The sequence below is a fragment of the Euwallacea fornicatus genome, chromosome 3 (assembly GCF_040115645.1).
Source record: "Euwallacea fornicatus isolate EFF26 chromosome 3, ASM4011564v1, whole genome shotgun sequence".
Classification (NCBI taxonomy): domain Eukaryota; kingdom Metazoa; phylum Arthropoda; class Insecta; order Coleoptera; family Curculionidae; genus Euwallacea; species Euwallacea fornicatus.
The window spans coordinates 4776661-5860211 of record NC_089543.1 but is presented as its reverse complement, the minus strand read 5'-3'; the positions used below and the strand labels follow the sequence as shown (position 1 = coordinate 5860211).

Below are 1083551 nucleotides of genomic sequence, written 5' to 3'. Positions count from 1 at the left end.
TCAATTTGCCAGGGTCAAATTATTCTAAAACTGACTTTGAGTATAAGCTGAAAGCCCTTTTGACCGCCTAATAGCTATTGGAAAAGTGGCAGTTTGGAAGCCTTATTAAGGATGAGCTAGTCTTGTGCGCCACGGGCACATCATCGAATTTACCACTAATATCAATTTACAACTTCGGTAAAAGAAAAACTATAGTTTTGAATTGCTCAATAATGGATGGTATATATCCTCCATTGGCATTTAAACGAATTACCTGGTATTGATCGTCAATCCCTCTACCTCTGGTTACTAATACATGTTTAAGTAAACCTACCAATTTGCGTATCTTAGCCTTTCTGTATGTTCCATGAATGTTTTACTTCCATATTAAATATGAGTGAATTGAAATAGCCTGATAATGCCAATACTGAAGTTTATGTTCACTAGAAATATAATGAGTTGCCAAGCAATATTTGTTGTTTTTCTATGGTTTTTCCCTTTTTCAACGATGCCTTGGAAGTATCGAGCTGGACACTAAAGTTAAACTATGAACCTGTGAGAGGTAACTGGTGCAAAGATAATTTTCGCAGTAACCAGTTATCTTATGGTACTTCGTGGACACTATGGCGAAGGGAATTTTTAGGGCGTTAAAGGGGAGAATAACATCTCAAAAAGTAAACTGGATAATGATGCTGTTTTCGACCTCTATTGATATAAACTTTCGGGGGGTACCTTCCAATCTAAACTTAGGTTAGTTACCTTGGAAAGATAATATACAAACAGTTTTCACAATGACCAGTTTTTTCATCATACTTTATGGACACTATGGTGAAGGAAGATCTTAGGATGGTATGGGGGAATAATATCTCAAAAAATGAACTGGGTAATGAGGAATTTGTGGACTTATATTCATATAAAATTGGGGGGAGGGAGAACGCTCGACTCCAAACTTGGAAGGTATCTTTGACACTATCTATACGCAGAGTTTGAGCCATTACCTGTTTTTTTATGGTACTTTATGAACATTATGGCGAAGGACATCTTTGGGCATCTTGTAAGTATTAGAAGATGATGTCTTGGCATCTATTAAAAAAGCATTTAACTATTAACACATAAACCGAGTTCACTGGTGCCCCAGACATGTTTTCAAAAATGTCTACAAAAACACATTTCTTTCTATTTGCTATAATTCATCAATGTACAACCCTGTATACGCAGGTACGTAATCAATTTTTGCAAATTGAATATGGAAATAAAGTGATCTATTACATAACACACATAAAGTGGTCTCTAAGCAACAATCCCTGTTTAGCCAATATCGCCGTATTTCTTTAGTGACTATCAGCAGGAACACCGGCAGTGACAATTTAATAAGGTAAACAACTAGAACATAAGCTATTTTCTATAAAATGAAACTAAAAATCTTTTAATCTGCCCGTCATGATGTTGCAAAAGGGTTACGACAGTATTGCGTGACTAGCAATAAATTGGAAAAGGAGGGTGGATATCCAAATTTTCCATCTCGTCGAGGTTACACTATTATTCATGGCAATACTGTATTTGCACTGATTTATAAACAATAGTTCCCTGCTTTATCTTGAAACGCTCCTGTTGAAGCAAATGCTTTCATGGGGTGGGAATATGCGATGTATGTAGGAGCGTAAGTTTTATTCAATGATCGCTTCGTGATATTGATCAAACCTAATTTTATGTAATTTATTGCGTGTCCTCCTTTAAATAGAGGTGAAACATGCGAGAGTGCAGTGTCAATAGTACCTATCCTATCAACTAATCTGAACTAACCTGACCTATCCATAAATGGTGCTTCCAAGCATAAGCAAAAGTAAAAATAAAAAGATAAAAATAAATTATTACCGGGAAGGAAAATTTATAATTTAAATAACATTTCCCATATGATTGTTTCACGTTATGTTATTTTTTATTTCTAAATTTCTTTTGGCATCTTCGTTACGAGATATATTCCCGATTGGACTCCTCCTCTCCACATGCACGTCAATGTAATTGAAACTGGTTAAGAGTAAATTTATACTTTTAAAAACTTGTTGCATTTCTTATCAGAATATTCAGATTAAATAATCTGCAAGATAATTGTATATGACGAATCAACAGGTCCTACCCTGTTTAATTTTACACTTGTGAGGCATAAAGAATTCTATTAACCTGACCTTCTGAGGTCGAATCTACCCCAATATATGAATAAATAAGAAATCGAAAACCGCATAATACGTGTTTGCACCAGTTACTCTATTATGGTCTGAATAGACATACGAATCTCCTTTTAGGTGTGAATGGGTGTAGGGTGCTCCGTTGGTCACCTGCCTCAGGGTGCGGCAGAAAACTGTTAAATAAGATGGTTTTGTAAATAATTCTTTTTTTTGGAAAACGCATGCAAAGAAATATACAGGACGTGAAAGCGTCAAATTTGTCTTCTTTCTTCCTTGTAGCCTTCCCAATTCTTGAGACGTTTAATTAAAAATTGGACAGTTCATTTCCCATAAGAGACCACATCAACTGGCTCGCGGGGCAACTTAGAAAATATACAGGGTGGCACTTTTTGATGACCTAGGCCCATTTTGTCGTCCCAAATGTGCGCTACTGAGATTTCCGCACAAAAAATTTCAATTCCCCGTTCACTTTATAAGTTTTTTTTGCTCGTGTATTTTTGTAAAACTATACGGAAAATAGTCCCATTTTTATCATGATTTATGGGACTTGTTTTTCCAACTAACATCCGGACATTCTGCCTCCAGTGGCACGAAAAACTTCATAATTTAATATTTAGTGGAAACCTAGCGAGCAAATTCCAATGTTTTTGGAATTACTTGTACGGAAGTGTTGCAATTACTGAACTTCCGTGATGGGTACTGGAGAATTGCAACTGAACAGACATCTATCTCCAGTTTTGTAAATATTTTTATCCAGGATTTGGCTGCGAAGAGACCCTAAGCGGCAATAGCTATCAGCATCTTCTCCGGTGCTTACTGAGTTTAGAATTCAATTTCTAATACATACAGTTATTATTGGAATATCTGTATGAGGATTTGTATAGTCGAATCGGAGCAGTTGGGTCAGATTTTTTATCATCTAATCTATATTCCCTCCCGCTTTACGGTCTTGGCTTTGGAAAGAGATTCATGATCCATTCGACTAAAATCATTCGCTGGTTGCAGCATCTCTGGATCATAAAATACAACTTTCCTTTCTGATAAAATCTCTCCTCCGCTCAATAAAATTACATTAATCTGCATTCACATAATCTTTTCTTATCTAGAGTATCTACAACCATGATGCCCCAAAAGCCCTCTCCTCGCCTAAGCATGCGCCAAGGGGCAATAGTATTGAGGGGCATAGCTCGTCTTCTAAATCGTGTTCGAGTTCAACGACGTAGTGGGGTTCCCAGTCAGTCGTCGAAATTGAAATTCATAAAAAATAGGGAAAGACGTATGGGGGAGAAAGACATTTACAAGTGCTCGCCTAAACTAATCGAAAGAATGAAGCGGGAAACTCAATTTAACAGGTGAGAAGTTATATATATAGCTATATTTAAAATTATAAATAGCTATATTTATCTCTGAGGTATTGAGGCTCTCTAGTTTATTATTTTGGATTATAGAGGGATATGGAAGCTATTAGAGTATTAAATAGTTGCAGAGGTTTACTAGATACGTATATGGCGTATGATAGGAAATGAGGTTTATTTGAGCGCTATATCTCGCTGCGTAAATTTATGTTCTTATTTCGGAGACATTGAGATTGCATAGAACTTTATGAGTTTTATTACAACTGTGACGTGCAGGGCGACTTTATTTCCTGAATATTTACCTTTAAAAATATTATGAAATTTGGCTCCTACAAGCAAAACGTTTAAGTTCAATAAATGCGTATAAAAGTCCACGAATGGGTAACAATGCTCAAAAAACATGTAATAAATACCTATAATAAATTACTACCGCACGCTATAAATTACTCAGGGGTCCGTATTCCCTGTGGACTAACACTCCCCCTGCTTTAAAATAAAATAAAATCGTATAACACGTTTCTCAGGCCGTAAAGTAATTTAGATCTACTTTTGATGGGTGGCATGAAAGGCACTGCCATAATGGAATGGAAAACACTAATTTACTATCGATTACTGCTGACTGGTTTAGTTTCCAGATTTTCCCATATACAATTGAACCCAACGTTAGAACTGCACAAACCGTCCTTTTAATCAGGTATTTCACCCCGCAGAAGCTTTGCAGAAGTCATACAAACCATCACAGAGAGTTTCAGATGGTTTGTTCAGGTTTGTTCTCCATCCTCCTTGCCGCCGTGCGAAGAATTCTCCTGAAAAATTAATTTCACCATAGGAAGCCTTCTCGTAGGCATTATATTGGGCGATTTCACAAAGCTTGAAATGGGCATTATTCTATTATAAGAAGGCAATTGCCTCATTCTGCACCTCCTTCTAGTATATCAACGATAAAAGATTTAACAAGAGCTGGAAAATGATATTTCCGAATAGTACCAGGTACTACAAAAAGTACTTTAATGTTTTTAATCCCAGGTTCACACACCTCCAATTTCTATACCATTGTGATAACGATAAACAAATTGGGTTTATTTAGGATTAATAGATGTTCGTTTTGCTGGTAAGCAAGGCCCTTCGCGTTTAAATCAGTTGTTTCTCTAAGTCTCAGGGAAAACTATTATGATGACCGTCCTAAAGATGCAAATGCGTTCAGTTTTGCTTTACAATTATAAGCTATAGCTCGTCTAATGAGTATAAAATCCGTGTAAACAAACCAAGCGCGTGATAGCTAGGTTGGTCGGCGCTGATTGGTTGGTGGTGCGGTCCACACGGGCGATATCCAACAAGTGCAACGGCGTCTCATAGGTTTGAACTTGTTTTATTTTTCACAGAGAATTTTTATTACAAAGTGGATACTAATTTAGCTGACAATGTCCATTTGATGCAAAAGGCGTTAGTTTTAGTAGTTCTTTGAGAAATAAAATTCATTACAAGAACTTGTTTAAGACACTTTTTCAGTGTAATAGTGGCGGGTTTCGGCAGATCACATGAATGTAGCAGGCATTTTTTAACATGGCTATTTTATCTTCGTAAGACAGGGTGTACGCCTAAAAGCAAGTCAGCAGAATTTCATGAAGAAGGAATTCGGGGCGTTGAGTCACGTTGGGAAAAGGTTTTGGAAAGGGAAGATAATGATTTTGATTCGTAAATAACATTTAAAATATTCGCTTTCTTTCTTCTTTTCTCATAACAAAAAACGACAGGATTTTTTGCAGTATCTTGTACATGTAGCGCAAAACGCGTGGGTAATGAGTGCCGATTAAAACTGCCTTGCGTGTGTATGTATGTGTGTTTTTTTTAATTCGCTAGCTGTTTATCAACAATTGATAATCCTACTTATTTTCAGAACAGAAATTGAAGCTTTGTATAAAATATACAAGAAACTTGTAACATTCAATAAGGCATCAGGTAAACTGAACACTGCCTCTTCCACAACAGGAATGACAAATCCTGTCCCGGTCTCTGAGGTAAATGATCATAATAAAAGGTATAAAATGATAAATTAATATTGCGGTTCATTATCATTGACAAATTTCTCAATTTTTGCTCTTTAAGTTTACTGAACACTTTAATTATGAAAATAAATAGATTATAATAATTTGAAAACTCGCTCCTTTCGTCGGTCTAAATCAGAACGTGATATTTCGTACTCGCATTTCTTTCAGGGGATCGACAGGAGTGTTTTCCGAGAAATTTTACACAACACCTTTGATATTGTAACAGAAAATATGTTAATGGACCGGATATTTTGCGTCTGGGATAAGCTGAATTGCGGCTTGATAACTCTGGAAAGTTGGTTCCAAGGAATGTCCATTTTCTTGAAAAGTGAGATGTCCAAGCAATGCGAATACTGCTTCGCTGTTTATGACCTAAATGGAGACGGATTTGTCACCAAAGACGAAATGTTCCAACTCCTAAAGTAAGTACAATTTTTTATTTCCATTTAAGGCTGGCCGCAGCGCAATTCTGAAATTAATTCTCAGGATTATTTACTCCTCCTTTTAGAAATTGCTTGATTAAGTTTCCTCAAGAAGAAGATCCAGATGAAAGCGTCAAGGATTTGGTCGATATAGTTATAAGGAAAATGGATAAAGATAAGGACGGTAAAGTGTCCTTGCACGACTACCAGACCACAGTGCTTTCTGAGCCGCTATTGCTAGAGGCTTTTGGGAGATGTCTTCCATCTGATATGTCCAAGAATACGTTCCTAACAACATTAAAGTTCTAGTAAAGGTTTTCATGTTATGTATATCTTTTATAATAAATGATGTCCATGCGTTTTCGCTTATTGACTACGTTGAGCAATTAATTCGAGATATTATAAACCGTCAACGGTCTGAATGCGCCCAATGTTAACATTGACATTGACTTTGACGGAGTACGTGATGGTAAATTAAATGATAAGAAGTACAGTAAATACGTTTTTTAAAAAGTTTATTATCGCTTGGAAGCAATTTTGGACTTGTTAAATAGTAAATTCGTGATATTCTGTATCGTGACAACAACATAAAACTAAAAGAGCCAATTGCCCAAAAAGCTTCAGCGTAAGCTGCTTATATTTAAGGTTTTTTTGTCTCTGTATATCCACCAAAACCAGAGCTTTTTAGCAATGTCATTGAATACAATTGTAAATGTAGTGATATTACTGCAAATTGTGATAAACGAAGGTTATGGAGCTGCATCAGATATCCAGCTGGATGCTAAAGCCCAATCTACTCATAGAATAGATAGCTTAAATCTGTTGTCATATACCCTTTTATTAATTTTAACAGTTCTTACAATATGGTTGTTTAAACATCGCAGATTTAGCTTCATTCATGAGACTGGCTTAGCTGTTATATATGGTAAGTTAGGATTTAAATTGTTCATAACAATTAAATACAATTTCACTATGAAAAAAGCCATAAATATACAAAGAAAGCTACCAATTTTTGATTAGTATCATGTCATCGAGTTATGATCTTTATCTAAACTTTCTTAACCCTAACAACTTATACCATTGAAAACCTTGTTCAATTTTCGCATTTAATCTTTATATTTTTCAATGCTTTCTTACTTTATGAGGCTTTTTTCATATTAAAATGATAATTTAAGCAACTGTGAAATAATTTGCATACAAAAAACTGGAGTCCAGAAAGAAACTTAAAGCTTAAAGTTAGTAGAGTTTATATTAACAAATTTCAGTACCATTTTATAATACCACATAACGTCTTATTTTAAGGCCTTATAGTTGGAGCTATAATTAGGTACTCTGGAGCAACTTCCCAAGTAGTCAACATGCAAGTTTTTGTGGACGAAACAAGATATAACTCAAGCCTTCCACCTGATACTTTATCACTCTACATGCCAAGACCAGGTGGTAGCAAAAACCTCACTTTTCAGTATGTTTTCCGAAATGAAATTGATGATGTTAAAGAAAATGAGATCGATCTGAAAGCTACCTTTGATCCAGAAATATTTTTCAACATAATTTTACCTCCTATTATTTTCCATGCAGGCTATTCCTTGAAACGGGTAAGTAATGTTATTTGTTATCAATGGTTTATTGACAACCACATGATATACATATCTAACAAGTAGCTATAAAGTATATTTAGAATTTCGGTGCAGGATATATGTTGATTTTTGCAGAAAAAACCTTGACTGGTATAAAAAAACAATTTGTTGATATGAGTAAATAAGTATAATATAGCAGGTGCAATAGAAATATGAATTTTTGGCTATTCTATAAATAAACCATGAAAGTATATTGATTTATTAAGTTCTGTTTGAGGATTATCTGAAAATTAATTCAATATCTATATCTAATTGTGATTCTACTTCAACTATTTTCACTAGATTCTTGCAAGGAGATATTACATTCGTCCTCCTTATTCATTAGAAATGGTGTTTTATAAATTTTTTGTTAGAAAGTTTTTGACTGATTGACAAATTAACTGTTATTTTAGTAAGTATAAGGGACATTTAATGTTCCCATTGTATATATATATAGTTGGTGATGGCCTTACATTTTAAACCAAACTCCCAATTTTACTTAAAATATTCTCTCCCGATTTCAGAAATACTTTTTCCGTAACCTGGGTGCGATACTAACTTTTGCGATAATCGGTACAACTGTTTCCTCCTTTATTGTGGGAGCACTGATGTACGGGTGCGTCCAGCTTATGCCCGCCCATCTGGCGAATAGCTTCACATTCCTGGATACACTTTATTTCGGAGCACTAATTTCTTCTACTGACCCTCTGACAATCCTCGCTATTTTTCATGATCTTAACGTAGACGTTAACTTATATGCCTTAATATTCGGTGAAAGTGTTCTTAATGATGCCGTCGCCATCGTGCTTAGTGGGTAAGTTTTACAGTGTTGGTAGAATAGATTGTTTCAGTTTAGTAATAGATTAATTGGCGATTCAAGTTAAGCGATGTGCTTTGTGGGGAAAAAATCTAAAGCTAGCACAGCAGTTAAAAAAATAACATGAATTTTTGTCATTTGAAGGGCTAAAGTATTTCCCCACAATGTGCCTGCATAAAAAGGGCAAGAAATCGTTTATTTGAATCACTACATATCACTAATAGTAATTATTGGCAATGCTAACATTTATTCATTTTTTGTTTTGTTGGGTAATTTCAGGTCGATTCAACATTATGGAAAGAGGTATCAGTTGGGAACTGGCGGTTTTGAAATAAAAGCATTTTTCCAAGCAGTAGGCGACTTTTTTGGAATTTTTATGCTCTCTTTGTTAATTGGTGCTGTGATGGGATGCATTACTGCATTGATATCCTTTTCAAATGTTGAATTTTATAGTCTTAATTCTAACTGCCGTATTTAGTAATTTTTCCTTAATTAAGATTACATGACCAAATTTACCAGGGTTCGAGACTTTCCACTTCTAGAATCCGCATTGTTTGTTCTTATGTCATACAGTACATTTTTAATCGCCGAAGCTTCCGACCTCACAGGTAAGAATTACACTTTTTGCTTCTACTGGTACTTTCATTCGTTATTTTTATTTTGCAGGGGTAGTCTCAGTTTTATTTTGCGGAATCTGTCAAGCTCATTACACATACAACAATTTGTCCCAGGATTCCAGAATACGAACCAAGCAAATTTTCGAGTTGCTCAATTTTTTAGCTGAAAATTTTATATTTTCTTATATCGGGGTTTCCATGTTCACGTTTCCGAAGCATCATTTTGCTCCTTGGTTTATTTTTGCCGGATTCGTATCCTTTCTAGCGCAAACAAATTTAAATCAATGCTTTAACTATTAGTTTCCTTAATTTTAGTTAGATGTGTGCGGCAATAGGCAGAGCCGCGAATGTATATCCTTTGTCATTCCTTTTGAACTTGGGAAGACAACCCAAGATTCCTACAAATTTCCAGCACATGCTGTTCTTCGCAGGTAAATGCAGTCGGTTTTAGAAAAATTTTGCACTGATCTTTGTTGTGATCTTAGTAGGAGATTTTCCGACATACAAAGTTTGTTATAGGTTTACGTGGAGCTATGTCTTTCGCCTTGGCAATTAGAAATACGCGTTCAGAGGCCAGGCAAGCCATGCTAACTACAACCTCTCTTATAGTTATTATTACAGTAATAATACAAGGGGGGGCAACAATGAATTTATTGAAATGGCTGAAGATTCCGTAAGAGTGTTCATCTTATGAAAATTATCACATTAGTAAATCTTTGTTTTAGCATTGGAAACGATGATGAAACTGAGGCGCTTTCCCAAAACGGAACACCTAGTGTAAGTTATTAAATCGCCTGATAAATGTAAGAAATTTGCCCTCATAGATTACCCAACATTCGTCTCGATACTTCACATGCGAAATTTTCACCCAAAATTGTTCTCATTTACGATGTGATTGTATTCTATACGGGCAGTTTAGTAGAGAATAGTGGTATTAGATTCAAATTCAATTATTGGCAGGTATACAATTCGATGGAAAGGGATTCAGGGGTAGGTAGAAAATTTATTTTCTTTAATCGCATGTAGGAGGGTTGTGTAGTATTGCTAAATCAAAGTGATGTATGACCGTAACTTCTATTCAAGGTCTGTCTTAGGTCTTGATGCATGTTAGGAGGGAGAACTTAAGCCATAGATCTTCGAAGAAAAGTCAGATTCCCTTTTTTTTGGATAAGTTTATTATTAGGACCTTCTAACGCAATTAAATTATATATTTCAGCATGTTCGTAAGATCTTTTACTGTATGTATCTATTATTGTATCTAATATTGTTGCATGTTATCTCCGTGATTATTTGTTTTTTTTTTTTAATTATATTTTGTTAATGATATCATAAGGTTTGGGTTCGCAATTATTCAACTCTTCTCATTGGGCATTCAGTTATCATCTCTCAGGACACGGATCGCGAGTAGTATTAAGGAAGTTTGATTAGCTTCATTCATGTAATTGGTGTGTTATTTTCATAGAATCCCCTTAGCGAGAAAAATAAGCTCTCACGTATCAGGTGTTTTACTAGTCCCCGTCGTTGCATCATAAACGGAGAGGTTTAGCTAGAGCTCGTGTTATCTAGTTTTGGGTACCCACACCCTTAATTAAAAATATTATACATATACATTTTTCTTATATTTCTGTACATATTAATATAGATGTAAAATTTACCTTACTTCTTATGCTCAATTTTAATTTTTTTCTACTCACATATTTACAGACAATTTCTACTCCGAGAAGTGACGCTAATGACCCTTTCGGTCCTCCTGAACGTCCCAAACCTAACGACAAGGCCTTTTTGGCTCGAATTTGGGGATCTTTCGATACCAAATACATGAAACCTTTGCTGACTCAGTCCCGACCTACTTTACTGGATACTATGCCAGTATGTTGCAGTCCGGTAGCACGATTTTTGACCACCACAGAACAAATGACCCAGGTTTGTATACCGTATAGATCCCAACTTTAACTAATTTGACACCCGCGAAGACGCTTTTAAGAAAATAATTCAGTTTATGTGTAGTGCAACGAATAAGTGTCTCAATCCAATTCCTCCCTGCTATTTTAGGAAGGTGGAAATTTGGTAAAAACTAGAGACTCTGATTCGGATCTCTGTATCGAAGAGAGCGATCTAGCAACTAATTCGAGACTTAATACAAGAGTAAGTCTAGCTGTTATTAGAACGGTTGCAATAGACATAACTTTATGTTGCTCTTTGATTCACTTAATTAATTCTTGCATGGCATTTGTAGACTTAATATTCTCCATGATTCGAGGAATGACTTCCGTTTTATTCATAGTATTATATAGTGATCTATGATTTATTTTTAAGTTATTTATTGGAGCTACTGCAAGTAAAGATAATTTTGGAGAGATTTTGGAGGTGGGAGCTACAACTGTGACAGGGATGTATTAGGACTGGATATTGAACAAAGAGATCAGACCATTGACTAATGTTTCGGGAAACACCAGAGATTATCCACGAAAAATTAAGTAATATACTGGGTGTCCCTGAAATGACTGCAACGCAACAAATATTCGAAATGTTAGTTGTTTTTCTGAATATGCAATTAAATTCGTTTCAAAAAGTTCCTCTCCACATAGGGCATCGTGTCGGGCTCATTTTTATGATGATTTGCAGCGTTGGAAATTCTTTGCTTAGCGACGGAGGAAGCATACACTTTTGGTTTAAGAGCTCCTCACGGCAAAAAGTCTAGAGGCGTTAAGTCAGGTGATTTGCGGATCAATTTACGGGTGCAAGGTTGTCTCTTCTAATTCATCCGTTAAAATATGTAAAAATTTGCGAATGTTTATACCAAATTTCGCTACGAAGTAGTGATCGAAGATTGTCCAAGAAATCGGGTAAAGTAGAGTAAATATTTGTCCCCATTTGACCGATTTGGCATTATAATTGCAATACCTTCACAACATAAGATAACACTTGAATGCCGCCCATTTTTCATTCACTGGGTAAGTCACTCACTAAGTCAGTTAAATGGCGCATCTCACGACGGTTTAAAATACAAGAAAACCCGATTATCCAGATTATTAATGCAACGGCATTACGAATAACTTGTTCATCGGCGCACTCACATTCGATTGAATTATTTACGAAGTGATATGTGTACGAAAACATACAAAAAATTTACTACCTGCCTTTTGTAAATGGACAGCTGATCGGCCTTGGAAACGATACACGATGTTTTCAGATTTAGTAAAATGGGAGAAAATTTGCGAAATCAAGACAACAGTTTCTTAATGGAAAATTACCCCGATGGAATAAAAAAGATATTTCCCATTGCACAGAGAATTTGATTGAGAAAGATTTTTTCAATTAACATTGTTTAGTCTAAAACTACCAGTTTCCGTCAGTTGCCTTTCAATACTCGCTCAATTTTGATGGTTTGGAGTTCTGCGATTTTGATATATGTTACGATAGACTCTGATGCTCATCCGTCTATTTCCCTCACAGAGTCCATATACTAGAAGCATGTGAACCTTCTCAGCTACAGAACGCAAAGCGACATTGGGTATAGGTAAGTTTGCCTTCAACGCCCTATTTTTGATCAAACGTAGTCATTTGACGGACGCCCTGTTTAACGTCTAATGTCGCACGACCTGCCGTCGACCGTAGATCGCCCTGTATATGTGCACAGGTATTATTGACCGAATTACTTTGTCATAAAATCGTTCCTTTGTATTTGACTTTGGATCATCCACTGGGGTTTTTCCTAGACTTTCCCAAAATCTCTCTTCTGTTGCCACATTGACACATCCTAACACAAGCGTATTTCGAGCCACTTTCTGATATTTATCTCTTCTTTTAGTACAGGGTGGTTAACTACGATGCGAATGGAGATATAAATATAGCATTCAGACTAGAGGATCTTAGAAACTCGTAAAAACTGGACACTAATTTTAAGTTTTGTTTACAGCCAATCAACTCTATCAGCGGACATCAAGTGTAAAATGATATAGACTTCTACTTACTTCGTTACTTAAGCGTTTTCTAGTCATGATATAACGTATCTTCTAAAGTAGCTGTTGTTAACGAAGTGATATTTACACACCACGATTTTATGTTTGGAGAGCTGTATTTACGAGTTATCTTTGATAATAAGTGATAGAGGTATTATTAATTTTAAATTTTTGTTATACGGATACAATGATTTTGATTGTAGGTGCATAGAGGGTATTGACTGGAAGTTCCTTTTCTCGTTGTTATTAAGAAGGTTAAGTTTAATGTTCTGTTTTCCTTATTTATTTTAGTTTATACTATGTTGAGTATTTCTTATGTATTAGCAAGCCTCGAAGTTATTATACTTATTAGCTATTAGTAGCACATTCATTAGTCTCGCGAGAGCTAAAATTACTGAATTAGATTATAGAAATATGCATTATTCGCTAGAACACAAGATTTGTTTCTTTCATCACCAATTTTAAGCAACTCGTTTCAATAACGTTTCAGTTGTTTTCATTTTAGGCTTAGTTTTCGAACGCAAGTAAATGCGGTGGGGTTCTGCAAAGAATAGGTTAGAAACCCTAAAAAAATGGCTTAAATGCCATATTGTAAACTTGTTTAATAAAACACACATTGACTCCTTAAAATTCTGCAAAACAAAGTTGTTTCCGTGCCGCAATTAGCGTATTATTTGCTTTAAATCAGGGGGACATTGCTTATGACTGGATTAAAAAGGCAGTTAGCTGATGCGCAGTAGTATTAACCAAAACCAGTGATTTTATATGATTAAGATTTTCGATTAAAATTTCAGCAAAGTAAAAACATTGGTATATTTTGAAATGTTGTGCTACCGGTAGATTCCAAGTAATTGTTCTCATTAAAAATCTATTCTGTGATAACTTACCAGTGCTAAGTAGATCATAGGTATTTAGTTCAAATAAGGCATGTTCCTAAGTCTGAAAAATTTTGGGCTGTTATCTAAACTTCACCGATAGCCAAGCAAACTTTGATTGCTTGAAAAAATACATTTGATACTATCTTTGTAAATTAGTTGAATTCAATTTCAAGTACGCTTGTTTAACGGGCAATTTCCAGTAGCAGAGTATATTGCAAGAAATGAATACAAATTCAGTTTTCCTAAAATATTAGGAGAAGATTTTTGATTAGCTGTAGGAATGAAGGTATGTACCTACCATTTGACATACAGACTTAAATAAATTTTGGGATGTTTTTGAACCATGTATTATATAAATATTTGTTTGTTTATTTGTTATTTACGTTGAATGTTAATAAAGTTAATTTTCAAGTATATTTTGTTGCTGTTATGAGTGAGTTGAACTTTAGTCTACTGCCTTGTATTGTACTTAACCACATACCTCAATTCGAAACACCCAAACACCATAAAGTAGAATGCGATTTAACGTATTGGGAAGGTAGCGTTGGTTAATAGTACAGTATGCGATCGTTCCAATATACTATTAGCTAGTATAATTTCATATATTTTTAATTATGGAATGTAAAGTCAATAGTTATTACCTCGCTCTTCTTGACTTCTTGGTGAATAATATGTATCTCACAAATCTAGCAGCTACTAGTATGTACTGATAGCGTATATATTTTTAAAAGCCAAAGACTGATCTATGAGTAAAATTCGATACTATGAAGAATGCATATGCTGTGTAATACACAAAAAATGTAAATTGGAAAAATCTGGAAATTTATCACAATATGAGAGTCAATGATGGTGACATTCCGACTAAAAGTGTCTGAAACTGGATGCACTTCGGGTTAGAATCGCCAGACGAAGTTTCAGAATGAGTCAACGTTTTCCCATAAAAAAGCTTATGGAGGTGAGTACCTATGCTGACGCTGTAAAACTATGTACTCTACATAGCTTTACAGCGTCAACCCTACTCCGTCAGCACTTGTCTATGCGTCGAGGACTGCTGTTGTTCTAAAGGGCGCTAAAATTAAATCGTCAACAGTACTCAGTACATTATCAAAATGAATCCTCCCACCCTGGTAAAAACCGACTACGATATGCACGATACACGATTACGCAATACAGTTACGTTATGAGTAGGTCTGTCTACTTTCATTTCAACAGCTTATCATTCAATACTACTCCGTGGAGTGATACGTGCGCGCCACCGGTTTGCCCAGACCGCGCATCGTGTGACTTGCCGTTTTCCATCTAAGGAGCAAGAACAATTTGCAATTTCTTTTTCTGAATATTTTCCCTCAGTTTTAATCATAGTTTGCAGCAATTTTTGGAGCATTTATGCAGCACGAACATGCTTTTTTTTTGAAGATAGAGTGAGAGAAGGAGATCATTTCTTTAAATTTGTGCGTTTTTGAAGATCCAGTTTATCGAGTAAGTATACTGAGGTCTCTCAGTGTTTTTTAAATTTATTAATGTTGGTTTTTATTAATTAGTTTTGTAACCCATAATATTACATCAGTTTATGTCATAGTGCGTAGTATATTACGGTCCAAACAGCTATTTTCGCCAGAAGAATAATTGATTTTCTTTGGACCACTAAATTCCTAATTTTTTAAATTTCTGTATGTTTTTATAAGTTTTTTGCTATAAGTCTTGGGTATCAAAAGAATATCAAAAGACCAGAGGTATGTTAGTTTTTTGCACAAATCAAAAAACAAAAATTCCAATGCAAACTTATCAGCGCATAGTAAGTTCCTTGTTCTGAATTTTAATTTGGAACCGATATACTGATATGAAACAAACGTTGAACATTTTCATCCTTGAAGCGATACCATTGAGTAGTTTATCTATATATTTGAAGATCATATTTGGTGGAATAAGATTATTAAATAATCTCATTGCTTCTGTCCGTATTAACTTTCCCCCTATCGGGACTCAGTTCCGCCTTTTCTCGAAATTCCCTTTATTGGGATTTAGCTTTGCCAATAAAGGATGGAACGATTAGTAAATATCCATATGTCCGTTGAATTTAAACTTAATGAGAAATTACATTTACTTAGCCCAGCCCTTAAATTTGCAATACTCACTAGGAATGCATTAGCATTAGTGTTCGTAGCACATTAGCATGAAATAGCCATAAGCAAACAGCCAAAGTTTATTGCTCGTATCTATCAGTAATGGCTCATTAGGCAGTAATCGGCAAGGGCTTGACATAAAAAATGTACGTACCCATGAGCTTTTGAAGTTTATGCTCCCGATTGTGATGTTTCGAATGGTTTAAGAATTAGAGGCATTCATCAAGTTCAAGTTTTCCAAAGATAAATTGCATTCATATATATCCTTGTTCTGTCTTTCCCTTCAGAGTTATTTGTAGAATCTTCGGTTGCTTTATCTTCCATAGAACGTATTATCTGCTTCCTTATCTTCTCCTCATCTTCAGCGTAATCAAGGCCGAACGCGGACATTGATGGATTAGGTATTACTTAACTATCATGTGTTTCATTTTCGAAATTCGCTTTAGTTCCTAAAACAGCGTGCAAACTCGAGTCATATGGAAAATTGAGAGCAATAAATCAGTCACATTTCGGTTATTCGACAACAGGTCGGACAAGATGATTAGAGATCAATAAATTAGGTCAGTTCCAGATTACTGGGGAAGATTCGCTCTATCCGAAAACGTCGTAACTTTCTTGGAAGTCGGGCTCGAGAAGATCGGGTTAGGTGAGGCAAAATGGAGGAAAATCAGGTTGGTTTAGGTCATTTGAAGATATTGTTCAGATATTTGAGGGGGCAGCGCTAGAAGATCGGGCCCACTCAGGTCGCAAATTGCCATAATTTGCTTCGGTCGCCACTAACTCTCCCAGCTGGTCCTTCGTTTCAGCTTTCCCTGTTTGAAGTTTCTACCCTTCTTGCCTTTAGTTCAATTAATAAAATTTTCTATTTGCTAATGGCAAACTTTATCATCATTGTGTGTTACAAATGAGAAATGCGGCATGAGTTTAATAGCGGAAACTCCAAGCGCATGTAGGCAATAAATGCCCATTGTTAGTATTTTGATAATGAGTGCTCTAAGGAAGATGGAAATACATCAAAGAAAGGCGGCAAATGGAAGAATATTGGTTATTTTACGACTTCCTTTGTATTTCATCATTTATGAGGATCCCAATGATAAATCCATTTCTTCTATACAAGTGATCGTTTCAATTTGTTCGGCACTTGCACGAGAGACCGACAGAATCTACAGGATTCTTTAAAAAAGTAAACGAACGAGCAGAAGATGGTAGGTTCTGTGAGATTTATAATTCGGCTAATTTTCTCTGAAAATGACTAAAAATAATTATTTTTTACCTGGCAATTAAGCAGTAACCTTGCTAGAGCCAAGATTAGACGGTTTTAATTTTGGCCGACTTATTGCAAAGGTAATCAGGTTATTAGGAACCCTTAGGGGAATTTCCATATTTTCTAACATTCTCCCTTAGAAGGTAACTCGCTAATTATGGTAGAAAAGGAAGAACTACCTCGGTAATTGTTTTCAACTTACCAGGCCCAATAAAGGTACTTAGGTACCTAACCAAATTCAAGTATGAAGACCGAGTCGTTTGTAATTTAAGAGACACCTTGGGTTGACATTCTGTTAACGTTTTACGTATTAAAAACAGCCTAAAGTCATGCCTTAGTCTTAGAATTAAATGAGTATTTGAAATAACTGTGTTATGCTGGAAGAAAGTTATTTACAAATTTTAACGTTGCTTAATTGTATTTGTAAAATTTTAGTCTTGGCTCGCGTAGTTCTGGTTATCTACAGAAATCTTATTCTATATTTGTTTCGATAGATTGACACTGTCGATCTACCTGAGGTTGAAATACTGAAATAACCGTGGCCGCTCTTTTTGGAATGAAATAAATAGAGGCAGGGCCGGCCTCAGCGCGTCCGCCGCCCTCTCTGGTCTCTCGCCAGAGCCGGCACCCAACCTCGCTCCCCCATAAGGCCGGTGCCGTCGGCAATTATTATGCGTTATGAATAATGATCCAAGGAAGAAAAATTTGCGTATCAGTGCCCAATCCTACTACAGCGAGTTCTACACGTGTGTATCTGATTTCATCGTCTTCGTATCATTTCCTTGGTTATTCTAGAATTAATAGAATATTGGGATTTTTGAAAAATTCTTAAAATACATGACTGCTCCCATGTCTCAAAGATTGGAAAAAAAAATCTTATGCTGCTTTACATCAATTAGTTAACATTTCACTGAGCTTGAAAGGCGCAGTGATTATAACGCGTTCTTGGTACTCCTCATCGTTAAAGCAAACTATGCATTTTAAATATTTAATTCCGTGTTAACATGATTCTACATCAGGCTTATACAGCATGAGAGCAAGAAAATCTGGTTCTCTGAGTGTCGTAAAATTTTTTTTAAAGCGAAATGGACGTCAAAAGAAATTAGCAGTGTTTCGTACTTCGGCACTAAACTTGAATTAACGCTATACGCACACGAATTCAAACCATTAAAAACACTTGCTAAAATTTTAAGCACATGGGCCCTTTAAAACGCAATAAACCATCATGGAATTCCTTATCATTGCTGTACCATGTCAATTTATCGGAACGATGACGGGCCGAATTGGAGCCTCCAAAATGGAATTTTATGGGCACGGAAGACTCCAAATTGAGGCATCTCTTACATGCCGCACAATCCTGCAGAGATTGCTAAATTCGACGTCCGATTTCCGAAATTCGGCTTCCAATTGACTTGCGTGGCATTTTATTAAGTTCCATCAAATTTCCATTAAACGTTTCCTACCATCGTAAATTGCGCCGAGGCTCATTCCGGGACGCTCTAAGCGGCCTAGGGCGGTGCAGCCACTGTCACTCTCCCTCTTGACGGCTCAAATATAGGGAGGGTCAGTCTCCGCTCAGCCAGCTCCATTCTGTCTTACCATAAAGGAGATTGAATGGAAACAAAAAGACGGTTGTTAATATGAAGTGAACAATGAGTTTTAAATTAATTTTTTTTATTTACGACAAGATCAAGGGGCAAAGGTCTCGGCGTAGCAAGGCCAGTCATTATGTTTTCGTCCAAAAATATCGTCAGCCATTTATACCAATTATTGATTAAGCATTCACCAAGGGAAATTTATTTTTGAAATTAAGGCTAATAATAGATAAATAATTTATCCTTAGGATAGACGTGCGTAAGTTGGGTGCTACCGGACGTCTTTGGAGAGGGCAAATTAAACTATTATAACGCCTCGAGGCATAAGCGATCCTCTTTTCTTTAAATATTTAAAATTATTCCGTAATATAATCAGTTTTTAAGAGTATTTTTTGCCTCCATCGGGAGCTGATGAAAGTCAGTTTTTAAAGCCTCATTAATGGCAAATCTGTTTGCGAGTCATAATTTGATACGGCAATTTCTTTTCAAGCTTGCGGTACTAAGAACCAGGTCTTATTTTAGAAATGGGAGTGAAAGCTTTAGGCCGTAATCAATATGATCCCAGATCGTATTCGTTTTGGACTAGGTACGGGCAATCCGTAGGCCCGAAGCTCGAACTGCGCACGTGTGGCTTTTTCCTTCAATTACCGTGATATTGACCCAATTCTGCGACCTCCGAATTGGCTCCCTTGGCTTTCTAAGATGCAAGATTGAGTAATTGAATTATTGTGGCCTGACCTAGCATAACATTAAGTCTAAAGACCCGTCAACGATCTATTACAACAATTAAGGTGTTATGGAGGTAGGCGACTTCATAAATATAGTTCAGCTCTCTTAGATTGTAGAAAGTAGAACAATGCCATATATGATTGCGAATATGCCTCGGACAATAAAGAATGAAAGTAACTTTAGGACCAATCGGTTTTATTGCGTTTTGAAAAGCGCTAAGTGATTTTGTTTTCACTGGTACTTAGGTGAAATTGCTGGGTGGACGAATCTTTCACTTTTCTGTAAGTAATTTGGCGTCAATCCTGAATAACGAAGCGGAATTTTATCGATGGAGTGCGATCGAAACTGTAGAAGACACGGGTAGGACCACTACTCTCCTCATCTTCCTATGATGCACTGCAGCGCTATTTCTTCCCTCCGCCCATCTTGGTTAGCTCCACTTCCTTTTTTCAGATCTATGAAGTCTCTCCTGTCCTTTGCTCACTTTCAACAGAAACTCCTTCGCTTGCGTGAACGATTTAGGGTGATGGTAATCGCAAACTAGTCTAGTACTGCCCATCCGTGTAGCTGTCCCACCTGTCGCAATCCTATGGGATGTGACCCTATTCGATGAGAGAATTCCTAACTGCTCCAAGGAAATGTCGGAAAACTCGCAAGTTCCGAATGCGTCTTCGTATGCTTCTCAGTACAAGATTTTCTCGATGTTCGAGCCCCTCCCCTTCTATTTTTTCAATTTTCCTTAATGTCTATTTCCTCCAAACCGCCATTACTTTGGTTGGAACTGGGAATGTGCGCAATAATATGTTACCCGCTACGGCTACGTTACGTTATTCTTTACGCATATTTTTATGCAATATTTCGTGGTACCTTAAAGACATACAGTATCGCTCATACGTACAGCAATTAATTAAAAAAAAAAAACATGTTTCCAAAAAAAAATTTTGGAATTAGTGAGATATATTTCTTGTTTGTCCGAAGACAAGAAAGATTGTAAAGATACAAATATATTTTCAATATATCTTGTTTACGTCATTTTTTTAACCCATTTTGGTTTTCGTCGGGTTCACATTAGGTAGGGTAGAGCAACCAATTTATTTATTAATTGATTAACTTTTCCACTCACAGTATTGACCGAAAACATTTGAAAATGCCAAGAGGTGTTCATTTATGACGTCAGTTAAACAGAAAAATCTTAGAAAAACTCGAAAAGTAGTGAAAAGCAGTGCAAAATTGCAAAATATTGAAATTGAAATAAATCAATAATATCAAGGCTAATTTCTAATTTAAAAATTAGAGGAACCTTAGACGACTTCCGAAGTGTGGTCGAAAACGCAAAAACCGATAAAGTGATGGACAGAACAATTAAAATGGTATCTATCCGGCATCGGCGCAAGAGCGCAATTAGCATACGAGAGCTATGTGTCCCGGTATCAATGAGTACCATAAAACGAAGATCAAGAAGTGCTGATTTATATGGGAGAAGATCAGCGAAGAAGCCTTTTATTTCAAAGAAAAAGCAAAGGTTAGATTACATTTGAGAAAGAACATACACACTGGTCATATGGAAAACGGAAAACTGTCCTTTTCTCAGATGAAAGTCGATTTAAACTGTTCAAAACAGACGGAGTTTGTTGGGTCAGGAGACCAACTAACTGACGGTGCAACCCGAAATGCACCATATCGATGGTCAAACAACAGGGGTATTGTAGTTTTGGGGACGCTTCGGAGAGTTTGGCGTGGGCCCATTAGTGAAAATTAATGGTATTATGGATCGATATGTTCATAAAAATGCTCCACAAAATCGGATGCTGCCCTGACCAGAAGAAAACATGAGTCTTCTGTGGACGTGCCAACACGACAACGACCCGAAGCACACTTCCAAATGAATTAAAGAGCGGTTAACCGTACGTAACGTCGATGTGACAATCCGGCCGGCTCGAAGCCCCGATCTGAACCCCATAGGGAACCTTTCGGATGGTATTGACAGGGGAATTCATGAGAAAATAATGACAAATATAGCGGATTTGTTCAAAATATTTAAAACAAAATATCTGAAGATGGTATTGGGAAATTGTGAAGGTGTGCGAACAGCCGATACTGGGAGGTAATTGAAAATAAGGCCTGAGGAACAGAGACTAAAAAAGAACTTAATTATAAAGGAAAATGTAAGAAGTGTTCTAGTTCTTCTACTTGTGGCCCATATGTTTTAGAATGTTTTTTGTTTTATTTACAGTTTAAAAACGTTTAAAGCATAAACTTTAACATGAATATATTTATTTTACATTTTAATTAAGAGTTAATGTAATAGATCATATCAAATTCATGTTGTCATAGGAAAAAATCGAATTTGAAAAGTTGCTCTACGTATGTGAGATAGTGCGTATTTTTTGAGAAACTTGAACATTTTTCCGCAACGTGTCACCTTTGGAAAGCTTTTGGAAAGCACCAACCCTCAGGTCCCAGAGACCTTCAGGCGGACGAGAAGAGGGTCTGGGCGATATCAGGTGCATTTCTCATTCATTTTGACAGAGCCGCCCTGTATTCTTATAGATTTTACGTTGGAAATTGATAGTTTCCGCAGAAAAGTATCTCAAAAATGCGAGATATCATCTGAGTCACTCCCTGTAAAAACTTTACAGGGCCAACGTATTGTAGTCCGCAACAATCGATTACGTCCTAACTGTAAAGGAAGCGTCAACACCCAAACCAATAATGGTATTTATTTAACATATCAAGAGTATACCGGACGCGTCCTGACATCTATAATATAGATAGTATTTAACCGTCCATTACCGAATTGAATACAATAAACTCACGCACAATATAGATATGCATATGCAATAATAGCTGCCGGGTCATGCAAGATCGCTCATAGAACCGAAAGCTCATGACTAGAATGTTTTTCAACTTTTAATAACACGATTTAATAACGAAACATTCCTCACGATAAAGCTATTTCGGGCTTTATTGTGAAAAATGATAAAATGTGATAGGTACCTATAATCATCATATGCTGACATGCAAACAAACGTGAACTTGATCCGTCCAAAGACCGATGTGATAAATCAATTAAATTCCCATGAAGTCACGTTGTGGGTATTCTAATTGTAAGCAAATAGGTTTGTAGAAATTCCCGAAAATTCAATTATTCATACGTAAAGAAATATATCTGCGACGTGCACATATCCACCAAACGACAATGGAAATATCGCGAAATCCTCATAAGAGCACTATGAGTTACGACTTTTACTCGTGGTACGACCTTAAGTGCTTCACAGAAATTTCTTTCATCGTCGATTAAACGCCTTTTCTCCAGCTACGATCCTTCCAGTTTTTTGCTTATTTGCTTGATATGGCTGAGATCTGAATTGCTCAGCAATTATTTCGAAAGCTGCACTACACGTGCCTAATCAAAATTGAATATAACAAGAGTAACGCCTGCAGATCTCTTGCTTCTTAAGTCCGTTAAATGTTGAGCTGATCTGTGGGCTCGGGGGCCCTTCTCCGGAAAAGTTCGCTCAACTTGAAGAGGAAATAGAGCTCCTGGTTACGCGTGCTCGCGCACATGGATAGAGCTCAAATTGAGCTGCACAATTTTTTAAGCTCGCCGAAAAACGAGGTCTTACATAAAAGCCACCGACTGAAATGCCAATTCGGTGCATCTGCATGCTTCAGGCGTGACAAAAATGACGATCCATTCGATGGATTATTAACACAGCCATGATAAATCAGGGAATTTCGAGTACCTAAACCGGAGAAGTACCCACGATTTAAAAGCAGACAGGTACCTTTTTAGATCTCCCAAGCCTGGTGGAATTGGAACTCTAATTTTGTACAGATAAATTTGAATCAGCGAATTAACGATCGTCTGATAAAAGGTTAATGAAATGACTAATTTCGACTTTTCAATCGTATTTTTAGTTGGATGATTCGCATTGTCGTGCATGCGTTTGTGGATTTGCGTAGATTGAGGATGGCCCAACAAGTTTATTTGTTTAAATTTACGTTTTGGTCATGCTTTGAAACACCGTAAAAATTCTGAATGTCCCCGCAGGTTAATCCAGGTTAGCAGGACACTAATTAATAAATTGTGATGGAATTGTATTTTTTCGATTTAGTGGGAAGTTTTGGCATTCATACGCTACGAAGGGAGATTCAAAAATCGAGGCCGAAAATTAAGGAACGTGTACAGTCCTGCCTTTGATTCCGAGTTATTACGCTTCAAGGCTTCTGCACGTTACCATTTTCTACTGTTAAATATTTAAGCAATAAGAATTACAAAATAATTATAACAACTGCTCAAGAGTACCACCATCAGCGCGAATACGAACTCAGCAGCGCGAAATAAGCGAATCGTATGCCGATTGCGTATTTTATCTATTTTGAAAGTATTCGACTGCATTGATTATTCTTTCCATTAATTGCTCATGACTATCAATTTCTACTGCAAAAACACATTATTTTAAATGCTCCTATACAAAAAAAAAATCCGAAGGATTCAAGTCAGGTGATCTGACAGGCCATAGTGCTTGATCACGCTGAGTAATCCATCACTTGTTAAAAAAAATCATTTTACATTTTCCGACCACAAATCAAACTGAACACGTTCCTTGATTTTTCGCCTCGAGTCTTGGATCGCCCCGTGTTTACGGCGTTTCTCACATCGAAACTCGTTGGCGCAGAACGTGTATTTCAGTTAAAATTTTCAAAATTCCGTCTTATGAACCTTTCTTTAGGTTTCCGCTGCAAAGCATGACTGTTTTACTCATCTGTTTCGTAAATTTTGAGTATTCTTCGAAATTCTTCGATGTGAGAGGTCTATCTGAGTTGGAGTAATTTTTCAAAATTTTCGACTAATGCGCCTTTCGATCACAGGGTTGGCCGCTTGAGAAAGCGCATTCGCTTGTATCGGATCACATATTCGCACTAGTAAAAAACAAACTCAGGGTCGAGTTCTTGAGGTCGAATCCTTTGAGGTTAACTCAGGTTAACAAGACGCTAATAATTAATAAATTCTAAGACAAACAAAAATATTTTTCGTTCTCTAATATATAATCATCCAGTGCATATTCATTATACGTTCTATAAATAGGCTCCTTTGCCTCACTATCATCACGAACAATTAACTTTGAGCTCAGGTGCTGGGTAATTGTGACCGTACCGTGATTTTCGCTGTGGTGATATGTGGCAATTTTAATATTTAAATGTCGTTATCCATGTATAAAATTAATTTGAACTTCTGAACTTTGAGCGCTGTAAAAGAACCGTTATGGCAATTCGAAAGACGGATTTATGGAGTACTCACTATTCCGATCAAATGCTCCCATATTCTAGTCAGATATTTAACGATTAACAGCACCGTTTACAGGGCAGTGCCACTGTGTACTTGCAGAACAATAGGCCTAATAAATAAAGTTGCTCGAAGGCATCAAATAAATCTCACCCAATGGAACCGCTCCCACCCATTGCGAAATCTCCACGAGAAATCCTTCCCTCAGCTTAAGACCATTGAGATTGGACAGCATCTCACTGGACAAGTTCGCAGTGATACCCGGTAGGAGTCTGCAGTTTCATCTCCAGGCAAATGATGCCGAATTGTTACGCCACCCAGGTAGCACCTGGGCGCTATTTTGCACTGCGACATCGGAGGAAATAGAGTGGTACCAGCACCCAATCGTATGATTTATTAGGTTTTGCGCCTTTTCAATTATCGCTCGGGTAAATGAACTGCTCCGTAAAAGTTCCTTATTACCTCACGTGTTTCCTCTAATTAAAACATTGACATCGGATGCCATACCATTTGGGTGGTTTACGTCGACGTACAAAAGTGTTTGGACATTCTCGTAATGGTTCGGGGAAAGTTAAGTTAGGGCGAACAAAACAGGGCCATAAGTGTGTCGCAGGCCGGATCGGAAGAGCAGGATGTTACCCGATTGTTCCACAAAGTTTGACATCCACACTGTTGACGAGGTGTCAATAAACTGGAAATGTCGCAGAAGGACGGCGCATACGACGACCGAAGAAAACCTCGGCTGCGCAAGTCCGACAGCTTCTGCGCGAGGAGACTGCGCCCGGTCGCCATATAGGCGTTTGGCGGGTAGTTCGAGTTTCCATTGGAAAAATTAGTAGGATACTTGAAACGGTGGACATAGTCTCGAGACGTCTTCTGTGAAGAGTTTCCTTTATCCGACGAACTCAAATTGCGAGGCTCGAGCGGGCAAGCGAGCACATCAATCGGGATGAAGAGTGGCATTCCGTATTTTTCACTGACGAGTCCAAATTTGGCCGTAACTCTGATAGTCGGAGTCTTGGTGTCTGGACCAACTCTGGAGTGCGCAGAAACTTAAGAACTGTACAAGAAGGGCATCCTCTTAAGAGGGAACGGTGGGAAAAGCACGTATGCGAAATAAACACGAACAAACTTATGAAGAGGAAATCTGTCCATCTCCAGCCGAATTTTCAAGCGGCTGCAGGAGCCCCTTTTCGATTTTTGGACGATAATGTCCGACCGCATCTTGCGGCAATTGTCACAGATGCGACTGAAAACGTAGATATTGAGCATTTACCGCTTCCGGCAGGATCGCCAGATTTTAACCCCATTGAACATGTGTGGTACGTGTTGCAAAGAAGTGTTGAAAAACATCGACCACGCCCCCAAACAATGCCACAGCTTCGAGAGGTTCCTCGACAGTTATGGGAAAATTTACGAGAAGACGAGATAAACCATCTCATTGAAAGTATGCCAAGACGATGTGAAGCAGTTACAGACGTCAGGGAAGGACGTACGACATGCAGGATTTTCGAGATGTAGTTTTCGTGTTATTTTCGATTTTGCAAAAATTCTTTGTGGTTTTTTTTGCAGGGAGGTTTTTTAAACAAATGAACGAGCGTCATGGAGGATCATTTTTCACTTATTTTTTTTCATAAGAATTAGAGAAAAAAAATTCCGTTATTCGCTCCAGGCAATGACCAGATCGCCGCTAACTTTTTTGGAGCAGTATATTCCTCCTTTGATTACATTGCCGGCCCTCCCGTGCGTCCGATACGCACAGAGTGTCCGCACCGAGCTGTTTTTATGTTGCTTTGCAATCAAGATAACTCTATTATTAATTCTTTTGCAAGCAAAATAATTCTGCTAATAATTCCTTAGGGGGAATTGGCCATTTAACGGTCTAATCCGCATTAAAGCAGTCACATCCAGGTCATGCAGACATTTATTTCACTCATAACCAATCTTTCACAATCTTCACCCGAAGAACAATAATGATTTTTTACGTACGTTACCTAACGCATTTCAGGTCATGTTAGTAATTTTGAGCATAATCGCTCCTAAAGGTCTAAAGGTACCGCGCTGTTACGTCTCCTCAATGAAATCCACAGAAGCATATTTGTTCCATCGGCTTTTTCTATTGCATAACGAATTTGGTATCGGTGTGACTGACTTGGTAACGCCGTGGTACCACTGACCTTAGAATGATCTAGAAGTGGCAAGGTCTCGGACTGTGGTTGAGTAAAAGTTGGTAAAAGTGAAGGTGCGTACTATACGTCTGGGTCCGGCCTTTACGCTATTGATCAAATTTCCCCAAGCGTATTTCGGGTCACAGAGCGGGTACCGTTACATCAAGATACCAAAACTAAACCTCCATTGTCGTTTTTTTTATTTCCTTATTGGGACCTCACTTTGGCAATTCGGGGTATGCATAATCTCCTCCGACACCGACCGACCAGAACCGTACTGGAACTGTTAGGGTACGGATTAACGAGGTACTCAAGACTTTGGTAATCTTAGCAGCAAGTAGTGATTATTTCACAAAGGAAGTTACTACTTTTTTTCGCAACATATCAAAGAGAGATGTGCAATTATTAAGGATGACTCGGTTACTATAGATTATGCTGGTACTGATTAGTGCTAACTCAAAAGTATCGTCCATTATAGGCAGCCGTTGCTTTTAGGGAATTAACTACTTGCTGGGCGTTTATTCATGAATTTTAATGAAATATGTTTTTGTAATGATGAGATAATAGCTCAATGATGGCGATCTCTGACGGGAAAATGAATAGGGACGCTAATATCCATTCCTGGACTTTTAACCTTTTACTGGACTTCGAACGGTCACTTATAGATAAAATTGGTATGGCGGGTACGGGGGGAGATGGGTGGATTCATCAACTTTCAAGCCTGCTTCTGTGGACTGGTCCACAAACCAACCCGTTACTGTCATATTTCTGGCGAGGCGAGCACGGGTGGGTTGGCCTAGTTCGGATAATTTCCTTGGACAGTCGGGTGGGATGACACATGGAGAAGCCGGTCGGTTCGTTAAGTGGGTTGGGGGCTTTAAGGAGTCTTTTTCTTGACGGGTATGTTTCGAGAACTGCAAATGCTTCAGATCAACAACAAATATCCATGGGCAATTTCGATCCTCTATTGCCGCGTCCCTCCCGATTTCCGGGAGATCAAGAATCTCGTATTTGCTCGAAGCTGTTCTTGAAACGGAACGTTTCGGCCCTTGGACTTTTGAAATACACGTATTTGGTGACGTCGAAACACCAATTTTTTTATACCATTTTACCTGCAAATAACTTGACGAGTTCGCTTTATGCTAATGGGCAATTGCTGTTAGCACGCATTGTCTCGAGCGACAATATGATTTGCATATTGATTTTTATGATTTCAAATCGACAGGAAGTCATATGATGCAAGCAAATGACTTTTACTCAAAATTTTGTTCAGAGTGCGTCAAATATACATATTAATAAGTGATTCATGTGTAAAGAAACTACGCGTAGGAGGTCTTAAGCACTAATGACGTATAGGGTGTCTCGAAAAAGTTTCGCATATCGAAAGTGCAGCTTCATTTATCAGAATTGGGAAAAGGGCGTTGTGAATAATATCGGAGTTGAACCTGGATTATTTTTTCATTTTTAATCGCAACATCAATTTCTTTATTTTCCTTTTATTCTCGTTCTTCTTCTATATCTTCCTTTCCCGTTCCGTTCGTTCGGAAACTTAAACAGATTTTGAAAATGTAAAATTTTCAGCAACATTTTCTCTGACCTAATTCGACCGGAACTGACTTTCATGTCTCTGATTTATTTTACATTCATGATCTCTTGTCCATAAAGCGTTCGTTAACAATAGGCCTGCGATCACAAACCTGTTTAGCTAGACTAATCTTGCAAATTACGCTAATGCCACAGTCAACACATTTACTGATTTTTAGCTTAATTTTAGCTACATTGGGAAATTCTCGGATTGCTCAGCAAGTGAACGAACTCCTCATGATGGGCTTCGAAATGCAAATGTAGTTATTTTCCAAGTTTGAATTGGAAGATATCAATCAATCCCTATATTATAATATGCGATGCACTGTCCCTGAATTTCCTCATTTTGATGATGTATGTGGTCTGCATAATTAATTTACTTGGTTAAAATGCAGTGGTGACTCGCCATAAGCGAACGAGCCGACATAAATCAAAGTAGCTCCACACCCAATGGGTTTATCTGGTTCTTGAACCTATAAACACATTGAATCCGTTTTTTGTTTAGTTCAGGTTAGTTCAGGTTAGTTCAGGTTCTCAAGTTGAGCTGCGCTCTTGGTAAATTTCGTAGATTTTGCAGCTGTGAGGGTGGAGAAGTAGGAAAGTAAGTAATGAAGAAATCATTAAATCAGAGTGCAAGCCGAAATGGCAATCATGGTGCGTAAAGTCGTGGACAAAAGCATGGAATAATTTTAATAAAAATACTTTTTCGTTGATCGTAGATGTTTTCGTCTTCAAACTTTATGGATAAAGTAAGGTAAATATTGTTGAATTTATCATGCGATATTTGCCTCAAGAATGTTGTTGTTAAAAACAATTTATTCGCTGGATAAAAGCGTGGACTACTATGAAGTTCTGTTATCAACGGAAGCATTATCGGTTATTTTGAGACACATGTCACCATTTACCGACGAGAAGCTGCCTTTCATATGGCTTTTTCAGCACGATAAGGACCCAAAACCTTCGTCCCTTCTGGTTAAAAAGTGGCCGTCAGAACATCGAGCTGCTGCCTTAGAGTGGCCGGCTCGACTATCAGATTTGAGTCCAATTGAGCGTCTCTGGGAACACCTAAAAGGGAAAATTGAAGCCGAGATTGTGTCCAATTAAGGCGAATTGCGGAAAGTTTTGCACAAAGAATGGTTGAAAATTCCCATTTTCATATGCAAGTCCAGATGACTCAATGCAAGGTCGATATCAGGTCGTTGCAAATTCACAAGGATCAGCTTCTAAATATTCATTCACTTAATGTTCTGATTTGTTTTTGGTAGAATCCGCAAGATATTCCATTTTTTTGTCAAGATTGGTTCATTATTTTTTATTTTTTCGATATGATTGGAAATAAATTCAACGTTTCCATACGAAACGTTGTTGATAATACGGTCGGATTTTTCTTATCGAATGTTTATTTTTTATTAATCAGCATTTCGACGTGAAATTATGATAGGTTTGGAACGTTCCATATTTTCAGCCGGCACCGAGGTGCGATGTTACACGAAACAAGTTTGGTCAAGCCGTACTAGTCGGTCCTTGGCGAAACTCTGCCATTTGCGAAATTAAAGAAATCCAAGTTTCGCTAATAACGGATACCTGTCAGTTTAAAATAGATTATATCAATCATATTCAGTTGAGACTAAAAATAGTGACCCCTAAATAAAAACAAGCTCTATCGTCGGGAACAACAAATTACTAGTTATTTAAAATTATTACGGTAGTTATTTAATTGTGCATAAAAAGAACCAATCCAGTCGTTGCTAATAATAGGTGGTCGACGTCTGATAGCCTAAAGCAAGGCCATTTAAAATAGATATTATGCAAAATAAGTAATAAGGTCGGCAATTTGTAGGCAGTGAAAGCTGTAAAAGGTTGCATCGTCAAGCGCAATACCTACTCCTTAATCAGCGTGACGCATCGTATCCCACGACAAGTGGAAAGACCTGGATTTCCCTGAAATACCAGGAAAAATCGCCCGAGTTCACAAAGAATACGTTAAAGCAACGTGCCGAGTTCCCATTCGTAACCGCAGATGCGGCCCCTTTTACGGAGACGGCGGCCCCCCAGGAGCGCAGCTCCAAATCCGATTTCCTTGAAAAAACTTTCAAAGCGCTGCGCGTGGAGCATTCCTCAAAACGGGGCACTTCAAGTAAATTTGTTTTAGTTGAGTTTGCCAGGGGTGGACTTGTGTTAGTACATTTTTTTCGCCCTGCGTAATCGAGATGCAGCGATTTTTTGTGACGCGCTGAAAAACCTACGCTCCGCGTTAAAAACGCTCTGTATGGGTGTATGGTTTTTTCAGCTTGAGAGGGTATACACAGGGACCTCAAGTTGGCGGATCAAACAGAGGAGGAAAGGAGACTCTTTTGCGATATGTAACGAAAAAAAACTAAACTGCTCGAAAAACGGGACGATCTGCCCTTGGCGACATGACCTCTGCCTCCTAGAAGACCTTAGAATTCGATCTTGCCCTGGACATTTTCGAGTCGGAGGAGTTCTCGCTCATCTCCTTGACTCATGCTCCAGAAATTTTGAAAATTTTCTAGAGCTCTCGTCATTTTCCGCCGACCCAGGAGAAGTTCAACCGGCTAAAAACTCCTGTTAAGTATTTTTTGAATGATAATTAACCAGTCAGGTTCATTTATTTCTACATTCTTTCACATTTAACTAATACAAATAGGCGATAATTTTTATCACCGTTGAGGTAAATATATTAATCAAACACTGGACAATTTCTCTGTGGTTGCCGTCAGATATAAAGCTAACTACCTATGCTATATCTATCCCTTATCACATCTAGACGCGTCAAGGTACATCTGCATAGTTTACCATACGTGTTTTATGGATTTCGAAGAAGATACGTAGCTATTTGCGGTGACGCGACACTTCTCCTTGGAAAACCCCAACGACATTAAACACTTCCCGGAAAGGATCGTTGGTGCTTTTTGATGTCTACATTAAGTTTTAATTTCCCGTGGCATTTTGAAATTATGTTGTTAAAAGCTCGCAAAAGTAAATTCCGAGTCATCGGTTCAACGTAGTAATCATTACCATGTTGAATGTTTCCGAAAGCTCTACAAAGATTAATAATTTGCTCAAAAAATTAGGGGGTGGGGGGGTGGGGGGGAGGGGGGGATCTACAATACAGAGCCTCGCGGCATGTCCCCATGACATTGAATCGGACCAGGTCCTGAATTAGTGAACAACGGCCACGTTACTAAGACTTATTCTTCTTTTCACTGTAGTGAAATATGGATTGCACCTGACCGGTGCGTCGGCGCTAGCGCCAGATCCAGAAGAGTGCAGAGCAATTCAAAATTAGACGAGACAGAGATACTGCATATCTTAATATCTCTGAGGTGTAATCAGAAATTGCGTTTATTTAAGCAGTAACCGAGATGGCGAATAATAAAAATCCTGACTTAGGCCTGATGGAAACGCTCCTATATGTTATAGAGGGAATTTCGCAAGCAGAATCACTTGCGGACACTCTGTCCAGTTCGTTCAATGCATCGCAGTTAGGGGCATTATTTTTTCCATACAAGATATCGTTTTGTAGAATATTTAGCATGAACATTAGCAATGCGGTGGGTTCATTACCCCACGATCTGTCGCATTTTCACTAATATGCACAATTTTTAAATTCCGTTCAGCGAGCATTTCCGGATATTGATTCGAGAGTCCGACATTTCAGCCGCCCTGTATATTTGATGAATTCGCGCGGTAATTATTTGCGCTAGTCGAGTGAGTCTTGCTCGCTATCTGATAACAAGTTATTCGTCCAAATAGGTGAGCGTTATCAGCCTGTGGAGGTTGTTATGTGGTTTCAAGGTTCAATTCCGGTTCGACTGAAATTTTAACATGTATGATGAACATACGTTTTCTTTATTTTCAAACAAGCGACGTGAATAATTGCGAGATGTTGCGAAGTGGTAAAACAACGTTCACAGTTTCTTATCAGGCATCTCGTAGGCTCCGCATTTTTATGACTTTTGTCAAAAGATACAGTTATGAGGGTCGGAAGATATGTAGTTAATGGTTTCTTTATTAAAGATATTACATTTCGTTTCATATGAAGTGCAATAGAGACTGCTCCACTATGATCAGTTACGCGACGACCTCGTGTAGGCGACCTCCCAAATTCACCTCGAATTCAAAATTTTTTGAACATCTTGTAATTCCGTGCACACTTCCTATGCACAAAACACCATTAAGTCAATAGATAAACACAATTACAATCGCTTATTAATGATCCACTTCTATACCTAGCAATTAGCATTTAACGGTCTACAACTTTTTACATCTACTACGTATAGCTTCTCTCTTACCATGAATATTTATTAATGTTCTTGGCCAACCATCGCTTCTGTTACGTAACCAAAAATTCTCGAATAATCCCTAAAACTCTCGAACGTTTTGTCGACTCATTGTGGCGCGCGGCAGATAAGGGCGCAGCACTCGTCGTAACAATATGGCGGGGGATTATTAAAAATACTTAGGCGCGGAGGCGTGTGACGAGAGGACGGAAATCAATTTTCTAGTAGGTAGACATGCGCGCGTCTGTCCGTCACTAACGAGTGGCCCGTTAGGACAGGACGCATCCACGTTTTCCAGATATTTCTTTTTTCTTTTTTAATTATGACGGGTTAAGCAGGATATGAAAATAATATGTGACAGTTTTCTGAAAGTCGAATTGTCATAACTCCGAAATACCCGGCTAAGGAATGATCTTAATGGCTTTATGGTTATTCAGATTCAACAACTGGAAATAACCTCCGAGAAACTATCGCAATTTATCAAGAATGTTAAGAGTCCCCTCCAAACTGAATAATTGCATTTTTAGTTTGTGTATGGGGGACAGAGGTGTGCGTATCACAATTGTATTTCGACCAGCTGCTTGGAAATCAATTAATATCAACATTTTACAGAGATTTTCAGTTTTACTAAGCGAACGAAGCTTTGAACATGATCTATTACGTTACACATACTTTTTTTAAATATTTCGCATTTGCACTAAAATATAAATCAGTAAGACACCGAGAGATAATGGGCCAAACAATGGATGAGTTGTATTAATCTGCGTTCGCGACTTGAGACGCATGCGCTAAGTCGACGCGTACCACAGGTTAGTCGCAACTACGTTGCGCAGTTGAACTTGTCCCTACCTTCCCCACAGTATTTGTATTGTTAAGTATTCTCAAACAAGTTAATTGCCCTTTTAAGATAGTTTATGTTTTTTCTTCAGCTAATTATTCAAATTTTAATTGGCCATAATTTAAATCAGTTTGGATCTGGATGGCTTTCTCGGAAAGCTCGTAAAGACGCGATCTCATGTTTAATAACGGATGTAATAACTAATAATTATGATAGCGCGTAGATACATTCGCATTTGATATGCCTGTTTAATCAAATATGTTGCTCGAATGGAGTTCCTGAGTGCCACTTTTGGACATCCTGTGCTTTCGAAGAGTGATAATGGTTTTCTTACATTTTTCCTCCGAGTCCAACTCTGACAAAGACCCGATAAATTGATAAAAACAGAATGCGTGCCATCAACAAAATTGGACAATTAATTTTTTTTAACACTTAAAACTAACGTAGTGATAGTCGGTAAGTGGCAGTTATTCGAGAATGTTAAAAAAAAGCAATTTGTTTTTTTGACGAGTCGATGTAGAAAGAAAAAAAAAACAAAGTAATTATTACTGTGTACGTAATGGTGATAAAGGCTGAATATTTCGCGTCAGTACAGTAACCATCGGTCATCAATGTCCAGTCGCACTTACTGCGTTCCATAACATTATGGCGCTCTTCCACCTCGTGTTCGTTGCTTCGAATTCTTGTTCTGGAAACGATGGCCTCACTTCCATTTCCATCTTTGTGAGACAAGGGCTGAAATTCGTCGTTACTGACCTAACTTGTACGCGTTCAGCGCGTTACTGCATGATGAAAGTTAAGCAAGGACTTCCACAAATTCTACCGTCATGTAGGTGGTTGTTGTGTTTTGGTCAGCGTCCTCTACTCTTAGTCTCGACAGGTTTTACGAAACGTAAAATATCATTATGTTACGTTGTCCACGCCTCTGCAAAATTTAAAGCGACATCCGTTGAAGTGCCCGTACACTAACGGCTATATATGCGGATATTAAAGATTAGAATATAACAATTACGAAAACTGTTCCCTATTAGAAACGACAATTTTTGCTAATAGAAATCATCGTTCTCCCGTGCGAATCTAATGCCACAACCAAATTGTCATTCTATTGTTAGTGACTCTTGACTATTATGCAATAAGTTTAAATGAAGACCGTTTAGTAACTTATGGAACCAATTTCAATAAACAAGCTTAGAATACCGGGTAGTGGCAAGTAATTGTCGTTTAATGACGCGTTCTAGCAATTATTTCGCAAAATATGCGGAAGCTGCCGAGGCGCATTTTGAATGCCTAAATTTAAAAAAAAAAGCTTTGAGCACTGTCGATGGACGACAAATCAAATTCCATTTAGTTTTTTTACACGCTCGATGGTCTAAATTTGTTTAGCTCGAGCCACCCTGTAAACTGAGGAGGGCGCAGCCGGCAGCATTTCACCCGCGCTGCAGAACTTCGAACCGATCAAATTTCTACTGCGCAAGTTTAGATGAAGCCAGAAACCTCCACAGGCCTCGGTTTTTGAGGAATTTCAGGACAACACATTTTTCCACTAAAAAATAAACCTTTTATTTCAACTCGCAATACATCAACCCAGCAAGGCCCATGGAGACTTCGGTGCTTTTTTACGTGAGACATGCTGGGGAATACAAATATCATCAGCAGTAAATTTCGCACCGCGCGACAAGAAAGTTACGCTTCTTCAAGTAGAGCCGACAGAGTAATGAATGAATAAATTAAACGTTTATTATCCCAAATGAGATAATCATGTATGGAATTCATCAGTCTGACAATGTAAGCCCGAACTTGCGAACGAGGCCCGAACAAAGCGATACTAAACGAGAAATCATTAACATTTGATCAACCCATCAACCACTTCAATGCTCATTTTGTTCCTAAGAATGTCAAAATTCGATGAAATTGGTCACTGCAGGTGGAAGTCTATTAAATAGTTTAGGATTGCGCACTGCAATGGAACTCCTGGCCGTAGAGGCAGGTGTGAGCCTCAGCAAAAAATCCCCAACAGCACGTGCATTGTTGTTATTGAAAAATAGATTTCTTATTGCATTCTTTCGGTTTTTTTTTCGGACAATTAAACAGATTTTGAGCGTGAGGACACGAGGGAAAGTTCAAAATTTTAAAGTTGTTTACATTGGGGCCCATGCCCGCATTGGGAAGCGGGAACGTCACGAGCATGTCCCGCTGTGGCGGCTTGTTGAAGAAAAATGTCACGATGTTTTCATGAAACGAGAAAATAGCCATGAAAATACGGAAAAGTATTTAATGTAAAATTCACGACACGCGACCGTCATTAACGACATTCACTACCTGCATCATTAACTTGTTAATATTATTTTTTTCCTGGGTCTATCATCAGCAAATCAGTGATTCGGCAAAAAATACTAGTTTTGCCAGAAAGCAAACTAACGGTAGTTTTGAATGCGTCCTCCACTGAGCAACCAACTCATGGGTTCCTACACATAAAAGATCATGGTCTATTTCATCGTTAAAAGGCCGATGCATAGCTAATTGGGTAAACCATATGTGCATTAAATTTACGAGAGTAATTTATGAGCACTTTCTTATAGCCAAGGAGACCTTCTTTACGCTGTAATAACGCGAAATTCGAATTAGATCGTTGTGAACACTAAACCCTAAAGACGATTTTCGGACGGACACTACTCAGGCTTTACCAGACGAAATGTCCCTTCAAAATTTCGAACCGCTCATGAGCTTCTGAACCAGCGACGGGGATAATCCCAGACGTACCCGACCAAAGGACTTTTTGTTAAAATTTTGCTTATATTACAAAGACATGACCTGAAGAAGCTCATGCCTAAAGTTTCAGGGTGCTACGTTGTTTTGTATATGTTTTGACATCGTTTTTGAGCGAACACTTTCAGAGATTTTATGAACATGGCAAAAATTTACCATCAACACGTGATTCAATGCTTTCATTTGAAAGCTCTTGGTCCATCCAAAATCGAAGCGAAGTGAGATTCTACCCGTGGGGAATCTGGTCTTCCGTTATCAACTGTAAAATATTGGGGGGCAGAGATTAAACGCGGTCGTACCGGCTGCCAAGACGAAGTCCGCAGTGGTCGGCCCGATGACGCACCAGATTTGACCACTCCAGATATTTGCGGTGACAATCCACAAAGCTGTACTGGAAGACCGTCGGCTCGAATTGCGCGAGCCAGCAGGCATCATAAGAATTTCAAAAAGTACTGTACATCGTATTTTGTCCCAACGATTGTATATGAGAAACCTGCGGGCAAGATGGACAAATATAGCGTCATGAGGATGTTTCAAGAGAGTGTTTGGCAAAGTTTCGTAGTAGTAAAGCCGATTCTTTGCGTCGATTCGTGGATGAAACACGGGTCCGTCGTTTCGCACCTGAGACCAAAGATCAGTCAAAACAAGGGACTCAAAGGGAAGAATCGACTCTAAAGAAAATAGGAAAAAGCGATCGCATCAGGCGGGAGAGAAAGTTTTGTTTCATCGAGAAAAAACGCACTAGTCCCCACGTCCGTCATCAATCAACATGGTTTCGAACTTTGTCCACGGCCACCCTATTCGCCAGATTTAGCCTCGTTAGATTATGTTCCGTTTCCAAATTTGAAAAAATGGCTTGGTGGAAAGAGATTGACTATTTTGAAACGTTCGAAGCTTCTCACTACAAACAGAATGTAGAATCCATAAAACATCGCTTTGAAGTTGTGTTAATCTCAAAGAAGACTATGCGAAGAGATAATGTAATATTTTCCAATTTTTTTTTCCTTCAAGTACTAGGTCGAATACTTCTGAAGCTAACCTCGTACCTATACAGATCGAATGGAATATTCACATGTTTGGTCATCAGTTTATTTTGCATGCAAACAGTAATATGACTTCAAATTCAGGGTATGAAGAATTTTGTTAATTGGCCAATATGGTAATTTTTATTTGCGAAGCCGCGTCAGGTTTGGTTTGCAACGTAGGTAAGTATTTACACGTTTGCTGTATGGATTAAGTAAACTGAAGAAATTGTATGTCATAACAATTTGCGATTTGAACAACTTGCATTTTTATGTTACATCAATCATGTTCCTATTCTGGCTTTAATGCCCTCAATACTCCCAATTGTTGTACTTTCAATCAGTCGAAAAATCAGTTTGGATTTAGACATTTTTGGTTTTCCACAAACCGTTCGTTACACCGCAAAACAATTTTCTCAATAAATTCATTCAGATCTTTTCCATTTAAATTTTTAATTATATTTTTCCTTGTTTCAGGTATCAAAATGTGGTTCACAGCACTCGCCCTCGTATCACTCTCCGGCTCGATACTCGGAGCAGCGATCTTCCATTGTCCCGAAGGGACCTCTTGCTCAGAGCCAGGATCAGTGTCGTCTACGTCCTTTCGTTTCCTCGACGAGTTGAAGCCAAAGCAATTCTTGACCATCAAAAAGCTGTCAGTGGTCAATGCGTCCCTCGATAAACTTCCAGCGGCGCTAAAGTATATGAAAGGATTGCAGTATTTGGATTTATCTGATAATAACATTGAATTGCACCATATTCCCCCACTGACGTTTCTGCGGACCCTTAAACTGGCTAGGAACAAAATAGCCGATGTGAGCTGTTCCTTATTACCCAAGCATCTTGAGGAACTTGATTTGTCCGCTAATTCAATTAACCACCTACCACAGGACTGGAGTGCCCTGCCTAACTTGAAAACTGTACATTTGCAGCAAAATCCTATTGACTGTGATTGCTATAATGACAACGTGGCCACTTACCGTCAGTTAGTCAAGCGAAGAATACACATCCCAGAACCCATTACTTGTGAGCTACCTGGATATGTAAGAGGGAACAATATCAGTGATATAAGTTGCACGCCCGAAGACGAAATGATTAATGACATGCCTGATGAAGGTTCAGGTGAAGGTGCTGAAGATATTTTCAACGATCCTCCGAAATCTGGAAAACTAATTGCTAACGAAGTCAAAGCATCAGAGGAAAATGAAGTAATTGATGATAAAGTAGAAGTTCCATCTGAGGAATCATTCTTACTAGCAAACAACACGTCTGACTCAATACAGCCCGATGAAGGTAGCGGTGATGAAGGTAGTGGATTTGGTCCTCTTGGGCTGGACCATGTAGCAGCTTGCGTGTTCGACTGTGCCACCCCTAAACCTGTAGGTTTACGGGATGATAGAAATGATACTGAGACAGATCCAGGAGCTACCGCCAAACTGAAGATACTTACCGAAGATATTTTTGGACCGATCTTGCAGGAAGTTACTCCGTCAACTTCTACCACCACCACTACCACCACCACCACCACTGAAGTCCCAGCTACTTCGATTTCGAGCACTTCCTCAGGTGGTGATGTAAGCGAGGAGACGGTGAGCAAAGATGCGAAACAAACTCTCATAAAAGAGTATAAGCCAAGCGTCGATGAAACCCGATTGTTGTCAGAACCAACTCGAACCGGGGAAATGGAAAAAGCTACGGCGTTAAATCAGAACAATTATGCCGTATATTTGGTGGTTGTGTGCGGACTCATAATAGCTGTACTTTTCTTGGTGTGTTTCATTAAAAAGCGCAAGTCTAACCGATTGGAGAAAAACCGACATTCTGCCTTGGAGGAGGAGATGAAACCGCTGGAGAAGGCTCCAATCCAAGCTGTAAATGAGCAAAATGGAAAGTCGAAGACTCACATTCCCGAACACGTTCCCCTAATTAACGGCCAGAACGGGCAATCGAAGGGAGAACCTATTCTGAAATCATACGTGCCGTTGGAGCACCCGGAGTCACACTCGCTGAGCAACGTAGATGACGAAGAAGAACCAACAATCCGCGAGAAATCCTTTCCGGAACTGCTAACTCCTCACACAGAAAGAGTCACTATACGGGCTTCGGAAATCCCCGAATCCATTCCCAAGACTCCAGTACTAGTCCATCGCTTAAGAAACAGTGATGGTGAAATTATCACCACGGTGGTACCACCATGAGGTTCAAACATGGGTGTCCTTGTTCGTGCAGTATTGACAATTTAAAATGTAAATGTGATAAAGTTGCGACTAACTTAATGTGGTTCCTATGAGTGGCATGGAAAATCGAATCTGTAAATGGAGCCGGACGTAGTTCCAACGACTATCTAAACTGGAAAGTGGCTCAGACTGACTTATGTACATTTCTGCAGTATATCTTTGTAAAGTTCGATTGTATAATACGTTATTTCACTATCTTTACGGTGTAAGATTAAGCGCATTCGAGGGCAGTTATGTAGTTTGTAAGATTTATGTAGGTAATTTATGTTATGTTAAGAGCGCCTAGGATATCTCATATTTATGTTCAATGCGTATCAACAGGCTAACACAAAGATAACCCAAATCTTGTAAAATAAGCGTTACATTGTTCTTGGCGGTTGATGAAAAATCTATTTCTTACGAGTGTTGGTAAGAAGATGAAATGGTAGTTTGGAAAAGAATAATAAAGTTGTGACAAAGGATAATGTGTGTAATTGATATTTTCTGGCTCATAGTTCATTTACCGAACGCCTTTGAGGAACTGGGCCACTTCCAGTTTGATCGCCAACGACAGGAATTTCATGGTTACACTGAAACTGTTCGGAGTAACCATTCTATGGTAGGCATGCAACAGCCGCCTATCTAAAATCAGGAGCTGCAGAAAGCTATATCCACGAATATCGCTTTTTTTGGATAAAAACCTGTTCGAAGTAAATTTGACAATTTCTTTAGAGTCATTTTCAAGTCCCGGAGAGTCCCTGAGACTCTCAAGAGTCTCAGGGACAGGTGCGGGAGGGACGTAGCGGTCGAAAAGGGTATCAGAAAAAAATTGTTTCTGACTAATTTTTGCTTGGTACGAAAATTTGTTATTTTTGTATTTTTCTTCTACGTTGCCCAGCTCTGTTTGATATCTAGAATCAGCAGGAAGTTCAGTATTTTCCTGCTCAAGATGTCGATCGGCAAGAGGAATTCAGTTTGCTGATAATTTGTTTTCACTAAATTTGGCCATAGAAAAAAATTTTCTTCACTGTGATCTTCGACTTTGCTCTATTTGATCATTTCCATTGCATGTTTTGTGTTAAAATGTTGGGTTTGATTCGTCATCGTTTACCGGATCTGGCGTACTTATATCCTCCATTCCAATGTCCCCAAGATTTCTTATTTGCTAACATTTATTCGAGTATTTTCTCTTGATAATTAGCTAGTAATGGTTCAGTAGATGAGCATCCTTCTTCGACGCTATTTTAGAGGCAACTCGTGCATTTAGTGGTAATAAACTTTAACAAATCACGTACCTCCATTGATAAATGCACCAACTGAATGGAACGGCCAACTTTCTAAAGATTCTTATTGTACTACGCAAAACATGTTGTTTACCATGGTAAATTCGCAAAAAGTAATGACCTGTTTTATTGATCTTTTGTAAACATTGCTGGACTTAATTCTTCACAGTAAACGATTAGTACGTCAGCGCATGTTACTTTATCCCCTTACAGTTCCCATATAAGTCTTGTTGTACTACATGACTTTGCAATAATTTTGGTTAAGCAGAACTTGTAATTTTTCAGAAATTCTATGTAATAACTTACATTAAGACGTAAAAAGAAAATAAAACAATTGAGAATTTACGCAGTTATTAACATAGTGAATTCACTATTTTCACTATACTATTTTATTACGAAAACCATTATAGAGAATTATTGTTCGGACTTTACGCAAATAACATCAGGTCAAGGATTTTCATGCAAAGTTCATTCGAGGGTTGACATGTTATTTATGATCAAATATCCATTTTTCCTATCCGTAAATTTAATGCACTTTGTCGAGTTTTATAGTGATAGTGTTTATGATTGTTTAACAAAATGTGCAAATAAAGAAAGATCAGTAAACAAACTGTAATCACTAGTATATTTGACCCCTAACATCCTTCTTTTAAAATGTACTCAAATTGTTGAATTATGTTAATAATTGAATGAGTATATGGAGAAATTACATCGGAATGATATAATTTCCTGCTCTTCTTCTGGTCCCAGAATCATCTCAATATTCCTTTAACGTCTATTAATCAGATAATGTGGGTATTTTTGCAAGGTTATCTAGTTTTAATACGACCTTAAGAGTGTTCGATCAAAATCAATTTTTATAAGTTCATGTCATGATAAATATCTATTTGTAACACAACACTTCATAGAGACACTGAAGGTGCAACGCATAATTTCCTATATAGTTTTAATTTTCCATATTACTCATTCCTGCGAATTCTTCATCATAATATTCTTGACAATGGAGTGAATATGAATCGTATGGGTTGATCTTTACATTGTCACCTTTTTTCTAGTGACGCAAAGTTGTCTGCAAAGAACTAGATAGAACACCTTGACTCCACGCCTAACTGCAGTTTTCAATTATATCTTCGATTACTTTTTGTTGGAATGTTTGAAAACATGTAAGTCTGGTATGGCACAGCTTGGGGCAATTAGGCTGAAAATCATTTCAAAGATAAAAATGTTTTTGCTGGTTTTCCTCTTTTGAATTATATCAACTATTAATTACGCCCCTTCATCTCTCAAAATGCTTTTATGTATTACATAGAATTTCTAACAAATTTATGTATTACATAAAAATTTCTAATATATGTTCAATATACTATTACATCAAGCCACAAATATCTTGATATATTGGTGACCTGCCAAGTTTCTAGCCGTAGCACTATAGGTATTTGATAATGCAACTGTGTTCTAATATCCAATTAGTACCTGACGGTTTTCGGGGTATTTTTCGTAAAATTGTTGTAATTATATTGTTGTTATGTCAGAACTTCTCGGATTATTAAGAGTTTACCTAAATTTCACGAGGGTTGAGAACTTCCATGTCCCGCGGCCTCTTCCAAACAAATGTCTCCTTTTTTCTGCGATTTAGGAAAAAATGTGCCACGCCCAACTGGAGAAAGCGACTTTTGAGGGTTTTTAGCGTGAGAGTTTTCCAGAAATTGGAATTTAATTTAAAAAATTCTCAACGGAAACGTGAAATCTAAGTACCTACATATATAATATATTGAGACAATCGATATGATAAAGATTTATGGATTATAGCTTTATTTGTTACTGGACAATAGTATCATGTCTAGTATACGCTAGTAATGCTTTCTACAAATATCGGCAAGATAAGAGTAGTTTAGAATGCTTTGTCCTTAAAGGATTTATATTTATTGCCTTATTTCCTCGTATTTAATCCGTTATTATACTGAGAAAAATGTTTACACAAAATCATCGCGGCAGAAGTAAATGAAATAAAATTTAAAGAAAGCACAAAATAATAAAACAAACGAGGAGTCGAAATTTTACATAATAACGAGCGGACACAAGTTGGAATTCGAAAAGTTTTCGCCCGAAATGAAATCAACATTTTCATGCTTTTTTTATTTCGCTTTTTGTTCATAGGTATTATTGGGCACGGGGGAACCACAATTTTCCTACCTACGACATGTGAAAATTTAAAACAATACGTGCTTTAAAGGTATCTTTATATCCCATAAATTATACATAAGCATATTCAGCATGCAACACACGAATTCTGGTGCATGCATTGAGGAGGTTGTCCCAGTGGGTTTTATGTTTGACTGTACAAGGTGACGAATTCTATGAATCCTGGCATTTGGTACTTCCCAGTGCAATTATGAGTAAACTCAAATTAAAAAAAGAAGAAAAGTTTAAGATTAATTACCGGCTCGGAAGTCTTAATCAGTATTTACGGCGGAAAATTTCTTGGGAATAGCTTGAGCACGTAAGAGTTGGATGAGAACGCGACACGAATAAAGTTCCTCATCCAAAGCTGGCAAAGTTACGCAATGGATTTTTGATGTTTATGTGGAACAAATGTACGAGGATTGCAACATTGTTTTATTATTCGTTTTGCAAGCACCTACCTATCAAACCTATTATGTAGGAAATCTCAGTAATGATAAATGTCGTTACCTAAAAAATCAGGCCAGACCGCTTCTTGTTCTCCATTTTTGTCACGTTCCTTCCTCCTCAAGTTTTGTTTTGTTTAGCTCACTTCGTTATCGTTTCCTTGTCAACGCGTGTTAGGCGATTTTGCTTCCATGTAGTTCAAATTTTTAATAAATATTTATTTGGTTTATTTTGCTGGTTCACTTTTCAAGGAAATTATTAATGGAATTTTTTCTTCACTATCGAACCGTTAGAACTGTTTCGGTTTTTTCAGTTCTCGTGGCATTTTCGCGCTTCCTATCGCATTCCCGTCTCCTTTCGGTCCCTTTCCCATTATACTCTTCATTTCGGAATTTCCTCGCGCTCATCTCTAGTTTTGCCTCTTTCAATTATAATTATAACAATATTAATAAAACGTAAATAATTAACAGTTATCTACTGGGACGTGGCGCGAACCTTAATCGAAATCGACTTCTTTAAAGTCGCATCCCCAATAATTGGTGTTTTGATGTTAAGGTGAAACTATAAATGTATATCGAAGCACAAACATTAAATACGTCACAATTTGAAGTGTCTCCTTGAAATAGGCTCACTTCAGGTGCGGTCTTTACGGTAATCAACATATCGACGTAACGGTTATCAGACGAAAGGCGATTCGAAATTTCAGTGAGCCAATCCGGCTCTGAACAGTAATCAGCCATTATAATACACCTTGACGAGATAGGTTTAAATCGGATAGATATCTGATGTATTTAAGAGTGGTTTACTCCAGTTGAACCAGAGTGGGGTGGTGGGAGCAAATTACTGACACCTGTTAGTTAGTTTGACGTAGGTTTCGCGCATTGATAAACGTCGGCTGTTTGGATCTGTATTCACCGCCGTAAAGTAAGTCCTTTTTTTTTAAATAATTTTTTCACTCCCTTTAAAATTTTTTTCGTAGCTCACTTTTTTGTGGTTGATAATTTTTTTTCCGAAAATGGAATTTCATTCAAATGTTTTTGCTTTCGTGCCGTTTTTAATTGCGATTTTAATCGACGAATTCTCTCCGCTTTGTTACTCTTTTACCTTTTCGACGCTTCGACTTTTTTTCGGTCGATTAAGTGTTTTTTTCCGCACTGTTTCGGTAAAATTTCTTCACAAAGCGGTTTTACTTAAACTTTCTTCCAATTTGCGCATACTAATAGTGCGGTCTTCGAACTACTTAATTGACTTCGTTTTTCCGACGCACTTCCCTTAAGGTAATTGTAAATATTTTACGTCTCCCTTAATATTCCCGTTACGGACCTCAGTAAAATTTAAAATTACGAGATTTTATCGCCACCTTGGTTTTCCGATTTAACCAGAAATAGCTTCCTATCTCGATTTGAAATATAACCCGTAAAATTTTAATAAAATCCCTATTTACATTCGCTTTCCGTGACGTTTTTGTAATATATCTATTTCACAATAACAGCAGCCGATAATGGCATTTTTCTGCTGATCATCCATCAAGGCAAATGGCTCAATTGTCCTACTGATTACATTCTCAAATTTGTTAATATGCGCTTTTAGAGTGTGACAGTTTTAGCTTTGCATTTTACAATAATTCTCGAAGCTCTCGTGCTTTTTGCGGGCTCTCTGATTTCGCGCGCACCGTAGGAGCCTCCGAAATTAAGGATCGGAATAATTTGTTGCGATCAAACCTAACGTGTTAAAAACGATTAAATTCACAAATTCAATAATTAATATTTCATAAAGTTAGATAAAAAAAAAATGCCTCGTTTTATCGAGGTGTTTCGACGCACCGTATGCAGTTCCGGTATAACTGGAAGGACACCTGCAAAAACCTGCGTGAAGTGCGTTCGATCCAATAGGCCACCTTGTATATTAGCAAATGCGCTCAGAGACAATTTGATTTCCTCCAAATCGATGTACCACGTTCCTATGACTAAACCGCCATATTTCGCGTCTCGCCTCTAGCCATGGGATTATTTCGGCCTTTTTTGGCCGGAGGTACCAGGGGACAACCACGATGAATATAAACAAACCATTGTGAATCATTTGTGTGACGTATCGAAGGTCCCTGGGCCAAGCCAAAAATGATGCTCCAGCTGAAATTTCCGAATTGGGCCTGAGAAATATAGTGACTCGAATCCAGGGCAGTGGCGTAGGAAAGGATTTTGGGTTATACGTACACAGTTACGATCAAATTGCATTCGAAAATGCTCCCGGAGAGCGGTTGAAAGGCAAAGGGAGCTGGATTGTCTTGGCCGGTCCGAAGGGAATTCAGTCTAGAAGCAATTATGATGTTTATGAAGTGAAACCTGTTTTTTTGATATTTTGTGAAGTATCGAACAACCACAAGGATAAAGTGAAATTTTAAATTGCGCAGAACAAATTTTCTAAAAAATAATGGCACCGTTGGTTTAGCGCGCCCCAACTCGGGTGTCTTGGTTAAAACGCCCCATTTGATCCATTTGATTTAAGTTTGGTCATTGAGGTCATGGGCCTCTTTCAGCTCCATAAAATTACTAAAGAACTTCTGGTTGATAGTTTGTTTGTCCACTTAGATCACGAAACGGCTTTATTGTAAGTGGACCTTAAAAAACTATTAACCAACTTTCCTATATTTACTTTTACCAACTTTGTATAGAGTGGCACAAAAAACCTACACTCTGTAAATAATTTAATATTATAATTGCGACATTATCGTTTTTTCTGTCGCATTGGTTAATGTTTATGAGTGTTTATAGGGTACACGCTTGGCTAGATATTTAAAAATACGCCTAGGATGGTATAAAAAAAATTCAAGTTTGATGTTACGAAAGCTTTTTGATTCGGTAATGTGACAAATTATTAGGCAAATTACTGGCGTGAGGTTTCTTAAGCATGTGGGGCCTAAGTGCGATAATGAACGTTTTACGATTGCCTCAGTATTCCTGAGATCGGACTGCCTGAAGCGTTAACCAAGTCGGCATCTCGCGTTTGAGAAGAGTCACTTTATTCCGGCGTGGACTCCGCTGAAAATACTTTGGATGCGGACATAAAAATGGCAATTATGCAATTGGGGCAGACCAGGAAAAATTTTTTAATTAATGGTCAATTTTCTGGTCACAAAATTGTCGATCGTTGCACATTTTGTTAGCGCACAGCCATCAATCCCCAAATCGAAGAGAGTTTTTCGTCGGCGCCTGATCAGCGGTCAGCTCTCATCAGAAGCTTAGAAAGTCACGAATGCGATTTACGCGCGTATTTTTCAGTCGAAATTTACTAATTTAAAGAATAATACTCACTTAAGCAAAGTTCATTTTTTGGCTTCCGTGCTGTGAATGCACGTCAAATTAAAAACACTGAAGTTTGGCGGAGTAATGAATGAATTGTACTGAGATGCGCTAACTACCGGTAACAACAAAAAAAAAAAAGAAAAAATTGTTAATAACTTTCTGCTATCATGAATTTCTCGTTGTTTCGCGTCTGCCCTGTATGTGAGGCAAAACACCAAATTAGCCCCTCATGACCTACATGTTTAATAAAAATAATATTAAATGGATTCCAGTCAATAAATGCGGTTTACCACAAATACCCATTAGTTTTAAATTACAGTTATATCTTCATTTTTATTACTAGTGTTTTCCCAATATATATTTGAATTATTATTTCGTCCATTTCTAAGAGTCAAACAACATTGTTTTTATTTTTTTTACTGGTAGAACCTTTGCAATATAATTTATCGGGTTGTATCGATGCTGAATGGTACTTTTATATCGCGTTATTGATAAATATGCATGTAATGTAAAAAAAAAATTCAATTCACGTACATATATACGTACATATTTTAGGAGACAATATATAAGGAAATTTTAAGACGACCGCTGCATTTGAACTAACCAGAACGAATTTAACCGAGCGCGAATTCTAACGTTGAAGGGCGAGTAGTCTGGACAACACTTCGCGACCCGGTACCGTTCAGCCTACACAAAGGTGTTTGTTCGATTGTTTTCACCTGAAAACGATAACCGAGATAGAAACGGGTATAGAAAAAAATAACAGCTACGTCATACGAGCTGCTGAATTTTTCAAAGCTGAAACATTAGGGGTATAATAGGCCATTTAATACCTCTTCTGCTCTCAGAAACAACATAGAAGCACACTTTTTCGAAGAACGATAAATGAGGTGAGCTTATCGGGACCACTGCACCCACGTAGGTATATATTGTTCGAGATGCTTGCGGGATTTTTTTATAATCCGTCCCATCCACTTAATCATTATTTACCTATAAAGGAGATTTCGGGTCGATGCGGTCACATTCAAGTTCGAATCGTTTATTAAAAGTAACCACATTAAAATAGTCCTAAGTAGTAATGTGCATCCTGAACGGATTCAATAATAATTAAAGCCACCGAGTTAAACGCATCCATGGTAAAAGTAGCATTTAGACTATCACTCTGGACATGTGGCGAAACCTGTATTGCGGATTTAATTATCTATTTGGTGACATGTTAAGCATGGAAAAGTTATCTCAAGCCATGTGACTTCCCTCGAGTAACACTTGCATATGAACACCTTTTCAACGAGGACCTCTGATAGGTCTTTATAGCGTTGCGTGGTTAGTCAAATAGCTAATGCAATGTTTCCATAGGTAATGAAATGTTGCCATAGGCAATAAAATGTTGTCATAGGCAATAACATGTCGTCACAGACAATGAAGTGTTGTCATAGAAAATGAAATGTTGTCACAGACAATGAAGTGTTGTCATAGGCAATAAAATGTTGTCACAGGTAATGAAGTGTTGTCATAGGCAATAACATGTCGTCACAGGTAATGAAGTGTTGTCATAGGTAATGAAGTGTTTCCATAGGCAATAACATGTCGTCACAGATAATGAAGTGTTATCATAGGTAATGAAATGTTTCCATAGGCAATAAAATGTTGTCACAGGTAATGAAGTGTTGTCATAGGTAATGAAGTGTTTCCATAGGCAATAACATGTCGCCACAGATAATGAATTGTTGTCATAGGTAATGAAGTGTTTCCATGGGCAATGAAATGTTGTCACAGGTAATGAAGTGTTTCCATAGGTAATAAAGTATTGTCATAGGTAATGAAATGTCGCCATAGGTAATGAAGTGTTGCCATAGGTAATGAAATATTAACGTCTCTTTCGTTGTTCAATTTACCTTTTCACGTCAAAAGGGTAAATCTTCGCTGCTCCCCAAACTGCAAATGTTCAAATAGGGAAATACGAAGGGGCTGAAAGTCATTGGCGCTGCGTAGGGATCATGGCGGCGATTCCTCGTGGACTTTGTGAATGTTCAAATAGCGAAATACGAAGGGGCTAAAAGTCATTGGCGCTGCGTGAGAATTGTGATGACGATTCCTCGTGGGTTCTGTGAATATTCAAATAGCGAAATACGAAGGGGCTGAAGTCATTGGCGCTGCGTAGGGATCGTGGCGACGGTTCCTCGTGGGTTCCGCGAATGCATCCAGGATAATTGAAATTAACTGTGATGCACGAAAGAAAGAAAAATTGTCGTTTTAACCGGAGACCTCGCGGGTACCAAATCGATTTTGTCAATCAGCGTTGCGTGGACATACTTCACGTGCGTAGATTTGAATTATCCGCTGATATTAAACTTAAATTATTCAAATTAAACACTGGCTTCTGATAGAGTATCACTTAGATAATCGCCAAATTAACTCCTTATCTGCGAAATAAACATTGAAATTTTGATGGATTTATTACTTTAATTCATATTTATTATTGCCAGAATCTCTAAAGTACACCTTCTACGCAACCTAATCCGTGCGATAAGTCGACTCTTTAGACACACTTGAAAAGTCAACGCAATTTGAGTGTAATTACAAAAAGAAAAATTAATTGGTTTTTTTGCCTCGAGAATTGGGAAATTATGTGCGGTGCAGGTAATTTAAATTAACAATAAAACTCGTTTGGAAAATGTAGATAATTCATATATATTTTCAAGAAAAGACCGATAAGACAGTCAAGGCTCGTGTTTGTCGCATTTAACAGTATATCGTATAGTAGCTATTTGAGTCGTAAGTGTTTTGCATTGTGCTTCTGACTGTCCAGAACGCATAGGTATTTATAACAATTCGTTAAGATAGATGAAAGGGAATTCATAACACTTAAATACTGAACAAAGAAACCGTATTTTAGCCTTCGCTCAGATCATCTCCTCACCACCAAAAAATCTAACTAAAATCTTGGTCTATTTCCGGGGTCATTTTCTAATGTGGAGCACGATTATTATTCAAGCAGAAAATTCTAATCATTCGCGGTACAGAGAGAAAGTCAAAATAAGCCGCAATTATATCAGCACTTGATCAGTTCCTACGTAGTATATCTTAATTTGAGTAAGTGCAATACTTGAAATGTGCACGAATTTGTAGCTGATTTAAACTGGAAGGAAATGAGGATTTTATTATAGAAGTCACAAGTACCATAGGGAATTGGTCGACACCAAAAAGCAGCACAATCTTCGAACCAACCACATGGCTTTCGTCAGTTTTGATCAGCTAATGGCACCTTGAACAACAAATTTTCTGTTGTTGCTATTCGTTTGGACGGATGCTCATCTTGTACAACTACAAGAATCACATTCCCTATTCAATATAAATCAATTATTTACTTGATAGATTAGCATGACATCTTGAGTGATTAAACACACTTGACACGTATTCTTTGGAAAAAAACAGGGACTTTTAATCGCTGTTTTTTCACCTACGTGTATCAGAAAGCCACGAGTAACGTAATGAAATGTTATGAAAATGATGCACATATATGTATATTTATATATATGTATTTTCCTTTATTATTAAATTTTAACTTTCATTATCTACGTCGTTTTTGCCTTAAGAGGTTTTGCGACGAATTTTTTTGGTTTTTTTACTATGCAAAAAGTCAAAATTGCTGGTAGCTTCTGCTGCCTAGTTACCGCTATAGCTTCATTACTGAGCAGAAGGAGAGGAAATAGATTAATTAATTTTTCGACAGGAAGCTGGTATGTTACCTCATTATTTTATAGTAAAAACTGTGATTGTTATAAAGCGATTATATACCTGTTGAAAATTAATGATATAAAATGGTTGTAATATTTTACATAATGAAGTCACGGTAGATATTGGCATTATAAAATTATATTTAAATATTAACTAGAAAGGCGACGTAGTAATGTTTCTAATTACAGTAAGATTAAATAGATTTAGATTTAAGTTCGTTTACTTAACCGCACCTACAGGGTGTAACAGACCATCACGCAGATACTTCAGGGGGTAGTAGTTTGAGGTAAAATAAGAAGAAAATATTAATATACCCATAGTCAAAAACGCACCATCTTTGGTATACAGGGTGACAAAGTTCAAGTTATTTTTTCAGGTTTTGTTTTATTCTTCATTTTTTATCAGCAGTTCCTACAATTCCGCTTTTATTTAGATTCACCTACTTTCACTGTTAATTCACTAATTTAAGACATATGATTCATTATTAAGAAATGCTTCAGAATTTCTCTTTCTTCCATTACTCCTTCCTTAATGTGTATCGGTAGCCATTTACGCAATTTTTTTCGAAAAGGGTGGAAAATACGAGAGTAACGCAAAAGATCAAAAAGTTTGGGGCGTTTCAAAAAAAGCTAAGGAGGAAAAAATAACGCGTGACCGAGGAAAACATAAGACCCTGTATATGGAGACCAACGATTTTAACATTTTCTTACAGAGACTCTTGAAAAACACAGGGACTCAAATTTCGTTGAGTTATCTTTGGGCATACGAAAAAAAATAGCAAAAAATAAAAGAAAGTCAAACTTTGACACCCTGTACATCAAAAATGGTGATTTCTTGACCGTGGGTATATTAGCGGCCTCTTCTTATTTTTTCGAGTACTATCACCCCCTGAATTATCTGCGTGATGTTCTGTTACATCCTGTATACTTATTGCTATGCAAGAGTGCAAACACACAAAAACATCAACCTGCTAGGCCCCCTTCCGCATGGATGAAATCCATAGGAGCCTTTAAGGGAACTAAAATCCAACAAATTAAGATGTTAGTTGACACGAAAATCTATCTAAACTCTCCAGAATAAATTAGCCCACCTTGAAACCCGAAAAACAATCTAAAAAGGCTCCATATCGGCCCATGGAGAAATCAGAGCGGAAAAGGCGAGACGCTTTGCACTCACGTCCAAATGAGAGCAGTAATTGGTATTTGGAAACCTGGATAGATCCAGCATCTCGAAATTTCGGAAAAACTTCAAGTTTACTGACCGTATTCTCATTTTTTAGGTTTTATTTTATTCTTGTTTTCGTTTTCTTGCGAAATTGATTTTTATTTGAAATAAGCACATGCCAACTTCCCATTTCTTAAGATATTCTTTTATCTCACCGCTGCTGAGTTTTCTCCATTTCACCGATAGTAGTTGAGCGATGTAGCTGTTTTTGAAACGCACAATAGAAACAGATATTCTTTTATATGAACACATTTTTTCTTAGAAAAACAGATGTTATCAGTTTATTGTATCATTAACCAGTTTATCGTTCAAATTAAGTAAAAACAGCAGAGTTACTTGTTATCTTTATTATCTGGTGAAATGGTCTACATTGGTGTTTACTAAGAAAACTACTGTTTCTAGAACGGTTGCCTTCAGATGTTTATTACCCAACACCTTTTTGATGAATTTCGACTCTGTGGAATTGAATAGATCATATAGACGCAGAAGCACTCATCGTTAATTGCGTGTGTTACAGTGCAGTAAAGAAAGCGAGCAAAAGTCAGTAAGCACTGATTATAGATAATTTTCGAAATTGATGTGATAAGACGAAATTAAAAAATAAAGAGATAAAAAGAGAAATTATTATATAAGGGAGCCATTTAATATATTTTTTTTGAGTCCCAAGAAGAGAAAATTTACGAAAACCTGACTCGCTCTATTCCAATTTTTCATATACCTTTTCACGCTACTCATCAACGTCCCCTTTGAAGCCTTTCAGCAAGACGTTGGAAAATCCCTAATTGAAAAATTTCCTCTAAACGTTCATACATTAATGCAAAATTCTGCGCAATTCATTGTTCGAACAGCCCATAAATCACAATTAGGTATCTGAAGTGTAACAAAAGTTCCCAACCGAACAATTTTAAATAAAATAATAGAGATAGATGGACATGGACAACGTTTCAATGCATATTTTAAGTAAGAGAACAATAGTCGATATTTGCGGTTTGGTGTCAAGAATTGATCAATTGACCGAGACAATTCCCAAAGCGATTCGTAGTCATACATGCTCCCCCCTCCCCCCCTCACCTTTGACGTCACGTATAGAGACATAACTTTTTCCCATAAAAATGAGTGAAGATGTGTGAACGAAAATGTATTGAATGTCACACAATGGACAAAATTACAATTAACGAACATGACTAGTGAGTGTTTATTTTCTGGTCAGATGGAACAATGGGTGACCCCGGTAGCAGTCTTTTCGAACCCTAAACCCAGAATGAGGTTTCGTTTAGACCATTGAGTCCAAACGATTCCTCGGATTTTCGAATGGCAAGGGAGCTTATGGGCGGCTCGCAGAGATTTTTTAAATTCCTTTTTAATAAAAATCAATAATTTTTCATTATGTACACCAAGAGCGCATGCAAAAACTCCTCTGGCCTGAATTCTCACTTAGATGATCGTAACGGCTCGGAACAATATGGACTCTACCTCACATAGATATTGATGCAACTTGCACTAAACTTAGTCATGGGAGAACAATACGTCCCATATTCCATTTCCTAGTTATTAAGTTACATTTTTTAAACACTTTATTACTCATTGCATTTTTATGTAAATCAGTTATATTTATGTATTTACGTACGTTGGTAAAATGGTGAATTAGTGGGGGCGTATAGTAGTAATTGCGTGTCCTGAGTGTTCGCAAAGGGAAAACTCTCTCCTGAAGTGGTATTTCCTGATCTCCTTAAGACATTCGACCCGGTGGGCCACTGCAGGTAGAGCCAATAAGCGTGGAAAATCGTGGACTTTTGGCAAATTTGGAGTGGTTAAAATCCCAGGATAGTATACCATATGGTCGTCAAGAACATCTGGACTATCAAGAATGGCCGCAACGTGTCGGCAGAAGTGAAAATGTTGGTAAGGCCGCTGATATTGGACATACATTTCTTGTAGTCAATGTGTAGTCACAGAGCCCGGTGTTTGCAGTTTGACAAGTGAGTTTTCCATTAGAGCTGGAAATGTTCAAACCAGATGGTTTCTAGTGCAAAATTTAAAACGCAATTTATGAAAACTGCTGCTAACGTACTGTGGCAAGATACTTTTTAGTGTTAAGTTCAAGTTCAAGTTTTATAACAAAAACGACAAATTATCAAACAAATTAGTCTCAGTTCACAATTAGCTAATACCTGTCGAAACGGAAATAATCGCAATCACACCGGGTCAATCGTATCTTTGAAATTAGATTTGCGTAATACTCATAACACTATTGTTGAAACTTGGAAAGTGGGTGACCGGTTTCTCTCGGTTTTTGGTTTGAGTTTTTGTTTGGTCTTTTCACGTTTACACTCAATATTATGATCAATCAAGCGAGGCTCAAGCACTTAAATAATGTTTTGTTGAATTTTCAACGGAACTGATACTTAGGGTCACTTTTTCCAATTCGGAGGTTATTAGGTTTTCCCATGAGCTGTATTCCGAGATAAATTACCGTGATGTTCAAATTGAAAATAATGTGTCTGCGGTAGTTCGGAGTTTCGAGTTTCATCAGAAATACCTCAGAAACTGAACCTGTGAGTGGAAAAAAATATGTCATTTTAAATTTTCCATTAAGACTGAGCACGAATCGCTGTGATGACAAAGAAATTAATATTGTTCCTCCAATCTCCATTGCTCACGTCCTGCTCACATGCGAGGCCCTTTAAACGGGAAGTGGCGCATACATTCTTGCCCGTGAAAAAACCAGAAAATATCGGCGCAATGGTACTTTTTACGGTCGCATTTAATTTGGGAAAATGATACCTGAGCGTAAGCCCCCAATAAGGGATCCCAAAAAGATTCGGGAAAATTCCGGCCTTCCGAGGCTACAAGAAAGGCCTTCTGGAGGGCTGATGTTACCGCACCGACTGGAAGATATCTGTGCTGAAGTTGAACGCAAGGAACGGTGGGCTGCAGCCCTCCCAAGATAGATGAAAGGTGTTTCGGAAGATCCACGCGAAACAAGCTTACTGTTGTCGTAATTATCACTTAATAATGAATTACCTGATTTTCCCGTAGAACATGTAGCACATTAAAATCCCATTAATTAAGCTATAAAAACTAGAGATATATTGATGTGCCAGTATTTGACATAGTACTTGAAACAGTACTCGAAACCACATGATCTAGCTTCTATAAAGAGAGAATATGGCAGATGTTTTAGCAATAAACGATAATCCCTTTAACACCACGGCAGAGATATGTTAATCCTCGCAGCTGCTGTAAATTTCATGCTATGTTGAATTTGATAAAACGCCTGATGATAGATTGTCCGGTGCTTCTATTGCGCTTACAGAATGATTAAAAAGTTGTAGAGTTGTAAACGATTCTGCCCCCACACTAATCAAAAGTTCTTTTATCTGTCCCGGTATTCGAATAATTAGAAAATCAAATGGACTCCATCGCTTTACTCCCCGGGCAGTGAAGTGCCGTTTTACTGCCTCGGGTGGAAAAAAATTTTACCTTGCACACTCATTTACTCAAGAACGAAAGCGGGAACTCGTGTGCTTGGTTATGTAACTTTATCCTTACTTTTACACACGATCGACACCATCTAAAATCTAGAGGATAAATATAACGTAGACATCAATGACAATTGTGTTTCGCAGTTATTTTTGAATTGGCCATTCTAAGTTCAATCAATGTAATACGAATATCAATCCTACGTAATAATTTATTTTTGTGCAATGAACCTCTCCACATAAGTCCTCTAGGAGGAAATTATAATCTTCATTTCAAGCACCCTCAAGAATTACATTTAGTACTCATCTACGTCATGCGTCGTCTCTACAATGGTTAATTATTTGAGGAGAATTTTCAAGCATCGCTCGTATTATCGATAACGAAAAGAGCTTGAAGGCCATCCAAAAATAAACAACAAGAGCGTAAAACCGTTTTTATTCTAGGATGTCAGTGGCCATATAAGATATATTAGACGTCCTGAGTATAGAAGACATCGCAAATAAATTAAAAAGGCAATAAAAACAAATTAAGAAACGTTAGAAAATGGAAACTACAAGCGAGTCTGCCACACGCTGCTCGTGACCATGCAGGAGAAATACCTATTTCGGGCTACAACAGGAAAAATATCAAACAAAAATCAAGTCAAGATGACCTGAACATCACTCGATCTCACTTGAAACACGAGATCTGATGTAACCATTCATTGACGTAGCACTGATAAAATCATCTTACAGGGTGATGAAGACCAGGAGTTGGAAAATACAAGGACTGTCACCATACAGGTGGATGATTTCAAACAGAAACTTTTGCAAATTGCAAGTAAACTTAACGCTGCTGTGACCATGGACCTAATGGCCCCTAGATTCACTACCAACTATGAGATCCCTCGGTAATTCGAAACATCTGCACTTCAAACCAGTAAAAACCGGTTAAATGCAACGAGGAAAACAATACAAAGGTCGCGATGAGATTCCGTGTACAGAAGACTGGTCTCGGTCCAGACTTCTACAGTTATCAATGCAAAATCCTGTCAGAAGGCTGCACCATTTTCATTTGATTGTAGTTAAGATAGCAGAAGTCCGCCAGTCTTTACAGATTTGCATACATGTGAATTTATCTCATTTAAATGAACGTGACTAAATATATATTTACCCATTTCGATTTTTGGCAGACTCTCATCGTTTTGATAAGCTCATATCATTTTAGAAATTTCTCCAACTACGTTCATGTAGGTCAGTTCAATTTCAGATAACTAACTTAGCTTTTGATTTTATTCATTTTCAGACGAATGCGGGAATTGGCACTTTCCACGTTCCTTGTTTCTCCCACGACGGCTCTCCAAGCCCTGCAACTTTCTAGCATATTTGCGGGTATTCAACCAACACAGGTAAGCGGTAATAATCCGGTAAAACAATAAATAAGCGGTAAATGGTAATAACAGCGTATAATATTTCGTTCAAACTAATAATTAAACGAGGTGGAAAGATCTGCACTCACTTTTAAGGGACAAAGCTCTTTGCATGGATGAAAGTGGTCAGGTAGTATGACCACTTCATTAAAACTGAATAATCAATAACAGGTATATGAGCTATTTGATAAAAATTCTATTGTTATCAGCGTTATATCAAGTATTATGCGAATAAAGAACTTAATATCTCTTCCAATAGCTTTAGCAAATTTTTTCCCCCAGGCTCATTATGATATTCGGCCATTTAATTGAAATATCGAGCACTAGCAAATTCGACTCCATTTTGGTAAATGCTAAATCATCGTTTTCTGAACATTTAATTTGGTTCTGTGACTCGTCTGAGCTCTTTCTAATCTTTTGAAGCAGATAGTCAACACAGACGAGACAATGGGAACATGTTTAGCACCTTTTCCGCTCTGCTTTAAAGCTGAGCAAATTTAACTAACGAATAGATGAGTAATTTGAACATGATGGTTCGTGGAGAAAACAGCGGATGAATTTAGGAAAAGTTCACGAACCGCGATCGACATGAAGAACTAAAGAAGTTTAATTTATCTTATTCCTCATATTGGCATGATTTTTTGAGAATGTAGGCCGAATTTTACGTCATGTTATGTGCGTTCCGGTGAAAGGGCCTTAGAGATCAGCCCTCATTTTGCCTTGACCGCCACGGACCAAATTACCAGCTTTAACACGCCGTGTCCAAGTCACTAAGGGGCCTCTAATCATCCCAGTATTTCTTACGATTTTTTTATTAAACTCGTAAGCAACCTGGAACGCACTGTATACTAAATCAATTTGAACATGTATATAATTGTATAATTTTCCTAATAGCAGTAAAGTAATAGGTGGCATACACAATTCTAATTCTAATTCCCTGTAAATTAATACCTAAAGCCTCATATTAAGCTATGACAAAGGTAGCAATAGATATGATGTGAGCGTAATGTAAATAATTAACAGGAAATAATTTATTTAATGAAATGGTACTGTTTGAAACCAAATGTGTATAGAATTTCTCCAGACAAAAGGATTTTTATAGAACAGTTCTTTTCCCGCTATAAATTCTTTTTTGTATTATCAGAGATCATAAAATGTTGCTAAACTATCTTCATAACCACAATGGTCACCAATGTCCGTGGTTATAGTCCAAATATGTACGTTTGGTAAACATTTTTGTAAAAAAGAATGAAGAAGCATATTTGTGCTGAGGACGCCGAAGAAAGAAGAAAATGTAATGAAAACTAGAAAGAACTAAGGAAAATGCACAAAAATGTCAAACGACATTAAACAGCCATCTTCAGTTGCGGGGAAAAAAGACGAGATGTAGACAACGATAGGATTTATAGGACATGACACGCGGTAGGCAGGGAGTGAAGTTCTGTTACATCACGACCCAACTCAAAATTCGATAAAGGCAATCCAGTTGACCTTTTTCAGGTTAATCAAGTTTTGCACCCACTTGAATTTCGGACATAGCATTTCCAATTACTCTGAATGGGCAGACCGTTCCATTAGCTTCCAATTACTTTGAATGGGCGGACTGTCCCATTAACACGTGAACCATTCTAAAGTGGGATGAGATGCGAATTTTCGTTTCGTGGCGAAGGAAGATTGTCTAAGTTGGAAGTCCAGTTTTTCCATCTGGAATAGCGAAAATTGTGTGCGTTAAACTTCAATGGTGCTTAGGGTACCTCGTAAAGACAACGAATTTGAAACGATCGGCGCTATATAGGGTGCTCTTTAATGGTGTGCGGTTATTTTAAGGTGGAGTTCTACATGGAAAAATAGTGATAGTTCGTTTTATAAACTACGTTCCAAAATGCTTCGAACTTAATAAATATTTCCGAAACCGTTTGTGATATTTCAACGAAATTGGGCGTGTAAAGATAGTTTATAAAGGGGCATTAATTGCAATAAAGACAATATGACAAATAAAACAATAGAGAATTTAGCACATTGTGGGTTGACATCATAATGTAATATGGGCAGGTAACGAGAACAAAAAAAAACGTTTGCAAAAAGTGTTGAAGATGGAAAAAGGAACAGATTGCAATGACAATAACAAATTTTCTTTTTTAACTATTTTCATTTTTACAAAAATCAGTGGCGGATCTTCTTTTTCTTCCCAAATATTGAAATAAGTTGTAATTCATGTTTCGTTATGACGTCAACCCGTAACGTATTCAATTTTCTATTGTTTTATTTCTCGTATTAAAATAGTTTTGAATAAGTTTACGTTGAACTGCGTATTTTTGTTGCAATTAACGTCCCTTTATAATCTTTCTTTACATGCGAAATTTCATTGAAATATCTCGAGCGATTTCGGAGATATTCACCAAGTTCCATTTTGCATCCTAAAACTTCGAGGCCCTGCATTTTCGCAACGGAGTAATTTGGAACATAGTTTAAACGATGAGCTATCCTTATTTTTCCATGTAGAATACCACCTTGAAACGTCCGTACATTGTTAAAGAACACCCTGTACTTAGATTGCAAGTTTTCAAGTTTTTCGTCGTATTTCGTTCGATTAGAAAAAGTTGATTAAATTTGAAAAACACGATCGCACTAATTGCGAGGCGACGCCATTTTTAAAAATAATAATTTTCCGTAAGTATTGTTTGCCCTTACAATGTTATCTATGTTATTACTTGCTTTTAACAGTTCCTCTTTGGAAGGAACATACTTTTTATCAAGTATTGGAACTTCTGAAACAGTAACGTAAAATTGGTGTCATTAAAGTCACGATAATACCTATAAACGCTAAGCGAATATAAAACTTCATATTATAACCATCTTTCAATAGCAAATTATCGGTAGCCGTCGCAGTCGATTCTTAGTACCATATTCATTAACCTGCCTCTCATGATGAACGTAAACGTAGATATTCATATGTCATAGATCAGATTATACTAATTAAGTGATCATGTTGACAGATGCGAGATAAGCAAGTAGGTAAGCAACTTCTTCGCTTTTCTAATATGTAGTATCTTCCCGCAGTTGTGAAGTGGTACTTGCAGGAGTATTTTTAGTCGGATGCTCGCGCCAGATGATTAGAGTTTAATAATTAGGAGTTACAGTCCCGGGATCCTAATCCCGGTGGGATTAGCAGTCTCGAAAATCCCGGGATGCGGAAATAAGTCCTGAAAACTCCCGAGGTTGTTCTATCGATCCATGTAATTCACAGGTTTCACGGGTTTCACAGGTGAGGCGACTTGGGGGTTTCGAACACTATGCAGCAACGCAGGGAAGCACTCATTTACCCTCCGTTTGCCCTTGTTAACAATTACCTGGACACCTTACTATTATAAGGTGCGATAGCTTTTCGATAATGTTTGTTATTTACGATGCCCTTGGAGTACTGACAATGATGTAGTAAGTTATTTTAGTGCATTTATTTTCAATTATCTCGCATACTTCTACACGGTATTTCTCACGCCAAAAATCTATGGAATATCAATAATTTCATCGTTGGTACCTTGGTATGACCATATTTCGACGAGACAGTGAGCTAATCTATCAAATATCTCCTAAACTCATTTTATCGCAACCAAATTTTGGATAAATAACGTTCTTCTCCTCTATCTCCTGGGTATGCGCTGAAGGGCCTCTCTGTATCGTACCTGTTCCTCTTCTGCGCTTTCATAGGAGCATCTTGCCATAATTCGTGCAAAAAAAAGGGAAATTCGATAATTTCGGTTTTTTTCGAACGAACTAAAAAACCGAAAGTATCTTTGCGGATCTGGTCGCACCATGAAACTACTTATTTTAACGCGCGACTTTTCCTCAATTTAAGTAAGTCTGCATCGACTACCGTTTTCGAGATTCCGAAGTGAGACGTCTTAATTTTGGAAATACTGCATTGCCATACCCCCGAGTAGTAACTCCCGCAGGCAGTAAAACCCTCCGCAGTGAAACAGTAAAAGTTTATACCTAAGTGATTATAATTACCATGTGTGCAATTACCCTTGTCTGCAGTGAATCCCCGAGTATCACTATTCCTAGAACTATGATGGCGCTATCCCTCAGGATTGAGCGGCGATTGTGCCCATCGCCTTTTAGCGGACAAGGCAGAAGTCAGTGAATTAGGCAACTCCTCTCATATCTACTAACAAGGGCGAATTGCTGTCTGTGCGTGTGTGTGTTTTTAATGATAATTATACCAAAATTATAGAACTTTCGTTATCTTCAGTGTCCCATGAGCGTTCTTTTGAGTTCGAACTATTCAGTTTCATCAATCTCTGCCCGATGACTTCCCATCTGAATGGACCGGAGCAGCCCTTCGGCCCCTATTAATGAATATAATATGAGAGAATATGTTCGGTTTCATTTCGTTCAATTCCATGGCGGCTAAGTGCAGAGACGAGGAGTACTTTTGATAAAACAGCAATCGACTAATTTCCGTTAAAAGTTTTTTTTTTAAACGCATTAGCTCAATAATCGGGCATCTGCAAATTGCGATAGTCTGCATAAACAGTGGAAATATCTTACACACAGCATTACTCAACTTTTATTTACATGGGAACCATAAACACGGATTAAAATTAATTAGGGTGTGAGAAATTTTCGTAGAATGCGAAGGTGAGTAAATCACACACTATTGTGTGTGTGTGTCTGGAAGCGTGAGAGGTCTCACAGGATTCAGGACTTCTGACCCATGCCCGAGCATTTAAAAAATTCGTTCCCATGAGGACCGTTATAAATGCTGTAATTAAAAAAAAAATGGTATTCAGTTATTTGATGGTAGATAATAGCAGATACGATTTATGAACGTGTTTATCTGGCATAATACTTCAATAACTAGAAGTATTGATTTTGAAATGATGATTCTTAATTTTCATTATTGTCCCACCGTTTCAGCCATGAATGTAAAGAACCCAGAAATGTTTAATTCTACGAACGATACGAGTGCGGGGTACTACTCCGAGAAAGCAAACGAAGATTCCAACCAATATACCGTGCCGACAATTTTCAGCCTCTCACCAGACTTCAATTTTAAGAACGAGCAAAATCCCGATGGAAAGAAAGGTAGGAGAAAAATGTATATTAAAAATAACAGGTACAGCGACAGAAGACACAAAGACTTAGGCGAAGAGAGAATAAACACTGTCAGTAATTCAGAGCATTTTCGAATACTTACGGTTTTGCAAATTGAACGCGAACTAACCTGAATTAACCCGATGTGCCCACGAGTAAAGGTTATTCGTACCATTCTTCTGCACTCGTTATTTTCTTCCAGGTTTTGACAAACAGAAGTCCATAGAATCTGTACTATCTACAGACACAGTAATAGAAACGTCACCAAAAAAAGAAAAATGGTATTCGGTCTCTATACAGATCTTCATCCCATTCATGATAGCTGGGATCGGGACCATCGGAGCGGGAATAGTTCTAGGAAAAGTAGAGGTAAGAACGCCGTTTTCTATAGCTGATTAAGGTCGAAACGGTTTCGATTCGGTTTTGCAATAAAACTGAACATTTTTCATTCTTCTAGCAACCTGATAAATTTGTTCTCACTTTCTTCATGTCTTTTCTTAAAGGAATATGAAGTTTTCAACCAAGTAGGGGCACTATACATCCTAGTTCCTTCCTTACTAGGTCTGAAAGGCAACTTAGACATGTGTCTAGCATCTAGGCTCTCCACGCAAGCCAACTTAGGCAATATGAAAAAGAAGAAAGAAGTGCTCAAGATGATCATTGGAAATATAGGTCTGGTTCAGGTAAATCGTAATCAGGATTCCTGCGAGGGCCATCAAATAGAAGTTAATGCTCTTTTAGGTTCAGGCAATTGTGGCTTCGTGCATCGTTTCACTATTTGCTATCAGCGCATCTGCCATTATCAATGGCAATTTTGAATGGAGCCATGTGTATCTCTTGGTGGCCTGCTCTATTTTGACGGCCACGTTGTCCTGTTTCACCTTAGGTGCGTACTGGTTTAATCTACCGATAATATTCATCACTCTTAGGAGACTTAGGATGTTCTCGTGATATCTTTTGTCTGATAATAATCTATACAATTTCAACTTTGTATCGTCGACTGTAGATATTTCTCTATTGGTAGTCGGCATCAAACAAATATCAAATGATATTGTATGCGACATGTAGATTACTATCTACTAGTTATCACAATAACAATAATCAGTAGGTATTTAACTAGCTTGCAATTCCTTGTTCAAGAGCTGATTGAATTGTTGAAATGATTGAAAAAGCCATTCACTTGAACTCGATGATAATGTTACTTTTTTTCAGATTTCCTGTTAATTAGCGTTATTTTTCTCTCCCATCGCATTAAGCTGAATCCAGATAATTTGGCCACTCCATTTGCTGCAAGTATTGGAGATGTGGTTTCACTTTTGGTGCTCTCTAGCTGGGCCAGGCTCCTTTACAACATTCATGGTAAACATACTGGAAATTTACGCCAATCAAAATGAATTTGATTCACTCTAATGGGTATTGATTTTTTTCCTTAATTAATATTAAAAAAAAATGTTTTAACTCAAAAAGCGAAATGTGTATAGATTTGCTAAATCTGTGCAAAAGAGAGACAACAGAGAAATTATGAATCAATTTATGCAAAAAAACGACTTAATTTGGGTGTATGTTATATCTCCAAGCGAACATATGGACTTAACTGCAACAACCCATTTCGGAAATATTATCGAAAATTGCATGACCGTGATGTACTTTTCCAGATAGTCATCAATGGGTAATGTTCACGATAGTTGGGGTATACATCATGGTGATCTTGCCTGCCTGGGTGTTGATAGTGAGAAAAAATGAATACACGAAAGCTGTGTTATATCAGGGATGGACACCAGTGCTCTGTGCATTATTCATCAGCGGGTAAGTGTTAAGTAAGGCTATTTAGGAAAAGCTATTGTAGATAGGGTATCTAGATGAAAAGTAACAGTTCATGTAAAAAGTTAAGGCGAAAAAGTACCTGCGTATTGTACCGGGAGGGCAGTTAAAAAAGCTAGAAAAAAGTTCAAAGAAGGAAAGGTCTAGATAGTTCCAATAAGCATACATCTAAGGAAAAGCTAGTGGCAACTACGTTTCTACTCACTGGTTTCACCAGGCATATGTGCGTAATACACAGTGTAGTTACATGCGCCTCCAGACCGTGTAAATTGCAACCGAAATCACTGGCAAAGCTACTACGGATAATCTAAATTAGCCTAAATCGCTTCAATTAAAAAGACGAATTGTTTTCAGAGGTGGAGGATTAGTCCTGGACCTTGCAGTAGATCGATTCCCTGGCTATGTAACATTCCAGCCAATCATAAATGGCATTGGAGGAAATCTAGTATCAGTGCATGCGAGCAGGACATCCACTATGCTTCATAAAACATCAATAAAAGGTGTTATTCCTCCCCATACTAAGCAGTGGGTGGCACCATGGACTGCTCTTTTAAAAGGAGGTAAGTTTACAAAATAATATGTATCTACGAGCAAATTACACTCAATATTTTCCAAATTTGTGGCATGAAATTTTCTGGTTAAGTCGGAATTATTGGAATTTATACACTTTTGCAGTTTCACTATAATTTCTGGGCTTTCTCAGATTTGACAATAATAAATTAATATCAGTATTACTATAACAAATTTTAAATTTGAACTGCGCAACTCAAAAACCGGAAGAAATGCAAGGAAAACACCTAAAACTTTAGCATTCGGTATATTTATTAAAATTCGTTCTTTAAATAATACTTGCTTACAAAATGGTCTTATCTCCGAGTTTTCTACATTACCCGAAAGGACGCAGACTATATCTCTTATACAGGGTATAACATATTATCGTGGCGACGTTTCAGGGAGCGACAGTGCTTCGCAAAATAATTTTTAAAAATGCTAATAGACGCGTGGTCAAAAGTGCGCCATTTTCGATACACAGGGTGGCCAAGTTTCACTTTTTTTCACGTCACGGCAGGCCATTTTCAGTTTTTATGATTTTCTTTTCGTTTAGATTTATTTTTATTTTAAGAAATTAATTGATAACTAAGCCGCATGATTTTTTCGTTACTTCCTTTACATTCCAAATTTGTATCGAGAGGTATTTTTACAAATTCAACAAATATACTGCAAAATACCAAAAAGCTAAATAATCAAAGAAGATATTTAAATTAAGTATCAGTATTCATCCAGGGTGTTCAAAAAAAAAACATACAAAGCATGAAATAGTACACGAGCCAAAAAAACCTAATACCCTGCATATGGCTACCACCGATTTCGACGTTTTGTTGTAGAGATATTATATAAACACTACTTACAGTTTTCCCGGCCAAAACCGCAAGGCTCCTTCTGGCGATGTCAATACCAGGGCAGATAGTTTTCGTATTGACTGCTGATGTAATATCAAACGATGGGGCCCTCATGGCGCGCCTTCCTTTCATTGCGTCGTACCTCACAGTGAGCACCGTGCAGCTTCTAATCCTCCTCTACAGTGCCCATCTGATGGTTCACACCTTGTGGAAATTCAAAATCGATCCTGACAACTTCGCAATACCATATTTAACGGCAATGGGCGATTTATTGGGGTCTACACTTTTATTACTCGCATTCATATTTTTGGAAAGCATCAACCAGGAATACAGACCAACAGCGTAAGATATTTGAAATTTTAGACTCTGATCACACCAGTTGTGAAAGATAATGGTGAGTGAATGCATTAAGTGATAGTCAAAGCTTATTTTTTGGAGATTACCTACATTTACTATGTATATGTTATTTATTATTTATATAAGTTTTATGGCTGTGTAAGAATATAAAACAATCAGAAAACATTAAAGGTGCGTGTTGCATTTTATTCCTTTTCACCTCGAGTTCTTTCAATAATTAAGGTGTGACAAACGCGGTGTTAATTAACAAATAAAAGTGGTTTCAAGGCGTATTTAAAAAACAGCATTTATTAAAAAGTTTTGTGATTACAAAATTAGTTGTTAGGTACAAATTTCTTCCACAAGGGGAAATAAAACTCGTTAAATAGAAAATCATAACATTTGAACTTCAATCACAATTTAATAATGGCAGCGGTATTCATAAATGCGTAATACCAGATTATTCTACTTCATATAGGCTTACAGTAGGTGTTAAATACGAAAATACTGTGCTTGGTAAAGTATACAAAAAGTGCGTTTCATATCTACGGCAGCGTTAAAACACTCAGTAACAGTCAGCAATTTAACTTTGGTTTGCAAAATTCAATTGCTGATAAATTCACCGATTGTCTAAACCGGTCTGAAAATATTAGCATCGTAGGACATATATTCATAGAAGAATGGTACGTTACAAAAATTCATAAAAATCGTCAATAAATAAAAATAGTAAGTACTCATCGATAATTGCACAGAAATAATAAAAAAATACATATGGTGTATCTATTAAACACCCGACTAAATGCATAATAAATTCAAGATGGGGGCTAAAAGTACAATTTTACACCCGTAACTTGAGGCGAACCAACAAATAGCACAAAAATATTATAAATTTATTGAGGATTGGCACGGAACCTCACTGTTTTGGTCAATACACAGGCAAACAAAACTCACCCAGATTTGCTAAAAGTCAGAATATTCAAACTCCTTTTGTTCACCTGTGGTTGAACTGCTCGGAACTTGTGCCCAACGCTGTATGAGCTGCTTCTAAGGTTATTTAATAATAGTCAAACATGGGTAGAATTTTAACGATGAAAAGTTATAATTTGCCTTATTTATAATGATATTACTGATTGAATAGATATCATCGTCTGAAAGATTTAAAACACAATTCGTTTGTAGGTGATGATGCACACTACTAAATTATAACCAATACAGGTTACAAAAAATATATAATTAAACTAAAGACAGGAAAACAATTACAAAATAGTAAAATGCGTATTTTAGTTCTAGTTTTTTGTTAAAGAACTAAGTACATACATAACTCCAAGAGATTTTTTCTACGTATTTTCATGAGCCACCACAAGGAACCAGAAACTCGAATGTCTTAGAGAGTTCGATAGAAATTTGGGATGCATGCATAAGGCACTAGACTACTTCGTATTTAATATTTGGCAGAGAGAATAAATTGCAGTAAATCATCCGGTTTATGGAGTCCGTCACAGTTCGGTCGATATGATTCACCCACCCGCACTTCGAAATTTTGATAATTCAGATTGAACAGCACAATTCTCACTGCTATTAAATTATACGGTTCTTCCAGGTGTTGAAAAATTCCCCCGAACTGTTTACTAACCAGAGTTGTTCCGGTTCGTACCGCAAAAAGCGATTTACCTTTTTTTGCCGAAACGAGACCGTTTTTGTTAACAAAAAAATCCGTACATACTAATGCCGGCATTTTTACATCCTAAAATTCACGATGGCAAGTGGCCTGAAGTAGCTTTAAAATATATTTATTGTGACATACTCTACTAAACGCTTGAATAAGCTAACTTGTATCCAAAATAACATAGATGTTTTAAACCCGTAGGGATAAATAACAGTGAACAGAAAAATAGGTAACTAGATAATTATAGACCCCTGGTCCTTCTAGGTGGCTTCCATATTTCTATGAACCGTAACCGGGACCACAACACAGTTCCTTTGGGGAATTTTAGTAAATATAGGAGAAACAACATGGGACGGGTTGTTTTTCGTTGAAACACTCGTATTAACTGAAGTGCTATCGGACATAAGATCGTCCTCTAAAGAATCAGCTTCCATGGGAGCTAAAGAAAGGTGTTCCGACTCTTCATGGGGGGTCATCGTTGAATACCCATGATCCGATTCAGCCGCTGCATTGTTCCTCCTATAGTTACTCGGAACGCAATAAGGCGAAGGCGCGGGTAGATCTTCTTTTAATAATTTATCCCTATGATTCCCCGAATCATGAAAAGTTTCATTAACATTTAAATCGCTCATTCTCAATTGATCTTGAGTTGAAGACAGGTATAACCTGTCTACTGAGGGATTGGTGTACGAGCGGTAACAAATATACAATAAAATAAAAAGCATAAACATTGCTATTATTAGCCCCAAGATGGGGCCTAAAGGGGAATATTCGGATTCACTAACGGGAGGCACTCCCGGCGCGTCATTTCTATAAGGAGTGTTCAAGCCGTAAACACCGTTAAAGCAAGTGGCGATAGCAGAGCAAAAAGGTTTTTTTAAATTCTCGCCGTTAATGTCGTACCTGCACCACTCACAACCAAGAACTCCCATGCACTCCGAGAGAGACCTCTCGTTCTGACAATTAATGGGAAAACAAGGTTCCAAACTATTATCTATGTCAATAGTAAAACTGGCTTCAACAGATGAAGTTTCCTCGGCGATCCACTTACATGGCAAATTATCAGTCAAGTTTTGATTGATACCTTGGCAAGAACTGGTTTCCGACACTAGCGGACATTCACACGGACATTCACACTCTTTTTGTTCCATACGATTGCAGTTCAAACACAAACGATCAACTATACTACAAGGACAGAAGGCGGGAAGAACATCACAGGAAGCGTTTACAACACCTACGAATATATTCGTCCCTTGCACTGAGGTGATGTGATAAGTAACACAATGCTCCCCGGGAACGTGATTGGCCAAATCGCCGGTAAAGCTCGTGTTCAGTCTATAAAATCGTTGTATCGTATTGTCGGCATAGTCATTGCACAAAAGTTTTTTAATGAATAGTTTGTGATTCAAAATATCGTTGGCTACTAACGATTCTCTGTGCACAATATGTTGTTGTTCCACCGGTCGGGCTCCATTGAGGTCCGTTAAATTTCTATGATAAATTATATAGCCCTGATCGTCGATGAGAAAACAAGTTACTTTCTCATTCATGCAATAAGGCATGTATTTTAAGAGCATCTTCAGCATATAGCCATAAGTGAGATCCACAGCCACCACAAGTTGCGAGGTAGCGTAAGCTACAGTCACTATATAACCCGCCCCTCCTTTATCCAAATACGGGGGAATAAAAATTGTCTTATCGGGATGCTGCAACGCTCGTATGAACCACAACCTTTTGGTGGTTTCCAACCCGTTTGTCAAGACACTTCCAGGGAACATCTGAAGCACCCCACTAAATGACGATACATATCGCCTCACAATGTACTTGGACATTTCTGATGACAAATGTTTTTTACGCAAAAAGTCGGAAATGTGGCCCAAGGCAATAACTTCATCTTTAACTTCTTTCTTTAATCCTGGATTTATTAACATCCCAGTCTCATCCTTTAAGTAAGCCAAGTAACCTTGGTCTACTAAACCACCTTGGGACGTTCTAGACGCCAAAAATGGCGATTGGAAGCACGAGCGGCTGAGATATAAAGAAGCTACGTCTGCAACAAAAAACATTGTTTGTCTCCATCGTACATTTCATTCTTGAAGTTCAAAAAACGACCCAGTTTCTCTATTTCTGATTATTACGACTTAAAAACACTGATATTATACACACTTATATGAGTTGCATGTCGAAGAATTTCCGTTCTGAAATCGTATATTTCATTGATTCATCTATAGCAGTTTGGTGCGTATATTATTTTTTTAACTGCAATTTCTACTTACCTAATGTAGCAATTTGAGAGAGATGCCTGCAGAATTTGTGATTTTCTGATCCATCCAAATTTTGATACAGTAGTTTTCTCACAGATGTGCTAGGAGGTGCTTTGAATGGGTTATTAAACATACCAAAATTCCGGTTTAGAACAATGCAGACAACGTATTCTTGTCCGACTCTCATCCATGTATATTCCATCTAATTTATAACATTTATTGCACATTTTTAATTGTAAAGCTAAAAAACCTATTCTTACCGTTTCACTGGCATTATTTTTTGTAATAAAGTTTCCACTAACTTCGGACAGCATTCTTGTGCGTAGTAGCTCAATATCAGGTACAACTTCGATTAGCTTAATATCGACAAAGAATAATTGGTGGTTAACGACCGATGGACGTAAAATGGACGGGTGAACTAACACTCGGCCATGCATGTCAGTCAAAAATGCATAAGAATACTGTTGATTGCTGCTGTAATAAGTTATATCTTCCACAAGATTTGAAAAATAAACATCGGTACCAAGCATGTTAAAATTTCCACCGTTCTCTAACTGAGAGCCACTTGTAAATGATACGGTGAAATCTAGAAATGCAATGAGCTAATTTAAGAAAATATTGTCCAATTTAAAGAGAGGAGCTTACCTCCCGTCTGAGGATCCCAATAAGGCAAAGAAATTTTCTTATCAGTACTAAATAGATTGTCCGTATTAAAAACGCTATAAAATCTATTTACAACAAAGCCTATATCATCAGTCTTATTAACAGTTAACATGTAACCAGGATGTCTAAAATCGTGTGCCACATAGGAAATATTGTGCTTGGTAAAGTTTTGATCTGCTATGTCACGCAAAAAATGCGTTTCATACATTATAGGCTTTAATTCTAAAATGAAAATTGAATTTTAATGTTAGGTTATTAAGAAATATTGCCACTCATAATCATAAAAAGTTTTGTGTAGTGGAATTATTCATAATCACGTTCAGAATGAAAGAAATCATACCAATATAGTGTTTTATAGGGTGATATAGATACTTGAAGACATCATGGCGTAGGTCACTTTCTTTTCTTTACTAAGAACTCAAAAAATTTATTTAATTAGTAATAGGAATAATTCAACAGCCAAAGCTTTTTTACTCTCAATAGACCATCGCAACTCATTTATCGCTACTAGAAACCCTTACCGTCAATTACTGCACATGTGTGAATATAAATTGGCCAATGAATGAAATCAGTCTGCTGAGCAATAACTTTTAAAACGCTCCGAGCTTCAGTAAGGGAAGACAGTAAGCCTCGACTAATGTACGTAATAACAGTGACATCATTTTTTGATAAATTAGGAGTTTTTAAAAGAACATCAATGGCTTTTTGCATTCCAATAACATGATTGGTTGCACCTAAAAGTATCATTTGGAGCTTGAAATACGCACGCCTGAAAACGTTGGAAATATATTTTACAATAAAAGCTAACCTAAAAGGACACAAATCTGAGGAAAAATTTCTAATATTTATATGGCACTCAGAAGATACAAATGTTTTAAAACAAAATTACAACTAGTCTTTTCATAACTAGTTTAATTAGTGTTTACAGAAAACTGGCGTTTTCACTAATTAACTGGTTTTTAATTTTAAACCAAAACATCTGCTTACCACTGCCCTTAACAAGAGAATCGATGAAACTATTCAAATGTGATAAATATGATGATTTTGCATCTTGTAATGATGCATTTTGAACAAAATTCTTTCCATTTGGACATTCTCTTTCAGGATAACTCCAGTCTGAAGCAACAGCTATCAAAGTAACTCTGTCAGTTTCCTGGAGTGATGCCAGCATTTCCTTAGCTAAAATTTGCAGCATGATCTAGGAATTTTCTTACAAATCATTAATATGAGAATGCACTTGATTGAATATATTACAATGTGTAACCACTACGCTATAAAAGTAAATTAGGTTATATATAAAAACTTCTAAACAAAAAAAAAACAAACAAGACCACTTTTACAAATACTGATGTTTTTGCTCATATATCAATAACTTACCTATCAATTTTGCAATTTGCAGTTGCCTCTTACTCAAAGATCCTCCATGGTCAAGAACCAAAACAACATTTTTTCTCACATACTTTTGATGAACCATATAATTTTTCCATATCAATGATTCATCATGACCAGTACACTCTGACAACTGGGAGTACTGTCTGTGCTTTATGTCTTGTTCTGATATGAAATATTGTTGTTTCAGAGCAAACGAAAGTGGTTTGTGTTGAGAGATATTTCTTTTCATTTGATGTAAAACTGCAAAAATAGAACAATAAGAAAATTTTTGATATATTATATTACAAGAACTCTAATTTCTCAACTTACTGTATTTTGTTCCCAAAAAGTCATTAATATTGCTTTTATTAATAAAGCTACTTCCAATCAATATATCTAATGCATCTTTTTTCTCACTAAGGCAAGGTAACAATGTCGACAAAGCTTGTATGTTGTTTACCCTTAAATCTTCCAAAAGCTGGCTGGCATTCTCCATGCCCAAAAATATGTGGTTAATTTTATCTTCCAGCTTTTGAACGATGGTTTTAACATGGGAAGACACTGGATTTGTTGAATTAGGTGCATTTTTAAAGTTGCGAAACAATTTCTGGAACAAATTAAAGCATTTATCCACACTTTCATACTTGCCCAACAATCTCGGTATACTGATAGGATTTTAGCATTAACATGCAAAATTTGTAACATAAGATATCTTAGAATATAAGTACATGAATAGATGAAATATTTGTCTTACCTCAATGAATGGGACGCCTAATTCCTCATTTTTCAATAAATTTACGTCCAACCTTATTTTATTAGACACATCTCTAATATCTACACTACCTGGACAAAAATAACACAAATAGGATAACAATAACATCAAAATAGTAACTTTTGGTATTGGATCCATTCTTCCTCAATTTCATGGTATATCGTAAAGTTACATTTAAACGAAAATGTTTGACATTGTGGCTGGAATAATAAATAAAGACATTTTTCTATGCACTACGTCTAGAACATCTAACGAAGACATAATTTTTAAGTTTATAATAACAACATTTTTATAAACAAAAAATTGCCTAATGACTTTTAACATGGCGGTCGTCAGGACACGAGACAATCATTTCATTTATTTGAGTTATGTCGGAAATTAAAAATTCTCTTGTTATCCTTGTTTATTGTATTAAGATAACGAGAGATAAAACATAACCTTAATTAGCTATTTAATGGCAACGGCATTTGATTACTCACCGTCACATTTCCTTTGAGACATCGACAGCTGACCAATGACGTGGCTTAAGGATTCCAACTAATTAAGTTGAATGATGAGGTCATGTGAGGATGTCGAGGCCAATTAGCGAGTTTCACCCTCAGAGCGGTTTCAAACTGTTACACAGAAAATTCACTTTTATAGCGTTTTTTACTGCCACTGGTTTGTTCATAAAATGGTTCGTTGGTTTGATGGTTGAGACCAACACCGACTGTATATAAAACAAATAATTAGTTTATACTTTAATTATTACGGTCACCCTCGCATCGGGTATTTAAAAAAACTGTAGTTTCCATTTAAAATAAACAAATGTTGACTAAAAAAGACACGCTACAGAAAGAAGCAATAAAGAAAAAACAAAAAATTTTACTCCAGGAAAGAGCGAACATGAATGGAGGTCGTCCATAGTGTCATACATTCCAACTACGTCCACAGATGTGCCCTCATCCGGTATGCCTTTATACATTTCAATGTTAGATAGTAACAAAAAGGGATTGATTGAAAAGAAGTGAATAGAGGAGGAAAGTTCAAAAAGCACTGCACTAATAGCAAGGGACTCTGCCCATGTATGTTCGCCCCATTGGGTGGATTTACAGTAATTTAGTTATTAAAAGACAAATTGGCGGTCAAATCCTCATTTTTTCAGTTTAAAATTGCACATACACATTTAGGTGTGAATCATGTTATAAGATCCCTACTTTTTTAACTTATTAACATTGCAGTGGTTTAGATTCATTCATAAATTTTTTTGATATTAACGGCAAATTTGAATTTTTTCGACCATGTAACTTTTGACTAGTGATAAAGAAAATATTCAGAACCATTTGCAAACTCCTACACGCTCGTTCCCAAATCGAAAAATTTGCAGATCCTTTATGCTCAAACCTACCTGTGGTATCATCTCTAAAAATTTCAAACACTCAAACCATTATCTCTGCGTTCTCATGTTTCCTTCGCCGTGAAATCACCCAATGATCATTTTATTCAACTGTAATATAGAAAACTCTGAAATGAAATGAAGCATAAAGTCCATCAATCATCAACAAAGTTTTTGTTGGAAAGGTTGCCAAGATTGTTTAGGAAGTCCAATTTTACTCCCACACCACGCCATGGGACTATAGAGTTATTGATTCCACAGAATTGTTTCAATTACTTGTGGTGTCAGGAGGTTTAAGAAATATCGTGTAAGTTCTCCAAGGAAGTGTGTTTTTCGTTGAAGGCACAGATTCCTGAAGGCATCGACCTGTTTTAAGTACATTTTATTATGTGCGAAGTTCAAAGTGGAGTAAAAGCCATCTTAACGCTTATATTAACAAAAGCGGGCTGTCTCGAAGCTATTCCGAAGTAACCTTAAGGCGCACAAAATTATTTAAAATTCGACCAACATCGATTGTTAAGCAAAAACCTAAAACAACCATTACATCCTTAGCAAGTTCTTTCTCCATTAAAAATCCTCTAATCGGATTTAGAGGTAATGATCCTTTTCACGAGGACACAAAAGAGCATTATAGGAGGGCTGAAAAGGGTTTGTTTTAATTTTGGAATTAAGTTTCCCATTTTCTCATTCTTGATGGTGAGATTAAGCGTTTTGCGTTTTCATTATGAAAAGAAATGTTTATTCGCCGTTTCAACAAATCCCCACTGAGCATTTTTAAGGGACTTTTACGTGTCATTTAAAAGTACTAAAACTTTATTCTTGGACATGGAATCTTTTAATCCGTCGCTTATAGATAAGCAAAGTAGTTTCTGCTTTCGGTGTTTGCAGTGGGACGAAAAGTAGGTACTGGTGGATACTAAGGGACGACCTAACCAACATTCCTGCAAATTTAATACGGATCTTTATTAAGGCACGAAACAATGTTCAAAACAATGCCACTCCCGTTATCCAATACACAAAGGTTAAAACGTCTACCTGTGATAACAAAGATTCTTTTGTTCCCCCAACTTGCAATGCTGATACCTATTAAAGTGGTTAATTTAGGCCTTTCTGTAACCTACATTGTTTTGGGTTAGAAACGTAGCTGGACTGTTGATGTGATAGGGCGAAGAGCTTACTTAATGTCTCGTCATATGTAAGCAATTAGAGCGCAAAATTAATTTATATACAATACTTAGTGATAAATTAATTTCGTATTCTGTTTAGCTGTCGCAGCTTTAAGAGGAGACTTTAAACGATGGTAATTAAACGAACGGGTCTGACGTTAATGTAGGAGTCTTGCATTTCTGATGTAACCGTACTACCACTAATTACAAGCTCTAATTGTAACAAGAACAACATAAAACATATCCATCTCTGAAAACCGATAAACACGATGGGGCGGGTGGGGAGTTGACAAGTGTCGCTGAATACGGCAGATAATTAGAATACCAAAGTAAATTCCGAATCGAGCAAAATGAATGAGAGAGTTAACGTTAAAACATGTGTAAAATTGCTGTAATCCATTATTGGACGAGAGCACAGGAAAAAAACGGAAAAGGGACTATGACTAATTACGGCAACAAGTGTTTCATGTTTTGTTCCAATTACTTGGTTTTGCGTCCACCATCCGCTTTGAAACAATGAACTTTTTACGGTGTTTAGAGTGCACAGCAATATCACTCCTAAAAAAGAGCACGTTTTTCAATTGAACTAATCCCCATAGAGAGGGATAGGAACGTGAGAGTAAATACTATTAATTCAGCTACCCAAAATGGATTTCACCAATTCGAGAATTATTAGAGGTCTCCTCGCTTCGACTTCAGCTACTCGAGACTTGGTACAGAGCTACCATGACTTGAACATCGAACGAAAAGCGATTGCATTCTTGAACAACCACTTGTCCAAGCCATTGGAAAAATATTCCCTGGTCAGGAGGTAACTACCACCTCTGGTGAAAGCACCACAGACTAACTCTTTTTTGAAGACGTCGACGGTGGAGTGATGGGGAGGTTAGCTTTAGAGAGTGACAGTGTGTTGGCTCAAGATAATCGAAGAGCCTATTAAAAACGGCTTTCAAAAGGTATCTGAAACATAAAGATGGGTGTTTCGTAAGGGTAAGCCGACGATCTATTTTGAAATTTCGGCCTGCGGATTTTTTTAGCCTCAGCTAAAAGCGACTTTTTCTGAAGGATTGGGGGATATCTATGGATAATTCGGGATTAAATTTAAAATTTGCGCACCCGGCATAATGCATTTCTGGACGAAACTGTGGCACTAACCTTGTGAAAAGTGCTCCAATAATTTTCGGCACTAAGCTTTAATTTAAATTTCACTGACAACTTTGAAAGTGCTTCTAAAATACAAACCATTATTCATCATATTTTATTGAAGTTTGAGTAGGTTTACGAAGCAGTTAGAACTAATTATATCTGCTGCATTTATACAGGGTGAGTCGGGAGGATCGTGCCAAACTTCAGGAGCGTGTTGTACATGAAAAATAAATGTAAAAAAACTCAAATGTTGTTATCCGATTTTTGTTTGTTTACGAGTTATAGCGTAAATAAAATTAAAACATAAAATTTAAATTTCTTAAGAAATTCCATAAATTAATACGTTGGAATGGTCGTGGTGGCCCTATTAGTTGGCCTCCAAGTTCTCCAGACCTCACACCACTAGACTATTGTTTGTGGGGTTGGTTTAAAACTGAAGTGTACAGAGTAAAAGTGGACACTCAAGATGCACTAATTCAACGCATTAGAAATGCTGCAGCTGCTATTAAAATAAGACATAAAACAATCAGGAGCGCATCGAATGCTCTTCATAGACGAAGCCGAAAATGTTTAGAAGTTAATGGCAATATTTTTGAACATTTACTATGATATCCAAACGTTAATTTATGGAATTTCTTATGAAATTTATAAATTTTTAAAATTTTATGTTTTAATTTTATTTAGACTATAACTTGTAAACAAATGAAAATCGGAAAACAACATTTGAGTTTTTTTACATTTATTTTTCATGTACAGCACGCTCCTGAAGTTTGGCACGGTCCCCCCGACTCACCCTGTATACTTCGAAAAAATTCTTCGATTAATTTAAACGAGTTTCGGTTAGTTAAGAACAGACCCGATAGTGAACCCATAGACTTCGCGGACACTTCTAATTTTACGGACGAATTTATCTATTTGTTGAATGCCACATCATATCCGCCATTATATTTTCAAGCCTTATTTATATGCGGTACCAATTCGCGGTAAAATAAATATTCCAACATTTTATTTGGAAGCAATTAGATGGCCCCAATCCAAAATCGATTGGAAAGTTCAGTCACGTTGATCTTAACCGCTGCTTTATTGCTGTCGGTTTAGATAGATATTGGTTTTAATTCGGTTATTGATGAAATAATTTAATTTTTGTTTCCCCATATTGAGTTGGAATAACAGATATCTGAACTGTGTCAGCATTGCCTGTTTTCATTGCGAAAACCGGCCTCACAGCTTATTTTAACATTATTCATCCGAACTAACCATGATGGGTTTTCAATCGAGACCTGCGAGTTTTGCCGAGCGTCGGGGGCCATCCTCGATTAGACCCGTTAGGTAGGTAGAGGTCTGGGAAAAAAAGGAGCAATTTGGACTAAACTTTCTGGAAATCCTACTCGAAGGACTGAAGCTCACTTTTTGCCAAATCGACGAAGTGCACAAAGTGCAAGAATTGAGATGAAAGAAGCTGCTGAATGCATTTAATACGAACGATTATGACAAAGCGACACATTGGGAACTACTTAGGAAAAGGCTAATATTGTCTATCAAACTTCCTGGCGAAGATAATTACATTTTATCTAAACAAGGTAAATTTAGAGCTACAGTGCTCTAACTTTGACGCAAATTGCAAAGATCTTGAAAACTTTATTGGAAATTTAGCAACAACTTCGTCAGTGCCCTTTGCGTAGGACGCTAAGTATTAAACTTTATTAACAAAGGGTCTTAACGTGTTTGTAATGAAAATTGATTGTGAAAATTTAGTACATATTTAAAAATAATATCACTTTCTATGTTTTTTTTTTATTTTGTTATATATTTAGCTTTAACTTTAATTAAATCGCTCAATTGGGTTGGGCGTTTGAAGAGTTCGCAGCATATTTGCCGGTTGCTGCTGAAAATCGGCTTCAACCACTGGCGCTTGAAGACTGCGGTGCAGGAAGAGGGTAAGGGAGATTCAATATGAAATCAAGATTTGTTTTCTGCAAGAGGTAGTTTCAATTGCATTTTTTTTTGTATTTACACAAAACTAAAACGTTAGAAATACCTTTCATTTATTTTATTTTCTTATGTATTATCCACTTCTCGGTATTCGCCATGAATCGTTTCTATTTGCCGTAAGTTTCACCACCAACTCACCCTTTTTCGATCACCATGACAATAATGACGTGTGAATCATACCGCGTTAAGTGTAAGAAACTTTGTAAGAATTACCTTGGAACATTCCAATAAAGAAAATTCCTGCAGTAGACCCATCAAAGGAAACTAAACCCGGAGACGAGGCAAAAATATTTGAGTATCGCCACCGGTGAAATGTTCAAAAACCGCTGAGAATGTGGAGTAACTCAACGAACACCTGCATAACGACAGGGTGAAGTGCGGGGGCGCAGAGGCAGGATTGCATAACATGAATGAGACACATCTATAGATAAATTTTGAAAAAAGCTCCGTTGGAGAATTATAGCAATTACCGAGTGATTTCCCCATCAGAAAGAAGTACTCGGTAATTGCACGAGCTGGCAAACTAACCCGCGGTGAACTGAGAAATCTTAAATGAGGTTAGTTTGCTACATTAGAATAATAGTATCAGATAAGGGTTCAATTGAATCGCTGCTTTCATTTCAGATACCAGCAAGTGAATCAATTCGGGTTATACGCAGAGGAGACGGGGTTCTGCCTCCACCTTTAGTCGAGCACAGGGCCTTATTACTCTTAGTTTCACTTCTGCATTACGGTAATTGTCTGAGTTTGCTGGAAAGAGGATCAATCTTGTCCTGGGAGACGCAGTTTGTATGGAGATTATTTCAAATTAATATAATCTACGCGTCAAGGAAGTGCTGCCATAACTCACGTATTACTGTAGGCGCAGCACAGTTAAGCCAGACTCAGTTAGACCTGCAGAGGAGCGAACTGAATTGAAATTCTCGACTTTCGAAGTTACTGGATAATTCTGGACCTTTCGGAAGCGTGCTTGGGCCTAGGCCAAAAGGAAGGAATTACGTCCAGGTTAGTTCAGCTTATTTCTGGTTAGTTAGTAGGATTTTTGATAATTAGCGCATTTACGCAGTGAGGTCGTGAATTGTGGGCGATTTTGGTTGTTTGAGGTTTTTTTTAAATTATTATTATAAGCAGCGGAATATTCCACACTCAATGCATTTTCGGGTCCTGTTCCGGCCCTGTCCAGCTCCCAACTCCAACCGTAATCGACCAAAGTTTGTGAATGGAAATGCAACAGCTAGTCGCTCAATACTAGCGGGCACAATGTTCCCATTCGGTCTTTCCGCCCTCTCAATTTTGGTTATTCCCGACCCAAGCGCAGAAATTTTGTTGTCATATTACAGTTTATAGGGCGAGTTTAGAACAAAATTTAAATTCATATTTTTAAGCCGATTATTTCAGATTAGAGCTGGCGACCAATGAATGAATCAATGCAAACTCCTCTATTGCTTTGCATTGATTCATTTATCACGGGCGCTATTAGGGAATTATTATTCTTCGGTCCAGTTGACATAAACGTTCGACAGAGAATAATCATTTATGTCATTCGCTACGCGAACCAGATAAATAGTTTTAATAAGTTTAGATTTACTGAGATTAAAACCGATCCTCAGAGACCCGAACGACAATTAAGGGCGATAAGAAAGGGCCTTTTTGGGGGTTTATTATTATATCGATCAAACGGCAATTTTTCGAAACGAACCTTTCGGTGTTAGAAAGATTGATTACACTAGCGCAGCAGTACCACGCAGTAATTAATTTAATAAGCCAAAAAAAAGACAATTTGCTACTAAAAAGTTTAATGTGCTGCCCTCAGTGTTGCTAAACTATGTAATTTGCCATGGTGTTGTGAAATTAATTACCGAAGACGGGATTTGATTAGATTATCTATGCGGCAGAGCTTCAGGTCCCGTCTGAGGAAGCTTTTATTTGCATGTGGGAACGCACGGAAGGACCCGAAATAAGGACTGCAATTCTGCCCTATGTGTGGCAACACAAATGTGAAAATAAGTGAAAAAGCCTTAAAAATTGATAAACGTTTTCAGGGATCGGGTGGATTTAGTTATACGTACAAAATTGGCTACAATTTACGATATTTTCAAAACTTTAAAAAACACCGAACATTTGTTGAAAAACCGAAGTAGCCTGGACATGTTCCATGGTGCGTCGCCGGGTTGTCCAACGTCCTGTCCCCTCTCTTCTCGAGCACGCATGATTTTTTGCGGAAATGCCGTCAACATATGTCCACTCATCGGCATTGACACTTTCTGGTTCTGCTCTTATTTAATTGTTCAGTGTACTGTTTGTGGAAGTACTAACTTAAAGCCGGAGAAAGATTTTTCTTAGTCAGTTCTAGAGTTGTTACGAACCCCCTTTTGGAAAAGAGGCATTTTTCCATCTCTGAACCCAAGGAGAGCTCTATCCCCAATTGTCTTTTTCTGTATTTTCCATCGAAGGTTAATAAATATACCTTCGATAAAAAAAATCTTTTAACTCTGCTTCGCACACTTGGCCTTAACTCACAGAAATTTATTTTAAACCGGTGAATTATAATAAAGAAAATTGCCCTGCCTACATTTTCTTTTCTTTCTTTAAAGAAGTGACTTTTCTTCTGTTCAAGAAAAACATTGACCCAATTGAAAAAGATGGCTTCAGGGCATATTAAGTATCTAAGGGTTTCCGAACTTAATTTAGTCTCTTGTAAATCGAAACCTTTTCGTTATTAGGTCTCATGATTGTTTAATTTTTTTGCAGTTAGTTCCTTTTAATCAACACTTACTGGTTCATATTTAAAATAATTTTCTTTATCAAATTTATGAAATGTTTGCCTTCCAAAATACGTTTGAGAGATTAATATTAAAGAAGTTCTTAACGCTGGAAGCGAGCAAAGCGGTTGATGCATTCCTGGCAAACAGCAAGCTTATTTACTAAAGACTCTAAACAGCTTACTGGCTAAAGTCAATCTGCTGTAGCTTACGGTTCATTTATGCTTCAAAGTAAAACAAAAATGCTGATCATGCCAAGCTTTAACGTACAGTGCGGGCAGGGCAAAAGTTATAGGAATTAACGTTAATCACCTAGTGTTTTCAACTAAGGAGTGTACGCAGTCTGTCAGGTAAAAACAGATTTAAAAACCCCACGTGAATTTTCGAAACAAAAATTACATCAAAGTACCGATATTGACATTTTTCTAAGTGATAAGTACCGCATGATTCCATGTGGAGACGAAAGTGAGATTACCCATGTAGAAGAGACGCATAGTTGCATGGTGGTATTGATTGTGCATGTGCATTATGATTCTTGATTTGAGAGTTATTCATTTTTACCCTTAGTAACGTGACCCTTAAGGTATTTGTCCCTGGCGAACGCTAATGGATTTATGTCTTAAAACACGCTAAATACCTGGATCGGGCGAATACGCGTTTAATTAATTGTCTGATGACTGATCAAGATACTAAGGGTTAGTTGAGAATCAGGCAAGGGGTCCGAGGGCGCCCCGGCGAGCAATTATAAATAATTGTTGCTATTCAGAACAGAAATCTTATTTATTCTTTTGTGGCCGCGTCCCTTGGTTTACCGAACGATGTATTTACAATGGACACCCCATTTATACGTCAAGTTCAAATGGCAATTATACACATATGTACGAAACGGCATTTTTACAATCAGAATCTGAGACCGGGTCCGAAACGACGTTGGCGGTCGTTAGAGTCCGAGAGGAGGACCCCCGGCTGTCCAGGAACAAGAGGGGGACCTCGACGTGCCGGGAGCTCTTCGGCCGGCCCTCGACTCTTGGGGTCGGGGGCCGGGAGATAATGTAGCTTAATTTAAATACCATTTTATTCCATCCCCGATTCGAGATTTTGCTGTAATTAAAATTGTGCAATAAACCCTCTCATTGGCCTGTACTCTCCACACAATCATAGAACGTTTTCCAGAGCTTTCTAGTAACGAGCGTTTTCCAGCAGAGATAGAATAATTAAGCCCATTTAAAAGTTTAAATAACCGCAAGTGGGCGCTCTGTGGGCGTAATATAATGAATGCATTGAGGATTATATTGGAAATAGCGTAATTTCTCTTGGTTGCGTAGTTTATAAATGGAAGTAGTTACGAATGAAAGACACCATTAAGCTTTTTAATAGCTTACGAGCATAAGAAAATTGGCTAATAAATTGGAATATTTTTACCACATTTTAGCAAAACAAATTTATTAATACGTAGATTCGCGGATGCTGCGAGGGTTTTAATGGTTGTCATCAGTAGGATCCAGATAGTTCTAATAATTTATTAAATGAAAATCAATCATCCTAAAACGCCTTAGCAGGAGAGACTTCTGAGCTTATCTTTAACCGAATTCAGGTCAAGCCAGAAACAAATGGGAAGATTCTGTTGATTACATACATCACACCCTTTTCAGTTGTTATGGAAATAACGTTTGGGTTTAACGTATTTTAAATTATTAAAATGTAATTTACTTTAAACTGTTAAAATTCAACTGTAAACTTTAAAGCACTGACAGCATTACTACACCTCCAATTCGAATTTAAACAGGTTAAAACTGTTCCTAAAAGTTGCACGTAGTTCCACGAGCCATAATATAATCAACACTATGAGCGCATTTAAACAAACCAAACAGGGTGTCGCAAACTAACTTTGTTGCAAAGTAAATCATATTAAGAGCAATTATTCCCGTAATTACCAGTTTCAAATGTCTGCAAATTAACGTTAACCGGAATTGTATTCAATGACTAACAAAATGGATAATATATAAAATGCAATTGTCATTAAAGCTTGATTTACAATAACGTGTTCCACAATAACAGGTAATTGGGTCAGGAATTATATGAAATTCGTGTTATTAATTTATCATTTATTCGATGATCATCATCAAGAAAAAATTAAGCGACTTAAAGACGGTAGTGAATGCGAACAATGGTTCATGTCAGTTCGAGTCGGTTCAGGTTAGCTCGGGTTAGCACAATCTTTTTTGCGGTAGAGCACGTACGAGCTTTACGTGTCTGTTCGCTTTGGTCCGATTCTGACTAATACCTGGATACGGAGAATAGTCGGTTTAAACATGAATAAAATACGATAAACTAACAACATGTCCTGGAAATCTCAAAATTAAGTCCGTAGAACTGCTCCTCGAAGTGCCTGGAAGAGTTTCTCGAACAGCTTCCATCGGGCTTTGATGCCGCACAACATCAAAGTGCAGTTTAAAACTCGTGTCGCAAAACGAGGATTCCTGAGTTATTTTATAAAATATTTATCGCATGAGCACCATTAATAAACTTTCAGCCACAGGTTTAAACGCAGATTACACAATACAAACTACAACTTTAGTCCGTGCTTTAACTTGTATCTCACAATGTTCTACACGTTTCATTGAATTTTCCTCAAGGGACGAAATGGCTTTGATCGTTGACCAGTTAAATGTCGTTTCGTTGGGGCTGCCCCGGCGATGGGGCGCATATTGATAGTATCAATGCGATCGTTCGTGGGGTTCCCAAAATATCGAAGTTGGTCGATCGGTCGCTGATCAGAGTCCCACGTTTTTTCATCGTGAAAACTGAGAGCGGACTCTTCGATTGAGCACAACTGGAATCACTCTTAAGTTCCTCTCCCACGGTTTTCTTCACTTCCTGCGGAGCAGGAAATCGCAAGAGCGCCGAGAAAAAACTTCTCGGCAACAAATACGACCGGACGAAACTCGTTATTTTCGCTTCGCTAAAACAATAAATGCAAATACATAAATTTGGCACATTCATGGAATGAAATATTCGGAAAAATCCCAAATTCAATATATGTTATATTCAAGAGGGTATGCCGCAAAATGTGAATGCGAGTTTAAAACTTTGCCCGGTAAAGTTCGGAATTGAAAATAGTTCCGAGTAAAAGCAGAGAAGAGAGCTTTGCTGAATAACTGGAAGTCCGGGTAGGATTGAAAGGAGTTTTCGTGGGCAATACGCCCAGCAATTTTTGGAGGTTGTATTTTTAAGAGAAGCACGTCTTAGAGGGAAAAAGGCGCGGATCTCCAGAGCAGACTCGGCAGCGCAAAACCGGGGGCATGGCTCTGCCCCATTCAGTCTTGCGCCAAACACAGTCAGAGCAGCCTCTCAAAACATATTCCAGTGTGCTTACTTATCAGAGTTTATACGCTACCTGACTCTTCCAGAGAATGACACAACTTTTTCCGATCAGCACTTTTTGACGTTTTACCGCAATTCAGAAACAGACGCTTAACAGTCATTTTCCGTAAGTTTGACGAACTTTTCCAGAAGTTTTAAAAGCGCTCTAACTATCCATCAGACGATCATTGTTTTCTTGATATTATGAAATTTTGACTTTTTGAAATTTTCGAATTTCCGCAACTTGTAAATCGACCGCGAATTGAAATTTTCTGGTGCAGAGACGTTCGAACATGGTAAGTCACTAAAGCATTTCTCATTAGTCAGCAACAACAGGTGTCTCGAAAACCAAATCCGACCCCCATGAAATAGAATATTTCTGATAAATAAAATTTTTTAGTTTCGTCGCTAAAGCGCGTTTCCATCAACCATAAAACATATTCGAGACGCTTTTAAAGTGCTTTTAATGCCCGCAAACGTGCTAAAAACTATTAGTTATGGTTTGATATGATGTACACATAGCAAGAACACCATATATCGCTCTGAACATAATCCACGTAAGGGTTGAGGGGCACTCGTGCATAATCACATTCCAGGCAAAGTTCGTGCGTTCACTGCGAACATTCGAATTCCAGAAAAGCTTCTCGAAATCCGGTTCATTCATGTTATCCGTATGAATGAGAGGTTTATTTATTGAAACTTCTTGTAGTATTTTTACCGTATTGGCCACGGTGGAAAGAGGCTCGTCGGAGTTGGGAAAAAATATTTATTTCTTGTTGAAAAGGTTTTTTTTATGTAAAAAGGGAGAAAAAGACAGTGTTTCCCACAACCGGGCATGAAATATATTTGCGGGGGGCGACCAGTATTTATGTTGAAACTTTTCTTGATAGTTTTCTTCTCTAATCCGGATAAATTTCATCATGTTTCGGCTTTTAGCGGTTGAGTATTATATGCTACATAGTCGATAAATTGAGGACGCGTTGAAACCTATGAAGGCGTTTATTTATGCAGGTACTGGTTATTGATTGAAATTTCTCAATTCGTTTAACTTACGTTTTTTCCCATTTAAAGGTGGATGAACAATACGTTCCAAAACCCTTTCTTGTTTCATCAGCTTTTTCATGTTTCTATCGTCGGGTAGGACACCAGTTTTGAGATGATGGTCATTTTTTTAAACTGTAAAATACCGCACGTTCACTAATTTCTCTTTATATGAACGTTAATTGCGTTTGTTAAATCGTTTACGTGTTTGAAATTAATCAGCTTTCTAGACTCCAATTAATAATGCTTTAAGGTAAGTGTCTTAGCGTTTGAGGGGTTCGAAAGATCTTACTGCCCGTCCTTCCTCGTTGAACCGGCCTTGTTGAGAGCACAGCAATAATTATACTAATTAATTATGTAATAGGAAATTTGCGAAACCGGCATAAATAGGTTGAGGTTAAATAAAATATTTTCAAAACATTAATTTCTGTGCCGTAAAGATCGTTTCTCTTCTTCACTTCTTCATGCGGATTTTGATTCGTGCGCTTATACGTAAACTCATTCAGTTGCTCATACACATTCCTCACGTCTTCACAGCACATAATTCCATATTATCAAAACCAACGAAGATGCCTTGAACGTGTATTTAGCATCAGCTCCCCCTACGCCACAATCATTTCATCCCCTTCGCCTGTATATTAAGTTTCGGGGATATCCCAAGAAACAATTAATATCCCTAAGATGTTTTTGGTGGAGGATAATGTTTGTTGGGGCGTACTATATATTGTATATTGCTATTCCGGTTGTACTACCACGAAACTAGAGCCAGCAATGAGATTATTCCCAAAACAATAAAGACCTTATTACTACGCGAATCATTGAGATAGAATATCCAAAAGCAGTAAATTGAAACCCGATCTCTCCATTAGGAAAAATAAACGTTGAAAACTATATTGGCAAACAGAAATGGAAGAAACCTTAAGAAAAATGGGTCAGGCTTGGATAATGTGTCGTACACATTAATAATGAATTATTCAAAATTATGTCGATATGAACATGACTGGGCGTTAGCTGAAATCCCACCCATGGATTTCGTTAAAGCCGCCCTGAGTGGAAATTTCATTATTAGACGATTGAACGATCGTTCATTTCACCCGATGGACACCTGGGGAGTGGAAATACAAAAGGCAGCGTAAGTAGGTATTTTTTCCTAAAAAACGTAATTCAAAAATCGTATAGATGAACGATCAGTGAGTAATATTTGGTGATAAAAGGTACCCGATTCAAGAATCTGAAGATAACTTGAACTAACCTGAATTTAAAATCGTTTTCACCAGCATATAAATGAAATACGTCTCAGTTCAATTTCACAGCAATTTCGCGTTGTGATGTGAGTTTTACCAGATCCCTTTGATCACAATTTGCCTCGCACGTCAGGATTCCCAGTTCTTGTTATGTTGGATATTTGCCTGCAAATTTAACCATCATTGAACGTTATCGATACTGTAATAATTTTATTTAAGGTGGCAAATATTTGTTTTCAACGTTAAGTTTTTCTTTAATTGCAATCTTCACGGGCAGTACGAAATTCCAGCAGGGTTCATTCACTTACTAATTTATTTTACGTGTTTTTCCAAGAACCCTCTTCTCTTAGATAAATTTATACGATACGTTTTCATCCGAGTTTAAAGGGGTAAGAACTCGTTTCAAAGATTATTTATTTCTGGAATTGGATTAAAGGCTTTACCTCCCGCCAACCTCTTCTATTTCTGAACCCAATCCGATCAATATGCTTGTATTTTAACTATGTAAAATAATAGTAATATCGACTGCCATTAGAAGCGAATTGGAATTTCCTGGGAATTGCTCCTTATTGACCATTAAATCCTATTTAGAAACTTGAGCTTGCTAACTCTACTTTAAATGGAATTACTCTAGCCTACACTACCACATTCATAGTTTCCATTAGCTCACATAAACTGCAGTTAATTAAATACTTTCGCATTTCTCTCACTGGAATAATTTATTTTATGATCTATCACCTAACTCATTACTGCCATTATTAGTTGAAACTAAAGATGCTGCTAAATTCATTAGCCCTAATTTCCTCACATAAACTTCCTGCGTGATTAATCGCTGTATTTTAATCCAACTTTCTTTGGGAATTAGTTCCTCCCTTTCTGGCGAAATCTACGAGAACAAAGTCCTCAATTCGCCATTAACCCTTTATCTGGTGACGGTACCACTCAACTCTCAACATTGCCGTGATGGTGACCCAAACAAATCGTTGTTGCGATCGATGTATTATTTTAAACGGAGCGTAAAATCGTAGTTAAAGGGCATTTTTTACGCGATCTCGTGAGGTTCACCAAAATTTCATCACGTTGGAATATGAATTAATTAAATCTATTATAATATTGCTGTCAAAGTAAGGGTGCTTTAACTGGGGGCTTAAATTTTCAAAGGCTCAAAAAAGCGGAGCAGGTCGGCCTTGCCCAACTGATTGCTCTCTATTTAGCTCAACATCGCAATCACTGAAACGCTTCTAGTGACGCACATATAGTGCCTTTTTATGCCGCAAAACGTCCCTCGAGTGACAGTTCGACTTTTAATTAAATCTCACCAACGCAATTTATTAAAAGTCGAAAATCAACAAACACTTTAATGAATAATTGAAATCGGATAAAGGGATTTTAATTGAACTACTGGAGGTTTTTTAGGTGCAAATAAAAAATCGATTCAAATTTAGAAGCAGATTTAATTGAACGGAAGCCAACTTTTTCCCGCAAAAGTTCTTTTCTATCGTTATAAATCAGACCTTGAGATTAATGGTTTGTTCTTTTAGACAGACCGAGCGAATATCATAATTTGCGTTTATTGACTCGGATTATTCTCAAATCAGACGCATCTTTATTTGTAGCGAAAAACACGTAAATTTTCTCCTGATGATGACTATCAAAATCAACTGATTTTCATTTGATTTTTGTTGATTGAAAAATCATTATCACTTTTGTCTAGGCCGTAAACACTTTTGCTACCGCTATTTATGAAATTTCATTCAAAATGACACTTCGCCGCCTGTGCCGCACCAAGAAAAGCCCACTTTTTCGTCGCTCGAAATTTTTTTTTTCGCTGCTTCTGCTGTTCTTTCTAACCTAATGAACAATGAGTTAGATATGAAACAAATCAAATAAAATCCAAAAATAGAAACACAAATTTGTAGCGGTATTCAATTACGCCAACACAGATTCCTTTAGAAAGCAACTTGGCTACAAAGTAGAAAATGAAATTATTTCGCTTGGGAGAATCTGTGCGACTTTCCAACCATTTGATTCGCGTATTTATATTTCATGTATAGCGGTTTGGATCGCTCAGGCAAAATCCATATTTATTGCAGACATGCGGCCCTAAGGTCAATTATATGAAATTAAATTTGTAAAAAATCAAGTAAATGACAACAGCGCCTCCTACTGTGAATATTTAAAGTGTTTTTACTTGCTTTGGCGAATGCTAAAATAAGTTCATTTCGCCCGGATAAATTCGGGTTTGATGCAATGTTCAAATTTCAACCTCAGGCAAACTTCGTGTTTTTAGTGGGCCTCTTCTAATGGTCAAGATAACGAGTAAAATGATAGAACGAATATTGATATCTACACGAATGCAGGATCCCGTAAGTAATAGCCATTTGAAATGTACGTATGTAGTAGCAAGTGTTTATTTTATGGAGCAGATTTAATTTAATACAACAATTAAATGAAAATTATGGCCACTTGTTTTATATTAGCTTAATTGCATACATGCGACGTTTCATGCACGAGTGCCCAATGAAATTATTTTGAAGTCGAAATCCATTTAAGTGTGAAATACAAATTTATCCTAAAAATACTTTTGTGGTATTGATATTCATATAAATAGAGCCTCTAAAATCATTAACATTTTTCACTGTTCTCTCGCTAGCACCAGTTAAAGACCACATACGTTTCCGATGTACATAAAGTCTCTGCCCCCTAAATACCAAAATTTACTCAGACATCCCGACTACATAGTATGCAATTCGTAGGTCGTCCACAGGCCATTGGAAATGTGTCACCACGCGGAGCCAATAAGAGAAAATCCTTCTATATTGAAGAAAAATCCTTTTCGATTTCCGCAATGAAAGACATACACTAACTACCCCTGTCGGCTTCTTTGGGCTGGTCAATGTAAAATATCGAAAAACTCAGCATCTAAAACATCAATAAATCCGAAAATCCCTTCAAACTATACGTGAACGCGGAAGCATGTGGTATTACGGAGTTTCCCGTAGGTATTTTGTATACATGCTTTTGACAGGCCGAAAAGGTCGGGAGATAAAAGTTTCAACACCTTTTACTTCGCTGAAGACGTTAACCCAAGATATATTATTGCCCCCGTTATGAGTGGCTTGATAAAATCACGCAGAAAGCTGAACAGGGTTGAAACATCGTGAATTTTACAAGGTGCAAAACCTCCAAAAACCAATTTCACGTTTGGACAGGACGACAACGTGAACGATATTGTCCCTTTGTTGGTAAAAGACAAATTTCTTCCGTAATCTCCAATTTATTGCATGTCGCGCTGCCTGGTTAAAATCGAGCACGCCGCTTTGTGACGTCACTCCGCTGCCAGAGCGTTTAAGACGTTCAAAAAATTAGAATGACCATGAGGGTTTTGGATTTCTCCCATAAAAGAATTTACTTAATTTCTGCGAAACTTCCTCTTTCTTGTGAACTCTTTATCTAATGATAAAAAAGCAACCGAAAAACAAACCGTCGTTCCTGACGAAACTCACGGGTTTAGGTGTACGACATGAAAGAGGGAGCAAGCTGAAACATTTGATTTTTCATTGCTGTAAAAAAATATGATGGGTGGTCGAGGGGTTTCTGAACATAGTGCCAGTGTGCGGATTTGCATTCCGTCTTGGAGAGGAAATTCCTTAGGTGATTTAGCGTTAAGATATTCTGCTGTATCCGTTGCTCAGCAAGAACTTGCCTTGTTTAAAAACCACAAGAACGGTCTCCCAATGTTCTCGCTTTGTTGCCCGAACAATTAATTATGATGTGGGACAGATTCCATCCCTTACCTAAAGACCATTCAAGCTTCTTGGTGGAATTAATAGCACGGTCTAGTGTTATTAAATGGCGGGTTAAGGAAAACCTCAAAAGCGATGGCAAACAATCTGCTGCTAGCACACATCGTCTTCCACGTCATGGAAGTTTTGTAGAATTTTATCTTCGTCGTGGTCAACGTAAGAGCTTGAATAACGGTTCAATGTAATTCGGGAAATTACAGTACTCTTTGGAGAACGCAGGATCAGGTTTTTTAAAAATTCACTCAAAATCGAAAAAAATCGCTTCCAAAGCGGCATCCACCTGATAAATAACTTTTCATGTTAAATCATTTCCCTATCTCTTGTATTTCTCAAAAAATTCGTACATGTAAATCCAATTTAGGCCACACTGTGAACACAGCCCATTAGCAACAAAAAATACAACATTAATGGATCTCCTACATAGCTTACAGCGAGTTTATTTACATAGAAAATGAAATAACGTGGTAAGGAGAAGCTTGTGCGTTAATATTTATATATACAGGGCGTCTCTAAATCATCTGTACAAAACTTTACCAGTAATTTGCTGGATCGATTTTCGATTATGTTATCCGACTTAGTCCAAAAATTGACTAATTTGGAAATGCGGTGCTTTGTAGCAATGGTAGTTGAGCAAATGTCGTAATTCAGAGTTTTTTGGACCAATTATTTGGATTCCGTTTAGATTTTTGTTATGTAGAGCAAAGAGCATCTTTGACGCTATGTCGGGCCTCTTAAAAATTGCGTAACTTTGCTGTACCAATCTTTGTTTTAAGAAAGTTTATATTCCACGGCATGTTCATGCAGGCCGGATTACACCGCCCTATATGGACCCAGGAATCTGTGGGAGTCTTTTTCGGAGACCGTTTGGAGACACCCTGTATATAATTTTTTTCGTCTAATTTCTTTTTTATCTTTTCCCACGTATGCCTTTAAATGAATATTAATTTTAACGTGCGGCTAAATCAATAACCAGAATTTATTCTTGTCATTGGGGTGTATGAAGGCGGGCAAATTGTCTGTAACAGCTATTTATAGGGTACAAACCTTTTAATGTCTATTTATAGTGATCTTTATATGTATTATATCAAGTTTCCATGGGTTTTCCGAGGGATGCATTTCCTTCGTTGCGTACGATCAAAAATATTTGGTCGCTATTTTAAGGTAATCGATTGAGGACGCGAGTTCGTTACTTTCAACACGTGGAGCGTTAATAACTCATGGGTTTCCAATGCTTTTATGGGAAGCTTTTTATTTAGTGAATTATGGGGGGGAAAAGTTCTGCAATAAGCACTTTTCTTTTCACTCAGACACTTAGAACTGAAAAGTTTCCTTTCGTGTGGATTTGGGGTTGATGTTCATGCTGAAAATTCTCAGAATCGCGTTGGAGATAATCGAAAGAGTTCCTCTTCAAATATTTTTAATATCGCCCCGATTCTGTTTGTTCGATTATTGGAACGTTCCCTTTATAACTTTGACTAACTAATTTAAAGCAATTACAGTCCGTTTTACAGTGGTTTTAGCAGCTACTTGACTTGAGGGCTCTCGCTTATTCCCTCCCATCCACCTCTTAAAACTTTCTCCTTTAAACATTTGGTTGTTCCGTGTTAAGTAATCGTCGAAGTACGGAGTTTTCTTACATTTTTCAAAAAAAATTTCAAAGGGAAATAACGCAGCAATCGGAGACGGGCGAAAAAATGCAATATGAAAAATCGAGTCTTTTCGAGGTCTTCTGTCCGCACTCCTTCAGCGGCCCTTGCGTTGCGAATCATCCCGTATGAAAACCTTAGGACCGGTAACCTTCTGGATACGGAAAAATGAATTTCCGCAGATTATATACTAAAAAGGAAAAAACAGTTTGACGCTAAGGTTTTTGCTCGGCGATTAACAGACAAAATCAGAAAAAGTCGTCTGCTCTGATTGAAATATTGTATGAATAAGCTCTTCAATCTTTCAAGAGATTTGAGGACACGCCGAGTTCTGAATGGCAATTATATGACGTTATTTATATAAGAAAATCGAATTCATACTGACAGCTCTAAGATTGACGATGTTTGCATTAATTTCAAATATAATATCCGCCCCAGTTATTCAAGTGTGGTAAACCCTCACTTATACATCTCGCAATTTAAACCGTTTTAGTTTCGTTTTTTCCTTAAACTAAACTTATTTTCAGTGTGAAGGACCGTTAAAAGTGGTGTCTATTGAATGTAATTAATGAACGGGACCGTGACATAAAAGAGACTGGTAATAACGTAAAACGTTACGTGTTGAGCTGAGCATTGGATTCATTAAAGAGACTTCAACCCTGAAACAACTCTTAAGAAGTCATTTGATGTCAAATGCCAGGGCATTAATTTAGTTCGTTTCCCCCGGAAACATCAATATTTCTAGTTTATTGCCTTAAGACAACATTTTAATTCCTCAATTAGTAGTTTTTATAGTTGGGTGGCCGATTCTGAAGCTTAACTGTGAGGAGCTCGATGGCCGTGAAAGACACGAGGCCGGGTCAATTGGGGCAAAGTTACGGAATCCGAAGTTCAAGAATATGCCCTTTTTGGAATTTGAAAAATTTAGATCAGTTGCGAAAGTATTCTAAAAGAATTTAAATTTTCGAGTTTTTCCTTCGGCTAATTTGGGAAAACAATTCAAAGCAGTGAATGACTGCCACTTTTCCCCTTCTGCCATGCGGCGACGTCATACTTCAAATGTGACGTCCCGGTTTTCGGCAACCGTCATGACGTCTTCTTATGGGCGCCATCTTGAATTTTCAATATTATTTAATTCAGTTTCCTATTAGAATTTTCATTAGATTTTTCGATTCGGACTTTTCCGAATTTTGAAACTGCCCATTCTCGAACGCCAGATCTAACCGCCCTCGTATTTGTCATGGTTACCGAAACGCTCTGTGTGTGCCCATTCCAATCCATTGACACCTCAGTGTAATATATGAAAGCGATCCCTTTGTTTCAGATGCTCGTTAGTTTACTAATGTACTGGGGAATGATTTCGCTGGTTCATGGTTTACCGGGGGCTAAAGGATATAGGAACTCTGGCGAAGTCACGAAGAGCGGAATCCAGTCAGAACCGACGTGTGACGAGCTGAAAGCAATGTGGAGGTAAGTCTCCTCGTTCGTCTAAATAATCACGCTTGTTAAACATGAGTAAAAACCAATATGGGCTGATACAGCGTAGCACAATGACACCTCAAATATCATGAAAAAAACAATCTCTGACATTGTTTGCGTCATCTCCTAACAGGGCACACATCTTCGGATCTGGGCAGTTTCCCTGTAAGAATTCACCCGAAGGCTACTTGTTGCTTTGTATTTGTATACACAACGCAAAGTCTTAATGTGTCAAAATTTATTAAGGCGATAGGGTCGCACTTCGCCTGTAATCCGGCACTTTTCCGAGAAAAAAGATATTTCAAGCCTACTTTATCATGTTGCGAACAAAAAGAAAAAGATATTAAAGGGTGTCAAGTAAGCTTTAACGATACCATTTATTTTCGTGGTTGCACCCGACGCCATTTACCGGAAGGCATTTATATTGTCATCCTTAAAAAATAATTAATTCTTCGGATTAATCGTGAATTATGTCCAGATTTAAAGGTGAGATTGAATAATTTTGTATTAGTCAGCTCGTCTCAGAAAGCTGAGAAAGTACGTCGGGGAGGTTCGACGAAAAATACAGCAACTGCCGACAATTGTTCTGACGAAGTTCCTGTAGCATTAAGACGATGTTGTTGTTTTATGCAACATGGCTCTCCTACTCATTATCTTACACGCGGTAGGGAGTTCTTGCAGAAGGACGTTCAACGTCCCAGGATTGACGGGAGTGGCGAACGTCCGTGGCCACCACGAAGTCACGACTTGACCCGCTTTGATTCACTTTTATTTCTCTGAAAATATTCAAATAAGCCGTCTCAGCATTTTATTCGGTGAGTTATCGCGGTAGATGCGCTAAATAACGTTAAGGGACCAAGATGAAATCAAAAAAAGAATGACTCATATTTGTAGATATTTCACATGAGAGAATCCTGTTGATATAACCATTCCAACGTTGCTCAAACCTTGAACCTGGAGCCATTTGTTTTCCCTGCTAAACTCAGCCCTGATAGAAATTTCTGCTCTCCACTCCATTTTCTCGTACTGCAGCAATTGAGGGAAAAATCTGAAAAATTCAATATTGTTTCCGTATACCGCAAGTAAGTAGTGATGAAGCGATGAAGGATTATACAATTACTATTATATGGAAGCAGTAATGAAACTTATGTTAAAAAGTTTGTTAAAACGGATCTTTTCCGAGCATTAATATGATGATAAAAATTGAGCTCGCCAGAGTTTTAATAAAATGATATTTGCTCTGACGAGTATTTCTGGAAAAGCGGAATCCGAATATATTTCGCCTGCAAAATGCGGCAAAAAACGTAACAAAAATTGCGACAAATTTTTCCGCCCACCTCGTTTAGGTTCGATGAAGTTGGGACGAGCCATTTTCTGGCCTACACACATATTTCATAAAAATTCTCCCTCCATCCAAAACGGGGTTGCGAGTTTAAAAGTCATTTAGCGTTTCCGCTTAAGGAGCTAAAAATCTCGATATTTCACCCATCAACATACAAGCAGGAAATTCGGCAGGGTTTAAATTAAAAAGCCATTTTGTAGCTTTAATAAACATGACACCCTCAGCTGTGCTTTCGCTTACTAACACGGTTAACGTCAGATGCGCTCATCAAAACGCCATTTAATTTTCTATTTCCCGAAAAGATGACCTAATGTGTTTTAAATAGGTGTTCAGTCTATTGATGTCACAGTGAGTGTCCATAAATTTCTTTGCGATGAGATGTGGTGACATACGCTCCCGATGAGCAGACAAGCTAGTAGACGACTGGTGTCGATACGGCATCTTCACAAATATCGTATAATTACGTCGGTTAAATTTGCTGAGAAATAGGCGGTGAAACAGAAAAATTTGAAATCGTCAGCCGTATTTAGTAAAAATTTCACCATTTCACTTTTTGCTTGAGTCGAATCCGATGCAACATCCAGAACATTTCAAGTGTTCCACAGAAAAAAAAATAGTGCAGCTCAACGTCCGTGGGGACCTTCGCCCACGGAATATATATTTCTGTTTTTCTCGTCCTTGATTTCGGAATTACTTTCGAAATTGTAATTTTAGATTAAAAAAATTATTTCCGGAACTGTCTAAAGCTTTCACTTTTCAAAGGCTCATTGGGGAATTCGTAAAATTTCCAGTGCAACTTCCCAATTTGACGAAACGCCCTGGAATTTATTACTTTCGGAGGGATTTTCGGATGCAAATTTGACGAATGAAGTGGCGATGACCGTCTTGAAAAAAATGCAAATTTCCAAAGGAGAACGACCATCCGACAGTCCTCCAAAAAACTCTAATCTCGTTTTTTTTTATATTTTTTTAACAGAAGTGGTTCGCATCTCCCTAAGCTCTAGAATGGAGACCAATTGATTGTTCTTCTGATATTGAGATCGGGAAAATTTACGACCTCAGAGTAGGTAACGTAATCAAAACGACCATAAACCATGAGGGGCGTGCAAACTGTAGTCATTTCACCGAAAAAAAAAATAAATGGAAATGCGAATTCCGTGCAATGGTGCCAGGAATGTTTAATTAAAATTACTAAACGGATAATTCCTTTTATAACAAAATGTTTCGACTGCCTTCGAGATTACTCACGGCACACAAAATATGTAATTATGGAGCCTAGATATGGCTAATAATTCACCTACAAAAATATCTTAGGAAAAATAAAAAACATAATCCATCTTCTGTTATCTGAGGCCTACGCGCTGCAGCCGCATCTTATTGATTGTCCTTATTTGCAGCTGACTTAAAGGAATTACCTTGCTCGGAAGCTTTTCTTTGAACATTGTTGATAGCAAAATATATCAAGTAAAGTTATAAATGTTTCAGTAGTTCTCTTGGGCCCTAAAGCATTAGGAGACATTCATTTTCGCGGGGTAGTCCGATTTCTTAAAAAGAACAGCGCTGCGGCTTAAAATATAAGAAAGGTAAATTCGCCCTGAAAATAAGAAGTAATTGCAAAAGTCGAGAAACCGCTTTTACGCCGCTGTTCCTCTAGTGCCAAAGCAATCAGTTTTCCCTAAGCCGCCGGGACCACTGCCAAATTGACTTAAAAAAATATTAGGATTTTATTTACAGTCGTTCTGCGCATGGCTGACCACCAGTCGTGGCACTACGGAAACGACAATGATATATATATTTTTTATTTTGTGAAATGGTGTATTTCTTAGAATTTCCATGGACGCCTTAATACCGTGCCCAACTTTAACATTCACTAATTATATTTCGTTCATCTTTAGAATTTTTAATTACGTCTCACAATTCGTTCTCCCTCTTGTCCCCATTTCTGACACCATTTTGCTGCTTTTTTGTTGCTCCTAAACGTACATTTGCCTTCAAAATTATTCACGTAACTTTTACCTCGAGAGGGCCGCATAATGGCTCTAAACTGTGTATTGAAGGCACATAAATTTGAGCTGATATATCTCATGTGCTGTTGAGAGGTATGGATTTTACCACAAGTAGTTTCCTTGCATTTCAATTTGTCTTACGCATTTAAATATTTGTACCCTCCTCTTTTCCTAATTAATTAAAAGCTTTTTTCTTCGCAGGTTTTCAAAGAGACAATCACGAGCTGCGGAGTTAACTAACGAACTACCCATGTATCCCGACCCATTTGCAGACAATGTCTGGCAACCTTTCTATGCCACATCAAGGAGTATTGTGGGGTTAGTAAATAGGTGTTTATTCCACAGAGAAAATGCTAATAAAATTTAGATTTTCCCTAATAACCCTGGGACTTGACTACATCTTGGGGCTATTTTCATCTCGTGTCCCCATCATATTCACAACGCTTTAATAACAGTCATCCATTCGCTGTCAGAACGGTATTATATTTCTAATTTAGAAGCACTCTTAACAAATAAATCCTGAGGGTTTTCAGCTCCATTACTTATTTAATTTGAACGCGGTTCCAAGTTTTAACCCTCCCTAATTTTGTAAATGATCTTTTGCATAGTGATGCCACAACACGTTCTTTACGTCGAAACTAAGTATGAGGAGAGAATATTTTAATTAAAAAAGCGAAAACGCTCTAGTGACGTGGAAGTGACTGTAGTGACGTTAGAGGTTTTAAAAGCTCCTGCCGGCCTCCACGACTTGGCATACAATCGTAGTAGTGGCGTAGCAGAAATATGCACTGAATCCGGTACTGTCCGAGTCGATTTTTGATCGATCCCCGTCGGTTCAGCATGTGAGTCCTGTAAGTGAGCACATCAAAACCACCTGCATCAGTTGATTAAAGGCCGCGGGTGCAGATTCAAAGCTTAGGTGTCCTAAAACAGTAAATTGTGGAATTTATGAAAAATACTGACGTGAACATTGCAAGACCCTCTAATGCTCCAGTCAAATGCAAATGAGTGAATAAAATTTATGAATGCTCCAAATCAACAAGTTTTCTCTAAATGGGTCAATGATTAATTGCCATCGGCCAAAGCTCCATTTTCCAACTTTAACGGTCCAGTCCTATGTTCCAGATGAATTTTCCTCTCTTCATCTGCTCTCTCTCTCTCTCGTTTGCCCATTCCATTCAATATTAATTTGGCGTAATTCCATTGTAAATGAAAATTCCATTATCGAGATGCCAGTGGAGCCCATAAACCAAATGAATGAAAATATTTCGTAAACTGGTTCAGTCTATTCGAATGACGTTCGAGCAGGAGGGCCTATTTTCAACCGTAGGAAAAGAAAGCATTGAATCGGCAACTTGGGCAATCCTCAAGAGGGCTCATTGTAAATGCTACATTTTCCTCCAGAAGCTACACCACGTTAGTCAGTTTCTTTTGCCGTTTTTACAGCCCACGTTAACTGCTACGCCCGTTTTATTTTGCTCTTAGGAAATAAAAATCCCTCTTTACGGTTTTTGCCATGAAACGGTGGAAAACCTACACAGCGCAACACCTTAAGGCTTTCAGGAATGAATCCTGTGACCTTGGTCGGAAATAAATTGATGTTGAAAATTGTTTCTGAAGGTTTCGTTTTGATAACAAGTTCATTAAACATGTTTAAATCAATGTGTGCCCGTGGAAGGGATCATTAGGAACTGACAGTATTGGCAAGTAGAATTGAGTCGTTTCGGGTCTAGGAAGGAATGCACTATTTTGCGTGTTAAAAATTGTGCCGTCAGGAGGAACTAGTCAACGTTAGTTGCAGATGAATCGAACTGGATTCTGAATGTCACACATTACTTCGAAATATACGAAAATACTTGGGAGCAATACCTTGATTATCTACATCATTGACGCCTCGCATCTATTGTGACATATTGCGAAATTCCCAACCTTCGTCGCTCTGAAAATCAATGCAATTTTATTCCTGGAATCGTTGCAGATTTTAGAACGAGACGAGATTCACGTGAGAATACTTCACGCATGGATCGGAACATAATTCCTTTAGAACGAGTTTTTCAACTGTCGATAAAACCTTTACACTAATGGAAACTGCACGTAGGTCTTAATCCCGCATTATTATCAAAACGCGAGTTTAGAGCTCTGAAACTAAGTTTCAATAAAGTAGATTATGAAATTTAAATATAAGTCTTTGTTTGAATTTATGAAAGGAAGGAGATACTGCAGGCAATACAGCGAATAGAAGTTATACCATGGCAAAGGGCCAACTATCCACGAAATTTCCTGTTGCTCCGATTTTATCACGATGATGCAATTTGTGAAATAGACAAATTTGCTCTGCCTGCATAAGTTTATTTCGCACTTACGTAACTGAATAACGACGAAGAATATGTCGGCTCTGCACAGGTTTCCGCCAGCTAAAACATCATGTCCATAAAACAGCGCTTATTTACCCGTAACGTGTTGCATTGTTGTGTCTCTCTCAAATTACTTTTACCCTCCATGTTTGCGGATTTTCCAATTCCACTGCCATTAAGCTTTCTACACTTCAAAGCTCCAATCGTACGGAAATTTCGTCTCCATGCGGATTTCTAATTCATCTTTTGTCCTTTCCGGCTTTTACTGTTCGTTTCACTTGTTTGATTTATATACGGCATTGTAGCTACATGAATGGAGCCGTTCTTTCATGAAACCCGGCGGGGTCGAAATGCATATTTCCGACTTGAAGTATTTAGTTTTACCTCATTCGTTTTTGAAAAAATTCTCGACTTGGAATAATGGATATTCCCATGAAAAAATTCGGTCTAAACCAAGGCTTCGTGAGCTTTGAAGAATGGTTCTTTAATGACCTTGCAGGGTAACTTTATAATAGCCATTTTGTTAGGTGCGGTTTAAAAACCTCTAAGTATTTCCTATCAAGAAACTGAAAGCTTCCTAGGAGCAGTTGCACAATGTTCTGAAGAACTTTGTGTCTAAGTTTTAGACAAATTCCTCAAATTGTAGCTTAAGAATTTCCTTTGAACTCCTAAGCTTTGGTTTCCCAGAAACAATATTTTTGATAAAGTTCTGGTTGCTAATGCAATAATCAAAAGCTTCGGTTGGGTAATTCTCTATGCGAATATAACCAGTTTCGATTTCAGGGATCAAGAGACCTCACCCGGGTACCCTCAATCCCCTCCTACTCATTCAAGTCTGCTGGTTGCTAACAGTAATTCGCAATTTTATGCTCATAATCGCCGGATATAATGTAAATTTCGTATTTTCGAAGTTTCCTCCTTGATCTGGGTTAAAAGCGGAATATCTAGAAAAGTTGCCTGAAAGTCCCAGTAACACTTGAACATTTGTTAGGTATTGTTATGGTAAACATAAACCTCCCATCTCTATATTATTATTCTTCCCATAATATACCGGAATGCGTCCCTATTGAATCTTATATAGCCCAAAAGCTCTCGTGAGTGAAAATTGATTTCGAAGTTTTAGACATTTTTTCCATGGAGGAAACAATCTCCGGGAAAGTTTGTAATGGGTTTAAAGTGTAGTTTGCATTTGGGTTTTTGGAATCAATAATGTGGCCGACGGACCGAGGGATCTTTAAAAACACGCATCCAATTTATTCTTTAAGTTATCGGATAAAGCCCTTCACGATTTCGTAAAAAATGCTAAGTGAAAATTCATATGATGTTCTCGGTACCATCAGCAGTACTTTTCAATTAGTACAAATCAGAAACTAGCATTCCACGCGCTTGATGGAACTGGAAAATACTAAAATCCGTTTGTAAAAGCACCAAACAACTCTTCACATATTTTTTATTGTTGGAATTTAAAATGAAAATATTTTCGTATAATAAAAATTGCAATGGAAAAATTTTAAACGCGGTTTAAATTCCAAAAATTACGTGTTCATTTCCATTACGTGGGAGGAACATTTGAAGGTGGAAATCTGAATATCCTAATAAGTTCGGGTGAGATGTTGGTATAATTTTCCAACGTGAAACTTGGGGAGATTTCTTACGGTGTTTCGAGATAAATTTTAGTGATTTAATTCACGTTTTTACAAGCTCTTAAAAAGATTCATCAGAACTGCTTAAAATTCCTTAAAGTGATACAGCTATTTTAGAACTCCAAATATCTGAAATACTCGCGATGAATTTTTCCAACAATTCCCGTATTCAATTCTTTTGGTAAAGCCCCTAAGTATAGACTTTTCCTGACCCCGGTCTCTACCCAGAATTCTAATGCATTTGTAGAAATTGATATTTTAGTATGCAAAACTAGACTGCTTCTGGAGCCCTGCGATTTATCAAGACGCACACGACTCCGGAAAAATTGATAGGGGGCTCTTACTGGGCCTAGGGTTCCTTGAAGTGGTGATAATTTATTACTGCAGATAGTTATTTGTTGTATATGTATTTTATTCCATATGTAGACGCGAATCGGCGGCACATAAAGGTACAATTTTATCCCTAAAGGAAACCTGAAACAGCAGGCAGCTTTGCTTAGGCAATATTCACCTGCAAGATATTAAAGGACTTATGCATTTCTAACATCCTCTAACTGTAGCGACAAACACACAATTGCGTTCTATTTTCGTAGCGTTAAATATGTCTTTAAGACAAATGGCTGCAGCAAAGGTTGTAATGCAGAAGCGAGAGAGGCACTGCATCATCAAAGAACAATGATATTATGTAATTTTGTACCCCATTCGGAAATATACAGGGCGATATTTTAAGGTGGGATACTACGTGAAAAAACAGTGATAGTTTGTCATATGGCCTATGTTTCAAAAATGCTCCGTTACAGCCATACAGGGCTGCGAAGTTTTCGAAAAAAAAATAGAACTTGATGAATATTTTCGAAACCGCTTGAGACGTTTCAATGAAATTTGGTGTGTAAAGACAGTCTATAAAGGGGCGTTAATTTCAATCTCAAGCGGTTTCGAAAATGTTCGTTAAGTTTTATTTTTTTTTCTAAAACTTTGAAGCATTTTCGCAACGTAGCATTTTGGAACATAGTTTCTAGAACAAACCATCACTGATTTTTCGTGTAGAATCCCACCTTAAAATATCCGCACAACGTTGAGCAACACCCTGTATACCTTTCCATGGGAGGAGATTCTACGCATAAAAGTGTCGATCATTTCTCGATTCAGCGTCAGATTGCTGAGCTATTGAGTATCCCCTATGAGTGTCAAGTTTTCAAGAAACTCCCGTGAGGAGAAAATTGAAAACGGTAGTGGAATGGGGTTTGCACTAATCACTGTTTCCTTTAATATCGAGCCCATACATTTTTTTTATTCGTATTTCCCAGGGTCTGGAAAAATCGGAATCGTATCGAGTTAGGACCACCCCGCACATATAACAATGCGAATGGTCAAATTTCATTTCCTATGGTCCAACATTCTATAAACTTCTCGACTATAAATCGCCTCCAGCATCCAGGAAAATTTAACCAACATCACTAATAGGGAAGAGACGAGGTTCAGTTGAACCAATATGCAATACTAAGTGTTTAATACAATAAATTGTTAACGCAGCATGGGAAATATCGCACTTTCGTAAGCTTCGACGTTTCGCCATTTGCAGCTGATGCTCACAACTGTTGGTGTTACCCCAACACATCCAACGCAGTTCATTTTCTCGAAACAAGCTGTTCACATTTTTGCCTCTAAATAATCAATACGGATGTTTGCTGACACTAAATGGATATTTTAGGACACCCGTTTACGGAAGAATGAACTGGGCACCGCCCATAGGGACAAAAATTGTATCGAAAGATCTTCTACCATATTTGGAACATGTGCAGTCGAGTCAACCCAGAAGGAGGCCGACTACCTCCTTTAGGCTCTCAGGAGGTAGACATCTATTTAGTTACCCTCCGCAAACCGGATCGTTCAATCATCTGAAGGTAATGAAATTTCGATTAAGCATGAGCACAATTTTTGGTTAAAATGAGGTTCGACGTTTTCAGGAGCTAATTAAAACCGAAAGAGCTAGAGAACTGCAACAACAAAGAATTGCTGAGGAATCAACTGCCAGAGCTGCCGCCTTAAAAGAAATGGGGAGAAATCAGCCTGGGTGAGTTCGATGTTACCACACATTTTCAGTTTCGTTTATGAGTTGATGATGGAGACCCTTCCACAAAAAACCTTTTAAATCTACGATCATTGACATGCAGAAATAAATCACCAAATCCTATTAGCTGTCATGGTCTACGTAAATGAACGAGAATATTAAGTGTGCTTTATGTGACTCCATTAACCGCAATGTGGAAACGTTTGCGTTTTCGCTAGATTATGGTATTTAGTTTGAGTTTGTTCTCCGCCTAATTAATTTAATCGATTTTCTTCTCAGATTTCCTTCACATAAGAACTCAATTTTTGCGCTTCAAAACGCGGAGAAATGTCTTATCTTACGCTCGAGAGAGGCACGAAAGGAAAGGACCGAGTAATGCTGTACTGTCCAGAAAAATAGTCGAAAGGGCACATTTTTCAGTCATTTTTAAGAACTCGTGCTTGGAAAACTCTTTCAAAGATTTCCACGAGAGAAAAACGCGAATTTCGATATCGATTCGTACGAAAATTCTGGTATCTATTAGCATTCGTCGTCGTATCAAAATGATCCAGTCGGTCCTTCAGTTTCTCATCACTCGAACCCAGACGCTAACCCTTCCGCATGACGTATCAAGTTCGAAGAACCAAAAACAGATTCGAAACAATGCTAACTCCGTTCCAGGTTTGATAATGGTCATTGAAACATCGAAAAAGCAATTTTCGACATGATTGGGAGACACTTTAGGGGAATAACCGTAAAAACCGAATATTAGCAATTTCGGTTTTTCCAGGTCCCAGGCTTTGTTTCGCAAATACAATTCCCTATTATAAAGGACATTTTCCCGCTTTATGCTGGGGGGAAAGAAAAGTAGAAATTCCAAATCCGGGGTTTCCTTTGTGACGTGTGATCAAATAACGTTTTATTAGAAACCTGGATTTTGTTTAAATTGCATGATATGAGAAATGGTCGAAGGAACAATAGAATTTTCTAACGATGGACGAATTCTTACCTGATTCATTGGCCGTATCTGAGTTTTGCATCCAAAGAGAGGAAATGAAAATTGCGTAAAGGGGGTTTCGGGGCGAGGAACATAATGCAAAAACAAATGCTGCTAATTCGTCGTCGTCAGGGGGGGGGGAGGGATCCGCGAATGCGACAAAAGAGGCGTTTTGCGGAAACAGGCAATATTGCCCCATTTTATGTGACTTACTATTACCAATAACAAAACGGGGCTAAGGGCCGCGGGTAAGGGCTCGTTGAAATATGTGTTATTGACCTTTGTCAAATCCGATCACTGAACTCAAATCAATCACCGAACTAATAGCTAAACTTGGAATGAAAAACCGATTCGGCCCATTTGGACGGGTCACTTCGCCCTCATTTGACTTCAGGGATGTTACTCAGATCGCAAATCGATTAGGTAATTTCTGACACAGAAAGCCACCTAGAAAACAAACTTTCAGGGAAATTTTGATAAAAGTCGTACAGCTGCTCTCAAGTAAATAATTGCTTTAGTTGTTTGAATCTGGCTAAAGCAGTTTGCCAGTTCCTCCCCCGCAAATCTACAAGTGGAAGTTTTATCGACAAAAACTTACACAATCTAGGAACGGTTATAAGAACGTCTATGAGATGGCATTGGCATGCTTAAGCACCTAAACGGCATTAAATAAAAGCTGATTAAATTCTTAGTCAAATGCGAAATCTGTGTGGGTGGTGTCGTTGTATTTCCATGCTGCTTCTTGAAAGTGATGCCAGCATATATAGATTTGAGCTAAATATAGCAGACCTAATCAGCCAACTGGCAGAACTCTTGAATTCCCATCTAAGAGATCAGCAACGCTCCTTAATGGAGACCAACGAAATTGCCCGAAGTCATTGAAAATTTAAGGTTCGCGTCCTTTTTCTAATCAATTGAACATCGCGCATTAAGCGATTTTTGATAATTAAGTGAAAAAAAAAGGATTTTGGTTCGAAATGCTGCAGCTAGTCAGTATACTGTTTTTACCTAGTCAAAAGGAAAAAAGCTCCATCGTGTCAAATGGGGACATTGTGCCGGCCATTCAATCTTCCATTCTCCGAATCAATTTTCTTGAACACAGCACACAGAATTGAGAGGTGGATCGATATGGCAAAAAGAGTTTTTGAAAGATCCATCAACTTTCTGTGGGCGACACATTAGTTCACTGATATGAAGACGCTGATACCGAATTCCTTGTTGAGATAAACCGGCAATAGCACCATTAAATGACGTGTCAACCGAAGCATGTTGAGCTAAAAGCCTAATTTCCGCGAAGACTTCTTTGGAGAGTGGTCACCCTCACACTTTAACTCCGGATTCCACTTACCAGGGACGAATGCAATTATTTGCCGAGGCCCACCTCCTAATTTGAAAGGCGATTAAGAAAAAGAGGCTAAAAGGAAATTTAAATCAAATATCTATTAACTGGAATTATGTAAAGGCTTCGCTCAAATATTCCTGGATTAGCTCTCTCCTGAGATGAAATTAAAGAAGTTATAGGCGTCTGTGAAAGGTCGAATTAAATGGAACCTCCATAAAAGACTCGTGTTTTCATTTTAATTAAAAGTTGAAAATTGCGTTAAACTTTCTAGCTTATAAACATCTGTTTGCCCAGGCTTAGTAATAGGGCACAAGTACTCGCTTAATTATTTCAACTCAAACTACTTTGATTCAAACTCACTACATGCCACTGGCCCCACTCATTAGGGATCCTAGTAATAATACCGTTAGGAGTCCAGATTTATGGATTCACTAACTGCACTTCCGCCCAATGCCGGAGACCTAGTTAAAAAGCAATGACCACTTTTCAGATCTAATACGAACTGCTTCCTCGACTAAGGAATAATGATATTTGGTTTTCCCATCGAATTCTCTAGAACCGGGAACCATGCTGTTATAGGATGGATCTGTACACTTCGGCAGCACCGTTAGAATTCTATATTTCGTGAATATACTAATTCGCAATTCTGCCCGGTATCCAGGATTGTGCGATAACCGAGCCCTGCGGCATGTAAAGCAGCCCGTTGGCTTCCTGGACGGGAGGCTGCCCTCCAAGGAGGACCTCAACCGTGATGTTTAAGGGATAATTCGCTTCCTTAACGATTCACTTTCAGAACTTGTGTTCGAAAACCGCATATTTTCGAACCGAGTTGCGCATCTTTGTCCCAAATTAACCGACCTCGCACCTTTTGCGGTTACCGAGATCCGCGTGGTTCGGCTCCAGAACGACTGCATAGTACCTCGAAAGAGTTGCACGCATTCCAGGAAAATCCCCTTCCAAACGAATTGTTCATGATGTTGAAAGATTTTCTAGATCAAATCAGATCGCTCATCTTTATTGCTGGCTCCGCGTGTGTGCAACATCGGATCTAAATTCTATTTGATTTTGTGACACTTCTCCTAACGTATCGCATTCTAAGAAGGGATATATCTTGGCAACCTTAAATTAACTTCAAGATTCATAAAATTAATGGTCTCCTCTTGGAAGCTGCTTCGTTAATGGCGATCACAGCCAAATAATCAATTAAATCCCAACACTCTTGTTGCTTTTGAGGGTACGTTTTGAACAGCTATTAAATTTACAAACCAAAGAAGTCTAATTAAATTACTTTAAGCGGGGAAAAAACGTAACCAAGGTTTTGTCACTTTTAAGCGTTTAATGAAAAATTGTTCTCGAAAAAGGTTTGGAAAGTAATTACTGCCACTCAAGCACCAGTTCTTTGGATATTTACTGTGCATAACTCAGCTACAGACGTTTAATCTCAGGTTTTTCAAATTAAAACATTTAGGGCGGATCCGGCGGAAAATCTGAATGAGCGCTTTCACCGTTAAAATTTGCAAATACCTTCCCTACAAACTTATGATCTTCCAGGGGCGGAGATGCCCCCGCTTCGTTCTCTGGCGCTCCGGATCCAAGTGTCCATCCTGCCAATTTTTGACAAGTCCTCATATTGCAAAGAAACCAACGACCGTTTTTAATTTCCACATCCACAATTTTCGGAAAAAAGTTGCCCGGCACGCATTCCACCCCCGAAATACCCTTTTATCCAGCAATAAGGAACTACACAATGCACGGCATTGCTTAATCCTTTTATATCGCTGTTAATCTGTTTAGGCAAAGCCGTTGTTAGGTTTAGAGCAATCCAGCAACAGATAGCTGACAAACTGATTCCATAAATCCACTTGATGTTTCACATGCCTCAAGGACTTTAATTTCGAACCGTTAGACCAATTTTAACTGGCAGCGACAGTGAAGTTTATCCAGGGAAATCCACTTGGTTGGTCCTATGGATTAATCGATGGGTAGATTTGCTTATGAAAGGTTTTTATGTCACGGCAGTATGGGCATTTTGTGAGGGACTGAGGATTTGACCGTGTTGTCACGATAGTCCCGTAGAGCGGTTTCTTTCTATCGAACAGTGCATTCTGTTGACATAAAACCTCTTTGGTAGGCGCCATTGACAACTTTGCCAAACTGTTCATGTGAAATGTGTCGCTGAAAATCCGAAGTGAGCTTTCAGTTTACAACGCTATTACCAGCAAATGAAACTCCCGAATGTAAATTTGCAAAGGAAGTTACGTTCGAGAAAATTGGAAACTTTACTTGTCCATTATGGGAGTTTGCCTTTCTTTAAGTTTTGTCCCTGAACAAGAATTTCAGACCCTCAAACATTCAAGCTTTTAGTTGTCTTAGGCCGGCTTAAGATATTCACAGGTACCTTCCAAGACTGTGAGAGGGAAACTTAATTATGCAAATATTTCCGGGAGAATTTGCAAACCCTAAAGACCCCTCTTGAGTAAAAATAACCCTGGAAGCTATTCAGTTTTGATCAGGGTATTCGTCACAATTTTACTTCGAGAGCCTCAAAGGCCCCTTTTGCCGCCGGCTGTGGGAAAAATCCTTCGAACACGTACAGGGTGTAACATATCGTCATGGAGCGATTTCAGGGAGCCGTAGCACCCTGGAAAATAATAAAGAAATGATAATAGGTCCAGAGTCAAAAACGCGCCATTTTCGATACGTTGTGTAGGAGAGTTCCGCATTTTTTTCTCATATTTTGCATTTTTTTCGCGTGTGCTCCGAGTTAAAATTTTCAAATTGGATTTTTATTTTTTTATTTTAAGAAATTAGAATAAACGTTAGAAATCGCTTTAGACAGTTGATGACTGAGCCGAACGTCTATTTCCTCATTTTCTCCTTACCTCCTTTACGTTTTTGATTTGCACCGATGGGTATTTTTGCAAGTTCTACGAAAACACTGTCAGAGTCCAAAAAGCTAAAGGACTAAAGGTGAAATTTAAATTTAGTACACATATCGCAATTAACGCGAAAGCAGTTAGTACGGTTTAGACACCCTGTATCCCTAATTCCGCTCGCGTTCGTGCCAGAATATTTAGAGAGTAATTCCAAAAACAATTACGGATTATTTATTCTGCAGATCTCGCAGTCATTTTACATAATAGCTCTAAAAGCGGTAAGGAAACCCACATATTCATCCGTTCCGCCGGGGATAATAAGCGGCCGCAGTGAATAACGGCTTTAGATTATGAAAATTTCGCCCAGATAATTTAAATGCCTTATTTAAATTCAATTTTCATCTCTGTGTACCTAAACCACAAGAGATAACCGTGACGCCAAAAACGGCATTACAAATTTGACAATTTCGCGAGACAAATATTCATTAAGGAACGTTTAACGCTTCATTTCCTTTCAGAAGATACACCACAGATCATTTTTCGTACGACATGGGGGAACCACAAGAAACCATGTTCGCCGCAGATATGCCCGACGAAGATGAGGGCCCACTACCGGGTGAAGAAAGAACTATTTCGAGAGGAGGTATTATCACATTTCCCGACTTATTAGCCCCCGGGGCTAAACTTGGACATGAGGGACAAATGGCAAGATTTGTCTCGGATTATTCACCCTATACGAGACATGGGGCAATCCGCGTACGATCCCATTCGCCTAGTCTTTTCGACCCGAACTTGTTCCGAGTAAGTAGAAAGGTATCTATCCTCTTAGATTCAATTTCGTTACGTAGCTTGCATGCACTATAGGTATTTGCCAGTTCCCCCAGTCGTCATATTGCAATCAGCAACTTGTCCGGTGATACACACCGGGAAGTTGTGGAGGTTTCGTAACTTGGGTCCCTTTTCAAGCTTTCCATAACCATAGAAACCCCAATCCCGTTCCAAGTTGATATTCATTTCCTTTGCTTTTTTTCCGAAAATCTTGCTTCCTTACATCCCACTCCCTTGTTGGCCCTTTGACTCTTTTTGACTGTCCATCCACTCGACATTTGACCCAGAAATGTACCGCTTTCTCCTCCATTCTCGTCAGCTAATTCCCACCCAGCAGGTATAATAATGAGGCAAAAATCCCGGGAAGGGTAGAAACAAGAGGGAACCGAAGACGGACAATATTATAGAGGGTCGTTTTGTACCTTTAAGCTCGGCATAAATTTGGCAGACGACCGGACATAAAATAGAATCGCAAATTTCCTGGGCGGTTATTTGATGTCGTTTATCTATTTTGTGGGCACCTACAATTCACTTTTAATTAATTTTAATAATCTCCAGTCCGAGGGGGACCGAGTGCGAGAGACCTTTAAAATTGCGAATAGCTGAAGTAATGAGTAGAATTGGTGCGGAAAATGGAATGGACTTTTTTTTCAATTCGAGTGGTTACGCTGTGGACAATTAGAGTGAAAACAGATAGAGCTGCGAAAAGCGGCCGCATTTGCACTAGAGCAGCTTCCAAACGAAGAATCTGTTCGATTGGCCGGCGCGCTCGCCGGATCTGTCCCCCATTAAATTTTCCGAACGAATTCTTTCGGGATATTTTAAATGTATACTTTTTCCTGGGCACTCCTCACGCACCTCCACCCGAATCCTACCCACCATTCAGGCTGGCCTTTCCAACCCTACGCAAGCTCCCTGGTTTTCTCCCAAAATCTAATTTGTTTTTCCTGTCGTTGAGACTCAGTCCGCATGTCACCCGTTCAAATTTCGAGCTGTTCACCCAATAGTTTAGAACATTTTCTCCTTTGCTTCAGGGGGGCTACACTGGATATATCCTGTAAGAGTGTAAGTAAAGCTGCATCATCAGTATTATGCGTTAAATGGACTAAATGGTCAGCCATTAAAAATTTCTAAATAAGAAATAATTTGAAGAGATCATCTACTAGATTAGCGTCAGTCAACAAGCATTTTACAAATTAAAATATGGGATTTCACGTTTGTCGTTTGGTGTTACATTACTTATAGATAATAGTTAAGTGCTAAAGTCAATCAGAGGTACTACAGACCGTTCTGGATATCTGATAAAAACAATTGTTTTACAAGGCTGGACATTGCGTTTATCAATGAATCCCTTGTTATTACATACTTCCCCGCCGCTTTCAGAAGTCTCCTTGGTTGGGCCTATAGTGAAGTTGCCGTTGATTAACCGTTTGTTGAATTCGGGCGTGCAAACCCTTTATTTTTTTATAGTAAGACGGGGAACTATGTATTAGAAACTGACAATGCACTAATTCAGCCTAGCATACATTTTACTTGCAAGTACAAAATATCATTAAGATTCGTTTTAGCTGATATCGGGTGCGGAACCCTGCAGAGAGGAGGTAGAGGCACATAGTTGTTCGTATGACCCCCAGGGCCATACAAGATATAGGCTTCGCCACAGAATATATTTTTAATGGTTGGTAACCTGCTGTACAGAGAACTCAAGAAAAATGTACGAAAAGGCTAACTAACTTAGGTACTTTTTAATGCTTCGATGCATTGTATTATACTCTAAATATTTCTACAGAGAAACTATTATTACAGTAAGTTTCACTCTGAGTTTGAGGCTGATGAACATTAATTATAGGTATATAGGTAACATATCTAACCCAGTCTTTAACTGACACGGCCCTTGCATATCTCTAAATATCAACACCCGCAACTACCTACCACCAATCCAAACGACCGAATTTATCGATAGATATAGATGTTATGTCTGACAATAGAAGAGCAGCTTTTCGATCTAGTTATACCCTCAGTGTCTCACGTGTAGGCGACTGTCTTCCTTCGAAAAAAACAACCACTCGCGCAGGTAACGTTCAGATAATGATTGACGGATATTAAATGTGTATCAATATAAAACGTTCATCTTGTGAATATTGCGAGGTAGGTGGTTACTCACTAAGACTTCCCAGAGAAATTTTAGTTTTCAATGTGATAGATATTGCGATTTTGTGCTTGAAGTGTGAGATTTTCGAATCGACAAATTCTAAACTCGTTGAAACGTTTGAAGTCTGAAGTAAAATGCTTGTATAAGACATTTTCGTTGTTACGTATAAGTAGTGCGCTTTCATGCCTCTTGACTGATGAACGTTTAATAGAAATTCCAAGTTAAGATTCAAATTAATTATTATCTAAGAAAATTGTTGTCTAATCGGGTTTAGATAGGTGTTATCCAGGCGACTGCTATAGTTCTTCATGAGGAAAAAAATTTTATATTATATACATACATTTTTCGGTCGCTCATTGCATATCGATGTTAATTGTAAGAATGTAAAAAAAAAACATAAAAACACACACACACACACACCGTTCAAAATGTCAAATTTTAACTCAGTTTACGGACGCAGGGCAGTTCCGATGTGATTTCGATTAACTTACGTTTTAGCCATGTCTGATAAAAGCAAAATTGTTGCCGACGATCGGATAGGTCAGTCCTGGCTTGCTTTGGGGAGAGATTGAGATGGCTCACGCGGTCAGAACCTCAAATGAGAAGAGGTCAGTTCGAGCTGCTATTGCCTTCGCGTTCTAGAAGAACGCGCGTTAAGGCGGGTAATTTCATTCCTAAATCAACAAATCAGCAATGGGAACTTCACGTCTTGCATGGCTTACGCGGCTCTCCTTCCGCTGGCACGAATCTAGACCGGAGTTAAGTATCTTCCTGATACGCCTTAAGTTTAGACAAACTCCAATAAGATTAAATTTCCCAGAGATTAAAAAATAGTAAAACTTTCTACGTTACTGCTCAGTGCGGCAAACTTTTAATAAAAGATAAAGTTGATAAATAAACTTCAAAAAGTGTCCGAAAAGAAGGAGAGTTTGCATGGAAAATTGCTGCGGCATTACCGTTTAGTTTTAAATCATTATTTGAAAAGCGTCAAGGAACATTTCTGGCATTGAAACTGGAATTTTCGTTTCTCCCACGTGAAACATCTACCCGGCATTTGTTTTTTTTTTTTTTTCGTTTTTTGGCCTCTTTGGGGCATTTAATGGAAATCTTCAGCATCAGCTTAGGGCAAAAAAAGGGAGTGAGCATAATCGTACATCACTTGAAAATCTTCGATAGATGCAGACAGGAAACGCTTTCAGCAACTCAGACACATCTCGGAGATGTGGACAATTTTTACAAGTTTTAAAAGCTTCCCGGGCGGCATACTCTCCCGGAGCTTATGTTCCTCCGCAAAACTTTAATAATGAAAATTAAATTCTCTGAACGATTTAGTACTCGCAATAAAAACGTGCTAGAATAGGGCTCTTAAAATTTTATTGCAAAAAGAACGCATTCTAGCCAGATCTGGAGGTCCCGATAGAATCTACACGAGGAAAAAAAATTATTTCTAGTTTTCTTTATAGCTCGAGTATCGATCCCCGGCGAGAGCTGCCAAACAAGTGGCCCCTTTTTAACGCGCTCACAGATTTACGAAATAAATTAACACTTTCCAGAAAGTGCAAAAACTCTATTAGCAGCTTGCGCGACTTCCATCCGATTCTTCTGAATCTCTGAGTATGGAAATCTGGTGTTTTGCATTTGTCCACGTCAAAGTCCATATCACGCGCGACATTAAAGTATTTCTCAATTTCCACCGCTCTGACGAAAATTGAAAAAATAGGAAATTCGTCGCTCAGGCCGTCACTTGATTACAAAGTTCTCTTGACGGAGTTGAAATGGAATTTTAAAAAAATTTATGGAAATTTTTGATCTTCGCGTTGCTGCTGAAATATTTTTTCCTTGTAATTTGGGAACGAGCAGGTACGCAAAAAAAAAAACAATTTTCCTCTAACAATCCAAGATAATTGGACACTGGCACTTTCTGGACACCCTGTATGTCAATCGACTCATCCAGTTGCTGTTTGTTCCTTCGCCTTTTAGCGGTTTCAAAGCGGAAAATCGTCCACTTTTTCCGCAATTAGAGCACCAAACATTTGGTCTTGTGTTAACTTTTTCCATGTAGACTCTCCGATACTACTCAGGCATTACGTGGCGTTACAATGCGTTGAAACTCGGAAACGTGTCGTCGAGGTACATTTACGAACAATTTCATCGACGATGGAATATCTCAAGAACCAGATAATTCATTATTGTTAAGATCAGCTGTTGAGACTAGATGTTTGTCGGGCCGAACGTACCAACAATGATTACGCAAAGATCGCAGAAGTACGCACGATCCTTCTCATAGGGCCAAAGCGAGGGGACAAAATGGACGTTAAGATATTATGGAATGGATGTTCGCACTATTCTGAGTTTGCAGTCTCAGAGGCGCAGTTTCGTGCAAAAATGACCTGCCTAACTGTAGCTAAGGTACAACGGTAAAAACGAATAATTTACGAGCATGAATGAAAACGAGCGAGGTTGTGCCCAAGCCGGCAATGAAGTATTACTCGACCCAAGTGGTGCCAGCTAAGGCCCTAAAAACGGTGTCTGAGGTCGTACATAAACAAAAATGTAATATAAATAACACTCTACAGCGGATAGTGCAGTGGTCACGTTCGCTTGCAAGTAACAAGGCAGAGATCTTAACACCAGCATTATGTGTTACAAGGAAAATGTCCACATGGCGAAGAAGCGAATTTCCCCCAACTTTGTAAGTACATAGTTTATCGTATAAATAAGCAATAAGTTTTGAGAAAAAAAAAACAATAAATTCCGAAAAGAGTTCCAATGGAAGTTTCAAGTTTTCTCTCTTATGAAGCTATATAAATTTCAGTCGGGTTTGGGTCTATCGCAAATGACTCAGATCAATGCAATTACCCATTCACGTCCAAGTCCAATAAAACTTTCGCAGGGTTTTTTTTTTTATTTATTCTTTCCACAAGCCGATCAAAATTAACAAATAGGAGGTGAAAATTAAACGACCCTCGAATGGCACATGTGTAGGTTCCTGCTAGGAGAACAGAATTAATCAACATAAAGTGGGTTAAGCCCTGTATGGAACCACGGAAAATCGGCTTAATCTCTCGATACCTTGCGCATTATGGAAAATTGGTCGCCGGCCGTTAAAACGGTCTTGAGATATAACATTGCGGATGATGATTCCTGAATGGAGTGTTTGTGCTCACACAACACGTGAATTCAGAGGAAAATTTTTAATCCAGCTTCTGGGAGAAATGGAGGGAATTTTCAGAAAATGTTGATGCGATTCACGCCAAATACTAAATGATTTTTTTCTGGGTGTCCCTCTGAGAAGAATCTCTAATCAGTGCCGTTTTCTGCATGATGTCGAAGGTACAAAATTGTGAAAATGAAATTCTCACCACGTCACGTATGCGTAGGTACGTAAGTAATATTGCGATGAAGGCGTGAAGGAAAATGAAGCATCAAAATAATGATTTGTTAACGTAGCGTAATAGAGAAACAGGCTTCCTACAAAGAACTACTAGCATCCACTACAATGACAATAATATCCGTAAATATTTTGATATGAAGGAAAATTTGGCAAAATATATATATACATATATATATATATTTATTGAATATTGAAGTAAAATAATGATACTTGTAAGACGCTTAAATGATAATATTAATTAAGAAAGCTTATATTTTTATTGTAATTTACATATTTGATTATTTATATGAACATATTCCTTAAACTTTTTAAAAAATCACTGAAATAATTGTTATATACATGAAAGTAAAAATAAAGTACAATTTTTACATTCCAAATAGTTGTGATTCGAAGACAATAATAGTTGTGTGGAAGTATGTTCATACAAATAAGTAAATTTTGCGGAATAATGCAAATTGGCATTGTTTCTTTTTGTCTACATAAACTAACTGTATGTAAACACTTATCACTGTCCTTAGAAGCCACGCGTGGATAAAACGTTTAAACGTGGAATCATACTAAACTTGCAAGAAGTATTTGGAGAAATTTGGGAGATCGTGTAGACGAATCCGTTTGCATTCTTTACGGAAAACCGAGAAAACCTCGTTCGCGAGGTGGAAACCGACATTATTCTGTCTAGTTAGGTGTGGTTCCGCTTTACCGGAACAGACTACTCCTGTTATGTTAAGCAAATGCGAGTATAGTGCCCCACATAGCCAGCAGTTCAGGTACTTATTTCAGTGCACCCATATCAGAGTACCTATCAACGTTTCAATCCGTGAGGAACTCATTTCGCACTTCTTCTGTCTGTCAAGACTGATTATCTGAAGACTGATTGTGAACGTAATTACTGATTTTTCTAAAGCATATCTATTTGGTATATACATATCCAAAGAATCATAAAAAAAGGCAAAATTCTCTCCTCTGACGCAGTTCTGTGGACTATTGAAAATTCTGACGTTTAGAAGATTTTTTTCAGGTTCATTTTATTTTTATTTATTTATTTATTTTTTTTTATAAATGCGAACAGAGCTTTGAGCTCTGGTCAAAGCTCACGAGAGGCCAACCAAAACATCGGAGAAGAGCGTTTTCTTTCGAATTAACTGATATGCTCGATTGTGCAGATTTACAGATTTGGATTTTTCGCGGGATCAGCTAAAACGAACACGAAGTGTGCGAGTGTAATTTAATTACTTCGTGTTTGTTGCATCTCTGTACAAACGTTAAAAATTCCAAAACTGATTTACGTCTCGCGGAAAATGAATTTTCCGTTCAATTGAACACGTTTTATTATTGAAATAACAGCGGTGGTCTGTTCCATTAATATATTTAATTATTTCGCAATCTACTTATAATCGTGAATTTAAATTTTTTGTGTGGCTGTCACTGTTCTTTTCGACGACTCACCACTGGGCATTTTAAACAACATTACAACAGCAGCGCTCTTATACGTTATAGGGATGGATTTTTACAGCACGAAAATGTGATACACAAACCATAAGCACTATATTTTAAAATTCTAAAACGCCAAAACTCGTTTGCAAAGTTTTCAAAAGCGATTAAGAAACCTCTAGATTTAAACCTTGAATGTAAATAGCTTGGAAGATAATGACAATAAATTTACAAGTCAATTTTAGATTATTGTTTTTGAGCTGAACAAACTACTAGGCCCTAGTTTGTCGGCTTGCAAAAACACTAGAATTTGATAGCCTATATCGCATTATATGGCAATTTCCCACGTTCCCTCAGCACAAACCGTTGTATTGGAGCTAGGTTGCTGCAGGACAAGTAACTGTAATATAGATAAGTTTATTTTTTAGCACGCTAAATGTGTTTTTTTCTTACTTAAAAAAACTGTATATATGTTTGATAAACCATTCGAGACGGCGCTTGCAATTTATAGGGTGCAGAGTATAAGCCAGGCCTTTGAGACGTTAATTTTACAGTGTAAAATATCGTACATTGACCTAACTCCAATATGCAATAAAATTGTCCCTTCTTATGTTCTTACCCAATTAAAAGCTCCAATACACATTGCGCCTCCACCCTAATCTTTTGGTCTGCATTTTTTCTGTGATGCCGAAATTTCTGACAATACATTATATGAATATGAGCAAAAATAAAAGACATGAAGAATATAGATACTAATGCTTCATATTCACTGACTAGAATTACTCAATAGGTATTTTATATGTCAAAATGTTTATATATGTATACCTTCCCCTTAAAAATAAATTAGTTAGTAAAGCAAGCAATGATGTGTTATTTATTTCATTTGAGTTTCTTCGATAAACCAGCCGTAAATGTGGCAAGTCGTGGCTCCTGCGGGAGACCCCGCACGTAGATTTTACCATTTTTCCCCTGGACTACAACGCATTAAAATTTTTCACGTCGTCAATATAAATGTAATCAGAGCCCTGCACACGCGGCAGAAATCAATTTTATCTACATTTCTAACGGGCGGGTGCCGTCAGTAGTATAAAAAGTATTGATTTGGTTCAGTAGATAAGGGATATGTGGCCTAATGGACCTAAATACATCGAATACGGACAATTCGCAAATCGTTTAAAAACCCTCTATGGTGCGTTGTGTCGAGGTGGACAATGGAAATTTTTTTCGACCTACCCAATGCACCTTAATTATAATTTTATATTTTACAGGCCCTTAAATATCTGCGTCCATGGTTTAAGGCAAAAAGCGATTTTGATCTATTTATCTCCTCCGAATTCCAATCTCTCCAACTTCGCGTTTTTATTCAATTTTTTTACGTCCAACTGCATTCCTATGCGTATGTGAACATTAAAATGCTTTAAGAACTTTTTCAAATAATAACAAACGTATTTCCATGTGCTTCGTTGATTTATTTCACAAACGTGGTTTTATCAAATGCAAAGGGAAAATTTACTTTTCTCATTTCCACAAGCTGATTACATGAACGTAACATTTTCCTGTTTTCCTTTGATGAACTTGATACATAATTTTTAACGAAAATGTCTGTTCAGGATAATGATATGTTTAGTTCCCTGTTTAACAGATTCATACATACATAGCTCGTAGTGTGTCCCTACATACACACTTCAGTGTTCTTGGTGAACGGGTTTGTATTCGTATACAAAAACCTACAGCCATGCACCTGGCCGCTGGTGACTGATAGAAAAACTGACGTAAAATAACATTTTATTCTTACTTACCATACCAATGCTCATATTCCTGATTTTAAAATAAAGAGCATTTAACATGGGGTAAAAAATTCAATTTCAACAAATGATCCACCCAGTCATTTCTTCCTTCGTGATGTTTCTTTCATAAGTCGCGTCTCTTCTTAGAATTGACGAGCTATATGTATTACATACGTATATAATGCGATACGTTTAACGATCAAATGAATAAATAAAACAAAGCATTGTATTCAAAGCAATTTTATTGCTTCAAGAGATCTAATCTATACAAAAATTATTACATCATTCTTGAAATGTCACAAAATATTAATCTAAATTTATAAGTAGTTTATGGAAATCCTTCAATGACGAAAAAGTGTTCATTACAAGACGTCTTTGGTTTGTTTTACTTGCAAACATTGCATCATGGTACTACCTAGCCTCAAAACCGGCAACATTTAGGTCACACAATAGGGGAATTTAAAGAAATCTTTATGAGAAACTTTCAAATATCGAACATATACATGTGTATATCAAATCTCGGCTAATATGTAATTACCTAAACAAGCTAATACTGGAAAACTATTATTATTTACAAATCACAGTCCATAAAATTTGGAGCAAGTTTAAGAAAAACAAACAAAAACTCAAAACTCAACGGATCGAAAAAACCAACACTAATACAGAGTAACTAAAAGTTAAACCCTAATTAAGAGGAAATGATTAATAAATTGTAATGTTATGACTTTAAATTTCACCGCTTTCAACAGAAAAAATTTCCAAAGCTAAAACCAAATGGCAAATATTTACATACTGTAAAACAGCACCGGTTTAATCTTCACTCTTCGATTAACGATATGACTATCTAAATTGCACTGGGACCACGTTCTCTTAAATAAAAATAAATACTAATATAAATTCTTATGACATTCATGGCAAATCTTCAAATATATAGACTCAGATCACTCGAAACATAAGTACACAAGGAAATCAATTATTAACTAACGATCTAAAGTAAAGTATCAATTTCGCATTTACATCCGTACTTTTTGTTCAATACCTATTATTAGTATGAAATAGTGTGGGACTAGAAGTTCCCAACTTTCGTAGTGTTCTTTCTAAAAGACGCGAGACCGGGAAAACTTTTCAAAAACACTAAATGGGAAAGGTTACTGGTAAGACACAATGGAATTTTATAACATGACTTTGGTATATCTAGCAAAAGCAAGAGTAAAAACTTTTACCCAATGGTTAAATGAGAACGAAAGAAAAAATATACCAAGGTTACACTACATTCCACCGACAATGTCAGCTTCATACTTACTATTGGTTTCATTGAGGAAATAATGAAGAACGCTAAAATTTATGAAGACGGACAATTAAAATTCATTATGTCTTCTATTTGACCTTATATACTACCTTAAACGCGTGGTAAAGATAATTGTCAATGAATGTTTTGATCAAACATGAAATATTAAAACTGCCTCAGCTCATATCTCGTCAAAAAATAAAATCCCTTAACACTTTTAAAACACATTAAAAAAAAAAACATAAATCAAGCTTCCCGGTAAAGCTGTGCAGTCTAAGAGCTGATGAATCTGATAAAGTCAAACTACAATATCTTCATCCATTTAATCATTTTTGTACTAATCTGGAAAATATTTTTCCAGTTTCACTGGTCGGTAAAAACATAACTAACTAAAATAAACTCTGTCAAAATAAACGAAAACTTAATCATGGTCATCATCCACGGGAAAAATCTGGCTTATTTCTCCAATACCCCTGCCAGATCCATCACGGAAAAAAATACGCTGCCCAACCGATAAATATTCCGGATGGCTTTTAAAGCGGAATAGAACCGAATCGCGTTCGTTCGTTTGAATGCTTTTAGACATGAAAATGGCTACAACTACCGCAGTCTGTCTGATATTTCCAATGTGCATCGTGATTTGATACCCGGGAAAAATTGCTGTGGCATGGTAAAGAACGGAAACAGTGGCTTGAAAGAATATGCAACCTCGGGGATTCTCCTCCCTCCCCACTAAAACCATCCCATTGCGCAAATTAGGCATGTAGGTATTTAAGCAAATAGCTGCACTTTGGCCCGCGCGAACTACTCTGCACGGAACTCTATTTCTATGAATTGATTTCACACTGACGTCCTGAAAAGAACCATCCTTCATTGGCCCTATGCGCATCAAAGTTCCTTCGGTGACCACTCCTCTGATTAACAAACCGCCTAATACTTGGCCTACCTCACCTGCTCGGAAATTTTCGTCGATATGGAATTCTGGAGTCTCCTGCAAAATGAAAAGAACAATTATGAAGAGGATAAAATTTCGAATATCGTCTTATGTCAATTTTACCTGCTCAAGTCTTTCTTTTTCCTTAGAACTGCTACCAGGCGGCAAAACATATAGAAATTTGGTGAGTAACTCCAACCCACTACCAGACACACTTGAGACGCAAAAGATGGGAACCACATTTTCTTTCAGCTGATTAGCACCAGCAGTAATAACGTCATCTATCGTATTTACAACTAAAGGCACTCGCCTGCTCCCAACTTGTTTTAGAAAAGATTCCAAATTCTGTAATGTGTGCGTTGGATCAACTAGATCAATTTTTGTAATAACAATGAAAAACGGCACATTCAGCGCCACCGCTATCGACAGGTGTTCATGTGCCATTCCTACTGCACCAGATGCACTAGAAATCTTTAAAACATTGTGTAACTATTCAAATATTTGCACCAATTATTTCTCGACTCACAACAAGCATCGCGTGATGAGGGGAATACCCGGACAATCCCTGAATTGTTGTTCTAAGATACTTTTTATGCCCAGCCAAATCGAGAAACGTCACCAGTTTTGTGGAACTATCACAAATTTCCTCTGCAGTTATAAGTTCACTAGAACTATAGTTAATGGGTTGACCCTGAGAGTCAAAGCCCAATATTTCATGGGAAATCGACGAAGTTCGACCACTCTGAATCTCATGCAAATGGCGGAACATATTGAGCCTTGCACGTCCACGACCGTTGTCCAAGTTACCTTGGGTAAGCACTCCTAATAAAGTACTTTTACCCGCATCTGAAGAAAATATAAGATTGTCAGATTTTTTTTAATTCAACTTAAAGAACTGACCGGCATTGCCAAGTACAGCAACACGAATTTCAATGCAATTTTGATCGTCGGGAACTTTCCGAACAAGTACCTCAGCAACGCTTCTCTTACTATCTAGTATCCTTTCTCTCAAAAGTGTTGTAGTTGCTCCTAATTTAAGAGCCATTTGTTTAAGAGTTTGCAAGCTAGCAGCCATATCCCTTTTGGAAAGCCCTGTTAAAATACCACTGTCCTCAACGCCAATCTCATAAATGGCTTCACCATTTCCTTCTCGAAGCCTCCATTTCAACTGTAAAATTTAGGAAGATAAATAAGAAGCAATAAAAATTTGTAAATGTAATGCAAAGCCTTCTTACCTGTGTTACTAGATGCTCAAATCTCTGCTTTGTTGGATTCACAATTTTTAACTTATATTCCACATTACCATGTTGAGGCTCTGGAGGCAAAGCATTTTGGTTGTTATCCAGAATGATATCTTCATTGACATGGGTGTCATTCCCATTGCTGGGATCGAACAGGCTAAAGAATGAATCCATATTGTGAATTTGCCTGAAATTAATTTAAAGGGAATACTCAATCATTATGTCATGAACATACTGCAATTCTAAATTAGTATTATGAAATTCAGTGAAAGTAAATTACCTTGTTTACAATCACATATTGTTTTGAAGATTATTTTTTGAGTGGGCTTTTTTAAGCGTATTGGCGGAAAGCCAAAGGCACGAATAAATGGTTATTTTTGAATAATTGGCTGAAATTTTGGACTGCAATATTTCGTCACTAAAGGACTTAGGTATAGAGGGCAAATTGAATAAGAAGTTACCTGGCTAAGTAGAACTGACTTAAAAAAGGGGAGAAATAAGTTTAAACCTTTGACATCGCTTCACGAGTACTGACATGATCAATTATCGCTACATTTTACTGAAATAAACAGAGTTTCCCTTATAAACTGTAAATATTTTGATGTCTTCATACACCTACTTTTTGTTTTGTTGGAGCTTTAATTTTTAAAACAATTGACAAGAGAACTTGGCCTTTTGCGCAGCTTTCATCGAATTTTTTTGTATTCCAATTGAAAAAGTATTGCTATCCCTATATTGTATGAAAAAATCGTGCAATGTTAACTGAGATAGAAGATAGCGAACCTGATCGGAGTATAAAGAAACTGGAAATTGTGCTTTCAGAGTATGTGGCAAAGCTCGGAAAATCAGATGATATTATTTGGCAGCAATTGTCATTGAGAGAGTTTAAATTAAAAATGAAATAAATAAATTACTATACGACTAGAGGAAACAATTAATTTAAAATATAATTTAAATTATTGGTACATAAATCTCACACATGAAATGTATGCAAAAATCGTCATTATCATTGTTGCCTAATATAAGAATGACAACAACGAACAGTGGCGAATAAAAATGCCAAAATGTGGGAAGCAACAAATTTAGCTGAAAAGAAACTAAATGCTGAAACTCACAGTAAGTCTTATCGATATTAAATAAAAACTTATTAACTTAATAAAATGCAGAATACATCGCTGAAGAAAAGCTACACCAATTTGGAGAGTTTATTGAGGAATATACGTCAACAACTAGCCTTAACCGAATACAAACTATTGCTAGAAATGATTTTGTTTCCAATCCAATATTCACTGATGTAAGTTATATTGCCATTGATGAAGATTGGTTTTCTGAGAAAATTAGACCTTGTTAGGAAAAGGCTACAGAAGGTGTATCCATATTACACCTCACCCATTCCGACAATGGTACACTGTCTCGAATTTTGTCCACTTTAGGTGGAATGTGCCAAGAAATAGAGTATCTAAAACAAGAAGCTGAAGAATTGTACCCATCCTTGTTGTATTATGAAGAAGGTTTGTAAAGATTTCAGAGTGTTGTATATTGTATCACAATTTGTGCCATATAATAGCAAAACTTATGATTAAAAATATAATATAAGTAAAGTTTTAATGATTTGCCCAAGTAGACACTAGATATGGAGTTGGAACCATTTTGGTTTTTATGCTTTAACCTGTTTAGAAATCAGAGACTTTAATATGCTTTAACTGTTTCAGAAGTTGGAGGTGTCAGAGACTCTCTTGAATCATTAAGCAAAATCATTGAACCACTACAAAGAACACTGACTCTGGTTAAAAGAATTAGAGATGTAATAGTCTTAACATTGAAACAACTTAGTGCAATTTTACAAAAAGGATATTATGTTTCAAACAGCTCATCTAGTTTTCCTGTATGTAGGAATTCTTTTTACTATGTCCCTTATATTTTACTTTCCACTTTGCTTTAGGAAATCTTATACCTATTTGCAGATATGCTAATTTGCCTATTGAAATTTGATGCCTTGCTTGAAGACCAAGTTTTAAGGAGCCATTGGATGGCATACAGAAGGACTGTAAGGAATATTTTGCATAAAAAGTCAGGATCAGAGTTTGACACAAACAAATTAAGGTCTTTTAATGACATTCTAATTGTTTTGGAAAACTCCCTAATTTCAGGGACTGTTTTAAAGGTGTAAAAGATTGAAGTGTAATTGTAATTGATAAACACTGCGGTTTTTGCAGGGCTCTATAGATGGTTGCTTAGAAAGCAAGTTAATTATTGATATTAAAAAAAGTACCTTAAATGTTGAAGTTTACAGTTTTTTAAATAGTTTACTATGTGCTATAGAAAAAGATGAACATAGAATTTTATACAAAGACGGAATATTACAGTTAAATGTATTAGTTGCCTTTTACATAAATATTTTTGGAAATGCAGATAGAAAATTTACCAATCGACTATTGGATTTAAACAAAAAGGTAAAATAAAATTTATCCCGTAAAACATTGACGTGCGTAACGAGTTACATACATATATCTTTCTAGATACCCGCTCAAATACTGATCGGGAAAATTGTATGGTACCCCGAACAATTTCTATTGAAACATGCACAATCATTCTCTAAATGTATAGATGAGAAAAGTATCGAGAATCATAGACTTAGTTATATTACTACTAGAGTTCAAAATTTGCCGAAAGATACAACCGTTCTTTGCGCTCAGGTAATTTCTGTTAGAACCTTGGTCAAAATCTTTTAAAATATCAATGCTTTCAGGCGTGCCTTTTTCTTGTAGACCTAGAAAACATCACCAGAATAAATGTAAAAGCTTTGAAAGTCAGGCAGCTTAAAGAAATCGGTATCCTACTAACTGACGGTTTGAAGCTCTTAACCAAAATAAATTGGATGGTAAATTTCATCATGGGAGTACATTTGGACAAAAATTTACCTATTACTAAAACGGTCCTGAATTGTATATCTCGATTAATAGAAGTTTTAAAATGCGTCCATATGTCTTTTCAAAGGCATATGCTGTTTTTGAAGTATGTGTTTCTCCTCATGTCACAGCATCTTCAACACGTAGCTTTATCACTTCTAGATATTTTGAAGGTAAGCTACTTTCTTATGAAACCAAAACTATTAATTTCTTAATTTTTTTAGTTTAATTGCGTACTTTTTAAAGGAGTTTTTCCTTTAAATATTATTATGGTGTACAAAGGGTGTTTATTTAATATCAAACTATTGACTTACTCTATTTTGACATTATGGTGGAACAAGTTTATCTCTATTTTAAATGTCTCATTATTTCATTCAATATTGTCTTCAAAACTTTAAATCTATGAATTAATTTTTACATTTCAATAAGCTATTTCCTTTCAAATGAATTATATACTTCTATCTATTCAGATACGTGTTTCAGAAAAACCAAACACAGGCCAAGTCGTACAAAGATCTACAACTTGATATATTGTCTTCTCTAAAAGTATGCGAACAAGTGTTAAAAGGTAAGGAACGAAGAAATGCTGCACGATTGGCCGGTTATTTGCGTGGATCTTGTAGTCGTTTCTTACTTTATCGAATCAAACAATCATTTTAACAATGTGATTTATTTTAGGTCCTAATACTAAATGGCGTCTCGTAGTAGCCAATTTGGCGATTTCAGCAAGTGGTTTGAATGCAATCTCTGAAATTAGATCCGTTTTACAACAATTAGAAATATTTTCGAAATTTACACACTTTGTGAACACATTCTGTGATTGCTCAGTGCTTTATTGGCATTTTAGTTACGTAATGCCAGTGTATTTTAGCAAACTCGTTGCGTCTAAATCAAATCTCTCTAAATGTTATGTAAGTTCAAAGTTGATAATTCTCCGAAGCAAATATCGGAAGTAATGCTTTTAGCCCCTGTTGAGCACTGTAACGGACTGTGCGACAATGAATGGAAAGGACATTTTAGGAGAAGCAAGCACGATTCTTCGGGAGAAGTTATGTGGCCCGTTAAATCAAATTATAGAAACAAATTTAAGACTGCAAACTCATTTGCACTTAGACCTGCCTCCTTCTGAACCATTCCAAAATTATTTTTCCGTGAATTTTAACAAGTTGCTGCCAATTCCACTGGACAATGTTTATAAGAGTATTAAAAACGATACGGAACATTATATGAGCACAACGTTTTATAACCTCACGACGGTGGTGCTGCATGACTGGAGAACCTATGGAGAAATGCGACGGTAATTTTCCTTTAAAAAATGGTGATGTTTTTATAACTGAGATTTGTTGTTTCAGATTAGCGCTGTTGCAATACAACCTCGAAACTGTAGACGATGATTTGCCAATGCAAACTTTAGACCAAGGGTTAGATGTCCTTGAAATTATGAGGAACATAAACGTTTTCGTGCAAAAATATCTATACAATTTAAACACCCAAATTTTCATTGAAGAAACTAGCAATAACAAACATTTAAATTCAATTAACATATCCCATGTTGCAAATTCTATAAGATCGCACGGTATAGGGATTATGAATACGACAGTTAACTATACATATCAATTTCTCAAAATTAAATTCCGAATATTTTCCCAATTTCTCTTTGATGAACAAATCAAGTCCCGCCTATTGAAAGATTTGCGGCACTTCATTGATCATAAGAATGAGTGTCACCAAATGTATCCCTATGAAAGAGCTGACAAGTTTAACAAAGGGATTCGCAAGTTGGGGCTTTCAAATGAAGGCGACAGTTATTTGGATCTATTCAGGAAAGTTATCACGCAAATAGGTAAGATACACCTTAACCGTAATAATATCTTGAGTCAATGTTGATTAGAGACCTTGAAAAGATCTGACCTCAAAACGCTTCTATTAGTAACTTTAAAGGGGGTGATGTTCAAAGTTTTTTCACGCATCTTTTTCTTAGGAAACGCAATGGGTTATGTAAGACTAATTAGATCAGGCGGAAACCGATGCTTAGCACAAGGAACTTGCTTCATACCTGACTTAACCAAGACTGAGTCTCTAGTAAGTGATAGTGACAGTAAATCTATGTCGGAGATGACGAGCAATTCTGCCCAACTCCTCCTGAAAGACTTAAAAAGTTTCACAGAAAATTTCGAAAATACAACGGAGTATTTTAAGCTGCTGGTGCAGGCATTTATACCTCATTTTAGAAATCCAAATAATATGCATTTAAAAAATTTCTTCATAATCGTACCTCCGCTAACAGTAAATTTCATTGAACATTCCTTGACATGCAAAGAACGACTTTTTAAGAAAGACAAAGCCGATAGTGCCTTTACTGACGACGGATTTGCACTTGGTGAGTTTTGTTGAAAAAAAGCTCATTAAAATCCGTAACATTTTGGGCTTTTTAAGGTTTGGCATACATAATCCAACTCTTAGATCAAGAAAGTCAATTAAACTCCTTACATTGGTTTGACTCTGTTCAACGCAAGTTTAATCTGGATAAGCAAAAGGTTCGGGAGCAGACAGTGGTGTCAAATTCCGAAGACACAAAGTTGAAACAGACGTTAACCTTGACGGAAAGAAGAATCAACACCTTCCAAAGAGTAAGGATTTATTTTCAATTTTAAAAAGAGCGAAGTGACAATTTTGTTTGCAGGAATTCAAACTCTTGGAGTACAGCTATAGTAGCGCAAGACTGTTTTTTCAGTCCTAAGATCGAATTTATCTACTTGGAATAATACTATTTTTATATATTATAAAATACCTAATTTCTACTAAATTTTTTTAAATCTACTTTATGTAGTATAACTGAAGTTTTGTTAAGATAAAATAAGAAAATATGCACTCAACTGCATTAGATAATAATAAACTTTACTTTATGTTGTATACAACACAAATGTTTTGTTATGGAATCGTATAGCTCTATCTACAGGTTTAATTAAATTATTTTTACTTAAAGTTAGTTACTTTATACTTCAACCCATAAATCATGCATTATTTGTATTTATAACTATTCATCATCAATCTAAATTTATTGAAATGGGAGTTTGAAAATAAGGAACTTCAAAATGGTTTTGTTTTTCTTAAAAATGTCTAAAATCTGCAAATTTGCATATCTTGACACAAAAAGCATTAAGGATATGAACGTACACAACTGAAAAACATATATCGGTGAAAATACACAACGCAGAAGTCATTTGTTCTTGGAAAATGGATTTTATGTAATAAAAAAAACAATGATTTAAAATGCAGCATATATTACATACATCTCTTTATATTCACAATTCTCGTTTTAATACAGTTGGACTTACACTATACAGCAATTACAAGCAGAAATCAGTACTTATCAGTAACACCAATATATTGATTTACGTGTAATTTATAAAAAATTTAGATAGAATTCATCTTTCTACGCTTTACCATAGTTTCCTCTTAATTCTAAATAATTTTTAGTGAAAAAAGGAAATAAAAACAATATGTTTCAATCTACTGGAAATTGATTCGAAAAACAAGTCGCTAGTGACTGAACTGGAATGAAAAACAACGAAATGAAGACAAAAGAGGAATTGGAAAATATAAAGTAAAATGCGCAATTTTGATATGTTCCTTTTATAAATATGTAACATATATTTTTATTTTCTTTTATAGCTTTGTCGTTGTCACCTTTTAAACGATTCTTCCACCTGAAGACCATATAAATAATACACAAACGTATTATTGCAAAAAACTTATGACTTTCAAATCTCTCGTGACTTTGCTTTGCCATTCATTTCTCTTTTTCAACAACGAAAACTAGTATAAAGTACATCTCACAATTTCATTTTTAAACCTTTCAAACTACTTTCATGAACTATGCTCAACGCCAGCCTTGTTAGATACTGTCTACAGATCAAGTTATTGCACACAATAAAATCATAACAAACTAATATAAATAATATAGTAAGAATCACACTAATAATTTTAAAGCAAGTTTTAGTATATTTAGTGGCACTAATAAATTATGCATATATTGCAAATCAGGGTATAGAATTAATATTTATTTGGGGGTGTCTCAAATTCGTTGGTTTTACGGGGTGTCTGAGTTATGTTTAATGTTAGACCATACGCTTTTCGCCATCATGTTCTCGATTGTTATGCAAAGAAAGTCGATAGTCATAGAAAACTCGTCGGTATCTTGGTTTCGTAGATAAAGGGCGTTATTCGTAGAATTTACTCCAATAATAAAAATTCAAATATAACGAATTTGTAGATTTTAAATCCGTATTTTAAAGGCCAACAATTTAATTTTCCCATACTACTAATTCATAAGAGAGGCCAGTTGAGCAATGGTATGTTCTTGTGCTAATGCCGCTAATTCTTTGACCCATTCGTCTAGCAGAACTGCGCATAACGCCACATGTTGCGCCTCGTTAAACTTAGGATAAATTGAATTAATTTGAACTTCTTCTGATGAAGTTACCATGGGTAAACAGGTTTCTAGTTGGCTAGGCCGTCTACCAAAAATATTGGTTATAGAAGGTATGGTTAAACTCTTTCGTTTGGGGCCATTTCGTTGGAATGATTCGTTGGACTCCTGTGGCTGAAGTCTTGGGAACGAAGTTTTCTCCATATGGTACCTAAGATGGTTTATTGCTTACGAGATTGTAATCTATTGCGAGTTTTCAAGCAGATTTAGTAAGAAATAAAACAAGTACATTTATTGTAAAAAACTGCTATTATGGTGCAATAACTGTAAAAAGATCAAAACACCTTAAATTTTATCAAAATAATGGAAATTTTGCTTAAAAATTGTTTTAAGAGTTCTGAGCTTCTGAATTATATGAGTATCGTAGGTAAATGAACCCCATAAAATTCAAATTACTTACCTTCTAATATTTACCAACATGATTTCTCTATTTACCAAGACCTCCTGTGCGTATTTTATGAGACCTACTCTATCATTCTGTCGACTCATATAATCATCAATTTGTCGCTTTATTACACCAATTATCTGAAGAATCAAACAAGATTGGATTTAAGTATCTTTTCATAATTGTCAAGCGAAAGAAAAATTCACTATCGGCCCAAAATACGATTTACCTCAAATATAGATGGTATATTCGGCTGCAGAACTAGATTATGGTCCAGAAGATAAGCTCTCAGTAACGTCTGAGGATACACGGCTAATCTAGAGATCAATCCTGTCAGGTGCAAATTAACATATATCGAGTTCGACATAAAAACTCGCAATTTGTCTAATAATATTGTGAGAAATGGGCCAGCACTAGGCGGCTCATCTAGACCAGGAGTTTCTTCAAAGCTATGATTAATATTCACTCGTCTGGGTTTATTTGATGAAATTTGCCAAAACTCATGGTCTTCTTTGATATCATCAGAATTTATCATACTAAAACTTTCATAGCCGCTACTTCTTTCCAGCGATATGAGACTGTCGGATTTCTCTTCTAAACAACCTGAAGTTAATAAAGCTACCAACAGGAACGAGTTCCGTTGCTTACCGTTATTAAGCAGAATGTCGTCATCGCCATTGTAGCCGTTGCTCCAATTTAAGCAAGCTTTCTGACAGTGTCCGATTTTATTTCTGGCATCGCAAAGATATGCATAGTATTTCCCATAAAGACTTTGTTTATGTTTTAAATGGTTCCACTGACCGGAGTCGCCGTCAAAATCGAGATCTGATTCTAGCAATTGAGAACAGTTTGGGGCAAGTGATAAAAGTTTCTCGAAACTTGGACATAAAGGATCTATTGGCAGCAGCATTTTTCTTTGGGACATAATGAGATGAAAACATGGCTAAAATTATATGACGGAATTTTTAAACTGAAATTTAAGAATTGGTAAGAAATTATATTTTCCGGACTTGAGTGGATTTGCTAACAATATTTTTCACTCAAATATTTATCTGATAATTCAATACAGAAATTAATTATCAGCAAATAAAATAAAATCCTTGGAATACCATCCTCATAACTTTTAATAAAACAATAAATTTAAATGGATATTGTATCTGACGATAAGGATTAACGTGTAGGTTTTCACTTTATGCTGTAAAGAGAGTTACTAAAAGTTGTAGATAATGAAATTTTAGCCTTTTTCTACAATAAATAAAACAGGGTTTCAGGCCCCACTGAATAAACCTCTACATATGTCCGAAAAATAGAACTACAACGTTTATTTCTATAAATAAAACCAAATTACCTGCAAATACTTAAAAACCAATTCTAGAAGTAGATCCTCACAATTCAAATCGATCATACTTTCAAAAAGTGCTAATGATACCAAACATAGCTGCATGTCGTTTGATTGTATGCGTTGTATTAAAATGTTTAGAAGTCTTTGCCCATCATACTCGACTTTAATTAAAAATTGTAGGACGGCATGTAATAATCCAGGTTCAGCCACAGTACGAATAATCAATTCAAGGTATGCAGTAGCAGCAACCTGCTCTTGAATGTTGGTTTGCAAAAGGGCTTCTCCCAGAACGGGGATTAAAAAGCCTCTGTATAAAAATTCCTGTAATTGTTTTCTTATTGACGGATGGGCTACTTGAGCTATTGCGTTACTAAATTCTAATGAAGTTACAAAATATAAAAGTCCATTGATTTCATTTACATCGTCTGGGGTAAAACGATGCCAATCAGGTACACCTAAAATTTTCAAGCTATTCATCACTTCACCTCTAGTGAAACAAATATACCTATATCATCTATTGTATTTGGTAAAACTGAATATAATCCACTAAGGCCAGATGCGAGCAAAACAGCGAAATTTGATATTTCTGATATGTACAAAGCAACGTCTTTATTTTTCTTTGATAGAGACATACATAGCAGCAACGCATCTCTTGCTCTCATTCCAGTAGCATCTTCTTTATGTACAAAGGGAATAAGTAGAGAAAATATTGTAAACCTTAAAAAAGTAATCTGAATTGGCAAATAAACTAATGCAAATTAAGGACTGACTATAATTAAACGCTTTTGCACTTGACCGGCATTGATTACATGTAACCTTGTAACACTTATTTTAAAAACTTACTTACCTATTGCCTTTTTTTTCATTTACAAAAAATAATTTAACATACTCGGGGTGTTGTACCAAGAGAGTACTTAATTGGTTAAGAAGATCAATAAGCAACTTATTGACTTCTTCCCAAAACACTTCTTGATGGCAAGAGTTCAGCATTTTCAATAAAGGCTTTAAAAAAGAATTGTGCTCCAGTAACAAATGTCTAGTGTGTCTTATGAGAGTGTCATAAAATTTAATTTGCTCAGATCTTACAGCATTGGTATATCTGAAATATTGGTATATGTCATCAGTTTCTGAATTTAAAATACCTATGAGGTGAATAATCATACCTGCCCGATTTCATGCTCCATTCAAACAGTCTATCAAGAACATTTTCATGTAAGAGGTATTCCAGACACTTTGATGAGTTAACTGTCATACAATGACGGTCAGTTTTTTTCAAATCATAAAGAAGTAAGGTAATCATTTGCTCTAAGTGATTGACGACTCCCAGTACATCATCATGTGATGGTAATTGCTTAAATCAATGATGATTGTTTGGAAGGATCTAAGTAATATTGAATACTATACTATTATTTCGTGCTAGGTCAGAGTTTTTTTTCACTTGGCTTTTAGGTTCGCCTTATAATCATTTGTTAAATCTTTCCAATATATCATAAATCGCAATACACACATAAATCCAATAGAGAAGGATTAGTTAATTTGATTTATTTATTATATTTTTATGATGTTCAAAAAAGACAGGACTTGGTGAGCTGATCTAAGGAATGTGGTCAAGTAATTAATGGTAATTTTGAATAATTCATTATGGAATGTAAGGATAAATTTTAAAATTTTATCACAAAATGTGTTTGATACAAAATGCACTAAAAAAACCCTACCAATAGAATTTAAATCTAATTTAGCAATTTGTATGACATTCAAAATTCATTGGCTGACGTGGAAGTAATATGTTTGTCATTTTAACCATTCACACAACTACAACATAAAACAATTTCAACAACATCAGCATGTAAATTTGCTATCATGTTGAAAAAAGTCACAGTTAAGACACATTTGTCTCTGCTTATTGCAGAGCTAATTTAAAAACCATTCAGTCATTCATACAGTTGATTTTGAAGTTGAGGGTTTCCTTCTACCATCAAATAAAGCTAAATAAGATGCATTTTTTCTTTTGGTACTTTTCTGAAATATAAAAAAATATCCTCTTTGTTTTGACAGACAATGCAAATTTCACTCAGGTTCTGAGTTATCAACTTATCATAGGCAGATTCAATTAATTAAAAAATGCAAAGACAAATATTAAAGGGATTTAACCAAAACTAATTAGGAACAAGTTAAGTAATAATTATAAAATGCTTTCCTAGAAAGTGACCGAGACCACTTACTCAAGTAAACTTTTAGTTACATCAGGTTACTCAGCTGCACATATTGGAGGAAACAAACTGCCTAGAGTTCGTAAATATGTCCCAAGTTTATAGTAGATTTATGTAATGTAGTGTTTTCATAATGTAAAAAAGTTAAACTAATGTTAACATACTGAGCAATTTATACGTCTACAAAAGTAAGTAAATGGCCCCAAAAATGTTGCACGGCAAGCAACTTCTGTTGTATTGTCTTGGCTTTAGTTTATACTACTTACTTGAATAAATGAAGCTTTAAGGAAAGTAACTTATAAAAATATTTAATATTTACCTGCACCCTTTGTAAGACTTTAAGGGCTTGGTGCCAGTGCCCTTTAAAACTATCATAACAAGCCTGTGGGTCGCATTCTTCACTGTTCAAAATACTTCTATTGGTTCGCTGGAAAAATGTATTGTTTCTTATCCATTCCATAATATTCAGCACTTTACATTTAAGCCATTTTAGGGAACCGCGTTATTTCGTTCGTTAAATATCTCTTATCAAACAATGCAAATGCAATCTCATTTTCCTTGATTTTAATTAACTTATAATCATAACCCACTTTCGTTGATAAAAATTAACTAAAACAATAGAAAAAGTGTCACTGATGACACCTGTCGCAACTAGCAATAGTGACAATTCGCTATTTAGCAGGATAGGGGTCTTGTATATTGCACTTGGTGTAGGGATCGCATAACAGCAAAAGGTTGACGAGACGCATATCTAAGATGCGTGTCATTTCCGCGATTAATTTTAACGCTTATTAGGTTCGACGTGGTTCTCTCAATAAATGTACCCCTTTCGGGATACCGAATACTTAAAATTTAAAACCCTGACACGGTACTAAGTATTAATATTGATGACGTTCTTTTAAATTCAATTGTCACATTAAGATTCGACGTTTTATTGTTTTGTTATGTTCGCTTTAAGCTTTGTTCAACTGATCAGGACACCACATCAGAACGATTTTAGAATCTCTTTAACTAACTCGCATTGCAGATTTGAACTTGCAGTGAGCAATGCGCTTGCCTAGAAGGCGTTCTTGAACCGTTCCGATATGTGAGTTGGAACAATCCCGATGACAGCTGTTTTGAATTGAGAACCAAGGAAGGTTACTTTTTTACTTTCTGGAGGAAGTTGACATAATAGTTCGGGTATTTAGAAATATTTTACGGAAAATTGGATATTCAGAAGCAGAAATAATCCACAAAATCATATAGAATAATGACTATTCTACCCACTATCCGAAAAACAGCCAACAGTGGTGAAGAAAACAATGAACCCAATCAACAAAACGTAAGTATTACTGCCTGAGGTTGCACCTTCCATCAATTTAAGTATATTATATGTACATTTTCTTTATCATTGAACAATTTAAGAAATATGATAACATTTATCATATAATTTCTAATTCAGGATATGTTGGTTTTTGTCTTTTGTAGGGAACAGTGGAGAGGAATAATAGGAGAAATGAGATTGCTTCTATGCAAATCTCCTCTCTGTCAGAAAATAATGCCAGCGCCAGGAGGTCCCCATTTCCATTGTAAGTGGACGTTACGTTCCCTTTTATATAGTACATTTGTTTGTCACACAAAACACTTTTATAATTCTCATAAATATGTATAAACTCATCAATTACTACTAGATAAGAAGAATCTGCACCTCATATAAGTAGTGTTAAAGCAGAATTCAGAATGTCCCCTACAATAGATTCCCCTATCCAAAATTTTCCATACATATTCCCAAAACAGATAAAAAAGTAAGGTAAAGGTACACTGCCAGATCTTTTTGGCAGGACTAGCCAAAATTAGCCTGCATGTATTAAATATTTAAATAAATAAGTGTAAGTCAGGAGTTATGTAGTAGTAGCAGCTTGTTCTTTCTTAAAGTTGTTTTGCTGTATTAGAAAATTTACTCTGCTCAAAACTATAAACAAATCAGTTTATTATTCTAGCAAAGTAAAATCAGCTGGATTACTAGAAGTTCACAATTAGTTCACTATAGTTTTGCAATTGTATAGATGCATGTGTGTTGTGGTAGACTAGCAGTCCAGTACTAACACACAAAAGTTTTGGTAATCTGTTGTATTACTTTCATTAATTCATTTTAGCACATTCCAAAAATATAAACTATTATTTAGGGGTGGGGTTTAGAATAAATAAACATGTCTTTCAAATTTTGTTTCCAAATCTCCACTAAAAAAAACTTAAACTAGTTCTTACTACTTTTGCATTAATAAGCCCTGTTTCTTTAGTAAACCAGACAGGAAAGAGCGGCTAAGAAAGAGATTTAAAGAACCTGACAGAACGCGTGATAGGGAAAGAGAGAGAGAGCAAAAGCGCGAAATACGTCGGGAGCAAAAGAGAGATAGAATTGCAGTGGCTAAAAGAGATATTGGAAATGAAGCTCTTCTTGATGATAATGCCGACGATGTCGAGCAGGCTGTAGAACCTACGTGCAATAACAATAAGAATATTAATGTTGAAGTCAAAGAGGATGCCACAGGCTTTAATAGTGAAGATGAGTATGACGATAATAGCTTTAAGAATAGGCTTCTCACCAATGAAGAATGGCAGAAGGTATGTTTAATATTTGGTGCAGCAATATGATTCAAATAGGATGTTTAGTTTTAAAGTTAATATAAATAATAAATTAAATATTACAGAGAGATGAATTTTTTTCGCGAGGCATGTCAAGTTTGGGATGGGAAATTAAACAGATGAATGAAGATGGAGCTTGTCTCTTTCGTTCCATTGCAGACCAAGTTTATGGAGACCAGGAATTTCACAATCAAGTTAGGCAGGACTGCATGAACTATATCGTTAGTAACTATGCTGCAATTAATATATTTTTAAGTAAATCAAACATTTATCAATTATATTGAAAATTAAAAATTTTATTGGTTAATGCTTATGCAAAAAGTTAATTTTATAGACATAATTCATGGTTAGATAGATTTATGTGGCCTTTTGTTTATTTAATTACAAGCTGAAAAAAAAATTAAGAGGAATATTAAGGGTGTTTCAGAAAAACATGACAAAAATTTATGGTGGAATTTTCTGTGGAAATCAAAGAAGACAAATTGTACCCCTTGGCAGGATGCTAAGAGATATTTCCTTAGCCACCTTACTATATTAAAAGTACCAACTAATTTTCCTCCCTATTCAGGTCCAAAACCGCGATTATTTCGAGCCTTACGTAACTGAAGATTTTGATAAGTATGTGGCAAGGAAGCGCACTTGGCACGTTCATGGCAATCATTTAGAAATCCAAGCAATGAGCGAGCTTTACAATCGTACGATTGAAGTGTATTGTTATCAAGTCGGTTAGTATCCTTCTAAAGTCATTTAAGTAAAACAATTTACCAACTTTTGTTTTAGAACCAATTAATATATTCAATGGCTCTTCGAGATTTGTTAATAGCTACGAACCGATCAGACTTTCTTATCACCGAATGTGTCATTATAATTCGATTAGTAATCCAAATAAACCATCTGTTGGAGTGGGATTAGGTTTACCAAACTATCACCCTGTTGACATCGATAGAAGAAGACTTCATGATGGTGTTAGAGCCAGTGAGCAGCTTTTGATTGAGCAGGTACGAAAGAAAGAACCGGATTGTAAAGTTAGGTGGTAAAAATTGCCCTGTAACTTTAGACAATGTTGGAAGACAAGCTGAAAGCTACCGACTGGGAAGCTACCAACGAAGCAATTGAAGAACAAGTAGCCCGGGAGTCATATATTCAGTATTTTAGAGATACTGAGAAACGTCTTAAAGATCAGGGTCATCCTTTAGCGAGTGGGAGTAGTTCAACCGTCACATCGTCAATGGTTTCAAGTCCGAGGAGTTCTCGTCGAGGATCAATGTCCCCTAAAGGATGCTCATCTCCCAAGGGAGGTACTTCCCCTAAGAATTTGTCTCCGTTAGGTAAATTTAATATTATTCGTAACTGATTTTATTGTACGTTTTTATCTGCAAATCGTTGTTTCAAATTATTACTTGGGACTAGATATAATATTTTATTTCCCGAAACCTTTAGCGAGTCCCAGAACAACTTTTGGATCAAATAATTCTGAAGCTGAAAACCTACTTTCCACTTTCGTCCCGACAAAAGAAGAAGAAGCATTTGCTAAAAGAGTGTATAATTCTCCTCGAAGAATTTCTGAACAAAATGATGCCAGTTTTCCTGTCGAGTCCTTCCAAAAAGAAGAAGCAGGTCCTTCGTCGTTAATAGATAATAATATTGGTAAGTAATAGCTTTAGGTATACTTAAAGACACTTAAGAATTTTCCAAATTTGTGCATTTTGCTTTCCGTTTGAACAAAGTTAAAAATGATATCTATATAGTATGTGTCTAAATTTTCTAGGCAGCTTCGAAGATTTCGATCAGGAAATAATGGCTCAAGTACTGGCCGAATCGCAACAGACTTATTTAGACGACTTAAAGAAAAGTAAATCCAGAAAGAGAAACGGGTCCCCAGAACCCTCAACTTCAACATAGCTCGTTAATTTATTTCAACGTATTTACATAGTTTTAAATATAATATAATCAGAAGGATAGTTTTCCTAATTATCAAATGCATAATCGTCTTGGAAATGTACTTTTTAAAATGTTTATACAGTTTTTCATGATTAAAAGTCTAAGCTGCCTTTGCATTCCTGTTGAGCGGATTTGCGCAACACGTTATTATATATAAAATTAAGAAAACTGTCCTTCTGTGTCGTGTGTTTTCTTAAAATTGGGATAAAGGTAATTCTTTATTTTTAATTGAATCCACGTTTAAGTTACGAATATTTTTAGATTTAGTTTCAATCTATTAGATCTTATAATGCGATAAGGGACAGTGCTAGACATTTGAAGCGCGGAATGCTAATCAATTAGCAGACGTTTTGAAATTATCGTGAATCATCCGTCGGTTCTAATTTCGATTAGGTAAATCCGAAAAAGGTTGTCACGTATCTCCAGATCTGCGATGGTACTATTCTTTGTGTATATCCTTTGTAAGATTAATTTATTAAATATTTATTGAAAAAATACGTCATAGGAAAAACTCGATTATTTTGATCATGTACCCTGTATATATCACAATGTTCTTAGTAATACACCGATGTGTTTTGCTCGGATATGCATGTTTCGTTATTTTTCATGCGAGTCGAATGTCTAGCAGTAGAGACAATACATAAACCTTCGTTGTCTTCGCTAGCAAATTTAGTTCTTGTTCTTTTATTATTTTAAAAGAACTTAATGCCAAACCGCTAAGAATGATTAATGAATTAGGGATACAATTATCTCTCACTTATGTGCAACCTAAGAAGCCATCATAGATTTATGAATATGTTGTGATATATACCTTAATATCATTATGTTTAGTTACAAAGTTAGTTTGTATTAGTTTTGAATATCAATTTTAGTTCTTTGTTATTTGAATGTAGTTACAATCATATCGCTCCCCGGCGATAATAGGGGCACAACCGAAAAACACTAGTACTAAAGAAAATTCAGTTTTAAGTTTTAAGATTTTTTTTTGTATTGAAATTCAAAAATCATAAACAGGAATTTTAAGTTTGTTAACGACGACTGCTTAATTGTTGTAGTATAAGGACATACAGAAATCTTTTTCTTAAAAAAAAATCCAACTGGATCTTTCTAAGATGTGCCACTGTTGACCCGACCATTTATTGCATTTTTAACTTAATTAAGTGCATTTAGTAACTTATAGATCATGCATGATTAGCAAATTTGTTAACACACGTTCGTTAATATAAATTACTATAATCCCAAGAAAGTAAGAAACAAGTTTTTATATATAAAAACTTACAAACATAAACACTTTTTCTTGGACACAACGTTGTTAGGTATTTTATTTAGTAACTAAGTTTCGAAAATGTGATCATGATTATTTGAGTAACATAGTTAGTGACGTTTTATTCAAACATCAAATTTGCATAGAAGTGACTGTGACTCTTGATAATGGAACTTGTTCTTAATAAAAAAAAAATGAGGTCGTCATTTTTTTTTCTTTTATTAGAAGTGCTATTGTGTAAGCGTTTTTTTTTTAATTTAGTCCCTGAGAATGATTTTGAAGGGGTTCCAACCCACCTTTAATTCATCAACAATCCAACCTTCAATATTTAAACTTCTGAAAACTCGAGATTTTCTTTCAATTTTCGAGAAATTAATTAAAGTCTTGCTCTCTTTAGGAATAAAGCCAACATAAAATATTGTTCTTCATAGAACTTTGGCGATTAAATTTAACCCAAAGCTGGGATATTAATTTTCTAGGGTCAGACTGCCGTGATGTGAATATTGGGACAAGTTCTACAGGGCAGCTACATAGAAGTACTGTCTGGACGAACAATGTAAGTCATGTGGAAAACTAGATATAGTAATTCCAATTACACCAGTTTATCTTGAAAACACCCAAATAGAGCACAAACGATGCTTTCTATTTTTCGTGTGTAGGTTTGAATATTCACAGGAAGATTTAGGAAAAAACAGTGTTTTCTTCGTATTTATATATAACTATGTTTCCTTTATAAGTTTATGCTTTATACAGAGTTGGACAATGTACAAGAGGCGCTTAATGCATAATACTGACCTCTATACTAGTCACCATCATTATGGTAAATCATTGACCGCAACTAAACAATAAACGGTAAATTTGTTCCAATAATTATCGGAATAATTTTTTAAGATTTTCTTTTTTCCATAATTGTATCAAATCTAAATAAAATAAAACAGCCTTGATACTACAGCTTCTCTTCTACTACTCTGTACATATAAAGAAGTCTATAAAAAGTGAAAATATTGAAACATGTATAAAGTAAAACAGTATAAAAAATAAACGGAAGCGGTTTCGCAATCAATAAGCACGAATATCATTATTAAATCACAAATCTATACTTTACAGGCTATATAATAATACTCTGCTTTTGTTAGATACAAAAGTTACCAGAAACGGAAAATAAGTAAGTATAATTTAAAATACACAACACGCATGATTGTTAAAATGTTCTCAGATAAACAAATATATTTACGTTTAGTTATATGATATATTAAGATTCACTTTACTAAATTCCAGTCAATTTTTTTTTACTTAGAAAAATTAATTCGTCGATCTCATTGGACAAAAATTATATCTTACTCTCACATGTTCGTATAAAATCAGGCCTCAGAATATTCAAATTGTGAGGCTAATTTGACATTTTATATTACTAAAATTAAGAGTCCAACAAAACAAGTGGTAGCGTTCGCATTGGATTAAGCGGGACGATGGCAAAGTTTAATTGGCTTAGGGTTAAGAGATCCGCTTGGCAAACGATGTAAAAACCGTAAAGCGACTTTTGGACATGATATTCTTAGAACGTATTTTCGTTGATTCCCGACTAGAATTTGTTTCTAACCAAATTTTTCGATATAAGACTGGTTTGATGGCTATTTTCTGGAATCCATAAAAATCTTTAATCTCCTGCTAAATTCAACGGCGCATCGTTTTCAACAGTATCACAAGGAACGTTTTCCGGCATGCTCAAATCTGTAGGCGCTTCGCTGCCTGTATCCGAAGCAGCACTAGTGCTAGCAGTACTTAGACTAGTTTTAGGATAACTTAGATCTAATGTACTGCTTGTGAAATCTACCCTAGCAATTTTTGAAGGCTTCTCATCGTCTGTATTTGGTGATGGTTTGCCTAGATTCAGGGAATAATCGCCCGAGCTGGACGCTACGGTCGCACTTGGGTTTCCTTTCGTGACACTTAAATTAGGCATATAAAAGTCAGTCTTGCTCGACTTGGCAATATTAGCCAAATATTCCGCTGAAAAGTCCTTCCCTGATATTTTCGAGCTCAAATCCGGCGTCAAGAAGTTCATTTTGTCTTTGAAGTGCATTAAATCCATGGAAAAGTCGTATTGTTTGGAGACGGGTGATTCTTTAGAAGCCTTAAGCGGAGTAGAGGTATGAGCTTTAGATTCTGACTTGGAAGATTTGCTGGTGGATGTTGAGGGACTGCTTGGCGAAAATGGTTTCAACAGCTCTTGCATTTTAAATAAATTTGTTTGAAGGAACATATTATTTGCCGCTAAAGTGCTGTGAGCCATAGGGTCTGGCAAACCCAGGATACTGCCGGCTGAAGAGTATTTCCCAGCGTTGAACAGTAAGCTAGATATATCTGAAGATAACATACCCAAACCGGAATTCATGCTTACGGGCACGTTTAATGTCGGGAGTAAATGCGTCGACTTTGCGGCAGAGGACGCCGACATTAGTGATTCTCTTTCTTCGACCATGCACTCCAGATTTTCCCTGACAAACTTCCAAATATCTGCTTCACTTTCATCTCTAGGAAACTTAGATGCTAAACTGCCCTTGAGCTTTTCAATGTAAAATGTATTAGAGCCCATGAACTTTTCATTAAAATTAATAAAGTCTTGTTCTTTTTTGTAATATTCCACACATTTTGTCATTTCAGTTTTTACTGGAAGATATAATGCTGAATCTTGAATTACGTTATATGACATGAGCATTGGTCGTCCGTATTCGTTGGGCTTGTTCTCTGGAGGTGGAATCACCCAGTAGGCCATAATTGATGATTCCAAACCAACGTTTTCGTAATTGTATGGGGCTAGAAAAGGATATTTTACTTTCGACAAGTTATTATGAAGCATAAATTAATTTACAAATGATAATTCCAATGCAAGGGGTGTAGCTATTATCGTGTGTGCCCCTCATTTTAATCTGATATTCCAACTGCGCATCTACGTCCCGGAGCGTTGGAGCTGCTGCGGCAAAGGGGTGTGAGTGGTACCAACCAACCAACGTTAATTTTTCTTTTTCTATTATTCTAGCTATTTCTGCCTCTACTTGTGGTGCATTAGCTCTATCTGCTTTAGTATTTCGGCAAGGAAACGCATGAGTAATTTGTAAGTCTGTAACAAAATGGTAATTCTTCCTAATAAATTTTTTTATCTTAAAAACTGACTAAAAGGGAAAATTATGAAATAATAGTTTTTATATGTCACCCCTTCACGCACAATAATTTATGTGACAATAACCATATTCAAGTCATGAATAGGGATATACTTTTTAAAAGAAAACCATCACCTGGAAACTTACTGTGGGAATTAACTTCCCAGTGTCCCGCCAAATATCCTGACACTTCTGATTTTGTCAAATGGCAATGAAAATCCATGAGCAATGCTGCATTAGTATATAATGACACAAGGAAAGGTTGAATTTTGCCCAGATTTGAGAATGGTACACATTCAATCATAGTGTTTGCATCACTGAAAGTGATGATAAAATTAAATCACATTTACAAAAAATAAATTGGATGCTTAAACTTACTGGGTGAGGGTACGATTTGCTATTGTGTTATGTTTTACCACAAATCTTTGAAACATGGCTTGGCTTGTAGAAGTTACAGGAATTGATGTGGATGTTTTGAGCAGCTGCTCTAGATTAAGACTATTTGCTGCCACAACTATATAATGAATGTGAATAACTGTGTGTAAACTAAAACATTAGAAACACACCTTCTTTCTCTAACTGCTTCTCTAATTCCTTTTCTTCTTCTTTTTTTTTCTTGTACCAAACGTTTTTATATGCATCCAGCTTTTTGCCCTTATATTTAACAGAAGCCCATCCACAACCAGACTTTTTATCTGGATTAATAAACCTCTTGCAGGCAATAGCCCAAGCACTAGGAGAAGCAAATATTATGTCTGTTTCTTGGCTGCGTATTTTTCCATCTTCCAGTAAATCTCCAACAAATTTTTGGCCCTAAAGCTTAATTTTGAAAACTGGATACTAAATATGGGCAGAACATACTAAATACTCTATTGTCATAGCCCCTGCTCCTGGCTTTAAAATGCCTGCAGATAAAAGCATTTGCAAAGTCACTGTCCGGTTACTTGGGTCTTTCCCCACTACCTGGCGCACTTCTGCAGGCTTTTCACTGCCATTTTCTGTGGGATGTTCAGAATGAGTTTCACTCTCAGTTTCCTGAAATTGTGTTTAAGTAGATATATAGGAAAATTGAATGAATTTGAAATTCAATATTACTTTTATTCGCTTAAATCATGCAATATTTCTAAGTTTTGCAGAACAGTTAAATATAACAAACTTGCTGATACATAGTATGTAAAACAATAGGGATATGTGCTATTACTAACATTATGCATGCAGTGAGTGGAAATTCAAGTTATCAATATTTAAGAGATAAATTTATATTTTGTTGCCTGGACTGCAGAACCTCACATATGCAATTGACTCAATTTTACTGGAGGTATCTGTATGCAGTGCCTAAGAATAAGATCAAGGGATATGAGAAACAATTTGTATTTACTATTAACACTAAGGGAAGAACTTTCTATCACGCTACAGTACCCACTACATACTGACTACTAATATTAGTAAATGGTGTAGCATATTGAATAAACCATGAAAAATAGAAAACCTCATCAAATTCTTCCTGTTCCACCTCTGTGTCTTCTTCTCGAAAACTATTATTTTCATCATCATCTAAATGAGTAGAAGTAGGGGTGGCATTATGCCCTAATAATGCGGCGGCGAGCTGAGACTGCATCTTAAGAAAAAAAGATCAATGTGAGGATTGAGTTTTCTTTAACAGAATTGATTTAGTACAATAACAATGGTAATAGTGGCAATAGGGCATTAATGACAAAAAGAAAACACAATGCTAACATAATCTGGACCAGAAATATGTTAATAAAAGCCGGAAAATGAGACTTGAACCAGAACCTTCCCAAAGCTGAAAGCCTTTAAAACAACAGTCTAATACAAATTCATTATGGTGATAAAGCCTCTTCAATGTATTTAAAATATTATCAACACATACCTTATATTTATTTAACAATTAATTTTCCACTTTTCATTCATATTTCATTAATTTTCAGTAATATTATAATTACACAAAATCCTTTTTTGTTTAGGTTTTCACATGCCAACTACATTAGCGCGATTTGTTGTACTGACACCCCCAAAGTTTTTTCTATTTTTATGACAGTTCGTCGTTCGAAAAGTTGGAATCTACTCAGAACCGCACACTCTTATCGTTCGCGAAAGTCACGTGTTGGGCTTTCCAATGCACCCTCTAGCACCCCCTTATGTGAGTTGAGCGATTAGCAGGTTGATTGACATATTTGGCAACTCAATAGAATCAAAAGAACACCTCAATCTCATAATTTTAATACAGTCAAACGCATCCTCCCCAATTCAGAGCGAGATTTATATTATTTCATTATTTTACGTATTCGTCACATTTCTCTTTCTTCTGGAGTACAGATGGTCACCCTTCTTAAAAGCAATCAGGATCCAGATACGTAACATACGTTTACCGTGTTCACTCTGGCCAATCTGTAGATGACGTGGAAAGTGAAAACACCACCAATTCAGTTGTTTTCAAGTTGTTGTTTTCCATGCAGTTTGTTTTGTACATGTGGGTCAGGGTGCAAAGTCTATAAATTAGTTCAAAGTATACACTATTTTTAATTTCGAACCATTCGACTGGGTTTCGTACAGATTTTAGTCAAATTCGGGAAGACATCAAGGGTAAAAAGTATTCCAATAATACGGAAAAATGTTCCGTGTAGCAAGAAATTTGGTACAGCAACAAGTTGTAGCTGAAGGCATCGCTGTAAGGTAAGTTTTACTTTAATTAGTATCTACCCAAGGTAGACACGCCTAGTATTTTTCTATTAATTTTCTGAATTATGTCCTTAATAATAGATGTTTGAAAACATCTTCCTCATCCACTGCCCAAGCTGCAGTCGCTGAAAAGCCCAGAGCAAAGCCTAAGCAAGAAGAAAATTACTCTTTTGTTATGAATTTATTCAAAGGACAGATAGAATCCCGACAAGTTTTCCCTTATCCTAGCGTCCTGAATGAAGAACAAAGAGAAACTTTGCAAATGATTGTAGACCCAACGGAAAAGTTTTTCACTGAAATTAACAACCCTGCCAAAAATGAAGAATTAGAGAAAGTAGAAGAAAATACTTTGGCAGGGCTTTGGGACTTGGGAGCTTTTGGTTTGCAAGTGCCCCAAGAGCTAGGAGGCTTAGGCTTAACAAACACCCAATATGCTAGGCTTGTTGAGATTGTGGGGGCTAATGATTTAGGAGTGGGCATTACTCTTGGTGCACATCAATCAATTGGGTTCAAAGGTATTCTTTTGTATGGTACTCCAGAACAGAAGCAAAAGTATCTGCCTAAAGTTACCAGTGGGACTTGGGCAGCTTTTTGCTTGACTGAGCCCTCTTCAGGATCAGATGCAGGCTCTATTAAGTAAGTTCAATTATTGTGTTCAGAACATGTTATAGTACTTAGGTAATTACTTAAATTACCATCATGGGATTGTATTTATCTCAGTACCTATTTAGTTATATTCAATGTTGGTAGTAGTATTGCATGAAATGTTACTGCAAAGTTTTATTCAGAAAAATGATAAATATGAAATATCAGAGGAATGTGATGGATAAAATTGTTTATTTTCTATTGTGGTTATCAGATATATGTTCTATTTACTATTTTTTAAATAATTATCAGTCCTTATTAATTTTTCTTTCATTATCTAGAACTAGAGCTGTGCTATCACCTGATGGCAAACATTATATCTTAAATGGAGCAAAAATTTGGATTAGTAATGGAGGATTAGCTGAAATAATGACAGTGTTTGCTCAAACTCCAGTGAAAGACCCCAAAACTGGAAACACGGTGGATAAGGTGACTGCTTTTATTGTTGAAAGGTCATTTGGGGGCGTCACTAATGGACCCCCAGAGAAAAAAATGGGAATTAAATGTTCTAATACTGCCGAGGTGAATATTCAAGACGCAGCATGATTTAACTTTTTTTTGTCGACCTATCTTTCTATTTCTTAGGTATATTACGATAACGTAAAAATTCCGATTGAAAACGTTCTTGGTGGAGAGGGCAATGGCTTCAAAGTAGCCATGAATATTCTTAATAATGGTCGTTTTGGTATGGCTGCTGCGCTCGCGGGTACGATGAAGGCTTGCATTAAAAAATCGATTGAATTTGCCAATCAAAGAAAACAGTTCGGCCAACTTATCACCAATTTTGGAAGCATACAAGAGAAGATTGCCAGGATGGCAATGCTTCATTACGTTACAGAATCGATGGCTTACATGATTTCAGCGAATATGGATTCCGGATCCGAGCATTACCATTTAGAAGCTGCAATTTCTAAGGTAAATAAAACCTTTTTCAGGTGGACATTCTTCAATATTTTTTTTGCTAAAATATGAACTACCAAGTAATCTAATTCGTTTACAGTGTTTTGCATCTGAAGCTGCTTGGTTTGTTTGTGATGAAGCAATTCAAATAATGGGAGGCATGGGTTTCATGAAAGAGACTGGTTTAGAAAAAATTATGAGAGACTTGAGGATATTTAGAATATTTGAGGGAACCAACGATATTTTGAGATTATTTGTTGCCTTGACAGGTAAGGATGAGAAGATATGTTATGTTTTGAAGGAAACTTCAGTTACTCACCAACGAGTAATTTCAGGTATACAATACGCAGGAGCTCACCTGAAAGAGCTTCAAAACGCGTTCAAAAACCCCACAGCTAACTTAGGTCTAATCTTTGAGGAAGCTTCAAAAAGGGTGGTTAGGAAAGTGGGTTTAGGTTCCCCTCCTTCAATGGAACCCTTTGTGCATAAAGACCTGACACAGGCAGCATCACAAGTGGCCGTAAGCATAGACTCTTTTGGTCAGGCCATAGAATTGGTGCTTATTAAATATGGCAAAAGTATAGTAAACGAACAGTTTATTTTAAACAGAATTGCCAATTCTGTATTTGATATCTATGGAAGTATGGTTTCACTTAGTAGAGCTTCCCGAGCGCTTAAGGAAGGAAGTGAAAGTGCTGCGCATGAGAAACTTATGGCCGAGACTTGGACACTTGAGGTGAGTTATATTTGAGGCATATTTTTTTTCTCACTGTAGTCTCATACACAAAAGTTATAACTCACACTTCTTCGTGATCCAAATCGCGTATTAATGAAATATTTTCAGGGCAATCAACTCTTAAAATTGAAACTTAAAATATTAATATTAGAATCTATTGTTGAGTAATTAATTCTATTTATTTATAGGCCAGCCAAAGAGTTTCCATTAATTTGAAGGCCATTGCTAACGGAAAGAACTTGGACAGTTTCACGAAAATGAGTTCAATTGCCAAGAATATTTGCAGGTCCGAGGGTGTCGTTCATTCGAATCCATTGAAAATATAAGGTGTTCTACCGAAATGTTTGTTGTTTATTTGTAAGACTTTTGTTTTATTATTGTATATATAATTGATATATCGTATTCGCCGTCAATACTGCTATTTTTCTTATAGCATTAATTAAGAATGTTAGATATATTTTATTAGTAAATTATACAAGTAATATTAAGACAAAAAAATTGAGCTAGCGTGTGTATTCAAAATGAATATCATTGTGTTTTATGGAAAGAAAGAAAAATATACGTATTTTTTTTAGAATTTTTAATAGTTGCTGTTTTTTTGTTTCTATAATGTGGTGGAACCAAGGCAACTACTGAAATTGTGTATTTTCAAGGGCTGATTGTTTTTTTTTCGTCAGTTAAGCGGTAACGATTTTGCAAGGGGTGTGGTTAATAGTTACAATGACGCCAAATCTATTTATTAAAGTCAAATAATTAAAATTCACTACATTTTTTGAATATTTCATCTCTCAAATTTTTGTTTTTTAAAGACTGGTGGCAATCTTGCTATTTGGGTGAATGAAAGCTAATAGGATTTAAATTTCAACTAATTTCCTTTGGTATCAATATAGCGATTATTATCCGTTTGAAATTGTAAGGTTTTATCTATTATTTTAAACTGACCTAAATTACTCAATTTTCCCCGTTTGTCATGGATATATCATAACTTTCGAGAATAAATGACATACGAATTTTAGCCACGATGGATAAAACTTGTTTACAACGAAAATTTAAATCATAATAGTTTAATCAGGAAAAAAATTGAGACTTGCAGGACAAGGAATGCCATCAGGAGTAACAACTACCAAAAACCATAAAAAAATTCCAATCTGGATCTGGACGAAGGAGGACATTTGGAGCATTATGGCTCAAGTTTTCGCGCTGTTGAAATGTTTTTATAAATCATAATAAAACCGTAACACGCTTCTCACAGAATTAATTTACGGCAAAATCGTTAACACGAGCTTTTATCCGAGTCTTAAGAAAACAGTATATGTTATTCTTAATTCAGGTTAGTTCAAGTTGAAAAATACTTAATTTTTAAGGTCGATTATGAAGATCAAAACCAACGATTAGAAAAAAGTCTATACAGACGTGCAATAACTATAAATATTAACGATGTGATCATATTCGAGATATGAGGGTGGCGTGTTTAAATATCTACTCCGGTTAAACCTACCCTTCGAACGATGAAACGCCTGTCGTACAGAAGCGCAATTAGGGCAACGAGGGGCGTGTAATGTTAATGTATGTATTAAAAACGAAAGATGGTGTGCTGCTTAAAGAACAATACAGAAACATTAATTTGTTGTAATTTGCAAGACGTGTTAGTGGAATGCGCCATTTTGGAAGTACCGTGCGTTAACAAAAAATTTCCAGTTACGTCGGCTTTAGAATTATTTTTTACCGAACTCGTATGTCTTTGATATTTTCTATGCAATCAAACGAAAAAAAAACAATAAACCTAAGTTCACTTAAATACGACTCCGTTTATCTTTATTATTTATTGGATTTTATTAAAATTAGTCTTTTTCAAAGTTCCGTGGACTTACATGTTGTTTTGTTAGAATGTTCTATGTGCTAAAAATTATTATATTTAGACAAAAGCCATTATGGTTGAGTCTCATTTTCGGAATGGATAGTTCATAAACGGAGGATGAATTCTCTCCCTTTCTCTTTATTACTACTACTACTGCCACTACTATTACTACTACTATTAATAATTTTAGACGTGATAAAATAGGAGGTCAAAAAGGCACGCATCATTATTTTTTGGAAGCCGTTAGAATCTACACGATGACACAATATTTGGCTGCAGGCCCCATTTTAGCCCCTCAAACTTTTTTATGGTGCGATACTGGCAACTACGTTCTCGAATTTGGAGTTCGAATATTAACAAAAATTTGGGAATGAAGGAATGGGGACCTCCGAGGACGTTGTGTAGAAAATTTCATCCGGTATTCGGAAGGTTAAACTTTGAAGTCTGGTATTTCTGTAAACCGTCGATCTTCGGAATGAGGCGAGTTGGGTGAAATCTATCTCAGGCATCTGCAGTTTAGTTTTTTACTAACCGTTTAGAGGCAGTCTGCGTGCTTGATGAAATTTTGGTTGAAACTCTCGGATATCGGTGTACCGAGATAACTTTAATCCGTCCATCATAACTTTAAGCTTCCTGGCATATTAAATAAATCTATATTTAACCGCAAACCTAATTCAAAATCATCTAAACTTTCTCTTTTTGTGACGTTGTCTGTAAAGTTGGAAGTTGGAAGGTTCGAACTTTAAAACAAATTTCCAACTTTCAAAAGTAACGTTAGAGGATGCTAACCTGTTGCATGTAAAGGAATTACACGGAGAATGATATTGATCATGCTTAATATACAGCTAGAAGGAGCAACAAGTACGACTGCGCATTGAAAATATCTCCTTACTGGTTGATTCTGCCATATAGGATCTGTTTTTTAGTCTACAGCATGTTTTCTGACTGTGAGAAACACTGGAACTGGTTTCGTGGTGTATCATCGTCATTACCAGAAGACTTGCCATCGGAGAACTAACTTGAAAAGTGTTTTTAAAGTAAGTTTGAATTTTTTATGCCACTTTTCCAAGTTTCAAGTAAAGCTCGTTCGGTTTTAAATTTAGCGCCAATTTTGCGCCAAACCTTCGCCGGGGGAAGAACATAAACGCGGAGTTTAAACTTAATTTTAACTTTTCTTTTCTAACATAAATGTTGCAAAAACGCACAAAATTACCATTTGAAGCATTTCCCTTTAGTGAGGGAAACAATTATTTTTCACGCAATTACCTAATAAAGGTGCGTCACTTGCTTAACCGTGCGGCTTACCTCGACAATTAGTGAGTTTAAAGCACCACTTTTCCATCTTTGCACTGACGTCATCCTGTCCTGCATAATAAGTTTTCTATTAAATTTGTAAGGAGTAAATTGTGCTTAATAAAGCATTTTTACGCTTATAGTTAATCCAGAAATAACCCATGTAAACGTAATAGCGTAAACAAGGCAAATTTGTATGGCGATTAATCCCGAGGTGTTCCTGCCGTGAACATAATACATTCATTGCATATTATGCATTATGCATACTTGGATTCGGCAGGACATGCGAGTCTTCCAAAACTGGACAAATATGAATCCTTAGATGGATGATGACGGATGAAGACAGATATTGTGAGGCATATTTATCGGTCTTTAGGGAAATTGGACCTGCTGGGTTCGTTCGTTAGATTTAAACGAAAAAAATTGAAAAATAAATTAATGGACCTGAATAGCATGAGGTTATAAAAACATTAATTAAATCCCCCTAATTAAACCGAGGATTAGGCAATGATTCAGAATTATTTGGAGTGCTCATCCTCCTTCAAGTATTCCTCCCTCGGTGGCACACTGATGAACGTCAGGTCATTTACATCATTAATTACGGCTTCTGGAATTTGTCCAAAGTTAAGGTAGCGGTAAATTAGACGGAAAACCGAAATTTAGTTATCTCTTTTTTGCTCAAAAACTTAATGCTTAAAGTAAACTTTCAATTTTAACTTGAAACCTTCAAAAACTTCACCCGAGTTCGGTAAAGCTGGGAGTAACCCTTCTTGCTTCGTTAAGAGGGTATTGCTTAATGAATGTATGGAAACACGGTATAAAATTAATCAGGAAGCTTAGGGCTTAAGCCTTGTAGCTTTTAAAAGTTCAGAGCCAGTTTTAACGGGAATTGGTCTATAAAAGTAAGATTTATGTCCAAATTCGCTGTGGAGGCTCGATGCACTGCATGATTTCTGGCGCGGCTTGATATGGGACATATACAAATGAGCGCATGCTTGAACTAAGCGGATACCAATAAGAAGAGAGAGATTTATGGTCAGTGATGAGTTTGTTTAGATGCAAATGAGGTATGCAGGATAGTTGATTGGTGATTGATTTTGTAACATCTAATTCGGGAGCTCGGAAGGCTGGTCCTTAGGGAACTTTTTCGCTCCCAGATCGAAAAGTAATAGATTCGAGGGAGACCTTGGGTATGAAACGAAATTTAAACGACATCTAATTTTGTTTTATTCAATTTTTTATCATGACAACTCTCACCACAGTATTTGATGCGAAAAACTGGAAAATGAATATTTGATGAGACACTGGTTGAAATGTATCGCTCTTTTGTCGTCTATTTGAACGATCCAAATTAATATCCATCCTGTGGCTCCAGAGGGTGTTTTTATGCGTAGGTACACTCGAATTTAATGGATTTTCTCGGCATTTTCAAATACAAATAAGCGTTTTTTTTCTGCTTTCTGTGAAAAAACCCACAGTTTTTTAAGTGTAGCCATCATCATGTTTACCATATATCGTTTGAATAATGTCGTCAAACGAACATTTTCATACGGAAACTGGTTTTAACTGACACCTGTTAGAATGGAAAAAAGTGAAGTTCTGAAGATTGGTTCCTGGGGCGTGGTCTCTTAGGTAATGAAAAATAAAGTTCCTCAAAATGTTAAGGATACATTTAAAGACTTTAACGCTGAATGGCGTCTTCATCGGGACGTTTGACATCAGAAGCATGAATCGGGAATAATAGACACAGAGAAGTAAAAATAAAACGACGAAAGTAAAACTATCTAAAAACGAATTATGCAGATTGTAGATCAGCAAAATGAATTAAAACCAAGAGAAAACTTTCATAATATTGGACTACCGAGAATAAATTTTATTTTTTGCATATTTTAAACAAGTTCAATTTTTTTTTCCTGTTTTTTGTCCGGTTTTTGTACGAAACCGGTTGGGAATCGAAAAAAATGTTTTTTCCACATTAAATAGGGTTCCCTAAGGTAAAACAAATGTCGCTCTGTACAATTAAATTTAGAAAGCGAGGACCGGCGTCGTGACGCTGACGGAATATTTTTCCAGAAATATACCTTTTTTTTCCCAGATTTAAATAAATTCCGAACAATTTCTGTAGGAAAAAACCCCGTGGATGAGCACAGTCGTTTAAAAATATTTTGTTCGCTATAACTGAGTTTTATTCCCATTCGCACGATTTTGAGCAAAAAAGTTCGTATAAACAAAAGTCCGCAAATGCTCCGCTCCCTAGCTACAAGGAAGTTTAAGTTCAAAGAATTTTCCTATTTTTTTCTTTATTTATTTCTACAATTAACTGCGGGCACATCTTAACGTTCAGCTAACAAACAGTGACAACAACATGTCCTACACTTTCCCGTTTCGAGGGAGGAAAGTCAATAGGAACAGGACACGCGAAAGAAATTTTTCGGTTGGATATATATAATGGACGGTTTGATCGCGGAAATTTCGGCTACAGGAACGTACTTGGGTTAAGTCATAAAGGTGAAGCTCGTAGGACCTCGATGATGCAGTAAAAAATCAAAGAGAGAGAGAGAGAGAAACAGTCTTTAAGTACAATATTAATTATATTGGTTTTTGTAACAGAACGTGGCTTGCTCCAATTTCTCTGGAATAATTCCATATAAAATATAGAGTACTTTTAAACGCAAGGAGATAGCAGTTTTTAAAATAATAAGCCTTCAAAGCTCAAGATTTCATTTTATAACGGAGGTTACTAACAAAAAATAAAAGTGCATTTTAGTTTAACCTTTCGGAAAAAATGAGACTCTAAGAAAGTTAATCCATTTCATTTTGAAGATATTTAGAGCGAAAAGGAAAATTCTTTGCATTGCTTACGTAGGACTAAAGAAACAGCTTTATTGTAAATACACATAGAAGTTTCAATTCTCCTAAAAGCAAAGTAAATGTTGGTTTTATCTGATGCCGCTTTAATGTCTTTTATCTGTAGGAGAACGTAAATTTAATGTTATGGTTCACTGAGTGCTTCACTTTGTCACAATGGCAAGAAAAGGTACTTAACAGCGTTCTTGAAAGGTCAATTAAAATAAATCAAAAACAGACGAGGCAGAAGAAACACTGAAGGGATGCAATTTAGCCTAAATACCGACGTTCCAAAAATTACTTTGAAATATGATGAAATCACTGATAGCTTGAAAATCGCAAAAAAAAAGAACTAAATGGCCTTTTTCTACGAATAAAAGGGCGTATATCGTGGTATTGCAGCGTACAATCATTCCGAAAGCTTAGATGGACGGTCGGTGCTGAATCTGGCTTTTAAACTTTCTGGAAAGTCTCCGTTTTACAAGGGGCGAAGCATTTACAACAAAGTGGAAGAGGAGTATGAATCGGATCCTTTTCTGTGAAAAACTGACTTTCTTTGTTTCATGAAAGAACATTTCATATACCTGCCAGGCCGAAACGCTACCGCGTTCTTGAACCTTTATGATATTGGGTTGTGTCCTTTGTGTAATAATAAGAAAGAAAAATGCTATAAACTTTCGAAATATGTTTAGGCGTTGCGACGTTGATTGGCGCCTCAATCAAAATGTTGCATCATTAGCGGTGCAAATCGGCAATAAGGTACGCGGAAACTTAAAGCAATCGACCTGTTTTGAGGTTTTCTACACGCACGATCTGAGTCCATTCAGTTGCCATTCACGCATCAAAAACCATGGAATAATGACTAATAATTAAACAAAATATTTATATTATACGGAAACGATGTTTTTATACGAAATAAACGAACCAGTGCATTACGTCTGTTAGGAGGCAGGAGAAATATCTGATTTTGATAGTTTTTGTTTCGGTCAATAATTTCCATTGAATCGAAAAAAAAGCGGTGAAAAGGTTTAGAGTAATTATATTAAAATTATTTAAATTTTATACAAACTTATTTATTAATATATAATTCCCTTAAAACGGAACCAATGAGTGTAAAAATATTCATCCACTTAAGAACAACTGACCTTCACTTTGAAATTAAAATCTACACTATCCAGGATACTTATGCTCCTTTGACCTTTTGTGGCTCAAATTCCGGCTTATTGCGATTGGACATCTAAAATGATCTTCTCCAGATAAGCCATGACTTAGGCTCATCCTGTTAGCGCTTCAAAAGAGCTTCTTAGGCTTGCATCTAAGCCTTATTGCCAGGAAAATAATTTTTAATCGCCAGGTCTTTTGGAACAAAGGAAATTATTGAAAAACTCGCTTTATACGGAAACGGGTTGATCAATAAAATTTTAAAGATTCAGTATGTCGACTCCATATTAGAGAGGAAATAAAATTAGTGTTTATATTACGCTCCCTTGAGCTTTAGGCTTTTTGCTTATGTATTTTACATATGTTCCATTTTGATCTTGCTTTTAAGGTAATTGCTTATTTTTAGGGCCAAGGATAACCCCCGAGGGGCAAATAATTCTAGAAAACATGTCTTTAAGTGGAGCCTCCACCGCCCCCTCAACAAGTATATCTACGTCTGGTAAGCAACTTTCTAGAATGTAATGAGCACATTGTTAAAATCAGGATTCAAAGCTCGAAGTTTTCCCAAATTTCTTGTTCTGCTTAATTGAATCCCGGGAGTAGGCCGGGAATATTCGAATCACGTTAATCTTGATGCTTAATCCGGAATTTCATTCGGCTTCCTGAAGGCCTCGTTTGGGATGTCTTAACCATGTGCCAATAAGCCTTTGACCGGGATCTTATAAATCCTCGCCTCAAAGGAATTTATTGTGAATATCTGGATCCATTAATTTCAGCCAAAGCATGGAGAGCTCCTGTAGCAATCAGTATTGTATTTAAGCCCACTTAGGCACTTCAGAAACTCCAATTTGACCTTAGGTGGTCCTAAAGTAACTTATGGTCAATGGTTTAAACAAAATTATTTTTTGGACTAAGAAATTCGTACTACCCACCAGCGTGTCTACATCAGTCTTCTTGAACCTTCGAGACCTAACTCAGTACGAAACACTACTTGATTAGAAAATTACGCGACTTTATTTAATAACTCGTTCGATCTCTTTGGGACAGAAAAGGAATACTTAATTACTTTTAACAGGAATACAAGCTTTCGACCCTAAAGGAATATTGAAAAAGATCATTTCTTCCATCCCTCTTGTTCCGCATTAAAAACGTGAAAAAAAAGTTGCTGTTCGAAGAATTAAAACATGTTTAATTTCGTAATTAAGCTCTTGCAGACCGAAAGCCGTGGCAAGGTCGGTTTAAAAGTCAAACGAGGCCTTACTAGAATAATTAATCACAAATTCGAAACAATAGATCTCATTGATCATATAAATGGGTTTGGTAATCAAATCCAAGAGTAATATTGCCGAATTTTTCTATTAATAGACACGTGTAAATCATACCGCGATCTGTTATGATAACTAACACACGGCAATTAGGCTACTAAATTACGCAAGCATTATGAGCTTTTTTACTAAACTTAATCGTATTAGCTTCCCAGACCTGAAATTCTTGAAAAGGATCGTAATTTTAAAGTCTTGTGACACAAGAATTAGGTAAGAGATAACAAAGGAATTTAATCCAACTCAGTTCTCCTGTGTTTTCGTATCTAAGGAGCTTTATCAACTCATAATGGTATTTTTTGAATCGGGATATCTCAAGGAGCACTGGGCCACAAACCTGAGGCCGATTCTATTTTTGATTTAAAAAGGAAAGTTCCCATCTTAGTAAAGCTGCTCTAACTCTATAATCGTATCCATTTAGGTAGAGAAAATGCGATAGCCTCGAATGAGAAGGGCAATCATGCTGTCGTAGGTAAACGTTGAAGAAAAAGAATCAGCAAGGTAATAAAGGATCTTCGACAAGGAAAACCCGACATTCAAGAGATGCGGATACAAATCACAACAGATTTCTAAGAATTCAGCAACATTATCTGGAGTTGTTTCTCTGAAGTACTACCACGTCTCCCCGTTTTTAAATTAGGACACTGAATGGCCTCATCAGGGAAAATGATATGGAAAGACGGTGGATTTGAATAATCTAAGGGATGTTTGCTGCATGCGTGGCTTACATAAAGAAAAAAGCTTCGAAATAAAAGTAAGCTTATGATTTATGTGGGATATGCTGAGAAAAGTTTTATGGGGTGCTGGATTCATGCATCAAATAAATTGTCATTTGGGATCTAGAGACTAGAGCACGATACTGCAGCTCAAAAGATATCCAGTTTCACGTGATAAGAGTTTTATGTTGATATCCATAGCAACAGGGAGTGATCAGTTACCTTTTTTCGGGTTTTTTTGCCTCCTGGTTTACTTCCACAGCTTCAAATTACTGAATAATTAATAACAAAATCTTTAATATTTCGCTTCCGCGTTTTCGAGTCACCATGTCGGAGCTTTTATTTCAAGACTTACTGTAAATTTAAGGCCTACTAGGTACTACGGCGACCGTTATGCCTATGGACATTTCATTACGCGTCTTTCTCCGGTGAAACGTTTAAAATAATTTATAAATTTTATGTTGTGTGCGCGTAAAGAGATTTAAAATTTCTGTATTTTTGTAAGCCGCGATCAAAGGAAATCTTGGGAGGTTCACCGAGAGAAACGACCATTTTGCAATAGTTTCCTTATTTAGGTAATATTTTTCTTACTATGTAAATTCTATTATTGCGATTTAGGTCTTTTGAGGTGCCTGAGCACCTCTTAGGGATAAAACCTCTCACCTCCCTGTGAGGGGTGCAGGCCGAACTTTTGAAAAATTTTCGAAATACTCAATTAACACTTAAGTGTGTCGCAATCGCACGTGTTACGATTGCTACGCGCGTCCGGGAATCAGTTTCTCCCACTACGCGCGATTGTCTCAATGACTTGGACTGATTTTCAATATTTTAGTCGTCGTTGTCCCAGTGATTCGACCTGACCCAAATTCTTATTGAATGATTTTTCCATTAACCTGACCCGGCTCGACTTTTAATTAAAACTTTTTTGTAAATTACCTGAATTATATTATTATTATATGTAATTTTTGAAGCTTTAATTTGGTCATCAACCAGATCCGATTTCGACTAACTTAACTTAACTTACCGTGACAAGATGATTTTTGTTATTGTTTTCTGTTTAATAGGTCAATTCAGGTCGAATAATGGAATGCAGAAATTAGTCAGACAATTTGAAGTTCAAATAATACTCATTCACGTGCATCCAAAAAGTTCAAGGTAGAAACGCTCTAAAGTTTAAATTTCAGTTAAACTTTGTGTAAAGTTTAAAATTGTCAGCTTAACGTTTATTATACTACTCCCACTAAAAACAACAGGGGACCTAAAGCATAATCTTACCAAACACGAAGTTTTAATATACTTTTGGAAAGAAACTGCTTATTTAATATTTAAGACCAAATCAAAAAAGTTTACTTTATAAAATTCGTTGGAGCGGGTTTGTATCTGGCTCCTCTATTCAAGGAGGCCAGACAGGGGGTATTGATTACGAATATAATTCTGGTTAAGGCTCAATGTGCCCTTCTCCGTTTTATGGCATGTCCCGTGGCCGGTTGGAGTGGCCTTTATCCGTATTTAGTCCTTGTTGCAATTCCAAAGCCATTTTCTTCCAAGTTTATTATTTGCCGTACTCGGCACTGCTTCTCTCCTTTCTTCCTCGCTACCAATTTTCTCTCTAATTTTTTTATTCCATTTTACTCCTCCGAATTGTAAAGCAATTTGAAATAAGAAGTCTTCAAATGTATTTTACCGTGTCGCATCTCTCGTTCTAATAACGATCTCGTATGCCACATGCACAATGAGGCTTATAAGGAAACAGTCGCTTTCCTGAACTGCGTTTTCAGCTTCACTTTTTCAGGTCTAAAATATGTTTTGACGGTTTTTTGGTAATAAAAATCATGAACGAAATTTTCCCCGGAGTTTTTTTTTTAATTTAAGGCGAGTTATTTGAAATTTAACGTAATGAATGGCAATTTTCCCGAAGGGAAATTCGGTCTCAAATATAGGACAAATCGAAGGCGCCTCGAAAGTTTTGACTCCCAATTTAAACGTAGTGAGTTGAAAAAGTTTATTGAATTTCATATAGCCGACAGTTTTCCGAGGGTTGATGCGATGTGCGACAAAAGACCTAAGTTTAATCCGGTCCAGGATAATTAGCGTTAGGTCAACTAGTTAACTGAGAATCGGTAAATGAAAGTTAAGTTTTTGCATTATTTTCCATGTCTGTAGGCTCCAATATTGTACTTGGAAAAGGTAAATACTGCTCGGCAGGATAAATACAGCTAAAACAAACATTTGCTAAATGGTCAGCAAACATGCATTTTAATTCTTTTCATACAAATCTCAGTATTTGTTTAAAATTTTCATATTGTAACAGATACTCATTTTTCTATCTTTACTCGTAGATATGACTAAAACCCGAGAGAAATACCCGCATAGATCTTTGTTTCACAACTTTAGTCAATCCCGGAAGTTGGAATTAGAGATTTGTCAGGTTTGCACAGATATCGTGAACAATGGCTACCTATGGGTCGGGGAAGTCCATTCAGATGTTGTGTACCATGCATTGTGATTTTACTCGAGTTTCAAAGGCCTCTTGGAGTGGACTTAAGCGCGAATCTGCATTAACACCTAGTATATTATGCTGTTATGATTAAACATCCAGTTTCGTGTGTTTTATGTCGTGAGCTATTGTCCATCTGAAGAGCGCCCTTCGGCGCGATCGAAACGCTGATAAAGTACTGATTTGTTTCAATTAAAAGGTTCGACAAAACGGTCCAGTGATCTTATCTGTCCGCGATTACCGAAATAAACGCGAAAAATTACATATTCGCTTCCTAAATCGAAGTTTTGTTTTTTATTACGGAAAATATTTTCAGTATTTGATTGAGTTTTTGTTATGGAATCGGTTGAATTATGAAAACGAACAACACGGTATGGAGCTCGTTAGATCGGGCATTTTCCAAATAACACGCAGAGAACAAAGACCGTTTTAAATGTGCTAATTAAATCGAAACTTTCTTTGTCGAAAGTCATGCATTGGAAAGGAAAGTGAGAGAAAGAGAGAGAAAAATAGAGAGAAAAAGAGAGAAAAATAGAGAGAAAGAGAGAGAGAGAGAGAAAGAGAGAGAAGTTGCAAAACTCCTCGATTTTTTCAGACATGAGGTTATAAGGGAACTGTACCTCTACTCTCACAAAGCCCGTTAAAATAGAAAAAGTGATCGTTTGTGTGATTGATTTAGCAAAAGGGTATATTCAAGGTTCGCCCCGTGTCGCGTGGCCACTGCGATATTTCGGAAAACATTTAACGAAATCGATTTTCCAAATATCTCCGAAACCACGCGGCACGTGGCAACGCCGCACAACGACGTTAGTGGCTGTAACTGCCACGGTAACAGTGATAGTCAAAGCACCTACAAAGGACACCCGGTACATAGCAAATTGAACCTGTGAAACATAAACAGGCAGGCGTATTTAATTAGCGACCCATTCAATGTCTCTCCCCCAATATATTTAAATGATAACATACTAAATGATCAGTTAAGTACTTCGATGTACAAACAAATCGAAATTACTAAATTAGGAATTGTCGAGTAATTCCATCGCTGTTAATTCAGTTTAGTTGGCAAATGACTTTGGTCGATAATAGAGCTACTAACTCGGGGAGATGTATACAAGCCCAAAATACGTCTAATCTGGACTGTAAACCGGGCATTAACAATTCGGTTTGATATTTCGTCAATCGGGAGTCTTTCTTTAAAATATTCCTGTGATTAATTTAAAATGTACATCAATTTTCGTTAATAAAAGCGTTAATGAGTTTATGAATTCCATCGCAATTCCTAATTGCCGGGCCCCTCGAGGGGTCGGTGGGGGCAATTTTCCAAACTTAAATCAACACCCATTCCTGTGCTTAAAATTCGAACACATGAGAGGACGCTTAATTTCTTTTTTAGAATCCAAGGATTCCAAAGAGCCAAAAAAGTCTTCCACCTCCGGGTCCCTGCTGAGCCCTAAAATGCAAAAGTCCATTAAAGTTAATGAAACCCAGCTGCTTTTCTTGTCAGATCGGGCGAATGGCGATGCGAAAATGCAGGGTTCATTGTGGAAAAAGTCAACAACATCGGAAAAATGGCAACTTCGTTATTTCGTCCTTTATCAGGTAAGTTCTTTCAGTTTATTTAACGAATTTCTGTGGAGGTTAAAGGAGTCCTCGAAGCACCTTCGCCTCGAAAGTGCCCTAAGGGTGTAGGCATATTAAATTAATGGAATAAACATTTTTATCTTCACTCGAATCTGAACATACAAAAGATGATACCTGAAATGGTACATAGGTAGCGGGTCGTGCCAAAGGATGGAAAACGGTTTTAAGCTTTGATAAAACGTCACTAGCTGCTCTGAGCCGAAACATCTCTTCCTCCTATTCTGTTTTCTGCTCTGTCTTCACTTATTATAAACGCAAACGCTTGAATAACATAGTCTCGACAAATTGAAAATATCGAAATACTAAGAAAAACAACGCAGAAAAATATTTTGAGCTTTTTGTCTGAAATTGCTCATTGCGGCAAATAATGAGATGCGCCGTGTGACGTCAGAACGTGGCAGGGCGTCAGTTGCCAGCTCCGTTACTTTTGCGATTTTTTTTTTTTTTGGACCAACCAAATCTGTTTTCAACGTTTTAACTTTTAGTACATGATTGGGTGACTTCTGAGGTGCCGTTTCGTGGAATGGTTAAAAACGTTCTTCACAGAGGAATATTGTCGGTCGGAGGAACGCCTTCTGGCTGAATTTCTTTTTGATCTAGCTGCGTAGCAGCAGAATCTAGTGCTGGCAACAATCTAATCTAGCATATCTCAAAAATTCAGAATCTCTCGCACCTCCTACTGTACGATTTTCGAATTTCCTGACACTCAGGACGAAGTTTTTTACGAGGATAATGTGCTTCTTGACAATTTCATACCCTTCTAACTCTAAAATCTTCTTTAAACTTTTCAAAAATGTCTCTTTTCATTTTTTCTTGTTGAAAACTATCCCGATATTACTATATTAAAAACCTTTTTGAGGTCATCATCCCCTTTATTAAAAATGTTTCGTTTTCGATGTTCCGATATGAATTTTCTGTCGAACTCATCGAGGGGACGTTTGTTCTAAAATTAATTTTTTTTTTATAAAGCCCCCCAAGTATGCCCTGTGAAAAGGACCCCTAAGGGGTTTTGTCATTTTGCTAGATGCAAGACGCGAGAAACCGGTTGGCAGTTATGCGTTCGACATGGTGTGATGTTGTGAATGGAATCTTAAATAGATCTTCCCCTTGAATGTTAATTGTCTTTCCAAGATCATTTTCCAATTTGCCATAAGTTCTCTCCATTTATGTTTAATACCTGCATTTAACGTTCTCGTTTACCGATTTTTTAAATGTTTTTAATCCCATGCCACCGGACAGTGTTTCATATCTAGTTCAATTATTGGATTTTTTCGTTTTTTCTCCATGGATACGGATCACTCAAGTTCACAAGCGCCTGCAGTGGTCTGTCAATCTTCTTTCCAATTTAGTCGAGCCAAAAGCACATAAATTGCAGCGTTTCAAATTCATATTTTAGTAAATGCAAAATGGCCGTGTTTTTCACCTTAGTCTACCTTTAGCTCAGGTTAACGCTGCATTTTAGTCCTTTTAACTCCACGAAGTTTTCCTTTATCAAAAAGCTTCTTTCAAGACTTCTGATTTATAGTAGGAATATCATTTATATTCTGGGAATGGACAGGGGTGCCAGGCTCGCATTACAATACGTACCAAAGAATTCTATATGTGACCTTCCTCCAGGCACGCATGCAAGAAAATTCCTTTTAACATGCAAAATGTAGAAATTAGGAAGTATTAATTAATGCTAATTGCTATCAACAAAATTGAAGATAGTTTCTCCTAGACACACTGTAATTATACCGACATGCAACGTATCATATTAGGCTCTCATGGGTTAAATGTTAGTTGAAAGTTAGGAGTTGCATACTGATCTGTAAAGTTAGTAATTGGAGATTTTGTTAAATGCGGAATTAACGTAGTTGCCTATCTCATTAAATATTGACGGATCCAACGCTAAGTTAACATTTTTGTCAGTTTCTATATTGGTTAATGGTGCTATTTGAGGTATATTTAGCGGTCCTTCAGAGACCCGAGACCCCAGAACCTCAACGGAGGTTGCCGGGGTCAACATTCGATTCACATGTGAGATTTAAAACACCGTAAAAGTTTCGAATTTTCTCGAATCAATCGGTATCGGGAGTAGGGGGCGGGGGAGGGCGTAACTCCGTCTGTTTTAGTTCCCGAGATATGGAATACCATAGATAATGATTGAATCTCTCATAAATTATTTATTACTCGATAGAATGTACAGATCATCAGGAAGCAGTTTGCGTTTTCAATCCTCAAGTTTGCAAATAAGGGGTCAACTTATTAATTCATGTACAGGGCACTCCCACGTGAAGTACGTGACAATGAAAATTCACAAAATTAGGGCGGTAAATCCAGTAATTAATAATCGGACCAAAAACTATTCCAAACGAAATCCTTTGACTATCAGACATCAGTGAAACGAGAATAAAAAGTAGGTTCAGAAGTGGATTAAAAAATTCAAGACCGTATTAAAAATTAAGCTAATTGTGAGTGCCGAGACCTGATAACCTTCTTATAGAGGAAAAAATACTTCTCGTGAAATAAATTCTAGGAAAAATAAAAACTTTTTCGGATCTTTTTGGCATCAGCTGAAATTTTTCAAAGTTGAAAACAGCGTTTTATGAGCTATAAATCTCACACCTTCGACGAAGTTAAGCCGAATTTCCCATGTTTAAAGTTACAGGGAGTGGTTTGTTTTTAGGCCATTAAATTTGAACCCTTCGTATGCGTCTATTTATAGACGACCAATATAATATAGTTTGCTGTAAAAAGGAATTCTGGCACAATTGTAACGTATAAGTAAAGTTCGCTCAAGGCATTACATTAACCCGATTGCGTCATGAAAAGCTCTCAGTTTTACAATCACAGTTGTTCATGGCTTCATAACTGCCAGCAATCGCGAATTCCGAGTAGAGAAAATTATTTTCCGGTTGATTCCTTTTTGATTACTAAACTCAACATACTTACAGCTGGTAGGCGTTTTACTCTCCAGAAACACTTGACTTTGAGTGGGAGTCTCGTATTTTTCGCTATGGGGAATGCATCTCAAAAGCAAACTGTTGAACGATAATAAGGGCACTAAAAGCCATACTAAGTTTCACGGGCTTCCGATACCTACTTACACAGTAAGCCGAGAAGCTTACCTTCGCCTCGTTTAGAAAGAAGCTTTGACCGGTGATTATGCTCAGAACTAATGGAGCTCAAGTGCAATTTAGTCAGGCGCGGGTCGGGGAAATTTGATATTAATAATTTGTAATTATCAGGCATGAACGTGATTACTTAAATTATCGAAGGGGGCCACTGAGTTGCTGGGGTTTGCGCTATTTCTTTTTACGATTTTTAAATTCGAAATAAAAATGAACTGATGATGAGGGCCCCGTTGCGGCACGATACTACTCCACTCAGTCCGTTCCTTAGGGTCATGACATATTATCGGAAACTTAAAAAAAAAAAATGTATGTACAGGGTGTCCGATTTAAATCTGCGATTTAATCGGATTTTTGGATCGAAAGCCGGGTCAATATTTGTAACTGGGCAAAGCAGCGATTAAATCGAAATCGAAATTGTAACGATCCGTTTCAATTATTTAATATTGAAATGAAAAGAATAATTTGTTGAATAATTTTACGCAAAATAACTCGATTGAGTGTCGAAAAAAAACTATTGATTTCCTGTGGACCTTGTTACGAGGTAGAGTCCAACAAGAGGAAATTTAAGGAAATTTGTTTTTGTTATAAAAATATATTTTTTCACTAGATGGAAGCCAGATGGATTGTTGTGAGTTTTAAGCAGAATATGCAAAACTTTTTTAGAAAAAACTTGCAACAATTTCGACTATCTCAAAAATTTGACGTAAATCGAGGGTAACTTTGCAGCAAAGCGTCTAATTAAAAAAATTGTTCGGATAGAAAGATATTCGGTGCGTGAAGGTCTACAACGATCTGAAAAAAAATGCGGGGTTGCCATTTGGGGAAAAAAGTTGCCCTTGACATGACCTTAAAATGACGTTTTGGCTGAAAGTCGCTATTTTCACGACATGTCTCCCTCTTTACTGGAAAACTTTTATTAAATTTTTTTTCATACAACGTGTTGTTTTTGAGTAATATTCATTCACAGCTTTTAATGGGGCACCTCGTATATATATATATATATATAGGTTACCTTTCTCCGGATGAATCGTGTTCCCACGTACCTCCCGTTTTCTGCTCGGAGACCTTGTCATGTGTCATTCTAATTTACATCCTGACGTAGCCACAGCGCAGGATAACAAATTTTCAGTTCGGGAATAATAGCTGTAGGTGCTGTTTTGATGCTGTATGCAAGCATATCATATACATACGTCTAATGTTCATCCAGAACTGTTATTGCAGCAAACATTTTGTTGCGCAATTAATAAAAATGATACACTCTACTGCCTTCACATCCAGGCTTTAATGTGAACACGAAAATTTAATTAACGCTCGAAACTTTTGCACTCACACCTTTTGTTTCCATACAATCCACGTTGATGAATTCTTAGATGGATGATCGATTGCCCGCTCGCGATATGTTTTGAAGTTTGACAAAAAAAAAAAAAAAACTCGATTTCAAGCTTAAATAACAATTGCCTTTAATGGTACTTTTCCAAAAAAAAATCGAAAACAAAAATGAAGCGGTTGTTTATTTTTCAAAAGTAAATTTTACGGAAAGAAGCTCCAGGCATCGAGCAAAACGTCTTCGATAATGTTTTTTTTTTTTTTTTGTTTAAATACGGAGCAACATTAATTAAATCGAAAAAACATTTCATCCGCATCGAAACGACGCATGTCACTGGTATTTTGCCACATTCGTGAGTTGGAAGGCGATGGACATTTCACAATATAATTTTATTGCGATGCTGCCTCCTACTAATCGTATCTCGTAATTCGTAGATACAGCAACGATATTGGATATAGGTAGCTAAAGCAATGAGTAAACATAATTATGCCGGAAAATCCCTTTTAGATTTGTTTACAATTTTGCGAATAAATCATTTAAACGCATTACAATTTTCATTAATTTTCCTTTGCTCAATAGTCGCTAAAAGTGGAAAATGCCATTTGTTGCGAGTTTCAGGCGGGATTTAGATTTGAAAATTAAAAAATTGATAGGACATTTTCCGCAAGTTAAAATGTGGGTATAAATGTACTTGGAATCGCAATCCCTCGAAGTAATGCAATAAATAACGTGAACGAAGGGGATACAAGCACGTACAAAGGAACTACTTACTTTAACAAAAGGGTTTCAGGTCCTTTTTTCAGGTCTTTACGAGATTTAACAAATAACTGCTTCAATTGAAAATTGAATTCAGATTCGTATTAAATTTTGTGAATAAATCATGTCATTTTCATTCACTTTGCATCTATCGATCGCTTCTAAAAATTCTCTTGTTAGTTTAAAATTCGCGAAAGTAAATTGAAAATACCTACAGGGATCTAAAATTTGTTATTTGTTGTTTTTGTGTATTAAAATTATTGTTTTTTTTTTTAATTTCTTTTTTTTTTGTTTTTAACTTATTTTTACGCAATTACGTAGTTCTCCCATTATCTGTGAAGCTTCCGGTAGGTCTATCCAAACGCCGACAATTGCGTTTGAGGAGTTTTGGTTCAAAGGGTTTTTAACCCTCAATTAAGAATGCACCGCAAACCATGGGAGTATGACAGTAACTGACACAGGACAAGTAGATGCCATCCTTAATTAACGTCTTGTAGTTTATTTGTTGCTAGATATTCGAGTCATTTTGAGCAAAAATACTTTTACCGTAATTAACCCTGATTTCTCTAGGGAATCATCTATAATTTACTAAAGCAACCGAACTGTAAGAGACCGCTCATTTCTATCATTAACAGGATTTCATTTATTTTTTTATTTTCAAGCGGAATAAGACTTCCAGGCTGCTTCTCAAAGAATTTTCTTATTAGTCGATTTGAAGCAATCTTTAGAAGCCTTCGCGGTCCGTTTCGATGCCTTCGATGGGTAGTTAAATTATCTCAGGAAGAGCTCGAGGAAAGGTTGGTCAAGGTGTAAAATGTCACCGAATCTTGTTCGGATGCTCAAAAGGTTATTTTATTGAGTCACGTATCTTCTAGAACTTCAAGCATCTGGAAAAGAACATTTACGGAGTTCAGTCTTCCTTCGCTTCGAAGTTTAAGAAAGAAGTGTTATTTCCCGTGACTTTTAATGAAAACTTAACTAAGCTGAGCTCTTAAACGTCGTTTCGGTTAGAAAATGGGAGGTTGTAATGGAAAGAATTATTTGATGAGCAGTGGGAAAAGGATTACCACGATACATGCTTGAAACACAGAAAATAGATACCAATTGCATTTTACGCCTGCACCGCATTAACTAAACATGTAGAATGTCGCCATTAAATTACTCTTAGCTTACTCGAAGGCGAAACGGTGGTAGCAACGCTGCTCCCTAAAACAACAGTTTTTGGTGGGAAGAGAGGGTATGACCTCAGAAAACATATCGTCCCATAGATTCCTATAACCATTTGGCGTGCCTAACTCTGTAGGCTCAAATAAGTGTGTTCCAAGACGGAATTAAATATCTCAAAAACTGAGGGAGCCATCGAAACAACACGTAAATATTTTCGAAGTTTTACGCCCGATATCTCGGTAACGATGCGTTTGCCTCGATGACCCGAATACACGTTCAGTATCAAGATGCGTAGCATCCAAGTTGCTTCGCAAGAAGCAACACCGGGTGACCACCAAAAGTAATAAAATCCTTTGCCGTCTGCAATGTTAACAATTAAATGACAAGAGAGATGCAGAAGTTTGCGACATACAAATTAAAATTTGGAAACTTGGAAAGGGGCTTAAACGGAAGCACAAAGCAGTAAGGAGATTGAAGTCAGGGACTCAGGGCTTCGAAACAAATATTTTCGAGGCGGATGCAGAAAATCTGGAAGTTATTTTCGAATAGGGAGCGACTACTGATAATCCAGGCAAGGGATGTGCGAAGAAGATGGCCAAATTGGTGTCGAACAGAGGAAACTGGGGAAAAGCTTAAAAAAAAGTTGCAAATTCAATGAAAAGAGTAACTGAAACAATTAAAGTTGACCAACAGCTGGAACGCAAAATAAGCAGTCTAGAAAGTAAGAAACTTATGTCCTCTCTGTATTGATTTAACAATTGACGATGGGGAAATAACTAAATAGGAGTGGACTGAGAGCAAATATTTAATTTCGAAGGTTAGTTTAACGTGGATAGTTTTGATTGCAGAATAGGTAGCTTTCAATACGTCAATTTTAATTTGTTACAGACACACCGTATGTCGACTGATTTTCGTATACATTTCTTCAGTGTGTGCGAAATTAAAATTCGTATTTTATTTAAGTAAGATTTTAAGTATTAATTTGTATGTGTGTAACATTAAACACGTTATTATGCCCCCAAGAATAATTTGTCTATTAAATGATACACCCACGAATTTTACTTTATACAATTTTGATTGGTTCTGTTGCACTGACCCGGATTCCCTTTATCCACTCTCAAACTGATATTTGTTGTTATTTAAAATGTTTTATTTATCGAGCGAACATTTTTATTTATTTAATGTTCGGCTGTCTTGAAATAATTCATTAAATTACATAACGGATTTATGCACTTTTCCCTGCCGGAATGACGCAGTAAGCAACGACTCGCTCCACAATTATGTATTTGAAAATGATAAATTCTCCAGTCGAATACCTACGAATTCCATCCATTTTTCCCTACATGTGGGAACGTCGCATCAAATCGAAGTTTCTAATTAATTGATATTGGAGTAGATTTAGACCGCGTTAAACAAATCATAATTAGCAATGGTAAGTTGTTTACCAATCCGAACCATATTCATATGCAACAAGTGCCCTATTTAAATCACGGGAATATATTGAAAGAATGAAATTAATCAATCTATCTGTGGGATCGCTCTCACCGTTTAATTTGTAATCGAGTATCAACATTAAATCTCAATTATCCTGCCTGTTACTGATCTCAATGGGATCCGCACCATTTTATTACAGGCGTAAATTTACTTCGATCATTTAAATGCTACACTCCGTGCCTATGAAATAACGCATTCGTAATTTAATATTATTTCAGTAGATCTCTTTTTAATAAAGGTTTTGAATTTCTCATTCTAATTAAAAACTTTCAGCCCGATTAGGGACAGGAATTCTAAAAATGTTTTTATGGGTTCTCATCATGCCTTAACCAACTTTTAATTTAAATTTAATATTCTTGACGAACAGCAGTTCCTCAGTCAAAGTGTACTTTGAACGTATAAATTAATTTTAATGCAAGTTGCACGTATACGGGGTGGCCCGTTTGAAATCGTCCACCCGAAGTATCTTGATAGACTTGTTTTTCGGAAAATCCCGGGAGACGTCAATTTTACTTTCAAAGGGGACATTTTTAGATCCGTAAATTCGTAGGTGTACAGTCGTCCTCCTAAACGGGGTGGGAACTCCTTCAATAATCTTAAATGGCACGGGGGGGTCCGGTGGCACATCAAATCAAGGGTGTTTCAATTCTCTTTACAAGTATTCTGACATTTTTTGCTCCGTCTCTAAATATTGTAAAAAACCGTTTGAAGACCTCGGTGAAATATATTGAAAAAAATAAATGCTTAAATAATGCTTCATTTAATTAAGTGTTTAAGTTGCGCCCCGTTTACTTCCATCCAAAATAAAGTCTTTGTTCAGCCTCTTCTCGAACGTTTCGTAGCATTTCGGGAGTTGTTTCACCACATGCCATCATTATTCCGTGGCAAAGATCTTTTAAAGAGGTAAATTTCGTTTTATAAACAACAGTTTTTAAATGATCCCACGAGAAAAAGTCTAATGGTGCTACATCAGGCGATCTTAGGGGCCATTCGATTCCTCGTTTTCTACCTAATAATCTGGCTGCTGAATGTTACCTTAATCTGCTTCAAGACTTCATCCATCCTCACATTGTGAACATCCTTGAAAAGGACCGTCAGATCCCAGAGAATGATACATTTTTTTCAAGAGGACGACGCTTCGTCACACTATAGAGTTCCTGCACGTAACTTTTTGAATCAACATTTTCCCGATCGCTGGATAGATAAAAAAGGTTTCATTGATTGGCCCCCAAGATCGCCAGATTTAGCACCACTAGACTTTTTCTTATGGTGTTATTTAGAAACCGTTGTTTATAAAACTAAATCTACCTCTCTCTTCGCCCCCGAAGAATAATAGCATGTGGTGGAATGACTCCCGAAATGCTCCAAAACGTTACCAAAACCAGACCTACGAATTTCTAATCTGAAAATGTCCTCCTTAAAAGTAAAATTGACGCGTCTCGGGGTTTTCCGAAGAAAAAAATACATTCGAGATACTTCAGGCGGACTGTTTTAAATGGGCCACCTTGTATCTTCGTATAATAATAATATGCTCAACTAACATGAAAGGTAAATTAGTGAAACTAGGCATATCTGCCTCTGTACTCTATGAACTATTCTGCGAATAAAATTAATAGCCGTTAGCACTCAAATTCCCCTTTAGTTTGCACTGACGTCACAGTCAAATAATACGATACTTTGGGTTAAATAATGATAATATACATTTATTTTGATGTTCTTAGTGGACTGTATATCGCAGGTATATTGGACTCTGAAGTCTATTTGACGAGTATTCTTAGGTTAATCGGGGTTAGTATCTCCCTCGAAGTGATGCTAATCTAGCAGTTCCAGGAGGGAGAGGGGGGAAAGGTGATACCGAATGAAGAGAGGAAAGGGGTTTCAGCGAGTAGTAATTGGTAATGATTATCTGTTTGTGAGTCCCACACTTTCAGCCCGTCTCAGATCTCACCATCAATGGCGTTTCCATCGTATCTTTAGATATTATCATGTTTTCTCTTTCATTCAGTTTTCTCGGTTTTGGAAAAGTATATAGCTAAGCACGTGCGGAAATCACAAAGTGCACGACACGGGGAAGTTCTATTATTGGTAGGCGTTTCACAATACGCTCTTTTATACGAATTCTAGAAGAATCTCGTATATTTGCAATTTACTTTCGAGGGCCCTCCCCACTAGGTGGATCGTTCGATTATACCTTGGACCGATATTTTCTATTTCGAATAAGGATTCGATTCCAGCGAAGATTTAAATTATGCGGTCTTGTGGAATAGAATCTCGTTATGAAATGACCTTCCCAGAGAAATTTTATATGGGGATATTTTATTATCCGCTAAAATTATTATTTCCCTTGGTTTCAGCCCAATAGAGCTTTCAAAGGTGGCTTTACGAACAATTAGTTGTTTTACTCCTCATCTAACTAGATCTAAAAAGTTTTCACAGGTTGGGAATTTAGGGCCGGGTGTATTTACAAACTTTCCTTAGATTGAGCTGATGACAACTACTTCATAATTTCATTCGATCTATGAATATGTAAATTTGTTTCAGAACTTGTTATTTTATTACGAAAATAAAGACAAAAAGGACAGACCCTTGGGCATTATCTTCCTGGAAGGCTCCTATGCAGAGAGGGTGATTTATGGCGATAACAGCCTACTACCTCCCACTCCAGAGAGGCTAAAAGAGAAAGACAAAGAGAAGGAGAAGTCGGATAAGCCAGAAAAGGAGAAGGAAAACGTTGATCGAAATGTAAGTGTTTGCTTATCATAATTGTAGCTGTTTTTTGACTAAGTGCGCTGTTGTTATTAAATTCATTGGGGGAGAAATAGAGTCAAATTGAGTGAAATTAGAGCCTTTTAACACATAGCCCAGTTCATTCAGTTGCAATTTTTACTTTCGGAATGAAATTACGAGATTTACACGAGTGTAAATTCAGTATGAAGTGAAATATTTTTATAGGAAAGACGGAGGAACTTAACTCCCCACAGAATATCGTTTGGAGGTTTTTCGGTTAGCATTCATAACAAAAAGTTATCAATCGAAACTTTCCGGCGTAAAACCATATTAATTTAGGAAAATAAAATATTATAATTCTGTGAAATGTTTGTATTTTATAATTTCAGTACCGGCTTTGAAGCGTGGTTTCCTATCCAGAACATTGCACAGAATATTCGTTTTTGTCATTAAATCACATTAAATTACACTCCGGGCGAGAAAAGAACGCCAGTACTAAAGTTTATATGGTTTAATCAAACGGGTATAAACCGTTGAAAGCAAGATGGCACGTTAGTTTTGGAATCGTAGTTACATATTTTTTTAAATATCGTAATCCGAACTCAACCGGACCATAAAGAAATTTTTTTTTGGTTGACCTCCCATTTTTCCCGATCTGCCCCCAACGGATTTTCTACTTGGAAAACGAAGAGTCACGAGCTGGATAAAAACGCCAATTGCACATTGGTCGTTCGACAGTTCACAGTTTTCAGCAAAAGAATCTAAGAGAATATAAAACAGAATAGTCAGGACCGTATTAAAAAATAATTCATTTGCATGGATATTTTAAACGCAAATTGTGACCATTCAAACTGATTATTTGACTGGAATATTTGTTAATTGGTATATTCATGTGGTATACTCTCACGGTGTGCAGGGAAAATAGTTATTATACCCCATGTTTGAAGCCTCTATTCGTTCAAAAACATCAACATTGCCTTTTGTTTAATGGAAAAGTAATGTATCGATGGATTTGGTTTGGATGAAATCGATTTCCGCAGAAATTCCAATATAAGTTTTCCTTGCATCCATTACAGCTACGCCAATGTAATAAATCAAATTCAATTTTAAAGCAAATATGGTGCATTACTTGCATCCCTTATAAACTAGAATCTCGAACCGAATCTTTAATAATATGTATTGGTGTCGTCTTTGTCTGCACCAACACATCTTAAATGTAATACCCTTCAAAGCCCTTTCGAGGCCTATTAGTTGACGAAATTAATTGCCGACGTTGAGTTTAGAGTTTCAGACGAATTTGCTTCAAAGGCTATTTGTGTTAACGCAAAATTTTGAGAGAATTTGGTTTCAAACATTAGCAATATCTTGCAATTGTATTATATTTATGAGGACAATAAGAAGATTCACACCTTCCGAGAATGTCATGATTCAGTGCATCGAGGACGTGCAGTAATACATCAGCCGATTGCAGGATGGAGATCAGCTGTAAGATTCCAAAGATAAAACGAAAAAGTCGAAAAATGCAAACTTCGCTGAAGCAGAAATTTATTTCTATATTACTTCGAATTTATTTCCGTATTGTTTGGGAGCTGGGAATAGTTCAGCCAAGTTTCGTGATAAACATTCTTATTTACACACCGAAAATGCTCCACAAATTAACGTTCATTTGCACAAAGTTTACTAATTATACGTAACTTGAAATTAGGTTGCTTGCTAAAACCTGTTTTTGAATAGAAAAATTAGCTTTTAATTAAAAGTTCTTTAGTTTTCACATACAGGATTTATGGTCTGATTTTGAGTAATATTGACGTCCCCTTGTGATTTTTTTGCTCTGATTAAACCTGACGAGCCACTGAGCTCCGAAATATACGGCGCAAATTTTCGGAGCAGTTCGGTGGTCCCTTAGAGGAACATTGGGTCAATAAATCCTAGCTGGTGATAGTAATTTTAAATTAGTTTGATCGACACTAAAGGGTTAATTGTATTTGTTATATTTAAAAAAATTTTTTTAGTTCAGGTTAGTTCAGAAACCGTACACCCACGGGTAAATTGCAACGTATTACAAAAAAGGGGGTGTGGTTTCGGACAGAATGTTGGAGGTGTGGCTTAAGATGCGCGGGATCGATGCACTTTCGAAGTGTATCAGTCATTTCAGCGAGTGGGGGTTGCATTTTAGCCGGTGTTAGGTTAAGTTTTCCACTAGTGGTAAAGACGATTTGCAAAATCTCTTCAACGCAAATTCTCTCGTCGGTTGCCCGAATGCGAGACCGATAATCGTTATGACGAAATTATCTTCTATCTTTGTGTCTGCTTAATTGAAAATCCCAAGGTCAATATTGCAGGAGTAACGAAATTTAAGTTAAGCAACCGCACTGGCCGGCATCAGCACGAAGTATTAATGGCGTGCCATCTTCGCCTACATAAATGGGGATTTCGGCACTAGTTAAAATTCAAACTATGAACGGGCGCAGTGTCGGAAATATATTTATGTGTAGAAATATTTAATTGATTTTCGTTTAATCCCTTGAGCGCAAATTCCGAAATCCTTGCGATTAAAGATTAAATTACATAATAGCAGGAAAGTGGATTACAGGAGAAGCACGTCATGTCATATTCAAGAAATCTGTGTGTGGAATTAAATTGATGCTTCTATGAAGCCTGAATTGAAATTCTTGCATTACTTGCAAGACAAATTAATCTTCATTGCGTAATAACGTTCCTGTAATTGCTGTGGGTCTCGGGATAAGGGAAAACTTATTGTTATTGACCCTTTGAAGCTCACGTGTCCTTACTGTCGACTGGAATTTATCTCAGATAAACAGATACTCCTGTATTTACTATACAAATATATTACTGTTTGTGAGCTCGTATTCCTCTCACTAAATGCTTGCAAATTTATAAGCCCACCCACTCCCCGGATTCCATGACAATTTAGTGGTATTGTAGTTCTCTGATGTAACAGGCTTACGTGTTGTTGAGATGAATTGCGTCTGAACGTGACTGTCTTTTCCAGCATTACAGCAAACATGAGTACTTCGTGATATATTTTCTCAATAAAAGCACCTCTACGTATAAAATTATTTAACAATCCAGCAAGATCAAGTTAAACTTGCGCGGGCTGCCTTCTGGCGGTTCGTAGAATGCCGAAGATACCTTTTCATGCTTTCAGTATCTTGTATGGTTATAAAGTAAAATAAATTTTAATCATTTTCACACTACCCACCGCGTCGTGTTATAATTTGTTCCTCGGGAAACTTCGAGATAATGACAAAAGTCACACGCGGGGGGGTAGTCATGCTGTTAAAGCAGGCTTAAAGCGCAAGCGTTGGAATTCTCAATGCTTCCTAAAGCGTTTTTAGAAGATGGGACATATATAATAAAACGAAATCTTGTGACGCAAATATTCCTCTGTAATTCTCGATGCTAATACCTCAGATCAGCAATAAATTGAGCCGTAAAATGAGAAAATGCCTGATCAGTTATCCGCTGCATTCGAATGCAATAACATCAACAATTCATACCCGAGTTCGGAGCACAAACGCTCCTGTATAATTCTTGATTCTGATGCGAAGGGGAGCATACAGAGGAGGAAAAATCGGAAGAAACTAAAATAAACAAAATAGCAAGAGCTCGAAAACTTATTAGTTGCACTTGAATGTAACAATAGCAAAGAATTGTGGCATGGAAAAATATGGCTCAAATATCCCTCGGCAGTTGTTGATTTAAAAGGTTTTAACAACATACGCATTGCGATGCTTGTTGTCACTGGGCGAAGCCCTAGGCGCGCGCAGGCGTTCCGCAATTTCCAAACCCTCTCAGGTCTGGTTTCGATCGGCAATATGTTTGAGTACCATAGTATTTTACATGCCTGGTGGTAACACATACGGCTCGCAATTAGACTCAATGAATGCTTCACCTTATAGTACCTTCGATCCGTAACTTGATTACCCGTTCACTTTAACTATGCTTTTGTTTCAGTTTTGCTTTCAAATCAGCTTTGGAAAAGAGTACGTAAGAAAATTCGAGCTTTGCGGTATAGGTGAAACTGAGACCCTGGTGTGGGTACATGAGATAGAAAAAGCGAGGTAAGTAAATATGCCCATTGAGAACTGGAAGCAAATTGCCGAAGTCCCAGGTGGATATTATTGCTTGGAAAAGAGTAAATACGGATGCTGTTTTCCAAACACGCGCATGTAAACTCATAAAACTCCGTTCAAAAACAGTCGAAGAATGGTAGTCTTGGAATGGAGTGTTATTGAAAATTCTTTAATTCCGATTCTGGTTTATATACCTTCGATTAACCCGATAAAATAAAGCGTTGCCCTTATTCGCGGCGCAGCCTAAGAGGGACTTCGAGCTTGGTCTGAAAATTTATGTAATTAATTTTGTATTAGTAATGTGGCCTCTGAACCATTCAGGTTTAGTAAGTTTGAAAAGCAGCACCCTGAGGGACTACTATTCGGAAAGAACGTCTAAATTTCCCTGCTTTATAAACCCATACCCGAGATAAACTACCATAGATTTGAATTTAACTTAGAAATAACTTTTTCCTGGCTTTCCCGATTTGTTGAATATTTAATAACGGTTTTGATAAAATCCTTGAGGTAATTTTTATGTGGCTACCTCGGAAGTTTAAACATATTAATGGAAAGGTAAAAATTTTCGTGGGAGTATTCCCAGCATGGCGAATAAATATTTCTTACACATGGTGATATCGCATTGTTCGGTTTTCTTAATCAAACTAATTTTTTAGGACGTACATGCACTAATAACTGCAGCAGTGCAATTAATATGCTCTCGTTAGCTCACGTTTTTGAATGTAAGTTCGTAAAGTCCATAGATCGGGTGCTTTTTTAGAGCTATTTTGTAGCAAACCTAACGATTCAAAAGTGTTTGCTTAGAATGTTACGGGACATTCATTTTTGATCATTTAAGTTTGCAGTTATTACTCATTTGATGGGCCATAAAATCAGTCGACGTAGCTTTAAATAAAAAAGCTCTTGGAGCGGGATTTTATGGATCTTATGGAGCGGGAAGTCGCTCTTAATTAAAATACTTTAATCAAATGTAGTCATTCTGTTGTCTATATATATATACACGTGCGTCCATACGTTTTGTTTTATACAGCGTGTCGACGCTAAAGACGTCCAGCATGGGGATCTCGTAAACGGTAATACATGCAGACTTGGTTAAATTGGGGAAAAGTTGCGCATTCAAAGGAACAGTTTCACTGTGTGCATGTATTGCTCCTCTATTGTAGTAGGGACAAAACTCTCATTGTACACAGAGAAGAACTCCATTACAAAACAGTGCAATAAAGCAAAACCCCGGGGACACCTGAGTAATGTGTGCGAACTATTAATCCCATAATCTGCAAGATAACTGGGGATCCTTTGTTGGACAGCATTATGTACATTGCAAATATAAAGGGAAATCAATACTAAACCCCTTAGTTGGAAAACAAATGCTTCTTTAAGCCAACCCGAAACAAAGTATTAAACTATAAACGCGACATATTGTCAATAAGGGCCAGAGTACGCTCGATTGGGGCAAGTAATCTCCCCATTTTGAATTACCATTTAAATCTGTTCGGTTAGAATGAAAGCTAATCGGTTTCCAATACGTTTCGCATTTTGAAGCAGTATTTTTCATGCAGTTTTGCTCTGAATGGAGAAGAAAATTTGATTTATTTAAAATCCGATGTATACTTTGATCCCTTTGATGTTGAACACATCCATATAATCAAATATAATAAGGACCTTGAGCGATGTTACATTCTCTGTAATTCGTTCACCCTTTGCCTCATCTCAAATTCCCCTATTTCCGTTGAGGGAAAAGTTTTGCACTTCAAAGTAGAAGATTGGTGAGTTTTCCACAGGTTAGACCGGCTCACGCGATGGGCTATTTTGCCCAAAACCTCCGAGTGTTTGTCATTTTCCCCTAAATATATTGATATATTATATATTGATCCCAATGCAGGTGAGTTGCCATTGGCACAGAAACCTCGATTTCACCACATCGTCGTCTGTGGTATCATCTGAAAATAAAATCGAAGTAGTTCTTTCGGAGCATTAATTTCCTTGAAGTGACCATCGGACAGCTCAATTAGAACTGTGCGAGAGTTCAATTATTTGCGGTTTATTAGGTGGCGCGTTATATCCTCGCTTAATATTGGGATTAAAGGAGGAAACAGTCGGAAACAGCCATAGAAACGACACACTAGTACTTTGAGGCCGTCCCTTTGCGGTTCTTGTCTGGGTAAATCTGACCCACGTAACCAAAGAATTTCGGAAATTGTAATGGGACTATTAAGTTTGACTTCAAAGAGTCAATTGACCGTCTTGAGAAGCCCGGGTTAAACGCGCAGCGCGCGCATGTTTTGCTAAGAGAAACGGCGCCTCAGTCCGGGCGCAGAACTGCACTTCGCTGCAACCTCTAACGCTCAATTCCGGTTCGCTCCCTTAAAAATAGTATTTAACATGTTCCAGTAGGTTAGTAAAAACACATTTCTTTCGATTTTTAACGAATTCATGCGGAACTCAATATAACATAGATATAGTGGTCAGCAGGTACAAAATAAAATCGTGAAAACTAACTCCTGGGGCGAGAATTGCAGGTAAAATGGGAATTGAGGGCACGTAAAATCGAAACTACGGACACGTAATGAAAAAAGTACAGGAATGCGGAATATAAACTACGGGCACGAGTTGAGTTAACAAGATTGATTTACAGAAAGGAAGCCTGGAGGGTGCAAAGCACTGTGACGGACTTAGAAAAGGAGGGAGTCGATGGATGCAGACGAAAATCGGGATAAGTGAAAATTGCGAGCACGTGGGGCTTCTAGTCAGCTTTTTAGTCTTCGGGGATTCAAGGAACACTTATCACTGGCATCCTTTACTAGGGCCACGCAAACACTGTCGTCAGAGAGTTAAGAGGCCTCTTCAGTGTAAATCAAGGGCACGATTTTTATATGAGCATCTGAACTCGATTTTAGCCTCCGAATCGATAAGCTTCGGACAATAATTAAAAAGGGAAAAATTCAGTTAAAACTACACCAAGATCCCAACCTGTGATGGTATTCGGCATTCTTGGGTTTTGGTCTTCCATTGTCCGGTTTTAATTGAAATGGACCAGTCTCACCCAGTTTGTGGTAAAGTCGATGTATAGCTGCGTTCATGCCCCAGCAATATATGACAAACCATTACTATGTGTGGACTTTGGACGAACCTGTCACAGGATATCCACGTGCCCTTTCGTCATTCCCTTCTATTCCGCCCCATTTACATCGATAGAAAATCTGTCTTGATGGTGCATTGCGTTGTTAAACATGATTTTTATTGGACTAAAATTGCCGAGTAAGTTTGTTTCAATGTCTTGCTCTAAGAGTTTCGCCTCTATTGTATGATCTTGTACATAAAATAATATACAAAACTAATATAATTAGAGTTTTAATAGTTATAAATATGTAGGTATAGGTTCAATATGTGGCCAGTGTATGCCCGAATACTTCTACAAAAAAATGACAATTTTTTTGTGGAATTTTATTTTTTTTCCATCAAATATTAACAATATTTTTTGATGGAAAAAAGTAGAGCAACTTATCAAATTGTAGCAAATATTTACCTTCAAATTTATTTAATTCGTGATATGTCGTTGGTCAAAATGCTTCGAGGCAAACATTTATCAGTGGAAATGAAAGAACGTGTTGTTAATATAGATAGAAGTGGCTAAAAACAAGCAAATATTGTTAAAACATTTAATTTAAACATATCCATCGTTTGTCGAATTATCCGACAATATCGATTGTCCAGGAATACTGATGCAAAAAGGACGTTTGGCTGACCCGGGAAAACCAATCGTTACCAAGATGAACAAATTTTAAAAATTACGAAGAATGAACCATTTCTAGGATCAAACAAAATTAAGGGCCGTATTTCTGATGAGCTCAGTGTTGAAGTAACATCTAGAGCAGCAAGAAACAGGTCACTTGAAGGCAAGTCATATGGAAGAAGACCAGCCAAAAAACCTTTTTTATCTAAAAGAAATTTTTGCGTGACAACATTTTAATTGGACAGAGCAGGACTGGGAAAAAGTGATCTGGAGCGGCGAATACAAGTTTTGGTAATTTAACAGTGACGGTAACACCTACGTGAGGCGTCCTAAAAATGGGACTCCATTCACAATACACCTGTCTTACAGCGAACCACGGAGATGGGTCGGTAATGGTATAGGGTTGTTTTTCCGGCTGTGGTGTTGGCCCATGCAATTAAACAGACGGCCATATGAATAGATTTCAATATAAGAAAATCTTAGAGAATCAAATGATGCCATATGCGGACGATCTTATGCTCTTAAAACGCGTTTTTCAACAGGAGAACGATACAAAACAGACGTTAAAATATACGAAAGGATGATTCAGGAGAGGGGGAATACACATTTTGGAATGGCCTTCGCATTTCCCCGATCTAAATGCCATTGAGAACCTCTGGGAAATCTTAGATCGGAAGATCAGATATAGGACCTATAGGAGTCAAGACGAACAGTTCACTGATTTAAAAAAACACATGAATAAGCATGAAACTAGTCATCCTGACAAAATTGACAATGACAAAAGGATGCGATGCTGCAATTAACAACAATGGATGTTGTCTAAAATATGAAATTTGTTTAATGTAAATTGTCGTTTTGATGAATCTTACGGTAAATATTTGCTATAATTTGATAAGCTTTTCTCCACCAAAAAATATTATTGTTAATACAAAATTCCACAAAAAGATAAAAATTTATGACTTTTTTTTGTAGAAGTATTCGGGCATACATTGGCTTCATATTGACCCCATACCTACATATTTATAATTATTAAAGCTCCAATTACATTAATTTTTCAAAAGTTGCTCTGCAGTTTTCCACGACTGCATGTGGCAAATCTGAATACACGAGAAATGCAACAATTTCAAGCATTAAATTACACGCAGGTGGCACCAAGGCATGTGTGCCCGCCGCCGTATGAGGGTAATTATAATGCTTGAAAAAACTTACGAGATGGGTAAGCACGCCATTATCAAACGCTCAGTTGCCCAGCCTTAGGCTTGGGGGAAAAAGTCCTGGAAAACACTATAAAGGGCAAAGAACTTGTACTCATATAACCGAACTCGTTTAGTAGGGAAATAACAGAAAGCTCGTTCTAGCTGTACGTACAAAAATCGTATTACGTGAGCTTATGTAGTGACCTTTGGGTAATTCAAATTGAAAACAGGAGATAAACCGTAAGACTGAAATATTTCTTTGTAGCGACCTGAAAAGTAGTATGAACGCAATTTACGAAAAACATTTGTTGAATTCTTTTACGTACACGTGTGCTTGATTTCTGTGCGCGATATTATTAGGAGCGGAAACTCGATAGAAATGGAGCTAAAAGCTCAAGAATAAACGACGAGATTTCCGTTCTACTTTGTCTCGCTAGCGAAACATTTCGTGGTGTTGAACCTCTTTTTAGCCTTTACAGATCCAATAACTTATGCTACTGATGTTCCCTTTACTGCCTAGCTCAACGCTCTAAACTTGTTTAACGAACGGAATTGCGAATACGCTGAAAATGCCTTGAATATTTTGCACCGTTTTGTTCTAGTCGTATTGAGTTAACTTTTAATCCGGGGGGTTTAGATTTGATTAAATATGCCCCCGAAGAATTCTAATTTATGGACTATAAAGACACCAAAATGAAAACCAAAGATTTAACGTAGTGTTGACGTCAAATTATGGCTACATCTTGTGCGGCATTCCAAGCGACTTCAGAATTTCATTGAACTTTTGCTTCGAATGGCTTTCAGGTTCGGAATAAGATAGAGGAGATCGTTACGTGTATTCCTCATATTTTTCTCTTAAATAGGGAGAACGTTCAGATTTTCAGCCGTGACACAACTCCCTCCCCAACAACCAGCCACGCAATCCATTCAGCCATTTCTCTGGAAATAAAGATAAGAAATCCCATAGTTACATCGTCATTTAAATCGGATATTTGCGAATTCCCACAGATCCATTACGTGAATCAATTGCAACTCACAATGGAATTCAGAGCGGAAACCGATGGGAAAAAATCGTATTGGACACCTGATTGGAAAGAGTGGACAACTAATTAGCACATATGCGCACACGTGTCAGCCCGTATTACCATAAGAGTGAGTCCAGAATTCTCCTAAATACTTCCCAAGTCCAAGTCTGAATCGAGCGGGTCTAGGAGGGTCGAGGAGGTTGACAACTTGGCTTGTGTAGTCAGCAATTACTTCCTCAGTCCTGTCTTTGGGGTCGGTTCAAGTGAGATAGAGAAAATAGAATTCGGACAACGCAAGCGTGATACAAAAGTTATTAACGATGCCCCTTTAGCTTCTTTTCCCCTATATCATTGACACTCTCTTCCTTCACACATGACCCCTTCGGGGCGGTAAAATCGCCACCTTTTCGTTTAGAGCGGCAGATAAAACTCCTTTTGTCTTACCAAATTTTCATAATTTTCTAGTCTACTGCGGATCATAATAAAAAATGATGGTTATGACAATATTATCCGAAATATGTTCGGTTGTGGGTATGGCGGGCTTTGCCTGTGGCGCAAAATGCGCGGGCTGTATTTTAGACGGGACTATATTACCGAGTAAATGATGTTAGTCCGGGAGTTTAAGAGCAAAATGTTGTTTCGACGCACATGTTTGGCTACTAACAGCCGGTCCACCTGTATAGCTTGATGGTGGATAGATCCACCGTCACAGGGGACATAACTTTAAAAGCAGCGCAGTGAAAATACTGTTATGTGCCGGTTTGAAACAATTTTGCATCGTAGGGAAAGAAAAAAAAAGAACAAAAACAAGTAATGGAAAAAAGTATTTATCACAGTTGGGGTATGCGATGTGTAATTTCTGCACTACTGTTAAAGTGTCGCTTTGATTCCCAAAGGTCTAAAGCTTCCTTCTTGCTTCATGCGAGATTAGTAGGATTAATAATAATCCCTTATTCAGACCAAGCTGAGGATGAACGTTAACGAATCTGCTTCACCTCCGTAGTAGCGGTACTCTGTATGCATCCGATGCAATTTATTAGCCCCATTGCGATACACGTTTACACCCACTTGTATCCAGCGATATTAATTTTTAAAATAATAAGAAGTTCGTTATATTCGAAGCTGAAATAATCACAAAAAAACTCTTATCCAGCTTCCTTCTCGAAATCCGGAAACTACATAGATAACAAGAATTTCCCATTATCGGTTCACACTTTTGATTCTTTTCCGTTCGCATGCTCTTGTCCAGGGACTAAAAACATTTTCGGATTATCATGGTAACCTGTAATTTCGATCCTGCCGGGATTAAATGCCAAACAACAAGGCCTTGTATTTCGACTGCTATTTTCCGGGCCATGTGGTTTGGTTATGAAACACATAATCATTTAATTAACCGTGAACCGCATGCCTTTTAACCATTTTGATGGACCAATTTTACACTATATTTCATTTACAGCTTTAGTAAACAACATTTGGAAATGCAGAAAGTCACTGCGAAACATTTGCACATTATCCAGGTTGTTGAAGCCGAGCAAACAGCTAAATGGCAGTTTTCGTTGCATTGTGAAGATTTGTATGCCGAGATGAGGTTCCTGAGGGAGGAGGTATACACTGGTCTATTAATTAAAACGAGATGTGCCTGGTTCGGTGAGGTTGATTGGTATTAGCAGTTACTATCGATATTTTAGTTGGCTTCGCTAAAAAGACAACGAAATGTCGAACGGTTCCCCAACAACATGATTCACACGTGCATGAACGTCGAAGATAGTTCTTGCTTGTGCTGTATCTACGAGGATCTACAGGGAGACGAGGAGAAACTGGCCAAGCTGAGAAAAGTGCAAAGTTTCTTCCGAGGTTGGTTGTGTCGCCGAAAATGGAAGCAAATCGTGGAACAATACATCAAAAGCCCCCATGCTGAACGATTAAGAAAACGAAACAACGTGGTCTTCCAACTTGTGGAGGCGGAGGAAGAGTACATTCAGCAAATGGAAGTATTGATAACTTGTTTTCTGAGGCCTTTCAAAATGGCTGCTTCGTCGAAGAAACCGCCGTGCACCCACGACGATGTTAATTCCATCTTTTTGAACAGCGAAACGGTTTTTTTCCTTCATCAAATTTTCTTGAAAGGACTTACTGCCAGACTGGAAAGCTGGCCGACGCTGGTATTAGGTAAATATAACTGCATAATTCACGAAGCACATAAATAGAGAATGTAGCCAAATAGAATTAATAGAATCTATCAGAGTCTTGAAAAAAAAAGAAAAATGTAATTACGTCGTGAATTTAAATTTCGAATTAAATTTAACACGGCCTGTTAATGCAGGAAATTGGACTCTCGACTATTTCGAATGCTGCCAATGATAACAAAACAGGAGTAGATTGAAAATGAATAACAAATTACTTGCAAATTAGGTTTAAATTACCACCAGAATTGCACAGCTGTGAAATAATTGACATTTCCAGGGGATTTATTCTCGATGCTGCTGCCGATGTTGAATATTTATCAAGAGTACGTAAGAAATCACCATTATTCATTACAAGTCTTGACTGAGTGCAAACAACACCAGCCGTTTGCTGCTACTTTGAAACGGCTGGAGTCTAAGCCGATGTGTAACGGAAGATCTCTGGAAACTTTCCTGACATATCCCATGCATCAGGTAAGATTTTCCGATCGTTTCTGGAATAAGTACTTCTCCATCTGGAAATGTTTTCCGGGCATCCGAGGGACGAATTCACTCGTTTTCGGCGATGTGATCGAGACAATCTTCGATGCCGCTCGACGCTGACTGAAGCGGAAACTGGAGAGTTTCGTGTATTTATCCGAACGTCTCCTGATGGTGGGGGGCGCGGCACTGGCGCATGTGGAATGTAAAGGGGGCACGCACTTCCGATTTTGTCCTCATGCAGCCCAAAATCATCTCTTCATCAATTGTTCGCGAATGAAATGTTGTTTTAACGGAGCATGCTGTAGCTTCTCGTTATTCTCAAAGCTCTTAATTAACTCAACACGTCTTTGATTGTCCTCAAAACCTTTAATTAATTTATATTCATTTCCATACCGTGCAATAACTCTTTTTACAAAAAAACATTCCGTCTGACGGCCGCACAAAGGGCTATTAGTTCCGCTTCCGAACTAGAAAGTGCATTGCAATTTTGTTTCCTAAACAATTTAATTACAAATTCTGTAACCGATTTTTTGTCGAGCCTATACGCACCCCAATCAGGATCCACAAAACAAGTAAATTTCGATACGTTCGAATTTCCGTTATACACAGGGTGTTTCAGAACACGTGCCGGAAAATGAGGGGCACGTGGGAAAATGAGAGGCGGAGATTTTAAGGATGCGTGAAATTTTTCCGGGGCGTCGCGGAGCGTATTGCGGGATACGTAAAATTTAGGGGCAAAAAAAATCTCACGCAACCCAAAAATTTCCGCCTCTGGCGTGTGGAAAAAATCGAAGTAGCGCTTAAAACGTAATTAGTGTTAATGATATTGGGTGTACAAAGTCGGAACTCTCTGTTTCAAACGATTAGGAGATATCGTAAAAAAATGAAAAAAAAAACTGTTTTTTACACCCCCTACCTTGAAAACCGTGCCTTTTCAGGCATACATTGATAGGAACTTTTTTTCTTATAATGAGCCGAAGAATCACACTCTTCATTTTCCCACGCACGTTTCGAAACGGCCTGTATAAACTCTAAGGTTAGTCGTAATTATTATAATATAATTTTTCCCGTACCTTCTCCCCCGTGCCAAATTTAGTAACTACGGCACACCTTTATTATTTTATTCATAAAATGCGGCTGCTGAGCCAAAACCACAATCGCAACATACAGGGCGGTCGAGCCAATTAGCCGCCAAGAATCGTGGGCGAAAACTATTCGATATTTTGAATTTCGCCTTGAGGAGATCGCGGCTGGTTTCGGTCAGCGTCGAGACGCACGGAACTGTCGCTCCGACCACTACGTCATCGCCTCGGACAATGTCCACCGCAGCTGCGGCCGAAATATCAGAAAGCAATTCCATGAGGTTTTGTTCCCCGAGAAATATTTTTAGTGTTGTTGCGATTGGCCGAAGTCACTTTCTCGGTTTGGCAAAATTCCGATTCTCCTTACAACAGGCAAATTGAATTTTTCCGAACCCCGAAACCGTCCGTAACAATTGATGGGGTCTACTCACAATAACAGACTCAAACTTGGGGACATGCGTCTATTCCAATTTCAAATCGAAAAGATATGTCGCCCTTCGGGAATGTTTTTGATCTGAATATAAAGAAACACAGTGTTATTGCCGCCAGGATATTGTTGGCATTCCTGCGTGAATTAATCAAAAATTCCCGTTACTGCAGGAGAAATTATAGAATTGTTCTTCGGCAGTGAATTCCGTCAATATCGCGAAAACGATCGTATTGTTAAGAATAACTGTCGATGATGTTCGCACTTTAAACGAATGAGCGTTGGACTGCAGCGTATTTTCTGCTTTCGTCGCTTCTTTCAGCTTCACCAGTTATTGTTCTAATCTTTCATTACGTGAAGTGAAAAACGTCGATAAATTTATACCCTAAATATTTTTTTATTCATCATTCCGCTGTGGCTTGACAACTGTGAAGGGGATTCAGTAAAAAGTGTCCTGCCTCTGTATCACTTCGTTCCAATCAATCAACATGACACAATATCAATATTTGATACATTATGAGGACGTTCTCGTGTTTTCCGTTCGTATAGAGCAGTATGGGGATTTTAACGCTTGATTTACCCAGTTTTCCTCGCTAAGCTTTCGCAAATCGGCTTAATGCCTTTAACAGGACAGTGAAAGGTTTACATTCATTTTATTCACAACGTAATTAGTGCGAATGCGTTACAATGTGCGAGGGAAATTTCACCGAAGATCGCATACTGTTATTGGGCCAGTAACATAAACAGTTATAGCCGCCGATAACGCCTAATTGGCTATAAATACTAATTAGTATTTGGTCGTAATTCGACCATTTGCAGAAATTATGCACGCGGTGCGTTCGAAATTGGTTTTAAATATATGGCGATCTTGATGAAATGACGAAACTTTTATGGAAAACGTTCAATTTTTAAATTTGCTCTGTAGTCTCTAAACCGGGCCCGAAATGATGTTTGAGCTAAAGCCCTATTCGGGCGTTTTCAAATAGAGCGCGATGAAATGCCAAAAATAACTTCATTGCCATTTATCCGGCGTCAATATGTGGTAATTTTGTCGATCCACATAGACGCCATTGTACGTAAAATGTGCCCTCTAACAACGAGACTTCAGCATGAAAATTACTTTCGGCTTAATCACACTGTACTCTCGTAGATACCGAGATACATAATCACGCTTCACGAATTACTGGCCCACACCCCATTTGAGCATGTGGAACGAAAAAGCTTGGAAGCGGCTCAAGTGCAGCTCGAAAATTTATCTAAACAAATGCACGATGAGGTACGTTACATTGAATTTCATGTATTTGTATCTCCATTTTTCCAATTTAATCAAATTTAAGGTATCAGAAACCGAGAATCTCCGCAAGAATTTAGCCGTTGAAAGGATGATCGTCGAGGGGTGCGATATATTGCTGGATGTGAAGCAAGTTTTTGTTAGACAAGGAACTCTGATACAAATCCCCACCGAGAAGCAAAAAGAAAGGGTCACGTTTAAGGGCTTTAAGACTTCCAGTCGCGCTGACAAAGAAGTCGTGCGACAGTGTTTCCTTTTCAGTTACCATTTAATCATTACCACGAGGTATGTTCGGGCTGCTCGGATTTTTACAAACATTTTTCCGAACTTGCTTTTTTTTCCATCAGAGGTAGTGACGGTAACTTACACTTGGTTCCGATTATCGGGAAAATACCAATGAGTGACGCCATATTGATCGAGGAGCCAAATGAGGAGACTACAATAGGTTCGATGATTTCAGGCCGCGATAGACACATATTTCAAGATATCCATACGTTTCAGAAAGGCCCTTCGGGTCCACCTCTTCGGTCACTACGGAACAAAACACTTCCTACCAAGGACGGGATTTTAAAATCGTAGTAGACAACAAAGCTTTGGAGACCCCGGTAAGCTTTTGACTTTTCTATCAGACATTATTACACGACTAAATTCATTCCACTTTTCCAATAATGTCCCTGAAATTATCTCAATAATAATCTCAAAAATTTCCATTTCCCGGAGTGCGAGAATAGGCGAACGATATCAGAGAGCAGACAAGACTTGTAAAAACCTTTTATGGGGGTCCTTTATCGAGTTTCTAATGTAAAAGGATGAACTAAAACATCTTTAAATGGGTACTAGAGGGAAATAGGAAACGTCAGCCCAGGATTTGCGGTCGTATTGTCTTGTCTTTGCTAGCAATAAAATGAAACTTTTCGAGAGATTTGGTTAAATAACGAAATAGAGAGGACTTTTATTTGAATGAGGTCACACATCACTTTTGAATTTCATTTCTGTACTTTCGTAACGGTTATTCTATTTCTAAGTACTTGACGAGAGTGGGATTTTCGAGGACTAGATTTTCTGACGAACTGATAAAATATGTATAAACCATTTGCAGATATGTGAATATTTTATTACATAATTACGTAGAGTAGCGAAGCAGTCCGTAATGGCAAAATAGGCCATCATGGTAGACGTATGAGGTGAGCTCGGGTTGTTTAAGTTAATAAACTAAACCTTACGGTTGCCATAATGCTGTTTTGGCTTCGGTGGTGCCAAATTAAATTTAATCAGCTCCAGTATAAAATAACTAAAAATGCTACCGTAGCATTGGAATTCTGTCACCTAGTCGATCCGGCTGTAAATAGCCCAAAAAATGAGGGAGGTGCGTTATTCCCTAGGTAAATGAAAATGGTCATAAACCCATTATTTCCATCAAAAAAAAAAACAAAAAAAAAAAACGGAGCGTATCCGCTAATTACTTTTATCTGTTGTGTGTCAATATATTATACAAAGCAGTGCCAGGAGACCGGGTTAAAATGAAATATTTTTTTTTGTCTAAAATTAAGCCAATGAAAGGTGGTGCAGACCATCCCATCGCAATACACCACTGAACGATCAGAGGATGAGGGTAAAAAATCACATTGACTAATCATAAGCTACATGCCCATTAGGTAGCTCTTCAAGCGCACGACGCTGGCAAAACTATGAAAAAGTTATTGGCAGTGAAAAGAGTTAAAAAAAACATTAATAGTACACTTTTATGCATAATTCATGATAGCCGTAACATCGTTATGGATGAAATAGAACCTAAATTAAATCATCTCAAAAATTTGAAATATAATCTTAGCCGAAAGATATTGAACGATGACTGGATACACCACCCGGATGGCTGCGCCATCTGGAAATTTCCTTAGACAGTTGCTACGAAAACTTTTGAGTTTGCTTTTAAACATAGCTACGTGGAATCCAGATCAATACAGCAATGCTAGCGCTATCTGTGCGACCAGTGTGCATTCAAGTAACTGTTGTAAGACCCGCGTATGCGAGTAGATAGATCGATAAGTTAAGGCAACTTTTATAAATCTCTACAACAGTCTACATGACTAACCCAGAGGCGAACAGCAATTCTGGATTGGGTCGATTTTGATATGTCATTCTTCGAATTATTGATGCGTTAGGAAACTTACTGCTGTTCAACCAATGGAGACACGTTCAAACATAAAAAATACGATACAAATCTGGCCGAACTCCTGGAAACACAATTACAGCAAATACTTATTATAAGAAGTAAACATTTCTATCTGGTTCCAGGTTATAATATATTTCGTGGCACTTACAGTGAATGAGAAAGCAGCCTGGATATCAGACATAGCTGGATGTATTGACAACGCCCAATTTAGTGAAATCTGTAAGCCAATAATGGCCGAAACCAGCTCGATAAATCTTCCCCAGTATATAAGAAATGATCCAAAACTCTTCCATGATGAACCAGACATAAAGTTCTCTCAAACGTTAAATTCATGCAAAATACCGCAAATTCGGTATGCTACTCCAGACAGGCTATTGGAAAGACTGACCGGTAAATTTCTTCATGTATTTGCCTGACAGTTGAGAATATAAATTTACTTAATTAATTTGTGTTATAACCGGTAGTTGAATTCGCAGCATGATAGTCCCTATAGGTAGCTTAGACCTGTGCGTCGGTAGTTGCCCTGATTTCAGAGTAGTAATATTCACTCATCCAGTTTCACGTCAAATTTATACTAATGGTTTGAAATACAAATGTTAAGAAAGAACAAAATTTAATATTTCTGCGATGGCTGAGTGCCGTGGATGGGCGCATCTCCCGCGCCGGCGCTCAAAGCCCAACGCGCGCAACCAGGTGCGAGTATCACTAGCAATTAAGCAGACTATGGTATTACATAAACTAATATTGTAATATGTTGTTTTGAACGTGAAGGGGTTCTGACCAAGGCGGAGAACACAAACTGACATTGATCCTTCCTCACAGCCTTTAGAGCTGCTGGCCTCCATGCACAGCCTCATGAGCCCTCACCAAGTGGGAGTTGCCCCCTCGGGTCTTTACTCCTGGGAAAAATTTGATTTTCCGCTACTTCTCTTTCTTTGTCCTCAATGGATGTCATTTTCCATTGATCATTTCAAAACTTAAAAATATATTAGAACTGGGCACATTCGCATGAGAATGCGCAAGTCTGGTGTATGTGCCAACGTTAGTTAGTAGTTGCCGAATTCCACGAATAATTTCGAGTTTCTTAATTGTACTGAGATTCTAAAAGCTTCTGAGTCACGATTCGAATCAAAATCTTTGATCATCAATGAACACTACTGCTATAGAGGTAAGTGCACACTTGCATGTACTATGAAATGTAACCTAATGCACTGAGTGATTTAAGTTGTAAATAACATTTTTAAGTGCCTCGAGTGACGCGCAGGTCTACCAGACACTAAGCCGTGATTCCCTCTCACTCAATTTTCATCTTTTGCAGTCGATCATACCAAGACATTTTTGTGTTTCGTCCATGTCTTGCATGCTCATCACCTTCCTTTCTTGTTATATCACAGGTAATATTTGAAAATATTTTCGAAAAATTATCACCAAATGTCACGTTTTGATTGTTTTAGATCTCCGGTTTCTTTCTATCGATTTTTTAAATACGTTTTTGCTCACGTACAAAGTATACACCGATGGGTTAAAAGTGTTGACTGCCCTGAAGCGGGTTTACTATGCCAGTGTTGAGAAGGAGAAAGAACGAACGGCGCTAGACGAGTATTTGCAGAACAAGGAAGAGAACACTCTGCAAATATACGAGGATTATAGGAGGAGGAGTAGTTTGTTGCAGTTCCCACTCAGGAGAACCAGCGGCGCAAGCTCGGTTTCGGGGTACTGCTCAGAGGCGAGTGATAGAGACCGGTCTTGTAGTTACGATTCGCAAGGGCAAAGAATATTTAGAAATTTTTTAACGTCGAAATGTAAGTATTGTCTGTGGACCAAAATGTCACGTAACAATGAAAAAAAAAAAAAAACTTTTACATTCGTTTTTTTTATAGTCAGTGAAATCTGACAAAAATTGGGTAAAGACAATGCAATTTAGAAGTTGACTGATTTGATAGCACGTGTAACTCATGCAGAAATATGGTGGAAGTTGTTTGGAATAATATCTATATGTTAAAATTGTATTTTGTGCCTGAATTGACAACAATTTTGCTCTGTATGGGAATAGGCACCCCTGCTTGTGTACTTTCATACCCACCTTTTTGTCAGTGGCAGAAATTTTGTTTATTTATTTTTTGGAGTAACATCCATATGATTGTTTCCTTTAGATGTGGCCACTTTCAATTGTAGAATTAACATTTTTTTATGATAAAAACTATATAATTTTTTTAAATTTATTTTGCATTGTACAGGGTGTTCCATGAACATAGGTCGCCGGCCATGCTCTAAAATTGCAGGAGAAAGTAGTAATAAGTGGCCAAGGGAAGTTTAGTTAGTTTTCTATTGAGTTTCAGCAAGTTGCGTCACATTTTTATTATTTTTCCAAAAATCGCTTATTGTTTTAGAGATGTGGTGGAGTTATGGACTTGCGGTAATGGAACACACTGCGCATCATAATTTCGGTAAATTCTTGGACTCGTTTTGTATAAAAGCTAAATTAAGTATACTGATCTGACGTTTCAAAGCAAACACTTGAACGTTGATAAAGCAGATCGTTACGTTACGATCTCAAAGTGATGATTACAAGTTGTTTTAACAGTCCGGAAATTTCGTCTTAATAATCATTTTGATATTTTTATAAACCTCGTGGAATTAATTTAATTGTATGTTTTTCTTTTAGTCCAACAGTTTACTGACGTGGCCACCTGTTACAATAGTAGAGCCTAGATGCCTGTGGCTCTGTCATATCATTCTAAAACCATAGAACATGAATACGTGACTGTTTCTATAAATTGTGGCCGATTGACTCTTTGAAGGCAACTTTCTGGGCACCGAAAATTTATTAATTGTGCCAGCAATTTTCTGTTTTAAAAAGCATAAAATTGCATCCGACAACAACAACAACGTTCTGGCCCCGAATTTATAGAAACCTTGTTTTTCTAATTTTAAATCTGGACAAATTTAGCTTTACCAGTCAGATGCGAATCATCAAGAAAGAAAACGAAATTCAAAGCGAAATGCGATTGGCCACTTAAACAGAATGTGTATTTCCGCTACGACTTTATATCAACCAAACATCTGACCATCACCAACAAAGCTAAATTTGCCAGATTCTACAATTCTTTCGCTGTAGATGAAGATGAATCAAGTAGACGACCTTCGAGTGCACAAGCTACTCCCGAGAGAAAGAGAAGTGCTCCGAGAACTATTTTTATTAAAGTAAATTCATATGATGAAACTTATGAGGAGGAAGAAGAAAGGGGCTCTAATCTTCTGGCAATTCCGAAGATTCAGGCTTCATGCAGCTCGGATACACTGACAGGTGAAATTTACTGGATTAAAATCTTACTTAGCTTAATTCGGTTTTCATTTCTGCAAGACCTTGGCCCGGATCCTTGCGGCAGCTGCGGTCAGGAACTGCCAGTGGACAAGCTAACTGTAGAACAAAGAAGACGACGGGACTTGTTAGAAGAGAAAAAAGTGGCAAGGAGGAAATCTGATGATAGAAGAAAATCTGACAGCCAGCCATCCTCAGACACAGCTAAAGAAATCAGGAGGAAGTCGGATGTTACTTCCGAAAGAAAGAAGTCTGTCTTAACTGAGGAGGCTCGAAGGACTTTAGTTGAACGTCGCAGGTCGGAAACTCCGGAGCGAATTCGCCTAGAAGATCGGCGCCGGGCCGAATTTGCTGAACGAAGATCAAGCAGATCCATAGAAGAGCGCAAGAAGCCTTCATTAACAGTAGAAGAGCGGAAAAGGCCTTCATTACCAATGGATGAACGAAAAAGAACTTCCAGTTCTGTCGAAGAGCGGAGTCGGTCCTCTATTGACGCGGGATCTGTGGCAAAGATATGTGAGGAACGAAGGAAATCTGGAGAAGATGAGAAGAAGAAGAACATATATAGGCACATTTCATCTCCGAGATTGGAAAGAAGGGCCGATAGAGAAAAAAGTCTTTCATTTGAGAGTGACACTCATCCCGAAGATAAACCAATCGATGAGTCTTTGGATTTGGATGAAAGATTGGAGGGAAAAACTGATGACGTTGCCAGGACTTCTATTGCTTCCGTTCATGCTTCAACACAATTTTTTTTAGGGGTAAGAAATACTTGACCAAATGAGGTAACAAATTTGAACAAACATTGGGGTACTGAAGAAAAAGATGAGGGGGAGAAATGGGGGCTTGTTCTGGAAGATAAATTTTACCCTGGGAGTCTCGAATTTTGTAAGAACATTTGCAAATTTTCAGTTCTTCCAAACCTTCTATCAACGATCTCAAAAAGAAGGGGAAAGACGAGAGCCACAATTATCAAGCCGGTCCACCACTGCCAGATCGAGTTTCCAACACGAATCCGTCAGTAAATCGCCCAGTAAAGCGGGGGTTGTTGTGGGTGGCATTAAGCAAGCAAAAAGACGCAGCAGCTCCTCTTATGCCAGTACAGCTTTCGCCATAGCTACTTGTGCTGCTGATAACCCAGTAGCAGTTCAGTACCACCAAAAACAAGGCATATATGAAGATAAAACCAAGTGCTTGGAACACATTATTTCTACGGCCGCCACCATGAGAGTGTTGAATGTTTTAAGGTTTTCAATCAGTATAAATGTCTTACGAAGCGCTCAATGTTTTCATTTGCAGGCACTGGATTTCGAAACAAGGAAAGGATTTTGAAGCCGACAGGGAGTTGAAGCACCAAACCAGAGAGTTTCTGGATGAAATTCGTTGCAATCCAAACTTAACTTCGTCTGAACGCAAATCAGCTGCTCAGCTGTTGCTTCTGCTGGAAAAGCAGGACGAGGAAGATAAACCTGTAGTGGACTTGATCAAACTTCTCAGCCCTCCACCGGTAATTGTTCATGTTGTAAGAATTTCTCCCAAAATTTTTATGATGTAAATTTCAGGAACCCAGTAAGGAGCGAATTGAAAGCCTGTCTGCCTTGGAAATTGCTGAGCAGCTCACTTATATCGATCATCAGATTTTCATGCAGATCGCCCCAGAGTAGGTTATTGGAATGCACAGGGTGTCCAAAAATACTTTTTTTTTAAATTTCGATTATAATTTAACAAATGTGGAGAGATATGAAAATCTGGCCAAATGAAGTTTGCAACCACAATAAATGGCACTCCAGTAAATTTTCATGCGTTTAATGAGCTTGGTTGAGAACTACCTAACTCAACCAATTTGGGACATCTTGCATGCAGTGTTTTGGCTAAAAATGTTATTTTTTTTTTATAGAGAACTAATGGGACACGCCTGGATGAAATCTGACAAAGACATCAGGGCCCCTCATGTCGTCATGATGACTAAGCGATTTAATGACGTCTCTCGGCTGATAGCGTCAGAAATTCTCAAGAAAACGGATATAGCTTCCAGGGCCGAGACTATCGAAAAATGGGCAGCTGTAGCCGATATAGTCAGATGTCTTCACAATTTTAATGGAGTTCTTCAAATTTGCTCTGCGTTCACTAATGCGGCCATTTTTCGCTTGAAAAATACGTGGGAGAAAGTGTCTAAAACGGTATGGAAATTATCTACTACTTAGGAAAAATGACGTTCGAAGGGAAATTATTACGTTTAGGCCAAGCAATCCATCGAAAAACATCAAAAAATAGTTTCTTCAGATGGGAGATTTAGGGCTCTGAGAGACGCTGTCCACAAATGCGATCCACCTTGTATACCTTACCTCGGGGTCTACCTCACAGATCTCTCTTTTATTGAGGAGAGCACGCCCAATTACGAGGACGAGCATTTATTGAATTTTTCGAAAATGAGAATGGTAAGTTACCTCTTTTAGGCGTTATTTATTGCAACAAAAAAGTTCAATTATGACCAATTAGTGACAGCAGGAATTTGTTACAATAAAATTGGATGCAGCGAGGGTCATCCTGTTGTTATCTAGTTTGAAGTTCAAGAAGTTAATGAAATATGGAATTCTAGCGTTTCTTGTGCTTTTCCTAACGTATCACACGTGGACGTAATTCCGCGCTAGCAGTTGATGACGCAAAAAGCTCTCGGTCCAAGTGTTATTTCTGTAACTCGTACAATTGTTAGAGCAAGTGGTTTTAAGAAATTTGTACATGCAAAATCAAATTGAGCCAGAGTTAAGGCTCCTTACATACTTGAAGAGGCAGGAGCGGCTTAAGCTTATTATACCCAATAAAATACTTTTTGGCGCGAAATTAGTGGGTCTGTTCAGCGGCGCAACATTTTAATTTCAGATTGCCCATATAATACGTGAAATTCGCCAGTACCAACAAACGTCATACAAAATTGATTTGGTCACTCGTGTCTCGAATTATCTACTGGACACGTCTCTGATGATGGACGACGATGAACTCTATGCAGCTTCATTGAAAATCGAGCCCCGCCAGCCACGGCTCACATCACAATCAAGCATTGGTAAAAGTTAAGAACTATTTGCTTTCTTTCTACGTCACTTAATGATTCCTACACTGACTATTACTTTTCGTTATAAAGTTGACGATCTATGTGATGATATGTGTTCTTTTTTACATTTTAGGAGGTCCAACTCCCTGGTAAAGAAGTGGTTTTAAGCATTGGAAAATATCTGAAATGTCCATTATTGACAATATTTAGAAAATTTCAGTATTATACATTTATCATAAATTGTAAGGCAATTCCAAATTAGCTGTTGCCAATCATGTCTTTATATCTTTTTGGAATTCTTTAATGTAGATATAGATACTCGTATGTCTGTGATGCATCAGTAGTATACCAATGGCACTAAACATTCGACTACTATAATTCTCTTTATGTGCACGTTTCTTAGTGTCCTTTCCTGTAAGATTTCGGATTTAAAATTTAAGATGTTCACGTTCTATTAGATCCAAATTGACTGGCAAAGCGTCGTCGTAGCTACTATCCGTAAATAAATTAATCTTTACAAGTAACATTGGCTGTGGCAATAAGGCCAAATTTGTACCATTGAAATGAATTGCAGGCAGAAAAATGAAAATTTATATATTTTTGCAGTGTGGGTAGTTTTGTTCCATGCAGATATTGAATATTTTATGATGAATATAAAAGGATCGCCGAGATTAATGTGGCACCTATGCCTTTTTTGTAATGAAAAACCCCAGAGCAGGAAGAGAACTGCTTTGTCACGTTACCCTCTGGGCCGTCCCACTATGATTCTTATGTATCATTACTGAAGCAGTCTTATTCGTTACTTCTAAAGCAGGACAATCAACTGAAATAGTACAAATTGACATATTTTTTAATACAACTTTACACAGGGAAATATCAAAATGACAATTTTCTGATTCGCTGATTAAGTTGTAAGAAATAACTCAAGTCAAAATGCTGAGAGTGTTATAAACTTAATTACTATATTGCCATTATTTGTTTATAGTCGTAAGTGTATAAGATACGTATAGTTGCTTAATGTCAATTAACTGTGATTAAATATATTATTACTTCACTTGAGAATTTCCCGCATGGAAAAACATTTTTTGACCCTGAAATTTTCGATAAATTACGGTGTCAAGAGGCAGAAGTATTGTAGAAATGTTGCTTCACATGGTAGGTTGAAGGGCTAATAGAATTGTATACAGATGTTACGATATAATACATCGCATAAATACGCTGTATGTACTGTGGAAACGCTTAAAATCATACCAAGATTATGGGTTTATTGCTAAATGTTTAAATCCGTTTTAATTAACTTGAAAATGTGCGTAATTCGTAAATTATTATTAAAAGCAATTTATTGCTCTCAGTAATAAATTCGTACCGAAGGTCAATTTTAATTTGATAGTTAATTAAAAACATATTGTTATTGTGAAATTATTTCGTGAAATTTGTACTTTTTTCTAGGCAGTAATAGATTAAAGATATATTACATGTAACAATTTTCAATTTAAAACTTCGTACTTTGTAAATTTGCATGAAAACGGATAATGCCCTCGATATTGTAGTTTCACATTCACACACTCTTTCAGAAACTGCTTGTTAAAATTCAATCGCGATGAAAAAACTTCATGTGTACCATACATTCTTGTGGTCGACAAGTTTTTTAAACCCTTTGTGCCTATTTCTCATGGGTATGATTTTCATGCTAAGCGTACACGCAGGTGGGTAAATCAAAATGATTAAATATTTTTTAAACAAAAACGCAAAGACGATTTATTATTTACTTACAAAATAGCGCCATAAAAATCTAAGAGCCGAAGCGAATTGCGCACTCGCCAGACTGCAAAAAATACCAAAATTAAGCGCGTTATCGTATTTATTCTAAATAGGAATTAAGTGCAAAGGAATAGAGCAAATCAGAACACAAAGGGCTGAACACATGAAAAATTCGTATCTAAATTTATTGTTATAAAATTTTTTCCATTTTAAATATTGTTCTTTTAATAATTCTCCTAAAAATCCCAAAATCAAAGGTAAAGCCAACATTTTAGCAAATCCTCACCAATATCATGTAACAATATCATGTAACAATATACGTTATCAAAAACACATGTGTAAACATAAATGTAACTCTTCTGTGTTTAACAATTATCTCAATGTTATCAAAGCTATTGAAAATTACGTAACTGTAACATAGGTGTAATGTTTATTGTTAAAAACGTAGTTTTAAAAAAATCTAAAAAGGTTTTCCAAATATGTCTTAAGTCAGACTTACCTAATCCTCGTTGTATAAATGAAGAGTTTATTAATCCTTAAGGTATACATAGTTTGGAAATACTCAATTTATTCTATCATATCGGGTGACGCAGGGATTAGTAGTCAAACGATTACCGACATACAAAAAGGCAGAATTTTGAAATATTAGGAAAGGACATAGCACCAATAAATGGGAGATATATGAATGCCCAATTTCCTATCTGACGATGTTTTTATCTCGAAAATTTCAAAATCATGACTTTTCCTCAAGCGGAACTAATCACTTGGCGAAATTTCTGTGCCGCCCGGTATAGGTGCTCTTTAACCATGAGTGATAGGTTGTTGTGAAAAGCTCAATGTTCGGAACGTTGCATAACGACATATTGTGAATTGTTTGTTGAAATGGGGTAGATGAAATCTTTTTTATGGTGTAAACACTTCAGTTGCGGTTCCCGTACCAAATTTCATGCGCGTCTACGAAAACGGCCGTTCTCTGTCGAACTTTAGTGAAAATTTGATCCGCATTGGATTAAAAGCCTGACGTAGACGTGCGTATGTATGTCAAATTTGGTCGTCACTGAGTGTGATCATTGGCCCAAACTGGCCCATGCGGTGTAAACGTAGCAAATATTAACCCTATACAGTCGTCAAATATATTTGACGCTTTTGGTATATGTCAAATTAGAACCCATATCAATGTTTATTGGCCTAAAATGCAACGTTCTTCATCAAATACCTTAAATCTTTTTAATAATATTAAATGTTAAAAATCGTGTTGCTTTTTCCTCAAATCTAGTTGCTAAGCTTTGAGATATCGTTGTTGATAAAAATAAAACTTTATTGTTCTATAACACACGTGACATTGATTTAAAAATGACTGAATCAATCTTTAGGTCTAAAACGACGTATAAGACAATACGCATGCATATCTTTTTATAGCGCGGCAAAATTTTAAATAAACTCCCTTTATCAAGTCGAATTTGTGTGTTTTAATGTTTTGTTAAAAAGAATACTGAACAAATACATTTAAAATTCGTAGAAAATGATAAAATATCGTATTAATAGGAAGGGCGATAAGTCTTGCCGGACGACGCTGCGTCGACACGATAAACAGGCCCAGATCAGGGTCATAATGCTTTATACCTAACAAGTAAGCCGCTCGAGAAATTGCGAAATTACTCGATAATCGGAGTTTTTGTGTATACAAGGGATCCCAAAATTAGGTGACCAAAATTAAACGGCAAAAAGGCCTGATCGCAGGACCTGAGCATCCCCGCTTTGCTCCTACTGCTGCGAGAACTATGAAATAGGACCTGCAGTAGGGCTAAAGGCTCGTAAATGATTTAAAGCGTTTATATTGGAGTATAATTTAGCAAATTATTAGACGATTGCGCTTATTTTATTATATTTTTCTATAGGGAAAGGGCAGCAATGTGACAAACTCCACGAATTCTTTTTGCTCATTAATAGCCATGATATTCTGCATTTAATTTAAGATTACGCAAAGCGTTAGCATCGATTCGTCTTACCTCATTTATTCTCTATAATAATCCAGATGTTTTCGAACCAGATTGTGTAAGTCCCCAAGGGAAATCAAGCTATTCTCGATTATTATACAAGACTAAGGGAGAAGGGACAACCATTATTTCAGATATTGTCTGAGTACTTATTAATTTTCTCATCAAATTTTAATACTTTTGACAATCTTTTGTGATTTATCCTGTCGTATTAAATTAGAGAGCAATGTGCCTATTAAATCAAAAGAAGAAATTAAAAGTTTTTTTTGTTAATTAGACGAAATATATCGCTTGTTACATTAAGCAGGTCAGTCGTTTTATTTTCAATTTTAGTTAGTTCAATCTTAAGGGCACAAATATTAGCCAGCTATACCACGCTTTCGTAATGAGATCTATGTATATAGTTAAGCCCAAAATATTCTTGCTAACAATCAGGTAAACCATCACCAATCCATTCGCATTACCCGAAGGAACCGAAAGAGGCTCTGGAATATTTTCCTCACTGATAATGGCCTCGATGTAGATACCAGAATCCTAAACTATTAGCAGCAGTACCTATTCAATTTACTTTAAAAGCCTTTTAGGTATTTATCACGAGCTCATAGACGTTCTAGAAGCATGGGATGCACTTTGCCTTAATTCGATAGCAATCTTAATTAGTACTTGCCAGGAAAATGTCTTTTAGTATATGCATCTCCGTATAGTTTTCGAGAAATTGTGTTTACGGCATATCATAAAATGTTAGTTTTGAGAGGAAGTAGGCCAAAGAAATGGGACTTTTAATACATATTTAGTGCAATGGGTTATGAACTGGGCCAAAGCAAGCGGGAACCGATCAAGCGGAGTCGGTTTGAAATAGGTTTTGAAAGGTACGTGGGTCGCGTACTCCCTGTGGCGTAACGTGCATTTCTCCATCATATGTGACGGACGTCTCCACCGAATCCATTAAAATGGGGAATGTCAGTTCCGATTTTCGAAACGTTTTTATAAATAACAGACTCGTCAGCGAGACAAGTACCGTCGGAGACTTCGCTACTTGAATGTAACAATCAAATTATTGAAATATTCGCTCCACTGAGAATTTTCATACAACCTGCATAAAACACCGAACAATTTAACTTAAATCAAGGAAAAATCGTGTGGAAAAAGAAAATTTCAAAACGATGGTTAATAAAACTGAAACTCACGCTGGTTCAAGTTACATCATTAGTTCACGCAGATTCGCTCTAAACAAAATGCAATAAAGAAAGCCAGTGCCGTAGAGGCAAGAATTCGAAAGTGAATGCCTGCTTTGAATAATAAAGCGGGCTTATAATCAATAATCCTGGATCAATCTAACCACGGGATAGCAGCTTGTCTGACTAAGCAACGCAACTAGTAAATAAAGCCAATAGGTCGTATTTAGTCGATTTATATGCACGTTCAGTTGCACTTTCTATGTAATCCCTATCCCCGCTGACGTCAATCGACCTAGTTGTACCTATAACTTGATCTAAATCCCTAGATTTGCCTTGTTGAGAAAACACCCGAGAAACTTCAATGTTTACTCTCCATGTTTCATTGTGCAGACAGGTGCCGGAGAAATTTGATAAATCGATGATAGTTTACAAGATCCATGTTGTCAGCATAATTGATAGATTCGTAATTTTGGAGCAGGTTAGATATTGCCTCTCCTATAGTTCAACGTTACACCCATAAGCCAAAAACTAAAAATTTTATTGATTTATGCGTAAAAATGTATATTTCAATCTGAGTTTTCATTGAACTAAATCCAAATGAAACAATATTATTTCCAATAAAATGAATTAATTTACAATAAACACTGGAATGTCCCTTCCCACAGTGCTTCTGGTTTTAATTTTTATATTAATTGGATTGAAAGCAAAATCCTTTTAAAATGCCGGACAGAACAAACCCGAAGCTTGTTAAATTTTAAATTGTTTTCACAACCTCAATTATTTCTGAATCCTATTATTTAAAGTGCGATAAATAGGATTTTTCACTGCTCTATCGACATACGTATGGTGTATGGCTGTAGATTTTTATGTGCCTTACGTGAAAATGAAAACTGAAAATTGTTTGTGCACATTTCCAGATAAAGACCGCTATATCTCATTCACCACGTTGTGCAATGGGAAAAATTTATTAACAGATGTGAGTTTTAAACAATAATTCTATCAGGTAGCGGAAGATAAAGGTTCGTTGGTATAGTTATATGACTGTTTACCCTTATAGCGCATTAGAAGATCAACTGAGTATGTTATCATATGCGACAAAAACAAATATCAGGCCAGACGCCGAATCAGCATATTATTATAAAAATCAGGAATCTCCAATACGCAGTGCAGTTAACGAGTTGACTTAGGTGTTAGTTCACGAACCTAAAAGAATTTTGTAATCGTTTAAAATAAATAAAGTTCTTTTTAAAAAATAAAAGTTCTTGAGAACTCAACAAAGTGGTATCCAATCGAGTGACGAGGTTTAAAAAATGTGAGTCATAATCTCAAAGGTTCTGACTCACACGGCTCCATTGATTCCGATGAGACGTAAAGGAAAGGGGACATTTCTTTTTTTTTTAAGGGAAACCTACTGAAATATTTTTGTGATTTTACTAAGTTTATGAAAATTTTGTTTCAGAAATACGTAAATTGTGCTCCAGATTCAAGCCACTCTTATTCAATTCAACAAAGTTTAAGCTTCAGTTGTTCTAACAACACCCAACTCGAAGAATCAGGCATCACTATTCAGAAACATTCATCTTGGACGTAAATTATTTAACGATGAGGTAAAACTTATGAAACATCTATCTTTATTTAGACTCGGGGCACGAATGTGATTAATAACGTTAAGGCAACATGTAACACGATTATTTCGTTTTGAATATTAAGTGAAATAATTAAGGTTGAGCTGATTATTTATTCACTGTCCCGGATAATTCAATTTATTCTAGAACATAAAGTTAAGTGATAATCTTTCTGGTTGGTCACAGAACCCGTTACATCTACAAAAACATCTCCGGTCATAAATCATCTTTTAAAGCCACAAAGAGAGTAATTCGGGAATCTTTCTCGGAACCTTGTCTCTCGACATTGTTTAACAACAACACTACAATTGTACTTAATTTATAAACTTTCAACGTGTATAGCGCAAAGTATCTTTAGCGTGTGAATATCTTATGGCAAACACGTATTAGTAGCTTGAAGGGTTTCTAATGAATGCTGATCAGATATCCTGGTTTCAATATAATAATTTCGTCTATACATTAGTGAAATTCGAGAAGTTTCTGTTTGAGGATCCACACAAACATAATTAGTTAGTCAGGCTACTCACGCTACAAACGAGGATGCAAACATCGGAGTTAGGATCGGGATTTCACTCTACATGTACCTACACAACGGAGTGTTGCGGGGCAAAGGGCACCTTATTTGGGCCCAGTATATTTTGCATTTCATCCTTCAGCAAAACGTTGAACGATGTTAATTTTAATGATGAAGGGGACACCACCGGGGGGGTATCGCGGCTACATTCACTTCAAGACCTTTGTTCCGGCGTTTAGTGCCTGCGGTCGATATATCTAAGGTTTTTTGCCCTATCGAAAAAAAACTTGATAAACATCGAAATGCAACGCAAAACAAAGGTACGATCCGCATTCTTCCCACATACCATCGTGCCGATGAGGATTTAATGAAGATTTGTTTTTTGAGGAGTGCCATTAGTAAAGTCCTATTTTGTAACACGATCCAGAATGTGCCAGTTATGGCTCCATCAAAAATAAATATATCAACAGGGTCTCTTCGTCGTACCCAATTCTGAACATAATGAAATTAAGGTGAATTTGAACTATTCAAAATTAAATCCGGCCCAGTTTACATATTGTTCTCGAAATTACCCCTGAACTCGGAAGGGTTTGCCACGAGGGCACTGTAGTGTTGTTTCTTTAAAACATAATTAGGGATTGAAATGAAGTTGAAGCAAATATAATTGTTGAACTAGCAAATCAATTAGGACCTCTGGGAGTGTTTCTAAGGGAGAAGAGTACTAATTGATCAAATCAGTTAAATTAGATCGTTAAAGTTGCGTCAATTGGAGCTCAAGAATATGCAGTTTTGAATTTTGGTCGTTCGCTCGAAAAATATCAGCGCAAAATCGACAAAATTGACCAAATATTTTTTCTAATTTTACCGACATAACAACTTTTCAAATAACCAATGCTCAAACTCGAAAAGCCATGACCTAAAACGCAATCGTGATAAAATAATCATGGAATGTTACGGGCGGAAAAGCGTATTATCTTATATCGGTATACAACGCCAAATTGCAATTTGCTAAAATAGTAGCAGATTATCGAAAATCGCATGAACTTGTAACAGGATCGGTGGAAGGCGGATAAGGTTTGAACATGATTTTTTTAAAATATAATAATCCCCAAAAGAGCAAAAGAAAAAGTTTCAAAAAATTCGAACTTACCGCCATTGCTTAAGTCGGTGCGTACCGGAGCAGCTCTCGCGCGCCGCTGGGCAGTGTAGTTCATTACGTCGAATGCGTCATCTCGGCGTCGATTCCTGCCAAATCGTTTGACATTTAAAACAAATTGGTGACAAAGACAGAGCAAGTGGGACAAATGCATCTCTACTGTCAGTTGTCAGTTTTCAACAGCGTGTTAACAGTTTAATATCAGTTTTTACGAAGCGGTATTTGGGCGGTTATGGCGCCTACCAGGGGTATTGGAAAATTACTCGGGTTCAGGCAAGTTTATTAAAATGTTGAACTATTTAATTTTGCGTGGAACAAAATAGCAAACGCCTATGCAAGCCAATATCTGACGGCATTGCAGTTCAAACATTCCAGTGCTGAAGTAGAGTGGCACATGAAGTAATTCCAGGAATTTCCTTGCTATCGGAATTATTATTAGGCTAGATTTAAAAGGTCTCATTTTCCTCGTTTCTTTAAAAGTGGTTGACAATCATGTGATTATCTTGAGGCCTTCAATTAATTGGTATAGAAATTGTAGTGAATGGCTGAGCCTTACATAGCTAGAATAACTTGTGCGCAAATGGACAATAGAAGGTTTGTAATTGCGGCTGCCCCTTTCTCTGAATGTTGCCATGTAATTCTTGCCTTATGTTGTTCTTAACTCTGGATATAAATCAAAGCCTAAATTGCTACTCTTTGAATACTGTGCCCTTTAAGGCATGCCTTGTGGTGCTGGGATTGTCATTACGCATAGTGGGTACTAAAGACCTTTACTTTAAGGAAATTAAGTTTCGTAGAGTAGGTTAAAGCGTCTTTGAATGGAATGGAATAGAATAAGTTGGATGAAATACGTGAATATAGGTACGTGGAGATTTAAGAATTTACTGAACGTTTCACATTCGATGGCGATTATACAATTTGCGGCATGTAAAGTGAATAACGTATTGATTGGAACGTTATGAACGCCTCAGAGAAGAGCCCAGGAATGTGTTCAAATTAAGAATCGATGGCGCAAATGATGGGGATTGTCACCAAAAAATCTGTAGGTCTCTCAGGGCTCTGAAAACAGGTACGTCGTACGATACTGCGTGTGAGCTGCACGACGGTGCAGTATTTTCCGTTGAGGTCCTGAGGAGATTTCGATGACGGTGGTGAATGAAAAAAAGAGAATGAAGAAATGAAAAAGGAAAAGAGGATAATGCCCTATAATATTTTGGCAAATGATTGACAATGAACAAAATCCCTCAGTCCTTTCATATATAACGCGCGGTTCTTTGTAAGGAAATTTAAAAACATGAAAATAAATTTCTATTTTTTCGCTTGAAATCCACCCCACAAGAAATGAACGAGATTAAAACGTAAGTCGTTCTAAATCAGAGCGACAGTGGAGCTTTAAGAGGGATTTTAGCCTGGGAACAAGGTTATCTTTATAATTTTTTACGAGTCCCGGAAAGATTAAAACCAAATAAAGATTCGACCAAAAATGCGAATGGGAAGAGAGGAAGAGGAGGTAACTCTCCGAAAGGGAAGGTATTATAAAATTATTTAGGTCCCGATTGCATACTAAAATGATCGTCAGTTTATGTTGATGGATTTACTATTAGGGATCGTAGATAAAGGGAACGAAACTCATTTGTATTATGTCTTTTAATTTACTCCATTATCTGTTTATTATCGATAGATAGGAGAAATAATCCACCAAAAATTGCGCTATTGCATAATTTAATCTTTAATCAAAAATTGACTTCGTTATCGGGGTACAGCCTAAAAGCTTCCTTTATGTTATGCGTGTCTTTCAGCGGCAACTTCAGCTACCGAACATAAACGTGTAATAAATCTCGATATTTACAGCTTCGACGCATTGAATTGCGATAGGAGATAAAGCTTGATTTATTACGATAACATAGAGCTCTCTGTGAAAATACCGAAATATACCACTACAAATAGTTTCAGATTACATGACACTTAAGAGAATAGCGAAGTTCGTCAATAAATTGTTCGCGTTAATTTGGATCTCGTCTATTTCATTATTTATGCAACGTGCCAAAATAAACATGGAGAAAGATATGATAATACCTGAAAGAGAAATTCCTATATATTCTGATATTACATTGTATTCTAAAAATTCATAGTAATCGGCGTAAATTGTACAGAACAATGCTACGCCGAAGCGGGCTACGAGCCAGCCATTGCGCCAACGCACGGAACTCAGTCCTACGACGGGCAGTGAGACAAATTTAATGTGATTTCAAGTTTAACTTGTTGTCGTGCTCACGAACCTAAAAACTGTTATTAAAGTGCAAAACTATGTGAAACTCTCACAAGAACAACGTACACAAATTTTTGTCTGACGCAAGAAGTACAAACAGTATAGCTGGCGTATATTCATATTTTTGTGTTTCATGTTTTATCAAAGGACACAAGTTTACGTCTGTCGTCGCTTCGTTATCTGGACATAATGTTCGTGTATGCTAAAGCCTAATTTTGTCCAACCATGAAGCTCTGAGCCAGTTTGTCTCTAAAAATAAAATTTATATTGTCTAGAAATTTCATCGGTGCATTTGACACATTAAAAGTTCTCTAAAGAGCCAGTTCCGTTTTCTGTTTCGATGTGAAAAAGGACGTGAACGAAATGGTTCCGTTCTAATACATCTTGAGTAGAAATTTCAATCGCAAAACTTGCCATAAGAGATACCGATATCGCGAAAACGTCCTTTGATTCGCTTGATTTCGAAGATTCTATTGGAAACTAGGATTCCTCCTTAATTCATACATGCGCAGTTTCAAATTTTCTCCTATAAAATGGTCATAATATCGCCCATGGTTTTTAAGTATTTATTAAACATTAAAAATAGATGAATTTGGTATGAAGAGCATCATGTTTTAATGTATGACCCTGAGGAATGCTAGAGGTCTGAAATGAACTAGCGAAATCCGCAATATTCATGTAGTCTCGGTTGGAAACATAATTAAGAGTTGTTTTTCGTCTACTTAAAAATCTCAATAAATTCTTGAAAGTCTCGTATTTTTAAAACTAACAACACAACAATAACAAATTACTGCGGATTCCGGGAGGTTTTCAAATATTAAGAGAAATTTATAGGAAAAAGTTTGTGTGTTTAAACCCAAGAAGGTTCGCACGTTTTCAAAAGATTCGATGAAACTGTATGTGAGAAACTGCCTGATGAATGCGACCTAAATCAGCATTTTACATGGTGGACCCTAAATTGGTTCTACACGTGTGGGGATCATCGTAACCGTAAGAGATAGAGTATCGGTTAAATGGGAAATATTTTTGGAAAATTGTATAAGAAAACTCACGATTGCTGTAAAATTCACTTTAGGTTTTACCTTTTTCCACAGTAATGTAAATTGGAGACTTTTAAATATTTATTCTATTAGGTTCTTAATGGCTTCGCCTGCCATGATGCAAAACCAAAGATAATTACTTCTGTAGGTATCAAAGTTGATTTGCAAGTGAAATGCAAAACCCTGGACATGATACAACACTATTTCAAATTAAATAGAAACGCAACTGCAGCAGCTGCTGCATTTTGCATTTACGCTATATAGAAAATTGCAGGGTACATTAAGTAATTAGTTAATTGTTGTAAATTGTAAATACTTAACTATGTACAAAAAATCCACAATTCTTGTAATCTCCCTTGCGGAATCAATCATCATGTACATATGTGGTTTCACGAACATGCATCTAAAGTGTCTTTCATGTGGTTCATTCCACTAGGGAGGCTGTTGGCCATATGACGTAACTGCTGCCGTTGCATTTATGTTTAATTTGAAATTGAATGTGACGATGTAGGCTTTGTTTAGGGCGCTGGTGAATCAAAAAGATCTGACGGAATGTAAAAAATTAATTAATTTTCAACATTGTAAATATAATCCATTCGGACGTCGGGTTAGTCCGGGTTAGCATGGGCAGCTTTAGGATTGCAATTCTGGTAAAGCTCGTGTTATGGGATTCAACGTCCAGTGGCAAATTAGCATCTTAACATCGACTTCACCAAAGGGCAAGGATCGATAATAACAAGTCATAGGAGGGACAAGCGTTAGATGGAGCGACTCGACGCCTGGATGTGGAAAAAGAGACGGTTTTCCAGCCGTCCGATATCCCATTGCCGACGCCTCAGTTCCACGAGGAATCTCGCAGAGTGAGCTATTTCCCGTATTCACCTGCTCCAGAAACACGGAACACGCGATATCTCACGTAACCTAAAATCTGGAAAGGGTTCGCCGATATCCGAAATTTTATGCAAAAACTTCCTGGCAAAATGAAAAAGTTTTTTAGTGACGGTTTGAGTTGTTTGAAGGTTGTCGTTGTCATTGTTGAAAAGTAACTGAAGAAAAATTGCTTGTGCGAAATATTATCTTGAGTGATATAGTGATACTTTAGTGATTTAAGTGGATTATTTTAACTGCTTGGGGTTTCCAGAAAAATTTGAGAGATGTGGCGGCGACAGCAGATTCCTTTGCCTGTGGTGTATCTCCTGATCTTCTCACCAGGTAGGCATCATATGTTTTTCTCATTGGGAAAAACTTCCGTAAGTAAAAGGTCTTGACGCATGGAACACTTTTTCCCGATAACAAAGAGTGGTAACCGAAATTCGGTTTGTTTCAATGCGTGCCGGAAAAATTGAAAGAATCTCAGTTTCCTTAGGGCTGCCTTTGGTGATACCGAACGAAATCGTTGTTCAACAATGAGCATCCTAAACAACCTATTTGTCTATCCATTGCGCCATCCTCGAAACTCTCCTTTGGTCTAAACAATTAAAAATGTATGAATTTTTAGCGTTTAGCATTGCGGTTATAAGGGGACGTAACCAGGATCCTATAAAGAAAATTTCCATTCAGTGATGGACGATGAATTTCAGATTACTTGAAGCTTAGTTACGTCTGATCAGATCAACTTCAACATTTCAGTTCGCAAGGTTTAAGGGCAACAGTGCAAATTGGGTCAGAATCTGAAGGTTTCTTGAAATTAATCGGATTCGGCGAAAACGCAATTTTTATCATCGCTCAACTTTACCCGTTCTGGTTTTGATTGCCATTCCGTCCAAAACGTTGTGCGTTAAGTTGCAAAAATGCCAAATTGATTGGAACACGGTTTCCGATATTTTTGATCAAAAAAATTCTATAAACATTTTTAAAAATGATATTGTAGGATCTGTTGAAATTATTCATAAAATTTGTTAACCGCATTGATTTTGCTCTATTTCAAACATATAAATTGTAACAAGGGACGCACAATATTAATTTCGGTAAAAATTTTCTGGGTGCCATTCTATATCCCAGAGATTCAACGGAATGAAATAGTCGATGTGGAACTAGATAAATAACAAATTACTTCATGTTTGTTTTAACGAGTTCGAGTTTTAATAAGAAAATGCGACATAATAGTGCTGTGCCAAAGATAAAAATGATTGAATCCCCCAATAACGGAAACTATATAGAGGAATATTCGTCCAAACTTTTGCTGAAATACGACGAACTCTCCCTTGCAAGAACCCTTAAATCGTTTATTGATTTGGCATTTGTCTAAACTAATTCTTTTCTTCCTCTCCTTCCACTCGCCCAGTTTAATGGCCATGTGTGTTACGTTACATGTGAAATGCCTACATATTTTCCAATCAATGCGCTATCTCCGTAGCTGCGAAGAAAATCTTAATAGTCTGTGTGAAGCATTACATAGATTCGATGAAAAATCAATAGTTTATGTTGTGTCATTTTCAACAAGATCGTAGAGTGGCTCCCTGGATCGCCGGACCTTAGGTCAGCGGACTAATAAAGAATACCGATCTGCTGACCGAGATCAATGGACGGATGTTTCAAAATGTCTCTATTGACTTTCGAGATCGTTCAAAAAGTTGGCAGTCTGTGGATGGGCAGGGAGCACCAAACATGTGGAAAGTTTGCTTGTGAAGGATCAACGCCAATCATAAGTTGACGCCATTTAGGTGTTGCTAAAACGTTTTTAATCAGTACGTTTTAATCAGTATTTAAACCAATTTACCGAGTTTCACGTCGAATATTCTAGTCTTAACGAGTTCATTACTTTGCCAAATCTATTCTACCTCCAATTTTCGATAATTGAGTTTAGGAATCTCTCACTTTCGCATGCAAATCGAGAAGTCTCGATTTATATTTTTGACCTGAGTGTTATTTTATAGGACGCACTTCATAATCCGGAAGTTTCTGTTCGTAAATTGAGGTGCACGGAAGTAACGGCACGGAAAATTGACTGTTTCAAACCCTTGAACGGTTCCAGAATGAAAACGAGCTAACTTAGTACAGATTCTTCCACTCTACGTCTGTTTTTGGTAATTTAAACTACTATTGTCCATTGGCAGCGCCTTGAAGCAATTTAAACTATTGATTTTATAGAAAGAATTTCACGGGGCGAGAACCCTGAGTCAGCTTGATTTTTTAAAACCTAATTTTATCGCCGCCTCAAATAAAAAGATCCTTTATAATACAATTCACTCGAGGCTAACCGTTCTCGATGCCTAATTGGAAATTTGGAGAAAGTCACACGTTTGTTCTGGACAGGCCACTAAAACCTCGCATATTTTTAAATGATTTTCTTTCATGATTTCGGGGAGGATGAACGCCAATTTTCCCTTACCGACGATTTTCTCTTAGTTCTCGTAATGACTATGTTCCAGATGAAAATTGACTCGAAACTTTGGAAGTTATATATCGAGAATTTAATTTAAAGTAAAGCTTGTTACTTTGACTGCAAGGGAAGTCGATAACACCTGCTCTTCCAAATTAAAAACTCATTTTCCTCCATTCTTTTACTCATTTGTTTGCCGATTCCTTGAAAGTGGAATTTCGTAAATATTTCCTTGTTCTGGAAGCAGGGAAAATTAAAATCCCGAATTGATATTTCTCAGAGGTGTAATGTGTAAAATAAATGGCCTGGCGAGCGTACCGCTCGGTTGGGCAAATGTAAAGCATTCTCACACGCAGATCAATGCTATTCGGATAAAAAACGTTGCGTTACTTGCAAAACTACCTATTAAGTATAAAATTTTACTACGTTAATCCTGGCATTTTGCCGACTTTACTAAACATCAATTCGGAGATCTTACGAACATATATTTTCCTTGGACTTGATTGAGGCAATTAGGTTACCACGAGGTTGTACTTTTCTTCCTAGTTTCTCCTTTCTTGTCATCGTTTACCTTTACCGAAGATGTTTTGCGATTTCCGTTATGAAATTGGTTCTCCCGAGGGGCGAATGCCGGACACGAAGAAGTACATTTACCATGATCAGAAGTCGTAGGTGTTTTTTCCACTTTGTTGGCTGTTCAGACTTCAACAAATTTAGTTTGTCGATTGACAACAGAGTTCAGTTCAAAACAAAGTCGATTTAACACGTTTTAGACGGTTTGATTAATTTCTCGCGTTTCGCTTTCCTCCTTATGTTCTGCTCCCCTTCTGTGACCCTTTGAGGTACGTTCTCGAAGCGTTCTCACTCGGAATGCACACCAGGCCGAAACCTTGAAAAACGTCGATGTTAATTTTGCAATCGCATGGTGTACGAATTTCATTCGGAAAGCTGTGCATCGATAAATATCGTCAAAAAAAAAAAAGCGTTTTCCTTGCCGCACCTTTAGCGATTTTCTCACGCAACATATGGAACTTCAAATACTAAATCTCTGATAATAACGTATCTGAATGTGTTTCCCGCATTCAAATTACTTTTTTCTTTTCTGAGGTATTGCAAATGTGAGCTACAAATTTTCATTATGCGTTTCAAAGTTCCAACGGTTTATTTTTGCAGGAAAAAAAAACTCCAACTGAACGAATCTCCGGAAGAAAGAAATGGGAAACTTGATTTATATCGCTAAAGCGCGCCAAGCAATATCTTAAAATATGAATTAGTTATAACTTTTTACTTCGAAGCGAAACTTTCAGCCAGAAGCAAATGCCTATTTTATGTCTCATAAGCATTTAAAGCTGTTTCACACAACGCTCTAATGTATCAGTTTTGACACTCCCTGTCGGTATCGATCCATTTGATTTTCTATGTAGTTCAAAAATTATTGACATACTTAAGTTTCCAAAGTGACAATGAAACAAAAACCTTTTGTATTTTCTCCATTAAGTATTTTTCAATAATAGTATCCGGTGTGTCATCTTCAAATTCCCTTTGCAAATGTTCGGTTCGTTAGTTTACGCCATTGGAATGACGCGGAAAGTAGGTAATTGGAAATGAAAATAATAGAAAACACAGAGAATGCTGCCACTATAGATAGACACGTTAATAAAAGAGAGCTTCAATGCTTTGTGCGAAATTGTAATCTGTAAGAAGTACGGAAAATAAATGGATTATCAACATTACGTCCTGCTGGTCCTTCAGAAGGTAATATATGAAGATAACCATCCAGCCGAACCAACCTAATATGTGATAACAACCAACCCTGTTCATAATGGTCGCATTCGGAAACGGTAGTGAGTAGCCCTGCAATTAAAGAGCAGAAGCATCGGAATGGCTGAAACGAGACGGAGAGCAAAGTAATTTAACTGCAAGACCATAGCAAGACAAAAAATCATCCACGTGCCCTGATACTGGCTCTAATCATCATTAGGACGTCAGAACGGTCAAATTTCGAGTGAGGCCTCGGCGTCAGGCAATGGGGCTAGAGTAGATCGGCGCAGGTGGTGCTGCGCAGTACCGTTGAGTTACGGATTGGCTGCACCTCGGTGGGCGTTACAGGTGCCTCCGCCAGGTGACGAACATGGCCATTACAACTATGTACGGTACATTGAAATAACAAAGTAAATCTGGTACCACTGGAAAGACGACGTTAGGCATCTCGGCTACATGTGTTTCGGCTTCATCGGGCACGTGTGCGTTGTAAAGAAGCTACATATGCTCAATACTAAGCATGTTACAAGATATTCGCACAGGCAGGTGGTGTCTAAGAAGGATGGTAGGAAAAAAGAGGGGATCATAGATATCTTAAATTGTTCTCCTCGAACTGCATACATTCCGCGTTTAAATAACTTCGAAACTCCAATAATTCGCGAGACTCCGCCAACCTCGACTGACCGGAACTATTTATTGCATTAAGTTTTCTGGATTCGTTAACATCGTGGACAGGGCACGGACCACCGAAAGCTCCGTCGTAAGTAGCGATCTCCGGTCGTCTCAAAAATACAAACTGATTTCCAAAGCGTAATTTATAAACCAGATCTATCATTTAAAATGAACAAAACTACTTTTTTTTTTGGAAAATATTTGAATTCTTTTAAACTCAATTTATCATTCGAGTTTTATTTTATAATTTCGCCTCTGAGCATAGGCAGAGAGAACGTCATTTTAAAGCACAATATCAATCACTCCGCTGCGAATGTCAGCATTCATTATAACCGAAAGAAAATGTATATTTCTTAAAATCTCGTGGGCTATAGATGAAGCTGCTTTGTTAAGGTGCTGCTTTTTTTCCTGCTCCTTGTATTGGATTTTAGTGTAAAAAGAATCCCGGAGTGTGTGAGGTAACAATAAAGCCTCAAGCCCACGAAGTGCAGAAAACGAATTGAGCTCTAAAGTGACAAGCCAATGGGGCTTAATATGGCCACCTCAGGGCTTTAGGTGATTTATTTTTTTAAAAGTTTTTCGAAATTAAACGGGAGTGTTTTTTACGTCAGGAACAGTGTTGGAGTTTGTGTGTATTTTTACCGCGAATGGCTATTTCAGTCCAGGTCATTGGAACGAGTAATCCATCATCTATGTCTAATGAACTTGTACAAGTTAAAAATCACAGAAAGCTGCCGAACGTAGTTTGTAGCGGGCTTTTATGCGTTTCGCACGGAGCGTTGATCAAGAGGAGCAAATTTTGAAAATAAACCAAAACGAAATATGACAATTCCTAATTAAAAACGTTCGTATACTTGACGAAACACGAACGAGAGGTGCTTTTCGTGCTCTTTTAGGAGGGGCACGACCTTCCTGCTTTAGCGTTACCTAAGTAAACCCATAAAAATTGTGATATCAAAATATATCCGATCGAAACCTGAGAAGCTTTTTAAGGTTTAAAAGGTTGCCAAAATGGCAAACGTGGGATATTTACTGCAAGAGTACATTTCAGGGCGACAGGAAATCGGGTGGGTATAATTCGTGTGATGCCTGGTATGCGTTTGAGTAAGCTCAGGTATAAATATTTTGAAAGCATTGAAATGTCTTTTAGAATGCAGAACTAGAATTGAAACGTTTAAAAACGAACTTGGCAATAAACGGGAAACGTACGTTTTTATTTTTACGTTGTGTACCATACACCGAATTGGGATCAAATTGATTGTTATAATTGCCCTCCGCATTCGGCTTGTAATCGCGATTTTCGGTAATCAACAAACACATTTTTTCAACAAATTAACGGCTACCATGGTACATAGTTTGTCCGTTGACCTCTTCACACTGAAGGTCACGCTGAGGATGACGACTCTTTCCGACATATGAGAGATTCTAGAAAGTCCATCGATCTTCGCTGCATTTTGACTGTTGCTTAACGCGAGGCCGTACATCAGCCCTTAGACACACTCTTTTTTAAAGCGGGGAATTGAATAATTTTTTTTTGTTTGATTTAAATGAATTAATTGAACCGTTAACCAAGGCTTATTGAAAAGCTCAAAACCAATTTAACTCTTTAAATACAAGGCTATGCGCGGTGCTAAATATTGTAATGGATAGAACGCTAAACCATGGTAGGTATTGTTGAACCGAAAAATATTATTAACAAAGCTTGGGCTAAACAGTAATGAAATTTTAATGAAAAAGTATGAAACATCATTATGAGAATTCTAACAGAGCTTGAAACATAATTTCCAAATTAAATGGACTGGAATAAACGTAATGCAATTTAATATTATTGAAAAGTAGGACAAAAGATAATCGTATCGATAGCATAATTCTTTATATAAATTCACCGCGATCTAATTTTTCTGCAATTCACTTTAGACCTGCAGAGCTTGGAATGATCGTCATAAAGTTAAAATGACAGACGAAAATTAAATAAAGAAAACGAGAAATAATTAATAAATTTCTTCAAAAAAACGTGGTTCGTGCCATCCAGCGTTTTTCTTTCCTATTTAACATTGTGGAGATGCCGCGCTCCTCAGCTTTTATTGATCCGTATATTTTCAAGAAAACAAAAGTAATTTAATTAATTAAGCCTTAAATACAACTGAAACGGGAACGACGAAATTTTAAGTGAAATTCTAAACCAAATACCTCGTAAACCCCCGATTTGATTTCCGTGCCCTTTAAAAACTTGGAGTGGGTAGGGATTTCATCTCATGGTGGGCTACGGATCGCTGCTATTGAAAATTTACCCTTAATACGGGGTATCAAGGAAGACCTTTAAAATTTTAAAAAGCTAGAGAAATTGTTTTCTTTATATTTGATCGGTGGATGCGATGAGTGGCACAAATATCTTTAGGGTTGTTTCAGTTCCTTTCGAAATCTAAAATAGCGACGCAGCCGCTTCTGCGCAAAAGATAACAATTCCAAATTTAAAATTCCGGCTGAAGTTAGGAGAATGAAATGCCGGACATGACTCCCTTTGAAATGCCCATGTCTCTACATCTATCCACTCTTTTTAAGCAAATCTCGAAGTTGAAATTTAATAAACAGGTACTGTAATAGTGACTCTCCTTTGACTTCTTTTCATTCCCATCCTTTGCTCCTGCCAGAGCGTGTACTATTTTCTTTATAGATCTCATTAAACCGTACCTTTCAGCTTGTGTCAAGCGGAAATTATCATTTCCATGTTCTTGTTAACGAGCATTATTAGGGTCATTTATTAAAATTAATTTTATTATTTGTCAATTACCTTCCGCCGAATTACATAATTATAGTAGCATAAATATCAGCACAATGTAATGATAATTCGTTTTACGTAGCATACGAGCAGATTTATTGGTAAATCCTGCGTTTGATGTAAATTTCAGATATGCTTGAATCGTTATCACCGTTAATTGAAGATCTCCGCTCATTAGCAATAATCCCTGCTGATTTGAATTTTCTGAACGTAAAAAAGGTCGAATAGACACGGGAAGAAAGAATCTGAGACTGACCGATTTTTTACCGGTGTAACCTGAAGTTGTCCCTTTCGTAATTCATTAGCAGGAAGGGTAATTCCAGATTCGCAGGCGAAAAAACTTGAACAAAAGGTAAATAATCCAAAGAGGGCTCCCTAGTCAGTGATAAGCAAGCTTTTAATAGGAGCAGAGCAAGTGAACCTGAGTTCTTTCAGAAGGATTAATATGATATAATAAGGCTTCATTTGCTATTCTAAAGGTGCAATAAATCATGTGCGGGCGAAACTTCTTTATGGGGAACGCTTTCAATATATTTTCGGACATCGTCTATAGGCGGATGTTGATGGTATTATAACATTCTTCAACATACTTCTTTAGCGAATCGCTGTGAGTTCCCTTAACGCCCGTGGCAAATCATTAAATTAGTTTCGTTTACAATCTACTTAGGAAGAGTTAGAACGCGATCCTTTCAGTTTTAGCATCAAAACGCAAGAAGGAAGCAATAACAAATCAAGGTGTAAATATTTACGCTCAGAAGGTCATTATAATGCAGACGATGAAATGGCTGTCAATGAGTAAGTGAAGAACGGTACTGGAGAGATTTTTTGGGAGATTTATACCGAATTTATGGGGTACTTAGAGGAAGGTAAAGCTAAGTATAATTTAAGTCGCCATTAAATCGGTGTTCCCTTCTCAGTCGTTTATTTTGACGATCACTTTTCGTTTTATTGAGATGATGTTTAAGCCGAAATCTTTTCTTAAAAGGTTTATTTTAGATCCCATTTTTTTGCTATATAAAAGCCAGACCTGATAACTAATTTTAGGGGGGCCAACGCCTAAAAGATAAAGCTGATTCGATAATGATCGATGTTATTTCGGCAGTTTTTAAAAGAGTTTTTTATCACCTACTTGAGCTAACGCGAGATTTGTGCGAAGCCTACGAGAAAGTCATGATATTTTAAGGGCAGATTCCAATCGTGCCTTCTGCAAAACTGCAAACTAAATGATTCACCCTCGCCTCTCGACACCTTTCTACTGAAAATTGTTATCTTCGGAATACATATAATCTGGAGATGCTAAAAACAATATGCCTGGTGGTTTGAGGCGCTCCTTTCATGCATTGGGAAAAATTTGAGTTAAAACGAGCAACAAAATGTACCATTATAACTCGGTGGAGAACCAGGGCAATTCGAGTGGTTTAATTAGGGATTTTCACTGCACAAAATTTAACCACCAAGCATGCTGTTACCATATTTCCTCATGGGAGGTTCGAGCATGAATGTAAAAAAATCCTGTTTTCCTGTTGCGAAACACTTTTAGTGCGCCCAGCATGCACGTTTAAGGAGTGTGTGAATAAATCTTCCGTTTCACCCTTGTAACGTTAGCTACGCATAGATAAATTAAACAGGCACGTAAAGTAAAGTAAAACGGGAAATGTTGGCAACGTGTAATTTTCCAGTCTTTTACATGTAAATCGAAGATAAATAAAGGTAGCTCAAGGTATAGAAAATACCGGAAAAAGAAATTAACTGCACTCGCAGCGTTTTAAAATAACTAGCGGTAACATATTTACGGAAACTAAACCCTACAGTTGATGGTTCTTGACCCTTTTTTAAAGTCCTTACTTAATTAACGGCACAGCGCGGCGTAAGCGTAAAACGAGGAGGTTCCCACCCCTTTTATAACCCGGACTGAAGCTTATTCAGTGTTATATTGTGCACTTACATTTAGAAACGCTTAAAACGAAATTAATTTGAATTTTATTGCGCAAAAGTGTTATTTTCGGTATGGACGGTGGAGCGTTACCCCCCCCTCCCCTCCCCCTCCCCCTCCCCCCTCACCAACGTGATGGTGCCATCCACCAAACATCGTTTCAGCAAAATTTTGACCGTTGCGTTTTGGGGTGTCGGCCATTATCACGTTTTCTGATCGAAATGCTCAATAATGTCGCTGAATTTTAATTACACATGTGGATTACCTAGTCTTGGAAGCTCAACCGCAATTATGTGATTATTTCGGTCAGTAAACTTGGATCGTTTATCATCAGACCATAATAAACACGCTTTACTAGAGCTCTGTAATAACGATAACTAATTTAACATAATTGATATCGAAATTGATATTCCTCTACAAACTACTGTATTTCGTGAGCTTGTTATCCAGCCTATTTCAACATCATTGTGTGTGTAATATTTTCTGCTTCCTAGTCCAAACCTTTTTTTAAGGGAGAAAGGAAAATGACAAATGAACTCAATAGCCAACACACATTCCCCTCTATCTCCATTTTTCATTTTTCTATGAAGACAGGCATCTAATGTTAACTTGAAAATACCTGCTTTATTTCTTATTCACCATGAGAATGTGCGGGTAAGACGGGATAATGGAGGTTGGTCACAAGGGGGATTATTGAAAGAATTGTTGAGGGCTACCGATTAAAATTCGCTTTGAAGACTCGAAGGCTGTTTGCCGGCAAACTTAGGAATACGGCCAGGTCCCGGTTTGCAAGACATCATAAAGACAAGATGTTTTGGGCGAATTAAAAAATATTCCCTTTTTATGGTCTAGAAGAAACAGTATAAACACAAATAAAGTGGCCTCTCTCGCCTCGACTCAAGCAGAAGAATTTTACTTCCCTATTTTGTCACATTTACATTTTATTTCTCATAAATTCAAATTGAAAACAATCTCCCAACGAATTTTGTCACCCGTTATTAGCTCTGATTTATTATACTTTTCGCTTAATTGGAAGATTTATTTCAAATTGCACAAAAACCTGCAGAGGGGCAATTTTAATCTCCATTGTAATAAAAATAATATATTTCGAAAAGTGTCCCATTAACCTGATTGCATGGAGAGCGTTTTGCATTGTGGGAGCCAACAGCTGATAAAAAACCGAAAAGTTCAAATTACTCACTTATTTACAGTTCGGTTACGCTGGCAGGAAAAATGCTAAAAGCGATCATCCACATTGGCATCAGACTGGCGTCAGAAATCTGCATCGAACCAGGACTTATATCTAGCAAACGCCATAAATCGACCGCTTGATTAATAAGAATAAATTATTTTGGTTATTTATCGGGTTACAAAGTAATGATTAATCATCTCGCTGAAAAGCAGAAGCTCTATTGCTCGGAAAACACTTATTAATTATTTTCCTAATGGAAAGTCTGATTGAATCAAAGGGCTCAGGGTTTCATACTTAGCCTTAATTAGCAAACCGGAATATCTTCACACTTTTACCCTATCGTGTGGCAACCTTGTGAACTTCAAATTTCCTCTTTAAAACGTACTTTAAAGGGATAATAAATTAGATAGGTATGTTCCGGGCAAACAACCCTATTAAATTTGCCTCACAATTTTAAAGGGTACAGTATTGATATTACGCTAACAAAAGATAGTGCCTCTACATGAGAATACTATACGCTATACAAAGAACTAGGAAATTCATAGCTTCTTGCTCCGAAGAAAGGCCAAACGTTTAGACGACAAAGAAATTGGACATAATACTCTATGAGAATTCCAGGATAAATAGTTTCGTACTTAGCAGAATACCCGAAAAAACTTAATACTTGGGTAGTTTTGGGGTTAAAATTTACATGATGGCCCCGAATGTGGTTGTCCCGAAGGAGAGCCCGCGTCAGGCTGCCAGGGGCATGGCATGCACCTATGACGATGTAAATGCGAGAATTGCCGTGAAAAAACATGCCGAAATGCTTCGAGGCTTGAACTGAATAGAAAAGACAGAAAAACCACGGAAATGACACGGTCACGTAGTGCCACATGGACGTCAACTTCCTCCACCTGCCAGAGATATCTGGAGAGGCAGAAGTTAATTGTACACGAGGTTTTGGAGTGTTTGAGAATGAAAAATATAGATCATCAGATGAGCAAAACCTCGGAGGACCTTGACGGAATCTCTTTTGATTTTATTTCGATAGAGGGTCATGAAAATAAACTGCTGGGTTGGGGTAGCCATTAGTGAGGAGGCAATTTGCTGTGGAATAGAATTCAGAGGCCCAGAGTAGATTATTTTGCGTTTTAAGATAGAAACACTGCTTGGAATGTCAATTGGCTTTGGCCGCGAATTGAGCCGCGTTCAGAAGGAACAGAAACTTGTTGGAAATATTTGGAGTGGGTTCGTGAGAACAAGCAAAATATTTCAGTGGGGAAAAAGGGGGTCGTTAGGAACATCATGTAGTTGTAGCTATCTCGCATGCTAGTAAATGACCTGGGTAGCTAGCAACTTCGCGTACAACTAATTCGACCTGGGATTTGCCGTATATTTCCTGGTTAACTTGTCAAAATCTCCATTTTCGTCCTTCGGGTGGAGTTTAAAGTACAGGAGTTTTAACAACTGTTTGGTCCCTGACTACGGTGTTTGATCAGGGATTTCCGTTTGGAAGCTTAGAAGGTACTTTACGAATTTTTAAGGGAATTTGAAGAAACGGGTTGTTTTTAAAGAGGGGAGACAGGGCAGAGGTATAGATTCCTATATTGTGTTCGGATATTTAAAATTTAAAACGTCCATTGTTACTTTAAACACTTCCACAACCCAAACATTTCTATACGGCAGCGGCGAGAGGTGTGGAGTTCGAGAGGACCGACTGGTCGAATACGCCCGGTCTAAGAGGGATCCTCATCAAACCATCATCTGTCTACGTAATGGTTTGATACGGCTTCCCATTGCAGTTTTGAATTAAATGGTTCAAACGGTTTCGAACACGAACATAGCAAGTTCTTCACCAAACCTTCGGGGGATTCTCTCAATATTAAGCACGTGCAGCATGTTACAATTTTGTTTAACAATTTCCATAAACTTCTACCCGTCGTTCGCTCAATCAGGTCTCACCATTATTTTGTTAAAAACGTAGCGTTACGGTAAAAGACCCTAAATTGCTTCTCGGGTCCTCTCGTCTCTTTTTCGCACATTTAGCAGTAACTCGCAGCGTTTAGTAATACAATTCAATTAACTATTTCAAGCTATACTTAAAATTTCCACAGTCCTTCCTATCGTATATTATCATGTTTTCCAACATTCCCACTTTTAAATTATGTTACCATCAAGCTCCATATATCTTGAGCTGAGCTTAAAAGCGCAGAGCTTTAACTTTTCATGCCCGTGACACTTTTGATTTTGAATTTGGATGAGACGAAATTCCCCGGTGTGTAGTTCTTGTAATTCACAGATGCTGGTTTATCAAATATAAAGAGAAATTTGTTTTTGTCCTTTAAAATGTATCTACACGACGCTTACATGTCCGCAATACTTAGTGCTTCCCTTTCATCACTTGAATGCGTAATTTTTAGCGTCCGTTCTGAATAAGGTTACGCGTTATATTTATCGCCCTGTTTACCACGGGTAAATACCCCTTGAAATTGTAATTCGAGATGTGCAACCCGTTCATATTATCACTATAATTAGTTCTTTGCTACTCCGCACGTGATGAATTTAAATGTCACTTAAAAGCGACGTATTTTTTAACGAATGAAAAGGCGAAGTTAGACTTGGGCACCTGTTTCGACTTTTCACATCGCCAGATCCTTATTGGTAAATACCTCTGCAAGTGGATTAATGAACGAACATATTTTCATCCTCCTGGATATTTGCACAACATTTACAATACATTAATTGCTAAAGTTTGAGCCTGGCAGGTATATCCAGTTGCAATAACTAATTTGCCAGACATCTGCCTGGGTGGTCACAGCGTTAGCTTAGCAATATACGTGTGCGGTTACGTTTGTTGAACCCATCGCCATCATGACGGAGTTCTTCCAGATATTAGGTCCGGTGAAGAGCGCCCTCCGAGGTGGTTCGGCTGGATTAAACGACGCGGGGTCCGGATAAGCCGAGCGAAAGGTAGAAAAGTTTTTCCAGAAAATTTCAGGTTTTTCGAACGATTCGGAAAGTCGTCGGAATTTTTCGAATTTTCGAATCCCAGGGATCGTCGCGGTTGGGGTCCGCGAACGTTCGCGTACGTACATAAATCATTCTAAATATATATTCGGCACTGCTGTAATAATATAAGCTGCACCTATATATTTACTCACTTAGAGCGGAGCTGAATGAAGTTTCGTATTTAGGCTGCAAAAATATCCTCTGGGGGGAAAATCAAACAGAAAAAAGCGCAATAAAACTTAATTTGACACCATTTAAGATACCGAGGGGAAAACCCCTATAACATTTTTATTGCGTTATGCCCAAAACATTGGTCAAAATTTAAATAAAATGTCTCCCAAGGCTGCCTTGTATTTACCTTTGTCAATACGAACTTAGAACTGGGGCGAGTTTGAGATCGCGATTTAAAAATGGAAATCGACTCGACATTCTTTATTAAGTTTAACAGGTCTAGTTGCTCGTTTTATTTCTGCTGTTTTAATAAAATAACAATTCTGCGAGGGTTTAACAGGAAAACAATGCTTTATTCTGAACCGAGCACTTTTCGCTCCGTAACAACAAATCATTTTTCAAACGAAAATCAGTCCATGACATGTTCAACCCGTAGCTACCTGCATGAACTTTTATTCTGATATTTTCGACTTGCATTAAAATAATGTACAGGCATATCACGAAAAGTAGCAATTTCATTTTATGGCTCAGTGAGGTGCTTTTCAGGCGCATTTAATTTCTCTATAGCTGGCTTGCGATAAACGCTTGTGAGTGATTTTAAAAGTTTCGCCTGAGTGTTGCCTCTTAAGTGAATTTTTACGGAAATCGATAGCTGTGCATGCTAAACTAACACTTCTAATATATTTAGTATTTCATTAATCTTTCCCGATAAATTTCTCCATGCAAAACTCAACATTATACTCACTTGAGGTCACTAATTATATGTCTGCACTGCGGTTTTAGTTCGCTGTCTCAGTTAACGAATGAAGACCATAGTCCGGTGTAGCTTTTAAACTTAGAGAGAGAGAGAGAGAGACAGTTTGAAAGCTTGAAATTAATACATCTGAGGAACTAAACTGACACTTGTCACATGTTTTTAATATTTAATTAGTTCGTAAGCCGCAAACTTCGCCGTAAACTACTGAAAGTATCTTCACTTAAGTCCGCCAATAGCACTTCCAAACTTTTGTGAACCCACATATTTGACTCCCATCGTTTAACTAGCCAATAAAGGCCATAACATTCTCCAACGGGAACATAGCTGCCATCATGTTCATGCATAATATACCTGGTGTTGTTGGAATTATTGCCCGAGCGATTAGGGCGACATGAAAATGATTTTTATCTCTTGCACATTTTGGGACGAAAATAGTTCCTTTATAGAAAACAGTTGTCATTTTCGAGAAAAGGACCTCTGAGTTTGCCATGCCATCAATAATACGTGGGAATTTTCCAACACAAAAGAGCAGCGATCGACTCGGATATCATAGATTACTATTATTTTAGGTTTTCTAACAACTGACATTAAAATAAAGTCCAAGCCGTCATGGAAAAATGAAAAGTTGTTTTCCACAGACATTTATCTCCATAACTTCTAATGGAAACCTTTATTTTATTGCTAACAGTTGGGATCCTTACTAACTTTCAAACATGTTACAAATTTCAAATTTATTTTGCTGCCATAAAACTGCACATAAAAGTAAGAACTTACGCCTTATTCAATAAACTGTCTCTGCGATATAGTTAACAATACATACATCACGCCATCTATTAAAACCATCGAGTCGAACTTTATTCACGGCGAAGGCGTAAGAAATGCAATGCACTTTTAAATGTTGGTTTCTTGTTCTTGATTAATGGAAAAACGATTTATTACGTCATCCGTGGGTACGAAGAAATTCCCGAGTCCCGGTGTCATCGGGCGCATCGAGAACGTACCAGCACCGGCTCATTTGTGATGGTGCAGGACGCTCCTTATGGAAACACTCCCGCATTAACCGCGACCTCTCGTATGCTCAATTGATTTTTATTTTGCCCGATATTTCCATTTATATTTTTCCCCATTATTTTTCGCTTTCGAGTTAAGAGCGACGAAAAAATAACAGAGCGAGTAGCCCGGCCGGTACCAGAACACCTGGTGCCGTCCAGGCCATCCCCACCTTAACGCAGGGAATCAAATCCTACTTGGGCTTAATTTGATAGATCAATAGTACTCCAAAAATAATATGACAATGTAACGTGCTCATCGCCAATTAATTTCCTTCAATAATGCGATTTGTACATTGTCGTTGTCTATTCCGATCTCGTTAACTTTAGGGCTATATGTGCTCGATTTCTGATATTATTACGAATTATAGAGAGGAAATGTCAATGGATTCGTTTCAGAAATCTATATTTTTATCATTGCACAGAATAAACTCCTATCACGTTATACAAGTGAAAATTTAACGGGGCCTGTCATTAAAAGATGTATCAGTTTTCCTGACGTCCCACTTTTACTGCGACGGATATTTAAAAGGTTTTTCTGATTTGTCACACGTGATGAGGTTAAGTAAACGCATGATATCCGTTTCAAAAGTAAGCAGAAAATGGAATCCTTTTCTGAAACTCTAATGTCTACATCAAATATTTGAAACTGACCATACGGTTTTAACTGATTTTTGCAGCATCCAATTGAAGTAGGATTGGAGAGGAAGCGCTTATGTTTATGTTGTAAGAGGAAACTTGTTAGATGGTTAATTTTAATGTAAAGACGGTGTGACACACAGAGTTAGCAATAATGTAAACTCTGCGTTTTCGAATTCCACATCCTTCGCCTGACTATTACTGCCTGGGACCAAACAAGCACGAACTTTCTGGAGTTTATCATCGAGGAGTTCCTTATTAGTGCCTCTTTATGCGGTGCCATCCAAGGTTCTGCGGAGCAATGGTGGCCACATTCCGAAAGAAAACACGCTGGCTGATTTCCACGCAGCAGCATTCTGTTGAATCACCTTTGAAGTGCTGCGTCCTCCGAATCGTTACAATTCAATCGTCCACTGTCCTTCCAGCACCCTCCCCATCGATATTTCCTAAGCCGGACCTGATCTCTCGACTTGTTCGCCTTCGACGCAAAAATTTAAGTTAAGATATTTTTCGATTCATATACTGAAATAGAAATACTGAAATTGCGCCGAAAAGCCATCAAAATCCTGCACTTAGCCCGCAAGATCTCATTAATTCTGATCTAATTCCTGCTGGAACTGGAGCAAAGGTACTTCGTTTATTTTAAATATTTTCACCTGCCTAGCGATCTGCGTAATACTTCTCGCAACAAAATTTACTAATGAACCTAAAGGAACTTTCCCCTCTCATTATTCAATGTTATCGTGTCCCCTGGGTTCGTACCTCAATTTTATGTCTGCTGAGCTTAAGTAGAGGACTTTCGTCCGTGATCACAGAGCACAGATTATAATTTTAAGATCAATAAGAGAAGTTGGCCTAGTTGGCATAAACTCTTTAAAACGTTAGAGCTTGAAGTTCGGAATATTAAGCCAAATTGCAGATAATGTTTATATAGTGCTTTGTCCGAAGACGAACTTCATTCGCGGCAATCTAGGCTTTCGTGCAACACTAATTGAGCCGCAAACCATCCTGGATGTCGAAAATATTATTGGCATATCATTATAATTACTTGTAGCAAACATGGATGTCACATAAATAGACGACGACCGTTTGCTAATGGCTGAAAGTTTAATTGCGTATTTACCTCTTAAATTGCAAAAATAAATTTAAACAAACTTGTGAATATCCGCGAATTGCCGGCGCCAAATGATACGGCTTGAACATATGGAGGAGCACAACGGATTCAGGGATATGAAAACGAAAATAAATTACTTAGCGCACAATGTTATTCAAGTATCTGGATGACAGCCATAAGGCATGCCTAAAGGGGTGCCTAAGACCCTCGAAAAAATCCAATAAAGTAGACGCCTATCTCGTTCAATGGCAACACAAGAAATAACGTCAAGCTTTGTCAGATTTATTTTAATAGGATTTTAATTGAAAAATTTCCGCGGGGCCTTTTAATATCTGTGAATACTTCATGAAATTACTTTTAAGTGCCACTGTGCCATTATCTTTATATAAACGTCAGGCTCCAGCCTCAACTATCCTCTTAAAATGAGATCTCAAGGTATCCATTGGGATGCTTTGAGCTATCAAAATGACTCTATTATTAGATTTAGACGACGGCAATAATTGAGAAATTGTAATCGCTTATTGATTGGGACCTATTAAAAATTGTACCGTTTGGGATGGCATCAAGGAAACGGCAAAGATCAGCTGTGCCATACCCATGTCTTCTATAGATAAAACGATGATGGATTGCAATCAAGGCAATTTATCAGATTTGATAAATATACTTTTACACGCAACTTCGAGCCTTATCCAGAAAATTTACGAATGCCCGCAAATTTTCTGGAACTGTGCCGAATCTTCTAGACGCGTCATTGCCGCGAGCTCTTCGCTCTATCGTCAGTTTTAATTCGTCGTCACCTTTTTTCCTGGTTAAACATTAATTAAATACATTTGAAATACAATTATATGGTACCAACAAACATGCACATTGTAATCTAAACGAAGGTAATTATGCAAATATTATTTCATATCTGATTACTTTGTAATAAGCATAAATGCTCAATTAATTGGAAATATTATGCAATGAAATTTAACGCAAACGTTATTAAGGGTTTTGTTGCTCACCTGTTCGTATACGATATCTACCATTTACTTGTACCGGGTTTATATTAATCATTGTCTCAAAAGAGAAACTGTAATAAAACTTCTGTTAGGTAACTTCTCAGGAGACAATTCGGCTTTGCGACTGCAAATGGAAATGCATTTATTTGGGTCAGACAAGGGAAATAGCTTTAGTATGAGTGGTATAACTGGTAAATGAAAAATTACACTAAATTATTCAGAGTGTTTCACAACTTATCTGACAAGCTTCAACACCGTGTGCATTGTTACATAAGAAGTCCATTTGTGAAAGAAAAATCCAATTTAAGTCTTATAGTTAACGAGATAAGCAATAATAATAAAAGTTTATTTATTTCATTAGGGTCATTCCCTACATTTGACAGTATTAAAGTTACCACTTTACATAAAAAATTTGAAAAAAGTGGAGAAATTGTTTCCTTCTCCCTCCTTATCCTTCTTGAAAATATGCCCTTGGCGATCCGAGCACGTATGTAATTTATACACGATGGGCCACCTCCACATTTTCGTTAGTATTCCTGGAATGCTTTAACTCAGTACACGGGATACGTCGAATCGACGGGGACGGATCAGTAACTTGGCCTCCGCGGTCTCCAGATTTAAATTCCTCAGATTTCTTTTTATTGGGATGTTTAAAAAACGAGGTCCACCGCTCTAAACTTCAGAATATTCAAGAATTGCGAGATCGGATTATAACGGCGGGCGCTAATTTGCATTTTCGGGAGCAGCAGGCAGGAGGAACATTCGAACTAGTCTGCCACAGTTGGATTCGACGGGCTCAAGCTTGCGTTCAAGCCAATGGAAACAATTTTGAACAATTTTTGTAATATAGAATAAATGAACTTTGATTATTGTTTACCTGGTTACCTGCGGGACTTCCATTAGAATTTCTTTTGACAAATAAATTTCTTATGCAATAGTGCATATGCGGTTCAAGTTCGTCCGACAAGCTGTGAAACACCCCATATATTTTGCGGAAGTTGACTGCAGTGGACATGCAGGACAATTTTTGAAATATTAGTGAAATTTTGTATTTTGGTTTATTTTGAATTTTAGGTAGTCTTGAGCGACCAATTAAACGACGGGGGACAAAATCTCGGGTCTCGGGGGTGCGAAAAATATTCTCAAAATTTGCCATGTTTTGGAAAATGCTTCATTCATTTGAATTTAAGCTGCAACTGAGCTTCTACAAGAGACAGCCCGCAGTTGGTACGATAAAAAGACATATTTTAGAGTCCAGTTCGGCTGGCGAATCTAAGTTCCATTGTTTCCCTCCATATTTCAAGTTCTAATAATTGTAATTTCGTAGCCTTCATTCAATTACACACAGGTGTAATCGAAAGTTCGGCCCAGGGCCGAAAACCTAAAATTTCCTAGTCTACGATTATTTAAAACGTTCAAAGTTGCGCTTAGAAAATTGTCTTGGAAATTTACTGAGGTTTGACCTCCTTTCCGAACTCCAATCTCCGATTTCCGCCTATCTGGCGAGAATACTGAAGAGAAATATCAGAGCACCTAGGCGAGATCACATTAGCCCAGGTGGTTCTGCGAATTAACAGAAACTACCTCAGCAACTGAACATTTCTGGAAAAGAAACATAGGAAATTTCCTGTTTCAATTCGCCAGAGATATCTCCTCCTGAAATATGTATTTGGTCCTGAAACACTTCGTACGAGGTATAAAAATATCTGTACAGAACTTCGTGAATAAATAAAGCGGGAAAAAATCAAACCATGAATCGTATTTCTTTTAGTGGAGTGTGACAAACGGAAACTTCTGCAAGGGTCGAACATTTCGTGTGGAAAAGCCTGCCCGATTAGTTCTGAGCGAAAAAGCACTTTCAAAAACTCACGCAAGATAACAATCTACGTCAGCACTCAACATATAAACGAAATTATCCCAGTGCAGGGGAAAGGGGGCCTTTGGCTGTCGTAAACTGCACAAGTTTTATGATCCGGGAATAAACACGCACAAGACGGAATGTACAAGTGTGGAGGAACGTGATTAATTAGCAGGGGGACGATTTTTTCCCAAAAATAACAATGCAGAAATATTTCCTCAATATATTTTCCATCGCAGTCCACAGGCGGCAAATTCTCTTACAAGCTCTAATTGGTCTCCGTGTAAAATCGTTACAAAAAAAAAAGGAGAAAACCGCCATTTCCGCCTAAGGAAAAAAATCTTTAAAGCAGTTTCTTTGTAGAAAACGTATTATTTTCCACATTTAAGTGACTTCCCGAGAACTGACAAGTCTATTCGGTATTAATTAGATGGACGAGCACGGGAGTACAAAATTGAAGAATTGCACCACGAAAACTTTAGGATAAGTTTGCTTGTTAAATGAAAATTGCTCCCGTTAACAAATTTGCACGAAGTCTTTCAAAGTAATATCAAGTTAAAGACGCAAGTAGGCATGCGAATAACAAACAGAGAGGTTTCATTTTAAACTAAAGCTCTATCCAACAACTCCAGGCGTCGTGAAAATGGTAATCAGCGATTATGGGCTAAGATCGGGACACTGGAAACAACTCAATAAACCCATTTCGACAAAAATAAGATTAAATCAATATGTTGGATGCGAAAGTCACGGATTCACGAGGGCTATTTTTATTTAATTGGTTCTGAGCAATTTATATCAATTTTCCACAGCTGATAACTGCCATGGCACTTAATTTAAATGTTCCAGCCCGCCAGAGCTAATTTCAAGTACTGCATGTAGGTATTTTAAAATATATTGCCTAATAATAGACTGGTAACTCGTCTCGTCAAAACCCATATTTCTCTGAAGATATGACAGATGACTGGGATATATATTTTCAGTTCGAATAACATTGTTGATGGGTTTGGCTTAATAATGTATACATTGCATGATTTCGTGCACATGAGAAAACACTCAACGAGCGAAGTGTTTACTTGGAGGAGGAGCTGTCGATAAGTTATTGTAGAATTTATTTTAGTTTGCTGAAATGCACTTTCGTTGTTGAAGTGAACTTATTTTAAACGAAACTCGTTTTTACGAGCCGTGGAAGCCGCCTTAATGCTTTTTACCTCACTGCCATTGCTTCTTCTAATCGTATTGAAATCGCATTGAAAGTTGTATTGACGTTTATTTTCGAATTATTTATACTTGATAGAGTATAGTGGATTTCCTTGCCTTTCCAGCCCTCGTAATAATCTGTATTCAATTTTCTGAAGATATATATTAGTCCATTCAAACCGAGCCAAGCGGTTATTTTCTACTGCAACAGGTACACAGCAGGCAGTTTGACGTGGGAGCCCTATATTATCAATGCATCTGTTTAATACCGAAATTAGACGGTCAGCAGTGACACTCCTGCCGGAAACGCACGGTGTCAAAGTCTCCTGTAAACGCTGCGCCGACCCGCGCGCTACGCAGTCTGTGGATCGGTGAAGCTGCGCAGCTGACGCTTCATTGCTTGCTTTTGATTTAAGGTTAATTTGGAGTGTCATTGCTCACTGGTGTCATGGACTTAATGGAGATACTAAATCTGCACTAAACTTACTGGTCGTTGTCTGCAGATAAAGAGTCACAGCGATTGCTCAAATTTCGGTTAGTGTCAACTACAAATGTTAAAGAGCTTCAGATATGGTGCAGAAAAACATGAATGGGACAGAAAGACATGAAAGGGGCAGAAAGACTTGAAGCTGAAAGGTTGGAGATAATATAGCAAACGCTACCCATTTTCCGCAAATATGACGCTTGCGCACGGGCCGCATACGAGCGTAGTAGGTCATATGAGAAGCAAATTGTTAGTTTGGGTTGGATACGATACTTTCTCTAAGGCCATAACATTTCGTGAAAAATAAAAGCGATTTCCCGCTTTACTGTTTAAAATTCGATGCACTTGCCACTAAAATGGCCTCCGGGCAATTGATTTGTTTGTTTTATCCCCTCTGTGTAGATATGGGCACGAAGTCGTGGGAAATAACTTTATTTCTTTACATTTGCGCGCGCACCCCGTAAGAAATAAATATATATATAGAAATCGACGATCTTTCGATATGATTTTGAGTGGATAAAAGCGCACATCCCGACCTATCGCTGAGCTCCATTCTCAACAAGGAATACGTTAAATCCAAAATTTACAAGGAAACGTGTATGTATTTGTTTCGATGAATTCGAATAAATGGATATTCAAATTTTACAAAACATCAATTTATGAATATTTCATATTTGTGCGGAATACCGTGAGAACTTTAAGAGATTCGGTTTGAAAACATGCATTTTGAACGAACAATAGGGGCGTCTCTCATCGTTTACTACTTTCGGAGTAGTGATGTCCTAATTTAAAAACAAACTATTAATGGAGCATCTGTAAATGATTGATTGTGTTATTGGGTTTAATGGAAACAAAGCTGTTTGTATACGTTCCGCTATTCTAGAATGGGGGACGTAATTTGGAAGTCAGCATTGTTTTACTGTCTTCACTTGATGGCTTGCGGGGAATTTATTGAGAGTTAAATGGAAGGGTTACGTTTATGGTTGTTTGGCTTATGCAGAGCGGTTTCTCCAACCCCATTTTATTGAGTGAGACATTTATTCAGAATGTACCTTCAGAGTTTCACATTTTACTCAGTTCCTTAATTGCGCTAAATGAGTTTTTAACTAAAACAAAACCTTTAACCCTCGGTAAAATACGATATTCACTTGGGCTTGCATAAGAAACTTTGACTTCCAGTAGTCTTAAAATTTCCACTTCGGAATGTTATCTAACCAATGTTAGCAGACCCTACCTTCCTTACATTATTCGATGAAAGATAATAGCTCTTAATAGGGATAATTATCTTGAAATTTCCTATCCTAAAATAACACCCTTTCTTCCCCGTGGACTCCCTTTAGTCATATAAAATAATAAGCCTGACACTTCGACTTTGCAACTTCGCAATTAAATTAATTGAAGGGCTATTTTATTTGTCTGTTTACACCAATATGTTCCACTCAGGCAACGGCAAGAATACGTTATCATATTGACATCTTACTGTTTATGAATAGGGCTCATGACAGCATGCATTTGTTATCCGAGGATCCATTAATAAATATTTGGCTAAAAGGGTCATTTAACTGACCCTCCTGAGATATACTGCTTTACAATGCATGGGGAAACTGGCGCCAAGATTGAAAGTGCCGGATTCAGCATTTGCAAGTTAACAGCTTGTTAAAGTGAAACTAACAAATTAGGAATTCTTATATCTTGAAAATAGATTTCTTCCGCAAATTGTGGTAGGAGAACAAGCGTTAAATAAAAATCTAAATAAGTTTTTGTCGATTCGTGGAACTTTTTTAATTCAAACTTTGAAATGAATCCAATTAATAGACAATGTAGTGAATGACGATAGTTTAGAATAATGCGATAGAAAAAAAGTTGATGTTAAAACTGTTACCTGATATTGGGAGATATCAATGTCAGGGCAAAAATGAAGTTGTTCATTTTAATTAAAATTAATCTCCCTCGATACATTTTTTCTTCGTTCTTTCACGACTATACGGAATGAGCACACTAACAATATCCCCTCATGTTTTGAAGATGAAATCTCTAAATAAATACTCTTTTATCTGAACGTAATTATTTACTTTATCGGAAACCACGAAAGATATCTCACTCTTATTGTGTTTGTAAATTAGCTTTATCTGACTCGATGAAAAGGCATTTCAGCCTGCTTTATTCGAGACATTAACCTGACTTGAATATTTTTATTTTGCATTCCACAGCCACCGTTCGTTCCATTCATTTAAATTTGTAAAAAAAAAACATTAGAAAGCTCTGGGATGTGTTACTAACTAATCTTTCAACAATGGACTCATTAACACCTTTTCATATTTGCAACAATACGCAATTTAACATGTTGGGCCTGAACACGTTTAATATCTATCAGGACACACTATTTGGAAAAAAAAACGATTGTGTACTTAAACTGCAAACAGGAAAAATGGTATAAAAGGAAGTAAAATATACAAGAAACTTACTTTTGGAACGCCCTGTACTTTCCGATCTTTCCATTAGATCGTACCGGTCTTGTCCATCTTCGTGTGGACAGTCCGTAGTGTAAGTACACTGAAATTAAAACAAAATCAAGTTATCTACTATTGTTATACCTATTTAATGACTATCTTAAATATAGATTTAAATATACACATTCTACCAAACGACATCGATGCTCAATTCCATCACTAAAAGACCTAAGGTCGTTGACCAATAGGCGCAATTTAGCAATAAATTGATCTGCGAATATGTATTTATTATTAATTCGTTGATTTAATATATCAAAAATGAAATTCAGCAATTTAATGCAAAGTATAAACGTACATTTTCAATATTATGCCATTTGGTTCAATGGCTGTTCAATTTGAAACTTTTTTACCTCTTGCGTTTTTTCTGTACCTCTCATCGTTTTCCAATTATATATTTGCCAAAGTTTCTAAAAATACACATTATTCCCCTAGAAATGGCGTTTCAGTTGTTACTATTTGGAATTCCCAATTAGTAAATTATGGTAAAAGTAAAGTGGTTTGTCTAATACCATGAAGTGATTTATGCGAGTTTTACCATAATTTTTCATAATCATGTACATTTCTGGACACTTTCTTATAACTAAAAAACGGTGAGAGTTGACAAACCTATCTCAAAAAGTTTGGTGTGGAAAAATGGGACTTAATTTCAAAAACATACCACGCTGTGGATTTAGGCCAAAAACTCAGTAGAAACCACAATCATGTCCGAAAAAATCAATATAAACAATTATAAAATAATTGCGAAATTCATCGCGAAACGGCTCTAAATCTTTTTTACAATCAGCATTTTATAAGTGATTTCTGGACGAAAGTTGAATTGAAATTCCGGCTTAACCTTCGGGATTTACAATTAGCACTTTGCTTAAACAGCGAAACAATAAATAATTTGTTGTGAAAATATGCACAGTGAAGAGTGCAAATATCTCATTTCCTTTGGAAGGAGTTTTAATCAACTATTATGGAATTTCTAGAACGCGAGGTAGGTGCTTCGACTGGAAAGCTTATAGAGAATAATTAATTGTAAACAGCTTTATTTTCACCCATTTTCTTCACTCTAGGGCAGCTTGAGGAGCTTTCTGCAGTCTTAAAATTAAGTGCAGTTAGAAATTTGTAGACAAATGAATTTACAGGTAATTTAAGGATATTTTTTAAACCGTTTTCATACTTTCAAACTAAATTACTGAAAGTAGGTCAACATAATCTCTGCAAATGGAAGTATTTCCGAGTGAACGAGGTTTGTTTTACGGTGTAATTTTTAGAGCTTTTGCGATAACTCAATTAATAACAAATAAGGTTTCTCTTAAATACAGTCGAACTCAATTATATCGAATATGCGGAGACCGGAGATTTGGTGCGCTCTAGCCGATCGTTCGATATATCCAATTCTAGTCAATACGTCCATAAATATATACTATATTCACCTTGACCAAGGGTAACTGCGTCCACTTGAACAGTGGTTAATTAAGGGTTTGAATTAAACCTAGGCATGTGCACATTAATTTTATACAAGGCCAAGTGGGTATCGACGGTTTGTATATTACTCAAGTCTTAACATCTAATAATAATAATTGCAGCCGACGCAGTCCGAAATCGCATAATACATGGGGATTCCCCGGTTTTAAAATCATCTCTACAAAAAAATACCCTAAAAATAGCCTAAAAAAATCAATATAATACTTTTTAATAGACATTAGTTCGTTATAACCTATTGGCCGCGCAAATTCTTTCGAGAAAAGCGTTCGCTAAAATCGATGGTGCGTTATAACGGAGTGTGAGCTGAATCTGAGCATAAACTTATTGCATAAGCGGAAAGCATTGTCTTAAGGCCAGAAGACGATCTTCCAAAACTGGAGGTATCTCATTTTGTAAAAGGCTTCTTACCAGTTCATTTACGGTTCCCCAAAGAGTTTTGCTGGAAGTACAACTTGTACCAGACGTTTGATTGACACGATTTATGTTTAAGGCACTGTTCTCTCATTAAATAAAAATTTTTCGTACTTTCAGAATGGCATTTTCACATCTCGCTCACAACACTAGTCGAAACTGGAACAACAAGCCCAGTTGTCACCATTTCTTGGGTTTTGTAGTCTCTTCCACAGCATACAATGGGGCGATCATGCACATTCTTAAAGTAATTTAGTTTGTTTCTCAAAGTTCACCTGCATTGTTTATTATATTAGGGAATATCGATTCCATTATAGCACATAGTAAAAAGTAACTACCTGAGTTAGACTTCATTCATTTAAGTTGTAAATAAAACAATATTAACGATTTTGTAACTAGATTCGTATTTACATAAATATTTTGAGGTTATGATGGGGCGAACGAAAGTGACATCTGGGAGAAGGACCGCACTATCGACATCTTGTCTCTCTCTATATGTTCCATGTAGTCCATCTTTATCTGACATTCGCCATGGGCGTTTTGCATTTCTGTCTTATTTAGTGACACATTGACCCATTTTCTTCAGAGCTATCGCTGTATTAAAGAGGTCATCCCCTTTAGCGCGCGCTAAACAGTTCGCTGTGGAATGTCTGGAATGTTGAAATGACATAATATTTGGAGGCGCCACATGTGTTTCCGTTTATCTGTATTCACCTTGAACTGGTCTTCACGGTAGATTGTGGAAGGAGGGCGGGTATTTTAATATTAAGAAACCCTTTCAGCCCAATATGGCTTTTAGACGAATTTTGTTTAACAGTTTATCATAAAATAATAATAAATTATAAGATATCTAAATTTTAAAAAATTATAAAAACTGCTGAAAATGTCCCCCCTAAATTCAGGACTCTGCTCTTTGCCTCATCAACCAACAAACTTTCGACTGTTCTAGGAGAATTGTGAATGATGATTTTTTAGAAGAAATTTTATTAAACGCTACGAATGCCGCAGATAGTTCATAAGTGCGCCGGATAATTACTTTTTTCTCACTTTCTTTAAATTCTTAATTTGCATCGATAGATATTTTTGTGGATTCTATAAAAAGAGTGAAAAATGCGAAAATATCTACGTCCGATCAGGCCGATTCTGTTTAGCATTTTTTGCATAAGTTTTAGTGTCATTAGGAGTTTAAAAATTTGTTGTTAACACGATCGATCCGTATACGGAGAACATAATTTGACCATCAAAATAATTGAGATTGAATGTATTAACCCGGGTTTGGCTTCTTCATTAACATGCAGCGCTGTCTAGTTATGAGTGCCACCATAACCATTACGGGTGAGACAAACTAAGGCTTAATTGGAAAGTCCTGAAGCCACCAATGTTCTGAATTACCTCCGTCAAGAAATATGCCTATAAAAATGAAATTTTACTCTTAGTTTTTAATAGTGTTTCTCTGCAAAAAAAACGACTCCAAAGAGCCGTAAAGGAAATTTAGCGAACAAAATAGTTTGTAGTTAGTTATGTAAACTTTGGCAAAATTATCAACGTAGTGCAGTAAAAAATCCATTCGGAAAACCCTTGTAATTCGTGACACGTAAAGTTTTCAAGTACCTTCTTTACATGCCAGTGTAGTGGAAGCCTGCCTGTAAAATAAACAAGCTCATCCTGTCATCAGTTGAAATTCACTAGAAAGTTGCTGTAAAACAGGATATAAAAAGCAGCATATCCTCGCCGTTAAACTCGTAAAGTTAAGAAATTAAAATGCTACTACTCTTTAACTAATAAATGAACTTAGAAGTTACTATCTTTTTGTCAGCCGCATTTAAATATTCAACGAGAAGGAAAATTCGTACTTTTGCAACCAGTTAAGGCGACATTTTATACGTCCCCGATGACTGCTATTTCCTATTTGAAATGGTAATTTCGGGATAAATTTCGGTTATTAAGTATATGACAGGAGTCATTCTGTAAGAATCGAGATAATAGAGGAACCGGCTAGAATCTATTTCGACACTTTGGTCGGATACGATGGGAACTGATGAAGTACCCAGTCAATCCCCCTATGAATCAATACCCACCTGAATTGCTCAACTCGCAAAGTTATTTCAAAGTACGCCTAGAAAATTCCAAAATCGTATTTTCGATATAGCGTTGTATAATAGTCACTCCGCTACCTGCCTAGACCAGCCACCTCTCAAATGCCCGTTTACTGCGAATATTCCAGAGCCTCGCGAAAGTTCTAGAACTTCGTAAGAAATCCAAAACTTCGCGAAAGTTGCAGTAAGTCGCGAAAGCTTTACTTTTGACAGTTTTGCAGGAACTCCTCTGCTATGAACATTCGCGTCCCGTGGTTTATCAGTAGAGTTTCGCGAGACCGAGTTGGAATGCAGGAATACAGACCTGTAATAGCAATTAGTCTTCCGGTGTTGTCTTGTTTGGTTTCGATAGTGAACTTAAAACTGAGATTAGTCTCGTAGTCTTGCGAAGCTCTAGTGCAAACCATAAACCATACTTGGCGCAAACAATATGCCTTTTCCTTTTTGTTACTTTTGTAACAGGAACTGTCATATGATTTATAGGTAGGATGGTCAGAATTGCACACAATTTATTTAATATAGTAATTTTCCTGACGTGTGAGCAAAGCGAGCAGATGTACTACCCAAATACATCCAATCAAACTAGGGCGTCAAATTAATTATACTTTACCGCACTTGAGTAGAAGAAAATACGTGTGACTGCTGTGGCCATTTGGATCAGTGTTATTTTTTACTTTCAATTTCACCATCTACTAAACTGCACCTAGACTAAGTATCAAATCGCATGATTTATGGACAAACGAAATGTAATATTTCTATATGAGGATATGAGGAACACGAACGTTTTGGCTTACATTGTAAGGCTGCAATGAAAATTACGATTTAATTGTGACAAAATGAGCCTGCACCAGGCAGAACGTTTACAGCAGGAAACGTAGCAGACATCGACATGCATTGGTGTACTGTAATTGTCGTGGATTTGAGAATCTGTGCGGCGCGCGAGGGGAGGTTGTCGTAAGGTCTCACTGGCGACCTTATGCCCATCTCATTAACGCCCGAACTCTTGTTGGTTTGATTTTCCTGGAAAGTCTAAGCAAATATTCATAATGGGAGCCAATGCCCTGCATGTCACGTTGGTAATTAATGGTGTTGTTCCGTTTAATGTGGATCATCTCAGTGACATTTCGCTTCCAGAGATTTTCTTCCCTGTCTACCATGGTGCTTGTGCAAATTTGGAATAATGACCCGTGAATCACTGGTGGCTGGTTATACCGGTTTCATCAATTTTTTCTCTATTGTTTGTTGAAGAGGGGGGTACGTCACTGGTATTTTCCAAATTAGAAATATATTTTTTTTAATAACCGCTTTAAAATACACCAAAAATGTCTTATATTTTTTAATACGATAAGTCGTTTATAGAAAAAAAATATGTCTCGGTGTAAATCTATGCTGAAAGTAATAGCCAATTTGTTAGAGATAAAGTTGGTCATGCAAGCCGTGTTCGAGAGTCCATGAGAAAAAGAATGGACACATGGATTATCGGACATGCTGGCCATTTTCAATAACCGTTATAATGTATCCAATTTGGAAAAAAAACAGTGACGTACCCCCCGCGTTTCTGCCATAAAAATTAACACGGTAACCCCCACAGTCTTCAATGGTTACAGCAGTTTTTTTTTTGATAGAAGGGAAATGTACTGGTTGGACTACCGTGTAGGTATATCGAGTTTCAATAAAATGTCTAACGCTATTTTTAAAATACGAAGAAAAATATTTAATTTTCTTCTAGGTTTCAGAACCAGTATCCCGGAAACGACTCATTGTAGGACATACGTTAATGTAACATTTTCGTCTTGGAACGATCCAGAGAGTCAGCTCCTTAAATACCGTAACACTCTTAAGGACCACCTTGTATAGGGGAAGGTGTTATAAATGCCTCACTTCCACCGAGTCTTTGTATATATTCTATATGCGGTCAGCACTTCGCCAAACATAAGAGGACCTTGAGTTCTCATAACGTGGCTCAGCAGTCAACTCTATGCCACTCAACATTGTTTCCTAATAAAAACCTGTTTACGAAAGACGGCCGGTAATTCTTGTTGCTAAGAATTCGTTTGAGGACCCCTTTATTCTTCGATCCTAATTGAGGCCTTCAAATAACTTACCCCAGACTTTAATGTGACTAAATGTATCTACATAAAAGTTTGCGAGATCAGGACAGGACCGCAATATCAGCGATTACGTGCGTGTCAACTTTAATTTGCTCCTTTTTGTCGGTGTGCGCCAATGCATGCGAGGATTGTCCACATCCTAAGCCGGGATAATTCACTATCGGTGATAACTTATTTTCGATTATTCGAACCAATTTTCATTGGTTTCAACATGTTATTTTTAAAGCAAAATCCCTTCTTTTAGGTAAGCGATATTCCATTTACATTCATTCTCAAGTGACGTTCGAGGTAAGTAGTGCTTGCATATTTAAATATCCTATTCAATTTTAATGTAAGTGATCTAGGTATGAGAGATAATAAATCCTCCTCTGATATTCTTAGATGCCTTATAATTTAGGGAATCACGCTGGAAACGAAGATTTACCGCTCGTTCTTTTCTTCGCTCGCTGATACTTAATTTTTAAGTAATCGTTGAATAATTTATAGAAATAGCAGTCCAGAGCTTGTATGCCAACCCTCACTTTGTTAAAATTTTAGTACGGAATAATTAGGTTATTCATCTTCCTTCTGCTCTGCTTCTGCCCAAACCGCAAGAGGGATTACAATTACTGCACAAAAAATGCCCTTGATAGTAATGAACATATCGCTTCTCCTTTTCGTTTTTGAAGGCGTTCGACTGACGAAACAATCATCGAATGATGGTGATTCATCACGGCTAGTTTCCTTCGAAATGTCCCTCATTAAAGCATCGAATCAACACGAGGAATTACCATAAATATCGGAAACATATTTTCAGCGCAATCATTTCCCCTTCCTCATATTATACTTTTCTTTGTTGAATGTGACTAGGCAGGTATATATTTGGATAATAACCGTTGTGACGGCAAAAAAAAAGAAATCGTTTAGAGTTAAACACCACATTTTGTCATAGTCAGCAGGATAAAAGGACGTCTTCGAACACATTAACTGTTTGTCTGATCCGCAGAAACTGAACTTTCCACTTTCCGTCATCTGGAAAGTGCTATAACTCTGAGATTAATTGTTTGCATACAAATGAAACAGTTCACGCCTAAGCTTTGTTTGTCTTTTGAGAATACTACCGAGTGTATGTGCACATCTGAGACCCCCATTTCCTGCTGTTAATTAAGGTAATGATATTCACAACTTCACCTCAAATGTATAGGACGTTTTATCTAGGAGTACTAAAAACATGCTGACGCTGCCTGATGGGCGGCTCTTCGGGGAAAAAAATTATTTTGCGCACCTGCCCGATAAATATTTATAATTGAGTGTAGGATTTAAACACCGCTATATTTCCCATTTGAGCCACGTTGGTGTGGCTCAATGTCAGAGTAAACATAGCAACGTTTGAAAACTCGCTGTATAGCTACTGAATGAATTTGCCTGAAAAAATTCGATGGCCCTGCACTTTCGCCAAAAGTCGGCCGTAATCAATCCCCACGTCCAAACTCAAAATTTGCCAAATTGCAAAATATGACGGGAACGAGATGAAATTAGTTGTTGACGTCATAAATCGGGCTCGATTAAGAAAGAAGCAGTAAGTAAAATCTGGGTTTTGGGGATATTGAGAATAGGATGAAGATCTGATGGTCGGGAATGACCGTTGAAATATATTGAATCAGTTGAGTTCTGCCGAGCGAAGCAAAAACTACGGATCCGTCGTGCCAATTTGAATTATGTGTGCTAATAGCATTTTCGTACGTTTTTGGTTAGAATTGTTCACGGTCCTTTCCTTGCTTCGTATTTGATCTTAGGAGTAATCTTAGGAGCAATAGAGTTAATCAAAAATTATTTCGCTTATATATCTTCGTTCTGCGTGTCATGTCATCAACCTCTGCGCCTCTGCGTTCTTCGCTCTGACAAGAATTGACTATTTCTCGTCCTTTATGTCTGCCCTCGAAGCCGCCTCGTCCGAATTTGCTTTCACCTCGATACCTCCCTCAGCTTCTTTACTTTCTTACGTCGTTTCTTTAATTTTCTTTGTTCGGAAAAAAAATGCAATTTTCAAAGAAACATGGTCTTTTTTAGCTATCCCATCCAAAAGAATAACATCGGCTCCACAATGCGAAGCTCGGTTCCCATTCTATTACTTTTCTAGTCCCATTTCAACACTTTTGCCTCATGACGTGGCTTGTATGTCCATAGTTCGTCCCTGGTGAGTAAACAAAAACTGAGCTGCACCGAGCTTTTATGTATTTCAATGGAGCATTATTTCTGTCAGAAATACTTTAATGCCGTGCGCAAATTTTTCAGAAACGTGATAAGGAATAAATTTAAAAAGTGTTTGAAGGGCGCTACGCGGTTTAAGCAGGAAAATACACAGCGGGGGAAATTTTACAGGGCCTAAAAATATGGAGATGGTAGAAAAGTGTTAAAGAGCGCCAGTTAGTTAAACACCTGAAATTGATATGCGGTGAGCTGCAGCCTTTGATGTAAAAACTGATTATCTTGAATAGAGAAAATAGGTTAATAAAACGGCAAAGTATAGTTTTATCGATCAAAGCAACAAGTTTATGGTAGTGCGTGCAGAGGTTAAAAAATCGTTTACATCCACAACCTTTAATCTTACCTTTTGAATAACAACGAGCAATATAAGTCAATTCAATAAATTCACTCACCCGCAGCTATTTTCGCTTTGGCGATAAACTTTTCTTTTTCTTATATAAATTTATCTTGACAAGCATTTCCATTTTTAGCTTCGATTTAGATAGTTTTTTTACCCCTTTAGAAAATTCTAAAAAGAATAATTAAGGGCGGTAGGGAATATACCATTTCTTGGCGAGCTGCCAGAGATGGCTGCTAAGTGGGTGGCAGAGCTTGCTCTCGGTGCGAAGCACTACGAGAAACTACTGGAAAATTCTGGAACATTCGATTTGCCAATCTTTGGTTTTGCCTTTGTTTTTATTTTTGTCTTTTTAAAAGAAAACAATAAAGTGTATAGGAGTCGCATTAGACAAAAAATTTACTTTCAGTAAGCATCTCGAATAAATGCAAGAAAAGGCGAGAAAAGCAACACGAATTCTAAACCTTTTTTCAATATTCCTACCATAAAGGCTGAATAAGAGCTGGGTTGTACACAACGCGTATATGGCCTACAGAGCACCTTTTTCGCTCTTTTGTACATGGGACATTTGTGAGTGCAAACAAAAAACAATTAGGCGATTGATGAGTACGAGAGAGATAGACTACCGTCGCTGACCCGCGGACAGGACGCCTTAATCCAAGGAGTAACCACGTCACAAAAAGGGCTTGTTTTTCAATTGATGCGTTCTAAAAATACCATTTCTACCATAGTATTTGTAGAGGTAAGGCTACATTAAAATTTGTCATGGAATTCGTTCTCGCGAAATTTAAATTTGCACGCGTATACGTAAATTGCGTGCTCCAAAATCACGTAGAACCACACCCATTATCGGATTTAGGCTACTGCTTGGGAATCAACGACGGTACTCTGTCTCCCTCGCCCTTATCACTCGCCTAATTGCCTTTCGCTTGCACTTGTTGTTGGATATCCACCCAATTCGTCATGTTTTACTCATATTTGGGTCTGCAACATATTAGAGAACTAAAAGATTAGAATTCATAAATCACTCAACTTAAGGGTTGTTCCTGTTTGACCTTGAGAACCTATGAGAAGGAATACAGAAGTTGCTGATAAATGTTGATACTGTCCGTGCCCTTCATAGAATCAATCTGCTAAAATGTTAATTGCAAAAACCTTTTAAGGTTTACACTTAAATCATTTAGACTAAAACCCCAAATTCTTGAGAACCACCTAATCAGTGTTCTGATTGATCAATCAGAACGAAGGAGGCAGAAGCCAAACCCTGCTCATTTTTCTCTCCAGAGTCTTCCCAAGGCAGAAATAGTTTGAGACTTCAGCCGAATGGTAGCTATCCGCGTTTTCCTTCTAATTCAGCCTTAAACTTGTTTCGTGCTTAAGTTACACATAAGAAATAATCACTTTGATCTTAATGCAGACAATTGTTGAAGTTAACGGTAATTTTTTTCCTCGGCTATCATAACGATTTCACTGGCGGTATCCACGTACAAAATGATATCTGGTGTCAGAACGTCTTTCCTGAAGACCGCAACACCCTCACTAAACCCCATGTGCGCAGCGGCGAAAAAGCTCGCCTTCAGTTCGGCAGCAATTTCGGAAATAATTTTGAAAAAACGAAAAAAAGAAATACGAAAACAAAGCGAACGCAAAACTAAAACAGAAAAAATGAAAAAGACGAAAACTGGAAAGAGCCATAGTAAGAACGATCTCGAACATTAGATGGGAGGATTTCGGTACAAATCCTCAGATGGGGCGAGGATTTTATTTTTCTTTTCCAAAATTTCCAGCAGCGATTTGGATAGTCTCGAGCTGTACGATCCTCGGCCTATGACCACGTTACATTGTTTTATGTCAAAAGCGGATAAAAGCTGAATGTAACGCTAAAAAGGTCTGGAAACACCAAGAACAACACCAATTCCTAACAATTAGTTAAATTGATTCCAGTTCGAGTTTCCCGGAAAGGAAAATGTGACAGTTTGTTTTACGTGCTAATGCTAACACGACTTACTCATATGGACAAGTCCCAAATCTAACTAATAATTACATTGTGCACGGAACTTGTCTTTGTTAATAAGGATAAATTAATGCCATTGTGAATCAATATCCTGGCTCAAGGTTTGTCCCCGTACCTATGTCACCATATTTCTGGATTATCATCAACATTCTAACTAGGAGGGAGGGTTCGTCGAACCTTGGTGTTTATATTTAACCCTTGCTACCTGCTCGCTAGCGGAAACTTATTATTGAAGTAATATACCAAGGCAGTCCCACAAGTAGTTAATATTTATTGAAATATTCATTAATCCTTAATGGTAATTAAGTTTACGTGGGAGAGGTGCTTTAGTTCGCAAGAGATTTTCATTCCGGCACAGGGCAAGGCTTATGTCATAGTTTAGGCGAGGGAAGTTGATGTAAATACTTGATTACCGTGCAAGGGAGTGACAAAAATATCTTGGAGAGACATGTAAATCTGTTAGTTAGCTGACCGGAAAAAAAAATGCGGAGGAAAGAAGACCTTCGTCATTTAATTACTCGATGCGGTAATACCTCTAAGTAATTTAATGGTAAAATTATGTCCGATGCCACTCAATGTATACATTTTAATTATGGAAATCCGCGAAATAACTTGATTAAAAAAACAAATTGGATACCCCAGGGTGTTCGCACCGAAATTTGCTTTTTATATTCCGCTCTTCTCGAAAGCAGGGCACATTAATATGCCAAATATTATTACTCACAGGGTATCCTAAAAATGGAAAACACGCAGAGGTGGTGGCGGAGAGGGGGGGTGGGGATATCCTTGCTTTGTGATTTCCCAACTTTTCGATTTAATTTTATTTAAATTAAAAAAAAAAAATGCTGGGAAAATTGCAAACCAAAGTGTCTCTGTAATTATATTGCGAAGCAAACGCGATTCAGTTTTCTACTGTAGAATCCAACCTTCCAAAAAAATACTTTAAGACAATGGAACTAGGATGCTATTTTTTAGATGAAAAAAGCCACATTGGCAGGGCTTATGGGTTATGGGACTGTTTCCTTCTCAATTTCAAGAATAATGTTCGGCAAATTGACTTTTCTTTCCAGTTATTTTACCTTTAAAAATATGCTTGGAAGTCTGGGACCCGTCTTCTCTGTTTCTTCCAGCGTGAATTTTAGGGGCCAGCGGACAGACCTGGAAAATATTTTTCCGAGCGGAATTAACGTATATTTATTAAGACAAGGTCAGCATAAGTTACTTTGTTGCCAAGCATGCAACAACTTGATATTCGTATTGCTATGATGGCGGTCTGCGAGTGTAAAAAGGGCAGTTAAATCTCTTTCGCATCTCAGCTAACCCTTATTTCTTTTTTGTGTTATGCAAAAAGCCTCTTTGGAGATGTATGGATTTCTTTTCACTTCTCCAATACCATTAATCTTGTATCGTCTGTTTTTCTTTTATCCTGACAGTAACAAGTTATTTTCACCCAAAAAATTGTCAGTACATCAAAGAAATTTCTTTTTCTTGCCTCGGCATATACTCGAGGACCATCTTTACCAGATTTTTCAGACGAGACAATATTTACACATTTAAGGGGACTAACAGAGTGAGCGGCCTCTATTGAAAGCGTTTTATTCGAGAAGGGCCTATCTTGATTCGTACATACTATAATCTTAGTAATCCATACTAAATTCAAGATAAGTGGGAATCTCAAGCAGTCAGGAAAATTGAATAAAGACCTGTTTTATGAGTTGGTATTAACATAAAACTTTGATTGTTATAGAGGTTTGGAAACTATGGAATTAGTCTCGGAAATCGGAACATACACTAAATATTCATGAACGTCATAGAAGCTTTCGAGTGTCCTGTTGATTTAACAGTTCCATTAATCCAAGAAATGACGACACACATAGCCATACCGGCCATTTTAAGTTCAATAATTGCGTTTAATTGCGAAACTAGAAATGTTGAACTTGGAATCGAACAGGTCTAATAGCATGAAGAACATAGTAGATTCTGCTCTGATACCCTGCGTTTTTTAGCTTTGCGGCGAGCTTTCACAACTTAAAACGGTAGTTGCCAGTTCCAGAGGCTCAAAAACTATAACGTTTCATTTGAAACGCCTTTCAATGATATAATTTTGAAAGCTGCGGTTTAGCGAGCTGAGGAAAAATCTACCTATCCCGTCCTTTCTTCCTTCTTGTTTCACGTGATGAGCCATTAAACGCTTAAAGGCTTTTATATCATTCTCTATCTAATATGGACTTAAAAGATAAGCTTCTTGCCTGGTTTCCTCTAGAGGAGATTGGGGATTATTGTATCCAAATTTCCTGGTTGGATGAAAAAAATTTCAAGACTCCGTCGCTTCTGGGCAAAATTTAACTTCCAAAAATCCCAAATACTCTATTAAGTAAGAACTGACTGACTTCAGTATTCAATGCACTCAAAGTGCAGCCGGAGGCAGAGCGTCTCGGAGCCAATAGTTGTTTATTTCAATTAGTACTGGAAATATAAGGAAAATTACTTGAACGTTTTATACGAAATGTAATATATTTGTCTCCTATCGTCACTCGAATATATTTCCAAAGATATTACATTTCATGCCCAGAGCGACGACTGGTATTAAATAACTTCACCCAGGCATGTCTAAGGGGAATGATTACAGTTGAGTGTTTATAGATGAAGTTGTTCGAGCACTAACAAAGAAATTTACTGTCATTTTCGTACAGAATGCTCAGGATTTTTCTTATAATGCGAAGAACGCAACCCCAAATAACAACTCCTTGGCCCGGCAAGAAATGAATTTATCCTTAAATTAAAAGAGGTGACTTGGCAAAATCTTTCCTTGAAGTCCTTGGAATTATGCCAAGGCAAATTCATTTCTATGTGAAAAACTCTAAAGTGGAATTTCCTCATATAATTTACACTTGGTTCTAGTTCCCAGACTTCGCCGCTTTAACCTTAACAACTTCTCTAAAATCGTGACTAGTACGAAGTAATTATTAAAAATTTCCACCCGATAAGGACGGACGATGGATTAAAATACCAAAGAGTCTGTTGAGTTAGATGGTAACCTGAGCAGCTATAAGAGATATTCCATATAGATAAATATGAATTTTTAAAGAAACTATATGTGGATGGCTTGGGCAGATTCGCGGATCTTTAAATTGACTCGAAGGAGTCCATGCAGTCCCATGCGAAGAGACGCGCCCTCAAAACGGTTGAAATTGATTCGAATTTAAAAAAGATGCGAACACGTCCTTTGCGCAACTCCTAATGGACCCACTCAAGCGTTCGTATCTGCGCCATCGGCCTAGGATGTAAGAAGGAAAAGGAAATGTAAGATATTAATAACTTCGTACTTATATTTGCCAATTATCATGAGAAACGACGCTTAGAAAATCGAATTAGGCAGTTAAGTAGGTCAAATTAAAATAAACGATGACATTCCCTCACAGTAATATATTTCATCCCTTCGAGGCCCGCGTTAAAAAATTATCTGAATTTTGGCTAAAGGACCCAGTTTATTTATAAATTCAAATACCTTTTAAGTACTCCGTTTTTAAATAACCGTTCATAATTTAATGTAATTTCACCGTTCCAGATTTTAGTGGGAGAGCCGAACTCGAATGCAAATCGAGAATTTCGTTATATAAATATGTTTTGCACGCCCACCTTTTCGAAACCGCCCTTCAACTTCTGAAAAGTTGAGTTTGTAAACAACAGGGACTTGAATTATTAATTCTGAATACATGGGATTATTTAAGGCCACTTTAGTCATCATAAATTCCGGTACGGAAACGTATTTACTTACTAGAAAATACCAGCCTCTTTGGAAACAGGTGACGGTTTTGCTCCCCCTTAGCCCTCCAAATTAAAAACCCAACAGTTTTCGAGATTCTAGACGAAGCTTAAATGGTGTGATGTTGAAGAGTGGAAGCAATAACGCACTCTCTGCTGAAATCAATTATTTAGAGAGACAGCTAACGGGGCTTTGATCTCCCTAGAATTATTTATCATTTGGTGCTGATTCGTCGGCGATTAAATAAGGGTGGGATCCTTAGCATTAATCACTTTGTCAAATACTAAATTGCGAGTTTTGTAGCAGTTAGGGATGGTCTTAACGAATGATTTCCTTCAACACCAAAAATACCCCTCGTGGGATTTTAATTGAATTCCCTTTACTGAGCTTCAAAAATGCCGAATATACCAGAAACCAAAAGAGTTTTTATTTTCAAGCAAAACAAGGACGTTGTTTTGTGAATAAAGTCTGCATTAGCGGTTATTTAAGCATGTTGACTTACAAAGCTGGATAAATCAGCACTAAATCAAACATTCTCAGAAGGTGTAAAACACATTCTTCGATGTTTACAGCCGAACTAACCATAAGTGTTTGAATTATAAATCAAAACATTCGCTTTTGAGTATAATTCATTTTCTGGATCGCCCAAAGAGTCAAAGGCTTGGGAAATAAACACCAAACGAAAATCTTGGTTTTCCAGATGGGGGCTGGGCCGTCAGGTTGAATTTCTATAACTCACATAATCCACATAAATTGCATTTGATGATAACGGAAATGTATTGTGGAAAAATTGACATCTGGTAACTGGCTGGATCCAAGTTAATTCAATCGCTAGTTTTAATGGAGAAACATAAGCAAACGCTCGAATAATGAAGACGAAGGAAGAGTCCGGATTAACACACACCAGGCCTAGGCAGTTCTGATTCCTTTTGCGCATGCCGTTTTATTTAGAGATGAATTATAGTCCGGGCGATATCAAGTCAAATGAGAGGGTGGCAAGTTGGCCAGTTTGCAATGTTATCTTAGCACCTTTCCGTCGTATTAATTGGCTGTGCATATTAAGGCATATGGAGATACTTCTGCCCTCATTGGTTCGGTCGTTACAATGACGAAAAGATTTCTCCCCTACGCCTGGTTTTTATATCGTCTCACGAGCTTAGTTACTGTCCAAGCCTGATTTTGGGGCGTTTCTATAGCTTTGTCTCCTAATCGTCCTAAGAATCGTCATCTACTGTTTTGCATTCGTTTACTCTGTAATCTCAGAAAAAATTATCGCCGTTTTTTGTATTTCCAGTTATGCGTTTTTACAGTTCAAAGTTACCTAACACGAATCCTTGATCAGAATTAAAACTGTCACGACATGTGTATTTAAGCTTAATCTGACATATCTTGTCTCTTGGAAAGCCTTGTGGCATGCTAGTAGACAATTAAGAAAGTTTTCCCAGAACATATATGAGTTATATCAGAAAGGCTTCTAAATAATCCTTTAACTTGCCTTACTAGACCAATTTAATGAAAGGGACTCATGGACTTCCATTTTCACTGACATTAATAGAGCATCCACCGTGAAATCGTGGTGGTAATTTAATTTCACTCAATGCGAGGGATTAGGGGCGTTTAAAAGTTGCCAGTTTAATATTTAATTGATCCAAATGTATGTGCACAAAGTAAATTTTTAAATTTTAAAAATGCACTTAGTAGCCCTTTCGGTGCGCTTAGTAACCTGCATTAATCCGAGATTCTGACTCTTAGCTTTTTGACTTTTTTGCAGTTTAATTTATTAAAAAGTGAATAAAGTGATACAATAGTATGTTACGGAACTTTAGTTACATTATAGACAATAAGGAAAAGTAATAAACCCACCTACTCGGAACTCAATTGATATTAAGCTTTTTGTGTCACCTGAAATTCGTACTCGTGTTACATCCTTTGCTACAAACTTTTGCAATTTATCCGATGTTTCCCGGTAAGATGTGTTTTTCTCAACATGACTAGTAGTTTTGAATTATCTCTTTTATTGTTCGGAGTCATCAAACTCCTTTAGAGCTTCGCTTTTCTCATAACGTAATTAGAAGTTTCGATCTTATAGAACTTCTCACAGAGCGGTTCTGAATTTTAAAGATTTACCCGTATGATTCGAAATTCCATTTCAGAAAGTTCCTCTTCGGAGGTAATCAGGTGACTACTTGAAATGCGCGCGCATCATTACAGACCGATCCGCGTCTAAATACCTGCGCAGGCAGATCGTGCGACGAAGGCATGGCAAATCTCAAGTAAATGCTCGTTTAAATTCGAAGTTGTGTCCCGATTCGGTGAAAAATGGCCAAACCTTCAGTATTTGTTTGTCCCCAATTGGCTCTCAGAGAAAAACATTTAAATCCATTGTAACAGGATTTCCCACAAAATAGTATTTTGTGGCACCAATCCTGCCGTATTTTCTTGTCCTGCGGCTTTCCTATCACATCCTTTCAATAACAGTTTACAGTGTATTTAGGATACTCCTTCGGAATCCATACGGTATATTAAGGTTTATACAAGTACCTAGATCAATTTGGACTCGGATTTATTCAAACAAAGTCATTTCATAAGGACTTGAACAAAAAGTAATCAACAAAGAATTCCGTGAAATTAAATAGGATCTTTATGTGGATGAAGCGTCAATAAAAACCTTTAATGTTGCCTCGTCGCTTTAAAATAAAATAAAAGCCAAAGAAGACATTTATTGTCGGTGTAAGTATACTTATTAAAAGTACAAGAACAGTTAAAGATTTGAACAAATGTACTTAATTAGATGGGGAAAACATCTTCCTAGGGACTATAAATTAAAGAGAGAAATTGCACCTTACAAAACATTAGTTCGCTTTTAAGTGGGGCTCCTGAATGGTTTGGAATTTTCTCACTTTTGAACACCAGATAGCTTTGGAAATTTATACAAACAAACCGACATATATTTTCGATTACGTCAACACTGTACAGTCAATATTAATACAACAGAGCTTTCATGATTATTAATTAAAATTGTATAATGCCGTTTCAGAGCGTCGCGGCGCGGACTACGAGATGCTTAATAAAGCTCAAAAAAATTTCCGTAAATAATTTCCCAATTAAAGTGCGGTTTCTTGTTAGTGCGAACTCATAAGTTCCAGTTCCTATTTAACCGGGTGATACAAATATATTTTGTCCCCTTAACAGAATTTGTCTCGAAATCCCAAAAGTAACACATGTATAGAATATATATAGATATAAAACTCTTGAGTTTCCGTTACCTGTCCCTTCAATACTTTTACATATTGGCTTTGCAAGAGCTTTGTTTCTAGTCACCGGAAGAGAGAAGATATTTCGATTTTGCATGATATTTGATTTTCTTTCGAGTGTCGTGAACATATCAACTTTAACTCCACCCAAAGGGAACCGATTAATAGCGTATAGGAAATTCTTTGAATTTTACATCTGCACGTTTCAGACAATTTTCAGGAAACTTCATACGAATTTAGTTCGCATTTATCAGACAGAAAAATGTTGAAAAATTACAGAACGTAGCCGGGATGTACCGGGTTACGTAGAGCCATCCAGCCTACCCGGTTCTGCCGATGCGGGCATCTTGGAATTGAAGCGTTTGCGAAGACGTGCCCATAAGAACTTTCGTCGGCATTCCCTATATTACAGGTATCTATGGCTTTGCCAGGACTGCCAAAGCTAGAATTATGAAGCTCTCCTGCGACGAATTCGGCATATTTACCAGTAAATCGCAATTGAAAAAGGTAAAGTCTCCGTAAGCGTATTATCAAACGAAAAATTGGGAAGTATCCAAATTTAGTCGCATGACCGGCACAATTGTGTATACATACATGCATGCTCAATGCAAATTCACTTTAAAACTGAAGTTAAAAATCTCGACTTTGGCGTAGCCAAGGCCAAAACTTTAAAGATTTTATATCACTTAGATTTACTGTACAAAACTTTGTGAGTGTATGAACTTGGTAAACATTTTTCTGCATAAAATATAGCTTGACTAGTCCAATGAATTTCAAGAAAGTTGTAGAGAATCTGTGCAGCCGGAAATAAGTCTAAGGAGTCTAAATCTGCTGATTTATCGGGTTTCTAACGGGATCATGGTGATTACGCGAGTGACGAAGGCGAGGCAGTGAGGCCCAAAGATAATTTTCTGAAATAAATAAACCGATATTTCTGGTATTCGCCAGCAAGCACTCGATATTCTGAAGTGATAAATCAAGAACGTTCTGATTTAAATAAAGTCTAGTTACGCTATATACATAAATGCAAAGAGAATTCTATAAGGCGAGATAGATTTCTAGTAGCTGCGCTATCGTCAATTTCATCTGAAAAATTGAAATGTGGCATATTAAGACAGCAGCATTTTCTTGTTAAAGATAAGAGTAAAATTTCCATTCATGTCCAAGTAGGATTACCAACGCCCTAAGGCGTGAAAACGAAATTTCAATGCCAGCTACTTCTGGGAAAACCCATTTTGTGCGGATGGACTGAAGGACATGTTTACCAGAAAAGCATAGTTACTGCATGAAGTGCATTGAAGCATGAAGCAGTAAAGGTGCATTAAGGACTAAATTAATGGCATGCTTTCATGCGGATGCCGGCCAGCATTGGATGCTGAGTAATCGAAATAAAGGAGATTTAAGAACTTTTATTGTTATTATTGTAGTAACTATTGCTGCTTCTATTATTTAATAAATGTTCAAATATTCAAACTGTTATTTAGCTCCATATGCTACCAATTACGAATCGAGGCTTTTTTAAGCGCCGATAGGTCTTTAGCGGGATATTCATTTTTGATAAGCGCAATTACCGGCTCATAAATGCTTCAGCATTTCCTCTAACATACGGTTTCTACTTAATAGCAAAAACGGAAATTTTCTACACGATTTTCTTCGTGTTAACACACTAAAATTTTGGTATTGTTTACTTCCGAAAAGCATTTTACTTTAATTTGTCTAAAATAATAAATTTGTTAATAAAGCCGCCGCTCGTATAAGCCACGAAACACCATTGAAAATGAAAGTCAGAAATTATGTTTTATGTAGGAGTTTTTTCCCAAGGAAAGTTTCACATATCTCAACGGAATTTTGACCTTAGAGGGATGGATGGGTCAGAGGTTCGATGATTATAGGGAAGGCTCTCTTTCATGATTGTTAAGCATAAAAGCTTCTTCGCAAGGAAAAATAAGGGGAGACGAAGCATTTTAGACCTGCTAAAAAAATATCGTCACGTAATGAATTGCAGGCCGTTATAAATTACAACGGACGGAAACGATAAAAAGAGGAGCATTCGCTTCCATTGCCTTCGTCGGCCCTTGAAATATAAGGGCCGGTACCTGCCACTGGCGCTCGTACCACCTCCGGCGTGTGGCGGGCCGGTCTGCGAGAGAATGGAAGCCGTCCGATGTGTGGGACACAAGAAATAGACGGACAGATGGGGTAACTATTTGCTATTCTATGGGAATGACCAACGTTAATTCGTTTGGACTAATGTCGCAAAGGTCTGCGGAAGGTAAACCTGGCTTAAGTTACACTTAGACCCGCATCAAGGACTGAGGACTAAGACGTGTGCCTCCAGAGCATCCGTTTTTCGACCTAACGCTCGATCCAAATCAGATCCAAAATTCGACTCATTTTGTCGGAATGACTCTGAATCGACTTTTGTCCGTGCGGGAAAGACCGCATTCCCACTCCCGTTCGTTCATTTTCCGATTCATTTTAGATTTTTTACATTGCGTCTTCTTTTCCAATTGCAACCTACTTTCATTGAGCAATTGTCCAGTTGCTGATAAAGCTCATAGAAATTCCCCTACTTTATGTCAGTGGATTATGTTGCCTAACGACTGGATTTTGCACGATTGGTTTCTAGCTCGGTGGCAATTCAGAAAATTGCTGCTGATGTGATAATATTGGTCAGCGACGTTCTGAAAAATCACGGTGACGGGGGAAGTTGTGAGGTACCGATGGATGCTCGTGGTGGTTGGCGGTACTGATGTTGGTCTACTGTGGAGTGGCGCTTGTCAGCGATTTGTGTATATACGCAAAATTCTGCTTCGGGGTAGTAACACTTGCACATGTCGAGAAATCTTCCTTATGTTCTAAAGGGTCAGAAGTCCTAATTAACAGGTAACAATAACACCGAGAGAACGAGCTCGAATGTCTAATTTCGTTTTTTCCACTTGTCTCATTGAGTTTCTAGCTGGCAACCACTCGAGTATTTCTTCAACTAGTTAAATAAACAATCGTCAGAAAGAAACCGCGGCAAACAAGTTTCCGGTGCGGAGGGCAAAAACTAAATACACCCATTGAATTTGCGATAAACCACCAATTTGGCCGGGAGGAAGTCATTTAAACGAAACAATAAAGTTAATTTTGCAAAAGCATGGCCATCCGAAATTCAAAATAGAAAATATGTAACATTTGCTTGTTAATATTTTGTCCCGAAATAATTTTGTGGGGCAATGAGGTTTAACCCAATTAGCCCATTTAACAGTACCGCATAGTTTCGAGTAGACTTGAAATATTAAATTTATTTCGGTATGAAAGAGCGGTAAACAGGGGATGAATTCAATGCCGAACGGTACCTGCTGTGGGGGTGCGAATTGAAAATTATTATGGATTTATACGAATTAAGTGGTTATAATAATTGTAATGAATTGCTCTTGCCGAACAATCGAGCACCGGAGAAGAAATCAAATTTGCATTTGCATTGCTGCATTTCATTAAACCCACTGAATAATCGTTAACATTTTTATTTAAATTTAAGCGTTTTCCAATGGTAATTAAGTAACGATTAAGATTTTTTTCAATCATTCCGATAGTCACTTGAGCTGTCTTTAAAATACATCTAGGGAAGGAAAATCGCCCTTCTGTCGGAGGAAATGAACTTTTTCAGGGAGCCTTGACCTTCGGGAAAAAAAAATTATTTCGATTCTCCGCCAATTCCCATTTTAAAACTGCACTTGCACGACACTAATGTTCTATCTTGATAAGTAGTTATTTTTTGGAAATAAACGAGCCAAACTTTCCCCAACTAACTCTTGAAACACATGACTGGCAAATTCGAGTTTTGCCCCACTAAACTTTAAATAAACGGACTCCACTGCCTCAAAACTTTAAAATTTATTAAACGACAAAACCCTACCCAAGAATCTCCTAGATAAATTTAGGGTATTTTAATAACGGGGCCTTATTTCAGACCGCTGCTGTACCGCTCTAGGGCCCGTAAGCTTTTCTCATGTAGATTTCAAATGTCGACGATGTAAATACCTATCTTACAATTTACTAAGTTGTCTCGTAAATGTAGAATGGAATGAATTGTTCCTGTGAGGGTATGACTGGAGATTTTTCAAGGGATTATTTCACACTGGTTTGGTTTGGAAGTGCCTCAATAAACACATCTAAAGTTAATCTGACTAATATGTTTGCTTGCTTTATATGGCAGGAAGTCTGCTGGGTATTAGTTCAATTTTATTATATTCCCCAACAATTCTCTCTCAGTCCAAGTCCAGAAGGAACAAAATAACAGAAAAGAGGAAACAGACTTAAAAACATAATCCAAAAAATATCCTTCGGGGTATTGGTTTGTTTGTTCAAGAAACATCCCTAAAATTTTTAGATGATATTATGGAGGGCGCATTTTTCCTATGTGCCTCGTAAGAGTATTTTAGTAAACACTGATGTTTACAAGCAATTTGCAACGTAATTAGTACAATGCGTTCTTTTCGAAATTCTATGCAAACTATACTACCCAACCTAAGCACGAATTGAACGCGAGGCGGGTACTGCCGTGCCCCAATTAGGGTAATTACCGCACATACATCCAAAAACTCCCAAAGTCAATTACGACCGCTTTCTTGACATTTTCACTGCATCTCGTTATATGGAAAACGATTTTTTTACAAAACTTTAAGAACACAACTTAGGGACATGTTCCAATATCTTCAAACGTTCAAAAGAAGCAGGGCATTTGCTGTACGGACCAGCAATGCTGAAGACCTTCCTGCGAAGCAAACTTGAAGCTTCTGAACTGAAGGGTTAGGCGGATTTACCATGGAAATTATGACCTAACCTAAGCTAATATTACAGGAATTATTTTCAAGGAGCAATGGGCATTTTTATTGTACAATAATTATATATGAACGACGGTGAAGTCAAAAACTTTAGAAGTTTTCCCATTTTTGGTGTGTTTCCACTGATTCAAAGAGAACACCATCAATTTTAATGCTCAAAAGCTTCAACTTTTGAAAGCATTGTAATAAACCAGAGTGATGTTCATTGTTGGGATATATTTGTCTTTAGCATTCCAATTACTGTTACGTTTTTGGACGAAATTGAACGAAAAAGTTCTTCAGAATTTCAATCTTACTAAAAGGAACCAATTTCAGTGGTACGAAGTGAAATGTTTATTCGTTGCGCTTGAAATAGACATTTTTAACGTTGTTGCAACTATGGAGATCGTTTTAAAATTCTAAGGGCTTCTCGTGTAGCACTGATTGTCAATCGTTAGAATGACAATAAAACTTGAAATATGGCAGTTTTTGAACTCGGACATGTCCAGACCAGTTGAGTTATGTCACATCGAAGAACCCAATTTAGTATACCATGGAGTTTTTCGACGTTTACGTTCGAATCGCATGAACGTACCATTTCGATCGTTGCGTGATTCGTTCGTTAAAAAAATGCAAAATTTTGAAAAATTGGGGAAATGTTTTCCGCTATCTCGAAAGTCCCTCGAGTGCGAACGACTATGCAAAACGGAAACTTTATGATATCGCAAAAGTTTAGTTACCTAACTAGAGCTCCACGAATAGTTCTAGTTCGGTTTAAATATACTGATGATCAAATAATATCTTTGCGTTTTATGTAGGTTTTATGCACCTTTTATAGTCACGATACCGCAATGTTTTCCACACCAGGGCACACGACCCTTAAATTCAGTTTACGAATTTCTGGCTCAAGAACTATTGGTTTCATAAAACCGTGTAATATACATAATATGATAAACGAAAAAAGGGTGGTATCAAATTCATGTCGAAGTTATAAGGAAAAGTTTTATTCGGCATCGAGAACAAAAGTCTATAATTTTGGTTTTGTTTATTTTTCATGCAGTTTCCGCAAATCAATAGACTACCTCTGAAAACCCTATCAGCACTTTTCTCACGTACAAACATCGTTATATTATTCCTATATGCCATCATAATATTTTATTATTTTCGGATTTTCTTGGCTTCCTTTCTTTGTTCTAACATTGACTTCACTTGGTTTTATACATTCAAATATTTATGAGGTTGTTTGTTCTCTTGAAATCTTATTGAGCCCTAATGCCGAAACTCTTGTTTTGTTAGCTTACATGTCGTAAGAATAAGTAATCGCGCCTGAGTGCAGTGCTTCAAATTAACCGAGAAGATTCATAAGTTTTAATTTGAAAAAGAGTCTTTGCTGATAACGCCTTGTCCCAAGAACAAAATCCATTTTAAAACTCATTAACTTGTAAAGGTTTTCTGGCCTATTGTCTGCCCTTTTTAAATCGCAGGATAATAAATCTTGATTTATACGAACACTCGATTTCGAGGAATGATTTCTCCAGTGAAATGTTAAATTATTAGCGAAGCCTAGAATTCCATTAATTAATAACATGTTTGAGAATCAAAGACAATACTTGGAACGAAAATCTATTCCTCAGCTCCTTTTGATAAATTCGTCAGGATTCATTTGGGGTACCCTAATGAAACGAAATGATCAATTAATTTTGCACTCACTAAATACAATCTAAAAGTATAATTATCTGAATAATAAATCAATCCTGACGAATAATCATGCCCGCTAAAATTTAATTCATCAAGAACAATCGTTATCTGAAATACTAATAACGACTTCATAAAGGAACGAATATGATTCAGTCTTTGCTTTTAGTTATCACAGACAGGCAGATCCGAGTTGGAGGAATAAACTCTAGTGCATTTCGCTTATAATGGCTGTAATATTATGTTCCGTAAATGGAGATTTTCCATTAGTGGAAGTCGGAAAACCATATTGATTCTCCCAGACACATATTAAAATTTTTTAAAACTTAACCGGCAATGAAAATGTGCTAATTAAAATAGTAATTATGCAATGTATTTGTTTACGAAAAGCCTCGAAGAATTAAAAGTGCTGATTAATTATCCATTTTCATTAGCACAAACACGATAAAACTGACGTGTGGCACACAGTATCTACAACAGGCGTTCCGTCGCGTATGAATTGCGCTGCGTTGTGCTCCATTTGGAGGCATGCGCAAATAGCCGGCTGCTAATATTCCTTTTCACACAAACTGCCTATGTTTAGCTTAAATGCGATGTATTATTCAATGGGGAGATTTAAATGTTAACAGTTGCTTCACTATTATTTACTCCGTGGCATGTTTTCATTTGCTAAAACTCCTTGAAACCCCGAAAATAAAGGATTTTAGCCAGCAAATCCGCTGCTTCTAATCTCTATCGCACGCACGTATTTATGGTAACTTAGTAATTTACATATGAATAGCTAAAATAGGATCGACACAAAAGGCTGTATAAACTAGAACTCTCTAGTTTCTAGGATTGGCCCTTCGCCATGGATTGGACAATGCTTTAGCTAGCAAAACATGAATACAATTTATTCAATTGGGGGACCTTGAGTGATATCCGTAAATCAACTAAATTGGGATGAAGGTAATGTTAAGCCGGAAATTTTGTATGATTGCCTAAACTGAGATTTGATCACCTTCAGACTTAAATTGACCTCCGAAAGTGGTCTGTTTGAGTTATCCCTTTTCAAACTCATCGCAAAAATTTTGGAATCGTTTCGGCAAGCGTGCGCTATAACACTTTATTACGTAATTAATTAATCAGGAAGTGACTTTGAAGGCCTTCGAAACTCTTTATTAAACCGTTCAATTTAGGATGTCACTTGATAATTTCATTGCTATATCCCAGGGAAGTTAGAATCAGCAAACAGTATCAATTTACCACATTTCATCTTACCGGACGATGGACGGAAGAGACTGTAGCAATCGGAAGCAACGGCCAATCATTGGCGGGATGGAAACTGCGATAACGTAGAGCTAGAATCGAGGCATTCTAAGAAAATCATGTCGTCAAAGGTAAAAAAAAATGATCATAAGGGCGGAGGTGAAATTACGGTAACGGTAGGGCTTGAGCGCAGTAACAACCAAATATCCAGCAGAAGAGTGCCAAAGTTCGGCCGGGGATGCTCAGCACAATGGGCCCAAAGGCAGTGTGCAAAAGAAGACTAAATTCGTACAGCTTTTAAATAAAAAACAATGAACTTTTTTCGTAAAACCACCACCCGAGGACGTCGATATGAGTGTGGTGAAATCAGTATTATTCATCAAAATGTGTAGTCAGTTGGAAATTCTGTAAATTTTCCAGAAGAAACGGCTGCAGGGACAATTCAAATTGTGTGTCGCTATCTGTAACTAAACATTGGAAAAGTTCGCAACGACTTGAACATTGCAGAATTTCTGGTTTTACGTTGGCGGTTAGCTTTTGCCAGGGGGAAAGTACATGGCAAGAGTGAAATTTATTTGCAAGGAGATCTGAAGTGCAACAAAGATTCTTTAAGTCCGGAAGGGCATTCTCGACGCTGTCACTGTGATGTAGGTATTGCAAATCACGTGTGTACTAGGACAGCATTATCGACCATCGGCTTGAGAAAGAACTCGAAGAGCTTTCATCGACGTGTCTGATGATAATCAATCTACATATGGCTCAAGTGACGTAACTTTTCAGACACGTCATGGGTTTAATATCAGCAGTGATGCAACATCTTTTTAAAATTAATAGGGAGCAGGGACGCTATAAGCTCTTTACGCCGACTGTTGAAGACCTTGGGCGTTGCACAGGAAATAGTAACAACACCGATCATAAATAACCAGAAACACTCATTTAGCTCTTGAATGAACAAATTTTTACCCAGAAAGCCGAAGACCACAGCATGAAATTGAACCAAAACATCAACAAATTAAACGACAATCGTGCAAACAAATTGAGCTATGTTTAGACATTCGAATATATCTTTATCTTTTTTTAGCATATTAGATTTACATGAGTTGTCGTGGCACGTAAGACGGCTCTCAATCGTTACGTTTTGTGACGTGAACAAAGTTAGGTGATTTGAACCATAGGAGGAACCATGTAGGACGGCGTATCAGAACCGTACGAAATTCTAAAAGGTGTATAGATAATATTTTAACCACCTAAGAAGGGATAAGTGTGATATATCGCAATGTCGTATTGGGGATCAAACGGTTCCAAAAATCTCTTTATCACCATTAAGTTGGTGGCCACAAGTTCCCTAACGGTACCGAGGGATTTTGACAAAACGCGACACGCATGTAAAGCAATTGATTCGGAAGAACGAGATCGCAAATCCCAGCTGAATACTCTGTATGGCCTTAAAAGCAAAAATGTCCATTCTGCATAATAATAAGAAAAATCAACGCAAAAAACAGTCCAAACGTGATATTTACAATAAGAAAGTTAGTTAATTTGCTAATAAAACAAAAACTGCCTGTATTACTGGGAGTGCCACAGTGGGACACAATAGAAAGAAAGAAGTGAAAACAAAGAGACAGTCAATAAAAATTGCAAATTACGTTAATGATTTTGCTACAAATGAAGCCTAACTGCTACTGAATAAACAATTCTCTATGCTATTCAATACAAACCTGAGAGAATGGGGAAGTATATCTGTGACCATCAACTTGTTTGACGTCACGTTTTTTGCTTGTCGAGTAACTCTTTCACGCCCATTATCTTTGATCATTTTAATGATCAGCTCATTCAGTTCCCAAAGAGAAGCTAAGAATCGATCTGCAGAACCCCGCCCGTAAAGCAGAAACAGACGCAGATGTGCAATAGGCACTAACTTTACTGCTTAATGCTAAATAATCGTCTTTTTGTAACAGGATACCTCGCGAAATAACATTGTATTGGCAAGTTCGAAGGAACGTCGATATGACATAATATGGATCAATGCCACCTTTCTTGGGAATAATAATGAACGAATTATCGCGCTCCGAGACTTAGATTTTAGTAGGAACTGAATTTCAATTAGGATAATTTGTGAGGTAACATTTTCGAAAGCTTTCAAACATATAAAACAAAACTCTTCTCTCGCCATTTCCAGGATGATTTTATTGTTTCCCAGCTATAACTGCATATTTGCGAAGTTCAAATTTAAATGCTGTGGAGCAAAAATCCATATATAGCATCCAGTATCTCTGCAGATAGTCAAGATATTCAGATAATAATGAAAACCTTTATATTGGGAAAATACGAAAAGGGATTTTCTGGAAAATCCCCTTTTTTAATTAAAAGGTATTCTGCAATTGTGCGAAAATGTGACCCAAAGAAAGAAATTTTAAATTGCGATTCTGTGATAAATTAGACCTTTTTGGATTCTGTTTTTCGTATAGCCCTCTAGGTAACGTACGATCACGAATTCTTGTTTGTTTTTCGGCCGATTTATTGCTGAAACAAGCTTTCATAATACCAGGGGTCGCGTATTTCAGTTAATGTCCGAGTGTCATTAAGAACACTTACAGTTTCGCATAGAGGAATATTGAATTTGCCCACGAGGTATGGATTTTCATGATTTAAATGCTGAATATCTGAAATCTTTATGTGCATTGAAATATCGGAGGCAGATTAAGAGAGGAAGGACTATTTGCTGCTTCCTGGAAAGCATAGATAATTTCCGATATTATTAACTCACTGATTTATACTGCTCGCCCTCATAAAGTTCATTTAGTTCTCGAGTCCTTAATAATATGTTGATGTGCAACTCGTTCAGGAAATTGCCCTCTGACACAAACTCTCACGAGTGTCTTTCACGCTTAGTTGTCTTTCGACAGTAAAGAATCAAATTTTCTTTTATATCAAAAATATGAAAATGTGGCCCTAATAGCGTGGGAAAAGTCCACTTAGCACCCTTACCGGAGCGGGCGATAACTGTTCGGATTTACACACGTTCTGCTGTTTGTTAGTGGAGTGTTTCTGTTTATTTTAAAAGGGTTTCAAGAAAAGCAATTTGTCCGCATTGGTTCGAACAAATATTTGCTCGTTTGGGTATCTGTTTTTCTTTCGAAGTGAAACGCGCAAGTAACCAGGATAAATTTTGGGCATTAGTGACGTGCTCAAAAGGATGTCGCCTCAAACACTAAAAAAATTGACTTTTTTCTTTATTATTTAACATTGACAAATTCGCGTTACTTCCTAGGCCGCTACTGGCGAGATCCTTTTAGAATTCATTTTATAGTGGAGGACAATTCATGGTTTCGTTATAATGTTCCATATTTAGATGGAGCCCTAATCGCCGGACTCCGCTATGCTGAATCACGCCTTGTTTTAGCCATTGTCCCATATGGCCTATATAGCAGCCCTGACATTCCCAAGCATGACATTTCATATATCACATTATTATACTGCAAAGGGGTTTACGCCCGACTTTCTGGAAAACTTGGGGCATTTTTAAATTTCATCGTTTATCGTTTTATTCCCAAATTTCCCGTAGGTATGGAGATTGAAGTGCAACACAATTTATCCTTTCAGACAAATGTGTGTTTGATCTACATATGGAAATCTGATGGACAAAATTGATACGTTCTATTTGCTTAACCAACCAGCTTTATTTGGGCATTGTTCAGGAATTTGAATTAACGCAATGGCGGTTGATAAAACCCCGTTAACTGCCATGTTTCACTTATAAACCAATAAACGTCCACACGACCAATCAAAACAACAGAAGTCCTATTATTTGCTTGTTTCCCATTTAATTCAGATAATATCTATGCTATATCTGCCCAAGTTACCGTTAATTGCTATCCTCGTAAATTACTCTGATTGGCATTACAGGATTTGTAAATAGTGTTAGTTTATCAGTGCAAATGTACAAAACAGAGCCGGTTGGCGAATTCTATTTGGTCAACTGATCAATTTCTGGGCCCCACACCTGGAGAAATACTCCATCGGGTCGTTGATGGTTAGGAAAACAGGGAATAGCTGATGTTTGAATGATTAGAGCCGTCATGATTAATTCCATTAAATACCTCCATTAATTGAATTAATTCAATGGCGATACTCCTGCAAACAAAGGCAGTTATGTTTATGAGGGTTGCCGCAGCGACTTCTAATGAGCCGGAGGCTTATTAACGGTATACGCACTTCGAAAGTGAAGCTGAAACACTTTTATCTCTAACATGGTCTGGACGAAGCCTGACCTCTATTAAGGAACGGCTTTCCGAAACTTCTCATACTATTTAAAAGTTATGACTTGAGGTCCGGAGATTGGAAAGAGAAAAGGTTGAAAGTCCGACTTTTGGCGAACAGAATGATCTGGAAAGCTCTGATCTGGCTAGAACGGGAGGGATATTCTGAACCTTCTACATTGTTTACAAGTAGTGAGACCGATCCAGGATGAATAGAGAGATAACGGCAGCTCTGGCATGATTCGCGATGGCGTCAGCTAGGCAAATAATTAGTTCATTGCAGAATTGGTTTTAATAGATTTGACGTCAGAGAGGAAATTTGCCTTCGAAACAGGCAACTGCGTTATAGTTGTATCTACTTGTGAGTTTCTTAATATTTAAGAGAAGAGGATGAAACCTGAAGTTTACTCAGCTTTTAAAAATATTTCGAACTGCAGTTTGAAAGCTCTCTCAGGTGGCGCTAATGGTGAAACCGGGTAAACCCTAATTTCCCTTATGCATAAAAAGAGCACAGTGGCATTCCACATCAGAAATAGCCGAAAATTTATTCCACCATTTGAATTTAAATCTTGTGTACCTACTGAACTTTTTCACTTCCCCGCTCCAGGAAATTCTTATACAACAAAACTAAGTTAAACTCGGATGCTTAAAAATATTTCGTTTGCGAAAGTTCCTAAGCTACTAAATTAAATTTATTACATGGGTTAAATTGGAAAACCGACAAGCGGGGGTAGGTACATTTTTTTGTTTGTTTATTTATTTGCCTGAAGCGCGCTTCCCCTTGGATTAAAATTATATTTCGTATTAGTATTCAGTAGTCTTAAGCTTCGCGAGCTTCCTTGATTGCTTTTGTATTTACTACTTCTAATTGAATACAAATTAAAGGAAGAGTTGCAAGAAGAGCTATAACGACACGCTGCTCTGCCCTAAAGGTGTGGAGAAAATTCTTAGCCATTCCAGAATTTCCGCGAAACTTCCCGAGGCCAAAATCTTGCTTCGTGTCAAAGTTGCATTAAGGCAATTGTGCCAGTTTTCGGATGAAGAATAGATGCTTTGACAGTGTACCCCGAGTGGACGTGACTTGAGAAGAATATGAATTATCTACACCCATTTGCACCTATAGCAGCAATGGCGAATTTCGCATGTTTCGATCTTAAAAAAATTTAAATAAAGGTGTTTCTCAGGTTTTTATCAGGTCAATTTTTAATTTTTTTTATCAAGTTTCGTGCATTTACGTTACGTTTGCTCACATAAATTACTTCATACATGCATCACTGCATTAAGCACTTTAGCACTCTCGCGGCTTTGAAACGATCTATTAAACATCATGCCTAGAAATAAGTTCTATTGTTGGGCCGCCTGTTTGCCCACTACAACAAAGTCCTTTTCAGGACAACTTCGCCATATTAGCTTCCAAATTATAATGCCGTTAGGAATGATTTCGTCCTTGCTTGAGGGTCCTGAAATGACGATCTAATGATCGAGTGCTAATTGAAAATGCAAATGTTCGGCATTTCCAGTGATTGACTAACAACGTTTAATTTGCCGCAAAATACTCGAATGCAATACAGACACATCTCTCCATTAGGTAGGCATTTAGGAGTTTCCAGTTCGGCAAATGTTGTTTAAATAACGAATTGTCAGACTTAACTTAATCAGGCAAGTAGACGTATTTGGTAGACGTATTTGGTTGTTTGGTTGCCGACTTTCAACACCCCCTCTCTCTTACAGGGGACACGTGAAGCACGGGGTTTACTACCATTTCTTACCAGGTTACTCGATTTGTAATCCAATTTAAAGATAATCAATAACATGTTAATCTTTGGTCATCAACATAACTTATACTTCCCGTCACAGTAAACCCTCGCAGTAAGTATTAAATGTCGTGTACTAGTGGATGTAAAAAGTCGATAGCGGTTTCCTTCCTAATGGGGATTTAATCTTTTAAATTTCCGCAAATATCTTCAAGGAAATGGCTACTCAAATTAGTTTGATGCACGCGAAGTATTGCAGGTAACATTTTGAAAAAGAGAAAGTGGCAAGAGTAATCCAATGTAGTCACTTCTCACATGGGATTTAATACATTAAGGTCAGATAAAAGGTTTTAGATTGGATGAAAATCGGGGAATGAGATATTGCTCACACCTCATTCTGAAAGATCAGAGTAGACGTAAAGTTATACGTGAAACAGTAAATAGAAATGATTTGATCTGGTGCTGTTGCACATTTCATGTAAACACACTATTACTCACTCGACCTGTTTGAGAAGTCAAAGAATGGTCCACACGGGCGGAAATGGTGTCTGGAAGGCTGCGATAGAGTAGACAAGGTGGAATGATGTTTGAGTTGGCAGCTAGAGCTCTTCTGAGAACCCAGGTCACATCCACTTCATTCTTAGTATCAAAATAGTTAAAACCAAGAAATTGAGCACAAATAGTGCGTTAAACTTGAGTGAAAATGCGAGGCGAACAACCAGCGATGCCACTGAATTTTTTCAAATCCGAAGTTCGAAAAAAGACCGGAAATCGAGGTTCTCTTGGTTGCGGTAAAGTACGTATTGTATAGACTCATGAGCTCCGCCTGGACAAAATCCTCGAACAATTTAACGCGAATACTACGGGCATCTCGGGCCAGCAAAATGTGCAGGTACACTTAGAACAGAAAAATTGCAGGAAGGGGTGCACCTAGAACAGGAAAATGTACGGGCACCTGGAGCATGATCTACTGACACGTAAATTCAAGATGACAGAAAACAAATGGAACATTGAATTGATAAGCCTGAACGGACCGAAGCGTGAAAAAAATAGTTCTGACAGACGTAAAGAGGAGAGTGGATGGATGATGTTGAAAATAGAGACTTACAAGTTAGAGTTTAGAAAAAGACAGCACCGTGCTGGACAAGTTTAATTTTACTTTACTCCTAGGGATTCGCTGAACACTAAACCACCACCAGTACACTTGACATGGCTCACATTAATATCAGGTCGTAACAAAGACTAATGAGTTGAAATAACTTTTCATCCCCGTGTGGTTTGTTGAGGTTAGATGCCTGAATTTGGAAAATAGAACATTCCCGAAGAGTAACGTCAAAATTATACAATAGCTGTTTACGCATATGGAATTTTAGTAAGTGTGAGCAAAAGGCAATTAGGCGATTGATGAGTGCGAGGGAGACATACTACTTTTTCCCCTTCCATCGTCAACGATCGGCTAGCATCGTTGATTCGTAAGCAGTACGGTTTGATCTGAGGGTAGGTGCAGTGTTGTACGATATTGGAGGGCTCAAACTGTGCGCAAACGTACGAATTTGAATGGGGTCTTTGAGAGCAAATTTCATGATAAATTTTAATGTAGCCTTAACTCTACAAACACCACGGTAGAAATGGTATTTTTATAACGCATTAATTGAAAAACAAGCCCATTTTGTGACGTAACCCGTCCCCGGGCTAAGGCGTACTGCTTGTGCGGCAACGATAGTGGTCTGTCTCTCTCACCCTTATCAATCGCCTAATTGCCTTTTGCTTGCACTTATTAAACCTGCATGCGCATAGCAACAAAAAAGGTACTATAAATGTTTTTCGTATTGTTCATGGGTTAGTATGATTTCATTGAACGATTTCGCCCCGAAACATGGAAAAATAAGAAATCCAGTTCGGAAATTGCCGCGATATTGCGAACCAGCCAGATCCAAGGTAGACCTTTTAAAGGGGGACTCTGTAGTATATCTCAGAATTCGTTGCGTCGGATTGCAGGGTGATGCACAAAAAGTCTCCTTCGGAGAATATTGTCTTAACACCCACAAGCAAATAAATACAATAATTAGTATAGCAGTAAGTGATTTCAGGTGGAAATAGCCGTACAAAGAGCGGGATTAATCCATGCCCCATCATTAAGTTTGTCTTAATATTAATTGATCATCTCGTGAAATGTTAGTGATCTACGCTCGAGTGGTTTGCTGGAGTAATTACCAATAGACTTTGCAATATTCTGGAGATGGTTAAATGTTTATTTCACAAATACATATTTGCAGCCACAGTTTAACTCATTTCGCTAATGAAACGTTTATCATGCCAACAGCGACACTGGTAATTATTAATCCTAATGTAAGCAGGGAATAAAATAAACAAATGCAAATAAATGAATGGACAAAAGAAAATCTATACTTACTGAATGTTTTATTGTTTCAGGTTTGCTATGGGAGAAATATACAGGAAAATGATAACGGAAGGCGTCCCCTTTTTTGTGATTATTACGTATACATGTACATAAATCCATAATGCTCTTATTTGTAGGCATAAAGGTCTGTCCATTTAGAATCAATACCATTTGTCATAGAACAAATTATATAGAACCCTTAGTGTTTGGATGAATGATTTATTGATCTACCGTATGAAAAATGGTTTTGATGTTAATCTACCAGGTAACAATAGGCCATCTCTGCAAGAAAATAACTAGCTACTCGAAAAATTACCTCTTTAACATTTCATATGCAAGGTAATGAAATAAATGCCAAAATTTCCAACATCAGCCTCAATAACTCGATACGTATTAACCTACTGAAAAGGTACGAGTATGATAAGTGTTATGGCACTGATGGTACAATAGAAATTCGCCTGAAATCTAGAATCATAAAGAGCATTTTCTTACCAGAAAGGGCAAGAGATTATTCCCCTCTCGGATCTGCTCCCAGATGGAACAGCAATTCAAGGCCTAATAAAACTTTATGTATTATTCAATATGAACAGGCAGATTGCAGTGGGAGCTAATATTTGAATTAAGATATTTTCATTCCAGAAAACACAAAACAGTAACTCAACATTGAAATGGTCAGAACTTTAAAAATTCAATACAAACGTTTCCTTATTCACTCCGGCTATTTATTCGGTGCACGCTCATTGCATCTATTATTGCGAGTTTAAAGCGTTCTGTATACACAGAATTCAAATTGAAAAGCCAGTAACTAGTCTTTATCTCGGAATTGTATGGCGAACCTTCAAAAAATTTACTTTGTATTTTTACAGTTGGTGTTTACTCTGAGAATGGAATATTAGAGGGCTATTTGGCAAAATTAAGTTCGGCATAGAAATGAAAAAAAAAACATGAATTTGGAAAAAGAAAATAAATATTGATGATCATGACGCGTGCCTCGATGCTTGAGCGCAGACGCTAGGCCGGTGCCTAATTGCAATGACCGCAGTCGCGGAGCGTATTTAAGAAAAATACGCAATTGTAGAACACTCACTTGAAGAGATGAGAGTTAGGGGATAATAGAGAGGTGGCAGTAGAGAAAGATGACTAAAATTAACATTGCCTGAGCTATTCACAATAGGAATGACCATGCATTCTATTGCGGGTTGCGCTTAAAGAACATTTTCAGCATTTTCAAACTACAAAGCATCCTTTTAACAGCGCCAATTATTATTCTGATAGGCTTGCACGTTGGCAGTGATTTGCGAATTTGCTAACAATAAGACTTATTTTGACCCTCAGGATTTTCACTTTCCTTCAAACATGTTTTATGGAAAGAGAAAAATGAGCAAACTTTTTTTGCCTAATCATCTTTCCTCTTTAGTTACAAGAAAATATTGTGCCTCAATTTTTGACGTTGATAACATTATCGTTCAGTGGACGAGAAACGAATATCAAATTTTATTGACTTTTTATTTGCATGTGGAAATATTCATCACGGAAGTTCTCCAGAGATTAACTTCGCTATGAAAAGAAAGGGCCCGTCGAGGTAGCTGAAAATGTATCAGTATTTTGATCGAGAAGCCAATACGGCAATGTATGTGCAGTCACTTTTTGGATTATAAACACAATGGAACTCTTTAGAAGAATTTGGAGGGAGCCAGAGCCGTAACTGTAATTTAATTTGAACCATTAGGAAATGAAAATAAACCCGCGGCTAAATATTTTATGAACACTTTTGGAGGGAAGTTACTTCAGAAATTGCCAATATAAACCCAGGAATGCTCATGACGAGGAGACGTAAAGTTAACATCGAGAAACGAAAATTTTTATTGCGATGAAAATGGCAAGGCCATTCTGCCTTAAGTGTTGCGAAGTTTGAACAATTTGCGTAGTACTCCAAGTTAGTTCAGAGTTAATTGTGAATGGTCGAACGCTTATTGCAGTGGGCTTGATAGATTGCGTGAGTAATGTCAAGCAAATAACTTTGGTAGTAAAAGTTGGGAAAAAAGCAATGAGATTTGCAACTTCCAGGAGTGAATTTTTAGTAACAATTTTTCACGTATTTTTGCTAGATTGTATTAGTGATTGGACGAGTAATTGAATTTGCCCGAGGCAATATCACTAAAAGCCGCCTTCAAGGAAATTATTCAGTTAAAATATTCCTTTTGGATTTAAGTTTCCAAGTGCAAACTTTCTTGAAGCATTAAAATTATATCCCTTGGATAAGTTGGGATGAATAAAAATAGGAAAATCCTATATCCAAATTATCATTACTTCGACAGTCTTCCTCTGTTTTCAATAAGTTATCGAAGAGAGATTTCCGTAAGATTTCTGATAAATGTATCTCAGAAAGAAAGTTTAAAAGCTGTTTTAACCCCAGGTTAATCGGCTTGCAGTTTTATAACGACACGGAACTTACCGGAGAAATTCAACTGAGTGCTCCAATTTAAAATTGAGAAAGTTTTCTAACATGCAATTTAAATTATTGTTAATTAGGAAAATTACTTTATAACAAGTTTAAAAATTCACGCGGGGATTTCTTGAAACAGCCCAAAAAATGGGGATTTTACGGTGCTTTTAGCATTATTTGCTAGACTCCTATTATTCGACCCAGACTAGAGCAATTTGGTTAAGAATGGAACGTTGTTATACATACATTACCTAAGGACCTTCTAATAAATTAATCACGACTCTAGATATAAATAGAACCTAATAACCCCCTATTTGAATTATTTCATAGTTTAGTCATCCTCCAAATTATACCTTTAGGCACTCGTCTTAATTATTTAGAAACAAGTCAACATGTTAGCCTGTTAATTGAGGTTGCAAATAAATTACCTCTTTTTCGTAGGGAATAGTTTAGCCACCTTCACATAAACACGTATCACCGAACATATATAATCATAGAAAGTTCACTCAGCGGCGGCTTTGATCTACTCAGATCAAAGTGCAGCGCCGATTGAACTCGAAGAGGCCAGCTATATGTTTCTATCGGCATTCACTTTTATTATCGGTTAGGACACCGGAATGAAGCTAGTTGCTACTTTGGCTGCTTTGAGCGGGTGCGCGAAGCAAGAAGGAACTGTCAAGTTATCAAGAACTAAGTGACTCGTCTGAGATAAGGGTTTGTTCGGTGGTCTCGTGCGGCTGTTGTAGGTAGTTCGTTTAAAGCATTAGGATTATGTTAAAAAAAAAAAAGTTTAAGGGATTAAAATTGCATAAGCTAATACAAAAAAATTAACTTAGTTAATGTAGGCTTGCGTGCGAAGTCTTGTATAAAATGACGAGCTGCACGGTGAACCGATACAGTTATCTAAATAGTCTGTTGAATTTTTTTCACATTAACATTTTGTCTACGCGAATGGCGGCAGCTTCTCTCGATGCGGCATGAACAATCCTCAATATCAAAGGAAATGTCAAGTACTTACTTGCTTTGTACATTAGCCCTAAGGTAGTCGGTGAAGCTTCTAGTATCATAATGTAATATCTCCTTTAACTCCCCTTGATCCACTAAATTGATTACCCATTTTTTATGCAACTTCTATAAATGGAATGCTAACATGCCTTAAAACTTGAAAGCTCATGAACTTCTCTCAGCCCATAGTGGGAATACATATTGCTGGAGATTTGCCAATTCAACTCGAAAGTATTTATTTGCGAATTGAAAATGCCACATTTTGCAGATTTTTATAGCTCCATGTTATACATTTTTTTCCCATAATGATGCTTTGATAGGGGAAAGTATTCATACCTCAATGATGTTTAAAGTGGGCAAAAAATAGGTCTGTGAGGCTAACATTTTTACCTCAAGCTTAATTGGCGAAATTACGTATAGGTATGTAGAGCGTATGGCCCCATCGTCAAAAGTATCATCCTGTAGATTTTAATTGCTTCGACAAAATTCGAGACACCTGAGTGAAATTTTGACCACGTATCTCGAAAACTAAACTACAGGGAAAAACGTTTATAATCGTATTTTGCTTTAAAATGTCTTCTTGCACCGTCCGGACAACGAAAAACTGGACATCCAGTGTATACAGCGAGACCTAAAATATTTCTCAATCCCAGCACTAAGAAAACTTGACCGTGGTTTCCTCAGGATTCTGAATTTTTTCCAAATCATCTCCCTTACTCACTATTCAAGCGATTTGGAAAGTCTGCACTTTCATTCATCCTTCGTCTTTCAATCCTGGATTCAGACCGCCAACTGACCGCAGTTCCCACTGATCCACGTTGCTTATCATCATTTCCATTATTACAGAATTGTCAGAAAAATAAGTGAATGTGCTTAGACGTTCGCAGAATTTGCAGAACTGCCCTCGATTAAAATTTAATTAAAAAGTTGATTTTAGCAGATGATGTAGAATTTTGCGAAATTTACCCTCCACAACCGGCCTTTGGAGGGCTTCGAGACGAGTAGGAATCATTCTAGTGCGTCTAACGGCATCTTGGATTATATTTTTATCGTGATGAAAGTTCTGGGGCGCTAGAGAGGCCCTAATTGCTTTATCTCTATGTTAATAATGTGAACTTTTTCAGTTAAACCCGTTGTATAATACTCCAAAGCCTTGCAAATTTGAAATGGTATTTTGACTTTAGCGTTTAGCTGGATCTCCGGAAACTGCTCTAGCTTTTTGCTATTGAAAACTGGGAAAATTAACAACCAAGCACGAAAACTTTTCATTTGAAGGAGATTATGCAAAGCAATCCTAAAAAAGTTTCTCTGTTTTAAACTGCTATGTGGAAGTTCTATTAACTTCCAAAAGTTTTAGATTAGAATCTAAATACCTTGTAAACTTACTTTGAAAACTATTAACACGAAAATTTAATTTATGCAAGGAAAAACTAGCCCACAACTCGAAGGTCTGCTAAAACAATTTAATATTCTAATTCAGTATTATTGAATTTACTTAATTTGAATATATCACATCGTCTCTCGGCAAAAAGGCATCATTAAGGATTTAAATCGTGCTACCGTGTCACACGACTGCTGATGTCGAAGAGTGAACTGATGAATATAAGAAACCTGATTGATGTTAAAATTATATTGTTTGTCAAAGGACAAGGTTGAAAGCGCTTTTTGCGGCCCCTGGAATTTCCCGGATGAATTTAATAAATGATCTATATATACCCGCCTTTTTTTAGGTTCAATAAATGCTTTTGTATTTATAAACAATTTCGGTTTAGATATGCGATCTGTTTATGGCAGCATTCGGTAAAACATCAATTTTTGAAAGTGGCTTTCCAAAACGGTTATAAAACACGGACGATATAAAGGCGAAAATATGCGAATTTTTTTTTGACAACCTCGGACATCCACGCATGCGCGAATTCGGGACAATTTCGATGGCTGCATTCACTAAAAATAGACTAGAAATGTATTTACCTTTATGCATTACGACGACTCTCTTTTTGGACAAATTCTAAGCAGGAAAAATTTAAGTTAAAAGTTATCCACTGCAGAGTCTAGACTAAATAGCATGCGCAGACTCTGAGCCACCTACTAGAAGAGAACTCGTTGCAAGTGCAACGTTCATTTCCCATAAGTTCTTGTATCTGAATAGCCACTAAACGATGACGTATATCCTCGTGACAAATGGCACCCTTTTCCAAAGGAACGGATGTCGTGGAGATAAATAAATAAATAAAAGTTAAATAAAAAATAGATTAATATTTCATGACATCAAGATCATGTTGCAGTGAGGAAGAGCGTAATTTAATGTACAGTAACTTAAAATCTCGTGAACACAGCTACTAATTGGATATTCGTTAGCCTTAAGACGTGTTATTATACCTGCAGAAATAGGTTTTCTCCAGAAATGTTTGATTTAATCCAATACTCCAAAGCGTTAAAAATAGATTTTGCTTTTATTAGAAAAGGCTAGTATAGATAATTAATTTTCGTTTTGTTTCTTGTTTCATGAATTATAGATTTTTGATAAAATCATGAACTGTGCGACACTTCTATCCTTTCGCTCCTCGACATCATAATTTAAAGCATAATTATGTTTTTTCTTTACCAACATTAAAGAGTTAATACTAAAAGCATTAAAATTTTAGAGTCGTGTTTTACAGTAGGTCATTTATTAAACAGTCTTTTAGGTTGTATTCTAATATTCAAGATATTAATGGCATTATGGCTGGAAGCCCTGTTTCTTGTGCAGCTGCCTAAAGCCGGATTATAGTCTAAGTTTTTTTTTCTTGAAAATTAATTTCCACTAAGTCAGCTTCTGAGATTTAACTAGGGATTATCTTCTCTTATTCTTGAAAGGTCTGCGGTTCACTAATCATAATTTGGTACATAACTGTGTTGCTTTAAAGCCTTAATGAAAACTTTTGAGATTTCATTCCCGCGCATTAACATATCAGGTACGGTGCTAACGCAATAGCATCTTTTAGGACTTAATTGCGACGCGTTAACAAGACTTATGTTAACAACAGTTTGAAACAAATTATTTTTTCTGAAATGCGACACGAATTCTTGGCAATCGATATGCACAGTCCATTCGAATCCCCTTTTAAAATGCGCCCAAAGTTTTACCCTCAAGAACCTCATGGATGATTAATTGCGTGCTCGATGAATGCAACTTTTCGAGATACACGGCGTTCAAATTAAAATTTTAATTTCGTTTTTTTGTGCATTTTGGGACAATAACCCGGCGTTCTGACGATATTTTGCATTGAAGGAAAGTTGATGATGGGAAACTCAAATATTTACTTAGTCCTGGGGGCATGGGAAGCTTAAATAGTTAATTAGTTTTTTGTTTGTCGATACTGCTACACGTTCTTTTTGAATAAAAAAACTTATAAACTATTATTATACACCTTCTTTGGCTGTATAAGCCTCGAAAGTTCCAAGGGAAGTTGGCAAAGAGTGCAATGTGCGGTCCTTTAATTGCGTTCTTTCTTGGATTCTTAGGTCATTTTATTAGAGCTCGCCACAGAAATGAAATAACAATTGAATTACAACAAAGTTATAATCTGGAATCCAGTCCGGGTTAATCGTTACATTTTTTCGCTTTAAAAAATTTAATTATCGAGGTACCTAGTCCATTTTGATCTTCGGCCAGTCAAGTGTAGCACAATAGGTTCGGTCACTCGTTAAAAATTAATTGAAATTTCTACCTCTTAACATTTACAAGAGAAATTTCTCACTTGGTTAAGTATCGCTTACACATTCCACGCTCCACCGATTTTGTTCCATGGCAGATAATATGAATGAGGAAAAAATACTTTTATTTTCTCAGTAAACAGGTACGTCCGAAATTAATTTCCTTGGCACGTAAACCGTCCCGTTTCCTGATTGTTTTTTTCATCGTTTTTTCAATGAAATATTCGAGCTCAAAAATGAAAGAAATCCCGATTGCAACAGAGTCAGTTAAATTTGGCAACGATGGCAACGTGGAGTGCACAGACAAACAAAAATCATATATTACACTGAGATCGCTGGTAAATAGCAAAGAAAGTAATTTTGTCGTGATTAATATTTCAGTCAAGAAGTGTCGAGTCAAGTCTATAAACACCGCACATACCAGGAAGTTTCCTGGAACTCTGGAAGTTAAAATAAATTAAATGGTTCCATTGAAGGAGTGGGAAAATCGTTTTTTTATCGCGAAATTATTCTCTCTCGCGGAAAAAAATGAGGAACCTTTTAATTAAAGATTAGTTTCTAAGTCACGCCAGCATAAAAGTTCGTTATAAAAGACCTAAAATTCTTGTGTAATCTGCACTATTACAGTCGTCATACATATTTAATTTTATTCCATAAGTTCGCTCGCTTCTGCACTGTTTAATTTTCTTTCGCGGAGTTGATAGAGGCGATAGTCTAGTTTACCCAGGGTACAAAAGTAGGCACTGTTTTTTTTTTTTTTTTTTAATTATTATTAAAGCCTAATAAAGGACTAGTGTCGGAAAAATTTACATTTTACCAGCCTGCTGATATGCCTAAGGTCAAATTAGTTAGCATAATAGTCGTCAACTTAACAAAGCCCTATTAAACACAAACTACCGCTTTCGTTAGCAGTCCACTGATGTTTCTCATTGTGAATGGATTCTTCCCTTTCGCACTCGGATTGCAGATTTCCGATTCATTGAGTTTACAGGACGCTTTACAAGACAGGATTGATTTATTTAAGGGTAGTGCGCCAAATATACAATATAAATCCCGTTATCTGAACACAATAGGGCATGGAATATTTAGACTAACTACTGAAGGCTCTTTAGCTCCACGTAATGTTTCATTAATGCACATGTGCGAGTCACCGTTTCACACGTCGTTAATGGAACAAAAAAAACTAAGTCGACTTTAAAAATCGCCAAGATTAACACGAACCGGAATTGAAGCTCACTCCGGCCGTGGTGATCAACTCTAAAGGATGGTCATACCGGACGAAGGGAGCTTCTGCAATTATGAACGTGAAAATCTCGGCGCCATTATTTCAAAAATTATCCGATGAGATCAGGCATCAAGCATGCCTCACGGAAAATACTTCGCACCGAATGCTTCGTATTATCCAGAAAAGTAAGTGGTAGCGCCCTGAGCAGCACGTTTTAAATAAGACCCTTACCGCGAACGAGTTGTCTCCCCAGCTACCTTTAGAAAGCTCCCCATAATGTTTTGAAGCTTTCTACTTCGACGAAAACTAAGAGTAGTCAATTGTGTCTTCATCGAGTCGACGCCGTGCGTCGAGGCACTCACTCGACCAACCCTCATGGCAATAAGTCAAAGGGCTCAAGGACTGAGCTTAGGTACCGACCATACGTTATACCACGGGGGTTAAAAACAGGTGGAATATTCTATCAGAAATTAAAATACAGTAGCGGAAATAAGAAGAACTGCAACTGTGTAGAGGTGCAAAGGCGCCATTATGTGAGTCACAACTGTGAGTCATCTACTCGGCAATGGAACAGGTTAAAAACATCCATCTTCTCAAGGCAATAGGCTGACTGTTAAATAAATATCTTTCCAGAACGACAGAAGATAAAATTTCACCTAAGGGCACTCCTCGTAAAGGCAAACTCGACCGTTTCTAAATGTTCACAGAAAAAAATTGAATACTTGATTTGAATACCTAAGCTCCCAAATACCTTCCTCAGATAACATCAAGTAAATCCATTTCAATTGAGAATACACGACTAATCGAAATCAATGCGACGTTTACTGGAAATAAAAGTTCCATGGAGTATTCTCTTACCTTGGAAATAGTCTAGGGGTAATTCTCACTCGATAAGAAGATTTGGCACTCGCGAATCACCAAAAGAATCACTTAATTCAAGTTGCGACTTTGTTTTAACACAACTCCGTTGCAAACGATAAGTTTTTGGAAGTGTAATGTCCGCGAATCCGATTTCACGAGCCTCCATGGCAGAACCGAAATTGTGATTCAGCCAGTGAACAAGTTGTGACGTTGAGGCATCAAGACGATCGCGAACGGGTCGAACTGAATAAAATCTGAAGAAACCTTGGAATATAAACCTCTACCATGATTGCCGGATTTCAGCATTCGATCAAACTCGAATCCTAAATATGTGGCATGCATTTTTAATGTTTATGTTTCCAACGTCCTTCAAAAGCCAATGGACGTAGGACAGGATAACTAACCACTGTCTGAGTCCTCGATTCGACCTTGTGTTTTGTTTGTGACAACGGCTGACTGCTTGAAAAGTTAACATAAAAAATTCATGCGAAGAAAGAGTAAATAAACAACACTTAAGTGTCAGAAAGGTTTTTTAGTTACCCCTTGCCCCTCTCGAACGGTGACGGTTCCAAGTATCGAATCGTATTTACTCTCATGCCCTCTCGCAAACCAAACTTTATTCCCCAAAGGTTACCATGTTTATCTAAATAACAAGTATTTCCCCTTTAAACAGATTTTCCTATAATCTTGCTCAGTGTTGGTTAATATAGGCCGATAATTACATTCGGAATCTCTTTTGCCCCTCTTAAGTAAATAGGCGTCGTCAGGAAATTAAGAGTCTTACCTTGAACAGCAACAGGGTTCGCTGCATTTGTAGGTCACCGAGCAGTCATCTGGAAAATGGTCAAAATTCCTGATAGATATCTTCCCCCAGCCCGCGCTCCACTTACTAGTCAAACCTCGAAACGTCTTGTTGGAGTGGGTTTAGCCAGACTGAGAGGTGGTAATGAAACCCCCGTAAACCATGATTCTCTACGCGTTAAGCGACCGTGTCTGGGTAGAAATAAGGTTCTAAAAGAGTCAAAAATGGTCACGTCCGCCCGCTTGGACGCTATAACGGCATTTTAATAAGAAACATTTTTCGCCTTGTCCTTTTTTCAAGGAAAATTTAAGACTCTCCAACACTGCCTCATGGAGCATGATGTTGCCGCATAAATTAGAACCAAGAGGTCAGCACGGGCTGCACCCTGCCTAAGCATTCTCACGTGATTTTTTTTTTTTTTTTAATTTTTTTTTTAAGGAAAAATTGATTCACCGGAACAAACTCAAGTTGAGATAAAATGCACCTTTTAATTATCATTATGGTGCCACCGCAGGAGTGGAAGCAACTACGGAGAAACCCTCAACATGGCCGGGCCCATCGGGCGAAAGTCAATATTCGCGCTAATCGCGATCGCGATATCGGTTCTTATATTCCAATTTAATGCTTATTAATGCAAAAAACCTGTTTCCAATCCAATAACAAATTTACCGGTTTTACGGAACCTGGAAGGTTTTGAGGTTTTCGCAAATGAGGCGTGGTCCCACGTACCCCCGCGAATAACCTCCCGACCTTAAAGGCGGCGATTCAGGTAAGTCTAAAGATAACAGTCCTCAAATGTCAGGTTGTTTTTGCTGATCCACCTATTTCTTTGGATAATCGATGGAGGCATTTGAGAGCACCGCTTCACTAATGAGCTCTTATGTATATCACGCGCTGCAATACTTAATTACAGCCTGTTTCTCACCGATCGTTGAATGCTTATTTCCATCTGCTGGATTAATGAGCGAAGCAGGTATTGGAATTGAGTATATTCTTTACTCACGTTGCGAGCTCCAACGATGTAGAACATGTGCATTGGCGCATCCCTCTTGGTTTTCGCTGATATTCACGTGTTACTCTATTTTCTTAGTTTTCCGTAGCACAGTCATGCTAATGACTGAGGTGTTATATAATTCATTATTGTCGTTGTTCCATTTTAAAAAATCGAGCCGAATAATAGATGATGTTGAAACGCCGAATAATTAATTACCTAAATATTTTACGCCTGCCTTATTTTTAACTGCGCCATAACGTAATATATAATTGCACCATGTTCGGTAAGCATCAAATAAAATACTTTTTTGAATTTAGACAAAATAAATAGAAATTGTGACAAAACAAAGGCGCCTGGAATGATTGCAACAATTGATTCAAATTAAACATTAAACTGTATGTAAACTGTAATTATTCATTAATATTAAATTCTGATATTTACCGCGGGTATTTAGTTTCCGCATCAAAAACAAACTTCCTACTAAAATAATTATGAAACTTTTAATGGGTAATCCAATACAATTCCGTTCAGGACGATACTAAAATATCTTTTAAGCAGTCAATGTAGAATAATAATTGGGCCCCTCTATTCTGGTGAAATAGGTTTTTTAATTGATGCTTCACCTACATAAAGCAGTGGTTTGCATCAAGTTTATTTAGTTGACAGGTAATTTACGCTTTCGAGATAGGCTTTATAATATTATTAACAGGTGCAAAGGGTAATTACCTGGTTCGTTAATGCATCCATTTTCCAATTATATTACGATAGGGATGTTCATAAAACTCCCATACCTTTGGCCATTATTAAATGATCTGGGTCAAGAGATACTTTCTGAGGATAGCGGTGAATATTTTCCGGCTGAGTTTTCAGTCCTCCGCCGACATGATTTGACATATTTTTCTACACGTAGAGCCGTGTAACCGTCTTTTGCCGGACAGTTTCAACGGGTCTGCGCCAGTTCGACGAGCTCTAAGTTTGACGAACACAACTGAAATTTATCAATTTAACTTTAAAATTCATGAGGCATTTCCGAACATCCGACACAGTACAAATTTTATAAGCTTCAAACGCCAAAATGCCTACTTTATATCATTAAAAACCTATGGGAAAACAGACAACTAGAAATACGAATTGATGTCACTTTTTCTCTCCCTCTTTCTCCTGAACAAGGGCTCCTTCGGGGATTGTCGCTTTCACTTTTCCTTTATATGCCATGATATATACAACCCCAGTTTAAAGGACAAAAACCGTATAGACAAAACAGCATGCACCTTGCAATACGCTGATGATACTGCATTTTTTCCTATATGGTAAAGCGACTGAGAAAGCGACACTAAGACCAAGGCTGATTACCAATATGAGGCACAACAACTTGACGCCGGCAACAAATTGAGGGAAGATGGAAAGACAATCGTCATAACTGGACCATTCTGAGAAATTAATATTTTGAGGATTCGTTGTGGTCCGCACCTGCTTTTATTATATCTGGCAACGTTGCTTGCCTTTGACTCATTACACATGCCTGCTTATTTCTGCTCAATTCTGACGTTCTTCATGAACAAACGCCAAGCGCTACGTTGCCACTCCGTTGCCTTGTGCAGATGTTCCTGATTTTCTCAACGATTTAGGTAGGGGTGGGTTGGAGGGATAGAGTTGGTAGAAGAGTCAAGTTCGAGACAGTTTAGATTTTCGCAAAAAAACTTTTTTAATACATATTTTAGCTTCTCATATTCCAAAAACAAAACCGACTAATAATTATTAATATTAATTATTATTGGGGGAGCTGACATGAAAGTGATTGAATTTCACTACGTAAATTTACAACTGCCCGTATGATGGCTATTTACATACTCACGTGAATATTTACCTATCTAATGATTCATTTTTGGAAACTACCTATCTACTGAGTAAATGGAGCTCAACTTCAATACACATGACTGCGTTAGGACTGCTTAAAAATGTGATTGTTTCTTTACAGAAACGATGAATCACTATTTGATGATTATTTACGTATAAATGGGTGTGGTTTTGTCACACGACGAAAAGGCGAACGCATTTTTAACATAAGTATTTACTTGTTTTTCAGGTGAGGTTCAAATACTCCACTCCAAAATCGGTTAAAGCACATATTTAAGAGAAAGGACACATCTGTAAGTAAACACTGAATATATCTAGAATCTACACAGTTACGAGATTAAGCCATTATCGAAATAATATTAGTTGTATCGAATTTCAGGGTGCATAAGCCGAGTTCCTGTTGTGGTTTTGCCCAAAAATTCATTACAGCAGGAACCAGAGTTCGCAGCATTGCGCCTGGCAAACTCATTTAGCGGACGGGATATCTAGAACGTGCTATTTCTGACCGCCGTTTTGGTAATTAGCCAAGTTGATTTGGTTTAAACCCTAGTGTTATTGAATCGTATCCGGATTATTTCATGTTGTTACGCTTAAAATCCTATTTGGTATTTTGAAATCCAATAATTATTATTACTAATTAAGGTAGAAGTTTAACTAATTTTAAACCACTCACTCCAATAATTAAAACTTTTCGAGATATTTAATTAATACTTTTCCATGAGGACGATCATTTGCGGCCACATCACTAGATCGATCAATTGATAGCTAAAATATCCAGGATGATACTTTTTTAGTAGGACGCCACTGACAATTACTTTCTGCGACATAGAATTCTCTTTTCAATTTAGAAACATTGTCATTTTTTCCATTTTGCTGTATAACAGACAGCGTTTTAGAGTTATGTGCCAGAATATCAGGCAACACCATTTTCTGCTGATATATTGTTTTATTCCTACAAGCTGTGTCCCGGTACCGATTCCATAAAATTAAGCATGAGATTTTCGTAAATTGAACAGTGAATTGAATTTTCCTGACAGAAACGGTCAGTGACGCCCTATGAAAGAGTCTGGGGGGAAGAAGGTGTCTGGGAAAACGCACCTACAGGAGAACCGCAACCTCTTTAAACTGGCAAGGTTTCTAATGCTTATTGTGAGCATGTAAATCATTGTGAATCGTTTGGACCCCTGGCATCATCAAAAGGCTACGTTGACGGTCAGGCCATGTGCACACTTCCAGATTCGGACAAATAAGGCGCTTCCAATCGTCTTGGAGTAAACAGTATTTATGAGAATATTTAGAAAGTTCTTTGTCATCTTTAATCCATTATTCCAGTTCCTAGGTATTTTTAGAGAGGAGGTAGAAAATAAATTGCGGTATACCGAAATTGAGTTATTTTCACACAATGACCGATCTTATTTTGAAGGAGGCGTATAAGGTTTTAACCAAGGGGTCAACGTAATTCCCTGTCGACACAACGAAAAAACGCTTTTGCAATAAATATTATTATCAGACTTAGATTGAAAAAGGACACGAATTTCCCTAATATCTCCGTAATTTTTGTTTGTCAGTAAATTATCAAACATGCACACAAAATTCCATCCACACTTAGTAATTGCTTTAATTCAATTTCCAGCAGTTCCAGCATTTCCAGTTCGCTTTGTGTAAGTTCAAGTTAGCCAAAGAGAAAACGAGAATTGCTGTTCCGTCTTAATTATGGAAATATGTTTCTTAACGTTTAATTTATGACTGCAAACGGCAAGTAAATAACCATTCCCTGTTATTGGTTGTGACATATATTACCCTAAATAATACCAAATTGCCCAGAATTCGGAAGTGATGGCCTCGGCGTTTCTCAGCATCTCAAGGTATTTTTTTTGGGCATGACATCGATGTTTTTATCCGACCTTTCGTTAATGAAAACTGGAAAAGGCGGGACTAACAGAAATTCAATTAATCTGGCATGATTTGACATCATCAATGACATGGTGTGCAGCCATCATACTCGACTAGAGAAATACATTTATAGATCTCAATGCGGTATCGACCCAGCTGAATTCACCAGACGTCCACGATGAAAATGTGCAGATTTTTATGTTTAGGTTACCAAATCTGTACTAACTCGATCTAACCATTTTTCTTGCAGAGGGGGAAAACCTACATGGGTACCTGGCCTGTTGTTCTGGCAGCCGTGTCATGTAGGTTTCATTCCTGAGGGGACGCCTATCCATTAAAAACCTCCCCTCTTGTTTCCCTGGAACTACCGCTAGGCATTGCTTTGAGGAACCCGCATTAACATGATCTAACTTGAAATCATCACGCGTGGATAATCACTTTCCTTGAACGACTTGTGTGTATGTATTTTCACAGTTTTATGTCTTTAATACCATCATAAGTTAGAGGCGTTCAAAGATCTATTCTTGTCAATTTTCAAATATTTCCCCAGTCAAATATGAAAGCCTTGAGACCACTGACACTTTCGCGAGCATGAAATGTTAAGGATTTGCAGGAAGATTTCATCGATGTTCGCACTGTTATTTGATCTACGGTTTTTCAGCACGGCGATCAATCTGCGCTAGTACCAGTTGAAGCGATATTAATCATTTTATTCCCTTATCTCTCCTTCTAAATCCCTAATCTTGCTTTGGCACGCATTCAGGTTGCTTTAAACCCGATAAAAACCGGGGAAGCAAAGCAGTGTTGTTAAAAATAACTGTAGGACCCTGAAGGATGTTTTTGCATAATTTTGTTTATCGCGAGGGAATTTCGTTAAGATTATTATTTAAGAATGCAGGTGGAACCCTAGTGATTTATGTTGCTCAGTCTGGCGGTTGAGTGCCATGAAATTCCCCTTCCAGGGGGATCTTAAGGGATAAATTTATGTCAGTGATAAAGAAGTTTCATCTTGAGGTAATATTCAATAATTAAGAGGATCACAGTATGCATCTATAACGAGCCGTCACTGGACAATAGTCCTCTTGTCGTCTCTAGTACGTGCTAGAATGATCAAGAATGTTCTGCCTTGGGTGAGATTATTTAGAAAATTAGTATTTATTAACTAGTTCTGTAGCCGAGTTTTTATTTAAATTTTGAAGGTAAATCGTTTGCTTCATAGTTGCTAATTCTTTGTGGCTAACGGTAGTTACAACAGAGTAAAGCTGTTGGTAAAAATTCCGGATATTTCTAGAGTTTTTGGGTTATCCCCTAGAATTTCGTCTGCATTTTATCGAATGTTTATAAAAGATAATAGAGAAAGCTAAAAGTAGGTTTGAACTAATATCGCTCAGAAACAGCTGCTAGAGCGTTATTACTGTTAGACTTGTAGCAGTATATTATATGCTGTAAACTGCAGCGGCATTATATTATCGTTAACGTTTTGCCTAATACTAGTTATATGGACTTTTACTTCATGGAAGTCATTTTCTACGGTTGAGTAGAAACTTCGATTCATACTATAAAATGTAAATCATGTATCGCAGTCCCAAACCAAACGAGAAGAAGCGATTTGGCCAAACAACGCGACATTTAGCAATAATGGCAGTAGTATTAAAGAATTGCCCTGAGGTTGACCCGGGCTAAATCCATAAATCCCGATTTCTTATGTTGTCAAGAAAGCAGTTTAATAAAACAAAGTCCAAAATTTATTTTCTCCGAAGTAAAGCTATAGAAATGGCGGCGTAATACAGTTTGTCCGTGGAAATGTACAATTTTATAACCTGGTTATTTTTATTATGATGACCGAAGTATACCAAAAGAACAACAGCAGAGTCCGCATTGACTTTTATGGGCAATCGTACGAAAATATTATTTCAATAAAAACTTGCTTGAGATTTCGCGTTTCGTTAGAGCTTTGTTGAAAGGATAGACGTCAAGTATATTAGTTCCCTTATCTCGAAAGCTTGTTTTGTTGTTCCAAGGATAAACGAGAATTATTTTATGCAAAGAATAGAAACTACCGTTGGCTTGGTCTTTATAATCTGCGTAATAGTCCAGACACTTCATTTCTGAGCATCTCCTTTCGCCGTTAAACTGTGCCAGTAAATCAAGATTGAGGAGTAAACCCTCGGCATGAAAAAAAAACCCATTTTTTTTTAACCAAAACCGTATTTTATTTCCATAAACTCGAAGTATATTCCCATAGATTAAAGGTGCAAAATTAGATGCTACTTATCGCGTTCTGCATTGAAAATGATTAAAGTTTGAAACTAATAAGAGCATATGACTCCCCGGGGCCTGAATTTGAATGATAACTATGAACTTAGATGCGTTTAAGAACTTCAGCCCGCAAAGTGTGCTACTTGAAAGTCAGGTCGGGATTATCCTAAAATATTCCAGTATTCAGAATCGGCAGAATAATTTTGAGTGCTTACTATTGAGCCTCAATATCTAGGTTTGAACTCTAAAGGATGCCTAGCAGATACGACAAATTTTACATAGTAATTTGATATGAAAATTGTATTAAAATCTCAGCAGATCGTATCTAAATCAGGAGTATTTTTTGGTGAAATTGCTTTGATTTAATATTCAGTCTGCTACACATCACTAAGATTGTTCCATGTCACTTCCAGGATTCCTTTTTTTAGCATAGACGAAGAGTTAACGTGTCTGATATTATCATAAATAAATACACACCTCATATGTATAACATAACCGAGGACATGAAATTCAAGGATCGACGTAAGGACGTTGTTGTCCTACACAGTACCTTTTTCGCTACCATACATATGGAGTTTTCGCGAGTGTAAGCAAAATGCAATTAGGCAATTCAAAAGTGCGAGAGAGACAGATCGCTGTTTCTCCTTCCGTTGTCAACGATCGGCTAATCTCGTTGATTCGCAAGCAGTACGCCTCAATACAAGGAGGGATGTAGTTCTATGTGATTTTGGAGGTCGCAAATCACGCTCGTACATGCAAATTTGAATGCTTTCTTCGAGAGAAAATTCTATAATAAATTTTAATGTAGCGTTATCTCTACAAACGTCACGATAAAAACGTATTTTTAGAACGCACAATTGTAAAACCGACCCCTTTTGTGATATGGTCGGTGATCGGATTGAGACGTACTGCGTGCAAGTAGACGACGACAGTGCGTCTCCGTCACACTCGTCAATCGCCTAATTGCCTTTCGCTTGCACTCACTAAAACTCCGTATGCATAGCAGCGAAAAGGATACTCTACACCTCAGCTGTTTTGGGCAATTACCGGCATTGATCCACAACCCTCGTTAGGAAGGGCAACTTAAATGGTTGCGATTTGTTGCTATTCCTATAGAAGTTTAAAAAAATATATATTGATATAAGGAAAAGAAAACGGCGAAATCACAGAGAGAAAGGAAATGGAACGAACGGAGGCAAGCTGAGGAAAAACCAATTCTTGTGAGGAATGATCTGTCCCTAGAAGCAGACAAATAAACAAATACGAAATGAAATTTTTAATGAAAAAAGTTCAACTTATTTTCCCTGCTAAAAACTACGTTATTCTTAATAACGATCTTTGCTTTCCATGTACACATAACTTTGCTGCTAGACACTGTGGAATAAAATGCCCGAAATTTTAGACGTTTTTATGGATATTGGCTTTTTAGGGGTCTTTATAAACGGTTTTAGTTTGCAGATTTGTGCTAAATAATAATACACTCCCAATTAGCATTTATTCAGTGCTTCTCTTGTAAAGTCAACGTATGGCACTGAGCTAGGCAGATAGATAAGTTAAACAGTGAATCAACGCATCAATGACTGAATCACACTACATTTCCAGCGCTTGCAGCTGGATTTCAGCGTCAATTGTCAGATACAGCAAATTTCGGTTAAAGGAATATAATTTCGAGATCAAATTCGTGAGGAAGCCAAACCTGAAAACGCATCCAGGAATTTTAGAACTGCTAAAGCAGGGAAGAATGCTCCAGGAATAATATCTTCGCCCTACTGCATTTACAGTGCACTCAGCAATGCCTAAATTCCTTTGCTATTACTTTTCCTCGGGGTTATTTGCATAAACGTATCAAGTGTTCTCACTTACAGAAAACTAGCATTCACGGTATATTCCCCGAGAACAATCCAGGAAATTAATTGCACTTGAAAATGATATTCGAAGTGGGTGGCAGTTAACATGGCTTCAAATAATCCCAGTAGACTGAAGCACGTAGGGCTAAATTTGACGTTAAACTGAAAATGCTAAACACGTCAATAGTGGGATGGAACTTAAGATTGCTTAAATGAATCTCTATTCCAGCCTGTGGGAGGAATGCTGGCGAAGTTACGATAAATGCAATGCAAGGGATTACTAATTCAGCTCTAACTTGGGATGCGAATCCATTAAAATTCCATTAACACCTTGCTCATAAGAGAATTCCACAGTTGTTTAATTTTGTTAGTCTGATACCGTTTGCGAGAGTTGCAATAATTCCATTTGTTAAAGTTGTTCCTTTAAGTATGTATGAAGCCGAAGTTAGGCTTGAGACCTAAGAGTAAACCTATAATTTCGTTATTGACCCAAAGTAAACCATTTAAGGGCGAAGCCGCAAATTACACACTGCCTGGAAAAAAATCAGGCTTCATTAAAAATATAGCAAGTTCCATGCTTTTGTCTTGAAGTTCTTAATGAAAGCATCTAAGGAGATTAAATTATTTATTCTGAAAGGTTCAGTTTTATTCAAGAAAGTCATTAGCTGCTTAGCTTGAGAATATAGTTTTCTCTAAATTATCCCTTAGTAAAACACTTTGCAGGAGGAGCTGTAATAAAGGACTTTAGACCAAGCTCATTGCATGGACACAATCTAAGCTCTGTGTACGTCCTCTGGGCCATTTCTCGTGCTGCGATTTTTAACTTTGATTAAATTTTCATTTCAGTCCAAGCAAACGTTGTTTCCTTTTTGCGAGCGAAACCAAACATTTGCTCGTTAGTTACACCAGAATTGACAATATTTTCGTGTAAACCATAAACGAATAATCGCATACACGCTTTTTGCGCCCAAAAATTATTATTTTCCAACATCGCACCTGTCTATTCGGATTTACACATCCATAAATGAATTATTTTAATCTATATAGTGAGAACGTTACTCGATTCGGAAACAGGTCAGTTTTGAATTAGTCAATTTCATGTAGCTTTTGGTAATTCGACAATGTTGAAATACGCATTGACGTGATTAATAGTGTTTTCGGCCATGCCATTTTCTTGTATTTTTAAGTGTTAAGCCACCAACGCTCAAACCGAAAAACCAACGCTTCACGCCACGATTCGTCATAGTACGGTTACGTCATGTAGTGTTTCGCCCGTTGCGTTTACCATGATTCTCAATTTAGTAATTTTCGATGAGCAATTACTTTCGGTATTTCAATTTTTCCATTCATGCCCTTCGGCCGTAATTTTAGATCTTACTTCTGACCTAAATGTACGTCGAATCTTCGACGTTTTCCCAACTCTGAAGATGGCTGTACTGACGAGAACCAATTACCTCGTTAATAATGAAAATGGGGACGCCACCGTAATTCCTGGGTATTCCTGCGGATAAGTAAAATACAGTAACATTTAGAGTAAAAATTAAATTCACATCTATAAATGGCGATTTATATTCACAGCCCATAAACTGCATCACGCTATAATTTCGGGTGCTGGAAAAATTAATTATGTTATTCGCAGGATCGCAGGATGTTGGAAGTTTAATTTATTTTATTCTGTGTAAATTCAATAGTTTAGTTTTTCGCAGTTTATCGGGGTTTAATTTTAGTATTAATTTTGCTTTCGTATTATTAATTTAACCGTGAAATAAATTAAATTTATTACTGTTCGGTTAGGGAATTATTTCGTCAAATTTTAAAAATGTCCCATACTTGGAACGTGACCTTTGCGAACGTTAAATTTCCTCAACAGGTTTAAATTACCTTTCCTACTGCGCATGCCTATATGTTTGAATAACATATATGCCCACAGTAATGCCAATTCAACCAATGGGCCCTGTAGGCATATGGTTTGGTAAGTTGTAGCCGTATTGATTTGCGTTCACACAGGATGGTGAAACAAGAGCTTGAATTTAATCGAATTGGGGTATTTAGTAGGTTCTCCTATGCCTTTGACATTTCTCTGTCCTAATTGTATTGAATAAATAATTTTGAATACACTGCAGTGAATTGTCCTAAACTAACCTAATCTCTTTCGGGAGTCTGAAATTCCTGGTGTCGTTATGGCGGACCCAACGTTACATGTGGATGTCTAGGGTCAATCTAACATCGTTATCTAGGGACGTACAACCTATCTACAATCAAATCGATCCGCACAAAAATCCAAAATGAATTTTTAAGTTAAACGCTGCTTTGGAATTCATAATTTAGGGGGCTCATCTCCCTGGCAGAGAACTTTCCAAAAAATTTGCAATAAGGTGGGTAGTGGGTTAATTTTGATTTTTTTTCGTAGTTGATTTATCCTGCTTTGTAATTTCTTTTTTTAGAGTTCTTATTTTAACGTTTCAACTAATTCCTTTTCCCGAAGATGGGCCCACCAGTGTTTGAATTAAAGGACGCGCGATGATCCGATAATTGTTCCACCTAATGAAATGACAATTTATTGAAACAACAATCGCGCAACTTCGAAGCTCCTAATGTTCCTTTTTATATTAAATTGCACATTGCACTTTTATTTTGTCCTTACAAGACCCTACATAAATGAAACTTTCGAACAATATAGCCGCCAAAGCTCTCATAAATTTTCAGAGATGCATTGTCCGTGTTGACTCCCCTTTGATAGAAAACGTGTATTTTATTTTGTTGAGCTTAGAAAATATGTGGGTAATCTATTTGCTTAAATGACCCAAAACCAACGCGGAAAGCTCCCTGCCTCAACCTTTGTCTAAAAGCTTTAATTAGAGTTGACGAACTTTTCCCCCCCAAACAGATACATCAATATGGAGATGAGGAGAATATTAATTTCCGTTGTTTTCTTTCAAGGAAACTGATGGGATTTGAGGGGATAAAGACTTTGGAAAATTTCTAATTCAACTTTCCGACGTAAAATGGCTTATTTCCTTGAAATGGCGAAATAATATCCTAGATGAGTGTATAGACCTAGGCTTAAAACTTACGTTATTTTGTAATATCTTTGCGGCCAGGAGTGGGCTGAACTTTCCAGAAACGCCTTAAATCGCCCAAAGCCATATTGACTGTTTCGTCATTTCTCACAATGCAACCCTTTTTTGTTGAATTGTATCAATCCCCTTTTTGATGATTAAAACGATGTATCAAACAGCCCCAAAGTCATCTAACTACAATATAACTTCCATTTGCGTTTTGTCGCACAGGATCAGTAGAGAAGAACGTTACAACATCGCTTTATACAAATATATAATTCCACTCTCGCAAAAAAATTACGAGGATATGGGTCACATTTCATTTTCAGACCATTTATTTTTGATTGTTTTCTACGTCTCTGTGATAAATTAACTTTTCGTAAAAAGTTGATGTTTTAAGACACTGTTTTAGATCTGGAGTAGCCGTAGAGAAGGGAAATGTCTCCTTTTTTCACGGTGTATTATTGTCCGAAATTATCCGGCGCAATTTATCGACTTTTAATAAAATATTCAGATCCGCGCTTCTCGTAATTTAGCCGAAATGTAAGTATCTAAACCCTTAAGTGTTGAAAACGAACTTACATTCTTGTGTGTACATAAGATATTTACCCCACTCCTTGCTGAGCAATCAAGTTAAAATATTCAAGACCATACACCCGCATACATTTCGTGATTTGCATTTGGGTTCTTTTTCGCTTGGGTAGGTTGAGGCATCTCTATAACTAAAATATGCACGTACGGATTCCAAACATAGTTCTGCTACGAACACGAAAGGGCAAATTTAATACTAAGAGAGAAGAGAACCTAATTCAGGACGAATGTGGTACTCTGATTGATGATCCTATTCAAATGAATATGCCACTACCTCAATTTTAATCCAAAACTGTTCGTGTAACCATCAGTCAACGTAGATATCGAGAACATTGAACTATCGAATCTTCCCGATTTGAATCGTGGTTATGTAATAATTTACCACTGGAAATTGAATGTTTGGTTTTCTAATAGTCAGGGTTTAACTCATCGGAAATACTGAATTACTTTCAATGGTGTATAATATAAAGTTCACATAGGTTGAGCACATTGCGATTATGGAGCATTCGAAAATTGAATTTGAAGTTGTTGGGTGTGCATTTACCGTTTATATTTGGCTAGGTGGTTCGATAGCTATTGCCCTAATGGTATCACGTGAAGCTGCATGGTGCGGTCGAATTGCTGATAAAGCCCGGTAAAATTCCGCTAATTTACTACGCTTAGCTGAACTAACCACGACGGGATGGGTGACGATTTGCCGCTAGGTTCTTTGCAGTTTTCTGAAAATTCCTATTTACGCGACACTGCAGCGAAAGGGGAACATCGTGCATGTCTAAGTGCGCGCGTGTGCGTGGGCGCCGGCGCGCCGTTCGCGCTCTAATCTAACGCCAATCAGCCGCGCTAAAACGACATACATAATTGGCACGGCAACCTTATTTTTTTAACCAGGACCGTATTCCTCGCGTTCTTGGTATTTCCCACACCGCCCCTTTAACGTGTGTCCCAGTAGCACGTTAATCTTACCGCCCTACTTTACATCTACTACTATGTAAAATCGCTGTTGATATCAGCGTCCCGGCAAGTTATGTCAGATTATTAAAATTCAAATTCAAAACCGGGCCTTGTCTAATAAACACCATTCGAATACTTGATCCCGCTTTAGCCCAAAATAAGGGAATTTAATCAGAATTAAGCTGGATTGAATTCAAGTAGACAGGAATATAATTTAATTACAATTGCAAATGTATATTTGAAAACGCAAATTATTCACATTGGACATCAGTAGGAAATCGTCGGATATTAGGGTCCATGTTTGCTCGACGGATTTGTTTACCTAAAATTCCATAATTTTTCGGGAGATTCGGCGCGTTGCTTTATTGTTGCTTAAAAGTGGGGAGGCAATTAAGGAAATGAGAGTCATATTATATGCAGTTATGAAAGTCTATTCGGAGACATATCTATTCTTACAAATAAGAAAGTAGCAAAACCTCTTATATATTCTAATCAGGAAGCAAAACTTCCCTCTCAAAGTTTAAGAAACAGAAACAAAAGCAAAGGAGTTCGGTGCAAACAAGCCATCGGGAACTTTAAAAATGTTCCTGGAAATTAGTTCCAGTTTACGGAAGAGTAAATCAAATTATGAGGATTATGTGTTTTTAAATTTCTGACGACAAACTTTTCCCCGATGTTGGTTTTAGAAAAATGTGCCTCATTAAAGATTCTCCTCTTCAAGAGTTTTGTTTTGGTTATATCAACTCTTAAGTAATTACTAAAATGCGTTGGCAAGTTACTTTCTCCAGGGCGGATGATCTACGTTGAGGGACGCCTTCATAATAAAATGTTTTCCAGGAATTTCATTGCGCCTTAATCTTGAATCTTCGTTTTAAGCTTCCCTAAATGCTTGTTCTATTTAGGTACTCTAACAAGTTAGAACAAAATGAAAAAGGAGAATGAGAGGAGAATTATTCTCGTGGTAAGGACGTTTGTGATGTCTGCAAAACCGGTTAGACTAGCTTTCACATTTTTGTCATCACTTTTGGGTCGACAATTAAAATTCATATCTCTCCATTAGAAAACAGACATACGTATGCAAAAAGTTTTGAAATTGGACCGGAGAAAATGGAGTTGTAAAAAGGTCTCTAATTCCAGAAATATGACACACCGTCACTATTATTTAGCGAGTCTCAGCTTGTAATTGTTGCCACTTTTGCGTGTATATCATTTCAAAGGTGAACTAATTGCTCAGATTAAAACGTTTCAAAAACGTTTGGTTTTAGCCTCTCTCATTCCATTTCTCTATATCTTTTCCTCTATTTATTCCTCGATGTAAGGAAATTGCAATTATTCGAAGTTTGCTCAATAAATACGCAAACTGAGCTGCCAGGGTAGGCATAAGGTCATGTTTGGCCACGTGCACAAACTTGCCCGTCGGCAAGGGTTTGGATAGTCTAGAACCGTCATCAGCCCCTCAATACTTCTTCTTCTGGGGCTTGTGGAAAACGGAGGCAAAAATTTTAATTAAATTCATAAAATGAAGGCGTTTGCTAAGATGAAAATGAATTCACTCATGCATCGCGGAACGCTTATCAAGAAGGATAACATCCCGTGCTAATCATTGGGGTTGCTGGAATTCCTCTCGGGGGGACTTTAACGCAAGGGAAACCATCGTTTTCTGAACCACCTTGTATGTTTTTATGAAATTTAATGATCACAAGCTTTATTCACGGTTCGTTTTGGCTGCTCGACTTTGAACTGGGTTTGTTATCATTGGCATTTCGGTGGATAAGGATATGGCAATTTAATAATTTCTAGAACTGAGGCAGAGGAACCGGCCATTAATCACTGAGTTGCGGAGAAAGGAGCGAATTTTGAACGCACGGCATTTGCGCAAGAAATTTCATGTTACGTAAAAATCGGAGATTTGTTGTATAGCACCGAGAGACATCAAGAGTGATAAATCTCTATATGATAAAACTCTGGGATAGTTCACTAACCGAGTTATCCGAAGAAATACGTTTTGCTTGACAAACCGTTTGTTTCTTCCTTCATTTCAAAGTTCAAACAATAACAGATTTTTCAATGCCGTTTCGGTTATTCCGCGAAGTTTACGGTAATAAAATTTGCTTACGTTTTTACCTAAAATCGATAAATTTTCTGAGTTACAAAGGCAACTCGTTAAAGCCTTAAATCTTCTTCCCCGATTAATAAACGTAAATTGGTAGTGCTTAATAGAGAAATCTCAAAAAGGCATTCAGAATTGAAACTTTCGGTAATTACCTCTAGTGTAATTTAGGTGCCAGCTCAGTAATCTAATTTAACTTACCCTGCCCCAGCTATATCTCTAATTGACCAAAGCCGTGAAGAATTCCATTGCGTACAGCCGCTAGTATTTTAAAATGTAAAGTAACGAACTGAGTAATTTTATTACAAATTCAACCGGCAAAAAGCAGATGTCGAATGAAACGCCCTTTGCTGATGTCCAACTTTCGTAATTAAATTCAAATTATTTCCGGCCTAAAATAGTGATTTGTAATTATAATTAAATTGTATAAACGAGGACGTAACTTACCGAAAGTGGTCTGTTATTGATTATGTTCTGACAAGCTCACATTCGTTGCTGAAATCACTGCAACACTTCCGAAATCAAAATTCACATTTGTTCAGTTTAATAAATACATTCGCTTTATCTGAGCCACAATTTAGCTCTTTTGTTTATGGACCGATAGGCGCTCTAAAACTTGAGTGCCTGGCTTTTGGAATAAATGGATAATTTAATTGTGGAAATTAGAGATCTTTGCGGGTCAAATTAGTCGACTATTACAAAAACTATTCTACGTAGTTCTGCGTCCACGTCCGTAACAATTAGAACTTTCCACGAAAGTCAAATAAGCCATACATAATTTAAATTATTAAAACTGTTGTGTCTCTGTATAATTTAGTCATGACCTCGATGTGTGGTTTGCTGTTTTTTAAACCCGAACATGTATTAGGGTTTAGAACTCTAACTAAATTTAACATGGGGAAAAGTTGGGAAAGTTGCCGTGTTGATCTTGATGGTTTGACTTTAAATTGAAACTCCCGCTCGATTTATATTCTCTTCGTAAAGCAATAGATTGCATTACAGCAACACCTATGTGCGGTTACAATTACCCTTCACAAATCCCGATTTTCAGTCTTTGATGTTCCCTAATCGAAATGTGCCCTCACTATCTGGAAACTACCCGAACTAGTCTGAACAGAAACTGCATCGCAACTAACGCAAATTGGGTTATAAGATTGTTTTATGCAATTGGGACGCCAAATAGAGCGATTCCGCAATTTTCTAGATGAGTTAAGCTTAACAAACTAAATAATAAAATAAACAATAAGTGAATATTTAAACATGCATTCGTTCGCCGGTTCGTCCCGGGACGTAGGCTGCATGTGCTGCAGGGAGTCCAATTATTCTCATCTAACCCAGTAGTTCCTGCACAGATGCCGATTTTAGGCGATTAAAGCACTCAGCAGTCTCTGCACGTAATAAACGAACTAAAAAAAAAATCCCCGGCCATAAGTGTGTTTCCAAGTGTTTTCGAGCTTCAAGGAGAATATATGGGACTATGCGAGGACCGCTCAATATATTTGCGTAACCTCCACTGCACTACAAAATCTCAAGAGGAAACCTGAGCATACACCTTTTCCTTTGTTAGCTGCTATTACAATCAATAAATTACAAATAAATCTTCACTAACTCGCACCCTATTACTCTGATACCTAAGTAAATACCCGGCCTTATCCTGTCCTTTTTAACGCAATAGCCTTCGACTTCCAACTTCTCCTACTATATTTCCGCATTAGAAATGATGAGGAAATATTCTGGTAATTTGGCCTGATCTCGAGCTGAAAGAGGATACGCCATTTACATCATGGCAAGTTTGAACGAACCGAATTTAAGGTATAAGAAACGCTGGAGTATTTTACGTGACGGAACGTCTTATGAGTCCCTACAAGAAGTAGAAAAAAGTTGACGTTTGAACAATAAAACACTTTTTGGGCAGCTAGAGCGAATTGTGGTCTTAAACCTAAACCATCGGCCGTTGAGAAAGTCACATTTCTTTGTTGACCCTTAATTTCGCAGGCAATATACGAGAGGTCTATCCTGCAAAACCGCACGAGCAGGAACATGTCAGCAAAAACGTGGTGCTGTGAGCCTAATTTGCTATTAAGCCACCACCCTTATATAACCGCTGAGCAATTTTTCTTCTGGACAGTTAGTGTTGTTTAACCTAACTTGATGGCAGGTAATTTACTGGCCTAAATCCAGCAAAATATGCATTATTGTGTTTCTAAAGCTCGTTCTTTTCGTGTTAAACTTGTGAGAAACGTTTACAGTTTTAGGAAACTTTTTTGCGCATCGCTAGGATGACAAGTAGCAACTTGTTAGGAGTTTAATCGGGACTGGGGTCGTTGCTCTCGAAGCAATATCTGCTGACGTATTGAGATTATTAATTGCTCCAAATTTTTAGAAATTACGGCGAAAAATCACTCATTGTTCTTATGCTTCGGGGGTTTCAAGCCTTAACAGTTGAATCGCATTAGGCGAAATGAGCGTCAGCCAGCTAAGACAATTTTTCACGAAATCACAAAAGAGCGACTAATGTGTCCCTCTCGCCGCGGCAGAAGCATCTTCTGGACCGACGTTTTCTCTGGATCTAGATTTTCTTCAAAATAATCTACGATGTGGTAAGATCCGATAGCGAAACAACGTCTTTTTACGTATTTCAACGCTTCGGAGTGACAAAGTTTCTCGAGCCCCGTTAGCTGCAAATGACCTGTTTGTACTAGCACATTAAATCGTATTACAAGAAAATGGACCGAGTAAGTGGGGGTATAAACCTCAATAAAAGCTTTGGTTGGAATTGGATTAGCTTCTTCAATTCCAAAGGCTCGATCGTTTTACAGAATTTTTATTCGCCTTATTGCTTTCAGTCGGCTTCAAATTGTGATTTTAAAGAGTTCGCAGTCAAGGCTAGTATTACCAGTCGTTAGTGTTCCTCGTAATGCGCCTGACGAAGTCCGATATCGCACATGCAGAGCGTAGACTTGGAACACGTGCAAAAATCCCTAGGGGCCCCATTAGATTGGTAGAAAAACAATTTCGTTTTTGAACCCTTGACATACCACTCAACTTCTAATACACTTTACTAATCAAAATAAAAACCATTCGAATCAATAAACTTTCGCAAACGCGAAACAAGTTCATTCATACTGGAAGCATAGAATTCCGAAGACCGAGAGACGATTGAGTCGTCGAAGGCGTTTTTGTCATCCTCTTGGTTTTTAAAGCATTTGTCGCGTAGGAAGTGGTCGAGGTGCTTGAAAAAATGATAATCGGTAGGTGAAAAGTCTGGAAAGTATGGCGGACGAGGCACAGTCTCATAGCCAAGGTCATTCAATTTCTGTAGCGTCGATTGCGCGACATGTGGCCGAGCGTTGTCGTGAAGAAGAACTGGGCCTTTTCTGTTGACCAACGCCCGAGAGATACTCCGTAGCTTTTGATGCATGTCATCAATTTCCTAACAATATCTCCCTGCTGTGATGGTTTCGCCTTGATTTAGGAAGCTGTTAAGGATCAGACCGGCAGCTGACCTCCACACACTTACCATGACCTTCCTTTGGTGCAAATGTGGTTTCGGGAAGTGCCGTGGAGCTCGATCGTGGTCCAATCATTGACTCGAACGTCGACGGTTGTCGTAGAGGATCCATTTCTCGTCACACGTCAAAATACGATCAAGAAACGGTTCGTTTTTGTTGCTGAAAATGAGTGCTGACGACACTTCTAGACGACGATTTCTTTGCTTTTCGTTCAGTTCGTGCAGGACCCGTTTCTCGAGCTTTTTTTGTTTTTCCAAGCTGTTGCAGAGGGTCCAGAACTGTTGGAGGAGTTATGCCCAATTCTTCCACAAACTCTCTAATAGTTGTACCGGGGTTTGTTTCGACTAGGGCCTTCAACTGGTCATTGTCAATTACCGATGGACGTCCACGACCATTTTGATGTTCGAAGTTTTCATTTCCACTGTGAAATTTCTTAAATCAAAGCTGTACCACCCGTTCATGACCAGTATCAAGACCAAAAGCATTATTAATTTTTCGGGCCGTTTCCGTAGCTTTAGAACCCAGTTTAAGGTCGTATAAAAAAAAGGTCCGAATTTGCTTCTTTTCCACGTTGACTAAAGTTCTTTAACTAAACTGTAAATGGGCACCACATACGCACTGTTTATTATTAAAATATAGAAAAAAGTCAACGTTTTTAAATGATATACAGCACAGCCGCATTTATCGAAGAATTTATTCCAATATCACGCTGTAAAAATCGAAAATACAAAAACGAAATTATTTTTCTACCAACCTAATAGTTCTTGCCGAGAATGCCGATTGTGAAATAATTCACTTTGTTGATGGGGCACTGCTTCTCGGCATAATACCACATCCCAAACTTGGACCATTCCACCGTACAATCTGGTAGTTTTGGGGCCAAACGAGTCGCAGCCAAGTGCGAATCCGGACGGTTTGGCGTGGAACTAACCAAGAACTTGTGATTTAAGCAAATTAATTAGTTGTTAAAGAGTAATTTTAATTAAAAAAAAATCAAAATCCAAACCTTCCTTTCACATCGTCTTATCAATCAAATTCCATTCCAGGTTATGCCGCGTTCATGACGACGGGAAAAATTCTAATTCTTGCCTATCTTATCTTGAGCTGATGAAACACATAACGTGAAGAAGCGATGGCAATTTAGCACGGAAACGCAAAATTAAATTTAAAATGCAAAGCACATGAGTCTATCCATCCTACAAAGTTTGTTATTCCTTAAGCCAAATGAACTTTATGAAATATTTATCTTTTTGAACAGGACTAATATAACAGAAAATACGAGAGCTTTTCCTATTTTTTATTCCCACAGAGGGAAGCTCAGTTAAGGCAAAATAGAAACTCTAATAGTCAGGTCAGTATATGTATTAAATATATATGCTTCCGGTGCCCCTTTCGACATTAGACATTTATCATTTCTAAACATGTTCAACGTCGCGCTCAACTGTACAACGCAATTAGAAAACTTTCCCAATAAGCTAGTTCTGGCACAAAGTTCGACCCAAATATTCTCAAAATTTGAGTACCTGGCCAATTATCTAATACGTTTCCCGTTAATGCTAAAATGATTTATAGTCCCTGGAAAACTTATTATCAAAACCATTTTTCCTGACAAATGAATAGACAACAGAACCATTGCCCGTCGACACGCAAGGCAACGGCAAGATGTTATCTCATCGAATTCGTTAAAATTGCCGGTGGGGCCCCGTAAGATTAGGAACAAGTGCCGTTAATGAAATTGTGATTTGAAGATTTTGTGGGCTCGACTGGTCATTTACCGGTAGCCATGTCGATGAAGAAGAGAAACGAACGCTAATTACGAAATTAGGACGCTTACATAGTCCATAGGGGCGAGGCCGGGCGATCTAGCAGCGTACTCTATTTGGTATACTGCGCAACTGCTTCGGTAACTGTCCAATTCAAACATGGGGATGTTGCACAAAGTACATCTGGAATATTTCTCAAAGACGACATAGTACACATGGGGTTCTATAGGGCAAAATGGAGGAAGTATATTTATCTGCTGCGATGGTAACCCTGTACACATGCCTTTCACGTCAGAAAATGCATATATGAAAACAAAACGTGAAAAATATTCCCTTCAATTTTTAACGACCTTTTTTATCCTCTCTGTATATGCCATAACCTCTTCATATCTCACTCCTCAGGCTACTCACGCTTTTCGAGAACCCGCGCGAGCATTTCCGATCCTCTTCGGAACATTCCCTGTTCCAGGAAAATTAAAAAATATCCCATTGAATCCAATTAAAGTGTTTAACAAAGGAATAATACTGACAACCGACAAATCAAACAATCTCTATATACATATGAATGTTTTGGTGAAGAACAAATAGGTGCCAATCAATCGGTTGATTATCGAGCTCTATATAACTATATGCCAAAACCCCGACGAGCAATAAATATGTTAACCAATCAAATTCCATTCCAGAGGATATTCAGCTGGACGTTCCAATTGATAATTCTCTTTGCTTCATATTGAATTATTTTGGTTTAACTCGTATTTTATGGTAAATTTTAATTGAATATTTATTTGCAGAACTGCTCATGTTTTATTATTTTCTGCTATTTAATGATTCGTTGCAGTACATCCCTGTTTTAAGCCGTGTCGAGCTGGACAGAGGTGGGCCCAAATTGACGTTGGTGATGATCGGGTAGTAATGGAAAATTGTGATGTTGAATATATGTTCACTTTAAGAATGTTGTTTTTTCGCTCCTATTAGTAGGGAGCCTCCAAATGTTCACTGCTGGACAATTTCATCGATGGTAATGCTTTCGTTTAACTGGCCCCAATTGAACAGTTTTATGAATGTCCCATTTAGTATTCAAAAAATACAGCTAAAATTTATTCATTCTCGCCTGTGAGCAGGAATCGCCAGGTTTTTAATTTTTGCTTGTCAATACGTTATTCCTTTATGTACAAATACACCAGTCCAATTTTTCAAATTTCAAAGCTGGTTATTCGAACAAATGTGCAGGACGCATTTTTCAGCATAAACAGTCCGCTGGAATTGCTGCTATGATTAATATCCCATTTACCTAAAATGTATGATATAACCCTCTCATCAAAATCCTATTTTGGTTGTCAAAATGAGTGTAAACTCAGTTTGGAGAATTGATTTCATAAGGGCCACGTCCTAGAAAAATTGTCAACTGCAGCTTAAAATTAGTGCAATTAAATTCAAATTCTTACTAATGTCTAGAACAATAAATTCACAATTTCTCCCCACACAAAGATAAATCAAAGCCGAAAATGTTGCCCTTTGATAATATCCAGAGATACAAATCCTTTTATGGTTATGAAATATTTATTTTTAAGGTAATTTCCCAGATGTTGCGAGTGAGTTATTTTCTCGTATCCGTTGTCAAATAATGGATTCGAATAAAGATCAAAAAGCCATTAAGGGATTGTTGATGAACACACACGGGCGTGGAACATCTGGGAAATAAAATAAAAGATACACGAATTTACTTTTTAATGTAGAGATGATGAAATGCTCGCTTCGTGCAATCTAGAATTAGATTCTCTTTCGCTCTTGATGGATAAAAAATGTATCAACTTTAACGGTTTTATTGCAGTTTAAATAGTCATTACCCATCTTCTGCCCGCTTGTTTTGTGGGTGATAAAGCGAGATGGAGGAAGAGAGCGTGGAAATAGCAGGCATGTGTGCGTCGACCAGCGCGCGCACACGTTAGATCATTGCGCATGGGTGGCATGAGGTTTATACCAATTTTTTTTAAGTTGCAACAGCACTGTTCGTACTCGGATAGTTCTTTTTCACCATGTTAGTCATTTCTCCTGAACTTAACCCTGATAAAAATGTTACCTTTTAATGTAAATTTGATGGCCTTAGCTGTAAGGATGGCGACTGGACGCCGTTCTGAAAGAGGAACTTAAATAGAAGGGGAGGTCCCGTTGTGCATCACTCTAAAAATCTTCATGTGTGGATTTTATTGAGTAGTGGAAACTTCAGCTCAGTATCTGAAAATCTAGGGAAACTGTAAAACTGCAGTGCTTGGGCAACTGTGGCAAGTTTAACGCCTTGTAAAACTCATTGGTATTTACATGGGAGATGTGTGCGTCCAGAAGCATCCGAATAAAGATTTTTCTTTTAATCTCCTGATGCCATCTCTAAATTAAACTGAACGTTTCGTTAAAGTGATGAACTTTTCTTATTCCATTGAGGTTGTTGGCCAGGCCCATAAAGGTGTGAACATTATCTTCATAGAATCCTTCGGAAATGGTCTATCATTTATTTACGCCTCAATTGAAACTGAGCTTTAAAACGGCAGTATTCGATGGTCATTCATCGATCCATTACTATGAAGTATGTCGCCCCCTGATGGATTATTATATGGGGTGTTGAGGAAATAACTTTCGTAAATTTGACTCATGATTAAGAATATTATTTCGAACGAAAAAATTCCTTACAATAGGGGTCGAAAACCTGATAATTTGGTTTTTTTTTAATGATAAAGGTGGTAGCCGAAACGCTATGAAAAGCATGAAATTTTAATAAAATGATGAAAAATGTACTTGACAGATGTCGATTGTTTGACGTGTAACAAAAAAAGGTTTAAATTGTTCAACAATAACATTGCTACAAACAATTTAAAACTTAATAACCAATATTACAACTTATGTAGTAAAAGCGGCAACGCCGCACTGCTCTTGACCGAGGAAACTGAACTTTTTTTCGTTATCACTATTGTTTTTTTGATACGCTCTGTAGCTGATAAAACCCGACCTTTCATTAGTACGCAAATTTATTCCGACCTATTAACGGTACCTATGTGAAAATGTATTCTTTACACGAGTATCATGACATGCTTTTGATATATGGAGAGGCTTTAGAAAATTCCAAAGAAGCTGGGCGCATTGAAACTAATCGTTATCCAGAAAGAAAATTTCCAGCTCGACAAATGGAATTTTTCATCATGTGCGGGAAAATTGGTTAAAACGCTATCGTGCATGAACTCAAATGGTGAACATTTCGAATGTTTAATATAGTAAAAACAATAACAAATTTGTACGTTTGATGGTGATGTGAGTGGTGTAAAACGGGAAACGTAACAGGTTATTTTGAGTAGAGATGACAATAATAATTTAAAGGGGATCGGCTTTTGAAAATAATAAAATAAATATCGGATAATATTGAAATTTTTACTGAAAAACCTATCGGATCCAAAAAACCCTTCTAAGAATTCGTACCTAGTTGATGCGGTTGTTTAAAGAAGTACCGACATGAAATGAAAACGAGGCGACGTTGCCAATTGTTGGAAGGAACTTTTTTTGTTCAAAATCATGATTTTCATCATTGTTTTAATATGCGAAAGTTATTTTCTTAACACCCAGTATATCGCTCTGGCTTAAATAGTACATTTTACAATAAACCAATTTGGTGGGGCAACCTTGATTCCGTATAACCACACTTAATCTTGATGGCAGAAATTCTACTAAGCGTCCACAAAAACTATCTGGAATGTTAATCCAGACCTCTTGTATGTTACTCCACAATTCGGCTAAATTTGTAGGATTTTTATTTCGAAGATCTTGTTTTAAGGTTTTTATTGGGTCGCGGTCTGGACTCTCTGATGGCCAATTTAAAACATTTACCATATTATCCTTAATCCAGCTTTTGCCACGTTTTGACGAATGTTTCGGGTCATTGTCATGAATAAATTTGTAAGTTATAGGCACAGATTCATTTGCATAAGGCTCCATGATAGTGGAAAAGATGTCTTTGTATACAAATCGGTTCATTATACCTCCGATTTTATATATTGGACCAACATCATACCATGAAATGCTCTCCGGATCATGACATTTCCTCTACCGTATTTGACCGTTATAATAATGTATCGAGGATTTAGGCTTTGACCTGGAGAGCTTCGTACGAAGCGTTTTCCGTCATTACCAAACAGGTTAAACTTTGATTGGTCACTCTACAGAATGTTTTTCCCAAAATTTAATACACATAATCGCGTGTAAATTCTAATCTATTCTTTTGATTTCGTTTGGATACAAATGGTTTTTACTCTGGCTATGCATTCTCTTAGATTAACTTCGTTCAGTCTCCTTTCTGATAGTTTTAATAGGTAAATTTACACAGTGTTCACTCAAAATGTCTTGTTTAATTTGCCTAGCTGTTTTAAAAGGATCAAATTTGCTTTTTCCGGTAACCAATCCTCCGTTGCTACTGAGGTTTTGCGATTTCAATGTGCTCCAATTTTGTTTTCAGCACTTTTGATACATTCGTACAGCTTTCGGGCATTGTATACAAGTTTTCGATAACATCTTAAGTTATCAGCAATTTTTGAATTGCCGAAAGCTTCGTTCACCAAGCAAATGCTGAGATGTCTCCTTTGCACACCACAACGCTTATTCCTATCGCTAAAAAATTCATAATAAGTAACCGATATGAAAAAATACTTAAAAATCATACTTTCGGAAAAAATTGTTAATTTGTATGCTATTTTTCGCAGATTATAGAAAATTTAGTATTAATTTGACCGCAATAAACAACTCCAGTGAAAGATAATCGAATGTGTATGGGGAAAAGTTGAGATCTTTTTAACAAATTTCATGTTTTGGTCGCAAAAAACCAAAATTTTATCAACAACTGCAAATAAGAAGTGTTTATTTCTCAGTTGAACTTAAAATTGAAACTGTGTCATTTATATGACCGCGACCGTATTTTATCCCGGGAAGTATATCAATTCATCATTATTGAAGTTTATGATGGGGATATGAAAGTGTAATCAAATTTTAGAATTAATTTTTGCGCTGCTTTAAAAAATTGATATTTTTGGGGACAGAAATCACATAAATCGTAAAAACCAGCGGCGCACCCATGACGACTTCGAAGCAGCCGCTGGTTGGGATTGGTAAAATTATTTGGTTAAACCCGGATTAGAACTTGTTAAATAAAACAACTGCCATGTCCCAGCGTGGTATATAATCCGGTGACTGTTGTAAATTAGTTTTCAATTTTGAAATCGCAGTCTTCTAGGTTTTGGCCCTTCGCCAAGCTGCGAGTGCCCATTTTCGAAACTAAAATGTATGTGAGGGGTTTATGCGACATTTTCAATAATGACTCGCCCTGCACATTTGGGATACGCCTCTTTACGAAACTATTTGTTTTGACACTAACTTTTTTGATTTATACCTATTGTTAGGGCAGAACTTTTGGGAATTGATTAAGCCCGTTCTAGTCAAGGATACATTTCGAGAGCTTCCGCCGATATTGACGTTAAACGAAACCGTGTCCCTGTGAACTTTGTTTGCAATTTCGAAAGTGGAAGTTAGTGGACAGTTGGAGAGTTATGCATATTTAATATATGTAAAAAAAAACAGAGGGGTTGAAAAATTAGACCTTTTGTACCACATTCGTTGTTTTTATCTGAATGTGCTCTTCGCAAAAGTAGATCCAAATCGGCCTCCAACAACGAACACCCAGTATGTTCATGGACTCTGAAATTGTCTTAAAAGTCATACAATAGAGGAGTCCTATTGTGGGCCTCTACGAATTATTGCCAAATATCGTTATTGATTTAAGCGACGTATCCACTGTGTGTGGTGTGCTGGCACGAAAGTGCTAATGCAACAATTTCAACTCCTTGATACATGCTAATTGGACAGTCGGGGAATATCAGGTAAATCCCGTCAAAATAAAAATTAGCTCCTAATTAGGGGAACGCTACATATCCAGGGTAGGAATGTACGCGTTTATTGAAATCGATATTTGTCCTTTAGGACAGGACAGTTCAACACTCCCCACTATAGTCTATGTTCGGCAGGGACACCGATGCGAGTTTTTGACCCGCCGTTACTGACCGACTATTCGAAGGACGCTGTTCATCTTTACCTCACCTTCCTCCAAAGCTTTTGTTCCCCCTTATCCAGGTTTCAAGTGCCAGTGAACCACTTAAAACCACCCACGCTACATAAAAAGGACCTAATACCACCATAACCTGGTACTTAAACTGGAAACCAGACAATATCGCTAGTCATGAATTTTATAGCTATAGCATTAAAATTTAGTCACTAAATTTATCAAACTCGGATATATCGTAGAGTTAACCACATTTTCTCCTGAAACATGACTTAGACATCTGTCGACTTAACTTCTAGAGTTAAGCACCAAACTTTTGATATATAGCTAATTTTGTTCAAAGGAAAATTTTGCAGAACTTGACGCACTTTATCTTTGTTGGAAATTGGGTTTTACTTACGCAAGTTTTATAGAAGTCGGAAAGTTCATTTCTAGCATAAATTGCCCGATTTTTTGATTTAGGAGCCCTGCAGATTTTATTGGAAGGGCCACAGGTTCTATTATACAGCAGCGTTTAACGCACTTCACCGGGCCCACGCTCATTGCATTTAGAACATGAAAAATATTCCTGTATTGAAATTCAAAGACCTGTGTTTACATACGGCGCTGAAGTCACTTGACATATATCAAAAACAACGACCCTGTTCCCGCAAGCACCTTTTAGCCCGAAAGGTTTTAACCCGAAGTGTGTTTTCTTTGACCTCAAAGCGTTTTCAAGTCCTTGAAATCACATAATTTACTCTAACTATGAAACCGGGATCATTTATGTTAATGCTCACCCTCGAAGAGATGAACAAAAAAAAAAAAAAGAAAAAAAAGTGAATTTTGGCAATCTCTTGCCATTCCTGTTTATCAAAGAAAACAAGGGGATGGTGCGTCTAAAAACTAAAGATCAATCGCAAACAAAACCATCTTTTAAAGAAAAGTGCCAATCAAAAGTGGCACCAATCCTTCAGCGTTTCATTATGGAACAGATGGAATAAAACGAATTGTGGAGTTTTCCATTTTAACAAATAGGATCTTAGAGACAGTCGTCTGTCTGGCATTGTATTGATTATGAGATTTAATAGCATTTAGTTTGCTTTTAGGGCAGTCCTTCGTTGTTTGTTTTGCTCCATCTTTGGAGGACTAAAACTCAGACATGGACTTTTTTTGCTCTACAACTGCGACGATTTTCGAACTGCACCTGACGTGTTTTTGATTTCCACTTCAACATTTCCTCAACAACACCCTGATTTCGCAGCTGGCTGATATATTTTCTCGGAAAAAAACTATGAATTTATCCTTGTTCAACTTTTCAACCCAGAGGCTTGCAGCATAAAGGGTCGAATTCTTAAAAAGTCAAATTTATTTCTTCCGGGAACTAAAGCAAAACAACTGGCTTTTGAAAAAGGAGCTGGGTCAGCTGTTTACTGCCTTCTCGGACTCAGGATTAGGTTTAAATATGGACGATGCTGTTATTTATTTGCTCTAGTATGCAAAATGGTATGTAATATTTTACTTTATTTGCAAGAAATGCATGCTATGTAATCGATCATCAATTATTAATATAGAGTGTGTTTTGACATTTGGAACCGTATTAGATATATTATCATGTAGCTCGACCCAGTTCATTCCAAACCTTATAAAGCGGGAATAAATAACGAATTCTAGCAAATGCAGGATTTAAAGCTCGGTTCGCGGTGTTCAAAGAAACAAGCCATCAAGTCAAAAACCACTTAAAGGTTACTTTTTATACGACTCTTGGAGATCTTACTAGCTGCAACATGACTCTTGATACGACGTAATCATTCCTCAGCAAGAATGTTGTAACGGTTTTAATCTAAGCAACTGACCCGATTTGTTCTGTTTTGAATTAGTGGCTTGCAGCTTGAAGGCCCTAATATCTTAGATACTGAAACAGCTCGAGATAGGATATTGTGTATTGTACATGGAACGCGTCCCTAACTTTCCAGAGATCCAACGTACCATTTACGTAAACAGCCTCTTCATTGCGACTGTTTGCCGTCGCCGCACATGCAGTTTGGAGTTCAAATTTACACACATCGGAAAAGGCCAACGACATTTTTATAAACAGATCGAAGTCCCTCTGATTATAATAATTTATTCATAAGTTGTAAATACAACTAAAAACGTCCTTCTTTTAACTTAACGAAACATCCTCAGCGACCTAAAAAGATGAAATCTAGTGCGAAGTGTGGCCCCCACGGTTATTAATCACAGCCCTAATTCTGTAGTCCACACTCAAAATGATATTTTTGATTTCCGTTTGTGGTATTCTTCCCCATTCTTCTGAAAGTAGCTCCCGGAGTGTTGACCATATGTAGCGGAACTCCTCTCTGCAGCATGTCCCGGACATGCTTAATTGGATTCAGATCTGGCTATGGTGCTGGCCATGCCAATGCGACGATTCCTTCGTTGGCCAACCGGTCTGCCACGACCACGGCGACGTGTGGACCAGCATTGTGATGCGTACGAAAGAAAATTTCACCAGCAGCGCCAGCAAATAGTCGACCTGTAGGGTTAAGAATGGTATCGATCTACTGTCGAGCTGGTAGGAATCGATTTGGAAAAACGAGGCCGTCAATCATCATTCCTCTCCATGCCACCATTTTGCCACCTTCATAATGTGTAGACTTCCTGAACATGTCGTAAACGTTCAACATTTCCAGTTCGTCTTCACGCTCTTGCTCGATGAAAATCTGGATTCGCCAGTTATTAAATCTGTAGCCCTATCCACTCCATTTCAATGGCGACATTCTTGACTCCGCTCTACCCTTACAGAGCGATTGTGTCTGGAAGAGGTGGACGTCTCAGTGGTCTTCGACTATGAAAATTGACTTCATTTAAACGATTTTTAACAGCACCCCGGCCTGTAGTCATGCGATGTGCTCATTGTAAATATACAACTTAACCCGGTGCCTTAATTGCAAAGTATCTTTTAGCAGTTAAAACTAAAAATTGATCTTGAACTGGTTTTGCGTCCGTGTCCTGAGTGTTGTTCGGCTGAAATTCCAGTTTTCATAAAACGTCGGGAAAATCGACTGATTTGACACTTCGGGAAACACCCACGTGCTCAACCACTTTAGTTTGTCTTAAACCAGCTCGAAGGAGGCCTGCGGCTCGATGCATCTCATCCACAGTTAAGTCTGGCCGTTCCGCGGCAAAACACAGTTTTTCAAAGCACCTACTAGTAGCCCGAACTAACCTGCTAAGCACCAGCTAGTATCGAACGTATGATATTGAATCAACCTGATAGTTTAACAGAGTGCAAAATACTAACTTCTTCATATTCGCGCGAAAATTGTTTATTTACTTTTAAATTTTTCCAATGAATGGAAATATCCGTACTGAGTGAGGACTTGTACAAATGTAGCACGGTATAAAGTATAATTGAAATTACGAGGGTGTATCACATATAAACGGGATTCGTTTTACAACAAATTCCGACTTTATTTAATTAAACCGAGAAACATATGTTACTTTTCTACATAGTTCCCCGCCCTAGAAATGCAATTTTCCCATCGGACTGGGAGCTTCTCTATTCCGTTATCATAGAAACTCTCCAGACGTTCCCTTAGCTGTTGGGGCACAAATGTTTGCACCACGTTGTTGTCGTGGAAACTTTGGCCCCCAAGCGCCTCTTTAAGAGGTCCAAAAACATTGAAGTCATAAGAGGACAAGTCGCGACTGTATGGCGGATGTTCCGGCGTTTCCCAGCCTAATTCATCCGATTTACCAATAACAGGCGTGGAATTCATCTAGCGGGCACTTTATGCATTTTCAAGTCGACTGTCACGGTTCGGTGGATACTTCCATAACTGATGTTCAGCTTCTCAGCGATTTCCCTCCATAAGATTTCTGATCACCTCGATGTTGGCTTCGGTGACACTCGTGCTTGGGCGGCGAAGGTGGCTCTCGATCTGGACCTTTTGAGGCCCTCCGGAAAATTCTTTGAGCCATGCAAACACACGGGTTCTAGACGGGGTGTTATCCCCGCACTCTACCGATAATCGTTCTCAAAATTTCGGTTGAATTCACCCCCTCCTTGGCCAAACATTCAATTATACTCGGTTGCTCCACGGACACTTACTAAGGGCAAACGAGCGAATTGCGGTTGGTTATCCTTTCTCCCTGACAGTACTGGCCATCTGCGCATGAACTTCTTTAAGATCACCAACCACTCCGTAATTAAAGAAGAAATCGGTCTTGTTTATATTTGATACACTCTCGTGCTCATTGTCGATTTAATGATTTTTGAAAAACATCATGAGATTTTTATGATTTGTGTATTTACGAAGTTACGATCAAAGGTTTAGATCGCAATCAGTCTAAGGGGTGCAAAATCACACATAGGTGCTGCGTAGTCGGGAAGATGATAGTTTAATCAATGTTGAGAACATTTCATCTTGCGTAAATCTCCCCATGAAAATTTCAAGACATCATCTTCTCGCTTAGATCAGCCATCTCAGGACACGTCATGATGTTCTAGAAGAAAGAAATAAGAATAAAGTATGCACATGAAAGGGGTTGGATAATAGGGTTCGACTTATTCAGCTCATTGGTTTCGCGTTCACGTCCTATAAAAGACCCGACGTAACATGGCAAATACAAATATGTTCCGGACTACCCCAAGCTTTTTCTTTGAAGTCACTAAGGAAAACAAATCATGTTACTTTAATTTTAGGGAGTTTTTTTTATCAATAAAAACATGGCACAACTTGCTCCAGGCCAAGTGGGCGTGTTTGGACACTTGCGGTAATTCCACAGCTTCCATTAGGATGGAAATTTTAAAGTCGCATTACCAAAGCTTATAAATTGAGGCCAAATTGTGATCAGAAATGACTGGTTTGAGGTTTTTAACACTCGAATCTAATACGATTTCTTTGCTCTGCATCTGACGATTATCACAAACTTCCCCACTCCAAGCAAAATCTTTCAGTAATAGAATTTTCCGCAGATACGAATGTCTAGTTAGAAAAGTGTGTTTTTCCAATTTTCTTTTTAACCAAAACTCCAGATATATTTACTTCAAAGCTTTACTTTGATTAGTTATAAAATGACCCAGTTACAAAACGAGCCGAAAGTTCTAAAATCAATTTCATATGTCTCAGTCAAACGTCTCGTCCGAAGTTTATTCTGTTATGTTGTGTTAGTGAAAAACGCCCTCAATTCAAAGTAACGTGACTTGTTCGTTTTTGAGACTTCAAAGGAAATCTTGGTGTAGTCCGAGACGTATTCGTTTTCGACTACCCGTGTACGTTTCGGTATGTTTCATGGGACGCTCATAGACAACCATTGAATCGAGAAATATGGCGCTTATTTTCAAACCTTCTTATGGCTCTTAACGAGCTTTTCCATCGCTCCTTCAATATGAGAATATTGCCATTACATTCATTTAAACGGTGATCCGACGTCGTTTTGCCATATATATTGAAAGAGGGAATTCGTGGTAACATTTGTCCTCTGAGGCAAAAGTAAGACTAACAATAAAAGAGTTTTTTACGCTTTGGCCATCAAACGCGAATTCGACGTGTAGATTTATTAAGCCCCCAGGCCATTAAGCTGTGAAATTTAAAAAAGGTTTAATGTTACATTTATGCTACTAATACTGCATATATCAACTGACTGTATCAGTAGCAAAACATTAATTTTTAAATTTAATATGAGAACATGAAGCTCATTGATTGCTCTAAAAATTGAGCGCTTGCGTTACTCGGTCGAAAACTCCTGGTTTAACTAAATATTTACCAAAATGTTGTTTAGTTCGACGTATTAATATTACATACATTTCATTTTTAGCTATTGTATGTGGAAAGTTATGCGATGTTTATCCAATTTTAGTTTTGATATATTTTTCCCCAATGGGCCCGGGGGTTCCTGCCTTCAATTGGGCTAGTGCAACTGCAATGGTGCAAGTCTTCGTGAGTCGTCACACGAGCACAATATGTTCTGTTGATATAATTTTTTGTAGATGCGAAGGGAAGTAACCGAAAATGAGAACTTCTAGCGAAAACAAAGAATATTTTTGTTCTCGGTGGAGGACGGTTCACGGCCATCATCCATTTCTTTCCAGGTCATCTGTATTTTGATCCGTCTTTTGTCAATAGATAATAAGCACAGAAACTTTACTTTACGATATTTAGTTTTGCAAAGTTAACGAAGTTTCCCTGGCAATATAATCCGAAGCATGTAGCTGAAGAACTCCTAAATGACTTATAGTGGAATAAAATTTTCCATTGCAAGTTCAGATTCGGATGCCGAAATTTCCGCGTCTAGTTGACACGCCAACAGATACATAAATTTCATCTACCCCATCGCAGATCTGATGACCTAGATCTTTTGCCTTTATTTTTCTATTATTCTCCCCCTTTTTCGGGTTGGGCAGAAGTTTACTTCTGTATAAAAGATTTCGAATTAAAGAGGAGTATTCATTTATTACATTAAGAAGAAGGGGTTTCCGCAAGGCCCTAAAAAGTCTGCAAGTCACAATTAATTTAACCTCCAGTTTTCATTTTTATTTCAACGTCAAAAGCGCATCAGTTTAATTAGAGGCAATACAGAAGTTTTGAATTAGCTTGATGGGATCTTTAATTATCCTCTGGCTTTATACCTAGGAACAGCAGCATTATTAAGTTACCTAAACGGGTTGCAAGCTGCTAATGTGGCGAACTGACCCGGAAACCTCCTAACACAAATCGGAGTAATGAAAATGAATCCTATTTCACTCCGCACTAATATTATTACACTCAAGGCGCCTCTCACTTTCATATAAAAAAAAAGAAATAAAAAAGAAGTGTAATTGTTGCCATAGGACTCAAGTTTCGCGTTGACAGGTAAGCCAAAGGGAATGAATCAAACAATGAACAAAGCGAACTGTTTTCTGCTGAGGTTTTATCTTTTAAAAGGCCAACAAGAAATCGATATCATTCAAAAATCCACCAATTGTCTGGCCATTCTTTTGCAAATCCAAAGGCTTGTTGGTGACACAATATATATTATACGTCAGTGTACGGGACTAAAAAAACATTTATTTTTTGCAAAATAACGTTATTTTACTCACGAACGCAAAAAAGATCTGAGCCACGATTTTTGGTATTAATTGGTTGTTATCATGGATCCGTTATTATTGCTTCGTTTTTGCCAATATCCGATTTAAAATTGTACTATGGAAGGTTTACATTTACAATTTAATCGAGGTGAAATTTTTATATGAAAATTGTCTCATCGAAGAACGATACAGCTCGGCTCCTAAAGAGCTAAACGAAAACTTATTTGATTTAACGGAGAAACATTGAGTGCGTTACTGCTACGACCTGTGCGCCTGGCAGCCCACGCAGGTCGCTTTAGTCCGAGCGATTATAGGCAGAAAATCCTCGAGTTCGCCTGACCCACTCGAAGATAAATTTTTACTATTTGCAGATAGAATTTGTACAACAAACAATCATACAAGTATTCAAGGCGACGCCTGCAGTGCTTAGTTTCTTCGACAAAGGGAGTTTTTTTCTTCTAAAAATTTCCGGAGGTCAATAAAACTAATTTTCTTAGTCTGCGAACAGTTTCGCTAATTAAGAGAATCTTGCCAGAGTAAAGGTGAAATTATTGGAAATTTAATCCAGGTAAATGGTTCCTTGAACAATGGCGTCGTGCCATCAATATCAGGGTTGAGACTTGTTTACAACTGTGCTAGTGCCGCATGTAGTGGCAACCCTGTGTGTTAAATCAGCATACGAATACTATTAGTCTCCATTAGTGTCTTCAGCCGTTGATTTGTAACTAACGTTCACATAGCTGCAAAAACAACATTATACTTTAGTGAAATGTGAGATTGACGAATCAGCTTTGTATGCATTCGGAGGCAAGGCAATTTGGTTTAGCATTTATTTCAACGCAGAGATTGTTTCTTCGCTTAAGTGTACAGCTTTATGGGTATTTGTGAGGCGCAAAGATGGGGCCTTTTAGAAGAAAGTGAATAATTCTCGTCGGTACTTTTGCTCAATGTAAATTTCAGCGACTTTACGCCCGATTGGCGCGATCACTGCGCTAAGCATTTTTAAATCTATTTGCTAAAACGATTCCAGACTAAAAAACAGCTTCGTTCGATACTAAATAGTGAATGGAATAATATAATACACGCGCTTTTGTGGGGAAATTCCCGAAAGCTCAAAAGGAGCTATAACTATACATACCGCAAGCATTCGAGAAAATCTTTGCCCTTTGACAGGTCTCATTTGTCTCATTTAACTCACTTGATTGAGTTAATCAGAAGCAGACTCTCAAGTACATGAAAAATGCTTTTCAATATCAGCATGCGATTTCTCTTTTGCAACTTCGCATTGAGATATTTGCAGGGAATAAAAATTTCCTCAATCGTTCCAAATGGGAGAAATATGTTTTGTTACAAATGTTGTCTGTTCTATATCCTACGTGGGTGCAATACCGCAAAAGGGCGATTTTTGGCCCCGAACTTTCTTCGCCAAATTAGCGAATCCTTGATAATGGATTTGAATCAATTTTTAAGTGAATATTGCTCACATCTGCTGGTGTTGATCGACTTTTCTGCCGCGGGGAGAAAATTGTGCAATTTCAATTTGTGTTACTGTTCCCGCTGCGAAGGAAGGAAATGGCTTTTCCCAATAGTTTTTATATGTATTGATCTAGCTGGAAGAGCTGTAAAGCGGTATTAAATACACAACTCCAGGGAGCCTTTATTAGCGACCAAATAAATACCAAATTGAATTCTATTCCAGCAAGCAATGTCCCAAATCCCGAAATGCTGAAATTTGTAGGAATTCATATATAGTCACAAAGCTATCTATTTCAAGCAGACAATTGCACTTTTCGGACGTCTAAAATTCCTCATTCTGTATGTCGGGGCAAGGACGGGAATCAAAGAAGCAATATTCTTTGGTATCGAGTTTAAGGCAGCTTTGGCTTTTCAAATGTCAGATCTGAACCTGAATTTATAATTGAAGCTCCTATCGTCATTTCGTGTGGCCCGATTCTCACTGGTGAAAATGGTCCAAGGAAATATTGAGATAGAATATATTGCTGGAAGTTTAAGAAGTGCGTAATCCACTCAACTTAAACCATTAAACCTTTCAAAGTACCTGGCATGAAAGGCGTGATACCTGCTGAAAAGCCGCACGTTTATTGAATTAAACAGGAAGACAGACACCGATGAATATCGGGAGAAATACCTTAATGATACTAGAAGAAACAACAAATATAGACTGGTGAATGATGGTAGGTGGTAAAATTGTTGCGTTAGGAGACAACCATGGGTTTGCATGAAGTTTCAGGTGAAGTCCTGCAATTAGGCCGTCAGGGCACCCATCAGCTGGGGAGGCATGCGCCGCGCGTTCGCGAATGTGGTTTATCTTTGCGTTCTCAGAGAAGAATTCTACCACCACCTCTCTGTACGAATAAGCCAAGAGAAAAATGCAGGCAGGGTGTAAACAAATTCCGAAGGAGATACCTCTAAAGATAGTAAATAATGACGCTACGGAAACACCCAATGGGCAAGAAATACTATTTCCTTTCTGTTTGTAAAAACACTCGAGTGACTCCACACCGAGTTCACTCGAGCACTAATACCGTTTAGTTTTAAGAAGAGCGAAAATTTAGTAAAATCTCTGAAAAAAGGATCGGAAGTAAACTGTGTTTCAGTCACATTACCTTGTTAAAAGTAACATGTTTTGCCGTACAAAACTAGATTGGTTGAACCATTCATCGCGAATCTACAAATAATAGACAAGTCGGACATGAGAAAAGTATGAGCGGACACATGAATAATCAAATATAGCCACAGAAAGGGGCAAAGGGGAAGACGAGATCAAATTGCAGCAGAGGTCACGTGAAAAATTTGAACGAAAGTAAAAAGAGATTGAAAAAAGCACGTAATATAATCGTTCTACTTCAGTGAAATTGAGCTCACCTAGGATCACACAATGGCTCAAATTCCATTAACCTGAACTGAGCTGCACACACACGCTACCAGGTACAATTAATATTAAAATGATTGAAAGCCGACTTAAAACTGAAAATACCATAATGCAACCGGCGTTATCCGACCCCAATCTTAATATGAACGTTCGTAACAGTATTTTGCTTTTTAGTAGCTTTACAAAAAATCATTTTCAAACCGTTCAAACGAGGCAGTGCAGGTTTACAGATCTACCGTTCAAAATTGCCTACTTTCACAGATTAAAGTGATATTTGAACGATGCGTTAACTGTTAAAGGATCCTCCTGGGATAAAACGGTCGATTTATCTTCATTTCAGTTCAAGTCGACCAAAAGTAACGTCGTGTGTGGTGAAAGAAATCGCCTGACATAAATCAAAATGTTGCTGTTGTTTCCTAAGCAACTCTACGATGCCGCAAATCGCACGTCAGACACAACGCTCGAGTGTGCGCAGAGGCAACTTCAGAGCTAACTGCATTACAACTTATCGTATCGTCTTGACATTTTGACGCATAATTTCCATGTCAAAAAGAGGCGAATGCATTTCCAGTCCTTGAATTCTATAGTGTTTAGAGAGCCTTTCAGAATAATAATTCTGTTTTAACCTAATAGAACAATGGGTGCAAGAAAAGCAGGATAAATGCGATAACGTTGTATATGCATTGCACTTAGCCTCGCATTGGTTTCGGAGCATTTGGAGCATTGTGCACAGTTTTCTAGTAAATTTCAAAAAAGTGGGAAGGAAAATAGGCGTAAGTACTTAACCATGGAAGTTTTATGCAATGCAATCTGAATTATCCCTTGTTGGGCTGTTTATGTGAAACAATACGATTTTCATGTCCCCATATTGGACTTTCATTGCAAGCAAAGTATTAAAGCAAAAAGACCAATTTGCCAGTTAACTGATTTATTCGGTTTTCATTCACCGGTTTTTGAAAAGAATGAACCATTTGCTCCCCAGTTACATCCAAAGTTAAATCCGAATCGTAGATTATTGGTTCGAAAATTAATTTGATAATGGGGGTCAAATTGAGTAGAGTGAAAGGCCGAAATTAATTTCGGAGTTAGACGGGCAAATGGAACCTCGTGCAATAAAATGTTTTCGTCCACTAAAAAAAAAAACATCGGTATCAATACACTGGACGTCTCATTTTGTCCTTAAACAGCTTAAACCTATTAAGCCACACAGAAACAAAGAAGTATTCTGGTTCTGTCGATAAGCGATCCGCCTCAGGAGAATCCCTAGATTGATTCTAATCCCATGTAACATGTTTAAAAGGATGCTGACTGTCTTTAAGGAACAAGGAACGATAAATTGACTATTTCGAGGTATTTGCTGAGAGCCAGAAATATTTCATTGCAATAAAATAAGAAATACCGACCGTTTTTTTTGTTGGCAATTTTACGCTATTGAATCGAACAAAATGTAAGAGAAGAACTCATAGGAATACTTTCAGAAACCCTCAATTTCGTTCAAGGCGCGCCCTACGGTTCCTTCCTCCTCATTGGGGCGCGCTCCTTGTAACCGCAGATCTCATGTAATTGCTCTACCGCTAGCTCTTCTGAGTAATATATTAAAATCATAGCCTGCCGAGCTTTGAAGTCTTCAAAAAATACACACCATATTAATTTCCATTCATAACGAAATGTACAAGAGCCTATTAACATAGTAGCAAACGTTGAAGCCGGGTATCATAATATAACTTTAGAACGGTAAAAAAAAATATTATGGCTCATAATTTAGATAATTTTAGAGTTAGAGCTAATTTAGGGTTAAAATTATTCCAGCTCCGGCGGAAATATTATTTTGTCACGGAAACAAGTATTTCCGTGAAAGTCGAGGGTTAGAGTTTCAAAAGTGTCTTATAGTTCTGCCGATTTCGAGCTGAGATTTGGATCATGATGGTGAGGAAACGGGATTTTCGAAGCTCGGCATTTGACATTTCCCTTAAATTGTTAATAACGAAATTGTCATTTTAATGTAAAAACCGAAGGTAAATAGTACGTCACAAAGGAGGCACTTCAAATGCAGGCGTGACGCCCGAGACAGGCGTTGTTTGTTTAAATTTTCCGCTCAATTTTATTTTATCCATATAGCTTTATTCAAAACACATTTCAATGAAATCTTGCGATCCTGACGGTGACATTTCCAATATGTCTGATAACCGGAATGTGTTCGCACTCTAGCGTTAATAGGAACATTCTCTCTTCGAATTTTTCTTCGGAGAATAATTGTCTCAAATTCTATCTAGTTTAAAACCGTTGTCTATTTGTCCCAGCGGTGTTCATGTCGAACGCTTGTCTTCCGTGAAACAAATAGGAAACCATTCCATTCTATTCTCACTATAGCATCTAATTTTATTTGGAAAAAGTCCATGTATATGTAGGGCTCAATCTGAAATTAAAAAGAACATTACGGCTGTTGCTACAAATGGGACTTTCAAAGCCTTTGTTGGCACGTTAATGAGTGCCGCTGGTCGGGTGTCAGTTGAGGTGCTCTGCGCGTGCAAGGTATCTTAAAAAATAAAGGTGTACACCAGGTATACCGGCATGAAGTGAGCGTCACGATATAAATGTCTCGATACAGGACATTTGTTGCAAAAAAACACTTTTTTTGGTTTGCTTGGTTGGTACGCAAACTGACAACCATATTTAGTACAAATCAAGTCCTTGAACAAACAACAATATATTATTTCGTTGTGCCAAAAATGTCGAATTTTCTACCACAAAATGACGATATGCGGAAAGCACTAATTTTTTGCTTTCATCTGAAGAAAAGTACTGCAGAGTCTCATCGAATGCTTGTCGGAGCATATGGTGATTGTGCTTTATCAGAAGCAACATGCAAAAGATGGTTTCAACGATTCAGAAATAACAATTTTGATGTGCAAAATGAAGAACGTGGCAGACCACCAAGAAACTTCTAAGACGCCGAACTGCAATCAATACTGGACGAAGATGACACTTTAAGTCAAAAGCAAATGGTAGAAATGTTAAATGTTGCACAACGAACAATTTCTGATCGTTTGAAAGCTACTGGAAATATCCAAAAGTGTGGAAAATGTGTGCCGCATGAATCGAATGAAAGACAGATGGAGAACCGAAAAAACACCTGTGAAATTTTGCTTCAAAGGCACGAAAGAAAATCAGTTTTGCATCGAATTGTTACTGGAGTTGAAAAATGGATTTATTTTCAAAATCCTTAACGTAAAAAATCATGGGTTGATTCGGGACAACCATCAACATCGACTGCAACACCTGATCGATTCGGCAAGAAGGCAATGCTTTGTGTTTGGTGGGATCAGAAAGGTGTGGTGCACCACGAGCTTTTAAAACCTGGTGAAACCGTTAATACCGTTCGCTATCGACAACAATTGATTAATTTAAACGATGCATTGAACGAAAAACGATCAGAATGGGCCAGAAGACACGGGAAGGTAATTTTGCTCCATGACAACGCACCTGCACACAAAACAACACCGGTTGTCATCAAAACACTTGGCTGGGAGTTGCTACCCCATCCGCCGTATTCACCAGACTTGGCTCCTTCGGACTGTCATTTGTTTTCATCGATGGGACACGCATTGGTTGAGCAGCACTTCGATTCCTACGAAGAAGTAGAAAATTGGGTGTCTATTTGGTTTGATGCCAAAGAGGCACATTTTTATTGGCATGGTATCCATAAGTTGCCAGAAAGGTGGTCAAAATGTGTAGAAAGCATTGGTCAACATTTTGAATAATTTTTTTTTCTTTCCTTGATAAAATTGGTGTTTATTTTCACGAAATAGCGCTCATTTCATACCGGTAGACCTGGTATGTAGATCGTATAATATTCCTACAAAAAATGCGTTTCCATCTTTGCGACGAAAAATTACACAGACACAGGAATATACGTTTCGAAACAAGAACCTCGTAGAGAGGTTTCGGACTGAAAAGAAATAAACGAGTTTTCGCCATTGTCATGCGCCATATTAATGTCGGGCACGGTGTTCGCGTTCGTTCCTACTGTTAGGCCACGCGGGGGGCCCGCCGAGTACCTCGATGCGCGCTTACAATTTGTGATACAATAAAAAAACCACAGTCATCAAGCACTATTCGACGTCCCACTCAATGGTCCCCTCCGTAACTTGACTTCGCTGACGAAATAAATGGCAAAAATAACTGAAAACAGCGTTTAAACCATTTCCTCGTCATTAAAATATGGGGGGAATTAAGAGAAAAACGTGACGGTTTTTATCTGTGCCTATTTTAGAAAAAAAGTATATTACGACCAAAAATGGAAGCAAATTTAGTTTCGCTTTAATGCATGTATTTCGCCATAACGTTGGCTGAGGCTACTAATTCCCTGAAATGTGAATTTTTAAACCCGCATGTGCTGGCCCGCGTAAAATTTGTTCTACTTAGGTAACAAACACAATTAAAAGAGTACAGTAATGAAATAAAGGTGGAAAAGGTAATTTTGGGTTGAATGAAGATATCTGAAATAGGAACGTGTTGCTCTGCGAGGCATTTTTGGCGCAGCGTTCGAGGAGTACTTACCATTTGTCCTTGATCTACCAGTTCCAACGTCCTCTGAGGGATATAAAAAATCACCTACAAAATTATCAAGTTCGTGGGCCATCGACTAACATTAACTCGGTTGGCACTGGTATTAATTGGTAATAGTAAAATCGGTGTTTAGTGTGTTTGCCCGAAGTAATTTACAAAGATGAAAGTAAAACGCTTAAAATTCAAGTACACAATATATTTCAAAGTTAGGGAAAGGGCTTCCAATCCAAACGAAAATTCTCTAAATATTTTCTAATTTAACGGTTTGACTGGGTTTTTATACGCCCCTTGGAACCAATACGACCCAAGTGCTGAACATCGAATGTGGAGTGTAATGTATATCAGGATTACGAAGGGTCAAGATTCGTATATCAATACACACAGAACGACCTAAAAAAGGTCTTCACGAAACTCTTGTGATTTGAACCACAATATAAATGGGATTATCCCGACTCTTATAACTTCATTTACATACTATGTGACCGCAGCTCTGCATCAATTGTTTCTCGCAAGAAGTTCTAAAAAAAAATTCACTCATTAAAGTGGAAAGTTATCTCAAAAGCAAAAATGATCCATTGAATTTCTGACGTGTGCTGCTAAGTAGTTGCATGAACACAGGGTGTCAACGAAGTAAGTTGCGTAAATTTAACCGATGGTTAAGAACTTCATTTTAGACAAAAAGGTCCTATATAATAGGGGCATAAATACAACCATTTCCCTGGAAAATCAAAAAAAATTCTTATGGGAATTGGCAACGCCGCATCGTGTTTATTTCATTTTGATTCATCCCTAAGTAGCCGCATAAACTAGATATGGTGCATTCACGCGGATTTTATGGGTCCGATAGGTTTTATGGTTAAAATGTGAACATTATGTGATTCTTATTTTATTATTTTAAAATGCCGCTTCCCTTTAAATTATTGTCCTCATCTCTAATTAGCATAATATATTGCGTTACACATATTACACCACTCCATTCGCAATTAAAAACGCAAACTCGTTATTGTTTTTACTACATTAAATGTCCGAAATGTCCACCATTTGAGTTCATCCGTGTACGACAGCGTTTTAACCAATTTTCCCGTCCACGATAAAAAATTCCTGGCACATTCCTAATATGATCAGCAGCAGCGAAAATACGTTGTCGTAACTGATTTTCGTCCCTTATTTCAGCAGGGTAGACCAAATTTTTCATGAAACCCCAAAAGAAAAAAATCCAACGGATCGAGATCCGGAGATCTGGCAGGCCAACGATTGGGACCATTTCTTCTGATCCATCTTTCTTCAAAATTATCATTTTAGTGTTCGACAACTGGACGTAAAGATAGGTTTTTACGTAGGTACTGTTAATAACTCGGAATAAATTCACGTACGGCACACCCAAACTCACTGCGACAGTGAGGGGTTGCGCGTAATGACAGACGAAAGATTCGAACGTAGAACGGGTCATACTGAAATATTAAAAGTGGGGGAACAACATATAGTCCATGACAAATGTGAACACTAAGGGCGGTTTTACCTTTTCCCTTCTCACTGGGCCCTAATGGGCACCACTTGTCCATGGTGCCAGCCGTCTCTGTACAGGATAATATGTCAGATAAGATGGGCTAAAATGCAAATTATCATATAGTAACGCAGAGCAGATGACTGCATAACTCAGATATTGGCACGGTAAAAACCTGAATTAACCAGTTTCCAGCGCATCCAATGCTTTATCGCTTCACCCGCAAAGTTAACTTGGGCGAGCATTTAAAGAGTTAGATTTCCAGGGTTCAGTACGGCGTTACCGCTTAACGTTACTTTTATCGTTTGAGTCGTATTATTAGTTTTAATTAAGTTTAAAATTGCTTTCAGCAATGTTAATGCTGAATAATTTTAACTTTTTTTGTTACACGGCGAACAATCAACAATATGTCAAGTAGGTTTTTAAACATTTTGTTCAAATATTTGCTTACCAATTTTAACATTTTTTTTTCAAACCATTAGGTCGTCGACCACTGTTCTAAGGAACTTTTTTGTTTAAAATTATGTTCCTAATCGATGGTTAAATTTACGAAACTTCTTCCCCTAACACCCTATATAGAACTTCGTCTGAAATAACCGATGAGCAAACGGAAAGATACATACATATTTATCTACTATTTATTTTTTTATTTGAACAGAAAAGACTTTAACTGGCTTTATCCCCGGATCATCACGTCCTTCTTTTTTGCAAATCAAAAATTTCTATTATAATTCTTGAAAACGGCCAAGAAATGGTTAGTATTAGCCGGTACATAAAAACTGAGCTAGAAAAGAGACATAAACACACCCTCTATTTTCGTTTGCCCGAGAAAACAATTTCTAGGATTCAGCTGAATGGATGATGAAACCTCATGAAAAACATTCCATTTAAAATCAGTCTTAGCGTTCCTTTTTGCGCCTCTTCGCCGAACCTTCTTGCTTGTCGACTACGACCGATTTAAGTACTTCTCCGATATCAGGGGTGCGTGTGTGTACCCTTTAATACCAATTATGGACGAGCTCCTTTATTAAAGTGATTTTCTCTCTTATATAAAGGTATATACGTAAGAGAGCTATAGAGAGATGTCCTCTAACGTCGAACTGGGAATAAGTGGAATTAAGAGTGTTTAGCAACTTTTGAAGATTCATGGAATCGATTTCTTAAAAATCGCAAGGCAAAACTTTGACGATCATCGATTTATATCCGATTTTACCGTACCTCCTTAAGTGTTAATTTTGAAAACGTGTACCCTACGTTGTTTTCCAAGTTTGGGAAAAATTTAAAACGTACGAAAAAGCGCCCAAATTTATTCGACCAATTTCCCCTCTAAAATTTGAAAGATGTTAAATCAGTGGGCCTCTGCATCTGAGTACTCTTTAGAGGATTTAAATTAAAATGCAAAATGCACAAGTCCCGGTCGACCTTGCAAAGAATTAGCTGTAATTAAAAGGTGGCTTGAACAGGCACCTGTAATTAAAAGCGTTGCTATTTTCAAAGAAAAAATTGCTTTCTCTAGTATATTGTGCTCTCTATGAAATTATGGTTTCATACTCTACATTAAAACGCAAATTAGAAATGTAGAACTTTCAGAAAATCGGCAAAATCGCATATAATGAAATTACTTGCCATGAATTTCATTACAAACCGGGCGGAAAGGACATTTCGCGATTTAACAGGCAGCTATTATAATAATCATGCGGTATATATATATATACAGAGTGTTTCGTTTTAGATGGTATGTTAGGCGTTTCCGAAAAACGGCTGATTTCCCTGAAAACTTAGAAATACGGGTCCTTGATCTATCAACCTAAAACGTTTGCAGCGCTTCGATACGGCTTGGTACAACAAATAGTACTGCCGACGCTTTAGCGCTACACCCTGTGTACTATTTTACTTTTCCTCCAGATATTTGCGAAATATTAATTAACGTTCGTATTTTTTTGCTCAAAATTAAACCCCGTTAAAGCATGCTCATGCCGAAAAAAGCGGTTCTACCTTGTACAGGGAGGCTCGAAATGAACACTTGTACGATTGCATGCTAAACCTACCCAAAAGTACTTTTTTTCGAGAAACTCAATCTACTGGTAAATATGTTTAAAAACGGTTGGATTCTATTTAAAATTATGTATCATGTTCCTGCATCTAAACCATGATATTTCACTAATAAATGTTGTTTTGTGTATTGTCTCTGAACTTTGGATTATTTGGCATATTTACCGGAGGTATCTCTGGAATGCCATGATGGTTGAAAACTATGCGATTGTTCAAACGATTTGACAGGTAGTGGGGTTATCAATATTCATTTGCGCGTTTATACGAATACAAAATAATACTATTCAACGTGGAACAAGTTCACAGTGCCGTAAATAACTTGAATTCTAAATAAAACGCACATAAACAATGAAATAATACAATTATTTGATATTTACATTAGATGGTCAAAATGGCTACCATTGAATTCCAAATACTTTAAAAACCGCACATTCGCAGGCCGAACTGCGGTCCCCTAAACCCCATTAAGGTTTTTTCCATTACGGTTTAGTAGGGTGATGTAAAGTAATTCTTTTATTTTACTCCATAAGTAAAAAAATCCAGAAGGGAAGACCGGGGATTTTGACAGGCCAATCTCACAGCCCTATACTCTTCTAGAGTTAAGTTTTCTGAAAAATCGTTCACGTTCGATCTTTGGATTTCGAAACATTTGGTGGAATTTTACGGTAAAAGTGAATTTTTCTTCAAACCCAATATTTTTCATCTTCTATTGAAAACGCCTTCCCTAGATAGCTTCACTTCATCTGACCAAATAAAATTAAAAAAAAAAAAAAAAACAAAAATTTAGAGCTTGTTTGCGTACCAAAATTGCTCCACAAAAGTGGATTCTAAGTTGGTAAACGTCTTTACAGTTGGACTTGAATGAACTTGGGAACTTGAATGCATGCATGTTATGCATGGCTTAAATTCTCTGAATCAAAGCATAAGCTAACTTCAAATTATCTGCAGCACTACGAATACGGGCTGAGGATAAGCGCAGAACTGAGCTTTCGTAATATTTTATCTTATTTATTTTTAGAAAATATACCTTATAAATGTCGCTAGGACACACTGTGCCATATTTCCATTTAAACGGTTTACTGCGCAGCATAGTAAAATGAAAATGTTGATTTAAATTTATTCCAACAGTCTACACTGGTAAAAAATTATGTTTAATCTTAATGTATTCATCATAAATATACAAAGAGTATAAATAAACATTTAATTTCTCAACAATAGCCGTTTTATTAATTTAATGAATAGTAGAAAAATACCCACATCATTCAACAATTATTATCACTTATCAATCTAATAAAACATGCCTTTTTTGCTAGTAAATGTTAAAAATGACTAATATTTGTTTGAATACATTTGGTTACACGTTTGCTTAACGATCAATTTTAAATAGTAAATTTTCATTTCGAGCTCTTTCTGCTTCGTTTTCAATTCGTTGTAGTAATTACTGTCGACTATTTATGGACTTTTCACAAACGGTCGACCTCATATACATATTTTCATACGCACAAAACCATAGGATTGAAGTCGGGCCGGCGTGCAGGCCAAGGTATCTGAGCCACACAAGCTGTTCCACGATTGGGAATATTTTGTCTTAAAATTAGAGGTCAGTCATCCGGAAATTCAGGCAGTTAGATGCCGTCTTTCGATATAAGTTTTACGAGACCACTCAGATTGTCTTGTTCTTAAAATGGGTGCCTTTATTGTATTTCTGCACTTTGCACGACGACTCAGACATATCTCATATGTTGGCCAAAGATGAAGTGTCCGATCCTTCCGTCTCCAGTTTAACGCGCCTTCGGGAAATAATGCGATAAACACAAAAATGCCATAAAACACGAGGACACTGGCTGGTCCAGAAAGCGAATTTTCCACCTAATGGGAATTTCATTAGCATGTCGAGAGAGAAGCAGCTCTGGAGAAACCTCTCTAAGTCATAAATAAATATAAGGTTTGGCAACTTTTCGAAAGCTCGTTCACAACGTTTTCAACGTAGGAAATTTTTCCAGAACCGAATATATTCGGAAATGGTTATGGACTTCAATAGTTCTGGTGTGTCGTAGGAGTTGGGAAAATGCTGGACAGTATATACAGTCATTTTTGCCAAGCAACGCACTTTGTAGTATATCAGCCATGCCTCCCCTCTGTTCTGCCCCTCTTTGTTCCATGCAGTAAATTAGGCAAGTCGAGGGGTTTGACATCAATAAATTTTACCATCCCTTTCATCAGAGATTTTGATTTAATCAAACGCCGATTTGTTCAGCATTATTTCCACTCCATAATAAGTTCTCAACACAAGACAATATATCCGCACTATTCTAGGGCATCACTGCGCTCGACCCTTTATACCGTGCTCAAAACTAATAGTTACCTGCTTTTGATAAATATATGAAACGTGCGGGATAAAAATGCGTTCATTTATCTAAAACACCATTTATATCTGTCATATCTTACGTAAGCCCCGACCATTGCACCATATGTCTCCTATCAGTTCTGCGTGTTTCGAAATATAGATTTTATGCCAAACTACGAAAATTCGGCCCTTCGCTCATATCACAGGGTATCGAGATCCCCGTGATAAAGTGCGGACACGATCATGCAAAATAGGCTATAAGTCTAAAACCCTTGAAAAATATTTTTTATATTGCTCGCCATACGTTATTTTGGATCATATATGAAAAATTGAAAAATTATTGCTTACGCATTGAATGCATAACTACCATTTCCCATCCTGCCGATCAAGGGTCAAGATTTACTATCATCCATTATCATGAGAATCGGAGGTCCAGATGTAGGAATAATAATGACGGCGAGGATTAGAATACTTTCATGGATGTAGGAGGACACAAATGGGCACCTCTCAACAGTAAAACAATTCATTTTTACCGTGTTATTAACAACCGCTATAATAGCATCCCTTCAGTACCCGTTTTTCCAAACTCGCTCGCTACAGGATGGCCCAAAATTAATGCTTTACAGACTGAACCTGCCGAGAGTTCATTTTTTAGGGGGACATCCTATAGATCAACAAATGCACTAAAAAACAATTACCTTTCGTTTCAAGGGATATATCATATTGTTATACCTGCACCGGCAGATGTACAGTCACTCAAAAAAGTATTCATACAGCCGGAAAAAAATTCTGTAAACCGTAACTTTTGACTGATTTTGTTCAAATTTAGTATAATGAAAATTCAAATCGAAACTCAATTTGCGTAATTGAACAACTTTTGAAAATTTAACTTTTAGAGTGCTTTTCAGCGTTTAAAAAAAACTCCGTTTTGAAAACTTCTTGTGCGGTCGAAATTTTTCGATGTGGTTTTAACATTCTTGTAAAGGGGATTTTTCTTCATATATCCTGAAAATTTGATCAAAATCGAACAACAAATAAGGGAGTTGCAGCTTTTTAAAGTCGTCAAAAATGTCAAAGTTTCGTCATTTTGCGCGAAAATCGTCACTCTTTGGCGTTTTAGAAAGACTGAAACTCCCTTATTTGTTGTTCGATTTTGATCAAATTTTCAGGATATATGAAGAAAAATCCCCTTTACAAGAATGTTAAAACCACATTGAAAAATTTCCACCGCACAAGAAGTTTTCAAAACGGATTTTTTTTTAAACGCTGGAAAGCACTCTAAAAGATAAATTTTCAAAAGTTGCTCAATTACGCAAATTGAGCTTCGGTTTGAATTTTCATTATACAAAATTAGAACAAAATCAGTCAAAAGTTACGGTTTACAGAATTTTCTTCCGGCTGTATGAATACTTTTTTGAGTGACTGTATGTAATACGTCTATAAATGCAGTGTCGTGCATCGTCGCTGGGCATGGGATTAGTTTGGTATTTTTGAGGAATGTGCCCATAAAAAACTTTAATAAATGTAAACAAATAATTGTGAATCATTTACGCGTCGTACCGAAGGTCGTTCGGTCAACCTAAAAATGTTGACCGAGCGGAGATTTCCGAAAAGTACCGCGGTTCGATCCAGGGCAGCGGCGTAGATAGCGAGTTAAGTGAGTATTTATGAATAAGGCTTCCCATACAAGAAAGGGCGGAATTGCACACTATTCTCAATCAAAATTAACTAAGAATGACGTTAATCCCTTACTGAGGCTTTGTATAAGCATTACATGATAATGATATTAATGTATGTAGCTGCAAAGACAGTAATAAATCTACCTAACAAAAACCTCTCTGGAACCGAAACTTTTGTTCTCTCTAAAAGCTTTTTTCTTAAAATCGTTATTCTAAAAATCGTATTTTTAATAGCGAGTCTATTCATTTTAGTTTTCTTACATTTCAGTACTTATTTTTGACTTCAAATATTTTTTTCACGATCATTCTCCATTTCTTGGTCAATTTCAATGCTTCCGTCCAACTTCATATTCACTGGGAGCTTTTGCAAGTGCATTTTTGTTCCCAGTGATAGGTGTTTTACTGCTCTTAAAATTCGCTTTACGTTTGGTTGCTTTTTCAGTTCCAATCTCAGTTTTAACTGTCTCAGCTGAAGGGAGCAAAAGCTTTTTTTCATGGATGTAAAGTTCCGGTTGATCGTTCTCTGGTACTAACAAATTTCTCTGCAGATTGTTTTCCTAGAGTTTATGTTTTCGCCGCCTTATCATCAGTTTTCGTTCGTTTCTTTATAGAATCTTCTTTGAAACTTTCTTCACTGATTCGGTTTCTCTTACATAACGGACTGAAGACTTCAAAATGGCCCACCGGTAATCGGATTGGATTAAATTCTCCCTGATTCCCTGGAAGGACCCACAGTAGGAGCGTCCCCAGGAAATTTATTGCCCACTTGTGATGTTCCATGAATTCCGGTGGCCGGTAACGATATGTAATGAATGAATTTTTGATCGTCCAATTAAACGAACTGTAATGTAATGTACTATTGTTTTAAATCGATGGCATTGGACATGAATTCAATCCCCTAGAAACGCAAATCTAGACAAATTCCTTTCCGAAACATATCCTGGACTCAGTCAACCAATATGATTAATTAACAAAATTCATAAAAAGAGGAATGACGGAGACAGAAGACCGGCACAAACACAGTTTTTGAGAGCTACTTTCCTGGCCACCGCGGAATGGCCACGTTTTAATGCACGGAATGCAATTAAGGAAATCACCATGTCCAAACCATAACGGTGAAATATTGGAACGAAACAAGTCCCTAAGCACTTGGACTACACGACGGCATCGCGACGCGACCCGACGGCTCCATATTTTTTAATATATATGTTTATATATTTCAAACAATTCCCCCAGATCTACTGAAACGGACTTTCAAAATTATAAAAATTCTATTTTGCTTTCTCCAAAATCGTATTTTCAGGAATAGTTCAGAAATAAAGGCCGAGAAAACCAAACTGGTAAGTCTTCATTTTAATATTGAATTGATAGGGTTTCCGCAAGCTGTCGAAATAGGAAACAAGGTGAAATGGCAAAGATACATATGTATATGTGTAGGATGCCAAGATATTGAAGAATGCATCGAGCATAATAACAGATTCTCTGAAGGTTTTCGTTGATTCACAAGAATGCTATCGCAGGGATGAAATGTCTAATTTTAAATTTTTTTCCGAGAAAGGGCATTGAGAGCGGTGGAAAATTTAGAAATGAAAAATCATAAAAAGAATATTTCAATTAAAAGGAAAGCATGTATACAGGGTAGGGAATATGTAGGTTAGTTATTATGAAAACGTAAACATTTTTAAACAATGGCCAAAGTTTTTTAATGATAGGGTGTCCCCACCCGAAAACCGTGGACCGCCTAGTCAGCCATTGTGAAAGTGATAATGCGCAGATCTGCCAAGACGATGTGGGGTCGCGTCCCTACTGTGATATTTCTAAACTGACCCGAGTTCGATTCCGGGTCGGGTAACTTTTTTTTTCATTTTTTTCTTTTTGTTTTAGACCGTGGTATACGTTCGCGTGACTTTCCCTATTGCTCGAAATTACTTTCTCCACTTGTTACGTAAATAACTATAAAATTTGTCAAATTAATCAGATCTAACGTGGTCAGGATTTCGTGCTTCAGGTAGTACTGGTATTGTTTGATTTCTGGATGATTGGACAACGCAGTTCAGCTCTGTCGAAAATTTTGACCGAACCTGATCAGAAATAAATCCTCGAGTTGGGTTAGCTCAAAATAACTGTGCTAAATAAATCAGATTGTAATTTTAAGCGGCTTTCATGATATAAAAATTAGCATTAGAATATTAAACCTGTATAGACCCTAGACGAGTTTTTATTGCAAACCGGCATGCAAACTACTGGATTTGCAGTGGGTACATTTTATTTTTAAACGCACGCCTATTTTTGTTGTGCATAATAAAGAAAACGTCACAGTTAAATATGGATTTGGTCTGCAGCAAAATAGGCTATTTATAAAGTCGCGAACTTATGGTCAATACTGTAGAACTGGAAATTAGCTTTATGCAATTATTAGAAACTCGGTTTCAGGGAGCCTCAAACATTAATCAAAAGTTTTCTCTGTTTCAGGTAAGTTAAGAAGTAATCTCAGGCGAGGATCTCTTTATGTAAGTATAAACCAAATTTCATAAAAGAGAGATCCAGGAACGTTTGAATAAGTTTAGTTGTATGGAAATAAAATATCCCCACGAGTCCGAGAAGCTCGGAGTGCGAAGGCCTTCTCCTTAAAGTTTTCAGGTGGAGTTTCTAAATAAATTGTTGTAATATATCTCAGATACTCCGATAATAGAAATATCAAGATAATTATTCTAAATGGGTCTCTTTGCATACGGAGTTTCTCGGTAGCTTTTAGTGAGACAGAATTTAACTTATTTCGGTACTTTTAATGGAGATAAACTGCTAAACCTTTTAAAGTAACTTAGTTTTCAGCTATTGCGAACTCTGATACACAGAGAAGTTTATGCAGGTATTTATGAAAGATAATTTTAGACACGCTCGTGGAGGTAAAGCACTATTTTTAGCGTCGAAGATCTATTTCGGAAAACATGAGAAAATTCCAGGTATAGAAGGTAGTTTGGTGGGTTGAACGGTACGCTCGGTAGCAATTTGTTTTTTTTTTTCAAATTTTTTACATTTTAAAATAATCACGTGCTTATCCTTGGTTGCTACCATTATCACAAACATGAGTTATGAGGCTACCCATTCCAGGAAGATTGCACCATTTCCCCTGGCGCTGCCCGAGAACTCGTGACATTTTTGAGTTTGTTGTTCCCCGATATTTCTCAAAATCCGTTTTTTTGCACAACAATAATCAAAATTTGACGCTGGAAATAATAACACGTATTGTACACTTAATTTTCCAGTATTAAAGTTTTAGTTTTTAAAAAGGCATTTTCCTGCTCGTTGTTCTTAAGTGGCGCTCGTTCCACTTGAAAAGTGGATAGTCCGTGTGCAGATGTTCCCGCGGTTATGCGGAACGGTTTTCATAAATTGACGATAAACCGTAATGGAAATGAATGCGCCATGTAGTGACTTGTCGATCCTACCGACTGCGCCACTTGAGAACAACGATGACGAAAACGCCCGTTCACGAACCAAAATTTTAACACTGGAAAAGTAAATGCTTCAAGCATCCACTTCTGACTATTTCATAAAGAAAAAAGGATTTCAAACATATCGCGGAATAACGAATTTCATGAGTTCTCAATCAGCGGAAAAAGTGGCTCGCGCTTGCACGTTTCCACTGTATCTAGTACTGCTTCCGTACCTAACATATACGACTCTTTGAGAGGATGATCGCGTTATATGGCAAACACATTAAGTAAATAAATAATGCAAGTGTGCCGTATTGTGCACAAGAGCGTATACTAAGCCAATTTACTATATCAATGCAGAAATCCGGCCTGAACGTTGAAAGGCTTTTTGAACGTTCATCGGGACATAATTAAAATTTGTTACTGGAAAGAAATTTTCAAATATGAAGTTTCCAGTCTGACCTTCGAGTTATTTTAACTTTGGAGCGAGGAAACTCATAAATTTCTCGCAAACTGCCAAACTTTAAGCATTTGCTAAGAGCTGTCACAAAATAAATATTGTTCAAGTTACAGTCACGGCCAATAATTTGTTGGGTACTCTTTGTATTGGTAGTAGTTAGATTCCTTAATAGAACGACTTTCGCGAAAGTTTCCTCTTGTCACCCATGAAAGATAATCGCTCGGAAGTTTCCCAGTTTTCTGGCATAGCTGTGGAGTGGAAACAAAAATATTCAATAGCACAGAAAGACAATAATAATTGCTTAGTTAGGTAGAAGACTTTTGCTGAATTCAAGAGATATTTTAATATGTTCCTCATGGAGTTGGTTTGCATAATGCCGTTGGAACGAAAAGGGGTTCAAAATAAAGTGTAATGCAAATGGCATTTTAAATTAAAGCGAACGTTTAGTTAACCCAAACAGAGCCGTTTGGCAACGTCGTTTAAAGCAAGCGTTGCCGATTCTATTATGCACTTTGTGTGCACTCTCCCGTAGTGGTTAATGTAGTGTTAAACCACATATACATAATCCCACAGAAATGCTTCAGATAAGAGCTGAGATTTTTATTTTATTTTAGGAATTTCTCCCCTAGTGGATAACAAATCAGCTCTCAAGCTATAACTTCCAGAACGATTTATATAGTGACGTGGAATTGGGATTCTTTGTACGACAGAATTCTAAACGCAATTGTTATAAACAAGATAATGAATGACGAGCGTTAAAGAAGTTCACCAGAAATTTCTAAGTTCATATTTTACCTAGAGATGGGACAAACAGATAGAGCAAAAGATCGTTTGGTTCGGTCGAATGCTCTGTTATATTTTCCCATATAATCTTCATTCCTATCTTAGCAGCGTTTGAGCACCCAAAACTTAGCTCTATTCCAGCTTCAACCACTGCATAAATGTGGAGCTTTTAGAATATTCCCGAAGGCCAGACGCAAATTTTTCCGCTATATATTAGTAGTACCGCAAGACTTTACAGCTGGGGGTTTCCGTGGGTACCTACATATGTTATCTCCCCGTTATCTATTGTACTGGCGGTCGCCTCGGTGGAGATCAATTTTCACTATTTCTCACCAGTAAACAGTCATATCACATGTGTGCAATTGATTAAAAATTGGGACACGGTTCACAGGTCAGGTCCACGAGTAAAAAACCACAAATATGTCATTAAAAAATCATAATATGAAGCGCGTAGATTGTACGGGGCATTTCAAATTCGAGCTTCAGCATTGGAATCTCGGAAACTAGAGAAGATACGAGGAAGTTTAGATGAGGGCAAAATTGCGCAATCCAGCGCTTGACCAAATGCCATTTTCAAATTTTAAAACTTCCGGGTACTTCCGAAGATATCCGAAAGAAAAAACTAAAAATTGGAGATGCAGTTTCACTTTTTACCTTTATTTGACAAGGAAGCACAAAACCGCAACCACATTTCCATTGCCAGTTTCTCTCAGCTACATGATGGCGTTTTCAGATTCGCCATGCGACTATGTTTCTGTAGGAAAGTCCAATGTGGCGCCCATAAGAAAAAATAAAGTTGGTGGTGGCTGAGAAACGAAACGTCGGGTGACAAATGTGAAAACGTCACCGTGTACCTGAGAAAAAGCGACAATGAAAACATGTGCTGCCGGTTTTGAGCTTATATGCTAAATAGCGCTTTAAAAATGAAAACAAAATCCTCAATTTCTAGTGCTTTTCCGGATGTTTTCGGTAGAACTCGGAAAATTCAAATTTTTTTAAAACGGCATTTGGTCAACACCAAATGACGCCATTTTGCCCTCATTTAAACTTCTTCGTGCCTCCTCCGGTCTCCGAAATCCCGACGTCGAGGGAGCTCGAAATGCCCTGTATGTTTCACTGACAAATGATTCTTGTTCAGCAAATGTCATCATTTGTATTTTAGCTATTTACGCGAAAAATACAATTTGATTCTCTGTAATCGAACCAAAACCCTCATGGACGATTTTATATGGAAATGGAAAAATACTTCTACATGAAATGGAAAATAACCGCAGTACATACACCAATAGAGAACCACGTCCCAATGGGACTAACTAGATTGGAAGAGACTGAAAATGTATACAACATAAACCGGAAAAATCATTCCATTCTAGTAAAATATTGCATTATATTTAACATAAAACCGTGGCACGTTTTTAGAATTAGTGCAGCAGACATTTAATCCATCCCACATGGTCTTAAATAAAATTCTCCGACGTTCCAGGCAGCAAAACTTGATACAATTAGGGTCAAAATGAGAGGACAATATGGTAATTTTGCCACTAAAGGGCAAAATTAATAGTTAAACACTCGAGCTAGCAACCCAGGCTCCTGAAAATACTTGAAAGTACTTCAAGAATGTTAAACTGGCTAATACCTTAATGGAAGCAAAATATAGAGCGCTCGCAATTTAAAACTAGCTGCCTCCATTATTTCGTTTCGCAAAGAAAATTAAGTTTAGACCCAAAATACTCGATTGGGATACATATGGAGAAGGACAGTTAAAAATTGGTGTCCCTTTTAACGCCCCGTTCCACCCCGCCGCCCACAGTTAACGCAATTTAAAAATCCTTCAAGGTATATTGAACAAATCACGCTTGATAAAACTGGAAAGAAATTCCAACAATCTCCATTCGAATATATATTGCATAAGTCAATTTGCTAATTTTTTTGCCAGAAATGGGTGAAATTAATTTTCGACCAGCGTCACTTGCTTCTACCAGGAGGTATCGGAGGAGCGTTCTAGAATATTCTCGAATAATCCAGAGGCCACCGATGCCATCGTTTCGAAAGCTTTCCTGCGAGATAATCGACGATAATTTAACACAGCCATGGGAATCCATTTGAATAATACGTTATTTAAATAAACCTAAAAATGTTTCAACGGGCTTACAAACGCACATTCATAATCTCTTTTAACATTTCAACTAAAATTTAGTCATCGCTGAAAAGCACCTCTTTTTCACATTAATTTACGTCATTCAGAGAGAATGGATGAATATTTCATGGATTAATTAACACTAATTTTCAGGTGAACTAATGCTCCTTACAATTCGGCTTACCGAAATTGCATTTTCCTTAAGTGGTGTTTAATCCCACGAAACAGTTTTTCATCAAAATTATTAGTTTTTACATTTTAATTAAGGTGTTTCACGACCTATGCAAACATGTTCTGCTAATTAATAAATTCTTGTTTCGCGTACAATGCGTTAGTTAAAAGCGGAAGGTTGGAAGAATTTAAATGACGCAGAATGGCAATATTCAGAATGAAAAAGGGCGAAGACAAAATGCAAAGTCATCAAATCTATCAAATGAAAATGTGTTAATCAAACTGTCGTCGTCGTTATATTCGAATGCAGTTAATCAGTTAATAACCGATTCTGGTATAGAATCGGCTATTGGGGTAGTAGCTGAAAATCTATTGAAGAATTGAAGGGCGGTTTTGGCTTTTTAGTCTCGAAACGGATTTTTGCAGATGCCACTTGTTTATCGTTTTCCCACTATGAGATGTGTTTTATGCATGAAAATATTGATTTTCTGTTTAAAATTCCGTACTATTTTTATTGGGTGTAGAGCGACTTTTTCAGTAAATGGAAAGCGAAATCTAAAAGGTTTAGCGTAGATAATCAAATAGCGCTTGGATATTCTGTTGATTGGCTGATCATCGAGGGGTCGAGATCGATCAAGATCATCCGGGGGGCCGATAACTGCTGCCAGCTACGTCGAACGATTACCTCAAAATTTCTCGAGCGGTTTGTTTGCACGGCAGGACACGCATCGCACGCACGCGTAGCTCATTTGCCGTCGTAACGACAAAAATCACAATGCACAAAGCTGATAATTGACGATTAGTTGCAATTCCTGCGAATTTTTCAAGGCGGCCCTAGACACTTATTCAAAATGAGCTCTTAGCGGGTCGCTAAGGTTTAATGCGATTGTTTAATGCGAAGGGCGCTCCTCTTGATTAATGATTTTTTCATCGAGACTACCTTATCCCCTCGGAGGTTCGATAACTCTTAAGATGTGTGAGATATTGGATCGTTGCCAGACTTATCTTCGATTCTGCGGGTGTAAACAGAGTGACCCAACCATTTGTAGTCGGTCGATACCTTTTTCAACTTTAGAGTTAGCACAAAAGGTTCGATGAGCGAGACAGATCTGTAGGTTACTAAGGAGATATACGCGATGTTTGAAGAAAAAAAAACCGGGCGATGTGGAACATTGATCGATGATGACATCCAAAGTTTCGGACTCAAATTCTGATGGTGGCGATCGACAAGTCTGTGACGCTCAGTCTTTTAGAGAGCGGAGAAATAATGCGCATTCCGCTCTCGAGTGACGTGCGTCCCCGGAAGAGGAGGGTCGACGTCTGGATATCTGGTTAGTCCAGGTTAACTTAGTTAAAAGGCTCCCGCAAGGTAGTGCACATTGCCGTTTTAGTCGGTGTTACTCTAATGTCCAATCTAAAAAACGATTCGAATGAAATAACGAAAAAAAGTGCTGAATCGACGCACAGGTGCAGATTCCGTTGAAAACATGTGAGGTTATATTGATAGGTGTTTGATGAATGTGTCTACTGCTTGCGTGTTGAATATCGATCGTCAAGTTGTTTACCTGCGTTAATTATTAATAACCGCCGCGGTTTTGTAATGGAGTTTTTACCATTCTAACGGTGATTGCTCTTAATAAGAACGACGAAAACAATTTCGATATAATGTGTCGGAATAAACAGGGAGAGCGGCGGTACTGAAATGGAAAGCCCATTCACCCGTAGCTAAAACCCTTGAGCACATTAGCATATTTTGTCCCACAATTCATCTGACAAAAGAGATAAGTAAGCATGAACGAGTTGTTCAATGGGTTAATTTGGGTGTGTAATTTTAATATAATACTTATAAATAAATGATAATGTTAAATGCACATTTTCATATTAATAATTGCCTTATCTACCTTCCCTGCATTTCAAGCTTTCACGGAGGAGCGGACAAAAATTCCGCTACTTCCATTCAAGTCAACTGCAATTAATTTCCAACCAGAAATTACAGACCAAACCCTCATATGTTTTCGCTGGAAGGGTGTATTACATAGGAGGTCAGCTCGTTTCTACGGCTACACTAAAATTAAGTTATAATTCAATTCCGAATCGTTTTCGGATGATTTAGATCGCGATATTCCCCCTTGTAGTGTTGAAACGCTAGGAAAACGCTTTTGCGTGCGAAATAGAGGTTCAACATGAAATGTTTCAGCGATAACCACTTGCGCTTCCTTATTGCAAACCAGCGCAAATCCGAATGAAAAATATATCCTTCAAAAACTCTAAGATTTGCTTAACATGCAGCAGTGGCCGAAGTTATAGAAACAATTTACGTAGTAAAGACCTTCTGTTACAACTCCCACGTAATTCGAATTGATCCATTTATACAGGGCGTCCCAGTCGTAAAGGTAGTAAATTCAACCACGTATCCTACATTGAAAAATAGGTGTAGTTTGTTATATAAATTATATACGAAAAATGCGAAAGTACAGGGTGTTAAAGTTTTATTTAAAAAAATCGCAAATCCTTGAACACGTGCGAAACCGCTTGAGATATTTTAATGACATTTTGTGGAGTTTGACAGTTAATATGACACCTCTAGATTTCCTCGTTTGGGGTTAAGTGAAAGCCGCAGCTTGCGAAGCTTCCGTAAATTCTCGAGAAGGATTAATTCAGCGAATTAAAAATGCTGCCGGGACCATTACAGCGGTTCATCTCGCGGGTGTAAAGCAGACGATTATTCAAAGAACCCAATTGTGCTTTGAACAGAATGGTGACCATTTCGACCAACTTTTGCGAGAACGTCCCTCGTTGTTCTCTAGTTAAAACGTTGAAATTGTAAAAACATAGGCGGAAGTAAAATAAAAAACATTGGAATGGCCTTCGTTTTCTTGTTTTGAAAACGTCGTGCAAAGAAAGGTCGAGAGACCTTTTCCCTTTATCATTGGACGAGAAATTCGAAAATAATTTACACCTTAAGAAAAACCAGTGGCGTGCCATTTTTTTCTTTAAAAATATCAAGCGGCTTGCCCGCACGCGCGTCACTGGTAGAACTAAAATCAATGTTTTTATCGTAAAATACGCGTTCCTATTAATTGTCAAACTCCACAAAATTTCATAAAAACATCTCAAGCGGTGTCGGACATATTCAAGAATTTCTGATTTTTTAATAAAAGCTTTACGTCCTGTGCCTACGTCAAAAAGCAGTTTTTGTGTATAATTTATATGACAACCTACACTTACTTTTCAATGTAGAATACGTGGTTGAATTTACTACCTTTACAACTGGCACACTCTGTATAACTTACTAGCCGTGCTAAGTGACTTTCCAAATAGAATTTGAAAGTTTATTTGTAACACATATTATTCATTAAAAAAAATCCTGGCCCTAATTAAACAGAAATTTCAATCAATCGGTTATGATGCAAAAAAAACTTACAAAAACTTCTATTAAAATTTTGTATAATAGCTCTTTGCTCGAATTACTGCAGCGCATCTTTGGGGCATGGAGTCAATTAAATTGTCAATAATAGATTTCCCAACTGAAGACCGAACATTAAACATGTGTCCTAAGAGTTCCTCCAGATTTTTACATTTCCGTTAGCGACATTTACGTTTTACAATCACCGATAGATTTTCGATCGGATTTAGATCGGGAGATCGCGATGGCCATTGAAATGCTCGCATTTCTTCCTTCAAACGAAACGCTTTTACTAATTTGGATGCGTGTCTGGGGTCGTTATCATGGCGAAATCGGTGCTTTAATGGCATTACTTCTTCAGAATACGGCACGATTTTAGTTCAAAGAATGTCACAACACGTGAAACGGTCCATTTTTCCTTGAATTCCATGTAACGGCCTCATTCCGAAACTGGAGAAACACCCCCGCACTGGCACCGATTCACCGCCGTGTTTCACTGTTGGTAAAGTGTATTTTTTTTAATTAAATTTTTCGTTAACAGGTCTTCTTACGTCCGTTGTTCCGTCAACGCCAAATTAGTTAATTTCGGTTTCATCATTGAAAATCGCCCATTTCAATTGGTCAGCGGGCCGGCCCTAGTGGATACCAGCAAATTTTAGACGCGTTTCGAGAATGTTCTTTTACAAAAGGGGTTTACGCGTCGGACAACGACTGAAAATATCATGTTCAACTAATCTTCCAACTGTTTTGGCACCGACTTCTAAATCATTGTTAAACATCATTGCTCCCTTAATTCGAAGAGAGGATAAAAATGGGCTTTGTTTAGAGGTGTTGATAATGTGTCTGTCAGTCCTTCGTTGTGGTTGTTTACCTTTGTTAATCTTGGTTTTTCTGAATTTTTTAATGGATATTACGGCCCAGAGACTATACACAATTTGTTTGGTGCCACTAGCACAAAGGTTTCTAATTTTATTTTTAAGATCTTTGGAATAGGTTTTTCCACGCACCATTTTTCCAACTAATGAATACTCAGATGTTGATTCAAAACTGAAGTGAAAGATTCACATTTAGAGGCGGAATGAGGTTTTGTTTATAAGGTTCCCATGTTTGGATCTAATCGACCTTCTTTCTTCGTACTGCTTAAATTTTTGAGGGTCCAAAATGTTTGTACGTATAAACAAATACGTTGTTAGCTTCGAGAGTACCATCATACTTTGGCGCCATTCCGGGTTCCTACAAAGTGGAGAGAGTTTTCGCCATGTTTCTTTCGTTTCTATAATTTTGGCCAATACCGTATGTATTTATATACCTGAAAATGTAAGTGACAAACGCCGTGTTAAGACTTAACCCCTCAACGAGTCAACTGCATGTAAATTTATGAGATACATTTTACTAGATGGGAAATTCCGCTTGAGAAAGAAAGATATAAATGAAAAATATTGCGGCCAATTTCACCTACAATATTCCAAAGGCGAGCAACTTCCCCGTGGGATTGAGGGAATTTTTAGATTGTTTGCACTGAGTTTATAATTTTAAGTTTTTGTGTCAACACGGGACAGGCATTTAATCATCACGCAAGGAATATTAATAAAAGGAATTCTGAGCACGAAGTAAGAATAATTGACCAATTAAAATACGTGACATGGAGGACTACTACTAATAATAAATATGAGACTGTTTATGCCTTATCAGTATAAGCAAAATTGTATTTTTTTCTGTCGATCTCACTGGACATGCAAACCTGAGCCGAAGCAAATGAGAGCAACGTAGGATTTGCCGATTTATTGCTCTTCCCTACGTCCGTTTCAATTGCTCTTTCGGTATTAATAGATTGCACACAAAGCAAAAATGTTGTACTGTGTGTATGCACCTACTAAATTATCAATTTCTTTATTTCTTCTAAACTCAAGAACAGTAAATCTTGAGCCGAAACAACAGATAGTGCCATTTCCGGTTATATGTGAACATCTTTTCGTTCTATTGACTTAAACTCTACCTCCAGTATCCTTCTCGATGTTTTATGTGTGCTCTCGTACAAATTTATTAAATGAAATTCTGAGATTTACTTTTCTAATTTATTGGGATCCTTCATATGTGTATCCCCGTATTAACTCCAATATTGTTTTATTTTGACTTGGATTTATTGTGTCAATATTTATTTAGGACTCTTTTTTGGAAGAGTGCGGAGGTTGAGGCTTAACATTAATGAATAATGTGTTGATTTTTACGACAACACGCATTAAAGAACCCAATTACCGTCGACTTTCCAACTTTAAATCTGCGAGCGAATAGACAGTGCGAACAGAGCATCGCCGATGGTAATAACCTGATTACTTACATAACTTCGGTTACCTTAACAATTTAGTTTAAACTCAAGCAAGACGGGAGCGACCAGAGAAGACTGCAAACTCTGTATAAACTTCGAACTATAATTCAATAATTACAGGCCAAACAAAGCGGCTTTGATCAATATCTTCAAATATTAATTTGCAGTAAATACCTCTTCGTTACATTTTTTAACAGTTTGTGGATGAATTGGTTGGAGTTGGGGACGTATATTCTCTATATTTAACGTGTTTGAATTGTGATAGGTTCGATCGTGACGGCCTTCGAAAAAATTTACACCGTATATGTAGAGTCGATTTCCATCAATTTTCTGTAATAGCGATTTTTATCTCCACCGTACTTTCCCCGATCGTGGATTACTGATACAGGGTTCAGCCATATTTTAATAGTACAGTTAACTTTAGTCGTTTTGTAGGAAATTGTTTTCCCGATTTCAGACCATGTATGAAAAATAAATTTTAGTTATGTCTCTGGATAAGATTTTATTGCGCTTTGAACAAATTTCAACTGATTCCTCTGTTTTGGTATTCTCTTCAGGAAGAAACACAGTTCGGATGGATAGAGCGGATTTAAAAATCCTAACAAATTGCGAAAACTTATAAATTTTTGTATCTGGCAACTCTGTAGTCGTTAACCACTGAGAGATGCTAGAGTAGGTCATTATCGACTTGATTTTGTATGTTGAATAATGCTTGATAGTTGTCGGATTTTTTACATTCTGTTCACACATTTTTCAGGCAGTCCAGCAACGGTCATTTTCCGGCAAACGACAAACCGAAGAAATATCCCACCCGTTTGTTATCGGGTGTTACTGACACCGATTGACTTTTTAAGTGTTTCGCTGTTTTCGTCGAAGATGAAAAATGTGAAATTCACGCTGCTGGCAGCTAAAAAATGACTAAAAAAATGACTAAATTCCAAAAACGAGCGAACGAAAAATAATGAAATTTGGAACAAAACTACCATATATTCAAATTCACAGCCCAGGTCCAATAAAACGCTTCATACCTCGCCCCATACATATGAATATGCGATTACATGGGTTCATGTAGAAAAACGAGCAAAATGCACGACACTAGTAATATAGCGTACGTCGATTTTGACAGCGGTGAAGCACGCACCTCGCACGCGTGGGGCCGTCCTGGGGCCTCAACCAGGCGCGGCTCACAACGTCATTTGGACGCACCTCTCGTGGTGTCCGAGGGCCAAGACACCAGGCTCACAAGTCGCCCTTTGCCAACGTCTACTCTACGAGTTCGGTTTGTGAGGGTCGCGGTAAAAGCACCCGGACTCTTTCCACCCAACCGGGAGGACGAGACACGTTTGTGGACCTAATGGGACGTTCACCTGACCCGTCCGAACTCGAAGAATTTCACGGTTTTCGTCACCTCCAGCACATTTCTCGCATTTTCCGACGTGAGGGACGGGGCGGGAGGCATAAAAGCGATGTAGCTTCAGGGCTTTGTTCAATACTCACTTGAAACCAAACACATAGAGAGATTCTCAACTTTATCAGTCACTCTCATTAATAAAGTTTCGAGCTTCAAACACAAGCATGATCACACGATACTCTCAGGCATGAGAGTAATATTAATAATTGATTTTCTCTAATAATTCGGATGGTTAAATTATGCCGTTAAATATGAATATCTGAAACACAAAGGAGAATGAAAGTTAAAATCAAATTTAGTTGAATGGTTCTAATTGTCAGCAGTTTAATAGAGATGGAATTTACAATTGGATGCTATTAAAACTCTTGTAATGATATAACAATAAATTCGCCAAAGGTGCAGTTTCTCTATAGTTCTACAAAAGCAGTTAAGACATTAAAATTCAGTTCCATACAGTTGCAAACAATTCATATTATTTGAAAATGTGGTACGATTTGTGGAGATGGCAATAACGGATTGATAAATGAAAACACTGTTCCGCAGAGCAGGTGCTCCGCTTGATTACCTGATGTGTTCTAACTTTTAAGGGGGAAATTTAAACTTCAACAACGTAGGTTTGGTTAGCACTAGCCAATATTATTGAAACGGAATTAATGGTGTGTGGTCGTCCATTCGTCCTAAAAACAAGCAGGAAGCTTAACTAAACCATTATAAAGTGTCTGGTCTGTCTATCGAATAACACTACATCCAAGGGTAAATGCTGGAGTTGGCAAGATGTCTATTGACGGCAATGCGTCATATTCCACGTTCGAGTTATAACGTCAGTCTCGTATGCTACTGCAGAGGAAAGACGTCAAGTGAAACTAAGCGAGAGAACCAACTGAAATTTCCTACTTCACTTCTATGCGCTTTTCACGCGAGCGAGACGTGCAAGTGACACGACTTAGGAGCAAGCGCCGTGACAGCCTCGATGACGATATGGTTATATCGTTCGTCCGTGTGCGCGTGAAGCGTGCAAGCTGAAAAACGAAAGCGATAGGTGGAGTTTGAGAGCAACTTCCACCGATGGTTTTTTCATTTCTCACCGAACCTCCCGCAATTGACATTTCCGCATAAAAACAATATTTTCCTCGAGCGGAAAACCTCCCCAAGACGATAATGGCGACATTTGGCCTCTTCCAAAACTTCCCCGGAAGGGCCTAATTCCAGTGTTTAAAATCTGATTAAATTCTCGACAAAAACTGACCCTTAGGGTTTCATTAGTCATGAAAGCCACCTTGCTAAACTTTTACACCTCAAATTTGGGATAATACGAATTTTCTTTAAGGGTCTCAAGATTAATCTAATTTCGTTTTTAGCGACCTAAACTTAAGTTATAATTGGTTTTATGTAAATAGTATTGTCTAACAAGTTGCTTTATAATTAAGACAAAGCATAAGTGCTGCTTGAATACGGATAATGTATTTAAAGCGCCTTAATATATTCAAATGGGAAGTCTCTAATTGGGCGAAAATATATTTTAGAGAGTTAACAACAGAATGTATTTTTAGTCCGCTATGTATGATAAAGTTGTTTGTCGCTTTAGAAATGTGCGACATAAATAACTTACATAAGGAAACTTGATACAAAGCTATTGTGACTTTTTGAAGCAGAAGTGCTTTATCAAGACATAACAGTATGTTATTGAAATATGAAGTTGCAGTTCAAACTCGCTTTCGTAAGGAAGATATAATTATTTATAAAGTTATAATTGCGTGCCACTACGTATACGCCTAAAAATAATTAAATAGAGTTAATCTTGATAACAATAAATATTTCGTAAGCGAATGTTATTTCAAATAGCATTTCAAGTTGCTGCGTATTCTACATGGTTATTTATAGGGGCAGTTATTGCTAGTAAATCGTGATATATTATCCTGTTTATGGCTTTACATCACCAACCGGGAAACTTACTTTAATCTTTCTCTCCTATAGTTGTGTTTGTCATTACTGCTGTGTAAACCTAGCTCGTCATCCACTGTCACACACTCCTACGGCCACGCACAGCAAAATTCTATGTCACGAACGTGCCGGTAAGCGGCAATGATTTTTACGCCACAGAAAAAAAAATCATTCCGCAGAAGAGCCCCGTCGGCTGCGGACCTTTAATTTTAAATTGATACGCCGTAGTTCCTATTAATTTCATGGGATATTACATTACTGCATATGAGGAAATTGCATTATTCGCCACCGTCGATGAAGTGCCTCCAGTTTAAAACAAATTCCATTATCTAGTGCACAATTTTATCACGTGAATTGGAGCAATACATTTTTTTTCCCCATCGTCATCTTGATGCGCGGGTAATATATGCAGCAATTACTTTACATTTGGAGATCCATTAGTGGAATTATAGCAAAAGCGAGAACATATATTTGCAAAAGAGTTTCGCAAGTAACATCTGCGAGGAAAACTTTTATATCCTGAAGTGTAGAATTGCAGGGAATTCATACCTAGTAAATACCGCGTAAAATTATACATCATTGTATGTAAAGTTCGGGGCGCAGCAGCGAAGAATTCCTATCGACTTTTAAAGGAACAAATGACTATGTGAAGGTATGAAGTCTGTTTAATCTATCCACCGTGAAAATCTCTGAATCTACCTAACATTCTCTGGAGTCCCTTTATCTACCCTTCGTCTGTTACAAAGCCTTTACATTTGATATGTTTAATGACTTATCCTCGGCTTAGTTCAATCGGAATCCGAAATTCAATCGCTATGCGTATTATGTTCATGCGAATCTAAATTTCCCGCACAGATTGGTGAGGCCCAACCGTTTTAATAGAGCTTCGAATATGTAAATATAAAGCTTGTTATAGATTCCTTTAGGTTGAGCTACACCAGTGGGTAAACGGCTTATTTGCTCGATTGGAGTCGTTTGTTCGGAAGCCTAGATGTGGGGAGAATTTAACTTTGCAGAGGTATAAAGGGAAACTATTAAAATTTCCTGGTAGCATTTGCCGTACACCGAAAAATAAAACGAAAGTGAACGTATTAATGGGAAATTTTGTAGTTAGAGTAGCCAACAACGCCAGAACCTCTGTTTGTGCTCGGCCATTTACCAGCCAATTTTAAGGGAAATCCCAAAGGCAATATTCGGAATTATGCACTTGCAGCATGATTATAAATTGTTTATATACCAGCAATCAAAAGTGTCGACGTATAAAGTTTACTTATTGCCGGCATGAACCGTAGTATGTAACAAAATAGCTTAGATACGAACTCATAAGCTCCGATTTATATGGGTTGAGGGCTAACTTTACAACCCAACTTGTAATCTTCATAAAGTCCGTGAAAAGTGCATATTGAATCGATTGGACCTAAATGCCCGCCGTTTTTTTTTTTATACTTTTTGCGATCCTGGAACGAAATTCGATAAAGCGTTGTCAGACTTAGCGTTATCTAAATATTATGATCAGCTTTCTTTTACCCTAAAAACCAGAAGCAATAGGATGGTTAGGAAGATAAAACTGCCAATAATTGTTGGATTAGGACGCTGAAATCTCGTACTTTGACTTACCTGTGCTTACTTACCTATGGGACAATCTAAACTAACAACAAGGGTAGTTTCGATACGGATTCGGGCGAGCGGGGTGGCTCGGGCAACACTCCCTTCATCCCACTGAGACCTGAAAAAAATTGAAAGGTGAGCGGTGAGTCACACTCGTAGATCTTTACCTTAGCGGAAGAAGTTTGCCCTTTTGACTTCAGGAAGTGTGTGGGACTTGATTACACCGGGTTAAGTTCGATTAGAGTAAATAAATGGGCCTGGCACTGTGCATGTGAAGTAATCGAGAACCAGAGGCCAGTAATCGAGGTGTATGGTTTTGGGGTGCAACAAACCAATAGGGAATTATTAAGATTACTAACTAGCTCTATATGTGACGTACCCATGTTGAAATATTAATGGTGCCATCCTATACTGAAATCCAGTCAATTTTACATGGATTTTCAGCTCTGATCCGGCCATAATACTAAAGGGTGGACGGCCGGATGGATGGATCCAATTCTATTTACATATAAAACCGATTTTGCTACATTTCTTTTTGGTACTCAGTTAATCGTCTAACTGCCCTATTAAGCCTGCGAATTTCAATTAGTTCCATCGCATTTTGAGGTTTTCAGTAGAGCGATTTTCATGCCTATAAAACATTTTATTAAAATAAAAAGTTAATTTTATGATAATTAAAGTACAGCAGAAACTAGAAAATCGATCAATATACATTTTATGAGAACATACCATATATATGTAGAAATTAAGCACACATGGAGCACAAATCTTTTACTCTCCTTTGCGGAGTTAAAACTGTATTTAGGTCCAGGAGTGCATATGGAGATAGACTTTGAGGGGCAGCCCCTGTCCAGAATCCGAGATTACGGGCGCGCGCAGGTGTCGCGCAGCCAAAACAAGCTCTCAACGGTGCGCGAGGTCACATCGCAGATGTCCATAGGCGTGTTACGCTATACAGTTCAACCGCGGTGACCTGTGCACACGGATATTTATTGAATTCTACTCCAAAATTGCTAAACAGAGCGATTTAAAATACTCATAAAATGTAAATTGGGGAGTAATAAAGAGGAGAATTTCTCAGACGAAAGTTCTATTGTTGCGTTCCGAAGTATTTAATTTCAGCCCTGTTTTGACCGTGAGGAAATATATGAGCGGTTGCAAAGTTAAAGGGTAAAAGTGAGGAAGAGACATTATGCTCACAGTGCACACCTCTCATAAAACAAGCATAGTTCCTCTTTGTAATCCAAAACTTCGCCACACTTTGGAATTTTAACCCACTTTGACGAAATTTGGTCTTGTTTACCTTCATTGTTCCCGTCAAGTTTTAACGAGGGGTCTTTTTTATTTTTCACCACAGATATTTTAACTTATGCGGTCGATTTACATTGGAAATTGCTTAATTCGTTTCCCCATTAAATATATTATGTTCATGCTGTTTTAATTAATATCAGCTTGGGTTGAACACGTGCTATAATTGAAGGAGGGGTTACCTGGGAGGTCAGAAGGGAAATATTAAAAGGAGAGACCATCCTCATTGCGAATTCAGGGCGCGGCTGATTCAAAAAGAGAACTGATAAGATATTGACGGAGTCTCTCAGTAAGAGAACGTCCCAGCAGCAATTGCAGAGAATGCACTAATGAAAACTGAATGGGAATGGAAACAAGCATGTTCTGCCAAGGGCTTTCTCGCAAAAAAACATATATCAAAATTAAAATTTCTACATTTGACTAAATACCTTTCCTGCTCGCTAAATGAGACAAACACCATTAGCGAATTCATGCCGAAGATAATGGGAATTTAAGGTGCAGCGTTTAATGTCTGGCGAAAAAAAAACGTTAATTTGTCTTAATTAATATTTAAGACTTGCCCAGATGGAGTAACACGCAAAGAAAATGTTATTGAGACACATTTGTACGCAAGAGCAGTGTTGACTAAGGATCTTAACAAAACTACGGTCGCCACTACATTACTTCGAAAACATATTTTTGGGGACATAATTCTGGACTTTAAAAGGCAGCAGGAGTTGACGGGATTGATTCTGATCTCCACCTTCTCAGTTTTAGGGACTGAACCGCAAGGAAGGGTATATTGGAAGAAGAGTATATGTAGTAAAGGGCAATAACAGACACGAGGGAAGTACGTGCAAAAGCCAAAGGCCCACGTGCATTGAATCTACCCAGAGCGGTTAACTTGACCCCACACGATCGACATGTTTTGTTAGGCATGAAATCACTAAGCACTGAATCAGCAAACACTCAGTCATCGGCAATAATTCCGTGCGTGCCGACGTATTCAATTTGATATATAGGAAAACAGTCAGGGAATGTGTTTCTTGAGGCTAGGTCCCTAGAGTTTCTCCGTTTTTTTTTCTTTGGTATTAGGGGTCAAATATTGCATAAAGTGCCGTCAAAGCTGCCCTGAGGGTGGCCAGAAGGTTGACCAGTCGTCCTCGGGCATCTCATTGGCCAACAGAAAGCGTAATATTTTTCGTTTTAATATGACCCAAGGATGCAATTAACAGCAGTACCACCCAGGGAAACTCAGTCCACGTCTTAGAGGCAACGATTTGTTTCTTAGTCGATTCGAATAGAGTACCAGTAATGACCCTTAAGATGTGTTCGTGATAATCAGTCTATTCAGTAATAAAGCGTCTGATAAATTCTGTTTTACCCTCGATGATATTTTAGTGTCCCTTTAAATGGACTCCGACTTGTTTTTGTATGATATGCAGTCAGTCAAAGTGAAAATTATACATTCGGCACAAATAACAAAGTAAGCAGAAAGTGACAACGAACTTATGATCGAAATGAAATTGAATATTGAATTCAATGAAAAATTGAAAAATTATTCAAAAGTTCCATGTACGCAGCCAATAGAAAATGGAAATCAATTTTCCACCTCAAAATTAAACTCGTATACAATTTAAATTGTTACTCTAAACCATATTTAATTTTAATTTAGTACTAAGTTGAAACTCTTTTGTTTTTAATTATGTCTTTTTGACGCTTGTATATAGATTTCACCAATTTTTCACAATATTCTGTTGGTTTCCTTTGCCCATCCTTTTCTTAAACCAGTTTTTAGTTGTTCTCCATCGGAAATTTCATGTTTTCGTGTTTCAATCTTTAACTGTAGGAGCAGAAATTTTTGAATTTTCTGCAGACCTTCTTAAAATCCACCTTCCACCATAATCATTAAGAATTTTTCTAGGGCTATTTCGCACCTTGTTTTTAATAATTTTTTCATTAGTATGACGATCTACAATACTGTGTACGGTTGTATGACTCCTGTTGACCATTTCACCTATTTGCCAGTAGGTTTTTCCGCTTTCATAATGGTGGATGATGAGTTTTGTGACGGTGGTTTGGCCCCTTTGTGGACCCATTGTAAACAACAATTAAATTTAGATGAACGAGGATAATAGTATATAGAAAACGCAAAAATTTAGCACCAAGCTCTTTTCAATATACATTTACTACTACATATTTGAAATGTACGGGTTTAGTGTTTATATAAAGAATTGATTTTTTCAAAATATTTAACGAAAAACGCAACATTTTTGAAATTCTTGTTTATCCGCCAGGTCCGTTCAATACGAAGATTAAACAGCCAATTATTTCGTTTTAATTTTTTAACATAAAAAAAAATTAATGAAAATAATTCGTACGCACGAGTTTCACTTTGACTAACTGTATGTACACATAAGGTATATGCCATGTCAAAACAGTCGACATTATCCAGGATTTTTCCTATTGTATCTGCACACAATGCCAAACCACATATACATCTATAAAAGCAAATTAAAGCTTCAAATCTAATTTCAATTTGGTTTCAACATGAAATACATTTAAGGTGTTTTTATATCGTGGGGAATTTTTATGGCTCCCCGTATTCCCTTTGGCTGACGAAGTTTCAAAGTTCTCCTTACTGAGCCTTTATTTAGTTCTAACTCCAAGCGAAATCAAAGGCTGTAACTTGCGTTCCGAAACAATGTGCAAGAGAAGAAAACACGTTTAATCTTGAGAATAATTGTTGAAGGTGGCTCTTCGGCCACTTTGCATAAAAGTTACCCCCTGGTTTGAACTTTTTGACGCCGTCGAACAAACAACCGTCAGTGCCTGGATATTGATAAATTGCCCTCTTCATGGATGGCACTTAATATAATGACACTTTTGTTTTTCTGTTGGGACACAAATTGCTGAGCACGTCTTTGTTTGAGTTTTTTGGCCGAACTCCTCAAACTTCCACCATTTGGTCGTCAAATCAGAGTTATGAATTAAAAGAAAATTACTATTTAAATTTGATTTATTTACCGTTTTACATTAATATCATTTTTTTGTCAAGGAACAAAATAGATAAACATATTTGTGGGACTTGTAAAAAATTGAAGTAAAATTAAAAAAAAAAAAATCCTCAAAATTATTCAATTTGTGTCATCGTAAAATGGCAAATCCTGGAGTAATTTATGGCATAGATCCGAACAATTGAATTATGATTTTTTTGGGGTGGAGGATATGGTTTATGTCGTTTAAACGATATTGAAAAACGCAGTAAATTTTTTGATTGATATTGAAAAATTTTCGCGATTCCATAATCAAAGAAGTCGTGTGCCTGAGTAGTTCTCCGAATGGATAGCATTTGATACAAAACTCCGAAAGGACATTTTATTGAAGCCTTTCTCGAATTTTTAAGGCAATTTCAGCAATTTTCAGGTAGTTCGGGGGATCGCGGTAAATTTAGCGCTTGAAAGTGCTGAGTTTGACATGTGGAATTCCCCAGATAAACACTTCATTTACTCCCAAACAAGTGTTGACAGTTTTAAAATTCGCAACTCCACGACTCTTAAAGAAAATTTAACGAACCACCACATCTAAGTTGGACAGTTATAGGAGATCCCCCAGTTTTAATTCTCCCAAGGCACTTAATTTACCGACAATCGAAGCTAATTCTCTATGACTTCACAACACCCGCTGGCAAAAACAAACAGGCAAAGTGCTTTAAGTTCAATACCTGAGTAAACGAATATAGAACTCCGGCTCCGGAATGAAATATGATACTGTGAAATCGCTGAGCTTAATATTGGACCCTAGAGAAACCCTGCGCTAACAGGGATTGCTAGCTCGCCCATTCAATGTTACCCACAGGTACGTAACAGCAACTCGCACTCCTTGTCACTGACCTACCTAGCCCTTAATTAATGTGATTAAAGCTTGTAAATTAAAATAGGGCAATATGAAATTTACAGTATAACTAAGTAGTGAAATTTGCAACCCGGCCCTAAATAGCAACATGGTTCTGCAATTTCATAACGAAACGATTTTATTTTATGGACTGTGGGTTATTGATTTAGACACGCAGTTCTGTTTTACGGAGGTTATTGATGGAGGGGTAGGGGACAGAGGGTAGTGAAAGTTTCTAAATTAAGCAGGAAATTCGGCTGCAACGAAGCTAATTGGTCAATTTCCCTATCGGTGGTCTTTTTGACGCCTGGGAAGAACTGGAAACTGTCGAGAATATTCCAGAAAATTCTGTCTGCGTGCTCCGCGACAAACGTCCAGTGCTGCTGTTGCCTACTCGCGGCAGGACTCCTTCCGTGTCATCAAATCCCTATTTTGTCTATACATTAAACTAAAGCTTTATGACGGCAACAACTTTTGCACATAAATAATTTAATAAAGAACCTAATGCGGAATTAAGTGTGGTAATAAAACGAAATGAAACACGAAAATGCTGTGTAGCATAAGCTAATGGAACCGTTATTCACAAATGAATTATCTGTAAAGCAAACAAAAATAAAAATTACTCTTTTTAATGCTAGAAAGCTGTTTAGCCCGTTTGGGCCGAAATTCGAGACTGAAAAAATAATTGACTTAAATTTAAAGTTCCGAAAGCATTTTCACGGGATAGCTTTATAACAAGCGAGTTTAAGACAATAAATTGAGTGGATTAGTTCGGGTTTTAGGCCCAAAATCCCCCTGCATAAAGGAAAAATTCCAACGGTCCCAATGTTAACTTAGTATTTAATTGGGAGATTATTAAACGAAACAGTCTACTAATTAAACAAAAATAACTGAAAGGTTCTTCTATAGAGGAGGGTCCCTTTAGTACAAGCGACTGAACTCAATTTCTTTTTACGCGGAATAAAACGAGTTTCTCTAATGAAGGCCGGTAAATATAAATGTTTAAATAAAGGTTTGCACAGAAATACTCTGGTAACTCTTTCTTACCCTCAATTCCACCCTTGAATTGAAAACATGTTTGATGACCTGCTATCCCCAAAGGCCTGCAGCTACCCATCCAATTAATTAAATTTATTTGAGGCACGGTTGCGCTCTTATAAACAATAATGTTTTTGCAAAAATCTATTACGGAATGCGAAAGTTTTAAAATAAAATACCTTCCAATTTGTGTGGCTCGGTTAGGAACACTTTCAGTGGACTCTTCTTGAAAACCTATGTGATTTAGTTGGCTCTAATGGAATTGATTTTAATCCATTCAACTTGCTCTTAGGGAGTTTTAGTCGATTTCTATTAAATTAAGTGGTACTTTGTAAGATTGTGTTTTGAGGTTGCAAGTTTAAGTTGAATATACCGGGGAAATCATAAAAATCAAGGGGACGTAGGATGCATTCTCGATAACAACTATGATCGGCAATCCTTGGATAGTCAAGTGGGAGTCTTGGCGACTTGGTTGTCTCCCGCGAAACGATTTAAAAAAAAAAAACATTTTTAAGCCGTTTTTGTAATTTTTTTTAATAGTCATCTTTCCCCCTTCTCCTCCTCCTCCTTTTTTTTACGGGCAATGAGGAACACCCCCTGGTGCCCCTGCAAAACCTAAAATGACGGTTCTTTGAATCATATGATTAGTATTTTTCTCATGAATACATTTTTTTTTCCATTTGTGCAGCGGAAATTAGCAAAGTGCGTATCGAGTGCAGCGATTTAAAATGTACTAATGCGAACTATTTTTCTCTCATAATTATCAAATAATGTAATTTGGTGAAAATATTTAACCACTTGATGAAGCTTTTGTTTGAAACGCATTATGTAGAGCACTGCAATATATGGCACAAAATAAATCAGAAAATATTAGCTATAACCGACAGAAAGCACGTTTACCTGGACATATCTAATAGAAAATTTTATTGGGTTGTTATCAATGACTAGAAATAAATTTCGACCGGATTTGATTTGCGTTGCCGTGATATCAATACTGGAATTTTGCATGTTGAATGCCGTAAGTATTAATAAAAATTGATGGATTTATTATTATCTGGCGAAAGAGTTCTATCCTCGTGACTTCACCAGATCTGGCTTTTGGCGGTGTATTAATATGATTAATCCGCCCAGGCTTGTTGGTTTCGTCATAAACCTCTGGTAATCGACTTTTATATTACAGGGTTGGGAATAACGTTCTCCGTTGAAAATTTCATTAGAAATGTAATCAGATTTTAAATATTTAAGATCTACCTTCCTGTTGACAATCCCGGGGGTGAAAATGTCGCCATTATCTCTATCGCTACGAAGTTTACCCAAACTTCTTTAGTGTAAGTTCAAGCTTTGATAACACAAAATGCCCAGCCCTGTCCGTAACTGAAGTTTATTTTATACACTAAGTTTACTTTTGTATTTAGACAACTAGTGGGGTCTCGATTGGGAATCCCCAAACGCCTCTTAGGTATTTCAGTCACGATTTACCTTAAAACACTATTTACTATTTAATAACCTTTCATGGTGCTCTGGCAATTCCTTGTTTACTGGTAACAAACTTAACTGGGATTACTGAAAATCCAAGAATCTGTCCCAGAATGGTATCGCTTTGCGCAATTTGTTTTTAACAAACTTTAAAATCGCCGATCACAGTAACGTATCATTCTCGAGTTTCTTCGTCTAATCGCGTGTTTCCTACCCTCCGTTCCCCTTCATTAGCTCGATTTTTTTTCAAGAACGTACGTCGCTGGTGCTAGCTATCCCTAAGAAGACAAGGGGGACGTTATGTGAAAGAAACGTGTCAAATTTACATACATCTCGGCCAGATAGCTAAAGACAATTCGACATTCGAAGGTACCTTGAACAGGTAAACGACCGAAAGTTGACCTTGTGAGCTTCCAAAGCTCATTTGGGTCTTTGGGTGGCGTACAACGTTTTTATTTATATTTTTTCTGTTATTTACAAGTAAAGAGGAATAGAGTGTCAATATAAAAACCATAAGTGTAGGCTCCCATACGACCCACACATTTTTATGCTTGCTATAGCTTATGCTATATTTACGTGAAAAAGTTAGGCAAAAATCAGCAAAAAACCTTTAACAAAATTAGTCGAGCTTCGAGATCTTTTCACGTATTCTGTGGACAAAAACGTATTGTCTTTAACCAGTACAATTTAGGCGATCGAAACCCTACCAAAAACCCCAGGTCTCTCAGCTTAAAGGAACTGACACCGACTTAACCTCGATATATTCTCCAGACTTTCAAACCTTCAATCAGTCGACAATTCTCATGTCCTGGAACCTCTGGGGAAAGTAACGAATTTGCTATTACAGATTCCATTAAATAAATGTCCTAATTCTCTTATTTTCTGCTATCGGTATCCATGACGCACTTTCACGTACATATATCGGCAAAAATAGGTCAAATCTCTAAATTCGATATCTCGCACCCGACTCAACAGTGCAATTTAGTTCGGGTACTAATCTAAAGTTTTTAGGTTCGTCGCTGGACACTAGTGAGATGGAAATAACCATTCTCCGAATGCCTAAAAACTAAATTATTATCATTACGCTGTACATACATATATATTTCTGCAAACAACACCAGTAAATCATAGAACTTTGAATAGGCTGCTTCAAATAAAGCTAATTAATGTATTCTCCTCATTAACTTGCAGCTGCTTTGAGACAGACACAATAAAATCGAGGTTTATTTGGCAGGCATGCAAAAATATGCGGATAATGGCCTCCAAATACCTAATGTTTTCTTTGGGACTGGCAAGACAGCTTTTTGCTGGAAGGTCTCATTTTATGTTTACATTTCCAAAGAATGGAAGTTATTACTTTAGGAATTCGTTTTATCGCAATCCAAATTCTAATTTTATTGCTTGTGACGCGACACGAAACTTTGCAATTTGTCACGTTTGTGAATCGGTTCAGATGTGCAAATGAGAACTGCAATAATTAAGCCCTGATGTATATATTTGGGGTAAATTAACAGGTGACATGTATCTACTACCTACAGTGGAATACAGTTGTGCACGAAAACATACATTTATGCTTTAAAAAAAATCCTCAAAGAACCTTCGAAAGCAGGTAATCAGCGAGCGCTATTGTGCCAAATTGATACTGATTTTGAATTCTAAATCTGACGGTGCCTAATGAATGTCTTTCTGCCCAAAAAATTAAATATTGACTTTTCGTTCTTATGGAAATTGTAAATTAGAATTTGATTTGAAACTAATGGAAAATGCACTATTCATCAATTGTTAAACATTAAGCTTTCCAACCACAGAAACCCAGTTTCAGTATAAGTTATTAATGTATTTTTACATAAAGCAATTTGATAATTAATTAACAGCCACATTTTGGTTGGATTTGTTTAATCTAAAATTTACTACGTACCCAAATAAATCATATAGGTATTATCAAAAATATTTCGTTTATCTGCATGTACAAAGTCAATGCCCAAAACGAATTAAATCAATTATGAATTTCATAACATGGACGATTTACATTTCCATTTATTTTACTAAACACTTAGTAGTCACATTTATATGTCATTATTGAATTAGTGCAAAAAACGCAGCGGCAGCTATTAATTATGGAACCTCTTTATGGCACACTAAAAACTTCGAACTTGGAATCCCTTGTTAGCGGCTGATTTATTTATTGAAGGATTTCCTTCTGCCCAATTACCTGTAGCAATGTCGTAATACCCGTTTTAAATAATTTCCTAACCATGTTATACTGTCACTTATCTTCTTAATTAATTACCCTTAAGAAGGGGAATTTCTTGGCAAACTCAGGACATCATTCTTCCTCCGCCATTCCAAAGACTTCGAGGGAAAACTCAAGTATACCGAAGCCCATTTGAAGCATTATCATTGATTTTTTATTCGGTTTTTTGCACAGGGCGTATCGATTTTGTGCATTTATTTTTAGATCAGCTCTACCATGTATTATTCGTCGTCATGTTCGAAATTTTAGCCTTCTCAAGTCATGTTCCTGCTCTATTGAATCAGCCTCGAAAATTTGACAACCAGGTGCGCAACCTGGAATTTACCATTGTCTCTCAGATAAAATTTCTCGATTTAACTATGCAATATTGCACAAATAGCACCCTGCCAATAACATCTATTATGACCGTCTATTCGGGGATATGCTGGCCAAGTGCTCACCTTAGGAATAAGCAAACGGCATCTGCGATCTGGGCCCAGATCCGTGAAATTGCAGCACGTAATCTTCTATGTGCAGTAGATGTAAATAACTATTACAATGCGTTTCTCGGCATTAGACAGCTTTTGCCGAAAACGGGATGCAGGTTGGGCGAGAATAACGTTCGGTGCGTTTATAAGAGGCGGAGTGGCGACGAATTTTATTGAGGATCGAAGCGAACGGCCGCCGCATCGGTGCGCGTCTTGAGTGCTCACGAAGGGCACAGACAGGCGCAGTAGTTTCGCGTTCGTCATCTCGAGTTCACACACACTCAACGAATTGGCAACGCGTTTGAGGGCGCGTGACGAACTCTTTTGAAGGGGATTGGCGTTCCTTCCTTTTTTCTGCCGCCAAGGGTGCCAAGAAGCTCTTTTAGGTTAGTTCAGGTTAGTCCCCAGGTATGTGCGGAGCCGTTTCTCCGGTCCCTCATCATTTCCGGCTGCAGCCCGCCGGCAAAGGTTTTATTGTCCGCAGTAAAGTTCGCATACAAACCGGTACCACGTTCCATAGATCGTAAATGTCATAGAGCAGGAGTAGCCATCGGAGCAGCCCGATCGCGCCTAATTTGCAACACAACCAAAAAACAACTTTACGTTCCTGAATCATTTATTTATGGAACAGCGGGAGGTAATTGTAAATTTGAAAAAAAATTAGACGATATCCCAGATGCGAAAAGTGTTTAATTAAAATTGGGCCCATTTAGCGGCCTTGATTGCAAAATGGCGATAATTCCCATATACTGAAGACATTTATCATGTCGTCGACAATACAACCAGCGTACTATACCTAGAGCAGCTAAATAAATGAGCTAGGATTATAGGCTCTTCTAATTAAGAGACAACAAATATTCCTCTCATTGTTGCATTTTAGAACCGTAGCTAGTTCGTTTCCACGACAACTAATCTGAATAGCTATAATTTCCACAACGAGAAATTATAATGTTGCAGATATTTAATTACCCGTATCGAAGTTCGATTACTTTTCCTATTGAAATATTACCCATGGGCGATACATGGTTGCGTGATACATAAGGCATGCGAATAGCTGGTAACGCATGGAATTATTCCATTCCGCACTTCAGATTGAATTCGAATTTGAACTGCATGCCTCTAATAATAATAAAGCTAATTTAGGAGCAATAGCCAATAAAATTCCGAATAGGAGCTATTTTACAACTGAGTAATTTGCGAATTTGTAATTGTACAGACTGAATTGCGGTTTATATTATTAACAGTTTAGGATTCCACAAATTACGGCTGTTACGATTTGTCTTTGTCAAGTTTCCGGCAGTGAATTAGCTGACGAATACTTAAGTCTTGAGTAACGAGGCATATAGAAGTTCGTACAAATTTTTCTTGTCCAACATTAATCGCCGGGGACCTCTGATTATCCGATTTAATGCTCCTGCTAATGTCCATCGAGGTTTTATTTTATTTATCGTGCCTGTGGCCCACAGCATCAGGTTTTTCGATTCCATTTCAGCCTTTAATTTTGAACTAGTTGTTGCCTTAATTGATTTCGCAATAGGTTCACGTGAATTTGTGTCAATCCACATACTGCAGAAATGTATTGGATTTACAAATGAGAAATGTCCCCGGCAGTATTTCGGGACCCAAGTCCCGCCACATTCAGAAGAGAATTCTAAGTGAAAAGCGGTCAAGAGAAATCGCTGGAAATATGAAAAATTTTAGCCCCATTCGAATTAATTCGTGTCTGCCAGAAGTCTGTTCAAAAATCAGGGAGTCGTGGTCAACTTGATGGTAATCGGTTCGTGTACCGGGGACAGACAAAAAGTGCATATGACATATACTGTGTACTTAACTGCCTTAGGAAAAAGGGTAAGTGCAAAAACCTGGAATGTCCTATGCAACCGGTCGTTCGAGAACAAGACCCGACCTACTAACCTTTTAACTCTCACAAAAATACCTGATTCAACTAATTTTAATTCTTGCACGTATCAATCTTATTGGAAGTACGCACTTACCTGCATCACATCGAAGTTGAAGTAATGCAGGCCCAGTGCTCTGAAAATGTAATTCGAGAAGACCTCTCGATACTCCTAAGTGAGATAAGGAGTCTGAGACCTTCAGCCCGTCATCATCTGGGCGCAACGTTCATTTACCGACCTCTCTTCCTAAGAATATCCAATTCAAACTTATTGAGAGCGTCTGTTAATGGAATATTGAGACAGGGCCAATACTGAAGCTATAATTAAGACCCTGTTGCCTACTGTTGAGTAAGTTAATGTTTCAACAGTAAGTAATTGGTGATTAATACCTTTCTAAGCAATGAATAAGCGGAAACCGCCAGTTGTTAACCGATTCGCCAAGAAATCTGGAACGTTCCAATTATCGAATCTTCGCGATATGAGCATGAACGATGCCGTTCGTTAAACGTTCAACCTCGCCTCTTCGTTACGTTCCAATGCAAACGTGGCGATATCGGAAAAGGTTATTACTTGTTTAAGGTTATGAGTAATGTCTCTATGGACAAACCAGCATCTGAAAATAACCAGACTCACGAAACTGATTACGTTAGAAATCTATAATATTCCGATCATCAAATATTCACGATCAGATATTAAGCGCTGCACTTCGTTCCATTATTAACCTCGCCCCGTAAATATATCCAATTCAAACTTATTGAAAACGCTGTCTGTGCTTACGTGATATCGAAATAGAGGTAATAATCCAGGTCCATGAGTAAGTTATTACCGCAGTGGGTAAAACTGGAGTGGTAAATATCTAACTTTCTTCTGCGGGTAATTAAATTAATTATGGAAGTTTCGACCACGTTAACGTAGCACGTATGGGCCAGCATTCCACGTGAACTGCAATATTTGTTTGTTGCTTTTTTATTTAATCGTTCAGTGGATTTCATATACGGGACGTTTCCCACTTAGGGTGTTTTAAAACGTCATAGAAAAGCTGTGATGTAAAATATTGAGAGCGACCGCGGAAACAGTAACGCCCTCTAGAATGTTCGAAATAGTTGTTATTTCCGTTTGTTCGTAATGCTGCAAAGATGGTTACTACCAATCGTGAGTCCATCATCTCTACAAATAAAACAGAAATTGACGATATCGAGAAAAAACGAAACTTCAACGCCCTGTAAATCAATATGAAACCACTATGGGACATGCCTTTATGTGTACAAAGTTCTCATCTTAAAATGAGCGCATGATTCACCCACTCCGTATTCACCTTCCATCGGGAAACACCCGGTATCGAGGCAAATTAGATTATGTGTATTGTGTCTAAGGTGATCACAACAAGATTTCTCCCGAATTCAGAACATAGTTCTCAAACATTGTATTGATTGCTTTCATGGAAGGAATGTTATTTTCCATTACTGCTTGGAATTGCATGTTTTGGTGCGTAATAGATTTCTCGATTAGTAGACGTTGCATTAGCCATTGGCAATGGAAAATGAATAATAATGTGTCCCATGTAGCGATAACAGTAACAGTGTTACAATGTGTATTTCCTAACGCCCTAATAATTATTACGACGATACATCTAGTTCTGGTTTCTAGTGCGTATATCATGTGTGGTGCTTTATTAGCTTTCAAATGCCACACACGCAAACAATGTTAAGTTGACTAAAGGTTTGTAAAATTATTATCCTTGTACAGTAACTGAAGCTGCGAAAACACAAATGCCAAATGTTTAATTCACTTCATGCCCCACAGCTTGATACCATGAAATTTCTGCGAAGTCAAAGCCTTCGAGTGTGTAATCTACAAATGATCAGAGAGTGGTACTTTAATTCATTAATTATTGCCGGAGCATTTAATGAAAAAGACATACACATGTAACGGACAGGCATTATGTCCCATATTATTTGAGTCTGAAAGAGACATTCAAGCAAATGAAAAATAACTGAGAGCGCAAATTGAAAAGAAACCCTCGTGGATATAAACACACGAATTAATTAAATCGAAAAGGAGCAAATTTATGTTGGCGAATCTTGCTCCTTTTTTGCTGCATCTGCTCAAATAAGAAACTCATTAAATGATTTATGCCTCGTCCTACAAAGGGAAAAGAATCCACAACAGTTGCCCTATTCGTTAGGGCATTTTTAGATCACTAATTATTATTCATTTGCCGTTTTACGTAGGTATTGTTTGTTCTCCAAACAAGATTTAATTTAAACGCTTAAAAATTACGATGCTGATTTAATTCCTCACTTTTGCTTTTACATCGAAATTTCTCTTTATCAAATTCACGCCCTTAAGTGAATAACGTTTATTACTTTCTGAGCTGCAGCAAGACCTGGAGAAATTTCATTTGGACACTTAGGTGTTTATCCAAACCAAATTTTTTGCTTAAAATGGATAATGGCTTCTACAAGATTGTTTACGCATCACCGAGGCTGCAGTAATTGGATTAGATCGATCACATTCTTGTTCAAAGATCAATAAAGCTAATAAGCATCTACAATACATCCCAAAGGTTCTCTCATTTCACGCTTTATTGCTACTCTCAAGTATCCTTGAGCATTAAATAATTGACGTCAGGACCACCCTCTTCAGCTGCTGACTTAGTACAGGGTAACCTATCATAAAACTGGAATTTTTCTGCGAAAATTCGCTTAAACTGGCAGTTCATCGGCGAGAACTGTGCGCAAGTCGCTTGAGCGAGCCACGTAAGTAAGAATAAATCGAGCAAGGACGCCCTTGCTAGCAGGGCGATCTGCAGCAATCGGTGGTGAGCAATTGAGAAGGTGTCGATTAATAGATTTCTTTTTGGGTCGATTAAGTTTCTTATTCACCTTATTGGGACTATAATGATTTCTAAACGCCAGAATTTTTTTTATTAACAACTTCTTAATGTCGCCCAGGCTTAAACTCAATTAGCATTTTAATGCATTTCCCTCTAGATGTATGATGTATAGCTACCTTCCTATCTTTTATCTTTCCAGCGTAATTAGAAAGCGATAGAAATGCAACATTAGAAAAAAAAGTACTTTCCTGAATCATCTATCACAGTTTCAAGGCGATTAGTGCATTAAGATAAAATCAGTATGGATGATGTAAAATACTGAGCAAATATGTAAATGTGTGGATGTAATTATTCAAACCATCTATAATGCATGTGCCAGATGACCATTAATCTTTAAACAAGGCTTTCAGTTTGAGAATTATTATTAATGAAAGAACTAAATGCTTTAAGGTGCGAGGAAACTCGTAATTGCAGTCTATAAATGGAACGCTGAAAGCGCCAGTTCTAGTTAGTCACATATAAGTCCGTCACTGAAGAAAAGCTTGAGAAGGTCAGTTTGGACCAGAAAGAATAGCATACTAGAATCCGTCCCTCCCCACCCTGGAGGACAGATTCTCAGCCTCCTCACTCCTGTATGTAGGCACTAACAAGGGTGATTCTTGTAAAATACTGGATAAATCAATCTCATGGTTTGTAAAAAAGGACCCGAACGGTCTATTATCTCACAAAACCACTTAAAGTGAATCGATGAAAGTTGGTGTTGGGAAGTCCTGAAAGATGATGAGTTTAAAAACAATGTCGGCAGCATTGTTAGATTTCTCGTTGTGAGTTACACGTAGTTACTTTAGTATTTTAAACGGTATGCCCCATTTATTTTCATTACGATGAATTGAATGTACGTGTTCAATATTTCTGCTGAGACTGACACTTTCAGCAAAAAGAACCAGGACGGTTCAATTATGTCAGAAATCGCTAAAGGAAAAATGATGAAAATTGATGTGTGAAAGTCATGAACTATGACGAGTTTCGAAGTAGTATCGACTACGTTACAAGACGTATCAGTTAGGGGCTACGTTAAATGCTCATTTCTGAATTGCACGTTATGGAGTTAGTTAAAGGAGCCTAATCGCGCTATTTCGACGCGGGACATCTGCCCGTGCCGCGCGTTCCATTTTTTTCTCTTGCTAATCCCGTGTGACAGACACGGACGATCTTCAGCTGAGAAACGGATCCTGGTACGCCTCTAAAGATCCCACCTGCCGCAGTTACTTAACGGGGAGAGGTCCAGCGAACGAGGCGCTGAATCGAAGATTGGGGCTACTAGTTAAACTTCCATTTAATGGATCAGCTGAGAAATTATTCCCATACCGAGCCGGTGGAAGAGGCGTGGCGATGGAAGAAACCAGATCAAGCGCAATAACGACATCGAGGCAAATGAAATACTTAATCGTGGATTTCTTACCCGCAAATGGGAGTTGCTAGAAAAATCTTCTACTTTTATTTCCCTAAACCATTAGTCAGTAAGGCTAAAATAAGTGTTCGTATGAGGTAGTTTTAGTTCTACGACATTAAAGTTTTTATCATCTGGGCAATCAGTTCGCTCTCATGAGAATGAAGATGGTGTCTGAGGGAATGGATGTGTTAAGTTCAACAGCAAGTCATTATTTTCTAGGAAAAACTGATGCAACGCTTCCTTCTGCACAGATATCAGTTGATCTTACACCGTTCTATATAATGAAAGGTTTCCGAGTTGAGTGAAAGACCGTTTTTTACTTCCTTTCGGGAATAGGAGAGCTATTTACCTAATTTAGCTCTATTTCCTTACATTGTCGGCGGACACTAAAATGCGTCTTCCGGGTCGTAAGTATTGGATTTTTATCTAACTCGTTTTGTTTGCAATCTATATTCCTGTCATGCATTTACCTGAAGATTCACGTCGCTAAATTGATTGTTGCCCTGCAACTGTCGCCTTTATAGCACTATCTATTAAGTCAATGTTCTCCGCATGAAATATTACCTTTGGACAATCTATTGTTTCTCTTCGAAAGTGGCCATGCTTCAATTTTTCAAGTTAGACACAAAAAAAAAGAGCATTTGACCTGAAATAATAAATTTAAAAGCGTTTATGTGTAGACTGCTTATGACTTCGCCTTTTAACGGAGTGTATTTATGTATGTAAATTCATAATCCAATTCACATCTGGAGAATGTTTCAGGACCTCATTTGGAAATTAATTAGGCAGGGAACGCGACATTTATTTTTTTCCGACTTTAATAGATGTTTGGACTATTCTGGCAATTCATTTATTATTCTGCAAGCCGAGGTCTTGTGCTTCAATAAACTTTTACAACGATACAATGGCACTTTTCTTCTCCGGGTTTAAAGTTCTTCTTTCGGTAGGCTTTACTGGCCGATTTTGTTTTTGTTCCGAGCCCATTATCGATTCCACCATCCCAACCTTCCACACGCACCGGATAAGCCTCAAACATGCTAATTAAACCCTCAGAACTATCCAGAAACGAACTTCTTTTACGCCTCAAAATATCGTTTTCCACCCTAAAATGTATGTTTTGTAACACTTAATGTTGCATCGTAAAGCTGTATTAGCAGACAAAGAAGCTTTTTCCCCTGTATCGATTTAAGTGAAATTTGCATAATTTTTTAGCAGCTCTGGCTGGATGGAAGCAGTTTTTTTATTCTTAATTTTACATTCTGTTTGAAGAAATAAACCTGGACAACTCTTCAAAATGAATGTTTATGGACCACTGCCGCTGGATTTTTATGTTGCTGCAAGCTTGGAAATTCGGACTTGGAAAATGTACGAAATAATCTCAGATTTACTAGAATAATTCATTACTCGCCGTGGTACTTACAATGTGAACGAGACAGACTTTTTGTTTCGCTGCTCGTGCGTTCAAAAACTCCTGCCCCTCATCGCTTTAAAATTATTTGTAGCTGATTACGTCCGAACAGTTCTTACCAACATTTTTTCCTTCGTCCAATTTTGCCCTAGCAAAATTGAAACTGAAGGAAATCAGTAAAGAGCAAAAACGTAATTCGAATAATGGTCTCTTACCGAACTATTTGACTCCGATTAAGAATCAGTTCGTAAATTCTGAAATGAATTTACGTGACAAAAAAAAAATCTTACGTTACCGAACAAAAGTAACTTGCGAACGATGGAAGGAATCAAATGTGGTGAATGTTATACGTATAACCGTTATGTGTACAAAGCGACCTTAAATGGAATCACATTGATATTGGACATCTTGATTTTAATTTGGACTTGTACCTAAATCGATGAAAAAAAGGGAATGCGATCCGGGAACAAACGTCGTTTTACTGAAATTTTATTGCCTCTGGCTCGCTCAAGTTCAATTTGGAATGACCGTGAAATGTTTAAGTGGATAGTAGGTTATTATGGTATAAAGGGGAGTCTATGAGGAATGGAGAAAAATATTTTCCATGGAGAAACGCCAGGGAAGTAACTAAAAATGGACTAAAAACGGGAAGTAATATTTGAAATTTAACGCTAACGCACATTCACGCATCATTTATACACACAAAAGACAAAATTGAAGTATGTAAAACATGCAGAAATTTCGTGACAGCAATGTGAGCAAAAAGATGTGAACATAGGTCCGCAACTGGTTAACTATGCAAACGCTTTATCATTGAAACTACCACATTCTTTTAAGTTGTAGAGTAAACGCCACGCTCTGTCGAAGCCAAAATATATGTAATATGCAGTAGTCGAATCAACCACCCTCTAAATAGTTTTTAATTGTATTGCATTGTGTATTCTGATCAAGTCGAGACTCTATCGGAAGGGTTGTAGATTAAGAATACTATTAGGGTTAATTTATTATTAAGGATATGATGTACCCCTTTGGCACGCCCATGGTAAACTTTGGTTGGTGCATGAAAATTTCCACCGAGTTACGTTCTCAGCTTCGGTATTGCTTACGATAAGCTTTGTCTGCCCTAATATTGCTGACGCAATTACTTCTGACAAAGGACCTCTTATCAACTTCCGCACCACGATTCAATGCGGTGGGTAGTGCACCTGGTGTCGATGGCATCCGAACTAGGGCATGCCCGTGGTGCGCCGCCTGAGGGTCGAGTATTTAAGATTTTCTCGAAGACGGGGAATTCCTATTCCAACTCCGATTCCTATTGATATTCGACTCGAGTCTATTCTATTTATGAAGCATCTTCAAGAGTTACATTCCAAAGTGAAGACCAAAGCCGCATCCACCCTTATAAACCCATTTTTTAATTATACCCTTGACTAACGAAAAAAAAACTACATATATACTGAGTGTTCCAAATCCGATGTGCGATCGTTGCTATTTCTTAAACGGTAAGAGCTACAGGGTCGGTTAAATTAGAAAAAATGTACCAAATTTTTTTGCCATCGAGTAATTTATAAACCTATAGATTGATCGATAATTTATCTGTCTGCATAACATTTTCTAGACATAATAATTGCATTTTTTACTTAAAACTCCAGGACCGGCCTAGTCTAGAGATAAAAATACAATTTTTTTTTTAACTAAAACATCAAAAAATTTTATCTTGTGATACATCATTGTAAAACGGTTACTAAGAACTTTTAAAAATGGCCAAAAAATGTACAGGCCCGTATTTAAAAAACTCAAGTTGTTGTCGTCATCTCAAAAACTAAGAGACATTTAAAATTTTGAAAATTGCTGGCTTGTAGACGTGAGAAAACTATCAAGTTTTTGTATCAAACGTTTTGACGGAAAACCTTTAGTTTCCGATTTATTTAGAAAATGAAAATTGAGCGAATTTTAGTTTTTCCACACAAACCAAAAATCATTTGGCAACATTGTTTACAGTTTTGAAAAGAGCGGGAAACTTGGCACATTTTTTCTAATTTACCGACTCTCTAACTCTTAACGTTTAAGAAATAGCAATGACAGCACGTCGGATTTGGAACACCCTGTATAGTGTTTCGCTGAAAGTAAGTTATGTATATTGTGAAATAATTATTGTTCCATTAAAAAAGTTTATATTACCACCCTGTATCGAGTTAGAAATTGCGGCTCACTTAAACATTAATTTAACCACCATTGAATATTTGGGACCGACTCATCTTCCTGTCTAACTTTTGAGATTGGCTATCAACGAAGACTGGCCTTCTTTATATATATTTTAATAAGACTGACAGGGATTTAATTAACTCTATACCTAATTATTTATTTGATCTTCGCTTGAAAAAGCACGCGGAATTTAGAAGCGTTTAGAAGGAGGGTAGGGTACACCGAAATTGCTTTGGCAATTATAATGAAAAAGAAATTTACCCCTTTTCAGAGCAAATTCCCAAAGAGCACGCATATTTTTTTTTTGAACGTCCGGAATGCCTGTGAAAGTTTTTGCGAAAACCATCGAAAACAATTATTTCAAAAATCCGTTCGCCGATACGTAAGATAAGCGTTATCGTGCTAAATATATCCATCAATCCCGTAAACGACATTCAGTTGCAAAATAATGTAATAATTGAACTATTAATTCAGCAAACAATTAATTCAACAGTGACATATTTCGGTATTCGCTGTTGAGATAGAATCTCAGTTTGAGGTATAGTTTATGATGCAACCACAATTTCCGTCGTTAAGATTTATCATCGGATTATGAAATTGTTATTGTGCGATGATGTAATGCCTTGCGCCTTTAACGTAGCGCGCACCTTAAAACTATGCCTCACCTAGACATCAGGCCCGAGAAAAAAATGTTTCGGGTTTGCGCCACATTCCCGGCCGCAGCGTTCTTAATTAACTCCGTTTTAATTCGAACGCGTTTCGTCGAAGAACTGACGTGTCCGAGGATCCGGGGTGGTACCGGACCGCGCAAAAATAAAACTTCCACCGGAGCTAATGGAAAAATTCACTTCTTTTACTTCAAAAAACAATTATTATTGTTTTATGAGAGACACTTTAATTTGCCATACGCCAAGAGCTAAATTAAAACAAATTAGTGTTTAGGTCGTTTTATGGAAAGAAGGACACGGGAGCAATATCGTTGGTATGCTCAATTCAAGAGAATCGAGATTACTTTTTCCAAGAAGTTCGTGCTGCGCATCAATGATGAGCCACGACAAAAATTGTATCTGGAACAATTCGCGCGGTGCCAACCTTGCCCTAGATTGGTTATGCCTCTAAGCTTTGGATTTAAATACCTGAATATGGGGTGATATGTAATCCGCAAATCTGAGGAAATTGGAAATTCGACTTTTTATCCAACGGAGTTAGAACTATCCATAACTCAAACGTACCAGCAAAGATACCAAAATTAATATCACTTAGTGCAATATTATTAGACATAAGTGGGCAAACAATTTGATGTTATCACAGCAGCAAAATGGCAATTTAATGATAAAGCCGTGACCAGAATTAAACCGCTTTCCAGTTCTAGCATCCTGCTTTGTACATCTTGATCCGGAAACAGGGGCATGTTCCTCTTGCAAGTCCCTTTAGTACTTCCTTCATATTTCCTTAATAAACTACGAGTAAGTAGATACATCGGAAGATTTAAGCCCCCTCACAATATGGATTTACACATAAATCTTTTTTCCAGAGTACGGACCAGTCGGTCTCTCTGCCCTTGCGACAAAAACACTTAGTATATACATAAGTAATCGTTCATAAAATGTAAAGAAAAGAAGAGAAAAAACTTCATTTGAAAACGCTCCAATAGAGTGGTTAAAAGGGGAAGAAAGCGGGATTGTTTTGTTTGTCTTGTAAGGCAAAGGGGGTTCAGAATAATCCAGTTGTGACGATTGTTTTTCCATCTTGCCTGAATCTGTTGCAGTACTTCAGTTATTCCTGTAATATGTGTTTTTTTCGTAGAGTAATTCGTCGAATCAGTTGTGTAGCGCGTTATGGCGCCTTTGTAATGAGCCTTATTGTTTTCTGCAAGTATTGTATTGTTTCTAATTATTTTTCCTTTCTCCCATGTCTTTGGAATTCTCCTTCTAACAATACGTTTGTTCAGGCGGTTTAGTATGTCCTCGTGGATATTTTCCCTTTGCTCTATCGCGTCTTAGCTGGTTATGTTTCTCAAATTTATGGTCTCGCAACGCGACAAAGGCACTCTGAAAGTGTTTTAAAACTTAATTTCCTCATCGCTCTGTTAAATGTTAATTACGCTTTTAACGTCGATTACTCATGTTCAAAATTAAACGTTTCCAAATTCAATTAGCAATTAACACTAACGCGGAATAATCACCATTGAAAAAATGAAACCTTTCCCCATGGCAAGAGATCAAAGATAACATTCAGCGTTTGGATATATCCTTCTGATAATTGCCGCTTTCACGCAAGCCAGCGGAAGATTTTTTGATAAATGATGCTTCCTTTCATTACGTTTAACTACATGATTTCTGTTTTACGGTTATTTCTCCAGACTTGCTACTTAGACCCGAACATTACTAAAATGCCTCTATACATATGTTCATTTTCCGCAACTAAAGCCTGTTAGATTTTCGTGTATAAGTTTGTCCATTTAGAAGGCAGTAATTTGTGATTAAAGTTCCAATCTGGCTAAATTATTTATGCGGAAACGCTCCACCACACACGACATCAATTACGTTAATGTATAATGCAAGTACGCTTACAAGTACAGTCTCGGTTCAGTCAGCTGTTTGTTTTAGTTCAATGCAAGAAGTCTCATGTTTCAAGTACTTGAGTTCTGTGTTAAGTGTCTTAAAAGTCGTCACTTTCGAGCGTTGGAAAAGCAATATTTTTCTGATGTCACTTTCTACATTTTAAACAGAGCGGAAATGGAAAGAAAGCTCCCGCCAAGAGGATCGGTTCTAACACTCAAAAAACGGCCGAAATTAGAGAAAAAGTTTGGAATAACGCAAAAAGTGGTCGCAATGGCACTATAGTTGAGGTGCTTTTATGTAGCTAAAGGACGACGTAATCTACGGCTGCTAACGGCTGCCGAGAACCGAATGCCACTGCTATCACCAAAGTAGGCCTATATATAGCTGCCGCACGGTAGGCGGAGCTACAAATTCCAACCGGGGCCAATCAGATTCGCGTTTTGTTCCCCTAGGGGGCCTGCGCTGCACGTTTTTGAATCTTTCCCAATGGCATGCTTCCAAGATTTTTTTACTTGAAGCTTTGTTCATGATCACTATATGTTTCACATCCGCACATCGCTTTATTAACCAAATCGGCGAACTCATGACTCACTAAAGAACTTGCCACACATTTTCAATGACGCTAAATACGAGTACATGTCAATATTATTACTCGAATTGAAACTTAGTCGTATAAACACATTAATCCTTTATGTACATAATTGCTCGTGGAACGTAACACACAAATTGTTCAAACAATAAACCCTATATTTAATTCAGATTTGGATTGATAAAACTGGATGTCAATATAAAATTGCTGACTAAGTTGAAGCTTAGATAAATATTAAATTGCCTGCTAAGTAACTGTTTAACTTTTTTCTTGAGGTTTTTGAATTTAACACAATTACGAAGCTGCCAATGAAAAAAGTTAAATTTTAAACTAAATCTGATGCATTTCAACTAAAGGGCGGTGTTAAAATGAATTTTAGGCGAAATAGAATGATTCATTAGTTTTCCTCTATAGTTCTATATATCCCAGGTGATTGCTTATGCATCAGACATCCGCTCTAGCTAGAGCCTTTATCTAATAAAGCCGCTCTCTGATTTAGCGCTTGCAATTTGCTAGCTCAAAAAGATTATTACTTATTAGGTTTACTTACTCACATAGCTATAGATACACAGAGCGCATAGCCATGCGGATACACTTCTGATTAATTGACTAATCCGATTACCCTGCTTTAAGACATGAGGACACAACCTGTCATCTTGGTATTAGATCGTAGACCACTGATTGTCGAGGCCCAAAAACTTGGATTTTTATGGCAGTATAGGCAGTTTATTTGGCTTTGATAGTTCGAAGAATGTCTTCGACAGCCCTTGCTCACGGATTAGGAGACGTAGTATTGTTGCGACAGGTGTAAGAAATGGAAGCGTTACGATTGATGCGACGTACGGGGGATTTATAACGAAATATACGGACTCTCTTCGAGCACTAAATTATTCCACCGAAGGTGGTCTTGAAATACTTTACTAACCACAGGAACGTTACAGAGAACCACAGAACGGAATTTTCCCTGCTAATTGAGGTTATTACAACAAACGATCGTTTGCCATCCAATAGTTTCGCAAATGTTCTAGTTTCTAAAACGTTTCTTTGCACTAATTGGAGGCGAAGAGCCTAAAAGTTGCCACCGAGGAAAATTGACTGGATAGCAACAGCAATGGAGTACGAAAACGTTGACCTATCGATTGGCAATCTGAGTTGGGGCCTAGATTGCGACAATCGTCGGGGAGTAAATAGCGACGATTGAGGAACGTGGGAACACAGCCAATCTCGAGAAACAGGGGCGTCGACCGGGCTGTTTAATCTCAACCGAAGGCGAATTCTCCAAGGTGAGAGCGACGAGAGTCAGGTTCCGAATTTGAAAAACTAAATCGAGAGAAATATGCCCTTCGCGATAGCTGATTTTCCGATTACCGAATTCCACCCCAGTAAAACTATGTTTTATTCATCGTGCTCAATGCAGATAAAATTTTTCTTTTTTGCAGCTTTTGGGTTCGTCGCTTCTGTGCCTCCCATATTTTCGAAGAAACCGGCGCCCAAACCGAACTCCATCACGTCGAGTGTCCTCGGTGCGGTTTCACTCGTACGCAATCTTCTCGTAAAATTCAAAGCTTCCACGGGGAAAATTAAAAGATTCGCTGTTGCCATCGGGTCAACTTGCCTTAGTTGCAACTTTCAGGTTCCCCGCATTCGGAGTGCATATGAGGTTTCCAGAAACTAGAGCTTTTGCGAAACTGCGGGTTGGCCAACGATCGGTTACTGTAACAACCTCAAATTGTCAAAGTTGCAGTAAGGAAAATTTCGCTTTTCCTAGGTTCTTTCGGACGATAATTAATTCCCACCGTCCAATTGCAACACTTATTAAGGTTCATCTGATTTCACGTCATCTGTCTGGATTACACCTCCGTTAATAACTGCGCAAAGGCGGATTGGACTATAAAATTCCCAATATTCTCGTAATCAATGTTGTTAACGCGGGAAATAGTCTGGAAATCGCTGAACGGTCTTTGGCCAATTAGTCACTCAGTCGGAAAGAGGACAAATTGTACTTTTCAACGCCAGCGGGCTTAGATAACATCGTAAAACATATTAATTTTCACACTTTATTAGCTATCAAAAATTAGTGCAATCCACTCAAATGTAAAGCCATTACGTCTGGCCTTCAGCAGTGTTCAATCTCCGTTAAAACCATCTGAATGTTTGTTTGTTTAACTCGTGGATTTTCTTTTTGTTAAACACTGCCGAGACATTCCAATAAAAACGATAAATATAAACATCTAGAATATGTTGTAGAGGCAAAACAAAATTCCATATTGTGCACTACTGGATATTATACAACTCATTTTAATGTGAAACTGAGTTGATTTTACGTGGCTATTTCGCTGATTAAATTTGCTATCAATATTCCTCACAACTCGTTTCATGGAAAAAGCACGCAATACGAACACGATATTTTCACAAATTGCATCTCAAAAACTGGGTTTTTAATTGTGATTCAAATATTAACAGACGAACGATTTACTGTAATTACATAATTGTTATTGCAACAGGAAGTTTCAAATGCCAATACTATGTTTAAAATACATATTTAATTCAAATAATTTATTCCAGAATTTGTTTCAAGCAAATTTGTACGTTCGGCTTACAATTTCACAGCTATGTAATTTCAGAAGTGTTTTCTCACATACTATTTTTCCGACCTACGGAGCAGTTACAGAACTCAATTTATCGAACATAAAATTCTCTTCAGTGGCACAGCTTGAAATTCAATATGATCTTTATAGCTATTAATGTTTTGTGTATGGATTGCTTTCCGCGTTTTGTCTGGATCATTTGTATACACTCGTAGAGTTTCAAATTTCAAGCTTTGCTTTATGCTGTTAGGCCCGTTTTTAAGCCTGTCTTGGGTGAAATATCTTGCAGAGTCGTGAAAAGTGGAAGGAAGCCGGGACGACGCATTCACATCTCAGAAATGTAAATGTATCTTTGTATAAGTAGTTCCAGGAGAGCTCATTAGATTCTTGCACGGAATATGCTGATTTACAAGCGTTAGCTGCAAGTTGACCATGCAGCGTAAACTTTACTCCCTCTCCAATGGCTCACTTTTATTACATACGCATTTCCACTGGAGGATATTCGTCGTGATCCCCGCTTTAGCCTTGAAAGTTCAAATCAATAGGGAAGTTTCTGACCTCCATGACGGATAACATTTTGGGGTTGCCATAACACCCATGCTCTTTTATTCCACTCTCGCTGGTACTCTCGAAGTATTGTTTTAAGGCTTACAAGAGAGATGTTAATGTGTCAATAATGGCACGTAAAAACACAAAAGATCGGACGGAGGCCGAATTCGTCGCAGGCAAAGTGATAGATTATTTCTTTATTCTCTATTAAACCCACGAACAAAAAGCGGCATTTATGAGGTCTCGACCTTACCTCAATCCTAGCGTGCCTCTTCTACGTGCACTTGCTTCCGATGACCTTGATTTATGTGATTCATGCATCGTTTGCAAAAAGCAAAAAGGTGAACAGAACCGATTCGAGTTGCACTAAAAAAATTTAAAAAAAAATGAACCATAAATTCCTTTAAAATATTTAAGGAGTAAAGGGACCCATTCCACACCGAACAATTCAAAACAAAGCATCAATCAATGTTTTTTTATAGCTACCGCACTTCGGCATTAAGCTATCGTATATTCCTTTCTCCTCACAATGTGCATTTACTTCACGAGATGATGGTTTTGCAATTTTTTCCAAACTAACCGTAGGCGAATGATTTGCCATAGATAAATGACTTCCTTGAACCCATTCTTACGTTCGGCTAGAGGCAATTTTCTTGGAAATTCCAACGAGATATATTTCCTTGTGAGTAGAAAAAGCTGTTATAAGAAAGAAATTCATAAATATTTCTTATTGGGTATATATTTTCAATTTTTTTCGGCCATTTCGCTAGCACCAATCGGTCCTTGTAATAATTATTGCGCGTCACTAGTAACAACAATAATGCGAAAGTTTTGGCAATCCATCAAAGTATGCCCGGAAGGGTAATCAACGTGTTTGCCTATAAAATACTGCAATAGTTTATAGGGTTTCGGACCCCTATCGGTTTACTTTGTATAGGTTCAAGGTAGTTGCGGTTATGTATTTATAGCTAGAAGCTCGAACTTCTACCCTCGACAATATTTAACTTTCAAATTTAGAGTTCGCCCGTTGTAAATTTACCCAATAAATCCACATATATGAATTCTAGACCCCAAATATGTTTTTTGAACATATTGGTACTAATGATAATTAACTTGGTAGCTGCGCCAGAGGTAGTTTGCTCCAGCGGTAACCGTGATATGCGTAAAATATTAATTTCTGACACATTATTATTAATTATACAGTTTGGTTTGATAAAACCGATTTTAGTTAGTGAACTGCTTTTTCGCCTCGAGCCACATACCTCCATTAATTTTTACGACCAGGGATAGATGATGGCCGTATAATACGCCTCAGGCAGCCATAAACTACGTAATTTGCTATTCAAGAATCTCATTATTTATGCTCTTTTTCTGACCCAAATATTTGCAGCAACTCAATGGCTGCTTATTACTAGGGGCGAGAGAATCTTTTCCACTATACTCGTTCCTGACTAAACATAATACGTTAATTCAACAAATAACCGCAGTTAAAATATCCCGCTAACGACCGACTAACACTTGATTAATATGCTATAAAGAGTTTAAATCTCGATCTTATCGCCCGACGAAAAAACTAAATTAACTGAAAACACCGAGCTAACCCGCATAACTGTACACTTCTGGAATAATCTAAAAACTTCTCGAGTGGTTTGTTTACCCCGATGTAAATGCTGCTCTAAATCCGCTCAGCGGCGTCCCGGTGGCTCCCTGAGAGACGACGCTGCGCAGCGAAAAAATACACTCCTGGAAGGTGTTGTACCTTTACATTTCGTCTTAAGTTAACGATATAACTTAATAGTTTCTGCAGCTAGAAATTTGCAATTTCCTCTCGAATAGAATGCCAGCCAATCATTCCCATCAATTGGCTTTCGCGAATGCAATGGGATTGCGTCTGGCTAACTAGCTAGATACCTCACATAACTATAAAATGAATGGTAGTAATACATAAACGGATTTGGTCAGGTATGCGAACGGTTCAGGTATGCCAGGTCGGTAAGGCGGTTGTTGTAGAGCTAAAACTGGTAAAGATAAGTGAAATTGGCTAAGAGTTTCTTAGTTCACGCCCCTTCGGTCCAGGTTCGTCTGTTCTAAAGTTGAGCAGATTTTTATAGTCACGAAATCTACTTTACAGACGTGGATTGTGAGAAATACGTAGAGAATGAAATTGAGAATAAAGCATTAGCGTTCTTTCTCTAAATACATTTCGATGACAAAATTTTAAATTACGTTTGAGCCTGATTGCTCTTTTGGAATGATCAGCGTTCTCATACGGAAATGGTCAGAAACAAGGGGACATGAACGTGAAGGAAGCAAAAATCACAAACTTTTGTCCATTCGTTCCATGTGTTGATTCATACGCCCAAACCAAATTTTTGCTTAATTTCCCCAATTATCTCTCTATTTTGCGACTATTTGCGCTCAATTTCACCCTCTATCTGTCTGTAATAATCAAACTCAACTGCCGGCATGCTCATTGTGTCGACTTCGGCATAAACGCTAAAATTCCCAAATTTGTCGCAGAAAATAAATCTTTTATTCAATGCAAAAATGTTTACTGCATCTATTTGTTATTTCGCAAAGTTGAATGCGTTGGGTTTCTGCTAAGGTGTGTTTACTCAATCGAAATGCTTAGCTTTAAATAGATTTTCTTCGTGAATATTCTATCAGCTAGCATAGAATTACCCTGTAAAATTTCCAATTCTAAGTTCGGTCGATTTTAGTGCGCTATTGTGAATTTCTAATTAGGATTTCTTTACCGAGGAGAAACAACAAAGAAACATGAAGCCGCATCCACAACCGGGATCATTATTAGAGAAGTTCCAGGGTTAGTTTTAATTTTCTGCGCAAATAGAACCGTCTTATTAAGAAATTACATTTTTTTTTCACAGTTACGCCCTTTTAATTGCTACGGCTGAATTAACGTGGTCAAAAATAGCACGAAATAGTCATCAGTATTCTTAATTCGTTTAGAGCTTCGCTCCGCAATTACATAATTCCCCTGTAATTTATACAAATTGCCTAACCACACTGCCCGGATAAAATACACAACGAATATACATTATACTGTGTGGAGCAAATAGTTGGATGCAATAAAGTATCAAAGGCGTAGTTGGTTTCCTCATTTGGTAAGATTTTCTGCCCAAGCAATGGTTAATAAATGAAAATTCCGGAACGCAGCACCATTTTTTGTTTGGTGCCGGGGATGCACACGCAGATTTTTGTGTTAGACCGAGTGATTACGGTGAAAAATTTAATATTTTCGTTACGCGCTGAAGTAGCATCTGGGCCTCAGAAAATTTTAATCGGAGCACCAATGCCGTGCGGCGTATGAATGGCTTTTTTACGACCCCACTAACAAAATGCTCATTACAAGTAGCAATGAAATTATCATGTCGGAAATTGTGGCTTGCAGATCGTTTTCCGGGTAATAAGAATGGAATAGTGTGGGTCGAACACTTCAGCTACGATGTCAAACGTGGGATAAATCGTGAACAAAGACCTGCAATGGTTATTCCGGCATTATGAAGTTCAATGCCTGGAGATTTAGTTTGTTATCGGGGATAAAAGGCTTTTTTATGCGACGCCCTAAATTTTTTATGAAAGGAATCCGATGGCAAAAATTGATGACTTTGGAGATTTCGGGCTGAATTTATAAATAAAATTTATCACCCAGGGTGTTTTGGTTTCTTGCTAAATGTGACTGTCTTGCATTTATATGTATGAGTTGATTGCATCCTCAGATAAAAGGTATTGTCATAAATTTCACCCCGAGGGTGTATTAAGGGTTCCCAATTAATCTCTGTTAGTAACACGTAGATACTGAAACCTACCCAGAAACTAATTACAAATAGATTAGCGAAAGAAAACAATAAAACTTCTGTTTTCGTCATGAGAGGAAAATAAAAGTCAGTTTGGTAGATTGATAGGGATGCCGGTTTAGCTTCATTATTTTCACACTGGAATTGCGCCTAGTATTAAACGTTCCTATTAGACTCGCATATGGGGTGCGCCCAGATACAAATGATAGTCTTTGAAAAAAATGGGAAGCTTTCACTTTGATATATTTTTAAACAGATCAACAACATAATGAATTGTAACTGCCAATCTGGTTTCTATCGAGATAGAGAGATTAGGAGCCCCGGGAAACCTTGATTGCATCACAGTTTTCAGTTTTTTACTTCAAGCGAGAGACCATGTAAGGGAGTTCGACTCGAACGCTTTTATTGAGGTTGACAAAAGTTGAAACTATCGATGTCTGGAACGTAGCTTATTTGTTACCTTCGTATCTTCTAAGAAATATCAATCAGACAAGGTGACGAACCATCGTGGATTGCCCAATTTATGCATTTACTTCGAAACATAATTGGAAATATACGTCCCCTCCGAAACCAACGCCGTTCGTTTCATCGGTTCACAACTCGCGTTAATATGACTTACATTTCATTGTCTCGATCCGTCAAGTTCTAAAAAGTCGCAAAAACGTTTTGTTAAAGGTCGTTAACCCACTTTCATCAGTTCGAAAAACAACTCAAAACTATCACGAATTTTTTAACTGACGCTACGTCGAATAGCTTTAGTCAAAATCACAAAACGCATGCAAGAAAATCGTGACTCAAGCAATTGCGCTTTGGCAGGGAGAAACCGTCTTGATTTCTTTATCCCGACTTATCCAAAGTGGTCTGAGCCTCCTCCTCCACTAATACTAATCGCTCCTGGATTTAGGCCATTGAATGGACTTGAGGCGTGTTCCCACGTGGTCCCTGGACGTAAATGTAACCTCTAAGGTCACTTAGGTGTAGGCTCAAGAAAGTAACATTTAACAGGTTATTTTTTTTGTTGCCCTCATTGGCTTTACTCATTTGGTTGTGATCGCGGATGAAAATTTGTGTCGCTCATAATTTTTGATACAATGACGCACGTTTTGTTGCCTGAGGCGCTTAGGTAAGAAAATTTAGTAGTACCGTATTAAATTGACAATTTCCGAAGGAAAATAAGCGAGTCGTTTGATTCGGCCTCAGGTAACGGCCTGAACTTATTTAAATTTTCTCCACTCTCGAACTGAAATGAACGGGAGCCGAGAGTGTAACTGCTGTCCATCTTGACGTTATGTGTGAAGGTTTACAGAAGTAATGGGACAATTAAGAATAAAAATAAAGTAAGTCATTCTGAAGTGAGGCTTAGAGACGTTCTTGGACCTTCTAAGCTTTTCTAAAGATGTTATTGTTTAGCGTACAAAATCGCTCCACATTTCTTGGCCTGATACACAGCTATCCCAATTTATCTTCATTCTTATGGGGAATAGGGCGACAAAACTCCATTGATGCCGCAAATAATATATAACAGGCTTAAACAACCTCCTTCGGATACGTTGCTTTTATATCGCCTAATTTATGTTTGTTTATCTACTTATGGATCTCATAATGCGGGTCTGTGATTGCGGATATGTTATTGTTTAGCATTTCTTTCAAATATATATGAAAATTCTTCTGAACGGACGGCGAAAGCGGCTTATGGCAGACGTAATCGTGGCACTTAGAATTACGCTTACTTTTGCATGGGAAAAAGAGAAACGTATGGTGCCGGGATATCGAACGGCCTTAGTTTATATATCAGAGGTAGCGGTTATTTCATTATTCCCCAGTGAATTTAGTCCATTATGTTTGTCTGAATATTACGTGGGCTTTTACCTACAACATCGATGGGTGTTTGGGACGTCGAATTGCTCCAGAGGATAAATTTACTGATCTGATAAAATTGTTGGCTCTCTGTCTTCAAAATGTAGACACCACTCGTAACTGGGTAATTCCGGAAACGTCTAGAACCTTCTTGTTTTCAAACGCATTCGGCCAAAAAACGTTCCTCCACCGGTATCGGCTCAGCGGAGATTTGCGCTCGCCAGAACAAACATCCAAAGAGTTAAATGGGCATTCCTGCGTAATCATTTTAGGAGCCATGTTTTTAATACATTATTTTCTGTACCAGTTCATTCGCCCGATTCATCAGTTATTCCACTCATACAAAATCAACCTTTTATGTCCGAAATTATTTATTTCCGGCCATAAATCATTCATTAGGTGGAGCAATTTGACTAAACTCGTGGCAGTTTGAATGTATTTATATAAATTTGTCGTCAAACAACACGAACCAATATCAACAATAAACACTAGAAAAAAAATGCCCGTTGACTTTGCCATTAATCGTTTGCTCTGTTTTTACATATGTTTCACGTGTGTTCCTGTGGACGTTTCGTACATAACCAAGACAAATAAATGTTAGGAGATGTTTCGTGTGAGTTCATTAAAACTCCTCATATCCAAATGTGTTTGCCAAATATAACCCGCCGCTATTATTACATTAGCTTGCCAGCTTAACAGTTTTCATGCGGATTCTGCATTTTTTTGCATATTTCGTATTCTATTTTCTTTATCGCTAGAACTGGTGTTGGTCAGATGATTATTAAAGTCCCTGAAATTTTATTGCTAGAACGTCCCTGACATTTTCTTCTAGAAATATTGATACGCTCGAAACTCGCCATAAACTAGGGGCTGCCGCAAGATGAAAAAGATGAGAATTTTCGATCAGAAACTTGATTTTGCTTGACGACAATGCCCGTCCTCACGCAACTGACCCGGCTGGGGAAAAGTGGAAAAAAATCCACTCGCCAACATTGGAACTCCCTCCCTACAGTCCGGACTTATCCCCATGTGACTATCACACGTTTGGCCCGTTGAAAGAGGCACCGGGAGGAGAAGGATTCGACGACGATGCATCTATTCGGGGCTTCGTGCGCAATCGGCGTTAAGACGCTTCTAATGCGATGAGAAAAATCTACTCTTAAATCCGAGGATTGTGAAGAAAAATAACATGTACCTATCACTTTTGGACCTTGTTCCAATATACTTTTAACCAACAATTCCGGTCCATATTTGACTCACCCTCGTAACAAATCGGCAACACTAAATAATCCCAAGGTGGATTTTTGCCCCATAAAGTAAAGTGGTGTTTCTCCAGATGTCCGGTTATCGAGATTAATGATTTGAACTATCCAAGGGCAACACTTGACCAATCCCTCGCATATTTAGTGAGGTATGTTGCCAAAGTGCTCATTTCTGAGGCTCCGTTCAGCTCCATTAATTTGCGTCAATGGCCTGAGTCGATTAGGGATAGATCACGGCACCATCTCATTCTAGTTCTGCTGCAATTCGTAAATCTCTTATTTATGTGACGATATGGTTAATGCAGGTAGACAAATGCCCTTTACCTTCTTACTCTGGCGATCTTCACCCGCGAAAGGTTTAAGCTACATGTAATCCACAGAAATATATGTAAGCAAACCTACTGAACCTCTTGACTAAGCTTAGAGCATACATCATCCAAAAGAGAACTGACAGGGGTTTAAAATGCTGTAGTGTTTGATCCTTTTGCCACTTCATATTTTGAGAGGTGGAGTTAGAGAAACTCTTCCGTGGATATAATCTGGTTCTTATACTTGAGGAGCGTGGGCTCATTTGATAATCTATTCCTTTTTTCCTCCTGGTTGTGGAATGTAGGAGCGCAACTCTTGAAACGTGCTGTTTACAAGCTATCGATTCTCAGCAGGCCGAAATGCTGGGGTGCAAAGGAACAATTTTCATGTAAATGCATTGCCTGACCACAACGGGCATTTTTATGGCCGTATGAAACCATAAAGTTAGCGTAATTGTAAACGTTCGAGTGGCATTTAATGGGCAGTTACGCTCAATCCGTCGTTCGTGCAGGGCCGGATTTAGATATTTTTCTAACTCGAAGGGCCTCGCTTCTAATTTAAGAATCAATAAACAGCAAATTGCGTGCTTTTCGGTAAATAATTTAAAGGTGCCGTTGCGAATTTACTGGTTTGGGGGGATGGAAAAGAAAAAGTAGAGGCGAAATTTGGCGGAATACCCGCAGGTACCGGCGGCGCCCACTTTTAAAGAAACTTTGAAATATATTCAAGTTAAATGACATATGGCGTGCTATTTTACCGTTTGCGCTAACAACCAGCTGAGAATAAAGCGAGCCTCGCTCCAACTTTAATCAAGTTATTGAAATAAAACGAATACGTCTTTCATGGCCGTTTTGCCAGGAAAATTGATAATATTTTATCACTCAACACACAACTATTATGAAACTTAAAGGGGATAAGTGCGAGAATTTTTCTTCCATAAAAGTATGGTACGGCGCACACCTGCTCGCTTTCCATTTTGCCTAAACATAACTGGGGTGTATCCACATCAGTTCGTGGTTTGTCGGCCTATTTATTTTAAGCATTTTATCACCTCATATTTGCTCCACCCGTATTTCCTCAGCGAGAAAACTTAGAATTCTCAGATCAATACAAAAATTACTTTTAATTACAACTGAGAAATTATTTTCTTAATTCAAAAGGATGCGGGATCTCGATACGATGCGTTCGCGTTTAACTCAAGCTTTTTGCTGTGAAGGCCGTCCGAACACCTGAATTCGTTATTAATTTACTCCCAACTTATCCAGACCTCGGACAGGCAAGGAGAACTCCCATTCCTGCTCCGGATAATTCCGTATTTGTCCAGAAACATCTAGCAAGAAGCGTTAATTTCCCAGCGTCGTAATTACTGAATATTTCCCTTTGAGATTATACACTACATGCATACAGGGTGTTTAAGTCACGATGCGCCCACACAGAACGAGGGGATGTCATATCTACCAATTTGAGGTTCCAGACGCCTACACCTCTTTTAACTTGACGACGGGGGACTTGGGCATTTTTCATCACGTAGTTAGAACCTTTCTTCGTCCGACGCTTAATTTTATAATGAAAATAATTTAGTAACCCCGAAATCCATTCAATTACCCAAAGTTTTTGGCTGAACCCCAAACGCATTAAGTCTTTACTTCAGCATTTACGCATTACATGAGTAAACCGAAAATGACATAGGCCTCCCCTGTTTCCATTAACTCATAAAAAGGGCGACTGTCCTTTATATTAACAGTAATTCTGCTTTGCGCCAGTATTCCGCATTGTTGTTCTTTTAATTCTGGTTGAAAATAGGTTTTTCCCACGAACCCAATAAGTTTCTCCCTTAAGGCAACAGATTGGCCGTTTGGACAACATGTGACCCGTTAAGCCCTTCCTGCACCCGGCGGACGCTTACAGCCAGAAATAGTCTGGAAATATGTTGTAACATAATTTGCGGTAAATAGAAAACTGACTATCAAAATGTGGTATAACAAATCCGCCCCCCGCCCTTCGGACTTTCCCATGAAAATGCGCCTGGAACAGTCTGAATAAATACAACCAAAGTTTTTTGACGTATAGAGCACATTCGTTTGAGGATAATCTGAAAGAAAACAATATTTATTTTATTCGAGTTGGTGTAACTAGGGAAATTGGCATATTACTATGTATTCACATTTAGATGGAAAATTCCAGAGTAAACCCCTTAGAGGTTTTTCATCGGCTTTGCAGGATTTTTTCGGCATCAATTTTATACTGTTAAAGCCGGGATTTTATCCAGTTCCCAGCATGATCGGTGTATAAATGGTTGAAACATGGCCGTTGAGTCCAAACTAAGGCGAAATTACTGCGGACACAAAAATATTAGTTAAGTCACTGTTAATTTGAAAACTGATGTGACCGCGTAAGCCGTACTTGGCTGTTTAAGGAAAATACGGCATCCAGGCATCCCAAAATATAAATAATATTATAACAACCTGGAATAACGACAATAGATGCCTGCACTTTTGATGTCTCTCTGGCTTAGATTCGAAACGAGTCTGGAAGGATAAGCAGGTTTTTCTCACAAGAGCGGAACCTCAATATCAACCCATCCGTGTATGAAAATTAAAACGAAGTATTACTTTGTTCCAGCAAAGTTTCTGGAAGCACGTATAATACGTATTGTTAAGTTAGAAATTCAGCTGCATTCCCATACAAATGCAGTAAAAATAAGGCCTTGAATTCCACTTTCAAATTCTTAATTCGCCACGTCTCTTATCCTCCTTTCTGGAAAATAAGCGAACATTCAGGTAGCACCCAACTCGTTCCATTCACGATATTCGAGCTTATTCGCCTTCATAACCAGGTTTATGTATCTTTGCAGGTTGCTTTGTATTTGGAGAGATGTCGAGTTCGTCCAACAACATGAACACGCTGGAGCAAGAGTCGGAGACCCAACAATCGCCTCCAGTACAACTAGGACCAAGTCATTTACCCCAAAATCGATTTGAGCCCTACTTTGACGCGATGACGCCTCGTAATGTTACAGCTCTTGTGGGGAAATCCGCATACCTGAGCTGCAGAGTGAGGAATTTGGGGAATAAAACGGTAAGTGACTTTATCCCACGAAGTTGGGTACTATGTGAAGTAGTTCCGGGAAAAGATGTCCCGGGCAGATTCAAATCAGGTCATTTCAACCACAAGTTCTCCTGCATCACGAATCACTCTTCTTCCAGTGATACATCCAATAATTGTGATTAATATCTTTTGGCGTAAAATACGCGCAGTTCAACACGCTTGCTATAATCTTGTTAATGTCGTTTTTAAAACACTGTTGCCTGAAAATGGATTGATGGATTTTAATGAGCTTTCCAGTTTCGAAAGCTCATTTCGTGTGGATTTGTCACGATTTAATTGCCTTTCTGGAATACTACCAGTTTTTTCGCTATTCAACACTCGGAATAAAAACTGCGTTAGGTTTCAGAAAGTGGCATAAATTTGGAATCGTAAATGGCATTTCTAAATGGTGAAATGAATCAATAATCTTTGTTCCTCGACGGTGACTGTGGAGGTCAAACTCGGGACTCCGAGATGGAAACTGTGGGACATTTTAATCGCACTCAAAATTCACGGGATACCACCAGAATAGAGTCGGTCTCGAGAGTCCAATAAACGAGCGAGTGAGTCGATCTTTATTCCTTCGTTGGTGGCCAAACAGCCGACTTCGTCCTGTCCCCATCAGTGACGAAACGAACTTCGGGCAGCTAAACCTTATTGGATGTTCACCTGATAATATTACAGGGGAGCTGTGTCCTGCCAATAAATACGAAGGATGACGAAAGCTTCAGCTTGACGAAATTTTTCAACATAATTCTCGTGCTTTGATACCATAACGGACTGTTTTTCGCGCAGGACAGAAAAAACAATGACGTAAAGAGAACTATTACTGCCTCTGCTCACAATTGGAAATAATGTTCATGACATTCCAAAGGATAACTTGACTCGTCCATTTTCGTCCCCTTAAGGCAAATATCCAAGATAAGAAGCTTACGTGGAGAAAAATATTAAGCCCGGAGATTTCAAAGGGAAGCGGACACTAGTGTCCATAAATATCGTTCAGTTTTTTGCGAATTTCTTCTTCAATTTGCTATAATCAGTCTAATACAATTTAGATTTAGGAATTCTTTTTGGGATTCATTATTTGCCGTCTGTTACGTGTTCGCGAAATGTTGCTAGCTCCAAGCATGTGAAATGAAGTATGGTTTGCAGTTTGGATCTTTGCGTGTGTATCCAACGAGATGGCACGTATGTGTCTAGGGTGCGCGGGGGGAACGGAATATTCATATAACAAAGACAGAGATAAAGGGTGCGGCGCAGGAACCAAGTGTTTTTGGAACGAGCGGTACTCGACAGTTTACAAACGAAATGGTTGTGCTTCAACGAGAATTTCATTCTTTGGCTCATAGCATTTTATTACTATCTTTCAGTTGCCACCTTGGAGCCGTCGCGGCTGTTAGAACGTGGAATGTTCGTTTATGATCGTTTCGTTGGGAGTGGTGAGCCTGTCACTGCAGTTGGTGACACTTTATGGCCTCCTCGGTCGCCTGACTTCTCCTTACGTGCCTTCATTTTATGAGATTAACTAACGTTACGTGTCTATGAGGTTAGGCCTCGCACATTGGGAGGATTGACAGAAGCAATTCAACATCAAATCGCAGAAAATCAACGGAGACCTGTCGAAAAGGGTGGAAGCCGATTGTCTGCGAACATCTTCAACATTGCGTCATAGAGAACGGACGCCACATGCCAGACGAAATTTTCTCTTCGAGATTATAAAATTCTGTTTCCGATCATGCCGTTGTAAGAAAAAAATAATTTATGTAGCAGAAACTAATGATTCTGTGATTGTTTCGAAAACACTCGAACGCCGTGCCGTACCCTGTGTAACACGCATGGCTAGAGGCACAGGTCAAAACTGATAATGGATGGTGATGGTATGAACGCGGGTTTTTGAGTTGGTTTTGTGTCACAATTCCAACACAATCAAAGACGTGACAAGGTACGTTAGTGACTTCACTCCGTTCCGTATATAAATATACACAGTTTTCGTGATTTTAATCCTATTTTTCTGGCGTTCGGTTCATAAATTAACAGTTCTTCATCCGCTCATCCTTTACCGGTGTCTGTCACACCGGCCTTTTCTTATTTCAAGCCAGAAACATAAAATTTTTGAGACGCCCCTGGTCACATTTCGCGCTGACTTTCAATATGACGCGCATGCAAAAATCCAAACTGCAAACTATACACTTTCCTGCTACGTGATTTTTCAAATGTGTTTTATTGATAAACGAAAAGTAGCACAATTTGTTCACCTCCAAAAATTTTGAGTCAATCGAAACAATTTGCCCCGCAATTCCGGACGATCAACGTGGGCACGTGATTAACCGATTACCGGTAATCCGTTCCCCATGGGAGGGAGAAGGGTGTTTTTACTGAACCAAGTAGGATAAAACAGGAGACAAGTGCGAATTATTCCAGTCAGTTGTTTGCCTAGCCTAAGTGACGCTGCAGGTGAGAAATTCCGACCCGGGGGATTCCTCCATAAATCACTCCCAGTGGCGTACCGAGTATTAATTATTTAAGTAAAACCTAATATTCCGCAAGAAATAGTATAATTTATATCCCCAGGTACGCAATTAGTTTGCAACTTTTGCAATACTTACTGGCTTATGCAGAAGTGCCCTGTTTGCGGTAATGGGTTTTTGCGTATAAAACGAGTCGATAATTTATTCATTTCAAGTGCTCTATTATTTCTATTTGCGACCCACTGCGCTGCCAGAAACCCATTTTTTCAGTGACAACGTGGAAGTTCAGATGTATGGAATTCCGCTAAAGGAAGTGTCTTTATCTTTCCACACAGTTTGATGTAAAAATTAATCCTATGTGAATATAAGAATGCGCAATTTGCAATTTTTATTCGGCGTCTGTTGTGGCTCCCTAGGGGATTTTATTCAAGTTAAAATATGGTGCCGAGAATCTAGCGCTGCGAGGCTTATCTGGGGTTAACTCCAATGAGATAAATTCACCTATGTGCTAAAGCAATGATTTTGTTACTCTAATAACACCTTTATCTTAGAGTGGTGGCTTTCGTGGTTTAGTTGCTCCTCTAGGATAAACTACAGTTATTATAAGCAAATTAAGATCGTTAAATACTTCACCGACCACGATAACGGGACTCGCGTTAGAAAGTTTTCTTTTCGGAATGGTTTTCACTCCCTCAGCTTACAGATTGTCAAATAAAAGAGGATAAAATGTCTGAGACAGCAAAGAGCACTCCCTGTTTGTAAATTTATGCGGCGCCTTGCAATCCACCAACGTCGACTGCGCCAAGTGTTTTAGCCTCGTGCAATTAAATACAATATTATTTAATGCTTCCTTTACGTTTTATCATCACTGTGTCATTTCCTGTGCCCTTCCCCACCGTCCCAGCTCGTCCCTGGGACCATCTTCGGTGTCCGTAATACAAATTGAAAATGAAACCTAAAGCAGATTTGGGAAATTATTTGAATTGGAGGCTTGGGTGTATCAGCGGGCGACGAATTTAAAGGAAACAGTTAGTCTACTTTAGAAACTTCGATGGTGATTTAAACTAAGTTGAACTCGTTTCACAATTGCAACCTCAAATTAATTCCCCAGTTTAAATGTTACGTCTAAGTCGAATTTATACACTCGAAACATAATCCTTTTACCATGGCATTTAATGATTTATACGCGGGGTTCGACTTAAGGAGGAAACCGGAGCTTTGTTTCATTTTACGAAAATTTAATAAATTTACCGTATGAATTTGCGATTTGCCTTTCCCGCGAAAATGTCGAATCCCATGTTACTTCCTGTATATTAAAGTTTTCGGTTAAAACTTTATTTATCGCCATTACGCTTGCTAATCTCAAACTTCTACGGACGCGCGGGGCGTCCCAGAAGCGATGGTGCAAGTAAATATTCGGCGCCGGAGGGCGTGAGTGTGGAGCGATCCGGCTGTCCTGCAAAAATCGCTTGATTATGTCCCGCAGGGTGTCAAATTTTTGTCTGTAGATCGAAAGTACATTTCACGGTTTCCGAGTTGGAGCGACACGGACCCAAGTCAGGACACTGCGCTCTGACGCGGCGTCGTCCCGTAGCTCTCTTCCTACGATTATACACTGAATAAAAACCCTCATGCGTCGTCTGGATCTTTCGAGTTCGCTTGTCTATTCAATGTCTGAGCTTAGAAAAAGCATCGTTTTAAATTGTATTAAATCAGCGAAACGGGCTTAAGATATATTTTCCGGTCAATAAATTTTGTGGGCTTTGTTAGGAAAATATAAATATCCCTCCACTTTCGCGGCAGAGAATTCAATTATTCAAATTCTCTGCTCACTCTTGACATCAATAGAAACAGAAAAATGAGCGTCCATAAAAATATTAATATTTAATGGCTATAAAATACTTCTGCGTAGGAAATCCAAGTAGCACACCCATTCTCTGGTTAAGACTGATGGGGTTCGGGGAACGCAGTTATTTTACTTTATTTTAACCGAAAATCATTACCGAAGGGAAATATCATGTTTTGAGTGTACGAAAAATAAAACGTTACTCGAAAAATAATTTGTCAGAGAGAAATGTAAATTCCATTTTGTTGAGAATTTGGAGTAATTGCTTATAATGGAACGAAAATAATTACAATTCCGTACAACTTTCGCAAGTTAAAAAAAACTTCAATGTTTGCCTTTCCGACTTGCTGAAATTGAAATTTCCCCGTTGTCAAGAGGATTGTATCGAACGGGTCCGAGGGGAGTTATTTGTTGAAAGGAAAATAATTTAACGCATAATTATGATAATTTTTCGGCACGACATTATTTTCGGGAATAAGTAAACTCGGAGAAAGTTATCTTAACGCAAACATTCAAAAGTCATGCCATTATTACTGAACCAGTGAAACTTCAATTGTGTTTACTCTGTTGAAAGTTTTCTGGATATTTTTATTTGTCCCTACTGGGCAAAGCCAGCCCGGTTTAACACGAGGAAAATTTGTAAGGCTTCAAGGCAAATAAATATGACAGAGGAATAATGAAGAGAACTCTAGTTAGGTTTCGAATTCACGCAAAGAAAAACCACATCAGTCTCGAAGCAACGTCCAAATCTTACTAAAAAAGCCCATTGGGATGCGCAGGCGCGACAACTTTACCGGAAACGCGGAATTAATTAGTCTTCATTCGGCCTGGAATTAGGACCCTCAGTGCTCCCACCGGCAGAGGGTAAGATAGCCCTGGATAAGATAACCCTGGTAGGAGCCTAACGTAGGGGCCCACCAGGAAAGGATAAACTTCCCGGACTCTGGACTGGACAGAGCGCTTCGCCTGTAACCTGTTAATGCTTGTACTGCAGCTCCTGAAAACGGGCGAGTTTTGGCTACTTAGAGTGTTTAAAGGGAAATCACTGCAGGTTCGTAATTTATAGAAGATTCTGGTCGATGTTAATTCCAGTTACCTTAACTGAGATAAGTGATAAATCGGTTCGGATTTGCAATTTTGATACTGTACACCGAATTTTTTAACCACGGTAAATTGGTAGTGCAGTCGGGGGCGCAATGCCGCATTTTACGTCTCAGTTTGTGCATGCTAAATTCAGTTCATTAAAAAAATAATAAGGTACTTGATTTTTTTGCGGTGACAGAGATTCGCTGCATTCGTGCCAGAGAGACTAAAAAGTTACAGCTTTTTAAACATTCCTCTATATTGCCAAACCAGAGTTCCAATCGAATGTCGTAAAACTGCTACTTAAAATTGACAAGTTCGGAATGAACCAGGAGAAGTTAAATTGCATTCTTTCCAGACTTAAATGTTTTACTATTTGCAATTCTTACCACGGCGCCCTAATAAAACGTCCAGATTACAAAACAGTCCAATTTGATTTCTATATGTCGCATCATGTCGCGTATTACCTGTCTTTTTTGTCTTATCCGAAGCAATACATCTCCGGTTTATTTAATTTCGTTTTGGAGGTCGAGAATAAAATGGCAATTTGTACAATTAATTCGAATTCGAATTCAGAAATAACGATAAAATTTACTACCCCGAAGCAATAAAAGGTCCTTTAGGAAGCTGAAGGCATTGAGGAGTTGCGTGGTGATCTCAACCACGACGTTCTTTAAATTAAATGACTGCCGGACACTTACTATATATTGCATAACGAAGTCTGTTGTCCTTCAGCTGAGTTACCCCGATCAGGACCGAGCCTACAGTCTTTTGCGTCCTACTGGACGAAAACAAGGGTCGCCCCCTATCCCTGCCTAAAGACAATGCGTTCCAGCCAAGGTAGGCCCGAACGCTGCTGAGTTGCTGCAGTAGTATTTTGTGATCTGTCGGAGACATTTGACTGCCTTGACCAAGGAGTTCTGTTCACTCCAGCTGGAGGTAGGTCACGGGGCAAGGCGCGTGACCAGATTGGCATCGTATCTGACCAGCCGAACTCGGAGCGTGAGCTCCTTTGAGGAGGTCTCCTGCGAAGGAAAGCTGTTCACCTCAGGAATTTACCTTATTGCCACCGAACACGAATGTTTTTCTACTTTGAGTTTTAGCGGTTCTGCCACCCCATCCCTTGATTACGCCACAACACTGCTGTTGGGTTCGGGCGAAAACCATGCACATCGCAGCCCATCCAAGTTTTTTTCTCTACTTTATAAAGCGCATGCGTGCAACGCAAGGCATAAATTTGTGAATCAGCAAAGCTCTCCGAATGGTATTCTCACTAAACATTGAATTTTTTTAAAGCAAATTCGTACCAGCAGATCGTTTAAAGAAAAATTTAATGGTGATTTTATCGGAGCCATCAAGTTCGATGGGGGTTTCCGAAAACAAAAATTTTAAACCCATATTTCTTTACGTTTATGCGATAAAATGGGGAGATGTTTATCAAAGTGCAGGAAGCAAATCCACAAGGTTATAAGTCAAGATCATCTAAAAATATGAAGTCTTTATTTTTGCCGACTTTATAAACCGTATTATTATGTAAAGCGCGTCTCTTGTATCTAAAAATCTGTAACCCTGTTGAGGCTGCAAGAAGAGGACGGCAACAGAATTTCTAATAAGATATCGAACAGTGCGGCTTATCTTATTTAGCATTAACATCATTTCGTGTCATAATAACAAAAAAAAAAAATAAATAAATAAGTGCCTCGCCGTACACGGCATTTCGGCACCCAAAATTATGTCAAGGTTCCTCACGAATTCCGATATCGAGGTCTGGATACAAGCGAAACGTTCTTTTGAACGAGCTTAATCCAGACTATTACCTCCGCGCTTACGCAATTTGTAATTTACGGAAAGGTGTCCCGTGTTCTACTAAATTTGTTTAGATCCTCACCCTAAAGATTAGATTTTCAGAAGTTATGTGTACGTTTAGTGCTAATAGCTCCTCTAATGCGAAGGCCCCTGTACATATATATCCGGTTTCGTGGCGATTAAGACGCATTTTTAATTTAATCGTGGGAGTCACCGCAAGAATCACGCAATGAAATATTCATTAGGACAAAGCTTTTTGATTTATTGAATGTTTATGCCGAGATGCTGCTCTCAGATGAGCCTGGAAGTGTTGCCGTTGCTTTTTCAGGTGCAATCTGCGGACGCGATTGTGGTCACAACTTGCCTTGTTTGAAGCAATTATTCATGAAAATGCGCTATTTTTAACCATTTCCGGTTATAATATATTGCATCTTTCAGCCAAAAATTGCCTTGTCACTTATGGTTTTCAGGCTAGGCTCCCTTGGCAATTTCTCGCTACAACATACAAAATTATGTGTTGCTGTAGCGTATAAATATATGAGATCAGAGCGGGTTCACATATATAGTGTTTCATAATGAGAAAATAGTCAGGCTAAATTGTGCCTCTATTTTACTCATTTATTCACCTGCTCACTCACGTACCCGAATATTAACGGTGGTAAATCATCTTAACCAAACAGTAATTCCTGTTTTCACAATAGTTCTCCAGCAACTTTGCAAGCGATATTCGATTTGCCGGTTATTTATCTAAGGGATTACCTAATGGTGAAACGGAGACATTAACAGTGGTTTCGAGATTAATAGTCTGAAATAGGTATCCGCTAAATTTGGACAAACAGAAATACTCCAAATTCAATAGCAGATGATCCGAAACTTGATACAAATTATCCAGCTTGAGAAGGAGCATTGGTTGTTTATTGGCACCTACTTGAGCTTGAACAGATGGCCGGTGTCGGTACATTTTGGATTTGGTACTAATCCAAATAATTTCAAATTACTTATTATGAGACAACCGATCGATTAACCCGAACTGAATCGAGGTAGAGTACAGAACAGGAGAAAATGAAATAGACGTTCATCACGGCTTGCCGCAATTTTAATGGTCTCGCCATTTGTCAGTTCCCAATAAAATTTAAGAGGCATTTTCAATATCTAGCCCATGTGCTGTTTGATTGGTAAAATTAGTGTATATGGCGTACGATATTGCAGCTGAAACCCATTAAAGATCCTTTATGAATTGAACTGCAAAAACACATGCCGCGGATTTATCGATTCAGTGTTCACTTCATTTAAGTTTTTTTCTTTTTTTTTTTTTCTTCACCTTTGAAATGTGCGCTGGTACGAGGTACTTTCGACCCAGGCGTTCGATGACGTAACGAATCAATTTCACTTTGATCATTTTTAGTTCAGTTAGTCTCCACCTCCATCTACAGAGCTTGGTCCTACTCCTATGCCACGAAGTTCCAAAAATCTTCGGCAATCCACGTAGATCCCAGTCGGTTCGAGCTCTGCCTCATCTGCTCAGAGAACTGTGCGTTCTTTCCTATCAAAACTCAAAGGTACATGACCGCCCTTTTTATGCACCTCATTATTTCGGGCAGAAATCCGCCTCTCCGCGATCTCTCCTCCCTTATGGTACAGCAGTCTCTAATTTGTCTGCTGCTAATCCGGATTTCCAGCTGCATGTGAGACCGAATGTAATGGGGAGGTTTCTGTGGCAGTGTTTTGTGATCTATTGAAGGCATTTGACTGCGTTAATCACTAAATTCTGTTGCTTAAGGTCGTTAGTATTTAGTAATAGCAGCATTAAATTATCTCCGGTGCAATCGTCGCGGGTGTGTCCATTAAGTATTCAAGCATCCCATCAGAGATCCGTTCCATCCTATCCTGGAGGTATGCATCTTGTCATTCCCGTTCTCGTCCTGTCGTTTTGAGGCAGTTGCTCAGAATGCTGCCTAGCTATGGTAATCGTGGGTGTTGGGTGTGATTACTATTAGATCTCCACATTATCTTATCATCGCTTATATTGAACGTCCCTCCCCGCTTCCGGTGATTGCAATTTCAGTTTCAATTGCCTCTCTTATTACCTCTTTGTCCTCAATAGTGTCCATGTCTCTAATCTGTATTACTACTTTGCTATTCTCGTCTCCTCTCCTCTTAATAGCAGTGCCCTTTAGAGTTCGTTTAATTTCCGTCTGTAATTGTAAGGACACATTTCGTCCTTGGTCCGTGGTGATCAGAACATATCCGTCCGTTATGGATCTAATTGTTCTTATAACTTTCCTTAACCATCGCTCTTGCCGGCTATAACGATTCCTTTTATGAATTTCCTTTCCTTTATAATTTCTGCTTTGTTGTGTTTAAGTGGACCGACGTGCATCCGTCAAGAAATCCAGCTTCCGCCTATATCCGCAGCTTTTCCAGTTTAGTATGTTGAGGGTGGTGTAACGTGACCAACTCGTCTATTACCGACTTGCCTCCGAACTTCTTCAACTTTTCCCATATACTGAAATAGCACCTTTCATTCCTCCAATCTGAGGTTTGACGAACTTTTCGCTTTTCGTGCTGCATTCCTTTGGTTTGAATTTCGTTTGTTGCTCGGCATCCTCAAACTCTTCACCAACCTCAATAATTTATACAAAATTTGTTTGTATACAGATTGAATACTACTTTTCATCTCGTTATCCTCCGGTTAAATAAAGACGGCCTTAACTGTACCTTGCTTTGAATCGGGTGGATTTCCATCCGTGATTTCTGTATTTTGTGTCCGGCATTTGCTCCTACACTATTCGCTTCCATTTTCTGAAAGTCATCAAATTGTGGTCGTTTGTACTCTACTTTCTGGTCGGCATTCGCCTCGGACGGATGTCGCATCGATAGAATTTTGCCCTTTATTCCACCTCCATTTCACGCTATAACTATTCTCCATTCGAACTATGTATATTCTGTCACTACAACTTTGCAGCGCAATAACATAATTTAAATTTTGCATGAGAATTGAACGCTCACACTTTATTATGCAAACGTGAACCATACGAAAAATCACCTTTGATAATTCCATTCACATGATTCATTCCCGAAACTAATGGAATTGTAAATATCCTGGTTTGCCTAGCAGTAAGGGAAAGCCAAACAACATAAAACATCTGCAAACAAACCTTTATCTACAACTGGCCCTAACAGTAATAATTAAAGAAAAAATTAGTTATTTAAGACCCCTCGTAATTTAATGGTAATTACCGGGGTCTCTTTAGGTATTTATTTAGGTCTCTTTAAATTATGTAGGTTTATACCCATTTGGTTGAGTTTGAACAGTCATTTGGATTGATACATTAAAATCCTTACGTTATTTCGTTTAATGCTTGATTTCCATGCCATTGTTACTTTCAGCTCTGCAGTAGTTTGAAAACAATGTTGTAGCTGAAACATGATTAACTGCGCTTCCCTTCATATAATATGCAACACCTGTGCATCTACATGAAGGAAATATATGCGATCGCTCAGTCCAAACTTAGTTAATTACGGCGAAATATCCACTTTGCAAGTTCGCAGAAGATTAAACCTCCTTTTTCCTTGATTATGTCGCAAAAGTTAAAAGTCCAAGTTAGATAAATCTTTGGACTTTTCTTTCAGTAGTTGCGCCTACTGAATTGCTGATTCTCGGTGTGGATCTTAGAGATTGAAAATTTTTAGTGTAAAATTCGGTGTCGTAAAAAACAACAGTAAATTTCCTCAAGAGAATTATCTCTCTTTGCCAGTCCAATTACCAAAAAAAAATACCACGGTAATAAAGGCTCGAGTGTAATAAACCAAATTCCTTCTAGGCTAATAAAGCAAAAAGCAAATCAGGAAAATGCATCTGTAATATTCAATGAGTAATATTTTTCTTTGTTATATGTAGTAATTGGCGTAATCATTCAGTGTTTAAGCCTTGGGCATTTGTATGAAATGTGGAGCACGATAAAACACTTTGAGTGATTTAAGTGTTCTACGCGGTATTTATTATTGTGTGAAATAAAGGATATTTAATCGAAACGACCTACCTCTGTTCGGCTAAAAGTCTTTAAGGAAATTTAATTTTTCATTGAATCGCACTAGTCCCTCAGTGGTTCAGATTCTTTGTTTTCTTTCAGGTCTCCTGGATTCGTCACAGAGATATTCACATCCTGACAGTTGGTAGCTACACGTACACCAGTGACCAAAGGTTTCAAGCCAACCATCACGCTGAAACTGATGAATGGACCCTGCAAATAAAATGGGCTCAAAAGAGAGACGCCGGAATTTACGAGTGCCAGATCAGTACTCAACCCGTGAGAAGCTATTTCGTCAACCTTAATGTTGTCGGTGAGTAAAAGTGTTGCTATACGAGATAAATTGTTAAAAAGTTAAGTTAATCTTGGGAATTCAAAGCGTTCCCTGCTTGAACGCAAACAGCAACTTTGAAAACTTCGTCTTTTCTCTCTCTCTCTCTCTCTCTCTCTCTCTTTCTATCTCTCTGTTTTTTACAAATCTCGCATTGTCGCACTCTGGTCTTTCTGTGATTTCACCTGAAACCAAGGGACTTATTAAGTTATAATGCATAGCTTTAATAAGTATTTCGCTTCATCATGCCCAAATCTCTTTACGAAACAGCCCGTTCAATTCGGTCATACATGACATAGAACCGAATATAGCTGTTTATGTCCAGTCTAAGACAATCCGGAATCGTCACAGCACACAATCAGGTGTCCACGTGGGCGCAACCACGGCAGGGGCGAGGCAGGACTAAGGTGAAAAAGGGGCGGGGCTTTATTCTGTTGGTCACGATTCATTGCATGGGTGCGAGTTGTGCTTCTACATCATCCGGATGTCAACCAACTAGAGACTGGGAATGGCGGGGTTTTAACTGGAAAGGGGCGGTGCTTCGTTTAACGGCTCAGAGTGTACACCGGAATGGTCTCTCCAATTAATGCTACGGTGACGTGTTGGTTGAATCGAAGTATTAGAAACTTTTAAGTTCGTTGATTGCACCGCCAGTAAATTCACTATTAATTCCTCCTCTTCAAATGAAGTTTTTGTATTTAGCGTAATTTTGCTCTTTCGGCCGCTAAATTATGAAAAACTCGATCTGTAACATTCAGTTACTTTCGTGTTTAGACAATAACTGTTTTAGACTGTTAGCGCCTACATTAGCTAAACATTGAAACTTCAGTGCAAGTTTATAATTTTGAAGCGAAGTAAATTGCGGTGAAAGTTTCGAAACAACTACAACTTTATTTGAGGAATAAGTTGAGAATAAATTTCGAAAAGTCGAAGTTTCATCCTCTACGGATTGAATCTGCAAAAACACATAATGGGCAAATGCAGGTATTAATTGAATAGAAGATTTATTTTCTGTAAGAAATAGTTTAGAAGTTATAGCGTTTACACAGGCGTAGGTAGAAGGAAAGCGAAGTAATTTAAGCGTATAAGTGTGGCATTGAAATTGCGGCAGCAAAAATAGGATTTCGAGGGGCAGCGGAAAAGGAAATGTTTCTGGTCTTGTTTAATTTGAATGATAATAAGTCAAAATCATATCACCGATCGTTTACCAGATAGCAGTTGGAGGATAACAAAAAGCTCGAATATCTGACAACAGGTCAGCAAACAAAGTTCCGAACAGACGATAAATCAAAATTTAATGCAACAATCAGAGAGAAGGAAAGTATGACGTAAATTCAACTCCGCACAGATAATTGGTTAAATTCGTTAATCGTTACGGCATATCTATTATGACGCATTACAATTTTCTAGGGATTCTATATTATACATGGAGAATTGGCCCAAAATAATTTTCATTTACCTTCATTTGCATTTCTGAATATCCTTGCGCGTTTCGCCATTATATATTTCACCCCAGAAAACCAAGGGCTGCAATTATCAACTTAATAGATGCTCAATGGAATCTACCATTTAGCGTTCACAGAGTTGTTGCAGTCACCCATAAACAGATTTTATGTAGCAGAAAACACCCTCTGGAATGAGCGCTTCCAATTCCGTATCGCAGGAATGATTAAGTCAATTCCAGGTGGATATCAGTATATTACACAAAGTTTGTTGGTTTATGTTTTAATTCTCAGATTCAAAGCAATAATTTCGTATTTTTCTTTATTTTACACATTTAGACACCCTTGAAGACGAACCGGCGCAGGATGAGAGTTACAAATGCGACTGCTCTTGCCCTCTTGAAACCCCCAGCATCTATCTTGATTCTGGTCAACCAGGTTAAAGGTTACTCATGTATTCTTATATTAATACACTAACCCTAGTGTGCCCTTTGCATGTTACTAATGGAAATTTAACTCCTCTTTTGCAACTATTTATTACAACTGAATTTTTGCAGCTGGGTGTAAACCCAGAGGCAAAGCATAAATACATGTTTCTTTAATAAGAGCACCTGAGAAACGCGACTTTTGTTAGCATTTCATACAAGCACTGGTGTTATATATTACATCAACTTGAGCTGACAGCCTCAAATTCAAAATATAACTCAGTTTATACCTGGATAATGCCATTGAGTTGTGAAAAGGGAGTGCAAATATATGTATAATATTTTTTCATATCTCCTGGATGAAATTGGGTCCCTACAGGTGAACAGGGGCCGCCGCGCTTTTCCAGGCCGAACTAAGAACGGTGACTTCTCCCTTTCTCAAAGTTGTTTTCCTGCTTGAGTACGTCAATGGCCTCTCTAGTCAGACTTGGTAGGTCTCAATGGGATACATCAATTTGTCCCCTTTAGGAGAGTGCGGTTGATCTAAGAAGCCCTAGAGATTTTGCTAAAATGTGCAACCCTTCCGACGTTGCCAATCAAGGTTTACCAGAAAGTCCATTGATATGTTCAAGGACGACAGCGACGTTACGTATAGCTGCAATTAATATTCGACCTACGCGATAGGTCATGCGCGTTGTGCGCCGATGCTCCAGCTCCCACCACAAGCGAGGATCCAATAAATACAACGTACTCTAGAATTTCCGCTTCAGTCAGTGTCGAGAGATGTGGACGGTCGCTTCGTCCGATAAAATCCTGTGTTATTCGAGACGGCTACATCCACCTATGGAGGAGTCTCTTGATAACTACTTAGACAGATCCATGGAGAAATTTTTATTTGTTCACAATCGACAAGGTTTCATTTAACACCCTGTAGTATCACGCCTATTTGTCACAAAAATGCCATTCACTATCTTAAAGAAGTTCCAGACCGTTTGACTGCACTCAATCAAGGCCTTCCAAGAGCAAATCAGTGATTTGCGAGAACGTCGATTTGGAGTTTCATTTAAAATTTAATAAATGTCGGGACATTAAATTTTGTTGTGTTTGAACTAACAGCAAGACACAATAATGGCATATTTTCACTGATAACGCTTTTTTCTATTCCAGTTCCAACTGCAGAAATTTTAGGAGGACCCGACTTACACGTCGACAAAGGCAGCACGATAAATCTTACATGCTCGATCAAATTTAGCCCGGAACCACCGGCATACATTTTCTGGTATCATGAAGAAGAAGTAAGTGATTTTCATGATGCACATGTATCTGTTAGAACTAGAGTTTCTAAATGTTGGTTGTGTGGAGAAAATTAAACGTACGTGCTGCACACGGGCATATGGAAAATAGGAGTTAGTTATCAGGAACACTTGGGGTGGTTTAGGTTCTAACAATGCCGTCCTATTATCCATGAATTTATTGAGGGTCCGTTTTCCTTATTCGACGGAGAAAATAAAGTGCAAAAGGTCTTCTTTTTTTATTAATATTTACGATGAAGGGAAAAACCTGAAAGGAATAAATGATTAAGGGACAATACAAGGAAGTCAAGCCAATCTTTCTTAACGAGTAACCGAGTTTTCTTGAGAGTTTAAGCTAATGACACCATAAACATGAAAATGAATAGTAAGGCACTAACTAATTAATGGTCTTCATCACTCCTTTGACGATGAATAAAGATAGTTACTTAACGAGAAAAAGCTACTTCTTTACTTAAAGGAGCTATAAGAAAAAGAGGCACAATTTAATGTAATGACTGGATTATAAAAATGAATCACTGGAGTAATCCTTGTTTCCGTTTTAGTGATTTATTTTGCGCTTACTTGAATGCAAAAGTGTTCGTGCTCACCAAGAATGCGAATTTACGGAGAAATTGAAAATATTTCTTAAAAACTCTCCTGCTACATCTACACAGAAACTGGATATAAAGCACTTCAAATGTGTTACAAGGGAAATATTCTTCATATAAATCACAAACTATAATTGCAAAGTTGCATATCGTAAAAAAACCGATAATAATTAATTATTAACTGAGAATAAAAAATAATTAACTAAACCGGCAGGAAACCCCTCGTTTTTCTTTGCAAAAACTGAAGCGCTGAATTTAAATTCTCTAAAAAGAATCAAACAAAATTCTTCGGTTCAATCCTAATTTGGGGTTTCTGGGGGTAACATAAACAGTTTTCGAATGGATGGATGGGGAGTTTCATGGGACACTGGGCACCGCGATCACCAGATTGACCACCGCAATCCCCCAACACCTACCATCAATTTTGTGTCCAGTGGCGTTGCAGCATAATTTGGCGTTGTTCCTTATGGTCGTTACAGCCTTAAGTGCAATTCATTTAATTCTAGAGTACTACAATGGCTTCAGATGTGAAGTCATATATTACAGAAGGCATAGCATCGTCTTGTACCTACAGCGGCCATTTTTTAATATGAGGGGACAAGCAATATAGGAATAATTGAGTAGTACAATTTGATGCGGCTTTGTAAACAGTTACAGCTATAAAAAGTATTCTTTGCACAAGAGCAGTAAATTTGGGGATAAAAGTTGGTGGTTCTTAAAAAAACATAAAGCGGTTAATTTATTTAAAGTACTTACCCCCGACTGTTTTACGTTTACGGAACAAATAAATATAAAAATCCCGCACTTTTATTTATCTTCAGACCTGCTTTTATGGCAATTTCCGGCATAATCAAAATATGCAATTTTTCTTTTTAGCTCTAGGGAGGGCATCTAAATTTTCCTACCGAGTTATTTCTGACAAATTAGTGGTATCTACGAGCCCATTGTTCTTCCTTTATATTTATAGGATTTTCATTTTTCTGCAGTCGGGAATACATGCTGGCACAGCAACAAAATTGTAAAATCAATATGCTCACTCTAAAGGGTTAATGAGGGAATAAAAACCGTAGGGGCGGTCTCGGGTCTGAAGAATGAAATTGCGAAAGCACAATGGTTATCTGATAATTGCTAATATCAACAAACTCACTAAGTTGTTGTCACTCCTCAGGAGTGACAACAACTGATTCGGGAATCTGGGCTGGAATGTCCTATAACCCAAGCGTTTCGCTCCCGCATATCGAGTAATGTAAAATGCTTAACAGTCTCGTGAGCGAATATCTATTTTAGAAAATCAACTGACCGAGGAAGTTTTCTTAAGGCCCCAATTTCATGATTCGACATCGTGAATAATTAAAACTCTTCTCCTTGGTTAAGAGGCCGCCAACAAATAAAAACAAGCAGGTACGTAGGCTTAAAACCCGAACAAGTTGCTTCGAATCACGCACTTTTGTGGGATGTTGTTTTATCAAACTTCCTTCTGGTAACAGGACCTGAAAGGTACAACTTATCAAATGTCAAGTGAACATTCTCTGTAGGGCAATTTTGTAAATGTGTACGTCAGCGTCACAAATTCTAACAGAATTTACAAGTTACATTGGGAAAACTGGCAACTGGATCTTTCTTTTTACCCGGTGAGCCGTATTGTTTCGTTTTTTCAAGTTACCTTATTCGTCACGTTGTGAATTTTCCTCAGACTCGACTGTATTTAATTTAATCAAAACACCCGCCCCATTTTTCGCGGCTCATTCCGCGAGGCCATTTCGGAAGTGAAAAAGTAATTTTATTGAAACTTTCAGCAGGTAAGCGGGGGCAAACGCAATAACGGGAAAAACAAAAAAAAAACACCTTTAAGATATTAATTTGAACGCCTTCGTGCATTCTACAATGCGTGAACTTTAACACTGTGGCCAGAACCAGGCAAGACGTCGAAAGAAACTCGAATAGGTCTTCAAATACGATGTACATAGACAACAATTGGTCTGGGATTTTTCTCAATAAAATTACACACACTGAAAATGTGACCTTGCACCTGACCTCGCAAGGAAGCTCATGGACGTGCCAGTCCAACGTGGCACCGATTTTGAAAAGTCGGCCAGATGACGAATCGAACCGTTCTAGAGGCGAAAATCGCACAAGTACCATCTCAACTGATATCGAGTTTCTACTAAGATTCAAGTAAATTAAAGTAATTTTTCATGCGGAGCCCTCCCCTTTCCTTAATCCTACCCCAATAATTACCACTTAACTGAAGAGTAATATAAAAAGTAAGGATGGGCCGCAACCATTAAATTTTGAAGGAGTAGGCGACTTCATTATCCTTAATTTTTCCGAAGACTGTAATTTATAGGCATTAGAGAAGATTCTCGGTCGACTTTTTGCTTCCATTGAAACTAATTAAGGGAAAAAGTTCCTTGATTCGCATTTATAGACAGGCGAATCGATGTACGACAGAATATAAAATTCGATTCGGGGACCGAAGTTGCGCAACAAAAATCAAGGAAAACAGAATAATGAGGTAATTATTCTCCGCAAAAAGTTTTAGGGCTTAAAAAAGGATGAAAACCCTTAGTCGCATTTTCCTTTCGGTGCCATTAATTTAGTTGGTGTTCTGTATCAAACCTTTTAACAGAAAACTTTTAAATCTCTGTAGCTGTTAAAAAGATAACGTTTTTATCGTATCAATCTTTCCTCATAACCCGAAACGATCTTCTAACGTCCATTTAACACAATTCAAACAACTACCTTACTCGTCGCTAAAGTAACTCTATAATTTAATTGTTAACCCACATACCGTTAACTTAAATATTCCTAACATGTTAATCAAAACTTAAGACAAATATTATGTTATATTTGACGAACTATCTTGTATTAGTGCCAAACGCATGTGTTCAGGTCTCTAATTAAGGCCTTATGCTGCTCCGATACACGTTTCACCACACAAGTACCTGCTGCAAAACAAGGCACACTTCACAAGGACGTAATCAGAACAAAACTTTCATTTAACTTTTGGCTAAAAGTTTCCTTCTAAAACTTTCTTGAACGATACCCACAGGATGTTTAGCGTATGTCAATAAAAATATAACTATAGTGCATTTGTAGTTTACAGGAGTTTAGAAGTACTGCATCTTACTTTAGAACTCTCCTTGAATTTAACAGCAGAATCGACACTATGGATAGGTATAAATAGGGCGATCATTAAAGAAAAAACCCCGAGTGGGAGCTCGAAGGTAGAGGCACGTCTGGGATTAATTCATTTGATAGTCAGATGTTTAATAGTATATGTATTGCTTAATCAAGCTGCTTCCTTTGCGGTGCACCGCCTACTGGGAGACTTGCAACGATCGCCCGTTGTTTTCCTTATACATACAGGGTCAGATGGTTGAACAGATGGTCGAACCAGAAAAACTGCGCTTTTTAACATTATACAGAACGCTGTCTTATTCAGTTGTTCGGGAAAAACCAATATTATTATTTGTCAAAATATGACACAATAACTCCGCTCACGCATCTCAATTTTTATCTAAGCAATAGAACTCGGACAGTAAAGATATTAATTTCGAGTTTTGCTGGCAGCTACGTGAGGAAAGCTAGGTTTTTAACAAAAACGACGTATATATCTGATATTGCGCCAACACTGCCAATGACCATAGAAAATAATTTAGACGGTACCTTTTCCGCTGCTATGCACATGGGGTTTTAGTGAATGCAAGCGAAAGGGAATTAGACGATTGATAAGTGCGAGGGAGACAGACTACCGTCGTCGCCTCGCAAGAAGTACGCCTTAATCCGAGTACGGATCGTGTCACAAAAAGGGCTTGTTTTTCAATTGATGCGTTATATAAAGTACCATTTCCACCGTGGTGTTTGTAGAGTTAAGACTACATTCAAATTTATCATGGAATTTTCTGTCAAAGGACCCACTCAAATTTGTTTGTTGGCGTGTAATCTGAGTCCTCCAATTTCATGCAAGACTACACCAACCCTCAGATCAATGCGCACTGCTTACGAGTCAACGATATTTGCCGATCGTTTACGATGGAAGGGGAAACGGCAGTCTGTCTCTCTCGCACTCATCAATCGCGTAATTGCCCTTTGCATGCGCTCACTACAACTCCGTGTGCATAGCAACGAAACCCCTGTCCGCCTATATGAGTTTTGCGACCCAGATATGCCAAATGATCTCTGTTAATGAAACACCCTATATACACACTTCAGGAAAAACTTACATATAAAAAGAATTGCTGGTTAATTATTTTTCTAAAATTTGTAAACTGGTGTAAACCCGTTACTATTTAATTTAGCATATCATGTTATAAGTTTTACGAAATAATAATCTAAATTTGTTGTTCCAGGTAATAAGCTACGACTCCAACAGAGGTGGGGTTAGTGTTATCACAGAAAAGGGTGACATAACAACAAGTTTCCTATTAATCCAGCACGCGGATATATCCGATTCTGGAAAATATTCTTGCAGCCCGTCCAACGCAGATGTCGCTAGTGTCAGGGTGCACGTCCTGAATGGTAAGTTTGATATATGGGCGGTAATTAGGCGGTTAACTATTGGTCATATCTAATTTCCAGACATTTCGTAATCGCATTTTAGATGATCCATCCCCATTTAATATTTTTAAATGGGTTCCATTTACAGTGGCCCGAAAAGCCTAGGAGCCGACGTTGCAGCGTATTGTGGCATCAATTAATAGAGCCCAATTAGTATTGGCCACATACCGTGACCGTGCTCAATAAAAGCTCAAAAGTTTGGGCCAGTTTTTTGCAAAAACCTTCTGCGAAAGCCGATTCTGAGTTGTAAGGGAACAAAAAACTGTTATTGCCGACAGTAGGATCGAGCAAAAACTTAAATGGGAAACTTATTTGATATCCGTTCTTTCTATAGAGCGCACATCGGTGACAGACACTAGGTGGCTTTAAATCTTTTGCAAGAGGGATCACATTTTAAGGGTTTTTGCCTTAAAATTTCAATTCGGGCAGATATATTTGACCGAGTTGGGGCGACTTTCGAGAACCCGAGGAAATCGAGGGGTAATCTTTTGGCAAGTTCACATATTGAAAGTATAAATTTAAGGTAATACTGTGGCAGTTACGTACAAATGTGTTTAATAAAGATCCGAATGTCTACGAAGCTTAATACGGAAATTCTTCAGAATAATACTGTCAAAGGGAGTAAATTCATGTAAAGTCAATATCCTCAGAATAAAAGCCCATTTTACCTAAAAAAAGAGGCGAAATATCTTCCGAAAGGTTACAAATAAGAGTGATGGTTAAAAAAGGCTCGAGTAAGTTGTTGAGTTGAAATATCAGGGCGTGTCTAGGATCAATTCGTCCGTTAGTCAGATGCCTATTGGCAATTAGTAAATGGCTTAATCGACGCTTTACGTTTACTGTTCCCACCTACTGTGAGTCTTGTTTTATGATCACCTGTTATTTTTTTTGGTAAATATGAAAAACCGGATCTAGGTAGGTTTAACGAAATGAACAAACGCAGGGCGATTAAGCTGCGGTTCCCGGAAAACCGATAGGCCTCTGTATACAACAAATCCCTTTCTTGTAGTCAATGAAGCCAATTATATGAAGCAGAAATCCTAATACCCGATGATTACTAAGGAAACCCCGAAAAGAGAGTCGAAGGGAAAGTCGAAATGACGACGTATGTTAGGTCACGGCTATCACCGAATTATACGGGAAAAGGGAACGTATCGGCTTAGAAGACAAATTGAACAAATGGATGTACAGACTTTTCTTCTTTTTTTCAATAAGGGGGGATAAGTCGAATTTGGATTATTGACCGTTGACGTTGACTTCATTTTGCATTTAGACAACGGGTGACGTCCAGTTCTCCCACTGGACTTTAAAACCCCATTCCTGTTCTTCAACCTAAAATTGAATACCTAGAACTACGAAAAACTTGGTTTGGAGTAGGCGACATATTGAGACATATTCTTGAATAGCGGTTGGGAAGGCAAATCACCCTTGGTCATGGAGATCCGTTTGAGAACGGTACCCCGCAATTTGTTTGAGTTGTGTCCTTCCCAACCTAAATGGGGAAACCCTCGCAAAAAATCCAACATATTAACAATTAAATTCACCGTCGTTCTGGAGCTCCCCCTGTCTGGCGAAGAATTTCATCCAATAATGCGAACTTCTGAAGCAATTTACAGTTTCTGCACCTCAAACTCTAAAAAACATATTCAAAGCTGCTCAATAAGAGTATTCCACACCAAGTGGATAATAGTAGGCGTCCCACAGGAATGTCCAATTTCTCTAATGCTGCGAAACAGAATTAAACATAATTTCTCTATAGTATCCAAATTATTTCTGGATGGGGTTGGTAAATAATGGAGAAGGATTTACGCATTTCCAAAAGTTTGCTGCAGATTGTTGACATAGGATAAAATCTTAAACGAAACGTAGCAACTAAGTGCTATATTTTCCACTGAGACAGGATAGGGATGGAAATTTCCCCCAAAGAAAACTTTTAAATATTCTCGAGATGAAAAATTTACGACCTCTCGATATGCTGTTCTTTCCGCCCGGGTTCGCGTCCCCTCTATGTCGAGGCCGTGGACAACTTTCCCAAGCTTCCTAGTCTCCGCGTTAACAAAGTTAATCTCCTGCAGGACTCTATTCAGTAATAAAATGAAAAATATGCATTTAAAAGCAACAATCTGTCGAATTGAGAAACGTACTAACTACATATAATACAAACAAACTAGTTTGGGCTTGTCTGAACTTACGTACAGGATTCAGCACAAGCTTCATTATTTGAAATGAAAACTAGTATTATTAAGCCAATTAACTGAAACCTACATACGTACATGCAGAAGTTGTATCGCAAGCTGCTATCCATAAATTAATAGGCTCAATTTGGAAATGAACTACGTAACTTCACTATGGCATAATAAATGTGTTGTCGACTACGTTGTTTCATTAAACATCTAGTATATATATAAATTTGTTGATACAATTGAACATTATGATTTTGTGCGTCGATCTCGAACAATAGAGAATGGTCCTTATTGAAGCAAATGTGAAGGCCAATTCGGCCATTGGAGGAAACCCCGTGTTTCATTGTAAAGTTATCAGTCGGTTGGTGAAATCTTGGTTTGTCCTTTTACCGTTGTTCCGCTTTAAATTACGTAAACTCTGCATTAACCTAAATGGTCTATTAACAATGCCTTGATAGATACTATGTTCCAATCTGTAGGGAATGTCAAGATCCCCAATTACCGTCGTAACACTAACAGATTTAAAAGTAGTCCGCGGCTCTAATCGATGAAATCTTGTTTAAAAGAAATGAGGTTTTAATTCTTTCTCGTTACAGTCATCCGCAAAGAGAATGAATTTAAGTTAATCGGAAAAAGACAAAAAGATGACGCAGTAGGGGAGAACCAAAGATAAATGTGCTCGCTTTTCAAATATTAAAAAAAGCAATGCAGCAGTCTCGTTAAAATAAAGAGATGTAATCGGGCATTAGAGGAGCCTAAACTGTCAGGCAATGCAGTAGATAACTCATATTAGCCGCTGTCGTCAGATTTATTACTTAACCTAAATTAACCTGTCTTGCTTAAAATTAAAATTACTACTGCTCTAACAAGGGAAACAAGTCTTGCCTTAATGCTTTTTCGGCCAAGTACGGAGCGAAAATGGTAGTCCCAAAGGCGCGGTGGAACGCCACTGCTTTTAATAAATTTGATATATTTCTATTCTCTCTCGTCCCTCCAGTTTTTCCTCGAAAACCAAGAGAGATACAAATAGAATTCAAGAAGCGACAAACAGTATTCCATACTGTTGAAATTGACAAAAACATTAAGCCAAAAAGGGCAAATGTCGAACAATCATTTCAGCGAGAAATATATCAATCAATCTTGTGTGGCGCCGCTGGAAATATTACATTAAATCGAGTTACACCAAAAGACGCTTCTTGTTACTCCTGAAAAAACATCAAGTAAGAAATTAAATTACAAAATGGGAATTTGCAAGCAAAGCTGCTTTAGAGCTATTCCATTGGTCGCAATTGATTATTACAGATGAATAGAGAGTGGTTGAACTTACAATCAGAAAATTAAGCAGGTAATTGAAGAAATTAAGGGCAAAATGCGATTTGGTTGTGAAAGGTGAGTCGAAATCAATTTATGGAATAAATTGATGGAAAATTTACCCACTTTTTGGATAGAGCGACTTTAAAATCCTTGTCTCCAGGCGTGTAACTGCACCAGCTTCATCAGTGAGCTTTTCTAGCTAAATTTGAATAATAAAATTTTCAATTGTGTTTCACTTTGACTCGTCTTAGCCAGAGTTATTACTCCCGACTTTATACGGAAGGTTATAACTAGAATTAATGAACTTTGAAACTAATATACATGACAGCTTTAACATTGAAAGATATACTTCCCATATTAAATATTTAAGATAAAGCAGTACGTTACGAGATACAGATTCGCACTTTAATGTGAGTTAATTAATAAAGTTTTAAGAAATAATTAGTAGACACAAAAAGTTTCCCTAGAACAGGTATTCTAAGTGCCGAACTTATTCAAAACAGAGTAAAATATTAGTGGGAGTTTTCTGTCTTCAGTTGAGCGCATTCCAACTTCATAAACTTGCGTTAATGCAACTTTCAAACTTTTTAATTGTATAAACTAGCCGCAACGTGAAATTCTGTACGGTTAACAGTACATTTTCTGTCCAACAGTCCTTTAAAGAAGAGTCAACACGTCCTAATTTTATCTGCTTGTTAGGGTGTGATTTAGTTTTACTCTGGCTACGTGTGAGGAAGTCTTCTGAAGAGTGGAGATAGAAAAGGCACTTCTTTTTATCTTTGTCTCAAAGATTCCGTTTTCTCAAAGGTAAAGGAAAGGGCAAGCTTAATGGGGATTTTATGAGATAATCGATTTTATGTTTAAAATCTCGTATGTGAGCACTTGCCACACTGATATGGTTCGTTTCCTGTAAAAGAGAATTAAATTACAGATTAGGGGTTTACGTCCATTTTCACGTGACAATGGCGGCTATCTATACAGGTTAGATATTGCCATTAATTGTTTATTGTTCATTGGTGATATAGACCGTCCTGGTTCAGAAATGGTAAAATAAATTATCGACGTAATCCAATTAACAATAAATATCGATAATAGATCGCAAAAGAAAAATATTTTATTGCTGCAGCTGGAAATAATTTCGACCTCAAAAGGATCTATTACTGATTTTTTAAATTCGTTTAATGCCCTGGAGGCAATAACAACTGAGGAAAAGGCTGGAATAAGTATAAAAATACGAAATAGGGATACTAATAGCTACTCTAAGCCCTTTTCATTTCCTCTCAACCACGTATTGATAAAGATGGCTACTGCTTCTGCGGAGCCTATTTGCGACAAAATACCGAGGGGAAGGGAAATTGACGAAAACTCCATTATTCAAACATGTTACGCAGTAAAACAGAAAATTCCGTATGGAATAGCATTAATGTATGCTGCGAATATACAATTACGTTGCATTCAATTGTTTAATACACATCTACGTACTACAGGACGATTCAGAATTCTGTGCACAGAATTTGGGGGCGTATTTTTGAGGTCAAAGTAAAACTTTTTTCCATTAACGTGGGTCCGCAAATGCTTAGTTTTCGATATACAGGGTGTAAAAGTGTTATCGTTATCAAAATTCATCGTAGGATATGACTGCGTAATTTGAAAATTCTACGCGTTTTCCGTCAAATTCGTAGACAATTTGGTTTGGCCGAAAGTCAGTACGTTTCAACGAAATTCCAAGAACTTTGAGAGAAAACGCGTTGCTGTCAAACTACGCAGTCATAGCCCAAAATGAATTTTGTTTGAGGCAATACCTTAACCCCTCGTATATCGAAAACTAACCATTTGCTGAGCCACGTTTAGAGGAAAGGGAGTCTTATTTTGACCCCAAAAATGCGGTCTTAAATTCTTTGCACTGGATTTTGAATCACCCCGCATATTTGCCAATCACGAACGTTACTATTAACGCTCATTGAACTCACACAATTAAAAAAAAAATTGCTTTCGCATTCAAGTCGCGCAATTTGCAGACTCTGTAAATTAATAGAAACAATTCACAGCCAAAATGCTCTCAGTACGTCGAGTCCCTCCCTTTCAGTGACCTCATAAGCGTTTGAGAGAAAACGTTACTCGTACCACTTATTGATGCTGAAGATTATTTTGAAGAAAGATGTTTCGAAGAAGAGGGGGGGGGGGACCAAATAGCTTATGCTGGCGCTTTTAAAGATCTGAGAAAACTATTGCAGCTTGCGCTAATAAAAAGTTTAACCTCTTAGGTTACTTGGACATTCTCCTTATCTTGACTACTGCAGTCTTCCTTTAGCGATGTGTATCTCCGAATTGTTCCCCATTTGCTAAACTAATACCCCATGCTGTTTATCTATCCTTTATATTAAATTGTATCTCCCGTCACGAGGTTGTTTTTAATGGAAACGTCAATTACTACCCTAAATCATATCACTCTACGTTAATAAATATGACACTGAAATTTTAGCATAAAATCAGAATTGAACAGCATTGTCTCCTCACACATAGGTGTAGTGTTATGTACAGATATTACAATTTGTAGAAATTGCTTCCAGCGTTTTTTGTCCACGACCCTTTCTGATGCTGGGAGATGGTGAAACGCTCCTAAAAGTTATGAAAAAAAGGGCGAAAGCCGCGATCTTCAATTTTCAATGAGAGAAACGTGATCATGAGAGGATTCTGTTGCTCATGGTGGCCAACTTTTGACTTTCCCGTCCGACATAGTCGTTGCGTCATGATCTTATATAAGGACGTTCTGTCGTATCCCAAGTAGATCACTCGAAGTTTGCTAGTTTGCAAACAAACCTGTCCTGTAGCTCGTCCTGTTCAAAAAGTGATGCTGATAACAGTGACCCGCAAACGATCATTGAATTTTACGAGCTCTCGAAAATGATGATCGACATTTTTCAGCTCATTCCTATTATTTTTATATTTTTCAAAGGGTGTCGACTAGCCATTCTCCTTAGAGTAAACTCGAAAAAGATCTAGTGCAAGCAAACATGATACATAAAAATTGTATTACCGCAATAAGAGGGATTGTGCCATGCGTGCAAGTCACTTCAGACAGCATGTTCCGTGTGGAAAAGAATCCATTATTTCACTTAGGCTTGATATAAAAAAGAGAACGGTAAAATTCACCATTCTGTCCATCACATCTTAAAAGGGAATCTGTGTGCTGTTGGCAAATATTTCATTTTCTCAGCCTTTCCTATGTAAAAAGTTAAATCTTGATTGATTTCCCTCTCTAGGTTCATCGGAAGGTTTTTCTCCCCTGGCTTTCGTAGATTTGTGCCGCATAAGCTCCTAGTTTAATTGGTTCCCCTGTAACTAAGCTAATTCTTAAAACGATTTACACATATACCCTTTGCATTGACGTGTTACAGCTGTTACGAGACTATTTGCATTTGAGACCAACCCCCCACCATCACCCATATCCCCATGAAGGTATCAAATCAATACTACGACTCAATTAAATATTGAAACATTCTTATTTCGATAAATATACGTACCATGTGCTAGTAGATTTGCACAGGGTGTTAAAACGTCTCGGTCAGCTCTTTCTCTTCAAAAGAGGACTGTTGATAGGGCAATGCGATGATCAGGTTTACTCAGTGGCGAAAACTCATCTCTCTCTCTCTCTCTCTCTCTCTCAATTAGAAGAAAAAAAATTTGACTTTCCCGCTCTCTTGAGCTTCACCCGTACTGTGGCAAGAAACAATCATCACAGTAACTTCACAACACGCTTCGGGCACTGCGAGTATACTGGATGAATTTGGAATTTGTAGCTTTTATGGCGAATTTTTTCGAAAATTCCAAACCTGAAACATTTCTCCCAGAACAAAAATCGGTTGCAATTAAGTGTATTGGGTGTTTCAGAAAGTCGCTACAAGAGCAACAATTTTTTTTTTAAGTTAAGATTAACCTGACAACTTTTTCACGTTATTCGAATGATATTGTGGCTTCAATACGATCACATCTCTGATCAGTAGTCTAAATCTTTCTTTCAGTTCCAAAACGGGCTTAAACGCCTACTTAGTATTAAAAAGATATCAGCCTGGGGAGCTAATCTTAGGACTAAACGGGACTTTAATAGATCTCATTTCTGATTTGCTCACTTTACAATACGTATAATGCCCCTTTGTTTCCTACAGAGCGCAGATTAAGTAAACAATGCGGTGAGGATAACAAAAAGTTGAGAAACAAAACGGCCAAGAAAACAGTAACAACAACAAAAAGTCATATTTTTAGCAAGGCACTTCTAGCGGAAAGTGCAATTAATCAGCTAAAGGTTCACCACTATAAAAGGGAGCATAAGAAAATTAAAATAATCGATTATCGATTAGTATCCATCAGGTTTTGACCCAGGATAAATCATGACGAGGAAATTAAAGGCAGTTAAAATAGTAGAAATAGGAAATTTACAAATCAATCAAAAAGGTAATTATGTTCTTCAATTGACGGGTGCCGGAAGCTGGCTATCTATCTATTGATATTGACAGAGACAAAGATTAAGTACTTCGAAATATAAAATGAATGTGCTTATTGGTAAATAATCCTCACTGAATAGAATTGTTTGATTAATTACAACAATTTAAATCAGGTGAGTGCACAGGCCAAACTCGTCAGTGACCGATGGCACAAATTGCTTTTTAAGACCACTCAGACGTGGACCGTTCCCCGTGATAATTTCCTCCTTCAAATATGGTACATTTCTTAATGTAAGAAGCAAACTATGCTGAGGCTCCTGGAACTCCCCGAATGTTCCAGACTTAGCACGGCCTTGATTGTTCTCCACCGTCGTTTTTCCTTTGAGGTTTGTTTTACTGCGAAGTTTTACCAATTTATAGTCAACTAAGAAGGACTCTGGACCGTTTATCGAGTACGTGCATAAAGTATCAAACAGCAAAAATTGCTGGAATCATTCGGATATCTGGAAACGCAACTTTGTAGCCTCAACTACTATTTAAAGCCTGACTATGCTCACAACATTAAATTATTTTGCTATTTAACGATTAAACTTGAATGCATCCTACATCCCGAGGTTGTTATATCGGGATAAGCTATCAGTCGAATGGAAGCCACATTATATCCAAGTATGGCAATTTCTGAATTATCCTTCATAGCAGCAGGGGAACTTTGTACATTAATCATATTAATCCGGCGCCATGCTTGAACTTCATCGAAATCTAAAAATGTCCAATCTAAACTGATCGATTTAGTTCCAGATCCTGCGTTTAAACCGGGTTCATTTTTAATGCACATGTGTACAAATGCAGAATGATAAAATCTAAGCTTAAACGGTGTCTTAAATCAATACTAGAATGTTTTCAGTTTCGGCTCTGATCTATTTTAGGAAAAGCTCTAGGTACAATGAATGTGGTAATTTCAAATGTCAGTTTACCCAGGTTTAATGGCCTAGATTTATTTCTAAACATATTTCAGGTTTAGAAATGTAGATTCTCTGGCCCTTTTAACTCCGAGGAATATTATTTAAAGCCTTCAAGTTATCAGTCGGGAGGAGCATTTAATGATGAAAGACATTTCCCGAGGAATTAGAACAACCATGTAAGGGGCCACTAACGGTTATTTAATACATGAGGTTATGCAAGGAGTGATGAAGGGGCTCGAACTCCAAATCTTTCCGGCGGAATCAATTCCCCAAGGAAAATTCTGCTCTTGGGGAAAACCAATAAGGGCAAAGAATTAACTAATAAATTCACACGTTCCAAAACAAATCATTTTGGTGAAATTTGCATTCCGTTGAATGGAAAACGAAAACTCGCAATTCTGTGCATATTTCCTAAAAATTTCATTATCGAATCGCCAAATTGCAGCCAACATTTCCGTCATTCAAGTTACCTCCGTAATTACTTTGAGATTGATTTGCACATTTCCGATTTGCTGTGCATTCCAGGACTCCAAAATGCTATTAGCATACACATCAGTATTTAGCAAATCTCAATTTAGATTTACGATAATAACTGGGATAATTTATTATATCGTTCTTGGGCATTGGCATTTCGTCAAATTGGGTGAAGAAGGATCACGGAGGGACGAAATAATTTGTTGCGATTATCGAGATGGGCGTTTGTGCATACGCCTTAGGGCGCATAAAACATATTTCGCGAGCATCTTTAGCCTTTAAAGAGCAAAGCAGAATCCATAATTCAAAAGTTAACAATGCTAAAGATCTCGAAGTTCTATCACACATACTAGCGACGTGAAAAGCGAGAAGTTGCATACTGTAAGTTCAGAGTATGAAAAGTCCATTCTAATAAATTGTGAATTCCAACTCCTAAAATATGTGCAATATATTTCGAAACCGTAAGTTTGGATGGGGAATGAGAGCACTAATATGCTTTTATACGAGAGGTTTAAAACGTTTTAAATAAATTTTCCGCATTTTGGTGTTTTCCCTATTTTAGCTGATAAATAATAAAATTCCTCGCACAGAGCCTGAATGGGATGCAAATTTTGCCCGTATTTCGAGTATTTTCTGACTACAAATTCGAACTGAGGCCGTTGTTAATGCAAAGATAGCTGGGATAGAGGCCTTAAACTGATAAGAGAGAGCAATTCTTGTCTCGAGCTTCAGTTGATCGAAGTTGCTAATAAGCAAAGTTGCGATATACACCGCCTGCAGGCTGGAGTGTTTAGAAGAACCGTTTGGCTCATGTTCGGCTAAAAGAAGGATACAGCTAAATGGACCGGAACAATAATATTTAAATGGACATAAAACATTTTACATGCCGTCTCGCACGCCTTAAGGGCCCCTTTAGTACCTAAATTTAGTCTCGTGTACTTGAAATAAAGGCGTTATGCGAGACTTGTAGGCATTACAAGGCGTTTTAATCCGTCTCCTTGGAATAGCGCCGTAACCGCAACGCTGTCACTTACGTTTACGTGATCCGAGCATGCCAGTAAGTGGGTACCCCACAGAATATCCAACGTACCGAAATTATGGAAAGCAAATTAAAATTAATTAAAAAAAAAAAAGAAAACAGGTCGGGAACAAAATCTCAGAAGGAAACTGCGCTGGACGTGCGCGGTCGTACCAGCCGTCAAGACAATCTCCAGAGTTGTCGACTTAATAACACTCCAGATCTGGCCACTCCGGAAATTGTAGTGAAAATCCACGAAGGCGCTCTGGATTCACTTTCAATTGCTCGATCGAGCAATTGAAAGTGAAAAAACTGGGTGCAAGATAGGTGCCGAGATTACTCACAATTGAACAAAAACTGCGCCGTGAGCATGTTTCAAGTGAGTGCTTGGGAAGTTTTCGTAGCAATGCAGCCGAGTTTTTGTGTCGATCGGCAACCATGAATGAAACGTGAGTCCATCATTTAGTGCTTTAGACGGAAAAGCAGTCAAAACAACGGACTCAGAGAGAAGAATTGACATTCCAAAGAGGACGAAAACCGTTCCATCTACAGGAAAGGTAATGACGTCAGATTTTTGGGATATATGAGGGACGATTTTCATTGGCTATCTCTCTAAATAAAAAACAATAAACGGAGAATATTATACAAATTTATTGCAGCGTTTGAGCTACGAAATCCGGAAAAAGCGACCGCATTTGACCGAAAAAAAGTCTTGTTTCATCAAGATAATGCACCAGCCCACACTTCCATCATCGCGGTGACCACGATAAATCAACCCGGTTTCGAACTTTTCCTCCGTCCTGTCTATTCACCAGATTTAACCTCCCCAGATAATTTTTTATTTCAAAATTTGAAAAAATGGCTCGGTGGAAAGAGATTTGCCAATAATGAAAAGGTGGAGTCCGAGGTCGATGCCAGTTTTGAAATAGTCCAGGCTTCTTACTACAAACAAAGTATAGAACATCGTTGGAAAAAGTGTGTGGATCTCAAATAAGACCGTGTTGGGAAATATTGCAATATTTTCCTTTTTTTAGGTGTTAGGCCAGGTACTTCTCAGACTCTCGTAGATTCACTTTCAAGCTTTCAATATCCAAATCATCGATTAGACCAGATGTAGGGAAAAAATTTTAGTTAGTGTTCGATTCAGGCCAAATTAGAAACTCTTGCTGGAAACGAGATATAGTGTCATACACCGAGTAAACCTATCAGCACCACCACAAATTTCTAAAAACTGCCCGTTCGGCGTTTTTTTTCCAGACACGCACTGGCCGATGCCATAGCAAGTAAAACGCTGCTGAAGGTAATGACCCTGAGGACGAAATTTACATTTCATGAGCTGTCCACATTGATGCATCATAGAGTTCCCCAAAAAACGTGTAATGAGTCGTTTTTCTTCTAAGTAAAGTCGATCGGTCTACTGAGACTACGGCGATCGTACAATAACACAAAAAAAAATCATCCCAACGAGGGAGACTATATACAGGGTGGTCCATTTAAGGTGGTCCACTACCTCATCTTAAACACCGTAAAGATTAGGAAAAAATGTAATATAAAAGTTACTCAGTTTTTCATGACCTGTCATTTTTTAATATTTCTGAATTAGCACAGTGGTCTAGAAAACCGTGGCGTGACAAACATGCATTTATTTAAATGGAACACCCTATACTTTGTTATGAGTACTAATTCTCTTTGTAACTATAAGTATTTTTTTTATAACGAAATATGAACATTTTTTAGCAATGATCAAGGCAATGTTACGTGTGATAATATGTTAGCTGTTAAAGAACGTCCTGGCCGGTCGACCACGAGTGGAAAAATGAGATAATATGGAAGAAAAGCTTTTGACTCTCTGGGTCTAGATAATTTTTTAATGTCGCTTTTCACTAGACACTTATGTTCCATTTCGTTAAGTTTTGATAAAATAGTATCATTTTTGTGAACTTGCCGTATTTTTCGCCTTGAATTCACTCTGCATCCATAGCTGCTCACATTCACTACAGTAGCCTAAGGGGTGATCTAACGAGTGACGTTTTCTTTTCCTGGCTGCGTCCAAATTTGCCCCAAATTACCCTCGATTGCACATCTGCAATGGTTTACATTTTAAAGGTGACGAAAATCACATGATCCTCAAAGTAAATAAATATTTATTAAACCAATGTCATTTATATCCCTTTTATGTCAACCCATAACGTCCATTGCGAGGTCATTTGCATAGAGGACGACGGTTAGTACCGTACCATTCAATTCGACATTAACATGGTTCTGATGTTGGCGGCCCTTCCGGTTGTACCGGAAATGTATACAAACTGAGCTTACTTTAGCGTACTGTCACATGATACAGGTGACGCAAATTTGCGATGGAATTGTGAGTACAGCAGATCTTTTCGGGTCCTGTCGGTAGTGATCTGACTAGATCACGGTGCCGCGGCTAAGTGAACTTTCTATGATTTCGTACGTTCGGTGGTAAGGACGATTTCAAGTTAAGTTTCAGGTAACTTCCAAGTTCCAGGTGAATTTTTGGCATTGCCGTGTTCTGCGAACTGAAGCTTCGTTTCACTAAGGACTGTTAAAAATAGTATTTTTAACAAATATTTCGACCGCAAAACGATGCTTGTTAAAGAGATATGCTCGAGATAAAAATATCGAAGGTTCATATTTGGTATATGAATAAAGTGTATGGAGGATTACCTATACAATGGCAGCAATAAACTGATATCGGTTTTGCAAGCTACAAATCATTGTTTTGGTATTCTAACACGAATTCATATTGACGTATATAAAACGGGTCAGGAAACCTATTTCGCCCTAGAGTATTGCTTACCATCAAGCAATTTACATTAATGGGGCTCACATGCAGAAAATTTCTAACGGCTTTTTACCATCAAATCGGGAAATCCCGAATAAGACATATTTTATTTTTTATTGGAATTTTTATAGCGTTCCACATTTCAAATTCGTACAAACAACGGGCGAGTAAGCAATAAACGTCGAGCTTTTTACCTTGATAATCTTCAGTAAATTATTGGAACTTTGATGGGGTGCTCAAACTAGAAAATTCCATATTGTCGGAGTTTTCGAGAAAATAACTTGTGGTTGCTGATGTGAAGGGGTTAACATACGCCTGATGTATGTTAACTGCGTTAAAACTGTTAAAACTGATGAATTTGAATACTGCCTGTCGCCGGGTTAATATGTCTTGAACCCTCGCTGCTTCTAACTTTAATCAAAAGTGTCTAGAACAGAACTAATTTTGCCTCGTAAAAAATAAGAATGCTTTTATTACTTTTAATAATACTAAAATTTTCTTTTTCAGGAGAAATGCCAGCTGCAATGCAGACCGGCTCAGCAAGGCTTTCAAAAAGCTCCCTGAATATTGTTGCTCTCTTAATTATATCTTACGTTTACCAGTTCTGTACTTATAACCAGTACCCCAGTGCGGGTGCTGGGAGATAGCTACTCAGCCTTTTATGTAATTTAAATTTGTAAATATGGTTTTTATTCCTTTTAAGACAGGACTTGCTAAGTAAGGATGTAATAATGAATGGCCCAATTTGAAAACTATTTAACTTTAGCTTCGATTATTATTGCCACGCACACATCACGTTAGAGTCAAGGCAACTACATGAGGAAAATCAAAAGCTCACTGCAGCGCGATGACTTAATTCGAAATATTTTTTATTTAACTTCTCCCAGCCAAAAATCAACGAAGACGTCCTCTAATGCCAGCGCAAAACAGATTCCCTTAATTAAAACGAAGGAAACAATACGAGGATTAAATGAAACGACAAAAATTATCCCTTCTACAGTTCGATGCAGGGACTAGTCGCTACTGTAACGTCGAACTATAATCCCCACCTTAGTGATACAGAAAAATTCCAGAAGCCCAGTTATTTCCTCGAGGAAAATATTTCCTTCAGGAGGATTTTAGCAATTTCTGAGAATGAGCATGTCACAGGCACATTGCGAAAGCAGCAATTGATTACTACTAAGTACGTCCAGATGTACGCTCAATCCATTCCAAATAAAACCAATCTTGTTCAAATTTACCACAGATAATAATCTCACTTAACACTCCCATCGGTAGGTTTATGATTTAGCTTTAGCATCACTAATGTACTTTCGTAGCGTATACAAACTAGAGGTTGATATTCTATATTTTGGAGAAGATCACAGCCATGGGCCCGAGGAATGTGATTAGGGAGAGGTCGGCTCTTTCTTAAATTAGGAACTAAGTAGATGTTTATAATTGTTACAAAAATAGTGAAAAATTAACTTTAGTTAATTTGTAATGTGTAAATAGGTATATAAATATAAGCTTGAATGAATCTTGAAGTTCAAACAGATTAAACATTATTAAACTGAGAACAGTGTGGCGTTTTATGTGTAATCATAAAGAACCAGTAATCATAGAGCTTAGTACTTCTTGTGACATTAGAAGAAACTGAAGAAATGCAACAAGAGTCAACGAATCGTAGGTGTTAACCTTTAAAAAGGGCATTGCAGGTAAAACAATGTTAATCAATTAAGGATAACACTTTTGTACAGTTGATTGTACAGTTATTTGTTCAGTGTACGTATAATTATTAAGCGGCCAAGAACTGTAAATATCAACATAAAATACGTTTCATTGTTTATTTGCATTATGCAGGCAAAAAATGCATTTAAGAACACAAATCGATTTTGGGAAAATTATTAATTAGAAAATAAAATAAAATTCGCCTATCAATGATCACTGCAGAGTCATTACTCACCACACTTTGTACATATTTTTATATCTAATATTTTATCGCAAAATGTTATTGTTTATTATCGAATAATATAAAAAGTCTAGAAATTTTAATATCACGATACTGAACCGATTGCGCATAATGTACATACGCATTTATCCAGGCCTATATTCACTTTAAATCTTATTCACGTTGTACATAAAGATCCATGTTAAATCATTTATATGTCAGGTTCGGTTATGTTTCCTTTGCTTAAAACAAACTTGTTACCGATAATTCTAATAAATGTGTTTAAAATGTAATTATATATCAACAGTTTGAACATCTCAGAAAATGTGTAGTTCTTATGTAATTCAATAATAAAATGTGAAAGTTTATTCCTAAATACACATACCTATAAAGTACTATCGATTTTTGATTACTTGCTTGAAACTGAACTTTATTAATTAAATTGCGCATTGGTATGGGTTTAAACAGGATTATCGCACAGTAATCTCTGTTGAATCCACAGATCCTAGGAATTTAAACAAAGCAGCAGTGGGTGACGTCCCTAAAACTTCACTAATATTTAATCGCAAATAGAGTATTATAATAAGGTATCAATGGTCTCCTTTCTCCAGTTGTCCTCTAATTACCATTCTGACGGCCACGGTTTCGCAGCAAAAAGCCCAACTTCTCCCTTTTCTCTATTTGTGGAACCAACTGGACTGGACTAAGACGGAGTTTGGTGAGAGCTGCGGGGTGCCAGATTACTAGTCGGCAAGAGAGACTTGAAATCGCAAATAAAAATCACTCTATGAACCAGGTTCAAAGTTCGACGACAATAAATTGAGCTATAACTGAATCCATAAATATTTTAGGTCGTTCATCACCGTGTTGACCTCTGGTATCAGTGAAATTTTTTTCAACGAAAACAGCTAACCCCTTTGCGCTTACACCCACGATATTTGAACATAAATTAAACGATGATAAACGATTTCCAGAAGACGCCGCACCGGGCACAAGGTATCCTCCGTGTATATGGGGCTTTACATCCTTTTATACCAGAAAGTGGATATTGCAATGTAAATTCCCTGGGCTCAGTATTTATAGCTTCCGATAAAACCGGTATAAGCAATTGGGCTCTACTTCATAATGTCCGACATATTTAACAGGCGAGCGTTCATCTGATCGGCTTAAGGTGCCCATAATTAAGTGGATAAATTTTAAGCTCTTGATTATGTCGTGGTTGCGTAAGCGTCGAATTCTTTTTATTATTAGCTGCAAGAGGAGCGAAATTATTAATTCTATGACCTAAATCAACAATAATTGATTGCTTTATGTACGAACGGAGAACTGCAAAACGGAATTTGTTTTGCGGCTCGAGAGGACTTCCTTCAGTGTCTCCGCCATAAACGACTCTCCAAGTACTTTGGACATGATAAGTGGGTTGTAAGTCCAGAAATTCGTAGGGAAGTCAAGGGTTGCACTAATTAAGAATGGGGGGAAAATGGAAGGATTAAGAAACGTGGTAAAATTCCGAGGATGGCAATGCCAACGGCACGTGTATTATCTCGGCAAAAACGTGTAAATTTGCGATGCATAACAAGTAAAAACTGTAAGCTTTAGAAGTCGAAAAGACAAAACCCGGATCAAATAAATAAAACGGCGTTAAAAGTTGAAAAATGGCCGGAGGACTCCCGCGCCCTCAAAAGGGTTAGATTACTTCGAAATCGTATTTATACGGAATTTTAACGAAGACCGGCGCACACCGGCCAATCGCCTCTAACGAAAAAAACTACTGGGCCCCAAATGTACTGAGTGCATTTCCTTTGCGTCTACCTTCGCAACACCCAAAAAAAAAAACCATTGTGAAAGAGTCCACAAAAGTTATTCGGCTTGTTGCTGGAGAGAAGGAGCTCTATCAGAGTCTTGGTAATTATGGTTTGGTAGGGATGTCGAAGCAATCCCCTCATACATAGACGATGTAGACGCAGGTGTCCACGGAAGCAACAAAGGAGTTGCACTGTAGAAAATTTTAAAATTATATTTGATTTTCTACGTGAGAAAGGATTCTAATGGCGCATTTTAGTCACCTCGTCTGAATACCCCAACAATTCGAACGAGTGTTATAAAATAAAAAGCTATGACCTGCTTAAAATGTAAACGCGGTAAATAGGTATATGCCGATTTTTGCGAAACACCTACCTACCTACCCAACTGAACCTACCTATCCTACATCGCAATCCAGACAATGTACAGTGGAAGACGGATAGGAAAGCTAGAATATTGCACAGTTACGTATGCCCAAGAAATCAAGAACAATAGCACCTTGTCCTTGACATAGAAGGTCGTTGTTCTCATTTGTTGGCGAGTACCCACTCCACTCCCACGCCATAGACAATGCAGTTGGTAGTACGTAGCCGGTACTTTCTGCTTCTGTTTTGGGCAATTGGGCCTTCTTTCGTTTACCAACAACGCGCCGGTACCTTATTGTTATTATGATTTAAGACTGACCTAGATTAATACTAAGGTCAATGCACTAGTTGATGGTCAGTATTAATTTCATTTTATTCGAAGGATTATGGGAGGAGAATAAGGTCTGATAAATTTAGCTCTTTTAATTTTTGACTCATCGCTTCACTACTCCTCTCGTCAATTTTTTCCTTTTTGGCTAGGTTACTCCCAGACAACCCCTTCCCTTTCCCTGATAAATAATTCAGGTTGTCTATTTGTCCGTTCTCAAGTGTTATAACTAATCTCCCGGTCTCGTTCGCAGGTCAAGTCGAAAACTAAACCTGACTGGAGAATTCGGCTTTTTTCAGAAATTTAATTTTCCGTCCGCCTCTAATAATGAAAAATTAAAATGATGCCAGAACACAGAAATAAAACATCTTTAAATAAAAAAAGTTTAATTTGACTGAGAATCCGACGAAACGGAGACAATAATAATTCTTTGCTGCCAAGGGTTTTGAGCTGAAATGAAGTATTTTTTTAATAGTGCAATTTTTACCGAAGCGGAAAACTATGGCAAATTATTAATCTAAAATGAATTATATAACTTGGAATTGGAGTTTCAGTGGTCGCAAATACATTTTGAATTCGTTATTGATTACTTCCCACTGTCTCTACAAATTCGCTGGAAGCATTCGTTAGGTAACCTAAATAAACCACTACGGCCCAACAATCCTCGTGTGATTCGCCGATAAACAACAGACGTAAACTGAGACAAAAGATACCCTTTATTAATCGAAGCCAAATATTATTGTCCAAATTCATGGTGTCCATATTCAAAGATTATTTATTAACAGCAGTTCTATAAATCATAGGAATATATTATCTCTCCGAAATCTTTCGCTTGCGAAACCAATAAATTTTGGTATTATTTAGAGAAGTATTCACATGGTAACAATGGCACTAAATATATTATGTTGCGAGCGGTATAACTTGAGATTCAAGAGTGGTCAACAAAAATTTTATGTCAATGGTATTCGCATGCAGATACCTTCACAAAACTGTACGTAAAATGCCTATTTTTCATAATGTCCCTAACGTATTTTCTCTTTCCACATTTAAGCCCGACGACGACTTAATTGTCATGACTAAATATTTGGCCGACATTAACCCTAGAGTCTGGAATGTCCATCCATACAATCCGGTTTTTCCTGAAACATCGTTTCAGATTCTGATGCCAGCAAGCGTGTAATATGAAATTGTGCTGGCAAAAATCTGGCTCCAACGAAGATTAATCCAAATCCATTTATCGAGTAAAACTTTAAAAATAAGTCTAAAACTAGGAGTAAAATCCGTAAAATCTGAGCCCTGTATAATCCGGTTTCCTAGAGGTACAGGCAAACAGAAAGTTTGAAGAGCTTAAAAGAAGAAAATTTGTAACTCACACACCAGTAATCCTTCAATTTAATGCGAAAACAATGTGCTATAAACAAAATAATAACAATACGCTGTAGCAAGGCAGTTCTGAACGTAGAACATTACTACAATCGAAAACTTAGAAGGAGAAAAAAATAAAGGGACGAAAACGTCCATAGCGGAAAACGGTCGGAAACTTCAAAAAAACTATTGACGAATGCATTTTTGGTCACGTAGTTATACGTTTATTAAATCCCCTTTTGCTAAACTCCCTGGAACATACGGAACCGGCTCATACCCTCCAATCCGACCCTTTCCAGGTTTACCACACCGAAAACTTGTCGCAAAACATGCGAGTAGGACTAGATGTTTTTTATTAAGTTCGCTTACCTCGGCGTCCGTCGTGGTTTGATCTAACTGGAACAAAGTGCCGCAGCCGAATGAACTTTCTGCGAGTGTATGTGTTCGGTGATATGACATCCTTTCATTTCGTCGTTCGTCTTCTCCTTTCTTGCCCTCCGCCAAAACTTTGTTGATCGATTTTCATATCTATACAGGTTTGGTTAGTCCAGGAGAATGACTTCAGAAACCTCGATTGTTCTTATATGTTGGCATTACCCTAGTTTTCGAGGAGGAGTGAGCCAGCAGGAATTTCTCCACAGCCCGAAGCAACGAAGGTGCCAGAAGTAGAAAGTCTTCATTTTCGGGTACGGAAGAAAAATACTTGGAACCCTGCTGCATAATTGTTAGAAAAAAAAGCGTTAATTTGGAATTGAAAAGTGATATTGATTGCGTAAACGTTCTGCTAAATTTTTTTATGTAAAATAATTTTTATATGGTCAAATTTGTTTTGGTCGTTTCGTACATTTCCCGACGAACTCGTCAAAAAAAAAATTCAAACTTTAATAAATAATCGACGTAAAATTGCAATATACCCGGTAATAATAAGCGCAACAACAGACAATTACCAGGACACCAATGAAAATCTTCAAAACCGTTATGTTTGTCTTCTCTGCCTAAATTACATGGTGAGTAACCGCAGGAAATCTGCTATGTTCAACAAACTACTTCACAAAATTTTTGAATGAACCTCAAGAAAATGAATGAACTCTCAGTAATAAAAATATCGAAAGGCCCCGGTATAACAATTGGCATACTCCTGTGAGCGCAAGTGCCCTAAATAATAATTGGGTGCGAAATTTAAGACTGGTTTCTCAGATGGTACCGTTTAAGCAAAACCGATATATTGAGATCGCATACCCATAGTGGCCTAAGAGCTTTGAACTAACGCGGTCATACCAGAAGACGTACTACCATCGGTATGGTGGGTACCAAACCACACCGTCCGCACCAGAAGAACCCAGCAGCAATTAGCAACGGTAAATTTGTGTTAAAGTGATTCTTCGCGCATATACATTAATGAACTGAAATGCCTGAGGCCTAGTTACTGTAGCAATGCATAGTTAATATTTCGTGTGTATTTGACAGTGACTGTGTATGACAGAGGTGTCTAGCTACAAACTAGTACTATCATGACTAGGACGAGGACCTGTAGCTTCCTACTTTTGTTTCTACTTTTCCTTGTACGTGATAGCACCGGTCAGGATGACTCTCTAGCTGTCAGCTTCATATCAAGTAAGTCTAATCCAAGTTTTCCCATCTTGCGCAAAGAAAGTCTATACCGAAGACATTTTTCTTTTTTAGGGAAAAACGGTACTCTAGGGTACTGTTATAAAATAAATGTTGACTAATCAAGTTCATATGCGATGAATTTAAATTCAAACCGTCTTCTTTCCGCTTACGCGATTGAATTACTTTCAGATTATGGCTTGCCAATATTATTATTGCTGAAGTTAGAGATATTTAACTGTGTGTGCGTATAATAGTTAAAATAATAGAAAAACCGTAATTTTGTATAGGAATTTTCAATAGGCGATCGGATTACGATTTAATTGGATTAGCGAATACGCCTCTAAATAATAAAGACTTACCATGAGTAAAGGTGCTTATGGTAAAATATATCTCATTTTCCGTTTTCTATTCCGGAGGTTTCATGACGGTTCTTCCCCATCTCCAGTTATGATATTTTGCATTATATTAAAATTAGTCATACTAAACCTGCGAAAATTCCGAGCAGAGGCGCGCTGTTTAGTAACGAAAGCTTAAGGAAATTTGGAAAAGTGCGTGGGAGAACATTTAATCAATTATACTCAAATGAAGCAATTTAGTTAATGCGATTTTAAAAATATCGGAGACTTTTTGCATTTTACAGTCCGAACCGCCATTGGACGTGAAATTCCCTCTTGCATGTAGGGAAGCATATAATCCATTTGGCAAAGAAAACCAATAAAAAAAAAGTCGTATTTCCTCGTGAGCGTTCTAGAAAAAGTTCTTCTCCCTACAAGTTATATATGGTCGAAATAAAAAGATTAAAATTCCTAGGTGATGATAGCAAAACTTCCTGTTTTAGTACTCGTGAAAAGAATAAGTAGATGTTTCGGAACTTTCTATAGAACATGGAGATTTTACGACAATACAAGTTTGGCGGGAAACCATTTTGTCCCGAACATTTCGTTTGTCATAAAAAGGTCCAATTAAGCGAAATTACTTTCTGCATTAAGTAATATGAGGAACCGAATAAACGAAACTTGAGGAAATTGATTTTCAATATCGAGACCTCCGATGAAATGTTACATTTTCAGCTACTTAATTTAAATTTTAATTTAAACTAAACACATCACATATTATTCCTCATACATTATTAATACTGTTTCTGTTAATTTTAAAGAATAACTGTAAACCCGAAGTTGAACAAACCTTTAATGTTGATTTTTTCACATACACCTGCACACAATCTGTATATTATGTTGATATCAACAACGCTGAGGTCGGACCAATCGTGATTTAAAGTCGATTTAGCTGACTCAGGACCGGTACTTAAACCGCCTCATAAAAAATAAAATTCATTTGACAGCGACGACGTTCTTGTGGGAGAAATGCAAGTATGAGTTCTGGTGCAGCCAAACCGATTTTGAACCATGGTTGTGCCACTCGGATTGCGAACGAGTAAGAGGATGGTTTAGACGAATCTCATTCGGGTATGAGTAATGATTGGGTGTATATTATTAAGTACGGCAAGAGCGACCAGAACACAGAGCAGCAAAACTAACAACAGTAAAATTAACCAAAATGGAATTATTAATTCGCCATAATTCACACGTAACATCGCCACTCTGAATATCCTTTAGTTGGTTCGCCAATTGTTTATAGATTTCATCTATCCCATACAGGCTGATAGATATCGATGTTAAATACTTCTGTACCAGCGCCCCCATGAGGCAGTCTGTGTAATGAGATCGCGACTATGCTGATAGAGATAGCCAAGTCGTTTAACGATAAGCTCCCTGTGACAGAGAACGGCCTTCAGGAGGGGTCATCATCCAACCACTATCACCAATCGTGGCCAGCAGTTATAAGGAATGGTTAAACCCAAAGTTCGATGGCACTTTTATCGAGTAGGAACCCTCCAAACGCGAAATCAAACATTTAAAACACTTAAAAAGTTATTCAATGAGCACTAAATGTGGAATTTAATAGCGTCAAAATTGGCCCATTACAGAAGAGTTACACAAAAACTCAAACAAAACCGTGAGAATGATCCGTTACGCGCTTTCACGGCACTTCATGTAAAATTATATCAGAGATTATTACGAAACAATACAATATCGGAAATAGAAATGTGAATTCACAGAACATGCTTTTTTTTTAAATCATCTAAACCCATGGAACCCACCGAACGAAAATTAAGGCCGCCATTTTTGCTGGCTGCAGTCCAGGTCCAGTGTCTGCCAATCAGGGTCATGCTTGATCAAATACAGTGTAATATGCAGGTATCTGATATTACGAGGGGCATTGTTCAATTCGGCTTAACAGATTCTAAATACTGCGATTTCTTTTAGATTTTCGTTCCGCAATGTTGACTCACCTCGTTTCGCAAAAATGCCTTTATTTCCCTCCTTTATATATCGCATATTACTACATGAACTTAATGAATGAACTCGCGGATATACTTTAAAGAATGACTTGGCACTTCTCATTGAAGAGTTTAACAGCGATTCGGTTTTAATAATGCCGACAAAAAAGCATGTAAGTAATGCATTTAAGCTTAACCCAAAATAAAAGCTTTCAAACGTGGATCGTAAAAGTATAATAAGGAATTAATTTGAATATTAATAAAATGGGCGAAAGTTATGAAATATGGCGATCGAAACGATGAACAGGGAGGTTTAGAAACACTTTGAGCTGTGAGAATTAATTAAAATATAAAAACCTGTCAAATACTCGTTTGGTTATGCATGCGATAGACGACATCCCATGAAATAAACACTTTTTTTTCTTTTTCGTTTATCCTTAAAACAACACATTAGTGTGGTTTCTCTAATTCTATACCGATAAATTTAGTCAATCGACTGAGATCGATAAATAACGATAAACACACTCCTAAAAGCGTCACTTAATTAAACGGGGGAGCTAACTAAAATGATGAATATTCAAAAAGAAATAAATATTCGTATAAAAATGAGTTCGAAACTAAATTCTCTTGGTACAATGCGTAGCGTTCCGCATCTATAGGTGTGTTTGATAATTTCAAAAATGATAAAACAATAAAAGCTTCCATGAAAATTTCACGATGCGATGGGTGGTCAGTAGCTCCGCTGTACAACATTGACGAAAATATCTAAAATCATGAATCGGAATATTGTATGAAACCAGAAAACCTGTAATTATTTAGAGATAAACATTATACAATATGCTGGCTGTACAGAAGCTTGGCTGCGGTGAGGAAGTTAATTGGTTAATTAAACTAGTTAGGATGGGAAATTCGAACTAACTATTAATTGGAAAAATAAAATGAAAAAGTAATGATTCAACGAAAAATCTGCCACAGCTTTTAACGACAAATATGGTGTGAAATATGTGGCAAAATCGGATAGTTATTTGCTTTTTAAATCCCCGACCCTCACTAGTATTTATCATTTCTGAGCTTCCCGCAGAACCCTTCAAAAACGTCTGATCTTTTCAAAACGCAACCCGCTGAAAACTACGGAATTTCTCTCCTCCTCGCCCCCCGTCCTCCTCCCTTTCACTCCTCTCTACAGATTAGAATTTTGGCCGCGATGACAAATAGAAACAATCAAATATCTTTGCAGAGTAAACAAAAACACTTTTTTTCATTTCATTCATTCATTCAATTTCATTTTTTAATTACTTTTCTGTTATTCCTTCGTTCATTAATAACGCAAACACCGCATTTTAATTCGCTACATTGAAACAGTATATTCGCTATCAAGGTCTTCTGGATACGATAACCGCCACAGCCGACTCCAAAGACTGTCCCGGTGTCTGCGTCCACGCTCTGACAACCATCATCTGCAAAGACGTTCTGGAGGACGTGGCCTGCCCCTCGTCCTCCATGAAGTGCTGCGTGGAACCGCCAGGCCCCAATGAGACCGTGTCCACCGGAAACAGCAGCGCCAACAATGAAGTCACAACGTTATCCAGCACCACCACTACCAAACTTAGCACAACCACCAGCACCACAACAAGAGCAACGACTACTGTGAGCACGACTACCACAGTTCATGTAAGTAATTAAACTACAATTTTGGTTTAATGTCCAATTTTCGTCCCTTTCAGACGACATCGGAGAAACATGCAAATTTGACGGAAAAAGATGATGGTTAGTTGCAATCATGAATGATTAAAGATGATTTAGACGTATTTTTTGATTTAGGTGCCAAGGGTTGTGCTGAAAAGCGGGGGATCTGTGTTGCAGAACGTGTTGCCGATTACTGTGAGGCTATTCTGAACTCGTCTAGTTTGTGTAAACCGGGTTTGAAGTGTTGTGTTTCTAGCGACGCGTACGGTGAAAAACTTCCTCCAGATTTGATTTTTCCGAATAAAACCGAAACAAACATTACCAAAGTAGAGACTAGAACTACACCAAAGAATACCACAAGTACACTAGAAGCTACTACTCAACATATGGTTAAAGTGAATGTGCCCACAAGTAGTAGACCTCAACTTCTGAAACAGTGTAGCGGCGAATGTCTTACGGGGCTTATTGCTCTCTTTTGCGACGATTTCGATACTAACGCTACGTGTCCCAATGACGAAAAGTGCTGCATTATATATCCTGTAAGTACACAAAGATTATTAGAGGAAAATAAATATCTGGATAGTTCGTATGATCCATGTAATAAGCTGATTATCGTTTATTATTTTTAGTTTTATTGCAACTTTTAGCATTTATAATTCGTTTAGGGAAAGCGAACCTAAAAGAGATAATCGGATACAATTAAAGCAGGAACTTCTAATGCAAAGTTTAATATTCATTTAACAAAACAGTGCTAAAAAGTTTTTTAAAAGATAAGATAGGTATAACACGGAAAGTTGGAAAAGTTTTCACCGACAATACGGGTTATATCTAGAGATATGCTAGTTCGAAAACTAGGTTTGTTTGTGTTGCCAATTGATGTAATTTTATAATAGAAAGCTCGGATTGCTATAATTATGGTAAAATTTCAGGTACCAAGGGCCATAGCGAAAAATTTTAAAAACTGTACCAATGAGCTTTTGGCAAACGTGTCTTGGGAAAAATATGGTTCCGTGAAAAACTATTTGATTTGTCACGTAATATGAAAGCGAAGACCACAATGTAACTGGAGTCTTCAAATTACATACCAATTGAACCCGTTTCTAGTTCGTAATTGTGCAGGGAGGGCGTTTTTCAAGCTTAATAATGGGGTTTAATCTCGGCTATTTGGATCGCCTAAATTAGGGAAATATTACGTGATTTAAAGCTTAATGTAGTGCTTTTTTGAATTTTGGAAAATTTGGTCGAGGTACGAAAATATTCGAAAAATATAGGATTTTCCTCAAAATGTTTATATTTTTCCGGAACGTGTGGAAAAATAAAACTTCTTTACGCTTAGCAAGACCAAATATTTCGAAATTTCATTCGTATGGTTACCGGGGGTGAAAAAAATAATAAATGCCGCAGCCGGTAGATTTATGGTTAATTGACTGATCACCAGAATATATGTCGTTGGAAAAGGTAATTTTGGCCAGATTTCGATTTCGAAATTTAAAAAACGTGTCTTACTACTTAAAAAATAAAAGTTGTTAAAACACGGAAATTAATCATATTGATGTTCCAAATCATAAAGCTCTCTCTGCAATAATAATTAAGGTCGGACCATGTACAGGGTGGCGCCTCTCTAGTGGATTTATGGGGTACGGACAAACGATGATACATACGAGTAGTTAATATCTGACTGCTCATTCTCGGATCTCATTTTGAAGAGAAATTTTACGGCTCGATTGTTCCATGACGAATTTGATTCGTTTTCGACTTTATATCAGAATTGAAAAACGACTCTTAATGGAAAAATTTGAAGCGCATTACTGAATTGTAAACGATCAAATGCTGTTTGAATTTTTGCTCCAACTTCTATGATATCCGAGGTACGGCGCCATGTCCAAAAGGAGGTTTTATGAAAAACCCAAATGATAAAAACATCACAAGAGAGGTAATAAGATTTAACTCTCTTTTCTTAAAAGAAACTTTAATCGAGGCATTGCCTCTTTTCTCAGAAATATTAAATTTGTGTGTATATATCTGAATATATATATGTTTATATATATGTACGTTGCAACAAATTATATTTATGTCTGAAAAACCATTTTGCATGTCAACGGTGTTTTGTATTTTAAATTACGTGCGTATTGTTTTTGCGAAACGACAAATTGAGTTCTATAAAAACGTAAATGTCCTGAATGGCCCAAACCATTAGTAGAGTAATTTAATATATTACTCGCCCTTATAAGTGGGATAATTCAGGATGGCAATCCAGAATGGTCCCGGACTCCAGTAGTAAAAAATAAGCGAACACGCCTAATGCTGGTATAATCCAAGAGGAATAGCAAAGAAGTAATGAGCGAAGCTACAAGTTGCTTGCAATTCTTGTAAAAATTGTAAGTTGGAAATATTCGTCAATTTCCTCGTCGAGCGTTAATTAACCAAATAAATACATGCAATTACCACCGCTGAACATTCTAACACAATTCCACGTTATCGTCAAAGGAATCATTCGGGTAACGGAGCATTATAAACAGCTTTACGTGTTATACTAATATTCACTAACATAAATTACACCAATATATATTCGTATTCCAGCTCAGCTACGACATCACAACCAAACCCCAACCAGTCCGAACCACTACAACGCCACGCCCCACCACCAGAGATCCAGGCCCAATATGTCCAGGCTTCTGCCTTCTGAACATCATGGCGGCATTCTGTGAAAGGCCTTCTGTATTGATACCCCATACGTCGAACTGCAAACGAGGATCTGTGTGCTGCGACAACACTAGAAGCAGCAGCACTTACACACCAAAACCAAAACCACAGAAACCTCACTATCCTCCACCAAGTACTACAACTGTAGATCCCAGGCCTGATTGTCCTGGATCTTGCATCGTCTCATACTTGAGTTTTACGTGCTTCAGTATGTACTTTTCGTAATTTGGTTTTAGATGTGTCGATTTTTTTTTTCAGGGAACGCTGAAATGACTGAAATTTTCAAATGCAAGAAAGCAGGAACTAAGTGCTGTGCTCCGAAATCGTTAATAAAAGAAACAGCTCTTGGACAAATTGACGATATGCATGTTAAATATACTACTACACCTAGTCCTGGATCAGTTTCTTTTACGCTTCAGCCCATAACAATGCAGACCAGTAAGTTTTCTTATATCAAATCTTTTCCAAAGAAAATAACCACTCTAAGTTCGCTATTAGGGACAGTATTATTTAAATGTAAATTTTATCTACTAGTTCCACATTTCAACAAATGACGTTTTGTCTCGGGACAAAGTTGTTCAGCTTTTGTGCATCGTTCTCTTATACCCACATAGGTATAATGTACGTGCACGTGATGGAGAAATTCACATAAATCAAAAACTGCACTTAATATCACTTAAATCATTTCTTTAGCAACCGAGGTGGCTAAACCAATCGTAACAACCCCAAGAAACCAAGTCTACAGCAAGTACGTGTGTGGCGTTAAAGGAACATCAAGAATGGGGAGAGTCGTAGGAGGAGAAGACGGTGATCAAGGCGAGTGGTGCTGGCAAGTCGCGCTCATTAACAGCCTCAACCAGTATTTGTGTGGGGCTGCTCTCATTGGAACCCAGTGGGTGCTCACAGCCGCACATTGCGTAACCAAGTAGGTCATCTTCTAACATCTACTGAAACTTAACTCAAGTTCCGCATTTCAGCATTGTGCGTTCGGGAGATGCCATCTACGTCAGGGTGGGTGACCACGATCTCACCAAAAAATATGGCAGTTCGGGTGCTCAGACTTTGCGAGTGGCAACCACCTACATTCACCACAATCACAATAGCCAGACATTAGACAACGATATAGCTTTACTGAAGCTCCACGGACAGGCCGAACTTAAAGAGGGAGTTTGCCTTGTTTGTCTCCCAGCGAGAGGAGTTAATCATGCGGCTGGAAAGAGGTGCACAGTTACAGGATATGGATATATGGGTGAAGGTAACCTGGGATGAAAGATACAAAAGTAGATGGCTTAAAAAATTATTATTTCAGCCGGTCCTATTCCGCTCAGAGTACGAGAGGCAGAACTGCCCATCGTGAGTGATGCTGAGTGCATTAGAAAAGTGAATGCAGTTACTGAGAAAATATTCATCTTGCCCGCAAGCAGCTTTTGTGCTGGAGGCGAAGAAGGCAACGATGCTTGTCAGGTAAATACAACTTTGACTCCTCCAATTTATCTAGCTCGAAAACTCTTCCTGATCCCAAGATAGTAGCAACAGTATTTTATTAGCAGCTGGCGAAGTCACAACTGAATTTTTTTTAATGTTTTGCGTCGGTGCAGGCACAGTGTTGGGCAATCCGGTGAATCCTGCGCACTTTTAAATAGACGCAATCTTTTTAGGGCGACGGAGGAGGGCCCCTGGTGTGCCAAGACGACGGATTTTACGAACTGGCAGGTTTGGTTTCTTGGGGTTTCGGCTGTGGCAGAGTGGACGTCCCAGGGGTTTACGTCAAGGTTTCCTCCTTTATCGGTTGGATCAACCAAATCATCAGTGTCAACAATTTATAGTTGGTATAACTCTAGCGGTACTTGTAGCAAGTAAAAGTGAACATGAACACATGTGTGCATGAAGTTCAAAAGCGGAACAATGGAAGTGGATTGCGCAACGATTAGCCTTGCACGGCCTCAGTTAATCGACCAGAGTACTACTCTGACCCACCGCCAATTAATTTTTTAACGTTTAGAAAAGAAGTATACTTAGTTTTATCTATTATTATGGTTATTACTGTTATTGTTTAAATAAAATCAAAGAGGGTACAAAGATTTTCAACGTGTAAAACTTTTTAATACTTAGATGACTTAATGTGTAACTGTTTTAAAGGTTTTATTATACAATGTTCACCAATTTTCAATGACGAATTTGCTTCAGATATATCAAGGTATCATTTCCCATGAGAGGACCATTTTTTTTCTTAGATCTTAAAACGTAATATTCCGTATTTTTTTAAATTGCATTCCATACCCAAAGAAACATCTGAGGTGGAATAAACCAACTACGAAAGAAATATTTACCGCATTACTCATTCCATTATACATTCTTACAGGTAAATATTTCAAACTTTAAATGCACAACGGCGATGCTCATTTACTGAAAAGTACTATTAGGAATCCTCAGCCACAATTTGTTTAATATATTTTATGTTCTTAAGAAGTTTTGTTACAGAAGATTCGCAACTCCTAAGTATGTGTATAAAAATGTTACAAAATAAAATGCGTAACAATTAAACATTATTTCTTAGTTTGAGGTAGGCACCAATCTTATGCGGTTCCTAAATTGTTCCTGTGGAAGTTTAATAATCGTCGAGGAAATTTATGCCTCTTATTAAAATCAAAAAAGTTTTTAAAGGACCATGTAATTAGCGAACAATACCTCACTTTGATCGAATCTCAATTTTATCGCAGAAAGCCAAAATGACTCACGAACTTTCCATTACGATAACCAACATTCGGCTTCGTAAAACGTCGTTTCCAAATGTTTTGGATCGTACCGGGACAATCTTCAATTAGACGCGGAACGTAGATGAAAAGGAAAAGCACGATTTTTGGCTGACAAATTTAAGTAATAAATAATGTTCATACACATGAGGACTGTTAGTGAAAGCTTGATACGTGGCATTGTTTATAATTACAAGAAAAAATAGGGGGGAATGAGGGTTTGAGCGTTGCAAACAGTTTCACGAGTTTGGTTACCTAAATTTAAATTGGGTATCATTTAAGTGATTTACATGTCAACCGAGCAATGACTATTGCGCGTCTGTTTCTGAAGTACATTCAGAATAAAATATCAAATTTTGTCACCGAATAGAGGGTATATATAAACTGGTGGTGTAATTACAATAGGTTTATTTTATTATAAACAATATTAAAATTGACTACGGTAATGTTGGATAGATCAACTATATAAAGATATTTTGTTTGTATGCTTGTAATAAAAAATCGTCCAATAGGAATAATATATAATTTAAAGAAAAAACAATGTCTCCATTACACCTATGTGTTTATATGATTATTTATAATTTAAGTATATAATTAATTTATTCTCGGTCTAAAGTAATACAATAAAAATAAAACTTGCCATAAAAATTAAAATTTTACGCGTAGCTAATATTATGTACAGGCAATCGTTTTTTACTTGAAGCTTAATCACAGTAAACCATAAACTTATCAGTACATGTTTAATATGAATCAGTGCATTACATACTTCGTCATATAGATATATGGAGTCTGATCTAAACAAATCATTGGAGATTTAACGTTTCGTAAAATCAGTATTAAGGGCGAATAAAAAAATAAAGAATTTGCTCCACTAACCTAGAATTGCACCGCATCAATAAAACTCGGTTTAAAAAGGAATGAAATAAAAAATATCAGCTGCCCTATGCATTAAAAAAACACTTACACAACTCTTAGATCAGACTTTACATTAACAATAAGCTGGAATAATATCTTAGACCCAAGAGTCTTTCCCAGGTGGCACGCTTAGTCCGGTGGTGGGCCCCTGCCTTGACTGGGCGTCGCCCAACTGGTTCAAACTTGCATTGCCCAGACTTGGCTGCCTGTTGCGTTTTTTCTCCATGTTCACTTGAGCATAGAGGGGTTCCGGCTAGAAATATGAACATGACAAGTTTATGTTGGAAATTGCGTTTGCCATCAAGTTGGAGTTGCCGTGAAACCCTATGCGATGTTATAGAAATTGAGACTGTTAGTAGTTTAGTGACGGATATGTGAACTATTTACTCAAATCTCAGCTGAAACTTTTCCAAATCTTGACACATATATTGAGAGATCTTTGTGTAAAGCCACATTCTTGTCATCGGCTACTTTAAAACCCATAGGGTTCCAAACAACTCTATAAATCTATAAATATTTACATCAGCGACACATTTTCACACAGCACAAGATAATTTATACAACACAAGGAAGGCAGGATAGGAAGAGAAAATTTGTCAGGAATAAACTGCGCGACGAATGTGTTATCACGCAAAGGACCAGAAACGGACAAATTGGAGGATCGGTCTATAATGAACGCACAACATACAGCCCATAATACATATAATTCGCTTTAATGGATTTTGTCTTCCTACCCTGACCTAAGCTATGTCAGAAGCTGGCCAGGGCCTTAAAGTTTTAGGGCTCCGCAAACCAAAGGCGCTGGGCAGCTCCCGGAGCCTAAGGGCCCATTTACAGTGAACACTTCAAACAGACTACAGTGCCAGCACGAACAAAAACGCATGCAAAATATTTTTCAAACATGACAAAAATAATTACAGCACGAGTGCGTACCCTGGTTCATTAAACGATAAAAACTGCTACGAGGTCACTAAAGAAAATGATCTAAAGTCCCGAATATATTACCTACGCAGCTCTAGGCTTCCAGTATCTACAGGTCGTGCCGGCACGCTAGTCGGCTCAAAAGTGCAATGTAAATGCAGCCTTACCTGATGAGCCGCCCTGAGCCTTGGCTATTCTTTGTCCGTGTGGATCTGGCTGCTCGGAGTGAAGATCCAACCTACGTTTCATGCTCCTTTTTCCGATTATTTAGGAAACGTGGATTCGTTGGAATGGATGGAAAAGTAAGTCTTTAAACTGATTCAACACGGGAGGCGCGTAGTTCTTTATTTACATACATTTTTCAGCTAAATAACACCGAACGAAAGAGGCGAAAAATTGAAGTTTTCAACTGAAATTACCCAATAACCAATCTTCAAAGTTATTGCCAAGTAACCCTGTATAATTCCCCATTCTTGTGAACTAGCTAAATTTGTTCAATACCTACCGAGAATAACTTCACAAAACATGGATAATCCGGGCCTCTTTTCGGAGAAGAATTTATAACAAAGGTATATTATTCAGCATTCAGTATGATAGCAAATTCAGCAATAACACAAGAGGCACTTTCAGTTAATAACTTAATCACCAGTACTCAAATAATACAAATATGAGACGTAACATGTTAATGCACTATCAAAATTTTTTTTCTGGTTTACGGTGGTTTAAATTTCATAACTAAGCCTGCAATATTTAATATGTACAAAACTTATAATTTACTTTATAATTACCATAAAATAGTACGACCGTTTCCGGACTTGCCAAACGTAAATAATTATATATCCGTTAATAACAATCACTAAAGAATGTGGAATATAGGAAAATCTTACTTGTGGCAAATACAGGGCCAATTTGGAATGAACACAAAGTTAGAAAAAGAAATCTGATAGGACAACAAACAAATCACCCCATATCGAGAATCAACGGAGTCTATAAGATATCAAAATCATCAAACGCTTTTTCAATTACAGACTTCAAAGAAGCTGTAGTTTTAGTAGCAGTGTGAAAAATAAAGTATCTTCAATATTTTTTCGAAAGCTAAAACAAGTGATAAAAGAGCACGTCTTTGTGGATTTTCCAGTGGCCTCAACCATTATATATATTTGGAATTATGGAATGATTCAAATGAGCTTCTTATATTAATATTATCAATTGAACAAGCACAAGGACGATCCATGCCAACGTCAAGTGCCAAGCAAAAAATCTTTTACGTACCCCTATATTAAACCCAAGAAGCGTGGTTGAGTTGAAAAACATAAATGAATTGAAGTTTAGTGTTTTATTAGGGGTGATCGCCTTGAAACTTATATTACGTAAAAGAAATGGTGAAAGTGGCAATTGCACCTTTCAACAAATATAAAATATGTATATACTCAGGTATAATTTGTTCTGGCATAAACGTATTTAAACAATATACTAGGTTATAATATGTTCTATAAAAACAGCTAAACATCAACGTGTCTTCAGCTTTGGTTAGTGATCTATTAGCACCCTAACTTTATAATATGGAATAAGTCACGTTTAACTTGGTATGAAAACTACAACATCATTGCACTGTCCCATCCATTCTGGTTACAGTGTAAGTGACTAACGTATATAGTAAATATAAGTAATATAAGTGACGTTACAAATCTACACTTACAAATGAGGCAGTTACTTTTTACTTATATAGGCCAAGTATAAAATTTATTCAAAGGTCAAACAAAAAGGTGTTACGCAATTGGTTATGTCTCTGTATTCCACCGATCTAAGTTTTCTTAGTGAAACAAATACTTTGGTTTTGCATGCGATGTTGAAATTATTCTCACATTTTCTGAACTAATGAATAATTTTTCGAACTGAAATTTAGATTGCAGACCATTCGAATTGCAAACCATTCAAACTACTCCGAGGGTGACCTTTAATTCAATGAAAATAACTGTATCACAAGCCACTTTACCAGTGTAATTATATTATTTTCAAAGAAACTCATTTCATGGCAAATGAAAACTAATCCTCATTCCCCCAACGGCTCAAAATGTTCTTTGAAGTATTTGTCCGATTACCTCGAAAACGAATTATATCTTTATTAATTCCCAACCCAAAGTTTGGTTTGCTTTCAATGCGCGTCTCCTTTATAAATTCATATTTCCTGTAAGTTAAAAACTTAGTGGAATGCAGGGAAATGATAAAAAATAACTCAACCAAGTCAAGAAATCCTATGTTAACTGTAACAAATAAAAATGGAATGAATGTCCATATTATGATACACTCTTAATAAGGAAATGTACCTTCTATAAATCCTTCAGGAATCCTAAACATATATGTTATTGTTGCTACATACGGTAAGTCGTAGATTTAATAATACTAGGCATTGAGCAAGTCTATGCTTTAAAGTCCAATTCACTTATTAAGCAGTCTCTGGAGAGAAATTGACAAAGACGTTCGAATTATCAAGTAGAGGAGAGGAAAGAAGGTTATGCATGAATAAGACAGATAAAAAGGATTTCTTCTTAATGACTTACTGGGGGTGGGTTTGAACCGGAGGGGTACGGGCGGCCCATCATCGGTGCGTTTTCTGGGTATGCCATGTCGGCCATGGGTATGTCGTCCTAAAAGAGATTAAATTTATAAAAATATTTTTGCCACAGTTATCTCGCATATGAAAGACCTTACCCTAAAAGCGGGACCTCTTGGACCTGGTGCAGACCGCTTCATCGTACGATCTTCATATCGAGTTCCGCTCTGCGATGCCATCGGCCTATTAAGAGTACTATTTGCGTTGTTGGGAGAGTTTGGACCTGCGTTCCTGGCTGCTACAGTTTTAGTGACGAAGTCCTGACATAATAAGATTTTTGTAAACGTTACATAATATTTCCCGGCTATCATTTTAAAACTGAAACATTGAGTAGTAAATATTTACACACCTGCTCCTTCCACCCGTGTTTCTTGTACACATCCCTCAAATCTTGATGCTGCCACATTGTGAACAGCACCTGACCCGCAAACTTGAGTACTCTGGGGGTATACTTTTGTCGTTGCCTCGTAATGGTCATCAGTCTTTCTACTCCACCGGCCTCTAGAAGCGACCGTGAAAATTCGGCATTTTTCTTTATCACCTAAAATATTATATGATTATTTTAAAATGCAGATTTCGATAACAAAAACAAAATCTTACTTCATTTAACGTGGCTAGAACGGCAGCGATAGTATCATCAGAAGTACCCTGATCGTGTTGCGGATTCCCCGACGGTAACTTCTGCACAAGATCCCGCATGGCATATTTTCCTATGAGTTCCTTATTTCTTTGATCTATAGCTAAATTCCTCAAAGCAGTGGCGACAGCGCACACTACCCTATCTACTTCCATTCTGAGGAGTTCGACTAAAATCGGTAGGCCTTTTTCTTTGCGGACGGCAGCTCGGATTTCTATACTCGGCTGCCAGTAGCACGCAGCGAGATTTTGAAGAGCCCCAGCAGCAGCTTCCAGAGTTTCTGGATTGGAACAGCTTTGAAGAAGTGCTAAATACGACTGGACTACATCAGGCTGCCAAAGGAGCTCCATACCCCTCACTGGCTCGCCCCGAGCTGAGGCTGTAGATGCGCCAGCGGAATTTGAGGACGAAAAATGACTATCTTTACTTTCAGATGACGCTGCTTCCTTTTTCTTTTTACTTCCCCCAAAACAACCTAAATTTTCACCTAAAAATAAATATTTCATCGTTAAACACATCGGTAAATTTGTGATGCTAAATATTGAAAAGCTTAAATGGCACAGTTTTGACCACAGTTATAAAAATTATTTTCGATACTTTTGTTAGCATTTTCCTACCTTTAGAGTCGCTGGCAGCTACCCTGCTTTGAGTCGGTAATGGATTCTTATCGTAATTAGGGTCCTCAACTTCCTGACACCTGTATGACAAGTTCCTCAATATACAAACACAGTTCTCCACTATCTTATTGCCTATATTGGATTTCTCTATGGCACAACGAACTACGAAGAGTAGAGAGTCCACCAACCCCTCACATTCCCGCAATTTTTTCCTGGCATATTCTCCAGCTGAGCTAACGTTTCTAAGAACACCAGAGGCGTTTCTAAATACTGTAGACCAACAAGTCTCTCCATGGTTGCCTTGAGGATCCCAACCCGAATGTGGAATTATTATGTACGTGACTATGGTGGCCACCCCATCATCAATAATGTTCTTTTTCAAATCCTCACAAGAGGATAAATTCCATATGACTCCAGTAACCAACTCTTTGATCTCAGCTTCACTAGACTTTCGAAGGAGGTTGATGAGAGCAGGAATTCCTCCAGCGTTTTTAATCGCCCGTTTATTTTCATCATTTTGACGACCAAAGGACAAATTTCTTAGCGCTCCGCAAGCATTTCTGTACACTTCTATACTCTCGTGACTCAATAATTTTACTAGTGGAGGAATGCCGCCTGAAATCGCCATTAAATTTAATATAATGAATGCGCATTTATTTTTTAGTGTAATTACCTAAAGCTCTGGTTTTTTGTTTATTAGGGTCATGCATGTAGCATAAATGCTGTAAATAAGCTGCCGCATTGGCTTTAATCACATTATTAGGGTTGTTCAGGAACCCTATAACCTCCGGTAAATTGGGGTCCCGCCAACGCATGCCTCGTGCGTCTTCATCTCCTACTACACTACCGGGTGACGAAATATGTACCCTAAAAAAACAAAATTTTTAACCCCCATGATAATACAAAAGATATTTATACATGTTTGTTTCCAATCCAAGAAAACAATTGCTTGTAATGAATTTCGTAACATTCCAAATTCAATTTTACAACTTTTGTGCACACTCACCTATCATGAGGTAACCCAACATTATGGCCATGAAGAGACATTTTACTAATATGTTTTTGCAGGTCCTCTTCTTCAAACATTCTCATACTAGGAGCTACTACTGGAACCGGACCATTTAAACTATCTACATAAGGTCGGGACAAGGGGGCTGTGCCATAAGGGGAAGGCGAGACATAACCGTAAACAACCGCAGGATCGTCCTGGTACGGATCTATACCAATAGGACCACCGGGTGACGGTGTTACTCTATAGAAATAAATTTATGAAAAACAATCTCCACGGAATAGTGAAGATTTATGTAACCTATAATGTTCAGGAAGCTCATCGTAGCCAGACCCCAGATAAGCGGCATTTGGTGGCGCAGATATGGGTAAAGGTGAGGGTTCCGCGCTATGGGGACTAGGAGGTGTTGGGGGTCTTTCGGTTCCCTCTGAGTATCCCATATATGCTCCATATGAACCAGTATAAGGTTCAAAATCCTAAAATAAAATACTGTAAAATACCAAAACATGTTACAGAAGTAAATCTGATCAGCTCTTACCTGGTAGTGAGGATGTTGGTGATATTGTGAATACATATGGTGGGATGGTTGTTCAGAATAATCCGCGTAGTGTGAACTATGGGGATAAGACCCTAGAGGAACAGGTATGTAATCTCCAGTCTGCTGATCCCCAATTTGTTGGACTTCCCGCACCACTTTCGTAACCGTTGTCACCTGCTGGGTGGTCTGCTGCTTCTGACTCCGAACTAAAGGCTCGTCACTGTGCACAGACATGTGACTTGAGTTTGGAGAATGTTCCGAATGTCCATTACTATGCGAATGGTAAGTCGCGTCGTTTAAAGTTGATACGTCGGGTCCCCTAAGATAGAGGCTTTACTCGAATGATGAGGACTACTACACTTATTGCTCTATTAATATAGCCTTATTACATTAGTGTTCTAACTTATAACTGGAACCAGCTGATGTATTTAAGCACATATTACTTTGATTTATGTCTCATACTGGAATCTCATATTTTCTCTCAAAGAAAAAAAAAGATCGGACGATACGTTTGCTTGGTTCCAAGATTAATTCTTAAAAATTGAATAACCTCACAATACAATTTAACAGGAATCAAAAATAGAAACTGATGACAACAAATTACAGCATGCAAAAACACACAGACTTACTTGTAGTGCTGCATGTCCGGACCCTGTTCTTGGAAGACCCTCCTAAAAAAGAGAAAAACAAAGACATCTAAAATATGTACTTACATATATTCTGCAATAGCTAACATAGCTAATTATTTCACTTGACGTGTTTGAAGCAAATATTTTAGGATGTAAGGTAACAGTCATTAAGTCTTGAGTGTACACTAACCATAACAGAGTGGCATTTTTGGTGGCCCAAAAAGAGCTTAATTGCAATTTTATTATACGTTTAAATCTGAATATATATACTAGTAAATAATTTTAGAATTACAATATAACACTGCAATTATTTCACCAAAAATATATACACATTCGAATTCTATTAATTTCACCTTGGTGGGTATTTCAATTTTGAACAAAATGTTACGAGGCACATAAACAAACACAACAGAATTTTTTAAAAGTGCTGTTCTAAATACTACCTTATATTTTCTTAAGCAATTAATAAAAATTTTATAATAAGACGAACCTCACAATAATTTAAAATATGAACACATATTCAATACACACATGTCATGCAGATTACACATATTAATACAGAATGGGTTAGAAGAAACAAGGTAACATCAATGAGCTACTATGACAACACAAACAAAAATTATTATTTGATTCTTAACTAATTAAAACAGATAATAAAACCTCTACCTTTGGGTTATTTCTGTATGGGTAATGCTTCTTTCTTGCCTCTGCTCCACTCTCCTGTTAACCAAGCTGCCATAATGCGCAAAGCACAAAAAATATTTAGCCAAGCATCCGTCAATTAATAATTTAATATAATCTTAAAACTAGAGCGAAAATTTTATAAATGTGTGGCAAAATGTAAGAAAACAAAAGCTGCAATTGCGACAATCTGACTGTAACTCAATAATTGATGTAACAGAATATTCCTGACCAAGAGATGCATTGTATAATGAAATTAATATTATTGCAGGCTTGTAAATCTTTAATCTATGCATAGAAGTGTTCATTACTTATTCTGCTGAGGCTTTATACTTCATGAGTGTAAGCTTGCTGAGGCCCCTTCTTCCATATTCCAGTGTTAGACAGTAAGTTTATGTGTAACAATTTTTAATTTCAAGTTTGAATTAATAGTAACTATATTTATTTCACTTGCGAACTTTCCAGTAGCGATAAATTCAATCGAATAATGCATTTAGACACTTCTTAATTAGGAACAACATTGACGTCTTCGTACCAAAATTTTACACATTTACATCATACTAAAAGGGGCATCATTATTTCATAACTCGTATTAAGATATTACCAAAATTATAAACGCTATAATGGGCGAAGATATGCTTGTGTATAATTTATGGCTTTCAAAACTATAACTACTAATTATTTAATCACAATGACTTATAACACAAAACTCGAATATTACTTACATACAAGAATCCAAAAGTTGACTAGCAGACATTTTGTAGCTTTTTGTATGTGTTTAATGTTATGTTATCCTGTGGCAACATGCAAAAATGATTAATGAATTTCAAAGTCTGCATGTAATAAAACCTTAACAAAGTTATGCCTAAATAGTAAAAATTACAAAAGAAATGAAATGGAAGTGGCATAGGCATAACTTTATTGCAAAAACATTTAACCATAACATATGAGAAAAAAACTAATGATGAAAGTTAAGGTAAATTTGTTGACATAGTTACTTACGAATGATAGTAGGTCAGTCTATGGACACTGCTGTAAACGTCAGCTCTTTGTGGATGGTTTGTTGCATTTGGTGCATATTTTCTGGAAGAAAAAAGTAAAGGATAATATCTATTAAGTAGTTACAATTTCATTTAAGTCACATAATACTGTAAATCAAGCAACAGGTTTCAAACTCTTAATAGTTCTTTAGATATGTTCGATATCAATGTTACCCGATTACGGTGCTCTTCATCAAGAGTAAATAATATATTGCCCATAATAGAACTCAAACCTGGAGTTTACCTAACATAAGCCATACTATAGGAACAATTGGATAAAAATAACTCACTGAATACTACTAACTACAATTTATCTCTTATAACGCAAAAATTTTCAGTTTGTGCACACAAACAGGTAAACAACTCACCGCGGCAGCAATAATTGAACTCAATCTATTACACGTACGGTCCGTTCCCTTTCCGTCTATGGTCCTAAATGCGTATAATTGACTTTAATGGAGAATACACTTTTTTATAATGAACAAAGCAAACTTTTGCTAGATATGTGGTACGTATGGTGTGTGACAATGTTAACTAAGTTATTGCAAACCTGATGTCGCAGTTTTTTTTTCGCCTGTATAACACTATTAGTCATTGTTTGTCTATTATCGTTGAGACACATGAAGAATGTGATTCAAATATCCGTTCTGTTAAATTACAAATATAAATTTGAAAAAACATGAATTTATGAATTATTAAGAATTATTTAAGTGAAAAGAAGAAACATCAAATACATTTCATTTATTGTTCACACTGAACATACAGTTGTAACTATGAGAAACTTTCAAATGCAATCAAAAAAAGGAAGAAAGTAAAGCATAAAAAATTACGCATCTTGAAATTCATATTACCCACTAGTTGCATCTATTATAACCAATGAAAACTAATATAAAGTGCCACTATTTAATTATCTACATTACCTACTTCCCACAATTTTCAATTTACATTACTTCCAGACATTAATGGACTTTCTTCGATATAATATTTCATTACCTACCTACTAAGTAATTAGTAATTATCTGTTTAAGGCCATTGAACTTCATTTAGGTAAGGACTTTAAATCGCAGCATGATTTAGTAGGAAACATGATCTGCCAAGGTTTAATTTATAAGATTAGTATATTAGGACGAGCCAGTGTAACTAGACTAGTTATATTTTTAATTATTATGACTAATTATTTCTTGAAAATGAAAACGGCTCATTGCGCTCACTGGTTCAAAGATATCATGTATTGTTTATCAAAAACACGTATAAAAGGGCAAACAGTGACGGTCAAGATATTACTGAAATCATCACTATCAATACTGATCTTCGCTTTTTTCGCAAAAAAACATCACAATTACCTTGCATAGATAAGATACTTAGGTATTATTGTAGATTATAGAAAATGAGACATTATATGCAGCTTCACATACTCTAATACTTACAATTATATTCTCTTATCTAGGGAAAAAGTTCCTCGAGGCACTGAAATTTATACATCTTAAGGTTCAACCCTGCTTGGATAAGGATTAATAATATTTAGGCTCTTTCACCAAACTTCAATTTGGTGATAGGGATTTTGCCTGGACTTTTTCAAATACATTTAATCAATGGAGCTAATTGAAAGCCATAATTATGTGATAACAGTAGGATTCAAAACCAATTGAAATTGAAATGACATAATAAGTGAGTCAAGCTGTATCCTACCTGAAACGACTTCAGTCAATTTTTGAAAAAGAATTGACGTAATATGTAAAGAAAGAAATAAAGGAAGTGTTTCAGATTCCGGCATGTATAGCATTTTCTGTGTTTTAACATATTTTACTTGGTAATTTTTTATAGTTGATCTATTCATTAAATCAGAGAGAAAGGGGTTCTCTCCTTATTTTGTATAATCATATGTGATCTACATATATAAAATATACTCCAATTATGAAATCAGATTGAATTTTATACTATGTATTGATATTAACTAAATATCCTCTAAACATAAAAAATTAGTTCACTACTTCTTAAGTCTGAGTACTTGGGTCATTGTATAATGATAATTACAACAATCTTATTCAAAAGAGAAAGTAATCCTCATATGAAAAATTTTGTACCTTCTTTATTTCTATCACTAAATTTTACACATCAATCAATTAAAGGGCACAATTCAGGACCCCTCAAGTCAAACAAAAATCTTTCTGAAGTAGCTGCAAATTGCATTAGCTACTACTGACAAACTTATATGAGGTTGCGAATTACAGATTTTCCATAATATTCAAGATTGATCAGTAACTTCAAGAAAATATTTTTAAGTTCAGTGGAGATTTAAAGAGCCCGAACCTCGGGGCGGGGCTAAATCTGTTTACATACCAAAGATATACAAGTGGGCTTTTAAATCTCAAAGATAGCCTCCTATGTACAAATAAATCTGAGTCTTGGAGGCTTAGGAGACTGAAAGCACACCGAGCGCAAAAAATATAAGGTTTTATGGATTAAATTTAGGATAAGCATAAATACGAACCTTTCATGTTTTTAATTGGGGCCTTGGAAGGTCAGGCAAAACTTCATACAGGTATAATGGAGACTACGTCACCAACCTAAACCGTCGCCAAATATCTCGCCACTTTCCACCGAAAACCGCATTTTCTCAAAATGAAAATTTTCTAGGAAGAGCACCAAATGAACGGTGGAGTCTGGATTTTTGTATATTCACTTGAATTTCAAAATGTTATTATTTCTAGCCAATACACAAATGCAGTCGGTAGACATTCGCTTTTGCTCCCACTCCCTTCACGAAATGCATGCTGGGTAATGGTCTAAATTTGAAGCGAGCAAGGCCTTTTTTTCTTTCATATTAATTAAAAAGCTGTTGGCAGTGGCAAAATGAGACAGAAAGAATAACTTTGTTTACTCTGAGGTACAATATAAGATATACTTATAACTCATAATACATAATTTATATTGAAATTAAATTAGAACCAAGTCGGGTTTAAAAATCCCGCGGCATTTTGACAAATGACACATAGTGCTTACGAATCCAAAACCACAAAAAACAAAATGAACATAGCATGCTGAATTACTACTTACAGGAAATAATAAATACATAGAGTCCTATTTTCGTATATAAAGACATTAATTAACACCAATTCAGATTTATCAAAGGGAAATTGGCGAATTTCATCTTCTTTCAAACTGCATCGGAACAGCTATCTGCAAGCATTAAAATAATCATTAACGGTTTTATGGTCATACCGCTGATAAATCTTCAGCGCCACTAGTATCTCCTCATACGTTCAAACTATAACCGGCAGATGATGCTGTAGGTACACTAAGAATATTGTAATATCTCCTATCTGAAATCATTCGCAGAGACCAATAGGCTTATGTAAGTCATCGTTATCAATAAAAAAAACACACTAAAAATTACTCCAAGCTGTTACTCATCATAATAAGGAAATAAAAACTTATATATCGGCAAAACATCAGAAGTTAATATAAAATTAGGTTTGCTTAAATTTTTATCTACAGTTTCCTTCAGATAAATCAGTCTAAAAATCAGTTTAGTCGAGATTTCACAACTATTCAAGAAAATAACTGTTACATATGTTTAGTTTTAATATTTATCTCTATTAAATACAAACACAAAGTTCAAACAAATTTTTTTTGCAGCGCTATTAATATAAAGCAACAATTTTAATAATTTGAGCTTCATTATTTGTAACAATTTTTAAATTAATATAAATGTAATGAATTATTTTATGTCATACTATTACTAAATTTGTAAATAATTTATGTTGTAGGCCTTAGCAAACAATGCATCTTGAAAATATGGCGAATATAAAATTTTTTCTCTTTATTTGCCGTTGCAATGTGGTTGATCGCAATTAGGCATTTATCGTAACCTGACAGAGTAAACTGATACACACATTCCAGCTTTTAACGTGTTGCATTGCATTTTTAATGCCATGTCCGAAAATTGTTGAATATATATGGAACTGCATCTGGTTTTAATCGTTTCTTGATTGCAGCTAGGACACGGAGTATCCACTTTTGTTCCTTCTCATTTCGATAATTTCACGAAACGGCTAATTTTTCAACTAAATTTGAATAAAAGAACCAAAATTTTGGCACAGCCGTTTAAAGAATTTGAAGAGCTTTGAAATGATGTGTCTCTCCACCCATATTCCCCATTTAAAACAACGAAGGGGTTGCCACTCCTGCGATGTGGTCGACAAGGGGTGAGAGCTTTATTCATTTTTCATTTTCCCCCTCCGTTCTAAAGTTGACTTCTTTTAGTATTTTTATCTTTATTTTGGCCTTCTAGAATGTGAGAGGTGGTAGCTTTTTGAAAATTCATCCGGTATAGGTAAGATTTGGGTTCTCTCGCATCCAAAATAGTGGCAATATTGAAAGTTAAATTATTTTTATAAATAATGATAAATCAAAGCTGTCAGGCGGTCATTTCATGCTGTACGAACGAAAATACGAATACGACTAGAAGCGCAAAAAAAGTTTACTTCCTCTAAAAAATGTGTGTTTTTTTTCACATTTTATTTCATATTTTGTTCCAAGACCATTTAAAATTTTTTCTACAACAAAAATATATGAGATGTTTCACGTTGAAATAATTGACGAATTTTACTTTTTGCCGTATACTCCACTAACCTTAACACTTTAAATCACTCTGGCCATTTAACCCAACTTGTGTCTTTATTAATAAAAAGAGCTCCCGTACAACGAAATAGATAATGGCCACCCTATATATAGACATAAAAGCTGTTGTGTAAGTATAATGATGCTTTTATGTTGGGATTTTATTAACTATCTATTTAGTGGTACAAAAATCGCGGTCATTACTGTACCCCAAACTTTAAATTGGATGTATAATAATAATCGGATACATCCGCCACTGTATGATATTAATTCACCAACAACTTGTATTTGTAGTGACACGTAGTTTAGTGAAAGATAATAAAGTTTTCTATCGAGAAGTAATAGTGATATCGGCATATTGTTGCTGCCAAGGACAATCGCTACTACAATCTGGTAGGATCTTATTTACATTTTGCATAAAATTTGTCCATCCCTAAAATCAGTTATATATGACTCAACAGATCAATTCATGATTAAACTAATTTGGAATAACCGGTTCAATTGCTATTTTGAAAATAGATCAATTTACTTCTTTAAAACGACACACAATGAAGCGGCAACCAAATTTATATCATCATACGTATGATGTTATTTTTAGAAGCAAAGACGATCTAGAAGATTGATAATGACCCGAGGAGCTAAAGACGGTGTAGTGCTAAATATAAATTGCTCTCATTGTGAGGCAACAATAAACAATAATAAATGTCATCTTTGACCCTTTTCTGGATGATAGGCATAGTTTAAAGTGGTTAAATACGCTAATAGTTTCATGATCAATTCGTAGGGGATTCCCATGCGCATTTACATTTCATCACTAAACTTCTTTACATTATCAATTGCTCTGTGTATGATCATTTCTTTCTTGTTTGGAATTGAGATGAAAATAAAGGGAATTAATCTCTCCGAGATACCCACAGTAGCTACGTTATTAATGTGTAGTAAAAATAACAATAACACCCGAACCCGGCGACACCCCATGGCAGATCTTTCGTTGAGTGGAGAAATGATTAGCCATGGACACTTTCTGTCCCGCTTCTACCAAATACCACTGATACCAACGCAATTCACAGTTCATCAGTCATGTTTAACACAGTCCAATGCCTTGTAGAAATCTCAAAATGCAGTCGAAACATAGTCACCAGCGTCCTCCCTCAAATATAAAATTTTCCGAAACGCAAACATTGCCTCATTGTTGCTTTGAGATGCTTAAAACATAAAAACTCCAAAAACCTGATTCATGCTGTTTGTACAGTCAGCAATACTTGTTGTTGTTGTTGTTGTTATTGATTATGATATAATCTTATTTACAACAAATAAGGCCATATTTCGTCATAACTGCGTTGAATAATCGAAAATAAAACTTAATGGGTTGGTGAAATGATGCATTGAATTGAAATAAATATTCCTGCGGCTTAGATTTCCAACGCAAATTGCAGATAATCAATGACAAATATATCGGCACAATAATTTATATTTACGTCATAAATATTTTAAATGAAAAATCCAATAACGAATGTTAAAAACTGCCCGTGTAAAAAGCAATAATAAATGTGTCAGTTTAACTTTTCCCATGAAATGTTTTTCTTGAGACGACGATCCCCGCAAATCCGCTTGTGACATCATATTCACCCCAAAAGGTCTGAATAACGTGTGATAAAACAAATATAGAACAAAACCCAAGAATCTTGACACGTTTTATTTGAACAAAAAAACGTAATCGGATTAAACATAATCTTTCGCGTTTATTTCATGTGGAAAATCGACAGTCCATGAAATAAGATATATCAACTGAAAGTGTGCAAGTTTCAGATTGGGACGTTTGCCAGAGTGTAAATGCCGCTTTTAAACCTTTCACTGTTTTCAGAAAACGACTTTGGTTTGATCACGAAAGTTTAGTAGCAAATTTTGTGTTTTTAGTGATCAGCCACAAGCACTGGATTAAAAACTTTCTATATTCAAAACACATCCACACAAGATTCAAATCACGTCTATTTGCATATAAATCGTGGAAACAAAGTTTTTAGAACCCCAGCGCGACTCCCTTAGCAGCGTTGTATGTATTAAAATTTCCCACATCTAAATACCTGTTGGTCTCCAAGTGATTGAATAATTTGGATAGATTTTACTGTAATGAATTTTATTTGAAAATTTCGAAAGTTGAGCAAGTACGTACCTGGTTTTTATGAGTGGTTTTCAGTGGTGTGAACCTGGTGGTTATAAACCTGCATAATCGGTGTTGTCATCTTTTACAGTTTCTGATATAGGGAGTTAATTTGATACTTCGCAAACCTCTAAAATAAACGTGCCGCGAACGATATTTCCTGAGGCCGCAGTTAAATATTACAGGATTAATCACATCATTCCTTCAAAGAGGGATTTTAAGAAACATTAAAGTTGAATTTATTCCCAGTTCGTGAACAAGCTCATCTGATTGTCAGGAACTGAAAAGTTCATTTTCCACCAGCACAATATTTCTTCTCCACATCCGAGCCGTTCCGCTCCGTTCGGGGGATCCCCGGCGGCTGCCCCGACCGGAGCACCCCTTGCAGCTACCCAGGTCTATCCGGGAGACTCGTGCCGTTCACATTCGCTCATATTACTTTTTAGCCATGAACATTTATTTGAAGAACATTCCCAGGGATCAGCTTTTACAATAAAGACTGGCTTTCTTCGAAATTCGTATCAAGGAGATTGCTGATTGCCGGTAAGGAGAATGATGACGTCATTATAGGCTAAGTGATTTTGGGCGGGTTCAATATTTCGAAGTAATTCCTCACCAACATTATGCCTCGTCGGGTGTCAGTTTGCCATTCATTAGTTGTTTTCAGAATATGTGTAATAAACTCTTTTTAAATGAGATATAGATTAAACACGTCGCAAATAACACCTTCAAACCTGTTACAAGTAGTAGAAATTTTTGACCCTGTTCTAAAGTTGCAAAATCAGTTGTTTAAATCTTTATAACCCCAGCAATTTTACAATGATCACTAAATAAGGATATGACGTACATTTTTTATCCGTTATTTTTACGTCGCTCTTTATATGTTAGTGAACTGCAGTATAATTAAGCTGCTTACTGAGTTTATCGTTTAATTGAGTGTGATAACTTGTGATTAGTGATTTAGGCTTTATAATATGTCACCGTAATTTTATCAATTATCTGTTAATGCTTCTGTCATTAAAGCTTTGGGAATAGCAGATTATCGACGTTTTTATAGGCAAGCCAAGGTCTCTTTTTTTTTCTTTTTTTTTTTAATGGAATGTCGTAATCCATCGAGCATATATAACACAAAGGAAAAAGCACGTGAGGAGGAAATTGTATTTTAGAATATAGAAGAAGCATAGAAAAATTGAAACGCTTTGAAAGTATTTCACCCTTCAGCGCAAATTTGGATTATAACGAGACGTAAAGTTGACTTTACGTAACAGACACGAGTTCGTTTCGTACCAAATCCTACGAACATGCACAAATTAGGGAAGAATGTTGGGAGAAAACTACTAAAACGTTATCTTTATACGGACACAACTCAAGCACGCAGCAGCACGAGATGCGTCTGCTTTTGCTCGTATCAATAGGCGAAGCACACCGCAACAGTTTTTTCCAAAAAAAAAAACCTCAAAGGTGCCTTCCCGTGATTGGCAATAGCCCAAGATTTCTCACGTGACGATAACATTTTCTTCGAAAATACATGGCGGCTGACGTAATAGAAATTTGAGTAAATATTGGGCCTCATTTTCATGCTTTTTTTTCAAAATATGTTTACCAATGTAATAAAATTTTCCAGCCCGCACCTCAAACCGCGCCGTGGGTGTGTGTGCAACGCGTCACCTGATTGGCTGCCGAAAATGTACTTCAATTACGCATTTTAAGCTCACCTGAGTTAGCATTACGTAGTTAACATGCTTGGTCAGCACAATTTCAGAAAATTTCAATGCTATGCGATGTTTTGTAAATTTTAGGGTTCGAGCGACCATGAACTGAAGATATATATTATTGCAAACTTAATTCGTGCGAAGATTACCATCATTTGAAAACATGCAAAAAATATTTAATCAATTGTACAAATTTGTTCTAAAACCTACTGGGAAATAACCATATACATATTCCGCATAACTGACTTGAAAAATTTCGTTCAAACAAAGCTTCACACTTGGCTGTGAACGAGTGTCCGGTACTCTTCCCAAGAATTCCATCATCGTCCTAGAACCTCTTGCACACAAAATTTTGATAGTCTCTACTCTTCCATTTGACACAAAATTGTAACAGCAACTTGCATAAAAGGACCGAAGGAAAAGGAAGTAGAGATTGCCCTCATTGTCGCTCCCATCTGGCACTCCTTTAAGGCCGAGCTAACTGCGGTAGAAAATAGGGATCGATCCGGTTTGGGAATAATTACCAGTTTTCAAACAAAAGAAAATTAGATTTTCATTCTCAAATTTATCGAAAACAGCTGCCCTAACTCTATCCACATCGATCGAATGCAGAAATTAAGGCACGGAATTGACGCATTCACCGTTTAACACATGCTTGTTTCATTAATTTTTTTAGTCTATTTTCTGCTCAATTTAAGCTTTCAGTAATTAGTTTTTAGGTTTTAATTCTGTTCCCTTAACAAAGGACGGTTCTGAAGATCGCTATGAACTCAATCTAAGAAATTTTAAAAACAATATGCTGACCGCTGTGGTAAAAAATGTTAATTAACTCTGCAAAATATAGAGAATATCTGCAGCGGTTTAAGGCGAAGTCCCGTACGTACCATTCTGGAATACCCGGTAGTTTTCGAGAACTTTCTCGAAAAATGAACGTTGGGAAATGCCCGGCCCACCAGTTTAGAGAGCAGGAAATGTAGGAAAAACTACAAAATTTTCTTGGCTTTGACACAACTATTAATGCTATTAATTACTTGCCGTCCCTCGCCCGCTTATATCTCCGTTTCTCTGGAAACTTATATTATTTCAAAGAACAATGAAGATTTCCAAATCCCCATACATAGAGAAAAATCTAGATTCGTAATATTATTACCTTTTTTGAATAGCCAACGTCGCACATACAAATCCTGCATTAAATTATGGCAAATTTTAAAAGATTGTGTCAGTGATAGTGCCCTATAAACACTAAGCATAGTGTCCTAATTTCATCATTCCAGCACTTATTGTTACGTATTAACCCTGAATTAGTTTACGTTTGACTGGTATGGATGTGGACGATCACTCACTTTAAAAATAGAGCGAGTCTGGTTATTTCTGACTGTCTAGAGACTTCGCTTTTGTACACTTTAATGTAGATCTTGTGGATGGGAACCCCTCGTATTATTCAGTATTTAAGGATTTTGATTGCTCAATTTCGAACGTGCAAACTGCGGTTCGCTGTTGATTGATTGAGCGGAATACTGATAAAATAAAATTCGTTATTAACGAGGGCATTAATAATTTATTGCACAGGCGGTAACGCATAATCGTGGAGATATTGCAGGGGGCGATGGTACTATTTTTTTAAGACCCTCTACAATGAAATGTCAAATTCATCGGTGGCCGTGTACAGGGTTTCACGTTTTGTATTATTTTATGGTTAGTATTTTTTGGAACCAGGCGTATGAATTCTGAGACCAAATTCAAATTCCTTCCCGACTTCTTCAGCTTTTTGGCTTCATGCGGTATTTTTGTATTTTTCACTGTTTTCGTAGAATTTGCAAAAATATATTTCCTCGAATTTGCATAAGCTGGAAAGGCAAAGAATTGACGAAATAATTTAAATTTGGTCTCCGAATTTATACAGCGTGTTCCAAAAAAAACATACACTGCATAAAATAGTACATGACCCAAAAAAACGTAATACTCTGTGGATGGCTATCGGCGACTTTGACATTTTGTTGTAGAGAGTCTTAAAAAAAATAGTACTATCGCCCCCTGAAATATCTCCGTGATATGTTACATCCTACACGTTGAGGAAGAGAATGTCTCGAAATGTGGACTTTTCCAACGCACCCCGTGTGTACGAAATTTATTATCACTATCAATGTTCATTTCACAATATTCCAGGGCAGTTTTGGGAAAACTGTTTCTGTAACTCCTTAACTTGTCTCAAGGTTACTGAGAGACATCACATGGAAACACATGGACATACGTTTTACATGAACCTTTTCGCTGGGTCTATAAAGGAGGTCTTCTAAACTACCAATTCGTTCTAACAAAAAGATCGCGAAAAATGAACAAAACACACAATCGTCGTTCGTTTCCAATTTAACAACAGATCTGAATCGCAAGCAATTTATCCACTGTATTAAACAATAAAAATGTCCCTAATATCCTCTTCAATATTGAATATTAGGTTCGAACAAAAGATGAGTTCTACAATGCTGTATCTAATATGGGGTACAAAAAAATAACTGAAAAATTGCTATTTATTACATGAGTGAGCCTAAAAGAAACTGTACACCGACTGGAATATTAAAACTTATTAAAGTCGGAACCGAAAGGAAACATCAAAGGACAATTTTATAAAGGAAAAAGAGGGTCTTGTGTAATTTAAAAAAATATGATTTTTTAAGCAAAATTCTTTCATCAAACAATCTTTTAGATATCTCCACATTTTACTTATTGCGGTTCCCATGGAAACGCAATATGCCGAATTGCCGTTAAAGAAAAAACAAAACCATTCCGTAAACTAAATGTATCAACGCCAGTGCAGCACAAATCAAAAAGTCCCCCATGTCCAAGGAGGTCAAAAAAGGTTTACATCAACACTTCTCATATCTCGTAAATGAGGTGTGAGCATTGAAAGGCCATGGAATATGAAACGTGGGTGTTCGTGTCCGGTTTAAAATAGGTAGAAACTCGCCTGATTGTTGAGGCAGAAAGAAGCAAGAGCAAGAAAAATAAGAATTTCACTAAGACTAAAGCTACTTGTACAGGTGCCCATCAGTAAAAATTATTATCACAGAATCTCTATATTGTTCATCGGTTAGGAAATAATCGTGGACAGCTACGTGGTGTCGTGTGCAAATATGTGGAAGTTTTGTTTCGCAGCTGACTTTTCTCACTTGTTTATTAATCTTTACAGAAAGTAATAATTTCGCATTCCCAACGACGATGCCCGCTTGCCCAATATATGCGTGTGTATGGGACGGAAATCCGATTTTTCATTCTGCATTTTAAATGGTCATTAGAATTAATTTGACATATGATGAAAGTATATGAAAATTTCTTTTATTTTACAGGTCGTGTGGAAATTAATATTCCTTATTTAATTTAGGAACTATTTTTCTCCGCTCTACGCACGTAATGCTACACGCATTGAACCGTGTACGCCTGCAGCGACTAGCCTGTATAGCACCCGGCCCCAATCTAGCGACCAGGCTACTTTACTAACAGATTTTTCATTTTAAATCACTTTCCCAGGCTGTGCCTCATGAACGATCATTTGAAGCATTAATTATAGTTCACTTCCACATGACGACATACACATAACAACGGAGTTTTTTTGCGATGGTCATCAGTTGTCCGATTACATAAATACCAATTCGACTTTTGCCACCTCAGACAAATGGCAGACAATGATTCATTTCTTCATAGTATCACAAGTCTCGGTTAACAATAAACGAAACTAATTCCGATGATTGTTCAGAAATGAAGGTGTGTCGGGCGCACCGACCACCCATTTACGTAAGTGATAAGGAATGAACTTTAGATGTTGCAAATTAAATTATGTGTGGTTGTTATTGTTGGGCAATACAACGTCCCGGAATTCGTGATTGAGTATTTCTACAGAACGTGGCTCCAAAAAGTAGTGCTTTTGAATATGGATAGACTTAAATTCATCAAAACAACCAGTAAGTGCTTTAAAACACGACGACGGTTTACAACAGATTATTCCGATAGATTTGAATTTTCGATGCAGGCTAGTGGACACTGAATTGTTTTCGTAAGGGATTTCGTCTTTGCCTGCCCTACGTTTTAGGTCACCCCGGAATTGAAACAAGCCCTGATTGACTTTTATTCTGCCCATCACCGTTTTGGAAAGTTTTTCCTGCTTCGTCTTTAATTTTGTTATGTGACCCTCGTGATGGGACACAAAAGGTTCCAAGGAATTCTATTTTTTGTCAGGTTTTCCTTCACACACAGTTTTTCAATGTACATTCAGTTGGTCGAATTACAGATGAACTGAGAATTGCAATTTATCCAGGCTGTATGTGGAAACACTGAGAAAATTGTTGAAACGTTCCTTCGTGCGACCCCGGCTTAGCAGCTTTAGATATATATTTTTTTGAAGTGTTAGAATCCTTGGCACACTCCAGGAGAGCTGTGCCATTCCCTACAGATCAAATCAATCAGTTTCAATAAATGAGAATTTAATTAATGTTGTACATTTCGTTCGCAAACCCTTTTCGGTGATATAAGTTATAAGGAGAGCGACGAGACCAACTCGTAAGTTGGATCACGCATTATAAACTACCCCAATCAGAAAATCTATTTAAACAGGTTTGTTTTAGGTAAACTGCTATCCGTTTTTGTTGTCAGTAATTAATGTATTGTTGGTTGAACTTAATCTGTAAATCCTCCCCCACTAATAAGATTTGGGACCGTCAGGTGTGATTTCAATTGAGACAAGGCGGTGAATATTCTCCCTTATATGTACACAGTGTTGTGTTAACCATTTAAATTTGGCAGTGTTATTTATGATTATTATTGTTATTTATTCACCGCTGACTTCTTAAAAACTTCTACATTTTCTTTCGCATTGAATCCAGTTACGGCCGCCTAGGTCACCAGATTTAAATCCGTGAGATTTTTTCCTCTGGGGGCATGTAAAGTTCTTTGTTTATAGAATTGCGGTTAACACTGAAGAAGAAATAATCCAACTGATACGAGATTCATGTGATCACGTAAAATATACGCCGGACATATTGCAACATGTTAAACAATCGATGTTAAGACGAGTTAATGCTTACGTTGAAGTTGAAGGAGGACGCTCGCAGCAACCATTGTAAGCTTCATGTTACTTATTGGTGAATGCTTTTTTATTTTAAAAAATTGCGTGCCGTTTGTTTAAGCACAGTTTTAATAAAGCATTTTTCTTGTTTAATTTTTCCTAAATTTCCGCCGTTACCTCTGTGAACGCCACTAACAAGAGGAGACAAAGCATTTCTCGCTTAAAATATTCCTTTGTACTGTATTAAAAACTGTCACTAAGCTTCTACGTCATATTAGTTTGCGTCTTTTTGTTATTTAGATTTTTTTAATAAATAACAATTAAAGGAAAAAAGTTTGACATCCCGTATTTTGAAAACATTACCGGACCTATTTTGTATAACTGTTCGTTTCCGAATCACGCAAAGAATCACCCCTTGAAGTGTGGCTACGCACTTAAACAGCACCTTGTATATTTGTTCACAAACCTAGGAAATTACCCCGTCAGAAATTTTTATTCTACAATGCGGCTCTCTTGACTATTATCAGTGTAATACGACATATTAGATTTATTCCCTCCCAACAATTACAGCTACAAGAAAAGTTTGGTCTCAGGGGGCGAGGGCCGAAAGCATTTACCCCACATGAATAGTGCTTCACTGAGTCACACTGCAGTAGGTAATGTCACCATAGAAACCGCAGGGATATACGTTTCCCGACCAAATAACTTTTATTTCACTGGAATATTCTTTCGTTTCAATTTATAATAACTGAGATTGGAAAGAAATGCGGGACCCTTTTTAGAGGGTGGACTAAACAAAAGTCTCGCCCTATTGTTCAACAAATTACATTGCTAAATTGCACCGGAAAAAGGTACGTTTTGCTGCCAAAATTGCCATCAAAAGCTAAACACCTTCCGACTAAAGCTTAAAATCTTATTAACTGCACCTGGGATACATAAAGGGCGGTCGAGAACGGGAGCTGTTTAGGGGTTGAAAACTATATATTTTTTTGCGTTCGGATGCGCTAAACGAAAACAAGACAGATACCGTTAATAACAACGAATATCAAAATAAAATTAACTGCTTAATTAATTATTTAAGAATTGGAGCCTCAGTAGGTAGCAGTCGATACGAAACAGATTTGGGCAGGTAAGTGATGACGTGATCAAAGGCATGGAGGCATCGCACGTAAGTTCTCTCTCCCGTTTAACGACCTTCGCGACCCAACGCTTACACTGAATAAAAAAAATGTTTATTTATTGAAGTTTAGTTAAGACGGAAGATGAAGAAAGAGTTAGAAAATATCTGAATGAGTAATCTGGTTGGCAGCGTGGTATGCAGTTCCGTCCAGATTACTTTCGTTTTAGAGATTTTTGGAACTTTGTGTGTGACGTAAAATCGTATGATACGAACTAGGATTTCACGCTTCGGTAGCGCCTCCCAGTACCACTGAATTTGGAATACTGTCTAATAAGACACGGTTCGACTTAGAGTACAAACTAGAGAGATTTGAAAAAAGTTTGGATCGGTTAGTTTAGAGGTGAACCAGATAATTAAGGATTAGAAAATTTTAACATAAATAAAGAAAAAGGAGAAGAAGGTGCGAACCCCGGAAGATCCAAACACTAATGCTCGAGTGAGCAATCTCTCTACCTAAAATATTTCCCGAGATCTTTGAATGATTAAATACCTACATCTGGAGATATTACTTCAGGTATTGTAGTGACAGTTCCCGTGCATTTCACAAATATCTCTTGTTCCGGGATTCATTGAATTGCAGAGAAATATGCTAAATAAAAGATAAATAATCACAAGGAAGACGAAAGCAATAACCAACACAAAGTTACAAGTTCAATTAGTCCTCATCAGTCTTAACGTCGGCATCGTTTGTGTTAACTGTTAAAGTTTCAATGCCACTTTGCTGTTGCTGTGCCATTATATTAAATTTTCAGTTTTAATTGGAACCCACCATTAATCATCATGATTTGGTATGAACAGAAATTCTAAACTTCGAAAAATGTCTTTAATTGATACTTAACAATTAAAAAAACTTGTAATTACTATATTGACGATTTTGTACAATTGCAGGCAATTCCCCGAACAAAAATAAAACAAGTCTGATGACGTGTGAAACCACATGTATGTCGAGCCCCCAACGATGTTGACGAACGTAACCGAAAATAACTGTACGTTTATCGCGAATTACAGTGAATTGTGCAACAAGCATTCAAATTAATCCCAGTAGATTTAGATAACATGGGATAACATCATACCATCATCGGACTTTCCTCATCCGCACCTATAAGTAATGACCAAGATGCTAAAGGTAGGAGGCGATAATGATCTTTTATAAGCTTTCCTTCCATTGATTGATTAGGTTTTGTGGAAGTTTCACACTCATTTGGGATCTTTATTTTCTCTTATGATGAATCATTATTTGCTTATTTTATCACACCTCAACTCTAATACTCCATTAAAACTTAATTTAAAAAATTTGAACTTCCTTGCCTCGATTTGCATTTACCGGCTATTTAACACGTAACAGTGGGATATATGTTGCAATATTCTTACTAAAACCCATCATAAGCTTTACATTTTTTGAAGGCAAAACACGAGTTGCCCAGAAATACGCCAAAGCAACGTTTTATTGCTAAAGTGATTAACACATAAAGTAAACATGAAACAATAAGCAATGGAAAATTGCCGTGTATTCTGATTCATGTTATCAGCGATGAAATGGTAAATGTTTAAATTGGTTTCATGGGAATAACCATGGAAGAAGAGAATAAAAGAACAAACCAAGAATTTTTCTAATGAGGTTAAAGATATAGAGGGAAATTGCCTTAGTATCAATATTATTTAACGTTTTGCAGCACTATGGTCCTCTGATCTATTCCTTGCAAGCGTAGCAATCGTGAGTCGATCCAATCGCCATACAATAATGACAGTAATAACGTCATCAACTTCAAGAATAATTTTGATAAAAATTCGAACGATGCTAGATCCGGCGGTCGTGGAGGCCACTTAATCCGCTAGAAATCTGTCACGCACATTTTCGGTGAAAAAAATTTCTGTCGAAGGTGTTACTACATATCTTTAAAAAATATTGGGGAATTAAAAAAAAACTTTATCTCACCGTACTACGAAAGGGCTAAAGGAGAATTAGCAGCAATTAAACTACTAAATAGCTATAGGGAACAAGGAGAAAACCTAATGTTGGTCTTCTGGCAACCGATAGATTTAAAGGGAGAGTGATATGATCCCCCGTCACTAATGCAAAACGTGAACTTTGGGCATGCACATTTATTACCGTAATGTAACTTGTAAACGGTTCTGTAGAAGGGCAAATTGGTCATTTATTTCCCTTCCAAATTTGTTCCTTAAAATGTCCTTCGTGCTAATTTTATAAATATATCAGGATTTAGTGGTAGGGTTCAAATGGATGACACTGGACGCTTTTCAAAACGCCATTTCAGTGACGCTCCTCTATTATCGACCAGGGAGTAGATAGTGCATGTATGGTTTACAGTAACATTATTTTTAATTGTAAATGAAAGTCATAATGTAAGTTCGTATATGTTGCATAAATTAAATGCGACTAGACTTTAATTAATGCTATGCAGCTGAGTGCTGAATGTCATGATTAAATTGGTAAAATATGCTTTGAGTTATTGGAAACGTTCATTTTGCCATCACTGATTCAGACAGATTCGGGATGATGAGTCGAGAAACTAAACATTATACACTATTGATCCGATAGATTTATTTTTTATATTAATAATTTGCGGTGTTTCAGATGTGGCCAAAATTGTATTTACAAATTTTATTCAGATTTAAGCTGAAATCGTAGAAAAGACCGCATCAACAAGATGGGTTCATTAAGAGCATCCTGAGAAAAGCCAGAAACGAAGCTTTGTCCTCAACTAAGAATTCTAAGCTTCGCGCGCTGTGATTGCGCTAACTTGTGCTGAGGCTCCGAGTTGGGATGTGCGTTTCTCGTCTCGAGAGAGCCTCACCATTAGAGCGGGAAGAGTCCGGGACTTTGGGTATACCCAGACGGGGGATAAAATCGAGGTTCTATTTTGATGCAGCAGAACAATTTGGTAGCACGAGTGCTAATAGTTGTTGCAACTTACAATACAAATTATTGCAAATCATCATGATTTAGAACTTTTCGATAAATGTACAAGTTTCGTCTTTGAACCAAATTAAAATGTGTTTTAACACGTCTTCAAAAGGAAAAATTAAATAGGTTTCTCCTAAGCTTTATGTTTTTTTTTTATGACGGGTAAAAAACAGCTACAAAAGTTATCCCACACGTAAGGTTTTTTTGTTCTTATATAGTTAGTTTACCACTATATAACACTAGTTGTTTGGTGAGACTCGCGTTTAATTATTAGTAGATCGGTGAATAGTAATTCCCAAAGGTGATTTTCCGAATCATCACAAGTGGATTTGGATATCTCTACAGTGAATCAATCAATAGTTGGTGGATGGGTATGGCGTTGCAATTTCGTTATTAAGGTAAACAACATCTCAAGAGCACGTCGTTATTACCCGTAGGCATGACCAGGTAAAAAATAAAACTGCACTTAAAGCAAAATTCTCTTGAAAGGTGTGTCGGCCGTTGACCAATAGCATTGCGACGATGAGGGGCTTGTCTCAACGTCACAAGGTAGTCTACGTCAGCGCTTGCACAACCACACTATATCACCTGCTTTAGTTGAGTTATTCAGTCGCGAGTTTGCTATAGTCAGTCAACCAGTCGAATCGTACTGAGCCAGTCGTACCACTATTTTCGCGCGATAATTTGAACTGCCTTACACTTGGCACTGATTACTAGTGCGATTTCTGTATTTTAACTTCGAAGGCATTGTGGATTAATGTGCTGTTTCTTTGCAGGAATGATTACCTGGATGGGTTCTTCTGTCACGTAAATTATTACAAAAAAAAAAAAAACACAAAATTGTAAATCCAGTCAAACGACTTTCACTGCATTTTCAAAATTTGCCAGTGTTTTCCCCCTAGTTTACTTAAAAGACTGCAAACCATGGTTCAGAGATATTGTTGCGTAACAAGTGTCACTTTGTGTGCGATGATCCTAGTCAACTTTAGTCAAATCGTCAGATGCGGTGGTGATCACGAAAACCTCCCTCCCCCCTGCTTCAGGTAAGAACTGGACATCCTTTCTAATTCAAAGCTAGAATGTTTCATTGGGAAAAATGTCGTGCCACCTATCAGACGCCGCATGACATAAAACTGAAAATTTCATCACGCTTTTTCCTTGAAAAATTCTCTGTGGCCATTTTCTCTTGACCGACAAGAAGGCATTTTTCTATAAATACAAAAAACAGGATTAATGTCACAAAAATAAGTTCCCTGCCTGTAGGCTCGGGCAGCGACCGTTATGCTTGCTTCCACACAGCAGACTGAGTGTTCTCAAGTTAGATGTAAATGACCCCCTTTCAAAAAATTACCAATGCTTTCTTACTTCGTTTTCGTGTAACATTTTTTACCTAAGCTGACGCCCATTCTACTTGGCCAAAAGCCAATTTAATTGAAGCTGGTTAATTATTTCAGTGACATTTATTGTCATGGCCGGTTACTCGACACCATTCAAATGGCAAAAATTTATGAGGATTCAAAGACTTTTGTGGATATGAAAATGAAGTATTCACCCAACGAGACGATGGCGAAATTCGATTTGTTCATGCTAGACTATAAGGAAAAAAAACCTACGAGGGAGGAAGTGAAGAAGTTTGTGGAGGTAACTTTCGAGCCTGTAGGACAAGAGTTCGAAGATTGGGACCCGGAAGATTGGAAAGCCCATCCGGCCTTTTTGAACAAAATCGGGGATGAAGAGTTTCGGAGCTGGGCCAAGAAACTGAACGACATATGGAAAATTTTGGGCCGAAAAATGAAGGATGAAGTGAAAGTCCACAAAGACCGCTACAGTATTATTTGGGTTCCTAATCCCGTCATTGTCCCGGGGGGGAGGTTTCGGGAGTTTTACTATTGGGATACGTATTGGATTGTGCAAGGGCTTCTACTCTCCGAGATGCACAACACTGTGAGAGGAATTTTAGAAAATTTTTTGTACATAGTAGATCATTACGGACATATTCCCAACGGTGGCAGAGTGTACTATCTAGCCCGCTCTCATCCACCACTCATGGTTCCTATGATAAAGTCGTATTACGAATACAGCGGCGACAAAGATTTCATCAAAAAACACTTGCCAATTATGGAAAAAGAGTTCGACTTCTGGATGACTTACCATACGAAAGTGGTGAACATGGACGGGAAAAACTACACCCTGGCGTATTACGGGGACAGATCTCAGGGGCCTAGGCCGGAATCTTACTCTGAAGATGTGGAGAGCGCCACAATTTTCAAGGAGCAGAGCAAGAAGGAAAGTTTCTACTCCGAACTCAAAGCAGCTGCAGAGTCTGGATGGGACTTCTCCAGTAGGTGGTTCGTTACTAACTCAACGAATAAAGGTAAGATCGTGCCTGACCGCAAACATCCCTCTAAGGGGATTTTCTTATTGTTGCAGGAAACTTGACAAACATCAAAGCAAGATCGATAGTTCCCGTGGATTTAAACGCCATGATCTACTGGAACGCAGTTCTCTTGGCCGAATTCAACGCCATATCCGGCTATGACGATAAGATGAGGTATTACAGCCAGATTGCCCAAGACTGGATAGTGGCCACCACTGCGGTGCTGTGGCACGAGGAAATTGGAACGTGGTTAGATTACGACATTCAAAACCAAGTTAAAAGGGACTACTTCTACCCCACGAACATTGCTCCTCTTTGGACCGGCTGCTACAACAAGACGGAGAAAGAGAAAATAGTGCGGAGTGTGCTCAAGTACCTGCAGAACAAAAATATAAAGTACCCTGGAGGTGTGCCTAGTTCGGTAGAGCATACCGGTGAGCAGTGGGACTACCCCAACGCATGGCCTCCGCTTCAGCACATTATGATAGTTGGACTCAACAACACAGGTGATGAGTCCGCTGTTAGATTGGCCTTTGAATTAGCGGAGTCATGGGTACGATCTAATTACAAGGCTTTTAAGGAGACAGACGCTATGTATGAAAAGGTAAGAAAATTCTTGTTATTAAAGTTCGTGTTGGATCACTTTGTAATTGTTTCCTAGGAAGTGTCTTTATCCTCCACACGGAAATGATAAAGGTGCTCAAATCAAATCTATAGTTTTATCAATATTCGCTTTGGATTTCCTTATTTAGGTTTGCAATACTTCATGCTGCCGAACGCATATATGATTTGTTTTAATAACACACTGTAGAGGAAAAAACGCGTATCGTTATGTGGGTTTATTCGGGTAAAAAATTTGAATTTTTGCCGAACCTCCATTTGTAAAATGAACCTTTCGGTGTGACGAATTTCAGGTTATTACTATTTGACCAACTTTACCGTTCCGATTTCCCTGCAGGAAGGTTTTAGAGTATTCCACCACTTGGTAAAATAATTATCGTGCACGCGATAATGGCCCCTGGGTTGAAGTATTGCGACCTTGGCAGTAAAAGTTTGCTGGTCTCAATCTAAATTTATTATCGACAATACATAACGCAGCAACAGCGATTTCATCGCAAATATGTAGATGTAGTGTTAGGACATGCAGCTGCTGTAGTCGTTACATGAAATGACTGAAAGTTTTTCATGGTGAAGTCCAATACTGATAAACACACGGTAGCTTCCCGTCCTTGCCGTAATCAGTGCGACGTAAAGGATAAGGTTCAAATCCAGCATAGAAAAATATGTTGATATATACCTGTGTAAGTGGTTATCATAAGTGGTCTTCGGGGTTTAATCAGAAGCATTAAGAGTGACTTATTCACATTTTTAGTTCAGTTTTTGGAGCATTCATGGTCGGTATGCGATTAAGGCCGCAATGGAAAATGTTCATGGCGAGAGGTCGGACATTGCTTTCTGCCACGAACAACATGGGCCTCGAACAAAACAGTTTACGAGACAATTGCTATGCTTAAATCGAGCGAAAACCTTAGTGCTATAATGCTATGCTAAATTTTCCACCACGTCTGGCGTATCATCAGCAGATATTCCTGGGGAACTATTCTCCTCACCAACTGACCCACAATCTCGTCTCCTCGATCCGCTTGTCCCGTCCTGGTTTTTCACATTCCGAAATTTGTATTTCTCGTCCGAGTTCGAAGCTTTTTTCTCAGTTTCCTCGTGTTCCTTGGGAGTGCGAGGGGATTTCAGCTATACGTTCCGAAAACTACTTACCTCACTTAAATCCGCCGACTTACCCGTGCAAAAATCAGCACTTTCGCCTTCTTGAATATCATTGCTAAAACTTGTGACAAAAACTGTTAATTTTCATTTAAATTGGCTTTGCAGAATGTGTGTCACACAACGTTAGTTGTATTAAGCGATTTTTTCTCCATTGTCCGTAATGTTGTTTGGAAAGATCTCATTAATATTGCTGCAGCCTAATACACATAAATAGGTTCTGCTACTTTATCACTCTATTAACTCTATTAAATGCACTTTAAATCTAACGATTTTCCATTCATGGCAGGTGACTTCTTTTCCTAATTATCATCATGTGACCGATTTTTTCCATCGGCTTTGTATAGTAAGTATTTCGTCGCGCTTCCTCTTCATTATTTTGACTATCACGCTCGGACTCCTCATATGGACATCCTTTACAATCCTCCAAACATCTAATTTAAATCATAAGATTTCTTTCCTGTTTCAGTATGACTCGACCGTGTTCGGTGGAGGTGGAGGCGGGGGTGAGTACGAAGTGCAACTTGGGTTTGGCTGGAGTAATGGTGTCATCATGGACCTTCTCTACCGGTACTCGGACGTACTAACCGTGGACGACCCTCCTTTGCCCGACGCAAGTTCGAGCATTCAAGAAGCCAGAGGTTCCAGTTCTGGCATTAGTTCCATTACCACAGCTCTGATAGCCTTGTTGGTGTCTTTATCGGCGGGATTTATAGGGTGAGGTATGTACCGCCAATTCGTTTTCTGCTTATTTATGAGGAAAGCTTCGGGAATTAGCCGATATGTTACATATAAATTAAAAAAAAAAACTTATTATCTTTATGGTGTGTTAGTGAATTATCCGTGTTATTTATTCGCCTAATCGCCTTACGATTGTAATATTCTCCCAAACTGATAATTAAAACCGCAAATGAAATTAATTTATTATTAATATTGGCTTCTTCAATGGTAAAGCGTTACTTACGTTTGTATTGTTTACTGACCTCCACTTTCAATTTCAATGATCTTGCAGACTTCTAGAGAATTAAATGAGAATTGCGGCTAAGGTATTTAATTGACTTTATAATGATTTATTCAGACTATGTTTAGTAAAATACTGTATGTGCCAACTTTTATTTAAGTTGCAATTGAGTATATTTCAGTATAATTCAGTAAGTAGTGAATACTATTTCATGCTTATGTAAGAATTTGCAGTTCGCTGAGAGCGTTCTAAAACGACTTAATTTCAACAATTAAATGCAAGTTTTCATTGATATGTGAGGTAGATAGATAAGCTTACCTAGAAGTATCTTTTATGGGAAATATTGATTTTTCACTAGCGTGACCGTTTGTTCGGATACGGGGTGCGGCAAAAAAGTATTCGGAATTTTTTATTTATCTCTGAATAATTTCAGATTAAAATTTCAGTGTCAACTTTCCAATTTAATTTCGTTCATTAAAGAAACGTTTTACGTACCTGCCTATTATTATTATCATTTTTGCATATTTTTAATTAAACATAATTACCGGAAATTTCCTTATTTAGAAGGTTTTCCATTAGGCTGTCGTGAATTGCTCCTTGCAACTGAACCGAAATTTTCAATTTACAACCCTAATGCAATTTCTTATTAGTCCGCTAATCTACGGCTTGTAGGAGACCTTTTACGGTCTAACGTGATATTCAAGGTAGTCGCGTAAGAAAAATGATATTTTATAGACTTCTCTGCTACTGGTATAGTTTAATGAGTAATTTGGATTTTGTACCGTACTTAGATACACACTTACGTTACTAGATTTACTACCTTCATGATGTACCGTGTGATAAAATAAACTTTGCTACATGCACAATTCCTCGACGTCAAATTTTAATTATCAATAGCTCGATTGAAATTATGTTCAATATCAAAATACCTGAAGCTTTCTTTAAATTATGCTGTTACGGTAGTTTGTTGCCACATATGCACAAGATCACCGAAGTAGTTCTGGAGGTTGTTGGGTTTCTTGGGTTCTTCTACGAGTGTTTTTAATTCGCAGAGAAAAAATAGTACAATTGAAAGGGTATTATCGTGATATAGGTATTACTCTCTGTGCATACGATGACCTAGTGAGTCCTGGTATAGTATACAGAGAGTGTAAATATTTGTCTCACACTTCTGAAACGTGTATAGGAAAGCATGATGTTCTCAAGTATTTATTTTGGTTTATACCATTCGGTATTGGTTATGCCGTTCAATACCTAGCATTTACAATCGATATGTAGGTACCTAAACGTCTGGTGAATGCGCGTTCCCAAACGCGTCGTTGCAGAAATAGAACGAGTAGGCTGGACGGCACAGCGCTTTTCTTCAGTACTTTACACCTAACTGAAAAACTACAGTTCACGGAAAAACTTCACTTTCCATCTGTCTCTTAGCATATGTGATAGATTTTTATGTACTTTAATTCGTTGAGAACTGAAAGGGACGAAAAACATAATTCTTCGAATTTTATATGAACCAAATGTTCTTCCCAGAAGGTAATCAGTACCCTAATATGGGAATTAGGCAAAACTTTGGTTGATTGAATCACAAGAGAACGAATCAAACGATAAATGCGGCTTCGATGAATTGCGCGGTCTGATACCATCCAGGCTGCAAACTTCCTCTTCTTCATTTCCATTGGCAATAATTCAAAAGCGACGGCAAATCCGACCAAAACTCTGAAGAGTGAAAAGCCCCAGAATGGAATTTCTATGGTTAGATTTCCACGTTTCAGTCAAGAAACTTTTTTGAGTTTCATTCTTGGAACGGAATCGATTGCTCAGTTATGTGTCGCATTCGTTGGTTTGTAGACGTCGAGACGATAAAAATATACCCAATTTGCAATTATATTCAACTTAGTGCGATATAAAGTTAAATTAAACTACACAAGTCTGAAGACAGAATGAAACTGTATAGGGTGCTTTGATTGCATTTTATACTCGCGATTTTTCAAGTCTGATTACGTACTGTTCGGGTTTTTTGTAGCAGGATGTTAACCACGTGTTCTCTGCCTAAAATTAAGATTAGTTTGCTATATAAGCTATATTCTAGAAAAGCTTTGTTAAGGCAACACACGGTGTTGAAGTTTTATATATTTTTTTAGTTTATCTTTTATCGTTCCCCAAGTTTTCGAGATATTTAGTTTGAATTTTGACTATGAGCTAATAGCATAATTAGACCGATGCTCTTCACATTATTCGGTGGTGGTCAAGAAATGGCTAAACGCAAACTGTCCACAGAGATGAGTGGGCCGTGGAGGCCCGACCGTTTGACCTGCTCGATCGCCCGATCTGCCACCTCTAGATTTTGATCTCTGGAGTTTCATTAAGGAATATGTTTACTCTACTTCCGTAAACTTTCAAGGAGGACTTGTAAGGCCCATAAGAAACTCTGTCCTTAGAATAACTGCTCAGAATTTGAGAGATGTAGCTCGTGTCTAGAACGTAACGGCGATCATTTCGAACAATTTCTGTAGTAATAATTGTTTGATATTAATTCGTCATCGTAGTGTGTCAGAAATTTTAATGTCAGTAGAACGTGAGAAATGTCAGGATCAGACCAAACCTTCCCCATGGACAAAGTACCATGCATTACTTCATCATTTTGCAAATAACCGAAAACGGTGACAGATACTAAAACAGTCCAAGAACGTAAAAGTTTCAAAATTGAACAGGCAATTTCCATTTCTAAAATTAAATTCTTTGCAGTGCGCCACAAACAGTTTTGGACAAGAAGGTGGACCGTAATCCCAAAAAACATCACCCTGTACATTTCAATGAAGAGTAACTTATGCTTGAGGTTTGAGCCTCAAAAAGTTTAGGAGGTTCAAAAATAAATTTAAAAAAATATGAAACTTCATCACCCTGTATTTGCTCAAAAAATCATCTCCGGTTATAGCTTATGGAGCTACTGATTATAGTTTTATGCATAGAATACGTGGTTAAAGTGATGCTACAATAAACCTGCACACCTTTTTTATTTATGTATAATCATCTCGAATCAGCCGTAACTTAACGAATTCATTGTACAGGTTGATAACTTATTATTTGTGCAGAATCATCTAACTTGTTAAGTATAAAGTAGAATTTGCAAGTATAAATTTGAAATGATCAAAGCAACAATGACAAAATGCTGAATTTAAATTACTTTTAATTGTTCACGAGAAGCCTAATATCCCGAACTACACAGAATTTGTAAATGTCTAATAAGAATTTTCTTTGTTTCAGGATACGTTCCATGGACAATTATGTTCAGGAAAACCAATAACATGTGTGATGTGAGATTAGAGATACGATACGGATATAAATTTGTTTTTAAATGCATATTCGTGGCTCAGGGTGTACAGAATTGAGTATTTTTTGAGTTCCTTTAAAAAGAGAAATTACTCTCAAACGTGATGGTGAGACGTTTTAAGTTCGCTTTAAACTTGACTCGCAAGTAACTCTCTCCACGTGTCTCTCAGCTCAGTTTTTTAAATTTAACTCAGTTTATGGCCAACTTAAAACGTGATATTCATGGTACTATAGTATTATTTGCAAATGTGATGTAATTTTTAGGTGTTTTTGTTTGTTTTTTGTAAAGTAATATTTTGGCGTACCTGCTAGAATGTGGCACGTTTGTTATTAGCATGTTTTTGTCTATATAACAGTATCGTTAGTTAATGTTTGTAGTAGTGCCGTAGATCTATATTAAATATCTAATAATTTAATAAAATAAACGAGACCATTACACTAAATCTAATATTTTTGCCTTGCGTTTTGCGTGGTAGTTTGTGTGCGAACTAACTAAAAATCTTCGCTAGAGCAAAACCTAACAGATAATGCATTTTTCTGTGGTTTTAGAATAACTCATGTTTGCTGAAATCATATTACTGTGAAATAAACAATGGGTAAAGTACGAACCATTAAAAAATGCTGTCCTTGAGTACCGCGGCACTTAATTATAACCTGGTGCTTGTTGCTTTTATTATAAAATTGTCTGCTATTGAAATCTAGACGTCTAACGGGTAATGTTAGCTAAATTCTAAAGCTAAATAACTTAAGGAAATCACGAATTTAGCTTAAGTGGCAGTCTGCTTTTCTTCTAAATTACGGCCACCTCCTCGAGGCATGATCTTCTATCTTTAAACCCCGCCACGATCTCATTAGTGTTTGCCTGTGGGTGTTTGCGAGATGTAAAAAAATTCCCACCTCATTTATTTTTTATTACATGTCATCGACTTAATGGAACACGAATTACCATTAATTGACAAAATTGTGCAAATTTTTTACACGTATCACAAATTTCGGTCCAGTGCTGACCCGCAACGTTTGCCTATTTAATTCGTAGGTGGGCTCTAAATTGCCCCACCGACGCAACTTTTATTGTTAATTTTTTGCCACATTCCATGGTTTGTCCGCTGAATGAACTGACCTAACGTTAACCAAGGAGTTGATTAAAAAATTTGTTTGGTGGGAGTTTTTTTAATGCTTGATTCGGAAAACTTAGTTAGAACTCAAAAAAATATATTTAAAAAAAAAAACTTTGGATCTAGCACTGAACTCATTTCTCGTTTGCAGAATAATCATATACAAACGAAGGACACAACACATTCCGCTATTGGACAGGGGCAGGACCTCGGGAGCTAGATATACAGAACTCAAAAACATACGGCCGAAGTCGACTGCGAGGTAAGTTGTTGCGTTAGTACCGCAGTATAAACTGTGAATGAGAATTGACTTTTATGTGCCATACTATAAAGTGCAATCTGGTCAAGTGCTGTTATTCGCTTCGAATCAGTACGAGTACTTGTTCGTTAAAGCTCGTATTATTATATGTTTGCCATTGCGCGCTATAGGTATGTACCGTGACTGAGACTTTTTTCATATTATTATCTAATGCCTTTTTCATCCGATTCTATAACGTTCTGCCAGTCTATTATGTTATTAAATGTTGACAGTATTAATTATATTTTTTTGCTAAATAGTACCACGCAATACACGTTTCAGTTTTTCTCCTCTACATATTATGTATTTAGCGCGTTGCATACTTCGCAAGATTTGTCGAGTTATTAAATTCCGCTACTTTAATTTACTGTTAGTCGATTTTAATTTTCACTTGTGGCCAATTTTAATTGTTTGGGTCAGCGAAATTTCGATTTTATGGGGGCGTTAAAATACGATGAAATATCTTCGTTAGCCCTTCGAGCGCTTTGCCAGTGAAATCGTTTTAATGTTGCTCTTTTCTAATTGATAACCCTTCCTGAACTTTTTATTTATTTGGAACGCATTATCATCAGCGTAGTCACGCAATGGTTCCGCGACTGTTACATTCTTCATTATGTGTTATCCTGATGTTAAAGTGCCCATCCGAATTTGGCGATTGCAGGGAACACGCTATTCTTTACGGCCAATTATCGCTGAGTAAATAAATTTTCGGCGAAAATTCGAATACCAAAAAAAAAAATAAAATTTTTTAACTGGCTGTAAAGTTACGGAGAAAAAAATTAATTGCGAAAGTTTATATCTCAAAAACCGATTTTCGGCATTCGAAAGTCAAAAAAAAAAAAGAACTGAAAATGTGTCTAAATTTCCAATTTTGCACGATCTGCTACATTTTTAACTTTTTTATAAAAGACGAAAGTAATTTTCTAGAAAAAATATTGTCCAACGTAACTAAAGAACAAAACTTCGCCGGTCAAACTTATTTTGCTTGAAAGCTAAATTTACTTTGTGGCTGCTCTCGTGGTACTCGCGAAGTCTCAGTTGCATAGAAAGCGATTAAACAATGCTAAAACTCTAAAATAACTTTCCCATGATTTCCCAATATAACAATACTTATGTAAACATTTAAATGACATTGATACCGAATTGTACGACACATTATTGCGTTCTTTATTATATTTAACCAATCAGTGAGCACACTTGCTTAATCTTAGTTAGTTGCCCTTTGAACTATATCGAGAAGTTAATATAAATTTTTTAAACCCCTTTGTGTACAAGGTGTCCCGCACGGCGACCCAATTAGAGAGTGGTCTCAAAAATTGGTAGGAGAGTAAACGTCCCAAACCACCCAAAAATGCGGTAATATAGGTGGAGTTGATGTGGTATATGGATTGTGCCCCAGGATGGACGTAACAAGAGGTCAAATGGACCAAACGATTTTGGGGGTTGAGTCTTGCTTGTTGTAAAACTATGGCGTACGAAAAATAAGTTGATTTCGCGTTGTAGAAGATGTTTTATAAATAAATTTGTAAAAATCATCACCAATAAAATGTCTTTATTTTTCAATATACAAAAAATCCGACTAAAAAAATTGCTTAGAGCGTAATCGTATATCTCCGCGCCAAATTTCAAGTATATAAAAGGATTTTTCCAAAAAATAATTTTTATTTTGAATCACACAACAAAAACTGCTTAAACATCGCTACAAATAATAAATTTCGAGTTTATAAACAATCTAATTAGCAATAGGTTTGCCGTTTTGTAATAATTGTTGAGTCGATGTAACCACCACCCGCGTCTTTAGACCCTTCGTCTGAATTCTTTAAGACTGCTTTGAACATGTTCCAACGTGAGAGTTCACGGCATTCGTAACACTTTGCTACAATATCGCCGCATCGTTAAGTCATGGCTCAGCATAAACTGAGTCGACCCCATAAAAAAAAAGTCTAGTATTAATAGGTCTGGGGATTTCGGCGGCCAATTGATTGGTCCATTTCGAACAATCCAATTTTCTCCAAAGTATTTTTTTTTTCGAAAAATATCTCTATGTTCTTGAAATTTGGTACGGAGATATAAGATTGCATTCTAAATCATTTTTTTCAGTCGAATTTTTTCGTACCTTGAAAAATAAAGACAATTCACTGGTAATGATTTCTACAAATTTGTTTATAAAACACCCTGCGTAACATGGAATCAGCTCAGTTTTCGACGCCATAGTTTTACAACAAACAGGACTCAACTCCCAAAAAGGTTTGGTCCATTTTTCCCCTTGTTACATTCGTCTTGGGAGAAACTGTATGTTCAATCACTGTTCAACAGTTCTCCGAAAACATTTAACATTCTATTGAGTGTGGGACACCTTATACAGTGGCTTACTGGCAATTTCTATTAAGTAGTTCCATAGTTAAGCAAGACTGTAATATTAGTTAAGTAGCAATTATTTATTGGTATTCAAATGAATTTACTAGCGGTTTGTCGCTTTTGAAATTGACCGCCGGAACAATAAGCTAAAATTGTTAAAGGCGTTGAAATTGAAAGACGAACAAATGGATATAGAAATTAAACATGTCTTCGATGTTCTTATCTCCTGTTTACGGGAATCTGAATCTCAAATTTAGATGAATTTTCTAAATGATAAAGGATTAAACTGTCAAAGTTGTGATATTTAATAAAAATATTAAAATTATTATTATTATTATGCGTACTACTAAATGCTGTATCCGCGTTTATTCAAGATGATATGATATTGTATTTTTTACATGTCATAACCGAATACATTGCGATATTCATTGCAGAAGTGTTTTTTAATTCCATTGTCCCTTGCCCAGTGCATGTGTTTAATTTTATTTGAAAATGTGCATGGAACTTGTAAATTTGGTTGCTTTTTTGGAATTTGAAAATATGTGTAAAATGCGCGATGTGGTGGATAAAATATATTTGGCCCATTGTACGTCTACCTGTACCACTGCTCCCTGCAAAGTGTGCTTATTGATTGTTATTAGTAATGTATTGTAAAACTAACCCCGTTTTGTTTTGAAGAAAATTAACGTTAACATCTAGCATGTTTTAAAGGTATTACTGTTAATAACGCAAGGTCGCTTTTAAATATGTAGGCAGTGGATAAAGGAGGAAAAACGATAAAAAATCAGAAAATGCGAGAACAATAAAAAATTATTAACACGAAGCTGTTGAGGTTCGTTAAAAATATTTTCCTAAAAAATGTTTGCACACCGCATCGGTCCATCGTGCCAAATCAAAGTTAATAATTTTCTATCGGAACATCTTCTATTTTATTCAATAATTGAACTCTGCTCGAAATTTTAAACGAAAATCGTATTTATACTACATGCTTAGACCGTTTTCGATATATAGAGTTGTAAAAATTATTTTTGTATGTATACACGTATGTAATGTAATGTAATTACATACGTAGCATGATGGCCCACGTATAGGGTGGTCCATATCTAGGAATTTGGCAAACCTAAAATGCAGAGCCGGTCAAACTGGGAAAAGTTGCACTTTCGAGTATCCGAAAGATTAAAAAATTTCGCTTTTACTAAATGATTGTTCTCGGACTTCTATTGTGAGATGCGATGGTTTCACATCGAAAAATATCATATTCACATCTAAAATTAGCGTATTCGAGATCTTATTTAAATTAATATCCACATCAATTGAAATACCGATTCAACAAATTCCACGCGGCTGAACAGCATTGTGTATTGTAAGCTCAATAATTAGATGGTGCCTGCTAATATTTCACATTATCCACATCGCCTATATTGACTTATTACGAATTGTTCAAATCGACCTATTTATCTTCTTTATCAACACACAAAAAATGTGGAATGTTTATGAGGACAGATCGGCACGAAAATTTCCATTTCAAATAGACGTATTGTTGAAGTATCCTTTAGTATGAAGAATGGCTTAAGAACCTTGATAACCATTCTTTACGTTCGTTAATAATTTTTTTGTTTCCCTAACAGACGATGGAGTCGGAACATGGAAATGTGCGTCCAGGATAAGGGACGAAGGTAATCAGCTTGGAATTCCCTGGAATTTGAGTCTCCACTAAATTAAGTAGGCAATTTTTTTATTTTTAATACACTTATATATTATGTATTACTGTTAAAGCAACGTCACTGCATCTATTACAATAATAATAAGTCATAAAATTAGCATTTGTGTAAAATTCGTTATAATTGCTTGGAAACACGTGCAGTCTGCAATTTGCTCAGTTAATCGTGCATGATGAGTGTTTGATTCCTTCATCAGGTACTGATATCCGTAACTTATTAAACCGACTAGACCAATTCCTCTAACTCAATTTACTACTAAGGCATTTCTTCGGCAACTTCAAAGTTTGTGTATTACACAAAATGTCATGTTTCAAGGCAGCGTTTTAAGAACATGAATTCTGCAGGAATTTAACTATTACCTAGATGACTGATTTGTATTGTTATACCCACGTAACAATGTTCAAAAAACGTTTTGGAGTTGTATTCAGTATTTTATATTAAATATCTAACAGTTACCTGCCACCCAGTGGTTAAGATATTGTGATAAATCTAAGAAAGCACGTAGGCACATCTTACATGGGGTCCTGCTCTAGTTATGCAAGAAGTTATGTAACATTGATAATAATCAGTGTGGCAATTACAACTTTTTTCTGCTATGTAGGTGCTTTAAATGATATGTGGATTATGGTATAATTCCCAAAATTCTCGAGCTGTTTGTTTGCTCACCTTCTTTCTGGTCGACAGTGGTGTCGAATCCAAAGTGTTCGCAAAGCGTTATGACATCGAGCCGTTCGTAATAATTCATTTTAAATATTAACTGGACAATAAAATTACATTAGATTGGAGGAAAATCTTTATTACTAAATAATTCCCCGCTCCAACAAATAGCTAATAAATTCCCAGAATATTTAAAAAATAAATTTCGATTTTTTTTTTGCTTTTATAGGTACCATAACAACAAAGGTTATAAGCGACAAAACATACATACATCTACAACCTCTTAATAAATTTGTTTTTGAATAGAGACCCGTGATTTTATTGTGTGTAAGCACTGGACCATAATATACTACATGTGAGGGCAGTATAATGTGACCTCTACTGCTAAGGTGACTCAAACTACTTTTGACTGCTTAGTTATTATCAGTTCAATTAATTTATTTATTTATTACAATATGAATATTCAGCATAGTGTGTTAGAATAAATCCGTTCCTTACCTACGGCACAGCATTCTATGCACGGTATTTAGCAAAAATTGTATCCTTTATTTTTTAAACATTATATAATGTTACATTTAAGCTATTGTTATAGATGATTTCAATGCTTGTAAGTTCCCTGTGATCAGAATATTTTTATTTATTCAAAATAAATATTTTCAATGTAATGAAAAATTTCTTCTTTTACGTGCAAATCATTGAACACCTCTTTCAATAAAAATATGAAAGCAAAGGACAGATTAAGGGGAAAATCCGAGTCTAGTTTTTTTCCCTGAAAAATTCCAGATAAACAATTCAATTTACCCCTTAAAAAATTGCCGATTAACTTATTTGCAAGTCATGCCATCATATCTTTGGACGAAACGTATTTCACAATTTAAGACGGTCATCAGTACAATCTCTGCTAACCTGCATGTTTTACAAGGTTTTACTGTAGACATCATCAAAATTCCTGGTACCGAGTTTCTCGATTCAGCTGATAGAAATTTCATGAACCCTAATAAATACATCCGTTTATGGCACCTCATTCACAATTCGACATTTTTAAACCTTATTACTTCATTGGGGTATTACTGAATGCCCCGGGAATACCCATGCATCACTGGCAATGGTCCACTTTTGCAAATAAGCGCATGCTCTAGAAAAAAGTAGAACATGCGTATAACCAAATGAATCTAAACCCACATAATACGTATGTATTTTATTGCATATATATATAATAAAATATATATATTTATTACCTTAGAAAAATATATTTTTTTCAGTTTATTAATTGCAGATGACTCTTACATACACGTAAGAATGGAAAATTTACAGGATTAATAGAAGTAATATTTTCTGTGTTAATTGGTTTTGGTATATCTATTTATCGGTTTTAAAATGAAAGTAAACAGCGATACCTACGCCATAGACACTTAGAGGGCAAGCTAACTGAATTTTGAACTAATAACTTTTACAAAAATCGAAAATGAAGTGAAACAAATAATTGATCAATTTCAAACGAATTATGCGGCATGTTACGAGGTTAATTTGAAATTTATATCACATTTTTATTATAAGAGTTTATCAAGTAGGAACGCGTGCTTTGCTCATTTGTGAGAAAAATTAAATCCGTTGTAGATTATAGCTACATGAAGTCGTAACGACCATTCATATTGCTTATATCAAAATGACGAAAACTGACAAAAAACGATAAAAAAAAATATGGTAAAACCACTCACATTAGTTCCCTCTTTTTATGTATCAGCATGCCTGTTGATGCATAGCGTAGTGAGGACCGTTTGTGGGTAAATTTCCAAACATTTCTTGTTAGACAATAAAACACACTTTGATTTACATGAGACATAAGATTTATTAATGCATGTTTCATAAGACAACACATCTATACGCAAATCCAAATTTACAAAACAGGACCGTAACGACCAGTTGGCTTTATGAAACATCAATGGTACGATGCTTTTTCTACAGAGGTTGCACAATAATAATAAATACTCAAAAATAATCACAAATTTGGAATATTTATTATTTATTTTTAAGATTATCAAAATTTAAGTTGATGAGCAAAAAATTGTTAAGGTTTCTGAACGCCATTTTCTCAAATTTGCAAATGAAATTTTATACGTTGTATACAAACGCAGCCAAGATAACACAGAAAAATAACCAGAGCAGTGCGATAATACAGTTCATAATCAAACTGCCAGTAGTGCGGTTATGTGGTTATAATATTTCCGAATTATAAAAAATAATAAACAAAAGAAGTAGTGTGAAAAATACGGAATGATGTGGATAAATTTAAAAATAACATTCATTATATCAGTAAAAAGAACCTATAAAAGGGGTGCAATGACTTTAAAGTTTCAATATCTCCTCGGCAGCCAATACAATATGTTTGGCTGAAATTCCATAGTGATCAAGGAGCACGTTTGGCTGACCCGATCGTGGCAGTTCTCCTATAGCCAAATGTTTGACAATAATGTTTCTTTCTAAAGCTGTAGCAGCAAAAACGGCATCACCCAGACCACCCTCGTAGTAATGATCTTCTGTAACAATTGCCCTTCCTCCTACTTCCTTAATGTTGTTGATGATTGTTTCTTTATCCAGGGGTTTCACCGTAAACGGATCAATCACTCTAGCGTGAATGCCAGCTTTTTCGAGCTGTTTAGCAGCTGCAATGGACTCCTGAAGGGTGATCCCACCTCCGATTAAAACAACTTGATCCTTCGGGGATGAGAGGATTACATTGGCTTTGCCGACCTATGAGATATTGATTGAGCATAGCTACGATTTATAGGTCAACATATGACTTACAGCAAAAACAAAGTCGTTAGCATAGATGACAGATGTTGTGGGTCTGTTAACTCTAGTAAATGTTATGCCCTTAGTGTTGGCAGCAAGTTCGATAGCTCTTTCGGTAGCAACCGCGTCTGCAGGATAGAAGATGGTACTTCCGTTAACAGCACGGAACATCGCTAAATCTTCCAGAGCCATTTGACTAGGCCCATCCTCGCCAATACTTACACCGCAATGAGAACCAACAAAGTTTACATTCGTTTGAGAAATAGCTCCCATCCTTATCTGCAAATTATGTGGGCTCATGTCAAACTTAAAACTCCAAACGCCTGCAGGATGTTAATGTCACCTGATCAAAAGCTCTTGTTAAGAAGCAAGCAAAAGTTGAAACAAACGGAACAGTTCGATCTCTGCAGGCTGCGCCTATGGCAGTACCAACCAAGCTTTGCTCAGCGATGAAGCATTCGACATACCTGGCCGCATCGAATTTCAACAGACTTTCAGAAAATGTAGAGTTTTTCATATCACCGTCTAGAGCAATTACTCTTGGGTTGTTTTGGGCTATCTTCACCAGTGCAGTACCTGAATTGGACAAAATTAAGTTTGAGAAGGTATTACGGTCTTTCTTTACCATATGCAACTCTTGTAGCAACGTTATCTCCAATTTTATAGTCGGGAGGAGAGGTGAGTTTTATATTGGTGATATCAACGGGAACAACATCGTCTTTGAGTGGTTTTTGAGGGTGGACTTGCAGTGGCCCGGAATTTTTTATTAAAGTGTTTAAATGCTCTATAACTCGGTCTGATTCCGCTCCCAAAGGTTTTCCGTGCCAGTTGTCCAAGTTCTCGATCTGGAATTGGAGTGAATATAGCTAGATTTAGAATTAGCGCTAAACAGAGTTATTTCAAACTAATTTACATAACGGTTGGGAACAACCGAATGGTTGCTGATGCGTGAGCCCATTGACTGTTTTTAGATAATAAAAAAAATGTGCATATTCAGCATTTGCATGGAATACTTGAAAATCAAAAAACAGAAATACATTTTCCATTTGTTGGATAAAGAATAAAGAACTACATTTGCTAAGGCATTATGAGGGTTTGGTTTTCAAACACTTCACACGAACAGGGTGCTGAAAAATTAATAAAGGTAATAATAAAATGAAAAACTGTTAACTGTTCAAAAATTCATATCTAAAATTATTCATACATTTACTCTATACCTAATGGATTTTCCTAATGGACTTCATGACCACCTAACCGATGCCTACAGGTGAGAAGTGTAAACCTCACAATGGACTCACCTTAGGGAAGTTTTTCCCTTTGAGTGTTTTAGCAACAATGGCTGTAGGTTTGCCTTTGGTATTTGCGGCAGTATGGAAAGCTTTAACCAACTCCTCAACGTCATGCCCATCGACGATAATGGCATGCACCCCAAAAGCCTCAAGTTTTCTCCTATAATTTTCAACATCATGCCCCATAGAAGTCTCCTGTGACTGCCCCAAACGATTTACATCAAAAATGATGCAAATATTGTCAAGTTTGTAAATGCTGGCAAAGTGGATTGATTCCCAAATGGAGCCTTCTGCGCTCTCCCCATCGCCAATTAAGCAATAGACCCTAAATAAATCATTTTTCTTTTAATTGCAAATAGCATGTCCAGTAATTTAAAAAAATCACCTGTAATTTGCCTTGTCATAATTTTTACCCACAAAGGCCATGCCTCCGGCAATAGCAAGCCCTTGGCCTAGAGATCCAGTTCCAACATCAACAAAACTTAACCTGGGGGTCGGATGGCCTTCAAGGTCAGAATTAAATTTCCTCAAATTCTGTAGATCTGCTACTGGGAAGAGACCTGCCTCGGCCCATGCTGCATATAGAGCTGGGGCTGCGTGGCCCTTAGAGAGAACGAATCGGTCGCTTGAGGGATCTCGTGGAACAGAGACTTTATAACGCATGGTGTGGAAAAATAATACTGAGAGAATTTCGGCAATTGATGAACATGACGTCGGGTGTCTGGAAAAATATATCACTATTAGTACAGTCCGTGACAGTGCTGGACGTGTTACTTGAGCTATTAAATGATTTAGTAGGAGTGAGAAGAACTTTCACACCGACATGCCTTCGAAGGCAAAAATGCTCTAGAATTATGTTTTTAATGTAGTTTGAAAATACATAAGGTTTTGTTCTGCCATTTATTGACGAAATTCAATTCCTTCCACATGATCTTAATGAAAATTTACGATACGTGATACACTGGACACTCCCTATCACTTTGCGAAATCCTCTTGTCGCTTGCTAATTGTCATATTTCCACGGTCTTTCTAGATTTTCCTCGAATCGTCCCGATTCCCTCGGATATTTTCAATTTCCTTAATGTTTATCTGTATACTTACTAATTAATACCCTGTATAAAAATTTAGTTCCAAATTTCATCTTCTATCTCAGACGGTCTTCGTCGCTCCTTCATCGTCCTAGACCAGGTGATACCCAGCAATGTATAATATAAATACGTATATACTCTCATATGAGGGGCGTTGTTAATTTTACCTACCCCCTAGTTACAATAGCGTAACGATTTTATTATTCTGGGTATTGTATAGGAATATTTGAACGATTTCGGTTGTGGGGTTTCATTCTGTTGCTTTATAGAGGGGTACGAAATTGAACGAAACGACTGATGCCATGATGATAAGCAAAACTGGCAAAGTACCGTATACTTACCTTTCTGAATCAAAGAGGGTCTATAAATAAATCACATGAATAATATTTTGTAAATTCACTTTATTAAAAACTCAACGTCTGAGTAAATATCTATATTCTCACATATAATATAATTTTAAAATTTGATGTAAAAACAACATATCACCCTGTATATTTGAAGCGTTCATTATTTCAAATTTGAGCTAAACATCTCAAAAACTGAAAGAACCAAAAAGAACACTCCCCCAAAACTGTACACATTGCAGCGCAGATGGACTGAATCGGTACAATTCGCATGTCCGGAAGGTTCTCGACACTTCTGGAATAATCAACATTGGACATTTGGAACATTCGGTTACGACGCTGACTGGACTTCTGGCTATCTCCGCATAAGGCTGTGCAATTCATTAAGTCTATATAAGTTCTGTGTAGGGAATGTACACCTCACAAAGACCTTCCCTAAGATACGCGCCATAGATCATGTCGGATAGATGGAAGGAAGGGGCAGAATCCGAAACCGAACATTAATGTACAGCGAAATTAAATCGGTATTTCACCGACTATGCGAGGGATTTCCCGAAATCGTTGCAGGTGCCCAGGGGTTAGTTTGGCTTGAGAGTTTGACCTACGTAGGCATCGAATAGGTACGTGAATATATGGATGATGGCGAACCAAAGAAAATGCGTAGTAAATGTGATGTTGAGTTGAGCCGTAAGAAGGAAAAAATCACATTGTTAGTGAAGAACTGCCTACGTCACCCAGTTGGATTTGACAAGGTGACAATCCTAGCAATAATATGTAGGTACATTTATTTCAAAATTAAATTTTCCACAATTTATTATTAATTTATTTTATTTATAATGTATTTTAAATTATAGCTTCAATGGTTATTTAAGTAAATTAGTCAAAATTAATGACACACGGAAAACTCTCTAGGGGAGACTTGTCCGTGACGCACCTCTGTCTATAATGGACCATTGTTTAAATTTTGTAAATTATTGCACTTTACACAATCTTATTCTCTGAATATTACCTAAAATAGATGTAGATTTCACACCAGGCAGGAGAAATATTAACGTCTTCTCACTTTTCAGCAAGAAAAAGTGAGTGGGGAGTTTTGAGTAATTTATAAGTATGAAGTTTAAATTTATTTTTTGAAATTTTTTCAAATAACTCTATGATAGGCCTCAACTATTTGTCTCGCTGAAAGATGAACGACTCGTTCACCTTCATGAACTAGAAGCGAAAAAGTTCTAAAAAAGCTACTAAGAGAGCGAGCCAAAGAAGTCGGATGACAAAGAAAGCTACAAAACAAATAGAAATTAATTAGTATTTGACCGTATTTCTGATGAAAAGTCATAAATAAACAAGTTTTTATTAACATTTTCTTTCACGTGTTCTCATGGTGGACTCCTGACAATTTTTGAACAAATTTAAACGTCACCTGCTTACAAAATTTTTCTGGTTTTTTGGACTATTTCGAATATTATTTATTAAGACATAGATGCCTAGTTCCGTATTAACGACGAAAGAGCATTATTTCGAATTACCATCGTAATTCTTGTACGTACTAATCATTGCAACCAATAGACTAAATTGATGCGAGAGAAACTACTTTTCAATGTCATAGGTCATCATTGTCAACAGTATGGCAGTTCATAACCTCAAACACCGCAATTATGCTTAAATAGTAAGTAAATATGCAATTAAGCCGAATCTACATAACGCTCACTAAAAATAAATATGTATAAGAGTGGACAACTATTAATTTTACCAAACCATCATCTACATCTATTTCTTTAGCAAAATACTATGTACCTTTCATATAAATACCTAATTTTACAACCCGATAAAACCGCTAATAAGTAAAAAAGTGCCTAGTCACTCGTTAGGAATTGAGTATGCTGTAACAAATTAGCCGAAACAATAGCAACCTTTCTCATTCTAGATACCCTACTAGAAGTCTCTAATGAAACCCTATAGTAGAGTCAAAAATTTAGTAACAATTTTCACATTTATGCGATGGCCTCCAGGATCACCCGATTTAACACCGGTTAAGCGACCACGTGCGGCTCCCTATCCACCACTATACAGCAATACTCACCCGGACTTAGCGGCTTGTGTTGATGTGATAGAATGGATCCTTATTTTGTTGGCAATATCCTTAAGTTCTTGGATTACTTTAGCCTCCAGTTTGTGGTAGTTCGGCATTTTGATAGGTGCTACAATGCAAAACTACTTTCAAAATGTCAGAGTAGTTATTATATGACGCTCGGTAGTAAACTAAAGCAGGTGAGAGGTAGGTACTAGCAAAGAGTAAAGAGCACGATCAACAAGTAGTTTCAGGTTTTCGATGACGCACGAAGCAACGCACGACTAGAGACTTTTACTTTAATTGTTAATTCCACAGATCCAGTAGTTGGCTCGACTGATTGGTTAAAAATTGGTTACTGATGGTTGATAAGTTCAATCTCAGTAGCGTATCCAAGGTATTTTGCCTCTACCTGCTTAAGCAGTTCAATGAAATAGTTATTAGGCTTGAGTTTTTTTATGGTCACGTGGACGAATTTTTGAAGATTTTTTTTTAAATAAAAAAACTGCAACTGGTGAAAGGCTGAATACGTGACTAACCTAAATTGTGCTTAAAAAAATTTTAAGTTAGGAAAAAATTTTCTGACCTGCCATCCTAAAAATTCAAGAAAAATTGGCTGTAGCAAATTCAACCTTAAGGTGGATTGTTGATGAATTACATCCAGAATGCTGTATCATTTTTTAACGCCAGTAATTATTTCTGCAAATGTCTGATGTTGCCAGCATTGCCTTGAGAAATTGAAATTCACAAACATAACTAACATGTGATATAACATCGCGTTTTAGTACCGTGTCACATGCTCAAAAGCAAAAACATACGCAATATGCAGAAAATCTATCATAAGCCGAGGACGTGAATTCATTGATTTCATACTTACCAGCAAATCTACAGTTCACGAGTATTCTCAACTCGTTCAAAGATGGCGCTTCGTACACGTTTGTGATAATGAATGGCTACCCCTTCTTACTCTTGCTAAAAGTCTGTATGCAGTGTTGCCAGATCGCCGAATTAGGATGCTGGACGAATTAAGTTTTATTAAAAATTTCATTTAAAATTATTTCATATCAAAGTTGCATTACATTCTATTTGAGTCGGTCTTGTCCATATGAGATGTGTTATCTTTGATAGAATTGGTCTTATAATCAATTCTTAACGTAACGCCTACGCATCAATTAGATTCAATCAATTTTCCCTTCAGAGATTGAGCATTTAACTAAATCGTCCGAATAGTTTGATTAGAGCAGAAACTTTATACTGCTAATTATTTAAATTGTGAACCAACAGGAAATTTTCAGTAGTTCATCAGCTCAACATGTTTATTCTTTCATTTATTATTTTATTTTTTCTTGTTTTACAAGAAAGGTATAATGATTATCGATAGATTCAAAAATTTATGCCCTAAATTCGCAATAAATCGAAAGATAATCCAGTTTTTTTTACTGTAAAAGTGACAATTTTCCTGAGCCCCGATGAGCTCCAATAAGCAGGAAACCGGTAGTGCCCTTGTCTGGAACGTTCATTTGATATCAATATGTATACCTCTGTTTTCATTGAATTTTGAATAAAGCTTTTATACCTGCTCTACGTCGATTTTTCTTGTAATCCAGTCGATCCCATAAGATCCCTAATTATGTACCAACGTCAATAAGGAAAATTCACTGACGATGTTTTAAATGTGTTAATTAAAGAGTAATACTGTTTACTGCTTTTAACTCAAAGAAATTCAAGTGTCGAAAGAGCCCTCAGGTACATCCGGTTAATGGCAAATTGCTAATATCGAAGCAAACTGTTCTGAGCAAAAGTGAAAAACAAGACAACAAGGCCCTTAGGATTTGTTTCTGCTTGGCGAATAGTATTTTTGTTAATTAGCTTTATGGAATTCCAAAAGAGAGAAGAGGGTGAATTCCAATTAGGAATATACCTAAGTGGAAGGGAAGAAATAGAGCTTCACCTGACAAGAGATTTAATTATTGTTATGTTTTCTACCTCTACATTTAAACGGCTGAGGAAAAAATTAATTGGAAAGCGGTTAGATAAATTTGCCGCCCAAGACGATTAAAACAATGGAAAAGGAAATAGCTTTTCGCACTTTAAACCCGAAACGATGCAGATGTTTAAATATAAAGGGTGATCATTAAAAACAACCGCAAGTGGGCGTTGAAATAACAGGGGCATGTCTTAGATTAATTCATCTGCTCCCAGTTTGTCAGTAAGAAGTTTGATAGCTAACAGCAAATGGCTTAATCAACGTCCTACGTTCACGGTCCACCGCCTACAGCGAGGTTTTTTTAATGATCACCCGTTATACATATACGTAGCGATCGATTTATCATTCATTTATCACGGGAAGGGAGGGTATAGTGTAAACACAGCTATCTTCCTGAATTAAAGAAAAAAACCCATATCTTCCATTAATTTTTCCTTCATTTTCCAGCCCTTTAAAGTAAACACTATTATGAAATTATATTATCATTTTAACGATTTCGTAACAGAATTTTATTAAGTTGCACTGCCTTTGTCAGCACGGCATAGCCTGCATGACAAACTAAATAAAATGTATCATAAGATTGCCATGACTAATACCATTAATTCTAAATGAAGTGTCCAAAATAGCCGGATTAAAGAGTAACGTGTATGCTTGGTACTGCGATGCGTGCAATATTATTCCATATTCCGTATCCATTACCATGTCTTGCATGACCCTTATGTAAATAGACGGGCTGATTATGTGGGTGGAGATAGGCTTCATTCAGGACCTGTTGTGCAGCAGTGAATTAAGCGACATTTTTGGTACAATCAGGAAAATGCTGCTGGTCTTAGGGCTTCTGGAACAACAACAATTTCTACAACCGCCATAACGGGCACCGTCGACCTACAGAAGTGAGAACCAGGCTGAGTCCTTGGTGCATCCATGAGGATTTGCTACTTAAAACTCGCATCCGTCTAGTGGTAAGGGTCACTTAGCGTGTTGTCAGGCGACTTGGTAGAGTTCATCCGAGAAAAGATACAGAAGGTCAGTTTTCGCTTGCGTTTAAACATTTCTCAGACCAGATCGGACACGACATCATGTTGCTAGTAACATTAGCTCCACTTCATAGTTTACTAATTACTATTAATTACTCATTAATGTCCGATTATCACTCAGCTTCCCTTTTACCTCTCTCAGCTGCACGTGTTTCGAAGCTGTGGAATGGAGGACATTCAATTTTCCATCCGTCGTCATCAATCACGGTGATTGCGATATCATCTTTCGGTTTAGAAGATGAATAAGTGACAATATCACTAAATGTGGCCAGTTTGTAGTCTAAAATCCCCATATTTGCTTTTGGAAAGGTTGATATTTTCCATAACACATTGTTAAAACAGGATCGCTTGGAGCCGGTATGGAAATGGAAAGAATGAATGGAACTGGAAATCACGAATGAACTTAAAAGTAATTATCCAAATATTCGGTAGACGCTTGCTGCCCTGGAAGTGGTTAAAAAATAATTACTAATGATGTGGGAAGCTATTTGCCGGGATTTTCGGATTGACATAAAAGCAGCAAATAATACTGCAAAGAGGTTGGCCGGAGATAATGCCCCAACGAGTAAGACGAAGAGGGTCTTCCAATTAGTCAATTCTAGCTGGAAAAGATCTTCAATGAATTTTACTGAAAATCTAAACGGTTTATGCGTTCAAATGCTGACGTGCCTCATTGCTACATTTTCACCGAGAATCTGATGCTCCAGCAATAAAATTATCAGGGTGTGCGAAATTCGAAATACGGACAGCAAGTAATTTAATTTTTTCTTTCCTTCACCTTTAAAAAAAAAAAAAAAAAAACACCTCATACACAACTAGGGACAATTGGAGCAGTGAAATTGCACACTATTCTCAGTTAAAATTAACTGAGAATGATAGTTGAACCTTCGCTAAGTCCTAGGACGAAAAGCCATTTTCGATTGTCCAATCAATATTCGGCCATTATCTAAACATGACATTGGACGCAATCTGAAAAACGCACATAATCTAAATTGGACGCAACCCGAAATATGCACATAATCCGAATTGGACGAAATCTGAAATTCGCACATAATCCGAATCGGACGCAATCCGAAATACGGAACAAATTAAGAATTTTCGCAGCTCGTTGAGAACTTATAAATATTTAATGATTTTCAACGAGGAGCTAAAGCGTTGAAGTGTTGTCAAACCACGAAATTTAGACGCAAACTGAAACACGCTAAACTAAACCGTTTCGCACTTTTAAAGCCGAATAAACGATTTTCAGTTTCGAACCATCTGTTGCCGCATTTATATATTTTAATAAAGTTTTAGTGAGAATCTGAACGCATTGTGTTTTCCAACGTAGACAGAATTAAACTTTTAACAGTTCGATACCGCATTTGTACGTGTTCACACACGTATCCCAAAAATCTGATAGCAGTAAAGTACCAGATTAGGACGCAACCCGAAACGCGGCCGCGGAATGACTTTACTTAAAAACAACGAGCTCATCTAACTTTTCTCTAACTCAATGAGGAGTTCATAAAGATTCATAAATTTTGAATACGACCATACTGCCCAACCACCTGGTTTGGATGCCGACGCAAAATACCGTCAGCTAAACCGTTTTACACCTTTAGATGACGAAGAATTTTCAGTTTTGAACAGTTCGCTGCCGCATTTGTACGTTTTCACGAAGTTTTGCCGATAATCTGGACAACAACTCCTTCAATGCCGCAAGAATGCAATTATTTGTTGTCGCACATTTTGTTCACTAACTTGGCATTTTACTAACTTTTCAGAGAAGTAGTAGGTAATTTCAGATGAACGCCACCGGGTCTATGATTAATTCTTCCACAAGTTCCGGACAACTCTCTACTAATACACTTAAGTCACTGTGGGGCTGAGTGATTTTCTGCAGTTGCCTTAATCAATACTTCACAACGTAATGGCGCCGATTCTCAGTTAAAATTGTCGAGAATGGCGGATCCTCAGTTGAAATTGTCATGATTGGCGGATTCTCAGTTGAAATTGTCATGATTGGCGGATTCTCAGTTGAAATTGTCATGATTGGCGGATTCTCAGTTGAAATTGTCATGATTGGCGGATTCTCAGATGAAATTATCAAAAATGTACGCACCGAGCTGCTAAGACATATTAAAGCGATTCAGAATCTGAAGACGTAAAACAACGGCAATAGCGGCACGGCTTAAGTTTGTCCAGCCATTTGCGTCCAGGCTTCATGCATGGTCCACACATAATGTGTTTTCTGGCACTGGATTACGTCAACTGGGATCAGACGCTTAAATCTAGAAAGTTAATTTTCCCCGGGCAGGGTGTAAAAACGGAGTATTATCGTTCACACAATAAAAAGCTTTGGATGCGGGAAGACACAGGTCGCAGGTACATACCGGTCAAATTCTGCTTCCGTGATTTTGGACTCTTCGAAACTACCGACAAAATGATTTTTTTTACGTTTTTTCTCTAAGATGTACTAATTCGACAATAATTCTAATGCTGGAAAGTTACGTGTCTCCAATGTTTGAAAGACCAAACGAATTTTGCCTTCCATATTTCGGATTTCGTGTTTTGCTTTGGCAGCGATTAAACCGTTCAGATTCTCGGTAAAAATGTGTGAAACTGTACTCACAAATGCCGCCACAAACTGCGAAAAAGCGAAATGTGTTCGACATTTGAAGGTGTAAAGCGATATTGCTGAACGTGTTTTTTGTTTTTACTAGATTCTCGGATTTTTTTTAACTTGATGCCGCAATAAACGGAAAAAGTTCAATTCGTTAGAAATCGACGGAGAAACTGTATTGAGGATTGCTAGCCGTATTTTGATACCAATACGAATGTATCCTTAAAGGGTCTTGCATACACCGTGCATCCCAGGATCGGTGAACTTCCTCTTGTAAAAGGTAAAAAACGTTCGATTTAAACTTTGATTTTTTTGGTATTCAACCTGCTCGGTTAGACACAAATTTCTAACATAATTTCACTTTTACAAAATCAAATATGTCTTGGAAATTTTCAAAAAACCTTTTGTCCCGTAGAGTAAAGTGTCTTTTCTGTCCCAAATTCGACATAATGTTATTAAGAAAAGTTGTTTAGAATCGTGACCTAAGCCCGTACTCCAAATTTGAAAGTCCTCGGTCAACTTTGATTTGTCACATTGCATTGTATTTTCTAAATAAAAAAATTTTGGTCTAACCAATTTTTGTTATATTAAAATGGTAAACTATCATCGTTAAATCAATTAAAAAATATTGAATCTCATATTAAGCTTTTTCGGCTGAATGATCGATTTGGTGAAAAATGGTTCGGGAGAATGAACCGGACATCTTGGCCGCTTAGATTCCCAGACCTTACGATAATGGATTTTTTGTTTGGGCAAGAATGAAACGAAGAGTTTATGAAGAAAACATTCCAAATGATATAGAAATATTATAAAACAGGATGACGCAGGCAGTTTAATTAGTTCCTAGAGAACACGTACAGGCAGCTTTTAAAGAATTCCGACACCTTATTGAAAAATGTGCAAATTAAGGAGGTTTAATGGAGCTTTAAATTTAATATGAGATTATACTTTTTTTGATTTATTCAAAAATAACAGTTTGCCATTTTAATAAAACAAAAATTGGCAAAAATGAAATTTCACTTGAGAAATTCGACAAAATGTAAGCAATCAGTTACAAAATTACAAGACTCAAATTACATATCCGGGAACACACGATACGTAATTTTGTTCCATGATCCAAAAAATGAAATGTGACCAATCATATTCAGTTCTCAAGTAACTGAAACTTACACAAAATTTACAACTTTGCAAGGTATTTTTCGTTGCCCTTCATGGCATTAAAAAACATTTCAATATCAATACACGTTACTGATTTCAAAAGAGATTTTCAAAATGTTTTTTTGATCATATGGGTGGTAAATTTGCCGGTGCGACAATATTGACGGACAGTTCGTGATGGAACAACGCCTAGACACTGGAGCACAGACTGCAAGAACGAACAGAATGAAATAATATTATAATATCTTTATTAGGGTGTGAAAAGTGAAGTTTACACACTCATGCGAGTATCGAAATCTCGCGCAAGCGTACATGATTTGTTTTTGCTGGCAGTACAATCTGCGCTTTTCAGGTTATGCCATTAATTTTTTGGCTTTTTTGACCACAAAAACCGATTTGCAGATATAAAAATAAAATAGCTGAACCGTTCGATTTTTTCGCCCTCCGGCTCCCACATTGTTTCTGGTGCGCCTTGTCTAACTACTACAACCTCTATCTCCTTACACAACGAGCCCAAATATCTGGCAGCGTCGGTGGAAGTGTAAATACATCTGTTCGTCAGAACTAGATTCATAAACGTAAACATCCGATTTACTGCCGGCTGAAAAGTGAGGATTGCTGATTAATGGCGAATTCCAACAAGGAAATTAAATATTTACATAAACATTATCGGGTAAATATATGTCAATAAAGCGGACTAGCACTGACTAAAACCAATCCCAAAAGGTTTTGTTACGATATTCTCATTCAGTAAACGAATTGTATGAAAACATTGCAACACGGTATAAGACATATTCTAAAGCCGGGCTTGGAAGAGCATGACAGGTAGGCGCTTGCGTCATGTAGGGTGGGGTGTAGCAAGTCTGGTTGGTTCCGAGGCGAGACGGTATTCAGCCGAATCCGACACGAATCAGTTTCGCGTTTGCTGTCTGTTTGAGGACTTGTTATCTCAAATCGTCACGTCGATCTAGTCATTAGACAGTTCTTGGTACTAACCTCAAGTCGTGATATGAATATAAACATTGTCACCGTTCAGTTAAAGTGAGATTAAACAAAAAGTCCCAGTTCTCGTATTGGCCGCAGACTGTCAACAAAAACTCTTTTAGTGGACAAAACCATTTCTAACCTCAACTCGTTGGACTTTGGTGATTTTTAAATAAGTTTTTAGTGGTATGTTGGTTTTTCTTTAAGTGTGTGTTAATGTTTATCGATGTGCTAGGCTAACAACGTAAAAAACTGACGGCGAATGTGTTTCTGTTTGCATTTTTCAAGCGAGAACCAGTGTCGAAAAATTGTCGTTTAGGCGCATGCCATGTGCTTTAACGTCCAAACCCAGCGATAAACCAAAAGAAGTCTCCTCACTAGGTAAAAATACAGTTTTCTCAGCTTTAGGTAGTTACACACGTACAGCACATAATATGTTTTGAAATCATGACTAAAAAAATAGGCGGCCGCTCTCAGCGCCACGCACTACGGTATGTCAATGGAACTACTCAAGTTAAAGGCTTTTACCAGACACGGCATTCCGAAGTCTGCCCCTGACTTTTATTATTCCCAGCGTTATGGCCGACCTTATGGTTTTCTTGCATGTTTTTTCGATTGACAGCGGCTCAAATAAGCTTTCTACGTTCGCTCATTATAGACAAACGCTCGAGAAATTCCTCCCAGACCAATTTGTGTGGGCTTTGTTTCCTGTGCCCAGGGTTGAATAAAAAGTGACAGTTCACGGCACGGCATCAGCATTTTTGATGCATGCGTAGGTGTGTTCATGTTCTTCAAGCTCAAAAAACTGTCTTTAACTTTGTAATCGATGTGTACGCCGGTGTTCGAAACATCTCCCGACTCATAATATTATAGTTAATCAATATCTCCCAGCCGCTCTCTCATTAAAATACAATTTCACGTAAATAGTGAGCAGTTTCTGGGGAATGGTTTTTCTTCCTAGACACATTTACTATCTGTTCAAATACTTAGAAAGGTCAATTTGTGGTTAATGCTGGATGTTGCCCCACGGGGCAGGAAGAGTTTTAAAAAAACTTACACTATAAAACGCACCATTAATACCTATCACGTACAGCATAGCAAGTGTATGGAAATGGTGATGGACTTACCAATCCATCTGGGCACAGGTCAAACAAATTCTCTGGAGCTTAGTGTTGGAAACGTGTTTTAACACCATGCTAAATGTAGAAGCATGGAACCAGCATAAGAATGAGGTCCTATAGCTGCTACGTTCTCAATCATTTTACATAGTCCATTGTCATTTTACGTAGTTAAATACCATGTAGATAGTAGACAGAAAAACTCGGAAGCTACCTACCCCTTGGTGGGTGCCTAACACTTTTCCAAATTAAGATACTACATACGGCACTTACAAAACCAAACTGTGCTCATTGTTGATGTAGTGCTTTTGAATTGCGCCCATACATCTTTCCCCAATAACGTTTTCAACTGTAGGTGCAAGCCTAGCTCCATTCATTTTCCCAAATATTAAAATTCTATCGCCAATCAATTTCGACATGGACACTGCCACTACCATACACCGTGTTCGGATGTTCTAACGTGCCTTCCGGACCTTCTCATAAACAAAAACATGTGGTTCTTGTTATTCCCATTGTTCTGATAGCCCAAGTAGTGTACAAGATATACTAATAACTCCCATTCGAGGAACAACTACTGCCTTGCAGAAAGCGTTATTTCTATGGTACATTGGGAATTACACTGCATTGAATTTTAGAATCAATGGACCGTCAAGTGTGAAGAAATCGCCAACAAAAAAGCAGTAATTACCTGGTCAATTGTTAAAGTGTAAATTGTATCAAGCCCAGCACTAATTCACTGTCCCACGTAGGTGGCCTGAAAATTATGTGAAACTGCAAAATCCCGGAATATTTTCCTTTAATTCATCCCTTTGCAAAAAATGAGGTTTTTTATCGGCTTGTCAGATGTTTTGTGCAAAAAAAATATTGACTTTATATTAATCCCTGTGAGCCATAAATGGCCCTGATTGTTCAAAATGTGGCTCGCCATGAATTAGGCTCGGATTATAGTTTGACCACCATTTTTCATTTGTAGAAGGAAAACGAACTATAAATCTGATTTCGAATTGGGAGTTGATGGTAAAGTAGCATATGAGTAGGTAAAGCAGTAGATGCTTTAGAAGAAACTTTACCATCAAGAACGACAATGTCGTTTTGGGTAGTTTTAATTTCAAGAGAATGGCAACATTCACTTTGAGAAATTAGAAATTTTACAAGAAGTCACACAAAGTCTATTAAAACATGTAAGCATAGTTGAATTGACAAATGGCTATGATGTAATGGGTAAAATGTTTCTTTAGAACAGAGTCCTGCATCCATGTTCAATGTAGTTTTATTAATGACTCCTTATACAAGTAAATTTGAATTATATCATCAGCTTTAATTAATGTTTGCTAATGTTTTGCATGGCAAATGTATTAGACTGTTTCAGATGTGCAGAAGTAGGTAATTCACACTAATTTTTATGTAAGGAAAATTACGTAAAATTTGTAAAAAGTTTTCATGAAAATTGGTGTAGATATAGCGTATATGTTTTCCTGGATGTTCTGTAGTGAATATTTTTAAGAAGGTTATATGTGCTACCTAAATACTACCTAAACGCAAAATGTGGTCATTGGTTTTTTTAGGTTTGTATTAGCATAAGTAGCATTGCTACCGGGAAACAGAAAACCCATTTTATAACAATGCCGTTATTAACACGTTCCCTCAGTAATCACAGGAAATTGATTATTTCCTATAGGTGGCAATTAAAGTTAATATTAACGACGCACCTAGCAGAGACTATCTGAGCTCATAAATGTTTGATTTGGTATGAGTTCAGATGTCTACATTTGTCTATATTTTTGTACACAGATAGTTTTCGAAACTGCTGTGCAAGCTGGGTTCTACATACACTCCGCCATGCATCTTAGTCACGATAGCATGTGAGCACTACCCTGAAAAGACTACTCAGATTTCAAGATTTAACGCCAATACACACACACACACACACACATGGAAATCCATATGGCCCCCGGTAGTGTTTTTATTACAACCTCCAGGACATAAAGCAGTGTCGGTTCAGCATTCTTTGGCACACTATGGTGATAATTTCTGAAATATAGATGTTCGAAACCATTAGAGATTGCCTCGAAAGAAACCGAAAATATAGGTGAAATTGTATGTACCTTAGTTAAATACGAAGGTAAATGGCCCACACTGACAACAGACCAGAGCAAGTCGTGTAATCTTGTATTAATAAAATGGCGTAGTAAGTGCACATGCGCCAGCTAAGTTGGTTGGAACGGAAAATTATTTTTCGTGCTTTGAGAGAATATCAGTGAAATTACCTTTATGACACAATAGCAAATCGAAAGTGAGAGTATAGTTCCCCTTTCATAAAATTTACGTGTTTGCCAGCTGTATTTTCCTGGCCATCTGGGTGACAATAAAAGATAAGGATAGTCGGTCAACCACTCTCGTTAACAATATGAAGGACAGTCAGTTTTTGTTTTCCTAATGTTGGGATGTTCCTTTTTCGCGTTAAACCATGGGACAGTGGTCATGTTTACTCTGCACTTTTAGCAGACCATTTAAAAAATTGCCGCTTACCGTCAATTTGATTCGTGACATTATCCGATATTTAGGTCACTGTGGGTCGTTAGCAGTTTTCGATAGGTTTCATGTGAATGTAGACTAGTAAGTGCTAGTGTGGTTCCGCAGAGGAGTTAATTCATATACAGTTCGGTATGTGTGTTCGAAAAGTAAAAGTTGATGCAATGATCATCAGCCCAAGCGACACGAATTAATGATCCGATTCATAAAATACGAAAGGTTATAGAAGCATCGTTTTGATTCTATTTGAATTTATTTGCCTCGTAATCCAGACCCCACAGCGGTTTCTTTGCTTAACACTAATTAAGAAATTCAATTACAAAACTGAGACTTGGCCTTTCTAGGGTTGATAAGCTAGCTATCTTCTGACCCTCGAATCGATTGCAGTGTTTATTCCTATAATCAAATATTATAGACATTTCTGACCATCATCTATTTTTGCATCTTCAATTATGGGATTTGCTGTTGCATCCGTGCCATCACACTGGGTGGGGTCTCTCTGTTATCTGCCGATTATTGACCCAAACTTCAGGATGAACTATACTATAACGTTTCCCACGAATAGGTCCCGAGGAGGAAGAGTAAGTGTCGTCCGTGTTCAGTCTCGAGTCATCAGGAGACCATGAAGTAATATAATTCCTCGGCATTTAGTGTGACGTTTGAGATCAATTCCGTTCTGTCCAGTGGACTGGAATGTAGACCTCAAATGCAGAATTTTCGCACCTGGCCGATGCCCTTCTAAAAGCATTCGTTATGCCAATACAGCGGTTGCTGAGTTTTATCCATTTTTACCCACCATACGTACCATAGGAGGACCCCACATGTTTTTACGAATCGGGATTGCTTTCTCGCATGTCTAAAGTACATAAACCGCATTCTTCAAGTAATTTTACTGAATGTATTATGTATTTATTAAAATAACTTCCCATGCTCCAAGAAATCTGGACCCTGGTGCAAACGAATAAACGTACCTGCTCTTACGTAATGAGTCTGGCTCGCACAATGAATGGTATAATTCTAAGATTTGTACAACCAAGGACTTCGAATAAAATTATTTCGAGACAAATAACTATTTGTATGTTGTAGACACTTTTAATGAAAAGGTTATTTGTTCGTGGTCACGGTGTAAACATCTTTCTTGTTAATTTGACTCCCTTGCTTCTAAAGGATCAATATTGCTGAGCTGGACATATCTGGCTCTTAAAAATCTTTTTGCTCGTCGATGGGCAACAGGGAATTTAGAACCCAATTATGATAGAAATTAATGTCGACTGAGACGACGTCATTACTTTCATAAGGGGATCACACTTACACAAAGAATACGTGCAGCACTGCCCGATTGGGCTTACCGAATATTAAAGTGAAACCACAAAAAATGCGGATTATTTTTCAGTGTTAGAGGCGACAGGCCATTTCAGTTCCCTCGGACATTTTTTGTCCTTTAAGGTGACTTTATCTTATAGTTGATATAAACCTTCAAATTACTCAAAATCTTACGTCATATGTGTAAATTTAAGTATCGAATTATTACTTCGAAAGTTGAGCGTTGCGCAGCTTTAGGTATGCGTAGGATTCGATTGTTATACACAATGGGAATACCTACGTTTACCTACACTGGAAGATCATATTGTGCCTACGGACTTTTGGAGATGCATGAATTTATTGCAACGAAAAACCTTCAGGAAATGCACTGCAATTGAACAAAAAATTAAAAGATAAACAAGACAAAAGTTAAGGAAAACGCAGCGCCATGAAACAACCTTCCGAAAAAGAAGCCTGCGACTCTATTGATTTTCCCCTAATGCCTGTTTGAAAATGCTGTCCTTTTTTGATTATGGAAGGGCTTTATTTCAAATAATCCTTCCTAAATGAAATCACTGTGTGGGATATTGGAATATTTATTTTTCCAAAGTAATATTCGGGTGTAAAGCTCGTGAAAGTATTTCCTAAGCCGTTGCCATTTGGTACTTATGCTTTTATTTGGTCATTAATGCTGGGGCAAATAAGTAAATGAAAATGGAAGTTTGTTGAAAATGCCGAGCCGAAATTCGAGAATAACAGTCTGAAAATGGAAACAGGTAGATTAAGCGGAAATATTCGCTCATCGAAAACAATGAAAGATGTGTGCAAAAAACATTATTACGATAAAAAGTTCAATGAAATTTATCAGTTATCTGGTTTCCGGACGGTACCGGGAATCTGATCGATTGGTGTTCATTACATCGTCAATTCTGCCAAAAACGTAAACATTTTGAGACAATTCATTTTACCATATGTACATCAGCCTCAAGAAGTAGCAGAAAAGTTGTTACAAATATACATAATTATATGTGGTAAATCTTTCAAACTCGATAAAAACAAGTTAGATTTTGATTAGCGATGTACATTTTAATCAGCTTCTCCCATTTGGCTTTCGCAGGTCGATTGGTGCGCACGTGTGGATTTCTAGTGCTGATTATTTTTTTGCAATTAAATACGTTTTCCAGTTTTCCTTGGCAGTTTTTTCACTCGCATCCTTTTTTTACATTTGACTCCTTCATGTGTATTCAAATTGCTTTCTTTAACATTCGAATGCTCTTCCTACCTCTTCCCAGGCTTATTTATGACCAACGCATTCGAAATCTAAGACGGAAATCCATTCAGGGATACGAATATTTTTACTAATTGCCATATTCCTTTTTTATGTTTATACTGCATGAAGTGTTGTTTCTTGTTCCGATAGAACATTTGACGCTAATCCACCTTCACATCACCTTCTTCGTCAAGGATGCCGGTGGTTGTTAAAACTATGCAGGTCGGTGCATGTCGGGCAATTTGTGACTGAACCTTCATTCGACACTTGAGAACCGTCGCAATGTGGCCGCACTTCCAGCTTTAGCACATTCGGTGTTTTCGTTCATGTGGAATCGGCCTAATCGTAAACTAGCAGGTTCTAGCTGCCATCAAAAAGAACTTGAACTCTTGAATTAAATGTACCGGTATTCTCGACTACTCTTGCTAGAAATTTGAATTGAAAATTCGTTCGAGAGTTAAAACGTGCGTTCTCTTAGTTACAGAACCATAACGGAAGGAAATGTATTAATAAATAATATTAAATACGTTCACGAACTCCTGCAGCTTCTTCTATATTGCATTGCGTATCAGGGTTGCATAAACGGCCTTTTCTGATATTGATCAAATATTAGCATTTTTCTGCGAAAATGAATTTGCCATTATCGCCTTGGGCGATTAAAATTCCTTGCCATCGGCATCTTCGTTTTTAATTATTTTTCATATATTTCAGCCCGACTCATGCCTTAGAGAAAATTCAGAGAAAAATTATTGAGAAAATTCCTGAATTGCAAAGCAGCCTTTCACTTTATTGGATTATCTAGATAGATTTTAAACGGGAAAAAAATTGCAGATTTTAGTTTTTATTGGGCACGTTTAATAAGGGAGGAAATAAAAGACATTTCCAAGGAATACTTGGTGAATAAAGAAGCGGAATATTTTTTCGGAAACTAGGTGTACAAAATGATGTCTTTAAGTCTCTCATTGCGATGTGAAATAACAAGATTTTTAATGGCTTTTTAACTAAATTATTTTTCCCACTTTTGCCTCTTCGATAAATTTAGCCCGGGGGAAATCTTTTCATACCTACCCCGAGTTCACTCCGACCTTGGGTTAAATGTTGCGCCCCATATCAAATTTGATGAATTTTTTTCGGTGATTTCATCCATCAATCGACTGGAAGTAAATATCTAATTCCTGCCAATGGAATCTATTCACTTGCATACTTCACAAGGTAACTTTTACTATTACTTTAATTAAAATTACAGATCCATCAATTTATGTGTTAATCTGTACATGCATTATAATTAACCGATGATTTTCTATTTACTTGGGCGTTTTGTTTAATGAACGTAACAACAATGCATCGGCAAATGTGAATTAACGATAATAATTTTGGCATAGCCAAGCGGCAATTTCAGAAATGTAATTCTGGGATTTTGCCCTTGTTTTATTCAATTTCGATTCAAAAGCCCGCTCTAACTCCTAGTTAATACACTTATGTGTTTATATTTATCTTCAGGCAAAACAGATAATGTAATTATGAAACCGTTACAAATTGTGATTTATTTTGGCTCAATTTATCGTCAGGGAATATACAAGATCTGTTTCATGCCCCATTAACTTTCTCAAATTCAATTTTGAGTAAGACATTAGATTTGTTTATTAGGCATGCAATGCTTAAAATTGAAATAAAAGTTTAATTCTATTGCGTGCGGTGTCTTGCTGCTATCAGACGTCACACATTGCTGTACAAACTGCTACTTCACTATGTAGTACAACAAATCGCAGCTTCAGTTTGACAAGAATACCTACAAAAATATTGCACGCACATGCAAGAATCCTAGAAGCACGGACTGGAAGGATTTCGGAAATGTGTTCCAGGTTCTTCTGGAATCTGCGCAAAAGTTGGCTGCGCAGAAAATAAGCGCAAGTCTTTGCGGGGAACCCCCAGTTAAAGACGAAAAAGATCAGTAGACATTCGTCCTGATGAGACTCCTTATTGGAACCCAAATTCCTTCGATTTTTCAATGGTGTTAAAGTCCTGGGCGAATGGAATGAGTCCGGAAGAGGCGCTAAAAAGTCGCTCAAGGTTTTGTCGGAAAACATGGGTGATCGGAAATTTATCCACAGTGGTACCTACAACGACGTCAGACAACTTCTTCTTCTGGTAAGGAGGCACTAGACTTTCTGGCGAACTGTCCTTTTCCAGACAGCCTTCTAGTGAATGGAGACAGGAGCCAGTGTAGAATTATATTCATTTAAGCCAGAATAACTGAATAAGACGTTTCTTCGAGGAATCAGGGTGGGTAGTTTCGCTAAAAACCTAAACCTACCGACAGGAATTTAGCAAACCTTACAAGGGATGAGTGACAATAGGCCTCAAGCTATGATGAAGAACTGTTCGCCAAACTATTTCAATAGTAACTCCTGACAAAATGGCGATTGATTATGTTTGGATTTAAACGATAAAACGAAAAAGCATCGACTAATGGAATAATCACGGGGACTGGCAGGAAATTTTTTTTCCACTATTAGCATTAAAAGACACCTTTATTGGGTGTGTCGAATGGCGAATAAAGAAGTACGATTTCTCGCCTTTTTTTTAACGCAGTTGATTAGCGAGTTAATAATTATACATATAGGCCTCATTACTTACCTAGCGAGCTAACCGGCCACAAAGTCGTTATCATCTCCATTATTGTTTTATTTATGGTTGCCATGGATGTGAATGGCACTGTTGATGTTATAATTGAAAACGTGTTATCTTTTAGTGTTTTGGATCAAATTTTTGCGTAATTTAGGTATAAAAAAATCGTACGTACACTCCGGAGTGAATGGGTTACCTCCCTTGCCTCAAAAAAAAAATCAGCGACTTGAGGATACTGAAATCTGAGGACTGCGCGATCATGTTGATAATTCAATATATGAAAATTAGAATGAAACGAAAATTGATAGTATTCGTGATTTTCTACTAGGTGCAACCCATAAGTGTAAAATATTAGTTAAGTAACCTAAACGCAACGTCAAACTAAGCGCTAGTTTTGACAGATTTGCGATGCTCGTTATTTCAACTTAACGTGAGATTCTGATGATGCGAGAATAAATATCAAAGTTTGCTAATTAAAATCATTTTGTATCACTAGAATGCGGCAGTGATGGATAGAATAGATATATTGTTCGACGCCGAAATTCAAGCACGATGCCGTAGGCGGAATGATGTCCAATCGTCCGAGAGTGATATGGACAATTCGCCCGAGTTGTACAGTCTATTTTTTCGTTTATTGACCTGCCTACAACTAATCAAAGGGTCAATAAAAATGCAAACTGTCATTGGTCGGTTTCATATTGCAATTATTGTACGGCTATGCGAGATGCAGAGGGTCAATCAAATTGCATGTTATTATTGGTCAGTTTTCATCTCACCAGTTTCATTTGATCTGACCAATCTCACGAGGTGAAATCCATTTCTTCAGTTCACCTTACTTACAAATACGTTCAGTCAAATGTGCGACAAACGGCATATTGTAGTAGTGGGGTAGCTAATAGTTTATTATACACCAAGGTCGTAAAGTATGTCATTACGACCCGAACCTCTCGTTTAAATCCCGAAGCGCGCAGTGCTGAAAGGTTTAAGCCGCGAGGGTGAAGTACTCAAAAGCGTGGCGATTTTTAACGCTGCTTCATTTAACTATAATTGAATTACATTCAACTAAATCAAGCATTAATTAAATCCCAATCACAAAAGGATACCGAGTTTTGATTCATGGCAACGTTTATTTGACATTCTTTTCGATGAAAATCATGGATAAAACACCAATGGGGATGATGGCGATATTGTAGCCGATTAGTTCTCTACGTAAATAATGAGCCATACGTAAAAAAAGGCAAGAAAACTTACTTTGGAGTCATTCAAAATGGAGAAAAATGGTGTCTTTTCAAGCTAGCTGGGGAAAAATGAAGTTTTCAAGTCAAATACATTTTCGTCTATTTATTCCATTTTCTTGCACCTCTGTGTATTTGTCCTTTATGTAGATATTAATTGAAAGTATCTCGAAAACGGTTGAAGTTACAGAGAACGGACCAACGATTTTAAGTGAATTTATCGTACGCAACAACCCCCCTAAGAGCAATTTCAAGCCGGTAAATCAAAGTTGTGAGATTTATTCCCCATCCACACAATAAAAAATAATTCTTAAATAGAATGAAAACAAGCAATTTTTTTAAGACAGGAGCATTTAGCTGAATGACTCTATTTTTTTTATCCCTTAGCCCGCTACATTCATTTGTGCCAATGTTTCTGGGACACCCTGTAAATTAGAAGTTTCCAAAAAATTCACACTCGGGTCGGAAATCACAAATCAATTAATGTGAATTGATTTGAGTTCATTCTGTCAAAATTTGATAGAAAATTCAGGACTTTTATGTTACAACGTACACTAATTTCCCTCTTGTTCACCCCTGCAATGTCTCTTTACCTAGAACATAAGATACCTCGGAGGGTCTGTTCGATCTGAAGTATCGGAAATGCCCTGTTTCCTCCCGCCTTCGTGTTTAATTAATACGAGCTTCATAGGTACCTGTACATCTTCATGCTTTTCATTACTGCCAATGTAAGTCAAAGTTTTGACTACCTTCACTGGCAATTATAGAGACTCTTTTGTGTGCTATTTAGGCTCGGGACGACAAGAATGCTGCGATGTAAAAGACCTTAAAAAGGCCAGCTAGGTCACAGTTATTGAGCATTAGTAGTTGTGGCTTTTTTCTATTTAAGATTTTTATGTTTTAATTTTGTTCCGGTACGATTTCATTAGTTATTTTTCCCTCTTCTAACATGCTGCGCGACGTTCTTCAATTCTCATTCCAAGCGATGCAGAATCACGGAACTTCATGATGAAGAAACTTTTTCGCCAAGGCTTAAAACGTTATTACTTTTCTGGTTCGCATTTACCACTATAAAATTTAATTAGAAATCGTGAAACCCAAATTTAATTTATCAGCTAATTAAATATTCAAAAAATACCCGGAAGACATATGGAGGTATCGGTACGGAAACCGGGCAAATTGTTTTTCAAATTAACATAGCACTTCATTCGTGGACGACACATCTTTAAGTGAAAAATGCGATTTTGCAAGATCCTTAATGCAAAAATTATTGAGGAATGCGGATAAAATGTCAATCTCACCGATGTCGATTGCGTTGTAGCTGGGCCAACGTGCTTGGTATTAAGTCGCGTTTGCGCGTTGCGCACAGATCGCAGAGTTGACTCATGCAACCGACCACATTTCAAAGAGGTCGAAGTTCACGTGAACGGTATTGGCATGCACACAAAGGTGAGAAGATAATTTCCTGACATCCACCTCAGTTTTCAAATAACATACTGTTGTAATTTGCTTACAAACGTGTGCACCGCAATTACAACCTTTGACAATCATTACGGTCAGTGTAAAATGTCATGCCAGTCTTAGTTGAATATTTAAATCACAATAATCATGTAACATGACAACTAGCATCAAGATAACACCGCCTGACATATGCATGCAGATCATGCCATAAACGTAAACCGTAAGTTGAAATATTGAATACGAGGAATAATTCTGCTTCAGCCTCATGGTTTGTCAAGTAAATGCTGATGGTTACGTTTTAATATAATTCTTATATCAAATATGTTTTTCGTGGAGTTTTATCCCCAACCGCGACCCCAGTTTTTGACAGGGTAAGAATCGTCGCTTGGTCCATGGTCATACCATCGAAAATCCATTCGGGACCTTAATTACTTAAGCTCCTGCATCGTATGCCACCTTAAACGAAACTATGAGTTGCGTAACCTGTTTTCTCTTTAAAACATGTTTATCGAAAACCACATCTCGCCCAGCCCGAAGATCAACACCTACTAGGTAACATTTAACTGTATAAATATGTTGCTATGATCATTACAATATTAAGATTAATGGTTTTGAGCTTCTTCTTCTTATTTGTAATATCTCTTGGGTGGGAAGTATTAAGTTCAAATGTTGTATTGCAGATATAGAATATTCCCAACATTTTGATGCTTTAAGGGGACGACGGAAAATTAATAGCCTGAATCTTGTTTGAATTGCAAGTAATCGAGAGAGATTTAGAGCCGGGAATGAGCTCGTGGAAGTCCTGGTTAGCCTCCTAGTATTGATGGCCAGCTGAAGAAGAACTAGATAATTGACCTTAGAAGGGAAATTTCATTTCCAGAGAGTCGAGCGTACCGAGAGGACCACGAAGATGCAGAAAATACACACCATATGGGATTTTCTAAAATTGGAATTTATCAGAAAATTTCATTCTTGGTAAAAGTTTGCGCATTAGAAACTTGTAACTTCATTGTTGGGCTTGTCTTTGAATTCGAAACAACTTTGCGTAATACATGTTTCCCCTAAAATTAAAAACAAAGGTGCTTTACTCAAGAGCAATTTTCATAATTTCCAATCTGTCCCATATCAAATGGGATACCCAATTTTTGCAAACTGCCTTTATAGGTTGTAGGAATGCACAAACTTACCAAGGATAAAATTTTCTAATAAATTCGAATTAAAAATAAATCCCATATGGTACGTACTGTCTGCCGGTTAGTATGCAACAGAAGTGAATCTGAAGGGCAGCAGCCTAACGGCCACAACTACAGATGAGCTGCTATAAGTTTTATTAAATTGTTGTCCCTTCTTGGCGCGATCTCCTTAACAAAGCCCATTCAGATAAGTAGCGACATACCTGGTAATAACGAAAAGCGAATCGCGCATTCGTGCATATTTCACAACCAGCCCCAGCAAAGTATGAAATTTCCAACTTAAAGATGTATCATAAGATTCTACTTAAACTCGTCGACTTTGTCGACTCAGCAAATGGGAAGAATTTAAGGATTTGGAAACTACTGATACTTTGATTCAGAAGATCTCAGCAATTCTCGTAGAGATACGCAACCCTTCCTTGTCTTTCAGGTTCATTACATATTCTTTGACTGAATTTCATTTCTTCTTCTGCTCAACAAAAAAAGTGGGAAAGCTACACCATAAAACCGCGTCGAAAGTATATTTAAGTAAGATTGCTTATTTTTAAAATGATTTCTCGCGGTGCGAGACTTATAAACATAAACCTCCCCTATATAGGGGTATGGAATGGAATTTCCACGAGAACTTTTCGAATCAGCTTTTTAAATGATCTGATAAATTTCCATCTCTGCGCGCAACACTATTTTATGTTTTCATTAATTTTCCCCCTCAGATGAGTCCACTTGAAATCACTTGAGCTATTCCGGTTGGTCGGTAAGCATGAAAATTGGCTCCTATTTACTACATCAAAGAAGTTTATACGATAATCTGCCTACATAGCATTTATGGTTTTACTTTATCTGTGGAAATTATCAGCCTACTTGAAAAGGAGTGCTTGGATGAATCATGAGTTTAGGAACATCGTGAAAACACTGGAAAGAATTGTGAACATTTTCATTATTATTTCTAGTAAATGGGTCTTTAGTGGGCTAACGACGAGAAATTGTGTTTCGATGACATAAATCTTCAATAAGTTCTCTGTCTCTATTAGCTTTTTCAGAAATCTCGAGTTTGGGTTTAAAGAGCTGTTGAGAGCAACATTAGCTCTTACGGGTATTTCATCAGGAGGTTCAAACAATAGAGAGGCAGAAAATTGTTAATATGGGAGAAATTTGTCGGTTGATAAGAGAATTAAAACATTTCGAGAATACGAAATATTGGGCATCTTTTTAGTTGTTTAGAAAGTCGAGTCCACCACATACGTAATCATTGCATAATAATGGTCGGTTTTATTGCTTTATATAAATGCGTTACATACAACGAATTACTGCAAGCGGAACACTAAGTGACCTTCGGGACACGTGGGGCCAAACGGGGCTTGGAGTAAAGGCAAAATTTGAATTTTTTGACAGATCTGGATTATCTTCCTCCGTACTATGGGCATCCCAAGCATCGGAAACTCAAATAACGCCTCCAGAGTAACATATGTACCGGGTGTCCAGGCCCACTCCGGACATAGTAGATTGACACGAGAAATACGTACAAAAATTCAACCAAGCGAATTAGTGAAGGAAAACAAAAAAGTTTAGCACGTTTGCAATCTGACCAGTCGTGGCTTTGACCGGTTACGCGAGGGATTCAAAATTTTGAAATTTTGAGGCATTTTGAGCCTCGGCGGCTCCAATTGTAAGATTGAAAAATTTTCGGAACGATGGCCGGTCTTGAGCACCGCGACCTCCACGCAGAATTTCTTCGATTGGACAATCCGTGCAGATGCCAGGAAATAAAAACAGATTTCTCATCTCATGTTAATCTTCCATGTCCAGGGTTCGATGCGGTTCCTACCTCCCGGCCTGGACGTCCGCTATGTATGTTTCGGAGTTTTTTTCCCGAGGGGCCCATTATTATAAAATCTTATGTTGATCTAATCTCAAAACCTCCCGCCGATTCGGCCTGGTTCCAGGTCCTATGATTTCAAGGACGTCATTTCCTGAGTCATTAGCTCCTACCGGGTATCGAACCTCCTTCAATTACCGAAATTTGATTCCCTTGCCACCAAAATTGCTCTCGCAACTTCTCATGGCAAAATCACCACCCTCGAACTAAAACGCCACTATAGCAAGTTTTATTTAACGTATTTGAATGCAACTTGAAACCGCCGAATCGTTGAACCTCAATATAAAGAAAGCCGTTTAAAATAGTGTTTTATTTGTGTTTCATAAAATCGATTTACGGTATTCATGATTAATGGACGTCAAATCGCAAACCCCCGCGAATAGTGGATTTTATGTTTGACTTGTTTTGTAAAATCCCGATGACCCTCATCCAATGACCTGGTTGACTTTGAACTACTCATGCCAATTTTTTTTTTTTTTTTTTTTTTTTTTTTTTTTTTTTTTTTTTAATAAAAATCGTAGACGGGAAAATAAAAATTCGTAGAAATAAGTCCAGTGCCCATCCGCAATTAGATTGGATTGTATCAAAGGTAATGAAGAGTTGTGTTGTTTGGTGCGACGCAACGGTATTTTATTGCGTTTTTATTTAATTTAGCCTGCCCTTACGGGTTTTTCTGTTTAAGTTTTACGTGATCGTTATTCAGGGTATATGCCACAAATTTTCGGTTTTGCAGTAAAACAAAAGGCTAATATGCAAAGCAGTGCTCGTTTAGCTCTAAGTTTAATATATCCGCCATACGGCACACTACTTAACATACATTTGAATGAGTTCTGCAAACTTTGGGTGTAAATAATTTCAGTTTTTATTCCACCGTAAACTCGTTTTAAAATTTTGTTTGCGTGCATTTTATTGAACGTATTCGAGGTAAACGGGGTTATTACCGGAGACAAAAAAACACAATACGTACACTCGATTAGGGAAAGTGGGGTCACTGCTAATGTATCTATAGATTATTGTGTAAAGCTTTTTATTCATATCGACATGTAGAGCATGATCCCAAATTAGCGTTTCGTGTCATTAGTGAGACGAGTGATTCGGGGCCAGATATCAAATGGAAAGTAAACTCGCTCGGGAAGTGAATTCCAGTATCTTGCAGAGCGAAATCGTGTAAAAAAAATATTAAAAGTTAGAGCGGATCAATTATGAATTCACCTATAAAAATCACGTGCGCTGAAAATTTCTAATCCCCGACATCAGAGAGACAGCATAAAAATCGCGAGTACGTGCAAAGTCTTGCTGCAATTTCTATGAACATGCTGGAAATGGTCGTATTAAACGAAGTATACAATCGATATGAAACTCCAATATGGTTCTTACGAGAGGTTATTGCGAATTACATAGCTTTAATAAGAATGCATTGCCATCCCAGCGGGGTGGGGATGTATTTTTAAACAAAAAGTACGATGATACATGCAAATTGCCACTCTTCGATGGAATGCAGTTGCTGTTTCGACAAATAATTGCCGGATTTCACCAATAAAATAAAAACAATTGTTCGTCGCTAATTAAAAGCGTTATAGCAATATGGCGAAAAAGATGAGCCAGGTGTAGTTATATCGAGAAATGCGTTTAAATTGTGTATTCAATAACCCTTTCTATCGGATTAAAACAGGCACGTAATCCCAACGAATCCATTTTTCAGTGATAAATCTTCAACGTTTAGCCCATTAGGGCCGGACCTAAAAGTGATAAATATTAAAATTTAATCAGTAACCATCAATATTCCAAAGCCTATCAGCTTTAAACGCACTAGCAATTTTACCTTTATAAATTGAAGTATAGAGTCAGCGGAAGAAAATAAAAAGAAAACAAATAAGTGCTTACTTCAGATTAACTAGATAATTGATTAAAATCCAATGAGCAGCCCATAACACCGAGTTTATAATTTTAGATTCTAATAGAATTTTCAGGAAGCACAAATTAATTTTCGATATACGGCCATCACACTCTGCATGATCCAGAACTGTTATTATAAGTGGGGCGCTGATCGATAAGGAATTCGGTTTTTTAATTTTTTAGTAAAAAAATTGAGAGAATTTTTTTGCACCGCCATGAATCGGATGAGGCAGAGTCGGGCACCAAATTTTCCAGACCATAGGGCCTTACTTTTCACTTTCATCTTTTAATAGGTCCGGCATCACGGGGACGCGTCATTTCCACTCGAAGTAGCCCGAATAATAAATTTCTGGTTATTTGTTTTTAATTTACGAATAATAATAATAATAAGGGGTATAATTAAATTAGTGCCTAAACAGCACATTAGCTTCCCCATTAATTTAAATATTGCTCAGTAATATGACTAAAATAAAATAGTATTTTTAGATAATTTGTACTAAAATCGATTGTGTTATTACAGGGATATACATCATGCACGAACATGGGAGACGACTCTTATCGTTTTTGCCACGGTTAAATATATTATTTATATATTTTTGATGAAGTCGAATAGCTTTACATTTTTACCTAATTAATTATACCAGATTGACAAGTATGACTTATAGAGCTATGCGGCTTCCCGGTCAGAAGCGTATCTATGGTCAGTCTGGTCAGCTGGGTGTGTCAGTTTAATGGTCGATATGAGTATAATAAATCTAGATTCTAGAAGTTAATTATTAGCCATTTATTTTTGGAAAGTTATCTCATGCTGGACGGTTTCAATTTCGCCTGCCATCAAACGTTTTATTTTATTATTAAGGCCGTTTATTGTTTACTTGGAAGTGGGCTTATGTGCGGAGGCTTTCGGTTGATTTTCGTTCAAATTCGCAAATTATCCGCTATGATAGTGCATAATAAATGTAAAATCGATTTAATGAATTTTTCGCATTATAAAATATATCAATACAGTGTTCTCAGCGGTAGCAGTTAGTGTTCTTTGTTTCAGTTAATTGCCAGAGGTTCAATATGTAACCACGTATGGTACTAATTTAATTAAATCATAAATAAACATTTAATTTTACCTGAAGGTTAAATGCGCTTTCATTCATTAACATCACCTGGCAATTGTAACGTTTTATTGCATTCGCATGATATAACGCGACTTTACTCATAGTGTCAATATACATCAGGTCTTTTGTTAAACAGATTATCTTGATTCTGGCCGGATATTAGTTGTCTGTCTTAATACTTTATTTTAATTTTTATGCGCGAACGGTTGAAACAACTTTCACTTTTCCGATCAACAGGACATTAGTTCATTCGAAAATGACCCGAATTAAACTGCAAAATGAGCCACAGGAATTCGGTGATGTGGGAATTCTACAACTCCCAATTGGGGAAGATGGGGGACACGGGTGATTCTAGATAAACGGGACAAGTGTCTCGAAATCGAGGGAATTCAGAAAAAATGTTTGAATAAAGTCTCCTATTGTCGGGGACTCACCCTTTTGTACTGTCAATTTTTTCCCAAAGTCACCTTCACCCGTCACTTGAGTTAAACTTCGTTTTTTCAGATGAAACACCCAATTCCGGTTGGAGATTTGAATTCTTTGTCGACGGTTAAACGTCTCAACCGAAAACTATTTTTGTTGAAAGTTATAAAAATCGCAATAATACTAGATAAAAAAAAAAACAAAAATACATCCCACGAACATACAATTATTTCTTCAAATGTACTATTTCCGGATGAATCATGCTTCACAAACCACGGTCAAGTGAATCGTCACCACATGCTTTATTGGTCGATTGAGAGTCCGCATTGGCTCCGTGAAGTGGAAAAACAGCGACCATGGACTTTGAATGTTTGGTGTGGTATTTTAAGCAAACATCTCATTGGGCCATATTTCATTGATGGAAACCTCAATGCACAAAAATATCGGGCTGTTTTGCTGAAAGATTCGGCACATGTGGAAGAAATCAATTTAGGGGGCGAAGGTTGACGATGAGATTTCAACATTGCGGCTGTCCTTGTCATTATGCCAGAAATATCCAATGAGTTTTAAATGGACATTCGCCACAAAAGTGGATTGGACTTGGTCGCGCAGTGGACTGGCCAGTGCGATCACCAGATTTGAGTTCACCAAATTTTTTTGTAGGATCATTTGAAACGTATCGTTTATGATCGAGTGCCAACTACTGCCGAAGGGATTAAATCGAAGCATTACATTGAAATGCTAGAAAATACCACACAATCATTTCAAAACAGGATTGTCGACTGCTCTGAACATTTGTTGGATTGATTTTTTTTTATAATAAAGTAAAATTTACTACATGACAAATAGAATTGCTCAAATAGCTTAATAAAACCTTCATTGTGCATTTAATATTATTAAGGGCTTTTTCATTTTCACCAAAAAATCTTTCAAGTAAACGTATATTTAGTGTCAACAAAGAATTCACATCTCAAAAAAAAAAAAAATTGGGTATTTTATTTGAAAAAACGAAGTTGATCCCAATCGACAATTAAACGTGCTTTTGAACAAAAATTGACAACATGAAAAATTGAACCTCCGAAAATGAAAAAGACTTCATTCGAAAATTTTTTTTTTGCAGATCTTGCCGACTTCGAAACATTTGCTTGTCCCATTTACCTAACATCGCCCGGTATAATAAAAACCAGGCAACAAAATAAGCAACGTGAGGGGGGATGAAAGGCGAATACAACAGTGAGATGCGAATCTAACTGAAATAGTCCAATTTCGATATTTCGACTGTGCTAAGTGATTCACGGCTATAGAGCCTCGCCATACGGTAGAGAAAAAATTAAATTTAGGCCGCCCCTAATTGAGATTATGTGGGGAAGCACAGGATGTGGGGGCGGCGTAATAATGGAAAGGAAGGTAGTGGAGAATTCATGTAGGAAGCCTTGCAGGATGCTAGAACTTATCAAACAAATTTTCACTTCCAGAAAATATGGCAAAAATGAATACGTATTTAGGTTACGCCATCGTCAGGCAGCATAATAAGATCTGGCAATGAGATTTGTAGGCGACGAATAGTACTTGACAAATAAAGTAATTTTAGAAGCAGTTCTAGCGCTACGAGGATATAATTCAATCTAACAAGTTCCCTTCGTATTAGATTTCTCTAGGAAATTATTATATGACCAATTCAGATAAAAATATGACTTTCTGTCGCGGGTTAAGAGGTACAATGAATTCCTTACCCCCCATCGATAAAGATGCCGTTTCCCATTACCAGCATAAATATTTGGCCAAAACGCCCATAACTCTATGGTATTCATGGTATTTACTTTCTCAACAATAAGTCTTATTTCTTCCTTGGCTCATCACTTTAACGGTTTTTTTAGTTTATTAGATAAACCAACAGGCACGAAGTCAACGAACACAAATACTAAATTGTGTTTATTTAAAATTAACATTCTACCTGAGAGGCCCGAGTTCCGGAACAGTTTACATATTGGCCGTACCTTAGGAATACAGCCTCGTAATTGGAATGTTCGTTAGATAGGAATCAAATCTATGTTTCAACTCTTCTTTATGCCCATCTCTAGAACTACATATTGCCATACTCGAGTCATAAAAAGATTTTAAGTAATTATGCAAATTTAAGGAATGTTCAATGTTTAATTTACACCTGGCAGTTTACCATTTCCAGCCAGGCCTTAAGTGTAGAGACAGCATTCAATGGGCCTGTTCACCTTAAATGAATTGAAAAGTGGTGTTTCGTTTAAATTAATGTTTATACACCCAACAAAGTGCATGCAGCGTTTGAGATAAATATTATGACGTGATAAGTCGGAGGAGGTAGTGGTTGACTGCAGTTTTAGAAAACGCAATACACCATGAACCCAGGAAGAAAGGTCGCGCCGATAGTGGTTTCGTTTTTCCCAAGAAAATGTGCCTCATTGTGTGACGTTTTCCCTGCTTCCCGAGGTTGCAGCCTACTGCCTCAATCAAAGATTGTTCCGGGGGATGCTATCTTATTTGGAGATGTTTTTTTTCATCTACCTTCTGGTTGAGCATAGTTTATGGAACTCGGCAAAAAATTCGTTTCGCATAAGGCAGGAATTGTTTCAAATACTATATATCCGATGGTCTAAGTAAGGTCAGTGAAATGAAGAATAAGCTCTGTCTATGTTAACTGAAACCATAATATAACTAACGAAACGTCTCAATCCCGAAAGTAAATTAAATACTGTGGTTACCCCAGAGCTCTATTGTAATTAATTCGTCCAAAGCTCATTAATTATTATTCTTCAATGGACAGTGACACCTCACAGATTTATGAAGATTGCTCTACTGAGCAGTTCCAAGTCGCAGAACAAGCGAAGGCATATACTAAGGGCTTACATTAGTAACTTCAAAAGGTTAAGGCAAAGAATACCGCAACACTTTTTTAATACTTCTTTTGTGTCGAACAGCGAACGAATCACATTGATCAATGGTACAACTAATGCGTCACCGGAAGGTACTTCATCATCTTTAACTTCATCGTTGATTGCCTGCTGCTCCCATATGGAGCAATTTCTTGGTCATTGAGTTGTGCAATAGATCGACTGGCTCTAGAACGTTTCCCGATGAATAGTTCTAATTTGGGAATCAGTGTTAGGTCAGTGAAAAGTGTGTTCTTAATTTCCCTTGGGGTTTTGTGTATCTGTCTGTGACCCCAAGGGAATTTCACAAAAAGCAGTTTGATAGATTTGAAGCTATAAAATTGTACGAAACCAATGCTTCTACAGCAATCGGTATGACTCGATTCGTTAGATTTTGGCGAATATCAGTCTCCGAAGGCTTTCGGTTGGAATATCCGGACCCTTCATCTACAACTCCTGCATTCTTCTTAACTAAGACTTACGGAATTTGTTAATGAATTCGTCCCTTGAACCCTTGTTTAGCCGTAGTTATTCCAACCAAACGCCCTTTTTAAGAGATTCAGTTTCCAGCTCTCTTTTTCCGGCAATTCAATTCAATACCGCTCCCACTTCTTTTTTCCAGTTTCCAACAATTCGCAAATTCTCTTCGCTAGTTCAGATCGAGGCGTCCCCTTCCTTTGACTCGCATGGTGCTTTGAACCTTTATTGAGATAACAGTGAGTTCTAACTCTGTTTCGGTCGTGAATTGAATTTTGGAATTTCCGAAATTGGGATATGCATTTTTTTTTTTTTTTGAGAAAAAATCTGCGTTTGAATGTATGGAATGAAACGTTTCGCTATTGGAATGCGAAGTGTTTGCCGCCCAGCTAGTCGATCTGATGGTTTCTCCGAAGACCCTTTTACAATATAACTATGTGGAATACTGAAGATGAAATATTTCGAAATCTATCAAGGAACGCGATTTTCGACAGGTCTCGCGAAATCTGCCCAGCTGAACCGAACATTCGAGATTCTGCGGCGTTCTAGAATCATCTCGCATGCCGCGTTGTTGCCAGCTCGCTGCGCGGAACCGACGCTTCGTTTGTTTAAAAAAAAATTTATATGCAAATGATGTTTTTGACGTTAACACACGTTTACAGCAACCTTCTGTAATCGCTGCTGTGTCATGCAGATCAAATTTTTTTAACAAAGCAGTTTTAGTAATTTATTAGAAGCGAAGTCATGTTGCGTTGAACGTAATTTCGCGGCAAAAAGGCTAATATAGGTCTTTATCTAGGACACAAAGCTCTCTAAATCAGACGTGAAACATTCTTAAACTCCATAAATTGCATGTTTCTTACATCTGGTTCTTTTCTACTAAAAGCCCATCGATGAGCCTGTGTATTGCCCCAATTTCGAGTAGGTAGTTTCGCAACCTTACTGCACACATTGTTGACTTAAAATGTTGCGTTTCCACGCTGTTTTATTACGGTTTTCATTCTCTATTCGAAATTGAAAGCGAGAGATAAAGGTCTAGAAGAGCACTTTTCCAAACTTTGCTGCGTTGTGCCTTTACGTCCGAACAAATCTCTTAAATTCATGCAACATGTAATGTATTTCTGTTGCAATGTACAGTAATGCTAAAACAAGGTTGCAACTATTTTTGTCACGTGTTGTAATCAGTTTGCCAGGTTTTTATTTCCGAAGCAAAAGCTGCAATATTGTAACAGTGCGCTTGGCTTTTATTGCCCATCTATACGAAATATTGCATGAAACACGAATATAAAGGAATGCTCGAAGTTGCCTTACACCTCTGTAATATTCTAACAGTACTTTCCGAGTTGAAATTACAATTTCCATTAATAGATTCCGCATCTTCCTAATAATATGGTCAAGGAAGTTACTCGCTGTTAAATGATGAGTTTGACCCGGGCCCGTCGAGCCATATGGCGAATTGATGATTAGGTTAATAAGGTAGTGGTTCGAGTTCCGTGGCTGTGCTGTGAGATATTGCTCGTCCAAATATAAACCAATTTAGGTGCAGTTTTGGGAAATAACTTTCAAAAAATACGTCAGCTCATCGCGACAAACTATGTTTAATGGAGGTTCATAATTCAAAACTTTGTTTTGACAAACTTTTTCTGGAACATACTGTATTTAAGCGCTAACCGACGCCGGATTCCTGGATTTGGCATCCAGCCAGCATTTTCTAATGTGTGTGATAACTTCCTTATTCAGTAGTTGAACTTGAATAATCGTCGCTCCTGATAAAGGCGGTTTGTTATTTCGGTCTTAAAATTTATTACGCTCCTATTTCCCTTAAATTAATTTGTTTCTTAATTTCACCATGCTTTAAACGACTACAAGAATTGATTGTATGCTGGACAGACGACTAAATCACAATTAGGTGAGCAGTGTCTCCAATGTGCTTCATATTTTTTAAAATCGTCCCTTTTGAACATAATGTTTGGTGCCGCTTCTGAACGTCCTCCAAATTGTCTACTTCGCAGGAAGTTACGATAAATCCCGTGAATTTGCGTTCCTGACATATACAAGGTATCTGATGAACATACCGACAAACTTTCAGGACATGTAGAGCTCGTAAAAATAAATATTAATATCGAATAATGTTATGTCCGAAACCGCTTCGTTTTCAAGACACAGAATGCTGAATTCATTTCTATTTCTTTTTATTATTTCAAAAACGGTTTGGGATGAGGACATGAAATTAGGGACACGCTATGGCGGGGTTAATGTGCATGTTATGGATTAGACAGAATATTTCCGCCTACACGAATGGTGTCCGTGTGGCCATTCAATGGGGTGTTTTTAACGAAAAAAATGGCACGCCACTGACTTTTCTTAATATGAGTATATTTTTTAATAATCCATCAATTCTTAATAAAAATGGCCTCCTAGCGTTTTGTTGCTCAAGTAGCCGGTTTCAAGATTAAAAATAATTTCTCATTCCCCTGCCTACCAAAAAACCTATATACGCTTCCAAGTGCGATTTTTTTTTATTCTTTAGGAAAAATTAATTTAGTTTTCTTTTAGTATAGGGAGAGGACATGAAGACAAACATGTGTGAAACATGTCTCGTTGCAGAAGTATGGTTCCGTTAAATTCTGAGCTATTTACACATGTAGAAACGTTGGATGACTGCGCGGGGCCACTGTTGTAGGTGGAAATATTTCTTCTACTCCGGGACATGCACATTTATCCCGCCATAACGTGTCGCTAATTTGATGACCTCATTTCAAACCGTTTTTGAAACATTTTTTAATATTTCAAAAAATAAATCTGTATGAAACTCTGCATCTTAGACACAAAGCGATTTCGGACCTGACTTTGTTCGGTCTAAATATTCCTTTTTGCGAGTTCTACTCTACCCTGAAAGTTCGTTGGTATGTTTATGAAACACCTTGTATATGAGTTTGTGTATACTTTTATTAAAATTATTCAAATTTTATTAACAGTCGTCTCTTAGAAGGGAGCAAGAAAGATCTTCAATTATGATGTTCACTAAATACGGAAAATGAGATAACGGAAAAGCCTTGAGGGTATTTTTGGCCACGTGCAGTGGTGTGACTCTTGGCTTGGGACTCACTGGGGCGTCTTTAACCACCGGAGCCTCAAGGCGAAATAGAAATGTGATTTTACCCAATTTATCTAACGCACGATTAGTGTTTGATTTCTATATGACCAGATGATTCCGTGCGCGATGAAAAGTGAAAGTTGAAGCGTTCAAACCCCTCAATTTCGGGGCTCCAATACTCACAGAAATCTGTACCTATCCAATCTTTTTTAAAATTTCTGTAACCCTGGAAACCAGTAATCTCAATTTGTCACTCCTGCTCCATGGCATTCCATTTTTTGACTTCTTGAGTGTTATTTTGATCGGCAATTTATTTCTAAAACATGGATTCCCGTATGAAGTTCACGGTAACCTTTCAGGAAGTCATTCATAAAAAGTGACAGTGTATTTATTACGGCGGATCCGTGTAAAAAGCAAATCCTTTTCAGTCTAAAATAAACACTGATAAGGTGGTTCGGTGCCTTATTGATGCTATTGAATTTAGCATCGTTTACAGCGCAAAATTCCCTTTGTTTGCTTAATGTAATATTTTGTAATCTATCCCGCTTGCGATGACTCGACTTATTAAAACAAAAATTTCATTTCGTTTCGGAATTCAATTATTTATGGTCTATTCATTTCCGCACCAATATCCACTTAAGCAGATTTAACTAGAGTGCAATAATATTGATTCTCCCATATTTTAATTCTCCAAAATACTCTAAAAACCTTATCGTATTGAAACAGTGAATAATTGGTACATTTGCCCTTCAATTTAATTCCACTCTTTATTTTTGAAATTACTATTTAAAATTCTCATTAACATGTGAAATGAAAGCACACTTCGTTGAACTTAGGCGTGGTACCTTTAATTCGCATTTCATTTAGTAACGTGTCGTTTTGCAACTGTCCAAGGTGAACATTTCCGCTTTTTGGACCAAAACTTTATACTTTTCTCGCAACCTCCTGCGAAAGTGAACAAAACGAACGGAGGTAGCAGTCTTGAAAACAAATGTTTTCACGGCGGTGTTACGGATTCTTAACACACACGTGCGTTAACCAAAACAAATAAATGATTGACGCAGGCGCGGTAAACCGGTCTGGCAAAAGATCGATTATACAGTAATGTGCCATTGTGTTGGTCGATTAGAGGACATATGTCCCTGGCAATAGCTGTGGCGTATCCTGTATGTCTGGAAAACAGCAAAAATATGTAATTTGTGAATTTTCCACTAATAATGCGTCGTTGTCTACAACTATCAAACAAGCCTTTCAAAACCGGTATGAACCTGATATTAACGCGAAATTTAGAGACTACCAGAGAGCAAGGCTTAAGCCTTAACGGATGATATGGAGCCTTTCAGACTCTGCAAGTTTTAGCCTACTTTAATTATCCAGATTTATTGTTCCGCTCGATTTCCATATTTTTGAGTTTGCAGCTTTAGAGTGTCTATTGGACTCCATATCATTGGCGTGCTTCGATGTGGCAAGCAACGGCTCAAATGTCCGCTAGTGTTCTCGATCTAGATTGGAAAGACTTACGTAATAATTACTACGATGAAACGTCCAGTGATTTCAGTGATTTGAGACGTTACCGGTAAAAGTACGGAGCTGGGGATTGGTGACGTTGCGAGCACAATTCATTAATTATAAAAAAACAATTAAATTAACTTAAATCAGTCATAGTCACATACTGAATTACATCTGGCACGTTTTAGCGTGATATGCGATTAGTCTGTAATAATTAATCACAGTCTCAAAAGCGATATCATTACAAGTAACCAACATTGAATTAATATTTTCATGACTACACTTAAAATGCATATATTATACTGAGCCGTACTGGCCAATCGCATCACGGCGATTTACCGGCCGCCCGGACATATTGATAACGGCCTAGTACAAGTTTCGCTGCATAGGGCCAGATGACTATTACAAGTCGCGCTGTACGATTCATGCGTAGAGCCGGTACATTTATCTTTGATGAGAAGTGTTGTTGTTTTCACAGTTGTTTTAACTTGGTTTTCACATAATGGCGACAATCCCTGGTAATTCGGCACGCCATACCGTATTCCAGACAATGCCAAACTTGCATTCTTTCAGTCCGAGGTTAACTACAAAATACGTGGAGGATATTACGGCTGCTGCGTGACATCTGATGAAAATTTGAAGAAACGGAAGACCATAAATTAGAAGAGCGTAATGGAGCGATCTTCTTAAAATTAATAGAAGAGCATAATGAAAAGTTATAAAAATTCAACGAAAGGAAGACACCAACCAACGGCAGGGCTATAGAATAATAGTGAACATTTCATCAAAAGTCTAAGTTTTTTAGAAGAAAATCTACTCAGGAAAGTACGGAGTTTTGAAGTTGCTCTAAGATCGGCTTCAATTCTTGACATAATAAGGACAGTGCATGCAACGACACTCCAGGGACCAGAAAGAGAAAGAGTGAGGGGGGGAGGGGGTACAAATAGAAATCGTGGAGTGATGGGCCCATTATTGCCCTGCTGCTTCGAAGTTTCTTATAATATGATTTTGCAGGATTTTTAAATAAATATGTAGAAACTCTGTAACCATAAAATTTACAATAGAAATTGAAAAGAACGGCTGTCTTCAATTTCTGAATGTGCTAGTAAGTAGGTCGGAAAGTTGCATGAGAATATCGCTTTATCCCAGGCACACGCACACGAGACAACATTTAAACTTAATTTGAAACCATTCTTTTCATTTATGTGTCATAATAACATGCAGGGGCATAAATATTGAACTAAAAATATTGGGAAGACCTGATACAGGAGGGTCACGCCGAAAAAGCTGTATCGAACTGCTCCTTCGGGGTGTCAGAAGCAACAACCACGTCAAAGTATTGAGGAACGCCAGACTTCATCCACATACTCTCTCTGCAGAAATATTACTATTTGAGTAAACGTGAGTGTGATTTATTTCATGAACGGCGGCAGACAAAAAGAATAAAAAAGTTTTCCAAAGTCAAATTTTAGCATCTTGGTGTTTTGAAAATGAGCATTTTCGACATAATTTGCTTCCCTGAACTTTCAATACTACCTTGTTAAGGGCGGAACGCGTTACCGAAAGTGACAGAACGCTTCAGGATAAAACCATATTGAAGCATCAACCCTCGCCGGACACCTTGAGGTTCACCTCACCCCTCACAGCGGCGAGAAGCTTGCTCTGTGATTAGTCCTCTCGACCTCCCACTCCCTTCACACGGCAACAGTGCACGCTGCGTTTAATCACCATTACCCCACATATTCGGTCCGGTGGAAGGATCCAATGTACGTTGAGGGTAGATGATCAGAATATATGGCGCCGCTTGTGGGACCAGACCAAATTTAACATGATCAGAACATATCTAATAATTATAATCACATTAATGCATTTGGCGAGGCACCATCATTATCTGAATCAGGAATTTTTACTGCCTCTTTGTTCTTAAGAAACTATACAAATGAACTATAATAAAAGGCGATGTGCAAAATTCTGTGGTGTCCGGTAAGGTGCGATGCTTCATCGTGATTTTACCACTAAGAAGAAACACTTTTGACGAATTTATATCTTCATCAGCCACCGTTCTTGAGACTTGAGAGATACAAAAGAAGCAAAAAGTTTCTTGCGTGCCTTGCTAGAATTTAAAAATATTGCGCTTACTTAATAAAACATTTAAATAGCTTTAGAAGAATGACAGAGAATTCTAAAAACCACACTAATTTCGTGGAAAGAAACAATTTTATACCCCAGTGTCCATATATCAACCCCGCCTGATAGCATTATTTATTTTACTCGTATATACCAGCAGGTATGTTTTTTTACAGACCTAATGACACTAATGGGCTTTATTAGATTTATATTTTTTCGCATCATTAGGGATACACTGTTTCGCTTTAGTTGTATTGCCAGGTTCAGCAGTGCAGAGAGAGAGCTTAAAAATACAGCCACGTTGAGATCACTAGGCAGAAATACAAAAAGCAGGTCATGAGCCATAAAACTTCCTTTTTTAAAATACTCCCGAGTACCTACTAAACCTTTTTATCCAAGAATTTTATTCCCTCCGTAGAAAATAGCAGTTTTCTGAAGAGCGAGGCGAAAGAATTAATGGACCAAGTAACCATATGAAACAGTTAGGTCCTTATTTTTGGGAACCTTTACTAAATATTATTAAATCCGAGAAGCAAACCGACGTTTATGGTCGACAACACCAGCTCAGGGAAATAATAAAATTGCTGACCAGATGATATACCGGAGACAGTTCTATGAATTAGGGGTAATTTCTATCCGAAGCATACCCTATTCGACATCCCTAAAATTTTATGGCTTTTGGTTAGAGTTTTATCGCTTTACTGCTATGTTTTAAGGTTCGTAAATTTTGGCAAGACTGAAGCTCCAAAAACAAAAAAACGAAATTCATTAGCGTTGGTTTGAACTGTTTTACGTTAATCGTAAAGACTATTACTTAAAATAATAATTTAAATAGCGTTTCCGTTCTTGGTCGTCAGTAATGAAGTCATTTTCTATTATTACTCGAAAAAACTAGTCTTGCGTACTTACAAAAAGAAGGAGCATTAGCACTCGTACTCATTCACGGCTAGTCTGAGAACAAAAAAATTATACCGGTTTATAGCCGGGTATACACTAGATCGGTCAACTTGGAAATATTGTTAAATGTATAGTAAGCACTTACATACCTACGTGTTTGTACGTGTTTGTTCACTGGGTTGTTAACGAGCCCCACTAGGACGTGAAAACGGCAAAGTGTTGTTAAATATATAGCTAAATGTTAGAAATATCGCTCAACAACGGAGGTCATAAGTTACTACGTTTCTGTCTCAGCTTTTATCCCCAGATCGCGTTCGCCCAATCAACCTTCTTACACCTCCGCCGATTTTCAATTTTCAAGTTCTTCGGGCACTCAAAATTTTCTTTACTTCATTCTTTTCTAGCGCAGCTGCGTTTCTGTGGATAGATGGTACACCATGTATTTTTTCTCATTTTTGAGTTCGTCTCGAAATTGAAAAGATATTTCATGTGACATTCCCTATTGCAATTTTTAACGGTTTTCGAGATAATTGCGTTTAATAAATCATGCCCTAGCATGCACTTTCGGGGACGTAACATGAAAAAGGTTTCAGTTAGAGCGAAACGCTTTACACTTTCATATTATGTCTTGTATTTTTATGAGTAATCTAAATGTACAGGGTGTCCCAATATTTGTGTAAACATTTTGACAGCGCATTCCACGTCCTCTAATTTGATACCGAATTTTTTCAATCATTGATTTACAGTTAACCTTTTGCTAATAGAGAATGCTATATGAAATATTCTTAGAAATTAGAGACTCCGTCAAGAGAAGAACACGCAGGACGAGCAAAAGAAAGCATCGCAAATCCTTGCAAATTCAACATGGATGCGGTAGATGGGGGTCGACTTTATAGAAAACTCTCTGTACGTTAATCAGTATTTTACTCGTTTGAAATCTCACTTCTGCCAGCTTCCCCCAACTGTTCGGGGAAGCTTTTTGGGCCCAATCTATAGTTAATAATTTATGCTTATCTAGCAAAGTATGGAAATATATAAAGGCTATCGATTGTCATCAGACCAAAGATGTTTACAAAGCCAGTTCATGAAGCATATTTTATTAAAGAAGACACAGAGAGTATCTTGTCGAACCGTGCCTTTTAATGTCATATTTATCATAGTCTGGTAAAAATATATATCCAGTAGTAAAATGTCCGGAGGCTAAAACAATTTGAATATCTTCTTACATTAACTTGCACTACCTGTTTTGAGACATTTAAACAAAGTTTTCGTAGAAACGCTACTTGAGAAGTCTCTTTTGGAGGCACTTATGTATACCTGTGGCACATCAGTATAAAATTTTAATGTTTCTCTACCATATGAGGATTGGCTTGGGGACCTGACGCAGATTTTCAGTATGTTCTCCTTCCTTACAATTGAGTAATTTTACTTAATCAGAATGCAAACCCCAGACAGTCTTTAATTGCCCTCATCATTCTAGACCCACAATTATTATCGTTGCTATTTTTAGGGATACTTTCATTAAATTATTAAGGTGTTTCCAAGGTGCGTGTTGGATTGCTATAAAGCATACAATCTGCCTTCTTGATCGTTTTTGGTAATAACGAAATTTCCCTATTTGGCTTGCTGTTTTATATCACATGTACCAATTCAAAGTGAGGAATTTATAAGAAAGTCTAAAAAAATTTGATTAATTTTTTAATCACCGCATACACAGGTAGTAAGTTTAAAGCGCTTAATTTGCAATCGTACAGCGTTGATAATTATTGTCGCATGCGATTGCCCACGTTCATTATACACCAACAGTTTTTCCTAATTAAAACCATTAACTTTTCGACATAACAAGCGAATATTTCCACAACTGGTAAATCGCACGAATTAAGGGCATTTCTTCCGCCATAAACGGCAGTAGATGCTTCCAAATTAATTACACTGAATCATTAAGATCATGAAGTAGTCAAAGGAAAAAATAACCATTCGTTGAGTACAAATCCCGGATCGGACTGGGAACGGTTTTCACTCATCAGACTGTTGAAGGAAAATTGCCATCTGCAAGGTGTTGGGAAGGACACGCACCACTGAACATCGACATTTATGAAATTCGTTTTTCTTTTCTCGTATTTTTTCAGGTGTTAACATTTTTTTCAAATTTTAAATCAACGTTGATACCTTCGACTTTCCAATAACGAGGTAATGAAACGAAATAGGCAGGGACAAGTGTCCAGGCCAAATTAAAATGCAATTGAAAAGGGAATGACAAACCCATCAAGGGATAAACAAGGGAGCTGTTCGATTTAGTGGACCTCTTTACGCACGGATCGCAATAAGAAAAACAATTTAGTAGAAAACAGCGTGTTTCGCCTGAGTACCGTAATGGCAAGCAGCCATCAGCGGGAAGGAAAAGGCCTCATTATAGGCTAGTGGAATTGGCCCGCCTATATAGAGGGCTAACTTCATTCTAGAATGAATTTTCTGGACCGCAACATGCCGCAAATACCATACCGGCATTAAGGGAGGACCAGCTGGAAATGCATTTGGGGTGGCTTTAAATATTCTATACTTGTTGGAAATCTGCCTGATGTTTCAACATATTTATAAAGCCGCACTAGGAACTTCAAATCAATAATTTAAAATGTAAATAACAAAATATTATAACATTAATGTACGAATAATATTTAAGGTTGGTGTATACAGATTTAATTTCAACTATATAAACATAGTTAAACGTCGCGACTTCCGTGTTAAGCAAGCCACGTTCCAAAATGTAAATAAGGGTACCCATCTCGAAAATATGATGTGGTAGACCACCAGGTGTGACAGCAACACCCTCAGCACCTTAAGAACGAATATCAAGGCTGTTAGGAACGGTTCCTCGACTTCAGAATTGGCGAAGAACGACCTTATGAAGGTGATTAACACCGGCTTATTTTCTTCAGAATTGACAATTACACGCCACAGTTATTTCTTCAATTGTTTGCTTGTTCGATTCGGGTTTCAAGAACTCTAATTTAATTTTTTTTGTCTTGTGTTTTGTGTTTAAAACTCATGATTACCTACACCTTTTTTGCAAGAGTCGTTGTGTAAGAAATTGTTTTTCAGTGCCATTTAAATCCTCACTAAAAAAAAAAAAAACGACCGAAATTGTAAGATTCTCATTAATTAGAGCAAAAAACGTTGCGGAATGAAAAAAAAGAACTATATTAACCGGCCCTGTTTCATTCTCTTACGGTTTTCGAGATTCCGTATTGCGGCCCTCGGATCGGATTCAATGGCAGCTGCCTTGCACCTGAGGATTTTCTCTGCTTTTACGTTGGATCTTAAGTTACTGAATAAATACGAAGTGATCTTCCTTAAATATTCGCTGATGAGTTCGATTTGCTGGTATTATGATAACAAATACGAATCCGATATGGGATATAGAAAAATGAACTACGGGGCTTAATAGAGGTAAAGGAAATGGCTATAACTGCACCACAAAGATAAGCGTACATATGTTGTTCTCTTATAAGTATACAATAAAACATTATCTCGAATGCAGTTGATTGAGCGTTTCATTTTTATGTGTCCCGGAGCCGACAATATGAGTCAGAAAGTGTAATACAAGGTCAATTCAATGTCTTGGTCACTAGAAAAATAAAAGAACCGGTAATTAACGTGTATTTAAATATAGTGATTAAGACCCGGCTGCAGCAAAGGTGGGCAGAAAAATATGTTGAAAGCGAATAGAAAGAATAAAACTGAGAGCAAATGAACCGCAATAGCTGCCTATGAGGGACAGAAAAAGTAGGTTCAGGCAAGGAATCGGGCAGAGAGTCAAATGGCGGAAAGTTGGCACAAATCGAGAATTATAATACACAGGGTGTTCCCATATTTGAGTACTGATTTTCGAGATTATTCTGAGACGAAAATATTAGGTGAACGTGTGGCGTTAAATGGGTCGTCTGTGAAATACAGGATGTTAAATATTAACAATTTTTTTTTAAATCTGTGTAGGATCTATACATCCTGTATACAGTACACGTAGAAGTATATTTTCGTAATAAGTGTTTTGTGGCATTGAAAACATACTGGGAGGACATAAAGTCGAAAACAAGCGAAACAAAAATTTCCTTCGATGAGGTGCATATAACTAACTGAAGAATGCAACAGAGGAAAAACTTAAAACTATTAATTTTGACAAGGGAGAATGAACGAAAAGTTGCACTTCGTGTACAAAGGACACGACGAAACAAACTTTTTCCTTATTAATATGGGAGTACAAAGGGAAAAAGTTTCTTTTTCGCAGGGATGAACTTTAGAAAGTAGGAAAAAACTAATACATCGACCTATAAAAATTTGTAATGTGATTGATCAGTGACCGAAGAGCGAAATGCCAACTGACGTTACTGTGCTCTTAACAGGGGCTGATGCCATTTTCGACGGTAAAGTATACGGCAATTACTAGACTGTAAAAATAATTGCCAGTCCCATTAGAAACAAATTGCTGCCTCCTTTCTGCAACGTTGAATTTTACCGTAACACAAGTATTATACGAAAGCGTTTTTTTTTTTTCATCAAATATAATAGTAACGCTTTTGCAAAGTTATTCTTGCAATGATTACCATCAAACGACGAACAAATAAGATTATGCCTGGCAGGCTACAGAGAGTCAATACATATTATATTTTCGTATCTTGCACTCTTTTTCTTAGAATTTGCATAACTATCTTTCGATGCAAATTAAGAACGTAAAGGAAGCAACGAAAAAAATATCCATCCTGTTCAATTACCGACTATCTGAAGCAATTCGTAACATTTAATCAAATTTCATAAAATCATTATTCACCATACGCCGAGAATAGTCAAGGGTTTATTGGCCTGTGAGACAAAGAGTAGAGTCCTGAATATTGGTAGGAAGCTTTCGGCAGCTTTCATATATTTTTTTTGTTTAGATTTATTTTAAGTTAAACCGTTAAACAAAATTAGGCTAAAAGCCAGGTTAGACCGAAAGGGTTCCTTAATATTGAAATACCCGCTCTCCTTCCACAATCCACCGCGAAGGTCAGTTCGAGGTGAATACAGATACGCGGAAAACATATGGCGCCTCCAAATATTATGTCACGTCAACATTCCAGACATTCCACTGCGAAGTATTTAGCGCCTATTAAAGGGGATAATCTATTTAATAAAGAGATAGTCCCGAAGGAGGAGGGTCAACGTGTCCCCGCAAGAAAGACAGAGATTCAAAACGTCCACACGAATGTCTGATAAGGATGGAATATATGGAACACAGAAAGAAAGACAGAATGATTATATTGCGGTCTTTCTCCCAGATGCATCTTTCGTTCGTCCCATCATAACCTCAAAATATTTGTGTCAATTTGAATTTAGTTAAAACATCGTTAATATTACGTTATTTATAACTTAAATGTGTGAAGTGCAACTCAGATGTTTACTTTTTGCTTTGAATTTTGTTGGAAATAATATTTCTTAACGTCATAATAAGCAGTGTAAATGAACCTTAAGAAACAAACTAAATTACTTTAAAGAAGTGGATGATCGCCCCATTGTGTGCTGTGGAAGAGGTTACAAGACTCGTGAAATAGTGGTAACTGAGCCTGTTGTTACAGTTTCGATTAGTGTTGCGAAGAAGGTGTGAAAAATGCTATTCCTGAAGCACAGAAAATCCTTATTTAATGAGAGAACATTACCTTGAACATGAATCTTCAGTTAAATGTCTGGCATAAGTTGAACTTCCGGCGAAACTGATTGGGGAACTGTAAAAGAATAAGTAAAAAGCCTTTTGCAAAGTAGGGTACCTTCAGTTTTGGAGGATCGTCCTCTCGCCTTAAGACAATGCTTTCAGCTTATGCAATAAGATTATGCTCAGACTCAGCTCAAACTCGGTTACGACAACCGGTTGTCTTTAACGAACTAAATGTCAGGAATGTACAAAGTGTCTATTTAATTACCTCTTATTTTTGTTTGGATATAATGCTTTTCGACTAAGAATGTGCAGCTCGGATCCGACATAACGAGCTAATATCTATTAAAAAGACCATCCTGAAGAATTTATTACATTAGTTTTAGGGTACTTTTTTAACAGGATGAACTGGACACCGGGGAATCCCCGCGTATTGAATCGTAGTCGATTTTGCACGATTTTAGACGGCATTAACGGCAGTTTGTTAGTATCGGATGTCAAAACTTGAGTAATCTACATACACGTCGATGCCCGTTTGGCCTTGTATAAAATTAATGTGCACATGTCCAGGTTTAGGTCACACCCTTAATCAACCGCCCTTCAAGTGGACGCAGTTACCGTCGGCCAAGGCGAACATAGTGTATCTATGGACACATTAAATAGAATCGGATATAACGAACGCCAGGCTATAATGAAGAAAATCTCTGGTCTCCTCGCGTTTGTTATAACCGAGTTTGACTGTGTACCTAAAGTTTACCCTCCTAACATCTAAAGTTTCTTCTATAATAGCGTGAGAATACTGTCAGTACTTATTATACAGCTTTAGAAATAATAAAATTGGATTCGTTCAAAAAAACTTAATTTTCTGCGACATGCACGTACTGCTGTTAATTAAATGACAAAAGCAGTATTTTGCATATAACGGTCAGGATTACTCATTGTAGCTAACCTTGATGTCTAAATATAAGATGAAATTAAAATCATGTTGGTTATTATAACACAGTGGCCGTCGCGAAGAAGAAGCTCGGAAGTTATTATCGCGAAAGGATAATGAAGGTGATATCACCCACAACACTAGGCGTTATCTAGAGCTTCTGACCCGAATAACAATAATAACAATAATTGTCCGAATAGCATGGCCAGTATAATAATAAATCTCCCACAATTTAATTTGAGGTCTTGTGGAGGATAAACCTGCTATTACTAATAATTGTTTCTGTAAGACTTGAGAGGTCTAGTTTTTTGGTCTAATTGGTTACTTGACCAGCGAAAGCCCATAATATTAATGGCATCACACTCTTTGAACCATGAAATTCTTTGTTACAAAAACCTCAGGATAATAACCGCCCATCAACCTGTTTTACTGTTTGGTTTATAAGAGAGAAAAAGTCTTTACTGGACAATTTTTTTGGCGAACCAATTTCCGATAATTGCGTGAAAACTCTCCGAGGACTTTAAGGGCGTGCATGATACAACATGTCAAACCGCAGCATTTCGAGAAACATACGAAACTTGTTCACCGAGTTAGCGGTAGGCAAATTTATGATTATCACTAAAGTACTCAAAAGATTTTCTGCTGGTAATATTTGAGTCATTATATCCACAACCTTAACAAGTACGAATTAAAAGTTTCGCCAAGGTTGGGGTATTACCTTCCATTATAATCGCATTAAATTATAGTGTAGTCTGTGGCAAACACAGTTGCACCTTATTTCTAGCTTGGATAACACATTTTTTAGGTACAATTTATTCTCCGTGTTAAGCTTACAAGTTCCTGGCGAGAGATCCTTTTTTTCTCAAACCTGAAAACAAATTAGGGGTTGATGTCCTCCATTTGATCACAGCTTTTTGAAAGTATTTTTCAGCTTCTTTGAGTTTCCACATTCTGGTCTCGGCTGTGTAAATTATCTATTGAGTAAGTAAATAAGCGACTACAGAGGAAAAGCGACCGGTCACGCGGAAATGAGGCACTATTTAGCTTTCGGGAATAAATTCGTAGAGCTGGGAGGGGCAGCTAAAGAAATGCTTTATAGGGAAAAATGCTCACTTCACGTGGTTGCTTGGCCGGTAACTAATAAAATCCGAAAAGCGAGTGAAATATTCTCTCGCTCTGAGCTCTTATATGCTGGTTAATTCCTTTTATATCTCTAATAAATTTTATAATAAAACTCAATTGCTGACTCAAGTGGATAACACGACCGTTTAACTAATAAAAAAATTACCAAATCCTTAAAATGGAATTAACTGCCTGAAATCCATGCTGAGCCTTTTAATAATTATTCTCATTGGGAAATAATGATTAAAGCCAACCGAAAAGAAAACTAGGATGTTTTAATCAGCTTCATGCGATTAGCATAATGCATGGAGACAACTTCAGGCTTTGAATCTAAAAAACTGAATGAGGGGGAATTCGAACGTCTTTTCGGTAAAAGTACTCATTCACACTGTTCAGTCACAATTAACTGGCAGCTAAACCATTCTTTGTGAGCGCAAATTATCAGCAGTTAAGTAACCGAAGCAACATTCTTAATTTTTATCTTAATGGCATTTGAACGTCATCCAGATCTACTAATGCTTCCATCGAGTGCCGCCTTAGCTTAAGAGTCAGACCAGCAGACACAACAAAATGCATGAATCATCAGTTTTGGAGAAATATTTGTTTACAGAGGCAGTTTTAGTCACCTTATGTTAAGAGTGAAATTAGAATGTTATTAATAATATTCCCTTCTACCAACCATAAACCAGAATTAGGCGCAAGCAGCGAAGCATTCGAACAGATGCTTCTAGTTTGATGTTAAGTGCACCACACCCTCTTCAGCTAGCAAGGTCCGTTAACTTTTAACCGCATTTGTCATATTGGTACGTGAATTTCATACAGCATAGAATTTTCCATAATAAGATACTTAAGCAAGTTTTATGGACACGAAAGTGCCTATTTACTGCTTTTATTTTTCGTAAGACATCCACTTTCATCTATTTAGGATTTAGATAAGGTTTACCGCGTAGAAACCGGCCTAAGCCTTACATCATTATTTCGATAACCAAAAGATCTTCTGAAGCATTATCCAGCACTAGATGCTCATAGTCATCAGTTAATACGTATCACATTAACATCGTCTTTTTCTCACTTCGTGTCTAGCATGGGACTCGTTGCAGCTGCCCTGGGCAAGATTAAACTTGTTGACTTGTTGAAGGCCACTAAAGGAATTTTTTTACCACGAAATTTTTTATTAGGAAAATCGCCCGCCTTAATGTTCTCTGAGTCCGGTAGTGTGGTATTCCCTCAGGCGCTTACCTACTAAAAACTCTCGAAAATGGAAGAACTCTTTTCCGACTTCAAATTGTCCCTAAGGGATATATCGTCAGTGTCGGAGAAACCACTGAAGGAATCTAGAAGTTCCCGAATGCCTCTTAAAGTCAGTTCAGGTTAATTGAGATTGCAGCACTTGAGTAGGGTCTTCATCCAAACTCAAAATTAAGTTAAACTCGACTCGGGGTAGTTCAGTTAGTCCACGGACGTCGAGACCCACACCGAGACCGATCCTGTAAATCGAGACTCAGGGTTTCGATTGACGCAATATCGTTCACGATTTATACAGCATCGTTCTCGGTCCTCTATCTAGACATGACGGCATGACATAACCGAGTTTATTAACTAACCCGAACTATGGAAAAGCCCATGTTTTTTAATTATTATCTGATGAAGGGTCAGGACAATGGACAAAATCGCGGTTTTCATTCAATCCAAGCTCAAAATTAACCTGAACTTACCTTACCCGAATTAATTGACACAAATTAACTCAAGTTTATCCCGAATTCGTCGAATGACCTAAAATATTTCCTGAAGAAGCTTTGTATTGTTCACAAATTCCTCAAATTTCCTAGATCAGTTCGGATTAACTGTGAATAATGGACAGGACAAATACGTTTTTTTGTTTTAAATCTAAATTCAAAACTAACCTAAACTTATTTTACTTCGTAAAAGTTCTCTTGAGGCAGATTTCGAATTCTTAAAAGGCTCTAAAATTTGCTAACGTAAGTTCGGGTTAAATAAGATTAAGAGACAAGGCAAAAACAGGTTTATTAGTCACACTCAAAACTGCTTTAAATTGAATTTGTCCTGTTAAAATTCTGCATCAGGCAGATTTGGTGTTAAGTGACAGGGCACTTATCACTTAATGACAAATCTGCTCTATTAGGGGGCCTATTCAGGTGTTTCAGTAAGTTAGCGAAAAAGGGCAACTTTTCACATCTCTTCACTCAACCTCGAAGTTCATCGGTGGAATTATTCCCCAATTTACGATCTTCGTACTTTCCAGTTACACATTCCAATTCACCCGAATGATCAACATATTGATGATTTTTTTTTGTTTTCAGGGTCCAGATGACGTGAAAGTGTGGCATCGAGTGCCGCCGCCAAGATGCGGTCGTCGCTGGTAACGTATTGCGTGCTGGTGGCAGCAATCGCTGATGTGATCGCTGCCGCCTCACCGACGAATATCGTTCGAACCTTCAACGATAAGGAGTATAAAACCACCTTCAACCACCTTGTCGTCGATAAAAATACTGGCAGGGTCTACATCGGAGCTGTGAATAGGTTATATCAACTATCTCCTGATTTGGAGCTCGTGGTGTCGGAGGAAACGGGGCCTAAGCTGGATTCGGATGATTGCTCTGTGCTGGAGTGCATCAACGCTAAAAACAAGAAGCTCACGGATAACGTTAATAAGGCTTTAGTAATTGATTACACCACCACGAGGCTGATAGCTTGTGGGAGCTTGTTCCAGGGTATCTGTACTGTCAGGAACCTGCACAATATATCCGATGGAGCTATAGAGATCAGAGAGGCAGTGGTACCTAACAATGCAACCGCGTCGACTGTGGCTTTCATCGCCCCAGGGCCTCCGAATCCTCCAGTGTCGCAAGTAATGTACGTGGGAGTAACATTTACTTTAGGTTCTTATCGCTCAGAAGTACCAGCAGTGAGCTCCAGATCGTTAGATAAAGACAGAATGTTCGCCATTGCGCAAACCGCGGTGACTACCGGGACCAGGATGTTCGTCAATTCTTTAGCTAGAGAACGTTATCCTATAACGTACGTTTATGGTTTTGCTTCGGAAGGCTTTAGTTATTTTCTAACCACTCAAATGAAACACACAACTTCTAGTCAATTTATTAGTAAATTGGTGCGCGTGTGCCACGATGACGAAAATTACTATTCTTACACGGAAATTCCAATTGATTGCACAAATAGCGAGGGCAAGAAGTACAACTTGGTTCAGGCTGCGTATGTGGGGAAAGCGGGCTCAGATCTGGCAGGAGACCTGGGGATTACTGCTCAGGACGATGTACTTTTCGCGGTTTTTAGTGAAAGTGACTCAGTGATTACCAACAAACCGTCTGATTTTTCGGCACTTTGTGTTTACTCTCTCAAAAACATTCGAAGAAAATTCATGCAAAATATCAAAACCTGCTTCAGTGGCAAAGGACAGCGAGGACTAGACTTCATATCTCCGAGCCACACATGTGTGCCTACGGTAAGTGTCTTTAGTACCACTCAATAATATTTGTTTCTTATTTGCTTATTTAGGGTGTATCATTTTCATCACTACCAATATCATCATTAGCTCCGTCACGTGCGCTACCATAATCAATGCCTCCTCATTAATTTTCATTTCATTCTTTTTGACGTTATTTTCGAAGTTAGGTCTAGAACCCTGGAAAAGGGGTTGATAAATTCACTGGACAACGATAGACCTTCTGGTTTCCGCACGCCCTCGGACGTTAAATTTTAGCCCCAAAAGGAGTATATCGCCAACAACCATGATTTTCAGTGTTGCGGGGTGGAAGAATTGGTTGGCGTGGCAGGTCATTGTTATATGCTGCAAGTTGGTACGGGTCCAGGTGTACATCTGGATAAGTCAGATCCAGAGAAACGTACTTTCTTGCTGCTGCTTCGTGTCTCTTGCAAGTCGATAAGTATTACACATTTCCGTTCGTTGCCGCCAATAATGATGATGGGCTTTCGCAAATATTAAATAAGCATTCGCGACAAAAGGTACATCGGGTGCGATCACTTACTGAGACAACGTAAATGGATATTCCGTTCTTTGTGACAAGAGCATTGCCATGATGCCTGACAACTTTCCCTAAAGTTAATAACCCTCCTCTCGCTCTATTGTTTGCGAACTCGACTATATCATCGACATATCATTTTGTAATTGAAATAAGATCGCAGCACTGATTTTGACGTCGCACTGTAGATCATTCAAAGATTTTTGGAGTGCAATAACCCTCAGTCTCATCCCTCCCCTAACTCTAACCTTCTTAGAGAGTTCCTGTGCCTTCGTCTTAATTTTAGCAAAGGGTGCTGATTCATTTTCATGTTTCTCTAGCTCATCTTAATTTTCTTGCTAATTCATTGTCTGTGCCTATGTCAAATGTTTTTCGGCAATGGGCTCAGCTCACACGAGTGTCACAGTAATTACATGTATTATGTCTCACCTTGATATTAATGACTTTTATGCCAGGGTGACTCCCTTCCTCCGTGGTAGTCAGCAACTAATTATTTTGATTATTAATGATTTAATGTTTTTACCGACATTACATTCCTTAAAGTAGTCAAATTGGATTATTTGCTGCATGCATTGTTAGATGTACGGTATAATTTCTGAATCGAATTCTAGGCCATTAATTAAGTTTAGGGGGAAACAATTCGGGCTGCGTCAAGATGCAATAGCAATTTTTGTCAATGCAATTTGCTCATTGTCTATTCGGTTAATAATTTACCTATTTTGCCCATTAAGGTGTACAAGGAAATATTTATTCGAATCGATAAATCTTGTTCGAATTAATCATTCTTTTCGGAGGCACTTGCCTGAAACAGTTTTTTTTTCCAAAAAATTAATAGTGTTGAACACAGGACAGTGAAAAGCGCTCTAATTAACAGTAGAATAGACTACAGATACACAGACCTAATAACCAACATATGTAGCGAAGCAACAACATTAAAAATCGATGAGGGAACAGGACCGATATACATAAGAGCTGTCATACAGACCGACACAACATTACCTAAACATTTCAATCGGGCTGTGGAGGATGTTTTTAAACAATTAGACTGGAAAAAAAGAGGCATAAAAACATGTAAAGGACGCTTAAAAAAACCTATACCCGGATGCCCGGACGATATCGCCTTAACAATGGATAAAAAAAAAGAAATAATGGAAATGCTGGAAGAACTGGATACACCAGCTAAAAATATAGGTCTCAAAATGAACTGCACCAACGCCGTAATGAACACAGGTGAAGACATCACTGGTTTGGGCAACACTTGGTGAATTGAGCTACATCCAAAAAAATAAAAAAATCTCCACAATACTTCAAAACTAAAGTATGTGTACTTTCGGTTCTCACACATAGATCCTAAACATGGACATTTGCAGAGTTAAACTTGGATAAAATAACAAAGGCACAAAGATCAATGGAAAGAGAAATGTTATACGTTGAACTATTAGACAGAAAGAGGAACGAGTGGGGAAGAAATAGAACAAAAATAAGGGACGTTATGGAAGAGGGAGCACAATTAAAAAGGAAATTCGTCGGTTGCAATGTGAGAAAAGAAGACGATCGATGGGACAAAGGTATTATAAACTGTAGACTTTGGGAGGATAAAAGAGGTAGAGGAAGACCTCAAATCAGATGACTCGAAGAGGCACGCTGAAACTACATGGATGAACATGGCCACAAACAAAGAAAGTATACAAAAGAATGGGGGAGGCCGATGACCAAAGGTGAACCGAAGAAGACAATATAGACACACAGCTTTATTTTGACCGAAAGCGAACCCATCCCAATGAGCAAAGGTTAGCACCCAGCGTGGACTTCCTTAGTCGATCGGGAAATGCGAGCTAATTTACGATGTTGATATGTATTAAAATCGCCACGTCATAAATCCATCAACGCCATTTTCTTCAGCTTAAGGATTATAGTTTTCTTGTTATTGATTATCATCGGTATCATAAAAACCCAGTCACTCTAAATTAGAATTCATGACTTTTTAGCTAACAATGACCTGTTTTGTTTGAAGAATGTCGTTACGGAGAGTTATTTGAAAAGATTCGTGTCACTGCACACTCTAGTTAGATGGATAATTGATTAAGGTTCGTTTGGAACAATTCCTCGACAACGTAGTTGTACGCCATTTAATTAAAAAAAAAAAATAAATAAATAAACGGTACTCCTGTGCCCTAAGTGGCTTCTTGATGAGATTTATTATGGCCAATGACAGTGTGTTTTATGGGCATTGTGTCTGTCCGCTGTAAGCGCATGTAGTTTGTCATATTTTTCGAAATGTTACATTTGAAGAAGAAACGCAGACGATAGTTTTAATCGGCTTTAAAGGTATTAGCAGCTTATGTATTAATTTACAGTAGATTACTTTTTAAAACCCTTTCGGAAACTTTCCCGTGGATGTGCAAATTATGAAATTTCATCCTTCAAGCAAATAAAACTTTTCAAATTTTAAAACCTTAATTAACATAACTTTTTCAGTTTCATTTCGACCATTCCGGCAACTTCCTAATACATTTATTAATTTGTAATAGGAAGCTAATAAAACTAAAAGAGAAATACTTGCTATACTGTTTATTTGATCTGTTTAACGGGTACGGTCCGTAAGGCCCATAATTTCAATTTATTTGCACCGAAAGTTTCCGTTCGAGTGCTACGAGGTTGAATTATTATAAGGCATTAGTTCTAGAAGTATTAATTAAAAAGGGTAAAATGGATTCCTCCTATCCCCCGCTAGGGGGATAATCGGGGTCTTCGCATTGAACAAAGAAAATTTAAATTCCTTTGAAATTTCATTATCGAGTTACGGCTAGTAAATTATTAAAAGTATTTTTAATGGTATTTGCTGTTCGCCCTGCGAAAACATTAAAATTGACTCCCTCCTTCATTAAACATCGGCCAACCCTCTTTAAACGGCCGCTCTGGTTGGTGTGATACAAACACATGACAATATTTTATTACATTTATTTCCGCAAAGTTTGGGTAAATACGACAGTGAAAACACGAGTTCCATTCACATATTTTTGCTATTGTGCGTTTGGTATTAATTCGCTTTACAGGCATCATCCACTACCAAAATAGACCGAAATCCAGACTTCGATTTTGTAAACATCTGGTGGGGAATTTTAACAGCCACTACACAGCAATTTCATATTAAAAAATTATATTTTCCGTGAAATCTGGTTGCATAATATACATCGCATTCAAAAAGTACAAAAATGCAATATGGACACAGGGACATATCCAGATTTTCAGGAAAACGGATATTAAAACGTTTGCCTACCACGTCGAAATATTTCTGGATTTGAAATGCTATTTGTGGCTCATCTACATGGAGCCTCAAATATAAAGAGCTGTCGATCAAGTGTGTGAACTTGCTTCGCATACAGGGGTAATGAAAAACTGTGTCAATTCACCTGAAAAATGCTGAAGAATTATTGAATCATGAATGTTGAGCGTGAAATATGTACTCCTTTAATATCTCCGTCAAGTGGAAAGTTCTCTGCCGGCAGCCGCCCTATAGTGGGTCTAAGCAGTAAAAACTGCCTCGGCGGTCACACGGTATGTCCCAAATTTAACCATTTCCGAGATTCTTTGGGCAGTTGAAACGTCTGCTAGATGGCCTAGCCTAATGTTCGATTTCAACTTTGTTTTCTCCGGATTCTCGCCGCTTTGGCGACCTCCCAAACTTGTCCTATTCCACAACGAGTTCAGATTTTACTCTCCAAATGGCGTTGGTGTTTTAATTGCCATCACCGACAAAACATTTAGTAAAAACTCGAATGCAAATTCAAGACATAAACACAGGTAAACGCACTTGTGTTTTGCTTAGAAAGCAAACAACCACATCATATGCTCCATGACACAGATCACTCAAGCAAGAAATTGTATGATCAGTTCTTTTTGGTTAGTCGGATTATTCTTTACAGTGCATCTTGAAATTTCTCTTTAATTTCCTTATGTGCATATTATTAGGAAAGCTTGTTTACAGTACATATACTTTGATAACCTTTTATTTTCATCCATTCATCAGCTCAATCAAGCGATAATGCTGCGTTCAGAGTCAAAAGAAAGTGTTTGTTTGTCCAATGTAACGCGGTTTGTTATGGCATTTTTTACATTAGCAATATTGCCATGTAGTATTTTGTTCATAGATGCTTGGAGGAAATTTAATCTTGCATTAACGTAGAAACCATATAAAATAAAAGGTTACAGTAATACAGAAAGAAAACCGCATTCCAGACGCAAATTCTATTATAAAGGCGAGCTGTACAGGATATTACTGTCTATTTCTATATTGATTTATTTATTCGCGAACACATTGTTGCTCATTTGCAAAGTTATTACATATTCCAGAGCGGTGCCGCAAATATCAATCGCAAACTTCCTATAGTCAATAAAAAACGGATAATAAATAATAACACGCAGAGTGAAATAGATCTTTTCGGTCCACCCCTGTATCTTATCTCTTCCGAGTACCTGCAACTTACGAATCATGCTCCGAGCTCAAGTGCCGTTGATCATTCCACAAATCTGAGGAACAGTCTGTTGTTTTTAGAGCTATAAAGAACTTTGCTTAGAACGTTTACTCTAAAAATTGTCAGTGCGAGGTCGAAAGTTATTTATTTACACTCACCCAACATTACGTTAAAATTTGATGCCATATTGAATTTTTAGAACCTCCGAAGCTCATGAACAGTTTATGTACATTATCGGGCAAACTACAGGTGTTCGTAAATCCCGTATCCCACTTAGCGTTTCAAAAACTATTATTCAACCATTAGAGAATATTTTATGAGCAACCTAATACTTTAGGTGCTTCTGGAAAATGACTCATATGACGGCAGGAAATTTAATCTAAAATCAATTTAATAAATGAGATAGTTTGTTACAAACAAAACCGGCGAATGGTATTTGTTTTTGAAAGTATTTGGGATATTGATTAGTAGTAATTGCCATTACATGAGGAATTGGTGTTGTTCATGAGATGATAAGAAAATAATCGCTTGGAAATGGGAAAAAATTTTTATCCTGGATGGATCGCACGTTCTCAGATGCACCTTCACCTCCTCTCACCATCGCGCCGAATCGGAATTTTGGATCCTTGCAAATGAATTTGGTAGTAAGTGGCCCAAACTGGAAAGATAAATGAATATTGAAAACGGGAAGAGGTAGAATCAGGCCTCGAATGACCGCATCCACGTCACCTCCATCGACGCGATAATAGCTGCGTCCGACGATTACTTAACTGCGTCTAGTATACGGGGTGCGTTTAAAACGCCGCTCAAGCTCTCAGTACGCCGATGAGTATGCTTTTGTGAGCTCCACAAAAATAATTAAAAGAAATTAGTTCAACTACTTTTCTGGTTATAGAGGTCCAAAGTTGAGGAGACTTTGGGGAACTTTTTTAATTACCCGTGTTTTTTCACGTAGCACGATATCCCACAAACGGATAATGAAGTCGTAATTGAATTCAATTGAGCTACTTTGTCTTATAAATATTATTTATGTGTCTTATAAAGAAAGATTTATATAATCAGTTTGTGGAAGCGAAAAGATCCAGGTCCGCTTTGAAATCAAAAACTCGATGATGATTACCAAAACTGAAACGTCTGATTTTTTGGTATCTAGTAAGGCAGAGGGGGAAATGTGGGTACACCACAAGAGATAAACTGTCCCATAATTTTCACTTTTATTGGGTGTTGTGTCAGTCATACACACACACACACATACAGTTCGTGCAGAAAGTGTTCGTACAGTGGATAATATTACACAAAACGTAGTGTTTCGATATTATTAGGTAAGTTTTACAAAGAACACAAATAATCATGAATGTTTTTCGTATGTTTAGCATGCATTTTTAATAAAAAATAACAAGTTACTAATGTTGATTACTAAATGATTAAAATAAACAACGAAATGGACTAGAATGGAAACGCAAGAAGTATTCGTACAGACCTAAATTAATAACAAAATGAGTAAAATAAACAATAAACTTTGTTTCAATAACGTGTTGGATTTCCTTCCGATTTTATTATTGCTTCCAGTCTTCTAGACATGAAATCAACTAAATTTGTTGTCAAAGTTGATGGTAGTTTGTTCCATTCTCCTTAAAGGGCAACTTTAACTTGCCTCGATGAAATAACACGATTCCTAATTTTCTTTCCAGATGATCCTAAAGATCGGATCAATGTCTACTGACTACGTAGGTGTTTTTAAGTATTTTGGAGTATTGTACAAGATCCAAAGTCTGGTGTTAAGAGCTGTGTGTTTGGGATCGTTATCTTGGTTAAATATAAAATCGTCCCTAATCCCCATTTTAGTTGCACTAGCATGGAGATGGCTTTTTAAAATATTTATATACATATTTTGGTTCATTATTCCATCTATAAAATGAAGCGATCCTATTCCTGAAGCGCTCATACAGCTCTCATACTAATACCGCACCTCCGCCTTGCTTTATGCTTGGTCGCAAATTTTCTTTATTAAATTCAGTGCCCTTTTTGCGCCATACTTTAAATTGCCTTTTATTTCCAAAAACTTGAAATTTGCTCTCATCAATGAAAACCGCCATTCCAATATGTTACGGGGGCGTTAATATAAGTTCTAGCGAACTCTAATCGTTTCTTTGGTTTGACTTCGTCTATGCAGTATTTTTTACGAGCTACTCCGCCATGGTACCCCTTACTTCTTAAATAATTCCTAATAGTACTGGCTGAGACGTCTTTATTGTTGAAAGTTTCCAGTTCTACGGCGATTTTTTTCTGCTCTTATTCGTGGGTTTTCTTTTGCTCTTCGCCTGATTAGACGTTCCCAGTAGTCTTTTATTTCCCTTGGCCGTCCTGAGCGTCCTTTTTAATGTTTTTAGCAGGCAATATTTGTCTACTATGCCTGGGATAGTAGATCTCATTTACTATTCGACTAATTTCTGCCCATGATTTGCAGCCATTACGTAGTTTAAGAATTATTCGTCGTTATTCTTCCGACGTTTCGGCACCTTTGCGCGCCATCATCAGCACAACTACTACAAATTTTCTGTAAACAGACCGAATGAAGTAAACTATCAGTTTTAATTATTGATCAGCTTTTCTGGATAGATCACCTGTGAACTGTTCTAAGGTGTAAAATAAAAAAGTGCACGAATACTTTCTGCACTGCCTGTAGTTGGTAGCTGGCTTAATAAATGCCAGAAGGTTTTTGGTAGAGACCACGTAAATCGCCAACTCTGCCATATGGCGACATTTTTAATATCCATAGCTAGCAGCACGAGCACAAAAATAACCAGGTCCGTATTAAAAAAAAGTCGATGACTATATTAGAAAAAGGTTTTCCTGTGGCGCTCTATAAAAAAGTTCCTTAAAGAAAGTCATCTCCATTTTTACGGATCGCTGAAACCTTATAAAGACACAGCTTTGCCTCCATTTAACCGATTTCAGCTTAGCTTAGACCAATCTCGGCGGTTTTAATACATACATTAATACAACTTCAACCAAGTCAGTTACACTCGAGACGTGAAAAATGCTCATACTGTTTGTTCTTTATCGAGTTTGTCGAATGGCTGTTGCCTCTGCGATATGGAGAAAACATCCAATTGGCGATTTTGTTTAACTTATTCGAATCGTCAGATAAACAAAGAGACGAAATAAGTGAAAAGCATTATGCCTGCTCCCACAATTCGACAACTTTGATTAAACCAAAGACCTTACTACATAATTCAGAGTGCTTTGGGGCTCTCAATTAAATCCAAACTCAATTTGCACTTCTCATACATGTTTATAGAACGTTTGTTTGCACAAATCTCCTATATCACTTGGGCGAAGAATGTAATTTTGGGACAGGGCGATTGTGCCTTTTGCGAAGTACTCCGACACCCCTATTTTAATTCAGATTTTTCGTCCACGGACGAGTTTCATTCAAGTCTGGCGACCCTCCTTGTTTGTCACGCAAATAAACACTTCAAGCTATAGACATCTAAAAAGTTTAAAGAAGAGCAAACTTTCGGTAAATATCTAAATGTCCGAATGTGCTTATTTTATTTGCTTGAAAGTCTTCCGAGTGCTCTTGCCTGGGGGTTGGACTTGTTTCGCTCTTATGCGAACCGCGTGTAGATTGTTGGCATGCTTCAGTTCAGTGTTCAACCCCCTTAAATTCTCAATGTTGTCACTTCTTTCCGATTGCAGCTAATTAACAGGCACTTCCCCTTCCGAGGATTTTACTTAACCTTAGGCTTTATCAGATTAATCTTCACTAATAGAACTGAATCTGTCACGATCATTATCTCTGGGTACATAATAATCCGGAATAGAAAATCTATATGCTCTTCCATGCAAACAATAGTTATTGGGGCAAGGAATAGTCACTATATTACACATTAGGTTGTGCATGATAAAGTTGGCCGCACTGTTGAACCACGCGGGGTGGCGTGTCTAGTAATATTAGGGCTATCGGCAACATTGCAAACATGAGCGCTGTACAAACAGTAGAGGCTCTATCGCCTCTAGTATTGATCCATTCCATTTTAGGGGTAGCAGCAATATGCACGGATAGGCTTACCTTCCTGTAGTTAAAATTCCCGTCCCGCACGTCAACTTCAGTAAAGATATAGGATTATAAGGTTAAGTTAATTTGTATCTACTTAATCGTACGTGATATAAATTACAATAGAGTGCGTTTTTTGCGCTTAACGTAGGATTTTTGGCGTTAAACTATGTATTAAGGTATGTTCAGTTAGGTGCAGCTGGGGAACTTCGCAAAAGTAAGGCCTGAAGTACTCATTTTACTCCCGTTCGTCAGTTAGGTGAGGAAAACTGGTAAATATACTGAAAATGAGCACTCGTTCGGGGACTGCTTGGCCGCACATGGAGGTACCTAAAAACAATAAATTAAAATATGTAAATCCATTTTTGGCTTATTATTGCCAAAACACCTCGATTTCGCAGTTCATTCGTAATTGTTTAATTTATATCATTTCACCTCAGAAGAAATCGTTCCCAATGCGTTTAAAACTCTAAAAAACGATGTGATGCCCCTGTGTGGGTCGCAAAAATTTAAAATACAGAGTAAACAATTTTCGCAAATTATATACTTATTTTTGGTATTCTTACCAGCATTTTTTATCTAATTGACAAACATGAGTGAAGCTAGGACTGCAAATCTGGGTTGTGCCAAGTTTCATAGCTTTAACTCCACAGTATAAATAGAACAGAGTTCAACATGGGGTCAAAAATTTAATTCGTCAAGTCCTATGTTGGGCATTCAAAAAAACACAGTGTATATTCAAAGCTTGCTACTAAAAAGTTGGACAAATTGTTGGTTAATTCGGCTAGATAATTTTCAACACGGCATTGTTTTAGTTCGGAAGCGTTTACCAACAAAAACCTTGACGAATTTACAATTGGTCTTGACAATTTGCACATTTAATACAGAAAGATTGTTAAAATTATTTCTTAATCATAAAACAAAGCACGTTTCGAAATTAACACATTTTGCGATTCTTCTACTGTACTGATGTACCAAATTTGTTAAAGATTTTTCAGCAACTTCGAAACCGTTCCAGTTCAACCGAACTTATGTACGCTGGATTTAATACTAATTCTGGTCCCGACTTGTTACGCCACTGCGTCTAAAAAGTTAATCACTTCCTAGTTTGACAGGGTATTTAGGGCCCTTAAGGCTCCAACCCGAAATTCAAGAAGAGTTGGGATTTATTGCTTACCCACGACACTGTTTAACCAATCAACACTGACTTGCCAAGCCACTGTTTAACAAACTGTGCATTTGTCATTTTGACTGATTATTTAGAACCCTTAAGGCTAAAGTGTGTGCGAAATCGAACAAAAACTTATATGTGAAAATCGACTTTTTCAATGTTTGGTTGAGTATTTCGCGTACAATTGTGGCAACTACAGGGACTATAAGCTCTGGCTTGACCCGCCACTGTTTATCAACTTATGCAATCGCCAATTTAACAGTTTATTTAATAGGAATCTTATAGCGAAAACTCGGCCACCGTTCTACAGGAAATTGCGAACATTTTTTGGAGGTTTAATTTTTCAAAAGTTGATCGTTTATTAAACCAGCATACCCTCGGGCTATGTAGGCCACTATGAACCTCCTTATGCAATTGCCAATTTCATAGCGAGGTACTGCAAAAATAAAGAACTCCAACAATAAAGGTAAACAAGACTATCAGAAAACCTGATTACATTAGTATGCGTTTCAATGAGCCTAAACGTGTGCACATCGGTTTGTAAATTGTGATCTATTAATTATTAACTACCTTCAAACATTACCAACTAGACCAACTAGACCTCTGTTGGGTGTTGCAATTTGAATGAAATCACTGGTCAATGAACCTGACGTCAAACGAATGAATAATGTGGTACTTCATTAACTGGCATTCTGATAAATCTACGAAGATTATCATCCAACAAGGTCAAGGTTGCGTTGCGACTTTGAATTTACGCCTGCGCCGATCGATGCGATTGCACCTGCTAACGTGCTTGCGCAAATCCAAGTGAGCGCCTCGCAATGTTTCACATGCGTGATGGATATTAACCCGAACTGTATATAATAATTATTTCGTTTCTGGTTTTGGATGTTGTAAATAATTACATGCAATAATTACGTGTGCAAATCATCACGATTAATTAATAGGAATTATGCATCTAATGGGAAAGTTGTGAAATGTAAATGTTGTTGAAAAGCTTGGACTTTGAATACCTTCTACGTTATGCCAACTAATTAACCGATGCGTTAAGCTGAAATTTTGTAGATTGAGAAGCAGAAGGCACGTGCATATGCTGAGATTCGAATGTGACAGATCTAATTGAGGTCATTGAATGTAAAATTTATTACAAAAAACTGAGCGAATTGAAAAATTTTATGTATAAGGCATCAACTGTTATATTCCTCCACATTGAGGTTTTTTCAACCTGCAAATCTAACGCGGGAAATATGATTCTCCTTCAATCCGCGTTCGCAGTTCTACCTGACGAAATCTCGTCCTGGATGCTCTCTGAAGTTTAACATTGAATTAAACTACAGAAAGCGTGACTTAAAGCAAATTTTACGCGTGAAATGAGTCGAAGACACTCAGTGTGCGTCCAATTTTTCTGCGAACAAAACTCTACTATACAGGGTGTTTCAGTTGGGGTTGCCTATACCACAAATCGATCGAATATTGCTTTTTTCGACAAAAAGTCACCCTTCCTAAAAGTTTTTGCTTGTTCCAAAAACTCCTTTCATCTTGAGAAAAAGTGACTTTGTTATACGAGGAGCTGAGAATCTTGCAAAACATGGTTTTGACTTAAGAGTGAATCAACCCTATTTCGCGTTTTTCAGGAAAATGTCACTTGAAGAAGTTGCTTAGAATGACTTTAATAAACGAAATCCAAAATTCACTTTGTTTTTGCTTTGAAATTGATAGATGGCTCTTAGACCAACTAAAAAAATAAGATGCTGTTAACACGTAGGCAGATGCATGTTTGTACACAACTGATGAGCAGGTTTCGACGGGTATTCTAAATGTAACTGTCATCATTTAAAGTATAAACTGCATTTACGCTTCTTTAATTTTGATGCACAAATGCTTATTTTAAAGCATCGAAGATATTTGATTGAGCACTACGCCATTGGTGATTTTCCTTATCGTCGTGCTATTGAAATGTCCCACCAAAAATATCCCGAAGAACAAGTCAGTCGGAAAAACTCAAAGAAATTTCTGCGAAAATTGAAAGTTGATGGCTTCTAAGAGCAATAGGCAGTCGCAATATCTATTATTGCTATCAATAGCGGTATATTGTCATTTTAATGGGGCTAAGAATTATTTATCAATTTAAAAATAAAAACAATTCAAATTTGAGGTATCGACTATGAAAGGAATTCTAGGCAATTTCTTGAAATAACATTTTACTTCAAAATAATAAACAGAGTTAATTTATTCTTAAGTCAAGATTGTGAGCTCCCCGTATAAGGAAATTATTTTTTCTCAGGATGAAAGGTGTTTTTGGAACAAGCGAAAATTTTTATAAACAGTGACTCTGTCGAAAGACCGAAAGTTTGGTCTATTTGTGGCACAGACAACCGCATCTGAGGACACCTTGTATATGCATGTATTATGCTCACTAAAGTACATGTGCTTAAGGTAATAATGCGATTCAGTGAAATGAAAAGGGCCTGTTGGAGGACGGAAAACGAAAATTAGTTTGAGAAATAGCTGGAAGCATGAAGGGTACAAGTAGGACTTGATGAATCCGAGGAGATGTGTCAAGATAAGGAAAAGACTAATAGTTGCCCAGATATTTTATTTTATTGTAAGAGAAATCTCATTGAAGCCCTGATGGAGTTGATGACCCTGTTTTTTAGCTCATTCGACGGTATTTGCATTTTTTGACGTAACGATATGAATGTTCTCTAAGTAGGAGATAAAAGTTTCAGGGAAGAAGCTTTCGGCGGAAAAAAGTTTATCACTCGGTCTTGTTTGATGAGGTGGAAGAATAGTGACAGAATAATAAAGATATTTACGCATAAATTATTATCAATGCTTTCGGTGATTAGATCATCAACAAACCAATTTAATATTCGGTACTTGAAATCAATCAAGTTTGTTACCATTGCATAATTTGAGTGTTGTAATGGTTTTCCATGCCAATTTCAGCAAGGATTGCGGTTTCAATATCGATTTATTTATGTAAATCCTCATGTAAATCTCTAAAGAGCTTAAACATTGGCACGAAAATGATGAAGGGTCCGACTACAACAATCGATCGATACTGGAAGTTCAAATTTCATTCAGGTGTCGGTGCAAGGAAATAATCCTGCATTTTTGTTCGTTGTAATTTCGGAAATATTACCGGCCAAATTATGTTATTACAGTAATAAACATATAAATTTCTCGAACCGAAAACTTTTTAATGACGAAATCTCAATATTTCGCTGATACTAAATTCTCCAAATGAGTTCACACATCCAGTTTGCATAGGTGGATAGGTTGGCACTGACATATACATGATTGGTAGAACTTTTTTGAAATTAATTTTCCAGAAATTTTTTACAAAACTCTACTGTCAGGTGGGATTTATGAGGATTTAATGCTCATACGAGTAAAAAATTGTTTTATTTTGAAGGGGTTCTGTGTTGTCTATCAAAGTCTTGAATTTTCATTGAATTGGATCCGTTAAACTCAAATGATTGACCGCACGTATCCTGGTACAGGAATAGAATATCTTCGTAAATATTCAAAAAAAAAAAAAGAAAAAAAAATGTGAGGTTTCAAGTCACAGATCGATGACCTACAAGGAATGTGCAGTAAACAACAGCTAATTGCAAAATTGTAGCTTTCCACGGTCCTCGTTTAAACAACCCGAAATGCCCGACTTGGAAATTAAACCCCCAACGTTGGGACATATTTAGTGGACATTGTCAGAGCTGTGAATTCCTTTTTGATAGAGAAGGGTCTAAACAGGAAAGAAAATTTTGTTAATTAGGGTTCCCTGCAGGAAGCCTAACTTTAAAATTAGGAAAATTTGCGGGGAGTCTGGAAGAATTTCCACTACCCGGAGTTCAACCCTCGTCAAGACACTTTAGGTCAATATTTGGGTGATCTCTCGATTTAGCGAACAGCTAATTTGACATTAATTAAAAATTATCATTATTATCTCGATAGGTATTTAAGTTCTTCGAGATCAAAGCCAAAGCAGCTTTTAATATTAAAGTTGTTTACAGAAGTGGTATTTTCATCGAAGAATTCTTGCGTCCGGCACACGAGGGTGTTCCTCCGGAGTACATTACGACAGACCGAATCATTAGATGTCCAGAATGTGTTGCTATTCCTAGAAACAGTTCTCCAACTTCGTGGCCATTTTCGAACTACTTTACCATTCTGATCAGACACGCGAAACTAGGCACCTAGCAAGAAGAGAAGCTGAACGTTCAGTCAAATATAGTTTATCACTACTTTCTAATTTTAAGACTAGTACCAGTTGGTATATTACACCCGCCACGTTTGAATGATTCGCAATTGAACCTGTCACATCTCATCAGTCTATTTATTTTTATTGAAAGTGAATTTCGTTATGCAATTCTGTCGATGGTGGAGTGGCAACGTCTGCTGAGTGGTATTCGAAGGGTCGTCTATTGAATGGAAAAGAGAGAGGACACAATGTGGAAGGTGGAGGAGGAAGTCTCGACATTAAAAAAAAATCTAATTCAGAAACAAATTATAAAAATTTTACCGAGCCAATTACTAGACGAACGCACATACAAGACGGAAACAACCGAAAGTCACTGCAACTGCAGAAGAAATGGAGGACAGTCGCCAACACTCGACTAAACTAAAACCACTTCGCTTAACAAGACAGACAAGACAATCCCTCTTCCTTTTTCCGTCGACCACTTTATTGAAAGACTTCCAGGTCTATATCATGAGTTCCGGTTGCAATAATGTTTAATCTAAGTCGAGAATATGAATGCGTACCATAATAAAAATTTGTGAAGTTTAGTCGTGTACCTCAATATCGCAGAAACCGAAAGTGCCATGATTAATAGTTTTTGGTAGCGTCTACGGGGCCGCCTGGAGCCGTTCAGGTTACTGACTTTGGATGCGGTCTTTGACTTTGACGAGAAAGGAGCTGAAGACCACAAGGATCCTAACTTTGGAAAACTTTGGGAGAGGGAAAATGCAGGTTTGACACCAGGAAAGTTTTAATTGGCGTAAAAATATGTAAAATCAATCGAGGTTCTCAAAGGTTGAAGTTTGTTTGGAGTTGAAGTTCTCAAGGGTTAAGCTGTAAATAAAAAATTTTAGTCAGTCAGGCCATCTCCTTTGAAGTTTTCGTGATTACTTTTTCCAATAACGCAGAAACATCAACAAATACGGAAAAGAGAAAAGAAACAAGTTTTCAACTAATTAAAATGTCGGGACTTGAAAAGTGAATGACGGATCCACAAAAATGTTCTTCACCGACCTGAAATAGACATGCCCGCATGTTGCAAACCGTCCTTATTTCAGATCAAATGAAATCGGTTGGTTGCCCTTTGTCCTTCAAATTTTGTCAAATACCCTCTACCAAGGGGCGGGTTTTTGTCAGTGTTGTGAGTCTCGAAGTTATCAGTTGCGATTATGAGGCCGTTGACCGGGTATTTAGCTTCAAAGCAAAAATCTTACGAGTTATTTTAACTTTATCTTAACTGGCATGAAATTATTGACTCATTAAGCCCGTAAAAACGCAATTAATAGCTTCGATTGGTTGGTGGTGATAACCTTCAATCATCTAAGTCGACCAATAATCTCCAATTATAATGAACAATATCCACGTCGTCTTTTCGCATTAGTACCACAATGCCTCCTGTTATCTTTTGCCGTAGCTACAGAGCCAAACCACATAAATCTCATACTTTACTTCATTAACGTTAATAAATCAGACCAGGTATTGGTAATTCGATGTACGAGAATAAGTTAGAGCTCCATAAGTCGTTTATGAAAATTTTTCTCAACTACCTTCGGTTTATCATCGAAATGAGAATGAGAACACGAGGAAGAAGAAACAATTAAGCCAGTTTATCCCGGATCTCGATTAAACGACAGTCTGCTCCGATTTTGTGGTCCTCAGTATAAAGAACAAACGGTGAAGAATAGGACACTGGTTGAATACTTTGGCTGTTAAGAAGAGATAAAAATTGGTACGAGATTTAAACAGGTAAATGTGGTAAAGATATTTTTGCAGAAAATCAAAGTCCTAATTGTCTATTAATTATTTCCGAAACGGAACCATACCTGGTGGTGAATTTTACGTGCGTCATTTCGTGTAATGATGACCAAGGAATTTTTGAATCAACTATTATATCAACGTATTAAAACAGCATTCCAACGAGGCGTTACTTGACCCTCCTGTTATTTAAGAAAAATATTCATTTATTACCTCACCATTACTGCGCCCATAATCTTCAACTGAATAGGATTTTTATATAGGCAACAGACGAATATGTTCACAGTCTTATTGTAATATAATCCACCTGACTGGGCAGAAATGTTAAAAAAATCATTAGCAGCTTCAAAGAATTTTAAAGCCAGTTAAACTGTATAATGTAAAACATTTGTAGAAACAAATTGGATCTTTCCGCCAGCAGTCTTGTAACTCATACATATGCAGTAAGTGGTAGTCGGACAATCTGATTGAAGATTTTAACCATAAGAGATGACGAATTATTGTTTTTTGACACACTGCCATCAACCATCAAACGGTAGTGGGGCCACAGGCATTACGAATTTGGTTAAAATGCGCGATAAAACACATTCAGATATGGAATTTCATGAAAATTAGTTAAGATTTCAACGTAACGTAACAGTCCTAGTCTGAGGTAAAACCCAGTCCATTTTTATGAAGAGTAAAATGAAACTTTTAACAGCTTTCCCTCCTTTAATTAATTAATGGAATTTTCTAAGCTTAGGGTTTGTGAGCGACATGCCGCGTTTTAAAGGCTGTTTTGCAATAAAATGGAATTAAGAATAACTTTTGAAACAAGGAATGCCTACATAAAGCCCGAAAAATGAGGTTGAAGAGGAGAAATTTGAGAACACTAAGACGGCAATTTTCGGTACGTTCGGGAAATGCCCGTACATACAGGGTGTCCGGAAAGGTCATGTCGTACATTCTGGGGGTTATAGAGAGGGCCAAAGTAATGCTGGCACTTGAGATAAAGGAAAATTCCTAGCGGCCTCCGTTACCAAGTTGTTCGCTCTCAAATTGAGAAGTTGAAAAAAGCGTTTTTGCAGCAACTTTTAAGCAATTATCATGGTGACAATGAAAAATTAGCAACTAGTTAAATAACTCATAGTCATGTTTATCTTCATGTGTAAACAGATGTTTCATATGTCGTCTTTAAACAGCGAACGTCAAAGCTTCTTGGCACTTCTCATTTAGGCTCATTCACGTTTTCAGTGAGTTCACGAAACCGGTAGTTTTTAACAGATTGATTTTTTCATAAAAAAAGGTATATCTTACCTTACTGTGAAATATACAGTTGCGAAAGAATCGAGCTTCGTCGAAAAATACGGATTTCGTTAACTCACCAAACAATGAATGTGTTTAAATGAGAAATTTTGTCTTCCCCTGTATAAGAAACGCATGTGAAAATACACGAGCGCGACAATGGTTTATTGATACCGCCCAACTTTCATTGCCGCCATGATAATCATTCGAAAATTATTGCAAAAATACGTTTTTTTTTAACTTGTTGCTTTCGAAGCGAATGCCGTGGTAACGAAGGCCGTTAGGATTTTTTCAAAATATGAAGTTCTAGCATAAATTCAGCCTCCTCGGTAACCCCTAGAATTTACGACATGACCTTTCCGGACACCCTGTGTAAGATCAAGCCTGTTTGACCCAGCAGGTTTCCTTGCTTGCTTGACCGCTCATAAAATTCCTGTTTTTCGTTTTCGCATCAAGAAGCTTGATAGCATGACGTCAACAACAAATCATAAGATCGTTCAGGATCGCGAAGCGTCATGGAGGTTCGCGTATGCGACTCTTGCGCAGCCGCAGTCGACTCGCACGCCTCCAACTGGATCCAGTCAATTCTAGAACATTCTGGCGCGCGCGAACACTCCGTTAAGACAATTACATGACTCACGGTCGGGAGTTGCGGGCAGATACTTGGGAAGTTCCACTTCGGGTTGCGGAAAGGGGGACTGGCGCAGACCGGGAAAAAAAGAGACCTACGCGTAAGAGCGAACCTACCAGCGATAAAAGCTCTGCCATCGATTTTTTTTAGAAAAGTTACTTTCTTTCATAACGCCCAAGTTTCAGCTGAATCTTAAATCTATCAAAAACTCATTTAAATGACATTATGCCGAGCGGTTTGGCAATATAGTTAGAATAGTTTAAAATACTTTGACAACAAATTTAATTTTGCGCTTTTAAATTTAAATTGTAAGGTGCTTAAATATAGATTTTCAATTATATTTTCATTTAACGAGGAGCCGTTAATAATTAAATTTGAGTAATACTCGTACTTTATTGCAAGCGTTTGTCGGTAAGGTGACAAAAAACCGAAATGCATATTTAATCGTTCGCAATGTACCAATCGACATCGTCGAGGTATTTGTGGAGGTGGTGATGGTACAAGTGGTGGTTTTATGCGAGTACTTTATCACTCCTCTTGAAATACAATTATTTCATTAAAGGTTAAGAATGTGTAGGATTGAAAAAACTGCACCGTACGTACGAAATACCTACTCCTTGATTGAGTCATATACGTCGTGGGTATTAAATAATAGAGAAGGAACTCTAACAGCGCATATCATCAACGTATCCGCTGCACTGCCAGCAAGCAAACATTGAAATATTTAAATCTCTTATTACTTGACGGTTATTGGAAAATCCGAATAACGAACCCATATTTAATTTACACTGAATGCCCTCTTATTGTGATCATCGGCATAATTGTTTCTCAGGTCAAATGATAGAGCAGACCTGAGGTAATAATTTGCAATCGAATCTGGTTGAGAACAATAGAATAGCCGGTTGCAATTTACTGCATCGAGCTATGACTAGTGAAGTCTCGTGATAATGCAAACATAAATTGCTTGTGTTCCAAAGTAATAAACCTCTTGCGAACACTGGGTACGCGTTTGTGTGTGTGTGTGTGTAGATAGTGTTTAGAGAAAAGTTGTTCTATGGTAACTCCCTCCTCCATGTCAGCTCAAAGGAGATATTTTTGATTTTTCAAATTTCGTAAAAATCGCTGCTTTTATATCGATCTTCTAAACTGGAAGAGGTTTTAAATCCTGAAAAAATCCTCCTTTTTACACATTCAACATTCGCAGTGGCACTTACGTCCCTCTGCTGTTTGGACGGTGCACAATACGTTCCGGAACGGCAAAAAAGCGGCCATTTATAATTTTGCTAAAATCGTCTCGATTCGACTGAAACCCCGCAGATGTCGCGACTCGAGCGCGAAGAGGCTCAAAATTGAACCGTCAATATCTCGAAAATGTTGAAAATCCGAAAACCACGTTTAGAACTACTAGGGCGTTTCCAAAATATAGACATTTACTGGGTGTTTAATTTCGAAGTGTCTTGGCAGTCGTTTCAGAACTAAATTAGCTTTTTTATAGTTAATAAAGGAAGGGACCTCGGACACTGTTAGAGTTACAAGGGTGCTTAAATAAGAAAGGAATTGCAGTTTTAAGAGCTTGTGATCCCCAAATATCTTCCGTTTCTTTGAAAAAAAAGTGATGCTTGAATAGATATTAGGAAAAAAACAATTTAGCGATTTCTCTTAATCGTTTTCGCGTTATCGTTGGCTTAATAATAATAGTAAAATCGCACACTAGCCATTAGATATCACGGCCACAATACATACCAACTTACGAGCGATATGGGTATTTTTGACCTCTTAAATGTTGTATTGAAAATCCATTAATCACAAATGGAAACTCATCGATAACAATATTATGGTTTTATATGGGTCCTCATGAAAAATCAAAAACCATGGAGTTTCCCTTCATTTCCTTTTCAAAACAAATACCTGGCGTATGAAAACGAATTTAAAACCTACATAGCTACCAAATTTCAATGTTTTGTTGTTACGCACCACGGCCATTCAGATGAATGTTAAGCTACAATGGTCTCGTGTTTATAATACAATATAAGAAAGTAAACAATTAGTTATTTATTTACATTCAGCTATTAGATTTCTGATTCAAAGGAAGTAACTAAATACGCAAACGGAGGCCTGTGACACTCAACAAATGAATAATGTCTCATTCCCATGAAGCGGGAAAAATGAAACCTGTCATGTCTTCATGCAGATGCCACTGCGTACACCGCGGTTACCTTCCTGCTGAACCAACTCGAAGCCAAAAAAGCTAAATTTTAACAAAATCTGAACAATTCCATAAAGAACGATTTTGCTTTTCACGCTTTAAATAAGTGGGAAAGACATAATTTCCAGCCAGCGGATTATCTCAGGGTGATAATGGTGTATATTTTTTCCCTTAAATGCGAATTCTAATGTATGTTGTAGAGGAAAAATTCCTCGCATAAATAGCGGATTGTCGGATTTTTATGGAGATTTTTCTCTGGTATTCATATTCAGTTTCACGTTCTGCCTTTATGCTGTATGTGGAGCTACACATTGTGAATGTAAGCAGCAACAGATTCGAGGACACACATACACACATGCTTTCTAGACAATTATTGAATTAACATGCCGCTTATATTAAAAAAAAAAAAAAAAGATTCAAAACAAAGGTCTGGGGAGTTTTGTCGAGAATCGAAATAAATATTTTGCTGAAATAGACCACTTCAGACTAAAATAGCTAAGAGTATCGCAATAGCCGGGTATAACAGTTGAATGAAAACTGAAATACAACATTTCACTTTATTTCAATATTTTATGTATGAATTGAAACGAGGTCATAGCCCGTCGGTGTTGGGAATTGCAAATTGAACCGCCGAATTCCATGAAAAATTATTTACCAGATTTTTGTACAATGTGGTGCCACTTCACATTTAGACCTCTTTCAGATGATAGTGGATGAATATATTCTTTGAGTTAGAAATAACTTTCGGCATTTATGCTGGAAATTCATTTAGTTTTTTGCCACTCGCAAAACAAAGTTGATGTTTTTGACTCGGTGGGCGAGTAAAAAATTAAAGTTTCGAAGCATCTGCACTCGACACATATGCATTATTACCATCGCCGAGTTACAATCCACTACATCTCTCTAAATCGTGTATAAATCGTTAGCTCTGCTATAGCCTCTATCTTGCCTCAAAACTACCTATTACTATTGGAAACTTGAAAACTTGGGCTGTCTTATACACCCAAAATACTTCGACTCGCGAAACTTCTCGAACGGTGTTTGCCCAACTAGAAATCATTGCAACTTCTGGGGCGGTTTGTTTTTCGAGCTATTTTACTGAATGGGGCTTTGCGCTCTTCGTAACAATACTCTCCTCGTACCAAAAAACAATAAATAATCGTTGAATAATAGAAAGTTTGATTTTGAAATTTCTTAAGTACTTACCTGTTCATAGATATTGCATCTGGCCTGCAATGTACATTGCAAGTTGATTATGTGCCTCGAAACAACTTGCCTCGTAGCGAACTCCTCCAATTGCTGAGATATGGAAGAACCAATTAAATAAAATGTTGGAACGCCATTTGGGGCCGCAAGGGTGGGGCGATACCTACAACATACATAATTATTCTAAAATACGATCCTCCATTTCGAGGACTAAATTTTAATCAACAGCCCCTCTTGTGGCTTTAGATATGGATTTAAATGAAGTGCCGCCCATATTATACAAAAGGACCCTACTTCTATTTAGCCGGTTATTTTACATAATGTCTTTTGCTTCGGCTTTTGAAGTTTTTCTTTCAATTATGTACGGCAAGATCCTGCTGGAGGTTATCGGTTTTTAAATTATTGGATCAAAGGATCGAAGGAATAGTTGTCATGAACATTCCTTGAAAGTGAACGCATTAGGGACTGTTCTGGCAAGAAATTTATTCGTGATTTAATATGAAATTTTTGGGTTATTTACAGCGCAGTCAAGTTTGCTAAAAGTTCAACAATATATTTTACGATTAAAGTTTCAGTCGGTTTCACTTTTAAGATGTAAAACTTTTTCTGCTCATCCGTATAAAAGAAAAATTTTTGAAAGCTCATTATCTTTTATTAGGCTTTTGCTTTGAAAGCTGTAGTCGGATGAAGATTTCGTGTATAGTGCATATATTAAAATGATAGCACCCAGTGGACTGGGGCGCATATTCGGGCTTTAATAGATTGGTAGAAAGAGCACCGAACTTTAAATTCGCCTCAAAATACTGAAGTTTATTGGGGAGAAGATAGTTAACTATACGAGTAATAACGTAATGCTTATAATATTTTCTGCTCCGAGGGGCGATAAGCTCGTGCTTTGTTAGGTGCAGTAAACACCTCAAGACAGTAGGAAAATCCCTTTTAAAAGTCCATTAATTCAAATACTAAAAATAGCTAGCGAAAAGCCGGGTCCGCCCAAGAACGAGATTTATACAATGGATTTTAGATTTGACTGGTCGTTACGACAAATTGAGAGTTTACTGGCTTAAGCCAGAAAAAAGGAGAAAAGCAACCCACCGAAATAAGTTGTAATATCACTGAGAAACATAAAAAGCAATTTGGCATTAAAGACTTTTGTATGCCCATTCAAATGGAAACCTCATTGATTGATTATTTAAAAATCCTGGAACGCTCATTAAAATTGTATAAAAGTCGTACGAAAACAGGGAAAAAACAATAATTGCAAAAATCATGTTAATTAAAATGGAAGCCTCGTTAGTGTCAGCCCAAAAAGGGTTTTCATCTGATTAATAGATATGGTACTACACATAACAATAGTACTTTCTGTGGGTTTTCAGGTATTTGACTATAGACTAACTTCTCTACTACCCATTTGTTAAAAAACAGAAGTTTATGCGTTGCTGCAGCTCCTGCTCAATTTGTTTCCAGTCTGACGTTCTGAAAACCCGTATCAATTCTTTAACTTTATCAGTAGATCAAAACTTTACTCCTTCCTTATATAAAATGCTAACTCTAGTTAAAGTTGCAAACATTAACAATTTAAATTTTGTTTGCATCAGGACATTGCACAAAAATTGGCTCAGTTCCGAGCTCCTGCAATTTCCGCACATGATGGCTTAGCGCGGAAAAATAAATTTTTTGATGTGCTTAACTTGCATAACATTATACACACAAGGGATAATCGGATAATATCAGCCTAAATGGCATTGCTTATCAGTATAAATTATTTCAAACTATTTCGTTTCCAGAACATTTACATATTCTATACTTTCCTAACGTTGTGGTCGGTTGTATGCAAATAGTATGGTATGAGGTATTCGGAACGTTGTTAAATAATGTTGTGAGGAGAAGAGTCGGAAATAAGGCTGATCCACCATCAGCCCCGATTATGACGTTTCCAGATATGGCAGAATGCATTAGTTTGGACGAGAATGATCAAGGGGATTGCGGAGCAGGGCCGAAATTGACGCAGACTGGGGCTGGTGATTGCCAAACTTTGTGAGGAGACAGTCACAAACGCCACAGAGAAGCAGGGAATAACATTAAGGAGAAAAGTGAGAAGAAAAATATGAAAAAATACGGGAAGAAGGGGAATGCGACAAAAATCAATAATTAACATTTTTCGGCGAGACTAGCGCAGATTCTCCAAAATATTTACGCAGAGAGTACCCCAAAAACAATTTGTTTTTTAGCAATTTATTGATAGAAAATGCGTCTATTTTCAAAATTAGAATCCCGAACAGAACTCTTTAAACAGCATCCTGTGCCAAAAGCCTTGATACCCGCATGCGAAAAATCAAAGGGAGGATGTTGAAAACTATCACTACCACCACCTACCTAATTAATTTAAACTTTCCGGCAAACCTACCTTAACGGAAACAAAAGCCTGTCAAAAAACACCCAAAGGGAAATTTCGTGGGATTAAATTCTCTTAAATAAGTTGTTCTTGGAAAATCTCGTTGCTCTCTGCGTATTTTGTGGTATGCAACAATTACGAAAAGCTTTATGTTGGCTTTGATAAGGCATCCGTAGACTTACGGAATATCTTTAATTAACATAATTTAATATTTCTAGGGATCATTTTGTTAAATTGAAAGTAGGCTTTTATGCAAATCGAAAATTCAGGTTTTGCAAAGTCAAGATTTAAATACGAAATTACGTCTCTGACTGCTGAGTTCGTCATTATTATATTTACGCAGTCCGACGTGAAATTGCAAATAATTGTTGCTCCAAATCTAGAAGTACTCCCCCATTTCGAAATAATTCCGGTTTGATAATACGGAGCACCGCCATTTAAACTGGGGCCCATTTTGTGTATAGACTCTCAATAGAAATTCGGAGAGGTTGTAAATAAGGGATTATTAATACAATACTCTAAAAGGGTAAATTCTAGCTCGCACTACGCTGAAGGCAAGAGAGATTTCAGCTACCTCGCCTCAGGAAAACTATGCCTGAATGTTAATTTATTCGCTGATAACTAGCTCTTTTTGATATTCCGACGAGAAAGTAAATGCGAATACTCACATTCGACAAAAGAGACTGATAATATTGCCCACGCACACGTAGCTCTAGTTATGAAATATTTGCCCTAATTTTTTATTTAGTGTTCCACACGCCCACACAAGCCGTTAAATTCCAGTAGCAACGTCAGTTGTTACAAAAAGCTTTTGGTGTTTTGCCTACACCTCTTAATTATGTCGAAATGGTGAACGCTTTTTTAAATAGCTTCATTATCAGCCTACTTTCCCATTGAAAAGATGAATCAAATTTAATATTGTTTTGAGCGAACTGCATTAAGGTCCTAAATAGCTACTTTAACGTATTTTTAACCGGCCTGCTCTTAATTTACCTGGATTCGATTACTCACAAGTAACATACGAAATAACTGTTTAAAGTGTGCGTGCGTGTCCATTTTATATAATGTTATATTTCCATTAGCCGTTTTCATTTAAGTATACACCAACATTAGAAAGCCCATTTTAATTAATGATTAAAACAATATTTTGCGTTATTGCACTCTTATTGCATTTAAACTGCTGACACTTCAAGACATTTGGAAGATAATTTTTACTAGCAGTAATTAACAAAGAGATAGTTATATGAGGCTGGAATGGTCGGTACGAGCTGTAAATCGTTGATAATGGGGATAATTGTGAATTAACGATAATATCAGCGTTACGGCACGATTACACTCCAATAAAATAAGAATTGAGTCTGACAGATTGAGAATTGTTTTCTATTTAATGCACTTTTGTGTTCGGTTATGAAGACTAAAAAAAAAAAACAAATCAAGGTTTACACGAGAACAATCCGATAATTTCTATATCTAACTACGAATTCAAATTCCGGAAGGAGAAACGTTGGTGGCGCTGTACGGGAACCTCCCAGAAAGTTTTCAACAACACTCTGTATACCACAGCCATTCAGGTTCCCAAAAGGGGCTGTTCATCTAAAAATTTTGCATTCAGAATACAGAAAGCGCTGTCAACGGAAGCTTTTGTGCCGCTCAGGTTATGCGTTGTGTTCTCTTTTTTTTTTTTGTTTTGCCTTCTCTGATGGATGGAGAAAGGAAGCTGCAGAGAAAGTACCTTACAGTATATTTTTACAGGAATTTGTTACCGTAAAGATTCTACGCACAAATTTTCGACTCGGTATGGCCTGCGAACTGTTCTGATGTTTCCGTTGTTACCATTACTAACAACTCGAACACAGAAACAAAAACGTAATAAGCAAGAGATAGACACAAAAAAATAGAAACAAATTTCGGGGCATGAAAAATTAGTGGAGCTCCGCCAGACGTTCGCTCGGACACGTTCATCAGTTGAGAAAATAGGTCTCATCCAAGAAAAAGTAACTGAGGGTGAGTTTTCAGAACAATTCGTGAGAGCTGGCGATGCCGGTTCCGCATCTCAAAAAGAGAAAGCTACGATGGACAATCCATTGGCTTTGTGTGTACTGTCTGTAGCGTAAAAATTAACTTGCACATTGGTCCATTCCCATTGTTTCATACCATATCCTGTTCAGAACTTGGTGACTGCTGCTAAAGCAAATTCACCAGTGTTTTAATCATCCCGGTCTAAACTTATTTTGCATTCAAAACTAATAAGTTAAGAAGCTTTTCGCTAATGGCTCAGCCCGAATTTCAACAAGCAGTAAACTAATTTCGAAATAGAGTTCTGCTCCTCATTCCTCAATTACAATAACCATAAGCAGTAAATTAATATAATCACTGGTAATTAGGATGCCTCTAGTGTAGATATGCGAATGAACTATGTACTTCTTCATATCGAGTGATCCAGAAAAAATAGTCGTCGTGATTCTTTGAATCGAACAATACACAATTATCGATGTTTATATTTAGATAATTCTCCTGATCATTTACTTTGTCTGCCTTTCTTCCTACGTGTTTGTCATGTGTAAATAGATTGATATAGAATTTTATTTTGAGTGATCAGATCATAATGCTACGGGAAATCTCCTTAAGCTTTTTTTGTGATGATATTAATTGAAGGGCAAGGCGAAAAACAAGGATTATTACATTTTGTTAGCTTCCAGATTGCTGGCTTTATCTTATAGAAAACAGTCGAATTGATATGCATGAAAGTTATCGACAGAAGAAAAGAAGGATGTGCTAAGTTATTACTACAAATTCAAATTGCAAGATGGGAACAGAACAGGGATTTTCCCAGCGTGTGTTTCATTTAGCTCAAAAACTTATCTAGGGACGCACCTCGTTTTTTCCCCCGTACCCTTCAATTTTACTACCGCTATAGCTTAACGTTTTTCCTCGTGTCAGCGTCAAACATATCGCGTGTAATGAAAGTAAAAACAAAACAAACCTCTGCTCCATCCACCATCAGGGTTTCACCCCAGTTCAATAAAAGAGTGTCTTCCTTCCGCATGATTTAAAAGGTACACAAGAGTATAACGATTTTTCTCATTATGGAAGCTATCATTAAAAGGACGCAAATAAAAAGTTTTACCTAAAAACAGGGCTCCATCAAGAACTATAGGGAAGCCTGACAGCGAACATGATAAAAAAACAATTAACTACTCCATTTTCGGTATTTTGCCACCCTCCAAGACAACGTTTAGACATCCGATTCTCGCCCCTCTTCAAATTGACAGCGCACTGAAATAAAGTTATTTGAAGCAAAAATAATGTAGAATCAATCCTCTGTATTCAAGTGATTATATTCCTTGCTTGAGCGATGTGAGTCCCAATTTTGTTACCAATTAAATCTAGTTGATACACATTCTTGATATTATTAACTGACGTCAGTTTATCAGGCAATTCTAGCTCTCTGGGAAACTGCTAATTACTGCATTGAAAGGACGTTAATAATTAAGTGCAAATTTGCGACTGTTCTGATATTTTCTCTAAAATATTGGTTCATTTCTAATTACTTATGGCCACCACAGCTGGATAAATCACACATTGAAATGTTTTAGATTGCAACAGAAATAGGGAAGACAACATTACCTCTAAATTTTTTACGTTGTACAGTCGGGTGCCCAATTTGAGGACTGTATGTGCGTTTTCGGTCTTTCTTCCTAGCTAGAAGCAAACGAACAAGCAGCATTTGTAATGTTGGTTAACCAATGGCGGCATATTTGACGGCCAACATTCCCTTAGTGCCCATGAGCTTCGTCGCCTCACAGAAGCCGGATGATCTCTGATAATTTAAAAATTAACTTCTGAACTATTCCTGGATCTTGAAAATGTGCGAGATAAATCAATGGATTAACTCTTTCTCTAATGAGTTGACTGCTAGTCCATTGCCATGGTTGTCCAGGCTACTCCGCGCTCTGGTGTTTTTCTCATAACTTTCGTTGAAATCTTGAAGCCGGCAAAAATAAAAACTATGAGGGACAAAAAAGTTTCAAAACTTATTCAGGAACTTGTAATTCGGTCTATACGAACAGTCAACAGTGGTATCGGGTATTAACTTAAGGAATGGTTATTAGTGGGTGTGTATGGGAACAAACCACTATGATTCAAATTATGTAACTTGTTATGGACGTCACAGGTTTCATATCAGCAGTGATGCCACATTTTTCCAAAATTGATATGCGACAGGGGCGCCGCAAACTCCTTACACCGACTGTTTAAGAACTTGGGCATTATTCCAACAATAATAGCAACACCGATATTAAATAAACAGGGGCACTATTTTAGTTCGGAAAAGAACAAATTTTACCAGCAAAAATTACACCAAAACGTCAACAAATCAAGCGGCAACCGTGCAAAAAATGGGGTTATGTAGAGACATTCAAATATATCTTTATCCTTTTTTAGCTTATTGAATTCATGTGAAGTGCTATTTTAACGTAGAGCGACTCTCAATCGTTACATTTTGCGACGTGAATAAAGACTCACGTGATTTGAACCATACATAAATTTAAATCAGTCGCGTCATCATGGTTGCCCTACTTACGGGCTTCTTTACATATTCCAATTAATTAAAACGTGTCAAAATTAATTAATGGAATTTTTGCATAAATATTTTAAGCCATTAGCAAAAAAGAAATATGTGTAAAAATAAGTATTTTTTATTTGTGCCAGTGTTTCTGGATGTCAAAAAGGGAAAGCTGCAACACGAAGACAATTTCCATTTAGTCGACTAACTTACTTTGTGTATGCCTTTCTCTTTCCGCTATAAAGAATAGGAGGGATAAAGAAAGACCAGGGGGATAATCCCGGGAAAATTATGAGACAAAGTTGCTTCAGATGCAAATTCGAAGTAGTGCACTTATCCAATCTAACGGTAACAGTTCTTGACAATTTGTGCATTTCGCAATTTCCAGGGAAAAGTATAGTCGCATGGAAAAATGCCCTTTTTATTGCCAGATTATATCTTCCTGGTTCGACTACAGAGAAGTACCCTCAAAGTTTCCGGTAACTTTTTACTTGCTTAAAAAAGTTTTAAGTGAAAAGTAATTTTGTTGTGTCTTTTAGATTTCAACTCCTTTATTTGAAATTAAGCTCTCCCCATAAATTACTCTTTTTTTGTATCCCCAATTTTGCAACTTGTAAATATTACATTGAATCGAATTTATCAGCTCCAGTTTTAATATCTCACATGCCCGACTTCGATCCTTCTGGATCTCAATATAGGCGTTTAATAAAACATTTAACAACCTGCATTGACGAATCGTTGAATGTTCCCTTCGCGTTCTTGCTACCCTTAATATCCACCTAACACTATTGCAGCTATACTCCTGGCAGGGTTATATTTTCATTTAAATATCGTAAACTCCATAACTTTCTATAGAAAGAAGGCAGTAGGAAATGCCTTATGTATTGAAGGTGAACGCGTTTTGTTATAAAACATTGCTCCAAGAAATGATATTAGAGGAGGACGTTTCCTGGATGTTTCATGCTCTATATGGAACTTTATGTAAGAGTTCAGTTGAGACATAAACTTAAAATGACGTTGGTTTTACGAGACGATCAAAATGTAACGTTTACGGTGAACATTTTGCTCTCCAATTAACATTCTTTATTCATTTTATGTCCCCATGGTAAATGTTTAGTCACTTTACGAGGCACCGAATTTTATTTCACACCGAAGATACTGCGACTCACGCTGCCAACTTGTAACGACTGGCAACTCGTTCTAAGTTTACAAACTTCAAATTGAGTCCCAATGCATCTTCAGCGCCTCTAATCCAATCCATCTAAGGAGGAAAATTATTTTGCGGCACTCCAATATAGCGAGTTCTCCTGGTATCTACTTATGCAGAAATATTGATATCAGCGATATGGATATTATGTCTTCTATATGCGTTATTCGAAATACATCAAACAGACTCCATTGACGAGAGTAAGCATGAGGATTTCTTCGTTTTTACATACTACAATAAACGTACGAAGTGGGAGATCATCGATGCTACAGGGACCATTTGAGAGTCCCGAAAAGACACCGTTATATCGGAGCAGCAACGTAAAGCGGGACAAAGATCATAGCTCTGGCAAGTCCGCTCGGGTTCCTTAACGTGCCTCCTCGGTTCGGTACCACTAATTCACTCAGGTCAAACTGCAGCTAGCGCTGATGATTTATGACCTGGCAACAGCTAGAGCGGGTGGAAGTTCTGCGCGCCAGGGGTACCACAATGGGCCAGAAACGGAGAATGGTTGTCGCAGATCTTTTCGCCTGGAGTGAAACCTCGAATTTGAGCCTTTGAAAAATTCAAATCGCGGCAATTTCCCGTTTGCACGCCTATTTAAGCGCACCTCATTGAATTAACAAGCAGATCTTAGTAGCCTTATTGACGTCAAACTGAATCGGCTTAAATTCCGAAACTTTGTGTAATTTATTCGGGACGCCAGAAAAAAAGCGTCTAAAGCTAGTCCCTCGAGCAAACTAATTGATATATCTATGAGAGCGAATCACTCCTGCCTACATGCCGAATATTTCAATCAAAGCCGAGGTGTCGAATGGATGAAAATCGAGCACCTGTGGCGGAAGCCTGAGAAAAAGGGATGGCCAAGTCTCCTGCTTTTTTATCACGATAATTTCTCAGATAGACCACTAAAGAAGTATTAGGTACAAGGACTGATTGAGTTTTTGCAATAGCTCTTATGTTGGCTTGGGTAGGAGCCACGTTCCTTTGAGTTCAATTAAACCAATCTCAGAGAAAGCTTTATGCAGGGTTGTTTATTTAGTTTCACTTGGAGGGGATTATCTCGCATTGAATTTGTTTAATTAATATGCAGATTGATGTATGATGAGTTCGGTGCCTAGACTGTTCTAATGGGGTCCCTTCTGCGGCGGCCCCTTTAAAAGTTAATTCCAGAGTAGCATCGTTTCTGAGCACATGAGTTATTCCTCCGATCTGAGCATCTGAGTTATTCCAATGCTCCATACATCACGTGAGAGAATCCACGGAAAGAGAAATTTTCTTTCAGGATTTAGCATTACATTACACACACCGATCACTTCCGACAGAGAAGGAATTGCACGTCGGCCGAGAAATAGTTCTGGTGTAACTCCTCAAGGTAAAACCAAGTTTAAATATATGTATAGTTTTAATAAAAGAAGCTGTCCTTTAGTGGTAGTAAAGACACGTTCATATTTCCCGATAAGATTTTATTGTCAATTGTGAGATAGAAGTAGTTTATAGTCAAACGTATACCCTCACTTTACGCCACCTACCTGGGTTATAAACTTTTTACAGCGATGGTGTTAAAACGATTGTATAATTTTATACGTTTGTAATTTTCAAAGAGAAAATCCAGTGAAAAATGTCTAACATCTGAGTGCCCAGACAAATATCTCTTATAAGATTTATACCCTTTCATTTTTACAACCCTTTAAATCTAACCTCGGCTTCAATTGCTCAGACATAAAATCTCAATGATTTTTCTTTTGTGCCATATTTATATGCATTTCACTTTAAGCGTACTTCCAAATTGTTTATGAGAGTCAATGGGTGAGAATGGGTATTTTAGATTTTTTCGATCGATCCATTAATCGGTAAATTATCGTGGAGGTGGATGTAAAGCTCCAGCCTCGGAACGACGCGCTGTTTCTGGAACTTCGCGTCGTTTTCGCGAACATTCTGGATACGAGGTGGATTGTTTATGTTCGCGCATCATGGTTAAAAATTGTCGTTGTAGAAAAAAAACGGAAAGTTTTGCAATTGCCGTTAAATGAGTAGTTGCGGGTTTAAAGGGAGTAAACAGATCGAGGAGCGGACGATTTTTATGTAAACGTGGAGGGCGCTTACTTAATATGACGTCAATTAACAAACTAAAGAATGGGAGGTTATTAAAAACTTGCCTCGGAAGTTACATAATTGTGGTTGACTTCCATAAACTTAAAATTACGATTCAAGTGGAGACAGTTAACAAGGCGGGAATTTTTATTTTATCAAAAAGTTAACGCCCTGCTTTCCTACTGCGAGAATACTACAAACTTCCCAGCATTTCGCCTTGTTGACTTACGATTCGTTCATTATATTAGCATTAAAGTAATTTTTTGTTCACTTTGTATATCAGTACTATTAAAGGTTAAATTCGTGCAGCATCAAAAGCCGTGCGAAAGGCAAGCCCGTTCGTTAGGAATGCTAATTCACAACAAAAATCTTTGGGTAATTTGTATTCTTGATGAGTATTTGCGTTTGATTCATCCGCCAACCTTGTCTTGTTTTATACACTACCTGAGCATAGTTTTCGAGTTTATTAAAATTCACAGGAACGTGTTTCTGGCGTGCTTGTTTCGACTTGTAACGGGATAAACCAAGAGCATGACGTAGTTTACACTCAGACAATATCAGGGTTAATTAACTGCTCTGCGATACTGATTAGATATTTCTGCATTCTTGCACCTTGCAATATGCTAATTTGAATTTCGGTAGTAATATTTTGACTTGAGATGCCGCTTCAAATCTCCAAGCTTGATACGGGAATAGAGCCAAAAGTACCCGATTTGACATAGTCGTTAACAACCGTAAAATACGGGGTGGCTGAATTTAAATGCGGTCCTATGAGCTGTCAAGACCAACCCCATAGTGGTCGTCCCAATGACACTCCAGATCTGACCACTGCAGAAATAGTGGCGAAAATCCATAAAGCTGCACTGGAGGATCGTCGGCTAAATTGCGCGAGTTAGCAGATATCATAAGCGTTTGAAAAAGTATTGTACAGGGTGTCCAGTTTTCGACACTTCGCAGGGTACCTCCGGTATTGTTGCAGTTCGAGGGTTGGAGTTTTCGCAAACCTGTGTCACTTTATTCTAATACAAACGATGCCGCGAACAGGTTTATCATGGTGTTCTTGGTTTTTGAAATACGGGGGGAAATTAAAAATTTTGCGTTTCCAGACACCTCTTGTATTTCGGTTATCTTATAAGTTCGTTATTTCATCAAAAGATGCCGCAGTAAGAAGAAATAATATTTTACTATTTACATTTCAAATGGCTTAAAAAGTTTAGAACCAACCTTCCAGGTATGTTTAGGACATGTATCGGCAATAAATCATTTTTAATAAATTATATCACTTTCTGGCAATCTATAGCCTGTATAAAAACTGCAAATTCTAGCTTTCGATTTGAAACAAAGTGTCGACTTTTATATACTTCTGGAAAGCTCTTAGTGAATGGGATTTAACTACCAATTAACATACAGGACGTCCCACTTAAGAAAACTCAACTTTGGTAATTTTCTCAAAAATGAAGACACCAGGGAAAAAACTAAGTACGTCACTAGATTCTACATAAAAAATGTATAAGATTCCAGTTTTCTAAGTCGATAACTTATAAGATAATTGATTTACAGGAGGTGTATGAAAATGCACGATTTTCACTTTCGCCCTGTATTTCAAAAACCCAAGGAACCATGATAAATCCGTTTGCGGCATCGTTGGTTGTACAAAAAAGGAACACACATTTGCGAAAATGCCAACCCTCGAACTGTAACAATAACAGAGATACCCTGCAAAAGTGTCGAAAACTGGACACCCCGTACAACGCAGTTTGACCGAAGAATTGTATATGAGAAAGCTGTGCGCAAGGCGAACAAAAACACCGCCGTGAGGATGTTCCAAGGGAGCGTTTGGCCAAGTTTGCCAGCTATAAAGCCGAGTTTTTGCGTCGATTCATAACCATGGATGAAACATAGCTCCATCATTTCATATCTCAGACGAAAGAGCAGTCAAAATGATAGACTCAAGGGGAGGGGGAGAGAAGAATCGGCTTCAAAGAAGACCGGAAAAAGCAACCGCATTTGGCGGAAAAGAGAGTTTTGTGTCATCAAGACAACGCACCAGTGCACACTTCCGTCGTCAAGGTGGCGAAAATCAATCAACTTGGTTTCGAACTTCGCCACCCTATTCGCCAGATTTAGCCCTCTCAGATTATTTCCTATTCCCAAAGTTGACAAAATGGCGCGGTGGAACGAAAAGGTGGAGTCCGACGAAAAGTGCGTTAATCTCAAAGGAGTCTATATTGAGAAATAATGTAATATTTTTCATTTTTTTTTTTTTAAGTGTTAGATCGGGTAGTTCTTAGACTATCCTCGTAGTACTTAGTGTACTATTTGAATCAACCTGTAATTTTGGAATAAAATCGATTTCCTAGATATAACATCACAGTGAACGTTACAAAATGCCATAGAACTTCGTATTCCACCCGTGGCCCTTTATCAAGTACCTCAATGGCTTAGAAAAAGTGAAAATGTCATTTTATATCCCCGAGACTTACTACCAACCCCTTTATAATATAATATTAGAGGGGTAGCTCATACATCCTATATACTACGGGGAAGAATGAAAAATAATTTACTGTCGAAGTGGTGGTGACGCAATGGATTGTCGTTGCACACAGCAGCAACGCTTGCAGAAATCACATGCTTTGTCGCATAAAAAGGGACTTTTTGCTTCATGGCATAATGTACGTCCCACTGGCTATTATGAGTTTATGTCCGCTCTTGTCGCAATATTGGACCATAGTTGTCAATAATACTCTGAGCCAGTTCTCATCAAAATTACTATTGGTAAAATCAAACATGATGCCTGGAACATTGTGGAATCCACCTTCGGAGGCCCTAATGATCCGAAAAAAGAAACGTCTTAAAATACCATTTCTCGGAACCATAAATAAAACTTCACAGTTCTCAGAACAAAGACTACGCCCTTCGCATATGTCTTAATCCCTTAACCCGACAACATGTGTTCGCAAAGTGATACCAGAGCTGTAAAATGGTCCTTACGAATCGTGGGGGAGAGTTAATTTGAAATATCTAATAGGAAACGCATTCGTAACATTATGGTGTAATGTCACGATTGCGGGCTTAAATAATGGTTTTAACCTTTCTACGAGACAGGTTTTTACTTATTTTCTTTGAAGCTACCTTGTATTAAATGCTGGGTTATAGAACAAGAAGCAGTAGCAAGATGGATGCCGGAGTGGCAATAAAAAAGATATTACAATAGAATTATTGCAAGGCTTTGTTTTTGGTGTGCTGTTAATTAAAAACCAGTTAGTTGCCTTAGGAAGTAGTCACGGAATGAAAAGTTTTTAAAGCAATAATTGACGCTAAAATTAAACTCTTTAGTGTGTAGTGTGTTCCGAATTCGAATTGCATCATCGAGATCTCGGGAACTGGAGGAGACAAAAATAAATTTACGGGTAAATTGACGTAAAGCTGCGCCCCAACGATGGTTAATATCCAGTTAGTTCCGAGCACTTTTGGCTAACGTATAAAGGCCCAAAAGGCAATTTTACTTCCAGATCCATACTTCAGCCTTAAGATGACATTTTCAAATACAAACGTCGTATTTCAAAAAATAATTTCGACGTATTGCCACTTGCAAAGGTTAGCAGGAAAGAACATACATTATGGTCCAAATTGGCGAGGTATGCACTGGGATCTTGGAAACTATAAGAGATATAGAGACGGTTAAATGGCCGAAGTTTTAGAGAATTTTACAAGAAACTCACATCAGGTATAAAAATTGCTTTCAGCCTTTACCGTTTTCTCGAAAAGTGGGAAAAGACGAAGCGTACGCGCAAAAAGAGCGTGGTGTCGCATATACTGCCAGTTGGAATTAAGTGGAACAGCTTCGTGCCAACATTTAAACACGTAGAACAACAGAAGAATTCTGGATCGTCAGGAACACTTATAAATATGCGCAAAGATTCTCAGGCGGTATTCCGCGCATATTTCTGATGGTCCGAAATCGCCTCCCTCTCCATTGGAACAGGCCTAATTATTACCAATTTTCCATTAAATTTATTGTCGCGCAGGTCGTGCTTCTCTATCGATATGACAACTCTCGTATGCCGCGCAATATATACGAAAGGTGCTTATGGGAGATTTCTTTGCAGCCTTGGATGGCCTCAAGCTGTACTAAATTCATACTGATTTAATCACCGCTCCAACACTTTGTTTATCTAATTCCCTTCCTGTTACAGCCAGAACTTTATGTGCGAGCGAAGCCACGCTTCTCCCCGGCTTCTTCAACATATATAACCATATATCAGCTTACCCAAACTATTTCTAGTAGAAAATAAATCTTCTATTCGGTTCAATTTAAGTACAACACCTAGATTGAATTTAGTTACCTTTGGATCATCTTCGGGTTTGCTTACGTGCACTATAAGATCTGAAAACGCCTCGGCGGGGACGATGACTGAGACGGGACTGATCGATTTTCGGGACTTCATCGAAACGAGGAAGTTGTCTATATAACGTGTCCACGATAAGGATGTCCGGCATGGGGATCTCGCAAACGATACTTATAAACTATTAGGCAACGGATAAAACGTACTTCATCTTGCGAGTACGTTTAAATTAAACCAGTTGAGTTTCGTATTTCGCGAGTAGCGCGCTAGTACAGCCGAGTCGCTGGACTCGCAGCTGGCGCAGTCGCTCTGACGACCGTTCATTGCGGCTGTTCGCACGCACTGCCAGGCTCTTCGCATTAGTTGCAACGATGACGAAACGATTTCCACGGCTTTATCGGAACTTTTGCGAGCTCTGCAACTATTTCCGAGTGGAAATTTACGATTACAGAAGATTGCAAATCAAAAAAGCTACTCCTTTCAACGACGCATAATAAATTTCATCGCTTTTGATTATAAAAGAGGGAAAAATGTACCTACCGGTAATTATACAGCTAGGATACCCCGAAGAATTTGACGGCACAAAATATACTGATTAATTAAATTTATTAGGGAAGCAGGTGCGCGGTGTAGTTCGGCTATTACTGAAGCCCGAATGTTTGCTGCTCCCTCTTCTGGAGAACCCCGAATGGCTCTGGATTATTACGTCTATCGGACCCATTTCTTGTGCAGGGAAGTATCCGGAAAGTTGCAGTTTTCAGATTTCGTGCAGATGCGTGAAATAACACAGGACCTCGCTTTTATATAAAGCTATTTAAACGGTAATTGACGTTGTCTAATGGGAGTCAGGACACGGATTTACATTTCAAAGTTAAGTCACTAGGTGCAGGATCTTGCGATGAAATGTTTCCAACTCCCTTCCTGCTCAATTTATGATTTAAAGTGAAAGTATCGCTGTTGCCGCTTTATGAAAATGCAAAAATCCAGACTATACCTATTTGCTTTGCAGATAAATTTTAGCATACTGCTCCTTAAAATACTCATTATTTATAAAACAGTTGCAACTTTTGTATTTTACAACGTTAGCTTTTGTCATTTTTAACGTAAGGTACTGAACTTTGTGCAATATTGCTCCGTCATGGCTCCAGCTATAAAATATGTTTTATATCTGATTAATGCCTTTTTAATGATATAGGGTATGAATGGAATTCCTAATGTGATTTTACAGGTAAATCGTGGTGCCATTGCTTTACAGCTTGCAAATAGATATGTACATATTATTCGCGTATCGATCGAGAACATCAAGCACAATGATTCATTTACATACAGATAGATAAAGAGCGAATATGAAAATAATCAGTACGATACAAATAAATTAACCCCCAGTTGTATGTTTTCCTGTAGTGTTGCCTTACTATTGATTGTAGCCTCATCTTTTTTATGGCCCCCGTGTGACGCTCCTTCGAGTTTTAATTTTCGGCACTGAACAAGCATCTGTTTGCCTCTAGGGGGAGGCTTTATTTTATTTGCTACGTTCTTTTCGAACAGTCGGAAGATCCGTAGTTACGTCGGTTAAGTAGCAATATAAATTATTATACCAACAAGGAATCAGGAACCGGTACGAAAATAGACAACCTGGCAATTGTTGACTTCAGAGCACTAGAGTTGGGAAAGCACGAGTAAATGTCAGGAAAAAAGTGTGTGGAGGAAGCCCCCGCGTTCACTTCACAAGATGTTACTGACTGGTTGAAATAATATTATTTCCAATTGCAACGCATATAACAAATAGACGTTGGTAAAAGGTTAAAGAAGTAGACAATGCCAAAGCACATATCTTATGGTGAAAGGAGGGAACGTCACTGATGATCACTAATGGAGATTAGGTATTGGGACCAAGAGCGAACGCATGCAGAGGCGTACTAATTAGTTTACAGCGCCCAGCTATGTCGAGATCACTCGTGAAATATCAGAAACAAGTTTGTGAAACTGGGTTAGTAGAGATGCAGTCAAAGCTGCAAGTAGCTACAATTAATAAATCACATTCAAAATTTTTATTGTAGACAATTTTTAAAAGCGTCATGTGTAGGTAGTTCGGGTTTATAGCGTGAAAATGCTCATGAGAGCATTTCCCGGCGCAACTCTTAGCTTTATTATCAGCAGTTCTAGTTACAAAGTGCTCATCACTTCCGGAGCAGTAGTTTGGCAAATTTACCAATTCACACAAACATTACTTTAAGTAGACCAGAAAAAAACTTTACTGGTCGCGCTTGAAGTAAGAGGGCAGAGCGAAGGATTCGTTTAGGTAAAGTGGATAAAATTGAGTAATTATTCTTTTACTTCAGTGCTCAGCAAAAACACTCTTTGGTTAATCTTGGGTGTGCTAATGCTATAATTACGAAGATTTCTCGTTCACTTCTTCCCAGCCAGTTCTTTCTGCTCGGAAAGTATCTGTATGTTTAACCTGCATCGCTCCATAACTCTAGCGCTTCAGTTGAAATTTAAAAGCAGTGCGTGATGAAGCCTGAACCGACCTCGGTGACCTTTCTAGCCTCACCTTCACACCAAGATTCAAAATGCAGATTGTGTCCTCCTTTTTCTTGTCCTTTCCTCCGGGACGCTTTATAGGCGCACGTAGGGCTTTAAATCTTTGGCTGTGCCCAACGTCTGTTATCCAAGCACCCCTGAAGCTCTATCCACCTATATGGAACTTGGTGGCGCTTTCAGGTGGGATTTTTCGGTGTTTCAAGGATCTACCATTTTTACTTAACGTTACCATTTATCACTTAAAGCACACATCCGCACAGAAGAACCATTGTTCGAAAGAGTTATTATCTTTTCAAGTAGGACTTTCATTACCTGAAGTAACTTTTATATTCGCTGTCATATATGGTTCAAATGACGTAACTTTTCATGCACGTCACATGCCTCATGTCAGCAGTGATGCCACATCTTTTGAAAATTAATATGTAGCAACGGCGCTGCAAGGTTCTTACAAAGACTGTTTAAGAACTTGGGCATTATTATACCAACAACGATAATAAATAACCAGAAGCTCTGTTTTAGTTCTCAGAAGAATAAATTGTTACCGTCAAAGTTGATGAACAAAGAACGCAACAGCAAATTAAACCAAAACGTCAACAAATTAAGCGGCAGCCTTGCAAAAAATAGGGTTATGTAGAGACATTCAAATATATCTTTATTCTTTTTTAGCATATTAAATTTATGTGAAATATCATTTTAACGTAGTGCGACACTCAATCGTTACATTTAGTGACGTGAATGAAAAGTTATGTGATTCAAACCGTAGTTAGCAGTTTTGTGAATGATACGGTAGGTTGGCGCGAACGCAAATAGCTCAAGGTAACACTTTCGTATAATCAAACTCAACTAATTTAATTTCCATGAAGAGTGATATTACCAGCTTCACAGGGATTACATTTCTTTGCGTGATTACCAATAAGAATTTTTGATGTTAGTTTTGATTTCACCGTAAGATAAAAATGTAGAAAATGTCTTGTGTATAACTTTGCTGCTTTATGAGAGCGGAATTCAAACACCCGGTATGGGGTGCGTACGTGTCTAAACTTTCAAACATGAATAAAACTGATATAGCATGTGAAAAAGCAATTCGTGTGTGTAATCGGCATTATCTACAACAATTTATAAGAGATGCAGTCAATATAAGGGCTAGAAAGCATTCGTTACTTGTCTAACACCTTGGCGTGTTTAACCCATTAAGAGGGCATTCGCACGTTGCATCTTTCAGTATTTCACTTTTTTCCAATTCAACCAAAAAGCTTTCTGGTATCCAGATGGAAAAGTGATTACCACAATTTCCATCTATACAACGCTGATGAATGCGTTTCATCTTTGGAAATCGATTAGGTCAACGCGTTTAACAGACCTACATTCGCGTGTTAAGTTTCATCTCCTGAGTAAGTAGTTTGTCATTAACTCCTCTGGTACGAATTATTAATGAACAAAATATGACACTTGACAAACGCCAATTAAGATGTCAGATAACGGTTGACAGGTCATTTTGAGACAATATAAAACTGGTTGAATTAATGCTAGCTGGAGGAGGCGTTAAAGTCTAATTCCGATTTTGTTATGCAAATTAGGGAGAAGGGCTCATCTTAGATAACGTTTAAATTTACGGAGGGCAATGGTTTCACTTTTTAAAGTGAGGAAAGTCTTTTAAGTTTAAATAATGGCACAAGTCGATTTTCATTATCTTTTCGAATGAAACACTTTATTGAACGTTTTGATTGCTTCACTGTTGTTAAGCATACTAAGAAAAATTTGAGGTGTGCAAGCTTCTGGGTTGTAGAGATAAAGTAGGGAATGCTGAATTGGAAAATAGCAAAATCGCTTTTAGATTTCAGAGTTGAAAGGATCAATTTTGGGGGCTTAGGGGGTATTTAGGGTAATAATTTTACCCACCTCAAAGGAGAGAGCACTCAGATCAGTTTGATTATAAAGCGATCTTCTGAGTTCGGGAAAATCTCCGAAACACGATTGCTGAGGCACCAAAATAGGATCAGTAAAGTGATGATAGGCCCGGGGGTTGGTGCGGTCCAGGCCACTGGTACTTTAACTCGGCGTGTCTCAGTACCAAAGCGGTTGAGTATATTCGATTTTTCTCTTAAAATCGCCTATGCTATCTTCTCCTGAATACGTGAACATTGTTCTCAAACATCATCCTGGTTCAGTGCCGTAGATAAATTTCCAGTTAAAAGTTGAAAACACGAACTATTCGCAACTGTATCTCTAACACAATAGAACCGAAACAATAATAATTTAGACAAAAATTAATTTTTAGTTAAGACTCCCAATTTAATACGAGAAAACTTTATTTCCCGTTTCATACATTTTCGCCGCATGCAGGAAATCAATATCTAAATATGATTAGCCCTGGGGATCTTGACGTAAAATTGAAATGAGTACGTTGCTCAGTCCTTAAATAATTAACAGCCTCCGGCTTGACGTAATTTTAACAATGCAGGTCCACCTAATTGCACCATGTCAAATACAGTGAATGCGTTAGTAGTTAGTCTATGTGACTGCGCCTGACGCACCCCTTAAGGAGGAAAAACCCTCTAGAAATGAGGTAAACATTTGTGGTTTCGAAAATGGCTCATAGAGGGTGTTTTATTTAACAACAACGTATAGGAGAAATCGCCCGAAGTGTTTGGTAAATAAGGTATTGATCTTTAAGTTAGAACGCCTCTCTAAAGTCTGTTAAATATTAAAAGTGCGCTCATAAAATCTGATAAGCTTACGACATCCTGTAAGCAATTCACAAAAAACATGCCAATATACTTCCTTATTACTCTTCATTCTAGTCCTGTATGGAATTTTATGGGGGTGAAGCCGATCATCCGGCGTTGCGTATAAAATAATTATGGGGTGCCAATATTTTCAAAGGGCTGTACCATTCAGCCCCTGCGCCTTTATCTCCCTTTCGGCTCGGTAAAGTTTGACTGTAATAAAAATGTTCCGGCGCATTGCCGCTTTTGACTGTCAATATATTAATTAGATCAGTTTCAAGGATATCTGGAGTGAAGTTCGTTGAGGTCGTATTTGGCATCACCGTAAACAGCGATCATTACGAGCCGGCAGTGAAAGTTCTATAGGTATTACGGGTATGAGTCGCCGAGGTGGTACTGTAAACTGCAAATGGCAATTTCCTACTACGACAATATCTTCTTTATCCAATGTAGCAATGGCAAAATATTATCTTAATATGGTCATTCATTCGTTATTGTACAATCTCAGTTCCGTGGGAAAATCTTGCTTTACATTTCTAAACTTCACTCTTGCGCCACTCTTGTAACAGATACAACTCGATTATTAATTACATGAAATTCATTTAGATCTATATATTGATTTCAAGTTTCCAATTAAAGCTACGGAAACATCGCGAAGTCGTTAACACTTTCTCTTTAACGTTTTTTGAATTTATTTTAAGAAGTAAAATCGGTATCCTCTCAATGGAAGATGCAGCTGCACTGAAACAACCGTTTTAAAAGTTTCCCAGTAAGGAAATTGAATTTCTCGTTTTTTCTTTTAGTCAATGCTACCAAAGACTGCAAAAGAGAAATATGCACGTTTTCCAATGTGACAACTGCATGCTTCAACCTGGCGAGGGATACCACTTTGAAGGTCCTCATAACCGATTAGGGATCAATGAACGTGTTCCTTTCCTATGTGGTTCTAGATACAGTTGACAGATGGCGCGTTTAGGCATGCGTACCACTGCGCGTTCAGTGCAGCAGTGTAGCCAACTTGATGATGATTGCACAGGGTATCCTGCACGAAATACGAGAATCGGTTTTTAATTTAATTTTTTTTCCCTTATGAAACACCCGATATTATATCAAAACAGGATTTCGAAGCTCTTAAACGTATTGGTCTCCCGACTTTTTGCAGTGTGTTAGATTCATGTCTAACGCACTGGCATGCTGGGGTTACACCACCTTGACATAAAACAACGAGGTGTTGCCAAATAGGGCAAAAGAGTAAATTTACCTGCGATCGGATATGAGGTTAGAACAATAAATATATCGGCGAATGTATGTATGTATTTTTATGTAATTTGTGAAGCTTAATATTCAGCACGTCGTTTCAATAACATATGAAACAAACATGAATTCTTCATGTCGCTCTACACATTTATTTTATTGACGTATTTAATATTTTATTTTTAATCCTATTTTAGCATCAATTATTTTTGAATTGTCATTGTTCTTCATTATCGCATTAAACTTCACTGTCCGCACTACCTGCCGTTTAATTCATTTTTTTTATCTTGATTTTCTTTTCTTTTTCAGGTGAGTAACCGACGTCTCTAAAACATAAAACGGAAATCTGTAAGTATTATCCACTTGATCCAATCATCCTCTTCCAAAAGTAATTAAAATCCATTGTTACTTACTTAAGTGGTTCTATCCACTAAATTCCAGCAAATTGAAATCTAAATTAAAAGATTTTATTATCTTTTAATTTCGGTGGTTTTGGTCTGGTTTTTATCTCTCATGTAGGTGAAAGTGTGCCAGAGCAAACCCAGATGTTTTCCAAAGTTAAACAAGTAATACCCTCACAGCTCAAGTAACTAAGAAGTAAGTTTTCAACACTTTCTAGGAACCCCTGTTACTTGGATTTGATGATAATGGCTTTTCTGCCGAAAGTTGACATCAATCGGGAAAGGTTGCTTTCCAGATTCAGGCTTTCAAACCCAATCAAAAGAATGGTAAATGTCGATTATAGCACTGCGGCCATACGGTCAGCCAACCGGGCTCATTATTATCCTTATTTGGATTGACTATGCATTTTGACCGGCTGGCCGGCCAGAATAGCGGGCCTTTCTTCCACATTCCTGAATTCAATATCCAGTAATCAGAATAGGTGTAATGCGAATCTCCTGTTCGCTAGGACTGTTTCGGACCACGAGACTGTGACCCTTGATTTTTTTGGCATGTCCAAATACCCCATTAACGTCGACTGTTCTATGCTGAAGTGGGGCTTCTGTAGGTGCTAGACTCGGGCCCAGGCCGCTTAGTGGACCCAAGCCGCGAGTAATGAACTAATCTGTGCGTTTCATCGAGACTTAGCAAGAAACATTAGTTTTCCTACAAAGAAGATTACAAGTAAGAGGAGAAAACAGCTCTGTTTCACTATCATCAAGCTGAAAACTTTTTGATGGAGAGATGGATTGAATTTCGGGCATATTGTTTGAGTGCCGCAAGCCCTATCTAGGGAGCGGGTTATTTACGATCTCCGGATAGTATGGTTGTGGGGTATCGAATGGGAAGGGTCCACTCGGAGGCCATTATTGGTTCAAATTTATGCAGATGACAATTGACTTACCTTGATGTTCGAGAACACTTCAGTATCTTTGCAGACGATACCTCTCTGCTTTGCAAGGATGCGAACCCTGTGAACCTCTAGCGGTAAGGCGGGGGAGTAATGTGGGTTGAATTATCTTTTCTTTAACGTTCAAGAGATTTAGGTGTGATGCCATAAGTCTCAAAATGCGAGAAATACGAGGGTTTTAATATCAACGTTGATTCGTATCTCAGTTCGGTATCGGGAAGGTTGCCCATTAGATGGTGGGATCAGCCTTCGATAAATTGAGCTGGGAATTTTTGCCAGGAGTACTTATTTCGTGCTCATTGGGTTGCTCATTTTGGAGGTGTGTAGGCTTGGGGATACCAAACAGGGAAAAAACGGTGAGCTTTAAGCGCCATATAGTACCAGGCAGTAGCAATAATATCACACTACCAAGACCAAGAAAAACTTTAATAAAAAACTACATAATTTATGACGGACTAAAGCTCTACAATCACCTGTCAGAGTCGATAGGGACTGTCCGGCGGATTAGGCCCTTCAGACGTGCCGTAAAGAAAGCCTTGTTGGGAAAGGCTTACTACTCTATAAACGAGTTTTATAATGATCGGACTTAAACCTTGCTGGCTTATCACGGTAACGTAGTTCCCTACAGGTATACAGTTAATATTTCTGTGTCAATACGTCAGCATAATAAGTTGTTTTATTGTAGGAAACTGGGGCTATGCTTACCATCTAAATTGCGGTCTACTTTTGTACGTATGCTGTGGCCACTATGCCCTGTCTACAGGGTGTCCATTCGATGTAAAACGTTCTTAATTTTTCGCCATGTTATTTTGCGAGGTGATTCAAAATAATTGATACTTCATCATGGCAACTTGTTCTCTTCTCCAACGTGAGGTCGTCGCGTTTAAAGTCCGGCGTTTCGATTTTCGGCTACCATCTTCAATATAACGTCACCGTATAGAAGAGCGTTGACAGACAGTTCAGTGGTAGTGGAATTATATTTAAAAAAAAAATAATTAAATTTATTTTCAAGTCTTAGGGGGAACTATGTTTACCTACAATGAAACAAACGCGATAGAGAATAATTTTTTTCTTTTGATTTGCTTGCGCTTGTTTCATAAATGGCGCACATATTTTTATTACGGTCCTAATGGTATTACGTTTTTTACGCAAACCAATTTTATTAGATTTCAAGCAATCATTGTGATGAACTTCAAGAGATATTTATATTAAAAGGTAGAAACGGAGAAATCGCTTCAAAGAGATTTAACTACGGTCTTACGAGAATATATCATTTAGTTTTTAAATCCGACTTTAACTAAGATTAGACAGATTTATTCTAGAATATCTAACAAGTATTTCTCAACACTTTGGCATTTCGATAAAGAGCCTTACAGGCAGGGTTTATTGAGTTAAACTTCTGCGGAAGACCGTTCAATAGGAATCTGAATATCAAGCGAGATTACAATATCGAGGGTCCCTTTTTAAAGTTGGGGTCGGATTCATTCTCCGTGTCTCACTCGGATTATCGAGTCCAATATATTTCTGCTTCATGTACTCTTTTTAATTTTAACCGTCCGATTATGGGTAACCGCTGCTCTATTAATTTATTACGTTTTGAGTACTGAAACGATATAAAAATTGGAGGTTTTCAGGCCGCTCGCGGAAGGGTCGGAAGGGAGAGAGGGATGAATTTTGTTCTCTTGAAATTCATTCATCTGATTAAAATGGGCACGCGTTGATTGAACCTGTGCGGGATTAGTCGAGGTAATCGGACAATACGGGGGAGAGGTGCCCAACAGGCTGCCGCCACCACGGGGAAAACTGGCCACATCCCGCCCGGAACCTTCCGACCTTGACATGCCGCTGAGTCACCAGCCACCAACTTTTTTCGCATGATCAATTATTCATGTTTTTCTACGCGTCTCGCCATTTATGCAATCCCTAGACCCCTCTGACCCCTGCTCCTTCCAGACTTGACTCGTCTGCTAATATCCATTACCAAAATATCTATTGCATGGTTAGCCGTAAATTTGAAAGCCGATCCTACCTCACAGTCTAAACACGGCAAGTGTTCCTTGCCGACTATGTTGGCTGTGATTTAGTTCGGTCAATTGGCCGGATTAGCCCTAAGGTGTTGTTATTAGCTTTTAAAAAATACGTGTATGTTATCGCAATTGTGAAATTTAATACACGATGATTCTTAACTGGAACCCGAAGTATTTCTCTGTTTGGGTGGCAATTAGGCACATATCGACGACTCGGCATATCCGGAAATATGAGATGTCCGTTTATGGTTGAATTTGACCCGGTTGCCCGGAGGTTTTACATTGAAACATGCGCGGCGTGTTTTACAAATGTCGCCCGGAATCTCATGGCTGAGATTTCGAATACGTTACTCGATTTCGTATCTGTAATGCCGTGTTGTACTGTATATGTTGCATGTGATATGGTACATCGATCTATTGCTATTCATCTCCCTGATGTACGTGGAATCCACGTTGCAAGCCCATGTAATTCAGATCGCATTTTAGGGCTACACATCCAAGTCATTGCCTCTTAAATTGCGTCTTCTATAACCCCGGAACTAGACAAAATGCCTTAAATTTCGGCGTAGAAAAATCGCCTTCAGCAGTGTAAATTAGAATGTTTAATGAGTGCTTGTGCTAGACAGAATTATATCTCAGTTCTGCGATTATTATGAACTCTGTCACGGTTAATATTTAAAGGGCTCGCCTCAATAATTAATTATTCGCCTCGACAAGACCTTTTGCAGCAAGTTAAGACCGATCAATAGAAAAGTGCTGTATTCACGATTTCATGGGCATGTACAAGTGGACGTAATTAATAAAAATCTGTCGCTAAAGGTCATTTATGTCCAAGACTTCGGTTGATTAGAGGCCACTCGTGTCCTAAACTCCCCATTTGTACGAATTTGGTCGTGTTTGTGTGAGAAATACGCACAGCATTTCGCGACGATGTTACGTTCGCCATAAATGTAGAAAACGCTCTTTCTAATAAAAACTACGCCATAGAGGTATACACACAGGATTAGAAAAAAATTGACGTAATTTCAAAAATCCAGGTTTCGTTAATTTGGACGTCACTAAATCCACATTTTACAGATCGCATCGGAGGGATGTTGCATGACCTAAATTTTCCCTAAATGCAGAGAATATTACGGTCTTTCATATGGAAATTATTCCCAATGGTAATGGATCAGAAGTTACATAGTCCCAAAACAGATATTGTTTCAGGACTCTTTTCCAACCAAAATCGACCTCTCTAAGTTGGCGATTTGCAGGCTGCACTGAAGCAACATTGAGGAAATCGGTGTTTGGAAAAATTGTACTTCAGAAATGTACGCGTTACTGTATGACCCGACTTTGCAGCAGATATAGAAGTACACTATTCCACTTGCTCTGGAAATACTGGCAGTTTACCAAAAGTTATAGCACGATCCCAGTTGGCAATTTATAAATTCCTAATTTCGCGACTTAAATTGGGACTTAAATCTACAGGAAACGTGGAGAAAAATGAGCACTCTCGTACAAAATTACGTCAGAGGGATCGGCAATAGATCAAAAATTACAAAAACCCACAAGTCCATAATTAAGAAAATCGACTTTGTAATTTAATATTTAAATTTACTTATAATTTGCATTTGGTACGTAGTGCTATTGAGTATTATTACAGCACCCAAATAGACGGAAAACGTAGCGAAAAATACGTTCTTTCATATAAAAATCAATCATTTAGAAAATCTTGTTTTCGTCAATTTATACATCTTTGCATCGGAAATTTACAGATTATATTGGAGGGATATTACAGGACCCAAATCTACTTGAAATGTTGAGAAAATAACGTCTCAAATATCGCTCTAAATATACCTGAGAATGCGGATGTAGAGAGCAAACGTTATGAAATTGCTAAAGTAGATGAATAAGCGACAGATGGGGTTTGAAGAGATGCGGAAATTGGAATTAAGAACGAGGATAGGGCCAAATACCCCAGTCGGCGAACGAAGCGGAGAAAGAAGAAAGAAGATGTATGCGAAAAAAGAGGAGCTTCTGCTAGAGCTTCCATGGTCCCGCTACGGGCTGGGCCTCTTCCTAATCCAGAGGGGGGTTGCAGCCCAAACCAGAGCTCTTGTTCATAAATTTTTTACAGCAGTTTCCGGCTTATGAAGGGGTAACACCATTAAATCACATAAATATTACTGGAAAGATCTCAACATAGCCCATTATAGTCAATTGTACCTTAGGCAGTGTGTTAAAAAATGCATCGTGGGTGGTCTCTTCACTTCCACCAGAAAGGTGAATACTATAGACCTTCGCCTTTGATTTATAATCACAGGCATCATTAAGAGCTAATGCTAGCAATTGGGATTGTAATGACAGTGCCAAACATAATTGACGGAATCTACATATAATATCGTCCAAAGAAACTTGTGTACCGTATGTTCGGCTCTCCATTAAACGTCTTCTTTATCGTGCACTTATTTGGAAGTTATGCCTCAAGAATGCATATCTCTTTTCATGGTTTTTGCTCCGAAATCTAATTGAATATACGAGATATTATGTATTCGAGACGACTGTGCGAAGGTCGTTTATGCAGATTATCTGTTTTTGGACTCCATTTTATTGCCTATATCTTATAACATTTAGTGGTACTATATTGAAGATGGTCAGTAACCTCCATACACATGAAAATACTATAAAGCTTTATAGTTAAATAAATCTAGTTTTCATGACCTATTACTTAGTACAACCTTTCCCATATTGTCCCAATAAGTTCGCTGATAACCGAAAATTGTCTTCGATTTCACGATCGGGACCATTGCCCTGTTACTACGTTCCAATATTTTCAGTCATTTGCAAAAAAAAACTTAATCTCATAGTCCCATACAGCGGAGTTCCCGGATTGGGAGCAGAAGCAACGAAGTTGTGCTTATGAAGACGCTTTTTGAATATAAAAGCACACATCTGAATCCATCCAGGAAGGCAACCCTTGCATTTAATTCATTAGTTCTGAAATGTTGGCTACATACAAATGAGTATTACGAGAGTGCGACCCTCGTTGTGGTTATTGTGGTCCTCCACGTAAACGGGGCGCACAAAAATTACAACAAACATTCCACCGACCTTAAAGAAGACCTTTGAAATATGGACCACTTAAAATTAAATCTAATAAAAAGTGTCATTTCGTTGTTCAGCCACTGGATTCTGCTTTCATTTAAACGGTTTCATTTTTATTGTCGTTTGTATTTTGCATAGAGTCTTTGGGGATAAATAATGAAAGACATGGTTTACGTGGAGTGTGACAAGTGCGAGGAGAGTCTTAAAAGTACACGACCAAACACTTAAAGGAAAAGAAAATTGGGAAATATTACGTCATTTCTCAACCTTCTTGGAGATTGACACACTTTTCCCAGCGACGTCCTGTACCCTGTTTATAATAAAAAGCTTCGAATGTTTTCAAAATCGACACCGACTCCGGGCCCCATCTCTTCATTCGGCGATTTTTTCAAGTTTGGAAATAATCTGAGGGGGCTAAATCTGTCGAATAGGGGGGCGAGCGAGGACAAAGTTCGAGACCAACTTGATTGATTTTTGCCATCGCGACGGCAGAAGTATGGACTGGTGTGACGGAACAAAACTTTCTTTTTCGCCAAATGTGGTCGGTTTTTTCTACGTTCTTCGGAGCCGATTTTCCCCTTTGAGTTCATTGTTTTGACTGCTCTTTCGTCTCAAGTGTGAAATGATGAACCCGTGTTTCATTCAAGGTTATAGATCGACGCAAAAACTCGGCTTTGTTGTTGCGAAACTTTGCCAGACACTCCTTTGAAACATCCTCACGGCGCCGTTTTTGTCCATTTTGCGCACAGCTTCCTCATGTCCCAATATGTTCGGTCAAAGTGCGATGTACAATGCTTTTTGAAATGGCCGTGGCCGAGGGTTTTCCAGTACAATTTTGTCGATTTTCACCGCAATATCTACAGTGTGTTTCCCGAGTGTTAGGCAAAAATTTAGGGGGCTATTCTCTGAATAATTTTAAGCATTTTTTATCCTTTGACAATTTAAAAAAATAATAAAATTCCTAAAATAAGCGTAGCAGGACAGTGTCAAACTTGAAAACAACACCAGTAAACACGTTGAAAGTCATTTAATTTCAATACGTTTTCAAATTTGTCACTTTTAATCTCTTTTTTTGATCATGAATACCTATACGAATGCTGAGATGACTGGCACGCATTTCATGTATGGACTTGTCGATGGAAATTTGTTACGGGTCAGGCAATTTTATATTGAACGATTTCCGAATCGTAATGTTTCCAATCGAAAAATGTTTGAAAGAATTCATCTACGTCTTCGTGAAACAGGTACATTAAAAGGAAGTGGAGGTGCAGGAGGACCAGTGGCAGCGAGGACGGCGGAATTGGAAGAAAATGTGCTAAACCTAATAGAGGAAAATCTACGTACTTGTACTAGAGAAATCGAAAAGGCTTTGGATGTTAGTAATAAGATTGTGTGGAAAGTTTTGAGGGAAAATTTGTTGCGACCGTACCACATACAGGCAGTAATTTTACACAATTTTGGTAGCTTTTAGTAAACTTCATGAAAATCATTTATCACCTTGTATCTAGAGAACGAAGCGTTTCTCCTGAACTCGTCAAAGGATAACAAATCTTAAATTTTCTCAGAGAATAGCCCTTTCAATTTCTGCCAACATTTAGGAACCACACTGTATAATGGTCAAATCTGGAGTACCATGGGGTCCACTGCGGAGTGCATCTTGCCAGTTCGTCCGACCGCGTTTAAACCCTGCCATCCAATATGTTAGAGTTGTTTACGAAAGACCAGATTCTCCCAGAGTAGAAGCTAATTCTGCTTTGATGTTGAATAGACTGAAACCTTTCAAATGAATATATTGAATCGCGTAATGATGACCGATTTTTTCCACGTTCGCAAAATCTATAAAAGCGTTCGCTAAAATCAACGTAGCAGCCTCACACTTTAGAGATAAGCCTCTTAAGGTTAGGTCTTTGTACTATTTAACAAAAATATCGCCATCTATATGTCAGGTCGGGGACTGCCCTCGTAGCTTTCCGTACTACTGCGGTTTCCGCAGCTACGATGCGGGAAATAACACCAAGAAGCCTTAAATCGTACGATCCACCTTCGTTCTTCGTCTGATCTTCCATTGAAATTGAATGGGGAACGCTGCCACTCTTCGCGTCCTCGACGCTGAACGGTCGGCTAACAGCATGGCCCAGAAATCAGATCGTCGAATATGGCAACCTGTGGTACCAAAAAAGCTAAATTGCTTTTCTATAAGCCCGTTATGACCATAGTCGCTACATTTATAACGACTATTGTGACATATGTTTACATTGGGCAATGAATCGAGTTATGCGGCGGATGGTTTGAATATGCTATCATATACGGGCACACATTCCGATTCCAAATGGGTAAGTTAGCACTGGGATTTCAGACGTTCAGAAACAAAACTTTCTATCTTGGTCTTTTTTTTTTTTTTTTTTTTTTTTTTTTAATGAAAAATGCTGCTAAGTCAACATTTAATTGCCTCCTCGTCATTGGCAAGTTGCTAATAATAGTGATTGGGCTCTTGTAAACCTAGAAATACAATTACCAGTGTCTGTAGTTGCAAGATTCTGAGGCACAATGAGATAAACCTTTTTCGAAGGCACGATGTAACTTAAGACGTGTTTAGTTTTTTCGCGAACTCTTGTTGTGGGATAAGAGCGAACAACGACCGCCATTGGTAACTAGGGTCAGATGCAACTGTGACCTTTCTTTGGCTTTCGCACGATGCTGTGACTTGTAGTAAGGTTACTAAGTTCAAACCTACGTGGACTTTATTTCAAATTTAGAACAAACAGAATCTGCTTAATTACGGTATTTTGTGTTACGAAACCTTGTTTAGGGGAGTGAGGTTTTATTTACTGGAAACACGTTTAATTAAAGTGTAACGCAGCATTCCATAATTGGCGAATTGCTTACATGTGCATTAATAATAAGGGTTTTTACAGTATTCAATGTCGGCCGTTGAATGTTGATTTCTTGGGATCCCATCTAGAAATTAATTAATTAATGACAAATTAAAATTTCTTCGGGGAAGAAAAAGTGGATTGTTTGGAAAACTTGGTTGTGCTTCATAACGATTTTGCATCCTTTTAAGCTTTCAGTTTCTTCGCTGCAACTCCACAATCACGCGACCAACTCCTTCTAAATACTCCTTAGCTCTGCGAGAACTCTTGAACTAAGGCTCTTGTTGGACAATTGATCTAGTAGAATTTACTCAATTCCATGGCGTTACAGTCACAAACACCAAATTGCTAATTTAGTGACAAATTAGATTGTTCAAAATGGATTACAAATAATGAGGCTGTTGATTGGATGTTTATTTGGAATGTTTCACATATCCAGCGAGTTAGCTTAATGCAATATAGTTCAATTTAGAAAATAGAATGAGAGTTATGTATTTTCAAAAAATTGGCAATATGGTGTCTACATTACCTGGTAGTTATAGAAATACAGGATGGTTTAACGGTCGGTGAGGGGAGGTAAGAGACTGTCAGAATACTGCCAAGGGGAAAGAATGATCGCGTTAGGAGACCCATTCGGGGCAGAATTCATTTTTCGTTTTGATTTCATAGTTGATCCATATTTCGACAAAAAAGGAATTTTTCCTACGTGTTTCACAGAAATTGTGCAATCAACGGACCAAACCGAGTCTGCCAAATCTCATGTTAGAGATATGCATAAACTCCCCCCTTGTCTAATACAATTCATATCACTTATATTATCTTCTCTTTGAAAAGGTCTTTTTTGAGTTTTTTTTTAAATTTAAATTCTCATTTATTTCGATTCCTAGAAATTACTTTTCCTCCAAGTAGTTATTATTATTTTAAGGGATGGAAATGAATGGATTTTCAGAGGGCACTTTCCATTACTCAAAATGACTATCTCTTTAAAAATACCTAACAATTACTTAATTGTTACCCGTATAGCGCATAATAATAACTGCTAAGTTGTAAATCGATGAGTGGAGCTTTGAACAATTTTTACCCACACTCCTCAGCTGCGTTGGTTCCTGTATCTATCGTAAGTGCCCAAAGGCAAACAAGTATCCATAACGTCGCCCTCCCATGGCGACCTGTGAACAGTGCAATGGATGTTAGACTGACAGATCTGGAACGAAATTTGATTTTTTTAATTAATTAATTTTCTCCCCATTCCGGGTCTTAAATTCGTAAGAATGGCCTAAAAACACAGTCACAGTGGTGAGTGCTCACAGACCGAGCTAGCGCGAGTCAAACAACGCTTTTTCACACTCACGGTGCGTACATATATCGCACCCAGGGGCAGGTAGCCCAAAGTGGTAGCTCAGACCGTGGGAGCCCGTCTTTGGAAAGCCATTTACACACAGCTGCAAGGGAAAACCTGCGAAATCTGTATTTTCACCCAATGTCACACAACGATGATGAAAGAAAGGTAATAATTTACATCAATCTATTCGGGAAAATGCGAGAATGGTGCCATTTGGGAAAAAAGTCCGTTTGTCTGTAATGCGAAAAGATGTGCAACCGCATTTTACCTCTGCAAAATTTCGAGAAAGCTTTTGATTGCATTTAAAATTGGGCAGTGTGGGGATTCCCGGATGATGCGAGAAACGGGATTATATGCGTATTTTGTACGTGGTACTAAGGGAGGGGTGCGCGGACCAGTGAAACTCAACGCCTAAAATTTTCTCAGAACAAACTGAGAGATGCAGAGAGGAGAGTATTCAGAAGTGGACACCATCAGACTGAAGAGGTCATTCTATGAGTAGCATTTGGAATTTCCTCCTCTAACTATTTTGTGTGTTATTAAAGAAAAGAAAAACAAGTTTGATGATGATGATGATGATGATGATAATTCCTATGATGATTTTCGTTAATCGGCTTTATTTTATCTGTCCCCTGAACAGTGATAAAAGTTACAATAGGTTTAGTTTTGAAGTCGTGACCATGCGATGTTTGAGTATTTCTAAAGCTTTGATTTTCATACATAAGTAACAGACAATATCTAGATATTATCGACTATTCATCGTTCGATCCTTCGCAAGATCTCCGAGCAGTGACGGGGAAAGGTGCGCTCTTTGCAGTTGTGCTTGTGGATGCACAATAAAGAAATAACTGAATTTTAATCCGGTAGGTATCTAATTTCCTGTACCTCTGCGTGACCTGCATTTTTATGCAGGTCTTCGAATCTAAAACAAATTGCTTTCTAACTAGGCATAAAATATTTTCCGAAAAAATCTGTCAGTCAACAAATTTATTTATGACTTTAGTCATCTTCGTATATTGAAATTAGGTATGTGGTCGCCTACTGAAAACGGCAATACGCTACACTGAAAATGCTAATTCCAGTTCACAAAAACCGGCACATAATGTGGATAAAATATTTTTATTGGGGTCAAAGTTTGGTGCACCATGAGAATAATAGATAAGCAATTCCAGCTCATTCACTCCATATCTGTAAAAGTCCTCATTAAAGTCCAACTTATCAAATGAGCGAAATTAGTATTTATAAATATTTAACCCGAATTGATAAATTAATTACTGCGATAGGGACAAAGCGATAAATCGATCGTGGCTACGTTACAGGGTCTTTTTGAGCGCTGAGATTTTTTTCGAATCGACTTTCTTAAGGTTACACTATAGCTCAGCGGGAGCAACCACCGTTCCAAAAACCATATCCTGACTCTGATTACATTTACATTGGAATATCAGAAATTCTGTCGGGGTACTTAATGCAATTGCGAATCCAGGGACAGCCCCGCAGGATCCTCCAGGATCGAGACCGATTTTTAATTCAGTTTCCCTGGAGATAATTCGAAAACTGAATGGTATGCTATATATTTGTCATTTGTAGCTGTACTCCAGATAATTCCGGTCACATTTTTCACTTTTGCTAATTTTCTAAATTTTGTTTGCAATGGAGCGAAGAGAAAACATTTAATTTCAAGTAGGAAGACAATGTGCTGCCTCGAGGCTGGAATTTCAAATTATCGAATTCAAATAGCTCCTGACGGTCCAATATCGGGAGAATATTTCGGCTAAAGACTCTTGTCATTTTTTGGGTGAGGACGCGAAGCTGTTCGTAATGTAAGGGATAACGTGCAATTTATATTGTGATTAATATTCATTATAGGCGGCAGTCCCCACTTCTTACTCTTCACATCCCGATCGACTGATTCATTAAACTTAACAGCTCTGGATTTCCAAAACGTAAACAAGCTGACTTATGCACTCCAAATTTCCAAAGAATACATTCTCAAGAAGCGTCGCGATAATCTAATCCAATAGACCTTTAGGAGGAGTTGATTAGAAATATGCGTAAACTGTTGGTTTTCTCGGTGTAAGTTAAGATTTCCCGATTCGCTTCTAATACATTTGATTGATTGAGCGACTGTGCTGCGACAAACATAAGAACTTTTAATACGTGTAGGGTCTCCTCGTGGGGCCCGTCGCCAAGTTAGAAGCAATAATCAGATAGTGCGAGAGTAGTGGTTTAGTTTCTCCAGTTAATACGGCTTGTGACATAATGACGAAATCAATTTCTTTCCAGTCGGAATCCTCAAATTGGCCTCAAATAATAGAGGGATTCCTTTATACGTGAATTACACGAGCCCGGTTCAAAGGGGGGGTCATTTTCGATGGAAGAACGTAATTTCGAACCTCTTTAAAGCTTTTTTTGGACAACGTACCTGCTGTCAGTAGTCCAGCTAATACGGAGATCCGTTTAACTCGATTTTGTATAATATCGGAGCGGGTGGCCTGAATGGAACTCACTCGCGTCGTCCAGACTACTCCGATTCCGACGCCCAATACTCCAGCAATCCCTTGACGCATTCGTGTACTCTTTCAAGTTCCGTTCAAAAAGTTTAATTGTCGGACCTAACAGTGAAACAGAGACAGAATATTATTTCTAAACTCGCTTTTGGCATCTTTAACCTATTCTTGTACCTTCCAAGAATTGAATTTCGTGCAAAAAGACCGAATTCCATTAAGGAAATAGATCAACGTTAAACATGGAAATCCACTAAAGTAAAAAGATTTTTAAGCTGCGGTATTTTCTTTATATACTTTATACCTCCAAACCGCTTATCGCCGAAGCAGAAGCCCTTTTGCTTCGGACTATATGCGTAATATCGAACAGGTATACAGGAATTGCAAATAAAAAATGTAAATTTCAAACGGAGGAAAATTCTATTACGTAAACAAACATAAAAAATAAGGATTTTTCTCGGCTTTTTTTACGCTTCCCAAGAAAAAATAAGCGGACATTAATATTTATACTTTGAATTTAAATTCTGATTTTTCCCCGATGGAAGGCGGCGACGAGCCTACTTCCACAAAAAACGCCCGTGATGAGAATCAGCGACAGCTAGGGAGAACTCAATTTAAAAAAGTTCAGTCTTCTTAAGCATTACAAAACCGAATTACAATACGAATTTCTCAGCAGTTCAGAGACTTTTTTTCGAAAATAAAATACTCTTTTGCTTCTTTTTATTTTATTACTCTGCAAAGATAATTTTATTACTCCTTATCAAATTTTTAACATCAGTCGTTTTTTAATGTTATTTCGATACCGAGATTCCTAGTATTCTAGTATATTTAATCCCGCCGTTAAGTACGCTCCATTACAAGCAATGCGAGAAATGTCAATATTCAATTAAATCTATGGCCATTTACATTAATAGATATGATACAATCTACAATCAGTCGTTTTTTATCATTTCGTAAAAACTATGGAACGGTATTTGAGCGCCATCTATCGTCCTCAACTTTCTGAAGGTTGTGGAACCCCCTCCTACTACCTTCTAAATCTGAACTTTCCCCAGTACCAATTTCGCAAATTTCATAAATCAAAAAATAAAAGATATTCGATTTCATAGAACTCGTTGATTGTACTGGCGTAACATTTCATTTAGTTCAATGAGAAAGGATTTGCTGAAAATACATACGCAGAAACTGTGAAACATTTTTTTTTTCAAATAAATTTATTTTATAAAAATAGGAATTCATTTCGTGATTCCTCTGGTATTCCGGAACAAATTGGATTATTCATATTTCCTATGGCATATTTGTGATCCCAAAGATTGTACCCAGTGGAATTGTTGCCGTTTGATTGCAGGATACACAGGGTGTAACATATTGTCATGGAAATATTTCAGGGACGGATGGAACTGTGCAAGAAAATTTGAGAAATGCTAATAAACCGATGGTCGAAGACGCAGTCTTTTCAATATAGAGGGTGGCAAAGTTTCACGTTTTTCTTAGGTTTTTCTCACGTACGTCTAGAGCGAAACTCTTGAAATTTCGTACGCCTATTTTCGTTGAGACTCCTACTAAATATCAGGAACGTCGGTGGTCTTACACTATTTTATGCTTCGGATCTTTTTGGAACACCCGGCATAAATTCTGATACCAAATTTGAATTCCTTTCTCAATTCTTTGCAGTATTTTCTCTCTTTCTTGCAACATTTCCTTAAGTTCCGCCGTTTTCTCAGAACATCCAAAAAATGTCTATCGATGAAAATTAACAATGTGAAACAAGTACAAGATGAAACATCTGGCTCGGTTATCAAGACCACCTGAAGAAATTCGTAACATTTAATCAAATTTCGCAAAATAAAAATATATCTAAACGAAACGACAATTTTGTATGCGGGGTGGCACGGAACTGTGCCACCCTGTATATCGAAGCTGGAGCGTTTTTGATCGCGGGTTTGTTAACATTTTTGATAGTTTTGGAGAGTACTGTCGCTCCCTGAAGTATCTCCATGATGATACGTTACACCTTGCATATACCTGTTGTTAGTGAGTTCAGAAAACAAAGGAGAATAAGCAACTTTCCACTAGTATAATCATCTTAACATGATATTATATCCATTAAAGATGTTGGCGACTGGCCTTTCATTCCAGCGACACACCCATCCTAGTACAGGCTTTATTCCGTAAAATCATTAACCACATATCAATCCCGCCCAAGATAAAAAGTATTTAAAAAATTAATTACCGGCTTTTTTCAAAATGGCTTTTTTCTTTCAAGTACATATTTACTTCGTCTTTAAGCTAAAGAGATCCCTCATTTCAGGTAAGCTGCTCTCTTAATACTCTACGAGTTTAAACGATCCTTTACTGATTATTTTGTGATAATAATTATTATAGTTCATAATTAATTAATGGATGGATTTCTAATAACCCGCCTACCGGTTGCTGAAGACGTGTAATGACATAGATGGCTCCCCATTTTTTTCTTTTAATACCATACAGGTTTTCACAAGACGATGAGCTGATAGCTTTTAAAGCCAGAAAAAATGTAAGGAAGATTAAATGGCAGATTAAATTGCTGATTTCTTGGCATTGTTAGTTGTGAGCAATTGCAGATTATCTGGCGTGTCACGATAAGTTTTGATCCATTTTCACGCAAGTTGTGACCAATTCACGTTCACTCGTCTGATTTTTTTCCCGCATTTTTTGTTCGGAGGGCAGTAGCCAAACTAGGCCATTGTCATTATTTTCAAAACTAGCTAGGAACAGCTTTTATTGTTTGAAAAAAATATATAAAATACGCTCACTTATCACAGAGAAAGGAGGTTAAAGCATCCAAGTAGTGCAGTTGGCAATCGGAGGACAATTTCACATCTTGTGTCGCAAACAAATTTCGAAATATTTTATTTGCAACCCACTGATGGCAACCAAATCTCTAATTAAACTAAAAATTTGAAAGCTTCCGGACGTCTAGGTCTATTCCCATGTGGTTAATGGACCACATTTTCAGTTATCTCTATGGAGACATGAGACATAACCGGTAGATACCGAAACATGTTTCTGCGAATAAATTAGCAGATGTCAAAACAATTTTACGGATACATGGAAGCTCTGAATGGACTCGTGGTCGTAGTTTAACGTACCGATAAAATGTAATAAAATAATTTTCACTTAAGAACCGCTATACATTATAACGGAGATCACATAGAAATTAAAAGCAAACACAATTCCAAGGAAATTAAACCGTTTTATTACTGAAGCTCTAACCGAACATATTAAATTCCTTTCTAATGCATACATAATTCCTCATAATATTTTTAAGCTTCCCCACGACAATAAGAAACGCTGAAACGAGAGCTCGTTTTTTCATAAATTCGTACATTTTTAATTAAACTTCAAGAATAAACATAAAACACCAGTCTTATGAGCTGTTAGTTAGAGAGTAGATATGAATTATCTTTTTGTGTCTATTGAATTAGCTTGAATTAATATCCAAACCATGGAAATTCCGTCTTCTTAAGTTATCAAACTTGCAGCCCCTTTAAGCCTGTTTGTTAAATAGAGACTTTCGTATATACGAGAAATGCTTAAGTTCTCGGTTGTCTCGAAGTTCTTCAACTTCTTATTAAACTAATTTGCGAGGAGGACGTGTCTATATGTCTGCGTTAATTCTCTAAATATTCATTTCAGATGCGATAGAAACTTTCGTCTCTTCCATCTTTTTCCATAATCTGTAGCTATTTTTCCGTTATTGCCAAGAAGCAAAGAAACCCATTAAAGCGAGTGCGCTCGCACTTCCTCGCCCGGTATCTAATTAAAGACACATTTGAGGACATATTCACATGAAGCTTTCCAGAAATCCATCTCCAGAAATGCTATATATAAAACAATAATTGGAGTCTCTTGCATTTACGGCCTAATAAGAGCTGCTGACAATAGTAATTTTCTATCAGACATCTGGAAATAGAATCCAGATGAAGAAATACGGGTAATTTTCACGAAATATGTCATTTCGAATTCATAATATGCATAGATGGTAACTTCCGAATAAATAACAGGAAAGTTTGTTTCGCTCTGTTTGAGTTTTACCATTGCTATGCATAGCATAGTATTCAGGGTGGTTATTTTACAGTTACGTAAACTATGATTTCACATCATACTCATATTTCGGTGCTTGGTTATTCCAGATTTCCATTTTGATAAAAAAATTAATTGAAAGTATCGACTGTCGCAACGTAGTGGTGAGTTAAGTTTCCACGATACGCGTTTGCATGGGCCGAACGCACCAAGGCCGACGCACAGACTAAAGCATTTGCAGGTGCGTCGCACCCGACCAAAGCCGCTAAATATCAACCGGCGACTGATTAAAAAATTATAATTGAACTCGATTCCAACTGCCCTCCATCTTACAAGAACAATTAAAATTGTTTCACCAATTGCACATTGTTGCGAAATTTTCTGCGGTTGGTGTTAAGAGGGGTTCTGTATGGGGGGGGGGGGGGGGGCGGTAGATTCCTTCGTTGCAACGTTGTTTCTTAAAATGTCGATGATAGATCATTTCGATGCATTAATCAAATAACACATTTGCTTCCATCATACATATAAACAATCAAATTTCCTTGCATCAACACCATTAAGCATTTATAGACGTCCCTTGCAATTGAAATGAAATTAAAATTGTTATGACATGGAATTAGTCATTTCGTCACTGTAGGAGCATAACTTGTGTTTGTTATTATTAGAAACATACGTTTGGACATTTGAATTTAATACAGTCACAAAAAAGGCTGATTCCACTACAATTGAACTCGTGCGCCCCCTGGCTGGCGTCTGTACGAGAACGGCCATAACTCCCTCTTCAATGACAACTGCGACTGAAGGAGAATCCGTCCAAGAACCCGTTCCATAGCCGTGGTGAGGGTTCGCTAAAAGCAGCACTTATTGCAAAACTGAAAAGAATTTACATGTTGCTTAGGTTGCCCCTTGCGGTAGTTTGCTTGCCTTTTGATTACCACGCCTCGGCTCCTTATGTGATGACCTTGCAATTTTCTAGAACCAGTGCAGAAGCCTGGGTTTGACACCCCAATTTTAACCGCAGCAGCGTTGATATGTCTATGATTCGAATGACGTAACTGTTTGTGGACGTCACCAAATGTAACAGTTGAGAGTCGTCTTACTCGAAATGGCAAGTCATATAATTAATATGCTAAAAAAGGATAGAGATATATTTGAATGTCTGAACATAACCCTCTTTTTTGCACGGCTGCCGCTTAATTTTTTGACGTTTCGATTAATTTGGTGTTTGAAACCGTTCTTTTCTTTGCCTATACTGTTGCACCAATACCTGACAAATTCCACCTACATATTGATTTTGAATATATATGGCATCACTGTCAATATGAAGCCTGTGACGTGCATAAAAATTTACTTGATTTGAACCATGGAGAGTTAACTTCTCCTTGTTGATCGGCTTACTCGAGTGTGCCCCCCAGCATAGCGTCTTCCAGTAAGCCGCACTATCCTCGAAAGCATTCTACAGAGTGTTTCTGAATATCATGCAAAACTAAAGCGGGTAATTTTTTAGCTTTATTCATGATTAAAAGTTCACATAAATGTAAGTCCGCACGAGGTTCGTTACCTATCTACAGGGTATGAAAATTTCAGAAAAAGTTCAGTTTTTTCATTGTAACTCCTGCAGTTCTTTAGATATTTGACGATCATTTGGAATATAGTATGTCCTCTGGGTCATGTCAAATGGTTTCGATGATCTACAGGGTGATATTTTTCAGGGGTCATGCCTCCTTTTCTCCTCCTGAACTTTTTCGTGGTGCGCCTCTGGTAGATGCTAAAATACAAAATGATTTTTTTATTTTGTTTAGGAACTTTTTAGCTTCTTGAATTTATTTCGCATCTCCGTCGGTTAACGAGAAAAAAATTATTTGGTGCAATCCCCCAGATAAGATTAAAATTTATTATGGCTTAGCAATTGTTTGTTAAAGGAAATCTTTTATTTTTAAGAACTTTAGATGTTTATTTGGACCTGCCTGTTAGAAGTTCAGGGTAGGAATATACAAACTGAAAATTTTCTGAAATTCGGCCACCGTGTAATTAGGAAACGAAATGTTTGCGGGCTTCTGTTTATGTGAACTTTTACTCATGAAATAAGCTAAAGAATTACCGCCTTTCGTATGTATATAATATTTGGGAACACCCTGTGTATCCTCCTAAGAGGTTCGTGGCACACCATCCATAAAAACCTTGCCTTCGTAATAATACCACACAAATTCCTTGAACCTGGACTTAAGCGGCTTAAATATTCGAAAAATTGGGCAACATCGTAAATGAGCATGGTAGGAGTGAGTATGTGTAATACATATGACTTTAGTTTAATTTTAGATTTCTAAAAGGAATAATGATTGTTGCTGACGCTTAGCATTGTCTTTCATTATTCACTGAAAAGTACAACGATTTTGCCGTTGTAACGCCCCAAAATATCATTAGTTCGCATAGGTTAAATTTAGTCATGGAGAGGTATTCACAACGGAGGTTTTGCATCTGGAAACATGCTCAATCTCCTTGGATATTCAATACAGAAAATTGTTCACGTATTTCTTTGGCCCCTTGCTTAATCTCCAATATAAATATGTCCGAAACAACTTGTTCTATTGCTTCCTTTGAATCCAAATTATATTTCAACTACTAGAGATAATGGTCTACATCAGTCCTTCCTGTCCATTTACACCTATAATGCAAAACGGCGATAAAATTGACACCAACTAAACGAGCCATAGATAAATAAAGCCACGGCATATATTATATCACGAGCACACAATGAGCTAATACATATCGTTACAATATGGAAGACGTATGTTCCTTTAATTCACGGAAGTTGAATTACAACGTGGGTGCACCAACTCAAGATTTATACGATTTTCTATTGTGTTGGTATCATACTTGCCTTCTCTTTATCTGAATTAATCAATTATTAAGTACCGCGCATATTAAACCATGATGATATTGAAATTGTTAATAAGTTGCGCCAGTGGCGCAAATTCCACACGATAATTGGCAGCAATTTTACCTTCTTTGAGGCCTGAATTAAATCCGGAGCATGGGGTGCATTCTTAGGTTCCATAGAGATTATCTTCCAGGTAAAGTTGCTCGTATTTTGCTCTGTTGACCCTAACAGGGCGTAAGCCACAAAAAGGTAGTAAGGTATGCTGAAAAAGGTAAACAAAAAATGCAAAAATAGCTTTATTTTTGGGCGAATTTTGTTCATATGTTAACAAAACGAATTTACATTACACACATATTTATATTGACTTTGCAACTTTGCTGAAAAGAGCCGTTAAATGATTTTATATAAATCGCCCTGATAGCTACTGATGTTAAAAATTATTCTCCAGAGCATATTGTATTTGTGTTTCAATAATGTGGAAAACCTTTTATAGGTAACAAAAGTTTAGCCAGTATAAAATTGTCCAGGAAAAGCACTGAAAAACAATCAGTACTAGTGGAAAATAAAGCCCCGGATTGTAATGCAGAATGCATTTCGGTTGTGATTGTTATTGCCTCGGGCATTTTCAATTTAGTTGAAAATCACACTAAATATGCACCATTTGTCAAAAAGAGCGTTCATTGGAAATCCATAAAACTACCGGTATAAATTCAGTTAAACAAATTTCCCCTTATTAATAAAAAGGACTTCAAACAAGCTAATAACATGCAGTTACCGTCGCTGTTTTAATATTTGTATTTGTAGCGTGTCAATTCGGTGGGAAAAATTTTCTGCAAATTTTACACCAAATTTACCTTTGAAACTCATAGAAATTTGGATTAGCTTCGTAGCTACAGGGAAAACCAGTGAATATATTTCTCGAGTTTCCATCGCCTTCAACAAATTCATTTACACAACGTTTGGTTAACCTCTACTTGTTTCAACATAATATTGAAATATAATCAAACGCTGCATATCTTGGGGCTCATATACTTTTGGAGGCTACCCTCCACGAAAAAAAAATCAAAGAGGGGCGTGTTCGTGGACTTCAAGCGATGCGCAGACAGTCAACGTCGGTTCGATTCATAAACGCTCGTCGTTTAGCAGGGGTGGAACAGATTGCATGATGTAACCATTTTATTTTGAGCCGAGGGGCTGCAGACAATTTACACGAAACGGATTAATTCGTGACACCTTTTTGGTTTTTTCAACAGAAATACGTCTGGCAATGTGTCAAGCAAACCCGGTGGCCAGTTACCTGAAATTTTCCATTAAAAAAGCAATATTTTAATGAAAACCGTTGAGGCTAATAAAAGTAAAACTGAAGTCCATTTAGCCAATCAACATTATTTTGAAATGTCCCTTTTAAGAACTTTTAAAATTTATAGGTAAAGTTTACTATAATAACGGGCAAATTATTACTGCCCCATTCCGAAATTTCCTTGGTTTGGGTTCATATAACTAAATATTTGACGAAGTAATTATGATTTATTCAGGCAAGTTAGGGGACGAGGGCGATATTTCCCCGCCCCTGCAAGTGGATAAATTTCTCGACCGAAGTTTTTTTCGGTTTGGGGTTAGGTCTTTGAAAAGAAAGGCTCGCACTAACAAGTCCCGCCGTATCAGGAGGGTGACGAACGTCGAACTCTTGTTTCGTTGTAAGAATTAGCAATATATCTTGCCGAAGTTTAAGTCATGTGGAAAGGGGATAATTCAGCACATAAATATTTGTCCCTGTCCTCCTCAATAACAATTTTTGAATAACAATATTCTAAAACGTCTTCCGCTAGAAATGAAACAAGGGACGATGGTGCCTTGTCACTGACCTAGACTGGCCCTTGCACTCGTGCCGCTTTGACCCTTGCACCAGTGCCACTCAGATTGAGGTTGTAAAGAAGCTGCCGATTAATATCCAGACATGAAGCTTAGTTTGAGTGCTATTTACTCGATATAAATTCTGGCTGTTTTCAACTTCCTAAACGGTGGTAGTCTGGTGTTGATTTATAATCGCACTTGTATCCTGTAGCACGATTAAAACTTTGCTGTGTATTAAATTCCTGTTAAATAATTGCTCCGCAAAAAGAAGATTGTTGGTAGGGAGTATGCCAGAGTGAAATATGTTGGCTGAAGTTTTTGCCCATCTCTTGAGATTTGTATTAATATCCTTATGCCCTTTGAGCGTTTCTTGCGATGCTGTAGAAATGGCCTAGAACGGTTTTGGCTCCTAAAATCGTAATTATGGGACTTTTGATGACGTTTTGATATACCAAAGCCAGTTTAATGCCTTGAAGTGATATTAAGAAACTATTTAGGAAAGAATAACGGGCTAAAAGACATACGGTTTCGAGAAAATTGAATGAAAACAAGACGTAAGAAGCAGGAATAATATGTTGTACGTCTCTTTGAAATGGGTTATATTCAGCAGCACGAAGCGATGTTATTCTTCCAGATATTGATCGAAGTGGATTAAATTAAGAAAACTCTTTGGTTCAAACGATGTAAACTGCATTCACGGATTCTTCGGAAGCACTTGTGACCACCGGTCAAATGCCGAGTAATACTTGAACCAACTTTTCTCAATTATTGGCGTGTCTGCCTACACACAGCCTGCAAACGTCTTTCCCATTTCTCAATTCCTTATTTCTGACGAAATTCAAGATTAATAGGTTAGCACAGTACAGGTTAGAGTAGAGTTAGTTGTGCAATCACAACTGGGATATCAGAATTGAAACCTAGCTTAAACATATTTTTCTTCGGACAGTGCAGGCTTCGGCCCGCAAAGTTGTTCCGCGTCGGACTTTCTTTAGCTCCATTTTACAAAGGACCCTTGAGAGATAAATGTTTCTATTAAGCAAAACTGCATGCACTAATTACGCTGAAAATTGCTCTGCGACATTAGTTTATTAACTTGTCATCACTTCTTTGCGTCTACTTTCCTTATTAGCCACCAGAGACCAATCCAACACTGACCATCGCTCCTGAACCGATCAATCTCTCTCGTGCACAAGACTCCGTGGAAAACTATTCCCGGCTACTCCATTTCTATGATGAATTATGGACTCCTTCCCTAAACTGCATCTAAAGTTCTCGTTATAGTAATGTCAGGTCTTATAAACTGATTCAAGTCATAATAAGTTTCATTATAGTCTCGATCAAAGCTCTTCCCAGAAACCTTGCTTTTGATTTTTTTTCCGTTTCAACGCCCGACTTGGGAACATAAATCAATAGATTTTGGACCAAATGCCAGTTAAAAAAATAATAATTTATCAATTTTTCATATCTCTATGTGAAAATACATTCATCATTCACTGCTTACGTAATTACTTCCAAATCAACACACTTGTTTTTCCGTTTCAAATGGATCCGATCGATATTTCGCAATCAGTGTAGCATTCCATCTTTGTGAATTAATGCTCAGTTAAGCATGGTTAGCTCGGGTTAGGAATAAATAATTTTTATGTCTCGTGCGCATTCCTGTCGCATAGAGACAAAAATTATCTCTCGTGCGCATTGTTATTGCGTAGGGAAACATTTTTACATCTCGTGCGCATTGTTATTGCGTAGGGAATAAACTTGGTGTCGCGTGAGTATTCCTAGGAAATTGCTTGAGTCGAGGAAGTTTGTCTGTCAAAGGCAGAAAAATGTCTAAGAGATTTAAAGAAGTTTGATGTTGCTCATTTATGGATAATAGGAAGCTTTTGGTGAGATTAATGTGTAGTTCACCAAGCACACTAACCCCGGAGAAAAAGATGGTGAAGTGATGGTCTCGAGGAAAGTGATATATACTATGCGGATGACGAAGAAACTAGAGCATTTTCTGGATAGCTGCCCTGCAGCTGAAAGATTGAGATACTGGGCAGCAAACAAATCGGGCCATTGGATTTCACAACATTCTTTTTCTTCCTCTTTTTGTGACGAAGTCGAACCTCCCCGGAAATACTCTGGGTGTTTCAGAAAAAAAACGGGAGCATCTATAACTCAGTTGTTTATGAATGGATTTTTATGAACTAAAAATCAAATAAAATGATATTTTTAAAACTACTAACTAACGTTAAAGTTCGTTTTTTTTTAACTCATTTTATTCTGTTTCAGGTGTCAATTTCACAATTTCAAATAGAACTTAATTATTTATGAGAAAGAGTGATGTGGTTCCAATAGCTGAGGGCGGCTTTACCGTGTCCCTTCTCACTAGACATCACATGGGCGCCAGTTGTCCATGGCGCCACGCGCCTTTGCACCGAATAATACAATAAAATGAGATTAAATGAAATGCAGATGACCACGGGATAACGCAGATGGCTCCAAGACGATACAGATGGCCACATAATTCATGATGTCCAAATTTAAGATAGAGACGGAACTCGTATTGTTGAAAATTGTCCATTTTTTTCAGTTAAAAATCGTTTTAACATTTACTTGTCATGCATCATTAGATTCAGAAAAATATTTTTTGTGAAAAAATGTTGAAAAAAAAATGAAGTTCTATTTTAAATTCTGTGATCGACACCTGACACAGAAGTTGAGTTAAAAAAAATCAGCTTTGACCCTACTCAGTAGCCTGAAAAATATACTTTAATTTGGTCTTTAGTTCATCAAAATCCCTGCACAGATAACTGAGTTAATAGCTTCGCCCGTTTTTTTGAGTTTCCCCTGTATAACCCCGATACTAGATATAAAGGTCTCACAGTCAGTCAATACGCCCACTGAAAACAAATTTCAAATCTAATACGAGCATCTCATAGTTCGAGGAATAAGATAGTGCAGTGGAAACTGATGATAACAGGCCTGATTAGATCCTTTTGTGCAGCTAAGCTAGACCCACATCAGCCATTCCTTCTTATTGAGGCAACATAATGAAACCTGATTCAAGAAATCGGCTCCCACATAGAGAATCTCCATGAAGGAATGTTTATCTACATATGGGTATAAGAGAGGAAGGACTTTATCCGTTCGTTTTGCTTCAGTATGCGATGAAACCTGTGTGGGATGATTCTGGTATTCATTCGTATAGTCACTGAACATCCCACGAGCTAGATTTCCTTCCTGCTAGTCCTAAATTCGTAATCCACATTAACTATGAGCTTATAAATCCTCAATTCGGGTCACCGGTAAGTTTTAACTTACTCCAGGAACATACAGGTAATTTTACGAAATTACATGGTGGGAGCTTCTACCGCAACTCCTTGTAATTACAGTGACTAAAATAGCAGCTGCTACTTACCAGTGTTTTTATTAATGTTTTACTTCTGATTAAAAATTTATTCTTCGATCGTTCAGCTCTCCGTCAAATTTAAAAAACACAATAATCGCGTGTAAAAATTAATGCATCTTTCAAATTGAAACACTTTAAGGAAATTTCACCTGAGGACCTGTCGCACTATCCCGTTCTTCGGAATAAGAAAATTTTATGTATTTCAAAAATTGCATCACAGCTATGATTCATGGGAATTAACGGAGAATTCAGCTTATAATAAGCTATCTAAAGATATGTTGGGTGCGCAATAAAGCGTTTATAGGAAATTAATGGGTGGTGCGCGTCCAGTAACTGTTCCTAAAGTCAGGTTTGTGCCGCAAAAAATATTTTCAGGCTTCATGATTTATTGATGATTATGATGATTTTCAATAAATTCAGAATATATCCCTTCGCTCTTGGTAGCGGGAGTAAAAGTGCTTCTCGAGATATTTCGATGGTCGAGCTTCTGATCAGCATTAAGCCTTGGACGTTCACGTATTTAACTAATTGCCGAACAAATTTTCCTGTTAAAAAGTTTAAATTAAGAAAGTAACGTTTCAATCTTGGTAAAGAAAACGAAATCGAAACCAGCTGCATCAGAGATTTTTCTCGCGTAAATAAGAATGTATGCGATCTCTAGAAATCCCCTTTTGTGGGGAATAAACATTCAAGCGTAAAATCAGCTTTAAATTGATGGATATACTGGAAAGTTTGAATAAGTACCTTTTTATTTTCCAGTCTTCGTTAATTTTTTATTTGGGAGATCTGCAGAGAGTGCGGAATTTTAAAGAAAGGTAAAAAGGCAGTAGCTTTTATCATTAAAGTTCAAACCTTTTCCAGGCCTACGTTGCATGCGTTTCGCCCCATCTCATTATATGGAACAGGAAAAGTTAACGACCGTTCCCTCTTCAGAAACATATGATGGTTAAAGAACGTTTAAGTGCGACACGAAAAAGTACGTTTGCCCTAAATTTCGGATTGTAGTAATTTTTGTTCGGTCACGTCCCTTCGTACGCTACTGTATAAAATATGCCGGTCTTCGGTTTGTCGGGAACTTTCGGAGACATTTCCCATGATTTCTTCTCATTTTCAGTCCAGTTAATACTCGAAACATATGGATTTACGCCTTGTAAGTGCTGCATTTAGTTCCTTTTCTCAACAGCCCTTATCCAACTCGAAAACGGTTCCCTAGAAATATTTAGAAAAAGAAAACGACACGTCACCCTATGCTCCCATACGACTTTAACTAGGGGATATCCCCCTTAAACAGCCTTTTTCCTTTCCCGTTTATTAAATAGCTTTCTTGAGTTTTGGGGAAATTCAGGGAAGCTGTTTCGCTTTATTACGGCGGCTTATAATTACTCATCCTTGAATTTTCACTTGTAATGCCTTGAATTCGAATTATTTTAGGAAATTGTATGAGTTTTAGAAATTTCACGTTTGGGGAGAAAGTTCGAGTTCGAATCTCCTCCAGTAATCCAATAAATATGACATTATCGCGGCTGGAGTAGGCTCGTGGTTCTTCAGCTTTCAACGTATTCCTATTCGATCGTTGCAGACCTATCTGAATCCAATTTCTGATTTACAAGTGCTGCTTCGAAAAATCCTTGAGCAGAGATGCACAATGAATTGGGCAAATCTAGGTCCGACTGAATATATCAAACATTTAACTAAATTCCAACTATAATTTCGAACTTAACTAAGCTTAATTAAATTCAAGAATTCCATTTCGACTAAATCCCAAATATATTGTTGCGATTTCGGGGTTTAATAGATTCCAGTATACTTCTTTTGGCGTAAAACAATGAGTATTAAGTTTGTTTGAAGGGGCTGGGCAAATTGTTGCCTTTACTGGCCCTCTCCTCCGCATCTAATGGAACTGGGACAAATTCGACGGCTACGCGCTTAAATACCAGCTAGCCACGCTCCCATTGGTTGGCGGCAAACTTGTGCGCGGTCCACTAGCACCGATGCGGCGCATGGCATATTGCCCGGTTGGAACCACGTCGGAACTCGGTTTACTGAAGCGTTTGATTGCTTCCATAGTCAGGAAGAAACTTCGACCTTGTAAACTCAGGCAGACCGTTGACAAGTCTTTGTAAGCTCCAGTGAATTGCGTATAATGCAAATTGAATCCTGTACATTAAACAATGCGGTTAGTGCATTTTCCTTGTTTTTGAGCCTCTGTGTACAGAGCCCAAACACTGCGATTGACGAATAATTCCCAAACCCCTTGCGCCGTTTGTTTGCTCAGATATTAATCAGCCCTGTTCTCAAAGGACTAGTTGTCGAGGTTAATAGGTAGATCGAAATTCATCGGCACATTCGCTGGAATTTACTAACCCGCTTTAAAATATAGAACGTAGATAAGAAATGAAATTAAAATACTCGTGTCGAAATAGAAAAACTTAGATTGCTTTCCTGTAATTGAGAGCTTGAAAAATCGAGTAACGCGTGCGAGTGTTAGAGCCAAAGTAACTCAACGCCTTTTAACGACGGACTGATGCAATTCCGACCTCATTCTATCACCAAATTTTTTTTTTTTTTGATAGCGGAATATTTCGTGTTTTATTTTATCCCATTGTGATTCGTAACTAAGCAGCCAATCGCCTGCAAGAAATCAAGACGTGCATTCAGTCAATATCAATTATAAATCATGTAATAAAATAGGAGTTTAATAATATCCCCATTTTTCAACAGAAAAAAAACCGTTTGCTGCGGTCGTACGGTCATTTTCGTCGGTCGGAGGAATTAAACGTGTTGAAACATGATCCGTTCTCCTTTTGGCATCTATTGAATCGCAGGTGGTTCGTTTTTAAAACGTAGAGTACGTATGATTCGAAGTACTTTCCGTCAGTTTCCTGGTCTTCGTTTTTACGTCGGGTTCTTCCAATTACTCTCCTATAACCAAAGCGATTCCATGGTCGTTTCATTACGACAGACATTTATTATCATTCGAGCTGAAAACAAAGGTCCGGTTTCCTTTACCTGAACCCTGAAATATTTCATAACCTCGCCTTGTGCGTGTCGAATAGATGAATTCTTCGGAGGGAATTCGCTATAATTGGAATTCACTTTTCGTACCAAGTTGCAATTTTCCACTCGGTCCAGATTCAAGGGAAATTATTAAAATCACTGCCCTGGGGAATATTGTCCTAAGATCTAAATCTTGGATTTTAGGACAATTTTCTGTCTAAATGCCATTTAAAAAAAAAAAAAAAATCTTCACATTCTGGCTTGAGACACAGGCATCTAAATTCAATCAGCTAGTACATTCCATGCCTGGCTGAAATTTAGCTTCTTGCTCCAGCCACCCATCAGTTACAAGAAATGAGTATTGACTATCACGAGGACTATATATCTCTCGCCTCAATTTAAAAATTCGTTTCACACGTTCGAGAGATGTGAGGACTAACTGCTCTGGCCTAAAATAGGCATTATAATAAATCTTACAGTAAATTGACTATTAATAAGTCTATAAGCATGGCAAGGTCAATCAACAGGATTAAATTATAATTCTAACGGGTAACGCTAATTTTACGCAAGAACCAATTTCAGTTTCTTTTTCGCCTCGACAGCAGTGAAAGTTTGTCGTCGATTAGATGTGTGAAAATATAACTTTTTTTACGAATCGAGTCGATCAAAAGGAATTAAACGTGATAAAATAATTTGTGTATCAGATCGGGTAAATATGTCGACAAAGTAACAAGTTTTTGAAATTAAGTTTTTATGCACCTCTCCTTTAACCTCTAATCGTTGGCCTGAAATATTTACCTGCGTATTTTCGTGGAAGTCTTTCACCCTTTCAAAATATGAATTTTGCAAACTGAATTAAATTCTAAGCTCTCGCCTGATACTTCCAGGAGTACTCTTAAACGAGAATATTACAACTCACCACGCTGCCTATTCAAGATTAATTAAAACTTTAATGTGTAGAACAATGAAATTTGCAATTTAAGGAACGTTTACCTGTTTCAGTTCAAAGCTACATTTTGCGTATCGCCGTATTTCGTTGGAGTCCTAAAGGTCGTTCGTGACCCCGAAATTTTCAGTCGTTGCAGCCCGAGGTGCGCAATTGGAAGGCGTTTCGAGTTATGTCTGTCCCAAGCTGTTTTTGCAAGTTTTTGACACTTTTTCGCAAAGAGAGAAGGGTCCGTATCACTTTAACCGATCAAAAAAATAACGGTTCCTCCTTTAAAAAAAAAAAAACTTCGTTGATGTAAATCGTGATCCTCTGCAAGAAATTGCGAATTTTTTACTTATTCTCCATATAAGTATCTGCAAGCCTTCGGGACCCTGACGTGAACAGAGGTAATGAATGAGGAGAAATAAAACAAAAAACAGTTACAAAATATAATAAATAGTATAATGAAGGTTTTTTTTTTATGGAGGTTGAGGAGATTCTCCGAGCAGACATCATGGGCCTGGCACAAGTCGATCTAATGTGTCCACTTTGTGTCGGATTGGCATTCCAATCCATGGAGAGCCGACCGGCTAAACTCTCTTTCCTCTCTTCACCCGGATCCCTTCGGAACAGCCGCCAGGCGTTACGGGGGGGCACCTCTTGACTACGCACCTCTCCTGGGAGGCAGCGCGGCCTCGTTCTTCGCCCTCTCCAGGTTCATCCTGAACGCGTCACATCTTCCAGATGTCGTCCTGTGTTCCTTACTGGCACAGTACACGCACCTCTCCTCCTCATTGCGCATCCTTCCAATGTGTCGTCCCTCCCCACACTTATAGCAGCACTTCCTCTTATCCTCTCCCTCGCAGATTCCCGGTCCCACCAAGTCGCCCTCTGGTCATTATTCTCTCTCGCATCGTTCGTTTCATTTCCCTGGCGCTCCCCTCCTGATTCCCCATCGCCACCAAAATATGTCTCTCCCTTGTCGTCCTCAGTCTCATTTCCTGCGGATTTTCCCCACTGTCCCTAACTGTTTCCGTAATTCTATCTACTGTCTCCTCTATCTTTTCTCCCCGTTTCTTGCCACAGTCAAGGCATATGTTTTCTTTTCTTTAACTTATGTTTTTTTATTAGTCTCTGTTTTTGTTTACATCTTCTCCAACTGGTGCACTTCCACCTACTTATCCTTCTTCTTTTCATCCTTTAACTCCCTAATCCTATCAAACAAATTCCTCTTCCTTCCGTCGTACACCAGCTTAAAGTACCTTTCTCGAAATTGACTTAACCAGTATAATGAGACTTCAGCTAACCTAACCAAACCACTCTTACCCAAATAGAAACAAATTTACAACATAATTGAAAAATAATTAAAATACATGCGTTAAGTTCCATTATGTTATTTATTATATTTGTAAATTGTTTTTTGTTTTATTTTACTGCACCCATTGCCCCTATTCACTTCACGATACTGAAAACCTGCAGATATGTATGTACATGCAAAATAAGTTAAAGAAGAAGCCATTAATTTTTGGTGCGTTAAAGGGACACGTGACCGAAGAAAATTATAAACATTAAACGTGTGATTTTGGATGTTTTTAAACAAAGGCTCGAAGATTCCGAGAAAATACGCAGGGTGTGCTACCTGAGAAAGTCCCACAAAGCGCATGCTGCACCTGCCACGACTTTATGTCGGTCATGCGTAAGCCGTTGTGATCAATCTCAATCAAAACAGCAACCACCTCTTGATCTAAAAAAATCACTTAAAATATCCACAAAGAATCATCGTCTTTTTGCATAGCAACTAATAGTCCTGTACAATCTCGCGCAGCGTCTGTTTTGACGTGGTGGTTTTGGTATTGAATGGTGGTTTCATTTGGCCCAAATGACTGGACAGGCAAAGGCGTTGGATTCGAATAATTTGACTAAAACATTACGGAGAGAAACAACGAATGGAAAAAGGACTCTGACAAAAATTTGTTTCTCAAACTAAACCAGCCATGCGAGAGATCTGCGCACCCATATTGATTGATTGATGATGAAGGCCGGAACTAGCCTCGAAACGTCTAAAATTAAAGTTTTGGACAGTTTCGTTTCGCGCTGCTCATCTCACAAGGGGTGACACCTCAAGAACACACCCCCCTAGTTTTTCAAAAAAGTCGTCGACGCGGCTGCAGGACATTCACGCACCCTTTTAATTACAAAATCGATCTTTAAATTTTAATGTAATTGTTTGCTTTGACTGGATTTTTTTTTAAGGAATCACTATGTGGACGAGAACATTTGGGACATCCTGTATACGTGTTCCCTACCCTAGCTGTCTTAAGAAACGTTTGCTTGTTTCCAGTTGAAAGTTACATTTTACATATTGCCTTACTTCGTTGAGTCGTAAAGGTCATTCGTATTCCCGGAAATTTTCGTCGTTGCAGCTTAAAAGACCATTATTGATGACTTCTTCCAGAAATGGAAAATGTGACCGAGAAGTCTCTTTTATTTTCAATAAATATTTCCTGCTTTTTGTTTCCAAGGCAATTTGTTATACGTTAGTGGGTATGTAAGCTGTGACCTGATGTAGCGGGATATTCTATTAAAATTATTATTCCGGTCCTTATTTTTTTTATCAATAAAGTACTTTAAAATGAAATTTAATACACCCAGCTCTAGTGGACGAATATCAAGTGCTTGATTAATTTGGTTGAAAATGAACGTATAGAAGGATTAAAATTAAAACCTGTCTCATCTTGATTATGAGCCAATGACCGCATTTTCTCTATAGAAATATTAATTTAAGAGACACAGTGGGGCTTGAAAGAACCAAAATGGTGCATAAAAATGTTTTGTTTAAAGTTTCACGAGCAACGGAAAAAAAAATTAATAAAATTGGGGAGAGAGGGGTGTGGTTCCAGGCGCAAACACAGAGCCGAGTCGAGAGATCTCTTAAATAATATAGCAGAGTTCAGGTTTATGCCCTAGAAAAAGTAGAGGATATTTCTAAGACAACAAAGCAATAAGAGACACATGTTAATATCTTTTTATGTTATAACAGTGACCTGCAAGCTCCTGGAAAATAAAGGACTGCGAATATGAAATTGCTCCTTCTGATTTGCCGTCAAGGTAGAACAGACGTTCGATTTCCATTAATAAATGATCGCAATGCAAAGTTTCGTTAAATGATCAAAATCCTATGAATTTCGCAATAAATCTGAATAGTTCCTCTCTGTTTCCCTACCTGCTACAATAATATCTTGACCTCAAAATCCGGGCAGGGCCGTGAGGCAATTTCACCTCCTCTGTATAACTTCTTAGAGTTAGTGAGACAACTTTATAGAGCAATTTCCTCGCGATGGTTTGTAATTTAATTTTACTTAAACTCTACTTATTTCAGGTTTAGGAAACAACGGTTGACTGTGTGTTTCTTAAATAAGTGCCCACGACACTCTTTGCGAAATGGTTTATGTAGAAAATACGTATTCCCAAATCCAATCGAAGGCGTTGCCCTCCCTAGTTCGAAAAAAGACTTCAACCTGCGTGTCTGGGAGAGAGTTTAAATGGGCACATTACATTTCTATCCTCAAGAATTTTCTTTATTTAAAAAGATTAATTAACCAGGTAAAAAATTTAAAAGGAGGATGGGAGATGACTCGAGGTACAATTTTACATCCCGCAAATCGAAATATATTGCAAGTCAGTAAAGGTTTAATGATATATATAATGGAAATTGTACCCTCTTTTTTTTTCTCACACAGGAAAGTACCTACATCCTTTCATTGAAAATTTTTACTTCGAAAGATCTACGGTTTGCTAATTGTATCTTGAAGATACGTTATAACGCGGTTGATTAATGTGCCGCACATAGTATGAATCCGAAGGATCGACCATTTCCAACTTATGCTAACTTACAGCAGCTCCATCAATTAGCTTGCACATTTACACGTTTGAGGCAATTAATCTTTCCATTTTATTAATTCCTATGTGTTCTTTCCAGAAATTACAGTCAATTGGAGAAGATTTCTGCGGGTTAGACGTCAACACCCCTCTCGGAGGAGAACAGGCCGTTTCTGCGATTCCGGTCCTGACGTTCGGTACCAGATTAACTGCCGTTGTCGCCACTTCCACTGGAGATTTCACTGTGGTTTTCATTGGAACCAGCACAGGACACTTGAAAAAGGTACGATGGTATTGCCAGAGCTCGCCTCGACAATTAAGACATTAGAGTTGCTGCTCAGTCTGCAGTCGCTGTAGTTTTTAAGATATTTAACCGCCCCATTGAATTTTGAAAGCAAGAACTATCTTCTTTCTTAAGGTCTCCTCGGCTAAGCTTTGGGCAGTGGGGAAGAAGAATTTTTTGTTACCTCGAATTAGCTGTTTTCGCGTGCCCTCAGGCGCCAAATTTGACCCCCCGAAAATCCTATCGTTTCTATCAAAGCCGCTAAGTGCACTTTTTTTGTTTGAAATCACACTTAATTTAATACTTTACGAGGGTACTCCCAAAAGTACCAGACATAACACTTGAAAAAAAGAAAAAAATTGATTTATTACATTATTTCTCAACATGGTCTCCTTTAAGATTTATACACTTTTCCCAGAGATGTTCTATATCTGGTTCATAGTAAGAAGCTTCTGAATGTTTCAGAATAAGCATCAACCTCATACTTCACCTTTTCATTTTTCGCAAATCTCTTTCCACCCAACCACTATTTCAAGTTTGGAAATAGAAAATAATCTGAGAGGGTTAAATTTGGCGATAGGGTGGGCTTGGGATAATTTCGAAACCCAATAGATAGGATTTGCCCATCGCGATGACGGAAGCGTAGATTGCTTCGTGGTCTTGATGAAAAAAAAAACATTTTTTTTGCCCAATGCGGTCGCTTTTTTCCTCCTTTGGAACTGATTCTCCTCTTTGACTCCATTGTTTTGACTTTTCTTTCGTCTCAGGAGCGAAATGATGAACCCGTGTTTCATTCATGGTTATGAATCGACGCAAAACTCGGCTTTATTGCTGCGAAACTTTGCCAAACACTCCCTTGAAACGTCCTCACGGTGCCGTTTTTGTTCATCTTGGGCGCAGCTCGCCATATCCAATTGTTCCGCCGGGTATAACACTTTTTGAAATGACCATCATGTCTGCTAAGTTAGGCAATTTTAGCCGACGGTCTTCAAGTAGAGTTTTCGTGGATTTTCACGACAATATCTTGAGTGGTCAGATCTGGAGTGTCATGGGGCCAACTTCTGCGGACCTCGTCTTGGCACTCCCTCCAACCGCGTTTAAACCCTGCTATCCAATATATTAGAGCGGTTTACGATAGACCAGATTCGCCTAGAGCAGAATCCATGCTTTGATGTTGGATGGACTAAGATCTTTCAAATGAAAGTATTGAATCACACATCGATGACCAATTTTTTCGTGTCCCCAAATCTCTAAAAATGTCCACAAAAAAGGGCTCCGGAACCAACGTAGCACCCTCAAACTTAAGGCGTAAGCGTTTTGAGGTTGGGTCTTTGCAATATGGGCAAATTTTTAGGAGAAAAATCACCATCTACAGCCAGTACCAAAAATATTGAGACGAACGCTAAACACTTACAAAATAAGGTATTTCGTAATTAAATTTTTTTAAACAAATGCAGTTTTTTTTATAATAATGGTTTGAATCACTAACAGTAAATATTTATAGTTAGGGTTTTCAAACATTTAACTACAAAAATTCGAAATCAATAAATAATCAAAATGGCAACCGCTCAATGATCTAAAATCATTGGGACCATTCCGTTACATACCCTTACCATGACTCATAATGCTCCCGACATCAACAATCTGATTTTGATAAATAAAAACTTGTTTCATCTTGTTCCTGCTATGCTGAGTAGTGCTATTTAGTTTTCAAATTACATAATTACAATACAGGGCGCGGTAAAAACACAAGTTTCGATTTAGGAGAATTCATGGTGTATGATCATGAAACAGACTGTTCCTATAGTAAAATTGCTTATGAAAACTCAGTAAAAGTACAGCGGGAAATATTATTTTATGATATATAAAAATGAAACTGGACTTTATTCCACAACCTGGTCACCAACAACTTTTGAATCAAAGGGGACTAAATTCTTATTATGCGAAAAGTTAAAGAACCAAAAATGAGTGCTTCAAAACTCAAAATTGTATTAGACCAACACATACACAGAAAAGGGTACCTCTTCAAACGATACGCTGATGCATCCATTCTCATGGTTATCATGGCAGAATAGCCAACAAACAAACATGGCTGAATGAAAAGAATCAGAAAATGCGGCTAAAATTTGAGTCCAGCCACATCCTAAATGAAAATGACTACTGGTCATGGATGCAATTTTCTGTGGTAAGTCCAAATTCAACATCCTTGGCTTTGATGGGTGCCGTAGAGTGTGAAGAAAGGCAAATGAAGCGTTGAAAACTGAGAATCTACGTATAACTTTGAAGTATGGTGGAGGGTCTGTCATGGCTTGGGGATGCATGTCAGGTGTGGGCGTTGGGAAATTGGTGTTCATAGAAGAAACAATGGACAAAGCGTACTATCTCAATCTTTTAAAACAAAATCTTAAATGTATTAGTGAAAATGTGAACATTTGAAACACGTTCAAATTCTATTAAGACAACGACCCCCAAACGCAGCGCTCGAATAGTATAAGTCTGGCTACTTTATAATTGTCTTGAGGTCATCAAAACTCCTGCCCAGTCCTCAGACCTTAACCTCAATGAGAATGTATGGCATTTTCTTGAGACACAAATAAGAAACCATCAAATTACTAATAAGGACACTTTAAAGCAAGCATTGCAAAAAAATGGAAGAAATTGAGAGAGAGAGAGAGATTTTCTACAAAAAATTACTTTTTCAGTGCCAAGGCAGTTAAAAAGCATTATTGGGAAAAAAGGTGGCCACACTAAATGTTGAAAATATCTGTGATTTCCGTAGAAGTACAAGAACTAAATCGTACCGATTTTTTTGGATCTTTGCAATATTTCAATTTTGAATATTCGTTTATTGCATATTTTTGTTGTTAAATATGTCGAAGCTCCTACTGTAAATTTTTATTGTTGGTGATCTAATATAATATTAAACAAATATCTGTTTATTTATCACTTTTTAACGGGAAATATGTGATTTTGTAAGTGTTCATCCTCCGTCCCAATATTTTTGGTACTGACCGTGTATACGTCAGATGGGGTTCAGCGGGGCCTATTCTTTTATCAGGAGACCCTTACCGGGCACGATATATTTCTTGAATGCAGATATTGTGTCCTTCGCAGTCGCAGGTCACAAATCAAAGTTAACATCAAAACCAATCTGAATACCATGTAAACAACCATCACACATGGTCTCGTAATCATTAGCACGCAATCACATCGGCGGCTTCTTTAGATAATAATCGGTTTCTAAATTTTAGCAGAAATGTTGTGGATTGGGATCATGAAACCGGATATTATGCAAATTTCAAATAAATTATGTTCTTGGGTCGCCCGATTGCGACCACAAGGACGGTCATTCGCAATCCACTTCTGTGATATATCGACTCGCTAAAATCGCTAAGAGAATTTAGCTTTTGCAAAAAAAAACGTTTTATTTATCGATGTCATTGACTTGAAACCCGACGTTTCGATTTTCGTCAACCGCCATCAACTTCCCTGACCCTGTCGTCCTCCGGACGTCACCGGAATTTTTCAAAATTTGAAATGGTGCTTTTCTCGACCTGCGAATTGCACAACTTAACCGGCGTTGTACCGTGTACGGTAACCAGGATCCTCCTAGTAGAGCTCTAAAAACGGACACCCTGTACATCTACGTGTCCACGGAGGTAAAATTCGGGACCTCCGGAAATTTCATCTGGAATAATTCTAATTAAAACTTCCGGAGGTGGAATTTTTTAAGTTATCTGCCGAACGTGCCTCATGGAATATTGAATTTAAGAATGCCGGAACATCACAACTTCTAGGAGACACAAACGTCGAATGGCGAGAACAAATCGTATAAATCTCTTTGTTTAAGCGTGCGAGGCTGGATCGACTGGTTTACTCCGATATGTCGCTGTCGAGCTTGAAGCGATTGGGGCTCGAAGCAATTGATACTTTGATAATTAGTCGGCTCTGTGTGATATCTCGAGATGTGGATTTGTTCTGGATTTACCCCAGGCGAAGATTTGTGACGAATCGGCCCTTGTTGAATCTGAACTTCGACCTCCATGGACGAAAAATAAAATTGTTTCCATAGCGTTTCATGCAGAAAGTTGGTAATTAAATGTAGGCTATGTAAGCTATGGGAGGACCAAAATTAATATAAATTTCAGAGAAAAGTGATGGTGACCTTTTCGGTTTACGATATTTGGTTGCGCAAATGCTCTGGGATAAATTCCTCCTACCATGCGATGTGCAATCAAATATGCATATTTCCCGACGATATCTCTATGAGCGACGAGAGATTTATTTTCAAATTTTATATGCGATTTTATAAACCTTTAAAAATATAAACTTTAAAAGCAAAATTGTCAGTTTCCCGACATACAGCAATTTGTAAAAAGCCCTCAACATCGCGCATTACATGTGAATTCCTATATCATTTCGTATACCGTGAAACCCTTTAACGTTTTTTAGTGTCGCTTTCGGGCTCATTTATAATGCAAAGATAATAAAATATTAGTCTCGTATTACAACAATCCCATTTAAAGTCGGTTTCTTTCTAGGTCGTCGTGGAATCACAGTCATCCGCTCTGGAATATGGAGATATAATTGTGGAGGAGGGATCTCCAGTGAATCAAGACTTGTATTTTGATTCCCAACTCATGCACCTGTATGTGGTGACTGAGAGGAAGGTAAGTCTAATGAGGTAACATTGGACTATTAAATTATCCGGTAGACTGCCAAATTAACGTCACGTACCGCCCATCAAGCGATTTTCAATCCATGTTGGACAGGACAGTTAAAAATAAATTATACATTGTATTGAGTGCTCCTATAGGCCTTGCAAACAATTCCTGACGGTTCTAAAGTATCTGCAGGAATTATTTAGTAACTTCAAATATCGTGCAGAGTTTAAAACCCAACTCGTGTGCATCGCTAAACTCCTAAATAATTGTCTGTCTAGCGCTCTCAAGCAAAAAAAGAATCATTATTTTCGTTTGATATTTTACCCACATTCATATATATTTGAAGACTTTGAAAATTGTTTTTGTTAGAGAAACGAGTCAAAGGGAATATCCGCTATTTCAAAAAAATACCCAAAGGGGAAACGAACCCATATTTGGAGTGTAAGTTTCCGATCAGCGCTTTAGGTAATTATTCGGAAGGGAGAAGCACCCAATCCGTTGATCATTGGTTTCAGCATTTCTTTTACCTTGCGAAATATTGGTGATCGAATGATGGAAATTTTCAAGTTTTTTTGAAGTAGGTGTGAGCGAGGCTTCGAATGCAAACGCTGTGAATCACCGGAGGTGCTCCGAATAATTATGGAAAGAAAAAACAACGCTGAAAAATTGATGAAATCTTTGTATAACGAGCAACGTTTGATCTACATTAATTTAACGCCACGTGCGGCAAGTGGGGCCCATGGACTCTAAAAAGAACCTTCGGGCCACGAGGACCTATCCCATCATAGAGGATTGAAAACACGCCAGGACCAAAAACATACGAGCATTGGGGATGTGACGCGATCACCATTTTCAATGTTGCTGGTTCTCGGTCGTGGCCTAATTCAAAGGCCTCAAAGTTTCTTTGAATCTCGGAAAATGGATTTTTAGGCGATCCACTAGGCACGTTTCCATAAAAAAAGAAATCGGCAAAGCTCGTTTTTCCCGTATTGTTGCCAAGATTTGTTATATGAATATCGAAATTTGCGCCCCCTGTGCAAGTAGCAAGTTCCCCTCATTCGTGCGTTAATAGAAATTCCTCAATGGTGATGTACTTTTTTAGTAATGTGTGATTACATAATATACCTACGCGCACGTAAATATAAAAAATCAATTTTTTCTACCTACCGCTTAGTCAGGGCAAAAATTTAATGTCTGGGAAATGTATAAGCGCTTCCACGTGGAAATTTTTCGATTGGGAATTTACCTTTTAGGAAAGTTGGAACGCGTTGAAATTGATATTTCTGGAAAATCTAATTCCACATTGAACACTAACTTTTTATTGAATGTCCGTACACGTTCATTACATTACGGCACACGGACATGTGGAAACCTAATGATATCCGTGTGGGGGTACCTTATCGCACACACTTATCTCGATGTAAATGCGCGGGAACTTCAGCTTTAAAATTTGTCCCCTTTCCCATAAAAATAGGTGTAAATTAGTGTAAAGATTGATTTCCATGTGACGAACTTTTTCCATAAACGTAGACATGATTTTAATGAGCAATATCCGAATATGCCAAGCTCTGGTCACATAAAGTTCCAGTGCACGTCAATGTAGGAAATTCACTTTTTCTATTACGTGCGGGCATGCACCATAGAAATTCAAATTTACGGAGAATGTGAGGGTGAACCAACATTGAAAATCGACATTTTATGAATTAAACGGGTACGTTGGCGTATAGACCTTTGCCTTGATAGGTGTACACGGTGTGGAAGGCAGGAGCATCCCAGGGCGGTTTTCTTAAAGTCAATTTGTCATTCAGAGATCCGTGTTTACTCGAGAATATTGAAAGAATAGAGGCATTCTCTTGTATTTTTACTATCGACCATAAATTGGATATTTTCATAAACACCGCCTCCATTATTTAGGTCAACGGGATTATCGAAATAATTTTTTGTTTTCTTCGTTACAAGGTTTTTGTGAAAACAAACATGAATATTTAACTTAGGATGTCCAGACCAAATTTCCATGAAATTTACATTCTCGTTGCCGTTTGCTTGTTTATGAAATTTGCTAAGTAACGCGGAGATTACAGTAAAAACGTTGAAAAATACACATATTATCATAATGTCGTATAAAATATTAAATTTTTGTGAGAAATATTGGATACATGTCTTGAATTCCGGGAAAATATTATGAATGTACGTATTTATTATTTAGCATTAAAAGAAAAATGTGGAGGGGTCGGGAATTAATGCATGGATAACAATGCTTCAATCCGGCGTAGTGTGAACACCACTTTAAAGGGAGCATTTCGGAAAAGTCGATAATTGTTTCATACGAATAGCATGAGACCATTTCTATAAGAAACAGGTGGTATATTCGACAAACTTTCATTTAATTCGGAAGTTCTATGCCCCGATTTCCTAGTTTCTGTCCTTACAACTTTCATACTTACGCCGACTTGAAACCGTGCTTAGCTCAAATTATATGAATCCAAAGTTGAATTATTCATGAGGTTCTTCAAATTCGCTTTCTTCACCATTTTTCATTTAAATTTTCAAATAATGCACGTGTATTATGTTAGTTCTGTTCCACATACAATAGAAGGATATCATTCTTTATAACTCAGAGCGTGCCACAAGAGCAACGTAATATTTCCTTTTTCTGACTTGAAAATAAGCCAATGCGGGACTGGCTCTATAACGTATTAACCGTTTAACAATTCCTGAAAATTTTAATAATTTTTTCTCGTTTTTCTCGTTTCAGGTTTCCAAAGTGAAAGTGCAAGAGTGCGCGGTCTACAGAAACTGCATGGATTGCTTGGGCGTAAAAGACCCTTACTGCGGATGGTGTTCTTTAGAAAACAAGTAAGTCTCGCTCTTTCAAAGGAGCCAATAAAACTGAAATCGTAAATAATAGAAATTGCGTGTTTCGTTTTCTGATAAGTCCGATGGTATTGATTGGGTTATTGTTTATTGTTGACTTCGCATCAATCGACCCCTCTTTAATCCGTTTTAGATCCGACCCTGGAGGAGCAAATTTTCATTTTATCGCACGAGCAATAATTTCCCAGTTTAAGTGGAACCGGGTTCGCAGCAAGTAAACAGGCTTTTGTAAAGGTGGAAGCTCTTTAATATCTATCCTGGTTATTGATTCTCATTTTGGACGGTATTTATTAGGATTTAAAAAGCCTCCTTTCAAGCCGGAAAACTTTTAACTGGATTATTTGACACCAAATTTAATTTAAAAAGTTCCTTTGCCAGCGGCACAAATACGAGACATAACTCAAACTCTTAAAACAGTTGTCAGGCAGTTTGTTTTGCGGAAAGAGTTGTAAGGCACGCATGGAAGGAATGGAGCTTTTACCGAGACGTAATGGATGTGCTGACAAAAATAAGCATATTACTCGATATTGCTGCCCTTATTAAGGGCTTTTGCTTTTTCTGGAAAATCGTTACTATACGCATCGTAGCAAAATAACGAAAATTTCTCGAAAAAGAATCGGATTTATATTGTCGAAATTTTGACCCGAAAGCGAATTTGGCCCAAAATTATCAGAGTTTCTCAGAGAAAATAGTCAGGTCGAATATTGAAAAATGCATTTTTCATTCCGGTTTCCAAAACAGAATACTTTATAAAAGCTGTTTTGGGCTCACTGATTAATTCACTTCGAATTTTCCCCGGTGGTTAGTTCAGGTTACTTCGGGGTTTCCGCGTTTCCAGCTTTTATGGATTTTCTGTAACAAATTCACGCCTTCTTCATCACATGGTCATTTCGATCAGTTTACTTGAGCAAAACCTAAAAACTCAAGTTAAATACTTCAACAAGTCAAAACTTCAAGTTAAAATAACCAAAGCTCGGGGCATTTTCAGGAAGACCAAAAATAGGAACGGAAGAGAAAACCCGAAGGGTTAGTCGAGACTGACCTGAACTCACCTGAACTGGGAAAGAAGTGATAATTTATTGCCTGTGGAGGTGATAAATAAAACGTCTTGATTGGGTCATCCTGTTTTCCTTTGCAATTACCGTTCGTTTGATAGTAAGATGCGGAAAATTAACCCCTAGGGGAAAGATCTTTACGACGCATTTCCACGCCGCGTACTCGCTGAAACTTGTAGCCATGCGCAATGATGAATCTACAGATTTTGCAAATTTTCAGAATTTCATTAACGTTGGCCATCATTTTTCGTTCTTTCGATCTTCTCTATTACTCACGTAAAATGTCCAGCGTAGAGTGACCCAACTCTGACTGGACGAAGCTTGATTTATGGATTTCTGCCCATGATCCATACCCTTTTTTTGTCAACACATTTTTCAGTTTGTAAAAAACTGCTTAACAGAAAATCTCTTTTTAATTGGACATTTGCAGGATTGTAAACAGGTGAACATGGAAATCCGAACATCACATAATACTTGGAAACTGTGGAGGAAACATGTTTATTGTCGAATTTTATGAGATTTTTGAAGTTGGCTTAATTTTTCCCGTGTTCACAGATAGTCTCAAATTACCCGTATAACAACACCCAAAATCAAAATAAAAAATTGATTTTTTTAGGAACGTGATGTCATATTCTATAAAAACATCAACAAAATATACGCGAGAAAATAGCGCTATTTTAAAGATAAAATCACAAAAAAAGATACATAAACACAATACAAATATTTGGAAAATATATCTCGATATTCAACGATATATTTGTAGCAGTATTTGTATCTTTAATATCACTAAATAAATTATCTTTAATTTTTTAGAACTTCATTTTATCACTCTGAAAAATGGCAGTGGCAAGAATATAATTTTTGGCCCGAAATAACGGCATTTCTAATTCAAAAAAGATACATGGGATAGCTATCTTTAATTTCCCGCCTGATACAAAGCCCGAATTCCAAACGTAAAACTGTTCGGTCTCGTTTATATCGTCCTGAAAAATACCTTGTCAGTGGCAAGAATATGATTTTTTGCTTGAAATAATGGAATTTCTAACACAGAAGAAGATACATGGGGGCAATCTTTAATTTACCTGCTGGGACAAACAATGAAATTCAAATATAAAACTCCGTTCCGTCTTGATTGTATCGCCCTGAAAAATGCCTTGGCGGTGGCAAGACTATGATTTTTTGCCTGAAATATTGCGACATGACCGTAGGGCTAAAGCACTTATCTCCATTAACAGGGCCGGCCTTAACAAGCCTGGGGCCCTGGGCGAAATTTTTAATCACCGCCCCCTTACCCCCGAGAAAAACCGCCAACCAGGAAAGTCCACCGCCCTTTTGCCAGGTCTATGCCGGCACGCTACCTCCCCCCTCCCCCTTTTGTATGGCCGGTACTCACTAGTAATAGACCTCTTATATGGCGATTTTGTTGCCCAAAAAGGCCGTAACAACAAATATGTTAAAGAAGTCTGTACACACAAAATGTATCTCTCAGTATTCTGCAGTTCAACCCCAAAACTTTGTTCTATAGTGTGGAGAGTTGCTGCTTGGATTTTTTTCTTTTTAAGGTAACTTTTCTATGTGCGAACAAAGGAAGTTCTCATCCGCCACTTTCCGCGGATTTACAATAACGTAGTAGTAGCCGATAACATTTTGTGTCTCTCTGCGGTATTCATCCCGTTTTTCACTGTTAACTCAATTAAAAGCGAAGAGAAATTCCTTTTATGCGTGACCTCCTCGAGAACTTGAACCCTTCTGACATGCGATGAACCTTCTTTGGAGGTTTAATATTGGGAACATAAAACTGGACTGTTCCTAGTCCACTATGTGAAAGAGCATGATGTATCGTAAAAGTGTCCACCAAGATTGACCTTTTAACATGTGCAATTTCCTTAAAACTTCCTTCCAACTTTTATTATTTAGGTGCAATTACGCAAAATATTCCTTTGTTTGTGGTTTTTTCTAAGAGATTACTACATGTGTGTTCTTCATTCTTCCAGATGTAGCCTTAGATCCGATTGCCAGGATGCTGCGAAAGATCCTCTCTACTGGATAAGTTACAAGAGTGGTCGATGCACCACCATTACTTCTGTGATTCCCAATCAACTTCAAAGGACTACAGCCAGAACAGTAACTATTTATTTGTTGAGAAACCGGCAAGATTGCATAACGATTTTTCCATTTTCCAGTTGGACCTGGTAATAGACAATTTACCAAGCCTCAGTGGGCATTTTCTTTGCGCCTTCACTGCCTTAGATAAGACCTTAGTTACCAACGCGACAAGAAAGGGTTCAGGGGTGAATTGTACTACCCCGAGAACGGATTTGTTGCCGTCAATACCTTCGGGCCAACGTAAGTATTAGATATTCACGGAAATACCGTGCGGCTCTAAATTCTACGCTCCCACCTGTTAACTTCCTAGCAAATTATTATTTATTCAAGATTCAACAGCACCATTAAATAGAACAAAAAATACATCTTGTGAAGTTTTAAATATTGCTTACGTCAGCGGTAGTGCAAAATGGCCGATTTCTTGAAACTGAAACGTGGGGTCAAGTGACACCCTAAATATGAAAGGTTTTTCAAAACTGAATTCAATGGTGTATTGCGATTCGAAATCTATCGATCAGTTTTTGATAAAAATACAGGTATAAATTTGGGAAAAAATTCAACATAAACTCAGTTAAATATTACATACGTAAACAATGAAAAACTTGTTTATTCATAGGAAATTGGTTTGTTTTCGATTTTATGCTCACGGTCTTTGGTTACAAAAAAAAAGAATAATAAGATGAATGAAAATAAATAATTAATATACAGGGTGGTCATTTAGTGTGGTATCGGGAGATTACGGCTAAACAATTTAATATTTTGAATTTCTTTTTTTTTGCGTTATATAGAACTCGATTATGGGTACATTCTAAAATTGTTTTCGTTTTATACAGGGTGTTCTAAATAAGTGAAAAATATCAAAGTTATGTTTTTTTAAATAGGACACCCCATATATTAATATCGTTTTAGATTTCTTGAGAAAAATAAATGTAAGTTTCATTAAGGTTTACTTGTCCTAAATCTTAAGGATTTCAAAATAATTAAGTTTTTTTTTAAAAATCATGCGATTTTAAAAACTTTGTTTTGAAGGAAGTTTAAACTGGAGTAAATCGAAATTCATACCAAACTTTAGATATGAGACGTATTTTATGCCAGAATTATTAAAATAGAAATATCTCATACAGTGCGTCCAAAAAATAACATGAAAATTGCATTCTTTTTGAAAGGAAATAACTTGCTTAATTTAAATAGAACACCCCATATTTTATTACTCGAAATAAGAGATAAACATATGACTAATCAAAAAACAATTTTGCTACCTTTTCTTAAATCTTATTTTTCGAAGAAAACTTGTACATTTAGGTATAGGAAGGTGTAACGATTTTTGATATTATATATATATATATACAGGGTTATTCACGCTATACGGCTCGGAATATTGTGGCCAAAATACGAGGTTTTCTAAAAATTTTTCTTTTGGGTTATATGGGGATCTATTATGGCTACTTTTTAAAATTATTTTCATATTATACAGGGTGTCCCAAAAGTGCTAAAAGTATCAAAGTTGTGTTTTTTTAAATGGAACCCCTTGTATATTGTTGCATTTTTGGATTCTCCGATCAAAATAAATGTGTGTTTTAATAAGGTTTACAATACCTAGCACTTACGGTTTTTGAAATAATTTAAATTTTGTAAAAATTTGGCCTAATTTTCATGTTTTAACCACTTAAGCAGTATTTAAGTTATGTAAGCGTAATTTACAGTGTAGTGTAATAATGGATCATACTTTATATCCCAATCATGAAAAACTTGCCAGCTTATACAGGGTGTGCAAAAATTAAAACTATTCAAATGAGGACTTTAAGTGGCTATAACTGGATTAATTTAAATGCAATGCCATATTTTTTAACTTACCAGGATATGTAGTTTTTAAATACCCATCAAATGGTACTAGGGTGTTCATAGCTAAGTCTTCGCGTTTTTGCAGAATGCACTAAATAATGGCTCCTTGCGCCATTTGGCGTCTTTTAGTTCAAAGTTCCAATGTATCTAGTTGCCTATGATATTTCAAAATATCAGATAGTTAATTTAGTTTATTTTTTAGTTTAGTCTGCAAAGGTACTTTTTTTCTAGAGTGTGTAATGTACCCTCAGGCTACGCCTATGCCTATGCAATCCGTCCGATCATGTCCGTGATGACCATATGTTGGGAACCCATTTTCTTCCTGTAAGGGTTGCCCTGCATAAAGGAACTTTCACTCTTTTATCCTTATCAAGACAAAGGTCTAAATTCATCTATATTTGGTCAAAATCTTTACAGCTGCAATTCCCCGTAAATTCTCAATTTTTGCCTTTGTCTCAAGATACGGTTTAAGGATTTAAAAAGTTACCAACTGTGGATTGACCCTGTTAATGGGTACCGATCCCCTGATTGGGTATTTAAGCTACCCCGAATCCCATAAACTCTCTATTACTCTAAAAATCCTCTCTAATGTCAAGATCATTTTAGTTTTTACCGATTAAGGCGTGTGTGTTATAACGAGTGCAAATAGTCAAAATGAAGATTTATCCAAAAGAAGAGCGTATTGACATGATTTTTATTCTTGGAGAATGTGATAAGAATTGTTTATTGGCTTCTCGAGTTTATGCTCAAAGATTTCCCGAAAGAAAACATCCTAAGCCAGCCGTTTTTGAGAGATTATTGCACCAGTTTCACGAGACAAGAAGTGTCGCGTGAAACTGGTGGGTATCATCGCGAGGTTCGGCAATTTTTAAATGCCAACTTTAAAAACAGGTAGATAGGAAGAAACGGATTTCAAAATTGGCCCCCCAGATCCCCGGACTTAACTCCACTAGATTTTTTTTTGTGGGGATACATAAAAGGAATTGTCTACAATACGCCTCCAACAACTCCACAGGATATGAAAACACGTATAAGAGACGCGTTTGAAACTGTTACTCCGCAAATGTTGTCCAGAATTAGCGGTGGTTTTGAAAAAAGAATTTGTAAGTGTTTGGAAATGGACGGTCGACATTTCGAACATCTGTAATAAATATTCTGTTTCCGTTTTATGTTATACTTGATATGTGATTTAGAGCTTTGAACTAAAAGACGCCAAATGGCGCAAGGAGCCATTATTTAGTGCATTCTGCAAAAACGCAAAGACTTAGCTATGAACACCCTAGTACCATTTGATGGGTATTTAAAAACTACATATCCTGGTAAGTTAAAAAATATGGCATTGCATTTAAATTAATCCAGTTATAGCCACTTAAAGTCCTCATTTGAATAGTTTTAATTTTTGCACACCCTGTATAAGCTGGCAAGTTTTTCATGATTGGGATATAAAGTATGATCCATTATTACACTACACTGTAAATTACGCTTACATAACTTAAATACTGCTTAAGTGGTTAAAACATGAAAATTAGGCCAAATTTTTACAAAATTTAAATTATTTCAAAAACCGTAAGTGCTAAGTATTGTAAACCTTATTAAAACACACATTTATTTTGATCGGAGAATCCAAAAATGCAACAATATACAAGGGGTTCCATTTAAAAAAACACAACTTTGATACTTTTAGCACTTTTGGGACACCCTGTATAATATGAAAATAATTTTAAAAAGTAGCCATAATAGATCCCCATATAACCCAAAAGAAAAATTTTTAGAAAACCTCGTATTTTGGCCACAATATTCCGAGCCGTATAGCGTGAATAACCCTGTATATATATATATATATATATATATATATATATATATATATATATATAATAATAATAACCAAAGACTGTTTGTGAACACAAAATCGAAAACAAACCAATTTCTTAGATTTTTAACCGCAATATATTATTAAATGTAGATTTGGAAGACCTTTAATTCGTGGTGTTACGTGACCCACGTTTTAATTTTTAAAAATCGGCCATTTTGTGCTACTGATGATACAAGCGACATTTAAAAAAATAAAAGAGCATCAAAATATAGCATTTTTATCCTATTTAATAAAGCATAATAATGCGTTAAAATGTGGAGGGTACACTTTACAGCCACGCACGGTATTTGTTTTAGCTTCAAGCTGAAAATAACATAGAATTTGAAAGCTCATGAATAAACATTTTTTAAGCCGACTCGTGAGGCATGTCTGGCTTAACTAGAGAAATGGTGATTCTCCACACTACAACTTCCCATTTCTTACTTTCAGATCACTTTACCGCAAAGCTTTCAGTGAGAATGACTTCAGGGCCAGACTTTGTAGCAACAAATTTTACATTTTTTGATTGCAATACTTATAGTTCCTGTACTCAGTGCGTTTCGTCTTCCTTTCCCTGTGATTGGTGCGTAGATGGTCATAGATGTACCCATGATACTGCCGAAAATTGCCGCAATGATATTTTAGTTACTGGCGTTAGTGTGAGTATACCTAACTCCTGTCGACTTTCCGAATTTTAAGATATCGTGAATCTTTCAGAGAGCTGGCCCGAGCTACAGATCAGGGCCGGCCTTCTGCCCCACCATCAATTCCACTGTAGGCAACAGCCCGGAAATTCTCGTCGCTTCGGGCATCAAGAAAGCGATTAAAGTAAAAGTCCATATAATTGGACAATTCATTGTACAGACTAGGTTCGTCTGCCAATTTAACATCGAGGGAAGAGTCACTAGTGTGAATGCCCAGCTGCTAGGGGACACCATATATTGTGACTCCATGGAGTTTTCTTACTCCTCAAGAGCCCCGAATATAACTGCCACATTTGCTGTTATTTGGGGCAGTTCGAAACCTTTAGACAACCCGGACAATATACACAGTAAGCTCTCCTCGTCGGTGACCCCAAGTTCCGATATTTAAATTTGATTTACCTTTTAGTTGTGATATATCGTTGTCATGATATGGCCGATAATTGCGGAATTTGCCTCGCTTTGTCCGAGAAGTATGAGTGCGGGTGGTGCCAAAGTTCGGACAGATGCGAAGTAAAAGAACAATGCGAGCGAGGCTCTGCTGTGTGGTTGAATCGAAGTCAAACATGTCCAAACCCAGAGGTGACGTCTTTTAGTCCGGAATTGGGCCCATGGGAGGGAGGGACAAATATCACGATACAAGGAATCAATCTGGGAAAAACGTTTGTGGATATTTACACAGGAGTGAGCATCGCCGGCATTAACTGCCAGCCCTACGAGCACTTGTACATCAAAACAAAGCAAATCGTTTGCATCGTCGATGGCCCTGGAACCAAAGAGCCACGCCAGGGGCCCGTAACGGTTAAAGTGGAAGACTACAGAGGAGAGTCCAAGACTCACTACAGATTCGTGGATCCATCGATCACCGGAATTTCTCCAAGATATGGACCAAAGTCTGGAGGCACAGCTCTCCAGATTACAGGGGAGTACATGAACGCTGGAAGTAACATTCAAGCATTCCTCGAGGATTTGCCGTGCAAAATTGTCTCGTAAGTGGTACTTCGATTAGCGGATAGTTAAGCTGCACTTGGAAAATCGAGATTAAATGGAGCATTAAACCGATAAATATTGCGACTATAAGAAATATCTAAGATTGTTTTCGAACTAAGTTTGAGTGTAATGTGCTAACGCATAATGAATAGTTAGCAACCCAGATAAGCTTTATTACAAATAATTGAGTGCTTAAAAGCTTTACCGGATATAGTCATTACGTTAAAAGCTATATTGTACTAACCAGACTAGGAAGGCGGCGAAGAAATATAAAATGTGGAAATTCTAAATATCCTAATCTCAGGAGTATATCTCCCCCTGTCGTATTTATCTCCCCTATTTTCTCTATATATAAAATAGCAGGTAATTTTGTTGAGTTTCAGTCAATATCCGACCGACTAGATACCTCACATTAGCCGTTAGCACAATGTAGTTGTTTATCTTTATTACCGAAATATGCTTTTCAAATAATTAGCCTGCTGAATCGGGGTAAAATAAGGAGTCTCTTACAGTTATTAGACCATTATTAAGGTGCGATTATTTTTTACACGTAGCTCTTCCAGTTCGTGAGATATTTGCTCCAAATCCGAAACGTACCATAGGGGTTCCCTCTCTGAAGTGGCCCTAAGGCCATTATGAAAAGCATTGCCAAACCCCTTTCGCCATTTCCCGTCTTTTTTGCAATTCGCTATTGACCACTTATTTAAAAGTATTTACAAAGGTCAGATACAGGGTCATCAGTTTATGCTATCGGTAATTCAGCGTGTCATCAGAACACCCTCTTGCAAACCAATTTTCTCGCAACTAGCACGGTCTTGGAGATATTTGGCGCAAGTTTAGAATGTGGGGATGTTTTATGACCTGCACAAATCGACATGTCGAGGTGGTTTTAATGTCCACAGTGTAATATTTTGTCTAGTTCTTAAAGTTCGGGACGGGAAAATATAGCCCCATCCCAGAAATAGCGTGACTCATAAAGCGAATTCGCGTCTCCAGTTAAACGGTGCCTCAAGAATTGTCGGAGCTCGAGATGTGAGAGAAATGCACATAAATTACCTAATAGAATTTCAACATCCTATATCTAATAAATAGTGTCTATACATCACACAGATTCACCTTGATTCAAGATCTGTTGTACCTGGAAGACCAAAAACTGATCCATCCTGCATACTCATGCATCTCAAATAGTAAAAAACTCGTTACATTTCCCCATTTGGGGCTGTTTTATGGTCAATTGCATTCTGTTTGTTGAAATTGAAAGACTCGACTTTCCAAGATCACTTCACTTGCATAATCCGTGCTTATAATGAGTAACCAAATCCCCTTCAGAACGGAACAAAACCAAGCTTTATGCATTACGAGTGCCTCGGTCACAACATCGAAGAAAAAGCTAAGAATGAAATTCGACAAAGGAGACAGATTCCTCGACAGCATGATGTTCGAATACGTGGAAGACCCCGTGATTGAATCTGCAGAATCCGGAGTCCAAACTGGTCAAATTAAATTCCCTAAGGGTATTCCTGCTGGAGGCATCAAAATCTCTGTCACAGGAAGAAATCTGGCTTACATTCAAAAACCTCAGATGTATGTGTTCTATGAACAGAAGATGTTTATAAGCGTAAGTGCTTCATGTAAAATTTCTTCGGAATTGTTTATGTGTGTTTTACAGGAATGCACTGTGCTGAGTAACACCAGCATGGCCTGTATGAGCCCGGTGATAGATGAAGTGGAAGATTCCAAACTAGATGCTGATAATCCATTAAAACTGGAATACGGTTTTCGTATGGATAATGTTACCGGAGTACAAAATTTAACACAATCCAAGAAGGAATTCAATCCGTTCTTGTTGTATCCTAATCCCACTTTCTACCCATTTGACAAGGAGGTCAAATACTACAAGTCAGATTACTTGAATATAAATGTGAGTATGAAATTTATAATTATAACAAAGAGCAAAGAAACGGAGAACTGGGAGAGATCATATTATTCTCTAATTATTTTTAGGGCCAAAACATCGATAGAGCCTGTCAAGAATCCGACGTGGAAGTCAAAATCGGAACAAGTTATTGCAATGTAACATCACTATCTCGCCAACAATTAACATGCAGACCACCTGAAGCGCAACCTCCAGCGGTGGACCCCACCGGCCAAACTAATGGGGAAGCTTTGCCTGAAGTCGTTGTGATAGTCGGGGGTTCTCTACGATACAACATAGGTCACTTGTCGTATTCATCTCCTCAGAACCTAAACGGAGCTCTTACGAAACCAGCCATATATGCGGCTATAGTCATCGTATTTATTATCTTAACGTCCTTCATACTATTTTTGATAGCATATAGGAGGAAATCAACCGAAAGCAACAGAGTGCTCAAAAATATGCAAGAGCAAATGGACATTCTAGAATTGCGAGTAGCAGCGGAATGTAAAGAGGCATTTGCAGAGTTACAGACTGAAATGACGGATCTGACCAGTGACCTCACATCCGGAGGTATTCCCTTCTTGGATTACAGGACTTACGCTATGAAAATTCTATTTCCAAATGAAGACGATCACGTGGTGCTTCAGTGGGAGCGACCAGAGCTTATTTGCAAGGAGAAGGGGCTTAGACTTTTCGGTCAACTGATAATGAACAAGACGTTTTTGCTCTTGTTCATAAGAACCCTAGAGAGCAATCGATATTTCTCTATGAGGGATAGAGTTAATGTGGCGAGTCTGATTATGGTCACCCTACAGAGCAAAATGGAATATTGTACAGATATTTTGAAAACTCTGCTGGCAGAACTTATAGAGAAATGTATGGAAGGGAAAAGCCACCCCAAGCTTCTCCTGAGGAGGACTGAAAGCGTAGCTGAGAAAATGCTAAGCGCATGGTTTACTTTTCTGCTATATAAGTTTTTGAGAGAATGTGCAGGGGAACCATTGTTTATGCTCTTTCGAGCAGTAAAGCAACAGGTCGACAAAGGACCTGTAGACGGCATTACCTCAGAAGCAAGATACTCTTTGAGCGAGGAAAAGCTTATCCGACAATCAATAGATTTTAGACCAATGGTAAGTTTTTCTCATTAATCGCAAGACCGGTTCTCATTAATTTGTCTTATGATTATTTCAGACTGTATATGTATCAATATCTCAGCAAGCATTCGTGGGTGGTTTAGACATTAACACAGAAAATGTTCCTGTAAAAGTCCTTGACTGCGATGCCATTAGCCAAGTCAAGGAAAAATGTCTGGACACTATATACAGAGCAACACCGTACTCACAGCGCCCGAGAAAGGAAGATCTCGACTTAGGTAATCTTCTTGAGTATGCCAGAAATTTATAGGTGACATCTACTTCAATTCTAGAATGGCGCACTGGAACTTCTGGGAGACTGATATTACACGATGAAGACACCACAACCAAAGTGGAAGGCGAATGGAAGAGAAGAAATACCCTTCAGCATTATAAAGTACCTGATGGCGGTTATCTAAATTTAGTATCAAAGCAAAGTTCAATATACAATTTAAGTATTTTCTCTGACAAGAATGATAAAGCTCACAAATACGAGACTCTTAATTTAAGCAAGCTTAGTTCAGTAAGTCCCCCTCTAAGTAGAGCCACCAGCCCTTTGAATCATGACCATGACCAAGGGCTGAAAGTATGGCACTTAGTCAAGCATCATGACAACGATAACCAGAAGGAAGGAGAAAGGGGTAACAAGATGGTGTCAGAAATATACCTAACAAGGCTTCTCGCGACGAAGGGAACTTTGCAAAAATTCGTCGATGATCTCTTCGAAACCATATTTAGTACTGCTCATCGCGGATCTGCTCTACCCCTTGCCATTAAATACATGTTTGATTTCCTCGATGACCAAGCACTACAACACGGAATCTCAGACCCTGAGGTGGTGCACACGTGGAAAAGCAATTCATTACCCCTTAGATTTTGGGTTAATTTAATTAAAAACCCCAATTTTGTATTTGACATCCATAAATCGAATATAGTGGACGCTTGTCTGTCTGTAGTTGCTCAAACTTTTATGGATTCGTGTTCTACTTCAGACCATAGATTAGGTTCGTATTTGGCCATTTTCTAAGACACTCCTCGTTAAAACATGATTCTCTTTCTAGGTAAAGATTCCCCTAGTTCTAAGCTTCTGTACGCCAAGGACATTCCATGCTACAAAGAATGGGTTGAGCGATACTACTCGGACATCAAAATGATGCCGGCGATCTCAGATCAAGATATGAATGCCATGTTAGCCGAAGATTCAAGAGTAAGTACAAATTAAGATCCTTTAACTACAAAGGGTTAATCTATCAATTTAGACTAGGAAACTTTATTCAGAAGTGGATTCGATATGCGTCAAAATAAAAAATTGTACCATAATTTCGAGATTTATTTAGTACATATGCGGGAAGTGAAAAGGGACTTTGTCTCCCCCTGGGAGTTTACAGAACATAAAATGCGATAACGCTACAAGAAAAGTGAAGTCGTCCTAGTCAAGATCTGGATAAAAGTTTAATGGATGTAGTTTCCATGAAATCATTCATTAGGGAAGTTGCAGTAGTTTTCGCAATAAAAACTTACACCAATAAACCACTTGCACAACTGCAAAATCAAAAGATCAGTATATTGCCCTGTTACTGGCCCTATTATCGGAAAATCACTAAAGACAATGAAACGAGTATGTTTATATACCGGAGTAAAACCATTTAGGTTTACTAACTCCAAAAATTGTCTAGATTTTTTCCATATAGGACTGAGCAGGATTACCGTCGTCATGTATATGTAATTTTCAAATAACTTAGTAAACAGCTCAACGTGTCGATTTCAAAATCTAGGGGGAAAGAGCTGTCCATCAAAATTAATGTTTTTTAAATTGGACCATGATATGGTCTAATTGCCCCCTGATAGTGCGCAACACTCCAAATTAAGGACATTCGCACCCTCTAAACGAACATTAAAAAGTACTAAAAAGCGACAGTGTTTATAATAGGACTTATTCCAACTTTTCTACGAGTTGAACTTGTTTTTTCAACTCTTCTTCGCCATATCAATTCCAATTATACTACAGTAGTTCTTATTCGCAAATGGAAAAAGTTCCCACTTACTAAGATCACCATTGTAACATTGTTTTGCAATCAGGATTATATCCTCAAAACATTCTATTTTTATTTCAGCTTCATACGACAGAATTCAACACCAACTGCGCCCTTCACGAGCTCTACAATTATGCCATGAAGTACAACGAACAATTGACCGTTACTCTAGAAGAAGACGAGTTCTCGCAGAAGCAGCGCCTGGCTCTAAAGCTGGAACAAGCACATAACATAATGAACGAGGCAGGACAACCATGATATTGGCCTGACCTGACGTGCCAGTCAGCAGAGCTCGATTTGATGTGCTCATCAGATGACACTTTGCCCATTCATCACAGCACAGATGACGGTGTTGACCTGATGAGACCATCAGCCCCGCCCCTGTCACCTGCACTTCAGGAGTTAGCTTGCTGATAAATGTTATACGCCAAATTAGTCCCCTGTCTTCATGTTGACCACTTGCCATTGAAGCTTTGGTGGTAAGCATACATTAAATACATTATAAATAGACAGGCATAAGAGAGTTCGACACGGTCATCCGCCCAATTGCAGGGGGTTATTCATTGTGCTTCATTGTTGGAATCATCGTATTATTTGAAAATTAGGATTTTTTTTGTTAGCGGGCTAGCAGGAATCAATAGAAATCATTCCCTAGGAAAAACGCTCAATTGATAAGTGCCTTGGATTAATCAAATCAAGTAGTTGTGGTGAGACATATTGGAAATGGAATTTGATAAAGAGGCTTTGTGCACAAAATTGAGTTTTACAATAAAAATCAAACATTTACAATTATTCGTAACCAAATTTTTTCAAATTTGGAACTAAACGTTTTGGGAAGATATATCCATGCTACGGTCATTATCTTTTCACCTAAATATCAACAATAATATAGAGTATATGTCAGTTCCTTGAGTTTTACCCTTATTACTTGAAGGGCGATGGTCTTGCAAGTAACTAAAGTCTATTTATTTTCAAGATGGACAGGATCATAATAAACGTACTCAACACTCACGACAAAACTATTAAACAGGTCCGCACTTAGGCTCCTTTAAAATTAATGAAAGACAATATGTAAGCTTATTGCTAAAATAATTTAATCCATTGAACGCTGAACTATGTAAGATTAACAAATATCATATAAGATAAATAATAATTAATGAAATATACACACAGTGCATTTCACGACACTAATAATACGAAGGAGCATACCTGTCCGCGCATACACCGTCATGGCCAGCTCAAGCTTTGCATTGTTGCCGGCTTGCTTTTACACAGCCAGGTTGCTCGATGGTTGTTTAAAATTTGCTATCGAACTTATTTCAAATAATGTTTCTAGTCAAAATTGAATGAGAAAATAGATACTACTTTTAAACATGAAACAAAATATAACTGTAGAAATAAATGAAAAACCAATGAACATTTATTCAAAGGAAATGAAAACAAAATCCAACACTAAGTTGAACATTCAAATCGGACCCCTTCTTATTGTGCAGAACAGTAACCGAGTCGGTGAAAAACAATTGCAAATACAATATCGACAATCGTGTTTTTTTTTGTAAGAAAAGCAAACAAGCCGGCAACATTGCGCAACTCGGTCTGACCATAGCAGTAAACGTACAGTTTGACAAATATGTTTATCCCCACTTGTTTTTTTTCGGTTTTTATTTACTATAAATGTACAAGTACTGAAACATACTTCTTCATATCACTAATTTCATGAGATGTACTGTATGTGGGTATATGCAAAAACAACGAAAACAAAACTGATTGCAACTCGATGAAATGATACGTCACCCACCGGAGAAGACCAATCAGCGGCTAGCTTCGTGGTGAATAGTACACTTACTAATAGTTTGATCTTGTTTATCCCAAAGATAAACAGACTGTAGGTATCTGCTTGCACCTCAAAACGTTTAATTCCACAATAACATACTAAGTGCGTTTTTATTTGACTGAGGCAAGAAGGCAATGATGGCTATAGAAATACAAAGCAAAATTCAAAAATCAATTTAGCTGAACTACTGTTCGTATAAACATTTAGGGTTTCTTGTCTTTATTTTCGCAAAAAGTTTCCCATCTTCACATCTTTTATAAAAATAAAAAAAAAGGAACTTCTCATTAGTAGCAACAAAAAAAAAACACAAATTGGGGTTACACAATAAACACTTTAAAAAAATGGGGCAAAAAATAAAAATGGCAAGTGGTGTGACAGAAGGGGAAGGACTAAGTAATACATATCCCTACGGACTATTACTTCTTTGTGTGTTACGAAATTGCTGTTGTGCAATTATAATTGTTCAGTGTATATGAGGGGTCGATACTCACTCAAGTAACTCGAAGTGCCTCTCGTAGATTGAGTGGGTGTGTCCCCAAAAATGAATGTACTATATTTTTATGATAACAATACTAGACTTATGCTTTGTTGTGCTGATTGTTTCAGCCTTAGTCCATACTATCGATAACTGAAATATCAAGTTTAACAGTGCTTTTTGATATGTGTATAATTATTATTAAATCTTTATACAGTTTATAATATTTTTATACTTTAGTTGAACATTTGTACCCTACTTCTACTATATCTTTTTTCAAAGCGTGTCATGTTTGAAAACAATGGATTTAAAACGTACCCATTTGGTTCTTCGAGTATCTTATTTCTTGTGCTGAGAGTGTATCGATATTGATGTCGATGTCATATAATCAATTAATTCAGTAGAATTAAGGTACATCAATAGAATGCAATCATTCATGATTGTCTTCCGAAACGAGGAAGCACCAGGGTGTAGATTACTTGCGACCTTTCAATCATTTAATGTCAAAAATCTATACATGCGAATGCTTCTTTTTTAATGGACCAAAAAGATAATTTAGAGCCTACTTTCTGTACATGACTTCATTATTCCATACGAAAACTTCAAGAACATATCCAGCCCTTGAGTTAGACTTGCTTTAGTTACCATATTTTTGGGTTTTTAAATGATAATTTGTAAATATCGTAATATACTCTAATTTTTGTAATATTTATTTAAATTTTACCTAACCTTCCCAGCTTTTATAAACTTATTTGTTTTGGAATATTTTATAGTTTTATTACTACATAAGAATGCAATTTTTGTACAGAACATTGTAATTTAAACATAAGCATACATACATTGTAAATTAATTGTGGTAAACTAGTGATACATCATCAATATTTTCACATTACCCGCAAAATGTGATGCGATGAAAGAATAGTAGACTAAATTTTTTTGTGCGTCCATTGCAAATGATGCAGGCTATGCACAGGTGGTTTTTCTACGTGTTTTGTGTATGTATCATAAGGCTGTGTAATTTATTGTGGACAAGCAGCATATGCGTTTCCTTACAGAAAATTCGAAAAACCTACCATTTTTTGCAAGTTTCACAGCATTCCCAAAATATTCTAACTAGTCCAAGCACCCAATTCTCAGATCTATTTAGTAACATACCTCATGTAAAATATCGTCTGAAAATAATCGGTCAAGGGACACTTTTCTGTACGGAAATGTAATACGACGTATTAACGTTAGTCGTGTGATTTTGTAATTCTGGAAAACTAATGGAAGCTTTACATGCTGTTTCGTTGCTGCATATAAAATAAAGCCATAATCCAAATAAGCTAGAACCATCGTTATTTGGATTGCACCCCGATCGACAAACGGTAAAATAGGAAGGCACTCCGATATTAAAACGACTTACCTGAATACTGATTAAACCGTGAAATTTATATGCAGCTAAAAGTCTCAACCTCTCATTCAAATTACTCATTCATAAGTCTGAGCTTGACTATTCCTTAAATTCTTTAATTTTATTCATTACTGAATGTTTCTATTTTAAGAATAATTGAGAATGACACCCGGTACCATCCGAAGTATTTACTTGTATTGTTTTTGCAGGCTTTCAAAGCATCAGCTTTAATTATAGTTCAATTCATGTTGTAACATGCTCATAAATGAGAAAAATGTCAATGATTCCATGATTAACGTTTTCTCAGTTTTCATAAGTTTTACATCCAATAAAGATAGTTTCCTATGAATGACGTGTAGCATATAAGAAATTGTCAACCACATTCCTGTATAATAGTGAGAGTGTATTTGTATACTTAATGTCTAATTTAATTGTGTGTGAATATATTAGAGCATAGCAGGACTGTCCGTTTACATGTTATGTATTTTTTGCCAATTCTATAATTAACACATATTCATATTTCACAGTCCTGATATCCTTCATCATTCCTATAAATTTATAAATTGAGAAACATTCAGTGATCTTGTTTAATTGAAGCAGTTGAATTCCCGCTGTATTTTCATAAAAAAAGACTTTCTTAGTTTAGTTCCATTTCTGATTTTTAAGCGTAGATATGTGGAAATTCTTAATTAAGGGAACAAAAAATGTGAATGCTGCTTCTCTATTTCATATAATATTACTTATTTTACGTCGTTGGCACTTATGAATACTGTCACCGTCCTTACTGAAATAATGATGATTTTTTTGAAACACTTAAGTATGCATATCATTCAGATATAGATGTTTTATTTTTATTTGATTTGTGCCTAAAATAATTTAATTTTTACGATTTTTATTTTAGTAATGTGTACATAGGATTTTTATGCCAAAAATTGCTTCTGAGTATCTGCATATTAAGAATTGTAAATAATAAATGTATGTATGTAAAGTATGGCTTGGCGAATGGATATTATGTTTATATGTACGCATCCATCGATATTATCCATAGTATTGTATGTATATCCGATTGCATCTGCAATAATATGAATGGTAATGTATTACTATATGTTATTTTAAAAGACTGAATGGAGTTACTAAACTACTTAATAGAAAAATATGGATCGTCTTTTATTCATTTTCCCCATACTCCATCTCCTTGATGAAATTATGAATAGCGAGATGAACACGAGACGAATTTAAAAATATTTATGTATGCAGTAAAATGGAGTATATATCGAGAGAATTATTATTGAGGGTGAATATAGATTAAAATTGTTTCTTACAGATGGGAATAAAGTGATCAGACTCTTCGTCAGATTCACCCAATTTCGCCCGCGTCATCTGTTTTGAATTCACCTATCAGTGATTAAAATATTCTCTTCATTTCTGACTTATCACCTGGGATTATGATTAATTTATTCTTAAAAAATATAGGTATTTCCAAAACAGTGGGTAAAGGAAAATTACATCATAAGAACTGTTCTCTAATCCAAGCAGGTAATCTGAATTAGTGTCAGCTAGTTCTACATAGGTAGAAATAGAAAAAGATGTTTAAATATTTCGTTCCTTAGTCTCATGTTTTAAGATGCTTTGATTTTATAACACACCTACGACGAAAAGCTATTTTTCCGAACTCGTAATATCCTAGTCGATATTTCTAATAAACTAGATGAGAAACTGGTGGGATAAAAGGGAAAGAAAATAAAAGTAATGATGGCGTTCACAACAGTAAAATTTATAGTTAATATTTTATAAATTATATAAATAAACAGCTTTATATACTTGACAATTATGTCTTACCTGAAAACATATTTGATTTCTTCATTGCCACAAAACGAAAATTAATATGTTAAACTAACTTCAGAACCCGTGCTGGGATGATTTATCATTAATTAAACAAAAATAATATTTCTTAGTTAATGGTGATAAGTATATATATATAAATATATATATATATCCTATCTAACATAATAATTATAAAGAATGATTATTAAAAAAACCTCTAGTAGACTCTGTGTAGTATCAAGCTCGTCTTGAATAAGTTCGTCAGTTACCACTTGTCAGTCAGATGTTTGATTATAAATAGCAAATGGCTTAATCAACGACCTCGTGTTTACGGTACGCCTACTACTGCGAGGGTTTTCAATCACCATGCGCTAGTAAAAAAAAATATATTAAAATGGTCTATAAGCCGTAGGAAATCGTGACGGCAATTGTCTCAAAAGATAGTCAACAATATGCGTCCACTTCAACTCTTGGCAGATTTCAACTATCTTTTTTTCCAGTTCTTCTGTCGGCTTGTCTTCTTGTAGCTTCAAAAGATATTTAAGCAATCGACCGTAATGACGCTTTAGGAAGGAATGCCAAATTGCAAAATATAGCACGTGTGAAGTTATCACCTGTGAAAAAAGAAAATAAATTTGTATTAGTTGCAATTAATGCTAAATTAGTTTTTAAGTTTCTACAAAGACTAAAAAGTAAGCACTAAACTTCCAGCTACCTTAGCATCACTCGGATCAACAAATTTAAGAACAGATTTCCAAACATCATTTATATCTTGCTGATACTCTTCTTCCTTAGACTCTATCAAACTTAGACGGCAAAGCGCTACTCCTTTCCTAGCTAAACATTCCAAATACACATTTCTTTGTTGCTCCATTTGTCTGAAAAAAACGTTTAAAATTTCTTTACTAAATTCATAAAACATACGCTCACGTTTTGTGTTTAGCAGCGTCAGTTCGTAAATCTGTTTTGACCGACATGTAAGCTAAAACCGCTTCTTCATTTATATCGTCCAAAACTTTTTGGCAAATACTCAAGACTTTGTTTAAGTCGTCCTCAATGCCGACAGGCTTTCTTTTTATGTTAGGTAAACTTTTCTTGTCTAAGGGATCGATTAACTGAAGATATGATGAATAAATGGGGAAGTGATTAGGATGAGATTTTAAAAGCTCTTCGAAGACTTTTTCACCCCCCTCTTTATCTATAAAAGGAAGAATCTTAATTACAACAATTCGGATAGTATTCATTATCATTTATACCTAATTTCGAAATCCAAACCGTATTTAAATCTCTTAAGTTATCGTTATATTCATCTAACTTCGTTCTGTCCGAAGCACTGTTAGTACCTCCATTTATACCAGCTTTCTTTGGACTACTGTTATCTGGCAAGAAGTATTTTACTGGATACGCGTCTACTTTTTTGCCAACTTCATCTTTTGCGTAAGTTATTGTACCCGATAAGTAGTGTGCTGGGTTATTAGATTTTATCGGAAATCTTAAATGAAAAACATAGTAGCAACATTAAAGCAGTTAAAAAAATTCATCACTCTTAATCACTTAAACTTACTTGTCAGGTAACAAAGGAGCTATATATAACGGAACGACGGTATGTGGGTTAGAATTATGTGTTACTCCCGCTTTTTTCCCGCCAATAAGTGCTTGAGAATATGATAAATATACATCCATTGGTATCGGGTTTGCTAATTTTTGTTGTAATAGCAACGGAGCTTCAGTTACTTTCTCTAAATAATCCTTTTTGTCATGCCTCACTTGCAATTTCACCACATAATCACCCTTCTCAACTTTTACCGTATACTAAAACAATTCATTAGACTTAATTCCTTGAACTATTAAAATTGAATTACCTTCAATGGATAAGCATCTCCGCTGCCCAAAAGCTGTTTATTTGAGTCAAAAAGAAGCCAAAGTTGGGACTCGTATTCCGATTCATAGAGCATATCACTAAGCAATGCCAAATTGGGTGTTACCTCACACGCTTTTGTAATACTGAAGGTATACGTTAATACTAATTCATAGATTTGGCGGCCAGGGGGAATAATGTCACGAGCTGTCAGTGGGGCAATTTTGCTCTCAGCAGGCCTAAAATGATAAAACTTGTTTTATAATACTGGGAGCTTATAACAGAGTTTATAGGGTTTAATGAAAAATTAGAGTACTTTTAAAACAAGCACATATCATAATAGTACAAAAAATCCTTACTTCAAAATCTGCACAGAATTCTTCAAAGAAATGGCCGCCGAAATCTCTTCACCTTGCAAAGTTTTAACCTCCACAGTATGAATACCATCGGCAGCATGCATATTAATGAAAGGTTGATTTGGTTTCACTCCATAAAAACCAATACTGTAATCCAAGGTGGCATCTCCTGTATTGGCCCAGTATTTAGCAATAACCACTTCCAACACAATATCCTCCTTAACTTCAAAACTAATGCAAGTTTCAGTCTTTGAATTTACAGGAACGTTCTTTAGAGTTTCTAAAGCTTTACAGTGTTGCCTCGGTAGACATTGCATTGTGTGAATTACAAAACGACCGTTGTCTTCATTTGAATTAAGCTTCAGCAGGGCCCAAGTTGCCGAACTCGGTACTACGTAGTAATGCCGTTTAATTGTATTCGGTTTAAAGGGTATTCCGGTATATTTAATAGTGAATTTTGAATGCGAGACCTCTTTGGGCTGAATTACGGTTATTGGAATTTTGAAAACCGGACCTTTCGCTATACAGCTAGAGTCATAAGCATTCACGAACGTTGTGTGTAATCCTTCAGGTGTGGCAGAAGTGTCTATATGAATGGCAAACATTCTGGCAACGTTGGACAAATCTAAATGCTTAGGGAACTCAACATAATCGCTAGAACATGTAAGAACTAGTTTCATATTGAATTGAATCTTAGCTTCAGCCGGAACATCATCTTCATTTAAAAAACGCGGGTCCACGCTCACTTTAAATGTATGCTTATCAGTATTCATTTTAGTTCTCAAATAAATCCCTTTAGAATTCGATGATCCACATTGCAACTGAAACCGCACATTTCGTTCCGGAATATTATAGTATGTAACCAAATAGTCAAACGCCTTATCTACTTGAATCAAACCAGCGCCTTGGGCCAAAATTTCTATTCCCTCTATAAAGCTGGCAGTGTTTTCTAACGATTTTCTAATTAAATATGGTGAATACGGGATTTTCTGATGCACTGCTCCCGAAAGAAGGAGGCATATTGCGCCTGCACAATTAGGAGACGCCATTGAAGTGCCGTTCATAAGTTGAGAATAGCGCAAAGTAAAATTTGGTACTGATGTTATTGCACCTCCAGGAGCGCATACATGAACACCCATACCTCCATCTATTGTAGGACCTCTTGAAGACCATGTATATGGCGCACCTGCATAGAACAAAGATATACTTAAATGATTCTGAAACTTAGTAAAATATATACCTGGTAATTTTTGCCTCATAGCATATTCAGCCATCATCATCTCAGGAGATACATACGCACCGACGCTGATAATCGGTTCATCATTAATATCAGATGGGGTACTTATAGTTCCCAATGCGGGGCCGTTATTTCCGGCAGATGACACCCAAATTACCCCATACTTATTCACAATTTCATTTGCTAACTCTCCAATTCGCCTGGATAAAAGAAAATGACTTAGATCTTTGTACGTTTTAAAGGTAAAGCTGACCAAGCTGCATATATTATTTTGGTCCATACTTACCCTGTATCAACCCAATGAGCATGCTCTCCATAGCTCATGTTAATAACATGAATATTCATTTTTTGTTTAAGTTCAATAATTTTTATCATGGCCCTAATTAATGCTGTACCGGTTTCCATGGACCCCAATCGTCCATCTCCAATTGTAAGGGAAATGACTTGAGCGCCAGGTGCAACACCATTCTGTTCAGGAGAATCGGGGAAATATGCAGAAGCAATTGCGGCTACGTGGGTGCCATGACTTGCTTAAAAGCATAATAAAACAGCATATAACTAATTTGCTCTGATAAAAATTGCTTACAAGATTAAATTTTTTTATTGGTTCCTCATTGTTAGGGAAATTAAACTTATTAAACGGCAAACCAGTTTTGAAGCAACTAGATTGAAAATTTTATTGCTCATTGTAATGTACCGTACTTAAATTACCCAAAATGAATTTCAATTTTTTTTAGATGTCAGAGATGATTCTTGGAAATAAAACTAAGAAATAAGTCTTTAAGTTTTTAAATTTTGATGATTTGAGATTGTTTCATTTAGATTATTTACATATGTAACTGGCCAATTCTATATAATAGCTATTATGAATACGAATACTTACAACACACTCCCACTAATTCAAGAACATTTCCATCGTCATGAACATTAAAACTAAAATTTAGATTATCCACGTTGGTTAATGATAGATATTCGTGGGTAATACTATATTCTCCTAACAGTGGACATTTAGATAAGTCGTCGTCTTCATCGGTGTTGACACAACACGTCCACTTCGACCCATCATTAAAAAGAATGCAGTCATAAACTGGCCCAGAATCACAGAATTTCTTGTCTAAATTGTTGACTATTTCTAATTTCGCGTCACAGTCCTCTTTTGCAAGTTTCTGATTTTCATTATTATTACTATTCTGTTGATTTTCTAATTTTACTAAATCACGATTCAGGTCACTAAGTAATCTCCTTTGGCCTTCGTCCCACTTCTTTTTTTTATATTCGGCCTTGACCCTATCCTTTAATCTATCGGGATATAAATCAAAGGCATTTTTAACACCTATTCTATACGATCCAGACGGATTAGTCCAATCATTTGGAATCTATAAGTTAGGTCCAAGTTATTATCAATTTAAGAAAAGGATTGTTCAGCCAAGCGGAATACCAACAAAAAAATACTTTGTCTATAACAACAAACTTTTATATAAATCTTTTTTTTCTTTATTTCTCTTTGTTTACAACTTAAGGGTCGGGTATCGCTTTGATGAATAATCCTGCATAGTAGAGAATTCTTTTTTACATTAATTTTTGCTTCTGCCTAAGATTTTGACCACTAATCAAAAAAATCGGCCGGAATGAGAAGATTCATGACAGAACAATAAAACGCCACAATATCGATTATCTTACCTTTAATTTCCTACCAGTAAGCCCTATTATATATCCATCTTCAGGCTTGACAATGGTACTAGTATTAACATCCCCACACCCACTACAGTCAAATCTTTCAATAATTTTGACTTTACCATCGGAGGTTTTCTACAATGCATTGAATTCTCATTTTTGCTACGAGTTATTAATACAATATTAATTATGAATAGCTAATGAAAAAATTCTCCTTCTTTTCCCCGATCTGCCACTTCCATGCTTAAGTAGTGGCAGGTTAGGAACCTAATGAATGTAAAATAGCAAAATATTAGAAGTAACATCTGTAAAAACATTTTCAAAGCAAGTTTTTAATTAGGCAAAATCTTGCTCAACCTGATAATGTGTTATGTCCAACATTTTACTATTAGATTCCTTTGTCTACAATCAGTTTAATGGCTGATCATTAAGAAAAACCTAACAGAACACAATGAATTATAAACATAAGTCCTGGATTAAGTAATTTACTATTTGCCATCAGTATTATCACATATACTATGAGTATGCAAAAATACTTATCTGACAAAAATATTACTGAGAAATTGATTGTAGCAAAATCTACAAATTGTGATGAATTATAATTGACAGAATAGGAACCAGGACACCTATTGACATATGGGCTTTTGGTACAAAAATATTAATGGTTTTTATAAAATAATGAATACCATACAGGTTGAGAATTAGAACTGACCCACTTATGTTGTAAACTGACTACTATGTTTTCATATTTCATAAAATAAAACTTGTATTTTGCCAATAATTTTCTTCAACAGCAAATGCATTGAGTTTTCAGAATGTTGTGAAACAACTCCAACTGTAAATTTAAAATGTGTCTAGCATTTCATGGGTTAAATATTATCTATGTTGGGGCTAAGTACAATGAACACAACTTGAACCATTTTATTTTCTACAAAAGTTCTTATTGAGACTCTCCCAGGGTTGTTATGTTGCTGGATGAAATGGCCAGATTTTAAATAAGTTAATGCTGTGTTACCTGTAATCCAGGTGCTCCAGGATCAATTCCTGAATCCAATATTGCAATAACAATACCTCTCCCATCGTAAGAAGGGTATTTGGTTAAAAATGATATTGCACCTGTTTCCTTTTTGGGTAGAAGGCTCCCTATTGGAAATTCTGCCTCGACTGGTAGTTCGCTATTCATTGTGAAGATACAATTCGTTTATTCAGTTAAAGACAATCAAAAGAAAATTTAAAACTTTTCACTCAAGGAAATTTTTGTACCATCACGTTCGTAACCTACGAACGTCACTGTAAGTCATTGTTCAATGTCATTACCGTCAGAATGTCAAACGAAACAGGTCAGAGGTCGTTAACTTCTTTAGCGCAATGACGAAAGTCCGTCAAACAACAATATTCGATAGTGCTTCTGTCATCGCTTAAGAAATAATTCTATATGGCGATAATAACAATGCTACCAGAGGTTATTGCACCATGAGAACCAGACTGGCGCGAGTTTAACTGAGTTTATTATCAAAAATTTCATGGGCCTTCGGCATAAACCGAGAGAGATTTAAATTGGGCAATATTCTATTTTAGTTATTTTAACTATAACTGACACAGAAAATATCTGTGCATGCACACAAAGCGATGGACGTGTACAATTTACGTTGCCGTCTTAATAACACCCAGCAAAGCACCTTTTGAATAAGAGACAAACCGATCTAAGCGTTCTTCAGTTACAAATCCAAAAGGAATCCATCTCAATTTTATACAATGGGCAGGCGCCAGAAGTATTGATTTTACCCTGATCGAACAGTGTTATAAAGGTGTGTCAAGTAGCGAAGCACAAGATATCTATTGGAAATAGCGCCCCGTGGCGCCTCGCACGCGGCAATTTTATTAGGAGCTCTGAAAGGATGTTTAAAAAAGTTTATTGGTTTAAAAAGTAATAAACGCACATGAGAGGTGTGTGTTTATTAAAACCACAACTCGATACATTACCTTTTATTTTTTTACAAATTTTGTATCCATTATGTTTTCTAGTTAAAAAAATATAAACGTTCTATCTTACACTAAAATATCACAACATACAGAACGGTATATTCTTTTTTTGTCTGTATACAACGTTAAATATATGTAGATGTTACTAGTACACGCATGAAATCGAACCAAACACGGTGATTTTAAACACAAAGTCATAATAAAATTACATAACGCATAATATACAACAAAATACCATCAGTAACTAACTAATAATGTTCAGTTCAATTTTCTTAGACTTCAAATGAGATTACATCTAAGAAGAAATGAATTTAAAGTCTTTTTAATGAAAGAAAGGAAATAAAGGCCCTCGTTTCCTTAAATGTTGCGAATTCTTAACTGGAAACAATTAAAATTACTAACGTGGCAAAATGATGGGCAGCCAATGTATTAAAAAAAGATCAATAATACCATTAAGCAGATACCTTTAAACAACGTTGCCTACCTACCTTTTCGTTCATTCGAGATCTCGCAGTATAACTATTACCAAGAACAAACAAGAGTTTCGCCCCTCCTGGTTCTGTAACGTTATCAATATTACTAACCTCAGCGAGAACGAAAACATCACAATACAAAAAAATATAATACATCCCTACCCATTGGCCCAAAAAAAGAAATAACTATTATTATTTACGAACTTCGTCAAAAAATAAACTAGAGAGGCAGATTTTTATCACATAATTGAAATGCAAACCGAGTATCGATGTTAAAAAATAAAATATTTTTTCAATACAAATTAGTCTTACTTACCTATTAGATATCTTGCTCCCTTTGCAAATTTCACATTAAGATTTTTCACAGATCTTCTAAATGTGTGCAAAAGAGAACTGAATGGGAGAAAAGTATATACAGGGTGTTTCAATTTTAACCTGCGTCCTTACAGACGTTGGTCCGGGGGATTTGGGATGTACATCTCATATGAAGTCTCATCAGGTGTCTCTTGAGGGGTCAGGCTTAAAGACGCGAAGCACGAAAATTATTATCCAAACATTGACAAATATTTCGAAAGTACACTGCTCAAAATAGCCTAAGAAACAAAAACAATTGTTGATAAATTCTCACATTAGACAACGGGCCAACGTGTTATTCACAGATGAGTCACGGTTTGAATTTCAACCTAATAGCTAAAGGTAATGCATTGGGCGTGAAACAGAAAGGTCAGAACGAGAGTTATTTTCAGGAAATCCATAGTTATGGAGTAGGTTTCACGATGACACGGTTGTTGCCTTTCTTTTACATATGTTGCTGGCCCACGACCCCTTTATATGCAAGAGAACGTTCTTCTTGTTTGCCAGGCTATTACGTGTTGGTTCAAGAACAATAATGTAACTTTTGTTAACTGGCCACCCCATCCACCCAACTTAAATCCTATAGAGCACGTATAGGCCGCCCTGCAAAAGCCAGTCAATTGACTCACGGTGCATGTTCATCGAAATTTGATTCTTTAGAACTTTCTCAGAGAGCAGTGGTAACTTTTACCACAAGGCGCTATAGGTAGGGTGACGTTAAATATGCCCAAACGTTGTCGTGCTGTTATTAATACTCGCGGTGGTAACGAGGTATTAAAGAAATTTTATGTTAATTTATTGTGAATTAATGCCAAGATAATAGCCAAAAGCATGCTTGTTCCTTAGGTCGTTTTAAACAGTGTATTACAATTTTAGGAAGAACTTTTGTGTAAAACTTCGCAATTATTTAAAGAATGTTTCATTATTTATGTGCACAGATTCTAGTACGCCACGACACACAGTGGATACAATCTTATGGTTTTCGGTGAAAAATGTTACCTTTAAGACTTTAAAATCCTGCATTAAAATATTGATTTTAGTTAGTACGAATGGGTCCTATGTTATTTCCGACGTTTCTTCTATAGACAAGTCATGTGTAGAACCCATGTTGAAATTATCTTTATTCAGTGCCAGATTACACTTTTGAATGGAGTCCATGAAGATTTGTAGATTTTGTTCGTAGTGGGACTGGTCGATGCCACAGCTTGTGTCGTCATCTAAGTAAACAAATGTATTTACAAACCTTCATTTCCTATTATATTGTCAACTGCACGTTGAAAATCGCAACACCCTTGGTAACGGGAATAGAGCACCCCCTAAACGTTTGAGTCTGAAGGCGCAGGTTAAAACACCCTGTCTTTCAAAGCTAACAAGATACATTTAATTTACGGCCACGATATATGTATATGTATTAAGTAATAATTTCTACTTTTGGTAAAATTCGCCCAAAATTAAAGAGGCAACTACTGCGATAAGCGTCGATTTCAGTCGAGCAACATCGATATTCAATTTTAATAAAATTCTTAACAGTATTACTAACGATATAAAGATTCAATTTTATTACAGGAAAGCAGAAACCGAAGTATCGAATATTCGAAAATTAAGATTTTTTGGCTTCTTCAATCATGTATTTGTTATTCATTCGCAACTTGAGCTAACTGGTTTCTCTCTGATGGAACTGTAAGTTTCCGAACTGCAGTTAAAAATTTTTATGTACTAAATGAATTTACAGAATAAAACCGAACGATTAAAGTTCAAAAAATTAATTGCAGAGATTTTCTAATTATTTCTAAAATTGTTTTCCTAAAGCTGTAGATATATTATTATATTGCTACCTCAGTTTGCTCCTCATCTTCAGTCAATTCATTATTTAACAAATCCTATGCAGTTAATGTATGTATCAGGTGAAATCCACTGCCTAACACTAAAAAAAATACTCTTGAGCTTGGCATTTTTAGTTCCTGCTATTCATAAGTACATATTTCCAAACTAGAACTTTTGCCAAAGTCCCTCACCAAAGGCAGGAATGTTTTCAAAACCCAACTCCTTACATTTGAATGCTTTGAACTGGGAATTTATTGGCTCGGTAGTGAAAAATTGTGTATCCAGCTGAAGGGTATCCAATTTTACTCCAGAGATGCGCTCATCCCCCACAACAGGCATTGAATTAATTTGTGGAGGTGCAGGAGCTTGTTGCAGTAACTGAATATGTTGTTGGAGCTGAATTTCTTGAACCGGAGGAATTACTAATTTGGTAGTTTCCAACGCAGGAATAAACGGCATCACCTAAAGTAATTCCACGGTATATGGAAAGTATATGGGCAAGTAAAGATCCTAATTAATTTGTTGGTAATTTTCTGCTTTATGAAAAAGAGGAGTAAGTTCTTGTATATACAGGAGACGCAGCTGAAATATGTTCATATTTCTGGGTTTCTTTTTTTTTTGACTAACCTTATTCCCGTCAGGTCTATGTGGATTTCGACAGCCTCTACATTTACAATTTATACAAGCTTTACTCTCTACATAACACGGACACCTTTGACCGCAACAGGTTAACTTTCCAGGAGTAGCAGTAGCATTTCCACAACGGCAACCTTTTTTTGGCTTTATAGAAGGTTTTTTAAATACAGCCTAAAATAAAAAACAACTACAACTGCAAAAAAATATTTAGAGAATTAAACATAATATAAATATTTTTGATGTCATAACACGAATAAATTAGGCTGATTTGATTTCTTTATGCTAAAAGTAAAGACGTAATTTTTAAATAGGATATAATTGCCAGCTAAATAGAATCTAACCATAGGAAATAAAAGGGATATTAAGAAAGTTGAAATTCTGACACTATGGTGGATTGATATTATTATTATTTGTGAGAAATTAAAAAAGAATATGTTTAAAATAATGCCATGATATTAACAATTTCTTCCTTTATAAATAGCAACACAAATAGATCCTAATTTGCTAGTGAATGATAATAAACATTTAGACTAGAATGAACATATAAGCCTGGCTAGAATATCAAATTCAAATTACTATAAAATAAGAACTGTAAACAAATTGATATTAACCAACTGCTCACTAAATTTTATAAATCATGTATGTTTCCATGCCCATAACATACAGCTTTACTTACCTTTTCCACAAATTCTCTTGTTTGTGTATTATTTAAATTATGATGTACAGGAACATTATTAACACTGATATTTGTACTTTCCTTTGGTTTCCTCTTAATAGTTATTTTATTGCCAGACCCAGGATAGACCACAGAGTACAATGATTTATTTTGATTATTCACTTGTACAGGTTTCGAATGCTCGACTTGTGAGGGTTGAGAAATTGTCTGACTCTGAGGACAAGATGAATTAGTATATATACATGGCAGAATTGAGTATGTAGATTTAGGCAATCCACCACGACTCTCATATGCATCTTCAAATATTGCTCCCTCCTTGATTAGTTGTATTAAATTAGTTGCTCCACGCTCAAAGCCTGGGCTTGGTTTGGTAGCTTGCATGGAAATGCATTTAAAAATTGGAGAATGCATGAGAGTTATACACATCCGTTTATACATTTGCATTAGTATTCTTAATCCTCGATTCTCACTATATTCATTGCAGTCTTTACAACTTTCACATTGTGGTTTAATTTTCTTCCTGCCTCCCTTACATTTTCTGCACAGGTGATGTTGACAATGAGCATCAGTTGGGGTGAGTGGGTCAACCAGCAACATGGAGCACACAACACAACATAAAGAGTTTCTCAAATAGGGGATAAGTCTGTACAAATCCTGCCATGATTGGGGATTCAAGGGGTCGGATTTTAATATTATTTGAGTGGTTGTCACATATAAATTTGTTGAATTCATCTTAATTTGTGGGGCTGACTTCTCATTTGAAATTGAGGACAAAAATACCTCTCTTTGGATTTTAAGGTTACTGAAAACTTATATTTCTCCTTGGAAGTAGCCTCCTTTCTGTTTCAAGGACATTAATTTCAGGAAAGACTCACAGCTTCATGAAAAATTTTTACTAAAGTATTTCTAGGAGCACACGATCCAATAACGTTTAATTTTAAAGCATTTTCCAAAATATTATGATTTTAGTATGAGAAAATTAAATAATCAATTACTGACAAAGTCAATTTAATAAAGTGACATTTTTGATTGATTGATGAAGTGAAGACATAGGTAGCGTTTTTCATTACACTTTTTGATCGGAACCTTTCTCAAAAAGTCAAACCTAATGATTACTGAGTGGTAGTCACGATGTCCTGATGTCCTGATATCTACAGAAATTGATAAATTGACTTGAACTAAGAAATAATACAGCTTCAGATTAATTCAAGTTCAAGAATATGTATTTGGATTTGATAAACAGGACTCTAACACTCGATGGTAAATTTGGTTCAGGGTCAGTTTCTCTAAAAAATTCCTTTAGTATAGATTTTTGGTAGTATAGACTGACTCATTTGGTATTTCCATTGTTTGTCTATAATCAATCTTATAATTTAGAAAAAAAACCTTAGTTTACATTAATTACATAACCTTTGAATTCAAGACTAAAATTTTGAACTATTTTAGAAAAATAAATGCATTTAAGGAACTTATGGATATAAAACTATGAGTCGCATTATGTTCAACTAATTCCGTGATTTGTTAGCAAAAAACGATAATTTCGATCATTAATTCCAGTCTAACATGGCAATTGTCTTAAATTGATCGCAAGTTCGCAACTAGCGACAACACTGTCTGCATGGTAATAATTGTAAAGGCGGTGGTGTTGAGTAGTATACAGTGTTTCTCTACTTGAGAAAAAAACTATTAGTTTGGGCCATATCAGTGATCGCCTTCAATCAGCTCGTGTATTTCAAAAACCCTTCGTTAATGAGAATTGTGAGGCATTAGTAGTTAGATCTTTTAACGGTTTCTGAATCTGTTGGATATCTCATACTCAAGAAATTCACTTAAATCAGAGGCATTTTCGTGAAATTTGGCAGCACCGGACGAACAATACACTTTTAGAGGGGTATCGCTTATACTATGGAAGGTGGCTTCACGAGTAGAATTGAACAGCTCACACTGGCGGTATGAAAATTCTCTTCCATCTTGGCTCTTTCCTGTAGTATCGCGTGTGAAGCCGGTTTAAATTTATTTTTTTCCAATTGTCTCCTCTAAAAGTTCAATAGTTAGCGATGTACAAAAGTCGAAACCTTTTCGCAGAATCGTCTTAACAAATTAGGTAGGAAGTTTTTAGTGTTAAGATATATTTTGAAAGTATATAAAGTGGGGAATGGCGTGTGCTTCGTCCTACCTACACAGAGTTGTTAACTCGGTTGTCGACTATGAAAATCACAAATTAGAAGACTTTGTCGGGCAGTTATGCTGATTATATGTTCTAGATTAGCAAAACTATGTTTTAAACAAGGTAACTAGAGAGCTAAGTTTAGCCATTAGTACGTCACACCATTCCTTGCCTTGTCTTCAATCAATCCTATTTAAACATGTCATTTTATACGGAACTTTACATGTTAAATCGTCATTTCAAAATTTCGTCAGACAAGTTGCTCACTTCTATCTAACTCCTTCCATACTACTTCAATAACTACCTGAAATGTGATCATTAAAAAAACGTCATGTAGACGTTGAAATATCAGAGATATGTAGTGGGTAAATTCATCTATTGTCAATTTGGTAATCAGATATGCGATATAGCCCCCCCCCTCCCCCTTTTTAAGGGGGTACCCACTATTTCCAGGTTTCTTTAATGACCACCCATTGCTAACTCTATGTACCTTGACAATTTCTTGTAGGTAGGTACCAAAGAATACCACATACTTAGGTGCTCATGGCATACCTAACATGCGGTTGTATTTATTATAATACACACTCCCCAAGAACAAAACAAACTAAATACTTAATATATACCACTTTTTTTATTATTTGCAAAGCTACTTCTATACAAAAATCAAAATTCCATGCCTACCACTTTGCAGAGACTTAACAAAAAAATGGATACAATTATGGTTTTCCATTCTTGAATCACCAGAGTTCTGCTTTTGCAGAAACCTAGTGGGTCGAGGAAAGCTATATGCAAATCATGCATTTCTATAGAGTTTCTCTTTATTTTCAGTTCGTGAAATACATCCCTATGTTAGATATTTATTGACTACCTCTTTAAAAAGTAATTTTAACATGGCTGTACCCAGTCGGGCCAGAGTGTATGCTGATGTGAATGCTCACAAACCGCGTGAATATTGGGATTATGAAAGTTACGTAGTTGATTGGGGTCAACAGGATGACTACCAGTTGGTTCGGAAGCTTGGAAGAGGAAAATACAGTGAGGTTTTTGAGGCCATCAATGTAATAAATAATGAAAAATGTGTAGTTAAAATATTAAAGGTAAGTAAGTAACAAAGGGCAGTAATTTAGAAAATTGTCATTAATACACATCCAACGTAGCAATTTACAGGATTCATTAATGATCTGAGAATCGGTACCTATATTTAGCAAATTTATGCTGATACTTGAACAATTTTTTTAAATTTCTAAATGCTACGCTTTGGATTGGTGTCACGTATATATTCCTTGGTTTTTTGAGACATAGTCATCATACTTCTGTCTTCAAATTCCTAGATTGCTTAGCAACCAACTGCTTCTGGAGCACTGAAGAGCTGAGGGGTACACCAGCTAAATTAGACTAGAATTCATGTAGACATTCCCATGGCTCTTTTCCTGTCTAATTCTCAACTGAGTACAAAAAACAAATTACAGTTGCAGGATTTTGCTTTAGACAGTGATTGAAGGAATTCTGCAACTTTATTATGGAACAACTATCAGTGATATGTATTTTCGCCATTTTTACCAGCCATTGGCGTTCACAGATGTCTGAAATTAAGTTTCGTAGATTCCCAGGTTGCAGTTCAATCATAATTCGGTGGGGGTTATCTTAACGTAGGGTGTGCTAAAATTTTCTACAGAATTGTCATTTTTATTGTGGCTTTCCAGAAATTTCTTTCTCAGTTCCAGAACTCTTTGGTGAATATTATCCACTTTTTCCTTATTCTGTTTTCAAGCTGTTGCTCTCTAGGTGCAAGACACTTGATTAGTTCCTCTTTGCAAACCTTACGTTGGAAAATAACGTCTCATCAACTCTTCTTTTTGCTCTTGTATAAGGGCAAGCAGTGTAGCAAGTTGACCCTTATTACTTTATGCGGGCTTTTAGTCACTGGCACAAAAATTAACTATTATTCATGCCAAACTAAGTTAAATAAAAATCAGTTTAAGTTGTAATATCTTAAATTAATATTAATTTTTCGGTTTCAAATTTGAAAGTAATCTTATATTTTTTATTTTTAGCCTGTTAAAAAGAAGAAAATCAAAAGAGAAATTAAAATATTGGAGAACCTCCGAGGAGGTACAAACATCATAACCTTAGAAGCAGTTGTAAAAGATCCAGTGTCCCGAACTCCTGCATTAATATTCGAACATGTTAATAATATTGATTTTAAACAATTATACCAAACATTAACAGACTTTGATATAAGATTTTACTTATACGAACTGCTCAAAGCCCTGGATTACTGTCACAGCATGGGAATAATGCATAGAGATGTGAAACCTCATAATGTGATGATTGATCATGAAAATAGAAAATTACGCTTAATAGATTGGGGCTTAGCAGAATTTTATCATCCAGGTCAAGAATATAATGTTCGAGTTGCGTCCAGGTATGGAAGGTTTTTGTAGATTTCCAAAAAACATTCTTAAATGATCCACATTATTATAGGTATTTCAAAGGGCCAGAGCTGCTTGTGGACTATCAGATGTACGATTATTCTTTGGACATGTGGTCCTTAGGCTGTATGCTGGCATCCATGATCTTTAGAAAAGAACCGTTCTTTCACGGACATGACAACTACGACCAATTAGTCCGCATTGCCAAAGTATTAGGAACTGAAGAACTCTTTGAATATCTTGATAAATACCATATAGAATTAGATCCCAGGTTTAATGATATCTTAGGAAGGTAAGCTTATATAATATTCAAAATGTTATGTCACTTAATGTTCAAGCTTAAAGCTACATATAATTCGAATGTGAGTAAATTGTTGTGGATATACGGGAAAAGTTGTACTTCTCTTTCAGACATTCAAGAAAGCGATGGGAACGTTTTGTACATAGCGAAAACCAACATTTAGTCTCTCCCGAAGCATTAGATTTCTTGGATAAACTGTTGCGATATGATCATTTAGAACGTCTAACCGCTAGAGATGCAATGGAACATGCCTATTTTTGTAAGTATCATAAATGATTCTATCAGTAACCTTTGAAAATAGAATTGTGTAATACTTTATTATAATTCGAGACTGGATATGTAAATAAACTATCACAAACGCTTATTCTAATCTACCACATGTATTGACATCTTGTAATTGAGTTCTATAAACATAGGAACTTGCTAATAATAGAAGATATATTTGTGCTAGTAACCAGCTTTATTGTATCATAAGGCTTGATTTAATACGTCCAATCGCGGAAAAGACTTTATTTTCTAGGTGTTCAGAGAAAACATAATTGATACGAATTCGTGATATTGTAAACAATTTATCGAGGTCAATTCGTGTTAAGTGATATAATAAGGGAGATGGAAATCAGTTATAGGTTATGTCTCTCTTACATCTGCTGAATTAGTAGATGAGATAATATCACGATGATCATATTTTCCAGATCCGGTAGTTAAGGAGCAATGCAGAATGATGTCAACGGTATCTTCATCTCCTACTCCATTATCAGGCGGTTTATCCGTAGTTGGAGTCGGCGAGTAACCTTTTCAGTAAGACTTAATCTGATTAGTGTTTTATTTTACTTATGCCATACCGAATGTACGATAGCTTCTAGCCGTATCCTAAGAATATCAATATACCAATACATAAAATGGATTTTTATATTTTCAATATGTGGGATGTTATTCAACTGTGTTACGAGAGTCAACGAAGCCGACTTTCGGAACAATTCTTGATGTTAAATTAAGCTTTTTTTTTCGATTTTTCTCTTTTTTAGGAGAGATTCTACATGTTTCGATATTTTTGTTAGATTAAATTATTTCATGATAGGGGTAACACTATTTTTTTTCTCCATGGATTTAGCAATGACAATAACTACGAGTGTACTAGGTCTTTCCTTATATACGTTTTAAGTTCACCTGCAAACTACGTGTCTGAAAGGTATATTGCTTCTGATTTGTTTTGAAGCAATTTGCAGGCAATTTCATTAAATTGACTGGTTTAACATTTTATTCTTGAATAGTATTGTTTTGTTATAAGGAAATACCTCGAGTATATAGTCATTAAGCAAACATTGTAATTCTTGGTTCTTGTAACTGTCAGTGATATAACAGTATGGGTATTTTGGAAATCACATAGGTCAGTAGATAAATGCACTGGTAACTTCACCTCTGGAAGGTAATATCCATGGAAGCGAAGAAAATGACCAATACTTCGTGTTTCTCAGCGTTTCCGTTGATATTGTCCTCATAAAAAGTTTCCAAGACTTTGATCTATTAGCCCTTGAGGATGTTAAATTTTGTCGTGCCCTTGTTACACCTTCCAATTTAGTAACCAGAAGATCTCGATCTCTCTGGGAAATTGGAAATGAAGATTTTAAGACAAGAGTTATTTCAAATGCGGCTGCTACGATTGGGAATTTTCCCCAGTGTTGACGTATACGTATGACTTAAGTTTAGCATTGGTTAAAATCGTATTTACGACTGTAACATCAATACGCATTTGAGTGATAAGCCTATTTTACTGTCCAAAGTTACTAGGTAGCGTTGGAATGATAACTATTCTAAATATTCTGCCAGTCGGCAATTAGGATGCAAGCAATCATCTTACCTGGCTCAAATTGGCGGTACACGTTACACGTTGTTTATTTTGTTACTAGGTACACCGTAAGTTCATGAGTTTAGGCTGATTGGTACATATTTTAAATCATTTTCTGTACATGTTGAAGTAATCAATTTTGTTTATATTTAACTTATTTAGTTTACTAAACTTTTGTACCTTTCTTGAGTTGTTACTCATAAGGACGGTCCTTCAGGATTAGAGAAATATTCAATTCCTATAGATTACATTATTTTCTTTATTGAAGATACTCTCATGCGATTACTTGAATAAAACATTTACAAGGTAATTTTAAGCATCGTTCATTCAGCTGTAAATTCCACTGGAGGATTTTCAGTGAGTAATAACCCATAAGCTTATAGAAATTTATTCATAAGTATTTAGAATATAATAAAATAATTTTGTTATTAAGATCTTCTAGTTTTTTTTTACCCAGTATCCGCCAGTCCAGTCTAACAATCAGCGCTCAAATATTCAAGTTTTTGCCTGTCTACACAGTATAATAATGTAAATAATGATCAATAGTTGCAATGAGATATTGCCAAAATGATCTGATTTTGATTGAATACAACTTGTGTGTGATCAATCCGAGTTTCCCTTTGGGTGTAACTCCAGTGACGTAATCTACACATTAAATCATGCACATCATGATGAATAACACCAGAGTGGTGGCAGCCATGCTTTTCTGGTTGCGCAGCTAAAGCTTTTGACAAGTGGATTATCGAATATAGCTTACAAAGCTTTAACTTTATTGAGTGAGGAATTCCTGTTTTCCGTGTTCGATGATTACAGTTCTGGTCTGTGCTTCGACGATTCTGGGTTTTCCTGTTCAATAACTATATGGTTTTTTTACAAATTAAGGCGAGAACTACTTTATTCGTTGCTTTCACCACTCTGCTTTAGTCTAGCGGGAATGTTTTTAATCTAGAGAGGATGATCGCTGAGTATTTATTGAGGATTAGGTAGTCGTTCGTTTCAAATAAACTTTTCTTTAACGTCTCGAAAACTAAAAATCTTTTCTTTGATTACATCTGCTTGATGTTTTGGAGCTGAATTGTAGCTCCTATCTCTAACACTCAATCAAAAATGGTGCACATTCTGTGCATTGCGCAATACTTCTGACTGGCGACTGGCATAGTCTCCGACTGGTTTGTTTCTCTGCTGGGAAAGCTTTTATTTTAAATCTTCCAGGGGGCATTGTATTGGATTATTAGCGCTCCTTTAATCTTTTGTTAATGAGGGATATAGCTGTAAAATGTGAGCGATTTGCAAAGCCGATACATACACACACACTTTCGGTGTTGTTTGAGCACTTGCATTCAGTATTGAGAGAGAACTTATGAACATGAGCATGAAAGTCGTGCTCTTCTGAATTGGACCATTGACGTATTGACAGTTTGGTGTGAAATTTGAATTGTTTATCGAAAGTATAAACAAAAATATAAAAATATATGTAAATTGAAACCGCAAGCCTCACATTTATTATTAAAAATAAATAAAAGCGTTACACTACTTTACACCACGTATCATGCTCTCTAAATATATCTAATCAATTACTTTTATCAGATTCTTGCAATTTACATATTGATGTGCCCTTTTTTTAGAAGAGAACCCCAAAACCAGGCTCAATAACATGATCAGACGATAAAGCGTGAAAAAAAAATGAATCCGAAATTTTCAAAAATATTGGTTGTTTTTGTATTTGTGATTATCATATTCAAAGCCTTTAAGTCATACATATTCATCAGTAAACCTCCAATTGAGCAAATTATAGTTCAAGACAGTTTGGGCAATGAAATCGAGAAGGTGAAAGTTTCAGTGTATTATGAGGCTCTCTGTCCAGATTCGAAGTTTTTTGTAACATATCAGCTATTGCCTGTGTTTGAGAAACTAAAAGACTTTTTAATATTAGATTTAATACCATATGGAAAAGCTGAGGTAAGGTCATGTGAGGATTTCATTGGTTTTTTTTGCATGTTTAAGTAGAGTTATATAGACCACAAGTTTTTTTCTTTATTGATAACTTTGTGGATAGACATTCATAACAACATTTAAGCAAATTTTGACAGCCTGTTTTTCTTGGAAAATATGTTTTAGACTATAATTGATGAGGAGGGCAAAATAGACTTCCGTTGCCAACATGATCATGTAGAATGTTTTGCCAATAAGATTCATGCATGTGCGATCAATGAAATTTCTAACCCTGAGAAGCAGCTGAAATATGTAACCTGTATGATAACAGATAACATGGTCCCAGAAGATGCAGGAGAGAGGGTATGTATGGATAAAAATCTAGGTAGCTTATTTTATGTAGTAAGTCACTGGACTTAACAGAAATGCATGTGATATATTTATTATAATATCATATAAAGCATACAATATTAATGTTGGATCTTTTGTCTTTTTTAAAAAAAGATGCAATTTCATTAATGTGTTATTTTAAATTCTAGTGTGGTCAAGATCAACACATAGATTTCGCCCCCATAAAAAAATGTGCAATGGAGCAAGAAGGTTCACTCTTACTTAAAAAACATGGGGAAAGAACTCATGCATTAAGTCCAAAAGTAAAATTTATTCCTACCATAGAATTAAATGATAGTCAAGGGTTTGAAACGCAAGCAGTAATCCTTAAAAATTTGCTAAAGGCTGTATGTGCGGTGTTCCACACCAAACCTTCTAGTTGTAATTTGTAAAGTAGACATTTGAAGTGGATTAGTAGAGAGCCATGATCCAAGTCACAAGTTCAATTAAGCATAATTTATTTATTCCATCTAATTTATACATATAAACACTTGAGAATGCATGAAGTGAGTTTCTGCTTATCAGGTTTTATTGGTTCTGACAACCAGTCATCGTGCAGCTATTGGTGAGAAATTACGATTTTTATTCATATCGTCAGCATTTCAACTATCTATAGTTCAAGAAATGCGGGAAAGTTATCAAATAAACTACTAATATCTATCTACAGGAACTACCTCAAACTCAAAAACAAGTTTTCTCTGATCTTGATGTTCTTTTTATATATACGAAAAAAAGTAGTATGTAGGATATACATATTACGTGGATGTACCACTGATCTATTGGCGGGTAAAGCTCAAAAGAAAATATTTCACCTGATACATGATCCGCCACGACGGTTCAGGCAGGAATTAAGTTTTATATCCATAGGAAAAATCCACCAGTTAAGCATCGAAAAATATTTGTGCATTTGAACTACCCCTCCTATTTTTACTATATATTTTCGTAAAGAAGAGGTATTCACAAAAGTATCGGAGACGCACTTTTTCACATTCCTTTGTTTAATGTTTGTTTGAATGAATAACCAACAAAACAGAAACGCTTTTATACAAATTTATTATGATATAGGAAAAATGCTGCTGTTTTGGTTTGTCAGATGTGCACCTGGCTTAATACGATTACATAAGTATTACAACCATGACTACTATAGTGATCTCTAATCTTCCTCTGTGTCAGTTCGGCTCTCTCTCTCTCTGTCTCTCTGAAAAACAAATATATTTGCCGGAAGACTGTGGTACTTTAGACTGTAAAGTCGTTCTATTTATTACATTTGGTGATTTATTTTAACCTTTAACCAAAGACTATTCATAATAAAGCTTAAACGTTAATATTTCATGATTTTACAAAATCTCTGAAATAAATGAATAATTTTACATTTAATAAAGGTTTTGGGTTGACCCTTGAATGTTAGAAAATTCTTTAAACTCCTTACTTACATTTGTTTTATTTGTAGATTTTCCGTGAATTTTTTTATTGGTCTTAGTCATGACAAATGTTTATTACGACTAGGTGCATATTATAATGTGTAGATAGACCATAATTTATCAAGATGTAGACTGTGACAAAAATAGCGAGCATATTCAATGTAATATACATACATATATAAATGTTAATTAAGGCGTTGTATAACTTTAACGTATGATTAATAGAGAAACTTGCTCTCTTTAGCCATGAATGTATAGGTAACGAATAGAGTGAGGCTGGTAACTTATACAGTGAAGTACAAAAAGGTGGGGGACCGTGTATGAGTGAAAATTATTTCAAATAATGCGCAACTGAAAATAAATAACATTCGTTGTGTCTGAGCATTTTTCTTAAACAATGAATTTTAAATAAATGTATTCCAAAATTTTTGACCTCACTGAATAATAAGTAATTTGCTTTCTTGTTTTTTGTAACTAAATTAAATCGGAACCTCCAAACTAGTTTTTTAATCGGTACCAAATGTCGAAATTATTAAAAAAAAAAATGTAATTTCTGTTTCGTGTATAGACATTAGTGATATCAAAAACTAATTATGTCTAAGCCCTTAAACTCTTAGAAGTTTAAATTACTAGGCCGGCCTTATAGTTTGTGTGAACAATGTTGCGCCTTTTTCTAATCATTTTTAAATTAATTTATATATATGTACAATGTGTCACTGTTTATACACATAATTATATTAATAAGTATCTTTCAATGTTTCTGCAGTTTGTGTTTCATAACTTAACCGCAGGAGCAGCGGACCTCCCCATTAATAAGTATCTACCTAATGTACCTAATTCAAGAAAATAAATATGTATCTAATAAAAAATAAAATGAGTCTTTGAGCTATGTAATTGATGTGTATTTTCATTTTAATCAACATACATCTTTGCAAAAACATGCTTTATTCATAATAATAATCTAGTAGGTACTTATCGTCACGTCGGTTAATTACAGCGGCTAAGACAGGGAAACCTTTTTATGTTGAATAATCATACTGAAAGAACGGAAATTCGATGAAGCGAACAAAAACCCTAAATGGAAAAGTTCATCGATAATTATGGTAAAATAACCCTTTAACGTTCAGGTAGAATCAACTGCTTGAATATCCTTGCACTTCTTCCGTCAAGAAAAATTAGTACAGTAAAAACATTAGTCTAAGCTGGCATCATAATTTATTAAATTCAAATTAATTTCTGAAACAATTTGCAAACCTGTGATTTGTAGAGATTAAACAAACCTCCATTTCCATGTAGTTACAAAATACATAAATTCTTATAAATAAACGAATTGTTTCTAATGTGATGACTTAAAAATAGCAACTTTTAGCTTAAACGCGGCAACAATATATTACAATATAAAACAATTCAGAGCGACGCAACTAATTACAATCGTGCGAAACAATTCTAGTGTGTATGGTGTATGTAACCATTTTATATTATATAAACAAGAAACAATACTAACTTTGAATTAATAGCGGTTAAATATGATTTTTATTTAAGGTGAAACTTAATCTATGGCTGTACACATAATGGGCACTGTGTTCAGAGAACAAGTAACTTATATTCAAGTATATACATTACAAAATCTTAAGCAATACTACAAAATGTGTATACTCTCAAAATATAACTCAGAAAATCATATCTATAACGTCAAAATGTCTTTAGGGAAAGTGTATTTACAAGAGTCAGTTGGCTGTAAGACTAACACTGCATAAGTCACAACCACTGCATGTTCCTTTATTGCAAAAATGCTCGGCACAAAAATGCTATAATAACTGGAATGTAAGGTTAAAAACATAATTTTTTACAAACCTTTCCTAAATTCAAACATATAAATATATAGCTTTTAAACCTTAGTATGTATATTTACTGGACAAGAGTGCTATAATTTATGGTTACTTGTAAGCCATGTTAGACCTTCAAAGAGGCCATCGCCAGTTGTTGCACAAGCGGGTTGGACATACCAATTTCGATCCCTCATACGAGTTAAACCTAATTTCTCTTGAATTTCGTGGGGCTTCATGGCTTCTGCTAAATCCTGTTTATTAGCAAATATGAGTATTATTGCATCTCGCATTTCGCGATCATTTATAATTCTATGGAGTTCTTGTCTGGCCTCATCAATGCGGTCACGATCTGCACAGTCCACGACAAATATTAAACCCTGTGTGCCTGTGTAATAATGCCGCCAGAGAGGTCGAATTTTATCTTGTCCACCCACATCCCATACATTGAACTTCACATTTTTGTAAGTTACAGTTTCCACATTGAAGCCCACTGTTGGAATTGTTGACACTGACTGGCCTAATTTCAATTTGTATAGAATTGTAGTTTTCCCTGCAGCATCTAAGCCAAGCATCAAAATTCTCATCTCTTTATTGCCAAAAATTTTTGACAACAGCTTCCCCATTTTATATTATTTTCACAGATAAGTCCACCTGAAATTTGAGATAAATCAGTAAATAAGGGATGTCTAAAAGAGATACAAGTGCAGTTTAAAAATATAAATTATAGGGGCGGATATGATAAAATAAAGAAGCGAGTATTTCCGAGAATAAAATCAAAGAAATAGGCGTGTTTGGAAGGTGAGTATACGTCATCTGCCGGGGTTGCATTATATGCTATGTAAACTACAAAATCTTGCGGTTACTTAATTGATAGAATAACTTACGTACCGCTGAACATTGACAATAATATTTAAATCTCTGTAATAATTCTATAACTTTATACACCTAATTTCTTTCCAATGTAATGTTATCCAAATCCTCTCCATGTCCATATTGTCAAAAACTAAAATGTCAATATTTTCCGAAACTGCCCGAAATGTGACGACTCATCTTCGGATTACGTCAGTACTCAATCGACAAACGGAAGATGAACAGACCACGCCATGCACGCGCACCAAGTGTAGAGTAGAGCGCAGAGAGAGAAAGAGAGAGAGAGACCTTACAATTTGACGTGTCTGTATAATATGGCAGAGGTTGTTAAATTTAAATCATCATATTTCAGAAATTTTCAACAATTAAAATCAAATTAAAAAATTAAAGATAAAAAATATGAAAAAGATGGTAGATGTTAAAAATTCCAGAACTACTAGCAGTAAATTTGACAAAGAATCAATTTTTACCAGTTTGTAACTCAGCTTTTCAAGACATAAGTAGGTTTAAAAAAACTCTACTTGACATTCTCTTAGATGTAAACTGCCCAGTAAATGACGCGTACTGACACAAGTGTCACTTCTGCTGCTCAAAAATAGTTCACTCTTGTGCCATAATATCACCGGCAGTCATAACAGAGGAGCTAACTTTTATGTGGCCTAGCAGAAATAACTCTTCAAATTGTTTTGGATGGTAACACTGTCTGCGACATCTATTAATGTCACCACCAAAGTCGTAATCGGTTCTCATTTGGCGGTTTTACGAGTTTTATTTCGGTCATTGCACGCGCGACTTACCTTCGTTTAGCGGCATTGAATGAATTTTTTTTTAGTTTCAAATTGTATATTCTTTGTGCACGAATTTAAGATAAAAAGAATGAAATTGAACAGGGAATGTCATGTTTCTTTATATAAAAAAGAGTTGTGGCGTTCCAGAAAATTGCTTGTTATGGTAGGTGGAATTGCAAGAAACGGGACGCACCCTCTAGATTTTTACGACGAATTCATAAACCCATTGAGGTGAGTTGAGATAGTCTGGTCGATGTGCTGGTAAACTGAGCGGACAATAAACAGTATAAATAACATTTTTTAAAAATCCGAAACTTATGAGTTTTTCTCGTTTTTTTGGATAACGCGTATTTACGCTTTTCGTAAAGTGAAATTGTAGTTCGTATTCCTGAATCTCAGGCAACATTGTTTAAACAATCTAAAATTGGTCAAACATTTAAAAATTTAATGCGTCGGCAGCTACATGCTTACGCAACACCCAACCGGTCCAAAAAATTGTTCATTGTATTTTCGAGTACGCGTATACGTGATACTGCGTAGTACTGTCAATTGTGATGTAGGGTTTTAACAAGTACTATCAGACCTGACACGTCATCACAATCGCCGTTTCGAGTATCCAAGCAAAGATTATTAGCGATTCAAAACTGGTTCAACCAGTTCCCAAACTACTTAATCGTACCGTACTTTCCGAACTTGTCGTAGCGCTGACTAAGTTGACTTGACATCGTACAAACTGAATCTTGATAACAAATGTCATTAAATTTCCGTTTTTATTTTGGTACTGAGACATAGTTAAAAAGAATGTTCGAAGAACGAGAATATACCACAGACGCGATCCCTAGCCCTCCTAGGGACAAAGAGAATATAAAAATAAAGCCCGAAAAAAATTGTGAAATGCCAAACAGTGAAAATGAACCTGAATTTTCATTTGAATACGGAAATTCTCATAAAGATAAAAGGCAAGGTAAGAAAGAGTCATTATTTGTGATCAATAGGTATTGTGGAACTACAGAGGTGCAACTTGTATCTTAACGATATGTTATCAGTTAAGCAAGTATTCTATATTAATCGTTTCACAGGCATTTCACCTTTATTTTCATGAAAAATTTAAAGATAAGTAATTTCAGGTGTTTATGTTCTGCAAATTCAACAATGAGTTCTGATTTGGCGAGAAAGGCCTCTTTGATGTTTCCGAGCCCACCACTTTTGTCTTTTTTTTAAATGCGATCATATCACTTATTAGGAGAAATTGAATACTTTCTTATGATGCGAATACCCATATAGATACTTACCTATCTCACCTTTTGTGGTGGGTACTTGCACTCACACAAATAGGTATTTAAGAACAAAAGAATAATCTGTTTTGATTAGCGACAATTAATGTATAATGCCATGTTAAATTGTAAATTGGAGCATTGAAATTTTCCATCTTTATTTTTTAGTGATAAACGTAATGCAAATTTCGCACTCGCCTTATGCGCATATCGGAAGTGTGTATCATTTTAATTGCTCCACATCAAAATCGAAAAAATTCAAAATAATTGAAACGGAAAAAATGAAGGAGCTTAAGAACTGCGACAAGCCAGTGATGGCCGTTGACATAGATGTGGTTTATGAGCAAATTGGGAAAAGATATATGGAGACTTTTGTGCAGTTAGACTTCACAAGGTCACAGATAGAGCAACAAAAGTTACGTTTCCATGACAATATACCAGAGGTAAGTAGTTCCACACTACAAAATGCATTTCAGAATTATACAACTTTTTCAGTTGATTCGATGGTTGCTAGTTGACTGGACACAACACAAAGGTAGAAGCAAAGCCACAGTGGGAGTTTTGGCCAATGCCTTATGGAATAGTGGCCAAAAAGAAGCCTTAAAAATTTGGTCAGAACAGTATGATGAAATACATAATTAGCTACCAATCGGTTTCCGTTCTGCATTTATGTATTTCTAACATCCCATTTATGAGTAGAGCACAAATAATAAAACCACAGAAAACTTTGAGGCACCAGTATGTGTTAACTTCTAAATGGCGCGACATAAGCAGCAATATTTTAATTCTCTTCTAATTTCCGGTATAGACTCCGCAGATAGAAGATAGTGGATATGCCCAATGTGTAATAACTGCAACTTTTATGTATCTAGATATATATTTTGAATAATTTAGTTAAAACTATGTGAAGATTTTATTCTACTTTACATTGGAGAGATATTATCAACCAGTGTATTCAATTACCTATAGCTTGTTTTTCATTAAATATATTTTGTATATGAACGTACTATCGTTAAATTTTATATAAATGTATAACGCTATGAGTTGGTTTATTTTCTTGTCTTTTTCCTGTTTGATATTCGAGAAGTAAGAAGGGTAGATCTCTGCTCAGCATTAATGGGGCACTATGAAATAAAGCAGAAATGAATTACAATACAGAGTGCTTATGATAAATGTTCTTAGTAGAAGGACTAGGTAGGTGCTAAGCAGATCGGTCAACGGATGCATGGGGAGATCATTTTGAATATTTGAGATTGTCCACAAACCCATTGCATATTTCACAATGTAAATTAAAAGCTGTTTTTTACTAAAAATTATAGCTTTATTAAAGTAACCATTGCCCCTTTTGTTTAAAAATATTTTGTAATTTGTAGGACAATTTCAAGTTACCGCGCTTATAAAAATTTGATTATTTTTTGACAAAATCTGGGCCAAGTACGTTATTACACCTGGATTAGTTACGATGGTTTTTCTATTAAGAGTATTTGGTACCGATCGAACCAGATGATAATCCGATGGTGCTAAGTCTGAAGAATAACGTGAATATGGTAAAACATTCCATCCAAGTTGTAATAATTTTTCACGGTTACGAGCTACCAATCGTGGGCGTTTTTTCTTGAATTCGTTACTGAATTTATCGAATTGGGAACACCTTTGTAATCCCACGAGACGGATAATAATTTTTCTTTGATGATTATTTGCTTTTGGAGTGTTTTAGGATGGCTCATTCCGCTTGGTCCAAGATCTTCCATGTACCGCATTATTGTATGTGATTAATATCATATGTTTCCAAAACGGGTAATTTTCTTCTTCTTTAAAGAGTGAGTCGTAGATATTAATGTGCCCAGCATCAACAATTATCTTGAGTTCATGTGGTACCCTCATATCGATTTTCCTAACGTATTCAGTTGTTCCGAAGGCTTGATTTCGATACCTTAGACTACAAGCAATCTTCAGTGTGATTAATTGTCGATTTGATCCCATCAAGACCTTTATTTGGCCTTCATCGACTTCAGCATTCACATCGCACAATTTTTTATGCTGAGTTGCAATTTTTCCTTTGCAGAAGTAGTATAACAAAATATGTCGAAAAGGTTCAATACGGTTTTTCATTTTTGAATTGGTAGTAAATAGACTGTTTGGGCAAGAATTTAATGAAATTGAATTCAATCGATGGAAAAATACGCAATAACTTGGGCAACCAATAGATAATGGGACTTAGACGATTGGAAGGCGTCCAGTATTGTCATAATATTTCCTTGTTCGTTTCGTAGGGTAAAATAATGATGAAACGTATCAATTTTGGGAGGGAAATGCAAAAATCTCGTAAAAGGTAATAAATATATACTTGGCCAAAAGAACTGATAGGTGTACGTTAAAATAAATAATTTATTTTTTCAGTACATGTTAACATCCATGTACATGTTCTCAAAAATCGTAAGGAAGTTGACCTGTAAGAAACCCAAAATTGAAATAAATCAGGATATCACTATTGGAAGTTTTATATTATATAAAATTAAAAATTTCCTTTCGAATTTGTTCACATGATTCTGTACAACATAAGTTATTAAATTATCTATGGCTATTCTAGAAAATACGAATTGACTTAAAATTATGTAATAAATAAATAATACCTAGGTTTAATACTGGTCAAATATTAATAAATTAATTACCTATCTAGTTAACAAAAAAGAAAAACAACCGAAAGTATTCAGTAAACCCGTAAATGAATTTATGTTACATGAGAATTGAGTCATTATAGTCTTTTATGACAATAGAGAGAATAAAAGCATTGTTGTAAAGAGGTACTTTGAATAGCTTTTAAGTTTTCATATTTTTCTTTAAAAAGTTGCAACGTTTACAGTTATTGGCATAACGTTAATACCCGCACACACATCAGGCAAAGGACTAGAAGCCCAGCGAATGTGTGACAAGTTTGTACTGAAGATAAATACTAATTTTAGCTAAAAAATAGTAGTAAATTTTGTCAACTAACAAAAACATAATTTTGCTTAAAAAGCCCCACTGAATGTGAATAAATCCTGATAACAACTAATATAGCAGTGGTGCAGCTACAATCGTGTTACTAAATATAGGAACCATGATATCTGTGACTAAAGGTATTTATGTCTTACAAGTCATGCATTACTCAACATTCTAAACGAAAATAATAAACACGAAATATCTAAGGCGAACAGCGTTTTTACAGAAAATCCATTTATTTCAAGACGCACCACCAAGCAACATTTCCCATGCGTCTGCTCAGCTTTCCACTGAAAGCGATTCGAGCATGGAATATGTCGCGAATTCAATAAATACTCATGTTTTAAATCATAATCAATACATTTAAATCTTAACATACATAAAGCTTCACATTCAGTAAACTATTCAATTCATTGACTAGATTTCACGAACACGCACATTCTAACACTCGCATGTTCTCCCACGTTTCTACTCTTAGTTTTGATGGGTCTTTGCTATCCACTATTAAAATTTGTAAATCTCCCAATTTTGAGGGGGCACAACATGTTTTAGGCACTAACGCAGTCTTACTCCTAAGCAACTTGGCGTCTCTTTTTCCAAGTTGATGAATAAGGCCTTGTATCCTCGAATGGTTGGTGGCGAAGTTGTAATTGGGCGGACATAAACCTTGACAGTACCCCGCTTCATACACCTTTGGTTCGACAATGTCTCGCATTTCTTTGTACCCCAACTTGGCAAAAGTTACTCTCATTTCGTGTCTGCAGCACTTCTCTTTACGGCCCTTCCCGGTCAAATGCCTTGCACTACAATCAGTCGATCGTTTCACTCTTCGGTGTGAAGCATAAGTTAGAGTAGTGATGGCGGCAACGTTTGCATTTAAATTGTTTTTACAACCTACACAAAGAAGTTCTAAACCTAAGTTTCTTTGCCCCCTCATCCAGGAAGCGACTGCTTGAGTAACGTCTAATTCGCACCACTTTGTAGAATATTTTGATAAGTATATCGTGTCTTCATAAAGAAATCGTCTTCTTCGGGTGCTCAAAATTTGACTAACTCGGATTGTGACGACTTGAGGATCTTCGTGTTGAGGAGGTAGTAGTAGTCTCAACGCTGCGCTCTCAACTTCATCTAAGGAAGTTGGAATAGGGAAAACCATTTTCACAATCCCCTTTGATAGCTTTTGTTGGATAGGTTTACCTGAAACAAAGGGAAATGGCAGTTAGCATTAGGGGTAGAAGGTATGCAAACGAAGTGATAATTGTCTTGGTGAAAGTGCGACAAGTTTTCGTGGTGGTGAAAATCTGAGGAAGACGAAAGAAATCTAAGTTTTGAGCTTTATGTATCATCTAACAAGGCTCTTCAAATGAGCTTCAGGATTTCCGGTTTGATGTCTTCAAAAATCTCTAAAATTTGAGTTTTGGTGAGGAAAAACTCATCTCATCGGAGAGTTACTGAAGATTTTAGTGAGAAAAAGCACTCCTGAAGATATCGTTAAAAAGCTGCTGCTTTAAAGATATTTAATTCAGACTCGCTCATAATGGAGAGGATGAAAATAATTGAAACGACGAAATTTGGAAGATTTCCCATCGAACTTAATAGAAATCAGCAAGGATAGAGGGAGTTTGAAGAGGGATAAGCATCGAGAATTATTGATATTTTGAGTGGAATATACAGAGTGTCCCAACAGTGTGTCATAGGTCAAATCCTATTTCAGTACTAGAACCAAGCAAAAATCATCACAGTTGAAAATATTGTTGTTCGATTATTTTAAATTAATCTGAGGATAACAGGAATCTAAATCATGAATCGTTCGGATCTCTTAGGAGTTAAAGCTACTAAGCACACTCTATCCATACTGTAAGTGAGATCTACTTTGAGGGGTCTGTGAAGTGTGATAGCTTACATTTTGGGAGCCGTTTTTCCAGCATTTGGAAGGGCTTTAAGATCAAGAGTAGGGGATGGAAACGAGTGGATTCAGGTGGACGAAAAATATTTTCTAAAATCTGGATGAAGAGATATGCGGCAGGTGAAATAACGCTGAAGATAGTCCCGTAGAATATTATACAGAGTGTATACTAAATGTGGTATTAATTTCAAGGGACGATTCCTTGCCACATTTTATGAAAAAACAGTCCTAATAAACGTATGCCCTAACTTACATCGTTTTTGTGATACAGGATGTCAAAGTTTCATTTTTTTTTAAATTTTCATAAATATTTTCACGTAAGAGCAATATCTCGATGAAATTTAGTATTCAGGGATTTTCCGAAATGAGAAATTCACATATGATATCGATTTTATCGCAACATATAGGGGGCGGTACCTGCAGTAATGTTCTTGTGTTAAATTTGCCCTAATTTTTTTAGGACCCTGTATTTGGATTTCTAATAGATCACGTCGTGTTCCCTCGTCAATTCTAAACAAAAAAGATGTGATTGGTCGAAAACTCTCGGAGCAATGGTTTTCGAGATATCGATGATTAAAAATTTCTTTGCACATCATTTCATGAAAAAATTAATTTATTAATAAACATTTCAAAATGGCTCCATAGATATTGCGGTAAAGCCGGCATCATAATTGAATTTTTCATCGCGGAAAACCCCTGAATACTGAATTTCATCGAGGCATTGCCCTTATGTACGAAAATGTTTATGAAAAACCGGAAAAAGAAACTAAAAGTTTGACATCTTGCATCACGAAAACGAAGTAAGATAGGACACACGTTCATTAGGACTTTTTTTCAACAAAAAAAATGTGACAAGGAATCATCCTTTGAAGGTAATGCCATCATTTAGTAAACACCCCGTGTATGGCGCGCATGTGAGAGTTCATAAGACTATAAATGAATGCCAGCCTACGTATAGAGAAACCTCATTCGAAAACATTGAGCCATGACCGAAAAATATTTTAAAGCTGAATCATTCAAAAATCGATAAAACAATTCGCCTAATGTATACACATTGTCCCACAGAATTCAAAGATAGCTGTTAATGGCTTTTTATGTTGTAAGTTTCGGCATTACAAAACAAATATTTCGATTCGACAATCTGCCAAGATTTAATAAATTTCCGCTAATCCATTTTACGTTTTTCATTTTTAAATTCCGCACAGTTTTTTATGTATACTAATTTGATAAATTTAGATCCTCATGACTCAGACATTAAACTGAAATTAGTTCTTGCGAAATATATTTGATAAAGCGGATGGGGAACCCGTTCTCTTAATCACGAGAGAACCTCCTGTCCGAAATTGGATAAATATAATGTTGTCGTAATGCCCACTTTAAACGATACAATGAAGAGCAATACAATTTCCTAGATGAAATTTCTTTGTGGACTCCGCATCAACCAATATCGGTCAAGTAAGGTGGTACGAGAGCGCGTTATCATTTCACACCATGATGAGTGTCACGAAACGTGATGGGGAACTTTTTGAGGAATTCAATGACTAAGTAGATATTCCGTATCGTAGTTTTTTGAAAAGCAAAATTCAAAACACTTGACATACTCGATTTTCGATGCAGGTGCCTTGAGCACCCAAATTGCGTAATACTGATTTGCTATCTCAATTATTCCTCTTAGTAAATTTGACATTCTCTACGCATAACTTGACCAGGATCTTGTTAACTCGATATCGATATTTAGAATTTTTGACGTTCACCAAGAAGTAGTTACAATTAACACGAAGTAATCGGTGAATAAACGCAAATTTTGTCAGAAAAAACAGCCCGTGCGAGCAATTTATTATTACAGATAGATGACAATCCAGACTCAACCCGGGATCCCCATTAGCCGCTTAGAGGAACAACTGCCCTGGTCTAGCTCCTTTGCCTCTATCGAGTTCTCAAGGTATCGACTAACATTTATGTGGATTTTCTGGGCGCTCTTTTCTCAAAATCCCTTCAATTTTTGAGGCTCCAGAGCCCTAATGGAAGCGCAACGCAGAATTCAGAAGTGCCGATTGTAGTATCGCCTCAAAAGCTTTTTCCTGAAAATTTCCAAATTGCCCGGAGGTGCCGAGTTTTAATCATGTTTAACCTTTCTCTATTCCCACAAGTGCGCCAATTCTCGGCCTAATGTCGTCGAAGTCCATCACATGCGAACGAGCACCGACTTGCGACAGTGCTGTTTCGCGATTTAAAATATTTCCCGAAATTGGGGTTCACATTGCATTTTTAGGGTTCCAGAGTATCAAAATCGAAGCGTTGGGGGTCAACATGGTGTCCATATACATGTCAATTGAGATGACCAAGATCCAGAGACCGGAAAACCGCGTATGAAACATTTCGAAATTTTTCTGAAAATTTCCAAAGAGTCAGTGCCCCGTTTTTTCTCCCGTTTTCAAACTCAGGAACGTGAAGAGCGATTTTTTTTTAATTTGGAGTCGCTATCACCATGATATAATGATCATCTTCTTATTTTAACTATTCTTCAACGGTTTCTCCGCGCAGTCTCCTATTCGGCCGCTGTTCTTCGCTTTCGCGGCGGCGGCCAATACGGTTAAATTCTTGGTAATGTCCGGTAGAAGTCTGTCTACACGTGCGTACAACCATCATCACGAATGATGTGATGATTTTATCTCCATAAGAAATGGAATATAAAGGAAATAAATATATTTGTAAATACTCGGTGGTAATTCTCGTAGAAAAACTTGTAATTTAAGTCAAACATTAATTCGAAAAGGATAGAGTGACGGAAAAAGAACTAACATATTTTTATGTCAATGTACTTTGGATAGGAGTTTGTATATTTACAATTTCCGGAATTCTGATTCAAGTTATAAAAAAGTGGTGTAGTTCTAATTCTGTGTAAGATAAACGCGTAGGTGTAGCCTATTATTAGATCAGAGAGAACCCGATTATATGACTATTTTTATCACGGGCGTATATTTTTAGACCACGCTGATTTCATGACAGACCGTATTTCTTAATTTTGATATATCACATTCATGGGTTAAACGATGTTTTTTTTAGTCTATAAACAACGCATTAACTATAGAGACTCTTAACTCAAGGGATGACTCGATGGCACATAGATAGACCAAAATTTGCCGCTTAACTATTGCGAACCTCTTGGACAATCGCAGTCATATTGCCAAAGACGTTGATCTTTCGAGCCCTCAAATCGCTCCAATATCAAATACCGAAATACTGTACTTAATATCCTTGACGTAGGTGGTTACAGGAACCCTTCATATATAGGGCAAACGTATGGATGACTAATGTTCAGAAGATGTGTTAACCGACCTGAAAAATATTTTTTAGCTTGATTTTATGCAGCTGGTTAAAAGACAAAGAACATTGTAAAGGAAACTTTATAGCTATGTCGCAGCCCAAGATTCCAGACAAAATTAAATATATTCAAACGGGTCTATTCAGTGTGTAGGTACTGTGTAGATTTCGGCCGAATGATGTGGGCGGCTATAAAAGTTGTTGAAATTGTGTTATTTTCATGTGTCAGAAATGAAGAAAAATTGATATTAAAATGATAAATATGATAAAGTAGAATGAAAACCACGCTTAAGCGTCAACGAAGATTGAGACCCGTCTCTAATGTTCCATTGCTCATGTGGATGTCTCCCACTCGCAGAGCAATCTGAACTCTAAACCGTGGTTGATTTTCTCCATTATTTCCTGATACTCTCTCCCATCATTTCGACGATTTCTTCCTCTCCCGCTTCTACTCATCCCTAAACGTAGTAAAGGAAGCGACTATTCACAATTATTTTCTTTTTTTTTTGTTCCAGGATTGTTCCACGTTTCTACAGTGGGTCCTGGTAAGTAGTATTCACGTTGAAATTCTGAAAACTACATCAGCAATCGAAACAAATGTTTATGGAGGTATAATCTTTTAATCACGTATGCGAAAAGGTAATAAATATTTAATAATTGCCTTGTTTGCTCTATCGAACGCACGATTATAAGTGTAGTAGGAATTCGTGGATTTCCCTAGATGAGCCAAACTTTGGGTTGCTTTGTATTTCGAATTGCACTTCCTTGCATTATTTTTCTAAATAAATTATAAACGACTTTATAAGCTGAACCTTCATGGTAGTTTTACCGTTAACCAAATAAAAATGTACCGACCAGCAAAATTATTACGGATGACATAATCTATACAGGTAAATCGTTCCGAATTCCCCACAGGTCCGGCATATCCGGCTCTTCAATCACAACACAGATATTATCGAGATCATGGTCGATTTTTTTATCGTCATAGTGCTATAATACGGATATCGGTATACCCATTAAAATTTATAGTCATCCCGGAATTTGATGTTAAGAAAATTTCCATTTTTGTAGCGGTAATTGCTTAACGTCTGAAGGAAGTCGGGGAAAATATAAATATCTCGTTGAATGCCTCAAAACATTCCCTAAGGACCTTTTCGGGAAATCACTCTTATTAACCGTTTATTTCCAACGCATGACCTACCCACTACGCTTACGCTACGCTGAAAACCCACCGGATTTAACCAGGAAATAACGCGGATTAATCGCTAGTTTGATTTAAGGCAATATCGCCGGCATTACCGCAGGAATTAATACCGTGACATAACTACCTGCTTTATCGCACTAGATACATAAATGGTTCATTTGGTTAACTAGTCTTTGCATTAGATTACAACTAGGCATCTACAAATGGCCATAAACCACCACTAGTAATTTATTGCTGAATTGAACAAGAACATTAAATTGCTTGCAACATTTTTTAAGGAAACATGATATCGGAATGCAAGGAAATATGATGCTTTTTGATAATGCGTTAACAAAGCGCCTTTGCGCTGCTGCTCAAGATGTTTGCTTAACGGTTCGAACGGATAGAATCGGAGATCGCTGAACGATGAATATAATCATTTTTTTGTTAATAGTTTGATGCATGTATTAACCAAAGTGCGTGTGCGTTATTTTCCTCTCAAACTGTCTTATTAAAATGCAGATTAAAATTAGTTTTTAGTTAGTCCTGTTGGCGCTCACGGAAACGCTGAACTCTAGCATGACAAAAACCAGCAACAATGTTTGCATAAATTTTGCAATAAGAATGTCGTACAGGATGAGATAAAACAGCTAAATTTATTGTGGTGAAAATAACCTTCACTCAAGAAATATCTTATGATTCAGTGTTACTTTTCGTTGCCAGATATAAGTACAGTTTGCTGTAATTTTTTGTGATGCATAAAATAAATGGTTCCCGGTTGGTTCGGCTTGTAGAAAAAAACATCAAATATTCATCACGCAAAGATTGCCATGAGGTTATAGCCTAATCAGATCATAGTTTGTGCAAAAGTTGTTTGGAAATACCGAGAATAACTTATAGCTTTAAGAATCACATATTAAACGCTGCACTGAGGAGGACTATTTTAAGATTTGATTCAGGATGTTTTACTGCTACTATCCCGCTGATCTGAAGCTGCAAGGGTCAAAGCTGCATTTACCTACTTAATTGTCTCTTCGTAATCCTTTTCTATCCCTGGAAGTTCCTAATGTCTGCTTCCCCCTTCACCCTCTCTCTATTAGCAGTAAGAGTTGTACGTGTAGAGGGCATTTTTCAGCAACTTCATGATTAATCTCAAGCATACCTTTCGATGAAGTGTTTTCTGAATTTTTGTCTTAAAAGTCATAATTTCCGTGACCTCTCATGAGCATCTGCAATCTTCCGTTTCGATTGACCTGTAATCCATATATTTGTGCAAAAGAGGAAAACATTAGCTTTGTCCAAAAAATAGTAGTACCAGGGAAGCAGAAAAGCCTTACTTAATCTTTGAATCGCCTTGTACAATAATAATTTTTACATGACTTCTATTAGCCCTTTAATTCAAAACTTATTCTCCTCTGAAATGCATAATGGGTCTGAAAACCCAATGGAGCACCCAGGAAAAGCTCACACTTTAGATTGATTGAGGAAATCTTATAGCTTTGATATCGTCATTTATATAATTTTAAAAATCATTTATATCGTTGTCAATTAAACGAGTTGAAACACTTCTTTACTTCCTGCTGCTTCATGCTTTAATCTTCGATTACCCTTATTTAGCACTTGCTCGTGGGATGGATTATGGAATTGCTTCGTTTAGGAGTAGACTCTTATTACCGATAATTAACCGAGTCGGGCTGTATAATACGACAATTTAAGTGTACCCTTTCAGAGTTTCCAGCCTGTACAGCGCCATCCTCAGGTTTCCACAGGAATTAACGTCTCTTAAGTGCAGGTACTTTTCCAGTCTCCAGCCGTAGGAAGAAAACGAAATATCGTGACGAATAAACGTAAAACTCCTTTGTGCGCCACTGTAAGGTTCTGACTTGGTTGTTACCAATATTTCTTTAGCTCATAGGGGGCCATAAACACCAAATAAAAACTAATCGATGACCTAAGACTAATGAAAAATGTTTAACAGGTACCCATGACAGTGTGGCCTAGATGAAAGTTCTATTGATAAAATCATCGCTATTTAAAACGTTTTACTTAATGTGTTGTTGACGTCATTGCGAACAGGAAGATTTTTAGGTAGGAAGATGGTACTGTCAAAAATGATTTTAAATTAGAGATCTAGGCTAGTCAACATTGACTTATTTTTGAGTAGCACGGTATGGGTGTTCTGTTCTATAACAACTTATGATCTACGCTAAAATATCGCAGTTCCAATTCCCTTGTGGTACCCAGCAATCTGCTTCCGAACCTGCAGTGGAGGTTGACGGCCATAATTTCGTCTCTTTTGTCTTATGTTCATAACGATCAAAAACATGCCGGTAGCAATTTGGTAAATCATCGGTAATGATTTTCAACCATTCTCCAGGAAATTCCTCATGCCATATACAGGGTCTTGAAGTTTGGAAATGGCCTTTTTGCATTACAGATCGTAGAATTCATAAAGTGTTTAGTTCGATTTTTGCGTGAGCATTACGCTTAAGAATATACAAGGTGTTGCATTTCATTTGGAGGAGGCAATATATAGGATGATATATTATTATGAAAAATGTATTGTTCTCATGGTCCAAAGCAACTTAAAGGCTATTGGAAGATTCAACTTCAGTAAGAAAATATCAACAAAACTCTTCTTTAACACACGACAAACGATTTTTTTTTTGGGGGGGTAAGAATGAAATTTCCTCACTAACACCTGCATAATGTTGAGTATTAGATATGACGTCGATCATGCAATATTTTCGGCATCATTAAACATTTAATTAAGCAAATACCTTATTAGATCATTGTATTAGATTATCATTAGACGTAAAATGACACATTTCGCCCAAAGGCGATTGCGGTAACTTCGATATTTGTTTCTTTAATGAAAATTAATATTATGAAATAATTTATTTTAAATTATGACAGCACGTTTATTTTGTAAATTTAATGTTAACTCGTAAGAGAAGCCGTTACAAGGGGATTGTTGCTAGAAATGATTGCGGATCTCAGCTTCCCATGCGCAGCTATATCGTAAGAGATCAAATGGCGCAATTTCTCATAGCACTAGTGACGACCCTAACAAGTCTGGCGCCCTGGCCTCGGAGCTTCCTGATCCAAAGCCCTGGGTTCTTGGACATACCTCTTCCCCTTCCCCAATAAGCACAGTATTGGATCGCACAATAGGGATGACGCATTGATCTTAATCAATAATTGTCGGTTTAGATGAAACTTTAATAAAACTCGTGCTACCTCTCTCTCTCTCTCTCTTTCTCCAGTCTTGTCAGTTAATCGCTGATCCTACAAGGTGCTGACCACACACAGTGCTCAGTTGAAAATAGGCTGATTTAACTCAATTTGCCCATAAAAAAATGTGTTTTTCGTGTGTAGTTTTAAAATGCTTTTAAACAGCAGCTAAATCAATTTCACATTATGCAGCTACCGGGAAAAAAGTGCTTGACGGTCCCTTAACGGCCTCGCGCAGTCAGTTCGGATCGCAGCGCATTAGACCGATCTAATTCTAGAAAGTTCCAGAATTATCGAGAGGTCTCCGCTGAAAACCATAAGAAGGCAGTGGTGTAGGAAGTTCAAAAATACCCTATAGAATTTTTTGAACGGCAGTACTGTTTGTAGCTCCAAATGGAAAGTTTGTCTAAGTCAAAAATTTTACTTCTTGGTCAGTTGGTCATTGCGCTCAACAACTGTTAAATTAGACTATTTTGCAATGTTACCAAATAACTAATTCTCTTGTATGGGCGCTGTGAACTATACAGATAAAATCACTTGTAAGTTAATTTAAACGAGAGATAGATTGTTGTTCATTTGACTTGAAACGTGTAACAAAACGAGATACATGTTACATGTATGTAAGCGTGTCAAATTGGTTGCAGATTGCACACAAAGTTTTCGTCCGACTTAGTGATAAATAGGAATAGAATAGAATCTTGGCGTGTAAAAGGGGGTCTAAATGTTAGATATTATGAATATAGCATGCAACGGATGCTCTAAAAATATGTTGATGTGGTTTGTCCTTTTCATTTGGAATATGCATTATTCGTCAGTAGATGTGTCAAATACAATTTATTTAATGTTTTAAGAGCTGTGAACGTCAGACGTATTATAATTTATTGCAATTAGTTTAGTCGTGGTCAAATTAATTAAAAATAATCAAAGAAACCAAGAAGGATTTAAGCGCACACTCGGCTTCTCGGTAAGAATATGTCACAATGCAAAAATTCCGGGAAAATCAGTGAAAAGGGAAACGCGTTCGGGGTTTGAAGACATAAAAAACGATTTTCCAGACGGCGTTTGGATTTCCCCCCGAAGCGCCATTTTCGCTTTCTTGCGGTATATTTAATAACATTAACGGGAGCTATTTTCGTGGTTTCAAGCTTAAACAACTTGTCTTAAGCTCATCAAAATTCACGTATTTATCAAACATTATTTCTTTACTTATTCGAGTTTCATGACTGCATTAAAAGCGAGTTTGTACGCCGGCAATTACACAGAAAATATCGACTTTTAGTTTCTAGATTACCAACGAAGATGATTCATGCAACTTCCTAAAAGTGGAGGTCGATATGTTTCTTTTTAATAACGTACCTACGAGCTGATTTTGAACGGGTGCGTGAAAGCAGTAAAATATTTGTTCAAGGTATCGTTAGAGGTTAAAAAAATTTAATTCATTTCATATATCTCGGTAGGTGTTAAAGTAAAGCTTTGTATTGCATCCTTCGAATTTAACTTATATTCACAGAAAACCCGATAAAGGGGTGTCGGTGATGGAATTTACAGGGAGTGTATCCGTGTACAGGGCATATATGCATGGATAAGGTTGGCAAAATATTTTTGTACCGTGCGTTATATCAGATTTTGCCGTTTTGGATTGAGCGCGGCATGACTAAAAAATCTAAACGTAAAGCATTTATGGCCAATTGCCATATGAGATTTTGTCCAACAATTAATGTTGGTTAAAGTCTCACCTTTTTGAAAATTTTGATTAAATTTTCTGAATTTTTCGAAGTGATATTTATCGCTCTCGGCGAGACAATGGATCCCTCATTGGCCCCGGATACCTCCATTCAGGTTCCGGAACCTTAAAATTGCAAGAATCATTACTAAGGGCTTTCACAGTCGAGAAAATCAGGATCGAGTATTCAGCTTTATAATGAGTATTAGTCCATGTCCCGGGAACTGAAAGGAGGGTGACCCCCCTGCGCAGACTCATAGAGCTCGGCAAGACGATTAATTTGACCTGTACTTTTAATGCAATTTTCGTGGGTCCCGTAACTGCAACTAAACCACAAAGCACTTAATCTGTAGGTTTTCCGTTAAAACGGAAGCGTCGAGTTGAGAATAAACTAAACTTGTCTTGGAAATTAACAGTAGGAAATAGCCCGAACAACACATATGTACGTTCTCAATTTTACCAGGTATTTTGTGCGATTGCGTTAAACGCAGCATGAAAAACATTTGGAAAAGTTGCATTTGGCTTTTATGAGGATGAATCTACGAGATCTTACCCAATTTGTATATCCTCAGTTTGGGTGTCGGCTCAAACGTGTCGTCCTTCGACTTCAGGAATGTCGATATTGCGCTGGTGTACTCTTCTAAACTTATGTTAATCTGCAAATTAATAGAACGCACCATTTCAGAAATAATACGGAATAACAGTTTTCAAACAAATCAAAATTTCAAAGTATATTTAATAAATCTTAAAATCTACTTCCCGGCCGGGCAAGTGGGAACGCATTCCATTAGATCTATTGTGTATACTTATCGTTTACTAATTGATGACGAACATTCGAGCTCGATTTGTTTCAACGAAAAATGCTAAATTTCAACCCAATTAAAACGAACAATTTGATGAATTGGTGCACCAACTTCCACGTTACAATTTAATATTAAATGTTTGTTTGGACATGAAATCTGTGGTACTGCCCGAGCCGGTGATCCCGATTCTATTTTCATTTTGTACTATAACAGTGTCAAATTAGACGAATTACTAATCTAATTAAAGAAGTGTTAGCGGTGCGATGATTGTTTATTATTGGGATTTCGGAATTCCATTTTATAAACGCCTAAATCTGTCCGATGATAAAAATACATTTTTAATCATTTACTCTTTCCCTGTGTATTCAAAGCAAACTGAAAATACCATTTAACGCCGTTAAAAACGTGCATCGCAGACGCAAAGGCAGAGGGCGAAGAGGAAGAAGAGAATAAGTTGTGTCGCCGGCAACTGAGAAACGATTAGTTGCAATTATGAGCCATAAGAGAGATTAATGAAAAATAAAAAAGATTACCTCATCATCTGAGCATTCTGTTGTTGCCTCTGCCATAGTTACTTTCCCGATAATTGTATTGCTTTAATGAGGAATTCAGGCTTTTAAGAGGTTACCATTCTTACGGTACGTGTCCTCTCATTATAGGGTGTAGCCAGTTAATTGTGAATTTATGTTGTAAATTGGCGTTACTCAAATCTTCTCCGCCTTTGCTCTCATCGTTACATAGATCTTGAATAATTTATTCTTACCCGCATTCGTTAAGTGCCGTGCACGCAGAAAAACCTATATGCTTCTGCAGTACTACGTATGCATACTTACGCTATTTTTTCCAAAGCACTCGATAAGCTACTGGAAAAATGCAACGCATCATATAACTTTCCGTAAGTGTTTGTTTCCTCGATCGAATGAATCTAGATTAACAGTATTGTCAATACAGCTTCTAGTCGGACAACAGATGTAGAAAACGCTCCGTTAACCGTAGCCAAAGGAATGCAATTGGCAGTGTCTTAACTTACATTGTATTCTAATTAAATTACAGACCTATTGGAATATGTTACCGAGCCTCTCCTTCATTTGAACTCGAGGAGAAAGTCTTGCATCCCGCAAGTACGCACCGCAAACATGTAAACTTATGCAAATTTAATGCCCTTTACGCAATGAATCTTAACATTAAATGGGAACATTTGCGCAGCGGAAACTTTAAGTGTGTCCATACAGCGAGACGTTCAAATTCGTCTTGCGAGAAACATTCTGCGCGGCCCCAATGTGATGAAACCACAGGGCAGTCCTCACCGAACTTCAACCACTTACCGAAACACTCCCCGAGATCAGACTAAATTTGTCTTATACTAAAGTGGCCGGTTTCCGATGAATTTTTTCCCATTTTGTTCACATTCCCCTCGGTTTTTGAGATATTTCATTGAAAAATTCATCCACTTAGGTTTACTCCACTAGACCGGCCAAGTGACCAAGAAGGATTCTAGTTGAGGCATTTGGGCATGTCTCAGTTCGACTGTAACTGGGGAGTCGAGGACTTATCCGCATCTCCGCGCGACGACCTCTCGATGCCTCTTCCTTCCCGAGCCTGGATGACCAATCCCGGAGGAGGAAGCTGAGACAACAGACGTGAAAGATGGGTAAAACCAGGGAGTGCCTGGACGCGGGTCTGCTGCAGGAGCGACTTATTACATCTTCGAAAACTTTGGAGCAAACACGGCAGGAAAGGCCGTGGAAGGTCAAGACGAAATGACGAAGGGATTGAACTCCCTAGGTCGGCCATGCACGGATTGATCCCACAACGCAAAGAGAAGCATCTGGCTAGGAAATGCAAACATGGAGGGACAATTTCCATTGTCGAAGGAGAGCGCAAAAATTTCTGTTGAGTTTATTCGTCGGCATTGGAAGAAACGCGATACGAGACCGGAAGGAGGGCATAGAAGAAGTCATTGTAATGAGGAAAATTGGCGTTGCCCCGCAACTTGAAAGACATCTAGCATGGGGAAGCGCCAGGCCATCGCGAAGGTCTTTTCGGTTTCAGGCAGGACGAAAACAAATGCGAGAGGGCCGAAATAACCCAAAGAGGCAGTAGAGGTTTTAAAAACACAAAAACACATGAAAAGAGCGCAAAATCGGCTAGTAGGAGTTGAGTGGAGTAGGTAGTGGCTACTCGTAGTACTCTCCGATCTTTACGATATATCCCTAATGGACAGTTCCGGAGAAGGAGAAAGTCCATTCATCTCGAGTTTTATTAAGAAGTGGACGGTGAATCCCACACTATCCCCGATCGTCAAATCACCAAGCCGGGTGTCTTTTGAAGATTTCGATTGAACGTTGCAGATGCTTTATTGGTCGGGATCTGGGACTTTGCGGTCTCTTCAAGGTTTTCCAGGTGAAACATAGACAATCCTGAAAAAATCATAACTCCAAAAAAAATAAAATAAAATAAAAAATTAATGAAGAAGCTTCGCAGGGCAAGAAGGGGGAAGTTCTGCACCCTTCCGGACCGAAGAACCTGAATTAATTCGGATTAAAATGGCGCGGCCTCAAGCGAGCAACTTTCAAAAATAAATATTCTTTGATCTCCCTGTATCTATACTTTTAACATGAAACGAATTATTGAGATTGTACCGCAAATGTAACATTTTAATGTTATTTCGAAGCATGATAGTTAAACCGATGAAGCAATGATGCATTTGCGGTCAATGTCCGCCATATTTTTGCAGGTCGGATGTAAAGATTCAATCGTAACTTCTGAAAGTTACACCGCGGGTTCATCTAACACTGCGCCGGTGACTCTTTGTACAGAAAAATAATGTCGATACAGTATTTGCAGTGCAGTTTACGTTAATAATGTAAGTTATCAATTAGGAACAGCCATATTAAATTTCCCTCGATAATTTATAGATGTTAATAATTAAACATCGCGCTCGTTAGTTGCAAATCATGCACAACAACCTCGCTCATTTCTTTACGGAGGTTCTGATGAACGAATTAAAAACATTTTTTTTACAGAATCCCGATGATTTTAAATGGAAAAGTTTCTCCTCAAAAAAGCGACCTTATCGGTATTCGATGACTCACTCTATCAGTGATTTTTACAAACCTAAACAAACTATAAAAAATGCACAAGATTCCTAATATTCGCAAAAACGGCTTCAGTTGATGCCTACGTGTGGTTTGTACGATAATAATAATTAATGTTATTAACATCCTTTCCTGCTCCGCTCACATGTCCGTGTACTTTTATGGGTATGTCTTCGCTCCTGTAAAAATCACGTATGTATTATTTTGCCCTAACTTGTTCACCTGGTGTTAACGTTCAGTACTGGACTCATAGGGAGATTGGGCGACAGTAGGGGGCGGCAGACCAGGAAGGGCGGCGGGCGTTACTGGTCGGCGGTTTTTCTCGGGGGTGAAGTGCGCTGACTAAAAATTTCGCCCAGTGCGCCAGAGTTGCTAAGGTCGGCTCTGTCAACCTTTTTTGTTCAGTGCACATTTATGTTCCGTCCGATGTCAGGTGAGTTTTTATTCGAAAATCTTATTTTCCGAGCTAAACTTAAATTGTGCGCCCTATTTGACGCCCGGAAAAGTATTTGTTTGGGTTAAGGTTCGGATTTTCGAACTCCTGGTCCGGCAGGATAATTTGCACGGAAATGGAGAGTTTGGTTGATGATCTGCTGTGATTTTATCGTTTGTCACAGTTTTTGATTTGCAAACTTGAAATCGCCCTTCGGGGATTTCTGGGTTGTATGCACTGCGCCGCAAAATTAGCGCATATTTCTACGCACTTTAGTTTTTATGATTTTAGAGGAAAGATTTTACATTTACTAAAAAACTGCAATTTTCAATACGTCTAACTTAACGGAACCAATACGGGGCATAGTTAAGTGAATACACGGAGCACCAAAATATCATATAATTTTTATTCATTAACTATATGGTATTTCCATCTAAATATTATTTTACTTATTAATTATTGAATAAAAAATTGAGAGGTTCGATGACAAAAAAGCATTGGCGTTCTATCTTTTTCAGTGAAACTCTGATCATTTTATACTCTATTGTAAAGCGTTATTTTGCCAAAATTACAAGACTTAACTATTATTAGTACTGCGTGGTGGATCTCATACGAAACTGAGTATGACGATTTTGAATATTTTGTAAACAATTGTTGCTATCTTATCAATAAATATGTTAAAAAATACGAAAAAGTTTTAAGAGCCATAAAGCAATAATTTAAATTCGCTAGCGCACTTTACAAATATTGTCGAAAGCAAACTGTTCAGTTCAAAAAATTATTAAAAAAAAAATCGTTTTGAGGTGCAGTATATTATGGCGATAATTTTTGAGTAAAAATATCCGTTTCGCCCCGGCTGAAAGGTGACGCCACTGGCGCCTTTCTACCAATGACGATGATTCGAACATTTTTACTAATTCTAAGACTCAGTTTTATTTGTGAAAACGCGTTTCTGGGGACACCCCGTACATGTACGGGACCGCTTTATTTCCGAAACGCTGGACGTTCGGACCCGTACGTCCTAGTTGATGGTAGTAATTTCGACGAACTTTTTCAGCAGCGTCCGAGATCTTGACCAAAAGCGAAGCGAATTGGGAAAGAATTCGTAACGGCAGAAAAGTCGCATTTTTCGCTGCAATATTCGGAAAAAATTACGAAAGACTGCGTTGCCATGTCCGTGTGAAGTTCCGGCTAATCAGCTTCGCGGCCACGCCAAGACAGGCCGACACGTCGTTGGTCAAGTGACGAAAATTTGATTAAACCGCCTTAAGCATAAAAATATAAAGTATAATTTTCTAAACTTCACCCTGTATTTTGAAAATGAAGCGGAGGCATGAGCGTACGAATTTTTGCCCCACTCGGAGCCAAAGAACGTCGAAGACGTAGGTTTAGGAAACACCCTATATATTATGACCTTATATCATTTTATCCATCCGTCCTCCGTTCCATTGCGACGTTGCCCTAAACAGTAAATGGAGGTTGAATTTTGTAGGTGGTTAGTACCTTCGCTTTATCGGGGAGAATATCGAGGCCGAGGTCGGCTATTAAACTATGATCTCCGGCAGTAGCGTTCACACTAGTATACACTATAACAAGAAATGTCCACGCGGCTCTGTTGGCCCCAAAATAGCCCATAGCCGGCGGAGGTGGTACCCGTCATTGACACTTCTTGATATGTTGGATGCACATGCACTCGGTCGTTCGCGCGGAGATACGTAACGTTCGGTTTACGCTGACCAACGCGACGCAACTTTTCACACACAACACGCGCTTCCACTTTTATATTCCGCGATTTGGAAGGGATATGGCATGCTGGAGCGATAACTTTATTACTCTTCCACCCTTATCCGACATAGCTACAGGGCTGAGTTTCCCTTGCTGCGAAACGCGTCCGTGCGCTCTTCGAATTTTCCACGATTTTTAGAACACAACGCCATTCCGAATGTCGCTGTGCGGAATGTAATATGTTCCGTTTTGTAATTTTCTACAATCTTAATAACAAAACTAATAGGTTTTCGATAATTCAAGTTTTATTGAAGTCCATTTACTACACTCAGCGCGTAAATTTCATTTTAAACGGGCGATTACGCGCCAGTCGGTAAACATCAAATGACTTTCAGATGATTTACTGCTGTATCACTTTTAGAGATAAAATGAAAATTTCGATTTTTAACGGAATTTACTTTTGTCCTCTGACTGTACAATAACGTGAGCACTCAGCGCTCATTTCTGATTTTCCCTGTGTCCCGACGCAATCCCACGATTAGTTTTTACCCACATTCGCTGAACTTTCGTTCACGCTCATGTTTCCTCACTTATTACTTTTTTCCCGTTTCCATTCCAATCGTAATAGAGTTATCTAACTGCCACTAATTGCTTGTACATTCTGGCACAATAAACCCAATTATGGGCATAATAATACGGCAGTTAAAAATGCATAAACTTCATTTCGCTGAAGGCGAACCTTTTATTGCATTTGGAGCAAGAATTTTCAAATTTATGCCGACTTTTGGTACCCGTACGGGACGGCCCGTGCAAGAGTGCCTGCCAGCGTTGGCCAGTGTCCCGGAATATTACAGTTTCACGGTGGGACACGTTCCACGTTGCAGTAAGCATAGAATGTCGAATGGTTGCCAGTTTCGCGCTGGTTGGTACTCCTCAGACGGTTGCAGGCAAGTAGCCGCATGTAGGGCGTCATTGAAAAAGAGAAAAACGAAAACGACTATTACGAGGGCTAATGCCCCTACCGGCATTGAACTAGATTATTTCTCCCGATCGATTTTTGTGAAATGCGCTCGTTCTGCAGTCGCAAACTTTCTATTGAAATTTGCATTTGCTAAGTGACAACATGCTTGGAATTAGACGAGTCGAAGTCCCTTGCCTTTTTGAATCAACCGGGATGAATCATCCTTAAATAATAATATGGCAGATTTGAACGGCTTGATTAAAAAACCTGGCAGCAGTTAAACTCTAAATTTATGACCATGGGCACAAGCAGTTCTCAGAAAAGTAATTATCTTTTTATCGATTACCTTATCCTGAATCCTAGAATTCAACTTACCCTGGTCATATCGTGAATTCCACACCTATGGAACAAGCCTTGCCCGGAATTACCTTGAGGGACAAGGCTCGAAAGGGGGATAGTTCGGTGACGATTGAACTAAAACATGCACTGAAAACGGACGATAACACGACGAGGGAGATTTTGAGTTTAAAAAGAAACCATTGACCTTAACTTGTGCAATGAAATATCTATCATCACTGCTGTCAATCGGTGGTGTGATAGTGCAACGGGCACGTGAATGGTGAAGATTGCCGCCCCTCTCGGGTATTCCCCTGGGAGCCTCTCGCAAGTCACTAAATCGAGAATCCCCAGTCTGGAGGGCTAAGAAAATGAAAAAGAGAATAATTAAGAGAAGACGTGCGGGTGTGGGACGCTCATGCAGCATGGCTTATAGGTTTCTTTTAGCGCAGACGTAGGACTAGTCTACCGGTTGGTTATGCGCAGTAGCGGCTGTGCCTGCGCACGGATCTGCGCGGTTCGGGATTGTAAAACCAGTGTAAGATAATTTCTTCATCGTTCAGATCGCTGCGTTCGAAATACCACTCGCTTATTGCTCATTAGGATAATTTTTTAATCTGTTTGTCGAAAAAAACGCAAAGCACACACCTTTGCTCGCATCCGCTAATAGATCAAAAAGAAAACAAACAGTGTTTTTTCGTAAAGTACCAGTAAACAATTGCACGATAAACTTCGGGCTTACTTTAAATCATAACTTTAATCTAAAATAGTCTAATAAACCCGCGGCTTGGTTAAAATGAATGTTTTATACGCCCAATAACAAACTAGAGCTAAAAAGCTGAAAACGACCAGCTATATCAAATCGATCTATGTCTCTTGTATTTTGAAACAGTGTGATGTGAATAGCCTTCAGCGAAGTTGATTGAATAGTATCTGCAAAAGATATGGGTAACTGCTTATTGTGATGACGATATACAACCAATTTATTGGATAACACATGGGACTGACCTATAACACAGCAAAAACGTAGAAAGTTCCTGAGTTATTACATTTGTTATTGTCTGCATCGATGATTGAGATGATGATGAGATTGCAATTCTGTCGGCATCTATAACTCATGGACCTCTCTTGATGATTTGATGCAGTTGTGAAGCAAGCAAAGAAATCCAGAACAATTCCCGAATCAAATGTGAGAAAAGAAACAATGCAGTGAGTCATAACATACACAGTTCCGACCCTGAAAATAACAATGTGTTGAATCTGTCACGATGCAGATTGTCCCTTGCCCCAGCGGGCCAGAAGCTATCTGCATTAAGAAAATGAAGGAAAAGACCAACCAAACCTCGAAGCCTTTGAGAGCAAATTAATGATGTTTCTGTCAGATAAACCTCTTTATACAATTAACAAATTTTTTACCTTTCCAAATAACTCGGTTAGATGTAAACAGACCTGCGGCTCGGCCCAACTAAGGCTGTAATTAGTAGACCCGCCAATGCAAACGCTGGTTTAGGTGTTAATTTACAATCAATTTGGTTAAGTAAGTTTTTCAGTATGGGTACTGTTTGGTACTATGTTGTGAGCCACACTGTGTATGAGTTATGTATGGTGCGTCCTGTGCCGGCGCGATGGGCGAGTTTTGCATCATCCATCCGCGTAACGTCGGCCCCGTTAAATCGTGCTAACATTGAAGAGGCTTTAAGACTATGTTCTCTATATAGGATCCGTAGATGAAAACTAGAATAAATGGGGTTCTAAAAGCAAGTAAGGAATTTATCAAAAAAATCGGCAAAAATGTTTATTTTCGCAGCTTCCTCGTGCATTACGAATCGACGATTTCGAGGAAACGAACTGTGTATCTTTTACTTCGTTTTTAAATTTTAAACTTGTGGATAAACCAATGTTGAAACCTCAACTAGCACTCTGTTAAACTTCGAATGACCATCGCATATCGATATCTACAATTCAATAGGAGGGAGGATTTCCCCGATGCCTCAACCGTCTCTGAGAGGAGTTCGCCAATGGCAAATTATTTAAAATGCACTCGGAATTACGTATTAATACTGTAAATTATCCGCTGGAGTCAATTTAAGATATTGCAACTAATTGGATTTCCCTTTACTTTTATAAGACCACATTTCTGACCATCTTTGCATTCCATCATTATTTTCAGACGGCAGTTTCATAATCTTGAGCGAATACCCCTACGAATAATCCTCATTCCTGCATCCTCTCATGGTCAGTTTAACTTAAGCTATGATGATTAAACAAAGCAAAACGCAATAAAAATTTGTCCTGTCAATTAAAGCATTTCATGTTTTTTTTTTTTCGAAATAGCTCGAAGCTGACTAATCCGCGTGGCGTATGTAAAACTCGTTGGCCAATTTAGTATACACAAATATTTTTCTGATCCACGTCATGCCTCACAACTCGTTTGTTGATAATTGGAGAGAAAGTTTCGGTTTATTTATAAAAGAAAACCATTCAAAATATTTAACAATTTAGCACGACCGCGCAAAAATATCGAGCGACAACGAACGTTTTATCGTTGAATAATTTCGGAATTATTCATGATGTGTCTTAGCGTTTCTAGACTGATAAGACCGGAAAGCAGCTGAAAGAAACTGAAAATGCATCATTTAAAAAGTATGATTAGCAACTGTCGGCTTTAGCAGCTCGTTACTAAGCTTCGAGTGCGCACTTGAACCGCTGATAAGATTGTTCCGGGTCCCGCTAAAGTTATCTAGGATTTGTGATCGAGCAAGTCCAGACAAAAATCTGTTACGGTTATTGATCTAGTAACTTCAAGGCCCTAAACATTATTACTGCACGTCACATGAAAATGCACAAAAAATTATTTTTTTTCCTTGTAGCTCGGTGACTTGCAAGTTTCCGAAAATCCCATTTCGGGCTAGGTCATGATGCTCGAGGATTGCTTATTGGTCGATGGGGATTCTTTCAAAGATATCGAAAATTTCGAATCGCACGACAACGCAGATTATCTAAGACTTCTCGAAAAATTTTCGAGTCAAGCGATTGGAGTCGAAAATTTCCGTCGTTGGCACGGGCCGCTGCAAACTCCTCGAGAGTTCAGGTCGCTCGAGGTTACTTCAATATTAACGAAAAAAATCTTCTTGCGGAACCGATTTCCGCAAATTCTGGTCAGGTTCATCCGAATTGCTTCGTCAGTCTCGAAAATTTTGAATCGGGCACCTCCACCCCTTCAGTGCGGTTGAAAATTTCGTACTAGGCCGCGCAGGGTTGCCGCGCACCCGGTGGCGGCAGCAGCAGCCACGGTATTCTTCGTAGGTTGACTGACGTTGAGGTGGAACTTTCGAACACCAAATGTCAATGTTCCATGCCCATGGTTGGCGGTGGGTCTAATAACGATTTTTCGACGAAATGCGGAGGGTTCGACTACTTCTCGCTTTCGCCGACAAAGGGTTCCGAAAGAGGTGGCAATGTGTCCAGCTAATGATTTCGTTTTGAGAGCGCAACAGATGCCAATTTTCTTGCTAATTAAAATTCATTTGAAATCGCACTAAAAAATATCTGCGATTTACCAAAACCGAGGCATCTTTCAGTCAATGCTCTTAAGTGGCTGTACTTAACACAATCGCAATTACAAAATACTCTCTTTGAATCACATTAACATTACACCGCCGAATCCCATTTGAAGCTGGCTCAAACGTAGCGCTGGTTTATGTTAAATCCTTTATTTATCGTTAAATGCACAGCGTTTTTAGTCGACATGCATTCAGCTAATTACTGACTCTGACCTTTTAATTGGCTTAATTAATTAGTACCTAATTATAGTATATCTAATTGAAAAGGGGAAATTAAAGAGTTAAGAACAGGGAATATGCAGGATGCAACATGTAGTCATGGAGATATTCCAAGGAGCTCTGTAAAATAATTAAAAAAAAAACGCTAACAGACCGATGGTTGGGAAGGTGCCATTTTCCGTATACAGGATGGCAAAGTTTCACGTTTTTTCGTATTTTATGCTTTTCCCACGTGTGCCTGCAGTTAAATATTTGACTTTCCGCACGCCTGGTTTCTTCAAAACCTTCTTCAACAAAGTGTCAAAATCGTCGGCAGCCATATGCAGGCTGTTGTTTTTTCGGAACACCCTATATGAATTCTGACACCGAATTAAAATTTCTCCTTGAATTTTTTTGCAGTATTTTCGACCGTTTCGCGGTTTTCGTAGAGCGAACAAAACTGTCCGACGATACAAACTGACTATGTAAAAGAAGCGAGGGAAAAATCATTCGACTCAGCTATCAACTATCCGAGACTATTGGTAAGATTTAATCAAGTTCCGTAAAACAAAGGTCAATACCAACTAAAATAAAATTATAGAAACCGTTGAGAACGTTCTCTCAAAATATGAGAAAAGAATGCGAAACTTTACCACCCTGTATATCCAAAACGGTGCGGTTTTGACTATCGGTCTGTTGGCGTTTTGGTGCACCATTCTTCACGTTAAGTAACGGAGAGTCAAGAGCACATGAGATCTCCTATGTATTCAATAACATCTTTTTTGTCAGTAAGTAGTTAAAATTTTAATTACCTGAAGGTCTATTGTTTCCACGCAGAAGTGTTCGCGTAATGATATGATTAAGATACATCTGTTTATGTCCGGATAGTAAATAATGTGTACGGTCATGCTGTTTAACCATTGGAAATTCCGTGCAGATATACTGTGACGCCATCAAACATGAATGTTACTTTTACTAACTACGATCACGTAATAAGTAACAGTAGGCACCCTTATTAAATATAATTTTAACTTAGTCCACCATCATTCGCCTATGGTTCAGTGGGTTCAACCTTTAGTGCTCAGGAAAATACTCGGTTCACATTTATAGTCTTAGCAATTTTTACAGGAAGTTCTCTCTCGATTTCTGAGAAAGAAATTACTGCCATAGTACAAGTAATATTAATTAAAACCTCCAGGCTTATAAATCGTTTAGGAAATAACATTTCTTGTGAAAAAGTAATAATTCATCGAACAATTATTCAGACATGATGACCTATAGACTGCTGGACCGTTCATTGAGATTTTAGCAATTTGTTGTGCAGAGTCGACGTTGGAAATCCTGAAGCTTATCCACTGGTCGCATTTTTCATTATGGATTACCCGAGATAAGATTGCGCAACTGATTCAATTATACTTAGTTTAAAATTACAGTCCGAGTAATGTTAATTTGGTTTGGAGCAACGTTAACGAGTAACTGATTGTGCCTCCTTTGTGACGCGCCCCAGCGATGGAACACCTGTGACCTTTAAACAATCCACGAAAGAGGGTGAAGTTGGTCTTCAGCGAATTTTACTCTTAAAAAAGGAAACGTTTTTATAAGCTCCCGTTCCTCATCAACCCCTCTCCCTTTGATGCGCGTCCAATTGTTGCGGTGTTGCCTTAAAACGGACAGAAATTTTACAAAACTTTATGAGGCCCTAATGGCCTATAAACGTCAGTGGCGCACCTCTTCGGAGCTGTTAGCGATTCCTCGGAAATCAGAGAAATTAGTAATTAATATTTTCATGACTGACGGGACGCTCATGAGACATACACGATCGTACTTATCGAGGCACACATATCCGTATTTATTCTTCCCGCTTGTTGCTATTCGGAAGTTAACACCACATGTAAAACTGCCCCTAACTTCGGTAACACTTAATTAATGCGATTTCGAGAAAAATTTCCAATAAATAATTGTCGTGCAGTTCGGAATCGTCAACATACTGGAAAGTTCCTGGAACAGTTTGCCTTGTTTTCCCTCGATACCTAATAAAATTTACTTCGGGTTGGAACGGTTTTTTTTTTATTATTACCTCCGACTGCTATTCATTGCCAGGCTGTAATTAATTTTCAATATTCGGAGATTCATTTTTTCCAGGAATTTTACATGTCCTCTGCTATTGAGGCCTGCAAAAAGGTAGTGAGTGGAAAGACTGAAACCTTATTAACAGAGGGAGAACTCGGAGCCATACAGAGGGTGTTTTAAAACGGTAGTGCCAACCTTCAGGGGGTTACCCGGGAAATCGCGGTAGAAAATGTCTGCATAAAAACCCTTAAACCCAAATGAGCTGTTTTGGCTTTGGAGTATTTTTTCTCCAAAAATCTAATGTTTCCTCGTCGACGCCAAAGTACATCGATATTTAAGTAATTTTCATTAAAGACAGTGCAAAAATGAGAGATTAATAATAGTGGCTGAAAATGGCGACTACTCATCTTGTTTAATACATTTTTCAGTCTAATCATGGAATCGCGAGTCTTTTCTTGCATGTACCGACCTCACTTACAGACTTGATGTAACTCTCGAAAAAAAATCCAATGGGGTTAAATCGGAACTTCCCTCTGGCTAACTGATGGGTCTCTACCAGTCCATCGCCCAGCAAATCGTAGGTTTAGGTGATACTGCACGTAGCTGTCAAAATACGCAGGGGCTCCGTCATGTTGGCACCTCATTATATCTTTACCTCCATAGGAACGTTTTAATAAACGTCTTTAAAGAAAATTACTTAAATATCGACGTGTTTTAGCGTCAACGAAGTTACATTTTTGGATTAAAATTGCTTCAGGGCCAAAACGGCTCAATTTCGCGGCTTTGAAGGAGGTTCCTCCAGCTTTGAGGAAATTTTTCGGTTTGATGCACGATGGCACTCCCGCTCGTGGCCAATTTTCCGCTTGGAACGGAACAAAAACGAAGAACAGGGATGAGCACGAAACGAAAGAATTTGCCTGAACTTTAACTCCAAATCAAACTTACTAATGATTATTTCCATGTACAAAGCAATTTTATGCTTTGCTCTACACCTCTTAGCCAAATTGAATTATTTCCTAAAACACCTGTGTATTTTTAAATTCGAAATACTTAGGAGCGATTAGCAGTAGTTTTACTTTCGAAATAGCTCCTATTATAACGTCATTTATCGAAAATAAAACGTAATGTTTAAAATTCCTTGCTCAAATTAACTTGTTAGAATAAATCTAATTTTCTCTTAATTCATAAAATTTTAAGGTCACAAGATTTTCTAAGTGGGTGTCGTTCCTGGATTCACGTTAGGTATGCAGGGTATGCTCACGTTCACATTTCCCGAGCGATCTCACGTCATACCTGATAACATGCAAAAATTTCCAGTTTACCTATGTTATTTACATTATTTTATTTCGATGTTGAGATAGATTAATACTTTCCCCGAAGGTGCCGTGGAAATGCACAATGAACAACTATCGGCGGGCCGCGAAAAGGGCAAACGGAAGACCGAGCCTCAATTTTTGAGAGTGCATATATGAGTCACCTCAGACCAAAAAATTCACATTGAACTGCTTGCGACTATAAAGTAAAAAATTTAATTTTTGTAATACCTCGTGAAGCGAAAGATTTATGCGATCGGTATTTGCAATTCTCTGTAAAGTTCGTTAAGAGGAACGCGACCCCTACTCAGATTTCCCAGAAAATTGGCTTTAAAGTATGTTAGAGTCGAATGCGAATGAGTCAGAGCTGCCTCTATTAAATTGGACGTGTACCTTGGAATAAATATACCGTGTATAATTTCTGTTAACAGGCCCACTTCGAGCTAGTTCCCAACGCAAATTAGGGTGCTATGAGAGTTTACGACATAATTGCCGCAGAGAAGCGTATGAGAAGATATTATGAGCATTACTCAGAATTATTCCTAATTCACTCACTATACTCTAAAATAACAGGTTGACAGAATATATAATCCTTTTAAACTGTTAGCTCAGGCTGGTTCAAGTTTATTAGACGTAGGTTTTTTTAGGGTTACATGAGAACAGGGCAGGGCCTCCGAACCGTCCTCCTTCACACCTTAACTTGCATATATTCTATTTTAGAGGTGAATACTTACTTAGCCATTAATTTCATTAGTAATTGACCACATACCACATGAAAGACAATTTTGTCCCTTCCTCATAAAAGTACATCACTCGACACTAAATCTGCCCCAATAGAAACTAATCGATATTTGCACCTTATTGCTCCCCTCCTAATGGCGAATGATGATTGATCATTGTTAAGTAATTTTTATATTGATTTCAATCACGAATTATCCACAAATGGAACGTGAGGGATCGCTCAAGAATTGATTATGGATAAGAGGCCGAGATAACGACTCTCGAAATGTACTTAATTTTTCGTACAACCGCTGTAAAGTTGCAAGTGTGGAGGCCTCAAATCGCACCTCATCTGTGGTCAATTGAAAATATGCGAATTTGCTGTCGGCTGTATGGTACGATCTTTCTATGCTTTTGGAGGAAGATTTTGCCATTTTTCATATTATAGCGGGCCATCAAATGCACGATGTTAAGTACGCATCAACGTCCAACTCTTGAAACCGATTGGGAAGACATTCCTCTAGTCCTATGATAATTTTGTTTTATCTACACAAGATCATAATCCTCCCCATCAAATAGGAGAATTATTGAATAAGAATCATCCACAAAGACAGATACAGGGTAGCGAGCAGCTGTGGCCGCCGCGAAGTCCCGACCTAAGTCCATCAGATTTGTTTTCGTGCGATTTTTTTGAATTAATCGCATTTGAAAACGTTCATTAATAAATTTCGCTATACTTGCCATGCTTTCTGCAAAAGTTTATGAAAAAATAAGAACTTTGGTAATTTAAGCATAGGCATCGCATGTGGAACGGAGATATCCATTGGTACAAGTTTGGCGAACATGCCAAGTCGGGTTAAAGGATACTCTATTTGGAATCGGGACACGTTTCCAGCTCCTGTTCCGTGAATTATCTATTGATGACGCTTGAGCCTTTTAACTTCCAAGAAGTTGGCGTCCGTTGCGCTAAACTAAAACGATTCTTATGAGACTGAACCTCTGAAAAAAATTCGAATAATTCGTGTGACCGAGAGTTTGCATAGTTTCGTGGCTGCTAAGCCCGGAGGATGTAGTAAAAGGACATAATTAAAAAGAAGCATGTAACAAACAGTTTTATTTGGTTTAAATTCAATACAAGTAGATAAATAAAGGTCAGATTAATATTGCACATGACTGAAAACACCTTACGTCAAATGGATGTAACAGAAAACATCTTCAGGGGAACATCATTTTATCAGTTAGACAAATAAAATATACAATACAGCTAACGTTAAATGGCATTGTACAACAATTTATTTGTGAGTATACTATTTACAAGTATAGCTACTATGTAGTTCCTTCATTTTAAAAAAGGCAAAATTAACACATTTATGCTTAAAATACCAAAAAACTAAATAAAATATTTACTTCATACAGTTTACAACGATATTCGCATATCGCCAAAGTGTACACTAATTAAAACACTGATGATATACGTCATAAAAGTAACTGAAGGGACTCTATAACTCTGAAGACACTTTGCAGACACCTTCAACGATCTCTTAATAAAAAATTAACAGTTATTAACGCTTTAAATAATCGCATAAACCAAGTAGAATTTAACACCACAGTATTGAAAAGCTCATTGGAGATGTCGCCAAGGCGCTGGTGGAAGCCATATGCAGGGACAGTGGGAATTGGAAATTCCAAAAATCATACAATTATTTCATGTGGGGGAGGGGACAAAATAAAAGAAATCACAGCTGCAGCACCACCGAAAAGGGGAGAGAAAAATCAAAACAAAAGTTCCATTCTTCATCGATCAAGATGTGGTGTCCGAACATACTACAGAGCTGTGATAACATTTACTTTGTATGAATCACAAAAAAGGCACGAAGCATCGGCAGAAAAAGCTGCAGCGAAATGAATTAGTAAACGGCAAAATACCCTGTGAGTGCCCAAAAAGATGAATAAAGTATATCTTGAAGGCATTAAAAATGATACGCAACATATTTACGTTAAGACATCGAAGGTGTATTACACATACAGATACGTACATACTGTCGAGGCACTGTGAGTAAGGCAATTCTACAATTAATTCAGTGGAGAAAGGGTAATCCACGCACCAAGGCGGGCAGGTACACACTGTGCATTTCCTTGGCGCCTGAGGCTTCCTGGTTATACGAATTTTGTGGGTTTAAAAATCATCCAAAACTAGACCCTTATCCTAAAAGTTCTTTCACTTGCAGGCCACCCCACCAAGCCTTTTCAGTACTTTGATTAACTGAAGTTCGGCATTGTGCGGATCATTAAGTTCTATATAACCAGGAACGAACATTACAAGGGCGCTCGTTAGTTTTTTTTAAACTATGTGCAAGTTAGGTGCACACAACAGTAGATAAAATATATATATATATATATATATATGTATGTATATATATATATCGTACAATTTCTAATTTATATAAATCTTCTCTGAAGTGTCATTGCAGAATAGACGTTTCAATCGATCTAACTCTGAAATCACAAACAAATCGAAAAGGCTATAACAATGAACACCCTAGGTTCCTTAGGAAGCAGTACTTTACGAGCGTTGAAGGGACTTTCTTCAGAACCTGGTCCCAGTACTATAACAGCCAGTGGACAGAGTACATTCGTAGGGTAGGGAGAGCACCAATGTTGCACCAGGACCAGGACACACATTTGCCAGAATGAAGCTTCCTAAGTGTCATTTTTCTTAGAAATTGCGCAGGATTCTTTGGTCTTAAGTAAAGCTTTACTTTGTTCCTTTTCGACGGTGTGGCTAAGTAGTATACGTTTCGATACAACATTCAAATATGGTATAAAATAATTTGTGTATATATGCCTAAAAAGTAATTGTTTATACTTAGGAGTACACAACTATCCAAAATACTAGCAACGCTGAAAAATATCTTTAGGTATTTCATAAAATTCCTGATGCATTGGGATAATTCAGTCGTTATAGTGATTGTATGAATATTTCTTTACAGTTTTCCAAGTTGGGATTTCCTAATTTTAGTCTAATAATAGGAAGAACCATTTATTCTTATTAATATGATAACTAGTACCGTCACCAACATATAAAAAATGCAATTTAGAGTCATAAAAACTCAAGAATACAAGAGTTTTTCAACTCGATATTTTACTTTAATTTTAGAATTTATGGCATGCTTTCAAGGTCTCTTTGTACTTTTAAGAGTCTAGAATATGGCGATAGCGTAAATCAAAACATGTAAATTGAGCCAAAACAGACTTTTTCCAATTCATTTTTCCAGAATAGAGGCCTTTTAGTTGTTTTTTGATATTGGTTGGGTAATGCTGATTAATCGTGCTGTCCATGTAAATGAACAATTTGTGATATATTCGCTTTTAATGGTTTTAGGTAAATTCTACCAAACACAGCACGAAGATCTGTCGCTTGGTATGAATCAAAAACGACAACTGGAACCTCTTTTTGAGTTGCAACCACTCAGGAAATTTGGATAAATTGCGATAATATTTCTGGTTAAAACAGCGCTTTTACTACTTGCAAATAGGGAAACGCCGTTTTAAACCATTTCGGGGTGCGGGCGTCACAAACTGAAGTGACCTTTGGTGTTCGTGAATGAATAAGATTTTTTTACATTCAACTGTATAATCCTAACTGTCTTCTATGATCGAAAGTAATTTCAAGCAAAATTCCAGCAAATGCCTTAAAAATATACAACGCAAAATGTGTCCTGGCATCAAAGCGACAACAACAAAGGGATGATGTCTTACATCAAGTGACGTGAATAAGAAGGGGTGTAAACATCCGGCACCTACGTAATTTTGGTACGTTAAACAATGTGGCATACTCGCTAATAACAAGTGTACATTTTAAACAATAATCGTCTATTCTAAAACATTTATAAAAAGATACTAATAATTACAAGACAGTAATGGCACTCTCTTACGTCCCACGTATCTCCCCTAATAAAATATATTAACACCTGCGTAAATTATCTAAAAAAGCTCAACCGGATACAAATTTGGTTTTGGTTACTCATTGCACATCCACGTTAGTTCAAGCCAATTCGGATAATAATGGTCAGGGAAGCATTGGCGGACTATTTACAGATACGGTCAAGTAACCATAGAACTAGACGAATACTCAGAGATTTTTTTTTTTTTTGGTGGGATTTAGTTTGTCACCATAATACTAGCTCCGAGCAGTAAAATTGAACAGAAAAAGACAGCCAAACGGACTGAAAAATCGCGGATCTAGTCTCAGTATAAATCAACCCGTCTAAGAGTGTTTTGGAACTCAAGCTGTACATTTGGCATAAATTATATATTATGATAAAACCATTGTGACAATCATAGATCCCCCCATTCCCTACCTACCCATCTCCAAAACATAGCTTCAATTATTCAAGCTTCAGTTTACCAAAGTCAGCTGGTAACAGCACTTGAAATGAACGGTGACTCTTTACTACGATGGCCCAGATATCTCTCAAATGACATTATGTATTGGATAAAACGACGAACTCCAGAGTTTCTAGATTTATGTTTTTTTTTTGGAAGCCTATTGGAAAAATCCGTAAGTTTTCCAATAGAAAAATTTTCAATTCCCTAGAATTTCTCTAAGAAAATGGACCTCAAGCTCTCCTCAAATTACTGATATCATAAAAATCTTATGTGTGTGTACCTGCACTTTTGTTTTCTGGAAACAGAAGGGCAAGGTATTTTGATATTTATTTACGAGTTTTATCTTTAACTGAATGCGTTTTTGCTTGGAAAAAACAACTGAAAATAATTTCTGGAATGCTGCGCTTCCTTGGAACTACGGGTTTTGCCACATAGGCGGAAAAGCCACAGATTCTAGATCTTTTTTAAAACGTTCATTCCGGTTTTTGTTGTGTGAAATACTCCATTTATCTCTCCGCTTTCCCAGTTTTTAGGGCAGAAAATAAATAGGGTTGTTTTCAACATAAATCCCCTCAAATTGTGCTTTCAATTGTGTTCGTTTAGTTATAGCTACTTTCCTATTAGGTCTTTAGTACGCAGTTTCCTTGTAAACAAATACAAAAATAACCACCTACAGATTTTCCTCCCATACCTAAGTTTGTAATAATAGTCCAATGCTCATTCCGGATTGCAATTGTGAAGCAGCCGCAATTTTTTTATATACAGCGTCCATTTGACATTATTTCTTCAATGCCATTTACAAGTAAAAATTGACTGTACAAAGCCACATCTCAGCATTCGATAAAGAATCAAGTGACTCTCTCTCAAAATTAGACCGGAAAACATTTAATAAAGACTAGAAATTCCAGACATTAATGTGAATTTAAAAAAGGAGAGCAATTTTCGTTCTCATCTGATTATGAGCAGCAACTCTGTACACACGCAATTAAATGTACTAACGTGTTTGTCATCCAGTTGACATGCCACGTTTAACACAGCGAGATTGAGGTACTTAAGATTAATACTCGGACCTTAGACAAAGGCGAGGAAGGTACGCTGTATAATTTGAAGTCCTAGTAGTGTTAACGGATATAAAAACTTGAAAGAGCAATTATCAAGTTCAATATAAAATATCAAGAGAGAAACAACAAATTTTATGCGATCATTACCCTATAATACGCATAAATAAAAACTATACAAAACGTATTGTATATGAAGATATGCTTTCGGCACAGAGACGCTGTGAACACCCAGCGACTGCGCGCAACGACTTCTAGGTAATTATTCATACTCCTGAGTGAACCACATCCACGCACATACAAACACGCCCTTTTCTCTATTACTCGCTCTTTGTAATATACGTTTAACTTTGTAATGACTAAGTTTTCAACTTTCCACTTGTTTTAAAAATAATGTCTAAAGACTCGAAGTTTATCACATGGGATGACAAATTGGCAATTGATGTCGTAGTTTTGGTTAGGAATTGATCAACTGCGCAAGCCTATTTGGAACCGGTAATCACCAACCTGCAACTATCCCAATAAAATCTCCACTTCGCGTGGCGTAACACAAACAAGGAACCAATTCGGGATACGCAAGACAAAAAAAAAATCCAGGTCTTCCTATATAAAACTTAATAAAAACGTTATTCTAGAAAAGTATTTAAGAAGGCGCCGAAAGAGAGCTTCGCATGAACCATCGTCAATTCCTAACCTAAACCAGGGGGGCAATTCAAATTAGTCCGCGTCTAAGCTGTTCACTTCCACGTGTTATCACTATGGCACTGGGTGGTACCTCGCGGGTACCACGTGACCTATGATGGCCAATCGGACAGTCGCGCCCTCTTGTGCAACTGAACGGTGGAGGCGTCATAATCGGGTTGCGACGACGGTCCAGGTGGAGGCGTCGGAGAAGGCAGATTTGTAGGGGTGACGCTTCCGGGAGAAGGAGTTACGTGACCCGCCGAACTTGGTCTCGGATGATGACCGGTATGCGTCAGATTCAATGTCTGCACATGTGGTTGCGAGTGGTGGACGGCAGTACTAAAAAAAAACCAGAAAAAATACTGCATTTGCATAGGTCACGCGTCACTTGCAATATAAAATACATATTTCGCATAGGCAATAATTTGATAAAACATGTTTCGATTAATCCCTAAGCAAATACAAAAGGCGATGAAATCCATTTATGCAGTTTTTAATTAAATTCCCATTTCTGGAAAACTATGAGTTTTATTCAGAAATTGTTTTTACAATTTCTACTGCTTCTTCGAAAGTCCAGAAAAAAAGCAAAGTTCGATTGGTAGGACGCTGTAGGAAAAAGGTGCAATATTTTCTTTACTACACTGTACTTTAGAATTATTTGATTTAAAAATCAAAAACAAATCGTCGTGCCTTTAGAATGGACAGTTTGAATTTTTTTTAACAATTGTAAAAGGAGACATGTCCGGTTTTGTACGAAAACTTCTCAAACGTATTATGGATTTTGATAATAACCAGCAAATCATTCCAACTGCACCAAAAATTTCCATTAGATTGTATTCCGATCTGCGGTATTTTATCGATATGAAAATATCAAACATATAGTCCTTCGGCAGATTAGTAGAGGTTGCTTCTTTAGGTGATCTTCTTTGTTAGATTATTAGGAACTTTTGGTTTTCTAAAATCATCTGCGTAAATAGAGCCGTTTGAACTGGAAATTGCTGGACGTTCACACAGGACGTGCGGCGTTGTTGGTTCACTTGCCGGTATTTTCTCTATGTGAACACAGAACTGTGTTTCTTTCGAGCGCAAAAATGGGTTTCATCAAGCAGCGCGACATTCACTTTTAAATCCAACTACATTTTCCGCTTTAAACAAACTAAATAAAATCTTACCTAGACAGATGCGGGTGATGGTCTCTAGGTGGCGAAATGGGTTCACTCTTAATCTTTATGGGCAACGGCGATCCCGCTGTGGGTGGTGGAGTGCTGCTGGACACCGCCAGGTGAGGCAAACATCCACTGTTTGAGTTACTCGCACCGCTGTGTGCTAATGAAGGCACCATCTGGTGACCACTCCAAGCCATCGAAGTAAGCGTCATGTCTGAACCAATGCTGAAGTCCTGCGCCCCGAATGAACTTAAAGATCCCGGATATGCGCTCAGGCCGGGAGTTTGTAACGATACTACGGGTGTGTTTAACGAGGATTGCGATCGATTGTGCTACAACAAAACATTGAAATTATTCTACACTTCTTACGACATTTGAATGGGTGTTGGTTTCATTCATCATATCGATACAAATACCTACTTCTGCATAGGAAACTTCGTCCGTCGTGATGCTAGATCCTAGTGGTGTGGGTATAACAACTCGAAGATTAGATCTTGGGCCTGGCGAAAGCTGTTTTGAATGTTTCGATGAGCTCATTCCCGGTCCCGGACTGGGCCCTGGGGAAGGAGAACCTCCAATGGGTGACGAAGAATTTGGATATCTGGAACAGATGACTTGTAATCCCATTTTACGTGTTTTGTCTATCAAGTACCCGTTGCTCATTTCCAACATTCCTCCACTGGGATAAACCGAATCCGTCTCTGAAGAGGACGGTCTGGGGCTTATGCTGGTATGCGCCATCTGGGGACTAGACTGGAGGAGACCAGAATCGCTGTAGCTTATGTTTACTGGAACTGATACAGGCTGCGAATAATTTGAGCCCATGTTAACCTAAAATGAACCAATGATGGTTTTACCGAGAAACTTAAGCTTTCCAAACTGTATGATGAAATGAATGATCATCGTTTATTAAACTGCAGAACAATTGGTACGTAACACTAGACTTTTTTCGAGCGAAGTTGCTTCGATTCTGCCAAACATTTCTTTTTCTTTTTTGTTTGAAAACAGTGCGATAAAAAGTTTAACCAAACCTACATAATTCTTTTGCCAATCCCGTATTATTTCTCCTGAATGGCTTACCGCGCCTTACGTACCCCTGAAATTTGTAACGAGAATAGACCTACCCGAATTTGCTCGGATAGAAACCCGGAATCCCGTTAATCCGTTTTAGAATTTTGCTGGCTCAAGTTTGGCAAAAAAACAGAGTGCTGTGAAGCCATTTAATTTAGTGTACCAGACACAAAAACTACCACAACGTTAAATCCTTTACGTAGCGATAAAAAAAAACAAATATTGGACGTTACCCAAAAGAATTAATTCCAGAATTTTGCGGATGTTGGCACCCTAAAAAGACAGAAAATTCTGCCTTTAAGAATGCAATATTCGGTTTTAAAACTTGCAGAATGCCTAAATAAGGAATAGTGATATGTACAGAAAATCCTTAAAGGATAAGAAAGTAACGCACTAAGGTCTCCTTCCTGGAAGAGTTAAAAGAACCTTATAACTTTATGTGGCATGAAAACGCATTAAAGGATGGTCACGCACAACCAACAGAAAACGATGATCTTAACATGAAATAAGTAATAAATAATAAAAAAGAATACTAACTGGACTAACCCTTTGCCCATTAATTGACTGGTTTCTCTGCAGCATCATCTGGAAATCTTCGTCAATTTTACTGTACTTGGCCTCAGTTCTAGGCGTGAGTTGATATTCCGTTTCAGGCTCCGGACTTTCGGGACTCATTACTCCGTTCTTATGCTCTTTCTTATTGAGTGCCTGCAAGTGTCAGTGGACCAGCTCATGGGGAAATGCTCACGCGTTAAAACGCGTTTTTGATCATTACAAAGGTGGTGGATTCTCTTTTGAAATAAATATGCATAATAAAAATACTAGTGAACCTTTTATGAAATTAAATGACAAATAAAAGTAACCGAATCCATGCACCGAGCTTACAATAACCATAAAACGTTCGGACACAACACAAAAACAGTATTTGTTAAAATTGCTTTTTATTGCTTAAAAACGAAAATTTGAGCGGAGTTATTTCTGAAATGTGGCTTTAAGGAAGTTGCAGTCTCTACTGGACATCCAATCTATTTTACTTTATACCGTGCGTCAAATGCTTATTAAATCGGCTAAAGCAACATGCAAAATATCACACAAACTTGTCTGCTGAGGGTAGCTATGAAATGCACCGAAACTGCGCCTCGATAGCAATTAAGAACAGAAGTTTTTTCGTAGATGTCCTCATAAGAAAGTCATCTGCTGAAATACTAGAGCAATTACCGGCCAGTTGATTAAAGAGACGCGTGCAGGAGCGGATGAGAAGAGCACAATACCCGGTACATCTTAAGAGGAAATTGTTGGGAAATTTTTGCGATGGATCTTCGGGCACATCTAACGGTCCCGACGAGAATCTTAATGTGGGTCGCACCGAGATTGATCGGGATAAATATAATATCACCCGGGAGAGATGTTTGCAAAATGGGAGCGTCAATAAATAAGCAAAAGAATTTCGAAATGCAAAATCGCCCATTTACGTCCAGTGAAAATACATTAAGTTTCACTATTTTGGAAAAATTATATCACTCTTTCAGAGCGTATGATACTTTATCTAAATATTTATGCAAGAAAAAGTTCTTTGTTTCTTGAGACTTCTTAAGGTTTAGGTGAAATATCGCCAGAGAGCATTTTCATTTTTATATCGGCAAGACCTTTACTATAACAGGCAGCATCGGTCCCTTTTATGCGGCTACTTAAAAACTTTTTGGAGCCGTTCAGACAGATCACTCTATGGGTCGGAGATGATTGTAAATCTCTAAACAATGAAATGACAAAAGGGACGACTGGGCCAATTTTAGGGTATTTTGCTGTAAGTCAATGTTCTGAGGGAGGGGGGTTCAGGTTAATCCTTAATCGCCCAAGAACAAAGATCCACAAGAGAGAGTAATTTATTTTAGAGAAGTATTAAAATTCATGAGGAGGGAAACATGTTAATAACATTGTAATGAAAGAACGCCTCCATTATACGGCCTTAAAATAAATATGAGCGAAGGAAAAAGTAACAACAGGGACGCTGGTTCTCCCTCGAATGAAGAACTAGCTTCTATAAGCTGGAAGTACGTCTAAGATTATCCCCTTATGAATCATAAAATGTCACATTGCACAATAGTGAATGAATACATTGAGGGCTTAACATATTTAATAAAAAACATATTATCGCCTATTAAAATAACATAAATATGGATACATGGTTGTTTCGGATCAAGTGCCATTGATTTCCATTGAAAAAAAAAAAAAGAATTATCCTAACTCATTCTTCTGATAAATATAATCAATAAACATTTGATTCTGGAGTGGAAAACGATTATAACTGAAAACGATTGTATGTTGGTAAGTAATGCTGGTAAAGTAATTAGCTGTTTTTATGTATAACGTTTTATGGTTCAGCTCATGTTAAATATAAATTAGACTTTTCGTCAAACAAGCTACGTAAAATATAGATTTTCGAATTTCAATACTGAAGCAACAACTCGTGTTAATAACATTAGGCTGGTGCATCTAGGTAAACGACCATTTTGGCTGTAACTATATGACATTGAAAGAACTATGTCTTGGAAACAGCGATGTACTAGGTTTAGCTGGAAATATTTTCAAATCAAATAACCGAGCGGATGCAGTCCAAGGTGTTCCAAAACATTTTAGACATTGATTAATTAAACTGGATGAGCGAATATATCACTTTTCGGAAGACTTATTTAAATTTCTCAACTGTATCGAATCTATTTGCACCTGCCGACTATTATTGCAAGTTGCTGCTGGTTTTGATGTACCTCGATAATATTTTTGTTGGTCAGAGACTCATGTGGCTCGTTGTACTCCGTATACTTCAGCAAAACTTTATCCATGTCTGTGCTAGCGTATTGGTATAATTTGTTGCTACTGCTGAAAATGATCAGCGCTATTTCGCAGTCACAAAGGACAGACAACTCATAGGCTTTCTTCATAACTCCAAATTTTCTCTTGTTGAAAGTCACCTGAAATTACGAAATAATACGGGGGTAAATCTCGGTTGGACCACTGTTTGAGTAGACTCGAGACAGTGATTTCGATCATATAGTCCAACTGCACAAAAAGAAAGAGGGCCAGACTGACAAGAAACTCTTTCCGACGCTCCGCGCCGGTAACTAAAACAACGCGCGGAACTGCGCAGTACAGGCCTGACCTCCGATCCGACCTGCATGCTGGTTAAATTCATTAACTTATCATTGTAAATATCCACTTGTGACAAAAAATCGACATTTTTTTAAAATTTAAATACCTCTTTTAGTGGATGGTGAATTATTGTTATTAATTAGGAGAGGGCACATTAATGATCGTCGGAAGTTGGCTTAAAGTAGGATACTAAACAGCTAACTGTAATTTAATTAACTAAGTGCTGACCGCCCGCACGAGGTTGCTGAGTATGAAATAGTCACGCCAATTATATTTCAGTGTCCTGGGGAATTCCAAATGCTGGTTCAATTTTGAATAGACACTGCGATTCTAATCCATATTAGCAGAAATGGTTCTGGATGTCACATTTATCCCTTATATTCATCAAATAAAATCAGCAGAATAAATTTATCTACCTCGCAGCGATGCGAACGTGCACCGACCACTAAATTTTTAAGAACGCCAACGAGTGGATGAAATCGAAGAAGTCGATAGATGTGTCACTCTCGCTTCTTTAACGAGAGACATGCGGGTGGTTCTATATATTCTGCAAATCAATTTGAAAATCTGGAAATTTTTCCTTTTTGAGCAATTTTGACAGATCGCAGTTGTGGAAATTGCCCTGAACTTTGGGAATAAAGTAAAAAAATCACAAACGGTTCCTCGCTTACCTGTCGGTTTCGTTCATCTGTAATCCTGGATATTTGTATTTTTTTGCGACCCATGGCAGCAATTTTGAACAAATTAAGATGAAATCCGTCGCGAAGAAAGTACACACGAGTCTAAAGACTCCCTTCAATCCTCGTTTGTCCTTCTACAGAGCAATCTGGAATAAAACGATAAATTAGGAAACCTTTTTTTATTTGCACTAATGGATTGTTGCTTTGAAAGTAAAGATGTCGGATGATCAAAAGTAGAAAGTTATTTTTTCCTAAAAGGCCTAAGAGTATCGAGCAAATGGCATTTAATTTTGACAGGAAAGCTTAGACGTTAAGGTTGTGCACGGTTTTAAAATACCTGGAAACCACAAATTCGTATAACATCCATTTTGAATTTCTTTTATTATATCAAATGTCGTGGGACCATGTGCTACCCATATGTAGGCCCTATTCCGACTGGTAAAATTTTCAATCATCTATATGAAGAATTTGACAGGTCATTAAACCCAAGAACCACGAGACTTGCTATGGGGTACTGTTGCACACATTTCTGTATCGAAGGACAGAAAAACGGTGTCGTGGAGGGGTTTAAACATCTTTCTCAATGGGACTATAATTTCACAAAACAAGTTTAATTCCTCTTCTACATATGAGGTGTCCCAAAAATAATGCTAAAAATACGCATTGGCTACTACAGATTATATAAAAATTACTTTGACACTTTATAGAATCAAAAAGAGCAATTTTTGCACGAGGCAAGTTTACCTAAATCGCCCCATTTTTTACCCTCTGGTCCCCAATACTGATTTATGTCAATGTTTTTCGGACGGCCTTCAATAATATTTCAGTGTCACATTTACAACACACATAATTATACGCGTTGAAGGTTTTGGAGGTAATATTAAAAAAAAATCCTACTACTAAAAGAAATTGCACCATTAATCTTAACCCCTAAAAGGGGTTTACTGAGTATTAAAAAAATGGGATGCATTAATCCAACGACGAAAGCAAAGACCAAAAAGACCATTAGGAATATAAGCACGAGGGTAGGGACTAAGAATGAGCAGGAACGATGTGGGACATGGTAAATTGATAAGAAAAGAGGCCACCGGCAAACACACTGACCTGATTTAAAGGTGGTGGTAGAGGGTGGTGGGAATCGATCGCGTAGGGCAAGGCCGGCCGCGTGCCTTCCTACGCAAGGGCGCTGCGCTGCCGCCAACCACTGTTGCCACCCTTAATTGCTTTTTCGATGTCCTTTACAGTGTCGTAACACTAGACAATAGTTCACATATTTATGAACACAAAAGCAATACTGTGTCCTATTTCTCTTAAGGGAAAGTGTAATATTGAACTCTAATTTTTCTCAGGGAAAGTAATCAATCGCGAAGGCGTCCCATCAATCTTTCATAGAAATTTCTCCCGATATTTATACAGGACCATAAAATCAATTAAGTACGTCACTTGTAGTAGATGCTAATTCACCCAGAAATTGCTGTATCAGCGCTGCGAAGTTTTCGAGATATAAAACGAAAGAAAATTAAATTAGCGGTGTAGCTGCAGGTGGTATTTGTTCCGACCCCGGAAACGAATTGTGTACAAAACATTTACATTTCAACTAATTAAATGATTTTAGCGGATTCTTTGCCAATTAAGAATCGAACAGCGGGGCAGGGAACTTCTAATGCTTCAGTATTAAATATGTGATGACGTGGTAAGCGGATACGAATTCAAATGGAGCGGGTAGGCAATTCACCTTTCAAATGATTACAACCAGAAACATTTTTTTGCGATAATCTAGAATACGTCACACTCTAGAGATGATTTTATCGATAGATGGTCTGTCACAGGTCCTTGTTCAACTTACTAGAGAGAAAAAAAGGAAAAAGTTACACGAAAAAGAGATACCCGAATGACAAGCCGCTAAGGTGTCGAGAATGACAAAGTGTCAGTGTTTCTAACTGGCAGACATTAGTTCCAGATAGTTCGGGTTAGTGCAGAACTAGTAGTGAATCTTGCTAGTCTATTAAAATTCTACATTTTCCCGGGTCTGCTAGATTTCTACCAACTCTATTCGAAAGTTCAGCCAACTTTATTTGAAATACTCTGTATACAATAATCTTTCCGTGTATTCGGGAAAAAATCTAGTAAATTGAAAATCATAACGCTGCACAATTTAAATTTCCACATTTTATTGTTTATCTTGATTCTCCTTCAGTGTTCGAAACTCGATTTATTCTCATGCAACCACCTGTACATTATAGCGTATTTTGAACCTACAAATCAAATAAAACATTTTCCTCATGCAGTTTCCTATAGCTATCTTTATCGATTTTCAAGTAAGTTGGGCTCTCTGAATGATTTAAACATTTAGGAGAAGAGTTTTCGCGACGTTTGAGAGGCCAACACTCTCCTTTTTTTGTTTGAATTTGTCGCTCAGATAGATTAATTTAGCTACCCATCGAAGTCCCTATACCTAAATCTCTTAGTTTTCGATTAATACAAGGATAAATAAAAATACATTTTCAATTCGAAGCTTTATTAAGAAAGCGTTTGGAATGATTCTCTTCAAACTTTGGGGGGTTTTGATTCGTTTCCATGTGACACCAGATACATTGTTGAATATTATGAACTTTCCTAAAGCTATCTTTATCGACATTTATATTGTGCCACTTGTGAAGGTTAATGTTCTTACCTACAGAAATACCCTTTTCCATGCATGCACGGTCACTCGATTTTTGTGATACAAAAACTGGCGTCTAATATAATAAAAAATTAAACGGGAAACAGTAAGAAAAGCGGGTTGTTAAATTACCTAGTCACGAAATAGTAAACAAGGGAAGAAAGCCATTCTTAATACACGAGCGTCAAATAGTACGCATGAGCCGCACGTGAGGGCACCAATCATGTGAGCGATTGTGCATTGTATAGCTACAACTTTTTTCCCCTACCGGAAAAAAAATTTAAAGTATGAAATTTTCCTATTGGCATGTCATGGAATTTGATGGTTTCTGAGACGTTGTGACCTAGCACGTTGACTCTCTAACGCGTAGCTGAAGGGTATTTCATATCATTCTCCGTAGCACATTTCGTAGCACAAATTTTTGTAGGTAGCTATGGAAAAATTATTTCACTTGTAAACTAATGTTTGGGAAATACATATCCAACAGTTTATTCAACATTTTATCAAAATTGCCAATTGCCACGTTAAGAAACACCCGGTATATATATTTAGATTTTTGTACTAGTAAATGTTAAATGCCTTCGGAAGAAATAAATTTGTAACGACTTTTTTTATGTTACCTTTGAGAGACATTTTGTATACCCCCTGCATAATCAAACAGGTAAACTTTAATTGTCTGCGAATAACACTGCCTTACTGTTAAAAGCCTTTTTGGCACACTCAGCTGCTAGGTTATTTCTTACTTATACCGCTGTAGGGGAGATGTCTGTGTTACAAATCAAACACTTCGATACTGATAAGTTCGTGTTGATTTTTTTTTTAATGTTTAATCTTAGAGCAATTTTTTTTTAATTCTAAATTATAATGATTATCAGTGATATAACAAAAAGCCACTTTGCAGGAAACTTCATTAGAGTCCTTTCGAAAATTAAAAAGCAAATGAGTAAGATTAGACGTACGACCGGAAAAATTCACGAAAATGAAGAATGTGCGGTGATTTTACTTATAACACTAAAAAGCCTTGATTTATGTTACTACTTGTTTATGGTGAGATTCTGCATAATGGTTTATACATTTTGCGATTAAAAATATAGTTAGATCATTAAAATTATCAGAAGGGTATGTCAACGCTGATACGGCGATTGAGACATTTTGCAATTCTAAAATAAAAAAAACACACGTTTAGGTCAAAATAATCTTTAGTTCACAACTAAAATTGTTACTGATGGCAATTTAAAATTTTTGTTTTATGTAACATGTTCGACCAATGAGGTGCGTGCCAATTAACTTCGCATTTAGAAATTAACGCAATGCATTGCAAATGAAACGATAAGAAAAAAACTCAGATTAAATGGATTGGTTTAGGGATCGCCGCAACGCGGAGTAATCCAAGCAACGCAACTGAAAACGAGTCGGTTATCTACTTTTTGTGTTATTTAACTTAACATCATTAAAAGATTAGTAGAAGATAAAATTTAGCCTAAAATGTTAAAACGGCGATGAAGACCGCAAAAATCGAACCGCCGTAATGCACGAAACGTGCAAAGTATTCTTGCGCATCCTTTGCGTTGCGCTGTTCGGCGTAAATCTTTCTATTGCATGAAAATGGGCTGATTTTTGGTGCCATTTTAAACTAATCCAAAAAGGTATGTAGGGCGATTACAATGTGTGGTTATTTATAGAAAAACGTGTTTCTTTACATAGAAAAAGGGTCAAAACCAGGTTTTTTTTGTGGCAACCTTTAGCTCGGTCCTTAAAATTATCATCACTTTGCTTTCAGTTCTTTTGAGCTTTGCTGACAAATTATTTTATTGCGAACAAGTCAGTTGCGCACACATCGCGATATCCTTAAATTATTATTATTGCAAGCCACAACCATGATTTGTTGTTGTCAGGCAATCTACTTCTTTATGTGAATTTAACTTTAAGTTAAAAAACTAGAAAATAAACAAATAATATCGATCTATTCGCAAAAATTGGTGCATCATAATAGGCTGCATGTAGACACTTATCGAAACTTATCGTAAAAATAATAAAACAATCATGCATCGAGCCTCTATTAAAAATAGAAATTTCATACTATTTTTAATATGTCGATAAAACCATTGTATCTAAATATAGTTACAAACAAACAGAATTTGTAACGTTTGTTGATTATTTTTAAAAATAGTCGTAATTGTCACAAATTTAAGCTTTAAACTAAATAAAGAATTACTATTTATTTTAGTACTAAACACGTGGTTTGAAAGGATTCGCCGGAGCGATTAATTGTGTGATTATATGTAAGGCCAAGAATTGAACTGTAAGTTGATGCTGTAGTGGGGATGGAATCAACGTAGCAGGAACTCACTGGAAATTAAGATTAAAGGGCAGGAACCAAAGTAAAAACATTTAAAGAACCAACGTCGCATGTCAACGTTGAAGGGAAAGGGATTTTTTGCAGTTTAGTCTGATAAATAACGAAAACCGTCGCTTTCATTGCTCTGAAAATAGAAACGTAATACCGAAAATAGCCGACGTATTAATCAATATATCAAATATACAATCTTTTTAACAGTTTTAGGAACGTGAAACATGTAACACAGCTACATGTAATCCTGCGCACCGTAAGAAAACTAATATTATTTGAGAATAATAAAGAAGCGTAGTTTTTAAAATCATCACAAAAATAACACGGACGATGGTCCGATAAACGAGCGAGTACATCAGCATCGTCTACATTCAGCGAAATACGTAATATTCAAAATGTTAGTAAGTGTTAGGTATCATTTTTCGAGAAGCGAATTGTAATTTAAATAGTAATAATGTCACTGTTGCGAGCCGCGGGTCAGATTTAATCAGGAAGGACCGGAGGAACTCACCTTTGCGATGACTGTGTAGATGTGTGACATTACTTAAGATAAGAAAACACTCGCGATTTGAAAACTTGGGACGGAATCGGCCCAAGTCCCAACCAGCTGCCGCGGGCGCGTTTCAGACTTTCACCTGTAAAGAGACTGAAAACCGTTCTAAATCCACAGAACACCGCTGAAAACTCGACTGAGATTCAGGAGACGCGCACCACGTTTCATGGCCTCGAATTCCCGTTGACTCCTGCCAAGCTGCCAGATTCAGCGTAGCGCGCCACTGGATCTCATTCCTGATTGGTCGACAGACGTGGGTGACGTTCGTCGCGTCTCCAATGGGAACCGCCATCGTTTTCTGCGTCTCCGAAAAGTCAGCTGAAACATCCCGTCTGGGGTTAAATTCCTGAAGAGATGAACTTTTCAGCTGTGTCCGTACTATTCTTTCCTCTATTAACTAAAACGTTTAATGTTTTCCACGTTTTCTCGGAAAGTTCGCTCGAATCTGAATGAGGTACCTATGAGTCGTAGGCGTGAACTTTTCAAACTCTGGATAGTTAAACAGTTTCGATTTTTGAATAATTTGTTTTGTATATACTGCCGAAATGCTTAGACTACAGTAATATTCGCTTATGACGAACCTTAAGGGACTGTCGAAAACGATTCGCTAAAAGCGACATTCACTGTAAATATTAACGAAAATAAATATCAGATTTATTACAAACACATCTTTATAAATAATTCACTGGTTCGTTTTTTATTCATCTTGCTCAAAATTCCCGATTGTTCTAGCTAATTTCGTTCTGTTAAACTAATTTCATTAATGTGTAATTCCCTTTTTGCTATTCCATCCAGAACATTTCGTAGAGCGTTTCGAATCTTAAGAAATTACCGATGTTCTCAACATGTTGAATGTGTTGAAGTGCCTCTTAGAAGAGTTTGGAATCAGTGTTAGCTCCAACTAATCACTGGTTCGTTGGTATCTTCGCCGTCCTCCAAGTCATCAATATGAACCGGCGATGAAACAGAGGCGACAGAGAGTCTTATAATATATGTATTCAACAATCACGATATTGCACAAATTCAGGGAAGGAATTGTGAGAACGCGAAAAATTGTCTGGAAAAATTAATAAGTCTAATCCATGCCAGGGAAAGATTTATTTCAACGTCCTGAATCCCTCAGGAGTTTGAACAAGTTCTTGTTCAGGAATTGTGGACAGTTTTTTCACCAGACATTTTCAGAAACCTAATGGCAAATCTATGTTTAAAATTCTGCAGCAAACCATCGCTGGCAAAAAAATTACTCTTTTCCTTTCATTTTCCCGTGCAATGACTTCACTTGAGACTTTAAGAGTTCGCTCGTCACCTTTAGGTTTTTTTTTGGTTGCATTTCATCTTGTCTTAAAGTTTCTTTTTGAAAATCCCCTCACATTTTAATGTTACCTTCAACGTGCCTTTTCATTTTTAGCGACATCTTACTTTTTGGCAAAAAATGTAATATTTGCACCGCTCTTTTCAAGCTTTTTGTGATGTGCCTTTTCCTGATAACGTTGACATCTTTCACTTTATATATTAATATATGCACTGTCCGTAAAAAAAATACGTATCTGCTTCGCCCAACGCAACCCAAACCTTCCCGAACTAGTTCGAAGTCCCTGATGTTTAGGGGAAGTCCCACCTTACAGTCGGCCGACGCGCAACGCAAAATTCACCTCTCTGTTCACTTCAAACGAAATCAGAGCTGTTCACTCTATAGAACCTGATATGATTTAATTTAAATGTGCACTCTTGCGGATACTTCATATAATGAAGTGTTTAACGAAGCGCCCACTGTATTTCCGCATAGACCGGTTCTCTAGAAATTTACGCCCTCGTCCGAAAACATCTTACCAACGAACTGTCGCATTACAATCGAATCGTTACCGCACTCTTGGTGAAATTGGAATCACACACTCTGACTTGCTTCGAATGTTCACGTAAACTTTCCCGACTCTGGATATCTCAACCATTCTCTAACAAGAAATACAAGTTGCGGCCTTCCATGGAGCAATTCCTTCACCAAAAAACAACTTTAAAACATTCATTGAAAAATACGCTAACGAACGAACAGATTTGTTATTGCCACTAACAGCATTTGTCTTTAGTACAATACTAATAGGTCTGATTTAAGTCGATTTTTTACTAATGAAGAATGGCAAACGTTATACACTATCCAATTAAATAGCCATGAAATTAAATAATTCCATAGAATTATTCATTTTTGAGCGTCCCTTTCGAAGCCTTAGAACCTGCGACCGAAACTCATTAACATGACGAGATATTTACAATTTAGACTGACTGTCTACTGCACGTTATTTGTGCATAGAACCTCCCCTGGAAATTCAGTCCTCCTCTGAAAAGGTCTTAACTGCGAATTGAAAGCAATGCAAATCTTCAGCTCGTAGTTCCTCTGATGGATTGCATTGAAGAGATGCTGTATACTACATAGGTAGTAAGGACACATTTCATCACTTGCTAAACTCATTAGGGTTCATTTGCACTAGTTGGTATGACTACATGGTTATTAGATCTCCATATACAGTCCGATTTTGGCTGACTCTACAATTTCTAAATTGTTCAGAATTGAGAGCCGGATTAAAAATTGCTCTCTACTATAAAAATTTCGCTATCACGCGAAGATACCTTAACACTAAACGTTGCATTACAAGGCATAGAAACCAACTAGATAGAGAAAAATGAAATAAACAATTTTTGAGCTCTCGCTCGAAAACTTGTAAATTACAAAGGATCCAATAAGGTTGCGACCTCATCAATCCACACGAGATAGATTTTGTATTTGTCAAATTCTGCTACTTACCACTTCCGAATATATATGGGAACTTGCGAAATCAAACTCCTTTAGTTCGTATATTGTTTAATGAACTTACAATTTTGGAGATCAAGACTTTTGACATTTTTTTTGTTCAAACTCTGTCAATCTCCTGTTACTTCAACTACAGGAGATAACTACATACGTAACGTCTAGCTACACACAAAATTATGAAAGTTTGCATTTAAACGTTTCTTTAAAGGGGTTGAAAAAATGCTGATACTAGATAGCCCTTTGGGATGAACCTGAAACCATTAGGAGCAGAGTTCGGGAAAAAGTTTTAAAAATTATTACATACATTATTTTATATATTTTACTACATTCCAATGAGGAAATAAATGGAGTAATTATTTTGCTCGCATTAACAAACTTTACATTTATCAAAAAGCTATTGTTGGGCACATAAGTAATAATTGTTATTACAAGAGATAGTGAATTCTGTTGCCGTGTTGTAACAAGTTCATACATTTAAATTAATTTTTAATTATTCGAAAGTCACAAAAAACAAAAATATTCAACCTTTGGGTGTTTTTAGCGATTTCGTTGCTGAATTTTACATCCACATTTAATCATAGTTCTTCCATTGTTCCATCATGTGTGACGTACGACTTCAAAATTTTATCTTAAGCGCTAATAGCCATTTTACGGAATAAATTTAGAACCATTCTTGCGTTTCGCTTTTTTGAGTGTTTCTCATAAAGGAATTTCATTTACGCACCGAGATTATAATTGAAATCATCTCCATCTCGTTAGAAACTTCATTACCTTACTCAATTCTGATTTTTAATTAAGCAATATTTCGCGGAACAATATTAAATTGGGGGAAAGTTTACGAGTTAAAAGAAGAGAAAAAATATTTGTAGGTATTAGGTGGCTTTCAAAAGCTTGAATATCACACAAAGGTCCGTTTTCTTTTTTAATTAGGAGTTTTCATATTCTTAAAACACCTTCAAATCATAATATTAAATAATTTTATGCTAATTTTGAACCTGGCAGGATCAGCGCAATAATGTCATATGCGGGTTATTAACTATTTTCTCAATTGACTAGTCGCCTTAATGTAAGGCTCGGACCTTAGAAGTGCATTTAACAGGAAAGCAAGTACCTATTTTTTGGTAAAATAAACGTACGTTTTTTGTTTGTATGTATTGACATGCAATGGCAGAAATAGAAAAGCTTGATGATTAAATAGAACTATATTTATAACAATTTTTGGCCTTCAACTGTCCACTTTAAGTAGACAAATGAACGACGAAACACCATTAACAACAAGGAGAAGAGGTATGGAACAACTAACTAAAGAAAAAAACAACTTAAAAAACGTAAAGGAAGATCATAGACACACCCAACTAGGGTGAAAACCCTCAGATTTCCACTTACTCGTTACTATTGTGTCGTCAATTAGTATGTTTTTTTAGTGTTTTAAAAAGTGTCTCTTATTCTAGGAGATGCTGCAAATGTAAACCTTTCAATGGTTTTGACCCATATTTTATAAAAATACATTTGAGTCTGTAAGTTTGGGTAAGTAAAAATGTGCATTTGAACGGGTTTTATTTAATTACCTCCCGGGCCTTGAAACGCTAAGTTCACATAGCCACCAGTGCCTTGAGAAGTAACAGAATTTGGACGCTGGCCAACACATTGTAAGTTTGTGAAATATAAACGGGTGCAACACGACGATGTCGAGTTTTAACATTTTAGGCAGTACTCTCCGTATATTAAAAAGGCTCGATACTCGGATCTTTTGAAATAAAATGTAAATAACTATTCGTAGTCTTATAAGGGTGCATAGGGCTACTTTTCCTCCCACGGATAAGTGGATGCAGGCAGGGAAGCGAATGGCAACGAAAAGGAAATGGAAAATTCTCAATTCATGTTTTTTGTGATAAACGTTTAAGAATTTAAAACATTTAGAGCGTAAAACCAGTTTATTTGCTATTAGGTAGTATGATTTAAAAAACCATCGTCACATTTTTTGTCTCCAGTCGAGATAAGAGATAACAAAGATTAGATTTTCAAGTAATTGCTGTTATATTGTTATAGAAGCCAAGGTAGCGATGATAATTTTCAAATGAATTCGTTTCAATCGACGCACAACATGTATTTCGTTACGAAACGCAATTAAGTCTCCTACTAAATTATGTATGCAGGATTGTGATTCGTGGGGTCATTAATATCATTATATTTAGATGAAATGTAGTAAAAATGTATTTACACATATAGAGAAGAAACTGAAATATACTTTTCCCAAGCGATTTTCATGTATTTTTTAACATATCGTTTTGTTAATGCACATCCCTTGTAAAATTTTTCATACTGGTCATACTCGATGAAGCAAAATGGCGTCGTATATATGTCACGTGCCTGTTTTGAAGTTTGACTTTCACATAACAAATTTGAAGTAAGGACAAGTTGAATTTGACAAATACACCTACTGCGCTGGAATTTACCGATCTAACGCCACATGATAGTTCTCAAGGTACGTCAATCAGGTAGCACATAGGTATTTCTAATAATACAACAATGCGGAACAGAGTTCCTAATAATAACTACTGAAAATGGAAGCTTATATGCTACTGAAGCAGCAAAATTCAATACAATGCAACTTTTTGTGTGGGTGTATCTGTGTAGGCTACTAATAAGCTCGCATTGTGGCTGCTCCGAGGTGCCATCCAATTTGGCCAATACGTCATAAAAAGGCATTAAAAAATGGTAGGTATAGCCAACAAAAAAGCCCATGTTCGCTTGAGTTTAAGGTATATATTTTGACGAAATTAGAACTTAAATCGCTGAAATTGACATTACCGAAAGAATTTTATACAAATCGGGAACCAAGAATTTGTCAAAAACTTACTAATATGATTGTGTAATGCCAGAAAAATAAAATCGAAATACTAAAAGCACACATAAACTAATTTCTGCACATACAGAACGCAATTTGCCAGTGCAGTATTAATAATTGCATTCGCGAATGCGCCCTGAAAAGGTTTATGGCCTCCGATTGTTTATTCATATCATAAAATCAAATGCCAACAAAACCCGTATTAATAGAATTAATTAAACCGGATTTACCATGTATCACTGACGGATCCGTGTTGATTTGGTATGTTATTTCAACTTCCTCTCCTTTTGGTTCAGGTTAGATCTTACCGTTTGGTACATCGAATTTCAATCGACTTGATTAAGCTTTAAATTCAATTTACTCTTGATTAAATAAACCAAAGATTTAAAAGAATGATTAAAAAAGTATCAACGAATGCATCATTTAGAATGTCGAGTGATAAAGGGATGTAGCAGGTGATTTAGCAAATCACTGAATTAAAAATTTAAAAAATTAACGAGGTATGATTTAAAATTATTAAAATACACTTTGTAATTGATTTAATAGCATTTAAAATGAGTTGAGCTTATTCAAAATCATTAGGATTAGGATATCGCAGGATGAATTTAGGTTTAAATTAACATGGATTTAATTATGGGTAATTTCAGAAATTTAACAGAAAATTTAAGATTTTTTCCAGGTAACTTGACGATTAATTTAAATAAAGATCTAAGGAGCAAACAGTTCACTCGCCTGAACCAAGTTTCGTCTTACTGTCAGCACATCATTTTTAACATGTCTAACAGATAATTTGTTAAATCAATAGATCGATTATTTAAGTCTCTGTAAGATATGAGCTTTAACAGAAGATTTAGCAAATCAACGAATGGAAGAGTTTACCAAGGCATTTATTACTTAACATGATTAAATCGTACGATGCGATTGATGTTATCGCATTTGAAGCTATTTAAGTTTACTCAAAAACATCTTTAGATAGGATTATTTATGATCAAATCAATATTAAAACATTAAAATAATGCGACGTTTATTTAGAAACTCATAAATCAAAACACTATAAAAACCCTATGGCACATGGTTTGTAATGGTAGATGTGACTAATAACTAAGGGTTTAGAAGGAACGCGTTTACTCTAGCTTAAAAGCTAAAACTACACTAACAGGCTCTTGTAACACTACACTACGGACTCTTTGGAGCAGGCACACAGAATTTGTGATTTTATAATGTTCAATAGGTGATTTAGATTCGATTATTCATTACATCATTATTCAAAACAAGGTAAACCGACTTTAATTTCCGACAATAGATTCTGGACAAAATTCATCAACGTTTTGATGTGAAAAACGAGGTACTTTTCCCACGTATTTTTTACATAGTTTATGACTGGTTTTTATATCTACGTATCTTTTATCGATATAGATTTTTGTTGTTTATAGTTTGGTCCTGTTAGAAGTCGTATAGTGGGTGGATGAACGTTTTCCATGCAAACTTTTTCAAAGTGGAACAGTGCATGTTCTGTCGGCCATATGAATAATGTTTGTCGGAACTAAATCATTCCTGTTATTGTTAATACAATTTTCATAGATTCGTTACCGATTTCCAAGAAAGAAACCCTTTTTGAATCGTTATATTCCTCGGTATATTACCTCAATTATTACGTACAGGCTTTCAATCTAGGAATGAGTAGAGCCTTAAAGCAAGTTAAAATTGGGCTAAATCTTACCTATGTTCGAAAGTTTTCTAGCCAGCTTAAAATCGAGTGGACCTGTAACAGAAGTAAAAAAATTTAGCATAACAATGTTATACTATTTGCCTTGTTGATTTTCTGCTAGCACTACATTCTACTATGGATCAAGGAACCTGACGTAACGCTCAACCTGTGACGCAAGTATGGCGTATGGTCTATGCCTCTTCTATTTCCAGAGCTACAATTCTAAAACGGCATCTCGTAAAGGTGTGGAAGATTATGAATGAAAATTCGTAGTGCGGGTTTTATTTTAAAACAATTATTTTTGGAAAGGATTTTATTATCGATGCTACTACAACTTTAAATATACGGCTCAGACAAAATACACACAGGTTCAACGGTATATTACGCCAAAGGATCGTGGCACTTGACAGGATGCAGACTGTTTTCGTAGAGGTAGAATGTACTGATATTGACCTATAAGAGCGAATTAGTTGAAGACAGTCCCGTTTTTACTTATCTGCCGCATTCCAGGAGATCGGAAATTGATCAAAAAAAGTTGGAACGAAAATTTGTTTTGAGAGAAAACTCACGGAAATCTACCGCCAGGGAATCGGGAAAGAATCCGCTGATGTAGGTATATTTTTTAATTCCATACTGACAATGTAGGTATGCCTTTCATTTAAACACAAAAGGAGTGGTTCGAATGATGGTGTCTCAAGACAATAAGGAAAACGCTCGCATGAACATGATCTTGCAATAACACATAACAGTACGATGTATTCGGTTTAGTTAGAGCAACACAGGAAATAATCTGGCAACAGGATCCGTGAGTCAACGGTGCAGCCGTCGTGACGCCTTACCCCCCTGTTCCCCGTCACCGATGAGTTGTGGCACCCGGCCAAGAAAATCATCTTTAACGCCGTTGCCAGGTGTATCACCCAAGTTATAAAACCGAACCCATGACCCTTCAAAGTCCAAAAATAAAAATGATATTTCGTTCCATGAGACTGCAAGGAAAAAGCCATTATGGCAACGAAATTGCTCTCGATCGGAACCATTTGCGATCCGAACGCGGCCTTCGGTGCTCTTCCTGCTGGTACTTAGTTACCATGGCTCAATGGAAAACCGTTGCAGATTTGGCAACCTGGTGCCATTTAGCTCGTTACTGAGCTACTGGCTTGCACACGTGCCCAAATCTAAGTATAGAACTACTAAGTTTCCTACAAATTTATTGCTTGCAGTGAAATGGCCGACGATTTTGTTTTGCTTTTCTTTGAAAGCAACGACTTGGCAGGGGTACCATCGTTTGAAAGTCACAAACCTTACTTATTTACCTAAATGTTTATTTCAAAACTGCCGTCTTTCCGAGCTTTCTAGAGAAATGCAGTTGAGAGCGTTCTGTCTTTATCATTATCTCATTGCTAGGTTCTCCTGTCATCTTCAACAAAACAACTTCTTTCGTGGGGTGATTTCCATTTTCATAAATCATTCAACACCTGACTCTCATTCATAACGAGTGTAGAATTGCTTTGCTGAAGGTTTGAAAAAATATCAGATTCAAGCCGACCGATATCTTTGCAGGAAACATTATAGTAGGACGCACTTTGTCAACTAGTGTTTCTATCGACTCTGATTTCCCTAATGATAAAATTCTCAAGAAATAAATGATAATGCGTCAAGTTAATCATCAGTGTAAGATCAGCTTAGTCCGACTCTGTTCGCTCTTTGAGTATTCTCTCTCAGTCAACTATCACGGAAGAAGCTCAACTTTGTTGCAAAACTTATTAAGGCCACCGAACAAACCTAACATAAAAGGCCCGCTGAAGGCCAGTTCTCGTACTTTCTCACGTAATGAGACAAATATGAGATTTACTGAATTTAATCTGAACCGATATTTAACTCTAAAAGTTTTCAATAGCACGTGCCTAGAATACTAAGAAACTCAATTTTCTCACGGCAATTCGACACATGTCGTGGTCTAAACCCCCTAAAGCTCTTTTGAAAGTGGTTTCAAACTCTCAAAAATTTCCCAAGGTTTCCTAAGACTGCAATACCATATTTTTTCCTGATGTTCATCAACGCAAAATAAACGCATGTAGCATAAAATTACGAATCAGATATGGAAATCGACAGACTCATTCTCTACAGGGCGTCCCAGATTTTAGTTTACAGAAATGATCTCGGAAGCTCGTAGAGATAGAAGAACGGTTCGAATATAAAAGTTTAAAGATGGAGGCAGAGATATGCGTGGAATATAATTAGAAACATATGAGGTGGCTAAAAAAAGCGCGTTAAGATTAACTTCTCAGAAAATTTCTGTGAAGTAATATCTGGGACACTGTGTACACTTCGCTTGCAGTCATTCAACTTTCAAAATCAAAGAAGTCTAATGGTGCTTTCACATCATTTTATATAAATTAAATATTTTGTCGACATTTCTGGTTGTCTATAAAAGCATAATTTATAGGTTGATATAACCGAAAAGAATCGGAACATAAAACGTAAATTGGGCCAAACAGGACCGTACGAGCTAATAAATCACAATAACGTTTCTGCTGTTCAATTATTGTACTGAACGTTCCTTGGTCTTCTTGGTAACTGTGTGAAATTAGGAGGACAAATAGTTCGCTAGCTCTTATTTTGCTGTAACTGTACCTTTATTTTCTTTTGTTAAGTCCTCAATTACTCTAGCACACGCAATGCACTGCGTCTTTATTGTGAGTGCTTTGCGACCGAAGTTTCGGAGACAAAGGGCAAGCTACTGAAAATCCTGGATAAGGAAATTTCTCTCGTAATTTAGAAACACCTCTACGATATTTATTAAGGCTTCCTGACTTGAACCCCCTCAGTTAGAACCGTAAACGGAAATCTGGATGTTAGGAACATCTTCCTGCAGTTTTGGATGTCACGCACCCCACATAAAGCACCGAGGGTTTTACAAGTCAATGACCATTCTTTACAGGAAGTAACAAATGTCCTAAGGATGGCAACAGTGCCGCTTTAATGGTTACTCACCTTTGGGATCTGGCGGAACAGCTAAAGCCATATGCTACAAATTTTGGAGAACGTAAACGAGGTAAGACAGGGTCGGATTTCATCAAAAGGACATGATCAAGGAGTGATTGGTTGGCGACAAAAATAATGGTGCAGTGGCTACCTTCTCAGAAAGGAGTTATCCAAAAAAAAAAATATATATATATATATGTTTTGTGTTGCTCCAAAACCTTTCTCAGCTTAATTATCATCGGATCGGTGAAGTGTAGTAAAAAAGTTCGCACCAATGGGAGTTTATGGTGTTGAACCAATTATTTTAAATTAATAAAAATCAAACATTCGTGAAGGCTTTTGATATTAAAAATTATCATCGGCCGAATAAAGCTCGAGAATTTTCTACAATAGTAAAACGACCTCTCAATTGCAGGAATGACGACGACGACGCCGCCTGGCGGTGTCGGATTCCCTTTGCTAAAAGCCCCGAACTGGCTTAAACGAAGCTGCGTCGTCGATGCCTTTTAAGGAGCGCCGGGACTTGCGTCGGGTTACCGCACGACCTCACTTTCTTGCAACGTTGCCACTGCTCGCTTAGTGGGGTAATCACTGTGTACGCTTACCCTAGAAACTTTAAATCACGACAAATCAAGTGTTGATTTTAACCCTTCATGACTAGCTGGAACTTAACCGTCTCGTTTATAATATTTTTTGGGCGTATTTGAACGAGCTAAAATTAAAAATCTGGCAAGCGAAGTTCAAGCCACAGTGAAAACGTTTTCACTCAGTACGCATGTAGGAATAGGCAAGCTGGGTTATTTAGAGGTTAATAATCGCGACTCCTGGTTACAGAGTTTCTGGTATTTTTATTTACTAGTTATTGGCGCAAATGTGCTAATTTTTATTAGACTGATTTTTCATTAAGTTTCCATATTCAGAAAACGAAATGTGGATTATTGAAGCAAAAATTACGAATCTATACGCAATTGCCAACTTAGCACTACCCATAACTGCCGAGGGGTAAACCCCCTACTAACCGACCTGTGCCTACTAACCTTACATATTTTGAATCACACTGCGTATTTACAAAATACATTATCCTCAATTTTTACATTTTTTTGCATTTTATATATTTCGACATTTCTTTATATTATCACCATTTTTCACATTGTTTGCGCACTTCCCGCATTTTACAAGTCATCGAAATGATTTTCCATTCGCCATTCATACAATGTATGTGTGTTATAACAATTAGATTAGAAACGAAAAAAATACAGGGACGCTCGTGATGCTCTACAGACTAGAGGATGTGATCGTGTGCGTTTCCTTTAATTAAGAAAAAAATTGGTAAACTTGAGAAAATCGAAATTAAATCTATGCTGGACATCTACGAAATTTTCGGTCAAAACAAGCCAGGACTGGTGACACGAAAAAAGTGAAACTTTGCTAATTTCTATTAATATGTATCCTAACAATTTCTATTAATGAAATAAAGTGATTGATTGGTCCAAACATACAATCGATAGCATCCCACTTTTCATTCACATTTTGTGACATAATCGTGTACTTCTCGTAATTTTCCACATTTTAGTAGTGACCTTCAGTCACTACTAAAATGTGGAAGTCACCTTGTCTAATAGGCCCTGAAACTGACAATAGACGACGCAGAAATCTAAAGTAATAAAATGATTTAACAATATTTAAATTTTGAACTGGCTCACTATTAAGGACACAAAGGTGCAGATAGAATTTCGCCAAATAATTCGCTAACCTTAGATCGCACATAATCACTCCGGATTGTATTAAATTCGGTTTTAAATTCACTTAAGTAAGACAGGATTTATGTAACTAATTTGGAAACAAACAGTTGTGAATGACACAAGATGTTTTCCTGTAATGATGACTTTGCCTTAGTGTTGCTGAGGAGAAACACACTGGGAATTTCTGAGAATAAAAAATTTCCGATGTCCCGCCGTCCCGTCAATCGTGCAAAAAATGAAATAAAGGTCATTTCTCGCCAAAAAAAGGATCTCTCTGGATCAATGAAATTTTCTGCTTGAATGATATTCAATCAGTCCCTTTAGGAAAAAACGTGCTCCTAAGAGTATTTTACATAAAAACGATTTTTTTATTTAAAGAATTATCACCGAGACCCAGATGGGAATGATAAAGACGTTATCGAAAAACGTTAAGGCTGCTGTATGAATTGCAGCCATAGAAACTCAACTTCTGAGACGTTCAGATGGAAGAGCACGCCTTATTTGCTCTTGTGTTGTATAGCTCCTCGCATTTTTGGCATTAATATGGCCTATTACGTTGGGCCCACGTGCCGCACTCGATTAAAATTACATGTCCCAGAAACCGGTTGGTCGGCATGATTTTCCTGTTACTGAAGGGCGACATGGTATTTACTACAATGTATTGAAACCTTTTTCTATTTTTGGCAAGTGTACCCAACGCACACAATTTACAAAATCAAGTTCATAGCGTATTATCATGCACCTAATTAACCTTTCTGACGACCGCTATTACGGATAGTTCTCAGCCGGCTGATAGACGCGAAGGCCTTCCTCGAATCTCAACCACCAAAGAGAAAACAAAAAAGGTTAAGAGTAAATTTAGAAAAATTTTGGTACTCTACTTATAATAGAAATAAATGGCAATTTACTTAAAAAATTGCTTGTTTTGTCATCAAGCTGTATTAATATAAATCAAATGCAACATTTATGAGACAGGCCAGAGGAAAATTCCGGTAGACAGCTCTGTGGCAGCACACTAAAATGCTAATTCTAAATTATATGTTTCCTCCCTTCCGTTGGTGCAATATATTGTTTTTACTCAACACGCAACTCTGACGTCATTTGCAGTACAAGATATGTGTTAATAGGTAATTGCGAAATAGGCCTTGGGACTTATTTGATCCTTGAATAGTTAAGTTGTGCATAACTGCTTCCACGGAAGTATCTTCCCTCGATTTTTGTGCATATTGAAACGATGGCAGTTGGGAAAAATCTAAGAACTCCATTAAGAAGATAAGAAGAGCACTCGCTTTAGAATTAGCATTAAAGTAAAAAAAGCCTGAATCTTTTTCCAGATTTAGGAAACAGAGATTCCTAGCAATGGCTGTATTATAAGAGCGGCAGATCTTCTACGTCCCTGACCGCTCGCATTTAAGTCGCTATGTCGGATTGAATTACACACTGAATGTTACCTAATTTGGTAGATTTTAATATAAATCAATAAAGTTTTAGCATTAGATAATAAAAATATCTAACGAAAAACCCTTTGGGATCGCCTCTCGACCGGAGGTGTAAACTCTGAAACTCGGAATTCCGTAAACTTCTGCATATGACGATTCAGTCAAAATAGTTCGGGACACTACCCGATGGACACATACTACATGTTGCTGCTTGATATAAGTTTGGTACATCTAAAAATTGGCAGTTTTCCACATCAACTTGTAGGCCGTAACGAGCGAGAAAATCTACTAATGTCTAACTAACATCGGAAAACCTAGAATTGGGGGTTTTCCGACGTTAGGTACCACGAACCTCCACGATAATTATTTACATAACATTAAGGCTAAGGATAACAATTGTTCCGTATAGCACATCCGTGATGCACGGTGAAGAGCTCATTATCGCATTTTTGTCTACATTGTACCACTTTAAAATGCGAAAACCCACACGTCAGCACCAGTACCAATTAAATATTGTGCCCCGGACGTTATCGGTCCAACGTCTGGTACTCTTTTTCGCATTCACGCCGAATTTCCACTGGTACAAACAATTCTCATTCAAGCTTGGTGCTTTTCGGTTATGTGAACGTGGTCGGGAACGGGCTTTATATTTACGCCTCGACTACTCGAGATATTAAAGTTCGGCCTGGTTCAACGCCAATTAGAGCTACTTCTCGTACTGTTCTTGTAAGCCCACTGTCCATAAACTCTTGACGAGCAGTCATGATTCCTCCTGCTGCAGTCTCAAAACTCTGGCAAGTTACACTTTCATAAAGTTCCACGAGTTAATAATCCACGATTTCCGCCATTTTTCAGACACAAGAACTAACCACGGGGATTCTACCACGTCCTTCGGAAATATTTCAATTGCGGGATTTCGTAGGTATCTTAGAAATTAGGGAGGCTTACAATGTCCTAATGGTTCGTTCTTTAATAATCTTCGTGTATTGTGCTCCTAAGTAGCTTCCAGGCGTTTAATTAACTCGCTTTTCAATAGTTCATACGTGCTTTCTTCTTTGGACTTCAATATTAGATCTCGGATTTCGCTTGTGTTTAGATCCAGTAATTGGACTACGTGATTGTTTTACTTACATTTCTAAAACAATTGTTCTTTGTCGTTCTTGTATTAATGCTAAATGTCGTCATTTGGACATTTAAGATAGTTCCGCTCGTCCTGTCGTCTTGTTAATTGCAATGGCCGGCGAGTTTCCTTTCTAGTCCACGCAGTACATGGGTGGCGGCGTATCACACCGTGGTCCAAATTCAACGCTATCCGTTAGAATTTCAGAAACTGCAAGATGCAGATACGGCTCTGCAATTAATGCGAATATTTTTTAATTTGAAATTAATATCTGAAAAACTGTAGGAGCTATGACACAAATGAAACTGAAATTGATACCCTCATTATAAAGGTGTTTTTTGTATTTCTCGATCGTCCTCCAGCGAGGCAGAGGGCTCCGATTGCTGCAAAACATTAGTTTATCAGCGAGTCTATCAATTAGATGGATAGTCTAATCCAACTTAATGAAAATACTAATCAAGGTTACACCATGTACTGCAATCTGCTGCCGAAAAATGTCATATTGAGTCATTGATCATGCAGGTTTTATGGAATCCATCAACAATCTCTGGCGAGAATTTTATTTCATATTCATTGTAAATAGAAAAATCACGGAACGACGTGACTTTACGTAACTAAGTACATCTTTCTAACGGACTGTGAATTGTTCTCACAAAGTCTATTGAGCTGATAAGGCGACTAAAATTCATCACAACCTCCCTGTAATTTTTATATTGTACATGGGCGTCATTAAAGGATTCATCGATCCCCAACAAATTAACACCGAAGCTGAACAAAAAAAAATCCATTAAAGCAATAAAAATTCAGATAAAATGGTCAATAAGACTGATGTGGGTATTATTGCTAAATTATTTTAAGTTACGCAAGAGTAAAAGTGATGTTTCCTAGATTATAACCTTCTCAAAAGCTACTAATGCGTTTAACTATACCATTAAACATTATTTAAATACGATGTTTGTTTACTAAACAAATTTTCAAGGTAACAACTTTATAATTTTATTCCATAGAATTTAAGCTTCCAGCATTGTTGCGGGTCACCTCACGGACGATTTTGCGCTTGTTTCAAAATGTAATTTCACTTTTCTTAATCGTTCTCGGTTTTTAACCGTAAAAAATGTATTAAACCCATCGGGAAATCAGTGATTAAATACGACGGTCTTTCATTAGCGCTTTAAACAATCGGCAAGCAGATTCCGCAGCTCGAGGGTGCACAACTTGAAACGGTGCTAGTACTGTATTTCTTCTCAAGAAATGTTGGGAAACTCAGTGGATATTTAACTAACATCAGCTGTAGTTCAGCTACTGGCGATACGGCCGTCCTGACCCGTCGCTGAATCCTCCTCCCCGACCCCGCCAGTATTGCTAATACACATCTGTTCGCAGCTCCAAATGGGCGTGTTGAAGTGATAAATATTCAAATAATGTACGTAAAAAAATGTTATGATAATTATTTTTTTTTTAAACTATACAAACCAGATTCTTAAGCCACACGAATTTCGTTGGCCATCGCATGGGAGATGAAAATGTTTGAAATGATTAAGTGGTCTGCTTCCCGACACTTGGCAATGTCCCAGTTTTAAATTATATTTAGCTTAATACCGTCAAATTCAAAATGGCGCTCATAAAGAAAACATGCGAACACATCAGGACGAGTCACACAAAGGAAGATGCGCCATCCCGAAATTACGACCATGCCAAGAACGACTTTTTTGTTATCGTTTCAAGCCGCTTTGCATAAAGTACTGAAAAAATATTATAAATTGTGCCCCAATTTCACTGCAATGTGGAGACATTCACGCAAGCGGCTGAAAAGCAAAATTTTTCGTTTGGTATACCTCAACAAAAGTTAAATTAAATAATTTATAATACATCACGGATAACATACACTTAAAAAAAATCATATTTGCTATTTCTGAAATTACAATATCATCAAATTATCAACTTGAATACGTTGAATGGTTATTTGCTTTATCCAAGGCTGCGGTATTGGCACAAAATGTAAGCGGTACAAAAGATGTGCTAACTCTACCAGTAAACTAATGGAAAACATACATATTTCTATTCATACATACATTTTATAAAACCATATTACACTGCGGGATATTAGATGGGAAGATTAGGTTTCTTTTATACATTTTTACTCCGAACAGCCACTTTTGTAGGTCACGCTCATATGGAGGGTATTAATTGAGTTCGGGGATTCACCGAGTTAACGCTCGAATTTGTTTTAGTTGGACCTCCTAACTGGGCCTTTTTGCAAGGGGCGTTCAGGTCGCTTGTCAACGTCGTTTGTTGCATTAACTTAATACATCATTTTATATTTAGGTTTTCCAAAGCCATTATTATCAGAGCCTCGAGTAAATCGGAAGAGACTTCAATCCTATATGGTAGATTGTTTCCTCGTTCACGTAAATGGAGTATTTTTAATTTTCCTCATTTCCTTCATTCTCCATATCCTTTGTTGCCAGCTTTCCTGAGTCGCGTCACAATCGTGTATGTTATGTATGTTCGTATGATGAGATTGAGCAGTTACTAGGAGTCGCTATTATTCACTTCGCTATTGACTGGAACCACGAAAGTGCCGAGACATCACAAGTTCTGTTTTAGTCCTTTGGGCGATTCTAAATATCTTCTATGAAATAGGCTTTGTATCTATTTCAACAGTTTTCCAAATGAGAAAAATGTGTAAATTCTAAAATAAAAATAATGCGAAAATAATTCATGATTCTGTATTTTGGTATTTTCCGCATTATTAAATATTTTATTAAATTATTAAATTTTCGCACTCTCTCTTAAATTTTTCGAAGGGGATCGTGTGGAAATATTTGGAAGAAATACAAGGCAAAGTTTAATAACCAGAAATTTCAATTTGTTCTTCCGGAAAACGGTAAGATATAAATAAAACATTTTTCAACGATTGTATTGACTTTGTTGGATGGACCCAAATGGAACACACATTTAGGTTTTACTTCAATTTAAAATTCAAAATTTATATTACATGCAAAAATTCTACTTTATTTTTTAAAGGTGCGTAATAAGTTTCAAGAAAAGTTCTTTCGTAAGTTAAGCTTGAATGCCAAATTACAAATACAGAGTTGAACTAAATTTTAATTTAAGAAACGTATTGTGAAAACTCACATTCTCATTTACACCCGGTATATATCTGGTAACGTTAAGTTCCATGGATTGCTCCAAACCGTACAGACTATTCATTTTCCATTCTGAAAAAATGATTTTATTTTATTTCTGTACCCGCTCATCTCTCGATTTCGCCAGGACAAATCAGAATAGTTTCCAAATGAGGCATGGCAGGTCAACGACCTTAAGCCATTGACCTTAGGTCATGGAACTTTATTAGATATAAAATAATAAGTAGGAACAAAACAAATTAAAAACTTTAAAAGAGATCGGGCGAAAGAATTGCGAAAATATATTTTAATGTTTTCAAAAATATGAGGTAACTCAGAAGAGATTCTTAATCAAGACCCTGGACAGTGAATGTTGTTTTTTTTCTTTTGTAACAATTATGAAAATATGTTTCAGAATTTTCGGATAACGTTTATTGGTGGAGTATCAGAGTTCTAAAAAACATTGTGTAAGCCAAGTGCGTCAGCAGCGTGCGCAATGACATACCAAAAGCACTGACTCAGCAAAAATTTTCTTTAAAAAATAACAAACAAGAAATAAAGAAAAGTAGGAAAATTAGGAAAGGGAAGATACAATGGGAAACATTTACCTGGGGGCCGCATGACATGCTGAATAGAAAAAAAAATCCTTAATCCGGCCCGCGCACCGCTATGCCGCAGCACTAGCACAAAGCGCATCATAGCATATATACGCAAGAAATGTCGCTTGAGAAACATCACGTTGACGCACCTGACAGTTAAAGCCCTCGGGTTCTCGAAGAACCTTTCGATGGCCCCCTTTTGAAGGGGGCCCCAGCAAACCGTACTGCAGCTGGCTACCCACTAAATTTCTATCCAGATTATCACACAACACGCTCAAAATATAAGTTTTATTTCAGTACTCGTATACAACCGAGGCTTTTTGAGTATTTTTGACCTGCCTATGTTCCACAGAGAGGCAGTCTTGCCGGAACAAAATTTTAATGTTAATTATAGACATAAACAAAACAGAAATATCCTTCTATACATAGATTCTCATGGATCCTACCTACATTACTTTTTGTTCTAGTGACTAGGCACCGAATTCGCCACAGCAAGCTCCTCAGCTCAGCAACTCCAGTGGTGGGTACCAACTTTATGATCGTTTAGTGACAAATCCCAATTATTTACTTACCTTGATTTCTACCTCTATTCCTCAGGATTAAGGGAGACAAATTTAAAAAAAAAGCAACATTTGACGATTTTGTACGTGCGTATCTTTTAAACCTTACCAAAATCCCAAACGAAAACGATCCTCGTTCGGACACCCAAAAATAAAAAATCATGTGGAGAATTCGCTGAGCAAAAAATATGATAAAACAATTTCGACCAAAAAACGTCCAGACTATGGAACGAAACATGGAGCTACATTATTTTTTAAATCGAGTTTTTTCTGAACCGTACATGAACTTCGAAGACTTGAAAGTCAAGCACAAGGGCAAATTTGTTCTTACTTATATATGTATTACTACTTCCAGATTTACTTAAGACTAATGGGTACAATAAACATTACATCTGATAAGTTCTCTATGCACTAACCTGTATCTGATCCCTATAAAAATATGGATTTAGCGAAAGCCATCAAGGCACCCAAAACACCTTAACGAACAACGCCCTACATCAAATCAGAAGAATTACCAGCGCCTACGTGAAAATCGTCTGATGTCCAGTGATGTGCCCAGGCAGCCATAAAATATTCAAGTAAACATTTGGAAAACGTCTCCCAGCATTGAAGACCTTAAAATTTGAGTGGCTTTCCTCCGCACATTTCCAATGATTTTCACGGGGGCGGGCGACACGTGTGCCCCCACGTGGCCCGATTTTTGGAGAGGGGCTGCCTATGGAAGTGCGTCACTTTACAGCTGCTATCGATTGATCACTGAGTACACTCTAATGTAAACTCACTGGCGTTACTTCATTGCCTTGCAATAAGGCGAGTATTTTTTATCGCAATTTTTTAATTAATTTTCAGAGAGGTACACATGTTATTAACGGAATTATAAATGCAACGAGATAATATAATGATGAAGCTCATTTCACACGTGAATAACCTGATCAACCGTTCCTCAGTGATTTTCTTTGATAGCAAGTACTTATGTCTGCGGATAACGCAAGTAGATAATTTTTCTCAAGGAAATACATACTCTCACCGATCTTTTAAACGTGTGCAAGTCGATTATGTAACAAAATGGACCCTGGGAACAATAAAAATGTCTTCAGCTAGACGTTTCAGAAATGTTTTTCAGTTTCCGAGCGTGTGTCCGCGAGCCTACACCACTGGCTGGACCCTGACAACACGTAGGTGCGTCGCTCGTTTTGGTTTTCGTCTGGCTTCTCATAAAATTCAATTTTTTAAATTATTTATTATGGCTTTATTTACCCTTTTTCGCTTATAAGAATGTCCCCTAGTAAGTTGCGAGACTCAATTATGATGCACTGGCCTGGAGACGTGAAGTTTAAATAATTTGCTCAACTTTTGACTTTGATTTTTTTTAATCCAAACCAACCGCGAAAAGACCGTTTAGTGGGAGTTTATTTTAAATATTCAAAGTTAACCCAACCACGGCGAAGCAGGAGCCACTTTGAATAAATAGATGTGGTTTTGTTTAAATAATATAAAAAATATTTTATGCATGACTTGGTACTACAACTAGCCATCGCGCAAGTCATGAAACCCAAGAAAACGCGTTTTTTTTTTTAATTTTTCATATTCGTCTAACGGAATAAGTAACGAATTTTCTCCAATTTTGGACGGTCTCATTGCACTTTCGTGCGATTTTAACAACTTTTTTTGTTTTCTGCTGTATAACAATACAACCGACTGCAATGCTATACCTCCTATACGGCTCGTTTACATGGTTCTAAAAACACATTTCCTGCTTAGCCTGCTTTGAGATTATCATGTGTGAAACAAAACTGTTTATTGTGAAAAAGATTTCCTATAACCAGGGCACGAGGCACTAGAATATTTTGTTTTTTAGAGAAGCATATGGCCGTTGTTTAAATTAAATCTAAAACATGATTTATGGCTGGCTAAATATTTACGTTGCTACATTATGTAACACATTTTGCAGAAACTTATGCCAACCTATGTTGTTTCGCAGCTACATTTGATTGATTATCGTCTAATCCATGAAAAAGGAAAAAATACACGTGAACCTAAGATCAAAACACATCAAATTCAAGGCAGAGGGGGCAAACAAAATACCGCCATTTACTCAGCCTTTAATTAGAGTCTTTAATTGTTACGGAAAAATAAATATGTAAACAAAATAAACCGAGGTTTACAACTTTCGCTCAAACGATAGTTTTCAAGACATTCGGTGATGCGAAAGCAGTATTGGCAAAAACAAGACAGTATGCGGAGCAAACGATGGAAATTTTGTCGTATGTTTCTCTTGTAAATTTTCCAAAGCTATTATTAGTAAAGAAATAAGCAAAATATTGGTAACAATAAGATTGCTCGTAAACACAATAATATACATTATCAATAACATTGCAATAAGAAGCTACTTGAACTAGCACCTACGAGTACTACCTAGTTCAGCGCAACGAACATCCCGATATTGGAATTCTATTAGCTTTACTATATAGCAGTATTACCGTGATAGAATATCACATCCCAAAGCTATTAAATCAGCTACTCGTTGTGATAACTAGCACGACTTCCCAATTACAATTCAAAAGTGCACCTATAATGGCTAATGCGAATTTTCTCCCGTTTTCCCTTTTGTTAAAAAATCGCCAAGTGAGACCTACCTAGGTTAATTGCAAATCTTAAGTAGCGAATTCACCAGATATTTGACTGCAAGCTGCAGAATTTGAAAATATATCCCCATATTACTTAAAACCATTGTGGAACTCCTGGGTTGCCACAGTCTTTTTTTTATGTTTGATACATGTACATACGAGTTTTTCGTGACCCCTTGTTGTGTTTTTCACACATGGAATATAACGTCCCCTGCCAGTCGTGCCACAGCTGCTCCGCTCCACGCACACGTGTCTTACCACGAGCCACGCAATAAATACTTAAACCCCCACTTTACTTCATGGGCGTGCATATCTCAAAAATACGAATGAACCTGTATTCAGAAAACTGCCTCGCTCTCGAACGTTAATGGCAAATGTGGAACTCAGTTGTTAATGTACTTATAATAAGGAGAAACCCTCAGTAAAGGCACGTGGAAAAGACCACAGTACCGAGGGAATCAAGCCATATACATGTTTAATCATTTTGTTACGAACATGATGTTTGCTCTGGCGATTGCTCATATAATTATCCAAACGACATTTAAAACAAGTCTGGATAAAAATTGCATAACGAAATTCCATTTGATGGGTTGGCAATGCTACCTATCTGAAACCTAAAGGGCGCCCCTAAAATACATCACCAGATAATCACACATAGATATTAATTGATAACGGTAACTGTAAATTTAAAAGGGGCTGACCTCAGGTATGGTACATGAGAAAAAAATTTGAAACTTTGCCATCCTGTATATCTAAAATGGTGCCTTTTTAACTATGGGTTATTATAATTTTTTTTTAATTATTTTGCAGAGTCTATCGCTCCCGAAAACATTTTCATAACGATATGTTACATCTTGTGTATAAAATATTATCTTATTAGACGATTTGCAAGTAAATGTATTTAAAATCAAGCGCATCTTCGAGGGTTGCTCGTTGGTACAAGATGGGAAATATGTGTTTTTTTACCAATCTTCTGAGGGTTTATAGAAGTCACGCCTAATCAACGTGGGCCTTTATTCAAAGCATATTGAAGAAACCCCCAAAAATTACTAACTTAAAACCATTATTTGAATAAATGCATTTATTTATATAAAAATATCCGTTGCATTACGAAATAGTTTCCAACACTTAATTAATTCATGACAATCATGTCGTTTCATTTAACTGATTTTTATTTAAAAAGCCCCGAAATGCATGAAAATTTGATATTCATCAAAATTTGAACTTTGATGTTCATCAAAACGTAAATGCGAATCTGAACGTAAGGTCGGCTATTAGTTGTATTTGAGGAACAATGTATACTTTGAAATTATTGTCATTTGTAAACCTTCAAACACAAATGAATTCTATCTTGATTATATAATTTTGGTTTAAAATCCTACTTATGTTCCTTATCGCTCATTCTTACGACGCTTTAAGAAAATATTCCGGAATCTTTAAAATCTTTCCTTTTCCCCTCTAACATTTTCACTGTAACGGCTAAACCTAATTTTTAACATAGATATAAGCAAGCACTACTTACCTTTATTGTAAAATTCTTCATGACTGACGGCAAATATACCTGCAAAAAGATGAACGTAAAAATAACGCAAATTGGCAGTTTGAAAATCAGCAGCACGAAAAAGAGGTAAAATTCGATTAAAAAAGAAATTAACATCTCCGTAAATACATGTTTATAGAAAATACATATAACATATGTACATACATACACACATGCATGGAATAAATGTGGTACCATTAGTATAGAAAATGTGATTCGAAAATGTCATAACAAGCAGGCTCGAAGGTACTTTTTTTCAGCATGAACCCATTTATTGACACGCGTTTGAAGTACGTACAAGGTTAAGGGGTTCGGGATGGAAACCCCTTTCACCTCACGACCTGTTTCGCAACACGTCACTATCCCTTTACAGAAAATGATTTTTTTTATGGCTTTCGAAACTTTTCCTCAGATGCCTTTTTTCGTGGCTGCAGCCGTGTTGAGCAAAATATTTAACTAAAATTCTCTAAATATAAATACAGAATATTAAAATGGTCTAATAGTCCGTGCGTACCATAAGAATGGTTTGTTTTTGTTTTGACAATTCGTCATGCATTCCTCGACTTGTGTCTGCATCTGATTGTGAATATAAATAAAGCAAAAGGTAGGGGACGTCTATGTGGTTAAATTCACTTATTATATGTAGTTAGTTGTTCAACACTTCTAATATACAGCGCTCGGCGAAAGTCCGGAATATAATTAATATCTTTTCAACGAGTCACTTAAAAAAAACACTGAAACAAGTGAATTGATTCTGAGTTGACCATATTTTTTGGCAATAAATTGAAATATGTTTCTTTAACCCCTTAGTTGTAACCCCATCCAACTGTTTTTTTTAAGGGAAAATGTCGTGTGTGAACTTGTTGAAAAACTCGTCAAAATGAAATCTTACCATACCCTTTTTTTCTTTCAGTTATGAGGTTATTAGGAAATAAAAAAAAATGACTAATACCTTCTTAGTTTTATCTACAGGTTATTTAACATGACAGATGCTGAAAATATCCCCCACCCTTTACTTGGCACGCTCCCAAGCGATGGTAAACCCCAATAAAAATTAATATCGCTATGTTGTCTTTAATTCCGAATCAGTTTTCATTTTACAACGATAAAATAAATATACGAACGAAGTGGTATTCGGCATATTAAGATGTACTTCAAAAGCCGAAAAAATTGGCTGCATTTTTATGCCATGTCTATTGTTTCGATAAACAATACATTTTTGTATTCAGTTTTAAAATTGAAGCATTATATTATCGATATAAAGTAAAAAGTCATTCAGAATTAAAGACAGCATATTGATATTAATTTTTATTAGGGTTTAACATAGCCTGGGAGCGTGCCAAGTACAGGGTGGGGGACATATTCAGCATCTAATACATTAAATAACCTGTAGATAGCAGTAAGGTCTTCATCATTTTTTTTTTATCTTAAAATGAGTTTTTTATTTCCTAATAATTACATAACTCAAAGAAAAAAAAAAGGGTATAGTAAGATTCCATTTTTCACGTCCTTTTCAATGAGCTCTCACAAGACATATGTTTCAATAAAAAAAAAATTTGGTAGGTTTGTAGCTACAGGGTTAAAGGAAAATATTTCATTTTATTCATCAAACATACGTACAACTCAAAATTAATTCACGTGTTCCAGTGTTTTTTTTTTAATTCACAAGTTGAAAAGATATTAATTTGATTCTAGACTTTTGTCCAGTCCTGTAAAACTAGATTTAATGAACTAAAAATTTCCCGCCAAGAAACGTGTTAGGCCCTTTTTTATTATGTTTTTTGGTTTATTCAGGCCTAGTTAGTTCAGTTTGCTTAAAAATGTTTGTGTTTTTACATATTTCTTTTTTAGACTAGTTAAGTTTAGCTTTTGCTAATTTAGAATGGCATATTAGTTACAATAAACTTCAGGTCAAAGTTGAATAGAATTCAGTATACCCAATACTTATTTACTGCTTATACTGGATGTTTCAAAAATATTATGCCAAACTTAAGGAAGTTACAAGGCATAAGGGTGAACAATTTTTTCATAAACACTCCCATTGAAAAATTAGTTGTTTTAGCTCCAGAATCAGTTTATTCAAAAGACTTCGACATTCAACTTAAGTGAATAAGCAATAATAAATACTTTTTTGTTTCAGAAGACAAGTTTATCAATTTTCTCTGAAGCTACATGAAATCATTGGTGTATGAAACTCCTATAGCCAGTCAAGAGGAACTGTTAGGAAAAGGGATGATAGTTTCTCTTTTCGTGCAACAAGATCTGCACAACTTACAACAATTTTGCATTTCAATGATTCAAAGAACAAATTTAGGTACCAAGCTTGGGAGTCATCATTTTAAATTTTTATTATAATTTTTTTTTGCATTATCTTTAATAAAAATCATTAAAATATCAAAGTCTTTTATTATCAATGAGCCAATATTATCCTTTTGAACAAAAATGAGTCAGGACTCAAAACGCCTCATTTTTGATTACAAATTTCTATGCACAAATTGTTTACCACAATGTCCTCTTCCTCATCCTTAAATTTGACACAACTTTTTTGAAACACCCTGTATATTGATGCAGTTTTTGTGTTGGCCCAAGTTAGCTTTTACAAATTTAGTTCAAGTTATTTCAAGTTTTATTTAATATTCCTATTTATTTTTTTAATGTTTTTACACATTAATGTTTACCTTACCATTAAAGACAAGTGTTAATTCAAGGTTGAAGTCATGTTTGTGTGACCAATGTATTCTTTTGCAGAATGTCAATGGACCATAAGTAACAAAAATCATTCATTTTATTAAAGTTCATACATTTACTCCTGTGCTGTTTCGAGGCATAGCCAACATTCACATTACATTTCATAAAATGAAGAGTGTTTCCCTGCATTTCAAGTACCTACATGGTACTGGCCTTAAGCTTAAGCTCTTAAAGTGACACAACCTGTTCTGCTACTGTGGAGCAAGACGGTTTTTGCCATACCATTTAAAATAAAACTAACCAATAAAACAGTCAACTTTTATCACGTGAAAAATTAATTATTAGCATTTTTGAATAATATTCCTGCATTAACATAATGCGGTTTAATATTACTATGGTTAGCTTTGTTTGATAACCGGCGGGATCGGCACCATGGAGGTCACAGGTCGAAGGATAACTTAATCAAATTTAAAAAAACAATTCAAATACCACACATAAGTAAAAAAGTAATTGTTGAAACTTGACATTTGCACTTTTGACCTTTAACAGCATTTCGCAATCTTTGCCATTAAGGCCGTAGGCCGTCAATGTCAACAGTGGAATCGCCGGTGAAGGCCACAGCATGATATTAACGTAATGATATCTGAAATGCGGTTGACAAGGCTTTTGGATGATATCTTGGGATAGATAAAGCATGTATCTAACCATATGAATTTGCACTTACAAGCTCAGATCGAGATTTAAGAGATTGAAGCACTATAATCCTAAATATCCAAGAACGATGGCACAACCACTTGCGCGGATATATGACACTACTAGCCAACAAACAAGTGCACTACCCCCCTTCCGCTTGACTGATATCGCGATGGAACAACTCTGACGTCAGCTGTTATTGATTCTAGCGAACAGTCGGAACGGCAAGCAACAATGGCGTTATAAACACTATTCAACTGCAATAAAGTACATAATAATATTGTAATTATGTACAAGTTTCGAACACAAAACCATCGACCGTTCAGTCGTATAAAATTTCAAGTCGTACTTCCAAACATATTTCGACCAAGAAATGACACAACCATTTCCCGATGATGTCATTATGACATCACATTCGGTTAGCTTTAGGCGAAGTTAAGACCTTGATTTGAAATTATTTCGTTTGGAGACTTTTCTGCCTAATTATTTTTCTACATGCAAAATAAACATTTTAGATCAAGCCCTTAAAACTTATTGTGTCTACTTACGTTTTTCTCCATCAGCAGGGACCGTCTTAGATGTGATGAGATGAAAACCAGTTTTTTCCACCACAGATTACCGGGTTTTGATCTTTTTAAAAGTTATTTATTTATATTTATTATATATTTTCTGTCTTCCATTTCCATTCATACACACAATGTATACACTCAAATTCTTATCAATATCAGTGGGACAATTGACTATTGACGTTGACACATGAAACGACAATGAAAAAAGGTAGGCGGGAGCGTATACATTTTTTATTAGCAGGAAACAGGAATATATGCAACCCCGTTCTCTTTATTTACGCTGGTACTGATCACGGCAACCGTTAACGTCACATTTCTTATATTATGTTCGAATAGAAAATCAGTACCCTTTCAACATTCTTGTGCTCTTGCTGATGTCGTTCTTAGTACCTTCTAATGTCGCAATACCTAACAAGAGTCATATTATGCTCTATACTAAACAAGTATATTTTCAAAATTGCTTCTGTTACTGATCGAGGTGGCCTCTGACGTCGCATCTTGTAACATGCAGCATGTTATATTTTAATACAATATATACAGCAAACTAGATTACTTACATGGTTAAAGCATATACATTTTAACGAATATGGGTAATGCGTGTATTGGAACCTTGAAAACTGTGAAAGATACAAAGACGGTTAAATAGATAAAGTTCACAATAATTTTACGAGAACATAAAGTTTGGCAGCAGTATATTAAATGTTGCACTTAGTGTGAGTGAGTGTTGTTCTCAACACGTAAAAACGTCATCTATATGTACGATTTGTGGTTATGTGGTCTGTCACTTCCAACTCCGAAAATTCCAACCTGAGATTCCAACTCAATTTTCAACAAATAAAAGAAATAAAAATTTACTTGATAAAAATTTAAATGCAATAACAATGCAACAATAAAGATTTATTATACCTCATTCTAATTTAACTCATAAATAGAAGCATAGCCAATCTATCGCGAAAATTTTAATTGCTAAGTTTACTATCGCAATGGCACAATGCAGAGCCAGCCCCCATGAATTTATTAAGGATGCATTTACCCCCCAGGTTACTGTGATGTGCACCCCTGAGGCTCAGAGGGCTTGCGAAAAAAATAACTTGGATTTTAGTGAACTTTTACAGCCTTTTTCTAAGCTTGTTAATGATGGTAAGTGGCATGTTATTAAACCTGTAATATACATTATTTTCACCCATAAACTAAAAATTATGTTCTCTGAGTAAAGTGGCAATTCATATGTTACAATTAATGAAAAGAAATAGAATCCTTGAGAGTTTTCTTGTGAGTAGGTATGGCTTATATTTATAAGAATTCATTATATGTGGAAAATATATAAGGTGTAAACATAAAAGAATGACTTACCCATTTGTGCTCAGGTCTATTGAGTTAGGTGTGGCTACTTGTGTAAGAAATCTTCATCCAACATAACTAAATTAACAGAATAAACGATGATTGTTATTAACATAAACACTCATATCAAGTTCTTGCAGCCATTAATCTCTTATTTCTTCTTATTTCAGTGACATTTAGAGATCCTAGTGGCACCACAAACCTAATTAAAGGTTTAAAATTAACATTTGTTGATATTAATTTAAGACCTCCTCAGACAACATTAGCACGAAAACTACTTAATTCCTCAGTGAGTGCAGCATCAGAACCAAGAATGAAGTTGCATGAGATTAAAAATTACCAACTTCATGTGCCAAGTTCAACTCCATGGTATGAAAGGTGGAGAAATACATTTATGAAAGTTCAATATCCATCAGATCATGAGTTCACAAAACATTACCTTGGATGTTTAGTGGTGGTGTCTTCCAATGATATCAATCCCACTGAAACTATGAGTAAGCTCATCCAAAATATAGACCGGCTGCAAAGCACTAATGTTGCTGAAAATCTGCCAAAATGGTTTAGCTCTAGTACATTAAAGTATTATATTATTTTGCATGACAATATTGAAGGGAATATTCAAAGGTGGGTTTAGTTATAGTTTATATTTTCAGATTAAGTTTTGTAATTAAAAAAAGAACTGATCAGGTTTGTCTAGTGTAATATCAAATACCATTATTTCAAAGGTTAATACCCATACTGGCATTGAATTACACTGTTTTTCTAGATGTTTTGTTTCCCAAATATTGAGAAAACAAGGTAACAAATGAAGTACCTATTGACTTAGCTATATTTGCAAGCTAATAGTTTAGATTTCATTTTCTTTGTAAAAATAAATAACTTATTTTTCCATGAAATCATTTCACCTATTTAAATCACAATTATCTTTTGTAGGGCTACTGAAGCATTTGAGTCACTAAAATCTACATATGGAGCACCCAATTGCTTCTTTTTAAGAATAAACTCTAGACCTCCAGGGGTTGATAGTGATGAACACTTACCTGACCCATGGAGTCGTTTTTTACATGACAAAATAGATCCTAGAGACTATCAGTCTGCCACCAGTAGCCCATCAGATTCACAGAGGCGCAATTCACTTGAGTGTATTCAGGAAGCAATTGAGAGCAGGCAATTGAATTATCATCCATTGAGTCCAGAAGTTGAAGATGTTATGGTATAGTAAATTATATTCTTGTTTATAAAAAAATATTGCTTTACTAATAGGGCTTTCAATACTTTACATTGTACATTTGATTTTCCAATGCTTACCTGGCCTTTTTTTAATAATTACTCTTTATTTTTGTAGGGCAGTCTAGAAAAAGAAAACGAACTAGTTAAAAAAAAAGATACAAAGACATGGAGTCATGGTAGTTGTTTGTCAGTGGATGATGTTGAACAAATTAAAGCACTAGTTTTTGAGTTTACTAAATCATGCTTGCTTCCTTATATAGAGAAACAATTAGTTGCACTAAATGAAGCAGTTGCTAATAAAAAAGGCATGAGCAAGTCATTATTCAGCGCAACCAAACGTTGGTTTGGAACTAGTAAGCCAATTTCAAACATGGCGGCTGTGAACAATTTAGTGTGAGTTGTATGTTCTGTTTATGTAACACATTCCAGACTTCTGATTATATAGGTATTCGGTAGACTCTCCTGAACTGCATATTAGACGTCTAGGGGACTTGTATTTTATGTTTGGAAACTATTCTGCAGCGTTCCAGGCTTACCACACCGCGAAAAGAGATTATAATGCTGATCAAGCCTGGCTGTATTATGCAGGAGCTTTAGAAATGGCAGCTTTGTCAGCTTTTATGGCTAACGAACAATCAAGAAAAACTTATGATTACATGGAAGATAGTATTATTACTTATTTAAATACATGCAAGTAAGTAAAGGAAATATCAAACAAATTCCCAGTCAAGAATAGTTTAAAACCAATTTTGTTTAATATACGTGAATCTCATGTTTTAGAATGCCACAATTCGCCACGCGAGCCACGTTGCTAAGTTCCGAATGCTTAAAGTCTAAAATGCTTTATGGTGAAACAGCTCATCAACTCATACGCATGACAAGTGAGGACTCAGACTTACGTTCTGCTTTACTTTTGGAACAGGCTTCTTACTGTTTTATGCAGTCGAATATGCTACGTAAATATGCCTTCCATATGGTGCTTTCAGGTCATAGATTCTTCAAAGCAGCTCAGAAGCAACATGCCCTCAGGTAATACAGTGCTTTAAAATTATTGTGGTGAATTTGCCTAATTTTTTTTTATTAGATGTTATAAACAAGCTTATCAAATATATGAAGACGTTGGATGGGTTTTGGCAAGTGACCACATTCACTACACAATCGGAAGATTAGCCAATAATTTGCATCAATATAATGAAGCTGTAGAGTCTTTTGCTAAATTATTAACGGGTGACAGCAAGCAGTCAGCTAGTCAGCAGGCAACATTTTTGAAGGAATTTCTTTCAATTTTGGAGGTAATAAAGTAAATTTACTAGGCTAAAGCTTCCAATTTTCATCTAATACAGGGTAATTATGTGATCTTTAATCAATTTTTTTTAGTTAATCTCGTAAAATAAATTAATGTACCTATTTCTAGTCTAAATTAAAAGCGGACGCTTCAAATGAGGTTCCTATTTTGCCAATACCGGAATTGAACAACGCATCTCTAAAGGTTTTAGTCGGCCCTACTAGACCTCTCTCAACTCCTGGAAAGGTTCCAGCTCTAGGAATTAATTTTGAGAGTTGTGATGACCCAATTTTAGAACAAAAATCGCATAAATTGGAAGAAATGCTTGTAACTGAGGAATCGGGATCAACACCCCTTATTTTCAAACCAATGGTATCTTTGTATACAACTGCATCAATGGGAACCAACACCCCCATTGCAATAATCAATGAACCCATTCAAATATCCATTCAACTGTTCAATACTCTTCAAACAGCTCTGCTTTTGAAAGATATATACGTAGTGTGGAGTTACAAAAGTGGGGAAGAGACAATTACAAACTTGTATTTAAATACCACAGTGGACAAGTTCATAAAAACATATGTTACTAAGTTAGTCCTTATTCAAGGGAACGCGAAGCAAGATTTAGTCTTGTCATTAACTCCGTTGGTTACTGGTGAAATAACGGTATCAGCAATTTGTTACACATTGGCTGGATCGAGTAATACTACAGAAAATGTCTTTGTTAAAGGGAAGAAGATTTTGAATATTTCTAATGACCCTAAAATTGTTAAGCCGATAATTGTAAAAGTTGTGCCGCATGCTCCATGTTTGCAGGTAAAAAAAAAATGGGTTATTTTATTATAAGTATAAAGTCGTATTGGAAATATGAATAATACCAACTTTTATATTATTTCAGATGAATTTCTCTGAGGTAAACTCAGATTTTCTCGCGGGTGAATTACAGCGAGTTTCGGTCGACTTACAAAACATTGGTTCAGTTCCACTAAAAAATATTATGTTTGCAACCAGCGTGCCACATTTACTAAGTAATTGCGAACTGAAAAGCAATCAGGTTGCATACACTATTACCGATGGAGAAACAACTCAAATTAAAGAAAAATTGGCTAGAAAAAATCATATAACATCTATTCCATTGCAAGAAGGACAGCTGGGCAGTGGTCAAAGTGTTTCATTTTACATTTGGATTAAAGCTCCATATTCCAGGGGACCCTTCTCAATTGATTTGCTAACGTATTACGAGAATATTGATGTACGGAGCGTTCCTAGGTGAGTTAATTTTCTCGAGCGTCGTACAAATTGCTTGGGAATTTCACTGTTCGTGGTCTATGATAAAGCGTCTTTAAAATTATTAAAAGTACAATTTCGTTATAAAAAAATCGTATAAATACATCCTCAGAGACAAAATTAATATATTGGCTATCATATATATATATTTTTTCAGATACAGACTTATTAGACACATCTGGAACTTAAAAATTCAGGAATCAATTTCTGTAGAAATCTCCACTCAAAACAGTTATAATTCTAGGGTGGCCGAAGATTTGGCATTAGCCTTAAAAACAACCAATTTAAACAAAATGCATAACTCTATGTCAACAGAAATTACATTGCTTAATATAGCATTCTTGAGCAGTAACTGGATTTTGACCCAAGATATTGTGACTCCAAAATACATCAGTTTAAATTCCCAGGAATCTGCACATATTTTGTTTAAAGCTAGAAGGAAAGTCGGGGAGGACAATGACAAATATAGTACCATATCATTGAGCTCGGAGAAAATGCCAATGCCACACTTGACAACTGCCTTTCAAACTTTTGCCAAAAAAAATCATATACCTTTATTAAATTCTTTTGATTTAAATGCCGACTACAAGAAACGAGATGGAACACTTGTGTTGGAGTGGAGAGCCTTAGTTTGTGATGCTTCAAATAAGCGAATAGTTTACGGGCATACTTGTGTTCCAATAGAAATAACACGAGAGGAAGAACCACTAGATAAGCTTATATCGGATAGCGTAATTGATTTGAATAGTTCTGTTGGGAATGTGGAGGAGCTTTCAGACAATACTCAAAATCAAGTGACTTATAATGTGCTTCACCCGTCAATAATTAGACACAACTTCCGAGAGAATAAAGGTTGTATAGTACCTGTGACTTTAGTATTGCATAGCGATGTTGAAGATGCCGTTACCGTTACCATTAATACGCTTTATTCAAGGTAAGTGTAAATTTCAATAAATTATAATTTACTTTTTTTTTAATTTTCAATTGAATATAAAAAGTAAATTCTAATTTTTAATTAAATAATATCACTCAACAGTAACCTCATCCTTATCTTCCGTCATACGAATTAATCGATATAATGGAAAGGTTGCAGTTTTCTTAAAGCTCAGTTGGTATATATAATTTTCTTCAATTCTAGCTCAAAAACAAACACAAATAAACCACCTAAAGCCAACTGGTTTTCGGTACAAGCGTCGAGTAATTTTTGCTGGTTAACAAAAGGAAAAGTAATTCGCACCTTAGAGCCACTCAGCACTACGAAAGTCGAATTGTCTGTGTTACTGGCCAGGCCGGGAACATTTGATTTAGGAGCAAATTTAGGAATTTTTTGCAGTAGATTAGGCAGAGACGAATTTCCCGTGTTACAGGCATACGAAGTTACCTCGGCTTTAGTAGTTCTTGATACTGGGAGTTAGTTGATATTTTCCTTTACTAAAGTAAGTGCTGTGGTTACAGTAAATGATGAAAATATCAATAGGTATTCGTTGGTTCCGTCATTTGATTTTTTAATTAGATACTTGCAAAGATGCTAGTTCGTATTCTTATCGTTGTCATGTATGAATGTATATACCTAATGTTTTGTTATATGTACATAATAGAATTTTTGTTATTATATTTATTTCCTTTAAGAGCTACGATGCAATACAAATCGTCACAAGTAAAAATTGTTTTTTGCTAACAGCAGTACTGATTAATTATTTACGTACACTCTTGAGTATATAGGGTGTCCCTGAATCGACTGTACAACATTTCAGTAAAAATTCCTGGACCAAACATAAGGCGCTCTAGGGAAACTAACCTACGATTCAAATCAAACAAATTTTTATTCACGTCAAAAAATGTAACAATTGAGAATCGCCTTACGTAAAATGACAAGTCATATAAATTTCATGTTAGAAAATAATAAAGATATATTTGAATGTCTAAACATAATAAAAATTTTTTGCACGGTGGCCTTTTAATTTGTTAGCGTTTTGGTTTAATTTGGTGTTTTAAACCGTTGTGTTCTTTATTCATTAACTTTGGCAGCAAAAATTTGTTGTTTTGAGAACTAAATTAGTGTTTCTGGTTATTTATTATCGATGTAGTTTGTATTATTGCCAATACAATGCCTAAGTCGTTAAACAGTTGGTGTAAGAGGCTTGTAGCGTGCCTGCTACATATTAGTATTGAAAAGATGTGACTTCACTGCTGATATGAGTATGTGACGTACATAAAAAGTTACGTGATTTGAACCATATAACCGATGTTTCGTTTTGCCACTAAAAGGCGTCAAAGTTCTCAAAATAATATCGTTTTTTCGAAATAATTACTAAACGCTTTTACCGCTTTTCACTAATTTTGGAACTAGGTTATGACATGAATTGGCGTGACTTGCTCTGAACAGGATTTTTTTACTGCATTGAAATATTGAAAATGGCGCGTGGTTTGTAAATAAAAGTTTATATTTTTCTTACCCCTTTCATAATGATTTAATTTTTTTCTCTGCTACAAGATGAATATTTCGGAAGTTTTCTGTCTGTTGTAAAATTTTCACGAGGCATACAGTTTATCTACAAAAAAAAGTTATTGACATTATTAGATTATTTTATGCAAAATATAGTGGTGGCCGAGAGAAGGCCGAAGAAATTCAATTTTCATTCGATAGTACCAAACCTTTCTTGGTTACTAGGTTGGCGCCCATGTCTAACCTCAGCCATATTATGAAAGATTGTTGTGTAATGTAAAAGAGTGGTTATTTATAACAAATTGTTTTAGCTTTGGTCACTTTTTAACTCACTTGAAACTTTAATCGCGAGAAAATTCAATTTTTGTTCCTGGAAGAAATGGAATATTTTTTCCTGAAGAAATCTTCAAAACAGAGTGTCGAATTAATTACGCGCAGTGCCGACCTGAAAAAAAAAAGAAATCAATATTAATTTCTGAAAGTCTTCAAACAAGTTAAAGTGTTGAATTAATTTCCACTTAGAGCAGAGACGCGCGCAGTGCAGACCTGAAACAATAAATAAATGTTATTTTCTGAAAAAGTCTTCAAACATGTTAAATTGTCGAATGAATTTCCATTTCGAACAGAGGCATAGGCAGTTCAGACCTGAAATAAATAAATCAATATTAACTTCTGTAAAAAAGCTTCAATGAAGTTAGAATGTCGAACTATTTTCGACTTGGACCTGAGTCATGCACAGTTCAGGCCTGGAACACAAAGAAATCAATATTAAATTCTGAAAAAAATCTTCAAACAAATTAGAGTGTGGAATTATTTGCGACTTGGATGTGAGTCATGCACAGGTCCGACTTGAAACACAAAGAAATTGATATGAATTTCAGAAAAAAATCTTCAAGTTAGAATGTGGAATTGTTTTCGACTTGGAGCTGAGTCATGTGCAGTTCAGACCTGAAACACAAAGAAATCTATATTAATTTGTGAAAAAAAATTTCAAACAAACTAGAGTGTCGAATTATTTTCGATTTGGAGCAGAGATACGTAATAGCAATCTGAAACAAAAAACATTTAAAATCTTTCAAACAGCTCAAGTTGTAATATGATCCTTCGGGTAAGTTCCTTCCAGAGGTATTAAAGTTAGAAATAATTTCGACTTTAAACTAACATTCTATTATAATTATATCGTTCTTATAGGCTTCACAAAACTTAACTATGAATCACAAGAAACAACTCTTAGAACACACCTCCAAGTACCAAAAGCGCGTGCCAGAATCGTCTATGCAACATCCACTTTCACTCACGAAGTCGGCGGTTCACCAAGTTAGTCAAAGGGCGGACTTTAACAATTTTTAAAATAAAAGAAAACCTATTTATTAGTGCAGAGCGTATTACGAACGTCTTGTTCATTGTCGCGCAAAGATTCGAATGAATCAACTATGCAGTGATATCTGTACGAAAATGAACAAAAAATTACTACCTGCATTTTTTTAAAGGTATAGCTCATGGGTCTTAGAAACGATACGCGATAAGAAGCAGCATGCGACGTTTCCAGATTCAGTAAAATGGAAGAAAAGGCGCTAATGGAAGGAATCAGTTGTATTATACTAACATTTCGCGGAGGAATAAAAATATATTTCCTATTGCAAAGAGATTTTTGTTGAAAGAGAAGTCCGAGGTTTTTCAAGAATGTTATTAAATAAGTCATGTTCATAATTAATATACATACGTATATAATAAAAATAAGGCCACTCTCCAATTTAACATTTTGTCTCGGTTTGTTAGAAACTTAATAACTTCGAGTTCTGAATAATATATGTGAGCGTATCAATTAAATTTTCTTATGAACAATTTCTGTCATAAATTCTTTTATGGTTCGCCATAAGCATCGTGACGAAATCCTACAGGACATTGCCCTTTTCTCCAAATAGTCCAGAATTTGTAATTTTTATTAATATCGCGTTTGTGCATAATGTACTCTATACTTAAAAAAAAAAACATGGAAACCTACGCATTACGAAAAGATCGGGCTCAGGGCAAAACACGCCAATTTATATAACTTAGTTTCAAAATTGGTAAAAATCTATAAAAGCATTTAGCAATTATTTCGAGAAAACAATATTAATTTGCCACTTTGGTATCCTGTAGCGGCAAAACGAAGTCATATTGGATATATGGTTCAAATCACGTAACTTGTTATGCATGTCACAGGGTTCACATCAGCAATAATGTCATATTTTTCATAACTTATATGTGAAAATTTGTCCTAGTTTTTTTCCCCCTCGATTTTTCTTGTGGAATGTAACCCCCCACTATCTTTCACTGCCGCTGATATTTTGTCTAGAGTGGACAAACTCAAGTTCAATGAAGTCCAAACACGTTAAATAAACCAGGCGCTTATAATATACAATTCCATACTATTAAAATTCAATTTACCTTCCTAACTGAATTCAATGGTAACTAGGGCCCATGATTTTTCACTTTACTTCCAAAATAGTTAATAAAGATCGCTTCGAGCTTCTTACATTGACTGTTTAAAAACTTGGGCGTTTTACCAGCAATGTTAACAATGACATCGATAATAAATAATCAGCGACATTATTTTAAATCTCAAAAGAACAAATCTTTACCGCCAAAGCTGATGAATAAAGAACCGGAGGGTTTAAAACACCAAATTGATCTATAACGTCAACAAATTAGGCGGCAACCGTACAAAAAAATAGGGTTAAGTTTAGACATTAAAATATATACTTATTCCTTTTTAGCATATCAAATTTATATGATTTGTCTTTTCACGTAAAGCGAATTTCAGTCGTTACATTTTGTGACGTGTTAAAAAGTTATGTGATCTGAATCATAGGTAAGTTTTGCCCTGAAGGCTTTATTGTTTGTTTAGGAATATTTGGTCAAGCGTTGTACGGTCATTTCAGGGACACCCTGTATATCAGGAGGTCCATTAACAGAACGACAATTCGTCCAACTAAAGTTTCCTATTAGTTAGTTTTACGATTTTCCTGCTACTGATGTATAATTCTAATAATACAATAGGTGTAAATTAATAAAAGCGAAAAAGAAAGTAATTTTGAACGAAAACCTAAGAACGTACCAGAAAGTTCAATACTTCTTATCAATAATTTCGTGATACTTTGATATGTTTTTTGAATGTATTCTATTATTATTATTATATTGTGGCATAACTCTTTTAGGTCTATAACACGTAAAATATATCGATTTCTATATCTTTTTTTTGTGATTTTTGATATTGATACAATTTAACCACGTGCCAAACATTAGAAAGTATCTAATCGTGCGACCTGGCGTGAGATTAATGTTATACACGCAGCCGATGGAGGGTCAAGTAATGTTTTTCAAAACTTCATACATTTTGATTATAATTTATAAAAAAAAAACATTTGCGTCAGCAAGCACTTTAAAGTTATAAAAATAATAATGTGGTATTATTCTTTTAGATAATATACCTTAATTTAAAACCTACTTATTCACAAGTTGATATAGTTGTGTGTTTGGCGTATTTTTTTCTGTACAACTATATTGTATAACGAAAATTTCATAAGATTATAAATATGTAAGTTAACCGCTCAGTTTACTTAATACTATTGGTTTTATTATATTTTATTCCTTGCAGAGTTCTATTATTTCTTTCAAAAATATTTAATTAAAAGTAAAAAATAAAAATTTGTAAAATATATTTTTAAAACAAAAAGTCTTTTGTGTCCTCTTAAGCTACCAACACGCAGTCGTGCAGAGGATTACAGGTCCGAGTGGATTCCGCTTTCAAAGAACATTTTTACTTTTATGGCAGCTTTCTCCGGGAACAACCTGAAAATAAGAATTTAGCGCGGGAAATATTTTTATTGAAATATCTAACCTAGTCACATAATTCACAGTCATCAAAAATTTTGGTATGGTAAATTCCACCATTCCAGTTCTCTGAGCAAGCATAATTTCCCTTGCCACTAATTTCGGATCTAATAAATTCAGCGCGTTTTCAAACCTCACATAAGGTTTCTTGCATAGTCCTGTTTTCACCATGAAAGGGCATACTGTGGTAGTTTTAACATTATTGCATTGGTTTTCCATTAGTTCATCCGCAAGGCTTTCCATTAGGCCTCTGACCGCGAATTTCGATGCGCAATATGGAACTAGATTTTTTAATCCTGTTACACCAGCAATCGAAGATAAAGCCACTATGTGGCCATGGTTGTTTTTTCGCATATCTGGGAGAAATGCCTCGAGAGTCTAAAAAAAATGTTGAAATTGCATTGGAAATACTGCAAAAAATATATTCAAAAGTGATTCGACGCTAAAATGCATAATTTTTTTGCTCATACCCAAAAGTGCGCCATGACGTTGACGTTCATAATCTTTTTGATTTCTTCTTCAGTGTGTTTTTCTAAAGGATGAGCAGGCATGATACCAGCATTATTGATTAATATTGATACCTCTCCGACTTCTTCTTTAACTTTCTTTGCCGTCGCCAAAACTGACTTTCTATCTGAGACATCACAACTAAAAAGATTTATTTTTTTCTACAGGGTATTTCCAAAAATGTGGACAATGTCCCGGAAATGAAAAGTTTTTGTCAAAATATTGTACTTATGATTATAAATTGTCTTTCAAACACTTATCCTTAGAGGAAATACGACTCTTTCAAATTTAATAGTAAAAATAGTATTTCCTAAATAACTTTCCTTCCAGTTAATGAAATTTAAGAGGTTTATTTCGAAATAATAAATTTATTTTTAACAATTTTAACACAAAAATGTTGCTCATTTTGGTACCTAAGGGATAGAGTGAAAAATATACGTCAAACTCTATTATTTTTATGAAATATAGCCCTTAAAAAAAAATGGGTTTTCTAAAAAATAATTTAATTTCCGTATATCGATAAAAAGTACTTTGTTTTTCTTAGGTACCCTAGAAATCTAACCAACCACATAAGGGTTAAAAAACCTAAGACCTTAAAAATTTAGGGATAAAGAATTTGAGGGTAATATCTCCTGTGGCCTCCCTGCAGATGCAGAAAGAAATGTTAGGGGCCACCTTATTAACCTGGACATGATTCACTAGTGACCCAAATTTCTTTAAATTTTATCAAACTGGAAGCAAAGTTATTTGGAAAATATCATTTTGAGTATCAAATTTTGAAGAGCTGTATTTCCGTAAGGGTCAGTTTTTGAAAAACATTTTATAAGTATAAGGACAATCTTTTGACCAGAATATTTAATTTCCGGGGTTTTGCCCATATTTTTGCATCTGCCCTATATAAGCAGTATCGAAATCAAAGTGGAAGAGTGCGCATATAGAATATGGATAAAATTTCCTAGTCGTTTATCAGATAGCGAACCGATAAAAACAGAGAGGAGATTCACGAACCCTCCCGGAGGACCCTTCCTCTATTTTTACCTGTTCCATCACCATTCCCAATTGAAGAAAAATCCTGTAGGGTGGTTTTTTAAATTATAAAAACTTCTATGAAGCCAGATACGGGGGCAGATATGAGTTTTTTTACCACCGCAAAAGAGACGATTTCACATTATATAATGTTGTCTTTATAATCTTCCTAATAATTAATCTGTAATTCTACAGAAAATCATCGTCAAATCGATTATTCATCTCTAGCAGCTGCCATTGGTGATATATGGTCAATGCCCTATACCTGAATCAATATATTCTTAAGCCTTATCTCTATTATGTAACTATAGAGTGTTATTGAATAAGTGTCCCATATTTCGCACGGTAGTTTTTCAAGTATTTTTAAGAAGGAAAGTTCTTATGAACACATGTCCTAGCCCGTTTAATTTTTAGAATGCGACGTATCAAATTGGAAAAAATAAATCACATATTCTTTGATAATTTTCCATTTGTTCCAGACAAATTTACGAGATTTTATTTATTTTTAAGTATATTTTAGGTTTTAGATTTAGTTGTATTTCCTAGAGGACGCCACAAGCGACCAATTTGTGTACGATGCGTTTCCAAAAAAAAATAAAATAAAAAGTAGGCTGTGACAACAAAAAAAAAAGTTGAAGTAAACTGATACATATAAACTTAATTTATAAATTTGAAGAAAATTATTATAATTGTTATTTTCCGTGGATAAAAAGTAAGATAAATAAATTATTTGATGACTTTTGAATAATTAGCATGCATGATCAGCTTTAGATGAGGTTTTCTTGGAAATCGTTGCTTCGAGTGACGACAATTATATACATATACTTTTTTTTAAACAGACAAGGTAGAGAAAAAGATTTTTTTGCTCTTAAAAGTAAAGTAAAGTAATATACAGGTTGGCACAAAAAAGTTACTGTTGTTTAAAAATCGTAAAAATTTTTGATAGATTTGAATTTAAGGTCGTTAGACCTCAAACAAACGATGTATAATTTGCATTAAAATATCATACTTATAACGAAATGGTTCCCGACCTCCATTTTTAATTATCAAATTAGCAGTCTCTTCGTTGTTTTTTTCGTCAATATCCCACAGGACAATTGTTGGCCCTTCAGAGGCGTAGGCAAGGGCCAGCTCTCTTCCGATACCATGACCAGCTCCTGTGACCTAGAAAAGAGAGTTTATCCGATGCGTTAAAGAAGTTCACTAAACGTCCAGAATTATGGGTTTCTCATTTTTTACGCCCCAAAGATTCAAAACCGGACTTCTGTACTCCGTCGTACAAATATAAAACATCCATGTTAACAAATCAAATGTGTGATCCCTAGGTTGGTCGGCGCTTATGGTTGGTTGTATCGTCCGAAGGATCATATATTCTTTTTAAGTGCGAGAGTGTTTCGTGGTGCGCTAGATTTTAGTTTTAATAGTCGTTGAGAAATATATTTTATTAAAAGAGATTGTTTAAAAAACATTTTCAGTATAATAGTGGCCTGACTATAATCCTGTTCAATATTCTCGTCTTGAACGGATCACATAAATATAGCATGTATTTGTTTACATGGATATTGTACCTTCGCAAAACAAATCATAGTTTAGGATGTAGAATACTTGAAAATTTTACAATTTCAATTGTCAAGGTATAGACAGTTACATCAGTATCTCGAGCACTTATACTCTCTACTATTACTAAATGTTAGTGGTGCCCTGATCTACTTATGGAAAGCACTATATACATAAGTACCCATACTATCTAAAAGCATGATCTGGTTTTTGCGTTCAATTCAGGTTATACATGCTTGTGCGTTTATGGTATTTTCAACCAAAATTCTGAAACGTATTTTGCGCCATCACGTACTGGTAACCACACAGATTCCTATCAGTCGCGGCGTTGTGATTTACGTCACGAGTACCAGCATCAGCGAGCTAAGTGACTGAGAGCAATGTTAGTCAGCTCATAACAGATTCCTTTCCTCGATTTTCAGGCATGCACTCGTCTATGGGCTGTAGATCCCATAGGGTTGGTAGATAAAAACATTGAAATCTTTTTATCTACTTGCAAAACGACTTAAATTTGCATATTCGATAGACAAGAAGTGAAGACAGACCAATTTTATGATATAAGATTGTTGTTTTAATTTTGGTCGGAAACACATATAAAGGTGCCAATTTACGCTCATCGCTTCACTTCTTCCTTAACGCAAAAATGTCGCTCTAAAATATTTCTTACCCACCAAAATGATTTCTTCTTTAATTGGTGCTGGTGTGACTGGAAACAGCTTTCTGTAAGCGGCTTCCAGGGCGTAATAGAATAAATACCCTATTAGGCCAATAAACTCAAACACGATTGGCGCCACTTCAAATATTTGCTGCTGTAGTCCCTTCCGCGGAGTTCCGCTGGAAATCATAATGTTACAACAATAAACTAACAATTGCTTATTATTTAATCGATATACAATTATATAAACATTGTCCCAGCTAGATAATTAGAGATTTCTTTGACTTACATGGGTAATTCAAGCACTGTCAGTTTGATCAAAAAAACGCTTCATACATTTTTTTGTTAGTTTCTTCTTCTCTGCACTTCCTGTGCATTCTTATTCTTACATGACATGTGGCGTTTCGTTTTTTTTATTAATGCGGGCATATTTTTTTTGTATCAGTGCGTAAAACGTAAAATTTGTGCGCTTTTCTTTGAGCTGGCCACCTAATTCTCCCGATGTGACTCTCATGGATTTCTCGACTTCAACAATATAATGACAAGTATGTAAATATTATAAGTTCTATCTAAGAGAATCCATCGATTTACCAACCGTTGAGTCTACATTACAATCTCGTATTAATTGTTAGCTAATATTTTTGCTTCGGGTTATTTCCAAGGTAACATTTAATATTTAATTTTTAGCGATTGGAGAACAACCTGAGGCTAGCAGAAATTATTTTGCAATTAACATTCAGGTATCCTAATGCAAATTTTAAAGTGCTGGAAGTTAATTTTGCCTCAATGATCATATTATGTATCAGGTCATCAAGGTTTCGCCCTTTGCATCCTTTTAAATAATAATTGATGTTGAAAATAAATAGTCGATTGACATAATAATGGGTCTTACATACTAATGGGTAAATAGCATAATTAAATATGGTGTTTGTTCTGGTCGATCATAAATTACATCAATGAGTAACGTAATAAAACCTACTTGAAATATTTGTACTTACCAGGCAGCATTCTTGCTTTTACTTGCACTTTCCATGGTTGTTGATGAAAATAAAAGTGAAACACATCCAATTCGATGTGAACAAAACTAATTTCTGAATGTCACTGCGAGCGCACCAGCGTGGTTCGTCGATGAATAACGTACATATTTTGGCCAACATGCGGCGACTACTTAGTCAAATGAAATTATCCAATTTAATAATGTCGGCTGCCACTGTGTTAATTTATCGCAGGCAATGAAGTACACAGTAAGCAACAGTTTCTGTAACAATGTGTTGTAGATAGATACTACAAATAGCTCATTTAATTGTTACTATTGCCACCATGCTGTGTGTTTTAACCAACTTGAGTTCTGCCACCCATACTGATTCGAGTAACGCACGAATATAGGTGTTTATTTCACCCGATATTTCTTAAGTATTTGTTCAAAAATTGCCGAAACAATTCAAAAATTGAGGAGGTCACAAATCATGATCGAAAACTTAGTTTTGTATCACTAGTTCGCCCCCCTTTTATACACAATTATGATCTAAAAAGTAACCCGCATCAGTAATATTTTCTCGGCGACTTTTGATGAAATTCGCATATTTAGAGAAATTCTTCATAAAAAGTCTTAAAATGATCGCCCTGTATATTTCACGTCCTAGCCCATGTCCAGGCTGCCAGGGCCACACCTACTAGATCAGGTGGACGAATGTCCATTACTAGCCCTAATAATTTTATTACTGGTAGCTGAGTCTTTATGGTAAAGCAAACTTCTTAAAAGCATCCTCCGCCTCTATAGTTTGAAAAAATAGTGAATACTATTTAAAGAGAAATATGTATTACTTTAAGAATTAATGTTCTTGTATTATACAGGGTGATTTAACAGGTACGTGGCTTCAAAATAAGTCGATTTTTAATATGAAATTTTTCTCATGCCGCAGTATTCAAATTTAAAAGATTTTTGAGGTAAACCGATTTTTAAATATTTCCGAGGCCAAAATTTCAGCACTCGTAAACAAAAATTTCTTACGAAAAACCAACATGCTTAAAGGTCTTCTATGCGCACTTGCTCTGCGTCGATTATTTTACGAATCATCTTGTACCATTTTGAAAACCTTCGAAAATCTCTTGGAGGTTACAGGTAATCGAAAATCTTAATATCCCCCAAAATATATGGAAGCTCCAGGAAGCCTCCGGAGATTCAGTTAAAATCGACCACGATTTTTTAAATAAAATTTGATACATTATGGAGGGACCACTCTATACAATATGTAACATATCGTCGTGGAGATAACACTATCCAAAATGATTAAAAAATACTTATAGACCCATGGTCAAAAACGCACTATTTTTAGTGTACAGGGTGGCAAAGTTTAACATTTTTTCTCATATTTTATGTTTTTTTCACGTATGTTTAGAATTAAATTTTCTAAATTTCGTACACCTATTTTCTTTAAACGATAAACGAAAACAAAATGATAAAAAACTGTTTAAAATGTCCTTTAAAAATTTGAAATTTAGCCACCCTATATATTGAAAATGGTACGTTTTCGACCATGGGGCTAATAGAATTTTTTTATCTGTTTGCAGAGTACTATTACTCTTTGAAATACCTTCACGATCATATGTTACACCCTGTACAATCGCGGTGCACCCCAGATATAATCATGTATTATTACTATGTAGGATTAAGCCCAATTAATTACAACAGCAATTCATGTATATAACAAAATTATAAGGATCTGTTTGTTTAAACTTTTAGTAGATATAAAGATGTTTTTATCGCAGTCTTGGGTACGGAAGCAATAACCTTTTTATCAACGAGTTGAATTTTAAATACGTATGTAGTTCAAATGAAGATAGGTTCCATATCAACTTGTGCGTTAATTTACGTTTATTACCCTAATCTGGTATTAGGTAGAGATGTCCACTCAAACGCCTAAACTCAAAGTCGATAATGCGCAAAACGTGTAAGTATAAAAAATACCTAATTATCATATAGTGTGCATTTAGAAGGGACAAATTAAAGATTTGTTTTCCAATGAGTAAATGTAGACAGTAAGTACACCCGAACTGACTCATTTTGAATCAATCGCATTCGAATGATTGCAATTGAGATAGTGTCGTATTCCCACCTTGTTGATCTGGATGAGGATATCACTTAAGATTATAAGAAATTTCCTTAGTGCAAAACTTGATCCCATATTTCATGCAATTCAATCTATAACGGATCGCGTGACCAGGATAATACATATATTTTCATCAGCTCTTACAAAAAATAAATTACTACAACCAGCAATGTTTCACGAAAACAATAGCGGTAATTACGGATAAACATGTATGTTAATGCTTTGACTACATAGTACCAAGCAATAATTGGTAGGTACCGATACCTAAGAAAAATCGCATTGAACACTCATACAAATGATATTTTAATGAAGATTTTCAGCAGAAGTACATTATAAATGTGATTTTTAGCCTCAAGGAAAATAATTTTCAAAAGGTAGTGATTGAACGATTCTGTGTCTTGGGCCATATCCTATTTTTCTTGGTCAAGCTACTGTACTATTGGGGGGAAGTTATATATCTTAAGTTCAATCCTCCACCTCCTACGCCTGTTGAAGGACTGATAGTGTTGGTAAGTAACAGTAAGAAAAATATGACTCTTGCTTTGCTATTCAATATTAATAAGTGTACAAATAGAAACTAAATATTTTTGGTGAAATAAACCTTTTACTAAAAATGACTTATTAAAAATATTTTCCATTACTTTCCATGGTTTTTTGCACATTTGTCGAATATATGATGAATGTCTTCACGATAAAAACTCGATGGTTTCAAATTAAAATAGATATGGAGATCATTTCTAACGTCTTCAACTTCAGAAAACCGATAGTGAGCTAAATGAGACTGTGTTTATCTGAATAAGTGGAAGTCGGAAGGGGTCAAGTCTGCAGAATTTCTCAATCTGAGGAGAAGACGGGTTCCTGAGTTGGTTTTGCTAATGCGGACAAGCATTGTTATGCAGCAATATCACTTTCCGACTTCCGTAGCCGGTAAATGGGCTTTTTTCTCCAAAGCTTCACTTAATTTGATTATTTAGGGCTGATAACATTCAACTATAACAGTTTGATCAAGACCTAGAAACTCATAGTAAATGACTCTTTTCCAATTCATAGTAAAACTTTCTTGATATGAATGTTCAGCTTTACGACTAATGTGGACAACTGGCCTGAATCAATCTATGCTTTTCTGCGCATAAGATACAGTCTTACAGAAAATTATTTCTTTTACACCGAAAAAACAAATTCATACAGATATCATCTCTTCGAGTTAGTCCCCTTCGGTTAGCTCGTGAGGAACCCATTTTTCTTTCTTTTGAACTTTTCCCATTATATATAATCAAATTCAAGTTGCTCGTTAAGCCAGTCTTAATTGTTCTTCAAGCTTTTTTTAGTTTGGCATGAATTTTCGTCCAGTAAAGTTTGAGGTTCTTCGTCTTCAACTACATTTTTTTTACACCCGAAAGTGGATCGCCCCGAAGACAAAAATTTCCCTCGCGAAACTTCTTAAACCACAGTATAAACACCAACAGAATTAGCTTCTCAAACCTATTTAATTCCGTAGTTTCAGCAGCATTTTTGTTCAGCTTAAACCAGAATATGCATATTCTTAAATTTTATCAATGACAGGTTGTAGGCAACTAGCACTTTTCTCATACTCATTAATAGCAGGGTCTAAACCGTACATGTGCAACGCACATAACAAATTGGATACGTCTGCGCATATTTTTTTAATTCGGTTAACTTCAGTGGTCAGTTTCTATTTGTGTATTTATTATATAATTAAAAATCAGAATCTTGTCTACAGATCACCGGCACTGGCCACGGTATTGGAAGAGAACTGGCCTTGGCATATTCATCGAGAGGCGCGATCGTTGTTGGTTGGGACATAAATAAGAAGAATAATGACGAAACCATCAAAGAAATCGCCGAGATGGATGGACGACCTAAAGCCTATTCTTTTCAGTACGAAAATAGAATTTTCTTATGAACTAAATGAATCTCTATGTTATGTAACAATTTAGTTAATTTGCATAAATTCTGCAACAAAATTTATAACTGTTCACATGTAAATCATAGACATCCTGTAGGTCATTCCAGTAGCATTTCTCATATTCATGCAAATAATATTATAGATACCTCTCACAATAGATTAATTCTAAATGCCTATACAGCGTGTCCGTTGTTGAAAGTCAACCATCGGAATGTATAGGTACTTATTTTATTACCTTCTCTAATATAGTTTGCTTGTTTTAGATGTGATGTTACCAACAGAGAAGAAGTCCTTAAAACAGCTAAAGATGTTCAGTCTCTGGTTGGCGATGTTGATATTCTCATTAACAATGCTGGAATAATGCCATGTCACCCAATAGGTGATCATACCCCCCAAGAAATTGAGAAGATCATAGCAGTAAATTTAACTGCTCATTTTTGGGTAGGTATTTTGTATAATAACGTTGAAGAATTTAGATTCTCAAACTGTGTTGTCTTTTTTGGAATCTCACTTGGTCCTCTATTTGACCGAAAATGGTTTCGTCACAAGTGGTTTGCGCCAAGACCTTCACATATGATTCACTTTATTTTCGTTTATCGCATTACTTTCAGCTTTTAGAAGCGTTTCTACCAAGCATGAAACGCAAAAATCAAGGTCACATTGTAAGTCTGTCGTCAATGGCTGGATATATTGGATTCTCAAATTTGATACCTTATTGTGCGTCTAAATTTGGAGTTCGTGGATATATGGAGGCTTTGCATGAGGAGCTTAGACTAACCAACCCCCAAAATAAAATAAAACTGACGGTTATTTTTCCATATATGGTCGATACCGGACTATGTAAAAGACCTAGAATCAAGTATGAAACTTTAATGCCTCTATTATCACCGAAAGACGTTGCTGAAGAAATTTTGGATGCTCAAACTAAAGCAAAGATAGAGGTGACAATTCCGAGTTATCTAGGTGGTCTTACGTTGATGGGAAGGTTTGTGCTTAATTTATCCCAATAGAGTACAACCTCTTCAAATCTAAAATACATTAAAACTTCCAGTAATTCGAACATGTTTGTTTACGTTTTAGTAACGAATTTGTGACCATTTTCAGATCCTAGGAAAAAAGTAGAAGAACCAGAGATAAGCCGTAATCTAAAATTTATGAGAGACGGATAGTTAAAATGTGTTTTAAATTTTTACATTCAATTATTAATTATATTTTCTAATCAGAGTCCCTTGACGGAATAATTAGATTAGATTGAGGAGGTTGTACAAAGTATTTCTATACTTGGGCGGACATTATATATCGATTTATGCGGCTTATTTTTAGGTGTCTACCTTACAAGGCAGCTATTCATTTAAAAGACACCTTCGAAGCCTTTGTTGAATCAGATTTATAAAACATATGTTGTATCTACGAGTCATGGAGCTTGTCAGTAACAGTCATGTTAATAAAAAAATAAGCAATGGCGGTTAAAAATCACATATTTATATCTTTGTATATTTTTTGGTTTATTATCTACGACCTCGGCTATTTTTAAAAGCCTGGTAGGGCAGCCAACAATTAGCGATTACATGTAAACCGGGTTCTTCAACACTTAATTAGGAAGCGATATTCCTTATCATTTGTTCACCATTTTATTTAGAATTACTAAGTTTGTATGTAAAACACTGCCACAAGCGAATCCTTCCATCTCCCTACCTTTGTATACCAGTTATACTCTCCCCTCCTCTGCGATAAGTTACATGGCAGAGGAACTCCGTCAATCATTAGCTTCACTTAAAATTATGTTTATCCGTTCTGCTTTCCCGGACAGCTTTAAACTATGCAGCTGAATATTTCACTCCTGTGTTATCTTCATGGATAAGTAAGAAAACGAATTCACCACATTTAACTAAATTGAATTAATTACTTAGTGTCAACTCGATTGACATAAATTTCTAATTATTAAATTCTCACTTAATCTATTTCTATCGTTTTGTGGTAAAAATGTGGCGCCAATTCTAAAAGCCAATCACTCTCAATCACAGTTATATCCCTCATATACAATTTAATTTTATAGGCTATTTCACAAAACACCACCCACTGTGGTTGGGGAACCGTATATAAAACACTATCTGGACTTATGTACAAGTCTATATCACCCCGAACGGTTTTATAAACCCCACTCCTATGCAGGTAAGCTGCGTTTGGAAAAAGACCTTTTAGCAAACATTTGCGAATTATTTCCGTATTTTTTATTCCTGATACCACGGGAATGTTATAATTGACGAGAATCTTTTCTAATGTCCCCTTGATTTCTAAAACGCGTTTCATGCTCATGTAATTTATAAAGTTTTTGTGACAAAATCCTTGCGACATTTCACTAAGTATAAATCCATTATAAATGTTTAAGTAGGTTATTAGGTCCCCTTCTTCCACTTCAAACAGCCGTTTTTGAATTCGTGATTTCACAATTCCGTTGCCTGTCGTGGGTTTTGCAAACACCACTTCTATTTGAAGCATTGAAATAATAATTGCGACTTCTTCAGTGCATCCAAAATCTGCAGAACTTAGTAATATCTTCGAATATAGTGGATCTAACGCAAATTCGGCCATATGGAATCCCAATGGTCTTGTTAGCTCACACTGAATGTCAACGGCGTCAAGAGCAAAGAGGGTTTCTAATGCTCCTTTTAAGTTCTCTATGGGAGGTATACTGGGAAACTTGAATTTTAAAATGTTGTCCACGCCCATTGCTTTTAGTTGAAGTACCACATAATTCAAATTACTCCTAACCATCTCTGGGGGAGTAGCAAGAGGCAGTTTCTTTGCCCATTCTTCTGTGAATAGTCTGAATACTTTACCAGACCGTATTCTACCTGCACGGCCTGCTCGCTGATCTGCAGATGACTTGCTTATAGGAACCACCACAAGGTTATCAGTCCGAGTTTCTGTATTATACCATTTTATCTTCACAAAGCCACAGTCAATTATATAAACTATTCCTGGAATTGTTACTGATGTTTCTGCAATGTTTGTGGCAACTACAATTTTCCTGTATCCATCTGGTGCTTTTCTAAACACATTTAACTGTTGGTTAAATGGCAGACTGCCATACATAGGTGATACCATAACTTTAGTTTTGGATTTTGAGTTGTTGATTTCTGCAGCATGCTGTGACAATAGTTGCACTGCGCGATCAACCTCTTCCTGTCCAGTTAAAAAAATTAGGATGTCTCCAGCCTCTTCTTTTGATACAATCTTCATAGCAACCTCTACTGAAGCTTTAACATAGCATGGAACTGGTTCTGCAATGTAATAAATATCAACTGAAAACTGCCTCCCTTCTACTGACATAATTACTGCAGTGTCCATTTTTGGGTCTTCAGACACATTGCCATTAAAAAACTTTTTCATGGAACTAGCATCTAATGTTGCAGAAGCTACAATCAGTCTCAATTCTGGCCTTTTAGGCAAAATTTTCTTCAGCAACCCCATTAACACATCTGTGTATAAAGTTCTTTCATGCACTTCATCTATCATAATTACTGAATAACTTTTCAATAGAGGGTCAGACATCATTTCTCTCAGTAAAAGCCCTTCAGTCATATACTTAATTTTTGGCTTACTAGTACATGAATCAAATCTCACTGCATAGCCAACAGTAGCACCTTGCACTAGGGTTCCAGTCTCATCAGCCACTCGCTGAGCCAAAGATATAGCTGCAGTTCTTCTTGGTTCACAAACACCTATTTGAGTAGGCCACTCAGCTTCAATTAAATACTGAGGGATTTGAGTGCTTTTGCCACTGCCAGTTTCTCCTACTAGAACTAAAGTTTGATATTTCTCGAGCAGGTACAAAATGTGATTTCTGTTTTTAAATATTGGCAATCTTTGTCGTTGAGTTTGGATCGATTGGGATACAAATTTATTGTATACGAATCTTGTTTGATCGACAGCTGAGTCTCTATCAAGCAATGAAGATGTTTCTGATGGTCTTGAGAATTTTGGTTTGAATTCTGCCATTTGGTCTGAAAATAAAAATTGATATTTTATGTGGAGATTCTAATTTTGTATGGTGTAATGATTTGATAACAAGAGTGTTAAATGAAGAGGACATGTCACCAGGATAAGACAATTAATTTCTCTTTAATTCCTTTGCAGCAAATTTTTTACATTTGTTAAATATAACAAAAACTTTGACAAATGTCGAGACACTGACTTTTTCCCTAGGATGACAGTATGATTCATGTATAGTTTGAATATGTTGAAATGTGATGAGATAAACTTACCTCAGTATTAGATATTTTAAGGTTTAACAAGTGTCGTCAAAAATTCAAATGAATAAAATCACTGCCCTGGTTGTCAGAACAGTAAAAATAATTGAAATTGTGATATCATCACTACTTTTACCTATAGAGTAGATACCACTCGCTATATTACAAAATTTAATATTAAATCATAAAAAATTTTATATTACAGTTAAAAATCAATCAAACATTTATTTCCTTTACTGAACTTAAGGAAGACCACACATATTAACAAACAACAATGATAAAAAAGGTAAATTAAAAAAAATTAAAATTTGTATGGTTTGTTTAAAATTTAACAACGCTTAACCTTACTTAACAGACGTCCCCATGTAAACTAATTTCTCTCTCCCTTTACTGAATTGTACAGAAAGAGATAATAATAAGGTACGACAGCACTACTTAGTAGCGTTCAAAAATTACACTTCCAGCAGTGAGTGTGTTCGGGTGTACGTAACACAACTGGAACCTCCTCCGAATTTGTAAAAGTACAAGCCAATAGTATATTTCAAAGTTACTTTCTTTAATACACATTTCGATACACATTTAAATATATCTACAACCCGTATGTGTAGATTAGTTTCGGTTAGAGTTACCTCTGTTATCTTTGGGAAAGCTGCAAGTTTTACTCAAGACCAATACTCGCCACCCATTGGTGCGACTTTGATTATGGAAGGTGATTCTGTTTTTCTTAAAGCGAGTATTCACTTTCATTCTTAATAATTCGTACCATCTTAGAGCTCTAATAATCAAACACTTTTGATGCCACAGATGCAGCGTTACTTCTATAGCATATGGAAGCCATTTATTATTCAAACATATATTATTTAAACACATTATTTTCTTTTCAGCTTGAAATTCGTGCGAAGGAGATTATTGAAGAGAAAACGCATCATTTATGGCCCATTTATTGTCATGTTGATGTATCTTCCAACTCCGTTCAAGAATTCTTCTAAGAGCCTCTGATATACCTTTATTGCTTTATGTCAAGCTGTTGTAGTAATTTGTAATTTTTCATTGCGAAATTCTATAGAAAAGGGGTCTGTAGTTGAATGGTGACGAATATACACAATATTCTACAGTCGAATTGATGGTTGTGAATGATCATACTCGCAGTCGCAGTTTCTAGGTCGGAGGGGAGTATTGGTGCGATTGATATCGTTGCAATAGCGTTTCCTTTAACGAACTTTATCTTTATCCTCCAAGTCCCATATCGCCCTACTGATCACTGAATTTCAGTCGAATTAGCACACGCAATAAAATTAACTGCCTTAAACCACACCTCATTATAGCAAGTCGGGGCGCTATTTTGCGTTATAGCGGGCCCTTTCATAATATCATTTTCACTACCATAAGCTTAAGAACGGGGGCAAATTGCATAACTACTTTGTTGATGAGAGACGTTTAATAAAAATGATAAAATTGATATGAAACACTTGCAACTGTAGCATATCAACAGTTGTGATAACATCCACCCAATCTTTGATTATCGACCGACGCCGACGCCTCGGGGATAACCTGCGCCCTCGCCCCACACTCTTCGTACAGGTTTCCAACACAAGCAGAAAGGACTGACGTCGCGAAACGTTACGCGAAAAATCCTTTGAGTTTCATTATGTCGGATGTACCTTATTTTGAAGTTCGTTCCGTAGAAAAAAATGTATTAGAATCTCCTAGTGCAACGACGTCCTGCGATTTTTTATTGAAAGAGACCCCACCATTCTGGCTCCAAAGACTCTGGCAAGCCCACAGAAAGCTTCTTTTGCGAGCGTTGGAAGATTTTCGCCACTGGATAAAAGTGGACCCTCTACAAATTTCAGGCTTCTCGACATTCATTCATCTTTTGATACACTTTACTCTTTATCTCCTAAAGCTTCTTTTTCAAAAAAACAGTCAAATTCGTTTGATAGTTACTGCAGAAAATCTAGTTCCCAAGAGAGCATATTTTTTAGAGGATCTTCACCTATCAGGTATGTGAGAATACGAATTGTGATCAGGATTGAATTTGATGCAAAAGTTACTGATAATTTTGTTTATGCATGCCAACGTAGTCGCTAAATCTGAAAATAGCTTTGTGACGATTTTTCCTCCTACATCATTTAATTAAACTTATTGTTTCCGCCCTGGAAATAAGTTGAATAAGGAAATTAAATATTTGGTATTAAAAGCTCTTTTGTAATTTCAAGAAGCGATGTAAATAAGCAAATTAAGTTCAGTGGCTGAAAATTCATTTGAATCTAATTGAAAAACTAGCGGAAATTGGATCTCACTGATTAGTTATTCTCCTCATATCCTCAAAGTAAAACCGATCATGTTTTTATGAAAAGTAAGGCAGCTTGCCTACACGTGTTGGCGAGTACTGAATTATGAATTGCTGTTAATAAAATATATTCCTTACACTCTTTTTGTGTTTGTTACGAACAAATCAAAGCCGGATTTTATAAAGGAAACTGATAAAATGTATTCAGTTTTAAGGAATATTCTAATGGAAAGTTTTTTACGGTAGGGAGGACGCCATAGCGCTTCTGCTCCCTACGTGAAAACCCGTTGAATTGCTCTTCTTTGAACTTTTGACCATTTTAACATACAGAGAGTTGGACTCCATCTACACATACCGGTACAGCAGTAGAAGAAAAAGTGATAACGACGATAAGTGGTCACATGAAAGACTCACCACTCCATCACTGGACAAGAAGCTGCCACTCCCGCTCACTGCCATTTGCGCTCCAGTCGACTCTCCATCCAGTAAACGGAATTCGTTGAACGTTGACCTCGATATTCACTCACTTTCATTATCGCCTCCTACTTCCAGATATGAGGGTGTATACTTAGAAGATTTTTCATCTATGTAAGTACCCGTGGCTAATCAGGAATAGATATTTCTATTCGAACTTTGATCCGTACGCACTTTGCACTATGGCATTGTTTGTGTATTTAAAAATACAGGATGTTCCAAAAATTTGTCCCAAACTTAGAGAGATTATAAGGGTCATTGGGGCGAACAATTTTTGCCTAGATAGTCAAAAAAGAGCCGTTTTGGCTCTAGAGCCATTTTTGTTTAAAAGACTTGGACATTCAACATAAGTTAATAGAAAAAAAATTAACAAAATAAAAATTTTTTTGTCTCCTGATGCAATATGGAACGATAACAATCTTCACGTGACATCGATCACAGTTCATTGAAACCAATTTACCACTAACCTAGTACACAGTCCTATCAGGTGGCCAGCGCAAAGTCCCGATTTAAACCCGTTGGATTTTTTCCTTTTGAGTTCCATCAAGTCGTTGGTGTATAAAACCCCTGTAGTCTAAGTGACGAAATCCCTTCTTTTCCTGCAGCAATATCCGCACATCTAACAATGGGTCCGTTCAATGATTGAAAACACAAATTTATGTAACCAGCTTGGTGATCGTCATTTCGAATCTTTATTATGATTTTTTTTCGTTCTCTTTAATAAACATCAATTAAATATCGAAATCTTTTGGTATCATCGAGCTAATATTACGTTTTTAAATAAAAATAACTCAGGAGCCAAAAGGGCTCGTTTGACTAGCGGTTTTTGTGCAAAAATTGTTCACCGCAATATCCCTTATAACTTCCTTATGTTTTGCACATCTTTTTTGGAACACCTTGTATATTATTTAGAGGTCCAGAAACCAAATACTTAAATGGTAAGTAATTATATTCCATATATCCGTTTTCTTAAATTTCGCTGGCAGGTTTCCTCGATCAAAGGCTATCTCTATGTTTAATGGATTAATGGCTTGAACGATGTAAAAATTGGAAAAGTGTTAAAATTGGCGTCAAGCGACCTTAGGTGATATTCTGGTCGTTAAAACCCGCACTCAATTTTAAAACTTCTAGTTGGTTTGTGAGTCGACACCCCTGAGTGAACACATTCAGTGGAACTTTTCCGTTCTAGACGGTTTCCGTTTGAGATCTGCAGTTTTTGCTATACAGAGTTTTTGAAAATGAGGTGCAAATTTTTTTACGCAAATCCTATTTAAACATAATATCGTAAAACACATAATCATTGAAATGGAGAGACTTAAATTTTTAGGTTTCTTTATAGAATTTCCTTCAGAGTTGCTTCAGTTGTCGAGATATCGAGTTAAAGTTTTTCGCACGTGCTGTTGTTCAGAATATTTATACCCGAATTCAAGAATCCATTAAAAATCATTGTCAGACTCCACGGGTTGATTTATTTTACAAGGTCAGTACTCTTTTTCAACTCTAATTTTTGGTGATGAGCCATCGCCGCTCACTTAAACCTGAAATTCGAGCATCATGTTCAATTTAGAAGTTATTTCTCCTCTTGCACAGTTTCCGCATCTCAACTTGTTTTCGATTTATTTATAAAAATAACATACAAAACATACCCCTACACATATACTCATTGAGTGTAATCAATAAAAATATATCGTAAATTGTCTGCTATTTTTGCAAGTAACTTGAAAACAGTTAAAGGCTCAGGAAAGGTGGAAGAGACAAAAATGTTCTAAATAAAACAAGCAATCGGAGTCTCAGGGATTAAGTAGCGAGCGGCGCTCCACAGAAAAGGGTAGGTGGAAAAATGGGCCTGATCCCAGAATGTTAATCGCCCTGTAATTAAAACTCGTTACACAACATACAGAAACAATTTCGTTACCACTAGTCCTATTCCTTAGCTAAGCTAAAGGAAGGTATCTGCTTGTTTCTTTTTTGGATTCTACAGATATCTTGAAGCTTACAAGTAATACGAGGTAAATTAAAAAATTCTCCAGTTCTCAGTGGGACACCCTGTACATGAGACTATTAAGCGAGCAGATCTCTTCTCGCCAGCCTCAGCGACCTGGCCAAGCATAAAGTCTATTGATTAGAGTCCCATGGGATACCGAAGGACCATTTCCTTAATTACAAATCTTGAGGGTATCAGGCGTCCCTCACAAGAACAATTCTTAGAAAGGGATATCTCGGCTAATTTGACAACTTTTACAAGAGCAAGTGTTCTCGTTTTCGTCGACCTAACCAGGTACCGAGCTTTGGAAATTTGCGTGTTAAAAGTCTAGTGAACCAATCATTACATAACACACCGAAATGCCGGATTTGACCATCGCCACAAGTTTTAATTGCACGAAAGGCCTAACTTCCCTAATGAAACACCAAAACATCCTCACAGCGTCAACAACTACTTACGTCTTTTATGTGTTTACTAGAGTGAGTAAAACCTTTAAATATGTTTAAATAATTTTAGAAACGTCCAAGTTATCAATTTTGAGAATTGTGCCAAGACGAGTTATTTTTAACGCTAGTTTATTTCATGATGTCTCACGTGTCTCTGGGCCACAAGGTAGTTGTGCGAAATTCCAATACATAAGTCATTAAAAAAGAACTTAATTTAGAAACCCGCGCAGATTGTGATATAATAATGGGGCCAAATATTTCGGGAAACTGTCTTAACTATAGGGGACTTTTAAAGTGAAAAATGCTAAAAGTGCTAGTGCCCGAGCAATGACAAGTGACTTTAATTGTCCGACAAATAGGACGTTACCTACGTACGGAGACTTTTACAATTTCCTCGATGGACGCAATTCGGTGACGTACTATTTTGCTGCGTCTCTTGTATCTTTTGTGTTTTATCTTCTATATAAGCGGCATAAATCAAAAAAAATAGTAACAAGTGTTGTTGAGGAGCCTCTCATTGTTGTTGAGGAAATTTTGGAACCTACCGAGGAGGTTGTAGATGTTCGCTTATTTTGGTTTCCGAGGAAAACACTTTCCTGTCCCGGCAACAAATAGTAAGTATCACCGTGGTTAGATTATTCCATCAACACCAACACACAATCAGGGCCGGCCTTTGCAAATCTGGGCGGAATTTTTAATCGCCGCCCTCCTACCCCCAAGAAACACCGCAGATTAGGAAATCCGCCGCCTTTCCTGGTATGTCGCTGTGAGCTGTCGCCTCCTATCCATTTATCAATTTTCATCCAACACACATAGAAATCCAACACGAATTCTACCTGAACCTGAACTAACTTGCAATATGCATAGAAAATACCTCCTAATTACTTCCCCAGAAAAATTTTGATTGCACATAAATAACTATGGAACCTGAATCTTAAGTAGGAGTTTGTCTTTCAACACGACTTGGACCTCAAAGAACTAAGCGAAATCTTTATACAACATTTTTTTGAAATCTCAAATACAAATGAAATACGTGCTCATGAAAAAAAGGAAAAAAAGTACAGGACTGTTTAAATAACCAATTATCTGACAGGCGGGTAGGTGGCAATGGACCAAAAAGATAGCCCGCGAGATCACTAGACCTAAATCCATGTGATTTTTTATCTGTGGGGTTATATGAAAAGTTTGGTAGAACGGATAGAGAACGCGGTAGCAATAATTTGAGAACTGGAGCTCTTTTAATGGCATGTACAATGTCGTGAATAAGGTGAGCGACAATTTGCATTAAAGAAATCAATGGCGACAATTTCGAACACTTTGTAGTCAGTCCCGGAGTGAGTAGTAATTAAAGGTCTTGGTTATTTATTAAATCTTTCATACGAGCATATTTTAGTTGTTTTTGATAGTTCTAAAAAATGTGACATGAAGATTTTGCCTAATTACGTCGTGTTAAATAGAAAACTCTTATTTAAGATTCACCCTGTGTAGTTTCATGTATTTTCAGTTCACCTAGCAAGGATGTACATTTATTAAACGTAGAAGATATTAAGAAGTTAAGACATATTGAAAATAGAGAGAGCCAAGAAGATGAAACCGAATACGAAGCCGGTGGTTATATGCCTATTAATATTGGAGATGTTTTAAGAAATCAGTATAAAGTTTGTAGAAAATTGGGATGGGGCCATTTTTCTACAGTTTGGCTATGTAGAAATTTGTATGAAACGTAAGTGAAAAGTTGCTTATTAAAATTTGCGTGGTTTGCACAGGGTGGCCGAGTCAAGAATGCCCCACTTCCTTACCTGGACACCTCGCAGATTTTTCTTATCAAAGCACTGCCACCAACATCTCCAGAACACTCCATAAATTATCTGTTTCAGCGGTCCTCAATATGTAGCGTTAAAAATATGTAAATCTGCCCCGATGTTTACTGCAGTAGCCAATGACGAGATCAGACTTCTCCAAGAGACTAGAACCATGAACCCTAGCCACGTGGGCTATAAGAATATAGTTCAGATGGTGGACACATTTAAACTCATCAGCGAAAATGGAGTACATAATGCTATTTCTCTGGAAATAATGGGACCAAGCCTATTACACCTCCTTATACAAAGCGACTTCAGGGGTATTCATGTCGCTGCTGTTCGAAAAATCATTTTTCAGGTGGTGCATCATTCTTTTGCACTCTCGTCGGAGCGTAAAATAATACAGGAATTTTAGGTTTTACAAGGCTTAGTGTATCTTCATGATGAATGTCACATAATTCATACCGACATCAAGCCAGAAAACATCTTGATTAAAGTAGACGAGTCCTACATCAGAAGGTTAATTGGGCAAATGGAGAGATTTTCTGAGATGGGGGTCGATTTGCCCCGCTCTTATGGTAGGGAATGAAGACGTCATATACACGGTGGAACAGCCAAATGAAACACATCAATATTATGCAAGAAAGAATAAGAGAAAAATATGTATCGTTAGTGTGGCCAGCACGATCACCTGATATGACTCCATTAAACTTTTTACGGGGATTTTTGAACAGTATGGTGTACAAAAATGTTTACCAACTGTTCAAATATCCTTTTAAGCTCCATTCGTTGCAATAAAGTTTGAAATCAAAGCAGTTTTGAATAGACAACGAAAAGACCTTTGAAATGAAAAAAAAACCATACTTTCACTTTGAAAATTTGGGAGTTTCAGGATGTAATTTTAGTATCTAGAATTGATATGATTTAATAATTTATAATATAATATTGAATTTATTCCATTTGATTGTTCCACTCTCTATAGAAAAATCGTTACAGATTCCTTTAAAATGTTCAGTTTCACTTTTAACTTTCAGTAAGCTCGGAAATTTGGAAAAAAATGGACAGCAGAATAGACGAACCAACGGAAGAATTATTCACTCGAATAGGCGAGCAAAGGGCATTATCATACCCAGGAATCACATATTTCAATCAAATGGCAAATCCTAAAGAGGAAAATGACGAAACAAATTTCAATTCCCCCATGTGGGTGAGCCCTAACATCGAAATAAAAATTGCAGATTTGGGAAACGCTTGTTGGGTGGTAAGTACAGTTTAAGTGCCTCCAGAGACTTTACTTACACATAATGTCATATTTTAGGATCATCACTTCTCACCAGAAATTCAAACGAGGCAATACAGAGCACTTGAAGTCATATTGGGAGCTGGTTACAGTTATCCTGCCGATATGTGGTCGATTGGGTGCTTAGCATTCGAGCTGGCTACCGGAGAAATGTTATTTAGCCCGAAGGGATCCACCGAGTTTTCGGCAAATATCGACCACCTCTGCCTAATATGGGAAACTCTTGGGGGAATCCCCCGATACATTACTGAAACTGGGACTGAATCTAAGAAGTATTTCCTTAACGGTAAATGAGACTTTACTTTTCTTATTACTAAATTAATTCTTTTTGTTATTTAAGGTCTCTTTCGGGACGTACCGGCAGATAATTTACGGATATGGAAAATAGAAGATGTTTTAGTGGAAAAATATAAATGGAAGAGACTGGATGCCATTCCATTTTCAAGTTTTTTATTTAGTCTTGTTGAACCAGACCCGGCTCTTCGAGCTACCTCGGCCCAGGCCCTTAACAATGAATGGTTACTGGCTACGGATAACTTAAGTAAATGATGTTAAATGAACTGTTACTCTTTAAGGTACTTTGTCTATTAATCGATGGATATATTTGATGATAGCGACTTTTTTAAATATAAAAGTTAATGTATGATTTAGGGTGAATTGTTTGATTATTCGGGAGTTTATGTAAGTAAAAAATTGGGTGTATAGGGGCGCTCTATTAAGGGAAAAATCGCATTTTAGAAACAACGTAAGGGTGGCAATATTCGATCGGGGATTATTTTTAACCTTTAGGAAACCTCCAGAACCATAATATCAAGATCAACTAAAATGTACATTGACTTGTTAGATCTTGATTGCACAGCCTTTATGGGGTCTTTCAGTTTTGGCACGTTGTAAAAAGTACACTCACGCTCTGAGTGAAATTTCGGAACGCACGCCAGATCATATATGACTCGATAGAGAGCGCCAACTACCAAATATTCATGGAACTAATACGTCAATAGTCAATAAAGCTTTTGTGGGAGGTTGAGACGTCCAACATCCATTTTCCAAGATATATTGCTATTAGTAATAATCTCAATTTAAATTCACCGACGATGTCAACAAATGAGCAAAAGGCTCAACAATTAGTAGCTGAAGCCGAGAAGAAACTAGGCCCCAGAGGATTTTTCGGATCCCTTTTTGGGTAAGTAGGTTATATACACACATCATCAAAGTACCATTTGTGGAGTATGTTTGTTTAATTTTTGGGGTAATTAAATTTTAGGGGAAGTCGGGTAGAAGATGCCATCGAGTGCTATCAGCGGGCGGCAAATTTATTTAAAATGGCCAAAAACTGGCCTAGTGCAGGAAGTGCTTTCAACGAAGCTGCAAACCTTCACTTACGGGCTGGGTCTCGACATGAAGCTGCTACAAATTATGTGGATGCTGCAAACTGCTACAAGAAATCTAACATCAATGGTAAGTGAACAGAACCTTTCTCTCATTGGAGTTAAGAAAACTAATAATTTGGAAGTATTCCTTTTATGGAGGTAAATGTACTAACTTGGCATAAACAAAGAATGATTTCATAAATGGTGGAACGTTTTAGTGTGTGTGGTTTAATCACTATTAATTCTCAATTGATAAAATGTGGAAGATTTACCAATTTGACTAAATAATTCTTAGTGATATACATGTTACTTAAAAATCTCATTAACATGCTATTCATCTAGGTTTTTAGTTTTGCTCTTTGAGTTCAAGTCATTGAGGTATTAACATAAAAAATATATTAGCTGGTGTAATGTTCTTCTACCTTTCACTAAGTAAAGTAAGGTAGGTAAGTACCCAATTAATTATTAAATTTACATATCAATATTATTCCATTTAGCAATGCTTTTATTTTGTAGTTGTTAGGGCATGTCTCAACCTGCAAAATTGTTTGTTAAGTAGGTATTACACTATCAAGTGATAATTTAGGAACATATTCAGCAAGTGCACCTTTGCTTATTATTCCATAAATGGAATTCATTGTGTTCACTGTTTTTGTTATTTTTGACTCATCTACCGATCTATACCATATGACTTAAGGTGCATTCAAAAAGTATAGGACTCCCCTTTGTTTTTTTTTTGTTAACACCAATAAAACAACTTTTTAAGAAATAGTAGTATAATTTATTTCAATGCCTTTGAAAACAATGAACATATTCAAATTATTCATAAAGTTTGATCATTTTATAATTTAATATTTTAATGACCCAATGAAATATTTCTGCCCAAAAATACAAGATCGCCTAAATTTTTGATTGAAATACCTTCATAATTGTATAGTTTCACCTTTGCTATGTATGACGTTAAATACTTGGCGTTCAACGTTAGTAAACTGTCGCCATCCCTAATTGTGTCCCCTGCAAACTAAATGTCTCCATAAATTCTCTATTAGATTTAGATCTGAACTCTGTTAATCACTTTATGACACCCACGTTGTGGTCGGAAAAGCATTGTTTTGTTATACAAAATAAAAAATAAAGCTACGAAATCTTCAAAAAATATTTTTAATAAGTGCAATGAGCGTTGGATTTATCGCAAAGTTTCAGAAAATCCAAAATTGTTCCGAAATTGGTCAAGTTCATAAAAGTCCAATTAAAGAAGAAAGCTAATTCCCAAACAATAACAAATTCATTACATAAAAACTACTTTTGTGCTAGAGTGGCATAAAACAGGAACGCAAATAAAATTAAATCTTTTCTATCTCCTCAAAAACACAGAGACCAAGATATTTCAATTTGGAACAAGGGAATATTCGCGGATGAACGCAAATTCAATATTTTTGGTTTTGATGAAATATGATCTTTCATATATATGGCGAATTACCTAAAATTGAATGCGGTTTATTTTCAAATTGACTAGTTTCATAGTATTAATATTTATCCTGAAATATTAATACATTTATGACAAAGTACAAAACATAGTCTCAAACATGCTTCAAAGAAAATTTATCCTACAGAAAACACTAAACAAAAAGACGTATCTTTATTTCTCTTATTATTCACATCTGTCAATCACCTTTGTGTTTATTGCTTCCTAATCCAGGATTATTTTTTGTGTTGGCTAGCTATACAGAGTTAGCTGAAAGTTAAGCAATAGCCAAGTGTCTTTATTTTATCTCTTTATGTCAAAGTTCCTTTGCAAGTCTAGCAACAATTTAAAAAAAAACAAACGGTCACACATTTGTTACAAATTCACGTGTGATACGAAAAACTAATGAATTATGGACAAAGTTAGATTTCCGCTGCGATGATACAGATTCGAGCCCTATTTGGGTAAACCTTTTTCATGTTTATTTTTTAAGATAGAAAAAAAATTCCCAATTATCAAGAGAGAATGCGTATGTTCTGAATTTTTTCTTCATTAAACTATAAATAAGGTAATGACATGAATCAATTCAAAAATTATTTAACTGTTCTATAACTTTGAGCAAACTCTGAGAAGCCTAGTTTTGGTAACCCATATCCTCTTATTCACGCATTACTTGTTTATTACAGATGCAGTTACAAGTTACATAAAAGCCATAGATCTGTACACGGATATGGGGCGTTTTAGCATTGCAGCCAAACATCATCAATCAATAGCTGAGATGTACGAAAATGAGGCAGTAGACATAGATAAGGCTGTGCAACATTATGAGCAAGCCGCAGATTTTTTTATGGGAGAGGAAAGCAACAACGCTGCAAATAAATGTTTATTAAAAGTTGCCCAATATGCTGCCCAACACGAAAATTACTCCAAAGCAATTCAGATCTACCAAGAAATAGCCACAAGTTCTCTGGAAAGTTCGTTGTTGAAGTACAGCGCTAAAGAATATTTCTTTAAAGCAGCATTGTGTCAGCTTTGTATAGATCATCTGAACGCCCAACATGCCTTGGATCGTTATGTGGAACAATATCCTGCATTTCAAGACTCTAGAGAATTTAAATTGCTAGCAAACTTAATCGAAAATGTCGAAGAACAGAATGTTGATGGTTTTACTGATGCAGTTAAAGGGTATGACAGTATATCACGTTTGGACGAGTGGCTGACCACTTTGTTGCTGCGAGTTAAGAGGCAGCTTGGTGAAAAGCCTGACCTTTGCTGAAAATTTTCGTGCTACATTTCTTTTGTTGAATTATATACAATATTTTATTTATTGTTAACTTAGTTGTACAAATTGATAGGCGAGAGCAGTCCCTAGGAAGTGAAAGTAATGTTTGAATATTTTTGAATAGGTATTTAATGATTTCAATGAGTCGGTAGTGAGTGTGTTGTTTTTTAATTGAAAATATAGTGAGTGCTCGTTGATTAAATGTGTAGTGAAAGTAACGATATTGATTATTTAAGATAAATATTTCTTTAATCTGAAGTGTTGCATGTATATTATTAACATTAGAACGAAAGGTATTTTTTTACTTAGCCATTTGCCTAAAATGGATCGAGTAAGTCGTCAAATATTCGCAGCGGGTGTGACTAATACTGCATGATTCAAAATCCCAGCTTTTTCGTCAACGCGATGTTGACGTTCTTCATTCGGGTCTAAAAAATTGTTATTCGATTTATAGCATCGATGAGACTTGCAACGAAATCAGATAATACTAGACTTGCAATTTGAACTCCCTGGATCATTCCTGAACACAATTAGAAGTTGATTAGAAAATATTGTGTAACGGTTTAATGTAATAAATTATGTATATTTTTAAAGATATTCTTAGTTTATTTCAAACAACTTACACCAAAAGTGTTTTACAACATTAAAAAGAACAATGTACGAGGGTTTCCGCAAAAGGTTCGTTAGGACCATGCGTCAACTGTCATGTGCATATTGTGCGTTGTGCCCCGAGGTAACATCGGCTTTGTTCCAACCATTATTTCCAAGGAGACCATTCGGAAACTTTAAATATTCTGAATATGAATTATGTACATAGATTCACCTATTTTTCTGTTCCAGAGGCTGTCAATTGCTTGCTGCGAGCAATAGAAATCTACACTGATATGGGTAAATTTACAATGGCTGCAAAGCACCACCAAACAATAGCCGAGCTTTACGAAAATGATTCAGCCGACCTAGAAAAGGCGGTTCAACATTATGAACAGGCTGCAGATTATTTTAGAGGCGAAGAAAACAATTCTTCTGCAAACAAATGTCTACTAAAAGTTGCACAGTATTCTGCCCAGCTTGAAAATTATGACAAAGCAATACAGATCTACCAGGACATGGCCTCATCTTCGCTGGAGAATTCTTTGCTAAAATATAGTGCTAAAGAATACATGTTTCGGGCCGCATTATGCCATTTATGTGTAGATGTTTTAAATGCGCAACATGCCTTAGAGCGCTATTTGCAACAATATCCAGCTTTCCAGGATGCGCGGGAATATAAATTCGTAAAAACGTTGATTGAGCACATTGAAGAACAAAATGTAGAGGGTTTTACTGATACGGTAAAGGACTATGATGAAATCTCTCGTTTAGATCAGTGGTTTACAACAATACTTCTAAAAATTAAGAAACAGTTAAACGATAGCCCCGATTTGCGTTGAGCGATTTATGGCATTTTTCGTTTAGCTATAAAACTTTACTGTGTATAGGTACTATAGTTATTTAAATTATTTAATTTACGCCCATATGGTTTTTACAGTTTCACCCAGTGAGATCACGAAAGTAATTTTGTGTCGTTTAATGTTTGTGCGATTGTTCAGTAAGATAATTGGGGAATTTTCGTTACAAATATGCAATTGTGATGTGGCCTCTAGACTTCGATGCAATCGCTTGGCAGAAAATTCTAATTTTGAAGCATTTAGGTTTCGTTTCAAATTTCCTCAGAAGATTACTGAACAAAAATGGTAAATAAGTATTATCTAATATTAACATTTTTCTAAACATCTAATTAATTTACGTGTTAGTTTAAGGCACCTTCACTTAATATGATGGAGGTACATAGAGATTGTTGATAGCAAAAATCTGTTTATTATATTCAGTTTTATTCGAAACGATGTCTTTCTAGGCCTTGGCCATCTCACGAACTCGATCACTTTTGGTTTATTAATAAACGCATAATCCAAAAGTAGGAGATATTATATATAGCACTTATTGTTTACACACAATATTCCATTATTGGCGTCCATTTTTAGTAAAAACCTGTGCTTGATTGTAAGCCTCATAATTTGTTATTTAGCAAATAAACTTAAGATACCACGAATTAACCATTTAACAAGGTGCTCGACATTTATGGCTCTAAGATATTGTTGTACCCATAGGAAGAAACTGGATGCTTCCTAATATCTTAGGCCGTGGAAAAATGATTTCTTCAAAATGCAATAATTCGAATTTGCATTATTTAGTGTCTAGTGCAAATTACTTATATGTACTTCTCAATTTGCTAGTTCGTTGTTCTAACTGTGTTATACAGTAGGTGTAAAAAATGTGGCGTTGAGAGGACAAGACGCATATTCGCAGACAAAATATCAGTTGTGTAATATTTCTCTGTTTAGAGTGGAAATCATTAAAAAGGTCTGCAATTTCCTGTACAGGGTTTATTGATTATAAAAATGTTTTTTTAACTTGTGTTTTACCCAGTTTCCACACGCACTCGTGTGCATTCACTCTCGGCCATTTCGTGCGGAATGAAAATTAATTGGAAGTGGACGAATATCTAAATTTTTGTATTGTTAAACAAAACAATTGGTGAGTATGTACTTATTTCCACTTGCATGTGCTTTACTTTTGTTAATGTTTTTCTTTTCTACGCGTATGCATCTACGTTTGCAAATGGATAAGTACGTACTGAGTAACCACAAAATAAATTACCATAAATATTTGCAGTGTTAATTTGGGTGTTAATCTATAACCCTGTACAGTTCAGGAACGTTCTTTCTAGTTAAGTTGAATAGAAGTGTAAGTCTATCAAATCACTGCATTCACACTTTTTAAATACAGTTTTATACTCAAATACACTAAACAATCTAAACTGATCAAAACTTCCTTTTTAGACTGAAAAATACGTATTTTAAATTTAAAAACATTTTCATTTTTAGTTCAGAGGTACCCCAAGTAATTCATAAGCTTCTTTAGTTACCAAAAACGATTTGTATATTTACAAATTGTTTAGTTGCAGATATATTTTTAAGTTATGATATGAACATTTGTATTGCCTTTTTTTAACGATTAATAGATAATCTTGCCGCGCTGAAATACAGGGTGTAACAAATCATCATGGAGATATTTTAGGGAGCAATAGAACTCTGCAAGATAATATTTAAAACAAATAATAATAGACCTATGGTAAAAAAGCATAATTTTCGGTATATTGGGCGGCAAAATTCCTCAATTTTTCTCATATATATCATGAGTTAAATTTTTGAGATTTCATACGTTTATTTTCTTCAAAATTCTCCCCAATAAAATGTGGGACATTATGTTCGTCGCATCATGTCTCCTAGTTTACGTTTTTTTTTATCTTTTTTCGAATATTCTGTATGAATCCCGACACAAAATTTAAATTCATTTCTCAATTCTTTTGATTCTTGGTTTCATACAGTATTTTCCCATGCTTCACCATTTTCGTAAAATGTACAAAAATATCTATCGACGCAAATTAAGCATTTAAAAGAAGTGAGGAAAGAATAATAATCCCACTGAGTTATCAACTAAGTATTTCCAGCAAAAGTAAACGTAAACAAAAGTACAAAAACTGTGGAAAACGTCTTTATGTGATAAACCAAATTTTGCCACCCTGTATATCGAAAATAATGGTTTTTCGACAATGGTTCCATTAGCATTTTTTTATTATTTTGCAGAGTACTATCGCTAACTGAAATACATCCATGATGATATGTGTATACTGAATATATATATATATTCGAATAACTTTTTGAAACATTGTCGGCATTTCCTTGAAATTCGGTTAATCGTTCAGATCAGTGACTCAGAAGAAGTGAATATAAAACTATTTTTAGAAGTTTATCTCCCTTATTCATCTAATGAAGCAGTAACCCACGATTGCAAAATATCAGGAAATGCACCAACAAAATGTTTTAAACCTTAGATGCGCGTCGTCACATGACGCAACTTTGGAGTGACTAATTTTGTTGGAATGTCGGCAATCTTCCCATCCAGTCCTAAAACGTCGATTCAGACTATTTGAGGCCAATGCTGGACTCGTCGGAATTATCATCTTTTGCTGATAAATAATATTTGTAGCTTTACATCAATGATCTAGCCAGTTTTGAATTTAACCATGTTACGGAATGTATGATCATTAACTGCATTTTAAAAGTTACGGTAGGAGTATTTAAGGCAAGCTATGATACAATTGATATTCTTGGTGGAAAAAGGGATGAGTCACTTTTTAAATTTTTTTTCGGAAAAAAAAATTGTATGTGTTTGTTCTTTTGGTTTTTGTGTAGAGTACATCTTGTCTTTGCATAGCTATGAAAATTTCACTAATTTGCCATAAAAAAAACGCAGGTATTTCAAAAAAAGTAATTGATGCAAGAACAGGATGGATCAGTTTAAAACGTTCACATCTCACGTTTTAAACTTTTAAAGGAAGAACATTATATTACATATGTAAAAACATAATATAATATGATTCGTACAAAAACGGGGGGTTTGTGAAAGGGATGAATTAAATGTTCTTATGACTTCGTCGCTTATTGAGTAATCGTCTGGTTTTTGCACCAAACGATACCTTACGCTTTGCAGCAGACTGAGGAACTCATGTTACTTTTCGCAAAATACTGACCTATCCCCTTTTTGCGCCAAGGCCCTCAATATTATTGTTTAATGCGTTAGAGCCGCAGGATACGATCTAGGAACCATTCAACGATCAGCTTATTGCTGTATATATCCTTTATGTGACAAAATAAAGGTATACTACTAATAACGGTGTTGTTTCATCTCTTATTGAATTAAATAAAAATTAAATAGAAAGAAGTGTGCACTTCCCCCCTCGTAACCTCTCTGAACAAATATGTTATCTCTTTTCAGAGTTTTGCACACACTGTGTACACAGGTGCCTCAGATTTTATGTCGGTCAACCGTAAGTATCTCGAAACTTGTCAGGGGTAGAGGAATGGATTAAATACGAAAGTTATAAGACGGAGAGGTACATATGTTGAAGATAATTTGAAACATACGGGGTGGCTCAGTAGAACAGAATATTCCTTTTAATTTTAAATGCAGTACCAATACATTATACAAGGTACTTCATAATAGCAGGTAAAAAAAATCGGCGAGTAATTCTATGGACGGTTTTAGGAAAAAAGTTTATTTGATCATGGGTCCGCTCTCGCTTCATGTCTGAAATACATGGTGATGAAATCTTTTGTTTAAGTTTTTTTTCTAGCAGACCATTACGGCGTTAAATATTTTTATGGGAAATGAGAAGCGTAATGTAGGTGTAGAGACACAACTTTTAAGAAGAAAACGATGTTCTTATTTTCGCCAGTGGCGTCCTCATCAATGAGATCCTAAATATTTTAAACGAAAAATACGATACGCTTTTTTAAACGCTCGATATTTCGGTGAAAAAAGGTCTCTTGAATATTTTTCACAATGTTGACCGGACCCGTTTTCACATGACCTTTTTTGCTTAAAATTATCCACAAAATCGACGCCCTAAATTTTCAACTTACTTTTTTGAAACACTCTGTATATACGAGAGATTTTTCATTTTTTTTGTCGTATAAAAAAATTATGTTTGCATGATGTGAGTTCCTCTTTGGGTACCTCCAGTGATAGACCTATGCAAATTTCAATTTACATCGATTACTTGGATAGACTATCCAGAAAAAAGTACTTTCCTGCAGTGAGAATAACCAACACGCCTTTTTCTATAAAGAATTAATTTTTAAAGAATCAGATTTTAGCGCTGGTGATGAAGCGAATAAACTGCTGTCCAACTAAAAACTCGAAGCATTTCAGGTCAAAGATCTATAATGTGTATACACCGATGCCCATACAGCGTTGAAATCCTTAAATGCCGGAAGAATCCTCTGATCGAAATAAATAGAAATTCGTACTTATTTACCGGTGAACAGCAAGGTAAACAAAAACTAATGGCAAAATTTTTTAACTGCAGTACAAGTGCTTAAATGGCATCACCCAGAGATGGGTTTTTCCATGTTTAGTTCCCAAGTAACTGCGTAGTGCTATTAAAATAAAAAAAAAGTGATTTCGTTATTGCTTTATTGATTTGCTCCAGTCACGTTTCTGCTGTGCATCATATTCGACTATAGATACTACTGAGGTATTCCTCTAAATGAGATTAAACCTCAGTGTAGTGCTACGAGCTATAGGCAGACAAAGCGGGGAAACTGAAATGGCAGATTGAAAAGCGGTCACGGCCAGCTCTAGTACATGTGCATCCACACCGAGTCGGGTTCCTAAATATTTCACTTTGCAAGATTTACACTTTGTGATTGAACATGAAGACTTATTTATGTAAGTACATATCGTATAATTTATTTTCTGAAGTGTTCCTTATTGGTCAGGCACTATTTCCAGCGACAATTGATTGTTGTTTGAGTTAGGCGAATAATTCAAACAAGTTATCGAATGCTTAAGTTGTTTGAGAATTAATGAACGGCAAATTTATGATCCGGTCAGGTTCGCGACGTCGATCATACGTTCAAGAAATAATGATAGTGCTTCGGCAGTTTAAGTAGCCTGGCATTTGCGATACTCGCTTTTTTAAACAGTTTCTGAGAGAATTTTGACATATTCTGATATATGTTTGACAATTCCTGACGGATATTTGGCAATTCCTGACGGATGTTTGGCAATTTCTGGCAGATGTTTGGCAATTTCTGGCAGATGTTTGGCAATTTCTGACAGATGCTTGGAAATTTCTGACAGGATTTTGGCAGCTTCTGACTGCTATTGTAAGATGTCCCTAAAATGACTTGAATAATCTTACAGACACACATATTGGGATAGTCCTTTGTTTGGCTGCTCCGGCATATTTGCAAGACAAATTTAACATTGCTGATTCCATAAACAAGTTTTCTCTAGATTTGTTAGCGGTAAGTACATCACCGACCTTCAAACAGTTAAGTAGTTATTTATATAGCAGTCTTCTTGTCTTAAGCATGTACTGCAACTACTGCGTTTATAAATGGGATTCAATAAACATAACATGGCAGTGGGATTTGTTTATACCGAAAAATTGCCAAGTCGTTTCCGAAAAATATTTTGGTAACGATTTTCGTAATTATGACCAAGAATGTCATCAAAGATTCATAAGTTAGTTAATATTTACCCCTGGACTATAGTCTGTTCTTCTTGTGATTAGTCTGTGAACCTCGAGGGAGGAAATAACTTAAACATAGCCCTATCCCCCTTGACCATATGGACTTTACTTACTATAGCCTCGGAAGGGGCGTATGACTCAACGGCAGACCAAATTGATAGAGTGCTGGGTCAACCCCAAAATAAGAACGTAGTTAGGGATAGTTATGATAGACTGATCAGACAACTGGAAAAGGTATGTGGTAATAAGACTTGTCTGGATTATGCAGCATATTAAGTAGGTGCCTATTGATTTTAGTCTATAACCAGAGAAACAGAGTTTGAAACCTCAACCGGATTATTCTCACGGCAAGAATTTCCGGTTAAAGATAAGTTTGAGCAAATTGTCAAGCAATACTACAGGGCGTCAATTACACCTGTCGATTTTAAAGGGAATAACAAGGAAGCAGCAGAAATTATTAATAAATATGTGGCAGCAGGGACAAAAAATAGAATTTCTCAACTAGTAAATTCAGGTAAGAATAGCTTTTACTTACGCTCATTTCAATATCTTAAGAAGTATGAGTAATTCGCACATGCGTTGGTATAAGTTGGACCGCTGAAATGTGGGAGAATAGTGGTTTCTTCTGCAAAGATGCAGTAGTGCAAAAATGCATAAATTTAACGTTTTTTGAAATCGTACTAAATTTACTCTTCCCCAGTGTCTTGTGCATTATTACTTTGGCTGATAGAAAATGTTACAAATGAACATTATGCTAAATCATCACTCGTAAAGGAACTTACTGAGTTAATATTTTACAGATGATGTCCGAAACGCCTATTTCGTAATGACCACAACGATGTACTTCAAAGGTCAATGGCAAACGCCTTTTAACCGAACAGCAACTCAAAAAGCCTCGTTCTTGGACGATAGGAAGAACAAAATTGGAGAGGTCGAAATGATGTACCAAGCCCATCCTTACCCTTACGACCGCATTGACCGGATTAATGCACACGCCATTGAATTACCTTATGGATTTGTAAGTGATTTTCTACATATTTCAAGGTTTATGAAGGAAATTATTACGCGTGAAGTGTGACTGGTAATTTCGTTCAACCCGCAAAATGAGTCAGGCTTGAATAATGGACGACAGTGTGATAAATTATTTGCTCTGGCAGTTTAACACCCACGAAAAGTGGCTTGATAATTGCACCAAGTATAGATAGGTTAACACCATTAACTAGACTATTATCTTATATGGAAATGCTATGCTCGATGAACGCCTCTTGCCTGTACTTCAGCATTATAAAAAGGAACGATCCTAAAATTAATGAACCCTGTAATATTATTCTCATTTATTAAAAATGTTTTTCCCTAGGATGACACATTCTCTATGTTAGTACTCATACCTCGAGGTTTTCAAACAGTGACGAATATGTTAAATGAATTAACTAAAGAATCAATTACGGACATATTGGCGAAGCTAGAACAAAACCATCAACTATACTTTGAGGACGATGTACACGTTTACCTACCCAAATTTAAAGTCGTTTCAGACTTCAATATGGACCGTGTTTTGGAAAGAGTATTCCTTAAGAAAAACACGTTTGCAGCGACATATTTATTTTTAAATTTTAGATGGGAATCGTAGACATATTCGACGATCAGAAAGCTAATTTATTGGGAATTTTTCCGCATTATCTCTTTCTCTCTAGAATTATTCAGAAGGCTGAAATTGAAGTTGATGAAGAAGGAACTGTTGCCTCTGCTGCTGCAAGTAAGTCTTGTATGCCACAAAAGCGTGAAGAACATTGAAAAATCGATAAAATTGAATTCATAGAAAGTTAAAAAATAATGATAAAAACTATATTCTAAATATTCAACCACACAATTCGTTTTTAGGTGCCATATTTTTAAACAGAGCGCCCCCACCCATAGTGAAAGCTAACAGACCATTTGCCTTCTTCATTATACATAAACAAAGTGGAAGTATTATATTCGCTGGTAAAATCAGCAATCCCAATACTTTAGCTCCTTAAATTCTTTCTAAGTTGTATTTTTATATATACTGAATGTATTAAATATAAATTTGTAAAATGTTAATTGAATAAAAATCACGAAAGTAAAACGTTTTTGAAAAAATAAAAGTGTAATGATTTTATACGATACACTCAAATTTCGTCAATAATATTGCAATATAACCATATTAGGTACTTGTGTAATTGTCATTGTACCTAAATTTTGAATTTGACATAAAGAGAAAACTCATCAATATGGACAGCTTGGACACATCACAAATGGAAACAAACAGAATTTCGAGCAGGACAAAGATTATGAGCAGACTAGGACTTGAGATGGACTAATTTTTGAAAAAATTGTCTAGGAAATCAGATCGAATATATGAAAGTTAAGAAAAAGGAAAAAGTGATTTTAATGTACTTTATTGCGCAATACAAAAATAATCACAGTACTCAGACTTCTATCATTAAAATCTACTTTTACACGTATTGCACATCATTTCGTGATAAAGTTAGTAAAACTGATATGATGTAGAGGACTATTTACATTTTTTGTGGAAGTTCGAACGCAAATATCTAAAATATATAACTGTGCCAACCTAGGAAAATAAGTGTACAAAACCTACAGTGGTGCTAATAGTAGCAAGCAGGCAACTTTTTGGAATTGCTTGAACTTGGTCATCACTGTAATTTAATAGCAAAACGTCGATATTCATTTAACAAAATAAATAAACTTGGGAAACAATTCCCTCCCTTTACCATTTAACGTAAATATTTATACCTACATAATTCATTTCCTTAATTTATAGACCTCATTTATTGTATGTCAATTTACGGGACATGTGGGTAATTACAGTATCTCAAGATGCTAAAAGATAAATGCCACATTGCATACATATAGCTGGGGGGAGCAATGGACATTTATCTTCATAACAAACCAGAAAAAAGATACGTCAACATAAGCGACGCAACAGGACACCATTTTAGTATATTCTCTTTGGCTTTTTCATTTATCAAAAAAGTTGCGGTATGTAAGACATGGGGAAATATTTCTACTAGTCAATATAAGGCCCGATAGATCGCATTTGAGGAAAAAAAGATAGGCGAATAAGTTTCGAATCAAGACTCTAGTTTAGCCATATTATCTCGCTTGTACTGCGGTATCCAAAGCCACAAACATAGGGCTATCTATAGCGGATCGATTAGGTATATCAAAATGCGATGACTGGATTCTTTTTTTGCAATTGATCAGTTGTCCTTTTAAGTATTTCTTAAGTAGATTTAGGATTAGTTGACACAAATTTTAATGCCACGACTTGTTAAATATTTATACAAATTATATCGTTCTTCGAAAACATGAGAGGAAGAATGTTTTTTCTCCGATTAACGTCACCTGACATTTAATTCTGACTCTCACATATTCATAGAGTACAAGGGCATTTTGATTAATTTTATATACAGGAACACTTCATATACTATATGCGAGAATAAATTACGTTAGTGGGTAATAGAAGATTTTCAACATATTAAAAGTCATATTGAAATATCATTTTGACATTTCTTGACATGCCATAAGTCAAACTTCTGTACCCACTTAAACGTCTTAGGTATGTGCTAGATTAAAATATTCTTATCAAACATTGTATAGCAACAACAGATGTAACAAATTTTAATCATATAATATTGAGTACTCACTGCCTCATTTTTATTGTACAGATTTGTACTTATGAGCTATGAATATTATGTTCACTCAAAAGAGGAAATTTTAATATATTTTTTATATCCATTAAGATATGTTTGGCTCCTCCCAAATTATAGCATACTTTACCAAAATATTTGAGCACACATTTAACTATTGCATTTACAATATCTTTTTTAATACTGCATTTTTATAGATGTAGCACTTTTGTTTCATTTTGTAGTTACCCAATGACTTAAACTTTTATTGAGAAAATCAATATACCTTTTACTACTGCAAAAGATAATCTTTGTAATTCTTTAGAGACCTCATTTGCTTTTTTAGTTGCTTAACAAGATCCAAAGGCTGCACTAACACAGAAATGTCTCTCCCAACGCAATTGAGTCTATCACGCACCTGATTCTTTTTAAAAAATAAATTGAGAGGGCGGCCGTTTATTTCCGTTAAAACCCAGTTGGTAAAACTCATACCATCACATGATTTGGTTTTTGAAGTTAAGCCATACCGTGCTGCTAAGCTATTAGGTTTAATACTTTCAATAACTGCAGTACTATTTTCTTGAACTATCCCTAAAGGCTGGCCTTCAGTATCTCTGTGTATTACAAAAACCTTCCCTTGAGGCAATCGTCTAAGTACAATATTAACCTGTCAAAAACCTTAGATTAATTAAGGAATTTTAGTCATATTGAAACTTACATAGAGGCCACAATAATGTGACTGTAACATTCTATAAGCCTCTGCTGCAGACTTTATAGTAATTCCCTCAATGTTAAGCAAACGATCACCTATGTGTAAAGCATTATACAATGTAGGATGCTCCTTTTGTTTCCATCCACAAATCCTGATAACATTATAAAACATTGACTAAAACTGAGAAGGTATTTAAAATAAACATCCATACCATACACCATCAAATGCATCAACAAATCCAATTGAACTAATACAGTCTTTTTTTCTGAGCTGCAATTTAACCCCTGTGGGGTGTTTCATTTCTTTTTCCAGCATAAGCACTTGCTGTTCTCTTAAAGTCTTATATGGTTGTGGTGCTGGTTGCAAAATCCTAGGAGAACAGCTGGCGGATCTTTCTAATAATCTATTGGTTATACTATTTACATTTAATTCAGTTCTTGAAAGCTGCCTTGGAGAGTTACTTGTATTGGACGGACCTAATAATAAAGAAAATTGATATATTCAAGTATATGATATATATTAAATTACTTACCTGGTTGAAATAAGTGTTCATAGTGCAAGTTATTACTAGGTTGGTGGCTGGGTGACGGGCTACCCTCCAGGGTATGGGCCAAAGGTTCAAAATTGAACACATTGTTTGTACTACTTCTGGCATTTTGAGGCTGATTTATCACAATTAAACTTCTTGGAGTTGCACTGCTCTGAGAGTCTGAGCGTCTTCTTTCATAAGGAAGGCTTTCTCTCTGTCTATTGGTTGTGATCTCTCGAATAGTATGCTCAACTCCTGGTAGGATTTCTGGGGGAACCGGAGGTGGAGGGGGCAGTGGAGAATTTGGGTCACGAGTAGGTAATAAAGGAACAACTGCCTTTTCAGGTAATTTGGTGTAAACATTTTCCTTTGGACTTAATATTCTTAGTTCTGATAGCTTAGATTTAAGACTTTCTACCCAATCCACCATTTGGTCCCATGTTAAGGCTGAGAATCTAATAACTTCTGAAGGGAATGTCAAAACAAATTCATATTCTTGCTCATGAGCACATATTGTTGGTGAAATGTGTTGAACACCACTAAGAGAAATGAACCACTCAGGTTTGTGGAATACTGCTAATTTCCCATCTACATATGTTTCCAAGTAAGGATCAGTGTCATCATGAACACAAAAAACTACCCACAATCTTTCTTTCTTCTGAAATGAATAGTAAATGTTAATAATAAACCTAACTTTGTGAGGCATACATATTTAGATATATATTCCTGGTAGTAAGAAAATGAATCTGGTAGATATGTAATGAGAATCATGCAAGTAAGATTTGTTACTGCTTTCTAGTAGTTAGGAAGAAATTGATTTCCTCAACTTTCTTATAGTTAATAGTTGAATCTACAAATGCCATATGAAAAATATGCTATTAAATACCTTTTTGGAGTTGCTAGTTGATATCTTTTTAAGCCATGTATTTTTGTAGATTTCCCTAAACATAGGATTTTCAAACGGTTGTGATTGCAATTCCGGTTCAGCTCGAGCCATTCCCTTTCTTTCATTACAAATTCCCTGCTGGTGATATCAGCGTTATGACAACACTAAAAAAACTAAAACATGTTTTCGCACAATTGATGCCATTTATCTGATTAAGCTCCTGGCCAATTATCGCAGATTTGAATGACTAAAAGGAGCAACAGAGGACAAATTAATTAATATTGTGAAAAGAAAATGTAGTTAGATAATTTTTCACATTTTCAAAGAAAATTGCGAAATATTAAAAGTAAACATTTCCTTGCTTTTTGATGTCTCTGTCATTCACGCTGTCGTCAGTCATTGAGAAATAACGTTACAACGAAACTACAAAAAGTATTTTCAAAAGCCAAGCGATTCTGATCTTCCAATTCAAAAACTAGGTGCATTATTATTATTGGAAGAATTGTTATACAGGGTGTTAATAGTTTACCGCAGAGTGATCATTACAAAAAAGGAATTTCAAATAAGCATTAAAATTTAAGAAGCGACGCTACATTGAGGAATGTTGTGCCATAGATAGATATGTAACTTCTAAGATACGTGGCAGACTGAGAAACGCATAGCAGCAGACTCAATGTTAAAAACAAGAAGTTAATGTTGTTTCTCGGCACAATATGTATGGTTTATTAGCAGGTCATTGTCGCTTACAACAACAACAGTGCTTGATACGAATGTTCGCACATATTTTTTTTTTATTATGTACATACTTATGTTTAGCACGATGACTTTCGCAAGGAGAGTGTCCTGCTTTCACACATGCCGAGGCTGACCACTTGCATTTACACTTGCAAACGAGATATTCAAGACTTGACGAAATCAAAGAATTATAGAGGAAGAAAGATGGAGAGTTAATTAAAACCTGTTCTGTGAAGGCAAGAGTTAGGTTAGTGGCACGAGAGCTTCGAGAATGACCGTAACGTTAATTGCGAAGCCAAATGCTAAAGCGAGATTATGGCTACTAGATGGTATGACGTTTCCAGAGTATTCTTCTAATATACTTAGTGTACTTCTTGATTACTTAGTAAGCAGAGGTTAATACGCTCCCATACACGTGCCTCTAGTCGAACATGCCCTTGATATATGGTACTACATTATCAAATTGATTTTTGACACTAAACAATAATTGCTGATGAATTCCTGTTCGTTTCGAGATATACCAGGAAAACCGCGGACCGTATTAATTATTGGCCAACCTTTGATCTTAAAGCTATACTCCTCTGATAACAATAAAAGTCTTCCCATAGTATTTGGCATATTGTAAATAATCAAGAATTAGGCACTATTAACATACTTTGATAACCTTCTAATGTTGATTCAGTACGCAGTTTACTTAACGGATTTATTTATTTGTTTTAAGTAAATTTATAATTCATTAGTAGGTGAAAGTAAAACTCGACCTGTGTGATGGGTATGGAAACTTAAGCTAACTATAAATTAGTTTTATGAACATGCGGACTTGCTCCTTGGCTAAACAGGCACTTACACTTACAGGAAATATGCAAAATCTCTCTTTTATTGCTTTTCGGCTTTAAACTTAACATTCCCTATCAATAACACAAGTTTAGCGTACTTGCGGATAACTCATCTCAATTTCGTAGCATATCAATATTTGCCACACGTCTTAACTAAATAAATGTTTAATTTTAAAACAAGTCATGTTAACCGATTATATTAAAGCAAATTGCATATCAGCTACTCCGGTTATTGTACGTTCTTTCGCCTGATGAATACAAATAATAAACAATATCTCAAATATTTACACTCATTATTGAATAATTTGTACATCAATAAATTTTCAGCTGAATCACGACTAGTCAGAATAGGATGTGATTTGGAAATTCTCTTGCTCGTACTTGTTGATCAAGGTTAAGTATTCTACACGAGGCGTTTTACAAGTGAAAATCAGAGTACTTAGAAATTTCTTTTAGTCCATGGTCAATTAGATTTAGAAAGTCTTGGAACATCTCAAAAATTATCTTCACCAATACGTCAAGAATGCCGAAAAAAATTTCTTAATTCTTCATCTATCTAAATGCTTTGTTTTGTTCTCAGGAATAATTATGTATTCTTGTGTTATAAATAGTTAAATTAAAAGATATATTATGATTTTTTCTCTCTCTTTTCCTCTTGGTTCCTTTCCTTCTACATACATATATACTATGCAGGCTACTTCAAAAAGGTTGTGCTAAGCTTAAAGAAATTACAAGGGATATTGTGATGGAACATTCTTGTTAGAAATCCTTTATCAAAAATGAGCTGTTTTGGCATCCAGAGCCATTTTTGTTTAAAAACTCAATGAGAGCTCATTGACACCACAACCCTTCGATTTTTAATTGATTTTTATTAAAGATAAAGTAAAAAATATATATAATAAAGATTCAAAATTACAACGCTTAACCTGCCTCGTAAATTTGTTCTTGAAATAATTGAATCACGCACCCTTTATAAGATATGTGGATATTGTTGCACGAAAAGAGAGTCTGCTATCACTCTTCCTAGCAGTTTCTGTTGGGTGTCTAGAGGAGTTTCATACACTAACGACTTGATCCAATTCCAGAAAAAAAATTCTACGAGCTTAAATCGGGACTGCGCGCTAGCCACCTGATAGCACTGCTTGTTTCGGTGCATCACCTATAAAAATGTTAGTTGAGATAATCCTACATAGTACAGGCAAAGTTTGTAGTGGCATCGTCACATTGGAACCGCATTTTATCCTGTGTACTAATAGGAACGCGTACATTGTTCACTGACTCGAGAAGTACGCTTTCAGATACGTATTGATTATATGACGAAGATGGCTTGAATTGGAGAATGTTTTGCGACTTGTGAAGGTCCAAACAGTTAAGGGTATCTTTCAACATAAACAACCCTCAGTCACATAATTTTGTCCCTTACTAGAAAATTGAAACCTCCGGAAGGGGAGTTGCAGAGCTTTGGTTTTCATAGAAAGGGGCTTCTAGAGCTTTCAGTAAAATGCTTGTTTTATTTTACAATTTCTTCTAAGTCTGGACACATCGATATACGTCAATTTCTCTATACTTTTGCTGTGATTCTATTGGCTTTGTCTATCCAGTCGAACAGATGATCAAAATCTTTTCATGTAGCTCGGGGTCGTATGCTGAAATAAAAATCAATAAGGTCAATTTATTTTCTAACCCCAGGAAAGAATAACAGAATCCCCATATGAGCTAGTCAATAATATTTGCTCAAAACAATTCTACGTAACTAGAAAAAACATTCCATATATTTCTAAAAGATTGCTTATCGTGTCCAAGTATGTCGCAAACTCACTATAAAATGATGTAATTTCACATATTTGTTATTTTATGTTGTACCCTCTTAAATTCATGGAAAGTTAATACTTATTTGTTTTTTAAGCCGTTATTTTATTTAACTTGACCTAGTGAGAAAGTCGATAGGGGTATTTCTACGTTTGCAACTCCACGGCTGGTGAACCACTGCTGATGTCCAACGCAATACTTCCGGGGAAACCCTAGATGCATGTCCAATATAGCATAAAATAAATGCATGTCCAATATAGGAAGCAATAGCGAAAGACATCAACGTAAAATTTAAGAAGACACATAAAGCTGTGCTTCGGCCTATTCTGCTTACAGGGTTTAAAAGGCCCCTTGATCGTTACCTGCGCTATCAGACTTGTGTCATTTACTGCCACTTGCTTTATTCGCTTTTCAGTTGGGACCTTGGTTATACATTTTTGTCCTCAGCTACATATGCGATATTCCCAGTAAATTCTTTAAATAACTGCAATAAACGATAAACAGCGTGGGTGTAAATAATGCGAGAGTATCACGGGGGTAAAGTTTACTAAAAATATTTAATTTAAGGAAAAATCCGAGATGTTTCACAATTTGTCATTGGATTTACATTCTCCTCAAGAATGTCTTAATTTAATTAATTGTCTGGAATTCGCCGGTCTTATCAAAGTAATTTGTTATTGAACTGTCAGACGAAATGTATGTTTTTACACAATTTCTTGAATTTTTTAAATCCGGTGAACGACACATAGGATCACGCTTTAGCGTAGTGTTCCTCTACCAGGAGTTTTGTTGGCGACAAGGCAAAAAATGACACACCCGCGCATGATCACCAGGGGTGCTCCAACCTATTCCGTATTATGCTCTCTTATCAAATTCGATGGAATGTGCATTCTAACAGCAACCAAAAATAGAAAAGATAATTTGGAGCTGCATAACGCATTGCACAGCGAGTCCACAATAGACAAGTTACGAGGGTATCAGTGGAGATTTAGATCAGCAGAAGTTGTCCGATTTGCATCAACGAGCGGCACGAGTTTGGGTCAGTCCGATAAAAACACAATTCTATTCATACGAAATAAAATGAGATTTCCCATATATGATAATGGTAATAAGAGAAGAGCTAATGCTAAAACGAATTACGGAACTTCGAAAGGACTTTTTTGATGTTTTTGTATTTCTTCGACGTGGATCTGAGTAACGGCATCACTCGGCGAAAATAATAAGCACATGCTCGTGATTAATGATTATAGGCATGAATTATTCAAGTGATAACGTGTCACAGAAGAGCGCTTATCTGCTCTTCGTCATAAAGTATGTATGAAATCATTTGTCACAGTGGGTTATGGACACAGCATAACATCAAAGATGTTAAGTCACTACAGAAAATTTCGCTCAAAAAACTGATTTTCCTTCTCATGGCGAGAAATGTGTTTATCTTTTAGCACGTGCCCTGTAGTGGCATTCTCCTTAGCATTATCAAAATTTACCACTATATTACTCTAGTTCCGACAGAGATATGTCAGGCTAAAGGTTCAAATATATCATGAGAACCCGAGATGTTAAGAAAGAAATGGTGGGGTAAAGTTTATGTTTAAGAGAGAAATTCCCAGCATCAATTTAAAGCATTTTGTAAACAAGTTCGTGTGTATCATCCGTAATTTTTTTCCACAATGCATCGGGCGGTATTAACGCTGGTGGTCATAATCGTTCTAAGTGATTCAGTTAATCATGTCTCAGGATTGAAATTTCCATCCTCGTTCTACTTCAGAACGGCTGCGGGTTCGGAACCTCTGGATAACAGTGTCGATAGCGAAGTCGGTGATCCGGCCGGGACGATAAGTGAGGCAGACTTTACCGCTCTGAGAATCGAATATATCAAAAATCAAATACTCAAGAAGTTGCGGCTGAAGGAAAAGCCCCAGATCAAACTCGAGGACTTGCCGAAACCTATCCAGGAGAATGAGAATATGCTTTCCGATGATAACATGGATTACCGGAGTTCCCTGGAAGATGGTTTTTACGGGAAAACTACTCAAGCTATAGTGCTTCCCTACGAAGGTGAGGTGGCAGTAAGATCGCTCATAGTCACACAGGCTCATAGCTCATACTTGGACATTTTTTTATTTCGCAGACAGAGATTAGCGTTTTATGTCCCTTTGAGGTACCACGAAAACGAAAAGAATCATGTTTATATATGAGGATTCTCTGAAGGTACATAATAATCGTAAATTTACGACTTCAAGAGATGGGTTTAATGGTTCTGCCTTCTTTAAAATCCACTATTCCTCTAAACGATTTATTCCTGGAAAGGCAATTTCGAGGAAGTGTATGCTCATAGTGGATGTCGATAATACATCTGTCCGCAATATTTGTTTTTCTATGGGACTGACACGCAGGCGGAGAGTAATTGTTGATGTCTGGCGAATGCGCTTATTGTCCTGTCCTGCAGCAACAGACATAACTTTATTTTTCTGCCAAATTTTAAGCATAAATTTTGATTCAAACACAAAAATCTTTAATGTGACAGAGTTTCAATTTACGATTCACCGTTCCTCTTCTCATATCTGACAATTCCAACATCCTCCTGATTATGCACGACCTTAAAGGCCTTTTCAGTCTTGATAACTTCACTGTGTTTTTTTCGATTTTTCCATTATGAATCAGTTCTCTGGTCGGAGTAGTTTGGTCACGTGTAGCGCAATGGGCCAGTACTTTGGCCAGTGTCCTCATATTCTTATTCGCTGATTACAGATTGCTTCAAGGCGCCTTTTGAAAAAAAAAAAATTAATAACCGATTTGTCACTATCTGTGCTCTGGAACGTGGTTGACCTGGGAACTCAAGATTAAATTTTCTCGTGCAATCATACTAACTCCGGGTGATCCATTATTGCCTGTTAATTAATTATACATTAATAACACTGATTTTGTTCTGCAGTAATATTTGATTAAATACGTTTCTATGGGGTATTTTGCTTTCATTCTGGAGAAACTTCGTCGCAAATGCCGTGAACACTCTTTCCTTGAAATTTTTCATTTATTGTAGAACTTCATATTTTCTACGGTGGCTGCGTTGGCCTGAGGTGTAATCACTATTTTCCTTATTTTCAGGCAAAAAAATTGCCTTATCGAAACCCAAATCCAATCAATAGTCAGATCCCTATTAGTGAGGTTCGCCAGTAATAGAGAGCCGGCAGACCCTTATTTAGCTCTTATATGTTATATAATCGCATATAGGGCGTTCATACGTAATTCAAGAAAATTAGTGTGACCGTCTTCAATGAGAGCGACAAATTTAGAAAAACGTTTTGCTTTGTGCTTTGGCATGCGATTAGTTTTCTTATTGTTAATTGTTTTATAAATATACGCATTTTTGAAATATTTATAATCTTTAATTTATGCAAAACAATAATAATCTTGGTTCGATATTTTTAAATAAGACACGTAAATACACATCATTAACGCCATAGTTTCTGATACGCGTTTAGGTCCAAAAGTTACTGGCGCAACAAAGGGGCATTATGCTAGGCGACAATGAACTTAATGTGGGGGCAAATGAATGCAAAAATTTTTTCTAGTTTGATGCAATTTTCCAGGAGATTTGCGTGCGTTTTTCGCCTGTATTTGGTTTGATGAAACTTAAAACAATAATTTAACTGCGAAGATCGCGCATTACTGCCACCAATATCAGAAGGGTGGGAGGGAAAACATCTTTTTCTATAATTGAATTAACGGTAGCATGTAGCTGGCTCATGTCGTAGATAACGAAGCATCTTCATAGAACTCTTAACATCAGTAATTACAGTGAGTTTATCATAAGACATTTAATCATACGACTTCAAGTCGGACTAGAGAGCGACTGTATGTCACCAATTTAAGATACTTAAACAGAAATGCGCAGATTTATTAACGTATGAGGTCAAATTCTTGACTAAGATGTAAATTATCACAAAGTGTAATTTTTCGTTTCGTTTCCAGATAACGTATCTCGCTAAAATCTTACATAAGAGGGTTCTACATAAAATAGCTCATATCTAGGCTACATTATAAAATGTCATAGGTCCCAATAAAATCTCTATGATTTTAATTGATTAATGATAAAAGTAGTTCTTGGAACTCTATCAAGTGTTTTCGAGAAGAAATCAATGTCTATTTGCATGGGGCTATCTACTAACGAGATTTTGACTTCAAAGTCCTATTGTATTGATGCGCAACTACCAGCATGATAATTCTTAAATTCTGGATTGCTTTAAGTATCCAGGATAAAAGCAATTCCTTAGTAAATCGAATAGACAATAGACTAACATTAAGCCCACATGTACTTTTTTCTCACGAGGAAACTGTACGAAAATCCGACTAGTTGTTTTAGCGCCCGGGTAGCGTGAAATTCAGCGAAGTGTCTGTGCACTAAAAACCGCTGGTGGAAATAAACTTCTCCGACCCGGAACTAGTCTTGAGCATCTAGAAGACGTCAAAATTCTGTTGCTTATTGTTTTACGAATCTAAATTATAGTTTTCTTTCAACGGACAAATGTTTGTTGCACCCCTATTATGTCGCACATTCCGCCCTATTCTGTTCGTTATTGCGTTGTCCTATTGTTCTTGAGTACCGGCACGTTCCATTCGTTGCTTTCCTTTGACAATTGCAAAATGGGTACTGCGGCAACGGTACCACTTCGTTTTGGTTTCCAACCCGCTGTTGATGAGGGAAGTTGGGGTCAGAATATTCACTCCCTGGTTTAGCGTTTCCCATTGTTCAAAAACACGAAGCTCTGTGTAACTTCATCCATTTATCCACGTTGATTGAACTTTCAGGTTTTTAATTTTCAAAATTTACATTTTGAAAAATAATTCTTCTCTATCTCTGACCCCTTGAAAATATCGTCAATATTATAATTTCTTATCTATTATTGTTCAACTAAAATTCTCGATAATTTTTGAGTTTAGAGACAGCGTGGGCATTTTATATCAGGGCCGGCATCGGCGAGTCTGGCGCTCTGGGCAAAATTTTCAATTGCCGCCCCCTTACCCCCAAGAAAAACCGTCGACCGGCAAAATCCGTTCTCCTGGGTCGTCAAACAACATCCCCTCCTCCCCATAAAGCCGACACTGTATTTTATAAAATATCTTTAAAATCCCTTAAATAATGCAAAAACTTTATCAAGTACCTGGAGATTCATAAGTAATTTATTCTGGATATTTGGCTCTTTCCCTACAGTGAGAAAATATTAATATTATTTAGTATCATGGTTGATGAGAATGAAGGGAAGACGGGGAGAGCTGCGGAACTAAGAGCTAAGCCACGAAAATCATTGGGGTTTTGTTACTGTTCCGAAGTTTTGGAAAATATACATATTTTATTTTTTTTACAAATTGGAGAAGAAGCGAATGAATATGAAAAAGTGTTAAAAAAATCATTGGGGAAATAAATAAAATCAACCAGAGAGGAACTTCGGATAAGGAGGCGAGAGGGCGAGGGGAGAAAATAAAAAACTGAAATACCTATAAAAACTAACAATTAACAGAGAGTATTAAATTGATTAACTGAAACTTACAATGTCGCTTCTAAAAGACAACAAAAAGCCATTTGAAGAACGTGTAAGTTAACTGAGGAAGTTATCAATAGAAAGGTCAGGTTTGAGTCTTGAGTTCTGTAAGGGACTGAGGAGGTTTTCACTTCCATTTTAAAGGGGTTAATAACATAAATAATTTCAAGCATCAACTGTAACTCTGGAAATCTTGTAGATATCTGCAGACTTACGCCTTGGACCGATATGAGACTGAAGGAGCCAACATAAAAATAATCTTATAACGTTGTAGTAGTGACTAGGCTATTTTCGATTGCTTGTTTACAGAATAGAATTCGACCTTTAGCTTCAATATTTTTATGAATTTTTAGTGCATTTTTTTGCATAAACATTTCTGCGACTGATTACACAATTACTTACACAATTGACTAACTAATTAATTTCTTTCCAGATGATGCGCGTTGCCTTAGGAAAATAGATTATCCTTCGGCATGCCTACCATTCCAGATGCCCAATGATATCCACAGTTCTGATGTAAGCACTGCGGAATTGTGGTTTCACAAGAAGTCCGATGTAATGGATCCACACAATCAAACCTTCATAATCTATGAAGTAGCCCATTGGGACACGAACAAGAGCTTCCAAAAGACGAACCCTCTGGCAATACAGGATACGAACATAAGTGGTGAGTTGTCCTTACCATGGGAAGTTCAATAACTTAAGACTTTTAAACAAACCACGTATAAAGGTTTTTGCGTTTATATCGCGAGGAAATTGGGGGTGTTAACAGATATATGTTTAATATTATTATTGACAAGAAAATATTTCATCTGGCCTTGTCATAATATTAAACAATAACACGATTATTATACACTTCTAATCAATCTATGTGAACGTCGGCAATAAATATTGGGTGCACCTCAGGCACCCTCCTACTCAGTACTGGCTTTGTGGGGGAGCGAGATTGGACGAGGGCTGCGAGCGCCATATTTGCTAACACTGACCCTGCACTTACCTTCCCCTCCCACTATGGCCAATCCTTGGCTACCTAATAATAATATCAACTTCTACCTTTTTCAGAGGGTTGGTTGAAGGTAGATGTCAGCTATGTAGTGAAGAAATGGCTGGACTTCCAGTATTCCCCCATTCATGCCATCAACGTAATTTGCAAGACTTGCGGCTTAGACAAATCTCAATCTCCTCTGTCATCCTCAGGGGACCTGAGGCCGTTCTTGATCATTTACACGCATTCGCAACAAAGACGGTTAGTTTCGAAATCCATTACTGCAACGATTGGCCCTTATAACTAATACTAATCTTAGAGCTCCAATTTATCGACGACTGAAAAGATCAACTGACTGCAGAAATTCGCCCAATGAGTGCTGCAGGGAGAGTCTCTATGTCTCTTTCGCTGATATAGGATGGAGCGATTGGATCATTAAACCTGACGGGTACAACGCCTACTTTTGCCGAGGGTCTTGCACCACGCCCACAGCCATCATGAACAGTGCTAGTCAGCATAACAGCATAATTCAGGTATGTTTTGCGCAGGTAGTACGCACAGCCACCATCAATGCGCAGTCGGTCCAAAGCTTTTTTTGATTTCGTGAAGGTATCGATACTCTGCGGTGTAATTCTTTTTCATTGCCTACGGGATGTCCTAATTAGAACTACAGGATGCTTTCGACATTTTAATATTGTTCTCTCTTTCTTTAAGCCATTCAGATCAACTTAATCTCATTATCTCAAAAACTGTTGAAGATTGATGCAGGACCTGCGTCATAGAAATTGCTAGAAACCTCTCATTGAACAGAAAGAGATCGTAACATTGCAGCTTTCCCGTTAAGAAAAAACGATATATTAAATGGTGAAAAAGTTATTTATCATATTTGCACCGCTGGGACGTCCTGCTCGATCTTTAATTTCCTCGAACACGAGCTAACAATCGCAGCGTGCGCACGCTTGTATTTACCTCGTTCCCGACAATTCGTCCAGTACTTGCGCAGTTCAAAAATTTTAACCACAAAATTTTTTCATAGATTTTTCTGTTCTTTTCAGAAAATGATGGGCAGTTCCAATCGAAAAGGGTCACGTCCTGAGCTAACCCCGTGCTGCGCGGCTACCCAATTTCAGCCATTACATTTAATCTACATGGATGGTAATAAAACGCTAACGACGAAACTACTGTCGAATATGATCGTGGAAACATGCGGGTGTATGTAAACTACCTGGAAAGTTGATTTATGTACATAGTGGATGACAATAGATTCTTAATAATTAAGAATTCATAGGCGATTCTTGGGAATAATTCTAGTTTGAATTTGAAATTTTCAACACTCTGTCTTAAAAAAATCTTCACTTGTATCTGTTTATCAGAATTTCGTGACAGCTTAGGGAATTTTAATGGAGATGGGAGCAATAGCAACTTAGTCAATTATTATTAGAAAAAATGAATATTGTATAGGTGTCTAAGAAATGTTTTCAGCAGTATTTTTAGTGATATGCAGTACCGGCCTTAGGGGGACGAGGTTAGGTGGCGACCCAGGGCGGTAGACCAGGAAGGGTGGCGAATTTCCTTGACTGGGTTAAAAATTTCGCCCAGGACGCTAGACTTGCTAAGGCCGGCCCTGGTGATATGTATATTGACTTTGGCAACGCACGAAGTTACACTTTCTCCATCATAAGCAAGACTGTTAAAAGATGGAAAAAGGTTTTAACATAGTGTTATATTTAGAGAACAGGACCAAAGGGCGCTTCAGAAGGAAAGCACTGCTTATCTATAATTCTGCTGTTTGGTTTTTGGCTCTCGTGCTCAAATTTACAGCATACAGCAGGCCCATTGGTACCTAACTGATATAAAGTCGGCCTAAAGGCAAAGATTTCAGGCTTGGCAGGACCAATCGTATATTTGCATTTAGACTGTCTTTTGCCAGTTTTTGAACGTTCGAAATATTATTTTCGTGTATAATTCATCTCGAACTTTTCTTTAATCGCGCGGGCGCGATGTCTTACTAAATTTAGCACGTTACGAAAAAATATGTGAACCCTCTATATCGATATTGTCTGAAAGTAGAGTTTATGCCCTAAGTACTTATAACATGACTTTGTTGGAGGTAATTTTTTTCTAAGTAATTTATGAGCTTGCAGAGAGTGTAAACACTTTAGTTTTATTATTTATTTTATTTATTATCGTTTGGCCTTTTGGTACTTATGGTACGTTAATTTTGATGTTTATGTGCTGGAATATTATTTATCTGAAGTGTTTACATATCCGGGGTAATATTTAAACTTCGATCCTTTATTTCTAGTGCAATTACATACACGGTACTAGCCATATTGTGTTCTAATGCCATTAACTTGTGATAAATAATTTTAAGCACTCCTAGGAACCCTTTTAGGTGTAATATAGGTTTTTTACATTAAATTATTTTTTAGTAACAATAGCGACAAGTTTCCTTTATGGTTACAATAACTTCCCGTACTTCACCCATATTTCTGCGACTAAAACCATCCCGCTCCAGCACATCCCTGATATCCATATCACCAAAACGGCAAAATAATTCTCGAACAATAGCATAGTCTCAGACTCATCCACCAAGAGTCTCTTGTAGTTCACAAATGAGCTGAACGACGCTCCGTATTCTCTAACCCTCAAAGCCAAAGCGTTGATCTTTTTGAAATAAGGCGACTTGGCCTTGCAGTAGTAAGAACCAAAGGCAGGTTGCACTATCTCTTGAAGTTTCCGGTAGTGGAATGGACGCTTTTGGTTTGCATGCCATTTGGCGATTCTGTCGAAAGTTTCCGCGGAACCAACAAACGCATTTTCCTCATTACTGCCGATCTTACTGTGCCATATCGTCTTGTTCACTAGCGTGGTGGCGAAATCAGACGGTACCGGACAGTCAGTATTGAAAATTTTCAGGGAACTTCTACGAAGTTCCTCTAAACTTGTAATTTCGTTATGGTAATTCGTGACGATTATGTTACGGAAGATAAAGAGGTCCAATATAGCTCCATTAAATACGCAACACAAGAACCACAGTGCTTTTATTGGGGATTTCTCCTTCGCAAAGTGGCGCATTGGAGTTCTGAGCTGCACCGCCATAAAACTGAGGTAGTCCATTTTTTTGGCTTTCGAGACGTATTTGTTCAATATTGACACCATTACTCCAACCAAAATATTAAGCGGGAGAATGCGAATCGAGAAAACTTTCAAAAAACGCCTCCACTTGGGAATCGGCTTGCCTTTGGGCACTATCATCATCAAGTTGTTCATCGTTTGTGGATACAATCTCGTTATTCTCCCCTTGTATTCTACGGGTATGGACTGCCCCGTGAAGACTTGCAGCATCGGGAAAATTTCCACGTCTTCATATATTAGCCTGCGTTGGATTTGATCTATCGTGCTTGTGTCTTTTTCAACCACTACGTCAATAATAGTAGCGTTGAAGTAATCCTTTAAACACATTTTAAAGTTGAAGGCGTAGTCATTGTAGTTGGAGCTTGGAGGAAAAATGATTTTGCCAATGACAAATAGCTTTAGCGGGAGTCCGTTCATGTTTTTCAACTTATCGGGGAATTCTTGGAATTTTTTGTTCAGTGCGCTGTTGAAGACCTGAAGCTTTTCTGTGAAGGGATTGTAACTCGTCACCATTAAATTACTATTAAAATGTATTATCACGAAGTCTAAGACAAGGACCTTCCAAACTTGTTTCGACATGAATATAATCTGGTTAGTGGGTCCCACCTTAAAACACATTACGAATTTGTACTTCCCCATATTGGTGAAGTACCTGGAACGCACTAATTCATCTAGCTTATCGTAGAAATTAGTGAAGCTCCTGATAGCTACAACAGTAAGGCTCCACTCAGTATCGGAGAAAATACGATTGTCAAATCTATCGGTAATGATCTTCTTACACTTAGAGAACCTTATGTAGCTGCTCATGATATCATTACACTGCCCATCCTTCCAGTCCACTATAATATTGCAAACTGAGTACAGTTTGTAGTCTTGCACGTTCCTTAGGTAGTTCTGTATTTGACTGGATAGATTGTGGTCTACAAATATGTCTGCAATTTTTTGAATTGTGCAGCTGATGAGCGTCAATATGAGAATAAATATTCTTAATGAAGTCATGGTTGCTGATGCTCAACGTTAGATAGGAATGTCGAGAATAATGTGTTTCCAAGACTAGTTAGGAACTTTTATGTAGACATAATGAAAAAATAGGAAATTGGTATGTAAAAAAGTTCGGCAACATGAAACTGACATTATCACTGGATATACAGAACACGTTCCTAAACGACTAATAAATATAGGTCTAAGTCACTATTGGAATTTAAGGATTAATATGTGAGCTTAGTCCTATCACGTTAATCGTAACACAGAAATGGATAACGTCTGTTCTTAGACCCTTTTTGCTGACAATTGACTAAACTTAACTTACATGTGGGGTTTGTTTCAGTAATCTATAATATATTGCGTAAGGCATCTTTCGTTATCTTAACTCAACTCTCGTTCTTCCTCATGCGGTTCCTCCAGAATCCAGTTACTTTATCCACTGGAAAGTCCAGATTGCACAACTAGGACTGGATACAGCAAGTCTGGCACCCTGGGAGAAATTTTTAGTGACCAACCTCTACCGTCAAGAAACCTACCCCCCCTAGGCCGGTACGGGGCATAACACGAAAAGCATCATGGGAATTTGGTCGTGATAAAATAGAAAAATCTTTGCCATTTAAGTAGATGCTCGCTTAGCCGCGTTTTGGGAATGATTGTGAAAAAGGGCCATCTATTCGAGATAATCAGCGGATATTCCCAGAATGTTTACATGATCATATGAACTGCAACGTAGTTTTTGGGTTTCTCCTCGCTGAACCGCGTAGCTCGCCGCAGAGTGGAACTAACCAACGTAAAATGTTGTAAAGAAAAATTGATTCTGTACTTTGCTTCAGTTGGCGCGTGCGCACGCTATTTTTTCTAAAATCAACGGTCGATCAACTCAGAACTGTACAGATAGCGCACCTACTTACAGCCCTGTCAAAAACAAACGTTTTCCTTTGATGTTCCTGCACTTGCCGGATCGCGGTAGCTCCTGTTGGAGAATCGCGAAATTTGGCGTCCTTCAGTGCAGAGCAAATTTCCAAAGCGCAGTGCAGCGCGACGCGATCACGCTGTAACACCTTAACGCTCCACGTTGCGCAGAAATGGTTTAAACAGCGCTGCGCGATGGGTCTGGAGCAAAATCACCAAACATTTTTTACACAAAACAGAAAATATTTATTTAACCATTTTTTTTTACATTTTCTGAATGTTCGTCATAGAACTTAATATAATTTAAATACATTGTATTGGGTATTGTTCAATCGCATTGCACAGGAACTTCCATATTTACGCTCATAGTTTCGGACTTCGTGCTGAAATCGGTAGATCTTCCCTGATCGATTTGCGCTTTGAAAATGTAAGCAGCCTTAGTGGCTGTAATGCAGTGAACTGGGACCAGCTTGGTAAAACTCCTCTGGACTGAGCCTCTGCAGGTAGGCAATGGGTGGATGCTGAAGCAAATGTGACCATTCTCCTCGACGTACCGGTTGAGCATCCTGGTTCCGGACTGCGTTGCTTTTTGGAAAGATGACTGTGACCTTCCGACATCGAGGTCGGAGATGATATCGGCGTACACGGGCAATATCTTGGGTACGCATTCACTTCCCCATTCTCCAAAACGGTGCTGACGGCGACCCCTCTTAGAACTTATCTGGAAGTTTTCAGTGAACTTTTCTGGAGTTCTCACAACGCACTTGGCGGGAACGGTGAAGTCTTCCTGTTGGTCCTCGCTGTAGCGACCGCAAAGACCGTAGATTGAGTCACGCAAGGCTCCGTCGATGGCAGTCACTTTAATGCGTTGTCCGTCGAAGATCACGTAGAAGCTGTGATGGAATTGAATTTTCACTTCACCGTTAGGTAAAGAGTAAATTTCGACAAATCCGTCGTATAAATCGGCACTTTGTTTGTCGTCAAATGTCATTTGCTTGCCATCAACCAAAACGGAGGCTGCAGGGCTTGATCCAGAGAATTTGCCTTGGTTGGGCTTCATCTGGATCTCTACAGTTTTGCCCATAGTTTTTTCATGATTGAAAGAAATGATCACTTCCTTTTGGTTGTCCGATGTCTGGCGGGCTAGGATAACGCAGTTCTTGAGTTGTTGCTTCAATTGCATCTCTACGGTTTGCTGTTCGTCGCCCTTCCATCTGGCGTCTTTGGGGATGTATTGCATCACTACGGTGTATAGTTGCTTGTCCAGGGATAAGGAGTATGACTTGTTACTGAAGGTCTGAGCGACATTTTGGTCAATCACGCAGGTTGCTATAAGAGAAACGGTGTAAAATTCATTCATAACTCAAAAATAAGTCTTACGTCTGATGTTCTTCAGGCCCCTAAAATGACCCCAAAGTCTGGAACCCATGTGGAATACAGGGTGTGGCACCAACACGGCATGAACAATTTCGCTGTTGTAGGACTGGTTGTAGATCTTGTATTGCTTATCTTTAATAATAAATGTGGCGTTGAGTTGGTGTAAATTTTCAGGTTGGAACTGAACCGTTCCTTTTACGGTATTGTCCGCTTCCGCTGGTACATATTCGAATTCGGTCATTGGGAAGTAATAGACGAAACTCGCTTTGAAGACATCATCGACGTACTCGGCGAATCGCTTGTTGAGGTTCTCAAACTGGACTTTGTATTTAATATCATCCAGGAAGTTAGCTCTGATGGTCATATATTGGCAGGCAGGGAGTTGGAAGTTGCCTTCTTGCATTTGTTCTTTGCAGACGTGGTACAAAGAGTCTTCAGTGGTTAGGTACTGCTTGCGAGCCTTGCTTCTGGTCATGTGCACTTGAGCAGAGATCCTGGTTTCTTTGTTGTCAGCCTGACCATGTTGGAACTTACAGGTAATTTTGGCAGATGGTTCGGTGGTGAGGGAATAGGTCAGATCTAATCCGTTGGTGTTAGGGACATCACCTCTAAGCTCAAAAGCGGAATATGTGTTTTGCTTTCTGTTTTTGTAGTAAACCAATGCCTTTGACAAAGATCCAACGTTGCTCTTAGCAATAGAATATCCCAAAATGTATTGCATCTTCTCGTCTCCTTCGCACTCCATAGAGATATCAGTACTGTAGAAACGTACACTCTTAATTCCAGATCCAACGTGTCTCATCAATTCCTGTTGACGTTCCTGAGGTTCATCGCTTTGAAGCTTAGTCGCCAGTTGGCTCAAGCTGAGGAAGTCTTCCTCTTTTTCAATCTCAGGTTTCTGCACGTACTCGTGACTATGTTTAAATCGGAAAGTAACTTTGCGCACAGTTGACTGCTTGGGGTTGAACCTAAGGCTAGCTTCAGTGTAGGTGAGGGTAGCTTTGTCCCACAGTTCGTCCCACAAAGTAACGAAGTTCTCGGATTTCCACATTGAAGTCAAACTGCCCAAGTTGAAGTTTTGGACGGGGTGGTGGCCCCATGCACGGAAGGACAAACCGGTTTCTTTCTTTCCAAACTCGAAGTCGAAGAATCTGTGCTGTTTCTCATGATCCTTGATGATGAGAGTGTTGGGTCTCAAGGCTACGGGCCTGATTGTCATGATATCGCTTCTTGAGGTATAAGGCGTGCTGGAGAAGTGCAATAAACGAGCTCCTTCGTGTTTCTCTTGGAATTCGAACTCGACCTTAGCCTGCTTGTTCTTCACATCGATGTCGACCTGAGCTTTGAATGGAATGTGACTATGAAGGGTTCTGTCATAACCGGCTAAGTAAATTTGGTGATCGAATGGAGTGACAAAGCTCAAGTGGCTCTGGACTTTCCCACTGATGGTGACGTAGGTGTCTACATCTCCTACAATTTTTTCAGGTGTGTATATTCTGTTCTTCTGGGAAATCTGGGGAGTAGCGGTGGCCTTAATTTTTCCTTCCAATCGTACTAGCACAGGCACATCATAAGTGTACAGGAATGGAATACCCATTTCAGTGGGGAAAGACAGGGCCAATTCCTGGAGTTGTCTAAGTTTGGCATAATTGAATTGTTTGCCGCTCTTAAGCTGTTCCTCTTGTTGGCGAATAACTGAAAGACGGGACTTTTTAACATTCCATTAACTCACATGACTAAATTCGCTTACTTTCCGGCAATTGCTCCATGGTTTGGTTGTCGAAAGACCAGAGTTTTTGCATGTGCTCTATCTCAGAGAAGATAATGTACTCCAACTGTTCTCGTTCCTCACGCTCGTACTTCATCAACTGGGCAACTTTGCTGCTGGAGAAACTGCCGTCATTTTGCTGCTCTTGAGATCTATCAAAAGAGTCACATTTCGGTTATCTGGAATCAAACTCATCTACAAAAAATACCTTTGATTGCTGGCCTTCCGGAATTCTTCGGTTTGGCGGTAGAAGACGTTGGTAAGTTCCCTAATACTGGAAATCACAGATTCGAAGTGGAAGTGCGGGAACTTCATTCCATGCATCTTATTTACGAAGTCAAAGCCGAGCATTTTTGGAAAGCTGCTGTCTTGGCTTCCATATTCGCCAAATTGATGTCTTACGTGGACTTCCATTTCCTGGGCGACATAGTCGTGGAGATGCAGGTAGCTTTGGTCGGCTCCGTACTGCTTTTTGGTCAAAAGGGGCACGGCTGATTGGGCGGCTTCCCTTCTGTTATCAAATATTGCACAATTGGCTTGTAAGGCTTCAAACTTCTTTTGTGAATAACTTACAATTCTCTTGATTCGGGTGACCATAAACGGCTGGCAGATACCAAAACGGACTTAACAGCGGCATTGACTTGCTCTTGAGCATCAGTGTTGGTGTACTGAGCCATGCGTTGCATTATTTCGACTGGTGGGTTGGTCTTCATCAGTTGGTACACGGCAGCTACCCTAATTTCAGGAAGTTCGGCGGTGTTTTGGTAAATCTATAACATGTCTTAAATGGAACTTCAACTTCTTCTGGAATCTGCCTGCTTACCTTGTAGAAAACAGAGCGGGCAACAGTAGGGTTGAAATAGGCTAGCCTACCCAGGCAGATGACCATCCATAACCTTTGGAATTGGGAAACGAACTTATGACCTTCCAAGTAATCTTCGAACACTTCCAGAATCTGCCTGCTTCCAATGTTTCCAATAGCGCGTGTATAGACGTGGATTTTGGTAGCGTCACCTTGGTTCACAGCATTTTTCAATTCTTCAGACAAATATGGCAATACAGTGGATTTAATGTATTCCCTGCCCTCTTTAGTGTTGAAGGATCCAAAGACGTGGACTGGGTATTGGTTGTGAGATTCGTTGCTGTTAACGTAAACTCTGTACACCAAGTTGGTGTAGCACAGAATAGCAGATTCGTTCAAGAGCTGTTGGTTCTTGACTTCAGGACTCTTAACCAGCTCGAACAACTTCTTCATGTAGTCTTCGGTAGGGACTCGAAGAGCGTTGGTCATGGTACAGATAACTTGGCTAGCTTCCCTCTTTTCGATTTTCTTGGATTGGATCCATTGCTTGATGTTTATGAAGGCTGGTCCAGTACCGGCTTCAGCTACGGAATCGCGGAAAACGGTCCAAGCCAAGTGCCCTTGGTTCTCCTGGTTTTGAGAGTACAGCTCTTCAGCGACGGATTTAATCTCATCTTCATTCATCAAGCGAATTAGGGAATTCAAGATAGTGTATTTGTCTAAACTTGACTCAGACAAGATCTTCTCTGGATCTTCCATTTCACTGCTGATTTCTTTGGCGAGTTTTTCTACGTTTCCTTTGAGGTCGAAGTCGCTGTTTTCTTTTATGGATTTTCCGTGATATCCCACCATGTATGGCAGAAGGGGAAAGTCCGGAACCCTGGAGAGTTGAGGCTTATGTTGTTCCTGGGACAACTTTTCAGATGTCAAGATGGACCTGGTGAATCTGTTTGACCGTTGCTCCTCTGGGTAGTTGCTTGAGCTGTCATCATTTTCCCAATGTTTTTCTAATTTATGGTGAACCTTGTTGCTGGAAGAAAAGGGAATTTCGTAAGTGTAGACCAAACTTCCAATGTCTGTCGGGTTTGACAGTTCTTCAGGTTGTTGACCGGTTTTCATAGTATTCAGTGTAACATTCATCATACTGACGACGGATCCCATTTGTTTGTTCTTAAAAATGGGATTGATCACGTTCTTATTGATAGTGTAGGAGTTTTGAACGAAATAGCTGGAAAGGTCTCCAGTAAGAATGATGCGGGAGTAAGATTCTCTGATGAAGAATTCTCCCATTTTGTTGGAGGATGGCTCAGATTCATCAATATGTCCAAATCCGTAGTGATACGAGGGCCTGCTTTCAGCGTTAGTGAAATTTTTGAACTTGGTGACTTCGATGACTCCCTGACCATTACGTTTCAGGTTGTTTTGAGGAACCAACCAGGGTTGGCTTTGAAGCAAGTATTCGGGCAAATAGTGAACGTCGTAGAGAGTTTCAGTTTCACCTGTTACAGTCTCTTCCATGGTTTGGAAAACTCGATCAAGTTTGTTGTTTCCTGGCATGTGGTTCACAGGGCTGGGGATGATGTTCGTTCCCTGCAAGTCAAGCTGGAATTGACTCACAATACTCTTGATAATGTTAGCTTCCCAGTTAGTAATATCTTTTTCCACAATCAGCGACTTAATTAAGCCGCCTTTCAGTTCCATGAGGAATGGGGATGGCTTCATTGTCAGCTGTTTGTAGACCAACTGGTTTTCGGGGATTTCAGATCTCCAACCATCAGGTAATTGGCTCTGGATTTGGGCGTATTGCGGGTTAACTATTTTTCCTTGCAATTTTCCGTCAGGACGAAGCAGAATTAGTAACTTGCATTTGAAGATAATTCCGGAATACTGGTCAAAGGCTTCATGGAGGCTGCTCAGGGTGCGTCCATTAACCACATATTCATATTCGGTATTTTCTTTCCATGCCGCAGAAGCAGAGGCGTAGGCAAGCCCCACTGAAACAAAAAAAGCCAGAAATTATAGAGCTAGATGGTCAGTTAACCGCAGTTTATGTGATAGAGAACGACCGATGTTGGTGGCCGGGGGGCGCTTCTACTTAATTAATTTTTTAAGATTCAGGAGACTAGGAGTTTCACTCTTTATATCAAATAGTTGATATATTATAGACCTCTAAATTACAAAAATGGAAAATTTTACATTTCGTTATGTTAAAAAATTGTTTGAAGAAAGGTCTAGAACAGATGAGGACCTCTCATTTAAAAACGGTAATTTAAGACAATAAAATTTAAGGTATGCTGAGATTGTCGATCGATGAAGTCAGAATAAATATTAGAAAACTAAAAAAAAAAAACAAATAGGGAAATTTATAAAAATCGAGATAAATGAAAAATAAAAGTTGAAAGAGAGGCTACTTACCCACTAAACACAAGGCCAGTTGAGACCACATTGCTAATGTGATGTAAGTTAACACCAGCCGCAGAATGTGATGTTACCAAGAACCAACCCGTATTTATATGAAAATTTAGCTGAATTTGCGGAGATATATTCAAATATCCAGCTAAGAAATGATGAATGAACTTTGCTTATCGCTTTTTATTATGCAAAGTCTTTATCTCGCAGTATTGAATAATTGAGTTTCTTTGACTGAATTTTTACGCCTTCCACAAAATTCAGAAATAAGAATTACCCCTCGAGTCAAAGCAGCACCTGTGTGCTTAGATGTACCGGTCGTACTGGAATTTCAAAGATATGTGCATAAATAGAAAAACCGACATTTGTTTTTAATTGTTCAAAAGATATTGAGAATTTTTGCTCACTAAGAGCGCATTTTCTTGTTTTCCAATTTTCCTAATTAATAGTTTTTTAGCTGATCACGTCAATATATTATGTCGTTGGCGTCTGGTTTCTGAGCAGACCTGACTTTATGAAAAGAAAACCCATGGATCCCAAATTTAAAAATATTTTTACCATACCCAACGGCCTTCTCATAAAACGAATGGGGAGTCGAGTTTGAACAACCCTATATACACTTTATAGCAGTGGTACCCAAACGTTTTCGACCTGGGGCGCTTTTCTAATATAACAATTTCACCCGCGACTCTACATTATTGAATAAACGTTCATTCATTGGCTATTTATAATTTATTGCTTAATTGAATTAATACTTCGTGGTGCCCCGCTGAAGGCGAAGGCGCTCCTGAGGGCGTAGCAGCGCAAAGTTTAGAAGCCACTGTTTTAAAGAATTCTTTGGCATTCTTTTATTCCTGATGGCTCCAACGATACATCTATTCGAGTTCCATTCAGACCAAAATCTAGGCTCTATGGTAATTTTTGCTATATGATGAATTCCATAAAAAAGTTTAACTGAGCAGTTTATTACAAAACTTCAACAGGTACATTTTCATTAGTCTACGAAGAAGTACAGAATTTTATCACCAATGGGTATGTATAACAAGGTACGTAGGTGGGCAAATATCAATTTTTAAAATTCTGCTTCCTGTTTTCAAAAAAAAAATACTACACGAGTGCGGATAATCATGAAACGTATTGAACAAATACAGATAAAATATTGCAAAGCTGCAAAACAATATTTCATTCATTAAGCTGCTCATCCAAACATTGTTATTTTATAGTTCATATTGGCACGATAAGACCGATTTATTTCTATGTTAAATCTAACCAAGCAACTAGACACAAAATCAAAATTCATTGGACACCTTAATCAATAAATAAATAAATAAATAAAAAATCAATAATTATTATAAGAATTATTAACCTTGTGTTCAGATTTATTTGCAAGATTTTGAATTTGAAGAGAGCGATGGGACATTATTACATTAAAATTAAATGATAGCTTAAGCTCTGTCGGTGATTACATTATATTATTGAGGCTTACGTAACCTTAAATGATTCGCGCAAAGTAGACTCTAAACAGCAACTATAATCATACATGGAAAATGTTTGTTTCCCATAGCTATTTATTCAGATTAGCAATTTAAGCTTAAATTAACTTTAAGGGGTGAAAATGGCAGTAATTCCTAAAGTTGTAGTAAAGAAATCAATATAAAGCTTGATCATGATGATCATCACATCTGCTTTATGCGCCACCTAAAGAATTATCGTTAAAAGATCTTAAGTAAGAGATCGAAATTCAGATGCGTATCTGCGATAAATTTCTCAGTTGTTCTCCATTTGGAACATGCTTGATGGTGGAGAGCAAATTGCGTAATCAACGAACGATTCTTGTATAGTTCTGGTATAATAGTTGTATAGTAATCAGCAACAAAATACCTATCTGGTTACTTAAGCCTACATACAGAAGTTATGTTGTAGAAAAACTACGATCTATTGAAAAATATGGATCGTTAGTAAATTTTTGATCAGCACGTGGAGGAAGTACTGGCGATATTGGCAAATTTCAATTGATAAAATTTTGCAGTGTAGAGAAATACATTATTGATTTAAGACCGGATATTATTATAATTATTACGAATTTACTCCTGAAGATAATTTTGTTTAATGAGCAAAAATTGCAGATAAATTTATTTCATTCAGTTCAAGACAATCTGCACAATCTAATCTTAAGTTATTATCCAAATAACTGGAATTGATACCTTTCTCAGGACCTCTCTTCCAATAATCGAACAATCAGCACAAGAAACTTTCCTTCAGGTGCAAGATAATAATCTTTTTTAAGAATAAAAACAGAGCTTTTCCGCAAAAACAGAATTTTCCCGAAAACGGACGCATGGTATGAGACTATCTGCACTATAATGTATGGCATATGTCATAGACCCATCAGTGAAAGCACGTATTGTGCTCCGGGAATATAGGGGATGTTCATTTCAAGGCTTCCTTTTTTGAATTTCTCGAAATGTTTGTTCACCAATAGCCCAAAACACTTCAAACGTGTTATCGAAGAGTGAAACTTTTTATGTTAGAAATATGTCTCCATTTATGTACCCTCAGGCGGCGCCTCTGGTTAAATTTTAAATGATAAAGGTGGCCGAGCGATATCTCATTTTAACAGTCCTTTTAAGAACCCATATTTTTCAGTGCTCCTAGGAAGGAAGACGAAGATCTTATTCCCTAAGAACATCGTCAATTCTGAAGCATGTTGCTACCTGGAGACCCCTTTTTTTCCTTTTCAAACTTTTTTTGGATTTTTATTGGAAACAGCAAATTAAGACGTAAACTAAAATTCTCAATGGATTTATACGTTTAACAGTTTTTACCTTAAAATCACGGCTCTGTAAAAATGCAAGAATTTAGCAACCACGCCCCCGCTAGGTTCCAACAGGCGAATTTTCACGTGTTTTCGAGAGTTTAGAAAATTTTTAAGTCAAAGTTGGCGATTTTAGCAGCATATCGAAAAATTGTACAGGGCGTTTGTAAATAAGAATATCGAAAACATTGTAACACGAATTTAATCGATTTTTGAATCAATCTATGTACAGGGTGTTTATTAAGTGCTTGTACACACTTTAAAGAGTTCATATAGTGGTGGGCACCTATCGGCTTGATTCCTGAGATACAGGTCTTCGAAAAAAAATATTGTACTCTATTTTCATCATATTTTTGTTCAGTAACATGTTATTTTGGCGAAATTATAAATACTGGGAGTATCAGTGATGAGAAACTCAAATATTTGCTTAATTTTGTGTTCAATGTTAAAGGGCACCACATACAGCATATAAATGCTAAAAGTTATGGTTATTTAAATTCAGAGACAACACTGTATTTGGTGCCCTGTAACATTTAACAAAAAACTAATTAAATATTTTAGTTTCTCATCACCGATGCTCCTAGTATTCAAAATTTCGTCAAACTGACATATTACTAAACAAAAATATAATCAAAATATCTAACAAAAAAAAAAATTTTAAAGCCCTATATCTCAAAAACTAAACCGATACAGATCCATGTCCATATGAATTTTTTATCTTAACTCAAAGATTCTTTAAAGGTTGTGCAAGTACTTGATAAACGCCCTGTATAATTTGTAGTTTGGATCTTTGCATGTGCATCGTACATACGAATCATATGGACCAAATCAATTCAAAATCCACAAAAAAAAAAATTGCCAGTAGCGTCGCAATTTTTTTTTTTTTTTTTAGTTGAAGTGAAAAACGCTGATATAACAAAGACAGGTCAAGAATAAGGATATGAAGAAAGACTAATTTGTGAACTAAACACTAAGAAAATTAAATGAAAATTAAGAAAACTGTTTATAATTCTACGGAAAGTAGTGAAATTATTAATATATGTTGTCACGTTTCTGATCTTGCTAGAATTGTAACACATTAGCAACTCAGATGCATTTGTTCATATCATCACCTTTATTGAACCCGTAGACATTCCAATTACCAATTTTGACTTGTTAGTTTAGCCCGTAGAAGACATGCACATTATATCTCTGTCTTTGTTATTTAAATATAACGTTCCCCCCACACACCCTAGCCTAGGCATCTACGTTCTACCTAATTCGATACACACGCAAAGATTTAAATCGCAAACTATATGTATGTATGTATTTCAAGAAAGTAGACCCGGTGAAATGAACGCCCTGTAGATGCTTTAAAAATTTTTTTTTTGTTCGTCACGAGGGGTTCCGAGACCCACTAAAAAACTTGTGTGTGATTGAAAATTGTCCTGTTCAGTCTACTTAAAATTATCTAGCCTTTCTCAACATTTTTATTTAAAAATGAGCCTAAAGATAGTTTCTCTTACATTTTTCCTAAATTACATAATGAACATATTTTAATTAATCAATATTGCTGCAATTTATTTATCACATTATATTTTTATCTCTACTTTATTCACTGCGGTAATCTTTCTATAGTAGTCAAATCAGCATAAACTTGTATATAAATACTGGCCAATCCCAATAACGATTACACTTGTGTCCATTCTGATCTCAATCCAAGATGAGGTCCTGCTTGGTACTTTTGGTCTTTGGTAAGCACATTTTTTCTACATTAACTCGAGGGATTTAGATGTTGTTTGCATTTCGAAATGCTAACTTTTTGCTCTCTAATCATACGTAACACTTTTTTTTACCATACGCCTTTCGTTGGGCAATCTACCCAAACCCAATAGACTTATCTGTTTTTATTGCAGTTGCTACGGCACTGGCCTCCTATCATCCCGGATGGAAAGACAATACAGAATACGTCTATACTTTTAAGGGTCGCACCCTCACAGCCCTGCACGAAATTTCCAATCAGTATTCTGGCATTTTTCTAAAAGCCAAATTACATATTAGTTCTTGGTCTGATACCCAATTGCAAGCTTGGCTCTCTGATGTCCAATACGCTCAGATCCATACTGAAATGCCCGATGACTGGGATTCCCAACTCCACGAGTCCCGCCTGAATTACAAGCCCTTGGAAGTGTTGAATAAACACTTTAACATTTTAACCAGCAATGGTATGATCAAGGGTCTTGTTGTTGAGAAAGAAATGACCACCTGGGAAGCTAATTTAATCAAGAGTATCTTAAGTCAGCTTCAACTTGATCTCTTTGGCGAGAATGTTGTCGAGTCGCCCATGAATGACCTGCCTACTCGTGATAACCTCGAGGGTTCGTTCAAGACTATGGAGGAAACTATTACTGGAGAGATCGAAACCTCCTATGAAATCCACAGGCTTCCAGAATACTTGATGCTCAGTCAACCATGGTTGGCTCCCCAACAACAACTGCAGAGGGATGGACAAACGTATGAATTGATTAAGACTAAGAACTTCACACACAATCATGAATTACCAATGTTCCACTTTGGTTTAGGCCAAGTACTGGATAGCGCTGATTCTAACCAAATTGGTGATTTCTTTATAAGGCACTGCACCTCCCGAATGATCTTGTCTGGAAAGCTTTCCAAATTCACTATTCAAAGCAGTAATACTGTGAACAAAATTATGATTAAACCTACTTTAAGTTCCCATAAAATGGGTATGGTTATCAGCAACCTCAACTTGGCCCTCTCTGAAATTAAGAATATAAACCATCAACTTAGGGAGTTGACCGAGCCCGTGGAAATTGGAAACTTGATATACTCTTACGAGAGCCCTTTCGCCAAGTCCAATGAAGTACGCCAAGAACAAGAATTTTTAAATTGGGAAAAGGAATCCCATGAAACCAATGACGAGAACTCTTGGCAACGGCTTCGCCGGTCTGCTGAGCGTTTAATCAGAAAGGGTCAGTCAGGCTCTAAATCTTCCGAAGAGATTCAACACCAAAGCGAGCCTAATATGGAGAATGCTCCCGAGTTCCCCCTTCTGCCTTATTTCATCGGTTACAAGGGGCAATCGGTCAGCAAAAACCCCAATTTCGACCTGAAGGAAAACGTTCTTAGAATTGCTAATGAAATCAGCGAGGACGTGTCTGAGCCCGAGACCATTTTGAAGCAATCCACCCTTAGCAAATACACCATACTGTCTTCTTTAATCAGACTGATGAACCTCCAAGAAATCAGGGAGCTTACGCACATCGTTTGCAAATCAAATATGCATCACAAAGTGAGACTAGCTTGCTCTGCATTCCGCGATGCTGTGGCTCAAGCCGGAACTGGACCTGCATTCTTGACCATCGAAGAATGGATTTCCTCTAGAAAAATTGAAGGTGAGGAAGCCGCTGAGTTAATTTCTGTTATGGCAAATGCGGCTCGCATCCCCACCGACGAATACATGAATAAATTCTTTGAGCTAACTCAGAGATCCGAGGTCAAGGACCAGGAATATCTGAATGATACTGCGATTCTCTGCTTTACAAACCTAATCCACAAAGTATACATCAACAAGAATGAATCTCACAACCAATACCCCGTCCATAGTTTCAAACATTTCGCCACAGAGGAAGGTAGTCACTGGGCAAAGACTATGGTCATCAAACATTTCGGCCAACATCTTGACCATGCAGTCACTGAAGGTGATTCACGCAAAATCCACATTTACATTCGTGCTCTGGGCAACATCGGGCATAAGAAGATTTTGGAAATTTTCGAGCCATACTTGGAAGGCAAGAAACAGTGCTCGCAATTCCAGCGCTTGCTAATGGTACTGTTCATGGACAAACTGGTCGTCTCGTTCCCAGAGGTAGCGAGGACTGTGATGTATAGAATTTACCAAAACGTCGGAGAAGTTCCTGAAGTCAGAGTTATTGCCGTCTATCAGTTGATGAGAACCAATCCTCCAACTGAAATGCTGCAAAGAATGGCTCAGAACACCAACACCGATCCTCAGGAAGAAGTTAATGCTGTTGTTAAGTCTTGCATTGAAACTGCTTGCAAGATGTCTGGCTCTGAATATGAAACCCTGTGAGTATAAATTTCGTTGAGCAAATCAGATTAAAATCTAAAACGAGTTAATAATTTCAGGAGTAAAGCTGCTGAATCTGCAAGACCGCTCTTGACTAAGAAGGACTTCTCCAAATTGAACAGCGCGAACCTGTTGGAACAAACCATCATGGAAAATATGAACATCATCTTTAAAAGAAACCTTCTTTACTTGGGAAGCGATGACCATATGTTACCCAAGGGAGGCAAATATACTCTTCGTGGAAAAGTCGGCGGGTTCAAGCACTATTTCATTAACGTTCAAACCATGATCTCCAGTGTCAAAGAACTTGTGAATGTCCTAAGAATGCAGACTGAAGAGTACCATGAGGAGAAACACCAACGTCAGAACAAGGCTGACGGCCATAAGTGGTCTAGTGAGAAAATAGCTGAAACTCTCCAACTCCCTGTAAGACAGAAGGAGCAACTTGAAGGCTTCATTTATGCTGAGATGCTGAGTATGTACAACATGTGGTCATTCGACAACCAAAGTATCCAGCAGATCCCTCAAGGTAATATATCTTAAATTGGGTTGAAACTTGTAAAAAATACAATTAATTTGTAGCTCTCCGTAAAATTGAGCAAGAGCTGAAGAATGGAAAAGAAATTAGGTATATGAAATTGCGTCAAATGAAGGAAATAGTTGTGTCCCTGCCAACTGAAATGGGTCTACCTTTTGTGTATTCTCTGGACATACCGCTGCTGATCCAAGTTAATGGTCGGATTCATGTTCAAGCCCATCCAGAAGTTTCCGACGGAAGAAGGATTAACACACCAAACGAAGTCTCTGTCCAGGTTGAAGGTTGCGTTACAATGAGCGGTAAAGCCCAGATTCATTTGAGCATTGTTTGTCCATTTAACCATCAATTATACACTGCTGGGGTGGAGAAGAACGTACAAATCCATGTTCCAATGGACGTTAACGTCAAGGTAGATGTTTCAAAGGCATCGATGAGTATGGAATGGAACATGGCTGAGGAACACAAAAACGCCCGCTTGTTCCATTACAGCACCTGGCCATACACCTCCAGAAGCGATATCATGAAAATGGACCCGATGGCTTTGCAACCAAACACTCAACATATCAAAGTAAAAAACTCTAAAGATAGCTCATTCGACTATGTTTTCGGTCAAAACGACATGGGAATCAAGTTCCGTGCTTGGGGACATTATCCTCATAAATCCATTAATCTGTGGAATTTAGTTAGTTGGTTCAAATCTGATGGAGTTCTTGGAGTTATGCAAAACCTTATTGACGATGCAGCTTTGCAACACAGAGAGCTAAGTTTAGCGGTAATTCCAAAGGAATCTACTTGTAGAAAAGTTGTTCTCCATTTGAGCACTAAAGACAAATATAACAAGAAGTCTCACACTGAAAAATTAGAAAAATTCTTGGACTTGGAGAAGCTTTCCTCAAAGATCCAATATGATCATCATAGGCGCCAGGAAGATTTACTTCAACATGTAAGTGCCGGTATCAACAACGCTTTCTCACGTAGCTTCGACGTTGAAATGGAATTCTTAGGAGAAAAGAATATGAAATACTCTCTTACTATGGCTCTCTCCACGAGCTACGTTTCGCCGAAATCTCATTTCATTGCTTATGTCAGGAGCACGGCTCAAAGAACAACAGACTTGGCCCTTCAAGTTAAATCAGAAATTCCCAACATCAGTGAGCTAAATTTCATTCATGCCTTGAGTACCAAACCTAAAGCTGTATACGAAATTATGCTTCAACAAAGGTTTAACGACGAAGAAGCCAAGATTATTAAGGGAGTGGTGCAGATGACGAGAAACGAAGCTCGACAGAACATATTTATGGATCTCCCTATGTACCATAAGTGCAAGGAAGAAATGCAAGAGAAGAACTATCAATTGTCTGCTTGCCAGAACATGACCCTTGAAGCAAATTACCTTAACGACATCAATATGAACTTGCAATATGAGAATGTACCATCAAGACATATTGAGTTTTTGCATACTATGTTGCAACATCTCCGTGTGGCCTACTATCCAATGAGTGAAGTTAATCACGTTCAATCGAGGAACGATAATGAAATTGAACTTAGAGCCGAATTCAGCCCGTACGACTTGCAAGAAGTTGATGTAACTATTGAGTTAAATGAAGAGAGAACCAAATTTTTGAACATCTCTCTCAACCAATTGGCGAGGACTATCCTGGTTTCCCACCCAATGGCCAACCTGAAAGACAGAATGGTAGCTCAATTTATAAATCAGGATAATAAGAAATGTAAAGCCGTTTTATTACTCATTCAAAAAAGGTAAAAAAAACTGTTTTTTTTTTCTTTCAGCCAGCTGTGTAATCGGCCAAACCGCAATTCACACCTTCAACCACCGCACTTACCCGGCATCTCTAGAAAATGATTGGACCTTAGTGATGCAGTACATTCCCAAACTAGCAAAGGTTTCTGAGAAATATGACTACCAGGCTTCTCAGCAGCTTCACAACCAAATCGAAAATTTCGTAATTCTTGCGAGGGAAGTCACCCATCATCACAAGGAAATCAAGATGACTTTCAACACTCCCAAAACTCAAGGCAAGACCATTGAAATGTCCATGCAAGTAGTCAACACAGAATACTCTCCTGAGTTAAATATTTTTATCGATGGAGAACGAGTTCATTTTGATGAAAACAACGCTGCCGACCTCTTTAACGGGTTCATAGAAATGCATTTGTTGCCAAATGGTGAAGTTAAGTGCAACGTTCATGGGTGGTTCCATGTAGTTTTCGATGGAGTAAGCGTCAAAATTACCCCAACCACAGAAAAACTGTACGATGCCACTATCGGACTTTGCGGTGTCTTCAACAAAGATAAATTTGAAGACTTCTGGACTCCTAATGACTGCATTGCAAAATCAGCCCAAGATTTTGTGCAAAGCTACAAACTCGAAGGCAGAACACATAGTCCACTCTCAGACCAAAAATGCGTACGCAAAATATTGCCTATGTACACTAACGTAGTGTCCAAGCAAGACGTGACTAAGAGACAAAACCAGAACTGGCAAAGTGAGACTTCAAATAAAATGAAACTGAGAAGTCGCTACGTTGAATTAAATGGAGATATTTGCTTCAGCGTTACTCCACAACTCGAATGCAAAACTCAGGCCCGAAGAACTGTATCCAAAGACATACCAGTTCACTGCATTAATAAAAGTAAAACTGCGTATTTTTTCAAAAACCAAATCGACCAGGGCGGATACCCAGATTTTAGCGACAAGGCCGTTTCCAAGACTGTAAGCATGGAAATTCACCAAGAATGCTATTAGATTATGTTTCTGGTCGATAAATGTGACCAATAGATTAATAAGCATCATAAAATGTGAAAAAAATATTAATAAATATTTCTCATTACAATTTTTTGTTGTCATTATATGAACAATTTCTTCTCGATCATTAAAATTTGATCGCTTTAATCGCAAATCTATGGGCAAATGTGTTTTTATGTAAATTCTGTAATATTTAGATGAGAACATAATAATTCCTTGTACTTCTGCTAAAAAACTAAGGAAGGTAAAACTTAAGATTTCATTGAGGGATTCAAAGAAGCATTGCTGAGCCTCACTTTTATGCTTAAAAAATCATTTTTCTGTCCAAACTGGTAAATGACATTCAAGTAAGTTTTCTCCAATTTGAAAAGGTAATTAGCACAAGCGATCGTAAAACCGTTAAAAATTAATACTGTTGTAGTTTATGGATACTCATCTGACATAATTTCAGCATATTGAAAACACTTAAAGCCCTTTGATAGCATGAGGGAAAACTTAGGCAAATTTCAACGTAATTGTCCCCTGATCTCAGCTCAATGCCACTTTTTTTGTACCGGAGATCCTATTCAGTTTTGACCGTATATCTACGAGAGAAGATTAATTAGAAAACGAAAGATATAGGCAGAATGTGTCTTACCGTTATTGGGTTCAATAGTCGGTAAACGAAATTTTAAGGTGTGGAAATAAAAATTCAACAAATGCAAGCAAATGATTATATTCAAATAATTTGCGTAGTACTAAACAGGTACCACACATTTTGTAACATATAAATTGCCTGAAATAACAATCGATTATGGTCAATTCGGATATAAATAAGTGCACCTCAAGTATGGCAATATGTTCGCCAAACACTATCTGCATCTGTTCAAGATGCTGTCACACGCTATAATAAAACTAAGACAGCCAACAAAAGTTGGTTATATTGCCTCGCTGAGAGCACCCTGGTGCAGGATCCCGAATACGCCATAATTTAGCATTAAAATCATATAATTTATGCCTAACTTATAATATAACTATAGATATAAATAAACTTTCTGCATCTGATAATAATTAAAACTTTAAATATGTAGCAAACAAAAATTACATAATCTCAAAAAACAAATGTTAAACAGTCTCCTCAATAATAAATAATTAGAAAATTTCATTTCAATAGACAAATTTGATTTCAATTGGAATGCGATTACAAATACGGTTGTGTGATATAAAAATATAACAGGAACACGACACATACAATAGCAAACAAGGGAGAATAGATTATGATTTATGATAAAACTCTGCTTAATTTATTTATCTTTTATAATGTGGTTATTAATGGTCGACGACACGAAGGTTTCACTCCCGACATTTGTTGAAGTGACCTCGTACTCGTCTACATCAAATCTAATTCTTTTAACTGGGGGCCCTTCGTCCCCAAGGATGTAATCATCAATATCTGGCTCGATAAATCCGTTTTTGTTGTATGTTCCACCGAAATTCGGGAACTTCATTTCCAATAATTTAGAGTTTTTACCAGTGATGAAGCTCCTCATCGTTTCCATTATTTTGGTCAGCAAACCCAGCTTATCTACGTTGCTTTTATCGGCTTTGTTGTCCCCGAATTTTTTGCCTGCAAAAATATTGTGTATTCATTAGTAAAGAAAAAAAAGAATTGTATATTTTCTAAAAGAAACTTACCCATGCTATCTAAAATCTTAGACAATTCCTTCCCGGTGGAGTTATCAACGTCATCGCCATAATTGGCGTTTATTTCGGGTTCGTCATCCTTGAAAATTAAGAACTCCTCCATGTTCAAATCATCTTCTGTGGCTTGGACGTCGCTTAATAACGAACGTCTAATGCTGACTTGTTCGCCATCATTTACCATCTGCTTATTTTCCAATAGACGCATATTGGGCAGGGAAACCAACAAGGCGGATAACAAAACAACCATAAGACACGTGGATGGAGTCGCCTTAGATGTTGACGACTTGCATATTAAGGCCTGTAGTCTGTTTACGTGCGCAATTAAAGTGCGATTTTGACGCTGAAGTTCTCTGACCCGTTGTAGAAGGTTTTTATTTTCTTCGGATCCTCTTTTAACTCTGTAAATGTTTTTAAATGTGTATAATCAAAAGAGTGAAAATACAATTGCAATTACCTATCTTCCAATCCATCAACATATTCCTTTTTCCTTTTGCGCGAGTCTTGAGCTGATATCTTATTGCGTATTTTCCTTCTTATTCGTTTTAATTCCCTTTCCTCATTCTTAGTTAAAGGATAATGACTAGGCAATTGAATTCCTTCTTTGGAAAGTAATCTCTTTTCCTCATTACTTAAAATCAAGGCTGGGTACTGATGATTTGTAATTGGCTTCTGAGACTCCCCTATGAAATAAACACATGTGTGATGTTCTTTTTATTATCAACTAATAAACAACCGATACCTTCACGAATCGGGTGAGGATCAAATTTGCGTTTCGTAGCATTCGTCAATAAAGAAGCTTCACTGCCATTGACAATTTTAATACTTTTTAAATTTAAAGGTAACAAAACTTGTCTCCCATTGGTAATTTGCTGCACCTTTAATATTTGAGGCTTCACTTTAGTGTTGGGCTTTCTAAGTTGCGCTATGATTGTACACATTATATTGCTTTTACTACAGACTATATGCAATGTGAACTTACTTGCAGTGGCCATGGGCTTTGCAATGCATTTTTTGTTAGACGGATTCTGAATTAACATTTTGGTGGTTCTTGGAGTAGATATGGGTGACTGTAAAACAACTGGTGAGGGAGTATTACTAACAGAAACATTTTTAGATTCTTTAGGTAGTGTGATTGTGTCCAAAAATGAAAGAAGAACGGGGTCGTCTAATCCATTAATATTTTCCAAGAGAGATGCACTGAAGATAGATATATAAATTATAACTCACTTAATTAAGGTTATATGGGGCAAAGATAAATTAAAGTAAGAAAACTTACGGTTCAACTTCAGTGAAAGTATCAGAGGCTTCTAAGCTAGATGTACTGTTTTTGTCGCTTTCTGAGTAAAAACTTCGTGGTGAGAGAACTTCATCACTGTGACTGGCATCACTTGATAAGTTATTGTCATCCTCAAAATTAGATAGAAATCCATCTTCCAAATCATTTTCCAGAGATAGTACAGAATCAAAGAATTCAGAGCTCTGAAAATGGAATAAACCATGTAGTATGTTTAATTGCTCACATAATACATTTTCTGCAATATATTATAATATATAATTCATTCTAATGAGGTGCATAATTTCAATTTGAGGACTACCTAATTTGTTTGCAATGTCTCCTCACAATTTTCTCATTTAGCTATATGAGAAGGTGTGCACTAACTTAATGTGTCATTGAAGAACCAATTTTTTAATATTTTTTATATATCAAGGTTATAAATAATTAGAATTATTTGTAACATTTCAAGAGACTAAAAAATCATATTGCTTCTTATTTTAGTTTAGAATATCCACTTTGCATAATAACTTAAATTCATGTAACTGGATCATGACTTTGTGACATACTTATTCCACATGTATTACCTCTGACTTGACCTTCTTATATCTTCTTAATAATAGCTTGCAGATAAAACACATGTTATTGATTCTACTCGTGCATCTGTACATCCACTCATGCAATCAGTTTTGTTATCAATTAGCTACAATGGGCATTTTTCATACAGCTTTTACTCACACTCTGACATCACACCTTCTTCAACAATGTTGCCGTTTGCTAATAAGTATGCAATAAAAAGTTATCATTTTTTTATGCAGCATTTTATTACATTTTTTAAGTTGAATGAAATGCTACTGCAACAAAAATTCTTAATTTTAAGGATTTTACTCTTGATGACATATGCTAATGTAAAAAGAAAAGGCCTAACATAGAAGTGATTTGGTAATAACAAAAAAATGTTTATAGTTAAACAGGCAATGAATGTCCATAAAAATATTGTTTAATGAAATCTAATAAAAATAGGTATTGACAAAGATTAATTTTGGGATAAGTTCCAATGTCAACATTATTTAATTGCTATTGTTCAACTATAAAGAAGCTCTATCATTACTCAAATAAATCCCTACAATAAAATAAAGTCTTGATGTGTATAAAACTGTACCTAAGATTTGAAAATTTTCCACATAGCATAGGCCTCAGGCAAAAATTTAGGTTTTCACAAGAATGTCCTAAAACTGTGCTCATGTGACCTTCACAACCTTCACTTGACATAATCATTCTTTCTTCATGTGTTAAGTATTGGAAAAAAATCTTAATATGACAAATATAAGTGTGTAAAATTCACACCAGCACATGTTTTTATTAACATATGCAACAAATATTGTATATTGTGCAAGCATTGGATGATTCTAAGTTGTTTGATTAATCAAGTTATGTTGAACGAATTAATTTAGACATGTCTAAACTACCATGAACAGGCATATATATTTCTAAAAGTCTTATCCGCAGCCAATAAAAATAATACTAACCATTAACTCTGCATTATCATAATTCATTGAGATATCCATATTGACATCCCCTGCATCACTATTGGAAAAAAATACGTCACTTATGTTCATGTCGATGAGTATGTTTGTACTATGCACTCGTTTTCATGATGTAGAATTCACTGTATGAAAACAACGGCAATTTCAAGGATTTTTTTCACTAATTTCACAGGAAATATGCTGAACCCTATTCTCCTTGCGGCTCGCGTATTCAAAAGAATTCGCCAGCGTGGAAGGTGGAAACTTTAAACGTCAAGATGACAGCTATCAGCCGTTCGACGCATAAATGAGTACATGAAGCTTCTTGTTTCAGAGGCGCAAACTGGACGATACGAAGTACCTTTTAAGGATACTGTAAGCTTTTGAGGGTCCTCCGTTTCAAATGTTAACACAAAATTCAGGAAATCCCCATAAATGATTTTGGACTGCTTTTTTAGATAGTTTAAATTTTCAACACTGCGGACAGTTGTGTTGTTAATTTTGCAACACTGCGTCCAATGGCGGAGGTGAAGGATAGATAGTGATTCGAAGGAAATATTCATGTTATGTTCTATTAACAGCCTGCTTGAAGTTACATACAGGATATAAAGAGAGTTAATTTTAATAATTTTAGTGTAACGATAATGAAATTGTTGTTATAAATGTTTTTGATGAATAAAATTAATGCTTTTGGGAAACAGACCGGTAAAGCTGTCAGAAGTTCAAGTATTAACCTAAATTGAAAATTGAAATATTTTGACAGTGACAGATGTGCAAATTGGGATTGATTCCTTTCCTATTCAAAGCCAAGTGAAAATAGAAATAATATAGAGATCCCTTTAAAGAAATAAGATGTTAAAATAGTTCCAGTCCCATAAATAATGATTTTTTTATAGTTATTGCGTACCACATTTATACATGAATCAGATGTAAGCTATGGCCGGCAATAATGTAGAAACTGAATGGCTCAAAAGTTTAGGAGTCACACAGGATTTTGGTGCTGCATTATCCACAGTTCCTGAAAACCAGCCGGGCATATTTGACGAAATTGAAAGATCACCCCTTAGCAGCAGTACACTAAAGGTTTGTGTAATAAGGAAACTAATCTGGTTTTTTATATTTTGGAAAATTTGCCATTTTTAGAGAAATACAAAAATGGAAATGTCAAAGAGTGATTTGCTGAAGCTAGTTAGTTGTTTCGAAGGAGAAATACAAGCCCGGGATATTGCTATTGCAGTGTTAAAGGTAATATTTATGAAGGTTTTTTAACAATTGTTGTGCTTATTATAGGTTATCACCTTGTTATTAAATTTGAAAAACTTCCCTGTTAAATTTTGAAATTCTTTGCTTCACCCACAATCTAATAAAAATGAGTTGTTTCATGAACAGTGTATATTATATTTACAGATTGAATTGAAACCCCATATATAAAAATAATTAAAATTTGCATTTTATGACTTTCATAATATTCTTACTTTTGTGCAGTAGGCTCAGTTAAAGCAGGCCACTGATAAACGAACAAACATTGGTATGGACAAAAAATGATAACAAACAATAATAATATAATAAACTATACACAACAAACTGTCAAAAATAATGGACTGGCTATTAGAATAACAGACTGCTACAATCCTAAATTAATATTAATTATGTGTCAGTAATTAAGTGATTACATTTTGTAATCACTAATACAAAAACATACCTGATCAAATTGCATTAACAATGTTTTTTATCCTTATTTGTCTTGATTTATATTCTATCATCGCCACATATTGATATCTGTTTAACTAAATGATTATGTTTATAAAATATACTAAAGCAACAATCGAGTTCTAATACAAAACCCCATTTTATCATACATTTTTTAATTTCTTTTTTAATGAGCTAAGCTGTCAATAAAGGGGCATGTATGAGGATTCTATGTCCAAGAACTGACATACTAGCTATTTCAAGACCACAACCTCATCGTTGAGGCTTCCTTCTGTCATAATTCTGATTTTCTTGTGTTAATAAATATGCTTTTAACACAATATTTATTTATATTTATCCACAATTTTGTTTCATAACTGTCAATAATTAATTAAATTCAGTTATTTTTGCTAAATTTAGGCTATTATTATTAGTATGTTTATATATTTTTTAATATTTCCAGTCAGAAAAATTAAAACAAGTAGCCAATTTAGGAAGGTACAGGCCAGCTGCCATGGCCGATCCTTATATAGCCTTATTAAGAGATGGGATCTCAGATGCTCCAAATTCTAAACCTCCTGTCAGTGAAAAAGAATTGCAAGCTGCTGCAGATCAGCAATTTCAAGCCTTAGAACAATTGGCAATACAGCAGAGATGGGCTCATCAGCATATGGTCAATATCTTGAAAGAAGCTGAAATTAAACATAAAAAGGTAGTTCCAACTTTTGCTTGAATAATTTCAATTATTAAATATTAGTCATAAATTGTATTTAATAATATTCAATTTGGGTCTTAATTAGAATAGTAAAATAACCCCTCAATATCTTAAATATTTTTTGTGATTGGCCTTTCGTCCATCTGATTTTTTCTCTCTAGGGCTTTTCACCACAGGTAAGCATCATTGTCAATTTCATGTCTTTCTTTTAAAGTTTGAAATAAAGACAGTAGCAAAAATATAACCAAATCCATGTAAAGCCTTTCTTAAGTGAATGCATATCCTCAAGGTTATTCAAGAATTAGAGGAAGAAAAATGCAAACATGAACATGACACTGCTCAAGGAGATGATATAACATATGGACTTGAAATGGAGAGGACCAGATTAAGACAAGAGTTGGAAATGGAAAGAAATGCGCGCAAGAAATTGGAAAAGGAAGTTAAAAGGCAGGTTGAGTTAGCAGATGAAGAAAGAGCTCGGCAAAAACAAATAGTTTTACTACTTCTGGCAGAAAGGAAAAAGATTATTGTGAAGTATATTGAAGAAAGAAAAAGAAGCGAAGATCTCGCACAGGTACAATGTCCCAGTAATTATTTGATGGTTATTCATCAATAATTTAATGCAGATTTTATCTGAGGAGAAGTCAAGAATTGATACCATGGCTGAAGGTTTAGAAGAAGAGAGCAAAAAGTCTTTGCAAATGGAGGCGGACATCGAAAAGCAGACCCAAGATTTCGAGACGGAAAGGAAAAGTTTTAAATCTCAACTTGCAGCCAAAGATCAAAGGTGCTACAATTTTTCAATAATTATGCTTTATATTAACATATTTTATTCCATTTCAGGATAGCAGAACTTGAGACTGAATTAAATAGGTTAAGACTAGAATACGACTCAATAAGAAATAGAATCCAGTTGTCAGACAGTGGCACTGCCATAATAAGCAGCGTTGCCAAAGTGGTACAACCAACTGCTACTGTTTCAAGTGTTCCTGTGTCAGGACCAAGTAAGCTCCCATATTTATTTCATTGTAGAAATATTTTCTGTTGTCTTTCAGCAACCGGAATTGCGCAATCCGTGAGTCCAGGTCAGGCTCTCAGGCAAACGGCCATGGTTGCAAGTGTCCCTACCGCAAACAAAGTAAGTTGGCTAAGTCAATTTTTAGATTAAAAATGTCAAATGTAATTTATGAGTTTTTTAAGATATGAATAACACCTTTTTTAACTATATAAAAAGGTGCAGTTTACAATAAGTTAATCTGGTGATATAAGAAATGTCATGATTTGTTCTCAGATATCAACCAGTGGTAGTGGTCCTTCCGATTCTTCTACTATTAGAGCAGTTACGAAAGCTTCGTTCCATGGCCATCTGCAGCAGTCTACAGCTCCTCAAACTCCCCCTAAAAAAGGAGCAGCAGCTAGAGGAGTACCTCCTCCAATTCCTCCCAACAAACCAGTGATTCCAAGTAAATCTGCGGCTCCGAGGAGACCCGACAGTGGAGAGTCGGATAAAAAGAAACTGAATGTTTCACCTAAAGAGAGTGATCCGCAAACATCACAAGGCGTGCGCGCGGGACAAGGTATTGAATTACTCGGTCAAGAGTTGGCCGATTTTCAACAAATGTTCGTGACTATGGCTACTAGTAATAATACATAAGTCTCATCCCTGAGGATGAATTGGATATTTCTGTTGAGCTTTGAGGCTTACAACATCTTAGGCGAATCGGCCGTCAAAGTCCACACTTATTGTGATAAATACTAATGTAGAATTATATATTCCAAGACGTTGGCGTATTTCACTGTGAGTGCAAAGAGTAGATTTGTTGACCCCTGTAGATTATACAGCCCGATAGCAAACGGTGCTTATTAAGATCGTTATGCGTTATTTCTAAATGGCGCGATTTTTATTTAATATTTAAAAATTGAACTTAATTGTTTACGGCATACTCTTAACTGGAAATTAGGTGTCAAAATAAGATAAGAAAGCAGAACAAAGCTTTGATCAGTACTAGGACAACTGTAATGTCTATTATGCACAATTATTAAACCGTTACATGTTTGAAAAGTTATGTAGGGTGAGCTAAAAGTAAAGGGTCATATTTTCAGGACTCTGCATAAAAATAACTAAATTTTTATTAAAGGGAGTAGTTTCACAGTGTACACAGATCTGCAAATTTAATGTTAATTATTTTTCTTTGGTTATGGCAACATATAGAAGAAACTTAAAATCACTTTTTTAAGTTCCGATGTCACAATCTTGAATTTATTTCATGACATTTCATTAGTCAACTTAGTTTTTACTTTACTTTTTTAAACAGTGCAGTTTATTTTTCTTAAGTATTTATGTTTTTTAGATATGATTTATTTCAATTTCAACTTGTGTAGTCATTTGGTATTTTTTAATGAAGGAAGTTAGCAAAGGGGTTAATTTCCATTAATAATTTATTTTTTTCTTATTTAGACACTCTGTAGTTTGATGCAATGAGTTCTAAAAAAGCAATCCATTTCGCCGAAAATGTAATGAAAAATTATATTTTTTTATATAGCTACGTATAAATTGGATGATTAATTAGTTTAAAATATTTTTTCTTATTCGACGGTAACTCCTAAGTTGTGTAGGGTTTCCAAGTACTTAATCTTAGGTATGGTTTAAATTTAAGCATCACATTGTTTCCTTTTGGAAGAAGTATTTATGTTTATCACTTGCGGGTTTTAAATACGGATATGACAAATTATTACCTCAATGCTCTCTGTTTAGGTTAAGTTCGTATTTCAAGTTGCGACCTGAGTACATTTCATAACTGGATGCTCTTAGACATCAATCGGAAATAGAAGGTAAGTTTTTAATGTTTGTTTTTAGTAATTTATTTAAATTGAGGTACCTGTTTATCTGCGGTCATTAAAGCTAGGGTTTGCTTATTGAGTCAAAGCTTTTCGACCTCGAAATTGTATGTAGTCACAAAATTTTATTATTAAAAGTTCCTTTGGCGTACATATTCAAAATTTTAGTGTAAGCATTCCCATTGAAGGAGCTTGACTTGGTTTCTTCAATTTTGCTGACTAAACAATGTAGCTATTTTTTATTTATTGAGCTGATATAGGGACTGTCCACTAGAATCTCTTGTTAGGTCAAAACATGTTTGAGGTTGTTCTATTCGTTGGGGAAAAATAATTACATCTGTAAAATAATTTTTGTATTTATGTTTGGCCCAACGTGACTATATTCAATACAGAGAAAAAGGATTGGAGTTTAATAATTTGGACTTTTACGAAACTTATCAACACAGATGTTAATTTATTTAGTTTTAGAATTATAATCAAAATTCTAAATCGATATTTTACAGTACTATATTGCAGTCTCAAGATTCTGAGCAACAACGTACTCGAGTGAATCAATCAATTTTATAGCACTTATGCAAAATAATAATTTTTTGTAAATGTATGATGGTTTAATTGTAAAAATGTAATTAATTTAGAATTACATTGTAAAACTAAGTCAGATTATTTGGATTTTTTCTCGAAATTACTTAATAAGCAGCGTTAATTAGTCTGTCAGTGACGTTACGCCTTTATCTATTTCAATATCAATCAAATTGTTTCTATCTATCGAATAAAAACTATTTTGAAACCCTTTTCTGAAGAGTTTTTCAAATATAATTCAACATTAGTAGTCATCCTTTACAATGTGATAAGCAAATAATTTTGCAATGCATAGCGAAATAATATCATTCTCTCCTTTCCTTAGAAATAGAAAATTATGTGATATAGATCACTTATATAAAAATGTAAGCGTAGTAGGAGCCAAATGATTCTAGCATGTAGATTTGTCGACGTAATTTATGTATAGATTAGTAGCCTAGTATGTTTTCTGAAATAGCTACATTGTTGACCACTATATTAAATAAATGGCTAGTAATTTATTGATAAAGTCTCTCAACGTAATAAAAAAGCAGTTTGTGCTTGAAAGCGATGAGGAGTGGTGTTAGCGACTCTTAAAATGAGGTGTACAAATTATAAATAATAATATACATACATAAATAAAATTATTGTAGGTGACCTATTCATTTAAGCATTAAGGAAAAGGCTGATACCTTCAAGTCTCCCGATACTTTTCCTTATTTGTTCACTGTATATGAATTTGATGAAAATAAAACCTTTACCAAAATAGGTTATAACTTGTACACACCAACTTAATTCTTTTCTTTTTATAACTTGCAAAGGCAAAACGGAAACTGTCAATCGCAGTATGTTCTACTTAATATGTTGTAGGTATAAAAGTAAAGTAATGGCCTATAGTTAATTTTCTGTTAAAGTATAATAAATATACCTCTAAAAAATGTGTTTGTCTTCACCGAACCTTAATTGACTTTACATAAAATTGAATTCACTGGCGTATATTTTGAAAACTTATGTTTTGCAGCTTGTGGGGATTAATTGTTAAAAACTGGGATATTTTGCTAGAAAACTTGACTTTATGGCGAATAGGTTTGGGTATTAAATACTTAAGATACTGCTTACCGAAAAAGTTATTGTTATAGTGAAATTGAAGCAGTTACTACGACAATAAATAAGCCAAATTTTATTCTATTTTATCAATATTTTTCTACTTATTCCTATTTCATTTTATGCAGAATTAATTGTCCCCATGAGATATCGAAGTGAAAGTAGAAAATATAGAAGAGGTTCACACAAAGAAGAATGATCCATTATTGGGTATAACTTTTTGTACCAAAAAAGTCTTTCGGAAATTCGGAAGGTAGTTTTACGTTATATTAAAACGGAAAAAAGGAATTGACGAATCGAAACTAATTATTCTAATGGGCGAGCTAGGGTTTGAAGAAGTTTTAGAAGAGCGAAGAAATAATTTGTTGAGTTTAAGAAAGCTTAACATATTGCCGTTTACAGATTAGAACAAGATTTTCTGTAGCTCTAGGTAAATACTATTTAAATCAACTCTCCGAGATCTAATATGTAGGATGATTTCATAAATAAGACAAAAACATTAATTAAGAAACCCTCTGATTTATTCTTACAATTAAAAATAAGTATAGGTACAATGCTTGTTTCAAGCCTGCTAATAATAACATAACCACTACATATGACATACTTAGAAAAGTACGCCTAACAATTTAATCAACAATTAATCAATGGCACTGGTTAAATATCACCCGATTCTATAAATATCTTTATGCGAATTTTAACGAATATATCCCTTAACTATTTACATTAGGCTGAAGTTTAGTGTCGGAGAAGAAAACTTGTTAAATTACTCGAGGTTAAATATGTATGCATTTCAAGTCCGCGATATACATAAAAATTAAATTCATTTTTAAGTACTAAATCAACAAATTACCATAATACAGTATAATGTAACATATACATATATAAATTAATAAGGGTATCACACAGCTTGAACAAAATATGATGATAATTGCAACACCATGTCAATTCCTACAGAAGCGTGCTGGTACTATAGGAAAGGGCATCAAAATCGTCTTTAATAACGTATACTGTTTATGTTACTATTTAAATATTTAACGATAAATTAGTAGTTATAGGTTTACAGAATTCGAAATTTAATTTTGTCACGGGCATTAACTTTGTTATTGTCACTGTTACACATGGCTTGCAAGAATATGCATCAACTTGAAAATATTTCATCGACAAAAACCTATAACCTTTGGGACATTATTCCAAAAGAATCCAACCGAATTACATACACAGTATAATCAAGGACTTCGAACCACATATATACTACTATTATGAATTTTTTTAAACAATATGTTGGACCTGGTGAAAGCATCAAGGTGAAGTACCTACGATATCTACTACAACCTCCACATAATAGCATGGAATTGTTTCAATATTGTCAATTAAAACTTTCAAATTTTCCGAATATTCTTAATGCGTAGTCGACCTGGTTACAACGCTTTACCTTAACGCTTTCCTAACATATGCATTTTCAAAATTGGAAACCACCTCTATGGGGCAGTAATACACAATTGGGTATAAATAGATTCTATATCGGCATTGCAAGAAATATATGTATGCATTTCATATTGTTTATTAAGAATATTCACATCCAGGAATGTATAAATAAGTTCATAGTCCGGCACTTAACACCGTGTGACGGGCCAATTTGGAAGCATGCGCTTTAAAGTTATTGATGGTAAGTAGTGTATACATTCAAGGATGAAAACATCAAAAGTATTAAGATAACATTATAATGTTTATGAGGAAATTCTATTTTTTTTTTAAGCATAAGCGAGCAAGCCTCCCTGAAAACTAACTTCTAGCTAAGTATCCACTAAGTTAACAATATAAATATTATTGTAATACTAAGGCACGGACCGAGCTCACTGCTTGTCTTAATGACAAACATCGTTGTGTATAATTTATGAAAGTACCTAGGATTATTACGGCATCGATTTAATGTTGAAGAGTTTTGTATGTGGGAGAGGGAGTAATAAATAACATACATACGGATTCTTTAGCACAAATTAGCCTGCTATAAACATTCATTTACATACAAAGGTATTTGAGTTTTAACCTGCGACGTTCTTCTAAACGGCAGTGGAAAATTGCAAAATACGACAACTTTATAACAAAACATAATTTAAAAAATGCGTGTTAACAAAGATACAGGGAGTTCAACTTTAGAACAGGTTTTGGTTGTTCGTTGTGGCCCTTACAGTTTTTGAGATATTCAGTTCAAATATGGAGTGTATAATTCATTGATAATGGCAACAAATATGCATTGTAAAGTGCAAGGTTTTTTGAATTACCGAGTCTTACCGTCTCAATTTCTTTGAAGTATGAGACAATTAATGTGAATTCCTTGTCCAGGTTCAAGTTAATAAAAAAATTAACACCCAGTAGCAAAAGAGCTGACCCCTAAAACCATCACTTTGTAGACATTGTTAGTAACTTTTGTAGCCGACTGAAATTTGCTGTAATGACCAAAATTGGAAGGAATTCGACGAAAAAGATTAATACGCATTTTTGTACATTAGTCATTTTTGTTGCCTTTATTTTTTCTTACAAAGTCGTCTCATTTTGCAAATTTCTACAAATCGAAAAGCAAGATACACCAAAACTAAAACACCCAGTGCAGAAGCGATTCAACGGGCAGATACCGGGTACTTCTAAGTGATGGTTCCGATATATTTGTTACTTCTTAGAGAGATACATTGCACAATTAAAATTGTGTTTCCGTCGCGTTCAATGTGATGATAACACTGTCTAACGCTTTTTTAAAATCAAGTTAAATGCGAAGTGATGAAATGTGAAAATGGCATTCTGTTTTCCAACAAAATCATACTACCGCCATTTTGAAATACATTTAAACTTGTAATGATATTTTATAAGAAATTCAATGCATTCCTGAGCCGCTTAAAAACGTCTTGTAGTCTTGAGACAAACTTTACTAGTGAGTTGAAATCGAATCAATAGAGATTAGGACTTTAGGGTAACTTAAAAGATCCCAAATTGTGAAAAGCAGAGTTTTAAATGAATTTTCAAGGACGATCTTTCATTCAGAAACAACCAGTATCGCTTCTAATTGTAATTTCTACTGAAACAAGGCAATTAAATATAAAAAATCCCTATTTATTTCATTTATTCGTCTGTAGGATTCTTTGACATAGTACCTGCTACGTTGATAAAAACTCCTTGTTATCAGACTTATAGCAAATACCATTAATCTTCGTATACAGCTATGGGCATATGTCAGTTTTACCCGAATCAAAGCCGTTACAGCTATATCATTATAGGAATGAAAACCACATAAGCATTAAAAGCATTTTTATTATTTAAGTGGAAGACAAGCGCAAATTTCATATTACTCTACTCAATATAGGAACGGAATTGAATGCGCACTTCAAAACCAACCCCTTAGTGTTTACACGAATTTTAACCATCGACTTCGTAGAAAGCAAGGGGGGTTTATTTTAGACCATTTATGTGGTAGAAAACCATCTTAAGAGAGCTAGTAGCGCTAGATTATTCCACGAATGTTTAGAGATTGATACTATGTCGATATTTTACCCTAAAGTATTCCGTAAATATATGAAGTCAAAATAGGCATTTGATAATCATTTACAGATTTTGAATTTTTTTAGCATATTTTATGTGTTCTTAAGGTGTTCTTCCAAGATGGTATTATAGACGCCATGGCATTGAATGTAAATACTCTCTAGCGCGCACATATTTACAATATAAGTCACAGTAAATAACTTTTAGTAACAATTAAATTTATGTATGTACAACGCCGAACGTTTTGATCAAACCACGTAGTAAAATATCAGGAGCAAAGTCTTTTTATTCGTTATATTTAAGGTCACTTGTTTATTATTCCAAAATAGTTTTATTAACTAAACTGGCCATCAGGTTTTCTCAATATTGGTGTTATAGTAGCATAACGTATTTACAGGGTTTTCAAATATCGGGCCTCCTGCGCATAACTGCAATATCGTGTACCTTAAACCGGTGCGGCCCAAATAGGTCTTACGTAGTAAATTCGATTAACGTTAGTATGAAATCTGGTTTAGTATATATCAATATCATTTGCAATAAAGTTATATATTTAACCTTGAAACCAAAAATTTAGGGGTTAGATTTGGGCGCAATTAAATTAAGTTTATTTGGTGTCACTAGCTTACTGGGGATGATTCTCTAGGGCTCTAATAGACTATAGGGATAAGTTAGTGACAACACGTTTAATAAATTCACCGAATATCGGCGTGCTCGATATTTAACTGTGCTCGATACTTTAAGGGTAAAAGAGCTTATTTTGTGTCGGTGTATAAGCTCCGATACCCCTGGAGGTTTCGAGATCCTGCACAGCCTTAATTGGCACCGGTGGCTAAATGTATACGACTTCATAATAATATATATTCTAGTAAATTACCTACACTACTTGAGCAGCTTCTATATTATGCTGTTAAGTATGAAATCAGTTGAGTCCTATAGATGATATAGAAGGTATTCTGACGGGAAAAGTACTAGGAAATTATTCATTGTGCCGTTGTGTATGTGCTACAGTGAATTTTGCGACTTTAGTACTTAATTTCATTTTGTCGGTGGTTTTGAGCGCTTTTGGCAATCGGTATTCATTGATCAGGTTTGGTTTCGTTTCCTCACAAAATATTAATAATTAACTTTTACCCTGTATTTCCGTAGAGTTTTCAGTTTTATGGGTCGCTATACGAATATAGAAAAATTTCAGACCCGGAAATTCTATAATAACTAAATCTGAGATCGGATCAATTACTAAATTAGCTGTAATTAGTTTCACTGTAACATATTCACCGTTGCACATATGTACATATGTTGCAAAATGCATCGATTTTTGTACTGTCGCTACATTTGCAAGCTTATGTTTAAATAAAGAACCTCAGAGATATGATGTGACTAGAGATTATAAACTTATTTTAGGCAAGTTAAAAATAACTGCTCAAAACATAAATAACGTTCGTAGAAACTAAAGAAACGACTAGAACTCCCTCGTCTAAAAAATTAACTATAACTAACGCAATAAACTCGGTAGCTGCTTCATAAATCTTTGGCTCATTGCTAGGGTGATTTCGAGGGTTGAGATAATTGATCTACAGTATCACGGTTAGCCGATGAGGCACTAGAGTCCAGTGTATCACCTGCTTGAAAAAACCTATCTGCATCACACATTAAATTCGCGTTATTACAACATTGCGCCGAGTGTTCTGCGCCTGCTGCTGCCGCAGCACTTTCATCCATTAAGATAATGGTATTTTGTTCAGGATTTGCACCATGTGTGATCATATTGAAATCTTCCTGGTCTAAGTTGAATAAAGGGGTGCTCCATCTAGGCATGTTACTTGCTCGTGTCGAACCTGTCAAAGAATTCATTAAGACGGTTTTGCTTTAAAAGTATTTATCCAACTATTCCACGTATTTGTGACGTTCATGCCTGTGCGCAGGTAGCTGCGCATGCTCATTTGAATTACATCGATATGACTTAACCTTCACTTTAAGACAGTGTTGGTCATTTAGACGTGTTAAGTAGTATTTTTAGTAGACATGGTAGATACGCGAGACGGTCAATGTCTATATGTACAGGTGACTTCTGTATTAATAACGAAAAAAAAATACCGGTTCGGTTAAATTGACAAAGTTGTTACCACGACTGTGGAACCTTCTGGCATACGAGCTTTGGAAGTGATTTCAAATGAAAATTGCTTGTGAGATAATAGACACTGCCAACGGACGCACTAGATGAGATTATCTATCAATCCTGTCAAACGCTAAGTCTTTGCAACAAAAGATAGATGAACAGAGGCGACCATAGATAAATCATGGAAAGTTGTAATTCATTCTGCATGAGATCTATCCAACTTTGTCTATTTAGCTCAATTTTTATATTTAATTCATATCTAGGAAATTCATGGCACGGGCCCAACTAATATTAATAAATTTTATTCCTTAATAAATAATATCCCTATTAATAAAGTGGAGAACTAAAACAGAAAAATTTTTGAAATTGGGTACCCGATCATAATAGGAGCGCAGAGTCGGACGTATTCAAAAAACAACACATAACCCACTATGGGCATGTGTCAGACCTGCAGATCTTTTCTAGTTTCCCAGAACTTTTAAAGGGATGCCTACTTTGAATCATCCTGTATATCAAATTTAAATGCATTTCTTACCTCTAGTTGTATTCACGTTCGGTGAGTACATAGTGAGATTCGTAGGGCTGATAACACCAGACATTCCGGTCATACTGGGATAACTGAACAACTGAAATACAACATTTACACGTATTAGAATATTCGTACATCAAAATACTTCGATCGTAATTGATTTAGATAATTTTTTATTTTATTGATTTAGAATGATTAGATCGATATATTCCTATCAATTTTTTAGTCTAGATCAGTATTAACTACCAACATGTCCTGGTTGCCCGTGAAAGTGGTTGAAGGAGGTATAATCTCTACTGGGCGAATATGGGTTGCTGGTAGGCACAGAATTTCGTTGTGTCGGAGATTTTCGTCTATCGTGACTACCAGGGCTTAGGGGCGGAGATGAACTGAGCTCTGGAACCTAAAACCAGGAACCCTTACTTAACTTATCTTTCTTATAACTTAGACTACTACCTCTTCAGGAGGTGATGCATCACTGCATGGCGGAGTTATATTGGGCGGAGGAGAGTTTGTTCCACCCATTGCCACTTCGCCCGTAGATCGTATTATCGCTACGGGGCGAGCCATGGGTGGTAGAGGTGGAGGTGGAAGCATTGTAGATGAGAAGTATTGAGGTTTTGGACTTCTGGACAAGTTAGATTGCATCTACAAATTTAGTCCGATTTTGCTAATGAATCGATTAATTGATTTATGTAAGACATACTTGTGCGTTTTGATTACTGTCAGTCTCCTGACAAACAAACGTAACGAAATCTGACAATGTATCATGTCCATTCTCAGGGTATTTGACTTGATTCTGATGATGATGTTGACCATCTGGACTGTGCTGATAATACAATGCATTTGGACTAGCCTGTGAACTGGAAGATACTATCGTCGTATTTTGAGGCATTGCTGAAACATCACATAAACGACTTAATGATTTTTTTGCTGGCTGGCACAATCACTTACAGTAAGTTCCAGATACAACCATGGCATCAACGGATGATGATCTTTCAGCAGGTACAACAGATTGTTCAGGATAGCTATTGCAGTAGTACGCAGGATGCTCCAATTTAACGTTGTTCATATTTGGCTGCGATTCGGAAAGCTCATGCAATATTGACGCTGTAAAGCAGAAGAATTAGGTACACTTTCGGAACAGTCAATGGGGGGGCCAAATCAATATTCATCAACATTCAGTTTAACTTTGCTTCATTTTACTCCCGACCAAAACAGGAATATATGTGCGCAAGTTCGAGAGTATTATTAGGCCTAACTCCGCGCATGTGGCTCATTGCACCTTCACGTGAGAATTGGAATGGGTCGGTTCTCAGAGTTTTGAATTTTCGCATGAATTCTTGCAGAGTTAGACTGAATTGGTACAAACTTGCCCCCCAATTGACCTTTATTCGTTTTAAGGGTTATGAATTTACTATTACATTTCGACAGTTTCCACAGCTCCTTGGACGAAAATACCCCTGTGGCTAATATAATATCATTACATATTACACCGTTGTAGGGATTATGCGTGAAACCTGTAAACAATATTTAGTAAAATAATTTCGGGTAACTGCGCAAGTGTAGCTACCTACCGAAAACATTTTAAATAAATTTGTTCTAAGATTTATATGCCACATTTATTTTATTGTGCCCTGAATGGTAAAAAGTCTGGTACAATTGGCGATGTTAGTTCAGGTTAGTCGTACCTTGTACTAACCGTAGATAGATAAAATTTTATCCTGATTCTTACCTTTATTTTTCCTTTCATCTTCCTTCTTGTTATTGTTATTATTAAAACACACACCACTGAGGATTTCTGAAACAACAAATTCTCTTAATACTATCGTTATATTTAGGGGGCTATTGATGAGACGGACTTGATGATATTCACCCGGAGAAGCTTGGAAAATCGGAAACTGAAGCGGTAAAATCATTAAAAATTTTAAAGATTCGTCGCTGCATTTCTGCTTCAGCAATTCTAAATTGATCACGGTCTTGACTTCGAAAAGTTTGTTAAATACTTCGATTTTTCTTAATCGCGTTTAGAGCTTTAATCGTATATTGAATTCCAGGGGAGGTCAATGTCGTAGGAATGAATAGGAAGCTTTAACTGGGCTTCTCTGGCTAAATGCCTGCAAATCTGATAATAATTTAATGCCAATTTTCAACAATCCATTCGGCCCGATAATTTGTGGTCAAGCATAAACAAGTTTGCATCTTCTCGAACTTTTGATCACAAAGTCTTTATTGCTGGAATTTATAGAACATCATTAAATTTGCAGTATCTAAGCGCATGTTTCCCCGACCACACTGCAGCATTCATATATAAATGCGTCGACAGAAACCCCGACCCCGAGCAGCTGGAATATCGTTGGCGTCGCGACGGTGGCGTCGATATCCGCAATTCCCTTAAGGCGCATACACATTCCTGAAATATGTTTCCCTTTAAAATTTCGCCATGCATTTGCATTATGATTAGTTTTATTGAGTGAAAAACAAGGCGAATGTGTTATTTTCTTTACGATTTTAGACAGATATCATAGAGCTCCGAAAAATTATGTCAGATCTTTATTGCGCCGTTTCATCGTCTATGTCTGGTCAATAAAAGCCACCTGCGCAAATGGGAATTTCTAGCATTTTTTCTGTAGTACTCGGTTAATTTGAAATCGATTCGAATTAGAGAATAATCGGCCGGACCATGTTTGTTCAATTTTTATCGAGTCAATGGTTCCGGGTCCATTTTTCTTGATTGCGGCTTCAAAGTCTCTGCCTGAGGATGTTGAGATCGAATAGAGCAATATCATGTATGGACGATTATATATGGGGGTTTCTTAAGACAAATTTACTTACCATGACTATTAATAAAATTTGCTAAATAAAGGTCCAACTCTCTCACTGACACATTAATATGATATGGATTCACACATAGTCCCGGCTGCGCACAGTCTGGGTTTTTCTCAAGACGCTCACCGTCCGTACTTTCCAATGGAATTGCTTTAAATAATATCACCATAACGAGATCGAGTCGCCACACTTTGTCTGCTTGTCTCAAACAGTCAATTCGTCGCATTTTGCCTTTTTGGTCTGGGTTGGAAAGTACACACACCGCAGGCCGTTTACCCGTTATACTTAACACAAAGTCCTCGCGACACTCTTGAGTGATATCTTTGCGGAGTTTACCCAACAATCGAGATGCCCATTTCTGTTTGACTTCTGCCTTTTCGTTCTGAAACAATACCCAATATCAGTGCACATCACGTAGAGCGGAGCACCGAACTTCCTCAACGCATGCGCGATTCAATTACCTGCAACGCTTCCTTACACTGCCGCTCTTCTTCCAGTGACATTCTCTTTTCATGCTTCTTGTAATACTTTCGTTTAGCTGCTTGCAAATTGAACCAAGTATAAGAAAACGATTTAACGAAAGGTAGGAGTGCTTCAATGAAGGGGTGGAACTCGTCCTGTAAGAGAAAAAAAATTCGTTATAGGCGTCCCGGATGTTGGGGGAGTGAACAAGTGTAATGTACTTAAGTATTAGGCATTCGACATATAGAATATGTATATAGGTGAAGTGTGAAGATTAGACGAACTACATTGAAAATAAGTTAGATCCAATAATTAGAATTATGTACACAAATGTGGAATGATGGACGGGTCGTTGACGGTGTGGAAGGGTGTAAATGTGTCAGAAGCGGCCATGAGATTAAGTTGCGTGGGGATGTTCCGTTGGATTTTAAAGAGTTATTGAAGGTTGAAGTTAAACATACTCGAGTAATATAGATTTAACTAGTCTTTTTGTATAGTATGGGTCTAAAATTGAACAAAATCTTAATGGTATTTTTCGAACTATCGAGAACTGTCGAACGACTGCAAGGTCCTGCTTAATATAGGTATTATTAGGCATATTAGATTAGATTGGAGATAATCAACGTCACCATTTTCGCAAATTTGGAAAATTGTGGAAAAAGCTATTAATAAAGGCTGTTGAAAGAGAAATGTTCTTTAAATTCAGAGTAAGACGTAGTAACTGTTTTATGTGCGAACCGTGCTAATTCGTTTCATCCTATTAGGTATTTTAAGCTGCATTAAGGAAATTTAAGATTAAAATTTTTTTCATAGAAATTCCAGAGAATTTTGACTTCATTCCTTAGCAAGAGCTCTAGAAGGACAAATTTCTGACGGTTGAATACGGTCAAGAAACATGTCGAGATAAGTAAAGCTGCTTAGACAAGTATGACTGCACTCGCCTACTTACGGAATATTGTCGACGCATAAAAGTATCAGCGATTGCAGTAGCCAGACACTAATTACCTAAATAACTTTATTAGAACATGAAAACTGAGTTAGTGCCAATAAATACGGAAAAATGAGCCTAAATCATAGGACTTTTTATTTTTTTACAATACTTTTGCTATCCATACGTCTAACAACCATACATACTTTAAAATTAAATCCAGAAGATGTGTATACCTACTCGCTTCAGTTCCTATAGAATCAGGTGGATATTTATATCTCACTATTTTTAGAAACGAGTAACAGCACTGTACAGTATAGAGGAAAGTTCATTTGTTGCGGTATAAGCATATGAAATGAAATAAAGGAACTTTGAATTCTATTATCTTAATTGTGAAATATTCGCTGAATATTTAAATTGAAATTGCAAAAATTCAATTTACCCCTGGAATTGATCATATTATCTTGTGGCTCTGACGTTACGTAATGTCCGTGGGACGAATAGCGTATGGATGTGGGATTTATTGTGAGAACTCCTTTGAATGCCTAGGAGTTTAGTATTTTAAGCAAAAGTTGTCTCCCAAAATAATCAGTTTTATCGAGAAAGTGATTACTAAACCTGGTTCCCACTTGCATTCCATTTCAGTTTCCAATTCTGGAATTTAAAATTCCACAAATCTTTTCGTTTTAAGTGTTGACAAATGCAGTGGGGGAACTCTAATTTTCAGGCATAAGCCGAACAAAAATACGCATAAAAATAATAAAAAAAAGTTTTCAAAGTTAAAGCTGAAGATAATCAGTCGCGACATCCTGTACCTCATTATTCATCATCCTGACACTGTGCCAAGCTCAGACATCCACAATGTTACCTGAAGCATGAGGAGATTCACCTTGTTCAGTCTCGATTCTTCTCATTAATAACAAATAACGAATCCAATCTAATTTGTCAACGCAAAGGTTCGCGATATATTCAGATCTGGATAAATCGCTCTTTGTGCTCTCTCCATTGTTCCAGGATGCCGGTCTTAATTTAGCTTATTACTAATAAATTGTTCATAATTTTTCCTTTTAAATGTGAGAATACTGCAGTGACGCACTACATATTGCACCTAATAAGACAATCATTGTCCGAGGAAATTTTAAAGGTCGAATTTGGCCCAGAAATAGATCGTCTAACATTGTCGTAATGCCATATTATATACACTCATTCATCTCACATTTTAATTTCAATTGACATAATATTTTTAATTTTATAATACAGTTATTTTAGGATGAAAGTGGGAGATGAACGATGGGTTATTGATAACGGTGACACCATCCAGTAACGGTACGCCATGCCGCAGCTCTCGTGTGCGCTAACGTGTGAAATGGTAGTAGTCAGCTTTGCAGCTATTATCCAAATACCTGCAGTCTGCACTACCAAATCGTGGATTTTAAGAACGATTCCGAAATTTCCTCTTTGTGAAACTACACGGAAGTAATAATAATAATAATAAATTCAGCTTCCGGACGTATTCGAAAAAGAGGCACTGTTTTGAGCGTGTGAAATATACATAAGTAAATTCCACTACACGGTAAAGTTTTCATTCCAGATATGTATTGGTAATCATCGGGCAATCATCATAAAGGTTGGCGAAATAATCAGCTATAAATACATACATCAAATGGGTCAAAATGTATGTGTACGTGTATAGGTTTCATAGTAAACATCGTTTCCTAAAGAATAATATACGTATCTGCTGTCTATAAATTCCTATTACTAATCCTTGACAAAACAAAACCATAAACCAGTACTAGAAAATCGGTTGGAAAATGCAACTTTTATACTGAAAAATGATTTTTCTATTATAGTTCGCCGATTTGTCACATTCGCGAATATTCAAGAAATATGTTTCATATTCCAAGAGTTGATCAAATTCCCTGCATTTGAGGAAAATGATTAGACGAAGGTGAGGGAGAGCTTAACACGATTTCCTTGGGGGTTATTTCCATTGAATTATTAAATTTAGTCAGCTGTTAAGGACTGAAATTGAAAACTAGCACAATTTTCATATATAGAGCTAATACGGTTTTTCTTATTAATATCATTGTGGCAATGAAGAGGTACTAAAATTGATGCGAATGAGAAGGAAATGCAAACATAATAATATCTATTATGGGGGTGCACTAAATACATTTAAAGTGATATGTAGCGATACGATGGCATATTTGGTACCTTCATGTCTACTATACTTAACTCCTCTTAAACACTATTACTGTACCGTCGATTTGTTTAAGATTAATGGCTGCAAGTGCCAAGTTTATGCGAGGCAATTATCCCCATGAATATAAAAATACAAAAGCGTTATTTTCGCATTTAAATATCATAAATCCAATTTTGACGAAACCATTAAAACGAAAGAGGTAATGTCACTGTATTCTCGCTAATTCACGGAAACTGTTCAGTATCGATTTCTGTAAGTAATAAGGTCAGTTAACGCCATTATATTGAGCCTCTGCAACGAAGAGAAGGGCTCTACAAGGATGCTGTTTAAGTTTGGTTTAGATGAATAAATTCGAACATGAATTCACGTTTTTTCTCAACATATCCAAATATGTTAAAAAATATCTCTGAATTTCTCAATTTTCTAGTAACACGGTATTAAAGCTTCTGTTTAAAGGGGTGCAAAGCCGATGAGAGAGTCATTAAACACCAAGAAACTAAAGTGTAATTCCACCTAATTTTCGTTTTTAATCGCCCTCCCAAAGGAACGTTCTAGAGGAGAACCTTGGAGTCGATATTTCCCAAGGAGATTATTCTCCTTATCTCCTCTTCGCGTCTTTATACTTCAAGCTTTTGCACAGCACGCATTGATCCGCTAACGTTTGAAGAAATTTAGAATGTTTTCTTCCAAAAATCCCGAAATATACCGCGTGACACATGAAACAGAACACTCAGTAATAATGGTTTTTATTTAAACGATTTTTTTGTGTGCATTTTTGCTTATATAAATACTAAAAACGATCAGCTCTTTGTCAATATACGCTTCTTTATCCCTTAGAAAACGCACTATTAGAATGCTTGGAAATTTAAATATAGTGATGCTTTCCGATGGGGCATAAATCCATGGAGGCCAAATACAAAGCACGAGAAGTACAGAACGCCATGAAAAAATTGCTCAGAACTTCTGGATTCATTTCATACATGCCTCATTTTGCGCCAGCTCTCACCACTCGGCATCGTCCAACTTGGAATGAGATAGGGTGATCTTCAGCAACCATGGCACAAAAGAAACGATCCTTATTTTTATACGCAGGGGAATGTGCATCGGACAATTGGAGTCATGGTACTAGGATTTCTTATGGCAATAGATCATCTTTGACCTGCTACTTGGAAAACAAAGGAAACTTACGCAAGTATGTGGGGAGGGAGACGAACTACTTTCTTACTCCGGCGACGATAAGACGGGACACCTTCAGGATACACCTTCATAAAATGAAAAAGAAGACTGGAGATGCTGATTCTGTGGGGAGAGGCAATCCATAGTGACATCTTTGCGATAAAGACCTCTCTTCATTGCATAGATGTACCGATGGAAAAATGCGCAAAGGAGGTCACAGTGGGGAAGGTGTCAGACCTTCTCCTAAGGTCAAAGGAGGACTGGGAGACCAAATCCATTATGATAGGGACCATAATGAGAAAGATGTTAGAGTTCGAAAGGAACCTGGAGAGGAATTACTCCCTCTCCAGGTCTAACGAGTGATGTACGAATCAATGCTCAACGGCGATTTCGGGCAGATAACTGAGTAAATACAGGAAAGGAGGTTTTAGTGGTATTTGGCAATGGCTTGACAGCGAGTCCCACATTACCAGACTGAACAAGATCATACCACCAACGGTTAGGAGTGCGAAAACGCATTTCTCCAACCTTTATAAAAAAAAAGTCACCTCTGATATTCATCACTGGCAGTATGGCCGCTCAGCGTTACATCCAGAACATATTGGAGCAACACCTTTTGTCCTAATTCAGGTCTCGTTCTAATTCAGTTTCTCAATGGGACCACACCCGACCAGATGTAGCCAAAATTACGTTAGTTTACTTTCAACAAAAAGAGATCATTTTTTTTTATCTTATTTATGATGATCGTCAAGACCTTTAGATGTTTGACTCTTCTGAAATTTGACGGTGGAATACTGCAAAAGTTTCCTCGCCCCCTGAGCAACTCTTGATAATGCTGTACGAATAGCCTGAGATGACATGATTCAAGAGGCTATGAATAATCTCATTAGGTTGATACCTAGACGTGTTTGAGAGCGTGTAACTTTAATACTAGAATATCTTGAATTTTTTTAGTTATATGTAATTATTTCGTAATTTGTAGGAAGTGTTTTATTTTCTCTGTCACATCGTATATTTCCATCTCCCTTCTTATAGGCGATTTTGGACTATTACGAGTAATCGAGCATATGAACTAAATCTTAATATATAAGTTCCTAAATTATCCAGATGGTCGAGACGAGAATATGGATTTTGAAGGCTGCTCGTCAAACACGAAAAACTGCCTGTCTTCGAGTTATTTTTAGCTGGTTGTGGTCGATGGTCAATTACTGCGGTATGAACAACATTTATATTAGTGACAATGCTGAATTAAGATACACAGCGATAGAAGGTACACAAATATGCCTCGCCTCAGTATTAATAGCGCACATATGATGAGACAGAAACAGAGCAGTCATGAACATCAATCAAACATGTCAACATCGAGGTTAGCGGTCGGACCTATAGATCGATCAAGAAGCGAAATTTTATTTCTTGCACCAAACTACTTTAGATGTAGAATAGGTAAAAGTAGCAGGTGCCTACAACTAACTTAGCTTATGACCCAGAATAGCTGGTTCTACACCCCCCCCTAAAAAAACATTCCTTTAATCTAAATACAGCTCTAATAATGACTTAGCAAAAACTATGTTTAGAGCAAATAATTGATTGATTACTTGATTAGTTCGGCTAATAGCAGTAATCAGGTAAATGCATAACATATATAAGATTTGCAGTTAGTTATACCAGCTAGGAAAACTGATTTTTACTATCTCAATCGAGGGTCAGAGATGTGTAATTAATCATTCAATGCTGGGGACGATTAAGGTTCGAAAACCTCATTGCTGTTTTATCTTTTGAATTTTATGGTTTATCTGTAATTCGACCTCAAAACTAATCTTAAAGACATATTTTACTTAACTCATAAGTATACTTAGTAAGGTGTGAATTTGTTGACGGTTTAGAAGGGCCTCCACGACTCAGAAAATGCAACTTCGCATATTGTCGCTCGTTCGTAGTATTGTATAACAGGTATTTTAGCTTGATGAGGGATGTGAGCGATCAAACAAATACAAAAAATGAAACATTTACAAATGATTGTTGGTAGTCGTGAAATCACCAAAATGGAAAATAATGTGGAATTATATACAGGGTGTTCCTAATTGCAAAGGCGAAACTTCTAGTGTGTATTCTAGTCAAGAGTATTAAAGGGTCATCATGAAAAAAACCTCATGTAGGCGGTGATATGTTAAACGTCCGTCTTGGATAGATTCACTTTTTGTCTTTGGATACCGTCAGATGTTTTAACGTAAATAACAAATGGTTTAATCAAGATCCTGTTTACAGTTGACGGCCTACTGCGAGTTATTTTTTGATGACCCGTTACTACTTTATTACCGCATGGTTACTTTTACAAAGATCAGTTTTCCTGACCAGAAATAAACGAATGACGTCAGTCCTTTGCAATAAGTCGCAAATGCAACTCCTCAGCTTCCTTTTTTAATGACTGACGTTTTTTCCCTTTGACGTTCAAAATATTAGTTCATTTCTATTACATTTACATCATTTTTACATTAGGTGCTCATGGTTGTGTGCGTAGAACATTTTGTGAAGTTTTGTCATTGCAATCCAGAACGCCCATTATGGGCTATCAGTAAAAAGTTCTCATTGTAATGTATCACATGACATTGTTTGATAGGTGGGCACCTACGGGGACATCATATCGAAGGTTTAATAAAGATGAAATTTTTTCCTAGAAACTAAATGAAACTAATATGCGATCCTAAATAAGACATTGAAAAGGGGAATGATAATAAGCATTTTTATTCCATGAATCCACAGCGTTCATTGCGCTCTTTTCAAGTACATGAACTTGTCAAAATTAACAGGGGTGAAGATTTCTGACAGCAAATTCAGTTGCTTCTAGACTCTTTATCTCGGATCGCACGGGTCCCAGTTTTGTTGAGTTCCGAAATAGGACAATTCCGATCCGAGTGAGACGCCTAGAATGAATCTGGACGTTCCAGAACTTCAACACCCTTTCGAATGAAAATAAGTGAAGTGACATCTAGCAGCGAATACATTTTTGAAATGTGCTCTTTAAACTCTCGTGATTGGTTAATGGTTGGGGTCGATTGGTGGAATAGAAAAAGCATATTACCATTTGTAAGAAATCAACATAGAGCCGAATCTGTCAAACTTGACATCTGAGAAGATGTCAAAGAGCAGACTCGGAAAAACTTAGGATCCGAGGGAGACTCTCGAAATGATATTCCTGTACGTTTTTTTTTCTAGAGCATGCTATATTTTCGAATATACAAAGTGTCTCTACAAAAGAAGTGTCAAAGACTGATAGACGGTGGTCAAAATGCAAAGAATTATAGGAAATTGTTTTAATGTTCATAACTAGTCTAGCTTGTCTGGTAACCGAAGGTTCTTAATTTGACGTAACCACCATATTATTGTGTTTGGCATTGTGGCTAAACGAGCTGATACGCAATTACAAAATAAGAAAGCACACACGCAGCACCTTTATTATATTTTCTTAACTATACATCAAACTGCCCACTAGAATGGCAAAGCAGAACGTCTGGCAATACGTTAGAGAACGAGGCAAACATATTTTTGAGTAGATCATGCTCAGTGGCGACATGCCTTTGAAGCAGCAATGCGACGAAGAACAAAATTTCGCTCTCGATCAAATTAGGACTAGTTTGGTGTCCTTCAGGTCAGACAGCAAACATAAAATACAAAACAGAATAACACTCATGTTAATCATGTTAATTACATATCACCACGCATGACGGCGGGCGCGGGGGAAGAGGGAGGGTAGCAGCGAGTAGGCACCTGTCCCGAGGACGGCGTCTGCAGGTACGACGACACATCGGGCTCCACCATGCAGCTGCGCAACGTGTCGGGGATGAACATTCCTCAGAATCACACTCACGCACGGGTCACGGTGGCCGCGCACCGGGTTCCATTACAGGGGTGAGGCGCGGACTCGGACGACCCTAATTCCTGCACGTGTGAGTACTCAGCATGCCACTGTCATTTTGCACTAATTGACCGCGACGGTATAGCGAATCCTAATGTTATTTATATCGAAACGGTGATGCCACTCTACCGACGCGGCTGCTGCTGGGGTTGTCCGGACGCTGGTGCACGTTTAGGTGTGTGCAGGCTGACAACGGGCATGTTGCCGGGCTGCCGACTGCCATCGGCAGCGCCGCGACGGTTCTATACAGCAGCGGCGCAAGGCGTCGCGACTCCTCCATCGGAGCCTCTGCAGCTATGTTGCCACATTACGAGAGACACGTGATCAATTCTCATGAGTTATCTGCGTCCCGAAATTAATAATAGCTGGTCGGGAATTCTTAGAAAACTACTAGACTGTAAATTTGTCCAGTAAGAGACGAAGATTTAGACTAGGGTGTCCTGCCGCGCGTGTTACGTTTTAACAGCTGTTTTGAAATATCTTGCGAAGCTGTACATTTGCCGCATCGTCATAATACGTAACACTGCCACAATAAACAATCGTGATATGCCATCTGCAATTTTTTAATGTTTATCATTTAAATATCCCAATTACGCCTTAGAAAATCTAAACAAATTTCGCCTTCCAGGTGAATCCAGGAAAATTCAAAGTGCTAAAATTCAAGACTTAAAGATCCACACGGCACTTTTCTCCAACGAAACACTATAAATCAGTAATTATGTGCAGGCTCCATGCACGCACTTGCTCGAGCGATCTACTTAACACCGTAGCGGGACATGCACACATCGGTGGAATAAGCAAAACGTAATACCTGCAGAAATCTTATCTGCTGTTTCGGATTTCGATTTGCATTGATCGCAACTCATCCACTATCTCTTCATAAATGATTATTTCATTTATTTAGTTTAACTCCAAGTTGATGTTTCAGGTTCTGAGATAAAAGTCTACAGATCATGGTGCTGTAGGCAAAGCGTTGTATTGATGCAACATCTGAAAATTTATTTGGAGTTGTTGTTTCTCAGGATGTAATATAGATATCTTCATAGAATGATGCTAACCAGGGTGGTCAATGTCGAAACTCCGAAGGTTGGTATCTAAATTAGAGATTTATATAATGGTTAACAGTTTTAATATTTGGCAAAAATCAATTTTTCGATATTTTAAATTATTTAAAAATTACAATAGTCACCTATTTGATGGAAGCTAATTACTTTCAGTAACGTTAATACCATCAAAATTATAGAGAATGCGTGGACAGAAAGTGTTGTTTCGAAGAAACTTCCGTGCTTTCGTTTGCTGCTTTTGCCAATCGTAAATTTTTGCTAGTTCTTCTAGGCCTTTTAGGTTTGCAGAATTACCAAGTCATGAAGCAAGCAGTACTCACCGATCCATGCATATTTAGTATATTTTTATTTTAATTTCAATTATTAAATTTTCCTCGGATTTAATTTGTCTCACGCGCAAGCGTAAATTAGGAGCCAAGTAAAAATTGGCGAAACACATGCCCCATGGGGTGTCTATCTAGAGCCCGACTTCGTCAGAGAGAATCATGAGGAGTTATAGGTACTAAAATGTATGCGAAATGCATTCCTTGTAGCATCTGACTTCAAACAGAACATAACATATTGAAATTGATGAAGACAATAGATTACTGGAAGCTTTGTTGCGTGTGCAATAATTAATCGAGGTAATAGCCGTATTACGATAAAACGGCTACTTTTTAAACTCACAAGCCGTTGAGATATAGGCGACCTTTTCGGTGTTAGATCAATTTGGAGAGCTGCCAAATTCTAATTTATCGGAAAATCAATGCCACCCGGTATACGTCTATAACAATTTGCTATCGATATAAGTACTATGGCGCCATCTGTGAATTTTCACCAAAGATAGCCTTGGAGGGATGACGCAAGATGACGTCATAGAGATAGCAGAATTGTATGATCTAATACCCTGTTGCCAAAGTGATTTATTAGTATAAAATTAGATGAAAGCAACTAATACCCGTCTTTTAGCGATTGCAAACGATTGAACGCAAAATAATTTTTGACTGAACACATTTTTTAATTAAGAATCGTAGGTCTATGTTTCCTGCAATCATAAAGAGAATAGCAAAGTGGGAGGTCCTAATTATTATAATCCAGTTCCTGAGTTTTTCTTTTATTCCCTGCATGATTTAATGTTTTGGGTTTGTATTAGTTCCACCATTCGTATGTGGAAACTGCTTGTTCAATATTTAGTTATCGATTATTAATTTTACAAGGCCTCAGCCATACAATCATTTTTTAAAAGCATTTCATTTAGAGAAATATCAATAATGCATATGACAACACTGTAGAAGTATCACTTAAACAATAATGGCGGGCTAAATGTAGGTTGCCGATAATTTGTTTTGGTGTTTTGGTGGCAATAGATTAATAATTACGTGTAGTTTGACAATTAATTTTTATTGTGCATCACCATGTAATTTAGCCAATCATATTCGTGAAATATAAACTATGAATTGATCGTTGAAATACATGCCCCCGTCTGTACGATAAACAACAGTAGGAGGGCTGCATGTTATATATGTATGCATCATATCAATACAATGGCTGGAACCGATATTGATATTAAGGCCCTTTTGGCTCAAAGAGATGCCATAATTCGCGAACAAAGTGAACAAATCATTCGGTTAAAACGTGAGCTTGATGGAGTGGCCAGTGAGCGAGATCTTCTCCTCTGTGAGAATAGCAACCTTAGGTTTGAATTGGAAATGGTAGAATTAAAGAGACTGCAAGATGAGAGGTGAGTAAAGAAGATGCTTGATCTCCATTATATGTAACACTTTTATGTCTCAAGTTAATTGAAACATTACATTGGTTGTCAATGAGGAGAAAAATTTTTACGAGGCACTGAGGAAGCTATACGTACTTGCACAAACATTTTATGTGGATATGATATAAATATAAAGTAATGTAATAAAGAATTTCCAATAATACTCATGTCACATAAAGAATCATTAACATATTGTTTTTTGGTTAGGTCATGCCCTCGGTCTTGCCTTGGGACTCAGTGAAGTTGATCATGTGAGTGTAATTTATGTAAAAAAACTCAATTCATTAATCAAATTTTTGAGTTGAAACTGTAGATTTTGCAACTAGGTACTTTATGTATGCTAGCCCTATTTCCATATTAAATAGCAAAAGCTCCACAAAAGCATTTTAGGGCCTCTGGGCTCCCCATTAGAATAGTGTCTTATGTGACTATGGAATATGCTTATAAGTGATGGCAGATGCTTTTATATGCACCTATGAGGGTAGCTTCATACTGGTTGAACAGTTGTTCGTTTATACTTAAGCCCTAATTACCTGCTAATTTATCACTATGACAACATTAAACCAAATTTTTAAAAATTGTTATAGTTCGCGGTTATTGACTGATTTTTGTCATGTAAAAATCTCAAAATTGCATATACTGCAGTTAATTGAAATGCATTTTTTCAATTTTATTGTTATATTCACCTAGTTAGATATGTTGTTTTATTTCTCATTCAGTATCTAATAGCTTTGACTTGACTTTGAGGAAACTCTATAACAGGCTTATGATACTTTCAGCAAGTATTGTCTCATACTTCGCATAATCTTCAACATTTTATTGCAAATATACAGTAATAATTGTAGGTAGTTAAATACTTAATTAGGAAAGTAATTAAATGTTGAACTCACTTTCCAGTATCCCTATTCATATGGAAGCCTGCTATTTTTTAATTGTTTGGACTTCTTCATAAATTTTCTGAAATATCTGGTTTACCTCTTGACTGTCCAAAGTACAAACTTAAAGTTTTATCATTATCATTATCTTTATCAATGCTTGATGTTTTATAATATGTAGGTCAAGGTTAAGATGTAAGCGTTTGGTCTTTCTCTACAGGAAGAGTGTGTCAAAGATATATCCCACAAATAACTAGCTATCAAACATTTAGTACTAATATTCAAATACTTAAAAGGCTTAAATACTATTATACTTAAGGGCTAAACTTATTTTTATGCTTTAGCCTTTAGTATATGAAGCAAATCATACGGTACAGTATAAATAAGCCCCTTGGTCAAAAGACAGTCCTATCCCGGGAGATCCAATTCAATTTTATGTGTTGATCGGAAGATAAGAGTCCAAAAATATACGTTTATGTTGGTATAGTGTGTGGCCTATAGAAGACCTAGGCGAAGATGAAAGAAAAGAACACTACATGATGTATGTGTGGCCAATTTGTACACATGCATTATGCCTCGTGAAATAAATAAGAAGAAAATTGTATCTTCAAGCACTTTACTTCAAAGCCCTTAATATAAAAAAATATATTGGTTGAGGTCATGAAGAGGTTTTTATATTAACTTAAAGCAAAAGACATTTAATGGCAACTAAATTTTCTTTTGTAAAATTCATTAACTACAAATTTATCATACCCATTATTATTATTATTACTAGGTAGGTTTTGTTTGTTATTAGTTTAATCTTCTACGTAAAATGTATGTATAAAGTGTTAAATGAATTTTTATTTATTATATTAAATATACATATATTTGTTAAATTTTCTTAGAAGTTTTTATTTTTATTTGCATTTTTTACATGTAGGTGAAATGTATAAGGTAAATAGAAAGAAGAAAATAGATTACCCTATATATTATTCGTCGATACAATTGAATAAAAGCATGTTTGCACCTAACAAAATATCGATTGTAAATAGGTTTTAAAAAACCTCAACCTTAAAGATTGACATATTCCGGAAATTTGAAGGCCGAAATAATAATCCGGGATCGGACAATTTACTAGTGATTTTATTTAAAATTACACAATTCAGGCTCGGTGAAAATTCCGAGTTTAAGTTAAAAAGAAAAGTGAGATTTATCGTTGTTATATAAAAAAAAACGAGTAGAGTTTTAATTTCGGCATTAACCCTCTTAAAAACACCCCCCCCCCCCCCCTTGAAATCCTTGTGGGTGGTTGAATTTTTGATATCGTAAATTTCTACAAACATTTTCATACCTTAGATTACTTCGTTGTGAATTAAAACGAAGAAAACATAACAATATTTAGATTTACATGTTTGAAGGAGTTTTTACTTTTTTAATAACACTAAAATAAATTTAAGTAGGTTGCATTTTATCGTAAAATCTTATAATTATTCTGGGTGAATCAATAATTAATCTCTCGACTGTATATATTCCCTATTATGACATTACAGTATGAACAACGCTATGAAGTTGGGGGGTTTCCTTTTGGCTGGAAAAAGAGCTGAGCGCCAGGAGGGTGAGACATGCATACAAAAACGCTCATCCAATGAATCTAATTTTGGGGCATCTTTGTGAGATTCAAACTCCTTATGCGTGTTGAAATCAAGCTTTTGTTTGAGTAAATAAACCATAAAAAGCTCATACTTAACCAGATTCCTCCGTGACAAGATTAGAAAGTGCATCGAAATTCTGTTTAGACCGCGTTAAAAACCTGTGAGTGAACTTTCTACATCTTTGGGGCTTTGCAGACAATCGCGCAGTATGCTAATTCGGTAGCGCCATTTATGCGGCGTACCCGAATTTTACACTGTATGTGGGCCTTTGCTTATGTTACAGTATAATTCATTAACTTAGGAATTTGGATGCTTCGTTACAAAATTTAAATTTCTAAGTCAAGAGCGAAGTCAGTTGCATTCGCCATGAGTTGATATTCAAAAATTCAAATGCACGAGGTAAAGCAGATGACTTTATTCTGATTATAAGTTTATTATTTTATTATTTTTATTAGAATCTCCCAAAACTACGAGGTATGAAAAATGCAGCATTCTGACAATATACGCATCTGTATTTACCCGTAGATCTTGTATTTGGTTACTCCACATTTATTAATTGATTGGCTTATTTGTTATGTACTTAAGTACACTTTCGGCTTATCAAGCAAATGACTAATAATGTAAACCTGGGTCTAGAGTCGAGTTTTAAAAACACGTGTCATAATTTCTGATAATTTATTTATAATAAAATTTAACCGTGCACATGTACATGCGTGATTTTAAAACTAACAATATAATTTTTTTTGTTAGCCATGGTACAAAACGAATTCCAAGTATTCTCCGATTTTTGCTTCTTAAACCTCGAATTATATGGAAAAATGGCGAAGCATAGATATACCGACTGATGTATTTGTCCTTATAAATGCAGTATGATAGCTAAAGATGTGGGTGGGATGATTGAATATTGCATCACACGATCTTCCTAACTTTCGAAACCAATTAAATATTTGAGCAGTTGTGGGTAATACTGCGGAGTTATTTCGTAAGCAGCATTACAGATAAAAGAAAATTATTAAAATGATTATGAGGTTATTCCAAGATATAATTGTTTAGGAAGTGTGTTTAAAGCTATTATTAACAATTCACATGATACTGCTATTAATTACTGATGATTAAGTAATTAAGATTTAAGGGGGTAGAAATGACACTTTTGAAACGAAGTTATGTCAGTTACCAGTTTACTATTGCATTAATAATATTTCTGGTGCTTTCCAGTTGATCATATCGCCCATTTGGATCTCTTTAAAAAGGAGAAACAATGTAGAATGATTGTGATACATTGAATTGTTCGAATAATACAGACAATAGAAATTAAGTCGCCCAAGTTTGTCACGAAAATAGTGAGTCCTAAAGAGTTTTCCCACACTCAAGAGAATGTGTGATGTATGTTGAAATTTTCAAGGTCTTTGAATTTACAAGATTACAGGTATTTTTCACCAAAACCTATGAACTTTTACAAATTTGCTATTTAATTCTCGACGTGATGGTGAAGGACGTTGCCGGGTAATATCGAAGAATTATGCTAGTCATTGCCAATTATCGAGTATACATTAATCAACGCCTTTTGGTCTACGTGGCAATATCTTCAGTTTGTTGCTATTTGCTTATAAATATTTTGTAGAGTGGGGAATTAATTGATAAACCAAAAGATAAAAGTTTATTGTGTATTTGTTGATTTGCCAAGATCACGTTAATAGAAGATATAAAAATAATAAAGGTGGAATTTACTTTGTGTATTTTCTACCTACATTATTTGAATACAAATCTATGATTTGCAGTTTTTTGTTTTCGTATTGTGTGCGTAGAATTATTGAAACAAAGTATCAAAGGTTATCAAAAAACCTATGTATAAGTCAATATTTTACTCATACGTTATGTACGAGCAGGATGGAGGTATTTCGTGACTACATTAGGCCGTCTTATTGAATTGAAATATTATATGACTAGAAAAAGAAATATCATTCCTTTATTCATTGTAATTGTGTATACTTTGAACTCTGCCATCTAATCATTACACAATAAAATTATTCAAATAGTTGTACTACGCCTCTGACAAATTACGTTTTGTTGATGCCGTATTGACTGTGTTCAATTTATTCATGGGTTTCTAAATAAGGGAAAGTGAACGGATATCCTGAGGCTACGACGTAACAATTTACCGGTTGTTCAAGCTTTGTTTTATTTTGTTAAGTGCCTTCAGCCTTGGCAATGATTACACCAGATGTAATGACGTAGCGGGTTTATTTTGATTCTTACTAGGTCTAGATAATGTCATTTTGACCTAAGTGAGTCAGAGTAAAAATGCTCTTGCCATTCAACCTTGGTCTTGTGAAGGTATTCCCGAGGATGTTTTCAATTTAGTTCGTTTGTTTATTCACTAAACTAATTTTTGACGCCAAAAGCTGCAACAACATAAATTATTCAATATACTTACTTTGGTAAAATATTAACCAACACGTAGCTGGTCCCAGGTTATATTAGTTCATTTCGTGCTTTGAAGTATCCAACCCATAACGCAAGGGAGTATTTTTATCTTCGCATATATTTTACTGGCGTTTTCAGGAGGGCAAGACCTTTGATGGGCTTGTACTTTAATGATTGGGGTTAAATTGAGAAAGCGATAGACAGCATTTATAAAGGGCGCCTCGTAAAGAAACTCGCATTTATAAAAAATAATTTATTCAAAGCGAAGAAATCTGCAAACACATCTTAAACGTGGCATTTATGTAAGAAAACCTAGCCTGAACTTATCAGATAGATGCTCGATCGATCATGAGCTATTTGAATATTCGACTAAATATGGTCTGTGCTAATCGTGGAAAGTCTCCCATTTGGCAGGTTTTCCAATGACTATTGGCAGATAATTGGGAAACGGATAGTTAGCCGCAGTAAAAAAATATTTTGTCGATTATTATTATCACTTTAGTAGGGCCGTGGGAGTCGCGCGGTCGAAGCGCTAGTCTCCCACGTACCTCCGCTGCGAAACGCCAGCAACAATAAGAAATATTCCTGTTATTACCCAATTTTTCGCGTTTTCGGCACTCAATTGTTATTTAATTCGTCTCACCTTTAGTGGTACAAATGCTAAATTGCCGTCGCCGTAGTGATTCGTTCGTCTGTTCCGAAAAAATTATATTAAACGTTTTCGGGGCAACGATATCTGTTTCTGCATGGAAATTGATCATTTCGTGGACATCTAATGGCCTCTACCACCTCGAGAACGTCCTTAAAATCCAATTTATGATGGTCTTAATTGATATGCTCGAGTCGTATCGATTTTACATTAATGCTGGGGTCAGTGTTCAGAACGCTGTAAGTCTGTCGTTTTTTTTTCTTTTTTGCACGTACGTATGCATAATGAGAGTGAGTTCTTTACAAGAACAGTTAATTGTCATACTGAACCCTGCACCCACGCTGCAAGCGATATTGTTATTTGCCGTTTAACAAATGAATCGTACTCGTCATCCTTCTCCTACGCCTGGCTCCGTTCACAGTCCATGGTATAGACTTCAGCAAAGTTTTAGTGTTCCGTCGAAGGCGATAGGTGCGCGAGCTCTTTCTATTGCCATAGTGAATAAAAACCATGATCTATGATGTAATCCAAGGCTTAAATTGACACGCGAATGTTGTACGTTGTTCGCTAGTGTTTGTAGTGGAGATATTTCAACGCATAAAGAGTGCGGGATTTAATCAGATTGTTGAATATTTAGCATTTTGGAAATTGGTGGTGACGCAAAGTGGATCCTCCTGTTTCCGATAAAATTACATATTTGAACGGTAGTAGTGACATGCAAATGCACTTCTTGGTTTAATCTACCATATGCCAAATTGGGTGCGCGCTAATAATAATCCAGCGCTAACTCTATAAATAATTTTTGTAGGTATTTCTCGCGGTAACGCACCGATAAGCTGATACAGCATTCTGTAAAACAAGTTATTTTTCTTGACATACATACGTACAGACCCTGAATTTCCTTACGTTTTAGTACCATAAGTCATTGTTTGTTTAACCTTAATACTCCGAATAATTTTCCAGTTAACTGTACTTGTGCACATACTCTTATTTGGCAATGACTAAATAGGTGTGCATACAAAGCGAAAACGAAAGTAAAAGAACAGTTAGAGTGTAGCAAATTCTCTCTTTGTTCACCATTTTTTTTTAGATTGGTTAAGCTCAACTGTCCAATTACCCCCTTACACTCGAAACCCCCGTGAAACTAGGTAGCTAACGCTTCCGGGATTCAAGTGCAGACGCCTAAGGGCGGCACACGTTGAAAGTCTATTAGCATCACTATCTATTATTATTCTGCTGAAGCATTCGCGATATCGTGGATTACTTGCGGAAATGCTTTAGTTTTAATAATGGATTTTAACTGTGCATTGCTCCAAAAAAAGTTAATACGTCCTAGACAAGGCACACGTAGACAATCGCCATTAGGTCAAAATTAGTGCTTTTTATAGCGCATATAATTTTTTTACATTGTCTTGAGAATAAATTTAAAACCATTATCCATATTTGGTATTAGCCGCGTATTTACTTTTATTTTGTATATGTTACTTGTAGCTCGCGAGGCAAGGAACGTCGTAAAGCCAGCCCTAAGGCAACAATTAAATCTTAGTACAAAATCCAATGTTGCATGCCCTTGGCAACTAAAAAATTGAAACATTGCACAGGTTCACAATGTTGGCAATAGCGCAAAAGTAAGGCAATTTTCGGTTTAGATTAGCGTTTTTTTTTATGTATTGTCGTAATGTCCTGCACCATGGCCGGTAGCCATGATTAATAATATAAACCACGCAAGCTTTATAAACACATTAACCTCGATACTGTCCATCACATGTCGCATAAAAGTAGCGGCAAGTGTTCACATTTCGTAAGTCTCAAGTATAATTGGGGTTTAACATTTGCTATTTTCTATGTAGCATGCCTCGGACATTATTTTCACACCAATGTTATATCACCTTTTGTGCCTTTTTTGCCATTAGGACGCGTATTATGGGAACGCGTCGAGGCCAAATTATGACTAGTTAGGAGGGCATGACGAATTTGGCATATGGTCGTTAACAGAAAATTCCAATTTCCAAATTTGAATTCCACTTTAATGCAGGGTGGTTCTCCGAAAACTGCACCATCATGTTAAAAATCTGAAATTTTGGCACGATCTGATAGTCGGAAGGTAGCGGCGTTTTCGCTAGGAAGTGCGTATCAACTTGCTCATTTTAAATGGAACGCCCCACATATCACTGAATTGTTGGATTCACGTTCGAACTCTGCGGATATTGTGTTCAATGCCACAGATGTGAAAAATGTAAATAATTATGGGGGCGTCAAACTAAGAAACACATACTTTGACAGGCAGATTGCGAAAAAAGGAGATAGAATGCGTTTCGCCTTAACTCCAATTGCTCGGCAGGTGCAGACGTGAAAAGTGCAAAAAGTGTCGTATTTCATACGTCACTACTTCGAATGCAATTGAAATTCAGAAAATGAGATGTTATAAAAAATACCATTAAAATTTCGGGGTGAAACCAAAAATTCATTAATATATAAATAGGTCGTTCTATTTAAAATAAAACAAGTTGACATTTCAGGCGTGTTGCCCCCGTTGACCTTCATGTCGTGACAAATTGCCAGATTTTTCCTATGTATAGAATTGACATGAAGTTACCATATAGGTAGCTCTAAAATGTCTTTACATCCATGAAAACCAAGACTAATTAGTATGATGCGCAGTCAGATGACAACACCATCCAGCCTCTCGTCTCGTGACAGTGTTTATACGAACAACTACTTGCAGAGGGATGTGCGAAATAGACACTTAAGTCCTGCGAAAAACGAAACCACCATTACTTCGTTGAATGACGTCTGTGATAGGACAGTGGTTCGCGTTCGAAGATCCGGGTTCCGTCATGAGCGGATTCGCGTAGTTTGCACCACTAGAAGACAGCATATCAGCCGACTAGTGACAGTGTCAGATGTTTGCCACACGCTACCGCCATTCAGGAAACATGTTACCGTTGTCAGGTATAAAATGTTGATTGTCCTAAGATTGTTAAGTCTATGGTCAAGGATTAAAGATGTTTTCTGATTCATTAGAATTTTCATAAGGAAAATTTATAATTTTTTTTTTTGAAAACAACGGATAATTAATTGTGTGATTTTTGCTTATTAGATCTTAAACAAATGCATATTGAGGGTATATTTTGACTACACTTCTTCTGTCATTCCCGATAAACGGAGGGAAATCTCGTACATGAGGGAACGATCGGTTTCAATGGTAGTTAACATATAACAAACTTGTGTGCCTGGTATTAGACTATTGAGGATGGAGGTGACCGGTCAGAAGATGTGAAATATAGAAAAGATCTGTCAGGCTATAAGAAATCTCTACATGACAATCCAATTCTTACCTCTTAACACAAATTTAAATCGGCTTGGAATATTTGCAATAGAATGAGCAATAAAGGAAAATCACCGACTGATATGGTTATTGAGCAAGATGAAATCCTGAGATCCGATTTAGATATAATTTGCGAATTGCAAATGCTGAAAAGAAAACAGCTTGATCTCTCCGCTGTTAATCAGAATTTCTTGCCTGTGGTTGGCACTTTTCGGTACCTGACGATATTCTTGTTTGTTTTTTGATGGATCTCCCTTATAAATATTCAGCCGATTTTGACGAAATTACTTTAAGAATTCTAACAGATGTTTAAATTTTTAATAAGCGTAATTCTCGTTCAACCAAGAATTACAGGCCTGCCTTCTGATTTTCCTCTATCTCAAAAATCTTTCAACCAGTCATTTACAATCCTGTAGTCGACTATGTGCACTCTCACAATATAATGTGAATTTGTACGCCAACGATCTACGGGAACTAGCTATTTTCAACATCATAAATTACCTATATGAAGAGGATGATAACGGTGGCAGAGTAGCCAGGCCGTTCGGGGATCTCTCCAAGGCTTTTGACTCAATTAATCATCAGCCGTTGCAGCAAAGATTAGCCCATTATGGGCTGAGAGGTAAATGTTCGGCACTTATGGGGTAATCCTCGACGGGCAGAAGTCACATATCCGGGTTGACTAGTATCAATCAGGGGGTGTCACAGGAATTCATTTTAGATCCTCTAATTGTTTCTAATACATGTGAGTTGTCTGGCGAATGGGGTGAGTGCTGACGTGTTCTGCCAATATGAGAGCAATACTTTCGGTCCTTTTGGTGTTTCCTACCATAGACGATTTGGCAGGGTCTTGTACTATTAGAGTGAGTGATGTGACCGTAGTTGCCCTAAAATTAGTAAAATTAGTCTCTAGTGCTGGTCAGTGACATCAAATTCCTGGGGTTGTATCAACGCCTCATATGAGATGTTCAGTATGTGTTTTTTTTTAAATTCTAGAAGCACCCTTGGGGAAGTCCCTCTGGCAATAGAGCATCAAATATAGTTGCTCGAAGTAGTTGCGAGTGCCCAAATAAATTGAAATTTTACGAGTGTTTAATGGTTAACTATAATTATTGTTTGATCCTTTTTATATTGAATATCATTTTCAACAAATTCTATCGAGTTTTATTTTTCAATGGCACCACTTAATGCTAGTTTTAATTCCTCATTAAATCCAATTTATGTATAAATGCTAATATTTATTCTAAAAAAAGTATAACACAGAAGTGTCGTTGAAAATACAATTGAGATACTCAAATAAAAAAAAGCATTCGTTGGTCTTTGAACAAATCTGTACGTGTTTAAGGGGTCTCTTGTGTAAAGTTAAATGTAAACAAATTAAATTTTCACTTCTCAAGTTTAAAAGTAAACCATTTTTGGGGTAGATCAAATAATGTGTTTACAAGCCGAACACTTGATAGCGGTATCATGTAATTAGCATGGTAATTACCTTTCTATTTTCATTGCAATATTACATACAATCTAGTCGCTTCACCGACATTTATTACTTTCTAAGTCGCATGCAGGAAGGAGACAAGATTTAGACGTTCATAACCACTTTCATTCATTACCATTTTCAGTACAAAAAGCCTTATAGGTATGCTTTTAGGGAAGTCGTTTTTTTTTTGAGTGTTTTAGTCTACCTGCAATGATTCTGGTTGATCGTTTCCTGCATTACTGCGTCGAATAATTCCTGAAAAATTGACGTTTTTGTGATGTAATGTCTATATTTTTAGATTTTGTTTAAATGACAACTGATGCTTGCTGCTGGCATAAATGCGTATCTTTACAATAAAACGGCTATAAATATATGTAGACATAAATTTTGTACAAAAATATCTCTCAACCTGTATAGGAATGTTGTGTATATATTGAGGCGTAAATGTAGATTAGAGCGGCTCTAAAGATGTCTAAAAAGGTGCCAAAGTGGAGAATAAATTCACGGGAATTGGTCACAGAGGCGTAATTTAACATACCAGAATATTTTTTTTTGTTTAAATTACCTTTTGGTTTTAAACTACTAACAGTTTGGGGGAATTCCTCGTTTTCTCTTACGAAATTTTACCGAGTGCCCTCCACTTTGATAAAGTACTCAAACCAAATATTTATAGGATACTTCTTTGCGATCATTTTCTATAACACTCATAAATATTCTGAAAATGTGACTTATAAGGTTTTGAGAGAGTTCTCCATTACCTACATCGAAAAATAATTGCCGATAACTTATTTTATATGCATCGTGACGCAAACACATAAAACGCAACGATTTTGTCCACTTAAATCGAATTGTTTTGTTATTTTTGGATATTTGACCAACAGGCCATGCATTTAGGTCACTTTTCGTATGTCCTACATTCGAAACGTACCTTGAGAAAGCGATTGGTTTTTAAAAATTCATATGTTTCATGAAATGATAATTGGACGTTTTACCGACGCAAAACGCCTCAGAATTTAATTATTTTCTTGGAACTCAATTCGCCTTTATGTCAAAGTGTAAGGACACTTCATGTAGAGATCTGTCGTCTTCCTATACGCCTGTACACTAATTGTTTCCATTTGTTTATCACCTACTTAAATTTATTACCATTAAAGTAATTTCGCCGCATCTCGGCAAGCGTCTACTTAACCAAGCGGTTGTACAGAGTGTTTCCAAAAACTTTTTCAAAAAACAAAGATATCGCCGAGTCGTGAAGCCCAAATGCGGCTCATTTAACTCAATTTTGTACTTTCTTTCGGCACTCTTTTATCAGAATATTGAAGAGATCTTTAATGCGACTTTATACGTTATTTTTCGGTTTCGATTATTTCTGACAATTAAACAATCTACTTTTCGCGATCGGGCAATTTTCTGCAAACCTGCTGTGGATTACGGATTAACGACTTTAAGGATCCGATAAACGAATATTCCGTACGTTATTCTCGTCAAAAGAGCTACGTTGAATGGAGCATGTATTGCTATAAGGAACCATTTAGGGACAATTATAGAAAATTTTCGTTCGTGTTTGTGGAGATAGAATCTGCCCTAAAATTCTCGTTTTACAATGCACGAAATTGTTTTCAACGAATTAATGAAATTTATTCTTAATGTCCCATGGAGTGGGAATATTTGAATTGGTCAACCTCAAACATTCAAACTCTGTCTTGTACCTTCATTAATCTTAAACGTGCCTCTTTATTATCGAAGTACATCACTAGCGTATGTGCACATAGCTTCTGATATAATAGATATTATTACAGGTAGTAAGATTTATGATGTAGATACAGAAGCTAATTGGAAAAGGTAATTACTGTTGTTTCTATTTTTAGCAGAAATGTTAAATATTTCATTTCCATGACGTGTGGTATCTTCGAAGGAATCAGAGCTATGCCTATTATTCTAGTGCTCTAGATGTTCCAAGGGTTAAAGGAACATGCTACATTTGTTGGCGTTAATACTGCAAATATTTTTCGCACATCATAAAACAAGCCATTAGCACCTATTACCAGTAAGTGATAGCAATTTAGTAATTAGTGATGCAAACCTAACTTTTATCACTAATGGAAATTTTGGTTCAACACCAGTACGTCCAACGACGATCGAGTGCACATTACTTGCGATCGAATGCGACTAATCAATTCTAAGAGACGAAATATCATGGCGTTATATTTAGCTTCTATGAATATTGATTATGTTTCCGACAAATCTATTTTCCCCAGTAGATTTTAACGGTCTTAGTGTATTCACCTTTGGATAACGAGTCTACATATATATTTGGTCATTGAGCACCCACGTGAAAAGTTACAAGATAATTATTTTTGCTGAATAAATTTTCCCATCCCATTTGTGTATTATCAGTAATCATTAGTCGATTACTTTCCCGGCATTTTAACATAAAATAACCAATTATTATTCATTGTTCTTTTACATTGTCCTTTCTCGATTCAGTCCCGTGGACTTACCGAATTTAACTGCCATTCGCCATTTCGATTTTATTTTAATTGCCACCAAAGTGAACCGTTTGAAGCATGCAGTTTAAGTGTATCGTACATATAATTTTTTTACCTATTACATTATTTAAGGGATTAGTAGAGCGAGATGTTTAGCAAGGCAGAAGAGAATATAATGCGCAGCCTTTCATAAAAATTGAGTTTGTGTTATTAGTAAGCATTAATAAGTAACTGTTCCTTAAGGTATGTTGAGCAGTTTAAGTAATGTTATTATTGGTTTTATAGCCAATTTAATAATTATTAGATGTTTAATTGATTTCAAGACCATTTGTTATGGGCTGTTTAACGAGACCGCCAGAAGGAATATCTCTAGAGAATTCTCACAGGAATGTATATTTTGCTTTCCACTTGTTTGTCTCTAAGAAAACAAATCGGATAGCGGGAGAGTATATTACCATTGCCAGATGTAGATAATGGTAGTAAGATTTTTTTTTTTTTGCTTTCATATGGTGTGCTGCACCTTCCACTTCAGGCCTACCGGTAAAGCTTGATACTGAAATACCAGTTAATCCGTGGTAGCTTTCGGAATAAATCAATTATCACCAATTCGGTTCTTGCTTCCTGCCGTTATTTGAAGAGATGTAACTGTACAGTTCCAACCTCGAGAACAGTTTGAATTGTTCTGCGAGTTGGGGTTGCCCCATTTTGAAACGACGAATTTCTTTTAAGAGAGATCTGTGTTTAATTATGCTGGTTCCGACAGTATCTAAGGCTGTGAAAAATGCTCTTCTTGCAAAACGGTGTCGCGGAAACCGTCAACTCTCCTCCCAAACGATTTTGATCGAAAATCAGTGGCACAGTCCAAGTTATTTTAAATAATTGCTCACTTCCTAAATTTTTTTTTACGTTTTTTATTTGTGCTTTCACTTGTTAGAACGTTCAAGTTTACAATTCATTTACTTCAACGTAGTGCGCTAACCTGAACAATTACATAGTTATTAAAAACACTAATTTGGAATTCTTGAATAGCTAATAGCGTAGATACCTGCTCTCGATCGAAATTCGCTGCACTCGCCTGTAACAATATTCGCCTTATACCGTGCGGCTCTAACTTGTCACCCTGCCCCCCCTTCATCTTTTTGATGGTCAAAAAGAAATTCAAAAATTGAAAAATTGAATTAAACAAGACAAAACATGCTAACTTTCGACGTTTGTTAGTTTTTAAGTCGAAACGTGGGTCAAGTGACACTGCAAATTAGAGTCTTTCAAAACAACATTCAACGGTGTGTTGCGATACAAAATCGATAATTTAGTTTTTGAAATGGACAGATATAAATTTGGTAGAAAAAAGCATTACAAACTCAGTTAAATAGTACGTAACCAATCAAAAACTTGTTTGTTGATAGGAAATTGGTTTGTTTTCGATTTTGTGCTCACAAATACGCCTTTGGTTAAGAAAAAAAAATAACCAGACTGTTTGTGAGCACACAAAATCGAAAACAAACCAACTTCCTATCAACAAACAAGTTTTTTGCACGGTGCATTGTACAACTACTGGGTTGAATGAACAAAGTGCCTTTAGCAGGAATGGACGGGCTCGTCGCGTCGTGTCTCAGTAGAGCTAAAATTCGTACCGCCAAGCTGAGGCATAACCCTTTGGTGTCGTTGGGCAGCAGGATTTGTTGCTCCAGGAACTTTGCTCTGGCAAGTCACACGTCACATTCCGCCAGCACGTGTCCAGTATCCGGTCGTATGTCCGTCAAATCTCGACGATGCCAGAGACGACAGTGGCTGGTCAGTGCGCTGACCATCAATCTCACGTTCTTCCATTTCAACCGGAGACGAAGCCTCGTCTTCGTGGCATTTGGTTCGGTTATGTATATTTTAGCTTCCGCGCGCCATGAGCCTGCAGCGGTCCAGCGATGCAGCTCCCACATCGGAGAAATAAAAATTAGTTTGAGGTTTGCTGCTTAGCTACTAATTAAAGATTTATTTCAGAAGATCCGGGTAAAGTCGGTCTAAATATAGACACGAGAGGGCCAACCCACAAGAGAACCTAATCCAATTTAATATCCTTACTGCAATAAAATCACTCCTAAAGCAAACGCTGGTAATCTTGCAGTAAAATCAACTTAATCTCCTGATTCATGAGTGGAGATTGTTTTGTAATTTAACCATAATGAAATCTCGAAAGTTATCTGCGCCATAGTAAATACATATAAGTAGAAATTACATCAACTTTTGTCGCATCGAAAAATGATTCTTGCCGTCGTTACACCTAATTTGCTCATGACTTCTATGCCTGGATCCAATTGTGGCACATTCGTCTTCGTTGACCCCTCGTCAAAAGTGGGTCAGGTGTTAAATTTTAAAATTCCAGTGACATTTAAAGTAGACGGTATTTAATAATGTACATATGTATTTGTTCTAGAGCAAACGTGACAAAATTCTATCGAGTTTCGTATGTTGGTATGGAATCAGACCTTGCACCATTTACTGACCAAACGTGATAATGCATGGAATTGTTGCGTCTACATTAAATTTAGTCGATAGAATAAATTTGCAGTGAATTGAAAGCTGAACGTGAAGGACACAAAAGACGGCAAATAGATTTTTCGGTGATGAGTTCACGTCGGTTTTCGAACTGGCCACCGAAAACGGACGTTAAAAATTTGATGATTCAACTGCGAGCATAAATGAATGATGATAACTGAATCGACCGTGCGCTCCTTGCTTTAGCGCTGAAACAGTTTACATCAACTATCGCATAACCTTCCAACACTACAACAATGCGTGATAATTAAATTACTGGAACCATGTGGGACGTCTGATTTCGAAGAACCACAGACGTTCGATGGTTGCCATCAATTCTCGTTTTATCACCGCACTTATATTGTTTTATCATGAAATTAGCGAGTTGCGGGCGGTTTCACCCAAGTATCGCATTTCATTTTATCTGTGGTAGATTCATTTAGAAAGTTGTAGGTACTGTCGTTCACCCAACTATTGACTGCAAATTAGCATTCCGTGTTGCCCTACATACATTCATTATAATTATCATTATAACAGTTATACCACTTTAGGTACCAAGTTCGCATAGTGCACGTACCTGCTAACATGTAGAAACCATTCCGTACTTCTATGCATGCACGCTGACAATGTGATTTGTACAGTCATGTATATATTTTTTACTCTGTAGGAATGTTCTGTACGACTAATGAGAAATTGAATCTCTGGGCTGATGTAATATACATCACCGATGCATTTTACGTAACGCGTCATGACCCATTGTAGATCACGATATCGATATTTTTAGTTTGGTTCGGTACAGCGGTTCCCAGAGATTTAACATTAGCCTGAAGATTTTTTTCTTATCGAAGCGAATGGAAAGCGAGAGAGTGTTTATAGATTTGCGTTACATACTATTGCCAGGTGTGTACGAGGTGTTTCAGAAAAGGGTGGTTCCAATCGGTTTCGCGTTGCGCAAGTCAAGTTACGACGAACGTCTCAGTGAAACGCCTTGAGAAACTTCCCGAATAACGGAAAACCCTAAATAGGGGGACTTTTTTTAATTCATTATTCAGCGTCCGAAGGGAAAATTTCACGTGGAAAAACGTGTGCAGGGTGGAACATATCGCCATGAAGACATTTCCGGGGGCGACAGCAAGCTGCAAAACAGTGAAACAATGCTGATGGGCCCATGGTCGAAAACGAACCATTTTTGATGCACAAGGTGGCACAGCCTTAACGTCTGCAAGACTAATGCAAACATATTAGTCTTGCAGACGTTAACAGTGAGGCGATGCGCATACTAAGCAATAAAAATTAAATAATTTGGTCCCACCAGTGAGGTACCTGCCGGCAGGTCACTAAACACTTTTAAAGAAGTAAGTGTACACCATGTTGCATGTGAAATATTTTCTATGAAGAGCAATGTTAGCTTGGAGTGCCTCGGTCGATTTTAAGAAGCAACAAGTTTTCTTGGGCCTCTTTCGTACTTTTTGATCGCCATTGTCCATCGGTTTTTTAGTAGAAAGTAATAACCAGGTGCTGCAAAATCTTGCATTTATCTGTGTCACGTGTTTTTTTTTATCGGCAAATCGCTGTCAAGCGTCCCCGAAGGGCAAGAATGTTCGCCTAACATGTGCCCGATGTGTAATTTATTTTTACATACAAAACAATTATGTTCCCCCAATTTCCTCATACAAATTTCGACCAACGGTCCTGTTGTTTCGCAACATATGTTGCGATTTAACTGCAAATTTCAAGCAATTAATGAGCTTTAAGTATAGCAATCGCCCGATAAATAGTCTTTAATTAATTGCATTTATTCACCGGCAAGTCATATTTGCCAAGAAAAAATAGCTTTTATTTCGTTTGCATTTCACGTGTTATGAATGTGAGTTGCACAACTCCGGGGACAATTAATGCAACATATTGACCAGCGGTCTTAAGCCAATGCAAGCACTTATTTGAAGGTCGCCGTAAGTACGCAGCTTATGTAGCAACGATACCTACTTTTTAAGCATTCTGTCATTTATCCGTAAACCCATGGTACCGACTCCTGTTCGATGAAGTACCTACACCTAGAGGGGTTTGGGCGGTATTCTGGCCGATAAAACGCAATCGGGTCCTAAATGGGCCAAAATCACGCGAGGGGGAGGGGGGAAGGGAAATAAAGGCAGGTGGTTCGCATCTCGACGGCATGTGGCAGAAGTGTGGGGCCTTCAGATGTTATTAAATATCCGAAGTTATTTACAGGATGAAACACCTTCTGGTTTTCTTCTCCTCGAGTGTCTGCTCAAGGTCTGACTTCCTCTTTTAATGGATTTACTTCCTAAGGCATTTTATAAACAAATCACCAGAAGTGAGTACGCTCTTCAGAAGGTTGAACCGAACATGCAATTATCAGCTAAACATTTCATCAAAGTTTCCTGGGTATTTTTATATGCAACTCGTGCACTCGAGATGAATGCGTTTTTAATGTGTATTACTAACGAGTATCCACCCTGGTAACAATAGAAAAATTAACGTGCCTGGAGACTCCCGATTTACTGCCTTTTGAGATGTAGTTCACCCAATATAAAAGGGCCCCATTATTGAAAGATGCACACCTGATGGTGTTCGGTATACCCGGGTAAGGCCAGTGTATACAATTTTCGAGTCTGTCAAATCGAACAGCTGCTCTACCTTATCTGTATTCGGTCGTTTTCTTTTCACTCACTACCTGTGATTTAGTACCATACTACCATCTTGATTTTGGGTTCTGGGTCCTCAGTTGGGCAGCTGTTTCCTTAGGGATCAGTCTGGCAGTGGAGAGCGGTGTTGCGTTCTAAGTTGCGCTTATCTAGTGAAGTTTGTTCCAAGTTACGTTCTATTGTCTTGTGTAGTTGAGCGAGTGGTGTCCCGTGAGACATCACCAAAATGATCATTTGCATTTCGGGATTTTTGGTGGGAATACCGTAAGTTTTCGTGTGTTAATAGTTAGGACGTATGAAAAATATGAAATTTTTATTGCGATGTCAATTAATTTGTGCTAATTGGCCTGGTTGCTGGACACCAGACAAATGTTATATTTAAATGATTCAAGGCAATGTTCAAGGCAAGCGATGTAGATAAAGGTCAGCTAAAATTTGCGGTCTTGGTACGTTTTCGCTATGGGCTCTCGGGAAATGCCTTATACAAGTGGCGACAAGATAAGCCTTACGTCGAATTTTTCTGTACTTATTTTTTTTTTGTATTTTTTTTTTTTTACTAATTTATTATCTCATCAAGATTTGAAGTTGTCCCTTAAAACCCCGCGAGGTTTGCACGTATTTAAGAGCGAGCGGCACTGGGCCTTTTAGTATGTCCTGAAACGGCGGTCACGAGAGAATGTCCATTCCGGCAAATATCCTCTACACGCATTATGTAATTATTTGCATGGCAGCGCACATCAGAACAAATTTAGTCGTACATTTCCACCGACTTAATGATGCTGTAAGTGTAAAACATACGTTTTGAAATATTGCCAATATACTTAAATTTCGTTATTTAATGACCGCACTTTTATGAACGACTTCTATCCGGTTATATCATAGATTTTACAGGGTCGATTAGTTTTATATCGTTCTTCTCCCGCCTATTAGGAAAGCGTGCGATTGCGAGGCAACGAAGTTTGCATTCAAGGTGGCAAGTTGATTGGAACATGCAATACTTTATGGTGTTGCATAGCACGGTATCTTGCCCATTTTAAGGAAATTTTCATACATGTGGGTATATCTGGAGGTATAAACATCTGCTAATCTGGGCATTAAGAGTCAAGGTTCGATATTACCTTATATACGATGATTTCATGCTCATCAGACGAGCGCTGCAGAAGAGCTATTCTGGCCGAAAAGAGGAAGTGAATCATGTTTTTTTGGCCGTCGAGGGTGAGCCCTTCCCCCTGTTCGCTATTAGTGGAGGTATTAATAATGAAGTTTGTGGAGATGTTATGCAGGGGTAGAGAACACGACTTAGGGGCAGCGTTTCCGGCATTGTCCCCAGTTGGAAACAATCTAATAATATAGTCGATGTTTTTGGGGAAAGTTGTTATGGCCCCAAAAGGTGCTCTTGCTATGAGGTTCAAGAAAGGACTAATTTATGTCAAAAGTAATATATGATTTATTCACTTGTAGAACGCCAATCCGGGCTCCAAGGTACTCAGAGAAACAATCTAGCTATACTGTCGTGGGTATTCACTTAAAATATGAGCCCCCAGATCTTGTGACATTTAAAGAAAAAATGATGCGACTTTATCTAGTGGAAAGCCTACAGCGGCACGCACCACATGTTCGCTGTCAACCTGATTCTTGAACCTCATTGGAAAATAATATACTTGTCAAAATAACCGCATGCGCAACCAAGTTGTGACTAGCTTCCTATCAAGGATCGATTTGCAATTGTCAGGGACACAGCTGAATAGTTGTCATTTCATGTATATAAGGTGTCTCGCAATAGTAGGCCAATCCGTTGTCCGGTGATTCCCTATGCGAAAATAATTAAATCGTCCTCTTGGCACTTTATTCTGTGGTACATTATACCCATTAAAAAGGGTGTTGAAGTTAGTAAAAAAAATTCATTTGTTACTAACACCGGTGTTTCTCAACATATTTCAACGAAAATTTTCAGTGATGTATACTTCGATTAGAGGCACATTTCCTATGATCTGAGTAAAAAAATTGAGAAACAATGGGGAAAATGGGGGTCACGTACACGTTTTCCCTCCGACTTTTTTTGCACACACCAATGGTGCATTTATCCAGTTCTTCAAATTAATCGTTTCTTTATCTGGATTTCTTCATTTTGATAAATTTTTTATTTACAGCTTAGTTTAGAGGATATTTCGGCTTAGTGTTCTCCAATACGTGGCTTTAATTTTTTATTTATATCGAGAACATAGTTCAAACCCCATGTGATTGCCGTTTTAGTACTCAGTGTACGTTGTACTCATTAAATTAATGTCTTGTTTTTCTTTTTGAAAAGCTATCTTTCTCGTGCTATACCCGGAGTGTTTTGGACAGTTTATAAAATTTCGGCTTCCTGGTGTATTTAAATAATAAATAAATAACGAAAGCCACGTATTATGCGACATAAGGTGAAATATTTTTTTAAGTAAGCTCTAAATCAAAATTTTGCGAGAATGAAGAAAACCAGATGAAGAAACGAGTAATTTGAACAACTAAATAAATGCACCATTGGCGTGCACAAAAAAAGTTGAGGGGAAAAACGTGTACACTGCCCCCCATTTTCCCCATTGTTTCTCTAAATTTTGTTAACTCAAATCATAGGAAATGTGCCTTTAATTGAATTATACATCACTGCAAAATTTCACTAAAATATATTAAAATGCATCCTAGTTATTAATTAAAAAAAAAATGTTTGCTAACTTCAACACCGTGTGTAATGAGTATAAAGCGCCAAAGAAAAAACTGCCATAAAGAAAGTCTACTTATTTTCGCATAAGAAATCTCCGGTTAGCGGATTGGCATACTAATACGAGACACTCTGTATATTTGACTTGCTCAACCTTTAAAGTATCCGACATGCGGTGCGACAAACTCAGCGGTGTAATTAAGCTTAATTTTTACTTTTTTTAGTATATATATTTGGCGAAATTTAGTACGGAAACCGTTCTAGGAAACGTTAACTAATTAAGTTAAGTAATGGCGTTAAACGACCCAATATCCGGGTTCAATGGCACTTTTGCAAATCATAAATCACTAGTGCTGGAAGTGATAATTTCTGTAATAGTGACACCCACGGTTAGAGACCTAAGGTACACACTTGCTAAGTTATTATTTTGTGGAGCGAGAAAATAAACATTACATTAAATGGACTCTCTTCGTTGGTCAAAACAATAGGACAATAAACGCGAGGAACTATACATACAGGGTTGGTCCGAAGTCGGGAATAAAAGTAATATGTTTTCAACGAGTGATATAAAAAAAACCGTTGAACACGCGAATTGATTTTGAGTTGCACGTATTTTTTGACAGTAAACTGAAATGTTTTCCTTCAACCCCTTAGCTGCAACCCTACCCAACTTATTTTTTAAAGCAACACATGTCGTGTGTGGATTCGTTACAAAGCTCGTTGAAAATGGAATTTTGCCATATGCTTTTTTTTCTTTTAGTTACGTGGTTATTAAAAATTTTTAAAAATCTCTTTTAGAAACAAAAAAAATAACTTATACCTTTTGAGTCCTATCCACAGCCAATTTAACGGGGCAGATGCCGAAAATGTCCTCCACCCTCTACTTGTCATTCTACGGGGCGATGGCAAACCCCAATAAAAATTAATATCGATACGCTTATGCTTTAAAACGGAATAAAAAATGTATTGTTTATCGAGGCAATAAACTTGGCACAAAAAATGCAGCAATTTTTTTCGCGTTTTGCAGTACAAATTGATACGCTGAATACCATTTTGCTTGTTTATTTATTTTATCGATATAAAATAAAAACTCATTCAGAATTAAAGACAGCGTATCTATATTAATTTTTATTGGGATTTACCATTGCCTGGGAGCATGCCAACTGGAGGGTGAAGGACATTTTCAACTCTTGGTGCGTTAAATAACCTGTAGATACGACTGAGAAGGTATTTGTAATTTTTTGTTTATAAGTTTTTTTTTCATGGAAACCACATAATTTTAAGAAAAAATGGTATGGTAAGATTCCATTTTTTACGAGCTTTTCGAGAAGACCACGCGCGAATTGTTTCTATTAAAAAAAAATGATACAGGGTTACCGCCAAGGGGTTAAGGGAAAATATTTTCTTTTATTACTAAAAGATGCGTGCAACTCCATTCAAGCATCCTAGCGGTTTTTTTTAAGTCACTCGTTGATAAGATATTAATTTTATTCCAGATTTTCGTGCAGCCCTGTACTATTAAAAATATTCGTTAAAAATTATTCGGAAGCGATAACGACCGCAAATCAATAGTGATGTTCTTAAGGTTTTTCATTGCTAGACCCGAATGCATATTACCGAACCAGCATTATCTGCCTGACAACATAGTTTTGTTATTGTTCCTTTAACATGCAATCAGCACTTTCCCGTTGTCACTGAAATCGGCAAATTAGAATAAATCGTAATGTGTCGGCTGTGGTCAAAGTTGTGTTGTTGTTTCAGCTTTCCGCCAAAAATGGAGAGGTCCCAAGTGGGCAACTCCCTGGGTTCCTCGGACCACATTCAAGAACAAACGTACATACAGGCTCCGAACTTTGTCCAAAATCAAAATTACGCCACTCCGGCACCGAGTCCAGTTTACTGCAGATCGTCGCCGAACAATCCAGGATACGTTTCGGTGGTGCAGCCTCTTCACAAAAAAGGATCGTTGAGGAATGGAGATGTTCTCAAGAGGTCTCGTGTTCAAACTACGTAAGTTAATTTATCAAAAACTGGCGAATTATTTCAAAAACGATAGGAGATACGTATAGGGTATTCTTCGTAGTAAAAAATTCAGATTGTCGCCAGATTGTGGAGAAGTGTTAATAATGCAAATTTTTCGTTTGGTATAAGAAAGTTGTGATATCTGGGAGAACAAGTGTGATCTTGGCGACGTCGTCTAAATCCCAGTGCAGGAAATTTTTTGAATTTTTGTACGATATAAAAATTTATCGGTTTCTTTGAATAATCCTGTAGCTTAAGGTGAAATTTGAAATGGCCCGAAAATAAATATGTCTAAATTTCGAAGGTTGCCTTAGCCCCCGGGTTAATGCAAGGTGTCACCGTAAATGACTACCAAACATTAAAATTGTTCTCTAAGCTACTTTATTCAGTTTATACCGCATTCAACCTTAGTCAACTGCTCTCCTGCATTAATTATATGTCTCTTTAATTTTTGAATCCGCATAATTAAACTTCGTTTCACTTATTAATTATACTATGATTAATATTAAATTTTTAAATTCAGACATTTTTTACCGCCGTTATTTTACGCTTCATAAATCATTACTTATTGTAGCTCTTTGGCTGGATACTGAAGTGAAAGTAAGCATAATCGTTTATAGCGCAGGTTATGTAAAGTCACGTTTCAGGAACAATGCAACTCATGAAGATATTATTTGGTATAATCTACTTTTGGTCGTAAAACGAATTAAAGACGCTTTAAATCAATAAAACCGTGTGGGAATTTCCTCTTTTATTCGTATTAAATCTCGGTCGTGGGTCAACCTAAACGTAGGACGTCGATATTGATATTCAAATGATATGCATGATTTTTTTTTTCCTTTAAATACCTCATAAACCATGTCGAAGAGCTTTTACCGAAGATTAAGCGAGGTAATGTGTTTCAGATATGAGCTGTCGCAAGATATCCTCGACAAACAAATAGAGGTCCTGGAGAGAAAATATGGGGGCGTCAAAGCACGAAATGCAGCCCTCACCATACAGAGGGCCTTCAGGCGATATACTCTACTTAAAAAATTCGCGGCTATTACTGCAATGGCCAAAGCAGAGAAACGAATCAGTCGCAGATTGCCCCCCTCCAACGAAGAAAATAAATGCCATTCAGAATCTTCTGATCAGCAATGCTCCGAGTATATGCGAACAAGCTATGAGGGACAGGACTATAATAATATCCGTATTCCTCCCGTTAGATCAATGTCATTACGCGAGAGGCGACATATCGATAATATGCCCATTCCTCGGAGCCAATCTGGCACGCCCTCCGGGTGCTGGGAGAACTATTCCTCCTCCTCTTCCCTTCAACACTATTATTCTCCAGCTGATATTAAGTCTGAGTCTATAGGATCACATGTCACTGGTAGTCCAAGTTCCTGTAGCACGCCAACGACCTCTTCGAATGGATACGTCCGGACGCGGAGCAGCTTAAGTAGTAGCAGTAGTAGAAAAGTTCCACCAGAGGTACCAAAGAGAACTTCCAGCATTACTTCCCGTTCCATTGAACAAGGTAGACATAAGACTAATGGATTGTCCAAGACTGCGGAAAATGGATCGTTGTCCAGCGTCCAGAGTTCAGGTGAGCAGTTGGATTGGGGGTGGTTCTTGGTCATAGAGCTGAAGTGGGTGGTCGTTTGTTTCGAAAAGATTTTGAGGATTCACAGAGGCTTGTGCGAATTATCGAATTTTCAGAATCATTTACGAACATTGGCCCAAATTAATTTAAATACACACAATATAGTATTTAATAGGTGAAGATTTTTTAAATCCACGACCTAACTAATAAAATCACCTATTAATGTACTATTTTAATAGTCTAAAAGTTATAAACAATCTCCAGTTGGCGATCAACCTAACATTAGGTTCCCATCTGCTCTATGCGTCGGGTCTGCACTGGACCGGTTATAACATTTCTATGTCCCATTGCAGGTAGTGATAGCAGTATATCAACCGAAAGGATGCAGTGTGAGTTTTCTGGTTCTCCTATCTGGAAGAGGAAAGCGAACCACGGGTCGGATTATGCAGAACCAGCCTTAGAGACGAGTCTGGGAAACGTGTCCACCGCAAACTCTTCCACATACACTCTGGTAGAGAGGACCGTGGACGCCCAAGGGCCTCAAAGTTACAAAATATCCGAGACTATTAGAAAAAGACAGTATAGAGTAGGGCTTAATTTATTTAATAAAAAGCCGGAGAAAGGGGTTGCGTACTTGATTAGGAGAGGTTTTCTCGAGAATTCCCCTCAAGGTGAGTAGGTATGTGAGTTTGTCGATCGGTTTTGAGATGATGTTTGTTATAGGTGTTGCGCGTTTTTTGATATCTCGCAAAGGCTTGAGCAAACAAATGATCGGAGAATACTTAGGAAATTTGCAAAGCCCATTTTGCATGGCCGTTTTGGAATGTTTCGCCGCAGAGCTCGACTTATCAGGAATGCAAGTCGATGTGGCATTGCGAAAATTCCAGCAACACTTTCGCATGCCAGGGGAGGCCCAGAAAATCGAACGTTTAATGGAAGTGTACTCTCAAAGATACTGCCAATGCAATGTTGATGTCGTAGCTAGACTCCGATCCCCTGATACTGTAAATCTCTATAATTTTTCTCAAGCACGAATGCTCACTTGTAGTTTTGTTTCAGATATTTGTCCTAGCTTTTGCAATAATAATGTTGAACACGGACTTGCACACTCCGAATATAAAGCCAGAGAGGCGAATGAAAGTGGAGGACTTCATCAAAAACTTACGAGGCATCGACGACTGCGGTGATATTGATAGTGATATACTGAATGGCATCTACGAAAGGGTTAAAGCAAACGAATTCAAACCCGGTTCCGATCACGTTACTCAGGTGATGAAAGTTCAAGCCACGATCGTGGGGAAGAAACCGAATATGGCCTTACCACATCGGAGATTAGTTTGTTACTGCCGGTTGTACGAAATACCCGACGTCAATAAGAAGGAAAGGCCGGGCGTTCACCAAAGAGAAGTCTTTTTGTTCAACGATCTTTTGGTTATAACCAAGATTCTTAGCAAGAAGAAGTCATCAGTCACTTATACGTTTAGGAATAGTTACCCTCTATGTGGGATGGTTGTCACTCTGTTCGAAGTTCCACGTAAGTCGATTTTATCCTTTACTCGTTTCAGGACGGTTGATTTTCCGGGATTTCTAATAATTTCATAATCGTAAACAACTTAGTTCACCATCTCTGCCATTCTTCCAACATTTCAGATTATCCATTTGGTATTAAACTTAGTCAAAGAGTCGATCAAAAGGTGTTAGTTACCTTCAACGCGAGAAATGAACATGACCGATGCAAGTTCGCGGAAGATTTGAAAGAGGCGGTCAGTGAAATGGACGAAATGGAGAATTTGCGAATCGAAGCAGAGCTGGAAAGGCAAAAATCCAATAGAGGGAACCGATCTGGTAAGTTACCCGTAATTGTGTGACTTGGAGTTGTTTACTAACAGAGTTGCGGCATGATTTTTGAGAGATGATAGATAAGTAATAAATTCAAATACCGATAGATGACGGAGTTCAAGGCTCCCCCTCTTCCTTCTTTTTCTTCACTCTTCCATTATTTCTTACTCTGACTTCAAAAAACAACCTTGGACAAAACCTTCATCAAAGTTTGCTTATCTAAGATGTATGATCCCAGCAATTTGTCCCGTTCCCCTATTTTGCCAATCAATTCTCCCACTGCATGATATATTAACCATTGACGTTCACTTGTGTGGCAATATAAGCTTGTAAGGGATTAAAGGTACAAGGGTCTAAGCAATATCATCGCAGAAATCCGCTTGGTGTAACAACTATGTTCCTCAGCCGTCATTATTTTTCATGCCGTCCGTGCTGTGTAAATGTTTGCGCTTCACAATGCCCTTATGCTTCTGATCCCCACATTTACACCACGCATGTGTTCCAGGAACGGAAAATAGAGATAGTGGTGTTGCAGATGTAGAGGTTTATCCATGTCATCAATGTCCATGTTCACAAAACCCTACGATGGGTCAATCGGAGAACTGCTCTGAGGATGTCGCACACGAGACCCAGATAAAACGATCCGCGCTTAGTAATTCTTTACTGGATATCCATGAACAATGTGAGTAGATGATAAAGTTTCCTGATGTATTAAAGTGCATTGTCATATCTAACTATGTAAAACATAGTTTGTGTCTGATTATCGAGACGAATAACACAGTTGCAGGAGATAAGGCTCAAAGGCGCGGAAGCGTGGGATCACTCGACAGCGGAATGTCGGTTTCCTTTCAGTCCACATCGGCCAGCAGTTGCTCCAGGGCGGAAAAACTAGCAGGCAAGCAGCAGAAACCGGGGGTGCAGCACCACCAGGGCTTCTTGGGGGGATTGTTTAATAAGCGCCATACTAGCGGCAATAATCTCACTCCTAAATCAACAGAAGTGTAATCATTCCCGCACAGTCAGCTAATAGATAAACATGTGTTAAGTATTTGACTTTGAGGTGGTGTTGTTCAATTTAGTGCCGAGGATGTCAAAGGGAAATCAAGATTTCAAAATTTAATATTTGAGTTTTAATCTCCAAGTGGAGAAAATCACTGGTGTTTGCTTGCAGACGTTTTATGGTTTGAAAACGTTTTAAAATCCTTAAGAGGCATGTGGCAAATTACACTGTCTATCTAAAGTTTATGGTAAAATGCAGTTTGCAAAGGTAAGAATGGTCTACTAGACTAATTTTAAAAACCAATTTAGATATGATACGGTGCCCTAAAAGACATAGAGGTTGTCTCTGTCATAAAAAGGGCCCTGCGGTTTATGTTAGGTACCCGCACAATTGAATTCTATAGACATTGTGCCAACAGCTTTCTACTAAACTGGGCTTACTGTATATATTTAGAAATGTATACCCTTTTTCTTTAAAAATAAAGAATATTTCCAAAATGACGGACCGTAGTAGCTGAAGTGCAGCGCAGCGGCGGCACCGCAAACACATTTTTGAATCAATAGCGACCTAAATTGCGCAACACCCCGACTTTCTGGTAAAAAAAATCGATGTTGTCTATTTACATAACTTATGAGTGTATTGTCCGATTTCATAGGTTATTTTCCTCTAAGGGCATTGCCGAAGAAGCGTTTATTTCACGTAGTAGTGATACTAAATATTACGGAAATATTCTTATACAATGATATTCTCTTCCCATCTTGCGCAAGAAATAACTGCAGGTCAGTTTTCACGCATATTTAAATATGAAGAAACCAAAAGCAGATTAGTCCTGTAAGGTCCTACCATTCTTTAAAATAAATGGATATATCGCCTTTCGCTTGAGATAAATTCCTCAGCAGCAAATTAAAGTAGCAATAACTAAAGTGTAAAAAGTTACTGGTTGCCGTTTAATTATTTTTAGTGGTCTGTAGGCCGCCCTAGTCACATAATATAATATACAACTTTGTCAACTGTATGCAAGACTCGACAAGCTAATTATTTATACGAAATTTCATGCAAAATTATTACTTCTTGTTCATTTTTTTGTTAAATTTGTTGTACATTTAGCTTGTAAAGAAGTTATTTTAATTAGCTGTACTGAAGTTTTTCATGACTTGAGAGAGTGCGCATGTGTTTTAAATGTATTCACTCTCACATTCGTACTTTTATTTTTCGAATCGGTTAGCGATTTAGAAAATAGTGGATATTTAATACTATTTATACAATACAAACAAAACTAACTTTTGTCCAGAAAACAGGTTTAGTATTCATATAAAGCGCGTTCAAGCTAATTCTGTATCAAGTAAAGAACATTCAGAAAGACGTTAGTAACTGAAATTATGAATACTAACTTTGTCAATGAAGCTCTCATGCTATAATTAGCCCACTGTCATATGTTAACTATTGCGGAGGAATATTTTTACACATGTACATATGGTAGTTTGCACCATTTTAGTTTTATGAGAGCAAAAGTTTTCTAGTCGAGTGTAAATAGTTAGGAATCTCATATACTGATATTAATTTAATCAAATGTGCATTATGTGTTTTTTAATAACTAATAAATAGTTCAAGTGAAAATCTGTTCTATTTCTTGGAAGCGGAACCTTCTTAATGGGATGTCAAGTTCAGCCAATAGAACGTACACAGGACCCATTTTACGTAAGTTTCTCGGCGGTACGGGCTGGGCTGGCCTTGGCTAGTGTGGATATCTGGGCAAAAAGTTTAATTCACAGCCCCCCAAAAAAACGGTCTGGTACCGGGCAAAAAGAAGTAAGAAAATGATGCAAACTGAATTTTTGAGTTTGGTCCAAAGAATATCGAATTATCTGCAGTTGTTAAATACTGCTGATGGTTTCAATAGTGGCATCCTGTAGAGCTACCGGACCAAAAATTAAACTGTTCAGATCTGTAGTGTTGATGGTAGAGAGAGAGAGAGAGAGAGATTTCACATTCAGTACTTAATTAAGCTTCAAGTTAATATGAGAACAATATTGGTAAAAATTCTGCTGGAAAACGGTTTTCCTCTTGATTTTCTCAACTAGTCACTCTTTTTTTTTCAAATTGATCTCTGGATTGAATGGCTCACTATGGATGGTGCAGATTGGCTTGAGTCGCCTTATTGAAATCTGACATGTTTTTCATGAATCGATGATGAACTTGACCGTATCATCATGATTTAACAAAGAGTTGCTTAGCATCATTTTGTGGCTTTTTTCTTTCGACACTGATGCCGTTTCACCAAAATCTTAATACTTCCGGGGTGGTTTGGTCGCCGACCCAAGTTACGTAGCACGGCTAAGTCGTCCTCCGTTTTATGGGTGCTGTGGGGTTCAGCGTAATCCCAAAAAAGGAGATTTGCACCCATCGTAATAGAAAAGATATCAAATAAAAAAGTTTAAAATCATAATCGAGAACAATGAGAATAAAAAGTTTGCCCTTATCTCACCCCGTCATTCAATTGTACAAAATTTTACACGTGTCATGGCTTTGGGTTGAATGGTGGGCAGTTGATGTACTCCTTAAGCAGCTTTTTTCTTGCATTATGTGCATGATGCTGTTTAAAGAGAGATGGAAGAGGCAGAAATTGAATTTCTCCGAGGAGGACGAATGTTAAGCAGGGTGGCCCTGAGGCTGCAGAACGTTCTTCACATGTGAATAAGCGAGTAAGCGTATAGTTAGACACTCATCTGTCATTGATCGCGTCGTTTTGGTTTTAGGACACCCCTATGCCATACTTCCAAGGCAAGATAGTAAAATATGACAAAAATTTGCATAATGACAATATAGAACTCTGGACTGCGCGTGCGTGAGAAGAAGAGATCAATAAGTGCATCACGTGAGAATAGCTATATACAGATCTATAACCGAAAATTATGGGGAGCCGACACTGGCAAAAGCCCCATTGATGTAGGGAGTAAATACAAGGGTAGACTGCTTGCCGACTAAATAGAAAATCGATATGTTATTATATCTAACTTCCATGACCACGGGTAGTTCACAGCTCCATGGTTCACAGTGACCATGTTCTCTAATGTGTGAGACTCGGTGTTAGCGCAAGTTGATTGAAATGTGCGTTTGACGGCCGCATTGTGCGTAAAAATCTGTCGAATGCGAATGTCTTTACTTAGTGAACGTGTGCCAAAGTGTAGCTCAAGTTTTATCAACAGGTAGAGCCTAGCATGTCTATTTTGAACCTGATTTGGTCGAATAGTAGTTTTAACTGTAGACTCATAAAATACTCATACGACAGGATAAGAGCCGATAGCTATTAGATATATCCTTCAATAGTTGCTAGTTAATTTTTATGGTAATCATCCCATCAACGGGCATTTTTAATCGGAATGCAGTCAAACTCGGGCCCTTCATCTAGAGACGTCATCCGGCTTGAACCATTGGGGAAATTTAAACAAACGCAAAATGGCAATATTCGATCTCAAGGTGGGTTAATTCCAACATTAATTTCTCAGTAGCGATTTTCTTTTACAGTAGAAGAAACTAGTTTCGTTATAGAACCAGTATTCAAATTACCAATGTATTATTTGTTCGTATACTAATCTCGTTAATCTGCATTGTAATTGCCGTTGGACGCTCAAGTTTGCAGTCTATTGAAGGTATACGACGAGCACGAGTTTAGCAACCATTGAGCGGATTAACGTGGTCGTATACCGTGTAGAATTATAATAAATAGAAATTTAAAAGGATTGGGCTGGCCTCTGATGTACGCAAGTAGAATGAGAGCCATACTAGAGAATCCTTACAGCATATAGAAGTTTATGGCTCCCCCTTGTGCTGCGACTTCAAATCTGCCCTGGGTGCCTTATAATGCAACCCTCCGACCCTGTTCATACCCCTCTTCGCAGAGGCAAATAAGAATTACTAAATTAGAAATATTTTCTGCTCTCAATGGCTCATTCCCGGGATTTTATTCATTTAGCTGCACTTGCACCCCATCGCCTAGATATTTCAATGAATAAGTACCATACCACGTTATTAACGCTATATTAGCTTTCGGCCTCATAATAACTTATAATGGAAGGGTAGCAAGCCATTAGAGGATGTTTTTAGGCTTGAACTTTCTGTCCACAAAGACCGGATTTGTTGATTACCGATCGAGTTCGCTGATTAGACTTCAGCATTAACATGCCCAAAATATCTCGAGGTTGGTGCCGATTCAAACTAGGGGTTGGCCATAGTATGAAATACCTTAGATGTATTCAGAATTTTCCTTAATGCAGGGTGTAACATTTCACGGTGGAGATATTTCAGGGAGCTATTGTGCTCGGCGAAATAATAGAAAATGCTATAGACCCACGATAAAATAACGCACCATTTGCGATATACAGGGTGACCAAGTTTCGTTTTTTTTTAACACATTTTCAACAGTTATTGCAATTTAGTTTTTGTTTGCATGAAATAGTATATGACCCAAGAAACATAACACCTGGTATAAGGCTAACGATGATTTTGGAATTTTGTTGTAGAGGGTTTTAAAGAAGATAGCTGTACAAAATTTTCAAAATTTAACTCAGTGCACACGTGCAAAAAATTCCAAATATGAGGAAAAACATAAAACTTAGCCACCTTGTATATCGAAAATGGCGCGTTTTTGCCCACGGGTCTATTAGCATTTTTTATTACTTTTCAAAGTACCATCACCCCCTGAAACATCTCGAGGATGGCACGTTTCAGCTTGTATAGCTAAGGAAGTTTTATCAATTTCGCATACCTTCGCACGCAAATAATATCCACCTCACATCGAGATATTTAAAAGCAAGCTTGGCGCAAAATGGGGGAATTTCACCACCCCCAGAACCTCCCTCAAACGCCCACACCTTCGTTTGTGCCTACCTTCATTATCCCATAAAAACAAATCATGCAAGCAGCGAAGCACCTCTCGTTCGAGGTCCGATAACGACAAACAATAGAGTTCTGCAAAGCATAAGGAATGAGCAGTGACTAGTACGAAATCCTGAACAATTGGAAATCAAATGAATCAATAAAGATAATAGCAAACAATAAGGGTCTCGAGAAACAGAGAACTCTGCAATACTGCAATCGCAAATGATGAATATTCAATCCAAGACAATTGGAAATCGAATGAATTAACTGCATTGTTAAGGTCTAAATTTGATAAGACGTGAATAGACTGTGAAGGAGAGCACCTGGCTATTGTAAGTGGGCAAGCTGTGAATGAAAAATTTGTAATGATTAAGTTAAAGTGACGAAACGCCACAGTGAGTGATAGGGAGGAAAAAGGATATAGAAGAAAGATGTAGAGGAAAGTGGATATAGAAGAAAACATTAATTAAAAAATTGTTACCAGACATTTTTAAGGGGTTTTTTACTTTGATATTTTATTTTCTTCTTAGGAAGCCATACGGCCCCCATTTATTGTTCCCCTATCGTGAGCATTTTTGATCTGGGTACGGCAGAATTGTCAATCACACCGATGGCCCAAAATTGCTCGACCAGCTTGTCATATAATATACAGGGTGTCCCAAGAGCGTTGGTCCCACTTAGGACACAGCGATAATTTGTGCTAATTTGTACAATCCGAGACTACGGGGTCTAAAAATAAAGCGATTTATCCGAACTAAAGAATTATAAAATATTTAATTTCATTCTATTTGCGTTTTTTGAAATAACAGATTTTGCAGCTAGGTCTGCATCCTGAAATTACTCCCTGAAATACGCAACTTTTGCATTAATCAACTAGGGTTGTATTTATTTAACCAGTACTGACTGGAAGATCCGCGGATATCTTGGACACGCTGTATGCAGAAAACGATTTTTTTGTCAATTTTAAAACTGGCTAAAGCTAAGCCGAAGCATTAAAGCGTTAAATTCACATAAATAATTTGCGGTAAGTATCCTTCTGTCCAAACTGAACGCCCTATATAGCAACTTCCTTCAAGAGAGCTGTCATTTAGAGCTTAACTTGGATTAGATACTATTTGAGTCACATGCATTTATCCATTTTCGACTCTGCATTAAAAACCCTTATCCCCCACTGCCTGGTTTATCAGACCAAAAAACTCAGCATGTAATATTATCATCTTTCAAGTCAAGGGTGCTTAACTACCCTTTGTGATATTCAAGGCGAAGATCTCATTCAACGTTGTTTAGAGGACAAATTATGCAAATTTTAACTTAATTGTGAAGTTCTTTCCCACGCATACAGGGTGTCTCAAACCTGATGTCCCTATGGCTATTTTGTGGAGACTGAAAATAATACGAAAAATTTTAACTATGAATCTTCAATAGGGGTCGGATGACCTCCACTGCGATCGCAAGTTCATTTTTAAAACGTCGAAGTAGCGAGTTATAAGGTTTTCAATGATATTTTTCCCGGAAATACACTCAAGCTTTGACAAAGTTATGTTGATCCTAATTTTCCACCCTACTTTTGTTGAAAGAGTTTTGTCTTATGTGTTATCGCTTACAAGTTATGAGAAGAATCGTTCGAGAAATTGTCGCAAAACTATTTAATTTTACAGCCAGAACTGAGCAAACAGCAATAACTTGGTTTTCATAAAACTAAATAATAAAAGGAACTAAACAAACATTATATTTAGTTTAATACGTTTGAATGTAACTTCCCGCTTTTGTAAAGCACATTTGAGGTCTTCGCTTAACTTCCGCTTTAGTAGCTTTCCTTAATATGTCTTGCGTCATTCATTGCAAGCAATTATTATTTTCTCCCTTAAGTGCTCCAAACTCCTTGAAAAGCTTTCATAAGCTTTTCTTTTAAAAAATCCCCACAAAAAAGTCTATGGGAGTTAAGTTTGGAGAGCCTCCTGGCCACTGCAGAGGCCCGTTAATGCCGCTCCAGTTTTGTCCGAACGAGTTATTTAGATATCTCTGCACAATCTAACAAACTAGATATAGAAATAAACCGGGGCTGGTCTGGCATTTCTGGACGTATTTTTGCGATAATTCCTAAGACGTTTTTGCTTGTAACTTTTAGAAGATGACACATAAGGAAAAATTTCTTTAACAAATGCTGTGAAAAAATAGAGGGAAAATAGGTTAGAAGAAATATCGTTGATGACGACATGACTCGTTAATTCTTCGGCTCGAAATGGAGGTCTTCCAACCCCATTGAAGACTCATTGGTTAAATTTTCCATATTGTCCTCGGTTCCACAAAATAGACATTGGTTCGGGACACTCTGTAGAGGGGTAGAGGAGAAGTGCCTCGCTCTAATTGAACTGTGGACACGCAGCAATAATCAGAAAATCAAATTTTTCCCTGTGTAAGTGCACATTTCGAAGGTTAATTAACTACGACATGTTTGACATGGTCTCATCACCTTCGCAAATTAACTAGATTAAAAAGTTGTGGCTGGAATTAACCATGGAATGTGGCAAACGGTGAACGCTTAGGAAAATTTCCAACTCGTCCGTTTTCCAAACAGGAAGGCCCATTTTCACGGGGAAAACAGGCGTGCGCATTTGATGCGAAAGGGCGCAGGATCCCTTAACCGCGCCGAAAAAGGCTACAGTTTCATCGCCGACCCCATCAGAATATAAGATCAAAAACGTCCCTAAATAGTGACACCACACAATACGTATAGTACAAGTTAAAATATCAAAAGTAGACCATCCGACCAAGACACTAGTGATCGATTTCCAATCAGTAAATACAAATAGTATGTAGAATCAATAAGTTAGAGGGCCAGTCCTAATCCTGCTAGAGTTTAATAAAGCTAAAGTGACCGCTCGTGCGAAAAGTGATTATTTTGTGACCGGTACACCTAAAAGTGAAAAGAGCAAATCGCGAAGCTGTGAAAGTTTGGCGTCGGGAGCAAAGAGTGATGAGCGATCAGGATGTTGACGATGTTGCGTTTCTTACAGGTACAAATCATGCTCAAATCACCCACCCCATCTGTCAATCATCTCCTCTTATAAATAATCCCTGTGACACAGGCGGTGTTACAGGACACGAAAGCCCTACGGGCCAGCCCCATAAGAAGACCCTGTACGAAAACAATGGGGTGGCTACCTGCAGTCATAATAGGGCTCTCTGCATTGCTACAATTGTTTTTGCACTTCTATTTACCATCGCTGTTATCATCGCATTTACTGGACCACAAAGTGGTGAGTATTGTTTTTGTATATACGGTGTGTTGTGAGTTCCCAGTCATCCCCCCACTTCAAGCTAATGTTTCTATTTTTACCAAAGCTCTTCATTAATAGAAGTAGGTTTAAAGCCAGAATTATCGATGGTTCCTACCGCCCCCCACGGGGGGTCCGCAGCTCTGGAATCGCCAACGAATCATAGAAATTTCAGGCATAAAATATCCCTCAAGTGGGACTCTATTAGCGCCCCTTTCTTCCTCCCAAGTTCTAAGAAGCACTTTCTAGCGCCGCTAAAATTATTTTTATCCATCCGTATGAAAAATATCGTCGCCGGACAAACTAATTTTTATTCTCTCCACTTCTCTCCATCTATCTTTTCGATTCCTTTTTTCCCCATCTTGGTTTTGAACAATAGTTACCCGTCTGATCTTACTCAGTGCTTGTGAGGGACGAGCTTGAGCGACGATTTTTCTTGGGGGTAGTGGTGATTAAAAATTTTGCGGAGCCTCGCCAAGTCCGACTCTGATCTTACTTAAGTATTTTCATCGCGCTTGCCTGACTTGACCTCATTGTCGCTCCGTTCAGAATATTTTGGCGGAATCTTATGTTACGCATGTTTTCGCTGTAGGTAAACGAAAAGGTAGCTCTTCGAATTCTTCCGATCTGCGGCAATAAGGTGCGAAGACCAGACAGGAAGAACTCGAGGAAAGCTGGAAGCCACCATTTTTGCTATTTGGTCGCTGCGACGCTCACGCACGGTGTTACGTTGAATCGATGGGTTTTTGCCTAGTTTACTTCTACGCATCCGTTTCACGCATAACATACTTAACGCGTTTATTGTCTTCCGTGTCTGTCGACCCGGACTGAAGTGACAAATGAAGAGTCCGACGGTTGATGCAGTGACGAGTGATTTCTTCTCGGGTCAGAGAGCGATTGAATTCGACCAGGAAATGTCTTCAGTTACAACTTGAATCGCTTTATGGGGTTGGGCGACGGCCCAGGGCGGCGATCCGAAATTCCGCTCGGCGCGCCAGATTTACAAAGACCTGTCCTGGATGCCGCTGTACAGGGTGCCCATTTAACTGCCTTTCGGGCTCCTATGATTTCAGAAAAATATCAATTAGGGGGATGTGTATGAGGCTGATGAAGATAAATTTTAAAATGAGGGGTGTCCCAAAACGATAATTTTAACAGGCACAAATACTCGTTTAGTCGAAAATACACACAGGGTGGTCACAACAACAACTTTAATTATCACCTTTTCAACTTCAATTTTTTTTCTGTAATCACGGATAAATTCATAGGAGTTCGAGGGGCTGTTAAATAGACACCCAGTGTATACACTCCATACGGGGTATTTGGAAAAAATGGTACACAAATTAAGGAGGTGCAAGTAGAGCCAAAAATAGTAAAAAAAAAGCTCCCATGGAGATGGATCCGACGGAGCACTATTACTGAAATTTGGTCCTCCATAAGCGATCTATCATTTGAATATTCTGAAAATAACTTTTTTTCTCATTACGATAATGCAATGAAAATTGTAGGTAATAATCATATTATAAGTGTCTTTAACTATTATAAGTTTCATAATTATTGATTATAAATAAGGGTACTAGCTACCCTTAACAGAAATTTTTTGAATAATTTTTTTTTATTACCAAGTAAACAATATTATTTTTTAATTAATTAGGCTTTTTGAAGAAAATCTCTATTTTCGAATTTTACGTAGTTTAGACAGAAATAATAATTTTTTAAGCAATGTAAGGCTCAGAACAGTAACATTTTTTAAACGTTTTCACATAGTAGACATCTTTCACGGTAACAGTTTCATTGCTGTAATTGCCACTTACATGTCGTTCATGCATTTGATGATTCACAGTTATAAGCAAAAAATTTATAATGAAATTTAATCTCTTTACTCTTTCGCCTTCTCATGTTAATTATCAACTTTGCAGGCACGTCCGTAGATCTCTTTCAACGTGCAGACTATTTCCATTACAGAAAGTGACAGTCACTATAGTGAAACTGTCGCCATGAAAAATGCATATTATGTGAAGATGTCGAAAAATCTTACTGTTCTTATATTATTTTTATATTAAGTCCTATATTATTTAAAAAATTATTATTTTGATTAAGCTACGCAGAATTCGAAAAAGATGTAGAGACATTTTTTCTTCAAAAAAGTCTAATTTATTAAAAATTAATATTATTCGCTTGATAGAGCAAATGAACAAAAAACATTCGAAAAATTTCTTTAAGTGTGGTTACAAAACTACCCTTATTTATAGCCGATTTTGATGAAACTTATCACGGTTAAAGTCCCTTATGATACGATTATTACCCACAATCTTCATTCTATCATTTTAATGACAAAGTTATTCTACAAAATATTCTAATTACATGACCCGTTTGGAGGGCCATATCTGAGTAATCCTGCGCTGTCGGATCAATGTTTACAGGAACTTTTTTTACCATTTTTGGCCCTACTTTCGTCTCCTTAAGTTTCGTACGAACTTTTCCAAACATCCTGTAGTAACTTCTGATAAGATTCACAGCAATTTCAACTTACAGATCTCCTAATTCATACGTTTTGATTCGCCTCAGAGAGATTTAAACATTTCTTACACTTTAAATGTTTGTCCGACTCTCGGTAAACATTTTAGCTGATTAAAAGCACTTCGAAACAATAACCCTTCGATAAAGATTTTGTGGTTCTATCGATCCAGACTCTTTTGTTCCACCATTTTCATTTTCCACAAATGGCCAAACAATTCATCCCGAATGCTTCACATTCAGACCATTTTTCTCCCCCTGGAATTATCTATTGATGTGTTTACCTGCCGCCCAACAAAATCTCCTACATAGACCGTCCATTGTGGCGTGTGTGTTATTATCCATTTTGGCCATTACATCCAACGCTGGAGCGCCATATATCAAATGCAAAAATGTGTGCGATATCCTATTTAGTATTCTTCGCATTTGAAGGATGAGTGCCGGGTTTTTAAAGATGAATCTGGCTTTAAACCTGCTTCGTTGTGTAGATAGTTTAAAATTAAGTTCTTCTGAGCAAAATATTGATATAATTTGGTAAAAAGCTTTATTTATAGACTGCACTTGCGCCGGAGAAAAACCTCCAAATTACGTGGACGATGAGTCCAACTTGACAAGAACTTACATTCCCAAGGCTACAAACGGTCAAATCTTCCCTTGGAACAATGTTCGTCTTCCTACCACCTTGAGACCTGCTAGATATAACTTAACGATCCATCCAAATATTACCACTTTAGAAGTTAGGGGTATGTACGCCGGAGCCCTGAGAACTTCAAGGATCTCCTTCTCTTATTTTTTAGGACAAGTGTCCATAGAGTTCCATTGCGACAAAGAGACTAATTTTATTGTCCTGCACAGTCGAAATATGACGATATTGGACAAGATAATCCAGGATAGGAGGGGTCACAACTTGACCATCGTTAGGATGTTAGAGTATCTAAGGGGGCAGCAGCTTTACATAGAAATAAAGGAGAAGTTTAAGAAGAAGCACAATTACACCATAAGAATAAGGTTCAATACTAGACTGAACAAGGAGCGGCAAGAAGGGTTTTATCTGTCTAGCTATATCGGCCCGGAGGGAGAAAAAAGGTAATCAACCCCTTAACTTATATCGTCTCTAGAATCGCCCCAATCACTCAATTTTCATTCTGTCACATAGAGTAATTAGGAAATACGCTTCTTGATTGCCAATTTTGCTGTTTCCTCTTAAAACTAGTTAAAAGGCAATTTCCCGCAGGGGACATTACGAACAACGTTTTCTGAGTTTCAACCCTCAAGCGGCAGTAAAAAGCCGAGCAATTAATAAAAATCGGGGGATGGTGGTCCCATTATTGATGGTTCAATTACTCGCATAATTCGTTGTATGGACGTTTTTTGTTATAACTCTAAATTGACTCGTTTTGGTTTTTAGGTACCTGGCAGTGACCCATTTTGAGCCAACCTTCGCAAGGTCTGCGTTTCCATGTTTCGACGAACCGCATTTTAAGGCGAAATTCAGATTAACAATATTCAGAGACAGATTTCATCTTGCCCTATTTAATACCCCGGTGGTCAACACCGAGGATTTAGGTTTTTACATGGGCACAGGCCTGGTAAGTGTCCATCGACCTTGGCACCAGTTGAGATTGAGTCCTGGTGTCTTTTTAGTTAAGAGACGATTTTCAAGAAACGGTCGAAATGAGCACGTATTTGGTTGCATTCGTAGTGTGTGATTACCAAACTCTGGCAAATCAAACTGAAAAGGGTATATCAGTGTCGGTTTACACGGCTCCGCCGTTTAAGAATAAGGCGAGGTTCGTCTTGGACACTGCCATACACCTCCTGAGCTACTTCGAAGGGTTTTTCGGAATATCATATCCTCTACCTAAATTAGGTGAGTTTTTACGTATTTTTCGTTTCGCAGGAAATGAATGGATGATGAAAATTTTTGAAATTTTTTAAAACGGGTAAAAAGCGTGTGAAACGCCGTGAAGTGCCGCATTGCAGGTAGTCAGATATGAAACAGAGCAATTGATTTTCCGTCGTGTCACATTGTTCTAAATGAGAACCGATTAATATTTCAGTACCCGACACCCTTTATTCATTGTTTCGTCCTCAAATGGCCCCCTTCCGCCTTCGATAATCATATTTGAGACCTCGAACCACAAGGGAGTGGATGCTCAACCGCTGCTATCTAAGGCCAGGAAGCAAATTTGCAGTGAAGCTTTGTCTTCGAATGTTTGACCTTTGGATCGACAAGATCCAGGCATTGCATTAAGTCTGCCAATTATGCAGGGGGGTCACTCGGGGTTTGCCGCACATCACTGGCATCCCTGGCGACCTAAAAAAAATCGTAAACGCGACCTCAAGGCTCAAAATATGGGACGAAAACTGAAAACTCATGGCTGATGGCGCCGGTCCAAATATTCATTTGACTTTCCAAATAGAGCCAACCTTGAAACCGCTACATTGCGATGGATTACCCATTCAACAGGATTATCCATTCAAAAGGGGAGTAAAAGTAAACGCAAAGAATGGTGTGCAAACTCAAATTGATGACAGAGATACTCTGGAAAACATTCCCAGAGAAGGAGCATTAGTATTTTGTTACTAATGCTTTTGGCCATTGAGTGTTAATAGCTTCTATTCCATCCCTCTCTAAGACACCTGCAATTCTGAATGTAATGTAGCTTGACAAAAACAGTGGTTATTATGGAAGATGTTGCGAAAGAGCTGATGGCATTTCCGCTAATGAAATTTGAGCGTTTATTTCGAACTGGGAAGCTCACAGTTTGTTCAAGAGAGACACAGACAATATTTTAGTGACATGTCCATGTGTACTCACTATCGCTTTCGTACTGGAATGCCCTCACTATCACTCCACCGTGGAGGTGATAATGAGTGCACTCTAGCATGGAAGCAATGGTGAGGGTACTTTAGCATGGAAGCAATACTGAGGGTGCTCTAGTATGCAAGTGACAATGAAGAAAAGTATTGCCGGGGAGAATACGTTCCTGTACCCTTGACGCTGGCTTCACATAACTGGAATCGAAAAAATTGTAAATTTCGCAGAGTCCAAAAAACCATAAATGTTCTACGTAAAAGTTGCTTCAATATCTACCATTTTATCACGAGAGAAAAACCTAAATTGTTATGCTGGTTTTTAGATTTAGTGTCCATCCCAGAGTTTCTATCAGAAGCCATGGAGAACTGGGGCTTGATAACATACCGCGAAACGGCCTCATCAACCGACCCTTCTCTTTCTATATCAACTGACCAGTGGATCACCATGACCATTGCCCACGAAATTGTGCATCAGGTACTCTTTCCGAATTCAAACGAACCTTTACTTGAAGAATCCCCTTGCAGTGGTTCGGGAATTTGGTAACAATGAAGTGGTGGACAGACGTGTGGTTCTACGAAGGATTTACAACATATTTACAATACTTAGGCGTAGATAACTATTATCCAGATTGGAAAATGATGGATCAATTTATTATAGACAAAACCCAGCCGGCCATGGCATTAGATGCGTTAGTTAGTAGTCATCCTGTGAATGTGGCTATATTAGATCCTTATGAAATTCCCCATATTTTTGATACTATTTCTTATAGCAAGGTAAGACCCCTTTGATCTATAGAAGATCATCCTTTTCAATCGATTAATATTGTAGGCGACAGCCATTATACGCATGTTCAGCGATTTTTTACACGAAGAGACTTTACAAAATGGCCTTAACGAATATCTTTACACTTATAAGTATACTACAGCAGAAACGAAGGACCTGTGGAACATCTTCAACAAAAATTTTAATAGAAGTTTCGATTTTAAGGTAAGTTTACCCAGGAGTGGGCGCAAACGTCTTACAGACAGTTTTAGGTAATCATGGAAACTTGGACCCATCAAGCAGGATTTCCACTCATTATGCTTACCAGGGAAGGGAACGAAATCGTTGCCTCTCAGAGGAGGTTTCTCCTCTCCGTGAGGACTGGAAACGACAGCACTTTGTCTTCATCCAAATTCGACAACAAATGGTATGTTCCTCTCACCTACATGACCAGCAACGATTCAGAAACCGTTAACAATATTTGGATGAATATGACGGATGGTGAGGCCTTCGGAAAACAATGATTTAGATCGGAGAAATAGTAGGATTTTTTAGTGAGGTTTGAAGTGGATTCGAACTTGAAATGGATAAAGGCGAACACAAATCAATCAGGATTCTACAGGGTAATGTACGACGAGGCAATGTGGCAATCACTGATTGAAATTTTGAAGAAGAATCACTTGTTGTTCAGTGCAACTGATCGAGCTAATCTTATTGATGATGCTTTTACGTTATGCAGGCGAGTATAGGGTTTCATATAGAGAGAAAACTACAGGAACAAACTTCTATGGATAATTCAGTGGAACGATATGAGACATTTGAGTGGAAGGGGCCATATCCGGAAATATCGCCCGCAACGCAACGTTGTGGGTCCAAAAGCTTTATTGTAACTCACCGACGACTTTCCAAGATTGACAGTTTTAAGCCAAACATGCATGATACTGGTACAGAAAAAGCATTAAACACGGTCTATGAGCCATGAGTTCAAGGTCCATGAGAAAACGGTTCTCTGCCGAGTCGCAGATGAGACGGCGTTCCAAATCCGTGGCCCCTTAGGTCACCCGATCTAACACAATTAGATTTCTTTTTGTGAGGACGCGTAAAGTCTTCGGTTTATGAAATTCCAGGGGAAATGGAGCAAGACGCGATTGCACGAATTACTAGCTTGAAGTCGTTCAAAGCAGTTATCAAATTTGTAGCCAAGTTCGCGAAAACCGTGTATGTCCTTTAAACAGGTGTATTCAAATTCAAGGACAATATTTTGAACAATTACTGTAGTGTTATTTTGTATGAATAAATTAAATGAAACGGACGAAAACTCGATAAGATACGTTTTTGCACGTAACTGTCTTAAAGCATCATAAGGCCGTAGCGCCTTAGAAGAATATTTTCGGACATAGCTCCTCATATTCAAATGTCTTATATTGTTACACTGAGTAATCCTTAGATTTTTGATCGCATAGTTCTGTATTACCCTGTATGAAAAACTTTTATTTTTAATTACAGGGCAGGAATCCTGAACGCCACCATACCACTAGAATTATCTACCTATCTGGTAAAGGAAAACGATTACGTGCCATGGGCAACTGCGCTAGAACACTTCCAGAACTGGGCCAGAACCATGTCAGAATCACTGCCTTATAAGCTATTTCTAAACTTTATGAGGAACCTCTTGCGTCCTATTGCCAAGTTCGTTGGGTGGAAGCAATCCAAGGATCATGTGAAACAGTAAGGTGAAGCTCGCAAGGGACTTTCTCACCACTAAAATAACTAAAAACTTTAGACTACTGCGCTCAAAAGTGCTCTCTGCCGCAGTTTTATGTGAGCTAAACGAAACCGTAAACGATGCTAAATCGCTGTTTCAAAGATGGATGTTAAACAATCAAACAATCGATTATAACTTAAGAGAAATGGTGTACGCAGCAGGGATAAAATTCGGAGGAATGGCAGAATGGCAGTTTTGCTGGAATGCTTATAACATCACTCAAGACGTGAACGAGCGACGAATGCTTCTAAAGGCGCTTGGGCAACCTAGGGGAGACCCCTGGCTCCTGCAACGGTATTTAGACGATAATCTTGAATTCTTCCTGCGGTAAAACTCAAAATTTCAGATACCTCATAGAAACTCTGGACAAAAACACCATAAGGCCTGAAGATGTCAAAATCGTGTTGGCTGTGGTTGCAGCGAATCCCGAAGGGAAACTCCTCGCGTGGCGGCATTTGAAAGCGTATTGGTCCACCATGTACACCCTTTTCGGGAATTCCACATCCATGATGGGCGGTCTCATATCAGCAGTCACTGCGTATCTATCTACTCCTTATGATTATTACGAGGTGAGTGTCCTTGAAAGGTCGAAGTGACTTCCGACCGCCTTCAACGCTCACTGAGGCATCGACGCGAAATCCCGCTGTATTTATACGCTCCTAATCTGTTTGGGGGAGCAAGACGCTGCGCATACGGCCAAAATTAATATCTTGCTGAATTAAGCGCAAAGATTTGTTGGGGAAATGGTCAATGTTTAATGGTCTTTTTTCAGTAAATATTCGATTGGATATTTTGCTGAAAAAAAATGACCCATTCCGTCTTGACCAGCAAACCAGCGTAGCTCACGATATTTGGTGTTGATCGGTTGGTGGTTAACAGGTTAGTTTAAACACCGTTCTAACATTATGTTTATCTAATGTTATATAAAATGTTGATACCCGGTAACTGCGCTTAATTCAGATTGTAGGCATATCCCACCTCACGGCCCATGTGCGCATACATTTATAAAAAAACGGCACTTCCGAACATTGGGTCGGGCTTCGATACGTAAAAGACCCGGTCTGATCTGAACCCGAAAGATTTGCATAAAACGGTTTCCTAGAAACGAGCCGGGTCAGCGCGTTCAGGACTTTATTAGTCACTTTACACTCTAGCTGATCTGTTTCCTGGGGAATTATTACGGTTTCAAAATAAATTCCTGTTTAATTTTTTTTTCTTTAATTTTTTTATTTTTCATTTATTATTATTATTAATATTATTATTATTTTAATTACGACATAAAAAGTTGTTTTAAAGAACTTTTTCAATTTCAGGTCACTACGTACTTCAATGGAATGAACGTGGAATCAGCAACAAGGCCCTTAGATCAAAGTTTGGAAATAATTCAATTAAATATCAATTGGTTAAACAACAACAAAAAAGACATTTACACATGGCTGCGCCAAAATGTAAAATGAGCAATTTTACACGCCAGTTGCATTTTACCAGTCTGCGTGTCAGTACGTTTAGTAAATTTAGGAAAATTAGACTATAATATCCCTGTCTGAAGTGTGATTTTTGCATGTAAACGTATTAAAAAATTAGTTGAATTTTATGGCAGTTCTGAGGCCCAACTAATCCGACGTGCCTGGCTTGAGTAGATCAGCTGGGCCTTCATCATATTTTAATCTCAAACACATAAATCCTGGTGCTTATATTATTTTTAATTAATAGGCAGACTCCATGTAAGTACAAAAATACGTAAATCAAGGCGACTCTTCCGACGAAGACTCTTCAATTATCACTATTTTTTATGTTAATTAAACTGTGTTTTTTAATTATCTATTATAGGCTTAGATTAACGCACAACATTAAATTTTATTATAACGAGGGCAATAAAATAGTAATATTCTAGTCCTATGTTCTAGTCTCAAGTTGAAATATTTTCGCATAGGTACGTACGTAGTCCTGAATTTCCAATTGTACAGAACACAAAACTGTAAAGTAGAATATTCCAAAGCGTACAGTTTATGTTGATTCAATTTTAATTTGATTGTTTAGATTCTTGTACCATAGAATAGAATTAAGAAATATCTGTCAAGATTCTGGACAATGGCGAATGCGACAGTCAATTTTCCATCGTTTCAAGAAAAGGAGTAAAAAGTGTTATCGAGGACAGAAATTGCCTAAATTCCGTTAGTGTCCAATTCTTGATCAGTTTTTTCTATTTTTATAACTGTAAATAAGAACAAGGATAGGCGTGCTGCTCTTAGTATAAATAAAAATTATTTGTCAGTATTAATATTAAATGCGAATTAAAGGTATTATTTTTATACTAGATAAACGTTTTTAAAATATTGCCTTCTTCATGTCTATGTATGTAAATACCTTATTTCGGTTTCCCAAAATAAATGCTCACATTACCGACTAGTAGGAAGTCATGTTTGTTCAAATTCTGGTTCTGTACTATATACTGTATTCGTATATTCTTACCCTCTACTTACAATACATAAACTGTTTATTATTTACCGTTCATATGGAACTGTTATTACATATTTTATGAATCAAATATATTTTCCAGTTCCTACCGCAATGGCCTTCTTTCTTTGTTTTTCAGTTATTTATTCCTTACTTTTGTTACTTATTTCTGCGCAAAATTATTGGTTTCCCGGCAACTAAAATATTTATTTGCAATCAAACCATTTAGAGGAAGTGAAATGAGAGATTCGCAAACATAACAAATCGATAGCGAAATGGGAACGATGCTCGATTTCACCCCCCTTTTTCGCGAAGCATCCTACAAATATATAAGGAATGGGCAGGAGAAGACGGATAAGGGTGATTTGGCCTCCTTGAAGATCGATGCTAATCCGGATAAGATATTAAGGGTATTAGGAAAGTGAACGAGTATTATCAATCTTGCAGCTGGAAAAGGGGAAGATTTCACACGGTTTAAGTATAGCTCGAAAGACGACTGCTGCAGGAAAAATTACAACGTCAATGATACTTACACATAGGAAAGCTGTACTGCAGTATGTAAACATACGTATCACGATGGCTTACATGTAGGAGAGTCAGGTTGCGGGATCGAGGGGATCGCGACAGGGCTCGCCATCGGGATCTGTGAAACTAGAAGAGACACAACGTCAGTGAAATGAAAGAAAAAAATTATTTTAACAGAGTTACACTATATCCGAGCGAAAGTAATTTTGCAAAATTGCTTAAATTTTTATTGCACCTGGATAGTTTGACCATACTTTACGTCCGACGTTTCGAGTTGATGCCACCACCATCAACTTTACGTTTCTTAAATTTCCGCACGTGCGGAAAAGGTCACGTTTCTGTCCCTATCTGCCTTGAGTGTTGTAGAGAGTAATGCGGAGCATATTTACAAGTCATTTTCACGTCAACTCGATCACATCACCTCTAGGAAAAAGTGACGGAAAAATGTCGAAGTTCACACGTCACGTTGCTACCCGGGCAGCGCAGGGACACCGTCAACTGCGCCAGTACCTTTTAGTGAAATTTTTATGGAGGCTCTGAATAAAATTGGGTGAAATTTTCGTTCTTCATTAGCGACTTTCTGTGAACTGAATTGATGAGCCGCTAAATCCAAAAGTCCTAATGAGGTACCGATCTACTTGTTTTTGTTTTGGCTAAAGATTGCGGGAAGAATAATCACGGCGTGTAAAGCGGTGATATCACTGCCCATTATGCGCTCAAAATTTGAATGCAAATGCGGGAATAAAAAACCGTATCACGTATTCAAATATAGGTACAGGATGTTTTTTTAAACGAAGCATAGTGGTTTCGATGCAGCCTAAAACAAGTAATTATTTTTTTAGGTAGTTCGGGTGATGTCTTTTTAACTCATATTAGCGATTGGGTTGCAACAAGAACGTTTAATAAGAACTCAGTTGAAACCCATGATTACAAACTTGTTTGCTGGTCCATTCTGAGGAATATAACTGCATTGAAGTCCCTATGGTTCGCGTGAAAAAATAACCTTGTGGAATTTGTTTTAGCTTCATGACATCTTCATGGCGGAAGCTCTATTTCGCTAATTAACCGTTTGGTGTTACACGATGTAACACGTGTAATATCCGTCCATTTGGTAAAACATAGCACCTGCGTCTGGTAATGAGCTCGTAAAACTTTTAAGCGATGTAAAAATCGCACTAACTCAGGAACTCAAGCGGAGAATAAAAAATACAGAAATATAAAAAAACGGAAGATGTACGCATCAGAGATTTGCAAGTGCGGAGGATGCAACAAAACTATCTTCCAGAGCCTCGGCAATATTCAAATGTCTGGGAAATATTCTGAAGTCCGCTCCTGTGAATTCTTACCCGTTATTGGTCTTCGGCACCGCACACTACCTATCGAAGTCGTACCGCGACCAAGTAAGAGTAGTACTACAAGACAAGAAAAGAAGTCGCAACTCAATGTTAACAAAGCAAACCATTCGGTACGGTGGCAGGTCTCGTAAGAGATTCCAGCATATTGTGACCAGCATTTTTGTGAATTCCTTAGTTATTTCGGTGGTTCCAACAGGATGGTGCTTACTAACACATGAGGAATAAGGATGAAGCTTTCAGCTGAGCTGCAAGAACCATTGAACCAATGTTAGGTTAAGGTATGTGTCGTAGTGTCGATGAACTTTCCCTTTTATCTACCAGTTTACCCTACTTAGCGAAATTTCTGAAGGGGAAAAGGTACCAGGGACGGGAATTTGGCTAAGTTATGTGCGTAGTTAAAGTTCGATGCAAATAATGAAGAGATAGAACCAGTTACAAGAAACGTCAAATGGTAGTACCGATCCAATATCCATCCTGTAAATAATAAATTGATTGGAATTTGCCAAGCCTTCTCTCTGAACAAGGAATGCATAATAAATAATTTTCGTTTGAAGATATCTTTCATTTGCCAGTGCTCGGATTATTACTCTTAAAGATAATTTATGCAATATTTTATGTTGATATCGGTACAATATTTTTATGGAATTAGATCAAAAATTTTAATCCGTTAGATGCATTATAGAAACCAGTATCGCTAGACTGAAAAGACCTCTAAAGCTTTTGTGAGCTTTAGTAGGAGGAGAGCTGAGAACAAACGCAGTAGATATTAATAAATAAATATGCCGTTTATCCAAATGGCCATAGAACAGTTCTTAGATAGTTTAATGGACGCGACGATAGTAAGTCCAAAACTCAGTACTTCCATTACAACATCGGCCTTATTTAAAGCACAATCCCACTGCGTGGGATCACAATTTTGCATATGTGGGTAAATTTTATCTACAGGAATTTTGTTCATTTTAATTTATGCTGTTAATTATAACCCAATCAATTGGCTTTAAAAATTCAAAGCAATTACATACAAATTTTAATGAGATTCTAGTCGTTGAAGCAACGCATTAATCGCCATTTAGCAGTATGTTTATTGTAAGTACTAGTACTTACACCAAGTACACATGGATATACAGAGTGTCCCACGAATATGGGTCTCTGCCCCTACCTTGAAAACTATGACCGGCAAAAGTCAAAAAGGCGGGTATGACGCTAAAGTGGAGGTGACTCATTGATTAAAAATGTATTCACGAAAATACCAGTTTCGGTTGAACCGGAAATGAATGTCAACTCGCTTATTTTAAACGGAACCCCCCTGGGTATTATATCAAATTTTGATTCTGTGGAACGTTATGGATACTTTTCATGTATGATATTCTATACCTAAAGTTTACGGTTTTCGAGATATTTACAATTTTCAAAAAAAAAAAAAATTACAGTTGCAACCATCAATGTATTTTCTAATAATTTGCAAGTTGCAGCTTCAGCTATCTCGTCCTCAACAATAAGTCTGTTTCTTCTGTACGATGTTTTGACAGGTCGACTGGTTTTAAAATGATCTATTATGCGGTTAAGGACTTTCGCGCAACTGCAATTTGCAAATTATTAGAAAGTGCATTAATGGCGTCAACTGTCATTTTTTTTTGAAAATTCTAAACAACTCAAAAACCGCAAAAATTTGGATGCAGAACATCATACGTGAAAAACGTTCATAACGTTCCGCAGAATCTAAATTTAATATAATATACAGGGTGATCCGTTTAAAACAAGCGAGTTGACGTTCATTCCCGGTACAAGCAGAGGTGACATTTTTATGTAAATATTTTTAATCGATACACCAGCTCTGTTTCAGCCATTCGAATTTCTACCGTTTCTTAGTCATAGTTTTCAAGATACGCGTAGAGGCCCGTATTCGTGGGACGCCCTGTATTGTTCGTGTATCATTAAAGTTAACTAATTCTTGACCGTATGAGTCAACGAGTTCGGAATACTTTATCGATTTCATTGGTAAACAGACGGAGCGCATTTCCCATCGTGTGTTGTCTAATTTGCTACGATTGTGTCCTGGTATTACTTTGATGACAAAAGCAATAGAAAGGAAAAATAATTGCAGAACAGCCCCTCAATACACAAAAATTTGAATGTATAATCGCCGGGGAAAATCAAAAAGGGAGTTATTGCTATGTCGATCGCATAAACTTCACTTCTACTCGTTATAGGGCTCGAGTGGCCGGAAGGGGCACAATTTGACCGCGCAAATCATCCTCATTTCCGCAGTTTACTTTGGATTTTAAGATGGAATTTTAATTGCAAATTCTTTTCATATTTAAATGCTCTAGCAGTTCAAGATTAAATGTCCCTATTAGGTGAACCACGCACGCCAAACCTAGTCATTAGGCGTAAAGAAGAATATAAAAGATTATTTAAAACAAATTCCAAAGAAAATTGTGAAATCATACGCCCACGACGGGTGGCAATTACGAATTCCACGGCAACATTTTGCCGTGGAATTTCAACAGTATCATTTTTTACAAGATCTATCATATGAGAAGCACTGGCTTTCTCTCTCTTTTTTAGGTAAAAATTGTTTATTTCTTAAGCGTTCTCTGCTAGGCGTTTTCGACACGAATAACACCAAGTTTTAAATCAAATAAGCTTAGGTATTATTCAGTTACTCAACCGAATAAGCCTACATTGCATTCGGAAGTCGAAAACTTAGTGATAAAGCCGATATGTTCAAAGCGCGAAAACCGCACATAAGGGGTCATCATTAGCCGTCTCCTTGTATGAGACGATATTACTATTTTATTATCATTTTGGCGGCTAATGAGCTTTTTTCTTTATTTTTGTCAAGCGAAAAATCCTTAAAAAACGATTGGTCTGGTTTTCTGGCAGCCGAGTAGTGTGGAATCCACTGAAGCGCCCAAAAACCTCTGGTGGAAAGAACCTTCCCCGATCCGAAACTGTCCCGCAGGGACATAACATCAGAGACCAACAAGTTGCTAGTATCTAGCATTAGGCTAGTTGCCTCTCTGTAGCTGTATTTGCGAGCCCGCTCTCCTTCGTCTGACCTGACTCCAGAACGTTGCTACCTGCAACAGTGGTTTCCTCACCGAATGCAACAGTGGTTTCCTCACCGAAAAGGGCCGTCGCTTCGCGTGTGAGGGTTTGCCCGAACTGTAGACATTTGCCGCTCTGTGTCAGGCAGGTACACGCCATCTTTCGGCAGACTCGCGCCCAGGTTCTTCCGGGAATTACACACTGCACGTCCATCTTCGGGACTTCCGCGTCGGTCGCCTCCCTGCCCTGGGGTTGCTTAGGGGGAACCAAGGTCGTCCAGTGGAGGTGGGGGGAGGTCCGCGGGCCTCATTGCTAGTGCACGGAGCCAGATCAGCACCCATATATGAGAGGCCAATCTATTGGGGGCGCCTACGTTTCAATTAGTCTTAGAAAATTCCTAGTCGCTGCTGAAAAACGACAACAAATTACGAAATAAACGACCAAACATCTATGATTTCTCAATAGTACTAAATGGTACTATTCAGTACTTTCAGGGTTAGTGAAAACACGTACTCACCTCTTGTTCGTGGCTTTTAGCAAATCACCGCAATTTATACAGAAAAATGATAATGTGTGGGCGAAGAGCGTGTCCCTGTTTAAATAAATAATCGATTAGTGTTTCAGTAATCTGGGGATTAACGACGTTTTTATTTTGGACTAAACAAGGCAGAAGTAATGCAATAAATCACGATATTCGATAAGCTGACAACCCCTTTCAGTGGCGCTACCAGGACAGCTAATCACAGCTGCAAAGGAATTGGTAGCGGCCCCATACGAGAATTATATCAAAGCTGACCTACTATTGGTTGCGTTATTGGGTAAATTTAACAAACCATTTATTGATAATAACAATTTTAACGAATGCTATATTTGGAAAAGTTCCATTCGCCTGATTTTTCCCATTAACACACGACATAATAGAATTGTTTTACAATGTTTACTAATGAGAATACCTCATCAACGGACATTTCTTTACTGTGAAAAACCGCATGCCGGTTGTGTTGATTGAATTAATTTTCTTTGCGGACATCAGGCAACAATGTACTTTCTTTTATTAGAATCAGCTCTCATGACTGTGTTAGAATTCACTTAAAAGTCAAATTAAACTGCAGAATGATTATTAAGTACGTGAACACAATTGAGACGTAGCCGGATATCAGTTGAAAATCCATTTCAAAAAAACCAATAGCGGACATTTTGGGCTGAAATTTTTTCATGATCTTTATCATGAAGCCAATTTCTCTTCTCAACTGGCCTTGGGCCAGTTCCTCTTGGAGCATTAAGCACGTCTTGATGTTATTTTGGATTTTCTTTCGAAGGCGTTCATACCCGAGGACCAGGACCAGTATATTTGCCTGAAAGAGATTAATGGATAAATCACGATTTTTTTCCTATTATGCACTTACGAAGAACGCGGAAACATAAGCGAGGGCTGTGACGCTGGAGCCCAAAGTATAAAACATCACCATTGCGAAACTTAGGCCATGAAGGGTCATGAGGATGCTGGTAATTATCAAGAAAAATAAGTGATATGAGAAGACAGTGTTTAGCTCATGAATGATCTCGTCGAGATTTGAGTAGATTTCCGTCACAATCCGCAGCTGGTGGCATATTTGATGGACCACACCGATCCTCGATAGTAAAAGCTGCTTTATGTACTTATTAACATGGTCGTATCTTCTCCTCAGGACTTCGAGCCATTCGAGGATCACAATGGTTGCGAATGAAGTCCAATAATGGATCACCCTGTAACACTCGCATTCTTGCAAAGACGCACGCCAGCTCGAAATACGTACTTACCGAAACATTATGTAAGAGAGTGCCAAATTCATTTCGTTGCTCAAGTACCAATAGAGCAACTGGGAGCTATGGATGATGAAGAAAAGGATGTGCAGGAGGGCAAATTTAGGGAAAAAGATGTAGCTGCGCAGGGAAAAATTTATGGTGGTCAATAAAACTTCGGTGCGCAGCAGCAGGGTCTGGATTTTAAGCCAGTTGTTGATGTAACGGTTCTGTTTAATGCAGAAATACGACAAGAAGATGTAACTAAAATGCACAAAAGTCACGCACGCGTATCATTAATTAACTATGTGCGCATACGACTGACGCACAAGTAGTTTACTTTTATTTGACAGATACCACCGAGCGAGACCATTAATTTGCGATTTTGATTTTACCTGGTAAGAAAATTGGACATATCCATTACTAAACACGTGATGGGCAAACGTGTAAAATAATAAAGCCTTAAGGTTAAAAGCTTGTAGGCAATGGGCGCTAAGGCACAAGCGATGATTATACCAAGAACTCGCATCCAACTTTTATTTCTTGAAGTCCACGGTATCAGAAACATAAATCTTCCTTGAGTGTGTAAATACATGAGGACCTTCAGATCCGCCTGCAACTTGGCCATGGGTACTGTTACGTGCTGTATTGACGATGCCACCTTCAACAATAAACTTGCTGAAAATACTTCGCTGGTCATTCTCTGGTATCAAACGCTGAATATGGTACAGTGGAATAATAACAGCGAAGATGTATGGGCTAAAAAATCATTAATCAAACGCCCGGCAACAATAATGTTCAATGACAGTAATTGTTATCTTTTCAAATTAACTATGTATGGAGTATGCGGTTTAATGTGAAATTTCTTCAGAGAGCAAATACGGTAAAAATTAACCATATGGCTCATTATTGTGTAATTCAATACGTTTATAGATTGTATGACCCGATTACCGTCAAAAATGCTTTTTTCATGCCTTTTTATAACAAAACGCGAGTGATCGATGATATCCATTAAATAATGCAAATTTAGCCGGTAACTGTGAGAAATTTTTTAGGATTTTTTTGCGACTGGAATAAGATCACTGGTCATTAACCATAATAGCAGACAAGATCTTTAGTACCCACTAATTATATGCACAGGGAGGTTCCTCATATTTTAAGAAGCCCACTGCAAGTTCATTAAGTCCCGAAGCTGGGACTCATTTTCAAGCAGAGCTTTCCTTTTTAATAAATGGCGAAAATGGGGAATTACAGAAATGGCCTCACATTTATTTTTTTAAATGGAACAACGTAATCCTGCACATTATTATAATATTTAAGAAGCCTGGAAAAAAATTCAACGATAAAAGTCCATAATCTCATAACGGATTATTGAGAAATTTCGATGCAAAGTTTAATTTTTTTAATGGGGACATCGAACTTGGGTATGGCCGCCCATTCTGCCAGCACCCATAGCGTAATTCCTATTCTAAAAATGAAAATTTTGCATCGAAATTTCTTAATAACTGCTTATGCGAATATTTACTTACCTTATAACACCGTTGAAAATACCCTTTTTTTACCTGTTTACCTGTACCCCAGTGTATAGTCAGGGCCGGTCTTAGCAAGTCTAACGTCTTGGGTGAAATTTTTAATGAGCACCCCCTATCCCCAGAAAAACCGCTGATCCGTCGCCCAACTTCGTTCCCCCTTCCTCCTCCTTCCTCCTCTTAAAGCTGATACTGTGTATAGTATCGACAAATTTGAGTTATTACTTCAACTCTCGTAAAAAATCAAATTATAATTTATAAACTATCTACCTACTCAAATTCAGTGTCCTTCATTCGGCAGGGCTCCTAGTCTAAGATATGAATCATCCATCTAGTCTCCTAGAACGACTCTCGCCGAGGCCAAATCCCTGTCCACTGGTTCGTTTAGGTCACAGCAACTCCAGCACTGATGATACCAACACTTCCACCGATGGAGGAGAGAAGTACCAACCATTCCATTTCGAGCAGCACAGTCGCGTAAATGGACGAATTTTCGATAACGGGAACCGCTATCTTCCCAGAGAACATGGATCATCTGAAGAGTTTGATTATGTGGTAAGTGGACGTCTCCTTGAAAATAGAATACTTAAAACCGAAGCGCCTCCATAAAATTCGTATATATCGTCCTATTTTGGCATTTTCAAGCACTTAATTGATACGAATTGTATACCTTGTCTATTAACCATTAACATTGGGATTTTTCTAGCAAAACTACTATGACCAGCCACACTCTTACTTGAGCGAAGACCCTGATTATGACCACAAATCAGACCATGCTCCACTGGGAAGGAGCAGCCTGAAATACACCAAAGGGTCTATTGATTTATCGTCCCTTTGTCTGGGCTCCTCTTATTGGGACAACGATCAGTATGAGAGTAAAAGTGCCAGCGAGAACTCCTCCCACCAATATTACTCGTCACAAAACCACCACCAATCACACAACTCCAATTATTTATTTGACAGTTTTGTGAACATTGGCAAATCTAGTCCTAGTCTAGACCAAGGGTATGCCACCCTGGTGACTGCTGGTGCCTCGTCAAACGCCAACGTTTGGAACGATGGCAACATTTACAAAGGAAAGAGGTTCCAACCCAAAAATAACTCTTTCGACAAAATATCCGACGACCTAATCATCAGAATATTTTCCTTTCTGAGCAGCATCGACCTAAGTACCTGCGCACAGGTTTGCAGGAGGTTTGACACTTTGGTGTGGACTCCCTCTTTATGGAGAGTCATCACGTTGGATGGAGAAATTGTTAGTGAAGACAAGGCCATCAAGGCAGTTCTAAGGCAACTATGCGGACAAGACAGAACTGGGGCATGTCCCAGTGTGGAACGGATTTATGTGACAAATGGCGCCAAGTTTTCTGATAAGAGCCTACTGCTACTAGCAAAGAGGTGTCCAGAATTAACCCATTTGCAGCTTCAGGGCTGCGCTAAGATCACGAATAACGCCCTCTATGAAATCTCGAATAGGTGCATTAATTTGCAACATTTAGATGTAACAGGTAATGGAGCTAAAATTGTGTAAATTAAGAAATCTGAAGTAAACTTATCCGTTTAGGGTGCATAAAAGTCTCCTGCGTAGGGTTAAACTGTTTCCCTGACGTCAATAGACGAATGCAGTTGCAATACTTAGATCTCACTGACTGCGTTATAATTCAAGACGGTGGCCTAAGGATCATCGTCCAGAACTGCCCGCAGCTGGCATACCTATACCTTAGGAGATGTGTACAAATTACAGGTATTCTATACTGATCTCAAGGAAGTTCCTATACTAATGAGTACTCTTCCAGATGCTGGATTAAAATATGTGCCAAGTTTTTGTTCGGGACTCCGAGAACTAAGTGTCAGTGATTGTACAAATGTAACAGACTTCGGTTTATACGAATTAGCAAAATTAGGTCCTACATTGAGATATCTTTCTGTTGCAAAATGTGATCAAGTTAGTGATGCAGGTCTCAAAGTAATAGCGAGAAAATGTTATAAGTTGCGCTATTTAAACGCTAGAGGTTGTGAAGCTGTATCAGACGACGCCATAACGGTTTTAGCTAGATCGTGTAATAGGCTTAGGGCTTTAGACATAGGAAAATGTGATGTTAGTGACGCGGGGCTGAGAGCCCTAGCAGAAAGTTGTCCTAATTTGAAAAAATTGAGCCTTAGAAATTGCGAATTGGTCACCGATCGTGGAGTCCAATGCGTAGCTTATTATTGCAGAGGGTTGCAGCAGCTGAACATCCAAGACTGCCAAATTTCTCTAGAGGGCTACAGAGCTGTTAAGAAATATTGCAAAAGGTGCGTGATAGAACATACTAATCCTGGTTTCTTTTGAATTTTGTTAATTAATTTATTATTATTAAATACCAATCTGTTATATTTTTTATTTGTAAAGTGTATTTATATAATTGTAATTTATTTTATGAAGTGTTCTATTATAGACGGGAAATTTCTAATGTTGAATCTAACACCAGCTATACTAGATATGTTATCTGCATTGGAAAAAATGTGCAACTCCATTAATCTGTTTTAGATAAGAAGTTCCTGAATAGCACTAACTGTTCTAACAATTAATATAATACTGGGCAACCTTCTACAATCCTTCATAGATCTTAAGTCACAAGTTAGATACTTAGAGAGTTCCCAATTTATAAAGCTGTATTCTGTCACATTTCTCAAATAAGCAAAGCATATTTTAAATATAAATTTCCTAGAGCGTTTTATTTTGTTTAGTGGTAAGTACTTACCCATTTAGGCCAGCCGGGACAAGGTGGCTAAGTCGCGATGGCCACCTAATTTTTTCAAATTTGAGGACCAATTTTCTTCTTCAGTTCGTGAAATATTGTAGCAGTGAACTACGATTTTTCAGGTCTCTAAATAAAACTCTAAATGTCAAGAAATGTTATCCAGTATTTATTTATAAAACCAATATCTCTCTCGCTATCGCTCATAAACTATATAAGTTTGTATAACGCTGAACTCTTAAACAAAAAGTCGGTAATATGAACATAATTACATATCCAAGATATTGTGTGGAAAATATGTCAACGAGGAATGCTAGGAGCTGGGCTCCCCAGAGCCAGTAGTACTAGGAGTGGTTAGACCCGAACTATACTTTCGGTCACCATCACAAATATATTTGCCCGATACGAATCGACGTTTGACTAGAGATAGTCGGTAACCCATGCCGACGAGCTGAAAATCTATTCCAGACAACGTAGTTCCTTCACAGTTAAACTGAGCGGTAATTGTTGATGGATTTCCTGGGCCGTTTTCTATATCGTATCGGGCTAACATGGAGCCCACACCATTATTGTCAGAGTGCTGCGAGAGTTCCGTGAATTTCCAAACCAAACGATTATTGTCTGCAGGCCTAGATGACCACACAATTTTGCTAATGAAGTTCTTAGACCAGAATGCCTTACCACTGTGCTTGAGGTTTGGTTTGCATAGCTTTAACAACCCCCTCAATAGGAATCCCCACGGCAACATTAAGCAGAGGTGTTGGTGAACTCATAGCGTGCTGATTATACTTGTATTCGATCTTTAAATCGGTGCGTTGTTTAGTGCATTTCCAATATGCAACAAGCTGAAGAGGGCACGAGTTAGCGCCTGGTTTTGATTTTATCTGGAATTTAAGAAATAGTCTACATAGACTCTGCAATTTAAATAAAAATTTTGTGATTTACTTGATATTTGAGAATATCAACGTTGAAATAAGAGGCATTGGGGTTTTGTTCGGATTGCTTCTTCAATAATGCGCTTAAATACGACATGTTGAATTCTACTAATATAAAATCGGCGGCTTGTTGGTCTAATTCTCTGAAATCGGCAACAAAGTCATTCCAGCATGCTGCGCAACGTGGATTTCCAACTACTTACAAAGAGACCAATTTTTGATCTGGTATCACTGAAGTTAAATTACGAGTATTCTTGACTTTAAATGCTAGCTTTGCAGGATTGGGATTACTGGCGAGTATTGTTACAATACCGGCTGGAAATGATAGCATCATTTCACCGGACATTTTTACTTGGCACCTGGAAAAGTTCGTGTATCATTACTTCAGTACTTTAATACCTATCTAATGAAAATATAAACTAAGGAAATAAATTTAACATCAATTTTGCAATGATAATTTACCTAGATTCCTCAGCACCTCTAAAATAGGAGTGTACAATTTCATGGAAAGCCACTGCTAGCGGAATTGTATCTGCCATCCCAATTGTTAAAGGAGACGGTCCCCTGGAAACTCCTACTGGAACACAGGCCGTGCGAAATTCCAAACTATTAATACTGTCAGCACGGGTAATATTCGAATTCTGTTGTATCAAAGTCTTATTCGGATCAGACCTACGCGAAGGCGGTCTTGGGATTGACATGTATCCAGATGTGGGAGTCGGGGTTTGACGGCTGGACTGTTTCGGGCCTGTTTGAGACTCACTGTCCTCTGTGAATAAATCACCCAATTCTTTAAAGAAATACTATTTAGTACTCGCAATTCTGCCCAAATATGTGAATTTTACCAGTATACTTGGAGGTAACAGATAATGTAGGGGAATTCAATGCCAATTGGGAAGGGCTTTGCAAAGGCGCATACGGGTGGTTGCTTGTTGGAGTGGAAGCATTCGAAGCTGTAGGACTTTGAACAAAATTAAGGCCCAACAGTTCAGAACTCGGTTTTCCGATTTGCTGAGAGACAGACTGAGATCTTTTCATTTGCAAATCGTTATCCAAATTGGATCCGCGGCGGCCCAATCCTCCAGTGGGAGAAAGATAAATATTTTCTACTGTTGCGCGAAGCTCGTCTACTGAAGCTGACATTGGGGTGGCGCCATTGTTCAGGGGTTTAATTTCAACGTGTAGTTTAACTTCTGGCTCGTCATCTGGGAAAATTAAAAATTTAAACAAAATCAGGTGAAAACTAAAAAATAATTATGAGTTGTCAAGGTTTTACAAGGCCGTTTTAGGAATCAGTAGCTATTTGACTAGTGATATTGCAAAGGTCAAATAAGGCCAGAGGAGGAAGTCAATAAGCCAGCGCAAAAGAGGCCGCCTAGTTGTATATAGCTTCTTTTCTGAGTGCTGTGTTGCGACTTCTAGTGTTTTCTTTGGCGTGGCTCACTCACCAGAATCTGAGTCTGAAGACGAATAAAAACTACTCTTTTCATTCCACGTATTTGTCACGGCTGGCCTAATGACAAACCCATCATCGTCAACTTCTTGGTTTGGAGGGGGGTTTGGCGGAGGGAGCACACTGTCACTTTTTTGAGAATCGTCTTTCTCCTCCCTTAATTAATTTTATCTATAAATTTGGTTTTGAGATAACCTCGAATTCTTACATATCAGATTTTTCTTCTTTATTGCTTTGGTTATCAATACTATCCTTAGTTTGGGGCTTCTTGGCGGGCTTCTTCTTTTTGCCTTTATCTCTGCGACTTCTCAGAAACCCTAAAAGCGAACGTGTTTTTAATATAAGTCGCAAGCAATGTGCTACCTTTAAAGAGCAAAAATCTAATGAATAAGCTTATAATTAAAAGGGATTATTTAGGAAAGACAATTGCCAACACAACGCCAAAGGATTTTTTTTTTAATATTGGGTGGTTATAGACAAGCACAAAGAAATAGGATTTTAGGTAATTAAGATATGTGCAATGTTGCTCATAGTTTTACGGTGATATACAGTAGTTAGGAAACGGGTACCTATAAAATAAAGTTCTTCATCAAAACCGTTTCAAATCCTTTAAATTGTCGTTTTTATATCATAACGACCAAAAGCATGGAGAAACGATTACTATCTATGAGGGACTCCTGAGTGTGTGCTTAAACTCGTAAGAAATACATAATAATACAGAGATCTTAATTCAGTTATTTAAATCATTCGCTGCCCTAAACGTGTTCACCACCATTACACTGATGTTTAGCCCTGAATAAATCCTGAAGAGTTTCTGTTCACCCTCGCTTCAACATAGAAATTTACATATTTAATGAAATAATTCTATTTCACGGCGATAATGAGAGTCCCTATAATCAAGCATGAAAACCAAAACCAATCCGTAGAAAGAAATCGATACATATTTACAATATTTAGATCGATCCATCACCATTAAAAAAGAACATTTTTATTGAAATCCGGAAAAAGAAAACTTCTAATCTAGGTGCGTGCAAATGCATGCTAAGGTGGATGATTTTAATTGAAACGAAAAAATAAACGTGAAAGGAGAGAAAGAGGAAATAGAAATGTCTATTACGGTATTTGTTTTATTTGCGTACTTTTTTTTATTTCAGCTAATACAGAAGAAATTTGTCATTATAAATAGGGGAGAAGCTTTGATTCAATATTTTATTAAATATAATGGCAAGCAAATTTACTGTAGTAAAACAATCGTTTCAGTAAAGGTTTCAGTATTATAAAATTATGTTCCTTGCCTGAAATTCTGGTATATTTTTAGTAATTTTATGAATCACTGAATATCGCACATAACCGTACATACCTAACATCAGGTAAGTGGATGAGGTAACGGGTAAGTGCCTAACTTTTTACAAGTCACTATATCAACGTGTAATTATCGCCATGGGCGCAAAAGAGGAAATTATAGATAAAACCAATATTTTGGGCGATTTCCTTCAACTCTTGTTTCTTCTGTCTCTCTCAAATTAAGAAATAATAATTAATGTTTCGAAAAACTTGTGGTTTATGAGAGAAACCCGTCAAATCTACACTACAATTGAAAAATCCGACATTCAGCCTTAGATATGTTAAACAAACAATTATTTTTGAATAGTAATCAAAACTATGAGTTGCCGATAACTAACTCTCGACAAAGGTTATCCTAAAATCAACGTTTCCATTGAAACAAAAATTCTAAAAGTAAAGGATAATCAATACAATAGATAACACATAAATTTATCCACGACATGCCTTTGACATTTTAACTTCTACTTAAGGTTTTTTAAACCACCGCTTACTTTATTATAAATGATGGTATTTTTCACGTTGATGGAAATATTTTATAGATTCATCTATTTATTTGATAACATTTCCATCTTGGCGTCTAGTCTAAAACGAGCCGAGTTTTTTCGACGATTATCTGATATTTTTATGAAGATAAAAAATTATAATTTTGTATTGTTTGCGCTCCACAAATTCTGAAGAGAAAAACACTTATTTCAGCAACACGTAGCCATCGCAAGAACAGTGGAAAAGCTGCAAAGTAGTCCCATTTTCATACTCCCAAGATCATCATGCAAATAAAACAAACACCAAGTTGCTAGACTAGAAACTTTAAAATGAGACTCAAAATTTTAAGAATTACATTTAGATCCACGCTGTGACAGGCGCGTTAACTGTTGCTTTCCTTCCGGACTGGTCGGACTGGAGGGGGCACTGCAAGGCCCGGGACGGCTTTCACGAGAACCTAGAAAAACACACCCCAACCCCTTGTTAGACTCTCTATTCTAGTGCGAATTTTATGTTCATTAACTCTCATCCGGGGACCAAAAATATAGCTATAATTGTTTAAATATCCCACTCGCACCTTTTTTAGTTAAGTTTGGTCTTGAACTTTTATTGGGTAGCTTAAGAGCCAGCAATAGGTTAATATAATTTAATTCTCCCTTACAAACCATCACTGGGCAACATTAGTACTATATGACCAGCAGGCAAAATGTAAGTATATAATTTAGAAGAATTTAACAACGTACCCTGCGAATTGGACATGAAGAGATTTAATAGGGAAGTTGTTCGACGGGAAGGTTTGTTGGCATGTGTTGGCACTGCCTGATTGGTAGGACCGTTACCTTCTCGTTTGGATGGTTTTGCATTGGAGTCAGCATCGTGACTCGGTGATATAACTGGATCTTCCAAATCTAATATTCCTAAAAATATAATTTCGGCTTAGTGAAGTCTATTTCCGTCTAAATTGTTAACTGCTACGTGCTTAATATGATCTTGTTTAGACTGATATCATTCACTCTACTGCAAATTCAAAATGGTGTTCGTGTTAACGAGTTAATGGTTCAAAGCACCTAGGGTTAACTATTATTAGATGTTTTAAATTGGCTTAAAATATATTTAGTTTTGGCTATTTAAGACATTTTTTCAACCATCCATGAATTGGACAGAGAGAAACTTGTCTAAGAAGCTTGTACATTCCTTTAAAACTATAATTTCCCAGCTCTTTTCATACAAAGGTACAGGGACAAAATCGACAAGAATAAAAACTGATTGCGATCAGTTAACCAATCAAATTCTGAATCAATATCACCAATGTCACCCAACTCTTACATGATTCGTAACCTGCTTAGCGAATAAAATAATAGCAAACTCCACGGGTTAATAAATAAACCTCATCAGAATAAGCAACCATATTAGTACGCTTAAAAATATTTGAAAGGATTAGAAACCTGGCCGTTCAAGTCCGGTAGATTTGCTCCTGACAAACTGGTCTAACAGTTGATCAATAGTCAATTCGACGCACTGCTGCCTAAACTCCTTATGTACTTTTCCTGTTTCAGAATGAGCCCACTCAATCACATCCGCAAAATTATTCAAAAATTCCTTCATATGCATTAAATGACTTGTTTCTAATTCCTGGAAATTCTTCACGCTCAGTGACATTTTCTTTTCAAATTCCTCCTTCACTGTACTGTATTTGTCAACCAGCGCTTTATATTCTTCGTGGGCTCGTTTTAGTTTCTGTTCGCTTTTCTCTATATCTTTCGCAGAAGAGTTTTCCTTTTTCAATCTCTCAAATTCTAAATATCTTTGATTATAAACATCTTTTGATTTTTGTACATTCAAAGTTAGAGTTTGCATAGCCTGCACTACTTCTAATGTTCCAGATTCTTGTTCTTTTACCTGAAAATAATTAAATTGCCAAAAAACTGAGAGGAAAACATGGCTAATTGTGATTTACGCACTTTTAATTATGGTCATTACTTAATATTTACTTTTCATATTAAGCAATAATTACACATATTTGATATGGCTAATGTACATGCAAACTCCGTGCTAATAAAATATAATCCAATATAAACTGATCTCGCACTATTTTCCTGTGTTGGAGATAATACAATGTTTTATCAAGGCTTCTTCCTGCCTCGTCTTTAAACACTGCAGTTAACACAATTAAAACGTGTTTTACATTACTGGGAAAATACAATCTTATGTAGCTACATCCGCGTGAATTCGTCAATAATTAATCAAATTGAATTGAAAACCAGTCATAGGTTGCATTAAAGTTAATAAATTGCTCAACAATAACTCACATACATAGGTAGGACTGGCTGGGCGGATAACGTCACTTATATTCTTAATATGCACAACAACAATTTAGGGCAAATGAGACGTTCAATGCCACTTTAATTGATTCTAATAAAAGGCTTTTAAAATATGTATTTGACCTCTCAAATTTGTAGGGGTTGGGTAGAATTTTGCGCGCGTATTGTTATTTTCTTGAATCTTTTACATCATTAAATTCTGTCAATGTTAGACTGTAGAAAATAATAATTGCTTAACCTAATCCATCATTTTATGCCAGTCAAAGCTAAGAACATTCTCGATTATTTTGGTAAAAATTGCAATGAAGTTTTTCTCTAATAGGTGTCTGTAAAACCTTTATAGAGTCTAGATTTCCTCTAATCTCTATGCAAAATCACATTAAAGCATCAACAGTTTAAAGACAACTACAGATTGGTATATTTTGCTACAAGGAGATCTCCCATTTTATTATTTTCCAGCATTAATTAGATCTTAAACAGATCATTTTACAATCGTCGCTACCATTGTAAAATGTATAAAATTCCATAATTAATTAATTAAACTATATTATTGAGAGCAGTTGTTAAACTTCCTAGATTTATGAAGCAAGCAAATATTTAGTCATCATGGGTGATACATGTTATCAGCAAAACTAGCAAAGGGTTATTGATTTTTTGAAATATATATATATATATATATGAATCATACAATGAGGAGTACACCTAAAGACATGTATTAAAAGTCAAAAGAGTCCATACTTAAATCACATAAATTCATATTAACAAAACTGTAAAAAAACTTACCAGTTTGTGTTTTTTGTGCAGTTCATCTGCATACTTTCCAACTTCTTTCACTAGCTCTGACAACTTTTGCATGGTCTGAATATGTAAAGTTGAAAGTTTCTCTGCTGAGGATTTGATTACTTGCCATAATGGAGCAAATGTTCCTTGTGAACAGCAACTCCCTGCTTGTTTAGCAAGCTTAGTCAAAAGCTTTGAATTATTTTCTTCAATATTAGACCTGATAGACATTAAAAAATCTATTAGTCACTATATACATAGTTACGTCATAAGGAGGGAATCAAAATTTGTTGTAAACTTTAGTGCTGTACCTTTCTCGTAAAAACTCAGCGAAGTCCTTGCTGGCATTCAAGCCAAACTTCATGTTATGATACAAGACGTCAAACCCATTGTTCTTTTCACCCTGCATAGGAAAATACAGATATTATTAGTGAAAAAAAAGGTCAAATAACCTACACAGGGCAAACTATTCTATCAAAGGTACTTACCCAAAAATAATCATTAAAGTCAACAGTCATTATGCCAAATTATCATGCCAGACTTAAAGTGATAGTGTTAAAATGCAAAGGGAGATAACACCAAACCAAAAACTTAAACAATGTTAGATTGTTAAAGAAACAACAAATAATTACAAAAACACCAAAAATTCATGGGTTTTAACCGACCCTTTTAATCATATCTGAAGGAACGTAGTAAGGTTTTTGACTAAGTAATAATGGAAAAATCAATTTCCAATGTAGGAAATAACAAAAAGAAACACTTTTTAGCTTAAAAACTCTTCACCGGATCGTACAGTTCAGTTTACAATTTTTGTTTAATAAATTGAAAATTAAAAAGGGAAAAGGGGGCGTATATGATGATTTTTGACATTGATTATTTTGACATACCATCTGTTCGAAGTAGACTGTGTTCGGGTATTTGGCCCAACCGTGTACAATGTACGCGGTAGGTGCAATATTAGAACAATCTTAGATATAGGGAGTCTTAAAAAAACTTTGCATTTTGAGTCCCTTTCTATATTTTCTCACCGTTTTGAGGAGATCTTTTGTTAGCACCCGATATAATCGTTTGTACAAATCATGTAATAATATAAATATAAATTATATTAAATCTTAGTGTCCTGTAGGGTTGGGACAGATCTGTACCTGTCAATGTCACCAATTGATAATGACAAATATATTATAGATAACAATCGAGGCAGCTGTCAGCTGCATAAATAAAGAAGAGTGGATTGTTTCATTTTCCTTCTTTACTTAAAATTTTTGCTTATTTTTGTTTATGGAGAACAAGTATTGAGGTTTTTATCCATTATTTTTAACTTCTATGGTCTACGATTGGCAATACGTACTAAGAGACACCTGAAGTATCAAGATTTCACAAGATGCTAACTTCCGTGTATTCTCTGAAGACCTCAATAGGTAAAGGCAAATCAGACTTAAAACTCAAGAAAAATAAATAACTCAAAAACATAAACAAAACGGTCCTTTACACTTGTGCTCAATTCCTTTTTTAGACATTTTGTCAATTTTTCAACTACCTACAGATGATTCTTAATTAAATAGGCTAAAATAATGAAGATTTCACAATGAGTCATTCAAGTGATCCAAATCCTTTATCCCAACCTTTGAGGGTGGAAACTGAAGATCCAAGTGTGTCTGAGACTACAAACTATTATGGGCAGGAGAAGGACAGTTTTAACCATGGTAACGAAGGACATGAGAATGATTCATTAGGCCCGTTGCCCCCCAAATGGGAGAAAGCATTTACTGAAAGCGGTGAAGCTTACTTCATTGAGTAAGTACTTCTGCTAAGATTTATTTTGCATTATGAGATTGGATATTAAGTGAAACTAGAAAGTAGGTTCCTACTGAAACCTGTTTGGTTGTTCATATGCTCTTTTCAAATTTGTACACTTATTTCTGACAACGGGGTATTTAACCTAAGTGGAAGGAAGCAGATGGGAGTACAAATACCAAATCCAAACAATTAGTGACATAATAATTATTTAGAACTTTTTTAATTATATTTAATGCAATGTCAAATATTTCCTTTGTTGTCCTCCTTGGAACAGGTGAAAAATATTAAATTGAAAAGTATCAAGGTTTTTATTACCTTTCAAGATGTTTTGCATAAATTATAATATCATGAAAGAATTTTTACTAAGTTAAATGTTTATTTAGCATATTTCTCTATTAATGCAGCTTTCACTAAAGTCAAAACTAGATTCTAGGCCAAGGAATGCAGATAAAATTTTCTCAGAATTAATGCAAAATTAGTGATGTATAATGTTTCCTTACAAAATATCTTATTACTAGAACTTTGTGAAGCAATTTAAAAAAAATATTGTTACAGTCACACAACTGGAACTTCACATTGGCTTGACCCCCGGTTATCAAAGTTTCAAAAGAAAAGCTTAGAAGATTGCCTTGACGACGAGCTTCCATATGGCTGGGAAAAAATCAGTGATCCTCATTATGGAACATATTTTATTGACCATGTGAATAGAAGGACACAATATGAGAATCCAGTAATCCAGGCCAAAAGAGCAGCCTCTCAAGCTTCAGCTAGGGCTAGTAGGACATATTTTACTAGAGATCCCTCTGAATTATGTGGTCAAAGAATAAGAACATCATTGGTAAAGTCTTCAAGAGGGTTGGGGTTCACTATAGTTGGTGGGGATGATGGGGTTGATGAGTTTCTACAAATTAAATCTGTAGTGCCAAAAGGTCCTGCTTGGCTGGATGGACAGCTTCAAATGGGGGATGTTATAGTCTTTGTTAATGACACATGTGTGTTAGGCTATACCCACAACCAAATAGTTAGGTTATTCCAATCAATTAGCGTAGGGTCCACAGTTCAACTTGAAGTCTGCAGGGGTTATCCCTTACCATTTGACCCAAATGACCCAAATACAGAGGTGGTTACCACAATTGCAGTTGATGCTCATTTACAATCTTTATCAAATGACAAAAGATTGCTTGACACCAATTACAACTTCCTTGAGGGTGAAGACTGTATATCCAGGGATGAGGAGCAAATTGACACTCCTGATGACATAGATGATTTGCTCAAAGGAATAAATACAATGACCTTGGGAAAATTGGAAGTTAGAGTTCGTATAGTAAAAGGAAACCTTGGATTTGGATTTACTATTGCTGATAGCGCCTGCGGACAGCGGGTTAAGAAAATATTAGATCGGCAGCGATGTAAAAATCTTATGGAAGGTGATATTTTATTGGAAATAAATGATATATCTTTGCAAAGCTTATCCCATGACGAAGTGGTTCAAGTTCTTAAAAATTGCCCTTACAATAATGAGGCTACGATTTGTGTGCAAAGAGGGTGTTCCAACAAAACCACGAACATTCGAAATAAGCATAGAAAACTTGAGCCTAAATATGGATCCAAAGATATTGTGAACGCACACAGAAGCAAAACACCCACTGCGGATTTGTACAGTACTCAACCTCGCGAAGTGCTGCCTAGTAGACCTAAAACACCGCTTGTAGACACGAGAAACCTCAGCAAAACATCATTAAAGGACATTAACTCCAACTCAAACGAAGTCCACAGAGAGTTCCAAAATGATGTTTTCCCTGTTGATAAGGTTCAATTACCTTCATCAATTATTGACAGCCATGAAGAAGACGAGTTAGATGTGGATATTCCAGAGAATAATCAAATTAAACCATCATATGAGTATCCTCCTCCTGTAGATCTCAAGTTCAGTCCTTATATGCCTCCTCCTCATAGATACGATTGCGCCTGCGCCTTCTGCTCCAGCCCCAGACCTAATGTATTAGATATTAATAATATAGATTACCCTAATAATAGGAAAAAAGTGAACAATTATTGGCCATATCAGATCAACAGCAGGCACGACTATATTACGATGCATGTTGTTCTAAATAGGCTGGAAAATGGATTTGGGTTTAGGATCGTTGGAGGAATAGAGGATAAGTCACAGGTAGATATTTTATTTTTAACAGTAGCAGTTAACTTTACTGTTATGTCTATAAAAATTCGATTCTCACTTCTTTCGTTCCTGGCCATTTCAATATTTTTTGTTAAAAATATGTGTTCAAGGTGGCTGTCGGCCAAATAGTTCCTGGAGGTGCAGCAGACTTAGACGGGCGCATGCAGACAGGTGATGAGATAGTCAGCGTTGAAGGTTTTTCGGTACTCAAAGCAGAACACCGGCAAGTCGTTCAATTAATAAACGCTGCTGCTGCTAGAGGCCAAGTTAGTCTCATCTTGCGGAGACGGGTTTTCACTCCGCCTGGCCCAGGACCAGTTAACTACACCTCCATAAGCTGGTCTTTGGAGAACACCTCTCCTGCCTTGCCTGCCAATCATGCTTCTCCTTTGGTACTTGCCAGTCCAACTGGACCAACGTATGATGTTACCGTGCAAAGGACTGAGAGTGAGGGATTTGGTTTCGTTATCATATCCTCAGTCAACAAAATTGGATCTACTATTGGTAAGTAGTAATAATTTTCTTATAAATAGCAACTATTTAATCAATATAAATGAAAAAGGGACCCGTTACAGCGCGTGGCGCAACAACCATTCAAATTTGATAGTTAATTTCACCTGTAACGTTTCAGTTGTTGGTTAGTTGATTTTATTCTAATTTAATGAAGCGGAAAAAAAATTACATTTTAATACTCATAAATGAAACCTTTAAAGGACGTTTAATTGAGGACAGCCCCGCGGAACGATGTGGAAGACTGCGCGTTGGGGACTATATTGTAGCTGTTAATCATATAGATATAATGCATTTAAGTCATGGCGATATTGTGAACTTAATTAAAGAATCCGGCTTATCGGTAACTTTAACAATAGCGCCTAATGCAGATTTATGATTGTTAAGGTTGTGAATGTTTAGGGCGTAATACATAAGGTGATTTATAACTTACGGAAAAAAATTTAAGATAGATTTAGTTAGAAGAGGGTCTAATATTTTTTAAAATACACTTATTGACAAATTTTAATAGTTAAAAAGTTATTACTTTTGTCTTCATCTACCCTAAAATTTTTCTCCATAAGTTATAAATCATCATGTATACATTCGTTGCGGGTATTTCATAAATTTTACCTCCAGTTTTTTCTCATGCTCGAAGCTTGAATCAAAACGCGCTTGTGATCAAAGGAACATGTAAAATGTGACAAATGATGTAAAGTTTTTGTAGGTTCATATTTTAAAAATTAAGCGTACATCCCCCTGTCTTGTTAATTCTTCTGTTTATTCAGGTTAGGGATATGTGCATAGAGGTTCTGCGACGATCTAAGTGTTTGCAATATTCTCAATACTGAAAATTGCAGAGAAAGCTACGAATAGATTACAGGCTCTTATCTCGTATTAATATACAGGGTGTCCCGAAATTAAAGCACCATATTTAAACAACGTAAATTAGGTCAAAAAATAACACCAAAACTTTAAATAAAACAATGTCGGAAAATGCTTCCTTAATGAGGTATGCCTCTTTAAAGACGTAACTCTGATGATGGTAATTTTGAAATATTTCCAAAACGGTGCAAGATAACTTTATGAAATTTGGTACGATTTTATACCTTATAAGCCTCAATTGACTGATGTGGCTGAATGGAAATTATTTCGTCAGAGGCGTGCTGCACGGGTAGTGTCGGGGTTAAAAAATGCTAGATTTTTTTTATGTGCCCCATTTTTTAGTTGCTGATGCAAAATTATGAAACCATATACGCTTCCAGAAAAAAAAGACACTCTTGGTTCACGATGCTAGGACGCTTCGTTTTCGAATAAAATGAATTTAAACATTACAATGCATGACAAATACAAATGATGCTTAAAGCGATATTTTATTAAACACATCAAAACGATTAAACAATAATAAAAAACGAACAAGAAATTTAAATGACGCACTTTCAAAGTAAGTTTTCAAATAAGTTTCCGTTTTGTTGGATACACAGTCTAGATCGTTTTTTTATGCTCTGGGAGGCACGGGAAATTTGAAACGTATTTTCTTTTATTTGATTAGCAGCTAAGTTGATTCTATCCAACAGTTCTTCCCTCGTGTTTATTTCTGTGGCATAGATTATGCTACACATAAAGCCCCAAAAAAAATAATCCAGGGGATTAAGGTCAGGTGATCGAGGGGGCCAGGTTATTGGACTACCTCTTCCTATCCACCTGCCTGGAAACTTTTCATCAAGCCAATTTTTCACGTTATTTCCAAAGTGAGCTGGTGCCCCATCTTGTTGATAATACATTTGCAATCGGGTATGCAATGGTATATCTTCTAATAGGCCTGCCAGCTCATTTTGAAGAAAATGTAAATAGTGTTGTGCTGTTAACCGGTTTGGAAATACAACTGGCAGGCCTATTAGAAGATATACCATTGCATACCCGATTGCAAATGTATTATCAACAAGATGGGGCACCAGCTCACTTTGGAAATAACGTGAAAAATTGGCTTGATGAAAAGTTTCCAGGCAGGTGGATAGGAAGAGGTAGTCCAATAACCTGGCCCCCTCGATCACCTGACCTTAATCCCCTGGATTATTTTTTTTGGGGCTTTATGTGTAGCATAATCTATGCCACAGAAATAAACACGAGGGAAGAACTGTTGGATAGAATCAACTTAGCTGCTAATCAAATAAAAGAAAATACGTTTCAAATTTCCCGTGCCTCCCAGAGCATAAAAAAACGATCTAGACTGTGTATCCAACAAAACGGAAACTTATTTGAAAACTTACTTTGAAAGTGCGTCATTTAAATTTCTTGTTCGTTTTTTATTATTGTTTAATCGTTTTGATGTGTTTAATAAAATATCGCTTTAAGCATCATTTGTATTTGTCATGCATTGTAATGTTTAAATTCATTTTATTCGAAAACGAAGCGTCCTAGCATCGTGAACCAAGAGTGTCTTTTTTTTCTGGAAGCGTATATGGTTTCATAATTTTGCATCAGCAACTAAAAAATGGGGCACATAAAAAAAATCTAGCATTTTTTAACCCCGACACTACCCGTGCAGCACGCCTCTGACGAAATAATTTCCATTCAGCCACATCAGTCAATTGAGGCTTATAAGGTATAAAATCGTACCAAATTTCATAAAGTTATCTTGCACCGTTTTGGAAATATTTCAAAATTACCATCATCAGAGTTACGTCTTTAAAGAGGCATACCTCATTAAGGAAGCATTTTCCGACATTGTTTTATTTAAAGTTTTGGTGTTATTTTTTGACCTAATTTACGTTGTTTAAATATGGTGCTTTAATTTCGGGACACCCTGTATAGGGAGATAAGAAAGAAAACCATTGAACACTTTTCTTTAATGGAATTGTATAACACGAACCACTTTGTACATAAAACATCCCTGCCTTAATATTTAAAAATGCCTTAATAAATTGTTGGTTAATGCGTGACAATAATTTTTGAAGGATCTTTTTAACTGTTTAAAACCGCAGTTTGTTTATTGGAACATTAAGAGTTTATTACGTAAAACTTTGTTGGATGGTTTCTTGTTTTCGCATGTTGGTGTTAAACGTATTATATTATTCACTGCCCCTAATTAAGAATAGTTTTAAGGACCCAATGTTAATGGTAAGTTTAAGAATATTGCAGTTCTCAGTCATAGTTCCCAATGTAACAGCAGAAACTTGATGCTCTTGAAATAATTATGACATACAAGTGCGTTATTCTCAATGTCAGTTTACTTTTGTAACTATTTACTCCATATAAGGCACACGATCTTACTATAATTAGTAAGAAAATGTTGCAATCGATCGGTAATTTATATTATGGAGAAACAAAACAAAATATTCCTTAATGTAGTAGCGAAGAACTTCGTCTCCAACTATTAATATTTTGGGCAAACCCCGAACTAAAATTTGTTCTCATTACGCGTTCAAGAATGTATGTTGATTAATAAAAGAAAGTTCAAAATATCACTAAATTTAAGTCAGTTAAAGAAATAACCTTTTGGCAATGGTTGAACTTGATAATTCAATAATCCCAACGAATCTCAATTAGGCTTAATTCATATTATTTATTTTAACGACTGACGACTTTAGGCATATTTAATACATACATATAACGTATTTATTTTTCATCATTACGTAAACGTTCATGAATTGTGTAAACCAAAAATGCATTTTATATTTACTTATATACTTTATTATACACATTAGATTTAGAATATACATTGTTATGTAACTTGCCTGTTCATCTATATTGACTTCTAGTTACAAAACGCGGTCTGTTTTGAAAAATGTATTTTTTATATTATTTAGGATCACACCACATAAATTATTAAGGAATTTGTTTGCTCTGAAAGACTTAATTGTTCAATCATTAATATCGCTCTTTGAAGTGAAATATTTCAATGTTAATTCCTAGAATATGTTAGTGTTAGAAAAATATATTTATTTATGTTTGAAAATGTTGCTTCTGGTTAGAAATCTAATTATTTCATTGCCTACAGAATAACCTCTAACATTGTATTTATCTTTACACCTTAAGGACCGGTTTTATAAGTCCGCAAACCTCAATTTCAGTTGAATATTTATGAATAATTTGAGCCAAACCTATAAAACTGGATCTAGGTGGACCAAATAGACGATCATTATCAAAGTAATATTTCAAGACTGTCTTGATAGAGCACAAGAACTAGGGCTAAACACTAATTAAGTGTGATTGGTATATTATTAGGTTAAAGTGCGGGCTGAAAAGATATGCTCAAAAAATCAAATTCTCTAATTCATATAAAATAAATGCAATAAGGTTTATAATAATAGATAGATAGGTAATGGAAGATTTTATCTCAAATAATGAAAAATACTATATGCTGTTGTTCTCTCTGTAGTGGATAGTTGATCAAAAGAAAACTTATATGCATATATCTCTCGAATTATATATTTAAGTCATCCTACTTTTAACTTTGTATGTACAGGAAATTGCTAATTATACTGTATTTACTTGCATAGAAAATGTATAGGCTTTGAGTACTAATGTATAATGACAAAAAATATTCTCATTTTTTATTGTACGATTTCTCATAATTGTTCTGGTTTAATTAATTTAATCCTTTGAAGAATTTTTAACGTTTTGATACACAAAAAAGTCCGGCCAGAATGTATTTTAACGTGTCCGAAATTAGATTCTTCATAATGTTGCCCTATAGTTAAAGATACATTATCTAAATTTGTTTACGTGTCATTTGAATTTAAGGGTGAGTATCTACATTTTTCAGTCGACAAAAGTAACGAACCTCGTTTCGGTCACGACGTAGATTTTGAAACTAGACTGATTATTGTACTATTTGTATATATCGTGTTTTGCATTTTATGAAATATAAAATCAGTTATTGTAATTAAAGTTGGTTGTTTTTCTCTTTTGAAATAAGTTACAGCTAGAGCTACCGTCGTTAGGGGTCCGGTCTGTCATTTAAGGTGTAAAACGTTCTCCGGCGAAAAATGTTAAAATAGTCTATCAGATGGGTATCTACAAATGCAATAGTTATCTAATCAAAAAAAGTCATCACATAACTCCTCCTTTATTTCAAGATTAACTATTAAGTAAAACTGTGAAAAACATATAAATCTAATCATAGTAGATATCATCTCCAATGTCCATGAAAGGTTCATATATCACCTACTTTATAAACATTTTAAAACAGTAGGCACATTACAAATAAAAAAGAAAAACAAAAACATTATTGCCAGTAATTTGAAATGACATCCTACCACTAAAATAATTTCACATTTTAATAGCATCACAGTTTTATTATTTAACGCCATCACTTTAAAGCTTGAACAGCTTTTTGAGCTGCCTCATCAAGGGTTTGAGCAGTTTGAATGTTTAGGCCAGATTCTTTAATTATTTTTCTAGCTTCACTAGCATTGGTTCCTTCTAATCTCACCACTAGAGGCACTCTTAAAGGCGTGCTTTTCAAAGCTCCAACTATACCATTAGCTATCGTGGCGCAATTTACTATTCCACCAAAAACGTTGACTAGAATGGCTTTTACAGAGGGATCAGAAGTGATTATTTTGAAAGCTGCTAAGACCTGGTCTTCTTTCACACTTCCACCAACATCTAGGAAATTGGCCGGTTCTCCTCCATACAGTTTAATGATGTCCATGGTTGCCATGGCAAGACCAGCTCCATTCACCAAACAACTGAAAAGTTTTTTTGTAATTCAAATACTTCTAATAAAAATGTGATATAAATTTTTACCCAATATTTCCTGTCATTCCTATGTAATTCAAATTATATTTAGCAGCTTCAACTTCCCTTGGGTCACTCTCTGCAATATGCTCCAAGGCAAAAACGTCTTGCTGCCTGTACTTAGCGTTATCATCGAAATTAAGTTTCGCGTCCACAGAAATTACTTTCCCTACATCGAATGAATGCTACATTGGTATTTGATGAAATTGTTTGATCATATAATGAAATGTTACCTGGATTTGAGCTCTCAAACTTAAACCGTCAAGCATGAAAATATATACTTATTTGAGAATCTTAGCAGGTCTGTATTAACACTTACCATCATCTGTTTCAACTAAAGGATTGATTTCAATTTGTACCGCATCTACAGTTACAAACAAATGCCATAATTTTTTAATTTCCTCTGCTGCTTTTGCCTTCAAGGGGCCTTTAAATTCTAAGAAATCAGCCAATTCATTGGCCATGCTGTCTGTGATCCCTTCAAATATATCTATAGGCATATTTTTTATAAGCTCAGGAGTTTTTACTGCGACTCCCTCAATATCAACTCCCCCTGTAATTTATGTAAATTAAGCTATAAATATTTTGAGTTTATTGCAGCAAAGAACCTGCAGGAGAGGCAATTATAACGGGTCCATTCTTTTGTCTGTCCATTAGTATGCACACATATGTCTCTCTTTTTATATTTACACTTTCAGCAATCATGATTTTATGTACTGAAATCCCATCTTTGGGTGTTTGTTTGGTAATCAGCTTGTGCCCAAGCATTTGCTTAACAAGATTTGGAATTTCCTCTCGTCTGAAAGTCAATCAGCTGACTTAGTACAGGGGACATGAAGAATTTGTAGGTGGTATCTTTGAGATTATGTTAGTGAACGGTGTGATTGATTAATAAAGTTTTTGGCTAGTATGGAACTTTCTTCTTTTACACCTGATAGGTACCTGTTGGTAATGTGAACACCTCCTTTGAAGCCAGTGTCAAAATGACCCTTTCCTCTACCTCCAGCCAAAATCTGAGCTTTGATGACATATTCCTTGGCGTCTGAAATAAATAAAGTCAAATTACAGTCTCGAAAAGATTTGTATATTTTTTGCACTTACTAAATTTATCAAATCCATGCTCTCCTTCTTCATCGATCATACAGAAATCTTGTATAGCCACGTTACTCCTTCGCAGCAGATTTTTGCTTTGATATTCCAGCAAATTTAAATAACGAACTGGTACCTAATATGTGCATAAAATATTTAATAAAAATTAACTTGCAGAACCTCTCCACTTACTTTGTACACCTCTTGCTTACCAGAAACTTTAAGTATCGACTTCCAAAGAGACATTTTTATGTGATTTAAGGAAAAACGTTGGTTCAATTCTTTTTTATTTGGTCTATCAGCGTTTAAAGTCCACGCGCGGGCTGTTTATTTGGTTCACTAGCTAGAGGCTAGAGGTCCAACAGATAAACATCATTAAGAGATACTATTTGGTTATGTTTAGTACATTTACGTCTGTCTCAACGCGTGTAGTTTTAAAAATATGAACAAAGACACTTAATGTGCTGTCCTTGTTCGACTGACGTGATTAGAAAAGGATGTTTTATATTCGGTTTACGTAAACTGATTCAGGTTGACCCCCTTTTCTCTCTCCAGTTGAGGAGACCAGTATCGCAGGCCTAGGAAAGGATGGTGACTAGACAGCTTTACACTCTTATACTTTAATAAAATCTATAGAGTATTAAATCAGGATATATAAGACATATTTATATAATTAATTAATAAATTTTTAATATATTAATTAAATTAGACATTACGTGAATAATTTTTTCTTAATACAAACCTTCACCTACCCGCTAAAAAGATAAAAAATTCAAATGATTAAAAAAATGCGTAAATAAGAGCTATGTGTTGACATAATACCACAGTTCTGTGGGCTTATTAGGAAACTCGGAAAGGCTAACATGCCTGCTTGTTGTAACGTTAGTGCTTAAATTTTTCAGGGTATCCCCTAACATTTCTTTCACAAAGTCCAAACCGTGCGCACCAGATGGCACAGCAAAATAGCCGAACCGCACATAATAAATTTATAATTGCCTATCAAGAACTGTCGTTCCTCAGTAACTGAGACGCGGAATTTCCAGAGCGTTTTACACATTTTATATACAATAATTTCTTTTATTATTTATTCGCTGCAATATTGTGACTTTAACTGAATGAGAAGTGCTTCCCTCATGCCTTGCCTGCAGGCATTAAAATCGCCTAAAGCTCAAGTGTACCAATTTTTATTGCTCAAAAATGCAAAGTCTTTGGAAGAAAAACAGTACAATTTTGTTAAAATCTTGTGCAAACATTCTGTACTTATGGGTGTATGAACTAAAAAACTAACTGGGGGCTTCTATTAAACATCGCCTAAAACCTATCATTAAAGATTTATGAGCTTTTGAGGCAGAATAGTGAAAGAAATTACTATTTATTTAATTATTGCAAATATTAAATTATCAAAACAATAAAATAATTATAATTGTTATTAAGCTCAAATATTAAAGGTTTTCTACCATATAAAAGGGTACGTAGCCAGCAAACATTAAGGGGAAAAACAGACGCATGTGCTCACTAGCTGAAAGCACATTTTGAATTTTTGAGTAACTAAATCACACTCACACGTTCTTAATTAAACCAAAAAAATACGATTTTCAAAGGGCGGAAAGGCGCGGAAAGGTCTCTTTGAGTGAACACTTTTTCACACTTTTTCTTACATCGATATCTGATATGTATTTCGTCAACCAATCGAGGTCAACTCTTACCTAATATGCAGATTAATCGTATGATCATATCTCAAAATCCATAATAACGGTTATTATCAGAAATCTTTGAATTAACATATCGGAAATTATTTGCCGGTTTGAATAATCCTTTCATATCATATTTGCGTGATTGATACAAATTGGTTGATACGCACGTTCGTTGAGATATACTTGTTTAACTCTGTAATGGATCAACAAACTTTCATTCAGCTCTTAAACCAAGAGTTCTCCATCGTACTTGGTTAGTAAAACACAAAAACTTATAGTTCGTTCTATAATAATCATTGACATACTTCTTTGTTGTTTTTTTTTGTTAATTACGCGCATTTCACTCGATTGCCTACCATATGACCGCAATAAAACTAAATACATTACGAAGGGGATTTTTCCAGAGTCCGGTACTGTTCTCTTACATTAGTAGTTTGATACTTAGTAAGACAACCTGAAAAGAAATCTCATTTTGTCCGAATAAGGTATTGACTCGAGAGCAGTCCACATAATAATCGTTGCAGGTCACAAAAAACATATGTTAAATTATTGCTTTTTTTAGCTTTTAAACATAACTTGCGACACTGAGGACGCCACTATTCCAAAACGGCTTAAGTTAATGAACATGTCTATGAAATTTTTAATTTTGTGGCATCACCCATCAGCCTTCATCATAAAACTCTCCAACCGTTGATGGTTGTAGCGATATAGTCCAGTAAGCTCAGAAAACGTTTCCAAAAGGTCAGCTAAGGAGAAATAAAATTATTAAATGGGTACGACTTTCTGTAGAGTTAGTCCTGGACAAGAAATATCGAGTTTCTTTGGATGGTACGCGATAAAATCCACATGTATCATATTTTTAGCAGCTGGCTTCATATAGGTCATATCAAATGAATAAGTCTGGCGCACTAATGCTGATAACCAGAGCAAAGGAACTTATGATTAATTTTAAGCTTCACCAAATGCGTTTTGGATTATTCACAAAGTATCTATTAGTAAGTCACGTATGAACATTGCTGCAATAAATATTTTACTTTATTAATCATAGTGTATCGTAGAATGGTCACTTTTTGCTCAGCTAATTGTTGAATTAATTCCAAATTTTCCAAAGCTCGAAAGCGCGTTTTATACAGGATTCTCCATTAAGCGCGCGTCGGACGGTTACGACTTTATTGATGACTTTTATCGAAAATGGTGTTTACACTTATATGTAGGACCTTATAAGGTATATTTTAAAAATATTCTCATTTATACAGGGTATGTTAAAAGAAAAGATACAATACAAATTTGAAGCAAATTTGCAAGAAAGAATAAGAGAAGGATTTAATTCAGTTACCCTCTTAATACTACAAAACGCACTTTTTGAGTCCGTAAATACATCTATCGTGTGCGCTTTAAAAATTAACAGTAAAACTTGTAAAATAAAACAATACAAAAACCATAAAACTTTAATATAGTTAATTAAACGTAGTATCATAAACCATCAAAATAATAGTAGGGTTCCATTTGAAATTTTTACGTTTTGGCCATTTATTGATGTTCAAGTTGGCTCTATTTTTGCAAACACCCTGTAGAAAATATTAAGCAAAACTCGATACCATACTAAAATATGGACTTTCTACTGTATTGTGGCAAAAAATTGTTCCAAAATACCTTTCCATTTGTTAACAATTTGCAATTTAGCAGACACCTGCACCTATCACTTGCAACATTCAATTGCACATATCTTGAAAACTATTAATTATCAGAATACCAACGTATTAATAAACTAATATTGAGTGTAACATTCGAAAATTCAACAATAATTCGGATGTTTCATTAAAAAAACTAACATCAATTTGTAATGTATCTTTTTTTTGACATACCCCGTATAAATGAGAACATTTTTAACATGTGCCTTATAAGGTCCTACATATAATTGTAAAAACAATTTTCGATAAAAGCCATAAATAAGCCCGTAATTGTCTGACGTGCGCTTAACGAACAGCCCTGTATATTTTTTCTACAGCAAAAATAAATGATGAGAGTTGATTGTTATAAATAGTGGCTTACTAAGGATACATGAAGTTTATCTGGACTTTATGAGCGTTGCGAAAGAAATCAGGTTTAATAAATAACAATATTGCATGCCCGAGTGCTTGAACAATGATTATTGTTATATTGTTATCTGAATTTGTGCAAAATAATGTACGTAGTGGCTCAAAAAATCTTCGTCAGTTTTCTCCATGTTTGATATTTTACGCACAAAGCTGCAATAATTTTATATATATATTTTTTTATACTGCAATTTGTCTATTTTTATTTCTTGCATTTAATGCTTGATGAAAAAAAATTAATAAATGGCTTTTTCTTAAATTTCCCTTTTAGTTTTTTTCACTGCATATGCTTTTTGCGCATTCCTCACAGAGATGGCAGGTGGAAAAATATTGCATTTGTTGTGAAAAAAACCATCGTTTTCAACAGTTTTTTCCGCGTTTGATCTTATATGTATTTCAGTGTGATAGATTTCTTTAGAATTTCGTACTTTTTTTCACGATCCCAGGCATATCTTCGACATCAAGGAGATGTGGAACATTTAAACAGAATTTTCCCCTTTTAACGAGCACATATGAAGTTTAATTTTGATCAATTTGATGGATTCACAAAAATTTTGCATTAATTTTACGTGTTCAGAGCAAAAGCTCCACTTCAACCACTTCGGTTTAGTGAAATACAATTTTTCGCATTTGAATCGTTTGAGATTTGGCCGCATTAGTCCAACTACGTACGTTTTTCCATATTTCCTGCAAATCGGGAACTTTTGAAACGCTTAAACAGAATTTTCGCTGTTTTAACTGAAATAAATTGATCAATTTGATCGGTTGCAGAGCCAAATCCTCATTTTCGAGGGTCTATAATCGACTACATATGAATTTCTAACAACAATTAGTGTTCGACAGAATGCGGAGATATCGTGAATTTTCCGGAATTGCTTCAATTTCAAACTGCACCGTTTCATTTCTAAGAAAACGGCCTCAACATCTATTCTTAACTAAATGAAAGGCACTTCGCATGTCTACGCGTAATAACTGCAGTTCAATATCGGAAAAATCAAATATTTCTTTGCACATTTCATGGAAATCGCCAAATGGATAATGAAGTTCCGATACTATGGTCCTCTCGCATAAAAAGTGGTTCACTTCTGCCAAAAACAATCAGCGTCATTAAAACAGATTTAGCCAATGATACAGATTAGACTATAGTCCAATCCGTATCATTGGCTGACGTGTGAGCGACTATCATGGAGTGTGGTGGACTTACGTTAACACCTATAAGAGTAAAATTAGCGACATAAAAGGTTATCCAAGTTAGGAAAAGTGGGGTTGCATGTAAAGAGATAATCTATAAACAACTAAACTCATGGACGGTGGGCTATTCTTAGTTTTATAAATATCCTTAGTTAACGGTGCGCGCTCGTACTACGGACGAAAACTGTGAAAGTGCAATGATTTTAAGGACTGTTTTTTGGTATTCACTCTTATGTGTATTGTAAATTTTCAGGTAAGGATTAAGTGAAAAAGCGCATTTCTTTACAGGTCCGTTCAAAATTAAGAGTATTTTTAGTACCTGAACACTCCGACTGATGTTCCGTTTTTTCTCACTCTGACCTCTATCATGAAGTTAATTTCTAAAAATATTTTACTATCGTCTCACGCCGTGTTATCATTATAATATAGGTAGACGGTTTCGAAAACTTGAAACAGTAAGACCTTAAGTTAAATTTGAGCAGTTCTTGACATTTCAGTTTATTTTGGTCTGCTGCCGTACACAATTCATTAGTGAGCGCCTGGCTTAATACCTCGCAGTATGATTCTTTGGGCTCTCTAAAAAGAAAAATATGTCCAAACTCCGATTCGAACGCATTTCCAAAAAAAGACTGACCTTAAAAATATGACACACTATTTCGGTGTCATATTCAGGAATGATATAGCTGAGCAACTGTTCCAAGTAAGTACCCAAAAACGCCCTATATTGAAATACCTTCATTAAAAATGAGAACAAAAGGAGCGGTTAGTCACGTAACATTCAATCAGCGACTCATCTGGAAGGCCTGCGACAGCAAGACCAAGGAGTGGGCTTACAAAGGAGATCCCACAGAAGAGTAAAAATAAAATATATATGTTGACATGGCGCAGGAATAGCGTATAAAATCGTGAGACACCTGTGAGGAATGCTTTGAAACCAGGGTTTAAACCAATAAAATTGAAAATAATTTTAATGTTGGTACCGCAGTTTCATTTCTTTGCAGAAAAAATGTTTATATTTAAACTGGAATTTCCCACATTTACATTAGTGAATTCGAAAATATCTCCTAAGTTTTCAGATTAGAGGTATCGCACGTTTGTTGATTTTGCCAGCATTAGGTGTTATTAACAACACATAGTATACAGGGTGGGTTCTAAAAATATGAGTCACGGACGGATTGCTTCCACGAGATGGCCAAATATTGAACTGTGGGGTAATTTCGCGTACATAAGAGCCGGCAATGAAAGTTTACACAGACATCTTCGAGGCACAATAATTAGAAATAATTAGTAATGGCATATTTTCCTAAATATACGAGTGATTTCAAGTGAAATGCAGTGAATCCCCGACGATTACCTTAAATTTAAAAATCCCCAAAAATGCCCTACTAAACAATGTCAGCTGCGCGCGCGCATACTTTATGCACTCCTGAATGAGAGCCACCGCTTTTGGCGCATTCCTCATGAGGACGCATCCTCAAGCTTGCTGTAGTCTTAGAAAAGTTAGCTCAGCAACGGCAGTTGGAGTATGAGCACCAGTTGCGAACCAACTCAGCATCTAAAGGTTGTTTGGAATACCGACACATACTCGCGCCCCTCCTGAACACTTTTTCCGAATATTGGTCCACCACCTCAGAAATTTTGCAGTTGTCACGCAGATCTCTCAGAAAATTGTGGTTCTGCTCGCGTTCACATTACGATGTATAGACCTTTCACAAAAAATTTAGCAGATTCGGAATATTGGTTCGCTCGACGAGCACATCAGAAATTTTCTAATTTTGTCGCGTCACTTGTTGGAGGTTCACAAGCTCACAACTCAGATCGCTTTCTCAGAACTGTCACATTTGTTTGTAAAACATTTGTAAGACGTAATGTTGGTACCAAACTTGGTACTAATGTTGGTAATCTAAGTTAGGAATATAATCTTAGTTAACTGAAAATTTTTTAGGGGTTCCAATAGTGGGTGACACAGAGGCATCATATTGGCCGCTTTACGATGAGCCAATTCCCCTACAAAGACAGCGGCGACACCGGTTTCAGACCGGTCGAACCACCGGCATGTATTCTACCGCAGGAGCAGTACCACCGGCAGTACAATGTCGATGCCCAAACAGACGAGGAGGACGAGATGGTGACAACGGAACGCGAACTCGCAGAGGATGCCCAGTGGAAAAAAATACAACAGAATACATTTACGCGATGGGCAAACGAGCACCTCAAAACAGTTTCGAAACACATTGGAAACCTAGAGACTGATCTCAGTGATGGCCTCAGGCTTATTTCCCTCATCGAGGTACTGGCGAATAAGCAGCTACCCAAATACAACAAGAAACCCTCTTTTCGCTCTCAAAAGTTAGAAAATGTGTCAGTGGCTCTTAAATTCTTGCAGGACGATGAAGGGATTAGGATTGTTAACATTGGTAAGTTTGACATTCCTTATATAGTTTTTGTTCTATTTTCGACCGTTGAAAGTAAAACACGCCTTTGAGTAAAGTCACTAAAGCATGTAAATACATATTTATAGAAAACTCGTTTTGGGATTTATTTATACATGTAGCTGTTTATCGGCAGAAAAGGTGCGCTTGACCACCATTCTAGGTTTTTTAAACTCGAAAATTCGTCAGAACCATCACTAAGTTCCCAAGATTTTCATGTCACCTCAGCTAGACTCTTTAAACCCACTTGCGACTTTCATCCTTAGAGACACGCACCGATTTGCGAAACAGCAACAAAGGTACCACGGAACCTATTTCGGTCACTCTTCGTGTCAGCATCCGAAATATACTAGCCAAGAGATTCAATTTATTTAGATGATGTCAGGATGTGATATACTAGATTGTTGTGCTCATTAGGCAATTAACGCGACCACTTAATAACTCGCATGTACGTGAACGTTTAAGAATTCAGGTTCTGAAAAATAGCGGGGCGATTATGTAAGAGTTATTAAAACATTTTGGAGCCCCATTATGGTGACCTGAAGATGGGGCCAAGCTCTACATCAGAGAATGGCTATCGAGGAGTTTCTGGGAAGCAATTACATACAGATCTACTTAAGAGGTATAATTGGTTCCGTTCTCCACCTTCTTTTTCGTCGGAGATAAAAACGAATTTATTCCACATAGCATGGTCGCAAGTAATAGAATTGCTAATTGGACATAAGTACCTGGAAATAAACGTGATTTGGGTATATTTGCCCTATTCGTTAATACGTTGTTAATAGTAGCACTCCTGCAAGTACTCTGGGGTATTTTCAGACTCCGTTGATAACGGTTGAATCACGCAGTCTGCGCGAACCCCAATAAAAATCTAATATAGCAATTTAAAAAAATGGTGTCTATGGGAAACTTTTCTTACACTATGCGAAGATTGCAGCAATTATCGTCAATAACAATCTCCTAGACCTAGAAAGAATTTTAAAAAATCTAGCCCATGTAGAGTGCAGCATCACTTCAGAGAAGTTATTACCACACTCCATAATAATTTAAGTGGTACCAGACCAGACGGTTGCTGATTAATAATGGAAAAAGAAAGATGCCTATATATGGCATAAGCTGGTCGAGCAGAGAACGAGTACGCTCACTTAAAGCATTGATAAACATTGTATTATTAGGAGCGACTTGGTCAGTGTTTGTCAGTATTAATCAGTTTTTACATTGGGCGTAATTAAGTTTATCAAGATGGATTTATCGAAATTTTCTTGTAAACACACACCAGCGTTTAAAAACTGTATGAGTTTTGTTAGGACGTTAGATGAACAATTAAATGTTAAATATCACAACTAAAGGAAGCCACACCTTTTCGAACGCAGCTATCTAAATTTGAGATTCATATCTTTTTCATCAATTAAAAACGCATAATCTGTCGGAAAAGGCACATTTTAAATTTTCCGAATTTCGCTCATCGTTCCTGATCTAATGAGCCGCGCTTATATACAATTATTTCCACCCATTTCGTACTCCGACAGAGCACTGCAACACTCTCCAGTTTCTCCTATAGAACGACCGCAGTCAGACCTTTCCGCATTCCGTGTATGGGTCGAAGACTGGCGACGCTGAATGCCTTCAACTAACGCTTTAGTAACACTAATTTCTTTATATTTACGTTTTCTTTGCAATTATCAATAAAAACTTAATGTAAAAAAAAATACTACCTATGAGAAGCTCTTCTAACATTTTCTCAAGATCGCAGCAATTATCGCTAATAAAAATCTCCCAGATGTCGAAAGAATTTTAAAGATGGCAGCTTCTCTCGTAAATTCTAAACAGGTTCGGATAATGGCCTCCGGCATGAATTGCAGACCTGCAAAGCAATTCTTGCCGAATGCCTGCAATTCTCCAATATTTGCTCATCCTGGCAGGTTCCCATATAGCAAGTGATGTTATTTAGTCGGGAAATGTGAGGCGTGGTCTCCCATTCATCACCCACTCTCACCGTGATTTTTGAGTCTCTGTAATAGTCGTTGCTTTCAAGAAATTCCAACCTCGTGTCCCTCGGGCGCCATCAGAGTTGTTCATTAATTTATTCTTCTGTCTAAGAGCGCCTCTTGGAGTTTTCGCGGGTGGCCCTAATCCTTCGAATTTTGCCCAGGTTTCCGACTCGTTTCTTCGCCCTATCGCTGCTAATGCCCTTTCTGCAGCCATACATTCAGTTTGATTATGAATTTTTGCAAAACGTAAAATTATTCACCTGTTCCTTCAGAAAGCTAGGAACAACAAAAAAGGTACCTCTGCATAATTAAGGATTAATGTGTAACGTCTATAATAGAGTCGGTCAGCAAAATTTGGTCATGTAAGAGGAATTTGAAATGACATCATCAGCATCGTCATAGCGTGAGGCAAGGGTGGGTATCGGAAACCACTTTAACAAAAGCTACTCAAGATAAGTGCATCCTAAAGTGTGTCATACAGATCACGTTTCGCATTACTACTAACTCACAGATTTCTTAAGGATTTCTTAGAGAATGGCAGCCGAGGATGGACTGATATTAATGTAGATAATTTTAGTGCGTCCTAAACGCTTTCCAACCCAGTCGAAGGAATTCTAAAGGAATGCTAAAGGAGACGCATGTGTATGGACTGTTTTAACCACGCTTATCGAAACATGGCTTAAGCTTGCCTGTTGCCTGCGAAACTTCTTTGGGAAGTCAAGGACAGTCTGTTACATAAACGTTGCGGTTTTAACCTCATTCCTCGACGTCTATAGCTTTATACCATATTCATCGACTTATTTTTTTATAGCGAACACCTTGAGGATTTATTTCGATAATTGCTTGATGAGATAGTAGGCTGATCGCTACATGTAAATATAATTCTCTAAACGCAGGTAAAAGTAGTTTAATTTTTTTTATCTGAAGAGAGTTTCAGTCTCTAACAGCACTACAAAAAGGATTTATTGTTAGCAGCGAGACAGAGTGGAGGACACCTTCTTTTTGCTTGTTAAGAATTCCTCAGTTTAGGGCAAAAATAAGAATACCCGAACCATTTTAAACCTTCCAGAAAAGACTGTCTGACATTACGTATGAAATTCTTTTACTTGTTTCTAAATCCCCTTTAATCGTCACGAGAAGACCGCAGACGTTGAGACTGTGGTAAGGATCTGAACCGCAGTAGCTGCGACTGTGATACGATACGCTTCCTGTAGAACACGTAGATACAACTCATGTATTAAATGGCACCCCTTTATTTTGGGAATTATCATATTTGAATGCTGCCCACAAACATTAATTACCTTATAATTGAAACCTCATTGCTATTTTTAGAAATGTGTAAGTTCTCTCGTAAGCGCTATTACTGTATATGGTAATTTTTACGGCTTTCAGTCTTATCGAGACTTCGCAGGGTTCGTTAAACACTTTTTGTCATTTGTTAGGCAACCACGGAGCAAACGATAATTTTAATAATAAATATTTATTGAAGACTCGTAGTGAATTCCCAACTTCCAGACTGTATGTTAACAACGCCGAGATCAGTCTTATCTTATCTCGCGACTTCCAGTCAATTCTAGTTAAGGCCAATTTGCACATTTAAGCCACCAAAGGCTTTTCGATAAGCGCTGCCATTCACTGCAGCCATACGCATTCTTCAATACCAAGACGACGATAAAGTCCATTCCTCGGTAATCTTGAGTAGTTGAAAAATACGCTCACATATAATTAGTTAGTTGCTGATAGTGTAAATTATTTTGTTATTTATGAAGGTTCTTCACACGAAATTTATGAACAATCGCTACTAGTGCAATGCAAAATGATGATCTAAGGTGATTTTCTTATAACTATAACGTCACGCCGCTTAATGGGGGCGTTCGTTAAATACAAACAGGAAACAAATTTGTCATTAAACAGTTAGGGGGAATTGGCTATGAGCTGATGGTTTTGAAGCTCATTAGTCCTGGTTGATAACAGAAAACAGAAACATTAATTTCGTTTGGTTGGCGTGAATTGCTTAATTATTTAAAGCTGGGAAATTAGGCAAGAAAAAATTGTAACAAGGAAAACTAAAAAACTACGAGAAGAAATGGGTCAGAAAATGCGGAAAATCAACGCAATGCCCTATTATTGCGATATGAAAAAATGGGGCTAATGGAAATTTTTCAAAAAGTGATCGGTTTAGTGGGATCTCAAGAAATCCAGGTCCTGAAGTTGAAGGTTTCAATATTTAATGTACATTAAAATTTCCAGTGCGACGTGAGCCCGCTCCAAAACTGGCTTTCTCATCAAGCTGGTTTTAGTCGGATCAGCTTTCTTCCCAGGATTTCATGCTAAAAAACTCCTCAAAATTTCTTAAGATTTCCCGAGAAACGTGGAGAATATTTTCAAAAACTTAAGACTCTTAAGAAGGAAAAAAGCCTCAGAGCATCCTCAACACATCTCGTTGACGCAAGTCAGTGTTTTTATTATTTTTTTAGAAAATTAACGTAACGTCTAACAGAACAATCCGTTTCATGAAAATTAGTGAATTAAATCACTAAAAATTTTTAAAAAGAAAAAAAAATCATAATTTCAAAATTCCTCATTGCGGGGAGTTCTAGTTCCGTCCTCCTCCCGGCCGTTTTTTTACGGATTCAGTAACAAAATTCTCGAATCGGATAAATTTGATGAATAATTAACACATTCATGTAGCATATTCCTCCAAAATCTATAGGTTTTTATGGCCTCGTTGCTGAGTATTTAAGTAGCGCAAACATAACGATCAGTTAAAGTGATTTAAACCCGTAAGGCAAATGCGTTAAGATTGATGAATATACTTACAAATCTATTTTACTAATACAAATAGCACAACATACTTTTAAACTGACCATGCAGTTAAGCGAGTTCGATCATTTTGACCTTTTTAGGTAAGTTTTCACAAAACTTTTACTCCCAAATGTAGTCATTAAAATTATGGTGATTTACATTGGACTCTTCAGAAGAACATCTTCGATGTGATTTCAAAAGAAAAATGCTGCTTGAAGAGAAGAAGAGAAATTTTAATTGGCTCAGTGATGTTGCTGAAACCTATTGAATCGTTTTTTTTTTCTCTTTCAGATTCCACCCATATAGTAGACTGCAAATTAAAGCTAATATTAGGATTAATATGGACCTTAATTCTACACTACTCAATCTCCTTGCCCATATGGGAGGGGGAAGACGACCTCAGCAACGGTGGAACAGAATCGACACCAAAACAAAGGTGACAATTCCAATATATGATGAATTCAAGAGTTAATTCTTAATCAAATGTTATCATATGATCGGGCTAAGTTCATGCATAGTTGCTTATTTTTGTGTGCGGTGTGTCCCAAATTGGTCTTCCATGCGTTGGGATCTTGGAAACTATAGGAGGTACAAAACCGGTTAAATGAAGAAAGTTCTGAATAATTGCGCTAGTAACGTAATGACAACGGCGGAACGGCTCTAACCGTTGTGGATTTTGAGAAATTTTGAAAAAGTTAAAATAACGTATTAAAAAAAACTAGTAAAAGCCCTTTATTTGTACCATTGTGTTTTTAAGCAAAAAGTACATTTGGAGATGAAATTTCAAGAAAACAGTTTGGTTTTCTTGGCACATCATCGCCATGGTTTTAACAGATTCGCGTCATATTCAACAGTTTTTACGAAAATAACTATTTTACTCGCAGGTAAAAAAACACAAATTCCATGGTTATTCTTAACTGACGCATCTTAAAGTTGATTGTAGATGGCTTAACAGAGAGGAGTTAAACCAGCAATACAGATTAACGTCATTTCTAATTTTTGCATGTAAAATAAATAAGCATGCAAGCGAATTTGGTAAGCATCTTCCATGCATAATTCAGTGTATTCCATAAGCAAGTGCTTCGTATCTACACGTCATCTGAAGTTCAATAATTTTAAACGTATCTACACCATAAGCTTTAAGATGGTCGTCATTAGGATTCTTTTTTGGATTTCTGCCAAATTCTACCGTAATGAAAAATTTTGGATTTTTGTATCGCTTGATAATTGCTTATCGAATTGTAGATCCAGAAGTGGCTTAATTTACTAATACGAATTGTTTTTGATCCAGGTTAATGAATTGGATCCAAAGTAAAATTCCTGATTTACCCATTAAAAATTTTACAACAGACTGGAATGATGGGAAGAGACTTGGAGCATTGGTTGATTCGGTGGCTCCTGGATTATGTCCCGACTGGCCGGTAAGACACAATTTGCGAGCCGAAAGTGGTTACATCAAATTTTTCAAGTTAATTTACAACAATTGGTGTGACTCATACGTTTTTACAGGATTGGGACCCCAAGGACTCAATCCAAAACGCATCTGAGGCAATGGGGCTGGCAGATGATTGGCTCAATATACCCCAATTGATAAAACCTGAAGAAATTGTGAACCCCAACATTGACGAACAGTCAATGATGACCTATCTGTCTCAATATCCTAATGCCAAGCTTAAGGGTGGAGCGCCTTTGAGGCCTCGAACCAGTCCAACTAAGTAAGTATTCGGTACAGCGTTAAATTGTCAAGAAGGGAGGCATTACAGAGGCTTAATGAACAGTGAAGTATGTGCAAACATATCTGTAATGCTTCTCTAAAAACTGGATTTGGACTATGTATCTGCAGATTATTCTGGCTTCTTTTACTTGTTGTGGATTTGAATTTTTTTAAATTGAGCGAATTGGCAAAACAAGAATTAATTCACCGTTTTCTTTATTTATATCTTCAGAATCGCACCACCTAGGTAAGTGAACTCTAGGAGTTGAACGTGATTTATTTAACACAAAATGAGTGATATCGTTCATGGCATTACTAACAATTTCAAGGAAAATCTTGTTAAGATATCACATTGTACGGAGCGCTTATCTCAGGCGAAAAAAAGGATCAATTTTTCAAAATTTACATTAAAAAGCCTTACAATACTTCACAGCTATTAACAGCCACAAAAACATTGAAACATTATGTGTTCTCATATCTCATCATTTGCTGCGAATATTGTTTAATGGTCTTGATAGCGCTAAGAATGCTTAAGCGCTTTTGAACACCCAATGAAATTTTTGGCAGAAGCGATTTTTATATATATCTTTAAAGTCGTATGAGTAAAATTCCTAATTAACGGGTAATTTTGAAAGGGGAAAAAGTCCGCTCGGAAGAAAGTATTTTATCACAAAAATATGCCGCAAGTCTCTAAGAATTATGGAAAAATGCATAAATTTTGGAAAAATGTGCAGAAAATCATGTGCCTCGATACCAATCTCAAAATCGCAGTTGATCATGTTTGTCTTTTTAAATTGCGCATCTTTAAATTTATAGCAAAAATAAGCATTTGCTGGTGACGCGGTCAGCAATTATATCGGATATTCTAATTTAAAAAAAAGCCTAAAATCACTAACTGGTGCCTTATCAATATTTCCAGGGTAAGAGTATATGGTCCAGGAATAGAACCCACAGGGCCGGTGGTTGGCGCTACGGTAAACTTCACGGTCGAAACTTTCTCGGCTGGTAAAGGCAACGTTGACGTTATAATTGAAAACCCGCGAGGCCAAAAGGAACCCGTCGATGTAAGGTTTAACAATGACAGGAACCTTACTTATACTGTGTCTTACACTCCTCAAATGGAGGGCCAACACAAGATATACGTTAAATACTCTGGAAGGGATGTTCCAAAGAGCCCGTTCTTGGTCAAAGTAGAGGGTCACGCTGGGGACCCTAGCAAAGTCACTGCTTCAGGCCCCGGACTTCAGCAAGATGGCGTGTTTGTTAATAAGGCCACATATTTCGATATTTCTACCAAAAGTAAATTTTAATTTCTGAACGACAAAACATAAGTAAAATGTATTTTTTAGATGCTGGCAGAGGAGTTCCGGAGGTGGTGATCCTAGACCCTTCGGGAAACAAGAACTCAGTACCAGTAAAAGTGCGACAAACCACTCCAGATCTGTGGCGATGCGAATACCTCTCGTGTGCCGTAGGGCTACATTCCGTAAACATCTTCTTCGCTGGCCAACCTATTCCAAACAGTCCATTTGGAGTTCGAATATCTCCAGCATCAGACTACAGAAAAGTTAAAGCCAGCGGTAGAGGGTTGCAACCAACAGGAGTTAGAGTTAAAGATGAGGCTGATTTCAACATTTATACTGAAGGTGCTGGAGAAGGAGTACCAGAAGTCCAAATCATCGGTCCTGCTGGGGTTAAAGAGAACTGCAAAATTACCAAAGTAGAAGGGAACATATATCACTGTGCCTATCATCCGTTGAAAGAGGGCCGATATAGAGTGATGATCAGCTTTGCTGGGCACGAGATTCACAAGTCTCCTTTCGAAGTGAATGTTGGACCGTACAAGGAAACGTTAATTCAAGCCTACGGACCGGGTCTGTCAGGAGGAGTAGTTAATTATCCAGCTCTATTCACTGTGGAGACAAACGGTGAAACCGGAGCTCTAGGTTTCAGCATTCAAGGCCCGTCTCAGGCCAAAATCGAGTGTCACGACAACGGAGATGGATCTGCGGATGTGCGGTACTACCCCACAGCTCCCGGCGAATATGCAGTACACATCCTTTGCGACAACGAAGACATTCCGAAAAGCCCGTACATTTCGCACGTTTTACCACAAACTGATTATTATCCCGAAAAAGTCGAGGTTTATGGTGAAGGAGTTGAACCCAATGGCCCGCAAAAAGACGTACAAACCAACTTTAAAATCGACACCCGAAAAGCGGGTTCTGCGCCTTTGGATGTTAAAGTAACGCAAGGAAATTCCAAGAAAGTCGATGTTAAGCTCGTGGAGCACGCCGATGGCATTATTGAAGCTTCTTACATTCCTAAAAATGGAGATCGTCATACAGTTCAGGTTAACTATGGCGGTGTTGCAGTTAAGAACTCGCCATATCGGGTTTACGTCGGGGAACCTCCCGATGCAGCTAAAGTGTTGTGCTTCGGACCCGGGGTTGAAGATGGGGTCAAGCCCGGAGTCCCTACTCATTTCAATATAGATGCCAGGTAATTTTCTTTAACTTTCCTCTCATAAGGTTGAGTTTTTACTGATAAAACTAAAGAAAAGTAACAAGAAGACGAACTGATATAAATTCATGCTAAATGACGAAAAAAATTACAGGGAGGCTGGCGATGGTGACCTAGACGTCCGTCTAATAAACGAAGACACCCGTAAAGATGTTCCAGTTAAACTAACCGACAATGGAGACCGAACATACACTGTTGACTATGAAGCCCCGCAACCTGGTAACTACTCAGTATCCCTGGATTATGGCGGTTTGAGGGTACCCACCACTCCTATTAAGATTAAAGTTGAACCTAACGTGGACGTCTCCAAAATCAAAGTCGATGGACTGGAACCGAGTAAGTTTCTTATTATCTTTGATAAACTTTAATTCTCAAACTCACCAAAGCTAATAGCAACTTTCTGCCCTGACTACAGCGGCCCCTATAAACAGTCTACAACAATTTAGAGTCATAACCCAAGATGCCGGCAAAGCGGAATTCGCGATATCTATAACAAGCCCCTCGGGAAGTAAAGTCAAAGCTCATGTTATACCCACACATGAGGGCTATTTAGTTAATTTCACCCCAACCCAACTAGGAGAATACTTGCTAGGAATTTCTTTCGGGGGAGAACCAATTTCCCACCGACCGTTCAAACTGACATGCCTAACTGGAAGTGACCCCACTAAAGTCAAAGCCTCAGGCCCCGGCTTACGCAGAGGAATTGTAAATAGACCTGCAGAATTTATTATTGACACGCGAGGAGGAGGAGGGGGAGGTCTTGGGGTCACGGTTGAAGGCCCTTGCGAAGCTGCGATTAACTGCAGAGATAACGGTGATGGAACGTGCTCAGTGGCGTATCTCCCTACCGAAGTAGGAGATTATGGGATTAATATAACATTCAATGATGACCACATCCCTGGAAGCCCCTTCCAGGTGTTTGTGGAACCTGAGGTCGATATGAATATGATTAAGGTGTCAGGAAGCGGGATTCAATTACATGGTAATCTGGTGTGCGTAAACATGTGGGTTTTCACTCAACTGGATGTTGTGTTGTTTGATTTAAAATAATGATGTATTAACAGCGTAACGCTTAGATGGATATAAATTTTATTTGTTGTCTTACCTAGAACTCTTTAGACTGAGAAATCGTTGTAGAATTTCTCAGCTTTAGTATCACTCAGATTTTGGTACCTGCCTGCGCATGTTAAAATATTTTGTACGTTTCTTCTCAGATCTTTCAACTCCCCTCAAATTTCAGGCGTCTACGTCGACTCACCCACGGACTTCTTAGTTGACACTCGAGGAATACCAAAGGGCAACACTGATGACGGCAAAGTAACATGCACCATTACCAACCCTTCAGGAGCACAAACCGAAAAATTAGTAACCGCCCTCCTAGATGGTACTTACAAAGTAAGCTACACACCCTTTGAGGAAGGACGACACACCATCGACATATTCTATGACAATGTGCCAGTCCCTGGATCACCATTCGTGGTGAATGTAAGGCGAGGTTGTGATGCCAAGAAATGTATTGCCTATGGACCGGGGCTAGACAATGGAGTTCTCAATAAACCTAACATATTTACTGTTGAAACTAAAGGGGCTGGTACTGGAGGGCTAAGTTTGGCAATTGAAGGGCCATCAGAGGCCAAAATGACTTGTAAGGATAACAGGGATGGATCATGCTCAGTAGAATACGTTCCCACTGAGCCTGGCGAATACGATGTGGCTATTCGATTTGCTGACAACCACATTCCTGGATCGCCCTTCAAAGTGGTGGTTAGTCCAGAACAGGATGCCTCTGCTGTGATAGTTTACGGCCCTGGACTCGAGCCTAATAAATGTAGATCAGGAATTCCAGCTAAATTTAAGATAGACGCTTCAAAAGCGGCCGCAGCACCAGTAGCAGTAAACATTCTCTCTGACTCGGCTCCCATTCCAAGAAGGCCGGAAATCAGAGACAACGGTGATGGCATTTATGAAGTTACTTACATACCACCTACTGAAGGAACCAAACTGCAAGCCCATATTCTTTACGACGGTAAGGACATCCCTAACAGCCCATTCCCCATCACAGTGAGGCCTGTGGTGGAGCCTGAGAAGGTTAAAATTACCGGACCAGCCATAGCGGACAAAGGGATCCCAGCATCAATACCTACATCGGTGAAAATCGACACCACGGATGCTGGATTTGGTGACTTAGAGGTTAAAGTTAGCGGACCTGATGGTCAACCACGACCGGTGAAAATACACGAAAACGGAGACGGGACTGTTAATGCGACTTTCGTTCCTGACGATTGCGGGAGATACAAGCTGGACGTAAAATATGGAGGAAAGGAGGTTCCAAAGACGCCCATTCCGATCCAGGCTTATGCTATTGGCAATGTAAGTTTAAGCATCGTTCACTTTGGAGGTGCCAAAGCTTAATGTTGGCATTTCAGGCTGAAAAATGTACGATAACAGAGGGCTTGGAGAAGACCCTTTCAAGTGGAGAGTCTTATTGCATTACGGTAAACACTGAAAACGCAGGGAATGGAGAAGTCACGTGTAGGATCAAATCAGTTAATGGAAGGTATGCGTCTAAGCAATCCTGGCTTTCTACGACTTTTTAAATAATTATCTATCACCAGATTGCATATTAGACACGTATTGTTTCAGTGATCTTGATATAAACATAGTAGACAATGGAGATGGTACAGTTAGCATATACTACACAGTAGAAGATGCTGGAGAATATACAATCAACATCAAATTCGGAGGTCAAACTGTTCCAGGAGGATTTTACACGTTTATGGTAAGTCTGTGGCTTTATTGTGTCGATATTTGCACATTGAACAAGTGGACTGACGAATACATCCAAGGGTGGATTTATGAGCAATCTTTGATTCCCATTGTGCCTCCGTTTTGAAGCAAAAAAAAATCAAAGAGAAGTTGGTATTTAATTGACGATCAATTTAAAAATTATTGAGCAAAATTGCATTAAAATTTGATACATAAGACGCAAATAATTTGAAAAACTTGGACAGATTAGGACTCGTTGTTCCTTTGCGTGTGTCTCTTTGCTGATTCAGGGATTCGGGTCGGCGTTAGAGCAGCCTCCGTTGCCAGTTTCTTGTGCAATTTCGAGAGTGCATCCAGTTCAACAAACACTTGCACTTTTTTATTTTTAGATAAACGAAATTAAAATCAGATTTGTTTACACTACGCCGTACATCCATTTTTTTCTGAAATGTTGGCGCTTAGTCCGATCACGTATCTGTAAATCTATTAGTCGAGGTATCTCATTACTAATGTTTTTGTTTACGGTGCCAGAGATCCGGAGTTCGAAATCCTGCGCTAATCTGGGTGCATTTGTGTCTTTTCAGCAATCTTATAAATCTCAGAAAGCGGCGAGAGTTGCCGTCACGTCGGGATTAAAATATAAATTTAGAATTTGGAAAAAACTCTTTTATGGCGAGCGTAGCTGACTCACATTAGCGTACGTTAGTAAATAAGGGCGGACGAAATTTTCGTTCCGAAAGGAGAAATGAGAGACTAAAGCGTCGCTACGTAAAATAATAAAAAAGTAAACAAACCCAAAAATAATAAGAAATTTCTTCAAATCGACAAAAAATTCACTAGGGCCGTACTTAGAAAAAATGGCGGTGGTTATTCTCGCCAAGCGAAAGGTAATGAAGTCCTACCAAGACTATCATATCGAAACTCATGAAAAACTGTTATGGAAAAGCGTTTTAGTTTTCATTTATCTCTGATCATAGCGCGGAAAAAAACAAAAAATCTATTCAAAAATCATTTTTTTCTTGAACAGAAAAAACAAATCTGTTTTGTCTCTGTATTCCAAGAAATTTCTTGTATGCGCAATTTTTCTCTATTTGACCGAGTCGGTGCCTATTATCGTTTACGACATCCTCGTGCTCTTACATGTATGGTATTCACAAATATATTTTTGATTTATACAGGGTGTTTCCTAACTACGTGTAAAAAATTTAAAGACGCAATCCTCGACTGATTTTGAGTCAAAAATGTCTAATAAACATATGTCCGCAAATGCCTTGTTTCCAAGATACAGGGTGTTGAAATGTGACAAGAAAAAGAGATTTTATTTCCAAAATGACTCAATTTGGGTGTTTGAATTTTAGAAAAGACAATTCCGGGGGTTCCGGGGTTTTCTTGAATACGTCTTAAAATTTCTTCCTCCACTTCTGGTGTTCGACGTGCTATTGGCTTTCCTCCTCCTGGAGTTTTCATAAGAGATCCTGTATCACAAAGACGTTGAAAGAGGTTTTTAAAGGTTTGGTGGTTTGGAAACCTTTCCATGTAAATGCGCCTCGCTGCCAAACACTTACCATCAGCAAGGCCGTAAACAAAAACCATATTGGCCATTTCTTGATTAGTATAATTAGGCATTTGAAAAATTTTCAAAACTGAGGTATAATCTGATTTTTGGGACACAGAACTAAATTCTTTCACTTTAGAGAGTAAAACACCAAAATAACACTGACTATCTTGTTTATAGTAGTGGAAGTAGCAAAAAAACTAACAATAAACAAGTTAGTAAATACCACCAAACCTTTAGAAACCTTTAAAACCTTTTTCAACGTCTTTCAGTCAACACCCTGTATCTTGGAAACAAGGCATTTGCGGACATATGTTTATTAGACATTTTTGACCCAAAATCAGTCGAGGATTACGCCTTTAAATTTTTTACACGTAGTTAGGAAACACCCTGTATATGTCGGATATTTATTAGTCCTTAAGTGATAAAGTGTAACATTACGAGCTGATAATATGACGAAGGGCAGGCTGGCAAGGCCACCTTAAGGAAAAGCACTGTCGAACGATGTCGCTACCACCAAGGGCGAAATCGAGAGGCCCTGTGTGGGAGCCTTCGTGGGAAACAGGGACTAGCAGGTACCTTATCCCTCGGATTTGAAGGACTCGCGAGATCTGGAAAACCAGAAACCAAAAAGGGACAGGCAGATTAGATTGGGGAGTGACGAGAAGCGCTCGTGTGGTAGCGAATTCGTTGGTTTTGCCCTTTTTCTATTCTTGCTATTAAAAGTAAACTAAATACTTTATATCATCATGGAAAACCTTCCTAGTGATGATCCGACATATACATATATACATATATTTGTATATAAATCAAAAACATATTTCTTACTCCAGACCAGCACCAACAACCGCGAATCCAAATATCCAAATTTCACTTAGTTTAATTGTGTTGGCAACGATAATAACAGCAGCTGTGATCAGTCTTTTAAGCAGTTCATCGTTATGCCTAAAAATTTGTTTTCTTAATAAATCTCCTTTACGATATGCCTAAACTTTGACCGTCGCATTCCAAGACCCAGCTCTGGACCACCTCCTAGTTGTTTTCACATGACTTTCCTGGAAAAATTTTCCCTCATCCGATTTATATGATCTCGTTTTTGATAAAATTATAACGGCGAGTTTATTCGAAAACAGCCGAACCATTCTTATCCTCAACAAACATCTATTCATTATTTTACTTGCATTATTTGGATTGTCTTTGAGCCTTGTGAGTTACAGTGCTTACTCAACACGGGACTGTTGACGCGTCTCTTGGATTTCCTAAGTAAGATGCATTTTTTTAATAGTATTTATAGGGAACGCGATGCCTCAAAAAGTTTATTGATTTTATTAGATATTTCTGGAAAATCTGTTGTAACAACTGATACATCCCCCATGCACGTTTCAGGTTTCAAGGGGGCACCGGTTGATTTTAAGAGGATTCGGGGAATTTAGAATAACTTAGGGGAGGATGTGGACGCATAAGTAAGGCATTTCAAGTTAAAACAAATTACATATAAGTTAATTCAGAGTCAAATGAAATGTCGGGGGTGAATTCTTCCACAGTTTTTCAAATATTTATTTCCGCAAAAACGGCTGCAAATGTAGGAAAATTCAAGATTATTTGCACGAGTTACCTTACGGCACGCTACAGCCTATTAAATTACCAACGACGGGGAATAACTCGTAATCAGTATGAATCGGTAATTAGTTTCAATGAACATTTTACCAATAAAATTAAAAATAATAATTTTGTTTTTCTTAATTATGTTTAGACGGGACGAAATATATAATTCCTTGTACTATCCTAAATATTGCTTTTTACACTCTTCGACGTAGAAAATCGTGGCAAAAACAAGCAATACATGTGAGCAATGGGATAAAAGTCTGGTATTTTTATGTATACACTAACAAATTTTATGAATTTTATATGGGTCTGCGACTAGCTTGGTCAGTAGTGTCAATTTTTACGAACCGAATCGTACACATGTAGCAAAAACCTATAAATGAACCATGGATAAGTTGTTCTAATGAATCCAAATGGCCTTTCTAATAATAAGTTCATATATTTTCGATATGAACGTGGGGGAGGGATTGTTGATCGTAAATGAATAACATCAAGGCAAACCACAAATAGATTTAAAAACGATACCATTTTATAGCCTAAACAAAAATAGTCTTCGTTACATTTATAGTTGTGTTTAGTTTATATTAACAGGATGAACATAATTTAATTAATATTTCCTGGCAGTCCCGCAATGAACAGAAAAATAAACATATTAGAACCTAATCAAGCCGCAAACCCTGATTAACGTTACCAAACCATCCAAGATGGTGTTTGGGGCTGAAGCCAAAACCTTCATGAAACAATTATGATTTTGACATTCTCATTTGCTCTAATTAATTGTAAGCAAGTCAGTGCATTGCACATTAAATATTAAATTCAGAAGTCGTGTAAATAGAAAACAATTTAATTATTCAATGTATTTTTAGAAAATCGCAGCTGTGAGCCCATCACACATACATAAAGAGCGCAAAATAAAAGGAGTCGTATGCGAGACTGATCTAGTTCATTCAAGCCCAAGAAAGCGTTGAATCGATGATTTTCAAAAATGTTTTTGAAGCGAATTCAAATTACTGAGTAGAGCAACATTCGTCACTTTTTTTTTTCATATTTGTGTGCTTTTGATTCAAGACATATTTCTCAAAATGGGCTACTGAAATTGTGCATCAAGCTTTCGGCACCATATTCGGAGTTTCCCAGGGTTATTTAACGTAATCTTAGACTTTTCCCCGGAATCGATCAATTATCCTTAGTGCCCTCCTCCGTGCAAAAACTAAATAAAGACATAAATTTTAGATAACATTTTTTTCACTGCTTAAACTTAATCGTCTTTCCTCTCAGTCCTCTCTGATCTTCCAGCCGTCCGTTTATTTATTAGTTCACCTGTCTCCATGGATCTTAGTGTCAAACTTCCTTTTGTGACCTTTAGAAGTTTCACAATTTCTAAAGGCAACAAACTTTTAAATTATCATTGTTTTTGCGACTAATTGAAACAAACAAATATATACCGGGTATATTTGTTTAGTTTCGTATATTATGAAAAAGGCACGTGTGGAGAAAAACACAGCAGTAATTGTGTCGGTAAATTTGGCACATTCATTACATTTTTTAGCCTCAAATTGAGGTGCAGCCAGGGCAGAAAAGGCAAGATGCGCAAAGAGCCAATTCGGCTCCTTGTTTTCGCACTTGCACCGCCAATTTTGTAATTAATTGCTAGATAAAACGTAGAACCTTTGAAGAATACGAATTACTGCCTAAAATTACTCGAACTTTTTCTTGATGATTTCTGAATGATATGAGATTACGCACTCATTTTACGGCTTTCCTTAGATACTTATACATCCAAACTTAAGACGCTTCTCTAGATAAACACACGACTGATATTAATCGCCACGAACGTTTGCTACAATACTGAAAATAAAAATGAAGAAAAATTTGATATTTTTATTTCTCCGTGAAACTACATTTGTCAGCTGAGCCAAACAAACCTAAAATAAATTTCAGAGAAATAAAAACAACCTGAAATAATTCGGGAAAGAATCATCCCAAAGCAAATTGCATTTGCTGACTCAGCGTCCGCAAGTCTTCACTTACAAGGTTATTTTCAAGATTTCAAATATTTATTTCGTGAAGTATTTTTTCGGTTTATCCTCACCACATCCAGAAGGAATAAAGTAGGCATTATCCTAACATGAAAAATGCATTATGAAGAAATTCTGAAATGCCAAGTGTTGTAATTAATTGGATAAACATTCGGTGTGACTGTTCATCCAGAAACTGGCAGGGTCCCAGGTGCACATAATTCACGACCGAAAGCTAAATTACCGGCCGCATGTCAATGCAAAAGAGCTGCTGACTAGTTGAAACCAACGAAAAGAATATTTATCCCAAAATGAAATCCAAAATTACTCAGAAATGGGTCATCTGACAAATATTTTAATCAAATCTCGGGTAAATTACTTGACTTTTCTTATATCGTGCTTGAGTGATTTTATGCAATTTGGTGAGCGTTGATTAATAATTTTACTTCATCAATGTCAGCCTACGAACGTTTTGCCATTAAAATCCACTTTTAAGTATCTTAAAAATTGCCCAAATTACTAAGAAAACCATCAAAATTACAGGGCCAACAAGGCCCGAAGCAAACTCCCGCACTAATTTTAGTATTACACCTGTCAGCGATTTATTTCGTGTTTATGAAAATAGTGTGCATACATACATAAGTGGCAGGTTAAGATATGAAAAATATCGTATACATTCACGCATGCAAAACCAACTTAAAATAACATCGAGATCCGTCACTATCATAGGCAGATAATGAAAGAATACCAATTAATTGTGTTCACAGATGAAACAATGACGAACGGGTTTCTGCAGGAAAATGGTCATTTTGTAAGGAAACCGTGGGAAACGGACTTATTTCCTTAATGCTGGGCGCGCAACCCGTAGGAAATAAAAGTGTTCGACTTGTGATTTTCATCGACAATTCGATAACTTGAGTTGTAAAAAAATATATTAATACCTCTGTACGAAGATAAATAAGTACGTACGTTTGATGATAAATTCATCATATTGTCTTGTGCATCAGTTTTGATATTATAATGCAGCAAATTTACTTTCCTGGCAAACAGCCATATGTTACATCATGTTGAAGGGAATCACTTAACAACATTTCACATTAAAATCTTTCAAGTATTTTTTTCTCTGAAATTAAATAAAATTGATGACTTCTCTGCCCTTTCTTCTGAACAATTGATTTCCATTCTAGTTCCATGTAGTCAATCCTTTCTTAACACTAGGGAACCTGAGAAAATAGCTACAACTCCTTCATGAGAACTTTTTTCAAATATTTTTTTGCGAAATATTCCGATCAATTAAAACCTCAAAAATTTCCTGGATTATCGGAGGAACGGCCTGAACATCTGTTTAACCACTGATTGACAGGCGATCCTCGGAACGCCCTTTTCAGGCCTCTCTTGGTGTAAACTCTTTCAGATTTCAAGAACATTCCAAATATAAGTTTTTTATTCTCTTTTTCAGGCCGAGGAATCGGTTAGAAAAACCGAGAAGACCACTGTTTCCCAGACTGATAGCAGAAAGCAAACTTCCAGTACCCAGCAAAGTCACACTAAGCAATATAGGCCTGTCAACTTAAATAATATCCCGTTGCCTAGTACAGGGGGGCACGTAACTGGTATGTGTTTCATTTCCCTCTGCATAAAGACCACATTTCCATAAAAACTGTGAATGTTTCGTTATGAGTTATGTTCCTGATGAAACTAATGGCTTCTTAATATATGTAATATTGATCTGGTACCAAAGCACCCTCTGAAAATGGCCTTCTTTGTTCGCCCAAGGCACCCTTTGTTGGGGTTCACCGTTTCTTATTGCATTTGGTATTATTCATAGAGGGAAAAAATCGCGCTTCAATTCGTTAAAACTCTCAAGATTTTTTCCCTCGGTTCATGAGACCATTTCGTGAAAATTACATTTTTACGTTTAAATGGACAAAAAATGATTTTTGCACGATTCTGCACATCATAAATTAACTTTGGTTAGTGCGTAAATAAATTTTTAATAGCGGAAAACATATCTTGATATTTTTAGACTATCAAATATTCTCCACCTTGAAAGTACCTAAGCGCAGCGGTTAATAAATACTACATCGCGGATTTGACAGTAATGATATCAAATCATTTCGTAACTTCAGGATTTTGGACATTGACGACTCAGTGTTCCTTGGAGTTTTGCTCGCGACGGCTAAGACATCTTCACTCCTCGTCCATGTGCATTAGTACGTCAAGCTAAGTGTGATTTAAATTGTGCTCAATGTATAATACAGTTAGATAATGTATTCTTGGCTTAACATCCCAGAGGCCCCTCAAGCAAACTGGAATGAAATAAGCAAATTATTTATTGGAAATTTTAAGAAAGTCACTCATTCTGAGTACGACCATCACGAGCTTCCTGTTATATACAGGAACGTACCGTCGGTTTCAGTCGAAAATAGGAGCTTCGGGTGTGATTTTATTCCCCTCATTTTTATTTCCAGTTTTACTGTAAATACCAGAAAAGGTAATGTGAGCTTTACGTAGCATAAGCTATTGCGCCATTATTGAAGGCACTAATAGGCACCCTTGTTTACATAGTTTGAAATAACTCGAAATTTTGCTTTCTAATGTGGGTCTCTTGTTAATGTAGTTGAAAAGGAAAAAGAGTGACGATTGAAAATAACTGAAATTAAAGTAAATTAATTGAAAGTCAAAAATACATTCAACTGAATAATTAAAAATCTAAGCATTCGCCGTCCGAGTTAGAGGACTTCTTTAATTTTTTACCACCGACTACTTCTTAATTATTATAATTCTCACAATTTTCTCAATGCTGGCTTATCTCAGTTAAAAATTAATAGTTGTTTTGGCTTTTAAGTTCAAATAGATTAATTGCGCTGTTTGCCAGTAATTGTTCACGAGATGTTTAGGGTCTATTACCACCTGAACATCCCGATATAAACTTTGTTTACTGTCTAAGCATCATATTTTATCTCTAAAACAATGAAATGAGCATGCATTACTCTCACTTTTTCGCTCTGTTTTATGCGAGTTGCAAATCACCTCTCAAATTTAAATATAAATTTCGTTCATTAACAGAGTGTTGAAATTAGCGTACGGCCGAAAATATGTCTTGCAAGTTTAATTTACCGTAAAAATGAGCAGGTATATGAAACAAAGGTTATCTATTTTAATAATGAAGAATAAATAGATACGCAAATCCGCATGGAATATGGTCCAGACAGCATGAACGGCAAAACATATTAAGTTTTAAATCGTAAACAGTGTTATTTAAGATTTGTAAACAGTTACAAATCTCCACAGCGGCCACTTAAGATTTAAAACATCTAAGTTTACTAACATTGTCCAAGTTTCACATATATCCAGTGCTTATTTATTTTCGAATAACACATCCCACATTTTCATAAATTCTCCGCTTTGAGTTTGGGATCCAACGAAGATCTGAGTATATGTCTTTCTCACGAAAATATTTGAGGAAGTTGTCATAACAAAAAAAAAACTTGTCAGAGGCCAGAATTTATACAGGGAGCGGCTAGACTAAATTTACATAAAGCAGGTTTTAGAAAATTTTTCGAGTCCCTCAAGTATTTTCACTTTAAATTATCTACTTTTTTTACAGTGTCCGGAAATAACGTCGAAATATTTTAAGAGGTGATTCCAGAGGTTAAAATCATTTTTAAAAAATTCTTATAAACATACCCAAAAAATGCTTCTTAAAGGGGTTAGAACCCTTCAAGAAGGATCACAATTTTGACACAAACTGTTTTGAAAATATTGCGAAACAACATCTTCAGAGGTCCTCCTTTAAAGGGCGCGAGCCCCTTTAAGAAGCATTTTTTGGGTATGTTTATAAGAACTTTTCTATTACTTTAACCTCTAGTCACCTCCTAAAATATTTCAACGTTATTTCCGGACACCCTGTATAAAATCGACATATTGTTGCGACTTAGGTGGGGCGATTCTAGTAAACTCTCTTTCAATTTTCGTCGCGCAAAAAAATTCAGCAGTGAAACACCATTTCACTACCGCGACCCTTTAATGTGACTTAAAAAATATAATTTCTAAGGCATTCAAATTTGAAATTTATGTAAGTGAAATGAAATAAACTTATGTTTTACAAAAACCTTTAATAATAGCAACATTTGCAAAAATAGCCGCTCGCGTGTAGGTTGATTCATTGACTACACGTAACCAGTAAACAACGAACCACAGAAGTACCCCAATTTTACGAGTATCTCATTTCGATATTCCGTAGCTACATAAAATTAATTTGTTTTATTGTGTTTCAGCCGAAGTAAAAATGCCCAGTGGAAATGTAGACAGACCAGTAATAGTAGACAATCACGACGGCACTGTCTCAATAAATTATGAACCTCGCGAGGAAGGAGTTCATGAGCTAGCTGTCAAATTCAACGGCGAGCACGTCCAAGGATCCCCTTACAAATTCCACGTAGACTCTGTCAGTTCTGGCTACGTGACCGCCTACGGCCCAGGCCTTACTCATGGAGTCACCGGAGAACCCAGTAACTTCACCATCTCCACGAAGGGAGCCGGTGATGGTGGTCTTTCAATGGCAGTGGAGGGGCCCAGCAAAGCAGAAATAAGCTGTCACGACAATAAAGATGGCACAGTTTCTGTATCGTATCTCCCAACCGCCCCTGGAGAATACAAAATTTCCGTACGGTTCGGAGACAAGCACATCAAAGGATCGCCCTTCTTTGCAAAAATTACCGGGGAGGGTAGAAAAAGGAATCAAATCTCTGTTGGATCTTGCAGTGAAGTGTCCCTGCCAGGGAAAATATCCGACGCTGATATCAGGTCTCTAAACGCCTCGATCCAGGCACCCAGTGGGTTGGAGGAACCATGTTTCCTGAAACGACTGGCCAGCGGCAATATTGGAATCTCATTTACACCGCGAGAAGTCGGAGAGCATGTAGTATCCGTTAAAAAAATGGGTACGCACATCACAAACTCTCCATTTAAAATTAACGTGTGCGAGAGAGAGGTTGGGGACGCCAAAAAGGTCAAAGTTCAAGGATCGGCGCTTAAGGAGGGAAAAACCCACGTGGATAATACCTTTACTGTAGACACAAGAAATGCCGGCTTTGGTGGTCTCAGCCTTTCGATTGAAGGACCCAGTAAGGCTGAAATTCAGTGCAATGATAACTCAGATGGAACCTTGAACATATCATATAAACCCACAGAACCGGGTTATTACATAGTAAATCTTAAGTTTGCTGACCATCATGTAGACGGATCACCATTCACGGTCAAGGCAAGTAGAGATTGTCTGAGGGGCGCGAAATAGATTCTTTAACGGAATATTCAAGTTGAAGACCTTTATGAATGTAAAATTTACATAAATCTATCTATCTAACTTTGGTCAGCTTTTTTTAATGCTGTTTTCAGGTTTGCCGAGTTTTCTCAATTTTTACACGTTTTATTTTAATCTTTTTATTTTTTTCGAACATTTCCGATATATTTACTTCAATTTACTTTCATAACATATTTTTCATTAATGTTTTTTCTCGCTTTTGCCATTTTGTTTTCATTTAAACAAACACACAGGTGTACGGCCATTCTTACTTAACATTGTCAGCTCAGCATTGTCTACTTCAGTACATTTGAGCTCTATGAATTAAAATTTGCCTTCTCACATTAGCTTCAACTTATTCTAGCTTTTCCTCGCAAATTCGCTTTGAAGCTCATTTTGCTAACTAATATTCAATAATCCCTTTATTAATTTTTATGTAACAGGTGACGGGCGAAGGTTCGAACAGGCAAAGAGAAAAAATCCAAAGACAGAGAGATGCAGTGCCAGTAACTGAAGTTGGAAGTCAGTGTAAACTCACGTTTAAGATGCCGGGTAAGTTGTCGTGTATTATCCTCCATAAATTTTACGTTAATTTCCACATTTTTCCAGGAATAACGTCCTTCGACCTCAGCGCAACGGTCACATCCCCCGGAGGAGTAACAGAAGATGCAGAAATCAATGAAATCAAAGACGGACTTTATGCCGTACACTTCGTTCCTAAGGAATTGGGAGTGCATACTGTCTCAGTCAGATACAAGGATATTCATATTCCTGGCAAGTACTAACACAGACCTGCACTAACTTTGTTGTCAAAGAATATCGGCCCTAATAAGGGTTTCAGTTAACGTGTACATAGCTAATGTAACATTCTTTCTTAACAGGATCTCCTTTCCAATTCACGGTTGGGCCGTATCGCGACCATGGCGCTCATTTAGTTAAAGCTGGTGGAGCGGGTTTGGAGAGGGGCGAACAAGGGGAGCTTAATGAGTTTAATGTGTGGACTAGGGAGGCTGGTAGTGGCCAACTGGCCATCTCAGTGGAAGGGCCCAGTAAAGCAGAGATCAACTTCACTGATCGTAAGGATGGTTCCTGCGATGTCTCATATAAAGTCACAGAACCAGGTAAGGCGTAGGTAGTTGACACACACATTACCTGGCACTTTTGACTGAGAATTTGCAGTGGATTGCGAAACTTAATTTTTTTATTACAAATCAGGACAATTGGGGTACGATCGGGAGGATTACCGCCTTACCAGTACATTTGATAGTATTTATTCATATTGGCACTATCATAGTCGTATTGTGGTACTACGTGATCGGAACTTTTTAATGATTTATGCTTTGCTGGATTTACTGTGCGTGTAACTAAAACTTAATATTCAATGATTTACCCGCTAAATGAATAAAAATAAATAATTTCTCTAATAAATTCTAACAACAAACGGGAATGGGCTCATGACCACTATCAGTTATTTCTGGAGTGCTAACGAAGCCCATAAATATTATTTGACTTCGTCGCTGTATTTTCTCTAAGACATAAGCGCGGTTACATTAAAAAAAAAAAAAACCCTGTCGCTTGCTATGTGCAAAGCAGTTCCTCATCGCTCAACAGGCACTATGGAGATTTGGCAATGACGATTTATGTGGAATTGACCGTGCGTGGTAAACTGGTCGCAAAAAAAGCCCGCGAAAATCCAAATCAGCGACAAAAAAACTCAAGGTAGCACCTAAAATTTAAATTTAGAAGTGAATCATATAGTTCTTAATAGATGGAGAATATATTTCAACATGATGTAGACAGAGAATAATCTTACTATCGCACGGTCAATGTTTTGGTGCTACAGAAAATGTATAAGGTGTGCCAAGAGATCCAGTTTAATTCAGACAACTCAAACAATTCGGAAGGTGGGGAGTAAATATTTATTCTTTCAATCGATATTTTTGAGCGCAACTGATTAATAGGAAATCGCGTGAACGACATGTTTTCCCATGGGTTTTAAATTATACTACTTTCCGCTGTAAGTGTTCTTTTAAATGATGAAATTGCTTGAAGATGTGTTACAAAAGAAACAGTTTATAAATTCAATAGCAACGTATATGCGGTAAGTCTTTGCACAAATGCTTTGCCTATCCTGCGCTATTTTTGTCTACAGAAATAGCGCATCCTATTTTTAACACTTCACTAAAGCAATAAAGCATATCATTTTTGTTTCAGCTCGTAGTGATTGATATTTTCCAAGAAGTCAGGAATATATTAATATATTTGCTGAAATAATCATGCTCGCGTATTCCCGCCTCAAACTTTAAACGCATTTGCTCTATCAATCCATCAATCTCTGCGGCCTCCCAAAGGGTATGAACACGACAAGTAGTTGTGAACATGAAAAGAACATGAAATTAACATTTCGCGACAAAAAATCATGGATGTTTGTCAACTTATGATGTATTTTTGACTTTTGGCGTAAACCGCATCTCTTAGTTTGCCAAATTGCTCCAAACTGAATCATCTACACACGCAACTTCCCGGCTTCAGTATGTCACGTAATGACGTCAAATCAGGAGCTAAATTTTCCCAACAAACTATTGATACGACTTATAAACAAATTCAGTCAGTTTTTTTGCTTTTTAAGGCTCACGTAGAACATATATGACGTAGTCGTCCAAATTCACCTCAAAGCTGGGACCGAGATAGTCAAGTTAGTTCTAGTTGGAATTTGGAAAGGGCCCCAAATGACCTTTTCAATGAGGTATCACAATTCGATCTCAGGACTCAAAATGACGGCGTAGGAGCTGTTTTTCGAAAAATTAAAACGGCGCGAAAAAACACTTACATTCATTTAACGAAAATATTCTCGGATTCGTTGCGTTCAGGATTCAATGCTCGCAGGATTTTACTTGGAACATGAATTTAATTGACACTTTTACTAAAAAAACAAAATAGTGTAGCGGCATTTCTCAGCCTATTATTGCCCACGTACAAGAGATGGCCTTACTACTCCATGAACCTTTCTAACTTTCCTCAACTTGTTGCAGGCGAATACAGAATTGGACTGAAATTCAATGATGAACACGTTCCTGATTCACCATTCAAAGTGTATATTTCTCCGGCCGTCGGAGACGCACATTTACTAGAAGTGATACAATTCCCTGAGGGATACATACAGGCAGACAAACCCTCACAGTTCATCATACGGAGGAATGGGGCTAAAGGCAACCTTGACGCGAAGGTACAATACCATTCATTAACTGAAACACAGTACTCTTCGACATGTTTAGCACATTCAAAGAAATTCTCTATCATTTGTTATTTTCAACGATTGTGTGCCTTAACAAATAAAAAGGGGTCGACAAGTCGAAATTCACCAGTCGCAATCACTGATCTGATTGTAAATTATTCTAAACCTGATAGTAGAAAAGTTGGTGGTTCCAAGACAATAAGGAGTTTTTTGGGTCTCCTAAACCGCCCACCAATCTACCAGAACTTCGACAAGGGCACTAACCAACGCGACCTAACTGAAACCTCTTTATCTCTTTACAGATTATTGGTCCATCGGGACATGAAGACGATTGTTTTGTACAAATTATCGACACGGAAGAATATTCCGTCCGTTTTATGCCCCATGAGAACGGTATCCACAAAATCCATGCCAAATTTAATGGAGTCCATATTCCCGGTTCGCCATTCAGCGTTAAAGTTGGAAAGGATACTGCTGATCCTGCAGCTGTCCATGCTCAAGGAAACGGATTGAACAAGGAAGTGAAGACCGGTAAGCTGATTAAAAAATTCAAAGCTGAAGTGCAATGTGTGTTTCTTTTTCAGGCGTAAAGACGGACTTCATCGTTGATACTGTCAACGCAGGTGCAGGCACACTTGCAGTAAACATCGACGGGCCAAGCAAAGTTTCTATGGACTGTACAGAAGTAGAGGAAGGTTACAAAGTTAGGTACACGCCAATTGCCCCTGGGGACTATTACATTAGCATAAAATATAACAATATTCACATAGTAGGCTCTCCCTTTAAAGTGACCAGCAAAGGTAAGCTTAAAAATATGGACTGAAGTGACCAAAGAAATACAAATTTTTTTTTTCTTTTAGGAGATGCGAAAGTGGTAGATATAGGAGGCCAAGAATCTTCCTCAGTAGTAGTAGAAACTGTATCCAAAGTAGGAAAGGCGGCTAATCACAAAGGACCAACACTGCCACACTTTAAGAGTGACGCTTCCAAAGTACAATCTAAAGGAATGGGCTTGAAGAAAGCTTACTTAGGGAAGCAGAATCAATTTACTGTAGCAGCTCAAGATGCAGGTAATATTTAAATAAGCTCATGAAGAAGCAAAAACCAGGAATTTATTGAACATTATAAATTATTTTCTTGTTTCAGGTGCCAATATCCTGTTTGTAGGTGTCCACGGCCCCAAAGGTCCATGCGAAGAAGTATTTATTAAACATAAGGGACGCAATTTGTATGATGTCAATTACATGATAAGAGATAAAGGAGAATATTTAATAATAGTTAAATGGGGCGATGATCATATTCCTGGATCACCGTTCAAAGTTGATGTTTAGAGAGCTTTATATTTAGAATATATCGATATTTATTATTTAGTAGAAAGTATATTTTGTTTTGTTCGTTTAAAATGCCTGCACTACTAATTTTATTTTGTAAATATTATTTCCATTTTAATTTTTCCGTTATTTTAACCATACCGAACGAATAGAACTTTAGTTATTCCTCTATACGTCAATATTTTTTCCTATTTCACTTAGCTTGTAAAAAAGCAAAGGCGAAGTCGTTATTTATACAATGCTTAATTAGGATCCAGGAAACAGTTTTTCAGAGGTAATTATGTTACACCTTTTTTAAATAAATACTTCATATAAAATGTGTTCGTTGTTTATTTGCACGCATGCAATAAACCTAGTTAGTGGACTTTGAAATTAAAATAACTTTTCAAAGCAACTTTTATCACTTTAACGAATTTCAACCAGAGCTGACGCGCTTATACCAGATAGTCAGCTTGTCTGAAACGCGAACCAATAGATGCGATAATCTGATGATTAACACACGCTCAATGATTTCTTTAAACATTACCAGATGATCGTAAACATGCGACATTTACGATTTATCAAAAAAAAATCCATAATCGTCATATAATGGCAATCGCTCTTATTTAATCGGCTTCGTAACTCTTGCCGTTTCACACATGACCATAGTGAATCTAGCCTAATGAGACATCTATGCCTCAAGATAAATGAGACAAATATCAACCAACTGTGCATATCTCTTGTGATAAAAAATTTAAAAAAACTTATTTAGACAACATACTTTTTAGCCTCAATTAACTGAGTAATCCTCTGATAAGCTGACCGAATAATAAATTATTATTGTTTTCGATAAAATTCCTGTCAGTCTCGTTCATGAGGATTTAAAAACCATTAAAAAATTGGAGAAACATGTGAGGCTGTCTACTTACCTCGTTGTCTTATCCGTACCTGGTTAGGATAACGTCAATGAATCAATAATATTCTATTAACTGGCACCTTTTAAGAAGTCGCGTCGGACGGGAACTGCCTTGCGAGTCACGAATAAGTACCGAACTCATTTTTTCATAGTCGTGCGTCGAAGAAATTTCACCAAAAACGTGGACTTTTTGCCAGTACTGCAGCGGTTTACTTGCGAAGCATATGAGACGTTAAAAACCTTTGAACGATACACCCAGAATGCACCTACCTGAATATTCAATCTGAACATTATTCCTGCGTTGTAATATCTTTCTTATTTTCAGAAATATTAGGTACATACATATGTATAAGTTTAGATAAGTAGAAGTTACAAATTTTCATTGCGAATTTGTAGTTCTTCTCTAGACAATGTTTCCTACTTCTAATGTAGCTTTTAGAAATTTCCAAAAAGCAATTTCTTGATTCAAAACAGATAATATGTTGAATTAATAAAAACTATAGTCCTGCATATAAGCATTGACCATGACATAATTTTTTCTATTCAGCCTTAACGAATATTGACCGGAAGACATATCATCAACACGAAAATGTCCTTGCAGTTTATTGATTTTTACACCTGCAGAAATGCGACTGGTGAGATAGTTTATCAGTAGGACACGTTAAATACTAGATATAAGAACGTAGTCAATACATATTTCTTAGACTTTAACAAGCGGTGATCAGGCATGTCTTGGAAAAGCATTACATTTGAGACTCTTAAAGGAATATATGGATAAAGATGTGTACATTAATTTTGTTAAGAAGATTAAGCTTTCAACAATTCGAAATAGTCCCAAATTCATGTCGGAAAAAGTTATATACATGCATTGACTATGTATTTATTTAAAAACATCAACGATTAATGTCCGCACTTTCACATATACGTACGCAATATTTAGTTATAGATGCATATATTTATTAACAAAGAGGACATTTTTTAAAATCAAGGGTAGAACAATACGTATTACGAAATAAATATTTTGGGTAATAAATATCCTGAGTAACATATATATAGGTGCATTTATTTATAATCACTACCTGTACATGCCAATTTGATTAAAAATATATATACATACAATGATTTTGTCTCGACATCATCTCCTGAAAGAACGATATCATGTAGGGAATACTTTGAATATTACACCAGTTCAAATATCAATTGAGCAGCAATCATTTACCTCACACTCATTGCTTAAATATGTAAGTATATTTGCTAAATGACAATAATTTGACTTTCATTGTTGAACCAACGTAACAAAAAAACAATAACTAAAATTTACATGCTCCTTTGCGCTTTCAGCCTACTGTTCAGCAGGGTAACGAAATTTGTGATGTGAGCATAACCAAATAGTTTATAGTCCCAAAGTAAATAAACATTCTTACAAATAACTGAAACAATTAATATTTAACAATTCAAAATATCCATTATAAAAATAACCAGAAACAACAGCAACAAGGGTAACACATAACGTATATTAGACTTTTTAGAGATTTATTCACAGTTACGTATTACCCCAAAATTTTTTCACATTAGTAAAGCTTATTAAAAATACGCGTTGAAACTGTCGATGAACTAAAAGTTAGTATGAACGGAGTTTTGACATTAAAAATTCTGGCAAACAAAAAACTCACTGTTAGTAAGATCAATCTATACATATATAAAAGTAAAACAATATAGTATTTAAAGCTTTGAAAAGTCTTGGCGAAAAATAAGAAATTGAAACACTTCACAGCCAATAGAATAGCAAGAATTTAGGCCTCACTAGTACCTGTTTCAGGAATAATAAAACTTTGACTCGCTGACCCATACATTGCTGGGGAAGACCTGTCTATAATACTACTGTCATCAATACTACTCGAAGTAAGTAATACAGGGGCAATATAATGTTCTTTTTCGGCAGATAAATGTGACTTTATGGAAACTGGTTTGCACGTGGGAAACGGGCTTAAAAAGAAGAAAAAACTAATAGTAATAAATATCCCGAGGAGCATTACGTAAGTCATTTCATTCATGCCTCCGCTGTCTCTTATGAAAAAAAAGGCTGTTAGTATTATCTGGCACATCACTATAGCTACTCGAACCATTTTGACGGCCCCTGCATGAATGTGTTGGCCTTCGGTGGACATTGCAATAGGCTTATACACATAATATATATTGTATTTATCTACCAAATGCTTGAGACCTAAATATAACAGGCCGAATGGGGTTATTAAAGGGCAAGAGAGGCTGTACACGGTGCAAACAGTGAATATCAGCAAAGTCCAAGCGTAATGGATTCCGAACTGAAATTCTGATAAAATTTCTTTTCTGACGCCGACTTTTTCTGCCTCGGATTTCATCCGAGATAATCTCAAAGCATACATGGCCAGCTCCGGGAATCTTAACAACTCCAAGGCAGTGCCGATAAAGGCAGAAGTGATGACGTAATTTACAAAAAAAGCGCCTTTATCGGCGAGAAAAACGCACCTCCACCGGAACGAGTCGTTTTGCAACGTCCAATAAACCAAAGCAGCTGCACTAGTCAATCCCAAAGAAGGCAAAATCAGAACCATGAAAAGTAGGAAATAGAAAGCTTTAAACATCACGGAAAAATTTTGTTTAGACTTGGTCCAGTGAGACATCCACTCGTCTGTGTACGCTACAATAACCGGCATGATGGCCGAGAGAGACAACAACAAAAGAGTTGGGAAGAACTGAGAAAACACTGGACTCAATTTGTGAATAAAGTCCCCATGGGCTTGATTGATTTGATTGATGGTATTAAGGAATATTATAGGAGACGTCAAGAAAAAAAGCACCAAGAATAATAGCGAATTGATTATTATTGCTTTGGAATACCAATTTCTGTAAGAAATTTCTAAATTTTCCCAATTTATATCGGCAGGAGTAGGGGCGTTGATTATGTTCCAATGTCTAAGGGTTCCCGGTTGAAAAGAACTTATAACATATTGGGCCATTTCTTGGTTACCCACAATAACGAAAGCAATCCCTAGAGGAGCCAAAAGAGTATTACGCCGTTCAGACAATACCAACTCATTTAATCGTTGTTCCTCTCTGGTATAGTACTCCAAAGCGTCTACAGTTTTCCAGGGACAACAACACAAACACCCTTTTGGTTGAAGCTGTCGAGGGTCTTTATGCCTATTACAATGATCTGTGCAATAAAACTTAGCCTCGTGAACCTTACTTCGCAATTTTTCTAATTCCATCAACTTTTTTACTTTATAAGTAAGCTGAACATCTAATACCTGTACGTCAGGATATCGAATAGCAAAATAATTTTTTATATCTTCAATATTACGGTGTTGTTTGGAAATATGTGTTACCATAAGAGTCCTGGATGATAAAGCTGAAGTACTGGGACTCTTTCCAGAACATTTCTTCATAATTAGTATTGTCAAAGGGACCATGCATAAACTGGCAAGAACATGGACCCATAGTAGATTTGATGAAGGGCCCAAGTTACTTAAAGTTGTGTGCCCAAATGTCGTACTGTTTCCTGCAATAAAAAAAACAAAATGGTGGGATATGTCAATTGAAATTTTTTTGTGAGGGAAAGGCAGATGCCGCTTTTTTAAAATGAAAATTGAAATTGATTATTATATACAGAGTACCTCTAAAAGGCATTTACAACTTTCTACTACAATTTACTTAGATCAAAATAAATTGATTCAACCATATTTGTCATAATTCAAAGATTGATAATTATAGTGCTGTATATACAACAGAAAATAATTTTTTGCTCATTGTTTCCTTACCAAACCTTTCAACTTCCTGACATTAAGTAGCAGACAATGTCTCATGATGAAGACTTCTTACTTAAATATTGTATATTTAGATTGATTGAACAGAAAAAAAAACATTATTATTAACTAATAATAATTAATCCAGAAATTGAGATAATCCACATAAATACATAAACCTACCTTCAAATGAATTAAGATTAAGGCTCTGCAATATTCAACTAGACTTATCAAAAGCCATTGATAAAAGGTTTTACCATGAAAATGACTTAAATTTATAAAAATATACATGTACTGGATACCTTGATGAAAATTCACATTTAGGTGTATGAAAAAATAAGGGTGAAACATACCTTCAAGTGTTCCTTGGAAATTAACTGGTAATATGACAGCAATGGAAAACACTGTTATTATGGCAAATAAAATAAGCAAATGCTTTTGAAAGGACAAGTAATGCAGAGCATCAGGTCCACACCTTGCATAAATTTTACTTTTGGTTATACGGAAGATTGAGGGAAACCACAAGCATCCGGTATCAGGAAGTAATGACACATCAGCACTGTCTTCTTCAACTGCGATTGCATCATCTGTATTCTTGTAGAATAACTGAGTCCACTTCTCACTGTGCACTAGAGCTAGTCTTCCATAGTCCCAAGCGCGGTTACGTAAAATAGCAAAGAGTAGAATTAAGATTACCCATGATATGAGATTTAGAATAAAGGTTTCAGGAATACCGTCGTAAGCACTTGTTATGACGGTGTTATTTTTCTTTTGGATTAAACATGTATCATCATTGTCATCTGGACTGCTGAATAGTTGCGGAGTATCCACCATTGTTAACTTCAATGTTCACATCTGTAAACAATAGACACAGCATAAATATATTTGCTTACTGAGAAAGATATATTTTGTGACATGACTTATGCTTTATCGGGAAGGTTTATCAGTAGTAATTCAATGAAATTAATTACCTTCTATTAACAAATAATTATCTATTCTTCCATTCTATCAATACCATTACAACAATTAACAAAATATCAGATGACGCGACGGTGATTGTTATGCATTTCTATTTTTTACCCATATGTCAGTAATTGTCAATGTCAACTATCACGTTGACTCATAGATATATTGAGAGATTGGTTAATGCGGTAAATTGTTTGCGTGTCAAGAATGTATAAATTGTATAATAATATAAAATGATAAATTAAAAAAAATGTAATATTTAAACTATATATTTGATTTGGCTGCTGATATTGCTTTACTAATAGAATATAATTGAATATTATTACATTACATCCGGTAACAAATACGTTTAGGTCCTTTAAGCGCAAGTTTTGAAGACGTCCAATAGTCTTAAATAACTCAATAACTCTTATTGATATGAAGTATTACAAACGTATTGCAAATAATAATGCGTTCGTTAGGTAATTGTACGATGAATTTAAATTTATTTTATTAGACAGGTCCCTTTTAAGTTTTACATAAGTTCGGAACAATAAGAAGGAGCGTCCGCTTCCATTTTCCCCCCATTGTTCAAAGTCCCACCAGATTTAAAGTGGGGCCCTAAAAGAAACTTTTAACAAACAAACCATAATTACGCTTCGCAGTTAAATGTTTTTTCCAATAATTGCCCTAAAACTCATTGCCCTCAACTATCAAACTGATTGTACAATTGAATCCATTTGAAAATCGAACTTGGCGGGAGTTGCTATGATTGAACGTTGAGCATGCGTACGACGGCCCTATCCATCTGTCTGTCTTGTAGTTTCTTGTCTAGATTTGGCGTACCGTACGTTTTTAATGAATGTGTCAGTTGAATAGCTTAAGTAGGAAATTAAAAATATTAAAATTGTTTTTTACATGTATCTATCCGATATTAAAGTGGATACAACGTGAATATTCCACGATCAGTCAAAATAAATTATGGAATTGCCAGCCGGATACCTTCAAGTTGGATCAAGCATTAACATAAAAAGAACCGATGGTAAGTTGCAGCCTACAATATTGTTTGTTTTATACAAAAAAGGGACACAAGTACTATAAATAGGCATGTTAGGGAACTTGTGTCTTTACATTAAATAGAAGTGGATTTGGGTTTGAATCAGATTTTTGTTGACAAACGAAAATAACCTCCAATGCAGGCACCTTAAAATCGACCGTTGTCGCATAGCCGAAGTATTTTGGTGTAATTCGTCCAGTTGTCAGAACAGAGATAACATTTCAAATATGCAAGGGACGTTTCGATTAAACTCGTGCAGCTTCAAACTGAGATGATTAAGTTTGACCTTTAAAAGAATGAGGGTGGCAGATATATCACCCAACATTCTGCTTCCTTTTATGTGCATTCAAGTACATTCATTAAAATAGCAGTTTTAAAACTCTTGCCTAAATATGGTACCTTTAGTCAACGGTCTAAGCCTACTGACATCACAATTTTTTGGAAATCATTTTCCGCACCTCTTTAAAAAGTTATTATTTTTTACGTTTTATCCCTAACAAGTTAACATACCTGTCATGTAACACCCAAAATCCCATTAGAAAAAACTGGACCAACACCCATATTGCACTCAGGCTCTTAATTTTGGCCTTCTACTTACCTCTTTTAGACTGAATGTGTCAGTACATGTATGGACACGTTTGTAGATAGTTGCGTAAAAGAAATATTGTTCTCAGCACATAGTGTCTTTAATATTGTGAATCAACGAGTTATAGTGATTTTATTCCAGTCTATTTCAAAACTGTTGAGTGTGATAAACCATCTCACCATCATGGGTAATTTATACTCTATTTAGTAATAGATTCGTCAATAGGGTGTCTAACCGGATTAATGAAAACTTATTAAATTTCTTAGAAGTAATAAAATATAATAGAGTTATCTCTGAGATGGCTCTAGATTATTAATTAAACAGGATTTGGTTTTTGGTGTAGAAATTTTGGTAAAATTCACTTTTGACTGATTTATTCTTTTTTGGGAAATTTGTATTTAATTATTTTTTTTTTGTTTTCGAAGATGTTAGTGAAATAAAGTTTTTTTGACAAATTTTTGTGTTTCAATGTTAGTCCCACTGTAATATACTTAATCTCCGTCTTGATGTACAAGGTGACTTTTTAAAATCTATCCACTCAAAAAATCTCAAAAACTATTACTGTAAATAATGTTTTGAAAGACGTAAATCTTTATTTTTTGAAGGCCACCTTCCGACCGATAAGTGAATGTGTTGCTATTCACCCTTTCATTTTAGACTTAGGACCATTAAATGGGAACACCACTCTTGTCACATATTAATAAATAATAAGCATCAATCAATCAATCAATTGCAACACCTTGCTTAAAATAATTCGGTATGCATTTTTGCTTTTTGAATGCGTTTTTATCACCCCTTAGACCTGTTGTGTTTTATCATTAAGAGAAGGAATTGTAAAAAATATATCGTGTCTCGTTTTTATTACTATTTGAAGCAGAACGGTACTCAATTTGGAATGAATAATTCATAAAACGTCACTTGTTGAACTTTACGTCCAACTTTTTAGGTAATAAGGGTAGTACCCAGTTCAGAAATATGTACTTATTGCACTGACTACTAGTAAAAGCTTTTTTTCAACTTTTGTTATTGATTTAGTGCTCCTCAATCTAAACAGTATTGCAGACCATGTCAAACCACTAGGGTGATGAAATTGATTAGTTAAGGATCGACGTCAATTAATTATCTGCTAGTTGTTAAGACATCTGTCCAAGTACATTGTGTAATTTTGTACTAATTTTTAGTTATGTGCACTTATAGGATCAATTTTCGTGAAGGTGTTTGCGAGAATTACCTTACCGCTAAACTCTTTAAATGCATCATATATAAAAAAAAATTAAGCGAAATCTGGCACTTTGTGGAACCATCCTGAATGTTAAAGAAAAGTTTACTTAAAATTAATATGCAATGTAAAAATTAAGTATACACAGAATTAATAAATGAAAATTAACTTTTCCAGAATACCGAAATTTGCTTATTTAATAAACCAGAGTACGGGGACGTTCCCTAATTGACTCCACTCGATTATTTTAACGTTTCATGCATGTAGAAATAAATTCCTTTGTTATGTGTACCCTGCAGATTATGACATGAAATTAGGTGTTGCTTTATCTCTGAACTAAACAGGACTTCCTGTATTTTTTATACTATCTGGAGATGAAATATACAAGCGGGACTTTAATTCTTCCTAGGCCGTGTTCACTCAGCAATTGTCGCTGCCATCAACAATGACCAGCGATGTGCGACTGTGGAGTGGTTTGAAGAAGGTGAAACTAAAGGAAAAGAGGTGGATATGGCTGCAATCGAATCTCTCAATCCGGACGTGATTATTTTAAAGCCGGGTGAAGAGTTGAAATTGAACAAACTGGTAAGAAAAAAAAGAAGATTCATTTATTGTTGCTGAATCGTATGATTAAATTGTTCCCTTTTGCGACATTTTAGTGTATCACATCAATTAATAGTTGATAAGATTTAATTGATTAGTTGAATTGCAGCAGGTCAAAGCTAAAACTTTTTATAGACTTCGATCGATATTTACCAATTATGATTAATCCAAACCTAAGGAAGGAGCAAAAATTCGTTAGGATTAATGTCACGAATATGAATGACGTTCTAAAATAATTTTTTATCTAATTCGGCACTTCAGTGAGTTGTTTGGTAATTCATTTTTCATTTCTTCGCTGCCGCAAAAGGATTCTTCTGGATATTCTGAAGACGAGATGAGCGCTTCTATGTCTCAATCTGGTCAATATAGTGATGACGAATTTAACAGTAACCAGTTTTCATCACAAACTACCTCATTTCAGGTATACTCGTAAAACGACTTAGCAATAGCTGTGTGAAATTTTTGTAAATATGTTTTATGTGTTTCGTGGTTTATGGTTTTTCATTTGCCTTACAATTGATTGAGTAAATTTGATGTTTTTTTAAGCTTCATATGAAAGCTTCAGCATCACCATTCGCCTAGCAGCCACAAGACGTTTCAGTTGAACGTTCAGTTATTTTTTTTAGCTCACTTTAAATCACCGTTTGCAAGTAGTAGTTTTTAACCCTGCTAAAAAAAGCTAAAAAAATTACCATACTTCTTGTCAAAATTTGTCTATTTTCAATACGACTATTTTCAGAATCCTTCACAAAGGCACGTAGGTGCAAAAACAAACAATGGTAAGTTAAACATTTGCCAGTATTGAGGACATTTCAGTTAATGCAAGTCTTCAGGGCTCAACCGAGCGACTTTGAAACCCACTCAAATCGCCAGTAATAATGGGCACTTGAACGCTTTGACGGAAAACACTCTCGTTCCAAACGCACTTCCTACTGGTATTGCGACTAGCAAGTCTACCACAAACGTTCAAGTAAGATATTGCCTAAAATTAATATTTTTACATCTCCAATGTCCATTTTAAAACGCGATTTATTGGACTAAACGGCTTAAGGATTGTTGATTTACTGGGAAGTTGATCAGTAACACTTGAGGCGAGGCATTAACACTAATGATACCATAATATTTTGATTGGATGGTAATTCTTTAATGTTGTTAATAATTGAGTTAAGGACTGCTGCTATGTTTTCTTAACACAGCTTCTAAATTATATTGCAAAATCCTCTGTTTTGTTATAGTGATATAGTGATGTTGTAATGTTGTGATGAATCAACTATTTTCGGGTGCGTTGTAGAATTCTCGTCGCAGTAATGTAGTGAAAGAAGTAGAGAGGTTAAAGAAAAATCGGGAAGAACGGAGACAGAGGCAGGCGGAGGAGAAAGAAGCCAAGGAAGCATTTTTAAAAATGGATCCTGGGAATCCTCATTGGGAACTCCTAAACATGATAATGTAAGTGGGTTTGTGGGGTTTCACGTGTTACCCGCGAAAAATCGGCAATAGTACCGTCGCTGGCGCGCACAATCCAGATTCCGTAAGCTGAAAATTTTTAGGGAGTACCGAAGGGGTCTCGAAATAAAAACCTTAACTGATGGCGATCCAATCGAAGATCACCTCATTACGGTGTGTGTTAGGAAGAGGCCTCTGAATTCGAAAGAAACGGCCCGGAAAGAAGTCGACGTCATCACAATACCTAGCAAAAACCAATTAATCGTTCACGAGCCAAAAAACAAAGTAGACTTAACCAAGTATTTAGAAAATCAACTTTTTCGCTTCGATTACGCTTTCGATGAGAGGTGCTCTAACGATATAGTATATAAGTAAGTCCCACGCTCGGATCTCTCAGAGATCGTTGGAACTAAAACACTGTTTCAGGTACACCGCTAAACCTTTAATTAAAACAATTTTCGATGGCGGGTTTGCCACTTGTTTCGCATACGGACAAACAGGTTCGGGTAAAACTCACACTATGGGAGGCGCATTTAAGGGCAAGGATCAAGACTGTGGAAAGGGCATCTACGCGATGGCCGCAAATGATGTCTTTCTACATTCGAACTCGCCGAAATACAGGCATCTGAATCTCGTGATCTCGGCCAGTTTCTTCGAAATATATTCCGGCAAAGTGTTCGATCTCTTAAATAAAAAACAAAGGCTTAAAATACTAGAAGACGGCAAGCAGAAAGTCGTGGTGGTAGGACTGACCGAGATGGTCGTCTGCACCACTGAGGAGGTGCTAAAACTCATCCACAAAGGAAATCAAGCTCGAACTTCGGGTCAAACGTTCGCCAACATGCATTCTTCGAGATCTCACGCAGTATTTCAAATATATTTGAGGTCGAATGTAAATGGCCAAACTAAAATACACGGAAAGTTCTCGCTTATTGATCTGGCTGGTAACGAGAGGGGTGCTGATACTTCTTCGGCAAATCGACAAACCAGTAAGTATATGAAAAGAGTTATTCGATTTTGAGGTTCTTTTTGTGAAGTAGAGACTGCAATCTCTGAATTGAGGGTGAAATCCTATGTTTGGATAATCTTTCTTAGGAATGGAGGGCGCGGAAATCAACAAATCTCTTCTAGCTCTTAAAGAGTGTATTCGAGCATTAGGTCGCCGCGGCGCTCATCTACCCTTCAGGGTCAGCAAATTAACCCAAGTTTTACGGGACTCTTTCGTGGGGCCAAATTCCCGAACATGTATGATAGCCATGATTTCCCCCGGGGTTAGTTCCTGCGAACACAGTCTAAACACTTTAAGATATGCAGACAGAGTTAAAGAATTAGGAGGCGGAGATTTGCAAACGAATACTGGGTCCGAACCGGAACAAATTGATGACGGCGATCTTTCCCAATTAAGATCTTTTAATGTAAGTTGAAGAGTGTCGAAGGGAGATGCCCGTTTTAAGGATTTTCTTAGGAAACTGATATGACGCCGGAAATGCTGAACTTTCATCAAGTTATCTCAGAACTTCAGGTTGCCGAAGATAGCATGCTAGATAACCATAAGCAGACTGTCGAAGCGCTGAAGAAGGCATATCATAGAGCCAACACTTTGCAACAAATGACTGAAGAGGTCGACTATGACCAAGAAGGTAAGATTCACCTGTCGGTGATTACTCGTGGTTATGTGTTATACGCTAGAACGCGAAAAATTTTATCTTCGACTGTTGCATCATTTCCAGTTTATTGTCGAGATTGGGATTTATTTCTACGAGATATGATGGATACTCTGTCGAAGGCGAAAAAACACGTCGACGACTACAAAAATAAGCTCACAGCCGAGGAACAACTAAGCCGTAAAACGACTAAAAGAAAATAATTCTCCAATTAAAGGCGTCGGTATAAGTTTGAATGCTTGTGTAACTAATTTTTTTTTTTTGCTATTCAACTTGGTTGTTATTTATTACTTTCTGTAATTTTAATTTACTAATTTATTATTTTTGAACGTGATGCGATCTTAATCTCTGCCTTGAAAAACACTAATGAAGCATTTACATTCCCCTGATTAGTTATTTTGGTGTTAAGCCCAGATGTAGCTGGAGGCCAAGGTTTTTGACTGCCCGGATGGACTAGAATATGTGTTAGAAAATCAATTATTACAGAACTCTATATTACGCGGGCGTTGTATTGAAATCCCGGGAATTGAGGGCCTATTGGCTCTAATCGAGAGGTTTTGCGGTGGACTTTTTTGATCCATGTGCGCAATTCCAATTGATTTTTGCTCACAATTTCATCGAAGTTACCTCAGCCGTGAAGTCAAAAATCTTTGTCAAGTGCAATAAAAAATTTAACAATTTTTTCTTCTCACACTATAATCTCATTTAAATACCTTTTAGGAATGTGTAGTCTTCCCCTGAACACTACTCATTTGTATAGTGAATTACTGTTACATGGTTTTGCGGTAGCTCGTGCTTTAACTGCACGCCACAAACGAAGTTTTAAAATTTGTTGCAGCTTTGTAAAAGTAAATAGTTACTGGTGCATTATTTTACCCGCGTTGAAAATAACTACTTGAATTTTATGTTGCCAGAAAAGCTCTGAATATCCGAATACAGTTTTAAGAATAAAATAGTGTAGTCATCAGTACTGCAGGGGATTTTAAGGAGCTATGGATATGTTTAAGTTGTGTGTAGTGTAACTATTTGTTAATGCTGAAGTCAGTAAATTGTTATACCTCCGAGAATTAACCTCTCACTGTTGTTTTCATTTTATTGAATTTACTTTCTAAACTCCAACTCTATTTATGTGCGTGTTTTTTCTCGTACCTTTTTAGTTTCTCATTACAAAAAAATGTATTGGTTCGAATTTTTATTTTAAATAAGAACGTTTCTAAATTTTTGCCGAACAAGCTCATTTCAAGAGCTTATTGGTTGGAACTTTTCTGTAATATCACTTTTGTGAGTGTTCCTGTAGTCTATAAGTTAGTGCCTTATTCAGACTTTTCCTTTTCGCTGTGATTAGTTTGTTATAGAAACTCGGCTATTTCGACGTAGTCTTAAGGGGAAGATAACCAATAAAAAGTAACTTTTTGATTGAAGTTTCGTTTACTTTTCGAAGACCTAGATGTGAATAAGTGTGTAATTAATAAAACAATGGGCGACGCTTTTACGATTATATTGTAGTTAAGAGATAAATTATATAGTGGATATTTATAGCTCTTTTAGAAGGAAAGTGAACAAAAAAGGATTCAGTGTGTGAGGGAAAATAAGAAATTACAATGGTACAATAAATTTATTAAATAACTGGCAGTAAAGTTACCCTTATTTACAGACTTAAATAAAACATAAACCTACACTATTTTATTCACATTTAAGTATCTTGAAATCAACTCCTCTCGAATACTTAGTAGTGTTTTCTCTGTATTTGATCATTTACAGTTAATTCCACGTTTAAGATAAAATGCTACCTGAACAGTACATTCAGTTACAATTATTTAATGAACATTTGAAACGTTATTTTAGTACTAAAAAAAAGTCGCGTTAAGTTGAGAAAAATATGTTTTATTATGGAAATGCTAACAGGCACAGATTAGGTATTCTTTACTTGGCATTAGAAGTTGCTGATTTGTTTCACTTTCTTACACTTCATACAGTTATCGCGGTTTGTTAATAAATCTTAATATATTAGCGATTCCCAAGGGAGAAGGCACATTAGATGGGCATTTTCATTTCAGATAAACGTGAGTTAAACCAACTGATTGATACATGCGAAATGTGGGGACGAAATTTAAAAATATTTAATTCAGAAAATTTAATAGCAAATACTGGAACGTTACCAAAAATATTTGGGCTGTATTTTTTCTTTGTCAAGAAATTATTTGGTGAGTAAAGATCCAGTTTTTGTTTGAGTTATTACTGTCCTGTTTCATTAACCCTTGTATCACTATCTACAACCAACATTTTGATTACTGTTGTCAGTCGTTAAAGAATACAAGATTTATTAGCATCTCTACGAACGTATAGAGGTATTCAAAATAACCGCCAACAGTAACTGTGCCATTTGATGATTCTGGTTTACGTAAATAAAAAAAATAATAGAATTTTTTTAAACAAAACCGAAGAACACATAATAGCAATAAATATAGACTATAACATAAACGTAATATATTATTAGATAACAAATAATGGTAAAGAAATATTAAGTTGAAAACAATATTTCCACCAATAAAAATAAAACAAAAATATAGCAAAAATTGAACTAAATGTTTACGAGCCAGCCAAATGCGCTTGGCTCGGAATAACCGACACGGAAAGTTACATGCACTTTAAAAACTACTTACTTTATGTTACTTACCGCTACTTCGCACCTATGAAGTAATATTTCTGGCGTACTTTTGATTCCAGGGGTCACTTTTCTAATAAAAGCGTTACAATTATTTCATTACAAAAAAATTTTCGTTTGTCAACTTTCGACCCTTAATAGAGTTTACTTCGTAGTTCATAGGAAGACTTCAAAATACGAAATTTTAATGAGCTACCTTCTCCGAGAGACACAGCCAGAAATACCTCTTCTCTCGCTTATAAACATTAATTTTTCCAAACGCACCATGTTGCAATAAATATTTAGGGAGTTGCTGAAGTGTCAACTATTGGCATAGACCACATTACTATTTTGGTGTTTGTGATGTATAAAAGACCTACTGTTCAATGTCAAACTGGAATTGAACGAGTAATTTAACTAACTTAAATAATTTACTACCATATATACAACTACGGTTGTACTAAAATTTCAATTATTTAAACCTTATGTACACATGTTACTTGAGACCTACCGATACCAATTTTGTCCATGGTTTCTTATTTAAAAGAATTCAGATAGTTCCGACACAAACGAACGTCAATTAATTAATAGGCAGTGATCCGCTTAAAACTAATAACAAACTTTAAATATTCCTAAGTTTAGCAACTCTAAAAATAGCCTCCGTTTTTGAACATCACCTTAATTGTGTATTTAGAGTTGAGAAACTTGATACATTTAAGAGCAGTCTTTCGAATTCATTTTAGTCTAAAAAAAGCAAAATTTTGCTTCCTCCTGTAACTCAAAAAAATGTTTTTATAAAATTTAGTTTTACATGCAAACATATCAAGTACATAGGTAAATATCATTTTCCTAGGCCAAATGAACCAATAAACAAGAATAAACTACAAAAGTAAAGTTCATTACCGACTTGTTTTCAAGTAATTATTTTTTGAAGTTGAATCCTAAACAATTTGCCAGGCTTCACTTAATTGGACAAAGGAGAAGAAAATTTGTATGTCTGCAAAGGTTCTCGAGTCTCCTATATCGACACAATGAAGATGAACTGTCTGCTTGTGTTAGAACAATATAGAAATGTTGAAGAGGGTTTGGACAAATCGGAGAGCATTAAATAAGTTCAAGATTTAGATCGAAAATGTCAATAACTATTTGTTTTGGACTTATAGATAATAAAATAGACAGTAACAATGAAACTATCGAATTAAATTTATCTTTTAATGATCACTTAATTTAGGTAGTTGCATTTTATTGTAAAGAACGTAATTGAAGAATTGATCACAGAGTTTTACAATTGATGAAAAATTTGAATTTCATTGTGAAGGCTGGGGACCCATATGCTAAAAATACTTAAGCGAATTAGTCTTTTTTATCTTTGATTACATATAAAATCACAAGTAAAGAGCAGCAGGGCAAAAAAATCATAAAGGAACACCTAACAGATTTCAGTGCGTAAGATGTTTCTTATAGGATTTACCGCATTAACCGACGGCCCCACATTGGTTTACTTGAAAATAAAAGGAATTTGTACTAAACCACTTTAAAATAATTTTATCTAAACTCTTACTAAAAAAAAATTTGAACCAGATATACACCGAAAGACGATAACATCCCAATCAAATAATGAACACAAATTCGCAGTCAATTTTGTTTTTGCAGATTTGCAATTTAAATAACCATACCACAAAAACATCAATTATTATTGGCTAAAGTCCCCAAGAGCAGCGACTGAGGATAAGGACTTCTAAACTTGTATCAATAAAACCATATAGCCGACAACCTCAATGAATAAACAATAAGCATTTACATATATATATATATATATATAAATATATATATATACACATATACATATACATATACATAAACATATACATATATATATATTTTTTTTTTCAATTTGGCAATAGGGCCAACAATATTTAATTATATTAGCGACGCAAATGAGTGGACAAGAACCTAACTAAGAAACGTTTTTATAGAACTCAAAATTACACCATAAATGCACAGGTTTCAAGTCGTTGTCAAGGTCTACGTCTCCATTTCTTAGTTGATATCTGCACAGCTTCAATAAAATGGATACAAGCAAACACAGACACAAACACCCATATGCAATGAACCATTCATACTTGCTACAAGTTTAAAAGTAGTAGGGGTAGTACCACCTATACATTTGCTGTGTGAAATCGGCACAAAGCTTGCCGTAGTAATAGTCCATAAGATGGTGTCAATTTTTCCATGAGTAAGGGTCATGTGACCGACTCCATTCGTTTCCGACGGAGGCGGGAACATGTTGAGAATCACGATTCCAGTCCCACATTTTTCCTTTAGGTCGAAATTTGTTTTTTACAGGTTCGTGTCTCGTTTCTAACTTTTCTTCACTTGGTTTACTCCATTCATCGTCTCGCCAATGCTCCCTATAAAATAGTGAATGCTCAAACTCAAGGTTCCACTGAAAATTTATCGAGATGCATTCAAAAATACAAGAACTGTTATCAGCCAACTGTTGATGAGATCTAACAGCGTTAACTGTTAATTTTCCCTATCTGAGTGACCCCTTTCATAAGATTATTTTTAATATATTTTAAATATACCAGAGAAAACTAATTGGTTTGAACTGAATGAATATCTAAAGCAACCTGAACGATGTGCATCGTGTATTTATCCAAATACCCTTAAGTACCTGTAGTAAAACTTCTTCTTAAAATGAGCGTCAGGTTTCTTTTTTTCCTCCGGAAAACGTTGATATTTCAACAAAGCAGGATTAAGTCTAGTGGGACTCTTCACAGGTTCCGGACTGAAGTGGATATTATACGGATTGGGTGAGGTTGGAGACGGCGTCCTTGGAGGGCCAGCTTCATCTACTCCTTGATCCAGAATGGTTGACGATTCCAAATAGTTCTTATTTCCAGGCATTTTGAAAAGAGTTGGTTTCGGATGCAACTTGATAGGTTGTTTGGACGGACCGACAATATGAGTATCTCCTAAACCAAGTCCTATACCCGAATCTGGGGATGTATTGCAACTTTCAGCGCCATCTGTAGAACGACGACGTTTATCTAGCTCAGTTGACGCAAAAGCCACCAAGCGGTCGAAACCAGAACTAATTTTGTCCTGCCACTTCTCTTCTAGAACTCCGTCCTCTTCATTTATCTCCACTTCTAAGTACAATTAAATTGTCGCAAAGGATAAACAAGACTATATTAAGATAGTACTAACCTTCTTCCTTACATCGCCTCGGTTTTGATCCATTGGAATTTAGTTGATCCTCCGAAGTTACTGTTGCCTGCAATCGGAATTTAATGTGGTATACATCAAGGTTACACAAGAATTACTGGGAGGCTCAAAAACAACGACAATCAAATCAATCACTACCTGTTGGATGATTGCTCTGGGAGAAAATTGCTGCCTTGGTGAAGGTTGCGGAGCGCCCACATAGTGATGAGGAGTATTAACTTTCACATGCGAATGCATGTAAGCCATATAAGCCAATCCTTCAAGCCCGCCTTCAGCCGAAGACGGTCTCGAGATGGGGCTATAGACCTGCCTCATCGGCTCCGAAGGGGCTTCTTTAGGATTTACCGGGTTGTTTACCCCTTCCGGAGGCGGATTTAACACCTTTACGCTTACCTGCAATTAATTTGTCATTAGATCTTGATCAGTTCAGTCTGACGAAGGTCTGTATTATATATAGAAAAGCCCCTACTACTTACCCTCTCCGGACGTGGCGGTATATTTGCATTGACAACGGATTTTGACGATACAATAGGGGTGTTCTGAATATCACTCATATCCACAGCCGCATTAATTATCGATTGATTCGATATTTCCAGAGTTCGCTCTATCTCTCCTGATACCAAATCCCCAATTGTACGAGTAGCAACAAGACCCTCTGAAGTATTAAACGTTGGATGAGCAGTGGACAGCTTTCCAACAAGACCTTCAGTTGGATTAAAGTTGGGATGAGTGTTGGATAACTTTTCTTGTGACAAATGTCTTCGAAGGGCTAATTTAGCTGGAGATACTTGAGTGTAGTCTGGTTGCTCTGCAGATGGAGCGGCAGGCTTTCCGGCTTGTGCATGAGGCACTTGATAGTGAGGCGTAACGAAGTTCTGCGTAATCGGAGGCGGTGCTTGAGAAGCTATTGTGGGTGGTGGGACCTGGGTTGAAACACTTCCTCCATACTGCAACTGCGGAGCTGGTATTTGGCTTTGTTTAGTCCTGGTTTGTTGATCTTCGTTCAGTACAGAAGTTATGATACTTTTGAGGCGGTCTTCGAAGTTAGCTATTCGAGGTGCTTCCTGAACCTTCAGATTCTGGGTATTTGTCGAAGTACTGCTGGTGGCTGTAGAACCTATCGCAGATTGATAGTTATGGGCAGTTTTCTGCCGCTTGGTGACAGGTAATGGAGCTGGCATATGATTACGAACAACTCCCTTCTGCGTGCTCGGCCCAGGCTTATGATTTGGATATGATGCCACTTTGCTATTGGTCACAGCAGATAGTTTGCTAGCTTCGATTTTTCGGCCAGTTTCTAATATTTTTTGTGCCAATATTTCGGGGTTTTGCTCTTCAATCTTAGCAATATCGGGTACATCGGGCCAATCTTGTGATCGCGTTCTGTATTCCCGAGATTTGCGCGAAACTTTGGCAGGTGGTTGTTGCCTGGTAGAGATTAACACCTGCGCTTGTTTTCTTTCGTCTCCTTGTTTTTGCAAAGAAACTACCTCCCTTTCCAATTTCTGGACTTCGTTCTGTAATTTCTTTCTCTGAGTCAAAGTTGACGATATTTCTCTCAAGATATATTCTTGAGCTCTACTGGGAGAGAGTTCCTTGGCTGCATCTGGTCCTATGTACTTTTCACAGACTTCCGTAGACCTTTGCCTTGTTAAATTGTCCCTTTCCGTTTCAAGCTTCGCTACCTGCCCCTGCAGCTTACTGGCCTTTGCCTGCAACTCTTTGTGTCGACAAACTATCTGCTTAGCCCTAGATAATAAGTCCACTGGGGAAGTAGCATTAATCTCCAGTTCCACCATCCGAGTTTTAAGCAATGCCACACTATCATCGATTAATACTTTTATCTGCTTCTCCAGCTGGGCAACTCGATTCTTCAGCTTTTTATTCCGATCTTTTTCCTCTTCTATTTGCTTTTCGACTGTAGTCTTAAACGCCGGATTCTTCAACTGATGAATCATCTGCATATATTGGACTCTAAACATGTCCAACAAAACTTGCAAGCTGTAAGGAGTTTGTGAAGGATCAGCCGGAATATCCAGTTCATTGTGAGTGATAACGTCCGAACTTAGCGTGGTTAGTTGCTGGTCTATACAGCCGGGAGCAGGAGGTAGCTTCTTGCCGATAGCTTGCGGAGAAGTACTTAATAATGTTTCTGAGTGAAGCAAATCAAGACCAGTAATTTTAATGGTTTTCTTTGGTTTTGCCTTTCTAACTCTACCCCTCCGCCCTTTAGGGACGTTCTTCTGTCCTTGTTTATCTTGCTGGGCCTGAGATTTAGGGCGAGATTGCTTGCGGCGTATCTTCTTCGGATGACGTTTCTAAATGACGATGAAAATGAGCAAATATAATATAGATACGTACTCTATAGGAAACCCACCTTTCCGTTCGGAATTCCCTCATCTTCAGACTGGCTGCTTTTGCCCTTATTTGAACAGTAGTCGGACCAAGCTTTCCTGGTGGTAGGGCCGTAGTTGCTGTCATTACTGTCCGACTCGGTTGAAGAATCAACATGCTTAGAAAAGTCCCTTTTGCTGTTTTTGTAGCGACTGTTCGAATTTGAACTTTCATCTTCCCCATTCTACAGGGAGATACCATTCAGTTAATTATTTTAAATGGATAGTTGTTAATTATTTGGTCTACATCACCAATTGTTATTGACCTTCACTAAATAAAACTGCGGAAAATAACAAATCAAGTGAATTTGAAGTGAAAAATTAATTTGTTCTGTAGGGTTACTGCACAATTGCAACAACGTAATTGCAAATTACTTAGAAACATTACATCAGGGCACATTTTTTACTTGCTCGAGATATGGCGATTTTAATGATACCTTAGGCATAGCTACGTTTTCGTTTTACATGTTCCTATTAGACCCACCTAAGCGTAATGATTCCACCTAAGCGGGATTGCTCCACATTCTTTAAGCATTAGAGATCGACCAAAAAGTTAAATGCGGGAGTTTCATTCTAACCCATGTCAGGTGAGTTCATGAGCTGTAGATATAATGTATTGAGATTGCTTAGAACGCCGCACATCTAGATGACAATACTGATATAGAGGCAATATTGAGGCCGTCGCGTTAAAAAACGAGTATGAATGTTATGATTGGAAAATATTTTCGAACAACTTTGTACACGTATTGTTGCGACTTTGGAGTTCGAATGACTCCAGTATATTCACCTTCCTCGCAGACACTATCTATTAACTCAACAAATAAACTACGATTCACCAACTAATAGTTTACATATAAATCACTACATATTTCACTTCTAAACACTTTCATACCGTTTTTTGCAATTGCTTCGTTTTTATAGCTGTGTTAATCACTCACACTTAACCACGGTCCCCTTGTACACATAGCTAAAAATCCTACGACTAGAAAATTCCACACTTTTGTTACAAACTTGCAAATATTAGTATAAACACGCCTGACCCTTCGACGCATATAAAAAAGCAATTATTCATTCGAACAAGCATTATGCGATTTTTTTCTCTCGTGTTTTTACCTGGGGCGGCTGCATGCCAGCCATAAGAATATTTTCGTATAATTTAAAGACATGTTTTGCACTATCATCTGCAACTCCCTCATTTAACTTTTTTAATAACTACAATTATTCCGCTTATGTAGAACACCTCGTTTAAAAAATCTCTTTGAGACGTGTATGCTTTCTTACCAATAACCAATCGAGGATACTCAGCACATACCTTAAGTTGTGGTTTCTTGAGCCGTTGAAAATATCTCTCTAGCTTGGTCCTATCAATAATATGAAGATAATACGACACGGGTTTTCCTGTCCAAGAGACCGATCCGCGCAAAGGTGACATTTCAGAAACATGCATTATAGTGCCAATATCGCTAAGATTTCGATCTGTGATCCGAAAATTTAAAGGGCAAAAGCTTTTAGATGATACGATTCTAGCTCCGTCTTTCAAATCAGCAAATCTTTCTTTGAGCTGGTGGTCCACTGATGGCCCAAAAGCAAAATTATTTACGAAAACTATTGTGGCTTGATTGATTTTCTCTCTATGTTCTTCAGTTAGAAAGTCGCCTCGAATAAGCTTGTATTCGCCGTATTTCTTGCCATACCATTGCATCCAAGTTCTGAAGTTCTTATTCATTGCCTCGGCATAGCGACTTGGAACCTGTAAGAAACCACCCATCCTCCAATATAAGACAATCTTTGATTAAGCTTCCATACCTCTGCTTTTTCTAAGCCAAGGCAAATTTTACAGGGAGTAGCTGCTGCCATTTGCAAAACCACCTGTCCCACACCAGATCCTAAATCAATGAACACATCGTCTGGGGTAATTTCGATTTGATCGATCATCTGGCAAACTAAATCATACGAAGTTTCTCCGTACACTTCTGGAGAAAAAGGCTCGTATTGGTTTAATTTTTCTGGATCAGTAACCGCGGTGTTATAAGTTTGTTGTAAAATATGACGAAGGAGACCTCTAGATGGATATTTATTTAATCTTTGGGCTGGCAGTGAGGTTCCCTTTTCCTATGACAGAAATTACACATTTTGATTTGCCATTGATCAGAGGCAGGGTTGAACAACTTACCAACGCCACAACACTATCAATTGCTCTATTAAATCTATCGCACAGTGACTTCATGCTGGCGTAGCTCTTTGTATCATAATCACAGAGAATGTTGTTTTCCAATGGCAGTTTCAGTTCGGGCAAGTCTTCGCAAACCCATCTGTAAATTATTGTTAGGTACTCGAGGGCATTTTAAAAATATAAAATCAGTTCTACAGAGATCGATAGGCCCTTTTGAGTCAGTATAATCTGAAAAAAAATGTTCAAGTTTCAAACAGAAGAACATGTGAGTCGATGAATTGGTAATGACGTTATTGCAGTGCAAAAAAAATTTAGATTTATTATTAATCTGAGTTAACATTCAAGCAGACGATGTCAATCAAATTTTAGGGACTCTGTTCATTATAGGATTACCAAGAGATTCCCCATTTACGTGATCCGAGTATTTTTTCTTGGGGCCGTTTTCCACCAATTTCGGAAAACCTACGGATCATAATGAGTTCCACAAAAAGGACATTTTAGAACTACAATATTGTTCTAGTATGGCGATTTTAATGAATTTTTTATTTTATTGAAAGGGGTGGGGGAGTGGGGCGGTTGTGCTCAAAATTAGTGAAACCATTACATGACACCATTTTATTTTTTATTTTTCTTTCTTGGTAAACGTGAGTCACCACAATCTCGTCTTATATACACTTGTATCGAAGGCGCTAGCCATATCTCAACAAGAGGACGGCACAAGGGCGGCCCCCTTTCCAAAAAATGGGACCAATTTTTAATGGAATCCCGGCCATTGTTTGCTATGCCCAACTATTTCATGCTCTGTACAAAATCGGAACAAATATAATGAAATAAAACCAATTGTTTTCCGGATGTTCCGACAATTGAGGCAATCCGAGATACAGAAATACCCCATTTTCTCTCTAATGAAGCTAAACAATATTTGCACCTTTTTAAGCAAAATTATAAAACTCAAAAAGCTCCGAAGAAACCGACATAAAAATGCTTCTCCTACTTATTTTCGTAAGGTAGATAATGATGGCATTACACAGTAGAATGCTAAATCTGAAACGATTTCAAGGAAGCGAACTCATAACCCATAAAGAAGAGCTTTTTGCAATTTCTGTGCCAATTATATGTTGACAACTGCACTAAGTTCTGATGATAATGAATAATGTCACATCCAAAATAAAAAAATTAAAATGGGCAAAGAGAAATCTAATAAATTTCTGTAAGTGGGGATCTATGGTAAATTTTCCCAAATTCCCAAAAAATGGTATGATTTCACGTAGAGACCGTGAGTACGTAATTATGGTACTGATTAAATTAGTCAGTCAAACTAAACTATTTAGTTAAGTTGCACGGAGGTTGGGTGTGGTAACGAGTATGAGTGGTTCAATATTCAGATTTTTCGGTGATTTGCTTGAAGTGAAAAGTTCTTTTTGTCCTTTTCCGAGGGTCAATTTGATATTCAGTGAATTCAACATTTATTTTAGTGACAATTCATAGGCATAGAAAAGTCCCTTCTGATTGAATTCTTTATTTGATCGTGCCGAAAACAAAGGTCGCTGAATTTAAGCATTTTCGAGACTCTGTAGTGGAGGAACACGGCACTTGATTTTTTTTATTTATGTAATATGTACGTATGTAAAATTATTAGTCAAGCACCAAGGGGATTAAATATTGATTTATTTGTACATATATTTATACATTTATTAAGCGAAAGAAATGATACAAGATTTTCTTGGTACTTCTTATTTTAAAGCTTTCCAGGAAGCTTTTCTCTTTGACATGACAAAATATGTAAATGTGAATATCAGCAACTAATAAATTGCTACACCTATTTTAACAAATATTAAAAAATTAAGGCAAAAATTGTAAAATTAAGGTATAAACCACAGGTTTGCGCTAATGTTTCTCCTGGGTTTGGATACCAGACAATCTGTGTTGAGTACAAAAATCGAAAATTCAAACGATTCCTTATAAACTACCTTTACCATCAAAACTGTCAAAGCACATGTGTATGATACCGGTTGGGTTTACTGTGGGGCGTTCCATGTAGATAGCCTTTAATTTAAAAATCTCTAATGACTGTCAATTACAGCCTCAAAGAACAAAAACGAAACCTATTGATAGAATAATAAGTTATTCTGTAAAATATAGGGCGCAAAATAAAGAGGCGTACATTTTAAAATCGTTTATGCACCTTACAATCCCGTCCCTTCATCAACTGTGTCACTCACCCCCGAGGGATGAGGGGTTAAGGTCACAGTCGAGAAAAATCGATAGGGGCCCTGCTTTCAGCTTCTATGCCCTCCGTTCTGGAGCCCACGCGTTTGAGACGTCGACGTTGCCAATTTCCTACCACTTACTATTGGTCGTTAGCAAAAAAAAAAAAAAAACGATTTGATGAGCGTTAATTGAAAATGTGGTTGACGCTGCGGAAATAGGAATCGGGCTCTGTTATCTTATACGATGAAGTCTTGAACATTTTTGTGACATACAGGGGAATAACTGATTTGGTTGTGAGTGCCATATCAATGCAGATACTGTTAGATTTGTTTATTTATATACCCACCTAATTGTTTCTACAATTTCGAGAGCCCCATCATGCTTATCCTGAAACAAAGAATGTGTGGTTAAATTACAATGATACAAATTTGAAAAGGACGAACTAAACGGACGATAGGTATTCTAGTCCATTTTTGGACCAACTTGGCCTCTGCGTCCGCATTTCACATTCTATTCCATTCGTGCAAAATAAAGCGACCCAGGCGGCGGCTACCGCGTGAGAGAGCTCACGTAAACACGAAGAGGAGGACCGTAAATTCAGCTACTCTGCAAAGAACCCTCAGCCAAGGCTTAATAAATGGCATTTAAGGGCTTGGGTAATTGCAACCCAATAAATCATCCGAATAAGAGTGGGGCTTGTATTATTGGGAGCTTGTAAAAATGACAATTGACTTTATGGGCACCTGAAGGAAAAAGACATTCAAAGGAATGCATATGAAAGTGGGCAATGAAACTGCCATCACTAATAACCCTTTCAAGACGAAGTCGTTATGTCCTGGAGCGTTGCTGGAGGGAACATAGGAATTTCACACGAGCGTGATGGTACTTTTGGTTAATTAAACAAGCTTATTATAAACGGCCTCGTTATGTAACGGATCATAATCATTTTAAAACTGCACATTAGCAGTATTTAAGCAGATCTATCGAAACCAAATGAACATTAACATAAATAAAATAAACTGGTGCAACAAATAATAATGGCTGGTCTTGCTTTTTTGTTACTTCAGGACGAGGACCCGTAAGTTGGTCAATTGTATATTGAAACTAAAACAGTTATTAACGATAATCACCGCGCTTTAAGTAATATACTTAACACTTATCTTCTAGGGTAAAATTCAATTTACCTAATGTCTTATTACATACCAAGGTGGGGTAGCAATTTCGTTCAATCTCAATCAATGCGGGATAAATTGCAGCACTGACTAAAAAGTCAAGAAAAATGAGATTGGCGTTATTAATTGTGATAATAAATAGCACCGCGCAAAGATAAGGATAAAAAGCATTTTCAGAAACAAAAAAGTCATGTTCTAATATCCAATCGAAAATGAATTCAACATCCGTCTCAATAACCGTGAGGCTCTTTGATGGTGGTTCAATTAACAATTTCCGAAAAACTCTGTGCTGCTTGTTCGGTCCCAGTTGTCCTCAAAATGTCTTACGAAAACTAAGAAAAATACGAAATGTTTTATTCAAAGTAAAAATAACTCAGATTTTCCTCTCAAAACTTATTTCAATCGGTATCTTGAAAGACGATTAGCGGATAATTTTTTTTTTCACGTCAAAAGAAAATCTAGCTGATCATGGAGCTTCAAAGTTCGACATTTATCAATACATATTTACGATAAGTTTCAATAGACATTTATACACCGCGATGTACATCCTGATTATTCACAAATCTAATTAAACTTGGCTATATGGGGAACATGATCATGTTTTTGGCGCTTGTCGTCAATCTCGCGAAATAGTCTATGGGAACCACCCTCGGACCTGTGAATCACCGCGACCGGCGTTTAGCTTTTTAGCATACTCCACCAATGGCCTATTTAATTTGCTCTTTGGGTTAGAATAAAAGGCTTTTACGTTATAAATCATTTTGAACTATTAAAACCCTGCACATCAGTGAGAGAAAATGCACGGGATAGCAATACAAACTTATGGATCTGGAATAAGCTTTATATAGGTAATTACTATTCAATTCGGAGGTTTAAAGCTTTAATTCATAAACTTGATTTCCACGCACTTAGCCGTTTTGCATGTATTTGATATATAGATATTTAGTGTTTTTGAATGGATGTGGTGGTGCATTTTACGACGAATAAGATAAACAGATAAAATAGGGTTCATCTTCATATTTTTCGAAGGGTTTAATGGTTTTTAGTGACTTTCAGCTTGACTTGTGACGTGATGTTATTTTCTCTTTTCGAAATTTATTAAACTCAACCACAATGACTCAAGTATTTTTAGATTTTTTGAGAGCATTTGACTACGTAAATCATGATCTTCTCCTACATAACTAGAATTTGTGTGGCATCAAGAGTGAGAATTTCAAGAAGTTTAGGTCATGCTTATGTGATATCACATTATCTTTACGGCATACATATGTGGGATCAATAGTACGGGGTTCCATATTCAGTCTGTTTTACGTTGATGACTTAACAAAACAGATTCATTAACGGTAGTTAAATCTTCTTACCGGTAATTTCACTGACAGATACCTATGAATAATTTTTAAATATATATTGATAAAAGTTTTATTATGCATTTTAAATGCTCTTTTAGTACTAATTCAGATAATCCTCCCGCCTAGGGCGCATTAGAAAAATATTTGTCATGGACTTATGCAATAAGAATGATAAGCGACTGCTTTATGATTTAAGAAATTAATTACTAGAAAAGCATTCTTTGACATACATAGGTTATAAAATGATAATAATGCAATTATTCAAGTGTGCGTGATATAAGAAATCATAGGAGGGGATTACCACCACATGGCCTGTTGGAATACAATTGTGAATCTAGGGTTGCATTCCCAGGCATGCAGGTAATTTTGTTGGGCAGTCAGAATGTATAGTTCGAAGTATATTTTGCCAGACAAAGATTACGCCGTAATTCAGATACATTAGAATTGTTACCAGTTGCCAGTACTTACCAAAATCCTATGAATTTATTATTTATTGCACTAAGTAAAATTTTTACAGATTCTTAAATGCGAATTGAATGAAGAACTCTGGGAATAGATGTTATTTGAAAGCAAAACCATTTAAGTAGGTGTAGTCTTTAACGGAAAAATTTGATTGGGGTTGTTTTGGCTATGTGCTTCAGGTAAATACCTATGGTTTCTTTAATTTGCTTTGTTAATGAATTTGCAAATTTACCTTTGGGCAATGAGAGGAAGGTAATTTTGATGGACTAATTAGACCATGCTACCTTTAGGCAGCAGAAAGGAAAAGCTGGTTTTGATCATTTTTATTACCTTGATCAGGATGTGTTAGTGGTTAAATAATGGAGGGTAAGTTGTCAAAAGAGTGAAGGGATGTGAGTGATGTCAGACTTGTTAAAACAGTTGAATTAACACTGTTAGATATAATTTGCAAAGAAGAATATTATAAGTGAAACACTGACCAACCTGAGTCTAAACTGTTGACAACAAATGACAATTACAGAAAAGCCAGACACCTTATATATTTACCACTAACCTAAAGGTTTTGTGGTTTTGTTTCTACCTACATCAATAAAAAAAATGTATGTTGAATCTGCATATTTAGTAAACTGGAATCATGGGATTACTGACAAGAAATGTTTACAAAACATCTGACCATTTGCCAATTTTAGGAGATTGCTAAGTGCTCTTTGATTATAACAAAGTTATATTCTATGTTTATTTTATGTTTATTAATTTAAAAACACAAAACCTATATCAATTGGTAATACTAATTATCAGTGGAAATCAAAATGCACTTGGCATAAAATTTATCTTTAATCTGAGTCAAGTAGCAACAAGGTTCTCAAAGTCATGTGAGGGAGAATTCTTGGCAATATAAGTGGGTGTTGAAAAAATTCATAAAGTAAAGAATGACTGAAACAATAACAAAAACAAACTCAAGGTGGGTATTCTTCAATTTGTAGGTTATTTCAATCAACTATTAAGTCTATTTTAAAAGACTAACAAATCTAATTTTAGACTTAATTAAATATAGTATCTATATACCACACACAATGAGACCTCTTTAAAGTATGTAAGAGCATAAAAAACCAATTATCTACTATCTTTCTTACATTGCAGTGCAATGCCTAGATAGCAACATTAATCTACAGTTTACTACGTTGAACTAGCTTTACCATTAGGTTAGGTAACATCAATGGTAATAAGTTATGTTGGAAGGATGAAATTTATTTAGGTATATCTAGGAAATAGCCCTGACTGGTGCCTTCGTGGGGATTAAAATATTAGTTATTTATAGTTCTAAAAAATCAGAGGACTCTCAATATTTAGCAATAACACAGTTAACCGATTGCTGCATAATATATAAAGATGTGTTTTTATTATCCTTCTTACATTTCCACGACCCGAGGTTAACGGCCAAGTGTACAACACTGGCTCTGCACCCGCTGGGGAATGCAGTTTCAGCTCCATATCCTTCAGGTATTTTGCACTAACTGAACCACTCAAAGTCACTAGAGGCTCCAACCATTTATTAATTTATTTTTCAACACTCTAAAACAGTCATTTTGACACAAAGTTCCACAAAATTTCACACAGCAAAACACGCCATCACCGTGCATAACCTTTGCGCGCGCAATGTTACTGTTTAATTCCGACGTTGCCAAGTACTCGGATTGATTGACTTTTTATTTGTCAATATGTCAATTGTCTAGTACTGATTAAAAAGTACCGACAACTCCCCTAGATGGCCTTAGTGGAGAACAAAAAAATATCTATTAGTGGATTCGATATCGATATGGCAGTAAAGTTTGGTAAAAGTGGGGGAGTCTGGCATATGTATTTAGGGGCCTGATTTATGCGTTCTGGGCCAAACGGTATTCGTCATTCTCGGAATTAATTTCCAAGTAAAATTTTACTGTTTTATTGTTTCAGAGCTAACTAGATTCGTTTTAGATATACAGGACGTCTGTACAAAAACTTTCCATTTGGAAGACAAATCTCGGTTATTATAGAAGTTAGAGAAATATTTTAGAGATTTTAGGACATAATTCAGTAGCGTGCTCGAAATTTTTCATTGAATAACTGTTTGTCAAATGTCACTTAATGTTTCCTTTTAGAGAAGGCCTTCTACAGATTATTCGCGTATTCTACAAATCTTGTTTAGTGGTTTTGAAAATTTTATAATTTTTTTCTCTAAAAATTAACACATTACTCATTAAATGAGAGAGAAGGAGCCTTCCTACTTACAATATCTCGAGTAGCCGCCACCGAGTGCTATGTTCATATAGAAGTTTTTTCAAAAACATATATCGAACTATTCAACACCTCTTTAGAGTAGACTTTGGGAATCCTGTCTATTTCTTCTCAATGACCTCTTACATAGTCACCTTAGAAATGGATGATGATTACTAGTTACCTAGAAATGAATGACAACTTCTGGACCTTAAAAAAGTTCAACATTTGCTGGGAAGTCTCATTTTTAGAAAACAATTGCGGAGAGTTGTATAAACTTCAGAGAGACACTTTCCAATAGTTTTTGGTTAAAGAATCGACCGATTATTAATGTTGGTGATCAGATAATACTAAAACTGCGGATTTTTCGCAAAGAGCTACTCTTTGCACCCTTGGAAAGTTTCAATGGCTATATTGGGAAATTCCGGTACACCTTGAGAGGTAACAGGCATAAGAAATATAGTGCATGTTGCGCTCGACCAATTGAAGTACAGAGTACTGGTTGGGACGCGGAAAGAAATATGTATGGACATCAACGAGATCCGACCAAAACCATCGCTGTACCATATGACGGGTATAATCGCTAATCAGATATTTTCGGAATCTTTTCAAAGAAATAAGCTAAATGTTAAAAAAAATCTAATTTTTTGTATTTTCATTCCAATGAAAGCAATAAAAGTTAATTAAGCTGAAATTAAACTCTTCCAAAATACGGTTGAAAGCCGCCACTGGGAACATCACAAGACAGCGACAAGTTAATCGGTGTTGCTCGGCTCTTTTTTACGTCGTCTGTGGCCCTCGGCATTCTTCGACATTCGCCGTGTTTGGGATAACATTCCGAGCACCGAACATCCGTCCGTCTCACTCGTGATCGTTGCGAAGAATAGTCAAAAGTGAAACAACTTGATTGTTCGTTCTCTCAATATCGTCCAAAACGGGACTCTTTAATGTCAGTCAGCCGATCAAGAATGCGACAGCCAATAAGCACTGGTGACAGAATGTTTTGAGAAGGATGATTTATGTACTCTCAATATTTTGTCTATAGTCTATTTACTTTGTTTTCTTATGTTTCTAACGGAGTTATTTCTACGAGTTAGGCTTAATTTGATATGTTTTTGAGGCTGCGTTTGTCTGAGTTGCTATGAAAATCCCACCGATGAACGCAAACCCTGACTCATTTCTCGTTTTTTAAGTTAAAGCAATAACATATAATCTGAAAATGAGCGAAATTTAAGCGAATTAACATATAAATTTATTTCAAATATATACATTTTCCTGTTTGCGTTTGACAACTTTTAACAAGACACGTTTCGGTAAAGTCCCGCTATCTATATAGAAAGTTTTGCAGCATTCTTTACTTGGAACAATAAAGTAACGTTAATTAATACTTATGGAGGCCACAATTTCACAACAGAAAGTTTTAAGACATTTATGTCGGCGCGCGTTAAATTTATTTTGACGTTTTTTTTTATTATCATTAACGAATTGTATCATACAGGGTACAGATTTTTCAATGTCAAATCCGGATATCTTTGTTATTCGAAAATTTGCGCACGATATTCCTCATTTAGAATTCATTTTAAAATTGGAACAATTCCAAACGTTTCTGTAAATAAACAACGAGGAAACGTTTTTTAACGCTTTTTACGCCTAGAAAAACGCATCACTTTCTCTTCGACTTTCTTCCTTCGTTTAATTTTTGCACATTTCTTGTGTATTTATGGATTTTTTCATTTTTACGTAATAACAATTTTACAGTCGTTTATCTATCAAATTTGCAGTGATTGGAAAACTTTTTAATTCCTAGGCAGTAAGAGGGTAACTTTACTGCCAAGGCACTAAAAATGACACTTCAAGGTTGATTTTGATCCATTAAAAGTTCACTTTTTCTTTCACTTATAGGAAAAAAGTTTTCTTCTGTGATATTTCCATGTTGGATGCAAAAAAATGTCATTGCAATCCTTTAGTTCCATCTTTTTGCAACGAGTAGTTCCTGAGATAGTTCAGAAAACACAAATTAAAAATATTCTGTTTCTTGCGGCTATCTCCGGAGCGATTTGGATTTTTTCCATTCCTAAAGCAGTTTCTAAATGAGCATTAAACTGCGCAACTTTGTCCTAACTCGAACCAAAATGTCCATGCTCGAGCTCAAAAAACTCTGTACATGGACTGATACCGGTTACCTTAACCCATTAGTGCCCCGCTTCCCTTATAAGGGACTGGTATAATAATGGCGAATTTTTGGAGCGTGGGGGAAATCTATGCGTTTAGGTAGTAGGAGTGCAATCTGCAGACATGAGCTGACGTGTCTGGTGTGTTTCTTGACTAGTGACGGAAATATTCGTTCGGTTATTTATAATTTATCCATCGCTTTACGGCATAGGAAGAAAAGAGTAAGTTTTTCCTACTATATTAAACTAATATATTTTATAGCGAATTTAATATAAATGACAATTTAATTATTCTAAAACAGTGTAATTACATGCCTAATATTATAATTTTTTCTACTGGATAAAAAAAAACGCATAGTTATAAATACATTGTCCGTTTGAATGGACACTGAAAACCCCTTTTGTTTAATTTCAGAATGGCCTTGTTTAAGTTCTAGACTGTTTGGACGAAGATGATGATCTGTCGCAAAGCAACCTATCTCCAGATGAAGGGAACTATGTCGAGGCCCATAGTGTCTTATCTGACGACGAATACGAGGTCAATCTACTTTACTTCGCGGAATACTATCCCAGGAATGCGAAATGGTCTACGCGAAAGACCGGTCTGATCCTGATGATCTCCTTCCCTCAGTCTTCGATCGGAAAAAAATCAGATAGGTTTCACGACTGTTGGAATTTGAAATGAAAACTGCTGTTTTCCAGAACAATTAAAATTCATAAAAAATAAGGAGAACTTGGATTTTAACGAAGAAGTTCTTGTAGGAGCTCTTTGAAACCAATGAATCCTTATTGCAGGTATAACAATTATTAGCTCCTTTACCTATTGAAACTCTACATTTTAAGAGTCCAAATGGAAAGTATTTGACTCTATATCGATAAAACTGATAATTACGATTAGATTCTTATGAAACTTTCTCTATTTGATATTACTAGATACAAATATTTGTTACCCATCGTTTACAGCAACTTTTTGAATATCCCACTGAGTTTCATTTCGGCTCAATTTGGTTTATGTTCTTGTTCAATCTTATGTACACCATTTTAAATTCTACTAATAGAATGTTCATCTTTCTTTTATATTCTATTTGCAGCACAGTTCCAAATTAAATGTAACAATAAAGTTTGTTCTGGATCCAAATATATCCCAGTGTGGATGATGATAGAACATTATAGAAATCTCTATTGGTTTTTATATAACTCATTTTCAATAGAGGGATTAAGGACGTTTGGAAGTCGGAATTTATTATAAATATGTCATCCAAAATTATACTAAAATTATAATTTTTCATCAGGGGAATGTATCCTCAAATATTAATCGATAAATTTTACTTTTTTTAATTCAATTGCTCGAATTTCATTTAGAATGATTTAAATTTTATTTTACTTTCAACGTGGTAATCGATGTAACATATAATTCGATAGTGTAGTAAGTGCAACTCTAAATACTCGAGTTATTTAATATATTGTAACATAACGTATGCCCATTCCTATCTTTGCTATCATTTTTCAGAACTGTCATTTGCCAAATAACTCTCTTCAACAGTCAACGTCAAATCACTTGTCTTTTTCTACGGAGTCTCCGTTCTTCAAGGTATGTTTTAGGGAAATCAACGAAAAAGCCAAAATAATCTAAAAATATTTGACTCAAATCGTTGCATCTTGCAAGAGAAGTTTTTTTTTACTGTTATTTGGGCATTTCTGTAGATAATTTAATTTATAGTTTTTTAAATAATCTCAGTTTACTACAAAAATTTATGTAACAAAAGTTGATGTTGCCGAACTTCAAAGTGTTTTCTTTTTGTAGGTGAAGAAAAATGGGCCGGTACGCTCGTGAACCCGAAAATGCTGCCAAATCCTGCAAAGCCAGGGGTTCCAACTTACGTGTCCACTTCAAGGTATATGCAATTTTTATCCTACAAGTTCATATTCAATAGTTTGCATGGGAATATCAAGTGTGGTACACATGCAATGCTTTGGAGGATTTCTATAGATATTTACATCACCAACACCAGTTCCGAACAAGATTTGTTGGAAACTGAATTTACTACAAAATGTTAGATATCTGGTATAATGTGTTATTTTTTACTAAAGTTGGAGCAAAAAGGTCAAGAAAACATCATTGACAATGTTGTATAGAAAATAAATAATCATACTGTTTGATTTTTGTATTTCTAAACGCAAGTTGAGCAATTTATTGAGCTGGTATGATTTTTGACCACCTAGCAATCCCTAAGTACTTACATGAGAGAAACCAACATTATTAAGAAAGAGTTATTTTACTTATTAGAGTTTTATGGCTAAAGATATATGAATAACTTCATGCAAACTGTGAAACCTTAATCTCTAGCAAAACTAAGCGATAATTGTCTAAAAAACTACATTCTTAAAAAATATTTCAGAACACATGTGAAACAGCTAATGCAATCAGGAAATTACCCTTAAAAAGGGCACAAGCTTATCTCAAAAATGTGGTTGCCATGAAAGAATGCATTCCTTTTAGAAGATTCAATGGTGGTGTGGGCAGATGTGCCCAGGCCAAACAATTTGGAACCACTCAGGGACGTTGGCCAAAGAAATCTGCTGAATTCTTACTCCAACTTTTGAGGAATGCAGAGAGCAATGCTGACTACAGTGGTCTTGATGTAGACCGGCTTATCGTTGATCATATTCAGGTAAGGTTGAAGTATAATTCAAATTTCAGAAAGGTCAGAAAATGCAATTAGGTACCTAGTCATTGCACATTTTTTGCAAACCAAATCTGTATTGTAGTTTGGATTGAGCAGTTTGCAAATTTCAACAAAAAGTGCTCCTGATTTGCCTAAACCTCTTTATAATTACAGGTCAATAGGGCAGCATGTTTGAGACGTCGTACCTATCGTGCCCATGGTAGAATTAACCCGTATATGTCATCACCTTGTCACATTGAGTTGTGGTTAACTGAAGGCGAAGCCAATCCAGAAACTCCGAAAAAGAAGGCGGGAGAAAACAGCAAGAGGTCCAAACCCGCGGTGGCATAAGGCTTTATGTTAGTTCAGCATTTAAACTAGCGTTAACCTACTTTAATAATATTTTATTATTATTAAAGTAGGTTCACAATTATTATTAAATTTATAGCAAAATAAAATAATTTAAAGGGTTTAATTACTGAATTTAACAAATTATTGTTAAGTCATTAATGAAACCCTTTAAATTATTTTTTCCATCAGATTTTATTACATAATTATATAATAAAATGTTTGATTGCTGGTGTATTTTTTGATTGTTTCTATGCCAATTTGATTGGTACGTTTTCCCCTAGTGTTTTGATATCTAAGCTATCAACTGATTGGTACATAGATGGTTTTTTCTCTCAAGAATTATATATTTCTTTTAATTTGAAAAGTCAGTACATATCGTGCGTTAAATCATTACAGGTAAATAATATTTTAAGTACAGATTTTTTACCATAAGTTGATCTCTAAGATGTGAAAACCTTATTAACTTTGGTGTTTTGCATCGAAAATTCAAAGTGATGCGAATAAACAAACAAAGCACTTCTTCATATAACTATTTATTTACCGCAAATATGTAATGGACAGTCAAAATGTGGGTATTTTGATAATAAATACTCTACAAAACAAAGCATTGAAACATTTCTTGAATTCTTTTTAGGCGTATTTTAAGTAGCTAAGTGTAGGAATTATTTGCTATTACGGGGGCATAAGTTACTTACGGGACACTTAAGTGCGCTGCCAAAAAACTATCAAACCTATATCTGATTATGCCATAGCTACATATGCTCCCAAATTAGAAGTGCACTTTTTGTTAAAATTTTTGAGACCCAAGCAAAAAATAAGGAAAGTTATTACCTACACTTAATAGTAAGCCCCCGTTTTCCATGACTAACCTATACACAATTAAAACTATGAAATCTAAAAAACCTATTTATTCTTCATACAGTCTACAGCAATACTTAAGAGAAATTAATTGGAACTTAATATTTACCTATAAAATTTTGGACTTAAAAACTAACTATACCGTGCCCTTTTCTTAATATAATAGCTCCCGCTTTGTGCCATTCTCTTCTTGTGGACCTTGCGATGTTTGGCAAGGTGATCAGACCTGGAAAATGCCTTTTCGCACAACTCGCATTTATAGGGTTTGATTCCCGAATGTGACCTTTTATGCCGAGCAAGTTCATCTGATCTTGAAAACCTCCAAGTACAGTTTTGCCAGTTGCAAACAAAAGGTTTTTCACCTGAGTGCCTTCTTAGATGCGCCTTAAGGTGTGAAGACTTGGCGTAGACCTTTTCACAGTTAATTATGGGACAAGTGAAGTATTTTTCTTCATCTTGCTTGGTTTTGTTAGCGTAAGGGTGGTCTCGCTTCTTAAAAAATTGCACGTTAATCTTAGCTTCAGAGTTGGAAGAGTTAAGTCCTGGACAAGTGCTCTCATAAAGAAGATTACGCCTTCTCAAGTTTTTCTCTTCATTCATATGCGGAAACATGCTGACAATATCGCGATTTTCACTGTCAATTGTGGGATTGTCCATCACGTAATCTATGGAGGAATTCACAATAAAATCACTTCCCCCTTCTGAGAACTGGAAGTCGAACTCACAGGAGTCACTAAAGTATGTGTTAACTGTGTCAGTCTGTAAGTTTAGATTTACACCCAGAACTGAGATTTCTTGATTGTCCACGGATATGTCCAGGAAGTTATCAAACTCCAAAACGCTGTCGTTTGAATCTTCAGAGAGCTTGTCATTGCTGTCCAGTAAACTCTTTATTATGTTGTCCAGGAACTTATCATCCCCATTAATAACCGCGTAGTCCTTCTTTGAGCTGTCCGGCTTTAAAGGCTCATTGAAAGGGAACTCCAAGGAGTCATCTTCGAAGGGCAGAAAGTCCAGAAGACAACTTAGCCCCAAATAATTTTCGTCATTTAGTGAGTCTTCGTTCTCATTTGACGGCATTCTGCAATTGAAGACAATTTACTGAATAGAAGCACTGAATTAACACAGGAAGTTTATTGAGTGTATTAAGGAGAGTTATAAAATACCGTTCGGTGTCTTAACACTACTGGAGCAATGGACCTATATAAGACCCTAAATTGAGTTAAATTGTTTCAGTTAAGTCGTAGTGATTGAAGTCACAATGAATGGATATGACATATTGAATAATACCTTTGCTCTAAAGTTAGACGTTTTTGTCTTGGTTTAATCCAGTTAGATCCGATGGGAGGAAATATGTCTCTATTTACTATCTAAATCTAAATCGCGATTTTATTTAAATACTCTCAGGAACATAGATAGCCCTTTTGATGCAAATTATTGATTTACTATTCACCATTTTGTTCAGAATTGTGAGCGATAAAGAATAAGGGATGAAATTGAGAAAAAATGAATAGCAGATTAATGTTTGAACGATATTGATCTTCACCTTTCTTTGAGTGTAGCAAATCTCCTATAAAACAATCCTCTGAAGTAACAAAACAAAGCTTGCCTGAACCACAATGAGTAAAGCAATCCGTTTTTTTTTACCGAGTACTAACTTTATCAAAAACAACACCGAACTGCATTTGCCGAAGCGCTGCGTTATGTGATTTCATCAACGACTGGCATAATTGAATCTCGACTATCCTTTTATAAACACATGTCCTAATTCTCCTTAGGGAATTGTCCGAAAAGTTGTTAAAACTGAACTTTATTTGTCCGTGGCAAGTATCGCCTAGTACTACCATATTAACATGTCTTTCGGTTTCTGTGTCATCCCTAGAGATTAGCGCATGTTTTGTTTTGGGAAAAATTCAATTTCACAGCGGTTCTAAACTGGAATCCAATTAGATCTAGTTTATTTAGGAAGAGATTTGGTGGCAGGCCCATTATCAGCGGAAGTAATTATCGTGGCTGGGTTTCACCAAGTGTGTGGTAGGTCTACTAATATTAGGGGGCAGCTTTGGTTTTTAGTTAATGTGGCTTTGAAAAATGGAACTCATGATGAACTGGTTAGCCAGTAAGGAGAGGAAGGCTTTATAGTTTTACTATAAAAACAGGTGGGGATCAGGTTTAGTACCTCAAGAACGCTTACAATCTCACTTTGTGGAGGTGTTCTTAGAAGAGGGAGTGAGGGAAATTGGATTCAGTTTAAATGTGATCGAAAACTTTTAAGTGCGGGATCAATATTTTTGAAAAATTCTTCTCTCGTGTTTTTGATCCTGTTTCTCTGGTTGTTTTCACTCGTATGCTTCGTCTTTTCGTGTTGTTCTTTTTTCTCTTCTTTTCGATAGCTCCTTTCTTACTTCACTCTCCTTAATCAGTTCGCTTCTCTTTATATTCAGATGTTTCGCGTTCAGATTTCTCCATCGCAGAAATGTATGTGTTTTTTAACATTTTGCTACGTGAATTCCGATTAAGATGCTTACTCATAGCTGTATAGTTCAGTATACAAGATGTAACGTACATTTCAGGAAGTGATAGTATCCTGCCAAGTGATTAAAAAATGTTAATAACCTCATGATCAAAAAGGCACCATTTTCAATATACAGGGAGGCAAAGTTTTATATTGTTTTTCACATTTCAAATCATGTTTAAAAATGGTGCAGTTTTTATTGTGGGTCTATTAGCATATTTTTATTTTATTTTAAGGAGTACTATCACTCCCTGAAGTATTTTCATGATGACGTGTAACACCCTGTATAGAATAAAGTATTTCGCAGCATAAGACATCGATCTTTAAAAAATTAGAATTTTTTTTATATATGAAATTTGCGGGACTTTCACTACGTGAATCTATTTTCTCTAAATAATCGCGCCAAGCAGTACCCTAGAGATTGATCTTCAGAATCGCGCTGGTTCTTCATTTGATACTGGATCAAAGCTGATTGTAGAACATCCTTAAAAACTCGTATTTGGAAAAGGGTATTCTTCAAAGCACCAACCAACATTTTGGGATGTGCTGGTTACTGTAGGCTGAGGATGTATGTAGATAGTCACAGTATGATAACGTTCCAGTCAGACTAAATGCGAGCCGGACTGATAACACGTTAATTGGTAGTACCAATTAAAACATGTAATCCAATCTGTTTCAACGTATTTGTGTGACGTTGTTGGTCGCTTGAATTACTGGCTCTTTATCTAAAAAGAGGGAAATTTTGATGAATTATTTTTGTTTTGCTGTTGCAGTCGATTGCACTTAATGAAAAAGCTTTAACGTTATCATCCAGGCCAATTAATTAAAAATAAGACTTCGTTTGGTGAAGAAAACATCGCAATATCTATAATTATTTGCAAATCTTGCGAATAATAGAGTTATCGTTTGGCTTTGGTCATATGTGATATTTAAGCTTCCAGTGAAGCAGTGGAATCTCAAAACGCAATTTGAAGTATCCTCATTACGAGGCACTTTAAAAATCGAAAAAATTGGTATTAAAGTTAGTCCATATCTCGGGAATGAAAATAAAGCGAGCACCCCGCCCACGACAGGTTGATTGGATTTTTAATGCAATTGCTCTTCGGGTTCCCAAAGGCCGGAGTTAAACACTTTAAAAGTGGTTAAAATTGAGCACCTCCCATCCCTCTGGAAAAATTCCAATGTTTTTAGGTGATGTTTGTTGCTCCAATCGACAGATACGGATGCTCTGTTAACCCTAGATAGTTGCATAATGGCTTTGGGAGTTCAAAAAGAAAATTCGAAGACCTTTTATTGTAAGGCACTTTCAAAATTAACAAAATCAGTATTATAGTCAGTTCATATCTTAGTAACTGAGAGAAGAAGAGCGATACATCCAGTGCAAGCTGATAGAACTCATCGATTATTCGACTCGAATTTTCGATGAAATTGGCCTTTATGTTCATAAAAGGTGGGGCTTAAAATTCTAAAAGTGATTAAAAATGGAAATTTTCTGGAAAATTTGATCGCAAACGAATGACGTAATTTTTTGGAGGGTATAGTAACGGTGTCTTACACTAACAGTAGCAAAGGCACGAATAATTAATAAAAATTAGTTCCAATCGTAATAGTTGAACATCCTGAAATTGAAATTAACCCATTATATTGTTATTTGATTTTTCGGCTTACGAGTTTCGGTTTGAACGTTATTTTCTCGTTACTTGCACTAAGAGCAGGTCTGCATATTTACTAATAACTCTTGATGGTACCTAAATGAATCATTTTCCTAACAGTTTTCGAACGTGTACGAAAAGTGCTAAGAATACGTTTTAGGAAAATTCAATCTATTCATCCACTTTGACTCAGTTCAGTTACCTGTTGTGAAGGCGTACTTCCTGACAGTGGTACTACTATACGCTTTGTAGTGCAACTAACGTTCCTATTGAGACTCATTCACGTGTATAGGATTAATCTCTTTTGTTACCCCTCCATGTCTAATTCCGTTATTTCCTAAAGTTTACTGACATTTCTGTTTTGCATTATTTAATAGTTTACAGGTAAAACAGATGTGAAAAACATTGTGTACTAACTAGTCAGTGTAGCCTCTTCAAGTACTTATTTTGAAAAGTGATTCGTAAGTTGCTTTCTCGATATTTCTTAAAGTTTTTCATATGCCGATATTAATTGGTATTTTGTTGTTAATTTCGTAACTTGGGCCCAATTTTTCGGACTGAATATCTTTTACAGTTTTCAAGATACATAGGAGCACATAGATTTTTTTTATATACATAAAAATTTGCAAGGTCTTCCAATTTTCGATTTCTCCAATTCGAACAACCCCTTTCTGACCAGGATGTAAAGAAAAAACAATTAAAAAACAAGCACAATATGATACAGGATGCGCCAATGTCTTGCGTTTGTGAAACGCAACCTTCTCTCGCATTAGAAGCCCTGGTCAACGTTATGGAATATCATTATAAATACAGAGCAAATTTTACGTAGGGATTTCCCTTTTAACATGACAGACCTAAAAAAACTAAACAAAATCTTTATGTAACGTTTCTTGAAAATTTCATAAGCGCTTGAAATATGCGCATATTAAAAAAGGGTAAAAAAATACGAGAATTTTGAAATAGCTAATTTCCTAACAGGTGGATACGTCGCAATGGACTAATAAGATGGCCGACGGGATCATCAGACTTGAATGCGTGTGATTTTATTTGAATTTGATTTTATATGAAAAGTGTTTCTAATATTTTTTCTGAATACCAAATTACATGAATTCTGCAAGTTCAAAGCAAATTCTGTTTCATCCTTGTTAGGGAAGCAAATTCAAAGAACACTTCATAATGCCGACATCGAATGCTTCCGGTTTATTTGTTTGTCTTTTAGGTCACTGAATTCTGTACGTTTGTTTTAACACATCGAAAGAGTAACTAACCTTGTATGAATACAATATCCATGACAAATATTGTAAATTACATGGCTTTATATAATTATGCGCAATAGCCTGTAAACGTGTTATTATTAACCATATCTGGTCACTAAAATCTTGTTTAGCTTAGACAAATGTTGTTAATGGGCATTTGATTTATGTTTGTAGATAGAATGGATATAATAATTTGCGCATTTGCTCTTCTAATACTGGCTGAAAGATGTCTGTGCCAGGATTACACCTACATAGACGACATTCCAATTGAAAGCTATGATCATGGAGACCATCAGGAAAACGAGATGGATTTGGAGTTGCTTCGCACCAGAAGAGGAAGATCTCCTGAGAGCGATCCCAAGGAGTATTTCTTTAGGTAATATGTGATAGAAACTCAGCATCGCTTCATTGCTTCCCGTTTCCTCATTATGCTCCAGATCTACGAAATCTTTTGATGAAGTTAGAGATTTTCGCCCTTACCAAGATGCTCCTAGACCACATTTTCACACCACCAATATTCCCATCAACAATAGAAAAAAACGCAGCGTTAAAGAATCATCGGATCCAGATGAGACTTCCATAGTCGGAAGAGTGAAGAATTTGGGAAAACCATTGGAAGTTGTCCCATTGGAAACTGGAAATCTGACAAAAGGTGTTGAAAAAGCTGAAAGAAAATTGCTCGTTCCAGACAAGAAAGTGGAAATAAATGATTTTATTAGGTTTCGGAGATCTCCGCTTGAAAGTGTTAGTGAAGAATCAAGAGAGATTTCCAGTGGTCAAGAAAGGTTGGTTATTGAAACCTCACAATTTTTAAGCCTGGTTTGGTTGTCCTTCATCTATCTTGATACGTTATGCTTTTAACATCTTTCCAGGAACCAACCCAACCTTGACCCATTAGCAGAAAAACTAGTAATGGATCCTCCAGATGAAATAAATCGGGAATCTCGTGGAACTAAAGTAGAGCATTGGGTGAAACATGTGTACCCTGTTAGCAAAGGGGATGAAGTAGCCTTCAATGATAACCTTCCCTCATCTAGTGACAGTATCAGAGCACCGAGAGTTCATTTCGTCACCCAAAATTTCGAAGATAATCGACTGGGGCATTCAGAACTGAGACCTTATGGGAGAGAGGCGCGGGCTAGGTATTTTGATCGAGAACCTGAAAGGGCGTTTGTGCCTGAGAGGGCTTTAGTCCCTGAGAGGGCTTTAGTCCCTGAGAGGACTTTAGTCCCTGAGAGGACTTTAGTCCCTGAGAGGGCTTTAGTTCCTAACAGGGCTTTAGTTCCTGAAAGGTCTTTAGTTTCCGAGAGGGCATTGCTTCCAGAGGTGGGGTTGCCATCAAGGGACCTAGACCGAGAGATGACAAGAGATAACCCCTATAGAAGAAGATTTAGATCCTACGGACCTCCGGAAGCTCTCAGGGAGCCTGAGAGAGGTTATTATAGGTAATTTTATTGTGATTTCATGATTCAAACAATGAAGACAAACCATTTCTAGAGATGAGGTTCAAGCGGCTAGTTATGATCCTCGTGGTGACTACCGTGATTACTATCGCCCGAGATACGATAGTATCCGAACCCGCAATGACTACGCTGCAGCTCCGGTATCAAAACCATCGCAAAAGCGTATAATTTACTACGCAACCCTTCCAGAAGTGTCCCGAACTCCCCCTAACGTTAACCTTAGGGACCGTTACCGCTATGAGCAGTATAGATACGATGACAGATATTTAAATGACCCTTACAGATACAGGGGTAACTATCCTAAAGCCGCCAGATATGAAGAAGAGAATAAGACGCCTTATCCGGTGAAAGTATTGGCCGATGTCAATGTTAGGGAAGTCAAGAAAAATCCGGAAAGAAGGATTTATTCTGAAGCTGATAGGAATAGATATGCATATAATACTCCGCCCTATCGGGCGGCAGATGGGTAGAGAAACTTTCTTAAAGGGTGATATAGTAGGTATTGCCAGACACTCACTGCAATGTGTTGTCTGCAGCACTGTGGTTTAGTCGCTATTAAGGTAATTTATGTTAAAATGATAGATGTATATTTTAACCTTGATATAACAGTTATTATTTGCTTTTTATCCGTATTCCTATATTTAGTAAAAAAAGCTATAAGTAGACTTCAATTAGTGTGTTTTGCCTAAGGGTGAATCCAGGGGTAAGCTAGCTTTAGTATGAAGGAAATTTTTACAACTCATCCTACTTCCCAATCTTCCTTGGTCCTAGCTATTATCTCAAAATTGTGTCTGGTTGTATCTCATGCATTCATTTTTACCATATTTAAATTTGCAATGTTTCAAATTAGGCATGAGTAATCTTTATAGCACTTAGTTACACTAAATCATTGACATATCATCGTCTTATACGATACAGAAATTTTCCTTTATGACTTTCTTTCGATTTTGTTTGTTTCGTTTTAGAGTCTCTACAAATTTTCCCAAGAAAAAGATAAAATCCAGTTTTATTAAGCCTATCTTTCACTATACTGTCCAGAAACTAACACGTCTTTGGATATGTACATGAGACAACAGTTTCTATTTAGTGCACTTAAAACAATTGTATCCAATGTTGTCGGAAATTCAATATATATTCTCATTACCAACCTACATTAGATCGTTAAAAAAAGATAAAATCAGGGTTTGCACACTATTTGTCTTCACCATAGTGTCCAGATTATTCATCAGAGAGTCGGACGCATCATATATTCATATATTTGCATTTAATATATAAGCTTCTATTCGATGCATTCACTGCCCTCAATGCAGTTGCCCCTAATAATGTAAGAACTTGAATGTGTTCCCACTATCGACCTACATTAGATCGCGTTTCTAAGCTGGTCTTCCCGATGACAAAAACATATTTACTTATAAGTTTACTAAAAACAGATCTCCATAAATTGTCTTCCTTCTAGATTAGCGTCGCATTTGCTTTCTTCGGTTTACTTTGGTTTTACATATTATCTTAAGATTATTCAGTGAACGTACATGACTTAGGAATAAAAGGGACCTAATTCGATATTCAATTAAACAAATAATTATTATAAATCAGTCTTGCTGGTGACACTCAGTAGATTAACATGTATATTAAAGTAGAATTCTTTATTTTTACCTACACGAGTGCGGTAAATAATTAGATGTACCGACCTCGAGGCATTAGTGGATAATTTATTATTATGTGGTTGATTAAATTTTTCAATTAAATGCTAGATTGAGTGGCACGAACTTAAATGTATAAAAAGAAAGAAGTTGGATATTTCTGTGGCAAAAATGATAAAAACTAAAGAAAAAAGGTAAAAAGTAGTTTTCCATGAGTTATTATATCTTAATGGGTATATATATGCTACTCGCGTATCAATGTATTATCATTTGGATATGCTATTAATTAAGGAGTATATTAAATAGGTATGCTGGAATTTTTAAGGCTTAAATTAAGAAATGTCTTAAGTCTTATATGGAACAAAATCTCTTTAATTTTTTTTCGAAATGTTTAAGTTTTATTTAAAGTCTAAATTATTACATCAGCATTGTTTACATTTTTTGTTCTACCTTATTCTTGACTAAATGGCGAATAGAATTTTTGATCTTTTACTAGCCATGGCTATATGAGTTCATTTCAAATGTTAAGATTATATTATATAAGTATTAAATCGTTCATTTACCGATAAATAGATGTTAATTATGAATATATTAAACTGCACCGAAACATAGAAACTTCATTTTTGGTTGCGCAGATAGGACTTCCCTTTTAAAAGGATCTAATTTGAAAAATTCTGTGTAGATATGTAGCAAATATTAAACAAACCAACTTGAATTAACCTTCATATTGCCTTCTAGATGCTCAAATCTGAATTAAAAGATAAAAGTTTTTGTTTCTAAATAAAAAATGCAAATAAAGCATCATTGCCAAGCATGAAAATCTAAAAGATAGGGTCAGGACCGGCTTTAGCAAGTTTGGCGCCTTGGGCCAAATTTTTAATCGTTGCCGCCTTACTTTCAGGAAAATGTTCCGACCAGAATAATATGCCGCCCTTCCTGGTCTGCCCCTCTGGGCCGACGACTAACCTAGTCTCCCCACCCCCAACGCCATAAGGATAAGGGATGTATTCGGATAGCTCGGACACATTTTTATCTGTTTTTGACAATCTGAAATTGATTTTCTACCTGGTAAAGAAGCTAACGACATTTAAATGTGCAAAACCTAATTTTATCGTGTCAAAAGAAACGAATGAAGATCATTTTATTGCATCTATTGCACCTGGGAAGTAGGTGCCCTCGAGGAACTTTGATGATTACACGTAGTGGTAATTTATTACTCGATAAAATCTTCAAATTATCATAATGATTGCTGTCTTCTGTCCCACACTGGTTCTGGTGACTAGCTTTCTTATGCATATTCATATTAACACACATAAAGAGATTGTTATCAGTCGCCTTATTTCTTATTCCTATAAGACAATTTACAATTTTAAAAGCGAAATAATTAAGGTGTGAATTTTATTAATTTAATTGTCATTTCAATAGAAGACGAGCAATGCGGGGGGAACATTTCTTTTCCTCGCCTGATTATTCGTAACTTAAGTATAGGGTGACTCAGAATTATGGGATTAAACTTCTAAGCATTATTCAGTGTTCCAATAGAAGACATTTGAGCATGAGAACGCATGTTCGGAAATATCTCCCACAAGGTATCCTCGTGGGTATAAAAAGTGTGATTCCGAGACTGGCACTTTTAAACCTAAGATGCACGATACTAGTGCAGAAAAAACAGTAATGTGAGTCCATTTTGGGAAAGAGGTTCTTTACTGAGTTGTATAGACTAACAGTGGTCCAGTTCCGTGGCTCCTTAAGCCACCCGATCTACTACCTTTAGATTTCTTTCTGTAAGGAAATGTAAAATCTCTGGTTTATGAAACGCCAGTAGAAGCAGAGCCAGACCTGATTGCACGAATTATTGTCGCATTTAAAGTCGTTCAAAACGATTATCAAATCTTTAGCTAAATCTGCAGAAATCATTTACGCCGTTTAAACACATGGATTAAAGTTTAAGGACGACATTTTGAATAATTGTGTGTTATTTGATACAAATGAATAGCAATAAAACGTACTAAAACTTGATAAAACACATTTTTGCGCATGAGCGCCTTAAAGTGTCGTAAGCCCGTAGTGGCTTAGAAAGACATTTCCCGACATGGGTTTCTACACTCAAATGTTTTCGGTTATAGCAGCGAATAATTCCTATAAGTTTGATGCCACAGTCTGAATCACTCTGTATAAAAATCGCAGCTCCGTCGGCCACCTATTAATCTAATATGGGAAATGAGTATTAAGCTTAGGATGGGATAGGTAATTGAAATTGAAAGTGATCGTGATAAATTACGCATTTTTTGTCGGTTACCTGCACAAGAGCGAATAAATAAAACATCAAAGCGCAGACCTCGAAAAAATCAAATAAAAAAGAATTACAGGAGGCGGCATAAATAATAAATTCAGAGAATGTGATTAAAAAACGTGTTGCTGATGACATCTATACCGTTTCGTCGTATGCGGCGTATCCCAGAGGAAATTATGATATACCCACCTATCTTCTTTTCCTACGGTTTTTAGTGCTGCATAGACATGAAATAAAATTACAAAAACTCGCTTTGCGAATATTTGCTTTAAATTAAATTGCAGCCATAACTTTTCCGCTTGCCAGGCTCTGTAGATTAATCTTTTTTGTATTTATATTCATACAATGGAATGAAATTAAAATTTCACTATTTTCAAAGACGATGGACGTCTATTGTGTTTTCAGGTTTTCACTTAGTTTTTCCTCAAACTACCCAATTAGATAAATTTTACGTTGCTTGACATGTTTCTGCGAAATTAAGGGAGTGGAATGGGAAATCACACCATTGAACCCACCACACACGCAAAGGACTGGCACACCAAGGAGGGCATTTCTGAAAATGGGTTTATTCAAAAGTCTAGATGCGCGATTGATCTTCAGAGCTCCACACCCTGGAATAGGCGACTGTAAGCCAATGAAGCGCAGCTGCGCATGGCATTTCTTGACGTTCACCTACGGAAAAGTTTCAGGGTGTTTACTGGAAATTTGTATTTTCGCAGGTCTGTGCCTTAAAATTATCGAGACCGATTGTTGTAACAAAACTGATGCCACCAAAGTGACGCCACCAAATGCTGGGCGCTCGTTTACTAGATTGCCTATGCTCAGTCGTGAGTGAATCACCCTGTGCGCAGCCCCTGAATATTAAATAAAGAACATCTGCATGATTTTTTTCGTCTGATTACCCTCTTGAACTGTTAGCGCAAAATGAAGGATTTGAGGCCTCATTCTGCTTTTCCCTCCATCTCATGACCAACTATGTCTGTGAGGGGTCCGCCCATGTTTTAATCCTCGCAGAAAAGCTTCCTCAGAGTAAGGAGAGTGCATTGATTGTTCATTGATTATAACTCTATTGATACACCCTACTAACCCGAACAAAGGGGTACCTACCGGCCTAATTGATGCGCTTACATATTCCTTAAATAGGTTTCAGTACAAAACTGACGGCGCAAATTAAAAAATCCGATTAAAAAAACGATGGAAAATTATTATCCCTCATAAAGCAGCTAAAGGACTAAGCAAAGGGCATAGCAAATCGGTTTTTAAGGAATATTTAACTGTTTGTATAGAGTTTTGAATGTGCCAGATTAGGGGGATAAAGCAAAGACAAAATTGGATTTCGGCACAGAGCGAAGTCGATTAAATTTACATTATTTATTAGGTTTAAGGAAATCACATCCGATGGGACTCGAATTAAAAAAGGTAGAATTCCCTCCGACACGATCTAAGGACAATGGATATATTTCATCACTTTCTTCGGTTAAAACGTTTATGTGAGAACACCTTGTTTTCGGTACGACAAGCCTACGTACTAATAATACCCTTACTCTCTGCAAGTCCAGCGTAGTATACGGACCTTTTGAGTAATTAAATAACAATAATTGGTACTACCTACGTCTGGTATCTCGCACGATTCCTCTAATTGGCACCTTAAAGTCCTACCTATCTAGTACAAGTAATTCTTGTGTCTTCGTATACCACTAACTTATTATCTAATTTTAACACTAGAATTTACCAACTAGATGCAATTGGATTCAATTGAATCGTGTTTAAAGGTACAGTCTACTTATAAAATAAAAGAGTTACTGAACATTCCTTCACGCGATGTCGTGGTTTCGGGCGCGCTAAGAGCATGGAAAATTATTCGAAAATCTCGGCAATTGTTTTCGAAATTTATTATATTTAATATATAATAAGTACCCATAAGGTGGTTCTGCGCACGAGCAGCTGCGCACTTGAGCACGCGCAGCTTACCCAATACTTCGTTTTCAGTTACAGTCCTTTTTTCGAGCGGATTCAATAAATGTTCTGTTATTTTGACAGTAGCGGATCTATTGATAAATTGACCTCGGCGTGAAATAAATTCATGTGAGTCTTGGAACCCAGGTCTGAAACGCCCGCATTGCTTAGAGGGCCCTGGTATGCGGCACGCCATTGGCGTTTATCCTTCTTTTGACCTGGGCCGTTACCAGAAATGTGTCCAGTAGTCGAATGAGACACATTAAGGAAACTCGATTTTATTGATCGGATGTTGCTTACCTGGTACTACCCTGATTCTTTCGTAATAACGTCAATAAATTAGGTTTATGTAAACGACGACTTTTGCTTTTTATCAGATTTTTAGAATTTGGAGTCATGATTTTTACGCAAAGGTTGAAGATATCCGCTCTCAATATCCGTGAGCATCAGTGGCGTACGTCTCCATATCACGGTCCTGTTCCGCTCTGCGCGGATAGTCCTAAAAGTGCCCGACATGACATATAGATGGCAAATTTTTGGTTAAAAATTTGTCTCGATTACAAAAACCTAACCTTAAAAAGCTTATTTGTACAGTTTGAAGGCGCTTCGTTGATTTGTGTTTAGTTCGGAGCCGTTTTTAGTGAACGCTTTTAGAGATTTCGGCGCATAAGGAAAAAATTGGTTATCGATATGTGATTCAACACTTTCGTTTGAAACGTCTTACTCCACCCAATATTAAAGTGGAGTTAAATTCTGTCTACTCTGGAGGAATTTTGTTCTTGGGTTCTTTGTTAACAACTCAAATGTTGGGTTGCACAGCTGCCAAGAGGAACTCCGCAGTGGTTGACCCAATGACACTCCAGATCTGACCACTCTAGATTATTGTGGTGAAAATCCACAAAACTGTACTGGAAGGCCATGGGCTGAAATTGCGCGAGTTCGAAGACATTATGGATATTTAAAAAAATGATGGACATCGCATTTTGTCCAAACAATTGGATTTGAGAACGATGTGTGAAAGATAAATAGAAACAGCCCCGTGCGGATGTTTGAAGGGAGGGTTTGCAAAGTTTCACAGCGATATAGTCGAGTTTTTGAGTCGATTTACAACCAGAGATGAAACATTGACCCATCACTTCATACTTGCGACGAAAGAGCAGTCGAAACAATGGACACGATAGGGAGAATTGGTTCTGAACGAGGCGAAAACGTTTCCATCTGCAGGAAAGGTGATGGCGTTGGTTTTTTGGGATGTACAAGGGGGGTGATTTTTATTGACTATCTCCCCACGGGAAAAACAATAAACAGAGAATATTATACACATTTATTGCAGCGTTTAAGCGAAGAAATTAGAAAAAGGCCACCGTATTTAGAGGAAAAAAGTCTTGTTTCGTTAATAAAACGCACCAGTTGATACTTCCGTCATCGCGATGGTCAAAATCAATGAATTTAGTGTTGAACTTTCTCCTCACCCACCCTATTCGCCAGATTTAGACCCTTCGGACTATTTTCTATTTTCAAACCTGAAAAAATTTCTCGGTGAAAAGAGATTGATGCCTATTTTGAAACATTCGACTGGGAAAAATATGTCAATATCGAAGGAGACCATATTGAGAAGCCATGCAATACACTGCGATACATGGAAAGAGAATACTCAGTGAAAATGTTTTTATTTAAATAATTTTTGGTATGCGTGTTGGTATCTGGGAACACAAAAAACGATTAAATTGGCAATCAGATTTATCAATGTATTTACAAGTTATCAGGATTTTTTTTTTGTTTTCACTAAAAAATGCAATAAAATATCAACAATATGATTGAAAAATATCATTTATTGGTATATAGTGTGCTCACAAAGTGTTTTTATAGTAATCGAATATTCCTAGACGCAGAATGTAGCGAAATTTTCATTAATTGAACGAGTTTTAGAAAGATTGAAAAGTGGGTTTATGAAAATCTGTTTGGGTATGCATTATGGTCGGGCAGGAGTAAGAAAAAGAGGAGGGGAAAGACGAGATCCTCAGTTTACAATACAGAGGCATCTCCATCAGACTATTGGGGTAATGTTGTGGGGCGCTGTTGCATATGGTAGCAGGTTACCTTTACTTGTCACTAGAAGCAGTACAACAATCCAACGTTACATCTAAGAAGTCATGGAACCTCATCCTGTGCTCTATCTGGAAACTCTTGTTGATCCAGTTTTCCAACAAGACAATGCACGACCATATGCGACTAGAGAGACTATGGACTTATTTCAACAAAATTCGATCTATTTGCCACCTTGGCTACCTTCATCTCCCGAAGTCTCACCCATGTATGGGATATTGTAGGTGGAAGGTTGCATAATTTATGCCATCTCCCACCAACCCTAGTGGCGCTATGCCATGCTGTCCAGTTAGCCTGGAATGCGATCCCCCAAGTGAGAACAGGGACATCAATCACTTCGTTAGATCCACAAAGGTACAAGACATCGCGGAGGACCGACAATTTATTAGCTTTCTTGTAGTTTTTAACAATTAAATTTGTTCAATTTCTTAATGAAGTGTTTTTTTTAGAGTAAGAAACGTGCATACCAAAAATTATTGAAATAAAACCATTTTTACGGGGTGTGCTCTTTTCTATGTCACGCAGTATATTTTCGAAAAAGTTTCTTCCTTCAAGCGTTACGTCGGGTACTTCTGGGACTATCCTCGTATGTAAGTCTGCCACTGAATTTTAAGGAAGTCTTACCGGAGTACCAATCAAATTCCCCATCTGCAGGCATTAATATAGAGCAGGGAAATTGGGAAAAGATAAAATGAAACCGTCCTTACAACCATGGGAATGGACTAATGATTTGCATATAAACGCTCATTAAACTGAAGCCAACTGAAGCTTACCGACTCCGCGTGTTTTGAAATCGTTAAGGAAGCTCGTGCATCATGGAACCTGTAAGAATATCCATTGGCAGTGTTTCCTTAAAATAAAAATCTGCGGTTTCGGGCTTGAGCACTAGATATTCCACCGGTCTTCATTTCAAAGGGAATGGTGACATTTCGAATAACGGTAATGACCCAAGGAGCGTTGCAAAGCAATAACGGGCCCAGTGAAAAGAGCTTTCAACTATAAAACAACAGGATGCAATACACTTTGTCCTCAAATCTCAACTCTTACGGCAAAGGGCGTTACATGAGATCGTTAACAGTATTTATGGGTGCGCTTAAGAGTGTTCCCTTATCTTTTAACGATGGACATGTGTCCTCTCCGACGACAACTTATGGCAAATTATGGGTATTAATTTTATCAGTTTACCCATACGCTAATTTAAGGATCGCTTTCGCAGATATGCAAAGCAGTATCGGCACGTTCAAGGGTCCAATTACATTCTGGATTTAGGGGTTTCTTTGCCGCTCTCTTGAGGTTCAAAGGCGACCTGCATCTTACTAGTCTTCGCGTTTCAGGGAAAAGAATTAAATTTGTACCCCACCTAAAACAAACGTTACTATTGAGTTACATATCTAAACACTTTATTAACGGTATTGACAAGTAGTGATTTGCCAATACAACTAAAGGAGTGGTCAGTATCGATGATATTAGCGTGAAAGAGCGAAGTTCCTTTGCAGTAAATTGATTATGGTATTATACAACCATTTACGATTTGTACCAATGCGACCTATTTTGTTCGATTGCATTTGGACGTTGGATTTTTAATGACCTCTGCCATTTTTCGCAGGTTCACGTCATATGAAATTAATGAGAAGCTTCTGAAAAACTAGAACTCATGACTAAGGAGTTTTTTGGTTGCTTTGCAACAACCATTAATGGGAGATGGTGTGGAGTTTGTTAGATGTGTTTCGTACGCGAACGGTTTTTCAGTGATGATACAAAAAAATGTTTTTTTTTTTTATTGAGCATCCTGTATATGATTGGTTCGATGGGCACGTCAACATTAGCTGGTTCCAGTAATGTAATGTCTGTCATGTTTATCTCTAACAGCTCTTGACAAAATCAGTAAAAAAATCCTGTATGAAGCAAGGCATTCGACAGGCCATACTGTTCCTTAGATTTGAGAGAAACGGTAGAATTTTTAGCACACTGCTTGATTTCTATGAGAAATTTCATTTTTACTACATTTTTCAGAAATCATTAGAAATAGGCATATCAGAATCGTTGAAATGGGCTAATGCGAACTCGTCGAATTAACGAACGATATACCTGGTGTCGCATAAAAAACGTAATTTTATGTCAGAATTCAAAAAGCGCTATGCACAGAAAAAATTTCGCTCACTCTAGAGATTGATAGCAAAAAAAATTCAAAAATATTACTAAACGAACTGCTGCTGTACTTTGCTCCAACGCCAGTGAAAGGTGTTTCAAGACTGCCCTGTACTGGGTGCCTATTTAACAGCTCCTCGGACTCTTATGAGTTTAAAAGCAATAAAGTAAGGAGGGCAAATGTTATATTTAGTAATGACCCTACAGGGTGTCCCAAAAAGCGGGACCTCATACAGTGTCATTTTTTTAATGATCAAGATAAATATGACATTACTTGATATCAAAATGAAGACATTTTTTGCGTGAATAAAAAACGCCTTATCCTATTTGAAAAGACAATTGAAGTTGAAATGATGAAAACTAAAATTGTTGTTATGAACATCCTAAATGTATTTTTGGCTAAATGAGTGTTCGCTCTTGTTAAGGTGCTCTTATATGAAAATCCATCTTAAAATTTTCAAAATCTAATTTAATCTAACTGCCATATCAATTTTTTTACGATGCACTGTAAATATCTAAAATTTCTTTTAAAGAGTTACAGCTTCGAGCCACTGCGTCCGAGGGTAAAAAAATCTAGGAACTAACACTGGACCCAGAGAGGATTCCATCACGTGAAAAAAATTCAGGTTGTCTCATTAAAAAAGACAAAAATGTCACTTAGGCCCCGCTTGTTTGAGGCACCTTGTAAGGTTGTCATTAATTTGAAAATATTTCTTCATTAACCACATATATGTACGTCCACATAATTGATTTTTTTCCGAAATCACCAGTAAATTCGTAGAAGTCTGGGGGGCTGTTGAATGGATACTCTGTATGTCGGATATCAATTAACCATGCAATATTCACCTCAGAAACTTTCACCTAAAAATTAGAAGGGGTATGAGTCACATTTCATCTGTCTATTTCCGTTTCGTCGAGACTCCATAAGTAAATCGAAAAGGCACTATCCTGCAGATTTTTACTATATAATACCTATAAGATAATCTAGCATACGGAGAAAATCCGATGACGTAATTAATAATAAACAAAATTACCCTGAAGAACAAATTCTGAATACTTGTTTAGGGTTCCGTAGTTTCTAAGTTACTCTACAGGGTGTTGTAAAAATCACCGAAAAAACATACACCCATGAGGCAAGCCCTATACATGCAGGGTGTTTCCTAACTATATGTAGAAAATTTAAGAGCATAATTTTGGATGAATTTCAAGTGGAAAATGTGTAATGAATTGAAGTTTTTTTAATAAAAGATGTTAAAATGTACGAAAAAAGCATTTTCCTTGAATATTTTCAATACGGCTCAAATTGGATTTTTGACTTTTATCTTGCGAATGTGTAGTAAAAAAGTCGACGTTTACTTCTACACCAGATTTTTTTCATCAGACAGCGGCGTACTCTTGGGATATCTTTATTATTCTATTTAGACGCGAAATGTACGAGGTTGCGTTTGACGCTAGTTAAGACCGATTTTTTATGTTCTTTGTTCCAAACAGAACCGAAAAAATTGCAGGAAGCCTTTATTAATAATTGATCAGTGTAAGGTTTATTTATTAAAAAAAGAAAAATTGGATCGATTAATTGATTGGATATTATAAGGATTTTTGAGGATGGAATTGAAGTGAAAAGATCGAAAAAAAAACCGTATTGATTATAAACTAGCTGCCACTTTAAACGTTAGTTTAAAATAATATTTATATTATTTTTATATCAATTAAAAATCCGCTTTCAGTCGTATTGGAAATATAAAAAAAAACTTTTTTTTTAGTATATTTTATCACTCTGTATATTGGAGCCTAATTGCGGGGTTGCAAATTGAAGAAATGAATGCAATCGTCAATGAAGTACTTTCCATCAATACCATCAAAAGGTCATTAAAATGCGTCCAAAAATATTGAGTGTTAGAGTTGGCCAAAAGTGCTGTGCGCCACTGTCTTGGTTCCTCAGTTCCTGTTGCCCGGATGATGGTCAGTAATGATGTTTGCATGGTTACTGAGGCGCCGTGTGTCAGCATTAATAGTACCACCAACGAGAGATTTTCGATGTCGTAGTACTGTTTCGCGGTACGAAGCCGTCATGCTGAAAACTTTTATTGACATCGTTGAGGAGAGACGAAACAAACCCACCCCTCCTCCTTAGCTCTTCCTAAGGGATGCTGAAGGCGTGATAAAGGAAAATGATAGTACTTAATTAGCCACTGAGAAGGACTTTTTATGTCGCTTTGTCGGCACGAATATCCCCAGTCCGATATTAAACTATGCCACCAAAGTATGTACCGGTCTGTTGTCCAAGTTATATCGTAATACGTCAGTGACATTTATCGGAATATTTGCGCGACGAAAATATTTCCGTTTGACTCGTTTCCACTGAAAATTGTCAGATATGCTCAGACTTATCTCGCAGAACTTCTCCCATTCGGAATGCTGACAAATGATTTTTAAGCTCTCAGTATCGCCATCGTGTCACACGCTCTTTAATCTACCAACATGGGTTTCGCCGTTCACTATTATTAACGCATTTCATACGTTTTTCTGCGAATGCAAATCGAAGTCGAAATTCTAACTCTTGTGCTGTTAGGAATTTTTAAATTACCTCCAGACCATATTGATTCGACTGTCAAACCTACAACCTAAAAGTAATATAGTTAATTATAGGGGACGGTCGTTAAGGGAGTTAGACGAACGAAATGATTTATTCGATTATTTTCAACGGACAGTTACGCCCTTTGATACTTTGTAATGACCGACCGCTCTGACCGCTACGAATGTCAACTGGCCCCGACATAGGAATTAGCTCCGGGATAAGAGAATTCCTACATAGTTTAAAATCCCCACAAAAATAGCGTTTTGCTTGACAAAGCACAGGTCTGAGGTCTATATCAAGTCCCAATTTACATAAATTTGTTAAAAGCTCTGCGGTTCCCTTTCCTTTCGTTTCAAAACCGATGTGGTTTTGATTCAGGGCGATGCGAAATTCACGTAAAAGTGGTACAAGCTTAGTACACAATCGAAAAGAATTGTTTCTAGAAAAATGGCACTCAGTGCTGAAAGTTCCTTATATCACTGTCGGTACCGTTAGGTGGACCACGGTAGCAGGCTGTCGCGGGAACATAGAAATTAAATACGTCTTATAGCGGTAATTATGTGAGATATTAAGATTACTTGTATTGTAATAGGAATAAATTACCATAAGAAACCGTACTGGCATATGCAACGGTACTGCAAAATTAACTTAATCAGTACAAGATTCATTTAGTAATTACCCATATTTTTGTTATTCGTCGTATTCGTACATTAACTCTGACTCCCATAGAGTATGCTGCAGTATTAGTTATTGGACAGGAAACAAGAGAGTATTGCTGCGCGTGGAGGGTCATAGATGACACAGCTCCAGTCGGCTCAACCGGAAAAACTGCAGTTTTTTCCTTTTTTAAAAATTTTTTACGACAAATTTGTCCTACGTACACGCCACCGGTTCGATTTTCTAAGTCTTTAGAGTTGCATTTTACGGATTTCCCACCTTTCGGACATGAGGTGAGAGCTCCAATCAGCGTTTCAGTTTTACAAAGCAACTAACACCGTCACAGAACTAACCGTCTTTTGTGTGAAAGTTTCTATCGCTGTTGAGAAACCAAGTATGCCATTGGCTTTTTGATATACAGGGTGCGTTACGAAAATCGAGCGTTTTTGAAATAATCACAGAATCGTTAGTTGTTGATATATAACTGTTTTTTTTTTAATTATAATAGCATGGCTGAAAGTACAGCATTTTATAATCATGAACGGAAAATTTCCTCTGTCATATTTACGAGCAAAGCGAAGCGAAATTCTCTATATCGCTCGTCTCACCCTTTCAATGTTTTCCGGAGTGCGCACAGTGAGTTGAAGGCCTGGAGGCTTTTTTTCACCATTGAACCTCCTGTTTGTAGATTGTGAACCCAATGTAAGATTGTGTCGCACGTAGGCGCAAAATCATTTCGATTAATACTGAATCTGCCACTATATTCAGGATGAATTCCAATCACAGATTCAACGCTCTTAACAAAACAATTAATAAACGAATATTCGAGGTTCTAACGTCCACGAGGGTACCATGGTGGCAACTGAAAGATAACAATAAAATGCTATGAGCCAAAGAATGAAATGCCTGTGAAGCACAGCCCTTTTATTGTAAACAGTCGAGTACCATTTGTTGAAAAACACTTGTTTCCTGCGCCGCATCCTGTATTTAAAACGTGACAATTTCCAACTTTGATTCGAATAAACTTGTGGCGTACCCGTGGTACTTGCGTACCACGGTTTTACAGATATAATCACACAAGAAGCTAGAAATAATTGAGCTGAGAACGGTGTAAGTTTATTCCCTGCAGAATAGTATGCTGAACATCAATGTGTTCTTCAGGTTGGTGACGGATGCTAGAGGCATTCATAGAGTAATATTAACGTTTCACCATAGCTATTATCTTCTGAAGATGGAGTCTTCCAGAGGGTGGTGCTAGTAATCTCCAATATATGTAGGTCCAAAAAGAATTCCATTTACATCCTACCAATGTAGTATGTAACTACACGTCCTAAAGGTTGAGATTCGGAATTCGACCCTCTGTTTGAGGTGATAGTAGAAGGATTTTCAAATTGTGACATGTGGTGACTAAAAGGCAATAATTACATTGTCGTAGTTACGATATACAGTGGAATAACTAATGGCCAACAAATAAGCCGACAAAATACCATTAAATCTGAAAAAGTCCTGCGTACGTCTCTGAATCATTTTGCCCGTTGCTCATCTGCTTAGAGGTGACGCATTGTATGTGTTGTCGAAAACATGCATTTCGAAGGCAATAGGGCCATGGAAAGGTACCCTTAGTTTCGTGAAATATCGTCACCAACGGTCACGGTATGATTATTCGGGGAGCTGATGGGTGTCTCCCTTTGAATCTCGACCTTAAAAGACTGTAGTTCCCTTACGGTTTAGGGAAGTAAGTGGTGTGAACGGTTTTTGCGTGTTTAACGGGATCTTGTAGGAATAGTGGAAGCAGGAGAGTGTTAGACATAAGTTGGAATTGAGAAACAGAGGGTGTCGGTAGTCAGGATCTGGATTGTCATGGGAGGAGGGGGGGGGGATTCCAGAAGTACCCCACCTAACACTTAAAATTTAAAAAACTGGAAAACATGTTATTTCGCAACATAGTTTTCTTTGAGCTTGATGCGCTTTTCCCAGCGATATCTTCTTTATCCGTTTTATAATAAGAATCTTCGGATGTTTCAAAATAGATATCAACCTCCGTTTTTGCCTTTCAATTACTAGCAAATCTCTGTCGACCGAGTAATTTTTTTCAATTTTCCAAATATAATGTAATCCGAGGGGCCTAAATCTGGCGAATAGGGTGGCGAAGTTCAAAACCTAGTTAATTGCTTATCGCCACCATGACGACGGAAGTGTGGATTGATGCGTTGTCTTGATGAAATAGAACTTAAATGCGGACGCTTTTTCCTACATTTTTTGGACCGGTTCTCCCCGTTGAGCTCGTTGTTTTGACTGCTCTTTCATCGTAGGTGTGAAATTACCCATTTTTCATCCATGGTTATGAATCGACGTAAAAACTCGGCTTTATTGCTGCGAGACCTTGCGAAATGCTCTCTTGAAACATCGTCGCTGATTTTGTTCATCTTGCGCACAGCTTTCTTATTTCTAATTGATCTCGTTTTTCGCTAACTCATTCAATTCTAGCCGATGGTTTTCCAGCATAGTTTTCTCGATTTTCACCACAATTTCTGGAGTGGTCAGACCTGGAGTGCCGTTGGATCGACCACTGAGAAGTTCGTCTTGGCAGCTGGTACGACCGCGTTTAAACTCTGCCGCCCGATATTTTACAGTTGTAAATAAAGGCTTTGAAGTTGGGTAAATTAAGGCCTTTGAAATGGCAGTATGGAATCTAATGCCAAACTATTTCTTTCTTTATAAATACATGTATATTAGTTAAACACAGATAAGAATAGGCAATGCTAACATATATACGAATAACAACTTATGAAAAGTTACCAAAATATAAATATTGAAATAAATAATTATACGAAAAAACGATTAACACTAAATTTTGTGCCAACAGCAATTAATGATGCTTAAAATCCTTCATCTTATGCACTCGTTAAATTTTGGTGTTGGAAATTTACGAGATTTTGATGCATTTTTGTTTTCAATTTCCTTCTTCCACGTCTCGGTTTTCGAAATTTTCCCAAAGAAGTTCCAAACCACCAGGTTCTCGTCTATACCAAGCGAAGCTGAAAATTGATGCACAATAAAAAAGCGAGTTATTGCCCTAATTTCCTACGCGCACCTAATTGAGTTCCACTACCGTCCCATGCAACGTGGGGCACCCGCCCTAGATGGTACCTAACTTCATCAACTCTGGTGCTCAAGTTTTTGAAAACAGTCAAGATGTTGTAACCGTTGTTGTGATTTTTTGGGTTCTCGTAATAAAAGCTCACCTAAGAAAGGTGTTGAAATATACAAATGTCGATAGCATCAGGTGGAATTGCTTGCCACTAATTCGCCTGATAGGGGGTTGAAGGTGAGACAATCCAACTTACAATCATCGGGGCTTTTGAAGTAGGGGTGCACTATGTTACTGTCGATAATTTTACGTGTTTTTACGTTATGTATGGTGACGCGGTTATTTAGTTCTCCCACTGCAAGAATTGAGTCGTCCCAAGGGTGCCACGCAGTACTCTAAAATCAGTTTCTAATAAGAGTAACGCAACTCATGAGCAAATGCGATATTTTATTTATACATAGATCACTCTAATATATTTAAAGCTGCAAAGAACACCTTGTACATTGTCGTTTTTTTTTTTTTTTTAATAAATTATGCACAACGAAGACAGGGCTACGCAAGATGAGAAAACTGATATGGAAACTTAGGACTATAGCTAAATTCTACCAAAAACTAAACAAAAAAAACAGTCGCCAATCCGAAAAAAATGAGCAACGCTTCGCTGCTCTAACTGGACCACCCTATATATTTTTGACGGGCGGCATTGGATGAAATTATTTTTGCTTTAATGTGGAAAAATCATTAACGATGTCGATGTGGATGAAAACATACATATTTAATATCTCGCGATTTTCACGTTAAAAGCTTTTGCTCCACTTTGTTCACATCGGCCATTATTGTCTAGTTTACCCTTATCAATTTTGTGGAAGGTATTATACTTCTTGATGACGGGAATTCGTCAATTAGTGGGCCCCCAATAAAAATGTCGCCAGTTAAGGTCGATGCAAGGTAATATGTATCGTTACACGAGACCTTTAGGTCAGCAATTGCGCCTTGAAACTCATATGGCATGCATTGTGGTATTCCAGTACCATTCGGCAGGAGGGTTATGGCTCCTCTTGAACATCCCATAATAAGAGACCCCGAATTTGTCCACTCGAGGGTTGTTATATAGCACCAAATACATTTGCATTTAATCGTGATGATAACCTGAAACTTCGACCTTTATCACCGGATTAAGTGGACTTTAGATATGGATTTACCTTCAATGTTTTAGCGTCTAGAATACTCATTAGATTCTGGCACCTGGACACAGCTAGGCGGTCACCAGATGAGTCAAATTTCACGCAAAGGGAAAGAGTATTGTTCATTTGCGTACTCGTTTTTTGACCGCTTTCAAATGAGTATAAGTGCAGTTCGCCAAGGAAAATCGTGGCAATATCTCCATTTTTACCCCAGTCCATTAGGTGTCGGTCTAAAATAGATAACAAACATCGAATAAACTATCAGAAATATCGCTTTTGACTTGCATGAAACTATGTCCACCTCATCGATGTTTGGCATATCAAGAATTGTTTCCGGCTTACTTATCAAGGGTTTTTTTCTTGCGTATACAGGCCATGAAGGCGTTGAGTCACCATATGGCTTGCAGCCCGACTTGCTCGATTTAAAGGGTTGTCTCAGAATTTTCGAGTGATGAATTCCTATAGCATCTAAAATCCTGAAAATTATAGCAATTAAGGAAAAATCTGCGTCAATTTTCATTTACCTGAAACCTTCTGCCGAGACATGAAATGGGTATTAATTGGGGTGATTGGGCGAATACTTTTTATGTAATTAATTTTTTTTTATCATAGTGCCTATTTAACATGGGGCAGCTCGATGTCTGGAAAACGAAGCGTTTTTGGGCGACCACCAGCCTGGAGACCTGGCGGTCGCAGGTTCAAATCACACCCGAGGAGGTAGACTTTTTTGCATGTTTTGTCTTACACAGCATTATGACGATTAAATTCATTTTTATCGCTATTTAATATTCGACTTACATGTGCTTATACGCTGCGATATTGAAGGCTTTTAGAGCCGTATTGACAAACTCCGGTTCCACCTGGTCACTCTCCTCCTCATCTGCGATTTCACTCTCAGAAAGTATGTTAACAGAATGCACCAAATTAAAGTATGCTACGTCGCTATTTATCCTGGCTGGGATAAAACGATCGCACCATCTTTTCTAAAAGGTGATTGTTCCAGTTTGATGTTTTGGAAATAATTTCTAACTCACAGATTCAACATCCATGTTGATGCCTTAACCTATTTTTTTATAAATACGTATGAACTTTATGTTTAAAGCGAATATATGCATGGCAGGAGACACATGAGATAGGTAAATAAACTTGGTTGGCGAAAAAAAATTATTGGGCAAAAACACATTTAAACGTACGAGGACGGCTCAGGAAGTGGTTCGGCGAGGTACGTCCTGAAACAAGATTACCCCGAATAGGATTAAGAAAAGAGTGCACCCCGTATACGTCAACAGCCAACCCTAAGTCTCTTGCACTTACAAGCGAACATCTTTCTTATTTCTTTGTCATATTTCGCTTTTGCCAGTTCAAAGGCGATATAATTATGAATTCCAGGGCCTTGGGCAAGTAAGCGATGTACAAAGTCAACGTTGCTGTACACGAACTTTTAATTAAAACAAACTGACAAACTCTTATATGCAGATCAAAGTAGCTTGGAACAACATCTATAAAAGATGTACAAGATATTTCTCGTTACTTCGCTTCCATCAACATTATTTTTATGTCTGATGTTGTTCTATATTTTTTTGTTTACTATGTTATTGGGTTTAAATAATGGATCACACTATAAGCGTTTATGACTACTTAACTAGTGTTATTTACTTCAGATTTAACGCACAACAATTTTGATTTTCTTGGGCGCGTTTCTGAAACTCGCCCCCACCTCCTCCCGAATTTTTCACCATTTTTGAAATAACTCTCCGGCGCCTTGTGACGGTTCCCAGTTTAACGGTTTAACACATACATCAACTTGGTTTTTTCATTTTAGTGGAAGATTCCCTGTATTCCGACATATTCGAAGAGGGTATCCATCATATGTCAACTACGATGAGGTATCACGAGCTAATATTTAGATTGAATATTTGTATTTTCGGTGCAGTTTGCAGCTACAGCTATTTGCCTCATGTATTACTCGAGATCTGCTAAATGAGGAAAGTTTTTAAAAACTAGATTTGGCAATTTAAAGCATTTTCAAGTGTTGAGTAATTTATATATTTAATCATAAAGACTGCCGAAAATGGTATCAAGCAGGATCTATTGTGCGATCTTCTTCGTTAGAGGTACGAAGTTCTAAAAATCACGTACACTACAATAGTGTCCTCTTTTCTGGTGATCCCTGTGTTGCATAGGATAGCGCCTTTTCGATTGATTGGGGAAATTGTTCACCCTCCACTTTCTCAATATATTTTCTATCCCCTTCTTAATTACAATCAACGAAGTGGCACTAAAGCAGATTCGCTCTCAAATTTTCTTTATTTTTTTAATATTATTACTTTATACACATTAATTTCTCTCCAAAATCTTCTAATTTCCTTTTCTAACCAAGTTTGATAGTTTTAAAAGATGAAGTCAACCATCAATAGAGTGTCAAACGGTCGGAGTTTCAATAAAAAAGACTTTCCTGAGTCCAGTATTAGTACTTTCTATGAAGACTTTGCCAAATGGCGTTTTCCGACAAAATAATGTAAAGCCGCATACTGCGAATATTACTCGAAGGTACCTGGAAGGAGCACAATTGAAACTGCTGCCTTGGCCTGCACGGTCACTTGACCTATCACCTATCGAACATCTTTGAGACAAGATGAGCCGCCGTTTTCGAAATATATCGAGGCCTCTGATCAGTTTGGTGGACGGCACCCACGACACCACCTTGAAGAAGCATGGAATGAAATGACTAAGTAGGATGCTGATAATTTGATACTCTATTATGAAGCATTATTTTGCCGAAATTACAAGATTTAATAATAATAATTATTATTAATGGGTGGTGTGTTTACAGGCGAGTGTGGTTACAAAGCGCACACTCATGACGCAGGCGCACTTACGCCGCGGCCGAGAATTATTTTACCGTCCCTCGGGGTAGTTTTTTTTTAATGTGTTTATTCCATATATGGACTTTGACTGAAACTTCAATAGCAAAACTCATTTTTGGCGCTAAAAGATCAAGTAAAATTTGGATCACACCCTGTAGAAAAACATAAAACCGTTTGGGTCAAATTCTCAAACATGTCAAACGTGACTGACGCACATATTTTGAATACACTTACTGCCCTAGCCTCCTACTGTTACAGCACAATCATTCAAAATGGATTAGAGTAATATGTTGTTTACAATGTGGTGTGCAACACCCATTTATATTGCTTGAGGAGATATTTTTACTGTACAGTATTTGAACTTATTTAGAAAGCAAAACATGGGTCATTAGAAAACGCTTTGGCTCAAACATATTGCTCAGGACTTTTAATAGATCTGGCAGTTAATGCGCCTATACAGGACGATCTGAAATAAAAGTCCAAGGCATTTGTGTCCAATTTTTAAAGGTGTTTCAACGTCGGGCAGATTTTCAAGAACTATATAATTAGGCGTTTTTCGACTCGGACAAAACTACGGTCTTCTTCGAGACCATTTGCTCTAAAGGTCTTTAAAGGCGATTAAATTTTCACAAAATGATTAATCACCTTTAAATCATTCCAACAGTTGTACATAATTACGAACTATGAATTGTTTTTGGTAATGATAGGGCCCAACATAGCTTTATAATGCGAGGGCAAACCCAATATTTAAGAAAATTAAGCTCCTGTCATTCGCAAACTCTTCGTTTCAGCTGTCCAAGAAATATGTCCCGTATTATTGTTATTACCACCAATGGAAGCGATCCTTCCATACTTGGCTTATGGGCTAACTGTCTAACAAAGGTTGTTAGGTATTAAAATCATTCTGAAAAATAAGAGGTTCGTTTGCTAAACAGTAGGCAAACCTATTAATCACATAATTAAAGTTAACAGTGCTGGCATCCACTGCATTTAAATGCAAAGCGATAACTCTAAAGGTTAAAGTATGTAATTAAAGCTCCTTTTTTCGACGGATGCATTTCAAATAAGTGAGATCGTGTTGGAAAAAATGTAACCGTGACAAAGTAACAGTGACACAATGAAGGCGTGAGGACCCCATAAAGATTACTCGATCTACATATTTTAACTTAACATCCTTGTCGTGAAACCGTTACAAGTATTTCGTCTTAGAATTTGCATGAATCTACATCTTTTCTAGCTGCATATCGATTTTTCTTCCTAAGTAGACTACGTAAAAACTTTCTCAGAATTTTCATTGTGATATAATCAAACGTTGGTATTGTATTTGCATGTTAGCGTTAGAGCTACAAGAGCACGCCTTATCTGGCCGAGAGGAGAATGGACAGATTTTTATCAGAGTAATTGCCAAAACATAACACTGCACTTAAAGAAGGATGGAAGTTCTGTTGGGGAACCTGAAAAATGCTCGTCATGGTATGCCTGGTCTAGTGAATTCTGATGGGTAACTTGAGTTTTTCAAATAGTCACTTTTAACAAAATCTCCAAGATTTTTCGATGAAATTGCCACTGGCTGAGTTCTTACTTTCACGTGCATGTTGAACTCTACACTAGGAAATGGTGTCCTTGATAATGTATAATTAATTCAAAAACGCAAAACTAGACTATGGGAGTAAGTACCGACCGCAGAAGGTGAATAAAAAAATTGAGAGAAATGGACTCGTCGAAATACTTTTGTGGACGCCTATTAATTCGCCTTGATTTTCCTATCCGCCTTAAACCAAATACGGCGTTAAAATCAGTTTAACTAAAAAATTTTAATTTCTTGGCCAGAAGGCCGCCATATATTAGTGTCTCTATCACGTCATTTTGTCGCGAGAGACAGGTTATGCGTCGGCGTATATTGCTGGACGCACATGCTCATGGCCATTTATTCCGGTGTCGTCGCCATGCATTAGTGTCTGGTTTGTTAAAACGGGGCCTGAAAACTGGAAACATCCTACGCTAGATACTCCTCTTCTAGATCATTGGGTACATTTCTAAATGGTTCACACTTAATAGTCCAGGGGAATTTTTATTATTGTTTCCATTGAGCAACAAATTTATATTATTATTGAAAATAATTAAGAAATAAAAATATTCATGCATTTAGCTCTAACGTGAGGAAAGGTTTGCACTACCTCGTAAACGCCGGCAGGCATCGTATTTATTTATAAAGGTGTTCCTGTTTAGGAAAAATAATTATATTTATTGAGTATTTATGTTATAACATTATCACTTCGTATGCAGTACCTATCTGTCTTTCAAATGGTCATCTCTGGAATGATGAGAGTTACATAAACGATTTAATGGAGAAAGTTGGTATTTTTGGACACTTAAACGTGCCGCAAACGGCGCTGCTAATTGGAGTAGGTACCAAAACTAATCATTTGGTTGGGAATGTTGTGCGTTCAGACTGGGGAAACGCGGTTCATATCCAACAACTGAAACAAATTTGGACGAGCGCGGCACCTCAAACTACTGACGTATGAACTGCATCTTGTTCCAGAATTCACCATCAGGATCCAGAGGTTTCCGGCAAAAAACGATACAATTTATTGATTCGTAAAAGTAAAATTGTCCAAGAAGCATTCATAGTACAATTTCAATTCCATCTTGCATGGCAGTGACTTAAAGCATTATCAGCGAATGAACCAAAAAACCTGATTCAGTAACTAGTTTTTGACACTCCAGGCTGTTACATAATAGTAGGTAAAAAATTTCGAGGGTGAATCTGTGGATGATTTTAAGGAAAAAAGCTCATATGAACATGGGTCCGTTTTACGCTTCCGCTCTGAAATACAGGCGTTTCTTAATAAGTCCGTTCCGGTCTTAAGTAGTTTGACGAAAATTGGGGAGCGTAAAATAGATGTAGAGATATATATTTAAAGAGCAAAAAAGGGTTTTTAATTTCATCATTGGCGTACGCATTGATGTGACCCTGAACATTTTTAATGAAAAATTTTAAATGCCACTTAAAATTTTCTATTACTTTAAGACCGGACGCGAAAACGAGCTCATGTTCATATAAGTTTTCTTTCTTAAATTCATCCACAGATTCACCCTCGGGATTTTTGAGTTACTAATGTGTAACACCCTGTATAAGAAACAAATTGCAGACAACTTAGAGTCAAACATTCAGCATACACCTAAAGAGTTATGCATAATTACAGGCATTATCTATGCTGGTGACTAAGTGATAAACTTTACGGAACTACCTTCACAAATTGCATGTTTAATATGATAATCTAGTTAGGCTTACAGGGGTCATAATTCACGTTTGGAATGTTGAAAAAATTGAAAAGCTGACGTTTAATGCCAACTTGGGACAGGCTGTGTGAACCAATAAGATTTAGTGTTCTGAAGAAATCAATAAATAAAACCAGAAAAGATAAATTCGAAAGGTAATTTTCAATGTAAATATGACTAATAGCGATCTATCCAAATTTATTACTATGCATTTCTTGTTTTACAATTTGTAAGCTATTAATGCAGATATTTATAATGTACCTCACGATTCTGATGAACTTGACTCATTAGGAAATTATGCAAATGAACTACACCTCATGTTTTTTCTTGTGCGCGTTTGTTAATCGCACATGATATAAAACTATTGTAGATATTAGTTGGTTATATAAAATAATCATTATGACTGTTACGGCGATAAATAAAGTATTTTATCTTTGAATTTTGACAGATATTATCGAAATTTTTAAAATATTACGTTTATATAAACCTCTAATAATAGTAGAATGACACCAATGCGAACACGAAAGGCAAAATTGCACTAGCGAATAGGAATGCGAACATATCATCCGTAAATTGAGAAATCGACCTAATGATTTATCATTAAATTTTCGTAATCTTGCCTTTACGCTGTAATGCATCATTGCCCGTAAAAATAATACCTGCGTTATTTATTTCTGTTACAAAACGAACTTTACACCACTGTACGCTAAAATAAATCAAGCTGCTCTTTATGTACCTTTGGGACACAAAATCCATTATATATCTAACAATCTTCTACGTGGGTGCTAATAATAACAAATGACGATGGTAAATGAGTTTCTTAACAATCATTCTATGCACTCAATCAAATTAACTAATCTTGTTAATCAACGTTTCAAGGTGATTGGTATGAATATTACCGTGCATTTTGCCTATTTATGGGACTTCTTATCGCATTCAATAAGCGAGTTTCCAGCAGATGTTTATTAGGCCACATTGGACACTTAAGGTTTCACCTCGGAATAAGGCTTCATTGTATTATTGATTGTATGATTTACGATTTTAGAGCATTGTCGGACGAACACATTAATCTCACAGCACCATAGCCCGGAGTTTAGGGATGAGAAATCCTGGGAGTCACGTCAAAATGATGTGTGCTTATTAACTTTCCCATTAAGATTGCAGGACTTCACGTCCTGGTCAGGGAAGGCTCTAGAAACGAGCGAATCTGGTTTCAGAGTATCAAGAGTTCCTATTGTATCGCTCCAAGGATATTCTTCCTCGAAGGTTTTTGGTGATACTAAACCGTAAAAAACTTCATGTGCCATGCGTTGTGCACGAAAAATCCGGCAACCCTCCCAAAAATATACAATTTATTAAAAAATATCTTATTTAAAAATTGGAGGAATTTAAAAATTCTAGTGTTCTGCGATATTCAGAAATATACAAGGTGCCTTCCAAAGTAACGATAAATTGAAGTTATATTTTTTTTTATAGAACGGCAAACTTTTGTGAACTCTCAGATTCATCCTCGCATTCTTAACACATTTCACGTAATATGTCCTATGGCTGACTCTTTTAAAATTAGAGCACAAAGCTGAATCAGGCTGGCGCGAGTTCGAAACGAGCAAATTGGAAAACCCTTAGAGATGATTCCTGCATTGAAATTCCTCTGGGTTTTCGTGCTGATTTTTCGTTCTCTGTGGCCTTGCCCAGCAACGCGGCAAATTGATCTGCCTTTGCTTTGCAAACAGGCAGTACCCGGTAAACAGTTCGACACAAGCACCTCCTCAAATATTTCACTGAAATCCTATTTCTCACATCGATTATTGCGATTGCGGGGGTTCAACTGATTCCAGCAAACTCGCTCTTAATGTAAATACAATTTATTAACTCAGCAAATTAACACAATTACCATTCGCCAACTAATACTCCATACATCTAATAAATCACTATTTCATTATTAAGTGCTTTAATATCGCTTATTACCATCGCCTCGTTCTTGTAGCTATACAAGTCTTATATTTCCTTACCCTGAACAACGGTTTCCTTATACGGCTAAAGATCTTGTGACTAGAAGATGCCACAATTTTCTTACAAACATGCTAATATTAGCATGAAGAAGCATGCTAGAATATTCGACATACATAAAAGGAAGCGATAAATCTCTTCGTAGAGCCGCCGCCGCGATAAACCCTCTTTTTTGCACCCGCCTTTTATCTGCGGCGGTCTCACTCTAGCCGTAACAACTGCATCATTATCTCTATTTGACAGTTGACAATTTTGATATATTCGACCGACAGTAGGTTTACATGTCAAAATTGAAAATTCAAATATTTTCAGAACGTTTCCAATTTTCATGGAAATGTATTAGTTTTCAGTCCCCCTGTGTGTTCGCCGGCAATTTAGATCAAAATCCGCAGGTATGAAAGCTATTGAACCTTCAGAAAATCGCTGTAATAATGTTTTAAGAAGGCGTTCAATTACTCAAACTCCTAGGGCTCAAAACTATAAGAACAATAGGCAAATTGGACATCAAACTACTAACTAGAGAAAGGCGTTGTTGCATTGGCCATGTTTTTAACTCGAGAACTAAAATAACAATTTGCACACCTTACTTTATAATAAATGGTTTTGACCAAACTGTGGTCTGGTTGTAAGTTACATCACGTTAGCGCCTTGATAATTATTATCCTTCGGTTGGGCATGGACTATCGAGGCGATCTGAGAGCGTGTGAACCGGTGAAAGTGCTAGATGACAGTACCAGTACCGATCCGAAGCGTACCGGCTACATATATGTCTATGGGTAATCACCGTGATTATCAGAGGTACTGCTTGGTAGTAGGTGCCTGTATTGCTGCACTGAAGTTGAACTTCTTGTCGTCGATGGTCACGTCATAGACGTCCGGAGAAGAAATACCGGCGTCCTCCATCATTCAAAGTCAATGTAGGGCGATAACGTATCAAAAACTTTAGAAAGCTGGAACCGGGAGGCTTAAATGTTAATGGTTCTCATAGAGGCGTAACCTTTGGAAATTGGCTTATTCATCCCATTGATGTTACGAAATACATACTATTATCGTCGACATGAAAATTTATGCTTAAAAGGTACCAAAAGCTAGAAGCGGCGACTATGGTGCGTGGTCATATATTACTGCTATTTGGAATTCGCACTTATAGAATTCTTAAGAATTAACGAAGCGTTCTTAAACAGACCCATGTGCATGCTCAATTCCTATCTATAAAGCTAATAAAAGGAAGAAAGTAATGCTACTATTCGCATATTCATCCTAACGCGAGTTTAATTGTGAAAGGTGGCATTTGATTACAACCAATCCATGTTGTGTGTCAATATTTACATATTGATTTGTTCTATTGTAATTTTAATGTAATGCTCTTTGTAAATAAGGAAAGATGTTTTAACTTATATGTAAAAATGTTATCACCTCTGATTAAAGTAGCCAGTCATAATGACTCTACATTTTAATTTTATTATAATTTGACAGGGTCTTCCATGAACTCAGGCGCAAACAACATTTTCTTTTTTAAATGATTTTTGATGAGTTTGCAAATAATTTCACAAATATTCCAAATCTAAATGGAAATTACTATAAACTTCAATTTAATTCATCAGTAAATCTCATATTCAGACCCTGAAGGTTCCAGTGTCGACATACAATTAGAAATGTTTTCCGATTATGTCAGCCATGGTCCAGAAGAATTGCCTCCTGATGGTGTGGTGGGTATTTTCTCAAGACTCTGAGGTAACACACGAAACATCTCTCGACATTGACTGAAGCGAGAACTATTCTATATATATATATATATATATATATATATATATATATATATATATATATAATATATACTGATTTCTTTCATCCTGTTAAAGTGGCTATTTGAGAATACGCGTATATGGGTTACAGTAGATTCCTTTATGTTAATACTACGTTTAGTAGTGTCTATACATCTAGAAACACGGCTACATGGAGACCAGTAAATCTCTGATGCTCACAAGGGATCTTGTTCATCATTAGCTGACTTTAGATTGTGTCATCCTTTCGTCCGTCACTTCATCTTCTCTGTAAACGTCCACCGCAGTTGTGGACAAAATATTAGGAAACAGCACCACTGGACTACACCTAATATGCCTGAGAAATATTTACTATTCTAATATCTTTGCAAATACGTTAAAAACGGCTAGATATATCCGTCAGTGATGAACTATTAACGAAGTATTTGCTGGCCTATGTACATAAATAAACTTGTTGCAATACATTACTTCCTACACGATTTTTATGACACCCTGTATGTCTAGAGGTTCTTGCGAGTTAGATCGCTTTTGCTCGTTACCAGAATGTATTGCAATTATTTCGCAATCAGTGGCATCATTTTCACGTTTTTCGTCCTTTTTTTTTGTTGCTCTTAGCATATTTATCGTTACGATGCAAATGCGCATCACATAGTGTCGAGCAGAAGGAAGATCAACGTAAGAGCTGAGGACTTTCTTAATTATCTATTAGAGGAGAACTCAAAATATATAATATTGCGAAATCTTTAATTTTTGCCAATGTAAAAGACGGACAAGATTGTGTAGAGGCACATGAATTTTTGGGAAAACGGCCAGAGAACTCCTCAATAACGTAAGCCTTGAGTAGTACTGGTTTTAAGTGGGACAGGGGCACGGGGGTAGAGGATGGGCGACGCTCGGGGCGGCGAACTTTTCTGTTCGGCGGTAATTCTTGGGAGTAAGGAGGCGGAGATTAAAAAATTTTACCAGCGCGCCAAACTGGTTAAGGCCCCTGTCGCCGATCAAATTTTGAAAAGTTGCAAAAATAGGTACCTCCTTCCTTTGACATTTTTCAAAAAAAAATCGAATTTATCGATGTTCTATTCATTGGTCCTAACACCTGCTTTTATGCGCTAAACATTTACAAAAACTAGTGAAGAAAGTTATTTTTTAAACAATGATGACATTTGTGAGCATTTCATTTTGCATCTTGAACTAAATTAGTCCATTTGCAGTTATGGTTCAAACCACGTAATTTTTTATGCACGTCACAGGTTTTATTTCAGCTGTGATGCCACATCTTTTCCAAATTAATATGTAACAGGAACGCTACAATTTTTCTACGTCGACTCCTTAGGAACTTGGGCAATATACCAACACTAATAATAAATAAAAAGGGGCACTATTTTAGTTCTCAAAAGAACAAATTTTTACCGTCAAAGTTGATGCACAAAGCGCACAACACCAAATTAAACCAAAACGTCAACAAATTAAATGGCAACCTTGCCAAAAATAGGGTTATGTTTAGACATTCATATATATCTTTATCCTTTTTTAGCATATTAGATTTATATGACTTGTAATTTTATGTAAGGCGACTCTCAATCGTTATATTTTGTGACATAAATAAAAAAGTTACGCCATTGGAACCATATGGTCCAACCACTCATTCCAAGATAAACCAGGAAATAATCGGCGACCTGCTCACAGTACTACTGATTGTCTGCACCCAAATAAATTGATCGTTTGAAGACAACAGCAGGTAACGTCATTTTTTAAAGAGCGAGTTGTCATCAAAACCACTTCGGATATTCTGTAAAGGTCACCCATTCGTTCGTTAACCACTAAACGAGCCCATAAAGAAAAAACTATCACGATAAGATAATCATCGTGATTTTCTATAGATTCTGATGACCTGCCAATCGATACATAAATGTGACGCCTGCCAATAGTTCAAGCAAACTTCATGGATAATTCATAACAATTCAGTGTTTTTGTCGACTTCCTCTCTCTCTCTCTCTCCCTCTCTTTCTTTCTTTCTCTCTCTCCATTCTCCCCATAAATAGTGATGGTTTGACCAATTCGATTTATGGGTCTTTAATCTGATTTGGGCACATGCAGTGAATTGAATAATAGTTTTACTTGAGTTTATCACAATTAATAATGTGAACAAAAATAATTTCGACATTTCGCAAATCTAGGGCACGAAAGGAGCCCGGATCATAATGGGTGATGTATTGGTAATTGCATCATACACGGTTCAATGGTTAGGCCTAACAAGAGACATTTTTTATTTATTTACGCAATTAGTGTTAAATCACGACCGTCATCGACCTTAATACTAAGGATAGATTAGTTTAAAATTTCTCACGGTTCTTTGGTTTAGGACCATTTGTCATTTTAATACCAAGATTGTTAAGAAGGACAAGTTTAGCCTTTGCCGTCAAGCCTATTTATTTCAATTTTATGCACAATAGATGTAACATTCAAGTAAATTTCAAGTTGGATATAAACGCCACACATTTTCACATCAATTTTGCATGATATTTTTAAATAACGACGAGACAAATTGCGATGTTTTCCGATGAATTCTCTAAAATGAGTCATATTTTGGAATTTTCTCGCAACATACGGCGTTCTAAATATGACCTAATTAAGTAACTATGACTTTGCTTTATTCCTCACTTGCCATCTCCTGGGTTTCTAGCCCTTCGCTGGGTGCCACCTCTGGAGGACTATTCCCCCTTCTAGTTCCCTTGCTACTTACACCTGAAAACTAACTTATTCTGCAATGCTTTTGAGGGAAACCCTCACCAAGTGACGCTGGCTGAGTGTGTTCTTGACTCACGAACTCTGAACCAATTTCCTGGCAATTAGCAGGCTAAAATGCATGAATTGTACACAATTTTGTTAGAAATCTCACCCTGTATGTAACCCGTTTAAAGCACCAAAGGATAACTTCAAAATATATCTTTCTAACAGAAGCTCAAAACTTCGCAATTTCGTCTTGTTTTAGCACGTGATAGTTTAGATTAAACTTCTAATAAATGAGAACAATTTTGTCACGTCTACAAATTCAGAGAGGTCTACGACTAGTTTTTTAGTGATCGATGAAAACATACATCAATACGAATCATCAAATAAATGTCTTTAATTACTGCAAAAAGGGGACTAATTGGGAATAATGGTGAATAAAATTCGGGCATAAATAAAAGTTGGAAATTCCTTTCGGCGCTCCTCCTAATCCATCTTGTTATCCCCTAAGCCATAGTTGTAATTAAAGAGCATCCTCTAACAAGAGCAATATATCTTCGAAATTATCAATTTATACATCCGCATCTGTGACAATTTTAATTTTTTGTCATTAAAATCTCGTTGAGTCGAAATTTATTTAGCTAATTAATTCAAAAAATTAACCACAAGCCCCGAATAAGACTCTTGAATGTCTTAAGTACCCTCTTTCCCTTTAATTCAGCAAGACACATTTTTTCACGTCCAAGTTTTCCTACTGATCCGACAGTTTTTTAATTAAAAAGTCCTCCTAATGTTTTCAAGATTCATTGTTTTTGAGATTCATTGTTTCTATCCAACTTAATAGAGGACATTAATGATTAACTGAGGGTGTAAACTCTTCAGGGTTGATATATAAATAATGTTTAGAATCTCATTATGGGCGATTCAAAAAGGTAATATCGATCTTGAAAACTTTTAAAATGTGCTGGTAAAACGAGCTAATAAGTTCCGTTCAGCGTTTCAAAACTTGGCGTAACGAACAAATAAAACTCGGGCATTTCGTAATCAAGATTAATATAATCCTAATTTGAATAAAAATTTTCCTTATAAGAGAAGCCGTTGACTAATTTAGTACCTTAAAAAGCCCTTCAAAACCCAGCAGCGCCCTGGAAAACATCGGTGAGTCTCGGGATGTTAAGAAGTGCGTTCGAAAGCCTGTATTGCCCATTAAGGCAGCAGCATCTATTTATCTTTTTATGCGCAATTACTGGATTCATAAATGACTAATTACTTGGCCACAACTGTTCAACAGAGGAAAAGTTTCTCCAACCCTTAAAGACGATACGATTTATTACTGTATTTTTCTGACACAAAATCTATATCTGGGATGTTGCTTTTCAGTATCCTAACGAGTACCTACAGCCATTTATTTGTTACCTACTTTACATATTTCCATATAGAAATGCTACTATCGAGATCTAAAAATACTTCAACTAATGGAACTACTAATGGAATCACGCTGTACAAGGTGTTACAAATTCAAGGGTGAGTACATGGATCTCGGACGCCGTATGAGACACCGAGAATGCTAAATCGAGGCAAATATGCGCACTTTAATTGCGATAAATTATGAAAAGTGTAAAATTGCTAATACTTGAGGAGAATTTTCAGCTCAGTCGGAATTTCCGAAATTGATTTATTTTATCGAAACTATCAATATTAGACAGATTCTGAATGCTGGTGCCCAATGTTTCTGAGACTCTGTGTAAGTGGAGTTTCGTTTGATTTCTCAGCAGAGCTCAAGTATAATTGGCTCGAAAATCAAGTCCATATGGGAATCGCTGATAAAATGTGAATACGTTGGCAAAAAGTCAGAGAAACACCTATGATGTAACACATACACCAAAGAATCATCAAAGGCGAGATAAATCTGCTCGTCGAAGAAGGGTAACGCCACTGCGTGCCTAGAAGCAGCTTTAACCGGGAATTTGTATGACATGTGATGGTGATGGCGAGTCTCCATGTGGGTGAAAGGTGACTACATTCTACAAGTACACTGTCCGCGTACTACTCGCGGTACTCTGACAGCAGCGGTCGACTTAGCCGGGAGGGGCTCGCCAACTATAGAAATCAGCGCAGCGATAACACTCTTATTCTCAGAATGAATGTAACCGTGATGGAAAATTAATTAGCACGTTTTGTTGCGCTTATGTAACGCCCGCTCTTTACAGCAGTAATGCACCATGCTGTAACTGTAGATAGTTTACCCCACGGTCGAAAACTATCGTCAATTTTTACTCTTCGCCGAACTAGATGGTGTAGCGAACTTGATGTTGCCTGCGAGACTGGTGGACTTCTGGGCACTTCGAAAACGCATAGCGCAAAAAAGGAGATATTGTTGAGAAAAAGTTCGCACAAACATATTTCTGGAATGGCATTATTTTCGAAATACAACGTGTTAAAAAATAACCCTGACAGACATAACACACTGTATTTCGGAAAACGCACGATTTAAGGCAGAAGCTCATACGGATTTATTTCTTTTTTCGCCTCAAGGATATCTTAAATTTTCACCGTGTGTTTAGCAAACATCCTGTATAGTCCAACTAAATGACTAATTCTGTCGAGACAATTCAATTCAACTGGCAATAGAGTCATAGGAGTTATGTTCGACCCAACATCTTTCTCCTCGGTTTCTCTGGGGAAGCTATAACAATAAATAAAACCTATCATTAACAATCACGTGAACAATCACAAGCGCTAAAACGACAAGCTTATAATTAAGTGAGTATAGCAAACACAGAAAGCCATTATGCACTTCGATGTAGAATAGACATAATAAAGGACTATAGCGACCTCAGGAATAGAATTAAGGCCGGTGCGATAGGTTTGTGCTTCTCAAATAAGGTGAAACAGTTATGGTCGCCCGAAAGGTCAAATAATGAAACATTATAATACGTTCCGCACATGTGTATTTAAACAACTATCGGTGGACTTAATCTACCATCGTATACAGACCTGCAAGAAGCATTTGCGGCGTTTCTAAGACAGCAGGGCCTATGAGTGATGGTATGCCGCAAGGTGATCATGATCAACCGCTCTCAAAATGCGCCGTAATCAGTGTCGTGCGCCTAAAATATTCTTTATAGTCCCATTTACTCCAGATGATTATTTCAGTCTTAATCGGTCCAATGAGTTCTCCCCTAGCAGTACAACTGGAATGTTCAGGAATTCCAAGGTTGCGATTACTGTTTACTTCCACTATTTGCAGACCTCACTGCCTGATTGGGAAATAAATTATCATAATTTTTTTGGTTCGAGAATTTTTTGAAAGATCTTTGAGAAACATCAGCGCTCGGAGTTGACCACAGCAGATACTTCATTCTTCTGAATGTCTGTACTGACCTGTCAAATTGGAGACTCAATATTAAGTCTATGTAGCCCGTATCTTTTCCTGGATATGAAAATCCGGAAATTCACTGTCCTTCTGTTCGCTTTCCAAATTATTTGTCACCAAAAGTGGGTCCAGATGGGGTGAAAAGTTTATGATAAGGTACAGTGAGGTAAGCGCGGACCGGTTGTTGTTGAATTCCAATTTACACTGATTTGCATATTTCGTTATTTATATAAGTATATATCTGTTTTTTTTACATCAACGGCATTCCAGTTATTGCTATTTAATTAAAATAAACGAAAACGTAAAATTTTCATCATAAAACTCAAAATTATAGGAAATAAAAAAAAATTCTACTGATCTACACCTGCCCTTAAAATGGTGTCAGCGTATACACGCCTATTTAAAATGCTTTAACGCCATATATCAGAGGCCAGGGGGCAAAAGCAGAATTAATAATAATTTAGCTACAAATTGTTTTTTACCGCATTAAAAAATCTCGTTTAATTTATAAATTACACAATTTTAAACAAAACGAGAACTTTCTTTAAAAAATGAAAAGTTAAGAAGTTTTAAATTAGAGAAATAAGTTAAAAAATGGTGCAATATATACTAAATTATCTTATTGCGTAGAAGGTCATAATGTAAAAAATAAATTGTTAACTTTAGTTTTGCAGATTAATAAGCATTATTAATCTTCCTCAAGAAATCTCTCACACTCATATTGCTTCTTTTTTGAACTTCTGTTATAAACGCCACACACCCACTGCATACATTTAAAGCATTCAACTCATTGTCAGGGGCCAATATAAAATCGAAAGTCGCACTTGTTGATGGTTCACAAGTTATTGTTGTTATCAACACTATCAAAATTATGGTTGATGGGTTTCTTCATTTTGCTTGCTTTTCTGCTTGCACTTTGCTGCTTTGCACTTTTGGCCGCTTGTTTCTAATTAACATTTCTATAACCTCTTCGACAGCTATTACTTCCGCTCTTGTTTTTGTCTTTTTTTTTCTTTTATGCATTTGATCAAATATATACTGTGACTGCGGTTTAATATGCATTAGCTTCAGCAACTAGTTTGCACGTGTCCTGCATATTCCGGGGTACGAGCAGACTAGGGATTTGCTAGAAAAATATTAGAAAACAATGTAGGATCCTTTTTTTATACGTAAACTTTAATCACAAATCTTTATATCTATTAAAAATTACAATTCGAAACTGGATATTTCCTTTAAAAGAAAAGTACTGTAATTGGAATTTCAAATTTGTGCACAAACCTTTCTTGAAGCGTAATTTAATTAATTTATTTAAATAGGGGAAACTTACAAATAACACTCTACACCTATGTCATTGCAATTCAAACTATCATTAAGAAGATTTCTAATTACAATAGAACTGGGCTGTAACAAACATTCGGTTATATTGAAAGAAAAAAAGTCCAATTCAAGATTCTATAAAACTGTTGTATTTTTATTCGGTTATATCAAACTCGGACATAACGAACACTGGATTATAACATATCTTGAGCATTGAGCTTAGTAGGAGATGCTGCTGTGAGCGAGCTGCTGGAGATTTACGTGAATGGGCTAAAAACAACTAGATTTCTGATTTTGAGGAAATTAACTTACATGGATATGACATGATTGATGAACACGTGAAAGTTGCTGAATTTCTTGATGATATTGAGATTGTTCAAATAACTGCCAATGAACAATATGAAGACGGTTCAAGTGGTGAGGAGGAAGTTTGCAGGAATGATGAAGTTTTAATCTTCGCAGCTCAAGAAGCCCTTTGCGCTTTGGCGATCGTAGTATATTCTGCACAGATGGCTTTTCCAGAAAATGAAAATTTTTAAAATGTCACAGATATTTTACTAAACAAAATAACTGAAGAGTTATTGAAAAACTGCGAGGCGCAGGGTCAAATTACGGACATGTTTGTTCCCCTAAACTTCGATTTTATTTAAGATTTTTGTTGTTTCTTCTCTCATTTAATATATATTTACTACAAGAAAAATTGTGTAATTTGGCATTTGGTTAAAAGAAGTATTTTAAATCAACAAGCTTTTTTCCTCGGTCGCGAACAAGGATTTCCCGCATGTAAAGAACGGCAGGCCAAGTACCTTGATGGTTCGTTTTCGCCAAGTTGTACTGTATTAATTAATACATTTTTACGTTCATTACAACAGAGGGAACGCAGTAAAGCATTTACCCCGTTCATATATTTACCCCACTGCACTTTATACGAATGTCTTGAATGCTCTCAAGAAACGGTATGCGGTAAAAATTAATTATTACCGCCATGATGGTCGCTAGCTGAGTATGAGGCGAACAAGAGGTCGTTAGTAGTGACGCAAAGGAAGCAAAAGGGTTATTATACCAGTTCAGCAGTGCTAACAAAAAAAGACCCAGGCTGGAAGAACATGCTGTAAAATAAGCCATAAGTAATCCATTATAAGTTATTACCTCCTCAAATCCCTACTGTGTAAACGTCTAAAATAACAAGATATCATATCGCGATCGGTAATCTAAAAGACAAAAACTAGAAAAAATCGGTATCGGGACAACGTGTCTCAGATAAGACAAATTGATGCTAAGTAATAAATTTTACCATTGTCATTGAATATAAAAAGTTGAGCAACAATTCCGGTTTGATTGATTGTGTCCCTTGAAAAATAAAAAGACCTCAGCGCGATTTGAAACTCTCTCTCTAGCTCGGCATATGCATACCAATCGCTTGCAAGATGACAGTTGACAACGGAGTACATGCTTTTGATATACATATTGTTGGACAGGATATCTGATTGTCATATTTCACTTTGTTGCCACTTGCTCGCAAATTCACGTTACGGCCGCATTTCCCGACCGCGAAGGAAAGTTTTGAAAATCCTCGTAGATTAAACCATGTAGCATTTCTCGATGCCCACATCCTTCAGATTCCCACGTGAGGACGTAAACTATAACACGAAAATTGAAGTCGGAAGACTTGGCAACGATGCGCTTTATGGTCGGTCCCATCTGATTACCTTCCCTGGAGCGGCTATCTAAGATCTTGTCTTTGAACTGTGACAATAATTTAAAATGCAAATCTTTATTTACTGGTAATTTTATCGCCAGCATATCATTTGGTTTAAGAGAATCTACGGCATGCTTCAGACTAAATGAATTTCGAATTTACGACGCACTGCATATCGATGCATTAGAATTTCAATTATGTCGCACGCCAATGTATCGGTAAAATATGTGCAAAAATGTGTCTGCAAAATGAGGCATACTACATCAATAATAATACAGGTTTCCCTATATTAAATTACGCACTTTAAAAGGCAAATAAAAACTTACTAATCAAAGTAAAATAGTCTTTTATTGGACTCATACCATGTGTTCGAGTGAATCTTAGATATATGAGAACAACATGGAGAATCGGGTTTTATTTTCTCGCACCTGCAATTCTAATTGAAAAACTTTTATACGGAGCTCGTAGTGCGCAAGACTGGCCACAATTCCGCTATTTTTTCAATTTTTTAATTAGAGCCGTTTTTCCACGGAACGCGTCCAAATTTCAAAAAATTCAATATCCCGCGTAACCGCTTGAGGTCAGGATTAGTCAGAGAAATTAGCAAAAAAAGAACACTCATTTGACATGGGGTTTTTACGTTTATGTTGTTGGCTGCTTTGCGTTTGTTTAATTCTGGCCTTGACACTGACCAATCGTGGCTTCGAACGGTTGAGCGGGACATTCAAAATTTTTTTTTATTTCAAAGCGTTTCGAGCCAAAACGGCTCTAGTCAGGAGATTGAAAAGATTGCGGAATAATGGTCGGTCTTGACTATTAAGACCTTCATGTAAAAGTTTTTCAACTGGATAATCCGTACAGGCGCTCAAAAAAGAAAAACCGATCCTCAATGTTAATCTCTTGTGTACAGGGTTCGCCTGGACATCCGGTATATAGTTAATTTTATGAGATTTGTTATTAATTTAGATAATTGTTATTTTGCTTTTAAGAATCATGTTTGTTAAATGCCCTCCATCATCCGAAATTTTGCATTACTTTGCGAAGCATATCTCCATCTTGATCTTGATCTACGAAAAAAAATTAAACAAGTTTCTTAAGGTTTAAATTAATTATCACGATGAGTAATTTTTTATTCTTTCTTGTTCGTCATTGGTGTGAAAATTTTCGCTAACTGTTTACCAAAAAACCCCACAATTAAAAAGTCGTTGTTTGGTGTGGTGTAGCAACAATGCTGGAGCTAAAGGAACGTATACGTAATGAAACTGCAACAACAGGATAAGATTTACTTTACCGGGTGATGTAAAATTTAGCAAAACAATTAAAATGTATTACAGTTGATAGACGGCATTTAAATTATTTTGACTCGTAAAAATTAGATAGATATCTAAATTAATAATAAATTTCATAAAATTAACTATATATTATAATACTTCAATGAACCTTTTTTTTATTTTGGCTAGAAAGTTTTTATTTGACCTTTAAAGTGTACAGTCCAATATAGGGAACTCTTTATAACTTCCACAAGGTCTTGTACGAGCTCGATTAAAAATCAGGGAGAGGTTTTTGGAAGGAATGCTCTTAGACGCCGATTGCTTCCTGGCGTTTATTCAATGTTTAGGGTGTCTTACGGAGAACGGAACAGCTAAATTTCAGGACTCTTACAGACCGACAATTTGGTCGCCCCACCGAGTAGCGATACTCAGTCGAAGGAAAACGCACCTCGGCTATCATAAGTCCATTGGTTTTGAACTAATCTCTCCATATGAGTCACAAACTCTGAACTTAATTATAGCTTGTTCTGGATAGTATATTTGACCAAGATCGCATCACGTGTATTTTTCTTCTGTAAGCCAAAAATCCTGGATCAGTTAGAATGATGGTGGAATTCGACAAAAATCATGTTTAAATTTTAAAGGCTTCTTTAAAGAAAAAGACATTCCTATCACAAAGCGGAGAAACTGACACCATTAGAAATTCAAAGCATTTGAGGTGGTTGTGACAGTTAAGACAGTCTCTCAGATTTTATTACGTTGCGTGAAACGGTTCTTGAGATGCCGATTTTTTTAGATTTTTATGATACTTTGTATGTCAACGAGCTTGTCCTCTTAAACGTGAATGTTTCGAAAAAACATGATAGAACGTGATTAAATTTGGCAAAGAGCTCCCGCTTAAATCTACAAATGTCGCAAAAACAGTTAGAGCGGGACATACACATAATCATGCATCGACGACGCGTTCATTTAGAACAGCAATTTATCCGGTTCAAACTAAATAAATTAACGCGTTTATGAAATTTTAGAAGAACCGAGAAAAGAAATACATAAATCGAATCAGCAATCAATGCAGCTGTTTTAATTTGCCCAGCTCGTTACATTCTTTAACTTCCCATAACTTTGGGTGCCTCCAACTTTTAACCACTTATCTGTCCAAGCATATACTAAATGAACAGCAAGAAAAACTTACAAGGTGTAACTGAGGCCCTCATTTGCATTTTTATTATACAGGGTCCGCTGAGCGGAAGATCGCAATAGACTGTCATCGTTCAAGGCAAGCGCCTGTCAACTCAAACGATTTCTGCAAGCTGTTTGGGATCCCACAGGGCAATATAAACTATCACTCACGTATCATGCGAAATTGGTTGTCACATCTGGCTCTAACTACGCAAGTGAGAGCCCGAATATTAACTCTAAAAGATAGAGATTAGCGGTATTGGCAGAACGCTCTATTATGAAACCCTTCCCTCCTCCCACCCTCGCTGCCCCGTTTGAGGCAAAATGAAGACACGTTTTTAGTCGCATAACATACTTAATATGAAAAGTAAGACAAAAGGAGGTATCCGGAGGTTTAATATATTCACTTATACTAGGCGTTCTTTCAAGGCAAATAAATTCAAAATTTTTCTTATAACTTCATAACGCGACAACCCCTGAGCGAAATTAGGATTTATGAGGTCTCTCTCTAATATGAAATCAGTTAGAAGCTGCGGTGTCATAAAAAAAAACTTCCAACTTCAGCCCCCTCGTTAATAAAAATCTGGCGGGTAGGGCATTGTCATTATTAGGGCATACTCCTAGGCATCTCTTACGTTTATGCAGTGCGGAGTCCGTAAAATAATATGTTAATGTCACCCAAATTAAAAAGCATTGCGTTTTCCTCGGTGTTATTAACGCCTTTATTAGTTCGTTTAAAAGTTTTTTGCGGTTATGGGCTGCTTAAGGAACATCAATGGATTTGGAACTTTCCCACGTAATTTTATACCAATTTGGTGATATTAAAAGGGAGAATCGTGACAATTTTTGTAGTTATCAACCGTGAAAATCGATAATTGAGGAAGGATTGGTGACGAATGTGTCAAGGCAAAAAACGAAAGTTTCTAGTATAGACTTTATAAAAATTAAATTTAATCCGGAGGACATTTAATCTGCGATGCCGAGAAACAGGTCTTTTATTACTGACTTTAATAACGTTTAGAGTGGCGGCTCTTTTAAAGTTTTTAATTTGTTGTAATATAAATGTCTCAAATTAATAATTATTTAACAGCCCATGTTAATCAGGAAATAAATTGGTATATCGCTGTTAAGGAAGTTGTTTATTTTTAGTAGCAAATTTAGTGTTGTCGCCTTCTTTAGATTCGGAATTCGATAATGAAATCAAATTACATGCTAGAGATCTCTGTACTAATGAGGAGAGAAACGGCTATTTCACAATAACAGTTGTGGGTGGAGTTTTCTTAGCAAACGGTTATTTTTCGCATGGTCAAATCATTCCTTTCCGCAACGGAAATTTCCCAACTAAATCGAAACAGCTCCGATATACGGTTCCTCACCTGCAATGTGTACCGAAGGTCCCAATGTTGTATAATCGGTCGATATCTCTTGTAACATCAACGTTAGAGCTAAAGACGACTGGTGCGCAGAACTGCTGCGCAGATTTTAAAATTAGAGGAAAACATGTAAATGTTATACTGGGAAATCAAATGGCTTTTACATGTGCATATATGTATATATACGGGGTGCATTTTTGAAAACTTGCCACTTCCCAGATTTCTGGAAGTGCAAAGTAAAGTAAAAGAGCTCTGATGGCCGATCGACAATATTTCAAGGATGGCAACCGCACGTTTTTTTTTTTTTTAATGGGGAGCACGGATCAAGTTACACATCATTTTAAAGGTCAATAAAATCTTTACGCGGCCGTGTCAAAATTTGGTTTTTGGTATTCAAATTCAGTTGAAAAAAATGGGTCATTCTGTGAAATTACCAAAAGAAGAATGAACAAGAGAGAACACCCAAAGGGGTTTTATTACGTTTCCAACATGATGGTGTCTCTCCGCATTACGCTTTACCGGTTCGACAGTTTCTACACTAATTTTCCTGCTAGGTGGATTGGCAGAAGAGGTATCATAGAGTGGCCAGGTAGATTTTCCGATTTTACACATTTTGACTTTTTTTTTCGGGTAAACCTTAAAAACGTGCTTTGCGCGTCTCCTGTACAGGATCTTCAAATTTTATTCGAGTCTCGAAGACTTGTAGGCTTGTCGTCACATTCCACAACAGCTGTTCGAACAAGTGTGATGTGTGTTTGAAAACCGTCTGTATTATTGCATGTAGAAGAATGGAATGATGTTTCACTTAACGGCAAATTTTTAAAAATATACGTAAGATATATACGGAAATATGCATACAGAGAGGAACAAAAGTCCCGGTAAGATTCGTTAAAAATGTAAGGAAATATTTTTCATGAAAATGGTGGAATGCGCTAAATATTGTTTTTAGTTGTGCACTTTTTGTTGTAACAGACACGTGTGTATACCTATGTAATAGATACATATATGTACTTTTAAATTTTTTTGGTGGGCCGCACGTATATTGTGACGTTTTTGAGATCGTTGGAAAATTCTAAATTTTTTTCATGTGATATACCCATGTTCAAACTTCAATTTTCGAAAAAAATTACAAACAATAAAGATAACGCTAGAATTATTAATACGGAAAAAATAGCACTGTAAACCACCACAATATAATGTATTAAATGTTAGCACTTTGCCCCGTTGACTTCTTGACAGTGAGCAAGCCGCAATTCAAATTGCTCAAGAATTTTTTTCATCATTTGAGGAGGGACTTGTGGAGCATCTTGAGTAACTTTATTTTTTTATATTTCCATGTTTTTGGGCCTATTTAAGTGTATCGTTTATTTTAGATAACCTCATAAAAAAAGTCCATAGGGGTAAGGTTGGGCGACCTGACGGGCCACTTTAATTAACATACTGCGCATGGTTTCATTATTATTATTTTAATTTTATTGCGATATTATGTATGAATAGGTCCAAAGCGCTATCCCTTATCTCAAATGATGTCGAAGTGGCATCCCACGTGCAGTTGTACAAGCGAAGCAAAAAGGCAGTGAAGATGGAACCGCAACAAAGAGGAAGACAGCTCAAAAAGGTAATATGAAGACTTAAAGGCAAGAAACCGGAAGCACAAGTTGGCAGAAAGAACGGCGAAATCCCGTTTTGTTTTGGTCAATAACATAAGGAAGTAGAGTGAGGATTGTTAAAAGAAATCAAGATGCACATGTGGATTGATGTTAATAAAACTTTTAATACGATTACTGTTGTTTCATTGTGGAAAGTGGGCATCAAGAATGATAAGGACTTACTGGCTTTCACTGAAAGTGTTCAGGTACTCTGCGTTGCAGCATCGGACATAGAACACGAATGAGAAGCACCCATAGTTCCGCGTGTAAAAGTCCTCAGAGGAGACATCAGACGTACGTTAAGGTTAGCAAATTTTTTCTGATCCATTGTCGAATCCGGTACTTCACCGTTCTCTTTCGTGGCCTTACCACAACACCCACCTTCGCTAGTGTTTGTGTGCAAGTGCAAATCCAAATCAAACTAACAATTGTTACATAAATTTAGAACATAAGAACAATAAATAACCATATCTTGATGGTCAAACGTGTTTTCTGAAACCGAAATCAGCAGTGTAAGTTTTGAGATGTAGATTTTATCTACGTTCTTAATTCGTAATATGCGGATAACTACATGCAAATAAAGAAGGTGACATCAGCGTACAATAGACCAAAGCAAAAGTCTTACAATTCTTGCATATTCAGTCTGTTCGAAGGTTATTGGCGATGTCCATTTGTAAGTTTAAGATTAAAATTGAAAATGAAAGGAATTGCGATTAAGGAATTTCATAAATACGCATCGTGTTGTTGTCGTCGTGATAACCTAGATTGCTTTCCAGCGAAGGTATTACTGGGCGGGTCATATAATGTTTAACAGCTAAAATTAATAACCTCCGTATTTATGACGATAGACTACAAGTTGGTTTCGCAAGTTAAAATTCACCTTAGTAATTCCCAGCTCATGGCTAAAGCTCCGAGACATCACGGAAGACTTTTTTATCATTATCATACCATTATGTCTTAATTCCAATGCGTAAGGAATTAATCAGCCTCATAGTACCAATTTCGAAGAGTGAAAATGAAGGAGAAGAGCAACACTAATTCGTTGATACTTCCTCGACAGAGCAATGCAGGCTGTCATTTCCAGACATATTCTAATATTCAACAAACACTTAGACCTCAATAAACATATTTACTGGTGGTACCCCCTGCAAGGATTCTTGTTCCTTGCCGATCGGTCTTATTGTCTGTCGCATTATCTAACAGCCAGCAATTAATGAAATTGTATACGTTTATATTGCCTATGTGAAGTCCGTGTGTAGGGTGGGACATTCCCCGTGGGATCAATTTTTGTCAGTTGCCAGAGTGACAAGTCAGAATAACTCCCGGCCGTCAGGTGGAAGGGCCTAACATATTGATATCGTATTTAGATGTCGATAAAAAAGCCGCAAAGTGTTTCATAATGTATCTGAGTGGGTCGTATAGAGAGCTTTTCCGTAAGGGTGGAAAGGACTCGCTTTCAATCATGGCTATTTTCCCCCAGCCACGCATTTGGCGGTTAAGAGATTCCATCATTTCGATCGCTGTGGCTCGCTGGAGAGCACTCCCAGTCACCTATGAATGATATCTATTACTTACAGTTCCCAAGAATCGATATGCCTTGTCTTCCCTAAAATTCTTGTTCGGATAAATTGTTTTCGAATTACAAGCAACGTGTATAAATCGGAGTACCTACATACATGCAAAATGAGAATATTAACTAAATACCAATCGATTTTAACGTTAAGGGTTTGCAGTGTCTCAAACTTCAGACTCGAGATTTAGCAGCTGCTCGAACTTTGAGCGAGTTGTCTAGAAGAAAGCAAATTCACCCATTTCTTTCTGAACAGCCTCCGCTCTTCGCAGATTCGACTTCGTTTGAACCAGTAGAGTTGCTGCGCAGATGAACGACAATGGGTCAATTTATTGATAAAAAAAAGAGAGATATAAATATTTTTTTGCAAATTATTTATGAATTCCAGCCATACTTATGCAGGGGCTGAGTTTCACCAAGTTTGGCTCAAGTTTTTCCTACTCGTATATCTATAATTTTACGCGGCGCGGGGTTCAACGAACATATATTTACGGATACGACCAAAACTGTTTTTTCTCGCTAATACGGTTTCAAATGGTTCAACGCCGATGGTAGTTTTGTATGAACTGATGACGTAGTATGCGGCCGTTTGTAAACCGTTTACAAAACTCCACATTTTCGCGGAATGGAATGATGAGGTTGCAGTTTGAATGCAGTTTGTAAACATGGATCAACACGGTTATTAACAAAAAATAGAGTCAAATTCCAACTTTGAAGAATGATTGCATTTTTATTTAGTGAATTTCATAATCAGACATCCCATGAACAAAGGCAAAACATTAAACAAACTTGGCAATTACGTAGAGCAACAGAAAATTTTAAATCGCTTAAATATTTAATTTAGGCTTCGGAAGCCAAATTGGAAAATGCGACAGGGCCCAAAAGGGATAAGGGGAGAACGTGCGGCAATTTTGAAGTGTCCCCTCAACTAGTAGGGTGATATATTACCCTTGTTTCTTAAGGGCTTAGATCGCGTGTTGGTAAATCACCCAGAAAATTACATAATACGGCAGGTCCTAAACTGGATTTTTTATTTCTTTGATGATTTTACAATTACGCCTTTTCCTGTTATCTCGAATTCGGATCTTAGGGGCAGGCAAACGTGGGGAATTAGTGCAATTGGCGGACATGCATTGGATGCGACACACTAAAGCTGTTGAGATATATTCCGGCACACCATGATTGCTAATTTCCAATCCCATTAAAGATAAAAATTAATATACCTCGGCCTAGCCTCAATTGCTATAATGTTCGCGGGTACCTGCAATAAATTTTTCTTTGAAAACACCAAGTCTTTATATGGTCGTACGAAGTTCGCTGATAACTAATTAAGATGGCGTTCATTATCTTAGGTCGAAATCTTTCGGCATGAGGATATGTCGACTATTAAAACAATTTCGTCCCAACACGAAGAACTTACGAAACGTTGAATGGAACGACCTGAAAGACGTTCTTCGGGCCTATCACGGTGCATTGCGGAACTGGATAGGTCTTGTCGAGATATTCGATGTTTGCCTGCCATACACGACCGATCTATTTCTTCAAATTAGATTGCAATTAGGATTTCCCAATGGAAAATAGGGGATATGTCCCCGAAGACAATAAAGCAAGTCTAAATTGTTCAATCCCATTATACATCCATATATATATATATATATATATATATATATAAGATGTTTTTTACCAGGCATATCTTAAAAGTCGGCATACTTAAAAGCAGTTCTATTGGGTTTTTGCACAAACGTATGTGGTACACTTCCTTGGTAATTATACGACGCGGACTTAACTAGTTTTCTTTAATTAGCTATAAACATTGACATTTTACCGCTCGCTTAAGTAATAGCAATTTTAATCGCACATGCAGATTTGTAATCAAAAACTTCAGATATGTAATTAAATAAATTCAATAAAATGCCATTGGGTATTTAACTATTTGATTGGTTATATGGTGTAGTTAATCTTTTCGAATTAGAATGCTGCAGTGGTGGGCCGGAAATAAATTCTGAAGGAATACCCATTACGAACGGCGATATGAGCCGTGTCTCTTTCAAACACCTTGTATAATTGCCTATTTTTTACGAGTAAATGTCCCCAAACCTGCTCAATTGGGGACATAAGCATTATTGCAAATTAAAGGTAGAATCTGAAAATATTTTATTATACGGGGTGCTGTAGTTAAAACAAGTGCGGGTATCTGCCAGGCTTTCTTTGGACACCCTGTACATTCTAGATGCTGTATCATCAAGAATCATAAATTGTAAAGGTACCACAGAACGTTTATATTTTGCCCTGTCTAGTGTCGTTTTAGTAATAATCGACCATTTCCACATATTTCTCCCGCTCTGTATATTCAGTGGCCGGAGCTGAATAGCGCGAGCCTGGCTTCTGTCTCGTCGACGGGTTTAGGTTTAAAAATTTATTCCAAAAATTATATTTTTGTCTGCGTCTTTTATCTCTGTGAGTCAGTACTGAAGGCATCCGAACTGAGAATGCTTCTCCCTGTCTCATCAAACCAGCAACGGTGGGATCCGAGAGTCAAAGGCCACGACTTCTTCCTCTTCCCATCTCTCATGCTCTGGTCAGAATGAGCGCTTTCGTTCCTAGACCTCGTTACTTTCGATGTACTAAACGCTTTTGGTACTGGAGTCTAAATGGTTCCTTGATTGGTTGGTTCCATTTAGTTGCAGTTAGGGACGAATACCGCTTCCCTTCGTTGTTAAATCGAGACAGATGGATATTGCTTCGGATCAAAACGAATGAAACGTAGAAACTTCATGGTGCATTCGCTCAATTTCGCTCCAAAATTCTTCGCTTAGGACTAAAATCGGCGAACGACCCCCAGGAGTTTCTCTATACCACAAAGACGAAACTACCAGAAATCCTAAATGTATGTGGAGAACGGACGGATTATGAAGATTAGACTAACATTATTGAGAGAATCTGCTTGTAAAATTCCACTAATGGAGTTATGCGATGAACGCTTTTGCCTATTTGGCACATTAGTCATTAATAAGGCTTAAAGATGGCCACTTCGCCTGGGCGCTGCAATGACATTATGTAGATACTTTATAGCCGAAATTGATGTTATCTCTATGGTAGATCCTTTCAAATGGGTCTGGTCAAGTGCCGCCACTGGAATGCTAAGAGTACTGAAACAGAACGTGATTACATATAATTAGCATCGTTGGTCACCAATTTCCATTAACGATTAGAGTTTGACACAGCTTCATTTAATCGTCACGTTCTTGGATAATATGTGTTTCTAATAAGTATAATTTGATTTTAATTTTAGCTCACTTGTCAGAGACACTCACGCTGACTATGAGATAATTTATTTCCGGGATGTTGAGCGTTTTTGCCTCGTTGAATAAATTCCTGGCTCCTGAACTGGGAATCTGAAAATGGTGGACCTGGCCATGATTGGAAAACACACACAAGACCAGGCAAACCATTGAGGCGCAAAAAAATCGATTTGTCTCTATCGGTCACTTTAAAAGCGATTCCGAAAGCTAATTGACTTCGGGATAAAAAGGTGATCCTGTTTCTCGTCAACTTGCGATTGGCTCTACTAAAGTTTATCTTGAAAGCGCACATGTCCCTGGTAAGCGTCAGTCGAGTAAGAGAGATTAAACTCTAAATAACGGGAACGATTATTTTGCTGTTTTGCAGGCTCGATTTTAAAATAGAACGACTGCCAGGACGAGGCCCCCAAAGTATAAATATATACTTTTTCTTGAGTTACAGCCTTTGCTAATTCGAAAAACACTTAAACTCTCAGCCGCATAAACTTTCAGTTTTTCGAGTCTGTGACTGATTGACAATGGAAGTTTCTTGATGGATAAATGATCTTTTGCAGTGTTCATAGTTGCACAAACACATAATTTTGCCCGTTTTTGGAATCCAGGTTCTGTCATTAATAACTCAGTGGGATTCTGCATTTTGCGGACTACTTGCCATTTAATCGTGCAGGTTAAATTAGCGCGCTTTCACGGTTAACCTGTGATTTATTTAAAATGATCATTTTACGGGTCTCTGAGCATCTCAAGAAGAAACTTATAGATAATTCGATACAGGCGCAGACCTCCAGAAAAAGGGCCAGCATTCTCTGTCCAGCAAATTTAAAGATGTTAAGACCCCTTGCGTCCCCGCCCCTTCTCGTTTAAATATAAAAAAATATGTGGAACTACATGGAGGTAACTGCAAGAACAGTACAAACTGCACAACCACGTGTGTTTTAGGAGCGGCTCGCTAGGAAATGTCCCAGAATCTTTTCTACACATAAATTAAACATAGCGTAAATTTATCCTGCATTTCACCGTTCCCCCAGGAAATAAACTGCGAAAATGGATTTAATAGTTGTTTATCTGACAAGGGCGGAAAGTGATACTTCACAGCATGCTAATTACAGTTGACTGAACCATACGAAGTGGAGTTGGATCGTCAATCCAGTCAGTAGAGACGCTTTCCAAAGTGTTTTACCTGCAGCACGATATTTTTCCTACGAGAGCAGCCTGCTTTACAATGTTTACACATGCACGTGCGGTAAACAATTTCACCGCGTGCATGTAAAAGGCCACGGTTCGGCATTGCCCACAAAGATTTCAGGCATTTTTCCGGGCAGAAAAAATCCGTTGCGTATAGAAACGCACGATCAGTTGTTTTTACGTTCGAAACGTCAGAGGTCAACTAATGCAACCCCAATCGCACCTAATTCTATACGTTCAGGCCAAAGTTACAGGGAAATCTCCGTCAAAATGCGCATTGTCCAGAAGTCTCCTATTTAATTTAATATGGGATAATATTCAATCTGAAGCAGAACAAATTGACAATAAATAATTAACGAGTATAAGGACCCATCCTTTCCTTAATTAAATAAACATTTGTCCGCATCCCCCAGCACTCGGAATATGACATACAATGTGTTGTTAAAATAATAAGCAGGGTCGCCCTATATTGCCCGATTTCAACCCTTGGACCACATGAGGTCAGAGTCGGTTGGATCTTAAAGTGATACATCTCGCAGCCACCTGATTTGAAATATTATGTAACCTTTCGAATGGCGCTTTGAGCATTGTCCTCACGCCCTAAGATTTTTTTTCTGCTTTTGATCGTACAGGCGACACGGAAGAAACAGCAGGGAATAATGCCCAGCTCTATCTATTAGATGCATCTTTTAACAAGGAGGAGGGAAAAGTGTAGAGGATACAAATGGACTAAAAGCCCGGTACTTGAAAACCTAGCTATAAACCTATGTTTAGTGGGTCGTTAGAGCATGAGCAAAACGCAAAATAAAGACCATTTTAAAATTTAACGACACTCTGGATGCCGTGCAGAAGCATTTAAGCATCCGTCTTAATGTGTTCCCAAAGGAAAGCAGGGACATATATAGTCCGGGACTGAGTACAAGGGGAATGTGGCGAGACACAGGTCGCGATAAACGCCGGGTTTAGCCGGTGTGCCGTGATAAGAATGCAAGTAGCCCGATAAGGGGCTTCGCTAAGAGTTCAGGAGGTGTCCCTCAAGATATATGGCTGTCGCGGGAAATCCACCCACCGATTTTTCTGTTTTCGTATCACGTATTAACGACTTGTGACAACTGTGATCTATCACCCTGATTCATCGGTAATACTTATTATCTCATGTTGGGTAATGTATTTTTGTGTCCAGAAATTTTTTAGTTTCCCTAAATCTTTGTATCCAAGAAAAGTAACTGGAATGGTTGAAACGCTCGGAAAGTCGCACTGCTGACCCACCAAGCAAGACCGTTTGTCACCACCCTGAAAATCTCTCCCATATTTTTGTCCACAGAGTGAGGCACCCCACTGCACGAATCTATGGGATCCATCCCGATTACTTTTTAGTTTAATATTTTTCTTGGAAAACCTCAAAGCACGTTAAATTTTCGTGTTGACCTACCATTGCCAAAAGCAATCAACCCCACCCTGATCGCTGCTGAATTAATCTGATGCAAGTGATCAACGGTGTGTCAATCGGGGAGACAAACTTCAGCAGGGAGGGTCGGATAATCCGAACTTTTCCCTAGACCACCGAAGAACGCACTTCTGTACATCAATCATACCATACCAGTTGAAGCGCTACCAGGAATTTCTGTGGCTCCCAGGAATGCATCGATCCACAATAAAGATGACCGCAGAGAAATAACAAAATAACTACACTTGCAAATGGTTTAAAAGGCAATAAGGTACATTAATTTATCGTCGTGTAAATAGCAATTACAAAGATTTATTCACTCTTATTTAGTCATGCTATAGTAGAACAGCTTAACATCTTAATAATTTCTCTCGTCATTAATTGGGTTTTATTTTAGTAGGTATGCCGCCTATCTTACACACGTTATGCAAGGTAGAATGATTTATTGATTGTTTTATTATTTATTAACATATTCACTTAAAGGAATATTTAATAACAATTAATATTATGGTACGCCAACGCTCCACCTGTTAAATTAGTGTTTTAAGGCTATTCTCGCCGGGTTACATGTGTGTATAGGATGTTTAACAGGTATACGTTTCCATCTATGGTGTGTTTGGTTAGGCCTTAATAAGATTTTGTAGACGGGTAAGAAAATTGCTCTAGTGGAGAGTAAAGGGTGAGTAGAAGAGAATTAAAAACATTAAAAACGGAGATTACACACCTGTAAATCGTTAACTTAAGTCAAAGGATTTTTTGTTAGAAATAAAATGGCTCGAAGCGCAGCACAAAGAAGAGCTCCTCTGATGTATAGAAATTATCTTCCTCATGCGGCGCTGAAGAAAGTCATTAAAAAACCATTTAACTAATGAAACAAATGATTGATACTTTATTATGCACTTGAAGATCAACGATCCTGGTTGCTTATACAGTGGCGGAAGGCTATCTTCAAATGCATCTTTAAAGACTTCCTTGCTATTTACCAATTTCGTGTTCAAAGCCATTTTAGCGTGTCAATCAATGGATAATTATAAGGTGTGATTTGACATTTTAAACAAAATTAATTGGACGAAAATTAGGCACATTCTCCAGTAATCACTTTATGACCATGGACATTTATTGATGAGTTATCATTTATAGAAGATTGATTGGATTTGAATAAATACGCCAATGAGGAAATAGCACTATTGATAAATACTTTTTATTTCGATGGCTTATGATTTATATTTCGGCAAAGCTGTAAATCCCTTTACCAGATTCAATTACCTCTTTCTTTTAATGGAGTTCCTTTCTTAGTTTTTGCTTCGGATGTATGTTAACACGTAATTATACTCATTATAATGAAATTAACCTAAGAAAGCTTTTATTTTAACTGTTTTTAAATCTGTAATTATCCCTGGGCATAAATGCCAAAAGGATTTTTTTCCAATTCCTGTTTACCCAAACGTGAAACACTATCTAGCTGAAGAATTGTGGCCACACATTCAACAAATAAGATTTTACAAATTCGTGAAAGATATCAGAAAAAAAGCTGTTACATGGTAACACCGTCCTCGATTCCGTGCATCTTATATGGGGCGGCACCACTGAATTCTGTGCAGTGTCCTTTTTCTTCCGTTCACATTACTCCTTGTTGTTTTTATAATTATTATCCCATCAAAGGTTGCTCCAGTAATGGCAATAATACATTTAGGGGAGAGGCAAGAAACTATATTATCCACTGGCTTTGGGTGTCATTTAAGTGCAAGTAGAAGTGACAACGTAAACGCGACTTGATTAAATGCAGGATTTGGTGCCGATCTCCAGGATTTGATTGTTTGATGATGAGGCTTCATAAAGACTCGCCAGGCCCTTCCTGTTTACTAATTAGTCGTAGGTTTGTAAGATTACCTTGCTGGCCAAGGTCGCAAGGTCAGGGCTTATTTGACCTAACCTGGAGATCTGAGAGGAACTGACGATCGTGGAGCTACAGGAAGTAGATAAGTCAGGACTTTTGAACGTCGTAGAACCGCAATTTAAGATACCAATGTATTGGATTTAAAACTTACGCGAAGGTAACATCAAATCGTGTTAGCGCCATTCCTCCACACCAAATTGGAAGTAAAATATGATTATTGCAGAATGACACTGTGAAAAGTGACATTTCGCCCCCTCTTCGCGATAAGGGCTCAGCATCTAATATCGTTAAAATGTAATATCAATATTTCTAAAATCCACAAACGTGCATTGTTCTGTGCCTTAGGGAATAAGACTGTGGGGTGGTGATTCACGCCCTTTAGGGAGTTATGACAATTTACCACATATGTATGAGTTTGAAAGTATAAATAGCTAGCTTTGCATGACACCTCAATTAGCGCACATAAACAACAAAGATATTGGCCGTTGGCGAAAGAAAATTAAGACACCAGAGGTTTAAAAGGATTTTAATAAATCGCAGAAAGACAGAGTATAAGCTCAAAGAAGACCGGTAATATTACAGCAGGAACTCTCAACCTTGTGAATTGTTTATTGAACGGTATAAATTTGCATCTGACACCATAATTACCCCCTGGATAAGTTATATGGCCCTGCGTCGTATTTTTAAATTGGGCCTCTCTTAGTATCTAAGTTACGTTAAGCCACGATCGGAATGTTCGCAAGAGAAGTTCTCGATTTATAGCAAAATTTTTACTGTTTAATTACACTTTCAACTTATGTAATGCCACCCATAAGTTCTAAATTTTATTATTCAAAACGTCGAGCTCAGTCTGGTGGGATCGTTTAGTTTTAGTACCACCAACCAAGAATTATTAAACCAGAAGCGACACATTAAATGCCGACTTTGATATTGATGTATTAAATCTACGTGACCACCTTTATTTTATAGACACCATAATCGCCAGGCGGTAGGCAAATTTAAAATCTATTACTGCAATGACTTCTTGGTTCGTGGCACATACAATTCTCATAACTTGGTACAGAACGATGTTCAGGCCAATGCCCTTTTGACAAAGAAAATAATCTAGACTTGGTCGGTTCCACAGTACATCATCGGTCCTACTGACCCAACTAGATTCCTTATGGGATTCTCACTTTGGAAGAGACTCTTCAAGTCCTGATGGTGTTTTGATCCCTCCAAAATATCTCTTTTAGTTCTTTTTTTTGTCGGTATTGAGGTCAGGAACAAAAGCTAATATATTTTCTACAAGTGTTTGTTTGATTTAGTGTAAGGTGTAGCCTTTAAGTAGGTGTGTGTCAATTCATTTAACATTAGAAGACATGCGTTTTCCATTAAGTTGTACTCATTATTTTTTATTGAGACCTGCACTTGACATCAACTAACCCTCTAGACGTTCTATATGTCCCAATAACGCAGCGTTTTCAAGTTGTCCAATTATTCCCTAAATTTGGGGAAATTGCATATGTATATCATGGGATTCTCCCTATATCAAGGAAAATCCGAAACTGACGATTTGGCCTTCGTAACGCTGCTCCCCTCTCTGTAAGATATTCTTCGTGAATCGGGTCGTCCTCAAAGTTCCTGGCCCTATATGGACCCAGTCTCTCCACGTGAACTGTTTTTGGCTTCGCCCTTGGCGAAATCTTTCTTCCTTATACGAGGTAATTTAGCTTTTTCACAATACTGCACATTCCTTCTCATTATCGCTGCAATTTCGGGCTTAGCCCTTACTTTCGCCAAGGCTGGTATGATCAAACTTCTTAAAAATGATCTACTAACGCCCTGTGGTGTAAACTCATCTCCATTGGGTCACTTTTGGGTTTCGGCTAATTCGTTACAAATCCGTGAATGGCGCGTTATCTCTCTTAGAACTCGACCAAGTAGTCAAAAAAAAGTGATCAGCTCATTATCTGCTGGTGGTCGGCCGGACATGAGAACCACAGGTAGCTTCATCTCTCTTGTAATGAGCAGGATCCATAGTATGTTGACATGACGCACCATGGATTTTGGCTTACTAAAAGACTCACGTTGCGAGCCCCAGCCAGGAGGAGTTAAGGCAGCAACCCCATTTCTCTGGTTTTCATAGACCACCACGGAGAGGTACTGATTTATGCTCTTCTTGTGCCTATCGACTTTTCTAATAGCGAGAACTAGAATATTGTTGAATTGTTTCGAATATGTTGGTCAGTCGTGAATTCCCGGGAATGTTCCTGTAAGCGTGTACCGGAGCATCTCTATAAGTAGTAGCAGAGCCTGGCTATATGCAACACGTAAAATACATGGAGTTATGCGGGTATCTCTGTTATTTGAATGTTCAGACTGAAACTTCGTATTAGGGAAGTGAGTTAAGGATTATGGTGTTCATAAGTGATCGAAGTTTTTCGAAAATTTAAGGAAACTGCAGACGTGTGCTACGACTTTTTCCCCAGATTTCCTTTTTGTAAGCGTAAATTACAGATTTGCGACCTCTTCACTTCAACCCTATCGGTGACTCCTTTTAAAATTACGGTTTGCATTTTCTATGAACCACAACACCCCAACAACAATACTCCTATAAGGAAATAGTGCGAACTACCGTGTCTAGTTTCCCATCGTGTTCATTACGTGAGGTTCTAAGTAGATATGTCCTGTTGTATTTCAGTTTCACAACTAATTTCAAGGTTCTTGGCGTTTTCAAGGGTTGAAGCCCTTACTAATAGAGAAAATATTTTGTCAATTAATTATTTTGGCAATAAAAGCACCTCTACATCCCGGCAATTCGGACCGCACTAAGTCAATCGTCTGGATAGAGGCAGCGTCGGACTTCGACGTCCCGAGCGACACATTAAGTGGCCGCGCTCTTAGTTTGACCGTGAGCTATTCGGTCCCTCAATGGGGGTCGAAACCCCCACCCTATCGGCCGCCCACCCTCTCAAAGCCGGCATCTCAGGAGGCCTTCTTGGCCAGTTTCCTTTGTCTGCCGTTCATCGGGGAACCGATTAATTATTGCCCGTTGATCCTGGTGTTGCCATCATAACATAAACTGGCCACTACTGGACTTTACTGCGTTTGCTTCTCCTTGCAATGGAGTTTTTGTATAATTGTCCCTAATGAAATCAGAAATTGGTGTTTCCTACGACCCGCAATCGCTCATTGCAGGCTGATTCTCTCCGTTGCAAATCACATATTAAATGGGGCAGAAAATTAGATTAAAATGAATGGGTGTCATTTTTTTTTTGCCTTTTTGCCACCTCCGACTAATTGGGTGTCGTTTGCACAGCATAAAATATACAATTTTGTCAAATTGAAGAAATAAACTGGCGGAAGCAAGGTAGAAAAAGTGATTAATTCGGAGACCAGGGAATCAATGACGTGTTTTAACGCTTCCGTTTCAAACCAGAGGGAATCGTAAAAGACGGGGTTTACATTGCTGGCAACAAGTAGGGTAGCTTTGACATTCCCAGCGTATTATAAATGCGGGGCAAAGGCAAAATTAAATTAGCGACTTCCTTCGAAAAAACCGTAAAGGAGTTCCCTTCTCCCCCATTGTTGTATTAAAGTTAATCTGATCCGGACAGAAGCATCGTCACTTCTTAATATCGTCTTGGATGTTTTAATTTTGACTTTGAGTAATAATAAAAAGTTTTAGAGTGTCGTGTATAAATTGCCTTTGCGTTTCTGAACTCAGGACAATTTTACATCCCATTGTCTAGCCAGTGGAATGTGGATGAAACCATCAATTTGCAGGAATCATCAGGAAGTAAATTACATGCGACTTTCTTCAAATCAGGGATCGTGGCAGATGACGAATGAAAGTAGTGACATTGAATGCTGTCTTAAGGAGAACCCCGCAGAGGCAATTGGTTCTCCAAGAACCCAGTCAATTTCTTCATTATTTTTGAACAGGCTAACGCGGAATGAGCGTGACCAAAAAGTCCTTCGTCGCTTGGTTGTTCTGCCGTATGCTGCAAGGGACTATTGTATATAGGAACATTAATTAAAATCGTAAGTTAATGCAAGTGTGCGCCGTAGGATGCAAACAATACAAATAACTAAACCAACAATCAGTTGTAAAGGACGTAACTGAGTGCTACTTTCAGATGTTTGTAAGTACCAGTTGATTTCCGATGGACAATGACGGGGATAATGGTAATTATATTTGTAAGTATTTGCTTGCTGTTCACTTTAAAAGTCACTTAAAAACGAGTGAGTGGCAGAAACGCATTTATATTAATTCGACGTAATGTAATGGCGTTGGTCTCGAAAAAATAGGTGACCGTTCCGTCAAAACCTTATACGTGTTCGCGAAACTGTTATCTCCGTTAGGAACTGGTGAAAATTAATGAAGTCGATCCCTTGGAGTTGTTACTTAAGGGGGTATTTGTAAAATCGAAAAAAATACTTTATAGCGCTCAATCTAAGGTAACCGTTCTCAGCAAAAGTCAAGCAGGAGGTTTAATAACGTGGAACTGACGTAGTTCCACGTTCAGTTAATTATGGGAAATCCGTCAAATCAGCCATGGAACCATTCATGCACCGGCGAAGCCAAATACAGCAGAGGCTCGATAATGTAAACGCGCGATAATGAAAATATTGCCGTAATGTAAACAAAATATTCGTGCTATAGGATTAAGCAAAACGCGCGATGACGTAAACAATGTGTACGCTTGATGACGCAAACAATATGTACGGTCGATGACGTAAACAGTTCTTGGCGGCACACAAAATAAGGCCAATGATAATAGGAAAAGGAAAAAATCAGCGCTCCTTTAAATATTTTAATATCCCTGGTGATTGTGACTGTTCAGAAATTGCTTGGATGGCTAGCAGTGTATTACTGAAATGGTTCCACAAGCACCTTGAATCTGGAGTATGACAATGAATTGTAATCATAAATATTCTGCATATTAATAACCTGAGGATTATTGAATTTGTAGGTAAAAAACTTCATAAAAAACGAAATATTCTAATAAAAGCGTTGTTGCTATTACATAAAGCACCAAGTCATCCTCCAGAGCAGGAACTGAGGAGCGAAGCTGGCTTAATTTTTGTCATGTATAGCCGCCCAATGTAATTCCATTAATCCAACCCATGGACCAGAATGTAATAAAATTCACAAAACTATACTACCGAAAATTTCTACTTTCTTCTATCTTATCGAAACATCCTGAAAACCTATCTGAGGTTTTGAAACAGACAACATTATGAGAAGCTGTTTTAATTTTGCATATGGCCGGGAATGCAGTTAATCAGCAAACTATTCAAAAATGTTGGAAGAATCTCTTTTGTACCAATGATTAAGATGAAGATGATGTTCACTTAGGCGTAATTAGGGAACAATTGCGATCCAATGCTGATGTTCTTGATTTATTGGAAACAGTGAATTCCAACATTGTTACTACTCCAGCTGATATTAATTTATGGAACGAAGACAAGCAGACGAATGATGTTAATAAGGAGGAAGATATACACGGCGAGGACGATGAGGACGTTCCATTGAAGTTAGAAGTTATTGTGAGCGATGAGCCAGCTATATAAGTTTTTAACCAACCTTTCGATTGGGCTGAAATGAAAGAAGTACCATATAGGGATATTTTAGTTAATCGTAAATTACGGACTCGAGTGTTGGAAGACAATGCTAAGCGCCAAGTAATTTACAAATACTTATCGCTCTTAAAATATTCATTTATTGTTTTATATCATATGTATTAAACGTTTTTTTTTAATAAATAATTTATTATTTAAATCCCATTCGCTAATGTAATCATTTCGATAACATGAACCGTGTGGTTTAAATTAGTTTACATTATCGAGCGTCTGCTGTATCCAGGACTGGAAACGAGATCATCTTCCTAACATCTGAAGTATTCCTACGCAAATATAAAACTGGAGATTTATAACCGCCAGTGATTTATTCAGCACCATCTCGCTTTGACCATCATCATATGAAAGTATGATAAAATATGAAATAGCTGAATTAAAGACCAGTCCTACTTGAGATAACATTCCTTCTTGTGCGAGCTCCTGCGCTTTCACAACGATAGATGTCTTTTCATTCAAATAGCACCTGATCGTTATCCCGTGCTGAAACCAGTCAAGCTGGTCAATACTTGCGATCGCTGCTTCCCAAAAATGAAAATTGATGTCCATACCTGATTAAATGTTAATTAGAAACACGAAGAGAGAAATCAATTCGATCTGGAAAAAAAAAGTCTGGTGAGGCTTTGCGATGTTTTTTCCTAAGCATTCGAAATTTTCCGTTATCTATAGCCTCAATGGATGAAAGGAATCAACTCGCGCGAATCTTAGATCAGAAGCTCCGTTTAAAATGTCTCAAAATACAGAGAATTCGTGAGATCTAAAGGTCTTCCCGTTCAAAAGTGCGGTTCCACGCAATAAGTTTGGTACACTAGAGGACTTTAATTTTACTATTTCTCTATGCCTGAATAAAATCCCAAAGCCTAACATTCTCCGTTCAAAACAATCTAAAAATACATAGTTCTTGTAACATTTCTCAAGAGAAACGCTCCGGAGCGATAGAATTAGCATCTAAATCTAATCATAACCGATCCGGTAGGTGGGTGGTACAAGTAATGTGAGGAAAATAGCATTGTTTTCTAGTAAAACAATTGCACATGTTTTGACTTTGGGCCATAAACTGCGCTGGTGACAATAACTGACCTATAAATCTGGAGTGTAAAAGATATTCTTGTTTGCAACAAACGACAGTTAAAACCGTTATTGCGGTGAGCCGCATACCTTTACAGGGTGTGCCCTTCTGCAATCGAAATTAAAGGTCTCTTGTTGGGATTTCTTCTAAACGAAAAAAAAAAACGACCAAATTTATGTTACTTTCAAATATTTCATTTGAAATTTGCAACCAACATTCACCAGCCAGCATGAAGAGATGAAAGTGAGAAATTTCGATGAGGTGGAGCATCCTGTACGCTTTGAAAGTGAAACTGGAGGTGGGTGGCAAACTCCATTAACTCAAGATCTTCGGCATGTTGCCCTGAGTTAGCTCGACGACAATCCGAAATAGAATTATTGGAATTTGTCGAACCGCTTCATGGTTTACAAAATTCTGTTTATTTTTAATTCGGGTTAATGCTGTAAGTTTGTTTATTCCGTGTATTTTATTATGTCTCGGAGAAATTCCAATATTTCGGAAAATAGCGGATAAAACATGTCTTTGCCTTCGTGACGGTGTGAATCGGGAGATTTTATTTGTTTCAACTCGCGGGGAATATCCCCATTAATGCAGTTTTGCATTTATGCATCTAGGAAACCTAGATCGTTCAACTAAGTCTAAATTGTTCACGGTTCATGTGTTTTATTGCTCTTAAAATGTGCCTCCACATGTTTTTGAGTCATAAACCATTAGTACTCTCAAATGGAACTAACTGACAATGGAGATTTGATAGATTAAACCGAAAATTAATGATCAGGCCAGCACTGTCGAGTTTCTGGGATTTCAAAAGCCGGTCGATCCAGGGTACTTAATCTAATAGGGGTTACAAAACGTTTGAATCACCCTTTCCATATTGACCAAGTTCGCTCAAGTTAGTTCAGGTTAGTTCTAGTTACTGTGTAATTTATCAGGAATGAGGTAAATCCAGAATATCTCGAAGTTTTCGTAGCAGGTAGTTTCAATACATCATCAAGTGCGTCCGTGTTACTTGGGAACCTGCAAAATTTCTATATCTGGAGCAATCTGAAATTTTAATTAATCTGGAAGATTTGAGTAACCTGATCAACATGGGTCCAGTGGCGAAGATAGTCTCAGAAGTGTCCGACCTGACACGTAGATGGCGAGTTTTTCGTTAAAAATTTGCGTATATTACGAAGACCTAACCTTTATAAGTTTAAGTTTAAAGTTGATTTGTGTTCGCTTTGGAGTCGTTTTTAGTGAACGATTTTAAAGACCCTACGAAAATGAATCGAAACTGGTTGGCGATGTGTGGTTCAATTCTTTCCTTTCAAAGGTCTTAATTCATCCATCATCAGAGCGGACTTAGATTCTGCTCTGGGGGAATCTGATCGTTCATTCGTAATCGTAAAATTTGGGGTAGCGGAGTTTGAACGCCGTCGTACGAGCTGCCGAGGCGAACTTCGCGGTGGTCGACCCAATGACACTCCAGATTTAACCACTCCAGATATTATGGTAAAAATTTACAAAACTGCACTGGAAGATGGTATTTCAGGAAGTACTATGCATCGCATTCTGGCCGAACAATTATATATAAGAAGACTGGACGCAAGATAGGCGCCGCGTTTACTCACAATAGAACAAAAACAACGCCGTAAGGATATTTCAGGGGAGTATTTGGCAAAGTTTCGCAGCGATAAAGCCGAGCTTTGCGTCGATTCATGACCATAGGTGAAACATGGATCTATCATTTCACACCTGAGGCAACAGAGCAGTCAAAATTGCGGGCTCGAAAGAGAGAATCGGCTCCAAAGAAGGTAGGAAAAAGCGTCCGCATTTAAGTTTTGTTTCATCAAGACAACGCTTCAGTCCACACTTCCGTCATCGTCATAACCAAAATCAATCAACTTGATTTCGAACTTTTTCCTCGTCCACCCTATTCGTCGGATTTAGCCCCCTCAGATTATTTTCTGTTTCCAAACTTGAGAAAACGGCTAGGTGGAAAGAGATGGTCAATAATGAAGAAGAGATGGAGTCCGAGGTCGATGCCTATTTTGAAATATTTGAAGCTTCTTAGGGGATAGAACAACGCTGGGAACAGTGTGTCAATCTCAAAGGAAATTACATTGAGAAATAAAGTAATATTTTTCAATTTTTTTTTCTTTAAGTGTTAGGTCGGGTACTTCTGGGACTATCCTCTTCCTCGCCCACTTCTTACTGCGAAACTATTTTCATGGACTGAAGAACCTTTATAGACCCCTCCGGTCCATTGAAGGAGTTGTTCGCGTAAAGTTAATTTACAGGAATAATACTTTAATATCAAGTAGGAAGTTTTCATGTTAAAAGTAACTTTAAATTTGGCTATGAAAACTTTATTTCAAGCTTAACCAGTTAGTGAGACGAAATAGTAAAAACACGGGAATACCTCCTGAAACTTGTTTGTTCAGAAAGCTTTATAGGCAAAATTCACAGGTTCTGTTATAAGTTAATTAGCCTGATATTTAGTTGAAACGAATGGGGATATAGTTCACGTATAGAATGTGACGGAATAATAACGCTTTGATGTCGTGTACGACAGCATCCTCGCAATACCGTAGCAAATTTTCAACAGACACATTCCATAAAGGAGTTCATTACAGTCGAAGGCAGAACCTACGTGACTATCATCTAGTAATGACAGGTGGTGTAATTGTATATTTATCGTAAGGCCTGCGTGTCTCATCATGTTCATAAGCTGGGTATTCGCTTCTTCGTATATATACAGGTTGTCATTCGAAATTCGTGCTCAACACCGGCTACTATAAGAAACGTGATCCTGACGTAATGACGTCAAAATATATGCCCTCGATATTATTCATTATTCTCTTTTGTATTGGCATGAGAACCTCATCTAATAACGCAGCTCATTTTGTGGTTTATGTATCATTTCTTCAGATTAAATTCATGCTTCATAAAAATCATGCCAAACACGTATTATCTAATGGTGCCCTTTAATAACGGTCTTATCTAAAGAGTATGACAAAATATTAATAATAAACTTTAGGCGTAGGTAATTCACATTTGTGCAGCTGTATAAAACAAATAGCTTGCATGATTATTTATTTGTCACACGTTTATCTGCATATTAAAATCCTATCATGGTGTTGACATGGTTTTCGAGAAAATAAACTAACATAATCCTAATTATGATATTGAACAGCATGTTTAACATGCACTGAAAGCACCTGTAATTCCCCTTTATCTCAGCTTTACTTAAGGATTATGCCTACGAAATGATTTTGCTTATTGTTCGGTTTTCCTAGCGTTCGGAAGGTAAAACCAATGTTTAATTCAGCAGAATAAAGCAACTTAATGAAATTGAGTCCCGACTAACGAATCTCTCCGGAATTTAATTAACCAAAAGTAGAAATCTTTGCCAGCATCAAAGATATCGTTCAAGATACTAAATTGTGCGCTTCTTCCACCCTTGAACGACTTTTAGTATGACCATCACGTAGAAAAGACCGCCACTCGTACACCCTCGTTCCCTAAGGCATACACGTAAGTACGTTTATATTGATACAACTATTTCTTGCCCCTCAATGATTGTCAAACATGAACATTTTAAATTTCTCTTAGATTCGCAGGTATCTTTTGCAGGGAAAAGCTTCGATTGGGCCTATAGCCGTGTTTAATTTAAACCATAAAACATCGAGGAATTGTGATTTATTCTTCGACAAACAGTTTTTCAGAAATTGTAATGTCGACCTACCATGCAGCAAGGTAAAACCGTTCGAATCGTGGGTGTAGCAATTTGTTTAGCATGACTTCAGAAAATGTTTGCTATTTATCAATTTATATTTCATAGTTTAATAACTACCTGCTAGGATGTCGTGTCTACTTTCAGTAATTTGCACTTCGAAATTCAATTATTTATTACTCTATTTTCAAACGCGGATGCTAGTTCTCGATGACTGTGTCACACCTATTTAAATCGCATTCGTGACCAGTGCTTCTAGACCCGACAAAAGCCTCTTCTACAATGGGATTCAATGGGAATGGGACGTGGCGAAGCCCGACTTAGGAGACAGGAAAATATCACGATTGGACCCAACACATCTTATGCCAATGTTGCGTGTTTCAGAATTACAGGGTGTCAAATGCTGAAGTTTTATTTAAAAATTCATTAATAACTTTTTGTGTTTTCATGGTATCGACATCAAAGGTGGTATACGAGCATTTACATTTTTGAGGTACCAAGTAAGAATTTTGATCGAATTTTTAAGTAGCTACTAGAGGACGCTAGTTACTGCCCACAGCTTCGGTATGTTTGGTAAAAAAATTTATGACCTCAACTAAGGTCAAATTCTATTCAGTATAATGAAAGTGCGTCCGTTCTTACACAAAAAAGGTATTCTCGTTTCGTTTCGTTTACGAGATTTTTACCCATAAACTAATTCGTGCAGTACCATTCCAAATCCTCAAAAACGATGGTGGCTCCAAGTGCGCCAACATTCGAACAATATTTTTCCACGTAGACTGATCGGTCGTTGAAGTCAATTTCCATGGCTCGCGACAAGTCCGAGCATTAGTCCATTGGACTTCTCAATATGGTCGAGTGTGAAGGCGATTACCTACAAAGCAACAATTAATATTCGCGAAGAATTGTGGCGGAAAGCTCAACGAGGAGCTGATGAAATTAGGAATAACGCTGATATGCAATTTAAAATAATAAGATTTTTAAGAAAAAGAATAGTAAAGTGCATTAGGGCGGAAGGTGGTTACTTTGAACAGCTGCTTGAAGAAGACTTATTGTTCATTTATTAGTGGTTTTTCATTTTTTCAATGTGGCGAAAGAGTTATGTGAAAATTAATAAAACCAAGTTTATGTTGTTTTTATTTATTAAAAAAAAATAAGTTATGGTATTTCACCTATAGTTCTGGCAGCATACTGAAGTAGTGGATTGAAAGTAGTGCTCGTTACGAGCTACGTAAAAATTAGATCACAATTCTTACTTGGCGTCTTACGAAACCCAAACATATCAATTTAGGTGTTGATGCTACGGAAACGCAGAAAGTTATTAAGCAATTTTAAAATAAAATTTCAATCCTTTACACATTTTAATTTAGTAACACGCAATATTGGTATAAGGTACCTTGGGACCAATCGTCATATTCTGGTGTCTACTTTCTCGGGTTTCGCTATGTTCCATTCCCAATGAATTACCCTGTACATTTCCCATCGAAATTCGCATTTGGTGAGTTTTTTTATGTCTTGAAGAGAAAATGGAAGCTGGTCGCGGGAATAGACCTTTGTTTTATGTTCGTGCACCACGTACATAAGAGACAATTAATGATTGCCCTCGTAATCCCATTCTTCCTGGTAGACGGCAAAGAAAACTAATTATTTGGCAGGCAAGGGACGAAGACGTGTGAGGGCGGAAAACAAAAACCTAATTACCGAAACGACCGAACTGATGACAACACATTACTGCGATGTCCAGGAGGACTCGTCAACGTCCTGCTCCGGCTGTTTTCTGTATTTTCCTTCTCACGCTTTAAACACTAAATTACACACTTTCAGGAAATGTACATCTGTCCGTTTTTCGTCATTATCGATAGTCTGTTCCCCCGAAAAGAGCAATTATTACATATATCGTCGGGAAAAGATCATTCAAACTTTGTATAATCGCAATTTCGTATGTTAATGTTAAAGGATTTCACGAATTGAAAGAGGCAGTTGCCGCTGAGCAATCTGAGCAGAAAAATATTCTGTCTGAGCATATGCTATGAGTATGAAAAGCTGCCAAAGTTGGTTTGTGCCACGCATATTACAGGTCATTCAGAAAATTACGTCTCTATAAGCTATTTAAGTTCCGTAATCGTTACCAGTTTCATGCCGTTTGGCGCTCATCAGGCGACTTCAAGCCAGAGGCGTCGTTTCTGCTATGCACGAATTCGTATATCCTTTTCACAGACTAATTTTATTACTTCAAACGAAGCACCAACTCCAGTGCGAGTGGTTTGATTTGTTCACAAAGTCCTTAATAACCTCATGAAATTTCCAGCATCTCTCGCGTCCTAATTTCACCACTTCATTTCTCCAAGATCCAGAATCAAAACACAAGAGATATTCTTACTTTTCTCACAAAAGCCGGAGTCACAATAAAAGTAATACACTTAATACTGATTTCTAGTTAAGTGGCATCGACAGTAGAATGGCGTCGTGATTGCCCGATGTTCATCAAGACACTTTATCCCCTAAACGCACTATGTTGGCTTTTTCTTTCCAGATCACAACTCTGGCAATTAATAGAAAGACTCTTAGAACTGACGAGAATTCTAAGCGATGCAATACTACACCCCTGAAACTTTTATTAGGGAATCTCATCGTGTCACGTTGTTTATTGTTTTGTTTTTCTGACCGATAAGAGGATGAGAACGTCTCCACCCTTTATTAATTTTTATCGTCTTTATATTTTCTAAACATCTCTTATCCGGAGGACGACCAAAATTCTTCTTTCAAATCCACCAAAATGCTCAAAAATTCAATCGTCTAAAGTAAGCAGTTTTCAATAGGTCGAAAATGCAGCATCTCAATTCACTATGAAAATCTCGCAAAAAGTCTAAACAGTTTTGCGGCGCATTTCTACTGCTCACCACGTGCTATTTCTAAATTGTCCGATTTGCTGACGATGATTGATCAAGTTAGACGCACGCGCAGTGACTCTTATTATTGGTTTTGACGGGACGATGATTGTCAGCAGTTTATGCTTCACCGCTACCAGTTACATTATCTTTCCATTACTCCGTTTTACCCGCTTGTTATTCACATCATCCAACGTGAAATCAGATGTTGGTCAATTGGCGGTAGATGCTCCTTTGGAAATTGGACCAATACTGAGGTGCTCCAGTTGCTGTGAGCTAATTTTGCTGATACCACGTCGTTGTTTTATATGAAAATGTGATATATTTTTATCTACATATCTGCCCCGAAAGTTGTTGTTTTGGAGCAGCAGTAATGGATGTGATTTCTGAGGGGTGGCGTAAAAGAAAAAGGGCCTCGTAATATATTAGTTAGGAAAGTAAAATAGCGACTGTCCCGGGCTCCGTTAATTAGTAGTATTTTACAGCATCGTATCCAGTCTTGCGAGCGGGTTGGTAATTTCAGGAAAATGTAATTTGTACCGGCGACGAACCTGATAAATATCCAAACTCAGTAACTTATCAAGTAATTCCCGCTTGATTTCGCGTCCCTAATAAATGAAGGGGTAGCGGTACATAACTTTTCTTTAAAAATAATAAATCTCTTGCCTTTCGTCTTCCAAAACAATAAGGGTGGGAGAGGCTTCTTCTTGTTTGAAACTTTTCACATTTTGTACCGGAATAAAATTGTCAGATTAAAAACAAGGAAGCAATTATGCGTCTGTCTCTCCACCGCCGTCCCTACGTTGAGGGTAATTTTGATTACTGCATTCTATGGGCACGCTAACTAAATCTGGTCATTCTAGGGGGCATTCGTGAAGAGCATTGATCATATTGAAACAATTTCGATTTAATGACTTGGCAAATAAACTTTAATGTCCAATACATTCGCGGAGTTTAGTTCAGTTCCTCGGCATGAGGTTTTATACGTTCCGGTTCAGCGCAAATGCGTCCTGCACTCACTTCCATAATACGATGTCCGAATGTCACTTTTATGTCCGCAAATTACGACCGGGTTCAGATCCCAATTAGTGGTTTACCTTACGTTCCATGACTGTAAATGAGACTTGGGCTTGATTGCATTTTTGTTGTGAAAAGTATCTCGCACTGCTAATTGTCACTTCTGATTGCTCGGGACATAAAAGGAATTAAATCACGACATATTTTACTCTATGAAATATTACGAATCACGAATCAAAGCTGCCACAGAGTACAAGCGCCAGGCCCTTAATCATGGAATTTACTGGAGCACCTTCCAGTCCTCTTCTCAAAGGTCGGCCGAAGACTCCGCTTCACGAAGTTTTCAAATATTAAATCGTCGAATGGTTCAAAATTTCCTGTTCCTGCAGGATGTCCGTGCTCCTCTTATACAGGTTCTTTCGAATCACTTCTGTTTTCTCCATCTTGTTTATCGTTCACTAGTTCACACTCTCGAACTAAAGCTACAGAGCTTCCGCTTCCTCGCGAACATCGGATTATGAGTTTGAATTTCGCACGAGAACACTTGGCTTGGACAATAGAGAGTTAGAGTCGCGTATTGTTTTGCGCCGACTTCCGATGTTGTCTCAAAGGCTCAGACAGACGTGTGAGAGTTTGGCGATGAGCAGCCGAAAGATAGGCTCAAGCGTGTATTACTGAACAACTTCCATTTGACAGAGGCTCAGTTACGGCATGGGGAGGAATTTCGTTTGAAACTCGTACGAAGTTAGTCTTCATTCACAATGGGACTCTGAACGCTTACAAGTACCAGACGAAGGTTCTAGAAGATCGTTCATGGTTATTTCTGGAGAGAACGCAACCTTTGTACATGATAATGCACGGCGTCACGCTGATCGCATGATTGCCAACTTTTCTCGACGAGGTTTCAATCACGCGGTTTGTCTGGCCTGTTTGCAGTCCGGATCTGAATCCGATAGAGCATGTTTGGGATCAGATTAAGAGAGGCTTGCGGAGACATGTCCCGGCTTCTAAAAGTTCAATCTTCTGCAGAAAGTGATCCAAATCAAAAAAAGAGGAAGTGCTCGGCAGGGAAATCCGTAAACACTTTCATGTTCGGGATAAAGGCACGTTCTTTAATTTTATTATTTTCAATACATTTTGCAGCACGAAGAAAAGTTCCTTTTCATTCGAGCGGTCATGACAAAATTCCCACATAAAGTTAGTAAATTATATAACAGGCGAAAAAAATTTGAATAAACTATATTCTATGAAATTAAATGCTAATTATGAGGTGACTGTAATTTTATGCTCGGGAGTGCGCACCTGTACATTTTTTGCCGAATTCCATGAATCATCTCAGCTTGCTTGTTAGCCGATACATTCTAACCATGATCGGGGATGAGCACGAATGCTCAGTTTGCTTGTGTTAACGACTGTTATAAATGGGTATTCTTCGGTTAGTTCAGGTTAGTATTATTTGGACCATAAGCTTAACCCGGGCAGAAACCCTGCGGGGTGCTCAGCTCGCCAAATTTCAAAGGGGTTTATGGGTTTAGCAAGGTTCAATTACATCTTCGCCTTGACTTGGGCGGAATTTATCCAGAAGGTAGGCGGCACTGAAAAATGTAATCCTCATCAGGAGAGGACGAGCTGATATAAATGCGAAATAATAAAGGGAGACATTATTTTAATCAGTTAAGGATTTTTTGCTAATAAAACATCGCACAGATCCTTTTAAAGACATGTCTTTACGTGCAGAATGTGAAAGGTTAAAAATGCATGACATGAAACTACTTGCCGTTTTTTTCTTTTAAAATTCCAGTCTTAATGACCCATAAAATTAGCCTATAATATACTTGTATTATCTGAAAGTCGCTGTGAAGGATATTTTACTTGATTGAGCGGTGGCTATAAATCTTCAGGGAGGACCATTCTCGTCTCACTTAGCCTATCGATTTTTTTATCTAGTAAGATTTGTAACAACAGCCCAGGATGAAATACATGTTAGTGACAGTTTGACATGCATTCGGGGGTATCTGAAAGGGTTGGCAAGATAAAGGGCTCCGTTAAATGAGTCCGTCGGTCAGTTCCTATAGCCGTTGGTCACTTTCATTAACCGGTTACTTGACAAATGATAATTGGCAAAGCAATTGGTCACTCCGTTTCCTGTCACTTATTTCTATCGTTCCTTGTTTACCAATTCTATTTGCCTGGCATTGCGAAATGGCACCTACTAATTGCCGATGATTTATATTGTTTATACTATGAAATATCACGATTTTAATTACGTTTGTGTTCAATTCAGGCAACTTCCACGGATGAGAGTACCAATACCAGTTTAAATAAGTGCGCTGATATATTGAGATTTGTTTCGTTTATATTCGTGAACGAGGTCGAGACAAATCATCCCATAAATTTCAACGAATATCTTCTGATCGGTCTCAAGGCCACTGTGGATGAGCGATTCTTCACGCTGGTCTAGATTTACTTATGATTTTGTACGGAGGGATAAGTGAGCCTATGACGTCTTCATCGGTAGGCGGCAGTCCACAGGCTCAGACCCGAATCTTCCTAATGGGTTGCCGAACGTAACTCTTGGGATCTCCGATTAGAACCGAATGCTCAAATTCCTCTGGCTGCATGAAGATAAAATAAATTAAAAAGTGGGAAAGCCAAAGGAATTTGCTTTCTAATCCAACAAATACCTATTATTCAAAAGATATTTTTCGACGAGGGAAAGTCCTGATGTCGAATAAATAGGGTGACATCGCGGAGCGTAAAAACGGCGAGGGGGATTTAGATTAATTCCAAGTTCAAAGGATCACTTTCAGCATGTTTGCTTTGTAACTGTAAGGCTCATTTACTGATTATTTTTATTGACCAGGCCTGAATCGCAACAGTGGCAGAGTTCAAACGATGCTTCCTCAATTGGAAGTTTACTTTTTACCCCTTTAAAGACCTCCGACTCCTGCTTCTCAGCTTCCAGCATCCCTTGTTTTTATTCGGCATGTTTGGGTGGTGTCAATGCAAGGTCCGCCGATTATCGATTACCTGAAGGTGAACGTATGCCGCGTGACATAGAAAAGAGCACACCCCGTAAAAATGGTTTTGTTTAAATAATTATTGGCACGCATGCTTCCCGCGCTAAAACCAACAATTCATTAAAAAGTTGGACAAGTAAAATTGTTAAAGACCGAAAAAACATTAATAATTTGTCGGACCTCCGCAGTGTCATGTGCATTCCTTTACACGTCTAGGCATGGATCTAATGAGGTGATTGGGGTCCTCTTGGGGGATCTCATTCCAGGCTTACTGGACAGCATGACATAGCTCCGCTAGGGTCAGTGGGGGACGGAGTAAATTATGCAACCTTTTACCTACAATATCCCGTACATGTTCAATCGGTGAAAGGCCAGGAGATCGAGGTGGTCAAGGTGGCAAACTGATTGAATTTTGTCGAAACAAAGTTCATAGTCATTCTAGCCACATGTGGTTGTGCATTGCCTTGCTGGAAAACCGGATTAACAAGAGTTTCCAGATAAGGCATGCAGTAAGGTTCCGGGGCTTCGTGGATGTGTCGTTGGGTAAACCATACTGCCTCTAGTGAAAAGTAAAGGTGACCTGCTACCATAAGCAATAGCGCCCCAAACTATTACCCCAACGGTCTGATGGAAATGCTTTTGTATTGTAAACTGAGGATCACGACTTTCACAACCTCTTGTTCTTGCTCTTGCCCATACCATCATGCATATCCAAACAGACTCTCGTAGACCTACCATTCGACCTCTCTAAAATTCGCTCAAATTAATTAAAATTTCGGTGCATTCTGCGTCTAGGCATATTTGATTAAGCTAAAAGCCCTTTCTGAGCACACTTTGCACCAGTAGTTAATATTTTGCAGTAATATTGCTGATATTTTATTGTAATTTTTATAGTAAAAAAATAACTAAAATTCCTGATAACTCGCAAATACATTGGTAAATATGACTGAAAATGTTATCTTTTTTTGTGTTCCAATTTACACACATGCGCATCAAAAATGATTTAAATAAAATCATTTTTACGGAGTGTTCTCTTTTCTATGTCACGCAGTATATTTAAATCTCGTCACAAGTCACTAGTGTGCTTTGCAACTGCTACACCAATTACAATATTTTGTCGATTAATTTTCACATGTTCTCCACAATATTGTTTGCTAACGATGGGCAAGCCATCGGCTAAATTGGTTCGGCGTGACTTGTGTTTTCTGGAAATCCCGCACCAAAATGCATTTATGATGACGTCCCCTTTGTTTCTTGTTTTTGGCCTGGCTTTGACGGTGACAACTTATTCTTAAATCAAAACCAAATCTGATTGATTTCCTTCATTCGCAGCTTTGTTATTTATTATTCTCCGCTCCTCCCGTAATGCAAAATCACGATTGAGACGTCTTATATAAATCCTCGTGACACCCTCGACAACCGAACTTTACTTTGTAGCTAGCTGAGTAGTAAACACTCAATATAGTTTAAGCAGTAAAACTGAGGCATTCCCATTTGCATTTTTTATGACGATAATGTGTGCTTGTCTGTGGGACCTTTTTAGCATTAATCGTTTAGTGCAGGCTGTACGAGCACAATTAGCACACCGTAAAATCGCTGAATTTGAATATTTAGAATTATTTTATGTAGGGGAAATGCCTTAGGAAATTCTAGTTGGGGCATCAGCACGCAGTAACAATTCGGGGAAAAAATTAAATGCTAAGGGTCATTTATGGGAAAAATGAGGGTGAATGAAGGACGAATAAGACTTGAGCCCGTCTGAGCTGCGCCCGGTGTCCGTGGAAATCCGGCAGTCCTTGCGGATCGTTTTTACACGAGTAGTGAAATGAAGGTATCCGGTTTCATTATGTTAAATGTGCGAAAAAGCTTCGATTGCAGCAATTGTATTTTTTTGTTAAAAAAAAAAATTAAAGAGTATTATATTGGAGCTTTTAACTGCCCAACGTTACCATTTGGTACGTCACTGGGAAGCGGCGAATGACGGAAGGAGTATATCACTTGCATTGACCGCGCTGTCCGAGTTATGGTACCCTTGGGTTGGTTCAACCCAGCAAGTGACCCTACCCGCGTTTCATCTATCAGTTTTATTGCTTCTGGCCTTTTGGCGTGGCATCTCCATTGTTTATAAGATTTTTCAATTTCTGCCGCTTTGCCAGCCTGATAAATACCATTTAACAATTTTGCCTCTCTACTCACGACTTCTAAGCACATTAAAAATAAAAAAACCAACCGGGAGGATTGCCCAGTTAGCATTAATTTAATTAAAATGAGGACGGTCCGACAAATTAAGTGTCTTAAGATTGTTTCGCCTGGAAGTGCTTTTTATTGATGAATAAATTAAAATTTTAAAGGCAAAATTCGCTGCGTCGGGCATTCACAATAAGGCGTAACATAAATGAAAATGAAACGAAAACAGCCACCTTGAGGTTCGTTATAAGAAGATTTATTGCAACCACACTAATCACGGGAATATTTATTGCGGAAAATTGCTTTAAACATATCCACATTGTCTTAACAAATATCCCCGAACGACGTTACCTGATTAATTATTTTTGACGATAAATTAGCAAATTTCTGCTAACAAATTGGGCTTAGACAATAATTAACGTCTATCGATCAGAGACAACCCATAACGACCGATGTAACCCAGAAACAATTTAAATGTACGGTTGGACGAGGGAGGGAGTTCAGGACAATCCAGGGGTCACGCCATTGTCTACTAAATCTAAGACACGACATCTTAAAGGATAGCTTTACCACATGCGATGGGTAGTAGGAGTACTCCCAACTAGCACAGGAGTTCTTTCTATGTTCTTGTAATATTTTTATTGTGGACCTTTAGAGCCGGTGCAGGCAGGCAAATCAAGTAATTAAAAAACATTGCTGGCACCGAGGTGCAGTTGCCAGTTATGAACGAGATATTCACACCGGAGACGTATCAAGAAAAGGGTTAAAATAATAAAAACTTTATATTCTCCAAGGGAAAATAAAGCCGGCAAGACTCTTAAAGTTGGAGCGAAAATGGCGACTGTAGAGTTTTACTTACTTATTTTATGTATCTACTTATTTTGCCTTCCGACGTTTTGCAACTGGGGCTTTAAAGGAAATTGTTGCAGACGTACTGAAGCTTTTTAATAATTCTATATCGCGTACGAAGAGCCAAACAAAAGCACAATTTATAGGTTTATTGAAGCCAAAAGCGAAAGAATGTGGATTAAAAAGGCGACAGAAGAAGATTGATTGGCCCTTATTACGTCCTATCAGAATGGGTGAAAGAAAGGAAAATATATAGGAACAAGTGGTGTGACTCGTCGAAGTAGGACGCTAGATTAGAAATCAATACTTAATTATCAGTGCTTAATACGACAGAGCTCCCCTTCTTTTCACGCTAGACTCTATTGCCTTTTGAGGTGTGGTAACTTTGGTACGAGGAGAGAAAACCATAAATCGGTCCTAGAGAAAATTGATATTTTTATTGAGAGCACGAATGATAGTCCTTTTCAAAGTTATATCAAAATCCTTGGACTAGTTATGAACGCAGATGAAATTTACTCCTTTCATAAGTTCTGGTAAGCATTTGCTAGCACTGAAACCCAATTTAAAACCGCTTGCTTGTTCCTAGTAGGATCTACATCGTAATTCAGAAATTTTTCAAGATTTCTCCTCGATAAATGGCTCGGCATTTCTTCATACTGGAGGTTGTCAATTTTGACATTCACAGTCAATTAACCAACTGGCCACTATACGTCCGGGAATTTGGAAAAGTTTCAATGAGGCGAGTGGCAGAAGAAAAAATTGTACCTGAGTATGAAAACCGTAAATATACAGGGTGTCACGTGCCATCATGAAGGCGCTCGAGAGGGCGGTAGTATTCTGCGAAATAATAAAAAAATAATAAGCCTAGGGTCAAAAGCGCGCCATTTTTGATATACAGGGTGGCAAAATATCATATTTTACGTATATTAGTCATTATGGTTTGGTGTTTAAGTACTATTTTATGTTTTTCATTTTTTTCTGGAACAACCTGCATGAACTTCGATGCCGACTGAGAATCCTTCTTCAATTCCTTTGCTTTCGTGGTCTCTTGCGGCATTTTGGTATCTATCACCGTTTTCGTAGAAATTGAAAAATGCAAATTGAGAAAGTCCAGTCTAACTATTCCGGCCTGTAATTTAGTATTTTCTGGACATTTCGCATTTTCGAAAAAGGCAACACGCGACGAAACCGTAAAGTATAAGAAAAAATGCGAAACTTTGCCGCCCTGTACATCGACGATGGTGCGTTTCTGACCATGAATGTGATAGCATTTTCAAAAAACTATTTTGTCCTATCGGCCCCTGAAATATCTCCATGATGATATGTTACACCCTCTGGATAGAGCGATTGAAGTGTTACAATTGTGTGTGTGGATTTTTAAGCTGAATCCAAAGCTGGGACGGAAAGTTACAGGTCAACGTCGAAATGAAACTAAGAGGTGACATACAGGGATGGGTGAAAAAGTACGTGTGATATTAATTTTCTACGGGGGCTGGTTCTTAGCCGGCAGCTTTACGGGTGATTTGTCGCGCGTCTGTATCTCAGAAACCGCGCCGCACGTTTACTTCCGCCTACTTATCCCTACGTTGTTATAATCTCCCGCAACCGACATCGATTTAAAAGTACATATTAAGTTTGTCTTAAAAATTCGTATGGAGTTCCACTAATTCTCCATTTAATTCCTCAATCATAAGGTCCTTACAAGCTCCGGCTATCGGCACCCTCGCAAATAATTAAGAAAACTGAATTGCCATTTCTCCAAGACTCCCGAAACGGAACATCTGCTAAGCCCTATAGTCTTGTGACACCTAATGAATCGCCTGTCATTCAATCAGTATAATTAGATTGTTTTTGGGGAAGGGTTATGTGTCTAGAATATCGGGTGTATTAAAGATATAATGAAATAACGCATTGTTTGTAGACATTCGAGTATATACTTCATTATTGGAGCAATATTTTCCTTCACCCGGAGCGAATTGTATCTGTCAAGACTCTTTCGTGTAATTCGTGGAGATATTGATTTTTGCTTGCAGATATTAATCCTGCTTTATGCAGCTTCAAATGTTTTATTGCGAAAAACCGACTTAAAGTTTCGAACAGTAGGAGGAAAACGGGAGATTTCCTGCCTGAGTATCCCAAGTGAAATGCATGCAAAGAAAAGGGGAAAGAATGAGGCGACTCCGAGACAGTTTCGGTGATAGATGAGCCTCACCAGAAAGCGTTTAAGCATAGTTTTAATTAAATCTTGTAATTGTTGGAGCGCTCACGCCCGTCAACAAAAAGCAAAGCATCGACACTGCTAAAAAACCACTAAGTGTTTTAACCTACGTGACTGAGCGACTGTCGTGATTCAATAAAATAAATGAGTTTTGCTGACAACCCTGCTGACTGATGAGTTCAGAAATTATTATTCAGATTGCCCCCAGCTTCCTGCGTTTCAGGCAAAAACGCAAACTCCCTTTAACTGGAAATTTACACCTGTACAACTGGTCTGAACGCGTGAAATTCTTGATCTTTAATGGCAGTTCGATAGGGGTAATTTCGAAAGCAAAAATACTGGACGACGGATGGAAATTGTACCAAAAGGGGAATGAGCAATTAGAGTCGTAATGACCTCATGAAATAGAAGTGTGGAAAATGTATCTAATCTGTCATTTATCAAACAAATTCCTGTTATGAAGCCAGGCGTTTCTGTGGGCGAAGAAATGAAATACGTCGTTTTGTGGCCTGCTGGTTCAAAAGGATATTGCGAACGAGTCCTGTTATTCGCCTTTGGGCGGTTAGTCTTGGGCCACTGCAGTGCCTGTCTAGGGTCGACAAATACAAGAATTGCCCATTTTTTCCTTGTTGACAGATGTACGTGGTTAATAGCTTGGAAAATTCTTGTCACTTTTTTATATCAAACCAGAGGCAATTTTTCTCTCGTTGGATCCAATCTAATTTTGATGCTACATTTCACTCGTACTTGCTCGCTGAATCCTTTAATGATAACAAAAAATTGATAGAAGGGAATTCTATCTTTCTAAATGACTGTACCCACTCCAATATCCCATCTAAATGAACACTTCTTGACACTTATTAGGAAGCAGAAATCATTTAAGTTTATCAAGCACTGTCCGCTCACTTCCAGACAATACAACCCCTTAAGTGTCAGATGTCAGCTTGGAATGCCCCGTTTGATGGGAAGGACTTCTTGTCTCCTGGAGACGGGTTTATGGACTGTGTCAACTAAGAAAGATCCAATTTAATACCACTAAATCTGTCACCTCTTTGTGTGGTAACTGCTATTTAAAGCGGCTGAAATTCCTAGTATAAATTGAGCGTTATCACTGGGCGCGAGGTGGATTTGAGATATTGGAAAATTGCAACGCCCCATTCCTGAATTTGCCATCACTCAAAAAAGTATTCGCACAGCCGAAGAAAAATTCTGCGAATCGAATTTTTGACTGATTTTCTTCAAATTTTCCATAATGAAAATTCAAACTTAAACTCAGTTTTGCGCGGTCCAGCAACTTTTGAAAATCTAATTTTTAGAGTGCTTTTCGGAGCCTTAAAAAGAACTCCGTTTTGGAAACTTCTTGCGCGGAGAAAATTTTTCAATATGGTTTTATTAATCTGGCGGAGGGGATTTTTCTACGTGTATCCTGAAAATTTGATCAAAGCTCAATTACAAATAAGGGAGTTGCAGCCTTTTAAAACCGCGACGATTTTCACGCAAAATGATGAAATTTAGACATTTTCGACGATTTTCAAAGGCTGCAACTCCCTTATTTGTAATTCAGCTTTGATCAAATTATCAGGATACACATAGAAAAATCCTCTCCGCAAAATTAATAAAACGATATTGAAAAATTTCCACTGCACAAGAAGTTTTTAAACCGGAATTTTTTTGAGATTCCGAAAAGCACTCTAAAAATTAAATTTTCAAAAGTTGCTCGAACACACAAACTGAGTTTAGGTTTCAATTTTAATTATATGAAATTTGAACAAAAGCGGTCAAAAATTACAGTTTACACAATTTTTATTTGGACTGTACGGATACTTTTTTCAGTGATTGTATTTTCTTCGATATTTTTAAACCGGACCTGCCTCTCGACGCCGATTGAATTTTCCCGGACATCTTGGGCGCCTGAATTTTAAATAATGGACGGGCTCACAGTAAGTCACGTGGATAGTTTTCATAATAGGAAGCAGTGCCCCTGTCCATCTGGGAGGGAATTAACAAAATTATGTTGATTTTAAACATCAGAACCACAAGAGAGAATTCTATTTGGACACCTAGGCGCTTGAGGCCCATGAAGTTTCGTACGACCATTTCGTACCACTTACGTACTTACACACATAGCGCGGGATCTTCTATGGAAGACTGGGCAGCCAGATTTCCGTCTTCCTAGACTTCTGAGATCTCAACCCCCTTAGGAAATTTACTGATAAATATTATATTTCAAGTCTGTTCCTACAAACCATCCTTATCCCATAATAGTGCCGAAGTTTCGCAATTGGTTGGAAATCAAGCTCCTCAGTTGGTGATGCAAATCTTGCAGGAGGCGAAAAAAAGCGTCTCGGCGCCTCTTCCACTGCGTACCACGTGCTATTTGAAAGGTGCCTGACGCTATTGTTCGGCGTGTGCGCAGGTACCCTCAACAAAGGGTGTCATAATTTACGAGGTAAATTCTCATAAATTCGTCGATTAAGTAAACAAATAAGGGCGTAGAGGGTGACCATCAGGGATAAATTCGAGTTTCAGAAAAATGTTATACTAGACGGGCGGTGGGATACCGTTTGCGGTCTGGCAAAACATTATCAAAGCGGAGCGATGCCTCAGCCTGGATCGTAAACCTGCAAGTATCGGAAAGGGAGAACACGACTCGCTATATATATTGCGGGGGTGGTTAATTGGTATGGCCCAGGCATTACTCACTTTGTGTAATTACCCGGGAGCGACTAAGCGACATGTCCTCGCCCGTAGGTCCACGGGTCCCATCTAAAGTAGTCTCTTAGTTTTGTTTGAGATGTGCCTCGAGAGGTTTCTTCTAACTTCTAAGCCTGCGAGTAATCATAGGAGTTCAAACGGCGAATGGCCTCGGGTGCGAGATACTCAATTTACTTTACCGGTGCGCCCAAGCAATTGCTGGGTTGTCTACTTGTTTGGATTTCAATTATTGCTACATAAAGGATGTCATTTGCTTTTGATTCACGGTTTCTCCCCTTCATTAAGGCCGGAATTTTATACCGACACTACTAATCGTATTATCGGGTGCGTTTAGCTTTAACCGCAAGACAAATTACAATTCAAAAGAAATTACTGGGCCTATTACCATTAAGTTTGTAACTTGTTAGCCAACTTTCCGAGCCTAATTGAGGGGTGATGGTGCAAGTGAATATTAAAACAAAAAAATTGATTATATTTGTCCAAGTAATAGGGCTCGGCGGTGTAAAACATAATAAAACGTGGTGGTGCGGCCCAATATAATTTATAATATAGCTCTGGTGCTGACGTAAAGAAAAACAGGCGAAATCTTTAATAACAGGCTATTAGAGCTAGGACTCGAATTAATTTTCGTAGCTGACATTTTAAATAAGTTATGTGCCTGTCGTCGTGTATTTTTATAAAGCCTATTTAAATTTACCCACAGGGCAAGGCGCAGCCTCAACGTGTATAGGAAGTAGAGTTTTATAATTTCCACCAGGGGTACGGGGTGATAAATGGCCACTTTGCAGTGTCAAAGAAGTGTCACACACAAAGCCACGTAACTGTTCTCACCCACTTCATCAATCAATTTTTCCCTTGTACTTTGGATATTGAGTAGACACCAACTTCATTTTAAGAGAAATTACATATCCAGTTTTGCAGAGAAGTCGCTTTTAAATATTGATTTGAGAAACAGGGGTGCCTTAATAAGAGCATCTGTACCTCTACAGAAGGGGCACGCGACTGATCCAAGTTGCACAGAGAGTTAAAATAATCAGCTTTTGCTTCCTTGACGTAAAGGTCCTGCAAAGGTAACATTGGCTATAGGATGCATTGCCTTTTGAGAATATCTGCCTGATCTACTTCCCAGATGCATGACTTCCCATGGCAAATGTTTGAAGAGAAAAGAGAGACGTAAAACCTACCGAGAAAGCGAAAGAAGTTCTATATGTAAGTTAATGCAGGTGACTCCACTGACGGTGGTCCGAGGAGATTGGCCGTTATCGAAGGTGCGTCCAGATTTTAGAGTTATTAAGAGAGATAACTGCCATCGCCAATAGATTTAATCTACCATATGTCCTCTAGGTGAAATCTTGTCTCCGTCGTCAAACTTAGACCAACAACGAAGGCGGGGGAAATTCTAGGGGGGTCTCAAGGTTTGGAACAAGTTGAAACAGAGGGACCTCACCGGGTCCCCAATCTTGTTAACTGCATGGGAAGAGGAAGAGCACGAAGTAATGCGGCGATGGCGGGGCAAAGTCGCCTAAAAATGATGATGGTCAGCAGTATAAAATCTCGCATATGTTTGTTATGGTTGGAAAAGCTAATTGATGAGTTTTTCACGTTCATTACATAATTAACCCAATGTATCTTTCCAAAAAAGCTGCAGCGCCCAATAATTCGGCACCAGTTCGCGACTCCCTAAAAAGACTGAACCGAAATAAAGTGAGCATGGTAAAAGCGCACCGGGATTTGGCAAAAGGCTAAAAGAGCACATGTTTTCAATTCACTCGACGAGATTTTGATTTTTCAATAGCCCCTGAAAACAGGATATTTCAATTAGGTAAATGGATAGGTTTCTGTACATGCCTCGATTTCTTTTGCGTTTTATCTAACTGCGCCGAAGTGATTAATATCGCGTATTGGATCGGCACATTCACCAGCACATTGTAACCGACATCTTCGTCTTTGGTCTCGCGAATCTTAAGTGATTCTAGAAAATTCAAAGCTGTAGAGGAACTTCCCAGCAGCCTCACTATTGCCATATCGTTATCAGCTTCCCCACTGCTTATAACAAGACCTACCCTCTATCAACATTTAATTAGATCCAAAGATCTGCGGATCTTACGATACAATGGAACGGCATTAAGGTATTGTCACTTTGACTGCCACCTGTCAAAAGGGAACAAATCTTGAAAAGCTATTAATAACCAAGGGAAGAAAAAGTGAGAACTTGTTTGTCATCGTTTCAATTAATAAAATAACGTGTTCTATTTTCATCAGGCAGAAAAGTTCGAAGATTAGACAAGCGTGCCGATTTGTGATTTGTCTTTGATAGATGATGCAAACCATTCATCAAGCCGATCCAGTACACACGGATGGAGCCGGATGGTCAGAGCTTTATTCCGGACCCCGGAATCGAGATCCGGAGCCAAACCGCTCTAATGGGCTGGAAAACTCAATGTCGATACAAACAGTTTATGTGACTATTTCACTTCTTTCCTTGCCCTCAGAAAACACTCATATGTTATTAATTGCGTCTGAGTGATGTTTCGAGATATCATTTCATCATTCATTTGCTAAATCAGAATGTTAAAATAGCACTTCAGCAGAGCTTAGTTGGGGAGTACGTTTTGAATGACTTTTCAATTACCTGGTGTCAGTGGGACCAGGAATTACATAAAATATAAATCACGCAAAAATGTTTTGAAGTACGTGCATGCAGGAAGTTGGGCAATTTCCTTTGCAGGACGGAAGTTGCTGGATTTTTAACACGGTCGTATCGTAAGATCGTTGAAAAATTATACCAGAACTGTCGAATCCAAACGAATTGAAACACTTGACCATCCTGAGAAAAGAAGTCTGAGTCCTCTATGTTCGGCTTTCCTTCGTCATCAAAGGACTACTTACATACCAATCGTAATCTTTCTATTAGATATGATTAAGTTGTCGTCACCTCTCATCACCGGCCTCTTCATAAGACGCAGTTGCGACACCTCGACAACTACTTAAAACTCCGTTCAGTACATGGATGCATGGAGTAAAATAGACCACTGGGTATTTCATACGGATTTCCGCAGGAGCACTTGGGATTGTCATCGGAATGTACTATACAGTTTATTCTTCCACCATGTTCCTACATCTACCATCACCTTCTTCTGATTCCCCAAATTCCTTCAACAATTACCTGAACCTTGCTTGCATTTGCCTTTATAGAATTAGCCCCGGAATATTCAACTTGGCTTCTTTACCTATCATTCCCGCCTCTCCATTCTAGTTCTAATTAAAACTGTCAGGATCCTGGTTTGTGATTCCCCTGTTGGAATGAGCCTCCTCCTCCAATTTGAGTTAACTGAAAGGAAACGGGGATTTTCAGAGTTAACGTGAAATTATCTAGTTTTCAGGAGGGAAATAAGGATGGTTTTCCCCATTTGGATTAAACACCCACCTTCTAGCTTTAATTGCGCTGAACTAAGCTATAACTGAGAGTTTCAGGCTTCTGCATCTCTAATCTTTTATCTCATTTATCCTGAACTCTACTCAAGACAAGGATTTCCAGGATTACCGTGAGATCTTCCGGAACATTTCCAGAATTGAGGTAGCAATATCGATCCTTGCTTGGATACGTTAGTCGCACTGCTAGAGTTTAGAAATAGAATCTAAAGTCAAGTATGACGTGGATTATGTCGAACACCAGCTTTATTATCACGGTTCATTCAGAGGATTTTGAAGGTTTCCGGAGGTTTCAAGTTTGATTGACAACGAAATCGTATTTTCTTAAAGGCGGAGTGCTGATATTTTAATATCCGGGTTGTGATTGTTTACCCTCACTAGCCCTGAAGAGATTTCAATGCCTGCATCGCTATTTCTTCCAATGGGAATCGATCTTCAAATCTCGTTTCAGATGTTGCCAGGGCTGTCGTTCCTACCACCCTCAAAAGGTCGGGTGAATGAATCTCTGTCTCAGCTACTCCTCAAGAAAGCAAGCCAAATGATGTCCTTCACCACTCACCGATGATCGCAACCGTCCTCACTGTCATTTCATTAAACTCATTTTGAAATTTCTTTTCCCACGTGAAAAAATCGATCATATTGAACGTTGCTGAATAAATCTCCGTGCGCCTATGTGGCCTCTAGTCGCTTGGATGTAAATATAATGAAAATGTTTCGAAACGCCTTTGAGCCCAGAGGATCTCACGCACTGACCAACATTGAACATTGTCTCATGCTGCCACGGACATTTTTCCTCTTCTAGCGCATTTGTACAACGGATTACATGCAATCTAAAGAATTTTAACAATGCCGCCCGTAATTATTGATAAAACCACAATTTATTGATCCACGTTTTCGATGCTTTAATCGACTACTCACCAGTCGGGTTGTAATGCCGATAATTAACCGATTAGGTCAACTAATTATTCAAAATTGCTGCTCATATATAAAAAACTAATTAGATTGCTATCGGAGTACAGACGTTAAATGGAAATCTATAGAGAATTAGTTATAATGCATTAAAAGACATATTTCTTTGTAATTATTCATTAGTATGAATCACGACTCTCCAAAAGTGAGAGCGCACTATCGAGATTTAACATTGGCTCATTAAAAAATTGCCACCTTGGTAGTGTCACGATGTACTTTAAGAATTTTATTATCTTGATTATTCTCAATTCAATATCATCAGACACCTATAGATCGCAGTCTGTAACTTTTTAATGGATTTTAATTAGATTCTTAATGGAGAAACGTTTGTTATTATATTCTATTGTTATTTTGCATATAGCCTTATAGATCATGTTAAATTAACATATTAACTAAGATTAGCGCGATACCAAAATTATCTTAATTGTGCGGTTAATCTCGATTGTTATTGCTGTTAATTCTCTTTGGTTTTGGCGATTATTGCATTAATAAGAGGTCTTCACATTTACTTAAGTTTCAATTTCTTCTCGATCTCCAAGTCAATTTTCTTGCGTTTTACTAAATTGCACTTACTAAACCTCAAGCAGCCTGCAATTCCCGAAATTTCGTACATATTGAACGGCCTTCATGTCACGATTCCACTTTGTATCGGGCTTCAAAGGCCTCTTACGGAAAACCTATAAAGATCTAATGCATACATAAAGTCGTTGAAGATTCCTCTAGATTTGGGTAAAAATGTCTCTTGGTTAGTCAGATATAATGTTTTCAAAGTCTCAAGCTTTTATTGATAGTAAGCTGCTCAACTACTACAGCTCGTTCCCACCCCTTACCCCGGTGTCAAATCAATTCAAGAAAAGCTTTAAAGGAACATTTTCCTCTTTTAATTTAAGTCCATAGATGTCTCCTCGTGTCTTTTGTGATATTTCAGGCTGGTTTGGGTTGGATCGGTGAGCAATGTAGTAACTGAAAACATTTCTACACATTCATTCACGTGAAAAAGATGACACAACAGGAAAAGAACCATAATGAGAACGCGATTTTTCTCAATAGCTCACCAAGCTGTAATGCAGAGTTTTTGATGCCAAATGCTCGTCTATAGTGCTATTGGTGTTGGGATGAAAATTCCTATATCAATCCCGTATCTCAGGCGATTTTTGTTCATACTGATTCTGGAAAGCAACGGGAACTTCTTTTCCCTCCTTTTGCGACGGATCGGTTAATAAAAATGAACGTATGAATTTCCCTGATTATTCTTTAGGTTTGGAGACAATTTAAATGCACAACAATTAATAGAAATAAAAGCAAAGTTGTTTTTATTCCACACCTGCAACGCATTACCGAATATTATTGCGACATCCAAAAATCATTTACTCGTCTAACAAGTGGGACTAAATATGATTCATAGGCAGTGCATTGTGTAAACTGAGACCAGATCCATCAATTAAAAAAAACTAAGGGTACACCTTTCATAATTGTGGTTCTGTGAAAATGTCATGGTCTAAGTTCATACCAACTTCGTGTTTAACAGTACCACAAGCTACTTCTAATTCAGAATACATCATCAGAACGTCCTCAGCCTTGAGGGAATTTATTAATTATTGATTACAATTATATTCTTATACGCAGAGGTTTAGGAATTATTCATTAAAGCTCACTCAATCACGAATTTATTTCCTTTTGTCCCAGGCGCATTTCAAACATATAATATGCATGGTATGACACTGCAGGGTTTTTACACTTTTGCAATTACCCGTAACAATTATTCTTAAACAATACGCTAATTGTAGGTTTAGTTAACCTTACAGGAATATTTATACGACTCTTGACTTATAGGGGACGATTGATTACACATTCTGCATGCATGAGTGTTTATACGCATTGGTTCGATGCCTTATCTGTTGCTTTTTCTGGTGCCGACCGGATTTTGAGATACTGAAGTGTCTCTTAGGTGAAATAAAACGTCTTAGGGCTCCAGGAGAGCCACAGACATTGTCTTCTTCTGATTAAAATATTGTCGTAAATTACAGTAATACCTTAGAAATTGGATATTTATCGCGATATCGCAGTGACCGTGAACAGTAAAATGAAAATTATAGTGTGACCTTTTTGAAAATATCCCCATAACTCAAAATATAATACCACGATTTATTCGACGCAAATTAGAACTGTTAGAAAGATTTATATTGCATGGAATGGTGCAAATCTCGTGGCGCGGAGAACTATGGATGCCCAGTATAGTTGGTCTAAGAGAGAAAACAAGTTTCTGGCCATAAATTTCAAGTAACATCGTGTCCCAATTACTTCCTTGCACTACTATAGCGTGAAACATGTTATGTACTTTTTGACAGCCTACGATACAACTTGCCCACACCCGTATACTTTGGCAACATTTTATTACGTCTCATTACGGTGTCATCTTTTGATACTTATGTCATATCTTTACCGAAGATCATTGAAACCTATAATCGCACAATCATGCACTATTTTCCTATACGCCACGCGGAATTGAAGTCAATGTCCAAGCCACAAAGACGGGGGTCCAACGTGCGAAACCGCCACAAAAGATTTGGATGCGCAGCCAAATTCCTCATAATTTGTATTACCTGCAGTGCGCAATAAACCCCAGTATATTGTTACTAATTAATCCTATTAAATTAAAATATCCCCAAAAAGCACCGAATTTGATCTACAACTGGCTCGTTCGGTTCCCTCTCCAATTCAATGTTGCGGAAAAAAGCAAAACTTTGTCCCTATATTATATTGAGTGCTAAGGGCCCGTGTTAAAGGGACGTTTCTTGTTCGGGTAAAGCACCACGTGACATAAAATGTTTCATAGAAACACTGCAAGGTTGTCTTGCGAGCCGTCGAAGATGAGAAGTTTTGTCACGCGATTCAGCTATCAAAATCGCAATCTCCCATTGCCACACCTTTACGTTCCCCTATTAATTTTACCGCACTTACAGTGTTATTACTGCTAAGTAGGTTAGCAAAAAATTCTCTTGTCTCGCTGGGTGCTCTTGCAAAAGTTTAAAACTCGTTGAAAGAGAATTTACACGAGTAGGTAATCATCAATAATCTTGGGAGACCCTTGCAGTGACCGGAAAAAGTGCTTTCTTAATGAAATCGTGCTTTTAGGAAATTTAGAAACCTACATGATGCTTGAAGAACATGTTGAAGTTGCCGCATCCGTACAACAGACTGGGAACTTTGATGGTGGTCTCAGAGCTCCAGATGAACTATCGGTGTTTTTACACTCGAGAGGTAATATACCGAAGGTATTATGTGAATAAATTGATCAGGATAAATTGGTCCTTGTATAGTTTCTCTTCTCGAAGCTCCGTGGTAGATCACACTCGATACTGTGTAGACACAACTTACGATGTTTTTATATTTCCAGAAAATATTTAATTGCAACGCTGAACGTGACATCCTTAATGCTTCCAACAGAAACTTCAAATGCTTCGATTCTCTTTGAGGTGGGAGAAATTTTTATATGAGATTCATCAGAGAGAACATTAACTGGATACACCTCGAACCAGGGATCGATGGGATATTAGTAAGTAGTTCCATGGTATTCAGTTTCCGAGTGTAATAATGTAATATTTCTATGGTTGCTCATTTCCAATAACCCGTTATTTGATAGTAAATAACACATTATTAGACGACGTTATGGACTTTGCATGACATGTAGCAGTTTATAAAATGGTCTCTAAGTGTAACTTTTAAGTGATTTCTATTACGCAATAACCCGTTATTTGGTAGGTAGTTAATAACTCGTTATCAGGCTATCTTATGGAATGAAAACTAACAGTAATGCTATATCATTTCTGCCCTCTAAAATTCAGGATTTCCCGTTCGAACTATGCCCTTATTCGGTAGTTTTAACGAACAAAATTTACCACTTATTTTCAAAACGATCTCTAAGCGCAGGACTCCAATGATTTCTTGGTGGTAGTACCTCGTTAGTTGGCAGTAAATGGCACGATGTCAGGCTGTCTTGTGGACTCTTTGGAAACCAAAATAACCTGTTATTTGGCGGGTAATTAATAACTTGTTATATAACAGGGAATACATGTCGTCGGGTGATATGGCAAATTGAAAGCAATAAGTTAATTCAATGATTAAATAACAAGTTTCGAAGGAACCTGTAATTTTATACATCTTCTATGTATTCAAGTTTGGAATTTGGTTTCTTGAAAACATTCACGTGTCGCATAGTCGATAATAGGAGGAAGGAACTTTTCTCCGAAGCTTTGTCCAAAATTTTCATCTTCAACTACATGTAAGTGATTGTAGAGTATCCTGAACTAACATCTTAGACTGCCCTCAATCTCAATACGTCGGATAAATGGAAAAAATTCCTTTACAGCATTCAATTAATGGGCCTAAGAGATTTCCAGAAACATAATAAAATAATTTTCTGCAATGACTATGAAGACGTGCGAAGAGAATAACAATAGCCACGAATTAGTCACATCAAATTACCTTAATCTTTGAAACTAACGAGTTCGCGAGGCTTGATCTATACTCCACACATCAACCATAACAACATTTCCTTGAATATTAAACTTGATTATGCAAATAACGAAAGAAATTACACAATTAAAATCGGAGCTATAATTAGAGACAAGAAAAATGCGCATTTTTAAAAACGTTATTACAAGGAACTGCGTGAAGTGATTACTGATTATTGGAGTGCGAGGTTCCGCCAAGAATGTCGGATGTCCACTCGCCGTGTCCAAGAAATGGTCAATGGCTGGATGGTCGAACGGGGGATAAGAAAGCCGACTACGGACCGAAACCGAAAGCTGTTAATATCTACGCTTCGTTGGGACTTTCAAAGTAGTCTCTAACACGGAAGCCATTTGTGTAATAATTATTTCGATTTATTATTGTTTTTGACTGTCCGTTATCCATAGTCATAATGTGTATTTCGAGTGACAAAAAATGGAGATCCAGAAAATAATAACGATTAACTGTCAACGCGCTTGGACATACAAAGAGTTCAGCGCTAGCTTTGATTCGGCGCATTCGGCTTCGCTAGACGATTTATGTAATTCTCGAGCTTGAATTTAATTATGTTTAATATATTTCCTGCTCGCAAATGGTGGCTCGGTCTTCTATGCAAAGAAAACTAATAAAGCAATAAACTAAAGTTATGCATTTACGTGTTTTAGTACCCTAATAAAACCAAAAATGGTCACTTTACCGATTTTTCGTTTAAATGCGTTTATTAATTTCCAAGTACGCCATAGAAACGGCATTCACAATAAAAATCAACGACTTTAAATCTTATTATTTTATGCGGTTTATTTATTTCTCCGGTCATGTAATGGAAGCTTTGATAAATGTACGATTATGACCTGTAGCAATTTCCCAGCATGATAAACCAGTCAATACCCTTCGTAAAACGTAGCCTTATAATACGCACTTTTATGTGATGCCACTAGTTAGGTAACAGTAAAAGGTTTAATATATTTCTACAAACCACAGCCCAAATGGAAAACAAAGTTGCAATTTCAAGAGTAGTGTGGGATATAAATGTGATTAATGTTATATTCAAATAAGGAAACATCATTTCGGTTACGCACGATGTATGACTTTAGAGTCATAGGAAGTAGGTGAGTAGTGCTCAAAGAAGCGACTGCATGAAATTATGCAAATGCGCATTTGCATTTGCATAATGTGCATGCGCGCATAACGTTGATCTTCCCATCCGTGGGATTGCGCAGAAACTTTCTATAAGAACTTGCCAAGGTTAGTAAGTGGTGGTAATTTAAAAAGTTAGTATTCGCGATAAGCGGTATGTCATAAAAACAGAGCGTTGACTAAACCATTTGCAATTTACCACCAAGCATCTGATAAATAGATGACAATTGATGAATTTATCCAAGACATACTTCTGATAGTGCAAAATCTACTTTTTTTCAGTAGAGGTTTTTGTCATTTATTCTTTTACACTGTTAATCATCCGTAAGAAGAACAATAAAATTGTGTTAATGACACTCAAATAAAGGCATAACGCAAAGAAAAAGATTAATTCTCGGTTTGTAATCTCTTAGGCGGATTACAAGGCTTAACACTTGTGGTTAGAAAAACGACCCTCTTAGTGTCGCTCTTATGTTCCTGTCTATTCTTGAGATAAATTGCCGCGATGTACCGAAAAGAAGCAGGAATTGTCACTAAATTAATGAATGACCGTTGTGGAGTAACGAGGATCATGATAAAGGCGGAAGAAGCTTAATGTATTGGAGGCTAATTACCTTTAAAGATTTTAGAATTTGGGTATTCATGGAGCACTTTACGGTACTATAAATTAAGTAACATAAAATCACCGTCCACTAATTGATACTGGTTGCGTTGGCAATGCTAGCGTATGGAATTATGTAGTGCCAGCTGGGAGAAGATTATTCAAAGATAAAACCAATATAAAACAGCACACATGGTATTATGGCAGATCCAATTTAGTTTCTTAGTCAGTGTCTGAAAGTACCTATGCAAAATTGTATGCACATTTTTTACCATTTTTATGTTTATATATAGCAAAGAAATATATAGCAAAAACTAGGAAATCATCCAGATTCTATTTAGATAAGCTTGACGGTTGATAAAGAGTGAGAAGGGGCCTATTTTTCAACAAACTACTCTGGTTTATTTTGAACAAAGTGAGATCAATTGGTTCCCTTGGCCCCCCATATCTCCAGATTTTCCCCCATCAAACACGTGTAAGCCATTGTAGGTAGAAGCCTCGAAAAACATTAGCAGCCT

At 37.1% G+C, this 1083551-nt stretch overlaps 56 protein-coding genes and 7 long non-coding RNA genes across 175 annotated transcripts; 34 read left to right on the top strand and 29 right to left on the bottom strand.

Annotated features, from left to right (window-relative positions):
- The first annotated feature begins 1326 nt into the window (after nucleotides 1-1326).
- On the top strand, nucleotides 1327-6350 carry LOC136350336 (calaxin-like). Its single transcript, XM_066301906.1, has 5 exons — nucleotides 1327-1354; nucleotides 3272-3517; nucleotides 5418-5538; nucleotides 5737-5990; nucleotides 6077-6350. Exons 2-5 carry the CDS (start codon nucleotides 3285-3287, stop codon nucleotides 6297-6299), a joined length of 831 nt encoding a protein of 276 aa, XP_066158003.1. The 5' UTR covers nucleotides 1327-1354; nucleotides 3272-3284; the 3' UTR covers nucleotides 6300-6350.
- Nucleotides 6351-6453: 103 nt separating this feature from the next.
- Nucleotides 6454-14294, top strand: Nhe3 (Na[+]/H[+] hydrogen exchanger 3). 7 transcript variants are annotated; one of them, XR_010734137.1, is made up of 14 exons: nucleotides 6454-6915; nucleotides 7293-7585; nucleotides 8131-8420; nucleotides 8703-8849; nucleotides 8928-9031; nucleotides 9090-9292; nucleotides 9360-9471; nucleotides 9560-9713; nucleotides 9766-9817; nucleotides 10001-10030; nucleotides 10745-10963; nucleotides 11093-11185; nucleotides 12852-13153; nucleotides 13206-14294. XR_010734137.1 is itself a non-coding variant. In XM_066301902.1 (13 exons), the coding sequence occupies exons 1-13, from the start codon at nucleotides 6681-6683 to the stop codon at nucleotides 12990-12992; spliced, it is 1965 nt and encodes a 654-aa protein (XP_066157999.1). In that variant the 5' UTR covers nucleotides 6454-6680; the 3' UTR covers nucleotides 12993-14294. The 7 variants fall into 7 exon arrangements, 6 of the variants coding, with proteins under 6 accessions (XP_066157999.1, XP_066157996.1, XP_066157997.1 ...); XM_066301902.1 differs by having other exon boundaries at nucleotides 12960-14294; XM_066301899.1 differs by having other exon boundaries at nucleotides 12852-14294.
- A 770-nt stretch (nucleotides 14295-15064) lies between these two features.
- LOC136350409 (protein windpipe-like) lies at nucleotides 15065-40264 on the top strand. Its single transcript, XM_066302049.1, has 2 exons — nucleotides 15065-15359; nucleotides 38041-40264. The coding sequence occupies exon 2, from the start codon at nucleotides 38049-38051 to the stop codon at nucleotides 39759-39761; it is 1713 nt and encodes a 570-aa protein (XP_066158146.1). The 5' UTR covers nucleotides 15065-15359; nucleotides 38041-38048; the 3' UTR covers nucleotides 39762-40264.
- Nucleotides 40265-44467: 4203 nt separating this feature from the next.
- On the top strand, nucleotides 44468-65690 carry LOC136350519 (solute carrier family 41 member 1-like). 8 transcript variants are annotated; one of them, XM_066302302.1, is made up of 10 exons: nucleotides 44468-44614; nucleotides 56722-56824; nucleotides 61766-61933; nucleotides 62145-62311; nucleotides 62446-62625; nucleotides 62684-62828; nucleotides 63155-63301; nucleotides 63598-63748; nucleotides 64118-64323; nucleotides 65175-65690. In XM_066302302.1, the coding sequence occupies exons 3-10, from the start codon at nucleotides 61768-61770 to the stop codon at nucleotides 65507-65509; spliced, it is 1497 nt and encodes a 498-aa protein (XP_066158399.1). In that variant the 5' UTR covers nucleotides 44468-44614; nucleotides 56722-56824; nucleotides 61766-61767; the 3' UTR covers nucleotides 65510-65690. The 8 variants fall into 8 exon arrangements, with proteins under 8 accessions (XP_066158399.1, XP_066158404.1, XP_066158401.1 ...); XM_066302304.1 differs by lacking the exon at nucleotides 44468-44614 and adding an exon at nucleotides 49693-49810; XM_066302303.1 differs by lacking the exon at nucleotides 44468-44614 and adding an exon at nucleotides 53585-53856.
- A 100-nt stretch (nucleotides 65691-65790) lies between these two features.
- On the bottom strand, nucleotides 65791-72583 carry LOC136350512 (VWFA and cache domain-containing protein 1). Of its 2 annotated transcripts, XR_010734166.1 has the most exons (10): nucleotides 72218-72583; nucleotides 71794-72070; nucleotides 71470-71724; nucleotides 71080-71271; nucleotides 70614-70826; nucleotides 70075-70314; nucleotides 69690-70015; nucleotides 69442-69631; nucleotides 66817-69215; nucleotides 65791-66543 (listed from the first exon to the last, which is right to left on the bottom strand). XR_010734166.1 is itself a non-coding variant. In XM_066302282.1 (9 exons), exons 1-9 carry the CDS (start codon nucleotides 72371-72373, stop codon nucleotides 67426-67428), a joined length of 3639 nt encoding a protein of 1212 aa, XP_066158379.1. In that variant the 5' UTR covers nucleotides 72374-72583; the 3' UTR covers nucleotides 65791-67425. The 2 variants fall into 2 exon arrangements, 1 of the variants encoding a protein (XP_066158379.1); XM_066302282.1 differs by having other exon boundaries at nucleotides 65791-69215.
- Nucleotides 72584-78862: 6279 nt separating this feature from the next.
- LOC136350410 (uncharacterized) lies at nucleotides 78863-116533 on the top strand. 3 transcript variants are annotated; one of them, XM_066302051.1, is made up of 7 exons: nucleotides 78863-78919; nucleotides 93101-93246; nucleotides 96805-96921; nucleotides 102312-102504; nucleotides 102568-102674; nucleotides 108384-108678; nucleotides 109728-116533. In XM_066302051.1, the coding sequence occupies exons 2-7, from the start codon at nucleotides 93101-93103 to the stop codon at nucleotides 109752-109754; spliced, it is 885 nt and encodes a 294-aa protein (XP_066158148.1). In that variant the 5' UTR covers nucleotides 78863-78919; the 3' UTR covers nucleotides 109755-116533. The 3 variants fall into 3 exon arrangements, with proteins under 3 accessions (XP_066158148.1, XP_066158149.1, XP_066158147.1); XM_066302052.1 differs by lacking the exon at nucleotides 78863-78919 and adding an exon at nucleotides 84010-84335 and having other exon boundaries at nucleotides 108384-108666; XM_066302050.1 differs by lacking the exon at nucleotides 78863-78919 and adding an exon at nucleotides 84010-84335.
- Nucleotides 116534-117681: 1148 nt separating this feature from the next.
- LOC136350517 (GTP-binding protein 2) lies at nucleotides 117682-121550 on the bottom strand. Of its 4 annotated transcripts, none has more exons than XM_066302297.1 (7): nucleotides 121382-121550; nucleotides 121201-121322; nucleotides 120915-121107; nucleotides 120580-120847; nucleotides 120206-120525; nucleotides 119803-120150; nucleotides 117682-119736 (listed from the first exon to the last, which is right to left on the bottom strand). In XM_066302297.1, exons 3-7 carry the CDS (start codon nucleotides 121092-121094, stop codon nucleotides 119167-119169), a joined length of 1686 nt encoding a protein of 561 aa, XP_066158394.1. In that variant the 5' UTR covers nucleotides 121095-121107; nucleotides 121201-121322; nucleotides 121382-121550; the 3' UTR covers nucleotides 117682-119166. The 4 variants fall into 4 exon arrangements, with proteins under 4 accessions (XP_066158394.1, XP_066158393.1, XP_066158391.1 ...); XM_066302296.1 differs by having other exon boundaries at nucleotides 121201-121309; XM_066302294.1 differs by lacking the exon at nucleotides 121201-121322.
- A 244-nt stretch (nucleotides 121551-121794) lies between these two features.
- Nucleotides 121795-126814, top strand: SWIP (strumpellin and WASH-interacting protein). 3 transcript variants are annotated; one of them, XM_066302283.1, is made up of 15 exons: nucleotides 121795-122036; nucleotides 122087-122214; nucleotides 122272-122431; nucleotides 122633-122805; nucleotides 122863-123084; nucleotides 123137-123373; nucleotides 123440-123616; nucleotides 123670-124002; nucleotides 124313-124397; nucleotides 124508-124740; nucleotides 124795-125126; nucleotides 125182-125672; nucleotides 125811-126209; nucleotides 126266-126459; nucleotides 126513-126814. In XM_066302283.1, exons 1-15 carry the CDS (start codon nucleotides 121985-121987, stop codon nucleotides 126567-126569), a joined length of 3273 nt encoding a protein of 1090 aa, XP_066158380.1. In that variant the 5' UTR covers nucleotides 121795-121984; the 3' UTR covers nucleotides 126570-126814. The 3 variants fall into 3 exon arrangements, with proteins under 3 accessions (XP_066158380.1, XP_066158382.1, XP_066158381.1); XM_066302285.1 differs by lacking the exons at nucleotides 123137-123373; nucleotides 123440-123616; nucleotides 123670-124002 and having other exon boundaries at nucleotides 122863-122967; XM_066302284.1 differs by lacking the exons at nucleotides 121795-122036; nucleotides 122087-122214; nucleotides 122272-122431 and having other exon boundaries at nucleotides 122672-122805; nucleotides 122885-123084.
- Nucleotides 126815-127093: 279 nt separating this feature from the next.
- On the bottom strand, nucleotides 127094-133152 carry LOC136350514 (FHIP family protein AGAP011705). The gene is made up of 9 exons (XM_066302287.1): nucleotides 132578-133152; nucleotides 131212-131399; nucleotides 130896-131147; nucleotides 130554-130765; nucleotides 130055-130503; nucleotides 129355-129649; nucleotides 128936-129300; nucleotides 128722-128846; nucleotides 127094-128472 (listed from the first exon to the last, which is right to left on the bottom strand). The coding sequence occupies exons 1-9, from the start codon at nucleotides 132716-132718 to the stop codon at nucleotides 128154-128156; spliced, it is 2346 nt and encodes a 781-aa protein (XP_066158384.1). The 5' UTR covers nucleotides 132719-133152; the 3' UTR covers nucleotides 127094-128153.
- A 139-nt stretch (nucleotides 133153-133291) lies between these two features.
- On the top strand, nucleotides 133292-138297 carry Duba (Deubiquitinating enzyme A). 2 transcript variants are annotated; one of them, XM_066302300.1, is made up of 9 exons: nucleotides 133292-133582; nucleotides 133729-133829; nucleotides 134541-134865; nucleotides 134952-135107; nucleotides 135455-135611; nucleotides 135667-135884; nucleotides 135944-136214; nucleotides 136327-136533; nucleotides 136655-138297. In XM_066302300.1, exons 1-9 carry the CDS (start codon nucleotides 133511-133513, stop codon nucleotides 136786-136788), a joined length of 1641 nt encoding a protein of 546 aa, XP_066158397.1. In that variant the 5' UTR covers nucleotides 133292-133510; the 3' UTR covers nucleotides 136789-138297. The 2 variants fall into 2 exon arrangements, with proteins under 2 accessions (XP_066158397.1, XP_066158396.1); XM_066302299.1 differs by having other exon boundaries at nucleotides 133293-133582; nucleotides 136327-136537; nucleotides 136659-138297.
- Nucleotides 138298-138788: 491 nt separating this feature from the next.
- On the bottom strand, nucleotides 138789-143651 carry LOC136350515 (MPN domain-containing protein-like). 5 transcript variants are annotated; one of them, XM_066302290.1, is made up of 9 exons: nucleotides 143144-143651; nucleotides 142742-142870; nucleotides 142114-142287; nucleotides 141819-142065; nucleotides 141631-141766; nucleotides 141388-141569; nucleotides 140964-141212; nucleotides 140471-140908; nucleotides 138789-140413 (listed from the first exon to the last, which is right to left on the bottom strand). In XM_066302290.1, exons 2-9 carry the CDS (start codon nucleotides 142868-142870, stop codon nucleotides 139749-139751), a joined length of 2220 nt encoding a protein of 739 aa, XP_066158387.1. In that variant the 5' UTR covers nucleotides 143144-143651; the 3' UTR covers nucleotides 138789-139748. The 5 variants fall into 5 exon arrangements, with proteins under 5 accessions (XP_066158387.1, XP_066158385.1, XP_066158386.1 ...); XM_066302288.1 differs by having other exon boundaries at nucleotides 138789-140908; nucleotides 143144-143650; XM_066302289.1 differs by having other exon boundaries at nucleotides 138789-140908; nucleotides 141400-141569; nucleotides 143144-143649.
- A 29-nt stretch (nucleotides 143652-143680) lies between these two features.
- On the top strand, nucleotides 143681-146817 carry Acadvl (Acyl-CoA dehydrogenase very long chain). Its single transcript, XM_066302293.1, has 7 exons — nucleotides 143681-143946; nucleotides 144034-144588; nucleotides 144879-145119; nucleotides 145183-145512; nucleotides 145598-145766; nucleotides 145833-146233; nucleotides 146422-146817. Exons 1-7 carry the CDS (start codon nucleotides 143885-143887, stop codon nucleotides 146557-146559), a joined length of 1896 nt encoding a protein of 631 aa, XP_066158390.1. The 5' UTR covers nucleotides 143681-143884; the 3' UTR covers nucleotides 146560-146817.
- A 2215-nt stretch (nucleotides 146818-149032) lies between these two features.
- Nucleotides 149033-197308, top strand: LOC136350423 (ras-specific guanine nucleotide-releasing factor 2-like). Its single transcript, XM_066302082.1, has 23 exons — nucleotides 149033-149128; nucleotides 153799-153891; nucleotides 159321-159526; nucleotides 169970-170170; nucleotides 174134-174240; nucleotides 181663-181810; nucleotides 181895-182375; nucleotides 182670-182863; nucleotides 185532-185657; nucleotides 185719-185957; nucleotides 186020-186117; nucleotides 186174-186277; nucleotides 187968-188235; nucleotides 189300-189647; nucleotides 190796-191152; nucleotides 191210-191928; nucleotides 192080-192414; nucleotides 192467-192674; nucleotides 192730-192827; nucleotides 193065-193347; nucleotides 193408-193605; nucleotides 194048-194228; nucleotides 194350-197308. The coding sequence occupies exons 2-23, from the start codon at nucleotides 153840-153842 to the stop codon at nucleotides 194367-194369; spliced, it is 4971 nt and encodes a 1656-aa protein (XP_066158179.1). The 5' UTR covers nucleotides 149033-149128; nucleotides 153799-153839; the 3' UTR covers nucleotides 194370-197308.
- Nucleotides 197309-202404: 5096 nt separating this feature from the next.
- LOC136350549 (uncharacterized) lies at nucleotides 202405-233496 on the bottom strand. Its single transcript, XR_010734174.1, has 4 exons — nucleotides 233409-233496; nucleotides 233068-233345; nucleotides 231142-231229; nucleotides 202405-202536 (listed from the first exon to the last, which is right to left on the bottom strand). It is a non-coding gene; the product is annotated as an uncharacterized lncRNA (long non-coding RNA).
- Nucleotides 206608-414052, top strand: LOC136350548 (zwei Ig domain protein zig-8-like). Of its 3 annotated transcripts, none has more exons than XM_066302381.1 (7): nucleotides 206608-206968; nucleotides 378404-378627; nucleotides 389973-390183; nucleotides 391983-392081; nucleotides 393236-393363; nucleotides 398321-398489; nucleotides 412235-414052. In XM_066302381.1, exons 1-7 carry the CDS (start codon nucleotides 206911-206913, stop codon nucleotides 412372-412374), a joined length of 1029 nt encoding a protein of 342 aa, XP_066158478.1. In that variant the 5' UTR covers nucleotides 206608-206910; the 3' UTR covers nucleotides 412375-414052. The 3 variants fall into 3 exon arrangements, with proteins under 3 accessions (XP_066158478.1, XP_066158481.1, XP_066158479.1); XM_066302382.1 differs by lacking the exon at nucleotides 206608-206968 and adding an exon at nucleotides 325355-325457; XM_066302384.1 differs by lacking the exon at nucleotides 391983-392081.
- On the bottom strand, nucleotides 410857-418614 carry LOC136350550 (uncharacterized). Its single transcript, XR_010734175.1, has 3 exons — nucleotides 418116-418614; nucleotides 417888-418046; nucleotides 410857-411004 (listed from the first exon to the last, which is right to left on the bottom strand). It is a non-coding gene; the product is annotated as an uncharacterized lncRNA (long non-coding RNA).
- A 176-nt stretch (nucleotides 418615-418790) lies between these two features.
- On the top strand, nucleotides 418791-429023 carry mas (masquerade). Its single transcript, XM_066302375.1, has 10 exons — nucleotides 418791-419132; nucleotides 422849-423141; nucleotides 423195-423237; nucleotides 423292-423695; nucleotides 425737-426067; nucleotides 426118-426297; nucleotides 426553-426784; nucleotides 426837-427114; nucleotides 427169-427323; nucleotides 427518-429023. Exons 1-10 carry the CDS (start codon nucleotides 419030-419032, stop codon nucleotides 427683-427685), a joined length of 2187 nt encoding a protein of 728 aa, XP_066158472.1. The 5' UTR covers nucleotides 418791-419029; the 3' UTR covers nucleotides 427686-429023.
- p120ctn (adherens junction protein p120) lies at nucleotides 423670-440980 on the bottom strand. Of its 9 annotated transcripts, none has more exons than XM_066302373.1 (15): nucleotides 440705-440980; nucleotides 438176-438256; nucleotides 437899-437967; nucleotides 437159-437224; nucleotides 436493-436534; nucleotides 435864-436182; nucleotides 435626-435801; nucleotides 435323-435568; nucleotides 434990-435183; nucleotides 434317-434931; nucleotides 433663-434186; nucleotides 433412-433603; nucleotides 433161-433322; nucleotides 433010-433096; nucleotides 423670-423693 (listed from the first exon to the last, which is right to left on the bottom strand). In XM_066302373.1, exons 3-15 carry the CDS (start codon nucleotides 437928-437930, stop codon nucleotides 423685-423687), a joined length of 2664 nt encoding a protein of 887 aa, XP_066158470.1. In that variant the 5' UTR covers nucleotides 437931-437967; nucleotides 438176-438256; nucleotides 440705-440980; the 3' UTR covers nucleotides 423670-423684. The 9 variants fall into 9 exon arrangements, 7 of the variants coding, with proteins under 7 accessions (XP_066158470.1, XP_066158464.1, XP_066158465.1 ...); XM_066302367.1 differs by lacking the exon at nucleotides 423670-423693 and adding an exon at nucleotides 429119-429780; XR_010734172.1 differs by lacking the exon at nucleotides 423670-423693 and adding an exon at nucleotides 429641-429780 and having other exon boundaries at nucleotides 430616-433096.
- Nucleotides 440981-443084: 2104 nt separating this feature from the next.
- Nucleotides 443085-471113, top strand: LOC136350545 (trehalase-like). 4 transcript variants are annotated; one of them, XM_066302377.1, is made up of 7 exons: nucleotides 443085-443229; nucleotides 456648-456914; nucleotides 457326-458245; nucleotides 458302-458852; nucleotides 460497-460744; nucleotides 465585-465695; nucleotides 469718-471113. In XM_066302377.1, exons 2-7 carry the CDS (start codon nucleotides 456796-456798, stop codon nucleotides 469767-469769), a joined length of 2001 nt encoding a protein of 666 aa, XP_066158474.1. In that variant the 5' UTR covers nucleotides 443085-443229; nucleotides 456648-456795; the 3' UTR covers nucleotides 469770-471113. The 4 variants fall into 4 exon arrangements, with proteins under 4 accessions (XP_066158474.1, XP_066158475.1, XP_066158473.1 ...); XM_066302378.1 differs by lacking the exon at nucleotides 443085-443229 and adding an exon at nucleotides 456130-456269; XM_066302376.1 differs by lacking the exon at nucleotides 443085-443229 and having other exon boundaries at nucleotides 456470-456914.
- A 1178-nt stretch (nucleotides 471114-472291) lies between these two features.
- On the bottom strand, nucleotides 472292-478406 carry LOC136350547 (transketolase-like protein 2). The gene is made up of 7 exons (XM_066302380.1): nucleotides 478062-478406; nucleotides 474935-475270; nucleotides 474559-474874; nucleotides 473886-474105; nucleotides 473604-473836; nucleotides 473273-473539; nucleotides 472292-473218 (listed from the first exon to the last, which is right to left on the bottom strand). Exons 1-7 carry the CDS (start codon nucleotides 478166-478168, stop codon nucleotides 472814-472816), a joined length of 1884 nt encoding a protein of 627 aa, XP_066158477.1. The 5' UTR covers nucleotides 478169-478406; the 3' UTR covers nucleotides 472292-472813.
- A 2049-nt stretch (nucleotides 478407-480455) lies between these two features.
- LOC136350337 (uncharacterized) lies at nucleotides 480456-482548 on the bottom strand. Of its 2 annotated transcripts, XR_010734139.1 has the most exons (3): nucleotides 481207-482548; nucleotides 480926-481158; nucleotides 480456-480874 (listed from the first exon to the last, which is right to left on the bottom strand). It is a non-coding gene; the product is annotated as an uncharacterized lncRNA (long non-coding RNA). The 2 variants fall into 2 exon arrangements; XR_010734138.1 differs by having other exon boundaries at nucleotides 480926-482548.
- A 3174-nt stretch (nucleotides 482549-485722) lies between these two features.
- PlexA (plexin A) lies at nucleotides 485723-628289 on the top strand. Its single transcript, XM_066302837.1, has 17 exons — nucleotides 485723-486201; nucleotides 524934-526093; nucleotides 602081-602263; nucleotides 606805-606933; nucleotides 609683-609783; nucleotides 612851-612980; nucleotides 613040-613202; nucleotides 617107-617315; nucleotides 617374-617707; nucleotides 617767-618346; nucleotides 619677-619965; nucleotides 620017-620268; nucleotides 620352-621395; nucleotides 621457-621637; nucleotides 621692-622402; nucleotides 622460-622605; nucleotides 623513-628289. Exons 2-17 carry the CDS (start codon nucleotides 524978-524980, stop codon nucleotides 623687-623689), a joined length of 5745 nt encoding a protein of 1914 aa, XP_066158934.1. The 5' UTR covers nucleotides 485723-486201; nucleotides 524934-524977; the 3' UTR covers nucleotides 623690-628289.
- A 597-nt stretch (nucleotides 628290-628886) lies between these two features.
- On the bottom strand, nucleotides 628887-635896 carry TppII (Tripeptidyl-peptidase II). 2 transcript variants are annotated; one of them, XM_066301816.1, is made up of 12 exons: nucleotides 635098-635895; nucleotides 634089-634217; nucleotides 633292-633784; nucleotides 632695-632938; nucleotides 632412-632608; nucleotides 631175-632357; nucleotides 630820-631054; nucleotides 630522-630769; nucleotides 630214-630449; nucleotides 629888-630155; nucleotides 629673-629835; nucleotides 628887-629571 (listed from the first exon to the last, which is right to left on the bottom strand). In XM_066301816.1, the coding sequence occupies exons 1-12, from the start codon at nucleotides 635263-635265 to the stop codon at nucleotides 629347-629349; spliced, it is 3789 nt and encodes a 1262-aa protein (XP_066157913.1). In that variant the 5' UTR covers nucleotides 635266-635895; the 3' UTR covers nucleotides 628887-629346. The 2 variants fall into 2 exon arrangements, with proteins under 2 accessions (XP_066157913.1, XP_066157912.1); XM_066301815.1 differs by having other exon boundaries at nucleotides 631175-632608; nucleotides 635098-635896.
- A 157-nt stretch (nucleotides 635897-636053) lies between these two features.
- Nucleotides 636054-641019, bottom strand: msl-2 (male-specific lethal 2). Of its 3 annotated transcripts, XR_010734131.1 has the most exons (5): nucleotides 640029-641019; nucleotides 639344-639523; nucleotides 638871-639178; nucleotides 638728-638816; nucleotides 637980-638109 (listed from the first exon to the last, which is right to left on the bottom strand). XR_010734131.1 is itself a non-coding variant. In XM_066301817.1 (4 exons), exons 1-4 carry the CDS (start codon nucleotides 640758-640760, stop codon nucleotides 637949-637951), a joined length of 1308 nt encoding a protein of 435 aa, XP_066157914.1. In that variant the 5' UTR covers nucleotides 640761-641019; the 3' UTR covers nucleotides 636054-637948. The 3 variants fall into 3 exon arrangements, 2 of the variants coding, with proteins under 2 accessions (XP_066157914.1, XP_066157915.1); XM_066301817.1 differs by lacking the exon at nucleotides 638728-638816 and having other exon boundaries at nucleotides 636054-638109; nucleotides 638944-639178; XM_066301818.1 differs by lacking the exon at nucleotides 637980-638109 and having other exon boundaries at nucleotides 638448-638816.
- A 712-nt stretch (nucleotides 641020-641731) lies between these two features.
- CkIIalpha (casein kinase II subunit alpha) lies at nucleotides 641732-647208 on the top strand. Of its 2 annotated transcripts, none has more exons than XM_066302843.1 (6): nucleotides 641732-642132; nucleotides 643024-643292; nucleotides 644250-644620; nucleotides 644680-644919; nucleotides 645039-645187; nucleotides 645621-647208. In XM_066302843.1, the coding sequence occupies exons 2-6, from the start codon at nucleotides 643086-643088 to the stop codon at nucleotides 645716-645718; spliced, it is 1065 nt and encodes a 354-aa protein (XP_066158940.1). In that variant the 5' UTR covers nucleotides 641732-642132; nucleotides 643024-643085; the 3' UTR covers nucleotides 645719-647208. The 2 variants fall into 2 exon arrangements, with proteins under 2 accessions (XP_066158940.1, XP_066158939.1); XM_066302842.1 differs by lacking the exon at nucleotides 641732-642132 and adding an exon at nucleotides 642147-642318.
- Nucleotides 647209-648131: 923 nt separating this feature from the next.
- Nucleotides 648132-651411, top strand: LOC136350777 (GILT-like protein 1). Its single transcript, XM_066302845.1, has 3 exons — nucleotides 648132-648733; nucleotides 648893-649069; nucleotides 649246-651411. Exons 1-3 carry the CDS (start codon nucleotides 648458-648460, stop codon nucleotides 649486-649488), a joined length of 696 nt encoding a protein of 231 aa, XP_066158942.1. The 5' UTR covers nucleotides 648132-648457; the 3' UTR covers nucleotides 649489-651411.
- Nucleotides 651412-651715: 304 nt separating this feature from the next.
- Arf51F (ADP-ribosylation factor 6) lies at nucleotides 651716-653393 on the bottom strand. 2 transcript variants are annotated; one of them, XM_066302846.1, is made up of 2 exons: nucleotides 653235-653393; nucleotides 651716-652997 (listed from the first exon to the last, which is right to left on the bottom strand). In XM_066302846.1, the coding sequence occupies exon 2, from the start codon at nucleotides 652967-652969 to the stop codon at nucleotides 652442-652444; it is 528 nt and encodes a 175-aa protein (XP_066158943.1). In that variant the 5' UTR covers nucleotides 652970-652997; nucleotides 653235-653393; the 3' UTR covers nucleotides 651716-652441. The 2 variants fall into 2 exon arrangements, with proteins under 2 accessions (XP_066158943.1, XP_066158944.1); XM_066302847.1 differs by having other exon boundaries at nucleotides 653231-653354.
- Nucleotides 653394-654669: 1276 nt separating this feature from the next.
- Nucleotides 654670-656318, top strand: LOC136350469 (uncharacterized). The gene is made up of 3 exons (XM_066302203.1): nucleotides 654670-654968; nucleotides 655447-655721; nucleotides 655774-656318. The coding sequence occupies exons 1-3, from the start codon at nucleotides 654806-654808 to the stop codon at nucleotides 655918-655920; spliced, it is 585 nt and encodes a 194-aa protein (XP_066158300.1). The 5' UTR covers nucleotides 654670-654805; the 3' UTR covers nucleotides 655921-656318.
- Nucleotides 656319-657763: 1445 nt separating this feature from the next.
- On the bottom strand, nucleotides 657764-677091 carry mav (maverick). Of its 2 annotated transcripts, none has more exons than XM_066302264.1 (3): nucleotides 677026-677091; nucleotides 670184-670286; nucleotides 657764-659457 (listed from the first exon to the last, which is right to left on the bottom strand). In XM_066302264.1, the coding sequence occupies exons 1-3, from the start codon at nucleotides 677032-677034 to the stop codon at nucleotides 658685-658687; spliced, it is 885 nt and encodes a 294-aa protein (XP_066158361.1). In that variant the 5' UTR covers nucleotides 677035-677091; the 3' UTR covers nucleotides 657764-658684. The 2 variants fall into 2 exon arrangements, with proteins under 2 accessions (XP_066158361.1, XP_066158360.1); XM_066302263.1 differs by lacking the exon at nucleotides 677026-677091 and adding an exon at nucleotides 675468-675890.
- LOC136350504 (uncharacterized) lies at nucleotides 661934-728032 on the top strand. Its single transcript, XR_010734164.1, has 4 exons — nucleotides 661934-661953; nucleotides 662013-662108; nucleotides 664006-664035; nucleotides 727850-728032. It is a non-coding gene; the product is annotated as an uncharacterized lncRNA (long non-coding RNA).
- On the bottom strand, nucleotides 685950-729802 carry Mef2 (myocyte enhancer factor 2). Of its 12 annotated transcripts, none has more exons than XM_066302252.1 (9): nucleotides 729639-729802; nucleotides 725692-725730; nucleotides 709982-710023; nucleotides 697037-697191; nucleotides 695984-696187; nucleotides 693765-693926; nucleotides 692568-692978; nucleotides 692154-692479; nucleotides 685950-691320 (listed from the first exon to the last, which is right to left on the bottom strand). In XM_066302252.1, the coding sequence occupies exons 4-9, from the start codon at nucleotides 697088-697090 to the stop codon at nucleotides 691092-691094; spliced, it is 1386 nt and encodes a 461-aa protein (XP_066158349.1). In that variant the 5' UTR covers nucleotides 697091-697191; nucleotides 709982-710023; nucleotides 725692-725730; nucleotides 729639-729802; the 3' UTR covers nucleotides 685950-691091. The 12 variants fall into 12 exon arrangements, with proteins under 12 accessions (XP_066158349.1, XP_066158350.1, XP_066158357.1 ...); XM_066302253.1 differs by lacking the exon at nucleotides 729639-729802 and adding an exon at nucleotides 729122-729435; XM_066302260.1 differs by lacking the exons at nucleotides 725692-725730; nucleotides 729639-729802 and adding an exon at nucleotides 720992-721251 and having other exon boundaries at nucleotides 692568-692748; nucleotides 692800-692978.
- Nucleotides 729803-730358: 556 nt separating this feature from the next.
- On the top strand, nucleotides 730359-736730 carry l(3)76BDm (trafficking protein particle complex subunit 8 homolog l(3)76BDm). Its single transcript, XM_066302243.1, has 11 exons — nucleotides 730359-730799; nucleotides 731171-731624; nucleotides 731934-732213; nucleotides 732346-732623; nucleotides 732676-732924; nucleotides 733011-733259; nucleotides 733315-733522; nucleotides 733645-734331; nucleotides 734414-734784; nucleotides 734960-735736; nucleotides 735941-736730. The coding sequence occupies exons 1-11, from the start codon at nucleotides 730643-730645 to the stop codon at nucleotides 736215-736217; spliced, it is 3987 nt and encodes a 1328-aa protein (XP_066158340.1). The 5' UTR covers nucleotides 730359-730642; the 3' UTR covers nucleotides 736218-736730.
- Nucleotides 736731-740617: 3887 nt separating this feature from the next.
- On the bottom strand, nucleotides 740618-746135 carry LOC136350503 (short-chain dehydrogenase/reductase family 16C member 6-like). 2 transcript variants are annotated; one of them, XM_066302268.1, is made up of 6 exons: nucleotides 745849-746135; nucleotides 744886-745048; nucleotides 743667-743821; nucleotides 741595-741772; nucleotides 741132-741502; nucleotides 740618-741082 (listed from the first exon to the last, which is right to left on the bottom strand). In XM_066302268.1, the coding sequence occupies exons 1-6, from the start codon at nucleotides 745875-745877 to the stop codon at nucleotides 741013-741015; spliced, it is 966 nt and encodes a 321-aa protein (XP_066158365.1). In that variant the 5' UTR covers nucleotides 745878-746135; the 3' UTR covers nucleotides 740618-741012. The 2 variants fall into 2 exon arrangements, with proteins under 2 accessions (XP_066158365.1, XP_066158364.1); XM_066302267.1 differs by having other exon boundaries at nucleotides 745868-746132.
- A 1446-nt stretch (nucleotides 746136-747581) lies between these two features.
- On the top strand, nucleotides 747582-751390 carry LOC136350502 (short-chain dehydrogenase/reductase family 16C member 6-like). Its single transcript, XM_066302266.1, has 6 exons — nucleotides 747582-747820; nucleotides 748329-748488; nucleotides 749721-749878; nucleotides 750170-750347; nucleotides 750518-750891; nucleotides 751230-751390. Exons 1-6 carry the CDS (start codon nucleotides 747774-747776, stop codon nucleotides 751297-751299), a joined length of 987 nt encoding a protein of 328 aa, XP_066158363.1. The 5' UTR covers nucleotides 747582-747773; the 3' UTR covers nucleotides 751300-751390.
- Nucleotides 751373-757003, bottom strand: LOC136350497 (probable ATP-dependent RNA helicase DHX35). 2 transcript variants are annotated; one of them, XM_066302245.1, is made up of 2 exons: nucleotides 756867-757003; nucleotides 751373-753913 (listed from the first exon to the last, which is right to left on the bottom strand). In XM_066302245.1, exon 2 carries the CDS (start codon nucleotides 753906-753908, stop codon nucleotides 751860-751862), a length of 2049 nt encoding a protein of 682 aa, XP_066158342.1. In that variant the 5' UTR covers nucleotides 753909-753913; nucleotides 756867-757003; the 3' UTR covers nucleotides 751373-751859. The 2 variants fall into 2 exon arrangements, with proteins under 2 accessions (XP_066158342.1, XP_066158341.1); XM_066302244.1 differs by lacking the exon at nucleotides 756867-757003 and adding an exon at nucleotides 754175-754631.
- On the top strand, nucleotides 756908-763104 carry LOC136350498 (SRSF protein kinase 3-like). Of its 4 annotated transcripts, XM_066302248.1 has the most exons (8): nucleotides 759857-759970; nucleotides 760021-760112; nucleotides 760861-761079; nucleotides 761234-761516; nucleotides 761574-761736; nucleotides 762193-762419; nucleotides 762477-762744; nucleotides 762799-763104. In XM_066302248.1, the coding sequence occupies exons 3-8, from the start codon at nucleotides 760973-760975 to the stop codon at nucleotides 763005-763007; spliced, it is 1257 nt and encodes a 418-aa protein (XP_066158345.1). In that variant the 5' UTR covers nucleotides 759857-759970; nucleotides 760021-760112; nucleotides 760861-760972; the 3' UTR covers nucleotides 763008-763104. The 4 variants fall into 4 exon arrangements, with proteins under 4 accessions (XP_066158344.1, XP_066158343.1, XP_066158345.1 ...); XM_066302247.1 differs by lacking the exons at nucleotides 759857-759970; nucleotides 760021-760112 and adding an exon at nucleotides 756908-757040; XM_066302246.1 differs by lacking the exon at nucleotides 760021-760112 and having other exon boundaries at nucleotides 757217-759970.
- A 347-nt stretch (nucleotides 763105-763451) lies between these two features.
- alphaSnap (Alpha-soluble NSF attachment protein) lies at nucleotides 763452-771349 on the top strand. 2 transcript variants are annotated; one of them, XM_066302759.1, is made up of 3 exons: nucleotides 763452-763641; nucleotides 763723-763916; nucleotides 767416-771349. In XM_066302759.1, the coding sequence occupies exons 1-3, from the start codon at nucleotides 763553-763555 to the stop codon at nucleotides 768003-768005; spliced, it is 873 nt and encodes a 290-aa protein (XP_066158856.1). In that variant the 5' UTR covers nucleotides 763452-763552; the 3' UTR covers nucleotides 768006-771349. The 2 variants fall into 2 exon arrangements, with proteins under 2 accessions (XP_066158856.1, XP_066158855.1); XM_066302758.1 differs by lacking the exon at nucleotides 767416-771349 and adding an exon at nucleotides 765980-767172.
- Nucleotides 771350-772330: 981 nt separating this feature from the next.
- Nucleotides 772331-775842, top strand: LOC136350734 (serine protease inhibitor 77Ba-like). The gene is made up of 8 exons (XM_066302757.1): nucleotides 772331-772908; nucleotides 773386-773489; nucleotides 773759-773950; nucleotides 774014-774230; nucleotides 774517-774734; nucleotides 775074-775280; nucleotides 775334-775472; nucleotides 775598-775842. Exons 1-8 carry the CDS (start codon nucleotides 772893-772895, stop codon nucleotides 775732-775734), a joined length of 1230 nt encoding a protein of 409 aa, XP_066158854.1. The 5' UTR covers nucleotides 772331-772892; the 3' UTR covers nucleotides 775735-775842.
- A 278-nt stretch (nucleotides 775843-776120) lies between these two features.
- Nucleotides 776121-780167, bottom strand: LOC136350733 (uncharacterized). The gene is made up of 5 exons (XM_066302756.1): nucleotides 779518-780167; nucleotides 778635-779289; nucleotides 778314-778578; nucleotides 778109-778253; nucleotides 776121-778057 (listed from the first exon to the last, which is right to left on the bottom strand). Exons 1-5 carry the CDS (start codon nucleotides 779626-779628, stop codon nucleotides 777683-777685), a joined length of 1551 nt encoding a protein of 516 aa, XP_066158853.1. The 5' UTR covers nucleotides 779629-780167; the 3' UTR covers nucleotides 776121-777682.
- A 4174-nt stretch (nucleotides 780168-784341) lies between these two features.
- LOC136350455 (growth/differentiation factor 8-like) lies at nucleotides 784342-791865 on the top strand. Its single transcript, XM_066302163.1, is given in 6 exon segments — nucleotides 784342-784551; nucleotides 784554-784955; nucleotides 788874-789107; nucleotides 789503-789686; nucleotides 789745-789958; nucleotides 790481-791865. Coding segments are annotated over 6 exon segments (1266 nt in total). The 5' UTR covers nucleotides 784342-784484; the 3' UTR covers nucleotides 790646-791865.
- Nucleotides 791866-794681: 2816 nt separating this feature from the next.
- On the bottom strand, nucleotides 794682-800966 carry LOC136350306 (vitellogenin-like). Its single transcript, XM_066301831.1, has 7 exons — nucleotides 800822-800966; nucleotides 798428-800400; nucleotides 798178-798374; nucleotides 797813-798115; nucleotides 797587-797756; nucleotides 795840-797531; nucleotides 794682-795788 (listed from the first exon to the last, which is right to left on the bottom strand). The coding sequence occupies exons 1-7, from the start codon at nucleotides 800850-800852 to the stop codon at nucleotides 794788-794790; spliced, it is 5367 nt and encodes a 1788-aa protein (XP_066157928.1). The 5' UTR covers nucleotides 800853-800966; the 3' UTR covers nucleotides 794682-794787.
- Nucleotides 800967-805259: 4293 nt separating this feature from the next.
- On the top strand, nucleotides 805260-811112 carry LOC136350726 (vitellogenin-like). The gene is made up of 5 exons (XM_066302745.1): nucleotides 805260-805363; nucleotides 805526-807719; nucleotides 807780-808249; nucleotides 808303-809988; nucleotides 810050-811112. The coding sequence occupies exons 1-5, from the start codon at nucleotides 805333-805335 to the stop codon at nucleotides 811024-811026; spliced, it is 5358 nt and encodes a 1785-aa protein (XP_066158842.1). The 5' UTR covers nucleotides 805260-805332; the 3' UTR covers nucleotides 811027-811112.
- Nucleotides 811113-811725: 613 nt separating this feature from the next.
- Nucleotides 811726-815939, bottom strand: LOC136350727 (CREB-H transcription factor homolog let-607-like). Its single transcript, XM_066302746.1, has 7 exons — nucleotides 815512-815939; nucleotides 813986-814188; nucleotides 813689-813906; nucleotides 813449-813631; nucleotides 813164-813389; nucleotides 812701-813107; nucleotides 811726-812632 (listed from the first exon to the last, which is right to left on the bottom strand). Exons 1-7 carry the CDS (start codon nucleotides 815599-815601, stop codon nucleotides 812310-812312), a joined length of 1650 nt encoding a protein of 549 aa, XP_066158843.1. The 5' UTR covers nucleotides 815602-815939; the 3' UTR covers nucleotides 811726-812309.
- Nucleotides 815940-816009: 70 nt separating this feature from the next.
- On the top strand, nucleotides 816010-822248 carry Naus (Nausicaa). Of its 3 annotated transcripts, XM_066302749.1 has the most exons (10): nucleotides 816011-816591; nucleotides 816652-816753; nucleotides 817661-817909; nucleotides 818074-818088; nucleotides 818202-818486; nucleotides 818539-818699; nucleotides 818756-818916; nucleotides 818968-819050; nucleotides 819204-819489; nucleotides 820668-822248. In XM_066302749.1, the coding sequence occupies exons 1-10, from the start codon at nucleotides 816445-816447 to the stop codon at nucleotides 820670-820672; spliced, it is 1494 nt and encodes a 497-aa protein (XP_066158846.1). In that variant the 5' UTR covers nucleotides 816011-816444; the 3' UTR covers nucleotides 820673-822248. The 3 variants fall into 3 exon arrangements, with proteins under 3 accessions (XP_066158844.1, XP_066158846.1, XP_066158845.1); XM_066302747.1 differs by having other exon boundaries at nucleotides 816010-816591; nucleotides 819204-822248; XM_066302748.1 differs by lacking the exon at nucleotides 818074-818088 and having other exon boundaries at nucleotides 816012-816591; nucleotides 819204-822248.
- A 663-nt stretch (nucleotides 822249-822911) lies between these two features.
- NfI (Nuclear factor I) lies at nucleotides 822912-840367 on the bottom strand. Of its 5 annotated transcripts, none has more exons than XM_066302544.1 (11): nucleotides 839952-840367; nucleotides 831879-832034; nucleotides 831424-831799; nucleotides 830324-830389; nucleotides 830007-830108; nucleotides 829543-829698; nucleotides 829295-829485; nucleotides 829045-829236; nucleotides 828839-828991; nucleotides 828595-828685; nucleotides 822912-827778 (listed from the first exon to the last, which is right to left on the bottom strand). In XM_066302544.1, the coding sequence occupies exons 1-11, from the start codon at nucleotides 840030-840032 to the stop codon at nucleotides 827483-827485; spliced, it is 1860 nt and encodes a 619-aa protein (XP_066158641.1). In that variant the 5' UTR covers nucleotides 840033-840367; the 3' UTR covers nucleotides 822912-827482. The 5 variants fall into 5 exon arrangements, with proteins under 5 accessions (XP_066158641.1, XP_066158644.1, XP_066158642.1 ...); XM_066302547.1 differs by having other exon boundaries at nucleotides 839893-840366; XM_066302545.1 differs by having other exon boundaries at nucleotides 830013-830108; nucleotides 839952-840366.
- Nucleotides 840368-842431: 2064 nt separating this feature from the next.
- On the top strand, nucleotides 842432-871751 carry siz (Brefeldin-resistant Arf-GEF family protein schizo). 17 transcript variants are annotated; one of them, XM_066302528.1, is made up of 12 exons: nucleotides 848694-848734; nucleotides 851015-851098; nucleotides 851157-851447; nucleotides 865447-865695; nucleotides 866613-866855; nucleotides 866916-867298; nucleotides 867649-867966; nucleotides 868019-868299; nucleotides 868355-868829; nucleotides 868946-869140; nucleotides 869640-869816; nucleotides 869916-871751. In XM_066302528.1, the coding sequence occupies exons 1-12, from the start codon at nucleotides 848709-848711 to the stop codon at nucleotides 870137-870139; spliced, it is 2946 nt and encodes a 981-aa protein (XP_066158625.1). In that variant the 5' UTR covers nucleotides 848694-848708; the 3' UTR covers nucleotides 870140-871751. The 17 variants fall into 17 exon arrangements, with proteins under 17 accessions (XP_066158635.1, XP_066158638.1, XP_066158640.1 ...); XM_066302530.1 differs by lacking the exon at nucleotides 848694-848734 and adding exons at nucleotides 848905-849199; nucleotides 850531-850621 and having other exon boundaries at nucleotides 866613-867298; XM_066302527.1 differs by having other exon boundaries at nucleotides 866613-867298; nucleotides 869670-869816.
- Nucleotides 871752-872953: 1202 nt separating this feature from the next.
- LOC136350412 (endoplasmic reticulum aminopeptidase 2-like) lies at nucleotides 872954-888727 on the top strand. Of its 8 annotated transcripts, none has more exons than XM_066302057.1 (16): nucleotides 872954-873340; nucleotides 873462-873611; nucleotides 878030-878272; nucleotides 881350-881550; nucleotides 881605-881893; nucleotides 882216-882396; nucleotides 882452-882677; nucleotides 883951-884102; nucleotides 884153-884401; nucleotides 884457-884615; nucleotides 884663-884891; nucleotides 884946-885129; nucleotides 885897-886118; nucleotides 886174-886449; nucleotides 886502-886724; nucleotides 887469-888727. In XM_066302057.1, the coding sequence occupies exons 2-16, from the start codon at nucleotides 873515-873517 to the stop codon at nucleotides 887610-887612; spliced, it is 3075 nt and encodes a 1024-aa protein (XP_066158154.1). In that variant the 5' UTR covers nucleotides 872954-873340; nucleotides 873462-873514; the 3' UTR covers nucleotides 887613-888727. The 8 variants fall into 8 exon arrangements, with proteins under 8 accessions (XP_066158154.1, XP_066158153.1, XP_066158157.1 ...); XM_066302056.1 differs by having other exon boundaries at nucleotides 872955-873340; nucleotides 873400-873611; XM_066302062.1 differs by adding an exon at nucleotides 877591-878029 and having other exon boundaries at nucleotides 872957-873611; nucleotides 878114-878272.
- Nucleotides 888728-890498: 1771 nt separating this feature from the next.
- On the top strand, nucleotides 890499-899571 carry LOC136350309 (F-box/LRR-repeat protein 7-like). Of its 2 annotated transcripts, XM_066301841.1 has the most exons (6): nucleotides 890504-890602; nucleotides 890668-890770; nucleotides 897156-897409; nucleotides 897561-898362; nucleotides 898419-898598; nucleotides 898651-899571. In XM_066301841.1, exons 3-6 carry the CDS (start codon nucleotides 897173-897175, stop codon nucleotides 899184-899186), a joined length of 1755 nt encoding a protein of 584 aa, XP_066157938.1. In that variant the 5' UTR covers nucleotides 890504-890602; nucleotides 890668-890770; nucleotides 897156-897172; the 3' UTR covers nucleotides 899187-899571. The 2 variants fall into 2 exon arrangements, with proteins under 2 accessions (XP_066157937.1, XP_066157938.1); XM_066301840.1 differs by having other exon boundaries at nucleotides 890499-890770.
- On the bottom strand, nucleotides 893688-896087 carry LOC136350310 (uncharacterized). The gene is made up of 4 exons (XM_066301842.1): nucleotides 895721-896087; nucleotides 895344-895589; nucleotides 894950-895289; nucleotides 893688-894898 (listed from the first exon to the last, which is right to left on the bottom strand). Exons 1-4 carry the CDS (start codon nucleotides 896023-896025, stop codon nucleotides 894629-894631), a joined length of 1161 nt encoding a protein of 386 aa, XP_066157939.1. The 5' UTR covers nucleotides 896026-896087; the 3' UTR covers nucleotides 893688-894628.
- A 172-nt stretch (nucleotides 899572-899743) lies between the features above and the next one.
- On the bottom strand, nucleotides 899744-907770 carry LOC136350308 (F-BAR domain only protein 2). 6 transcript variants are annotated; one of them, XM_066301835.1, is made up of 14 exons: nucleotides 907400-907770; nucleotides 907223-907314; nucleotides 906915-907131; nucleotides 905256-905709; nucleotides 904554-904727; nucleotides 904166-904267; nucleotides 902192-902300; nucleotides 901979-902139; nucleotides 901376-901735; nucleotides 900993-901320; nucleotides 900734-900889; nucleotides 900541-900673; nucleotides 900280-900479; nucleotides 899744-900224 (listed from the first exon to the last, which is right to left on the bottom strand). In XM_066301835.1, the coding sequence occupies exons 1-14, from the start codon at nucleotides 907427-907429 to the stop codon at nucleotides 899909-899911; spliced, it is 2832 nt and encodes a 943-aa protein (XP_066157932.1). In that variant the 5' UTR covers nucleotides 907430-907770; the 3' UTR covers nucleotides 899744-899908. The 6 variants fall into 6 exon arrangements, with proteins under 6 accessions (XP_066157932.1, XP_066157931.1, XP_066157934.1 ...); XM_066301834.1 differs by having other exon boundaries at nucleotides 900277-900479; nucleotides 907400-907769; XM_066301837.1 differs by having other exon boundaries at nucleotides 900277-900479; nucleotides 900993-901299; nucleotides 907400-907769.
- A 332-nt stretch (nucleotides 907771-908102) lies between these two features.
- Magi (membrane associated guanylate kinase, WW and PDZ domain containing protein magi) lies at nucleotides 908103-916269 on the top strand. 2 transcript variants are annotated; one of them, XM_066302276.1, is made up of 5 exons: nucleotides 908103-908329; nucleotides 908474-908705; nucleotides 909264-910878; nucleotides 910998-911391; nucleotides 911601-916269. In XM_066302276.1, exons 2-5 carry the CDS (start codon nucleotides 908497-908499, stop codon nucleotides 911774-911776), a joined length of 2394 nt encoding a protein of 797 aa, XP_066158373.1. In that variant the 5' UTR covers nucleotides 908103-908329; nucleotides 908474-908496; the 3' UTR covers nucleotides 911777-916269. The 2 variants fall into 2 exon arrangements, with proteins under 2 accessions (XP_066158373.1, XP_066158372.1); XM_066302275.1 differs by having other exon boundaries at nucleotides 908425-908705.
- Nucleotides 916270-916431: 162 nt separating this feature from the next.
- Nucleotides 916432-918817, bottom strand: ScsbetaG (Succinyl-coenzyme A synthetase beta subunit, GDP-forming). Its single transcript, XM_066302280.1, has 7 exons — nucleotides 918403-918817; nucleotides 918223-918346; nucleotides 918064-918163; nucleotides 917730-917920; nucleotides 917441-917674; nucleotides 917131-917290; nucleotides 916432-917072 (listed from the first exon to the last, which is right to left on the bottom strand). Exons 1-7 carry the CDS (start codon nucleotides 918454-918456, stop codon nucleotides 916691-916693), a joined length of 1245 nt encoding a protein of 414 aa, XP_066158377.1. The 5' UTR covers nucleotides 918457-918817; the 3' UTR covers nucleotides 916432-916690.
- Nucleotides 918818-923243: 4426 nt separating this feature from the next.
- Nucleotides 923244-952790, top strand: cher (filamin-A). Of its 6 annotated transcripts, none has more exons than XM_066302269.1 (23): nucleotides 923244-923444; nucleotides 925137-925608; nucleotides 930711-930855; nucleotides 931711-931840; nucleotides 931929-932134; nucleotides 932366-932380; nucleotides 933053-933432; nucleotides 933483-934635; nucleotides 934751-934992; nucleotides 935072-935638; nucleotides 935897-937026; nucleotides 937083-937213; nucleotides 937300-937435; nucleotides 944060-944213; nucleotides 946881-947866; nucleotides 948349-948457; nucleotides 948515-948679; nucleotides 948787-949026; nucleotides 950938-951131; nucleotides 951443-951671; nucleotides 951725-951940; nucleotides 952001-952210; nucleotides 952287-952790. In XM_066302269.1, exons 2-23 carry the CDS (start codon nucleotides 925185-925187, stop codon nucleotides 952469-952471), a joined length of 7347 nt encoding a protein of 2448 aa, XP_066158366.1. In that variant the 5' UTR covers nucleotides 923244-923444; nucleotides 925137-925184; the 3' UTR covers nucleotides 952472-952790. The 6 variants fall into 6 exon arrangements, with proteins under 6 accessions (XP_066158366.1, XP_066158367.1, XP_066158368.1 ...); XM_066302270.1 differs by lacking the exon at nucleotides 923244-923444 and adding an exon at nucleotides 923627-923891; XM_066302271.1 differs by lacking the exons at nucleotides 923244-923444; nucleotides 932366-932380 and having other exon boundaries at nucleotides 925146-925608.
- A 1618-nt stretch (nucleotides 952791-954408) lies between these two features.
- Tmem63 (transmembrane protein 63) lies at nucleotides 954409-1074457 on the bottom strand. 2 transcript variants are annotated; one of them, XM_066302279.1, is made up of 3 exons: nucleotides 1074446-1074457; nucleotides 957505-958006; nucleotides 954409-956907 (listed from the first exon to the last, which is right to left on the bottom strand). In XM_066302279.1, the coding sequence occupies exons 2-3, from the start codon at nucleotides 957983-957985 to the stop codon at nucleotides 955160-955162; spliced, it is 2229 nt and encodes a 742-aa protein (XP_066158376.1). In that variant the 5' UTR covers nucleotides 957986-958006; nucleotides 1074446-1074457; the 3' UTR covers nucleotides 954409-955159. The 2 variants fall into 2 exon arrangements, with proteins under 2 accessions (XP_066158376.1, XP_066158375.1); XM_066302278.1 differs by lacking the exon at nucleotides 1074446-1074457 and adding an exon at nucleotides 958123-958235.
- LOC136350664 (kinesin-like protein Klp10A) lies at nucleotides 958914-966089 on the top strand. Of its 3 annotated transcripts, none has more exons than XM_066302620.1 (11): nucleotides 958914-959138; nucleotides 961368-961543; nucleotides 961869-961982; nucleotides 962301-962340; nucleotides 962395-962531; nucleotides 962853-963007; nucleotides 963109-963375; nucleotides 963431-963993; nucleotides 964100-964419; nucleotides 964470-964644; nucleotides 964735-966089. In XM_066302620.1, exons 1-11 carry the CDS (start codon nucleotides 959078-959080, stop codon nucleotides 964869-964871), a joined length of 2145 nt encoding a protein of 714 aa, XP_066158717.1. In that variant the 5' UTR covers nucleotides 958914-959077; the 3' UTR covers nucleotides 964872-966089. The 3 variants fall into 3 exon arrangements, with proteins under 3 accessions (XP_066158717.1, XP_066158716.1, XP_066158718.1); XM_066302619.1 differs by lacking the exon at nucleotides 958914-959138 and adding an exon at nucleotides 959520-959926; XM_066302621.1 differs by lacking the exons at nucleotides 958914-959138; nucleotides 961869-961982 and adding an exon at nucleotides 959768-959926.
- LOC136350663 (histone-lysine N-methyltransferase, H3 lysine-79 specific-like) lies at nucleotides 966270-981973 on the bottom strand. Of its 2 annotated transcripts, none has more exons than XM_066302617.1 (11): nucleotides 981717-981973; nucleotides 977667-977707; nucleotides 975110-975248; nucleotides 974743-975048; nucleotides 974249-974686; nucleotides 972921-973121; nucleotides 971020-972861; nucleotides 970682-970936; nucleotides 970526-970592; nucleotides 969990-970467; nucleotides 966270-969723 (listed from the first exon to the last, which is right to left on the bottom strand). In XM_066302617.1, exons 1-11 carry the CDS (start codon nucleotides 981792-981794, stop codon nucleotides 969534-969536), a joined length of 4035 nt encoding a protein of 1344 aa, XP_066158714.1. In that variant the 5' UTR covers nucleotides 981795-981973; the 3' UTR covers nucleotides 966270-969533. The 2 variants fall into 2 exon arrangements, with proteins under 2 accessions (XP_066158714.1, XP_066158715.1); XM_066302618.1 differs by having other exon boundaries at nucleotides 975110-975337; nucleotides 981717-981780.
- Nucleotides 986232-987978, top strand: RpL17 (ribosomal protein L17). The gene is made up of 4 exons (XM_066302625.1): nucleotides 986232-986318; nucleotides 986532-986622; nucleotides 987127-987399; nucleotides 987568-987978. Exons 2-4 carry the CDS (start codon nucleotides 986542-986544, stop codon nucleotides 987742-987744), a joined length of 531 nt encoding a protein of 176 aa, XP_066158722.1. The 5' UTR covers nucleotides 986232-986318; nucleotides 986532-986541; the 3' UTR covers nucleotides 987745-987978.
- Nucleotides 986630-986887, top strand: LOC136350668 (uncharacterized). Its single transcript, XR_010734186.1, has 2 exons — nucleotides 986630-986754; nucleotides 986819-986887. It is a non-coding gene; the product is annotated as an uncharacterized lncRNA (long non-coding RNA).
- On the bottom strand, nucleotides 988262-990459 carry LOC136350665 (Krueppel-like factor 6). 3 transcript variants are annotated; one of them, XM_066302624.1, is made up of 3 exons: nucleotides 990149-990459; nucleotides 989328-989683; nucleotides 988262-989267 (listed from the first exon to the last, which is right to left on the bottom strand). In XM_066302624.1, exons 2-3 carry the CDS (start codon nucleotides 989680-989682, stop codon nucleotides 988735-988737), a joined length of 888 nt encoding a protein of 295 aa, XP_066158721.1. In that variant the 5' UTR covers nucleotide 989683; nucleotides 990149-990459; the 3' UTR covers nucleotides 988262-988734. The 3 variants fall into 3 exon arrangements, with proteins under 3 accessions (XP_066158721.1, XP_066158719.1, XP_066158720.1); XM_066302622.1 differs by having other exon boundaries at nucleotides 988262-989683; XM_066302623.1 differs by having other exon boundaries at nucleotides 988262-989683; nucleotides 990261-990459.
- LOC136350473 (uncharacterized) lies at nucleotides 993120-996159 on the top strand. The gene is made up of 5 exons (XM_066302208.1): nucleotides 993120-993230; nucleotides 994200-994401; nucleotides 994463-994810; nucleotides 994898-995470; nucleotides 995523-996159. Exons 2-5 carry the CDS (start codon nucleotides 994205-994207, stop codon nucleotides 995956-995958), a joined length of 1554 nt encoding a protein of 517 aa, XP_066158305.1. The 5' UTR covers nucleotides 993120-993230; nucleotides 994200-994204; the 3' UTR covers nucleotides 995959-996159.
- On the bottom strand, nucleotides 1011597-1014288 carry cort (cortex). 3 transcript variants are annotated; one of them, XM_066302212.1, is made up of 8 exons: nucleotides 1014176-1014287; nucleotides 1013940-1014124; nucleotides 1013427-1013617; nucleotides 1013160-1013371; nucleotides 1012807-1013106; nucleotides 1012167-1012352; nucleotides 1011961-1012111; nucleotides 1011597-1011904 (listed from the first exon to the last, which is right to left on the bottom strand). In XM_066302212.1, the coding sequence occupies exons 1-8, from the start codon at nucleotides 1014188-1014190 to the stop codon at nucleotides 1011756-1011758; spliced, it is 1389 nt and encodes a 462-aa protein (XP_066158309.1). In that variant the 5' UTR covers nucleotides 1014191-1014287; the 3' UTR covers nucleotides 1011597-1011755. The 3 variants fall into 3 exon arrangements, 2 of the variants coding, with proteins under 2 accessions (XP_066158309.1, XP_066158310.1); XM_066302213.1 differs by lacking the exon at nucleotides 1014176-1014287 and adding an exon at nucleotides 1013666-1013782 and having other exon boundaries at nucleotides 1013427-1013609; nucleotides 1013940-1014073; XR_010734160.1 differs by having other exon boundaries at nucleotides 1011766-1011904; nucleotides 1012214-1012352; nucleotides 1014176-1014288.
- Nucleotides 1031530-1031878, bottom strand: LOC136350354 (uncharacterized). The gene is made up of 3 exons (XR_010734140.1): nucleotides 1031805-1031878; nucleotides 1031660-1031721; nucleotides 1031530-1031606 (listed from the first exon to the last, which is right to left on the bottom strand). It is a non-coding gene; the product is annotated as an uncharacterized lncRNA (long non-coding RNA).
- On the bottom strand, nucleotides 1070073-1070607 carry LOC136350709 (uncharacterized). Its single transcript, XR_010734192.1, has 2 exons — nucleotides 1070490-1070607; nucleotides 1070073-1070428 (listed from the first exon to the last, which is right to left on the bottom strand). It is a non-coding gene; the product is annotated as an uncharacterized lncRNA (long non-coding RNA).
- Nucleotides 1074458-1083551: the final 9094 nt, after the last annotated feature.

Excerpts from the sequence above, each read along its gene's own strand:
- LOC136350336 (XM_066301906.1), top strand. The coding sequence starts at position 3,285 with ATGATGCCCCAAAAGCCCTCTCCTCGCCTAAGCATGCGCCAAGGGGCA. Across the intron at positions 3,518-5,417 it reads CGGGAAACTCAATTTAACAG|AACAGAAATTGAAGCTTTGT; the intron begins GTGAGAAGTTAT and ends ACTTATTTTCAG. Across the intron at positions 5,539-5,736 it reads ATCCTGTCCCGGTCTCTGAG|GGGATCGACAGGAGTGTTTT; the intron begins GTAAATGATCAT and ends CATTTCTTTCAG.
- Nhe3 (XM_066301899.1), top strand. The coding sequence starts at position 6,681 with ATGTCATTGAATACAATTGTAAATGTAGTGATATTACTGCAAATTGTG. Across the intron at positions 8,421-8,702 it reads GTCGCCATCGTGCTTAGTGG|GTCGATTCAACATTATGGAA; the intron begins GTAAGTTTTACA and ends GGGTAATTTCAG. Across the intron at positions 10,964-11,092 it reads CCACAGAACAAATGACCCAG|GAAGGTGGAAATTTGGTAAA; the intron begins GTTTGTATACCG and ends CTGCTATTTTAG.
- LOC136350409 (XM_066302049.1), top strand. The coding sequence starts at position 38,049 with ATGTGGTTCACAGCACTCGCCCTCGTATCACTCTCCGGCTCGATACTC.
- LOC136350519 (XM_066302301.1), top strand. Across the intron at positions 62,626-62,683 it reads GAAATATAGGTCTGGTTCAG|GTTCAGGCAATTGTGGCTTC; the intron begins GTAAATCGTAAT and ends ATGCTCTTTTAG. Across the intron at positions 64,324-65,174 it reads GACTGCTCTTTTAAAAGGAG|TTTTCCCGGCCAAAACCGCA; the intron begins GTAAGTTTACAA and ends CACTACTTACAG.
- LOC136350512 (XM_066302282.1), bottom strand. The coding sequence starts at position 72,373 with ATGGATCCAATACCAAAAGTTACTATTTTGATGTTATTGTTATCCTAT. Across the intron at positions 71,725-71,793 it reads CTTTTTGGGAACAAAATACA|TTTTACATCAAATGAAAAGA; the intron begins GTAAGTTGAGAA and ends CTATTTTTGCAG. Across the intron at positions 69,632-69,689 it reads AAAATAATGCCAGTGAAACG|ATGGAATATACATGGATGAG; the intron begins GTAAGAATAGGT and ends GTTATAAATTAG.
- LOC136350410 (XM_066302050.1), top strand. Across the intron at positions 96,922-102,311 it reads ACATCAAGGAGTATTGTGGG|GACACCCGTTTACGGAAGAA; the intron begins GTTAGTAAATAG and ends TGGATATTTTAG. Across the intron at positions 102,505-102,567 it reads GATCGTTCAATCATCTGAAG|GAGCTAATTAAAACCGAAAG; the intron begins GTAATGAAATTT and ends CGACGTTTTCAG.
- LOC136350517 (XM_066302297.1), bottom strand. The coding sequence starts at position 121,094 with ATGGATTCATTCTTTAGCCTGTTCGATCCCAGCAATGGGAATGACACC. Across the intron at positions 120,848-120,914 it reads TTGAGCATCTAGTAACACAG|TTGAAATGGAGGCTTCGAGA; the intron begins GTAAGAAGGCTT and ends TAAATTTTACAG. Across the intron at positions 120,526-120,579 it reads TGCTGTACTTGGCAATGCCG|ATGCGGGTAAAAGTACTTTA; the intron begins GTCAGTTCTTTA and ends TATTTTCTTCAG.
- SWIP (XM_066302283.1), top strand. The coding sequence starts at position 121,985 with ATGTGGGAAGCAACAAATTTAGCTGAAAAGAAACTAAATGCTGAAACT. Across the intron at positions 124,003-124,312 it reads CACTTCTAGATATTTTGAAG|AAAAACCAAACACAGGCCAA; the intron begins GTAAGCTACTTT and ends TACGTGTTTCAG. Across the intron at positions 126,210-126,265 it reads TGACGACGGATTTGCACTTG|GTTTGGCATACATAATCCAA; the intron begins GTGAGTTTTGTT and ends GGGCTTTTTAAG.
- LOC136350514 (XM_066302287.1), bottom strand. The coding sequence starts at position 132,718 with ATGGAATGGATAAGAAACAATACATTTTTCCAGCGAACCAATAGAAGT. Across the intron at positions 131,400-132,577 it reads AAGTCTTACAAAGGGTGCAG|CAATTACCATCACATGATGA; the intron begins GTAAATATTAAA and ends CATTGATTTAAG. Across the intron at positions 130,766-130,895 it reads AATGAAAAAAAAGGCAATAG|GTTTACAATATTTTCTCTAC; the intron begins GTAAGTAAGTTT and ends TACTTTTTTAAG.
- Duba (XM_066302300.1), top strand. The coding sequence starts at position 133,511 with ATGACTATTCTACCCACTATCCGAAAAACAGCCAACAGTGGTGAAGAA. Across the intron at positions 133,830-134,540 it reads AGGAGGTCCCCATTTCCATT|TAAACCAGACAGGAAAGAGC; the intron begins GTAAGTGGACGT and ends CTGTTTCTTTAG. Across the intron at positions 135,885-135,943 it reads AGCAGCTTTTGATTGAGCAG|ACAATGTTGGAAGACAAGCT; the intron begins GTACGAAAGAAA and ends CTGTAACTTTAG.
- LOC136350515 (XM_066302288.1), bottom strand. The coding sequence starts at position 142,870 with ATGCAGTCTCAGCTCGCCGCCGCATTATTAGGGCATAATGCCACCCCT. Across the intron at positions 142,288-142,741 it reads AACAGGAAGAATTTGATGAG|GAAACTGAGAGTGAAACTCA; the intron begins GTTTTCTATTTT and ends ACACAATTTCAG. Across the intron at positions 141,767-141,818 it reads GAAGCAGTTAGAGAAAGAAG|TTGTGGCAGCAAATAGTCTT; the intron begins GTGTGTTTCTAA and ends TTCATTATATAG.
- Acadvl (XM_066302293.1), top strand. The coding sequence starts at position 143,885 with ATGTTCCGTGTAGCAAGAAATTTGGTACAGCAACAAGTTGTAGCTGAA. Across the intron at positions 144,589-144,878 it reads TCAGATGCAGGCTCTATTAA|AACTAGAGCTGTGCTATCAC; the intron begins GTAAGTTCAATT and ends TTCATTATCTAG. Across the intron at positions 146,234-146,421 it reads CCGAGACTTGGACACTTGAG|GCCAGCCAAAGAGTTTCCAT; the intron begins GTGAGTTATATT and ends ATTTATTTATAG.
- LOC136350423 (XM_066302082.1), top strand. The coding sequence starts at position 153,840 with ATGTCTTTAAGTGGAGCCTCCACCGCCCCCTCAACAAGTATATCTACG. Across the intron at positions 188,236-189,299 it reads GCTATTGGAAAGACTGACCG|ATCTCCGGTTTCTTTCTATC; the intron begins GTAAATTTCTTC and ends TGATTGTTTTAG. Across the intron at positions 191,929-192,079 it reads CAACACAATTTTTTTTAGGG|TTCTTCCAAACCTTCTATCA; the intron begins GTAAGAAATACT and ends GCAAATTTTCAG.
- LOC136350548 (XM_066302381.1), top strand. The coding sequence starts at position 206,911 with ATGTGGCGGCGACAGCAGATTCCTTTGCCTGTGGTGTATCTCCTGATC. Across the intron at positions 206,969-378,403 it reads TCTCCTGATCTTCTCACCAG|GTTGCTTTGTATTTGGAGAG; the intron begins GTAGGCATCATA and ends GTATCTTTGCAG. Across the intron at positions 393,364-398,320 it reads TCTGGTATCATGAAGAAGAA|GTAATAAGCTACGACTCCAA; the intron begins GTAAGTGATTTT and ends TTGTTGTTCCAG.
- mas (XM_066302375.1), top strand. The coding sequence starts at position 419,030 with ATGACTAGGACGAGGACCTGTAGCTTCCTACTTTTGTTTCTACTTTTC. Across the intron at positions 419,133-422,848 it reads AGCTGTCAGCTTCATATCAA|GTCTTCTGGATACGATAACC; the intron begins GTAAGTCTAATC and ends TTCGCTATCAAG. Across the intron at positions 427,324-427,517 it reads AAGGCAACGATGCTTGTCAG|GGCGACGGAGGAGGGCCCCT; the intron begins GTAAATACAACT and ends CAATCTTTTTAG.
- p120ctn (XM_066302367.1), bottom strand. The coding sequence starts at position 437,930 with ATGTCTGCTAGTCAACTTTTGGATTCTTGTAT. Across the intron at positions 435,184-435,322 it reads GTTGGGTTACCTCATGATAG|GGTACATATTTCGTCACCCG; the intron begins GTGAGTGTGCAC and ends TTGTTTTTTTAG. Across the intron at positions 433,097-433,160 it reads CAAGAGGTCCCGCTTTTAGG|GACGACATACCCATGGCCGA; the intron begins GTAAGGTCTTTC and ends AATCTCTTTTAG.
- LOC136350545 (XM_066302377.1), top strand. The coding sequence starts at position 456,796 with ATGGTTCAGAGATATTGTTGCGTAACAAGTGTCACTTTGTGTGCGATG. Across the intron at positions 458,246-458,301 it reads TACTAACTCAACGAATAAAG|GAAACTTGACAAACATCAAA; the intron begins GTAAGATCGTGC and ends TTATTGTTGCAG. Across the intron at positions 458,853-460,496 it reads CAGACGCTATGTATGAAAAG|TATGACTCGACCGTGTTCGG; the intron begins GTAAGAAAATTC and ends TTCCTGTTTCAG.
- LOC136350547 (XM_066302380.1), bottom strand. The coding sequence starts at position 478,168 with ATGCCGAACTACCACAAACTGGAGGCTAAAGTAATCCAAGAACTTAAG. Across the intron at positions 473,837-473,885 it reads TGCTACAAGAGTTGCATATG|GTACTGCACTGGTGAAGATA; the intron begins GTAAAGAAAGAC and ends TGTCCAATTCAG. Across the intron at positions 473,219-473,272 it reads CTAACGACTTTGTTTTTGCT|GTCGGCAAAGCCAATGTAAT; the intron begins GTAAGTCATATG and ends AATATCTCATAG.
- PlexA (XM_066302837.1), top strand. The coding sequence starts at position 524,978 with ATGCGGTCGTCGCTGGTAACGTATTGCGTGCTGGTGGCAGCAATCGCT. Across the intron at positions 602,264-606,804 it reads GCACAGGACACTTGAAAAAG|GTCGTCGTGGAATCACAGTC; the intron begins GTACGATGGTAT and ends GTTTCTTTCTAG. Across the intron at positions 609,784-612,850 it reads TGGTGTTCTTTAGAAAACAA|ATGTAGCCTTAGATCCGATT; the intron begins GTAAGTCTCGCT and ends TCATTCTTCCAG.
- TppII (XM_066301815.1), bottom strand. The coding sequence starts at position 635,265 with ATGAATAGCGAACTACCAGTCGAGGCAGAATTTCCAATAGGGAGCCTT. Across the intron at positions 634,218-635,097 it reads CTGGAGCACCTGGATTACAG|AAAACCTCCGATGGTAAAGT; the intron begins GTAACACAGCAT and ends AATGCATTGTAG. Across the intron at positions 630,156-630,213 it reads GGTTTGGATTTCGAAATTAG|ATAAAGAGGGGGGTGAAAAA; the intron begins GTATAAATGATA and ends TTCCTTTTATAG.
- msl-2 (XM_066301817.1), bottom strand. The coding sequence starts at position 640,760 with ATGAATTCAACAAATTTATATGTGACAACCACTCAAATAATATTAAAA. Across the intron at positions 639,179-639,343 it reads ATAGACCTGACGGGAATAAG|GTGATGCCGTTTATTCCTGC; the intron begins GTTAGTCAAAAA and ends GAATTACTTTAG. Across the intron at positions 638,110-638,943 it reads CCAGTTCAAAGCATTCAAAT|ATGACGACACAAGCTGTGGC; the intron begins GTAAGGAGTTGG and ends TTGTTTACTTAG.
- CkIIalpha (XM_066302842.1), top strand. The coding sequence starts at position 642,273 with ATGCTGATTATATGTTCTAGATTAGCAAAACTATGTTTTAAACAAG. Across the intron at positions 644,621-644,679 it reads AATGTTCGAGTTGCGTCCAG|GTATTTCAAAGGGCCAGAGC; the intron begins GTATGGAAGGTT and ends ACATTATTATAG. Across the intron at positions 645,188-645,620 it reads AATGGAACATGCCTATTTTT|ATCCGGTAGTTAAGGAGCAA; the intron begins GTAAGTATCATA and ends CATATTTTCCAG.
- LOC136350777 (XM_066302845.1), top strand. The coding sequence starts at position 648,458 with ATGAATCCGAAATTTTCAAAAATATTGGTTGTTTTTGTATTTGTGATT. Across the intron at positions 648,734-648,892 it reads TACCATATGGAAAAGCTGAG|ACTATAATTGATGAGGAGGG; the intron begins GTAAGGTCATGT and ends AATATGTTTTAG. Across the intron at positions 649,070-649,245 it reads CAGAAGATGCAGGAGAGAGG|TGTGGTCAAGATCAACACAT; the intron begins GTATGTATGGAT and ends TTTAAATTCTAG.
- Arf51F (XM_066302846.1), bottom strand. The coding sequence starts at position 652,969 with ATGGGGAAGCTGTTGTCAAAAATTTTTGGCAATAAAGAGATGAGAATT.
- LOC136350469 (XM_066302203.1), top strand. The coding sequence starts at position 654,806 with ATGTTCGAAGAACGAGAATATACCACAGACGCGATCCCTAGCCCTCCT. Across the intron at positions 654,969-655,446 it reads TCATAAAGATAAAAGGCAAG|TGATAAACGTAATGCAAATT; the intron begins GTAAGAAAGAGT and ends TTTATTTTTTAG. Across the intron at positions 655,722-655,773 it reads TCCATGACAATATACCAGAG|TTGATTCGATGGTTGCTAGT; the intron begins GTAAGTAGTTCC and ends CAACTTTTTCAG.
- mav (XM_066302263.1), bottom strand. The coding sequence starts at position 675,599 with ATGGGCTATTTTGGGGCCAACAGAGCCGCGTGGACATTTCTTGTTATA. Across the intron at positions 670,287-675,467 it reads TTCTCCCCGATAAAGCGAAG|ATTAACATAAGTTTAGAAGA; the intron begins GTACTAACCACC and ends ATTAATTTGCAG. Across the intron at positions 659,458-670,183 it reads ACTGAGGATATACAAATTGG|GTAAACCTATCCAACAAAAG; the intron begins GTAAGATCTCGT and ends CCTTTGTTTCAG.
- Mef2 (XM_066302252.1), bottom strand. The coding sequence starts at position 697,090 with ATGGGTCGCAAAAAAATACAAATATCCAGGATTACAGATGAACGAAAC. Across the intron at positions 693,927-695,983 it reads CCAACAAAAATATTATCGAG|GCACTCAATAAGAAAGAGCA; the intron begins GTACATCAAAAC and ends TGACACTTGCAG. Across the intron at positions 692,979-693,764 it reads AGTCAATTAATGGGCAAAGG|GTTAACATGGGCTCAAATTA; the intron begins GTTAGTCCAGTT and ends GGTTCATTTTAG.
- LOC136350503 (XM_066302267.1), bottom strand. The coding sequence starts at position 745,902 with ATGGAAAGTGCAAGTAAAAGCAAGAATGCTGCCTG. Across the intron at positions 741,503-741,594 it reads ACGTCATGGCGCACTTTTGG|ACTCTCGAGGCATTTCTCCC; the intron begins GTATGAGCAAAA and ends CATTTTTTTTAG. Across the intron at positions 741,083-741,131 it reads ACTGTGAATTATGTGACTAG|GTTGTTCCCGGAGAAAGCTG; the intron begins GTTAGATATTTC and ends TCTTATTTTCAG.
- LOC136350502 (XM_066302266.1), top strand. The coding sequence starts at position 747,774 with ATGTCCACTCAAACGCCTAAACTCAAAGTCGATAATGCGCAAAACGT. Across the intron at positions 747,821-748,328 it reads GTCGATAATGCGCAAAACGT|CCTCAAGGAAAATAATTTTC; the intron begins GTAAGTATAAAA and ends TGTGATTTTTAG. Across the intron at positions 749,879-750,169 it reads CCTAAAGCCTATTCTTTTCA|ATGTGATGTTACCAACAGAG; the intron begins GTACGAAAATAG and ends TGCTTGTTTTAG.
- LOC136350497 (XM_066302245.1), bottom strand. The coding sequence starts at position 753,908 with ATGGCAGAATTCAAACCAAAATTCTCAAGACCATCAGAAACATCTTCA.
- LOC136350498 (XM_066302246.1), top strand. The coding sequence starts at position 759,684 with ATGACAAGTGACTTTAATTGTCCGACAAATAGGACGTTACCTACGTAC. Across the intron at positions 759,971-760,860 it reads TCCTGTCCCGGCAACAAATA|TTCACCTAGCAAGGATGTAC; the intron begins GTAAGTATCACC and ends ATGTATTTTCAG. Across the intron at positions 762,420-762,476 it reads TGGGAAACGCTTGTTGGGTG|GATCATCACTTCTCACCAGA; the intron begins GTAAGTACAGTT and ends GTCATATTTTAG.
- alphaSnap (XM_066302759.1), top strand. The coding sequence starts at position 763,553 with ATGTCAACAAATGAGCAAAAGGCTCAACAATTAGTAGCTGAAGCCGAG. Across the intron at positions 763,642-763,722 it reads TTTTTCGGATCCCTTTTTGG|GGGAAGTCGGGTAGAAGATG; the intron begins GTAAGTAGGTTA and ends ATTAAATTTTAG. Across the intron at positions 763,917-767,415 it reads CAAGAAATCTAACATCAATG|AGGCTGTCAATTGCTTGCTG; the intron begins GTAAGTGAACAG and ends TTTCTGTTCCAG.
- LOC136350734 (XM_066302757.1), top strand. Across the intron at positions 774,231-774,516 it reads TTCTCAACTAGTAAATTCAG|ATGATGTCCGAAACGCCTAT; the intron begins GTAAGAATAGCT and ends AATATTTTACAG. Across the intron at positions 774,735-775,073 it reads TTGAATTACCTTATGGATTT|GATGACACATTCTCTATGTT; the intron begins GTAAGTGATTTT and ends GTTTTTCCCTAG.
- LOC136350733 (XM_066302756.1), bottom strand. The coding sequence starts at position 779,628 with ATGGCTCGAGCTGAACCGGAATTGCAATCACAACCGTTTGAAAATCCT. Across the intron at positions 778,579-778,634 it reads TGAACACTTATTTCAACCAG|GTCCGTCCAATACAAGTAAC; the intron begins GTAAGTAATTTA and ends CTTTATTATTAG. Across the intron at positions 778,058-778,108 it reads CACATTATTGTGGCCTCTAT|GTTAATATTGTACTTAGACG; the intron begins GTAAGTTTCAAT and ends GGTTTTTGACAG.
- LOC136350306 (XM_066301831.1), bottom strand. The coding sequence starts at position 800,852 with ATGTGGTCTCAACTGGCCTTGTGTTTAGTGG. Across the intron at positions 800,401-800,821 it reads ACTGGCCTTGTGTTTAGTGG|TGGGGCTTGCCTACGCCTCT; the intron begins GTAAGTAGCCTC and ends TTTTTGTTTCAG. Across the intron at positions 797,757-797,812 it reads CGGAAGGCCAGCAATCAAAG|ATCTCAAGAGCAGCAAAATG; the intron begins GTATTTTTTGTA and ends CTCTTTTGATAG.
- LOC136350726 (XM_066302745.1), top strand. The coding sequence starts at position 805,333 with ATGAGGTCCTGCTTGGTACTTTTGGTCTTTG. Across the intron at positions 805,364-805,525 it reads CTTGGTACTTTTGGTCTTTG|TTGCTACGGCACTGGCCTCC; the intron begins GTAAGCACATTT and ends TTTTTATTGCAG. Across the intron at positions 808,250-808,302 it reads TATCCAGCAGATCCCTCAAG|CTCTCCGTAAAATTGAGCAA; the intron begins GTAATATATCTT and ends ATTAATTTGTAG.
- LOC136350727 (XM_066302746.1), bottom strand. The coding sequence starts at position 815,601 with ATGAACATAAGTGACGTATTTTTTTCCAATAGTGATGCAGGGGATGTC. Across the intron at positions 814,189-815,511 it reads ATGATAATGCAGAGTTAATG|AGCTCTGAATTCTTTGATTC; the intron begins GTTAGTATTATT and ends TTCCATTTTCAG. Across the intron at positions 813,907-813,985 it reads ACTTTCACTGAAGTTGAACC|TGCATCTCTCTTGGAAAATA; the intron begins GTAAGTTTTCTT and ends ATCTATCTTCAG.
- Naus (XM_066302747.1), top strand. The coding sequence starts at position 816,445 with ATGGCCGGCAATAATGTAGAAACTGAATGGCTCAAAAGTTTAGGAGTC. Across the intron at positions 816,592-816,651 it reads TTAGCAGCAGTACACTAAAG|AGAAATACAAAAATGGAAAT; the intron begins GTTTGTGTAATA and ends TGCCATTTTTAG. Across the intron at positions 816,754-817,660 it reads TTGCTATTGCAGTGTTAAAG|TCAGAAAAATTAAAACAAGT; the intron begins GTAATATTTATG and ends TAATATTTCCAG.
- NfI (XM_066302544.1), bottom strand. The coding sequence starts at position 840,032 with ATGTTCATCCCCGACACGTTGCGCAGCTGCATGGTGGAGCCCGATGTG. Across the intron at positions 832,035-839,951 it reads AGACGCCGTCCTCGGGACAG|GACGAGTTCCACCCCTTCAT; the intron begins GTGCCTACTCGC and ends TTTCTCTTACAG. Across the intron at positions 828,992-829,044 it reads ATGCATCACCTCCTGAAGAG|GTTCCAGAGCTCAGTTCATC; the intron begins GTAGTAGTCTAA and ends TCCTGGTTTTAG.
- siz (XM_066302525.1), top strand. The coding sequence starts at position 848,709 with ATGCTGGGGTCAGTGTTCAGAACGCT. Across the intron at positions 848,735-851,014 it reads GGGTCAGTGTTCAGAACGCT|GCGTGTTGCCCCCGTTGACC; the intron begins GTAAGTCTGTCG and ends TTGACATTTCAG. Across the intron at positions 867,967-868,018 it reads TCTCGAGAATTCCCCTCAAG|GTGTTGCGCGTTTTTTGATA; the intron begins GTGAGTAGGTAT and ends TGTTTGTTATAG.
- LOC136350412 (XM_066302057.1), top strand. The coding sequence starts at position 873,515 with ATGCAGTCAAACTCGGGCCCTTCATCTAGAGACGTCATCCGGCTTGAA. Across the intron at positions 884,892-884,945 it reads TTGGATGAATATGACGGATG|TGAGGTTTGAAGTGGATTCG; the intron begins GTGAGGCCTTCG and ends AGGATTTTTTAG. Across the intron at positions 886,119-886,173 it reads TCCAAGGATCATGTGAAACA|ACTACTGCGCTCAAAAGTGC; the intron begins GTAAGGTGAAGC and ends TAAAAACTTTAG.
- LOC136350310 (XM_066301842.1), bottom strand. The coding sequence starts at position 896,025 with ATGACCAGCGAAGTATTTTCAGCAAGTTTATTGTTGAAGGTGGCATCG. Across the intron at positions 895,290-895,343 it reads CTCTCTTACATAATGTTTCG|GGTGATCCATTATTGGACTT; the intron begins GTAAGTACGTAT and ends CGAGTGTTACAG. Across the intron at positions 894,899-894,949 it reads CTTATGTTTCCGCGTTCTTC|GCAAATATACTGGTCCTGGT; the intron begins GTAAGTGCATAA and ends AATCTCTTTCAG.
- LOC136350309 (XM_066301840.1), top strand. The coding sequence starts at position 897,173 with ATGAATCATCCATCTAGTCTCCTAGAACGACTCTCGCCGAGGCCAAAT. Across the intron at positions 897,410-897,560 it reads CTGAAGAGTTTGATTATGTG|CAAAACTACTATGACCAGCC; the intron begins GTAAGTGGACGT and ends GGATTTTTCTAG. Across the intron at positions 898,363-898,418 it reads GCAACATTTAGATGTAACAG|GGTGCATAAAAGTCTCCTGC; the intron begins GTAATGGAGCTA and ends TTATCCGTTTAG.
- LOC136350308 (XM_066301834.1), bottom strand. The coding sequence starts at position 907,429 with ATGACTGTTGACTTTAATGATTATTTTTGG. Across the intron at positions 900,674-900,733 it reads GATCAAAAATTGGTCTCTTT|AGAATTAGACCAACAAGCCG; the intron begins GTAAGTAGTTGG and ends TGCCGATTTCAG. Across the intron at positions 900,225-900,276 it reads ACCAAACCTCAAGCACAGTG|GCCTGCAGACAATAATCGTT; the intron begins GTAAGGCATTCT and ends GTGGTCATCTAG.
- Magi (XM_066302276.1), top strand. The coding sequence starts at position 908,497 with ATGAGTCATTCAAGTGATCCAAATCCTTTATCCCAACCTTTGAGGGTG. Across the intron at positions 908,706-909,263 it reads GGTGAAGCTTACTTCATTGA|TCACACAACTGGAACTTCAC; the intron begins GTAAGTACTTCT and ends ATATTGTTACAG. Across the intron at positions 910,879-910,997 it reads GAATAGAGGATAAGTCACAG|GTGGCTGTCGGCCAAATAGT; the intron begins GTAGATATTTTA and ends TATGTGTTCAAG.
- ScsbetaG (XM_066302280.1), bottom strand. The coding sequence starts at position 918,456 with ATGTCTCTTTGGAAGTCGATACTTAAAGTTTCTGGTAAGCAAGAGGTG. Across the intron at positions 917,675-917,729 it reads TATAATTGCCTCTCCTGCAG|GGGGAGTTGATATTGAGGGA; the intron begins GTTCTTTGCTGC and ends CATAAATTACAG. Across the intron at positions 917,291-917,440 it reads TTTAGTTGAAACAGATGATG|GGAAAGTAATTTCTGTGGAC; the intron begins GTAAGTGTTAAT and ends CATTCGATGTAG.
- cher (XM_066302269.1), top strand. The coding sequence starts at position 925,185 with ATGAGCCAATTCCCCTACAAAGACAGCGGCGACACCGGTTTCAGACCG. Across the intron at positions 937,214-937,299 it reads ATCAAATCAGTTAATGGAAG|TGATCTTGATATAAACATAG; the intron begins GTATGCGTCTAA and ends GTATTGTTTCAG. Across the intron at positions 937,436-944,059 it reads GAGGATTTTACACGTTTATG|GCCGAGGAATCGGTTAGAAA; the intron begins GTAAGTCTGTGG and ends TCTCTTTTTCAG.
- Tmem63 (XM_066302279.1), bottom strand. The coding sequence starts at position 957,985 with ATGGTGGATACTCCGCAACTATTCAGCAGTCCAGATGACAATGATGAT. Across the intron at positions 956,908-957,504 it reads TTTCCAAGGAACACTTGAAG|GAAACAGTACGACATTTGGG; the intron begins GTATGTTTCACC and ends TTTTTATTGCAG.
- LOC136350664 (XM_066302619.1), top strand. The coding sequence starts at position 959,782 with ATGGACACGTTTGTAGATAGTTGCGTAAAAGAAATATTGTTCTCAGCA. Across the intron at positions 959,927-961,367 it reads AAACCATCTCACCATCATGG|GCCGTGTTCACTCAGCAATT; the intron begins GTAATTTATACT and ends AATTCTTCCTAG. Across the intron at positions 961,544-961,868 it reads AGTTGAAATTGAACAAACTG|GATTCTTCTGGATATTCTGA; the intron begins GTAAGAAAAAAA and ends CTGCCGCAAAAG.
- LOC136350663 (XM_066302617.1), bottom strand. The coding sequence starts at position 981,794 with ATGGAGCTGAAACTGCATTCCCCAGCGGGTGCAGAGCCAGTGTTGTAC. Across the intron at positions 974,687-974,742 it reads TTGGCTTAGAAAAAGCAGAG|GTTCCAAGTCGCTATGCCGA; the intron begins GTATGGAAGCTT and ends GGTTTCTTACAG. Across the intron at positions 969,724-969,989 it reads AAGAAGAAGTTTTACTACAG|GGAGCATTGGCGAGACGATG; the intron begins GTACTTAAGGGT and ends ACTATTTTATAG.
- RpL17 (XM_066302625.1), top strand. The coding sequence starts at position 986,542 with ATGGGCCGGTACGCTCGTGAACCCGAAAATGCTGCCAAATCCTGCAAA. Across the intron at positions 986,623-987,126 it reads ACTTACGTGTCCACTTCAAG|AACACATGTGAAACAGCTAA; the intron begins GTATATGCAATT and ends AAAATATTTCAG. Across the intron at positions 987,400-987,567 it reads TTATCGTTGATCATATTCAG|GTCAATAGGGCAGCATGTTT; the intron begins GTAAGGTTGAAG and ends TTATAATTACAG.
- LOC136350665 (XM_066302622.1), bottom strand. The coding sequence starts at position 989,682 with ATGCCGTCAAATGAGAACGAAGACTCACTAAATGACGAAAATTATTTG.
- LOC136350473 (XM_066302208.1), top strand. The coding sequence starts at position 994,205 with ATGGATATAATAATTTGCGCATTTGCTCTTCTAATACTGGCTGAAAGA. Across the intron at positions 994,402-994,462 it reads CCCAAGGAGTATTTCTTTAG|ATCTACGAAATCTTTTGATG; the intron begins GTAATATGTGAT and ends ATTATGCTCCAG. Across the intron at positions 994,811-994,897 it reads ATTTCCAGTGGTCAAGAAAG|GAACCAACCCAACCTTGACC; the intron begins GTTGGTTATTGA and ends ACATCTTTCCAG.
- cort (XM_066302212.1), bottom strand. Across the intron at positions 1,013,618-1,013,939 it reads ATCGCAGCGTATAAGCACAT|GATTTTAGATGCTATAGGAA; the intron begins GTAAGTCGAATA and ends TATAATTTTCAG. Across the intron at positions 1,013,107-1,013,159 it reads TAGACGCTAAAACATTGAAG|GTTATCATCACGATTAAATG; the intron begins GTAAATCCATAT and ends TCGAAGTTTCAG.